General features: G+C 40.1%; 14 protein-coding genes and 1 pseudogene across 84 annotated transcripts; 7 read left to right on the top strand and 8 right to left on the bottom strand.

Annotated features, from left to right (window-relative positions):
- Positions 1-5,621: 5,621 nt before the first annotated feature.
- Positions 5,622-42,436, top strand: DUSP29 (dual specificity phosphatase 29). The gene is made up of 4 exons (XM_022591045.3): positions 5,622-7,566; positions 18,694-18,927; positions 32,954-33,174; positions 42,207-42,436. The coding sequence occupies exons 1-4, from the start codon at positions 7,403-7,405 to the stop codon at positions 42,434-42,436; spliced, it is 849 nt and encodes a 282-aa protein (XP_022446753.2). The 5' UTR covers positions 5,622-7,402.
- Positions 42,437-43,426: 990 nt separating this feature from the next.
- On the bottom strand, positions 43,427-228,952 carry KAT6B (lysine acetyltransferase 6B). 5 transcript variants are annotated; one of them, XM_089897236.1, is made up of 18 exons: positions 227,766-228,126; positions 217,600-217,669; positions 213,075-213,953; positions 113,205-113,313; positions 103,648-103,763; positions 103,339-103,420; positions 100,765-100,897; positions 97,549-97,931; positions 95,887-96,008; positions 94,223-94,338; positions 91,986-92,127; positions 88,385-88,546; positions 85,197-85,290; positions 58,344-58,575; positions 57,866-58,025; positions 56,941-57,270; positions 54,384-54,675; positions 43,427-51,712 (listed from the first exon to the last, which is right to left on the bottom strand). In XM_089897236.1, exons 3-18 carry the CDS (start codon positions 213,693-213,695, stop codon positions 49,188-49,190), a joined length of 5,619 nt encoding a protein of 1,872 aa, XP_089753362.1. In that variant the 5' UTR covers positions 213,696-213,953; positions 217,600-217,669; positions 227,766-228,126; the 3' UTR covers positions 43,427-49,187. The 5 variants fall into 5 exon arrangements, with proteins under 5 accessions (XP_089753362.1, XP_089753363.1, XP_089753361.1 ...); XM_089897237.1 differs by having other exon boundaries at positions 97,876-97,931; positions 227,766-228,125; XM_089897235.1 differs by lacking the exon at positions 227,766-228,126 and adding an exon at positions 228,873-228,952 and having other exon boundaries at positions 43,428-51,712; positions 97,000-97,931.
- Positions 228,953-284,720: 55,768 nt separating this feature from the next.
- ADK (adenosine kinase) lies at positions 284,721-776,566 on the bottom strand. 9 transcript variants are annotated; one of them, XM_089897734.1, is made up of 14 exons: positions 775,764-776,441; positions 771,738-771,818; positions 739,551-739,832; positions 737,120-739,153; positions 735,046-735,120; positions 708,682-708,735; positions 593,862-593,940; positions 517,045-517,217; positions 513,889-513,997; positions 431,511-431,681; positions 373,671-373,706; positions 364,048-364,162; positions 316,571-316,657; positions 284,721-286,156 (listed from the first exon to the last, which is right to left on the bottom strand). In XM_089897734.1, exons 5-14 carry the CDS (start codon positions 735,099-735,101, stop codon positions 286,032-286,034), a joined length of 1,005 nt encoding a protein of 334 aa, XP_089753860.1. In that variant the 5' UTR covers positions 735,102-735,120; positions 737,120-739,153; positions 739,551-739,832; positions 771,738-771,818; positions 775,764-776,441; the 3' UTR covers positions 284,721-286,031. The 9 variants fall into 9 exon arrangements, with proteins under 9 accessions (XP_089753860.1, XP_089753859.1, XP_022446651.1 ...); XM_089897733.1 differs by lacking the exons at positions 771,738-771,818; positions 775,764-776,441 and adding an exon at positions 750,259-750,620; XM_022590943.3 differs by lacking the exons at positions 737,120-739,153; positions 739,551-739,832.
- Positions 577,532-579,036, top strand: LOC111183539 (proteolipid protein 2 pseudogene; annotated as a pseudogene).
- Positions 776,225-815,144, top strand: AP3M1 (adaptor related protein complex 3 subunit mu 1). Of its 2 annotated transcripts, XM_022590938.2 has the most exons (10): positions 776,225-776,331; positions 776,790-776,929; positions 786,736-787,011; positions 787,712-787,883; positions 791,672-791,809; positions 793,850-793,935; positions 794,778-794,911; positions 795,780-795,987; positions 797,455-797,599; positions 798,071-815,144. In XM_022590938.2, the coding sequence occupies exons 3-10, from the start codon at positions 786,739-786,741 to the stop codon at positions 798,169-798,171; spliced, it is 1,257 nt and encodes a 418-aa protein (XP_022446646.1). In that variant the 5' UTR covers positions 776,225-776,331; positions 776,790-776,929; positions 786,736-786,738; the 3' UTR covers positions 798,172-815,144. The 2 variants fall into 2 exon arrangements, with proteins under 2 accessions (XP_022446646.1, XP_089753857.1); XM_089897731.1 differs by lacking the exons at positions 776,225-776,331; positions 776,790-776,929 and adding an exon at positions 777,226-777,403.
- On the bottom strand, positions 801,429-899,984 carry VCL (vinculin). Of its 10 annotated transcripts, none has more exons than XM_089897722.1 (22): positions 899,693-899,983; positions 867,198-867,268; positions 866,753-866,965; positions 846,968-847,118; positions 846,679-846,787; positions 843,685-843,807; positions 842,112-842,272; positions 834,317-834,407; positions 833,187-833,334; positions 829,779-829,932; positions 828,537-828,712; positions 826,176-826,366; positions 824,750-824,949; positions 822,748-822,876; positions 818,886-819,035; positions 816,812-816,920; positions 815,381-815,683; positions 813,648-813,772; positions 812,123-812,308; positions 806,259-806,462; positions 805,777-805,881; positions 801,429-803,522 (listed from the first exon to the last, which is right to left on the bottom strand). In XM_089897722.1, the coding sequence occupies exons 1-22, from the start codon at positions 899,858-899,860 to the stop codon at positions 803,376-803,378; spliced, it is 3,414 nt and encodes a 1,137-aa protein (XP_089753848.1). In that variant the 5' UTR covers positions 899,861-899,983; the 3' UTR covers positions 801,429-803,375. The 10 variants fall into 10 exon arrangements, with proteins under 10 accessions (XP_089753848.1, XP_022446645.1, XP_089753851.1 ...); XM_022590937.2 differs by lacking the exon at positions 866,753-866,965 and adding an exon at positions 808,479-808,682; XM_089897725.1 differs by lacking the exon at positions 899,693-899,983 and adding an exon at positions 879,193-885,592.
- A 40,950-nt stretch (positions 899,985-940,934) lies between these two features.
- PLAU (plasminogen activator, urokinase) lies at positions 940,935-976,917 on the bottom strand. Of its 12 annotated transcripts, none has more exons than XR_016388072.1 (13): positions 976,667-976,912; positions 976,247-976,334; positions 975,741-975,774; positions 975,490-975,597; positions 974,996-975,170; positions 974,716-974,807; positions 974,300-974,513; positions 973,934-974,082; positions 973,161-973,301; positions 972,674-972,822; positions 962,271-962,375; positions 955,538-957,819; positions 940,935-946,318 (listed from the first exon to the last, which is right to left on the bottom strand). XR_016388072.1 is itself a non-coding variant. In XM_089897716.1 (12 exons), the coding sequence occupies exons 2-12, from the start codon at positions 976,301-976,303 to the stop codon at positions 957,571-957,573; spliced, it is 1,473 nt and encodes a 490-aa protein (XP_089753842.1). In that variant the 5' UTR covers positions 976,304-976,334; positions 976,673-976,917; the 3' UTR covers positions 946,321-957,570. The 12 variants fall into 12 exon arrangements, 8 of the variants coding, with proteins under 8 accessions (XP_089753842.1, XP_089753841.1, XP_089753843.1 ...); XR_016388073.1 differs by lacking the exon at positions 940,935-946,318 and having other exon boundaries at positions 946,321-956,379; positions 957,067-957,819; XM_089897716.1 differs by lacking the exon at positions 940,935-946,318 and having other exon boundaries at positions 946,321-957,819; positions 976,673-976,917.
- A 28,841-nt stretch (positions 976,918-1,005,758) lies between these two features.
- On the top strand, positions 1,005,759-1,059,963 carry CAMK2G (calcium/calmodulin dependent protein kinase II gamma). Of its 20 annotated transcripts, XM_089897714.1 has the most exons (22): positions 1,005,761-1,005,929; positions 1,007,288-1,007,382; positions 1,018,442-1,018,501; positions 1,025,776-1,025,830; positions 1,026,702-1,026,767; positions 1,028,988-1,029,060; positions 1,029,206-1,029,308; positions 1,029,737-1,029,820; positions 1,030,256-1,030,350; positions 1,030,928-1,031,050; positions 1,034,638-1,034,721; positions 1,034,944-1,034,986; positions 1,039,505-1,039,548; positions 1,046,777-1,046,809; positions 1,048,951-1,049,013; positions 1,050,181-1,050,225; positions 1,051,699-1,051,747; positions 1,052,977-1,053,090; positions 1,055,076-1,055,151; positions 1,055,520-1,055,614; positions 1,057,092-1,057,336; positions 1,057,957-1,059,963. In XM_089897714.1, the coding sequence occupies exons 1-21, from the start codon at positions 1,005,865-1,005,867 to the stop codon at positions 1,057,322-1,057,324; spliced, it is 1,698 nt and encodes a 565-aa protein (XP_089753840.1). In that variant the 5' UTR covers positions 1,005,761-1,005,864; the 3' UTR covers positions 1,057,325-1,057,336; positions 1,057,957-1,059,963. The 20 variants fall into 20 exon arrangements, with proteins under 20 accessions (XP_089753828.1, XP_089753827.1, XP_089753830.1 ...); XM_089897707.1 differs by lacking the exon at positions 1,046,777-1,046,809 and having other exon boundaries at positions 1,048,945-1,048,971; XM_022590907.2 differs by lacking the exon at positions 1,046,777-1,046,809 and having other exon boundaries at positions 1,048,945-1,049,013.
- A 340-nt stretch (positions 1,059,964-1,060,303) lies between these two features.
- On the top strand, positions 1,060,304-1,068,684 carry NDST2 (N-deacetylase and N-sulfotransferase 2). Its single transcript, XM_089897700.1, has 14 exons — positions 1,060,304-1,062,839; positions 1,062,923-1,064,268; positions 1,064,461-1,064,548; positions 1,064,867-1,065,021; positions 1,065,207-1,065,392; positions 1,065,654-1,065,782; positions 1,065,914-1,066,096; positions 1,066,183-1,066,279; positions 1,066,646-1,066,769; positions 1,066,897-1,067,071; positions 1,067,270-1,067,440; positions 1,067,546-1,067,655; positions 1,067,853-1,067,955; positions 1,068,050-1,068,684. Exons 2-14 carry the CDS (start codon positions 1,063,264-1,063,266, stop codon positions 1,068,173-1,068,175), a joined length of 2,652 nt encoding a protein of 883 aa, XP_089753826.1. The 5' UTR covers positions 1,060,304-1,062,839; positions 1,062,923-1,063,263; the 3' UTR covers positions 1,068,176-1,068,684.
- Positions 1,068,685-1,068,802: 118 nt separating this feature from the next.
- ZSWIM8 (zinc finger SWIM-type containing 8) lies at positions 1,068,803-1,083,082 on the bottom strand. Of its 12 annotated transcripts, none has more exons than XM_089897685.1 (26): positions 1,082,423-1,083,079; positions 1,080,156-1,080,309; positions 1,079,815-1,079,909; positions 1,079,394-1,079,641; positions 1,079,186-1,079,293; positions 1,078,992-1,079,073; positions 1,078,751-1,078,871; positions 1,078,150-1,078,351; positions 1,077,826-1,078,001; positions 1,076,458-1,077,451; positions 1,075,571-1,075,702; positions 1,075,259-1,075,438; positions 1,074,973-1,075,156; positions 1,074,662-1,074,760; positions 1,073,941-1,074,065; positions 1,073,252-1,073,492; positions 1,072,995-1,073,153; positions 1,072,660-1,072,888; positions 1,072,193-1,072,482; positions 1,071,815-1,072,038; positions 1,070,816-1,071,307; positions 1,070,389-1,070,572; positions 1,070,109-1,070,285; positions 1,069,829-1,069,948; positions 1,069,397-1,069,507; positions 1,068,803-1,069,268 (listed from the first exon to the last, which is right to left on the bottom strand). In XM_089897685.1, the coding sequence occupies exons 1-26, from the start codon at positions 1,082,628-1,082,630 to the stop codon at positions 1,068,820-1,068,822; spliced, it is 5,784 nt and encodes a 1,927-aa protein (XP_089753811.1). In that variant the 5' UTR covers positions 1,082,631-1,083,079; the 3' UTR covers positions 1,068,803-1,068,819. The 12 variants fall into 12 exon arrangements, with proteins under 12 accessions (XP_089753811.1, XP_089753812.1, XP_089753813.1 ...); XM_089897686.1 differs by having other exon boundaries at positions 1,070,413-1,070,572; positions 1,082,423-1,083,078; XM_089897687.1 differs by having other exon boundaries at positions 1,079,469-1,079,641; positions 1,082,423-1,083,078.
- A 415-nt stretch (positions 1,083,083-1,083,497) lies between these two features.
- Positions 1,083,498-1,086,057, bottom strand: CHCHD1 (coiled-coil-helix-coiled-coil-helix domain containing 1). Of its 2 annotated transcripts, none has more exons than XM_089897721.1 (3): positions 1,085,899-1,086,057; positions 1,085,655-1,085,773; positions 1,083,498-1,084,245 (listed from the first exon to the last, which is right to left on the bottom strand). In XM_089897721.1, the coding sequence occupies exons 1-3, from the start codon at positions 1,086,020-1,086,022 to the stop codon at positions 1,084,201-1,084,203; spliced, it is 288 nt and encodes a 95-aa protein (XP_089753847.1). In that variant the 5' UTR covers positions 1,086,023-1,086,057; the 3' UTR covers positions 1,083,498-1,084,200. The 2 variants fall into 2 exon arrangements, with proteins under 2 accessions (XP_089753847.1, XP_022446630.1); XM_022590922.2 differs by lacking the exon at positions 1,083,498-1,084,245 and adding an exon at positions 1,084,766-1,085,064 and having other exon boundaries at positions 1,085,899-1,086,052.
- Positions 1,086,058-1,087,317: 1,260 nt separating this feature from the next.
- On the bottom strand, positions 1,087,318-1,095,025 carry POFUT4 (protein O-fucosyltransferase 4). The gene is made up of 3 exons (XM_022590895.3): positions 1,094,277-1,095,025; positions 1,093,264-1,093,889; positions 1,087,318-1,091,847 (listed from the first exon to the last, which is right to left on the bottom strand). Exons 1-3 carry the CDS (start codon positions 1,094,982-1,094,984, stop codon positions 1,091,700-1,091,702), a joined length of 1,482 nt encoding a protein of 493 aa, XP_022446603.2. The 5' UTR covers positions 1,094,985-1,095,025; the 3' UTR covers positions 1,087,318-1,091,699.
- Positions 1,095,026-1,095,187: 162 nt separating this feature from the next.
- On the bottom strand, positions 1,095,188-1,120,564 carry SEC24C (SEC24 homolog C, COPII component). Of its 5 annotated transcripts, XM_089897696.1 has the most exons (24): positions 1,120,460-1,120,551; positions 1,120,019-1,120,269; positions 1,118,507-1,118,706; positions 1,115,688-1,115,823; positions 1,106,908-1,107,083; positions 1,106,324-1,106,698; positions 1,105,876-1,106,012; positions 1,102,899-1,103,010; positions 1,102,542-1,102,669; positions 1,101,221-1,101,359; positions 1,100,900-1,101,015; positions 1,100,597-1,100,721; positions 1,100,244-1,100,435; positions 1,099,945-1,100,038; positions 1,099,613-1,099,729; positions 1,099,089-1,099,259; positions 1,098,495-1,098,591; positions 1,098,260-1,098,405; positions 1,097,898-1,098,036; positions 1,097,627-1,097,745; positions 1,097,350-1,097,529; positions 1,096,897-1,097,088; positions 1,096,572-1,096,661; positions 1,095,188-1,096,427 (listed from the first exon to the last, which is right to left on the bottom strand). In XM_089897696.1, exons 3-24 carry the CDS (start codon positions 1,118,676-1,118,678, stop codon positions 1,096,287-1,096,289), a joined length of 3,294 nt encoding a protein of 1,097 aa, XP_089753822.1. In that variant the 5' UTR covers positions 1,118,679-1,118,706; positions 1,120,019-1,120,269; positions 1,120,460-1,120,551; the 3' UTR covers positions 1,095,188-1,096,286. The 5 variants fall into 5 exon arrangements, with proteins under 5 accessions (XP_089753822.1, XP_030615091.1, XP_089753824.1 ...); XM_030759231.2 differs by lacking the exon at positions 1,120,019-1,120,269 and having other exon boundaries at positions 1,120,460-1,120,564; XM_089897698.1 differs by lacking the exon at positions 1,120,019-1,120,269 and having other exon boundaries at positions 1,096,975-1,097,088; positions 1,120,460-1,120,564.
- Positions 1,119,839-1,132,552, top strand: SYNPO2L (synaptopodin 2 like). Its single transcript, XM_022590894.3, has 4 exons — positions 1,119,839-1,124,499; positions 1,125,743-1,125,894; positions 1,126,326-1,126,840; positions 1,130,317-1,132,552. Exons 1-4 carry the CDS (start codon positions 1,124,395-1,124,397, stop codon positions 1,132,479-1,132,481), a joined length of 2,937 nt encoding a protein of 978 aa, XP_022446602.2. The 5' UTR covers positions 1,119,839-1,124,394; the 3' UTR covers positions 1,132,482-1,132,552.
- Positions 1,131,771-1,143,779, top strand: MYOZ1 (myozenin 1). Of its 3 annotated transcripts, none has more exons than XM_022590893.3 (6): positions 1,131,771-1,131,859; positions 1,137,521-1,137,611; positions 1,138,538-1,138,716; positions 1,140,690-1,140,936; positions 1,141,316-1,141,481; positions 1,142,539-1,143,779. In XM_022590893.3, exons 2-6 carry the CDS (start codon positions 1,137,539-1,137,541, stop codon positions 1,142,768-1,142,770), a joined length of 897 nt encoding a protein of 298 aa, XP_022446601.1. In that variant the 5' UTR covers positions 1,131,771-1,131,859; positions 1,137,521-1,137,538; the 3' UTR covers positions 1,142,771-1,143,779. The 3 variants fall into 3 exon arrangements, with proteins under 3 accessions (XP_022446601.1, XP_022446600.1, XP_089753846.1); XM_022590892.3 differs by lacking the exon at positions 1,131,771-1,131,859 and adding an exon at positions 1,136,250-1,136,351; XM_089897720.1 differs by lacking the exon at positions 1,131,771-1,131,859 and having other exon boundaries at positions 1,138,295-1,138,716.
- The last annotated feature ends 9,064 nt before the right edge of the window (positions 1,143,780-1,152,843 follow it).

Below are 1,152,843 nucleotides of genomic sequence, written 5' to 3'. Positions count from 1 at the left end.
AAGGGTTCACTGCACACAATGTGTCAAAGTCAACCCCTTCCTAAAATTGAGCTCAGTCCAGCCCATATATATATATGTGTGTGTATATATATTTCTATGTATATGGGTGTATGTATACATATGGGTATGTGTATATATATTTGTATATATGTGGGTGTGTGTATATACATGGGTGTGTGGGGTGTGTGTATGGGTGTATGTATATATGCGTGTGAGTATATATGTGTATATGTGTGTGTTTTTCCCCATCCCAGACGATGCCCCCAGATCTAACTAGAATTGGCTCAAGGTACCTGTCATGACTAAACTATCATGGGTTGGCTAATGCCAATGATTGAACTAAAAATGTCCATGACAGTTTGTCGAGTGCCTACTGGGTTCATGGATGACCAGCACACTACCACGGGATACTCCCATCAAGCCTTCTTCCCACTTTGCCAAAGTTAGCCTTCTGAGACTTTTTTTTTTTTTTTTTGCGGTTTGCGGGCCTCTCACTGCTGTGGCCTCTCCCGTTGCAGAGCACAGGCTCCGGAAGTATAGCCTCAGCGGCCATGGCTCACGGGCCCAGCCGCTCCGCGGCATGTGGGATCTTCCCGGACCGGGGCATGAACCCGCATCCCCTGCATCGGCAGGCGGACTCTCAACCACTGCGCCACCAGGGAAGCCCCTTCTCAGACATTTTTGAGTTTCCGGGCTCTTCTGGGCAACCCTGGCCCCTTATGCACCCCCAACACAGTCCTTGCTCACTGAGCTGCCGGTGGGTGCTTAGAGGTCTGTTTCCCCACTGCACGGTGAGTTCACCCAAGGCAGGCCCTGACTTCCTGCCTCCGGTACCACCACCTGCTTCTACAACAGGGCCTGGACACAGAGTAGGGCATCACTTCAATAAACATCTGCTGAAACCACGGGGATTTCAGCTCCTAACCTAACGGTTTATTAATTTAATCCTCTTTAGGGATTTCTTAATCCGTCCAATGGGAGATAAAACAATTAACCAGAGTTGAGGGAGAATGAGAAGAACATCCATGCTTCTTCCAAGCCTAGAGCTTCACGTGCATTATATTATTTAATCTGCATGGTAACCCCATAGGTAGATCCTGTTATTAGTCCCAATGTACAGGCTCAGGGAAGTTAAGGGACTTGTACCAGCCCAGAGCTAAGTGGGAGGGGCAGGATTTGAACCCAAGTCTTGATGTTTTGAAAGCACATGCCCGTCCCTCCCCTGCTCTCCTGCCTCCCACACACAAATAATCACACTGTCAAGCCTCATCAATGTCACTTTGATGCACTAACAGGCCGTGAAAAGGAAACAGCCATCTATCTGTAAAATAAATAAGTCCTGGCGTGCAGAGAGAGGTGCTAATAGAGATGCAATTTACCCATTTGCTGAGATCACTGACAGACTTGAGCAGGGCTCAAACGGCAATCTCCTGGGAAAGGGGGGAGTTTGGGAGGACCACGACGCACAGCCCATGCCCTGGGTCCTAAGGGCTCCAGAGCCCTCCAGCAGGAGGTTGGCAGGAGGCACTCCAGTGTTTTGACAGCCAGGGAGATAAACAGAGGTACTGATTTCAGAGAAACATCCTCGGCCCTAGGCTTTCTTTCCAAACATGAAGTCCTGACATCGCTAGGCCATCAAAGTCAAGAGTGACAGCTCCACAACAGACGTGTCCCTGCCGGCTGCCAGCAAACTCCCTGGAGAGCCACCGAAACCTCCAAGGCACCCACACGGTGGGCTTCAGGAACGGGGGACAACCCAGGCTGGAAGGAGGTAGGTCAGGTCTGGGCAAGAGGACAAACAGAACCCCATCCTGACACCCATTAGCACAATGACTCGCCTCACTCTCAGCGATCTAGACCTTGGCTGTCCAGTAGGGGGAGCCCCCAGCCCCGTGGGGCTGTTGAGCACTTCAGGTGTGGCCGGTCCGAGGTGAGATGTGCTTTAAGTGTAGGACACTCGGATTTCACATGGAAAAAAGAACATCAAATATCTCAATAATTTTCATATTGAGTATTGAGTACATGTTGCCATGATAATATTTGGGGCATAGTTAAATAAAATATATTATTAACATTAATTTCACCTGGGGGACTTCCCTGGTGGTCCAGTGGTTATGCGCTTCCACTGCAGGGAAAGGGGTTCAATCCCTGGTTGGGGAACTAAGATCCCACATGCAGTGAGGCACGGTCAAAAATAAATAAATAAATAGATAGATAGATAAATAAAATCCTGCCTGGAAAATTAATTTCACCTGTTTTTCACTATGTGGCTACTAGAAAATTGTAAATTGCATACATGGCTTGCATTAGCTATTGGACAGTGCTGATCTGAAGGATCAAAAATTAAATGTAATTGAGGTCTTTCCTGGTGGCACAGTAGTTAAGAATCCGGCTGCCAATGCAGGAGACACAGGTTCGATCCCTGGTCCAGGAAGATCCCACATGCCGTGAAGCAACTAAGCCCGAGCACCACAACTACTGAGCGTGCACTCTAGAGCCCATGAGCCACAACTACTGAGCCCACGTGCCTAGATCCCGTGCTCCGCAACAAGAGAAGCCACCTCAATGAGAAGCCCATGCACTGCAACAAAGAGTAGCCCCTGCTCTCTGCAACTAAGGAAAGCCCGCACGCAGCAACGAAGACCCAATGCAGCCAAAAATAAAATTTAAAAATGTAATTGAATTCAAAGTGAACAAAGGTAAATTTTTTATCAAAATGCAAGTTAAATGAAAACAATAAAACATGAAAAACATTTCCATGTACATTTTCAAGAGTTCTTTTTCTAAAATATTCAAAGTTTCTATTAAAAGTAAAAAGGAATATGTAATTATTGAATATCAAAGTTTTAAATCAAAATGATCTAAGTAAGCCTCAAAATCTTAACTCACGTCTTTGAAACCTTTGTTTCATCTTATAAACGACTGTTACAAAAATAAAATGATTGACAATTCTAGTAGTCAATGTAAAGAACTGGCATTTTGCTTCACATTTATTACATCTAGACCTACAAATATATGCTTTAGAGAAGCCTATGAATTGTTTAATGCATCAAAATATCCCTCAGCTGTTGTGTGACTGTTGTGAATACCACAATAACGCCAGGTCACCTTCAGAGCCCTGGAGCAGAACACAGACTCACAGTGGATGCTTGGCGCTACCAGGTTCGGCCGGATAAGCTGTCTGTTCTATCGGCCATGGGCTTCCACAGCTCCAATCCTCCCTGGACCCCAGATTAGCAGCAACACAACCCACTGACCTTCACCTTCAAGGAATTCAGACCGGTCACCTTTTGTTTTGAGGACACAGAGTAAGGGAAGGGGAAACACACTCTCTGCGGCCTACGTGGTGTTCGTCACAAAAGTGGACAGAGTTACAGGTCACTCTTTGCCTGTGCTGAAAGCCAAATCCCAGGTGCATGAGGCACCCATATCCTTTTTATTTTTAAGTTTAACCCAGCAAAGTTCACTCTTCTTAGTTTTACTGACACATGCGTATAGTTGTGTGACCACCGCTATGACCAAGATACAGAATATTCCCCACCCCCAAAACATCTTACCCGCGTTTGGTAATGCTGGGTTCTCGTTTGGTTTTAGCTATTCTAATGAGTGCTTAGCAGCATCTCAATATGTGTGTGTGTGTGTGTGTGAGAGAGAGAGACAGACAGACAGATGCATGGACCTCTAAAAAACAAGCTCAAGGCAGGGGCTGCTGCTTCCAGGGTCTGTGGATGACATTGTCTAAGGGAGTCAAAAAATCCCCCTCTTGGATTGATGACGGTAACTTTTCTAGGAAAATGCCATGGTGGGCTTTTTGATGAGAAAGGGAGGCCCCTAGCTTAGCCTGCTTGGGAGGTTGAGACTAAAGGAGCTGACCTGTTCGGCATAGTCATCAGAGAGGAGGAATCTGGAGCCTTTTGAAGGAGCTCTAGAGAAGAGGGGAAGAGGCCCAGAATGGAGGAAAAGGAAAGCTGCGACGATTGTATACACAGAGGGGAGCCTCGTGAACATGGCAGGTACAGGGACCGTCGTCTCTAGAGGGAGAAATCCCCTGGGGAGGGGGCCCAGACAACAATTTTCTAAGAATAAGGAGCTCAGACATTGAATTTGGAGTTGTCTCCTGTTCTGTGCTGTGGTCCCCTCTGCCGCATACATAGGCGCTGGGTGGGTGGTGCTTTGGAGGAAGAACAGAAGAGGGTGGTGTCGCACTTGGGGTGAGGTTGAAGGAGGGCGAGGCTGGCGGGTGCCAGTGGGGTGGAGAGGCAAGAAGGCTACAGGGAAACTGACTCAGGAGAAATGAGAGCCATCCTACCTGTACTTCTCCCAGAGGAAAGCAGTCCTTCAAGATGCTGTGGAGGGTTCTGGGTGGCCTGCGGAACATGGGCCTCAGTCTGTTTGCTTTTCCTCTTAATATGAAAGAAGAAGGACACTTCTTGGAGGGCAGAGGACTTATAGCCATCAGACTACACACACCTGCAGCCGAGGGGGGAGAGCACCGTCGCCCCTGGGCTCTAGCTAGATTCAGCCTCCACATAAAGTCAGGTGTCCAGAGCGCACTAGAAGCCTCTGGAATTTTTCAACCCAGAAAAGTCATGTATTATTAAATCCCACGTATTCGTTTCCTGCTGCAGCTGTAACAAACCACCTCAAACTTTGTGGCTGAAAGCAGCACTTATCTTCTTACAGTTATGTAGGTCAGAAGCCTGACGTGGGTCTCACTGGGCTAAATCAAGGCGTTGGCAGGACTGTAGTCCTTCTGCAGGTTCTGGGGGAGAATCCGTTTCCTTGCCTTTTCCAGCTTCTAGAGGCTGTTCTTTGGCTTAGGGCCCCTTCCTCCATCTTCAAAGCCGGCAACAGGGAGTTCAGTCCTTCTCATGTGGCATCACTCCACCCTCTCCTTCGGTCTCTCTTTCAGAGCCTTTCTAATTGCATCGGGTGCACCTGGGTGGTCCAGGCTACTCTCCCTATTTTAAGGTCAGATGATTAGCAATCTTAATTCCACCTGCAACCTTCATTCCCCTTTGCCTTGTAACATAACCTATTCACAGGTCCCAGGCATTAGGATGTGGACAGCTTTGGGGGTGGGATGGGGGTGGGTGTATTCTGCCTATCACACCTTGCCACTGGGCCTAAGTGGGATTCTGATCCAGAGAAGCTGGAACAAAGAGCAATGTCTACCTACACGTGAAAATGGAGAAAGTAGAGGGAGATTCTGGGGGAAGGGCGTTTGCTAATGAAAATCACATGGGTCAGAGAAGGCGGTGGTGTCGGGGAGAAACCTGTGTCAAATGTTGCCGTATGTAAGTTCCTTAGAAGCTACCATGAAAATAACAGCTGTTCCTACAGATCACAGTTTATCTGCGCTAGGGCAGCTGTTGCACAGAATCCTGGTAGACTATACCTGGAGTCCTGAACAGTTGGAGACATCTCTGAGTCCAGTTGATGGTTACCTGGCTTGCTCCATCCTTGCATAATGGTGTGTTTGCTGCGTCCACACAAGGCAGCTCTTGGGGTATCTACCCACGGCCTGAGCTCTGCCCTGAGAGCTGCGCAGAGAAGGCTGTTGTTTCTCACAGGTCAGCCCTTCAGCTGCTAGAAGACGGACCAGGTGTCTGTTGCTGCTAGCACCACTCTTTTCTAAAACCCTCTTCCCAGGGCTTCCTATAGTTCCTCATAATTAATGATGTTTCCACCCTTCCCCACCCTGGTCACTCTCTTTTGGTTATCCTTTAATGTGTGAAGGATTGGGGGCATGCGGGGTATGGGGAGAGGGTCACCAGTCTTCTGGTCACAGCATTTAGGGGCTACTCTAATGGAGGTGATAATCCAGCAACCCACCTCATTCGTTTCTTGGCTTTATTTACTTGGCCACTCTTCTAGACAGTGTGAAATATTATCCCCCTCTCTTATAGGTTATCTATCAACCTATCTATCTATCTGTCTATCTCAGATGTCTTTAGATATTTGATTTTTTGCCTCCTCTCAACTTATATCTTCAGCAGCTCCTCTTGCCTCCTTAGCCCTTACCTTGGGCTGGGGTTGGGGCTAGGGCTGGGACCGGGCCCCCAGGCTCCCAGCTAGATGGAAATCTTTCTTCTGTCTTTGTCAGATCCAGCATCTCTGGCTCCTCTAGTTCTTGGGGTAATTGCAGAAGGGCCTTTGACCCTGTTGCTCTCACTCCAGCGCTTGACAGCAAGGACATGTGGACCCTGACATTTTGACCTCCTTGTACACTTAGATCCTGAGAACTCTGCCTTGTGAATATTCTCTGCACCAAGAAATCAATAGAAGCAGAGTCTTTTCAGAAGTTTCGCAATGAAAAATACCAGAAGAAATAATCACCCTAAATAAAACTGCCAGTAGCTAAACATGCAACTTGTGAGGAACATCTTTGGTTTGCTGAATACAAAGTTGCAGAGGCCAATATAATGACCCCAACATAAAAAGACCCTATTAAGCGAAGGATGTGGAGAGACTGGGGACCCCCTTCCCACTCCCCCTAATCCTTCACACACTGAAGGATGTCCAAAGAGGGTGAAAGGATGGGGAAGGATGGAAAACCACATCATTCATTAACAGGAGCTATAGGAAGCGCTGGAAAGATTTTACTAGAAAAATAGAGGAGCCGGGACAGGACTACCCCCCTTCAGCCCTAAAAAGGAGGACCACAGTGGTGGGGGTGGGGGTGGGGATCCTGGAGCAAAGAAGGCTGGAGCCAAAGAGGCAGGAGGTTGAGAGAAGGAACCGCCAAGAAGAGAGACCCGGGAATGACTGTTGAATTGGGAGTATTTTTGGCACCCTAATACCATCCAGCATTTTTAAAATGTTTAGCATGTGCCAGGCATTGTGCTAAGTACTTTCCAAACTTTATCTCATTTAACCCTCATAACAACATAAGAAGGCAACATTATGATTATTTTCCCCACTGAAGTCCAGACAGATTGGACACTTGCTGGAGGTCCCACAGTAAGTGACACAATGCAAATGAACCCAAGCTTCCAGAGTTTCTCTGGAAGGCGGAGGTGTTTCACTGATCGCCCTGCATGATGTGGCATTCATTCCAACCACTCTCCAGAGACGGCTCCACAAACTCCCAGAAAAGACTGGAGTGGAGAGTTCTCCAGACTGGGTGCCCCCCGACCCTCCCACAGGCTCTGTGCCAGTGGGCAAACCTCCCCCGTTCCAGCTGTTCCAGGACAGAGTCCTGGGCAGGGCTGAGCAGCCACCTGGCCTCGTCCATCCCAAGAAAACAAAGCTGGGAAATTCCCCCTGCCTGTCCCCGCCCTGGTGCCTGCATGTATGTCCTGCCTCTGTAGCCGGGCCAGGGACAAGCGTGCGGGCTCCAGGTACAGAACTCCCGAAGTCAAGGGTTTCAGGTCACACTGGCAAATCATTTTGCGAGCAGATGCCACGGGTCTCTTCTCGGACTGGGCAGCACACAAGGTCAGCGTCAGCAGATCTGACCCTAAAAATAGGCTCTTGGATGCCAGTCGGGGTGGCTGGGTGTGCTGCTGCCACACGCCCCACGGACCAGCACCTACTGACCTGGCCAGGACCTGGTGCGCAAAGGTAAGCCCCTTTGGTGGGAGGCTGGCACCTCTTGGGTCCAATCACATGTTCTTTGGGGGCCTGGGTGTGGGCATTAGAAGACCCCTTTCCACCCTGTTTCCGGAGCGGCAGAGAACAAATGACATCTTTTCCGTTTGACAGGCTTCTTCTTGCCCCGTCTTTCCCTAGAGACTCCAAGAAATTTTCTCCACTTCCCTTCCTCTAAATCTAGGCTTCCAGTTCAATGACCATTTCTAAAGGATAATAGGGCAGGTTAAAGCTCATCGGGCCCTTCTGAGGCCCTGGATGCATTGTATCGCATATCATATTCCAGCAAGGTTCTCCATTTATCCATTTAGCCAGTAGAGGGGAAAAAAATCTCAGCGGGAGGTGGGGGCGGAATGGAGACCCCCGTAGTGACTCACATCAAGCGTAGGGCAGCACAAATTACAACTAAGTACTCCAAACCCCGGGGGTGAGAACTCTTCCTGTGTCCTGGGTAACGCTGAGCATCCTTTGGACAGAGTGACTATTTTTGAAGCTTTTCCCAGTGCTGGTGGGAGGATGGGGTTGGGGATGACTGCTCTGGTAGAGACGGGGAGACTGGGTCACTGAGGGACTTGGCCTCTGGACCAAGACAGCAGCGCGTGTAAGCAGGATGGTGGGAAGATGTCTTGTGTCTCAGACCAGGGCTCTCCCATTAGATCCTGGGCCCTTGTCCTGAGGCCCCAGTGGCCCCTCACGGGCCTGGAACCCAAGGAGTGGGGGGCTCTGACTGTTCAGAAAAGCTGAAAACATTCCAAAGGGAAAAACTGCTGAGTAAGATGGGAGAGGGCATGGGGTGTATGTGGGGCGGGGTCTCCTCGCTTCCGATCCCAGCATCTGAGGGGCTCTGGTACTCGGTGTTTGTTCTGTTGCCCTTCCTTGTTCTCTTCATGGCACAAGCAGATTGTTCCCACCAAATGACATTTGCAAACAACACCTGAAGGGCTTCTGACTGAGTCCCGTACAAGGGAAGAGCCTTGGGTATTGTGGGGGGGGGGGCAGTGGGACGTCGGAGAGGGTCTGAGGAGTGACGGGGAGGTCAGAGGCTCTTCAGGGGCAAAAGCAGATCTGGGCTGAGGGTGAGGGGGGGACATTGGTCCTCTACCATCTGATAAGCTGAAGCCCTCACGGGGGACTTTTCGGTCCTGGGGTGGCACTGGGTTGGAGGGGACTGAGTCCTGACGGAGGGTGGAGTTCCTGTGGCTGTTGACAAACTTGAGGGGTACAAGGACCAGAGAGGGGCCCTGAGGCCGGGGGCTTGGCTGTTAGTGTTCCCTGCAACCCTGGTGACGCCCAGCTGGGTCCACTTGAGGAGGGGGCAGCCTGACCTCCACGGAGCCAGGGTTGGCCTTCCCCCGACGCCGTGCAACCCCGTGAATCGTTAAGGGGCCCTGGCTGACCGTGTGCCAGGCACGGTTCCGAGAGCTTCCCTTCTGAGTAGCAGCTCACGTACTTACTCCTCAGAACTGCGGCAGCCCTGGGCAGGGTGTACCTTGTCGACGTCGCTTCAGATGAGGAAACTGAGACACAAGGCCGTGGAGTGCTTTGCCCGACATCACACAGCCCAGACCACAGTGAGGCCAGTGCACCTCAGGGCCTGACGGCAGAGCCACTGAGCTTGGGTGTCCCTCCCGTGGGGTGAGCTGGGGGCGGGGGCACGCCTCTCTCTCTCTCTCTCTCCGCTTCCGCCCGCTGCCTGAACTCCCACCTGGGCCTGGGGGCGGCCTCTCCAGGTCCCGGTGCCGGGGAAGCCGGGCTGGGGCCGCGCGGGGGGTAGCTGCGTTAGTCCTCTTCAGCCTGACTCCAGGGCACGCACGTGGTGCTTGACTTTTCACTTCAGGTGAGCCTTGATGGTTCTGGACCTACCACTTGCGCAGTAAACAGGGGATCAAGTCTCATCACGGCCTGGCATGGCCACCAGGTATCAACAGGCTGGAGAGAGACCTTACTCCCCCTCCCAAAAGCCTTGCCTGTACTTCACCCATGAGCAAAGGAGCCCCATCACTCAGAGGAGGATGCTCAGACTCATTAGCGCCCTGACCCATTTGCCACAAGTACAAAAACCCTTGGTCCCTGCCAAACTGCTTTACCCCGCTCCCTTACTCTCCCTTAGCTAAGTGCTAAGCTCAGCACTTAGCTCCCAACACAGCTGGGAATTCCCCACCCGCCCCCGCTGCTCCTGTCCCCCTACATGACACGCTCTCCGAGTCCACGTCCATGTGTTAAGGACTCATGTTATCTCCTTTAACCAACAAGCAGGGAGGCGCCGATGTTATCCCCATTCCGCAGATGAGGAAGCTGAAGCCTGGGTACGTGAGCCCCCAAGGCCGGTGAGGGCTCTTCCACAACTTCCCACTGCTCTGGGGTTCACATGGGGAGGGAGGTCTAGGCCCAGGCCCGCCCTCAGGAACGTATACCTTGTGACTAAGATACAGTGAACTATCTAGTGGCCTGGGTGGGGATGCTTGGCTGCCTGGGTTGAGGCCCAGTCATACCACTTACTGGCTTGGTATCATGTGACTAAACTCTCTGACCCTCATTTTTCTCATCTGTAAAGTGGGGGCAGCTATTCCCTATCGAGGAGGTTTTGAGAGTAGATAACCACCAGGCACATGTTAAGAGTCACCGAGTATATTGGTCACTTCGCTGGGTCCTGCCAGGGCCTGGGTTTCTCAGTGAGCTTTTGTGGCATCTTTAAGAGGTGGGAGCATGGCCTACAGCCTTCCCAAGGTCCAGAGCCTGCCCCGTGCAGCACTGAGACACTGGCCTAGTGAGTAACAGTGGTGGGGACAGGAAGTGAGAGGTGGTGAGACCATGGTGAGGGCTGCACTCTGCCAGTCTACCCCCCCATCTTTCTCCCACACAAGGAAGCCTAATGTTCTGAGGTGACACAGAGTGGGCAGTGATTCTCAAAAGAGCGGGGCTAAAAGGCCATCTGTTCCTGAATTCATGAGCTGTGTAATTGCCTGCAGTGTTTCCACCACAGCTGGCCTGGTCAGACATCATGGCCTCTTGTCTCCTGACCCAGAGCTTCCTCAGCCCCACTGGGCCGACCACAGAGATCAAGTCCATCCCGGCCGGCTGCCTTGTCTAAGAAGGAAGCCACATGTGAGCATTCAGCTTCCTCACAGTTTCCAGGAGGCCCAACTCTGCCAGACTGAGATTGGAAAAATCAATTAGGAGTTCATAAATTACCACCCCGGAGCATTTTGAAACCATCTGAAGAGTTAATCAAACAAGTTAATGACATCAACACCATCTTAGAAGAAATATTAAATTACCTCTTTAAATGAAGTCATTTCTGTTTTTTAAATAAAAGGATTTTCTATTAATTCACATAATTGCCTCCTATTAACATACTTGCCAGAATCCAAAAGAAAAAAGTATCTGTTAAACTTGGATTGTGTCTGATACATTAGGAATTAAATTATAGCAACAAAAAATTCCTAGGGTTTTTACGGCCAGGTTTTAATTTTTTAAAAATCCCACAACTTTTATTTCCTAGTTGGGATCGTTTTTGTAGATTTAAGATGAGTAAGGACAAGCATGACTTGCAGTAAATTAAAAATATGCATATGTATATATGTATACTGCTGCCAAATTCTGCCCCTCCACGTACCCTGGCAGTAGGTATTACTCTCCTAATAGAGTAATTTTCCCAACCACAGTAACATTTGTACCCTCCCTCTTCTTTCAAGGCACATTCCAAACCCAACTTGGGTGGTGTCATGGAAAAAATGTGGTATGCATGCAACACACACTAACTTTCCCCCATGAGCCCAACGCATCAAGGAACGTAAATATGTGATATCCACAGATACAGAATACCTTCAAAGGAAGAGGACACATTTTTAAAAGATTAGATTATAACTGCTCTACTAGACCAAAAACTTAAAGAAGGCAGAGACCTCTCTGGCCCAGCCCATCCCTGGTGTTGAACAGAGGGATGGGAAGGCATGCGGGGGCGGGCAGGGCCAGGCCGAACATCTGAGGTGAAGTAAAAAACAACAAGGGAATTTCCTGGGTCCAGCGGTTAGGACTCTGCGCTTTCACTGTGGACAACTCGGGTTCAATCCCTGGTTGGGGAACTAAGATCCCACAGGCTGCACACGTGGCACGGTCAAACAAACAAACAAACAAACAAAACAAGGCCACTTCCCATGCCCACTCATGACCCACCAGAGCACCCCTGATGCTGGCTGACTTAGCCTAAACCAAGACCAGGGTCAGGCAAGTCAAAGAGCCCCAAGGGATGGGGAGGGATGCTGCCCTCTTCATCTGAGGTCTGCCTCCAGTCAAAGGGGAAAGAATCTTCTTTCAGAGGTAGATTTACCCCAAAGCTTCAGAACCCCTTGCACCAGCCTCTTCTAAGGCCCTGCACCTATTTGTTTTTCTTTTTCTTAAAGAAATGGTATAAATTTCAGGAGCCATAAAACTTGACTCCCTTCTGGTTTCCTGGGAAGCATTGAGGGATTAGAATGACTTTGTGACAAGACCTAGGCCTGGTTCTGCCACCAGAGGGCTCAAGGAGGACACAGGCCTGCCTTTGGGGAGCTCACACTGACTGGGAGGGCACTCAGTGTCACATGTGATGTAAAGAACACCTGGTTAGGCCTTGTCCTGAAGGCCACCTTCCTGTGCCTCAGCCCGTAGGTTTAGGGTGGGCATCTACTACATCCAGAACGGTTCTCAAATACAACTTTCACAGGCTTTTTTTCCCCCCTCCATATACTCAGGTAATACATGTTCAGCACAGAGATTTATAGAAAAGATGGTTCCTTAAAAAAAAAAGAATCGCATATAATTTCATCATTCTAAAATAAACATAGAGCCAGTGTTAATATTTTGGTGACATGTATTTTTGTATAAGAACGGAATCAGACTGTCCACGCTGCTGCATAAACTTCTGGTCTCTTCTCTCTACCAGCACAAGCCTCTTCCCCTTTGATTTCTCAAACCCACCACGAACACAGCTGTCTGTCCTAACAAGTTCACTGAAGGTTTGGGGTGACAAAGAGAGGGCTGACACTGCCGGGGGCACCGCAAAGTTAGGCATTAGGGTCACTTTTCTCAGGAGTCCCGTGGCTGTGTGCCCTGGACGCTTCTCACCTGGCTGTCTCTGGTCCCAAGCCCTCCCTTCGCCACTCCGCAGCAGGGTCCCTCACACCCCTTCTAGGGATGTTCTAGAGGCTTGGAACGCCCCTTGGTTTCTTGCACAGAACAATTTAGCTCTCTTTGTTCACTCCATCACTTTCTGAATCACGCTTTAGGACTTACCTTTTCCCCAAGAAAAGGATCCTTAAATTGTGTTTTTTTGTTAAGCAGGAGGCCTGTTCTGTGGCTCACACTCCTGGGCATGGCTACCCGGCCAGTCTCTGCAGGCTCAAGGGGTCCACTTAGGGGTTTAAGTTTCCCACTCAAATGAATGATGCATCTCTCCACTGGGCTTCTCCCATCTTCCACCTTAGAAAGCAAAAGAATTCAGGTTGGGTTTTTGTTTGTTTGTTTTTAAAATCGCCTTTACCCCTCTTGTTACAGCTCCATTTTATTAAAGAAGAAAGCGAAGCTCAGGGAGGATAAGACGTGTAGATCTGAGTCCTCAGTGATTGCTGGGGCTCTGAGAGCAGAGAAGAGCCACAAGCCAGTGAATGTGGGGAGAGCGGGACAGAGAGGTAGAGGAGCCCCAGGAAAGAGCCAGGTCCTGGGAACACGAAAGATGGAGTGAGAAGTCACAAGCAGCTTCCAGCCCAGACTGTTCTATTTGGCCAGCATAGTTAAAAAAATATAGACATGGTTATTTATTATAAAATAGGATTATTTATTAAAAGAATCCCAAAACAGAAGACAGGAAAAAAAATCTCCCTGAGTCCTGCCACTGCCCACAGTATTGATATTTTGCTGGGTTTTTTTTTTTTTTCCTAGTTAAAAACAAGAACAAAAATATACAAGTTAGTTTTTTTCTTAATTGAAGTATAGTTGATTTAGAATGTTGTGTTAGTTTCAGGGGTACACCACAGTGATTCAGTTATATACAAGAATATATATATATATATTTTTTTCTTTTTCAGATTCTCTTCCCTTATAGATTATTACAAAATATTGACTACAGTTCCCTGTGCTATACAGTAGGTCCTTGTTGGTTATCTATTTTATATATAGTAGTGTGTATGTGTTAATCCTAAATTCTATAAGGGTTTTTTTTTATATATAAAGTCAAATCATGGTGTCAAAACTATATTTTTGAATTCAGATTAAAGCCTTTCCTCACTGGGCAAGGGAAACATTTAACCAAACACGAGCTGTACCATTTAAAAGTCTGAAATGGAGTCAGGATAGGGATTCCTATTTTGATTATTCCTGGATATAGCTCCTCAAAGGCAAGGGCACTGTTTCACAGAGGAAAATGGCACTCCAGATCTTATGGGTCAAGTAACACTTGGCCCTGCATTCTCTGTTATCACAGTGTCTTTAAATGCTTTAAAATTAGCAGTATCTTAGTTTGGGTTTCCTCAAAGGTGGATGCTGAGACCAGAGTTTGGGAACAAATTGTTTGTGAGGTGTTCCAGGAAGCAGGTAACTCCATGACCAGCACAAAGACCAGAAAACAGCCTCAATCAGGGAAATACAGGCGCTTGTGTGAGGAAGCCTTTTGTGTAAGGGAGCTGTCCACTTATACCGCAGTGATCTCAGCTGAGGCATGTGACAGGACAAGGATAGCCTCTGTTACAGCTGCCTACTGACTTAAAATTTTAAAATCAGCAGATTTCCCACAAAACTCTGGCTTTCTGACTTTTCATAAAACCATCCGACCATCTGGGCTTGCATTCCCACATGGAATGGCAAGCTGCCACCCCCTTCAGTGGGGGCATTTGCTCTCTACTCTGCCACAGTCCCCACCACTCCCTGATGCCTCCTACCTGAGGCCAATAGTTAGGTTCTTGCTTGTTTGTTTTATTCTTTAACACCCAATGCACTTAACTCCTCTATGTTACCTGCCTGGCCCGTCCAGGAAGGAGCCTGAGTCTGCTATCCTTTGAGGAAGAGGCAGGCTGCTGCTGCACATATAGGCCATATAGCCTTCAAGTTGGCATTTGGTTTCCTGGGACCAAACCTTTAAATATGAAGCTGTAACAGGAACCTGGAGGCCTCTCTTGACAACCTGCCCAGCTCTCATTATGACATTTAGCCTGTGATTGATATTGTATGTGTCATCAAGACCTTGGCAGTTAATCTCTAGGTCGAATCTATGGAAACCAAACAGAACAGATTTGTCTTCCCCTTCCATTTTGGCTGTGATCTGGGAAACAGACACTCCCGGCCCTTCTGAGATTCAAAGATCTGGGAGCCATGCAGAGAGGGATGCACACAAGCCGCCTTCAGGATTTGGAAAGATTACAGGTCTGTGGTTTCTGGACGGCTCTGTGCTTTGTTCTCGTACCCCATCCAATCTGCATGCTGGAGGATAATAGATCCCAGAGCTCCCTCTGCGTGCCAAGCCGCTCTGGGTAGACCACACCACTTCCTCTTCTGTCTGGAAATCCAGCCGAGGCTTTCAGCACGGAGATGGGGATGGGGATGGGGATGGCTCCTTCCACAGTATAATGAAGGAGGGCCAGCCTCCGCAAGGGTGAGGTCAGCTTCAGTAATACAAGGAGGCGGGCAGAAGGTTCAGCATGCAGTTACTCCAGTGTCTCCCTAAAATCCCTTCTTCTGAAGCCTCCTTTGGTGGCAGGCAGGGTTCAAAATGGCCCAAACCTCCAAATTTAGGTAAATGGTGCCTAGCTTTGACTCCCTTGGAAACAAGAAGAGCTGGTGCCATAGACGGGCAGAACTCCAGACTTCTCAAAGTCAAGGCGCCTCAGGCCTGCAGCGGGGAGGGCATGGCCACTCTCAGGAGACTGAGGTGTCTGGACTGGCTCTGCTGCAGAAGTTTCAGGCCATCCCTTAAAATAACACCTCCTTCGGTGACTGGAAATGCCAGCCGCCAGGTCCCAGAGTGAAGTTCGGGTCTGAGCAAGTCCCTGCTGCAGGGGGCTGTCCATCCTGTACTCTGTTCCTCGCTCACCTTCCCCCGCCTCCAAATTAGCCCAAGACTCCGTCCTGCCTCATCAACTCCAACTGAGCCCCTAGCACAGGCCCCCCCAGTCTTACCCGTTCACCCCGAGTCACTCCTTCCGTTCATTCACTAGGCCATCCCCTCATTCACCTTCTGAGCACCTCTTATGTGTCAGACACCGAGGCTGAAAACAACATGAAAGAGCATCTTCAAGGAGCCTTGGAATAAGGCTGTCCAGCCCTTCCCTCGTCCCAGTCCCACACCCTTACTCTGGGCTAAATACCTGGGTCTGCACGTCAATGAGAAGATGGAAAGCATATTGAGCACCCTTCCTACCCTTCTCTTGGCTCAACAGCTCCTTGACTCTTTTTCTTTTTTTTTGGCTGCATTGGGTCTTAGTTGTGGCACGCAGGATCTTCATTGAGGTATGCGGGCTCTCGGTTAAGGCGCGTGGGCTTCTCTGTAGGTGTGGCTCGCAGGCTCCAGGGCACGTGGGCTCTGTAGTTTGCGGCACGCGGGCTCTCTAGTTGAGGTGCACGAGCTCGGTAGTCATGGCGTGCGGGCTTAGTTGCCCCGCGGGATGTGGGATCTTAGTTCCCCGATCAGGGATCGAACCCGTGTCCCCCGCATTGAAAGGCAGATTCTTTACCACTGGACCACCAGGGTTATCCCAGCTCCTTGACTCTTGAACCACATTCTTGGGCAATTATTATCAAACTTTAGTGAGCAACAGACTCACTTGGGAGCTTGTTAAAATACAGACTCCTAGGCCCCACTCTGGCCTAGGGCGCAACCCCAGGAATCTGTATTTTTAGCAAGTGCCAGATGATTCTGTGGGAGGTGGTCTTTAGATCATGCTTTGGCAGACTCCAAAGAAGGGTGGCCTCTGTAGCCCATGGCCCCCCCACACCTCAACTCAGGATTCTGCAGCAGAAAGTCACAGATCCAGGCTTCCCCCCAAACACTGCTAGCCAGTGATCCTTTAATTCACCTACTGTGAACTTGGGAGAATCAAATTTCCCAGAGCGGTGGTTTCAGCATTTTCCTGTTCTTTTTTAGAAAATGTAATGGACAATTTCAAACACAAAGAGGAACAGTATGACCTTGCAGCCATCATCTTTGGCAAATCCTGCCTCATCACACCTCCACCTATACCCCTCTCTCCGACACAATATATTATTGTATTTTCCAATAGTATTATTTTTGAAGCAAATCCCAGACATTATATCATTTCACCTGTGAACATTTTACTACGTATTTCCAAAAGATAAGGCCCTGAGGTATAATTTAACTGTCTTCTGAATCTCCTGCAAATTGGTTGCTAGATCTAGACTCTGAGGACTCTGTTCAAAGATCCAGGTCTTCCTTTGGCGAGGCTCCTTTCGTGGTAGTGGTGGTGTGTTCCTCCATCAGAAGGCCTGTAACGTCTGACGTCTCTTATGCTGCCAGCAGTCAGTGCTCAGTGCCTACATCCATTAGCTCATCGGGTGTTGTAAAATGGTGCTTCCTTCCTTCTTTACTGAAGTTCTTCTATAAAAGAAAATTTCCCTCATCTACCCAGTAGTACATTTGCATCCAAAAGGAATGACAAATGCTAGATTCCTTCATTTCACTGGCCTGTCTTCATAATGAGCTGACTCTCTAGCATCTTCCAAAAGTGAATAATTGTTTTCAGTATCATTATGATTTAAATGTTTGATGTGTTTCTACTAACTGCAGTTATTTTTATTATTCATGCTCAAATTGTCCCATTTTTGATAAGTGGGAGCCTCTTCAAGATGTGTTCTGGGTCTTCGATAGGATCCTAATGGTCTTTGAAGCTACTGGGGCTTTTTTACATTCTTCAAGTCCCTGGCCTGCCCCTCCCCACCCTGCATCCTCCACCCCAACCCCTACCCTCTGGGCAATTTTTTTTTTTTTCTCAGAAGACTCAGACCATGTGTTATAAGCATCGTCAATTTACAGTTTTCCTCATCTTCAAAATGGAGATAATCATGGTGCCTGTTTCTTAGGGTCGTTAAGAAGATTAAATGAGTTAATAATTGCAAAGCACTTGGAACAGTGCCTAGCACACAGTAAGTGCTACATAAGTATTTGTTACATAAATGAGTAACGTTCCCTCCCCATCACTCACCTGCACTCACGTTTCTCAGTCACTCCACCCTTTCCCCCTTCCCTCCAGTCTCCCAGCAGGGCGAGTATAACCTCCCTTCCCAGGCTGCCTGAGTGTATCGGTCACTCAGCTCACGGAACACATGGTGCCCAGTTCCTCAATGAATTCACTTCTTTGGGGACAATGGAAACTCTTCACCCATATTCCACCTGCAGAGCCTGACAAGCTCTGCAAATACACGTTCCAATCTGCAGACACAGCTTTCTAGCTTGGAACGTCTCTTCCAAACCCCTGGTAAGCTAGCACAACTGCCAGCCTCCTAGTGTGAGAGCAGCCAGCGTTGACTTCCACTTCCTAACAAGTTGACAAACCCTCACGCAGCCAAGTTTCCTTCCACCCCAAGACTTCCGAAGCCCCGGAATGTGTGTGGCTGCCCAGACCACACAGGCTCTGGATTTCCAGGTGTGCCCTTTCCACTGGATGACAGCTCTCTGCAGACGCTGAATACCACAGGCCTGGAATGGCAGGGACCTCCTGGGCCTTCTTATTCAGGTTCTAAATGGCCTGAGCCAGCAGACTCCGGTCACATAAAGGAAAGAACAGGCACCAAAAAGGGGGGTAAATCTAAAAGAAAGGTGGCAGAGGACAGGCAGCCTACAGGGATTTCTTAGACCTGAAGCCTGTTTGTGTCTGCAGCAAATGCCCACGTCAGAGGGTGCCCAGCATGCTTGCTTTGCAGGAGACTGGAATCTTGGGGAAGTGTTGTTTAACTGCTATCATGGCCTTCCCTATTGACCTCTGTGGCCTGGGAAGAGGAAGCAGGAGCATAACAGGCTGGGGAAATGCCAGCTTATATACCCTCCTCTTTTTTTGTAAAGCCCATTCCCTACCTCTGTCCCTGCTAAACGCAATCCTGACCCTCTTTCATGACCAGCTGCAGAAAGGAAAGAAAATCCCCTGGCTCCAAAATGACATCCAGAGAACCGAAGACAAGCCTCAAGAATGCTTACCCGTCTGCCAAGAAGCTGCTGCCGAAGGTGGAGGAGGAGGGGGAGGCTGAGGATTACTGTACCCCTGGAGCCTTTGAGCTGGAGCGTCTCTTCTGGAAGGGCAGTCCCCAGTACACGCATGTCAACGAGGTCTGGCCCAAGCTCTACATCGGCGATGAGTAAGTGACGAGGCCCAGCCTCACCTTTGGTAGCCAGCCCTCCCCAGGGCACAGCCCTCGCCACCTTCCTGCCATGAGCTCTTGCTTTTTAGGTTGGTTCTGAGAGAACTCTATTAGCTAGGGCTGGGTTTATCTTCCTATCACAGAAAACTCAGAAAAGGGGCTTGGGCTTCCCTGGTGGCGCAGTGGTTGAGAGTCCGCCTGCCGATGCAGGGGACGCGGGTTCGTGCCCCGGTCCGGGAAGATCCCACATGCCGCGGAGAGGCTGGGCCCGTGGGCCATGGCCGCTGAGCCTGCGCGTCTGGAGCCTGTGCTCCGCAACGGGAGAGGCCACAGCGGTGAGAGGCCAGCGTACCGCCAAAAAAAAAGAAAAGGGGCTTAAGCAAGATAGAGATTGGTTTCTCTCTCACATAAAAGAAGTGCAGAGGAAGGCGAGCTGGGGCTGGCATAGTGACTCCAGGGTCACCAGGGGCTCAGGCTCCCAGGCTCGGGCTCCACCATCCCCAGGGTGTGGTTTCTTCCTTCACGGTTGCCTCAAGATCTGACACTGCTAGCAGGGAACCTGCCATCAACTGCAGGATCCAGACCACTGGAAGGCTGAAGGCAAGGAAGAGGAAAAGGACATCTTCCCGAAGGGAAGTCCCACCCAAGACTTCCCCTGCCCTTAGCTGCAAGGGAAGCTGGGAAATGTAGTCTTTTATTTTAGATGGGGATAAGACCAGCAAGAATAAAGTCAGTTCTCAGGTGGGTGGCATAAAAGCACATCACCATATGTGTCAGGAAGCACGGTAGACCTAGCAAAGTTGAGGTCACTGTCCCCTCTAGATTTTTATAGTCACCATTCCCCACTCTTCAAACAATTAGGAAGTGCCTACTGTAAATAATAATAATAATTGTACTTATTCTTTATTGAATACTATGTGCCAGGCACTGTGCTAAGCATCTTGCATGCATGACCTCACTTTATTTTCACTACAGCCCAATGAGAGGTCATCTAATTACTCCCATTTTAAAGACAAGGAAACTGAGGCACAGAGCAGTTAAGTAACTGGCCCAAGGTCCACAGCTCAGTAAATGGCTGAGAGCTGGGATTCAAATGCCGTTTGGTCTAACCCAGAAGCTTTCATCCTGACCAGCACTCCTGCTCCTCCCGCCATCCCCCAAGATTCCAGCTCATGGCTCATCTCTCTGAGATGGTGCAGGACCACTGCATCTGTGATTTTTAATAAACACCTTGCTGCTTAAAAACCTAGAGATAACTGTCTAGTCATGGGAAATCAGGGGCAGAAGCCCTTTTCTTTTTTTTTTCTTAATATTTTTAAATGGAAAAAGTTACAAAAATTATATGCCCTTTTACACTAAATTAAACTAAATAGAGGGTTATAAAAAACTGCATAATCTCCCTTTGTCCTCTCTTAACTCTGCCCTGAGTAACCAGCATTAAGCTCACTTTATGTATGTTATTGCAAACATAAGGAAATATATGCATACATTTAAAGGATTTTTTTTTTTGTGTGTGTGGTACGCAGGCCTCTCACTGTTGTGGCCTCTCCCGTTGCGGAGCACAGGCTCCGGACGCGCAGGCTCAGCGGCCATGGCTCACGGGCCCAGCCGCTCCGCGGCATGTGGGATCTTCCCGGACCGGGGCACGAACCCGTGTCCCCTGCATCGGCAGGTGGACTCTCAACCACTGCGCCACCAGGGAAGCCCAGGATTTTTATTTCTTTTAAATAATTTTTAGCAGAAAAAAGGAATTATACTCTTCTGTACTTTCAATATTCCTTAGTATAGCTGTACCATAATTTATCCAATCATTTCTCAGTTATGAACATTGGGAAATGTGGGTTCCCCTAAATAGGGACTCTATTGTTTACTTTTTAAAAAACAATAGCTTTATTGAGATATAACTTGCATTCCATAAAATTCACCCTTTTAGAGTGTACAATTCAGTGGTTTTATTATATTTACAGAGCTGTACAACCACCAGCTAATTTCAAAGCATTTCCATCACCTCAGAAGGAAACCCTGAACCCATTAAGTAATCACTCTCAATTCCCCATATTCCCCCAGCCTTAGGCAGCCAACAATCTGCTGTTTCTATGTATTTACCTATCCTGGACATTTCATATAAATGGAATAATAATAAATGGCCAATTGTGACTGGCTTCTTACACTTAGCATACTGTTTTCAAGGTTCATCCAAGCTGTAGTGTGTATCAGTGTTTTATTCTTCTTTATTGCCAAATAATCTCTGTACTATTTTTGCAACTTTTCTGTAAGTCTAAAATTAGTTCAAAATAAAAAAGGCATGCATACACTTTGACCTCAAATATCGCTTTCAGAAATGTGACTTACAGAAATAAGAGTACCAATACACAAGGAAATATGTACAATGTTTATCATTGTTTGAAGTAGCAAAAAAGGGGGGGAAATCTGAATCTCTTATCTTTTAATAATAAAATATTACATAAACGTAGTAACTATATTGTTTTCCTATTTTAAAAGTAATGTAAACTCATTATATAAATATAGACCTCTTAGCTTCCCTATTTGTAACAGGTTAACAAGAGAACCTTCCTCATAGGATTGTATGGATTGAGATAATATATGTCAAATATTAGTGCAGTGCCTAGTACAGAGTAAGCACTGAAAAAGTTTAGCTATAATAATAAAATAGTGATTAATGTAAGGAAGAAAACTTTTAAATATCTCAAAACAATCACCCAAGTCCACCACGCCAAGCCATGCCTACTAAGACTGCAGTACATTTCCTCCTACACTTTCTACATGATACATTTGGTTTTAAATTCTTTTTATATAGTTGTGACAATATTGATTATTCATTTTATCTTGTCTCTTTTCCACATAGCGTCATTCATAAACTTTTCTCTTATTATATACTTCTCATATATTTCATTATAATATAATAGTAACTATAATTATATATGTATTATATCAGATGGATAGAAGATCATTTATTTAACCACTTTCCCTACTATTGGACATATCGGTCACTTTCACGTTCTCACTTTTATAAATAATGCTGCAGTGGACATCTTTATTCATAAACTTATTTTTAATATTTAGGATTATTTCCTGAGATCTGACCCCACAAATGGTATAAATAGGGGAAGGAGGATTAAGATTTAAAGATTTACACTGTCTCTGTGTCTTTCTCTGTGCTGTTCCCTTTGCCTAAAATGCCCTTCCCTTCACCTCATCTCCGTGTCCAGATTCTATGCATTCTTCAAAGTCCACTCAAGTCACTTCTGCCATGAAGTTAGCTTTCCCAATCCCCATGGTGAGAAGTAAGTTTTTTCTCTCTGTATATTACATACTAGATTTACCTTCCCTACAGGTTATAATAGTAACAATAGCCAAATTATATTGGATTCTTACCATGTGCCGTGCCCTGTGCTAGGCATCATTGAAACCCCCTAACAACTCTATGAAGGAGGTACCATTATCTCTCCCATTTAAAAAATGAGCAAACTGGGACTTCCCTGGTGGCGCAGTGGTTACGAATTTGCCTGCCAATGCAGGGGACACAGGTTTGTGCCCTGGCCCGGGAAGATCCCATATGCTGCGGAGCAGCTAAGCCCCTGCGCCACAACTGCTGAGCAACCCCCGCTCGCCATAACTAGAGAAAGCCCGCACACAGCAACGAAGACCCAGTGCAGCCAAAAATAAATAAATAAAAATAAATTTATAAAAAATGAGCAAACCAAGGCTCATGGAGTTCATCCATTTAGTCAGTCAGTATTTACTGGGCACCTTGCTAGGAGCTTTGGGGGATACAAAGAGGAAACTGAGGTTCAGAGAAATTAAGTGACCAGCCCAAGGGTACACCACCAGGCAGTGGCAGTATATATTCTCAAACCAGGATCAAGAAAATGTGGTCAGTCAGATAAAGAAGCTGTTTTCCAGTTGAGGAGAAGAGATGTGTAGACATGTAACAGGGAATAGAAAGAGAAATAGGTAGTGGGTTGGAAGGAGCATGGGGTTGAGTCTTGGCTCTGCCATTTACCAGTGTGTGATTTTGGACAAGTTATTTTACCTCTCTTCCTCTTCTATGGCAACAGTAACAAGGCTTATCTCACAGGTGAAGATTAAATGAATTAAAACAAGTGAAGTGCTAGAGTAGTAGCTGCCACATAGTAAATGCTCAGTAAGTGCTTGGTATTATGGATCTGAGAAAGCATCATAGGAGTGGTGAGTTCTAAGCTTGGCTTTGGAAGATGGATAGGATTTCAACAGAATTCTAGGCAGAGGGAACAGGGTGAGAAAAGGCATGGAGGTGCGAACAAACAGGGTGATTCATCTGGAACATTGGGGATGAATGCAGTAGAGAATGTGCTTCCAGAGGGTCTGAGATTAAGCCAAGTTTTACTACTGTGTGATCAGCTTAGACTTAGCTGTGCTGTGATGACAGGTATCCCCAACATCTTGTTGGCCTACCAGAACAGTGGTTTACTTCTCCCTCATGTGACATGTCCATGGTCTCTCCACTCGACTCCAGGACTCAGGACTCAGCCCCTCTCTGGGATATTGTCAGGCTCCCGGCAGAGGGAAAAGAGAGACATGGCAAACCACAGACTGACTTGGAAGTGACACAAGACACTGATGCCCACATTTCACTGGCCAAAGCAAGTCCATGCCAAAGCCTCATGACAATGGGGCAGGAAAGTGTAACACACCCCTCCGGATGGGCAGCAAACATTCCAAAGGGTAACAAGGTACCACAACCACAGTCGTCTCCAGGTGCAGAGGCTTTGGGTAGGTCCTTTCACCTTTCTGGGCCTCAAAAGATGGTTACTGAGAGGATTCAAAGAAATATTGGAATGTGAAAGCATTTTGTAAATTATGAAGTAACAGACAAATGCAAATGTTGTTATTATTGCTACTTAGTGAGAAAGAAACCTGGGAAGGTAGGTCAGGGCCAAGGGACTTTATTCAGGAAGCCACTGAGTGTCTGAGCAGGATACAAATGGCCTAGTGTAATAGAGTGACAGACAATAGGGTTTGACGCAATAAGATATGCTTACTTCCTTGACATCTGACCATAAGTTTGCTTCCTTCAAGCAAGGGAATGTCACTGCCCTTTTGATTCAATCCAGCTCTGCCTAATTGAGCCCCCAAACAAACACACATGCACAGTCTAGGCAGGCTCCACAGTCAGTGTGTGTGACCTGCATGCACAGCCCAGGAGAGGACCAAGGTCAGCACCCACCTGACCTTGTCCCCATCTCTGCTCAGGGTCCCTCCTTGACACCCACTTAACAAGGTTAATGAGACTCACAGATGCTTACTGAGAAAGAAGTTAATTCCACCGTCAACGCAACCACACCAAGGTTACAGCCTGGCTGAAAGCAGGCACAGATGCCCGTGTCTCTCCGTCTCTTTGTAAGTATTGGCCAGAGCAGTGAAATGCTCATAGCTGGCTCCTCATGCACGAAGCCTCAGTTTTAATTTGATATTTGCATTTAGGTTGAGTGTTTCCATTCCCTAAAAGCGCCTAAGATCCTTAAAAGCCAAGGATCTGAAAGTTAAGGTGGTTAGGATCCAGGAGTGAGAATGGGTGTCCTGAGGCAGCTAGAGCCACCGGCTGCTCCTGAGGTCTAGACCAACGATGCCTGGGACCTGCTGGGCACCAGACTGACCCCCAAGAAGCAGCTCATTCTTTCCCCACTCCTCTCCCTCAAGCACAGAATGGCTGGGCATCTGCTCTGGAGCCACAACGTCTGGGTCAAATTACTGGTTCCCATGTGGCCTTGGGCAAGTCACTCAAGCTTTCGGAGCTTCAATTTCTTCACCTAGAAGATGTGGATTCAATGGGTTAATACATCTGATTCTCAGCACAGTTCCTGGCACACCCACTGTGTGTGAACTATTAGAAATCAGGCAGCTTCTGGAAATCCAATTCACAGTGTGAGACGGAGGTAGAGAACAGTCACTACACTTTGCCACTCAGCGTCCCTCTGCTAAGGGCAGCCTTGGGACAGAAAACACCCCTGGTCAAATTTCTCCCAGGAGATGCTATCATGAACCCAAGTCCTGGATGGAAGGAAGGAAGTCCCTCTTAATGGGCCTTCTCCAGCCTACTCCCTCCATGGATGCTGTCCTGGCCTTCCAGGGACCCGGGTGGCCTAAGGCCTGAGGGGGCAGTCACATCAAAGCCTTACACGCCTGTGGGTTTCAGAACGTCTAAAGCATTTTCTCAATCTCAGCTTATTCCAAGGGGATCACCAAATGGGATGCCTGGTGACTCCAAGTGTCTGTTGCTTACCAGCCTGAGGAGAGCAGAGATGTCCCCCCCATCCTCCCACCCACTCCACCATCACCACAGCCTGGCGAGAAGAGGCCACCGACAGAGGGATGTGGCTGGTGTGAAATGTGCTGGGTCAGCGGCGGGGGTCAGTGCAGTCCAGGCAGCTACCTTTTGGTGGCCTCGTGGGGAAGTCTTCCTCGCTCAAGGGCTCAAAGCACAGCCACCCTCTCCCACCCATTTCCTACAACTTGGTAGGGGGTCTGAATCTGCAAGTGGGAACCTTGGGGACAGTGTGGAGTAGAGCGAAAGCCCTCCAGCAGGATTCGGGGCAGAGAGTTCAAGCCTCCAGTGTGGGTGGCCATTCCGTGTGGCCTTTGGCAAAACATCTTATTGTTCTGGGACTCAGTTTCTTTATTTGTAAAATAAAGGGATGATTTCTAACGTCCCTTCCAGCTCTAAAGTAAAATTCTTTAAGAAATGTCTTATTAAATAAATTAGGCTTTATTAGGCTCAAGCATGTCCTTGTTTTACTACTTTTAAGTCATACAAATTAGATTCAAATTAGGTTAACCAAGGGTTGCCCTCCAGAGAGCCAGGGACCGGCATTGATGATGAGATAAGAATAATTCATCGCCTCTTATCAATCAGCAGTCCCTAAATGGGTGCTTCAGAAGCGCTTGAGGATGCTTGAAAGCACTAAATTTCTGTAATTTAAATATTCTCACTTTAATCTCATTCATATCTTCCATTTTCTGAGCAAATTCTTTTTTCTTTCTGTCTTGCTTCTCCCCAGTAGTCAGCAGGAGGGGAAATATCCTGGCTACCATCAAAGAGATTGTAAAGTCCCAGGCAGGACAGGCTCCCCATAGTAAGGCTTGGTTGCAACAGGATAATTGAGAAATCTCTCTTCCCTCTCACGATAGAGGCAGCCCTATAAGCCAACACCAAGGCTCTGCGAAGCTGCTCTGCCTCTGCCTGAATGGTGGGAGCCCTATTTTTATTATAGCTACAGTCGCCTCCAAGGTCTGGCTTTTGGGGTCATCGACAGCCAGCAGCCCCTCCCTATAAAGCCTGACTCTTCAAATGCCTGGGCCAGCTCCACTCAGCCTGAGCTCACTTGCCAGGGGCCTCTCCAGCTCACCCTTTCTGCTTTTCTGCTCCCAACCAGACCGACAGCCTCTGAAGCCAGTGGCAGCTCTGGGGCTGGCCTGTAGTCGAAGAGGCTGGAGAGTGAGATGAAGGCAAATCAATGGCTGAGACGGTCCTCAGCTCAAGACAGGACCTCTCACTGGTGCACCTGGACAGCTGCAATCTCTCCCCCCAAAAAAGAAAGAACTAATTCAGCCTTGAGGCACCAAGTAGAGCTAAAACTTGACCTGCTTGTCCAGGGTGGGCAGCAAAAACACAGCCAAGGTTGACAATTTAACATGCTGAATGTCACCTGAAAGAACTAGAAAACCTGGACTCTGAGCCTCCAGGTACCGAAGGCGACTAAGGTACAACTGGGCACCAGTCGTGGGCAAGGTGCCCAGGGTGAGACGCGGTGGTGGCCCTGGCCTGGCTGGGCCTTCTCATGCTGGGTGACAGCTTTTCACCCAGCGATGTCAACCATTTCCTTTCATGCTTAGCCAAATGCCTAGTCTAGTGATTAATACAACACCATTTCTTGAAACCAGGCTTCCCATGCATTGTCTTTCCCCTCTTAGCCTCCATCCTTGGAGGTCTAGAGTCTAGGGGGGTGGGGAAGATGATGGAGAGATTTCTAAGGAGTTAAAAACACCGAGACCACCTTATGTCTTTGCAACAGTCTCTCCTGAGAACTAAGGATAGAACATCAATAAAAATCATGGTATATATTTACCCACTAAGTGAATATATGTTATGTTCATTACTGAAAATTTACAAAGCACAGACAAAAAGAATATTAAAATTCCCTATAATTCTGTTACCCAGAGATAATCACTGATAACATTTTGTCGTGCATCTTCCTATTGTTTGCCCCCCACCCTGGAATTTATCTTTTAACCTTTTAAAGAAACTTGAATATTGCATCACTCAACTTTACAAGAATCTTGTAAGGAAAGTACTGCCAATGTAATTGGTTCTATTTAACAAATAAAGAAAACTGAGGGTCCCAGAGGGTCATTGTTTTGATTCATGCAGCAGTTTAAGCTTACAAACTACACCTGTGAGTCCTGTGTTTTCTGCAGAGCCTCACAGCCAAACAGCTTCATTATCAGCAAGTAACAAGAACACGCAAAAAACCAGACAGCTAGTGAATTTTGCCTTCATATCAGGTGAATTGAGGGAGATCAAAAGCTAGAAATGTGCCTGCTGTTTTAAAATTCACTTGCAAGGAGTAGGTGTGGTCAAGACTCCAGAGAAGGAGAAGGTCACCATCAGGGTCATGCCCACGAACTGATGTGCCACCACAAGTGTCACACGCATCAGAATAAATAAGGTGCCAGATTACAGGATGTGGGCCATGGGCGAACAGGAGTCCATGATTAGGTGCAGGAACTCAGTGGGTCCTCACAGACGTGAGGGTACGGAGAACTGCCCAAGCTTTAGTGGACTTTCGTCAATGCCCAGTGCAGAATCCTGGCAACACGGAAACGGCTGGTTCCCCACTGCAAGACAGCTGGTGGATGGCTTGTACAGATGCGTACTTGCATGTCCCTCCTCCTCTCTGTGACAGCACACATCTGTGGGAAATAGACTTCCGGGCAGGGGCTGAGGTATGTAGGCTAGGAATCAGGAGGGCCCCCAAGAGGTCCGAAAAAGTGGAATGCCAAGAGCTCTGCCCAGGGAGACTACTCTTACTTGCCACTCCTCAACGCTGGTTAAAGCAAGTTTCCTGGAGGAACTCTGAGGGGCTGAAAGGAGGCTGGTCCGGGCCAGAGAAGGAGGAAGGGAGGGAAGGTCTCTGAGGAAGAAAGTCCCTTTCTTGGCCCTCCAACCCAGATTCAGAATCCAGAGCGATGCCAGAGGTTCACAGGCAGGAAGAAGAGCTAAAGAGATCTGGGTCAGAAACAGGGATGTGACAACGTTCTGCAAAAGTAAAACTGTACAGGTCCAACAAATGTGGGAGAAAATGTTCAGCCTCATTGCTAAAATTAATGAAAATGAGACATTTTTTTGGTCTATGAAATTAGAAATGAACAAAAATCGGAATGTTAATTTGAGCAAACTTTCTGGAAGACAATTTAGTAACGAGTATCAACTGTGTTTAAAATGCTCATATCTGTTGACCCAGCAATTCCACTTCAAAAAAATCTCTCCTAAGGACACAGAGATGTGCCCAAAGAAACACAGCAAGTTGTTTGTTTACAGTGTTTCTTATTGTAACACCCATCACTCTGTCTCCAGGAGAGAGACAGACGAGAGAGAGAGAACACAAATGTCCAAAGCTAGGGGCTTCGTGAGGTAAAACTGAGATTTACCTATGGAATGGAATAGTATGCAGCTATTGAAGGCTGTATGTTGACCTAACAAGATGTTTACAGGGATTTCCCTGGTTGCGCAGTGGTTAAGAATCCACCTGCCAATGCAGGGGTCATGCGTTCGAGCCCTGGTCCGGGAAGATCTCACATACTGTGGAGCAACTAAGCCTGTGCGCCACAGCTACTGAGCCTGAGCTCTAGAGCCCGTGAGCCACAACTACTGAGCTTGTGTGCCACAACTACTGAAGCCCGTGCGCCTAGAGCCCGTGCTCTGCAACAAAAGAAGTCTCTGCTCGCCGCAACTAGAGAAAGCCTGCGTGCAGCAACGAAGACCCAACGCAGCCAAAAATAAATAAATAAAATAAACTTTAAAAAATGCTTCCAAAAAAAAAGTTTACAATATATCACCATGCAAAGTTTTGGAAACTGTATATATAGTATTGTATATAGTATTGTAACCCCCACCCCAACCTCTATATAAAATCTATTCATGGAAAAACAACTGGAAGATCTTTTTTTTTTAACATCTTTATTGGAGTATAATTGCTTTACAATGGTGTGTTAGTTTCTGCTTACAACTGGAAGATCTTATATCAAAAGGCAAATAGTCTTTATCTCTAGGGAGTAGAAATACAGGTGTTTTGTGTGTGTGGGGGAGGGAATATGTTTTCCACATTCTGCATAGAACATGTGTTACTTTTGTAATTAAATGACATATTTTAATTCTTTAATATCTTTATTGGAGTGTAATTGCTTTACATTGTTGTGTTAGTTTCTGCTGTATCACAAAGTGAATCAGCTATATGTATACTTATATCCCCATATCCCCTCCCTCTTGCATCTCCCTCCCACCCTCCCTATCCCACCCCTCTAGGTGGTCACAAAGCACCGATCTGATCTCCCTGTGCTATGAGGCTGCTTCCCACTAGCTAACTATTTTACATTTGGTAGTGTATATATGTCCATGGCACTCTCACATCGTCCCAGCTTACCCTCTCCCGCCCCCGTGTCCTCAATAGATTACTTACGCCTAAGGTTTTTCTTAAACAACCAGAAACTGCTGTTTAGGCTCCTGAATCACCTAAATCCTAGAAGTAATTTCTTAACCCTGTTTTTCTTCTGAGCTTTTCTCCTTCAGCAGAGGCACATTTCTTAGTCTTTCCCACATATCTGAGCAGGTGGCCCTGAAAGTTAAGAAAATTAAACAACGCAGCACCAGGCAGCACCCTCCGACCCTACCCCACTCCCAGTGATAGATGAGCTAGGTGTCTGGGCCAACTGGGGATCTGCCTTCAAAACAGCCACTGTCTACTGAGAGTCACTCTGTGTATTTGCAAATCCCCATCCTGCCGTGGATACCACCCAGAGTCCTCAACTGGACTCTAAGTAAGCCAAGCTGGGGGAAATCTCGCGAGGGGTGTGTGAGGATACCACCTCCCCTTCCGGGCCCAGGTAGCCACAGAGCCCGAAAACCTGCAGTGGGCTTCAGGATACCCACCAGGTCTAATCCTCCACATGAGCCCCTTTCTCTCCCTCAGACACAGTCAAAACCAGCTCGGGTGGGGCGGCGCGGTGAATGTAGAGGTGTCATGCAAGAGTCTTGTTGCATATCTACCCTGATCTTTGACCCCCAAAGCAGCAAAGTGCAAACTGTTACTGCCAGTTGATTATGTTGAAACCCAGCTTCAGAACCCAGAGAGACCAGTCTTTATGGTGGGTAGGAACTTCCTGTCAAGGACAGTTAATTTTAATTTTTCCACTGAGCTCAACCTCAAAGTAAGGTTGATTGCTACTCAGCAAGATGGACTGCATTAGTGGAGGCTTTAATTGAGCGCAGATCTATGTCCCCAAAGCATAATGTTTGTTGTATACATACTTTGGGATGAGGAGAAAAATGAAAAACAGACCTTTCTGAGGAAAAATTGAAAGCAGAATGGGTTTCGTAGTCAGGATGGCAGCCCTAAAAGCCAGCTGCGGGGCTTGGTGGAACTCCCCATCTCCCCACGCCTCAGTTCCCATGGGCTGTTTGCACATGTTTCTAAAAGCTCAAGGCCTGTGTTCAGGTCTCCCTCTTCCAAACACTGGACTCCACTGTGGTTCCTCTCATGACCAATAAAAAGCCCCAGGAAAGCAGCGATACACAAGGGGCCCTTGGCCGAGGGACCATGGCTTGTGTTTCTACTGCATGGAGCCTCACCGCTCAGGGTGTTGATCCACGTTGGCATCCAATATGCTCACTTCTGTCCACGTCCTTTTACCAGTGGCCTTGAGATGAGTCCTCAGCTGGAGCGCATTGCCACTTTTAGCCTCCTACTGTTACAGTTCCAGACCCTTGTCACCTCTTTCCTGAGCTATAGAACTGGGCTTTGTGCTGTTGAGGGAGACGTCATCTCGAAGCTCAGATGGGATCACCCTCCTCAAACACCATCAAAAGCTCTCCTTGACGCCCAAATGCAGATCCTGACATCCAAGCACTCCACGGTCAAATCCCACACTCCCTCTCCAGACCTTTCTCATCTCTCCTCTCATATGCTAGGCTCTGGCCAAACCAGTCCCCTCCTCTCTGCCCCCATTCCCAATCCATCAGCAAGTCTGCTGTGACTTACTCCAGCCACCTTCCTCTCTTGGCTGTATTACCGCGACAGCCTCCAACAGAGCTCCTGCTTCTATTTTATGTTCCTCTCCAACCCATCTCCATGCATCAGCCAGACTGATCTTTAAAAAAGTAAACAATGCTCAGCCCTTCCTTAAACTCCTCTGTGGCATATGGCATACCACATTACTTAGAGTAAAATCCAAACTCTTCCCTATGGTCTACAGGGCCCACCGTGAACCAGCCCCCCTTTTCAGCTTCCCCTTGTACCACTACCACCCTTGCCATTACAGCCACACTAGTCTCCCTTCTGTTCTTAGCATCTGCTGTTGCCTCTGCCTGGGGGAAACACTTTCCCTCCAAATCTTCCCCTGCCTAGGCACTTATCACCCCTCAGTCTTAGCTTAAATGCCACCTCCCCGCAGGGGCCTTCCCTGACTACCTTACCAAAAACAGGACCACGGTCACTCTACACAGCTCTTACTGCTATCTGAAATTATTTATCCACTTATTTGCTTTCCCCATCAGAATCTAAGCTTCCCAAGGGACCTTGACTAACCTGCTTATTGCTGCATCATCAGTACCCAGGACAGTGCTCGGCACACAATAGATTCTAAATCATTAAATTGGGGATAAATGATTGGTTACAGGAAATAATAAACATTTCCTGGAAGCCCTTCATTATCTCCAGCCTCCATCCCTTAGGTTGTGCTATTTCTTTAGCTTGGGCATGCCCTTGCCTCCCCCTTCCCCTCCATCACCAAGTGTTGACACTTGTAGTAAGGCAGGCTCAAAGCCCTCTCTCCAATAAAGTATCCCCTGGCCCTTCTAGGCCGAAATAACTCCTGCTTCCTTTGCCCCATGTTCCAAAGCCACCTACTTTAACATGACTTTTACTCTTTGTTCCTGGAAATTCTTGGCTTCCAGAACTTCCTAAAATCAATTCCAGTAACAGACTGCTCAAACAGCTCTCCTCCTCAGAACAGTGCTTTGCCCAAGTAGACAATGATTCACTTATCAAAGCAAAGGTTTTGCACTGTGTTCACCAATCTCTTGAACATCAAGATTAAGAATTTTGCCAGATCCCAATCAAACCGTCACACTGAATGACCCATCTTATTTTTTTTTTCAAGTTTTTGTTTTTTTGGGGGGAGGGCACAACACACTGGCTTGTGGGATCTTAGTTCCTCTGCACAGGGATCGAACCCGTGCCCCCTGCAGTGGAAGGGTGGAGTCCTAACTACTGGACCGTCAGGGAATTCCCTGAATGACCCATCTAAAACCATTCATTCGAGCCCCAACCTCCAAACACTGTAAACATCCAGAGGGTTCAGAGGAGGGGCTGGCTTTAAAGGGTCTCCCCGAGGCTCTATGAAGGTGCCCCTCTCCCTTACATTCAGCTTTGCCTAATGAACAGGTTATTCTGATGGCCTTAGAGGGGATCTGGCAGCTGACAGTCCACTCCCGCGGACCACTGGAGTCTCCAGCACCAAGCTCTTCTGTATTTGGTGAAGGAAAGAATGAATGGACAAAAGAATAGGGCACAGTGGCCAAGGGGTCAGTAAGAGCAGGACCTGGAGTAGGGAAGTCCTTCATTTCAACGACTAGGCCTTAATTTGGAAGCCGGAATCGAGAGCGGAAACCCATGGGCTGCACCAGACTTTCCCCCAGATCCAGGCCAAGGCTTCGCGCAGCCGACCAGCCTCTTTCCCTCGCACCCAGGGCGACGGCGCTGGACCGCTACAGACTGCAGAAGGCAGGCTTCACGCACGTGCTGAACGCGGCCCACGGCCGCTGGAACGTAGACACCGGACCCGACTACTACCGCGACATGGCCATCGAGTACCACGGCGTCGAGGCCGATGACCTGCCCACCTTCGACCTCAGCGTCTTCTTCTACCCAGCGGCCGCTTTCATTGATGCTGCGCTCCGCTACGATCACAGTAAGAGACCGTCGGCCTGCGCACGGCCCCGCCCCCAGCCCTTGGTCACCTCAAGGCCCCGCCCCAGCCCGAGGCCCCACCCCCAGCCTGAGGCCCCGCCCCTCAGCCTGGTGGGAAGAGGCATCTGCACACTTTAAGTAAGCTCCCCTTGCAAATCCCGCCCTGCCAGGGTTGCTGGAAATGTCTGCTCCCCCGGAGGCTGTGAGCACCACTGAGCTTGCTGCTGCTGGGGTCTGGCCCTTGGTTGCCGCTATGGGAAATCAGAATCAGGAGGGCTCAGAGGAGAGGCCTTTGGCCTGAATCTGTCTTCCCTGAGGCACAGCAGACATCTTTTGAACGCCAGGGGTGGTTGGGAGCCCTCAACGGTGGGATGCTGCCAAGGTGCTAATTGTGCCTGGGTCCAGACCAGACTAATAGCCAAGGGCCTTGATGCTCGAAAACCCTCAGGGAGCTGACTTGAGTGGGAATCTAGGGGAGACTTCAGATTCTCCTGCCAGCCAACCAAATTCATACCTGCCTCCCTCATCCTCCCACCCCAGTCATATTCAGTCTAGTGAACCCTCCTGTAGAAAGCTGACAACCTATTCTTTCTAAGTGGCAAACTATATTTGAGAATCTGAGTTTTACACTCATGATGTCCAAGTTTCCCAAAGTTAATTAACCGTCTTTTAAATCACAGTACTAGTCCTCGTAGCCAAAATGCAGTTTTAGCGGCCCTAATCCAGGTAAAGTCTACAAGGCTACTCTGGAGAGAAGGGCATAGTGTAGGTATGCATCTGGCTGAGCCAATATGCCATGATTACTGCAGGATGTATCTCGGTGACATTCCACAGAGGCCAGAGGGACTTCAACTCCCTGATCTGTGCTCTGACTTCAGCCCCACGTGTCACACCCTTTTATGGGGCCATCACATAATTCAGGGTATACAGTTACTAAAGGCCTTTCTTACCACAAGTGGTTGGGATTACAAGACTCAGTGACTGACCAACGGGCCTGTTTCAGGAACTGCAACCTGCAGCTGGGCCTAGGCCACGTCTGCTGGACAGTCCCAGAGTTTGTCTTTATTTTGGCTCAGAAGGCTATGACAGAGGGAAGGAAAAAAAAAAAACCCACAGAGCTGAAGTTCTTGTCTTAGGGGATACCTCATTTCAAAGTCATCCTTTTTATGAGTCTATTTATGGACCATCTTTTGAGTTAGGCACATTCTGGGTTTCCAAGCAGGATCAAAAAAGCAACTGGACTCTGACTCATCACCATAAGGTGAAATTCGCCTCACAGTATTTGAAGTTAACTGAAAACATATTTGACATGAAAAAACAAAAAGCTACCACCACACGATCCTTCCGATTCTGTTTAATGTGCTCAACTTGCCGTTACTATATCTTCAACCATCCCCTCAATGCAAGGGGCCTGGAAGGCTTTGGAGAAGACAAGGCTGCATTCAAATTCACACTGCACAAAAATGTGATTTCTAAGCCTTGCTTTCTCCATCCGGTGATGAAAATATTTACCTTGAAAGGTTATAATGAGGATCAGCAGTAACCCACAAAAAGCACTTAGCCTAGAACCTGGTGCACAGCAGGCTGTCAGATGTGTTTGATAAAGAGAGGTCTCGCACCACGAAGCACACAACCACACCAGCACGTGCACATCATCATCATAAAGTTTCCAACCCCCAGAGGGGGTAAAAAAAAAAATGAAAAAAAGACATTCCAACTTTGAACTACAGTGGTATGATACACGCATAGGACAGCCTGCCGGGGTCCTGGCATGCCATTTTAGAGTCTGCCCCCACTGCCGGATTAGGAAAGAATGGGCTTTGGGGTCTTATGTTTAGGCCTGGACAGATCTCAGAGCATCGATGTGGAGATGTCAGGCTGGTGTGGATCGCGACGGGTAGACCGGGTGGTTGCAAGCACCTAGCCGAGAAACAGTCAAGAGGGAAAAGCATATCCACAGGTCAGAGGACATGCAGGGAGTGTGGGCCTCGCCCAGCTGGCTAGGGAGGGAAGCAGGACAGGACCCTGTTGCCAGTGGGAGGCCAGACTCCCTTCTCTGTGCCCTTTGTATTTGCATATCTAAAGAATTCCTCAAGCTGAGGGCTCAAACCCCAACCCTTCGGGACCAGGCAGAGGCCATAAATGGATGACGCTGGCTGCGTGTGGCCGCGGAGTGAGGGGAGAGGGTGATTGTGGCTGAGCTGAGAGCCCCATATCCCCTCCAAAGTGGACAGCTGCTACTCAGTCCCAACCAATGATTGTCTTGTGAGAATCAGTGCCAATGTGGTAGATCTGACTTTTCAGGAAAAGTCTCCAATCTGGATTTTAACGTAAAATTGCTCAAATTTTAAGTGTTGGCAACAAATTGAAAATCTCTTAAAATGCGGCACAGCCCAGACAAAAGAAACCCAGTGGCCATCAGTTTGTAACCTGTGCCCTGAGTAGTCAGAGTAACAAAATAAAAAACTCGTCAGCATTGTCAGAGACTCCATACGTGGAGATGGCGTGTGCTCAGCATGTATGGCACAGGCAGTAGGCAGCCTGGACGGGTCTAGTCACTCCCTGGAAAACCACGGGACACTCCTGTAGCATTTTAGGAGCCAGACGCACTCGTATATTCCTTATTATACTCTTGATGTAAGAGGTGTTGATGGACAGTCTGGCCAAAAGGCAAAGGCATGTCCTTTTCCTCGCTCTGTCTTTCCTGTTCTTCCTTGGCTAGCTTCAGCTTAGTGTATAGCGTTTCCCACCACGGCTCCTCACAGCCAGTCTCGTTCCCTCTTTTTGAAAAGCATCCCTTGTGGTGCTGCAGAGCTGTACCTGTGGTCTGTAATCTGCCACATGGGGTCCACCCCTGTGTCTGCCCTACCCTGATCTGACCCTTCCGAAAGAACTCACCAGGCAACCTCAGACACTCTTGAGAAATCTTAGAGATAATCTAGTCCAGTGTTCTGCCCTGAGAGCTGGGGAAACAGAGACCCAGAGAAGCCAGCTGATGTGCTGAGGGTCACAGAGTTAATCAGGGGCCAACGGGCATCGCTTCTGTCACTCAGGCCTCACGGAAGAGTCCTTTGTCCTTATTTTGAGCATCTGGTGACTTTGCTGTATAAGAGGTCACCCAATATCATGGAAGGTGAGACATTCCAGCTGGTTATAGGATCTAAAACAACTGAACTTGTCCTTCTTCATCAGAAAAAGAAGTACGGACAACATACTGCCTCGGGAGCCCCATTTGGACTGCCTTCACTGCTCCTGGCACAGCATCCTCAGAGCTGAGTTACTGTGGTTTTAATTTAATGAAATCTTCTAAGAAATCCCAGGGCGGATACCATGCGGCTCTAAAGATCAGATTTTAGTATCACCACTCTCCTTTTATTCTTTCTTTTACTTGAACAAACAGTCCACAGGCTGCTTTGGAAGCCATGTTACAATCTATTATGGATACGGTAGGTTTGAAGAAATAAATGAAGTCTGTGTTTGAGCAAGAGGCTGTTTCTCTGGCGCTTCTGAGCTTTAATCAGACCAGATTTTCAGGGTATTTTAAGGGTATCCTGACCCACTGCAGCACATACAAGCCTGCCCCCTGGCAGTTCTAAAACATGCCATGCATCCTTTTTCTGAGGACTTCCATGTGTGCAGAACTATTTTGCGAGAAGTAGGAACTCTGCTTTTGCAGGTTCCAAGGTAGTGAGTGGGAGACAAAGGGCATCCCACACAAACCAAGGAAGTCAGGGGGGTGGTTGGTGATAACAGGCTTAGCCTATACGTCTGATTTGAGTGACAGAGACCCACCTTCTGGTTGCCAGTGAAAACGTGCCATTAGGTAAACAGCAGAGGTTCTGAATTTGGCTTTTCTTCATAAGATTGCGGGAATTCACCTTTTGGTGAAGGCCAAAGGAGAAATATTTAATTGAAACCATCATTTTTCAAACATAAATTGTGGCCTATCAGTGGGTTATAAAATCAATTTCGTGGCTTTGACTAGGATTTCTTTAAAAAAAAATTGAAAAGATTAGGAAAGAATAGAAGACATCAGCGTACACTGCATGTAAAAAAAGCACAAATTGTTTGTGAAAGTCTTGTCTGATACACACGTACCTGTGAAGCCCCCTTAATATCTAAGTCCTCTGGCTTCAGTGGCCTGGGCTTGAATCATAGTCCTGCCACTTCCCAGCTGTGTGACTCAGACACATTGCTTCTCTGCACTTTAGCTACCTCCTCGATAAAACAGGGATACTAATTTCATCTACCTCATCAGGTTGTTCTGAGGACTGACTACAATGAACATATAAAGTGCTTGGAAGATATGGGGTAGGCTGAACCCATGTACTTGTTAGCTGTGAATTTTATGATTTGCGGGGGGCGGGAGGCGGTTGTCACACAAAAAAGTGTGAAAGCCACTGACCTAGAAAATGCCAAGCCTGACAATGCTCCCTTCGGCTTCCTCTGGTATGGACCATGCTGTGAACAGGCTGAATGCAGCCTTCCTTGCATGTCTCCTGAACTCTCCTGAGAGCAGTTTCTCACCATCCAACGCTGGGCCCCAAAGGGTGGTGCTTAGCAGAGCCACAGAGCAAAGAGGGAACAGTGCCCTGAGAGTCTGGGGACGGGTCCTCTACCCTAGGAGGCCCACCAAGCTCACACGGCTGACGGCATTAGTGCCGCTGTCGTGAAAGCAAAGTTCAGCCGGGAGGCCCTTCTGCTGGAGCGGAGGACCCCCATCCCCTTCCCCCTCTCTCTCCCCTCCCCCCCTCCCGCTTAACAGACTTCAGGCTCCCTAAAGACTTAATGAACTACAGCTTTCGTCTGTTTCAAGTCTTTAGTCATGACAGAAAGAATTACCCTTTTTGCCAGGGGAGGAAGAAACGCTTTAGTTATCAGCAGAGCTGGCAAGGGGCCAGGCAGCCTCTGGAACAGTCTGTGGGGATTAGAATGCCAGAGGTAGACGTTCCAGTCCAGGAGGACAGTCATGTCCATGAGCTGGGCCAGCCGCCTCCAAACCCCACCCAGCACTGAAGAAGCCGCCCTGCTTCTCGCCCTCTGGCCTTTCTGGCCCAGGTGCACGGGGGGCGGGGGGGGGGTGGGGGAAGGCGGCCACACTCTTGCAGCTCAGCGATGGGGACTGGAGGCCTGCATGGTTAGCCTGTGGAGATTCGTGGAAACGAATCGTGATAAAATTAAGTTCTTTATGGGCGCCTTCTGTGTCAGCACTGTGTGTGTGGAAAGGCCACCAGCAGGGTCCTTACCATAGGGCAGGGTGTGCAGGCCTCTCCAGCTGGGGTGAGTGGGGAAAGAGAATCCTGGTGCCTGGTATTGGGCCCACTTGCACGGCTCATGGTGCCACGGTTGCTGACCATCACTGCTGTCCTGGGCTTGGTCCCATGAGGCAAGTGGGGAGTGGAGGTGAGAGGGACACGGGGAGCCACGTCCAATCAGAAGTGTTCTTTGCCAAGCTCTTCTCATCTCCTGCTGGCGCTCCATAAACCCAGTGATGTCTGTGAGTGTCTCCTTGGTCATCCTTCCAGGCCTCAGGCATAAGAATCAGGAACAGGGACAGCACTGGGGTCACACAGCTCAAGGTGCCCCAGCCAGCTTGACCCCAGCAAAGGGATCCCAGAACCACAGGAGAGGGCCGCCACTGGGATGGCAGTGGTGGCAGTGCTGGGGACAGCCAGAGACGCTAGTCTCATTACTTTTTCTGTCCCCAGAGCACAGCAGCAAGTAGCCACCACACAGTAGGGTCTCAATAACAAGTTGCTTTGAACTATTTTTAGAGATGGTACCATCATTCTGGGTGACCTCTAGCAGTCATTTCGCCTCGACTCTTTCCCCATCTGTAAAGCAGGGATGAGGATGATGAAATCTTGATGGTTGTATTAAGGATGAAATGAGATAAAACATGTTGAGGTGCTTTGTGAGCTCGAGGGCCACCAAATGGAGGCCTGAAGGATGGAAAGCTGCTTCTCATGGTGATTTCTCATTCGGCCCAGATGTTGCCATGATAGTGGTAGATTTCTCATTCGGCCCAGCTGTTGCCATGATAGTGGCGGAAGGGAGCTTTTTTCTTGTGGAGGGCTTTCTCTAGTTGTGTAGTCGTGGCGAGCGGGAGCTACTCTTCATTGTGGTGCATGGGCTTCTCACTGTGATGGCTTCTCTTGTTGCGGAGCGCGGGCTCTAGGCGCATGGGCTTCAGTAGTTGTGGCTCACGGGCTCTAAAGCATGGGCTCAGTAGTTGTGGTGCACCGGCTTAGTTGCCCTGTGGTATGTGGGATCTTCCCAGACCAGGGCTCGAACCCATGTCTCCTGCATTGGCAGGGGGATTCTTAACCACCGGACCACCAGGGAAGTCTGGTGTGGAGATGCTTCTAGATCTTCCAGTTCTCAAACTTTATGGTCTCAGATCCCTTTCACACTCCTAAAAATTATTGAAGGCCTCAAAGAGCATTTATGTAGGGTAGATCTATCAATATCTACTCTATTAGAAATAAGAACTGAAAATTGTAAAAATATTTATTTAAAACTAATAAAGTGAACCCACTGCATATTAACATATTTTTATGAAAAAAATTATATTTTCCAAAATAAAGTAGGGAGAAGCATGGCATTATTTTACATTTTTGCAAATCTCTTTGATGTTAGGCTTATGAGAATCCAGGTGGGTTTTTATATCTGCTTCTGCATTCAGTCTGTCGTGATACGGTGTTTTGGTGGAAGTATATGGAGAAAATCCAGCCTTACTCAGATATATAGCTGGAGAAGGAAGGGATATGTTAACAGCCTTTTCAGAAAACTGTGGATATTCCTCTTTGATACTACACCAAAACTTGACAAGTGATAGCGTCTTAAAGGTGAGTTGTGATGTGGAATCTGAAACCATATCTATAAACTTCGTACTCTGTTACATGAAAATCCATTGGTCTCTCTTGCATTTTGAATGGATTTTCTACCCACACATGACTTTGTAATATCTCACATTGGTTATGTGGAAAATCTTGTTCACTAAGTTATGCAGATCTTCCAAATGTTGACACTTTCACTGTACATTGTCAGAAGACACATTTGTTAATATGACTGCCGATCCTAACAGAAAAATCTTAAGAGTATTGTGAAACTGTCAATCTCACAGTAGATACAAGTTTTCCAAAATTCTAATTTTTGCTTGAAAGCTTGCATTTTATCACTGGCAATGGATACTCTCAATTGTTTTCTTTGATGTGACAGGCTCACTTTGTTCACCTTCGAGAAAAAGTCTGCCAAATACCCAAGTTTGAATTACCATGGTTTTTCTGTCATTTACTCTTTTAAGTAAAAACGGTGTTTCATGAAACAGTGGCTAATTCATCTTGCAACTCAATCTCCCATAAGCTTTTCCTTGAGATAACAATCGTACTTCGGTATGCAGCCAGAGTGCTTTATGTACACGTCCCATTTCATCACACAGAATATTAAGAAGTGTAATCAAGGGCTGAAATTCGATAAAATTAATTTTTACTGCTTCATCAAAGATATTCTTAAGGGAAATTGGCTTGTTTTTTCCCCAAGAGTGCTTGGTGGTGAATGCAATGATTACTACTACAGTTCAGTGTCCCTGCCATAATTCACGCTAAGGCACCAGCAGTTCTTCCCACCACTGCCTTTGTACCATCAGTGCAAATGTCAAAACAGTGAAAGAGACAAGCACCGCCGCAGTACTATTTTGAAAATAATGTTAACTCCACAGATCTCCTCAGAGTACCTTGGGAACCCCCAGGGTCTTGGCGCTTAGAGAACCGCTGATCTAGATGACAATTTGGTCACCTAAGCTGTAAGAATATTCATCCCCTGGTTATACCACATGACACAATAAAACTATTTTAATTTTTAAAAAATCTGACCGTGTGATTTTTACTGAATTGGCTTTGCTCACAGCTGATCTGAGGTTGCTGCCCCTTTTGACAGTTGAGGCGCCACAGGCTGAGTGGCTTACCCCACACCCAGGTGGTTAGTAGCAGAACCGATCTCGAACCCAGGACTGCAAGAGAGAAGGCCAGGGCTCTGCAGGCTCCTGAGGCCACGTGAATGCTCACAGACTCCACGGCAAGCAGACTGCACCCTCTGTCTCGGCCCCTCAAAGGGCTCTTTGGGACTGTGGGTGCTCTCTCCTTATCCGAGGTCAAATGCAGCAGCACTGCAAATGGTGCAGAAAGCCTGCATTCCTCCACAATCCACCTGCAGCCGTGGACGGGATGGAATGCATCCCGTTCAAAGTGGATTATAGTTCATCCATACAGAGGAACTCTGTGCAGCCACAAGAAAAAATAACAAAGAGAGAACTCTTTAGAGACTGATATACAAAGGTCTCCAAGATACACTGTTAAATGGAAGAAGCAAGGTATAGAAAAGTTTGTAAAGCTTGCTACCTTTTGGGCAAGAAAATAAGAGAAAAAATATGTTTTTGCTATGTATATGCACAGATAATTCTCCGGAAGAAGAAAGTGGTAATACTTGTTGCTTTGGGGAACTGAGGAGGTGGGTGCGAGGGAGGCTTTTCAATGCCATCATTTTATACCTTTTGAAATCCGAACCCTAGTGGCTGCCCTATTCAAAATAAGTAAGCATTAAGTAAATAAATAATATGAATATATTATAAATATAAATAAATGAAAAGTGAGCGTTAAAAAAACTCATAAGGCTCTCCCTTGGAGGTGCTTTGGCAGGTATGAAGCATCAGTTTCAATCCCACCTCCTCCTCACCGAGGCAACAATAATAACATCTGTGACTTATTGAACCTTTAATATGCACCAAGCAGTGTACCAAGTTGCTTTGCACCAATTGTCTTCACACCGACCCTAATGAAGAGGATACTGACAGTATCCCTATTGTACAAATGGGGAAGCTGGGGCTCCCAGCCACTCAGTAACCTGCCCAGGGTCCTACAATAGTGGGAGAGTCAGGATCTGAGCTGGCTCTGCGTGAGCCTCACACCTATGCCCCACCCTCCAGGCCACCCTGCCCCTACAACGCGGGTGTTTCTTCTCCCCACTCCACTGCAGATAAGATCCTGGTTCACTGCGCCATGGGCCGCAGCCGGTCGGCGACTCTCGTCCTGGCCTACCTGATGATCCACAGGAACATGACCCTGGTGGACGCCATCCAACAAGTGGCCAAGAACCGCTGTGTCCTACCCAACCGGGGCTTTCTGAAGCAGCTCCGGGAACTGGACAAGCAACTGGTGCAGCAGAGGCGACAGGCCCGGCGCGGCGCGGACGGTGCGGAGCTGTAAGGCCCCCTCACGGGGTGAGCAGGATACTCGGGAATGAAGGGGCAAGGTTGAAAATAGCTCTGGCCTGTGACTTCCTTTGTCACAGAGAAGGGACGTGAAACCAAAGCTTGACTCCTTCCAAAGAATCTTAAACTTCCCAGGGGCCGGTGAACAGAGGGGGTAATTCATAGCGGCCTCCGGTAGGAGGCCAGCACTTGGCTTCACAGCAAAATGGGGCAGACGGGCTTCCCAGCGGAACTGGCTACAAGTGAGCACGCATGCGCCGTTTTTCTGTTTTTTTTTTTGTTGTTGTTGGTAAGACGAATGCGGAAAAGGATTTAAAGATGCGTATACATTGTGCTGTGATTAAATATTTGGCTTTGTCTGAAAGTCACATTCTTTAAAAAATAATTTAAAAATATAACTATTTTCTAACCACAGAAAAGTGCCTGCGAGAGCTGTTACAGGAGAGTTTGCACCGCTTGTTAGTCAGTCGGCTGTCTGGGGTGGGGGGTGGGCATGGGGAGGACGCGCGTTTCCTTACCGGCGGCTCCTGCACCTTCCTTTCGATGGAATCCCCAGGCTCAGGTCACCATCCATAGATGCTGCTCTGTGGAAGAGGCAGAGAGCAATTCATCTGGTAGGGGTAGGGAGTGGCGGTCCCCTGCATAGAGGCCGCCCGCTTTGGGCTCCCCTACCTTCCTCAGGGAGCCAGGGCTGTTCAGAATCTTAGCCAGAGGCGCCACTACCCAGAAAAATTCAACAAATTCTGGTAAATTTGAACAAGAGTTTGACTTTATAATTTTGGAAGGAGACACTCTTTGGGGGACCGGAACTTGGGGAAGCTTATTTTGCTTTGATTCTAGTCAAAGCAACATGAGCTTGTTTTCAGTCCCCGAAGAAAGTATTTGCAAATGTGTTTGCCCTGGAATGAGAGAACCAGGCAGCCGGGTGAGCTCAGGTGTGGAGATGCCCCCGCCCCTGAGAGCTAAGCCAGTCACCATGATGGCGTGATTCTCATTCTTGAGGAGAAAACAGCAGCAGGCACCAAGCGGGGAGAGATGGCTTCTAGAACCAGGAGCTAGAAACCAGACAGAACCCAGAGAGAGATGCTTATGGAGATGCCAGCAGTCCAGGACCAGAAATCAAAACTGCCTGATAAAGGCCTACGGGGAAAACAGGAAAAGGGACCCACTAGGGGCTCAGCAGCTTTGTAAAGCCACCCGAGGGTCACCCTGTAACCTTAGGGCGGCTGCCCTGCTTTTGTGCCAGAGAGGAGGACCTGTGGCCTGGGCCCCTGTGGCTGGTAGGGCTTCCTGGGATTGCCTAGTATCTGCTCTGGGATGGTCACCTTGGCCCATAATGGGTCCTCATAATGACTCAGATTTGGGTGTAAGGGGAGCCATATACACAGGCTTTTGGGAAAGAGATGTAGACCAAAAGGGATTCTAGTGGTCCCTACCTAGACCTTCCCATCATAGGATCCCAATAGCCCCCTCTAAACTCAGTTATCTCCTAGGTCTGATCTATTACTTATCCAGAAAGAAAGATTTCCATTTTAATAAAATGTTAACTTTTATCCATCATAATGAAGTATTTACATTTAAATGAATCCGTATGTGGGAAGGACAGGTCCAGTGCTGGTGTTCCTGGAGTGCTCTTTCGGTGTTCTCTCTCCAACCTTCCCACACGTTCCCACCTCTTTGTGGGGCTGTAAGTCCTGCTGAGGAAAGCAGAAGTTGGAGGTCTGGTCTCTTTAAGATGGGAGCCAGGGGTAGGGGAAAGGAGGAACAGAAGTTTTTTTTTTCTTTAATAAATGTATTTATTTTTGGCTGCATTGGGTCTTCGTTGCTGCACGTGGGCTTTCTCTAGTTGCGGCGAGTGGGGGCTACTCTTCGTTGCGGCGCACGGCCTTCTCATTTCAGTGGCTTCTCTTGTTGCGGAGCACAGGCTCTAGATGCACGGGCTTCAGTAGTTGTGGCTTGCGGGCTCTAGAGCGTAGGCTCAGTAGTTGTGGTGCACGGGCTTAGTTGCTCCGCGGCATGTGGGATCTTCCCGGACCAGGGCTCGAACCCGTCAGGGAGATTCTTAACCACTGAACCACCAGGGAAATCCAAGGAACAGTTTTTGCAAAAGAATTTAAATTCTTCGGAAATAAAATATTCATTTGGTCAACAAGTATTTGAGAACCTACCACATGCTAAAATTTGGGTTAGGAGGCCAATGCAAAAATGTATGCTGTGATGAAGTGGAATGAAAAGTGGAATGAGGGAAGCAGGTACGGAGGTGGAGAAGCATGGGGATGGGATGGGGAAAAACCCACTTTAGATGAGGTGGTTGAAGAAGACCTGAGCAGATGGGATGAGTGAGACTTGAAGGAGAGCACCTGCCAAATGGGGAGGGAACATTCTAGGCTGAGGAACAGCACAGGTGAAGTGGCACCAAAGTGGCAAAGAGATGTGTTTCTAACCCGAGGTGGTGTGTTTCTAACCTGAGGTGGTGTGTTTCAGGAGCTGCCCATCCGTGAAGCTGGAGCTTGTGGGTGAGAGGGCAGGTGGACGCAGAAGGGTAGAGAGATTGGACTTTATTCCAAGTGCAAATAAGAACCACCGATGAATTTTAAGCAGCAGAATGGTCTGATCTATGTTTTAAGAAGATCACTCTGGAAAGAAAAAAATATCACCCTGACTGAAGTAGAGAGAATGGACTGCAGGGAGGAGGCAACCAGTAAGGAGGTTGTGGAACTGTTGACAGGAAGGAGGAAGATGGTCTGGACTAAGCTAGTGCCAGGGGACTAGTATTCAAGATTATTTTGGAATTATCTTGGGGAATACACAGAACCTGCTGGGAGGGGCGAGAGAATTAGAAGATAGTGATTCGGTTTATTGGTGGTGCCTTAATACTGAGATGGGGTTGACAGGGCCAGAAATGGGGGTAGGGGGTTGGACATCACCAGTTATATCATGTCTAAGGCATACAAAAGGTGTCCCATGTCATTTCACCTTGAATCTAGAGAGAGCTCAAAGGAAGGTCCACTACTAGAGACATAATACTGGGCATTATCTGCATAGAGGTGGTGTTGGAAGTCATTGTACTGGGTGAGATAATGAGAGAAGACAGAGAGGGAGCCCCAGGCCTGAGTGTTTGTTTGTTGGGAGGCAGATCCAGGAAAGAAGATGGAGGAGGGGGAAGGAAGACCAGGAGTGTGGGTACCGAGAAATTGAAGGTCCTGCTTCAGAATATAACAGTGCTTGTACTATAAACCAGTACTGCTTGCAACAAAGTAACCTATATATGTAGAGCACCTAACAGTTTTAAAAGCATCATGTATTTGTTACCTACGCCTTTAAATCAGAGATTTGACAGGTTAGGGCTTTTTCCCAGAGTGAAGTGTTCTAGGACAAAGGGCTGCGATTTGGGGAGAACCCAGTTTGTTTCTGCTCACAGATTTCAGCTGAGTGTGTTTGGGCAATTAGGTTAGCTTGTTTGAGCCTCAATCCCCTCATGTGTAAATTGGAGAAACTGCCCCATTTCCTACATAGGGTGGATGTTTGTGAGTCATTGTTTCTGTGATACTATTTGTGAGCCATTGTTTCTAAAACATGATGTTGGCGAGGAAAGCCGATGCCTTCACACCTGGGTAGGTACCACTTGTGCTGGTAAAAAATAAAGGCTGCAACTGACAACCACTTGTTAAGCCTCCTATAAATGAAAGAACACATTACTGGGTTTACAAGATGTGGCCTGCTGATGAATCTCACCTAATGGTGACTCTGTTTCAGTCCTGATGAATCCAAGCTCCTGTTCTCCCAGATCGTTGGTGTCACATTTAAGGCCAAGCTGATTTCTCTAAGTGAGAGTAAGGAAGTGCAGAGCAGCGGGCAGGGTGATCTGAGGCCACCTCAGATCAGCAGTTTCCCTCCTACACCAAGCCTTTACCTTCTGTCAATGAACGTTAGGACTTTGGGCCAGCAGAGGGGCTCCCCTTTCTGGCTATGCCGCAATCCCTAGGGAGCCTGTGAAACACAAGGAGTCCCCAGTACTGTTCTTAAACTATGGTGCGGCAGGTCTGGGACAGTGACTGGGACTTGTCCTCAAGTTCCCGGGAGGACTATGAGGCAGGCAGAGTGGGGGGAGCCCAGATGCCACACAGACCACAAGCGTGTGGTTACAAGCCATTGCAACACATGGAACAGAGGACCATCTCAGTTCCCAAAGAACCTTACTTAACCGAAGAGGAGACCAAACATGAGAAGGTTTCAAGGTGGGCCCTGTGGGAGGTTCTGCCTGGTTTCTCTTCAGCTGGTTACCAGGTTCACCCCCGCCCCGCCCCCACCCCCACGTCCAGGCTGGGGCAGCCTCTTGCCTGAGGTGTGGATCCACTGGGCTGCTAAGATCCTCAGCAGCTCCCACACAGACGCCAGCAGTTGATTCCAACAGGCAGCACACCATCGCTTCCTGCTCTGGAGGGGGATGAGAGGTTTCCTTTCCTACCAGCAAAGCACCTTAAAGCTTCTCTTCTCCTCGTGGTGATGACAGCCCTTGCAGACGTGTCTTCTTGGAAGCTCTCCTCAGCCACTACAGATATTCCCCCCACTGGCTATGCAGTTGTGGGGAGAAGGGACCAAAAGATAAAATCTTGACACTAAGCCCAGACTGCTTCGTAACTGTGAGAAAAGATAATAAGGGTGAGTGCAGAAGGCAAAACCCTGCCGGGCATCCTCCCTCCATTGGGACCTATGATTCGGGGCTGTATGTACTGTCCTCCTTTCCACATGGGTGCCAAGTCAAGCATTCATTTCAAGGCCTGTCACTTGAATAAGCAAATGTTTTAACAGTCAGACAGAACTTTCTCTGAATGCCGTTAAGATAACGTTTGTGAACAATAACTTTTTTTTTTTTGAATCTAAACTTTAGATTCTAAAAAATAACAACCAATCACTCATTCACAACAGAGCAAAACTTTCACGCCTTTTTCAAGAAAATGATTTTTCAAACATACAAGTCCAAATTGGGTGTTTTTTGTATTAATCTTTAAAAAAATGAAGTTTGCTACCACTGGACTGGGCCCTGAGGGGAGTTTATACAGACTGTATAAATGAGGCAGCTGGGTATTTGGGCAGGATCCCTTTGCAAATGAAGATCAAAGTCAAAAAGAAAAAAACAAATTCACTTTATTTTAAAGACAATGATTGGCATACAGAAGGTATGCACTAGCATAAAATAAACTTTCATGAAAAGCATTAAAATCCATTATAAATTAATTTATTAAATAGGTATTTGGTATATGTGATGGTTTTATTAGATATTACTCTTATTTATTGCCAACCCCCTCCCACAAAGTCAAAACAAATCAGAAAACCTCTTAACTCTGATTTACACTAAATAATTTATTTTCCCAAAATGTGTATGTGTTCTGAGATGTGACACATGATACAGTTCAATTGGTCATTATCTATCAATCATAATATGACAGGACACAAGAGGCTAAAAATGGCTCATCATAATTTATTTTATGTTAAAATGTACAGCTTTTTTTGTTTTTTTTTGTTTTTTTTTTTTCTTGAAGTGACTGACTAAAAAGAGAACAGATAAATACAAGAGTGTCGCTGGCTCCTATTTTATACAAGGATTACGCCTCTCCTGCTTGGCCCTTACAGTCACCCTGTACAGGTACAAAGGCTACAAAAAAGGAAGCAATATAAACAGACACAAATAACTTTTTTGCTTTTTTACATGCGATTTGTAAGCTTAGTTTGAGCTATTCACAAGCTACTTCTCTATTTTTCCTTAAAAAATAACTCCAATATTTTATAAAGATAGAAAAATCTACAGATGGAATGAAAATGTAAAGTTAGAGGCATTTCCATAAAATAGCAACTTTACACCAAATTCACTATTTTTTTTTAAATCCTGCCAAGTATTTGGACATATATGAAATGTTTCAAAACCTGACAGATAAACACTGAGATATGCTTCATTCAATAAACAGAAGTCTGCATTTATAAAACAGAAAGCTGCCTTTTTTTCCCCAAAGAAATCTGTCACCAAAATGGAAAAGGGTCTCAACTTTACACCAAACATTTAGCAATAAAACCCTTTTGACTAACCAAATGGGAATAGCTTTTATAGCTCTTTACAGTTTTATAATTAACAAAAATATAGTTTTTTTTTAAACCCTCAAATTAGGGCACCCTAATCAAGGCAAAAAACTTAAGAAATGGCTTACCGTTAGCACAACACTTGTACAGTACTACAAAATGCACTGTCACTAACAAAGACATTAGCGGCATGCTGAAGTGTCACCTCAAACAAAATATACAATAACTGAAATGCTAAAGGCATTTACATGGAGTAGACGGGGAAGAAAAAAAAACTCTAGGTTCAGTATTAAAACAGATAATTGGGGGTGGGCTGGGGCATGGGGCTTGATATCCACATTGTTTAATGGAAGCAGGCACAGCAAGTGGCTGCCTCCAAACTGTAGTCCAAAGAGAGGCCTTCCTTTGCAGAGAATTTCATATAAAAGGAACAGAAACAAAGGTACCAAAAAAGAAAAAGGAAAAAAAAAAAAAGGAAAAAGAAGAAAGAAAAACAACTTGTATAAGGCTTTCTGCTGCATACAGCTTTTTTTTTTTTTTTTAAATAAATGGTGCCAACAAATGTTTTTGCATTCACACCAATTGCTGGTTTTGAAATCGTACTCTTCGAAGGTATTTGTGCAGATCAATCCGAGAGTGATGCCCAGGGGTTTTGTGACTGCCCATTTTGCCTACCTTCTCATGTAGGACCCATTGAGAGACTGTTTGGACATGCCCGGGTTCATGTAGCCGTGATGCCCGGGGGCCGTGTACATCATGTTACTGTGGGGTGGGGTCTGCATTGGCTGCTGGGCATATGGCTGGGTTCCCATCATGCCCATCTGCATCTGCATAGGGTATTGGGGCGTCTGATTCATGTAGCCATGATTGCTGTGGTAGCCACTGTTCATCATCGGCTGGGACATGCTGTACCCATTCATGGCGTTGAGAGTGTTCATGTTCATGTTCACAGAGTTGACATTGTAGGCTGGGGATGGCATCAAGTTCACACTCATGTTCATGCCTCTTTGCATCGTTAAAGTCCGAGCCGGACCCTGCATGGCTACAGTCTGGGAGCGCCCATAGATTTGCGACTGATGGGTGGCAGCGGCTGGTGACAGAGATGCCGATTTGGTTCTCATGGAGACGTGGCCCTTGCTGGCAATCTGGGTTTGCAGTCTTTGGCTGTGGGAGATGCCAATGTTTGATGCAGCCATGTTCCGTTGCAAAAGAGGCGGTGGCAGATTCATCGGAGGAGGAGTCAGGTTGGGGGGTGGGGTCATGGTAGCTTGTGCTTGGGGTCCCCCAGGGACGGAGTGTGGAGACTGAGAAAGCTGAACAAGCCCTGTGTTGCTTAATGGTGTGGACAAAGAGGCACTGTTTGCATAGGAAGTTACAGCAGCGGAATGGCTGTAAGGCAATGAATGATCAATAAGTGTATTAGTTAACTGCTGTAGTTTGGCAAGGCTGAAGGTGGCTGACGGCTGTGGGTAATGCCCAGCCCCAAAATCACTCTGACCCATTCGTTCATATAAGCCAAGGTTGGTATTGCCGGTCTCGGGGATCTCAGCCAGCTGCATGGGCGGCGTGAAGTTAGCAGCCATGCTACACTGAGCCAGCTGCTGGCTGCTGCTCGGGGGCCTCTCCACCACGCAGCCTTGAGGAGACTTGACACTGCAGGTCGGGGGAGAGCTGATGCTGGTCTGCTGCAGCATGCTGCAGCTCCCACTGATGTTGGACATCTGCTGGGTGACAGCACAGCTGCTCTGTGTCAGATTGCTGGAGGTGAGGTTGCTATAGGAGCAGCTGTTCTGTGAAGAGCCGTTTCCACAGATGCTGCCACCCATAGTAGAATCATAGCTGCTTGGGTTCTCGTAGTTCTCAGTTGTACTCTCGATACTGCCCAGGTCACTAAATCCGCTGTCTACGACTTGCTGTGAGTGATCTGAAACGGATGGGACATCCATCATTGGACTGGTTTCCATGTTCTGCAAAGATGGCACTGAGATGGCATTTTGATCTGGGCTGATTTGGGCATAGCTGTTTTCCAGGGCAGGGACACTTGGGCTGTTGACAGAACGTACTGACTGGCTGGGGTGGGAATGGACGGATGAAACTGGGCTGCTGTGGTCTGACTGTTGGCAGTCGTCTAGACTGGCGGCGATCTGTGGACTTTGGTCTGCGTGAGTGTAGTTCTGTAGGCTTCTACAGGCCTCTTGAGTCTCGGCACAATCCTGAAAGGTATCGTCCTGTTCACTGTTCTCCTGGGTCAAGGACTGAACCGCTTGGACGGTCTCAGAGTCGATTTCCAAGGTTGCTGTGTTTCCCTCTTTGAACTCAGAATCTACTTCTTCACTGTTCTTTTGGTCCTGCTCCTGTGCCTGTTCTCCTGCGGGTTCCTCATCAGATTCAGGGGCGGTTTCAGTGGCTCCAGCAAGCTCCTTAGGTTCACTGTTACACGAAGCGGTAAGGTCAACGCCGCAGTCCATTAGGACTTCTGCGTTTGAATGACTAGGCTGCACACTAAGGTCTAAAAAAGCCTCCTGGGTTTCCAGCACTTCTTTGAAGGCTTCTCTTGGGCGTTCTTCCTTCTCCGATTCGGCAGACTCCATGTGACTGTCATCTTCATCGTCTGCATCATGCCCCTCATTGTGAGATGGCTCTTCATCCTCTTCCTCCTCCTCTTCATGATCATCCAAACGCACGGGGTCTTCTTTGTCCGTGCAGACTTCTGGCTCCTCTTTGTCCTGGCTTTGGGCACCACAGGGGTCTTTTTCTACATTTCCTTCTTCTTCCTCCTCCTCCTCCTCCTCCTCCTCTTCCTCGTCCTCCTCGGGTTTGATTAGATCATCTTCAGGTTTTTCACCTGGCGATTTATTTGGACTTACAGGTGCACACGTTTCCTCCCTTCTGTTTTCGTCCCCAGGTAGCAGGGGTTCCACAGCTTCCTTGACCTCCTCCTCAGTCCTGGTGGGAGCGGGGCTGGTTTTGTCTGCTGGAGTCTCCTTCTGTTCTTCCACTATTACCTGGTCATCGGGCTCCATGGGTGTTTCTGGTGGGGTGTACAAGTTCAGTTTAAATCCAGTCTTCCTCTCTTTGTTTGGTCTCCACTTAGATAGACCACGCTTTGTGCCTTTTGGCCATTGTTTGCACTTTAGAGGTTCAGGATTGTCTCTACTGGCTTCTTTCAAGTTATTTGCATCATCATCCATATTGTCTTAGTGAGGAGACAGAGAGAAAGAGAGAGGAAGCAAAATAAAATCTTAGAAAGCATCACCATGAACAACTTGAATTTATTCTTCTAAACAATTTAGCACATACTGCTTTCAATTTAGCATTTTAAGAGTTGATGCTAACGACACAGTCAAACCTAATACAGAATAATATTGTGGTATAAACGGAGTAAATAACCTAGGCCTGGAAAACAATATATGGTGCACACACCACACACCTCCACACACAACCCACTCTTAACAGAAAGCTGTGGTTTTTATAGGAAGCACATGGATACAGGCCACTATAATAAACGTATTTGAGTTTGACAAACAAGACATTGTCTGATACAAAAGTCTGGAATTCCACAATGTAAAGAGAATCAATTTGAATATTTGCAAATTAGGAAATGCACGGGAAAGGGTTAAAGTTAGCTCATATCCCAATCACCACTGTACTGGAGAAATGAATAGGACTAACTTGCATATTTATCCTGAGAAAGTGAACTTCAGCTTGTGGACATTTACTGGATTGAAATGATCTCAGATGACATTATTTACTTTGATGTGAATGTTCTCTCTGGCATAAAAATAAACTATGTACCTCTGAACCAAATGAATAAATAGCTAAATAACCAGAACATAAATACATCTGTAATCTACTCCAGGATCATCATTTCTGGATGACACAAACTATAATGTATTTACCATGAAATTATTGAACATTTAAAATACAGGTATTCTTTTTATCACTAATTCTATCCACATTGCATTTGGGATCAATGTGCAAATGTATGGTATGGTTTGAATATTAAATAAGAAGCAAACCATAACTGTCAAGTTCATTTTAGCTCAGCTAATCTTATTTTTACTGTACCTATATGCATATATGAATATAAATAAATATGTATATTTATATATTATAAATATATTTATATAAATATAAGCAAGCAAACAAGTAAATATATGAATAAATACAAACATAAAACACCCAGGTCTTAAGATATTTATGAAATTAAAGATTATACTAATCTCCTAGAGGGGTCAATTTAAAGGAAAAGCTTCACAAAGAGAAATAGCCTTATTAGAAACACTATTTTGGAGACCAAAAACAAGATCTAATAATCAGTGTGGAACAGAGATCCCTTTTGCCAGATTGGATATCTAATCCTATCAGTGCAGAACAGGGTAAGCTCTTAGCTCATTTATGTAATAAAAGGATTACACGTAAACTTACCTGAATGTATTACATTCAAATTGGTTAGCTGAAAAGATACGGTGCTGTAGACTGATTCCTTCCGAAGTGCAAAGTACAATCTCCAGTTAATAGACATCTCACTAAGTTCATATGTCTATACGTATGGACAGGCAACAGGCATGCCAATGACCTTGGATTCCACATTCTTATTCCACGTGCTACTAGACCTATCAGCATTTGTAGGAAACCCCTCTAAGTCAGAAGATGAGCTTTCCAATAATTATTTTTTAAGAAAGAAGATCTTGAAAGGAATCAGGTATAATATGGCAACTTGGAATTTTTAAAGGCAAGTGGCACAAAGTGGAGCATGAAGGCAGTGATGATTCATGTACAGGCTCCCGAGAGGACAGCTAAGAAGTGCAAATAAGGCTCAAATTCCAGACCAAAAAATGACCTCTTTCTGCAGTTGTTTCGTATGTTTATTTGTTTAAGGAAACTAACAAACAAGGCTTGGTTCCTCTATACCCAGGGTGAAATGTCACTGCCTCAGCGAAGTATGTATGTGGCAATAGTATTCTTGTTAATTAAGAAAGTCAAGGAGCTGCTTGCTCATGTTCTTAAAACTGTGGCTTTTCAAAGGCAAGAGTGATAACCTGTGGTTTCCAGGGAAATGAGATGGCCTGTTCTCTAGACTGAAATAAAGTAAGGTTTTGAATAGGGTCATTTCCATTGTAGAGTACAGACTGTCCCACAAATCCTCACGATTCAGCTGGGAGCTCAAGTTCCCAGCCTGACAGGCAAGGGATGGTTTCTTTTAAATAGGGCATCAAACAGGAGTCAATGGTGTTTAATAATTTTTTTAGAAGATGGGGTGGGGTGTCCCTGCCAATAGCAACTGTGAAACAGTAATTTGAAAGGAAGGATAATCTCCTGATTTCCACATTATCCTATATTATCAAAGCTAATAGTGATGGTGTGGGTAGGTTTTAGATGATTCTTGATAAGAACATATCCAAAGACACCACTGATTATAGGACACATCATCAATTTACTAATATTTGTTTTTCAGGAAGAAAGAAACTACTGCATTCAATGCTCACATCAATAATAATATATACCCTGATTTCAGAAATGTTAAATGTGAAAAAAAGTACATATTAGAATCAAGGAAGTGCAATGTGTTTCTTATTGACAGACTTCAAAATTTTGGAGGATAAGCCAATTTCTGGAAAGTAAGATGAGCCCACCTAGAGGGATGTTCTGGCCTATGTTAAACTTCTAAAGTTGTTGAACATAAAAATCCAATTCCAGGAAGAAGGGATAGAACCTTTTATGAATGAGAAAGGACAGATGAGCACTTATTTCTGGTGGGTTGGTACAGCCTCAGAAATGCCTTTGGGTAGAATTCAGGTGCCTGCTTTATGGCAATAATAGACAGATATTCACAAGGGTAAGGTTTTTATAATTCCTCCACTTACTTCTACAAGGGTCAGCATTCTTAAAGCAATGATTGTCTTTTCCTTCCTCTTCCTCTATCTGTCTTTTCTTCCCAGGCTGATGTTGGAATGCTTTTCTCAGCACTGGCTTCCCGCCATCCTCCTCTACTTCAATCTCACAGGTAGGCTCCAGCTGTGGCATTGGCCTCTCTTCGTCTGAGTTGTCAAAGGGCTCGTTCAGTACTTCTGTCGTCTCTGAAATGGTCTCAGTTGTTACACTGCTGTTGATCCTTCTGCGTTTACGACCCCTTTTCTTCTTTAGCACAAAAGGCCTCTGAAATTAATGCCAAGCATAATACATCAGAGCTCATGAGAAATTACAGTGTTGAGTCGATACGCAGCAAACATGTACTGAACGCGTGTCTGAGACTCCTACACACAAAAACTTCTGTAATGTCTTTGTACTTAACCTTCCATTTGATGTTTAACATCCCTCTCGGGCTCCTACTACGGAGGCGAGTGCTTTCCAAATAAAACAGTTGTTTACTCAAGCAGATGCTTTGAGAGGGAACATCCTAGCAGCTGAACTGTAGATTTTAAAAGCTAAGGTTTGCTTTTCTAGCATATATTTTCCAGTAGTACCTGCAGGCTTCAAAATCCTGTATACCATAGTGATTAAGTCATCATAGACACCAGTGTTTCTATAAATGTTTCAACAATCAACTAGCCACTGGGTCACTCATTTTAATACTTGATAACTGTTCAAGGAGCAACTACTCTGTGCAAAGCGCTGTAAGATATATGATGGTGTACAAGACTAGCCTACCTGTTCCCCATTTCATAGGACGGCAGGAATGATGCAAAAGAAGAAAGGGTACTTGAAGAAAGAATTAGTCTGTTCACAATGTTAGAGTCATATATTGGTGGCTGCAGGGATATCACTGATAATTTTACTTTTTTTCTTTTTTTGGCCGTTCCGCGAGGCTTGTGGGATCTTAGCCCTGGCAGTGGAAGCGTGCAGTCCTAACCACTGGACCGCCAGGGAATTCCCCAAAATATTTCAACATAGATGGCATCTAAAGAAAATCTAAAGACATGTGGAAAGTGTCTTATTTACATAAGATATATATATTTTTTCTAATTGTACTACGGGTTGGCACAAATGACTCTCCATAATTGCGAATATAAAATGTTTTTTTGTTTCCAAGCAAAAAGTACTCAATGATACAAAATTCAAATATAAGAAGAACAGGCAGATTTGCTGCTAAGATGTAATCTGTCAATAATGGGTCTGAAAAATTATTGGAAATACATTGCAAAGAAGGGTTCAATATGCTTGGTTAAACTCAAACTCAAAGTAAACTGTATCCAAGAATTATTGTGTCTCACATTTTTAACTGCCTGAATGTTCACTGAAGTGCACATATAAATCCTGACAGTCACATTCTGTAATTTAACACTTATAATTATTAATCCCCCCAGTTGCCCTGCTCTCTCCCTAATCCATTAGAATTTTCCCAAACGTAAGTATAGCCAATATACAGGACTGGTTTTCTTTAGGTTGAGTCCATTTATATGACAGTAGGCATTTATCATGCCTTGGATAATTCTGGTTTTTGATGTTTTTAAAACAAATTTCTTTTGTTGTATACATAATGCATGAATACATTTTCCTTGTAAGAAATCAAAATATTATTCATAAGCCTAAAGCCCACTCTATGGGATGCTCTTTTCTAGCACCTCCCCACAGCTGCCCTTCCACTAGAAGACTGCCAGGCTTAGATGAAGGCACGCCAAGCTGGGAGTCAGAACAGCAGGTTCTTTGACAGACACCACGTAGGGTAGCCTTGGGGCACAGCCTTAACTTGCGCTGTCACTATTAGTCTTGGCTATCCTGCAGTGTCTGGTCCCTCTCTATGTCACAGACAGATACTAAAGACAAAGATATCAGCTCTGGGTTGAGCAGTTACCTAAAGACAAAATCAATTTTTTACTTTCTGCACAGGATATGTGTATCTAGAGAAACCACCAGGCTACTAAGATATGAGACATTTCAGTAATGTGTACTTGCATAAATGCAAAATAGCATTAAACTGAAGAGCTTAAAATACCTTCTAACAATTCTATGCCAAGAACAAGAAATAGCATCAGGAGTGCTGGGCTTGGAGTCTGAGCACTCATCTGGTTCTGCCTCCATCTCTAAAGAGTTGTGTGACCTTGGACAAGTCTCCTATCCTCTCTCGGCCTTACTGTTTTCATCAAAGTTCACTGAAGGGTGGTTTAAGTGCTCCCCTGGGCCCTTTTCTGTTCACATAGCCTGATTTACTCCAGTCCTATGAACCAGCAGGTGGCAGTAACTACCAGACTAGCAAGCCTGCCTGTCCCTGGTTTCCTGTCACAGCACTAACAAACCACAAAGAATAAACACAATGATAACTGTAAGATAAACAATGACGATACATGATCAGTGGGACTGGATACAAATAAACTACGTCTAAAGAATGGAGAGTGAAACAAATACTAATAGATAGAATGTTTGCAATGACAAATAAGATGTGACTGAAACTGACTCAGACGGAAAATCTAAACAGACACATACCTTTCTCTTTATGGCAACTGACTGTGGTTTAGTCAACCTTGGAGGAGAGCTTTGAATATTTTCTTCTTCTTCCTCCTCTTCCTCCTCCTCTTCCTCTTCCTCTTCCTCCTCCTCCTCCTCCTCTTCCTCTTCCTCTTCCTCTTCACTGCTCTCTTTAGACAGCTCCATTAGCTGCCCTCGCTCCCCTGCCACCGGCCGGCTCTCCGGGGAATGCAAATATTTGTTTTTCGATTGTACTTTTGCAGGTGATTGCCTACTGTTAGCTCTAGATGACAGGATTTCTTGCTCCTCCTTTTCCCAGCAGCTAGCTTGTTCCATTAGCCGCTCAGCCTAAGGGGGGAGGGTAAAAATAGCGGGCCAGTGAGAGGGCAGTTACAGAGCCAGAGCCTCTAAGGATCAAAGGCAAAGGATCTCTAAGTCGTTTCTGATCAGGATAGTCAGCCAGCCAAGCAGCATTCCAGCTGCATCATCTCAGAACTCTTTTGCATCAGTTAGGATAACAAATCAAAGAAGATTGAGTTTCATGGGATATTTAGCAGTATTAATGATGCAGCGAATTGGTTTGAGTCCTTTATCACTACATTACATGCTCACTGGCATGGAGCACTTTAAGCAAGTTCATAAACACAAAGAATCGATTGACATTGCAGCCTTGGAGCTCAGCACCAAATTTGATCTGATTACATGCTGTCAGTAGTGAAAAATGCTGCTTTGTGATCAATGATGAATGTTTCATTTTTCATACTCAATTCAATAAAATTATCATGTCTTACCATGCAACCTCAGTTAGGATAAATTAGCGCCCTATCATTTCACGAGCTCTCTCTAGATAACCAAGCTTCTGACAATGATGTTAATGACTTTCTGAGCTTCAGGACGCTACAAGATTGAAGTTACACAGCTTAGGCTGATGAAGCCGAATTACCTCTTTTTCAGCTTCTCGTTCTTCTTCAGAAACTGCAGCATTAGAAATTAAAATTGGGGTCCACCTCAGACTCTCTGGATCAAGCTCATTAGTCCGGGAACAGGTTTTCAACTTTTCCATGTGGCCCAATATCAACTTTTCCCGTCTAATGATGACAAACCTGTAATGTGAGGAGGCAGAACAAAGTGCAATCAAAAGCTGAAATTTCATTTCACCTTCACATACTGATGTATGCCAGCACTAATATTATCTGGGTTAGGAAAAGCCAGAAAGCTCAGCAATGAAAGGGTACAGCAAACTGAAAATCTGGGCAGCAAAAAAGTGTCATTTCCTGTTTTCTTTTTAGGAGAAAGGTTTTGATAATACCGTTGGGGAACCTCTTATCTTTAACTGGAATGAATCCACCTCACTTTAGGGACCCTTTCTGATGTAAGATGCTTAAGAGGCAGCCGGCTCGCCCCAGGGCACCAGTACTCACCTGCCGTCCCTCTTGTCAATCATGTGGAGGTGCTGCAGAGTGGTGGCGATGTCATGTGGGCACATGCCCGTAGCTCTGCTGATGGCCTTGATGCTGATGTGCCGCTCATGGTGGTGGTAGAGATATTCTAAGATGACACTCTTCCAGTAGGCCAGGTAGGAGAGACGGCCCAGATCAGAGAGTGGCTTTTCAGGAGATCCTGCTTGGCCTTCTCTTCTAGAAAGCAAATAGCCTAGGGCAGAAAAAGCAAAAGCGGACCTCACTGTGGTGTTTTCAGACATTGGAACAGGGGCCACTTGAAATAATATAAGTAGCAACAAGGTTAAAACATCACATCAGAGAAGTGCATTAATTTTATGTATAGTCTCTTCCCAGCTACAGTGATTTGATCTCCACGAAGTTTATGCTCCTGAATCTTTTATAGCAGCCCTGTAAGTCAACTCACGCACGTAGCTGGTGGCAGCATTCGACATACACTGTGGCATATTTAACGAAGCTAAGGTTGAACACATTACTTCTGATAAGTTTCAACGTCCAAGTTCCCCAGCTTTAGATCCTTTCAAAAACTAAATGTCAGGCACTCACTCAGAAATCCTGTCGAGGGACCACCCCAAACATTAATGGGCGAGTTGTTTTCCACAGGAAGGACCGAATGACCCTTTGACAGCTGGGTCTTAATAAAAGAGAAGGGCCTCTGTTGACTGAGATCCTATATTGCTTGTTACATTTAACTAGCGGCTGATCTGAAGCTTTGTTTTAGGACTAATAAAAGAATGTCTTTTAAGTCAACTGCTGCAACTCATATCAGCTCCACTAGCTCTATTTTCACCTCTTTCATGGAAATTAATTTATAATCCAACCGTCGCTCCTACAAATTAAAGCAAAACAACCTCCTTAAGACACACTGTTTCATGTGAACTGAGGAAAGCCCTGAGCACGGTATGCTTCTGAACGCGCACTTGACAGCATTGCTGTGAAGGTTCCTTGGCAAAGGAACTTTAAAATGAGAAAAACTGTAAACCCACTTGAAGGTAATGAATGAAAGCTGGCGGCTGTCTCGGTAATTAAGAGCCACTTATGGAGTAGAGAAGAAATGTTATAAACTAATGATGTCTACCTTGCTCTAATTATCTATTTCAACAGCCTCACCTTCATGAACTTCCTAAATTTAAACAAACATCAACCACATACAGTAGGTGGCAGCAATTACAAAATCATGCTGCTCTGTAAACCACCCAAATCTTCAGCATTTTTCTTCTTTATCTACATTTTCAAAATGGCCGCATTTTCAAGGATTTTCTCGATTTTGGATTTTTTGTTAGAAGAAATCAATGCCTCTGATGCATTTTCCTGCCTCAGAATCACTGTAAATGCAAAAATATAGAACAAGAAATTCACTCTGACCCTGGAGCGGTATAACCACAACATTCTGCATTTTGATGGTTTTAATCTGAACACTATTATAAAGGATAGGCATATATTTAACTTTAGGTTTTGTTGAAGTCTTTTTGACTTGTCTCTTTAACTCATTTTTAAGTGCAAAGTATTTGATTGAATGCAAACAAGCACCGCAAAATTTGACAGTCACACCACTGTGGACACGTCATTCGGCTACACACCAAGGCTTTCAAGAGCAGTATGTCAGGAATGCTAACGCTGACGGCCACCGTGCAGAATCCAGCCCAGATCGTGCCCTGTCAATGTGAAGAAAAGCTCTCTGTCACCAGAGTACAAAGTGTGCCCAAACTTCAGAACACAGATAATTGGCACATCTGTCACCTGCCCCCTAAGTGCCTGGTACATGCTGAGAAATTTACTCCGTCGGCTGGAGGTCCCAGCTCTGTACTTCTGGGGCAGTGGGTGGGGGGGGGAGGGGAGGGAAAGAGAGCCACAGTATCGTGGATGTGGGACTATCGACTTTTGTCCAAGAGACCCCGCCATTAAAAGTCTCCTGCAGTGACTGTGAAATTCCCTAGCCCCTCGTTGGTTCTTATCTGAACCCCACAGTTGGGGACAGAAAGCACCCCCTGCCACCACCCCAGCCCAGCAGAAAAAATCTCTGTACAACCAAAGTGGTCAGAAGGTAGTATGTGCCCTCCCTACCTTATGTCCCCACTGTGATGAGCAACCTTACGCAGGAAGCACATGTATTTCTTTGTTCTGTCTTCTCTTCCCACAATCCCTACACTGGGCTAAGAGAAAGCAGCCAGAATCCCTCCAAAAGCTTTACACAGTGCAAGCTTTTACACCCTGAGGTAATAGCATATACCTTCTCAGGGCCTGAGACCAGATGGGTTAGCCCCTGGAACTCTCAGGCAACCTGGAGTCTGTGGAGAGAGAGCATCTAGGCATGGACCTTTCAGCACCTGCTGCTCCCACTGTGTTAAGTGGCTGTCTCCTGGAACACTCCCTCGGACACAGTCTGCGGTCTGTGACTGAGCCCCACCGAGCCCACCGGACATTGACAGCAAACACGTCTGTACTGTGCTAGCGAAGGCTGCAAAGGCTACCAACACCTGCCAGGAAGTGATACTTTCCTGGATGCGGGAGAGAAAAAACTGCAAACCCAAACTCCAGCCAGAAAACATCAAGCAGGTTTTCAGGGATGATGGGCACCAACATTACAGACCCCACAACACCACTGTCCGAAGGCATCATTGCACTGCCTGCAGTTAGTTTTCCCTTCTCCTCTCGGACTCACAAGCCCCTCAAGGAGCTTACACCAGTGGAAGGAACTTACACTTATGCTAAGAGCCATTTGTAAGCCCACGAAGTCTCCTCCTGAAGGAGAAATTTTTGGTTTAAATGGAATCCATTTCAACAACCAAAATGACCAAGGACAAATTTCTGGTTCCCTACGAATTAACTGAAATCACTGGTAATATGTTAAAATATGTACAGTAGCTTAGCAGGAAAAGTTGTGCCATGTCTCCTCTACGCCATTTGTGCACAAGGTTGATGTAATACATGATTTAAAGTTTACCTGCAGCAGGCACTTGTCCTCAAAAAAGCTGTAGCTGGTGGCACTTCATGACTTGACCTCCATAACATGGAATGTTTTAAATAATGAATTTCTTGCCATCTTTTGTTTCCTTCTACTTTTTCCAGGCTCCTTAAATCATCATTACTATAGAGCCCACTGACATAATAATTTTTGGTAAGAACATTTACTTATTGAGTGATTATAGAGATGTGGTGCTTTAAGTTACAGCTCTTAAATTTAACTTACCAAAAAGATTCCAAATAATTGATCTAAGATGCAGGGAAATAAAAAGCACTTATCTTGGAAGCCGGTGTATTATCCTGAAGCATCTGAAACAAGTACAATACACCCCTGGTGAATAGATTCCCGTGGTGCTCTAACACTTTTCCTTAACTCAGGATACTTTCAATCAGAAAACCTGAACTACCCCTGGGGAAACCTGGCTGTTCAGACTGGAAACAGTGATGTTTGGAGGACAAATCCCAGTAGCTGCAGTATAATTAATCGCTGGTGAAATTATTCCCTTTAAATTGTCTGTGAGCCAGAGGTGCTGGTGAACAGCACTTACTCTGTGATCGGGAGACTTGCAGTTGAAAGCTGACTGGCCCGTATAAACCTCATCCACACATCAACTATCTTGATAACTATCTCGAGGAAACTAGCTGCTGCTTTTGCTTCACTGGAACTACTTACCCGAAGGAAAGTGAGGTCTGAGTTTCAGTGTATGGACCACACACTATATTCAAAAGATTATCAAGGTATTTGCTTACAGAGAAAGTAAGAACAAGGTGATGTCTGCAAAAAAGTAAACGTTTCTAGGCTGTATTGCATGGGACCCAAATTTAACCTCACCTCTGTTAAGTCTGACCTACTTGTAGTAAGATAATCAGTCCTCATGTTAACTACCTCTGATCTCTAATGTTTGAAATAGTTAACTCTCTCCTAGGGGTTGGAAAAAAAGTGATAGAGAGTTGCCTTCCTGTAGTCAGATCCATTAGGATAAGGAAGGAACTATCTGGACAAGGTCACAATTTGTTTTCGCAGCCTAAATTCCCAAATTAGCTGAACTCCCAGCATATTAAATGCGAGGTTAATCCTTGCTTAATATGAAACATTCCTTCCTTTTAAACAAGTAATATTTAAAGAATATTAGACTAGACCAGAGTGGAATAATGTTCTTCAGCAAGGGGGTAGGCACAGGTAAGGATTTCCCTCCCAAAGGCAGCCACCCTCACCCCTGCACACCTTTCTCTTCTACCACCTGGAGCCAAACCATATGAACAAAAGGGCAGACTTTGGCAAGGTACTCCCAAATCCCATCTCTCTGGGTTATATGGGTTTGGAGTAACCAGCTGCTTCTAGGGAAAGGTAATCTTCAAGGATTATACACTTTTCATCGGACACCTGTCTAGTTCAGCAAACCCCGCTGCAGGGTTCTTATCAGTAGTCAGCACTGGGTTTACAAGCCTGGGAACTAACAGCAGGCCAGGGATTTACGGCCGCTTTCGATCAGAGGAAATCCAATGGCTCTAACCATGTATCTCATGACTGGGGACAGAAATTCACTGGTCCACGCTCATCTGTTACTGGTTTCTGGGGTTAAGCAGCTCTGTGACCAAGTGGACAAATGGCATGTTATCAGTTTAAAAAGTGGAGATAAATGAATTTCACAGGCTATTTATGTCTCCTCACTGAAATTTTGTGGTGATTTTGCAATTAGTAAAGAAGGAAGCTGAACCTTAGCCTTCCTACTGCCTGTTGCAGAGCACAGGCTACGGACACGCAAGCTCAGCGGCCATGGCTCACGGGCCCAGCCGCTCCGCGTTATGTGGGATCTTCCCAGACCGGGGCATGAACCCCCATCCCCTGCATCGGCAGGCGGACTCTCAACCACTGCGCCACCAGGGAAGCCCCTTTCCTACTGTTTTAAGAGACTAGGGGTATTCTAAATGATCTGGGACCTGCCTGAGTTCTTACTGCTTTCCATTTATTAAAAGATACAGATGTGTCCCCAGTAAAATTGGAAAATTTGAAATTTTGAGATATTTTGTATTTTAAAAGTTTGGTTTTGAAAATGTGGAAGTTTAAGACATCGCTCCCATAATTATATGGGCTTGATATAATTATGTAACAACTTGAATAAACATTGCTTGACTTCTCAGTCTACTGTCTACAGACCAGTGGTTTTCAGAGCATGGTACCAGACCAACAGTATCAGCATCACCTGGGAACTTGCTAGAACTGCAAATTCTCAGGCCTATGAATCAGAACTTTTGGGGGCAGAACCCAGTGCCTGGCCTTTAACAAGTCCTCCAGGTGATTCTGATGCACACAAGTTTGAGGACCATAAACTCTGCTGTGGGGCTGCTGACTTTGATGGGGATGTGAAAACCGTCTTGTGCAGTAGGAGAGCCAATGAAGAGACAGTGGGACTGAAGAATCTCAGGTGAGGAGACCTCACCCAGATCCTTGGTGGTAGAGCATTGGGGGCAGGAATCTCCAAAGCCCCACCATACTGAAATTCAGCCAGGGTCACTGAGTCGCAGAATGCCTTTGTCCATAGCTTCTATGCCTATGCTTCTCCACCTTCACTATGCAAACAATCACCTCTTGTTACAACTGGTTTCTGATTTAGTAGGTGTGCGGTGGGGCCCGAGATTCTGCATTTCTAACAAGCTCCTATACCATGAACCACACTTGAAGAGCAAGGGTTTATACATTAAATCAGTGATTCTCAAACTTTTGGGTCTCAGGATCTCTTTACATTAAAAACAAGTTGTTTAAGAGCTTCTGTTTATAAGGGCTATAGGTATTAATTTTAGAGAGAAATGTGACAAATATTTACTCATTCATACAAAAAAAACCCCCCATAAACCCATTATGTGTTAACATGATTTTCTAAAATACAAAACAAAACAAAACAAAAAGTGAGAAGAGTGGCACTGTTTTACATTTTTGCAAAACTCTCACACAACTGGCTTAAGAGAAAACAGCTAGATTCTCATATCTGTTTTGGTATTCAATCTGTTGTGATATCACAGGTCATGAAATTCTTGACAACTCCACTGAACGCTCGCGGGAGAATGAGAGTGAAAAGGACAAATAGTATCTTACTATTACTTTGAAAATAGTTATCTTGCATATTCCCTGAAGGGGCCTTAGGGATTCCCCAGGGGTCCCTAGACCATCTGCATTAAATAAAAGGTGATAAGAATTTTTAAAAGATGGGCAACAAGGCCACAAGTATTTTAAAACAATATGGCACTTACTGAATACAGTATAACAGATCATAAGAGGCTTTACAGGTTGGTTAAGGGCAAGGGTTCTAGAGCTAGACTGCCTGCAATGTAAGCCAGGGTCTGCATGTACCAGCTATGTGGCTTCGGGCAAGTTATTTAATCTCTTGTAGGGATCCTTCATCCATACAATGTGGAGAGTAATCATACTGATCACTTAGGGTTGTCATAATAATTAAATGAATTAATACAAAGCATGTAGAACAGTGCTTGGCATATTACAGAAACCTTGTGTTAGCTATTATTATTATTCAACATATTGAATGAATAAAATCTCAAGGTGATCATTTGGTGACTAGATATCCTTACTGTAGAGGAAATAAAATTTGGACAGAAGGAGACAGACTGCTTGCTGTATGGAGTCAGACTGAGGAGAGCTACTTTTCCTTTTTCCTACTTTTGCCTGAGACGCCTGAAAACCATTCCACCCACTCTACTGCCTCAGACAGTTCTCCTCCCACCCCCGCCCCAATCTAACCACCCAAATATAAATCTAATTAAAGGAAGAAGCTATGAAAAAGCAAACAAACAAACAAACATATTCTGCCTCGAGGAACGATCTTAAGAAACTGTCAGCTGAAAGCTCCCAGCAAGCACAGTTCTGTGCTCCCTAAATTCCCTTTGGCCCTGAAGTCCTTAACTTCCAAGGACTACCCTCAGGAAACAGCAAGGCTATCAAACCACAATAACAATGATGGCTGGAGGGCTTCAGCAGAACCCAGGGACGGTCCCAGGACAGATGAAACAAAGACCCAAATGTTCTAGAAGACCCAAGTGTGTCCCTGGGAAAATGGCCTGAGCCAGTGAAACCCAGAGAATGGAAACAGCCAGTCTTTGGAGAAGGAGGGCTGGCTGCCCTGGGTCACATGCCACCCTGTTTCTCTAAGCCCCCCTTTATTTTGTTTTTATTTTTACTTTTTTTAACATCTTTATTGGAGTATAACTGCTTTACAATGGTGTGTTAGTTTCTGCTGTATCACAAAGTGAATCAGCTACACATATACATATATCCCCATATCCCCTCCCTCTTGCGTCTCCCTCCCACCCTCCTTATCCCACCCCTCTAGGTGGTCACAAAGCACTGAGCTGACCTCCCTGTGCTATGTGGCTGCTTCCCACTAGCTATCTATTTTACATTTGGTAGTGTATATATGTCCATGCCACTCTCTCACTTCGTCCCAGCTTACCCTTCCCCCTCCCCGTGTCCTCAAGTCCATTCCCTATGTCTGCATCTTTATTCCTGTCCTGTCCCTAGGTTCTTCAGAACCATTTTTTTTTTTTTTAGATTCCATATATATGTGTTAGCATACGGTATTTGTTTTTCTCTTTCTGACTTACTTCACTCTGTGTGACAGACTCCAGGTCCACCCACCTCACTACAAATAACTCAATTTTGTTTCTTTTTATGTTATCCGCCCTTTAAAATCTCCCTTCTCAAAGATCCCACCAGCTCCTCCACAGACTGCTCTGGTGCTGGGCTCTCCCTCAGTCACGCAGCGGGACCACTGGTCTTTCTTACTGCACACCCCCGCCTCTCTCCCAAGTCTAGTGGAAGAGGAATGAGGGGAAGCTGTATGATTGGGGCATGATGTCCCTGCTGCGCTGTGTGTGCGTGCGCACGTGCATGCAAGCCTACAAGACCATGCTGGAATTTACCAGATGAGTTCCATGATTCTGTGACCAGGCATGGCCTCTCTTGAAGGGGGTGGTCATTTTGCGTGTCAGTCACTCAGGGAAAAGGTAGGTATTTATATGAACTCACGAAAACAAACTCATAAGCAGGGCACCAGGAGGCAGGAAAGGGGACTCTCCTCCCTCTGTGGTGCCCTTGTGTTGAGGAGGGTGAACATCTGTGAATGAGTTCCTAAGTTGGGGGTGACCAGGGCTAGAGACAGACCCCTGTGAGACAGCCACAGGCCAAAGATGAGTTAATGGTGTTTTATAACCAATAATCTAATTGAGTGAGACTGCATCCCTTTATTTCTCCTTTTTCTATCTTCTGGTCTAGCCCCAATGGTTCTCAACCCTGGCTGCACACCAGAATCACTCAGGGGCTTTAAAAAACTACAGATGTCCGTATCCCACCCAGTCTCAACTCTTGCCTCTCAAGCCACTCTGGTCTCAGATGTATTAGGGGGTATATTAAGCAAAGGGTCTTGGGGACTATACCTTGGCCAGAATATTAAGTTGGGGTGCAACACCAATCCCACTTCTCCATTTCTGTCTCCCCAAATGGCTGTGGTTGTAGCAAGCAGAAGGTGAATCTTGGGCGAAACAGAGACCTCTATGAGCTGAGGCCAGGGAGGAGAGGGTCCCTTGGCTCTGTGATAGACTTCACAGAAGCTTCACTTATTTAAACATCTAACTGAGAAACATTTGTTTATGTATGACATGTCCCACACCAGCAAGGTCCTGGTCTGGTGTCTTAGAACAATATAATTTTTCTTTCTAAGAAGATGATCATGTATGAAGTAGATTCAGTCTCTCAATTTTCTTGTTAGGAAAACAAGGCACCTCTGACAAGGATAAAATGATGAGGGAATGAGAGATGTTATACTTTGTCAGTATCACTTATTCCCAAACTAAAATCATTTGGGGAAGGCAAGAATTTTAAAAAGTATCTTTCCTTAAATATATTTGGGAAGTAACCAGATTCTTCATGAGGCCCTTGCCTATTGCAAATTAAGTAAAGCTCTGACTCATCACTCAGAGGCACCTCTGGTTAGGTAACAGCAATACAGTACGGGTACCATGACCTCTGAAGTGACAGAAATTAGAAAGACATGTCAGAAGAATGCCCTCCTCTTTGACCTTTTGTAGGTTTCCACAGTTCAAACCACTTTTAAATTCTGGAAAGTTTTGGGAAAAACAAATTTACCCCCCCAAATTTTTTTACGATATACCCCCCAAACTTTTTTACGATGAAGTAATTTGGCATTTAAAAATTATGTCCTTTCTTGTAAATAGGCAAAGGTCCACTTTGGAGATTCAATCTGAAAAACGATTTCAGAAACTAATTTCTTCCAAGTTGAAACCTGGAAAAAATTTTCATATTTAAGTTACAAAATCCTGGTAACAAGAATTTATCTTTGAACAGTTACAACATTTTAAATACCGCATTAAACCCACACACGCTTCAAATAAAGCATCTCCTCTGAGCAAGTAACTGTATGTACTCATAATACTTCACCTGTGAGACCATTCTCCTGTAAAACATTACAACTGAACTCTCCTTTAAGTAAAGTACTAAAACCAAAAACTGGAGTTTCTTTTGACCACTGAGGTTCTGTGGTTCTGGGAGGGGTAGCTGAGATAGTTCACTGTCTGGTCTAATCCTCCTGGCCGACTGAGGAGGAGCATTTAAACCAACGTGGACACTGGCCACTGATTTCAGACCAAGTTTGGAGATAAGACAGAAGAGCAACTTGCCTTTCCATTTGCTCTCCCACAACTCCCCTAAAATACTGTGTGTGTGTGTGTGTGTGTGTGTGTGTGTGTATTTACCTGCTAATCCTGGGTGATAAGCTTTCACACAGCAAACACAAGAATACAGCAAGACTGAAGAAAGAAAAAAGTGGGAAGAGAAATCTCTCCAAAATTTTTCTTTGCTTTCAAAGTACATTTCAAAAGGGATTTGTCAGTCTTTGAGACAACTTTCTAAAGTCAAAGCACGGCCTATCCCTCAATCTGACTGATCAACTAATGATGAAAATGTAAGGCAGAGAGACTATCTCTAGTTGTCTTCAGGTCATCTAGACAAACAGTCCTATTCTGCTGGTCTACAGAAGTCGAAAACTTCTCTTTTCATTTATTTTTTATTTATCTCCTATAAGCTTTCAAACAGGATTCGAGGTAAAAAGCCTCTGGCAATAAATTGGTATCCCCACAGGGTTACCGATGAGCCCATTCTGACAGATGCGCAGGCTTCGGAGGGTGGGGTAGGGAGCTGGGCTGGGGTGAGGTATTCAGTCAAGTGACTGGCTGGTTTGCCAGTGGACTTGGTATCATGTAGGTATCTAGCCGTTAATCCTATAGGGATATTAAAGTCCAAACTGGCTACAGTCAGATGTTAGCTGTTGGAAAAACAAAAACCTATGCAATATCATCACTAGCAGTATGAAAAGACATCAGTTTTTACCCCTTCAGTTAGTGGGTGATACCTTTCTCAAAGTCCACTGTTTAGATTGGCTCCCAATTCTAGCAGTACTTAGAGCTGAGACTTCAGTAACAATATATTAATATTACCCCCCATAAGCCTTTATACTCTGCGGTCACTGTTAATCAAAGAATGTCCATCCAACTTTCCAAGCGTTGGGATGGTTTAGCAGTGCGTTTAGCAGCTGAGCGCCCACTACGTTCTAGGCACTTTTCTAGTTAAGTTGTAGACAGACACTCCATTTTCCAAATTTAATAAGCAAAAAAGCCCTGGGAGTTTAATTTGTTAACCAGTAGGCAACTGTTGAACACAAGAACCACAAACTACGTAAATAACAGGAACTCAAATAGACATGTTAACAGCTAACGTTCATTTTTAAGAATCAATTCAATATGCTACATGTAAGCAATCAATTACACTGCAATCATCATTTACAAATCAAACTATGATGCGGATACTCATGGGGGTATATACAACTAGGTGGAAGTATGTGATTAAGGACAAACAGATTGAAACTGTGAATTATATAACTGTCTCTTGTAATTACCCTGCTTGAGAACCAAAAGAAACTTCCTGTATAATTTTGCAGGAGAATGTGGATCGAGATATAGAATTGCTTTTTATTTGGTTTTAACCCTTCAACAGTTATTTAATTATGTGTGATGAGGTCAAAGAAAGTTTATGCTTAATTTATGAAAAGTTGGCAGGGAGGTATTTCAAAGTGATCCTCTGAAAAGCCCCAGATTATTCACGAAAACTGAGGATTTCTCTTCCTTTTCAAGAAAGATTTATCTAAATTATTTGGTAAAATAAACAACATTTAAAACAAATTCACAGGCATCATTCATTTTATTTCCTCTCTAAAAACATTCTTTATGGTCTGCAAGCTTTTAACTGGATGTAACTGAAAGCTGCAGGGGTAGAAGGCTGTCAGAGCCCTCAGACGCGTCTTCTTCTTTGGTAGGAAAAAAACTCTCATTAGCTTCCTTAAGTCCTGGGGAAAAGCTCCAACACTGGGCAAACCATAGGGCAGGACTTCTAATCTATGAACAGAGAATCATCTGCTTCTTAAGAAGGAGGAAGCCTGTTTGTGCAATAAATGATCAGCAGAACCTTGTTTCAGCATATTTTAAGACACTCTAGCCTTTTTCTTTCCCTTTCTTAAAATCTAAGTTTTTAACATCTTTTCTCTTCTGTAAGTGCTGTTTCTAGTGCCTAAAAATCTTCCCCAAATATTAGAACTGCTGAACACCTAGCATTCTAGGTGGAAGGAAGGGCAATTTCCTACACTTACAATGTCTTCCAGTATTGCTTTCCCTCATTTTGGATTAAAAAAAAAAAAAAAAAGGAAGGAAGGAAAGGTGGAAGGTAGGAGATGGAGGGAAGGAGGAAAAGAGGGAGGGAGGGAGGGAGGAAAGAGAAAAGTCCCAATGCTGCAGTGTCTCTGTATCTCTTTGGCCTTTCTGTTCCATATTTTCTCCTCAGTCCACCCCACTTCTGCACAACTATTCCTTGCCCAAATCCTCTATTTTATCACCTGTATTAACACACAGCCCTTCATTTATGTTTCTCTAGGTTTAAGAGTGGAAGTGTAATTTACAGGTATGCTATTTTTCTAAAGGACTTGACTCAACACGTGAGAGGATATGATTCTAGTAAATTTCAGTACCTTTCCTTCACATAAAAATGATTCTGCAAAGTCTGACATAAAGGTGATACCAATACACCAAATACCCTCGTACTCATGTTTCGATCTCAAAGCAGAAAAGGTGAAAAACTACATCTTTTAAAAACATCACTAATATAATGCCACCAATAAATAAAAAAAAGTTTTCCAGTTCTAAGAGTTACAAAAATCTAAGCCCTAAAACACACCACAGGGCACAACCTCCTATTTTAAGACCACCACTTTCTTTAAAAAACAAACAACAAAAGCAAAAATAAAACACAGATACAAAAAACTACATTAAACAAATATACACAGCTTAATGGATTATTATAAGACAACCACCCTTATAACCATACTCAGGATCAAGAAATAGAAGTTTGCCAGCTATCCCCAGAAACCTCCCACCTGTCCCATCCCGTTCACCCCTCCTTTTTCCCTCATAAGTAACCACAATCATGACTAATAGTAATCCCTCGTGTTTCTTTATACTTTTATCACCAAAATGTCCCCAGGCACTACAGTATAATCTTGTCCATTAAAAAAAAAAAGAATAAGGAATGTCTTTTAAGTCTCTTTTAATCTATGAGTTCCCCCCTCCACTCCCTTGTTTTCCTTATAATTTATCTGCTGATGAACAGGGGCCATTTAACTAGTTTCCTAAATCTGGGATTTTCCTGATTGCATACATCCAATGCAGTTCAATTTGTTCCTTTTTCCTCTGTTTTCCTGCAAAATGGCAGCTGGATCCAGAGGCTTGATCAGACTTGAGTTCGATTCACTGGCAAAACTACAGATGATGGTATGTTCCTTGATCACGAAGCATATAAATTCTGTCCCCCTTTTTGCAATGTTTGCTGCTGCTCTTGTTCAATGTCTAGATCCATTAATTCACTGGCCAAACTGCAATATGTGATGTTTTAATTCTATCATTTCATTTCATTTATTAGCTGGAATACGTTTATAAAAAGATGCTTGCCTTCATTTACTATTTGGTTACCTAGTGGTATAGTTCATATAGGAAAGGCAGGTTAAATGCTTTATTTACCAGTTTGCAAGATAAGATACTAGTTCCCATCATCCTCTTTTGTTTTAAAATGTCATCATGAATGTGTGAGGTTATACATTTGATGAGTTTCAATTAGTTGCAATTGTTACATTTATTATTATATTTAATGTCTAGTGGGAGCCTCCTCAAGTTGAATCCTGAGTCATTTTGACAAGACCCTAATATAATTTTTGCCTCCTTGCTGTCTAGTATGAAACAAAGGAAAACTCCTTTTACAGAAAGAATTCTCTACATCATTTTATTATTTATTTATTTATTGGCTGCGTTGGGTCTTCGTTGCAGCGCGCGGGCTTCTCAACGCAGTGGCTTCTCATGTTGTGGAGCATGGGCTCCAGTAGTTGTGGCTCACGGGCTCTACAGTGCAGGCTCAGTAGTTGTGGCGCACGGGCTTGGTTGCTCCGTGGCATGTGTGATCTTTCCAGACAAGGGCTCGTGCCCCCTGCACTGGCAGGCGGATTATTAAACATTGCGCCACCAGGGAAGTCCCTCTACTTCATTTTAAATAATGGTTCAATTTGGCTCCCGAAAAGGACATATGCAAACATATTGGATATAGTGAGGTCTACTTATATTACATTTTCCTCAAGATTTCAGCAACACTTCTTTCAATACCTTCTGCTGTATTTTTTTCAATGTGGATAAATGCATAACTGAATTACTTTTAATCCACCCAACTGTTTTTAAGCAGTTTATAAACATTAATTTAAAACAATTTTGTTGAAAAAAGGAGCTCCTCCATGATGTTAATTCAAAGCAGGACTCAACATGAATAAGTATAAAACAAGGTTTTTATATTGGCAAACATGAAAATGTAGCACTAATATTAGAGCAGAAACACATTAAACACAAATCTATGGGGGAGAAAAAAAATCAGATTTCTTTCTTTCTTTTTTTTTTTTGGCTGCACCGCACATCTTGCAGGGTCTTAGTTCTCCAACCAGGGGTCGAACCAGGGCCCCCAGCACTGGAATAGCAGAGGGCTAACTCCTGGACCGCTAGGGAATTCCCCAGATTTCTAACTAGTATTTTCCTAACAGAATTCTAAACAAATGCAAGAAAATTGCTTTACCCAAAACAAATTGATATTAAAAAATTACTACCTTACAACCAGCTGAAATTATAAATATATTATTTAGAAATACCCTCATGAGAGGATGTTATCAAACTATTATCTTAGAAAATTCTACTTCAAACATACTACTACAAGCTGGAAAATATGTTTATGGGGAATATAGTTCCCTTGAAACCAAAACTAGGTATAGCACTAAGTTCTACCAATCAGAACAAAATCTTTCTTGCTCTTGGTTTAATAATGGAAAAATGCTTCCCTTGCATGTATCTTAACTGGGAAAATGGAAACGAGAGTTGGAAGCATTTCCTCCTCTGCACTGATGGAGCCCCCCACACATGGCATACATGGCGGGGTGAATCCTCGGTGTGTCTATCCACTTCCCTGTGGGCAAGAACTGGAGCATTTATCCTAATGGTCCCATCACCAAGGCCAACTCTGGCAGAGCATGTTGACTGACGGAAAGGACGAAGGGATCAATGAGTGGAAAATAAACAAAGACAGAGAGGAGATCTGAGATCGAGCACCAATTCTGTCATAAGCTGGCTGGGTGAATCTGGCAGGTGTTGTCAGTGACACAAAGAAGAGGATGAAGAGGACTGACTACATTTGGGGATTCATTTATTCACTCACTCCCTCAACAAACCTTTTGTGGGCTGGCCTCCTACGTGCGTGGCATTGTGCTTGTGGTTTGGAGTTTGGCAGTGAACACGTCCTAGCCCCCGTGATGGTGTTGCCAGGGTTCCCTTTACTCCTTTTTTTTGGCCTCGCTGCACGGCTTGTGGGATCTTAGTTCCTCAACCAGCGATTGAACCCGGGCCCTTGGCAGTGAGAGCATGGAGTCCTAACCACTGGACCGCCAGGGTATTCCCAGGGTTCCCTTTACTCTTGAAGGCTAGGTTTCCTCATACTAGTTATTGGAGTGGAATTTGCCCAGTAGTGGGTTTCAAAACGACTTGCTGAAAATGCCAGTCAATGTTAGAAATCTAAACAGACAAAAGATTTGTTAAAAAAAAAACCAAAACAAAACACCTGCATGCCAAAACTTGAAAAATTCTCAGCTCTGTAGGCAAAATGGTAGCTGCAGACCGTATGTTTCATATTTACAATGTTTTCATTGAAGCAATGAATACAAACTATTCTATAAGAGCTATTTATTTGCTCTTATTTATGACAAGCTTAGTTTAAAAAAAGATACATAAATAAATTGTTAGCTGCACTGCCTCATGCAACTCATTTCAATATATTCAGTAAAAGTCACCCTCTGAATAAATCACCGAGAGCTCAATTTTCAACCTTGATGTTATCTTTAGCATATTAAAATATAGTGCACTTCAGCCCAATGTAATAAAGCAGTCATGACAAAGGCTTCTAGTGCAACATATTATAATGAGAAAATAAGGAAAAACAGCCATTTTCCTTATTATATTATAAACTAGGAGCCTATTAAAATATATGTCATCATTATACGTGATTACACAGGTCAAAACATGTCTTCTAAAACCCAGCAGAAGTCTGAGGATACAGCTGCTGGTTCTATCCTCCAACAAGTGTCATGGTGGAGGCGGGGAAGCAGTTATTTTCTCAGAAAAGGCCATAAAGGACTCGAGCACCATTTCAAAAGCATAACTTATTATTCTTTAATGGTTGCCTTGCCTGTGCTCACCCGGGGAGGACAGCTGCTGGGAAAGCTCTGCAGAGAGAAGCCTTCTTGACAGTTTCCAAGGACTAAAGTTGGAATTCTTCTTCCAAAATAAACGCATGAAGAAACGAATTATCTGATAGAAGTAAGGAAAAGATAAGTGTCTCTTCGACCAACTGTGTGTAAATGTGAATTCTGTCACAGCTCTCATTTCTCTGCCCAAGGTTTATAGTAACTTAACGACAGCCTCCTTTCTGATGCAACTTATATGATCCTAAGATAGAGGCTGCCCTTGAACAAAAATACCAGACCTCAAAAGAAGGCAGGGCGTACCTGACATCATTTGGAAGTAAGCAAACCAAATTAATTTGGTTTGATTAATTATGTTCTAATAATATAAAATTCTTCTTCCTAAGAATCATGTGTGTGAAGAGAAAGTACATTAAGAAAGCTCTTCCAGAGGTAATTCATTTAACATTTATTCAATATATAATATTCAATATATAATAAGGACCTACTCAGTGCCAGGCTCTTCCAGGAGGTGAGATTACAGCTGAGAACAAAGACTCTACCTCCATCATGGGTAATAAACCATGAATATATAAGACATATGCAACTTTCTAAATGATTTTGCACTCACTCAGCCTAGAACATGTTTTTTATGGTCAATGCCATTGAAAAAAGAGAAAATTATTAAATAAAAATTGTATAAGTAGGTAAATACCACATGTCAAATGTACAGCTCTTTCATTCAGTTTGCTTAACTCCTCACAGGGGGTCAGAGTGTTTCAGTCATAGATCATGTACCTAAGACACACTGTCATGGTCTCTCAGAACACATCTTTGATGCTTGGCTTATGGGGCTCACAAATGGGGGAAAGTGAAATATTTACCCTGCAGCCTACCCAACAGAGAGTCGATGCCCCTAGGGAGTGCTGCATGACTTCTACCCCACCAGGGAGAAGACAGAATTCATACGCCTGCCAGGGTAAAAGGATAAGTCTGCTCAGGGTGAGGTGACTGGCACCAGAGCTATGAAGTTTAGCACCATCTCTGGCTACCTGGACTGGTTCCTGGTTCACTTGTTGGAAAGTGTAGCCCTAAGTCAACGACAATGGTGCAGAGATGCCCAGAGACCCTCGCTAGAGCATCGGGTGTCTCACCAGGGCCTGTCAGGCTAGGACCCAGTTCCTCTGGGCTCGCCCTGATGTACTCAACTTGCCCTCCGAGAGAAGCTAGTGACTCCTGTCCAGTCTTGGTTCTTTAGAATTTACGGTAAAATGTGGTACACTGGAACCCAACCAACCAAATTTCTAAATTAAAACTCCTATTTACTGGGCTTCCCTGGTGGCGCAGTGGTTCAGAGTCTGCCTGCCGATGCAGGGGACACGGGTGCGTGCCCCGGTCCGGGAAGATCCCACATGCCGCAGAGCGGCTAGACCCGTAAGCCATGGCCGCTGAGCCTGCGCGTCCGGAGCCTGTGCTCCGCAACGGGAGAGGCCACAACAGTGAGAGGCCCGCGTACCGCAAAAAAACAAACAAACAAACAAAAAACAAACCCTCCTACTTTCTATAGGAGATAGGCCAGTCAGGATCAAAAACTCGTTCCAAAAAAGCAATTTTCAGGTAGGATAAAATTACTCTAAATCTTTGCTTAATAGTATTCTTAAATTTTATTTAAATTGTGTTTTGAAAAAAAAGTTTGTAAGTGGTAGCTCTTTTAAAGTAATCTACTGAAGGCTGTTAAAACCGGAAGTTGCTAGCTGATAACCTGAGATACTGTGAAATGTATTCCTCTATTTAGATATATAATATAACATTTAAGCTAGTAGCTAGCATCTAAGATACAGGGGAAGAAGTTTCTCTTTGAGAGAGTTAATATGATTAGCCTCTCAACATCACACCCTTCTAGGCAGAGATGCAGGATGTGCCTTTCTAATTCTGCTTGATGGACCAAGAAGGGCAGAGAAGTAGGGAGAGCAGGAAAGCAGAGAGAAGATGCTTTCTCATCTAAGTGGTGCTTCCTCAAGAAACCAACCAAGGGTTATAAGGAGGCTAAAGGAAAGACAAGCTTAGGTCTGGACTCTCTGAAGTACCTAACGAAGAGATCTCTGTCATTAGAACCAGACCAGCGAAAGAATGACGGCGTGGAAAATTAACCCATTAATTGTCAGTGAGAGTGAAACTAGATATTAAATTGTACCCAGAAGCATCCTTCCATAAAAGTTTATTGTATTTCTTATTTTCCTTAAGTCCAGGTGTGTGTGTGCACACACACCATTCTTAAGAAATCGGAACAAGTACAAGGACACTGCTAACCACACTGCGGCGTGACCAAGTTCGTAACTTGTAGGCACAAAACTGGGTCATCTGCAGCCATCTTCTAGCAGCATGCACTAATGACAGACTCAGTTTGTAAACAGTATACATTCCCCATGAAAGCCAAAGTGAAACCTCTCAACATATAAGATCATAGAAAAGAACAGCAAAGGGGATTTCCTGAAATGAGTGCCTAACTCATTCCACCACTCCTAACTCCTCTAGAGTGAGTTCTGTGCCATTAAGTACAACCCTGACACATCGTACAGTATTTTAATATTGAATAAAGAAAGCCAAGAACTGAAGCTGCTTACAAACTTTTATGATTAGCCTACAAATAGACAGTCGTTTTTAAAATGACTGAAGGTAGAGGTAACTGACAATTTATGTAATTGACAAACTTGTCATCTGTATACCAGTCTCAAGAAAACTACAGATTTATGTTTGTAGACTCTTGGACCCAACTGTCATCTACCCTTTATAGCTCCCCTAAGAGAAAGTCAAGTCTGAAACAAAGAAGAAAAAGTTAATACAAGATTTAGAATTCTTATAATTCAAGTTAGTATGTTTGATTATTTTAAATTAGCAAAGAGTACTGAATTTCATCAAATGCCTTTTCTCAGTTTGTACTAAACAACCCATCTGGTTATCACTTTTTGTTTTCTCTTTGATTTTATCCATCAGTGCTCCCCTCTCCTCTTTCCGCCAATGCTCCAGTCTCTCTAGCTTAAAAACAAAAACAACCTACAGCCCTTGACAGTCGAGCTTTTTGAATCTACTTCTTTAAATTCCACTTATACACAGTCCTCCAAAGTATACTTTTTACACCTTATCTTAACCTTCTTCTCTGGGGCACTGAACAGTGGCTGGGGAGTGACCTTAGACAAGTTTCTTAGTGTCTCTGTGACCTGCAAAGAGATATGATAACAGTAACCAACCTCCTAGGGTCTTTGCAAGGTTTAAGCGAGTTAATGTGTGTGATTTGGGTGACAGTGCCTGACACATAGTAAGTGCTCTAGAAATGTCAGCTATGATTATAAGTACCATTGTTGTTGAAATACTGACCTCTTTTGGCTTCCCTGACACCATTTTTTCTCTTGATCCTCTTCCTACTTCTGGACGCTTTACAATTTTCTTGATGACTTCATCCTCTATTAGCCCCCGGAATGTTGGAACTCCAAGAACGCCATCCTCAGCCCTGTTTCCCTACACTCTCCCTGGGTTGTCCTCATTCACACCTATGGTTTCAACCACTATGGCATGCCCACGATTCCCTGTAGGCTCCCCCTACTGCATACCCTTACTGAACTCTGAACTCCATGGGAAGCTGCACATGGATGCCTAAAATCACAGCAAAGGCAACGTGGCCAAAGCTGCACTCACTACCTTTCCAAGCTCAGTTCATTCACTTATTCAAATAGTATTTACTGAGCACCACTAGGTGCCTGGCAGAGTTCTACCTGCTGCAGAGCGAACAGGAAAACACCTGCCTCATTTCCACACATCCTCATTGCCACTGCCCTACATCAGGCCTTCCCTGACTCTTGCTTCTTAATTTGCTTTTTAGTTACAACAAAAGGTATAAGGAAATTAAAATTGCCTGTAATTCTAATTCTAGAGTTAATATGGAAGTGTATTTCCTTTCTTTCTGTCCATATACTATTTACATAATCGAGAACATATTATATATACAATTTTGAAAGCCACTTATTTATCATAAGTATTTTCTTATTTTATTAAAAATTCTTCAAAACATAATTCTCAATGGCTAATAATATTCCATTATATGAATGTACCGTTCTCAGGGGAATGGTTCTCTCTTACCTTTGAATACTGAAGTTATTCTGTTTTTGTTTTTGTTTTTTTTTCTATTGTCAGTAGTTTCCTCACCCATACAATGAGGTTAAAATAAAAGCACACATCTCAACAGCTGATGTGAGGACAGAATGAGTCAGGACTCCTAGGACAGTGACTGGCACATATTAGACACTCAGTAAATGTCAGCAATGTTGCTGCCCCCAATGATTTTCCTTTTCTGCACATTCTGTGCTCATGTCCTCTGCTCATTTTTCCATTAGGGTTTATGTTTCAACACTATCAAACCTTTACTTTTATATTCATTTAAATACTATAGATATCAAAACTTTGCCTGGTATATTTGTTGTAAACATCTTTCCCATTATGTTTACTTTTAAATATTAATACTTTTTCCTCCACAGAAGTTTTACACTTTTATACAGTGAAGTTTATGTATTTTTTGTGTGACTTCTTTCATTCTTTTAATGCTTAGGATGTCCTTGACCATCTAAAGATTAGATAAATAATTAGATATCCTTTCTTCTACATTTTTCTTTTTTAAAAAATTATTTATTTGGTTAGTTAGTTTTAAAATTTTTTGGCTGTGAGGCATGTGGGATCACAGTTCCCCGACCAGGGATCGAACCTGCACCTCCTGCATTGGAAGCGCAGAGTCTTAACTGCTGGACCGCCAGGGAAGTCCCCTCTTCTTCTTTTTTAATGTCTTTATTTTTTATTTTTGTTAATCCCTAAGTCTTTAATCTACTTGGAGTTTCTTTTGTTGTTATCCAAACATCTAACATGTTTCCTTACATGGCCACGCTTTTGAATATGCTGTTTCCCTCAGCCTGGAATGTTTTCACTTTAACTTCTCATGCCATGAGCTCTCAATATCTACTGTAGAAATACACTGCCCAGCAATTGATGGCTTGTCACACCCGGCAAGAGCTATGTCTTCTTCATGTTTGTTGCTGGTATATAGCAGAGTGTAGACTAAGGTGCCCCAATCAACAAATGTTAAATGAGAAGGTAAGAAATGAATCTTCTCATCCTTCTCCATTATCCAGTTTAGAATCTGATAAATGCATTTACACAAACACACAAGTGCGTGCTGATGCCAGCCTCTTTCACCATGACCTGGCACAATGTCCTGCAACCTACTGCTGAATCAGCTGCTTTCCCTGGGTCTCTCCCAGGTCAGTCAAGGAGCATGGATTTTGTATCCTGCTCCCCAGGCAGGGTTTGGGCTCTGCAGGCTTGAGTAAAAGCTTGTTATCTGCTGGGCAATGGCCCAGCCAAGCAGAGTCCTAAAAAACTGAAAGTATATATAACAGACTCTCACCGCTCTGTAAGAATGTATCAGTCAAAATCTGCCCAAGCTACTTACTACAGCACTTTTAAAATTGTGACATGTTGGAAACAACCTATATGTCTATACCTAGGAGACTAGGGGAATACAGTACATACGTCCACACACTGGAGAACTATGCAGCTGTAGAAGAAAATAAGAAGATCTCTATGAAGTGGCATGGAGTGATTTCCAGGATATATTCTTAAGCGGAAAAAAGCAAAACATAAAAGACCGTCTATAGTATGCTACCTTTTGTGTAAGAAAGGAGGAGAAATTAGAAGACACACATCTATTTTCTCATTTGTACCAAAAGAAACACAGGAAGGATAAACTAGATACTAATAAGATTGGCGACCTGCAGGAAAGAGTCAGGAATGGGACTGGGGGAGGGAGGGGAGGAGGGGAATGGCACTTGTCTGAGTATACCTTCTAATATAGTTTCAACTTTGAAAATCATGTTAATGTTTTATAGTCTTAAAAAAAAAAAAACAAGGATAGAGAAAAACTAAAGTGGATAACAAACAGAAACAAATAAGCCTAACTGTATTTGAAATGAATAATATAACCTCCCTGAAGGGGGAAAAATTAAAAAGAACTAACCTCACTAACATTTGGAAACAGTACTTTAACTAAAAGTACACTCAGGGTAAAGTCAAAAAGCGCTACATACAAAAACTGACCTCTGGTTAGGAGGTTTGTTTTACACAGTGGTATGAGCTAGCAATTCTAAAACTACTTAATGTGTATTCTAGGACTGAGCCCATAAATAAATATATTGTGGGTAATGGAAGTCAGGTTTCTCACTATCGGAGAAGAGAGTTACAAATGCAGAAATATGGAAGGATAGACTAAAACCTTGCAGTGGTGTTGATCTGGAATGCTAAGGAAGTGGCTGAAGGATCAGACATGTCAGAAGGACACAGGAGCCAGCTTGAAGCAGTTCCCACTGAATAAATCTGGGGCAATGTAACATCAAAATACACAATGGCAGCAACAGGTTATAATCCAAAGAATACAATAAAAATCCATGAGTAGTCCATAATTATATAAATTAAAGACTAATGAAATAAATGAAGTAATTATTTAACTAAAAAATTAATAAAGGAAGCTCTTCCCTACAGCAAATGTCAACAAATAAGTAGAATATACAATGGGATTTAAAAAATCACCATTTGGCAGTTACCAAAGTAATAACTATTTTAGCTAAGAATCATAAATAAATGCTAAAAGTAGTAGGTAAAAACTGGATGAGAAACAGGATATTTACACAATCCCGAAGTATCTTCTTACCAGATATTTACTGATTACAAAGGGAAAAATGTTATTTTACAATGAAGAAACCTGAAAGGCACCACCTCAAGCCAGTGATGGGACAAATAAATGATCATGTAATCCTGATAAGAGGCACTGAAGAGGACCCAGCAGCACTTCTGTGGTATTCCTGCCAAAAAAATCGAGAACTTGAATATGACCATGAGAAAACATCAGACAAGCCCAAACTGAGGGACACTGTACAAAATAAATGGCCTGTACACTTCAAAAATGTCAAGGTAACAACAAAACAAAACAAAAAAAATGACTAAGGTATTATTCCAGATTACTCAAGAGACATAACTCAACATGAGATCTTGGACTGGGGAAAAAACATTTCCCCCCCCGGAAAAGGGCATTAGTTGAAAACTGGCAAAATTTGAACAAGGTAGAGAGATTAGATAATAGTGCTGAATTAACATTAACTTCTTGGTTTTGATAATTTGTGGTTACATGTGAAAGCATCTTTGTTTTTAGAGCAACACTCTGAAATAGTAAGGGTAAAGGTGCTACAGGTCTGCAATTTACTCTCAAATGATTCCGAAAAAGAAATACATCTCAATATGATAGAGGGGGATGGGGAGGGAGTGGGAGGGAAATAAAAGCAAAAAGCAGATGTGATTAAATGTCAATATCTGGGGAACTGAGGTAGAGAGTCATATGGGAATTCTTGGTGCCATTTTTATAACTTTTCTCTAAGTCTGAAATTATTTCAAAATTAAAGGAAAAATAGTAAGCTGGATAAGGCATTGCTGGGCAGCTCTGGCAGCAGGGGCAGGGCATGGCCTGGCAGGGAACACGCGGCTGTCCCAGGATCCAGCAACACCCTGGGAGGAAAAGCAGCTACTTGCCTTGTCCTGGGCGGCTGGGAAGCAGGAATCACAAAAGTTTCGTGGAGCGGGGGCTTCTCTGAAGTTTTGACATGCCTGGTGGGGATGGAGAATGGTGTGTGTGTGTGTGTGTGTGTGTGTGTGTGTGTGTTTTTAGAAAGAGACGGGGAGGACTTTAAAATTTTCTGACTGAGGGAGAGAGGGAATCTCAGAAACCAGGAGAGAAAAGGAGATGGAGTATCAGCTTCAACCCATGACAAGTCACTCCTTCCTCTAGCCACTTAAGTTTTGGGCAGAGTTACAAAACCCCTGAGTTGGTTTATGAGCAGATTGGGAGTTGGTGCCCTTTAGTCACTCCGGCAAAGCTCTGCAGATGACCTCCTGGGAAGCCCTGCTCAGACACATCCCAGACAAGCTGTCCTAGGAAGTCACAGACAACAACATTATTCCAAGGACAGCATTTGGTCCTGGGATGACCATTCCACCTCTTGACTGTCCTGGAGAGCAGTGTTCAAAGCTTTGGATTCACAGTTCTTTATATACACACAACACATCATTTTTCGCTCATGTCTGTGATCCAGTGGGCCAATGGGCAGCTGGGCAGAGAACAGCTTTCCTTCTGTCGGTATCTTGTTTTGGCTTCCTGAACCAGCAGTACTTATAGACAAAATAAAGATTTCCTGCCTTACAACTTTCTTTGAATTACTGAAAATACCTCCCCGACCAAAAGACCCTCAGGCTCATGTACAAACAGAAATAAAATAAATCTAACGGTTAAAAGGTTCCTTTAAAAAACAGAGCAGATTTTAGAAAACCTGTAACCCCAGTTATCTGTTTTTCCCTGAGTTCTGAAATGTAAGGTTGACAAGGATTATGCGAGGTCATGGGGTTTATCTCCTACTTCTGCAAAAGACTGGATCTAATCATCATAGAAAGATATTTATCTACTATTATTTTAAGTAACTCCAAAGAAGGAGATGCTATCAATTTTTTCAGCAGCCTACTCTATCTTCTTTAAAACCTGTGTAGCCAAGGAATTATTTTTTCGCTTTAAATTGAATTTCTGTTGGGTTTACACCAGTCCCCATTTTCTCTGAGTGCTATAAAATTCTTCCCCTGGTCTTCTCTTCTCTGAAGAAATAGCACCAATTCCCTTTCAACTTCATTCAAATCATTCATCATATTCCTTAACCCTCTCCAGTGCAGGATGATACCAAGGGTATATGAAAGAGAAAATCTAAAATGACACCTGTAGCACTGCATTGCCTGGATGCACCCTAATGGATGGCATTTATCATGATGGCTCTGAGCCATCCAGATAGGTTCCACTGTGTTCTCTAGTTCATGTTTTAAAAAAACAGAGTAGACTCTAATACAGTTTTCATTTGAAGGGAATGTCTTTGTTCCTGGGTTGTTATTTTATGCATTAAGGCCTCAGTACCAGATCACACTGTACAAGTCAGACGCTACTGTATTTAGAGGCTTGCATTTTTACCTGGTAAGTACCAGTCCCTTTTAAATTTTAGGTGGAAAATTATCGTGGGCAGTGACCATATCACTTAGGAGATTCAATACAACTTAACAAAAATGCATCTAATGCAGATTATTGAGTGCACTGTCCACCTGAATACAAAAAAGGTATCCAAGGAGTTGACAGTAAGTTGGAAGTATGACACTTAGATCAAATAATTACCACAAAAGAATGAATTGAGTCTAAGTGCTATACTGCAGAGATACGGAGCAAAGAAGAGAATGGGATGAAACTCCAGGAGGTGGGATCAAAAAGAAGAGGCTCCTGAGCTAGCTCTTTAACAATGGGTAGGATTTTGAACAGACAGAGGCTGGAGAAGGAAGAAGTGGTCATTTCAGGAAGGGGCTGCACAAAGAATGGAAGTATGGGAAACTGCTCAGAATATTTGAGCAAATGGAGATTAATATATGAAATAATACATGAAAAAGCCTAAAACATAGGCTGGAACTAGCTGTTGGAAGATCTTGAATATTGAGCTAAGAAGTTTGCCTTACTCTGTAAGCATGCAGATACTATCCAAAGTTTAAGGCTCGAATGGCTGCTATGCATACCAGAAATTATAGTATTTAGGAACAACTTGTGAACAGTGGCCCCAAAAATCTCCAAAACAACACAATTGGATTTGCCCTTAGAACTCATTACAACTAGGACTGTAAAGTAAAAATGGTAAACTTCTGGTAAGATGGCCCTCCATGGGATGACTAGATCAAGAAAGAAGAGTAAGACTAGGGTAACGAATTAAATAACTAGAAATGCCATCTGAAAATGTAAAAATAATCAATAAAGATACTTCAAAAAAGAATATCCTTCAATGTCAATAAATTATACAAATCCGTCCAAAGCTGCTATATGGTTATATTTTACACCCAAACTTTAACATTTCAACATCTAATAATATAGATTTAGACTCAACATGTTACTTCATGGTTTTCCTTGAGGACATTGACATTTTGCTTTTGCATCTGATGTACCTTATGAAGGTTACATCATCTGCTATATTTTCCTTCTTTCAGTTCAAAATCTGGTAATGAAGAAGCACACAGTTCTTAGCAACAGATTTTTACAAGTGATTATTATCACGGGATACCCTGCCTTCGTGTTATCTGGATACTTTGAATCCATTCTCGAAATGCAGCCTTAATACTACATTAATACATCCAGTATAATATAAACAGGGAGAAAAAACTACCAATTTTTAAAAAACAGTATCCTATGCGTACTTTAAAATAGTATTCCGATTTTCACTGAGGAGACTCAGAAGATACAAATGTGTATAAAAAAATATTTCTTGGGCAACCTCTAGATACGAACACTGTAATAATTTCTGTAATAGAAAAGGGAAATTAACAAAACAAGATGTTTATTTCTACCAGACAGCCAAGAAGGATAGGCTACCTAAAGAATTGTTTTTCTGAAGATAAAGATCCCTTTCCTGCTCTGTACTGCACAAGATTATAGGCAAAATTTTAGAAAGCTGAAAATCCTTTTAAATAACAATTCCTTTGGCTTTAATCACAAATAATTGCCTCTTTTGGTGCTAATGAGCATGAGCCCCACAGAATGGAATGTAATTCTGCCGGTTCATTCAGGGTAATGGCTTTGTGAGCTGGTGACACTGCCGAGAGATCGAGTCTCAATTTCCTAGAGTACAATAGTGAGCAGCAGTACATTTTTCACTTGAGGAAGATTTTCTAACCTATGTAAATATAAGTAGTAAACCCGTTATCTATTGATAAAAACAACAAAGTAGGTTAAATAAAGTTTTATGTGCTACTCTCCTTTAACAGCCATCAGCTCCCTGGATCATGAAAGTAAATAAAGTACTTCACTTACTGAAATCAATGAGAAACCGTCCAAATCCTTGCCTCTGGTGCTGGGGCATAATCATTATGCAGGAGACGTTATACTTCTGCTGGCAAAGCTTTTCCTGAGGGAAGGAGAGACAGATCAAGTATGTCAGAGCACTGCTGAAGTGGGCAATTCCCTGCACCTGCCATCATCCTTGTAACACGGTCCACTAAGGTGAGCCAATGTGTTAGGTCAGGATCAAGCAGAATAATCCTACCGTCCTAATCAATCAAACTATCAGCTAACAACAAACTACCCACTCCAGGCATGCCTCTCAATTACATTCTATTCTTGAATGTCAGTACCATGAAATACGAATAAAGAATCCAAGGAAATGTGAGTCAAATGAAACAGAACACAGACAGTATGGAAGAAATGTCTTCCGTGCTCAAACAACCTGGGAGATGGGGATTAAAAAAAAAAAAACATCCAGAGAGTCACCCAGCGGGGTCAGTTAGGAATATTTTGCAAAAGGCCCCAGTGAAACTAAAATACTGTATGTGTGGGTAGACTTACACAAATACATTTCTCCTATGAGTAAATAAAGTAAAAAGCTGGAGAAATAATTAATCTGCATTTCAAAGTAGGACAACAAGACAAAAATGACAACAGCAACAAGAAATCCCCAAGCCTCCAAACCAAAGTGGAGGCCAAAATATTACCAACAGTCTGAAACCAGGAGGAAGACTGGAAAGAATATGGTGGGAAATGGTTCTTATAGTTCAGGAAAAATTTGCAATTTTCATGGGATATGGCATCAGAGCAGCAATATTTTCTTCAGGGTACATAGAAGCCGCCAAAACCTACATAGGGGAGATCTGGAAAAGGCTTTTGAGGTTGTGAATGCTCTGGCCAAATATAAACCACAAATTAGATTGACCACAAATGGTACTAACCACACCAAAGAATTACTTAGGAACACCCAGATCTTTAATGAACCTATTTGAAAGATCACAGGAAATGGTTGTAGAAAAAAACCCTACAGGGCAGAATTAAAGATTCCTTTGTGAAAAAGATGTGCTCCTGACTTTTGCACATTTGTAGCTGTCTGTGGAGTCTCCAAGAAATGAGGAGAAAGAAATGATGTGTGTCAATTTTCCTAAGAAACTGGATTGTCCATCACTGGCTGTGCACATCTGCGGCAAAGATTCAAATAGTTAGTCTACTTTGCAAAGTCAGACAAATGGGTCACAAATCTAAAAAGAGATGTACTCTGGGTTTAAGGATTCATCCTTGATGCCGGTCTTTTCTTTGTCCCAAACTATTCTTACCTGTATACGATTTTTGGAAATCCCACCCAAGAGTTGTCCTTCCCCCACCCCAGCCCCTGCCCCCTGCCCTTTAACACATTACTACAGCTAAACTCTAATCTATGGATAAAATAACTCCTCCTCCTTTCCTTCCTGTTTTGAGTCATCTATTATGTGCTTGGAAAGTCACATGCATGTAATGGTTTACACTGAACTTTTCTAGGTCATCTTGGCCATTCTCTGGCTATAACATCTAGAATTTGGTTTAAGTATAACCCCAAAGGGCCATAGTCCTTCACACTCCAATTGACATGTTAGAATATGGTTTAATTTGAGTCTACTCTTTTAACATGGCTGTTTTTTTAGATTATTTTTTGTTTTACTGCACTGCCAAAGAATATAATAGTATTCTGGGTATAGTAAGAAATGATAGTAGTTGCTGCCATACTATAAAAGAAACTGTGACAAAATGTAAAAACTTTAGCTTGTTCTAAGTAAAATGTTGGGCTCCCTGGGAGGAAGAGAGGCAGATTTGAACCCCAAGAGTTACCAAGAACTGAGACCCAGAGGCCAACTTGAGACAAGGCAGGACAAGGGCAGCAGGCACCGCTGAGCATCTGTTTTTAAACTCAGATACATTTAAAGAAACACCATTTTTGCACAGGAAGGACAGTTATAACCACTATTCTTTTCAACTCTTTGGAGAAAAAGATGTTTACACATCTATACAGAACGTAAAATGTTTAATAAGTTATATAGATTTCCTAGTTATTGTTTCACCTTGTGTTAATTCTCTATCACCTTTCGAATCCATACCTATAAAGTTAACTTTCTTCTTTTTCGTTTTAGAGCTTTACCAAATATGTGGATTAAGACGTTGAGGCTGTTTTCCACGAGTGCTGTCACTTATTCCTATTTTTGTTTATGGTCTCTGGATTGATTCTTAAATTTAGAAAAACTTCCGTATGCAAAGGGCCTTCATATATATTCTACCTTTTGATCTTCCATGAAAATGACACTTGCATTAGGCATTCCATTTACATTATGCAACAGTAGAGTCAGTGAAATTCACTTATCACCTAACATGCACACACACATCATAAAAAAAATAAGATACAGGGTTTGGATCATTTTACCTTCTGCCTGGAAGTCTTATAATTACCATCCTGGCATATTAAACTATTTCCTAAGTACCTAAGAAAAGTTAAGGTCATTACTGGTAAATATCTCCAAACTCAGATTTCCTTTATTACATATGAGTTATTGTTTCTCAGAAGCCTTTGAACAGAAGAATGTGAGAGAATTGCTCTGAACCAGTGAAAAAGACAAACTACATCCACTCACTATGTCAAGGGCTCCCCTATGTTAACAGCTGGAGATAACTTAGGCTTTCTAAAGGTGGGGCTGCTTTAGATCTTAAAACAATAGCACAGAGAATAAGAGACAAAAGAGTAAAACCAGCCATTATATTAGCTTAACTGTCCAAATGCCAATGTTCTAACTCACTGAGATACTGATGATCACAGAGGAAATGCAATGAGGAGAAATGAGAATTATCTTTTAAATGCTACGTTACATTGAAAGCTTCATGTTGACACCACTTAGGGGGAAAAGGGAAATAAGCTTAACATTTAGAAGATGAAAGATGCTAGGTGGTCTGCAAGGCAGCAATTATAACGTTATGTGAATGCTGACAGTCGAAACAGCAAACAGTGCTGAGGTCCTTTACACACTTCCTAGGCACGCCGCTTATTGTTTTTTGTTGTTGTTGTTTTTAATGAGCTCTGAATAAGAATCTGAGCTTTTCAGAAACATGTGTCACTTATTCAAATTAGAGTCATAAAAAAGCCCTGTTTGAAGAATTGGGCTCTACCAAAAACATTTTGAAAAAGAAAATGAAGGTCATACTGGCTCTTGTTTTACCTTAGAGAAGTATCCAACCAGATGACAGCCCTTTTCATCATTTTTTGTAAGGACATAAAAAAGGAATGGCTCGACATCATAATACAACGTTTTGTGGTCCAGGAAGAGCTTGGCTAACAAGCAAAGGTTTTGGCAATAAATTTTGCTCATATTCCCATCAACCTAGCAAAGAGAAACAGACAACATTATTTAACATAAAAATACCACTCAAAATAAAATTGTTTCTTTTATACGGTATTTTGGAAAGTATATAATTTTATTTCCAAATCCCAAACTGAGCGATTAAAACACTCCATTAACCAAGTATAAAGTTTACCAGAAAATAGCTGTCATTTGGCAAATCAGAATTCCACCTTTTCTCTTAAATTGGGGTACATTTTAGGTAGCTTAAATTTCTCTTTACACTACCTGAAGAAAGGCCACACTGCTAACAAAGAAGTAATTTTTATTTGCAATTTATTATGAGCAAAAAATGATTAGGCAGGTCCTCTCTGTTTGAACCAAGTAAATTGGAATTAAAGAAATGTAAAACGATCAAAATACTGCTCGAGGAAGTTAAACTTTATGTTGCTTTCAAAAGGGCTTCACATAAAAATAAAATAAATAAACTCTATTATCCTGATTCCTTAGAAGTGTGGATTAACAAAAGAGGCTTCCATTTTGGTTTTATTCCAAGCATCATTTTAAATATAATTGGAAAAGATAAAATTTCTGTGTTGGGAATACAGAGAAAGTGAGATGAATTTCAACCTACAATAAGTACCATGATTACAGTCTACTTCTCTTCAAAATAAAAGAATCAAGCTGTGATACTGACGGTTAGAGACAGAAGGCTAGGCACAAATGTCAATTTCTTTGATCAAATGTAGTTACTTGTTGAAAACAGAAAGCACAGCAGATTCCAAAATTTCCCTAGCACTTTTCTTAGGGGAAATGGATGTTGGCTAACCAGAGCTCTTTAACAATGAACTTGACCGTTCTCAAGTCTCCTGTGGACCATACAGGTTCTCATACTGCAAATTATTTTTAGACTTCGTATAACTATTTCCCTTGGATGAGACCTAGGTCCCACACATGGCAACATAATCAAATATGGGCAAGGGGCACAGAGGATACAATTCTCTCTTTAATTAAAGGAAGTTTTTATGTATTTGGGAGGATGGTCCTTTTGGAAATGGTAGCATATTACAAAAAGACAGAGATAGATGTATGTATCCCTGAACCAGAAAAACAGAGAGATGACAATGCTGAAGCAAAATTCTTGTCAGTTGTGAAAGGTCTAAAATGGCATGCTTTCAAGAGGGATAAATAAAAGATAGGAAAGTAGTAATCTGTGATTATTATTCATTTATTTTATAAGTTACTTAGGACACTGCTAAGAGAAAATTTCCTACATGCTGTACTCTTAGTATTAACTCAGATTCTAGAATAGGGACCTTGGCACTTATCCAATCCAACTCCTTCAATAATTTTTATGCATAAATTTTACAGATCTGCTTCTGATTTTTCCCCTTTCATCTCTGCATGGTCCCCAAACCCCTACCCTGAAATAGACCATTCTTATCAGGCTAACAAGACTGAGTCTCTCTTACCCCTGAGAAGACTCTCTCTGGATTTATGAGAGTTTCACCCCCTCAGGCAGAGTTATACTCATTTATTTAACAATTACTTAAAGCCAACAATGTGTTTCACCCTTTGAGAAACAATGAGACAATGATTTTCATTTTCTTTTGGTTAGAAGAAAGCTTCCAAGGCATTAAGAAAGGTGCCAAAAGTTAAGTGGAACTTGTGACATTCATTAATTAAGGTTCAACTGAGAGCAGCTCTGTTGTCTAAACCTGTTGGGGCTGGCCAAGTAGCATCCCAATACTAACAACAGATGACAGCGACTTGCATTCGGCTTTCTCGTTAGCCCAGTGGCCCTCACTGGGGGTGACTTTTGTCCCCCAAGGGACATTGGCTATATCTGGAGATGTTTTTCGTTGTTCTGACTGGAGGAGGTGCGGTGCTACTGGCATCTAGTGGGCAGAGGCCAGGGATGCTGCTAAACGTCCCACAATGCACGGGATGCCCCCTACACCAAAGAATCATCCAGCCTGAAATGTGAACAGTCCCCTGGTTGAGAAACCCTGTGCCTCCTGTTTAGTAAAAACGAACATATTACCAAATCTTCCTAGCAACAATACCCTTCTTCCTTCAAGCTTGCCGAAAGAGCCTGATATAACCAGGAAGAGGAGCTTTAAAAAATCATAAGATGGGCTTTCCTGGTGGCGCAGTGGTTGAGAGTCCACCTGCCGATGCAGGGGACACGGGTTCGTGCCCCGGTCCGGGAAGATCCCACATACCGCGGAGCGGTTGGGCCCATGAGCCATGGCCGCTAAGCCTGCGCGTCCAGAGCCTGTGCTCCACAACAGGAGAGGCCACAACAGTGAGAGGCCCACGTACCGCAAAAAAAAAAAAAAAAAAAAAAAATCATAAGATACAGTTGGAGTTACATGCGTTCTCTGATGAGTCTTGGGAAAAAAGTAATGGGCCCAAGACTGTCTGAGAGAGGAAGCCTGGTCCATGAGAGAAACCTATGTATGACCCTCCCCTACGTTAAATTTAATGCAAGACATTACAGACAAGAATTAAAGAGAAATGTGGGGCAGAATAATAAATTTCCAATCTGAACAACTCAGAAAAAGAGAATCCTAAAGTAAAATTGTATTTCAGAGAAAGAAGATATCATATCTGCTGTGCAAGGAAGGCTTGCTCTGAGCATCCAGGAATAAAAGCAATGTACCAAGATGGGTAACAGAGAAGAAAATAAGTCAGGGCAATGGAAGTGCTCAACCAGAGTGAGAGAATTAAGAAGGCCTGTGACTAGGCAATAACAGGAAAAAAGGCATGGCCTCCTCAAGGTACAACTGACTCAGCTAAGCTGGATCCCTGAAACTGACAATAGAACATGATGAAACAATGAAATGATATAGCAGCAAAGACCTTCTGCTACTAAATCATTTCTGAAAACACAAAATGTCTTCAAGAACACACAATGACAGACACATGGCCACAAGGGGTTCGTGTGAAGAGCAGAGCTCTCCAGGGGTGGCCATCTACCCAGATGGGGGTCGGGGGAGTCCCAACATCTGCTGGGGTCTCACCAAAAGGATTATCTACCCTGCCAAGAAATGGATGGAAACACAGGTGGTTGTGTATTGAGGAGATATGTACAGCTGCTCAATTCCCTGGAAGAGTGAGCACCTGCCAGACATTGGCTGGAGCTGCTGAACAAAGCTAATTTCTCCTGCCAAAGAAAGTAGAATTTACGAAGAGCTGAGGAGACCATAAATTCACTGGCGAATATATCTGGTGCAGACAGGGATTTGGGAGAAGACAAAAAAGTTAATGTGATGGAGTAGGAATTCATCATCAATCTCAACGGTTGCTTAATATGGTTAGAAAAACATTCCAAAACATGGAGATATTTGAAAAAGCAGTCTGAATTTCAGTGCCAAAACTGAATATACTTTGTACCTTCTACGAACAAATCAGTACATAGTCAACAATTAGAAACACTAGGTTTCAAATGCTGAGTTTTTTATTTATACATGCTTACCTCAAATACTGAAAGGTCTTTCCTTCGGTAAATTTCATTTGCTGGAGGATGAAACCATCCACATTTCCTTGAGTGTCTTAACAAAATATTTTTACTTTTCATATATTTAAGACAGAATTCACACAGGTAAAGCTTTGGTAATCTGTTGAAATTTTAAAATCAAAGAATATAATCAGATTGACTATACTCCTGGGGGAAAATATTAAATATTGTTCTATTTTCTCTAAGCCATAAAAAGGCTGTATAATAGTATTTGAAAGAAGTAGTTTCAACAAAAGAAAAAGGAAAAAGAAAGCCAGTAGTAGAGTGTACAAAACTCATAGTATTTTTCAATCTAATAATATTTGCTGCCTTTACTTTGTGAACAAATAATTTGTTTCCTTAGAAATGTCCTATAGAAAGAAAGGTTTTCGGACTTGGAACTATGACTCTAAAAACAATGGCGTCCGGTCATCCATGCATATTTTTTAAATTTCAGACTTAATGTCATAATTTCAACAGTGCGTGTAATCAGTGGTGTAACTATAACAATCTTTTACTCAGAGAGAAGTGAATTCATTATTTTTAAAATGATCTGTGTACTTATAAGGCAGAGAAGTCCCAGAATTTAGTTGTTTCCATTTCTTACGGATGAGGTAACTTTAAAGTTATCATCAGTTGTACATGGTCTAAAGGAGTAAATATAGTCAAGTCAAAAGACCTTATTTGTTCCTACCAATTCCACCGACTCTTTGAATAACATTAGACAAACAGCTTTCTCTCCTCTGCTGGCTTTTTCTCCACCTTAAAAATTATACCATTTTTTACTTGTGCCCTATCATGCTTGAGTGGATATTGCTAATATTTACAAGAGAATGTTTAAAAGCACTTTCAACGTCTTTGGGGTATAAAAATGGGGAGAAGTGTTTTGGGAAGAATTAGATACAGACTCATCACAGTAATTTCAAATCTTGGATTCATATGCAAAATTATTCAAAGCTCTTAGAACACATGATTTACAATTACCCATACAAGTAAAAGCTCATATGTGTTTTTCAAAAGTTTTTAAGGAACATACAGCTAAGTGATATGAGCTGGGAAGAGAAACCAAGACTCCTGACTCTTAGTTTGTCACTTAACTTCTAGAACACCCTCCCCGTTTTCTCTGATGATTGGGCAGACACCCAAGAGAAAGAGAAAAGGACGATATCTATTCTAGAAGAAAAGCAAATTTGTGATTACCAGAAGCTTTGCAGGCTAAAATATTTGAGAAGATACTAATAAACTGTGCCCTGACATACCTGAAGGAAGAAATCTGTTCACAAGATACCCATTTTTAGATAAATTAGTTCAAGACAATTTCACAGCTAATCTTAGTTCAAGACAAAAGAAAATTCTAGTACCATTATTTTCTCTTCAGTTTTAACAAGTTAGTCACAAATGGCTCTAAAAGTCAAGATTTGGGGAAGGGTCTCTTAAGGCTACCCACGCCCACCTACTTTCTCCCATTTTTCCTTCTTTTGCTATAATTTCTCTAAAAAAACTTGACAATAAAATGCCAGAAATCAGAGATAAAAGTAACAGGCCTAATTAGGAAAACGAAAAAGGCAACTGAGAAGAAACCACCAAATGTTTTACAACGGCTAATTTTTTTTCTTGATTTGGTTTCTTACACAAACAATACTTCCCCAATTAACCAGAGAGAAAAAAACGATCTAAAAGTTAAAAGGCAAAATTTACAACACCTGTGTAACTAAGGCGTATAAGGCATTTACATACAACAGTGAATACTATAAGAAGGTACTGGCAAAAGTAATAGTTTTGCAAGCACTTAGACTTGACTATCAGGACAGCCCTGGTGGCACATTGGTTAAGAATCCGCCTGCCAACGCAGGGGACGTGGGTTCGATCCCTGGTCCGGGAAGATCCCACATGCCTCAGGGTGACTAAGCCCGAGAGCCACAACTACTGAGCCTATGTGCCGCAACTACTGAAGTCCACGCGCCTAGAGGCCGTGCTCCGCAACAAGAGAAACCACCGCAATGAGGAGCCCGTGTACCACAACAAAAAGTAGCCCCCCACTTGCTGCCACTACATAAAGCCCACACGCAGAAACAAAGAACCACTGCGGCCGAAAGAAAAAAAAGAATTGACTATTAAAATTTATGTCCTAAAAATCACCTAATTCCAGCTTTAGAATGTTCCTTCCTCCCATATGAGACATTAAGGTTGTATACCTGCCTGGCTTATTCCATTACCTTGCATATTCCTGTGGGTAAGGCGAGGAGTACCAGGTTTGGATTTCATATTTCCCAAATTCTATTACAGAAGGGTACCGGCCACAGTCTTCTACTCCACTTTCACACTCTATTTTCTGTCAGACAGAAAGAAAACAAAATATGAGGATTTCTTCACTTACATTTTGGTTCTTTCACCAGTGGATATGAAAATCTATCAAGACCAGAATCGTAATTGTGAATTTTCATGTTGTTGAAAAAAAACATTATAGGCCCTTGTGAAATAATAATCAACTTTGTATAAGATTCATATATAAATACCCTAAGAAACAGTATTACCAAGATAGGAAATGAATACCTGTTAATACATACAAATGTCTATTGAACTAAATTTAATGATCTGCTACAATGTATTAAAACTGAGGAAATTATAAGATGATGTGGCTGTTACACACTGTCACACTGTTACAGTCCCCTGTTCCTCCACCAAGTAATATTTAACCGGACTGTAGATAAATAATCAATTGCGAAGTTTGCAGTTTGATTCCCATCTCCTTTTACTCCGATGCAGGAGGTTAAGAACTCTGCTGGCCTGATTCACTGTGGCATTCCCTGGGTCTAGCCCAGTGCCTGACACAGACAAGAAATGTTCTTGAATGAAAACGCCAGTGTTGCCAGTTTGGAAAGAAAGGGCCTTGGATTTAGCAGTAACTTTCAGGTAATTGCCTGCTGTTCATCACGTCTATATACGAACGCCAGATACGGTCCCCCCAAATGGTCATATTTAAGGACTTCAAATCTCAGTGATGGCAGGGCGGGGTGGGGGGGATTTAACATTTTATCTTAGCCAAAGGAAACACTACAAAGAATGCAGAATGAGGAATGGAAATATCCAAGGGCCCCACAAGTAGAAATAAGCACAAGTATTTAGCCCAAGTGGCTGCTACAAAAAATAAAGCTTAAGAGCCTATAGATAGCCCCTACTCCCCCAAAAAGGAAGTGAGGTGGGGGTGGGAATCTATCCATGAATATGGTGCCCTGGAAACAGAATGTGGTCTACTGACAGAAGAATTCACAATCCATAATAAATTTGTCTTTCAGAAGTCCAACAGCCTTTCCTTTCAATGTTTTGCTGACAATAAGCTATGTAGAGTTAACATGTTAAGGGGAATCATTTAAAGAAATTACTGGACGATGAAAATAAAAGTGATTACAACTGATCATGCAACACAATATTGCCTTGGCCAATGCCCAACAGTTAAAATCAGGAGACATTTTTCATATGGCTGGCCACCTGTGCTGGAAGAAAACATCGGTCAATTTAAAAGTGATGTTCTTCTTTTTGTGAATGATTTAAAAGGACTATTTTCTTAATTTGACCAAAAATAATCAGAAATCTATTCCTTCACCCCTAGAAGCATTTTTCAAAATCTGCCTCAATAACTGCTACTCTGGCCTATTCTGTGAGACCAGCTGAGCCATTACCAACTTTTAAGAGTGGAGGCAACACTATATAAAGTGATTACTTTCGAATGTAGAGTCAACAAAAATGATGGTAACAGTTAAAGAACCACAAAAGATTTTGAGGGGGATTCTTTATAAAATCAAGGCAGTTAATTTCATAGTACTCATATATAAAGGTCACGTATTATCCTCATTACTAGAATGCAGTATCCTGGCCTTACCTCCCAAGACAGTTCCTGGGCCTGCTTAAAAACATCCAAATCCTCTTCAGTAACGGTATCCTTGTTTCCAATCACATTTATATCTGTACTTTCTTGTTTGATGCTTATTTTGATTTCTGTATCTGTCATTTAAAACCAGCAGAAAGTGTATTCACTGACTTGCATCATGAATAACCACCATATAATTACCAAAATGGCACCAAATTACCAAAGTGGGCAAATATGGATTTTTTTTAAGCTTTATTAGCTTTTACATCTAAGCACTGCTCACAGATCCAGCAGTACCTTTTCCCTGCTGTACCCAAATTGTTATTTGAATCATCGCTGTTGTCATCTTTTTATAGCTTCAACAAATAAATGACGGAAAGAGCGAGCAATACAAAGCAAAATCATAGTTTTCAACCAAGATTAGAAGGCATATCAATGTCTAGGTATAGAATTCCCATGATGACGTTTGAGATTATAAAATCTACCACTTTGTCCAAATGACACATTTTTGGCTTTTGTTTCATAAAGGGTAGCAAATGTAACGGGCCAATTTGTTAAATGAATTCATGAAATCAGTTTTCTCCCTGAGGTGAGTACACACACAGACACACTCACATCCAAAAGCACACTTCACAGAGTCACAGATCAGGCTTTGTTGAGAAGGAAGCAGGATGAACTTTGTCATGAGAAAGCAATGGACAGAGGGAGACGAGGAGCTGATATCCCCGCTGCCGGAAGCACGGACAGCACATGGCCACGCAGTGCTGTGGCTGAAGAGGTAGCACGGGGAGGAACATGGCAGAGGCGTTAACAGTGGCTACTCATGCGGGACTACAAAGCCATAAGCAATGCTACGGACGCATCTGGGGGGGTCCTAGTGTCACTACAAATGGAAATAAGTCATAAAAAGTGGGAGAGTATTAGTTGGAAAAACAACATTTTGGAAGTTTAGTCAGCATTAGAAAAAGGTCAAAGTTTCACTGCTTCTGTATGAAAGTGAAGTGAGAACAAGAGAAATAGCTAAGACCTATGTGACAAATAGGAATTGACTGATTCTTTTTTTGGGGGGGTTGGGGAGAAAGGGACGGGACGCAGGTTTGGTTGGAGCTTTGACCTTTTGCTTACCATCATCCTGATCAGGTTTAATCCTTCCGTCTGTCAAGCTCCCCTTCCCTGGTGAGGGGGTCCCCATCTGAGGGGTCACTTTATATTTTAACCTGCCTAGCATCCTGTGCTTTTTAAGGAAAGTTGTTCGCTTGAAGTGAGCAATTGCTTTAAAAATACGTCCTCTAGCCATCCCCCAGCTAGAGGAGGAGGGGTGAGAAATAAATCTACTTCTAATATCTCTTTTTCCAAAGAAATGGGCTTTTGATTTTGCCGTGGAAGGGAATTCGATTTTACGACGCATACGTTTAGGTGGTGCATAACTTGGGTGTCCCTTTTGGCGAGACTGTCCCTGAGTGGTATAGATATGAGAGAGCCCATCAAAGAGTGCCTTCAGCTGGCTGTTATTAGTGAGACTGCTAAAGGAGGGCACACTGGACTGGCTGGAAGAACTCTGGGGAGAGGTAGAAGAAACAGAAGTGCTGGACTTTTGTGAACTGGGGCTCTGACCAGAGATGGGGGTTGCGGGTGGGAGTGAAGAAGGTGGAGGTTTTAGCTTTTGTGTGGTACCTGGAGCCAACACATGAGAAGTGCATGACTGTTTCTGAGAGACCTTTTTCCTTGGACGATAGTGCTTTGAAAAGTCTATTATTTCACCTCGTGATCTGCGACCATCAGGTGATGGTGTAAAAAACTTAGTAAGGCCATCAATGAGCCCTTTGGTTTTCTTGTTAACTTTAAGTGTAGAGGCAGAAATGTAGGTGGAGGTGGTGGTGATTTTGGTGGTGGCACCAGGCCGAGTGGGGTCTGTAACAGCCAATCTGCTGCTTGAGTCCTTCCCAGATGCAGCATGACCAGATGAAGGTGTGGTACAGACTTTAGTCTTTTGACCCCTACCAGGTGACCCCCTTCCTGTGAATGCATTCATGGATCCTTCATCACTGGTTACAGACCTAGGCAAAAATTTAGAGAATAGTATCAGCATTTAATAATAGAATTATAAAGGTATCTAACACAAGTTTATAGCAACTAGATGCATTCAATGTGCTTAAACTTAAGAAACTGAATTGCAACCCTAAGCGCTGCTTGTGTGTGTGTGCCTCCACCTAGGTGTTTCTCTGTTGAAACAGGTTGTAGCCCCTACACTGGCATGTCATGACTCTCCCAGGGCCCATCCAAGAGGTACTGAAAGAATCATGTGGAACCAAGGGTAATATGGATAAGAAAATTTTTGAAGAGACTAAAAGCTCACCCAGTGCTTTTAAATAAAAATGTGACCCCTTGTGTCGTCACAAGTAATTATGATTTCCTGAAATGTCTTTTTTAAAGTATTAAAGGAAATAAGTCATAAGTATTATCTAGAAGCAAAAGAAGAAGCTTATCTAATCTCTAGTTAGAAGTAATTTTAACTCAAATGGAAAATTTATATAAATAGAATTTGGTTACATCTATAAATTAGTACATCTTTTTTTTTTTTTAAAGAAAACATTAAAAGATTTCCACTTAGCACTTTATGCTTAGGATGATAAGATAACCAATAATACTCTCTAAGTAGAGGAGACAATTAATTACAGCATAAAATACTGCTGAAAAAAGGACAACAATAGCAAAAAACTGAAGAAATGATTAAAGAAAAGCTACAGCGGGTCAGACATGACATGGAAAGTCTGGTGAAGAAGCAGCACATTTACCATAGTCATTATCAGACACTTGGCATCAGAATCTGTATACACTGGTTCTGACTGCTGTTTCAGTTCATTTGATGCTGGTTCTGCCCATACAGCTGTGTGGTCAATGGAGACCGGAGGTCACTCCCCTAGCACAGCTGCTTACAGGAATGGCAGCTGCCTGCCCTCACCTCAGGCTAGGGCTTGGAAAGCTACCCATTTTGCAGCAGAATTTTATTCAACAGAAACATTTGCATGTGAATTATGGCAGTGCTGGGGCCCAAGAATGGAGCTTAAAAATTATCAACTGAGCTGAAGGCTAGTAATGATGAAATGGAAGCCTGAAAATGATATGATCTTGAATTATAAAAATATCTTAAATAATTACAAATAGAAGAGCATAGCTTAGTGGTCATCCTATACACAGAGATTTAATGAATAATTCTGGCAGTCAGCTAAAGGGGAGGCTGGCGCAGATCAACAGAGTGAGCTACTAGGCTCATCCAAAGCAGCTCAACCGCCAGGAGCTTCACCCAGTGCCACCGAGTCAGCCAAATCAGGTTAGAGCTAGAGATCTCTAGTGTCACAGTGAGAGTTACCAATAAACTACTCAACCAGGCTAAAATGTTTCACATCAGAATGCTACATTTGGACTGTATCTGGAATCAATTGCCCAGAAAGGATAATACGCTTATAAAGCATGTAAAAAGGAAAACTCCCTAGACTGTCTTAAAAATTCCTAGGCTCAAAGGACAATTTTGGACAAACAAAAAGTTAGGATTGGTGCCAGATGCAATTTTCAGCTGTGTCCTTTGTTTAGAAAGTTATATCCTAATTTGGTTTTCTTAATTGGGCCCTGAGGATACAGTCCCATTTCGGGAAAAATGCTTACACTGGACGAATGCAAAAACATATAATTTCTACTTCAAGAGATGCTAATATGAAAGATTTTATTCATCAATAGGTTTCATGTTCGCCTCTAGAAATTAACACAAATTCCATATTAAGATGTCCACCAGTTAGAAGGTTTTCATAACGTTTCATAGAACACTTTAGAAAGGAGCATGCATTTTTCTATTTCTCCTTTGGGAGATAAAGGTGCGGGAGAATACTGTTTTTCTGAGAGCAGGTAATAAAGTGAATTGCTTCAGATAAAATTAGGGGGGGAAGAGTAAGCAAGTGAATTAGACACCTGGTGTTTCTTCACTGTGTGTGCAGAGCTGTATTCATTTCTACATCACAGTGACCCTTTCACTAAGCCTAAAGAGAAGGGCAACGGTCTTATTGATAGAGCTGCTTCAGATATGCAAGTCTACTGATTTCATTTCTAAACATCTTACCTAATGCTGATAGTCAGTCAGTTCTATACTCTATATAGGTTAAAAAAAAAATACATCCATTTCTCCTCTTATCTTTTCTCTACTTCTCCAAGTAACTCCTGCTAAATGTTCTACTTGGCTTTAAAGGCATCTATGTGGCAACAGGCTAGAGGAAATGGGGCTATCATAGTAGAACTGCAGGCTACTGCAAATATATTATTTTGTCTGTATGTTTGCACACATGTGCACATACCAAATGGTCTTGTCTAACTCTCTGGAGGCAAATTAGGACAGTAATTTGCAGGTTTCTTAGAAGCTCCTATTTCAGAAAAGGGATCTTAAAAAGTTGTAATACTAAATTAGCCCAGAAAAGAGAAGTATTTTTCTAAAACGTTATCTGGGGTAACAAAAGAGAGTCACTAGAGATGTGAACAAATCCCTCTCTTGTTTTAAAAACCCCCAGAAAAAATATTCATATAAGTAAGCTCTTCTAATGTTCAGCCAATAATAAAGTAGACAGAATAACTGTTTCCAATTCTTACATTCTGCTTCTATCCTGCTGCTTGAAAAATGTCACTTAGCATCACAGATACTGCCAACAGAAGACCCCGAAATGCCAACTGTAATTTAAAATGTTATTTTCAAAAAAATTTCCACAGCTTATGCAAAAGGAGAAATAGTCCTCATCCCTTGAGTTTGTAAAAATGATACTAAAAAGATAATGGAATCTAAGGGGGTTACAGTCAACTATATCTTAAAGCACAACATTAAAGATTTCTTTTGATAAGATCTCAACCTACAACAATCGTTGCTTTAATTTATTTTTCGGTCGTCCAATGGGTTTTGCATATCGTCGTTTTATTTGTGCAGCTTTCTCATGAAGTAGTTTTCTTCCCTTTTTCTTTGGTCTGCAGACTTGGCAAATCCACATCCCTGAATTAATATATATATGAGAAAAATATTTTAATGTTTGATTTTAGGAGAGAGATTAAATATAAACTGCAGCTGTAATAAGCTGCCCAAGGATGCCTGTATGCAGAAATTGACCCTAAAAGATGGATCACTCCCTTCTGTCATTCTCCTCAGGAAGTTGTCATTAAAAGTCAATTTCCCCAGGGTCAAGGTGCTGAGAGCAGAGGGCTGGACCCATCTCAGAACTCTTCCAATAAGGCTTTTCCCAACATGTCACCAAGCTTCCCTAGACCATGTAAACACACATGAAAACCCAATCTTGTCATATTATATATCTTTTGATTGGAGGGAGACATTTTCAAGTCAATTTTTTTTTTAAATTTCCGGGGAAAAAGTATTTGTTTTGTCTCTCTTTGAAAATTTCCTAACTAAATTATAAGATATAGTTTTTAAAATTAAAACTTAAAATGTTTAAGTACTATGGAGCTACAATAATTAAAACTATGCACCTGGCATATGGAAGCAGGTCAATGGATAAGAACTGAAAGGCCAGAACAACTGAAAAGTTTAGCATATCATGAAGGCTGTATTTCAAATCAGTGGGGAAAGGATGAAACGATTCAGTAAAGGGTGATAGAACATACAGCTGTCTATCTGGAAGGAAAATAATTATTTCCTATCTTTTATAAACACAAATTCTAGGCAGATGAATATTATATGGCAAAATTAAATGTTACAAGCACCAGGAAAACTATGTGGATATTAATATAATCTAAGCATGACTGACATGTAAGACTGAAGCCATAAAGAAAGAGATTCATGGATTTGACTACATAAAAATATAAAGAGCTTCTGCAAATCAGGACGAAAAAAGTGAAAACCCCAATGAAAAATGATTAATGAATAAAAACAGGTACTTTACAAGATGATATACAAACAGCCAATAATCAAACACAAAAAAAGTTCAATTTCATTATTTAAAGAAAAAAATCATCAGACATCTTTTTTCTGTTACCTAATTGGTAAAAATTTTAAATAATAACACTGTATTACATTGAATCTAAGATACCACTGACTATAAGATGCATCTGATTTCAAAGATGTTAAAATGTTTTTTTAAAAAGTGTGTCGTAGATTCAACGAAATATAGTAATAGTGAGTGCTGGTCATTTATACAGGGAAACAGGTATTCTCATACACTGGTGGTTGGTCTGAAAACTGATACAACCTTTCATGTACACAGTCTTTGATCCAGCAATTCCTCCCGGAGGAATTTATCTTAAGGCAATAATTGTGGATGGAAAAAATTGGAAACATTTGTAATATCCACAATAGGGGATTGGTTAAATAAGTTATTCTTTTCTTTACATGGGGTTGCAAAATCAATTATGTTCAGGAACCACCCAGGTATAATATATGCGACTGAAGCAAGCTGGAATGTAAGGCAACAGGTTGCAGTGAGACTGAGGCAGAATGGGGCACTGACAATTCAAATGCAAAATTTAAAAAATATTGCACCAGCTCTTCTGTAACGCAGTTAAGAGAAGTCTTTAAAAAATATATAGAGAGATACAGATAGATAGATGATAGATAGACAGCCAACAAAACATTTCTGTGGCCCACGGTCACCAGGTTTGTAACCCCTGCTCTATGTACTATGGAGTTCTACACACTTATTAAAAAGTATTTTTAGAACATTTAATGATGTGGGAATGTGAGAAGCTATTGTTAAGAGGGAAAAACCATAAACATGTACAGACTGTTCCATTTCTTTTTAAAGGGGTGGGTGGGGGCAGGGAAGGAATTTCTAACTGATTGTTCTTATTCCTTTTTGTCAATCTATATTTTCTACATCTTTCACAATGAAAATGTATAAATTTTGTAATAAGAATGCAAAGTTATTTTTAATGTTTAATATATTATCATATGAGAAAAAGAAGGCTGAGCTTGGCTGACTACCTGATAAACAGAAAAGAAAATCCATATTCTATATGGATATATCCATGTAAGATACTTCAGATCCTCATGTTCAAAATTATCAACTAATGGCCAAGAAAATGGTGATGGCTCCTATCATAGGACTTTTCTGGAGTCATCATTATCACCATCATTGAAAATAGGTAATTTCTTACCTCTGAACACTGTACTGAATAACATGGAGAGTACTCTAAACTTTTGACCTACCTAAGCTAAACTTATTCTAATAGGGGAGTGGTTTCAGGAGAGGAATGGTCTTTTTAGTCCTGTGGATGAATTAGAGTATTTATCATATACATTACCCCCAAACTCAATGCTTTTACACTTCTCTGCTCACAACCTGTACCAAACCCACAAGTATAGAGAAGGTAGGAGGGATGAAAAAAATGCTTAAGGAACCTGTATACTTCTGAGCTGTCAGACATTAGGACAAGGCTAATGTGTACATAATAAAACACATTTTTAAATATGGTTTAAAAGTTCACCTTTTGGCATTCTGGAAAGTGGGGGATCACAGCACTCCATATGGAATCCTCTATCGCAGGAGTCACAGAAAAGCATATTATCCTGCAATATAAAATATTAGAGACTAACTGAGACTGAAATCAACTGTAAAAGGCCACAAATTCTTATGTTATCCAATTAACAAAAACAAAATATAAGGAAGGAGCACCACGATCCCTGTTGAAATGTATTTAAACATTTAAAAATAGCAACAATCTATAAAAATGAAAAACCTTAACACTGAAAACTAACAATTTACCTGGAGACAGACTACTGAGAGCCATACTTACTGCATTTTTGCCTTGGATTCTACATGCACTGCATGTCTTGCATTCGATGCACTGCCACCTTAAGGCCTTTACGTTTGTTGTTAATTCAGGACAAAATTTCAGACAGGATGGGTGTCCTATAAGAATAAAAAGCAAATTGCTTTATGGGACTGGTGCCTTCAATTTTTTAAACTCCCGTTCCCTAATATTTAATAGATGGTGATGATGCCAGCCAAAGAACCTTAGGAACTTGAAAGTACAAACAGATCAAAGAGGGAATTCCCTGGCAGTCTAATGGTTAGAACTCCGAGCTTCCATTGCAGGGGGCATGGGTTCGATCCCTGGTTGGGGAACTAAGATCCCCCGCAAGCTGCATAGTGAGGCCAGAAAACAAACAAAAAAACATATCAAAAAAATATATATGTATCAAAGAATCCAAATTACACTTTCCTTTCTGTCTCCCCCGCCCCACCCCCATATGTGAAAGAGTGACTGTACAAATGTTTTCCCTAAGAGAAATTTGGAAAATTTACGCCAATTCTAATCACAAGTCTTGGAGAACTTGAAGATAACGTATGCTCAAGATCATGTTCTCATGCCTGTGCCTTCTGTTAAATCTCTTGACCTCGCCCTCTTCATCGATCACCATCTACTCCGAAGTTTTCTGGCTTGCCAGCCTGCGAGGAGAGTGCCGAAGTTCAAACAATTCCTGCTCTGAGTATAATGAAATCTTAAAACAACAGTTAACTAACTAAAAATCTGCGGCTGCTTAACATAATACAACAAACAAATGGAAAAAAGAAAAAAAAATCCAATAGCATACAAAGAATGTCCCATTGCTGGGATACACAAAGAAGAAACTATTGCCATCTTGCCCCTGGGACGCTGAACTTAAAATCTGTAAGTAGGAGTAGAAACAGTGAATTTGGAAGTTGCAAGATCCAGGCTAAATGGAATATGCCAAGAAACATACCCTTAGCAAGCGTTCCCCCATTTTTCTGAGTGTTCAGCTTTTCTGCACTGTTTTGGACACACTTTTCATCTAGCAGCTCTCACCTCACAGAGGAAAACTGGAGACCCTGAGGGGCAACGCCATTCAAGGAAGCCGGCCAGGCTACGCTGAATAATAGATTGCTCCAAAACGTTTCGGGAGTGTGAGCCTAGACTCTTTGGAAGGCAGTTCAGTTTAAAATTTGATGGTCTTTTATCACATAAACCCAAGATCTCCAAATTTGATTTTACTTTTCTAAATCTGGTCTTAAAACAGTAAGAACGTTAGTAAATCCCATGTGAAAGAACTTATTACCAAGCTGCAAAAGAAACCTGAGGGGTAATAAAAAAAAAAAAAAAAAGCAGATCCTGAAATTTCAAAACTGTTTTATAATTTCCTGACTTTGGCAGGCTCATTGTTTAAATATGTAGTTTGGCTTGCTGCCAAAAAGGTCCTCCTCCCTAAAGCTTAACAGGTGCTTCATGAAATTCCACCCACCAGGAGACTTGGCTTTTTGAAGTAAAAACATTCAAAATCAATCATCAATACTGTTAATAAAAGCACACTATTCCTGAGTTTAAAAAAAAAATCTAAACATCTGTATTTAAGATGTTGAGCAAATAAAATGTTGTCATAGGATTATGACCTCAGGCAGGAGAGACACCCAGGCAGATGCATTTAACCTATGACACTATTCTTTTACAAGGGCTTCTCTCATTCAAATGAATGTGGGGGGGAAGAGTTTAAATATATAAAAATGGTTATCAATCACCTCTGTCTGCTCAGGAACAGCAAAGACAGCTTGCTTTTCGACTTTAAGAAGTACACTCTGAAGGGGGAGGGGAAGTTCTACTTTGATCAGGTTTTTCCCCCCCCTTAGGTAGTAAGGGGGGTAAAAACTCAAGTTTTAAAGAACAGCAATTTAAATTCCACCCTTAAAATGGGTCCCATCAGCTTAAAAGTATACCATTTACTTCTCTTTTTTTCTCCCTTTTTATTACTTCCTGTAAGTCATACATCACTAGCACATATGACCTCAATTTCATGCACTAAATTTTTCTCTACATCAAAATCTGCTTTTGTACTTTATAGCTCAATATCCAGCAACTAAGGTAATTCACATCATATTATATAGCTTAGTATTTATTCTCGCAGATATCTTATGAAAAATACTTTTTAATAATTAATTGTACATTTTGAAAGTTAATGGATTTCAGCCACTTTTAATCAAGAGCAAGGAATATGTTTCCTCTTATTGCTTTCTCTCAAAGTAATATTATATCTCAACTACTACCACTTAAGCTACCCTATCAAACTCTAAAATCTTCAGCCTATCTTTTCTTTAGGCAGCAATCGTACCTTTATTTAGCTCAAGAGAATTGGCCATAGATCCCTTCCAGCTCTAAATTTCTATGATTCTGTAAAGGATGCTGAGAGATGAAGAAACATTTCCTCTTTACTTTCTCACGGCCAACTTTAAAATAACACAAAAGACTGTAACTGAATCTTGACATACTACTACACAATCTATAATAATTAGATAAAGGACAACAATACTATTGATAATGCAAGTCCTTACCTCCCATTTAGCCATTCCATAAATTCAACAGTTCCCCCTAAAATTTGGGTTCTCTCTGATGACACAATTCAGGGCGGTTTACCCTTCTGGAGTTTGTTTTATTTTTGTGGTTTGCAATTTATCTGATTTGAGAACATAATATATATATTCATTCACTCATTCATTCCTATTACCAGCACATACTAAGCACTGGTAGCTTATAACAGTTTTATCTAGCAAAACCAGAGGAGTATTGTTTAAAATTAAACAAGTACCAGTGAGACCACAAACCAGTAGACATGATTTTTGGAGTAAGTACTATGGGAGAAAAAAAAACATGGGCTCTGTAGTAGACAGAATAATGCCCCCCGAAGATATCTATACTGTAATCCCTATAACTTGCCATTATAGTACCTGACATGGCAAAAGGGGCTTTGCAGACGTGACTAAGGGTACAGGCCTTGAGATGGGGAGACTATCCTGAATTATCTGGGTAGGCCCAATCTAATCAAGAGTACTTAAAAGCAGAGAATCTTCCAGCTGGGTTAGTAAGATGAGATGAAATGAGGAGGAGGAGAGGTTCAAAATAGCAGAAGGACTCCACCCAGTGTGGGGGAAGCCACACACAAGCCAAGGAATATGGGTGTCCATTAGAAGCAAGGAATGCCGTTCACCTGACAGCAAGAAAATGGGGATCTCGGTCCTGCATACGCAAGGAACTGAATTCTGTCAACAATTTTGTGGCAACGTGTTACAGCAGCAACGGAAAACTATGAAAGATTCAAGATACTCGGTCCCTCGGATTGGCTATCTGACCAACCATCTGTCCATCTGAGACACAGTGAGGAAAAAGACAGACATTTCAGATCACACAGTCCACCAGGAAAGACAACCATTAGACAAGAATTAGGATGGGGTGGCTTGGAGATATGGGTAAATCTAGCAGGAGGTTAGAGGCAGGCCTTCCTAAAGAAGAGACCCAAAGGATGAGTGGGAACAGATGGGACCAGAGGGGGGAGCAGGGTGGGAGAAGACGGCGTGTGCAGAGGGAGAGGAGAACATGGTGACATTCAAGAAGAGGAAAGAGGTTTGCTATAACTAGTGTGAAGGGGATGGTGATGTGCAAAGGGGTCAACAGGAGCCCAATCCAGAAGTGTTTTGGGCTTGGATTTTTCCTAAGGTTAACTGGTGGACACTAAAAAATTCTGTAATTAGATTTACAATTTTAAAAAGTAACTTAGGCTTAAGTATGGAAAATGGATAAGGGGAAAGAGGGTAAATATTAAAGTTAGGTTATTACAATAGCAGCTCTGAGCAGGTCTGGTGCGGGTTATGGATATACTGAGGATGTAGGATACATATTAGGACGTAAAACCAATGCATTTTTGGTGATTTCTTGCTATGAGAGAATAGGACAGAGGAGGGCTTGTAGAACTGAATGAGTAGCTGGTGGGATGTCATTTGCTGAAATGGGAAATCCCTGAGGAGAAGCAGGATGTTGTCTGTTTGCTAAGATTTCTGTCGTTTTTATTGTGGTGGGTGTTTTCCTGGGGGGAAGGAGCAGTGTAAGGTCCATCAGCTGCTTTGGATATTATCTCTGAGGAGCCTGCGGGGTGTCAAGTGGAGAAGTTCTGGAGGCATTTATATCTAACGATCTGGAACTCAAGAGAAGCTATGAAGCACAGTGAGGAAACACAGGGCCAAGGACAGAATCCTGAAGAAACTATGAGGGGATGAAGAGAGGCCAAGGAGCTCACAAAAGATCTGAAAGAAGTGGTAGAGAGAAAACACAGAGAATATGAAATCACGGAAGCCAAAGGATGAGAACATTTCAAGGAAAAATATTCTCAACAAGTCAAGTATGGCTGAGAGGAATATTTGGTGTGGACTGAAAGATGTCCATTAGATTGTGACCAAAACTTAGAAGGCACCTTTAGATTTTGCTACATGGAGGTCACTGTTAATCATACCAGCATAAGTTTAGTGAAGTAACAGGATGGAACAAGGCTTCTGCTTCCTGTTACTCTGCTTGGATGGTCAATCCAGCTTTGGGCTTGTGGAGAGTGGGGCTCACCAACCCTTCCTCCTCCATCCCTGTCTATTCCTCTTTGGAGTCCATCTTGAGGTTTCTTTCTAGTCAAGGGTCTCCTTCCAAACCTAATTATTTCTGTATCTACTCAGTCTGAAACTGCATGACTAACCAACAAATCCCTGGGGCATTTTCTCACAGTAACCTTAAGAAACTAGTGATTTAAAAAATAAACACACACACACACACACACACACACTATACACACACCGGTATACCCGTATATTACACCACCAACAAGCTCACTCTGGGAACAGAAGGCAGGCAAGTTTTGTTTAGGGTTAACATACAAATAAAGACGAGCCCAGGAGAGACTTCAGGTCTCCTGAGGGTGGGCTGACATTGGACCCTGTGGCTCTGGCTCCCTTTACTGTACAAAGGTGATATTCCATCTCTCCCAGCTGCATCACAGCAGCCTTGCTGTCTCCAGTGTCAATGAGCTTCCACTTAGAATGATGCTATAATTTTGAACTGTGCACTTATCTTAGATTTGCTAATTTGAAAACACACATGCACACAACTAATCTGTAAGTAAGATTTAACCACCCAGCAATCTGAGCAGCAGACACAAAATTTCATTTGGTATAATATCTAATACTTATGTGAAACTAATTAAAGATAATTTGGTCTTAATGAGGCAAAGAGAATATAACAGTGTTAATTTCAAAGTAGGCTGATCCATGAAAGTCAAGTAAAATCACTTCCTAGTCCCAACATTTCCACAGACCTGAAGACTACGTAATGAGTCCCACATTCATTTTAGTGCTTCGAATAATCTTTCATCTTTGGGTAATGTTTTATAGTTACTGATAATCTTCACAGCATTATCTCACTGGATCCTCACAACAGCCCTGTGGGATGTGGGGTGCAGACGTCACCCTCTGAATTTAACAGATGTCTAAAGCTACAGTTCCATAGCCAGCAAGCAAAGAGGACTGGAACACCACATTTGGGTCTCCTTGTACTATGTACCTCACTTCACATTTTTACTACCTGCAAACTTGAATTATTTTTTTCAAAAGAACTTCCAGCAGGAAAAACATAGTTAAAGAATATACTGCCCATTTGCAGCACTGAGCCATCTTTAAAAACACAGAAATTTCTAATTGGCTTTACTTTATGATGTAAGCAGAAGGAAACACTTATTACTCAGGTCTATGAAATCTAAGCAGAGTCTAAATGTGATATCATACAAATGGTACTTCAGATAGAGGTGACTAAAAACCTACAGGAACATATGGGAAACACATTTAAGAGTGATTCTCCTTATGGGCTGCCATCTATATTTCCTTTTCTGGGTTTTATACTGCTATGGGTATTTTTTTCACAGAAACATCTTACATTAGGGATTCCTTTGATCATTACAAACAGTCTCAATGCAATCCCAGAACCAGTGGACTCTCTTGAGTGTGAGACAGTGGCCACTTCCATGAGGCCAACCAGGGCTACCAGCCACTCTGTAATTCCCACTTCCGAAACTGAACTGGACCATGACAATGGGGATCTCACCATTACTGGAGGACACCATTGAGCCAGCGGTGTCCAGCCTATTTTATTCTTTTTCCCTTATAATCACCAACATGTCACAACAGAGCATTATAACTACAAAATCCCTCCAAGCTCTCCAAGAAGAACCATATTTTATTTTGATCCTTCTATTTCAAGACTAGCAAATTACAAAGTCCACTCATCTACCAGATGAAGTAAATGTCTACAGTGCATCTCCCTGAGTTTGGAAAAAAAATTTTTTGGGGGGGAGAGACTAAACTAGCTAAATCCAGACTGGCACAGTACACTCAAGGGAAGATGAAGTGAACCTTAACACTAGAGCCAGATCACACTGTGGAGTCCAGAGAAGTACTCCGAGCCGTCCTCTACCCTAAACAAAGGGACATGATGACCCCAGGGCTTGAATTTCTGCCATGACCCATATCTCAACTCCAAAGTCTCTAGCTCATTCTACCTGAAGGGAGGAGGCTCACAAAATGACTCTGGATAGAAGCCTTCTAGATAGCATCCGAAATCCATTCTTCTCCATTTGTTAACACATTCTTGGCCGGAGACATATCACGGCCACAGGCGTTAGTTTCTGCAAAAATCCCCCAGTCAATAATGTGTTAAAAGAGAAAATAAGAGATCATTTTTGCAAAGAGAAAACATAACACTACACCTATACACCCTGGAAAAGTAAGAAACTTCAGGGGGAAAAATATTTCAGTGACCTCCAAGTATAAAGGAAATCAAACCTCTCCTTTGGCAGGTCTTCCATCTGGGAAAGACGAAGGGAGATTGATTACATCAGAAAATCTAAGATCTACCTGTTTAGAATTACAAGCCTTTATACCCTGTGAAAGAGGCCTTGAAGTTATGATCTAGGAGATAATGATCTCTTATCAACTCAAGTAAGTGTATCACCAGAGGTAAGGAAATATATGAAGGGAACTTTTCTTTCCAGATTTAAGTATGTCTTTAATCTGTCTAGGTGCCCAGACAAATAGATACTCAAGAAATGAAACAGTTAAGGGTGTTTTTAAAGTACCACCTTAAAAATCACAAAGGGTAAACCCTAGACAAGAGAACACCACTAAATTTATCAGGCAGTTACACAAAACAATAATTCATTCAGAATGAGCCTCGTGGGAAAACCCAAAAGATAACTACAGAGTCAGAACTGATGAGTGAGGCACTACCTCGCCAGGATAAAACAAGGAGATTGCAGGAGTGAAATTTATTAACCTGAACATACAGATAATGTTTCCATGCCCTTTTGTCACTAGCTATGATACCATGGGCAGGTGAAAGAGTTTTAATGAATCTGTAAAGCCCATCAAAAAGACTGTCAGAAAGCATTTCTCAAGCAGAGTTTATGTCTAATTTCCAAGGCTCTCTCCTCTTAGTCAGGTTCTGAGAGCTGCAGAACCACTCAGGGCCTATCAAGTTAAACCTTCACAGGAGGAGGAAGAATCATCACACAACAGTACCATTCGTCAGTGTGAAACATTTCCTCTATCCAACCAACAAACAGCTGTCATAAATGATAAGATTTTAAATTACTTGCAGCAATCAAGAAAAATATCAAACATGCCAAACAACAACAAAAATCCCACAACTGCTGACATTTATAACACACTTACCAGAGTTGTTGTAGACCTTATGTTAGGCTATTTACTTGTGTTCTCTCCTTTAACTTCCATACAACCCAAGAGGTAGGTGCCACCATTATCTCTAGTTTTCTAATGAGGAAACTGAGGCTCAGAATGGTTAAGTAACTCATTCAAGGTAGAGGAGCTGTGGCTGCCTTTCTACTTTGCTCTTAACCACTATACTAAACTGACTTCCTAAATGAGAGTATGCTATTGTGTTCTGCAGATTTGTTGATGTTTTTAAAGAATTAACTGTAACCAGAGAAATACTTGGTAATTAATTTTAAAATAACATTTTGGGGAGAAAAGTTTCAGTAGGCTGCGAGAAGAAAATTTAAAGATTAACACAGAGATTAATTTTTAAAAACCCAGTAACTGCTACTCACTCTGTTGAGAGAGATACGTATGGAGATACACACACACACACACACACACACACACACGTGTATGTGTGTGTGTGTGTATACATACATATAACCATATATATCTCACCTGGGCAACTTATCACCTGCTTAACAGGAAGGAAGATTGGCTGGTAAGGCAAATTCTTTTAGTGTAAGCACAATTTGAGTTTTTTGGGGATTTTTGCGGTACGCGGGCCTCTCACTGCTGTGGCCTCTCCTGCTGCGGAGCACAGGCTCCCGACGTGCAGGCCCAGCGGCCATGGCTCACGGGCCCAGCCGCTCCGCGGCACATGGGATCTACCCAGACCGGGGCACGAACCCGCGTCCCCTGCATCGGCAGGCGGACTCCCAATCACTGCGCCACCAGGGAAGCCCAATTTGAGTTTTAATTTCCATTATAAAAATGGAGGTGCGGTCTTAAAATCCTATGCTGAGAAAAAGAGGTGACAGCAACCTTGAAAGCTCTTTGGGTATTGCAATTTGCCAACGGCCCAGTGTCCCTACCCAGCAATTCCTTGACTGCAACATCACCTTCTGCATAGACCACCCTTTTCCTTTCTTATCCTGGGCAATATAAATTTCTTTCATGCCTGATGACTTCTTGATTCTATCAATGTGGTTTCCAGAATACTGCCCATCCCTTTCCAGCTGTCACACAGAGCTGGGCTGTAATATTATATTTCACCAGTAGGTGTCAGGACCTGAAACACTATGTATTCCAACTGAAACGTCTTAAATTGAGACTTCAGGTTATAGAAAACTAGTGATTCTAGGTGCATTCAGCATGAAAGTTTAGAATTCTCTACCTTGAATTTACCTGCAATGTAGAATAGTCCAAGTTGAATTATTAATGCTGGTATGAAATCAAAGCTTAATTTAAAAGATGAATATATGGGCCTCCCTCGTGGCACAGTGGTTAAGAATCCGCCTGCCAATGCAAGGGATATGGGTTCAAGCCCTGGTCCGGGAAGATCCCACATGCTGCGGAGCAACTAAGCCTGTGAGCCACGACTACTGAGCCTGCACTCTAGAGCCCTCAAGCCACAACTACTGAGCCCGTGTGCTCAGAGCCCATGCTCCACAAGAGAAGCCACTGCAATGAGAAGCCCGCGTACCACAAAAAAACTAGAGAAAGACCCAACGCAGCCAGAAATAAATAAATAAATAAAATTTTTAAAGCTTTTTAAAAAAATTTTATTTATTTTATGACATATGGTTTATGTCAGTGTTAATATACTCACACTTCCCCCCCACCTGCATTTACTTTTTAAATTTAAAGCTTACTCTATTATCAAATATTGCTTTAAATAACAAACTTTTTTTCGATAGAGAGAAATCGCATGTAGCTATAACGGGGAGTCATTGTACATACATACACAAAATACCAACTTACCACTACTGCCACAATCTGCACAGGAGAGGAGTTCTTCTGGTTTCTTTTCACGATTAGATTCTTTTGTCCCCAGACAGAAGCTGCATATTGGAATGGGATCGGCACGGGGCTATGAAAAAAATTAAAATGAAAAAACACTGTTAGTTTTCCATTTCAAAATTTAAAACAAAACATTAAAATCAAAAGCTTCTTACATATTTCTTTACCAAAGAAAAACTGCTGAAATAAGGTATTCATATCAACATTTTCTGCTAATAAAAAACCCCTCAAATTATTTGACACTAAAGTATTGCCAGAATAATGCATTTATGTGTAATGTATAAGACTCAGAAGTAATTTTCATTAAGCCAATGAAATCTAAAACCTTTATATATTACACTACCTTCCTGAAATGAACATTAAGAATTCATTTGAAGTCTCAGTTGTTCCCGTAATCTATATGCCTACTATAAATTGATTCACCTATTCAGTATTACAGTCTATGAGTATCTTCTAGTCAGACCAGATTGTTTAATTAAACTTTATCAAATGTTTTAGTACAGGTTACTATTATGCATCAATTAAATATTTGACATAAAATACTGGTATGTTAAAAGGTGACATAGTAACAGCATTAGAACTAAGCGAGAACTTTAAAATTCTATGGGATCACTTGAGATGATCAAAAGACCATTAACAAGGCCTTTCTGGCACCAAGGTCTTCAAAAGTAAACCACACCATGCCACACAAAGGAGACAAACTCTCAATCTCTGACATTCCCACTTTCAATAAAAGAAAGAACAAAACATTTGTCTAACCCCCAGCACCCCTTTAACTCTCACTACGGAAACTGCTTCTAACAATGTATAAATCTGCATACATTTTAGTGCCTCCATTGTTATTTATGAGTACCAGCAACACTAGTATTCCCATCCAAATGAAGAGTTGACTGTGTCTACAGATCTGGTCACATTATTTTGAACAGCCAAACTGTATGAAAACTAAAATTTTATTTCATATTCCAAGCTTCACACATGTTGTCTGCTAGCCATCTGAATGTAACTATAATGTATTTATATTTGAATCTCATGAATCAAAAATTTAGGGCAAGAAAGCTTAGTATAATCACAAATTTTTTTTAATGTAAATTAAAAACAAGATTTTGCTAGGCCTAACTTTCTAAATATACATCAGCGTAAAATAAACCTCATTTGTTCAGCCACTCTGTTCCAAACGCCTGATACATTGCCTGATGCACAGCAGGCACTCAAAATGTATTTGCTAACTATATAAAAATATATTTGAATATAAATGAAAGAAACATATGCTAGTTTAAAAACACTTATCTCTAAAATAATATTTCAAATAGTAATAATGATTCCAACAAACGTTCAGTGTGACATGTCATCAAAAACCAGAATTCACCTTATGACCAAGCATTTGCAAAATTGTTCGTTATGACTGTTAATTTCATCTTACAATATAAGTGTTCATTATCTTGCCCTATTTTTCGGCTTAATTTGTTCTTTTAATATGTACAGGTTTCACTTTCTCAGGTAACTATGCAAATGCGTTTTTGTAGCCCCAGTTAAAAAGCAGAGTATAAAACACTGTATTAGAAAAACCAAAAAAGACAAGCTACAACAAACTGGTCACTGACTCCTACCACCATTTTTTAAAGGCCAGATAATCAGCACTGCATAATTATGGATCCATAGTTATTACTCACAACTGCTCAACTGCAGCACCTTGGGAACACTTCTGTTCCTTTAAATAGCAATTAAAAGAACAATCTGGTTTTCAAGTGACAACATTCCCCTGATAGATTCTAGCTAAAACCCAGTCCTTATACTAATGGGATTCCTGTTTTCATTTGATATAACAATGCTCAAGCCATTGCTGCCATCCTTGCACTGATAAATAATTTACAAAATGTCACATATCATTCAAGCAATGAAACAAATCCAAATCTGCAATCCCATTTTTCTTTCCCAGATGAATTTTTAGCTGTAAGAAAGACACGGCCATCAGCCAGCATTCATGCTCATTTTTCGTTTTTAACTAAAGGTAACACAAAGGACAAAGGTTGCTAGTAGTTCATGGCCAGAAAGACCGATGTCCCACACTCTGCTCAATAATAGAAAGCATAGATGATATCACTTCACGCCACACGCAAGCAAGCCCCACCATGCTGATGTATGCTCACAACCATTTATTTTAGGGATAACTGTCTCACAATACTCTATAAAACCACTACATTATACAGAAATGTCTGCCCTGCTGAATTATTGATAATTCAGAGCACTTTTTGCTAACCTCAGTATAGCCGAGTCTAATTAACTTTAAAAAGCTGTCACTTGTATGAAATGAAACTTTTACAGTAAGGCACGTAAATGGGTCACAGAATTATTATGATTCACTATTCTCGATCAGACTACACATAAACTGTTTCAAAAAAATAATCCCTGGTAATAGATTAAAATGGATTGCAGTCAGAAAGAGGTCTGAATCACTGGCAACTCAATTCTATATAAATCCACTACTGACAAATCATATTAAAGAGGTCTGAAAATGGAACCAAACATCTCCCAGTTCTGAATTCCTTTCTTTGAAATTTCACACCACCACCTAACCTGTTGATCACATTTTCTTATCAACATGCCTGAATATTTCAGTCTGATCTTGAGAACGAACACTCACGGACAGGTTTAAACTCTGCAAACTGCTCGGGAAGCATTTCTTCCTCACCTCCCATGTGATGGTCCTGGGGCTGCTGCTAGGCTAGAGGCCACTCATACACTAGCTCATTTAATCATCTTAACAATCCTGCCAGGGATGTATATTATTATGCCCATTATAGGAAAGAAATTGAGGCTCCGAGAAGTGAGGTAACTTTTCTAAAGTTGCAGAGGTTCAAGTGTGGAGCTGGGATTCAAACGCAAGTGTGTCTTTGGTAAAGCCCATTTCTCACCTCTACTACCTCCCCTCCTTATCCCTCAAGAAAAACCAATGTTTAAAAATTATTTTCCATCAGCAGTAATAACTCTAATGTGCTCATAATCTCTGCCATCCAATTTCTCCCATGACCAATGGCATACGTTATGTAAACTATTAAAAAAGCAACCTTTAATATGCTATAGATTATTTATTGATTACAATGGGGAAATGGTAACTTTACAATGGAAAAGTCTGGTAGACAACCCCTTAACTGAGCAATCGAACCTATCAGCCATTATGGGACAAACTGACATGAGATGCCTCCCAAGCGTGGCGCTGAAGGACTCAGCACTGCCTATGCAGTGTTCTTACTGGAAACATTTAGCCTCAATCTAATCATAAGGAGACAATCAGGCAAATCCAAATTTAGGGACATGCTGGCCTGGACTCTTCAAAAAATGTTGATGCCATGTAAGACCCAAAAAAGAGCAGAACCAATTTAGGCGATTAAAGTGGTGGGAAAACTAAATACAATTTGCAATCTTTGCTTGGATTTCGAATTTTTAAAAAATAACTCACGGCTGTAAAGAACACTATTTGGATAATTAGGGTAACATGCACTAAATAGCAGACAACACATAAACTAGACTGTGATTACATAAGAATTGTCTTAGGAGTTATGTGCTGAAATATTTTGGAGTAAAGTGTCATGATGTCTATAACTTGAGCACAAATGATGCAGGGGGAAAAACCTATGTGTATTACTAGTGTATGTGTGTGCAGAGAGGAAGAGAGAAAGCAAATGTGGCAAATGTTAACGGCTGATGAATCTATATAAAGGTACTTGGATGTTCATGACATTATTCGTTCAATTGTCTAATTATTTGTTTCAATGTTTACAAGTTTCCAAGCAAAAAGCTGGGGGCACTTTCAAAAAAAAGATACAGAATGAGTTATTATATAGTTGGATTACAACATTTCTAAAGTAAAGTATCTCAATCCAATTACTGCTTCACAGGAAATACAGAGGACAGAGGAACATGTCAATCTACACAGCAGAGGGATGCAAGTACCAAAACTCTTGAAGACAAATGGCCCAGTTTCTTCAACAAGTAAATTAAAAGGGTGAAAGAATGAGTGAGGGAGACAGAAACAGATACGGAAGAAGAACCAATAGATTAAGAGATTTAAAAGGCTTATCAGCCAATTACAACGTATAGTCCTTATCTTGATTATGATTCGAATAAACTGTAAAACAAAACAAAATGACCTACTGAAGCAACTTGGAGCTGGTTGGCTGGGAAGAGACTGTTGGGAGGGGACAAGCAGGGTGTCTTCATCCAGGGGTAGGGGTTAGATTTGTTCTCCATGCCTCCATGCCCCAATGAGTCATCTTAGACTCCAACTTTCCAACAGAGCTGTCCAGCAACGAAATGAATTTTTTTCTTGCTTCTTTATTTTACTTTTTACACTGTGGTAAAATGTGTGTGTGTACGTGTGTGTGTGTGTATGTATGTGTATGTATGTATGTGTGTGTGTGTATATATATATATATATATATATATCATAAAATTCACCATGTTAATCATTTTTAAGTACACAGTTCAGTGGCGTTAAGTATGTTCACAATGTTGTACAACCACCCAAACTGATACTCTGTCCCCATTAAATACTAACTTCCCATTCCCCCAAGCCCCAGGCAACCGCCCTTCTGCTTTCTGCTCCATGAGTTTGAGTAATCTAGGTACCTCATATAAGTGAACTCACACAGTCTTTGTAATCAGAAGCCATGGAGATACTGCATGGACCCTATCAGGATGGCGAGGATGCCACGGTGGACCAAGGAGCCTCCCGCGAGTTGGGATCTGGGACCTTTTCAAAGGTCCTTTCCAGATCAAATAGTTTAATGGTTCCATGGCTGGATAATTTCTAAGGCCCTTCCCAACTCAGCTCTAATTTTTCATTGCTTCTATTATACTTTTTTTTAAAAGAGATTTTAAAAGTCTTCAGGACGCTTGATATCAAAATAAGACAGCCTTTTCTGAGGAAACATTCTTAAATCCAAGACAACACATCTTTGATAAGTTTTATATTTGCATACGGTTACTTTTATTTCTACCCTGAAGGAAAAAAACATGCTTGTTAGTCTTGTTAGTCTGAGAAACTGGAAAAAAAAGGAACGGAGGGAGGGAGGGAGGGAGGAAGGGAGGAAGTTCATGCACAGATCAGAGCCATGGGCATCCAGGCTCACATCCTCTTCCTGACAAAGACACCAAAAGGGGTTTTGCCTCCACGGTCTCCACTCACAATGATCAGAGACACAGCCCTCTCTTTCCATAATCCCTTAAGGATTCTTCTCCTGGAGTCATCTACAAAATTTCCTGAATCTACTTATAAAACATACCATTTTAGTAATTCCAAGTGTTGGAAACAATTCAGCATTTTTCATTCATATATTCACACTTGTATCATGGAAAGACCTGAATTTAAATTCTGTTCTCTGAGCCTTGGGTTCCCTCTTTTGTGAAAGGGCACAATAGCGTCCACCTTGTCTTGCTCCAGGGTTGCTAAAGTTCCCATGTGAGTGAGTGTGTGAAGCACTTTGTAAACTATAAGGTTCTATTCAAACATTGTTAACAATTATTGCAAAATTCACTCTGGCTATAAAAACAAACAGGGCAAACAAACAACTTCAAGTCCTTAATAAACATCAGTGCAAATAATTTGTTCTGGAGTTTAGAATTACTCTATAAAAGATGGATGTTGTGAGCCCCCATGAAAAGTATTCATCTTAGAGGATTTTTTTGTTTTTTGTTTTTAATGAATTAATCAGGGAGTACAGGAACAGCGTAGAAAATGCTCAACTGAGAGTCAAGAGGCCTGTAACTAATTTAATAAAAGGAAAGCTTCAAAGGAAAAGAAAAGAAAAAGATGTCAAAGGAAGAAAAGCACAAACAAATATAAAATCTTAAACTAATAATACCACAAAAGCAAACAAAGATGAATATAAATCCTGTACACCCCAGTATCAAACAGTTCATCTTTGGAGAACGTTCTCTACACTTTAGCTCAGACAACTCAATTCAATAACTCCACAACAAGCTGTATGGAAGGGCTGTTTTAAGACTCTGCTGTATTTATCTCTTTAATTTATACCCTCTTATCGTTTCACACTGAAATTTGAAGTCGAGGTACTACTTTCCTTTACCAAAATGCTTTTCTCAAGTGTCTCACTTGTGCCGAACACAAACCCTGTGAAATAGGATTGGTGGCTCTTTCTGTCTCCGTGTCACAGGTAAGTTAAATGCCTCCCTACGGTCACAAAGCTATTAAGACAGAGGGAGCCCAGCCTGCTGACTCTAAGCTCTGAGCTGTTTCGCTTCCCATGGCTGCTCCCTCATTTCCTTTGGAGCTGGATTCACATTATCACCTATCAGAAAGGCTATCCCTGACCACTCTCTCTAAAACTGCACTCCACCAGCACCTCTGGATCCTCCATGCCTTGCTTTATTTTTCTGCATAGCACTCATCACTATCTGACATATGATGTATCATTCATCTATTTTGTTTCACTTACTAAACATTAAGAGAGCAGAGATTAGTTGTTGTAGCTCCAGTCTCAAAGTACATTCATGGAATAAATGAATGAACAAATGAACAGACTGCTTTCAGGTTTGGAACTGGCTCCTCCGGTTCAACAGGTCCCAAAATACTGACTACTGTTCTTTATTTTAATGTATATTTTTAATGACTACAATATGAAGCAACCATGGCAAGGTGGGTCCCATCACTGTCTAATCTGAATGCTTTTTTCCTACTCTGACCATTTATAATGAATGGCACTTATGTTTGGACATAATTGTACTTCCATGGGTCTAATCTGACAAGATAGAGCCAAAATTTTAAAATCAGCTGGGAGGAAAATTGCCTCACCACTCCCACAAGTATTAACTATTGGGGCTCACTCACTAATAGCCACTATAGGTTGTATGCAAGATAGCTTTGGGGCCACGCCCAGCTGCCAGTACCTAACTGTGACCACCGCCCCCTTTAACTCTCAAGAAATAACACAATAAAAATTTAAAAAAAGAAATCAAAAAAGATGAATACACTGCAGTGAGAGTAACAAAATTATAAAAAAGCATCTATCTGTTCAATCTATTTAACAAATATTTTATAAACTTTGGTGTTTTATTATTGGTAATGAATTATTTTCCAGACTGTACAACAGATAGCACTGGGACAACAGAGGTTGAAACTGTTCATGTTGTTTTAGGTAACATACTTTTTTTTTTTTTTAGCCACCTCAGCACTATACTTGACATTTATCTAATAAAGAGCTAGACTTCATTTCTTGCCACTTAACCCACTTATTCAACTGATATATGTCTGAACAGATGAAGCCCACTCCTAATTAGGATATGGATCATGCACACTCAGGATTTTCCTTTACAGCAATCTGCTTAAGCTGTGGTCTTGGGAAATATACTAACTCTAAAAGTAGAGTATATTCCTGTGATAATCTAAACCATTTTGTATTTTAAGAGCATTATCTTGTCCCCGTCAGCATGTGCTGTAACAGTGGTTAGTGCAGTCATCCCTCTGCAAGGTTTGGTGAGCAGCACGCCCTCACAGCAGTCCCGGGGCTACTTCAGATCCTTCAGGCACAACAGAACTCTGTTCACAGCATGTCCACTGCCATTTTCTCTACACTCATGTACCCTTTTGCTTTATTCTAAGGCAATTCTTGCACTTCTGTCATGAATCTTGACCTGAATAGATGCCTAAATAATTTCTTCTGGAAGATAATTGGAGATATACTTATTACAAGACTTTTCATAGGCAACAATTTTACCATAATTTTCCTCTGGCCATATAGGTTTTATTGTATCACCTCCCCTGCTCATTATACTTCTCTGTGGGTGATTGGTTCTGTGAGGGGGCACTATGTCATCCCCACTGGCTCTAAATTGAGTTTCTGTTATTACTCAGGGCAAAAGGATTTATTATTGTTAATGTATGGAGATCTTGAATGTGACTGCTGTATTTTACCTCCTTGTCACAGTCAAGGGAGTTTTCTGTATTTTAAGAGTGATAACGAGTAAATTAAATCTAATAAAAATATTTAAAAGCATCCCTACACATATCCATAAATACATCACTTCTTTTTTCATTTAAGGAATCACTTAGAAACAAAACCAATATCAATGACCACATATGGATAAATTCCCACAATCAAAGGCTGATTCAGAAGTATAAAATTATAAAAAGCTTAGCCACAGAGGAATAAGAAGAGGAGAGAAGGGAAGACTTTCTAAGAACATCAGTCACAATAGTTATCAAATGTGTGGAGCTAACTGAAATGCTCACACTGTATCCTGTTGTCTAGAACTTGTTCTAATTAGGCAGGTGTGCCATTTATAAGAGTGCTGATTAAGGAAAGGGATTCTATTGGAAGGAAACAAATCTAATCCTGCACACTGCATTTAACAATAGCATCTCATTTGTTCTTTTTTTTGGGGGGGGTGGTAAATAAATGAGGCCTACAAGTTGGTGGGAGGGGGGAGAAGGTAGGACAATGAAACAACTGCCTTCCCCAGGGTCTTTAATTTCTTATCTGGGCAGAGGCTTGGCTTTGAAGATTTCGTCTGAAAGTCTCTCCTACACCCCTACCATTAGAAACTGCAGGTATTGCATTTATCTTCTTAAGGGGGATCAAAGTCTGATTCAACACCGCTGGAAATTCAACACATGGTTATAGGAAGTCAGCTTAGGATTTACAAACTATTCTCTTCAGCAAGTATGTAATAATATTAGCAATATAATAGAAACCCTACCCTAGATTTTGAAAAATGGAATTTTAAAATCAATTCATATTCAAGTATCACAAATCTTTAATAGTTTCTTTTTTTTTTTAATTTTTTTTGCGGTACGCGGGCCTCTCACTATTGTGGCCTCTCCCATTGTGGAGCACAGGCTCCGGACGCGCAGGCTCAGCGGCTCACGGGCCCAGCCGCTCCGCGGCATGTGGGATCTTCCCAGAGCAGGGCACGAACCCATGTCCCCTGCAACGGCAGGCGGACTCTCAACCACTGCGCCACCAGGGAAGCCCTAGACTTCTTTTTTAAGAGCAATTTTAAGTTCACAGGAAAACTGAGAGGAAGGTACAGAAATTTCCCACATGCCCCCCGCCCCCACAGGTGCACAGCCTCCCTCATTAACAACATTCCCCCACCAGACTCATACATTTGTTACAACTGATGACCCTACACTGACACATCATTATCACCCAAAGTCCACCCAAAGATTACATTAGGGTTCCCTCTTTGTGTTGTACATTCTATGGGTTTGGACAAATTTATGATGACATGTATCTACCACTGTAGTATCATACAGAGTATTTTACTGCCCCCCAAAATCCTTGCGCTCTGCCTATTCGTCTCTCCCTCCCTCCTCTAATCCCTGTTAACCGCTAATCTTTTTTTACTGTATCCATAGTTTTGCTCTTTCCAGAGTGTCATATATTAGTTGGAATCATACAGCGGCTTGCTCAGTTGCCCAAAGGCATCCGTTTTAATCTAGATGGTGCCTACATACAACTCCACCTAGGTATGATGTGAACATAAACATTCTCATTACCAGTTCAACCAAGAGAAACCTGAATTAACTGCTCAGAGACACAGGCAACTGAATTGATTGTAATTAGATACAAACAGGGAAGTAGAATGAAAAGATGAGGCATAGGTAGATGGATATTAACAAGCTAGAAAAGTCACATGGTAGTCACTTCCTCAATAAGATTACCATCACCACCACCATTCCCTCCAACAATGTCCTGTCTTCACAGAGATTTACATGGCAGTTGAGATGCTAGGCACTATTCAACAAGTTACTAATATTTACTCAGCACCCAAGTATGCCAATAGAATACAACTGGTACTCCAAGCGCTTGTCCTCACAGAACCAATAAAAGTAGTGTGATTCCATTATCACACTTAATTTGCGATTGCCCGGTGGGCACATTAAACCCACTGGTGGGTAGAATTTCCATGCCCCTGGCTTTTCTGCTTTTGTTTTCTTCACTTTCAGAGTACCTTTGACCCTTTCAATTACAGTAGTCCTAAGAAGTAGGAAAGGAGGATGGTAATTACTACCTGAATGTCAAGAGCTCTGACCTTGTTTTTTGGACTCTGCCCTAAACCTCTTTGTGGTGGAGATTCTAGATCCACTAATACTTTAGGCCAGGCACCAACCCAGCACTTACAGGTATATTATCAGTGAAAGTCTGCTCTCTGGTCCTTTAGCATCACTGCAGGCTATGTATGGAGGGCACAAAACATAAACCCCTCCCCTGTCAATGCAAACTACAGCAAGGCCAGGAAGAGAAACACCAGAGTGACAGGCTTTACCCCAGGGCAAGGATTTTTAAGCTCGATTCCCTAGAACTTCAAGAGTCTACAGAAACCTACTAAAGGGTATACAGTAGGTTGAAGAAAGCTCTTTATTTTTGTGAAATCAAATTTTTTTTGCATATTTTAAGTCAAAGCTTAGTACACTATGAGCTCTTTGAAGGAGATCCTTGTTTGCTTTATCTTAACAAGAACTATACACACTGTAGCTATTTGACAAATATTTGTTGAATATATAAATGTAACATTATTTCTCATACATGGTTCTTTCTCATCATTTTCTAAATTACATTCTTATTTTAGTATATAAATGGTAAATAAAGAAATAATAATAAAACAGCACATTATATGAGGAAAAATAAACACTTTAAATGTTTGTCCATTTAGAACCTTCATATCACATTCACCCACTTACATTTTTTAAACTGTAAGATACACATAACATAAAATGTACCATTTTAACTGTTTTTAAATGTATGGTTCAATGTAAAGTATATTCGCAACATTGTACAACTAAGTTTAGATATATTTTTATATACAATGATACAGTTCAGAGAGTTCTGAAAACACCCCCTCACTCATGTAACCCATATTGCTATCAAGATATAGAGCACTCCATAACCCCAGAAAGTTCTCTCCTGTTCCTTCCCAGTCAACACCTTCCCACTCTCCTTCCCAAGCAACCACTATTCTTTTTTTTTTTTTGCGGTACGCGGGCCTCTCACTGTTTTGGCCTCTCCCGTCGCGGAGCACAGGCTCCAGACGCGCAGGCTCAGCGGCCATGGCTCATGGGCCTAGCCGCTCCGCGGCATGTGGGATCCTCCCGGACCAGGGCACGAACCCGTGTTCCCTGCATTGGCAGGCAGATTCTTAACCACTGCGCAACCAGGGAAGCCCCCTCAACCACTATCCTTGATTTCTACCTCCACAGTTTGGATTGGCCTGTTCTAAAACTTCATATGAATGGAAGCAGACACTGAGTTCTTTTGTGTAGGGTTTCTTTTACTCACCGTATTACCATATTCATTCATACTGTCGCATATATCAGCAATTCATTTCTTTTTATTACTGAGTAGTATTTCATTGTAAAGTATACAAAAATTTATTTATTTTCTCTATAGTTGATCAACATTTAAGTCTTCTTCAGTTTAGAGCTAAAATGAATAAAACTGTTCTGAACATTCTTGTTTAAGTATTTTTGTGGATAGGTGTTTTCATCTCTTTTGAGTAAATACCTAGGAGTGGAAATGCAGGGTCATAAGGTAGGTAGATGGTTAATTTTATTATTAGAAACCTCTAGTTTGAATAATTAGGAAAAATGCTAATTAGCAATACCAGGAAGTAAGCAGGGGATACTACTACAAATCTTGAAGACATTAAAATGATGGGAAATATTATGAACAGCTTTATGCCAATAAATTAGACAACTTAGTAAAATGGACTTCGCTGATAGACTAAACCAACAAAACTAACACCAGAAGAAATAGAAAATGTGAATAACTTTAAATCCATTAAAGAAAATGATTCATAACTTAAAACCTCCACACAACAAACCCCAGCTTTGCTGGTGAATTCTTTCAAAGATTAAGAAGACTATGATACCAATTTTTTTTTTCGATACCAATCTTAAATGATCAACTTCAAAAAACAAAGGAAGAAATATTTCTCTGCTCATTTTATGAGGCCAGCATAATTCTGATATCAAAATCGGATAAAAGCATTACAAAAAAAGTAAGTTAAAAGAACAACCAATACCCCACATGAATATAAACCCTCATTTGTTTTTCTTCTTCTTAAATATTACTTAAAAAAAAAAACTTTACTGAGGTGCAATTTACAATAATAATATGTACCCTTTTAAAGTTTGGACAAATATACATATCCGCATAATTATCACAACAATTAAGAAACAGAACCCTCAAAATTTTCCCTCAAGCCCTTTTGCAGTTCCATTTCCTTTGCAGACCGGGCAACTATTGATCGGCTTTCTATCATTACAGATTATTTTGCCTGCTCTAGAATTTCACATATGAAATCACACAGTTGTACTCTTTTGTGACTTCCTTATGCTTAGCCTGTTTGTGAGATTCATCCATGGTGTTGCATGTATGAACAGTTTATTCTTTTTTTTTTTCGGTACGCGGGCCTCTCACCGCTGCGGCCTCCCCCGTCGCGGAGCACAGGCTCCGGACGCGCAGGATCAGCGGCCATGGCCCACGGGCCCAGCCGCTCCGCGGCATGCGGGATCCTCCCGGTCCGGGGCACGAACCCACGTCCCCTGCATCGGCAGGTGGACTCCCAACCACTGTGCCACGAGGGAAGCCCAGTTTACTCTTTTTAATGCTACATAGTATCTCATTATATCAATATACCTAAATTCATTTATCCATGCACCTGCTGATGGACATCTGTGCTATTTACAGTTTTCAGCTGTATGAATAAAGCTAATACGAATATTTGTGTTAAAGTCTTTTTGTATACATGTTTTCATTTCTCTTTGGTAAATACCTAGGAGTGGAATTGCTGGGTCATATGTTAAGTATATGTTTAACTTTATAAGAAACTGTCAGAGTGGGACTTCCCTGGTGGCACAATGGTTAAGAATTCGCCTGCCATTGCAGGGGACACAGATTTGATCCCTGGTCTGGGAGGATCCCACGAGCCGCAGAGCAACTAAGCCCGCATGCCACAACTGCTGAGCCTGCGCTCTAGAGCTCAGGAGCCACAACTGCTGAGCCTGTGTGCCACAACTACTGAAGCCCACACGCCTAGAGCCAGTGCTCCACAACAGGAGAGGCCACCGTAATGAGACGCACGTGCACCGCAACGAAGACCCAATGCAGCCAAACATAAATTTAAAAAAAATAAATTCATTAAAAAGAAAAAGAAACTGTCAGAGTGGTTTCTAAAGTGATTATACCATTTAACACTCCTGGTTGCACTTGGTTTTGCCAGTCTTTTTAATTTTAACCATTCTAGAAAGTGTGTAGGAGTATCTCATATATCCTTGATGGCTAGTGATGTTGCCTGTTTTCATGTGCTCAGTGGCCATTCATATATCTTCTTTTGTACGGTTTCTGTTAGACTCTTCTGCCTGTCATCATGGTCTAATGCAATACATTGCCAAACCCTCTGAAAAACCTTTGGCCCCAGCTATTGAAAATGCTACCAGCAGGCAGTTTTCAGTTGTCACTCCCTTCAGGGATTGCTTCAGTTGTAGAGTCATGTCACCCAAGGACATGCCCCTTCCAGCAGTGGCCCACATACAAGTGGTAGAGGTCCTCATCTCTGAGTGATACAGAAATATAAAGGCTTGGTCATCTTGGCCCAACTCTTGTACCAACTCTGTCCCAACTCCGAAGGACCAATCTAGCTCTAGAGCTACATATAAAGTCAGCCAAGGCTGTTATTGAGCTGCATCACTGCTCAACCCCTTCCTCTGCCCAATAATGCTTCATTGCCATTCCTTCCACAAGAGTTGATACTACTAAGGGCTTCCCTTAGTAAATACTCCACCATAAAACTTTATCTCAGTGCCTGCTTCCTAATGAACACAAACTATAACACCTATTTTTAAAATTAGGTTGCTTGTCTTACTGAGTTGCAAGACCTTCATATATATATATATATGTTCTAGCTACAAGTCCTTTGTATACATATATACATAACATATAAAATATATGTACTGTGGGACATCTCTGGTGGCCCAGTGGTTGAGAATCCGCCTGCCAATGCAGGGGACACGGGTTCGATCTCTGGTCTGGGAAGATCCCACATGCCGCAGAGCAACTAAGCCGGTGTGCCGCAACTACTGAGCCTGTGCTCTAGAGCCCGCGAGCCACAACTACTGAGCCCGCGTGCCACAACTACTGAAGCCCGCGCGCCTAGAGCCCATGCTCCACAATGAGAGAAGCCACCGCAGTGAGAAGCCTACACCACAAAGAAGAGTAGCCCCCGTTAGCTGCAACTAGAGGAAGCCCGTGTGCAGCAACAAAGACCCAACACAGCCAAAAATAAATAAATGTATTAAATATATATATATATGTACTGTGAATATTTTCTCATTCTGTGGCTTGTCTCTTCATTTTCCTAATAATTTCTTTTGAGAAACACCAGTTTTTAATTTTTATGAGGTCCCATTTACTTATTTTTCTACTTTTTATGTCCAATCTAAGAAATCTTTGTGTATTCCAAAGTTGCAAAGGCTTTATCCTATATTTTCTTTTAGTTTCCGGGTTTTAGTTTATAAATTAAGTTCATGATGCATTTTTAGTTAATTTTTATGTACGGAATGAGGTAAGGGTCAAGATTCACTTTTTTTCCATATGCATATCCAGTTATTCCAGGACAATTAGCTGAGATTTTCTTCTTCCCATTGAATTAGTCCTTCAACTTTGGTCTTCCTTCTCAAAATTTGTTTTAGCTATTCTAGATCCTTTGTATTACCATATCAATTTTTTAATCAGTTTGTCGATTTCTAGAACAAAGCCTGCTGGGATCTTTATTGTGACTGTATTGACTGTATAGATCAGTTTGGGGAGTGTTGACTTGGTAACATTATTGAGTCTTCCAACCCATGAAATGTACATTTCTCCATGTACTTAGGTCTTCTTTACTTTCTTTCAGTAACAGTTATAGTTTTCAGGGTACATATTTTGCTAAATTCATCCCTATATATTTCATACTGTTTGATGCTATTGTAAATGGTATTCAATTTCTGAATGTTCGCTGCTACTATAGAAAATACAATTGTGTTACCTCCTTCTTTCTGAAAGAATTTATCTAACAGTTGTATTTGTTAAATGTTTGAGACTTCACCATTAAAGTTGTGTGTTGTCCGAGCCTAGAATTTTCTTTGTACCACAGTTTTAAATTTTGAACTCAATTTCTTCAGTAGATATAGAGCTATTCAGAATTTCTATTTTGAATGTATGTGTCAGCTGTGGTGATCTGGGCATTCAAGGAATTTTCCCATTTCATCTAAACTGCCCAATTTATTGGCATAAAATTGCCCATAATATTCCCTTATTATTCTTTTTATGTCTTCAGTGATATCCTCGCTCCCATGCCTATCACTGGTAATTTGTGTTTTCCCTTTATTTTTTCATTGGCCTACCTAGAGATTTCTGAATTTTATTGATGTTTTCAAAGAATCAGCTTTTGATTTCCCCTATTTACTTTCGATGTTCTTTATATGAGGAAAAATGTTGATTCTTATGCGGAAACCTGATTTGTTATTATCACTATCATTATCATTTTTATTCTAATACAACAGCTAGAGCCATGTGGTTATTCAAAATGCCATTCCCTTTTCTTTGGCTGTAGAGCAGAGGGTCCACGCATTCTACTCTGGTGCATCAACTCCTGGGAGGCTGGAGCAGGGAGGAGGTAACAGCTGGTGCCTTAGTGGAAGAGGAACCCTACCGAGAACTGCTCTCTAGACAGTGGTTCTTAAACAGGTATGAACATTAGGATGTACACGCCTAAGCAACATGCATGGATTTTGATTAAATAGGTCTGCAGCTGACTTAGGCATCTTGATTTTTTAAAAAGCTTCGAGGAGATTCTGGTGGTACCCCAGGTTGAGAATCACAGCTCTGAATGATTAGGACATCAGGCAGTTTATGCTCAGAAGAGTCTGAGAAGCACAAGAGTAAATACAGAGCTGAGAGGCTACTGAGAATTTGTTGCCTACTCCTAAAAACTGTGGGTCTGAGGGCCCCAGAGACATAGTAAGTTTATGTCACATGAACATGCTTTAAAGGTAGGGGGAAATATACACATGCATCTAAAACATGGCTTAAATTTCTTCAATACGAGGGCAATTTTGTTGATTTTTAAAGTTACGTGTGTGTGTGTGTGTGTTTTAATTCAAATAGCACAAAGATATACAGAATGGGAAATAGGTTTCCCTCCTATAGTTAATCCCTGGACACGCAAATTCCCTTTCAAAAGGTTCACTGAGACACTTCCATCTCAAAAAAAATTAAAAGTTGAGGTGTACTAAACCAGTTTTATTCTAATAGATATTGAGGTTAATACCATTCTTTTGCTTCTACGGAAATGTACACATGTGCATTTGCATGTGCAAATACACCTGCAAAATAAATGCCTAGCTGTGAGACTGCTGGGTCACAGAACATAGGAATTTTTAACTGCATGAGGTTGTGTCACTCTATACTCCTAACATGTTTTATCAAATTTTTTCCTTGCCAATTTAACAGTTGAAAACCATACCATATTTTAACTTAAATTTGTTTTTCAAATTAACTTTTAAAAACTGGATTCAAAGGTCATATTTTAAGTAAAAAAACTAGTAATTTTCTTTATCCCCTAGTATGTGATAATACAAATAAAGCTGTGCCTCCACAACCATCCATAGTTCAAGGTTAATCAAAGACCAGTGTTCTTATACATCCTCACAACCTCTTCATTGGAGTAAACAAACCAAACAAAGTGGAAGCACTAGCCAAGGGACAGTGAGGAAAGTAAATGAAACTCTACTCTCCTATCCACTGATCTTTTAGGATCAGCACATTAAGAACATCATCTTCGCATCAAAAAGCTAAATGAAGCATGATTATAAGAGGACTGCACTATGTACGTGTGTGTTTAAGAAAATAAGGGGTGCATACTAATTTTTGAGACCGAGTTAAAAGGAAACTTTGCAAGGTAAGTTTGACAGATCACTGGAACTTACAGAGCCACAGAAATTTGCTAGCAGCCCATAAAATTTCAGTACTTCTTTCCACAGTCCGTGTTACAACAAAGAACAATCTGAAATCAGTGAGCACAGACCCACCTATAGAATTACAGTAACAGTACTGTCAGGCATGGTTTTTCTTCCTCCCTCCTTCCTTTTATCTTCCCTTCTTTCTAATTAACTACCTGTCTGTTTTGAGGGCCTGGCTCACTCACGTGATACTGCTTGGTGGTCCACTGCTGGTAGTCATCTCTAAGTTATTCAGATGATTTTGAGTATAGGGGAGGGGCCAGGAAATGACAGAGATAAATACTTCTCAGACTTTAATATACAAACAAAACACCTGGAGATCTTGTTAAAATGCAGGTTCTGGTTCAGTAATGCTGGAATGGGGCCAGAGATTCTGCATTTCTAAGGAGCTCCCCCATGATACTAATGCTGATCTGTGGTCCACACCTTTGAGCAATAAGAATATAGATACTTTAAAAAAGTAACCCCCAGGGCTTCCCTGGTGGCGCAGTGGTTGAGAGTCCGCCTGCCGATGCAGGGTACGCGGGTTCGTGCCCCGGTCCGGGAAGATCCCACATGCCGCGGAGCGGCTGGGCCCGTGAGCCATGGCCGCTGAGCCTGCGCGTCCGGAGCCTGTGCTCCGCAGCGGGAGAGGCCACAACAGTGAGAGGCCCGCGTACCGCAAAAAAAAAAAAAAAAAATTAACCCCCAAATTACTCATATTCAACTCTGGGATGTGTTTTACCATTTCAATATAAGGATTCACTAAAGAGCAGAACCCTGGAGTTAATGCCCTGCCGGAGGAACTATTTTATTAGTCACAGTAATGCAGTAGTTGGTGTGGTAGCAGTTGTAGTAGCAGCAGCAGCAGGAGTAACAGTAATTAGCAGCAGCAAATATTTGAAAAGCACTAAGAACAGATATTCAGGTTAGCACTTAATCAATCATTAAAATGCCAGAAGGTAGGTACTATTATCTCCACACTACACATGAGAAAACAGAAGTTAACTTTCCCCAAACAGTTAGGCTCCAGGACCACTGCAGTACCTCTCTGGTTATCAAGTTCACGATCACTGTGTTGTTAGTAATGAATGTCATCATTTCTCAAGTTGACACGTGGGAAGGGGCAATTGTTTAAAGGCCTTATTTTCTAGCTCCTGTAAAGTCCAGCTTGGATAAATAAATAGATCATTGTAACTGATCAGTCTGGGTCAAGGTCAGGAAGAATTTAAACCTATTATTTGACACTACAGACAATCTACTTTGGATAATCAAGAGTAGCTGTGAGTTCAGAGGCCCCAGAGATGATAATGTTGTTGTTTTAAATCTTCTGGCTTTATTTGTTAACTAAGGTGTGACAGAGTGGAATGGCTTGCTTTAGAAGTTATCCAAAGACTAACACTGGTTACAATATGAATTCCAGCATATTTGGCTTCGAAGCTACATTTTACGCTTCCTAAAAAGAGATCAAGCTAAATATACAGTTCTCAGTCAAAAAGCCCTGTAGAGTAACCTGATCTGAGCAGGGGCACTTTAACTCACTGCCAAATAGAAAAGCATGATCGCCTTATTCCACACACACAAATACCATTCTAGGAGAGGCCAATTAATCATGAATATAACTTTTCAGACATTACATAATTTCACATAGACTTGCTTCTAATGCCTGCCAAGGAAAACAGCAATTTGTATCACCAGGAATAAATCTACATTTGAAAAGAAACGAAAGTTACAAATATGAAACAGTGTAACTCTGGTCACCTCTTTCATGCCACCCTTCCTCATAAGTTCTCTAATTATTTTATTTTATAAAACTGGCATTAATAAAACAACCAAAAATGATGTAAGCTGTAAAATTACATAAATAAATGAAAATAGGGAAATCCAAGTAATTTTTATATCTACAAGAGTAGCAACCTCTAAGATATGATAAATAGCAATGCACACACACACACACACACACACACACACACATATATATAAAATAAAGTCATATGCACACTGCATACTTCTGAGTCCTTCAATATTACACAAAAACACTGGTATATTAAATCATTTATTATAATTTTAAGAGATTCAATTTTCATATCTAAAATTATTTCTGTTTTCTACATAAATGTTTCACTGATATAACCCTGGTAAATCAGGAATAAGTGATTAATTTGAAAGCAATCCAATGATATCTACAGTCAACATTTTCAAATATAAATAATGAACATAAGCCTGGCAAGTATTTTATTTAGAAAATATACCCATCAGCCCAGGATTACCTTCAGTACGTTTATAAAATTCCTTAACAGAATATTTATAAGCAACAAAACTAGGAAAACAAAAGCAATTAATTATCCTCTTATTAAATAATGGCTGTACTGAAGAACATCAGACTTTAAAGGGGGATGCATAAACTCATAACAGACTTATCTGAATAGTTCCCTTCTACAGTCATTTTTAAAAAGAATGCTCTCCTTCACACTATCTTTTTTTAAAAAATTAATTTCTCCTTCATTTACTTAAGGTTGGGTGGACTAGCTCCTGCTTTTGAAACTTCCCTAAGGAAAACCTGACACCCTAATCATGGTCACTCAAAAGCAAGCCAAGTACCCATACATGCATCTGAGGCTCTGGTGCTTTTAAACAAAGACCAAACCACTAATGCCAGACCTTTAGTAGATGTGCAGAAACAAATGGTACAGTGTACTTCCCCACCTCTGTTGAAACCCTTGCCTAGCCAGCCAAGATTTTGTTCTTTATGTGTTTTTCATTTAAAAATAAGTATTTTGCACTTTCTAAAAAAGAAATGATATTCTGAATGTTTCCCCAAAACTATGTAACTACGTATGTGAATGTAGATGTGTGCGCACATATGTATACATGTATGTACATGTGTGTGTATGTGTATATGTGTGTAGATATAGATATGGGCATATTAAATAGGGGTGTGTTCTTCATTCTCTCCCCCAGTTAAAAATAATAATAATAACAGCTAATATTTATTGCATGTGACCATGTGCCAGATACTGTATGAGGTGCTTAAATTATTTCAACAATCTCAGCGAGGTGTTCTTATTGTTCCAGTCTTATTAAGGAGGAAACTGCGGCACAGAAAGGTTAAATAATGGGCCCAAAGGAGCACAGCTGCCACTGGCAGAGATCAGATTCCAAGTCAGGCAGCTGACCTCAGAACCTGCTTTCTTCACCCCTGTGTAAGCCTCTAAATTAGGAACAGTAACCAGAGCAGGAATGGGATACACACATAAGTCAAGGGCAAGGGTCATTTTGGAATTAGGAAGCAGAGGTGAGTTTATAACGGGTGTAGATATTAGAGGAAGAAGCCACAGGAGGTTTTTTATTGTCAGAGTGGATGAAGAGGAGACCATCAGCAATTCTCTACTTAATTCAAAATGACTTTTACAGAAGATTGGCTTTCAGGAGTTATTTAGAACAGAAGAAAAAAGCACAGTTTGTTGAGAAGAGAATCTAAGAAAATGACAGTGCTTGGGAGACAGCTCAGAAGACTAATGTAATGAGTTCACAAGGAAGGTGCTACCTAGAGGAACGGAGCCGAATGGAGAGAGAGAAGGCTGGGACCTGAGCAGCAGATGAGGGAAATGAGATAAACCAGAGCCTGCTGGAGGCTGGCTTTGATGCATGGGGCGAACAGCCAGAGGAGATGCAAAAGGAAATGAGAAGCCCCTGTAAAGATTTAAGGAAGGGGTTGGCATGGTCAGGAAGTCCACCTGGCAGGAGGTAACAGCCCATTCTAGGAACTTGGAAGAGGAGGCAAGGAGAGGAGAATGACAGGCCTAGAAGCTACTGAGTTCAGTGGATTTCATGATGATTTCATAAAGATGTGCTATTCTGGACAAGTCTGTATGTTGAGGAAGAAAAGTCAGCCAGAAATTGCTCTAAATTTAATAAAGTCTTCAGAAAAAGTTGCCAAGGCAGAAAACTTCCTAGTGACTCTGCCAATACAGCTAATTGCTTAGCAATTACTGGCCATGAGCATCACGGAAATTGTTGACATTTTTAAACCCTTACACTGTGAGGACCTATGTCTCAAAGCCCTTGAAATTTTTATCAGTATTTGGGTGTGCTCTGAGCCAAGTTCTCTACCCATGTCACCAGAAAAAAAGATGATAATTTTCCAGAGAAAACTGTTATGTTGTCTCCTCCATTGGGCCAGAGTCATCCTCAGCTAAGATGTACATGTGAATAATTTATATTCACCTGGAATGGTTAACATACGAGCATGCTGTTCCAAAGGTACAGTTGGTTTTCTTAACAGTCCAGATCACAGAAATTCCTCATGGTCCTTCTCATTTAGTTAAAGGGATAAAATACAAATATTTATGGGAGAAAAACAACTTTTGTAGCTTATTGATTTAGCTTTAGGAGTATTTCACAACTGAGTCCTTTTTAACAACATACAACCAGGGACATAGGTCTAATCAATACTGAACATCTACCCTGCAGTTGGGGCTTATGAATTAATCAGCATCTACTCTAACTCAAACCATCAGACAAAAATCAACAGTGACCTACATTTTTTTGAACACTGTAGAACCACCTAAACAATGTTATCATTTACAATAATGACAACAATCTTGAACCCTGACCACAAACACCAAAACTAGTGACTCTGCTCATGAGTTATTTATTTCTAGGTTATCTCTTTTTCCAGGGGACTAACAGCAGGAATTCAGGTTGTCACATGCAACACTTCCTGTATACATTAGCCGCATCATGTTAACACTACTAACCAAAAGCTGGGAAAGAGCACCTGATGACCCCAAGGCCACACAGCAAAATTAGGCAGTATGGGGAATCTGGCTCTCTCCACTCAATTCAATGGTCTATTGTTAGGCCAAGTAACCTGTTTCCCGATTAGCATACGAAACAATAGAGGATAAAATAGTGTGTAAGCAGAAAGTCTTTCCTGGTGAGCTGCAAATTATCTAAAGAAGGTTTTATTTCTAATTACGGTCATATAATTACAGACACTTTAAGGAGAAGAGCCTGTTTGTTCTGCCTGGTGTGAGCAACTCACTGATTTAGGCTCTCTTGAAGCCAGCAGCCAAGTGGCAGTGGCACAGACCCAGGAGTTCCTGGAGGAGAACAGATGGACAGCTATCCTAAAACAAAAGAGCTCCCCAATGTCGCCCAGCAATAAGATGTGAGAGCTTGATAACTCTACCATCCCCATTCAGGTGTTACATGTATAAAATGAAAGAGTTCACCGTTAAGTAGATATTTTTCTCATTGGGTAGCAGAGAGTACCATGCTTGGTCTCCCATTCTCTCATTTTCTAACAAGGCCTTCCCAAGGCTTCCTACTTAGCATAAATTGGCTTCACCTAAGGATTAGTTCTTATTTTTCCAATTGGTTTTTTGAAGAAAATATTCATATTTCATCAAATTTTCAGAACTTCTTATAGAAAGTTTCTGAAAGGCTGGTGACACACACTGTAGCAAAGGAATTGAGGGCCTAGAATCTGGAATCAGATTCTCTGGGTTTGAGTTCCAGCTCTACCACTTTCTAGTTGTGTGACCATAGCCAAGTATTTGACTCCTCGCTTAGTTTCTACATCTGTAAAATGGGAATAACAATAGTTGTGTGACTTATATGAGATCATATATATAAAGTGCTATGTGCTACAGCATGTGGGAACTGCTCAGAAGACGTTAGCATCTGTGAGTTATCACTGTATTTGATGTAGACATTTTGGCCAATCAACATTTTTTTCAGTACCTGCTACTTACTTCAACTGTGCAAGAGCACAGACTCTATCCACTGTGCCACAGAAGATTCAAAGAATGAGAACTTACGACCCATGCCTTTGCAGAGTTTACAAATCGCAGGTGGAAAAAGCATACATATACAATTCAAGAACATATTTCAGACAACACAATCCCACAGACACATGGCTTTCTTGCTTTCTTCAATAATATATTCTGTGGAAAGTTGGCAAGTCACATTCTAAAAGGCCAGTTCCTCTACCTCCTTTAAAAGAAAGGTACGGTGAACACTTGAAAATTAAACATCTCAAAAACTGTCACAGGTCAATTATAACTCAATAAAACTGGGGGTGGGGTGCAGGGAAAGAACTGTCCTATTTTCTTTTATAGGTTCATATGGCTAAAGAAATATTTGAGCACTTACTATACATAAAGGACACTATATTTAATACTAAAATTCAACTGTTTGAAGTTTTATTTCATTAAAGCTATACAGATAGTACATAAATTATCAACAGAAGTATAAAAGTTGGGTAGAGTCAATCCATAGGGCTTCTATAAGGGGGTGAATTTTGATGCAAAATTTCAAATGGAGGATGGGAGGGATTTCAGGTAGAAACAAACAGCAGGGGCTAAGGGCAGCAGACTTGGGGGGAAAGGGGAGAGGTGGCAGCTATAATGATGAAAATACATAGACTTGAGCAAGGATTCATGTGGGGACAGGGTAAAAAGGAGGTCCTTTAGATGGAGAGCCAAGTTAGCAAGAGCCTCAAATTTAAAAAAAAAAAAAAAAAAGAAAGAAAGCTCTCCTCACTGACCACCATGTCACAGCTTCACCAGCCCAGAGCTCTTGATTTCCCCACAAAATGCTCAACACTGGTGGCTAATAAGCTATTGTCTAGGACTCCCCTGCACTTCTGCTTCCACCTGTTGAGTTCTGTGCTTAATTGTGTTTGTTTTCAAATCTGTTTATGTCAGTTATGCCTGTTACTATAATTAAGTACCTTAATTAAACACTGTTATCCAACACCCAATAAACTATGTGTACAGAGAGAGTTGTAGTCTCTATGGACACTTTGTTGAATGTTTTTGGACAGATCTGACTAACAGTGAAAAATATTATTACAAGACTTGGAGGAAGTTACAACTAGAAGAATTGCTTCACAAGTGCATCTAAGGAAACTGAGATTGAAAGTTGTAGAGGAAAAAGATGGGAAACTCCAACCTATGCTCAAAGAAAAGGCTGGGGCCTCCACCAAACAACTGGCAAATATATACACATGATACATATTTTATAAGATAAAATATTAATAAAATGTTGCCATATATATATATATACAGATATAATTTTTTATTCCCTACTTTTAACCAGCTTTTTGGGTTAACCAACCAATTCTTAATCACATCAAATACAAAAGCTTCTACTATAATGAAATCAAGTGGACTGCACAGTCAAACTTGAAAGAAAACTATCAAAAAACTGCACCTGCAAATAGGTGGGGGAAGTCCTATTCAAATACATAAATTTTTATATCTATACTCACTATATCTCGTTTCAGCTATGTGAGTCAAAAGAACACTTAAATGAAATACAAACTTTGTCAAATATTTTTCCCACAAAACTCCAATCTGAATACTGAATTTAAATAGATATTTGCATTTGTAGACCCAAACTTAATACATTGTTATTTTATCTAATGCACAATAAATACTTTATTTCTAATACAAAAGAAGTCAAAATGGATATTAAGTATTTTGAAGTACCTTAAAATGATCAAGCAACGATAAATAAAAGCAAGGATAATCAGTCTCTGAAAAGCAATCATTTTTCAAACAGTATAATTTGCTCTTGACTGAGTTTAAGACCTAAATAATATTACTATAAAGAATGATAGATACCTCCTACCTGTGCTCACTTTTTTCTTGAGTGGGTTAAAATACAGGTAAGAACCAACCTAGGATTATTAAAAAGAATTATTTTATTTACTGTGAATTATTTTGAATACACACTTACTGCTTATATATCTGAAACTAGCAGCCCAGTATGAACCATGTATATTTTCCTATTAATTACCCAGAGCAGGTTATTCATCAAGCAATTAATTGCAAACAATTTGCCCAACTGATGGCTCCTTGTTTTTAGTTTGTTTTTTTTTTTTGACATCACCATTTCACAGATTAGACTATAAAACCACTAAATAGGGATTGTGTCTTGGACTATGTTCTGTACATGATGAATACACTGGTGGCGCTCAGTCAATGTATGACTAATGATAACACTGTCATTCGTTTATTTTTCAAATACTTTATGTTCACTGAAAAATATTTATCACAGGATTTCACTGTATGCAAGAGCATCTGTAACACAGGGTAGAAACGGAATGTTTTCAAAACAGAGAGCCTGGAAACATTAGCCAGAACTCAGGCGGCCAGTATTTTGGGATTTTTTGGCAGGCACATGAAATAGATCAGACATCCTGGTTGAAAACTAAATCTCCCAACAGTAAACAGAAGAAACCAATTTCATTCAAGATAAATGACTTTTCTTCAAATTCCATGAAGAGGGAAGAATCTCTGTTTTGCAGAGATAGGCATAAAATCGTGAAAGATGTATCCAGATATATGAGATGAGGCCCAAACCACCACCAGCACCTCGTACTATGTAGTGTTTCCCATTACAGAGCCTCACAAGATTTGCGAATTTTTTTCTAATTAATTATAAATCACTAAACAAATCCTGACAATAGTGAGAATGCAGCTTGGACAGAAACAGTCTGAACATTTCTAACTCAAGTTCTACCACACAAAAAAAGAGAAATATATTCAGCAAGGGAAAACAAAGGTTCTTGGCTAAAAGCTCAACTCACCATCTTGTACTTATCAAAGTCATCTTAAGAGGCATTATTCTAGGGTTATACTCTGCTGTTGTTTAAAAATGAAAAAATGTACATGCACTGGTCCAAGGTCAGTGCTCAAAAAATACTTGTTGACTTGATGTCTTAATTTTTCAAGAAAAGGACTCTGAAAATTTCAACAACTATGTATAAAAACTAAAGATTTTTTTCTTCAAAAAGGTAAGTTCATATGTCAAATGACCTAAAAACTGTAAGGTACCAAATAAAACCCAGGCTCTCTGTCAGTGATTAAATCAGTGATTCAAGATGTTCTTCTTGACAGGAGAATAGAAAATATTACTAATATTTATTTCTTCTGTAGTAGTGGATTTTACTAAATAATATCTATTTTTTATCTCTCTTCCTGCACACATGGCACTTAAAGCTGAAATCAATCATATACTATTACACTTGATTACTACTCAAAATATCAAGTATTCTGTTTCACATGCATAATCTTATCCATTTAATCATACCACTAGTTTCTGAGAGAGGGTCTTATACTTTCTATATCCTTTTCGGGGCCTAATGCCCCATTAGGATATAAGAGTTTTTAAAAATTACTTATCAAGCAAGTGATAATCTAACCACGGCATGAGAAGCAAACTCTTGCATCTGGCATAAACAATGGATACTTGATTTATTCAAGTATCCTGGTTCATAAAGTGGGATTAACAATTTCACAAATTTTGAGCAGAGTAAAAAATCTGGTATTACAGTCAAACAAAATACAATTACTTTTCCTTGAGTTTTGCATTGTACACTCTTGCATTATTACCCTTGACGAAATAAGAGGACTGCCAGCTAAAAGAAATGTACAAATAATAAATGCCAGGTAGACCATTTGTTTCTCCTAAGAGCATTCTTTGTTGAGTTCAGATGCCTGACTCATGACGCGGGTTAGCTTACGTAAGCCTGTGGAGTCCTCTGAGTTAAGGGTGGCTCAGAGGGTCTCTCGACCTCCCAGCATTAGAAAGCAGTACGTGACCACTGGTCTGCATACTTCCCAGGCTGGAGAGCACACGGTCCAAGGGCAAAGATCACTGTGGAAGCCACCCAATAGCCCCCCAGCAGCACTGCAGTGGTGCTGGATGCCTATAAACAGCAGAGGACACTAACAAAGGCGGCTGTGTGGGAAAAACAACATCCACTCCAAGCAAGCATGAGAAAGACACGTGAGGAAGGGCAAGGAGCTGGGGAGATGGGCTACTGAGAGAACCCAGAGATCCCTGAGGCTTCCCCCTCCTCCCAACCCCATCAGTGAATAATCCAGCCTATCATTACTTGCTGACATTCTGAATCAGAAAGGATTTTAAATTATCTGTTTCTTAAAAAGGAGATTTTCAATTTCCCCAACAAGTCTGTCAGAGCCCCCATCCCCCCAAAAAAGGTTTCTTACAGCAGGCTGTAGTCAGCCAAGGAGGGGTGCCTCCTGCTGAGCCGCTGGCTCCCCACTTCAGATTTTCTGAATCATTCAGGCTCTCCTGGAGGTTTCTTTATACCCACAGAAACAGTGAGGTCTCACTCCACGGGGAACTGCTCTAGGCAGCCCCTTGCCAGTCGACAAATATGACTCCTAATTCATTAGCAGCCTGTACTATTGGAGCGAGGGGTTGAAGTGATATTACAGAAGCTTGAAAGGGGCCTTGTCAAGCACCTCTACTGGGCCAACACACTAATTGGTAGAGAATAGTTTATTATATTAACATCTAGGTCAAACCTAGAATGCTGGCGTCTTCAGAAGATTTTGTAATTACATTTCTGGAATGTGTATTGTAAGGAAAAACAGCAGTGTAGTAATAATTAATGTTGATTATGATGATTCCACCGCCTTACATTTATTGAACATGCTTAACTCTTACTTCATTACTACATTTAATCCTCACAACCCTGTGTGAGAAGGGCAAGAATAAATACCCCAAAATGAAGGATTAGGACACACAGCTGACCAGGCTAGAGGTCACTCCTTCCTGAGAGCCAAAACAAGAGGTCTCTGGTGTGCACTGAGGAAAGTATGGAAACAGAGTCATTCCTTAAACAAACCTCTGTCTGACGCCTCCATGGGAAATGATGGACCAAACTCTAGAATTTCAGATACAATATAACATAGTCCTTGTTCTAAGGGAGTTGTGAGATGACACGGAAGGAACAAGGTGGCATTTAGGCTGGGTCTGGAAGGGTGAGTGGGTGTTGCTAGTGAAGAAGACTAGAATATGTATGTGAACACGTTCAGAGGCGTGGACCCAAGAAAGAACTTGGGTCAGGTTATCTTAAAAAATAAATAGAATAAAATAAATAAGTAGTTTACATATTCTCTTATAGGCAGTATACATACAATGGTGTTCCCCCCAACAATGGTGTATATTAATATGTATACACAGCATACATATTAGGTACCGAGTTACACATTCACTGTGCCCCACACCTATCACCACTGTAACTGCCCAGGTTTACTGCCCCCCCTGCCCTCCACCCCACCATGGGCTGTGAGCTCCACGCGGCACAGACTGTGTCTGTTTTGCTTACTACTGTGCCTCCAGCACACACGCCATGTCCATGTCCGGCACATGAGGAGCACTCAGTACACTCTTCCAATGAACGAATGAATGAATGTATAGCAGGCACTATGTTATAAAAGAATTCCCACAGAATAGAGTGACACCTAAAAATTAATAATACTAGGTAATGAGTGTTATAAAAGTTATTGTTAAAGAGCTTTGAAAACACAAAGGAGCAAATAAACTAGTTCAGATATCCTCCTACACCATCACCCTGTATAGACAGTTTCCACCCTTAATAATTTGCTTTTATAACAAATACTCGTCCAACAGAAACTATGTTATTCTGTGAAGGAAATTTAAGCAGTAAAAGTGACTCAACTTCCAGGTATAAGTTTCACAGAATGCTTTATTCTCTGCCAACCACTGTGATTATCAGTGCCTTTGTGAGGATTATGAAAAAGAAATGTTACTATATAGAAACACTGGAACAAGACTAACCTCTAGACCTACTCAGGAAATCCTCTTCATTGAAAATTTTCAGTGGGGGAAAGGGGGTGGTTTAGGGGGAGAGGAAGTATAGAATGATTATCCCACCATATTAGACCTTTAGCTTTCAGATGTTAAAACACACTTTATGCCCCAAAGGCTCAATTAAAACAAAGTTGGAAAAAAAATTCAATAGAGCAAACTGACATATTTCATCACAGAGCAGCGAGAAGTGTTTCACTGGCCTATGGAGAGATCGAAGAGTGGTTCTCTTGGCTGGAAGGCACTACATCCAATGCTGTTTTTTGGCGAAAGGAGACATGTCCAAACATCATAGAAGAGAGCATAGAATAGACTTTCTAATTTTAAAAAGGCAATTTCATGGTTAAGAAGGATGTTTTGATGGTAATCAATACCTTTTCATTTTTAAAACCTGACCATGCGAACATCCAACTAAGATAGTTATTTCCAAGGATGTCTCTTCCTTTCAAAGTTAAAACTCTTCATATTTACTTGGCTTGGACCATGTTTTTTAGTCATTCCCATTCTTTGAATCTTTGCCTAATACAAGCTTTCATTTGGATACACCACTCCCTTTGATGTTTCTAAGAATGTCTTGCTATTAACCTCTAACCCAATTAGTCACCAAATTGGCAGAATACATTGCTATTTGGAAGCCAACAGCTTATGAAGGACGTTTTTAAAAATCTGCAAAATGAGCTATATTATGACTACTTTATTTATAGTTTTTAAAAAGTATTCCAGGAAATCTACAGTAACAAATTCGGAATAAAGGCAAGTACAGGTCCTTTGTGTGCAACGGGGTAGGCAGTTGTGGCTATTGTAAACAAAAATAAGTTAAAAACTTAAATGTACAGTCCACCTTCTCCTTTTGCCATTTCCCCCCTTTCCTCTCCTCTGTTCATCTCAGTAAAGGAAAACTTCATCCTTCTAGTTACTCAGGCCAATAACCTTGAAGCCTCCTCTTTTTCTAACACTGTACGTCGAAGCCTATCTACACATTCTGTTGGCTCTACTTCAAAATATATCCAGAATCTGTTCACGTATCACCACTCTCCACCATCACTCTAGCCTAAGCCATTACCTCCTGCTTGATTTACAGCCCTACCCTCCTAGCTGGCCTCCTTGGTGCCACCCTACAGATTCTTCTCAACACAGCAGCCAGAACATCTGGTTAAAACTAAGTCAGTCAGATCATGGCCCTCATGGCTCAAAACCTTGCAATGCCTCCCTATCTTAGTCCCAGAAAAGCCAGAGGCCTTACACTGGTTCCCAAAGCCTGGCATAAGCTGGGACCTTTCTTCCCCTCTGTGCTCATCTCTTACTACTCTCCTCCTCCATTCCAGCCACACTGGCCTCCCTTCTGTTTCTCAGACAGTTCACAACACACTCTCATCATGGGAGTCTTTGCACCTGCTATTCCCTTTGTCTAGAACACTCCTTCCCCATGCACGGCATGCTCCCTCCTGCACTTCCTTCAGAATCAAATATCACTTTCTCAGGGAGGCCTTTCCCTAATCAAACTAATTAAAATAGCAATCCTGCCTCCCCAATCCTGTCACTAACTCTGCTTTATTTATCTCCATAGTACTCATCACCAGGTGACATGCTATATATCTACTTGTTTATTATCTGTCTCTTCCCATTAGAATGTAAATGAATTTCATGAGGGCAGAGAAATGCCTGTTTTGTTCCTTGTGTATCCCCAATGACTACAACAGAGCCTGACATACAGCAGGTGCTCAGGAAATACCGGTTGATTTAATGAGTAAATAAATGAGTAAATGCCAGACTTTTCCTTCTCCTTCCACTCCTTCTCCATACTACTTCCAGTAATAGAATTATTTGCCCATGATTTGTCAATAAAATTGTCTTGAGTTCATTTCTCAAAGATCTGTTTTAAATATAACTCTCATTATCCTACCTGAGGGTACACCTAATAAATAACCAGGAAATTAAGAAACCAACTTATTCACCTTCTAGCTAAACATTAGGGACTTGAATCTTTCCAATAACCTCTGCCTGATTCTGAGGGCCTGCAGTTTCTTCTGTGGCAGTGTACAATCCAGACAGTGTTTTCCAACCCTCAGTCACTCCCAGACCATCCTCAGCAATTTTGCTTCATCTACACATCACCAGTGCTATTATCTTCTTAACAATGTTTTAAACGTGGCTCACTTTTGCTCTTTTTAAAAAAATGTACGTAGGGCTTCTCTGGTGGCGCAGTGGTTAAGAATCTGCCTGTCAATGCAGGGGACACGGGTTCAAGCCCTGGTCCAGGAAGATCCCACATGCCACGGAGCAACTAAGCCCGTGTGCCACAACTACTGAGCCTGCGCTCTAGAGCCCGTGATCCACAACAAGAAAAGCCACCACAATGAGAAGCCCGCACACTGCAACGAAGAGTAGCCCCCGCTCGCTGCAACTAGAGCATGCGCGGGTGCTGCAACGAAGACCCAACGCAGCCAAAAATAAATAAATAAAAATAAATACATTGTAAAAATGTATGTAAGAAGAAACTCATCTTAAGCAGTAATATCTATGAAGTGATAGGTCTGAAGAAGCTTTTGCCTCCCTAAAACATAAAAATAAAAGTATGACCACAGGAATGAAGTGTTTGTCTATGGTCCACCACCAGTGTACAATACCATACTCCAGCATTCACTGATATAAGCCAAAAAGTTTATCTTGAGGCCTGCAATACCTTTAGGAAGTAACACACACACACACACACACACACACACTCCCCTTTGCTTTACACCATGTAAGTTAAGAATTCAAGTCCCAAAAGAATCAGATCTATATACTCCAAACATATCATGAAGAAATGTCTAAATTCCTAGTCAGATTAATTCAGACCATCAAAGCTAAGCTCCTACAGGGAATATCTGTTCAATTACTCACTGGGTCCTTTTGCAAGGTATTATCTGCTAAAATGCTCTAGTAAAGAGTAAACTTGTATGCTTTTCTAGATAAGTTCTTTTTTTGAGCATCTACCTATCTATCTGTCTGTCTATCTTCTTTCCTTCTTCCCTCCTTTCTCTTCCTTCCTTGCTTTCTTCTAGGAGGGGGTCAGTTGGGGTAAAAAGACCTGGGAGACATTTCCTAAACTTGATGATTTCTTCCTAATAGCAATTTTACAGTTTATTTCTAGTGCTTTATCAAATTTGACTTCTAAAGATTACTTTTCTATTTTAGAGATTGATATTAAGAAATCTCTTGATTGAGAATAATGATCTTTTACAAACTAAAAGGCCATTCTTATATTCAAACATGTTTTAAAATGTGAGCAGTATTCTAAACTTGCTTCAGACAGCCCATACAATCACAAGAGTTATTTTAAGAAAAAGACTCAGATGGACACATCCACGGAAGCTAATACTAATGTGCTGTTCTTCCAACGAAAAGGTTACTGACCTATCAGTAGGAGTTGTCTTTTCTGGCAGAGATGATAGATTTGCCTTGTCTTATCTACACCCCCTGCTCTGTCCCCATAATGAGCCATGGCATACATGTGCAAGACAGCTGGCAAAGGGGGAGTCAGAGTCTGTGGCCATGGGCCAGAGCAAAGATTACCAACCCACTCAGAGCCCGGACCTATGACCCATGTCTCATTAGCACCTTGCTCCAAGCAACTGAGCTGCCACAAAAATCAACAGTGGCTTAAGCCATTTTGTTTACAAATGAAACAAATCAGGTCAGTCTGACAACCAATAGTTCAAGCAGCCACTAGAGAACTGCCAAAAATACAGAAGAACCAGTGGTGAGGGGGAATTATAAGGGTCTTGCTGTCTTGCTTTGCCCTCCACCCACCAAAGTCAGGACGAATTTGGAAGGGAAGTGAGAATATAATAGGCAAGTCCGTTTGTAATATACCAGGTATTCAGTGCATGTTAACAGAAGATAATAAAAGAAGAAAAGCATATCTACAACTTCCTAGGTGACATCCTTCTTACTCAGTAGTTAGAATATACTTGAAACATGCACAAAAAAGAGCAAGAGACAGTTGTACTTGAGAACTGCAAGCTTAAAAAAATCTACAGTCAAAAAATACTTGGATTACAGTAATCAATTTACATTAGGAAACCATTTGATCTTAAGGCAAAATGAAAGAAACAAAAATAAATCCACAGCAAATCAAGTTCAAGAGAAATCATTACATAAATTTTTTTTTTTTTTAACAGTACGCGGGCCTCTCCCTGTTGTGGCCTCTCCTGTTGTGGAGCACAGGCTTCGGACGCACAGGCTCAGCAGCCATGGCCCACGGGCCCAGCCGCTCCACAGCATGTGGAATCTTCCCGGACCGGGGCACGAACCCGTGTCCCCTGCATCGGCAGGCGGACTCTCAACCACTGTGCCACCAGGGAAGCCCTAAACCTAACTTTTATATGCACTAGGAAACCAAAAAATTTGTGACTTGTTTTATTTCAATATTCACTTTATTGCGGTGTTATGGAACTAAACCTACAATATCTCTGAGGTCTGCCTGTATTGAAAATACAGGCAAACATTAAAAAAGAATTACATTTACTATATTCAAAGAGATAAAAACCAAGTTTAAAGATTTGGCAGGGAACTGTCAACTATAAAATGTGACAAACTTGAAAAATAACTAAATAAAAATTCTATAACTGAAATTAGGAATTCAATAAATGAATTTAATAGCTTATTAGATACGGTTGAAGAATGACCTAGTAAACTGCAATTGAGAAGAAATCCTGAGTATGGCTCAGAGAAAAAGTTGAAAAATACAGAAGAGAAGGTAAGAGGCACAGGGTATACAGTGAGAAATTGTAACATATCTTTTAATAGAAACCCAAAAAGAGAAAAGAAAGAGGATGAAGCAGGAACAGTATATAAAGAAATAATGGCTTAGGATTTTTCTAAACTAATGAAAGATACCAATCTTCAGATCCCTAGCAGAATACATAAAAAGATATTCATATCTAGACACAACATAGTAAAACTTCAAAGATAAAAACCAAAGAAAAGAGTTTAAAAATCAACAAGAGAAAAGGCATTTGCCTTAGTTTGACAAATGAAGTCATAAGACAATGGAATATGTGCAATGTGTTCAAAGAAAATAACCATCCAGAATTCCATACCTAGCAAAAATAATCTTCAAGAATGAATGTAAGATAAAGATAAAATTATTTGTACCATCAAACTTATACTCAATAAAACTCTTTTTCTTCTTTAAGACCCAGTCATATATTTATTCATTTTTTTTTATCCCGTGTATTACATAAGGTAGGCAGGAAACAAATGCTTGACAAACTGCCCTGCCATGTTAACTCAAATATATTACAACAAGAACCACTAGAATGTACTGGAACAAGAATAGGAATTTTTCTGTTTTCTTTGCTGCTATATCCCTCACTTAAAAAAGTGTATGCCATATAATAGGTGCTCAAAGATATTATAAAATATATTCATATTATTAACAGAATTTTTAAAAGATTTTAGGTTCTACTACAAGAGCTGAACATAATTATTTGTTCCCTTTGTTTGTCCAGACAATAAAATCTCTATGTTATACATTCTAAAATTAGAAACACTAATTACAAATTAAATGCCCATAAGTACGGTTAAGTTGAAATTTTTTTAAAAAGTCAAAACTTACCTCATAAGTATGAGAATATATCTACATTATTAAAAAGCAGTGAAAAAAGGTGGTTCCTAACTGTGTTACTAGTTTCATCTTTCACTATGGTCTCCACATACCCTATGCTCCATTTCTATTAAGTGATGTGCCAGTCTACACAGTCACCAGTCTGTCTGTCATGCATTCATGCCAAATACTGTTGTCTCTGTTCACAATGTCTTCTTCCATGCCAGTTCTCCAAGAAGAAAAGTTCTCTCATTTTTTAAGACCCAGATCAAATGTCCTTTCTTCTGAAAAGGCCACCTCAACACTATCACCCCATGAGTTAGTATTAACTCTCTCCTCTTATTCAGATAGTACAAAGGCCTTTTATAGAAGGTACTACATTGTGTTCATCATTTGTATATAGTGTCTACCTCATGAGACCTAGAAGGTAAGGGCCATGCCTTTTCCATTCTTTTACCTCCCTACTGCCAAGCACCAATCTTAGTGTTTAAGACATAGTGAGTATCCAAAACTGTTTGCTAAGGTGATGAAAGAAAGAATGAGGAAGTGTAACAACCTGGAGGAGACAAAGAAGAAACAACTAAAGGCAATGTGGGATCCCAGATTGGATCCTGAGACAAAAAAAATACAGTAGGTGAAAAACTGGTGAAACTCAAATAAGGACTGTAGTTTAGTTTAATAGTACTGTACCAATAAATTTCTGGTTTTGATAATCATACTACAGCTATGTAAGTGGTTAACATTAGGGGATGCTGGGTAAAGGGTATATACAAACTCTACTATTTTTGTAACTTTTCTGTATTATTTTCAAAATAATTTCTTTAAAGTGCTTGCTGGATTGAGTTGTTTTATCAAATTGTAGAAACATCACAAAGAAATGTTCAGTTTTATACAAAGTGTTCAGATATACAAAGTAAATAAATAATGGGATACGTCAAAGGAACCATTACCAGATCTACACTATCTGAATTTTTACCAAGAATGAATTCATATACACATGTATCAAGTATAATTAAAAAACAAAGCCAAGCAAATAAAGTATATGAAGACTACAAAGCAAATTTAATATAACTGCAAATATGTCTATGGCCAGCACAGTCAATAAAGATACAGGACTCTGAGCCACTTTTATAAGCATTCCCTGGATAACGTGGAACTTGGTGATATACAGAAGAATATGGAAATCAAAATACATGAAATCCAGTACTACTGTGCAGATATTTCATTCTGACTCATCACTGCACATGAAACCAAGCTCTATATAAAAGCACTGTGCCATGCTAGAGAATACAATAGAAAACTATGTCCCTGATAAAACTGTTGAGATTGTAAAAATACAAATGTGAGAAGGTCAGTTTAACTTAGAGAAAAGTGAGAATTATCAATGAAAGCACCAAATCAACAAAACATTTAGAACTATAGATATAAGGGAAAATGCAAACGGATCTACAAGACACATTACCATTAACGCATTATGATATCTCACAGGGCCACTACAATGGCAACACCAGTATAAAAAATATATACATTTTACATATCAACAAGCAATGTAAGTGAATTTTAAATCACCTTTGGAATACCGATAACAGTGGCAATGGGCAGCAATATTGGAGTGTGGTGTTATTTGAATTGATCTGCCAGCACATGTAACCTTTAAATTATTTCAATTTAAGACAAAGGTAACTAGATAATTCTTTATCTGAAAGACTGGTGACAAGAAAGGAAACAGTCTTTCATTCTACAGATATTCACTGCAATTTAGTATGTGCCAGGCATTGTGGTAGTACTGGGGACACAGAAAGATACAGTTCCTGCCTTATTGGGGTTTATAATGAGACAGCACTAATAAATGTGATGATGTTACATGACAGGGAAACAGGAGGCAATGGAAGCTCAGAGCCTGGTCAGGGAAGGAGCCTCCCAGATTCCAGTTACATTGACCCTGAGGTCTAAAGGATGAGTGAGAGTTGGCTAGACAAAGGGAGTGAAGGCGGGAAGTGGGGTTCTTGGCAGGTAAGGCACCTTACATGAAGGAAGATCTGGAAGCACATGGAGCATGGCAGATCAAGGAAGTGAGGAGAATTCAGAATGCCAGAATGTACAGTGGGATGCAGGAGTATATGCATTTATCAGCCCACAGCATGATTTTCAAAAACACAGAGAGACTTATAAGGATGTTTTTCTTAAGCTACATATAGTAATGGTTTATCATTATGATTATCACTACTTTTGCCAAAGTAAGAACAGGTTTTAATGAAAAGCTGTATTTCAAAGATGTTTTCTTTGCTTTTAAGGAAACTGCATAAACTAGACTTTGAAAATAAAGTAGAATATGTCAACAGGGGGAAAAAGATCAATTTGCACTAAGGGTACACTGGAATCATAACCTAACTATCCAGGCCTTTTAAATTGTTGAATTCAAAAAAAGATGGCTCATTATTAAAGAAATTCCTAATTTCTTCAGCCAGCTACTTTGAAAAAGTTACCAACTCTGGCTGAAGTCCCTTACTCATAAGATCCTAAAATTTTCCAGAAGAAATAAATTGCTTTAACCTTGGCAGTAAATAATAATTAAATGTGATAAATACTGAATTAACCAAATCCAAATTAGTTCTACGCATCTAATATCAAGAAAATTATGTTGAAAGCTACCCACATAACAATTCTTCAATTTAAAAGGAATTCATTTAAATAATAAACCTGATTGAATTTTATTTCTCATTTCTTGTGAGTTCAGCATCTGCTCTCTGTCACAGGTCTTTTAATTTCTGGGTTAACTAATTATATGTTGAGAAAGCACAGTGATGCACTGTATGAAGAAAATGCTACAGACTTGCTAAATAAATAACACGTAAAGTTCATGCTGGTCTTGAGGACAGGTCTACTGTACTGGCCTAAGAGAACTGGGTAGCAGGAGACTCAGGCACTGGGCGCAGCTCTCTGGCAGGAAAGGCCTGGGTCCGATCTCCGCAGGTCAGCTTGCTTCCTGTCTCTGAATGTATTGATAGATCTGTTAGCGGGACTGGGGCATACAAGTTTTCTTCCACCTTTGTGCACTCTCTGAAAGGGGCAAATTTCTAAAATACAAGTTGTTGCTTGACTAACATCAGGTAATGTGCTTCTGTAGCAAGACCAAAGTCTATTTCAATCCTTGTGAATTCTACAAGCATTTAACATTACGTGAATATTTTGAAATCTATTTCGAAGTTTATGTGGTGGGTGCTTGACTTCAGATTTCCCTAACAAAAGTTATCTGCAGAGTTCCCACTGAATAGCTTGTGACACCAAACTTCTCCTTCCAACCACCTGCCTACCCCCTTCCCTCTCTTTACACCCTCAAATGCAAGTAACACTTCACATGACACTTATCTCCGGGATTATCATATAACTACCATTTATGGTTAGATCCATTTTTTTGGCACTTGACTGAACAACCCAATCAACAGCAACAAGGACACTCTGCTGTCAAAAACAGACGCTGCTCCAGCTGCTGGCTCCCCTGGGGCCGATGCTGGGGCACCATGTTGGAGAGTCCTGCCAGGCTGGCCCCTTGTGCCATGATCACTCTGCTCCATCACACACACACAGACATAGACATCAGGTAGAGCACTAACTCACATGGGTCATTAATGAACTTGACTGTAATTAGGCAACGCTACAGGCCAATATATGATAGCCTCCTTTGTAATTCCGAAAGCCTAAAAATTAGACATGGCTGCCCATACTATAAACTGCATTCATATCTGTTATAACTGACAAAAAGAGGGAGAAATAAGAGAAAGCAAATGCTCAGATAATAAATAACCTTTCTACAATATAGGCAGAGAGCTAAATACAAGATACATGGCTGAGCTGCATTAACATACTCACAATATAGGAAATGATATACCTGAATGACTATTTAATAGAAAACCTACTGAAAGTTAGGGTTCCTCCTCCAACCCTATCCTCTTCAACCTTTATCTATCACACATATATATGCGAAGTTGAGTAACACGTCCAAACAACCTAGAAATTAGGATATTTGAATGCTGAACTTAATAGCTACTGAAGACACGATTAGAAGGAAACCAGTTTAGAAATCCTTTGTAATATAAAAGGGAATATAATTTTACAAAATAGAATCTGCTTTTAAAAAAGTAATCATGGGATTTTCCTGGTGGCGCAGTGGTTAAGAATCCGCCTGCCAATGCAGGGGACATAGCTTCAAGCCCTGGTCCGGGAAGATCCCACATGTTGCGGAGCAACTAAGCCCATGAGCCACAACTACTGAGCCCACATGCCACAACTACTGAAACCCACGCGCCTAGATCCCGTTCTCCGCAACTAGAGAAGCCACTGCAATGAAAAGCCCACGCACTGCAACGAAGAGTAGTCCCTGATCACCACAACCAGAGAAAGCCCGCATGCAGCAACGAAGACCAATGCAGCCAAAATAAATAAATAAATTTTATTAAAAATTTAAAAAAGTAATCACAAACACTTACTGTTTTTTCCCCAGATTACGGACATACATATTCTAGAAAATGTATCAAAATATTTTTAAAGGAAAGATAATTTGAAATGGATGTAAGAATCTCAAATACTACAAAATAATAATTTAAAAATCATGATGAGAAGAAAGACAGGGAATTCATCAAGGGAAAATGACATGGTTCTATAAAAATGGCATGGAACAGCAGGTGGACTATGTTCTAAAGTAAGTGAAGACAGTTAAAAATTATGCTCAATCAACTTAAAAAAATATGTTCACACATGCATACAAGTCTCACACACATATATGCTGTCATTTAACAGCATGAATCCCAGAGGAATGCAAACATTGTTTATCAAATATCTTCACACATATCATACTCCGCTAGGCTACCCACAGTAAAGAAAAATAAAGTTGTTTTGAAGGTTTTAGAGGAAAGATACTTTACATAATAAAGTACCAATCTCAAAATATATTTTAAAAACATATTCTTTCAGGAATGAAGAAAAATACCCAAGATCCTCTAACAAGAATCAAAGGAAAGGATCTTGAAAATGGCAAAGGGTAGGCTAGACAAGACAAACAGCTCAAGCCCAAGATCAGGGAAGAAATGGTAACAGAGGACCTAGCTTCTGTATGTATGTGTATTTACTCCCTGCATTCATCCATAAAAGATGAGTGTTGATATCTGTTTTATACAAGTTCAAGTTTCCAGGTCTCAGCAAACTTCCTCTTAAACCCAAGAGGACTTACCAGGGAGGTAGCAGACCTGCAGTCAATTAAGTTCTTAAAGTCAGGGAGAGTGGCTGAGATGCCAGAAGTCTGAATACGAGCAAATGCCAACAACAACAAAGTTAAGGACGAAAATTCAGAAAATAACAGGCAAGAAAATAATGCACTCACCCTCAGCAAAAAACTTTAGAAAAAATTAAACAGATTATTTCTGAGTACCCAGAAGTAAAGTATCAATATCTTTAGATGCCAGGATGGAGTTACTTAGGCACTAAACCTCAAAAACTAAGCTCATTTCTCCTCTTAATAAGGCAGGTGACAAATTATTTTCATGCTATAATTATGGAGAAGAGAGAAAAATAAGTGTAAGGCAGTTAGGTGAATTCACTAATTGACTTAAAGACTAAAATATAAATAACCAAAGTAGACTGATTAGTAAAGCAGCGACAATGGGAGGGAGGTCTCCCTTTGCCCTATCCTACTCAATACATACATAACCTCAATAAAGCAGGAGTAAAACAGTGAGAATGTTAGGAAAGATGAGATAGCTGAATGCAAAAGCATAATAACCTCCTCCCTCAAAGTAGTTTGGGATGTAAGTGCTTTGGGGTGGGGCTTGGAAGCTGGGCCCTCTGCTCATCCTGTAAGGACTACAACTGCTCCACGAAATTTCCTTTGAAATAAGAACAGGTAAAGAACACTAAGCACACATGAAATATGAACAAAAAACGTAAGAAATTTAAGCCTGCTGTAGAACTCAAGCTGGTCCAAACTTAAGTCAGAAAGTACCTTTGGCCATAGAACCCCCTCCTCATCAGAAGGGCAGTATCCATGCAGAACCCTGAGAGCTAAGGGGAAGGTGCGCACAGCCACGAGGAGGAGGACATGAGCCGGGAGCTTTTTTTTTGCTGTACACGGGGCTCTCACTGTTGTGGCCTCTCCCACTGCGGAGCACAGGCTCCGGACACACAGGACCAGCGGTCATGGCTCACGGGCCCAGCCGCTCCGCGGCATGTGGGATCCTCCCGGACCGGGGCACGAACCTGCGTCCCCTGCATCGGCAGGCAGACTCTCAACCACTGCGCCACCAGGGAAGCCCAGAGCCGGGAGCTTTTGCACAAAGCGGGTGGGATTACCCAGAAGGATGTGGGAGTCCAGTTTTGGCATAATGCTAACCCAAATCTGAGCAGTTCCACCTGGTATCTAGCCAATAAAGAGCTAGACAGGGAACAATTCTCCTGCGCAATCAAGAGGATAAACTCTAAAACTGATTTTAGGGAACAGGCCTGGCCTCGTTTACGTATTAATAAGGCCAAGATGACGACCTTTACTATTACTTTTCAGATGTCTCATGTCCCCACTACTGACTCCCTCCGCCAACCTTTTCATATATATATTGTGGATATTGTGATTAAGAAACCTTGGTTCAGAGTGCAAAAAGGAGAGAAGTTGGGGAAGAATTTGCAGTTGTTCTGGGGAAGAGGAGCCCAGGCAGAATCTGAGCTGCCGAGGGTCAAGAGCCTGTGGTCTCCCAGAGTAAGGATAAACATAAATAATAAAAATATATAAAAGGAAAAAAAGAACTATGAACTTATAATTTAAGTGACAGGAGGTTATTTAAACTAGAAGAATATATAAACTGAAAAAAACCCCAGAGAATCAGGAGGAATATATTGGATTGACCCACGTAAAACTGCCATTTTCAAAGATCCAAAAAAGTCCAGTATCAGCAATTTTATAAAGTTCAAATGAATAACTACACAGTGCTTTGCACTGAAAAATTCAGTGTAACTACACTGGAGAGCACCAGAATGAAGAGAAGTTTCAGACTCAGTGTGAAGGATGCACCTCTGACAAACAGCAAATGGAGTATGCAAAGAAACAGAACAGGGTAACCCCCTCTCAAGAGATTTCTGTATTGGGTGGTCTCTAAAGTCCCTTCTGAATATTCTGAAAGTTCTTGCCCACTTAGTCAAAGCAATTTCTGGTGGGTTTAAGACAGGTGGATTTGAAAGGAATGTACCCTGAAAAAAGAGAATGGGACGAGAGAAATTCAGGAAGGCAAGAAAATGACCACTTCCACCACATTCAGCCCACTCTCTGCAGAACCGAGTGATCATCCTGCCTTGATCACAGTGAAATCTCAACCAACATCTTGCAGGCAGGGGAAAGAAATGAGCCCTATAAACAAGTGCTTGCTATAAATTTAAAGGAAGGATTTAGCACCAGTAAAATGCAGAACAGGGTCTGGAAGGTAAGGCTTCACCGAGCTAAAGGGACTTAAACTGCAGAACTGTGCCTTAGGTAGTAGTTAGGGACACAGAATGGAGAGCATTCCAGGGGCTGAAGCCCAAGAAGCAGCCCAGCAGAGCCAGAGACAATGAATTTGAACAGTCTGGGGTAATGAGTCAGAACAAGTGGGTTGAGGCCAAGACTAGGGACAAGGACCATCTTGATTGCCAAGCTCAGGTTGACACCGTAAGTTTGTTCACTATAGTCTTTTAAGTATAGTTTATAGACAAAATGGAAGACTGAAATAATAAGTGAAGGGATAGTTCATGTCTTCATGCACATGCTTGAAGTATCACCATGTTTAGGACCCAGACAAAGAAAAAAGCAAAAACATGTTTTGATTAATCAGTTGCTGCTTCATTTTTCTTTCAGGTCAGATTTTGCTACATTTTACTCTTAATGGTTTACAAGCCATATTAAAAATGTCTTGTTGTTTTTATTACACCAATTTTTCTACACACTTCTACCACAAATGTTATTAGCCCATGTTTACCTTGCATTTCCCCTCTAATGAAAACACCCACCTCAGCTCAAATGTGAGAAAAGCAGTAACAGCAAACATTTTTGGGGCGTTTACCGGCAAGGCAGTGGCATTTCAAGGAGCTGAATGGAAGGAGTGGTCCACGTGGGGTACAGGCAACAGGGGGTACACCTTGTCTGTAGAGAATTTAAAATCAGTAATAAACTGACTACAGTCAGTCTGCTGCTTATTATCACTTTGCATAGGCAATTCTAAACAATTCTGACTCTTCCCTGCTGGGGCTGATGCCTCCCATCTCAGCCATCTCTCCTTGGTCTACCATCAGTACTAGTGCTCGGCATCATATGAAGTGTTTTACACGAACTCTCCTTTAACCCTCATTTTACAGACGGGAAAGAGGCTCGGGAGACTGAGGTAAATGGGAGAATGAGGATTTACCCCAGGCAGCCTGATTACCAGGGCTGCATGTTTAACCTACAAGCTACTACCACTCAGGGAAAATGAGCAAAAGACAGGAGAAACCCCCAGTTTCTCCAGCATTCATTTTAATGAACAATGACATCTATGTTTAGGTACTGTCAAAACTGCCATAATAGAATTTTTTTTCTTAATTGCTTTAATTTTAGACTGTGCCTTTTACTGGAAGTCATCACATTGAGAGAATGTAGAACGCAAATAAGCAAGAAACAATGTACTTGCATTTCTTCAATGGTTAATAATTTAACTATGTAAACAACTCATTTCCTCTCCTAAGTTTCTCCATCTATTAAGTAGAATGTTAAGTTACAGTCTTCAAAAGTTCAATGAGGGCAGAATTTCTCTAATAATATAAAATCTTTAGACCATAAAACTACAAAGAGGGACTTCCCTGGTGGCGCAGTGGTTAAGAATCCACCTGCCAATGCAGGCAGGGGACACGGGTTCGAGCCCTGGTCCAGGAAGATCCCACATGCCGCAGAGCAGCTAAGCCCGTGCGCCACAACTACTGAGCCTGCGAGCCACAACTACTGAAGCCTGCACACCCTAGAGCCCGCGTGCCACAACTACTGAGCCCACGTGCTGCAACTACTGAAGCCCATGTGCCTAGAGACTGTACTCTGCAACAAGAGAAGCCACTGCAATGAGAAGCCTGCACACCGCAAAGAGTGGCCCCTGCTCACTGCAACTAGAGAAAACCCCACGCGCAGCAACAAAGACCCAACACAGCCCCAAAACAAAACAAAACAAACAAAAACTACCAAGAGAGGTCACTGTTGTCAGGACCTTGGAAATTACAGTGGAGACATCTTCCCTCATGCCATCCCCCAAATACTGAAAGGGAAAAGATAAGAGAAATAAAATTGCCTTCACAAATTTAAACTTAAAAATCAATACATACTGAATATGAATAGAACCATGTAGTAGCTTTAGAGATGCAAAAACAGCTTCCAAGCCCAGACTTCCAAACACTGGATGTATTAACACAACTAAAGAAGAAAGTGACAGACAGCAGGTAGTCAGCAATGTATGCAGAGACTAAGGCAGTGGTAGGCAGAATTCTAGGATGGCTTCCTAATGTATACATCCTCTATAATTCCCTTCCCTTGAGTGTGGGCAGGACCATGAATATTACGGGTTTCACCCTCTATAATTAGGTTAAGTTATATGAGCAAGGTAAGGAAATTTTGCAGATGTAATTAAGGCCCCAAATCCATTGGTTCTCAAGTCCATCAAGACGGAGACCATCTAGGGTGAAACTGATAATCAGATGGAGGCTTTTCAAAGGATCAGAGATTGTAAGTCTGTAAAAGATTCTCAAAGTGACCTTGAAGAAGCAAAAAACTATGTTGTGGAGAAGGACATGTGGCAGGGCAGCCTCTAGGAGCAAAGGGCTTCAGTCCTACAACCACAAGGACCTGAACTCTGCCCACAGCCACTGAGCTTGGATGAGGAGCCCAACTTTCAGAAAAGATCACAGCCCCAGCCACCATCATTCACACCAAACTGCACAGCTTTTTTTTTTTTTTTTTTTTTTGGTACGCGGGCCTCTCACTGTTGTGGCCTCTCCCGTCGCGGAGCACAGGCTCCAGACGCGCAGGCCCAGCGGCCATAGCTTATGGGCCCAGCCACTCCGCGGTATGTGGGATCTTCCCAGACCGGGGCACGAACCTGTGTCCCCTGCATCGGCAGGCGGACTCTCAACCACTGCGCCACCAGCGAAGCCCCTGCACAGCTTTTAATACAAGTTTCACAGCCTGAGTATTCCTACACATGTCATGTAGTACATATGAAGACCTTTAAAATATTACCAATATGATTCTGAATTGGGGGGGCTGTTTAATGTGTATTCACTTTTTAATGTGTATTCACTTTTTAATGTGTATTCAGTTTTTAATGTGTAAACAAGAAAAAATATGAGAGGAAATATACCAAAGTGGTTATTAGCTATTTGAATAGTGGGAATCACAAGAGATTTTAACTGCATTTGTATTAATTTTTAATTTTTCTCATTTTTTTCCCAATAAGCATGTAACAGCACTTTCATAACCAGAAAAATATATATATGTATATTTATATGTGCATTTATATTGGGCAAGTCTTGGTATTTGGTCCAAACAAACTTTCTTTCAAGCCAAAACCGATCCTGTGGATACGCCTTGCTCTAGAAAACACAGTAGCTTTGACAGAGCACCCGACTATCTGGAATCTGAATAAGGAAACAAACTTGTTAACAGCAGGAACCAGAGCTGAAAGGATACAAGAGAGCTGAAACTAACAGGGGCCACAACAAATCTGTGGCGTGAGAGAAGAGAAATGCTGAGTAAACAAGAAGCTATGGGGTGGAAGAAAAGATGGAAAGAGGGTGAGGAAACCAGCAGGTGAGAGTGGAGAGCAGAGCCCATGACATGCAGAGGAAGGCAACAACACAGAGACCAGAGAGGACTAAAGGAGAATGAATGGGTGGGCAGACAGACAGGAAGATGGAAGAATGGACAAACAGATGGACAGAGAGCCATAGCTAGCATCTGCTTCTCCTAGGGCTCCTTTGATTTCTGAGAATTTTCCAGCCCCCTTGGCTGGAATCTTTTGTTTGTTTTTTTGATGTGGACCAATTTTAAAGTCTTTATTGAATTTGTTTAAATACTGCTTCTGTTTTATTTTTCATTTTTTGGCTGTGAGGCATGTGGGATCTTAGCTCCCCAACCAGGGATTGAACCTGCACCCCCTGCATTGGAAGGCAAAGTCTTAGCCACTGGACCACCAGGAAAGTCCCTGGAATCTTTTTTTTTTTTTAACATCTTTATTGGGAGTATAATTGCGTTACATTGTCATGTTACCTGGAATCATTTTTAATAAATGATTTTTCATTCCTTTCAACCAAAATGAGCCCAACTAAAATTACATTAAAAACATTACTTCCGTAAGGCTAAAAATTAAAACAAAAGACCAGTTCCTAAAGGTCTTTTATTTATTTTTTGCGGTACACGGGCCTCTCACTGTCGTGGCCTCTCCCGTTGCAGAGCACAGGCTCCGGAAGCGCAGGCTCAGCGGCCATGGCTCACGGGCACAGCCGCTCCGCGGCATGTGGGATCTTCCCGGACAGGGGCACGAACCCGTGTCCCCTGCATCGGCAGGCGGACTCTCAACCACTGCGCCACCAGGGAAGCCCTCTTAAAGGGTCTTTTAAAAGACAATTTCTTAATTTAGACTTTTCGCTTCTTCAAATCTAGCTCCTCCCCAAAGCTAGTGAGAACGTGGGAATCTCTGGCGCTCCTCATCCACAGCACTCACAAACACAATAATCCCAGCCAGAAAAGGATTTGCCTATTAGCCACGCTATCTCCACCAAGACAGCAGCCTTATTAAATTACAACCGTTTGAACAAGGTCAAGCACTCAGAGTTTAATTCAAAGTGTTTCCAGGTATAATGCTGTCAGGTCAACTTAAACAAGCCAACAGAGGCTTGGAGCCTGATTAAATATTAAAACAGAATCTTTCACATCTGTTTTTACCCAAGGATGAAATTACTGTACATCACTTCCACCAGCTCATTAATACACTACACACACACCTTGCCTCAAAGGTTACAGGAATATCAATGCTTCAGAGGCCTGCAGTGAAACCTGCCCACACAGCCAGAAGTGAGGTCACCACATACTTCACAGGACGTCAATATTTCTTTATAAAATGTGAGAGATAATCAGTTAGACATAGACACATTTTAAATTAAAGGATGAAAATCTCCATGAAGTTAAGCCAGTTGCTTTTGATCTGAACCTTTTAATCATTCATTCAGTTGGCTTTGATAGGTAACTTGACGGCACACGTTGAGCAAAAATTTTGATTCAACAGTAATTATTTTATAAAATGGAGGGCTGTCACATCCAAATAGATGGCCATGATGATTACATTTTTTAACTTACAAAAGCACAAATATAAAAGATACATATAAATATTTCAAAGCACAAACACTTGGGACACTAAGAATATATACTTTCATGGTGTATTAAGTAGAAGAGTAGTTGAAGATCTGCTACTTTAAAAACTATAATAGGGCTTCCCTGGTGGCGCAGTGGTTGAGAGTCCGCCTGCCGATGCAGGGGACACGGGTTCGTGCCCTGGTCCGGGAAGATCCCAAATGCCGCGGAGCGGCTGGGCCCGTGAGCCATGGCTGCTGAGCCTGCGCGTCCAGAGCCTGTGCTCCGCAATGGGAGAGGCAACAACAGCGAGAGGCCCGCGTTCCACAAAAAAAAAAAAAACAAAACTATGATGACAGGGAATGTCACCTGGACCAACTGTCTAGAATTACTCAGAGTATTCCCCTGTGTTCAACACCCCCATACCTGAACCCACTGAAAATTTAAAATCTGTTTTGCAGTCCTATGTCGTAGACTATGATAGCTATTATTTGTGCTGCTGTGCACATTTCCCACTCTCTCCTCTTCCTCTGGTACATCACTCTTTCTCCTGGGGAACCCATTTCCACTTCTGGTCCTGGAGAACTGTCAATCATAGTGTCCTCACCCCTACTCACATGGATGGGGACATCCTCCAAACCACGGTCCCCCGGCCTCCAGTGACAGTAGCTAGTCTAAGGGGCGGGCACATGCTTCAGGAAGGCTGTTTCTATATATGTGCTGGGAGAGAAAAGTCTTTGGGGGCTGGAACTGCTCACCTGGCAAGATGTATGAGTGGCCATTTTCCCAACTCCAAGGAGAGAGCCTATAGGCACAGCAAGCCCATATACAGAGGCAGCAGAGCTCGAGATGCAGAGAAACAGCCCTGAACACATTCTCTGAGCAACAGAAGCCAATTGAGCCTAATCCATCTCCACTTTCTGTTTTGAACATTAGATGTCTCCAGACAATATTAACGTTAGTTAATGCCAGATTTATCTGTGTTTAGATATTAGCAGTAAGATAATAGAAGAAAGCTATTCTGACCAAGACGCAGCTAAACTCACACTTCCTCTAGGAAATCCTACTGATCTTTTTCTTTTCTGAAGTTCTACAGAACTTCACCTTCTACAACATTACCTACAGATGTTTATCTTGCACTGTTTTCTTACTGTTTCATCTGTGTAATTAATTTAACGTTTTAAATCTCGTTGCTATATATTAAAAAGAATATAAAGGCTGCTTAAATCTAAGATATTTTAAATTTGACTAGGATAAGGATGATAAATTCTAGCTATGTGATACACATCTGGCCAAAAATAACGACGCTGGTATTGATGTGTGACTTGTGGAGTCTGTTTCGTTACAACATTGCCATACCTCATATATTCAGGTTTGTTTTCAACAAAAGAGATGATCACTCATTTTCTCAAGAGTGGAGGTCAACTTCACACCCAAAGAACAGTGGTGACAGTGCAGAGACCCCAAGCGATAAAACGTTTTCAATCCAACTTACACGCTTCAGGTGAAGATTTATTCAAGAACTACCCGTTGGATTATGGAGTTTTTAAAAATCCATTTAGAATGGTGATATATTATCTAACCTTTCATAGAAATAGTGGTTGCTTCCATAAATATATGAAAAACATTTCCTTTCTTTGGACTAACTGACTATAAATAAAAGAATGATTTGGGAGATGAAAAATCAAAGATTCATTTTTTTCCCCCAAAGATATAATCACTGGAAAATGAAAGTGACTATCAGCAGAGAACTGCTTTATGCTTCTTTCTTCTGCCACTGCACAGTATTAAATAGCACGTCAGTGGGGAAAATGGGGAAACCATGGGACGTGGACCAGGAGACCCAAGCTGGAGTTCTTGCTCTGTCACCGACTGCCATGAAAAAGATAAGACATACAAAACTTCTCTTGAACCTGTTTTCTTAGTTGTTCAAGGACAGTAATGCCTGCCTTACCCACCGTCTAAGTGGGCAGTAAAGACCCAAAGAGATGAAGTTTAAAAAATAAATAAAATAGCATCACCTGAAAGCAATTCACAAATATAAGTTGCTGTCTAGAGAAAATAAATTAGTTCATATCATGTGCTATGTGCAAACATGATCTTAATCCTCTTCCAATTTATAAATGAGAAAATAAAGCTTTGTCAGAGGTTAAACCTAACTTGAGCTAAGTCACACAGCAGGTACAAGAAGCAGGTCAGACAACAGCCCCCATTCTTCCTGTCACAACCCTGCCTCCAGTGACTTCAGAACAAGGAGGCTACATACCTTGACTCAAGAGGATCCAAATTCTAGGTGGCTTCACCTAGTTTACAAATGCATTTCATGTGTGTTGAGAGGATGAACGTTCTATAAGAAGCACTTTGCTGTTGTTCTTTTTTACTAAACAAACATACAGTTTATTATTAACAAAGAAAAGGACCGGCAAATACACATAAGGACCTACTGTGTTTAGTTGAACAAACTAATTTAAAAGTGTCTGTTTGTCTTCTGTGCTTGGTATGGTTAAAATTCTAATTTAATATGGCAAAAATATCTGCAACTGAATTACAGTTAATTTCCTATGGAGTTTTCAAGTTCTAAGAAACATAATAACTCCCAAATTTTCAATTTGCAAAGTCTAAAAAGCAACATAAATCCTTGCTTATAGGTTCACAGTGTTCATTTACCGAATGTAAACCATGAAGAATACATTTAAATTTTTAATAGAATGTATTTTTTATAGAAAAGCTGAAATTTCTTGACTAGTAATTTAAATCATGATGAAAGCTAAAATCATTTAAAAATCAAGGCCATTTGGATGAAGTTCACTGCTAAGACACAAAACAGATGCTGGTCTCATCTCTTATGTTCTATAGGATGCAAGCAGCACGCCTTGTGAGAAGGTAACAGAAAAAAGAAAGTCTCCGGCTAGTGGTGAATTACTGGATTTTCACTGCCCACAGGCTTAATGGAAGTCAAAGGAACTGACCAGCCTATTGGGACAGAAGATAAGAGGTCTGCCTGTGGGATACCACAGTGGGGAGGGGAGCTGCAGTACCACGGCCACTGGACTTGGGCCACCACTCTAGGTGCACTGCTCTCAGTGCTGTCAGGTGGGGGTGAGGAGCGGGGGGGGCCCGCGGATGGGCTCACCAGGTGAGCGCTGGAGCAAGTGCCTGTGCCTGCGCTTGTTTCAAGGGTGGGGAAGGATGCAGTGAAACCAGAAGGTTAGGCTGCAGGATTATAATAAAAACACTTGAAGACTTACGAAACAAGGCTTTTTGAAATCCTAAACCATTAAATTTAAACACCAGTCGTTAATAAACCATAAAGTAATTTGTTTAAGAGAAAATAGAATTTTAATACGGCACAATCTTACATCAAACTCACACTGGAACAATATAATTGAGCAGAGTAAACCACACTAAATGTAAAATCAATAAATTCTTTTTTGATTGTTGAACCCTCCCCCCAGTCATCGCCACCACCAAAGAAAAGACTATAAGGAATCTAACAGAAGGAAATTAATCATCATAATACTTTGGGTTCAATACTGATCTACAGTGCAATAATTTGGGCATTAGTTCAGTTTATTTGAAATAAGATTTAAAGCAGCACATTTAAAAGAAACAGAATTCATTAAGCAACCTCTCAAAAGAATCATTTCCTCTAATTATTGCTTTTACAACAGAAGACAAAAGCAACCCAATGTAAGTTCATAAAATCCACAATTAGCTGCCAAACTCTTACCAGATAAAATTAGAAGAGACAGGATATTTCAGACATATAACTGGCAAAAAGTTCTGTTACTTCTAGAAAGGCATTTTCTGTTTCTTTCTATCCATAACCATTTAAAAAAGACAAACACTTTGGGCCAGATATTGTGGCCGGTCCACAGGAATGAAGGACTAAAAAGACAAGACAAAGCTGGGTGCGCTAAAAGTTTACAGTGCTGGGTTGCGGGGGGCGGGTAATAAAAATCCTCACAATATCTGCAGACAAATGTTCGAATGTAAGAAGCTATGGAAGAAGGAGGGTGCTGATTGACTGGTTGAGTCTTAAAGGAGCATGAGCCTGAAAAGGTAAAACAAGAAGGAAAGTAAGGCTCTCCATATTCCATAGACAAGAAACTACAGTGTGTGAAAGGGTACAGACAAAAGGATGAAACCGAATATTTTTAGGGAATCTTTAGACAGAGGAGGAGCGGGAAAGAATAAGGAGGAATGATGATGGAGTGCACAAAGCTGGAATGGTTGATGGGAACCAGATTATGCAAGAGCATTTTAGGCAAATGATGGAATTAATTCAAGCTTCATGCCCTAATTCAATAGGGCCTACTGGGAAAATGTTGAAGATCTGATCAAAATGTCATATTATTTCCTAAACTTTTCAGTATTTCAAAATACTTAAATCATTATAATTAGTGTTTTAACTGCAAAAAAATATATGATTAAAGGACAGAGTGAAAAGGCAACCTATGGAATGGGAGAAAATATTTTCAAATCATATATCTGATAAGAGGTTAACATCCAGAATATATAAAGAACTGCTACACTCAACCACCAAAAATGAATAATCTGATTAAAAAATGGGCAAAAGACTTGAACAGACATTTCTTCAAAGAAGATATACAAATGGCCAACAAGCATATGAAAAGATACTTGGGCTTCCCTGGTGGGCCAGTGGTTAAGGATCCCTCCTGTCAATGCAGGGGACACGGGTTCGAGCCCTGGTCTGGGAAGATCCCACATGCCATGGAGCAACTAAGCCCGTGAGCCACAACTACCGAGCCCACATGCCACAGCTACAGAAGCCCTAGCACCTAGAGCTCGTGCTCTGCAACAGGAGAAGCCCCTGCTCGCTGCAACTAGAAGAAAGCCCATGCACAGCAACCAAGACCCAATGTAGCCAAAAATGAATAAATAAAATAAAAAAATTAAAAAAAAAAGATACTCAACATCACTAATCATAAGAGAAATCCAAATCAAAACCACAATGGGGGGTTTCCCTGGTGGCGCAGTGGTTGAGAATCTGCCTGTTAATGCAGGGGACACAGGTTCGAGCCCTGGTCTGGGAGGATCCCACATGCCCCGGAACAACTAGGCCCGTGAGCCACAACTACTGAGCCTGCGCGTCTGGAACCTGTGCTCCGCAGCAAGAGAGGGCACGATAGTGAGAGGCCTGCACACTGCGATGAAGAGTGAGAAAGCCCTCGCACAGAAACGAAGACTCATCACAGCAAAAATAAATTAATTAATTAATAAACTCCTACCCCCAACATCTTAAAAAAAAAAACCACAATGGGGAATCACCTCATATCCATCAAGATGGCCACTATCAAAACAACAGAAAATAACAAGTGTTGGTGAAGATGTGGAGAAATTGGAACCCTAGTGCACTGTTGGTAGGAATGTAACGCAGCCACTATGGAAAATAGTATAAAGGTTCCTCAAAAAATTAAAAATAGAACTACCATATGATCTAGCAATCCCACTTCTGGGAACATATTCAAAAGAATTGAAAACAGGATCTCAAAGAGATACTTGCACATCCATGTTCACTGCAGCATTATTCACAATAGGTAAGAGGTGGAAGCAAGTGACCATCAATGGATGAATGAGTCAACAAAAGGTGGTATATACATAAAATGGAATATTATTGCCTTAAAAAAAGGAAGGAAATCTTGTCATATGCTACAATACAGATGAACCTTGAGGATATTATGCTAAGTGAAAAAAGCCAGTCACAAAAAGACAAATATTGCATGATACCACTTATATGAGGTATCTAAAATAAGCAGACTCTTAGAAGTAGAAAGCACAACGGTGGTTGCCATTGGTTTGGGGGGGGGGGGAACGGGCAGAGGAATAGTGTTTAATGGGTACAGATCTGCAGTTTTACAAGATGAAGTTCTAGAGATCTGTTACATGACAATGCACATAGTTAACACTACTGAACTATGCACTTTAAAAATATACTGTACTATGTACTTGACACTTTAAAAATGGTTGAGATGGTAAATTTTATTATGTTTTTCACCACACTTTAAATAAGGGGTTCCAAATGCCAATATAGGGACATGACTTGTACTAGCTATAAAATTAGTTAGCAAGTTTACAATGTTCAGCTTATAGTAAATTTCAACTTTCTCAGATGACAAAGTAATTGCTGGCAAGTTGTACACCTGAAATCTTCAGGGTACAAAATAAGTGAAACTGCACTTAATTGTAAAACCCAGCTCTAATCTGCTGGTGCTGAGAATGTTGACTGTGCCATCATGGAAGGCTTTTTCCAAGTTCAGTAACAGAACTACTGATTTGTAGTTAGAGTTTAAAAAAGAAATTATCTTAAATAAATAAAGGCAAACTTTCAGGTATTAAAAAGTCCAATCTAATCTAAATCAAAACTAATTTCATCCAATGTGAAGCTTTTCCCCTAAGACCAACAGTGAGGAAAGTGTGGGGTGCCAGAGAGTGAAAAGAGGCAAATGTCAGAAAAAGGAAACGGAAATGTCCACCCATTTGTCTGTGGTCCTCCGGCCTGTAAAACATCTGCCAATTCCAAGAGTCCAAATGCCAGATCTCTCTGGTGAGACCCCGTCTCTGGAAACTCCATGTTGCCTGATGCAGGACAGGGGGGGGCCTTTGGCTCGTCTCTCACAGCCTCCGCTCAGCCCCTGCCCCTGTGGTTCACCCACAGCCTCTTTCCCCTGGGGTCTCACACCCAGCGACAGGCTGCACCTGCAGGTAAGGTCTTTCAAGGTGACTCAGTGGCTGCCTCCAGGCAGACCTCCTGGCCAGCAGGAAGTGTCAGGTGTTTGCTGCCCCCTCTCTACACACTGCTCCCCCCACTCCCCACCCCGGGTAGCCCCAGCCACACAGCTGCTTCCAGGTGAGAGGAAGACACCAGGCTCTGTTCACAGACACCTCCAAACTTCAGGAGAGACATGCCACACTCCCTCAGTAACTCTTCCTCAGGATTCCATCCTAATCCCATAGCAGCACCTGGCTGGTGACTGCAGTTCAATAAAATGTCCATCTCCTTTTGCAATCAACCCCGACCTTTCCTTTTTCTCTTGGGGCCTCTCTCAAATGAGTGGGAGAAGGACAGAGAGGAAGAAACCTTCACTTCCCTTGGGAAGAGCAGTCTCTCCTACTAGGAGTTCCTTGCATGAAATCCATTTCTAGTCTTCCTGACACAGGCTGGGTTATAGGGTGGAGGGTATAATAGTCGCTAGACCCATTTAGCCACCTCTTGACAAGCCCCACAATGGATGCTTCTAGAATCCCTTGAGACTATGTGGGTACTTACTGCCTACTGGTTACAGCTTTGGGACCTTGGCCAGAATTTTAGGCAACGGAAAACTCACATTTAACATGCTATCATATATATTTGTATAGTAATAGGACAGAAAAATGAGACGGACTATATCAAATTGAGGTTCCCTGTTATCAGGTGTCTATGGTACCTCCATGAAGTGGACAATCCCTCTAAGGACAGTGTGAAATTCAACTCTATTAAGTATTCAAATAACTGCACAAATAAGCACTGTTGCACAGAAAAAGCAGTCAACCCTGATGAACCCAAGCTGCTAGCTGGCAGACAGTGTTACCACGCAATAGCTTGAACTGTCTGTCACCAATGCTCAGGGTTCTGATTATGTGCACAAAAGCTGGTTAGAGGTATCAGTGCGAAATGTACAAAAGTAAAGGCCTTTCCCTGGATAGTCCTTGTCAGTGCGAAATGTACAAAAGTAAGGCCTTTCCCTGGATAGTCCTTGTCACACACATGAGTGTATTAACACTCATGTGTGTGACAAGGACTATCCAGGGAAGAAGAATCCTGGCAATTTTAGTAACTCTACTGCCACGACTAACTGTCCCTGCATTTTATACCATTCTCTCCAGATTCAAACTCCAGGGTGAAAGCAGTCAGCAGGCTGAGCCTAAGTAGTGAGCCCACCCCTGTAACTCCCAGGAAGTAAGGCTAGGAAATTTGACCTGCGCCAACTTCCGCAGCAGAAGGTCCACTCTACCATGGACCACCAGAGGGCAACCCATAGCGGATGCCAAATGTCTGTTATAGATGCTCCTATCTTCTTCCTTAAAGAACTCATAACTCAAAACAACCCTGGCAATGATAAACAATGTTATTTCTGCCAGTCTACATTACATGGTAATAGCATTCTGACTAAAAAAATAATTTATAAAAGCGTATCACTACTACAGTCTGCCATCATCAGTCAGAGTCAACAAAAAATGAAAGCTCCCAGAAAGGCTAAAATCATTAATGTAACGCTGATGACAAAGATGCCAGAAGATTATTTAATTTTTTATGTCAGATCATGTTAATTGTCATGTTTAAATTTGTAAATTGCTGCTTGTTAAACTATCCATTTACTAAAATAATAAACAATCCATGTTGTGACATATTAGTGAAATTATTATTTTTAAAAGCATCACAGACACAGATTAATAACCATTTCAGTGCAACCCCTTGTACCATTTAGGGGAAAAGAAGACCTGTTAAGTTATACTGTGGCAGAAAAAGCAAGAATTGCTATCACATTTCCCTATCCCAAACTAACCCTCCACATTTCAGATTCCTAAGGTCAGTTCAGCTCAGCAAGGCACCTGGGGAGCCAAAACCAGAATCCAGAAAGTTGACTGGAGGCTTCCTGCCAAAGACAGCCATCGAAGCAGCAGCTCCAGCTAACATAGAGGGTGAGCTGGCAACAGAAGGGTGGCCAGGTTTAAAAGAAAGCCTGTAAGGAACTGCCAGGACCAGAGAAGCTGTTCCAAATCATACCACAGGCAAAGGTAACGAGGATCACAGCTTTCTCTAAACAATGCTCGCCCATTTTCATCTGCCACTAATCTTACTCAGTAAATCTTTCATGTTCAATTTCACCTCTTCATACAGGGCTCACTTCCTCACTTTCATTGAATGGAGATAAAAACTAGGGTCTCCTATGATCTCCTGTGAGAGGAAAGTGGTTATTTGCAAATGCTGGCTGGCAGAGAGTAAAAACAAAGTTTGTAGAACAAATGTAATTTTGAAATTCCATCATTTGATTGAAAACAAAAACAACCCTGTGCTCTATATACTTTTAACACAAGATTTGAACATATATCAAAAAACTCTCAGAAAAATCTAAAGTGACCACATTTTAAAAAAATCAAACCAATGATGGTACAAAAATACTTGATAACCAAAAGATTCAATATAAAACGTGTGCCTACTGAATCAAGGTCAAACTCCTAAACCGGCATCCTCAGCTCTTCATGGCCTGGCTGTAACCTACCTTTTAAAATCTTGGACTTTCCTGGTGGTGCAGTGGTTAAGAATCTGCCTGCCAAACAAATCAGGAGACACGGGTTCGAGCCCTGGTCCAGGAAGACCCCACATGCCGCGGAGCAACTAAGCCTGTGTGCCACAACTACTGAAGCCCGTGAGCCTACAGCCCGTGCTCTACAAGAGAAGCCACCGCAATGAGAAGCCCGCACATCGCAACGAAGAGCAGCCCCGCTCGATGCAATTAGAGAAAGCCTGTGCTCAGCAACGAAGACCCAACGCAGCCAAAAATAAATTTAAAATAAAATAAAATAAAATCTTACTTCCTACTGCTTCCCTTTTATAGACCTTTTCCATCTACCTGTTTATATGCCTGTACCAAGAAACTGTACTGCTCACACTTCCTCATATTCTCCTTTGTGCCCCTGTTCACAGTGATGAGCCCTCCTTCCCTTCCTCCCACATCCTTCCTTAAAAAGCAACAGGTTCAAATTCTACTCTTCCTCCAATGACTACCTCAAATGACATCTTGGCCAAGAAGTCTTCCTGGGTTTCCCAGAGAGTGCTCTCTTCTTCCTCTGGCTCCCAAAGCCCTGGTTGACCTCTTACAATAAGCTACACTCTGTACTTTTTTAGTAGTCATCTCTGTTTATAGTGTTTGTACTAAACTCTTCGTGTTTATCTTAAAAACGCAGCTCTTGCTTTACGGAGAGGCACCCACACTCTGCTCTGTGTACAAAGGTTCCTTGCTCAGGCCTCCAGAACAGAGCAGACCCTACCTCCAACCTATGGCTCCTGCCTGCCTTTTTACGCCCCTCAGATTTAAAAGTCCACTTAACTCCTTTGGCCCTTCACCACTAGGGCTTAGTTCTCCACCCAGACAATGTACTTTCCTTTCAACAGCATTGAGTAACACTCTGTGGTCTGACCTATTTTCTGCCTCACCATACAATTACCTTATCCAAACAGCGGATGGGACATCACCGACCAGGCTTGTCCCAGGGAACCCCCAGTTGGTAGATGAGTAACTCTACAGTAATTACCCCTAGCTAACCTGGCACCACCTTGCAGACTGACACCTTCAGCCTTTTCACACTGACAGTGAAGGTTATGATGGACCAACTGGCCCTGGGCTCAAGAATCCTGCTCCCTGCTTTTCTTGGACCTCATACTCAATTCTCTCCCACTGAACCTTCACAACTACTTAACTTCTTAATGGAGCTGAACAATCTCTCAGCCACGCAAGCCTTAAAGTCTCAGATGAAGCTGAGTATCAAGCAAAACGTAGAGACAGAAAAGTGACTCAAATGACACAGATAACCAGTCAGCTCTATCTATCTCCTCTGATATATATATATATATATATATATAATTTTTCATTAAACAGTAAGTGAATACATTTTCACTGTGAAAAAAATTCAAATGATACAGATGAAGTCTCTACTGACACCACCTCAATCCCATCCCATTGCTTCCTTACAGTCACTGATCAATGCATTTACCTACCATCTTCCCTTAAGTCTAAGATCTTATCACATAGGATTTACATTATGCTTCACCAAAAAAAAAAGCTTAACTATTAAACTATGCCACCAATTGTTAGATACACTGATTTCAGAAATGTTAAAATGTGAAAAACACATTTCAAAATACACTTAGAACCAAAATGAATTTATTTTATATATAGATTTCATATGCATAATACATAAAGAATGCATGAAATGCAATACATATAGAAATATATCTAGTTCCGAGGGGTTTTTTTACATAAATGTGATAATTTTGTAATTTATTTTTCTCACTAAGAATGTATCTGGGAGAGTTTCCCATACCAGTTGCATATAAATCTACCACACTCTTTTTAGGTGTGGCATAATATTCTATATGCTGGCTGTACCACTGTGCATTTAGTTATTCCAATATTTCACCAGTGCTAACCATGATAGAATAAGGGTGTGCCCATGTATATTGTGCTAGACACAAAATTACTCAACCAAAGGTATGTAACTTTATTTTCATGGATACTGTCAAACTGCTTTCCAAAAAGGTCTGAACAATTTATATACTCATTATATATAAAGTATACCCATTTTTATCTCACTGTTGCCAAAAGAGAATATTATTAATCTTTTTAACTTCTGTTAACCTAACAGGAAAAAATCGTATCTGATTGTTTCACAGAATTTATAAAATAAATAAATATAAATATATCCTCTATATTTATCCTTTGTCTATTACACATGGTCTATTTTCTCCTAGTCGCCTATTTGTCTTTTAATTATACTTGTGATTTTGTCTTTGGTGATACAGAGATTTCAAATCTTTGGAAAGTCAAATTTGCTCATCATTTCCCATCTGTACCTGAGATTACTTACATGTAGGTAATATTTTCTTCTAAGAGGAAACTCACTCTTTGCAATTCCACTGGGTTCTGGCCTGGCAGTGCTTAGAGGGAGATGGGATACACTCCCACAACACAAACGCTAGAAAATTTCCACAGCTATCCTAAGCCCACCTCTGAAAGGGGCAGGTGCCAGTCAGTGCTCTGCCAGCCTGTGGGCACAGGAAGGACTAACCAGTTCTCTTCCTTAATGTCTGAGGCAGAAGCCTAACCCATTCCAGGCTATGTGTGCCAGCCTGGTCAGCCTGACATCATGGCCCGAGGCCAGAGACCAAGGACCAGACACACAAGAGAGGTGAGCATCCCACCCTCCATGGCTGAGTTCCCAAACCACGAGTGTCTGGACACCTTGTGTGAAGGTTGCCAACCCACCTCCCCACACACTACCACCACCACCTCAGCCTCAGATGTAACAGACCGTAACAGGGATGTGGCACTACATCCCTGGCCTGGCAAAAACAAACCCACAGTGACAGTGTGTACCCACAGTGGGTAACTCTGGTGACTGGATCCTGACAGGCCCAGCTGCCAAGACACAGCCCATGTGACACGGTCTCCTTCCCCAGGGGAAATGGCTGGCTCTTCTCCCTCCACATCTGCACCATGAGATCAGATCATTAACTCTAGCTCCCCACTGTTTATGCGGCCTCCCTCTCTCCGTCTTTAACCTACTGCTTCCCGCCTGCCTGAGCTTCATTCACCCTTCAGGCCCTCATGACCCACCCAACTGCCACAAAGAGGGCTCAGGACAGTTATGTTCCGAGTTCCCTGCTTCCAAGCAGTGCCTAGTGAGTTCTGGTTAGTGGCTTGGTGGCAAGATGTGGGGCTGTAGATGGGTCACAGATTCGTGGGGACACACCCCGCTCTGCTCTAAATTCATGATTTATTTAGCTAAAATCACAGAACTTAATGGGCAAGTGAGATGGCTGCACAGAATAGGAGCAGATGCAGCCTGTTTTCCTGTGGCTTTTTCTTTGCCCCTAGGTTTCCAACTAACAGTACAGCCAACTGAACTCAGGTGGGATCTTGCCAGTTTGGAGAAAAAAAAGCTGAATTCTTGCTGCAGCTTTTTAAAAATCTGGCTTACCTAACACTTGCTATACTTTTGTTTAAGGGAATATTTATATATATTAGATAATCCTGGTCGTTGAGCCAAACTCAGCATTATCGAGAATTCCTCCTCACTTAGGTGCGGGTGGGGGGGGTCCTGTCCAGTATCTCTGCCTCCAGCTTTCCAGAGTCTTGGGAAGGTCCATCTCCCAGAAGTGGTGAAGACCTAAGGGGCCTGCACAGACACATCTGGAACTCATCAGAGCTTCTCACAGTATACACCTGGAGAAATCCCAATCCCACCTCAACCCTCTCTCATCCCAAATTAATCTTCCACGTCGGGATCCTAATGTTCCCAGATGTAAACGGTTCCTCCTTGTGCTGTTATAGCCTCAGCCATGCTGCAAAGAACTAAAGCCAAATCCTGACTTTAACAGCCTGATGATGATACCCTACTTGGCATTCTGTGCTCTAGAAGAGACCCCCTTGGACAGGGCTGACCCTTTGGCCTATCAAAGCCTCCCAAGTAAGACTCAAATAGAAAGCTCTGTGAGGGGACCACTTAAGTTCCACTCACTCAGGCCTCCACATTTAGAGCAGTTCTTTACACACAGGAAATATTTTCTAAATATTTGTTCAATTAATTATATTGGAATTTTTTGGGAATGATTTGCTTTCTCAGAGAAGTTCATTTCTAATACCTTTAAGTCTGATAAACGTACATCTTTGTTGAAGAAGTCTTTCCCTATGGCTAACAGCAACACTATTCACCATCAACTTCAAATTTAACCAGCCTCAAATATAACCAGCTTCAACTTCCCAACCCAAAACAAGAAACCTTGACAGCTCAGGATGTCATTACACTAAATGGTGATTTTCTACATGATCTAAATCTCTGTTGTCTAATATGGTAACCACTAACCACATGTGGCTATTTAATTTTAAAGAAAACTTAAAATTTAACTCTTTGGTCTTGCTAGCCACATTTAAGTACCCAACAGCCACATGTGGTTACCACATTGGACAGTGTAGATATAGAACATTTCCATCATTCTTTTAGTCAGCACCACACTAGATGCAATATAAATCTTGAAAATCCGAAGAATTCTTAGCTTGCAGCCATTAAGTATCAGATCATCAAAGTGCCATAATTAAATTAAAAAATACCACCACTCCTTTAATTAAAGCAACAGAAGGAAACACTCTCACTGATGAGTAGAGCTTTTATAATAATAGATTTGTCTCATCACAATGAATAATTTAAACACAGCATAATTCTCATCTTTCTCTGGTTGCCAAAGTTAATATGCTAGGCAGAGGGCAATGCATACTTGAAGTTACAGGAATCCTCTCACTGGACAGATAAAATTTCTAGTTAATGGTCATTTAGGGAACTAATTTTTACATAACCCTTAATATCCTAGGCTGAGTAGAGTGTGCAAACATCTAGAAATTTTTTCAACCCAGGGATTCCAACACGTATGCATACAAAACCAAAATATCAAAGTCCTCTAAGAGCTCAGAATTTGAAGCTAGAAGAAAGGTTGCCAGGAATATGTTAAGTACGTAAATTAAAACAAAGAAAGCCTCTACTACATGGGTCATCCCCCCACCACCTCCCCACTAAATGCCAACGTTCCTTAACAAATAAAATACCCACATAGGGAGTTAGAGAAAAGTGATCTTCTGTGTCTTCTGTAGACTTCTAGGAACATTAAGACTTCAAGGTAAAAGGCCCAGGCATCAAAGTTACATCACTTTGACAGAAAAGTTTTCCCCCACAGTGAATCAATAAGAGGGATAGTAAGTGCACAATGGAAAAAAAAAAAAAAAAATCAAAACCAAGGTGGATAATGATGGACAAAACAGGAGGCCTGAAGGTAAAAGACAAGATTCTTAACAACTTATCCAGAAGAGTCAAGGTATAAAACAGTATGTTAGAGTCTGAATTTTACACATTTTCAGTATGTATTTGTGACACTCTCACTAGGCTGTCCACCACCCAGTCTAAGAAACTGAGCTTTACTTACCACCCAAGGTCATTTACCACTTCTTACTAAGATGTACTCTACCTTAAGGACCACTCAAACAACTCGACTCTTTTCAGGTCAGTTTTCTGCCGGATCCTAAGGCCAGTGATTTCCTACGAACAGAAGGTCAAAGGAAGTATATCCCTAAAATACTGCCAGAAGGGCAGCTGGAGATCTCACAGGCAGCCAACAATTGGGAGCTTTAACTTTCATCTCCCTTTTCCTGTCACAGCATGTCATAGTCCTAAAACAGTGATCATCCTTTTATACCTGACTCCTTTGTCCTTAAAGAGCTATTTATCATCATGAAATAAAACTGTATTTTCTCCTTTGGGAATATACATGTTCTTCGACAAGACAGGAAATCCTTAGACCATGATGGGTAGAACCATACTGGGCTCACAATACTGACCCTGACTTCACTGGAAAATTTTAAGAGGTTAAAATTTCATCCAGGTAAGAGAGAAACAGATGAGAAACAATGTTCTCTCCCATTTTACACATCCATTATTTCAATTCCATTGCCAAATGTTTGGAACCTTTTTATAAACTCTCAGAAACTCAAGCAAAAACACTGCATGAGTCACTCTCTCAAAAGTGTATAAATGAGGAATACGTTACCATATGCACACTATCATTCACTGAATTTTTTAGTAGCTGTTTTTAATAAAGAAAATACATATGATATCAAAAGTACATTATAAGCATGTTACAGATTCTGGTACAGATTTCTTAAAATTTAGAAAAAAGTAGGTGGACCAAAAAAAGCATTAACATATCAACCTTCAGAAAAGAGGTTTAAAAGGTTTAAAACATTAAAAAACAAAATGTTTTAACCTCGATTTATCAGATTTACTAAAAAATTTCTTTACTGGCACATTAGGGAAGAAATTAACTTTTTAAACAAAGACAATTTTTAAAACTAAGCAATCTTACAAAATGTTTATCTAACAGAATCCCGGCATGCTGGCTATAGCATCTTTATTGACATACCTAAAGAACCACAAATTACTATGAAATCAGTCTGGAAACATGTGGCCCATGGAAAAAAAGTCTTTAACAAAGAAAGGTTTCTCTCTAAATTACATTAGTATTCACAGAGCGGGACAGCTTGTTATAGATGCACGGCATTAGCCTCACGTTCAGTAATACCTTTACTAATAAGAGAATATGTCTGAATATCACACTTCTTTTTTAAAAAACTTAATTATCAGAGGCTAGAATTGAGAGGCCCAGGGATGAGTTCCAGGCTATCAGATAAGAGGATGGCTGCAGAATGAAATTATCATTAAATATTAACTAAAAGTTAAACATGTAAGAAAATATAAAATATGAATCAGACAGTTTGAGGATGAGGTTAAGTAAACGAGGCGGTCAGCCAGATTACTTTAACCAGCAAGAGGAGAAATAAGAGGAATCTATGTTTGAACAGGGAAGGGAGGACGGTAGAGGAAATCTTGAAGATGGGGCAGAGCTCCAGGCTCTAAGTGAGGTGAAGAGGAGGACTCCAGCAGCCCCAGCAGACACATCCAATCCGGGTCTCAGCACAGATAAAGGAGTAGGGAAGGAAGAGAAGGTCTTTCCAATCCTACTCTCTCACCCCATGTCACCCACCAAGGGTCTATCTACATTAAGACTACTTTCAAGGTCAACCTCAGCAGGAAGCCTGGGTGACAGGAGGACCTCTGGTGTCTAAAACTCCACCCCCACCCATGTGCTAGCTATAGCTGGCACATGCCTGCAACATAGGGTTTAACATGTAAATTATGCCTGAGATAACATACAATTGTTTTCAGTATCATCAGTCAATCAAGCAAAGGTATCAATAAATGATATCAGATTCTGGTGTTTTGACAGAAGGAAAGAAGACAGAGAACAGGTCTGGGGTGTCTGAAGGTGGCCAGAAGGCACAGGTGGGAAGCATAGGGCAATGGAAATGCCAGAACTGAGTGATGTGCAGCTATGGGCCAGCACCTCACTTTATACAGATTATCTCAGAAAAGCCTCACAATAACCCTATGGCTGAAGTGGAGTGAATCAATGAGGGTAATTCTGATGTAAATCTACCCCCAAATCTTGGAAAACTAATGCTGTCCAGTGAGAATCAAACTATAAGCTATACAAGAGTATCCTTAAAGAATCAGAGTAAGAGCTGCCTGAAGACCCAGCAATTCTACTTCTAGGTATATTCTGGGAGAATGTAGGTATATTTCAAGAGATTTGAAAACGTGTGTCCACCCAAAAACTTGTACACAAATGTTCAAAGCATTATTATTCAAAAGAGCCACAAAGTAGAAACAACCTAAATGTCTACCGACTTATAAATGGATAAACAAATGGTATATCCATACAATGGAATGTTATTCAGCGTTTAAAAGGAATGAACTACTGCTACATGCTAACTTGAATGAACTTGAAAACATTATGCTAAGTGAAAGAAGCCAGACACAAAGAGGCCACATACTGTATGACTGCATTTAAATGCAATGTCCAGAAGAGGCGAATCCCATAGCGCCAGAACATAGACTAGTGGTTGCCAGAGGCTGAGGGAAGCAGGGAATGGACAGTGACTGTGAGTGAGTACAGAGTTTCATTTTGGGGGAATGAAAATGTTCTGGAATTAGGTAGTGGTGAAGGTTGCATGACTTTGTGAATATACTAATAAAACCAATGAACTTGCACACTTTAAGGTGAATTTTAGGATATATGAATTATACCTCAACTTTTGAAAAAAGATTTGCCTGAAGACAATAACATATCCAAAGACTGTCCATCAGAAGGGGAGACTTGTCAGCAACAGAAGCTCGGAAAGGGGGAAGAAACAAAAATGGCAGAGTCCAGAGGAGCTTCACCAGCAGAGAGACAAGGAACCCTGAGCTTGGTCCCATTGGAAAGGCTGTTCTGAGCAGCATTGGCGCTACAGAATTCTCCCCAGTATAAGCAGAGTCCCCTAGGGTTGAGTAACATTGCAGCCCTAAGACCCTTTGTCCAAACCTCACATGCACTAAACAGCTTCTGCTTCCAGTATACTCCACGGATCCAATATCACTTATTTCTCATTGTAAATTAGTAAATTATCATTTAATAGTTTAATAATTGTTTTATATAATTTATAATTAAATAACCATTTGATATTTTTAAATTATTATTAAAATTAAATTATTAAGCTGCCTTTCAATCTTTGTAAGCCCAGGCAAGGCGGTTTCATCCTCAAGAGATAACTTACTTCCACATTTTTAGACCAAAGAGAATATGGTAAGACTAGGGTGACAACCACCCTGGCTTTCCTAGGACTGTCCAGGCTATAGTCCTGAAAGCCCTGCATTCCAAATTTCTCAGTCCCAGGCAAAAAAGGACAGTTGATCACCCTACATAAGACCCTGAAGTTTGTATCTACACCAAAATAATGTTGCCCTAATGAGGGCAGATACTGTGTAGATTGACTGATGCAAACTCATTCTCACCATCTTTTCCTTTGCCTTCTAACCAAAGAGGCTAGAAAGCTAAGTTCTTGATCTCCCAGAGTACCTGCAGCTAGTGACAGCCATGTGACTCAGCTCAAGGCAATGAAATATAAGCAGAGGACCCTGGTGGAGGACAGGGTGCCTCATTTCCTGAACAGAAAGGAAAAGCCTCACCAGGAGAAAGCTTTTGCTGCTACCTCTGGCCCTTTCCCTCTTTTCCTGGCTGGAACAAAGCAGTGATGTCTAGACATGAAGAAGCTGTGTTGTGAGAATGAGAAGAGCGTCAGGAAGGCCTCAATGCTTAGGATGGTGAAGCAGAAAGATGCAAAGACCCTGAGTCCTGGCGGCATCATAGCACCATGGCAGCCTTGGAGCGCCCACCCCTGGCTGCTGCAAGAGACAAAGAACCCCTGCCTGTTCAACCTCCACTGAAGGTCTCTACTATCCATTATCTACTACCCCTCACTTGAACTATTTGTGGAACTTCTTAAGAAAGAGCCAGCAGGCCACTCCAGGCTTAAAGTAAGTCATTAGAAACAATTTTTAAAAGTGAATTGTTCTCATTTTTTATACCAGATATGTATATTTTATTTTTTAAAAAAAGCTCAGGGACTGAATTAGGCTTGGATCAGACCTGGGATGGGTGTGTTTGCTGGGTATACAACTAGGTAAATGTTTTAAAGCTGAAAGGTTAATAGTTTGTTTTGTGGTCAGGAAATAGGTGTGAATGTCAAGTCTACAACATCAAAATGGCCTCTTCAAAGGGTCATGTAGCTTTCTTGGAAATATTCCGTTTTGAATCAATAAATGCTTTTTCTTTTAAAGCTTCAACAGATACTAATCTTTCCACTTCACGGATAAGAAGACTAAGGCTCAGAGATTAAGTGAAAGGCCCGAAGTCACTCAGTTAGAAGGCAGAGGAGCCAGGATTGAGACCTAGCACCAGCCCAAAGACTCTCTGCCTCTGCCCCAGGGATGTAAGGGATGGACTGGGTGCTTTGAAAAATGCACCAGTCTGTTGAAATGAAGGAGAAGACAAGATGAGGCTCCACACAGTGGCACATATAACTTCATCACAATTTCTTTTTAAAAAAAAAAAAAAAGGTTTAAACAAGTTTGATTTCATTATAAAGAGGCTTTACCCTTAAAATTTTATATATATATATATATATGTATGTATGTATATATTAGATAATAAGTTATCTTGTGGATAAAATAGTCTGTTGAGATATTTACTAATACAATTATTACTTGCCAAGAAGAAAACGAAAAGTAAAATTGCTCAAAATACTCAATAAAATGAAGACCAGGCCCCCTTCCTGGTCTAATCCTTGAATGTTGGTATTCCCAGAAACCTGTCCTCTCCTCAGCAACCATCATCCCCCAGACTCCTCTCCCTCATCCCACACAACAGACTAGAAATGTCCTGACACTTTGGTGTGTCCTCTCCACCCACGGATACTGCTCCACACCCAAGACCTCGCTTCTCCTTTACCTCAATTACACATCACTCCCTGCCTCCAATCTCTCTGCCCCACAGTCGCGTCTCACGCTTCCACCTGTTATGTATCTAAAATATAAATCTTTCCTCCTCTGCTTAAAAGCCTACTGACAGAATAAAGTCCAAATTTCTTCACTGGACACAGCTCTACCATCTTCGCGGCCTCATCTTCCCTCACACTTCCCCTACTCTGAGCCATACACTCTGTTCGGCCATCTGCTTCTTATCCGTTGCCCAAACATGCATTCTGGATCACACCTCCGGGATCACACTCTGGGCTCGCTATTCCCTCTGCCTAGAATGCCATCCCCACTTTTGGGCTGTCGGGTGCACTCTGACACTAAATCTCAACCTAAAAGTTCCTCCCTCTGCAAAGCCTTCCCCAGCAAAACAAATTTCTCCTTCTTTGTGCTCTCAGGGTAACTTATTCATGCCAAGCCCAGTTACTTAGCACACAGCATTAGCATTAGTTGTATGGTTAGTTACTGATGCACCCCACTAGACTCTCCTTGGTTGACCACTACATACTATACCCATAATAGGTACTCAGCAAATGAATGGATATAACATATTTGATGGGTCATTGACTGAAAGAGTGAACCTCATTTAACCTTGAGCTTCTTAAGGGAAAGAGTGCTGTCTTAATCATTTCCGTTTCCCTAACACTGGCAAATCTCAGATGCCCAATAAATGTTTGCTAAACTCAACATCATCACAGCTCCTTACAAAAATATCTCCATTGAGTTGTGATTTAATGCCATCCCTTTCTGTGAACTGAGAAATGTCTACTCGGACAGAGGTCTGGTGTCATTCAGGGAAGCTTCATGTCAGTACATGTATTTTTGATTTGTTTTAACTTTTTCTTTTTGTACAACCAACATGCATTAGTTTTACAATCAGGTATTTCCCTTTGTGGGGAGAGGAGATAAAAGAGTGGGAAGAAAGACTGTCAATGTTATTACTCATTGTTGATTATAAAGGATTAGAATCCAAAACAAATTACCCTTAAATTCAGAAAAAGCTGGAAAAACATTCTCTCTCCTCAAACTTCTATGCTTCCATATCAGACAATGAGAATGTTATAAACCACATCTCTCTTTCCCCTTAGTTTTTGGAATGTTTAGAACTAAATTATTCATTCTAGACATAGCGTTTATCTAGTCTTTCATCTTAATTATTTTTGATGCTTTGGAAAAAAGATTAGTATATTAAATATATTTTAATCACCTAAGTCACCTAAAATCATTCTTGGATCCAAGCATGGTATAACCACCATGTATATAGGTGAAATTAGGCAAAGTCACCTTCTGCCTCATCAAAACCGTAGTAAAACCTTGGAAAAAGATATATATGTCTCAAATCTTGGCAAAAGCACCCCCCCTTTTCTAAATTATTTCAATGCATTTTAATGAGCTTCTTCATTTCAACTGGGATCTTTAAACCACCACATATTTAAGCATCATTAAAAATCTTCTTCTGGGGGCTTCCCTGGTGGCGCAGTGGTTGAGAGTCCACCTGCTGATGCGGAGGACACGGGTTCGTGCCCCGGTCTGGTAAGATCCCACATGCCGCAGAGAGGCTAGGCCTGTGAGCCATGGCCGCTGAGCCTGCGCGTCCAGAGCCGGCGCTCCGCAACGGGAGAGGCCACAGCAGTGAGAGGCCCGTGTACCACAAAAAAAAAAAAAAAAAAAAAAATCTTCTTCTGTAAAGCATTAGACTGCCCACACTGACACAACACCTTAACACTACATTATTCTGCTCCCAGAAACCCTTGTGGTTGGCTTAATTTTGCCTTGGAATAAAAGACCTACTTAAATTGAGAAATAATTCTGTACAAAAATTACCAAAGCAATAACTCCTCAAAATAAAATTTTGCCTTAGTACTTGGAGATGCCTAAGAAATAGTACCACGAAAAGCACACACACACATAAAAGCAAAGATTAGTTTTTAATAAAACAAATCTTTGCATGAAAAAAAATGATGTCAGTCACAAAGAAAGAACACTTCTATGTACCTTCCACATTCCATACATAACACAGCAGACATGCTCCTGAGAAGTTGAAGCCTAATTTTCTACTGCCATAGTGAAAAAACAAGAGATACACTTCCATTTTCAGAGCTCTTCAAATGGTGGGCAAAGCTGACGTGAAGTTGCAACTGTAAATATTTGTTCCCTTCTTGGTTTAAAATTTTCATGATCATAAAATCCTGTATATAGAACCCCTAATTAAAAAGGAATCTATTTGCCTTATAGGATGCTTGAATTTGTACGTGTGAGATGAATAAAATGGTGCATACTAGAAAGCGGCAGGAAGTAGAATTTTGAATTTTATTGGTTTAACAAGTTCCTCCTGAGATTTCATTTGTCAAATCTAAGAAAGTCCTTCAGATGATAATTTGTGTGACAATGTAGCAGTACAGTAAAAATTAATATCTCCCCTTGACCTTGAAAGTATGGAAAGATGATGATGTGTGATGAACAAACAACAAATTAAATGTCTGAGAAAAAGGAAGACAATTTTCCATTACTTTGATTTTAGAGTCACTTGACATCACCATTTACTGGTAATCCACTAACAGGGTCCCCTCATTGTTCAAGACTGCTTTAATATGCTACTCAGAGAACCAGCTAAACAAAACTGATTATCACACAGCATACACAGATGAACAGTCACTATTGCTACTATTTACCTCTATACTAATCTGGAATATAGACCTTAAGCCTGAATTGATTTCTTATAATAAGCACCACTGCAACAAGCACCTAAGAGTTACTGAGTTCTTATTATGTTCCAGGGATTGTTTGAAGCACTCTGTATTAACTAATTTAATTTACCGAACAGCTCTGTGAAATGAGTACCATTCTCCCCAATCTATCAAATAAAAAATTTAAAAGCACATATATCTCACACAGAGAAGGAAATTCACTTACTGCTAATAGGTCCAGAGCTCAAAAATGGGGAATCAACACTACATAAATCGATATTGGGCCCTCCCTTCCCTCTCCACAAAACTTCTCTAGGCACCCACCTAACTTTCCTCCTTCTTTCCCTTAATGGCGCCGAGGCTCTGGCCCCAGGGCCTCTGCTCTTCTGATCCACACTCCCAGCCCACTCTCCCCCAACCCCCCCCCATTCAACCCTCCACCCCAGGAAGCTCATCCAGTCTCAGTCCTTTAAATACCAGCTATATACTGATGGCTCTCAAATTCTCCAGTTCAGACTCTTACCTAAGACTTTGATCATCCAACTGACCACCCTGGGTCTCCACTTGTATGTCCAATAGGCCTCTGAAACTCATGCACAAAACTACTGATTTCTTTTTCTCTACAATCACATTTCTACATCAGCCTCCAGCCTTCCCTGCCAGTAAATGGCTCCATCATCCACCTAGATTTATCCCTGCATCCCTTCCCTCTACATTCTACATCCAATCCATTATTTGGTCCTGTTAGCTTTTTTTGTTTTTTAATTTTATTGAAGTATAGTTGATTTACAATGTTGTGTTAATTTTTGCTGTACACAAAGTGATTCAGTTATATATATACTTTTTCATATTCTTTTCCATTATGGTTTATCACATGATATTGCATATAGTTCCCTGTGCTATATAGTGGGTAGGTCTTGTTAGCTTCATCTCCAAAAAAATGTCCTAAATCTCACCTCCTCTCCTTCCACTCTCCCTGGATTCCCTCACCACAGTTCTGTCCCTCCAACTCAGGGCTTTTGCCTGGGCTGCTGCTTCTGCTTGGGACACTCTTCCCTGAAGCAAAGCTGCACCTTCAGTTTCACTCGGGTCTGAACTCAAATGTCACCTTCTCAGAGAGGCCTTCCCAGATCAGTTCTTCTAAATCTTTAGAGCACCTATCACTCCAAAACCTGAAGGAATCTTAAGGTTTCACTTGGTAACATGTTGAAAGGTAAGTTCCTTGAGGGTCAGGTCTGTTCTGCTCACTGCTGTTGCCTAAAACAGTGCCTGGCACACAGCAGGCACTCAGTATTTATTGACTGCAAGACTGGAAGGAGAGGATGACTATGAAGTCAACTGAGAAAACACTGACTTACAGCCCACTGATCATCAAGGAAATAAACAACACAGGACAGCCAACAGTAGCCACCCAAGTGAGTTTATCTTTTGCTCTCTTATTCTCATGGGGATTGCAAGACCTGTTTACAATAATCCTGTGCATGGCTTTCCAACTTTCAATGGTAATTCAAAGTAAATAACACATTTTATCTCGTGACCTAGAATATACCTATGTGCATATTTAACTAAGACAGAAGCTTCATGAAACATTACTTATCCTTTCCAAGTGGGACATGCTGTAATGTTTCTTTTCTCTTCTTTTTTAATGCTGCTAGCAGCTACTACATTGATTTCCCAACCAACTAATGGAACAGAATTCGGTATCAACTACTACATTGATTTCCCAAACAACTAATGGGGCAGAATTCAGTTTGAAGAACACTAAACTCATGCCTATTATTTTGGTCTTCTGGGTAAAGAGAGTAAGATCTCTGCCTATACCTGACAACTTCAAATGAGTCACTTCACATCCCTGAGCCTCACCTCACCCGTGGGGTGTGTTAAATCGCTGTGTCAACTATTCATAGAGTGGCTGCCTTGAGTAGAACGGACTGGGGGTGAGAGCACCTTGGGAAGGAGAAGATTCTTTTGGAATTCAGTCTGTAACCATAAGGGGGCAATATCTACCTCCTGCTCTTCCCCCCGGCCACCACATCCACTCCATCAGCCAGTTCCATTAGTTCTACCTCCAAAACACATTTCAGATCTGTCCTCTTCTCTCCATTCCCACTGTCACACCCCAGACCATGCCTCCATTACCCCAACAGCCTCCTCCCAGGCCTGCCTACCCCTCCTCTGGCCCCCTGTAATTCCTCCCACACACAGCAGCCTCCGAGACCTTTAAAGTTTTATTTTTGGAAAAAAAACTCAAACCTACAGAAAAGTAGCAAGAATATTACAATAAACACCCATACGCCCTCAGACAATTTGCCGTCTAATATTTTTTTTCTGAACCATTTGAGAATAAGCTGCAAAGATCACAACTCTTCCCCCCTCTTAAGAACAAGGACATTCTTTTCATCACCACAAGGCGTTATCAAATTCAGGAAATTTAACATTGATACAATACTATTATCTAATAGGCAGGCCATATTCAAATTCTGCCATTTATCCCAACACTGTCCTTTAGAGTAACATCCAGGGTCACACATCTCATTTAGTTGTCCTGTCTCTTGGTGATTTTAAAAACACAAACCAGATCCTGTTGTTCCCCAACTTTAAACTCTCTGCTGCTCTGGTTCTCTCTGCTACAGCTACAGGAGCTGCCTTTTTCTTCCTCAAACACAAGGGAGGACCCTTCCCTCCCTGAGCCCCTCAGCTCTTTCCACAGCTGACCCTTCCTCATCTTTTCATCCCTCCTCAGGGACTTTCCAGAGCACAATGTCTACAGGCACATCCTTGGCTTTTCTCTCTCTCACTTCACTCTTGATTTCCTTCCTGTCACTTAACACAGCCTGTAATTACCTTGCTGTTTTTTGGGGGGGCTGCGTTGGGTCTTGGTTGCTGCATGCGGGCTTTCTCTAGGTGCAGTGAGCGGGGGCTACTCTTCATTGTGGTGCGCGGGCTTCTCACTGCAGTGGCTTCTCTTGTTGTGGAACACGGGCTCTAGGCGCGCGGGCTTCAGTAGCTGTGGTGCATGGACTCAGTAGTTGTGGCTCACGGGCTCTAGAGTGCAGGCTCAGTAGGTTTGGTGCACAGGCTTAGTTGCTCCGTGGCATGTGGGATCTTCCCAGACTAGGGCTCGAACCCGTGTCCCCAGCATTGACAGGCAGATTCTTAACCACTGCACCACCAGGGAAGTCCCTACCTTGTTGGTTTATTTGCTTATCCTTACTTCTCCCACTAGAATATAAATTCCATGAAAGGAGGGGTGTCTCTGAGAACAGTGGTTGGCTCAGAGTAGACAATAAATTTTTTGAGTGAATAAATGAAAGAATAAATAAACTGCTTTAAAAAAAAAAGTGGGGGGTTTCCCTGGCAGTCCAGTGGTTAGGGCTCCGCGCTTCCAATGCAGGGGCCATGTGTTCAACCCCTGGTCGGGGAACAAGGATCCCACGTGCAGTGCAGTGCAGCCAAAAAATGAAACATTAAAAAAAATTTTTTTAACATAATAATAAAATTTTTTTTAAGTGGCCTTGTCAAGACTTTGCTGTGTAAGGCTGCACACTGAAAGTGAGATCCCTTCTCTTCCAAGGGACAACACAGCATGTGGGCACAGCCAGGGTGCTGTCAACGTGAACGCTCATCCTCAGGTAAGCACTGTAAAGGTTACCAAGACCAAAGACGACAAGAGGGTTTAGCAGGCCAGAACGAGGTAGTTTCAAGTGCTAGAAAGACTCACGTCCTCAGCTTGAAAGAGGAAGCCCACAGCGTTCTAGAGAAAGGACTGGCTCTGAAGTCAGAAGACAGGGTTGGCCGCCCATCTGTGTGGCCCTAACTCTCTCTGGGCCTCAATTTCCTCGTACGTCTAGTAATGGATAGTCACTAAAGTTAAGAATAATGCTTAACTTAGTCCATCTGAGAGGAGTGGATGCCGCAAGAAAGATACTGGGTGGCAGGTCCTTTAAAACTACAAAGAAAACAGCCTCCTGAATAGAGGTGAGGAGGCAGTGAATTGTGGCACACAGCTGAGCAACAGTAAATGATCACTTCCTAACAACAGCCTAAGTGAGATGCCCGGCTTCATGTCTGGCACAGACCAGGCTCTCAACAGTTCCTGTCTCACTCTTGTTCAGCCCTATTTGGACCCAGAGCAGAGAGCAGCTCAAAATATGCGAGTAGATGCCAACAGAAAGCAGAGACAAAAGCTGCCTCTGGGCACAGGGGCTCCCATCCTAGAAGCGGTGGGAGCAGAGGCTGCACGACCACTTGGGAGGATTCTGCGGAAGCAATTCAAGCACAGGCTCAGCTCCACAACTCACAAGGTCTCTTTCAACCTTGAGACTCTATGATTTCTTAATTGAATTAAGTATGTCCCTGTGGTAGGCAGCATGGAGGATATCAATTTAAGCTCTAGTCTCAATCTCCAAGGAACTGACAGCCAGCCTAGAATGTCAGGGCCCACAGAACTGAAGAGTTACAGATAGTGCCAAGAAGCAAGACGGACAATAAAGATCACGGTGCTACAGCGGCTCAGAGGAGGCCAGGAGACTGTCCAAGAAGAGGTGAAAGGCCTGCTACGATGCAAAGGCCTGTATCTAACATAAGGCTATTTGAGGAGTGTATCCTCTGCTAATGAACATTAGTGGTAGTTTTCTTCTTGTGCTGCTGGCTCTGGCCTCGGCTTGACACACGTGGCCGTATATTGACATGTCCAGGACAGGAGGCATGTCTAATTGTTGGTTTAACATCCAGCACAGGTTCCAGAGCATGTGGTTATTTGGCAAACAGTCTGCTATGTGGAGTGAGATGGCATGGGATGGTGGGAAGGAGAGAGGGAGGACTGAAGAATCCTCTACGGGAGCTGGAGGGGCGGGGCGAGCCTGCAGGAGAAGCAACAGGGCTCCGGCAGCAGAGCGTGCCCAGAGCACAGCCCGCAGAACCAAAGAGGGCGGTGGCTGGGACACGGACTCCAGTTTCCACTTGTTCTCCGAAGACTCAAAGGGCAATCTTCTACCCTAAATTCAAAACTTGTTTTTAAAATGTCAGAGATTGAAAACGAACTCTGTTTTTATTTGACTCTTTTGACTTTTTTCCAGGTGCAGATGTCTACAGATGACCTTGTCAAGATTTTTATATCACCAGGCTGTTGACTTGCTTACAGATCTTAAGTACCTAATTTATTTTTGACCTTCCTAATCATCACTATAGATCTCACAGGGTTATGTATAACACACAGCGTCTCTTATTTATTTTATTGAAGTACAGTTGATTTATGATGTGTTAATTTCTACTGTATAGCAAAGTGATTTAGTTATACATATTCTTTTTCATTATGGTTTATCACGGGATACTGAATATAGTTCCCTGTGCTGTACAGTATCAAAGTCTCTTCTTTTAACCAAATTCTAGCCTCAGACATTGATAGATCATGTCTTTTGTAATATAAACACCTGTACTGTTTAATTTGTTTCATTAGCTCACAAAAGTGTTTCACAGAAGAGAAATGGCAATTAAAATCATCTCTTTCAATAGACAATGTATGTTTAAAGAAGGAAAGTGAAAATGAAAAGATCAAATGGATCTATTTGAAATTAGCCGATATGTGATTGTGAGATTCACACTGGTCATCAATAAATAAAGAGATTCTTGTTGCCTCTCATCCTAGATCAAGATATGGAGTAGCCCAAGTGAGAAGCTACTCAACTCTAAAATGCAAACCACAGGCTGCAATTCCAATAATCTGTCCTTAGGACTTTCGATTTAGTTCTCATTTCTTAAATCTCTGTATATTACCTCAGACACAGGATCAGAAAACATATGACACATGTCTCCTGATCATCCTAAACACACTCTCCCAAAACCCTCCAAGTGTGGTCAAAATCTGTCCAGCTGTTTCTGGACAGATTGTATGTTTCTGCAATATAGTAACAGACAAATGGAAACTTAACTTTAGCTAAAAAATAACATAATTCCTTGCACTCACTCAACAGAGGTGATCAAAGAGACCAGGCCTCATCTTTATGGAGCTCTTCAATGAAGAGGGGACAAATGAAGTTAAATAATAACCTGACAAATAAATATATAATTATAAACTGTAATAAGTGCTAATAAGAGAAAGCATAGGGTACTTTGTTGGAATTACTAAAGGGACTTCATTTGGACTGGGAGGTTCAAAGAGATTAGGAAAAGACTTTAAAGAATGACATTTACAATCAAAAATATTTATGAATTAATAGTATGTTTTTTAAAAAGCAGAATATATAGCTGTGGATATGCTTTGATTATAGTTATATAAAAGGACATGCACAGAGACTAATCTGGAAGAGAAAATACAAAACAAAATGGTTGTGTTAGGGTGGCAAGGTTATGGACAAGGTTCACACTTCAAAATTTTTCTTTAATGTTGTTATATTATTTTTACAATAATTAAGACAAGCATAGGCATAGAATCTGAAGGCTTAAAGGAGAACTTTTTGTTTACTCTTAAGCTTGATGGAAAATCTGTGGCTTAGATCTTCATTAAAATAGCAGCACGGAAGAACAGAGCAGGAGCCTTGCAGGCTGAGAGCTCTGTACTGCAGTATGGCCCACACACTAATGAGCTGTGTGGCACTGGACGAGTTACTTACCCTCCCTGGGAGACTGTCTTATCATCTTTGAGAGGGAGCTAATGAGATCCACCTCATAAAGCTGTTGACAGGATAAAATGAAAGAGCATATGTAAAGAAGCAAGCCCAAAGCCCAGCACAGAACATGTGCTTAATAAATGTTGATAGACATTATGATCATTACTAGCATATAAATCCAAATGAAAAAGTGGGCTTTGAATCAAAAGTCTCCCAGGCCCAACAGATGACCAAACTAGAGAAATCAGATGGCTCTTCATCAATCACTGTTAAATGACTTCTCTTTGATAATAAGGAAATCAAACCGGTGGCCACAGTCATTTTTTCTGAGACCCCCTACACTGTACTCTGAGTGAAGCCAAAAAGATGAGTCCAAGAAAAGTTTTCCTAAAGGAGAAATGAGCCACACAATTTTGGCAATTTACTAAAAACAATTTAGAACCCCTTTATTAAAAATGAAGCCTCCTGAAACAGTTTCCAGAAACTGAGATAGAATCCATATAAAAACACGGCAGATTCAAAACAAAATAGCCCTACAAAAATTATACAGCTGGAATTTGCTAAGAGATGATATCGCAAAGGCATGCTTTTAGTTTCCAGGATATCTGTGAAAATAAACTAAAAAGACAACAACTCCATTAGTCTATCATGCCTCTTCAAACACAGACTCTGCCATAAAACTAGTATGCTTCTAACATCAAATATTATGATAGTATATTTTCTTCAACTTAGAACATTAGGTTAAAAAATGCATTCATCCAAACACTCAATAAACCACTGCTTTAAATCATTTAGTTAATTGAACAAGAAGTAAAAAAGTTCTTGTTCATTTGCTTCCGACAGAACAGAAACCAGTATCAAAGGAGGAAGAAGGCTTTCACTCTTGCTTTGTTGAATACCTGGATTAGACTGACCACCCTTTAAGATAGTCTTTGTGTGCTTCCAAACCCAAACCAAGCCACACAGAGCAGCTGCTCATTGACCAACTGGTCTGCAGAATTCAATGAATGACAAAAGGTTACCTTAATTCAATAAGATAATCGGCACACATTTACCCCCACCCAGAGCCTAACCATCTGCAAAGCGGCAGAGCCAAATGCCTGTAAAACAACTGGCAGTGTGCAGACACTTTCTCGTGTCCCTCACATCTATGACGTTTCTCTCATAGCAACAGCTACAAAGAAGCTGAACTTTCAGAAAAATTTCAAGATACCATGATCCAACAACTTGTTGGTAAGTTATTTTGAGTGCCACTGAGATTTCCAGGCCAGATGGGTAATATGTTTTATTCAACTGAGTCTTGTACTGGGATAACATAATGTGAGACAGACACGATCTGGATCCTTTCATTGTTCAAGACGCAAAGCGACCTACTGGCTTCCAAATAACAGCAGGAACAATGTAGCATGGAAGAAAAGAAAGAGAGAAAGAAAAACAAAACAAAACAAAAAACCAGCGAAACCCCAACTACAAGAGCAACTTCAGAGCAAGAAACTAGTAATGACTTAGACTGCAAAATTTGACATCTGCCTTAGGCCAGGATGTCATTCAGCTAAACAAGCATCTGTAGCAATCAAAACTACCAAATAATGATGATGATGATAATTCAACACAGAAGGTTTAAAGACAAAGATATAATGGGCACTATAAACAATTCGGTATACAAGTTTATTTTCTTTCTGACACACCAACTAAAATCAACGGATGTAGTATTTCCCAAAGTGTGGGATTCAAGATGCTTTCAGGTGAGATGCAAGATAATTTGAAGTGATCTAAATCACACGGAGTGAGAAAGCTGTTGTTCCCTTTTCAATTTTCTCTCATACCTCCTCATTAAGGAGAAAGTCTCAGTTGGTGCTAATATGCCTTTAACGCCTCTCTAATGTTTGCTAATCTTCCTTTCAGAGACCAAGGACTGAGCTGAGAGCCTCGGCACATAACAGTATCCAAACACATTTTTTTTTTTTTTTTTTTTTTTGCGGTACGCGGGCCTCTCACTGTTGTGGCCCCAGGCTCCAGACGCGCAGGCTCAGCGGCCATGGCTCACGGGCCGCTCTGCGGAATGTGGGATCTTCCCGGACCAGGGCACGAACCCGTGTCCCCTGCATCGGCAGGTGGACTCTCAACCACTGCGCCACCAGGGAACCCCCACATTTTAATTTTAAAAATTTTAATAATAATTTTACAACTATATACCTTCTGTTTATGAAGAGGAATACATATTTTCCACTTATGGTAATGATAAAGTTTCCTTTTCCAGTAGATTTATCAAATTAAAGAAAGTGAGGCAATTTAATTTTTTTTTTTAATTTTTATTTATTTATTTATTTATTTATTTATGGCTGTGTTGGGTCTTCATTGCCACATGTGGGCTCTCTCTAGTTGCGGTGAGCAGGCTTCTCATTGTGGTGGCTTCTCTTGTTGTGGAGCACAGGCTCTAGGTGCGTGGGCTTCAGTAGTTGTGGCACGCAGGCTCAGTAGGTGTGGTGTGTGGGCTCTAGTGCACAGGCTCAGTAGTTGTGGTGCAAGGGCTTAGTTGTTCCATGGCATGTGGGATCTTCCTGAACCAGGGCTCGAACCCGTGTCCCCTGCACTGGCAGGCGGATTGTTAACCACTGCACCACCAGCAATTTAATTTTTAATGAGCATTCTGATTATATTTATTTTTCCAAATTTACATTTTTTAAAAATTTCAAGCCTACAGAAAAGTTTAAGAGGTATGATGAATGTTTGTATGCCCTTCACCTAGACTCACCAGTTGTTAAGATTTTTGCCTCACAGCTCTATCTACACCTGTATCTATCTGAACTCACACATATATATTTATACACACATACTTTTGTTATGGTTGTTGATGAACCACTTGAAAGTAAGCTGCACCAGCATGACACTTCACCACAAAATAGTTCAGAAGGCATTTCCTAACTCATAAGGAGATCTTAGGTGACCAAAATGCCATTATCACATAAAGAACATTAACATTAATGGCTTAATTTGCCCTAAGATCTGCTCCAAATTCAAATGTACCTAATTATCCCCCAGTTCTAGTACAGAATTTATGCATGGCACTTGGTTGTTATGCCTCTTTAGTGGAGCAATATGAAAGAAAATATTAAGAACATAACTAATAAACAGTATATGAAAGTGGCAAAAACTGTGATGAAGGCACACGTGGATCCAAAAAACACTGAACTAACCAAAAACTTGAGAGAAGTAGGGGAGAAGTAATCTAAATAATTAATAAAGAAAAAGTTAACCTCTGCTATTAAACTAAACTTACATTTATAGCACACAAAGCTATAAGGAAAATATTTAAGACCTTCTCTTTTTTGATTAGGCCTTGAAAGAGGACAGAGTAAGTCAAAAGATCACTGTCAGAACATAGAGGTATATGCCAAAACGTGCTTCATTAAAAATTCCAAAGCTAGGGGCTTCCCCGGTGGCGCAGTGGTTGAGAGTCCGCCTGCCGATGCAGGGGACACGGGTTCGTGCCCCGGTCCAGGAAGATCCCACATGCCGCGGAGCGGCTGGTCCCGTGAGCCATGGCCGCTGAGCCTGCGCGTCTGGAGCCTGTGCTCCGCAACGGGAGAGGCCACAACAGTGAGAGGCCCGCGTACCACAAAAAAAAAAAAATTCCAAGGCTAAAAATAAAATAAAATAATTAATCTTCAAAAATTTTCCAGAGCTGATACATGTTCAAAATAACTAGCTCATCTCTTTTATTGAATAGGCACAGTGTCAGGTGCTCAAATGCATTATCTCATTAAATCCTAATTGACACACCTATGAAAAATATTTTATTATTCCTATTTTACAGATGAGATGACTGAGACTCAGGGAGTTTGTACGGGGCTTGTTTTCTTTCTATTATTAGAACTTTTTCAAGAATACATGCTAATACATTTTTTATATATTCAAAAACAGGGCTTCCCTGGTGGCGCACTGGTTGAGAGTCAGCCTGCCGATGCAGGGGACACGGGTTCGTGCCGCGGTCCGGGAAGATCCCACATGTCGCAGAGCAGCTGGGCCCGTGAGCCATGGCCGCTGAGCCTGCGCGTCCAGAGCCTGTGCTCTGCAACAGGAGAGGCCACAACAGTGAGAGGCCCGCATACCGCAAAAAAAAAAAACATGTTTTTTCAAAAGAACAAAAATTACCAAAAGTATGAATTTATTTTTTGTTAAAATATGTATACAAATGTATGTATGATATTTATGTACAAGTGCTTTAAAAGGGCTTGGAAGAATACACACAAATCCACTAGCTGTGGTTGTCTTTCGAAAGCTATTTTAGGGGAAGATCATGAAGGGCCAATGAGGAACAACTTTTACTTTTAACTTTATACATTTAAATTTTTGACATTAGGTATATATTACTTTTATAACTTCTTAAAAGTCAAAAAATGCAAATTTAAAATGCCCATATTCTTTCAATCATACTACACTGTCACCAGTATGTTTCAAGTACTCTCATCCATTAGACATATTTGGTTTCAATTTAATGATAAAAATATTTAGTTTAAATTGTTTTAGTAAAAAATTATCATATTATAGGGCTTCCCTGGTGGCACAGTGGTTGAGAGTCCGCCTGCCGATGCAGGGGACACGGGTTCGTGCCCCGGTCCGGGAAGATCCCACATGTCGCGGAGAGGCTAGGCCCGTGAGCCATGGCCGCTGAGCCTGCGCGTCCAGAGCCTGTGCTCCACAACGGGAGAGGCCACAACAGGGAGAGGCTCACGTACCGCAAAAAAAAAAAAATTATTATATTATAGTTTGCTACAACAAAGATTTGGATATATCATGCATTACAGTTTATCATACCATAGCTTTTAAAACCAACCATTGTGTTGTTATCTCTCTTCCTCCTTCCCCTCTCCCTCAGGTGCACTCGTGCACACTCTCTTTCTCCTGCTCTCTCTCTCTCACCTACACACACAAACACACACACACACACAATCTATCCCCCTAATATGAGCATAACAAAAGGATGGGCAACAGAAAATAAGCTTACTAATAAGAACAATTCTTTACTGGATAGACATGTTTCTAAAATGTTGTGGGTGAATTTATTAAGACTGAAAATTTTAAATATGCCAGGAAAATGTACTATTCAAAGGAATGTCACTTATTAAACAAATAATACACCATGAACACCTGGGATTCATACTCAGAAAGCAAGGATGGTTAAATATTAGGAAATCAGTTATGATAATTAATCATATTAAAGATCAAAGGGAAAAAATCATTATCTCCATAAATGCTGAAAAAACATTTAATAAAATTAAAAATCTATACCTGATGAAATTTCTTTAACAACATGACAAATTCATAAGCCAGCAACATGTTTAATTGGGAGATACTGAAGTATTCCCCCAAAACATATCCACTATCACCAGTACTGGTTAACGTCATTAAGGAAGTACTAGAGCCAATAAAAAGAGACAATAGAAAAACTTAAGATATGTAATAAGATATGCCAATAAAGAGACAATAGAAAAATTTAAGATATGTAAATTAGAAAAGAGGAAATACAATTAAAATTATTATTTGCCAACACAGCATTGCTTGCCTGAAAAACCCAAGATAATAAGCTAAAAATTATTATGAATAAGAAAGAACTCAGTAAGGTGGCTAGGTACAAAACTAATATATAAAAATCAATAACTATCCTGTATTTTGAAAAGAACCAATTAGAAAGTGTAACAGAAGATTCCATTTACAAAGCAGCCCAAAAAGATCATATTGAGGAATTAATTTAACAGAAAGTTAAAATCCTTCAGTATATGCTACTCTATACTCTATACTCATACTCTATATTCTACACACTTACATTCACATACAAAAGACTTTAAATGGATGATAATGGTCATATTACAAAAATATTTATAAACAAAATGATGTATGTCTGGGATTTGCTTCAAAATAATTCAGTAGTGGCAGGGGGTGGGACAATGTGTAGGGATATAAATAAACAGGAGTGGTCATGAGGCAATTATTGTCATAGCTGGTAATGAGTGAGCATTGTTTTTGATTTTTCATATGCTTAAAATTTTACACAATAAAAAATTTTAACTAATAGAGTAATAGAAAATGGAAGGATTAAAAAAATGGAAAGATACACCTGTTCTTTGGTATGACTCAATATTAGAAGGCCCTAAAAACTCTAATAAAATTACAACAAGATCTTTTGAATAAACAGCTGATTCTAAAGTCTGTATGGGAAAACAAGCAAGCACAATTAGCCATGAAGAGTCTGAAAAGGAATATAATGGAGCATTAGCCTACCAAGAAAAAGAGAGAAAGAAAGAAAAAAAGAGAAAGAGAGGGAGAATAACAAGTGATGATGAGAATGTGGAGAAACTGGAACCCTCATACACTGCTGGTAGGAATGTAAAATGGTGCAGCCACTGGTGAAAGCAACTAGGGAGTTCCTCAAAAAATTAAACATAGAATTATCTATGACCCAACAATTCCACTCCTAGGTATATACCCAAAAGAACTGAAAACACAGATACAAACAAATACTTTTACACAAGTGTTCATGGCAGCATTGTCTATGCTGTATACAAGAGATACACTTCAGATTCAAAGACATAAACTAGTTGAAAATAAAAGAATGGAAAAGATACACCGTGCAAATAATAACCAAAGAAGGGTGAAGTGGCTATATTACTATCAGAAAAAAGATTTTAACATAAAAATTGTTACTGAAAGAAAAAAAGGACATTGTATAATGACGAAAAGGTCAATGTATCAAGAAAACATAGCAATCATAAATACATATACACCTAACAACAGAGCCTCAAAAGACATTAAGAAAAAGTGACAATAATGAAAGAAGCAGACAATTCAACAATAACAGTTGAAGTCCTCAATATTACACTTTTAATAATAGAATAACCAAGCAGAAGATGAGCAAGGAAAGAGAAGTATTGAACAGCACTACAAACCCAACTAGACCTAACAGACATATACAGATGTCTTCACCCAACAGTAGCAGAATACACATTCTTCTCAATTGCACTCAGAACATTTTTCAGGACAGACCATATATTAAGGCATAAAGCAAGCCTCAATAAATATAAAAGGACTGAAATCATATAAACTGCATTCTCTGACCACAATGGAATGAAATTAGAAATCAATAACACAGGTAGATTTAGGAAATTCACAGCCCAGTATAAACCTTTGGGCAATACTGAATGACAGTGAGATAGCTGGAAAGATCAGATCTTAGGGTAGGGAACAGAGTCTGTGGGCAACAGCTCAAGGCATGTCCAACAGGAAACCCACTCACTTCCAACTGTGTCAGGTTTAATACAGCAAGGATCTCTGACAAATGCACTTTTAGGTCATTAAAACCAATAGCTGGACCTCCCTGAAGCCACAGTGGTTAAGAATCTGCCTGCCAATTCAGGGGACACAGGTTCGATCCCTGGTCCAGGAAGATCCCACATGTCACGGAGCAACTAAGCCTGTGGGCTGCAACTGCTGAGCCTATGTTCTAGAGCCCACGAGCCACAACTACTGAAGCCCCCGCACCCTACAGCCTGCGTGTCACAACTACTGAAGCCCACATGCTCTAGGGCCCGCGTGCCGCAACTACTGAGCCCGCGTGCAGCAAATACTGAAGCCGGCACACCTAGAGCCCGTGCTCTGCAACAAAGAGAAGCCACTGCAATGAGAAGCCCGTGCACCACAATGAAGAGTAGCCCCTGCTTGCTGCAACTAGAGAAAACCCGTGTGCAACAATGAAGACCCAACACGGCCAAAAAAGAAAAAACAACACCAACAGCTAATCAGCTAAAATAAACCCTTCCCTGAACCCTCAGTTTCACAAAATGGTCATAAGGAATTAGTGAAACACAGGCTGACATAATTATGGCTAGCTAAGACTCTCTAGAGATCCACAGAATTTAGGGATCAAATGATTTCAAGTGACATGTATTCCAGAAATCTTTGAAAATGCGAATACTGTACCATGAGGCCACTGCCTTTTGCCTCCTCCCTCCTCCCCTACATTCCAAAGCAAAACTGGAGACAGCTCCACAGGCTAAATGAGGTTAAGTGAAATAAAAGTTGCAAAGTTAATTTAATTAAAATTTTCAAAGGTAAAAGCAAAGCTGAGCATTAAGAGAGATCTAGCTTTCTGATAAAGTTATGTGATTTTTTTTTTAAGGCATCATAAATTAGTGGGGAAAGTAAGAATTTTATTATATGATCCTGGAACAATCAGTCAGCTATTAAAAACACAACAAGAGGTTCTTACACCATTAACCAAAATTAAAACTGCAGACGACTTTAAGGATCTAAGTATCACACCACTAAAGACAAACAAAAAATTAGAAGGAAATATCAGTAAATGCTCCTCTGAGCTCAGGATGGTAGGATGGAGAAGAATTTTCTTAAAAAAAAAAAACAAGAAAAAAAATCACAAAAATTGATAACAGTATACTTCATGGCACAACTAAGTAATATTTGCATACTGGTAAAAATATAAACACTGAATACAAATACTTAAACAAAAATGAAGACTTAATTACATTGAGATGAGAAGGGCAATGGGAAAGGGAAGGGTATATGTGTATAAGAGACCTTTATCCTTATTTTCCCTGGCAAGAAGTCAATAGAAAAATGTCTAAAATTGAAATTCAAGAAATAGCATTATAAGAATGCTGTTTAAAAACACAGAACTCTAACTTCCAGAAGAAATGACTAAATATGGTTGAAGGGTTGAAGATGGTTGCCTCCGGGGCATAGGAATGAAGGATGGGGAACTAACTGCAACACTACAGCTATTGAGCAATGACCATTAAACAAAAAACAAGTCATTTGTAATCAAAGAAATACAAAGCAAAGTAAAAGGGAGCCACTCTTCCCTCTACCACATTACCAAGATAAAAAGTACAGGTGAGGAAGCAAGTAGATGCCCAAGGCCTCTCATACGCTGCCCAAGAGTATAAACTGGTACTACCTTTTGGAACACTTTTTACAATACATTCCGAAAGTCTTAGAAAAAGAATTCATGTTTATGTCCCAGTGTACCTCCTCTAATAATCTATCTTATAAGAAACAATTACCCACTTATACACAAAAATTTTTAGTAGCAGCAATATCCGTAATAACAAAAAAGTCAGGAACACCCTAAATGTTGAGCAACAAAGACATGAGAAATACTACCAGCCATTTAAAATCATACTTCAAGGGACTTCCCTGGTGGCGCAGTGGTTAAGAATCCACCTGCCAATGCAGGGGACACAGGTTCAAGCCCTGGTCTGGGAAGATCCCACATGCCATGGAGCAACTAAGCCTCTGCCCCACAACTACTGAGCCTGTGCTCTAGAGTCCATGAGCCACAACTACTGAGCCTGCGCTCTAGAGCCTGTGAGCCACAACCACTGAGCCCGCATGCCACAACTACTGAAGCCCGCACACCTAGAGCCCGTGCTCCGCAACAAGAGAAGCCACCTCAATGAGAAGCCCGCGTACCGCAACGAAGAGTAGCCCCTGCTCGCCGCAACTAGAGAAAGCCCGCGCACAGCAATGAAGACCCAATGCAGCCAAAAATAAAAAATAAAGTAAAATAAAAGCACACGTCAAAGAATCAATAAGAATACGGGAAAAGGTTTACAACATGGTTTTTTTGTTGTTGCTGTTGTTGCTGTTGTTGTTTTTTGCGGTACGCAGGCCTCTCACTGTTGTGGCCTCTCCCGTTGCGGAGCACAGGCTCCGGACGCGCAGGCTCAGCAGCCATGGCTCACGGGCCCAGCCGCTCTGCAACACGTGGGAATTTCCCGGACCGGGGCACGAACCCGTGTCCCCTGCATCGGCAGGCTGACTCTCAACCACTGCGCCACCAGGGAAGCCCTACAACATGTTTTAAATGTAGAAAGCAAGATACAAAATTATATAGCTAACATCTTTTTATTTAAATAGAACAAATGTACATGTAGGAGAAAAAAAGACTGGAAGAAAATACAAACTTTTAACAGTAGTTATCTTTAGAGTGAAATCTGCAGTCATAGTATATCACCTCTGAACTTTTCTGTATCCTTCGAAGTCTGTACAATAAGCAGGTGTTACTCTGAAAACATACTCTTTTCCTCATTATTTAAATAACAAGAAGTGGGGGAAAACAACAAAGGAACATTAGTTTTAGCCATTAGTGGCCTATGTGACTAGAGCCAGTCTCCAATAGGAGAGGCAGCCTTCAGCAGAAGGGGACAAGGGTATCCATTTGCACTTCTCCTTCAAGTGCAGGAAGGCCAGGGAGGAAGTGCCGGGGCAACTACCCCTCCCACAGCGCTGGACTCTGCTCAGCTGTCCTTTCTAGCCCGGCCCAGGAAAGGCTTGCTGCCTCGCTATCTCAAGGCCCCATGGCTCTAGCCAACTACCCCTATGCAGTCTGTGCTTTTATTATATCCATTTGTCAGCTGAGGAAACCAAGACAAAGACCTTACTTGCCCAGCGGAAAAGTCAGGATTTGAACCTAAGCATTCTGCCCCCCAGCGCCTCTTCCTCCTAAGACTCCTTTGAAATGACCTCTAAGGTCTCTTTTAGCAACAACAAGGGCCCTGTCCAGTTAACGTATCTAGACTGTTTCCTCAACCACAAAAGTCCCTGTTTGCTGCACACTGGCATCTCCCAGAGATATGAAAAAGTTCTAATGCCTGCCTCCCACCCCGACATTCTGTATTAACAGGCGTCGTATGGTCTGGGCATCAGAATTTTTAAAAGCTCTTCAGATGATTCAAATGTGCAGCAAAGTCTGGGAACCACTGGCCTAAGTCAAATGACCTGCTGAAGGAGGGGAGAGGGGAGAGCCTCCAGAAAAATACTCATAAATATATAAGCCCAACATTCTGTATACAATTTCAGGGTTTACAACCACTGAAAGGAGTCCTTGGATGTCAGCTTAAAACCCTTGAACTTGGTGACCCTGAAGATCACCTGCCCCTCTAAAATGTTATCCTACAGTTGAAGAATTATGATACAACAGTTTTACTACATTAATTCATAATAGAGACAAGAAATGAATGTGATGATTTTTGGTTTTCTGTTCTGAAGCACAAACCCTAAGTCAATTAGTCAATGGTTTCCTTTGGGATGAGTATTTGGGAGAAAAGAGGAAAGGAATTAGCAGTATAAGCTGACATCAGCACTATCACATCAGCACTGTGTTTAACCAAATGTAAAGATTTCTAGATAAGTGGATGGCTACTGTGAGGAGTGAGGAGAAAGGGAGAGGAGAGGGTCCATTATCAAATCATCTTGGGAAACTGTGGGCTAAGCAAGCTAAATTCCAGAACTTCTCAGGGACATTAGAACTCAGAACGTTATTAGCATCCTTAACATCTTGAAGAGTACCATTTCCTTCTACCTCAGAGGTTGTTTGGGAAAAGCCACCTTAAATAAGGTCATACCATAAATTTTAAGTCTTTTCAGCGACTCCTATTACAAACACTAAAAAGGCACTTAGAGGTCCAGCATTATAAGAACCTAATGTGTAACTATTTTCAACACCTTTTCTTTAAAAGAAGTTTTTCTTCATGAGGGAAAATATGAGGTAGTGTAGCATAATGGTTAAGCATACAGACTATGGAGCCAAGACGCCTGGGCCTGAATCCTGGCTCCACTCCCCATACAACAGCCATGTGACTTTGGGCAAGTCCTCCAACCTCATGTACCTCAGTCCCCTCCCGTGTAAGAACGAAAAGAAGTACTACCTCACAGGCAAGTTGCTATACTTAAAGCACTTTAAGTAGTGTCTGACTCACAGTAGGCAATATATAAAATGTTGGCTGTTGTTACTCATTCCTAAAGAAAATAAATTTTCAGTCACTGTGAAAATGAATGTCTTGGCATGTTTCAACTGGTAATTCTAACTACAATTTAAATATGGCTTGGGCTTCCCTGGTGGCGCAGTGGTTGAGAGTCCGCCTGCCGATGCAGGGGACTGTGCACCAGGCTGAAACACCAGCTCTGACACTTCCTGTGTACTCTTGGGCAAGGTACCATCTCTGGCCTGTCGCTTCATCTGTAAAGTTCCATCAGTAACAGTACTTATCTCTCAGGGTTCATGTAAAATTATTTTGTATATGTTAAATACTTAGAACTTTACCTGGTACATAGTAAGCATTAAGTATTTAATACTAATATCTTCTTGCATATTTTCTGTATAGCCTTCAAATCTAATATGAACTGTTTATTATGCATACTTTACAAGGTATAAGTTTTTAACCATGTTCTTCTGCTCTTGTGTCTCACAGACAGAATTGAGAACTGAAATAGTCACAGACACAAATCGCACATTTCAGGAAAGTCAAGGCACTTACTGCAAGATACCTGGTGATGTTTATTTCATTTTGCTCTGAAATTTTTAGAAACTGGAAAAATACATATAATTTGCCCCTGATCAAAACTGCCTGTAGGCTTTTGTTCCTACCCTAGCAAGATTTATTGCTAACCAATATACTATGTTAAATTGAAATCAAGATATTACACAATTTTCCAATGCAGAGATGATTTTATATAAGTTGGTATAAATGCTTTGTGAGGATGTAGTTGTTGGCATCTTATTATATTTCAGTAGCTGGTGGAAAAGTGAGATAAGTTGGAAGGGAGGTTTATAGTGTCAGAGCTCATCAGATGAGAAGATCATCTTTTTTTATCAGCTCTAGAAAGCACATTTACAGGCTGATAACTGAACAGTTATTCTTTACCAACTGGAACAGTCAGTATTACCAAGGTATTCCAACTAACTGCAGCTACTGCAGAAAATTCTACTAAAACACTGTGGAGTGAAAGGAAATGAAGAATTGTTAAGGTTAACTGCCTTTGTGAATTTTGATGATTTTTTTTTCTAAGTTTTTACCAAGAACTAAAAGAATATAATATACATCCAACTGCATGATATTTTTCTTTTTTTCCCAACTTTATTGAAGTATAACTGACATATAACATTGTGACAATGATATTATTCTTTTTTAAATAAGTCACTTTCTTTTTCGGCCTGTTCAGAGTTCTCTGAGGATTCAAATTTAAATAACAGACACAAAGTTCTTCAGATGTTACTTAGTCTTCAAAACGTCATCAAAGAGCCTCTCTTATTAAGTTGTTTTACATATCTTCATGCACTCTGTGGGCATTTAAATGAGAGATCCTTGTCTACAACTTTAAATGTACTTGTTAGAAAACGTTTTGGATATCCAAACTCCTATTGTCAAAAACTCTCAAGCTATTACTGCCAAATCCATTCTTCAGTTCTTTGACTCCAGAGTAAAGAAACACTAAGTGGAAATGGGAGGCAGCCCCTGTTTCTGCCCTCGTGGAAATGATTCAGGATGTACCACCAGACCTAGAACTCAGGCTGCCTGACTTCCAGCCTTCAGCTAGCATTATTCCCATAAATTGTGATTCATTCCTTTCCAAGCAGACTTAGACCATGTGATTACACTATAGCTCCAAAACCTTCAAAGATTTGCAACCTCTAGTGCAAAAACTGATTTAGGTGAGGATACTGAAACCACTGTGTGGCAGGCAGAATAATGCCACCCCCCACACCCAAATATCCACTCCCTAATGCCAAGAACCTGTCCACCTGTCACCTTACATGGCAAAATGACCTTTATAGCTGTGATTAAGTTAAAGACTTAGAGATGGGGAGATTATCCTGGATTATGTAAGTGGCCCCAATCTAACCACACGAATCCTTGAAAAGCTGCCCAGGTGGTTGGTCACAGAAAGAAGTAACTATGATAAAATGGTCAGAGATGGGATGTGCTGGCTTTGAAGGCAGAGGGAGGGGGCCATGAGCCAAGAAATGCAGACAGGCTGTAGAAGCTGCAAAAGGTGAAGAAACAGATTCTCCCCTAGAGCCTCCAGAAAGGAGCACAGTCCTACTGACACCTTGATATCAACCCTATGAGACCATGTTGGGCTTCCAACCTACAGAACTGGAAGACAATAAATCTGCGGTGTTTTAAGCCACTAAGTTTGTGGTAATTTCTCACAGCAAGTAATAGAAAACTAATATACAAAGGGTGAAAGGTTATTCACACGGTCTCAAAGTATCACTGTACAAATTACTTATTCACTGCAAAATGAAAAAGGTGCCTTTATAAAGAGAGATCTGGCAGACACCACCTTAACCAACTAATCAAATAAGCACTGCCAGTAACAAGACAACCTGAAAGGATGTGACAAAAAAGGAAATACACAACATGACCCATGCAGTATTCTCGCCGAAAATATTTACTCTGAACCTAATCATGAGGACCTAATCAGACAAACACTAATCGTGGGACATCCTACAAAACAACTGTCTTAGACTCTTCAAAACTGTCACTGACAGAAGAAGTAAAAAAAGAGTAAAAACGGTTCCCTATTAAAGGAGACATGACAACTAAATGTGATGCAAGATTCTTAACTGGATCCTAGCTGAAAAACAAAAGTTATAAACGACATTTTGGGTCCATCTGAAGAAATACGGACTATCTATTAGATATAACACTCTTGTTTCACTGTTGAATTTCTTACATGAGATAAAAGTATTGTGGTTATACAGGAGAATGTTCCTTGACATATAATTATTATAATTTAATATCATAATGTTTGCTATCATTTTCAAACAGTTCAGCCAAAAAGTGTGAATATGTGTATGTATGTGTATATACACACACACAAACACACACACATGGGAGAGAAAGAACAAATGTGGAAAAATGTTAAAAATCAGTGAATCTAGTGAAAGAAATATAGCACTTATTGCACTACTCTTTCAACTTTTCTGCAGTATTGCAATTTCATAAATACAAAGTTAAGGGGGAATCGTCTTCCTGGCTCCCACCACTGCCTGCTTTTCCCAGTCTCCTCACGTCCTGCCAGTACTGTAGCTGGAACAGCTTATATTCTTCAAACTGCCCACACTCTTCCACTAGCAGATTCTGTGTTCTGCTGCTTCACTCACATCTCAAGGCTCAACAGCTGCAGTTGGGTTTCGATATAAGGTAGAAGCTTGTACCTGATATTAAAATACCAGTTTGGGAAACTAGTTGATCAAATATCAAACAAGAGTCATCATTTCATGTCCTTAATACTAGATTTTAGTTTGAGCACTCTTTGCTGCTCTTATTATTGTTTCTCTTACGCCATATAATCTTTACTCTCTGTTTTCTTGAACTTCATCATCGCATTTATGATCTGAGACGGTCACAAGCATGGCAGTCAACCATGGACAAAAATCAAAACTGGTGGCATCAGAAACTACTACAGACACATTCAAGCGTGGCCTCTGGCTCCCAGCCCACACCACTGTGAGTATCACAGGCAGCTCAGACCAAGGCTCACCTCCTTCCTGTAGGCCTCATTGCTCTCCATATGGCAGCTTCCCAACATCAAAGAAGATGGAAGAAATTATCTAAATTTACCAGGCTAGTCCCATTCCCTCCCTTGAACTGTGGAAGAGTCACTGATATCTCAATTACCTATTCTGCAATACCTTTTTCTGCATGCTGAGATTTTGGAATGCTAAAAAAAAAAAGGGGTGGGGTGGGGTGGTACTGGACTAACAGATGGAGGATTAGGAACAAAAGACCTCCCTGACAGGAGAAACAAGAGCTAAAACGTTTGTATACCTACTATAATAGCACAGAGGAACAAAAATTGAACTTGTAAATAAAATTAAGTTGCTCTTCTGAAATGCCTGTCTAGCTACAGACAGGAAAAGGCCCAGCATGGTTTCTATGTATGCTTATGCTGTTTCTAATAGAAAGGATACAATCAAGCCAAAACAAACATCTGTTAACCAGTTAAGTTTGTTAATGAAACAAAATTGCAGCTGGTTTTATCAAAGATCAAAAGTGAAGCAAATTAGAGAAAGGATGTATGAACAAAGCTGGTTTCTAAAAAATAATGGCTAAAGAATTCTAAGCCCACTTGTCAAATTAACACAAATCCTTCCTGGATTTTGCTTAGACCACTGATTAGTATTTATTTTGTATCTTTGAAGAAACCAGCCTCACAGTTTAAATCTAATATCATTTACTGTAGAACTCTGCCTATATAGTTCACTTTGCAGTGCTTTCAATGTATTACATTTCACAAAACAAAGCAAAAAAAAAAAAGTTACACTCTACCATTAATATTCTGCTAATTAAAAGGTTCGCTTATAAAAGGAAGAACAACAGTATACAGTTTGCAACTCCCAGAGACTTCTCTGGGAAAGCAGTCCAGTCCTAAGCATAAGCATGATAACAGTGATTGGCATTTCACAATGAGCCCTGCCAGGCCTCCTTCTCTTACTTCTATAAACTCCCCATCACCACCTGAAGACAATGAGATAAGAGCACCCACACACAAACAAAACACACTTTCCTCATGGCGCTGCTAAATGAAAATGTCACAAATTACATGGCTGACTCATTTGCAAACTTTAATTTAGTGAGCTAATTTATGTTTATGTACTCAGAAACATTAATAGACTGGAGAGATCAAAGTACCTGAGAAGATGCAGATTCACATGTGAAATGCTGGTTTAACTGGAGAAGAACAGTTCAATCAAATCTACTGTAGTTTAATGTATAGGCCAAGAAAATTAAGTTTATAAACAAAACAAAAAGTCATGAATTTTCCAATCAAAATTTGCTATTGCAGTGATAAAACAATCACATTTTCTCGTGTATTCTTTTTACATTACAAAGATAAAATATATAAAAAGAATATAGACCTTCGTTCTGAGAAACATTATAAAAATCTTCGCCATCCAAGATATGGTCAGAATAAATCAGCAAACAACACTTAACTGTTAAATAACTTCAAAGCTACAAAATATAGATTTTTCTTAGCACTCAAAGTATAACAAATACAGCTGTTATAATCCAAATAGGTATAGGGAACACAACAGTAAATTCCTGAAAGCTGCTGAAAATATCCAAAATTAGTCAAGAAATTACACCCTTAGCATCCTTAATGCTTGGAAGAAAATACCATTAGGAAATCAAAAACTAGACTGCTCTATATATCATTCACGTCAAGGTCAGGAAAAGGCAGCTATAATGTCAAACATATCTAAGATCCAAAGAGTTAAAAAGAATACTTAACACTCATTTTAAGAGTCCAAAATCCTCTGACATAATGTTTCTATTTTTCCTGAAACCTATTTCATTAGAAGTCTAGACAAGTCCCATCTCGATAAAAGCTCAAAAGTAGAACATGCTGTCACTCCTGAGTGCGAGAGAAAGACGCATCCTTCCCTTGACCCGACTAACTAGTCTTAGACAATCTGAGGGCTCTCTCAACAACACCCCAGCAACTGGTACTATCTGCTCACAAAAGCAGTCCTAGTGCTATTTTGAAGAACTTCTGAAGCTTACCCATAGGAACAACATAACACAATCCTTTTCCTTCCCTGACCCTGGAACAGCACTATGGATTCACCTAGTCATTCACATTATATAATAGGTTTCTGTCTGACTTCAGTCATTCTAAAACCTACTTTCATTCATACTGATCCCAAAATTCAGGTTACAGAATATGGAAGAGTGTATTCTGCCATATTTAGGCCTTTATCCAACTTTCAGTTGAATGCACACAACTAAGCACTCTTTGAGAAATGTGACATCTGCAATACAAAGGACACCAAATCAAAGGAGAACTGAGAAGGACAACAGAGAGGAGGTCATTTGGACTCTATAATTAGCAGATAAAAAATACACACATTTCTGTCAAAAAGATCCAGAGTTGTCTGAAACCATGAACAGTTCTCCTAGGGCTGAGAAACTTCTGGAAGCCTGCCACATCATAGAACAATATGGACTAGGGAATGGTCCTTCACAAAGTACGGGAGATTGGAAAAGTTCCAGAGGGGGATGAGGAGGGTCTCTCTAGGGCAGGGAGAAAACTGAAGAAAAGAAAATCTAAAAATAAAGTTCTTTTTTAAAAAAATTTATCTACTTTTTATTTTATTTATTTTTGGCTGTGTTGGGTCTTTGTTGCTGCATGTGGGCTTTTCTAGTTGTGGTGAGCAGGGGCTACTCTTCCTTGTGGTACGCAGGCTTCTCATTGCGGTGGCTTCTCTCATGGTGGAGCATGGGCTCTAGATGCGCAGCCTTCGGTAGTTGTGGCTTGTGGGCTCTAGAGCACAGGCTCAGTAGTTGTGGCACAGGGGCTTGGTTGCTCCGCGGCATGTGGGATTTCCCGGACCAGGGCTTGAACCCATGTCCCCTGCATTGGCAGGTGGATTCTTAACCACTACGCCACCAGGGAAGTCCGTAAAAATGAAGTTCTTTAAATTACACCATTTACACAACACGAGAAACTGATGTAGGATGTACATTAATCTTCTATTTATGGAAATATTTCATACTAATTACCCCACCAAAAACCCTAATAAAATATCTCCCTAAAAGGAGGTGGGGGACAAATAGAATAAACAACTGAACAGGCCAAGACCATGAAAAGTGATTTTTAATATAGTTCTGTCTCTCAGCCCCATTTCTGATCATCTGTGCTCCTTCTGAAACTCATTTTTATTTTTTTCTTATTGACAGTATCATTGTGGTAATTACGTTAGAAGGTTTTTCATAAGATTGTAATACAGTTATTTCATTTCTTCAAGAAAAAAACATCAAAAGCCCTACCTGGTATTAGAAGTGTCTCTCTTTCCAACTATAGCTGCCTAGAATGAGTTCCCATACTATGCACTGCACTAGAAACATACCAAGATTTGACACTTAATAAATTTTAGGAAGATATTCCCAATAAAGTGAAATGCCAAGGAATGTTTAAAATTGAACCAAACTGATTTTATAAAAATGCTAAAGCCCTGGGGCTTCCCTGGTGGCGCATTGGTTGAGAGTCCGCCTGCCGATGCAGGGGACGCGGGTTCGTGCCCCGGTCCGGGAAGATCCCACATGACGCGGAGCGGCTGGGCTCGTGAGCCATGGCCGCTGAACCTGCGCGTCCGGAGCCTGTGCTCCGCAACGGGAGAGGCCACAACAGTGAGAGGCCCGCGTACCAAAAAAAAAAAAAAAAAAAAAAAAAAAAAAAATGCTAAAGCCCAAATGTTCAAATGGAATCTTAATGCTACAAAATGTATAGTAATAACTGAAGTCTGTCTTAGAATATCTGACTTTCCAAAGTCCTCATAATCTGACCTAATTGAGCTTTACCATTTTTAATGAGAAACACTAATACTATCCTTTAGGAGTTCCCTCACCAAGTCAAAGATAAAGTTTTATCTTCAGTGGTTTAATTCATTTCCATATCACCTCAGCAAAGAGAGCTTTCTTAAATAAATACAAAGAAGTTACGCTAAGGAGCCAGTATGGTAATATCCAGTTTGAATTCTAGACTATCAGAAGATGTGCAATTACATTTCAAAAAGGAAGGAGCTCTTCTATTTTAACTTGCATTGTATTCCTCCTAGCAGTCATGCATAGGAATGATGATGATGTTACATTTAATTACACACAGATTTACTATTTTCCCTACTGCTTTCCCATACTGCTAATATTATAAATAGTGCCTGCTTTAAAAACTGTACTAAGTTCATTGCAACTACCAAATTTAAAATGCCAGATATCTATTTGTTGGGGGACAACTGCTTCTAAGCATTTGAGGACCTGGAAGAGATACTTTCACTGTTAATGAAAAGCCACCCCTGTTGACCAAGTATACAGCCCCACTGGTAAAGAGGTCTGGAGTCAGACTGTTTCATTAGAATCTTGGCTTCACCACGCACCAGCTCTGAAAGTGACCTTGGACAAACTGCTTAGGCTTTGAGCCTCAGTTTTTCATCTATAAAATAAGGATAATAATCTATGGCCCTCACAGTTATTGTGATAAGGAGACAGTAAATGTAAGGCACCTGGAATAGTGCCAGCATTTTAACACTTAAGAAATGTTATTATTTTTACCATTTTTATTTTCTTTTTTACAATTAAACTGTTCAACAAAGGTAACCAGAATAACAGCTTCTTGAAAGCCATTAGTTGGCTAATTGTGATTGAATGACTTCATCTCTGTACAGTGGCCATTTATACCATAAATGTCCTCCCACAATGTGAATTTTACAGACCTCTAGCACATCAAGAACAATGATAATCTGCCTTTCAAAGATACGAGAACAAGTCCTATATACATGAAGCTATAGTACAACTAATCGACATATAGATCCAAGTTCAACAGCTGAAGCAAGAATAATCAAAAGCCAACAACCAGCATACATATATGGTTTTAGTATAAGAAACTCAAAATATTTTCTACAGTACAAAAATGTTCACATTGGTCTTTGACACTTTAGATTCCTTTGAAAATCTGATAAAAACTATAGACCCTGAACAAAGGAAAACGTGTGGATACAAACGACTGTTCTATTTCAGGGGATTTGTTAGCCCACCTACCCCAAACTCATTCATGGACCCAGGTTAAGAATTTCTATTACATTGACCTAGAAAGTTTACAGGGTATTAAACTATTTATCCCTTGTAATCTCAAAGGGCAATATATTCTGATGTACTTTTTATTACATTTTTCAAGGGAAAAGGCTATTGTAATATACAATAGAAACAGTACAATACATTCTGGCCAAATCGGCAATCTGATTTTCATTTATGTTTATTTGTCCTTTTTTAAAAATTAGATTATGATTACTCAACACAACTAATCCCCAAATTTCATCAAATAAAAATTCTAGGACATATTTTCTCAGCTTTCCTTGTTATATGATGATGCTAACTGGACAATTTAAAGATCAGCATCATAAAAAGAGCAGGAACAACTGCATGATAAGCAATAAATCACTCTGTTCTCAATTCTAGACACTTTCAGACATGAGTCTTCCTTCAGACTAAAAATACTTCTGTATAGATGCTGTATGAAAAAAATATAAGGATGTCAAGAAATGATGGGCAAGGTTAAAGAGAAGGATAGGAAAGGGACTGTGGAAAATCTGTAGTGATTCCTCTATCACAAGTTGATACTCCCCTGGACCACAAAATTATTAAAACATGCTATTAAATTGCCTAAAGCTGCCTGAATTAGTCCATGCACCTGATAATTATAAAAGCTTAATATACCTTAGAGTAATTTATATATATTTAAAACAGATATCCAAAGCCATCAAGAAATGGCTCTATATTCCCTTAAGGAATTTCCTCATGGCATAAGCTTTTATAAAAATATTTAGGGCTTCCCTGGTGGCGCAGTGGTTAAGAATCCACCTGCCAATGCAGGGGACACGGGTTCAAGCCCTGGTCCGGGAAGATCCCACATGCCGCGGAGCAACTAAGCCCGTGCGCCACAACTACTGAAGCCCACATGCCTGGAGCCCACGCTCCAACACAAGAGAATCCACCGCAAGGAGGAGCCTGCGCACTGCAACGAAGGGTAGCCCCCACTCGCCACAACTAGAGAAAGCCCGTGCGCAGCAACAAAGACCTAACGCAGCCAAAAATAAACAAATAAACTTAAAAATATATAATGAGGGACTTCCTTGGTGGCACAGTGGTTAAGGATCCACGTGCCAATGCAGGGGACATGGGTTCGAGCCCTAGTCCGGGAAGATCTCACATGCCGCGGAACAACTAAGCCCGTGCACCACAACTACTGAGTCTGTGCACTAGAGCCTGCGAGCCACAGCTACTGAGCCCACGAGCCGCAACTACGGAAGCCCGCGTGCCTAGAGCCCATGCTCTGCAACAAGAGAAGCCACTGCAATGAGAAGCCTGCGCACCGCAAAGAGCAGCCCCTGCTTGCTGCAACTAGAGAAAGCCCACGTGCAGAAAGACCCAATGCAGCCAAAAGTAAATAAATAAACAAAACATACATATAAAACAAAAATAAACAAATGGGACCTAATGAAACTTAAAAGCTTTTGCACAGCAAAGGAAACCATAAACAAGATGAAAAGACAACCCTCAGAATGGGAGAAAATATTTGCTAACGAAGCAACTGACAAAGGATTAATCTCCAAAATATACAAGCAGCTCATGCAGCTCAATATCAAAAAACAAACAACCCAATCCAAAAATGTGCAGAAGACCTAAATAGACATTTCTCCAAAGATATACAGATTGCCAACAAACACACAAAAGTATGCTCAACATCACTAATCATTAGAGAAATGCAAATCAAAACTACAATGAGTTATCAACTCACACCGGTCACAATGGCCATCATCAAAAAATCTACAAACAATAAATGCTGGAGAGGGTGTGGAGAAAAGGGAACCCTCTTACACTGTTGGTGGGAATGTAAATTGATACAGCCACTATGGAGAACAGTATGGAGGTTCCTTAAAAAACTAAAAATAGAACTACCATATGACCGAGTACTGAACTACCAATCCCATTACTGGGTATATACCCTGAGAAAACCATAATTCAAAAAGAGCCATGGACCACAATGTTCATTACAGTTCTATTTACAATAGCCAGGACATGGAAGCAACCTAAGTGTCCACTGACAGGTGAATGGATAAAGAAGATGTGGCACATATAATGGAATATTACTCAGCCATAAAGAGAAACGAAATTGAATTTTTTGTAGTGAGGTGGATGGACCTAGAGTCTGTCATACAGAGTGAAGTAAGTCAGAAAGAGAAAAACAAATACTGTATGCTAACACATATATATGGAATGTAAAAAAAAAAAAAGGTTCTGAAGAACCTAGGGGCGGGACAAGAATAAAGACGTAGACGTAGAGAATGGACTTGAGGACATGGCGGGGGAAGGGTAAGCTGGGATGAAGAGAGAGAGTGGCATGGACATATATACACTACCAAATGTAAAATCGACAGCTAGTGGGAAGCAGCCACATAGCACAGGGAGATCAGCTTGATGCTTTGTGACAACCTAGAGGGGTGGGATAGGGAGGGTGGGAGGGAGATGCAAGAGGGAGGAGATATGGGGATATACGTATATGTATAGCTGATTCACCTTGTTATAAAGCAGAAACTAACACACCATTGTAAAGCAATTATACTCCAATAAAGATGTTAAAAAAATACATTTAAAAAAAAAGAAAAAGAAAGAAATTCTAGGGTTTCGATTGGTCTGTGGAAAGGCAAATCACCTGGTCCCACCCAGTTTGTAGAACTGGGCCTCTATCAGCTTAAGGCAAGAAGGGAAGCAGGGTCTATCTTATGCGCAATAGTATCCGAAGAGGAAAAACAAGTCACCAGGAGCACAGCTTTTCCTAACACTGTTTCCATCACTTCTGAAAATGCAGTTAGCACATACAACCATCACCCTTTCTATCAACAATGGCTAATGGCTTACAAGATGTAAAGTTAACTGCTATCAATGCATCCACTCACCCAAAGGACAGACAACAAGCCCCCAAACTGGAGGGCCGAAACCTTTATAAACAATTTGCTACTGCTCTGTTTTGGTTTTAGTTTGGGCAGTAATTTCAATAGCTTTGAAATAAAACAAAGGAAAATCCTACTTAACCAAAGACTTTAAATTGTAGCAGTAACTTAAGGAGAAATCTGCCATATACGTATAACTATTATGGAAATGACAGAAGGCCCAGAGAAACCAAAGATTATAAGATACAGTATGAGACAAAATAAACATTCACTCTCACCTGCTGAGAAGTGAACAATAACAAATGACTTTAAATTGAAACAGGCAGGATTTAGGTCACATATTAAAACAGTTCCAGTAATGCACAGACTATCAGTATTAAAATAATTAGTCTATAGATTCTTCTTCTCTGAAATAACAATAAAGGGAAAAATATATCAATTATACCTCACAAAGCTAAAAAAATAAACAAATAATACTTTTAAAAGAGAAAAACATATAATGGCCTTTCTTGGATTTTTGAAATATATATGATCCTGCCTTGAGGAAGGAAGATTAAAGTTATCTATCCTGGTCCCTTCAAGCACCCACGGATTAGCAATTATAGTTTAAAAAACAAACCACATAATCATCACATTGAATTCTTAGTCAACCAGCGAGGAAGCCCTTAATACGTTGTAAAACAATAGAGAACAATTTATACTGTAAAACAATATATACCTCTTAAAATATATAAGCCTGCTCTGAGGCAAAACATTTTATTTTATCACACTTAACTCAGAACTTATGTCTGTATAAAACTTAACTGAAACTCTACAAGTCAAATGGGCAATATTTACAGTGTATTGACATTCTCTCTGCACTTACCTGGTCTTTCTCATGGGGTAGAAGGCTGACAGGTGGGAGCGACGATGGGAAAGCACTGGGGTATTTCGGAGCCCCTTTGCCATCTAAGCCTCCATAGTTGACCCTGTATTGCGGTCCGTCTTTCAGTAGCCTCCCATTGTTCACCGCACGTTTGGCCCCCAGTCGCAGCCGCTGCTGAAAGGCTGGGTTGGTGGTGGTGCTCGTGAGATCACTTTGACTTCTGAGGTACTTCTCTATGTTCTTCAGGGAGGAGCCATTGGGCTCCTCAAGTCCTTCAATTGCTCTCCTCAGAAGTTTATTCCAATCCACATTGCGGAGATCATTACATGATCCTCTAGACCCCTTGGCTGACTTAGGAAAAGTGCCTGGTTTAGCTGATGAAAAGCGCCCAGGGTTGTCTGGGTCCTTATAGGAGGCAAGGCCTTTGTTGGTGACTTTGAGAACTGAGCCATCCTGAACACTGAGTTCCAGCTGTTCAGAGACTGTCTTCTTATCCAACCCATGGGAAGTGCTGACTGCATGGCAGATTCTCTCTTCGGAGGGCCTTTGCTTTTGCTTTTTTATTTTCTGTATAGCTTCAAGAATCCACTCTGTATAAAGTGGGTTTGCAAGTTTTACCATGGTTGACAAATGACTTCTTCAGTACAAAAGTTACCCATAGAGGTTCTCCTTGTATTTAACAGAACTTGCACATTTGAAAGTCATTTACAATTCAACAAACGGCCAGAGTATTACAGACCATATTAAGCAACATCTTACAAACATCCATCCTTTAGAGATTAAAAAGAGGACAAACAGGCAATGTTGATAGTTGTCTTATTTGACCAACAGGAAAAACTGCATTCGGGTGAAGAACATCTTTAAACAGGAAATCAAGACCTTAAAGGATTAAAAAGGGGGGAAAGGCTCTTAATAATGAAACTTCTAAAAATAAATTAAAAGACTCTTTAGTATTACCTTTTCAGATGCAAAATGACCACAGAAGTAATGACAGGCAGGTATTATGTAACAAAGCCAGAGGGACTATATTTGTCAACCAGAAACTGGGTCACAGCCTGAGAAGGAATTTCTTTTAGGATTTTACACGTTATTTATATGAGTTATTCATGGGGCATTTAAGAGACCACATCTAAGCTATATATTTAATGGATAACCTTTATTGAAATTAATAAAATTACATGACAGTGGTTCAAGATATATGTCTACTATAAACATAAAATCAACATCAAAGAATAAGTCTATGATGCAAAAAATTTGATGGAAGTATATTAAACTTACTTCAAAAAATCTGAAACTTAAAAAAAAAGGCGGAGAGATTTTGTAGTGTTTTGTTTTTATATTGATTCTATGCCTTTTGTATTAAATTATTTCTAAATATTTTAGACTTTTGTCACTATTGTAAGTGGAATATGCTACTAATATCCATTTCGTTCTGGTTATTGTTAACATAGAAAAGCTATTTCTTTAATGTCTGATTTGTATTTAGCCATCTTACCAAAATAGCTCATTAATTCTAGTAATTGTTTTTCTATACTTTCTTGGTTTTTCTAAGTATACAATTATATTGTTACTTCTCTTCCAATAATTATATTGATTGCTTTATGTTGTTGACTTCCTCCCCTTGCTAAACCTCAAAAAAATGTCAACTATAATAGTAATTGTAGGCATTTCTGTCTTGTTCCTAAACTTAATGTAAAAAATGTAGAGTCACTATTTAGAATGATGTTTTTTCTTGTCTTACTGATCAGTACATTCAGCACACTGTTGAAGTGCAGTAGTGGTCATGATTATTTTCATCCTTTACTGATTTTAAAGGAAATAGTGCTAACATTTCACCACTTAAAATGATGCTTGCTGAAAATTTTTGACGGATACTTTTGACCAAATTAAAGAAATTAATAAATTCATTTAATCATTTAAAAAAAAAAAGAGGGAATTCCCTGGCAGTCCAATGGTTAGAACTCCGCACTTCCACTGCATGGGGCAGGGTTGGGTTTGATCCCTAACCCTGGTTGGGGAACTAAGATGCTGCAAGATGCGCGGTGCAGCCGGGAAAAAAAAAAAAAAAAAAAAAAAAGCAATGATCCTGATTCTTCTATTTCCCAAGTCTCACAAGTAAGAAAATTTCCCATTGAGCCATTTCTACAGAATCATGTTTTCCCATCCCTTTGAAGAGGGTTGGTGACATTCTCTAACCCACAGGTTGGAAAACTGAAACTAATGTAGTAACATAACCGGTCACCTTTTGAACAATGGAAAACTCTAGGTGTCTTACTACCCAGTTAGCTCATGAAACTGCTCAATTCGAGCAAGGTGTGTACAAATCTGATACCAGGTAGGGAGTGATACTGCTCTCTGAGAACCTCCTGGTGTACACAAAAATCCCCTAGGTCTCCAATCTGGTATTGAGTACACCTGCCAAGAGCACCAGGCCAAAGCATCCTGGCCTGGGAGTTGGGTCATATCTGGGCTCTAACCTTGCTCTTCACAGATAATGTCCACATCTTAACTCTTTTTTATAGTTTAAAGTTTACAGGGTGTGCTTGCGTATAACTTGTCATGTAATCTGCAGGATGACTCAATGGGTAAACTGAGGCTCAGGGGAAGGTGGAACTCACTCAGGATAACAGTCAGTAGTAGACTCAAGGCTCAAATGCCATTATTCTAAAGTCTAAGTCAGCGCTATCTTCACCTGAGCCATGACTGCCTGCTCTAGCTAGTTCCGCCTCTGCAATTAGACTAATAGTATGCATGCCAGTCCTACCAATGTCTAACGGAGAAACTCTGGGAAAATGACTTAACATTTCCATCACTTTACCTGTAGGGAAATAACAGTATATCCCTCCCAGGATTGTTGAGAGAATTAAGTGAACATAGTATCTAATATTCAGTATATAGTAGCTATCATCACTTCCATCCAATACAATGTCTACACACTCTGAAAAATGTCTCATAAAATATAAAATTAAAGTTATCTCTGGTTGTTTACTTACATTTAATGTACCTCAAAGGGGAAAATAATGTCTTTCCTCAAAACTTTAGCCAGATACGCTGAAGAATTTAACATTTGCTCTCAAAGATTCTGTTGCTGAAAACAATTAGGCCATTGAACTATACTAGTTCAGTCAGCTTGAAAGAGGCAATTTAAAAAGGATTGTCCTTTTCGCAATCAGTAAGCTGTAGGTTCACTCAATTTTTCTCCCCTCAGATTTAGAAACTTGGGGCTAAAGGGCCCTTTGAGGTTATCCAGTCCAACCTCTAGTTAAACAGTAAAAGATCCCTTTTTCAATATCCCCAACAGATAGGCCATAAAGTCTCAAAATACTTCCAGTGACTAGGAATTTGTCACTTCTTAAGACAGCTCATGCCACTGTTGGACAGCTCTAACTGTAATATATTTCTTGCTCACAGGAGCCAAAATCTGCCTTCCCATTAACTTCTACCCACTAGTCCTAGTTCCCCTGGAACAATCTCAAGAAATTCTTTAATTATGAGGAGCCTTCATATACTTGAAAACAAGTATCTTTTGAAAACTGCTACAATCAAACCCCATTCTACCTCCAGCCCCACCTTGGACCACTCATATCCCAGTTCCTTAACATGTCCACATTATCACAGGTTTCCAAGCACCTCCTCCTCTTGGTCACTCATTAGTTTGGCTAATGCCCATCTTAAAATCTGGCATTCCAGGCATTATCCAATTATAAATGCAACCCAAGGTAACATGAACTTCCTTACCAGGCCTGCCATACAACTGGCTCATGCCAAGCAGGCAGTCCAACTAAAAATCCCAGATATTCTTTCAAAAATTCTGTCAAGCCGAGTCTTTTCATTCTCTTCCTTATGCAAATTTAAATGCTGGGATTTTAAAATTTTATCACAGTTCAAGTACATCTTGTTGGTTTGAGTCTGTCTTCCAACTTGTTAAAAATTGTTTTGAATCTTGATTCTGTCATCTATGTCATCTGCAAATCTAATAAGCACTCCCCTTTGTGTCATTATATAAATTACTGACTGTTACACTTGGAACAGGTGTATTTAGGAATGAAATCATTGGCTTTCATAGTGCAACCACTTTCAGGATAGAACACAGGAATCACTCTGCTTTAGTAAGTTTAAAACAGGAAGCTGATCTTTCCAAGGTAAAATGGTTTGGGGCAAAATTTCATTAGAAGACATTTCACCATGTCCAAATAATTATTTCATCTTTCATCATTTATTCAGGATGAATCAACTAATTTAATTTGATTGCACAAAATACAACTGCAGGAAGCAGGAAAAGAGGTCACAGAAAAGTATCCAATATTGCAAAGTTGCTTTCAGGCATTTTGGTTACACAAGCAAACGAACATACATTAAAACAAAACACATTTCATAACTAATAAACACTTAAAATATACCTTCATGACAAGCTATTACAACAATCTTAACCACAATCAAAAGAATTGTTCATCTCCATTACCAACACATTTCAACAAGACTGACATTTTATATCTTAAAAATATAATAAAACAAGGGAAAATACCAGAATTGGAACTCCAAGTGTTTTAACAGTCCATGACAAAAAAGAAGATTGTCCAGATCTTCAGGCAAATCTGCCAAAAGAAAAAAATGTAAATGTTAATTTGGGCATAAGGACATCCCTAAAATTCAGCAACCATCTATGGATCTCCACAACTATTCAATCCAAACAGCTGCAGTGAATTTACTGGTATACTATGTTTGGTGGTATGTTAGCTCTTTCATACCACTAAAGGGTATTTAAGAACATGGAATTCAGGACAGGACATGAAGCCCCACAGCGAGTGCCTAAAGAAGTAAACTTTCACTCTTCTTTAAGGCCAGACCTGTTCTCCAAATTTTAAAAAATCAGGTTTGTGATGGAGTCTAAAAAAGAATTCCATCATTTAAAAAATAAAAATAAAAAATCCCACTATTACTCAAATAGCCAGGCAGGTATAACATTTTGTCTGGAGGAAAAAAAAAGTCGAACATTGTTTAAAGATCAATATTAACTTTCCCAGGCAACATTCACTATTTGTCCCAAAGGTCACCTGGCATCTAGGTACTGATTGAACTATCAAGATATGGCCAATAACTGCACCTAAGAGAAGGATGCACCATTTTCCACAATAGTAAGTACGTGCTTGTACAGGTCACATTTCAGGGCAGTAGTGATCATTTTTACTTCAAAGGCAAAAAATAAATGTAAAACAACACTGTGAATAGCTGCAGTTTGATAGTGTACAAAACAACCAAGCAAACTTGGATCCCCTTTCTCCCTTCCCGCAGCCACAGACACACACCCCACTCCTCAATTTAATATCAAAATTAGCTCTCATCTGACACCAACCAACAGAGTTAACTAGGCAGAAACAGATGTAACTCAGCAGCTCTTTGCTACAAGCCGAATCAGTGTTAAAAACATACACACACACAGAGCTAGGAGAGGAACAAAATCAGAAGTCTCTTATCTGCAGCCAATTCTCAACTAAACACATGTATATTATCCACTTTGTATATTATCCACTGCAAATTTTTTCATCTTAGGCTGGTTTGTTTCTAACATCCCACTGGCCCCACTGTAAATTGGTATATGCTAAGAGAATAGATTGAAAACCAATTTAATTTTAGTCTAAGCAGTATCTAACTAGAAAGACAAATCTAAGGAAAAATATGCATAATTCATTCAAAAGGCAAATAGAAATGTTTCTTCCTCTGATTCATAATTATCCATACCACTTCTCTTTTCCAGAGCCCTAGGATTTGTTTCATACGTAGACAGCATATTCTATTACAAGTACAACCCTAAAAACCATTATTCTCTTTTCATTTTTTTCTATAAAAACTTGAAAGTTGGACTAAAAGCCTATCAAAATGAGAATAAGTCATTCCAAATTAATTCTGGGGACTCATGCTACATCAAAATTAAATTATTCTATTTTCTAAGGTTTTGAATCATTTTATTTTTAACTACAAAATAACATCAGTAAATTATATGGTTGTATCCTACAGTCTTATAGTAAAACACTATTTACATCACTCATTACACACTATTCTAAACAGATCTAGAGAAATGCTTAGTCCAACACTGAGCTTTTGGCTTCATTAGTATTATATAAATATCAACACTATTCATAAATACACATGTCAGCAATAAGAAGAGTCAAAATACCCTGGATCATAAATAATATGTGAAGCCTCCTCTAAGCTTTTGCTAATGTGTGTTGTTTCAAAATCAATGTCATAACACTCAAGTCATGAGATTGTGGATGAGCCAAAAACAGTGGTAGAAAAAAATAAAGATTAATAGTAGAGTTTACTCTTTTGTCATCCTGAGTTTCGCTTGCTAACAGTTATTTTTAGCTCTCTCACTTTTATAGTCTCCTGGATTTTTTCATAGCCTGCTATGTAATTGAGTGAGGATCCACAAATCTTAACAATATCTTCTGAAACAGAACATACACTGCTTAAGGGAAGGGACCTTAACTTTGCTTCTGTAACCACCCAACACAGAGCATTAGCACAGCTGCTCCAAACAGCATCCTCGGTGAACAAATATCTGCTGTCTGACAACAATCAGATACATCCATACGGTGATACTGGCTAACTTTCAAGTCCTGGATGCATCTATTTCCCTTAAAATTAATGCTCAAGGCCCAAAACATGTGAATTGGGAGGTGAGGTTATAAATACTAATCAAAGAACAACCAACAAATATTTAGTGAGATGTTGTTCTGTGAGTACAGCCCTATGGTAGATGCTGTGGGTATAAGAAGCGATTAAGCACCATTTGGTGGTTCCTCAAAAAGTTAAACATAAAATTACCGTATGACCCCACAATTCCACTTCTAGGTATACACTCCCAAAGAACTGAAAACAGGTACTCAAATAAGTACACGTACACTCATGTTCATGACAGCACAATTCACGATAGCCAAAAAGTGGAAAAAGGCCAATGTCCATAAACAGATGAATGGACGAAGAAAATGTGATATATCCATACATTGGAATATTATTCAGTGATAATAAGAAATGAAGCAGTGATACATGCTACAACATGGATGAACCTCAAAAATACGTTGTGAAAGAAGCCAGACACAAAAGGTTACGTATCATAATAATCCCATTTATAGGAAACATCCAGAACAGATAAAGCTATAAACAGAAGATAGATTGGTGGGGCCTAGGCAGGGATGGGGGAAGTGGTTAGGAAAAAACTGCTTAATGGGTAAGGGATTTTATTTTGGAATGATGACAATGTTTGGAAACTACACAGAGGTGGTGGTCACACAACACTGTGAATATACTAAATGTCACTGAATTGTTCACTTTAAAATGGTTAGTTTGGGGCTTCCCTGGTGGCGCAGTGGTTAAGAATCTGCCTGCCAATGCAGGGGACACAGGTTCAAGCCCTGGTCCGGGAAGATCCCACATGCCACGGAGCAACTAAGCCTGTGCGCCACAACTACTGAGCCTGCAAGCCACAACTACTGAGCCCATGCACCACAACTACTGAAGCCTGCACACCTAGAGACCGAGCTCCGCAACAAGAGAAGCCACCATAATGAGAAGCCCGCGCAGAGCAACGAAGAGTAGCCCCCTCTTGCTGCAAGTAGAGAAAGCCCACGTGCAGCAACGAAGACACAATGCAGCCAAAAATAAATAAATTTATAAAAATAAATAATAAATAAAATAAAATGGTTAGTTCTATGTTATGTGAATTTCACCCCAAATTATTTTTTTAAAAAAGAAATAAAGCACTAAACTATAATAATAGCAACCATTGTCCAACACCTACTGTAGACCAGGCACTTTACATAGATTATCAGTAAACCTTAAAATAACCCTGTAAGGTAGCATTGTTGCCCGCATTTTGCAAAAGAAAAACTGATTCCTGAAGGTCAAGACCTCAGACCACTAAGTCATGAAAGATTTTAATTCAGATGCTAAAACCTAAACACTTTCCTGTCTCTCCATTGGTTTTCAAACTAGGCTCCTTGGATCTCTTGTGAGAAAGTGCCTTGGGTATGGGCACCACCTGCAGGTGCCCTTGTGGGTTAAACACTAGGGCCACCATAATCCTTTGCAACAAACAAAGATCTCTACCTTCACTATTCTATGTATAATGGGCTTCTCCATAAGATTCACTTAAAAGAAAGGGTTCCGCTGAATACAGAATGAAAAATGTCTGAAAACAACCGTGACTATTCCTTGTTGAGTGTGGATGGGTAGAACATCCCTTGGACGGAGAGGACTTAAACCGACCTTGAAAGACAAGGCAGAACTTGGACAATTGCCTGGCCTCTCCACCCCAATTCAAATCCTTTGTGGCCCAGTGCAAACAGACACCTTCTCAGAAGCCCTACATCACTTTGTCTAACAGGAAGCTTTTAGCTTTCTTATTATTTGGCATTCATTTTCCACTTTGTATTTTGCTTACTCATACACGAACCTCATCTCCCCTACTAGACTGTACAATTCTTTTGTGTGTGTGTGTGTTTTTTTGTTTTTTTTTAAAGAAATGGCTTTTATTTATTTATTTTTGGCTGTGTTGGGTCCCTGTTTCCGCCCCAGGGCTTTCTCTAGCTGTGGCGAGCGGGGGCCACCCTTCATCGCGGTGCACGGGCCTCTCACTATCGCGGCCTCTCTTGTTGCGGAGCACAGGCTCCAGACGTGCAGGCTCAGTAGTTGTGGCTCACAGGCTCAGCTGCTCCACGGCATGTGGGATCCTCCCAGACCAGAGCTCGAACCCGTGTCCCCTGCATTGGCAGGCAGACTCTCAAACACTGCGCCACCAGGGAAGCCCTAGACTGTACAATTCTTAAGATGAGGACTCATGTTTGATTCATCTTGGCGTGCCCCAAGACTTCCCAGGACCACAACTTAACATAAGAGGGGCTCAATGCCTATTTGTTAAATGAATGCATCAGTAAATGAATGAAGGGAATCTAGGAGAAGGCACAGAGCTAAGAATGAGCTGTCAGACTCAAGGGATACCTAATCCATGTGCATGCCTGGAGTGGGGATGTGTTGAAGAGGAATAAGAAATAAAGCTGGCTGTGACAAAAGCCAGGCTGAGGCGTGTGAACATGACAGATGAAGTAACAGAAAGCCACTGTAGGAGTAGTGACACAATAAGGTATAGTGGAGTGCAAGCACACACACACATGCATGCACACACAAATCTGTTGAACGTTTGAATAATTCTGGCAATGGTAATCATCCAGTATAGGCTGGAGGGAAGTATGACTGAAGGAACAAACAAAAGCAACCAGTATTTCCTCTCTCCACATATCAATCGTGTTCAACTTATATTTATGAGCCTAACTCAGCAGCAAGCCCAGAGTAGGCACTCCATAAATGTTAGCTGAATTGAATATTTAATTCCCCATCTTTTTATAATAATACTAAGTTCTTTCTCACTACTCATTAACATAGAGAGTTTTCAATTCATAAGCTAATAATGTTTTCCAAGGATTTCTAAGAGGCTAAATCACCATGAAAATTATCATTTCAACTAATACATATTAGATTAATTGGAAGTTTAATTTTTCATGTCATGCGCTCCTAGTTGACAATATCCTTGTTATGTCATTAAACTATAATTGTGTAAATCTGCTTCAACAAACAATAACTGAACCATCAATAAACTATTATGGCTTCCATAATCCCTAGCAAAGATTAATTTCAATATCATCATCATAAATTAGTAGAGACATGTCCCAAATCTCCTGGTGAAGCCCATGAATTACGTTTGCATAGTCATCCCTGCATTTAAGTGCTCAACAGTTTCAGTCTCTAAACTTTAATCACACTGTTAGGAACCTCACAGGAAATTTGATCCCTTGTAAAACAGAGGATTTTAGAGACAAGATGAAAAGTCATGTGAAGTCATCAGGCCTTTGGAGCCAGGGTACACTGATTAGTAATGATGATATTATAACTAAGCACTTTCACTTAAGAAATAATCAACTAAATTTAGAGTATCTTTTTTGGCATTTAAAAATTGCTATTCAATCCTAGTTTTCTTCCAAATCTCAGATGAGCTTTAGCTGGGTTTTAATGACAAAGACTGAGAATGACATATTAAGAAAAAAATCTGACATCTGAATTTTTTAAAGATTATTTTGAAAATACACATCATTTCAGAATTCTGCATTAACTTTATCACAGATGTCTTCAAACAGGATATCCAGTGAAGCCTTAAAACACATTAGGGTTGCCCTCTGAGAATCTCAAGAAAATTACAGATCTATTTTTTAAAAGGAACACATGTACATACAGACATTTGCATACAATTTCAAGGGCTTACAGAACCTCTACTGCCCATCCAAGGACGTCTTAAGGTCCACGCACTACTCTACCTATTTTAACATACACAGAGAGGTCAACAGTTTTATCCGGTTTCACAATAATTATCTCTATGAGTGCTTAAAGTAGCACATATTACATTAAAAGAAAGTTATTCTCATCGGTTTTGGATCTTATCAAACAGGCTTGTGTTAACAAGGTGATGTGCTATGATGGGATGGATCTAGAGAGTTCAGGAATCAAGTCCCCACCTTGTCAGCTACCTAAACTGTGGGATATTGGACATGTTACTGAATCAATCTAAGTCTGTTTTCCCGCTTGTAAAAATGAGAAAAATGTACAGTTTTGCAGAACTGTAAAGAGGAATAATTGAGATAACAAATATGAAAGAACCAAGGATGGTGGCAGACACATAGCAGGAACACAATAAAATGCTAGCTCATAAAAGGAAAAAGGGCAATACAGTCAGCTGGAGACCTGTAAAATCTAACCTGGCTGAACTTCCGTTTATATGACCATTTTCTCCTATGAGACAGGGAAAGTCAGCACCTGGCTCTTAGTTATAGTTGCAGACAAGTAAAAATTCAAGACAGAGAACAGAAGAAAGTGAAGAAAAGCAAAAACAGATTTGTAATGGCAAGAATGGGGTCAAAAGAGTGTATCTGACTCATAATCATACATCTTTTAAGGTCAGTAAAGCTTTTAGAATACTGATAGGAGAATATCTACTTAACCTGAGGGTAGGAAAAGAGTCTTAAAACAAGACACAAAAAACACTAACCAGGGCTTCCCTGAGTGGCGCAGTGGTTGAGAGTCCGCCTCCCGATGCAGGGGACACGGGTTCGTGCCCCGGTCCGGGAAGATCCCACATGCCGCGGAGCGGCTGGGCCCGTGAGCCATGGCCGCTGAGCCTGCGCGTCCGGAGCCTGTGCTCCTAAGCGGGAGAGGCCACAACAGTGAGAGGCCCGCGTACCGCAAAAAAAAAAAAAAGACACCATAAAGAGAGTGAAAAGGCAAGCCAGAGAATGGAGGAAGGCATTTGCAACACACACACAGGACAAAGAATTTGTATCCAGAGTAAATAAAGAACTTCTAAATAGCAATGAAAGACACAAGGACCAATTTACAAAAAGGCGGGTGGGGGTGAGGGCCGACTTAAACAGGAACTTTACAAAGGAGGAAATCCAGGTAGCCGATAAATATATGAAAAGCTATTCAACCTCCTTACTAATCAAGTAAATGCAAAGTTTACTAGATTGCCTAAATTGAAAAAACTAAGTTGAGAAGGATGAGAAGCCAGGGATCGCATATATATATATATATATATATATATATATATATGCACACACACACATATATATATATATGAGATAATATACTGGAGGGAGTATAACGTGGTACGACACTTTGGAAAACAGTCTGACTGGTACCTAGTAAAGTTGAAGACAAGCATAGCCCGTGACTAGGGCAACCATACAGCTCATCATCCAAATCCAGACACTGCTGAGAATTAACGGTGCTATACTACTAATTACACCGGGACAACAGGCATAAACCAGTATAAACAGTCACGCTGCCTGTGAACCAACAGTTCTATTCCTAGGTGTACACCTCAGAGAGACTGTGCACGTGCACACCAGATGATGGATACGGGAACACTCACAGCAGCTTAGTTCACAATTTCCCAACACTAGAAACAACTCAAATATCCAGCAAGAGTGGAATGGATGATACAAAAATTGTGGAAGATTGTGGGAGTCCTAAAAAAAGGTGCTTAAAGGTGCTTTGTAAATGCAAATTAAAGCATTACAGGGAAGAAATATCCCTTCCTCACACTTCTCCCATCCACTAGTCATTTACTGTTCTATAAGCAAAGATGGATCACTACAGCTCACACATCCCTGCTTTCATAAAACAATTCCTTTTCTCTCGCTTGATAAAACTACAGGCATCCGTATACACGGTATGCACGAAAACTGAAACTATTGTGTCGAGAACTATCTAAGAGAGTGAAAAGCACCTGTGAGGAACCCTGGCATTTAGTAAAGCCATATCGGTTGGCTAAGTCTTTTAACTGGTATTCGAAAGTCCATAAAAGTTTCAGAAGTACATTAACATTATTTATGGAACTTTCTCAACTACCTTCCAATACTCACCCTATTTTACCTTTCATTCCTGTTATGCCTTACATCTGACAAGCAGTGCAGAGACAAACATTTGGTGTAACGGCAATGACATAACATCCACTCTACTCAGAGGCCTGGGTTTGGCTGGTAGGCAAAATTTCAACGGACCGTGTCATTACCACCAGCCAGTCATTCCCCTAAGTTCCTCCTTTAATGTTAAAACCTTCCTCTGCCTCTATCTTTTCTTCTGCTTTTCTTCTTTAATCATCGCTTCACCTTCTCAACCTTCAACCCTAAGTATAAGTTCTCAGGTAAGAATCTTAACCTTTACTGAAACATGCATTATGCTTTCCTTCTTAAAAACATGAAAAAAAAAACCTGCCCCAATTCATTTTGATACATGTGTGAAGAATTTATGAATAAAAAAAAAATGGAGGGCTTCCCTGGTGGCACAGTGGTTAAGAATCCGCCTGCCAATGCAGGGGACACGGGTTCAAGCCCTGGTCCAGGAAGATCCCACATGCCGCGGAGCACCTAAGCCCGTGCGCCACAACTACTGAGCCTGCGCTCCAGGACCTTGAGCCACAACTAATGAGCCTGCGTGCCACAACTACTGAAGCCCGCGCGCCTAGAGCCCATGCTCCACAACAAGAGAAGTCACCATGATGAGAAGCCCGCGCACCACAACAAAGAGCAGCCCCCGCTCCAAGCAACTAAAGAAAGATGGCGTGCAGCAACGAATACCCGATGCAGCCAAAAATAAATACATACATAAATAAATTGATATAAAATAAAAAAGAATGGAGTGTTTTACTTCAGGTCTATCCCAGAAAATCTAGGGTACACAGACAGGAAGAATGTACTTTACTCATAGTCATACAAAACAAACAAGCCAACAAACACATACCTTTTTTGGAGTACCACATAACTATCCCAACATTCCCATTATCTACTCCCACCTCCTGTCCCTATATGGAAGAGTCTTCATATACTCTTTCTCTTTACCTTGAACTTCTGGGCACCTCCACCCCCAACTTGTTTCATTGGTTCTCTTTCCCTATTTTCCACGTTTGTAATCTAACCCCTCCTCTGCCTTTGCCCCTTGTCTCACACCACTCCTTGCACTCACCTCAGACCAAAGTACTTACAAATTCAAAACTACACAATGCCCTTTCCCGAGGTAGTACAGAGGGAGCCTCCTTCTGAGACAGACACCCTGTTCCCCCTTTCCTGACCCCAGCTCAAGTTACACCCAAGAAATCCAGCCTATCAAACAACCCTATATCCCAAACTAACATCTTTCTCTGCTGCCCCATCCTCACTCTGGGTGCAGTCTAAATCACATTCACCCAGCCCCACCCATCTTTCTTCACACCTGTCACCCTTTCCAATCCCCTGACCCCATGAGATTTTCTGCTAGATATATTTTGCGTATATCTAAGTTCTAAGTAGCCTCACTTCACATTTAAGTCTGCTGTGCTGTCTTACCTTTCAGAGACTCCCAAGAATATCCGTCCCATCCCTCCATGTTTTTTTTTTAATGCTTCCTATTCCCCAAAGCTAGCAAGCCTTCCTATTCCAACATAACAATTCACCCACATACCTCCTTCCCACCACAGTAACTGTACGTGTTTCTCAGTTTCCCCAATACTTCCTCCAATCCAATATCTACTTTGCATCGCTTTCTCAACACTACTCCACATCTACCACACCCAAATCCATTCTTACTCTGCCCCCAGATAACTGTAATCTCACCCTTCTGCACCATTTCACCTGCCCCTCGGTCCCCCTTCCACATCTCCGATTTTGCACTCTTCCCACTCTCCCCTCTGCACCTGCCTGCACACCTCCACTTTCCCCTCCCACCCACCCCCTCACTGGGCGTGTACTTCCCAGACACTCACTGGCCCCCCACCGTTCCTACTGGATCTCTCCCACTCAGAAAACCCCTCCAAACCCCCGCCTTCCGACCACCCGAGCCCCGCCCCCACCCCATATCGCCCCGCCTCCTCCATCCTCGAGCCCCGCCCCTTGCCCTGGAGGCCTCGATGAGGGGCGTGGCCTGTCCCTCCTCCCCTTTCCCCCGCCCCCTACCGTCACTCTCAGGGGCAGCCTGACCCCGAGCGGCCCCGTGGTGACCCTCGCGCAGAGGCCTGTGGGAGGGGCGTCACAAGCCCCCGATATCCCCCCCCGCCCGCTCCCCTCCCGCCCAGTCTCCTCCCCCTGGGAACGCGCGGGGTGGGTGACAGACCTGGCCGCGCGCCACCGTCACCGCACCTGCTGGGGGCGCTGCCGCTGCCTGAGAAAGAAGCCGCGGCTGCCGCCTGGAGGAGGTGCCGTCGCCTCCGCCACCGCTGCCGCCGCCGCCAGGGGTAGGAGCTAAGCCGCCGCCATTTTGTGTCCCCCTGTTGTTGTCGTTGACATGAATCCGACATGACACTGATTACAGCCCAATGGAGTCTCATTAAACCCGAGCTGCGGCCCCGCCCCGGCGCTGCCCCATTGGGCTAGACCGCAGACACTTAGGGCCACCCGTTGGCCTAAGGGTCTGTCCGTCACCCACACAGTAACCACTCTGCAGCCCATTGGGGTAGGATCCTGCCGGTCATCTCGCCTCCGCATAGCCACACCCCTCGACCCATCCTACCCCCCCTCCGGTACCACCCCGGGGGAGGGTCCACTGCTAGTACCAATCAACAGACCTCTGGGCCCGCCTCTTCTGGGCACCTATTGGTCCAGCCCTTTTTCTCTCTCCCAGACACCGCGCCACCTCTACTTCCACCTACCCGCCCCTTCTACCTCTAGAAATGGATTGGGTCTACTCGCAGGAGAGGCGCTTGGCCTTATTGGCTGCAGACGACGCCAATCAGACGGCCTATTCCCTCTCCCCTCCCCCACAACCCCAAAGCCCCTAGCCCGCAGCTAAAGTTTGTGTGAGAGCTGATCGCTGGCGGCGGCCGCAGGATTTAGGGGTGGGCGCGGGCGGGCGCGCGCGGGCGGGCACGCGAAGTTAAAATTCGAGGTTCTCAGTCGCCAGCTCCTGCGGTGGAGCGCGCGGACGGGCGCGCCTCCTGGAGCGTTCCATCCCGCCCCCTCCTCCACCCTCTCCCGTCCCGTCCCGGGCGACTACTCGCCCGCCCCCTGGCTCGCATCCTTACCCCCCACGCACCCCTATCCTGCAAGCCTCAGGCCGGGTGCGGGCAGTACGATGTAGCTGCACCCTCCTCGCCATCCCATGCCGAGGGGGAGCAAGCCTTTACCCGCCGGGCGTGCACCCCCCCCGGCTGCACACTCGCCAGTGTCTGCAAGCACGTGCACCGTTCGCCGCTGCCTCCAGCCACCCCGGTCCCCGGCTAACCTCGCCTGCAGCCCGGCCAATCGCTTGCTGCCCTTTGTTGCTGCAGCCCGGGTCTCCCCGCTGCCTTCCTCAGCCTCCGCCTCGTCCTTTGCCAGCCGCCCGGGTCCGCAGCGCCGCGCTCCCCCCGCCCGGGACCCACCGCCGCCGCCTCCTTCTCCTCCTCCGCCTCCTCCTCCTCGGCTCCGGGCTGCAGCGCACAGAGCCCGAGGCAGCGCCGCCCAGCCCCGCTCCCCCCGCGCCGCCAGCTAGCCCGCCCGGCCCGGCCGGGGGCGCAGCCTGGACCCCGCCCGCCCCAGTCCCCGCCCCGGGGGTACCTGCCTCCGCCCTGGGGGGCTCCGCTTGCCGCCCTCGGGGGAGGGCGGGGATGCCGGTGTCCGCGGGAGGATGGGGACGCCTGGGCCGTTTGGGGCGGGGAGTGTGCCCGCCAGGGCTGGGACTAGGAGGTGCGGTCCTCGCCAACGCGCCCCCCCTCCCGCCGCTGTGGGCCCCAAACTTCGTCCTCCGCCCGGGCCTTGTACCCTCGGGCAATCGCGGCAGTTTGGGGGTGGGGGATGCCTCAGGAGCTGTGTCTACCCTGATCAGGAGGAAGAGGGAGTAGTGACATTCAGCGACTGCGGACAGGGCACGGCGGCGGCATCCTTGGGTGGGAGTGGGGATGTCACACGCGGGCTAGAGGGGGAAGCTGCCCCTCAAGATGCCCTCTCCCGGCCTGCGAGGAGCTGGAGAGCTCTAAGCTGCGTTCTCAGTGCTTTCTTGGGCGGTGTAGCCGGATGGCAGAGGGGCTGGGGGGCGGGGGGAGACGGCTGGGGGGCCCTTCCCCCTCTCCTCTAGCCAGCGCTCGAAGGAAGGCTGATGGCGAAGTTCGGTTTTCCAGGCTTCCCCTGGGCCCCCCGAGTTCCTGAGGCCCACAAGAGGGAGGCTGGGGACTCCTCTGGCCGCCCAGGCGAGGCCACTCTGACGCTGCCCACATGCCTCCCATCGCCCTCCAGACTGTGAAGAGAGAGTCCCTCGTTCTTCCCGGAGATGGGTGGGATGCTGGCAGGGGAAACCTCTGAAAACAGAAAAAGTAGGCTCGAGAAATGGCTCCTACAGAGTTTGAGTACGAAGTTTCCCTTCCGAGGCGCCATTTCTTGGTGAGGGGGAGGAGAACTATGGCTTTGTAAAAGAACCAAGTTTCAAGCATGGTGGCCTAGGTGGAAAACCACCTGTTGACTGAAGTCTGTCCCAGGGCTATCTTGGGCCCTGGCAGGGTGACACATGGTCCCAGGGAGAGGAGTCCCCTGGTTGACTCTAGCATCCTCATGGCACTGACACTGCAACAGCAGCATCTTCAACTTCCCATTAGAAACCACTGTACACACTAGGTAGGTACTTTGTTAGAGCAACTTATCTCAAACAAAACAAGCAGCACAGCCCAGTCATCAAATGCAGAGCTCAGCACACACTTCACTTTTTAAAGATGGTCTGCTTCTCTGGAGTGTGAGCTGCCCCTACTGATATGCTTCCTGGCAGCAAGGTGAGAAAGGAGCTAAGACAAAGGGCACAGAGTTGCATGAAAGGATAGAAAAAGAGAGAGGGGGAGCAGAAGAGTTGTAATACTACACTCAAAACTGTCACTGGTTCCATTATAAATCCCTTTTATAGGTGTTTTATTACTTGGTTGTTAGTTTTTAAAACACAAACCTCTTTAGATTAAATCTTGGCATTCACGGGCTCAGCTCAGGGAAACAAAACACAGGGAAAGCTCCACCATCCGCCATTGGCTTGGCTACTTTTGAGTTACATTACTGATAAAACAAACAAGCAGCAGGTTGGGTTTCCTCGGAGTCTCTACCTCTTTTATTTAGTATCTTCAGTAGCTGACTCAAGGTGAATTTTTACAAGCCATTAGTTTATAATTCAGTCTAGTTCATTTAGGTATTTCAAAGAGAAGGACATTTATAAGGTGTGCTTTTTTTTTTATAATGCAGGTGCTGGGATTTTTATTCCCCAAGAAATTACTAAGTAAACTTGAGAATCCTGGCACACACTTCAGCCTTTATGTTCTATCTTTTTTCCTATGGTCTGCCCAGATGCACTTTATTTTGTAACTTAGATTTGAGTCTCCCAGCCTGCATTTTATCTCAAGCAATAAAAATAAACCATGTCTTAATTAAAAACAAGTTTCAAAACCCCAAATCTGTACACTCAGAGTATGCTAAAGAAGCAACCAAAGACAATAAAACCCATAAGTCCACATTTAAGATGTCTTCAGCCAATGAATTGTGGAAGATTTATGAGCATCTAACACTTGTTATCACTAATGAGTTAGCCACATGGATTTCCAGTGCATCAAGACCTGAACAGATACCTTAGATAGAAATGGGTCTTATTTGTCTAAACTTGTGCTACTGTAATCCCAGGAGCTGGCAAACACAGAAGAGGGAAGTATCTTTATACAACATCTTGATGTGTCTTTTGAGGTTCTTTTCTTAACAAACATAGTTCTTTAATGGGCATGGCAAGGAAAGGTACTGTGTTGCTTTCCCAATGATACTTCCCTCCAAGGTTACTTGTCCTTTGAGAAATCCTGGCTCTTCAGATAAGTGGGACTGGAAAGGATAACAGAGACACAGCTGGAGATTCTTAATGCTTCCTCCGAAACCTCTCTCTTTATCTGTGGTATCTCAAATCCTTGGCTGAGCTAAACAGCTCAATTAAGAAGTTAACCTAGAAATAACTTGAATTGAAAACCAAGCATAGTGCAAAATTTAAAAGCTGACTGTACTGAAGGATTGCGAATCCAGGCCCCATCTGACCAGTCCTCCTCCCTCCCCCAAAATAGTTGCCAATGGGCACCACAGACCAGAACTGCTCAGTGTGGTCCACAGATCAGTGGCATCAAAATAATCTGGGAATGAGTGCTTAAAACACAGGTTCCTTGGCCTAACCCCAGATTCTGATTCAGTAGGTCTATAGTGAGGCTCCCAAATCTACATTTTTAGCCCATGACTTGGCTTGAAGCTTATGACCATAACCACTGGCTTAGGCTGAATCCCCTTCTTTCCCAATTGCAAAGGAATGTTTCTTTTGTGAGCTTCTTAGCCAGAAGGTTATAGTCCTTAGTACTGAGATGATTCCATGGTCTGACCTATTTGTCCCTGAGTCCTGAGGAAGGATAAAAAAGAATGCAGAGTAGCTTCAGGAGCTGAAGGGAACATGGAGGGTTTGATCTTTTGGGTTTGCTTACCTGCTCTGAAGCAAGTCAGACAAATACTCTGATAAGAGGGATCACATCCATAGACTCACTAACAAGTCCTTCTGAAAGAAATTGGGTAAGGGAGGCAGCAAGCAGGGACCCTGAACTGATTTGTCCAGGCCACAGCCCATGATGAATTCTATTCACATTCAATTAGTCACTTAAAAACCATTGGTCTATACTGTCCTTCCACCTGCCACACGACTGGAAACTGTATCCTAACAAGGTCACAGTGCGGTTTTGTCAGTCAAGGGCAAAGGGGGTGGGGGATGATCAGTCAAACCATTTCTTTTAAGTAAGCTAGCAAATCCAAGTTATAGATGTGTATGAGAAGCCTGCATTGTTTTAAATAGCAGTATTTTGCACTCTTACCCCATTTGTTCCAGCTTAAAAAACCTTTAGTGTCTTTTAAATGCATTCTGAACCAAGTCTACACTCCTCAGTCTACCTCTAAGGCTATGCACATCTGCACCCAACCATTATCTCATCTCCGGCTTCTCCCAGCCCCACACACTCCTCCAGGCCCAGCACACGCTGTTCCCTCTGCTGTCCTGCCCGCCCTCTTTAGCTTATCTGACGAAGACCTTGGGAAAAGATTCCTCCAAATCCCTGCTTGGCTGCAGGCTCTTCTGTTAAGTTTCCCTGGTCTTTGCAGGTAGCCCACAGGACTTGAAGCAAAACTTTACTCCAGCTCTGGCACTTGTTAAGTGCTCTGTTATTATTTGTTGAATTACGGAATAAAAGAAAGCACTTATTACACTCTGTTGTCACATTTTGCCAGTCTGTTTTCCTAATGAGCTTTTTTCTACTGCTTAGCCCGGTTTGTTTATCTGTACAACTGCCCTAGAGCCTGACACATAGAAGCTACTTAATAAACACCATCCACACCTGTGGTTCCCCATCCCTGGCTGCACATTAGAATCACCTGAGGAACTTTTGTTTGTTTTTGGCTGTACGCGGGCTTCTTACTGTTGTGGCCTCTCCCGTTGTGGAGCACAGGCTCCGGACGCGCAAGCTCAGCGGCCATGGCTCACGGGCCCAGCCGCTCCGCGGCATGTGGGATCTTCCCAGACCGGGGCACGAACCCGTGTCCCCTGCATCGGCAGGCGGACTCTCAACCACTGCGCCACCAGGGCAGCCCTGAGGAACTTTTGAATCTGCCTAGCACCAAGTCCCACCTCAGGACACTTAAGAATATTTGGGGGTGGGGCCTGATTATCAGTATTCTTCTTTAAGCATTTTGTGCAATCACAGTACAGAACCACTGGTTTATATTTACCAGGAGGATGCCTCAGCATCAAGTGAGAAATTCTGAAGACGACAGGAGGGTGGTAAAAGATCATAAACTTAGCTAAATGTTGCTGAGAGGACAGAGTTCTCAGGGATGTTTTTGATATTGTTTTGAGACTTAAGGGAGTCTTAATAAAGACGCGGTTTTTAGCACTAGGGTATACCAAAGAAAAATTGAACTACCCCAATATTTAATTTAATGATTCCCAGTCCTTTGGATTTTGAAATTGGGGAAAATGACAAAGTTGCCAACTTTTAATTTTGATAATAAGGACATCTTTTATTTTATTTATTTATTTTTTAAGGACATCTTTTAAAAGAACTAATTGCCATCCACTGTCTGCATCATTCCGTAAAGAACTCTCTGAATAAGGGATAGTCCCGCCCATGAAATGAAAGTGACTAACTCTACATCAACGTGTACATTTTCTCTCTTCCTCTTTTTTTTTTTTTCCATTTCAAGGCAGAGAGTGAAACTTTACCTCTGAGTCTGGCTACCCGACCAGAATGCATTTAGGAATCACTGGACTATTTTACACTTTTCCAGGGGTAAGAAGTATATAGATCATGTTCAATCTAATCATTAACAATTTTCTCCAATATGCCCAACTCAGTGTGCTCAACTAATTGAAGATGGTTTTCTCTTATTCTATCTTTAATACAGAAAGAAAATATATAGCTCAGAAGGGCAGTGGCAAAGGAGTATGGAAGAGAGCACCAAAATAAAAGTAGGTACCAGATTTTTATCCATCTCTGCCACCAACTAATATGTGTCCTTGGACAAATCACAGAGTGGCAATGTCTTAAAAGTCAGGTTTTCAATGAGACAGTAAGCCCCGTATGGACAGTTTTGTCCTCAGAGCCTAGTACAACGCCTGGTACATAGCAGATGCTCAATAAATATTTGTTAATGAATAGATTAAATCAAGAGAGTTATTTTACATCATCTCTAAAGTCTTGGCCAGGCCCCAAATCCTACAACATATCTAAACAGTAAATTACAAATCTCTGCTCTCAGTAATTTATTATTGGCTTACCCTGTGATTCCCAAAAGGTCATCATTCTTGTATGTAAAGTGTCTAAAGAATTGATGAAAGAGTGAAACTGCTGAATACCTTTCTTTATTTCCTACCGCATTTTAAAATTATAACATTTTTATACATATTTGTCATAGAAAGTGTGGATAATAAAGAAAAAGAGGGGGACTTCCCTGGTGGTCCAGTGGCAAAAAATCTGCCTTACAATGCAGGCGAGGAGGGTTCGATCCCTGGTCAAGGAACTAAGATCCCACTATGCCGCAGGGCAACTAAGCCCGTGGGCCACAACTAGCACACCTCAGCTAGAGCTCGCGTGCCGCAAACTACAAAGCCCATACATCCTGGAGCTTGCACTCCACAACTAGAGAGAAACCCACACACCACAAGGAATGAGCCCGCATGCTGCAACTAAGACCCGACACAGCCAAAAATAAATAAAATAAATAATAAATAAATCTTTAAAATAAAAAAAGAAAAAGGGGGGGAAAGGGGGAGAATTAGTTGTAGGTCCTTACACTGAAATATAATATGTTGGTGTGTATTCTAATTTTTTACCTCAGTCAATATTTCTGTTGTGACTGAAGTTTGCGGTAAAATTTTCAGCTAGGGAAACTGAAGTAGTAAAAGTAACTTACTAGGACTTACTAGGATATGGAGACTTCTCAGACAGGTTGCATGTATGATAATCATTCCATGTCTGGAAATACTCCAATTTTTTAACAGAACTGCAGACAGAGGGCCTGAATTACCCTTTTCATCTATAAGGTCCTCAATTCAGTCCACATCCAATCATTCAAGTTAGCAAGTTAAAAACATCCCAAAGACGGCCAAGAGGATCAGCCTGGTGAGCCATTTAACCAGCTCCATATCTTTCCCGGTATTAGTAACAAGACTGCTTGTGGGAGACCATGGTTGAGCTTGATCATAACAACCTTGGCCAGAAACTCCTTCAGAGTTGGGATTGGGTTTATCTTTATATTCCCCAAATTGCATTGCACATGGTATTAATAAATGATGTTGATGGAACTTCCCTGGTGGTCCAGTGGGTAAGACTCTGCGCTCCCAATGCAGGCAGCCCGGGTTTGATCCCTGGTCGGGAAACTAGATCCCACATGCATGCCGCAACTAAGAGTTTGCATGCCACAACTAAGAAGCCCACATGCCACAACTAAAAAAAAAAAATGATGTTGAGTAAAAAGGTTAAGGATCTGTTATCTGCTTATCTAAAACCTCTTATAAAATTCATAAATTAGACTGTAAACCTCATAAGTTTAAATATTTCTTGTATAGTGTGATATACATCATAGGCATTCATTAAATATATGATGGTTGGATGAATACATTCCCTAACCACTGTAAAATTGTACTTCCTGTTACCTAATCTAAAACCACTTTTTCTAAGCTATGTATGTTTGTTGGGGAGTGTCTTTAAACATTTAATGTTTCAGCATTTGATCAGTGGGTGTGTTTTATTTATTATATACTACATTTATTATATTTTACATTCGGTTTTTCTCTGCTATGTATGTGTGTGTGTGTGTATATATACACACACACACACACACATATATATATATATATATATATATATATATATATACAGAGAGAGAGAGAGAGAGAGAGAGATACTTGAAACCACTCTCTCTACTCCCACAACTGTTTTAGCTACCCACTTCTGGAGTTTGTGACCTATTATTCTGCTCTATGTGGCTCACTTCAGTGGCTGATGTGACTTGGCATATCTACTGGTTGGGACTGATATCTTCCATTTTCTTTCCATTGCAATGCCACACATCGAATGATAACCTTTAGTAAATAGTCTATAATGGCTCCTGTTTTGTTTCCTGAATCATAACTGATGACCTAAAACAACAACTCCAAGTTCAATTTATTTGTAGTTTGTAGTATCTCAACCTATGGCAGAGAGATTAGTGTTCACCAAGTATTCCCTATCCTCCCCTATATTTCATAGCCTTCTTTTCAGTTAGGTTAGATCATGTGGCTAGTTTCAGCCAATGGACTATTAGCAGAAGTGGTATGTACTACTTCTGGGTCAAGGAAGTTAAGAACCAGGGTGGTCGTTCTCCATTCTCTCTTTCTCTGCTGAAGCATCTCAGAAGCCATGTGTTTACAGATGAGAAGCTATTGTACAATTCGGCAGAGCCATTATCAGCCTGGACCCCTGAGTGAATGAATGGAGCAGATTCCCCCAATCCCACAATTGGTTTGAATGTGTAACAGGAGAAATAAATTTTGTTGTGTTAAGCAGAAGAGATGTGTGTTGAAGTTTGTCTACTACAGCAGGTAGTAGAGTTGGAGAACCTAAATTAATATATTCCCTAAATGCAGTACTTTACAAATACCTTTTTAAAATCTCAGTAACTGTGTCCTTGAGGTAAAAGCACTTCCCTCCTAATTATCCTTTTCTCCAAGCACCCCAGCTGACTGCCCATGGTATATCAGATATATCACATTATGTTGGACTTCCCCCAGAATGCTTTAGTAAAACTGTTGGTGAGATGAAGAGAATTAAAAAGTGCATCAGTTTCTTCATTAAATAAAAGCTGTGGGGCTTCCCTGGTGGCGCAGTGGTTGAGAGTCCGCCTGCCGATGCAGGGGACACGGGTTCGTGCCCCGGTCCGGGAAGATCCCACATGCCGCAGAGCGGCTGAGCCTGTGAGCCACGGCCGCTGAGCCTGCGCGTCTGGAACCTGTGCTCCGCAACGGGAGAGGCCACAACAGTGAGACACCCGCGTACTGCAAAAAAAAAAAAAAAAAAAACCAAAAAAGCTGTGAAAGCCTGGGGCAGTAGTGTCAATCTCAGGCTAGAATCTACTGTGTTTCTGAACACAGTAGAAGTAAGTTGGAATCACCTTAGTGATTAGCTTTGTTGGCTTCCAAATAATTAACTTTGTCACCACTGTAAGTTGAGTTTGTTGAAACTCAAAAATGGAAAAATGGCTGCTTCTTAAGGGAAAGAAATTCTGCCCCAGTCCATTCAGTGCCCTTTTTGCAGCTTCTCGGCCTACTCTTGGAGCTCTAAGAAATGACAGACGACCTAGGAGCTGATTTGCAGGGTGGCTAGGAGAAGTGCATTTTGTTCCTGTCAATTAAAGGAGTAGGGGACTCAATCGTTGGGCATGGTGTTGTGTAATTCTGTGGCTCTACTCAAAACCTCTTAGGATAAACAGTGGGGGAATAAGGGATGTTGAAGTGGACTGCGGGAGCATGTTGGCTGAGCATGGCTTTTGAGTGCTTGGCCTAACAATATTATTAATAATAGCTACCACTTATGGAGTACTTACAGGGCTAAGTGATTTCCCTGAATTGGCTCATTTGACCCTCACAAAAATCCTTTTTAAATACTGCTATTATCCCCCATTTTACAGACAAGGAAACTGTGGCCCTGAGGTATTGAGTGGTTGGCAGGAGGTCAGAATTCCCTTTCCGTGCCTGTCAGTGAGGTCTGAACTCAAAGCCCAGGGCTACAGCCACTGCCCCATGAGGGTGGTCCCGCGGGGCTGTTCAAGAGTCCAGGCAGGCACTGAGCAACCTGCCCTCCTCACACTGCCCACATGGCGCCCTCCCGCAAACCAGAAGCTACACTGCGGCACCCATGACCTCACCCAGGCACCGACGCCGGAGGCTCTTGGCCAGAGAGGAGGCTGGCTCCACCAAGGAAGGGAAGGCACGAAGGCAGGAGGCCCGGAAGGCAAAGCGGCCTCTGAGGCAGAAGCAGAGTCCTGGCACTCGACGGAACGGAGAAAGAGAAGGTGCTGCTGGCGGTGACAAAGAAGAACCGCCCAGGCCAGGCCTCAGGGAGGCCAGAGGCCCGACCACTTGCAGGCCGTGAGGACTCCGGAACAACCACTTTTCGGCGTGCCAAAGCCTCTCATTTAATTCCGACAAGAGTTTTTTTAGAGAGAGGAGGAAGGAGCGACGCCGCGAGCGAGGACACGAAGCTTCCGCAGACGGGTGCTGGGGCAGAGGCTCCTGGGCGCAAAGTCGCGCCCGCCGCGGCCTCACCTGCCAGCCACCGGGCGATGTTCTGTGCCTTTGTCATTCAGCATCCCACAGTGCCAGCTAAGTCACTCACATGTCACCGGCAGGCCCAGAGCCGCAGGACTCAAAATAACTCCGGTGAGACCTCCCGGAGGCGGAAGGCCCCTTCTCGGCGCGAAGGAGCATCAGGGGCATCTCTGCAAGTTGCTAAATTAGCCCGGCTGCTGTTCCGTTTTTAATTTTTTGTGTGAATTCAAGACTAGGCCGCGGATGTCTTGGCAGCGTGTGAATGAGTCCCTTTCTGAAAGAATTCACCCTGCTGAAGGGCCGCTGTCAGGCGCACCAAACTTGCAGCGAGCAGCAGGCGCTGATAGGAGCCCTCCCTGTGCCCGGTGCCTCGGCCTCCCTTCCCCGCCGGGCTGCCTCGGGGAGCCCCACGCCCTGCGCCACCACCTCCCCGGGAAGGGCCAGCCCGGCAGGACCTGGGCCTGGCGTGGCCTCTGTGCCTCCGCCATCGGGGAGCCCGCGCCCAGCATTTTTCCTCCCGGCTGGACATGACCCCAGTGGCCTGCACAGAAGGAAGAAGGGAAATCAGGCAGAAGGTTCTGGAAACTGGCAGGTTCCCACCTGGAAGAGCTCTGCTCTGTGCTGAAAATGTGCCTGCCTCTGGGGGTGCCAGCCAGAGCGTCATCACCAGCCTGACATCAGCCATCATGCAGAAGGAAAGGTCCATTTCAGTGAGGATGACCCCAGACATTTATTGCTCTAGCAGAAAGCAATAAATACGTAGCTGGGACATTGTAGTGTGGGTTTTGTTTAAGCATCACATCCAACTCCTTGCTGCCACCTTTCTCAATCTGAATGTGCCCGATTTCTCCCACGGAGGTCCCATAAACCTCCTGGATTTGGACCTCCCGTGTAAAGCCAAGGACACAGGAGCTGGAACAACCCATCACCTTGCCTCGGCTGCCGCTTTTGCCCACATGAGCCAGCGTTTTGACTGAGACTAGATAAGAATTGACATGATACATTTTAAATAATACATAGTCCAACATGAACAGTTAAAAAAAAGAGGAAAAGTACAAATAGCTAATAAACCTATGAAAAATGTTCAGATCTACTAGTTATTGAAGACATGTGAGGGGCTTCCCTGAGTGGCTCAGTGGTTAAGAATCCGCCTGCCAATGCAGGGGACACGGGTTTGATCCCTGGTCCGGGAAGATCCCATATGCCGCGGAGCAGCTGAGCCCGTGCACCACAACTACTGAAGCCCGTGCGCCTAGAGCCTGTGCTCCGCAACAAGAGAAGCCACCGCAATGAGAAGCCCGCGCACTGCAATGAAGAGTAGCCCCCGCTCTCCACAACTAGAGAAAGCCCGCCCACAGCAACAAAGACCCAATGCAGCCAAAAATAAACAAATAAATAAATAAATTTATATATTAAAAAAAAAGACGTGTGAGACCCTATTTTTTTTCCCTTCTGAATTAGCAAAATGAAAATATGGAATCCCCCCACATTGGCCTGGGTGTGGCAAGCTTAGCACTCTCTCTGGGACCGTAAACTGAGGTGAAGTTTCTGGAAAGTAATTTGACAACATTTATCAAGAGCCTTAAAAATGCTCCACGCAGTTGAGCAGACTCTAAAGCAGGGGCGTGGGAGTCAAGCAGATGTGAGTCCTGATCCTCACCATTCCAGTTGTGTACCCCAGCACAAGTCACTTGGCCTCCTTTAAGCCCCTTTCCTCAAGGATGAGAAAAATGGGATGCTTCTCCCTACCTCACAGGGCTGTTGTGAGGATGAAAGGAAAAAATACAGGCTGCTTAACAAACAGGGATGGTAGCTGTAGTGGTTGTTATCATAAATTCTCTTTGAGGCAGTAATCTGGACTGTCCTAAAGAAATAATCTGAAATGTAGGCAAAGATTCATGTACAAAAGATGTCCATCCAGCATTACCTATAATCATAAAAACATGGAGACACCGCACCCAGCATTAGGGGAAAAGTTAAGAAAGTTATGGTACAGCCACGTGGTTTTAGGTATAAACTCGATTGATAGTATAACAGGCAAGAGCCAAATCGGATTACATGTTGGACCTGTTTCTTTTACTTTAACCTTTGCTTTCAGCTGCTTTTGTTCACTAAAAGGATACTGTCTATACATAATGGCCTGCCTTGGGGAACCCTGCCCCTCTGCCTGAATGTTAAACCAAAGTGCCTTTGTTCAGGGAAATATCCGGACCCTGTTCCACCTGTGGATGGCTACAGAAAGAAGAAATTAACACATTCCCTCCCCAAGGCTGCCCATTCCAGGTGATATTTGCAAAACTTATGACCTTTTAACTTTACTTCCTCATCTCCTCCCTTTCTCTGTGCTATGAAAGAAACTGGCATCCAAACCCCAATAAGATGGTTTTTCAGAGACACTAGTCTGCCATCTTCTCGGTCTGCCGGCTTTCCAAATAAAGTCGTATTCCTTGCCTCCACACCTCGTCTCCAATTTATTGGCCTGTCGTGAGGTGAGCAGAGTGAGCTTGGACTTGGTAACAATAGCATATGATAATGCACGGTTCTGTACCTTGCTTTTTTCACTTAACAGTGTAACATTTCACAAGATACACGTGTCTGCAAGATAAGTGCCTAACATTGGAATTGTTGGGTCAAAGATGTGCATTTAAAAATTTGCAGCTATGGCCAACTTGCCCCACAGAGGTTGTTCCAGTGCACACTCTGACAGAAATATCAGAGGGCCTGTTTCTGCAGCTCTCCACAACAGCATTATCAACCTTTGTTTTTGGCCAAGGTGAAAGTGGTATCCTGTAGAAATTTCAATTTGCATTTCTCTTATTATGAGTGAGGTTGAACACCTTTTCATATGTTTAACAGCCATTTGTGTTTCCTTTTCATTGAATTGTCTGCTTTGGCCTCAGTTTCTATTGAGTAATAGGTCTTTTTTTTTTTTCCATTCATTTAGCTCTTCAGTTGACACATATGCAAATCCTTTTCCTTTAGTTTATCACTTATCTTTTAATTTTTTTGTGGCTTTTGCCATTCAGCTTTAAAATAAAAAAACATATTGTCAAGGCTCTAGGTAATTGCTCTTTCTCTGCTATGACACAGTGTATTGTCCTAACACATTGACGCTTCTCCCTCTTTCTGAGCTCCTTAAGGGCAGGGACCCTGACCGCTTGAACCTCTGGCAAGCACCCAAAAGATACCTGGTTAGCGACTGTAGTTCCACTTAGTGAGTGAGTGCCAAGAACCCATGCCTCCTAGGTAAATCTGCATAGTACACAAGGGAAAAATATTCTGCTGACCTCTCAGATTCTTCCATGAAACAGTCATGGTCAACTTGTAATGAAAACGTAGTGAATTTTCAAGACATCCCAGCCTCAGAGGAGTAGCCTCAACGTCCAAGGTCACACTGAGAGTTGACAAGTCCACCCACAGCCTCCCACCTGGCCCAGTCCCACCCAGTCTAGCCCCAAGCAGGACAGACTCTCCCAGCCCGCGGGGGACTCACTGTGCTCTGGCTCCCTGCTGAGCGAGCTGGTGGGTAAATCTCCATCCGCAGGGCCTGGGGCAGCTTCAGAAGACCCACAACTTATCTTCTCAGGGACCTACAAGGAAAAGTAAAGTTCCTTTCCACCAGAAAAGAACAGGGTGGCCCAGATTGTGTTATGCAAATGATTAACTCCAATCTATGGAAACTTCAGAGCATTCCTGGCCTCACCGGGAAGGATCAAGAAAATTCAAGTTAAAAAAAAAGGAAAAGGAAGAGAGTACAGACAACTTTCAGCCTTTGGCAGAGGTGGGCCAGGTTAGGAATTGCTGCCAGGGTCTCACATACTGCTTGCTGTTCAGGGGCAAAATTGGGCAGAGGTACAAAGATAAACCTTGTCCCCAAAGCTGATTTCATTTTGGAGCTCAGCCATTGGTATCGTTTCTTTTCTAACAGCTGCACTCCATGAACAAGGGACATCAGAGGGCTGTGTTAGGGCATCCAATTCTGCTTTACTCGAATGGTTAGCCCCCTCTTCCCAGAAAGCATGATGGACCCAGTTAAACAATAACCCTCCCATACCAGAGACATCTTCAGAGATGTCTCTCTAAAGACAGAGAAATTTCTTTATATTTTTACATATCTTAAAGGCTTTTTTATTTTTATTTATTGTTTTGGCCGCTCTGCGTGGCTTGCAGAATCTTAATCCCTGGAGCCCTAACCACTGGACGGCCAGGCAATTCCCAAGGCTTTTTTATTTTTCACTTCTTATTTTGAAAAAAAGTCAAATTTACAGAAAAGTTGCAAAAACAATTCCGTGAACTCCCAACGCTCCTCATCTATTTTCACCAGTTGTTCTTATTATTGCTACATTTGCTTTATCACTATGTATACAATATATACTATTATTATCTTTCTAATGAACTATTTGAGAGCAAATTGTAGACTTTTACCCCTAAATATTTTCATCTTTGCTGCTAACAGTAAAGACATCCTTTTAAATAATCACAGTACAGTTATTAAATTCAGAAAATTTAACATTGTTAAATTACTGTTATCTAATCTGGAGTTCATATTCAAATTTCACTAATTGCCCCAATAAAGCCCTCAATAGCTCTTTCTTTCCCAGACAAGGATCCATTCTTGGTTGCATTTAGTTGTTTTGTCTTCTTAATTTCTTTTAATCTGGAAGAGTCCCTCAACCTAGTCTTTTTTTTTTTTACTGTAAACTATTATTCTTTTTATTTTTATTTATGTATTTATTTATTTTTAACATCTTTAATCAACCTAGTCTTTATGATCTTGATGTTTTCAAAGATTACCGGCCGGTTGTTTTGTAGAATTTCCTTCAGTTTGGGTTTGTCTGATGTTTCTCTAAGATTAGATTCAGGTTATACATTTTTGATAAAAATATTTTTAATTGCTCATGATTCTTGTACATTACAACCAAGTTATCAGATGAGTTGCATTTTGAAACAAGTTTTTTTTCATTATAGTTCGTATTCACTTGCAGCTGACTGTCTAAAACATTATTTTCTGTATTTTTGCATTATCTCCTTTTGGTAATCTTTAAACATGGTAAAAAAATTTTTTTTTTTTTTTTGCATTTAGTGTTTATCCCTTTGAACACAGATCAGGGAGTCTCTCTTGCTGACTCATTCTCTTTTCGTCAGTTCTATTTTTTTTTTTTTTTTCGTCAGTTCTATTTTTTGTATCTGTTTATAATATTGGATATTGACAGTTTATTTTGAAATAGAAGTTGTTCCAAATCTCTCTTATTCTCCTTTGTATCTCTGGATCTAGCAACAATACCTGGTACCACTCAGGAAACCTCCGGGAAACGTCGGTTGACAAAGTGAATGAATTTAGTGGTTACACACTGAATTTTCTGAATTCAGGTCCTATGCAAAAAATAGTTTTGGTTGCTATTAATTATTTTACACATTGAGAAATACAGAAATTCAGGTATTACAGTTTTACAAAAGTGTCTTCTACTAATGATTTAAGTGTCTCAATCTTAAGATGAGCCCAAAGTCCACCATCTCTGGCTGAAACCCTGCTTGAGCCCTGGTGCATTTGAAGGGGGAAGGCTGAGGGGAAGGGGTTGGTGGTCTGAAGTCAGGCTTTTCTGGAGAAAGTCTCCTCCCAGAAATAAAGGCAGAGGCAGGCTGTGGGCTTTCAGGCTCTACTCAAGGACACCAAGTCTGAATGCAGAGAACTGGACCTAGTCACTCTTTGGTTCGAACCTTCTAACTTGTAGTATGGTCCAGCTATATCAACCTGAAGCTCAACACACCTGCCATCTAGAACCTGCCCACCTCTCCAGGCTCAGGCTCTCTCTCCCCCTTTTTCCTCTGCCAGTAACGCGCCTTCTCCATCCACCCCTTCCCAGGATTTTTTTTTTTTTGCAGTACGCGGGCCTCTCACTGTTGTGGCCTCTCCCGCTGAGGAGCACAGGCTCCGGACGTGCAGGCCCAGCGGCCACAGCTCACGGGCCCAGCCGCTCCACGGCATGTGGGATCCTCCCGGACCGGGGCACGAACCCACGTCCCCCACATCGGCAGGCGGACTCTCAACCACTGCGCCACCAGGGAAGCCCCCCCTCCCAGGAATTTTGATACTTGGTTAATAGAAGGAAAGAGGCTTAAACTCAGAATTTTAAAAATTTAAATCATAATGAAATTGTTTAAATTTATTAGCTTGGCAAAGATGAGAAAGATTAATTATATGCAAGAATATGGCAAAATAAGTACTGTTATACACTTTTCATACATTTTACAGCATCTGTTTAAATTTAAGATGCCTTCATCTGAGGACCAAGCAGTTCCACTTCTGGGACTCTTTCCTATAGAAATACTTACACAAGTGCAGAAACATGTAAAAGCATGTTCACTGTAACCTTTTTGTAACGACGAAAAGATGGAAACTGCTCTCTCAACTGTCCATCTATAGGGGCTGGTTAAATACTGGGTTGGCCAAAAATTTCATTTGGGTTTTTCCCTAAGATGTTACAGAAATAAACTTTTTTGGCCAACCTGATAGAATATGGCACAGCATATAGTATAATACAATCTGGCTGTTAAAAAGAACAAGGTGGATCTGATCTCGGGTGGCCTCAGCCTGCAGCAGCTTGAAGCAGCGTTTCAGTTCCCGGCCAGTGATAGAGGTCGGGTCGCAGTGGTGAGAGCACCAAATCCTAGCCACTAGACCAGTGGTCAGTGGCAAGGCCCTGGCCCTATGGCTTTGCTGAAAAAGAATTCCCACAGTAGTGAGACAAGTAAAGTATTTATTAAGGGAAAAAAAGAGTACAGTACGTGTGGATAGACACACGGGCGGGCTCAGAGAGACAGTGTCGCCCCCTAGTGGCAGTCTGAATCACTTTTATGGGGCATTTCTTCTGGGTTTCCTTTGGTCAGTCATTTTGATTTGCCTGGTTCAAAGTCGGTATTTGGTATAACTCAGGATTTTCCCGTGTGTGCGCGTGCATCTCTTAGCCAAGATGGATTCTACCGAAGAGGCCTATGGGTAAGTGAGCATTAGCTGGAATCCCTTCCCTTTTGACCTCCAAGGAGCCTTTCTGCACATGTGTAGTCGGAGAGGTCTTCCGACTTTGAGAATGAGGAATATGTGGTCTCTTATCTTCTATCTGGGCAGGGCCCAGCCGCCTCTCTTAATTGTCCTGTTATTCCAGTCTTGGAGTATCGGTCCACAAGGAACGAACTCAAACCATTTGTCCTGGGGGCCCATCATCTGTCTCCTGCCTCAGATCTACATGATCTAATATGGAACCTGTCCAAGATATATTGTTAAAATGGAAAAACAATCTGCACCAGATTAAATATGGTTATTAATATTGTGAAAAATATTAACTAGTTTATATGTTAATATATTCACAGCAAAAAAAAATCTGAAAAACACCTACACTAAACTATGAACAATGATTATTATCTGAGGAATGTGGGATTATGGGAGGCTTTCACATTCTTTGTTCTGTACATTTGTGATGTTTGACATTTTTATAAGAAATATTATTTGAAAATCAGGGAAGAAAACAAAGAATTAAAAAGCCCATGAATCAAAAAAATGGTAGTGTCTGGGGTCAGGGAGTCGTTGGGGTACAGATGCAGCAAGACTGACCATATGTTGACAAACGCTAAAGCTACGGGATGGGTCTACAGGGGTTCCTTTGTACTCTCTACTTTTGCATATGTTAGAATATTCCATAATAAAAAGTAAAAGAAAAAAAAACACCCCAAATCCTAGGATAGGTAGGGTAAGAGGAAGCACCACCTGCTTGTCAGTTGGGAAAGGATGGAGTTCCATGGAGTCCTCTAAATATCTAAATTTAGATTTTAGTAGGTAGAGAATGAGGCTCATTATTGATTTTGTTAAAGTATGAAAACTGATTTTAGAAAGATTACTTTGTATAATTTGGGTTGGAGGAGAGAAGGATTAGAGGTGAGGAGACAGACTAGAAACCACTTTGCTACAGGCAGTAGCAGTAAGGTAGAAAGGAAGGATCAGTTGGAGGTGCGATGGAGGCCTCACGGAAAAGTCATGGTGACTGTTGAGGAGTGGGGAAGTGAGAGAGGAGTCCCAGGTAACATCTCAGTCCCTCTTGAGAGCCCCTGGGAGGCTGGTGGGGCCAACAGACACAGACAGAGATCAGTTTCCTGAGCACCAGCTTCTATCTGCTTCCCAGTCAGGGAAACCTCCCAACCTCAGCAAGGGCCTTTTAGCCGGCTCTTCCCTGGCTCAAGTGTGGCTGGAATAACTGGCCTTGAACTTGACTCCACTTTTTCCTCTCCATTCCTCCCAACAGTACTTTCCATATCTTGTAGGGTTCCCTAATGGGCTACAGGAGTTAGCAGGAGGATTTGTTTTCTAATGTTCGTTTATTCATCCGATATCTTTAAGTAGTTACAACAAGCCCAGGCGCTGTTTGAGTACACACGATAATGAATAGAATGGACAAGGCATTGGTCTCCTGGTGCCTACGGTCCATTCTTCCACCATCACATAAGTAGTTTATTTTCTCTTTTAAAATTTTATTATTATTATTATTATTATTGTGGTAAAATACATATAACAAAATTTACCACCCTAACCACTTTTGAGTGTACTGTTCTGTGGCATTAATTACATTCATATCTTGCAAGATTGAAACTCTATACCTATTAAATAATACCTTCCTATTTCACCCTGCCCCCCAGGTCCCAGCAACCACCATTCTATTTTCCATCTTGATAAATTTGATTATGAAGGTACCTCATATAAGTGGAATTATACAGTATTTGTCTTTTAAAAATTTTTTAATTTAATTTTTTATTGAAGTATAGTTGATTTACAATGTTGTATTTGTCTTTTTGTGTCTGGTTTACTTCACTTAGCATACTGTCCTCAAGGTTCATCCATCTTGTAGCATGTGTCAGAACTTCCCTCCTTTTAAAGGATGAATTAACATTCCATTGTAGGGATATATTATATTTTCTTGAGTTGCTTCTATTTTTTGGCTATAGTGATAATGCTGCTATGAATATGGATATACAACTATTTCTTTAAGTCCCCAGAAGTGGAATTGCTGGATCAAATGGTAATTCTATTTTTTAATTTTTTGAGGAACTGCCATACTGTTTTCCATAGCGACTACACCATTCTCACCAACAGTGCACCACAAGGGTTCCAATTTCTCCACATTCTCACCAATGCTTCTCATGTTGTTTGCAATTTATTTGTTAGTTTTTACAGTAGCCACCTCAATTGTTATGATGTGGTAGGATGGGTTTTAAAATATAAGAATTTTTGGGACTTCCCTGGTGGTGCAATGGTTAAGAATCCACCTGCCAATGCAGGGGACGCAGGTTTGAGCCCTGGTCCAGGAAGATCCCACATGCTGTGGAGCAACTAAGCCCGTGGGCCACAACTACCGAGCCTGTGCTCTAGAGCCCGCAAGCCACAACTACTGAGCCCATGCACCGCAACTTCTGAAGCCTGCATGCCTAGAGCCCATGCTCCACAACAAGAGAAGCCACCTCAATGAGAAGCCCATGCACCGCAACAAAGAACAGCCCCCACTTGACACAACTAGAGAAAACCTGTGCACAGCAACAAAGACTCAATGCAGCCAAAAATAAATAAAATATAAAAAATTTTTACAACTAATATTGTTGAAGAATATGATTTTCAATTCAAAAGGTTATTTTCCTCTCGTATTAAGCCCCTCAATCAGAGACAGAAAGCTTTGAGAAGGCTGTAGCACCTTCTTTCCAGGTGTCTCATTCCACTATTCTGAAAGCAACACATGTGGAGGGTTTAATTCACTCCGTATAGGGCTGTCCTTTAGCTTAGTTTCCCCATTTAGACAATGGGAATAATAATAGTATCTACCTCATGGGGTTATTATGAAGATGCAATGAGTTACTTAACATAAAGCACTTAGAACAGGGCCTTACATATTGTAAGCTCTGTACAAACACCTATTAAATAAAATAATAAAAATAGTTGTCCAGTTTTGTGGCTTCTTTGGAGGTGCTGACAAAATGTAAGAATTGTCTATTACACTGGAAAGAAACATGAACTGATCAAACTTTACTGAAAGCCTGTATGTCCAGGATTGTTCTAGGCACTGGGAGGGGAAATAGGAGATGCCCCAGGACTGCCCAGGATCTGTGGCTACCTAGTGAGAAGAGCTTCTGAACTTCAAGTTTCAGCTTCTCCAGAATTAAAAACACAACTGCTCAGTTTGCCTACCACATTCTGGGCACTGTCCTGGGCATTTTATATGCCATTTCTAATTTTTCCAACAGCCCCGTAAAGTAGGGATTATTAATACCAGTTTACAGATGATGAAATTAAGGCTCTGAGGGGTTAAGTGACTTGCCCAAGATGGGGAGCATGGGCAGAGATGAGTCTAGGAGGGAGGCAGAGCCAGCTCACCCCAGAACTTGAGACCTTCAGGGCTAATGAACATCCATCATTTACTGAGCCCTGCCACATGCCAGGCCCGGGCCAAGTCTTCATACATTGAACTCACCATTCACGGAAGAATTCTTCCAGGAAGGGACTTTTGCAAAGAGGAACCGGAGGCAGAGTGAGGCTAAGCCGTCAGCTAGCAAAAAGTGGGTTCATTTCAAAGTCTCCAGACACCTGGAAGGGTGGCTAAGCACTACCGAGGAGTTTAAAAGGATTCTGCATCAAAATCACCTGAATTGCATATCAAAAATTCAGATTCCTGGGCCCCATCCCAGGCTTATTAAATAAAAATCTGCCTAGGATTTGGAAGTTTCAGTAAAGCTTTCCCTGCAGCCTGGAAATAAGGAGAATACAACTGCCCACAGAGAGTTAAACCATGAAATCAGCATTAAAGAATCCAGGCAAGATATGCAAAGTCACCTCTAAAGGGACAGATCAGTCTTCCCCTTCCCTCTTAACACTAACCAGATTGATTGTATTAACAAATATAAAGGAATAATGAATAGGAGAAAATGTTATGACCTTGGCATAGAGAAACACTTCTTATACAAGACACAAAAATCTCAAGCCTTAAAAGAAAAGGATTCAAATATTCAACCGTATAAAAATTAAAAACTTCTGTACAACAAAAGATGTCATAAAAAAAAAAAGTAAAGACAAACCAGAGAAGGGGAGAATATATTTGCATTACATATAATCAACAACAGATTGTGTATAATCAACAAAAGATTAGTATCTAGAATATATTAAAAAACTTTAAAAAATCAATTTAAAAAGAGGGAGAAATACTTCTGTAGAATAGTGATCAAAGGACATGAACAGGCAATTAGAAGAAAAGCCTAAACCACAAATAAACATGTGAAAAGGTGTTCAACTATCAGGGATGGGGAAATGCAAATTAAAACCACAAAGAGATATTTCAAGAGCTGGCTAGGCTGTGCAGCAACTGAAACCTCTATATACACTGGTGCCAGTGTAAAATGGGACATGCTCTTTTCAGAGCAATCTGGCAATAGCTCATAATATTTAAGGAGCAAATACCCCACAATCTAGTAATTTCCCTCCTAGAAAAATTCTCCCACATGTGCTCTAAGGTACAAATTTTGAAATGTCTACTGTGACATTTTGTATAATAAAAAAGGAGGCAATTTAAATGTTCAATGTTAACCTAAAACAAGAAAATAGCCAGTTATTTTTTTTTACCAGCAAAATGGGTTTATTCAGGAGCAGCAAAGAATTGCAGTTCAGAACCTGCAACTACGGGGAACCACATGCAAGTCCAATAAAGCAAAGGAAAGGAAACTCTTTTATAGAGGAGAAAGAGAAGTTGGGAGGGGCTGGTAAAAACAAAACGTTTACTGGAGGAAACAAGAAGTTTGAGGTAGAGTGGCTTTTCATTGGCTGAGTTGTGACAGTCTCTCATTGGCTGAGTTGTTGCCAGGCAAGAAGAAAATCTTTCTTCATCATGCCAGCAGTAGTAGAGTAGTGTCACTTCCTCCTGGAGATGAACGGTCCATCTCTTCCTGTTGGGATGTGTGTTGACTTGAGTGGTACATGTGTGAGAGCTCCCCTTCCTGACCTCCCAACTGGATAAGTACCCAGGTGGTTAATATGGTAAGCCTATTTTTTTACGTTTTAAGGAAACTCCATACTGTTTTCTATAGTGGCTGCACCAATTTACATTCCCACCAATAGTGCACAAGAGTTCCCTTTTCTCCACATCCTTGCCAACACATCTTTTTTTCTTGTCTTTTTGGCAATAGCCATTCTAACAGGTATGAGATGATATCTCATTGGGTTTTGATTTGCATTTTCCTGATGATTAGGGATGTTGAACATATTTTCCTATTGGCCATCTCTATGTCTTCTTTGGAAAAATGTCTCTTCAGATCCTCTTCCCATTTAAAAAATTAGATTGTTTGTTTTTTTGCTATTGAGTTGTATGAGTTCTTCATATATTTTGGATATTAACCCCTTATCAGATATATGATTTGCAAATATTTTCCTCCATTTAGTAGGTTGCCTTTTCATTTCACTGGTGGTTTCCTTTGCTGTTCAGAAGCTTTTTATTTTGATGTGGTCTCACTTGTTGATTTTTTTTTTTCACTTGTTGATTTTTGCTTTTGTTGCTTTTGCTTTTAGTGTCAAGTCCAAAAAAAAAAAAAAATCAGCACCAAGACAATGTCAAGGAGCTTATTGCCTGTTTTCTTCTAGTAGTTTTATGGTTTCTGGTCTTATATTCAAACCTTTAATACATTTTGAGATAATTCTTGTGCATGGTGTAAGATAGTGGTTTGGTTTCATTCTTTTCATGTGGCTATCTGGTTTTCATTTCTTGAAAGAGACTGTCCTTTCCCCATTGTATATTCTTGGCTCCTTTCTTGTAAATTAATTGACCATAATATGTATGTGCTTATTTCTGGGCTATTATGTTACATTGATCTATGTGGGTTTTATTTACATGCCAATACCACACTGTTTTGTTTGCTATAGCTTTGAACATGGTTTGAAATCAGGGAGTGTGATACCTCCAGCTTTGTTCTTCTTTCTCAAGGTTGTTCTGGCTTTTTGGGGTCTTATGTGGTTCCATACAAATTTTAGAATTGTTTGTGCTGGCTCTGTGAAAAATGCCATTGGAATTTTGATATGGATTGTATTGAATCTGTAGATTGCTTTGGTAGTACAGATAATTTAACAATACTAATTGGGCTTCCCTGGTGGTGCAGAGGTTAAGAATCTGCCTGCCAATGCAGGGGACATGGGTTCAAGCCCTGGTCCAGGAAGATCCCACATGCTGCAGAACAACTAAGCCTGTGTGCCACAACTACTGAAGCCCATGCACCTAGAGCCCATGTTCTGCAACAAGAGAAGCCACCGCAATGAGAAGCCTGTGCACAGCAACAAAGAGTAGCCCCTGCTCACTGAAACTAGAGAAAGCTCGCACACAGCAACAAAGACCCAACATAGCCAAAGATAAGTAAAATAAAATAAATAAATAAACTAATTGTTTCAGCCCATGACTATGGAATGTATTTTCCATTTATTTGTGTCTTCTTCAATTTCTTTCATCAATGTCTTATAGTTTATAGCTTACAGGTCTTTCATCTCCTTATATTTTTTCCTAGGTATTTTATTCTTTTTGATGCAATTGTAAATGGGATTGCTTTCTTAATTTCTCTTTCTGATTGCTCATTATTAGTGAACAGAAACGCAACAGATTTCTGTAGTTTTTATTTTGTAATTTTTGGTCTTACCATGTGGCTTGCAGGATATTAGTTCCCTGACCAGGCATCGAACCCGGCACCCCAGCAGTGGATGTGTGGAGTCCTAACCACTGGACTGCCAGGGAATTCCCCTTTTTTTGCCACACCTTGCGCCATGTGGGATGGGATCTTAGTTCCCCGACCAGGGATTGAACCTGTGCCCCCTGCAATGGAAGCACAGAGTCTTAACCACTGGACCACTAGGGAAGCACCCCCTCCCTTTAAATTTTAATAAATAAATATATAGATTTTGATCCTCTTAATTATTGTTGAATTTGGCTTGCTGATACTTTGCTGAGAATTTTTCCATCTATATTCATAAGAGATGTTGGCCTGTAATCTTCCTTTCTTGTAACTTTGGTTTTGGTATTTTTCTCATTTCTTAAGGTAAAAGGTTAGGTTATTAATTTGAGATCTTTCTTCTTTTTAATATAGTACTTAAGGCCATACACTTCCTCCTAAGCACTGTTTTAGTTGCATTCCATAAGTTTTGGTATGTTGGGTTTTCATTTTATTCATCTCAAAGTACTTTGTAATTTCCCCTGTGACTTTTTTGACCCACTGGTTGTTTAAGAGTGTATTGTATGTTTTCCACACATTTGTGAATTTCCTAAATTTCCTTCTGTTATAGATTTGTACTTACATTTCATTGTGATTAGAGGCATATTTGTATGATTTCAATCCTTTTAAATTTATTGAAAAAAAATTTTATGGCCTAACGTATGATCTAATACTGGAAAATATTCCATGTGCACTTGAGAAGAAAGTGTATTCTGCTATTGTTAGCGTATTTTATAGATATCTGTAAGTTGATTTATAGTGTTGTTCAATTCTTCTTTTTCCTTGTTGGTTTTCTACCTAGTTATTCTTTCCATTATTGAAAATATGATATTAAAGCCTTCAAGTATTATGATTGAGTTGTCTATTTCTCCTTTCAGTTATGACTATTTTTGCTTCATGAATTTTGGGGCTCTGATTATATATATATATATATAAAGTAAACCTATGTTTATAATTATTATGTCTTCTTTATATATTGGTCATGTTATACTTATATCATCTCCTTCTTTGTCTTTAGTAACAATTTTTAGTATAAAGTCCACTTTGTCTTACATTTATATGGACATTTCAGCTCTCTTTTGCTTACTCTTTTCATGGTATGTCTTTTTCCATCTCTTTCTTTCAACCTATCTGTGTCTTTGAATCTAAAATGTACCTGTGGTAGACAGTATATAGTTGTTGTTTGATCCTTTCTGAAAATCTTGGCCTAGTCCATCTATATTGAATTACTGATAAGGTAAGATTTATACCTGTCATTTTGCTATTTGTTGGCTATATGTCTTTTTTTTTTGCCTTGTGCCTACAGGTACATTATAACATTTTTTTAAATTTTTGTATTTTATTTATATTTTTATACAACAGGTTCTTATTAGTCATCAATTTTATACACCTCAGTGTATACACGTCAATCCCAATTGCCCAATTCATAACACCCCCCCCTACCCCACCACCACTTTCCTCCCTTGGTGTCCATACATTTGTTCTCTACATCTGTGTCTCAATTTCTGCCCTGCAAACAAGTTCATCTGTACCATTTTTCTAGGTTTCACATATATGCGTTAATATATATTTGTTTTTCTCTTTCTGACTTACTTCACTCTGTGTGACAGTCTCTAGATCCATCCACGTCTCTACAAATGACCCAATTTCGTTCCTTTTTATGACTGAGTAATATTCCATTGTATATATGTACCACATCTTTATCCATTCATCTGTCGATGGGCATTTAGGTTGCTTCCATGACCTGGCTATTGTAAATAGTACTGCAATGAACATTGGGGTGCATGTGTCTTTTTGAATTATGGTTTTGTCTAGGTATATGTCTGGTAGTGTGATTGCTGGATCATATGGTAATTTAATTTTAGATGTTTTTTTTTTTTTGCGGTACGCGGGCCTCTCACTGTTGTGGCCTCTCCCATTGCGGAGCACAGGCTCCGGATGCGCAGGCTCAGTGGCCATGGATCATGGGCCCAGCTGCTCCGCGGCATGTGGGATCTTCCCAGACCGGGGCATGAACCTGTGTCCCCTGCATCAGCAGGTGGACTCCCAACCACTGCGCCACCAGGGAAGCCCTATTTTTAGTTTTTTAAGGAACCTCCACACTGTTCTCCATAGCGGCTGTGTCAATTTACATTCCCACCAACAGTGCAACAGGGTTCCCTTTTCTCCACACCCTCTCCAGCATTTGTTGTTTGTAGATTTTCTGATGACACCCATTCTAACTTGTGTGAGGTGGTACCTCATTGTAGTTTTGATTTGCATTTCTCTAATAATTAGTGATGTTGAGCAGCTTTTCATGTGCTTCTTGGCTATCTGTATGTCTTCTTTGGAGAAATGTCTATTTAGATCTTTGGCCCATTTTTGGATTGGGTTGTTTGTTTTTTTAATATTGAGCTGCATGAGCTGTTTATATATTTTGGAGATTAATCCTTTGTCCATTGATTTGTTTGCAAATATTTTCTCCCACTCTGAGAGTTGTCTTTTTGTCTTGTTTATGGTTTCCTTTGCTATGCAAAAGCTTTGAAGTTTCATTAGGTCTCGTTTGTTTATTTTTGTTTTTATTTCCATTAATCTAGGAGGTGGGTCAAAAAAGATCTTGCTGTGATTTATGTCAAAGAGTGTTCTTCCTATGTTTTCCTCTAAGAGTTTTATAGTGTCTGGTCTTACATTTAGGTCTCTAATCCATTTTGAGTTTATTTTTGTGTATGACGTTAGGGAGTGTTCTAATTTCATTCTTTTATATGTACCTGTCCAGATTTCCCAGCACCACTTATTGAAGAGACTCTCTTTTCTCCATTGTATGTCCTTGCCTCCTTTGCCACAGATTAGTTGACCATAGGTGCGTGGGTTTATCTTTGGGCTTTCTATCTTGTTCCATTGATCTATTTCTGTGTTTGTGCCAGTACCATATTGTTTTGATTACTGTAGCTTTGAAATATAGTCTGATGTCAGGGACTTTGATTCCTCCAGATCCTTTTCTTTCCCGCAAGACTGCTTTGGCTATTTGGGGTCTTTTGTGTCTCCATACAAATTTTAAGACTTTTTGTTCTAGTTCTGTAAAAAATGCCTTTGGTGATTTGAAAGTGATTGCATTGAATCTGTAGATTGCTTTGGGTAGTGTAGTCATTTTCACAATGTTGATTCTTCCAATCCAAGAACATGGTATATCTCTCCATCTGTTGGTATCATCTTTAATTTCTTTCATCAGTGTCTTATAGTTTTCTGCATACAGGTCCTTGGTCTCCCTAGGTAAGTTTATTCCTAGGTATTTTATTCTTTTTGTTCCAATGGTATGGGGATGTTTACTTAATTTTTCCTTCAGATTTTTGATCATTAGTGTATAGGAACGCAAGAGATTTCTGTGAAAAAAAAAAAAAGAGAGAGATTTCTGTGCATAAATTTTGTATCCTGCAACTTTACCAAATTCATTGATTAGCTCTAGTAGTTTTCCGGTGGTATCTTTAGGATTCTCTATGTATAGTATCATGTCATCTGAAAACAGTGACAGTTTTACTTCTTCTTTTCCAATTTGTATTCCGTTTATTTCTTTTTCTTCTCTGACTGCTGCAGCTAAAACATCCAAAACTATGTTGAATAACAGTGGCAAGAGTGGACATCCTTGTCTTGTTCCTGATCCTAGAGGAAATGTTTTCAGTTTTTCACCATTGAGAATGATGTTTGCTGTGGGTTTCTCGTATATGGCCTTTATTATGTTGAGGTAGGTTCCCTCTATCCCCATTTTCTGGAGAGTCTTTATCATAAATGGGTGTTGAATTTTGTCAAAAGGTTTTTCTGCATCTATTGAGATGATCATATGGTTTTTATTCTTCAATTTGTTAATGTGGTGTATCACATTGATTGATTTGCATATATTGAAGAATCCTTGCATCCCTGGGATAAATCCCACTTAATCATGGTGTATGATCCTTTCAGTGTATTGTTGGATTCTGTTTGCTAGTATTTTGTTGAGGATTTTTGCATCTATATTCATCAGTGATATTGGTCTGTAATTTTCTTTTTTTGTAGTATCTTTGTCTGGTTTTGGTATCAGGGTGATGGTGGCCTCATAGAATGAGTTTGGGAGTGTTTCTTCCTCTGCAATTTTTTGGAAGAGTTTGAGAAGGATGGATGTTAGCTCTTCTCTAAATGTTTCATAGAATTCACCTGTGAAGCCATCTGGTCCTGGACTTTTGTTTGTTGGAAGATTTTTAATCACAGTTTCAATTTCATTACTTGTGATCGGTCTGTTCATATTTTCTGTTTCTTCCTGGTTCAGTCTTGGAAGGTTATACCTCTCTAAGAATTTGTCCATTTCTTCCAGCTTGTCCATTTTATTGGCATAGAGTTGCTTGTAGTAGTCTCTTAGGATGCTTTGCATTTCTGCCAAGTCTGTTGTAACTTTTCCTTTTTCATTTCTAATTTTATTGATTTGAGTCCTCTCCCTCTTTTTCTTGATGAGTCTGGCTAATGGTTTATCAATTTTTTTAATCTTCTCAAAGAACCAACTTTTAGTTTTATTGATCTTTGCTATTGTTTTCTTTGTTTCTATTTCATTTATTTCTGCTCTGATCTTTATGATTTCTTTCCTTCTGCTAACTTTGGGTTTTGTTTGTTCTTCTTTCTCTAGTTCCTTTAGGTGTAGGTTAGATTGTTTGAGATTTTTCTTGTTTCTTGAGGTAGGTTTGTATAGCTATAAACTTCCCTCTTAGAACTGCTTTTGCTGCATCCCATAGGTTTTGGATCGTCGTGTTTTCATTGTCATTTGTCTCTAGGTATTTTTTGATTTCCTCTTTGATTTCTTCAGTGATCTCTTGGTTATTTAGTAACGTATTGTTTAGCCTCCACGTGTTTATGTTTTTCACGTTTTTCTCCCAGTAATTCATTTCTAATCTCATAGCTCTGTGGTCAGAAAAGATGCTTGGTATGATTTCAATATTCTTTAATTTACTGAGGCTTGATTTGTGACCCAAGATGTGATCTCTCCTGGAGAATTTTCTGTATGCACTTGAAAAGAAAGTGTAATCTGCTGTTTTTGGATGGAATGTCCTATAAATATCAATTAAATCTATCTGGTCTATTGTGTCATTTAAAGCTTCTGTTTCCTTATTTATTTTCATGTCGGTTGATCTGTCCATTGGTGTAAGTGAGGTGTTAAAGTCTCCCACTCTTATTGTGTTACTGTTGATTTCCTCTTTTATAGCTGTTAGCAGTTGCCTTATGTATTGAGGTGCTCCTATGTTGGGTGCATATATATTTATAATTGTTATATCTTCTTCTTGGATTGATCCCTTGATCATTATGTAGTGTCCTTCCTTGTCTCTTGTAACATTCTTTATTTTAAAGTCTATTTTATCTGATATGAGTATTGCTACTCCAACTTTCTTTTGATTTCCATTTGCATGGAATATCTTTTTCCATCCCCTCTCTTTCAGTCTGTATGTGTCCCTAGGTCTGAAGTGGGTCTCTTGTAAACAGCATATATATGGGTCTTATTTTTGTATCCATTCAGCAAGCCTGTGTCTTTTGGTTGGAGCTTTTAATCCATTCACGTTTAAGGTAATTATCGATATGTATGGTCCTATGACCATTTTCTTAATTGTTTTCAGTTTGTTTTTGTAGGTCCTTTTCTTCTCTTGTGTTTCCCACTTAGAGAAGTTCCTTTAGCATTTGTTGTAGAGCGGGTTTGGTGGTGCCGAATTCTCTTACCTTTTGCTTATCTGTAAAGTTTTTGATTTCTCTATCAAATCTGAATGAGATCCTTGCTGGGTAGAGTAATCTTGGTTGTAGGTTATTCCCTTTCATCACTTTAAATATATCATGCCACTCCCTTCTGGCTTGTGGAGTTTCTGCTGAGGAATCAGCTGTTAACCTTATGGGAGTTCCCTTGTATGTTACTTGTTGTTTTTCCCTTGCTGGTTTCAATAATTTTTCTTTGTCTTTAATTTTTGCCAATTTGATTACTATGTGTCTCAGCGTGTTTCTCCTTGGGTTTATCCTGTATGGGACTCGCTACGCTTCCTGGACTTGGGTGGCTATTTCCTTCCCATGTTAGGGAAGTTTTCAACTATAATCTCTTCAAATATTTTCTCTGGTCCTTTCTCTCTCTCTTCTCCTTCTGGGACGCCTATAATGCGAATGTTGTTATGTTTAATGTTGTCCCAGACGTCTCTTAGGCTGTCTTCATTTCTTTTCATTCTTTTTTCTTTATTCTGTTCCACAGCAGTGAATTACACCATTCTGTCTTCCAGGTCACTTATCCGTTCTTCTGCCTCTGTTATTCTGCTATTGATTCCTTCTAGTGTAGTTTTCATTTCAGTTATTGTATTGTTCATCTCTGTTTGTTTGTTCTTTAATTCTTCTAGGTCTTTGTTAAACATTTCTTGCATCTTCTCTATCTTTGCCTCCATTCTTTTTCCAAGGTCCTGGATCATCTTCACTATCATTATTCTGAATTCTTTTTCTGGAAGGTTGCCTACCTCCATTTCTTTTAGTTGTTTTTCTGGGGTTTTATCTTGTTCCTTCATCTGGTACATAGCCCTCTGCCTTTTCATCTTGTCTATCTTTCTGTGAATGTGGTTTTTGTTCCACAGGCTGCAGGATTTTAGTTCTTCTTGCTTCTGCTGTCTGCCCTCTGGTGGATGAGGCTATCTAAGAGGCTTGAGCAAGTTTACTGATGGGAGGGACTGGTGGTGGGTAGAGCTGGCTGTTGCTCTGGTGGGCAGAGCTCAGTAAAACTTTAATCCACTTGTCTGCTGATGGGTGGGGCTGGGTTCCCTCCCTGTTGGTTGTTTGGCCTGAGGTGATCTAACACTGGAGCCTACCTGGACTCTTTGGTGGAGCTAATGGTGGACTCTGGGAGGGCTCATGCCAAGGAGTACTTCCCAGAATTTCTGCTGCCAGTTTCCTTGTCCTCATGGTGAGACACAGCCACCCCACACCTCTGCAGGAGACCCTCCAACACTAGCAGTAGGTCTGGTTCAGTCTCCTATGGGGTTACTGCTCCTTCCCCTGGGTCCCGATGCACACACTTCTTTGTGTGTGCCCTCCAAGAGTGGAGTCTCTGTTTTCCCCAGTCCTGTCAAAGTCCTGCAGTGAAATCCCAGTAGCCTTCAAAGTCTGATTCTCTAGGAATCACTCCTCCTGTTGCTGGACCCCCAGGTTGGGAAGCCTGACATGGGGCTCAGAACCTTCACTCCAGGGTGGACTTCTGTGGTATAAGTGTTCTCCAGTTTGTGAGTCACCCACCCAGCAGTTATGGGATTTGATTTTATTGTGATTGCACCCCTCCTACCATCTCATTGTGGCTTCTCCTTTTTCTTTGTATGTGGGGTATCTTTTCTGGTGAATTCCAGTGTCTTCCTGTCGATGACTGTTCAGCAGTTAGTTGTGATTCCGGTGCTCTCACAAGAGGGAGATAGAGCACATCCTACTCTGCCATCTTCTCTATTTGATGATACTTTAAAAAAAATTTTTATTTTATTTATATTTTTATACAGCAGGTTCTTATTAGTTATCCATTTTATACATATTAGTGTATATATGTCAATCCCAATCTCGTTCTTATTAGTTATCCATTTTATACATATTAGTGTATATATGTCAATCCCAATCTCCCAATTCAAAACACCACCGACCCCCCTGCCACTTCCCCCCCTTGGTGTCCATACGTTTGTTCTCTACATCTGTGTCTCAATTTCTGCCCTGCAAACCAGTTCATCTGTACCATTTTTCTAGGTTCCTCATACATGCATTAATATACATTTGTTTTTCTCTTTCTGACTTACTTCACTCTGTGTGACAGTCTCTAGATCCATCCACGTCTCTACAAATGACCCAATTTCGTTCCTTTTTATGGCTGAGTAATATTCCATTTTATATATGTACCGCTTCTTCTTTATCCATTCATCTGTCAGTGGGCATTTAGGTTGCTTCCATGACCTGGCTATTGTAAATAGTGCTGCAATGAACATTGAGGTGCATGTGTCTTTTTGAATTATGGTTTTCTCTGGGTATATGCCCAGTAGTGGGATTGCTGGGTCATATGGTAATTCTATTTCTAGTTTTTTAAGGAACCTCCATACTGTTCTCCATAGTGGCTGTATCAATTTACATTCCCACCAACAGTGCAAAAGGGTTCTCTTTTCTCCACACCCTCTCCAGCATTTGTTGTTTGTAGGTTTTCTGATGATGCCCATTCTAACTGGTGTGAGGTAATACCTCATTGTAGTTTTGATTTGCATTTCTCTAATAATTAGTGATGTTGAGCAGCTTTTCATGTGCTTCTTAGCCATCTGTAGGTCTTCTTCAGAGAAATGTCTATTGAGGTCTTCTGCCCATTTTTGGATTGGGTTGCTTTTTTAATATTGAGCTGCATGAGCTATTTATATATTGTGGAGATTAATCCTTTGTCCGTTGATGCATTTGCAAATATTTTCTCCCATTCTGAGGGTTGTCTTTTCATCTTGTTTGTAGTTTCCTTTGCTTTGCAAAAGCTTTTGAGTTTCATTACGTCCCATTTGTTTATTTTTGTTTTTATTTCCATTACTCTAGGAGGTGGATCAAAAAAGATCTTGCTGTGATTTATGTCAAAGAATGTTCTTCCTATGTTTTCCTCTAAGAGTTTTATAGTGTCCGGTCTTACATTTAGGTCTCTAATTGTGGATATAAATCTTTACATGTGTCACTTGATCTTTTCTTCAGAAGAAAATTCTAGATACCATATTTCCAGGTCATGTTTTTAAGGTTTTTATCTGCCTCTGCAGTATATGAAGTCCTTGCTTCCCAGTAGTTATACTATAATTATTTAAATCATTGCCAAAATGGGATGAAAAAAAAGATAACTTATGTTGATCTGCATTTCCATGTTAGTTAGTGAGGGAAACTTTCTTCTTTTCATTTGTATTCTACTTTTGTGAATTGCCTTTTGTTCATTTTTTTCTACTGGGATATATGTCTTTTTCCTTCTGCTTTGCAAGAGTGTTTTTAAAAGTTAAGGATATTACGCATTTGTCTACATGTCATACTGCCAACATTTTTTTTTAACCCAATGGTTTGTTTGTATTTATTTATTACAAATTTAATTATTTATTTTTGGCTGCATTGAGTCTTCGTTGCTGCATGCGGGCTTTCTCTAGTTGTGGCAAGTGGGGGCTACTCTTCGTTGCGGTGCACAGGCTTCTCATTGCGGTGGCTTCTCTTGTTGCAGAGCATGGGCTCTGGGCGTGTGGGCTTCAGTAGTTTTGGCACGTGGGCTCAGTAGTTGTGGCTCATGGGCTCTACAGCGCCCACTCAGTAGTTGTGGCGCACAGGCTTAGGTGCTCCGAGGCATGTGGGATCTTCCTAGACCAGGGATCGAACCTGGGTCCCCTGCATTGGCAGGCAGATTCTTAACCACTGTGCCACCAGGGAAGCCCTCTTCTCTTGTTTCCTTTTTCTTTTCTTTTTTGTGGTAAGAACACTTAAGATCTACCCTCTTAGCAATTTCAAGTATAAAATACAGTATTGTTAACTACAGTCACATTGCTTTACCTGTATTTATCTTCTTTTATGTACCTTGGTAAAATCTACCTCTTTCTTTCAGGTAGATCTTCACACATTTTAAGTTTATTTATTTATTTTATTATTATTATTTTTTAAGTTATAATTTTCTTTGGCTGCATTGGGTCTTCGTTGCTGCATGTGGGCTTTCTCTAGTTGCAGCGAGCGGGGGCTACTCTTCACTGCAGTACGTGGGCTTCTCATTGTGGTGGCTTCTCTTGCTGCGGTGCACGGGCTCTAGGCATGCGGGCTTCAGTAGTTGTGGCATGCGGGCTCAGTAGTTGCAGCTCGCGGGCTCTAGAGCGCAGGCTCAGTAGTTGTGGCGCACGGGCTAAGTTACTCCGCAGCATGAGGGAACTTCCCAGACCAGGGCTCAAACCTGTGTCTCCTGCATTGGCTGGCGGATTCTTAACCACTGTGCCACCAGGGAAGCCCTAAGTTTATTTATTTATTTTTTCTAAGTTTATTTTTAAACTTTACGTTAAGTACTCATTTTTGGTGATATATATACACGTACATACATATATACACACAAATATATATACACACATATATACAGGCATACCTTGGAGATACTGTACATTTAGTTCCAGACCACTGCAATAAAGTCACAATAAAGTGACTCACACGAACTATTTTGTTTTTTCCAGTGCATATAAAAGTTATGTTTACATCATACTATAGTCTATTAAGTGTACAATAGCATCATATATAAAAAATGTACATACCTTAATTAAAAACCTTATTGTTAAAAAATGCTAAATCATCTGATCCTTGATCATCTGATCCTTTTTGCTGGTGGAGGGCCTTGCCTTGATGCTGATGGCTGCTGATTAATGAGGGTGGTGGTTGCTCAAGGTTGGGGTGACTGTGGCAATTTCTTAAAATAAGACAGAAATGAAGTCTGCCACATCAATGGACTCTTCCTTTCATGAATAATTTTTCTATAGCATGTGATGCTGTTTGATAGCATTTTACCCACAGCAGAATTTCTTTCAAAATTGGAGTCAATCCTCTCAAACCCTGCTGCTGCTTTATCAAATAAGTTTATGTAATATTCTAAATCCTTTATTGTCACTTCAAGTTTTATCCATTAAAGTTTTATCATGAGGTTGCAGCCATTCAGTCACATCTTTAGGCTCTACTTCTAATTCTAGTTCTCTTACTATTTCCATCTGCAGTTACTTCCTTTACTGAAGTCTTGAACCCTTCAAAGTCATCCATAAGGGTTGGAACCAACTTCTTTGAAACTCCTGTTAATGCTAATATTTTGACCTCTTCGCATGAACCATGAATGTTCTTAATGGCATCTGAAATGGTGAATCCTTTTCAGAAGGTTTTCAATTGAATTTGCCCAGATCCATCAGAGGAATCACAATCTACGGCACCTATAGCCTTACAAAATGTATTTCTTAAATAATAAGACTTGAAAGTCAAAATTACCCCGTGATCCAAGGACTGCAAAATGGATGTTGTGTTAGCAGTCATGAAAACAACACTAATCTCTTTGTACATCTCCATTAGAGCTCTTGGGTGACCAGGTGCATTGTCAGTGAGCAGCAATACTTTGAAAGGAATCTTCTTTTTCTGAGAAGTAGGTCTCAACAGTGGACTTAAAATATTCAGTAAACCATGTTGTATACAGATGTGCTGTCATCCAGGCTTTGTTTTCCACTTACAGAGCACAGGCAGAGTAGACTTAGCATCATTCCTCAAGGGCCCTAGGATTTTCAGAATGGTAAATGAGAATTGGCTTCAACTTAAAGACACCAGCTGCATTAGCTCGTAACAAGACAGTCAGCCTGTCCTTTGAAGTTTGAAGCCAAGCATTGCCTTCTCCTCTCTAGCTATGAAAGTCCTAGATGGCATTTTCTTCCAATAGAAGGCTGTTTCACCTACATTGAAAATCTGGTGTAGCCACCTTCATGAATTATCTTAGTTATATCTTCTGGCTAACTTGCTGCAGCTTCTACATCAGCACTTGCTGCTTCACCTTGCACTTTTATGTGATGGAGACAGCTTCTTTCCTCAAACCTCATGAACCAACCTCTCCTAACTTCAAACTTCTCTTCTGCAGCTTCTTCATCTCTCTCAGCCTCCAGAGAATTGAAGAGAGTTAGAGTCTCACTCTGGATTGGGCTTTGACTTAAGAGAATGTTGTGGCTGGTTTGATCTTCTATGCAGACCACTAAAACGTTCTCCATATCAGCAATAGGCTGTTTTTCTTTCTTATCATTTGTGTGTTTTCTGGAGTAGCACTTTTAATTTCCTTCAAGAACTTTTCCTCTGCATTTACAACTTGGCTGTTTGGCTCAAGAGGGCTAGCTTTCAGCCTGTCTCAGCTTTCGACATGCCTTCCTCACTAAGCTTAATCATTTCTACCTTTGATTTAAAGTGAGAGGCATATGACTCTTCCCTTCGCTTGAACAGTTAAGAGGCCATTGTAGAGTTAGTACTGGCCTAATTTCAATACTGTTGTGTCTCAGGGAATAGGGAGGCCCAAGGAGAGGGAGAGAGATGGGGGAACAGCCAATTGGTGGAGCAGTCAGAACACACACAACATTTATTAATGAAGTTCAGCATCGTACATGGGTGTGGTTTGTAGCACCCCCAAACAATTACAATAGTAATATTAAAGATCACTGATAACAGATCACCATAACAAACTTAATAATAATGAAAAATTTTGAGATATTGCAAGAATCACCAAAACGTGGCACAGAGACACAAAGTGAGCAAATGCTGTTAGAAAAATGGCGTCGACAGACTTGCTCGACACAGGGTTGCCATAAATTTTCAATTTGTAAAAAAAATACCATATCTGCAAAGCACAATAAATCAAAGTGCAATAAAACAAGGCATACTTGTATACATTTTTATGTACTTATATAAAATTGCTGCAATTGTTACTTTAATGGGAGCTTCTTTTCACTTTATTTTCCAATGGATTATTGACAATGAATATTCATTTAGTCATTCAGCAAATACTTATTGTCCACTGTGTGCCAGGCACTGCGCTAAACAGCAGGACTATGCTAGTACAAAATAGACATCATCTGTGTATAATATTTATAAATTGTGAAGTTTTGATTACCCTTGCATTTCTGGGCCAAGCCCTGCTTGGTAATGGAATGTTATTATTTTAATATATTGTACTAATGGATTAGATTTGATAGTATTCCACTTTGGATGTATGTTTATAAATTCCATATAAGTTGCTTAAGTGAGACTAGTCTGATTTGGATTGCATGTATGTGTGCATGTGTGTATGTTAGCTTCAAAATAAACTGAAAACCTTGCCACTATTTCTATAGTTTATATCACTGGAATTAAGTGTTTCATTCTTATTCCTTGACAATCACATTAAATCATAAAGTTCAAACTAGAAGACTAAAACTGAGAAAAGGCCCTAGGTTTCTTGAATCTCACACCTTTGAAAGAATTTATGGAATTGGGACAGAATAGAGATTTGAAAACAATAAGCCAGATGACAAGAAATGTGTTTCTTCATGCAGTGGAGCAACTAAGTCCGTGTGCCACAGCTACTGAGCCTGTGCTCTAGAGCCCGCGAGCCACAACTACTGAAGCCCATGCACCTAGAGGCTGTGCTCCACAACAAGAGAAGCCACCGCAGTGAGAAGCCCGCGCACCACAACAAAGAGTAGCCTCCGCTCGCCGCAACTAGAGAAAGCCTGCACGCAGCAACAAAGACCCAACACAGCCAAAAAAGAATAAATAAATAAAATAAATTTAAAAAAAGAAAAAGAAAAGAAAAGAACTCATTAAAAGAAAAGTACTATAGGAAAAAAAAAAATGTGTTTCTTGTTTTGGTCCTGTCCCCTCATGGGAGAACAGTGGCCTTGTATGTTCGCTTCCTGAAAGGACTGGCTTTTTTTCCAGGGAGGACGCCAAGTATGTCCTCATCTTAGAGCTGTTCATACTCTCGGCCAGTACAAGACTGGACTAATGCTTTGGGGCAGGTGTGACCGACTGGCTTTGTATGAGTTAAGTAGAAAACTCCAGTAATGACAAGCTGGGGGCAAAAAGCAGTAGTACCATTGTTGTTACTTTCTCAAAGAATCCCCCAACATCAGATATAAATAAGGGTCCCACTTCTTGTCTTCATTCTATGAGTCCTTCTGAATTTGTACAATGGTAGCTAAATCTATCAGGCCAGTTCCATGCCTGCTGCAGAGTTCAATATCACAGCCAACCCGTGAGCCCCAAACCCTGGTTCTGTGATACAACATAATCCTTCTCATAATGTTTTTATTTATATCCCTGAATGTGTCTTCCAATTTTTAAGTTTAAGCACCTTCCCCCTTACCTTCCCTAAGAACTTTTTAAGCACATGGGGCTCCTAAACCCCTTTCCGACAGCTCTTGTATTAGTTTTCTATTGCTGTGTAACAAATTGCCAAAAACGTAAAACAACACCCATTTATTATCTCACTGTTCTGTAGTCAGAAGTCTGGTGGGGGGACTTCCTTGGCGGCACAGTGGTTAAGAATCCACCTGCCAATGCAGGGGACATGGGTTCGAGCCCTGGACTGGGAAGATCCCACATGCCGTGGAGCAAATAAGCCCGTGTGCCACAACTACTGAGCCTGCGCTCTAGAGCCCGTGAGCCACAACTACTGGGCCCGTGTGCCACAACTACTGAAGCCTGCACGCCTAGAGCCTGTGCTCTGCAACAAGAGAAGCCACCGCAATGAGAAGCCCATGCACTGCAACGAAGAGTAGGCCCCGCTTGCTGCAACTAGAGAAAGCCTGCGTGCAGCAACTAAGACCCAATGCAGCCAAAAATAAACAAACAAACAAACAAACAAATAAATAAATAAATAGGGCTTCCCTGGTGGCGCAGTGGTTGAGAGTCCGCCTGCCCATGCAGGGGACACGGGTTCGCGCCCCGGTCCGGGAAGATCCCACATGCCGCGAAGCGGCTGGGCCCGTGAGTCATGGCCGCTGAGCCTGTGCGTCTGGAGCTTGTGCTCCGCAACGGGAGAGGCCACGACAGTGAGAGGCCCACGTACCGGAAAAAAATAAAAATAAAAATAAATAAATTTATTAAAATAAATATAAATAAATAAATAAATTTATTTTAAAAAAGTGTCTGGTGGGCTTGGCAAGGTACTCACCTTCAGATCTCAAAATGTCAAAATCAAGATGTGAGCAGGGCTTTATTCCTTTCTGGAGACTCTGGGAAAGAATCCACTTATACCTTCACCTTTGTTGTTAGTGAAATACAGTTCCTTGTGGTTGTATGGCTGAGGGCTAGTTTCCTGTCTGGCTGTCAGCCTGGAGCCCCTCTCAGCTCCTTAAATTTTCCTTGTCACATTGCTTCTACATCTTCAAAGCCAGCAATGATGCACTGAGTCCTCATGCTTCGAGTCTGTCTCACTTCTCTTTCTGCCTCAGCTCTCCTGCCTCCTACTGGAGAAAGTTCTCTGTTTGTAAAGACTCATGTGATTAGACTGGGCTCACCAGATCAAATAGAATAATCTCTATTTTAAAGTTTGCAACCTTAATTACATCTGCAATGTCCCTTTTGACATGTTACATAATATGTTCATAGGTTTTAGGAATTAGGGCTTAGACATCTTTGTGTGTGGGACCATTATGTTTATCAAAGCTTTCATCTCTATTTTCTATATGGGATATTTTAGAATCATCATTTCCTTTGAAGAAGAAGTGGAAGACAGTTCCACCCCTTTGGAAAAAATAAACTACCAGCCACCATCATGCCCAAAACTCACAAAGACATCATGCTTTTAGCTTATGACCTATAAAGTTGTTTGATTCTGGCATCAAACTTAGTAAAATTCGTTTGGTGGATTGAAGATTTGATATAGCCAAATACTGACACACCATTAGGTGGCACTTGATTAGAAAACTTGCTTCTGTCTGAGTTTTTCCAAGGTAGCAATCTGCAAGATGGAAAGGAAACTCTGATGTAGATGCGGGGCGGGGGGGGGGGGGGGAGCGGGTAGAGTTGGGGATAGCATCCTTAGCGATTACAGAAAAATCCTTAAAAACTATCCAAAACTTGAATGTAATTTGTATATTCAAGCCGATTTTAGACAATTTAATTATTGCTTAGCAAATGTAAATGGAGTATTTAAAATCTTTTACACATGATAGTTTTAAAAAATCCTGGGGTCAAAAAATTACCTCTAATATATTTTTATTGCCTGCAGCATTTGTCCTATGTTAACAATGAGCAAATATTTGTAGAACACTTAACATATGCAGGGAAGGCGCATAATGAGCACCACTATGTCCTCCTATTTACCTTTGGCCCATATTTTGCACCAAGCTGTGTTTCTCTGAAACAGCACTGTCCAACAGAAATAGAATGCCAGCCATATATGTAATTTTTCACAGTTTTTTTGAGATATAATTTACATACCATAAAGTTCACATGTTAAAGCATATGATTCAATGTTTTTTAGTATATTTATAGAGCTGTGCAATCATGTAATCTAATTTTAGAAGTTTTCATCATCCCCAACAGAAAACTTGTACCCATAAGCAGTCACTTCCCATTCTCCCCTACACTTAGGCCTAGTCCACCGCTCATCTACTTTCAATCTCTATAGAATTTCCTATTCTGGACTTTCTGTATCAATGGGGTCATATAATATGTGGTGTTCTGTGGTGGCTCTTTCACTTAGCATAAATATTTTGAGGTTCATTCATGTCGTAGCATCTATCAGTACTTGATTCCTTTTTATGGCCGAATAATATTCCATTGTATAGATATAGCATATTTGTTTATCCATTGATCAGTTGATGGACATCTGAGTTGCTTCTGATTTTTGGCTATTTTGAATAATGCTGCTCTGGAGCATTCTTTGTGTGGAACGTGTTTTTATTTCTTTTGGACAGTTATGTAGAAGTGAAATTGCTGGGTTAGACGATAACTTCACGTTTAGCTTTTTTTTTTTTTGCGGTACGCGGGCCTCTCACTGTTGTGGCCTCTCCTGTTACAGAGCACAGGCTCCAGACGCACAGACTCAGCGGCCACGGCTCACGGGCCCAGCCGCTCTGCGGCATGTGGGATCTTCCCGGACTGGGGCACGAACCCATGTCCCCTGCATCGGCAGGCGGACTCTCAACCACTCCGCCACCAGGGAAGCTCTAAGGAAGTAACTTTCTAGTTTAGGGCTATTACAAATAAAGCTGCTACGAACATTCACGTACAAGTCTTTATATGGACACACTCTTGCATTTTGGCAGGGTAAATATCTGAATGGAGAGTCTGGATTATGTGGTAGGTATATATCCTACATTTTACGAAACTTCTAAACTCCTTTCCAAAGTGGTTGCACCATTTTTTTTTTTTTGCAGTACACGGGCCTCTCACCGCTGCGGCCTCTCCCGTTGCGGAGCACAGGCTCCGGACGCGCAGGCTCAGCGGCCATGGCTCACGGGCCTAGCTGCTCCAGGGCATGTAGGATCTTCCTGGACCGGGGCACGAACCCGTGTCCCCCGCATTGGCAGGCGGACTCTCAACCACAGCGCCACCAGGGAAGCCCTGGTTGCACCATTTTATATTCCAACCAGCTGTGTATGAGAGTCCCAGTTCCTCCACATCTTCACGTATACTTGATATGGTCAGTTTTAAAAATTCTATTGATTCTAGGGGCTTCCCTGGTGGCGCAGTGGTTGAGAATCCGCCTGCCAATGCAGGGAACATGGGTCCGAGTCCTGGTCCGGGAAGATCCCACATGCCACAGAGCAACTAAGCCCATGCGCCACAACTACTGAGCTTGTGCTCTAGAGGCCGTGAACCACAACTACTCAGCCCGTGTGCCACAGCTACTGAAGTCTGTGCGTCTAGGGCCTGTGGTCTGCAACAAGAGAAGGCACCACAATGAGAAGCCTGTGCACCGCAACAAAGAGTAGCTCCCGCTTGCGGCAACTAGAGAAAGCCTGCGTGCAGCAACGAAGACCCAACACAGCCAAAAATAAATAAATTAAAAAAAAAATTCTATTGATTCTAATAGGTGTGAAGAGGTATCTATTTCTGATTTTAATTTGCATTCTCTTAATTACCAGTGATGCTGAGCATCTTTTCATGTGCTTATTTGATGAAGTGCGTGTTCAGATATTTCTCTGTTTATAAAAATGGCTTTTTTATTGAGCATAACAAAGAGCTTGTTATATATTCTTGATGCAAGTCCTTTATCAGATATGTGTTTTGCAAATATATTTTTCCATTCTGGGTCTTATCTTTTCATTCTCTTAACAGTGTCCTTTGAAGAGCAGACCTTTTTAATTTTTTTTTTTTTTAATATTTTGGCTGTGCAGCTTGTGGGATTTCAGTTCTCCGACCAGGGATCGTATCCGGGCCATGGCAGTGACAGCACCAAATCTTAACCACTAGGCCACCAGGGAACTCCCAGAACTTTTAATTTTGATAAAGTCCAAATTATTGATTTTCCTTTGGGGGATTATGCTTATGGTGTCGTACCTAAATTTTTTTTCTTTGTATAATTGACCACAACGATTTTCTACTGTTTCTTTTGTATAAGTTTCATAGTTTTAGGCTTTATATATAGGTAAATGGCAAATTTTGAGATAATTTTTGTGTATGAGATATGTAAGATATAGATTGTGAGATATGGATTGAAGGTTTTTTAATTTTTCTTTTTTGGTTTGTTTGTTTGGTTTTTTGGCATAGGACTATCTATGGTGCTACTTTTTCCAGCCCCATTTGTTGAAATAACCTATTCTTTCTCCACCATATTGCTTTTGGACTTTTAACAAAAGTCTGTTGCCATAGAAATAAAATTTCAGAAATAAACATGTACAATTATCATCATTTGTTTTTTGACAAGGGTTACAAGATAATTTACTATTTGTTGAGAGAATAATCTTCTCAACAAATAGTGCTGCAACAACTGGATATTCATATATAAAGAATGAAGCTGAAGCCCCTACCTCACACCATACACAGAAATTAGCTCAAAATAACTCATAGACCTAAATGTAAGAGCTAAAACTATAAAAAGCTTATAAGAAAATGAAAAGTAAATATTTGTGACCTTGGGTTAGGCAATAATTTCTTAGGTATGACACCAAAAGCACAAGTGACAAAAGAAAAAAATAGATAAATTGGGCTACATCAAAATTAGAATCTTCTGGGAATTCCCTGGCAGTCCAGTGGTTAGGACTCCAAGTTTCCACTGCAGAGGCCACGGGGTTTGACCCCTGGTTGGGGAACTAAGATCTGGCAAGCCATGCAACTTGGCCCCCCAAAAAATCAAAATTAGAATCTTCTGTGCTACAAATAATGCCAACAAGAAAGTGAAAAGACAATCTACAGAATGGAAGAAAAAATGTGCAGATCATATTTCTGAAAAGGAATTCCACCTATAATATATAAAAAAAATTTACAACTTAATAACAAGACATAAGCCAATTAAAAAATGGGCTAAAGGGCTTTCCTGGTAGCATAGTGGTTAAGAATCTGCCTGCCAATGCAGGGGACATGGGTTTGAGCCCTAGTCTGGGAAGATCCTACGTGCTGCAGAGCAATTAAGCCCGTGCGCCACAACTACTGAGCCTGTGCTCTAGACCCCATGAGCCACAACTACTGAAGCCCGCATGCCACAACTGCTGAAGCCCATGAGCCTAGAGCCCGTGCTCTGCAACGACAAGCCACCACAATGAGAAGCCTGCACACCACAACAACGAATAGCCCCTGCTTGCTCCAACTAGATAAAACCCCTACTCAGAAACGAAGACCCAATGCACACATAAATAAATAAATTAATTTAAAAAAATGAGCTAATGATTTGAAAATATATTCATCTAAAGAAGATTTATAAATGGTTGATAACACATGAAAAGATGCTCAACATCATTAATCATTAGGGAAATGTAAATCAAAACCACAATGAGATACCACTTCACACCTACTAGGATGGCTATAATAATAAAAACAAAACTGAAAAACAACAATAACAGAAAATTTAAAATGTTGATGAGAATGTGGAGAGATTGGAAATCTTGCACATTGCTGCTGGGAATGTAAAATAGCTAAGCCACTGTGGAAAACAGTTTGGAGGTTTCTCAAAAAATTAAAAATACAATTGCCAGATGATCCTGTAATTCTACTCCTAGGTATGTATCCAAAGCAATTGAAAACAGGAACTCAAACACATTCTTATATGATAATAATTACTGTAGCATTATTCACAATATCCAAAAGGTAGAAAGAATTCAAGTGTTCATCAAGAGGTGAATGGGTAAACAAGAGGTGGTATAGACATATAGTGGAAGAGTATTTAGCCATAAAAAGGAATGACAGCTAATGCGTGCCATACCATGGATAAATTTTGAAAACATTATGCTAAGTGAAATAAACCAGAGATAAAAAGGCAAAAAATGTATGATTTCACTTGTATAAAATATCTAAAATGGGCAAATTAGTTGCAAGAGAAAGTATATTAGAGGTTGCCAGGGGCTGGGAGCAAGGGGAATGGGATTTTATTGCCTAATGGGTACAGTTTCTGACTGGGGTCATGGAAAAGTTTTGGAAATAGATAGTGGTAATGGTTGCAAAACACTGTGAATGTAATTAATGCCACTAAATTGTATACTTAAAATGGCATATTTTATGTTATATATATTTTACCACAATTAAAAAAAAAGATATACCACTTCACTTTTATTACAATGGATATAATAAAGACAAGCAATAACAAGCGTTGGCAGGATGTGGAGAAACTGGAACCTTAATATAACGCTGGTGGGAATGTAAAATTTTGTGGCTGTTTTGGGAAACAGTTTTGCAGGTCCTTTAAAAAGTGAAATATGTTCAATAATTACACCCCCTACATATATATCCAAGAGAAATGAAAACATATGTACACAAAAATTTGTACACAAATGTCCATGGCAGCACTATTCATAGTAGCCAAAAAGTAGGAACAACCCGGTGTCCATCAACTGATGAATGAATAAAGAAAATGTGATATATCCTTATGATACAATATTATTCAGCAATCATAAAGAATGGAGTACTGATGCATGGTATAATATAGATGGACCTTGAAAAAATTATGCAAAGTGAAAGAAGACAGCCACAGAAGATAAAATATTATATGATTCTGTTTATGCCAAATGTCCAGAATAAGCAAACCTGGAGAGACGAAAGTAGATTAGTGGTTGCTTAGGGTTAAGGGGAAGGTAGCAGGGGAAATGGGGAGTGATTGCTAATAAGTAGAGGGTTTCTTTTTCAGTGGACAAAAATGTTCCATAGATGGGAATTCCCTGGTGGTCCAATGGTTAGGACTCTGCACTTCCACTGCAGGGGGCACGGGTTCAGTCCCTGGTCAGGGAACTAAGATCCTGCATGCTGCGCTGTGTGGCCAAAACAAAACAAAACAAAAACCAAAAAAAATTTCCATAGATAGTGGGGATCACTGCATAACCCTGTGAACTTACTAAAAAACAATGAACTGTATATTTTAAATGGGTGAAGAGTATGGCTTGTAAATTATATTTATAAAGCTGTTAAAGAATCACTGGTTGGTCCGTATCCATATGGTTCTATTTCTGGACTCTGCTCCATTTATCTGTCAATCTTTATGCCAATGCCACCCTGTCTTGATTACTGTGGCTTTAGAATACATCTTCAATCAGGTAAAGTAAACCCTCTGACTTTGCTCTTCTTTTTCAAAGTTGTTTTGCCTATTCTAAGTCCTGTGTATTTCCATACAAATTTTAGAATCAGCTTGTCAGTTTGCATAAAAAAGAGTACTGGATTTTTTATTGTGATTGAATAGCTTCTATAGATCAACTTGGGGACAACTGATATCTTAACAGTGTTTTCTTCAACCCATGAAGGTCTATCATTTATTTTTATTTAGGTCTTCTTTAATTTCTCTCAGCAGTGTTTTCTAGTTTCCAGTGTAAAGGACTTTCACATATTTTGTCAGATTTATCCCCAAGTATTTCACATATTTTATGTTTTAGTAAGTGACATTTTATTAATTTTAAATTCTCATTTTCACTGTTAGAATACAGAAATGCAATTTTTTTTTTAGAAATGCAATTTTTATATATTAATCTTGTATCCTTCAACTTCGCTAAACCCACTTATTAGTTTCAGTTGCTTTTTTTCTAATTCCATTGGATTTCTACATAGGCAATTGTATTGTCTGCAAATAGAAGTTTTACTTCTCCAACCTGGCTGCTTTCTTTCTTTTTTTCTTGCCTGACAGCAGTGGCCAGTACCTCTAATATAATGTTGAACAGAAATGGGGAGAGCATATATCCTTATCTTGTTCCTGATCTTAGGGGGAAACTATTCAGTTTTTCACCATTAAATGTGACGCTAACTTAGGGTTTCTGTAGATTCTCTTTTTCATGTTGAGGAAGTTCCTTTCTATTCCAAGTCTAATGAGAAGTCTGTTTGTTTGTTTTTAAATTTATTTCATTTATTTATTTTTGGCTGCGTTGGGTCTTCATTGCTGTGCGCGGGCTTTCTCTGGTTGCAGCGAGTGGGGGCTACCCTTTGTTGCGGTACGTGGGCTTCTCATTGCGGTGGTTTCTCTTGTTGCGAAGTATGGGCTGCAGGCACGTGGGATTCAGTAGTTGTGGCATACAGGCTCAGTAGTTGTGGCTCACGGGCTCTAGAGCACAGGCTCAGTAGTTGTGGCACACGGGCTTTGCTGCTCCGCGGCATGTGGGATCTTCCTGGACCAGGGCACGTGTTCCCTGCATTGGCACGTGGATTCTTAACCACTGTACCACCAGGGAAGTCCCCCAAGCTGCTTCAAGCTTTTTTTTTTTTTTTTTTTTTTTTTCAAGCTTTTGATTACTGTCCAGAGTTCTGAAAAAGTTGATTCTGACAGTTTTTGCCAGTTTTTAGGTGCACTTTTAGCGCAGAAGAATTTAGGTGTTCCTTACTCTGTTATTTTCACTGATGTCTCTCCTCTAAGTTCTTAAAATCTGGTTTGCTTGTAACCCTACTCTTCCAATCAGTAGTCACATAATGCTAGTAGCTACCATGTTGGACAGTGCAGGTGTATAAGAAAATTTCTAAGCAGAGTTATTTAAAGGAATATAAATGAAAAATGAGGTTTTGGGGACTTCCCTGGTGGTCCAGTGGGTAAGACTCCATGCTCCCAAATTAGGGGCCCGGGTTTGATCCCTGGTCGGGGAACTAGATCCCACATGCATGCCGCAACTAAAAGAATTCACATGTAGCAACTAAAAGTCCGCATGCCACAACTAAAAAGATCACACATGCCGCAACAAAGATCCCATGTGCCACAAGTAAGTCCCAGTGCAGCCAAAATAAATAAATTAATTTAAAAAATATTTTTTAATGAAAGAAAAATGAGGTCTTTAATTGCTTTCTTATACCTTGCCACGAAATGATTTTCGTGGCAAGGTGAGGACACTATGAACCATAGATTGCAAATAATAATAGCTACCACTTCTTAAGCACTTTACTTAATGCCAGATAACATTTTAAGACTTACATGTATTAACACTTTTATTCTTTATAACAACCTAATGGAATAGGTATTATTGTACTTTAACAACACAGAAAGCAAAACATCAAGAAGTTAAGCAACTTACCCAGTCTCACAGCTAAAAAATGGTAGACCCAGGATTCAAACCTTCAAAGTCTGTTTTAAAGCTCATGCTGTTAACCACCACTCCATGCTACTTAGTAGACCTTAAAGGAGGAATTCAGAGAAAAATTATTTTGGCCAAGGGAGGACAGGGTGGGGAGGAAACAGTACTATACAGAATATTAAAAAAAAAAAAAGTCTAAAATACATTTACAAGAAAACAAACTCACATTTGTATTGAGGGCTATATACCTGCACCTAGCACTTTACTTGATACTTAGTAAGCAGTCAGTGAATATTTGTTGAATAAATAACTACTGCATATTTATACATTGTGCTAGGTCTTTACAAATGTCTCACTCCAAGTCATTTTAAAGAAGAGACACTGAAGCTCAGAGTGGTGGAATCATTTTCCCCCTCACTTGCTAGGCAGTGCAGGGATTAGACTAGAACTCAGTCCTCAAATTCCAGGTCTCCTACCCTTTACCTTTTTCTGAGTTCAAAAAGGATCAAAGTTACAAAGGATAAAAACTTACACCAGATTACACGATCACGTTTCATTTATGTGCATGTAGATTATGTGACTGGGGAGGGGGAGAGAAGACGGTCCAACTGTGGCAACCTGGGTACTCTTTTCTCTTGCTTGCTTAGGGGACAGACTTCTAAGAATGGAGCTACATAGAAAGGCAGGAAGAGTTCCAGTATGGAGAATGTGAGCAGAAGTATAACCACATAGTAACAATTATAGTTGTTCTAGCAGCTAAAATCCTTGGTGACCCTGCCATCTCTAAGTAACTCACTGAGGAGATCTGGAGAAGTGAGAAAAGCCTTCCCTGAGCAAACATTTATTGAGCATGTACTATGTGGCAGTGGATAGTCCTGCTTTAGAAGAAGACATAGATACCAATAAAAATTATGATACATTATGATTGTATAAACTACAATAAAAATATGCAATGTACTTTGAGAGAAAAAAGGATGGAGCAGCAACTAATTGCCTGAGAGGTTTAGAGAAAACTTTTTAAAGGATTTGACTTTTGAACTGGATCTTTAAACTCGAGTAGTTACAGTATGAAAAGAGGAATCCAGATGGAGGCATGAGTGTAGTTATAAGGTACGTTTGGGCTGGAGTGAAGGGTTATGAAGAGGGATGGCAGTAGGAAGGCTGTAACAGTGGTTAAGGGGTGGATGGTCAAGGAATTTAAACAGGCCAGGGAATATGACTGTGTGTCTTCTTTAGCAAGGCATGCCCCATGGTGAGGGAGGATGACTAATGAAGGGGAAGAACTAGAGTTGGGCAAATTAGTTAGACATGATAAAGGTCTAAATTACACCTGAGAGAATGAGGAGGTGAGGAAGAGATTTAGGAGAGGAAGAACTGACAGAACTTGGTGATCAATTAGATAAATGGGTGAGGAAGGGAAAAGTCGGGAAGAATTACTTCTATTAATGAAGATAGAACAAGTAGGAAGAATAGACGGCTGGGGAGTTCAAGAGAAGTTGAGTTCTGTTTTGATAGTCAACTTGTCTGCAGAATATCCCAAGGGGTTGACCCGTAGGTTTTGAGCCTAAAGCTTGAGAGGAGATCAGGGTTAGAAACAGAGATTTGGGAGTAATTAGATGATAGGTGAATTTGTGGCAGTCAAATTGGACACCTAGGAGGAGCTGATAGAGTGACAAAAAGCTTGTGGGGGTGGAGGCTCCTTGACACTGAAGAAAAGGACAGAGGTGTTCCTAAAGCAGACTAAAAAGAGGCTGTAAAAGAGGCAATATAATGAGGAAAAGCTGGTTTTGTGAAAGTCAAGGGAATAAGAGGTCTCAAGAGAGTGTGGTTCTCCAAGTCAGATGCTGAGAGAAGATGAGATAGGATAAGGATTAAAAACTGGCCATTAGATTTGACAATTAGGAATTTTCTGATGATCAGGAGAAGGGATGCTTCAGAGAAGGCAGAAGCAGTTTGCAGTGGGTTTAGGAGTCTGGATGGGAAGAGGTCTGGTTGGTGTTTGCAGAGGTGAATATTCCAATTGCCAGGTGGGTTAGGGGATGAGGAGAGGGTGTTCCATACTCAGAAGAGGAGATTGGAGGTTGTGGTAGCCCCAAGAAACCCTGCAGCAGCCCAGGACTGGCTAATTTTGTCATGGAATTCATGCAAAAATTACTTTGAAGTAAATTTATATGTGGTTTTGTATCATGTGGTCTTTTATCTTCTTCATGAGATGCTGCCATCAATCAAATTGAAAAGGTTTTCAATAGCCAAGACATGGAAACAATCCAAGTGCCCCATCTGTGTATTCCATACACAATGGAATATTATTCGGCCATAAAAAGAATGAAATATTGCCATTTGTAGCAACATGGATGAACCTAGACAATATTATACTTAGTGAAATAAATGAAACAAAGATGAATACTATGTGATATCACTTATATGTGGGATCTAAAAAATAATACAAATGAAATCTATATACAAAACAGAAACAGACTCACAGATACAAAGCAAATTTATGGTTATCTAAGGGGAAATGTAGGGGAGGGAATATTAGGAATATGGGATTAACAGATACAAACTACGTAAAATAGATAAGCAACAAAAATTTACTGTATAGCACTGGGAATTATATTCGATATCTTGTAATAACCTAAAAAGGAAGATAATCTAAAAAAATAAAACTGACTCATTTTGCTGTACACCTGAAACTAATACAATATTGTAAATCAGCTATACTTCAGTTTAAAAAATTTATTAGGTTTTCCTACTTAGGTACTTTATATTCTTCGAACATTAGGACAGATTTCAACCATACAGAAATATTGAAAATTATACAACAAACATCCAACTATTTACTACCTATATTACTACATATATTTACTACCTAGATTCTACAATTAACATTTTGTTGTATTTGCCTTATCACTTATCTACCCATCTTACCATCCCTCTTTCCATTTATCTTATTATTTGATGCACTTCATTGCAAGTTAAAGACATCAATACACTTCATAATCTATCAATACGCGTATCATTAACTAGACTTCAACATTAGTTTGTGTGTGTGTGAGATTTAAAAATCATGCAACTTAAGTGGGACATTCTCTGAGTTTTGGCAAATGCATATACCTGTGTAACCCCTATGATGACATCACCATTAGCTTAGAAAGTCCTCTCATTTCCCTTCGCAGTCAGTTTCCCTTCCCTCCTCTCCCACAAAGCAGCACTTGTTCTGGTCTTTCTCACTGTAGGTTGGTTTTACCTGTTCTAGAACTTCACATACAGGGAATCTTACAGTATGCACTCTTTCGTATTTGGCTTCTTTCACCCAGTTAAAGTGTTTTTGAGATTGATTCATGTTGTATTAGCAGTAATTTCCTTCTCTTGCTATTATTCCATCGTTTGAATATACCACGCTTTATATCTTTTCTCCTGCTGTTGGACAACTACCCAGTTTCCAGCTTTTGGCAAGAATGAATAAAAAGACTATAAATATTCGAATTCAAGTCTTTATGTGGACATATGCTTTCACTTCTCTTGCATAAATACCAGGAGTGGAATGGCTGGAGTCAAAGAATAGGTGTGTTTAACTTTATAAGAAACTTCCATGCCTTTTCCCAAAGTGGTTGTTCCATTTTACACTCCAACTGGCAATGCTGCTTCACATCCTCTCCAACATTTGGTGTTGTCACTTAAATTTTAGTCATTCTAATGCAGTATCTCACTGAGGTTTTAATGTTCATTTCTCTCATGACTAATGATGTTGAATACTTTATCATGTGCTTATTGGCTATTCATATATTTTGTCTTTTCATTACTGAATTAGAGTTTTTTTTGTTTTTGTTTGTTTTTTTTGCGGTACACGGGCCTCTCACTGCTCTGGCCTCTCCCGTCGCGGAGCACAGGCTCTGGACGCGCAGGCTCAGCGACCATGGCTCACGGCCCCAGCCGCTCTGCGGCATGTGGGACCTTCCCGGACCGGAGCACGAACCCGTGTCCCCTGCATCGGCAGGCGGACTCTCAACCACGGCGCCACCAGGGAAGCCCTGAATCAGAGTTTTTAATATATTCTGGATATAAGTTCTTTTTTAGACATTATATGTGTTGCAACTATTTTATCCTGGCCTGTGGCTTGTTTATTCATATTCTTAATGGTGTCTTCTTTTAAAAAAATTTTAATCAATTAATTTAAACATCTTTACTGGAGTATAATTGCTTTACAATGTTGTGTTAGTTTCTGCTGTATAACAAAGTGAATCAGCTGTATGTATACATATATCCCCACATCCCCTCCCTCTTGCGTCTCCCTCCCACCCTCCCTCTTAATGCTGTCTTCATGAACAAATAGTTAAAATTTTTTTGGAATTCGATTTATCAATATCTTTTCTTTCGTGGTTAGCGCTTTCAAAGTCCTCTCTAAGAAACTTCTGCCTGTCCCCAAGATGTTAAAATAGTCTCCTGTTTTCTTCTAGGAGCGTAATCATTTTCGCTTTTAGGTTATGGCCGTGATCCATCTTTATTTTTTATGTATGGTATAAGGTAATGGGCCAAAGGTTCATAAAGATATCAAGTTGTACATGAATGGACCTAGAGATGTCATACTGAGTGAAGTCAAACAGAGAAAGACAAATATCATGATATCGTGTATATGTGGAATCTAAGAAAAAGGGTACAAATGAACTTATCTACAAAACAGAAATAGAGTTACAGATGTAGAAAACGAATTTATGGTTTCTAGGGGGTAAAGGGGTAGGGATAAAATGGGATATTGGGATTGACATATAAACATTACTATATATAAAACAGATAACTAATAAGGACCTATTGTATAACACAGGGAACTCTACTCAATACTCTATAATGGCCTATATGGGAAAAGAATCTAAAAAAGAGTGGATGTACGTATGTGTATAACTGATTCACTTTGCTGTACACCTGAAACTAACATAACATTGTAAATCAACTATACTCCAATAAAAAGTAAAAATAAAATCAAGTTGTAATAGCATTGTCTACTGAAAAGATTTTCCTTTTCCCATTGGGTTGCTTTGGTGTTTTTGTAAAATATCAAACTACTTCACATTTAAATTTATTGTACTATTTAGAAAATGTTTTAACTCTCATATTCTCTTAACACTGTCTCACTGGGGGTGGATATATTTTCCTCATTTTGAGTTGAGAAAACCAAGGCTCAGGGCAGTTCAAGAACTTGACCAAGGGGACACAAAGTGAAGGACGTGCACATAGAACTATTACTGAATCATAAATTGTTTACATTTTAAACCTACTTTATCCAGTGGAAATATTATTAAATGGACACTTTTTCTGAAGGTAATGGAGTAACAGAAATAAGTGCATGTTTTTATATTTCAGCACTGGTGGTATTATCAGACTGCAAGCCAAACATATACTTTCTCTGTAGGCTTGTGTATGTCTAAGACAATCTATATTATGCATCTCTTTCTGAAAGGGTAAAGAATTACAATACTTGCTTTGCAAAATGGGTAAGAAAAATAGTTTTTAGCCAAGGTTGCTTGTCTTAAATAAGTTTAAGACAAAGAATGTATTTCTCTCACCCTGATCTAAAAAGAAAGTTACTCTTCTCTGATTCGAGGAAATAAAGCAGTACATAAAGGTACATATCATGTAGATATAAACACTAGAAAGAAACTCAATAGCCACTCTTGCTCTTTTTTCTTTCTCTCCTACTCTGCTATACTAATACTTGGGCATCCAGCCTGTCTCCAAATGTTTGGTACCACCTTCTTTTCCACCTCATGGAAGCAGTTTTCAAGCAAAATTGATCACTCGCTGAGACTAGGCCAACCTCAATGTTCTAACTCTCCAGACCACCTAGGCTCACCCTTGAAGTATAAGTCTCCTGTGCCCACCTGATTTACCCAACTGTAACACACAAATGAACGGCCTCAGTCTTTGTGGCTCACTCCTCTGGTAAGAACCCTCTTTTCCCACATTCAGAGAGGCAGCCTTGTTAAAACCACTAGTACATATTTCAGGGATGTCACAACCAAAGCATCTACATTTTGTGAATTACATAGAATAAGAGGGTTACACAACTATCTGAAGGGAACCTGAGGCCAGAATCCATGTCTTTTTTTTTAAAATATAAATTTATTTATTTATTTTTGGCTGCATTGCATTGGGTCTTCTTTGCTGTGCGTGGGCTTTCTCTAACTGTGGTGAGCGGGGGCTACTCTTCGTTGTGGTGTGCGGGCTCCTCATTGCAGTGGCTTCTCTTGTTGAGGAACACGGGCTGTAGGCGCACAGGCTTCAGTAGCTGTGGCTTGCGGGATCTAGAGTGCAGACTCAGTACTTGTGGCACACGGGCTTAGTTGCTCCACGGCATGTGGGATCTTCCCGGACCAGGGCTCAAACCTATGTCCCCTGCATTGTCAGGCAGATTCTTAACCACTGCACCACCAGGGAAGCCCAGAATCCATGTCTTCTTGACAACTTCATTATTCTTCCCCCACCCTATATGTCTTCCCTCAACTATCTGTTAAACCAGGATGAGATAAAGTGGAACTAGGTTAACTACTCTTCATTCCAAGATGGAAAAACTTAGGTCAGAGAGGAGATTGCCTAACAACCAATTAAAGGCAGTTTTCCTCAGACCCAGTCAGCTAGGCTAGCCGTTATTTTCCCTTTGTCCTTTACCAAAACAGAGAACTAAAAAAGTATGCCATAAACCCAAGAACAAAATACACAACCTAATGACTTTTTTTAACACAAGAAAAGTTATGTGGGACTTCCCTGGTGGTGCAGTGGTTAAGAATCTGCCTGCCAATGCAGGGGACACGCGTTTGAGCACTGGTCTGGGAAGATCCCACATGCCGCGGAGCAACTAAGCCCGTGCGCCACAACTACTAAGCCTGCGTTCTAGAGCCTGCGAGCCACACCTACTGAGCCTGTGTGCCACAACTACTGAAGCCCGCACGCCTAGAACCCGTGCTCTGCAACAAGAAAAGCCACTGCAATGAAGAAGCCCGCGCACCACAAAGAAGAGTAGACCCCGCTCGCCGCAACCAGAGAAAGCCTGCGCAAAGCAACGAAGACCCAACACAGCCAAAAAAAAAAAAAAAAAAGTTACATGATCTGTGTTCATGTTAATTACTACCAGTAGGCATACTTTAGAACCTGCTATAAATAGCGACTGTCATAAAAGTTTAGCTGGTGAGTGGCACTTGATCAATAGCCTTGGGGTAAGGGATTTTCTTATCAAAAAAAGAATAAGAAAGGTTTATTAGTGTCTCACCTATTGATCTAAGAGAAAGATATTCTACAGTAGTTTTAATATGATACTCTAGCACTTAAACTAATTGTCCTTGAGAGTCAAAGTTGGAGGACTCAGACTTCCTGATTTCAAAACTCAAAGCTCCAGTAATCAAGACAGTCTGGATTGGCATAAGGATAACATACAGACATACAGACCAATGGAACAGAGTCCAGAAATAAAACCTTATATTTATGGTCAATTAATTTTTGACAAGGGTGCCAAGACAATTCACTAGTGGATAAAAGTCTTTTTAATAAGGTACAGGGAGGACTTCCCTGGTGGTCCAGTGGTTAAGACTGAGCTTCCACTGCAGGGGGCACGGGTTCGATCCCCGGTCAGGGAACTAAGATCCCACATGCCGCAAGGGGTGGCCAAAAAAAGTAAATTAAAAAAAAGAAAAAAAAAAGGTACAGGGACAACTGGATAGCCACAAGTAAAATAATTTAGACCTCCCAACTCAAATATATGCGAAAATAAACTCAAAATGGATCAAAGAGTTAAATGTAGGAGCAAAATCCATAAAACTCTTAAAAGAGAATATAGATGTAATTCTTCATGACCTTGGATTAGGCAATGGCTTCTTAGATATGAAGCCGAAAGCACAATTGACCAAAAAGAAAAAAAAGAAAAGAAAAAAGATAAACTGGATTTCATACAAATTAAAAACATCTGGGGAATTCCCTGAAGGTCTAATTGTTAGGAATCCAAGCTTTCACTGCCCAGGATGCGGGTTCCATTCCTGGTTGGGGAACTAAGATCCCACAAGTTGTGCAGCATGGCCAAAACAAAAACAAACAAACAAAAATATCTGTGCTTCAAAGGATACCTGCAAGAAAGTGGAAACACAACCCACAGAATGGAAGAAAATATACCCAGAATATATAAAGAATGCTTACAACTCAACAACAAAAGGACAAACCACTCAATTAAAAAATGGGCAAGCAATCTGTATAGACATGTCTCCAAAGAAAAAAATACAAATGGTCAATAAACATAATATCATTAGTAAACAGGAAAATGCAAATTAAAACCACAATGAGTGGCTTCCCTGGTGGCGCAGTGGTTAAGAATCCGCCTGCCAATGCAGGGGACACGGGTTTGAGCCCTGGTCTGGGAAGATCCCACATGCGGCAGAGCAACTAAGCCCATGCGCCACAACTACTGAGCCTGCGCTCTAGAGCCTACGAGCCACAACTACTGAAACCGGCGCACCTAGAGCCCGTGCTCTGCAACGGGAGAAGCCACTGCAATGAGAAGCCTGCGCACCTCAATGAAGAGTGACCCCCGCTCGCCGCAACTAGAGAAAGCCTGTGCACAACAACGAAGACCCAACGCAGCCAAAAATAAATAAATAAAATAAATATATTTAAAACCACAATGAGATAGAACTTCATACCCTCCAAGATGGCTATAATCAAACAGAGAGTAGCAAATGTTGGCAAGGGTGTGAAAAAATTGAAACCCTCAAACCATGTTAGTGAGAAGGCAAGATGATGCAGTCCCTTTGGAAAAAAGTTTGGCAGTTTCTCAAAAAGTTAAGCGTACGGTTACCATGTGATCCAGCAATTCTACTCCTATGTATATACCTAAAAGAACTGAAAACATACATCCACATCAAAAACCTGTATGTGATTGTTAATAGAAGCATGACTCATAACAGCCCAAAAATGTTAACGACTGAAATGTACATCATGAATGGATAAACAAAATACGGTATATCTAAAGAAATATTATTTGACAATAAAAAGAGTACTGAAAATGTCCTAGGGTGGGCAAACTTTGAAAACATGCTAAGTGAAAGAAGCAAGACACAAAAGAACACATGACTCCATTTTTATGAATATCAAGAATAGGCAAATCTATAGAGTCAGAAAATAGATTAGTGGTTACCAGAGAATGGGGAGTGAATTGGGTTTCCTTTTGGGGTGATGCAAGTGTTCTTGATTTAGATATTGGTGACAGCTGCACAGCTTTGTGAATATACTAAAGCCCACTGAATTGTATACTTTAAAATGAAAAATTTTATGGTATATGAATTATATCTCAACAATGATAAAGATAAACAAGCACAGGAGACCTAAAAGTTTACTTAAACACAAACAAAACAAAAACCTGAATGCTTTGAATTCAGTTTTATAACTATGATCTTTTTTTTCAACAATAATCATAATGATTACAACAGTAGGTACTTATTAGACTTGTAACAAGCAGTTTATACTTAGTATTCTCTCTCAAATTATCTCAATGACCTTGTACAGGGGTTATGATCCCATTTTATAGAAAGGAAGTTGAAGTTCAAAGAGGCTGAGTAATTTGCCCAAGGTCATATCAAGGTAATTAAGTCTGACTCCAGAGGTTCTTTTGTTTTAGAGATTTTTTTTTTTTTGGCCGCATTGCACAGCATGTAGGATCTTAGTTCCCCGACCAGGGATTGAACCCGTGCCCCCTGCAGTGGAAGCACGGAGTTCTAACCACTGGACTGCCAGGGAATTTCCTGGAGGTTCTATTACACCATTTTGTCTTCCTTAAAACAGTGGCTTACTGGTCTCTAATACTAAGTTATTTTTCAATGTGTTATGTTGTTCTTTCTGTCTCCATCAACAAAACAGATATTATTTCAGGACCCAGGATTAAACAATGATCTTTCTTCCTTAGTTTGCAGAGCACAGGGCAAAGACAGAAAAAAAGTCCCATATGACAAGTTTTTATTTGTATCAAATTACAGAGTACCATAAGTAAATATAAGATTATGACTTGAATATTGTAATATAGCTTATAATTTGGCAAATTATTTAATTATCCAAAGTTTATTACATGTTTGAGTACACACTGAAGAAATTACTTGGCATAACTTGGCATGATAAATATTTCTGTACCTTATTTAACCATTTACCATGTATATATGTGGTACATATATGAACATATGTGTGTATATATATTTGTACACACACTTCTGAATTAAATATACTTGTATAAAAGCTAAAGATTTATATACTGATATTATCTTTAATTCCTTTAAAAAATCTATCATATTAAATTGCGTCTGCATTCAAAGCAGAAATGTAAAAAAATGATCACTTTACTAAGTACACATGAATTTACAAAGTAATAAAAATGAAACAAAATTTCTATTGAAATGTTATATTCCTGTTTAATTGACATTTAAGTGGCACTATCAAACTATGGAAATAAACCTCCGATTTTAGGTTGCTGAGAGAATAAAGATTCTAGTGTGTACTACTGTACCCTCTAAATTAAGATGAACATTATTATAGTAGGAAAGGTAGCATTTAATTTTCTTCTTTATTAATATGGGAATTCTCAGGAAGCCATCAGGGCAGTGTCTGTACTCCTGGGCTGCGGTTTCCTGCTTTTTCATCAGTGGAAGTCTGGCTTCTCAGGAAAGGTGCAGCCAGTCCGCCTAATTATGACACTTGCTGCATAGTGGCCAGCACGGATGCATTCAGTCAGGGGCTTGTCAGAGACCAGCTGAGACAGAAAACCTGGAACACAGACAAAAGGGAAATACATGAGTATTGTGTAACAGCATCAGAAATGTCATATGGGTCAGAACGAAAAACGGTCTACATACCTATGCCTTTTTTCAGTCTTGATAGTGAAGTGTCAAACCTCTAGGGTTAGAGAGTTCTTTCCTAATATTTCTTTTAAAGAGCTCTTTTAAAGAGCTCAAGTCGGGATGTGACAACTCACCACCAAGTCAACCTAGTCTTTCTAAGCCTAAACTATCATGCTTTCCTTGATAAGGAGACTTTAACTCTGAGATTAAAAGGTTATAAGTAAGAAATACTGGTCAAGTAATATTATATTGGGTCTTTACAGCTGATAAATTATTAGTTATGCCTCTGCCTATCTCTCTGGATTCCTTCTGTATTGATGTTATACCTAGAAAATTGCTATTTGGAAAAAATATCTGGATATCTCTCAAAGAACAAATTTGAGAGTTGAAAAGTTATGAATGACCTTATACCTCTTTCACTCCCAGAAGTAACAGCGAAATAATTTCTATAGTCAAGCACCATGGACGGGCTTGACATTAAAATAAATATGGTAAGGTAGGAAACAGGCCTTCTGCTTCTGACCAACATGAAATAAAAGGAACCAGATTTACCCTTTTTCCTGAAACAACTTTTTAATTTATTTATTGTTTTGCAGTACGCGGGTCTCTCACTGTTGTGGCCTCTCCCGTTGCGGAGCACAGGCTCCGGACGCACAGGCTCAGCAGCCATGGCTCACGGGCCCAGCCGCTGCGCGGCATGTGGGATCTTCCCAGACCGGGGCACGAACCCGTGTCCCCTGCATTGGCAGGCAGACTCTCAACCACTGCGCCACCAGGGAAGCCCAGAAACAACTTTAAAATAAAAACAAAGCACATGCAACAAAGTTTTTCAAATATTGTACATCAGCCACAAAAGATCCATGAAAGAAGGGAAACAAATGGGGTAAACTGCAAAAGTTACCGGGCCACAACACATGGAAGGACAGCCTAGGCAGAGCCTGACAGTTTCACTGACTTGAGAAGATGGATTTGGGAGTCAAAGTAGGATAAAATTAAACATCTACACAGACTGATCAGGAAAAAAAGAGGGGAGCTATAAATTGCCAATATTGGTAATAAGAGATATGACATCACTATAGCATCTACACACGCTAAAAGGATAATAAGGAAACATTAACAACTTTATGCCAATAGATCTGACCAGTTAAATTGGACAAACTTCTGGAGAGACACAAACTATCAAAGCTCACTCAGGAAGAAATAGATAACCTGAAGAGCCTTCTATATATTAAATATTTGATTTTATAATTAAAAAGCACATTAAAAGCACATAAATAAAGAAAATTCCAGGTTCAGATGGTGTCACTGGTTGAGTTCTACCAAATATTTAAGGAAGAAAAATAATGTCAATGCTATACAAACTATTCAGAAAACTGAAAAGGAGAGAATACTTCACAACTCATTATTTGAGGCCAGCATTACTGATACCAAAATCAGAAAAGATGCAAATATTTTACAAATCCAATCCAGTAGTATATTTTTAAAAAGATAATAAATCATAATCAGCCAGCATTTATCCCAGAAATACAAGGTTGATTTAACATTCAAAAACCAATCAATGTAATCTACCACACTAACTAAGAAAACCATAAGATCATCTTCACAGATGCCGAAAAAGCATCTGACAAAATCCAAGATCAGTTTCTAAAAAAAAACTTTCAGCAAACTAGGAATAGAAGGGAACTTCCTCAACCTCATAAAGGGCACTTGTGAAAAACTTGCATTTAATATCATTCTTAATGGTGGATGATGGAATGTTTTTCCCTTAGAATTGAGAACAAGGAAAGAAAGTTTGTTCTTAAACATTGTACTGGAGACCCTAGCCAGTGCAATATGGCAAACAGAAGAAAGAAGAAAAAGCATCAAGACTGAAAATGAAGTAAAACTGTCTTCATTTGCAGATGGCATGACTGTCTATGTCTACGGTTCTCAACAATGGCAAATGTTCTCTGGGGGGCAAAACTGCCAATGTCTGGAGACGTTCTTGGTTGTCAAACCTGCAGCAGAGGGTGCTACTGGCAACTAGCGGGTAGAGCCCAGGGATGCTGTTAAATATCCTATGATGTCAATAATGCCGAGACTGAGAAATCCTGGTCTATGTAGAAAATCCTATGGAATCTAGAAAAAAGTTACTAGAACTACTAAGTGAGTTTAGTAAAACTGCAGGATACAAAATCACTATGCAAAAATCAATTGGATTTCTGTACTAGTAATGTGTATATATAGCAATTGTATATGCCAGCAAAATTGATATTAAAATACTATTCACCATGCCATCAAATATGTGAAATACCTAGGGCTAAATATGACAAAAGCTGTGTAAGACATTTATTTACACTGTAAATGACAAAACAGTGCTAAGAAAACAAAACAACAATGCTGAGAGAAATTTTAAAAAGCTAAGTAAATGAATAGATATAAAGTGTGCAGAGATCAGAAGATTCAATATTGTTACCAGCTCTACTGATTCAATGTAATATCAACCAAAATTCTAGCAGACTTTTCTAACAGAAACTGACAAGCTGATTCTACAATTTATGTGGAAATGCAAAGAACTTAGACTAATCAAAACACAACTTTGAAAAGAAGACTACTTGATTAAAAAACTTATTACAGAACTACAATAATTGAGACATTATGGCATAAAGATAAGACAAATCAATGCAACTGAATAGACGGTCCAGAAATAAACCTACTTCTATATGGACAATTGATTTTTACAAAGGTATTAAGTAATTCAATGAAGAAAGGGTAATCTTTTAAACAAATGTTCTTAGAAGAGCTGGATGGCCATATGTGGAAAAAAAACAAAAACAAAAGCCCCCACTTCTACTCTTCCTCACATCAACCACAAAAATTAACTTGAAATGAAACATAGGTCTAAATGTAAGAGCTAAAACCATAAAACTCTGAGAAGAAAACTTAGGAGGAAATCTTAGTGATTTTGGACTTGCCAAAGATCTCTTAAGACATAAAAAGTATAAACTTTTCTTTTTTTTTTTGCGGTACGTGGGCCTCTCACTGTTGTGGCCTCTCCCGTTGCGGAGCACAGGCTCCAGACGCGCAGGCTCAGCAGCCATGGCTCCGGGGCCCAGCCGCTCCTCGGCATGTGGGATCTTCCCAGACCGGGGCACGAACCCATGCCCCGGTAGGCGGACTCTCAACCACTGCACCACCAGGGAAGCCCAAAAGTATAAACTTTTATGAGAGAAAAAATAATTTTGACTTTGCCAAATTAAACACTTTTATACTTCAATAACAAGAAACAACCCAATAAAAAATGGGCAACAGTGTTGAACAAACACTTTAGCAAAGATAAACAGATATCAAATAAGCACATGAAAAGATGTTCAACATCATTATTCATTAGAGAAATGCAAATTAAAGCCACCATTAGATACCACTGCCCACCCGCCAGAATGGCTAAAATTAAAAAGACTGACAAACCAAGTGTCGACAAGGGTACAGATCGACTGAAACTCTCATATACTGATTGTGAGACTATAAAATGATAAACCCCCCTTTGAAAACCATTTATCTGCATCTTAAAAAGTTAAACATACACCTACTATATGACTCAGTTTTTCTATTTCTAGGTATTTAACCCAAGGTAAAGGAAAGCATTTTTCCACACCACGATTTGTAAATGAATGTTCAGAGCATCTTTACTTGGAATAGCCCGAAACTGGAAAACAATCCAAGTAGCATGGAAGCAGTAGATATGTCCATGGTGATGGTTTCATAGGTGTATACATCATTCAACATTTGTAAAACTGTAACTTTAAACATGTGCAGTTTACTGTATGTCAATTATACTGCAATAAAACTATATAAAAAATTGTCGTAGTTATAAATAAGATAGTCAAGAACAGAAGAATCTGGGGCTACTTCCCTCTTAGGAAAACCCGAGCTGCTGTAGCAGTACTCAAATACTCAGAAGAACAGATGATAATGAGAAACTGCTCTGTAGCCAGACTTTTAGGCCCTCCCATAGCCCCTGGGCAGCTGGGGGGTGAAGGTTAATTTAAAAGCTGTGGTGTAGTGACCTGTAGAGAGCATTATAAGAGATTTATGTTCTTTCTCTTCTACCATTCTGACCACACAGGCTTATCCCTGTCAGATTTGGGGAATGCTCTGTATCCAATAAAATAAATAAGTACGCCCAACCAAAGAATAATTAATTTGGTTAATGGAGTGATGTATTTTGAAGACGTTTGCTTAGAAAGTGAAATCACTCTCTCAAGAGGTTTAGTAAGAGTATTTTATCAATGGGTTTTCAGGTAACAGTCAAAGGTCGATATTAACTTTCAGCCAAACTGTGAGACTAAACTGCTCAGCCCACACAGTGAATGGAACAGATGACAAATTTAGTCAGATCAGCTTACAATGGAAACACGTCTATCAGAAGACTTACAAGGAACATCTGTTTTCCTCATTCCTCCTGGTATGTTTGAGAGAAAAGAAAGCTTATGTTTATGAAATATTTTTGTGAAGCCTAAATACCAGCATCCTCTTTCTAAGAGAAGAGCAAGCTGATGATTGAAGTCCCCTGAAGAGACATTTTCTTTCACAAGTGGAAAACCTGGATGCAGAAAAAAGCTAAGACCTTTGCCCCAGGTGAATATCAGTTCTTTAATAATCTATTTTAGAAAACGAACTGAGATGAACTACAGATGTTATACAATCAATTTTAAGTGGAACCTTCATAAAGTAGCTGGTGTGAATCTTCAAAAGTTGTATAAAATAGTTTAAATAAAGAGAGCTTATATTAAAGCTCCCTTATATTATATTATATTAAAGAATCATAGGAAATCCTTTTATAATAGGAATTAAACATTCCCAAGATACATTTTTTATTGTGTAAAATATACATAACCTAAAAATTACCATTTTGACCATTTTTAAGCGTACAATTCATGGCATTAAGTACATTTAGCAATGTTGTGTAACCATCACCTCTATCGATTTCCAGAACTTTTTCATCACTCCAACAGAAACTATACTCATTAAACTCTCCATTACCCCTACTCCTGGCCTCTGGTAACTGCTATTCTTCCTGTTTCTATGAATTTGCCTACTCCGGGTACTTCACGTGAGTAGGATCATGCAATATGTGGCCTTTTGTGTCTGGCTTATTTCACTTAGCATAATGTTTTGCAATATAATTTTTTAAGTTTAGATTTTAATTATTAGCTGGCCTAAAATGTACTTTTAAAAAACTGTATTTGGAAATAATTTCAAATTCAGAGAAAACTTGCAGGAATAAAAACAATGCAAATAGTACCCACATATCCTTTACCCGGATGCACTTATTGTCAACATTTTGTTCCTTCTGTGCACATGCTCTCTTTTTGTACAATTTTCCCCCTAACTATTTGAGAGGAAGTTGCATCTGTCATCTCCCTTTACCTTTAAATATATCTATGTGTCTTCCCTGAGAATAAGGCTATTCTCTTACATAACCATAGTCACCAACTTCAGTAACACTGTTAGAATACTGTTATCTAATCGACTGTCCGTATTCCAGTTTTGTCAATGACCCAATAATGTCCTTTATAGCATTTTTCTTCCTTCTAGGATAGAATTTAGTCTAGGATTTGTCATATTTTTAGTCTCCTTTATCTTGAACATTTCCTCAGTCTTTCTTTGACTTTTGTGAGAAGGACATTTTCAAAGAATACAGTCTTCCGCTACTCTGTATTTAATAGAGTGATTCTCATTTTGGTTTGTTTGGTATTTCCTCATGATTAATTCAGACTATGCGTTCCTGGCCAGAATACTAGAAAAATTATGTTATTCTTCTCAGGGTATCCACACATTAAAGAGCATATTATGTCTGGCTGCTGTTCATTGGTGACAATTTTGATCACCTGATCAAGGTGTTGTCCTATTTCCCTTGCATCTAACAGGGAGCCTGTTGGTAGACAGTTTAATACCGTGCAAATATGCTACTCCCCATCAAGAATCCCAATCCCTTCTCCCAGATTTAGTATTCACTCACGATTATTAACTGAAGCAACTTAAACTGTGATGATTTTCTAACTCCAGCACTCCTTTCACATTTACCAGTCAGCTTCTGGCATTTTACTATATGCAAGAGCTTACCTTTTCTCCCATTTATTATTTTTAATCTATTTATTTATCAATAAGGAGCACAGACTTTTTTGTTTGTTTTTGTTTTTGCGGTACGTGGGCCTCTTACTGTTGTGGCCTCTCCCGTTGCAGAGCACAGGCTCCGGACGCACAGGCTCAGTGGCCATAGCTCATGGGTCCAGCCGCTCCGCGGCATGTGGGATCCTCCTGGATCAGGGCACGAACCCGCGTCCCCCGCATCGGCAGGCAGAGTCTCAACCACTGCGCCACCAGGGAAGCCCAGACTTTTGTCTTTTAATCAATCGTTTATAATTCATTACAGCCTTTAATTTGGTGCTCAAAATGTCCCACTTTTTGCCAGTAGGAGCACCTTCAAGCTGGCTCAGGTGTCCTTGGACCTGCCCTCACACTATTTTTGAGCACTTCCTTACTTTCTGGCATTATGTTCAGGGCTCTTAAACCCACCCTATCCCAGCCCTGGAATCAGCCATTTTTCCAAGGATACCTATTTCCTATTAGGGTGGAATAGTATTAGAGATCAAAGTGTGGGTGGTAAGTGCATTCTTTGCTTTTGGACTCTGTCAGTGAATTGAGCTAGGAAGTATGCATGTACACACATGCACAGATATACATACTTACACACATAAATGTGTACATATGTATATACATATATACACAGAACTATTTTAGAAATTGAGTTGACACCAATATTTCCAATTCCAGTCCATCCCCACAGAGTTCTTTCTTACCTTCCCCCCTTCCATTATCATGATTTTGTACTTTCTTCTATAGTGAAAACCCTAGCTCCCAACAATATCAACACATTTATTTATTGGCTCAGTTTTTTTTTTTTTTAGTTTTTTTTAAAATTGGCGTATAAGTTGATCCACAATTGGCTCAGTTTTGAAATATCTCTTAAAACAGCTTCAAAATTGCTTCCCCACTTATTCTACGAAAACCCAAATCTACTAAAAAGAGTCTGGAATTGGTTTGCTGTTCTCCAATGTACTCAAATACTGTGTTCAGATTGCTCTTTAGATTGGTTCTCTTTTTTACTCCACTTTAGAATGGTCCACTTAAGACTGAAAAAAATGTTGGGCAGTTTGCTTTCAGTTTCCTTTCCCCACTTTCATCCTTGTTAATTTAATGTGTCTTTAAAAATATGTAGAATATTAACATGTTTCCAAGTAAAAACTCTAAAAAAGGTATACTCAGAGAAGTGTCACTTCCTTTTACACTGTGCCCCTCTGTGCCCGTCCCCAATGCATGTACCCAATTTCACTGTTTTCTGGTTTGTCTTCCAGTGTTTATTTTTGTAAAGGTAAGCAGATATATGTGCATTTTCTAATTTCCTCTTCTTTCTTACACAAAAGGAGGGTAGCATAGAATACATGCCCTTTTGTACTTTGCTTTTTTCACTTAAAACACCACCTGGAAATCACTGCATATTTATACATAGAGATTCTCCTCATTCTTTTTTACAGCTGCATAGCACCATATTGTATGGATATACCATAGTTTATTCACTCCATCTCCTATGTGTGAATGTTCACATAGTTTCTAATGCTTTGAAATTATAAATAATTCTGTAATGAATAACATTTTGCATACATATTTTTGTGTTGTTGGGTGTGTGTGCGTTATCTTTGGGATAAATTTCTACAAGTAGAATTTTCTGGGTTGAAGGGTAAATATATAAGCAGTTTTGTTAGATATTTCCAAATTCCCCCTCCTTGGGGTTGAACAGTTTTGCATTTCCACTAGTCATGTTTGAGGGTGTCTGCCTCCCCACAGCCTCAATAAGAGAGTATACTGCCAACCTTCTGAATTTTTGCCAATCTGATGGGTTAGAAACAATATCTCGATGTAACTTTAATTTGCATTTTTCTTACTATGGGTGAGGTTGAACATCTTTTTATATGTGTAAAGAACAAATCTCTTTCTGTGAGTTGTTTATTCTGATCTTTTGCTTATTTTTCTATAGAATTTTTGGTCTCCTCTGCCCCCCCCACCAATTTTTAAAAGTTCTCTGCATTTTTAGAATATTATTCCAATAAAGTATTTTTTAGGTAGGAAAAATACAAATAATGACAATATGCTATTAATATATACCAATTCTGTGCCAGTAAGTAAACAAAGTGCTTATTCATATTTCATTCACTGAATGTGGTGAATTATAAAAAGTGTGGTTGGCAGACACTATAGCAGATAAATATGGCTTGCAGATAAATTTAAAAAAGAATTTTGCACTCTTTTACAGAAGATTTTGGGCCTAACAAGAAGTCAAGAAGTAAAATCTTAAATAACTGACTCGGCATGTGTACTCAATATGAAAAAGTACCTTAGAAGCTCTTTTTTAGGGGCCATTAGCTTACGGTCCTTGTCAGTACATCATGTTGAAAATGAAGGGTAAGGCTCTGCATATATGCCTTTCAGCACAGCCATGAGAAGAGGAACAGGAGGCATAACACTGGAGAACAAGAAATATCAGTAGTTTTCCAAATCAAGAACTCATATACTGAGGCGATTGTTGTTACCTTTTTACTTTGGTTCATTCTCTCTGTGACCTCTAACTCCCCTCTGATCCTTCTACAGATAGGCTTATCCCAGGGCTTCTCAGACTTTCCCCAAATTTAGGCCAAGTCACAGACCTTAGGTCTCCAACTGTTGAGGCACAGGGTAGGTGAAGGCTTCAATGACATTGAATTTGGTTCCTAGGGCTAGTATCAGCTGGCTCTGAATCCTAGAACAATCACAGACCCAGAGCTCTCAGAATAAACCTCTGTCCATTAACAACTGGTACAGCTTATTACCTTCTGGTAAATTTCATTTGGAATTTTCTTTTACTGATGTTAAAGAGAGTGATCCGCACATATGGTCACCTTATCTTTGATAAAGGAGGCAAGAACATACAATGGAGAAAAGACAGCCTCTTCAATAAGTGGTGCTGGGAAAACTGGACAGCTACAGGTAAAAGAATGAAATTAGAACACTCCCTAACACCATACACAAAAATAAACTCAAAATGGATTAAAGACCTAAATGTAAGGCCAGGCACTATAAAACTCTTAGAGGAAAACATAGGCAGAACACTCTATGACATAAATCACAGCAAGATCCTTTTTGACCCACCTCCTAGAGAAATGGAAATAAAAACAAAAATAAACAAATGGGACCTAATGAAACTTAAAAGCCTTTGCACAGCAAAGGAAACCATAAACAAGATGAAAAGACAACTCTCAGAATGGGAGAAAATATTTGCTAACGAAGCAACTGACAAAGAATTAATCTCCAAAATATACAAGCAGCTCATGCAGCTCAGTATCAAAAAAACATACAACCCAATCCGAAAATGGGCAGAAGACCTAAATAGACATTTCTCCAAAGAAGATATACAGGTTGCCAACAAACACATGAAAGGATGCTCAACATCACTAATCATTAGAGAAATGCAAATCCAAACTACAGTGAGGTATCACCTCACACCAGTCACAATGGCCATCATCAAAAAATCTACAAACAATAAATGCTGGAGAGGGTGTGGAGAAAAGGGAACCTTCTTGCACTGTTGGTGGGAATGTAAACTGATACAGCCACTATGGAGAACAGTATGGAGGTTCCTCAAAGAACTAAATATAGAACTACCATATGGCCCAGCAATCCTACTACTAGGCATATGCCCTGAGAAAACCATAATTCAAGAAGAGTCATGTACCACAATGTTCACTGCAGCTCTATTTACAATAGCCAGGACATCTCAGTGGCCATCGACAGATGAATGGATAAAGAAGATGTGGCACATATATACAATGGAATATTACTCAGCCAGAAAAAGAAATTAAATTGAGTTATTTGTAGCGAGGTGGATGGACCTAGAGTCTGTCATACAGAGTGAAGTAAGTCAGAAAGAGAAAAACAAATACTGTATGCTAACATATATATATATGGAATTTACAAAAAAAAAAATTGGTTCTGAAGAACCTAAGGGCAGGACAGGAATAAAGATGCCGATGTAGAGAATGGACTTGAGGACACGGGGAGGGGGAAGGGTAAGCTGGGATGAAATGAGAGAGTAGCACTGACATACATACACTACCAAATGTAAAATAGACAGCTAGTGGGAAGCAGCTGCATCCCACAGGGAGATCAGCTTGGTGCTTTGTGACCACCTAGAGGGGTGGGAGAGGGATGGGGGGAGGGAGGGGATATGGGGATATATGTGTACATACAGCTGATTCACTTTGTTATATAGCAGAAACTAACACAACATTGTAAAGCAATTATACTCCAATAAAGATGTTAAAAAAATAATAAAGACAGTGATCAATTTTAGTATAACTGAATCCAGTGTTGGAGACGAGGCCTGAGACATAATTTAAACTGTGCTGAGGTGCTAAGCTAGTTTTTTCCTCAAAGCACATAGAGGTGGGATGGCTGGTGCGGGCAAAAGGCAATGTGATTTCCTAACTTCCATGTTGCTTCTGTAGAAAAGATATAACATTTAGAATTTTCTTAGTGTCATTTACAGAGAACTGAGAAATATCATCAGTAGGTATGAAAGCCTTAATGAAGACATTTAAGAGCTAGGGATATTTTAAAAGGAAATGAACAAAGTCTACAGATCATTTTTTTCTTTTCCATATAGTTCCTCCACTAATAGTTTTCATGGTGGCTGGAACTAAAAACCCAGTAGACTCCATTACTGTTCATTCAACATTCACAGTAAAAAGGATGAGTTAGCTTTTCTGATTATCATCAAATATGGTTACACAGTTTATGTTTTAAAAAACTCCAACAATTTGAAGAGAGGACTAGTTAAATCCAGGCAATGGAATAACAGAAAACAGTTAACTAGATAGAATGAGTTAGATCTTCATGTGCTGCTAAGAAACAACCTCCAAGATATGAGTAAATGAAAAATCAAGAGGTTGAACAGTAAGCCCAGTATACTTTGATTCGATGAAAACTGGGATATGTATTCCTATACAAACTTGCACAGCACAGGATATTTCTGGGTGGATTCAACAGAAACTAGCAACCAAAGCTACCTCATGGAGGGAAATTAGTGGACTGGGGTAGGAGCAATGTTTACTTTTCATTATATATAAATACACTACTTCTATGATATATATATGTATCTACTTTTTGTGCTGTTGTATTTTCTACTGCTTACAGGTGTTATTTCTGCAATAAAAAGTAGATTAGAAACATTTTCCCATACCTTTAAATATTCTTAGAGACCATGCATTTTAAATGTGGATGTAGCATAATTTACTTAATCCTATTTTTGGGTCTATTTTTTCCAATTTTGTTTTCTACCATAATTAACAGTGTAGTGAATATTTTTATAACATTTTAATAACATTTATCATTGTGCACATTTAAAAATTTTAATTTCCTTAGGATAAATTTCTTTAAGGGTAATTAATTTTAAGGCTTTATATCCACATTGCCAAACTCCTTGTCAAAATAATCTTATTAATGTATATACCCAACAGCAGTCTTGCTATAAAAAAATTTTGTTTGATAATTTGAAAAGTGAAAGGCAGAATCTTGTTTTAACTTACAGTTACTTGTATATTAGGGAGGTTGAAAACTTTTTTTGTTTGTATGCCTACTGACCATTTGCATTTCTTGTTTTTATGAACTGTCTGATGACAGCTTTTACATATTTTCCTATTGGGGTATTTCTCTTCTTTTACTGATTTATAAGAGATATTCTCCCAGTTTGTCTACTACATACGTTGTGAATACTTCCCGTCATTTGCCTTTTATTTCTATTGTTACATCAATATATTTATCTTTTCTTTAATATTTTTTCCACTGAATTTAGGCTGAGAAAGGTCTTCCATACCATGAGGTCAAATAAATATTACCTTATATTTTCTTTTAGTTCACTTATGCTCATTTAACTTTTTTACACCATCTAGATATTGAGTATGATATTTGGGATGTGATCAACCTCCATTTTTCCCAAAGAGTTATATTTTTGTTCCACTACCATATCTTAAGCAATCCGTCCTGTTCCTATCATTTTTAAACATTTTATTTTGAAATAATTTTAGATTTAAAAAAGAGTTGCGAAGATAGTACAGAGTACTCCTGTACTCATCCTGACTTTATTAAATTCTTACATGTGTTTTCTTCCATTTTTGCTCTTTGGTCAAATCGTTGCAATGCATTTTAGAAACATGTTTATTAAAAACAGTAAAAAAGCAAAATTCTTATGTGTCTGAAAAATTATCATTTCCAGATTTCAGAGATGATTTTTATTTTCTGTTTATTTCCTAAATATTCTATAATAAGCAATATTACTTTTATAATCAGAAAAAAAGCCAATAAACATTATTTTAAAGAATAACATGAAGACATTTAGCTATTCAGATAAAAGGTTAAGAACAACGCATTCAAGAATTTCAGCTAAGTGATATTTTATTCTGACAGTTTTCCACTCATGCTTTTAGAGTTTATTAATAATTGTAGCCACTTGGGAACAGAGCTTTCTGCAAAGTAAATCAGTATAAGCATCAGTGTTAAGTACAATGAAATTGGTCACTCTTAGAAAGATTCCTCAAAACTAAAGATCTTCACTACTTTCTGTACTCTTAGGCTTAGGGAAACACAGGCAGTGTTAGAGGAGGCACCTTAGAGAGTTTTTGAGGGAACCTTACCACAATCTTTCTTCCCCACATGAAGTCTTTATCTTTAGAAGGCACATGCCAAATAAATCAGTCTGCATCATTTGAAATGGAAATTCAAGGACCAATGTTTCCTTAGCAGAGATTCTGGGAGAATTCCTCACAGAATTAAGCAGAAAGGATCACTGTACTTGGACAGCGTGGTCATTATGTGATATCAATAAAACAAGCTTTTTGGTAAAAATAGTGAGGTCACTGGCCATAGGACACTGGCCTTAGCATCTCAGAACACTGTAACTGATGAAGCTGGGACACAAAAGGCACACACACAAACTGAAGATATTGGTAAAATGAGGTGGGTGGAAGAAAGGTTTTTCCATTTTGGCCTTTTTTGTTTTTTAAATTAATAGACTATTTTTCGGAGAAGTTTTAGGTTTACAGAAAATTTTAACAGAAAGTACAGGGTTCCTGTATACCCTCTCATCTTCCCATCCCTCAGTTTCCCCTATCATCAACATCTTGCATTTGTTTGGTATCTTGCTACAATTAATGAGCCAATAATGATTCATGAAAGTCCATGGTTTATGTTAGGGTTCACTCGGTGTCATTCATTCTATTTGATTTGAAACTGTATAATGATTTGCTATGCACCATTACAATACCACACATAATAGCTTTACTGTTCAAAAAACTCCTGTACTCTACCTATTCATCCCTCTCACTCCCCGCTCAGCCCTTGACAATCACTCATATTTTTACTGTCTTCATAGTTTTGCCTTTTCAGAATGTCATATAGTTGGATTTGTACAATTTGTAGCCCTTTCAAATTGGATTCTTTCATTTAGCATGCTGTTTGAGTTTCCTCTGTGTCTTTTCATGGCTTGATAGCTCGTTGCTTCTTATGACTGAATAATATTGTATGGATATACCACAGTTTGTTTATCCAGTCACCTATTGAAGGATATCCTGGCTGCTTCTAAGTTTTGTCAATTAAGAAAAGAGTGCTATAAACATTTGTGTGCAGGTTTTTATGTGGACATAAGTCTTCAACTCATTTGGGCAACCAAGGAGCATGACTGCTGGATCATATGGTAAGACTGTGTTTTGTAAGAAACTGTTGAACTGTTTTCCAAAGTGGCTGTACCACTTTGCATTCCTATCAGCAATGAATGAAGAGTTCCTGGAGTTGCACATGTTCACCCTATAGGCCACACATACGAACTCAAGATGCTGCTTAAACGATATGGGTGAAAGAATGTTTTTTCCATTAAAAAAACAATTCTTTCTGTAAAAATTTTAATTTTTAAATTTCTATTTTTTAACATCTTTATTGGAGTATAATTGCTTTACAATGGTGTGTTAGTTTCTGCTTTATAACAAAGTGAATCAGTTATACATATACATATATCCCCATATCTCCTCCCTCTTGCATCTCCCTCCCACTCTCCCTATCCCACCCCTTTAGGTGGTCACAAAGCACCAAACTGATCTCCCTGTGCTATACAGCTGCTTCCCACTAGCTATCTATTTTACATTTGGTAGTGTATATATATCAATGGACTCTCTCACTTCGTCCCAGCTTACCCTTCCCCCTCCCTGTGTCCTAAAGTCCATTCTCTACATCTGCGTCTTTATTCCTGTCCTGCCCCTAGGTTCATCATAACCATTTAAAAAAAATTTTAGATTCCATATATACGTATTAGCATACGGTATTTGTTTTTCTGACTTACTTCACTCTGTATGACAGACTCTAGGTCCATCCATCTCACTACAAATGACTCAGTTTCATTTCTTTTTATGGCTGAGTAATATTCCATTGTATATATGTGCCACATCTTCTTTATCCATTCATCTGTCGATGGCCACTTAGGTTGCTTCCATGTCCTGGCTATTGTAAACAGAGCTGCAATGAACATTGTGGTACATGACTCTTTTTGAATTATGGTTTTCTCAGGGTATATGCCCAGTAGTGGGATTGCTGGCTCGTATGGTAGTTCTGTTTTTAGTTTTTTAAGGAACCTCCATACTGTTCTCCATAGTGGCTGTATCAATTTACATTCCCACCAACAGTGCAAGAGGGTTCCCTTTTCTCCACACCCTCTCCAGCATTTATTGTTTGTAGATTTTTTGATGATGGCCATTGTGACTGGTGTGAGGTGATACCTCACTGTAGTTTGGATTTGCATTTCTCTAATGATTAGTGATGTTGAGCATCCTTTCATGTGTTTGTTGGCAACCTGTATATCTTCTTTGGAGAAATGTCTATTTAGGTCTTCTGCCCATTTTCGGATTGGGTTGTATGTTTTTTTGATACTGAGCTGCATGAGCTGCTTGTATATTTTGGAGATTAATTCTTTGTCAGTTGCTTCGTTAGCAAATATTTTCTCCCATTCTGAGAGTTGTCTTTTCATCTTGTTTATGGTTTCCTTTGCTGTGCAAAAGCTTTTAAGTTTCATTAGGTCCCATTTGTTTATTTTTGTTTTTATTTCCATTTCTCTAGGAAGTGGGTCAAAAAGGATCTTGCTGTGATTTATGTCATAGAGTGTTCTGCCTATGTTTTCCTCTAAGAGTTTTATAGTGTCTGGCCTTACATTTAGGTCTTTAATCCATTTTGAGTTTATTTTTGTGTATGATGTTAGAGAGTGTTCTAATTTCATTCTTTTACCTGTAGCTGTCCAGTTTTCCCAGCACCACTTATTGAAGAGGCTTTCTTTTCTCCACTGTATATTCTTGCCTCCTTTATCAAAGATAAGGTGACCATATGTGCATGGGTTTATCTCTAGGCTTTCTATCCTGTTCCACTGATCTATATTTGTGTTAAAAAAAATTCCTAATACTTAAAAATAAAAACCGCTCAAAACATAAAAGTATACGCCTTATATCCCATACTCACTTACCTATTTCATTGCTTGGTGAACCTACTATATTTTATGTTTGTTGTCTTCAGAAAGCTACACGATTCACTTCAGACACTTTTGGTAATCTTCACGGTTTTGGTTCAGATCCTTGAGGACTGGGTCAATGATCTAATGAACCATTTGCATTCCAGATTGCTATAATACTATGCTTTCCCTACTGTCTTCATCCCTCACCCCATCCCAACTTATTCATTTAATTTATCAATGTTCTTTATACAAGAGTAATATCGAACTACACACTGTACAGTAGTGACAAGTTAATTACATAGTTATTAAGAGATAATGTGGGAGTAGTAACATAAGTTATCATGTAATTACCTTTGTTCTCAGAGGCATTACCATGTAATTAAAGCAAACCTGATATAATATTTTACAGCAACTAAGAGTGCTGAATTCTATAATCTCCCTGTCCTTTTCCCTGTAAAAAATTTGCTGTCATTTCTGGATCAATTTGATTTTTCAGTTCTTTGTTCATTCTCCATCTTTCTTAGATATCTACACTTTAGTGATGATTTTATGGGCTCTCTTAGACTGGTCTGCTATACCTTCTAAACCAATGGTTACCAGACATATGCTGCCACACGGCACATGAGACAGTAAATTTAAAGGCGGTACTTTTTTTTTTTTTTAAAGGAATTTTGCCTTTATTTGTTTGTTTGTTTATGGCTGTGTTGGCTCTTCGTTTCTGGCGAGGGCTTTCTCTAGTTGCGGCAAGTGGGGGCCACTCCTCATCGTGGTGCGCAGGCCTCTCACTATCACGGCCTCTCTTGTTGCAGAGCACAGGCTCCAGACGCGCAGGCTCAGTAATTGTGGCTCACGGGGCTGTTGTGGTGCGCGGGCTTCTCATCGTGGTGACTTCTCTTGTTGTGGAGCACAGGCTCTAGGTGCGCAGGCTTCAGTAGTTGTGGCACGCAGGCTCATTAGTTGTGGCTCAAGGTCCTGGAGCGCAGGCTCAGTAGTTGTAGCGCACGGGCTTAGGTGCTCCGCGGCATGTGGGATCTTCCCAGACCAAGCCTCGAACCCATGTCCCCTGCATTGGCAGGCAGATTCTCGACCACTGCGCCACCAGGGAAGCCCTGTACGTTTTTTTTAAAGCCTGTATTTTTATTATTATTACCTGTGCCTACTTTAAGAGACAGAATAAGATATAAATTAAAATGCTGACTAATCTGAATCCTCAATTTACTAGACTTATGCCACTACCACTCTGACACTTGTATACATATACAAACTTGTATAAGAAGCAAATGAAAATAAAGTAAAAACCTAGAACGCTATCAAAAGTATTTTGATTTATTCAATCAACCAACATTTATTAAATGCCTACCATCACTAGGTACTGTGCTAGGCACCAAAGGATTCAAAGATGGATAAAACATAGTGTTAATCCTTGAGGATTTTATAGTTTTAGGAGAAAAAGCCACATAAATACTTTAAAAATAATCCTGGCAGAAGTGTGGAGCATGAATTTACTAGGAAAGAGACTGGTGGCAGAGAGATCACGTAGGAGTCTACTGGAATATTCTAGGAGCATTTCTCAAAGTGTGGTCCCTGCACTAGCAGCTTTAGTGTGACCTAAGCCCCACCCTAGACCTATCGAATCAGAAACTCTGAGGATAGGACCCAGCAATTTATCTTTTAACAGGTCCTCTAGGTGATTCTGATGCATGCTCAAGTTTGAGAACCATTGTTCTAGAGTGACAGATAATAAGGATAGGATGGGGAATAAATAGTGATTTGATGTGGGTGCTGATGAAATTTAAAAAATTAAAAACAATTCTGTGGCTTAAAGCTTAGGAAACTATGTGGAAAATGAAACATCGAGTATGTTCCAGGCTCAGTTCATGTCAAGTGCTCTTCACCAGAGTCTCACTGCTTTTCCTGTGAAGGAGCTACATTTTACCCCACTCCCAGTAAGAAACAGCAGTAAAGATCCTAGGTAGGACATGACAAGGGTGCTGTTATTTGAGGCACTGGACATTCCACTGGGCAAATCGAATCTAGAGATCTACTGGATAACTTCAACACGTTCTATGAAATCTTGCCAGGAGCCTCTGACTGTATGGTATTGTCTATTAACAGCAGGAACTGATGTTCAGGATTATGATCTTGAGAATCAGTTTTCATATTCATACTACAGGTATTAAGGGAAATAGATATTAAATGCTGCTTGCTTCCTTTCCTAACACGTGTTCTCGCCACATCTACCTCCATGTTAAATAACAGTAAAGAAAAGGTAGCTGTGATCAGTCTGTCACTGGATTATTCACATATACATTCTAGCATAGTTCAATGTTAAGTCAAGGTAACCTGATACGAAAGTATGGCCTAACCTGCTACTTCCTGACTCACTCCCTTTCTGACAAAATCCCTCAATAACCAAGTTCTTAGATATACTGACTAGAATGGTTTCTATCTGATGGTAGGAGGTAAGTTTGTCTGTAGCTATGCATGTGGTTAATTGACTTATTCATTCATACAACAAAAATTTACTATCTACTCTATGCCAGGCACTGTGGTGGGTCCTAAGGATACACTGGTGAATAAGACACATAGTGCCCCTGCTCTCTTGAAGCTTATATTTTAATGGGGGAGATTTTTAAAGAAGTAATAACTTAGTAATTAAGATAATAAAAAAGTAAATAAGATAATTCCAGAGAATGTTAAGTCCTATTAAGGAAAATGACTGTGTGTAGCAGTACAGAATAGTGAAGGGACCCATGTTAGATAGGATGGTTAGAGAACACTTCTAAGTTGAGACTGAGGATGGGAAAGACATAGCCATGTAGAGCAGGGAGGAGCATATTAGGCAAAGGGAACTCCACGTGCAAAGTGTCTAAGGCCTTAAAGAAGACCAGCACAGCCACTGCACGCAAGCAAAGGTGTAAGTGGCATGAAATACAGATTCAGAGATAGCAGATCGTATAGATCCTTTTAGGCCACTATAGGAGTTTAGACTTTTAGTCTAAGTGCAACTAGAAGCCACTGAAGGGTTGTAAGCCGGGGAGTGAAATAATTTGCTTTCTCCTTAAAGTGAGTACTTTGGCTACTCTGTAGGAAAATGGAATAGAATGCCAAAAAAGCTCAGTTAGGAAGCTGCTGTAGTAAGTAAAAAACAGCCCTGAGTTAAAGTGGCAGAAAAGAAAAAGCAGAAAAATGGATGGATTTGAGATAAGATATGAGATATATCCTTAAAATTGAGTCAAAAGAACTCACTGAAGGTTTGGACAGAAGGAAAGGAAGGTATTAAGAATGATTCCTAGGTTTCCAGCTTAAGATATAAGCTGTTTGATGTTCCCTGTATTGTGTGATAGATGGATCATGCTGTAGGGAACATTTTCAGAACTCTTAAGTATGAGAAAAAGGGCAGAGACAAAGGATGCAAACATACATGTGTACAGAGCCCACCCATCCATTACCCTTTTAAGAAAAACTGCCTCACCTCCAGCAGTTGAGGGGGTCAGCTGATGTATTTGGAGCATGTAAATCAACGCTTACTGCTAACTGGACCAAGGCCAGGGCATCTGACCCCAGATGTTCTTCCAGTATCCTATTTATGAATGGCACAAAAAGTGAATTGAGCTAAGCTACTGTTCTCTTTCAGGAGCCAGAATGGAAAGCAAAGAAGGACCAGAAAGACCAGGAAGGAAGAAGCAGACATGCAACGCAGCTGAGTGACATTAATGTGTAAGCAATGGAGTGAAGATCCATGAATATCTGCTGTTGAGGTCTCTGGAACTCATGGAATCTAGAATCATCATCTGGCTCCACTCTCAGTAAAAACTTGTCCAGTTTTGGTTCTTGCTTGAGATTCCTTTTATGACAGGTAACACATATGAACCCTTACTATGTGTCAGGTACTGTTCCTTTATAAACATTATTTCATTCAGCTTTTACTGTAACCCAAATGAGACAGGTATTTTATCCTCATTTTTACAGATGAGAAAACTGAGGCTCAGAGATGTCAAATAACTTGTCCATAGTCACACAATGCCAGAACAAGGACTCAAATCCATGTCTTTTGACCCACTGTCTTAACCACTGTGTTATAATGTCTCCCTTAATGCTTATGTGCTTCCTTAAAAAAAATTCCTTATTCTGAGCCAGGTGAAATGGGTTTCTGTTCCTTTGACCAAAGGAATCAGATGAAATAGTGCCTTAAAGCCAAAGTATGGCTGCCCTACTAGATCCTGCACCCCTGCCCTTGCTTCCATGACAATGAGCTCCCTCACATAGTCATTCTTAAGAAAACTGAAGAGAACAAAATAAAGTACTGTATTGTGGGGATTTTGAAATGCACATATATAAAACAGAATGATACATTATAATCATAAATCTATATCGTTTCTTTTTCCTCTGTCTTTGAATACTTCAATATAGAATAGAGATCGAAATACACTGTGAAAAACCAATTTCTTCCTCTACCTTCTGAAAAATTAAAAGAAGGAGCTCTGGTTGTGTCCACTTAGGTAACAAAATTTTACAACCTGCTACTCCAAGGCTTAAAGGCTTAACTCAGGGTAGAATTTGGCTTATAGCTATATAGCATTTCAAAGGCAAAGAAAACTCCCCATCACTTTTCACTGTTCTTTCTGACAGTCTGTTACTCCTACGCTTTTGAATTGTTCATCCCTCAGACATCATCATTTTTATGAGTTATTTAGGCAAGCTGGGGCAGTAGTGCAAGGAAGCATGAGTTTACTGTAAGGCACTGAATAAATGATTGTAGATATGGGAAGAAAACTAATTTTAAATATAACGGTAAAAGTTATTTTTATTAAATTTTCAGTTTTGTGTTCATCATCCTAGGTGACGTATTTCAACTGTGGTGTTTTTCTAGTCATTTGCAAGACAGCAGGTAGAGTGTTTATATGAATACCTTTCATCAAATTTAATACCTAATACAGTTTCTCTAGAAGGTAAGCAACTTCTCAATCTGACCTGTGTCTTTTCCACAGTTGTGCAATCAACTTTTACCTTTAAGATGATGACTAACTTACAGCGGGCTAGAATATTTTAGATTCTTCTTTAATGAAGGAAGGTATTAAGAAAACAGGGGTGGCATTGACAGTTTTATGTGTCTAGGTCATTTAGGTTAAACATTTAAACCTAAATGTTTAATAAAGATGCTAACTGGGTATTTTTTCCTTTATAGAATGTGTTTTAAATATTTTATAATTGCTTTATCACTTCCTTAAAATTGAGTTTTCAGAAAAACCGTGTACTTCTGCTGATATGAGTATAGATCACTGTCTCTTTACATTGTGTTCTAGTGTTAGCCTAATTACTAGAATGAGAAAAAGTCTGAAAAACCTTTAGCCATTAAATTCATATATTTAACAAGTTACAACCTTGAAATCTTGCTCTACCTGAAAGTGCCATTAAAAGTGCTTGACCATTATTACTAGAGGAAATTTTTAATAAAAGCTAATTAAGCTATGAAACTCCCAAATGGTTAACTGATTTTAGGGGCTAAATTTCTGGTACTTCTAATTATCCTCTGATGGCTTTACTTAGTGTTTCACAACCATGACAGACGACAATGAAAAACCGCAGTGAAATTCATCCACCCTGACACTGTGCTAAGCACCAGCTTCTCCCTCTCCAAGTAAAATCAATACTCTGTTTGAGTAAACACGTTTACAGCTTTATTAGGATGTCTTGCTTGTTCTGTAACAGCTACTTGAAGCTGTGGTAACAAATCGACTCAACTCAGTTAAACCTAGAGAGCTGGGTAAGAGGCCCATCGATAAGGCTGTTATAAAAATAAACTGCAGGAGATCAGAAAGCTGGAGCAAACAGTCTGGTAAATGTCAATATTTTCCCTTACAGAGGATGACAAAAACAGTGAGATTATGTGGAAAGTCTTTTTTTCCCCCTTAAAAATGTCTCTTGTTTCAACTGGATAAAGCATTTCTACTTTTTGTGTACAGCTCTTCTGAATGAAATTTTTGCTTCTTAATGCCCATGTGCATCTGGAACAGGAAGCTGATGTAAATACTTGGTATTTCTCCTACCATTTCAGATTCTTTATTTTCCTTTATATAGAGAGGCTTATTTTGGTCTTCACTGACTTTATAAAATGACCTTATTCAAGTTATCTGGAATACCCTTGGTGGCTTAGTCTTACCTTCTTTTTATTAATGAAACAAAATTTCTGTCATCCACATTTGGGAGGTCATTTCAACACAGTGTTCACTCTTGCTATAATACTGGTGAGACCTGATGTTGTACCTTCCAAATTAGGCCTTCCAAATTAATGCATTTAACAAGAGCAAACAGTGTTAGTAGCTATAGTCAGGCTACTTAACCTCCTGACGAGCGGTAGTACATAAAAATGTCTGCTACCTATTAGGAGCAAGCCTCCACAGTGGCTACAGCTCTACCAAACAAGAACTCACATACCCTCTTTTAGATGTTTACAGGTTGCTCAAAGAACTAACATATGGCAGGAAATTCCCACTTCAGTTTGGCTGGCTTAGGCTACCCAGATGTGACAAAGTAATGGTTTCCCCCTGCTGAAAAAGGCTCAGATGTAAACCTTTTATCCTTTCATTTTTTATGTAGTTTAGTTAGTAAAATTTTATTTTGTTTTGACTTCATATTGACTACCAACTAGTCATGAACTTAAGTAACAACTTGTGACTCATATGTTAGAAAACACAGATTTTTCTGGAAAAAGGAAATCAACAAACATTAAATTTTGAAATAACTTAAAAAGCTACTGTGCCCATCAGGGTAAGGTCTGACCTAGCAGGTATTTGCATAATGAAAACCAAAGCCTAAGTGGTGTCAGATGGTGTAGTGACTGACATGCACAGGAAGTCAATTCAGAGCAAAGGTTCCTTCACGACAGCTAAGCACAATACATCCTCCCACACAAAGTGAGCAACTGAGCAGTATGGTATAATATATAGGCAGTGGTCAGTGCTATAACAATGAGGATAACTTATCTGCTCTTTCTGGTGTATGAAAATGGAAACTTGTCAAATTGTATTAACGTGGTGTGGGATATTGCATTTGAATTGAAAAAAAAAAATCCCAAACCAAAACACCTTTCTGTGCCCCTAATTCAGGAAAGAAGCTCCTGAAGAGTACTAAGCAGTATGTTTTACTTGTATGGATAAGGTGCCCTTGCACCCCAACCCCTTTCAAGATACTGCTTTAAAGATCATTCCTAGGGGCTTCCCTGGTGGCGCAGTGGTTGAGAGTCCGCCTGCCGATGCAGGGGACACGGGTTCGTGCCCCAGTCCGGGAGGATCCCACATGCCGCAGAGCGGCTGGGCCCGTGAGCCATGGCCGCTGAGCCTGCGCGTCCGGAGCCTGTGCTCCGCAACGGGAAAGGCCACAACAGTGAGAGGCCCGTGTACCGCAGGAAAAGAAAAAAAAAAAGATTATTCCTCCTTATGGAACAAAAATGTTAGAATCTGAATTTTAAACCTAATGTGTGATCTCTTGATGTGGTTCCCAAAATAAAAGTTTAGCATATGCTTCTGTTTATTGTTAAAGTTAAACATCTTGGATACCCACATACCAAAAAAACTACATCAAAGGCTTCTATCCATTTGGGGTATCAACTCTTGACCTATGTATTTCCAAAAGGCCTATATAACAGACTACTTAACTGACAATTTTCATTTGGGTTATGAACACATGTAATCACTGGATCATGAATTAATGAGCCAGGAGATCTGGCTTCTAGTATTGCATGTTTACAATTAACTCCCTTTCCTCATCCATCAAATGGGGGCTTTTTAATAGACCATCTTAGGTTTTCATACCTAACATCAATTCATTCAAGAGAGCTGCTTTTTATGAGCAACCAGATAAAATGTGGATAGGGTCAAATGGGGATTTGTTTAATCTCATTTCATTCTGATTCAGATAAAACCTCATTTGAACATAGTTTCACTATTGAAAGTTTGAAAACCTGAAAACCAGAAACGTGATTTAAAAAAATACTCCCTTTCAGCATTAACATTTTAAGCAATATAATTAAAAACAAAAAGACTTACCAGGACAAAGTCATAGCTTCTAGAGTGTTAGAATAAGGAGATGACAGTAAGCTTATTTATGCCCTAATTCATAAGCAAGATAACTAATTTTGTTACTATTTAACTCAATTCAAAAACCTGTATTTGATCAACTGACAATTTCTCACAGCAGGGTGGTTCTAAAATTCAAAGAGCACTTGATGACAGAAACTGGTTTTAATTTTCCGTTTATTTCATGGGATAGAAATAAAACATACATATCTTAATTTTATAAAATGTCAATGTAAACTGGATAATTAAATGAAAAATAAATTAAGATCTTGTGTTCATACCCCAGGTTTGGGAACTCATATCTGAAGTGAGAATAGCTGTAAATTTAGTAATTGCATTGATAATTTTTGTTTGTTTTATTCAGACCCCTGTTTATAGTAAATAGCCATATAACATCAGAGGTTACACTTCATACAAATTTTCATGCAGTCTGGGAAGTTGTTTGTAATAACTTATGCACCATTGGTTAAGACTTCTGCTAGGTCACAAGGTTGGCCAGGCTAGGCATCAGTACTACCCACATGTGATTTCATTTATTTTGATTATATTAATTACAAAACCAATAAAGGCACATTGTAACAAATTCAAACATCTATGAGACAAGATTTTAAATTGAATACACTCAGCTTTACGAAACCTTACTATATTGCTCCTACCTTTTTTTCATTTTGCTACTGACTGATGAAATCTCTGCTAAGTCATAGATTGGCCCCAGTCTACAGACTAGTGTTTAGAAAAAGCACTTAGGCTATTTTTCCTCACTTGGAGGGGAAGACAAGAGGATAGTAATGGAATGGAGTATAACAAAATGATCAGAGGTAAGAACTTGGGGGTCAAACTTTGAGTTTGAATCCTGGTTTTCACTGTGACCTTGGGCAAATTACTTACTCTCTTGAACCTCTGAGACCAGAGGAACTGTCCAGTTGAGCCTAGGCCCAGCTGCCAATTCACAGATTTGTGGAGTTAAATAAATGGTTGTTGTTGTAGGTCACTAAGTTTTGAGGGTGGTATGTTATGCAGCAAAACCTAACTGATACAGATTGGATGAATCTGACAGATAAGGTAGGTAAAATTGACCAAATCCATGTAAGAGCAGCTTGGACTGCTATTGGATTCAAGTGAGTTCCATTTGACTCACAAATATCATAGGCCAGGAAACTGATATACATATATTTTGTCATATCACAGTTCTAACAAAATTCACTTCAGATATTTTGCTTGTGACATTTCTTCTGGCCCTCTGCTGCTAAATGAAATCTTATAAATACCAACATTGTTTTCTTAGAATAAGCATTTCTTAATAATCATCAAATATAGGAGATGTAAGGTTCATATTTAAGTTTCAGGGTCTGATAGCCTCCATGGCTCAGACTGTCTCTGGATTCTCCAAATCTCCAGAAGACAAAGTCCTTTGAATTCCATGATCTACTTACAATTGCTTCTAGATGGAGGCCATCCAGGATACAAGATCTTTGAGGGAACATTACTATTTGGGAAAAATTCCAGACTTTATCCTAAAATCATCCTGTATCCCGTGTTAATGCAAGTTATTTCTCATTTCTGTCATGGCTCGAGGATCATCTTTACCTCTTTAGACCCACAAAGGCTTAAATAATCTTAGGCAAGACTCCTGAAATTTGGTCCTGGTCCAACGTCAACTTATCAAAATCTCTGGATGTGAAACATCAGAGTAGCGTGTCATGAAGCATCCTAAGACTGTGCAAGGTGTGAATCTCTCTTCCCTTTCCCCCTGTGTGAACTTGAGCTGCTGTCTGTGGTGTATTTCAAATTCTTAATGACCAAGTCAATCCCATACCTCATTTGATGGTTTTAAGGGAAACTGCTTAAGAAATCAAACACCAAAGATGTCCTGCTAGAGGTAAAAGATAGGGAAAGGGATCGTTGTTGCTGTGGGATGGGGTAGGAGTGTGCAGCAATCATCTTGGTTACCATCCACAAGTAAATCTTCTGCATACAGTGGGTCATATGAAGGTTTCGTTTTTGGGTGAAGAAGTGTGAGAAATGATATATTCAACACTCACCAAGTTATTTTCTAGTCCTCTGAGTTGACAGCAAAGGCAGGGGGTGGTGCAGAAAAAAAAATCAGAATTCTACACCACTTCTCTGTACAGCACAATGAAGCAGCAGTTAAGAAGAACGGGAGAGTAAGTTACAAATGTTTGGGAATAAAAAGCAAGGTGAGAATAGAAAATGTAAACATAACTTAGAGATTCCCTATGGTTCTCTGAAGTATAGACAGGTGCTACTTGAAAAGGAAGTAATATCCTTGCTCTGGTAACTTAAATCTTTTTTTTTAAACAAAAAGTCTTTTCTGAACATGAATTAGAAAGTGAAATTAATGCTCCTTTTTATTAGATGGGAAATAGGATAAGTATTTATACTGTGATTGCTAAGTGGCTTTAAAAGTCATTTTCATATTGTAGGTAATATCGTTTAGGATAATACATTTTCCCTGATAAAGCTGTCATGAGAAATTTGAAAATAGAAGTATTAAAGGCAGCACAGTTACTTTACTATCATTCAAATAAACTATTCTAAGCTATATATGGCTCTTAACATTTAATGAAGCTTTTTTAAACCTAAGAATGTTGGTCCTTGGGTAAGGTCTCTAGACTTTTTTCTGAGAGTTAGATGTACGTGCCTGGGTATAATCTGTCAAAGGTGCACTCACTTTTAGTCTAAAGATGATTTGTAGGTCTAGTTCATATTCCTATAGCTGCCATAAAACATACAACTAAATCATATTAGATTAACACAGGCTGGTATTGACAGCCCACTGGGAACATATTGATTAGGTCCCCTTTCATGTTATTTGTTATGATTTTTCTTCTCAGTTTCATTTACTGGGAAGACACAGGGGAAGAGATTTCACAGGGAACAATGACAGTGCCTGTCACAAAATGTTCTCAATGTTTCCATTTGTTACTATGGCAGTGACAAAGAGGGTTCCAAATGAAAAGGCAGACCTGCTGTGACAAAGCACAGCAGGACAACAGGAAGAAATTTTCAACTGACCTGGGAAATTAGGAAATCATACTTAGAGATTATAGAATTGTCTCCATTTCCAAGGGTACAATCGTGGCGCTTTGGCTTTTGAGGGAGAATGTGAAAAGGGTAGTTCCATCAGGGCTGGCTAGTGACAAGTAAAGGGCAGACATTAGAAAGTGTTTAAGGTCTCCAAATAGAACAAGGAGGTATGCTTGTGGAGGCTAGAGGGATTTGTCACTGTTACCAAACTCTCGAGACGGAACTATGAATTTAATTTATGTTCCTTTGGGGTACTCATTTTAAAATTATACATGAAAATCTATGATGTAGTCATGTATCTCTTATGTGGCTAATGAGAACGCATGGCACTCTGGTATTGGGATATGTAATATCAGCACACGGTAGGTGAAGTCATGGTTTATCTAAGAACTTGAAATTGGGACTGGAATATAGTTATGCAAAGTCACAAAAGAAAGAAGTGCTTGTAAGCCAGCAAAACTTGAAAGTAATAGGAGGAATATATTAACCATCTAAAGATAAAATGTGTCAATCAGAAAGGAGACACGTTAATCAGGCAATCAAGCAAAGAAAAAGAAACTACATAGTAAATGCAAAAGTTGCCATCATTGCCTCTCCATTCATGATCAAGGTAGAGGAGTATACTTCAAAAGATAGAGTATTTCCAATCCTACTAGAAAGCCTTCCCCTGGTGTAGAGATGGGAGTAGGGGATTTTAGCCAATGGATTTTTGAGTATTTCCAACTAACCAGAACATCTCTATTGTAAGATGGATGTATCAGCCTGGTGCTATTAAACAGTTGATTCATATAACTCCCTGTATTCGGATTCCATGCTGACCAAGCGAGTTTATGATCTGGCTTTCTGTATCTCTGTAGTGCAATCAATTCTACTGCTTAGCAGAAAGCTCCTGGTTCAAACTCACCTGGGATTAAGTCCTTCGATTCTCTTCCCTTTCACTTTCTTTTCTGCAACAATCTTACCCCAGAGTCCTAAGAATCCTATTGTGTAACAAAACCTCCTGTTCAATAAATGAAGTCATCTATTCAGTCAATAGGAACATTCTCTCTGGCAAAACCAGCTTTTGTTAGAAAGGCGGGTCTGTGGTTCTGAGTCCTAATGATGAGATTTCCCTAAAAGTTTAGAGAAGCAGTACAGTTCAGACTGCCTGGGTCTGAATCCTGGCTCTGCTACTTTCTAGCTACGAGAATTTGGGAAAGTTATCTAACCCCTCTGTGTCTCAGTTTTCTCATCAGTAAAATGGGGTTAAAAATAACCTACTTCAAGGAGCTTTTATGAACATTAAACGAGTTAATATACGTAAAGTGTCTAAGATATCAGTTGGCTAGTAGGTGCTGCATAAATGTTATCTATGCTATTACTATATAGCTTGATGTACATAGACAGAATGTGCTGAACACGCCAGCATAAGTATTCCTTGTTAAAATGACATTAGAGTATTCATCTCATTGCATGACTCAGTCTTTCAGGATCTGAATATCCTGGGAACCAATGAGAGTAGGGTTAAAATGAGAAAAATGGCTACTTAATTGAGGTTTTACCAGTAAAGTTCTGCCTAGTTTCAGCTTGACTTCCACTTTCTCTATACTGATTTCAACAGTGCGTAGTGAAATCCAGGGTATGATGAAAGTGAATAAAGTGAGGAGGCTGCCAACATATTACAAAAGGGGTTGGCAAACCATAGCCTGAGAGCCAAATCCAGCCCATGCTCTGTTTTTGTACAGCTGGAGAGCGAAGAAAGGTTTTTACATTTTTAGAGTACTGCAAAAAACCAAAGACAAAACAAAAAGCAAGCAAGAAAACAAGAAGAATATGCAGTATACGGCTTGCAAAGCCTAACGTATTCACTGTCTGGCCCTTTAGGAAAAAAGGTTCGCAAATCACTGTTCCACACTCTTTCCTTTTTACTTACCTCACTGTACCCCAAGAATAAGTATATAAATGAGTCTGGGTAACCAGAGTGAGATAAGAAAGAGGCCGAAAATCCTGTAACAAAGAGCCCAAGGGCTTTGATGATATAGTTCATTTATCACTCTAACTGTAATACAAATGGCTAGCTCGCTGTTCCTATTTTAGTATCCTAAGAATGACTTCCCTCTTCCTCAAAAAGTCTATATATTCCTACCTCGTAGTGGAAGCATTATAGGTAGTTAGGGGTCTATAAAGGAATCTGTTGTTGCAAGGCCAGGAAGCCCCAGGCCTCAGGCCCAGGAGTAGTGCCTAATTAGGTCACCATCGTATCTATGACAGCCTCAGGATGTACCCAACTAAATAGCAAAGAAAGAGAATACTTACTGTTTTAAGTACTTTAAAGTGCTTAAATAACACACACACAAGTTATAAATTTAAAAGTTTCTGTACTAGATTCCTAGTTTAACCAATTTCTAAACAGGAAATCAATAGTGTCTCCTTAATGTATTACAGAATTTGGCCCAATTCTGGATAAGGTATTTTTAGGCTACATGGGTTTACAGCTCTGAAGCGGTATGGAATAGGAAAAACAGCTGCAAAATAATCAGTGATGAAGCCTTTCAGAGCAAAGGAATAAAAGATACGTGCGTGACAGTAAAGTAGAACATTATTTGTTGTATGTACTCTTTCCAAAAAAAGATGGCATGGGGCATGCTACCAGTCTAATGGTAAACAGCTCATTTAAGACTAGGCATGAAAAGTTTCAAAGAAGGAAACATGAAAAATTTATGCTAGTGAACATTAAAAGAATATAAATATTTTAAGTAACATTAAGTTCAAACCATTATACAATCTTAAATAAGTTTCCCATAATTCAACTTATCTTCCAAGGAAAGGAAGACAAGGGTCAGCTCCATTCGCCTTTTTTTCCTTGTCTCGCTTGATGTTATGAGAAATAAAGGTCAGGAGGGACTCTTCTGGGCTATCACTCAGGAGTCTAAAGCTTTCTAGAGATCTTAACCTAGCTTAACTACACTTGGCTAGAAGGAGTTCAGACATATGAAAAGAACTTTTGAATCCGATTTTAGATCAATCTAAGTTATCAAGCCAAAACTCTTCCAATTGTCTTGATCTTATTTTTGACTACTCACTCCAAGAATGATTTAGTTTTTATAAACTGTGCCAGTTCTTATTGAACCTTAATGAGACAAAAATTTAACCCTTCCTGGTACAATAAACATCCAACTATTGTGTTAGAAACAGATGTTTTAACTAAAGGATATAATCCAAAGACATCATCCTTAGCTATTAGCGTACTATTAATATTCACAATGTGTTTTAAAGAACAACAATTTGTTAACATTTAAGCCTGAAGGGCTATGAATATACTATGTACTGTCTTGATGCAGCTTGTTTATGCAATATTCTGACAGACACAATTAATCTTGTGAAAATGACTGGGATATAGCGTAACAGTAAATTATCTTTAAGCCCAAAATACATATTTTCCTGTAGTAATATACCCTCATAACACAATGATAGTAGCATATGGAAAAAACATCAGGAATTAATTATTTAAAAGCAGAAATTAAAAGTTACTATATTCATAAATCTTGGCTATGTGGCAGAGACAGGGTTAAAGGAAATGTTTAACTTGTAAGTAAGTATGAAATAAATGAGTCCGTACCTCCAACAAATGCATCTCCAGCTCCATTGGTATCAACAATTTCTTTCTGGTCTTGATCCAAGACAGCAAAAGCGGTGACTTCACTTTCTGCAATTAGAGCCAAAGAAAGGCAGACTGACTTCTCTTTGTAAACACTCAATATACAAACTCACCCAGGAAAGCTTGAAGCTCCTACATCAGCCAGAGAGAGAGACAGAACATGAAGCCCATATTCTGTACATGAGCACTTGGGAACCAAGGTGAAAAGCCATCTGTAAGCAATGCTTTTTGGTATTTTCAGCATACAGATGTTGTATGTGTTTTGTTAAGAGTTACACTTAGGTAGTTCACATTTTTGAGGAACAACTGTAAATGGTAGCAGTACATTTTTGGACAGTAAAAATACTTGAACAGAAACTATGAGCTAAAGGAAGTATTAAGTACTAGATCATGGATCTCTAATAAAGCATCAAGACTGGCTACATTCCTGGCAATGAAATCTTGGATATAGTTAAAGAGCTGTAAATTTAAAAAATACAAATAATGAGTCTTGAGTATTTCTCTATAGAAAATCACAATGGCACAATAAAAATATAACTACTATTCTGAATAATACTTGATGCCAATGTCAAGGATTACTGATATTAGTTGGCTTATTACGGATAACTTAATCTGGTTACTTTTTACAACGGAGTCACTATTTCCTCCAAACTATCAGTCAAATAACAAAAGGGAAAGCTACCACTGAATGCATGGGCAGAACAAAATGGACAGTGCAATGAGCTCTTCTCTTACAGCAGTCTGGACTTGGTTCTTGGTTCTTTTGACTACAGAGTAACCTAATACACTACTTTAAACTTGGCACATGACAGTGGAATGGCATTACAGTAGTCTCCGTTATCCAGTTTTGCTTTTTGCGGTTTCAGTTACCCGCGGTCAGCTAAAGTCTGAAAATATTATGTGGAAAATTCCAGAAATAAACAATTCATAAGTTTTAAGTTCCACACCATTCTGAATACCGTCCCAATCCATCCTGCCCTGGATATGAATCATCCCTACGTATGCCGCCTGTAAGTCACTCAAGTAGCCGCCTCGGTTATCAGATTGACTGTCACTGTACTGCAGTGCTTGTGTTCAAGTAACCTTTATTTTACTTACTAATGGTCCCAAAGCACAAGAGTAGTGATGCTGGAGATTTGGATATGCCAAAGAGAGGCCATAAAGTGCTTCCTTTAAGTGAAAAGGTGAAAGTTCCTGACTTAATGAGGAAAGAAAAAAATATTATATGTTGAGGTTGCTAAGACAGATCTACAGTAAAAACGAAGCTTCTATCTGTGAAATTGTGAAGAAGGAAAAAGAAATTTGTGTTAGATTTGATGTCGCACCTTCAACAGCAAAAGTTATGGCCAGAGTATGTGACAAGTGCTTAACTAAGATGGAAAAGGCATTAAGTTTTGGGGTGGAGGACATGAACAGAAGATTTATTCCTATTGACGGCAACGTGCTGCGCCAGAAAACACTGAGCCTATAGGAACACTTCAGCCAGGGATCCCCTGAAACAAGTGACAGCCAAGCCATTTACTGCAAGTAAAGGATGGTTACAGATTCAGTAAAAGATCTGGACTGAAAAATATAAAAATTATTGGAGAGGCTGTGTCTGCTGATGAAGAAGCTACTGCCACATTTCCGGCAGTGCTGAAGGAGTTGATTAAGGAGATAGCATACCATCCAAAGCAAGTCTTCAGTGGTGATGAAACTGGGCTCTTCTGGAAGAAGATGTCCAATAGAAGCTACATTCATAAAAGTGCAAAGGAGGCACCAGGGCATAAAACATGGAAGGACAGATGAACGTTGGTACTATGTGGCAACACTGCAGGGCATATGATAAAGCCAGGTGTAGTGTGCGTAGTGTTCAGGGTGAAGAACCCATGTGCTCTCAAAAACAAAACCAAAAATTATCAGAAAGCATGGGTGACAGTTATCTCATTAATGGGATGCTTCCACCAATGCTTCATCCCAGAAGTGAAAAAATATTTGGAAGAAGAAAGGGTGGAATTTGAAGTCCTATTAGTAACAGATAACGTACCTGGTCATCCTGAATTGTTACAAACGTGAAAATGTTGAGGTTGGAATTTTATCTCCAAATACAACTTCACTGCTTCACCCCTTTTACAAGGGCATCATTCAGTTTGTCCAGGTCACATACACCCACCCTGTATTTGATCATATTTGATCAGCAATTGATGCAGACTCTAATCTGGACACAATGCAGTGCTAGAAATCATTCATTATTACTGACACAATAACATTCATCAAAGCTGCAGTGGATGAATTAAAACCAGAAATTGTAAAGGCCTGCAGTCATGAATGATTTTAAAGGCTTCCTGGGGATCAGTGGAGAAGTTAGGAAAATCATTCACACAGTAAGAAGGATTTGCCAACATGCTTGATGAAGAAGCAGAACACATCAAAGACCATGGAGAAATGTTAACAAATGAGAAAGTGGAAGAACTTGTTGAGTCATTTACAGAGGAAGAGAAAGATGATGAAGAAGAAAGTGGAGCAGAACCAGCAACTCGGACATTACCAAAATTTGCTGAAGTGTTTCAAATTGCACAGACTTTAAAGGACAAAATTAGGGAATAAGATCCTTGGATGGAATGCAGCATTAAAGTCACCCTTATAATCACTGAAGGATTCAACCTCTGTAGCAAAACACTGATGAGTTAAAAAGAGACAACTTCCAATTACAATGTTCTTCCAAAAGGTTTCATTGAAACAAATAAACAAACACAAACAAAAACCCTTCAGCTATTGAGGATGCCCAACCATAGACATCATCATGGCTTGATGATTCTCCTTCTGACGTTATCATCAGAAGGTCAATGTTAGCCTAATGATACATCACAATATCTGTGTCATTCACCTCACCTCATTTCATCACGCAGGCATTGTATCATATCCTATCATCATCATAAGGGTGAGTACAGTACAATAAGATAATCTGAGAGAGAGAGACCACATTCACAAATTTTTTTTTTTTTTTTTGGCCATGCCGCGTGGTATGTGGGTTCTTATTTCCCCAACCAGGGATGGAAACCTGGTCTCCTGCGGTGAAAGCGTGGAGTGCTAACCACTGGACCGCCAGGCAATTCCCATCACATAATTTTTATTACAGTATATTATTGTAATTGTTATATTTTATTATTATTCATTGTTGTTAATCTCTTACTATGCCTAATTTATAAATTAAACTTTATCATAGGTTTGTATGTACAGAAGAAAAACAACATAGTATATATAGGGTCTGGTACTATCCACAGTGTCAGGAACCCAATGGGGGCTTTGGAACATATCCCCTGCAGGTAAGGGAGACTACTGTATCTGTGATGAAATTTGGCCTAGAGGACATTTGTAAAAGACTGAATAGTGCTTTTCATTGGTGTCTGGAACTTCTGAAACTACAAATTTGCATCCTTTATGGGGACAAATGTGGCCAAAGCGCTATAAACTTCAATCTCATCTAAGATCAAGAAGGAGAGAAAAGGAAATCTTGGAAATTTTAAGGTCTTAATAAAGAACCTAAGACTCTCAAAAAGCATGTTCTGTTTGCCTTTTGCTACCTGCTACTAATGGATACTTTCAACAAGAGATAAACAAAGTGATGATAATGAAAAAAAGATCCTCCTGGAAAGATTGATATTCAAGAAGAGGACTCATTCACTTAGTGATGTCTTTTGACTGTAGATGCTAAGAAGATTCCATATTAGAAGTACCTGTTTAAACTCTTTAAGTACTACCTTTCCACACTTTGTAACACCAGACCTACATGAAGTTAACAAGATTTTGATTAATTGGAAGTTAAGGCATAAACATCCAGGATTAAATTTTCTAGGGAGTATGCAGTACAGACTGCTACGCAGGCCAAAAAAAAAAAAAAAAAGATATAAGCAGACTTTATTAGAAATAATTAGGAAAGGAAAGGGCTACAGTCTGGTTTAGGGAAAGGTCTGTACCATAAATATTTATAAAGAAATCTGATTTTATTACTTCCAAGTACAAGTCATACTATAAAGGGAATTAACAACTATAAACTAAGAACAAACAGGCATTAAACAAGTAAAATGAGCTAAGTTAATGACACCATTACCATTTATAATAAGGTTATATTATGTAATAATATAACACATCTATAAAACATTTTAGGTAATATAAGAATTAATTCCTGGATTACAGATTAAAATAATCACATATAAATGATAAGTAAGTTGCAATTAGATATAATTCCTTGAGTTCTTTGTTTAAAAAAGTTATTGACTTTTGATTGGATAAATCTTTATTTATGAATAAAACCTAATTCACAATGGAAGAGTTTATCTGAATTTTGTTCTTAAGAATCATGACTTTTTGTTTAAATTAGCAAAAATTCTAAATGAATGCAGCTTTACTACACTTTCTTCTGGATATATGTGTAGATCCTTGAAATCCTTTACCCTTAGGTGTCATATGAAGTTCAATTTCCTGAAACATAAAGTAGAAATATTTTCCACTTTTTGTACTTATTAATTCAAATAAGTATATAAGAATATTAAGAATGTAAAAAGAGCTGTCATAAATTGGTACACAGTCCAGGCTCTATTATCTTCTGCATCTAGAGAGCTATATTATGAGAACTCCTTTCAAAATAATAACGCTGAAAATTTGCAAGATCTTGAATGGTGTTCCAAATCATTGAAAAGGGATTAAACAACATTCAATAATATTCAAGTTCACTTATATTTTTGGTACATTCTTATTTTGAAATACAATGATCTAAGCTGGTTTACAGAGTTATTAAAAAAATTCCCACAGGGGCTTCCCTGGTGGCGCAGCGGTTGAGAGTCCGCCTGCCGATGCAGGGGACACGGGTTCGTGCCCCGGTCCGGGAAGATCCCACATGCTGTGGAGCGGCTGGGCCCGTGAGCCATGGCCGCTGAGCCTGCGCGTCCAGAGCCTGTGCTCCGCAACGGGAGAGGCCACAACAGTGAGAGGCCCACGTGCCGCAAAAAAAAAAAAAAAAAAAAAAAAAACCTCCCACAAACTAAGTAAATGGTATTCACCAGCATGACCCATTCCATAGCCTTCTAGTCAATTTATTGTATGAACATACAAAGTACCTAACTAAATCTTAAGACACACTTATAGGCATGGGCATTATTCAGCCAATGAGGCCCAAGACACTCACATCACTGTTACTGGGATCTTGTTTTCTTAGGTGTGAAATAGGACTGGAGTAGCTGTGGGAACAAGTAGCAAAAATAGCTTTTTGCCTTAGTTATAGAAAAATGACACTTAGTTCTGATCAAGTACTTCTACTCAAGAGCTTAAGATAAGTAAGTGCCATTGTCTCTTCCCAAATTCTTTATAAAGTGAGAAGGAAAAGGATTGGGAATAATTATTATTCCTATTTTCCAGACTTCTACAACAGCACAAAATCATGAGCTTCCCCAAGCAGACAGGAAACAAACACTAACAATTCAGCTGATAACAGATTTGCTTAGTGTCATTTATTGGATAAGACCCTCATGGCATCTTCACTCAGAACAATGAAATTTAATGTACTTAAAGTACAAAATAATAAAAATCAAACAGTCTCTGGACAGTTTATACAAACAGGTAATTCACTCTTCACTCTACTGTGACATAAGCCTTACTACCCAGTCTATTAAGAGGCCAGTCTGGCTAGAATCAACTATAATGTTAAGTCGTTTATAGTAGAGATGGTTAGTTCATACAAATGCCACAATATCTAACTGAAAAATAATAATAAAAAATCCACTCATTCAATGCCAAACAATTAGACTAAATGTTCCGGTAGCTTTACTGCTACCAAATTAACTATATATTTTAGTACTGTATACACATACAGAGTCAAGATAATTAATATCCTTAGGAAATTCTGTTCAAGGTATATTAAAGTGCCATGTGTTGTCACTGTCTTACTGATGTCACCTCTAAATTGTAGTGAAGATATAACTGAAGAAGATACAAAGCAGGGTGAGAAGCAGATAGCTAAGTGTTTTTCAGCCTCAAGGTAGACTGTAGTCACCACCTCTACCACGGCCTCTGATGAGCATTACCAGCCATGGAAAAAAACAGAAAACTGACGGCAAAAACTTCACCAGAAAGTGACAAGTAGGACTGTTTAAAAACCAGGACTCCTGGGCTTCCCTGGTGGCGCAGTGGTTGAGAGTCCGCCTGCCGATGCAGGGGACACGGGTTCGTGCCCCGGTCCGGGAAGATTCCACATGCCGCGGAGCGGCTGGGCCCATGAGCCATAGTCGCTGAGCCTGCACGTCCAGAGCCTGTGCTCCGCAATGGGAGAGGCCACAACAGTGAGAAGTCCGCGTATCGCAAAAAAAAACCCCCAGAACTCCTAAGGTTCTGAAAAGTGGCTCCTGCACCTTGGTTTCTTATAATGAGGTATTTCCAGGGTATTAATGTTTTTGTTTGCTTGTTTTTTTTTTTTTTAATTTATTTATTTTTGGCTGCGTTGGGTCTTTGTTGCTGTGCGTGGGCTTTCTCTAGTTGTGGCGAGCGGGGGCTACTCTTCGTTGCGGTGCACAAGCTTCTCATTGAAGTGGCTTCTCTTGTTGCAGAGCACGGGGTCCACGTGCGCGGGCTCAGGAGTTGTGGCTCGCAGGCTCTAGAGCGCAGGCTCAGTAGCTGTGGTGCATGGGCTTAGTTGCTCCGCAGCATGAGGGATCTTCCTGGAACAGGGCTTGAACCCGTATCCCCCACATTGGCAGGCGGATTCTTAACCACTGAGCTACCAGGGAAGCCCTGCTTGTTTTTTATTAACCTTTTTTTGGGGGGATAATTTTAAACAAGCAGAAAAGTTTAAAGAAAAATACAGAGAATTCCCATATAACGTTTATCCAGATTTACCAGTTTTTCATTTTGCCATAATTTATCAGTCCTCCTGTATATACATACATATTTATTCTTTCAAGCCATTTGAGCTTAAGTTGCATATATCATGTCCTTTACTCCTTAATAATTTATTTAATTTGGTGTATTTCCTAAGAACAAACATATTCGTTTAGGTAACCATCGTATAGTTGACAAATTTAAAAACTTAATATTGTTATTTCATCTAATCTATACTCCATATTCCAATTTTGTTAATTGTCCTAATGTCTTTTATAGCAATTTTTTTCATCCAGTACAGGATGCAGTCCAGAACCACATACTGCTTTTAGTTGTGCTTGTTTTTTTAAAAAAATTAACCTTTTAACTTTTACTATAGGTAATGCATAACTACAGTCCCCAAATATAAATATGTGGAAATATATGGTACAACCACCCTTCTCCTCTTATCTCTCCCATTCATTCAGTTTCTAGCCCCACTATTTTTCAATCTGGTTATTACTGCTATTGCTTCCCTGTATATCCTTTCACAATTTCTCTATGCACATATAAGCAAAACATTCTTATTTTTCTCCTTTTTATTTTAAACAACAAAAAAAGTATCATACTATATGCATGCTGTTCTGGACCATGTTTTTTCATTTGGAGATCTTTTTATATTGGTAAACAGAGAATGTCATTGTTTTTCATGACTGTGTAATAGTCCACTGTATGGATATACTATAATTTACTTAAGTAGTCCTTTACTGATGAACTTTTAGGTTGTTTTCAATCTTCTGTTATCACAAACAATGTTTCAAAGCACTAATGCTTTTATTTTAAGTAGACTCTAAATTTAATTATTTTACTTAATAGCCAAGTTAAGAATATCATTCCTACTTTATAATGGGAACTGACACAAGGAAATTAAGTTGTTATGCAAACAGCATGAAATATGCCTGTGTCACAGAATAGGGAAAAAAAAGAGAATCCAGGAAATGCTTTTTCTCTTCATTGGATACACATATCAGGATATGAGCAAAGGCACCCTGCTCAGACTGCCCTAATAAACAGGATAATGAAACAGATGACAAATTCTGCTAATAATAGAGATTTATAGAACAATCCTAATTAACAAGGACTTTTGGGGGAAATGAAGAGCTCTGGGTTAATTTAATTTTCTGGTTAACTAAAGAAAAAGCAGAAAGTCTTTTTAGTTGGAAATCTTTCTAAATGTACTAATATAATAACATACCATGACATCCTTGCTTTAATTAGTTTATTGAACTCAATGAAAATTTTCTTTGATAATAGAGAATCCTACAGCACATGTTAATGTCATTATTCTGAACATCAGTTCTTATTGTAGTTCCAAAAGTATAAGTGCTTTCATGAAAGGCAGAATAAATGGAATGATGGCAAGTAAACCGGATTAGGACTCAAAAGACCCACGGTTTGAGTCTGGTTTTTGTTCAGCTACTTTATTCAACAAATACTTATTAAGAGCTTATCATGTGTCAGGACCTCTGTCAGGGAAGGAGAATACAGATGTGAATAGGAAAAACAAAAACCCTGCTCTCACAGGATCTACATTCTAGTGAGGATAGATAATATATAACTAGCACAAAAATGAAGAAGATAATTTGAGATAACAATAAATGCCATGAAGGAAATAAAACAGATGATAAAGTATTACTGGGGAGGAGGGTTAATTTAGATGGGTGTCACTTCTTCACTGAGGAGGTGATGTTTGAATTGAAACTTCAATAGCAAGAAGGAGCCAGCCATGTGAAGATCCAGGAGTGGAATATTCAAGTGCAGAGGACCTGGGCTAGCAACAAGCTTTGTGAGCTAGGCCTGTTCAAGGTTAAGAAGGCCACTGTAACTAGAGTACAGTGAGTATGTGGAGATCAAATTTGTGTGTGTGTGGGGGGTGGGGTGTCGGGGGGAAGAGCTGGTAGAATTTCATTCTATTTAATAAAAAGGGAAACCACTGGAAGGTTTTAAAGAGAGGAGTGACACGATCCCATTTTCAAAAGAGATTGTTCGGGCTTCCCTGGTGGCGCAGTGGTTGAGAGTCCGCCTGCCGATGCAGGGGACACGGGTTCGTGCCCCAGTCCGGGAAGATCCCACATGCTGCGGAGCGGCTGGGTCCGTGAGCCATGGCTGCTGAGCCTGCGCGTCCAGAGCCTGTGCTCCGCAACGGGAGAGGCCACAACAGTGAGAGGCCCGCGTACTGAAAAAAAAAAAAAAAAAAAAAAAAGAGATTGTTCTGGCAGCCTTATAGAGAATGGACTGAATGGTGGGAGTTGGGAACGGAGTCTAAGATGCTACTTACCAAGAGACGTTGTGCAAGTCACAGTGTAACTTAAGCTCTGTTTTGCTGCTCAGAAAATGATGGTAATTCTTGCTTTAGCTATTTTCAGTGACTATTATATGGATTAAGCATAAATATTAATAAAAGCACCCTGTCAAATATAAAGCCCTATACAATTCTATAAGGTGTTTTTAGGAGCTTATTATCTTTTTTAAAATTTAATTTAATTTAATTTATTTTATTTTTGGCTGCACTGGGTCTTTGCTGCTGCACGCAGGCTTTCTCTAGTTGCGGTGAGCGGGGGCTACTCTTTGTTGCGGGTGCGGGCTTCTCATTGTGATGGCTTCTCTTGTTGCAGAGTACAGGCTCTATGCGTGCGGGCTTCAGTAGTTGCAGCACACGGGCTCAGCAGTTGTGGCTCGCGGGCTCTAGAGTGCAGGCTTAGTAGTTGTTGCACACAGGCTTAGTTGCTCCGTGTTATGTGGGATCTTCCCGGACCAGGGCTCAAACCTGTGTCCCCTGCACTGGCAGGCGGATTCTTAACCACTGCGCCACCAGGGAAGCCCAGGAGCTTATTATCTTCAATCAGGCAATAAGTACTTGTTGAACACTCACTATGAGCTCTTAATTTTCTGCTAGATCCTTTGGAAGCAGATAAAGGAGAATTATTAAGACATGGTCTGTCTTCTCAAGGAACTTAAGAATCTAGTTGGAAAGAGAAATCTAGCATATGTGGAAGAATTTGTGAAATATTAACAATGTAATATTTATAGCTGCAACAGGAGCTCAAAGGAGGAAAGGAACAATGTGAGTTTAATTAACTGGTGATGGTTTCATGGAGAAGATTGAACTTAAAGCTGGGTTTTGATGTGGATAGTGAAAAGGAGAGGAAAAGAAAGATATATATCCCAGGAGGCATAGAGAAAGAAGGATGTTTAAATGTCAGGTAAGGCCAGAAATAACGCAAGATGGGTGGGGTCCAGCCATCTCTAGGGAGGCCTTGAAAGCCCGACAAATGTTTGGACTTGATACATGAGGCAAATGGGATGCAAATGCAGTTTCTGAGCAAAAAGCGATATTCAAATACTTACTATGAGCCAGGTACTGCACCAAGTGCTCTATATACTTTATCTCATGTATTCTCACTGCAATCACATGAGTTAGGTGTTATTGACCTGATTTTATAAATGAAGACATTGAAGCTCACGGAGGCTGTCAACTACCCAGGGTCCCAAAGCAAAATAGGACTTTGGGACAAAAAGAATGACAGAGAAGTAAAATATAATTCCAAAGCTGCCATTTGAGCAATGCTGCCACCATTTTTTCCAGAAAAAAGGTGATAATGGAAAAAAAACAGGTTTTGATTGAACAGTATGTAACAGTTTACTGACATTTAAATTCCCCTTTTAAGCCCTGTACTGATAACTAAATTTGACTAAATTAAGTAAATTAATACTCCATAAAGAACAGAGGCAGTATAACATTGTGATTAAGAATATGAACAAGGCTCTTGGGTTCATATTCCCAATTACTAGTAAATTCCGATTTACTAGCTCATAACCAAGTTAAACTCTCTATGCCTCAATTTGTCATGTGTAAGATGGGGGCAAAAATTGTAATTATCTCATAGAGTTTTTGCAAACATTAAGTCAGTTAATACATGTAAAGCACTTAGGACAAAGGTTGGCACGTAGTAAGCATTTAATAAATAAATGGACAAGAATATTATTAATCTTAAAATAAGACTTCTGGGTATAGGCGACCAGGTCTTACTTAAAACTGCTCCTTCTGAAGGCATGTTTTTTTTTTAAATAAAATTATTTATTTATTTATTTTTGGTTGCGTTGGGTCTTTGTTGCTGTGCGTGGGCTTTCTCTAGCTGTGGTGAGCAGGGGCTACTCTTTGTTGCAGTGTATGGGCTTCTCATTGTGGTGGCTTCTCTTGTTGTGGAGCATAGGCTCTAGGTGCGCGGGCTTCGGTATTTGTGGCCATGCAGGCTCAGTAGTTGTGGCTCGCAGGCTCTAGAGCACAGGCTCAGTAGTTGTGGCACACGGGCTTAGGTGCTCCGCAGCATGTGGGATCTTCCTGGACCGGGGCTCGAACCCATGTATCCCGCATTGGCTGGCGGATTCTTAACCACTATGCCACCAGGGAAGCCCATTTTTTAAAAAGTTAATTAATTTTATTTATTTATTTTTGGCTACGTTGAGTCTTCATTGTTGCGTGCGGGCTTTCTCTAGTTGCGGCAAGGGGGAGCTACTCGTTGCGGTACGCGGGCTTCTAATTGAGGTGGCTTCTCTTGTGGAGCACAGGCTCTAGGTGCGCAAGCTTCAGTAGTTGCAGCATGCGGGCTCAGTAGTTGTGGCTTGCAGGCTCTAGAGCGCAGGCTCAGTAGTTGTGGCACACGGGCTTAGTTACTCCACGGCAAAGCAGGATCTTCCTGCACCAGGGCTCGAACCCGTGTCCCCTGAACTGGCAGGCAGATTCTTATCCACTGCGCCGCCAGGGAAGTCCCAACAGTAAAGATTTTAAAAATGGATATGCATGTACAAAGCTGTTCTCTATTATTAAAGATTAAGCTATTGATGCCACTACTTCTAATCATGGGCTCTCTATCGGTAAGATTTCTGTTTGAATTGTTGATGGTGACAATGGCAAATGTTATTTAGTTTACAAATGAAAAGCTGCATCAGATATGAGAGGACCAATGGCTCCTGTTTTCTCATTATGGATTAGAAGTCTTAGAGCAAGAAAGCATTGCTGAAATATCACTGGTGTTTAGTGCAATCTGGTTTGCAGGGATGATAATGCCTCAAGGTAATGTCATAGGTATATGAGGAAAGAAAAAAATTTTTAAACAGTCTATGCTATACAATAAGATTAAAGTTCCCCAAAGTATGGAGTCATTTCAGGGGGACCCCTGACAAACACTGATAAAAGTTATGAGTACTATTTATTGTCTAGTAAACTAAACTGGATTAACAGATCAGTTGACTACTTGGAGTACAGTGATAAACACTAGTAAACAACCATTTTATCCAATTTAAACAGGACGTTTTTCTTTACTGAGTCATTTGCCAATCTCCCTTGCACTTAAAAGTAGATTAAAAGGTGTAAATGTATGGTTAATTACCTGTTTAAAAAAACCTCTCAATTACTATATATATATATATATATATATATTTTTTTTTTTTTTGCGGTACGTGGGCCCCTCACTGTTGTGGCCTCTCGCGTTGCGGAGCACAGGCTCCAGACGCACAGGCTCAGTGGCCATGGCTCACGGGCCCAGCCGCTCCGCGGCATGTGGGATCTTCCCGGATCGGGGCACGAACCTGTGTCCCCTGCATCGGCAGGCGGATTCTCAACCACTGCGCCACCAGGGAAGCCCCATCAACTACAATATTTTACATTGCTTTTAAAGCTTGGTTGTACTCCTCACTGTTCTTTATGAACAGAATTTGCAGCATCAGATTTTTGAAAAGTTGCAGGAATAGTTTAAGGATCACACTCATACCCATCAGTAGATTAAGAAGAATGGCAAAACCCTATTAAAAAGTGATGAAGATCCTGTTTCCAAATGGGCTGGTGTTTGTCATCCAATACTGTGCCAATTACTGTTAATTCCTCTCAGAACTGGTCCTACTAATAATCCCTATTTGGTGCTTCCATTCCCCTCTCCAAAGTATCATTCTAAATGTCTACTACTCTTCTGAATCCACCAAATTACTGTTACCATGAGGGGATAGAGCAGAAGCCATTAGGTGTCAAATCTTTATACTTTACTAGTTATGTTGAACTAGCAAATAGTTCTTCAAATGATATAAAAATCAGTATCTTTGTTTCTGAGACTGGAAGAAGATGAGAGATAATTCAATTTAAGAACACCACAGGGCTTCCCTGGTGGCGCAGTGGTTGAGAGTCCGCCTGCCGATGCAGGGGACACGGGTTTGTGCCCTGGTCCAGGAGAATCCCACGTGCCGCGGAGCGGCTGGCCCGTGAGCCATGGCCGCTGACCCTGTGCGTCCGGAGCAATTGGAGAGGCCACAACAATGAGAGGCCCGTGTACCGCAAAAAAAAAAGAACACCACATTGTACAGCTTCAGAGGATACTATTTATACTCTAGTCCATGTAAATGGTACCTGCTAGACTTGGCCTGTTCATAGTCCACAATACTATTTATACTTCCTCAGATGACCCAGAGACAAGATACAAACTGGTCAGGCATAGATGTCAGTGCAGCAAGGCTGGTGTCATTAATTGTATAGCGTGTGAACTCCTGACATTGGTTACATCTGGAGAGAAGAAACTTGGGCCTTGCTATTAAAAAAAAAAATCTGTTTTAATGTACTGACAAATTGCACTCGTACCCCCAAAGAAATAAAAGAAGCAACGACGGCCTCACAGGCCAGATATCAATTTGCTCATCTATTTTAATATCTTATTTTAGATCATGTAAGTAAATGTTCTATGTGAACAACATAAGCGTCAGCAATTACCTTCTATTTTACTATAGTGGCTGCTGATAAGGAAAGGGAAAAACCCTCACGTTCTGGTTAGCACATTCTGAAAGCTTAGAATTTGAGTGTCTGTGGGTAAGGTTCACAATTTCAGATAGTAATGGCAATACCCTAAATACTTTAAGAGTGAAGGGAACATATACTGGATCATACAGGTGCCTTCTACTCCTTACATTCAGGTACCTTGGTTTTAAAGGTTGGAGATAGAAACATCTTTTACACCTTTAGGGAAAGTCATGGGCACAAGCTTTCACATTCTTTACAGCATAAATGCAGCTAGGAAATAACATTTTATCTAGCATATTCCAAGACTAGGAAGTCACTGGAGACATCATATAAAGCTTCTTTCTTGATTATATGTTTACACATTTAGCGAGAAGAAATGGAGATAATTATTGAAACCTAGCAGAAAGCCCATTATATTAGGTGTGCAGTAAATACTTGGTGATTGACAGTGGAATTTAAAAGACTTCTAAGCTAGCAAACAGGTATATTTTCTGACAAACTAATTTTTATATACTATTTTAACAAAACAGAGAAAACTTCTGTATTCCTCAAATATATTCTTAGTGGGTACCACAGGGATTACAATTAACATTTTCAATATATAACAATCTAATTTGAATTGAAACCAAATTGGCTTCAACAACATACAAAACCTCTGCTTCTATATTGCTCCTTTCCTCCTTTATGTTGTTATAAATTATATCTTTATGCAGGTATGTCCATTAACATATATTTACAATTATTGTTTAATGTATTTGTCTTTTAAATCATCTATGAAATAAAAGAGGAGTTAGAAATAAAAAATACAAGAACACTGGCTATTACATTTACCTATGTAGTTACCTTTACTGGCATTATTTCTTTATATGGCTTTGAGTTACTGTCCAGCATCCTTTTCAGCCTGAAGGATTTCTTATAGGGCAGGTCTACCAGTAATGAACTCCTTTAGCTTTTGCTGAATGGGAAATGTCTTAATTTCTCCCTCATTTCTGATGAACTGATTTATCAGACATAAAACTTCTTTATATTCAAGCCGTTTTTTCAGATGGTGAATTACAAATCAAATTACCAAAAAAGCTAACTCACCAAGTAGATTCTCCACGATTCACCATGCATTTTAATTTACTGAAGGTCCAAGAAGATAAAATTGTAGTGTGGGTGGGCAAAGATCAATGTTGAGCTCAAGCTAGGAAAGCTTTTCAGAAACTGGTTGCTGATTGTACTTTGATAATTAAATATACAAACCTATGATCCTTTTAGGCTCACCTAATTAGTATCAAATGAGTTTACTTAATTATAGTTGTAAATTAAATGCATAGGGTTTGCCTCATCTCAAATAATTACATGTGCATTGTAATGTGAATTATGGAACATTAATTCGCAGTTTATCGATTACTCCCTAAACAGAGACTGGGACTCATTAGGACAAAGTTATTATCACAGCAGTTTTGATAAACAGCTCCTAGAAAAGGCTCCTGAATAATGTTTGCCTATAAGTTCTTTAAAGGAAAGGTGTGCATGTGTCAGAATTGGTACTGCCCATTTATGCAAAGCCCCAGCCTAGAAAAATGTTTTTCCTGAGGTATTTAAGTGAGAGGCACATATATATATATATATGCATGTACGTATGTATGTATACAAAATATCCACTCTTATTCTGCAGAGCTAGAACTTTTTCAAGTTTACAGTAGAGGCTATAATTACTTTTTAAAAAGTCTTTAGGCATAATGTTAAGTAATTACAGGTCAAACAATTACCTCCAACAAACCAGTTCTTGGTATCCCTCAGATGGAGGCAATGATAAATCAACTATCATGTTAAGAAAGCTTCTGCTATGTTCACTACACTCAGAACCAGCAAAAAAGGGGACAGAAACACTGTATCTTCCTCTAATCTGTGGATACCTTACTACAGTAGATTTTTTTTCTTCCTTATGTGATCTTAAAAAAAAAAATCTGAGAAGGGAAGAAAAATTTGCTGCTAGAAAATGAATGGAGAATTATTAAAGGTATAAATACAGACTAATCAGGGGGAGAAAATATTCTAAATATTGAAATGTTTCAAACACAATTTCATGAACAAGCCTCAGGTTTTCCTTAAATACAAAATAAACTTAAGTAAAAATATGAGATTTTCATGTTTAAAAGACACAAACTTTTCAGACCAGCCCCTTGCCTCATCTACTTTAAATGCATCCCTTACTTTTTACATTTTCCTACTCCTGTTTTACTATGAGACAACTCCCAATGACCACACCAATAACTGTTACTGAACTTACATTATTTCCTCTCATTTTTCTTGGCTATTTTGCACTGCGTGTCAAAAGAAACTCTGCTTCCACAGAGCCTGAAGAACGCACTTGGCCGCTTGCTGCAAACACTAACATTTTGCTGGTTAGGAGTAGTGATGTTATCTGGCATCAAAGAGCAATAAAGGCAAAGACTGAACAGATACGTCAAGCTTTCCTCTGCATTTACAATTTCTAACTTTGGCCACCATAGTTTTTTTTCAGTATATTTGTCGTTTTCTGCCATTTTCTCCCTTTAAGCATAGAAACTGAGGGGAAGACCCCAGCATAACAATTCTGTTTTAATTCAGCCCAATTTTGGCCTAAAGCAAACATCTAATTACTCGTGATTAATTCTAAAGCACATAACCTACTTTCATGTTCAATGGATCTATGTTTGAATCTAACTAGTGGCTTCCCCTCATTTTTCACTGCCTTTCAGTCTTTTCTCTGTGTTAACTTAATCCCCAAAGTGACTGAGGAATTATAAACTGCCATTCTCTTACTGCACAAAATATCTGCATTATGCAACTCACATTTCAAAGGACTTATATTATTAGTCTTGAATCGTGTGTTCAAATTCAGATTAAATTCAGACCTCTCTGTAATAAATGACAAGATGCATGAGGGTTGCCTATGTAATCTAGGCAACCATAATTATACAATTATTGATGAAGTTCCTGTTGATAAACAATGCAAACATTAGGAAATACTATTTTGCAATTAAATGGTGAAGAAAGCTGTTTATTGCCTTCCATTCTATCCTCTGTTAATAAGATTGAAGTTGCAGATGTTCTTATATGCTGCATTGATGTTAAATGGTGCATGATGCTCTAGGTGGTTCCCATAACCTTGCTTTGTCTACTATGAACTGACTCAATTGATATGATAATAGAGAAAAGAGCTGGGCTGAACTGGCACCATTTGCATAGCCTTGAAATTTGTGATTATTGGACAGCCAACTGCTCCTAAAAGTTCTTGTTCAGTTGTCACTGACAACAATGCGTCAGACAAATAATATTTTGAAATTAACCACTCAGGTGGGGGCATCAGTGATTGAAGCTTTTATCCCATCAAACAAGGTACTCATCAATGCATTTCTAAAGCTAACAAAAGGGAATTTCATGATTTTATTTGGGATCAATTACTATTAGACTTAGTACAAAGAGAGCAGACATCATTCAGGGGGTCACAAAACAGTGGTAGCACTTAACAGCTTTTTGACACAGGAATTATATTTCATAAAACCTGTATTTTCATCTCACTGTTAAATAAATATTACATTTTAGAATAAGGAATAATAAAATCTTTAATGTTGCTCAATATTGTACTTTGCTCATTAAAAAAATTATATGAGATCCCATACAAATATAGTAGGAATTGCTCTGATGCATGAAAATAAAAGAACATGCTAAAGAACCTCAAACAATGAAGAAAATCCCAATACATTCCAAAAACATTTTGAACAGTAATAGGAGAACAACTAGAAAAACACCATAACTGTAAGGGAGAACTGAGAATCTCTGAATTTAGAATTTATGAGCATATATGATGAATGAAAAAATAAGAGATAGTAAATGTATCTTTGGTGGGTGGACAATGAAACAATTAGAAGAGAGAAGAAGTGCAAATAAATGGGAAGAATGTAATTTAAGGTTTTTAAAAAAATGTTAAAATAAAAATCTTAGAAAAACTAGTATAAAAAATTTAGTGCTAATGAAGGTGTAATACAAAACAGAAAACAACTGGGCTGCGAGTAATACCTAGAGGTCAATATTAAAGATTTAACTCCCCAAAGAGCAAATTCCTTTATCACTAGTGGGATAAGAGATGGGATAAAGGAATTTAGAGAAACACCAGATGAAAGAAACTGTGCATGCACGGAATTAATGTTTTAAAGAAGGGCAATTTGAGTGATTTTTAAAACAAACCCAATTCTTTACCTTAATTCAAGGTTTAAGCAATAGTTTGTTTTGACTTTTTTGTTTTTAGTGGTTTAAATCCTAAATTATAATGAGACCATTAGTTTTATTTCAAGAAGACTAGAATATAAACCTGTGAAGTAAAATGGGGACGCAGGTACACTGTATTCACTGCTCCTCTTTACTGGGCTCATTCCCTCGGGAGAACTATATTCTGTTAATAAGGACTGTACTTCCTACCTGATTATTATCAGGTTTGGCCACATGACTTGCTTCAGCTAATGATATGTGAGAGGAAGTGATACAAGAGATATAAGAACTACTGTGTAGTTCTTTCATTAAGTCTTTACCCCTCGAATACAACTAGCACGCTCCTGATTAGGGCTGCCCTTCAGTGTTGGTCCTAGAAAGAAGAAAACATGGAGCAGGGCCTCACGTACAGTGAAGAAAAAGAATGCAAGAGAAAAAAATATCTGTTACTGAATGTCATTAAGACTTTGAGGATTATTTGTTAGGCTGCTGCCTTAGCCTAACCTGGGTAATAAACCCAGGTAATATAGAAAAAGGGTAGCACTGCAATCATTAATCTTAACAAAATTCAAAATTATGAGATGAAAGCTATCGAATAACTGCTTATTTAAATTTGATAATACCTCCAGTTTGTCTGAACCGAAATGCAGTATCAGACCAAACATTCAATATGCGCTCTTAAAGAGCTCCTGGATGAATGTGGTACAGATGGTAAAATGTGTCTATGAGGATGCCCTTTCAGGGTTATGCCTGCTCCCTAACAGCTTCCTAAGCAACCCAGAAAGATAGAGAAATAGTAATATGAATTTAAGTAGGTTCTAGGGGCTTTGATAACAGTAGTCTAAGTAATTCGTACCAACCATCTCATCAAGAACAATTAGAACGTCTAGACAAAATGTATCTTTAAAAAATGTGCTTGGGCTTCCCTGGTGGCACAGTGGTTGAGAGTCCGCCTGCCGATGCAGGGGACACGGGTTCGTGCCCTGGTCCGGGAAGATCCCACATGCCGCGGAGTGGCTGGGCCCGTGAGCCATGGCCGCTGAGCCTGCGCGTCCGGAGCCTGTGCTCCGCAACGGGAGAGGCCACAACAGTGAGAGGCCTGCGTACCGCAAAAAAAAAACCAAAAACCAAAACAAAACAAAAAATGTGCTTGAAGGTAGTGATGGCCTAACAAAAGAATGAAGAATTACCAGGGTAGGACATAAGGGATGAGAGAGACCAGGGAGGTGAGTCTGATGTTTGATATTGCTGGGAGGACAAAATTTGGAATCTAGAGCCTGTCAAGAGAGATGGCTCTGGTAAAACCTCTTCATCTTAAGTTTTGAACCCAAAGGATGGCAGCTAGGCTTAAGGATATACAGGGGGTAGATAAGCCTAGGCAATGAACTGTGGCTTAGCTTCCAATCATTCTAAGTTCCTGAACTTAGATCAAGATGATTCTAGTATGCTGGTGTTCCTGTGCCTGCCAAAAGAAAACATGAATCATCCTATGCCTCAAATTATTCCTACAAAGAATCTTCCAAATACAATGTCTCACACACAATAAAAAATAGTAATATATGGAGGCAAGCAAGAAATTAAAACCAGCAGAAATCATACAACAGAAAGTACCCCGAAGTGGTTCCAAATATTGAACTTATCAAACAGCAACTCTGAAATAACTATACTTACTGATCATGAGTTAAAAACTGAGCTGAGAATTTTAGTAGAGGACTATAAACTATAAAAAATAGAAACTGAAATCAAGAATTTGATAAGTTTAAATGGAAACTGAAAATAAGAATTCAATGAATATGTTTAATAGAGAATTAGATGCAGCTTAGAAAAGAATTAGTGAACTGGAAGATAGGTCAGAAGAAAGCATCCAGAAAGAGACATGGTGAAGATGGATAAGAAGGATTCTACATAGTTTCTGAAAGTGAAATTAGGACCAATGAAGAGAAGTTATAAGAAGGTAAATATCTGTTCAACAGAAGGAAAAACTTTCTAACAATTTGGGGTTTATAAAACCAAAATGAATAATCTGCTAGGCAGTGAATGTTTTAGAGAGGATTCTTGAATTGAGTTGGGAATGAGATAAGATGATCCTTATGCCCTTTTTAAGACATTAGGATTTTATAAGAATTCAGAGAGCTAACGGGGAGAAAATTTAAACTGAACTGTCTCATGAGAAAAAGTCTGGAAAAGTATAGTATAATCCTATATATGTAAAATTATATACTGTGGGCATGCAAGCACTCAGTAGAAAGATGTCTGGAAGGATAAGCACTAAATTGTTAACATCTGTTCTCTGAATGGGGGAATTTCAGTGGATATTTTACGTATGGGAATATGCTGAGGGTGTTATCAGTAACCATGAGATGAGAGCACTGCAACTAAGGGTATTACATTAGGGTAGGAGTTCTCACACTTTTTGGTTCTAAGACCCTGAAATACTTTTAAAGATTCAGGACCCCAAATTGCCTTTCTTTATGTGAGTTATATTTATATTTACTGTATTAGAAATTTAAAAAGAGAACTGAAAAATATTTACTAATAGACCTATTACATTTTAACATATTTTTATAAAAAAATAATATATTCAAAACAAAAATATTATTGAAAAAAGTGGCATTTGCATTTCTGCTAATCTCGTTAATGTCTGGTTTAATAAAAGACAGCAGGATTTTCATATCTGCTTTAGTAATCAATCTGTTGCTATGTTACATATTATGCATGCTCTGGAAAACTTCACTGAAATTGAGTCATAAAGGCAAACAATGTCTTAGTATTATTGTGAAATAGTTTTGATTTCATGGAAGAGACGCTTTGGAGAATCTTGGAGACCTCCAATTGGTCCACACTTTGAAAACTGCTGCATTAAAGTAGGGGCTATAGTTGTCCCCACGCTGAGATGGTAGAACTGCTCACTCTGGACAAGCTGTAACTGAAAGAATATGTCAGTTCTGCTCTGTTTAGTGGGATAGGCCAGTAAGGAGTTAATGCTCTAAAGCATAGAAAGTAAAAGATCCCAAAAAGTGCTTAGATGAAAGCAAGCTGGCTAACAAGAATGTTTTAGACTTCCCTAGGCAGGTAAAGTGTCACTGTGCTGATTCCTTTATGTAATAATAGGCCTGAATTAATTAACCCCAACTACGATTGCTTTGTTGTTACAGCAAACAAAGTAAAGTTTGCTATAAATGTTCTAGACAAAGGACACTGGATGAGGCCTGAAGTGGGAGAACTAACAAAGGTCTCCAAAGTGATGACAGTCTGATCTCCATATCAGAATCCTGGTAACTTAAGACCAAGACATAAGCCCAACCCAAGACAGATGGAGACCTGAAGCCTGCCTAGCATGGCAGTTGCCCTTTTCTGGAAACACACACACACACACGGTCTGAAGCCCACACTACCATGAAAGGCATGATTTAGCCTATTTTATAAGAAACAAAATTAACAGGCCATTGAACTTCTCTCCTACTAGGCTCACAGTTTTGGAGACTTGAAAGAATCTAGTCACAAGTGTTGCAGACACCATTTCTTCCTTAATTGGGAATGACAGGATTCCTCTATTGCAGAGAATTTACTATAATAGTTTGGTGACAGGGTATTTTTATCCTTCTCTCCATGCTGCTAAACCCTGACTTTGAAATATCAGTTTATTTTATTTAATTAATGTATTTTTTGGCAACACTGTGAGGCTTACAGGATCTCAGTTCCCAACCAGGGATTGAACCCAGGCCACTACAGTGAAAGCCCGGAATCCTAACCACTAGGCCACCAGGGAATTCCCTGAAATATCATTTTATGTTTGACTAACCTTTAAAAGTAAAAAGTCTGAGAGAATGGTCCCTCTGAAATAAGATTTATATCATATCCCCCTAAGAATTCTTCTAATACCTCCATTACATTAATATCTAGACCAGAGGTTGTCCAACTATGTATGGCTTATGGGCCAAATCTAGCTAGCTGCCTATTTTTGTAAATAAAGTTTTACTGGAACACAGCCAGACCTATTTGGTTACGTATTCTTACATATGGCTGCTTTCATACTAGAGGCAGAGCTGAACAGCTACGACTGAGATCGTATGTCCTGCAAAGCTGAAAATATTTACTATTTGGCCCTTTGCAGAAAGATTGCTGACTCCGGATCTAGACACATAGACCTTTAGAACGCTCTGGACATAAAGACCATTAGAACTGAAAGATACAGTAGAGATTTTCTAGTCAGCCCTTTCATTTTATAGTTGAATAAAATGAAGCCCAGGGTATCAAAAAAGCAGTACACTGAGCACACAGAAGACAGGTGGAAGTTTCCTAGTACATGGGATTCCCTCTTTGCTATTTTCTAGCCTACTCGTTCAACACTAGGAATGCTCTGCCTAAATCAAGAGTCCTGCCGAGTCTCTTAAAAGCCACATATGGTCTTGGCACAGAAATTGTTTTCTTAACACCTGGGTAACCAGGCTGTGTAGGTCCCAGGAGTACAGCAGTGCCCTTAGCATCAGCTCTAGCCAACCCCTGAGGAGTTAGATCTGAGAGAGAGCCACTTTCAAGGCCCTGCCTCATTAGTCCCTGCTGCCACCAATCTAACTCAGAGAAAATTGATCCTTCCCCCATGCCTGCTGCACCAAGGCCAGTCTTGGGGAAAGAGGTTTTGTTCATAGAGGATTTGTTAATTAAGTCATTACTGTACTAATGAAACCCCAGAGCTTCAGCCACTAGTAGTCTATATTACTTTAGTGTAGCTAAATTTGTACACTTAATTAAAAGGCGTGTGTTCTTTTAAAAACAACTGATAATTTAAAAAATATATAAAATAAGATATGGAAAACACACAGTATTTATCATCTTACCCCCCACCATAATCACTCTTGCTGTTTTGATTGTAGTGGCAGGCAAATTTATATTCCGATTTTTGCATACTATAGGAAAGTCCTCAAATTTTAACTAATAAAGTTTCACAAAATGAACGAACGCTTTGCATTGGTTCATTTTTTATCTAACACAATACATAAGGATAATCTCAAATTGCTGCATTATTTTTAATGGTAGTATCCAGTAAATAACGTACTTTATCTGTTCCATCAAGGTTTCTTTTAATTTCTACTATGATACATAAAAACAACATAAATATCTTCACATATAGATGCTCCTATTTTGATTATTTAAATTCCAAGAACTGAAATTACTGTATTAAAGGATATGAATACGTTCACCTGTTTATGCTTTAGCAATATTATAAAGGCATCTGACTGAACACACTCCAAGCATCAAATAGCAATTCTTTTAAAAGATCCTCTTATATCACATATCCTAATTCGATCTTTTATCCAAGTCCTTATGTCTTCTAGCAAATCTGTGTTCTACCTATAGAATTAACCTTTAAAAATTAGAGTTCACATTGGTCTCAACCACAGCCAGGATGACACTGTCAGAAAGCCATTAATAGTCTGATTTTTTTTTAAAGCTCATTATTAAAAGTGTACAAAGGTAAAGAAAAGTATTACTAAAAATATTTATTATGATCTGGAGCACCTGAGACATTGATCTTTCTGCATCTCTCACAAGGAAAAAATACTCAAACTAAGGTGGTACTGATGTATTGTAAAATCTGCTTAAAAGCTAATTTAACATCTTTAACATTCAATCCACAGTCACCAATTCTCAAAGAAAAAAAAAATCATCCAGAATCAGCACAGACTGACAAATACACATACACAAATCTATATAAGTGTATTACTCTTAAGACTCTGGTTAAAAATCACTACACTCAATTCATTATAACTCAGGTAACCTAGATTTGTTCAAATTGTGTATATACATTTAAAAATGGCTAGATCTTTTTTATATGAATAATGGTGCAGGACCCAAAATATTTTATCTGACTGTTCTAAGATTAAATTTATTTCTTTTAATAACAGCTATACTGAGGCATGATTTGAGACAGGCTGGGACTTGAGTCCTGGGACCCTTTACTGGAGTGTGTGTACCTGGACAAATATCTCCCAGAGCAAAAGAATACAAAGAAACTATAAGGGACTAAAAATAACTGCACAAATGTGCAGTTGGGGCAAATTATGAACAAGATACAAAAAGGCAAAGCCCCAACTGCTACTTCTGAGGTGCCAGAGAAAAAGCAGCATACTGTACATGATCCCTGCACACAGCATCACCAAGGGGGTAGGCAGACCACCTAAGCCACCCCTCAGGCCCCACCCACCAACCTGCCCCCACTCTCACTCCATTTAAGGGACCAACTCACCCCCACATAGGGGAGTGAGCAAGGCAACTTGTTTTCATTCCCTTGTGCTGCAGTATGACTACCAATAGAGCCTTGCCTAAATTTCTCGTCTGGCCTCTTATCAATTTCTATTGATTAAAAAGTCCAAGACTTAGGTAGGTAACAGACTGACACACAACAAACTGCACATACTTAAAGTGTGTAACTTAAGTTTGTAGGATGTATACACCCATGGAGCCATCACCACAGTCAAGATAATGAACATATCCATTACTTCCAAAAATTCCCTTGTGTTTTTCTTAGTAAGCTCCTACCTTTTCCTGTCCCCTAGTTCTCAGACAACCACTCATATGGATCTATAGTGTCAAAGTTTGATTTAGTTTTCTAATCAATTACTTTGTAATAATTCAGGTAATAATGCCTGTAGTCAGTGGGTTGTGTCTCAAAAAATGGATATGTAATTTGAACAACAGAGGTTACTTCTAGGAAAATTTCTGAGCTACAGATTCATTGGACCAACAGCAGCTTCAATCATCAGCTAAGTGCCAGTCTTCTGTGGAGACTGCCAACCTTGTCATACATTAACACATAATTATACATCTAGCATTAGCTGATAATCGGTGGTTCTTGAAACAACAGTATTTTAAAACAAATGAAAGAGGAATTAATTTGATAATTTAAAACCAAACCTCTGGAACATTCCTAACAGTTCTGTTTCTTATTCAGTTAACCTATTTCTTTTCTTCTGAGTTAAGAAAAATTCAGGTGAATTTTCTTTTATTTTACAGATTGTAATTTTGAAGAAAACTGTGCCAATGGTTAAGAATCAATTCTAGGTTGTTGATTGGCTTTAATAACCTATGATGAGCATACGATATTAAGAACTTCACTGATGAAACACATTTAGTGTTCAAACATACATTAAAAAATACCCTCTGGGTATTCCAGGGTCCACTCAGATAAAAAATATCTATAGATTATATAATTCTTAACACTGAGTTCCCATTTATTTGTATTATCAATACCATTTTTCTAGTCACTTACATTCAAAACATTAGGGTAATTTTTGTTTACTTATGTTGTCACTAATTTCTATTAGACCTTCTTTCATGACACCTTTTGCCTTTAGCGATGTGATCCTTCTTTATCTTTCTAGCTTCTTGTACCTATGCTTAGCTTCCATACACAGACATACTGAACCATGTCCTCAATGCCATGATGCTCTACTCTTCTTTGCCTGGCAAACTTCAAATACTCATCTAACGTTTAATCTTACATAAAGCACTTCTTAGACTCTTCCATACAATTAGTTGCTCCCTCTTCTTGGGTCCTTAACACCTTATACACTCATCTACTTAAAAAAAAAATATTTATTTATTTGGCTATGCCGGGTCTTAGGTACAGTACTCGGGATCTTCGTTGCTATGTGCAGGATCTTTGTTGCGGCATGTGGGATCTTTAGTTGTGGCATGCAAACTCTTAGTTGTGGCATGTGGGGTCTAGTTCCCTGACCAGGGATTGAACCCAGGCCCCCTGCATTGGGAACATGGAGTCGTAGCCACCGGACCAACAGAGAAGTCCCAACATTCATCCATTAAAACTCTTATTACAACAAACTGTGATTAGTTCTCTACACCTGTATTTCATATATTGTGAGTTCCTTATCCAGTGCCTGGAACACAGTAGGTTCTCAATCCCTGTATATGGAACAAATAAATTCTATTACTTTCTTTCCGATTAACTTTCCATCATTCTAGTTCAAATTCTTACTGGTGCACCTCTTAATTGCTGCTCCCAAATAAGTCTGCATGATTATAACCTCTCCCTCTTCCAGTTGATTTTATACACTAGCATGAAATTATATCTACTAAACTACTGTTCTGATCACATTATTCCTCTGCTCAAAACCCTTTAATAGCTTCTCACATCCTTTCTATTCAGACCCATTCAAATCTAACTAACATAAACTTAAGGTTTTTTTCTTTATCATCTATTAATTTTCCTTACAAAAACTTTACACTAGTCAGATAAAAAGTACTTGTATTCTCTGGAATATTCTGTAGTCTCTATTTTTGCTACATTATTCTTTAACATTATTTCTCTACTGTTTGCACCCCATTTGAAAGTAAACTTTTTACTGAGGTATAACACATACATAAAAAGGGTTTGAACTGTAAGCCTGACCCTGGACATACTGATTCTAAGACTAAATGAAAAGAGAGAGAGGGTTCTAGTTATCCCTAATGAATCCAGCCTGCAGCCAACACGCTAGCTGAATGCAGTCATTCAAGTGACTACTGTCACGACCAGTAGAAGAACTGCCCACTTGAGCATAACCTTGATGGCAGAATCATGAGAAAATAAAACTGCTTTTCTTTCAAGCTACTAATTTGTGGGGTGGCATGTTATGTGGAAACATTCCCTTCCTGCAATTAATAATTCCCTCTTAAGGTAACCTGACTTCTATCTTCTTCTTCTATATATGGATTCACATAGTATGTAGTCTTTTGTTTACATAAAAATGACTTTATTCCACCTTCATCCTTGAAGAAAAATTCTGGGTTGGCAGGTTTTTTTGAGCTCTTGAAAAATGTTCCACTCTCTTTTGACCTTCAGTGCTTTTGATGAGAAATCTTCAGTTAGTTATTCACATAATGTCTCCCTTGTATGTAATGTGCTATTTTGCTCTGGCAGCTTTTAATATCTTCTCTTTACCTTTTGTTTTCAGTAGTTTGATTATAATATGTTTAGCTGTGGTTTTCTTTGTATTTATTCTGTTCGTGGTACACATTGAGCTTCCCAAATCCATAATTTCATGTCTTTGATCAGAATTAGGAAACTTTCCACCGTTATTTCATCAAATATTTCTCCTGCCCCATTCTCTCTCACCCTTCCTTCTGGGACTCCAATTACACATACATTAGGCCCTCTGATATTGTCCCACAGGTTACAGAAGCTCTATTCATTCTGTTTCAATCTTTTTTCTCTCTGTTCCCCAGACTTGATAATTTCTATAGATCTAGATTGAAGGTTGCTAGCTCTTTTATCATCTCTAAACTGCTCAAAGAGCAGCTAGTGAATTTTTAATTTCAGAAGTTGTATTTTCAGTTCTAGAATTTCTATTTTTTTAAGTTTCTACATCTCTGCAGATTTTCGAATTGTTCATTCATATAAGCATATTTTACTTTACATCTTGGAGTACACAGTTAAAACATTTCCTTTAAATCTCTTGTCTGGGGGCTTCCCTGATGGCACAGTGGTTAAGAATCCACCTGCTAATGCGGGGGACATGGGTTTGAGCCCTGGTCCAGGAAGATCCCACATGCCACCAAGCAACTAAGCCCATGCGTCACAACTACTGAGCCTGCACTCTAGAGCCTGTGAGCCACAACTACTGAGCCCACACGCCACAACTACTGAAGCCCACATGCCTAGAGCCCGTGCTCTGCAACAAGAGAAGCCACTGCAATGACAGAAGCCAGCGCACCACAGCGAAGAGTAGCCACCACTAGCCAAAACTAGAGAAGGCCCGTGTGCAGCATTGAAGACCCAACATAGCCAAAATAAATAAAGAAAAAACAAAAAAAACTCTTGTCTGCTAATTCTATTGATATATCAGGGTCATTTCAGAGCTGGTCTCCACTGATTGCTTTGTTCTTCATATGCATGATTCTTTTTTTTTTTTGGCCATACCATGCGGCATGCAGGATCTTAGTTCCCCGACCAGGGATTGAACCTGTGTCTCCTACAATGGAAGCGCAGAGCCTTAACCACTGGACCACCAGGGAAGTCCCAGTATGCATGTTTCTTTTTAAATCTTGTAATTTTAGATTATATCCTGAATATTGTGAACGAGATGTTGTGGAACAGTGGTTGGCAACCTACAACCAGAGGGCCAGTCATTTGCTTTTGTAAATAAAGTTTTAGTGGAATGCAGCTATGTCCATTTGTTTATGTATTGGCTATGGATGGTTTTGCATTACAATGGCATAGGTGAGTAGTTGCAACTGAGACCACAAGGCATGCAATTCTAAAATATTTACTCTTGCACCCTTTAGAAAAAAGTTGGCTGACCTCTGTTGTAGAGACTAGTCAATTGTGTACCTGTGAAGAGAATTAATTTTTTAAAAAGTAGGCAGTTAAACTTGGCTAGACTCAAATTCTGAACTCCTGGCCCCAGCAATAGACAACAACAGAAATCGTCATTCAGTTCTTTTAGCCTTAGCTGGGCTGCTAGAAAACTACTTTGTATATGTGTAATTCAGGGATCATACAGAGATTTGGGCAGGGTCTTTATGCAGTTTCAGGCTCATTTTCTATGGTTCACTCCTTTCAGGAATTTCTTTGCTCACTTTCTACCTGATGTGGTCACCCCAAACTCTTTCTCTGCTCTTAAAGTCTATAAGACTACATGTCTTCCCTTTCAGTTTCTGCCTGATTTTCATTGTTTTCTAGTATCTCCCAGTATTTGCTTTTCTAATATTTTGCCCAGAGTTATAATTGCTACCTGAGAAAGGACTGGTTTGATAGGAGCTATTCCTACTCTGTCTAAGATGGAAGTCAGTATCCACTGTTTTGGGTCTGACTATAATGAGTAAGACCTCTGTAAAGTAATATGGAGCAACTTCCAGGTTATATTACTCAGTGAAAAAAGCAAAGTGCAAAGGAGTATTAATAGTGTGCCACCTTTCAAATAAAAAGAAGGGGAAAAAAGAAAACACTGATGTATCTGTTCCTTTGGGCATAAAGAAACATAAGAATGAAATGTCCATCAACTGGTGAATGGATAAATAAAATGTGGTAAATTCATATACAAGTGGGTTGAATAGTGTCCCCCCAAAATTCACATTCACCTGGAACCTCAGACTGTAACCTTATCTGGAAATAAGGTCTTTGCAGATATAATTAATTAAAATGAGGTCATACTAGATTAGAGTAGGTCCAAAATGCAATAACTGATGTCCTTATAATAAGAGGTGAGGACATAGATAGATACAAGAAGTCCATGTGAAGACAGAGGCAGAGACTGGAGTGACTCAGCTACAAGCCAAGAAATGTTAGCAATGCCGAGGATTGATTGCCAGGAGCCACCTGAAGCTAGGAAGAGGCAAGAAAGGATTTTTCCCTACAGTCTTAAGTGGGAACATGGTCCCGCTAATATCTTTATTGCTCTATATGCTGATATATGGAGACTGCTATGCTTCAGAACTGTGAGAGAATAAATTTCTGTTGTTTTAAGTCATCCAGTTTGTGGTAATTTGTTATGGCAGCCCTAGAAAACTAATATGCCATAGCAATAAAAAAGAATGAAGTACTGACAGATGCTATAACATGGATGAACCTTGAAAATATTATACTAAATGAAAGAGGACCGATACAAAAGAGAGCATATTGTGTGAAAATATTATATATTGAAAACATAAATTTATTTAAAAATTTATGGAAAAATATACACGAATATATTGTGTATATCTTTCTATGTTAATAAAAACACTTTTATGACTAAGTCAATTTCTGCCATATGGATAAATTAATAAATTCAAAATTCAAAAAACAAAAGGCATATATAGAGAGGTTAGTAGTTACCTAGGGCTGGGAGAGGTTGGAGGAACTGAGGTAAAACGGTATCTTTTGGGGTGATTAAAACGTTCTAAAATTGATTGTAGTGATGCTTGCACAACTCTGTAAATATACCCTCAAAACTGAATTACACCTTTTAAATGAGTAAACTGTATGTTATATGAATTCTATCTCAATAAAGCTGTTAGAAAAAAAAAGATGAAATACAGGAAGAATAAGTCAGAAACTAGTGAGTTCGGTTGCCTACAAGAGATGGGTGGAAAAAGTATGAAAGAGAGGGAAAATGTGAATGCAAAAGAAGGAATGAGTGGAGAGTGACACTTCACTGAATATGTACGTAGTCATGGTAACTTTTCATATACCAGAAAAATGTTAACATTAACCAGGATGTGGGGGGAACTGTGGTGTTGGATTGGAGTAGGCAGGCAACATCAGTATGAACTCATATTTTACAAATCCATACACACAGATATAGAAATAGATATAGATAGATGTGTTTATACATTCATATATTTCCTAATCTCACCCACAGAAGTCTATAAATAAAGACAATCCAGTAGAAATGAGAATGGCCAGTGCCAATAAAAGGATCCAAGGCTTTTTAGAGAAATGGCTGATTCCATGGGTAGGGCAGGGTAAGTACAAGATGATCTTGGAACATATTGTGTCAGAACATAAGGAAATAAAGACGATAGGAGCATGTCAAAAGGGCACAAGAGTCAACCTGAAGGTACTTCCAATGGCCAAATCTAGGACTATCCGAGCAACAAATAATGACAGTAATGAATGTGCATCCATAGAATAAAATAAATCTCTGTAAGTCCATGCTGATATAAATAAGTAAATGAATCAACAAATAAATGGGGAGAAGAGTATGCTCTTTTTGATGACAGAATTCCAATTAATAAAGCATGAGGAATAATAAAAACAGAAAATCATTATCTGGCTGACACCACAGTAATAATTATTATTGATCAATCAATGGATGTTAAAATTTGAAGGCAAAAGTATAATGGGGGGGGAAAAAGATGAAAGACACAATATCAAAGTGTCTCCCCACAAAATATTTTCTTCATTAAGAAGGGAAAAACACTAATTTATAATGGAGAAACGTGAGAGGTACCACCTTAACCAAGTGATCAAAGTTAATGTCACCACCAAAGAGGCAAATTGATATTGTATGCCTCATGATATGATGCACTGAGAAGAGCAAGATATTATTTGTGAGGTATTCTTGCCTAAAAAGGCATAACCTGAATTTTATGTTGAGGAAACATTAGTCAAACCCAAATTGAGAGACATTCTACAAAATAACTGGGCAGTACTTTTTTAAGAGTGTCAAAGTTACGAAAGACAAAGAAAAAAACTGAAAAACTATGCCAAACTGTAAGAGAATAAGAGGAATTGACTAATGACTAATGCAATGTGGCATCCTGGATTGTATCTTAGGCCAGAAAAAAGAACATCAGTAATCATTGGCAACATATAAATAAGGCCTGTAGCTTTATTAATAGTATATTAATATTAATTTCCTGGTTTTGATAATTGTACTTTGATTATATAAAATGTTAATGTTTAGGAAAGCTGGGTGAAGGATATATGGAAAATCTCTACTATTTTTACAACTTTGCTGCTGCAAAATGAGAAGTTAAAAAAAATAAAAAAATTAAGACCCATGCTGTTACAAACATCCTTGTGTGTAAATCTCTGTTGTATATGCTAAATTATTCCATAGACTTAATTCCTGTAAGTAAAGTTACTGAGTCAAAGTTATGCATTTTTTTAAGGTCTGTGATATGTATTTTCAAGCTGTCTTCCAGGAAAGCTGTACAAGATTTCTCCCACCAGCAGTGGGTCACAATTATTTTTCAAATTTCTAAGATGTACCAGATGATCTCTAAGATCATTTCTAGTTCTTATTTGCATCAAAATCTTACTGATATTCCACAAACTAGTTTACATGTCCCTTTTAGAATATATCATTTCCCTGATCACTAGTGTAAAGTGAATTCATGCTTGCATTATTTCTACAGCACATTTTTGGATAAAATTCACATAGTTTTTTCTTATTCTGTTTTCTAGTGTATATCTCACCTGCCTTACTTAAGTACAAGCTCTGAAGTGAGGGCCATACACCTTTGTTTCCAATATTACCCCAGCACAGTAGGTTACACATAGCAGTCTTCAATTTAGCATTGTAGTAGTTAAAACAAGTTGCAACTTGCTTTCTGCCATGACACGTTCTGATACCTTATCTGTTGACATTTTAAGTCCTGATTTCACTTGCATGAGCTCCTTCTTCATTTTGCCCTGCTTTTATCTTTCCTAGTTCTTTATAGTTCAGGCTGCACTTGCAGAGTTGGGCACCAACTCTAAGCTAATCCTAATAAGGGCAGGATACTTACCAAGAGTAGGGCATGGAATAACTTTAGACATTCAGATGTAAGCTGTGGTGGCCCAACTGTGACCACAAAGCTTTGTTCTATCTTAATAAGTTGTCTTCTGTACCAGTCAATCTTGGGAACTGGACTGAGCTTCAGTCTAGATTCCCTATCCTTAGCCCTGAGTATTATCTTTCCTAACAGTTTAGTCTCCATCTTCTAAAACTAGACTCCTTTCACTCCAAGGTGTTTGCTAGGCATTTTAGTGCTTGCCGGCTCCTGGCAACCTTTCTTTTTATAAGACCAATACAGCTCCTTTTATATAAAAATAGACTTTTCTGAATGACACTGATTTCCTCCTGAGAAAGAGCTTTTTCCATTTTCCTACTACCACGGCTAGCTCACATAATGTCTTGGTGTGTTTATACCAGAATTCCTCAGGTTGTTGTACCCCTGTGGAGACTGTACTTAAACTGACTTGACACCAGATTTGTTACCAACCCCTGTAACCAGGACATCCTATCTCAACATCTGCCTCATCTGGGTTAAGTTTTTTTTTTTTTTTTTTGCGGTACGCGGGCCTCTCACTGTTGTGGCCTCTCCTGTTGCGGAGCACAGTCTCCGGACGCGCAGGCTCAGCGGCCATGGCTCACGGGCCCAGCCGCTCCGCATGTGGGATCTTCCCGGACCGGGGCACGAACCCGCGTCCCCTGCATCGGCAGGCGGACTCTCAACCACTGCGCCACCAGGGAAGCCCACATTATACATCTTATAAATGTAGACTCTTTAGTGATGACATAGTCCTACAGCTCTACATTTTAGGTGACTCTACCATTCAGTTCTTAAAACCCTTAAACCAGGAATATCTTCTGGAAATGGAGACATTTCTCAAATGCTAGCTGCTGCTTCCATGTGGGTTTAAAAATGGGATGAATATATTTTATCTTATTTTAAACACTATTTTGAACTTCTGTACCCAACTTCCAATAATTATCAGAATTTCCATAATTTTATTAACAGCTACAGTATCTCCTAATTTAGTATCAACTGCAAATTTTATTAATGGGTTACTTAAATTTTCCCCTTAATTTAAGGGAAAAAAATGCTTAATAAAAACCAGGCCAGCAGCAATTTTATTTGAAAGCACTTTAGTATAAACTTTCTCCATGACTGAATTCATTAGCCTTTTGCATTAGTCTCTGTTTATCATCTTTAAACCAAACCAATCTTCATTAATTTTCTAAGGCGTTTTCCCTAGTGCTTTCACCACAGTTTATATATAGATCCTTTTCTCTACAATTTTTCTAACCCTATCAAATTTGTCTCACTCTAACCTCATGGGATTGTTCATCACTAATACGTTTTAGAGGGATTATTGCAGCTTTTATTCTTTGGCATTTAATAAAAAAAAAAAACTTCATCTTTATTTGTTGATCCCTCTGAAAAAGAGCTTTATAAACAAGTGTAAGTATAGTTCCTTTCTTTTATTGACCACAAAATGTTTCTCAACCCAAATGATCTCTTCCTTCTCAGTATGTACTTGAAGCACTTTACTGTGCAGCACAGCATTCAAAGGCCTATTACAACTTACCATTTCATGCTCACCCACACCCCTCTCCCCTGTATGTGACTTTCTTTGTGATACATCATATCCTTTCAGGCTTCTTTGCCTTTCGATCTTATTATTCCGTTAACTTACATTCTTTTGTAATCTCAACTTGCCAAAATTGTAAGTATTCTTCAAAGCCTAATTCAAACTTCACTTCCTTTGTGAAACTTTCCCGAACTTCTTCTTCCTTCTGTTATCCTATATAAATTAGTTCATAAAAATTGTATACCACTTCCCATACTGTATTAGTGGGGTTATGTCTCTCCTAGATTTTAAGAAAAGGAGTTTTTGTCTTACATAACTACAATTTTCGACATATAGAAGGCACTCAATAAAACCACACTGACTTGAATTCATTTGCACTGTTACTTTATGTTTTATTTATCGGTGTCTTGCTTCTCCAACTTGTCCTGCCTGCACTTACAGATTCGCAGGCTTAAGTTCTATATTATCTGGCATATTCTTAGCACATGATCAAAAATCTGTGAGTTGGAAGAAATGTTAGAAATTAACACAGTTCAAAATGTCAACCAATGCAATAATTCATTTTACTAAATACCTTTGTTTAAATATCTATAATGACTCCCATGACCACACAGACTGGTTTGCCCAGGATAGTCCTATTAAAATTAATATCACCCTCTTTCACTTCCAAAAGTATCTACGTTTTGATGACAAGCTGTATGGTTACCATAATAATGAAAAACTGCCTATCTCCTCACAAGTACTGGACAGCTGAACAGCCCTAATTATTGTACTTTTTGAATTCTGAACCATGTGAATGTATTGCTTATTCAAAAAACATTTTTAAAAATTTCCCCTTTGTTATAGGTGAGTATGGGTGGAATTCTAGGACAAAAGGAAATCATTAAGAGTATAGGCTAAATTTATTACGATGAGTAAATTAAATAGACGGCTAAGTGTGAAATAATTAATTTGACAAAAAAACTAGGCCATTTTCTTGAGACTTGATTGTTTATTGAGCCAGAAAAGCTCTAGACATAAGAACTTAAAATAGTTTAGTAGAAGCAGAGAAAATCTAAATAAACGTTACGGACCAAGATTAAACAAAGGGGGAAGTCCTCAGGAATGCTGGCTTCTACAGGGCTACTTTAAAAATGAATAAATCAAAAATGATTTGAGCTTCTAAAGAAGTTTAATTGGGATAAACTGTCTTTATCCTAATAAAAGGAATAAGGCAATATTTAAGTCTTCATTTAAGTAGCTTTTCATATTCAATGTGCAAACAATTTATTCCTTTTAACTTATCTGCTACACCTCCAAAGGTTTTTATCTGAGCCAAAAACTTGCATGCAGTGATTCAGCCAAAATAAAATTTTGCCACCAAGTTGTAATGCTCTGAAAAATGAATTTTGGTGTCTAACTGAATTTCAGAAAAATCACTCACTGGATACAAACGATAATTCTTCTGAAAAATATTTGGTAATATACCTTAGATAAATATCCATTTGTATATTTTTAAGAGCTTTCAATTATAGAAATTGATTATATGGAGTTTTAAAACATGATGGATACATTCTCTAAGAACCATTTAAGCTAATGTCTGTCTATCTATCTAACTATAAATGTGTAGGTAAACACAGCTATCATCTAGATACCCATTCACATATACAAAATGAATTTATGATATGTATACCCACCTCTTCATCATAATGTTTTCCAGCTCTTAAGAGATTCTACTTAAAGAGAAGTCTTAGAATTGGAGATTATTTGGAAGAAGTTCTAAAAACACAGTTAACCAAGTATGGACTAGATCATACATGGATGCTTTCTTCGATCAAGGGGCCCCTGGAGGTATTCCTACAAGAAGATTTATCCTACTAAAGTCTATTGGTATTGATCTTATGGTTAAATGTGTAATGGGGAAGTAGACAGTGATCCTTTAAATATACATTCTGAGGTACACTGTAAGCCAGGGGTTTTCCAATCTTGATGCTATTTGTATTTTGGGTCAGATGATTCTTTGTTGTGAGTGACTGTCCTGTGCATTACAGGATGTGTAGTGTCATCTCTGGCCTCTATCCATTAGATGCTAGTGGAATTCCCCCACCCTCCACCACCTATCCCATTGTGACAACCAAAAGTGAGGAGAAAAACTGTTCCTAGTTGAGAACCACTGCTGTAAACAAATGAGGCAGCATGGTATAGAACAGATTAGACTAGACTGAGATTCAAGAGGCTGGGTTCTAATCCAGCTGTTTTTGTCTCTACCTAATCTGGCAGTTCTCAAAGTGAATTATGGAAGGTAGTATTGCTAAATCAGCTAACAACCTTATATAACAAATAGCTAAGCCCACTTAACTTTCCAGGACCATATATTTTTCTATTTTATAATAAAAAATATTGACTAAGGACTTTAATTTAGGCTCTAATGCTACTGCTTGTAATAAACCAACTCCTACACCATAAACAGCTAGAAAAGTTGCAAAAATTAAAAAAAAAAATTTAAAACAATAAATGAAGCCAAGACTTGATGGGACAAGATCTCTGAGAAAAGAGAACCTTAAAGACCTAGGCTAACGTGCTAAAAGTTGACCTGCAAATTCTTGGTGCTGGGTGAGAGGTTGAGAATCTAGGCAATTGGCTCTTGCTAAGAGGCAGCAAAGCCAACAGAGCTTTTGGCAGTCTCCAGGGCTGGTGAGACAAAAACTGGAGTTTCAGGCTGCCAAGGCAATCAGAATTGAAGTGGCGTGATCCTGAAGGGGAACACAGTGGAGTAAGCCTTATTCTCAGGGGTTTTCTCCTTTGAGGTGTTTGCCAAATTTGTAAGGCAGCAGGACAAAAGGCCAAGATACTAAGCAGAAGACCTCTAAAAGGCAGAGTAATTTTTTGGCAGTTATATGGTACAAAGAAAACCTACCAATGAGTAGGGACCCTAGTAAATACGCCAGGATTTCAGGTGAGATTTCAGGAGAGAGACAACATTTCAGGAGTGGGAAAAAAAATACAGAAGTAGATCGAATCTTATAAAACCTGCAACAAAACCTTGAGCTAGTTAAATTTTTGATCTAGCTTTACTCTAGCTGCTTTCTACAGGAATACAGTATCACCAACAGAAATGCTATAATTTATTAGGAACAAAAGAAACAGACCAACAGATGACTGAGACATTATAGTTTCTGGACATGCAATTTACTATTACAGTGATTAATATGTTTGAAAAATTAATGAGAAGGTAGAGGATTACACTATAAAACTGGGATCAATAAAAAAGAATCAAATAATTTAGAAAAAGAAGAATGTGATTACTGAAATAAGGAACTCAACAGATGGGACAAAGCAAAAAAGAGAGGATTAGTGAACTAAATGCTAGGTCACCGCAAAACACACAAGCTGAAGCTAAAAAAATACAAAAAATAATACAAAAAATACAAAAAAAAAACACAAAAAAGGCATAAAAGATATATGGGACACAATAAAAAAGGCCTAAGATATGTGTAATTGGTCTCCAGTTGGAAAATCAGGGATGCAGTATCTAAAGAGATAATTACTGAGAATTTTCCAAAACTGTTAAGAGTCATCAACCATAGATTCAAGGAACACTAAAACCCCCAGCAGGATAAATACAAGGAACACCAAAACCAAATACAAGGGCTTCCCTGGTGGCACAGTGGTTGAGAGTTCGCCTGCCAATGCAGGGGACACGGGTTCGTGCCCTGGTCCAGGAAGATCCCACATACCGCGGAGCAGCTGGGCCCGTGAGCCATGGCCGCTGAGCCTGCGCGTCCGGAGCCTGTGCTCCGCAACGGGAGAGGCCACAACAGTGAGAGGCCCTCGTACCGCAAAAAAAAAAAAAAACAAAAAAAAAAAACCAAATACAAAGTTAAAGTCAAAGAGAAATTCCAAAAAGCAGTCAGAGAAAATGGAAATATTATATAAACCTCTTATTCAAAGAATAAGACCAAAATATTATAAAGATGTCAATTCTCTCCAATTGAAATGCAGATTCAATATAATCTCAATAAAAATTCTATTAAGGATTTGGAAAAAAAACAAACAAACTCTGGGGGCGGTGGCAACAAGTTGATTCTGGAATTTACCTAGAAATGCAAAGGGCCAAGAAGAACCAGGACAATCCTGAAGAACAAAATTAGAAAGCTCACATTACCAGATAAAAAGGCTGATTATAAACAGAAACTGACAGTGTTAACTGGTACAAGAATAAAGAGAACAATGGGATAAAGTCTCGAAAAAGGGACACAGATATAAGGTCACTTGAAATGTGACAAAGGTACCAATTCAGTGCAGTTAGGAAAAGGATGTTCCTTTTAATAAATGATGCTGGGTCAACTGGTTACTCATATGCACAAAATAAATGAATCATGCCCTCTAGCCCACACCGTATATAAAAACTGATTCTAATTCTAGATGGACTGTGGATCTAGATAAAAAAATAAATAAATAAAAATTATAGAAAAAGAGAGTAGGAAAATATCTTCATGAGCTTGGCATATGCAAAGATTTTCTTCAAAGAACATGAAAAGTTATTACCCACAGGAGAAAACATTATAAATTGGACTATATTAAAATTAAAGGCTTTTGTAACAAGACTTGCATGCTGACTGTAAGAAGAATTATAATCAATAAGACAATCTAATAAGAGCAAAAGACTTCAGGGCTTCCCTGGTGGCACAGTGGTTAAGAATCCACCTGCCAGTGCAGGGGACATGGGTTTGAGCCCTGGTCTGGGAAGATTCCACATGCTGTGGAGCAACTAAGCCCCTGCGCCACAACTACCAAGCCTGCGCCCTAGAGCCCGCGAGCCACAACTACTGAGACCGTGTGCCACAACTATTGAAGCCCATGCACCTAAAGACCGTGCTCGGCAACAACAGAAGCCATTGCAATGAGAAGTCCGCATACGGCAGCGAAGAGTAGCCCTGGCTCACTGCAACTAGAGAAAGCCCACGTGCAGCAATGAAGACCCAACGCAGCAAAAAAAAAAAAAAGACTTCAACAAAAGAAGATATACAGATGTCAAGAAGCAGGTGAAAAGGTGTCCCACCTCATTACAATAGGAAAATTCCAGTTAAAAGCACAATGAGATACTAGTACATACTCACCAGAATGACAAAACTAAAAAGGTGGATAGCAGCAAACGCTGGTGAAGTTGTGGGGGGAAAATGCCATTCTATATGCTACTGGTGGGAGTATAAACTGGTATCATCACTTTGGAAAACTGGAACTGAAAAACGGAACCCTTCTGAATTATAACTATGGTGGTGGTTACATAAACGTATGCATTTTCAAAACACAGATAACTTGACACCATAAAGAGTGAATTTTAATTATTAAAAAACCCAACACAGATATGAAAGGAAACCAAAATGGAATACAAACTCTAACAAATGAATATAACTGCATTACAAATAAATAATGTAACCACAATGAAGTGGATAGAATAAAAGAACTAACAAAGTTACTTTTGGATAACAGTATTTTGACTAGATACTGTAGGGCGAAAGACAAAAAGGACTATAATCTAACACTGTACATTAAGGAAATATGTTTCATACAAGGGTATGGGTAAGCAATTCAAAACTACTTTAAGACAGAACAAATAGTAAATGTATCTTACATAATGAAAACCAGAACTTCAATGTCAGAGGAAGTTATAAATAAGGAAAGGGAGAAGGCTAGAATGAAATCTCTTGTTGGACTGGAATCAAAGGTATCAGTTTGAACTCATGGAATTTAAATATATAAATGGACAGATAGATATAGGAATAAATATATATAGGTATAGATTCATGAGTTGTTATACATACATATATTGCCAATCTATTTGTAAGAGGGCCTAGAAGAAATGATTCTCAAGTAGCAATGAACATATCTAGCACCCAGATCTGGGTTTCTAAATACCATTTGCTAATAAAAGGAACCGGGGTTATTTGAAGAAGTAGTCAATTCTTGGACCAAGGTAGGTAAATACAAGAGCCTAGAGCATCTTATGTTGTCAAAAGTAAGGTACTGCTTAAAAAATTATGGGGACAGATCAAGATAAAAAGGTCTATACACTGGGTGATTCTATTTTAAAAAGAAGCATAACAAATTGTTAGCAGCAGAAGCCAAAATAATAAGTACATTTGGTGGGGGTAATGATTAGGAGGGGAGCACAAGAGGTGGCTTCTAAAGTGCTAGAAGTGTTCTATTACTTGATCTGGTGGTAGCTGGCACAGGTGTGTTGACATAGTGAAAATTTGTACCAATTTTGTATCCATACTATATTTCAAAATAAACCATACAAAATGTTCTATATTTTGATTATGGTGGTTACACGTTATTTGGTAAAATATATCTGCATTTTACTATATGTAATCTATACCTCAATAAACCTGAATAAGGGTCCTTCCAAAAATAAATGCTATAATAAGGCTAACATTTGCCTAGTGTAGGCTGTCTCCCATTTTGCTTTCTAGCTTTGATAGAAAGGTGGGAGTTGAAAGAAGTCTCATTTCTTGACAGGCATGAGATCACTAAACCACACATACCATGCCCCAAAGATATTACTCTGTCAGGAATGTGACAGTTCCACATATGTCATTCTAAATTATGTTCGACCTCTTGGCTAATTAAAGGACTTTGTCTTTTATGGTTACAAAAATCTAAAAATGGAACATGAGTTAATAACTTACTTGTTTATATTCATAGTTAAGAAATATTGATATATATTCTGTAAAACCTCATCTGGTAAGAACTTTTTTCTATGAATGCCATACATAGACACTCTGAAAGAATGCTACTTAATTTGTTCCATCCACGCCATTACCAACCTATGCCAACAAGAACATGATTTAAAATTGGTTTGGCTGCAGTAGAGATAACATTTTCAAAGTGATTTATAATAATATTTTGTAGCAGTAGGAGTTGTGATGATGTGCTGACATTATTCTTCCAGCTGCTGAGATTGTTTTCCTTCAGAGTTTGCATTTTCTTTTGCACACCTTCTGTGCCTTATGCCTACCAGAATTGCAAATCACACTGATCTTTTCTTAGAGAGTAATGGACAGCACTGAGTGTTTTCAAAGAACATGACAATTTAACTAGCAAATGGGGTGACAAGTTTAAGGACTCAAGAACATGAAGGCAAGAAACTTCAATAACCCTATTTACCCATAATGAAATGACAAAGGACACTACAATGTGACTATCTCAAATTACAAGCATGCCAGGGGCAGGAGACAATTTAAAGTAGTATGTAGGGCTTCCCTGGTGGTGCAGTGGTTAAGAATCCGCCTGCCAATGCAGGGGACATGGGTTCAAGCCTTGGTCTGGGAAGATCCCACATGCCGCGGAGCATCTAAGTCCGTGTGCCACAACTACTGAGCCTGCGCTCTAGAGCCCCCGAGCCACAACTACTGAGCTTGCATGCCACAACTACTGAAGCCCGTGCGCCTAGAGCCCGTGCTCTGCAACAAGAGAAACCACTGCAATGAGAAGCCCCTGCACTGCAACGAAGAGTAGCCCCCGCTCACCACAACTAGAGAAAGCCGGCGTGCAGCAACAAAGACCCAATGCAGTCAAAAATAAATAAATAAAATTAAAAAAAAAAAAAAAGTAGTATGTAGATTGCTTGTTATTGTGGATGGGTCCTCGTTACTTTGTGATTTATTGAGAAAGAGAAGCATTCAACAAGGCCTGACTTATTGAAGTACTAGATGCTTAGCTGCTAAAAGGTTTTGTTTCCATTATCCCATAGGATCATAGAACTTGCAGCAACATTATTAAATCATCTAATCCAATGGTTCTCAACCTGAGAGATGGGGAGGATAGACAGCATTGCTATATCACCTCAGGGAGCTTTTTCAACAAATACACAATCCTACACTCCCCTTCCCTCAGACTCTATCACCCCCATTCTTAGACATCTTCTTGAGGATGTATATTCTAACTCCTCACAGGGATGTATCAGGTTGAGGGGAAGGTGTTTTTATGAAGGAAGGGCTCTATTTACCAAAAGCCCATTAGGTGATTCTAATATAACAGCACCAGTCTTCCAGGTGAAAACCTCTGACCTAGTCTGTTTTTCCTGTCTGAGCAAAATTACAATTCAAACAGCCCAGAAAGCACTCTGAAAGTATTCAGAAAAGTCTACAGTTTATTCTTCAGTGGACCTATTTTATTGTCTCGTAACAGCCACTGTGTAAAATGCATTATTTTCAATTTAGAACAAAAGTCCTATTGCTTCCTCCAATTTTTAGTGATAAATTTAGTACAGAAACTTGGAGAAATTTAAACTTCCTATAAGGACATATATATATATATATGTATATATATTTACACATGTGTATGTACAAAATCTGTATTTTTTTCACTACAGTCCTTATCATAGTAAGATGTTAATATATGAAGACCTTATTAGCAGCTGCTTTCCAGTAGGTAATCTGTAGTATTAGTTTTTCTAAAGTTTATAGACACAGAAACGATTTCCCTAACCTGACTCCCATTCCTCTAACAGGCTAGTCAACATTAAAAGGATCAAAATGGATAGAATCATCTTTTCCTTCCTGCCCTTCATCCCTAGTCTCTTACTCATTACTTTCCAGTCCCCCTCAGGTCCCCTCACCCCGCCAAAAGCTCGGAACTCAATTATCCTGTAAGCAAGGAACCAGTGATGTGACAAAACCTCTGGGCTGGTATGTGACAAAACCTCTGGGCTGCAAGGATAGAGGATGGATACCCAAATGAAATAGAGGTGACCAAAAAAATAGGGTAAGTGGAAAAGGCTTTAGATTCACAAGCAATTCATAGGAGAGAAATTCAAAGAATTACATTTATAAAATAAGAGAAAGTAGTTTACAGACTCTGTATCTCAAAAGGAGAAAGGTCTCTAGAATTAAATACCAAGGAAACTAATTTTGTTACATTATCGCTAAATGTCACAAACTTAGCAGTGATCATTTAAAAGTACTCTACAGAGTGAGGTTTAAGGAACTAAAACACTAATTCCTAATTAGTGTTTTAATAAGTGTGCTAGCACTACCTTGTGCCGTTCTGGAATGTCACTTACGGTAAATTAAGGGACACATTCCTTCCCCATCTTCCATTAGTATTTTATGCTAGGAGGTGGGAAAAAGCTGATCCATATTCAAGAGGAAAGGAGGAAAAACAATAACAAATTGGCATCTCTTCTGTGAATTGCCCCACAGGCCAAGCATTTTTATGTTCTTAATCATTATTAAATGACTTAACATGACACCCAGAGCCTGGCGAATGATTGCATCCTGACATGAGAACGAATTACAAATGAAATGGAAGATCAAGCTGTATTAGAGGATTGCCTCTGGGAAATGAAAATCTTTAATTCTCTTTTATTATTGACATTTATTTGGCTGCCATGAATAACAACATAGCAAAGAGATTCAGCTATGCTTGTGCATTGAATAGCTTATTCCAGGGCTCAAAACTGCATTAACATTTATCATGTTTGCTTTTGTAGCTGACACCGCTGAACAGATTCTCTATCCATCTTGTATTTATCATGCATTGCAGATATAGTGCATCCTCTAATTTAAGTTCATTTTCATATAGTAGGAACAGCAAAGATTAGCCAGCGTCTTTCCGCAAATAAATTCCTGCTGGTAAGCATCCCTAAGAATGGTTTAATAGATTTAATAAAGAACAAAATGAGTTGACAAGGAAATTCAGTCACAGAAAGGGGAAGCTAATTTTGAAGGTTTCAATTTTGGGAAAATTGTGCAAATTCACAATGAGGAAGACACTTGTACAATATGTAGATCTGGAATATATAAAGCCTTAAAATAAATGTCTCCATAAAGAGCAACAAATTGCATTTTATGAATCTGAAAGCACTATAACAGTTCCTATAAGAAATCTGCATGTTTTTCACTTTTCCAAACAGTGTTTATTGCTAAGACAGGAACAGGCCACATACTATAGGAAGACAGCAATCCAGATAGTAATCATCAATGAAGGGATATCTTTTCATGACTTATTTCTTTTCTTTCTTGTACAAATTAACAACAACATGGCTTTTCCTGTCACAATTAAAGATTATATGCTACCTGGTGCCTTTGCTCACATGATCCTCTTTGACTGGACTGCCCTCCTTTTTTTTTTTTTTGCGGTACGCGGGCCTCTCACTGTTGTGGCCTCTCCCGATGCGGAGCACAGGCTCCGGACGCGCAGGCTCAGCGGCCATGGCTCACGGGCTCAGCCGCTCCGCAGCATGTGGGATCTTCCCAGACCGGGGCACGAACCCACGTCCCCCGCATCGGCAGGCAGACTCCCAACCACTGCGCCACCAGGGAAGCCCTGCCCTCTTTTCTTTAAATCCTTCCTAAAATTCAAGGCGTAGCAAGGATATCAATGTGTCTTGGGAAAAACCACTTAATATCTCTGAATTTTGTCTGAAAAATTACTTTTTACATTTCTTTCTGTTTTATATACTTTTAATTTTGGAGAATTTTAAACATATATAGAAGTGCAAGTAATAGCATAATGACCATCCCCCCATATATCCATCACATGGCTTCCACAATTATTTACTCATGACAAATCTCATTTCATCTATAACCCCACTTCACTATTTACCACTCACTGAATTATTTTGAAACATTTTTTAAAGTAAATTTCTCAATCTTGCTTTTGACAATTCTAAAATAAGAAAGTGGAAATAAATTAACTGTAGGGTTCCTTCTCCCCACAATTTGACAATAATTTCTTTTTTCACCCATTTCAGGCTTATATATTTAATTCAATAAAAAATTTACTCCATATTCACTATAACTTCTTTCTTCAAGCTTTACTGATCTCCTTCTTTGAGTCAATACAACCCATATACTCTGTACCAATAATTAAGAAATATAATTATACTTTGTCGTATTCATACTTCAATGTGTACCAATTTTATGTTCCAGTTAGATATTTAAGTCTATCTTAAATTTCAGTGTTCAGCAGAGTACTGAACAAACATAAAGGTAATAACTGCTACTGTTTATAATAATTATAAATTAACTGGTTTTAATCCTAAGGGTTCAGAGAGTATTTAAAGTTCTGTATTTTGGCTTTAATAGTAGGCAGCATCATATTGACAATATTACTCATTTTAATCAATAAATGTTTGTTTACTAGATGAAATTCCTATTCTATTTATTATTAAAATTTTATATATATATATATATTTATTTATTTTGGCTGCACTGGGTCTTAGTTGAGGCACATGGGATCTTTACTGCAGCATGCAGGATCTTTTTTTTTTTTTTAGTTGCGGCATGTGAACTCTTAGTTGCGGCATGCATGCAGGATATAGTTCCCCGAACAGGGATCGAACCTGGGCCCCCTGCATTGGGAACACTGAGTCTTACCCACTGGACCGCCAGGGAAGTTCCCTCTATTCTATTTATGTGAGAGCTATAAAATAGATGGCCGAGTAAAAACAAAAGTGAGGTTTTGTTCTTGAAGTTTAAAACTAAGTAAGTAACTTTTTTTTTTTGGCGGTACGCAGGCCTCTCACAGTTGTGGCCTCTCCCGTTGCGGAGCACAGGGTCCGGACACGCAGGCTCAGCAGCCATGGCTCACGGGCCCAGCCGCTCCGCGGCATGTGGGATCTTCCCGGACCGGGGCACGAACCTGTGTCCCCTGCATCGGCAGGCGGACTCTCAATCACTGAGCCACCAGGGAAGCTCTAAGGAAATAACTTATTTCTGAATTCTATTTGCTCATAATCAGATAAATTTATTTTATTCAAGCACAGGTATTTGGTAAGTAAAATGTCTTTTTTTTCTCAAGAAAGACATTTTTAGACTGACAATATCTCCAAAATATCAAAGTAAATAAACTAAATCAATGTGGATTTACTCAACTGAATTTTAATAAATTAAGTTCTTGAAAATGAAATCTTTTCTACTGAGAGAAGATAGGTGTATTTATTAAACAAAAATAAAAGGTATATTTTCACAGAAATATAACAAACAGTCCTAAAATTTGTGGGGAACCACAAAATACCCCGAATAGCCAAAGCAATCTTGAGAAACAGAACAAGGCTGGAGGCATCACACTTCCTGATTTCAGACGATATTACAAAGATAGAGTAGTCAAAACAGAATAGTACTGCAGCATAAAAACAAACACATACATCAATGGAACAAAACAGAGAGCCCAGAAATAAACCCACACACGTATGGTCAATTAATTTATGACAAAAGAGCCAGGAGTATACAATGGGGAAAGGACAGTCTCTTCAATAGATGGCGTTGGAAAAACCAGACAGCCATATGCAAAAGAATGAAACTGAACCACTATCTTACAACATACATAAGTATCACCTCAAAATGGATGAAAGACTTGAAGGTAAGACTTGAAACCAAAAAACTCTTAGAAGGAAACAAAGGGGATGTCCTTGACATTGATCAACAATGATTTTTTTGGATTGCACACCAAAAGCAAAGGCCAAAAAAGCAATAATAAACAAATGGGAGTTCAAACTAAAAAACTTCTGTACAGCAAAGGAAACCATCAATAAAATGAAAAGGCAACCTATGGAATGGGAGAAAATATTTCCAAGTCATGTACCTGATAAGGGGTAAACATCCAAAATATATAAAGAACTCATACAACTCAATAGCAAAAAACCAAATAATCCAGTTAAAAAATGGGTAGAGGGGCTTCCCTGGTGGCGCAGTGGTTGAGAGTCCACCTGCCAACGCAGGGGACACGGGTTCGTGCCCCGGTCCGGGAAGATCCCACATGCTGCGGAGCGGCTGGGCCCGTGAGCCATGGCCACTGAGCCTGCGCATCCGGAGCCTGTGCTCCGCAACGGGAGAAGCCACAACAGTGAGAGGGAGGCCTGCGTACAGCAAAAAAAAAAGGGTAGAGGATCTGAATAGACATTTTTTCAAAAGAGGACAACAGATGGCCAACAGGTACATGAAAAGGTGTTGACCATAACTAATCATCAGGAAAATACAAATCAAAACCACACTGAGGTATCACCTCATACCTGTTAGAATGGCTGTCATCATAAAGACAGGAAATAAATGTTGGCAAGGACACGGAGAAAAGGGTACCCTTGTGCACTGTTGGTGGGAATGTAAATTGATGGAGCTGCTATGAAAAACAGTATGGAGGCTCCTCAAAATATTATAAGTAGAACTACCATATGATACAGCAATTCTACTTCTGAGCAATTAGCCAAAGGAAACAAAAACACTAACCCAAAGAGATATCTGCACCCCTATGTTCGTTGCAGTATTATTTACAATAGCCAAGACATGGAAACAAACTAAGTGTCCACTGAGAGACACTCAGGATGGACAGACTTCAGAATGCATAAAGAAAATGTGGTACACACACACACACACACACACACACACAAACACACACGCTGAAATGTTATTCAGCCATAAAAAAGGAAATGCTGCCATTTGAAACAATATGGATGAACATTCAGGGCACTATGCTAAGCAAAATAAGTCAGACATGGAAAGACAAATACTGTATGATACCTCTTACATGAAGAATTTAAAAAACCCCAACAAAACCCAAAGTCATAGATACAGAGAACAGACTGGTGGATGCCAGAGGTGGGAATGGGGGTGGAGGTGAGATGGGGTAAAAGACATGAAGGTGGTAAAAAAAAAAAAAAAAAAAAAGTACATTGCTTTGAATAAATTAAAATAGAAAAAATATAGAATTTTGTTAGAATGATTAATCCCCATAATACTGGGTTTCTCCCACAGTTTCCACATGTACCTGTAGCCAGTATGGTGTCATCTCTCCCTTGGGTGAAAATCACGATTCGCTGCCTCTCTGAGTTCACCTTTGGAAGAGCCTGTGTCTTTTTGGCTATTTCTTTAATGTCTTCAGTCTATTAATAGAAAGGAGGAAAAAAATTCTCATAACCAATACAATAAACTAAAATTTTATTAGTAGATTAAGGATTTATCTTCTCGTGTTCAAAGTAAGAGAGACCTGAAGATGTATTAAGAGTTATTATTTAAAAATTTTAACCACATACAGAAGTAAATAGAATAACAATCTTCAAGGAACCCACCATCAAGATGCAACAATTTTAAATTTATGATGACACTTATTTCATCTATATACCTTTATCCACCTGCCTTTCATATTATTCTGAAGCAAATCTCAGATACTAGTGTCACGTGTAAATGCTTTAGTATGTATTTCTGAAAGGTAATGACTCAAACATAACCATATAACTATTATCATATTTTTAAAAATTAACATTTCTTTGATATCAACAAAAACACAGTTTTCAAATTTCCAATTAACGAGAGATTGTAAAAAGAGTAATATTAAATTATTTTAGAGGTTTACAGAGCATAATTATGCTGATTCTGGAAATAATGGTTACTATAATGCCAAATTTTTCAAAGAACTAAAATAAGAGAAAGAACTACTTTATTTATTTATTTTTTTTCGGTACGCGGGCCTCTCACTGTTGTGGCCTCTCCTGTTGCGGAGCACAGGCTCCGGACGTGCAGGCTCAGCGGCCATGGCTCACGGGCCTAGCCTCTTCGCGGCATGTGGGATCTTCCCAGACCGGGTCACGAACCCGTGTCCCCTGCATCGGCAGGCGGACTCTCAAGCACTGCGCCACCAGGGAAGCCCAAGAACTACTTTTTTTAAAGATAAAGTTTTAAAAATTACAAATTAATTCTAGAAACCCTCATGTTATTTTGCATATCACATAGGCTGCGAAGTTTTACATCATAAATGTCTGTCTTGAAATCTAACTCTTGAGCTATGGGTGAGATATTCAGAATCAATGTTTTCAACAATTTTAGATAACTTAAAAACCCATGTCTGAATTCAGTGGGCCTGTAAAATTGCCCATGGTTTGCAGTTTGTTGGTAGTTTACTCTATCACTGTGTAAAGTTTCAAACAGTTATGGAGAGGGAAACACATACCAGTGGGGAAATATATCTAAGAAAATAATTTAATTAGGATACAGGACAGAAGAATTTAGGTAAGTAAGGCAGACAAGTCACACTGGTTACAGACAACATCAGAAACCATGATTTTTTTAAAGTATGATGGTCATCAGTGAAATATTTGTATGCTGTTTATTCACAAAATACTTAAGAAATTTTGGATGATATATGAACCTAAGCTTCTCCTATACCTAACATCATGATTCCAGAGGACTGTTGTTTCTGAAAAGAATAGCCACTTGTGATTGGATAATGCTGCTGACCTTTCAAACAGGCTGACTATTCCACTTCTGGTTGCTTATTTTAGAAGAGAGCTAAGCCTGAACTCTGATAACATGAGAAGAAATTCCCTCAGTTTGAGGGGAAAGACTATTAGAAATGACTGACAACAGTTGAAAAGACCCCACAAAATGCATGTTTTTTTTCTGTTTGTTTGTTTGTTTTTTAAATTTTTACTGGAGTATAGTTGATTTACAATGTTGTGTTAGTTTCAGGTGTACAGCAAAGTCAATCAGTTATATATACATACATATATCTTTTAAAAATTCTTTTCCCATATAGGTCATTACAGAGTATTGAGTTGAGTTCCCTGTGCTATACAATGGGTCCTTATTATTAGTTATTGCCAATGTCTTATGATAATAATGTCTTCACTCTCTCAAATAAATGTATACTCTAAAAAATTACATATATTTTCTCAGTCTCCTTATCAAACACATATTTTACTGCTGTAGGATTTTTGCTTATGATTGGGTACAGTTCATCTTGAGTAAAGGTAAGAAGCAAACGCCAGAAAGATTCACTTTACCATCTTGGGGGCGGAATCTTATGCATGTACTGGATATTTTTTAAGTAGAGGTCCTTCTTTAAGGTGGTATAAGGAATAAATTAAGAGTGAGATTCGGTTGTCTTATACCAACGCTGTGAGAAGATGTATTTTTTGTGGTAGTTTTGGTATCCTAATCAAAGAGATTTTTTTTATGTCAGATTAAATCTTATAAAAATGGCAATTCAAGATGGAAACAAACTTTTCAAATACAAAAGATAAATCTTTACAGAAAGGTTAAGCTATATTTTCTATTGATATTTGCATCGATATCCACTGTTCGTACAAAACCCCTTTGTCCCTCTTGGATCACTGTCAGTGTGCACCAAATCTAAATTTCTCACTATGCTTTGAGGAGTCATTGCTTTGCCCTCAACAGCTGATTCTCATCTCGTATAAAAACTTTTCTTAAAATCTCAATTTTGTCTTCCTAACAATATATATATTTCGAGTTCGGTAGCCTCTCCTCCCCTATCCCCTGGTAGATTCTTCTCCCATATACCTGGGTTAACATATCTTAACAGAATGATGAAATTACAAGGGAGTATGACACAGCTGGATTTACTATTTGTGTGACCTCAAGGAGGTAAATATACCTCTCAGGCAGGTAAATAAACCTCCCTACAAAACTAAGACAATAATATTTGTGTTAAACGATGTTGGGAGTGAAGTATGCTAAAATCAGTGGGCAAAAGTCTGAAGAGAATCAGGATATTTGCATAGGCTCATAGTATCTCCCCCTAAGATACTTATTCATTACAAAAGGGAAAACAGAAATGTTACAGTGGAGAAAGTTGACAGACATCCCTTCACCCCAGTGATCAAATTTAGCGATGCTAAAATTAGTGGGTAAAATAGGATATTTGCACAGTCTCAAAATATTGCCCCCAAGATATTTATTCACTACAGTGGGAAAACAGTAACTTCACAGACGTTAAGTACCACCTTAACCCAGTGATCAAAGTTAACTTGGCCAACAGTAAGACACTGGGCTACCATTTACATCCCTGACGTGATGCACTGAGAAGGGTGATCTCTGTGGTATTTCTGCCCAAAATGCATGACCTCAATTTAATTATGAGAGAACATCAGACAAACCTAAATTGAGGGACATTCTACAAAATGACTGACAGGTACTCTTCAAAAGTATCAAATTCATAAACAAGGAACAAGTGACAAACTGTCTGATAGGAAGAGACTAAGACGATATGACAAATAAATGCAACCTGTAACCCTGGATTAGATCGTGGAACAGAAAAAGGAAATTAGAGGAAAAACTGGTAAAATCAGAATAAATTCTGTAGTTCAGTTACTGACCCTGTACAAATGCTAATTTCCTGACTTTGATTATTACATTCTGGTTATGTAAGATGTTAACATTAGGGGAAGCTGAGTGAAGGTATCTGGAAATTCTCTGTACTATTTTCGCAAACGTTCTAAATCTAAAATTGTTTCAAAATAAAAATGTTTTTTTGTGAGGATGAAAGAAGATAAGGTAAGTGAAAGAGCTTAATGCAATATTTAGCATATGCCAAGTACTTCATAAATATTAATTTATTTCCTCTATTTACCGTCATTTTAATACTTTCCAAAATTGTCAAATCCTAAGTTGCCTCAAAATCTCTAGAAAGGGCCTCAAGAGTTTTGAGTATTGAGAATTCAATTATGGTATCTAATAAGGGAGGACAAAGAGAAAAAAGGAAGGAGAAGTAGAAGAAAGCTCATACAATTTAGCTATGAGCCATGTATAAATAGCTATGAGCACTCTGAAGTACTCATTAAATCTTAACCACTCTAGGCAGTAGGTATTATTACTATATCCCTATTTCATAGATGTAGAAACCAAGAGCCGTGTATGTAGCTCTAAAGTACTCATTGAATATTAACCACTCTAGGCAATAGGCACTATTACTATATCCCCATTTTATAGATGAGGAAACTGAGTCACAGAGAGGTTAAGTAACTTCCTAAAGTCATAAGCATACTAAGAGGTGGAGTCAGGACTAGCACCCACAAAGTCTAACTCCAGGGATTATACTCTTCCATGTTATCCACAGATTATACTGCTTCTATGAATTCTGGCAATGTGCCTTCTGTTGTTGTAACCAAAAAACTAGAGCATGTTTATCCTAAATCATTTTATGCCACATTCGTAAGTCATTGCTGATCCTGCATTTAAATATGATATATATATATATATTTTTTTTTTTTTTGTGGTACGCGGGCCTCTCACTTTGGATATTTTTTATTAATTATTCTGGCTTGTATTTTACCGTAGTGAATTTCACCTTCTGAATTTCCAGATATTTCTCATTTTCCAAGGTCACTGGGAATCTAATTTCTTCCTCCAGTATGTTAGAATGTGAGAACGAAAGAAGCGTAGTTTATATAGTAAAGAGTACCAGACTCTGAGAGCTGAGCTCTGATTCTGGCTCTATTGTCTGTTAGCTACATGACCTTGAACAAGTCATGCAGCTTATTTTTTCTGTTCAACTGATCTGGCAATACATGCCCTACCTACCTGAGCCACCAGGTTTGTATGAATATTAAATATATCGATGATATGTTAGAAAAGGTTTTATAAACTGTGAATCATTTCATAAATGTTCAATTATGCTTTTATTGTCACTGGTGATCACACACCTTAAATTTAGCACTGTTTTCCAAATTAAAAAATATATTCTCGGGACTTCCCTGGTGGCGCAGTGGTTAAGAATCCGCCTGCCAATGCAGGGGACACGGGTTCGAGCCCTGGTCTAGGAAGATCCCACTTGTCGCGGAGCTACTAAGCCCATGCGCCACAACTACTGAGCCTGCGCTCTAGAGCCCACGAGCCACAACTACTGAAGCCCTCGCGCCTAGAGCCCATGCTCCGCAACAAGAGAAGCCACTGCAATGAGAAGCCCACACACCACAACGAAGAGTAGCCCCTGCTTGCTGCAACTAGACAAAGCCTGTGCGCAGCAACAAAGACCCAACACAAGCAAAACTAAAAAAAAAAAAAAAAAAAAACCAAAACAGAATATATTCTCTTCATTCCATTTTTAACAAGTTGATGATACAAATATTAAACAATACTGTCACAATCTACCTACTCTTATAGAATACCAATTGTGGTGTCTGCATACATTGCCTCACTTAACCACAGTGTATTCTGCTTTGTTCCCGAAATAGGAACTCCTATAATAATTACGGGGTTCATATGATGTGTCAGCCTCCATCCTGTCTCATACTACCTCCTCCTCAATCACTCCGTTCCAGTCACACTGGCCTCCTGTCAGTTCCTGGAGTACACAGTACATTATGCTCTTTTGTGTCTGTGGGCCTATGTACTCTTGTTCCCTCTGTTTGAAATTTGTTTCCCTATTGTTTGTTTGTTTTGCTTTTTTCTGTCATAGCTAGATATTTGTATTTTTCAAGTTTTCAAAGTGTTAGGCAGAAAGTCAGTGCTCAGCAAATATTTGTTGAATGAGTAAGTGATTAAATGAAGAGAATTTGAAGACTATCGTATCTCTTTCTGTTAATCTAGTGTTTTAAAACTGTTGTCATTTGGGACTCAGTCACCTAAGGAAGCAGCATTGTACTCTCTTAGCCAGCATGACCTGACTTAGTGTCTTATTTCCAGAAACTCTTGGTGATCATTCACTGCATTCTTTGTATTTGTAAGGAACACAGGAACCTTAGAAAAATCTTGGAGAATTCTTTGGGAATCAATACCTCCTGAAACTCTCTGGACTTGCTATCCAGTGCTGATCAGTGGAACTTTCTGTGATGATGTATATGTTTATATCTGCTCTGTCCAATATGGTAGTTCCTATCTACATATGCATGCACTTCCAATGTGCCAAGAGACTGAGGAACTGAATTTTAAATTTTATTTAATTTTAATTTAAATAGCCACACGTGGCTAGTAGATGCGTATTGGATAGCACAATTCAATACTTCCCTCTCTCAGTGGTATAAGATGATAGAGTTGTCATTGCTCAGAGAAAGACTACAAGCCTGGAAACCTCTGGGTAGAGTCATGGGCTGTAGGGAAAGTAGGAAAATGTTAAAAGATTGCTTTATTTCCTCTATGGTTAGAAGTATTGTATTTTAGAGATCTAAAATAAGAAAATTAAAATTTGTTGCCTGGAGTAAAACTGAATAACTGATCCAATAGAAAAGGTATAAGTTATCTTCATCATTTGGCATATACTCTATTTCACTGAGAATGAAAATATAAAAAATATTTTTTATTTAGGTTTTGGAGGTATGCCCTTCACTTTAATTTAAATCAATTTTCAATACTGCTTTAAAAAGGTTTCATAATGAAACATGTTACTAAGTACCTTATTTTTATTTAGGTTCTAAAAATACAAACCTTTAATCAGTTCAAGATAAGGTTGATTTAAAAACACTGTAGTCTGAACCGATTTTCCAAAATACCAAAAGGCCTCACGAAACTTTTTACCCAAAGAATTGTCATTTTAAATTCTTAGCAGGTCTGTCATTTAAAACAGGGCACTATGCAATTTTCCATCAACCTATATATAAAAATCCTCTCTCTTCTGCTTTGTGCTCTGCCCAGCTCCAGTTTTTATCTCATTCTCCAGTGCCCTCCTAAGCTGCCTCTTCTTACTGAAAATTGCCCAATTCGTTTTAAAGGTTTTTTTTTTTTTTTTTTTTTTTTTGCGTTACGCAGGCCTCTCACTGTTGTGGCCTCTTCTGTTGCGGAGCACAGGCTCCGGACGCGCAGGCTCAGCGGCCATGGTTCACGGGCCTAGTCGCTCCGCGGCATGTGGGATCTTCCCGGACCGGGGCACGAACCGGTGTCCCCTGAATCGGCAGGCGGACTCTCAACCACTGTGCCACCAGGGAAGTCCAAGATTTTTTTCTTAAATAAAGATTATCTAAAATTTGCAGAGAAGCTAATCAGAATATCATAAACAATGCTGCTGAAGATATTTCCTGATGAATAAACACTGGCTATTTTTAGAGGCATTTAGATTGGTCTCTTAGCAGACAGAACACTAGTGGCAACACTCAGTGGCTTTGGGAACTGATTGGGATTTATAACAGAAAATGAGGGTAGGACAGTGGATTTGTGGGAAGAAAAAAATGCCCACCTTTCCTTTCTTTTTTAATTTTTTCATTTCTCTCCTCTCATTCATGCCCCAAATTAAGAGGTAAAATTAAAGTTGGGAGGAATAAGACAGATTTTGTCTAGTTTGTCACACTACACTTGAGAGCACTGACACATTTCCATAGACATTAAACTGTTAAGTGATTTATTCTTGTTTGAGTCTTTAAAAATACCAAGTTTCAAACCTATGCTTTTATATTCCTATCTAATGGATTTAGGAAACTTTCATGACATTTTAAAATCATTCAGTTTCTCTAGATAGCATGCCATACATGGATTATATTTTATTAACAATATTTACTTCAGGGTATTCTACTCATGGCTCTTACAGATTCTGCGATGCATATGATATTTTAGGGAACCCATGAAGGGACACGTCAAGACACTGTGTGCTTTAACCAATCTAACACATCATTGTCAAATCACCAACTGAGTCATCTTGCTATGTCAGGAGGTAATAAGGTATCCTACTATAAGCATCATCACTTTGTTTATATGCTGTAATCATTTATGGCAGACTTATGGTAAAAAGAAACAACTCTAGAATCAATGAGTAAGAACTAACGGAAAGGTTAATATGGTGCTGGTTAGTAGAAAATAGAAAAAGTAGTTTGTTGCTAAGACTGTATTTAAACCAGGCATATACATAGCACATAGCTCAAGAGGGCAATAAAACTATGAATTAGTAAGGTTTAATAAACTATTAAAAACTATTATCAAGGTACTACTGAATCATGATCATTTGTTATACATCATGTTATATTTCTAAACATCTACAAAACTGCTTATTTTCTAGAACCAAAATACATTTTTAAATGTTAGCACAGAAAATAGGACACAAATTTATACTCAGCAGCCTTTTATCTTTGGAGAATTTTGATGTAACAACAGAGAGTATTAATTGTTAATACTGAAATTTCACATCAGTGAAACTTTAAAACATGGCTGAAAACATTTACGTATAGTTTCATGATCAAAACATTTGACTTTTAAATTGAATATTCCCTTCGTTACACTTAGCCCTGTATATCAATTGCCAGTTTGGGAAATGACAAAGTGAAACTTAAATTAGATAAAAATTACTTGGAAATCTTTATTCCTTCTTCTTCATGTGACTCAACCCCATATTCATGAGAATATGTTAAAACAAAAAAAGCAAACTCCCAAGAAACTATCAAAGTTGCCATTAATTGAGCATTATGAGGCAGAGTTTCATACCCTGATACAGTTTTTTTCATAAGATCTTGAGAGTAGAATACTTATACCACATGCTCACTATCTTCCTCCAAGAAAAGGAAGCCCTATGCCTGGTTGTCAAGTCCTATGACATGGATAACATACACATGTATCACTTTGTTGCTTGATAATGAATCTGTCTTTCGTACATTTAAATAACATTTCCATCACAATTTCATACAACACCTTTCTCTAAAGAGTTCAAAGTGAGCTCACTAATATATCCAGTCAATGCTCACAGCTTCTGTAGATGGTAGACAATACTGAGTATGCAAATAAGGAGAGAGTTTCTGTATGTTCCAGCTCTAGTCAGATTAAATGTTAAAAAATTACTACCATGAAACATTCCAAGTTGCTGTATAGAACACAGTATTCTATGTAATTCTAGCTAAATAAATATGATAGTCATAAAACTCACCAACTCAGTGAATTCTCTATCAATTAACCTGCGCTGAGATTAGTCAGTATTTCCTAATGATGGACTGGAAGGTAGATATTATGTAGGTAAAAACATAGTCTTGTCTATTATCTTAATTTTGCCAACAACAACCACATGGAGTTTGGAATCTTGACAAAATAATATTTCTATTTCTATGAGGAAAACAGAATCAATTATCTGGAAAGTAAAGCAAGTATCAATATTTTGTTTCAGAAAATGTATATGTTTTATGCTATCAAAAAAGAAGAGAGAAGAAAAAAAAGAGATTCAGACAGGAAGTTTATATGAACAGTATTTAAATTAATCAGTTCCTAACAACTGTTAGGTACAACTTTTGGAAATTAATTTACATAATGATAATCTACATGTGGTAGGGTTGAAATTATTTAAATGACATTATATTTCACTATTTAGTCTTGCTCCACCACTGCTTTAGCAGTGAATCCTTATGAAATGTAATGCAGCTAATGAGGTAGCTTTTTAACTGAACAAACTGACAGGCCCCATATCTGCAGAGGCAGCTTGAAACCGTGCCCAACCTCTTGGCTTCCCAAGAGGCTTTTCAAAATTCAATAAATAACATCTGTAGGCGATGTTGGGTGCAGACCTAGCAGAGTGCGTCATAACACTGTGCTGGCAGAACAAAGAAACCATGACGACTGCCAAGTTTCCATGGCAACTGCTGCGAGGCTCTGAGAGTATAATAGCACATCAATCACTGTCCAAAAGAACTTCATTATCAGCTAGAAGAAACCTTTAGGATCTGTTTAGTGTACAATTGTGGGTTAACTCACCTCAAAGCCTTGCTCTCTAGCAAAAGTGGCAGCTTCCTGAAATAAAAAAAAAGGAACAGTTAATTATAAAGTGCTAGGTAATGAAGAAATAATCCATTTTGAAACTCATTCAGTCTTCTTTTTACACAATTATCTCAATATATCCACATAGTTCAATTTTTATTCTTACACCAAAAAAAAAAAAGAGTTCTTTTTACCTTGGCATAAAAAAAAAGGCAGCATAATGTCAACACACTTCAGAAGTTGAAATAAGATATAGTACATGTTTTTACTGTAGCTGTCACTGTGAGTTCAGGTGTTTTGACCCCAGCAAAGAAAATCATTTGAAACCTAAGGAAGATGCTGATGGTTATGTTTTTAATTAAAACAATACCTTACAGAAAAACGTAGAGAAAATACCTGTAGAGAAAAACGTCTGCTAAAAAATGTACAGATTCAGAAAACCCACCACTTTGTAATCCCTGATGAAATTTATTCAGGCAAGGATCATCAATGGATATTAAATTCATTAGGTGAAAGGATGACGGGGAACTGGGTATTTCATGGAATCAAAGTATCAAAGATCACATGCTGGTCATGGGGAGCAAAGTATAACTTTATAATACAAGGATCAAGCTGTCATCACTTTAACCCAGTGATCGATCCTATCACTTATCATTAATAATGGGATCACCAAAAACACTGTGTCTTCTGTAATGATGCAGTATAAGGTACACAGCATCAGCTATAAAGTTTTTAACATGAATTAATAAAAATTTTATTTAATAACTTGCAGTCTACAGGAAATATAGAGAATAGGAGAACAAGTTAAATGATACACTGAGAAAGCAAATGAGCAAATCCATAATGCAGGACATTATACAGGACAAGTAGCTTGGTTTCTTCAATAAGTCAATGTTATGATAAAGTGGGCAGGGGAAAAATGACCAGGAACAATATACAGATTTTAATTGTAAACTGTTTTGAAGAAACCAGCTATAAAATACATTTTGGGACAAGTGGAGAAATTTGATTATGAAATGGGAATTAGATAATATTAAGAATTATCGATTTCATAAGGAAAATGTTCTAGATTTTTAGAGGTGCATTCTGAAGTATTCTGGGATAAAATGGCATGATATATGTAATTTATTTTAGAAAACTTAAAAAAAATAAAGTGAAGCAAAAATGGTAAAATGTTAATGACTGAATCTAGATGTATTCAGTATTACTATTTTTTTGGCCTGTTTGAAAATTTTTGTAATAAAAAGTCCCCACCCCCCCCATTTCTCTTTGATAGAAGATGACAGGGTAACAGAAGTTGAACATCATTTAAAAAATACAGTTAAAAATTTTAAAACAATATTTTTCTGGATATTAAATATATCTTAAGGGCACAATCTGATGAACCTTACTATATACTCTAATGCCCTTATAATAGGTTATCAAATGACAAAAAACACATCTGTGTAACCAAATCCTTTCCCTTTCTTCACTCTGCTTTGCATATATATTTTCATTTAGTACTGATACAGAAAATGGAGGCAATATTACTTTTCCATTCCACTTCCCCCTTGAAAATGGAAAAAAAAAAAAACTGCAGACAACTGTCAAGAGCCTCTACATCTTAACTTACATTCCTCCAAAATTATCTTTGCCAAGAGATATTAATAGAAGGATGGGATGTGAGCCTGAGTAGTGAGCAGATCCAACTAAAACGACTGCTGCACCAAGCCATGTAAGGCAGAAACTACAGTTAATGTCTCCAGCACAAATCTGGGTACTATCTACATGTTAAGGAAAACACAGGGAAGAAAAGTATGTATGCACTTATGGTCCAATATACTAATAGCATATAAATTTAAAGAACCACTTTGAGGGTTTGAAAAGGTCGAAATAGACGATTACAGCTGAACACTGAAGTTAATAGAAAGTGATAAGCTGAAAGTACAACTCCTTAGGCTGTTGACTACAGAAGCATAAAGCTCATAGAGCTTAACCTTACTTGATATAGATTTAAAAAAAATGGAATTATGATCTTCACAATTGTTGCAAGCAAGGTTAGCCTCTCTGACAATTTACTTACACTAGAATCTTGTATACCAGACAGTCAATAATATTTGCTAGCCTGGATGTCAAGGAAAAGGATAAAGTTCAAAAGATATCAACGTAGAACTTTTCCAAGCTGTCCAACTCAAGAACTAACCAAGCTAATTCTTATATGGAAAAGACAACTAAGAAGCCCTGCAAGAACTACTTATTTACATGGAACTTTATCAGAGGCACAAAAGAAACCTAGAGGACTATAAGACAAAGTTAATATGAAGAATCTGTATGACTGAAGTTGCACTAAGACGTAAAAACTTAAAATTCAAATACAGTAGTTAAGTTGCCTTTTTAATGTCCAGTTCTGCTCCCACAAACGTAAGAAGCTATCGACTGTGATCTGTTATGGTATAGTAGAACTAATTGCAAGAAGGCACATTTATAAATGTCAGATCATTATTCTTTAAGGAAACTGGGCCCTAGGACACTTCCACATCTGTAAACTATTCCAAGCACCAACATATTTCTGACTGAGGAAGGACATGCTGAAGAAAAGTCAACTCAATTTTCTATCTTAGCGCCCCCTCACACAGGTTTGCAGAGCTGTGCCCTGTCACTGAAAAGCTAAGCACTTGTTCTATGGCTTAAAAAGATCTTATCTCCTGACTTCCTCCCACCTTCTTTTGATCTTGGGCTGGTGCCCCCAGTCACTCCATTAGAGAAGGCAGCTGGCTCACATCACGGCAGACTTTCCCACAGCTAACCTCTGATCTGAAGGTGTTTGTAGATACAATGATAGAACAACATTTATTTTTCCCTCTCAGCAAAACAAATAAAACAACACAGGGGAACAGTTTGACCCAGTAAGAATTTTAAGCAGAATTTTCGTCTTCAGATTCACTGCATGGAGGGACAGAAGGAAAAGGCATTAGGTCAGAAATCAGGGAAGAAAAAAGGGGCATAAATGGTGGGCAGAATAGTAAGACAGGCTCCAAATATCAAGGGTAATTCCAAGTGAACTGATCACACTAAATTGAAAAGGACTTTTTAGCGTGCCTTTGCAGTAAAAGTGAGAAAAGAAAACAAGCAACTCTCCATCTGTGCTGCCCCAGGGCGCCACGTACTGAGTTTCACAAATCTAATGAAGCAGTCAAGTTAAAATCCAACCAACAGAGTGAATGTGACATGTGGAGAACAGCTAGGGTTAGAATAGAGAAGCAGAGCGGTTCCTAATGCAGGTGATTATCCATGTGATAATCATTATATTTACAGGCTTTCTATTTTAGATCTGACATCAAAAATCACAAAGGAGGAGGGATTAAAGAAATAAACAACCGACACAGAGGCTTTCCTGCTCCCCTGAGAGTGCAGCACTTTCATTCATGCATGACAAGCAACAAAAGCAAAAGGCCAGGAAAGAGTATTTCTGAGAAGGCTGGATTTCACATTAACACTTCTTTCCATTTTGATAACTTTCACTATTATTCAGTTTCTCATACAGGTCACATTTTCAAAATCAGTTCCCATTGTTGTCTATGCTATAGTACAGTATCATTTTTGGTTTACAATGAATGATACTCACATAATATGTCTTTTACAACAACAAAGCCATTTTTTCCTTCCTGGAATTGAGTGTTGTGAATAAAATGACATATAATTAAAGTCTTAGACTGTCATCTACATCACGCTATTTAGGATTTGCATTAGGCTTGCTGCTTCACCAACCAGGCTAAAAGGATGAAACAACAACCAAGTATGGTTTTTTGAGTAGAGGTTTAAAAAAAAGCTGAAATTCGCGGTTAATGAAAACTATGGAATACTTACATTACGAGCTATTTAAAGGGATTAGCAAACCACTACCAAAAAGCACAATCCTCAGATTATACAGGAAAGGAAGGAAAAACTCAAGTGTGTGTCTGTGTGTATGAAAGACAACAATTTCCTTTATATTCAATTGAGAAGAAAACTGTTTTCTCTGCATTTTGTCTGATAATACCCTGATTTTATAGAGAATTATCTAATCACAAACTAAAACCATAACTAGTCCATATTGTTATTCTAATTCCAATTATTTGTTACTAGTTATATAGGAATACAAATGATTTCTGTGTATTGGCCTTATATCCTGACACTTTGCCAAATTTGCTTATTAGCTGTAGGAACTATTCTTTTGCTCCTGTAAAGAAAGATGTTCCTACTAACCATACTACAAAGTTATTTTAAGAATTTAGCAAATGCCTTAAAAAAATTACCTCTCTTTTCTCCAGGGTGATCTGAAGGGTATAAATACTAACTACCACCACTACCATAGCTCATAACCCTTGCTCTCCCACTTCCTGCTCTACACTTCAAGGCACTGAACCCAGTTAGAGCTATTATCTGCTTGCTTATGTTACCACTCTACTTTCTGATAGTGGACATGAGGGGTCTTGGGTATAGGCTGAAACTTCATGGACTGAAGCAAAAAAGGGAGAAGACCCAACTTAGGACCAAAGAAAGGTAACCTGTGACTATCCACCGAAAGCAGCCCATCCATTCAAAACAAACTATTCTGTTACCCCAATGCAAACAGGAAGCAGAAAGTTCACTGGAGTTCCCATGGTCTTCACTCAAGTCATAGGAGTCCAGGGCTTTAGGAGAAGCCAAGGGAGAACCGAGCCACCAAAACAGTTCTGCTGTTTTGCTTGTTCATCTCTCCATCCAAATAGGATCTACCCTGCAAGGATAGTTTTAGGCTAACAGATACTATTATGCTAGAGGTATATCAGTGCTACAGCTGTTGCAGACCTTACAATGGTATTAGACTTTGACATGATAATATTTGAAACAATATTGTAAATCCTAATGGTGTGGTGTACATGAGAGTCTAAGATGGAATGTTATCTATGTCTGCCTTTCTCTGTATAAATCTATGTATAAAAATCTCTCTATATAAATAAAATTCTTAAATTTGTATATACATTTAGATATATAATGCTTTTTTCGAAGGGCTTTAAATCCAAGATAGTACTGGTCAGGAGGCAGTTACAGCCAAATGGAAAGAGTACAGGGCTTAGAATCAGAAGACCTACACTAAGGTTGCTGTTTTACAGCTCATTTGATATGTAATCTTGAGCAAGTCGCTCAGTATATCAGTTTATATCAACACAACTGAGGTCAACAAAACCTACTGGATTGTTGCTAGGAATAAATAAAATATTTAATGTGAACTGTAAAATCATTTCGCCTGTTGAATTCAAGATCTTGGTAAGATCTTAGGATAATTTAAACAAATGAATTTCAGAGCATCCAGAGTACATTCAATGATTTGTCCTATCTGTGGATCATATGTGTAGTAGAGAAGCCTCTGAATTGGTTGCCTACTACATTGATCCCTAACTGGTGATGTTCAAATTCTTGTAAAATTCCCTCCCCTTTGAATGCGGGCTGGATCTAGTGACTTGCTTCTAACAAATATCTGACAAAAGTGATGGGATGTCTTGTTTGTCCATCCTCTTGCTCACACACTCTCACTCAGCTCTTGCTCTAGGGGAAATAACCTGCCATGTTGTGAGGACCCCTATGGAGCGGCCCATGACTAACAACCAGAGAGGATCTAGGGCTTGCTAATAGCCATGTGAGTGAGCTTGGTAGTAAATACTCCCCAAGCAGAGATATGACTACAGCCCTGGCTGACATCCTGATTACAGCCTTGTAAGAGAATCTGATTCAGAGGCACCAAACTAAGCTGTGCCTGGATTCCCTATCCACATTTTAGACATGAGGAACCTAAGCCTTAGAGAGGTTAACTAACATGGCCCAATTCAGATATTTTCTCATTCAGATTATGCTAATCCTTAAAAAAAGGTCACAAAAATCAAATCAAACAAGCGTGGCTAACAAATCAATCGTAGGTGAGCAAATTATGGAAAGATAATTTAGATACATACTATCTAAATGGTTTTGTATACCTGGTTATTTTTTCCTACAATATATTATAAAGGCTTATGTTGCTTGAGCCTCTAAATATTTCTTCATGCTATCCTTCAGACTATGAATTACTTTTTCTTTATGCTATCTAAAAAATCATTTATATATTTGCTCATGAAACTGCATTAATGTTATACTACTTTTAATATTAAACTATTTCTGAAGAGGAAAAGTTTTAATTTGAAAATAAAGTAAACAAAGCCTAGAGAAAATTGTTAAAGAAAATATAAATCTGGGAAACCCCTTTTAAAATGTTTCATTTACGAAAATATCTGCACTGGTTTTTCCAAACAATATAACATACAACTTTTGGGAGATTTTCAACCTGTACTCTGACATTTATTACCATATGCTTCCTGTCTGCAGAATGCTGAACAGAAATATTATTTAACATTTACTGAGTGCCAAAAACTCTGTGGGGCAATGTATAAACTATAAAGACACGCATGGCCCCTATCCATTAGGTTTATAATAAAAATCAGATAAACAGTGCATAAATTATACTTTCATAAACATGACTGAAAAAAAATTACTCAAATTACAAGCCAAAAAAAATTAGGTTTAGTTTAGAACATACTTAACCCTTTCACAAAATGATTTGATAGTTGTGTCTATTCTACTAAGGAAAGTTGTTAATTCCCACTGTTAAGCATATTTAATGGTGGTAACTAAAGGAAAACAAGTTTAGGAAAAGTGCTTCATCAAAATTTGACTGACTAGCTATTTGGGCTAACTTATAGAGTAATCCAAGTTTTTCAGTTGCTGAAGAAAGAAAAAACAGATGCTAGCATAAGAAAATCATCAGGGTAGCAGGCCTCTTATTGGGTATTTTATTTCCATTTTTAATGAGATAACATGTGCTTGGCATAATGAAGGCACTCAACAAATGTCAATTATTTTCCATATTTCATTTGATCCTCATGAAAATCCCGTAAAATAGGTATTCTTCTCCTTTCACAGATGAAAATCTGAAGGTTCAGAGACATTAAAATATGTCCAAGACCAAAAAACAAGTAATCGTAATAGCTGGCATTTGGATCTGAGGCTTTCCAAATGGTTTGTGCTGGTCTGCTACTGATGAACTCTTTTACCTGTTTTATGTCTGAAAAAGTCTTTATCTCGTTTTCATTTCTGAAAGATATTTTTACTGGGTATAGAATTCTAGGTTGACAATTTTTTTGTCTCAGTGTGCTAAGGTCCAGCTTGTTTTAGATGCATTCTTATCTTTGTTTCCCTGTACAGAATATGTCTTAAAAAAAAACCAACCTGTCTGCTTTAAGATTTTTTTTAATCACTGATTTTATGCAATTTGATTATGATGTTCCTTGGTGTAGTTTTTTCCTTGTTTCTTTTGCAGTTTGTTGAGTTTCTTGGATTTGTGGGTTTATAGTTTTCTTCAAATTTGGAACATTTTCACTCTTTATTACTTCAAATATTGTTCTGTTTCTCCTCTCCAGGACTCCAAGTATGTATGTTAGGTCACTTGAAGTTGGCCAACCCCTGTATTATGCTATTAGTAGAATATTTATAAGTTTTAAAACAGACATTTTTCTTCTTTACTGAATTACCAGTGAGGAACTGAAGGCCCTATGGAGAGCAGGCTACACAGCTTGTTAGCCTTAAGTAAAATGTATATCTTTAGACAGGTCTTGTTTCCTTCATTCACTGGCCAAAAAAACCCCTAAAACCTAAATCACTCATATTAATAAAAAGACAGTAAAAGACAAGATAAATAACCAATTCTTACAAGTTTAGACACATGTTTACATGCGGCAATGAGAAAGGTATTACTGATCAGTGCTAAACATTAGACCAAAAACAGAAAGGAAGACCTCATGATGGGGAGAAACTGGCATTCTTACTAAGTGTCTTTTTAATAATTCTTCTCCCTCAAATGTGCACCCGTGTCTTTTGCATTTTCCATATTCCATGCACGAAGCTTCCTAAAGTGTCAAGGTGTAATAATCACTGCCAAATCAATCCGAACTTCTGTGGCCACTCTGATGACGCTAACGGCAGAACCTGTCATAAAAGCTCCTCTACTCTTTGAGTCTCTTGGTCTTTTGAGGGAGAAGACGAAATAAAATTGGAAATCACAGTAACATTCACAACCAAAAATATTACTGAATTAAATTAAGAAAGAAACTTATAGGACTACACTGTGACTTATTAGCATAACAAAATATAGTAAAAAACAGAGAAGCATCTAGTTTCCTACCTCTAGTGGGGAAGGGGGGCTGGGGGCAGGAAAGGCAGTTCCTCTTCCTCCTCAGGTCAGAATTTTTAACCTATGGATATGTACATAACACATTCCATACAAGTATCACCAATAACCAGTATTATTTTCTTCCTTCTTACTAGGTGACTCACAATAATTATGCGCAGAGTGTATTGTAATACTTATGTCTTAGAAACAAGTCCAACACAGACAAACTTAGAATTTTCACAATGGTCAGTAGGAAGTAACAAAGATGGCCATGGCAGTAACAATGAATACAGGTCTCTCAAGGAAAGGAAAAAAAACAAAACCTACACAAAAATGAAACTACAAAGAAGTCAAAGGAAAAAAAATCTAATGTGCATGAAAAACAAATCAGCCAAATGTCAGGCTACTAAAAAAATAATCACAGAAAGATGATAGAAAACACCCAACAGAGCATGTAGCAGGCCCTCCATAAAGGATTAATTGAAGGCATAATTCACCAATCCTTCCTCTATGATAAATAGGTTTAAAAAGATATTTTTGAAATGCTAGTACTGCATTTGATTATGAAGTGGGAGCCAATCATTAGTCTACAAACTAGACTCAAGAAATGTCTATCTTTCTACCTCACAAACATTATTTGTTTTCTTTTTCTTCTTTTGGTCACATCACACAGCTTGCAGGATTAGTTCCCTGACCAGGGATCAAACCCAGGCCCCTTGTAGTGGAAGCACAGAGTCCTAACAACTGAACCGCCAGGGAATACCCGCCCCCCCGCTTTGTTCCTCACAAACCTTTTGTCAGAATCTGAGATAACACATTTTCTAATCCTAGTGCTTCCCTGTGTGTTTTGCTGTCTCTGTAACAAAGTATGAGTTTTCATTACATATTAACAAAATGCTGGGAAATGAAGGTAATTCAGCACAGAGGTAGTAATGAAGTGCTGACATTTTTTTTTTAATTTTTAAATTCAATTTTATTTACTTTTTTATACAGCAGGTTATTAGTTATCCATTTTATACATATTAGTGTATATATATCAATCCCAATCTCCCAATTCATCAGCCTCCCACGCCATCATTTCTCCCCTTGGTGTCCATACATTTGTTTTCTACATCTGTTTCTCTATTTCTGCCCTGCAAACTGGTTCATCTGTACCATTTTTCTGGGTTCCACATATGTGCGTTAATATAGGATATTTGTTTTTCTCTTTCTGACTTACTTCACTCTGTATGACAGTCTGTAGATCCATCCACGTCTCTACAAATGATCCAAATTCGTTCCTTTTTATGGCTGAGTAATATTCCATTGTACATATGTACCCCATCTTCTTTATCCATTTGTCTGTCGATGGGCATTTAGGTTGCTTCCATGACCTGGCTATTGTAAATAGTCCTGCCATGAACAATGGGGTGCATGTGTCTTTCTGAATTATGGTTTTCTCTGGGTATATGCCCAGTGGGGGATTGCTGGGTCATATGGTAATTCTAGTTTTAGTTTTTTAAGGAACCACCATGCTGTTTTCCATAGTGGCTGCATCAATTTACATTCCCACCAACAGTTCAAGAGTGTTCTTCTTTCTCCACACCCTCTCCAGCATTTGTTGTTTGTAGATTTTCTGATGATGCCCATTCTTACTGGTGTGAGGTGATACCTCATTGTAGTTTTGATTTGCATTTCTCTAATAATTAGTGATGTTGAGCAGCTTTTCATGTGCTTCCTGGCCATCTGTATGTCTTCCTAGGAGAAAAGTCTATTTAGGTCTTCTGCCCATTTTTGGATTGGGTTGTTGTTGCTTTTTTTTTCCAGTAGGCAGGCCTATCACTGTTGTGGACTCCTGTTGCGGAGCACAGGCTCCAGACGCGCAGGCTCAGCGGCCATGGCTCACGGGCCCAGCTGCTCCGCGGCATGTGGGATCTTCCCAGACCGGGGCACAAACCCGCATCCCCTGCATCGGCAGGCGGACTCTCAACCATTGCGCCACCAGCGAAGCCCTTGTGTTCCTTTTATTTCTTTTTCTTCTCTGATTGCCATGGCTAGGACTTCCAAAACTATGTTGAATAACAGTGGCAAGAGTGGACATCCTTGTCTTGTTCCTGATCTTAGAGGAAATGCCTTCAGTTTTTCACCATTGAGAATGATGTTTACTGTGGGTTTGTTGTATATGGCCTTTATTATGTTGAGGTAGGTTCCCTCTATGCCCACTTTCTGGAGAGTTTTTATCATAAATGGGTGTTGAATTCTGTCAAAAGCTTTTTCTGCATCTATTGAGATGATCATATGGTTTTTCTTCTTTAATTTGTTAATATGGTGTATCACATTGATTGATTTGTGTATATTGAAGAATCTTTGCATCCGTGGGATGAATTCCACTTGATCATGGTGTATGATCCTTTTAATGTGCTGTTGGATTCTGTTTGCTAGTATTTTGTTGAGGATTTTTGCATCTATATTCATCAGCGATATTGGTCTGTAATTTCCTTTTTTTGTAGTATCTTTTTTAGTCTGGTTTTGGTATCAGGGTGATGGTGGCCTCACAGAATGAGTTTGGGAGTGTTCCTTCCTCTGCAATTTTTTGGAAGAGTTTGAGAAGGATGGGTGTTAGCTCCTCTCTAAATGTTTCATAGAATTCACCTGTGAAGCCATCTGGTCCTGGACTTTTGCTTGTTGGAAGATTTTTAATCACAGTTTCAATTTCATTACTTGTGATTGGTCTCTTCATATTTTCTATTTCTTTCTGGTTCAATCTTGGAAGGTTATACCTTTCTAAGAATTTGTCCATTTCTTCCAGGTTGTCCATTTCATTGGCATAGAGTTGCTTGTAGTAGTCTCTTAGGATACTTTGTATTTCTGCGGTGTCTGTTGTAACTTCTCCTTTTTCATTTCTAATTTTATTGATTTGAGTCCTCTCCCTCTTTTTCTTGATGAGTCTGCCTAATGGTTTATCAATTTTTTTTTATCTTCTCAAAGAACAAGCTTTTAGTTTTATTGATCTTTGCTATTGTTTTCTTTGTTTCTATTTCATTTAATTCTGCTCTGATCTTTATGATTACTTTCCTTCTACTAACTTTGGGTTTCATTTGTTTTTCTTTCTCTAGTTCCTTTAGGTGTAAGTTTAGATTATTTATTTGAGATTTTTCTTGTTTCTTGAGGTAGGCTTGTATTGCTATAAACTTCCCTCTTAGAACTGCTTTTGTTGCATCCCGTAGGTTTTGGATTGTGTTTTTGTTGTCATTTGTCTCTAGGTATTTTTTGATTTCCTCTTTGATTTCTTCAGTGATCTGTTGGTTATTTAGTAACATATTGTTTAGCCTCCATGTGGTTGTGTTTTTTTACATTTTTTCCCCTGTAACTGATTTCTAATCTCATAGCATTGTGGTCAGATAAGATGCTTGATATGATTTCAATATTCTTAAATTTACTGAGGCTTGATTTGTGACCCAAGATGTGATCTATCCTGGAGAATGTTCCATGTGCAGTTGAGAAGAAAGTGTAATTCTGCTGTTTTTGGATGGAACGTCCTATAAATATCAATTAAATCTATCTGGCCTATTGTGTCATGTAAAGTTTGTATTTCCTTATTAATTTTCTGTTTGGATGATCTGTCCATTTGTGTAAGTGAGGTGTTTAAGTCCCCCACTATCACTGTGTTACTGTCGATTTCCTCTTTTATAGCTGTTAGCAGTTGCCTTATGTTTGAGGTACTCCTATGTTGGGTGCATATATATTTATAATTGTTGTATTTTCTTCTTGGATTGATCCCTTGATCATTATGTAATGTCCTTCCTTGTCTCTTGTAACATTCTTTATTTTAAAGTCTATTTTATCTGATATGAGTATTGCTACACCAGCTTTCTTTAGAGTAATCTTGGTTGTAGGTTCTTCCCTTTCATCACTTTAAATATATCATGCCACTCCCTTCTGGCTTGTAGAGTTTCTGTTGAGAAATCAGCTGTTAACCTTATGGGAGTTCCCTTGTATGTTATTTGTCGTTTTTCCCTTATTGCTTTCAATAATTTTTCTTTGTCTTTACTTTTTGTCAATTTGATTACTATGTGTCTCGGTGTGTTTCTCCTTGGGTTTATCCTGCCTGGGACTCTCTGCACTTCCTGGACTTGGGTGGCTATTTCCTTTCCCATGTTAGGGAAGTTTTTGACTATAATCTCTTCAAATATTTTCTTGGGTCCTTTCTCTCTCTCTTCTGCTTCTCGGACTCCTATCATGCGAATGTTGTTGCGTTTAATGTTGTCCCAGAGGTCTCTTAGGTTGTCTTCATTTCTTTTTATTCTTTTTTATTTATTTTGTTCTGCAGCAGTGAATTCCACCATTCTGTCTTGCAGGTCACTTATTCGTTCTTCTGCCTCAGTTATTCTGCTATTGATTCCTTCTAGTGTATTTTTCCTTTCAGTTATTGTATTGTTCATCTCTGTTAGTTCTTTTATTCTTCTAGGTGTTTGTTCTCTAATTCTTCTAGGTCTTTGTTAAACATTTCTTGCATCTTCTCAATCTCTGCCTCCATTCTTTTTCTGAGGTCCTGGATCATCTTCACTATCGTTATTCTGAATTCTTTTTCTGGAAGGTTTCCTATCTCCACTTCATTTAGCTGTTTTCCTCGGGTTTTATCTTGTTCCTTCGTCTGGTACATAGATGTACCTCTGCCTTTTCACCTTGTCTGTCTTTCTGTGAATGTGGTTTTTGTTCCACAGGCTGCAGGATTGTAGTTCTTCTTGCTTTTGCTGTCTGCTCTCTGGTCAGTGCCGGCATTTTTATTGTACTGCACATTATAAAGTGATTGGGCTAACAGATGGGATTTTGTTAAAAGCAATTTTGACTTATTGCACATAGTATTACAAACTGGCTTCTACCTATATCCATTTTAGAAACTTTTCCCATTGGTCACCAATCTTGGCCTTTCTTTTTGACTTTTTCAAATAGGACTTGATGACTTTTCTAGAGGGATGAAGGGTGTCTCCATAGTGTAAAATTTAGGAATAATTATTTTAAGAAATAAAATAAAATAAAATAAAATACTCGTTTCCTTCTATCCCTTCAGAGGTGTAATTTCAATCTCTCTCTAAATTTCTCTGCATCACAAATTACTGTTCATTTCCTGAGTAAATATTTTCCCTCCTTCAGGTCTTTGGTCAGTTTCCCCCACTTACTCCTGCACATTTAAGCCCTTTTGTTTGGATTTTTCCAATTCCACTGGATAATTTAATAGGTGATAAAATGAGACTTTTTTTGATGCTTTAGGGTTTGAATTTTGCCATCCTCTCCTAGAAACACTCCTCCCTACTTTTCTGTTGCATATCATCTTTCCCTTTCTCTCTCACCTTTCTGTTGCTTATCTTCTTTCTCATTCATTACCTGCCCTATATAGTCTTATCTAGAAATTCAGCTATCAACTTTTCAATCTTTTCTCTCTTTATAGTTTTATGGGGTAATTTCCTTTATTCCTTTCGTTTGGTATCATTCTCAGATATCCTGCCTCACTTCCAGAGTCGCTTTGCACTTGACAGCTTCCAAATTCTGCCAAGTATATTTTACAAGCACAAGGCCTATAATATCTAGTCTTGTTTCCATTCTTACTGACAGAATACTAGGTCAGGCCTGTACTACCTCTTGCCTAGATTATTGCTATAGTGTTTTAATCAGTCTCTAGTACCAATCACACTCAGTTTGAATGTATCCTTACATTCCAACCATTATATCCACCTTCCTAAATATCAACTCTGATTAGCCTTTGTTCAAAAAGCTACCTACTACTTCCTGAGAAAAGTCCCAATTCCATAGCCTGACTTTCAAAGGTCCTCCATAAAGTGCCCCTACTTTTCATTTCTAGCCTGATCTTTTACTATTCCCTTGTACATGTACCAGATGTCACTCAAACTAGAATACTTGCTATTCTCTGAACATGCCCCAGGCTTTTTTGCCTTCATGCTACCTTGCACATGTAGGCACTAAATGAATTAGAATACCCTTCAACCACCCTTGTCAAAATACTACCAGTCGCTCCAGGGTTAGTTCAGCCATCTTCTGCTTAATGGAAGCCTTCTTAAATTGTTCATGGTCTCTCCTTTCCCACCTCCAGAAGTGGCTTTCTGCATTGCAGAAGAGTTTTGCTCAATTTGTAAAGGCTTTTTTTTTTTTTTTTTTTTTTTGCGGTACACGGGCCACTCACTGTTGTGACCTCTCCCATTGCGGAGCACAGGCTCCGGACGCGCAGGCTCAGCGGCCATGGCTCACGGGCCCAGCCACTCCACGGCATGTGGGATCTTCCCGGACCGTGGCACAAACCCGCGTCCCCTGCATTGGCAGGTGGACTCTCAACCACTGCGCCACCAGGGAAGCCCTGTAAAGGCTTCTTTTATGGCAGTTAGGTACAGACTGGAAACATAGTTATTTGTAGAGACAGCTTATCTCTCCTACTAGATTATAAACTCTTAGTGAAGAAACTCTTTTATACTTTGTATCCTCAAAACATCTAACATATTGCTCTGCCCAGAACAGATAATAAATCCTTGTTGATTTACCAAATGATAAGGACAAAGCACTCACCTACATTAAGCAAAGAAGAAATAACTCTGCATTAGATCAGCAATGACTTGATTTGTTGTGCTTCATACTCTTATTTTAGGGATCTCAGTGCTCTGTATATTCTTCTATTACCTTATTTCTTCCACTGCATTATAATTTACTTACGTGGTCTATTTTCTCCCCTAGCTTATAAGTTTCATAAGAACTAAGTTTTATATCATATCTTAGAATTGTGCCTGACACATAGTATGAATTAAATACACGAGCGCTGAAATGAGTTATACTGATTTAAAAGAATCTTATTTTAAAAGGTAAAAGATTTTTCTACTCATGTGTATTGAGCTTTTCTAGAACAGGATCTAAGATTTGGCTAAAAACTTAGTAAATTGCTAGCCTCATGTGTTTCGTGAGAGTATTCACGCAATACGTATATCGTGCCATTTCTGCAGTTCTCCTGTTTTGGGAAGTTACCATAAAGGATTTTGGCATTTGTCTCTTTTCCAAGGATCACACAAATAATCAGGGAAATAGTTTTTCCTGGAAGAATAACTGACTCTGAAATATTAAACTATATTTTCAAAGATATATACATTCTAGACATCACTGGCAGATACTGGATATTAAAGGGTATAATATAGCTCAACAAAGATAAGCACCAATATTTATGATAGAAGTAGCAAGAATTGCGAAAAATCAACAAAAATAACTAAACAAAACCCACAAAACAACCCCCTACATACGGATTAAATAATGGGTAAATAGCAAGTCTCAACTCAGTTTGAGGACTTCGTAAGTTATCAACTAAACAATTTTATGACAAGCTACTATTTTATTTTGCTGACACACATGGTAATTAGAAAATTTATAGCATGTGGGATAGAAACACAGGTCAAATTAGCTTATAAACAGCAACAATCCATTACAGTACATTTCAAAACTTTAAAATGACACTTTTTTTTTCTTTAGCAAATAAATGCTAATACCTCCATTGTAATATATGTCATTTTTTCACTGCCAGTGCACATATCCTTATAGAAACCACTCCATACATGTGTAGCTCAAGACCCAATGCTAAATTTTCTTGTTTCAAAAGAAGAGATTATATAAATTGATCTTATGTGTTAAGTGTTTGAAGGACAAGATCTGAGTCAGATAGCAAATCCCTTGGAAACAAAGCTGGAGCAATGGTAACAATCATAAAAACCTTGTTGTGAAAGGAATGATCTAAGTTACACCTCTCATTAACATGCACTACACCTCACAAACAAGGAAAGTCAATTCTTCATTAGCCAGAGTAGATTAGAGATGGTTCAGACACAACAGGGGCCTGCCTGAGACGTGCTCACCAACCCAGCAGAGTCTGGTAATTAGGCAGTATTGGATTAGCAGTAGCAGGGATGAAGGCAAGGAGCCTGGATTTAGGAGTGTGTTGCTTTATCTCCCACTTCCACTTCAAACAGAATAATTCACTGTATCACTACCATGGTTAACCTTCACCTGGACAACCAACACTTAACAATGGTTTTGTTATTATAGAGATTTTCAGTTATCAATAACTTCTCTTCCTGCTCTGCTACCTTTACATTATCCTCTGCTATTTAATAGGTGATGGCAATCTATTTCTCTTTTTTTGAAAGGATGGCAAGGGAAGTCAAGAGTCACAAAAAAGCAAAACTACATTCTTGAGAAAGAAACTACATAAACTGCACATATGAAAAAATACTAACATACTCAAGTTCTATTTAAGGTTTTTCAGGAGCATCCTAAATAACTCAGTGTATTATCGGACACAGCATCTGAGAACATAGTTGCCACAGAACATGAAATAATTTTCTGTGTAACTGTGTAAGAAAAATAAGCCCTCAACATATCCAATGTATATGTTTTGCTTTGTCCCCAAAGCAAAACATATACATTGGATATTCTATAGATATTGCCTAAAATGTGAAATCTGGTAACTGTAATAGGTTCAGAACAGGCATTTCATAATTGATGAATATCTCCAGCCTCAATGTAACCACCATGATAATGTTAGTCAGATACTATTGAGTGCTGGATAGGCATGGGAGTTGTTGGACTTCTCTTGGTTGTAATGACCTGGATAGATTTTTGATTGTCTGTTGTAGGAATAAAGGGAGGCAGTAGCAATAACCATTGTCCAACTGCTTCAAGAATTTTAGCAACCAATGAACATATTAGATAACATTTATTTCCATAGTTACATGGCACTGTGCTAGACTCATCTGATTAATCAAAAATAAGGAAAGAAGAATTAAGATGAAAGCAAAAATTAAAGTCAGAGTGCAGTATGCTGTAATGGAAGTTAAAAGGAAAGAAAACAAAAGAAAAGGCATTATGGCGGAAACAGAATTTGATATAAGTCTATCAATAAAAGGATAGGTAAAATTTTAGGTGAAGGTGTATATAGGGAAGGACAGGGAGGTATGGAAAATGAGAGGTGTGTCCTGAGACTAGCGAGCGGTCCAATAAGGGATGAATAGAGGACAGGAAAACACTAAGATTTTAAAGATAGATTTACTCTGTAATGAGTTCGGAGACTGGATTTAATTCATTTAACTATGTGATAGGTAGACGGAGAAGGTGAGAGATATTAAGGTTTCTGAGAGGGTAGGTACCCTTATTAGGACTACATTTCAGAAAGATTAATTTATCTAGCAGCAATATACAGACTGCATGTAAAGGGGAAGACAAGTGAAGATTTTTAGATGGCAGATCAGAAAACAGGTGATAAATACAAAATATTTTAACTCAAAGAGCAAAGTACAGAAATGACAAGTTATAAGATAAACACAATATAATGAATTTCAGGCAAACAATCTTTTCTAGGCTTTCCTTTCATGCTCCATAAAATAAAATCAAAGAATCCTGCACTTAAAATGAAGAAACTTGGATTCTAGTTCTTACTTTGCCTCTTACTTTACCTCTAGTGTGACTCTGGGCAAGACATAAACTCTCTTTCTCAGGTTCCTCATCTTGCAAATGAGAGGCTTATAACACTTTCTAAAGTCCTTCTAAGTCTAAAATTCAGTGACCATAAAAATGAGTTTTTGGAAGGTCTCTAACAACCACAGGGAGGGTTCCTTAAGCAAGAAGTCCAGAGGCTCTATTAAGAAATGACTGGCCTAAATCAGTGAGATTTAAATATCTGTCATTTACTGCTCATACCTTTTTGTAAAAGGTAAAGTAACTTTTCAGAAGACAGTAAAGGATTCATTCCTTCTTGCTAAAAGCCCAAATTCAAGAAACCTTTTGCGTTATTCATGTATACTTAAAACAAACCCTTGCCAAGAAAAACAAACTGCAAAACATGGAGGTTGGAAAATGTGAATCACCACTGATATTAAAACCAACATTTGATAATTATGTTGCAATTTCAAACTACTGCTGAATCCCATTAGGTTTAAACATAAATTCAATAAGAATTTATGATTTTATAAATGGCATTTAAATGTATTCAGAAGTAGAAACAAGAACCATCTGACAGAGAAGTGATTGTGGTTAAAACGAAAAGAAGGAGAAAATAAAGACATAAGGAGGCCAGAAGGTGAAAGAGAGGAAGGATATAGAAATAGGCTGAAAGTGAATGCAGTACAGTAATGATTCTGAGGCAAATTTATCTTCTGTACTATGCATTTTCATACTTGATAGGATTCTGAATTAATACTACAATAAAAGATGAGGCACCTGTCATTTAAGAAGCAGAAATTATTACAGCAGAACTTTATGCCAAGTTCTTCTTCCACATTTTTAGAAATATGGAAATATGTACCACATGAGTGAAAAATATCAATTTGGCCTTTATTCCACATCCAATTTGGACTTTATTTAACTGTTTTCTAAAATTTTTATTCTATCTTATTTTTAATCGTATTAATTTATCTGAAAAATAGAATTGCAAGTGGCGTCTTATTACGCTGTTCCCCTTCCTAAGAGTTATGCTTTATTGTTGATATGACCACTTGTTTAAAAATCGTATCATAAGAAGTATCATAATCTTGAATTGTTAAAATCTTTAACTGTCTCATTCAGTTAGTTGAGATAACTCAACAAGCCCATATGAAGGATCCAGTAATGTTCCTGGAGCACTACAGTACTGGAGCTAGGCTGAATTCTAAGACCCATGATTTGACCTTCCAGGCTCTAACTCCCCATTTTTGAACCTGTTTACTTTCACCTGACCTTTTAAAACCATATTTTAAATAATTTAGGGCCTCACAAGGACCTTTTCTGTCCATGCTATTCATACTCAGCAATTTTCTAAGGGCCCTTAGGCACAAAATAGGGAAGAAAGAGAGTAAAAAAGTCAACCTTGAAGGGTCAACAGAAAATATTCAACACAGAAAATTAGATCTAAGCTATTGAAGTCACCAGCCTTAGCTAAAACTTTCAAGCCGTGGAAGGAGCAGAGCCACTGAACTTTAAGGGCTAAGGGTTGGGGATCTAGAACAAAACAAACACACACACAAAAGCCTACTTCTAATACAAAATAATGTACATATAACCAAGTACATGATAGTATAATATATAAAAGTTGAGAAATAATATACCAAAATGGTGAGAAAATTCAAAGAGCTATAAAAAAATGGAACAAGGTTAGTCAGGAAAGGTTTGTTAGAGAAAAAGGATTTCTGTGTTGGACCTTGAAAGAGCATCCTGAGAAGAAAAACAAAGCAAAAGCATAAAAGTATAAAGTATTACAGAATTCTAAGAGAATCACAGGACTGGGGCACATGGGCCATCAAAGAGAATAGATGAAACACCATTAGTTTTCCTGGGCTTGAGAAGGTTTTCAGGTTTTGAAAATTAAAGGTAAAATGTAATATAGTGTTTTCTTTTTTCAAGTGGCTTTCCTCCAAATCTTGATCGGCTTGTTTAATTTCAATAGCCTTTTCTGGGAGATTTCTGAGATTCTGGCTTTTGACTCTAAGCAAAGAACTGTTAGAAGCCAAAGATGTAGAAACAGAGAGATGCTTGGGGAAGTTGATAAGTGAAATGGGTGGTTTTTCTAGAAGTAATTGTTAGGAAATTATTATACAACAGTATCCACTAAAGTAGTAGCTTTCAAGTTTTCTTGACAGCAACCACAGTAAAATACTCACTTTACTTTGCTTTTTTTTTTATTTACATCTTTATTGGAGTATAATTTCTTTACAATGGTGTGTTAGTTTCTGCTTTATAACAAAGTGAATCAGCTACACATATACATATGTTCCCATATCTCTTCCCTCTTCAGTCTCCCTCCCTCCCACCCTCCCTATCCCACCCCTCTAGGTGGTCACAAAGCACCGAGCTGATCTCCCTGTGCTATGCGGCTGCTTCCCACTAGCTAGCTATTTTACGTTTGTTAGTGTATATATGTCCATGCCACTCTCTCACTTTGTCACAGCTTACCCTTCCCCCTCCCCATATCCTCAAGTAGGTCTGCGTCTTTATTCCCATCTTACCCTGAGGTTCTTCATGACATTTCTTTGCAACATGCCATACACAGACATATGTATACATGCATTTATATAAATGTACATTCTTATACCTTTTATACTTATTTCATTCAGAATTGCTAATTTTGTCCCCTGAAGTGAAACTAAGAATATCATTTACAAAGTAACATGGCCCTTTGGAACTCAGACTTAAGAAAGTTTCTTGAGGGCATTAAAAAAAAAAAAGTTATTTATTTGGCTGCTCCGAGCCTTAGTTGAGGCACACGGGATCTTCGTTGCCCCGTGTGGGATCTTTTAGTTGCAGCATGTGGGATCTAGTTTCCTGACCAGGAATTGAACCTGGGCCCCCTGCACTGGGAGCTTGGAGTCTTAGCCACTGGACCACCAGGGAAGTCCCCTTTGAGGGCATTTTATACAGTGAGTAGTATATAGTAAGTGCTCAATATATTAATCCATCCTTTCACTTACCAAGCACTCACTATGTACCAGGAACTATTAAGGAACTAGTAATATAGAAGAGACTATTAAGGGGGACCTAACTGAGATTTGGTGGTGTGGATGAGGAAGGAATCTCTAAAGAGAATGATATTTAAGTTGACACCTAAAGAATGAATAATAGTTAGCTAGGTGAATAATACTAAATAACGGGGTAAAAATAGGTGAAGACAGAGGTAAGAGCATGTGCAAAGAGACTGCGAGGAGAAAGAGAGTTCAATGGTTTTTAAACTGGAAATGGGCCAGCACGGCAGGAGATCAGTTTTTGGAGAGATGGTATTATGAATTCTGAATTTTCTTCGATGTGAAAAAACAGAATAAAGCCAATGCCCACGACACAACATAACCAAACAAAGAAAAAATCCAGAAACCAAATTTAATTCTGCCCTTGACCTGGTTTGTAAGGACAGTTTTAAAGTTATAGAGCATAAAATATAATGCAAGTGTACTTGACACAAAGAATGCTGATTTAATTTCTTGCCAAAGCAGGCATTTATTGAAAGCACATGTACCACACTAAAAAGGATCCTAAAATTTTATGTGCCACATTTGATAAGAGATCTAATTTATATTCTGGCATTTAGCTAGAAGCCTGGATTAGTGATGCAGCAACATAACAAGGACTTCAATTTTACAGTTATGTTATATGCACTTGGTCACTGGCAATTCCAACTAGTTCAAACCGATGCACTGATTTCAAAACAAAGGTTATGGGTCAGGAACAAGGAGACTAAGGCTATGAAAACGAAACAAACTGCTAATCAGTGAAAGTGTATTTATACGCATTCCAATATACTCTAGTCCTTGAATCATCCCGAAAACAGAACGCTTCATTCTTTTTCTACCTGCTCCAATTACCCTAGTTCTTTGTCAAGTACCCTACAGACATATACTTTAAAAAAATAGGTCTATATTCCTTTAAAAATGCCATTTGGACTTATTTATTCAAAAAGCATTTATTAAGCATCTACTATGCATCAGCCAGTGGGCCATTAAAAACAAACAAACAAAAAGACTCCCCCATGAATCATGTCCTTGTATTTCCCCAGTACTGATACTTTCCATAATTAATGCTGATGTTTCCCTGTCTCACTTTCCTACTAGACTGTCAATCCTGCTCACCATTGTATCAAGAGAAGTGTTAGGCACACAGCAGACATTTAAATCTTCTTTGAATTAATAAATGGTTTTTACAGACCTTTAGTGGTGAGGTTATGGAAATGCTCAAGAACATCAAATATAAACAATTAAGCACAAAAAAACTCACAACCAAATTTCAGTTAAACTAAGCTATAGACCATAATATCAAAGGGTAAATTCTAGGGTTCCTTTATAAAAAATTACAAGGTAAAGGTAGGAGGCAAGGCAATGGAGAAACAGTAAAACTATGTCACTAATCCTTTTGAGATCTCTTAGAACATGTTTTTAATCCTCCAAAGAGGACAAAATTCATTCTCATAAAAGCCACCTCTACAAAGTTCGTTAAATATCCAGATTTTCAGTTGTGCACCCTAAGAAGCATATTTCTACATACGAGGATCTCTCATACATAGTAACATTACAAAGTGGCAATTAGTTTAATTGAACTAAAAATGGAGTACTTTCAGTGTTCTACCTATATTCTTAGATAAACCTTGCAGAGCTTTAGGTGAAAGACTGACTCAACTAAAATATTATATCCCTAAATGAGATATTTCAAGTATTAAAAAAAAAAAATTCACAGCCTTTCTAGGCTTTAGATTTTACACCTGCAAAATGAAGGGATAGATTCAGATAGCCTCTTGAGGAAACCCTTCTATTTTATGACCAGCAACAAAGCTTATTTTCTGAGTGTGAGTGGCGCTACTGTAAATGATTATTAGGGTTACCAGTTGCAGGGAAACTATTTTTGTGAATTACAGTTGAGATAAGAATTATTGTTTAAATTATGTCTAAATGATTAAGATGGCTTTTTTTTGACATATCAGCTTGGTTAGGCTGAGCTATCTTCCCCAGGTATTCAACCAAGTCCTATTCTAGCTTCTGCTGGGATGGAATTCTGCAGATGAAATCAGAGTCCGTAATCAGTTGACTTTAAGTTAATCAAAGGGAGATTATCCCAGGTGGGCCTGACTTAATTAGGTGACCCCTATAAAAGAGAGCCTACGCCTTCCCTGAGCTGAGACTCTATCACACATATACCCATAGGTATTTTTTTTTCTTATATACCATTTATTTTCTTTTTTACTTTTTTGGCTATATTGGGTCTTCGCTGTGGCACGCAGGCTTCTCTCTAGTTGCAGCACGTGGGCTTCTCTCTAGTTGTGGCGTGCAGGTTTTTTCTCTCTCTAGTTGTGGCACGCAGACTCCAGGAAGCATGGGCTTTGTAGTTTGTGGCACATGGGCTCTCTTGTTGAGGCACGCAGGCTTAGCTGCCCCGAGGCATGTGGGATCTTAGTTCCCTGACCAGGGATCGAACCTGAGTCCCCTGCATTGGAAGGTGGGTTCTTTACCACTGGACCACCAGGGAAGCCCCTACCCACAGGGCTTCAACCTGCTCCTGATCTTCCCTTCCTGAATGGATTTTGAACTCAGCCGGCCTCCAGAACTGTATAAGCCAATTCCTTGTAACAAGTCCCTATATCTGCATCTGTATGGTTCTACTGTTTCTGCTCCTTTGCTTCAACTCTGACTCATATAATGACATCATATAGTGATGCTATATAAGCTATAAACAGTGAACACCTTAAAATATTTTAACTGTTCCCATCAATTTCAATAAAATGTGTGGATATGACGAGTAGACACATGTACATTGGGCAGATGAAGTGTATATTCAGATGAAACTTTGAGGTGTGTAAAGGTTACCTTTCCCCAGATTCATACTGTTCATCCTCTCCCCTTACCTCAGACTTCTAGTATTCTCATTGTCTCTCTTCTTCCCTATCCAAAACTGAGATGAGGAAAGGATGTTAAAGTTATTCACGCTGTAGTATTAATATTTGACTATACTTAGTATGCTAAAATTTCCCAAGGTACTTTAATAAAAGTGAAAGCCTGAACACAAAGGAGTAACTGGCAAATGGTGAAATAAGCAAGAAAATAAGTATATTCTGGCATACGTAAATTCACAAACGCTTAAATGACCACTTATTCTGCCTACCTGTAAACTGGCTACTTTCAGTTTTTTTTAAAAATGATTTATTCACTTTACATTCTAGAAATGATTGCAGCCAAAGCTTCCACACCGGTAACATTTCCTTAGCACGTAATACTGCTACAGAAGAAACTGATACTTTTTTTTTTTCTGTTTTATTTTGGTTTTGGGGGGAGTCTTCGTATATTATTGGGCAATTATCATTTATTTTATTACTTAACTTTTGATGTACTTATGTCATGTATTCCAAACTAGATCATGAGCTCTTTGAAGAGAGACTTACAACTCACACCTTAAAAAACAAAAAAAACAACTCACCAGTGCTTTTTCTTGTAAGAACCTAGCAATAAAACAGGCACTCAGTGTTTATTAATTTGATAATTTGCAGAATAGTGTGTAAAATGAGGATAACTGCAGTATGGCTTTTATCTAAAGGAATTTTTTTCTGTTCTGTGTGAAATGCCAGTAGTCATGCCTTTCATAATAACACCATTAACTTGGAAAGATGTCCATATATTAGCCACAAAACTAATAGTAAATATAAAGACACCGAAGAGACTAAATTAACTAAATTTCAGAAAAGGACAGATCGTTTGTTAGATGTAGCTTTTTACTTTGGCTTTACATGTTACATGTTACCTTTACTTTATGACAATATTCAGAAGTAATTGTTAATAATTCTAGAGAATTTGGTCATGTTACAAGTTACTTCGCTTTACAGCAATATTCAGAAGCAGCTGCTAGCCATTCCAGAGAATTTGGCCTATTGCTAGGCTAAAACATCATTGTTGCAAATATGATTATACTCCTAGACTGTACATGCAGTACTGACCTATCATCTCCAGACACTTGGTATACTATAGGACTCAAATGATTAGATTCTGTAAATAAGTGAATAAAATGAGTACCTTAGACCCAGATGAAACATACAATTTGGTATTAATAAAGGTCAGAAGCTACAAAGGACAACACTAACAAATGTGACTACAAATAAATGAAAAACTTCCACATACAAAAAGCACCAAAAATAAAGTCAAAAGACAAACTGCAAGAAATACTTATAAATCACCTGGGATTTACTTCCCTTATAAACAAAGGGGGGGAACGGGGAGAAAAAAGTTAGTAGTAAAAAAAATGAACCATCCAAAAGCAAGATGAGCAAAGAATTTGGGAGATAACAGATGAAAATACAAATGGCTTGTCAACTTATGAACTTCAACAATAACTTTAGAAATGCAAATTAAAACAATGAGATGTCACTTTAAATTGATCATTTTGGCAAACTTTAAAACCACACTTAAATTGTGAATACGAATTGGCAGAAACACTCAGGAGTGCAACTGGAAAAATTTATCAAAACTTAAAATATTTATTTCCTCAGAATTGGCAGCTCTACTTCTAGAGATTTATGCTATAGAAAAATTTACACTAAAGTACATAGACATATATATTCACTATAGCGCTATTTATAATAACAAAAAACAGAAGACACCCCAACAGCCTACAAGAGGAGAACAAACTATGGTATATTCATACAATAATATAACTATTATAAAAAGTAAGGAAGATAAGTCTGTACTAACAAGAAAAGAGGCCTATGTATTTTGTTAGGTAAAAAGCTTCAAAGCAGAATTATAGTACAATCTCATTAAAGTGAATACCTTTATGACAAAAAATAATCTGGAAGGGCATACACAAAACTAGTAACAGAGATTATCTTACTATGAGATGTGGTAGGATTATGAAAGAGTTTCCTTTATCTGGTTTTGTGAAGGCCAAATTTTTAACAATGACCACGAAAAAAGAAATAAAGTTCAAGTACAATATAACAATGACATCTTCAGTCATTTGTTCTATACTATTTGGATACAGAAGTATCTGAGACTATACAATTTATGTAATACTAAGTTACATGGTTTTTAAATTACAAAGGGGATGAAAGGGCAAACACAAATATTATACACTCAACATATATCCCATCAGTAATAGCCAGTCAAATATATGCCTATTTAGCTTCTTAAATTTACTTATTTGTTTGAAGACCTACAATTCACCTCTCACAAACTTCAGTCCAGAGTATAAGGTAAAATATGAGGAAAATAAAGCACCAGATTCCTCTACTATCTATGGTATAGTTGTTTCTAGTAGTTTCAATAAAAAACATTTAAAAATTTTAATTCATAGCTCCAGTGACAATAGGTGTAACTGTAGCTGGCAGCTCAAGTAGAAATTTATTTTTATTTTATACATGTTAGAAATAGTTACAGAGTAGCACCATTCTCTAATCTATCACAGTTCTTGGACTGTTTCAAACAGATATCTGATAAGATCCACAGTAACAGGGGTGTGCTTGTATTTTATTTCTGAGGTCTGACACCCTACTACCTACTCTAAAGAATGCAAGAGGCAGAAGTGAGGACCTGACAGCACCAATCACAGAAATCTGAAGTCCTTTTTTTTTTACAGATACACTGCTGTGTAACCTACGCTTAAATCTTACAGAGCAATAGTGGTCCTAAAAGGGAACTAACAGCATGCCTCCAGCTGTGCCTGGCATCCTCTTCTTCTCAAATTCTAAAACAGACTCCTATATTTTTTTTAACTTGATACATAAAAGAAGGCAGTAGGAGAAAAGCTAAGATTGGATAAGGACTGGTCAATAAGACTAAGAAAATGTTTCCGTGAATGCTACATATGCCCCTCCTGCCAAATCTCCTGAGTGGTAGGGATATTCCAACAGAAGATATTTGGTTGAATACACAATAGCAGAGTCCCCGCTGGTCAAAGCTAGTGAAGCTGTTCTTTTAGCTCAGTGGCAAAGAATACACACTATATAATACAAGAGAGGTTGGAGACTTGAAATATACTCCTGCCAATTGCTTTTTACTTTGAAAGCTTTCTAAATCAATGATAAGCTATCTGCACTGAGAAGGGCATGGAATATCCTCAAGTTGTATATGCAGTCCTTATGTAGAAAATAAGCATGGCTCATATGGCATATTGCTGTTCTCTATTTTAGAACTAGCACAGGAACCATGTGATGTGTTCATTGCTATGGTAACTACATTTCAGTAGTGAACAGGAGAGCAAACGGGCATGTAAAACGTGTATAAGTTGTCAATATATAAGTAATTGCTGGCCTGGAGCTGCAGTAACTTAAATTTCCTTGTTGCATGACTTATTAGAATAAAATTCTACACCTTCTTTTCAAAAAATGAGGTTTAATAAGCCTTCACTCCCTATAATGTCTCCTCCATTCAAGAAAACAAATGAATAGTGTCTTTCATCACAGGGTTTTAGTTGCTTCCTAAAGAACTACTACTACTACTACTACTACTACTACTGCTACTATTATTATTACTATTGATCTAGGCTTCTAAAAAAGTATGTGCAATGTCCCATGTGATTTAAGGATGAATGAAGTCTCAGGCTTGGTCAATAGGAAAAATGCTCTGCTTATCTTCTCTAGGGGTCTGAGTCTACTGTTTGGACCAACTAAGTCAGATTTTTAGGTTGATTATAGCGGGAGAAATCTCTGATTTGGCACCAGTGTTATTTCAATCTTCTAAGTGCTTTCTTGCCAAAGCAACCTAGAAACAAGATCCTCCTAAGACTTTGATTACTTTTAGAACAGTCTCTGATTGTCCTGTATTTTAATATGCTTATAATATTCTATATTTAATTTTAAACTTTCTGTATAATACCGCTTAGGAGTATAAATCTTAACAAGTTTCTCTGCCAATTCTCTCTCCCACCTCACCCCTCCCTCCCTCTCTTTCAATCCATTATTCTGACTTATGAGACAGCTAAAGGGATCTCACATAATGACTTAAATTATGTTTTTATATAATAAACATTTTGGGGTTCTTTTATAAAGAACCATATTCTGTGGGAAATAAAACGCTACTAAATACAACAAATACTAATATCAAGATGGACTACTGAAAAAAACCATCAGAATTATGTTTATTATTCATAGTAAATAACAATGTTATAAGCTTTACCATATCCTATATTGAAAAACTTGCTATTAACTTTGACCTGGAGGTTGTTATTTTTTTAAATTGTAATAAACTTTCTAACCTAGAAAATACAGTATCATTTTATTAGAACTCGGAGGAAACATACAGGTTAAATAAAGCAGGTTATATTTATAATCAATATACTTTATACATACAACTATCATATAGAAAGAAAAACTTGTGTACAAAAGAGTAATCCATACTTTGTGCTGTTTGAGCAATAGGAATATTTTCTTCAAGCTCATTGGTTCAGTGGCACCATATGGAACATGTTGATCTTCAGATACCAAAAAATGTCTCCAAGATACACTTCATTCTAGTGTGTTAAAACTTTCTACCCTGCAGCTGTCAGTATAACTATATAATTCATATCCTACTATGAAAATGCAAATCATATAGCTTACTATACTTGTAGAAATAAAAGGGACTTCTAATGGTATCTATATTTCCAAGTCATAATGTTAGAAGTGTTCCATACATGTGAAGTCACTCATGATTTTGCTGATTTAACTACTGCTACAGGTGTAGTCAAACGATGAGAAAGAGGGCAAAGGAAAAAGGACCAAACTTTTCTTCAACAATATCATATAGCAACATAAATTAATAAACTTCAGCTACATACAGCAACATGGATGAATCTTAGAACCCTATTATTGAATGAAAAGAGCAAAACTCAGGACACTACATTCCATATTATACCATTTCTATAAAGCTAAAAGAGAAGCAAAACAATATACTGTATAAAGATATATATACATATGTATACATACACACATATATTTCAGAAAATAAAAATGTAGAAGTCAAAATAGGCATTAGCTTTGCAGGGGATTGGAAAGAGTTTTACATGAATCAAATGAGGAGAGAGGCAGACGCATCTGCTTTGTAACATATATGTTCTGAACGTTCTTTGATACATATTAACAATTTCATAATAAGAGAAAAGAGAAAAAGGACAAGATAACAGAAAAAGAGTACACAGATGTATAATTACCCTTTCTTGGGCACAACATCACAGTTCACATTTTACCACAAGAAAGCATAAGAGAACAGAGTACAAGAGGCTACCACAGGAAATCACCTTGTTTTACTAAATATAAGAGCATATACAATAAGGCAAAAAACTCACCCTTCTTCATAGAGGATCTTTATTCCATTTGTTTAGATAATCTTTTTATAATCTGTCATATATAAGCGTATGTAAAATAGCATTAAATAAAACTGTTTCCTTTTTTAGAAACAGGATTTATTTTTCTTGTAAAAACTGATGAGATTTATTATGAGAGATGCTTGGTTGGCTTGCAATTGGCTGCTATTTATATAGCATTTTGTATTTTCTTATAATTGAGGTACACTTTGCAAACAACAGGATGCACAGGTCTCAAATGTTCACTCAAAACAAGGTGTGGAACATTTCCATAATCCCAGAAAGGTCTCTATTGCCCTTTACCAGTCAATTTCTATGCCTGCTTAACAACATAGATAGCTTTTGCCTATTTGAACGGATTAATACAGAACACAAATATTATTTTGTGTCTGACTTCTTTGAGATTTATCCCCGTGGTTGCGGGTAACAGTAGTTGATTTCTTTTTATTGTCTAGTAATGTATTATTGTATGAGTATACCACAACTTCTTGAAAAATTATCCTTTTGATAGACACCTGTTTCCTGCTATGAATGTGCACAAGTATTTTTGTGGACATATATTTTTGCTCTTCTTAGATAAATGACTTTCTGGGTAATAGGGTAGATGCGTGGGCTTCCCTGGTGGCGCAGTGGTTGAGAATCTGCCTGCCAACGCAGGGGACACGGGTTCGAGCCCTGGTCTGGGAAGATCCCACATGCCGCGGAGCAACTAGGCCCGTGTGCCACAACTACTGAGCCTGCGCGTCTGGAGCCTGTGCTCCACAACAAGAGAGGCCGTGATACTGAGAGGCCTGCGCACCACGGCCACAACTAGAGAAAGCCCTCGCACAGAAACGAAGACCCAACACAGCCAAAAATAAATAAATAAAATACTGAATACATAACTACTTAAATAGGGTAGATACGTGATTAAGCTTACATATACTTTTAAAAAACCTTATCAAATAGTTTTCTAAATTTGTGGTCCTACCAGAAAAGAATGGGAGCTCCAGTTGTTCCATATCCTTTCCAACACTTGGTAGTTCTTTTAATTTTAACCACTAAAGTTGGTGGGGGATGTTATCTCATTGTGTTGATTTATATTTCCCTAATGATGTATGACACTAAGCCCCTTTTCATGTGCTTATTGGCCATTATATTATTTCTCTTTGTGACGTGTCCAAGTCTTTTGCCCACTTTTTGTTGTTGTGCTGTTTGTTTAATTTGTAGTATATATCTTTATATATACTATATACAAATCTTTGTCAGATACATGAATTGTAAATGTTTTCACCTAACTTGCTGTTGGCCTACTCATTATATTAATGGTGTCCTTAAAAAAAAAAAAAGTAGTTTTACTAGGGTATAAATTTACATACTATAAAAGACATGTTTTCAGTGCACAATTCAATGATTTTTTGTTTGTTTTTAAAAATTAATTAATTAGGGCTTCCCTGGTGGCACAGTGGTTAAGAATCCACCTGCCAAAGCAGGGGACATGGGTTCGAGCCCTGGTCCGGGAAGATCCCACATGCCGCGGAGCAACTATGCCCGCACCCCACAACTATTGAGCCTGCGCTCTAGAGCCCGGGGGCCACAGCTACTGAGCCTGCGTGCCGCAACTATTGAACCCCGAGCATCTAGAGCCCGTGCTCTGCAATGAGAGAAGCCACCACAATGAGAAGCCCATGCACCACAACAAAGAGTAGCCCCCGCTCGCCCCAACTAGAGAAAGCCCGCATGCAGCAACGAAGACCCAACGCAGCCAAAAATAAAAAATAAAAAAAATTATTTTAAAAAAATTAATTAATTAATTAAACTTTTGGCTGTGTTGGGTCTTCTTTGCTTCGTGCAGGCTTTCTCTAGTTGTGGAGAGCGAGGGCTATTCTTTGTTGCAGTGCGCAGGCTTCTCATTGCGGTGGCTTCTCTTGCGGCAGAGCATTGGCTCTAGGCACATGGGCTTCAGTAACTGTGGCACGCAGGTTCAGTAGCTGTGGCTTGTGGGCTCTAGAGCACAGGCTCAGTAGTTGTGGCGCACAGGCTTAGCTGCTCCACGGTTTGTGGGATCTCCCTGGACCAGGGATTGAACCCATGTCCCCTGGACTGGAAGGTGGATTCTTAACCACTGCACCACCAGGGAAGTCCCTCAATTCAATGATTTTTGCAAACATCACCACAATCCAGTTTTAGAACATTTCCATCAGCCCAAAAAGATATCTCCATGCCTGTTAACAGTCAATCTCTTTCTACTCCCAGTCTACTATTTGAACTGCTTTAGACATGAAAGGCATTTTGAATTAATGAGCCATTTAAAAAATGTAAGGTAATAATGTGAAGTAAAAATAAGAAGTACAAAATGTTTTAAAATATCAAATAATAGCTGATAGCAGTGGCTTATGAAAACAAATTTTTATTAGGTTTATCTAACATTACCACCTAACTAAATCCTTTCTATCAATGTAAAAAATTAGTGGAAAGGGCTAAGTTATCTCACTATTTAATGAGGATAAATGTGGCATATTTCATAGTTGGCTGGGAATTAAAAAGAGTTGGGGAAAGAAAACCCAAGTTTTCTAACCATTAAAAGGACCCTAAAAGATGTATATAACATATGCCTGAATTTATAAGCCTAAGGTATGTATATTTACCAAGTAAAAGGCATAAAATCAAAACAAATAAGGATTCAAAATGTTTTCTGGCTTTAGTTAAATGTAGGATTCTCTACGTTTCATATTTCTTATATCGGGAAAAAAATCATGCATGACCATATTTCCTTTCACTACTCTTCCCCACTGAACTTCTCACGATTCTTAAGTCCACTTTGTATTTTACCTTTTCACTTTCATAATGATGTCTTTTGATGAAAAGAATTCCTTAATTTTAATGATTCTAATTTATTTTTCTTTATTGTTAGCATTTTGTGTCCTTCATAAGACATTTTTACCTTTTACATTCAAGACCATGATGATATTTTCCTGAGTTCTTCCGGAAGCTTTATTGTTTTACATTTTATATTTATGTACAATCCATATAGAACCGATTTTTGGTGTAAGGTAGGGATCAAAGTTAATTTTGTTCCACATGAACATTCAAGTGACCCCCAGCACCATCCTTTGCTCTCTATTCCCCAGGGGCACCTCTGTTTTAAATTAGGGGACGGTACATGTGTGGGTCTATTTCTATCCTTTATCTATTAGCTTATCCTTAAGTCAATCCCACACTGTCTTAATTACTCTTGTTATATAGGATTGTCTTAATATAAAAAAAATTTACCTAAAATCACTACGTGTGTAACAGGAACTAACATAGTCTTGTAGGTCTATTATACTTCAAAAACAAACATACAGACAAACTCATAGAAAAAGAGACCAGATTTACATTTACAGAGGCAGGGGGTGGGGTGGGTGGGGAGAGAGGGGGAATTGGATGAAGGAAGTCAAAACTTACTATAAAGTTCCAGTTATAAGATAAATAAGTACTAGGGATGTAATAATAAATATGAATACAACATGATAAATATAATGAATACTGCTGTATGTCATACACAAAAGTTGTTAAGAGAGTAATTCCTGGGCTTCCCTGGTGGCGCAGTGGTTGAGAGTCCACCTGCCGATGCAAGGGACGCAGGTTCGTGCCCCGGTCCGGGAGGGTCCCACATGCCGCAGAGCGGCTGGGTCTGTGGGCCATGGCCGCTGAGCCTGCGCTCCGCAATGGGAGAGGCCACAATGGTGAGAGGCCCGCGTATGGCAAAAAAAAAAAAAAGAGAGTAATTCCTAAGAGTTCTCATCGTAAAAGTTTTTTTCTATTTTTTTTAAATTGGAGTATAAATGCTTTACAATGTTGTGTTAGTTTCTGCTGTACAGTGAAGTGAATCAGCTATATGTATACCTATATCCCTTCCCTCTTGGACCTCCGTCTCAATCCCCCCATCCCAACTATCTAGGTCGTCACAGAGCACCGAGCTGAGCTTCCTGTGCTTATACCGTGTTCCCGCTAGCTATCTATTTTATGCATGGTAGTGTTAATATGACAATCCTAATCTCCCAGTTTGTGACAGATATTCACTAAACTTATTGTGATAATCATTTCATGATGTATATAAGTCAAATCATCATGCTGTACACCTTAAACTTACATAATGCTGTATGTCAATTGTATCTCAGTAAACTAAGAAAAAATGTTTACTTAATAAGTAATGCAATTATATTTGAATATAGCACATTATAAACTAAGGTTCAAATGAATATTAATAAAAAGCTGCAAATTAATTAAAAAGACTAAGATTGTTATTAGTGTTTTCCAAATCAACCCACATTTACTCTATTCCTATTCCAATCTATTAAACACAATGTAGCCATATCAAAGCACAGATCTAATAATGTTACCACCACTGCCTAAAAACCTCTAATATCTTCCTATTGTTGCAAGGGGGACAAAATCTGGGGAAGGAGCAATTATGAGTCTTTTGAAATAATCCAGGAAGTGATAATACCATCTTGAACTAGGAGGAAGATAGTAGACGTGGTATGAAGTAGTCAGATTTTCAATATATATTGAAGGTAGATTCAAAAGCAACTATTTTGATTAATGTGACAATGGTTATCAAAGCTCCTCTGACTGCAAATCCCTGGATAGATGCTCTGACCTAAAATTGCCACTCAAGGTCTACAAACTAACAATGACAACTAGACATCATAACCTTCTTCAAGATGTTCAAAGAATCCAGAAATAGTCTAAATCCTAATGTACACGGCATATCTACAGCTATCAGAAGCTCCATTATAACTTCAATGAATCAACATATAAATAATTTATACCTATTGATATTGTACACATGAAACTATATGGGATAAAAGTAAATCTAAATACTTTTTTGCCTATCCTAATCTCTCCTTTCTCAAAGAATATTCAATCTACTATGTAAAGGAAATCACCCACATAAAAAGATAAAAAAACAAGTGTGACAGACCAAAGAGAATTCTATAAACTCGGGGAAAATTAATGAATGAAGGAAAACTTCATAGAAGAAATTGTATGTATCCCTCAAGACATAACATAACTCCATGTTGAACCTGGTCAGGTTTTTAAGACTACATCCTTATTTTATATAATTTCAGAACAAAGTACCTTCCCCTCATAATATTTGTGTTGATACTTATAAATTAAGAAGTACCTTAATTAAATGTCTGTCACTCCCATTTGACTGTAAAATCCATAAGGGTAGGGACCATATCTGTTATTATTCACCTAAGTATCCCTAATGTGAATGAGACACAAAGTTTTTATCCTTATGGAGCATACTCCATTCTTACATTCACTGGCTTTCTGAAGCCATTCCTTTTGTGTAAAACATCTTCTTTACTCCCTTCCATCACCTCTACCATGAAGGTTTCCTGAACACTCTATCTTCTGGTATGGCTGCCAGATAAAATACTAGATGCCCCGTTAAACGTGAATTTCATATATGCAATTAATAATGTTTTAGTGCAATTATGCCTCAAATATTGTGAATCCCATCTGAAATTCAAATTTAAATGGAAATCCTGTATTTCTCTATGCTGAATCTGGCAACCTCATTATCTGGTATTTTTCCCTCTTTCCAAATTTCCATTTTAATTATATTCAGAATCATAGAGATTAACATTAAATTGTTGTTCTTCTGTAGGATTTTTGTTTTGTTGCTCCATGTTGTAAGCACTTAACAAATACTTGATAGATGAATTCAGAAATCAAAATTACACTGAATATTTATTTACAAAGATGTTCTTCCGAACTGTATTTGAATACTGAAAAAATCAGAAACATTAAAAACGTTCAACAATACAAGACTAATAAAAATAAATGATATTATACAGCAACTCCAAATGATACTTGAAGGAACAATTAATGACGTTGGAAAATGACGAAAATATAATGCTAAGTAGAAAAGGAGAAATAAAATTATAATAATGGAAATAATTTCAATTTGTTAAAACTTGGCATATATCAAAAGTTGGCTATATTCTTTGAAAATGCCAATGTCATGACAGAGAAAGACCAAGGAACTGTTCCAGGCTAAAGGAAACCAAAGAGATATGACAAATAAAGGTCATATCTTTTTGGTTTCCTTCATTGGATCTTGAAGTAGAAAAACAAAATTACTAGAAAGGACATTCCTGGAAGACAAGAAAAATGTGAATATATGCTGTGTATCATATGCAGAAAGAGAGAATGCTTAAAGCATATGGTAGAAATTAATTTGTACTCTTCTTACAACTCTTCTCTAATTTGAAAATCATTTCAAAATAAAAAGTTTAAATATATGTATGGAAAAAAAACACTGAAAGGAAACACAAAAATGTTTTAGAATAATTAATGCTGGATGATATAATGAATATTGATTTTAATTTTTTTCTTTGCATGTTTCTATATTTTTCATTCTCTAAAATGAGCATGTATTATTATTATAGTTGGAAAATTGTTAAAAATCACTTAAAGGTACTTTGATGAAATATATAATTTTGACTTGTGAATTTGTCATATTTATAAATTTCCAGAATAAAAATTTATTATTAACATTACATTAAAGATCATTATAAAATAAATTAGAAGACTGAATACATCCTCAATTACTGTCTTAAGAATGAGGGGGTCCCAAAAGGTATCAAATCATCTGGAAGTTTGTCCATCTTCTTTTCCACTTCAATTTCTACTCTTCTCTCTACTATCCAGGATGTTCTCTTTTCTCACAACACAGGTAATTTTTAAAGGCTCTACCTTGAAATTGATCTAGGCATGAGCAATCTTTCTAGAAACATTCCCTGCACTCATGTTACCTACTATACAAAGAGATAAAGGGAATCTGATAACTAAATCAGTGACATCTTGGAGTGTTTTTCTGATTGCTTAGAATAAAAGAAAAAGAAACAAAATCCAGAACTCAGTATAAATCTGAGAGTAGCTAGACAAATAGAGATAAAAATATTTCTAGAAAAAGCCTAACTCTTCCCATGCTTTTGCCACACAGTAATTAATGCATTAAAATCACAATTTAAGGGCTTCCCTGGTGGCGCAGTGGCTGAGAGTCTGCCTGCCCATGCAGGGAACACGGGTTTGTGCCCCGGTCCGGGAAGATCCCACATGCCGCGGAGCGGCTGGGCCCGTGAGCCATGGCCGCTGAGCCCGCGCGTCCGGAGCCTGTGCTCTGCAACGGGAGAGGCCACAACAGTGAGAGGCCCGCGTACAGCAAAAAACAACAACAACAACATCACAATTTAAAAGACCCCTCCTAAATCTTCCCCTTTCCTAAATATTCCACTTCTTCCATTTGTTATTTGAAACACAGTACCAAGTACCATTCAGTTGTGACAACACTGCTTGGTAGGTTTGTATCTTTTCACCCATTTTGTAGCTGATCTAAACATCCTGAGCAACAAACAAAAGTTCTACTAATTCATTTTGTGGTATTCCTTGTGGTGCATTTTGGGGTTCAGCATATCAACAAATGTAAACTCTCAGTTTAGCATAACAAATATGAAATCTGATTATGAAGGAGTAAACTGAATTTGCCTCCTAACCAGAATTTCCCTCCTGGAAGAGGCAAAAACTGAAGAGGTCATTTTTATTTTATTTTATTTTATTTTATTTATTTATTTATAGCAGTCATGCTGCTTTATTTTTATTTCCTTTTTTTTTTATACAGCAGGTTCTTATTAGTCATCCATTTTATACACATCAGTATACACATGTCAATCACAATCTCCCAATTCATCCCCCCACCCCCATCTGCTGCCGCTTTGTCCCGTTGGTGTCCATACGTTTGTTCTCTACATCAGTGTCTCAATTCCTGCCCTGCAAACTGGTTCATCTGTACCATTTTTCTAGGTTCCACATATATGCATTAATATACGATATTTGTTTTTCTCTTTCTGACTTACTTCACTCTGTATCTAGATTTTGTCCCTTTTTATGGCTGAGTAATATTCCATTGTATATATGTACCACGTCTTCTTTATCCATTTGTCTGTCGATGGGCATTTAGATTGCTTCCATGACCTGGCTTTGTAAACAGTGCTGCCATAAACATTGGGGTGCATGTGTCTTTTTGAATTATGGTTTTCTCTGGGTATATGTCCAGTAGTGGGATTGCTGGGTCATATGGTGATTCTATTTTTAGTTTTTTTTTGCAGTATGCGGGCCTCTCACTGTTGTGGCCCCTCCCGTTGCAGAGCACAGGCTCCGGACATGCAGGCTCAGCAGCCATGGCTCATGGGCCTAGCCGCTCCGCAGCATGTGGGATCTTCCCAGACCAGGGCACGAAACCTGTGTCCCCTGCATCGGCAGGTGGACTCTCAACCACTGTGCCACGAGGGAAGCCCTATTTTTAGTTTTTTAAGGAACCTCCACACTGTTCTCCATAGTGGCTGTATCAATTTACATTCCCACCAACAGTGCAAGAGGGTTCCCTTTTCAATACCCTCTCCAGAATTTCTTGTTGGCAGATTTTCTGATGATGCCCATTCTAAGTGGTGTCAGGTGATACCTCATTGTAGTTTTGATTTGCATTTCTCTAATAATTAGTGATGTTGAGCAGCTTTTCATGTGCTTCTCGGCCATCTGTATGTCCTCTTCAGAGAAATGTCTATTTAGGTCTTCTGCCCATTTTTGGATTGGGTTATTTGTGTTTTTAATATTGAGCTGCATGAGCTGTTTATATATTTTGGAGATTAATCCTTTGTCCGTTGATTTATTTGCAAATATTTTCTCCCATTCTGAAGGTTGTCTTTTCGTCTTGTTTATGGTTTCCTTCGCTGTGCAAAAGCTTTGAAGTTTCATTAGGTCCCATTTGTTTATTTTTGTTTTTATTTCCATTACTCTAGGAGGTGGATCAAAAAAGATCTTACTGTGATTTATGTCAAAGAGTGTTCTTCCGATGTTTTCCTCTAAATAGTGTCCCGTCTTACATTTAGGTCTCTAATCCATTTTGAGTTTATTTTTGTGTGTGGTGTTAGGGAGTGTTCTAATTTCATTGTTTTATATGTAGCTGTCCAGTTTTCCCAGCACCAGTTATTGAAGAGACTGTCTTTTCTCCATTGTATATCCTTGCCTCATTTGTCATAGATTAGTTGACCATAGGGGCGTGGGTTTATCACCAGGCTTTCTATCTTGTTCCATTGATCTATATTTCTGTTTCTGTGCCAGTACCATATTGTCTTGATTACTGTAGTAATCAGGTATAGTCTGAAGTCAGGGAGTCTGATTCCTCCAGCTCTGTATTTTTCCCTCAAGACCACTTTGGCTATTCAGGGTCTTTTGTGTCTCCATACAAATTTTAAGACTTTTTGTTCTAGTTCTGTAAAACATGCCTTTGGAAATTTGATAGGGATTGTGTTGAATCTGTAGATTGCTTTGGGTAGTATAGTCATTTTCACAATATTGATTCTTCCAATCCAAGAACATGGTATATCTCTCCATCTGTCGATATCATCTTTAATTTCTTTCATCAGTGTCTTATAGTTTTCTGAATAAAGATCTTTGATCTCAAAAGGTAGGTTTATTCCTAAGCATTTTATTCTTTTTGTTGCAATGGAAAATGGGAGTGTTTCCTTAATTTCTCTTTCAGACTTTTCATCATTAGTGTATAGGAATGCAAGAGATTTCTGTGCATTAATTTTGTATCCTGCAACTTTACCAAATTCATTAGCTCTAGTAGTTTTCTGGTGGCATCTTTAGGATTCTCTATGTATAGTATCATGTCATCTGAAAACAGTGAAAATTTTACTTCTTTTCCAATTTGTATTCCTTTTATTTCTTTTTCTCCTCTGATTGACGTGGATAGGACTTCCAAAGCTATGTTGAATAATAGTGATGAGAGTGGGCATCCTTGTGTTGTTCCTGACCTTAGAGGAAATGCTTTCAGTTTTTCACCATTGAGAATGTTTGCTGTGGATTTGTCGTATATGGCCTTTGTTATGTTGAGGTAGGTTCCCTCTATGCCCACTTTCTGGAGAGTTTTTATCATAAATGGGTGTTGAATTTTGTCAAAAGCTTTTTCTGCATCTATTGAGATGATCATATTGTTTTTCTCCTTTAATTTGTTAATATAGTGTATCACATTGATAGATTTGCATATACTGAAGAATCCTTGCATCCCTGGGATAAATCCTGTTTGATCATGGTGCATGATCCTTTCAGTGTGTTGTTGGATTCTGTTTGCTAGTATTTTGTTGAGGATTTTTGCATCTATATTCATCAGTGATATTGGTCTGTAATTTTCTTTTTTTGTAGTATCTTTGTCTGGTTTTAGTATCAGGGTGATGGTGGCCTCATAGAATGAGTTTGGGAGTGTTCCTTCCTCTGCAATTTTTTGGAAGAGTTTGAGAAGGATGGGTGTTAGCTCTTCTCTAAATGTTTCATAGAATTCACCTGTGAAGCCATCTGGTCCTGGACTTTTGTTTGTTGGAAGATTTTTAATCACAGTTTCAATTTCATTACTTGTGATTGGTCTCTTCATATTTTCTGTTTCTTTCTGGTTCAGTCTTGGAAGGTTATACCTTTCTAAGAATTTGTCCATTTCTTCCAGCTTGTCCAGTTTATTGGCATAGAGTTGCCTGTAGTAGTCTCTTAAGATGCTTTGTATCTCTGTGGTGTCAGTTGTAACTTCCTTTTCATTTCTAATTTTATTGATTTGAGTCCTCTCCCTCTTTTTCTTGATGAGTCTGGTTAATGGTTTATGAAATTTGTTTAACTTCTCAAAGAAGCAGCTTTTAGTTTTATTGATCTTTGCTATTGTTTTCTTTGTTTCTATTTCATTTATTTCTGCTCTGATCTTTATGATTTCTCTCCTGCTAACTTTGGGTTTTGTTTGTTCTTCTTTCTCTAGTTTCTTTAGGTGTAAGGTTAGATTGTTTATTTAAGATTTTTCTTGTTTCTTGAGGTAGGCTTGTATAGCTATAAACTTCCCTCTTAGAACTGCTTTTGCTGCATCCCATAGGTTTTGGATCGTCATGTTTTCATTGTCATTTTCTCTAGGTATTTTTTGATTTCCTCTTTGATTTCTTCAGTGATCTCTTGGTTATTTAGTAACGTATTTTTTAGCCTCCATGTGGTTGTGCTTTTTACTTTTTTTCCCCTTGTAACTGATTTCTAATCTCATAGCATTGTGGTCAGAAAAGTTGGTTGATATGATTCAATTTTCTTCAATTTACTGAGGCTTGATTTGTGACCCAAGATGTGATCTCTCCTGGAGAATGTTCCGTGTGCACTTGAGAAGAAAGTGTAATCTGTTGTTTTTGGATGGAATGTCCTATAAATATCTATTAAATCTATCTGGTCTACTGTGTCATTTAAAGCTTTTGTTTCCTTAGTAATTTTCTGTTTGGATGGTCTGTCCATTGGTTTAAGTGGGGTGTTAAAGTCCCCCACTACTATCGTGTTACTGTTAATTTCCTCTTTTATAGCTGTTAGCAGTTGCCTTATGTTTGAGGTGCTCCTATGTTGGGTGCATATATATTTATAATTGTTATATTTTCTTCTTGGATTGATCCCTTGATCATTATGTAATGTCCTTCTTTGTCTCTTGTAACATTATTTTAAAGTCTATTTTATCTGATATGAGTATTGCTACTCCAGCTTCTTTTGATTTCCGTTTGCATGGAATATCTTTTTCTATCCCCTCACTTTCAGTCTGTATGTGTCCCTAGGTCTGAAGTGGGTCTCTTGTAGACAGCATATATATGGGTCTTGTTTTTGTATCCATTCAGCGAGCCTGTGTCTTTTGGCTGGAGCATTTAATCCATTCACGTTTAAGGTAATTATTGATATGTATGTTCCTATGACCATTTTCTTAATTGTTTTGGGTTTGGTTTTGTAGGTCCTTTTCTTCTCTTGTGTTTCCCACTTAGAGAAGTTCCTTTAGCATTTGTTGTAGAGCTGGTTTGGTGGTGCTGAATTCTCTTAGCTTTTGCTTGTCTGTAAAGCTTTTGATTTCTCCATCAAATCTGAATGAGATCCTTGCTGGGTAGAGTAATCTTGGTTTTAGGTTCCACTCTTTCATCACTTTAAATATGTCATGCCACTCCCTTCTGGCTTGTAGAGTTTCTGTTGAGAAATCAGCTGTTAACCTATGGGAGTTCCCTCGTATGTTATTTGCCATTTTTTTCATTGCTGCTTTCAATAATTCTTCTTTGTCTTTACTTTTTGTCAATTTGATTATTATCTGTGTCAGCATGTTTCTCCTTGGGTTTATCCTGCCCGGGGCTCTCTGCACTTCCTGGACTTGGGTGGCGATTTCCTTTCCCATGTTAGGGAAGTTTTCGACTATAATCTCTTCAAATATTTTCTCACGTCCTTTCTCTCTCTCTTCTTCTCAGACCACTATAATGTGAATGTTGTTGCATTTAATGTTGTCCCAGAGGTCTCTTAGGCTGTCTTCATTTCTTTTCACTCTTTTTTCTTTATTCTGTTCTGCAGCAGTGAATTCCACCATTCTGTCTTCCAGGTCACTTATCCGTTCTTCTGCCTCAGTTATTCTGCTACTGATTTCCTCTAGTGTAGTTTTCATTTCAGCTATTGTATTGTTCATCTGTTTGTTGTTCTTTAATTCTTCTAGATCTTTGTTAAACATTTCTTGCATCTTCTCGATCTTTGCTTCTATTCTTTTTCTGAGGTCCTGGATTCATGTTCACTATCATTATTCTGAATTCTTTTTTGGAAGGTTGCCTATCTCCACTTCATTTAGCTGTTTTTCTCAGATTTTATCTTGTTCCTTCATCTGGTACATAGCCCTCTGCCTTTTCATCTTGTCTATCATTCTGTGAATGTGGTTTTTGTTCCACAGGCTGCAGGATTGTAGTTCATCTTGCTTCTGCTTGAAGAGGTCATTTTTAAATTAATACCATGCTGAGAGAAAAACGTGTGTTTCCCCATGTTGTAAAAAATTAATTTTGTACAAACTATGAACCCTAGTTGGCTTGATGGTGTAATAAAAGAACTCTATTTGTGAAATTAAGAATTCTAACTTAATATGAATAATTAGTAGTAACATGAATAAATTAGTACTAATATCCACTCTATTAACTAATATTTCCATGCTTAATATTTAGTTTTATTCAGGTCAGTTACTAAAAACACACATAACCTCTCAAAATGTATTATTCATTATATAATGTTCAAAAGGAATAGTAATTTAACATTATAACAATAGTCATGGGGACAGCATACCTATTTGGCTTAAAAATATCTAACATCAATCCTATGAGCATTCATATTTTAGAAAGAACATTAGCACACCCTTCCTCGGAAAAGGAATTGAAAATAGGAGGAACCAATCATCTCTTGACTATAGGAAAAGATGATAGGTTTAAATCTTCTGTTTTCTAGATAGCAAAATGTGAAAAGAGGGAGCTGAAGTTTCAGTTCCCTAGTCTCCCTTCTCTACAGTATGGATTGAGACCAGAGAGTAAGAGGGCTGGCAAAATACTTTTGGTGGAAACCAGGGTCCCCTGGGCTTGTGAAATTAGTACAGGGTTACCACAAAATTGAGGCTCTTAAAACGATTCACATGAACTGGGACCTCTAAGCCAGACCTGAACTCCATACGTGAAAACACATTGCAGATTCTTATTTTGAAAAAAGTTGAGAGGAAAAAGATGGTGATAAGTTAGTGACTGTGTAACAGCAGTGTTAACATTCTAAAAAGATTTTAGAATACAGATATAGAACACAGTGCCTGATATAGAATATGCTCTCAATAAATCGTGGTCAAACTGAAGGATAATATTATATTATCTAAAAATATTTTAAATGTGTTACATACAGTCTAAAATAGTTACAAAGTTTAGTTTGGTGGATTCAGATTTAAGATCAAATTTTAAATCCTAAATCTTTCTAAGATCAAAAGTGGTAATTAAGCAGGACAATCATATTTAAAAAGACAACTATTCTCTGTAATTTGCAAAGGTTCAATCTCCCAGCAAAGGAAAAAACTCATTCATTCATTTATTGAATGTTTAATAAATACATATTATTTGTTAGGCAGTAGGACTATAATACTGAATGGAAGTCTGCTGTGAGGGAACACATTAGTGTAAGAGAAAATACATTAACAAGTAATTACTAAACAATGTAAGTATTAAGAAAAAAGTCTTATAATTACAAAATATCAAAAAATCAAATTTAAAAAATGACTAAGTGAATGAGGGGGGGAAGGGGAGGAGAAGGAGAGGAGGTGAGGGAAGCAATATATGAACTGAGATATAATGGATAAGTAGAAGATAGCCAGACAGAGTTGGAGAGGGGTAAGGATAAAGACAGAAGGATTAGAATATGAAAAGACATGAAGGCAAAAATAAATATGGTACATTCTGGAAAACATGAGTAGTTAGGTAGTGCAGGAGAAAGAGGGATTTGTAGGAGAAATAATAGGATAAAAATACACTGGATAAAAATATAGGATCAGGGGCTTCCCTGGTGGCGCAGTGGTTGAGAGTCCGCCTGCCAATGCAGGGGACACGGGTTCGTGCCCCGGTGTGGGAGGATCCCACATGCCACGGAGCGGCTGGGCCCGTGAGCCATGGCTGCTGAGCCTGCGCATCCGTAGCCTGTGCTCCGCAACGGGAGAGGCCACAACAGTGAGAGGCCCGTGTACCGCAAAAAAAAAAAAAATATATATATATATATATGATCAGAAAATAAAACTATTTGATGAGGATTCATTCATATTCATTGAATGATTTTAGACAAACAAGCAAAAATGAGATGGAAGTCTTTACAGTCTATACCTTAAAAAATGATACTTTTTAAATTTTTTAGATTATTTTTCCTGTGCTAAAATGAATTGGCTAATAGGTGCTGAATCATGTTATAGTCTTAATTCAGTTTAATTCTTGCAGCAATCAAGTTTTTGAAATAAGGCTAGAATTTGACACTTCTAATGAATTCTATTTGTTGGCAGTGCCTTAAGAATAGTTAATATCCAAACATTAAAATAACCCCATTAGAAAAAAATTCACATATACTGCTGTTGGGAATGAAAACATTCACATATACTGCTGCTGTATCTTTCCTGGAGAGGAATTTGGCAGTATCTTACAAAACTACACATGCACTTATTCTGTGACCCAACAATCCCACCTCTAGGAAGTTACTCTGAAGAAATACCTCTAACAACATAAAAACATGCATGCACAAGGTTATTTATTGAAAGATTGTTTTTAACTGCAAAATACTGTGAATAACCTACATGTCCATAACAAGAGGGTGATTGAATAAACTATGGTACATTCACATAGTTGGGTAAATACAGCTATGAAAAAGATGAGAAAGATCTCTATGAGCTTTTATGGAATGAGTTCTAAGATATATTTAAGCAAAACAAACAAACAAACATTTCTAAGATATATTTAAGCAAAACAAACAAAAAACCCAAAAAACAAAAAGTAAGTGCAAAGAGAACCTACAGTGTGCTATATTTCATGTAACAAAGAAGGAGATATGAAAAAATATACATTCTGCTGGTAATCTGTGCTAAGAGAAATATAGGAATGTGAGTCAGATTATCTACAGGGTAGGTGGGAAGAAACAAAGGAAGAAAGAAGCAGAGAGAGAAGAGGTCCTGGGACACTTCTGAGGAAATTTTTTTGTATAGTTCTTATGTTTAGAACCATGTAAATGTGTCATATGCTTAAAAAAAAACTGTACACAAATACTGAATTCTAGTTCATAAATATGTTTTTCTCAGCAAGTATTAGTTATCTATTATTGCATGACAAATTACTCCAAAACTTAGTGAGTTAAAACAACAAACATTTATTATCTCATAGTTTCTAGAGATCAGGAATCTAGGCATGGTTTTCCTAGGTGCCTGTTAATCAAGGTCTTTCACAAGGCTGCTAACAAAGTACAGGCCAGGGCTGCAGTCATCCTATGTTTGATTAAGGGAACATTTTCTTCCAAGTTCATTTATGCTCATTCATGTAACTCTCAGGTCCTCATTGGCTACTGATTTGGGGACGTCAGTTCTTGACATATGAGTCTCTCTTTTGGGTAACTCAAAGCACGGCAGCTTGCTTTCCCAAGAGTGAAGGCTCCAGGGACTTCCCCGGCGGTCCAGTGATTAAGACTTCACCTTCCAATGCAAGGGGTGTGGGTTTGATCCCTGGTCAGGGAGCTAAGATCCCACATGCCTCGGGGCCAAAAAACCAAAACATAAAACAGAAGCAACACTGTAACAAATTCAATAAAGACTTTAAAAATGGTCCACCATCAAAAAATCTTAAAAAAAAAAAAAGAATGGGGGCTTCAAGAGAAAGTGAGCAAGAGAGGGAAAATGAGACAGAAGTCATAGAACTTTTGTAATCTAGTTTTGGAAATGACATGTCATCACTTTTGCCATATTCTATTTGCTATAAGTTACTAGCTCCAGCCCCACAGTCAAAAAGAGAACACTACATGAGGTCATAAATACCAGTAGAAAGGGATCAAAGGGGAATATTTTATAGGATGTCTATCATAGTCCGTCTTCTAGCCCCTAATTCATGTCCCTCCTGCATACAAAATACACTCAACTTTCTCCTAAGGGTGTTTTTGCAATTCTGAAACTATAGGTATTTTAGATTTGGGCAAATGAGTCATTAAATTGCAGATAATGAAAGCCAGGTCTTACTGCCAAGGAAAGGAAATATGAATAAGGAAAGAAGAAAGTTTAGATTTAACCTTGTGATGCTAGATTGCAATCTGAGTTTTCCTTTCAGCCTCATGACTTTTAATACAAATATAGCTAGTTAGGTAGGTAGGTAGGTAGGTAGGTAGACAGACAAATATAAAAGTGTGCATGTTTGTGTGTGTGTATATATATATACACACACACACACATATATTTCTTAGGTCTGTTTGCTGAGAGGGCCCAGAAGATACCCAGTAGCACTGAGCACACCTAGTTCCCAGCTCTTGGTTTCTAAGTGCAATTTCTAATAAACCAGTCTTCAAGGAAACAGAACTCTATGAAGAAACAGATGATTCCAGGGCTGAGACAGGCAAAAATACAATATGAACTTGGAACAACTTGTGGTGCCAGAAAGTAAAGAAGTGCTAAAAAATTAATCAGGGCGTATTAAAAGAACAGAGGAGCCAAGATGAGGGAGCTCCTAATGGCCAAAACTGAGATAAATGGAGAAACAAGTAATGATTTTAAAAGGATTATAGCCCATAGAATAAATATCCATGAAGTATACTGATATAAACAAATACATTAATAAGTGGACAGGGAGCATTTCTTCCTTACACAGAATTCCAATTAATAAATGTAAGAGGGACTTGCCTGGTGGTCTGGTGGTTAAGAATCCATCTTGCAATGCAGGGGACGCCAGTTCGATCCCTGGTTGGGGAACTAAGATCCCACGTGCTGTGGGGCAACTAAGCCCACACACCACAACTACTGAGCCCAGCACCACAACTAGAGAGCCCACGTGCTGCAACTACAAAGCCCACACACTCTGGAGCCCAAGCACCACAACTAGAGAGAAGTCTGTGCACTGCAACAAAGAGGCCGTGTGCCACAACTAAGACGCAATGCAGCCAAAAAATAAGAAAATAATAATAAAAAATAAATATTTTTTAAAATGTAGAAGAAATGATGGGAATAGAAAAATCATCATTTGGTAAACACGCAGTAAGTGCTGGAGGCAAGAATTATCAATGAAGGCTAAAAGTAGTGGGTGAAAGTACATTGAAAACACAAAATATGTACATAATCTCTTGTAAATATTTCCCAAGATAATTATTAATTAAATTAAAAGGGAAAAATGGTAACTTTAAAGTGCGTACACTGGATCAACATCTTCTTAACCAAGTGATCAATGTCAATATCATCAGTAATGAGACAAGCTGATATCTTGATATAATGTATGAAAAAAGACAACAGCATTTTGAGGTATTCTTGTCAAAAAGAATTATGAAAACATATCAGTTAATCCTACATCGAAGGACCTTCCGTACAATACAAAATAACTGGCCTGTACTTTTCAAAAGTGTAATAGTCATAAAAGACAAAGAAATACTAAGAAATTGCTCCAGATTAAAGAAAATAAGGAAACATGGTAAGTAAATGATAACTGAGACCCTGGATTGGATCTGGATCAGAAAAAGGAGGTTAGGAGCATTCCAAATGTGGACATTTACATAACTATTTTAGAATCATCTAAGCTAGGAAATTACTGTTGATAAAATACTATTAACTAATCTGTAAAACCTATTTAAAATTTGCCAATTATCCTCCTAATGTCAAAGAAGAAAGGCACAGAAAAATCAAGCTGAGTCAAAAAACGGATTTTCTAAATATAGTCCTGGTATCCTTCTTCTGTCATATAAATTTAGTTTGTATTTACAAGCATAAATCAATTTCATTATAATTTTAGTAATAAGAAAATTTAAAAATTCATTAAATAGGAAGTTTAAATATTAACTCATTACCTTTATATCATGGCATGCTAGACAAATAATACTAAAATAGTCACAAATTTATAGTACAGTATCTAAAACATTCAAATAAAAAAAGTAATTGAAATACTGAATAACACAGAAAGACATCTGCATAAAATATGATTATCTCCATAGCAATTCAAACCATTTCAAATTACAGGGTTTTTTTTTTTTTTTTAAACCAATGATGAGTTTGGGAATGATTTGAAAACCTTTCATCTTTAGAGGCAATGTAGCTTGGTAAGGGGAGGAAGATGAAGGGAGTAAGAAAGGAAGGGTATGTTGGTGGGGACTGAGAGAAAGGAAAGAGAAAAGGAGAGAGTTAAGTAGAAAGGAAGGAAGAGACACACAAAGCTTATAGTTAAATAGTCTTTGGCTCTTTCCAAATCCTTCTCACAGCACATCTTTACAACATGCCACTGACATTAGAAGACTCCCTTGTGCTACAGTGAATCTCATTTTTTTTTTTTTTCCAGGTGAGTAAAATATATCAGAAAGACCCAAAGGAGAAAGTTGAATCCAGGAGATAAGCAGCAATCTTACAATGCCACAGCCCTATCTTAATTGAAATTTCATTATCCTTAGCAGAAAATACATCAGAATTTTATATGAGCACCATAAGTTTTAATTTTTTTGAAGGGGTTACGTATCTTCTCTGAAACATCATTTCCTACTTTCCTGGACTGATCTTACAACAACCTTAGATTTTTATCTGTAACATAGGCTCCTCTCACTTTGTTTGCTTATAGTAAAGAGAGAGGAATGGAAAGATCTGTAAGAAGAGTCTCAGGAAGGTGACTTCCATCTTTCCTTGGAAGAAACTAGGCACTTTTGTATAATTACAAGGGTAGAATTACCATTTTAGGTACAGCCCTATTCCCCACATTCATGTTGGAAACACCTTGATATGAGGAAAGAAAAGACCATCTCTTCTACTGTCAGAATATGGATCTGGTGACAGCCTGCCTCTCTGAAAATGTTTGGAAATCATGTACCCTAAGGAATTAGATTTAGCAAAAAGATGTAACAATTCAAAAAGGAATTCCCTGAGGATAAAATGTACAGACTTGAGAGAGAAAGGAAGTTTTTCCCATAATTAAAAATAATACCTTTATAAAGAACAGTAAGTCTCCTAACTAAAGAGAGACTATCTGAATGAAGATGTATGCATTCATAGCACTTATTATATTTGGTGCACATAATTTAAAGATTTACACAGATTTTCATAGTGAAACAGCAAATTACATCTTTGTATAGACACTGACAGACTATTTCAGATAAGACAGAGTTTACCAAAGGTTATTTACAATTAAAGCACTATTGCTGTTTTCCAATTATTAATTTTTGTTATTTTAAAAAGAATCAATGGCTATTAGAAAGATTAAGGATTTAAGAGTGTAAACAATAAATATCAATAAATGTCCCCCTCCTCTCCCAGCAAACTATATAAAAGAAGAAAAAGTTAACCTAATCCATCTGCTTTAGTAAAAAGATGATCAGGGTTTACTTATAAGGAGACACAGCCATTACTCAGGTTTAGAAAACATGGATTCAAGTAATTAAAGCCAATTATACGTTTCTTTCAGAATGTCCCGATGCATCATGTAGCTTTCCTGTTTTTGGCTATACATCACTATACCAATATGATTTAAGAGCTACTTAGCCACAACAGAAACAACAACAAAATTGCAGAATTTTGTATATTGCTTTGTAATTCATTCATTGATAAGGTAGATATTTTTTTAAAAAGTTAAATCATCGCTTAGGAAAGAGACAGTAATTTCAATTTTCCTAGTCTGCACTAGAGGTTTTTAACATACTGAATCCTCTGTAGGATCAATAGGTTTAAAATGGATTTCCCTGCAAGAAAATGTACAATGTGGGAATAATGCCAGCAGAAGGAGGGATGAAACAGATTATAAACAGAAATCATCTGTGAGATTCAAACACTAGGTCTATGTGGGAGAGTTTTATCTAAAATGTAGCATTCTTAATATGTATGAATTAAATAAACCGAATTCTTCTGCCCAATTTTCAAGCTGTATTTTACTGTTTAAACTTTATCTTAAAAGCGCATTGTACTGGTAATGTGACGTTTCACTGTGGAATTAAGTGGTAACTCTTGACAAAGCAGTTATTATCATGAGATAATTGACCTTGTTTGAGAGTTAAGTATCCTGAAGCAAAGTTGAGTGTACTTAATCCTGGCAGGTTAATTATCTAGCCATTATGGAGCCTTGAAAAGTATTACTCTTAAGAACCATTTGCAAGATGACACTATTCAAAAAAAGTTCTTAATAAAAATGAAAACCAAGAAAAATCAAGTTCTTTAGTCATGTACTGCTAGATTATGACTATAAAGCAGACTGCATTAGCAGGCATCAATGAATATAATTACCTGCATGTAGAATGTCCTTTTTTAAGCTGAGTCTAGGTAACAAATAGTTGTCTAGGTAACAAATGGTTGTCGCAGAAGGGAAATGCTTTAAACTTTGAAGATGTCAGAAAGAAATTAAAAATACAATGTAACATTTAAATAATTTATATATTATGGTAGTTTCAAAACTACCTTAACAAGGACAACCAATAAATTCAGATGTGTAGTTTAAAATTATAAAATGCAATTTAACAGGTTACCAAGAATTTTTCATTGAGCCAACATGAAAATTTATCACTATGCGTTTCTGAATCTCAGTTAAAAGCAAGTCACACAAATCAAAATCAGAATGAGATGCTATATTACACCCCTTAGGATGGTTATTGCCAAAAAAATGGAAAATAGCAAGTGTTAGCAAGGATGTAGAGAAATAGGAACCCTTGTGCATTGCTGGTGGGAATTGTAAAATGGTGCAGCTGCTGTGGAAAACAATTTGGTGGTTCCTCAAAAAGTTAAAAAGAGGATTATTACCATATGATCCAGCAATTCCACTTCTACATACCCAAAAAACCTGAAAGCAGGGACTTGAACAGATACTTGTATACCAGCAGCAGCAGCATTATTAACAAAAGTCAAAGGTAAAAACAAACTGAATATCCATCAATGGATGAATGGATATACAAAGGGGAAACTCCGATACATGCTACAACATGGATGAACCTTGAAAACATTATCTTCAGTGAAATAAGCCAGACAAACAACTACTGTGTGATGCTACTTTTTGAGGTACCTAGAATAGGCAAATTCATAGAGAAAGCCAGTAAAATAGTGGTTATCAGGCACTGGGGGGAAAGGGAAATTAGCAGTTATTGTTGAATGGGTACAAAGCTACTGTTCTGGAAAGATAAAAAAGTTCTGTGAATAGACAGTGGTGATGGTTGCACAACACTGTCAGCGTACTTAAAGCCGATGAATTATACACTCAAAAATAGTAAATTTTGTTATATATTTTTTACTGTGATGAAAGAAAAAAGTAAATTACATCAGTTAATAATTTATACTTTGTTTTTATCATATTAATGGAGTATCGGTATTCCTGTGAATACTTCTACTTTGTTTCAGAATGAGCTCAACCAAATATTTTCAGATATTCCTTAGAGAAGAATACCCTTTTCCCTGGGCAAATCAAACAGAGAAAAGAAACAGTAGGGGTGAAAGAAGAGGAAAAAAAAGTCTAGCTTGTAAGGCATTACAGTTGAGCCTGTTAACAATGAAAAGAATAACTATCGGGCTTCCCTGGTCGCGCAGTGGTTGAGAATCTGCCTGCTAATGCAGGGAACACGGGTTTGAGCCCTGGTCTGGGAAGATCCCACATGCCGCGGAGCGACTAGGCCCGTGAGCCACAACTACTGAGCCTGCGCGTCTGGAGCTTGTGCCCCGCAACAAGAGAGGCCGCGATAGTGAGAGGCCCGCGCACCGTGATGAAGAGTGGCCCCCACTTGCCACAACCAGAGAAAGCCCTCGCACTGAAGCGAAGACCCAACACAGCAAAAATAAATTACTCCTACCCCCAACACCTAAAAAAAAAAAAGAGCTGGATATTAAAAAAAAAAAGAATATCTAAAATTAATGTTTGGGATTATATTATTCTAGATTTCAGAACAAGGACTTGCTGATTTATAGTAAAATTGGTCAGTGTTAGTGACTATTAGAACATCTGAGAAAAATGAATCCACAATTTTTGTAAAAAACATTTTTAGGCTCTAACAAAAAATTTAAAAGATCTTCTCGTATTTCTACACAAATCCTTCAGGAAATGGAAGGAACAGTAGTTAGCTAATAAATCAGCAAATTGATTAAATTTTAAAAATTTAGTTTAAAAAGTCTATAAACATTTTATTAATATATAATGATATATCATTTGCTAATATTTAAAGTAGGGTCAAGACTTTTAATGTGTGTATGCTGACTGATATTCTAGAGCCTTTCTTATAGAATCAGATCCATAATTCATGGTTTATGGATTTCACTTTTAGTTTCTTTAAAGGAGAGTCAAAACTTGAAGACTTGTATGGAGTACTCCTGAGTGCAGCTACTTATAGTTTCTTCTTCCTTTAATCTTTAAAACTTTTCATGCCCACACCTAATTCAAGAACAACTTTTTAAAGCAATTTGTCTTTACTGAGTTTTGTACCCAAACTTAATTCATTAAACTAATTCTCACTCTATTTGCACTCATTCTATTTTATCAGATTATATAATCATTAAAAGCAAATTTGTAGGAAGAGAAGTTGGTCTATCAGAGAACAGCCTAATAGCGTAATAGTTTTTCCTTATTCACTTGGCACTACTTATTATGTTTTATCAAGGGAATGGAGAGTACATGTTATTCAAGCAAGTTAGTTAAGTGAAACTTAAGAGAGGAATAATATCAATACTGCTAAGAACACCTTCAACACTACCTAACAAAAACTCAGCACAGTTGACCTTTGAACAACACCAGTTTGAACTGCACGTGTCCACTTATATGCAGATTTTTTTCAACAGTAAATACTACAGAACTACAGGATCTGCCGTTGGTTGGAACCTCAGGTGCAGTGGAACCATGAGTACAGGGAGCCGACTATAAATTATATGCAGAATTTTTATCGCCTTTAGAGGTGGCAACCCAACCCCCTGTGGTTTTCACAGGTCAGCAGTACTTTCTATGGACCACCAGGGAAGTCCCTCATGTCTTCATTTAACATTGGTTCTTTAGAGCTTTTTATATGAACAACTCTAATTTTCCCCATTTTTAAACTTATGTAAATGGAATCACACAGTACGTATTCTTTCAAAAAAGCTTTATATGGTATAATTCACATATAATGATCTGCACAAATTAAAGTATCTAATTAGATAAGTTTTGACACATGCATAAAGTCCTGAAACTACAGCCACAATCAAGATAAGGAGCACATTCATTACGTCCAAAAGTTTTGTTATGTCCATTTGTGATCACTGCCTCACAGCACAACTCCTTCCCAGGCAACCATGAATCTGCTTTCTGTCACTACAGTTTGAATTCTCTAGAATTTAATTTAAATGGAGTTACACAGAATGTACTTTTTGTCTGGCAGCTCATCTTTCACTCAGTATAAATCTTCTGACATTCATCCATGTTGGTGCATGTATAAATACTTCATTTCTTTTATGGACTAGTATTCTAGCATATAGATATACCACAGTTTGCTTATCCCGTCACCAGTTGGTGGACACTGAGTTGCTTCTAGACTTTGGATATTACAAATAAGAGTTCCTACAAGTATTTGTGTATGTGTTTATATGTACACATACTTTCATTTCTCTTGCGGGGGGACAACTAGGTCATATGGTGGGTTATATATAACTTTGTAAGAAACTGGAAAACTATTTTTCAAAGTAGTTGTACCATTTTGCATTCTCACCAGCAGTGTATGACAGTTCTAGCAGCTCGTGCAAATATCTCGTATGGTCATACTTTTTAATGTTGGACACCTAAATAGTTGTTGCATGTTGTATGGGCTGAAGTTTTGCTTTTTTGGATATGGATATTCAATTGCTATAGCATAATTTGTTAAAAAGACTATTATTTACAGAATTGCTACTGAAATTTTTTTAAAGAATCAACAGTTGGTCTATTTCTGTACTATCTCCTCTGTTCCATGGATCTATTTGCCTATCTTTAGGGCACTGCCACACTGTATTGACTACTGTAGCTTTATAAGTCCTGACACCATGTAGTGTAGGTCCTCTGATTTTTTTTTTCAAAGTTGGTTTGACTATTTTAGTCCAGTGTTCTTCCATATTAATTTTAGAATATGCTTGTTGACTTCTAGAAAATGAACAAACAAAAAACCTGTTGGAATTTTAAATTAAATTATGTTGAATCCAAAGACCAATTTGAGACCTGACATCTTCACAATAGAGTTAAAATCCATGCACATGCCCTCTCTCTCCATTTACTTAGTTCTTTAATTATTCTCAACAATGTTTTACAGTGTTCAGTATACAGGTTTTGTATATCTTTTATTAGATTTATCCCAAAGTATGTTATATCTTTTCATAGTAATGGAAATAGTAATTTTAAATTTCAATTTCTGCGTGTTTGCTGCTACTATATAGAAATGCAACTGGTTTTTGTGTGTTTATCTTGTATCCCACAACTTTGCTAAACTCATTTTTATTTGTAATAGCTCTTTGTAGATTTCAAAAGATTTTTCTACAAAGATGATCATGGTGTTTAGTAACAGAGACAGTTTTTCTTCTTCCTTTCTAATCTCGATGATTTTCATAGCTTATTAGCACTGACTAGAACCTCCAGTACAATGCTGAATAGAAGTGGAAAGAGTGAACATCCTTGCTTTGTCCCTGATCTTAGAGGAAAGTATTCAGTTTTTAATCATTAAGTATGATATCAGCTGTACATTTTTTGTGGATGTCCTGTATTGGGTTGAAGAAGTTCCATTCTATTCTTAGTACTCCGAGGGCTTTTTATCAGGAATGGATGTTGGATTCTGACATAGGTTTTTTTCTGTGTCTATTAAGATGGTGATATTTTTTATTTTTACAAAGGTGAATTATATTGATTGGTAAACCAACCCTACAGTCCTGGTCATGATGAATTATCCTATTACTGGATTGAATTTGCTAAAATCACGGGGGGAAAATGTCAAAATCCAACATCCATTCCAGATAAAAAGCCCTCAGATTACTAAGAAAAGAAGGGAATTCCTTTAATCCAATACAAGGCACTGTATGCATATTGGGATAATATTGTTAGGAGGGACAAAAGGAGCCTCACTCTAGACTAATTCTGCCCCAGTGGTGCTCTAAGTACTCTGAAGCTCATGAATTATGAGGTTCTCTACTCTAGCTAGTAGAATAAGAATGGTTACAGGCTCTCTGTGCACTCTGAAGATTATTTGCTAGTATCTTCTCAGGTGGTTCTTTTCCCAGCCTTCATTAGTTTCCTCACAGCTGATCAGTACTCAGCTGAAAGACTTGGGTGGGACTCTGCAAATCTCCTGTGTTCTCTCTCTATGCAGCTCTTTCCTTTTGGGTACTATGAATTGCAAACTCCAGCTGGCTAGCTGTTAGATTTCCTGAACTTCCAGCTCCATCTCTTCAATTCAAAGAGACTGCCAAGCTCTACGTGGGTTCTCCTCTGTGCAATGGCCTAGAAATTCTCTTCAAGTGGTAAGTTGGGTTAATCATAGGGCTCATCTCATTTATTTCTTGTCTTACAAGGATCACTGTCCTTCATTATCTGTGAAGAGATAGCCTTGGTGGACAAGTTCTTCTTCTTTTTTTAAAATATACTTTCTGAGGTTATCAGAAAAGCTTTAAAACATCATTAGTAGTACACAATCCTATGAAAAGGAAAGTGGCACTAGGCAGAAAATAAGAGTCAAGTGTGTTTGGTTTTAGCTAAGTGCTGACATTTTGAGAATTTATATTAAGCACAGTAGATTTGTTTTTTTCTTTTTTTTTTTTTGTTTTTTTCTTTTGAGGGAGAAAGAGGGGGAGAAGGACAAAGCAATCCTGTATGTATTCCCTGGGAAATATATTTCACACTTCATTGCAATTTAGAAATGAAATGTCCCTTGTTTTCCTAGAGAACCGAAGATAGTTTATTATTACTTGAGTATTCAAGGAGAACAATGAAATATGAGATTAAAGAGATAAAGCTCATAATAACATATTTGCTTTTTTATAATCAAATATGGTATCATTTTATTTATCCTCATTAAATTTCATCACTTAATTGGTATTTCCAAACTATTAAAATTGTTTAAAGTCTCATTTTGACATTCAATTTACTTGGTATCTATTAATGTGTTGCATTATTTACATTCTGTGCGTTTGCCTTATCTACAAATACAGCTTTATCTGAATCACTGATAGTTTACTTGAGCAAACACTGAAGCATATCACTAGAAATCTATTAATTTATCGGAGGACTTTTTGAGACTGGTTCAGTAAACTATCAAATATATCTAATTGCCCTGTATCCAATATTTATTATTCTATAATCCATATTATGACAAATCATCTCAAATATACTATACATCTACTGTTTATTGGTCTGCCATAATAGGTACTACATATCTGTTGAATTCATATGACTAGCAATCATACAAAAAAAGTAAAAAGTTATCCTGACATGACTTGTAACCAGGTAGTAGCTTGTAATTTTACTACTTCCTCTTCTAGGTAGGGAAAAATAATTTCTTTAATAATCTATACAGTACTAAGTTCTAGTCAAACTTTACCAATTTGTAGAATCAATCAATTTTTTAAATTGTGGTAAAATATACATAAAGTAAAATTTTACCACTTTAACAATTTTAAGTGTTAAATTCACTGACATTAAATATATTCACAATGTTGTGCAATCATCACCACTATCCATTTCCAGAACTTTTTTTCATCCCAAATAGAAGCTTTGTACTCATTAAATAACTCCCAACTCCCCTTTTCCCCCAGTGCCTAGTAACCACTATTCTGCTGTCCTTCTTTATGAGTTTTTCTATTCCAGATACTTCATTTCAGAGGAATCCTTACAGGAAAACCCAATAGGTGTCTGCTTGTATCTGCCTTATTTCACTTAACATAATGTTTTCAAGATTCATTCATATTGTACCATGTAACAGAATTCATTCCTTTTAAAGGCTGAATAATATTCCATTGTATGTATATACCAGATTTTATTTATCTATTCATCTGTTGAAGAACATTTGGTTTGTTTCCAACTTGTGGCTATTGTGAATAATGCTGCTAAACATTGGTGTAAAAGCATTTGAATCCCTGCTTTGAAGGTTTTTTGGTTATACCTAGAAGTGGAATTGCTGGATCATATGGTAATAATTCTCTTTTTAACTTTATGAACAACCACCAAATTGTTTTCCACAGCAGCTGCACCATTTTACATTCCCAGCAGCTATGCACAAGAGTTCCCATTTCTCCACATCCTTTCCAGTACTTGTTATTTATCATTTTTTAATTTTGAAAACAGCCATCCTACAGGGTGTCAAGTAATATCTTACTTTGGTTTCATAAGCATTTCTCTAATGATTACTGATGGTGAGCATCTTTTCACATGCTTATTGGCCCTTTGTATTGATATATCTTCTTTGAAGAAATATTTATTTAAGTTCTTTGACCATTTTTAGATTAGGTTGTTTTCTTCTTGTTGAGATGTATTTGAGTTGTTAAGATATATATTCTGGATACTAATCCCTGAACTGATATATTATTTGCAAATATTTTCTACCATCCATGGGTTGTCTTTTCACTTTCCTGATAGTGTCCTTTGATGCACAAAAGTTTTTAATTTTGATGAAGTCCAATTACTTTTTCTGTTGACTGTACTTTTGGAGTTTTTTTAAACAATGAAGACCATTTTGATATCATCAGCATTTTCTGCAAACCTAATTATTCTTGGGCCTCTATTCTTTTCTATTCTTCAATGTCTCTGCCAAACTTTTAGCATTGTTCCCTGGTTCTATAAATGCTTTCCATCTTTTTTACATATGTTTTACAAATGTGAGCTCTTATTAAAGAGTTTTCTGTGTGCTCTCCAATGCTTTTTATTTTTGTTAAGGCTCCTCCTCATTTTCTTTTTAATTAAGGTTATTTGAGGTTGATGTTAAGGGCTAAGGATGAGGGCAAGGGTTGACTGATAAATGTGATGAAAATGTTTTTTATCCTGCTTGTGGTCACAGTCATATGACAGGTATGCATTTGCAAAAGCTCACAGAAATGTATAAGAAGAGTGAATTTTACTACATGTAAATTATAAACCTGAATAACCTAATCCTTTAAAAGATTAATTTTTTACTGTGTAAGAAATTAGTATATTCTGAAGGAAATACTAAAAATACTGAGTTAGAGTGGTCCAAACTGAGGCAGTTTTACTTAATTCTCAAGTACACAGTTTTTATTTATATATTTCTAAACATATACACAAAGAGAAACCAAAACAACCAGGTACTTCAAAAAAAAAATTACTCACCGTCTCATTTCCAAAGAGTATGTCAACATAAGGCATAACTTTCATCAATGATTCCTTGTAGAACTGACTAATAAATGGTGCAGACAGATTCAAAGTGAAAATTCTGTTGTTTTCAGAAGCATGGTGAGCCACTTTTAAAACTGACTCTGGGGAAACTGTGAGAAAAAAACCCTGGATAAAGAAAAAAAGGAAGGGAAATTAGAAATGCTATCTCCACAGAGTCACTCTCAGTGAGAATAAAAGAAACCTATACAAAATACAAAAGCCTATATAATGTAAACCTTAAAAATACAATTATAAAATGCAAGGCAGAAAAAATAATTTGATTAGGAGAAAAGTTTATCACATGAGTACTATATGCTTGATATATGCCATTACATTAGAGAATAAGACATTATTTATTTCATATTAGATTTGTATATTCAATACTGAAAGAATTCTAGGAATCTACATAAGAAAAAATATTTGAAAGGTCTCATTCAGGACAATAATTACTTTTAAATCAGACAAATAGTAATGAAGGCAGATTAGATCCTTACAGCTTCTTACAAACAGTTTGGATTCTTATTGTCAGGAAAGCTATATTTAAAAATACTATTTATCTTAAACATTAGTAAGTCTTTTAAAATATATATTTACGCTTTCTAGATGCAAGAAAGTATAAGCAAAGACATGGATGCTTATATGGAAATCTGGTTTGGATGATGTGCAAGGAAATGAAGGAGTACACAAAGCGCAAAAGAAGATAAAAGTTTGAAAGCCCAGCTTAGTTAAGAACACGAAGGGCCTTGAGTGGCAGTTCAGGAGTCTATTAGGTGGAGTGGGGATGAAGGGTAATGAAGTTTTCCTTGAAAGAAGGGAATAACAAGCTTAATAGGAGAATTCAAGGGAAGGTTACTCTGGACAGCAACAGTCAATAAAAGCCTGCTTTTGGCTTTGTAAAAGGAAATCATACTGGGAGTATTACATACTGGACTTAGCAATTGTTTAAGATGTGGGAGACAAAGAAAAAAGAGTCAAAAGATTACTAAGGTTTAAAATCTGGTTCTACTATTAATAGAAATAGAAAAATCCAGGAATTCCCTGGTGGTCCAGTGGTTAGGACTCTGCGCTTCCAATGCAGGGGGCACAGGTTTGATCCCTGGTCCGGGAACTAAGATGCCACATGCTGCGTGGCACGGCCAAAAAACAAAAAAACAAAGAAAAAAAAATAGAAAAATACAGAACAAGATCTGGCTTAGACGTCAAAGAGAGTGTTTAGTTGTGGTCATACTACATTTGAGGTGTTAAGGGACTTCCAAATATATCAGAAAGCTGGACTCAGGAGAAAGGCCATGGAAGAAGGTGATGGTAAAAGAGGAGTTGTAATTACCAAGAAAGAAAAGGTAGAAAAAGAAGAGGGCAAAGGACAGAATAGAGGAGAACCAAAATCAGGGGACAGAGGAAAGGAAAAAAGTAGAGTACAAGAGGAAGGCACACAAGAAGAACAGAAGCCATGACAGAGAAACCCAACAAGGGAAACTTTAAGAAGATACTTAAAGGCACCGAAGCTATCAATGGGTAGACAGGAAAGGACTGAGCCAAAATCACAGGATTTGATGGTTAGGAGAAAGTACTTAAGGTATGAAGGTAAAAACAGACAGTTGTTTAAAAAGGAATGGTGAGAAAGTAAGGGTAAAGATAAATTATTTGGGGAGTTTTATCAGTGAATAATAATAGAATCATCTAAAATTCACTGAGCAATTCTTACAATCCAGGCACTATACTAAAAGCTCAATGTATATCAACTTAGTTATCATTTTTTCCTTACATAAACCTATGAGGTGGATACTGTTATTATTCTCTTTTTATGAATAAAGAAGGCAAGATAGGAAAGTTAAGAAAGGTTTCCCAGATCCTACAGCTTATGTGTGATGGAGTTTGAATTCAAGTGACTCCAGAGATAATTACCCTAGTTTTAGTAGATAACAGAGAAGAAAAGAGCAAAAAGATAATTTTAGTGGCAGAAGGGGAGTAGGAGAGTTGTTTTTAAGAACAGGGAAAGTTTAAGCATTTCTGCTCTTCAATGAAGGATCTACTGGAGAAACAGAAGAATGAAAAAGCAAGAGAGGGAGGGTAATTAGAGCAAGGAACCAGAGGAAGTAGGGAAATGGGAACGAGAAAAGGAGAAGAGCTACCTTATGTTAGAAATAACCATCAAAGTGTAAAGGAAACTTCTTTTAAAAGTTACAAAAGAGCTATTGAAATATTCCCTTATAGCTGAGGGACTAACCACTTCTATCTTGCAAACTCAAAGAGTTTAAAGAGAAACAAGATTTTTTTTCTATTATTTTCAAACTTCAAAATGAATATTAAAAGAACACTAAAAAATTAATTTTCTGTCAGGAGTCATGTGTACTGGGATCCACCTTTGAAGGGTTTCTTGCGCTTACAAATTCTGAAATATTAAGAGAATTTTATACTATAATTGTCTCTTACTAAAGTACTGCTAATGAAATTCTAATAAAAACGTTTTCCTATCACAGTAACATAAAATTTTCTCATCATTTAAAAATTCTAAGCCATTAATTCTTTACCAATATTCAACTGTTCTAAAAGGAAACAAGTCTTAGTCTTAGGTAACATCATTTAATGTTTTCATCTTACTTTTTAAACCAAATACCATGTCACTTGCAAACTATGAGCATCCAAGCTGCTCTGCTATTTATGTCACTTGGAGAATTAAAATGAACAGTTTCTATAGCATCTTGTCTCCATAGTAATATGTATGTACTTGCTTTTTAGTCTTTCATTTAATGAGGAGAGTTTAAAGCTCCCCCCTCCCCCTGTTTCTCCCCAAACTGTTTCAGCATGAAATAAAAACCTCCCAGAGCTAGCATTCTGCCAGCTGTGGATTAACCACAGACAGCCATAGAATGGTTTACATAAATAGTAACCTGGTCAAATAATTAGGCTTCTCACCAACTTCAGACTGAAAATTTGATCTGTGCTAAAATACATCTGATTGTAATTTAAGGTACAGAACAGTATGCCCCAGAGTCTAAATCTGGCCTCATTCCAAATGTGTATGTTGTATGTGTGTTTTACTTTAAAATGCAACACAAAAGAATTGTGATGTGGACAGTAGAACTTCCATTTTCTTAATTTTACAAAGAATACACAAAAAACCATCAGCTTTTAACTGAGGCAAATTCACAATTTAAATTAATTCCATTTTTGAATGGTTTCTTGTTTTTCTTTAAGTAAATATTTAATATTTAAACAATTTAGGATTTGTGCTTAAGAGTGCACAGACTTAAAATCGATGCCAACCATAATTTTTCTTTCTCGATTTATATCCTTTGCTAGGCCACATGTTCCAGACCATCATATCACCAAAACAAAACTGTTACAAAAATTTTTTTTTCAAGTAACAGGTTTGTAATAAAAACAGGCCAATAATTTATAGAGCTGTACTTTAGAAAAATACTCTATATAATCAACAAAAATCTTGAAATTTTCAAAATAGGGATTTCAGTAGATACAAGAGTTAGCGCTGCTACTCTTTGGCCCTAGGACCAACGAAAAGCAAAGTAGATTCTAACACTTAGAGATTGGATAATATTAATCAGAATTGAGGGTGAAGTGAGACAATTTTATCCATTAAAATGGAAACTGAAACAGAAAAAAAAGGCAGGAATAGGAGGAAAGGGGAAAGACCAAGACAGAGCCAAAGAACCATTTTTATCAGAGCCAGACTTAAAGCTTGGAAATCTCAAGTACGTACATTTCTCATTCAGCCACGCTGAGGATTTCTCAGGGTAGTTTAAACATGGGGGAATGTAAGTAATTGAAATATTTAAAATACTAAAAGAAAAGACAAGAAACTGTTCATTTCAAATCACATCAAAAACAAAATACCAAAAAAACCCAAAATAACAAAATACCCAGGAATAAACTTAACCAAGGAGGTAAAAGACCTACACTCTGAAAACTATAAAACACTGATGAAGGAAACTGAATATAATACAAAAAAAAAGGAAAGATAGTCTGTGCTCATGGATTAGAATAATTAAAATCGTCAAAATGTCCATACTACCCAAAGCAATCTATAGATTCATTGCAATCTCTGTCAAACAACCCGCAAGGCATTTTCCACAGAACTAGAACAAATAATCCTAAAATTTATATGGAACTACAAAAGACCCTAAATTGCCAAAGCAATCTTGAGAAAGAAGAAGAGAGCAGGAGGAATCATGAGCCCTGTCTTCAGACTATACTACAAAGCTACAGTCATCAAAACAGTATGGTACCGGCACAGAAACAGACACATAGATCAATGGAACAGAATACAGGGCCCAGAAAGAAACCCATGCACTTATGGTTAATTAACCTATGACAAAGGAGGCAAGAGTATACAGTGGAGAAAAGACAGTCTCTTCAATGAGTGGTGCTGGGAAAACTGGAGAGCTACATGTAAAAGAATGAAATTAGAACATACTCTAACACTGTATACAAAAATAAACTCAAAATAGATTAACTTAAATGTAAGACTGGATACCAAAAAACTACTAGAGAAAAACAAAGGCAGAATACTCTTTGACATAAATCACTGCAATATTTTTTGGATTTGTCTCCTAAAGCAAAGGAAATAAAAGCAGAAGTAAACAAATGGGAATTAACTAAACTTAAAAGCTTTAATACAGCAAAGGAAACCATTGACAAAACGGAAAGACAACCTACTGAATGGAAAAAGTTTGCAAATGATATTACTGATACGGCATTAATATCCAAAATGTTATATAAAGACCTCATACAGCTCAATATCAAAAAAATAAGCAATCCGATTTAAAAAATGGGCAGAAGATGTGAATAGACATTTTTCTAAAGAAGATATGCAGATCTACAGGCACGTGAAAAGATGCTCAATACTGCAAATTATTAGAGAAATGCAAATCAAAACCACAATGAGATATCACCTCACATCTGTCAATATGGCTATCATCAAAAAGTCTACAAAGAACAAATATTGGCAACGATGTGGAGGGAAGGAAGACTTGTATACTGTTGGTGGGAATGTAAATTAGTACAGCCACTATGGAAAACAGTATGGAGGTTTCTCAAAAAACTAAAAATACAATTACCATATGATCCTGCAATTCCAGAGCTGGATATATATCTGAAGAAAACAAAAACACTAATTCGAAAAGATAAATGCACCCCAATGTCCACAGCAGCATTATTTACAATAGCTAAGATATGAAAGCAACCTAAGTGTCCATCAACTGATGAATGGATAAAGATTACTCAGCCATAAAAAGGGATGAAATTCTGCCATTTGCAACAATGTGGACAGACCAAGTGAGAATTATACTTAGTGAAGTAAGTCAGACAGAGAAAGACAAATATTCTATGTTATCACTTATATGTGGAATCTAAAAAATAAAACGAATGTAATAACAAAACAGAAACAGACATGCAGATATCAAAACACAACAGTGATTACTGGTGGGGAAATGGAAGGGGGGAGGGTCAAGACAGGGATATGGGATTAAGAGATACAATCTACTATGTATAAAATATATAGAGGGCTTCCCTGGTGGTGCAGTGGTTGAGAGTCCGCCTGTCGATGCAGGGGAAACGGGTTCGTGCCCCTGTCCGGGAAGATCCCACATACCGCGGAGCAGCTGGGCCAGTGAGCCATGGCCGCTGAGCCTGCGCATCCAGAGCCTGTGCTCCGCAACGGAAGAGGCCACAACAGTGAGAGGCCCGCATACCGCCAAAAAAACAAATACAAAAACAAAAAACAAACATCAGTAATTTACTGGGCTTCCCTGGTGGCGCAGTGGTTGAGAGTCTGCCTGCCGATGCAGGGGACACGGGTTCGTGCCCCAGTCTGGGAAGATCCCACATGCCGCGGAGCGGCTGGGCCCGTGAGCCATGGCCGCTGAGCCTGCGCGTCCAGAGCCTGTGCTCCGCAACGGGAAAGGCCACAGCAGTGAGAGGTCAGCCTACCGTAAAAAAAAAAAAAAAAAATATATATATATATATATGTATATATGTATATAGGCAAGTACATATTTTACATCACAGGGAAATACTGCCATTGTTTTGTAATAACTTTAAACGAAGCATAATCTATTAAAATATATAATCACTATGTTGTACACCTGAAACTAATGTAATATTGTAAATCAACTATACTTCAATTAAAAAAAATACATAAAATATAAAAAAAAGAAACGTGGTAGTAACTTGATTATGAAGAAAAGTTGGTGAAATTAATACATTAATACCGCTGATGGGAGTGAAACTGACACTTGTTCCAGAAAATAAGTTGAAAATACACACGAGGAGCTATAAACAAATTCATATTCTTTGACCCAATAATTCTACTACTTAGAGTCTACTTTAAGGAAATAATCCAAAATATGGAAAATATTCATTTAGGAATATATCAGTATACTATTTATCTGACTGAAAACCTGGGAACAATATATTCAATAATAGAGGAATAAATAGTCAAGTAAGAACTGGCATATATACCCGTTCTAAACCTGGCTACTGATCATTTATTTTTTTAAAAAATATTTATTATTTATAAAATCTTTATTTATAGCTCTGCATTTATTGGGTGTTTCCTTATGCCAGGCGCTGTGGTAAACACTTTACAGCCTATCTTTCCTTTCACGTATCTATGGTCTTTAAGAGGTGGGAGCTCTTGTTTCTTTTTTTTTGTCTGCGCCACGTGGCATGTGGGATCTTAGTTTCCCAACCAGGGATTAAACCCACACCCCCTGCATTGGAAGTGCAGAGTCTTCACCACTGGACCGCCAGGGAAGTCCCTGGCTATTGATCATTTAAAATGTGGCTAGTGCAACTGAAGACCTGAATTTCAAATTTTATTTAATTGTAATTTAAATGTAAAAAGCCACATGTAGCCAATGAGCGCATGGAATGTGGTTAGTGTGACTGTGGAACTGAATTTTAATTTAATTTAATTGAAAAAAATCAAAATGGAAGGAATGTAAAATATTTTTCTGCTAAACACAATTTTATTGTTTTGGTAGGCTACATTTCATTTTGACTGTTGACAATTTAGTGACTGAGCTGTGTTATAAATGTAAAACAGACACCAATTTCAAAGACAGTATAAAAAAAGAATGTTAAAATATAATTAATTTTATATGATTACATGTTGAAATGAGAATTATTTTAGATATCTGAAGTTAAATAAAATATATTGTTAACATTAACTTTAGCTGTTTCTTTTTACTTTTTTAATGTTGCTACTAGAAAATTTAAAATTGTTTATGTGGCTTGTTTTATATTTCCATTGGATAGTGCTATTCTAGAGAATACTTTGAAGATAATAAAAGTGATGATTATGAAAATAAGTGGCAAAGTGGAAAATGTTTATAATACACAAATGTTAAATGAAACGTAAGATATACAAGTAGTATGTACAAAATATGGTTATAAACTATATTAATAGGAAAAGAAAACTGGAAGAGAATATACCAAAAGCAAAAATGCTTAAATTTCAGTAGAAAAATTATGGATAATTTTAATATTTTTATTTTTCAAATTTCAGTGAAGTGGTTTGATTACTCTCTGATAAAAATTATTTAAAAGATAAAAATATTTTGTTCACTTGAATTAAATCTTTGTTCAAAGAAAAGATGTTTATAAATAGTGAGAAGTTTAGTTCAAAAAACAAGAGTAAGAACAGATCAAGAGCTGGGAGTAAGTCTATTATTTCTTCAAGTAGATAGATGGCTTAAAAAGGAACAAACTAAATATGAAGTGACTTTAGTAAATATAAACCACTATTCATAGAAGCAAAAGAGAAAATAAATAAGAATGTATAGTAACAGAAAAATATTTGGACAACTAGAGAACCCCACTAAACCTCGACTATAACTGATGAGAGATGGCTGAGAGTACCAGATGGTGTATCTCAAGATGTACCACAGTTGTCTATTCTAAAGAACATAATTAGTATGTTTTCCATGCCATAGTAATACTAGTCAAGACAATGGGTTGAGAGAAAGAATAAATTAGAAGCCCAAAGTAACAAATACAAAAACCATATAGCAAGTTTTCTTCCCTTTAATGAGTCGTACATGTTTTGCAAATCTCTCATAGAGTATAAAATCTATTTCCTTGTAGGAGTGTGAGGATCAAATACGATTTTTTTTTTTTTTTGGCTGCGTTGGGTCTTTGTTGCCGTGCGTGGGCTTTCTCTACTTGCGGTGAGCACGGGCTACTCTTTGTTGAGGTTTGTGGGCTTCTCATTGTGGTGGCTTCTCTTGTTGCAGACACGGGCTCTAGGCATGCGGGCTTCAGCAGTTGTGGCTCACGGGCTCTAGAGCGCAGGCTCAGCAGTTGTGGCACATGGGCTTAACTGCTCCATGGCATGCAGGATCTTCCCAGACCAGGGCTTGAACCTGTGTCTCCTGCACTGGCAGGCGATTCTTAACCACTGTGCCACCAGGGAAGCCCCAAATGTAAATTATTATAAAACATACTTCCTATTTGCTTGTAAGGAAAATGACTTTGACAGACATTAAGATAATGTATAAATTGTTTACTATTACCATGTTATGATATGCACTACTTCATAGTAATGACAGCAAAAGAATCACTACAAGAAGAAAGCCAGAACAAATATACTAGTGATGCCGTAATGCTTATGTTACCACTGACTGAATATAATGCATCAGTGGAAGAGGATAATTCACCTAGATCTTCCTGCCTGTGTGGCTCGTTTTGGAAGCATCAATGAAATCACCTATTCCACATATATTTTAATCTTTTTCAGGATTAAAAAACCTGCAATCTTACCTATACCATGAACATAGATGTCAGCTTTTCTTCCATCCGAAATAAACACCTCAAAAAGCATGTAATAGGAGGCAGCAAGACATAGTAGAAAGAAGATGGGTTTTAGGGGGACATACACGAGGATATTTATCACAGCTTTGCTGAAAAGGGAGTGTGAGGCATTCTGGGAGTCTATTTCTAGGGGAAAAGATACAGAAAATGTGGTGAATGCACACTATTATATAAAGATTTAAAGTAATATATTAGAAACATATACATCATATTGTATATAGTTCATCCTTTTATGTGTTCTGTATAATGTACACACATGTGCGCATACCTAAAACATCATGATACACTTTTCAAGGATGCAGGACACATATCGAACACATTGGAGTACCCATGGTGGGGAGGAGAATAGGATTAGGGATCAGGAATGATAGGAAAAACTAAAATAATAAGAGAGGAGCCATACCTAAGCCATATAATAATAATCCGTCAGGATCTGAGATGGATTCACTCAATTCTCAGCACCACAGAGTTTAAACAAACTAGTATACTTATTTTTAACAGTTTTGCCAGTCTTGGTACTTATTAGATACATGACTTGTGCTATGTAACTTCCCTACGTCTCATTGTTCTCATCTAAAAAATGGGAATAGTAATGGCTATTAAGGTTGGTGTGAAAATTAAATGAATGCTTAATACAATGCCTGGTATGTAGCATGCACTCCATACATATTAACACTGTATTAACATTATTTCTGTAGTAATATCAAAAGCATTAGAACGTTTTGTTTTTCCATTAATGTTGAGTTCTATGTTATAGCTCTTAGTTCTAATGCTTATCAAAATTATGTTTAACTTGAATATAGAGCTTGGTATTTCCTTTGAAATACAAATACATAAAACAAGATCCATCATTCCCTTTCCAAAAGCTCTCCCTGCCTCCTCTCTCTCCTTGATTTAATCATCCTATATCCTGCTGACAGATTAATCACCCTAATCACTCTTATTTTACTAGTAAATTAAATCCAAATGCCTCACACCCCAGCATTCAAAGCTCTCCACAATAGTACTCCAATGTACAGAGCACACCAGCTGTAACCTCTATTACTCTACAATGTATGTCCTTGCTTCAGTCATACAGAATGATTTGCTTCCCCCCAAATATATCTTCTGAGTCTTTATGTTAGTTAGTTTCTTCTATCTGAAATATCCACTACCTCCACCTGTTGGAATTTCACCCCTCCATCAAGGTCCACTTAAAATCGAACTTTCATCCCACAAAGTCTTACTGCATTCCCACTAACACATGTATTCGTTCTTCTTTGAACTTCCGTAATATGTATTATGAAATAAATAACCATGAGTATTTATTTTATTAATATAAGCATCTTGCATTTGTCTTACCTCCCAAACTTCACTGTAACCTTAAGGGCAAGAGTAGTTTTTATTTTTATGTTTGCTACAGCACAAAGAACAGTGTACAGTGTACAGATAATTTTAAAATATCTGATTAAATTCTTACTGAGATTCTACATAAATTCCCAAGTAACTGAAATGCTATTTTGTTTTTGTTATTTTTCTTTTCTTTTTAAATTTTTATTGGAGTATAGTTGATTTACAGTGTTTTGTTAGTTTCAGGTGTACAGTAAAGTGAATCAGTTATACATGTATATATATCCACTTTAGATTCTTTTCCCATATAGGTCATTACAGAGTATTGAGTAGAGTTCCCTGTGCTATACAGTAGGTCCTTATTAGTTATCTATCTTATATATAGTAGTGTGTATATGTCAATCCCAATCTCTCAATTTATCCCTCCCCCCTTCCCCCCCAGTAACCCCATGTTTGTTTTCTACATCTGTGACTCCATGAAATGCTATTTTGGGGAAAAAAAAAAGGACTGCTGCATTTTCACATGTTAAAGGAAGAGTATATTTATTTTAGAGTTGGACAACTCTCTAGCTCAAAGAATCAACTTTCTCAGTTCACAGCACCCTTAGTGAATAAGTAACTTTTACATGGTGCCCTAAGAAATACCTAACAGTTCTATTTTTTGTAACAGTCAGGTCTGAGCAACTTAGTAAGTACTGATAATCTTAACAACTTAATACCTGGTTTGAAAAAATAATGTATATAAACTGAAAAAAAATTTTTTTTACTTCATTCAAAAACCACAACACTTACTAATGGGATACGGTGCTGATGATGGGCACTGCACAACTCTTCAAGCCTTGGATTCTAACTGAATAGTGCAGCCCTCATTTCCTGTTCTGCACTGATTTTCAGGATTTTTTTTTTTAATCACAGCAACCATTCCCAAAGATAGGACATCATCCCAAAGGAATGCATCACAATCTGATATTGAAGATATGCATTACCCTGATATATAAAATACCCTATGGAACTCTTTTGAGTTTGTTGCAGGACCGTAGGGTGTCTCAGTGTACAGTCTGGGAACTGTGGCTCTAGTTGAAGAAAATACCGTGATAAGCATTTTTATTTGAGAGAGCTAAAGCCCTTCTTGGGCATGATTCATAGTATTTAGAAAATGTCAGTAATTGACTCTGCATGAGACAACATAAGTAAATCGGAGTATAAGGGTGGCACTCTGGAGAGCAGAGGTAAGAGGATTTTATGAAGAGATGGACCCCAATTAGATGATAGCAATGGGTACCCTGAAGGTAAAATATGGCCAATGAAAAACTGCCTTTGGCTGGGATGCCCTAACAACTTTGGTAATGCTGATACCTAGTAAACAATTTTAATTTGTTTCTTATCCTATATAATGTTATAATCTTTCTCCATTAACTTAAACCTTCCATAAAAATTAGTTCTTCACTTCCCAAACAAATATGTACAATTTTCTGTTCTGCTCAATGAAGTCTGAATCTAAGAATTATTAACTCTTTGTCCCCAAATCAAATGTCCTATCAATTACATCTTTAGAAATTCTTACAACTATACTCTTTCCCATTAATATGTATACAACATTAGTATTAATCTTCCATTAATACAACCCTCATTTGCCTTGTAAACATTACTGCAAGAGTTTCCTGCTTTGGCAAAGTTCCTTTGCTGAAAAACCTTAAATGGCTCATTTCCTAAACAATACAGCTCAAATTTCTGACATGGCATCAAAAACCCTGTAATTATGACAGTAATCTATCTTGTCTACATTTTCTCTGATGATCCACCTTCAAGAAACTTTTACACTGACCACACAGAGCTTCTAGCTACCTTAAGCACAAATTCTATATTTCCCTATATCCTCTGCTTTGCTGGCAATATTTATTCACTCTGTAGAATCTGTTCTTCACCTTCCACTTGGACAACAAAAGCAAAGATTGCCAAATGTTTTCTGTTAAAGGCCCAATAGTAGGTATTTTAGATTTGTAGGTCATATGATCTCTACTGCAACCACCCAACTCTGCTGTTTTAGTACTAAAGTGGGTATATACAATACATAAAAGCATGAGCATGACTGTGTTCCAATAAAACTTTATTCACAAGAACAGACAGTGAGCCAAATCTGGCCCAGGTGACATATTCTGCTGACCCATGAACTGAAGGAAAAGAAGGAAATACATACTACCAAGTAAAAATACCGCTCAGATAAAAGGAATATTGAAGAGAAAAATTAATAGGAAATCCAATATAGTATGATAATGACAGTTAGCTTCTTCAAAAGAATAAAGGGCATGAAGAAATTGAATGTCAAAGTGGGCTTAGAGAGGAGAAAACAATATACAGTTGATCCTTGAGCAACAAGAGTTTTAACAGCACAGATCAACTTATACGTGGATTTTTTCCCAATAAATACATGTGAAAGTACTGCATGATCCCCAGTTGGTTGAATCCATGGATACATATGCATGCATGTGGAGGGTCAACCGTAAAGTGATATGCAGGGTATATTTTTTAATTTTTATTGGAGTATAGTCGATTATATGCAGGTTTTTGACTACATGGGTTGGCACCACTAAACTCCTACATTGCTCAAGGGTAAACTGTAATTATATTTCCTGATGTCCTCCCCTGAAATGAGAACACAGACTATTTTGAGGCTAGCACTAAATCAACACAAGTTACTTACACTTGAGTAGAAGACTCAATCTCCAAGGGATACAAGTTATCTTGTTTTCGTAGTTGCTGCTCTCTATCTCCACCCCTCAACCCCACTCAATGCTTCTCCCTAGGTGCCTCTGAAGATAACTGTTGAAAACAGACCCTCTATCTGCCATAAGCTAGGCAGAAACACTTATATAATTTTTATACCCTAAGCGTTCTTCTCTGTTGGAGAAACAAAAATTCTCAAGTGGTAGAAAGCTAACCAATTGTTTGAAGGCTTTTTTTTTTTTTTTTGTGGCCACCCCACGTGGCATGTGACATCTTACTTCCCTGACCAGGGCTTGAACCCACAACCCCTGCATTGGAAACACTGAGTCTTAACCACTGGACGACCAGGGAAGTCCCTTTGAAGACTTTTTTGAACTTTCAGAAATGAATCATAATCATGGTAGAACCAAAGGGTTCACAAACCAGACAACTGTGGACTAGAATTAAAATATATGCCTTTTTTGATGTATTGCAGAGAATCCTCTTTTAACTCAAGCTCTGGCCTGCTTTTTGGCAAATTACTGAAACAAACACATGCTGTTCCTGCATTTTTAATAAGTGGCACAAATGAAGCTATGTTTCTTTGTTGTTTTTTTTATGTATAAGTGACAACTGGAGTAGTATTTCCCCTAAAATATCTAAAATAGTAGCAGATAATAGAGCTGCATGTCATAGCTTAAAAAAAAAGTGACTGGACTAGAAATTCAAGATTTCAAATGCTGGTCTAGGTTTTGGACAAGCTACCTTGAAATACTTGAGTGATATATTTAATCTTGATGAACTTCAGTTTCTTCATGACAGGAGAATGGGTGGATCATCTTGAGAAGCCCCTCCATCTCAAAAATTCTGGAATTCAGTTAGGTTTTAAGTTAACTGATTTTTTTCCCAATTGAGATGAAATTTACATAAAACAAAACTAATCATTTTAAGGTGAACAATTTCATGTGGTCATATTCATAATGTTGTACAACCATCACCTCTATCTAGTTCAAAAGCATTTTCATCACCCCCCAAAAAGAAACCCCATAGCTATTAAGTTACTCCACATTGTCCCTAGCTCCTGGCAGCTACCAATCTGTTTTCTGTTTCTGTGGATTTACCCATTCTGGATATTTCAAATAAATGGAATCATACATTATGTGATCTTTTATGCCTGGCTTCTTTCACTTAGCATAACATTTCTGAAGTTCATTCATATTGTAGTACATAGTAGATTTATTCCTTTTTATGGTCGAATAATATTGCATTGCACGGATATACCACAGTGTGTTTATCTATCTGGCTATGGACATCTTTTTTTGTTTCCATATCTGATTTTTTTCCTGTGAATTAAAGTTAATACAATTGTACATTCATGCTGTGGTGGTAACAACTTCCACATTATTTGTTTGACTGCTTTTCTCAGTTGACTCTTTCATAATACAAACACAAAGGCACAATCCAAAGGACACTTACCTTTATAATAGCTTTAAACAAATGTGAAGAACAAATTTTAAGTATTAAACAAGATATTTGAATATGGAACAACTTGAATATATTTTCATTAAAGAAAATATTTCTACTTTTCAACACTGTCTCATTTTGATGATTTTTAAAATAATTTTGGAAGCAATAAATAACATAAAAAACATGTACATATTGAAGTTGTACTTTAAAAAAGATCTGGGGGCTTCCCTGGTGGCGCAGTGGTTGAGAGCCCACCTGCCGATGCAGGGGACACGGGTTCCTGCCCCGGTCCGGGAAGATCCCACATGCTGCAGAGCGGCTGGGCCTGTGAGCCATGGCCGCTGAGCCTGCGCGTCTGGAGCCTGTGCTCTGCAGTGGGAGAGGCCACAACAGTGAAAGGCCCGCGTACCGCAAAAAAAAAAAAAAACACAAAACAAAACTGAAGGGATATTCTGAGGGAGGGTGTCCCTTTTATCCAGAAATTGACAACTCTTAGTGAGCCACAAATGCAACTTATAACTTGTGATTCATGTAACAAATTAACTGAGGATTTACTGAAAAATTAAAAAATATAAAATTCTATCTAAGATAGAAAAGTTTATGAAATACACAAACCAGGCTCTGAAAGAGAAGGAATAGAGAACACAAGTGATCTGTAAGAAACTACAGTGAGATGGTTGTTCTTTTGGGTCATATTTTATCTTGAAGTGATCTTTTAGTTGTTACTTAATGTAATGCAAAGTAGTGATTTCTCTCCCTTACTACTGGACACAGTCGTTTTAAATCTGAGCTCAAAAATGGAGAAAATGCAACTATGCAAAAATAAACAATTGCCTGTTTATTTCTATAAAAGTATTACTTTATAAATGGAAAATGACTAAGCTGAAAGCTATTGCTTTATCATTCTGAGTGGTCAGTGTTTCTGTTTTTGATAAAAGCCAAATTTCAAACCATTTTCTGTGACATAGAAAAGAGCTAAACTGTCAGTAAATGCACTTATATTGACTCTGACATTTTCTTCTTAGGTGCTTCCAGCATGTCGAAAGGAGAGGATTGCTTTTAGACTTGAATAATTTCTTTATTGCTGAAGCCAACCCTGATTGCTGCCAGATTAGTATCTATCCACTCATAACAGTAGCACAAGAAGTCAAAAAGGTATAGATAGCCCTTACTGCTAGATATGAAAGCTTCAGGACATTAGAAGCTTTGGATGTTAATTATCTTATTTTACAGATATCATATATCACTTATACATTACTTGTCTTCTGGCTGTTATTGTTACATGATTTGATATAATTTTTAAAATAAGAAAACTGACTAAAATGCATATTTAACACTGATATAGGACAGCAGTTCTCAAAGTGTAATTCTCAAATCAGCAGCTTCAGTTATTACCTGGAACTTCCTAAAAATGCAAATTCTTGGTCCTCCCCCAGACCTACTGAAAGAGAAAGCGTGGGAGGGACACAGCAAACTGTTTTCACAAGCCCTCTAGGTGATTTTGATGCATGCTGAAGTATGAAAACCACTGAATTAGAATAATGAAATGCCTACTCATTACCCTTAAGACTTTTATTCCATCACAGAGCAACTCAAAATCTTTATGAAAATGGCAAAAAAGGGGGGCCGCCACAAAATATAAAACTTGGCTGTAGTGGAGGAAAAAGGGTTCTGTTTCTTTGTTCCAAGAGGTAGCGCTGATATTATCTAGATTAAAAAAAAATCAGAATTAGTTTCCCTACAGCTATGGCATTGGCCTGAACACATCCTGCTATTCTGATTTATATATTGGGCATCTCAGTATGAAAACAGGGTTCTGCAGTTAAAAATATTTGATCTATAAACCCATTCTGCAGATATGGAAATTAGAGCCCAGAGAGGTTGCTCTATTTGCCGAAGGTCATACAACTAATGATGTGAGGAGGTAGCTGCACTCCAGTCTACTGACTTGTATGTCTGCTTACTTGTTTATACACTACACAATTCATGTTCCACAATTAATGAGGCAACTTTGAAAAAAAAGGATGAGGGAAAATATAACTCAGAACAGGTTAAGACTGGGTGGGAATGGACCTAGAGACCGTCATACAGAGTGAAGTAAGTCAGAAAGAGAAAAACAAATACCATATGCTAACACATATATATGGAATCTAAAAAAAAAAAAAACAGTTCTGAAGAACCTAGGGGCAGGACAGGAATAAAGATGCAGACGTAGAGAACGGACTTGAAGACATGGGGAGGGGGAAGGGTAAGTTGGGACGAAGTGAGAGAGTGGCATGGACATATATACACTACCAAATTTAGAATCGATAGCTAGTGGGAAGCAGCCACACAGCAAAGGGAGATCAGCTCGGTGCTTAGTCTTTCATTGAAGAATGCACTGATAAATAGACTGAACTTGCTACTGAGGAGTTGCTGAGGACAGCATAGTCTCCTGTATTAATCCGTGTTCAATGTTAAACACCACATGAGAATATTTTAGAAAGTGGCTATTAAAAAGAATGCTTAAACTATAAAATAACTACAAGTAAAAGGAGAAAAATCACCAAATTCCACTGCAAGATTTTCTTATATTCATGCCCCACCACCATTCCACCATGAGGCCTTGTGGAGAGCAAAGGTAGTCTGAGAGAAAATGTTGGGTAAGGAGAAGAAAGCTGGTAACTGGTCCTCAGGTCAATCTAAAACCACTGTCAGAAAGATGATGTCCACCCTAAATATGAAAATATTTAATAGGTATCCAGGCAGATCAGAAGAGGAATTTAAAAGCACAAAAATTTGAAAGGGCACTCTATGAAATGCATACTTTCTAAGGGAGAAAATAGGCAAAAAAGAAGCCCCTTTGGCAATTGAGTCATGAAGAGAATAAGAATCAAAAGGGGCAAAATTTAGGGTTTTGAAAGAGAGCACAAAGCAGGAGAACTCACAATCCCTAATCCCTTCACAAAACAAACCCACTGAAAACAACTCCTGCCCCCCAACCCCCAAACAAATCCACTAATAAATCTGCACTTTGATATACTGATGGAAGAGGACACTATTATACCAGGAGTTATTTAAAGCACCATAATAACACACACACTCTCTCTCTCTGAATAAGAGACAGAGTAACAGATAGCTAGCAAACATCAGAAGTGAAAATCAACACACTTCAACTAAGGAAAATTCCACAAAGGAAAACCAACCATGAAACAAAAGAAAATAACAATTTAGTACCACAAATGGAATTAAGTATACTCAAGCAAGCATCTAAAGATATGAAAACTTACCATAAATCTGAAATTCAAACACTTAAGAACAGAAATAAACAAAAAAAGACTGAATTGAACTCAAGAATGAAAGAGGAAGACAAAGGTTTCTCAAGAAGAATAAATTCAAATGAAAATGTAATAACGGACACCAAAAAACAAAAAAAAACAAAAAAAAACAGGAAAGTAAAAGAGAATGAAAATGAAATAATAAGGAAGTAAAAAGAGACAGAGGAAAATAATGGAAAAGGAAGACAGAAAAAGGAAGAATAACATTCATATTGTGTGAGTCCCTAAAAAAATAATACAAGTGGACAGAATTAATATTTAAACTATAGTTCCAGAAAACTTTTGAAAAATAAGAAAGGACCTGATTCTAGACATTTAAAGAGCCCATTGGAAACCTGGGAAAATTAATAACCAACAATGAGCAACCTAGAGATATATCAGAGTAAAACCATTAGATTTCAAGAATAAAGACAAAATCTTCCAAACATCCAGTCAAATAACTTAAAGGCAAGATAATTAGAGTGGTATGAGACTTTTCAAAACTAACATGTAAAGCAAGGCAACACTAAAACAGCAAATTTTTAAAATCTCAATGAAATAAAGAGTCAATCAAGGATTTTTATATCCAGCTAAGCTGTCCCTTAAATATATTAAGACTACAGAAACACTGTTTCAACACACAGAATTCAGGGAATTCTGTACCCACGAGTCTTTCTGAAAAATTGTTTAGAGGAAGAGTTTTAAAATGGGGGTGAACATTAAAAATATATACATGTACATCTATAACTAAAACAAAAACAGGAATAAATATAAAAGACTAAAGTACACATTTTATATGTTGGGAGAAAGTAGAAATAATGTAACTAACAAACGGAAGAAAAGAGAGAGAAGGAAACAGAATAAACTCAACACAGGTGATAGATGAGAGTTACAGGATACCAATAAAACCAGATAAACCAGACAGTAACAGGTTAAATAAGAGGACTTGGAAAAGAACATTAGAAAATGTGTAAGTATAACAGTAACCACTAAAACCAAAATATAAATAAACTCAATAAATACACACAAAACATTTAATTTTTAATTTACAAACAAAGTTTTGTTTTTTTTCATAGGCAAACTTAATAAGTGAACTGAGTAATAACATTCAAAAAAGTCATTTCTTCTCTCTAGGCAGGACTACACACACTCAATGGGCAACAAACACCACTGTTTCTGGCAAATAGTAGGTGATTCATAAATGTATATGGAAATGAGATAGATCATTGTTTTTGGCAAATGTTAACAGTATGTTAATATTTTATTTTATTAAACTGTTTTTAAAATTTATTTTATTTATTTTTATTTTTGGCTGTGTTGGGTCTTTGTTTCTGCGTGAGGGCTTTCTCTAGTTGTGGTGAGCGGGGGCCACTCCTCATTGAGGTGCGCGGGCCACTCACTGTCGTGGCCTCTCCTGTTGCAGAGCACAGGCTCCAGACACGCATGCTCAGTAGTTATGGCTCACGGGCCCAGTTGCTCCACGGCATGTGGGATCTTCCCGGACCAGGGCACGAACCCGTGTCCCCTGCATCGGCAGGCGGACTCTCAACCACTGCGCCACCAGGGAAGCCCATGGAGTTGGTTTTAAGACAGCATTTCTGATGCCAGAGTATAGACATTTCCTACAGTCTCTTGTCAAAAATTACCTCAAGGGGCTTTCCCGATTTCCTCCATTATCTCTGAAGGACAATGGAGAGAAGGTACGCTAGGAAAGAACTGGAAAGGCTTCAAGTTCAGGAACTCCAAGCATAAAGGAAGATAGGATTCAGGATGAAGTGCTATGCTGAAATCAGGCCAAGGTGAAGGTGGTTATGTGAAAATCTATATACTAAATTGTCAGCCCTTCAGACACTTTTCCTGGCTAGCATTCAGGCTCAAGTTCACCCAAACAGAAAACTGGAGGATCCAATCTACACTGGAGAAACTAAATAGCCCTGGAAAGACACAAATTACCTCTCCCATGAAAAAGCTGTCTTTTATTCCAATACTCTAAGAAGGTCAAAACGTCCCATCTTGTGCAAAGTCTAATGAGTTATTTAATGCATCACTACTAAATGTAAATGGACAACCAAGATTATCAGATACTTGAGAAGAGTCTCCAACAAAAAGTGAAGATATAAAAAGGGGATCCCAATGAACAGAAAAAATGGGGGAAAAAAATCAAGAGAAAAAGAATGAGAACAGTAAAGGGTCATTCCAGGAAGTCGAATTTCTATCACAAATTGCAAAAAGAAAGAATAGAAAAATTGTAGGAAGGAAATTTTAAAAGAAATTACATTTTAAAATTCACCAGAAAAAAAAAATTCACCAGAACTTTCTTATTGTCTAGATTTATAGGAACCAGTAAGTTAACACAATGAATTAAAAGAGACCTATGCCATTACTACTTATCAGGAAATCTTAGAAAACCAGAGATAAAGATAGATTATAAATGCTTTTAGAGAAAAATCAGATCACAAACAATAGCTTAGGAAACAAATGAACTGAGACTTCTCAAAAACAACATTTGAGGTTAGAATACAATACAGCAATTATTTCAACATTCAAAATGAAATATTCTTTCTAGAATTCCATATGCAGCCAAACTATTAATCTAGAGTGACAGTAAATGGTAGAGATTGAAATATTAGGTCTCCAACTATTTATCTCCCTTGTATTTTTCTCAGAAAGTTAACAGAGAATGTGTGCCTTTCAAATAAGAATTTAACTAGGGAAGAACTCACGGGATTCTAGAAACTAAGGATTCAACACAGATCAGAGATGAAAGGAATTTCAGCATGATAGTGAAGGAAAAGTAAAAGCTTGAAGCAGAGAAATGAAGGGCCTCAGAAGCAAGGTCTTCAGGAAAAAAAGAAAAAAAAGTAAAAAATTACTACTACCTTCTTTAAAATATGAAGTATATAGTGTAAAAAGGAAAGAGGTCAAGTATTTTAAAGCCAATCTTTGAATGTAAAAATGTTTATAAAGGCAAGATGGCAAAATCTTAGTAATTGTTGAACCTTAGTAATGGGTAGATGTGGATTCATTATAGAACTTTTGCAATTTTGTGTGTATCTTTGAAAACTTTTGTAATAAAATGAAAATTTAAGGAAATGGAATGCACCAAATGAAATGACATTTTATTTACTTAACAAACACTCATCGAGTATCTTCTGTCTACCAGGCACTGTGAAAAAACGCACTGTATGATCTTTATCTCAGATTAGAACTATCAAGACTTTTATAAATAGCTTAAGTAGTAAAGAAATGTTTTTTCCTTATGCTCATTTTAAGCTGACACAGTGATATTTAACTGATAAAAGCTTACTATTAGAATCCTATGGGGTCATTATTTTGGTGACTCAATGTGTCATATTTTTGAAATAAAAGAAGACATTACATTCCATAGAAGTATACAATTCCTGTAAGTAACAAGTAAAAATTAAAATAGCCACAGATCTACGGGTGCAAATCTGATTGAATATCTGATATCTCAGTGTGTACAATACTACTTCTATCCTAGGAAGCTATCTGTGAGTTAACAGAAAAAAATCAACAGAATTCTCAAGCTAGGGGAAGCTTTGAGGATCATCTTGTTCAACCCTACCAGCAGAAAACTAAGACAAAGATGAACTGAGTGACATGCCCAAGGATAAAACAAAAACAAAAAACTTTGCTATTAGGCAGAGATGAATGGTATTGAAATCTTTGGACTTCTGGATCATTTCAATTAGGAGATCTAGGCTGAGACACTAGATCAAAGATGTTTTTCCTCTTATTTACTGACACTATGAAAATAATTTTAACTATTAGGCTCTGAAGCTTTGTTCTAATTTTGGCAATGTATTCTGGAGATCACATACTGCATAGGGATATAATATCTCTGGTACCATCTAGATATAAAGAGAGAATGTAAAAAGACAAAAAGACTGCATTTTCAACTGCAATTTTCTTCTATATAATTTGTGGCTTTGGTAAATCTCTGACAATATTTTGTGGGTTAACATAGTTCTATACTATCATTAATTATATAACATATACCATATGTTGAACTTATTCAAAGTTACTATGTAAGTATCTTTTCAGAAACACATTGATAAAATCAGTATTGCAATGCATGCATAAAGATTTTATTTTGTCAACCATTTTTATCTAATTTGGAAAATCTTTTCTAATACATTAAAAATGCTTATTTTCTTCCTTATTGAAATATTTTCCAAATATAGATGCTATGAATTTGAAAAGAAGGAATAAAGGGAAGGAATTCTTAAGTATAGAGATTATGATTGGAAAAATGATTCATTTTCAGAATAATTGGTTAAATGCTCTAACATGTTCAAAAATATGGGCTAAAATATTATAATAATAAGATAACATTAATGTGGGCCATTTGTGATCCAAGAAACTTATAAAAACTCAAATCATTTTATATGATTTTTAAACAATCTCTTAGAAGAGCATTTCAAACCCCAGTATATTATTCCTATTTACACAAGACTTTTTCCTTCCTGAACTTTGGTGGTCTCAGTAAGTTATATATATAAGGTGTGTGTTAGGTCTAAAAAAGTAGAATCTGTGAATTCCATTTTGACAAGAGTAAAATGGAAATAGGTTTAATTCTGTGAGTCAGCATTTAGTAGTTATGCACAGAACTTAGGTTGAGCCATCATACTGTGATCCAATTGGAGAACAATCAGAAAAGTATCTATCCTGTTCTGATTCTGGCACAATAATAGCAGCATTTTCAGGACTAGACGTATCCCTGTTTCAAAGTATGACTTAGGAAACAGAATGCTATCAAAAATGGGATGCTTACAGAAAATGAAGTCTTAAAATCAGAATTTAATTCAAATCTAAACATTCTGAAGATTTTCATACACATTTACACACACACACACACACACACACACACACACACACACACACTCTAATCCACTGGATGTACTACATGTATCTGCACCCTTCCCCAACTCATTATCCCAGCTGGCAATGTCTCCTTTCAGCATTTCTCTAATCTTTATCCAAAATTCATGAACTTCCTTTACTGATGCTAATTCATTGAATTTTTCTGAGTAGTATTCTTTTGACACTTACAAACTCTCTGCTAAGTATATCCCTACCTGTTTCTTCAGCTGAAAGCTACGTTTTATATTGTAGAACTCAGTATCTGATTGAAAACATGACTAAGCATATGAGCAGTGTTCTCTATGAACTTTCTATATGAACTTCTAATATAAAACGTATGATTACCTTGTTTTTGAGTCAAACTACTACACTGTGAACTCCTCAGTGGCAGTCCAGTCTTATAGTCTTACCCTTTCTTAGCAAAGATCCAGGTTATAACAACAGCAGCAGCAGCAGCAACTCTACTTTTTAAAACACTTATAAGTGCTTCAAATATATTAACTCATTTAATCATTACTAAAACTCTAGGAGATAGGTACTATACTTACCCTATTTGATATTTGAGGAGACTAAGGCACAGATGCCACTCACATCAGAAGACTCCCCTGTGCTACAGTGAATCAGGGTATAAACCTGGACAGTTATAGAGATTAGCCACTTTACCACAGCACCTAAATGTTCAATAGTATCTGCTGAACAAAGCTAAACACTGAATCCCAGTTAGATAAATTAAATGCCTTTAATGTTTTAAAAGGCCAGTTTTCATTAGCATTTAGATGTGAAATGAAAAACATTTTTTGGATTCCTCTATTTCCAGTATCGGAAGTTTGGAAAATTATTTTTAAAAAGTTACCAAGAGGGAAAAATCTTTGCCACATAAACATGATTTCTAAAAATATAACTCATAAATGTTACAAAAGTATATTTAGTGTATTAATTTATTATTATTATTGCTACCATAGTTGAAAATGTATTTTTTACCTTGTAGGTTATTCCTCAACTTTCGGTTTTGAAAAATTAACAAACTTACAGAAAAAGTTGAGAGAACAGTGCAATGAACACTCTTAGAGCATCTGTATTTACCAACTGCAACATGTTTGACACACGGCTTCTTTTTCATTCTTGAACTGCTGGCAAATAAGTTCCAAACATCATGACCCTTAAGTCCTTTAGTATTTACCTCCTTAAAGACCAAAGACATTTTCCTATATAAACACAAAATATAACAGTGACACAGTAATATTATCTAACATGCAGTCCGTAGCTAACATTTTTCAACCATCTCAAAAATGTTCTTTGCAGCAAGTTCCTTTCTTCCACTGAAAAATTTTTGATGCAGGTTCAATCAAGAATCAACTATTACATTTGCTTGTCAAGTCTCTGCAGTGTCCCTTATTCTGAAAGACTCCTTCTACCCTCTCCCCTGTGTCTTTCACGAGAGTGGCATGTTTGAGATTCTAGGCCATTGTCTTATGGAATGTTCCAGTCAAAACTGGTCTGATACTTCAGTGTTTTAGGCGATGTACAAGGTGATGTTTTGTACTTCTCACTGCATGCCTTGGGAAACACATTAAGTTATTATTAAAGATGTTATACTGAATCACGTGGTTAGGATAACTCCCTAATCTTTATATAAGGTTCCCTTTCTAACTGATTATATTTAATGACTAAAACTCCTGGTTGGTTAAAAATATATGATTTTTAGATAAGCCAAAAAATATGTTGACTGTGAAAGACAATTTTCTGTTAGAGCTTCAATATACTCTTTCAACTGTTCTACTATTTCTTGCAATTTTCTCTTCGGAACTTCCCTTACTTTCATTATTTCAAAAATATGTAAGAGTTATTAATCCTAATTTTGACAACATTTAGAAATTTAAAAATCTTTTCCTTTATGTTTTTTTGTATCTTCCTCAAGAAGTCATTCCTCTATAAAACTCTAAGAGGAAAACATAGGCAGAACACTATGACATAAATCACAGCAAGATCCTTTTTGACCCACCTCCTAGAGAAATTGAAATAAAAATAAACAAATGGGACCTAATGAAACTTCAAAGCTTTTGCACAGCAAAGGAAACCATAAACAAGACGAAAAGACAACCCTCAGAATGGGAGAAAATATTTGCAAATGAAGCAACTGACAAAGAATTAATCTCCAAAATTTACAAGCAGCTCATGCAGCTCAATATCAAAAAAACGAACCACCCAATCCAAAAATGGGCAGAAGACCTAAATAGACATTTCTCCAAAGAAGATATACAGATTGCCAACAAACACATGAAAGGATGCTCAACATCACTAATCATTAGAGAAATGCAAATCAAAACTACAATGAGGTGTCACCTCACACCGGTCACAATGGCCATCATCAAAAAATCTACAAACAATCAATGCTGGAGAGGGTGTGGAGAAAAGGGAACCCTCCTGCACTGTTGGTGGGAATGTAAACTGATACAGCCACTATGGAGAACAGTATGGGGGTTCCTTAAAAAACTACAAATAGAACTACCATACGACCCAGCAATCCCACTACTGGGCATATGCCCTGAGAAAACCATAATTCAAGAAGAGTCATGTACCACAATGTTCACTGCAGCTCTATTTACAATAGCCAGGACATGGAAGCAACCTAAGTGTCCATCAGCAGATGAATGGATAAAGATATGGCACATATATACAATGGAATATTACACAGCCATAAAAAGAAATGAAATTGGGTTACTTGTAGTGAGGTGGATGGACCTAGAGTCTGTCATACAGAGTGAAGTAAGTCAGAAAGAGAAAAACAAATACAGTATGCTAACACATAAATATGGAATCTTTAAAACAACAACAACAAAAAAAACTGGTTCTGAAGAACCCAGGGGCAGCACAGGAATAAAGACACAGATGTAGAGAGGGGCTTGAGAACACAGGGAGGGGGAAGTGTAAGTTGGGATGAAGTGAGAGACTGACATGGACATATATACACAACCAAATGCAAAATAGATAGCTAGTGGGAAGCAGCAGCATAGCACAAGGAGATCAGCTCCGTGCTTTGTGACCACCTAGAGGGGTGGGAGGGAGATGGGGGACGGGAGCAAGAGGGAGGAGATATGGGGATATATGTATATGTATAGCTGATTCACTTTGTTATAAAGCAGAAACTAACACACCATTGTAAAGCAGTTATACTCCATAAAGATGTTAAATAAAAAAAAGTCATTCTTTATCCACAAAGTCATAAAGATAGTCTTCAATGTTACCTTCTAGAAGCTCTGCTGTTTTAACTTAAATATTTAGATCGACAATCCACTTGAAGTTGTCTTCTGTGTTTGTTGTAGAAACGGGAATTCAGTTTCGTTTTTTATGAAAAAATAATTATCCCAGCAACAGTTATTGAATATCAACCATTTCCTCACCAAGCTGCAATGCCAGCTCTTTCATAAATCGAGTTACTATGTATGAGGGGGTCTATCTCTGTCCTCTCTATCCTATTCCAATGTTCTGCCTCTGTGCCAATACCCAATAGTTTGGGTATATGGTAGGCTATGTCACACCGCCCCTCACTGTCTTTCTTCAGGAGTATCTTTATTTTTTTGGCTTTTGCTATTCCATAAAACTTACGGTAAAGTTCCCCAAAACATTTTAATTTTGATGGTAATGGCATTGACTCTATGGCTCACTGTAGGAAGAACTGACCTTTTTAATGACATTAAAATTTTCAGTTTATGAATGGTATAAGACTGAGGTATTTGATATTAGACTTAAAATTTTAATGGCCAAAAGTAAGAGTACTTCCATAATAGCTGAAAGTGATTAAAAAACTATGGCAAATTTTCCCTAGATATTATCAAAGCTTAACAGAAAAGAAATCTAACATAAAGTGCTTGAGGAGAGTGGTAAGAATGCAAGTTAGAAACATAAAACAGTGGAACAGAAAAATAGTTAAAAATGTATTTCGAGGGCTTCCCTGGTGGCACAGTGGCTGGGAGTCCGCCTGCCGATGCAGGGGACGCAGGTTCGTGCCCTGGTCCGGGAGGATTCCACGTGCCGCGGAGCAGCTAGGCCCGTGGGCCATGGCCGCTGGGCCTGCGCGTCCGGAGCCTGTGCTCCGCAGCAGGAGGGGCCACGGCAGTGAGAGGTCCACGTACCGCAAAAAAAAAAAAAAAAAAAAAAAAAAAAGGATTTCGAGATAACAGCATTCCCCTTACACTAAACTTCTATTCATATTCTCTCAATAGGCCACAGTAACAACAAGCAATGCAAATAAAATACATGACCATGTCTTCAGTATTACCAGGACACAGAATAAACAGTAATAGAACTTAACTTTACTGGTGTACCTGTAAAGTAGTTGAAAAATTGCTAAATTGTACCTTTGATAAACAAATTAATCAATGAAAGTACAGTGTATATATGCACAGTTCTTTATGTCTTTAGCCTTATAGTATCTAAAAAAAGTACTGTTTGCCACCTTATTTAAGTTAGCTCCTTTCTTCCCTAGTAAAGGTACAGTAACTTAAAAAAAAAATCCTTTGGTGAACCAGCAAAAACATCAAGCTACCTAGAGAACTGGAATATGGGACAGAATCCGTTTGATCTCATTAATTCAACAAATGTTTATTAGATAGAAACTAAGTAGTGAACACTAACAGAGGTTCTTGGAATTCAGCAGTGAACAAATCATACCAAATCCCTTTATTATTGATGTTTTCATTCTATTGGATGGAGACAGACAACAAATAAACCAAGAAATACATAACACCAGACAGTAGAAAAATGAAACTGGGTAAAGGCAAAGAGTTATCCATGAAGAGAGAAGAAATATATGTGAGTGTGCAGACTCTTCAAAGCATCATCTAAAGCTGCAAGATAATGAAGCAATGACCATTCCCTCCTCAAGGAAAGAAACTCCTTAGTTAAAGAATTTTATTTCTGATTAAATTACCAGGTAAGTATAAATGAAATGACAAAATTTTTGAACATAAAAGAACTAGGGGAATATAGTGTCTAGTGACTTTCTGAAGAAATCACTGAGAATAAACTTGAGCAAACTAGAGATGACCTGACTACTATTATGAAAAGCCTGGCAATGAATGTTGATTCTTTTTAACTGTTAAGAATAAGACCAAAAATTTTGGGTGGATGAGTGGTTATGGTTATAGATCAGAATGCAAATGTTATAAAACCTGCTGCATGCATGCTCTATCTTCCTCTCAGTAATTGAGAGAACGGTGAGAAACAATGATATTAGCTAAGATTTCCTCTTCTTTCAAAGTCAGGGGTCAAGGAGATTGGGAACAGCTGATAAACCATGTAATTGTAGTCTAACTAAAAAATACAAAGGAGAAAGAAAAAAAACACTGTGTAAGAAAAGAGAATGTGGAATTTCTAAGAAACAACAGTTAACATACAAAAAAAATACTTAATTATTTTATATGAAGTTACAGATCACAAGGGAATCATTAGAATAAAAATACAAGCCTTAAAAATTTATGGAAAACACACACAAACAAACCAAACCAGGGTGGAAATACTGGGGTTAGGGAGAAGGAAAAGAGACCATATGAAAGGTAAAAACAAAAAAAACCTCATAAACAGAAAGCATAATATAAAATTACAGAATTCATCCCCAAAATATCTGCTTTAACTATATATTTTACATAATAAACATGACTGATTCACACAACAAGAGTGAATCTTAAATGCATTTTGCTAAGTGAAGAAGCCAAATCCAACACGCTATATATTTTATGATTCCATTTAAGTGACATTCTAGAAAATACCAAACTATAGAGAAAGAAAAACAGATTAATGCTTTCCAGGAGTTGAATGGGGGAAGGGATTATTTATAAAGGAGCCATACTTTAAAATTTTTAGGGTGATAGATTTGTTCTGTCTCTATTCTGAACAGAATAGAGAACCCACAAACAAACTCATGTATATGGTCAAATGATTTTTGACAAAGGTGCCAAGTCTACACAACAGGGAAAGGATGGTCTCTTCAATAAATGGCAATGGAAAAACTGGATAGACACATGCAAAAGAACAAAGTTGGACTTTTACCTTAAACCGTACATAAAGTAACTCAAAATGGACTGAAGACCTAAATATAAGACGTGAAAGTACAAAACTATTATGGGAAAACGTGGGGGAAAGCTTCATGACATTGAATTTGGTAATGATTTCTTGCATATGACACAAAAAGCACAGACAACAAAAGCAAAAATAGACAAATGGGACTACATCAAACTTCAAATCTTATATCTAATAAGGGATTATTATCCAGAATATATAATGAACTCCTAAAACTCAACAAAAAACAATCCAATTGTAAAATGAGCAAAAGACGTGAATAGACATTTCTCCAAAGAAGATATTCAAGTGGCCAATAAGCACCTGAAAAGATGCTCAACATTGCTAATCATCAGGAAAATGCAAGTCAAAATCATAATGAAGTATCACCTCACATCTGTTAGAATAACTACTATGAAAAAAGAAATAACAAGTGTCAATGAGGATTTGGAGAAATTGGAACACTTGTATGCTGTTGGTGGGAATGTGAAATGGTAGCCACTATGAAAATACAGTATGAAGGCTACTCAAAGGAATAAAAATAGAATTACCAAATGATCCATCAATCCCATTTCTGATTATAAATCCAAAAGAACTAAAAGCAAGATCTTGAAGATATATTTGCACACCAGTGTCAATGAAGCATTATTCACAATAGCCAAGAGGTGGAACCAATCTAAATGTCCATCAAGAGATAAATGGATAAAATGTGGTATAAAAACGTGATATATATGTACAGTGGAATATTATTCAGCCTTAAAAACGAATGAAGTCTTGTCATATGCTACAGCATGGGGAAACCTTGAGGACATTATGCTAAGTGAAATAAGCCAGTGACAAAAAAAAAAAAAATACAGATGATTCCACTCATACCAGGTATCTGAAACAGTCAAACTCTTAGAAACAGAAAGTAGAATGGTAGTTGCCAGGGGCTGGGGGAAGAACACAAGTTGTTGTTTAATGGATATAGAGTTTTAGTCTTGAAAGATGAAAAAGTTCTAGAGATCTGTTTCACAACAATGTGCTTGCAGTTAACACTATAGCACTGTACATGAAAAAATGGATAGGAAGATAAATTTTATGTTAGGTGTTTTTGAATACACACACACACAAAACAAAAAACTAGATGATAAATACACACACCTTATTTGGATTATGATTTGAACAAAACAATTGTAGAATGAAAATTATTTTTACTGAGATGATATGAAAATTTTAATATGGGCCAGATATTTGAATACACTAGGGGTTACTGTTCATGTTGATAACATATGAATGTGGGTAATGGGAATATAGGAGTTCATTACGCTATTTTATTTTTGTGTATGATTTCAATTTTTCCATAATAAAATGTTCAAATAATTATAGATTTCTAGAGCTGAAAGAAACTTTAAAGATAGCCTTATTCACCTTTCAATTTTATGAGAAATGTAGGCCTAGAAAGTTTATTAAACTTGCACATAATATAGTGACAAAACTATGATTAATACTTAAATACTACTTAATACTACAATACTTAAAATTGTTCCATTAACAATTATCACTAAAAACTGAAATGACAGTATGTCATACTTTTTGAAAGGATCCCTAAACATGACTTGTGAAAGTTTGGAGAACATAAGTTTATTAAAACTGTAAAAGTAAAGGACCTTTGGTTCATTTTTCTTTGAGTTCCTCACCTCAATAACAGTCCAAAGACGTCCCTAGTGGGTGGCTTCATAAATAAGAATGGCAATAAGTCAGTTAAGGCACAGCCTTTGTCTTGAGAACGTGAGAGGAGGCTCTTCTTTTAAGAGGCATAAGTGTACATATACCTGCTTTCCTGAGGACCTTTTATCCCACTAGCTACAACATCACCCTTCCCCCTCTCCCCAATCAGAATCACTGACCACTTGGGACCCCTGAATAGAAACAGTACTGAAGGGAAAAGGGAACTTGAGAAGAGAAGCATAGTTCTGCTTTAACAGCGTAATAAAATACAAAAAGTTAAGAGGAGGAAATTGCCTGTACAGTGCAGTGAGAACTAATGAGGAAATGTGGTATAAAGGAAAAAAGATAGGGTACCTGGGTTTAAGAACCAGCTGTCAGTGTCATGAGATGTGACCTCTATCTAGCTGCAAAAAGAAGATACCTTATTTAATAGAAATCATTTGAGACTGAAAACTCAACCATCACACAAAAATAACTTTTTATATAAATTGTGATTCCAGGGTACTATAAGATCAGCTGATGTTTAAAAAAAATGAATAATGAAAATTAATACTGTCCTTAAAAAGGTGTTTACCATGAAAACTGCAAATAGAGAAAAACATAAAATAGAAAGTGAAAAGCTGTCCATAATCCCATTTCCTAGAGACAAAAATGAATAGTTTTACTAGTAATTCTCAACTACACAAAACCCTCTAAAGACTTTTTATTTCACTGAGAATAAAAAGAATAATTTTTTACTGTAATGTAGCACTGAATGTAATGTGTCAAAAAATTTTATTTTATTCCTTTGGAGTCTAGGGTATCAATGACTGGCAATCTGGACTGTGGAATCAAAGACACAAGGAAAGCCCTGGAGATACAAATAATCCATAATTTTAGGTTAATATTTGTTGTGGCTTTGTGTACTATCAATTCAAGATAGAGGCGTCCAGACTGGCAGTTCAATGTTTTTCACTGTACCAAGTCTAAAGTACGCTAGTAACTCACATTTTCTTTCATACAGACTTACAACAATGTTATAGTGATAGAAGGTTATTCAAAAGGTAAAGGGACCAGTAAAAACATCTATGAATTTTATTTTAATGCTAAAAGATGCCACTGTCCTTTCTTTGAGGTCATTTACCTTCACTGAAATAGTATAATAGATAAAATAATTCTTTTAAAAGGAGGATGGTAATTCTATTGCTGGATCAATAACCTATACTAACAAAAGGGAAAACCTTCACTTCTATCTTTTCCTTCTACATTTACCAAAAATATCTAAAATCATTCATTTAAAAAATATACAAACACATTAACACAATCATATATATTCACTTATCGTCTTACTCCTCTTGGGATTTTAAACAACTAGTTTCTGTATCTACATTTGTTAAACTGGACTAAGGATTTTATTTACTGCATGTAAATACTACTAAATCACCAAATGTCTCATGTAACAGATATTAAATGAAGACATGACATTTCAGCTAATGAAGCAAAGCCATTTACCTTGAAATTTTCTTGCTACAGAAAGAGGAACCTTTAAACATGGCCTTAAGTTTGCAAAAATCAGCAACTTTAATCTATCCACTTTCTTTTGACCTTTACACTCAACCTCAGAAAAATGTTCAGCAACATAAATTCGATCTCTAAAGGCTGCTGCAGATCTCATTTTCTGCTGTTTTTCCATTAGGTATTTATGGGACTTGCTAGTGTTACAAGGGACTAGTAAAACGCCAAAGTAATCCTGCAGTTCCTGTGTATGAATTCAGCTTTTCCCTTAGAGATGATAACTTTTTTTCCCCTTGCCCAGGCCTTTTCAGAATCAAATATAAAACTAAGACTATAGGTGTAATGTGCTTTTTTAAGAGGTAGGATGGGTGAGTTAGGACAGGGCAGGGGGAAAGAACATTAACCAGGTTTAGCAGTTCAACTATTGAAACAAAATTTTTTAAGCCACCAAGGTAACTTGTTACACATTTGTACTAATTGAAATCACAGCATGATTACACAAGATAGAAAATGAATCCAACGAATTCTGAAGTTTGAAGACCTCAGCTGTGTGCATGCCTTCTCTTAACTGCACAGGAAACCAGCTGCTTCCATTTATGAACTGTATTGAACAAATGTGCTCCAGTATACCCATGACATAATGTGTAACACTATACTTTCAAACAAGTTTGCCAAGAAGGGGGAGGGTGTACAAATATGTTAGTAAGACAAAAGACATTATATATACTTGTTCTTTTTTTTAATGTTAGTAAGGAAAGAAAAGAACTTCAAGCTGTGTTTCTACTAATGTGCCTCAAATTCCATTACAAAATAGAATCAGTGAACTTAAATAGACCAGTTTCCTCATCATAAACAGAAGTTTATCAAAGTCTAAGTCTAAACCAAGTCTGAGACAAAAAGAAATATTAAATGACTTATCACTCATTCACTCTGGACAAGGGACTGTATCAGCCATAGGACACTGGGCTATGAGACTAAAACTTTCCATAGTTTATATAAAACTGGACCAAATTTTCCCCATTTCCCCCATCTCAGTTAATGGATGTTCCAACTTTTACTTCTTTCTTTCTCTTATACCTTACTTCCAATCCAACAGCAAATTCTATTACGTCTACCTGCAAACTATATTCAGAACCGGATCACTTCTCACCACTTCCACTGCCAATATCCAAGTTCAAGCCACCATATCTCTTCCCTGCATTACTGCAATGCCCTTCAAATTTATCTCCTGTCTTCTATCTTTGCCCCATTCAGTTTCTTGTCCATAGAGCAGCCAGAATATCCTGACTTATATTTTAGTGTAGGGTTATGTTGTTCCTCCACACAAAACCCTCTAAAGACTTTTTATTTCACTGAGAATAAAAAAAAAATAAAGTTTTTACTATGGTGTGTAAAGTCATATTCAATATGTCTCTCAACTCTTTCCCTCTATAACTACATCTCCTACTACTTTGCCCATTTCTTACTCCACTCCAGCCAGATTTGCCTCCTTGTTGTTCCTGAAATATGCTATGCTCCCCCCCCGCACACTTTTTAAAAAATAAATTTATTTATTTAATTTATTTATTTTTGGCTGCGCTGGGTCTTCGTTGCTGTGCGTGGGCTTTCTCTAGTTGTGGTGAGCGGGGGCTACTCTTCGTTGCGGTACGCAGGCTTCTCATTGCGGTGGCTTCTGTTGATGTGGAGCACGGGCTCTAGGAGCGCGGGCTTCAGTAGTTGTGGCTCGCCAGCTCTAGAGCGCAGGCTCAGTAGTTGTGGCGCATAGGCTTAGTTGCTCCGCAGCATGTGGGATCTTCCCAGACCAGGGCTCTAACCCGTGTCTCCTGCATTGGCAGGTCGATTCTTAACCACTGTGCCACCAGGGAAGGCCCAAAGAGTCTTTATACTTGCTATCTATTCCCTGCGTCTTGATTGTTTTTCTCCCTAAGATGTGCATGACTGGCTCATTTAACTTATTCAATTTTTATTTAAATGTTACCCTCTTGAATGAGACTTTCTCTAATGGGGCTATTTGAAAGTACAATCCCTCTCTCCAGACCCCAGGACCCCTTTGCACTCCTTTTCCATTTTATTTTCCTCCATAGTTCTTATTATCATCTAATACATTATATATTTTGGTTGAAGTCTTTATACACTACAACATAAGCTCCTTGGGGGCAGTGATTTTTATTGGTTTTGGTCACTACTATATTTTTAGCACCTATAAAAATGCCAGGTACATAGTAAGCCTGTAATAGGAATGAATTAAACATATAAAACAATGTTTAAATTTAAGTACATTTCTAAAGGTAAGGTATCTTTTGAACTTATTTCATGTACCTCCTGAATAAAAATGATTAAAAGTTCATGAAATATTCTTTCAAAGAATGATGGAAACAAATATAAAGTAAAACTCTAAAATAATATCATTCCATGAATTGTTTTTGTTTGTTTACAGGTTCTTATTTACATAGAGTTAAGAAAACACTTAAATACTATTCTTAAAAAGATGAAAATTTCTAGAAACTAGAATACAAAGGACACAGGAAAAGGTGTCACATATAAAATATATCCTAGGTATATTCCTGAAAATTTTCTTACTGGTCACTGTTAGCACAAATGCCTTATATGTATAACTTTGGAAGCACACAAGGAACACACGTATGCAGGAATCTTTGGGTGTCTATAAGAATATACCGATTCAGAGTAATCATAAAAGTAATAGCACTTTCTAACTCAGTAAACACCGCTTTAATAAGTTTTGCTTATGATTTTTCTCTTATATTTAGAATCTTATATGTTGGCAATTAACAATCTAAAAACATTTCCTTGAGTTTTATAAGTATTTTCTTTACACTTTGCCTAATTCCTTGAGGATTAAGGTGTTTGAGAAGAATGTAAAAAAGATAAGATCGGGGCTTCCCTGGTGGCGCAGTGGTTGAGAGTCCGCCTGCCTATGCAGGGGACACGGGTTCGTGCCCCGGTCCGGGAGGATCCCACATGCCGCGGAGTGGCTGGGCCCATGAGCCATGGCCACTGAGCCTGCGCGTCCAGAGCCTATGCTCCGCAACGGGAGAGGCCACAACAGTGAGAGGCCCGCATACCGCAAAAAAAAAAAGATAAGATCATGACTAAAGGTTAGTGGTAAAGAAGAAAACAGAATAAACCTTTAATGTCATAAGCTGCACAAGAGAGATTTGCTTTTAGTTTTCTAATAATCATGGGAAAAAGGAAAAATACATTGAAACAATCGAAAATGTACAAAGACCGGCAAACTGTAAACAGTATAGAGGTTCTCTGTTTTAAAAATGAGAAGATAAAATAATCACATTAGGTAGAAATTCCTCAAGAATTTCTCAGAAACATGTAGTTTTCCATGTTTATTGATGAAATCTGAGAAATTGCCTTCTTGGAATTCCAGAAGACAGTTTGAAGCCATCACAAATCCTTAAATCTATGAATTATGCAGAAGTTAATTAAAAATTCTGTTTTTATCCTAAATTTTGTATGAGAGTCATCCTTCTTTAATGTGCATCTCTAAACTTAAAGCTAATCAGTTTTTAACCCTACCATAATCTACTCTTCTCATTGAAAGGTAATTTTTCAGAAAGAATCCAAATTCTCATCATTTCAGAAGGGCAACGGCTATTTGATAAGCCGTAGGGAACAACAAAATATGTCACACTGGATGCTAGATAGTTGACTAGACTCATTCACCACCTAAAATCATGGCAAAGGTGAGCCAAACTGTGAAAGCTAAATTTGTGAATGGCAAGAACTATCTTGTTCTTTCATTTTGAAGTGGATGACCCACTCAACCATGACTAAACTGTAAGATTTCTACCTGATAGCCAAAACAAAAATTACTTGGATTTTTGAAATTAGATATGAAACACACATTATTTAATAAGTTACTTTCTGAAACTTCAGTAGTTAATTTTAGGAGAAAATGCAGTCTCTCCATATTTTTAAAAAACTTTTTTCCTATGCTTTTTTCTCTGTAGATTGACTTACAGAATTTTAGAAAAGTTTTTCAAATGTACTCTTAAAGAGGTTTTATTTCTCCTGGGAGTGCCATGATAAGACTGTTTTCTTACTATGCTGTATAACTTCTCATTTTTCCAAACTGTTAAAATTTTAGTCATGTTTCCTATAATACATCAATAATGTAGATAGACTTTATCTAATTTAAAAAATATATTAATAATACCATATTATACAAAGCAATGTCCTAAATTTGCTGGTGCTCAGGACTTGGAGTTCTGGTATAATGACAAAACAAACAAACAAAAAAGACATACAGCAAAGAGATTAGATTCTTCTCAAACCCTGTAAAGCATTTGTATAAGATTTAAAACAGATATATACTCTTAAAGTCAAGAACTTTCAAATGCAACAGTTAATCCACATAATAATTCAACAACCAAGATAGGTTCAAAGTTCTAACAGATACCATATGCAACCTGTAGTAAAGCCCGAGTTAAGATATTTTCAAGCAACAGGATAATTTCATTTTCCATTTTAAGTACTCATTTATTTTTAGTTAACAGGCTATGATATAGAACAAGAAAATGCTGTAATTATTGTACAATAAAACTCTAGTACAGATAAGATATTTTACTATTAGTCAGGAAGCTAAGATTTGGGGAACAATATTGCAAAAATATTTTTTACGTTTACTACAGAAGATAATGCATAATGAATTTACCATTAATTGTAAAAACTCATGAAGTCTAGTAACTGTTAAAATAAATCTAGCTAAGAAAGTAGATGAAACAGCAGGTTATATTTAGCCTAGAAAATGTATGAGTTCCAAATCACCTTCCATTATGTTGAATACTGCTATATGTAAAGCTCCATGTCATTCATAAAGGGGATATACGTTTGCAAGATGTTATGCTACTGCAACAGGAATTACCAAAAGAATTAATACTCAGATAGGGACGGATCAGAGATGTATCTAAAATTGTTCATATTTTAAATTGGAAGGAAACAATTAAATGAAGTGCAAATAGTACTGTCAGGATACTTTTCCTTTCCAAAATAAAGAATGAAAGTCTTTGTTCTGACAATCGTTAACAACAGAGGGCTAATAAGCCATTCAGACTAGGAAGGTGAGAAAAGTTTTAAAATGGAATCAATGTACAGATAAAATCAGATGTTAGCTGAGTAAAACAAGAAGTATATTTATTGTTTTTTGCTAGCAGTTTTTGAGACAAAGAAACAAGTGTCTGGCAGCTGAACCAAGAGAAGTTGGGAACTTAAATGGCATTATTAAAAGGAAGTATCATTTTCTATTTCTGGTTTCTCAAGTTTAGAGTTGGTTTACTCTAAGGACTTATTCTAAGTATTCCTTACCTTAATCACAGAAGATGTTCTGTAAGTTTAAAGACATAAAACTGGCAACCCCCATCAGCAGTTTTTCAATATTACAGTAGCGTCTTTTATTAGAATCTCAGTACTCCTAATTCATTCATCTGCTTGACAGAACTTCCTGGCTAACAGTCCACTGTGATGACATAATTTCTGACAAAGGTATTCTCAATAAAATGAAGACCACCAGGACTAATCATTACAGTTTTACTTAAAATATTTTCTTAAGCTATTTGTAATTCATGGAATAAAAGGAACATTTCAAGCATCGACATACATACACTACTGAATGTAAAATAGTTGGCTGGTGGGAAGCAGCAGCATAGCACAGGGAGATGAGCTCGGTGCTTTGCAATGACCTAGAGGGATGGGATAGGGAGGATAGGAGGGAGGCTCAAGAGGGAAGGGATATGGGGATATATGTATGCATATGGCTGATTCGCTTTGTTGTGCAGGAGAAACTAACACAGTATTGTGAAGCAATTATACTCCAATAAAGATTTAAAAAAACAAGACAAAACAAAAGGAACACTTCACTAGAACATCCACATCATATCATGTTACCCTGGAGGGACAACTTGACAGAGGAAAGCGAACAAACAAAAACTTTGCAGATTTCATGTTTGCTAGGGACAATTTTGCTTATACTACAGTTGTTTGCACAGTGTCTAAATTGTACATGTCTATTTGATAAGGCAAATAGGATAATCTGGCACTGAGATGGAACCAATTACACTGAATATAAAATCATAACTGAAGTTTTAGGAAAAACTAAGCATCCTTGAATAGAAATCTCTTCATTATTTGAATTATACAAAAAAACTAATGGGGTTAATGAACATCTAAAAAACTACAACTTTTTACATCCATGCAACTTTATTGTAAAAAAAAAAGCAACAATACTACACATGTGTGTGAGGTAAGAAATAAAAATCAAACCAACAGGACTTCCTAGGTGGCGCAGTGGTTAAAAATCTGCCTGCCAATGCAGGGGACATGGGTTCGAGCCCTGGTCCGGGAGGATCCCACATGCCGCGGAGCAACTAAGCCTGTGTGCCACAGCTACTGAACCTGCGAGCCACAACTACTGAGCCCATGTGCTACAACTACTGAGCCCATGTGCTACAACTACTGAGCCCACACGCCACAACTACTGAAGCCCGTGTGCCTAGAGTCTGTGCTCTGCAACAAGAGAAGCTGCCGCAATGAGAAGCCCGTGCACAGCAATGAAGACTCAATGCAGCCATAAATAAATAAATAAATAAATATCAAACCAACAAATTAGATATACTAATAACTGAGATTTCACAACTGCAGAATAACAGACTCATAAGCACAACAAATGAAATAAGCTCCCCACCCATAAAACCAAAATGAGTTTGTGTGTGTGTGTGTGTGTGTTATGTTAGTATCACACAGCTTATGTCAAAAGGGCCTTTTGGTACACAGGTATCACAAGGCTTTTTTTGTTTGTTTGTTTGTTTTCCATTAAAAAAATCCCTGCTTTATCTTTGTTAAGCGTGGGAGAATAATGTTCAAAGAGCACTCAATAGCAGGTGTTCTTTCACAGTATTTTCCCCTTGGGGTAGACGAACAGTTAGGTAGCCAGAGAAACAGCTTCCAAATCCAAATCTCCTTCTAATTTAAAATTTCAAAATAAAACAGGCTGTCTTCCATTTCTTAAAGTGAGAGCAATTAATGGGAGAAATAGTCTTAGAGGGAAGCTAAAAAACAAGAAGTGATCATGAGGTTGGGGATGGGGTGGGAACATATTTAGGTATTTTTTCTTTATTAAATCATTGTAAGAGAAGAAAGAACCAATAAAGGTTGGTATGGCAATTAAGCAAGGAGAAAAAAAAATCTGCCTTATTTTAGCAGTGAAAATGTTTGACTCTTGACTATGGAGAGCTTATTTTTTTTGTACTAGTATTTTCCAAATAGTGTCCTGCTGAACTCTAGTGTCCCTTGATATGTAAAAAGATGTTCTGTGAAAAAAGGGTTTTGTTCCACAGTAAAGAAATCTGTTCAATTTTTGCCTATCCTTAAATTTTTCCAGCTATTTGGAAATGAAACTGTTTTCTCATGGAATATAATTTAGGAAAAACTGCTTTTCATCGTATGTTAAGGTAGGGTATATACATGTATGTTAAAAAAAATCTTTTAATCAAGTTTTGTTTTATCATTTCTTGATCCTTCTTATGTTAAATATTAACTAATCTAAAGAATTCTGTGGTTAGGGAAGAACCACCAGGTGGTCTGTGCGCTGGTCCCAAAGGTAGGGTAGATGAATATTTCAGAAAGCAGTATGAAAAAGAAGTTGTTTGTTTTGGGAGCTGAGACAAGTGGGAGCTAGTAGTACAGGTGTGGTAAATGGAACAGCCTACACCAATCTGGATCTACAGGACCTTACTAGAAAGTATGGCACAAAAAATTTCCAAAGTCATACCTTCAGAATACATCAGAGATATCTGTGATCAGTCTGATTTTGTGATGCTAGTTACAAAACTAAGCTTAAATAAATGGATTTTGTAATCTAAAAATAAAATAAAATAAAAAGCTTTGAGAAAAGACTAAAAAAAAAAACATTTCTAAAGCCAAGCTGAATGATGATATACAGCTTTCCTCTGGAATAGGTCTCAGAGTACTCACTCCTGAATGACAGAAAACAGTAGAAACTTCAAACTGGGATGTGGTGGGAACATGAGGAATCTGAGGGATATATCATAAGTTAAAAATTCTTGGTCATCATTTTAAAAAATCATGAGAATTCTGCATTAAAATGTTTTCATACAACATTTAAGAAATCATTTACTCCCAATTTTACATCCAAGAAGATGTGATAAATTCCTGATATTTTTCAAGCCAGTTTGAAAGGCAGGGGCTTAAGTTGATCAAGAGAATAGTTATTAAATAAACAATCTGTTTGTTTTGCTAGGAAAATAATGATCTGGGCCAGTGTTTCAAATATCAGTCTATCATTCAACAAATATTTACTGATTATGTGCTAACCACTATTTTAAGGGCCACAAAATATTGCCGCCCTTCTCATCACAAAGGTTTCTTGTTCCTCAAAAACATCAAGCATGCTGTATTCTCTGTTCTATCTGCCTGGAACATACAGATACATACATGATTTTCTCCTCAAAAAATTTTTGTCTCTGCCAAAAATCCTTTCCTTAAAGAGATCTTCTAAGAATACCATGTTTAAAAGAGAACATTCATAATCCTGCCTGTCAAATGCTAATCAATTTCCCTGATTTATTCTTTTATAAAGTACTTATTGCCACATGACTTCCATAAAGTACTACTACCACGTGAATATATATACTATATAATTGTTGTGCCCTACCCCCTTCCCCTGCCTCTCTAGAATGAAATATTCCTGGGAGCAAAAATTTCTGTTCCTGAAGTATATACATGGTACCTAGCATACAGTATGGACTCATTTAATATCTGTTGTTGAAAGCGTGAATGTTGTTGACAGGATAACAAGAGTATGTTAAATGAAACTGACCAAGTCAGGAAGTGATGACTGAGACGAAATCTGATAGAACTGTAGAGTTAACTTTAGGTAATGGAAGGTGAGAATATAAGAGAGTTGTTTCAGCAGAGAGGAATAAAACCTGAAAGAAGTCCAGTGTGGCTGGAGCTCAGAGAACACTGTCTGAAGACAGGCAGAAATCAGTCAAGGAAAGGTCTTGCTTGGAAGTCAAAAAGATTTTTAAATTATATTCTCCCTTGAAGATTTGCTTAGAGGAAGAGGCAGATGGTAGTTTTATGCATCTTAAAGGCAGGCCATTGCAATGCAAGATAATAACAATCACTTCAGAAATATTCATTTAATTTAGATGAAGCAATATTTTTGAAAAAGAAAGTTAAATATTTCCTATGCTACATGAATGAAATTCACTTATGAATCATGAAATCAAACCTGAAGCTTCTGATCATATTGTTCAAATTAACAAATCACTTTACTTTTTGTATAAAAAAGATGTCAACTCTCTGAGGTGCTCCTGATCAGCCAAGGAATAGACAGATGCTATTTACTCACTATAACTCAACCATAAGTCCAAGAGTTAACTATATTTTCTAAATTGTGAGCTTCCTTTGTACACAGTTTGACTTCAGTGAAGTATAATGAACTCTTTTTATTATACCAAATAAGCTACTTGTCAAATTTTTTTTTTTTTTATGTATAGATTTTCTTTCTATTGGGATTCAACTTATCTCTTTTGGTATACCCTTAATTTTGGAATAAACATGCATAAAATTTTTTTAAAGACGTTTTATTTATTCATTTAATTATTTTGGCCATGCTGCGTGGCATTCAGGGATCTTAGTTCCCTGACCAGGGACTGAACCCTGTGCCCCCTGCATTGGAAGCTCGGAGTCCTTACCACTGGACCATCCGGAAATTCCCCTAAAGCTGTATAAAATTTAACATAGAGTCTGGCAAATAATAAAAATATCTTCAGAGCAAACATTTGCTGAGTATTTCTTGTGGGCCACACCATGTTTTAACAACCTACATATATTATCTCAATTTATCTGTATAAGATACGTATTATTTTGGAGACGAAGAACATGAGGTTCAGAAGTTAATTTGCCCAAGCTCACACAGCTAGTTAAGTAGTGATACTTGGATTTATATCCTGATAGCTTAACTCCAAGGCATACCTTCTCAACCAATACAATGCATTCTTGCTTTAATATAGCAGGAAGTTCCTATTAAGTATTTGCTATTATTTTTATACATATTTTCAAATAAAAAGTGTAAAACACCAAGAATATTTCTATAAATTAAAACTTTTCCAAGTTACCTCAGATGCACTCTAGTTTTGGTTTCTTTACGATAATGAAGTATACTAATGAAACAAACTGAGTCAAGTACTGTAAATTTACAAACACCAAGAAAACAAATCTTAATAAACAATTTTTTTAATGGGAAAAGAATAGAGAAATGGTAGCGATGATTCCCAATATGTACAAATGAAGCCAAAAGATTTTAATTTAATCAATGCTATAGCATTCCTAAAGACTTAGGTGGTCTTCAACATTTCTTACTTCTGATGTGGTAAAGAAAGGTCCATTCACTGCAAAAGTTAAGGAACCAAAAATATGGACATCTGCTAGCTATAAGAAAATGTTAAGGTATTAATATAGCTCTAATTTAGAAAGCATACTGCCTCAAAAGCTTGAAATATATATATACACATGTGCTTTTTTAAAAGCACTTACTAAATAATTTTTAGATCCAATTCCTGTTATTGTTCTCCAGATTAATTATGGCTTCTATTATGAACATCCATAAGCTTAAAATAAACAAGTCTTATAAAACAAAACAAAAAATTTCATTAGTCCTTTAAAAACTATGTTAATTAAAATATTAAATTACTGAATTACAAGTTTGTAAGTTGTTACTTTTTATGAAATCAATCAATGAAAGGGTTGTTTCAAACCTTTTTTCTAGAGTTTTATAGGTTGGAAAAGGGAGAGAAATAAGAAGGAAAGGAAATAATCATAAAATGATGAAGTAATTTTTAAAAGCAAAATCACTGAAAGGCCACTAATAACTTCAAGTGAAATGCCATATAAAAGCTTTTAATTGCCTTAAATTTGTGAAAAACTACCCAGGAGATCAACAAATTCACATCAATGAACTGCATTATACTAATAAGAGACCCCTGGCCTCTAGCCAGAGAGAACAAACAAAATGAACCATTCTCACATGGCTGCAAATTATCCAAAAGGAAGAGAAAGAGACAAAGTAACATGTTTGCATGGTGGGAAAAAGATCAAATATTGATCAGTCCAAGCTGAGGTAATTAGAACCATAGTCAAGGAGATGGGGTGCAGGTTCTTAGTCCTACAGAAATGCATCTTAAATGTTGAATGAATTAAGCTATTCACTAGTTGGACTTATGCTAAAAAGAATTTCAATGAAACATCTGGATGGTACCAGGTGTTTATGCTTTAAAAGTTTAATAACTTCTTGAACCTGTAAGAAATCATCTCGTTTGTATGATTTTCAGAAAGATTTATAAAATTTGCTTGATTTTTAGTTAAACATATCTCTGTTACCATGAAACTAATCACTTGTCCATATGATAAACCATGGTTTGCACAAAAGTAAAATAATTGCAAAATGAGGACAATTTAAAAATTAGTATATCTGATTAAGTATTTATATACATCTATAAAGTATAAAGCTTATATAAGTTTTTCTAAATTTTATTATAGTAAAATCTAGATACTTATCACTCTCATTGCTGTAAACTTTAGAGGTTATAGTAATCTAAAAAAAAATTGGGAAAAATTCTTAAGTCTGCAGCAAGAAGCAAACCAAATTTGTCCATTACTTGTTCAAAATGAATTTTTTCATTTAAGAGCTATTCTAATTATAACCACTAAGTGTATGTGGTAGTTAAAATTAAATGTCTATATTAAAAACTTGTGGCCAGTCATAAGATAAACTAGAATTAACATGAAAATGTTCAACCAGAATCAACTGGCCATGAAAGAGTGCTGTTGAAAACAACTGAAAAGAATTCTTATTATTACTGTTCTACAGCAAAATGAAGCTCTCATTTGTAAATTTCCTGAAATATATCCAAAGGATTTTATTTCTATAACTATAAATTCATGGTTTTATAGTGTTGAAATAAAAATAAAGGTTACATGCCTAACCTCATTTCTTCCTACCACATTCAAGTGTGTTGATCAATTAATTACAGACTGACTTCAAAAATTGTTTAAGAAACAGCAAATCATTAACAGCTAAAAAGAAAGCAGCACCACAAAGCTTTATACCATAAATTCAGTACTTTAAAAGCTGTCAGTAAGTAGAATGAATGCTGGGACTTCCCTGGTGGCACGGTGGTTAAGAATCCGCCTGCTAATGCAGGGGACACAGGTTCGAGCCCTGGTCTGGGAAGATCCCACATGCCGCGGAGCACCTAAGCCCGTGCACCACAACTACTGAGCCTGTGTTCTCGAGCCCGGGAGCCACAACTACTGAGGCCCCATGCCACAACTAGTGAAGCCCACGTGCGCCACAAGTACTGAAACCCACACGCCTAGAGCCTGTGCTCCGCAACGAGACGCCACCACAATGAGAAGCCTGCTCACTGCAACGAAGAGTAGCCCCCGCTCGCTGCAACTAGAGAAAGTCTGCATGCAGCAACCAAGACCCAATGCAGCCAAAAATAAATAAATAAAATAAATAAATTTAAGAAAAAAGTAGAATGAATGCCTAGCTCCACATTTTAGCTAATGACATAATCCAAATGCAGATAAAATTATAGCTTAATCTGAAAATTTTAAATTCATTTATCTGAAATATTATCTTTCATATTTTCTTGTCAACCAAATCTATTTTCTTAGTTGCAAATTTACTAAAATAACTATTATTTGTTCAAGGTAAGGTGTATCTTTCTTTTAATTATGCATGATTATACATAGCTTAATTTTTGTGCAACACATCATGTCTGTACTCTGAATAATTAATTATAGCTGGTCCACCACTAACAAGCCAAACAGTCAAATGAGATGTTTAATCAATGGTTCCGATTAAGTACTTTCAAGTTCCTTTCCCCAAAATACCAAATACAGAAAAAAGCAAATAATCACTAAAATAATCACTATTTTTATATTAAGAGTTATTCTTTTAAAGAATACCATGTTTAGTTTTCTTTTTACTTTCACTCTTTCTGGCATTTTACTCCTTCATTTTAGGGTAGTTCTGTCCCATCATTTACTTCTTTGTAAAAAGCAAATGAATTATATCCATTTCTGTCAAATTCTTGATACCAGTGAAGCTCTGACAGATGGAATGAAATACTCAGTCACTTTAGTAGCTTTGCTATATATTAGCCCTCCCACTCTCACCTTTTTTTCTGAATTGCTGAAAAAAGTGGATCAGGTCATCTGTTGAAAATGAACTGCAAATCTAGATGTCGCCTCAGAAAAACAGGTTTCATTTCTAAATTTTTAGTCATATTTCAAGGAATAGAAATCATAGTCATCTTTCATCATTAGCATTTTTCACTGTATCTATAATCATGTGATAAAAGCTACCAGTACTTGCCAAGAAAGCCCAGTTAGCGAATTGTTCCACGGGAACACTGCTTTTACTGTCTCTCTGGGGAAAGGTGGAAAAGTAAATACACTGCCTTGCATTTTGTTACCTAGTTTGCAGACAACTTTACTGGCTAAAATAAACAATAAAGCAATGTCTCTCTTTCTAGTAATAAAATCACTAAACAGCCATCAGAGTAAGATATCCTTTGCTCCCCACAAGGAAATCTCTATAATATCCAATTGATTAGATATTATAAAATCAGGAAATTGAAAAAAATCATTAAATAAATGGAACCAATATTTTATTTTCACAAGATCCCAGGAAAAAATTAATTTAACTACAAAAATATAAGCAGTAGAGCCATAATTCTTAAAAATTTTTAAAGCACAAAAAAGGAAAAAAACATCCAGTTGTTTTTCCTTCGATATTTTTGACACTTAGAAGTGGGAACACAGTGGGAAATAAGACAATTTCTGTGTATTAACAGACGACTGACCTACAAATGAAATAGGAAGGTAAAAAGATAATTAATCTTTAAACCATTTAGGGGAGTTTCCTGGTTGCCTATTGGTTAGGATTCTGGGCTTTCACTGCCGTGGCCTGGGTCAGGGAACTGAGGTCCGGCAAGCCACACTGTGTGGCCAAAAAACAAAAACAAAACAAAACAAAAAAAACCCCTTTAAACCATTTATCTAATAAACCTTTAATCCAAACAAATATTTATACTCAGTAGGAGAAAACTACAGCACCTTTTGGGACTCCCCTGGTGGTCCAGTGGTTAAGACTCCGCCCTCCCAAAGCAGGGGCCCCGTGTTAAATCCCTGGTCAGGGAATTAGATCAGCAAGTCAGCAACTAAGAGCCCGCATGCGGCAACTAAAGAAACCCACATGCTGCAACTAAGACTCAGTGCAGCCAAATAAATGAATAAATATATAGTATAACTACTAAGTTAACAGTCATCACAAACATAATAAGAGATGTTTGATAGAAATTATTACTGGAAGGGTAGAAGATGTGAAATGCTTTCAGTAAAGCAATAAAAAAGACAAAAACAAGAACCCAAAGCTTCCTCGATGAAAATCAATTGAGGAACATGAGGTGCTTTGAGACTAACCATACATACTTTTGGCTTATAAAATCAATGTAAAAGTTTGCTTAAAATCATTGTAATCTTTAAAATAGAGAAAATATAGTTGATGAAACAGGAATAGTTGAAGACCTTTCTTCATTTCATTCACTGTACATATTTGGGAACCACTAGCATTAAGGGTTAAATACAAGTGTACAATTATCTAACCTCTCACTAGTACTCTTCCAGATTACATTCTTACACCACATTCCTTCTTCAAAAGATGTTATGGTTCCCAAATGCTCATACTATAGAGTTTATATTTTCAACCATGGGATATAAGGTCCTCCCAACTTTTGTATTTCCTACTGTCATCTACTTTTCTACCACCACCTCCTACCATTCTTCACCATGCAACCTATCTTAGTATTTCACAGTCTGTTCCACAGAAGAGGTTAATAAGCTGTCTTTGAAAAAAGGCTTGAGTGGCAAATAGATTTTAAGAGCTGCATATCATAGCTCCCTCTTGCAAATTCAAAATGAACATTAGCATATTAAGGGGAGGGGGAAGGTTGGAAGGATTTCTGAGAAAGTAACTTACACAATGGTCACACAATTAGTGGCAGACCACCCTCCCCACCCCAATTTCAAGTAATTAGAATGAGTAAGGAGAAAAATTTATATTATCAGTATAAAAGAAAAGTTAAAGCCCTTTAAATACCTACCATCCATTTTATCGTTCACCTGGCAGAACCTATTCCAAAATTACTGGGTTTTGGCTAACCTACTATTTACATGTAATAAAAAACATATTTATGCTGTATGCTTCAATTAATTCAAAATCACTATTGAGATAACAAATCAAAACACCATATATATTCATTTATGTATTTATATTTAAACAGCTCTTTTTTTTAAAAAGGTAGAAGTTTTAAAAATGATAGTTCAATGAGTGAACTGTAATTCCTTCAAGAGAGGAGAGCAGTTATAACTCTTTCATTTATCCTTGACATTTTCCATTACCCTTTCTTAGAATTCTCAGTAAACAATTACTTGCACTCACTCTATGATTTAGGTAAAGCTCAACAGCCACTTCCTCTAAATAAGGAAACCAAGGTTAAGAGAGGTTAAATGCCTCAGAGCAGATCAGTGGTAAGACTAGCTATATAACTGTGGGGTTCTCAGGAAATAATTTACTTTCCTTCAAGCAGGTGTAAACATATGAGGGGCATGTGATATTACAGACATTCCAAGTAGCTTCTTTTACATTTCAACCACTTTCATTCACTCAAAGGCACTTAAAAATATGGCATAATAGTGGAGAAATACATAAAAGAATGAATACAGAAAGCATGTTATAAACAAATACAGGAATTATTATTAATACTATCAGCAGCACTTTATTCTTTATTAAATTAAAGAAATATAATTACCACTTAGTTACAAACTGGAAAATTCTTCATTCTGAGGAATGAATAATAAGAAACATGAGGTGTTAGTAATGAAATTAAATGTAGATACATTAATGATATTCACACTTGTTATTAACATGTTAATCACTAAGTACTCAAGATTTGTCAAGGGGCAGCTGATTTTAACAGAAGGTCTTTTCAACAGAGGCTGTGCATTACATCTGCAATTTTCATGTCAGAATAGGGAGAGAAAAAACTTTTTTGGAAAAACTTCTGGGCAAGTGTGTAAAAACTAAATGTGCATGCAAAGAACTAATTCTTTAGAAAAAATACCGAACAATCTATTTACACCCATTGTTTACATTTGTTTTTCTAAGTTAGTGATTATGACTTTAAAAAAATTAATTCTATCAGGATATTTATTCTCAATGTCTTATTACTTCTTTTCTAACCCATATTTTTAATCTTCTGTATGTGCCACTATAATCAGATGTTATGAAAATTATTATACTGTCATAGGAAATGGATTTTGTGATTTCTGGTGGGAAATAAAGCAGTCAGACAAATGAACCATTACCAGAAAAAAATGTATTTTTTTTGAAAAGTAATGGATCAAGATATTAATGACCACCACCCCTGAACTCACTGCTGGATGCTGAAGAAAAAGGATCAAACCCCCTTAACTCTGAATTTAAAAAGGAATAGCTTCTTTTAAAGACCAAATCATCTTTTTACCACATGATAAATTGTTGATACTACTATAGTCATAGAAGAGATGTTGCCAGAGGGAGAAGCTGCCTTAGAGTACATTCCTACCATCCCTTGCTACTTTTCCATGTCTACTCATTTCACTTCAAAAGACTCCAGAAAGAAAGAAGCCTTTCATTTTAACAGGCAAGGCTAGAGAACAAATTAGAGATATTTACTCTATAGAGGTTCATATCAGTTATATGACTGGGATCAAACAGAAGACCAGTGAGTCTATTTAACTCCGAAATATGTGTTCCTCACAAAACAAATATTTCCCATTAAAAGTGCAAAACCTTGGGGCCAGGATTTATCCTCAGGAGAGACTTTTCTTCCTCCTCTTTCACTGCCTCCTACCTAATTAATGCTTTAATTTAGCTGTATTAAGCATTAAGCATTTATGAAAGTGTGGGGAACTAACCAGCATCTGCACAGGGGGATAATTTCTGTGGGGAAATGCATTTTAAGCTCCAAACAACTAAACTACAAATAAACTTTGGGCATGTTGCTCATGTGTTCACAGTGGATCATCTGGCAAATGACTGATGAAGTGCCAAAGAGATCATCATATTAATAGGTAGGTCAGCTAAATATACCTGAGATGGAGAGGCAAGTGACAGATGATCTATAAAATTCTGATATCAATTCTTCCTCACTGGATCACCGACATTTGAGTTTCATTCTAAATACTATCATGTATTTAACCAATAGGGACTACAGTGGAATGAGTAAATTACCACCACCACGGTTTTGATGAAAATAGTAAATAAAACAACAGTAATACTTTTACATTATACATTTCTCCAAGGTGTCCCTCACTAACTCTATGCCTTTAATACTACAAATAAATATACTTCTAAGTACTAATCGCTTAGATGCTTTGTTCTTAGGTGTGCCAAGTGGTCTAAGTAGTCTAAACATTCTGCAACATTATGTTTATTATTATTTTTAATCCCAGCTTTATTGAGCTCTACTTCACACACCATACAATGCACACACTTAAAGTACACAATTCAGTGGTTTCAGTATATTCACAGAGATGTGCAATCATCACCATGATCAATTTTAGAACGCTTCCATAACCCCAAAAAGAAAGTCTGCACCCATTAGTAGTCACTCCCCATCCCCCCCACCCCACCAGGCAACTTCCAACCTAACTTCTGTCTCCACCAATTAACTATTCTGGAATTTTCACATAAGTGGGATTATGCATTTGTGGCACTTTGTAAATGGCTTCTTTCACTGAGCATATTTTCAAAGTTTATTCATGTCGTAGCATGTGTCAGTACTTGATCCTCTTTATTGCTGAATAATATTCCAGTGTATAAATCCATAGATTATAATACATTTTATGTATTCATTCTTCAGTTGATGGACCTTTGAGTTGTTTCTAATTTTGGCTATTATGAATAATGCTATTATGAACATTTGTGTACAAATTTTTATGTAGACAAAAGCTTTCATTTCTTTTGGGTATATAGCCAGAGTGGAATTGCTGGGTCATATGGTAACACTACGTTTAGCCTCTTGAGGAACTGGCACATTCCCACCAGCAGTTCATGAGTTCCACTTTCTCCACATCCTTGTCAACACTTGTTATTATCTTTTTGTTTTTGTTTTTTTGGCCATGCCATGCAGCTTGTGGGACCTTAGTTTCCTGACAAGGGATCGAACCTGGGCCCTTGGAAATGAAAGCGTGGAGCCCTAACCACTGAAATTCCAGGGAATTCCCCTATTTGTCTTCTTATTTATTTATTTTGGCCACACCGTTCTGCATGTGCGATCTTAGTTCCCCGCCAGGGATCGAACCCGCACCCCCTGCAGTGGAAGCATGAAGTCTTAAACACTGGACCATCAGGTAAGTCCCATCTGTCTTTTTGATTACAGCAATCTTAGTGAGTGTGAAATTGAATCTCATTGTGGTTTTGGTTTACATTTCTCTGATGCCTAATGATGTTGAACATTTTTTCATGTGTTTATTAAAACCTCTACTTTGGGTATATGTGTATGTACGTGTTTTCAGAAAGTGGATGTAAGGTCTTGAGTTTGTAGAGCTATAGATTAGTACAAAGGTGATAGGATTACAGTTAACTTGTTACTTTTGACAGCTTAGCTGAGGAAACCCTCACATATGCTAAGTAAGCACTCATCACTCTAATTTATACTGCAATAGATCTTATCCTTCCTAGAAGATGGGTAGTTTAATAAAGACAGCACCCATGTTTTCTACTCCTTTGTACCTGTCCCATTACTTAATAGAATACACACAGTAGGCAGACTCAATGAATGATGTTTAAATTAATAAATTCAACATGTGTTCTCATATTAACTTCACAAATACCTCTAACATATAATGGACTGATAGTATTCAAATTCCATGTGAAAAATGATGATCACAGACAATTATGCTTTGAATTACTGAGACCAAAACAAAACTCCAAATTTCCTAATCCCAAGTTTACTGCTCAGTATGTCTTTGATTAGGCCAGAGATTTTTCTGGTTCAGATGATCTAGGTTTTAAAATATTCATTTCAGTAACAAAGCAATGTTTTTATTTTGGTTTATGAGATGAATAGGTAGTTCACTTATTTTAAACAAAATGAACATAAAACTAGGTACCATCTCATTAGGATATGGTAAAGCTTAATTAATTTTCTCATTAACTGTGAAATAAGTGATGAGTAGAATCTTTGTTCCTAACAAGTATAAGAGGCAGAATTGTGGAATGACTGTTTACTTCCATGAACGTATAATGAGGGCCTGAGTTCCAATCCCAAATCTACCACTTACTAGTTGGTTGGCCTTGAGCAAACTATTTAACCTCTCATAACTTCAGTTTCTGTATTTTTCAAATAGATAAAAGAAGTTAACTCAGAGGGCTATCAAGGGGAATAAGTATGTAATGCACTGGGGTGTAGTAGGATATGTTGAAGTAAGCTATTATCATTCAAGGAAACGTTGTATGTCCAATATGGAATCAATTTTGAAACAAAAAAATTCTTTAACCTATACCAAGCTACTAGGATTAATCCAAATGTCTTAGCTTGGTGGGGAACTAGGTGACAGAGATGGGAAAAAGATGAACTTGTACTCTTTTTTTTTTGGCAGTACGCGGGCCTCTCACTGTTGTGGCCTCTCCCGTTGCAGAGCACAGGCTCCAGACGCGCAGGCTCAGCGGCCATGGCTCACGGGCCAAGCTGCTCCGCGGCATGTGGGATCTTCCCAGAACGGGGCACGAACCCGTGTCCCCTGCATCGGCAGGCGGACTCTCAACCACTGCGCCACCAGGGAAGCCCACTTGTACTTTTTGAATTACGTACTATTTGCATGTTTTATATACTCAAAGTAAGTCAATAAAAACATAAACAACTTTAATTACTTGACTATTAAATGGGATATACTGTTATGAGAAAAATACTTATAAATTGACAGAAGAGTTTATAGGACCTAATAACATGAGCTACTAATATCAAACATAAATGCTTAGAAGAAATTATGCATGTCAATATGTCATGCATATGGATTTGTAAGAAAAAGTTGTGAATATTTCAAATCGGGACATTAATTTGAACACTAAGTAACAAAAAATGTTTTAGCAGGTTTAACATTTAATTTTATGTGATACCCTTAATAGGTTTGCTTGATTTATTATATATTATATACTTTATAAACATGAGAACCATATTTGCTGAATTAAGTAAACATTTTCAATATGAAGGAGAACTTTCTTTTGGAAGCCAAGACAGATTATAATCCATTAATATATCTTTCAACAAAAAGGATGAAATCTTCCACTGGTTAGGCTGATAAACTCTTTCGTGTCAAAACTAAGCCCCTTTATCATGATAACCCAGAATAATGGTCGGCTGCTCTAGGCACTTTATCTACTTTACAGATGAAAAATCAGCTCTACTTTCATGGAATTAGATTAATGCCATAACAGGAAATACTTCTGGGCCTGAACTTGCTTCATGCCTTCAAAACTGCCTGTAAATTTAAAGTACTTCCTGAACTCAAAAGATAAGACAGGGGAAAGAAAAAGAAAAACAGTACAGTGACCCTTTTACTGAAGGAAAATATTGCTTCCTGAAAAAGCTGTTGAAAGCTACTTGCTAAGGGCATTATGCTCTAGAAAGCCTAGGGCAAGTCTGTTTTAGTTGAACATGGGGATTCTGGTCATATATCAGACAGTTGCTATAAATCTGTTCTTTCTATAATCCTTTTTGATAAACTTTCTTTAAGTCATCTTGGTGAAAGCTAAAGTAATAACTTTCTCAGTTTTTAGTAAATTCAAAATTACTCACTACTTTACATATAACATTTTATAAATGATTACAGTTTAACACATTTGGAAACATGCTGACCCCAAGCTCTAGAATTAAATTTTGGTTCAGAACATGTACCAAAGGCAGCAAATCCATCTGACATCGAATTGGGCCATCTAACCTAACAACAAGAACAAAAAATAGGAGGCATTCTGTAGAACACATAAAAGAATTCTTTAAAAGGTGATCATGATAGAAAGACAAGAGTTTTTATTCAGAAGACATATACTTAGGGAGAAAAGAATACTGGTCATAGGTATGCATTTGAATAGGCCCACATGAAACTGAAGACAAATCAATAATACAAATGATTACATGATCTAAAAAAGAAGGGAGAAAGGAGGGAATGGACCCACTATAAAACAACAAAGAAAATCAAGAGAAATACAATCTCTCTCTCTCTCTCTCAATACCTGGCTGCCAACAATGTGGTTAGCACTGTGCAGTATATAAAAAGAAAAATAAGATTCTACAAATGCATACTGAACATTCATTAAATACTAAGCACTATGCTAGTTGCTAGAGGTAGTGTGGTTAAGACAGGCAAGACTTTCTTTACCTTCTCATCTAGTTAGCATCTTAGGAGGAATCAAGACAAGATAATTACCAATTGAGATAACTCAATAAAGGTAACAAACATGATTATAGGGAGGTGGGGAGTATGTTGGAGATGTATAATAACAGGAGCAAGAAAAAGCAGGAGAGGCAATTTTAGACAGGTGAATTCTAGGAAGAAGGAATAAGAGTGAAGAACTTTAAGAGGAAAAGAGCTTGGATATTTAAGAAACAGTCAGTGAGGGAGGAATGGAATAAAACAGTATGACTGGTAAGAGAAAGCCATAAGACATGTAGGGTCTTATATATCATTGTATGAAGTTTGGACGTGATTCTATAAGCAACTGGCAGCCATGTAAGGAATTTAAATACCAAAGTGTCTTATGCTGATTTGCATTTTTAAAAGATCATTCCTATTATTCTGTGGAGAATGGTTTGGAAAGAGTTAACAGGAAAAAGTAAGGAGACAAGTTATTGCAGTAGGCCTAGAGTAAAATACTGATGTCTTATAACAGAAAGGTAATTGCAGATAAAATAAAAATAGCCAGGGCTTCCCTGGTGGCGCAGTGGTTGAGAGTTCGCCTGCCGATGCAGGGGACACGGGTTCGTGCCCCGGTCCGGGAAGATCCCACATGCCGCGAAGCGGCTGGGCCTGTGAGCCATGGCCGCTGAGCCTGCACGTCCGGAGCCTGTGCGCCGCAACGGGAGAGGACACAGCAGTGAGAGGCCCGCGTATCGCAAAATAAATAAATAAAAATAGCTGGATTCCAGATAAACTTTAAAGATAGATACTTCCTGAAGGAAAGGGAATAATCAAGGATGACTCTTAGGGTTTGGCCAGAGAGCCTTGAGCAAAACCCTACAGTGATACCATGTACAGAGATGTATTATCAATAGATGCGAGGGAGAAACAAGAACAGTATACTTCAAGACTTCTGTTTGCATATAATCAAGTAACCAGTGGGAGATTAGAAAAGAGATATGCACTAAAAAATACATTTGGAAATCATCACTCTACGAATGGTATTTATAGCCATGAGTATGGCTAAGATTAAGTGAAGATAATATATGAATAAATGAGAAAATTTCAGAATGTGTCAAACTTTTAAATATATTGGCCCAATTTTTTTCTTCTTTTTACTGATTAAACATCACTTTCATTTCTAACATTGCTAATGTGCTTTCTTTTTTTCACTTGATTAATATTATCAGATAATTAATATTATCTATTTTGATTACTTTTTATAAAAGCCAGGTTTTAGATTTATCTAATTTTCTATTTCATTACTTTCTGTACTTATGTTTATCACATCCCTTCCCTCATTTTTTTCTTTTCTTTAATGGATGTTTTAAGATCGTCTATATGCAAAATCATATTATCTGCGAGTATAATGTCTTAGTCCATTCAGACTGCTATAACAAAAATACCATAGACTGAGTGGCTTGTAAAAAACAGAAATTTATTTCTCATATTTCTGGAGTCTGGGAAGACCAATATCAAGTGTTTGGTGAGGGCCTGTTTCCTGTTTCATAGATGGCCATCTTTTTGTTGTGTCCTTACATGGCAGAAGGGGCAAGGGATCCCTCTGGGGCCTCTTTTTTAAGTGCACTAGTAACACTCATGAGGGTTCTGTCCTCAAGACCCAATCACCTCTCAAAAACCATACCTCCAAATACTATACCATTGGGGGTTATATTATTAACATTCAACACATGAATTTTGAAGGGACACAAATAACCTATAGCAGATAGCTTTACTTTCTGTTCTAGATGTCCTTTATTTTTCCTCCTTAATTGCTTTGACTAGAACTTCTAGTACAATGTAGAACAGAAATTTGCTTAGCCCTAGATCAAGAAGATTGTCAACCACTTGTTTTCTAAAAGTTTTATAGTTTACATTTTATATTTAAGTCTGTGACCCCTTTTTTTTTTTGCGGTACGCGGGCCTCTCCCATTGCGGAGCACAGGCTCCGGATGCGCAGGCTCAGCGGCCATGGCTCACGGGCCCAGCCACTCCGCAGCATGTGGGATCTCCCCGGACCGGGGCACGAACCCGTGTCCCCTGCATCGGCAGGCGGACTCTCAACCACTGCGCCACCAGGGAAGCCCTGTGACCCATTTTGATTTGATTTTTGTATAAGGTATGAGGATTTCTGTATAAGGCTCATTGTTTGGCCTATGAATGTCCTATTCCTTACGCAATGTTTTGAAAAGACTCTCCTTCCTCCATTGAATTGATTTTGTACTTTTGTCAAAAATCAGTTGAACATATTTATATGGGTCTTTTAATGATTTTTAACTATAATTTTTGTGATTTTCTCATTGGTTGTCCCAAGGCTTACAATATACATCTTAACTACATCTACATCAGATTCATATTAACTTAATTCTAGTAAGATATAGAAACTTTATTTCTATATAGCTCTATTCCCTCCTCCCTCTTGTGTTATTATTATTACATATTAAGCCTATATGTATGTGACAAACCCAGCAATACATTTTTATATGTATTACTTTATATAATTTTATGTCTCTTAGAGAAGAAAGGAGAGCAAGTATGTATTTATGGCATTTGTTATATTAACCTTCTTATTTACCATTTTGGTTTTCTTCATTTCTTCCTGGGGATTTAGGTTACCATCTGGTATCATTTTCTTACTTCAATACTGCTTTGTTGCCACTCGCCCCCTCTGTGCTGTTATCATCATATATATTACATTCTGATATGTTATAGGGCTAACAATACATTACATACATATTGTATGCATTTGCTTTTAAATGAGTTAAGAGAAAAAAAGAAGTATGCAATTACATTGTCTTTTATAATAATTACTTACATAATACCTTTATTGGTGCTCTTTGTTCTAGTGTGTATAAATTTGAATTACTGTCTGTTGTCACTTTCACCTTGAAGAACTTTCTTTAGTATTTCTTGTGAGGCAGATAGAGCTGCTAGTAACAAATGCTCCTGGATTTGCTTATCTAGGGAAGTCTTTATTTTGCCTTTATTTCTGAGGTATTTCTGCTGGACAGAAGATTATTTATTGATAATTTTTTTCTTTCAGCACTTTAAATATGTCATCTCGCTGCATTCTGGTCTCCATTGACTCTGATGAACAGCCAGCTTAAAATCTTATTGATGCTCCCTTTTATGTGATGTTTTTTTTTTCCTTGCTGCTTTCACAATTTCCTTTTTGTGATTGTTTTTCAACATTTTGACTATTGTGTGTCTTTACATTTATCTACTCTTTGCATTTATCCTACTTGGCATTCAGTGAGGCTCTAAGACGTGTTGATTAATGGTTTTCAATAAATTTAAGAAGTTTTCAGCCATTATTTCTTCAAATATTTTTTTTGTTCTTACTTTCAGACATGATAGTAGTTATTAGTATAGAAGTAGGCATCAAAATATTTCCATTCTTTAACCATGTGATCATGGATAAGGCACTTAAATTTTTTTTTCCTCAATTTCCTTCCATGAAAAAGGGAATGAATTATACCAATTATACTCCACCTAACTCACTGGATTCCTGTAAGGACCAAAATAAACATCTAATAAAAACAACACACAAAATATTAAGTGTAACTTTTCCCCCAACAATAAAGTCTTCATCTATACGCCTTTCATCTCATTCCATTTATTAGTTATCACTCTTCCACACTGCATCATCAGACTTCTATCATATCTTCTTCAGGCAATATACAAACTCAGATCTCTTATGTCTTTAAACAAACCTTTCTTCTCATCCAACACCCTTTAACTCTATGGAATCTGCCCACTATCACCATCTCTTTGGTGTAGTACGTCTCAAAGCCTCTGTGGTGAAAGACAAGTTGGGTTTTTTAACCCACTGCAGCATGAACCCATATATAGCACTACTGTACGTGACTCGTTTAGAGACTGTACTACAGGAAACTCACCACAATGTTTCCCAACATTTGAAGTTGTCCATTCCCTATTCAATGAGGAATTGAACTGACATTTAGCAACATAAACTCGCTAAAAAGTTTCTAAATAATTACTCTTGATTTCTGTATTTAATTCACTGCAGACTGGGATCAAATGTTTCCCAAACTACACTCTGCTCTAGTGATTTTGTTATTTTAAACTGTCACCAGTGGTATAATCAAAGTCTGTAAGTTGGTTTACTCAGTGATGAACTCTTATCTTTCAGAACCATTTTTCTCTGCCTTCTTAGTTTTAATTTCTTCATTCACCAATTAGGAAGCACTTTTCAAAGTACTGCTTTTGGTATTCTTCTTCTATATTCCTTCTCTTGATAATCTCAATACTCTAGAAGCTTTACCAAATCCATCATTATGGCTGACTCCCATAGCTGCACCTTTAGCTCCAACTCACTTCTCAAGAACTAGAGTTGCATTTAGATTACTTATGGGTATCTCATTGGTATTTCTAATTCAACATGTCCTAAATCAAACTTACTGTGTATCTAGAAAATCATTTCTCCCTCTGGATTTACTAATGGAGCCACGATTCTCTCAAGTCATTCAAGAGGGTAATCTCTCACTTGTTTTAGTCTACCACACACATTCTTTTCCAAAGGCTTTTATATTATCTCCTGCTTTCTTACTGGTATCTTATTTAAGGTTCTTATACTCTCTTGACCTGACCTCCACTAAAGTAACACTTTGCTAATTAACGTCCTTGTAACCAATGTCTCTCACTCCAGGTCAGGTTAATGTAGCCAGCAAAGTTTTGATCCAAATACTTCCCTATCTACTCAAAAACTTTCAATACTATTTCACTGGTTTAGCATACTGTGATATAGCACCAATTTCAAATTTTACCACTAACTTATACAAATCATTCTGACAAGTCAACAATTCCCTTAACATACGTAGCAAGTGTAAACATCAGTAAATAGTTAATGAATGAATAACTAACTTAAATGACTAAAATATCTGGATTCAAAATAACTTTGAAAATTAAAAAATCACTCTCTATACTGTTTATGATTATATGCTTTTATATTACTATTCTTCTTTTACTAAAACCACTCCATAACCAACGCTATTTTCCCATGTCTAGTAACACTGCTGCTGGTTTTACTCTTGGATGAACCACATTCTACCCTCCTGCTGTTACTGAGAGATGCATTAAAGCAGGTCACGTGGTTTTTTCCTCATGTCAACAAATGATGGCTCAATTAGGCAGATAAGTATCTACAGCCCTCAGCAGAATCTTCAGTCCATTCTCAGCAGTTTAGAAAAGCACTCTGGTTAGCATTAGAGCTAAGGAAAGGAACACTTGTAATTCTTTAAGCATTCAATTAAATTTTTAAATTCAAGCCTGGCTATTGAATGTTTCCAAACACAAACAGGGTGCAAGTAGACTTTCATCATGAATGAGTACTCTAAAATCTGTGTGTATGTAAATTTCTTAATGAAATGAGATGACATTTCCGATACACTGTTGGCAGTATAAACAATTATGGATGATACAATTTGCTAATTTTCTCATCAAAAGAATAATTCTTTGTCGGGTTGCTTATAATGGGCAGTATTTGCTTCCACTGAACCAAAGGACTTCCAACTAAATGATACATGGAGCTATTGCTGAGTTACCTTGTAAAGCCTTACACTTAATGAAAGGAAACCTCAGAAATGCAGAGTACAAAAGAGAATCAGGAAGCAGAAAAGTTCCCAGAGTATTTAAATACTTAAATATTTAGTACTGGATTTATTTACTCTTCTCTAAAAATGCCACCTACCTAATTAGATTTTTTACACCCTAAAAAATTATAAATACTAAAAGGAGTTTGGTTAAGGATGATACATTACCAGCTCCAGAAGTGGTAGAATTATTGCAAAGTATCTATATATACTCAAAATACACAGCAGTTTGGAGCCACTTAAAAGCAAATAAATGTACCATAGAACAGATCAATATAATAACAGATATCGTATATCACAATCTTGAGACATGGAGAAAAACAATTATATTCATAGAATTGATAAATAAAACCATGAATTTATATAGCTACATCTTTATCTGAAAGAAAAAATCTAGAGAAGGTCTCACTCAATATTTCGTTTGTTTGTTAAGATTCACTGCTGTCCTTGACAATTCTGGATAAATGATATATCACTAAACAAAGTTTCAATAATACTAATTGCAATACTAAATTTATCCAAATGAAAAAAAAGTCTAGTCATTTTATCACTGTTGCTAGTACAACGATGCAGTGTGAGACATCCCTCAATAACATGCAAATAAGAAATATTCATACTGCCTTTTAGTCAACCATAAAACAACAAAGTAGGATGAGACAGGCAATATGGCCTATCTAAATATATGAACAGATCTAGAGAAAGACTATGTTGAAGTTAGGAGTTATGTTAGTGTTGATAGGTTATGAAAGAAAGGTAAAGGCAAATGTTAATACTACCTATTAAGAGCTCAGGAACTGAGGTCAATGAACTTTAATTTTTTAGGTCACTATTGATGAGATAAATGTGTCACATTCATGTGCTACTGAAGATGAATTTATTGCAGTCTCCTTCGTCTGACTCTACGTCATCAGAGACAAAATATTAACTTCCAGTGCAAACTTATCCATGGTTAGAGAATGTGCTGATTAAGCAAACACAAATATCTGGGCAATGTGATAATTATGTTTCCTATTGTAAACGAATAAGGTGTTCTATTGGTTTTCACATATCACTTTGAACTTGGTAAACTGAATCATCCCTGTCACCTCTCTTTCTCTTATCCAACAATCAGCCTACCAAAAATATATCCAGGGCTTCCCTGGTGGCACAGTGGTTGGGAGTCCGCCTGCCGATGCAGGGGACGTGGGTTCGTGCCCCGGTCTGGGAGGGTCCCATGTGCCGCGGAGCGGCTGGGCCCGTAAGCCATGGCCTCTGAGCCTGCATGTCTGGAGCCTGTGCTCCGCAACGGGAGAGGCCACAGCAGTGAGAGGCCCGCGTATCACACACACACACACAAATATATGTGTGTGTGTGTGTGTGTGTATATATATACACACACACACACACATATATATATATCCAGGACTTCCCTGGTGGTGCAGCAGTTAAGAATCCGCCTGCTAATAATGCATGGGACACAGGTTCGAGCCCTGGTCTGGGAAGATCCCACATGCCGTGGAGCAACTAAGCCCATGTGCCACAACTACTGAGCCTGCGCTCTAGAGCCTGCAAGCCACAACTACTGAGCCCACGTGCCACAACTACTGAAGCCTGCGTGCCGAGAGCCCGTGATCCGCAACAAGAGAAGCCACCGCAATGAGAAACCCGAGCACCGCAAAGAAGAGTAGCCCCCTCCTGCCACAACTAGAGAAAGCCCGCGCGCAGCAACGAAGACCCAAAGCAGCCAAAAATATATATATATATATACATATAAATTTATATAAAATATATATATATATCCCGAATCTGACCCATCTTAAACATCTCCACCACTAGTGTAAGCCACCATCATGTATTTGCAAGTACTATTGTAACAGCCTCCTAATTGTTCTCCCTGGCATAAGTACCATCTATTTTCTTTCAAGGAGCTACAGTGATTTAAAAATGTAATACAGAATATGCCACTCCTTTACTCAAACTCTTCAATAGTTGCCTGTCTCACTTTGGAAAAATTTTAAACCTTATGTATCTTAGAGACCTAACTCACAGCTGCCTTTCAGAGCTCATCTCCTTCCATTCTCCTTGCAGTGTGTCTCACTGTCCTCCTTTGCTGTGTTGCAAATACTAAAGGCATATTCCCACGTCAAGGCCTCTGCACTGCTTCCGCCAGCTTGAAATGTGCTTTCCTCAGAGAGCTACATGGCATTTTCCCTTAATTCCTCAGGCTTCTTTTCAATGTCACCTTACCAGCAAGTCATTCTCTATTCAATTTATTGAGAGATGGTAAAATGGGATGGATATAGCTTAAAAGCAGCTCAGAAAAATAAAAACAAATATAAACTAATGTTTAAAACAACTTGTTTGTAATAGTCCCAAACTAGAAACAACCTACAGGTCCTTCAATGAGTGAACAAATTGTGGCACTTCCATACCATGGAATACTATTTATTAATAGAGAATGAACTACTGATACATGCAAGAATCTGGATGATTCTCCACAGGATTATGCTGAGTGAAAAAAGCCAATCTCAAAAGTGAAATACTGTATGATTCCATTTATACATTCTTGAAATGACAGAATTATAGAGAAAAGACTAATGGTTGCCAGGGTTAAGGGGTGGGGCAGAAGGTAAGCGGGTGTAGCTATAAAGGGGCAACGTAAGTGGTAGGTACTGAATGTCTGTGTCCCCCCCAAATTCGTATGTTGAAGCCCTAATTCCCAGTGTGATGTTTTTGAGGTGAGGCCTTTCAAGGTTATTAGATCATGAGGGTGGAAGCCTCATGAATAGGATTAGTGCCTTTATAAGAATAGACAAGAGAGACAATCCTTTCTCTCCACCATGTAACGCTACAGCAAGAAGGTGGCCATCTGCAAGTCAGGAAAAAGGTCTTCATCAGAACTCAACCATGCTATGCTGTCACCCTGATCCTGGACTTCCCAGCCTCCAGAATTGTGAGAAATAAATTCCTATTGTTTAAGCCACTCAGTCTGTGGCATTTTAATATAGTAGCCTGAACTAAGACAATGAGAGATTCTTTTTTTTAATTGCATTATTATTTTTAACATCTTTATTGGAGTATAATTGCTTTACAATGGTTAGTTTCTGCTTTATAACAAAGTGAATCAGTTATACATACACATATGTTCCCATATCTCTTCCCTCTTCCATCTCCCTCCCTCCCACCCTCCCTATCCCACCCCTCTAGATGGTCACAAAGCACCAAGCTGATCTCCCTGTGCTATGCAGCTGCTTCCCACTAGCTAGCTATTTTACGTTTGGTAGTGAATATATGTCCATGCCACTCTCTCACTTTGTCACAGCTTACCTTTCCCCCTCCCCATATCCTCAAGTCCATTCTCTAGTAGGTCTGTGTCTTTATACCCGTCTTGCCCCTAGGTTCCTCATGACCATTTTTTTTTAAGATTCTATATATATGTGTTAGCATACGGTATTTGTTTTTCTCTTTCTCACTTACTTCACTCTGTATAACAGACTCTAGGTCCATCCACCTCACTACAAATAACTCAATTTTGTTTCTTTTTATGGCTGAGTAATATTCCATTGTATATATGTGCCACATCTTCTTTATCCATTCATCTGCTGATGGACACTTAGGTTGTTTCCATGTCCTGGCTATTGTAAATAGAGCTGCAAGAACATTTTGGTACATGACTCTTTTTGAATTATGGTTTTCTCAGGGTATATGCCTAGTAGTGGGATCGCTGGGTCGTATGGTAGTTCTACTTTTAGTTTTTTAAGGAACCTCCATACTGTTCTCCATAGTGGCTGTATCAATTTACATTCCCACCAACAGTGCAGGATGGTTCCCTTTTCTCCACAGCCTCTCCAGCATTTATTGTTTCTAGAATTTTTGATGATGGCCATTCTGACCGGTGTGATATGATATCTCATTGTAGTTTTTTTTTTTTGCGGTACGCGGGCCTCTCACTGTTGTGGCCTCTCCCGTTGCGGAGCACAGACGCACAGGCTCAGCAGCCATGGTTCACAGGCCCAGCTACTCTGCAGTATGTGGGATCTTCCCGGACCGGGGCACGAACCCGTGTCCCCTGCATCGGCAGGCAGACTCTCAACCACTGCGCCACCAGGGAAGCCCCTCATTGTAGTTTTGATTTGCATTTCTCTAATGATTAATGATGTTGAGCATTCTTAATGAGAGATTCTTGTGATGGATGTGTTTAGTATCTGAATTATATCACTGTTATTACGATGGTTGTGAAATTGTATTATAGTTTTATAAGAGATTAACTTTGGCAAACTGTGTAAAGGGTATATGAGATCTCTCTGTATTACTTCTTACGATGACGTGAATCTTCAGTGATTTCAAAATAAAAGTTTTATTTAAAAAAAGGGCTTGGACACAGGAGCCTACACGATGTGTTCAAATCCTGGGTTAGCCACTTACTAGCTGTGAGACCTGGAGCAAGTTAATTAACATCTCCATGCTTCTGTTTCTTCAACTATTAAATGGAGGAGATAACAGTATCTATACTCATAAGGTTATCTGAGGTAAATTAATATATGTAAAGATCTTAGAACGGTATGTGGCACAGAGTAAGTACTACACAAATATCTATTATTAACAACTCTTCAGAGAATATTGTCTGTTATATTGTCTATTATAAATACAATCCTTATTCTCAACTATGTTCTAAATGCCTAAAACACTGTCTAGCACATGATAAGCACTTGAACTAATGAATGCTCCTGAGAAATGTATTTGCTTCTAGTGCACTGATAAATTCACTCTTCCGAATCTCCAAGTTTGAGAATATCACCTGTCAAATTTTGTTTTTATATTTGTATAACTGATTATGGATGACCACAAAACTTTTCCTCTGTATCAGAGAGTTTCTCCTTCTTCCCTTCTCATGAAAACTTTCTTGGCTTAAAATCCATTCATATTATATCCAACTTGATTGAAAGAGCTGATGGGTATATTTTTAATCTCTTTCTTCTCTGTATCTACTACAGATATGAATTGTGGTTAATAAGGCCACTTGTCTTAAGAATTTGCAGGTTTCTTCAAATAATTCTAACAATCTCTTTTATGCATATAAAAATTGATCAGAATTAATGGAAAGAATTGAGATATTTTGTTTCAAGTTACAGTACAAGCATATATTAACTATATAGCCAGTCTTCTGTATCTGTGGAAGCAGAAACACCTTGATATGGAGGGCTGATTGTACCACACCATTTTATATGAGATTTTAGCATCCAAGGATTTTGGTATCCTTGGTGGGGGGACATGGCTCCTGAACCGATTCCCCACAGATACTGGGAGACGACTGTGTAATTATATGTTAACTCTAAACTATATATATAATATATATTAACTATACATATAACCACATATTAAACTGCTATCATGTTAAATCTCAAGGTGATTCTAGGTAACATAATTTAAGGCTGTAAGAAGCACAAAGTCAGTGTAATAAGACATTTCACAATTACACCAAAATCAGTTTCCTAATTGAATAGTTTGAATAATATTCACTTAGAAGGTTGGCTAAGTGTCATTTGGGACTCTCCACTATCTGAGTCCACTTTAAAATGTTTTTCTCCTCAATTTCTCCTCTTTTACTAAAGAATAATTTATCTAAATTTTTGATTGGAAATAATTTCAAATGCAAAAAAGTTCCAAAAATAAAAATTGTACAGGAACACCCATATACATGTGCCTTTTACCCAGATTCCCGTTAACATTTTTACCTCATTTGCCTTATTTATTTGCACTTGCTATTATTCCTTCTCGATTTGAGTGTATTTTTCTAACATGTCCTTGTGATTAAATTGAGATTATGCATTCTAAGCCAGAATGTTGCATAGGTGATGTTGTGTCCTCCTCAGAGAACCTCATCCGTAGGCACACAATGGCCATCCGACCCTCACTAGTGATCATAATTTTGATCACTAGGGCTTCACATATCCAATGCATTACTGCTATTTCTTTTTGCCCCTACAACTAATAAACATTCTTTGGGGGGCCACTTTAAGACCATGAAAACATCCTGCTCCTCATCAACCCGTCCTCTTAGATGTTGTATCTACTGATGATTTTTGCCTGATCTAATCTTTACCCAAAAATAATATCAGGTTTGTTTTCATTTTTTTCTCCAACTCCACCACACCTTTCACATTTGCCATTCAACTTTCAGCATTCTACTGTTGGCAAGATGCCTTCCTTTTCCTTATTTCCTTCCTTTTTCTTCCTCCATGCCACCTATGATTGGCATAATCTCATAAAACTTTTTTTCCCAGTGGTTTATAATTCATTACTGTATTTAATTATATTGATGCTCAAACTGTCCCAGATTTCGCCAATGGGATACCTTCAAGCTATCTCCTATATAATTAAGATAAACCCTCCATCATTGTTTTGAGCACTTCCTTTGTGACATTACAAAATGTTCACCTTGTATGTACTTGGCCCTAGACCTGGAACCTGCCATTTCAACATGGAGTCCTGGTTCCTTTTAGTGGTGCTGTGGGTTGAATTGTGTCCCACAAAAAAGATATGTTTAAGGCCTAACTGCTGGTATTACTTGTGATTGCAGGCTTACTTGGAAATAGAGTTTTTGCAGACATACCAAGATGAGATCACACTGTGTGGGCCCTAATCCAATGACTGATGTCCTTATTAGAAGAGGGAAATCTGGACATGGACACATGTAAAATGCATGTGACAATGGAGGCAGAGACTAGAGTTATGTTGCCACAGGCCAAGGAACTTCAAGAATTGCAGGCAACCACTAGAAGTTAGGAGAGAGGCATGGGACAGATTCCCTCTTTGTCTCTCCAAGATCAAGAATTAACCAACCCTGTCAACACCTTGATTTCGAATGTCTGGACTCCTGAATTATGAGAGAATAAATTTCTGTTGTTTTAAGTTTCTAATAATTTGTTACAGCAGCCTTAGGAAACTAATAGAGTGGGAAATAGTGCTGGCTGTGTCATTACTACTTGAGCGACTTTGCTCTTTTGCCCATTTGGCAAGAGAGCTAGGAAATAAACGCATATATATTCACATAAAAACACACACATATACAAGTACACACACACATAAATCACTTATACACAGGAATGTATATATTTACACAGATACCTCTAATCCAATCCATTCTCACAGCATTCTTTTCTGTCTTCTCTCATTCTGTATTTGTGTGTCCATTTTTCCACAGTGATAACGCAGGATCCAAACAATATTAAGTCAATTACTCATTTGCTCAAAATAGTTTCAGCATTAGTTTGCCCATACCACCAAAATAAACAAACCTTAATAAAAAAAGTTCAGGATTTGTATGCAATACTTTTCTCCTCTCCCACTCTGCCCCAAATTGAGGGCATGTAATCCAATATTGTGCTCATAAATTACTTGGCTGAGTCCTCCCTTCTTTCTTCTTTATCCTTCGGTATACAGTATTCATTTGACTTTTGATAAACAATTAAGTTCATCTGTTTTAGTATGCTTACAATTTTACATCCCCTATCCTACCGATGTCATTCGTTTTCCTTTAACCTTTGAATAGGCAGGGTATTAACATGCTATCAAAATTTGAAACTATACCAAAAAAATAAACTCCAGGAAGTGTCATGCTCACCCACATCTCTTCCATCACTCTTTCTGCCACATATAGGTTACTGATTTTATTGTTTTCTACTTTACCCTTCCCTGCATATATGCATGTTTTATTTTCCCTTTTTCTTACACAAAAGCTAACACTATATATGTTCTTTTGTGCTTTCTTTTTGTGTCATATTTCCTGGAAATCAATCCACATCTGCTTATTAAAAAGCTGCATAGTACTCTATAGTGTTTATGTACCATAGTTTACTCAACAAATCTCCTATGATTGGTCATTTACATAGATTCTAATATTTTTAAATTATAAATGCTGCAATAAATAACCTTAGCAAATTATTTTAATATGCCATAAGGATTGGATTCCTGGATTAAACTAATTCCTATCTGTGCAGATGTTTTTCTTTACTCTCATGTGTAATGGGGTGTGGGGGTCTTGTGGACGAATATTTAATGACGAGCAAACATTCATTAAATATTAAGAAACAAAAATCATATTATGAAACAGTAGATACAGTATGATGTAAATTATATAAAAACTCAAAGGGACAAATGTATGCACAAAAAATAAATGTGTGATGGGATTATGGGGGATTTTAATATTCCTCTCTATACTTTTTACATGTCTGAAGTTTAATGTAATCATGTATTATGTTTATAATAGAAAAATAAAAAATAAATTATATTGTTAGAAGGAGAAGTTCTATTTTTGGTAGTCAAGCCGACTCAGTTACCATAACATAGCCCTTTTGCTGAAAACAACAACAAATGATGAGTTAACAAAAAAAAGAATCTTTTTTTGTTTTGAAATGCATTGCTAGGTTAACACAGAATACTCAGAAAGCTAAAACAAAGTAAAAATGGAAATGCAGGGAGATAAGCAAATACTCAAATGTCTTTCATTCTGGGGACATGCCAAATCCCGTGAACTGAGCTTTAGGTTTCACAGCCATGTACAGAGCTGCCAGTTAGTGTGCTGAAAACGGCTTGTGAAAGCAAACTATACATATCTCTTCCAAATTCATGTTCAATGACTTCACACTGGTAGCTTGAAATCAGCCGTAATATAAAATTAGAAAATATTAAATATCAGGACTTTTTTTTTCCTCTAGAGAGCAAGTTTCAAAGTATTTACCAGCACACTACTAAGCCCAAGGTTTAGGAGAGAAATCCTAGGTATATCAAAGATAGGGAGTCTATAGAGATCTCCACATAAAGCTGGAACTCTGAAGAGCTGCACACTTAGTGTAAGAGTGAAACAGAAGTATGCCTTTCCTAAGGAAAGAATCACAAGGAAATTCCCCTGTTTCAAACTTGATGCTAGGTGGAGGTAAAAATATCTTCCCTGAAAATTTAACCACAAGCCCACCCTCATGAAAGTTTATGGGTCTACAACTCATGTTACCTATGCAGCCCACAAAACTTTAAGCCTAAAATTTATTTGAATGCGTTCCCAGGCCACCAGTATCCCCAGGCTTTTGGCAGATTCCCATGCAAACCGTCTCTCAGGAAACTTATCTTCATCTCAGCCTCAAAATTACTACAAATAATGAATATCAGCTCACAAACAAAATGTAAGGGAGCCTGAATAAGAGCCAGCAGAACCAATAGACAACAAAATCAGAACTGCAAAAGTTTTAACTATTAGGCTAGGCACAAAATAGAAAATAAGATTAATGTATGTGAAGAAATGAAAGGATTAGAAACAGAAGAAAGGAGTCAGAGTTTATCAAAATGATGAAACAAGAAGCACATTTGAAAGAAATGAAAGTGAAAAATAAAGTAATGGATATTAAAACTCAATGGACAGGCATAAAAGAATATTAGACACTACTGAAAACACAATTAGAAACATCAGAATATAAATCTGAAGAAATTATCCAGAAAGTAGCAAAGAAGACAAATTATGTTAAAAGGTTAAGGGATGTGATAGAATGATTAGGGATACATATGTGGTTAATATATAAAGAAAAACATGGGAATAATATTCATAAAATTCAAGATAATGGTTACATTGAGGGTGGAAAGAGACATGGAATCATAAGGATCACATAGAGATTCAAAGATACTGGTAGGGCTTCCCTGGTGGCGCAGTGGTTGAGAGTCCGCCTGCCGAGGCAGGGGACACGGGTTCGTGCCCCGGTCTGGGAGGATCCCACATGCCGCGGAGCGGCTGGGCCCGTAAGCCATGGCCGCTGAGCCTGTGCTCCGCAACGGGAGAGGCCACAGCAGTGAGAGGCCCGCGTACCACAAAAAAAAAAAAAAAAAAGATACTGGTAATGTTCTGTTTCCTAAGACGGGTGGTGGGTACACAGGTTTTTTAATTAATTATTTATTTTTGGCTGCATTGGGTCTTAGTTGCTGCCCACAGGCTTTCTCTAGCTGTGGAGAGCGGGGGCTACTCTTTGTTGCCGTGTGCGGGCTTCTCACTGCGGTGGCCTCTCTTGTTGCTGAGCCCAGGCTCTAGGCGCGCAGGCTTTAGTAGTTGTGGCACACGGGCTCAGTAGTTGTGGCTCGTGGGCTCTAGAGCACAGGCTCAGTAGTTGTGGCGCACGGCCTTAGTTGCTCCGCAGCATGTGGGATCTTCCCAGACCAGGGCTCGAACCTGTGTCCCCTGCATTGGCAGGTGGATTCTAAACCACCGCGCCAACAGGGAAGTCCCCAGATTTTAAATTTTTAAATGAAGTTTTATTTGGGAATAATTTTATATTTATAGAAAAACTCCAAACATAATAAAGAGAGTTTGCATATGCCCTTCATTCAGTTTGCCCTAATGTTAACATCTTCCATTACCATGGCACATTTGTCCAAACTAAGTAATCAACTTTGGTGTATTACTATTAACTAAAGTCCAGATCTAATTCATATTTCACCAGTTTTTACACTAATGTCCTTTTTTGTTCTGGTTCCAATCCAGGAAACCACTTTGTACTTAGTTGTCATATCTGTTTAGTCTCCTCTTATCAGTGACAAATTCTTAGTCTTTCCTTATTTTTTATAACCTTTAGAGTTCTGAGGAGTAGTGTTTGGTATTTTGTAGAATTTCCATCAGTTTGGATTTGTCTGATGCTCTCATGATTAGATCAGGGTTATGGGTTTCATGGAAGAATACAAGATACTACAAGTTCATTTTCCCTGTCCTAGGATCAGCCATTTCTCCAAGGAACCCTGGATCCTTTTAGTGGAGAATAGTATTTTCAAACCCAGATCTGGGTGCTGGGTGTGTCTGTTGCTATTGAGGTATCACTGCTTCTAAGCCTTCTCAGTTGACAGAGCTAGGAAATATATGTATGTACACTAGCCCATGTGTACACATGTACCTGTAATTATTTCTCCATCTACCCATTTATACATATTAAGCTGAACATAAATTCATACTATTATCTCCAACTCTAACTCAGTACCACAGGGTTTATTTTAGCCTTCCCCCCTGGCTTATCTTGTTTATCTGCAACATCCCTCTCTGACAGTGAGAAACCTGAATCCCACCATCCATCATTTATTTAGATATTTATCCAACTCCAGTATATATGCAACGTGGGCTCAGAATTATTAAAACTCATACTCCTATAAGAAACAAATCTGCCCAGTAGAATACAGTGTTTCTATAGTGTTCCTCTGTATTTAACTTAACATTTTCCAGTCAAGACACCATCTTCCAGTTACTTAGGTCAGCTCCTTTTTTCTACACCCCTTCAGTGAGGTGATGTCATATATTTGTAACACAGGTTGATTCATTTGTCAAAGTCTGCACTAATCCTAGGATTCCCAACATTAAAAGCATTTGCAAGTTAACTCCTTGTGATGTACAGTTCTATGGGCTTTAACAAATGCACAGAATCACGTACCTACCACTATAGTACCATACAAGAACAGTTCTATCACCCAAAAAATTAACCTGTGTCTTCTTTGTAGTTAATGATTTTCTTTCCCCATCACTTGTAATTTTAACATCTCAATGATTAAAAATCAGAGTATAAAAATTAAAAGTCATGATTCTTCACAAAATAAAACCTAAAACTGTGAGGAGAGTCAATGCTTACAAGTTATGGTTGAGTGCTTATAATCTATCACTTCAGAGTTCTAGCCTGGAGAAAAGACATGTGAGAGTATGAGATCAACTTTGACATTGTTCATGGTTGGGAGTTGGGTTCTAGTCCCAAGCACCTATTTTATATATTTAGAAAATATTCTCCAAGGAAGGACCCTGTAAGCTTTGCTCACACAAATGTTTAGGATTGAATTGTAAATGGTTTACTAGAAACATTTTAAAAAACAAAAACAAACCCACAACTACAGTGTAGGGACAACAAACTAGAAAATTATCTTACAGACTACTCAATTTGGTATAACAATTATGTGACTATTTAATCTTAGTAGATACACTGACAGCTACCCAATATCAATAGATCTGAAGAATTCAATTTCACAAGGATAGCTCAAGTAGATTGACAGTTAAAAAAATATAATAAAAATCTTCAGCTTGCTTATTTGCACCCTCTCTTAAAAGAAAAAAAAAATGAGGTTTGGAAGTTTCCATTTTACTTACATTTAAGTAGTCTGTTAAATCAGTACAGATTTCACATACAATTTGAGAATCATGTCCCCAAAGGCAGTATCATCTGGAGATATGGTTAACTATATGGGTCTAAGCAGCACAATCCACTTACTGGCAGTATTATCATCAGTTAAAGACTTTAAGTTTAGCTTTCTCCCCCTGGTGGTAGTATCTGTGTTAACGTTTTAAATAATATTTGGCCTCTTCTAAAGGAAGCACTTGTCTCCTATAGTTCCTCTTTTTTTTTTTTTTCCCCCAAAATGCAATTACAACCATTATACCATTGTAAATTACATGCTGGGGTTATCTCAGTAGGTATCTGTCAAATGTAAAACTTACAGAAGGTTTTCAATGTAATAACGATGTTTTATCATTTTAATTACAAACTCTTTAAAAAACTTCCTAAAGTGTACCAATTGGGGTGGTCTAAATTAACAGTATCTTAGCAGCCCAAGGGTAGTAAAAATAGATTGAACTACCAAATTTCATCATACTTATAGCAGCTGTCTTCCTGCCTCTAGGAAGCTAAGTATTTAACAAAGCAGACAGCTTGGCATTGGCATCTGATTAGCGCTGTGTGTATTGTCAGATAGAATGTGCTTGGCTCTTTTGTTCCAGGGTTTGATTAAAAATCTGGAGAGCAGTGGCATCATGTAACTTTATTCTTAAGGCTTCTGAAAGGTAAATAAACTGTGATGCTTCATCTGGTATTGTACATGAAAGACTGATCAATGATTTTCTGGTAATATATTTTATCAAACCATAGAAAATTTAAATAAAGGAATTCTTTTCTTTTCGATACATACACCAAAGATTTATTGAAGCAGGCAGATCTTAAAATCTTTTTAATTAAGTATTTTATATATTAAAAACAGTTTCACAATAGGTTGCTTTGAAGCATATTGAGTCCTATAATTAAAATACTGTTGGTGGGGAGGAAGAATGGTCATTTTAGAGCACATAAGTACAAGATTCTATTCCTAAAATTATCAACAGTATAGATGAAGATTCACAAAAAATTTTCAAATGCATATGAACATCTTATTGAAAAATAACACTTTCTTGTAAGAATAATACTGTTTTGATGCAGATGCCCAAACATTAAACTATAAAAGGGTGACTCTCATTACCTCCTCCCCACAAATTTCTTCGAAAATTAATTACAAATGATTGTGCTTACTGGCAGAGTTCAAAATCAGTAGAGTCCATGCAAACAGTCTACTTCAATGAGAAGTACATTCTTTTACTCTATCAAATCCATCGGAGGTAATCAGACTAGATGTTTTATTCAACAGGGCTGAAGAAAATTGTTCTACAATAGGTTAATTCAAAATGGCAGCATAGAAAATGCATCTGTCAGTGGGGATCAAATTACAGGGCAAGCTCCTCTCAATGCTTAGAAAAACAAGTCTGCAGTTCTACAGATTATGTGCCTGTGTGTGTTTAAAGGGGTGGGAAAGGAGCTAAATATCTGAGCTAACCTCCAATTAAAGTCAATCATAAAAACAGCCAATTTAATGAGTGCGGATTTCTTTGGGTAATTATAACACCAACCACTTTTTTCTCTTTTAAATCTGTAATTCTGCCTTCTTGTTATTGCTTGCTTTGTCATTAATCGCCTCAGGACCTTGATTTCCTAGCAACAGACTGCCACCAAACATTTGGCTCCTGTTCAACATTTCCTTTGTGAAAAATGGCACTGCTGTTGCCGCCTGGGCTGCTGCAGCTAGACTGGCTGTGTAAGTGCTCTAATAATGTATTCTACTGAAAAAAAAAAAAATCACATGATATGGGGTGCGATGACTGCGCTCAGTTAATTACTGAGCTGGGAAGTTTATCTACAATCTAAAAGCTGTTGAGGAGTAGGGGGATATAAGGATTAAAAAGGTGCTCCTTCCATTATCAATAATTTGCAGGTGAGAATTTACAAAGAAATATTTTATTCTTGAGTTGACAGGTTTCTGTTTAAGTTTATTTAGGAAAGGGTACAAAAGGCCAATGTCCCTCAAATGTTGCTTGACAAATTCTTTCTCCACAAAATAGCCCCAGACACACAAAAGAATCACAGAACAGTTTGCTGCAATTTTAAAAAGGAAATTAACCTAGGTATCTGTCAGCTGTTTCTTTTCTACTTAAGGCAAAAATCATGTGTATATGTAAATATACTATGAGATGACAGAATGAGGTTTTCATTCACAATATGAACACTAGACACAATGAAAATAGATTAAGTTATTGTGTTTTGATATATTGTACACCTAAATAACTATTTTATAACTCAAGACAAGAGAAAAAAGATGCTTATCATTATTTCTGAAATGATTCAATTGGGATTGAAAGAAACCAAACCTCATAATTGGAAACCCAGTGATAAGGTAGATATTTTGTCATATTTTTTTACTTGGTAGATTTATCAAGATTCTCCATGCCTTAGAAATATTACCACTTCCAGTAATGATAGTTACGGAAATTAACATGGCATGTCAGAGATGGTTCGCTGAAAGCTTGCTTTAGTTCTCAGAAATATGGCTTTGTAAGATTGGCATGTTTCAGGATTGCTGTCAGGATATGATAATTTAACATACCCAAGGGTACACTAAGTATTATGGAAGCATCTGTGAAACTAATAAGTCAGTGGACATTCCGATTCTTACCAATGTCTACATACTATATTAAAAAAACTTTCCACAAAGTATAGTCCCAATTTGGCTCATCTGAGGAAGTAAAAATGCTACAGTCTACCTGAAAACATCACAATGACCACCTTGACAGACTGAAATAAAAATGACTTTAGGGAATATTTACAAAGAAGTACTAGCATTATTAGGTCTTTGGTTATATTCAGGTAATGAAAACATACAGATATTTTTAAAAGAGAGCAAATGATTCAAAGATGCTTGAATAATTTTATAGAATTCTGCTCTTCTATCATTGGCACTAAATACATCATTTCACCACTAAGTCTGATTCTCCACTTTAACATATTTTTACAAAAAACAATTCTTGAATGATATAAGGAAACAAGTATAGAGTCACAACTAGAAAAGTTTTAGAAATCCAGAATGGACATTTTCTAATATGGAACTATAACTGGATTATGTATCATTTAATTCACTATTTACTATAACAGAGGTTCTTGAACTGGGCTCCATTAATTAGCAGAAAGGCTTTTTGAATCTATGCACTACCAAAAATTATATAAAAATTTTATAAGTAAATAAATTTTTCTGGAATGGTTCAAAACTCAGAAAAGATTAAAATCTACTACACTAAGCACATCAATCTACCTCAGAAACGCTAGTCAACATTCTTAAGCAAAATAATATTTTTAAGATTCAATTTAGTTTATTAGAGCTGTCAAATGTTAACCTTAAAGGAGCTACATATCTGTAAAAATAATTATTTTTGTAGGATGAGTAACAGAATATATGGTGCTCTTTTATTTTGTATATGTGCATCTTTCTGAAAAGACTGAACCAAAATATTTTTGGTGGGTTACTATACATTTTATATTTTATTTGATTGTGACAGTTTATGTCATGTCCCTTAAACTTAACAACAATAGTAAAGTTGGTCTTAAATTGTTTATAGAAGAAAGAAATAATACTTTGAAAAATGAATACACAAAATGACTAGTCAGGACAGCAGAGTTAAACAGGGGTGGGAGGTTACACAAAATTTATGTTTGGGCTAAGGGTATTATAGGGAAAGATGGGAGAGAGTTACAGGGAAAAGCGTTCAAGGGTTTATCAAAATTTAAAGAAAAACTTGTGTCAGCAATCTGTATAGAGTACAAGAGGAATGCAATTTGGAAAAGCAGCAATCTATCTTTCAGAATATCTTCAACTATTTAGGATTTGCTAATGTTTCTACTTGTATCAGGACAATGTCAGTGAAAAAGTTAACATGAATATGTCCAAGTGGTAGAGAGAAAACACATGACAGACACAAGAGGTTAGAGTCAAATGAGCCCTGTTATATAGCTGAGAAACCTGTATTGGTCTGAAGCTGGATAACAGCAAATATGGATTTAATATGCCTAAGTACTGGAAAGGAAGAAAACTGTTTTCTCATTTTTCATCCCGCTTTACCAAATATAATTTTAAAATCTTCATCTACAACATGTCATTCAGCCAAATCAGAAAAAAAAAAATTAAGTGACATTTTAAAGAACTGACCCCAAAACATGGTAACACTGTATCTAGAACAAATAAATGAGAACAAAAGCTCAGAAGACACTCTTTAGAGTACCTGCAAAAGAGAAAGAGGTAATAGGAAGAAAACCAAAAAGACTTATTATGACTTCCACTACATATGTCAAAGAACAAAGACATAAATTCATTATTTGTCTAATTAGGAACAATTATATAATTTATAGCCATAATACCTGAATATCACTGAAACCATTATGAGATGTGGATACAAGACTGAATGCAGGGACCATGGAGAATAACTGCTAATTGGTACAAAGTTTCTTTTTGTGGTGATGTTAAAGTTCTAAAATTATATTACAGTGATGGTTGCAGAACTCCATGAATATACTAACGATCATTGAATTGTATACTTTAAACCAGTGAACTTTACAGTATATAAATATCTCAATAAAGCTGCTATAAAGAGATTAAATCCAATTTATCTAGAAGAATAGAGACAACAGAACATATGGGTTAAATCATATTAAGCTATAAAGATTGTATAACAGTAAAATATGTTAGAAAACAGATATACTTCTACAGATACTAGACTATGTCCAATTTATATACAATTTCAAAGATGTGACAACTAGCACATAAAAATGTATACTGTCATCACAATGTCTATAAATTTTCCCTCTCAAAGATGTTTATTAAAGAGATTTAGTAAACATTTTCTCAAGCAATTGCTGAGTGGTCTGAAATATATAAATAAAGCAAACTGAAGTGTAAATATTTCAGTAGATGGTTTGTTAATTCATTTGAGGCTCTATATAAGAACCTACTGCCTTAATAACTAATTGCTATACATACGTTTATTTTCTTACCTTCTAAGGCAATTAGCACGTAGTGTGGTTTCCAACCTCACATAAAATTCCAAGACTTCATTATAATGCCACAAATCCAAAACACAAAAACTTCCAATCTTTATCTTTAGAGCCCAAAACTTCTTTAATCAACACTATCTTACTTTTCTACTATAAGTAAACAGATTATCTGTTTAGCTGAAAATAACCTTACTTTAATATTTCAGATTCCCTCCTCCTAGTAGAGTTTTATTTTTGACAACTGCTAAAAGTAAGACTTAAGAAAAATTATAGGAATATAGGAGCAAACTGCTCTACTTGGGGAAAATATTTATCTATAAAAATTCAAAGTATTAGTCTAAAAAATGATACTGTTAGAGTTTAACTTGCCAGAAAAAAATTCTAGACAAACTGAAAATAAGTACAAATAGAATTTCTAAAAATCACATTCTTGTTTGAAAAATTTTCTAGTATGAATCAAAGATTGTCTCTAATAAGGAAGAAGAACAGTAATCATTTGTGTAACTCACTGGACATCAATAACATAAGGAAAAATTTTTTTAAGTTAAAAATTAAACTCTAATACTAATGCTTAAGAAGCAATACAACTAACAGTCTTTTTCTTTCTCTCTATATTATATCCAAGCTAAAGATAGACATTTTTACCACATAGTTTTGGGCTTTACTTGAAGGGGTATCAAATTGGTACATAAAACTCTAAATTCCTGCAAGACAAAGATTCATATATATACAACCCCCCCCTTATCTGTGGGGAATACGTTCCAAGAACGCCAGTGTACACCTGCAACTGCCAACAGTACTGAACCCTTTATATACTACGTTTTCTTCATCAGCACTATTCTTGCACTTTGCGGCCATTATGAAGTAAGATAAGGGTTGTTTGAACACAAGCACTGTGATACTGCAACAACTGATCTGATAACTGAGACAGCTACTAAGTGACTAAAGGGTAGGTAGTGTACAGTGTGGGTACGCTGGACAAAGGACAGAGCACGATGGCACAAGATTTCATCAGCCTACTCAGAATGGTGCACAATTTAAACTTATAAAATGTTTATTGCTGGAATTTTCCATTTACTATTTTCAGGTTGAAGTTGATCATGGGTAACTGAAAGCACAAAAAGTAGAACGGCAGATAAGTGTTGGAAGGAGGGGCGGGGGTTGGGTGTACTACTATACTAAATGTCAGGAATTATATACAAACATGTAATGCTCCAGATAGAAGGGAAAAAAAACACATTTTTCTTATTTTATTTTTTGAATTTATAAATGTAATAGTTAATGTCACCTATAAGGATATTTTTAAAAATTTTTAAAAAGGCTTAAAAATTCACAATTATTCCCTAATGAAGTCAGTGAAGCAATCCAGAATAGTATAGTCAAAAACCTGAAGTAAAAAAATGCAGAAATAAAGCCAAATGATGATCTCTGATTTGACCAATACAATGGGAGTTCCAATACATAAGCGTTCAAAAACTGCATTTAGAACACTGATAAAATGAAAAGTCAGAGGTAGTTCAACCATCCAACTCCTTAACTAATAATCTCAGAAGACTATTATGAAGATTAATAAATTCCAAAAATGCCTTAAATTCATTCATAGCTAAATGCTTTATAAAGAACTGTGACCTATGAAGTCATTATCATTCACAATTAAATAGCTTAAACTTAAAAAAAATCCATTTGTTTACTTATTTTGCCAAAGTACATTCATTATAATAGTACAGCGTTCACAAGATGATATTACAAAGGCTTTTTCTATGGTGTAATAAGGTTTTATGGCAACGAGTTTAAGTAACTGTCCATAAGTGAGCAAAACTTTTCTATTTTCACCTATCCAGATTTTTTTTGGGGGGGGAGTAGTACAAATCTCATACATATATATTAAATTAATAGGTATCTTTCATTTCCTTGTACATTACTCTAGTTTCTATTAGGTCACCATTACGAGACAAATTCATTCCCTTTCATTAGAACCTTTCTCAAATTTTTTCATGACAACGTTAGAATACTAGATGATACAATTTTGAACATAATCAAATGTCTTTTAAAATTCCTAATCATGTTATACTGTAGAATATTTTTTAGTAAATGCTATCGAAAGAAAACCAAATCCTAAAAAAACAGCAATTATATTATTTCATTATACATTCATTCTAATTTGTTATTCAACGTTCACTGAAAAACTTCTAATATGTAAAATTCCAAATGATCTCATAGACTAGATTTCTTACAATTTATCACCTCATTTAAATGAATTTAGTTATTGCTTTCACATTACTGACAAAGATATTTAATTGTGAGTCTAAGTAACAGTTCTACTAAGATAAATTATTACTCATGTAGTCATTAAGAATTTTAGTAGAAAACCCAACCAGGACAAACAAAGTGAGAGATGTAAGACCTAAATAGTTGTTATTGATTACTGCTTGTCCTTTACATGCAAAAACTCCTATTTCTTACCAAATATGGGAACTCTATTCCTTTCCTCCAAGGTTGTACACTTCTCCAAACCATGTTTCCTCCAATTATCCATGATCATACCTCCCGTTATTCCAGAAGCAACTATTAGTAACATTTAAAACTTTACCCTCACAAAAACTGTATTAACCAAAATGGTAAGACTGTAGACTGAAAAGAGATAAAAGCAGTCAGATGGAGTTATAAATTAAAGACAGACACGGTAAAAGAAGATCTGTAATAAGCCACTGGAACTGGAAGAATCACAGAAAGAAGGAAATATGCATAGGAGTCAAAGGAAAATTCAAACTACTGGTCCCATATTCTCAAACAATTATTGACAAACTATGATTCACTATTCTTCCATTATAGTGCTTAATTTTGAATTAGTAAAAAAGAACACACATTGGGTGACAGTTTATGCAAAGTAAGTCACATGGCACTGGAAGCTTTTGTTAACCTATTTCTTAAATACCTGTTTGATCTCTAAAGTTAAAATTTCTCCCTATATAAGCCCAAACTTGCAAGCTGATTAGTGTTTTACCATGTATTTAAAACTTGGAACCTTTTTCTCATTAAAAACTCTTTAGAAATAATGCATAAATTTCTGTGCAAAATCCCACTGTACTCACAATGTAGTCCAAAACACTATTAAGGACTAACTGATAATATTAGAAAAATTACTATACATGGATGAAAAGTTATCTACTAGCTAAGAGCTTTTAAATTTATTTTTAAATGATAAAGTGACAGCTAGATAATTTTATAGAATCTAGAACAGTAATTTAGGGAGTTTCTTAGGTTGAATCAACCTTAAGACTGTTCAAATTCAAAGAAAAAGTCAGGCAATCTGGCAGAAATAGTCATCTAAAAAAAAAGGAAAAACAAAACCGAACAGGAAATTTCTAATTCCAACCAAGATGAAAAGAATGAGGAATGGATTTAAACAACTTACACAACTATAAAATTGGACAAAATATAGGAAATATCAATTTTGAGAAATTGGACAGTAATCAAATAAGGGACAAGATAAGGTGATCCCTACAATTATTCAAACTTAATTCCTAGAGAGAATTTCCAGATTGCAGTCATCAGGGCAGAGAGAACCTAAACAGAGTCCAGTAGTCTCCATTCAGGAAAGCCAAGGTAGCTAGCACGTGCAAGGGCAGCATACTGGAAAGGAGAGAGCCATTTGAAGAAAGAGGTACAAAATGAGAACTCAGGATCCGCAGGGCTTTTCCAAGTCTTTAGCATATGTGCATGAGGAAACAACCCAATGTCATGGCAAGAACCAGAAAAAAAAACATATGATAGAATTTGCAGACAAGGGCATTGAAACAGGTGTTACAACTATATCCCATAACTTTAGAAATGGCAGACAGCAACACAAGTATGTAGAGCAGACAGAGCAGGAGTAAAAAAAAAGGCCCAAATGTTTAAACACTGAAAATATAAAAATAAAATAACTACAAATATCAAGAGGCAGGATGAAATTAGAGTGCTAATTTTCTCACTTTTCACAGCACATTAATATTGCTTAAAAAAGAAAATATATGGTCTAGAAATTTAATGGCTCCAATTTCCTCATCTTTTTCATAAACCTTTCCTAAATATCATAGTCCTAGAGGGCTAGTGTAAGAAATATTTCATATAAGAGAATAAACAGACATATGCCAATCTGATTATAAAGGTAAAAAGCAACTAAGATTTCAGTTTTCAACATGTAATTAGCTACTGGCATAACCAGTAATCCCTAAAAACCTACTAACAAAGAATTCAGTTTAAACATGGAAAAACTGAGTTTATATGCTGTAAGTGGGACACCTGCTATGAAGGTAAAAAAGATGTCAACACTTCATTTAAACCGAAAGAGAATACTGGTATAGGCATATTCCATTTCGACTTTTTATTAGGAAAGATTTTGCTGTGAATTGCAGATTCAATGCATTATGTGACAGAGAAAATGAGGAAGGTTTTGAATTTTCTTAACGCTTGTGACCATTATTAATTCATGGAACAGTGAGAAGAAGAGTTGAGTATGTAGATCTAGTTTATTTTATGTAATGCAGATAGACATCTTACTTATGGAAATGTGTTAGATATATTGAGCTGCTTCTTCAGATCAAGAACCTTTTGTATAAAGAGCTCCCACAATTTCAAGTTGTTGAACCTCTGAAGTTTATGATGATGATGTAAGACGAGTGCTGACACTACAGAACCTGAAAGTGTAGAGAAGCCAACCTGATTTCTTGAAATAAGTAAAGACATACATATCTACTCTATCTAAATTTGCAGTTTTCTTATTAAGACTAGACTGCATGCTCTGAGCTGAAAGGGAATTAAAGATTTAAAAGAAATGCTGAAAGTCTGTGGAAATAATTTTAATTTCAGAAGAAATTTCACAGATTTTGATGAATAAGAAGTATGTTCTTAGTTGTTAGCAGAATAAATATTTGTTGAATGTTCACCAAGAATATACAGCATCTACAGCATCCCAGGTATCCAATATGAGTCCACTATTTTCAGAACTATTTAAAAATAGCCAAACTCTGAACAAACTATAGATTTACCTGGCAATGTGAAAGAGCATTCTTTTATGAAACAGCTGAAACAGAAACTAAGAGCTAACAGCTACAATCAGATATATCAACTGGAATACACTTTGATACTTGTTTCTGGCTGAATATACAAGTCTCAAAAGTGGTTCAATTTTATTAATTTGAACAAAACTGATCACTCTACACTTTATACAAAACTGTACTTGAATAGTTGGTAACATGACTTTCCTCTATATAATCCTCTCAATGTAAGCATTTACTTGACAGTTATAAAGGGGTAGGATTTGCTATACAGAGGAATCAATAACCTTGTAAAGCCTACAGCAGTGCACGTAAACATGCTGTAGGAGACATTAACAATAGACTGAAAGAAATAATTATATTTTCAATAAACATGTTCCTACTGGATAATCAATTTTTTATGCATCTTACCAGCTGTTTCACAGCTCAGGTAGCAAATGGCAGCAGCTGTTATATCAAAACCATATATGCAAATGAAGTACTTTTAATTTTTCATAGGTATCTACTTAGTATTTGTGATGAGCCACATTTAACTCATATTAAATAAAAACAAGGTATTCATAGGGTGATTAATTCAGGAGAATTTTTAGTACAGTCTTATTTTAGAAATGAATTCTTAACCAATTATTTTTTATGCCAGAAGGCTTAATAATTCAAATTACATGCTGCCCATATTCTGATATTTAAAAGATTTGTCATGATCAATGTTTCTAAAATATTAACTTAAAAGATGTCATGGTAATTACTATGGAATAAATAGTAATTAAGTTTTTTCATCAAATAAGCTCAAACTGTTTGCAGTGAATATTTATATTGCTAATAATATTTCCACACACAATGCATGCATCATTCACAACAAGTAGCCTAAAAATACAAAATATAAATTTCCAGAATTACTTCAAAGACCTTAAGATTTAATACAGAATTTGATACTTGGTTTAAAAACATCTATGTATAATGTATCTAAAAAGAGGTATATCTGAAGATAAATAATACAAATCACGCTACCACAGAAAGATCATATTTCTGTTCTGTATTTGTAATAGTGAACCTAGCATATGCTTTGAGATGGGTAAACAATTTACAGGATAATCAGAGACAATTATTTTTAAATGTACCTCAGCTAACAACTATAATTTATAGTGTAAATATGTACCAGAAATTTGAATTAGGCAAATACTTACTGCTATATAATAAACTCTTGCTTTGTCTACCAATATCCAGTTTTTCTCCATATCAAGATGTTTTTCCTTTTTATAACAATTGGCAGCAGCAAGATTAGCTACAAGGGATCTAAAACAACAATAACAAAAAGTAAGTAAGTTTTACATATAGTCAAACTTGTCATATAACTATACAGTTAACTAAAAACATTTTTGTAAAATTTGTTTTAATTTTATTCTTAATTCTTCAAACTGCCGTATACTGATTTTAATAAATGTAAATAAAGTTACTTTTTTTTTTTTTTTTTTTTTTTTTGCGGTACGCGGGCCTCTCCTGTTGCGGAGCACAGGCTCCGGACGCGCAGGCTGAGCAGCCATGGCTCACGGGCCCAGCCGCTCCGCGGCACGAACCCGTGTCCCCTGACTTGGCAGGTGGACTCTCAACCACTGCGCCACCAGGGAAGCCCATAAAGTTACTTTTGTCCTGAAAACTTTTCAAGATTTCTCTGTTGCCTTTGAGATAAACAAGGACATTAATTCTTGCTCTAAATATCATCTGTTATTTTGAGAAACTGGCATTTAAGCTTCCTTTTGATACTAAAATAATAAAATTATCTACTTTCTACATTTTTAATAGTTCAAAATGCACTTAAGAAATAGCTACTATGTAGTTACCCACAAAAATATATATATGCAACTAAAAACTTCAGTTTTCAAATATCAACATACTATCCACTGATATTTAATCTAATGCTGTAAAAGCGAGGTGTGGGATTAATTTTACAAAACACATATAAATGTAGACCATATTTACTATGAGGGATTAATTTTATTAATACATTACATTTTACATTACATTACATAAAACCATTACATTTTATGGGCTAGAATAAATTAATATTAGTTTTCATAGTTGAAAACTGCCTGCACTGTTCCAGTTTTGTAGCTGAAAATCTAAGCAGAATACTACATTTAAAATCTTGTTCCAAGTGCCACACAGAGCTTTTTATTATTGTCCAACAATTAAACTTAATACAATAATTATTTATGTTACAAAGAAATAAAAAACACTTTTCCCCCTCCTTCTGACCCACAAATTAAAAAAAAAAAACTTGCCAATTTTTCAAATTTTTTTTAGTTAACAGTTGTGGTTAAAAACATCCCACAAATACATCATCTCATCACTTAAGATTTTGGTAATATGGTTAGATTCTCTTTTGAAAAAAATAAATCAATTCTCTTCCAAAACATATTTGTACTCACTCATATGCCATCAGACTAACTGAAGGATACATTCTGTTTATGCTTAACTAAATTAATGAAAATAAGAGTGATATTCATCAATACATGTATATGCAAAATAACTATATTACAAATTTAAGGATAATTAATTTATAAAAAATATTTTAGTAATCATGACTCTTGCAAAATGTTGACCAAAAAATGGTTACTAAATAAAAGCAAATACTTCTGGTATGAGCTACTAAACTCTATTTTGATAAAAAAAATACTACTCTCTTGATAGGAAACTAAATAGTTCCTCCAAAAGAAAATACAGGTATTCTTACTATCCAAGTGTATCTATCTGGTTCAGAGTTTGTGGAGAATAAGAACCTGCATTAAGAAGAATATTCCCTTAACCTGAGTTTGGGACACTGGAAGTTAGAGTTCCTAGCTCTATTTAAAACAATCTATCCAAATCTATTAGGTTCCACAATTTGCATAATGAATTAGACAGCGAGGGTTTCCCTCAGTTTCTGACTTCCAATAGCACCTAATTAATACTGATCACCATAACCATTATATGAGTACATAAATTAAGCTGTTGATGGAAGACCTAATATTATCATACCTGTTCTTTAAAATAACAACTTAACATACAAAAACAATTTTGCAATTTTAACATAGCCGGAGTGGTATCAGAGGCAAAAGTTGACACATTTCTCACTAATGCGAAAACTCTGCACCTGCCTATTAAAGTTGGTTTTTAGAAAAACTGAAAAGGGGAAAGGTCTAAATAAGTATATCTCAATGTTCGAACCGACGGTTTAATTTATTAAAACCTTAAAATCATAAATTTCTCCTACACCCAAAAAATAAAGTTACAGGAAAGTTTAAAAATGGCTTGTACTGGTACCCTAATTGTTTTTGAAAGTTATATTTTAGTTATTTAATGACTACTGCCCAGAATAGTGTCAGGTCTTTAACATACATTTGAGAGGTCAAAGAGTGAGCAAAAACATATGAGGTAAAAAGGAGGAATGGAGCAAGGGGAGGAGAGATAAGGGAGGAAATAAGGAAAGACAAAGAGGCAAATAAGAAAGAAGGGGAAGAAAGGGAGATAGGAAATGGAGGACAGACAATATTTTTAGCTATAAGGGATGTAAAGTATCTAGTGAGTCACCATTTTAAAAGAGACCATCTTTGGTGATTCTAACAATATAATAACTAGGAAAACTATTTTTTTTCCTTTCCAAAGGAGAAAAAAGCCCATGCTGATAAGCAGTATGCTAATAATGATGTTAGCAAAGCATGAATGTACTGAACATATACCTCCACGTAGCTGCAAAAGGCACCAAAAAAAGCAATGCATGGAAGGTTCTGAGAGACAGAGTTCAAGTTCACACAAAGAAAAACTTTCTGATAAGCGAAGTTGTATAGAAATCTAATAGATTGTTTTTTGAGTGGTGCATTACCCATGACGGAAGTTGTTTAGTATGGGCAGATGACTTTGCCAGAAATGCTTTAGATGACCTAATTTATATGAGGCTGGATATAATGTAATATTTTATATATTTAAAATATATATATGTATTTTAATATTCCAATCTCAGGATATGTTGAAAAGAACATTCTTCCTAATGCCAGTTCGGCAAGAACCTAGCTACAAAACACTGAATAAAATGCGCTCCTTTTCTGACCCTAATTATAAAAAGTAGAGGCTGGACTAGATAATCTCAAAATTTTCATTTCATTCCGCTTCATGAAGATAACAACAGGTTCAAGAAAGGTAAAAAAAAACTTTTTAAGGAAAAGTGATACTAGGAAGAAGAGTTTATTAAACATTAAAATAAATTACAAACATGAGGTCTAAATTCCAAACTCAAATTTGAATTCAGATTTTACCAGTGGTTAAACAGTCAATTAGTACAGTGCTTCCCTTGAAATAACACTGACCTGTTGCCACCAGTGATGCACGCAGCACAAGTTCCTGTTGGCTGCTCATTCTGTTCATAGTAATGAGCATCCACATGGGCTTCGGCAGCTTTTTTCTTCAGGATCTCCCCAAATTTATCTATCCCGATGCATCCAAAGAATGTTGCTGCTTTGTGTGGCTGCTGAATCATCCACTGAAAAAGAGAAACATAAATAATTTTAATGGGTCAGAAAAATGGTACACATAGTTGAGTATTCTGCCAAGGATGGTGGCATAAAAGGGTTGCTTTGTTAGCAGCTGTGGCTGTTAGGAATGGAATTTCAATCCTGTATCACCACTTATGATAACAAATTTGATATAACAACCACATAAAATCTTATTATACTTCCTTCAGGGAAAGAAAGAGAACACAGTGGTTAAGAACTCAAAGTCATACAGACCTTAGGTCAATACTGGCTTGATACAGAAAAATAATACTGAGTCCAACAGAAGTAGTGAAGCATTGTCATTAAAAGCCCAGAATCTATATTGAATACTGTGTGGGTTCAAATCTTGCCTCTGCCACTAATTAGCTGCGTAAGTAAGACCATGTCACTTAACATTTCTAGGCCTCATTGTCCTCATATGTAAATGAGGAAAAAAATTATAAATACACCTTATAAAGCTGCTGGGGATTAAATTAAGTAATTTAAGTTAATGTATATGCATTATGGTACCAGGCACAAAGTAGATGATATATATTAGCTGTGGTTGTCATTAATATTGTACTTCATATATATATGTGTGTGTGTGTATATATACACATATATATATGCTAAACTTACGTTCATGTCTAATAAGTTGTTTTAAAAACAAGTTATTGGACTTCTCCAGTGGCTCAGTGATTAAGAATCCACCTGCCAATACAGGGGACACGGGTTCAAGCCCTGGTCTGGGAAGATCCCACATGCTGTGGAGCAACAAAGCCCAAGCGCCACAACTACTAAACCTGTGTTCTACAGCACGCGAGCCACAACTACTAAGCCCGCGCTCTACAACTACTGAAGCCTGCGAGCCTTCAGCCCATGCTCCACAACAAGAGAAGCCACCGCAATGAGAAGTCCACGCACTGCAACGAAGAGTAGCCCTCACTCGCTGAAACTAGAGAAAGCCCTTGCACAGCAATGAAGACCCAACGCAGCCAAAACTAACTAAACAAACAACTTATTCAGAAATAAACAGTATTAAAAATTCTAATTCATTAGTCTCATAAAACTTTAATTTCTTTGCTATAAATTAATCACAGTGTATTTATTTTAAAATGCATACTTTTCATTGATATGTTATCTTTTATAATTAGGCTCAAATTCCTGAGGTTTCTAATACTTGTATTAGTTATTGTAAACAGCATCTATTTTTTTCTAAGACTTTTTAGCAAAATACTCAATATGCAAAGTCAAAAGATACCAAAATCTTACATTACTTCCAAATATCTGGAGTATAAAAGAAATGCATGTATGTTTAGTGCTAAAGGGATGAGGAAGTAAAAAAAGGTAACAAAGAGAAATCTGTAAGATAAAGATACAGTAACTGATGATCTAGTAGTCCAATTCTACTTCTAGGGATTTATTCTGAAGATACATGTCCACAAATATAAAACAACATATACAGAAGTATTCTTTGAGACATTATTTGTAATGGCAAAATGTTGGAAACAAAATGTCCATGCATAGAAGACTGGTTGAATAAAATATGATAAATCCATTCAATGGACTACAACACAATTTAAAAAAGAACAAGAAAAGCCATTTGAAATACAACAAATAAATGCAACATGTAATCATTATAGATGCTGGACTGAGAATAAAATCAAACAGCTATAAAAGACTATTAGAATAATCACCGAGATTGGAATATCTATAATATATCGGAAAACAGGATTGTATAAATTCTAAATTTCTCAAATAGAGGATAAATACTTCAAAATCGTTCAGGGGAAAAATATACATATTTATTTACATAAAGAAAGAGAAAGCTAATGTCGAAATGCTAAAAACTGGTAGATCCAATGGCATTTTTCACAGAACTAGAACATAAAATTTCACAATTTGTACGGAAACACAAAAGACCCCGAACAGCCAAAGCAATCTTGAGAAAGAAAAACGGAACTGGAGGAATCAAGCTCCCTGACTTCAGACTATACTACAAAGATACAGTAATCAAGACAATATGGTACTGGCACAAAAAGAGCAATATAGATCAATGGAACAGGATAGAAGGCCCAGATATAAACCCATGCACATATGGTCACCTTATCCTTGATAAAGGAGGCAAGAGTATACAATGGAGAAAAGACAGCCTCTTCAAAGTGGTGCTGGGAAAACGGGACAGCTATATGTAAAAGAATGAAATTAGAACACTCCCTAACACCATACACAAAAATAAACTCAAAATGGATTAAAGACCTGAATGTAAGGCCAGACACTGTAAAACTCTTAGAGAAAACATAGGCAGAACACTCTATGACATAAATCACAGCAAGATCCTTTTTGACCCACCTCCTAGAGAAATGGAAATAAAAACAAAAATAAACAAACGGGACCTAATGAAACTTAAAAGCTTTTGCACAGCAAAGGAAACCATAAACAAGATGAAAAGACAACCCTCGGAATGGGAGAAAACATTTGCAAATGAAGCAACTGACAAAGGATTAATCTCCAAAATATACAAGCAGCTCATGTAGCTCAATATCAAAAAAACAAACCACCCAATCCATAAACAGGCAGAAGACCTAAATAGACATTTCTCCAAAGAAGATATACAGATTGCCAACAAACACATGAAAGGATGCTCAATATCACTAACCATCAGAGAAATGCAAATTAAAACTACAATGAGGTATCACCTCACACCAGTCAGAATGCCATCATCAAAAAATCTACAAACAATAAATGCTGGAGAGGGTGTGGAGAAAAGGGAACCCCCCTGCACTGTTGGTGGGGATGTAAATTGATTCAGCCACTATGGAGAACAGTATGGAAGTTCCTTAAAAAAATAAAAGTAGAACTACCATACGACCCAGCAAGCCCACTACTGGGCATATACCATGAGAAAATCATAATTCAAAGAGTCATGTACCACTATGTCCACTGCAGCTCTATTTACAATAGCCAGGACATGGAAGCAACCTAAGTGTCCAACGACAGATGAATGGATAAAGATGTGGCACATATATACAATGGAATATTACTCAGCCATAAAAAGAAACGAAATTGAGTTATTTGTAGTGAGGTGGATGGACCTAGAGTCTGTCATACAGAGTGAAGTCAGAAAGAGAAAAACAAATACCGTATGCTAACACATATATGTGGAATCTTTAAACAACAACAACAACAAAAAATGGTTCTGAAGAACCCAGGGGCAGGACAGGAATAAAAACGCAGACGTAGAGAACAGACTTGAGGACACGGGGAGAGGGAAGGGTAAGCTGGGATGAAGTGACAATGGCATGGACATATGTATACTACCAAATGTAAAATAGATAGCTAGTGGGAAGCAGCTGCATAGCACCGGGAGATCAGCTCGGTGCTTTGTGACCACCTAGAGGGGTGGGATAGGGAGGATGGGAGGGAGACGCAAGAGGGAGGAGATATGGGGATATATGATATATATAGCTGATTCACTTTGTTATAAAGCAGAAACTAACACACTATTGTAAAGCAATTATACTACAATAAAGATGTTAAAAAATAAAAAAAAAACAAAAAATAAAATGAAAATTGGTACATCTATGACAGGTATACAGAAGTTCCTTTTACTATTTTTTATACTTCTATGTAAGTTAGAAAATTTTCAAAATTAAAAGATGGGTTAAAGATATTGTAACAAAATCAAACATTCCATTTAAAAATAACAATAATTTAAAATTAGCTTATTCAGTCTTTAATATTATCAATCATTTTTTTAAAATAAGTCCATCACATGAAGCAGTTAATATCTTAAAATGCATCAATATCCATACCTAATAGATTTTAAATCCTTTAAACCATGCTTAGGTAAATAATACATTTAACAGCAGAAAATACCTGTATGTTGTTCTATAATTTACTTTTATTCATGTAGAAGCATGGTTAAATTATGAACCATGTCTGCTTTAGGTAGTAAAAAAGGCAAAGTCAACAGCAAATTTTACTATGATTTTTTAAATAACTTAAAATGCCATCAAAATAAAAGGAAACATCAGTGAAAGTGAAGTTATTATAATGTAACTCAGCCTAACTATTACCAAAGTTCACATGTTCAAACTAGTGTGAAAAAAAGGGCTATATCAACTCACTATCGGGCTTAAATATGACTTCCAACCCTTCCATAAGCAGGATTTAAATGAATTGAAATGTTTCCTTTACAAATCACTACTACTTGAACCTGCAAGACAAAAAAATGGACAAATAATAGAACTATTCAGCAGGTTGTTATAATTCCACTACTGAGTATTTCATCACAGGAAACTGGCTAACATTCTGGAAATATCTGATTATCAGCATACTAACAAAATATGAGACCTTTATTCTTGATCAGTGATTTCCACTCAAAAGTTAGTCAATCTAAAATGAAAGTTTAGTAAGCCAAAGCAGACACACAAAAGAAACAGAAGCAATGTTCACTGTTCAAAGTACTCAGTAATCTAGCTGAATAAATCAAGATGTTATAATCAAGAAAGTTGAAAAAGATTAAAAATACAAATTTTTAAAAAGTTTATAAATAATTTGTTTTTTAATTTTTTAAAATTTTATTTTATTATTTTTTTATACAGCAGACTCTTATTAGTTATCTATTTTATACATATTAGTGTATATATATATCAATCCAATCACCGAATTCATCCCCCCCCCCCACTTTCCCCTCTTGGGGTCCATACCTTTGTTCTCTACATCTGTGTCAGTATTTCTACCCTGCAAACCAGCTCATCTGTACCATTTTTCTAGGTTCCACATATATGCGTTAATAGACGATATTTGTTTTTCTCTTTCTGACTTACTTCACCCTGTGTTACAGTCTAGAGATCCATCCACGTCTCTACAAATGACCCAATTTCATTCCTTTTTAGGGCTGAGTAATATGCCATTGCATATACATACCACATCTTCTTTATCCATTTGTCTGTTGATGGGCATTTAGGTTGCTTCCGTGACTTGGCTATTGTAAAGAGTGCTACCATGAACACTGGGGAGCATGTCTTTTTGAATTATGGTTTTCTCTGGGTATATGCCCACTTGAATTACCATATGCCCATAGTAGGGTCATATGGTAATTCTGTTTTTAGTTTTTTAAGAAACCTCCATACTGTCCTCCATAGTGGCTGTATCAACTCATATTCCCACCAATAGTGCAAGAGGGTTCCCTTTTTTTTTAACATCTTTATTGGAGTATAATTGCTTTACAATGTGGTGTTAGTTTCTGCTTTTTCACAAAGTGAATCAGCTATACATATACATATATCCCCATATCTTCTCCCTCTTGCATCTCCCTCACACCCTCCCTATCCCACCCCTCTAGGTGGTCACAAAGCACTGAGCTGATCTCCCTGTGCTATGTGGCTGCTTCCCACTAGCTAGCTATTTTACATTTGGTAGGGTATATATGTCCATGCCACTCTCTCACTTCGTAACAGGGTTCCCTTTTCTCCATACCCTCTCCAGCATTTGTTGTTTGTAGATTTTCTGATGATGCCCATTCTGATCAGTGTGAGGTGATACCGCATGTAGTTTTTTTGTTTGTTTGTTTGTTTGTTTTACGGTACGCGGGCCTCTCACTGTTGTGAACTCTCCCGTTGCGGAGTAGAGGCTCCGGAAGAGCAGGCTCAGCGGCCATGGCTCACAGGCCCAGCTGCTCCGCGGCATGTGGGATCTTCCCGGACCGGTGCACGAACCCGTGTCCCCTGCATTGGCAGGCGGACTCTCAAGCAGTGCGCCACCAGGGAAGCCCCCTCATGTAGTTTTGATTTGCATTTCTCTAAGTTAGTGATGTTGAGCAGCTTTTCATGTGCCTCTTGCCCATCTGTATGTCTTCTTTGGAGAAATGTCTATTTAGGTCTTTTGCCCATTTTTGGATTGGGTTGTCTGTTTTTTTTAATACTGAGCTGCATGAGCTGTTTATGTATTTTGGATATTAAACCTTTGTCCATTGACTCATTTGCAAATATTTTCTCCCATTCTGAGGGTTGTCTTTTTGTCTTGTTTATAGTTTCCTTTGCTGCGCAAAAGCTTTTAAGTTTCATTAGGTCCCATTTGTTTATTTTTTTTTCCATTTCTCTAGGAGGTGCGTCAAAAAGGATCTTGCTGTGATTTATGTCAAAGAGTGGTCTTCCTATGTTTTCCTTGAAGAGTTTTATAGTGTCTAGTCTTACATTTAGGTCTTTAATCCATTTTGAGTTTATTTTTGTGTATGGTGTTAGGGAGTGTTCTAATTTCATTCTTTTACATGTAGCTGTCCAGTTTTCCCAGCACCACTTACTGAAGAGACTGGCTTTTCTCCATTGTATATCCTTGCCTCCTCTGTTATAGATTAGTTGATCATAGGTACGTGGGTTTATCTCTGGGCTTTCTATCCTGTTCCAGTGAACTATACTTCTGTTTTTGTGCCAGTACCATACTGTCTTGTTTACTGTAACTTTGTAGTACAGTCTGAAGTCAGGGAGTCTGATTCCTACAGCTCCATTTTTTTCCCTCAAGATTGCTTTGGCTACTCGGGGTCTTTTGTGTCTCTATACAAATTTTAAGGTTTATTGTTCTAGTTCTGTAAAAAATGTCATTGGTTAATTTGATAGGGATTGTGTTGAATCTGTAGATTGCTTTGGGTAGTATAGTCACTGTCACAATATTGATCTTTCCAATCCAAGAACATGGTGTATCTCCCCATCTGTTTGTGTTAACTTTGATTTCTTTCATCAGTGTCTTACAGCTTTCGGAGTATACGCAATCAGAGAAGAAAAAGAAATAGAGGAATACAAATTGGAAAAGAAGAAGTAAAACTGTCACTGTTTGCAGATGACATGATACTATACAGAGATATTCCTAAAGATGCCACCAGAAAACTACTAGAGCTAATCAATGAACTTGGTAAAGTTGCAGGATACAAAATTAATGCACAGAAATCTCTTGCGTTCCTATACACTAACAAGGAAAGATCAGAAAGAGAAATTAAGGAAACAATTCCATTCACCACTGCAACAAAAAGAATAAAGTACCTAGGAATAAACCTACCTAAGGAGGTATAACTAATTTAAATTCTGTTAAAACTTTAGTACACCACTAACTTTGTCTCAAACACAATGTGACCAACACCTGACCAATCTGTTTCCTACCCTTCTGACACGCAATCAGTAAACATTTAATACATGTATACTAAAGAATAAAATGATGAAAATGACCATGTCCCTAATATGAAATCAAAATCATTACATTGTCAGATTCTCTAGAAAAGAGATTTAACTTTGTTCATAACCTGAATATGCTGCCTTTTTTTGGGTAAAACAAACTGCCCAACTTTTCTTTGTTTATATAAGGACAGAACATCCTTAAACACCTATCTTTAAGTTCCAGTCTAGCCCTGAGGGAGTAGCAGGGTCCAGAACTACCCCTGTGTTCTGAATAATTAAAAAGAAAAGCAAAAGGGAACAACTACAGAATTTTCAGACATTGACCAACAGGCAGAACTGGACTGTAATCTCTGATAGAGAAGACAGAAGGTGAGCCCTGACATCATGCAGACTCTCTGCCAGGAGGCCATTTCCAGACTGTGGTGCAGGAAGGAAGAAGCCAAACAGAGCCTGGCATTCTCACTGAATTAAGCAGACAGAGATAAGTGTTCAAGGAGTCAGGAAACTTGAAATGGCAAAAAAGAGTTTCAGAGAGGAAAGAGCTGAAATCCATATAGAGTAACTCTTAAGACTTTGGCTGGGGACCGATCTGTGCATGCTTAAGGAATATAAGATATCACAAAGGAGCTTATATAAATGCTCCAGGATTAAAAAGTCAGTTTATCAAGGTCTCAGGATTCAAAAAAAAAATCTAATGTGATTCTGTATACTACCAAGGAACAGTTGAAAATTAAAATTAAGAAAACAGTGTCATCTACAATAACATTAAAAAATAAAACACATTGGGAAAAATTTAAGAAAACACGTGCAAGACCTATGCACAGAACACTATATATGTTTGCTGCGGGGGAAAAAAACCCCCACCTATATAAATGGAGAGCCTATGTCCACGAATTGGAAAACTCAACACTCTTTTTTTTTGGTTTTTTCTGGGGGGCCGTCCTACGCGGTTTGCAAGATCTCAGTTCCCCAACCAGAGACTGAACCTGGGCCCTCAGCAGTGAAAGCGCAGAGTCCTAACCACTGGACTGCCAGGGAATTCCCAAAAACTTAATATTCTTAAAACAGCAATTCTCCCCTAACAGATTCATAGAGTCATTGCAAACCCCAGTCAAAATCTCAATAGGATTTTTGAGGATATCAAAAAGCTGATTCTATCAACAGTAAAAGGAGAAGTAACTAGCATAGCCAAAGGTTAAGAGGTATGACAGGTGTGACAGAAACCAACATTGCTAAATTCCAATTTCTTCAAATATAAAATGTGTATAATATAACCTGTGATCTTGTAAGGATGGTTAAGAATTAGAAACAGACTTATCAAGACGTGCACTCTAGTTCAGTAAATGATACCTAATAATATAGTTGTTTCACTTTTACACAGAGGATGAGAGGGCTCTCATTATACTGTAAGTAACTACACCTAACTAGAGAACCAGAAAGCCATTACTGTTAACTTTAAATAAATAAATGAATTAGTTGAATTCAATTTTAACAGCAATAGTAAAGCTACAATGTTATCAGAAAACACCCAGGAGGGAGATTAATTGCAGCTGGGGGGATCAGAAAAGGCTTCCAGAGATGGGTGACATTATCGAGTAGTCTTTGAATGATAGGTGTAATTTTTAAAAATGGCTATGAACTGGAAAGAAAGTAGAAGCATAGAGCACATGCCTCCTTTGCTGTGTTAGGAATTTTATCATGGTGTCCCTAAGGGAAAAGGAATTCTATTTATTAAGTAGTTAGTTCTAAACAACTTAAGTATTTATTTCCTAACAATTTAGTACTTGTCTAGCACTGCAAAATTCTCAAACCTTGGAATCAGGCTGGTCACCACCACCCTCATTTCCTGTCTCACATTAATTTCTGAGCAGCTTATTTTTTTTTTAGTCACAGAAACCCAGTTTTACAAAGTATATGATACCACCAAAAGGAATGTAGCAACCTAATTTTAAAATGAAAATATCCGAAGTTAGTGGTTTGTGCTGTACCTGATAGATGTCACTGTTTCCCTAGAAAATTTAAAATATCCTGAGGAACCAAAGTGGGTCTGCAGTGAAGAGGCCTTAGCACACAGTTTGAGAAATAAAAGAAGTATAGAGTTAAAAAAAATAATAAGAGAAATAAAGGAAAATAAATATTTGTCAGTTAGGAGTATGACAGAGCACTATGTGTGAGGGAAGAGAATAATGGAGAAAAGATCTATGCCAGATCATTAAATGCCACTTAAAGAAGTTTAGGTGGCATTCTGTAGATAGAAGGGTGCACAGCAGGGTTTTTGAGCAAAGAAGTTAGGTGGTAAGAGATGATACCTCATTAAGGTAAGAAACCAGGAGGAGAAAATTTACAACTGAATTTAAACAGGGGCTGAAAAAATGGGCTTCACATTTTGAGCTTCACATCAAGAGTCTTTAACAACATATGGAAAGATTTCTATTAATATTAACTTCACCTTCCAGATGAATTTCCACTTTGTCACCTAAATGCAATATTTAGGACAATATAAATGACAATGATGCTCAAGAACCAGCCACTTCTAAAATAATGCTATGTACTTTAATTCAATCCATAACAGAATAATAAATAATGACACCTAGTTACTAAAATAATTGCAAGATAAGCCTAAGAAATTTTATACAAGAAAACCCAATGAGGCATTTCAAGAAAACTGTAAAGCACAACTAAAAGAAATTAAATGTCAAAACTGGGAAATAACAGGAACAAGCAGGCTGCAAAGGGTGATGAGGAAATCAAAACTGAAGTAGTTGGTTAGGACAATAGCATATATCACAAAGCTTAAAGGACTGATTCTCTCAGATGACAGCTAAGCTTTGGTACCAAGTGAGTCAGGGTGAAACAGAAAATTTTCATAAATATTATTAAGAATCCATTCTCCCTCGGTAACTAGTAACGTTAGCCTCCTTTCCTGCCAAAACTGCTCCATTTTCACCTGCTGGCATGCATCCTATTAGTAAAATTGATTCCCAATAATTCTACTATTATCCCAGCAATAGTTTTTTTAGTTATTTTTGTTGTTAAATACCTGTTAACATCTATTGCTCAGAAGAGATTTTGGGAAACTTTGGCCTACTAGAAAAAAAAAAACTTTAGACTCAGATATATGTAAGTTCATCTAGTCATGGGATGATAAATTATATATTCTAAGAGAAATTATATTTCTTGCAGAATTATTGTGAGACTTGAATAAGATAATGCAAGCAAAGTGCCTAAAGTAGCGCCTATTAAAGAGTGCTGCTGCTGCTGCTAATAACAGGGCACTGAGATATGATAAAAATAAATTTTAGTGTAACGTTATTTAACTCATTCCATAAATATTTTTTGATCACTTACCATGTGTTGGACATTACTGTAGTAAATAATAGATAAAGAAACATTTCTCTATCTCTTTTGTAGGCTTGTTTTCTTCTCCCCATTCTTGAGTGTTCCCCAGCCTGGATTCTCTTCACACCCTATCTATTTAGATAGATAGATAGGTAACAAGAGCGAGAGAGACAGAGAGAGAGAGAATGAGAATGTTATTGCAGCACATGGGAGTAGCAAGTACATTAGACTTTGGAGAGTGACCAAAGAAGATCTCCTAAGGGAAATATGAGAACCTGTCTCCAAACTGAAATTTGTAGGACTTAAGGGACATGGTGGGTGTTGGGTGGGATAGTGAATTTTCCGTGGAAGAAGAATGACAAAGAGGCTCAGAAGCAAAAAAGAGAGTACTGGAATTAAAGAACTAAAAATAAATTCAGTATTCCAAAAAGGATTTTCATACCTTATAAATGCAATGAGTGAACATAAATAAGGTGTTAGAATCAAAGTGCTTATAATCTCTTCTTTCAATTTGTATTCTAAAGACATGATATTTTCTAAAGCACATGATAAATGCAAACTGGATACAGTCCACATGGAGATATCATTAATAATATAACCATTAGTCCAGGTTAAAGGTTCAGCAGAAGACCTGGCATAAGGTTGGCACAGAATAAATTTTAACTATTCTTATAATTACTACTATTGTAATTATTATATGAGTAGCAATAACACTATTATTTCTAAGACAAATTGTTAAATATTTAGAATACTAGGAAGGAGTTTGAATTTTATTTTCTAAGGAGATTTGTAGCCTGTACGAGGTCTGTGGGCCCCAATCAGGGCAAGGTGTATGTGAGAGGAAGCAGGGAATCCATTAACCCCCTGAAATGTAAGGAAATTTTTATGTATTTTTCAGAGAAGAGGATTCACGAATTTGATCAGATTCCTAAAAGGAATTAGGCCACTCACACCAGAGAGGAAGGAGGGGGGAGGAGGAATGGTATAGGAAGAATACAGCTATAGCTAGGGTGGACGCCTTTTTCTTTCTAATAGGACTGCACCAAATTAACCAAGAAAACCATTGATCCAAAGCTATTTATCTAAATTAGAAAATACTGTATGTTATGTTTTTTAAACAACTTATATTATCTTAAATTGTTACTCAATTTCTTTGGCTATCAAAAATAAGTAGCCTAGGGCTTCCCTGGTGGTGCAGTGGTTGAGAGTCCGCCTGCCGATGCAGGGGACATGGGTTCGTGCCCCGGTCCGGGAGGATCCCACATGCCGCGGAGCGGCTGGGCCCGTGAGCCATGGCCGCTAAGCCTGCGTGTCCGGAGCCTGTGCTCCGCAACGGGAGAGGCCACAGCAGTGACAGGCCTGCGTACCGCAAAAAAAAAATAAAAAAATAAAACTAAAAAATAAGTAGCCTAGACTTATTTCCGAAAGTATACAAAATTAGGTGATAAAAAATAACACAACACCTGAATATGGTGCCATAACAGGCTTCAGATTTTTATTCAATCTGCCTTTCAACAGAAGCCTTTAAGCAACAAGATTTCTACCCAATAGATAATATATATTCTATTTCTAATTCTCCCAAGATTTTAAAAATCATGCCTATCTTTCAAGTTTCTTGCTATGCACAATGAAGTCTCTCCTTTAGGTTGGAATAAAGATATCTCATAAGGAGAAATGAGATCTGTAGTTAAAAAAAAAAAAAAACCCGCCAGAAAGTGTCTGCAGAAACAGAATTTAATATAGCATTTCCAAGACATTAATTGAAATTGTTAAATTCCCTTACATAGTGAAATGATGTTGTAAATATATATGGCAAAACGCTGAGGGGGTGTAGGACACACTACTCCAAATTATGGCATACTGGCTAAAGGAATCTGAGAAAATGGTATAAGTAGAAAGGTCTCTCTGACCATCGCTCTCCTTCTCTCCTGATATAGGTCATAAAACCCTCACATGAGAGGTGCCTTCACAGTATCTGCAGGAAAAGAGCACATTTATCTCCAAAGACAAAGGGATGCACAGAAGAATCCTAACAAAAAGACCTTGCTAAGTTTTCCCCAGTTAACACTTGCTTCATACTCTCTGACCTATGTCATATTTCTGTAAGATTTCCCTTTCCTCATCAAACCTAGCTACTCAGGTCAAACTGTTTCTTTGGGTCTTCATTTCCTTATGAAGGCTCCCATGTCACATAAAACTTATACTAAATAAATTTGTATTTTTTATCAGTTTAATTTTCAGACCCAGCCAGGACCCTAAAGAGGGTCAAGGAAAATGTTTCCTTCCCTACAATCCTCAAGAAACTTCAAAGTAAAGGAGATGGTAGCAACGGCTGCTCTAGTTTAAAGGACATTTTATTTACCTGTATAACTACCATAATTCTAAAATAATTTCTAAAATAATTTTCATTTTCCCCATATAGTCTAAATACTTCCTTCCCCCTGACAACTTAAGAAAAACTGCATTAAAAACCAAATATAAGGGGCTTCCCTGGTGGTGCAGTGGTTAAGAATCCTCCTGCCAATGCAGAGGACACGGGTTCAAGCCCTGGTCTGGGAAGATCCCACATGCCGCAGAGGAACTAAGCCCCTGCGCCACAGCTACTGAGCCTGCGCTCTAGGGCCCGCGAGCCACAACTACTGAAGCCCGTGAACCTAGAGCCCGTGCTCCACAACTAGAGAAGTCACCGCAATGAGAAGCCCGCGCACAACTAAGAGTAGCCCCCGCTAGCCACAACTAGAGAAAGCCCGCGCGCAGCAACGAAGACCCAACGCAGACAAAAATAAACAAATTTATAAAACAAATATAAACCAAAAGTTCAGCTAAAAAACACTATAATTAACCAAAGATGAGTTAGAAACAAAAACATAATTAAGAGCTAAATTAGTGAGTACTTACTTTGAGTACTTCAATTTGCTTATTCTTCACCTACTATCTTATCTCAGCTAATCTGAACCACCAAACACAATGCAGATACTTACTATTCCAATTTCACAGATGAGGAAAGTATGTCAGTGGCATGCTCAAGTCTGTATGATTTTAGAAGGTATACTCTCAATCACTAGTCTAGATATAGGCAAGAAAGGGAAGTAAAGAAAATCTTACTGGAAAGAGTGTCATCAGTTCTCAGAAATACAGCTGGCCTCGAAAAGAGTAACCAACCATGTGACCTTGATAAGTAGCTTAATCTCTCTAGCTATCATTGTTCTCAAGTGTAAAAGTCAGGAAATTACGGTGATTTTCTAAGAGATCCATCATTTCAAGCTACGAAAAAAACAGAAGAATATACGGTATATGAAATAAGAAAAAAAAATCACCACAGAAGCTTACTGGGGCCAATTAAAACTGGGACAGAGAGCTGAGCAGAGTAAGAAACCTTTACAGAAAAACCCACAGTGGGTCTTTAGAGGTAAAAATGTCACTCAGATGCATTTGCCCAGAAACTCTACAAAATCCAGAGAAAAACATGCCAACTAATAACCAAAGAGCAAGAGAAGAATTGAGAAAAATCCTTCTCCTTTACTATTTCTAGCATACACCTTATAAAAAGAAAAATCCCTCAAGGCAGTAAACATCTGTCCATCAACACTTATCAGAAGCAACATCAAAAGCATAAGGCAAAGGTCAAGTCAAAGTTTATTGACAATGATGAACTATGACAGCTTCTATTAAATTACCTCTTCCTTCAAGGTGTATGTGATCAAAGCAGCAAAGATATTTTCACTCAGTCACATAACAAGCTATTTGTTGAGATTGAAACATCTGGTCAATACCTCCTAACACTGCAATTTCATGCACAGTTAGCATCAGGGCACATTTCTTCTCCTCTTCTTACAGGGTCCATAAGGGTGGCACATATGGCTGATCATTTCATTCAAAAAGGATTCAATTCAAGGCATTACACACAATCGTCTGCGTTTTATGGTGTTTTAAGTCTACCTTCCATCGTTTTCCATCATCACTGCTCACTGCTGTTCTCTTCAACTATAAAAGCCTGCAAATATGACAGAGCACTTAAAGCTTAACAGCTTTCCTCCACTGGAGTTAGATAGCATTTAAGGCAAAGGAATCTATAAAGTGGCAGGTCATTTTCTATTGTCAAAAACTCCCAATACAGTAAACTATTTACCATTTAAGCAAAGATCTAGTACAGATTAGAAAAGTAATTTTTAATGTCAAATCAAATGCTTAACTTTCTGCATGACAGATCTATGAAAGTATATTCTTTTGGTATAATTTTAAGTCATAATAAATGACTTTAAAACAATATTATAGGAACATTTAAAAATTAATTTTAATAGGGGATTTCAGATTTTTTTTTTAACTTGACAAAGAGCAATTCTATACTAAGAGAACAGGGATGCTATAATTTTATCAGTCCCCTATGCTGAAAATTTTCCACTTGAAACACATGCATTTGTTGTCATGGTAACAGGGGCCTTTCTTAAACACATACGGTAGTAAACCTGAACTCACACCATAGATTTCTTTTTTTTCCCTTCCTTCCTTTAGGATAATAGCTTCAACGGAAAAAAGGGGTGGGGGTAGGGGACATCTTTAAAGCTGCTACTTCACATTTCCTTTGACACATCTCCGTGACAGGTAGTATAACTATATGACTATAGTTATCTTCTGAAATATGAGGATTTGCCTACATGTTAATAACTAAATGAAATTCAAGGAAGAAATTTTCTTCTAGTGATAAAGAATCATGTATGACCATCTTACGATGGCTGATTAAGGAAGGAGTATCAAAATAACAAGACTGAATTAAAATCTAAGTTAGGTGTAATGTCCAGGGCTGCTACTCTGGCATATAAAGTAAACATTTTGTTTATTCATTTGTTCATTAATATAGTCAGTCAATCCAATCTAAAGCTATTTATTGAATAAGTCTATGAGCCAGACACCTGGCTAGCACTGAAACACAAAGTTGAACAAGTTAGACATGGTCTCTCTGCTTCACAGAGATCCCAAACAAACAAACAAATGCAAAGCAAACAAAACAAAAACATTAAACAGAGAAACAAAATAATTGCAAGAAATGCCATGAAGGAAAGAAAACAAATGGCTGAAAAGGACAATGGGGTGGAAGACAGATGCAAGGAAATAATCTACTTTAAATACGTCTAAGAAACTAAGTTGAGACATAAAATAAGCAAATAAGCTGAACAGGCAAAAAATAAGCTTGGAGGTTGGGGATCCTTCCAAACAGAAAGAGAAGCAAGTGCAAAACTTCTAAGGCACAGAAGAGGTTGGCATATATTCAAAAAACTGAAGAAAAAAAATTTTTTTTTATAGTAGCTAAGTTTTGACAAATACATAGGCTCCAGATCATGTACACCTTACTGACTATGGTAAGGAGAATAAATTTTATACAGGGTGCGACAGAATGCCACTGAAGGGTTTTAAATAACAAAGCCAAATTATCAAATTTAAATGAGGATCAATTCTGCTATTGTAATATAAAAGGATTTTTATACTGTACATAAACAGAGGCAACAAAGAGATCAGTTAGGAGGGTGTTTCTCACATCCCACATCCAGTCCTTTGGGAAAGTTTATTGGCTCTATCCTCATAATATTTCCAGATTTTAACTACTTTTTTTTCCAAACACTTTTTGTTAATTCCTCTGCTACCACCCATCCAAGTTACCATAATCTCTTGCCTGGATTATTGCAATAGCTTCCTGATCTCCTTGCCTCCTTTCTTGACATTTTCCTTTTAAAACGTAAATCAGCAGATGTCATTCATTTGCTCAAAACCCTGCAATGCTCTCCAGATCACTCACTGAGAAGCAAAACTCCTTGCACTAGTCTGTGAGGCCCTACAGGTTCAAGCCACTCTTCTTTACCTCCTGCTGCCTCTCTAACCTCATCTTCTGCTACTCTTCATATCCTGCTCCAACCACAATGAACTCCATGCAGGATTTTGAAACATGCCAAGCATGTTCTCCCTTAGCAACTACTGACATCTCTACTAGACTGGACTTCCCCAGTAAGCCAGAAAGCTATTGCCTCATCTCGAAAGTCTTTACTCAAATCGCAACAAAACTGTTCCACGCACTCTATTTAATATTGTAAAATGCTCTTTTTGTTCCAACATTCCCAATACCATACTCTTCTACTTTTTATTATTTTCCTTATGTAAAATTTAATAAACAGAAACCTCAATTACTTTACTTTGACCTCTCAGTTCCTTCAATGGACTCTTCCTTTACTATAGTCCCCCCAACTTCTTTTTCACCTCTTTTAAGAGTCCTTCCCTCCTTCATGTGCAGAGACTTGCACAAGGCTTGTCATGGTTGCAGATGCCCAATTGCAATTCTTTGTTGATCCTGAATAAACCCATTTTTGCAAAAGAAATATTTTTTAGGTCAACACTTACATATGACATTATTTGTATTTCTCCCTCCCACTAAAATATGAGCTACATGAAGGTAGGAATTTTTGTTTTCTCATCAATGTATCCCCAGCAAGTGACACACAGTAGATACCCAACAGGTATTTGATTAATAGTATCTTATTAGCGGATCAGTAGATACCAAAAATTTTATTTTGATGATATCACTGCATATTCCTAAAATAACATTTATTTATTATACAACAAGAATAAAAGTAAAACAAGAATAAGATAATACTTCAATAAATATTAGCTATTAATATTATTGGAGGTTGCATAATAATAGCAGGTTAACACTGCTATTATTTAACACTGTCATGGCCAGTATAATTATATCGTAAAATTAAGTAAAGCACTAAAAAGGTTGAAAGGTGAAAATATAATGTCACAATCTGAAAAAGAAAAGGACATTAAACACACACACACACACACACACACACACACACACACTCAGGGAATTCCCTGGTGGTCCCGTGGTTAGGACTGCACTTTAACTGCCGAGGGCCCTGTTCAATCCTTGGTCGGGGAGCTGAGATCCCGCAAGCCACACAGTGTGGTCAAAAACAAAAAAACCCATAAACAAATAAACACAATTTATTTTCTGCATATTATGGGAAATAACTCACTAATCTCCCTTTTACAGATGAAGACACTGAGTCAAATAAGCTCCCTAGGACTTAAATCTCAACACTGTACCAACAAGACCCACGTCTTAACCACTTTTCTGTAATGGTCACCGAAGAAGATCCACAAAAAATTATTAGAAATAGTAAAGAAAGTTTGGTAATATGTTCAGTTACTGAAACATGTGCTTTAAAAACTTCCTCAAATACTAATAGTAACTTATTAGGAAAAAAATAAAGAAATGTAATGTACAACATGATGACTGTAGTTATGATTGCTATATGATATAAATGAAAGTTGCTAAGAGAGTAGCTTCTAAGAGTTCTTATCACAGGAGAATTTTTTGTTTTTCCCATTTCTTTTTACTGCGCTTATCTGACATGGTGGATGTTAATGAAGCTCACTGCAGTAATCATTTCACAAAATACGTAAGTCAAACTTTTATGCTGTACACCTGAAACTCAAACAGTGTTGTATGTCAATTATATCCAATAAAACTGGAAAAAGTGTTAAAACAAACAAATCAAAAAAAGTACAAATGCTACATATAATGGCAGCAAGAAGAAACCAAAGTTGAACCCACTGCTTAATCTTAGATTGCTAAAAGTGGAAAACCAGACATGATGGATTCCAAAGGAGATATAGTAAAATGATAGAATAGCACTTTTAAAAGATTCTTGCCTAAAGAAACAAATCTGTATCTAACTAAATCTCTAGCACTAACTACAAGCAAACATTAAATATGAAGCAAGAGACCAAATCCAGAAAGTGAGACAGTCTACAGTACAAATAACCCATTTGCTCTTAAAGAAAAAATAAAAAAGTCACTGACTCTTTAACAAGAAGAAAGCAAGATAACAGCTAACTAGATATAAGGTATAAACGCACTGTTTGAATTCTTGTTTAGATTCTGATTCAAATAAAACTATCACATGGATTTTTAACAATTATGAAAATTTGAATTCTGAATTGGGTATTAAATAACATTAAGAAATTAACATTTTAAGGTAATAGTATGGTGTTATTGGGTTTTTTAAAGTGTCATTCTTGGAAAGACAAACTGAAGGATTTATAGATAAATGACAAGATACCTAGAATTTGCTTCATAGGAGAAATATAAAACAAGTTTGGCAAAATATTGATAATTATTGAAGCTAGATAATGGGTACATGGAGGTCATTATACTATTCTCTATCCTTCTATGTAGGTCTGAAATTTCCTATAATAAAATGCTAAAAATATAAATATATATACAAAATGGGAAATTAAAATGAAAATATTAATGTAAGACAAAAAGACATTTACCCTAAAAAATTTATTATAAAAATGTTATTTCACCCCAATGAACCCTATAAACAATAATGTGATATTCTGAAAATATTAATATGGTCCTTAAATTCACCTGAGCGGATAATAGGAAAGTACATAATGATGGGGGGAGGGGAGGCTTTACTACCAGGTATTAAAATGTATGATTTGGCAACTGTAATTGAAACTATTTGGTACTGACATCAAAAGAAATCAATGGAAAAAGAAAAAAAGAGTTCAAACACAGATTCATGTACTGATGGCAACACAGTATAGGATACAGATGACATTTTGCTAAGTTGGGGAAAAAGGGAGTTATTCAATACAGTGAGCCAGGTTAACTACACAGCCTTTGGTGTGTGGCAGGGGGAAGAGGTACGATTCTTTCCGCTAATAATTTTATTTTACTTTTTTTTTTTGGCCCTGCTGCGCAGCCTGCTAATTCTCAGTTCCCCGACTAGGTAAACTCTGGCCTCCAGCAGTCGAAGAGTGGAGTCCTAACCACTGGACCGCCAGGGAATTCCCTCTCCTCATATTTTAGCCAAAAAATGTAAAAAAGAAAACCAGAAAGGTAGAAAATTCAGCTACTTCAAAAATAACTTTAGACAGAGAAAGATTTCCTTAACCATGGCATGAACGCCAAATACTATAAAGAAAAATACTGATAGCTGTGACTAGATTTAAACTTAAGATCATTACACAGGAGAAGTGAAGGGTAAGGGGTGGGGAGAGGTCAGTATTCTTAAGGTACAAAGCACTCTCAAAAATCAGTAAGAAAAAAATGTGCAAGGTTGTCACAAGGATGGTGGTCCTTGACAGAGTGATGCCCATATACCTAGGCAATAATACATATATTCCTTTAATGTAAGTAAAGAATACAAGCATTTTAAATACCAAGAGGCTGTACACAGTAAGAATCAGCAACATTGTAAAAACAAGAAAACTTCACTGGCTTTCAAATCTGCATTAAGGACACCACTGCTGATGCTACTTCCTTCAGAGGGAGGATGCCATACGGCTTTCAAGAAGCTACCCTTGCCATCCTCGTCATACTGCTGAAGTGCTTATGCAATTCTGGCCCCTCCTGATTGACTCTAATAAGAGATTTTAGCTTTCAGCCTGTCTATCCACCGAGTGTAAATAAGTGGTAACGACTGTATCATAGTCCCAAGTGCAGATCTGTGAGGCCACGTGAATCAAAGGATAATCTCTCAGGCATATCCATATCTCTGACAAGCCTACGCTTTAGCCCACCTGTATCTACCCTTACAATGAAATATTCAATATCAATCAACAATAAATATGTGTATTTTTTGCACAGTAACATCAGATAACTACACAGTAGCATCAAATAATTAAAATGTATAGTGTTTTTTAGGGAAAAGATTTACATTCAGAGATTGCAAGGAGAATCTTATTAGCAGCTCAGTTATACCATCAACAAAATAAAAATGTTACTGGGCACCCACCATGGAATTATACACTTATTAATCCAATAAACTTCTATCAAGCCCTTATTATATCTAAAGTACTCGGTGAAGAAATCTCAATCTCAAATTAAGACCTTGAAGAGTTAACATTCTAGTGGAGGAAGCAGCATGGAAACAAAATACAATGAGCAAGAGATTTCCCTGTTGGTGCAGCAGTTAAGAACCTGCCTGCCAATGCAGGGGACATGGGTTTGATCCCGGGTCCGGGAAGCCGCGGAGCAACTAAGCCTGTGCGCCACAAATACTGAGCCTGCGTTCTAGAGCTCTCGAGCCACAACTACTGAGCCCACGTGCCACAACTACTGAAGCCCGCACGCCTAGAGCCCGTGCTCCGCAACAAGAGAAGCCAACGCAATGAGAAGCCCGCGCACCGCAATGAAGAGTAACCTCCGCTCGCCACAACTAGAGAAAGCCTGCGCACAGCAACAAAGACCCAACACAGCCAAAAAATAAATTAATTAATTAAAATAAATAATGATACCAATTTATGAAACATACAGCATGGGGAATATATTCAATAATGATATAATATCTCTGTATGGTGACAGATGGTAACTAGACTTATCATGGTGATCATTTTGTAATGTATAGAATCATTATATTGAGCACCATGAACTAACATAGTATTGCAGTTCAATTATACTTCAAACTCACAGAAAAAGATATCAGAATTGTGATTACTAGAGGCAGGAGGTAAGGGGGGGGAGGAATTGGATGAAGGCAGTCAAAGGTACAAACTTGCAGTTATAAGATAAGTACTAGGGATGTAATGTACAACATGATTAGTATAATTAACACTGCTGTATGTTATATATAGAAGTTAAGAAAATAAATCCTAAGAGTTCACATCACAAGGAAACAATCTTTTTCTTTTTGTATCTGTATGAGATGATTGATGTTCACTAAAAATACTGTAGTAATCATTTCATGATGTATGTAAGTCTAAATACTATGCTGTACACCTTAAACTTGCACAGTGCTGTATGTCAATTACATCTCAATAAAACTGTAAGGAAAAAATATTTTTTTAAAGATACTAATTTAAGAATTTTTTGAAGCAGCAAAAATCATTGATTTTTATTAAACAGTGAGCTTTAAATACACATCTTTTTAATAATCTGTGTAACAAATTGGAAAGTATGAATGAAGTAAAATGGTTTCCTGAGGAAAAACACTTATGCTGTTGAGTTTCTATTGTACATGAACCAACTGCTTTCTTTATGGAAAACTATTTTTGTTTGAAATAATGATTGACAGACAAATGATAGTTATTCAGACTTGAGTATTTGGCAGATATTTTCTTAAAAACGAAAAAAAGTTAAGCCTGTCATTTAAAAAATAACTGTCAGGATTTATTGCTAATAATAAAATTTGAGCTTTCAACTGATAATTATAATTGTGTAAATCACATATTCACCACTGTGAAATTCCCAATACATAAAAGACTCTTTTCTTGAAATTGGTAGTGATATCGACAAATGAGACATTTTACATTTGGAAGATCTGCATAATTTAATGAACAAAAACTTTGCAAACGACCAATGCACCATAGTAAAAGTCATATGTGGGCAGAATTTCTATCCAAAGAGTTAAAGAGACGGATATATATTTTTTAACATGACAGCTTTGTTGAGATAAAGTCCACATACATACAATTCATACTTAAAGTAAACAATTCAATAGCATTTAGTATATTCACAGAGTTGTGCAAAGATCACATCAATTTTAGAACATTTCAATACCCCAAAAAGAATCCCTCATCACTTAGCCATCATACCCCCAAACCCCCATTCCCACAAACCCCAGGAAACAACTACTGTATTTTCTGTCACCATAAATATGCATACTGAGGACATTTCACAGAAATAGAATCATAAAATATGTGGACTTTTGTGAGTGGTTTTTTTCACTTACCACAATGTTGTCAAGATTCATCCAAATTGTGGCATGAATCAGTATTTCATTCCTACTTATTGCCAATATTCTGTGGTATAGATACTTCACATCTTGTTTATTCATTCCTCAGTTGATGGACACTTGTTTTTTTTCCACTTTGCTATTATGAATAATACTGTTATGAATACTCATGTACAACTTTTAATGTAAAGATATGTTTTCATCTCTCTTGGGTATATACCTAGAATTGTTGAGTCATATGGTAACTCTATCTTTAGTCTTTTGAGGAATTGCCAGACTATATACCAAAGCAGCTGCACTATTTTATAATCACACCAGCTCAGTTTCTCAACATCCTCACCAAAATTTTTGTATATGGTGTGAGGTAGAGGTACAACTTCATTCTACTGTATGTAGACATCTAGTTTTCACAGCATCATTTGTTAAAAAGGCCATTCTTTCTCTACTGGATTGTCTTGATATTCTTGTCAGAAATCAATTAACCATAAATGGATGAATTTATTTCTGTACCCTCAAATCTATGACAACTAAATCTGACAAAAGTACAAAAGTAATTCACTGGAGAAAAAACAGCTTTTTCAACAAATGGTGCTAGATTTATTGGATAGTCATATACAAAAATTTCCATTCGTTCCTCATACCATAAACAAAAATACTTCTGAATGGATCACAGATCTAAATGCAAAACCTAAAACCATAAAACTTCCAGAAGAAAATGGGAGAAAATCTCTGTGAGCTTAAAGTTCACTTTTGTCTTACCAATAGATTTTTAAATATACAGATTTAATATAAAATTGGCATTCAATAAGTGCTAGTGGCATTATAATTTTTTTATCATTAGAAAATTAGCATTCCATATACAAATATATCATGACTGTAATTTTCCCCTATTGCTAAATGTTTAGACTGTCTTCAGTTTACTTTATTATAAACACTGTCTAAATATATTTACATATTACTTATGCACATATCTAACTATTACTATAGGATACCTAAACTAGGAATTACTGAGTCAAAGATTATGTACATATAAAATTTGTAATAATACTGCTAAACTGCTCTACAATAAGGTGTACCTTGTTTTCATGCCCATACAGAAGGGTATAAAAGTGTCCTTTGCTGTTATTTATTTATTTTTGGTTATTATTTTTGGTTGTGTTGGGTCTTCGTTGCTGCATGCGGGCTTCCTCTAGCTGTGGAAAGCGGGGGCACTCTTCATTGTGGTGCAAGGGCTTCTCATTGCGGTGGCTTCTCTTGCTGCGGAGCACTGGCTCTAGGCTTTTGGCCTTCAGTAGTTGTGGCACTTGGGCTCAGCAGCTATGGCTCGCAGGCTCTAGAGTGCAGGCTCAATAGTTGTGGCGCACGGGCTTTGTTGCTCCACGGCATGTAGGTTCTTCCTGGACCAGGGCTCAAACCAGTGTCCCCTGCATTGGCAGGCAGTTTCTTAACCGCTGTGCCGCCAGAGAAGTCCCCTGTCCTTTGATTTTATCTCTCTCTACACTGAATTCTAATCAGTTTATTTTCAACAAAGTAATATGCAAATATGGTGACTTTTAACTTGCATTTTTTATTGTTAGTTAGGTTGAGGAGCTTTTCATTTACTTACTAGCAATTCATATTTTTTCTTATATGAACTGAATTACTCATCATATCCTTTGTTTACTTTTTCTTTTTAAAGATAGAGTTTATTTATTTATTTATGGCTGCATAGGGTCTTCGTTGCTGCACGCGGGCTTTCTCTAGTTGCAGTGAGCGGGGGGGGGCTACTCTTCGTTGCGGTGCGTGGCCTTCTCATTGCAGTGGCTTCTCTTGCTGCAGAGCACGGGCTCTAGGCGTGTGGGCTTCAGTGGTTGTGGCACGTGGGCTAAGCAGTTGTCGCTCGCGGGCTTAGTTGCTCCGCAGCATGTGGGATCTTCCTGGACCAGGGCTCGAAAGCATGTCCCCTACATTGGCAGGAAGATTCTTAGCCACTGCATCACCAGGGAAGCCCCTGTTTACTTTTTCAGTTGGGTTTTTCTTTTCTTAATGCTACCAAGATCCCAAGAATCAGTTCACATGTTAGGGACATTAACTCTTTACCTGATACATCTTACAAATATTTTCTTTCATTTCACCTTTATGATTTTTTTCACCTACTATTGTTTTTGTATTTTTATGTACTTCAATCTTTATGACTTATAGATTAGAAACAACAGTAAGAAACTGACAAAGGAAGATAAGCCAGTAAAGGTAAAGAGACAGGATAACTGAAAGAGTTAGTAAGAACAAAGAAAGACTGTTATCTGTCCTGAAAGCTAAGGGAAGAAAGAAAGTTTTAAAACTGAGGAAGTAATCACCAAATGAAATAACCTCAAGTGGGTCAATTAGGATTCAGATTTTTAAATGGTCTTTGGGTTTGGCAATTATACTATTAGTGACTTTTGCCAAAAAAAAAAAAATGTTTCCAAAGAGAGATAAGGTTGAGATCCCACACTGCAGTCAGTGAATAAAGAATGAGTGGGAAGTAAAGCAGTAGTGAAAATGAATGTAAACTACTCTGTCTAGACATCTGGCAATGAAGGGAAGGGGGAAAGGAAAACAATTTGCAGTTCTAGAGAATGAGAAAGAAAATCGAATAGAATTTAAAAAACAAAATTATATAAACAAGTTTGAAGGCAATGGGGAGAGAAGGTGAAGAAGTTGAAACCTGATGATTTCTGTTATATTTATAGAGTAGGATGAAGTAGCTTGCTGAGTGTAGGGTAATATGGTACAGGACACTGAGAAAGATTTGAACAAACAGAAAGGAAATGAGAGTTGGAGTAGAAACTGAAATTATTGTAGATGCAGACATGTGTGAGTCCCTTACAATGCCTAGAAAATGCTTACATATAGAGAGACTCAATGAATGAGTATAAAATATGACCAAATTTTGGATAACCAAAAAATATACATGCTTCAGGAAACTTAGTTTTTATATTAGTTTTTAATATATAAGTTTTATGTAAAGCAATATACTAATCTGATGATTACATGGTGACATGATTTCCCAAGAAGAACATATAATTCTACTTTGTTTAATTTCTATAGAATCAGATAAAAACTTTCAGATAAGGGCTTGGCAAGTTGCTGAGCAGCAGCTATTAAAATTTGTAAATGTCATTAAAAATGGAATCTTTAACTTCTCAAGGCATTTAATAATATTTTAATACATATATAACCCTAGAAATAATAACTTAAAATATTTTATTGTATAAGAAAAAAATTTAAATTAGTCAAGTTACTATCTAAACTATATTACCAGGAATAATTGTCAATAAATCATTTCCAACCCCAATAAAGATGTTTAAAAAAAATTAAATCATTTCCATAATAGAAGCAAAAGTAAAAAGTATTAAAATTGCTAATTAATGGTAAAGCTTATATCTAAATAGAGTCAGAATAAAGACTTTACTAAATGTATTCAGCTACTAAATGTACACTGAAAATGATATTTTTATTTAATAAGCTAACACTGAGAAGAAATTAGGTGAGGATTACATAGGAACTCTGTACTATTTCAAAATTTTTCTGTAAATCTAAAATTATTCCAAATAAGAAGTCTACCCTCCTACACTGTTGGTGGGAATGTAAACTGGTATAGCCACTATGGAGAATAGTATGGAGGTTCCCTAAAAAACTAAAAACAGAGCTACCATGTGATCCAGCAATCCTACTCCTGGGCATATATCTGAAGAAAACCATGGTTCAAAAGGATTCGTGCACCCCAATGTTCATTGCAGTGCTGTTCACAATAGCCAAGACATGGAAGCAACATAAATGTCCATCAACAGACAAATGGATAAAGAAGATGTGGTACACATATACAATGGAATATTACTCAGCCATTAAAAAGAATGAAATAATGCCATCTGCAGCAACATGGATGGACCTGGAGATTATCGTACGAATTGAAGTAAGTCAGACATAGAAAGACAGATATCATTGGTATCACTTATATGTGGAATCTAAAAAAAAAATGATATAAACGAACTTATTTACAAAACAAACAGACTCACAGACTTAGAAAACAAACTATGGTTACCAGGGGAATGAGTCAGGGGGAGGAATAGATTGGGAGTCTGGGAGTGACATGTACACACTGTCTATATTTAAAATAGATAACTAACAAGGACCTACTGTATAGCACAGGGAACTCTGCTCCATATTCTGTAATAACCTAAATGAGAAAACAATTTGAAAAAGAAAAGATATATGTATATATATAACTGAATCACTTTTCAGTATACCTGAAACTAACACTGTAAATCAACTATAGTTCAATATAAAACAAAATTTTAATAAGTTTATTTTAAAAAACTAAAAATGAAGTAATAGTTTTTTTTTAACATTTTACTTTGAAATATTTTATACTTATAGAAAAGTTGCAGAAATAATACAGAGAATTCTCATATACCTTTCACATGTTATATTAACATGTTTATAATAAAATTAACACATTATATGACAATAATAAAATTATCAAAATCATGAAATTGCTTTCATGTTTTGAAGTGTTTGTTCTTCATATCATAAAAATCTTCTCTGTGTCATGAAATAACATTTTTTTTGCAAAATTTCTTTGACATGGTTTGTTGATATTCAACTCAAGTGATAAATAAAAGGATACATTTCCATTTGCAAGCACAGTAAAAAAAGAGTAGTGTTTTCACATATCAATTGCAGTGGACCCTTGAACAACACGGGTTTGAACTGCACAGGTCCACTTATACACAGATTTTTTCCCGTAATAAATACTACAGTACTATACAATCCATGGTTGGTGCACATTGGGGATACGGAGGGTAGACTATAAGGTTATAGGTGGAGAGTTGGCACCCCTAACACCTGCAATGTTCAAGGGTCAACTGTATATTCTTCAACTGTCTAGAATATATTCCTATTTTGGAAGTCAGTGTCCTCCAAGTGGATAGATAACAAAGTATTTACTTAAATTATATAAGACTTTAATATTAATCTTCAAAATAATTATTAGAAAGAAAAGCTACCCTTTCAAAAAATGTTACAGGAAGAACTAAGTGCGCGTCTGGAGGCCAGGAATTTGAAATAGGACCCACCCATAAAACAGTACTATCATTTTCATCTAATAATCTCAATACCCAAGGAGTAAGAGTGGTAGATAAGTTAGACTGACCTAGAATTGCTGGCTAGGCATTGTGAAATGAAAGCACACAAAAATTGAGAGAATTTGTTTACATAAGTTTGAGAGAATATTAAGTGCACTCAAATGCACTAAGTGCAGTGAAATGGCAGATTTGGTGGCAGTGACACTTAGAGGTGCAAGGGTTAGGAGAATTCTATGTCATCACAGAATATGAGATTTTTAGATTTCATGCATAGAACTGTAAGGGATGACAGTGTACAGCATGTAGACATGATAGAGAATGATTTAAAAAGAACCATGTTCAACAAACTCTGAAAATGGATGATGGCTGGGTTCATAACAGTTAAATTATCCCTTACCTTCTTGTTGGGAAATTCTAGATAGATACCTTTACAAGCCACAATAAAATTCCCTTAAAGATCTTTAGACTTCAAAAATATAAAAAGAAATAATTAAAATGTGCATTTTCCCTGCTTCTGTTGGACCAATAATATACAATTTTTAAAAAATGACTGCCAAAAGAGGGAAATGTTAAATTGTCTTGAAAAGGGATATTAGATCAAGATCACCATTTCACAACATTATATTCTTTGTTTTTCAAATAATGTCTAGTATTATTAACTTGAACTGAAAGTATTTATTCATAAAAAAGTTCCGTTTCTTCAAAAAAGTAAGATAAGTGATTTGAAAGTTCAAGAAACATATTCTAAACCAATGCTATAAAGAAATACTAAGCATTCAATAAATGCATACTGACTCAGAATAGAAGAATCTGAAACATATGTACAAAATAATGCTGGGATTGAATATCGTCATTGTTCTGAGCAGAGCAAGAAAAAACAATAACTGACAGTATAAGTGACGTGAAAATATGAATGGAATTTTTACTAAAATAAAAAATACTGATTATCATAAATGTCCCATTTATTAGATAAGTTAAGGATTTAAATAAGAGTAACAAATGATCATAGGGGCACTCAATAATTAAAAATAGAGTATAAAACAGACAACTATTACTTCAAGGATTATAACTCTTCATTTAGTTAACTTTTAACAACTACAAACACTTTCCCAGGAGTCAACTGATATCAAAAGTTACCAATTAACAGACACCAAAAAGCCTATTATTCAGAGAAACTGCTACTTGGAAAAGTAGACAAAAAATAGAATGTTTCTGTTCCCGAATAATTCATTGCCCATTTCTCAGAAATAACTGGTACATGGTGAAAATTCCCTGATAGCTAAGACATATACCTTATTAAAAGATGTAATTTTTAAAAGCCACAAACAAAAAGAAGGATGTAATTAGTCTCCAGAAATTACGTGCAATGACAGAGAGCAGGCATTCAAATTAAGTTTGTAAAGTAAACCCTTTAGATAAAGCAGAAAAATGTTACATTTACAAACTTTTCATTTGGAAAGTTGTAGATGTCAGATTTATTACATCTTTGAAAAATTTGGAGGTAACATAAAAGATATCAAGGGATATAAGAATTCTCTCTTGCAAAACCTAATCTCTTTCATGCATTTATGCATTTCATGCATTTATCGTTCTGGCTAAGCCTTTCAGTTTTTCCTGAACATAAGTCAAAATAAATATATGACCTTTCAAAATCTGTATGTTAGAAATCTAATCTAAAACACTTCAGCCCAAACCAACAGTTTAACACATCTCCATGATAACAAATTGCAATTTATTATTTTCAAATTACCTCAAAATTACTCTATACAATCTTCAAAAATATTAATCAAAGATTCTTAATAATAAATAATTCTTAAATATCCTCTACACTAAACACACATATCTCAAACTCACCTCTAACCCTAATCTGTTAAACCAACTGTATACCAGAAGAAACTGGAAAACAGTCAAAAAGGTTCAAAAGATGTTGCTCACTCAAATTTTGAAACGCTGACCCAAAACATTATGGTTAACAAGAAAACAAATTGGTCAAGGCTACGAATACTCAAGCTGGTTGTGCTTTGCAAAGAAATAATGTTGACTGGTATCCAACACTCTATACTACACTCATAACTTTTGTTCAGTGATGTTTAGTCATTTTTTAGAGATCTTGTGATTAAAAATTGAGTTGACTTTAGTCAACTCACTTAGTGTTATGTTGACACAAATTCCTTTACTTTTTTGCATTGTTTGTTGATTAAGTCGTTTCACAGAGGTTTAAATGATACAAATTTATTTATATGAATATTAGGTATAAAATTGTATAGATTCTGACCTATGTATATATACAGGTCTTGTACATCTTTTGAAAGATTTGTCCCCAAGTATTTTATATTATGGACATTATGGTAAACATTGCTTTTATTAAATTTCAAATTTGTTGTTGCTAATAGAGAAAAATACACCTGATTTTAAAATGTTGATCTTGAATCCTGTAAGTGTGCTAAACCTCAATTATCAGTTGTAGTATCTTTTTGTAGTTTCTATAGGATAATGAACAGAAATGATCGTATCACTGACAAACGATGAAAGATTTACTTCAGCTTTTCTAATCTAGATGCTTTTCTTTTTATTGACTAATGGCTCTAGCTAGAACCTGCAGTACAGTTTTGAACAGAAGTGGTGAAGGCGGACATCTTAGCCTTCTTCCTAATCTTAACAGGGAAGCATTTAGTCTTTCAACAGTAAGTACAGTGTTACCATTGGTTCTTCATGGATTTTAAGAGAAATGGATGTTGGATTTTGTCAACTATTTTTTCTGCATCTATAAGACATGATCATATGGTTTTCCCATGATCATTATTTCAGGTGAGAGGTTAAATCCAGTACTTGTTACTCCATCTTGTTAGAAAGAGGGAGCCCCAAATTCCTTTAGCTGTGAATAATGAAAAAGATAAGTGCATTCACTGAATCAAAGTAAGTATGCAAATATACAGCTAATATTTGCTAAAGACCCACTTATAACTCTTTAACTGTTAATGAATTAACAGGTCCTTAGATAAAATGGCTAATGTCAGTAGGAACAGTTACCAATATCCCATAGCAAAATATGGTACATGTATTATATTCCAACATACTGTATGATGAGTGGTAATAACATTTCAAATAGAAATTTGAAGTAGACCAGTGAATTCTGGTAGAGGTAGAAAGTGTAAATATGAAGCCCACTTATGTCAAAAGCATTTATCATGATTATGACAGAAGCATTTGATGTGTGATATTAAGAGATGAATGATACATAGCCTCATTTATATAAATATTCACAGAAAAATAAAGAAATATTAAGTTAAAAAAAAGACTTCAAAAGGTCAACTAGATAAGCCTCACTGGCTCTAACCAATTACAGTTAATTCTTGTTATTTAAGGTACTTATGTTGTACAAAGTTATTATGAACACTGGATTCATGAATACTGAACCACTGTTCCAACCAATATCAATACATAACTTTGTTTTACGTGTGTTTCGGTTTAGACATATATTTATACTTATATAAATATATCTATATATAATCATAACTGCATGTAAAATATTTATATGTATATATGCACAAATTTATATTTGGCTCATTAACACTGATTTCGTGGTCAACAGCACTATAACTCATGTCTGAAAAAAGTGTACCTAACAGTATTTTCTCTATAAGGCACATCACAGCCTTCTAGATACTAGAAACAATATAGAGCATTCCAGCACTATGACTGGGGCTGATATTAAGCAACAAAATCATCAAAAAAAGAAATGCAGGGCTTCCCTGGTGGCACAATGGTTGAGAGTCCGCCTGCCGATGCAGGGGACACGGGTTCGTGCCCCGGTCCGGGAGGGTCCCACATGCCGCAGAGCGGCTGGGCCCGTGAGCCATGGCCGCTAAGCCTGCGCGTCTGGAGCCTGTGCTCCGCAACGGAAAAGGCCACAACAGTGAGGGGCCCGCGTACCGGGAAAAAAAAAAAAAAAAAAAAAAAAGCACTAAACACACCTCGAAGAAGATACTGAAACAAAAAGGCAAAGTGTCACCTTGTTTGACTTCACACAGTATTGTGCACATCAGTGACTACAGATGTGCCCCTTGTACTAATTTTGCATCTACAAATAAATTTTTACTGCATAGGTGAAGCCACAAAAACGGAATCTACAAATAATGAGGATCAATTGTATATATAGTGGGCCTTCACCAACATTTTAAATCAGCGGTTTGTAACCAATTATAAAATCTTGGATTCATTTGAGAATATGATACAAGTATTGTATTTTCCTTTTAAAAATCACATTAAAAATTATAATTTCAGTGGATTTATGGACTTCCTATAGGTCCATAAACACACCTCCACTACAACTGACAATCCATAAACCATAGTTTCTAAAATGCCAGCTTTAGAGGCTCTAGGAAAAGAATTTTTAAAGCACCCCTTGATAACCATTTTAGATTACAACTACTACTTAACTCTTCATATTCACAAAACACTCACTGCTGTCCCTACCATCAGCTTACATTTTCTGAATGAAAGTGCAATAGTGGGGTTTACCAATTAGATAAAATACATAGTATCATAGAGATTTAAACAAATTTCTGGCTTTCATGCTTTCCAGAACATATTTTTCTTGCAGAATTATTATTTTTAAAAAATCTACAGAACATAAGTAGAAAAACAGTACAGATATTAATTTAGAGAGATCTTCTTGCTATTAAAATGCTCTAATTCTGGTTATATGGACACATAAACTATGAGGTTTCACAGCACATTAATATTAACATCAGCTTTATAATTTATTTGGTTCTTGCCATATGAAATATCTAAAATTGTTGATTGTAATCCATTATCCCTTTAGCGCCCCCCCCCAAAAGTATGACTGCCCAAAACACCTTTATATCTGATTTACAACTGACACATTAATCTGGTAAACGTTTCTGAAGTACTAACAAGAAAGCAAGTAATATTTTTTAAAAAGAGGAAAACGTGAACAATAGAGAAATATCACCAATTACTTGAGCATTAACCAATGACTGCTAGTTAATCGACAAGGGAAATTACACTAACTGTTCATTAGGGTATGAAGAACTGCTAAGTGGAAATGTTCTATATTAAAACTATCAAAAGGTACTGGAGGGCTTCCCTGGTGGCACAGTGGTTGAGAGTCCGCCTGCCGATGCAGGGGACATGGGTTTGTGCCCCAGTCTGGGAAGATCCCACATGCCGCGGAGCGGCTGAGCCCGTAAGCCATGGCTGCTGAGCCTGCGCGTCCGGAGCCTGTGCTCCACAACGGGAGAGGCCACAACAGTGAGAGGCCCGCGTACCGCAAAAAAAAAAAAAAAAAAAGGTACTGGATATTTTAGTACTAAGATTAAAAAATAATTTGCTGCATTTTAAGTACAGAGAGTCCAGACACGCTGATAATGTTCAAATAGTTATTAAAAATGAGACTGTAATAATAAAGAAGGTCAAAGATCAAAATGTAACTCTTCTTTGATAATCATTAAGTCTAGAAATATGTTGGATCTGATCATTTAAAAGGTATTTCTGAGTTAAAAACAAAACACAAACAAATCTAATAAAAAATGGTTAAATAAGTTGAATACATATTACCCCAAAGAAAATATACAAATGGCCAACAAGTGCATAAAAAGATGTTCAATATGATTAGTCATTAAGGGAAATAAAAACATGATGATGAGATACCACTTCATAACCATAAGGTTGTTCATAATTAAAAAAAAAGAAAAAAGAAATGGTGGGGGGGATAGTGTTGGCAAGGATGTGTACAAATTGGAACGCTCATACATTGCTGGTGAAAACGTATATTACGGCTGCCACTGTGGAAACAGTTTGGTGGTTCCTTGAAAAGTTAAATGCAAATTTACCATATGATCCAGCATTTACATTCCTAGGTATATAATCATACGAATCAAAAAGCGGCATTTAAACGATCTAAACAACCCAAATGTCCATCGACTAATAGGTAACAGAATATATCCATACGATGGAGAATTATTCAGCTACAGAAAGGAATGAAGTGCTAATACATAGGACAACCTCGATGAACCTCAAAAATAGTATAAGTCAAAGAGGCCAAATAGAAAAGGTCATATAAAGCAATGATTGCATTTACGTGAAACACTCAGAATTGGTAAATGCATAGTGAAAGATAACCTACCAGTGGCTGTCAGGGGCTGGCAGGAGGGGAGAAAGGGGAATGACTGCTTTCATTCTGGGGTTTCCATTTAGAGAGATAAAAACACATCTTGGAACTAGATGTGGGTATGATTGTACAACACTGTGAATGCAGTAAATTCTACTAAATTGCACTTTAAGTGATTTGTTTTATGTTATATGAATTTTTACCTCAGTAAAAAAAAAGAACATAAAAAAGACAGATAAGACTCTTTATCCTAACTATTAATGTTACCCACTGAAGCATTCTGAAGGAGTAAGATGACAAAATTTGTCTTTTAGTAGGGTTTTCAGCAGCTCCATTAGAAAACAAATTGGTGGAGAGCCACATTGGCTGAAAACAGAGGAAAATCATTCTATAACCTGGAAGAGAAGAGAACAAACTAGGGTAAGGGAGGAAGGAGTGTCAGAGAAAGAAAGTGGGGAACAGTGATACCTGGGGAGAGACTTTTTAAGACTGCCAGGCAGATAAAGGAGAGGAAATCACAAAGAGGGCCTGTGACACTCCAGCTTAGTGACAGAATATATCAGAAAAAGAGTTGGAATTCATTTGCTAAGAGGCTATGAGACACCTTCAAGATGGCGGAGGAGTAAGACGTGGAGATCACCTTCCTCCCCACAAATACCTCAGAAATACATCTACATGTGGAACAGCTCCTACAGAACACCTACTGAATGCTGGCAGAAGACCTCAGACTTCCCAAAAGACATATATATTTTTTTCCTTTTTCTCTTTTTGTGAGTGTGTATGTGTATGCTTCTTTGTGTGATTTTGTCTGTATAGCTTTGCTTTTACCATTTGTCCCAGGGTTCTGTCTGTCCATTTTTTTTCTTTTATTACTTTTTAACTTTTTTATTTTTAATAACTTTTTATTTTAATAACTTTATTTTCTTTTTTTCTTTTTTCTCACTTTTCTTCTGACCCGTGTGGCTGACAGACTCTTGGTGTTCCGGCCAGGTGTCAGGCCTGTGCCTCTAAAGGGGGGACAGCCGAGTTCAGGACATTGGTCCACCAGAGACCTCCCGGCTCCATATAATATCAAACGGCCAAAGCTCTCCCAGAGATCTCCATCTCAACGCTCAGATCCACCTCCACTCAATTACCAGCAAGCTACAGTGCTGGACACCCTATGCCAAACAACTAGTAAGTCTGGACCACAACCCCACCCATTAGCAGAGAGGCTGCCTAAAATCATAATAAGGTCACATACACCCCAAAACACACCACAGGATGCAGTCCTGCCCACCAGAAAGACAAGCTCCAGCCTCATCCACCAGAACACAGGCACCAGTCCCCTCCACACGGAAGACTACACAACCCACTGAACCAACCTTAGCCACTGGAGGCAGATACCAAAAACAATGGGAACTACAAACCTGCAGTCGGCAAAAAGGACACCCCAAACACGGTAGGTTAAGCAAACTGAGAAGACAGAGAAACACACAGCAGATGAAGGAGCAAAGTAAAAACCCACCAGACCAAACAAATGAAGAGGAAATAGGCAGTCTACCTGAAAAAGAATTCAGAGTAATGATAGTAAAGATGATCCAAAATCTTGGAAATAGAATGGAGAAAATACAAGAAACGTTTAAACAAGAAGATTGGACCTAGAAGAACTAAAGAGCAAACAAACAATGATGAACAACACAATAAATGAAATAAAAAATTCTCTAGAAGGGATCAATAGCACAATAACTAAGGCATAAGAACAGATAAGTGACCTAGAAGATAAAAATAGTGGAAATAACTACTGCAGAGCAGAATAAAGAAAAAAGAATGAAAAGAATTGAGGACAATCTCAGAGACTTCTGGGACAACATTAAACGCACCAACATTCGAATTATAGGGGTCCCAGAAGAAGAAGAGAAAAAGAAAGGGACTGAGAAAATATTTGAAGAGATTGTAGTTGAAAACTTCCCTAATATGGGAAAGGAAATAGTCAATCAAATCCAGGAAGCACAGCGAGTCCCATACAGGATAAATCCAAGGAGAAACATGCCAAGACACATATTAATCAAACTACCAAAAATTAAATACAAAGAAAAAATATTAAAAGCAGCAAGGAAAAACAACAAATAACATACAAGGGAATCCCCATAAGATGAAGAGCGGATCTTTCAGCAGAAACTCTGCAAGCCAGAAGGGAGTGGTAGGACATATTTAAAGTGATGAAAGGGAAAAACCTACAACCAAGATTACTCTACCCAGCAAGGATATCATTCAGATTAGATAGAGAAATTAAAGCCCTTACAGACAAGCAAAAGCTAAGAGAATTCAGCAACACCAAACCAGCTTTACAACAAATGCTAAAGGAACTTCTCTAGGCAGGAAACACAGAGAAGGAAAAGACCTACAATAACAAACCCAAAACAATTAAGAAAATGGTAATAGGAACATATCAATAACTGCCTTAGATGTAAATGGATTAAATGCTCCAACCAAAAGACACAGACTGACTGAATGGATACAAAAACAAGACCCATATATATGCTGTCTAGAAGAGACCCAACTTCAGACCTAGGGACACATACAGACTGAAAATGAGGGGAGGGAAGTAACAACTGACACTGCAGAAATACAAAGGATCATGAGAGATTAGTACAAGCAACTATATGCCTACAAAATGGACAACCTGGAAGAAATGGACAAATTCTTAGAAAAGCACAACTTTCTGAGACTGAACCAGGGAGAAATAGAAAATATAAACAGACCAATGACAAGCACTGAAATTGAGACTGTGATTAAAAATCTTCCAACAAAAAAAAAAAAAATCTTCCAACAAACAGAAGCCCAGGACCAGATGGCTTCACAGGTGAATTCTATCAAACATCTAGAGAAGAGCTAACACCTATCCTTCTCAAACTCTTCCAAAATATAGCAGAGGAAAGAACACTCCCAAACTCATTCTACGAGGCCACCATCACCCTGATACCAAAACCAGACAAACATGTCACAAAGAAAGAAAACTACAGGCCAATATCACTGATGAACACAGATGCAAAAATCCTCAACAAAATACGAGCAAACAGAATCCAACAAAACATTAGAAGGATCATACACCATGATCAAGTGCGGTTTATCCCAGGAATGCAAGGGTTCTTCAATATATGCAAATCAATCAATGTGATAAACCATATTAAAAAATTGAAGGAGAAAAATCATATGATTAGCACAGTGGATGCAGAAAAAGCTTTCAACAAAATTCAACACCCATTTTTGATAAAAACCCTCCAGAAAGTAGGCACAGAGGGAACTTACCTCAACATAATAAAGGCCATATATGATAAACCCCCAGCCAAGATCGTTCTCAGTGGTGAAAAACTGAAACCATTTCCTCTAAGATCAGGAACAAGAAAAGGTTGTCCACTCTCACTATTATTATTCAACATAGTTTTGGAAGTCTTAGCCACAGCAATCAGAGAAGAAAAAGAAATAAAAGGAATCCAAATCAGAAAGGAAGAAGTAAAGCTGTCACTGTTTGCAGATGACATGATACTATACATAGAGAATACTAAAGATGCTACGAGAAAACTACTAGAGCTAATCAATGCATTTGGTAAAGTAGCAGGATACAAAATTAATGTACAGAAATGTCTTGCATTCCTATGCACTAATGATGAAAAATCTGAAAGAGAAATTAAAGAAACACTCCCATTTGCCACTTCAACAAAAAGAATACCTAGAATAAACCTACCTAAGGAGACAAAAGACCTGTATGCAGAAAAGTATAAGACACTGAAGAAAGAAATAAAAGATGATACAAACAGATGGAGAGATATACCATGTTCTTGGACTGGAAGAATAAACACTGTGAAAATGACTATACTACCCAAAGCAATCTACAGATTCAATGGAATCCCTATCAAACTACCAATGGCATTTTTCATAGAACTAGAACAAAAAAATTCACAATTTGTATGGAAACACAAAAGAGCCCGAATAGCCAAAGCAATCTTGCGAAAGAAAAACAGGGCAGGAGGAATCAGGCTTCTGGACTTCAGACTATACTACAAAGCTACAGTAATCAAGACAGTACAGTACCCCACAAAAAGAGAAATATAGATCAATGGAACAGGATAGAAAGCCCAGAGATACACTCACACACATATGGTCACCTTATTTTTGATAAAGGAGGCAAGAACATACAATGGAGAAAAGACAGCCTCTTCAATAAGTGGTGCTGGGAAAACTGGACAGCTACAGGTAAAAGAATGAAATTAGAACACTCCCTAACACCATACACAAAAATAAACTTAAAATGGATTAAAGACCTAAATGTAAGGCCAGACACTATAAAACTCTTAGAGGAAAACATAGGCAGAACACTCCATGACATAAATCTCATCAAGATCCTTTTTGAACCACCTCCTAGAGAAATGGAAATAAAACCAAAAATAAACAAATGGGACCTAATGAAACTTAAAAGTTTTTGCACAGCAAAGGTAAACATAAACAAGATGAAAAGACAACCCTCAGAATGGGAGAAAATATTTGCAAATGAAGCAACTGACAAAGGAATAATCTCCAAAATTTACAAGCAGCTCATGTAGCTGAATATCAAAAAAACAAACAACCCAATTAAAAATAGGCAGAAGACCTAAATAGACATTTCTCCAAAGAAGATATACAGAATGCCAACAAACACATGAAAGGATGCTCAACATCACTAATCATTAGAGAAATGGAAATCAAAACTACAATGAGGTATCACCTCACACCGGTCACAATGGCCATCATCAAAAAATCTACAAACAATAAATGCTGGAGAGGGTGTGGAGAAAAGGGAACCCCCCTGCACTGTTGGTGGGAATGTAAATTGATACAGTCACTATGGAGAACAGTATGGAGGTTCCTTAAAAAACTAAAAACAGAACTACCATACGACCCAGCAATCCCACTACTGGGCATATACCCTGAGAAAACCATAATTCAAAAAGAGTCATGTACCAAAATGTTCACTGCAGCTCTATTTACAATAGCCAGGACATGGAAGCAACCTAAGTGTCCACTGACAGATGAATAGATAAAGATGTGGCACATATATACAATGGAATATTAGTCAGCCATAAAAAGAAACGAAATTGAGTTATTTGTAGTGAGGTGGATGGACCTAGAGTCTGTCATACAGAGTGAAGTCAGAAAGAGAAAAACAAATACCGTATGCTAACACATATATATGGAATCTAAAAAAAGGTTCTGAAGAAGCTAGGGGCAGGACAGGAATAAAGACGCAGATGTAGAGAAGGGACTTGAGGACACAGGGAGTGGGAAGGGTAAGCTGGGGTGAAGTGAGAGAGTGGCATGGACATATATACACTACCAAATGTAAAATAGGTAACTAGTGGGAAGCAGCCACATAGCACAGGGAGATCAGCTCAGTGCTTTGTGACCACCTAGAGGGGTGGGAAAGGAAGGGGGGAGGGAGACACAAGAGGGCGGGGATATGGCTATATATGTATATGTATAGCTGATTCACTTTGTTATACAACAGAAACTAACACAACATTGTAAAGCAATTATACTCCAGTAAAGATGTTAAAAAAAAAAAGAGAGAGAGGCTATGAGAACCCAAGAGAAAATGTGGAGTAAAGATTCAAAGGAGACGGAAACACTGTAGGAGCTAAAACAATAGGAAGTTCCAGTTATGGAAACGATTGAGGAATCAGAAAAGGAAGAAAGTCTGAAGAAGAGGTATCTCAGAAGCTAAGCCAGAGGGGACAAAAGTTTCAAACTGGTGGTAGGGTCAACAGTGATAAATGCCATAGATGAGTCACATGAGATGAGAACTAAATAGTGTTCAGTGGATTTGACAACGTGGCTCCTACTACCTACGTTTCAGAGCAGTGGTAAGAGCAATTAAGAGATACAGAAGTGTAGACTACATTTTCAAGAAATTCAACTGAAAAGGAAAGAGGACACATAAGGCAGATGTTGGAGAGAGATTTTCTTATTTTATACTGGGATAGGAGAGAATTAAAGCACATTTTCAACAAAGCTGTGAAGGTCAAGGAGGGTGTAAGATTTGAAGGTAGACTCAAAAATGAGAAGAAAAGCACAAATAAGGGATGTCAGAAATAAAATGAAAGAAGGGGAATAACTAATTCTCACATATTAGGTAGAAACAATAAAGTAAAGGTATGGATGTAATTAAGTGTGACTGCACAAGACTGAAAACTCTTCTTGAAGCCAAAATGGTTGCTTGGTTGAGAAGTTGGGAAGTTGTCTCCTGATAGAGGGATAGGAGACTGGGTAGATGTGGGGACAGGAATAGTTATTAACATAAATTCTAGAGAAAATAAGACAGAAAGCTAACTAAAAGCAAAATAAAAAATTGAAAAGAAGGTTCACGTCCTACACTGCTTGTGGGAATGTAAATTGGTTCGGCCACTATGGAGAACATTATGGAGTTTCCTTAAAAAACTAAAAACAGAGTTACCATATGATCATACAATCCCACTCCTGGGCATATACCCGCAGAAAACTCTAATTTGAATACCCCAATGTTCATAGCAGCACTGTTTACAATAGCCAAGATATGAAAGCAACCTAAATGTCCATCAACAGATGAATGGATGTGGTATATGTATACAACAGGATATTACTCAGACATAAAAAAGAATGAAATAATGCCATTTGCAGCAATATGGATGAACCTAGAGATTATCATATTAAGTGAAGTAAGTCAGACAAAGACAAATATCATATGGTATTACTTATTTGTGGAATTTTAAAAAACGATAAAAATGAACTTATTTACAAAACAGAAACAGACTCACAAACATAGAAAATAAGCTTATGGTTACCAAAGGGGATAAATTAGGAGCTTGGGATTAACATATATACGCTACTATATAGAAAACAGGTAAACAACAAGGATCTACTGTATAGCACAGAGTACTATACTCAGTATCTTGTAATAACCTATAATGGAAAAGAAGCTAAAAAAGAATGAATATATAGAGTATCCATATATATAATACATATATACATAAATTGAATCACTTTGCTGTACGCTTGAAACTAACACAACACTGTAAATTAATGATACCTCCATTAAAGAAAGAAAGAAAGAGAAAAGAAAAAAGAGAATAGAAAAGAAAAGAAAAGAAAAGCAGGCCCAACTTAGTCTGGAAAACTGAGTTACTTTGCGTATGTACAAACAGCATGGTTTTATGCAAGTCTCTACCTGTCACTTATTCTGCTATCACCCTGATTTCTCTGGCAAGATATGCTATTTCAAATAACTATGATTCAGAATACCACAGATAACTAGACAATATTTACAAATTACATTTGTTGCTTAAATTTTTTTTCATAATTAACCACATTAGACAGTTCCTCCTGTACTTCAGAAAATGTGGCTATATTGAACGGATCTGTACAGATAGATAAAAGTATTTGTTGATGAGAGCTTAGTTAAAACAAAAACACCTTTGCCCTCCCCCTGCAGCTAAACATAGGATAAAGAATTCCTCACTCTGAGGAAGCAAGCATTAGTCTCTTTGTTATCTCCTACTATGAACTATATATAATGTGAAATTTATATTCTACATTATACATTGTGAAAGGGTTTTTAATATAAAACCATATTCATATAGAAGTAATCCGTATGCTTTTGTGTAAACTATTTTCTAGATTCTCAAAATAGAATGAGCTATATTCTTCTGGCCACAAACTTAATCTCGATATAGATATAGATATAGATATCCTACAATGAAATTTGAAATAAATGGCCCATAGGTTTGTATTATACCCAGATAATGTTAAATTAACTATTTTAACACATCACGCTTCGTTTGAGAAGCCTATGCTAATACTAAATTAAAGGCTTTCTCTTAAATGTTCTATAAGGATAACATATTACAAATTACTCCTCAAAACACAGGATTAATACCTAGAATATCACATAGGAGGGTCACTTAAAATTAATTATTTGTGGATATTACCTCATGGTACTTCCATAACAAGTATAAAGATATATTCTAATTTTTTTTTTTTGGCTTCACGGCATGCAGGATCTTAGTCTCCGACCAGGGACTGAATCCGTGCCACATGCAGTGGAGGCACAGAATCCTAACCACTGACCTCCAGGGAATTCCTTAAAGATTTTACATCTGTCACAATCATGACAAAATTTTAGTTTTAAAACTTTTATCATAAATAAGTGGTGAATTAAGTCCAGTTTTTTACTTTGCATTACAATCTTAGCTACTGAAAAAAATATTAAATTAAAAAACTCTAGAAGTACTTTTATTCTGTGGGGATTAGATTCTTTTAACAAACTATTTTTATTCAAGGTCATTACACTTTTATTTTTCAATATGTTCTGAAATGTATGTACATATATAGGAAACTTTATTCTTATAAAAATAATTTCACCCCTATATTACAGGCTCAGCCTATCACTTTTTTAGTTTAACATATGGGGATGAGGAGAAAAACATTCACACTGCTCATGAGTCATAGATCAAAAATATGCAAATGTGATATAAAATATTTATTTTGTCTGCTTACACCAAACTCTAGTCATTAGCACCATATTTTCTAGTTATATTATCCACGTACGTAAGGTATAGGTTCAAATTGCAGTTCTGCTACTTACTAAGCATGAGGCCCTGCACTTCTTCTATAAACAAGTGTTAATTCAAAAACCATCAAGGGTCTGCTATTTAACTGTACTTACATTCTAACAAAGTAGTCAGCCAGTGTTTGCCTATCTGTCTCTTTCTCCCCTTTTGTATATCCAGGAACATGCGCGTGCATGCACGCGTGCACACACACACGAACATGCACACACACACAAACAAACAGAAAGACGTGAGACCTCTGGATCAGAGACAAAGACAATTTATTACTCATGGCAAAAACAGCAGCAAGAGCAATATCTTAGTGCTGCTTCCCTGAGCACCAATCCTCATAGGGCAATGCAGTGAGGGCTGGATGTTACTAGTGCCAGCAAAGAGCATCTCAGGAGAGTAATCCCAAAATTTAGAAACTGATTTTCACAGGGTTTCTGCTCCAGAAAGAAAGATTATTCATTTCTCTAGACAGTCCCTGACTTATGATGGTTCGACTTATGATTTTTTGACTTTATGATGGTGTGAAAGCTATACACATTCATTAGCAACTGTATTTTGTATTTTGAATTTGATTTTTCCCAGGCTAGCTATATGGTGTATGATACTCTCTCCTGATACTGGGCAACTGCAGCTCCCAATCAGGCACCCAGTCACAAGGGTAAACAACAGATACACTTACAACCATTCTGAACCCATACAAACACTGTTTTTCACTTTTAGTACACTATTCAATAATTTACATGAGGCATTCAACACTTTATTATAAAATAGGCTTTGCGTTACATAATTGTGCATAACTGCAGGCTGATGTTTTAGGTAGACTAGGTTAAGCTATAATGTTCAGTGGGTTAGGTGTATTAAATGTATTTTCAACTTACTATGGGTTTACTGGGATGTAACCCCATTGTAAGTCGAGGAAGATTTGTTTACACAAAGCTCCTATGTAGATGGAAAGCTGAGGTCTTTTATATTTAATTCCTTGGGATGTCTCCAAGGAGGGACATGGTACTAGTTTTACTATCCAGGAATTTATACTTATACAAACATGGGAACTGTAAATGCCTTTGCTTAGAAGACACAGAATGTGCAGGAATATGAGAAATCCATGAATTAACTCCCAACATTCAGCCATCTGTAAATGGGAGTAATAGATATAGTAAAGTTACACTGAAGTATTAAAAGGTTTAGAAGTAAGGTGCCTAATAGTGTCTAGCATATGGAATAATTAACTATTTGAGACAGGAGGAGTTGCACTAGGCTTGCTAGAGATGCACAGAACAAGAGTGCTCTTGATTCACTTGGTACAAAAGGAAAAAATGGAAAAAAACCCACAATGTATAACAAGATACAAACCATCCTATGAAGTATCCCATGAAATAACCTAAGAACTTCTATACAAACAAGATGAGAAAGATTCCTCCATTTATATTAACCTCTTTTATAGTAACTTTCAAGCTATAGTCTGTGATGTGCTAGTGGATGTTAACTGTAATTTTTCACAACCATCATTTTTACATGTAACAGAATACAATAAAAAAATCAAAATGTACTGCAAGGTACCAAAGGTAAGAACTATTCAGTCATATATACACACATAGGCATCCTTGGAAGTAATGTAAACTGCATTTCTTAGTGCGGATTGACAAACGTATGCATTTAGTAATATCATAAGATTAATAAGTAGCACTATACCCAAGAATTGGGAATTTATAAATAGTACCTAATGTTTACCAACAAATACATGCTTAAGAAAATAAAACTGAGGAAATCTATTTTAAATATAATGAAAATTAGAAAAGATATGGATTAACTGTCCAAATTTCAACTGAAGATAAAAACAACTAAATTATAAAAGAAAAAAATGAGACAGTGCTGAGTTAGAAGGGCTAAATATCTTAATGAAAAAGTTGGGCAATGCTAAAAATCCTTCTAAGGACAATATACCCTTTTTGTTCCACTTCTGAAAATTCTATGTAGCAAAAATGAATCTGGCACATATGAAAAGAATTACATAACACCATCACGTGAGATTTAATCCCAGGAATGCAAGGTTGGCTTAACATCCCAAAATCAATTAATATAATAATCATATCAATAGCACAGAAAACAAAACTCACATGATTATGACAACAGATGCAGAAAAAGCATCTGGCAAAATCGAACACTGTTTCAGGTTAAACAGACTCAGCAAACTAGTAACAGAAGGGAACTTCCTGCATATAATAAAGGGCATTTAAGAAAAACCCACAGTGGGCTTCCCTGGTGGCGCAGTGGTAGAGAGTCCGCCTGCCGATGCAGGGGACACAGGTTCGTGCCCCAGTCCGGGAAGATCCCACATGCAGCGGAGCGGCTGGGCCCATGAACCATGGCCGCTGATCCTGCGCGTCTGGAGCCTGTGCTCCGCAGCGGGCAGGCCGCAACAGTGAGAAGTCCGCGTACGGCAAAAAAAAAAAAAAAAAAAAAAAGAAAAGAAAAACCCACAGTAAACAACATAGTGAATGACAGAATACCTCTGCCCTCACACGAGGAACAACACAAGGATGTCTACTCTCACCACTTCTCTTCAACATTATACTAGAGGCCTAGAGGTGTTAGTCAAAGCAATTAAGCAAAATAAATAACTAAGTAAATAAATAAATAAATGTCTTCCAAATCGGAAAGGAAGAAGTAAAACTCTATTTGTAGATGACATATTTAGTACATAGAAAATTCTTGAGAATTCGCTGAAAAATATTAGAACTGATAAATGAGCTCAGAAAGGTACAGGAAACAAGATCAATATTTAAGTAATGAATTGTGTCTCTATACACTTGCAATGAACAGTCCAAAAATGAAATTAAGAAAACAATTCAACTTACAATAACATCAAAAAGAAAAAATATTTGGAAATACCAAATATTTCCTTTAACGTGCAAAACTTATACTCTGAAAATTCAAAACACTGTTGAAAGAATTTAAAGATCTAAATAAATGGAAACACACCCCATGTTATGAATCAGAAGACTTCACACTGTTAATATGGTCACTAATACCTATATTGATCCTAATTAGAGTCCAAGCTGTATTTTTTGTAGAAATGAACAAGCTGATTCCAAAATTCATGTGGAATAGGGATGGGGGAGGACCAGGGAGTGATAACTAAAGAGTATGGGGTTTCTTTTTGAGGTGATGAAAATGTACTAAAATTGACACTGGTGGTAGCTACACATACATATGAATATACTAAAAACAATGGAATTGTACCCATTAAATGATGAAATGTATGGTATGTGGATTATATTGCAACAAAACTATTTTTTAAAGTAGAATGAGAACAAAGGTTTAAAAAGTTAAAGGACAGTTTAAAGGTACCAAGCAGCAGTAACATTTATGCTAAGTACATGTTTTACTGTTAAGTCTTCAAAAATTTGAAAATACACATATAGCAACAATTAAGCATAAACCTGAGCACACTGGTCTTGCACTGCATATTTCTGTACTAAGGACGTTCATAAATAAACAACTGTCAAACAATTTTAAATAAAATGACAGCCAAATAAATATACAAAACTCCAAGAATAGTTACTTGTATTATGTAAGCAACTGCATGACATGGGGAACTATTAGGAGAGCTAACACATGGTGGATTTTGCAATAAGTAAGTCCAAACACATATAAAACTCTGAAAAGGGCATAAATAGACAGCAAAACAAATGAACAAACAAACAAAACCAGAGACAGCAAGAAGCAAAAGTAATAATTTCAAAAATTATTTCAATGTGTAAAATACACTATGGCAAGTACAAGAAATTTTGGCAAAAGCATAGTAAAAATTAAAATTTAAATGATTTTTGACATTACTTTGAAAAGAAAGTAAGACAGACATTATTACTTTGAATATACTTGTGTTAGTATACTACCAAAGAGAAGGGAAAAAACTGTAAGTAGAAAACTGTAACTTTGGATGTCACAAAGGCTATAGCACAAGAAAATGAGGACAAATGTTCATCAATCAAGTCGTCATAAAATTTCTCTCATTCTAAATTTCTGACATAAAGGATAATGGTAAATGTCTAATGAATAGAGTTAATTACTAAGAAATATTTTTTATGGAAGAAGGTTGACAATTTTTTTAAAAAGTATTTGAAAGACAGCGTCCAATATTCTACAGATCATAGTAATCCTGGTATAATTATATTTTGCAAATGGACAATTAAATATTGATTAAATAAACTGCTCCTATAAAAATTTGCCAGTCATTTTAATTTTTCAAAATTATGTACTTATTTAAAATTGGTAATACACGGCATATTATAAAAATGATTAAAACAGTAAGAAAGCACATTGAGTGGAAAAAAATTCTCCCACAAATAGCAATTCCTTAGTTTTCCTCCACTGGTTGCCAGTTTTATATATATTCTTCCTGAATTTCCATTTCTATTTGAGTTTATTTCTTGACTCTGTTTTGATTCCCCGATGTTAATCCATGTACCTAGATTATATATATACATTGAAACTATATATCCTAGATTTTCCAGAACAGTCCATATTTCTATTCACTTTATCAAAGCAAATGGGACATATGCCCTCATTTTCATAAAAGATCTATTTGCTTACAGTTTTGAATAGTAACTTTCAGAGTTCCCAAACTAGGAACCAGAATACATCTTCTGAAACCTGGTTTAAAAAATATTTTAAGGGCCTTCCCTGGTGGTCCAGTGGCTAAGACTCCGTGCTCCCAATGCAGGGGGCCTGCATTAGATCCCTGATCAGGGAACTATATTCCACATGCCTCAACTAAAGATTCCGCATGCCACAACGAAGATTCCATGTCCCACAACTAAGACCTGGTGCAGCTAGCTATACATATATATATATATATATAAAATATTTATTTAAATATTTAAACAAATATTTAAATGAATAAATATTTTAAAAAATGTATTTTAAGAATGAAAAGTTACTAGGTGAAGAAATGAAAACTGTCATACTTCTCAAACTGTCAAAAAAATATATGGGAATATAGGGAAACAACCAAGTTTTTCTCATATAATACAAACAATGCAAAATTCAGATACATAATGAAACATTGAAAACATTTCCTTAGATTATTAACCAGTATTTTATACCGTTTCTTTCCCTCATACCAAAAAAAAACTACTTTTTCTGGTCAATAGATCTGAATCCTAAAATTACACTTAATAAATATAAATTTATATATATATATATATATTTTTTAACAAACCAAAGACAATTTATAGTAATAGAATGTTAATATCAGCTCTAATAGTTTAAATTCCCTCATATGTAGGTGAAAAACGGCTCTTCAAAATGGAAGGGAATTTCACCAACTGGTTTAAAAATAGCAGTGAGATAAAGAGCAGAAGAGACAAGACTACTTACTGTTGACCTCTGGGCTTCCTTCAATATAAAAGTATTATAAAGCAAAGAGTAAGTGATATAATAAAGGAACCTCCACTTTAATAAATCATTTTTTTAGGAAAAGGAAGTCTGCAAAATCTGAGAAAGCAATTTATCTTCAGGTGAATAAGACAAACAGCAATTGATCTTGTACCCTGGGAGTGATTCTTCTTCTACCAGTTACAAATACATCTCTGTTAAGCATCACTAGAATAGGTTGGCTGGTCTCCTGTTTTAAATAATTGATTCACACATTTAAGATTTAGGGTGTATTCTGATATTTTATGCCAAATGCCACTGTCTCAGTAGGCTGATTAACTTGTCCATTATCTGGTCACTTTGTACATCTGTAAAATGAATCCAACTTGGTATAGGAGCATACGTGAGTAGCACCAAAGACAGATTTTGGGGGAAAGAGGAGTGTCAGAAGTAAGACCTCCACAAGAAAGTCACATTTAAGCTGAGACATATGAAATGGGCACAAACTGGTCAAATGAAGGAAAAGAATGTTACAGGAAGAGAAAATTACATGTTTATATCAATGAGATGTGTCACCACCAAAAGTTTCGATTTATAGCCTAGAATTCTGAAGACATCATGAGTGTCGTGTAATATAGTCTATAAAGGAGTTCATTTAAAAAATAAAACTATTCTAATTATATTTGCAAGTTTGAAATTCTGTGAAAAGGTTAAAAATTAACACCCAAGGGACAAATAGTTTACAAAATTAATTTTCATACAATTAGTCTCATAGTCTTTTAAGCCCTAACTTAAAAAAAAATTTTAAGTACATATCATGAGATTATTCTGTCATGAAGAAATAATCAGCTTAAATATAAGAGGAAAAGAGTGTCAATAAATAGAACATACTGAATGGCCAAATACTAATTTTAGATTCACAAGAAGTTGCAAAAATAATATAGAAGGCTCCCACATTACCTTCTCCCAGCTTCCCCTAAAGATAACGCATTACATAACCATAGTCCATTTTCAAATCCAAGAACTTGACACTGGTACAATACTAAACTGAAGACCCCATTCAGATTTCACTAGTTTTTACATGCACTCTCATTTCTGTATGTGTACAGTTTATGAGATCTTATACGCTGTATGCGTTTGTGCAACCACTACCACAATTAAGATATAGAACTCTTCCATCACCACCAAGAAAGTCCCTTGCGCAACTCCTTTACATTCACACTACCTTTCACCTTCATCCTTAACCTCTGACAACCACTGTAATGTTTTCTAAGACTGTAATTTTTTTTTAATTTCAAGAACATTATACAATTGGAATCATACAGAATGTAAATATGTGCGATTGGCTTTTTTCACTCAGTGTAACCCCCTTGAAATCCATGCAAGTCGTCTGTAGCAATATTTTATTCCTTTTTAAAGCTGAGTAGTACTCCATTGTACAGATGTATCACAGTTTGTTTATCCATTCACTTGTTGAAGGTTATTCGTATTGTTTCCAGTTTGGGGCAATAACAAATAAAGTGCTATGACTATATGTGTAGCAAGTTTTTGCGTGAACGTAAGTTTTCATTTCTCTATGACAAATGGTCAGGAATCTGACTGATGAGTCATGAAAATGTATGTTCAATTTTATAAGAAATGTCAAGCTGTTTCTAGAGTGGCTGTGCCATTTTACATTCCCACTAGCAATGTATGAGAGATCCAGTCATTCTGCATTCTCATCAGCACTTGTCACTGTTATCATTTAAAAATTTTAGCTAATTATCACATTTTCTAAATTTGCATTCTTCTGATGGCTAAAGATATTGAAAATGTTTTATATGCTTATTTACCATCTTATGTGTCCTCTTTTATCATTTAACATTTTAACATTACCTGAAAAGGGAATATACAATATTTCCAAGTGTGTAGTTAATTAGCTCTTTTACATAGTATGACAAGGATAAATATACAAAAAGTTAATGAAGCTTTATGAATAAAAAGTGGAGACAGACACATAAGTACAGAAAATATAATCTAATTTATTTAGAAAATATCATTATAGGGATCATTTGATTAAAGCTATTTATTATGATAACCCAGAAAAGGGACTTAAAAGTCATAGGGCACGCATCAGATGCTGTCAGTGCCCCTCTCATATCCTTTGGACCTAACAATTTCCCCTGGCTCCAGGCTTCCAAAAGCTAGGAGCTTCCTCTCTGTGCCAGGGGGATTTTCTTCTGAACTGGTGAAAGCTGCTATGCCCACCTGGGCACTAGGCAGGTGCACAGCCTTCCAAATTGCACTCCACAGCCAATAACAAGAAATATACTTGCATCTCCAGTGAGTTAATTCTGAAATCGATTTCAACACTGATTTTTCTCAAAATCTCCCCACAGGATAAAGCCCCAGTAACTTATTGTGGTAGTTCGATTAATGACTTTTTATTAGCTGCTTTGTGTTCCCTGAATCACCTCCTGCCACCCTTGCCAAAGTTACCTACATCTTCCAAATTGGCTATTTGTTTTAAAATCCTTGTTCTAGGTTCTCCTGCTGGGAAAACCTATAAAAATTAAACCACCCACAAAAACAAAGTAAGTCTCATTAAAAATAAAAACATTTAAAAAAAGTAGTGACAAAAAAGCAGTGACAATAAGACATATAAATTTTCCTTTATCTATTTAATTTTTCTACTTATTACTATTAAATAAAGTCACTATTACAAAACTCTTCAACTGTAAGTTAACAGCACTTTGCATATTGAAACAATTTCTAATATGTACATTAAATCAAAATTCAATAGTGAAAATTTATAGATGCTTATGACTACAAATGTAAGAAATTTTCAACCTGTGAAATGTAATAATTTCAACTTCTAGATGCAATGTAACATGATTATAGAGACCACAGAAAACAAACATATCAAGGGTTATTAGAAAGCTGCAGTAATCAGGGCAGCATATTGGAGACAGGAGAGACATATAGATCAATGGAACAGAACACACAGTACAGAAAAACAACCATATAATTGATTTTTGAAAAAGGTACAAAGGCAATTAAAGTGATTTAAAAAGACTTCAGGAAAGGGTACTGGCTGGAACAAGTGGATACCCATATGCCAAAGTGGGGATTAAAAAAAGAACACTTCCATCTCATCCTACAAACACAAAAATTAACTCAAAATGGAACACAGACCTAAATGTAAAAACTAAAACTATAAAATTTCTAGAAGAAAATATAGAAGAATATCTTTCTGACCCTCAATTAGGCAAAGAGTATCACATAAAAGCATTATCTGTAAAAAACAGACTGATACATTCGTAAAAACTTCTGCTCATTGAAAGATACTGTTAAGAAAATTAACAGACAAGAATATAATGGGAGAAAATACTTGCAAATCATATATCTGACAAGAGACATATTCAGAAAATATAAACAAATCTCAAAACTCAATAACAAAATGAACACGATTTTTAAAAAAGATCTGACCGCTGCTCTGAAGAAGATACACAGATAGTAAAAAAAACATAAAAATATATTCAACATCATTAGGAAGTGTAAATTAAAACAATGAGATACTACTTTACCCCTGTTACAGCGAATAAATAACAAAAGCTAACAATACCAAGTGCTGGCAAAAATGTGAAGCCAATAAAACTGTTCATACACTGCTGGTGGGAATGTAAAATGATACAGCCACTTAGGCAGTTCCTTATGAAGCATGTGATCCAGCAATCTTACTTCTAGTGGAATGAAAATGTATGTCTGTATAAAGAAACTTACACAGAAATGTTTATAGCAGAGTTATTAGTAATCACCAAAACTGGAAACAATCTAAATATTCCTCCATTGGGGATGGATATACAAGTTGCAGTACATCAACATGACGGAACACTACTCAGCCATAAAAGAAACAAATTACAGATACTCAACAAAAGGGATGACAATCTCTGATGCACTTATGCCAACTAAACGAAACAAGATTCAAAAGCTATGCACTATATGATTCTATTTATGTGTGTCAGGAACTCAAGTGAGTTGGAGAGAGGCGAGCTGCCAGGTTTCAGAGTAGTCGATTAAGACAATAAGCTAGGGAATTCCCTGGTGGTCCAGTTGTGCTTTCACTGTGCTTTCACTGCTCAGGGTGAGGTTCAATCCCTGGTCGGGGAACTAAGATCCCACAAGCCTCGTGACAAAACAAACAAATGAAAAAGACAAGCCAAAGTGAAAGTAATAATTAAGTCTTTCATCACTTACTGTGATACTATAAGAAAGACGGTAAATCGGAGAAAGTGTCAGCTCCCCACTGCTCCACTTTCCCCGGAGGGCCAGTACACTGGTCAAGGATCAGGTGAATCTGCACAGCTGCGGGAGTTGTTTCACTGCCAAGGGAGCCCCCCAAAAAGGGTTCTGAAGTTTTAAGACCCTGGGTCTGGGGTAAGATGGAAGGGGGAGAGCTAGGTGTAGAATAGTATTGAGTTCTAAGTCACACTACAGAAAGGTGTCTCCAAAGTTCTTTGTCACTTCCCTAATAAAAAAGTCTTGACAGAAGCATCTAAGCCAGGCCTCAACAAAAGCCCCAGATAAAGGGACCTCCAAATTAAGGTGCTTGGGCTAGGAATACTGACATGTGTAAGAGCATAGCTGGCCAGGTGGGATGAGTCCTTGACTGCAACTTCCTTCAGAGACAGCAATTCATTGGCTTTACACCAAGTCTGGTGTGGGGAAGGCAGCTTTCCCACATAAACCCCACCAAGTAAAACCTTTGTAGATCCCTATGATTGGCCTGAAAAATCACACACAGGTTTTTGGCCAGGAGCTAGATTCATCAATATGAAACACTGGAAAAGGCAAAACTGTAGAAACAGGAAACTATGATTTGGAATTTGATTCTACCTTGTTTTAAAAGCTAACAACAACAAAAAGGTCTGATGCTGATTCACAGACAAGGGCAGAAGACACGAGACCCCTGGATGAAAGGCAAAAGATTATATTTTACTCAAGTCAAGGCACATGAACATGGGCATATTTGCACCAGTTGCCCTTGCCCCAAGTCCTATGCAGGTAACAGGATGGTTCAGATAGATGCTATGCATGCACTTACTGGGTTTGCACTGGCAGGTGAGGAACATAAAGCTTGAGGAATCTACCAATTTTATAGCAAACAGTAACTAAGTCTGCTCTTTGTCTGGGGAGAGACAGTTACCTCATGTTTTAAGTCCACCAGCTATATAAATAATACTGAGAAATGTCCTAGGAAAGAGAGCAGTCAGAGTCTTACAGTCTTGGCACACCAAGCAAGGAGGTCTGTCTCTGCCAACAAAAACAGAGCAGTGATCACTAGGAGCTGCGGTGGGGGAAAGGCTGACTACAAAAGAGCACAGGGGAAGTTTTAGGGTGCTGGAACTAAAACATATCTTGCTCCTGGTAGCGGCTACATGACTGTGGGCTTACGTCAGAACTTATACAACTGTACATTAAAAAGGTCAATTTTATTTTATGTACGTTACACCTAAAAATTTTTTTATGCAAAACAATACTGGGGGAAAAAACGTAAATCTTTTAAAAAAGAAAAGGAAACGATACCTAGGACTTTGTGGAAACATCCCCAGTGGCCTTTTCTCCATATGTCTTCTTTCGACTGCCAACTACTTAACAATGTTTCCAGCTTTCATTTAAAGTTAATAAAGTAAACACTTTTAGATATATTTAAATCACCTATTCAGATTTATTAAATCAGAACTCACAGTTTCTAAATTTCTTGGTTTTTACAACAATTTCTGAGAAAGAAAATAGCTTAAATTTGTAAAATAAATTAAAAATATAGTTCACTGTTGCCTTTCAGCTTTCTAAATTAAGATATCCAAAATACAATAACATTTAGCAAGCTTCCCTTCACCCTCCCTACCACCAATATTAACTGACAAACAATAAATTTTCAAAATCATTAAATTACCATTGTTCATGTTTCTCCTATTGACCAGTGATCTAAACATTCATTCTAGTTAAGAAGGTTTTTAATAGAATGTAACATCTGTTTTATGTTACATGGGAGACAGCAAAATTCTTCCTCTCTGACTGGATTATTAATGGTCGTGCCTTCTACGGAGTTATTCTCTTCATCCGCATCCCCATACTAGCTCTCTAAAGTGCAACATAGCCCCTGATGTAATACATTTTCCTGCTAACTGTACAATACTGTAGACACCATAACTTTAATGTGACATGCTGGTATTTCTTTTTTAAACCACAAATGCATTTCTTATTCTTGATCACAAATTTAAATTTCCTGTATATTCCCAGCCCACCAGGCATTTTTTGTTTAAAACTGCTGAATAAAAATAGATGAATTCAACTTTTTGACTTGTCGTCTCATTTTTTTTATAGACCTCTCTCCAACTCTTAGAATGGAAAAGTGAAAAGATATTTCTTTTTATCCTTTTACTATTAAATCAACTTAAGCTTAAAACACTGCAAACTACTTCTACTCCTTAAGAGTGATATAAGTCTAGGACACACATAAAATTATTTAAAATAATATGTTTGCATTAAATTCAAGACAAATACCTTTAATAAAGGCATTCTTCAAGTGTTCATCTCTATAATTATTTTAACATGAATATCTTTCTGTTTTTATTTTTAAAAAGTCCTCAAATTTGACATATATTCCTCATTTTATTTCTGAGGTTTACATCAAGATTTGAGACCATCTTAACATTTCACTGATTAAAACGAAAATAAAAGAATATGCCAAATGGAGTTATTGTTGTATTTCCACTACCTTCAGTTTTTCTTGTACAATATTTTGTCCTTTATGAATGAATTCTGACAAAATTGAGATAAACCACATAACTACTAATGATTCTCAATTAGTTCTTCAGTTCATTTCCCTTGCCTAATTCTAAGAAAACTACATATGGTTTAAACCACTGGTATTTTTTGCTTTCTGCCAATACACAAACCATCCTTTTTTTGTGTTGAAAACACTCCCATGAATAGTTATAATATTCTCCAAAGAGACCAGATGGTAATAAACACTAGAGCAGATTTGGAAGCTAACCATAAATTTACCTTTTCATAGTCTCACCATCATAATATAGCTCTTTGTGCTTATACCATTAAAAAAAAATGGTGATAGAAACAATATGAGTATACTTTGCACTTAAATAAAAAGATACACAGTAATGTTAAGGTCTTTCATAACTACATATACCTCCCTCATTTCATATTGTTATCATCAACAATTTTTTAAGAGAGCATCAGCTTGATAAAGCATGACATTACTAATGACATTATATAGTAACTTTTTACATTAGCAAAATTACTATTAAAGTAAAACTCAAAAAATATGATCCAGCTAAAGGCAACAAACGATTTCAAAGTTAAATAGAAATATAGGCTAATGTTACATAGAATTACCACTGATTTCTATTTTGTTATTCTTCTGGGATATTAAATTATTCTGGCTTTCCTACTTGAATTGAAGTAGAATGACTTAAATAATCATTTATCAATATATTTATTTTAGAGTATCATATTTCTGAGAAATAAAAATAAAGAATGGTTTTCAAAACTAGAAGCATGATACGAAACTTTCAAAACACATTGTGGTGTATAAGATTGAAATTCAGGCATTTCCCTGCATCTGTAAAAAACAAAAATTAGCCCAAGAATTAGCTTATTTTTGTACTTTTTGATGTAAGCTACAATAGTAAATTATATTAACTATATTTTCTGTATGCATTGTAATATAGCTATCTGTAATGTTTCTGGTATTAAATTATTCTTACAGCTCAAAGCAATGAATATATAAAGTCACATGGCAATGGAAGGATAGAGACAGAAAACAAATAGAAATAAAAATAAGAGAAAAGAAAAAGTACACTTAAAAAAAACAGGAAATATGAAAGGGGGGTGGTGGGGGAGAGATTGCAGAAAACCAGAATAAAAACAATGCCTGTCCAAAAGGTATTTACCTTTTTGTTTGCTACTGTAAATGAGGTTTATAGTTGTTTATCCCATCTATGAATTTAAGCACCTAAATTTTAAATCCACCTAATTTATTAATTCTTTGTTTACAACAGTATTCACTTCATTCTATTGGGGTTTTCCACAACAGACTCAACAAAGGTAGTGTTAATTTTATTTCCCTATTTTATCTATAAAATATGATACTGGCATTGGAGTTGAGAGAGACAGATTCTATTAAGAAAACATATATCTATTTTCTTTAATGGAAGTTGTTTTAGCATCTCCATAGAAGATCCTATTTCTCTTTTGTTTTATTGCTATGAGAACAAATTACAGATTTTGTAACACTGAACCATCCTTGCATTCCCAGAATTAACTTTTCAACTTGGTCACTGACAATTATTAATGTGGTACTAAATTTATTTCCAAATATTGTATTTAGGCTTTTTTTCACAACAGTCAAAAACAGTATTAATCTATACTTTTAGTTTTATGCTTGCTTATTTTTCTTTCTGCTATCCTTGTTGGGTTATAGTATCAATGGGAGACCAGCTTGAAAGAAAAGAATCTAGAAGGGTTTTTTTTCTCCTATGCTGCTCAATGGTTTAATTATCTTAGAATAATCTGATGTTCACAAGTCTGGTATATTTGCCAAGTGAAGTCACCTAGGATTTTTACTCTTGTGGAGAGGAGGCTCTTTGATAATCTGCTCTATTTCTTATATGAGCATTACACCACACAGATTCTTCTCTTTTTAGAATGAATTTTGGTAATTTATTTCTCTCAGAAAATAGTTCACTCCATCCAAGTAATTCATGTCATCCAGAGAAATGTAAATGTAAACTTTCAATGAGATCTTACTTTTTACACAGCATATTGATAAAGAAGACCCTGATTATATTCTGAATTGGTAAGGATGTATTAAAACAAATATATGCATTCAGTTCTGATAGAAATAAAAATTGGTAAAATGTTTATGTGGACAAATTTGACAATTTGTACAAAAATCTACCATGCTTATGCTCTTTCAGCCAGCAATTCTTATTTCTAGGACTAAATTATAAACATACACAGATGGAAGGGACTTCCCTGGTGGTCCAGTGGCTAAGACTCCATGCTCCTAATGCAGGGGGCCCAGGTTCAATCCCTCGTCAGGGAACTAGATCCCACATGCTGCAACTAACAGTTTGCATGCTGCAACTAAAGATCCTGCATGCCACAACTAAGACCTGGAGCAGCCAAATAAATAAATATTAAAAAAAAACAAAAAAAAAACCTATTCAGATGTAACTTTCTATGTGACTCCCACATAGGAAAAAAAAAAGATATACAGATGGAAAATAACATGCATATTAAGGTACTCCTAAAGTATCTTTGTAAGCCATCTAAATGTTAAACAGTAAGAGATTCATTAAACGAATTATAATACTGGGACTTCCCTGGTGGTGCAGTGGTTAAGAATCCGCCTGCCAATGCAGGCGGCATGGATTCAAGCTCTGGTCCGGGAAAATCCCACATGCCGTGGAGCAACTAAGCCCGTGTGCCACAACTACTGAGCCTGCGCTCTAGAGCCTGTGAGCCACAACTACTGAGCCCGCATGCCACAACTACTGAAGCCCACGCACCTAGAGCCCATGCTCCACAACAAGAGAAGCCACCACAATGTGAAGCCTGCGCACCGCAAAAAAGGGTAGCCCTTGCTCACCACAACTAGAGAAAACCCGCGCACAGCAACGAAGACCCAATGCAGCCAAAAATAAATAAATAAATTTATTTATTAAAAAAAATTATAATACTATCATAGAATGGACCATTATAGCCATTAAAAAGAATCAGCCATATCTATTTCACACTGGTATGGAACAATCTCCAAAATATACTATTAAGAAAAAAAAATGAAAATACAAAACTGTGTATACAGTATAACATATGCAGAAAATACACATTAATAGATACGCACATAGCTGTAAAGAAATAAAATATTTCTGGAAGAACACAAGAAACCTGTTACAGGAATCACATCTAACTATGTGAACTGGGTGAGCAGAGTATGGGCACAGGAGGAAAATCTACTTTTCCCTACATACTCTTGACCTTTTAAAATTTTGGACTTTGTGCCTCTTAGTTATTTGTTGCTGCCAAACACAGTGAGTTAAAATAAGAAACATAACATTATATAGCTTTTTTTATGGGTCAGGAATTTGGGAGTGTTTTAGCAAAGGAGTTGTGTCTCAGGGTATCTCATTAGGTTATGGTGACTGGGGCTGGCTCCTGCACATGGCTAGCATGTTGGTGCTCGTTGGTGGTAAAAAACTTTAGTTCTTTGTCATGAGGGCCTCTCCGTAGGATGACTGAGTGTCCTCATGACACAGCAGTTGACTTTCTTATTATGGGCATCCAAAAGAAAACAATGTGGAAGCAACAATACCTAGCCTCAGAAACAGCCCATCATCAATGCCACACATCAATGCACATCATCAATGCCACACACAACTCTAACACATTCTATTTGTTAGAAGCAAGTTACTAAGTCTGGGCATATTCAACAACAGGGAAATTAGGCTCTACCTTTTAAATGAAAGAATGTCAAAGAACTTGAGAGAGATACTTTAAAAACCAAAACATGCATATTGCATTTTGGTAAATACAAATAGAGTAACATTAGAAAATTAAATTAAAAGATGCATTTAATTCTGTGGAAGACAAACTTTTTTTTTTTTGGCTGCATCACACGGCTTTGTGGGATCTTAGTTCCCCAACCAGGCATTGAACCCAGGACCTCAGCAGTGAAAGCACGGAGTCCTAATGACTGGACCACCAGGGAATTCCCAACAAACTTTTATCATTAACCAAAAGGATGACAGAGAGTACTGGGAGATTTAACTTTTATGAAATGACAACACTTACTTCAATCCCTACATTTCTATGTAACATCCCACCCATAACACTATACTTCTGAGAAGTCACAGTAGGCAGAGCAGCAATTTAATAAATGTATAACTAAAGGACTATTTTGAAAATGGCTCTCAACAGTGCAATATATCAATGTGTACCACCTATTCATATAAATATGTTGTGAAAACACTGAGAAATTAAATCACATAATCTTTAATGATGATGATGATACTGAAGTTTAATAACATCTGTGATAACGAGTTCATGTGCCAGCACCTTACCTAGTAGTACATACGCTTCCATTTTTTATTTTACATTTCACCCTCACAATCCCAAGTGTACAGTGTGCATTTTACAGTGTACAAATGAGCAAACGGAGGCACAGGAAGCTATAGGAAAACTTGCCCAACGTCATCTACAACGAGAAGTTTGTCATGTATTCTAAATATATGGTTCCCAGAACTAAGCACCACATTCAAGAAATATACTGTTCTTTGCCCATTTTCCTTCATTTGGAACAATCTTTTTACATTATTTTCCCTAAGATTGTGGTTTGGTGGCTCTGTACAACTACATGACACAAACTGAATTTACTTAAAAAAAACAAAGGAAACTGTTTTCTCCCTCAAGTTCTCTAATTGTAGAACTATGTAAACACACACTGACTCACATACAACTGGAAAATAAAAAAGAGGTTACTGTCATTTTTTCTTTCTTTACATTTCAATTTTCTAAAATGTGTTCTAAGTTTAACAATTAAAACCATTTAAAAAATGTTAAGAAACCCTACAAATAAGGGGGTATGAGGGGGAAGTATCAACCTGCCACAACTTCCTACATGAAAGGTTTGATTACACATAGAAGAGCCCAAAGGCTGAGCCTGCTACTTCCACCTACTATACAGTCACTCCAAAAGTACAAGCCCTATCAAGTCAGCTTTGTACATGTCCCCAGCAATGTACATTACTTGTAGTCACTGCTGCTATAAAATTAACCTTCATTCCACAGGGGCCTAAAGGAGATGGTTAAGAATTGATAGTCCCTGCTTTAAAAAAAATGCAACACTGACTACGTTATTACTGACTACAATCTTTCCCATTTAGTATAATTTTCCTCAGGGTAGGATTAAATCTATAAGTTTGGGGAAGGGAAAATGACCTACTCTAAATAATTTAAAGTACTGCTCTATATACTTAGACTTTCACTATTTCAGACAAATGACACATTTATATGAATGCTTCACAGAGGTATTACTTTTTAGTTCCCCAGTATTTTTAGATAAATCACATGGTTCAAATATTACTTTCCTATGTGAGTTGTATTAGTCTACCTGATGAACATTTCATTCAATTTTTAATACAAGAGAAGGTGACGGGAATTCCCTGGTGGCGCAGTGGTTAAGCATCCGCCTGCTAATGCAGAGGACACAGGTTCGAGCCCTGATCAGGGAAGATCCCACATGCTGTGGAGCAACTAAGCCCGTGCGCCACAACTACTGAGGCTGCGCTCTAGAACCCCCAAGCCACAAGTACTCAGCCCATGTGCCACAACTACTGAAGCCCGTGCGCCTAGAGCCCATGCTCCGCAACGAAAAGCCACCGCAATGAGAAACCTGCGCGCCACAACTAGAGAAAGCCTGTGCAAAGCAACAAAGACCCAACGCAGCCAAAAATAAATTTATTTTAAAAAAAAGAGAGAGAGAAGGTGACAACTGTTACATAAAGCACAAATCCCTAGTGGTCCATAAATATGAATAATTACTATTCTGAACATAACTGAAAGTAATCTGATCTATCTAATGAAACATATTTTTTAATTATTATATTTGCATAAATTGTATGCTATCTTCATAAAGGACTATAACTGGTATTGCTTTCATAAAATCAAACCTCTCCCTTCGCCCAAGGGCCCCCTTCCCGGTCAGACAGCGGGCAAGATGTCTGGGTGTGCACCGTCCTCAAACGCACAAGCGAGCAGATCCTCCGTGCCTCTCAGGACTCCGGTCCACGCCATGGTGGATTCCGAGCGCCTCTCGGCCCCGGCTGCTGGGCCGCCTGCTCCAACTTCTCACGCCCCCGACAGGGAATTCTCCTGTTTGCTGAAATTATATTGTGCCTGGTGATTCTGATCTGCTTCGGTGCCTCGACATCAGGATACTCCTCCTTGTCGGTGACAGAGATGATCTTTGCTGCTCTCTTTGTCATCTACATGTGTGACCTGCACACCAAGATACAGATCATCAACTGGCCTTGGAGTGATTTCTTCCGAACCCTCGTAGCGGTCATCCTCTACCTGATCACCTCCATTGTTGTGCTTGGTGAGAGAGGAAACCACTCCAAAATCGTTGCAGGGGTACTGGGCCTAATCCCTACATTACTCTTTGGCTATGATGCCTACATTACCTTCCCCTTGCGGCAGCAAAGACATACAGCAGCCCCTACTGACCCTGCAGATGGCCCAATGTAGGTGAACTCCCTTCATTTCTCTCAGCAACCTGCAAATAACACCGCCATCGAAATAATTCCTCCCAGCCCACAACTGAGGTAAAAGTGCCTTTATCGAGAAAATTTGTCTTCCAGCCTGCCAATCAACTCCTCTGGGTATGGCCACCTTTATGGGTGTGCCTAGGTTCCCCTTCCTTCTGCAGTATCCAAACGGAGACACCAGTTCTGCCTGGACAATACCCCCACCTAAGCCACAGAATGACGGAAGAGGGTGCCTCAGATTTCAAGACTCCAGGCCCCAGGTTGTAACCCATTCCAAACAACCTCAGTGTCCGTGTGTGTGGGGGTGGGGGAGTGGGGGTGGGGGAAGGGGGCTCTGTGGAGGAATAAATAAATAATAAGCAGATTATTAGGGGGAAAAAAATCAAACCTCTCTAAGTTTCTTATTCTGCCAGATCTCAAATTTTTAAATCCTCAAAATTTTCAGTTTTCTGTTACATGTTGTTAAATCACTTCTAAATACACAAACAGTAAACAGCAAAGTTCTTCAATTTAACTAGACACCACATGCAATCAACCTGCTACGCCTACCAAGAACAGAGCTTCTCAATGGTCAGCTAACTTCCACCCATCCATCCAATCTTCTTCTCCCTTATTTGAAAAGCTCACTGCATAGCCGTTAATTTCCACGTAGAGACTTTTTGAAAGAAGGAAATTATAGCTGTCATGATGGGATGGACCACAATTACTACCAAGTAAGGTCTATGAAAATGAGGCCAAGCATTGTATCACTGCATACTGGATTCTAAACGCTTTACATGGGACGGATCCAGGTAGGACAGTAGAATGAGATAAGGTTCCTTAGGTCAATTCTTCATTTTACCTCACAAACTCTGTGTATACATGCATACATATATATCTTTAGGGCCAAACATACACATAGTTTAATTTCAAAAAGAGAAAATATACCTCATCCTATTTACCTTGCACTTATTTCAAATTTCATTGACAGAAGATCAGGCCTTTCATTTCCTAATAATAAAAATATTAAACAGGTGTATATTTAAATAACTTTATAAATCAATGTGAATACATGCTCCTGAAAATGCCAAAGGTGGAATAAGAATATTGACTGGTACAGAAATAAACTTAGAAAATAGGAAGTTACTGGCTCTTAATGGATGGCAACAATGCCTCTGAGGGGGAAAACAAAAGACAAGAAGTGGGGAATGGGGGTTCTCAGTATTTGGTCACCTATAAGCAGCAATGTACAGGATAGAGTAACAGGATAGTACCTAGGAAGCCAGCTTTTGGCTCACTTTCTTACAGTTAAAGATGACTAGCAGGCAAATTAGTAGACCCTGGAAAGTAATATCACAGATTCTCAACTTGACAATTCATTATTATAGATTGCAGAAGTTGATAGTGAACTACAATATGCAGACTATATCTATGAATAATGAAGAGCAATTTCATAAGATTTAAGACAGATGCCTGATTCATTTACAAATTCAAAATTTTTATCAATAAGCTGCTATATTCAAGAGCCTATTCATAAAGTACTGCTACAATAAAAACTGTCTGAAACATTTTCTTTTACATAATTTGAATTTCTTCCAGTGGAATCAAGAACATTTTGCAATAATACTCAACTTAAAATTTAAAAAAAAACATGATTTTCCTATATGCTTTGTCTTGGATATTATTGACTAAATTCAGGGCTTAATGGGAACCTTAAATGATTATCAAATGCTTTAAAATTCCTTATTTATATAGCTCAAAATGTATTGTTAAGCAAAATTCAAACCTCTGATTTAAGCTTCAGAAGTTAGCTAAATTGTTCATTGTTCCAAGTAACAATCACAATGTTATTTTATTCAGTATGGTGAATATCTTATGAGAGCATGTATTAAAAAGAATGTAAACATCTTGAATACCAACTTATAAAAGGGTATTCATTAGGGTCCCACATTTTACTTTATCATATCTATTATTTATGTGACAAATCACCATTGTATTACATTACACGTGTGAGTCCTTCAAATCAGAGATAGTTATATAACTAACTGTATATGTAAGCACAGATTTTTAGGACACTATTGAAATGACTGCTTTTACAGAATAAATATAAACTTTTACAACTCCATGAAATAACACACCAAAAATCAAACCCAACTAAAATAATAGTTTAACAGCACAGCTAAGCTTTTCTGATCATTTACTATGTGCCATGAACCTTCCTAGGTAATTTATGTGTATTATCACGTTTAATTCTCTTAATAAACTACAAGGTTATAGTGTTTTATCATCTCATTTTACTTGTGAAGAAACTACTGCTCAAAGAGTTGACGGCCACTCAGAGAAGAACCAGGTCTAGAATCCAGATCTTTGCCTCCAATGGTAATACTCTTCATTATAAACTTTGTTTATATCGCTGTCAAAATATACCAACGCATGACATTAAAAGAAAAAATTCAATAATTAGATTAAAATAAATACCTATGCTTGTACAGAAATTATGCTTTTGCCCTGTCAAAAAACTAAATAAAATTAATACAAACCAGAGAATCGAGCAGTAAAGAAAAATACAACTTTCTCATATAGGGTTGTATCTATTAATCACTTCAATCACTCAAAATATGTTCACTGAAAGTCTTCCAAGTCACAGAGATTACTGGAGATGTTGAGGACACACAGCAGGGAACAAAACAAAGTGCCTGCCCTCATGATGCTTATATTTTAATGAATACAAAACTAATAAAAGGAAAAATATTAAAATAATAAATTATAGCAATAGGCTAAAAAGGGAAAACAATTGTTACCAACTCAACAACTATTCTTAATAAAACCTGTGAAAATACAAGGATTAGAATTATTCTTCCCTATCATGAAGTATATACCTTTGAGCTATTTCATGAGTTTGTAAATTGTGTATTACTTATAGCAATAATTATTGCCTATAAAAAAGATCAGAAAATAAAATCTGCCCTGTAGAGACACAAATGAAATCCACCACCCCACCAAAGTCAGTTTTGTAATATTTGTAGATTGATTTCATGGACCACACATACCTCCAGTCTTTGAATTCCCCTTTAAATAAATTGCAACATCTTACCTGTACACTAATTAGAGTTAAATAAAATTGTTGACGTGTTCATTGCATATCTGAGAGTCCCATTTTCCCTTTTAAGAATGTTAGCCTATAAAAGTACTATCATTATTCCCATTTTACAGAAGAGGAAACTGAAACTTGAAAAGGTTAGGTGATTTGGGACTTCCCTGGTTGTGCAGTGGTTAAGAATCCGCCTGCCAATTCAGGGGACAGGGGTTTGACCCCTGGTCCAGGAAGATCCCACATGTCGCAGAGCAACTAACCCGTGCGCCACAACTACTGAGGCTGTGTGCCACAACTACTGAGCACATGCACCACAACTACCGAAGCCCGCACGCTCTAGGGCCCACGTGCCGCAACTACTGAGCCCACATGCCGCAACTACTGAGCCCACATGCTGCAACTACTGAAGCCTGTGTGCCTAGAGCCTGTGCTCTGCAACAGGAGAAGCCACTGCAATGAGAAGCACACCACAACGAAGAGTAGCCCTGGCTCGTCGCAACTAGAGAAAGCCTGAGCTTAGCAACGTAGACCCAACGTAGCCAAAAATAAATTTTAAAAAACAAATAAATAAATAAAATATAAATAATAAATAAAACATATTATATTTTAAAAAAAGGTTAGGTGACTTGCCCAAGTTTGTACTTGCCCAGCTTTGCTTATTGCACAGCACATTCCCTAAGCCACTACGCTGTGCTAAGCTAAAATTTAGACTATTTTGTTTTTTATTTTCTCTCAAGTATCTTGTTGCCAAAAGTACCAAAGAAAACAGAAATACTCTAGAAAAGCTTGTCTTTAAAAACATGGCAGTTGACAGTACCACTATTTAAATGGCAAACACCATATTCATTGCCCAACCAACCAAACAAATGAGACATTTTTCTCTCCCAGAAAAGATCTGACTTTATTTTTCAGTTCAAATAAATATATTAATTAACAAGACATTTATTTTTAAAAGTTCCTGAAACCTAATTACAAAATAGAATGAAAAGGAATGGAATCAAGGCAAGAATTTTATCCCCTGAATGAAAGAAGATCCTGCAACTTGTGGTTTTCCTTACTGAAGCACTTGTTGCTTTGCTCTTAGGCAGGAGAGACACAATCTCAAACTATACCCATGTTTAATGTCATACTGCAAGACAATGTACCCCATTAAGGTTCATAAGTGTAAAAGGTATGCTTTCTTTCATAAAGTGGATAGTTTATGATGTGTAGGTGTCGATTTATACTAAACAACCTCAGAGCACACCTTAACTACTGAGACAAAACTAAAAGCATGTTTTACTAACAGTGGCAAAAGAATCCCTTAACACAAGGCATAAAATAAGGCTTAAAGGACAAAAAGCAGAAAGAAAAGACGACGGAAAGAGAAAAGAGGAGGGGGAGATAGAAAGGAAGAGAGAAAATATAGGTTTTGCTTTACATTAAAGAATCTGATTTAACATAGAAGGATGTCACAAACACATTAAAAATATCCTTCAGGAAAACAAAACACTACTTTCTTCACCTTAGTTTAGCTACTAAAATCTCTCAGTCTTATTCAACAAAGAAAAAGATTACCAAAGAAGGGAGGTGTTAATTCATACTTAAATTTTTCAATTGCAAGGAGAAATTCACAATTTTAATAGTCAATTTTACTTTGTAAGACCTAAGTTACTTAAAATTATTCATTAATCTTAAAATTGGCACTAAAAGGAACCTCCTTTTTAGTGACATAAAGGTTTGACAAGACTCTGTGTTGTATCACCCACCGTCTGCCACATCCTGCTCTGATATTTATAAATGTAGTTGTGCTATTGACAGTTCTGCAACTGCTCCAGGTGTAAGGCATTAGAAGGGAGAATTCTCTTTGATCACTCCAATGTCGTTTCTTCTCTTTAGATCTAAGCAGTCTGCACTGTTCCCAGATTCCAAGATATATCTACTAAAATGCCTTTTAATCTCTATATAGTTTTTTCAGGTGAAATAGGTCATAAAAAGAGATAATCAGAATAATATTTATTCATACAGGAAAGCCACATAGATTAACTGTTTTATTTTAAAAAAAAGGTCTACAAAAGAAAACATGAGGCTCTCAATTTTAATTTCTAAATACTATGACTTAATTGGAAATGCTACATGGTTCTTAAAATATCAACTTTACAATTCTGCGTTGAACATGTTTCTATTCATTCAAACATAATTGTATAAACTTTATAAAAAATGTTTTTAGGTATTCAATATACAATGAGTTTGGGAAAACTTTAAAACACAATTCTGAAAACTGGTTCATTACATGATGCTTGTAGGAAAAAAACAATTAAAGCACCTCTCCCCCCTCCACACACCCCAGCAGCTATCCTGTATAAAACATAAAAATACTGGCACAAGACAGTTTTCTCAAAATTCCATTAAAAACAAAACAAAAGCTTGCTTAAAATTTCACTAGAAGTTAAACAAAGAGGCTTATCTAACTGTGAGAGAGGTGACAAAAAGAAAGATTGAAAAGTCAATAATGAGAGAACCAGTGAGGAATTAGAAGTAAGGATATAAGAATTCAAGCGACCAAGAGAAACGTTTAATACTTATGTGAAGAAAACAATCAAATCTATTACTGATGGATTTATATAAATGATTAAGGAAGAAAATTTGTAATTAGGAACATATTTTACTTCCTGAAGAAAAATGGAGGAGAGAGGGCTATTTGGCAAGGAACATATACACATTTAGTAGTTTTTAATAAATGATTTCAATTATAGCAAAGAATGAATACTATTTTATCCCTAAGATCTTTGCTTTAAATGAGAAAAATATACTTTATTTAGGAAAAAATGGCAGTTATTAAAGTAATAAGAAAATGATTACTTTTTATTATTGAATAGCAAATCATAAAAATCCATATAGCCTCAACACTTTGGGGGATGAGAGGAAGAAGAAATAATTGATTCCAACGACGATCTACTTATACTTCAGGTAACAAAGACTGAGAAGGCACTTAAAATATTTGATTAGCTGCCCAGAACATATGCAAAAATGACTAATTTTTAACAGGTATAGAACATTACAAAGATCAGTAAATCAATTTGCAGGAAACTTAATAGTGAACTTATATAACTTAAAACAATATAGGAATACCACAGGTAGCAGGTCATGAGGCTTCTGAAAAATACGAGTCAGAAAAAAGCATATACTGCAATGGAGCAAAAAGATATCCAAACACCAAAAAAACTGCTGTCCCTCAGAAGCATGAAGGAAAGAGTTGGTTTAATTTGAACTGTATTAAAAATGATGGCTACTTGATTCTCTCTGACAACCTCCAATTCTTCCCAAATTGAAGCAGACTGTAAAAAGTGGAGAGAGTATGTGAAACGCTACTCAAATCTAACATATATGGACAAGTCAAAACTGAAGTCCACTAAGGAAGAGAGAGAAATCTCCAGTAAGGAGAGCAATCAGAAGTTTCTAGTTAGAAGACCTGGGTTCTAATTCTGATCTGCTTAGTTACCAACCATGGCATTTTTATCTATCTTATTTAACCAGAATCCTTTTCATTAAAATGAGATCACATCTTTTTTCCTATCTCACAGGCTGTTATGAGGCTCTAAAGGTTGAGAGTGTATACAACAGTATAAAATAAAGATTGCAAAGAGCTAATACAAATAAGTTAAGTAGGTAAGGTTTATGAAAACCAATAGCCCAGCATAAGAATAGAAAACAATAGGTCACTGGCCTTAAAACAGAGTGACCAACTTTTTAGAATCCCAACACAGGAACAAATATAACAGACCAAAAAATACATAAATAATGATAATTATGGAGCAACTTGATGGGGTATGCAGCTCCAAACTCTTTCCAAAGAAGCATTAAAACAAAAATAAACAAACAAAACCCGATCAAGTACACCAACATATGTACTGGAGGAATTGCAGAAGAGAGAAAGGAGCAGAAAAAAATATTTGAAGACATATGGCCAAAAAATTCCCAAATAGATGAAATATATGAACCTATACATCCAAGAAGCTCAATGAACTCCAAGGAGAATAAACCCAAAGAGATTCACACCAAGACTTGACTAAATTATCAAAAGAAAGAGAAAGAATCTTAAAAGCTGAGAGAAGCAATTTGTCAAGAGTAAGGGGTATTCGATAATATTAATAATATTTCTCGGGCTTCCCTGGTGGTGCAGTGGTTAAGAATTCGCCAGCCAATGCAGGGGACATGGGTTCGAGCCCTGGTCCAGGAAGATCCCACGTGCCACGGAGCAACTAAGCCTGTGCGCCACAACTACTGAAGCCCATGTGCCACAATTACTGAAGCCCATGTGCCTAGAGCCCGTGCTCCGCAATGAGAAGCCACCGCAGTGAGAAGCCCCCGCTTGCTGCAACTAGAGAAAGCCCGTGTGCAGCAACAAAGACCCAATGCAGCCATAAACAAACAAACAAACAAACAAATAAATGAATAAATAAGCAAGCTGATTTCTCATCAGAAACCATGGAAGCCAGAAGGCAATGCTATGACATATTTCAAGTAATAAAAGAACCATCAACCAAGAATTCTACATCTGGCAAAACTATCCTTTAAGAGTAAAGGATAAGGAGTTCCCTGGTGGCCTAGTGGTTAGCATTCCAGGCTTTCACTGCTGTGGCCCAGGTTCAATCCCTGGTTGGGGGCCTGAGATCCCACAAGCTGCGCAGCACAGCCAATACATAAATAAATAAGAATAAAGGAAAAATTAAGACATTCCCAGATAAACACAAAAGCTTAAGGAAGTTGTTAATAGCAGACCTGCCCTACAAGGAATGCTAAAAGGAATCCTACAGACTGAAATGAAAGGACACTAGACAGTAACCTAAAAACATAACAAAAAATAAAGAACAGTGATGAAGGTAACTACATAGGAAAATATAAAAGCCAGTATTGTATATATATGCCACATCTTCTTTACCCATTCATCTGTTGATGGACACTTAGGTTGCTTCCATGTCCTGGCTATTGTAAACAGAGCTGCAATGAACATTTTGGTACATGACTCTTTTCGAATTATGGTTTTCTCAGGGTATATGCCCAGTAGTGGGATTGCTGGGTCGTATGGTAGTTCTATTTTTAGTTTTTTAAGGAACCTCCACACTGTTCTCCATAGTGGCTGAACAGAGTGAAGTAAGTCAGAAAGAGAAAAACAAATACTGTATGCTAACACATATATATGGAATCTAAAAATAAAAAAGGTCATGAAGAACCTAGGGGCAAAACGGGAATAAAGACACAGACCTACTGGAGAATGGACTTGAGGATATGGGGAGGGGGAAGGGTAAGCTGTGACAAAGTGAGAGAGTGGCATGGACATATATACACTACCAAACGTAAAATAGCTAGCTAGTGGGAAGCAGCTGCATGGCACAGGGAGATCAGCTCGGTGCTTTGTGACCACCTAGAGGGGTGGGATAGGGAGGGTGGGAGGGAGGGAGACACAAGAGGGAAGAGATATGGGGACATATGTGTATGTATAACTGATTCACTTTGTTATAAAGCAGAAACTAACACACCATTGTAAAGCAATTATACTCCAATAAAGACGTTAAAAAGAAACTTGATGTGCCTTTAAAATGGCCAAGTAGTGCCTGAAGAAGAAAATTAATGAAGAATTCTAAGGCAAAAAAAAAAAAGCCAGTATTACCACACTTTTGGTCTGCAACTCCTCTTTTATTCCTAGAGGATTTAAAAGGTAAAATGAACTATACAATAATTATAAATCTGTGTTAATGAGCACACAATGTATAAAGATATAATCAGGAACAACAACAATATAAAGGGGGAGGATGGAGATATAAAGGGGCACAGTGTTTATGCCACTGAAACTCAGTTGGTACTATTCAAACTAGGTTGTTATAAGTTTAGAATGTTAATTGTAATCCCCAAATTAACCAAGAAAATAACTAAAACACATACAAAAAAGTAAATAAGATGGGAATCAAAATGGTATACTATCAAAAATTAAAAAATATAAACAAATGAGTACTTGTCATGGACTAACTGTGTCCTCCCAAAACTCATATGTTGAAGCCCTAACCTCCAAGATTTCAGAATGCAACTATATTTGGAGATTGGGGCTTTAAAGGAGTCATTAAGTAAAAATGAGGCATTTACGTTAGGCCCTAATCCAATCTAACTGGTGTCTTTATAAGAATTAATAGGAACATACACAGAGACACGAAGTGTATGCACAAAAGAACAAATATTTGAAGAAGCAGCAAGAGAAGAAAGGACCCTGAAGAAACCATAGTAGCCAACACCTTGATCTTAGACTTCTAAGCTTCCTTGATCTGTGAGAAAATTAATTTCTCTTGTTTAAGCCACCCAGTCCATGGTTATTATTTCAGTACTTAACTGAAATTACATACTATTCTGTATTATTTCCTTTTCTGTTACATAAGTGCTATTATTTAAATGAAACAATATGAATAATTAACAAGTGGCAATTAGTAATAATTAAAAGAAGGACTAACTAAACAGTATATGTAAGGGAAAACTTATCATTTCTTTTGTTTAAATAAATATAGCAACTTATTTTAACTTTTTAAAACTCTTTTTACGTATTTCAATTTCTATAGGCCATATTGTATGTTCTTAATGTACATAAATATAAGATTTTTAAAAAGAAGAGTAAGTACAGTTGGATTAAACAGATGTTACCAAAATTTAGAAAAAAATAACAATGACGTGTTCCTTTTTGTCCCATGAAATAAAAGAATATTTTAACTCTGTGTGTTTCCTTTCCAATAATACTTCTTTGAACTGATTAAAACCATAGGATACCTTCTTTAATGTGTGGTAAAACTGAATATAGTTAAAAGTAAATTTCACTTTGACTTATGGCTCTGCTGTTATCTCCACATTCTTGGTGTCAGTCCAACATGATGACATCAAGCTAAACATTCTTTCAACAAAAGTATTTGAGCATGGAATACTTAGGATTTTATTTACTAGCAATAGCAGGCATTTAGATATACAAGAATTAGTTTCTAGCTCTACAAAATATTCATCTACCTTGAATCTATCTAAATTCTTGTTTTGGTATTCCAACTGCTTATTCAATCATGTCCTTTGCATTTACAGATTCATTACATATACTATCCATGCCTAAAATGAACATTATTTCAAAATACTCCAAACCACAATGGTGACTGCGATTTCTGTTATCAAAGTTGGAGTCCAAGTAACTTACAGTTTTAGTAAAGACATTGAGAAAGCCCTATTTAAGTTGGCTGCCCTTCTATAGTAAACTTTTCCCCCTCTTGAGATATAAAGCAGTCATATTACACAAAAATGAATCATTTGTTTGTTGTATGAGTTTTTCCTAGCCTCCTTATGGCCTCTTCAAATATCATCAAACACTTTTGGAGAAATGGCATATAAATTTTTGTTTTACTGTAATCTTTCTCTGCATTCTCATCTTCAATGTATTGCCACATTAGATAAGGACATTCTTCTTGTCTCACATTCTAAAAATATTATACTGCAGGACATATTTTCTAGGTCCAGCAACAATTATAGCCATCTTTTAGGCACATGTCCACGGAGGCTATCTCCTTCCATTTTTTTTAAGTCGAAAATCACATTAAGTGCATCTGTACATTTTTAAAAAACTGAAAAGTGACCAAAAATGTTCACTATGAAAGCATCAATATCATAGGTAAGCAAATCACATCCCTTTTTTTTTTTAGCAGTGTTGTATACAAGGTGTGCAGGATATTTAGAAGATAAAATATTTTCATTAATAAGTTTACACTGAACAGAATTTGTCAAAATTTAAATTTGTACTGTCTGTCAAATATGTAGATGAGAAAAGTCTAGAAATTATATTTGGAAATGATATCAACAATACTGCTTTATGTTGCCTGTGGTTTCATTAAAATCTTCAAAAACATGTTTTAACAAATTAAATTATCTAAGAGCTAATGGGAACATTTTCTTGTTGACATGATTTGTCACATCACTTGATATATCAAAGTATGGATTGTTGGTAAGATCTGACAGAATGAGCTCTACACTGTCAATGTTAACCTTTACCCTTCCTATGGCTTCCAGTTCTTCTTTCATAGAGGTGATGATTTTTGCCAAGTAACATTCTCTTTCAATGTTTCAGCATATTTTTCCATAGCTACCATGAGAGTTATTGTTGTTAAACTACCGAACAAGGAAAAATCGATCTAAACCTGGTGTGATGTGGGGAAATTATCTTAAAGCCCTGGTAGACTCCAAGTATCAATACATACATAAGCAAACTATCCCAGAGGACACAGAACAGAAAGGGCCTACCAACCAAATTAAGATGCTTAACACAGATGTATCCATTTAAAACACACAAGAAGCAAGGGAGAGAGCTGAAGTAAGTTAACACACAGGGTGCAAACAAGTATAAGGACCACACTGCCTGAATGTTCAAACATCTGCTTTTCACCTCATCTGCCTTCCCTGATGATGATGGTATCATTATGAGAACAGGGCCACAGTTTGAGCAAGGGGGCCTACAGGCAGGAGTCCCTCGGAGATATTAAAAATCAGGAACACTTTGGAAAAGAGCCTGAACAGCCATGGCTGTATTTGCCTTTCCTGGGTTATATGCATGTGGGGGTTAGAATGAGAAGATAGTAAGTTTCACTAATGAGTGATCTTTGGAGAAGTGAGCCTAGTGGTATATGATCATAATATGGTCTTTCCATCTCTTTCTATGTATCAGTAATACTCTTGTTTGTTACAACACAGGTTTTCTTTATTCTGTCTTTAGCAGTCTTACAGGTTACAAACTTACTTGCTATTTATATTTAACAAATTGTATCAACTTTGCCTGTTTCCCAAGCTACTTGTTTATTTACTATCTATACTTAAAATATCCTATGAGTTTTGCCTCAGTCTTAAAACCTACCAGGTTACTATCTATGAATTTCATCTACCTTGTTATTATTCTTGTCTTTACAGAAGAACTGAACTATTTTTCAAAATACCTGTAACAAAAAACACGTATTACAGGTGGCATATGCTATCGAAAAACATATAGAATTAAATGGTTTATGGGGACTTCCCTGGCGGTCCAACAGTTAAGAGTTTGCCTTCCAATGCAGGGGGGTGCAGGTTTAATCCCTGGTCTGGGAGCTAGGATCCCACATGCCTTGCACCCAATAAACCAAAACATAAAACAGAAGCAATATTGTAACAAATTCAGTAACAACTTTAAAAATGGTCCACATCAAAAAATTTTAAAAATCGTAAAAAAAAATGGTTTATGAATACTTTGATGATGACTGAATTCTTACTCTTATTCTTGGCCCTAATTTTAGATCTCAGTTCACAGCACCTAGCATACATTCAGTTAGTGTAGCTACACTGAACTGGTATTTGTTGTGCAGTATTTGCTTCTTCGGTAACCTAGAGTGATAGAGAAAATGGAAGACTGTAATCCAGTTGTTCTCAGAGGTGAAGGAGAACATAAATGAATAAGAAAAGAAGACAAAACCCCAAAATCAACCAATCAAGTGCATAACAGAAAACAAAAACCAGAACCTTCCCGGATGGGCTGTCCCTGGATAGACTTCTTAAACAGCGTAAAGCTCAACCTCATTCATTCACCACAATAGATTCAAGCAAGATTATATCAAGATTGTTCACTCTAAGGCTCTAAATATTTTATCACATTTTACTTAAAATTTAGATGACATAGCTTATATTACCAGCTACTACCTAGCACAATGACTAGCACATAGCAGATGCCCAACAAATATCTGCTTTATGTACAAAGGAATCAGTTCTTCCTATTAATGACTGCCAAGGAAAATCTGAAGAATTCTCCTTCTAAAGAAAAGTACTTCTAAAGGAATGTTTTTCAAAACTCTGTGGTTACCCGAGTCATAAATTATAACTGGGCAATTATGTAGCTGAATCATCAATCAGATGTAAAAGAAAAGCCCTCTCAAAATAGTAGGGGAACTAAAAACCTAAACAAGATGTTCAACTGAAGACTAGATTGAAATAAGTATTTTTATGTGAATGAGAGCCAAAAAACTGGTTGTTCTGTCCATGAATGGGTAAATTTACATTCTGTTAAGATGAAGAAAATTCAGAAAAATGGGGGGGGAAAAAAGCCCTTTCCAAACTTTCCAAACTTTCTTTTGGAAAGTAGGATAGGGACTTCCCTGGTGGTGCAGTGGTTAAGAGTTTGCCTGCCAATGCAGGGGACACGAGTTCGAGCCCTGGTCGGGGAAGATCCCATATGCCACGGAGCAACTAAGCCTGTGCGCCACAACTGCTGAGCCGGCACTCTAGAGCCCGCAAGCCACAACTGCTGAGCCCACGTGCCACAACTACAGAAGCCTGTATGCCTAGAGCCCGTGCTCTGCAACAAGAGAAGCCACTGCAATGAGAAGTCTGTGCACTGCAATGAAGAGTAGCCCCCGCTCACCGCAACTAGAGAAAGCCCGTGCACTGCCACTGGAGAAAGCCTGTGCGCAGCAACAGAGACCAACACCGCCAAAAAAAATTAATAAATAAATAAATTAATTAAAACAAAAAGAAGCATAATTTTTTAAAACATTCATTATCTCATAAATCCTTACAACTTCCACCTGCAATAAGCATTAACCTCCATTTACAGGTGAAAGGCCCATAAAAGTTGCTCATGCTTTCATAGCCAATAAAGTGACAAAGCTTGAACTCAAACCCAGTTCTAATGGACTCCCATGGCCCCAAGAGCAAGCCCATGCTTTTGACTTATTATGTCGCCTCAATGATTATTGAATAAACAAATGAAATCCGTAACTTGAATCAAGTTGATATCACTCCCTTTTGAAGCATTCCTAGAATCTATTTTCGATTTATTTTTTAAATGTAGTAAAACAGATATATACAAAATTTACCTTTTTAATCATTTTAAAGCATACAGTACATTTGCATTGTTGTACAACGATCACCACTATTTATCTCTACAACTCTTTTCATCTTGTAAAACTGAAACGCTATGCCCATTAAGCAATAACTCTTCATTTCCCCCTCCCACAACTCCTGGCAACCACCATTCTACTTCCCATCTCTATGAATTTGACTAACCTAGGTACCTCATATAACTGGAATCATCATCATTAGTCCTTCTGTGACTGGGTTATTTCACTTAGTATATATGCTCAAGATTCACCCATATTGTAGTATGTGGTAGAATTTCCTTATTTTTTAAGGTTGAAAAATATACCATTGTGTGCATATATCACATTTTGTTTATCCATTCATTCACTGAAGGACATTTGGGTTGCTTCCACATTTTAGCTATTGTGAATATAATGCTGCTATGAACATGGGTTTACATGTATGTCTTCCACACCCTGCTTTCAATTGTTTTGGGTATATAACTTGTCTTAGTCTGCCCAGGCTGCCATAACAAAATATTATAGACTGCATGGCTTGAACAACAAAAAAAATTTTTTTGGAGGCTGGAAAATCCAAGACTAAGATATAGTTGACTTGGTTCCTGGAGAACCGAACGCTCCCCCTACTATCCCACCTCCACATGAAGACACAGTGAGAAGGCAGCCATCTACAAGCCAGGAAGGAGGCCTCACAAGAAACCAAACCTGACAGCACCTTCATCTTAGATGGCATCAGCCTCCAAAACTGTAATAAAATAAATTTATGTTGTTGAAGCTAACCAGTCAGTGGTATTTTGTTACGGCAGCCTGAGAAAACTAATACAGAAGTAAACTGTCTTTTTTCCATTAACCTGAGCTCACAAAGTGACCAGCGGAATGTTAAACAAACAAACAAACAAAATCAGCTGACAAATACAAAGACCTCATCTCCTCAGGCCACTACACATAATATTTTACAACCTACAATATTTTAATACTATGATTAAATTTGAGCTTTGGAAGTATGCAGGATAATTATACAGTGTAAGTCTAAATCTAATAAAAGTTAGTTTAAAAAACCAGAAATTGTTCAACCTTTGTTTGTCAATTTTCCACTTCTCTGGCCCATAATTACAATTCAAAGGGAAAGCATTAATCAATAAAAAAATCAAAATGACCTGAGTCCATCAGAGTTGACCTTTGACTGCAGTTAGTGGGATTTTGAGCTAGTTTACAAATCGTAGAGGCAAGAACCAGAAGTTTGTAAAGCTTTTTCATGTCCTTCATAATTGGAACTTTAAACAGAACACTAACGCTCCCACTTAAAATTAGGTCACCCTGGTAACTTGTAGAGTATACGTCAAAATGAGTTTATCCAATTACCCTCTGGAAGACGTATATAGATATAGACACAGATACATAAATTTACACATACATACATACAACTATGTAGATATATAGGTATATATGTATTTATATATACAACAAGAAAACTTATAGTATCTTGTTGTAAGAATTCCATTCTAAGTATTATATGAAATGCAGAAGCCATAAAGTTTAACTATATTAAAAAAAACTAAGAACTTTGGAAAAGTAAAAGACATGATAAGCAGAGTTAAAGTACAAATGACAAATAAGGAATACTTCGAATTTATAGAATAAAAAAGAATACTATCTATAAAATATGCAGAATTTCTACAAATCAATAACATGAAATATAAAATAATAATCAAAGGATTCCACAGGAAATTAAGAAGAAATGTAAATGAATAATAAACATTCAAAACCAACAGAAATATTCTATAGCAACAAAATATAGATTGGAATTATTATGCACAATGACCAAAAGTCTAGAATCATTCTGAATCCATTTCTTTATCACCTTTAAAATAATTAACCAACCTGGGCCACTTTAATTGAATTCTGGGTAGAGCCACCAGCATGATATTCAACTTTGAATTTTTTTACAAGTTCATCAAACCTAAAAGGAAATCACAGTAGAAAAAAGTAAGTTAGCATTTGTCAGTTGTCACAATGCAAATTTTTCTGATTAGAAGTTCGTTAAATCACATTTAGTGAAACTTTTTGAACTACATAATTATGTTGAATAAATGAATTAAAATGTTGTATAAAAAACAACTTTGCTAAATTTCCATACTTAAGAAATTTTTTCCACAAGTGTACAACTATAAGAATTTAAAATATATAGGCTGACCATAATTAGCCATTAAACTAAACAGAAGGTAAAAATAACTTCATAAATTATTATTTATAAGCAATGCATATCTTCCTATATTAAGTACTGAACTCTAAAATCCTTACAAATGTATATTCTAGTAAGTTCTAAAAGTTTTAGATATCATAAAGGCTATTACTTTATAACGTAAAGAATTGGGAAATTACATTGGGTTGTATGATTCTAGGAAAGTTGCTTAGTGACACAATTTCTGTATCTGCCAAATATAGGGACAGAGAGAGATGAACTAAACCTTTGATACTTCATTACTTTGGCATCTGATAAAAGCTAGAGAACTTCTCTTCAGGAAAATACATATACTAACTATACATAAAACTTTTCATACAAGATGATCCATATAAACCCCTAGAATTACACATACCCAGACAACGGGCTATGGATACTGATTCTAATAAGTCTCAAACTACATAGCATTTTAATAATCCAGATCATAAGTCAATTTTCCCTACTACATGTCTCTAACATGTTAGATGCTGTCGGAGATAACCAAAGGGCATACGTATACACTTTAATTTCAAAGGATTTACGACCTTGGAGGGACAAAAGGATGAATACACATGAAAAAGAAAAATTTAAAATACCAAGTTATCAGCCAACAAAATGTATGCAACGTAGACAGCAAGTGCTACAGAAGATCAGTCAAAGAAGAGAGAGATTGGGATGTGAATAGAGTATTCAAAAAAGATGCCAGTCTTGGAAAGTATTTTCAAAACTTTAAATTTTTAAGTATGGAAGTAGATCTTTTTACTCAAATTAAACATTTCACAGAACTTCAAAATATAAAAAGAGATAAATACAGAAATGGTTACATTAGGAGTAGGAAAAACACAGTTATTATACCCACTTCCATACTTCCAATTGCCTTCAGATCCCATCTATAAAACCCTGAGATGCCAATAAACACAATTAGCAAACCTGCCAAAATGTTAACAGCAGTATTTGTATACCACTAATAATATTCACCTAATACTAACAGGAGAGAAAACAAAGTACACAGTCCCAGATGCAGATAGGTGGCTAGTTGCGGTAGTTTAGGAAATGTTCTCTTCTAATTACTTTCTGAACTATGTAACAACTAAGAGTGATATGAGAGATTGGAGGAGAGAGGAAGAATGAATAGACAAAGTAAACATACAGTGATCAACTGCCATGTTCGTTTGAGGCTATTCCACTTTCAAAAGCCAATTTCTCCAAAAGGTATGTCCCCCCAGAACCTGTGAATGTAATCTTAATTGAAAAAAGGGTCTTTGCAGACATAATTAAGTTCAGGATCTTCAGGTAAGATCCTCCCTCCTGAATTACCCAGGTGAACCCTAAATCCAATGCCAGGTCTTCTTACAACGGACAAAAGAGAAGACAGAGAGGAGAAGACCAGCTGAAGATGGAGACAGAGATTGGAGTGATATGGCCATATGCCAAGGAAGCCAAGGAATGCCAACACCCACCAAAAGCTGGAAGAGGCAAGGAAGGATTCTCCCCTAGGCTGGTCACAAGGAGTGCAACCATGCTATCACCTTGATTTCAGACTTCTGCCTCCCAAGAATACTGAGAGAATAAATTTCTGATGTAGGCCACCCAGTTTGTTGTTGCTACAGCAACACCATCCTTTCTCACTTTCTCAAGAACTTTCCTTAAGTTATAGTCTTCTGCGTTCCATCATCATTAATTTCTTCCAGTGACTAAGAATCAAATAACTATAATATTTCGGGAAGAACTAGATGGGCCTAAATTTATTATACCTACTAAAATTACAGTAAACCAACTATATACTCTTGTTTACTTAGTTTTTGTTATCAAATTCTACCAGCACCATCCAACAGAACTTTCTGACTCCAGTGGGAATGTTCTGTATCTGTGCGTCCAGTTTGACAGCCACTAGCCACACGTGGCCATTGAATGCTTGAAAGGTGGCTAGTGTGACTGATGAGTTTTATTTTAAATAAAATTTTAAATTTTATTTAACTTTATTAACTTAAATTTGAGTATCTATAACCTCAAGGCTAGCCGCTACCTTACTGGACCAATATGGTTCTAGACTATTACGGTTTAAAAAGAACACTAGCGGGCTTCCCTGGCAGCACAGTGGTTGAGAGTCTGCCTGCCGATGCAGGGGACGCAGGTTCGTGCCCAGGTCCGGGAAGATCCCACATGCCACGGAGTGGCTGGGCCCGTGAGCCACGGCTGCTGAGCCTGCGTGTCCAGAGCCTGTGCTCCGCAGCGGGAGAGGCCACAACAGTGAGAGGCCCGCGTACCACAAAAAATAAAAAATAAATAAAAAGAACACTAGCTTTGCAAGACGGTCTAGAGAAAAAGGATTATGTGACCAAATAAGCGTAGGAAATGTGTGTACTCTATTTCCATCTTGAATTTTCATAGTGCATATCAGCATATTAAAGGCACTGAGATATCTGAAACAAAGAAACCTGTTTGACTATTATTCAGTTTTTCTAAGACTTACAGGATTTCAGAACCCTCTGATGTTTTAGGGTGAGGTTCCACAGCTCACATTTACATAATATTTATTATGTGTGCCAAAAGTTATTGTTTTAAACATTTTATCCAAATCATCATTTTTTTAAATGCTCACAACTTTATGAGGTGGGTACTATTAGCTCCTATATTTTTCAATTTTTTTTTCAATAAATACCTGCATACTTCAGTACAACACAATCCACAGTTAGTTGAATCCATGGATGTAAAACCACGGACACTGAAGGCAGACTGTAAAAGTTATGCGAAGGTCTTCCACTGCGAGTTGTTCAGGCAGGATAGAAAGGGAAGAAGGGTGTCAACACACCAATCCCCCACCCCTCTGTGGAAAAACCCGGGGACAGTTATCTCTGCCTCAAAAATAAAGGAATTGATAAATGACTCACCCAAGGGCAGAATGCTAAAGCAGTTTGGATAAAGTCAGGACTCAAACCCTAGTTCTTTTGATTCCACATACTGTGATCTCTAACCAAACACAAACTTTTCCCCACACTTAAAGACCCGTAAACTATATTTATTGAAAAAAAAATCCACTTATTAAGTGGATCCAACACAGTTCAACCTGTGTTGTTCAAGGGTCAACTGTAAACATGATCAATTTTAAAACTAAAAGGGATAAACAGAATGCCTTTATTTAACAAACAAGGAAAGTGAGGCATAAAGTATTTGAGCAGACTGTCCAACAAAGGTCACATACAACTCACTGGTTAGTCAAATTCAGAACTGCAGTCTCAGAATTACTTGTTAATTACAAACACATAGAAATCAGTGTATTTCTCCTCATTCCAGTCAACTAAGAGTTTTCTACAGAAACCAAAATTTTGCTTATTAATATTATCTCTAAAATTCGTTCAAGGGGTATAAAAATTATAGAACCTCACATTTCAAGATGGAAGAGGAAGCATATGCTTGCTTCCCCTTCCAAATCTGACTGAATGTCAAAAAGTATGTTTTTTATATATGAAAATGAACAAAAGTATAACAGCACCACAAATCAAGGAAAGATGCCACGCACAGACAACGAATTTGAGAAATAACAAATTCTAATTTAACAGAAAGCTAATGTAACAGAATTGACAAAGCCGTGACAGGAGACATAACAGCAAGAGCAATTTCTTTAAATACTATATTTGGTACACGAGGGTAGCTGCCCAACCACTCCTACCTTACCCACAAGAGTCAGATCTGTTTAAATGCTCTAATCTGTCATGAAAAAGTCCTCTTTTATCTAGCAACTGTGTGGATTCCTCGCCTGCCTTTTTCTTTTTTTTTTGATAACAGCTTTATTGAGATATAATTCACATATCATACAATTCAACCATATGAAGTCTACAATCTGATCATTTAAAATATATTTACACTTCTGTAACCATCATCACTATCAATTTTAGAATATTTTCATTAACTCAAAAAGAAATTCCATACCCTTTAGCTATCAAAACCCAATCTTACATCATCTTCCCCCGACCTAAACAAACACTAATTTACTTTCTATCTTCTGTATTTCTACTTATTCTGGACATTTTACATAAATGGAATAATACATATGTGTATGGCATTGTTGACTGGATTCTTTCACTTAGCATAATGTTATCATGATTCATATATGCTACAGCATATATAAGTACTTTATTCCTCTTTATTGTTGAATAACATTCCATTATAGATATACCATATTTTGTTTATCCCTTCATCCAACAATGGACACTTGGGTTGCTTTCATCTTTTGGCTATTGGGAATAATGCTGCTATGAACATTCATGCACAAGGTTTTGTGTAGATATAACATTTTCATTTCTGTTGGGTATATACGTAGGAGTAGAACTACTGGGTCAAATGGTAACCCTAAGTCTAACTTTTTGAGGAACTCTCACACTGTTTTTCACTTTCTGCCTAGTTTTTTCTCAGAGACAATTCGGGGAAACCTACCTGCCTAGTTATATGACAAAAGAACAATTAGAGAATAAGAGAGCTGCTATAAATTAACTTTACCACCATTGAATTTTTTAAATTAATAGTTGAATCAATGACCTAAGCAATTAAAATGGACACAGATTTTAAAAAGATTAAGAGAACGAAACTGAAATTAAGAAAAATACCCAGAAATTGGATCAAAAATGTAAGAGATGAAAAGTATGAAAGAAAACTTAAAAGGAACAGAGAATGAATTAGATGGTCCAAGGTCCATTTAACATGAATGACAGAAAAGGAGAACAGAGATAATAAAAGGTAAGAAAGAAACACTAGGAAAAAAAGAAGTCGTCAAAAGAGAAAAAATATATATATATATAATATTCAAATATCTCTAAACACCAAGCAATTACACTCGGAAGTAGGGACTGGAATCCACACTTGGACATACCTTGTTAAATTTCAGAACTCTCATATTAAGAGAAAACCTTAAAAGCTTCTGGGGTGAAAAATAACACACTACATAAAAAGGAATAAGAATCAGAATAACATCAGACTTAATACAGGAAGCTAAAAGACAAAGAACTGCTATATTCTATGCTGGTGTATAAATCAGAAAGAAACATAAGGGGGAATTCCCTGATGGTCCAAGGGTTATGACTTGGTGCTTTCACTGCTGAGGGCCCGGGTTCAATCTCTGGTCGGGGAACTAAGAAACTAAGATCCCACAAGCCCTGCAGCGCGGCCAAGAAAGAAAGAAAGAAAGGAAAGGAGAAAGGGAGGAAGAAAAAAAATTGCATGGGGTTTGAAAAAAACGGAAAAAGTGGCAACTGTGTATGACTTTGGAAAAGTGTAAGTATTTTGAAAGAAATTTAAATGAGGGTCTATTATATTTTTTTCATGTAAAATTCTCCCCTACATAGTCCAAATTTTAATAACAAAGGATTGTATTTTCTCTTCTAAGAGTTGATTCAATCTCTTCTAAGAGTTGATTCAATCACACTACTTTGTTCTACAGAGAAAAATATCTACCTAGTTATTCAGTAATGATGTTTTGTTTGGTTTTCAACTTTTGGATCTATGCAGAGATAAAATATGTAACATTTAATTATACTTATAAAACAGAATGTAAAAACATCATCTATAACACTGACATTTTGAAGATGGAAGAACGGAGAGATGAAAAGTTTTCTTATTCTCATTCCTTCATTTGAAAAGAGTCCACAAGTATCTCGTGTTAATGACCAACTTTTTAAAAAGAGGCTTTAAGTAAACTGTTTAAAGTCATAAAGTCACGGGACTCCCCTGGTGGCGCAGTGGTTAAGAATCCGCCTGCCAATGCAGGGGACATGGGTTCGATCCCTGGTCTGGGAAGAGCCCACATGCTGCAGAGCAAGTAAGCCCATGCGCCACAACTACTGAGCCCGTGTGCCACAACTACTGAAGCCCGTGCACATAGAGCCTGTGCTCTGCAACAAGAGAAACCAGCGCAATGAGAAGCCTGCACACCACAAGGAAGAGTAGCCCCCACTTGACACAACTAGAGAAAGCCCGTGTGCAATGAAGACCCAACGGAACCAAAAATTATTTATTTATTTATTTTAAATAAATAAATAAAATAAAATTTCCATCCTGTTGCAAAGAAGTCTCTTGACTTTCCCTAAGCTTTAAAATAAATAAGTAAATAAATAAGTCAGTAGAAAAATTAAAATGTCTAAAATAACATAAGTAAGACAATGAGGCAGAAAAAGGGGAAATAACAGTATACGTGCACTATATTCTTCAGCTTTCAAATGAGTCAATAGATAAGTAACTGTTAATTCAAAAAATGGGGCATAACTACATTATTTATATTTATAACAGTAAACTATTAAAAACAAACTGTTGGACTTCCCTGGTGGCACAGTGGTTAAGAATCCGCCTGCCAATTCAGGGGACACTGGTTTGAACCCTGCTCCGGGAAGATCCCACATGCCGCGAAGCAACTAAGCCCGCGAGCCACAACTACTGAGCCCCCGCGCCTAGAGCCCGTGTTCTGCAACAAGAGAAGCCACTGCAGTGAGAAGCCTGCACACTCCAATGAAGAGTAGCCCCTGCTCGCTGCAACTAGAGAAAGCCCACACGCAGCAATGAAGACCCAAACACAGCCAAAAATAAATTAATTGATTTTTTTTAATTAAAAAAAAAAAACCTGTTAGTGTTTGCCCCTGTATGGAGTGGAGAAGAAGGGAAGGTTTTTTAAAATTGTTTCTTCATTTTTAGTTCAGTTTTAATTTTTATAAATTTCTTAAAGGTACCTGAAATATACAATTTTAAAATAGTATTTTGAAATTCAGCGCTTGTGTAACTACCATGACCATCACCACTACCAAAAACTGACAAATAGACAACTATATGTGTGTGTGTGTGTGTGTGTGTGTGTGTATAGAGAGAGAGAGAGAGAAGGGGGGGCTCTTTATTCTGACTCATTGATCTATATGCCTACCCCTGCAAAAATTCCATTTCTGTTTAGATATTATTGTTTTATCAGTCTTAATGGAAGGACAAGTGCTCTCTTCATGTTCTTCATGAGCGCTCTGACTATTCTTGGCCCTCTTGGACCTCCACATAAATGCACAACTAGATGTCCATTTCCAAAAAATAACTTGTCAGAATTTTGACCAGGATTGCAATTATACACACACACACACACACACACACACACACAAGGAAAAGTGATATATTTCCAATATTAAATTGTCCACTTGTAGCCGACATGGTGCACAACTAAGATCCATGAAGCAAGCCCCCGCCCCGAACAACTGTCCAATCCATGATTACGGTATATACCACAGTATAGTTATTTAGGTCTTTAACACCTATTAGTTTCATAATTCGTGCCATAAATCCTGCTCATCTCTTATAGTCACGACTTCATACTTCCTACATTTTAACAGTACTGTAAATGATATTTGTTTAAACCTAATTTTTATTTGTTGCTGGTACTTAGAAATATAGTCTTTACATCAATTTTTTTTATCCAATCAAGTTGCCAACATCTCTAATTAATAGCAATGATTCTTCTGTTTTTGCCATACATATATAGTCATAATTTGTGAATAAGGAAAAAAATGTTTTCTCCTCTTTTCCTGCCTTAGTGCAGACACTAGAACCTCCAGCATAATATGCACAGAGAATAAATAGCAGTGAGAATCAATGGGCAAATTAGTCTTATTCCAAATTTTGGCCTAATAAATCCTGATGAATTCTGATGAATGATAGGGTAAGTCCATTTCAGAAAACTGGAAGTCTTAGAGAAAAATGCTTAATTTTTCACTTTGATTTATTTTTACTGTGTGTATGCATTGCTTCTACTAAAGAGTTAAATATTTTTAAATGTTGTAGACTTATACTACTGATAGATATTCATATACTTCAATTTAGAAATATTAAGTAACCAAAACATATGCACAATATAATCCAAGGAAAGTGCAATATATATATGTATACTGCAAACAAAATTATCCAATATACATGTGTAGTAAAAAGGACCTGGAAGACTACAACCAAGGTGTTAACAGTGGTTCACTCCAAAGTACAAGCAATTATGGATCTTATATACATTTGTTTTGATTGTGTAATAAGCATATAAATTGTTTTCTAATAAAAACATTTTAAAATCTACTTCATCTTATAATGGAAGAAAAGAGCAACTTTCCATACAATTATATAAATAGAACTATATACAGAACAAAACACAGAGCAGAGAAGTAAGTGTTTCTGAATGAAAGAGGCAGGGAAAGTTTAACATTTGAACAATAATTTGACAAATAAGGGAGAAAAAATATTCAACGGTAGGGGTAAAACGAAAACATATTCAGAAAATAAGTTACAGGTAATGTAGGTAAAATAGTAAAAACTGACAAAACTCTGTGCCAGGCTAATCAATTTAGACATTCTTCAGTAGGCAACTAGGAATTTTTAACATCTGTTTACTAATAGTGTGAAAGGCAGATTTTTTTTTTTTTAAATGATGATAGCACTCTTCTGAGGACAGGGTAGAATAAAAAGAGGCAGATCGCCAACCTTTGGAAAAGTTCATACCTAAGATCAGATGCTAAGTTAAGGGGCTACCTGGAAGTGATCAAGCTAAGGAATCATTTCTGAAGTTTAAGACATCAGATGTGATAAATAACTGGAGGTGAAAGATGTGGCAGAGGGAAAACAATTCTGAGGCTTCTACTTCGGATTATCAGTTCGATGGTGTTAGGAAATACAGGAGAGAAGAAAAATCATATAAAAAAGAAAAGGAACTCCTAAGTAGTTGATTATCAAACCCAGAAAATTTTCTGTTAACAGAACTAACTGCATTGAGGAAAAATTTATTTTCTTTAATCTCTTGCATGGATTTGGCACATTTCCTCTACACACTTTTCTAGTTGATACAAAATCTCTGGTTTGTGTATGAATGGTCCACATTATCTGTGTCAAAACCATCAGTGTACACAGTGGAAAATGCTAGGAAAAGATGAAGGACTGTGTATACTTAATGAAAGAACAAAAAAGTTCAGGCTAAAACATTAATAAGCCTCAAAACCATGATTACAGCTTTGCAGGGATATAATCAATTATATAAAAACCTTATTTTCTAAGTTGTTTAGTGATGACAGAGTTTGTGATATCTTTACAATTTGCAGGGAACTTCTATATATTTCCAGTACGTGATTTTTTCTATAGGGAGAGATGTGTGGCAATTTTAGTACTTTATAGATACATTCTTACTTTCTCCATTTGGTTGAGCTTCTCTGTCGGAATGGAGTTGGCATATCAAACACCTCAATCAAAAAACACAACTGGGACTTCCTTGTTGGCACAGTGGTTAAGAATCCACCTGCCAATGCACGGGACACAGGTTTGTTCCCTGGTCCGGGAAAATCCCACATGCCGTGGAGCAACTAAGCCCATGCGCCACAACTAATGAGCCTGCACTCTAGAGCCCACGTGCTGCAACTACTTAAGCCCGTGTGCCTAGAGCCTGTGCTCTGCAACAAGAGAAGCCATCACAAGGAGTAGCCCATGCACCGCAACGAAGAAGAGCTCCCGCACCGCAACGAAGAAGAGGCCCCGCTCGCCGCAACTAGAGAAAACCCGAGTTCAGAAATTAAGACCCAATGCAGCCAAAAACAAACAAACAAAAACACAATTGAAAGAACAGTAGCTGATACATTTTCCTACCAGCAATCTGGTAGGATTTATGAAGCTCAAATTCATAAAGTATGCAGCTTTTATGATGCTAAAAAATTCCAGAGCAACGTTACTTAAATAAAATGCTAGAGAAAACTGGATTCAGTGCTTATCAAACTTCTGCATGAGAGTTTGCAGTTGACAGAAGCAAAGAATAGGAACAACAAATTTGATAACAAAAATATTTAAAGCATTTCTAAATAAAAGCAAAATCAAACAAATTAAAAACTAGAAATATAAAGGATAAAACCTGTTTAACAAATATGAAAAATGGCTATCTTTACCCAAAAGATTTTTTTAATATTTTAATTATCATTTTATATATTTTAACATTTACTTTTAATGAATTTATTGATTCAATATTTTTAAAATACTATTTTAATATTCTCATATGAGAAAAAGAAACTATTATGGCTCATATAAATGGAAAAATGAACAATAAATAAAAATGATAAATGTTGAAAAAGAATCAGCTTTGTTCACTAGTAATCAAAAACATGTAAACAGATTTCTGCACATTAAATTGGTTGAGTATAAACTATTAATACTCAGCATTACTACAGATGTGAAAAAGCTGATATAACCATACAGTGTTAGTGACAGAACTCTTTTGGAAGGTAATTTAGCAATACACATCAAGAATCACAAAAATTTTTATATACTATTATCATAAAAATCCATTTCTAGGACTCTACCCTAAGGAAGTAATCCAAATCATAAATAATGCTATATGTAAGAGCTGAACATATTACCATAAGATATAATAAAGTTTAAAACAAAATATTCAAAAATAGTGGAATGATTAAATTATAATGATTATCATTGGACAAAATATAATATAGTTCATATTATAATTGTTTATATGCTGTACTATTCTAGGAAGGAATTCTGGCAGCTTATGATGATACAATTAAAATAGAGTGAATGAATAAACAAATGTATGAAAATGACATTTGAAAATATAGGTAGCAAATTAAGATAAAGTCGAAAGAACACAAAATGTAAGAAATGAACATTTGTAGTTTATTAAAACCAAAATATAATAAGGGATGTTCTTATATTTACTGTTCAAAGAGATTATCAGAACATAAAAAGGTATTCAACATGTTCAGTATTTTTCGTTAGAATTTAACAAAAATGAACAGAAGAAGCGTATTAACAGCCCATCAGCATTTTAGACATAAGCCTTTTCCTTTTCGATATTTTCTACAATTTGATCATGTATTTATATTCATTTTAAAATGGAAGTAATTTTATTAAAGAAAACTTTTAAATAAAGATGAATGTCACTGGAATGTAGTTCAGAATTTCTTGGAAGACTAACCTTATGGAAAAAGCAGAAAGCAATATACCATATACTTGTAAAGAATTTTTAATACTTGTGCTGATAGTATATAAGAGAATTTAAATTCTAAGTAATTCTTTCCACTCTCATATCACATATTATTAAATACTTTATAAACAATTGATAATTCTTGACAATAATATGAAAGCTATCTATATATCTGTTTTGTTTCTGAGAAGAAAAGTAAAATACAAGAGAGTGGAGAAGATTTCAAACACTAATGTGGTAGGGAAAGCAATGACTAAATACTAGTCTTTTAATCCTAGTTTAGTATTAGACCATACCTCAGAATGGTAGTATGCACAGAAAAGGTATCATATGAAAATGATCGAACATGAAAATTTAAAGTCTATTAAAAGATAGCACACAATATCAAAAAAACAACCCAATCAAAAAATGGGTGGAAGACCTAAATAGACATTTCTCCAAAGAAGACATACAGATGGCCAACAAACACATGAAAAGATGCTCATCATATTAGAGAAATGCAAATCAAAACAGTGAGGTATCACCTCACACCAGTCAGCATGGCCATCATCAAAAAATCTACAACAATAAATGCTGGAGAGAGGGTGGAGAAAAGGGAACCCTTTTGCACTGTTGGTGGAAATGTAAATTGATACAGCCACTATGGAGAACAGTATGGAGGGTCCTTAAAAAACTAAAAATAGAACTACCATATGACCCAACAATCCCACTCCCAGGCATATACTCGAGAAAACCACAATTCAAAAAGACACATGCACCCCAATATTCATTGCAGCACTATTTACAATAGCCAGGACATGGAAACAACCTAAATATCCATCAACAGAGGAATGGATAAAGAAGATGTGGTACATATACACAATAGAATATTACTCAGCCATTAAAAGGAATGAAATTGGGTCATTTGCAGAGATGTGGATGGACCTAGAGACTGTCATACAGAGTAAAATAAGTCAGAAAGAAAAAAACAAATATCATATGTTAACACATATATGTGGAATCTAGAAAAATGGTATAGATGATCTTATTTGCAAAGCAGAAATAAAGACATAGAAAACAAACGTATGGATACCAAGCGGGGGTGGGGTGAGATGAAATGGGATATTAGGATTGACATATATACACTATTGATACTATGTATAATAAAGAGATAACTAATGAGAACATAACTGTATAGCACAGGGAACTCTACTCAATGCTCTGTAGTGACCTAAACGCGAAGGAAAACCAGAAAAAGAGGGTATATATGTATATGTATAGCTGATTCAAGTTGCTGTGCAGAAGAAACTAATAGGACATTGTTAAGCAGCTAAGCTCCAAAACAAAATTTTTTAAAAGAATGTGTGTGTATATATATATATATATATGTATAACCGAGTCACTTTGCTATACAGTAGAAATTAACACAACATTGTAAATCAACTATACTTCAATAAAATAAATTGTAAAAAAAGATAGCACAGACTTCTGATAAAAATAATAATAATACTGATGATCATAAGCATGCTACTCGCAGCAGCAAGAGCTTCTAATTGTGGAACAGCTGGGCAGTGACTAAATGACCAAAGTAAACATAGGCAAGCTAATATAATCCATCCTTAGCTAACATAATCCATCCTTTAGCATAAAAGCCATTTTGGCATTTAAGTCAAGCCACAAGTATTAATGGAAATAAATGCAGGACAGTATATACTACAAAGAGATTCACCTTTTCAAAAACAATAATTTTTTTATACTAATTTTTTTTATACTACAAAGATGCAGGATAGTATATACTACAAAGAGATTCACCTTTTCAAAAACAGTAATTATTATACTAACTACAACATGGTCAGGTAGGTTATGGGAAAGTCAATAACTGAAAAATTTAATGGAAGAGAATTATGATGCTATACTGAAGACAGCATCTACATTTTGCTGCTTGCTAACATAGTGTACTGTTCGTTTCATAAAATTTCCAACTAGTTTCTACTTTACAAAGTTTGAGTGAGGAACAAACAGTGAATGATTTTTCAATGAGTTGTAAGAAGTAAACACAAGCAAAGTCTAACATAATATATCCAATGGGATATATTATGTTCTGCTCAGAAAATTTAGCACTCAAGAATAAAGAATACCCGCCACACACAAGTAAAGAAAATCAGGAGTGTGAAGAGTAAGGAGAACAGTACTTGTTGGAAGATGATACTATAACAATGCATATTCACTATACCTTAGAAAAACAATCACAGTACTCTTAATTCCATTGACTGTGACCCACACATAAGGATATGAATGAAAAACTAAGTCTTATTCCTGTAATCTGGGAATCAAACATCATCTAGTTCAATTTGTAAGATCTAAAGAAAGTTTTAGAAAGTAGGGCATTTTTAATTCGTATCATTGCTCGGTTTTTAGGTTAAGAAATTTCTTCCAAATATACCTCTTTTTTAACTCTAAATAAATTACCCAATCAATGATGTAAACTGGTATGACAAATGGCAAAGATATAAATGTGAGAATTTTAAAAGAAAACTTTAGAAATATAAACTTTTTATTCTCTAACATTCCTAAAAAAAGTGACTTACCAAGCAATGATATTTTTCATATTACATAATATTAATTCCTGACAAGTCTGACAACCTATGCTCAGTCTGAATATGTCATAGTGAACCTAGCAACTAAGGGTGCTAAAGCAGCGTTCATAATTCATAATGACTTAAACAGTACTGACCTACCATTTCAAAAATATACTTACTGTTATAAAAATACTTTTCAACATTTATTATAAATATTAACTTTGAGAAGTATATACTATCCAGAATACATAAAGAACTCTCAAAATTCAATAATGAGAAAACAATCCAATAAAAAATTGGGCAAAAGATTAATAGAAACATTTCCAAAGAAAGGATACAGACAGCAAATAAGCATAGATTCTAACATCACAGTCATTAGGGAAATCCAAATTAAAACCATAAGGAGACACAGCTATTAGAATGGCTTTAATAAAAATAACAATACTAAGTGCTGACAAGGGTGCAGCATAACTGAAACTCACACATTGCTGACAGAAATGAAAAATGGCTACAGTCTCTTCAGAAAACAATTCGGCAATTTCTAAAAAAAGTTAAACATATACTTACCAGCTGACTCAAGTACGTGACTGTTTATAACAGTCCTATTTATAATCATCAAACTCTTAAAATAACCCAAACGTCCATCAGTTAGTGAATGGATAAACTAATTGTGGTACGTCCACACATTCAAGAACATGGGTGGATCTCAAAAGTATCATGCCATGTGAAAGAAGCCAGACATAAAAGGGCTACAAACAATATGATCCTATCTATTTGACATTCTGGATAAGGCAAGGCTATAGGGACAGAAATCAGAGTAGTGATTGTCAGGAACTGAAATCAGAGAGGAGAAATTGACTACAAAGAAGTATGAGTTTGGAGGACAACAGAAATGTCCTAATTTGGTGATAGTTACACAACGGTATACATTTGTTAAAACTCATAGAATATTACATATACAACCAGTGAGTTTTACTCTATGTCAAGTATATCTCAATATACCTCAATAAACCTGACTTATTTAAAAAAAAAAAAAAATTTCCCTGGTGGCGCACTGGTTAAGAATCCGCCTGCCGGGCTTCCCTGGTGGTGCAGTGGTTGAGAGTCCGCCTGCCGATGCAGGGGACACAGGTTCGTGCCCCGGTCCAGGAAGATCCCACATGCCACGGAGTGGCTAGGCCCGTGAGCCATGGCCGCTGAGCCTGCGTGTCCAGAGCCTGTGCTCCGCAACGGGAGAGGCCACAACAGTGAGAGGCCCGCGTACCGCAAAAAAAAAAAAAAAAGAATCCGCCTACCAATGCAGGGAACCCAGGTTCAAGCCCTGCTCCAGGAAGATCCCACATGCCGTGGAGCAACTAAGCCTGTGCACCACAACGACTGAGCCTGCGCTCTAGAGCCCACGGGCTACAACTACTGAGCCCACGTGCTGCAACTACTGAAATCTGCATGCCTAGAGCAAGTGCTCCGCAACAAGAGAAGCCACTGCAATGAGAAGCCCACGCACCGCAACAAAGAGTAGCCCCCGCTCGCCACAACTAGAGAAAGCCCACTCACAGCAACAAAGACCCAACGCAGCCATAAATAAACAAACAAATAAATAAATAAATTTTAAAACTACATAATAATTTAAAAAAGAACATACCATCTAGGGGGGCACCAAAGGAAACTGCCCAAAACTCTCTCTCTTCAACAATGAGATCCCTTGCTCTAAGGATCAGGACAGGGTTCAGTGGCTTTCCCAGGCAAGCCACTTGAAGGGCAAAAAGAGAAATCTAACTGGAATGGATTGGGGATAGCGCGCTGACTGATGAGAGGGCCTGTCTGATCCTACTCCATGTTTAAAACACAGGTCTGGAACATGTGTTGGACTTTTTCTTTTCAGGAATGATTGGGTCTGTTCTTGAACTACATTCTCCACATCTCTCCCTTCTTTTTCATAGGCTCTTAAGGCCCTCCACCCTCCACCCCTGCTCTCCAGAGGTAAAGATGTACAGGAGTAAGTAAGAGCTTGCTCTATCGCAACATGATGTTTCTTCCAATACTTATAAGAAATCTGAGTTCTTAGTATGATCCGTCTCCTAGCAATTCTGAAGTGCAGGTTACGTGTGATTCTATTTGTGTACCTTGTTTTAAGAAGAATGAGTAAATTCACCTTCCTTATCCTCTAAGCCCAGTTAAATGATTTTTGATGAATTTCTCACAATTAGTAAGTGGCAGACTCAGGACTAGGAGATCCATCCAAAAATTAAGAAAAAATTAAAATCATGTAAAATAAAAATAAGAGTGTTTAGAATAAAACACCTTGTGGCCCAAAACTAAATGAACTACTTTTTAATAAAAAGGCAGCTGGGGGCTTTAAGATGCATCCAGAAAATCATTCTAAAAAGCCAGAAAAATAAAAGGAAGAATGATAAGGAAAAAAATAATGGGAGAGAAGAAATTAAAGAAAAGAAATAGCTCCTTAAATTTTAATGTGTAATTTTTCTAGTTAACTGATATTAAACAAATGAGAAAGATTTCATGATTCTACCCTAATGTAGGACCAATCATCCTTAAGCAAAAGAAAAATAAAAGTTCTTAGAAGTAAAATATAAGAAAGAATATCAATAGGAAAGTGTCCATAAAACCATCATTTATAGCTTCTAGTTCTATCTTAGGGTAATTGCTTCCCACTTTCACAGTAACTACAGCCTCTTTTACCCCAGTCTTGGAGGGAAAAAAGAGAGAGAGAGCTCATCGTACATCATAAGATAAAGGAGATCTCACATTGTGCTAACAGCATGGCACAGAAACCAAACATCAACGATTCTGAAAACTTCATAAAGAAGACATATTAGGGATAAGACACAAGTAAAATCTTTAGAGTAAAACTCAAAAAATTTAACTTCCTTAAGAAAGCATTCATAACTGCCAAGTAGGGTTTCTGATGAAGTTCTTTCCTAAACTTCTCATCTAAACAAATAATAAATGAAAAAACATCAGTAATTCTAAACAGGTTATACTTATTAAGACCAAATGTTAATAGAATAACACAGGGGGAAAAAATCCATAGGCAAATAGAAAGATTCAAAGCTTTGAAATCTTTTACCACAAATGTTTAGTGAGGTTCAAAAAAATTCACTTAAATGTCAGTTTGATAAAAGCCAAAAGAACATTTCCCACATGTGTTTATATTTAAGCATATTTTTAAAAGATGGAAAAAGTAACAGTCATTCAAAACCAGGGTTAAGCTATTAGTTCATAAGGATTGTAATTTAAAGGTATTTCTCCAACCTCTAATTTTATTTTCTTTGATAAGAAAGCAGTTTTAAGCATGTATTGCTTAGATAAGTCCTTATTCAATTCTAAAATGTTTTAGTTTTTAATTATTCCCATTTATAACTCTGAAGATGAAGATTTTTGCACATGAAATAATAAAATATACTGTTGAAAAGTACTTTGTACATAAGTATAGATGATTAAGATAAAATGAATTATTCCTAAATTCAGATGTACAGCATATGTATTAAGTTTCTACTCATTATAAAAACACACAAAATTTCACTAAACCAAAGTATAATTTTCATTAAACAGTAAAACTGTTTGATATTTACTATTAAACTATACAAGAAATAGCCACATATAAGGAAAAGAGAAATACTGTAAGACAGTGTTTCTCAAAATGAGACGAATAGTCTCTTGATAAATGTAGAATGTCATCCATATGTCCACAGGAAGTTCCAAAACACAAATTATACTTTTTCTCTCCTTTACTGCTTTGGTTTTGGCTGTTATTTCTATCACAGAATACATGGTTTGTAATGGGCCTTAGTTACTCTGATTGAAAAATTCTATAAACATATGTAACAGATACGGATAGTATTCAAGCAATAATTAATCATTTTTCTCTACACAACTATAAAAAATATCACTCATGGGCTTCCCTGGTGGCGTGGTGGTTGAGAGTCCGCCTGCCGATGCAGGGGACGCGGGTTCGTGCCCCGGTCCGGGAAGATCCCACATGCCGCGGAGAGGCTGAGCCCGTGAGCCATGGCCACTGGGCCTGCGCATCCAGAGCCTGTGCTCCGTAACGGGAGAGGCCACAACAGTGAGAGGCCCGCGTACCACAGAAAAAAAAAAAAAAAAAAAAAAAAAATATATATATATATATATATATATATCACTCATCAGAAACACTCAAACATTTAAATCTTTTATCCAAACATAACATATAGAACTTTTGATTCTGAGTACCATATAGTGGGTCATAAGCAGCACTCCTACTGACAACAACTAGAAAAGTCATGCAAATTATAAATCATTAAAGGTAGAAAAGATCTATGGAAGCAACGAGCACCAAATGAATAAATTTCCAGGGAGGTTAGAACTGTTCAAAGGGTAGGCCAGCACTGGTAGCTGTCTGCCTGACCTGTCCAAATTTGTACTCAGCAGCATGAGGCTAGAAAGACTAAATTTGACATTTCAGGGACCTCAAACACACAGCTGGTTTGTCCCATAACACATCTGCTGAATTCTGAAAATCAAATGTAAGCTAAGAGGGTTAACCCAAATCACCTAAAAACCAGAAAGTTTGCCCAGTTTGGCAGTGCTTACAAAACAAAGGCCAAGAGCAAAGGAACTAAAAACATGATAGGCAAGAAATGAAATCCCTAGGAAGAGTGGAGAATAAAAACTAAGACACTCTTCTGCTGGGGACTGGGAGAGGACATGAATCTATCCTGGTTATATCTAGAAGCTTAAAATTCAGACTTTGGGTTTAGCAGAACAATGGTATGGAGGTGGAGGGCAAGGGGGTTAAAAAAAAAAGTTGGAATTTTAGTTATTACATAGTACCAAAGTGATAAAATTGGAAACTGAGTGTCTAAAACAAAATGTCATATGGTTACCAAAAGGGAAAGGGGGTGGAGGGATAAATTAGGAGGTTGGGATTATTATATACACACTATTATTAATAAAATAGATAACTAACAAAGATATACTGTATAGCACAGGGAACTATACTCAATATTTTTTAATAACCTATGAGGGAAAAGAACCTGGAAAAGAATATATGTATTAGTGAATCACTGTCCTGTACTGGTGAAACTAACCCGACATTGTAAATCAACTACACTTCAGTTTTTAAAAAACAAATTTTATAATGTCAGTCTCCCACTTGAGCTATTTGCCAAATTTTGAAGGTGTGCTGGACAGAAGGATGAGGAATTAAGCTAGAAACCTCTGAAGGCAGCTCTGGTGGACTGTTTCACACAGCTGATGCGACAAAGACCCCAGTGGTCTAAACTAAGAGTCCTAGAGAGTCAAGCTCTAGAAACAGAGGCAAACAGTGTAGACTGAATCTATCAAAACCAAAAATCAACTTTGACCTAGCTTTAATCCTTAACTTTATTAAGGTGATCAGCTCTCCTGTCACTCCACATCAGCCTTGTATACAAAAGGGTGAACACTCTGGTAGAATATACAATCTGAAGGATCAACAGTTCTTATATAAAGTGTCTGGCAAACAATAACAACTGATAGTTATGGAAAGAGGCAAAATAATTTGATTAAAAATAAAACAAAACTAGAAAACGTTTTCAAAATGATTTAGATACTGGAAGTAAAGAAAAGAATGCATAAACTAGATGAAAAAATGGAGAATTTCAACAGAGGATTAAAATTATAAAAAAGAGTAAACATCTAGAACTGAAAAATTTGATATATGAGTTTAAGAATTTATTAAGTTTAAACCTAGAATATTCTCTCTATATCTTCCTATTACTTAGCCCCAGACAAGTCTCAGTCATGGAAGTTTGTGGCAGAACTGGGAAAATAAAGCCCCGGCTCTCTGGCTAGAGGACCAAAGAGGAGAACTCCAAGGAACCAAAACTACTAAAACTCTTGAAATATCTGGAAAAAAAGAAAGACTCAGCAAAGAAATACAAGATGTAAAGAAGACCAAATAAAAATTAAATAAGTGAAAATTTAAAACTCACTAGATGGACTCAAAAGCAAAATGGAGAAGACAGAATTAAAACTCAGTATACCTGAAGACAGATCAATAAAAATGTTACAGTCTGAACAACAGAGAGAAAAATGATTTTTTTTAACATGAACAAATACTCAGATACCTATGAAATAATACTAAAAGATCTAACATTTATGTTACCAGAGAGTGTCAGGAGAAGAGAAAAAATGCAGCGCAGAAAAAAGTTTTGAAGAAATAACATCTTATTATTAAAACTTCCCAAATTTGATTAAAGACACACTCTTACAGGCTTAAGAAGCTCAAAAAACCCAAATATTATAAAGGCAAAGAAATCCATGCCCAGACAAATGAGAAGAACCCAGAGCGTGGAACTAGGTGGAATATCAGTATTTAAGAGGAAAAGGAGGAAGGAAGGAAGGAAGGAAAGGAGGGAGGGGAGGGGAGGGGAGGAACGAAGGAAGGTCCATCCAGCATAGTCAAATTCCTTACTAAGGACATATAAGACAAATTTGATACCAATATGGTCAAAATATGATTTTACACTGCAAGGCATCAGGACAGGCAGTGTTCCTCAAACAAAGGCTCTGGTATAGACAGACCTTGCTTTAACTTCATGTTCATCTAGTAGTCTGACATGGGGCAAGTAATTTATTTTTTAAGACTAGGTTTCCTCATTCATAAAACATGGTATTAAAGACCCTATCTGTTTTTGCATTCCACAATATTTAAGCATAGTGCCTGACATGCCACATACACACCAAAAAAATAGTTTGATAAATAAATGGATGGATGAACTCTGGAAGGATTAAATGAGAGTCTTCTTGCTACTGCTGCTGGTGGTGTTGGATTTTTAAGGTACAGATTACCAACCTGTACACATTTTAAGGAAATTAAGTTTTTCTTGAATATTTTTTAAAAGAACCCAATATTGACATTGATTGTGACTTTGCCTATGTCCCAGATACCTACTAGACACGAGGTGGGTTATGAAGGCAAAAGAACTCAAAAAAAAAAAAAAAAAAGAATGTAGAACATTGTTATTAGAGAGAAATTTAACTATAAGACATAAATCTTAGGTTAACACTTAGATATGATGTTACCTGGTGAGAAAAAAATCAGCTTATTTCTAAACAACTGAGATCAGATAAGATGCTCCTACTTGCTTCCTTTACAACAGGCTCAAGAAGAGAAAAGCCCCTGTGTTTGTAGTGCAGTATTTCACTCTTTCATTTATTAACTCTTTATTATCTTTCTTTCAATTAGTATGAATCATTATCACTCTGTTGTGAGTATTATGCCAGTGCCTTGAACATATAAGCACTCAATAAATGTTACCAACTATTTTTATAATTATGGAGGAATAATTTAGTTGCTGATTTTTCAAAGAATTTGCAATTTGGCTGCCCTCTAAAAAAAGAACTAAATGACTGACATCTTTAAAAGTTTAAATTTAAACCTCCCAACATTTCGGAAAAACACTTGAAGCAAAACATCCTCAATCTCTACTAAGTAATGAAGAATAAAATCTATTGCATGACCCGTTAAACAACTGACCAAATGTCACAGCTATAAAAAACCAAAAACGAATCACATAACAAAGTTGATTCAAAAGCACATGCAACACACAATATTATTTTTTACATTATTGTTAATGCAATTCTCATTTTGATATTACATTTTAAAAGAAAGATTCTGAAAATTTATCAGTATAGAAGTTTTATTTTATGCATGTCTTTGCAGCAAAAGACACTAAAATCAGTATGAAAAGTGTTTAGAGACTGAGGAGATGTTTTCTTTCATCTTCTGAATACTACCAACAGAGATCCCAATAAAGAAAACCACAAGTTTGCTGGAGTTTAAAACATCTGGGGAATAGCTTAAGATATTCATTCTTAAGAGTTCCATGTTAAAGAACAGCCTGAAGCGTAGATGATAAATCTGCTCTAAAAGTGGAAGTGTGTTTTTAATCCCATTGAATATAAACAGACTTCAAAAAAGAAAAAAGGAACTATAATTCAGAAGTAAAGTACCAAAAGACAAAAATGCTCCATAAAAGAAAACTTGAAAAACAAACACTAGGGCTCAATATATAGGACTTAATTACAAAATAATCATGAGAATATAATGATTTTAAAAGGATCAGCAACCAGAAGGTAACTGTCAATAATCCTTTGTAATTGCTAACTGAACAATATTGGGTGATGACTTCAAATTACAAATATTCTTGTCAAAGATGTAAACTCTCAAGAGATAGCAATAAGCTCTCAGAAAGCTACTGTAAGGAAAAAATGGATTAATTTATATTAAAAATCTGAAAATGTATTGTTCTTTTGAATCAAGATATGAATGTAAATGTTTGTTTCATAAAAGATTATTTACCAATATATATATTATAGAATGTATCAAGGCATGTTATATGAGATCCTAAAACTCTTATTTCTCACAGAATTTAAAATAAAACTGCCCATGAAGCTTAGTAATTTGCAGGAGGTATTCATACTCTTTTTTTTTACTTAATTAATCTATTTTTGGCTGCATCTGGGTCTTCTTTGCTGCGTGCGGGCTTTCTCTAATTGTGGCGAGTGGGGGCTACTCTTCATTGCAGTGCACAGGCTTCTAACTGCGGTGGCTTCTCTTGTTGCAGAGCATGGGCTCTAGGCATGTGGGCTTCAGCAGTTTGGTTCACAGGTTCTAGAGCACAGGCTCAGCAGTTGTGGCACACGGGCTTGGTTGCTCTGTGGCATGTGGGATCTTCCCGGACCAGGGCTCAAACCCATGTCCCCTGCATTGGCAGACAGATTCTTAACCACTGCCCCACCAGGGAAGTCCCCATACTGTTTTTTAAAACAACCGCCAGCATTAGACTCAGCATAATGTGGAATAAAAATCCTTTTCAGTATATACTGGATTTCAGAAGTAAAAAACTTTGAACAACGGTCATCAGTCAATTTGGAAGCAAAAGCAAACAAAAAAAGGTAAAGAAGGCAAAGCTGTGAATTCCAAAGTTAGACAGCTACTACAGAAGAGTGTTTGTTGCAAGAAACCCTACAGGATATACTCTACTGACATATTAACAAGTGAATCTTGTTTCCAACACTTCAGAGATTTAAATTACATTACATAGACAACAAACTTCTCCAAATTTGAACATTTTTAGTATTTTCTAAATGCAAGAACTCTAAAATGAGAATAAAAGACAATCAATTCAATGCATAACTGGTTTCTAATTAGACATACTATTATTCCTTCAGGGGGAGAGTGGGTTCAGAAAAGTTTCTCTGTAAAAAGTCAGGTAATAAATATTTTGGGCTTTGTGGATAAAGAGAAAAACAAATGATAACAGTATTATTTAGGTATTTATAAAATAAAAGAATTTCCAAAAAATTTTTGGTAATTCAGGTCTACTATTAGTAGCAGAACTAATTCTTTTGTGGGGAATAACATTTCATTTAATGGGTGTTCAAAGTTACTGCTCGATATCCTCAAAAATGACTGTAAATGTTCACCTACTAACACTGATCTATAATGAGATTTTACATATTTCAACTTTGAACATGTCTTTTCACACAGATATACTGCCAAATACTGATATCAATCCACAAGCACATGATTTTAATTGAGTATATTCATCACTTAGAAGGCATTCACAGAATTCTATTACAGAGGTCTGTTGATATTTGCCTTTTAGCATGTCACCACATTTTAGATCAATCACTTCTAACTCAAGGTTAGGTAGAGGCTCCTCAACTGCATGGTTGGAAGATTCCGAAATAAGGAAGTTTCTTTGCACTTCCATCAAGGTCTGAAAAATACTGTTGAAACTGTAGTTTCAGCCTGGAAAAGATATCTGCTACAAATGTGTGTGTGAATGGAGATATCACTCTTTGCTTTGGCTTCTGACAGAATGTGACGTATACAGATTGATACTACTTGTAATTCAAACTACCTCAGTCGCTGTCAAATGACTACCATGGTGTAAGTTTCACACATAAGAGCTGGTTTGCCTCATAATTAAGAAACACTATCAATTATATCGGTAAGAAACAATATAAAGACTGAAGCAAAAGGTAATGTTCAAGCCATTCAGTGTTCCGTAAGAGTAGTAAAACGAGCGTGTTCATGTCTAGAAAAATTTGAATCTTGACTGTGAGGTCAAAAAATTGTAATTATCAAACTTACGGGGATAGGCCATGTGAAATAGCTCAAATTTCTGACAAAAACTGGAACTCTCTCTTCATGAAATCAAATGAAGTTCACTATTTATATTACTGGTTCAATAATAAATGACAGACACAAATGTTTTCCACAATTTTGTAATCATAATAATACAATGAATAAGCACAGGCTTTAAAAACTTTACATTTTCACAAACTTTGTAAATTTGTCCAAATAACTTTTTCTCTGTTCCACAATTATTTTTACCGCCATCACTTGTAACACATCTTAATATTCTACTTCAGACTATACTGAAATAATGTTGCCAACTTCTTTGAAAATAATCTTGCTTGCAGTTGTTCTACAAACACTTATCATGGAGGCTAATTAATTCTTCAGTCATTTGAAACTTAGCATTACCTCTTTGAATACACAACTGAACACTCTCAGTAAACATCTATTGACTCATCAAGAGTCAGGAAAACCAGTCAAAATCATTATCCTATTCTTTAATTGACTACTGATGTTGCTACCAATGTCCTAGATCCTTAAAGCAATTATTGTCGCCAAAAGGCTAATAGTCTTCAACAAATTTATTTTTTCTGAACACATTTCTTTGGCTACTACAAAAAAACACAGTTTAATTAGCTCACCATTGGTAAGTGGTTCTCTTTGCTTGGCTAACAAATGAGCCATTCCTCAACTTACTTTGACTGCCAACTCATTTTCACCATTTTTGTACTTGTGGAAAAAATCTGCTATGATGAAACATTTTAAATTTTCTAACTTTTATGAGAGTTGCTTTCCTGTGTTTGGAATGTAAGTACTTAGCCTGGTAATGGCAATGTATATTATATTCTTTAAATAGAGCATAATAAACACAATGTTTTACCATCTAGTTTAATAAAATAATCCACAGTCCATGCTCCCTTAAAGCCATAAGATTCAAAGCCCCCTTTTCTCTCCTTTTCTTGTTTTGACGTAATGGGATATGCAACAGTAATGAAAAGTAAAGTGTATGGCACAGCAATATGCGTGACACCTGAAACACTACTGAATCACAACTGCATCACTGAGATGTGCAGTGTGTCAGGCAGCAGTGTGAATGAAGCAATCAATGAGAATACCACGTCAAATCTCTACTGCAACTACTCAACTCAGCCACAGTGGTGGGAAAGCAGCCACAGACAATACATAAATGAATGTTTATGATATCTTTTAATAAACTTTAATTATGGACACTGAAATTTGTACTTCATATAACTTTCATGTCATAAAATATTATTCTTTTTCCCCCCAGTCATTAAAAAATATAAAAACCATTCTTAGCTTATAGACCATACAAAAACAGGTGATGGCACAGATTTGTCCCACAGGCTTTACCAATCCCTGCTTTAGAGAAATCACTTAATCACTTGGGCTCAGTTCACTCTTCTGAAACATGAAAATAAAATAATGACTGTTGTATCTATCTACCACAGGGGGCTAAATATGTGACCAGGTTCTGAAACTATAAAATAAATGAATGTCTGAGTGTCAACTAATTCTATTTTGCATTCACAAAATATTGGCTGTACAGCATTCAATGTATTATGTCAGGCAGTGCAGAGCACATAATGAGCATATAACATGGTCCATATCTTCTATTTTCATTGAGTTTATAAGTGAGAAAATACAACATAACTAAAAGAAATGCTGAATAGCCTGTATGAAATACAAGATGAAGTCAATTCAATTCCATAAACATAAAACAAACACTTAGCCTTTACCTTGCACTGACACTAACTGGCACTTCAGAAATTCACTATGCACACATGAAACACAGACACTTCACCCATAAACTCTTTGAACAAGATAACATTTTTCAGCAACCAATCTTTCCTAGAGCTTGTTCCATAACAACCAGCACCTACAGTCTACCTCTTTTCAGTGGTTTCACAGCTTTCCACTGCATAGCTACATAAACATATAGGTGTTTTCTAAGCTTTTTTTTTTTTCTTTTACAGTTAATAAGGGAACCAACATCCTTATGCATACATAAAATTCACAGATCAAAGGGCTTTTAAAATTTTGATAAATATAAACTGTGCCTTCAAAGAGGTTGTGGCAGTTTATATCCCCACCATATCATGCAAGTGCCTATTCTCTATATCCTTGCCAATATATTATATAAGAATTATCAGAATATGTTTATTTTGAATTCCTCTTATGAGAGAGGATGAACATCCTTTCATATGCTTAAGTGCCATTAATATTAACTTTCCTATCCATCATCTATCTGTTCATAGACATTGCTCATTTTTAATATGTAACTGTTGCTCTTTTCATATTGACTTCTAGAAGCTCTTTACATATTAAAGAAGTAGGACCTGGACTCTGATTTAATTGGCAACTATTTTAATCAGTTTGTAAATTGTCTTCTGACTTCATGCAAACTTTTTGCCATGTATAAAAAAAATGTGTTTTTTTATGGTCAAGTGTCTGTTCCAGAAGGTAAAAAAAAAGAACTGCAAACTAAACCTAAAGGAAGTAGAAAAAGAAAATAACAAAGAGCTGAATAAGTAGAAACAGAAAACAAGCATGCTCTGTAGGGGAACAACAAAGCCAAAGTTGGTTTTTGAAAAGGTTTATAAAATTGATAAACCCTTAGGAGTAACAAATAACCAGTAGCAGAAATGCAAAAGGGTATATCTTCATAGATTATATACAAATTAAGAGAATCACAGGAAGATATGATGAACAAGGGTATGCCAACACATTTTAATATTTAGACAAAATGTACTAATACTTATAAATACAAATCTTACCAAAAGTGGTATAAGAATAAATAGAAAAATATAAAAAGTCCTTTACTTATTTTTTTTTTTTTTTAAAGAAGATGTTGGGGGTAGGAGTTTATTAATTAACTTATTTTTTTTTGGCTGTGTTGGGTCTTCGTTTCTGTGTGAGGGCTTTCTCTAGTTGTGGCAAGCGAGGGCCACTCTTCATCGCGGTGCGCGGGCCTCTCACTATCGCGGCCTCTCTTGTTGCGGAGCACAGGCTTCAGACGCGCAGGCTCAGTAGTTGTGGCTCACGGGCATAGCTGCTCCGTGGCATGTGGGATCCTCCCAGACCAGGGCTTGAACCCGTGTCCCCTGCATTAGCAGGCAGATTCTCAACCACTGCACCACCAGGGAAGCCCCGTTTACCTATTTTTAATGGAATATTCCCACAAAGAAAACTCCAGGTCGAGATAGCATTATCACTAAATTCTACACAACATTTTAGAATGAAGTAACACCAACGAGAGTCAAAATCATAGAGTAAAAACAGAGAAGAACACCAAAAGGAGTATACAGATTAAAATGAAGAATATTTACAAAAAGATACCTTTAAAAGAGTGAAAAGGCAAGTCTCAAAGTCACAGAAGGCATCTGCCAACCAAAAGGGGCCATAACCTGAATATATAGAAATTTCCAATGAATCAATCAAATATTATTAAACACCCAAGGGAAAACTGGAGGAAAGAACTTAAACATGCAATGCACAGACAAGTATATACAAACAGTAAATAAACAAAAAAGAAAATGCTTAACTTCAACAGTGATCATGGTCAAGGAAATACAATTAAACAGTAATGAGACATCACAACCCACCCAACAGTATGGCTAAAACAAAAGTTTAAAGACTGAAAACACCAGTGGGAAAACTAGAATTCTCAGTCCTGATGATGGGAATACAAAACTCTGGAAATCTTTTTGATGATATCTAGTAAAATTTAAGACAAGCATACTCAGTGACCCAGTATTTCCAATGCTACATATAATTCCAATAGAAATGTGTGCACATGAACACCGAAAGATACATACAATAATGTTCATCACTAGCATTATTTCAAATAGAGCCATACTAGAAACAACCCAAACATCCAACAACAGTAGAATACAAAAGTAAACTAAGATGGATTTTTACAGTGGAATAGGACATAGAAAAGACAGTGAATAAAGCACTACTACCAAAAATGATGTGGATAAATCACACAAAGATGAGCCAGAGAAGCAAGAGACAAAAAATACATACTATATGATTCCATTTATTTAAAGTTCAAAAACAGCAAAACTACTCTCTGGTGTTTAAGTCAGGATAGTGGATACTTTTGGGGAAGAAAGAGGGGGACCAGGGGTGCTTCTGGGCTGCTGGCCAAGTTCTATTTCTAGAACTGGATGGCAGTTAAACAGTATGTTTACTCTGCGGTAATTCTTTCAGGTGTACACTTATGATTTGTACCCTTTTCTATGTGTGTTATACTTCAATTCATAAAAAGTTAATAAAAGAATGAATCTTGAGTTTTGAAAATGTACTTTTAGCATCTATGAAAATAATCATATAAAATGTCTCCAAAAACATACTAATATAGTGCATTAGTTTGATTCAATAAAAAGATTACAACCACAGTAAATTAAATGGGGGAATTTTAACACAAAGGATTAACTATGATAAAAGAGTAACTATAAGATACAAGAAAGCTCTATATGGTACTGTAGGGCTGACTGAAAAATGCCTAAGGAAGGAAAAACGTGTAAAGGATAACACACTTCACTTCAGAAGATGTAGTTCAGCCACCAGATAGCAGGGTTCATTGGTTTAGCTGGTCTGGAGTTGATGAGTGAACGATAGTAACCTCTGGGAAGCAGCTGGGGACAGCATGGTGAATGATATTCATAGATTCACTAATTCTGAATGATCATTTCATTTTAGAATAAACCCCACTGGTACTACTCTCTTGGTATTTAATTGTACTCTGTTTATGTTGCTGTTAATTTATCATTTATGGTTCTTTATATATAGAAAAGTATAAAAAATACTTTTTATGTATCAATTCTACAATCCTCCACCAAGTAAATGTTGTTTCTAATTATTTGTCAGTTACTTTTTTTGAGTTTTACAAAAACACAGTCATTTCACCTGCAAATAATATTTCCTTTCTTTACCATTTCTATACCTTATTTTTATCAGACCATCATGATCTAACTTTTGTTTTTCAAAACAACACATCTGCTGTGCCAAGAACATAATGAAGGTGGGAAGGATGGAAAAAGAGAGACTAACAGAGACTACTATAACAACCTAAGCAAAGAATGATGGTGGCACAAAGCAAGGGACAGATGCCTGTAGTGGTGTTGATGGTTAAGAAGTGACTACAGACCAGAGAGCAGACAGCGGAAACAAGAAGAACTACAATTCTGCAGCCTGTGGAAGGAAAACCACATTCACAGAAAGGTAGAAAAAATGAAAAGGCAGAGAAACAACTAAATGGAGTGGAGATAGGCAATCTTCCAGAAAAAGAATTGAGAATACCGATAGTGAAGATGAATTAAGACCTCGGAAAAACAATGGAGCCAAAGATCGAGAAAATGCAAGACATGTTTAACAAAGACGTAGAAGAATGAAAGAACACACACCTAGAAGAATTAAAGAACAAACAAACAGATGAACAATACAATAACTGAAATGAAAAATACACTAGAAGGAATCAATAACAGAATAACTGAGGCAGAAAAACGGATGAGTGACCGGGAAGACAGAATGGTGGAATTCACCGCCATGGAACAGAATAAAGAAAAAAGAATGAAAAGAAATGAAGACAGCCTAAGAGACCTCTGGAACAACATTAAACGCAACAACATTCGCATTATAGGGGTACCAAAAGGAGAAGAGAGACAGAAAGGACCAGAGAAAATATGTGAAGAGATTGTAGTAGAAAACTTCCCTAACATGGGAAAGGAAATAGCCACCCAAGGCCAGGAAGCACAGAGAGTTCCAGGCAGGAAAAATCCAAAAAGAAACACGCCAAGACACACAGTAATCAAACTGACGAAAAGTAAAGACAAAGAGAAATTACTGAAAGCAACAAGTGAAAAAAGACAAATAACATACAAAGGAACTCCCATAAGGTTAATAGCTGATTTCTCAGCAGAAACTCTACAAGCCAGAAAGGAGTGGCATGATACATTTAAAGTGATGAAAGGGAAGAACCTACAACGAAGATTACTCTACCCAGCAAGAATCTCATTCAGATTTGACAGAGAACTCAAAAGCTTTACAGACAAGCAAAAGCTAAGAGAACTCAGCACCACCAAATCAGCGCTAAAACAAATGCTAAAGGAACTTCTCTAAGTGGGAAACACAAGAGAAGAAAAGGACCTCCAAAAACAACCCATAACAATTAGGAAAATAGTAAAAGGAACATACATATCCATAATTACCTTAAACGTGAACGGATTAAATCCTCCAACCAAAAGACACAGGCTCACTGAATGGATACAGAAACAAGACCCATATATATTCTGTCTACAAGAGACCCACTTCAGACCTAGGGACACATACAGACTGAAAGTCAGAAGATGGAAAAAGATATTCCATGCAAATGGAAATCAAAAGAAAGCTGGACTAGCAATACTCATATCTGATAAAATAGACTTTAAATTAAAAAATGTTACAAAAGGCAAGGAACAACACTACATAATGATCAAGAAGACATAATAGTTATGTCTTCAAGAAGATATAACAATTATAAATATATATGCTCCCAACATAGAAGTACATCAATACATAAGGAAACTGCTAACAGCTATAAAAGAGGAAATCGACAGTAACACAATAAGAGTGGGGGAATTTAACACCTCACTTACACCAATGGACAGATCATCCAGACAGAAAATTAATAAGGAAACACAAGCTTTAAATGACACAATAGACCAGATAGATTTAATTGATATTTATAGGACATTCCATGCAAAAACAGATTACACTTTCTTCTCAAGTGCACATGGAACAGTCTCCAAGATAGATCACATCTTGAGTCACAAACCAAGCCTTGCTAAATTTAAGAAAACTGATATCATATCAAGCATCTTTTCCGATAACGACACTATAAGATTAGAAATCAATAACAGGAGAAAAAACACAACCACATGGAGGCTAAACAATATGTTACAAAATAACCAAGACATCGCTGAAGAAATCAAAGAGGAAATCAGAAAATACCAAGAGACAAATTACAACAAAAACACGACGATCCAAAACCTATGGGATGCAGCAAAAGCAGTTCTAAGAGGAAAGTTCATAGCAATACAATCCTATCTCAAGAAACAACAAACATATCAAATAAACAATCTAAACTTACACCTAAAGGAACTAGAGAAAGAAGAACAAACAAAACTCAAAGTCAGTAGAAGAAAAGAAATCATAAAGATCAGAGCAGAAATAAATGAAATAGAAATGAAGAAAATAACAGCAAATATCAAGAAAACTAAAAGCTGGTTCTTTGAGAAGATAAAATTGATAACTCATCAAGAAAAAGAGGGAGAGAACTCGTATCAATAAAATTAGAAATGAAAAAGGAGAAGTTACCAAGGACACCACAGAAACACAAAGCATCCTACGAGACTACTACAAGCAACTCTATGCCAATAAAATGGACAACCACGAAGAAATGGACAAACTCTTAGAAAGATATAACCTTCCAAGACTGAACCAGGAAGAAATAGAAAATATGAACAGAACAATCACAAGTAATAAAATTGAAACTGTGATTAAAAATCTTCCAGCAAACAGAAGGCCAGGACCAGATGGCTTCACAGGTGAATTCTATGAAACATTTAGAGAAGAGCTAACACCCATCCTTCTCAAACTCTTCCAAGAAATTGCAGAGGAGGGAACACTCCCAAACTCATTCTATGAGGCCACCATCACCCTGATACCAAAACCAGACAAAGATACTACAAAAAAAAAGAAAATTACAGACCAATATCACTGATGAATATAGATGCAAAAATCCTCAACAAAATACTAGCAAACAGAATAAAACAACACATTAAAAGGATCATACACCATGATCAAGTGGGATTTATCCCAGGGATGCAAGGATTCTTCAATATATGCAAATCAATCAATGTGATACACCATATTAATAGACTGAAGAAGAAAAACCATATGATCATCTCAATAGATGCAGAAAAAGCTTCTGACAAAATTCAACAGCCATTTATGATATAAACTCTCCAGAAAGTGGGCATAGAGGGAACCTACCTCAACATAATAAAGGCCATATATGAGAAACCCACAGCAAACATCATTCTCAATGGTGAAAAACTGAAAGCATTTTCTCTAAGAGCAGGAACAAGACAAGAATGTCCACTCTAGCCACTATCAATTCAACATAGCTTTGGAAGTCCTAGCCATGGCAATCAGAGAAGAAAAAGAAATAAAAGGAATACAATTTGGAAAAGAAGAAGTAAAACTGTCACTGTTTGCAGATGACATGACACTATACATAGAGAATCCTAAAGATGCCAACAGAAAACTACTAGAGCTAATCAATGAATTTGGTAAAGTTGCAGGATACAAAATTAATGCACAGAAATCTCTTGCATTCCTATACACTAACAAGGAAGACCAGAAAGAGAAATCAAGGCAACCATCCCATTCACCAATGCAACAAAAAGAATAAAATACCTAGGAATAAACCTACCTAAGGAGGTAGAAGAACTGTACACAGAAAAGTATAAGACACTGAAGAAAGAAAACAAGGATGACACCAACCGATTGAGAGATATACCACATTCTTGGATTGGAAGAATCAAGATTGTGAAAATGACTATACTACCCAAAGCAGTCTACAGATCCAATGCAATCCTTAACCAATTACCAGTGGCATTTTTTACAGAACGGGAACAGAAAAATCTTAAAATTTGTAAGGAGACAGAAAAGACCCCAAACAGCCAAAGCAGTCTTGAGGGAAACAAACGGAGCTGGAGGAATCAGACTCGCTGACTTCAGACTATACTACAAAGCTACAGTAATCAAGACAATATGGTACTGGCACAAAAACAGAAATATACATCAGTGGAACAGGATAGAAAGTGCAGAGATAAACCCACACACCTGTGGTCAACTAATCTATGACAAAGGAGACAAGGATATACAAAGGAGAAAAGCCAGTCTCTTTAGTAAGTGGTGCTGGGAAAACTGGACAGCTACATGTAAAAGAATGAAATTAGATCACTCCCTAACACCATACCCAAAAATAAACTCAATATGGATTAGAGATGTAAATGTAAGACCGGACACCATAAAACCCCTAGAGGAAAACACAGGAAGAACACTCTTTGACCTAAATCACAGCAAGATCTTTTATGATCCACCTCCTAGAGTAATAGAAATAAAAACAAACATAAACAAATGGGACCTAATGAAATTTAAAACCTTTTGCAAAGCAAAGGAAACTACAAACAAGATGAAAAGACAACCCTCAGAATGGGAGAAAATATTTGCAAACAAATCAACAGACAGAGGATTAATCTCCAAAATATATAAACAGCTCATGCAGCTCAATATTGAAAAAAAAAAAACAACCCAATCAAAAAATGGGCAGAAGACCTAAATAGACATTTCTCCAAAGAAGACATACAGATAGTCAAGAAGCACATGAAAAGCTGGTGAACATCACTAATTATTAGAGAAATGGGAATCAAAACTACAATGAAGTATCACCTCACGCCAGTTAGAATGGGCATCATAAAACAATCTACAAACAACAAATGCTGGAGAGGGTGTGGCCAAAAGGGAACCCTCTTGCACTGTTGGTGGGAATGTAAATTGATACAGCCATTATGGAGAACAGTGTGGAGGTTCCTTAAAAAACTAAAAACAGAACTACCATATGACCCAGCAATCCCACTACCGGGCATATACCCAGAGAAAACCATAATTCAAAAAGACACAAACACCCCAATGTTCACTGCAGCACTATTTACAATAGCCAGGCTATGGAAGCAGCCTAAATGCCCATCAACAGACAAATGGATAAAGAAGATGTGGTACATATGTACAACGAATTATTACTCAGCCATAAAAAGGAATGAAATTGGGTCATTTCTAGAGACATGGATGGATGTAGATAGAGACTGTCATACAGAACGCACATATATGGAACCTGGAAAAATGGTACAGATGAACCAGTTTGCAGGGCAGAAATACAGAAACAGATATAGAGAACAAACATATGGACACCAACGGGGGAAAGCGGCAGGGGGATGGTGGTGGTGGTGGGATGAATTGGGAGATTGGGAATGACATATATACACTAATATGTATAAAATAGATAACTAATAAGAATGTGCTGTATAAAAAAAATAAATAAAATTAAATTTAAATAAAAAAACAACTGACTAGACTCAGGATATATTTTAAAGTCGTCCAGCAGCATTTGTGAAGGATTGTATATGCACTATCAGAGAAAGAGAAGAATCGAGAATAACGCTAAGGTTTTTTAGCCTGAACAACTTGAAGGATAAAGTTGTTACGAAGTGAAAAAAAGAAGGCTGCAGGTGGAACAGATTTTGGCGAAAGATTAGGAGTTCAGTTTGGGATATGTTGAGTTTAGGATATCAAAAATACAAGCACGTTCATTAAATAAATGCTGAAAGAACAAACCAATTAGAAAATCTCTCAAACATGACTGATTCTCAAATACTCCAAAACTGCTATGCTTAAGGACAGAATTATGTCATAGGACACTCTACTTCACTGCAAAGAAATGATCCATGAGATCCACCAAAAAGGATAGAGTTGTCACAGCAGGTGCCATCTTTCTATGGCAGAAACCGTCCTATATCTGGACTGCCATGTGCAGGGTGAACCAAAATGCAGGCTTTACTACAGCAGAACCAAAAGACCCAAATTCCCCTCCAGTATATTCCATATGATCTTTGTAAATGAAAAGAATGAGTAAAGGACCGGTATCCTTGGTATAGCAGACAACACTAGGCTCACAACAGTCATAGATAGATAGATAGATAGATAGACAGACAGATAGATGGATGGATGGATGCGTGTTAAATAGATACATTTGAGAAACAGGGAAAAAACCTCACAGTTCATGGTGCTAGTGATGTAGTCATTCTGTGCCCAAGGGAAGACCTGGAAAGTTTACTTCAAAAAGACATCTTGTATTAAAAATTTGAACTCTGGGCTTCCCTGGTGGCGCAGTGGTTGAGAGTCCACCTGCCGATGCAGGGGACACGGGTTCGTGCCCCGGTCCGGGAAGATCCCACATGCTGCGGAGCGGCTGGGCCCGTGAGCCATGGCCGCTGAGCCTGTGCGTCCGGAGCCTGTGCTCCACAACGGGAGAGGCCACAACAGTGAGAAGCTCGCGTATCACAAAATAAAAAAAAAGAAGAAATAATAAGACCATGAGTGGATCATATAATGATATATGGAATTTTTCATCCAACAATTAGAGAATGTATATCCTTATCAAGTATACATAAAACATTACAAAAGTAATTGTATACTGGGACATAAGACAAATTACAAAAATTTCTAAGAGCAAATATCCCATGTAACTTGTTCTGTAACTACAATTTGGAATTAAATTAAAAAACAAATAGATAACTTCCTTAAAGCCCATTTTTCAAAATTTAAAAGATTCCCAATTAAAGAGTCAAAAAGAAATTGTTAAGGGAAATTTAAAATACTTAGAAATGAATGATAATTACAACACTATCTCTCAAAATGTAGATGACACCACACTAAAGGTGTACTGAGAAAAACATATAGCCTGAATTGCAAATCTTAGAAAAGGAAAAAAAAATAAATCTGTAAATGTATAAACCAAGTGTTCGCTGATATTAGAAAAAGAACAACAGATAAGCCAAAGAAAGTAAAAAGAAGGAAATAAAGAGCACAAATCAAGGAAACAGAAAGCAAAGGTACAACAGAGATCAACTTAGAAAACACACACATGTATAACTACAGAAACAACAGAGATTCAACAGATACAAGTTTGTGGTCAACAGCAAGCAAGCAAATGGGACCTCAGTCCTACAACTCCAAGTAACTGAACTCAGCAAACAACTTGAATGAGCGTGGAAGCATTCACCCCTAGAGACCCCAGAAAGGAATGTTGTCCTGCCAACATTTTGATTTCAGTCTGATGAAACCTGAAGCAGAGAACCAGTTCAGTGAGATACACTGCACCTACTTCTGACTTACAGAGCTATGAAATAATAAATGGGTGTTGTTTTAAGCTGCTAAATTAGTGGCAATTTGTATGGCAGCAACAGAAAACTAATATACCATCCTTGCTTGACAGTTAATTGCTGCTCCCTAGGGTTTACTATTCTGGGATCCCATCTTCTCCCTTGCTACTAAAGAGTCCAGTTTTGTAAAGGCATCTTCTACCATCAGCCTCCATCTACAGTAAACAGACACTTGAGGCTTCTCTATGATGCTGGTGCCCCCTCATTATTGCATTTCCTTGTGCATTATTGATAAACAGAGTGTTTTTCCAGTCTCATAAAGTAGGTCCATTCTAGCATGCTCACTTCTCTGAGCCTGTTGATCCCTTGCCCCACTGTCTGCCATGCAGCTCTCACACATCTACTTCAATTAACATGGGCCATCACTTTTCCCAAGCTTCCAAGAGCCACTACAGCAGCATATTAGAACCAGCTAAAATGGCTTTTGCCAGGGTGCTTATATTGCTACATCATTGGAGAATGCTCCCTTCTTAACAGAGCTCTGGCTTACATGTTAACCAAAATCAGAGGTTCACAATATTTAGTTTGACACTGAATCCAAAAAAATCAAAAGCCTTTCCTCCTTAATTCCTTGATAAAAAAGACCTGTAGTTTTCAATCTAGCTTTAAGAATAGCATGAAAGCTGTAGACCCTCTCAGAATGATACACACACACACATACAAATTTGCATAAATTTTATTAAAGATTCAAGGACAACATGATGCCCATACATCTCCCTGTTGCAACCAAGATTCTCTAAAATCAGACACTGAAAATAGTTTGGAGTAAAAGATGTTTACTAGGGATCATTCCTGTGAAAGGAAGGGGGTGGGAGGGAGGGGGAGAAGCAGGATTGCAGAGAGATAGAGAAGTCAAATTACAATAGAGACCTCACAAAGCCTCAGGAAACCTGACAGGGATCTCTGGAGGTAATTATTTGTCAGAGTTGTCTCAGGTATGAACAAAAGGGTTGGGCCTTTATACCTCTGCCTTGCTCAGCTGCATGATGAGAGGTGCCCTGGGAAAGGCAGGACCTTAGGCAAGGAGGCTGTCTCTACCAGAAGCTAACCTTGAAGGAGCTGACAGCTGAAGCCTTTCTGATTACCTTCTTCTGAACATCTGGGCTGTAATTCTTCCTTGAAGAAGGATCTGGGCTGCATAGCTCCATGTCCACCATGCTTCCACTTTGGAACCCATTTTATCCATTCTGAATGCAACAGAATGCAGTTGGACTACCTAACACTACATATAAAATTAACTCATAATGTATCAAAGACCTAAGTTTAAGATCTAAAACTACGAACTCTTAGAAGAAAACACAAGCAAAGGATTCATGACTTTGGATTTGGCAATGACTTCTTGGGTATGACACCAAAAGAGCAGGCAACAACAACAAAAAATAGACAAATTAGACTTCATGAAAAGTAAAACCTTTTGTACATCAAAAAATAATATCAACGGAGTGGGACTTCCCTGGTGGCACAGTGGTTGAGAATCCACCTGCCAATGCAGGGGACACAGGTTCGATCCCTGGTCAGGGAAGATTCCACATGCTGGGGAGCAACTAAGCCCATGCGACACAACTACTGAGCCTTTGCTCTAGAGCCCACGTGCCACAACTACTGAAGCCCACACGTCCTAGAGCTCACGAACCACAACTACTGAGCCCACGTGCCACAAATAATGAAGCCTGCGCGCCTAGCCCCCGTGCTCCACAACAAGAGAAGCCACCGCAATGTGAAGCCCGCGCATTGCAACAGAGAGTAGCTCCCGCTCCCCACAACTAGAGAAAGCTCACGTGTAGCAACAAAGACCCAACACAGCCAAAAGTTAAATTAAATTAAAAAACAAAAAAAGATAATATCCACAGAGTAAAAAAGAAAACCCACAGAATGGGAGAAAATATTTATAAGTCATATATTTGATAAAGGATTTTGATTCAGAATTTATGGAGAACTCCTAAAATGCAACAAGAAACAACCAAACAGCCTGATTCAAAACAGGCAAAGGACCTGAATAAAACATTTTTCAAAAAACATATTACAGAAATGGCCAATAAGCACAGGAAAAGATGTTCAACATCACTAATCATTAGATAAGTGCAAATCGAAATTATAATGATACTACCTCACACCTATTAGGATGGCTACTATCAAAAAATCAGAAAACAGTAAGTGTTCCACAAGAACAGGGAGAATTTGGAGCACTTGTACACTATTGGTGGGAATGTAAAATGGTATAGCCACTGTGGAAAACAGTATAATGATTCCACAAAAAATTCAAAGTACAATTACAATATGATTCAGCAATTTCACTTCTGGGTATATACCCAAAACAACTGATATCAAAGAGATACTTGGACATCCATATTTATAGCAGCATTATTTACTGAATAGCTAAAACATGGAAACAACTTAAATGTCCATCAAAAGATGAATGGATAAGCAAAATGTGGTATATAAAGAAAATGGAATATTATTCAGGCTTAAAAAGGAAGGAAGTTCTGACACATAATACAGCATGGATGAATTTCAAGAATATTATGCTGAGTGAAATAAGACGGTCAGAAAAAGACATACACTGTATAATTCCATTTCTATGAGGTACTTAGAGTAATCAAAACCATAGAGACAGAAAGCAGAACGGTGGTTGCCAGGGGCTGGGGAAAGGGAAAAAGAGGAGTTATTTAATGGGCATAGAGATTCAGTTTTACAAGATGAAAAGAGTTATGAGGTGGATGGTGGTGATGACTGCACAACATTATGACTGTATTCAATGCCACTGTACACTTAAAAATGGTTAACATGGCAAATTTTATATGTATTTTACCACAATTTTTTTAAATGGGGAAAAATTTGGCAGATATAATATAAAAATATTTTTTAAACATTCAGTACTTCTATCATCACAATACTTTCCCCAATTACTGAAAATTATTCAGATTTGACCACTGCAGTATATCCTGTGTATCAAAGAAGTTCATAGACCTAAGCTGGCTTCCCACTTGTCTGTAACTGATAACAATCCAGAAGGTGCTTTGGTTAAAAAAAAAAAAAAAAAAAAAAAGCTTTCTCTTTGTTATATGTGACAAAAAGGATTATATCGGGATTATGTTTTGTTTGTTTTTATCAGCTGAAGAAAATAATGAGCAAAATGTTTCTATATCCTTTAGCTTGTATCTTACATATGGGCATTAAAATGTATTACAAAAGTTTCCATTTTAAGTTTGTTATTTGGTAGAATATCTCCCACAGCGTTTAACTTATTATTATTTGCTACAGACTCTTCCTAAGAAGCAAGAGGTCACCCATTTTCTCCAGATGACTCATTAACTAAAGGCAAAGTAGAATAAAGTGTTCCAACTTGAAATACCAACAACTAAATATAATCTCTTCTACAACATTAGAAAATTCAGCACCTCTCCTTAGTCTATAAGAGCAATCTTAAAGGGTCACCTTAGCAAAACACATTTAGCACATTAGTTGATCAGCAAGAAGAAAAACCTGGAACAATGCAAAGCTTTTTTTTTTTAAAGCATTCAGCAAAAAATGGAAAAACACTGCAAATTACAAAAAAAAATGAATCTTTTTCCTCATTCTTTAAGTAAAACACTTACCTCTTTCATAAAAGCATTTTAACACCTCAGAATATGAATACTGGTGTCACAAATACTAAAATTTATCAGCTGGTCCCTAGTGTAAATTGAAAGGCTTTTTCAGCCATTAAACAAATGAGACTCCAGTCATGGTTATTTCACTTGAAATTACTCTTCTGAGGAAGAATAATGAAATACACCATAAATCTTACAAAAATATTAAACCAAATTATTTTTTCTGGGTATTTACCTTGCATATAAAATAAAAATGTAAGGACTTCCCTGGTGGCGCAGTGGTTAAGAATCGGCCTGACAGTGCAGGGGACACGGGTTCAAGCCCTGGTCCGGGAAGATCCCACATGCCGAGGAGCAACAAAGCCCGTGCACCACAACTACTGAGCCTGCACTCTAGAGCCCGCGAGCCACACCTACTGAAGCCCGCACGCCTAGAGCCTGTGCTCCACAACAGGAGAAGCCGCCACAGTGAGAAGCCCGTACACTGCAATGAAGAGTAGCCCCCACTCACCACAGCTAAAGAAAGCCCGCACGTAGCAATGAAGACCCAACGCAGCCATACATACATACATACATAAATTTTAAAAGTAAAATAAAATAAAAATGTAGGGACTTTCCTGGTGGTCCAGTGGGTAAGACTCCGCGCTCCCAATGCAGGGGGCCCGGGTTCGATCCCTGGTTAGGGAACTAGATTCCACGCGCATGCCACAACTAAGACTCTGCATGCCGCAACCAAGAAGTCTAAATGCCACAACTAAAATATCCTGCATGTCGCAAATAAAGATCCCACATGCCGCAATGTAGATCCCACGTGCTGCAACTAAGATCCGGTGCAGCCAAAACACCTAACTAAATAATAAGTAAATATATACTTTTTAATTTTAAAAAAGTAAAATAAAATAAAAATGTGAAAAATAGTATCTGAAATTACTAATCAACAGTACTGACAGCTTTTCAAATAAGCAAGAAGGAAAGCCAACAGAAGACCATAACACACACACACAGTAAGTCAAAGTAAAAACACAGAAGTCTGACAAACTGAACATAACTCTCAGAGACAAAGGAAAGAACTAAGGCCCTACCTGTACACATACTTTTTGTCTGTATGCAGTTTTAGTGACTAGTTGCTAAGTTCCTTTTTTAGACTAAGCTAGTGCTAGTTAAGTTTACTGTCACATGTACCAAAAATCTTAATAGAATGTAAAAATACTATTTTAAGAAAGAGTAAACTACCAATTGTCCATATATTTATAGAAATGTATCAATTTTCAGGTATATGATGACATACATACTTTCCATCTTCTCTCTTTTTTCCACAAAGGAGAACTTTCCTTTATTTTAGGGGAAGGGGTCAGTTTTTTTTTTTAAGCATCAAAATAAGATTCACTACAGGAGACAACTTCAGAGCCAAATTTTGAAAAGCGCCAATGTAAGAAAGTAAATTGACATTAACTTTGCTGAAGTACTCATCTTTCAAAACTGTAGTCCCACTTTTTTTCTTCCAGTTTTACTGAGATATAATTGACAAACAGCACTGTATAAGTTTAAGGTGTACAGCGTAACAATTTGACTTACATACATCATGAAATGATTATCACAGTAAGTTAGTGACTGTCCATCATCTCATATAGATACCAAATAAAAAGAAAAAATATATTTTTTCCATGTGATGAAAACTCTTAGGATTTACTCTCTTAACAACTTTTTGGGTAGTAACATATGCAAAATTAATGTATTAATTATATTAATCATGTTATACATTACATCCCTAGTACTTATCTTTTTTTTCTCTCTCTCTTTTTTTTTTTTTTTGCAGTATGCGGGCCTCTCACTGTTGTGGCCTCTCCCGTTGCGGAGCACAGGCTCCGGACGCGCAGGCTCAGCGGCCATGGCTCACGGGCCCAGCGGCTCCACGGCATGTGGGATCTTCCCGGACCGGGGCACGGACCCATGTCCCCTGCATCGGCAGGCGGACTCCCAACCACTGCGCCACCAGGGAAGCCTCAGTACTTACTTATCTTATAACTGGAAGTTTATACTTTTTGACTACCTTCATCCAATTCCCCCTCCCTAACACCCTCCTCCCACCTCCACCTCCGGTAATAACAAATCTGATCTCTTTTTCTATAACTTCGTTCATTTGTTTTTACAGTACAATTGACCTACAACATTATGTTAGTTCCTGATACACAACATAGTGATTCAACAGTTCTATACACTACAAAATGATCACCACAGTCTAGTTACCATCTTACACAATACAAAGATATTATATTATTATTGGCTACATTCCCCACACTCTACATTTCATCCCCATGACTCATTTATTTTGTAACTGCAAGTTTGTAGTACCATTTTTAAAAGAAAAATTAGTTGGAAGAGAATACAAAATGGTAACAGAAGTACTTTATTCATGGTGGAATTACTATGATCTTTATATTTTTTGTTGTATTTTAATGTATTTTCCAAATTCTCAACAATCAGAAAGAAACATTACTTTTTAATTAAGAGTATATTTTACATAATTTTAACCTTCATCGTGGTTCAACAGACACCCTTACTTAGGCTTAATCTTCACATAACTCTGAGAAGTGTTTATTTAGTTCAATTCAACAAATGCTTATCAAACACTGACTATGTGTAAAGCAGAGTGTCATAAAAAAAAAGTGATATGCTATCAATTTACTTTCTTACATTGGCGCTTTTCAAAAAACTTGGCTCTGAAGTTGTCTCTTGCAGCGATAGTTCATGGAAGAAGCCATAGACCTCAGTGAATATATATGTATTTAGAGTGTGTGTGCGTGTGTGTGTGTGTATATGTATGTATGTGTGAGGCACGTTTGAGTTGCAATAAAGTTTAATCCAGGGCTTCCTTGGTGGCGCAGTGGTTGAGAGTCCGCCTGCCGATGCAGGGGACACGGGTTCATGCCCTGGTCCGTGAAGATCCCACATGCCGTGGAGCGGCTAGGCCCGTGAGCCATGGCCGCTGAGCCTGCACGTCCGGAGCCTGTGCTCCGCAACGAGAGAGGCCACAACAGTGAGAGGCCCGTGTACCGCAAAAAAAAAAAAGTTTAATCCAGGCATTATGCCACAACCTTATGGCTCAATTCAACAATGACGTGTAAACTGCTTCATTCTGATATTTTCATTTCCTACCTATTGACATAATTTTCAAAGTACTCACCGTCCCCCAGTCTGAATGTTATGCTTGGAGATCCTAGTCTCTGCACTAAGGTAAAAAAGAGAGGAGAAAATTTTCTCCTCTTCTCCTGCCTTAGTCAGTTGCAATAGAGGCTTATAAAACATTACTTGTTTTTCATATAAATAATCTCTCAAATAATTTAAGGCCAACTAATTTCCATGGATATTAAAAGAAAAGTGAAGTAACCCTGTTACCCATTTTAGATCATATTTTCTACTATATTATTTACAAAGGTTCCACTCCAGAGGTATCTAAAGAGATAACTTTAATGCAGCTCATCTTCACTGTAATATTTTAATAGTATAGAAATTCTGGCAAAAAACAATGAGACTTTCAGGTAAATCCCTTTATAGTGAAGTTTTAAAAGTTTCCTTCTACATATTATGGTCACTTTTTTTCTTTTTCTTTTTTAAACCACAATAGTGACTTACATGACCTCCAGTATGTTAGTTTTCAGTACTGGAGAAAATGAAAACTGGAAGTTCCTAAGCTGCTTAAACTCAAGAATTTCAATTAGATGGGCAAGCCCTAGAACTTCTATTGTGCCCCACACACACCCCTACCCCACCCAGGAACCTCAGTATAACTGGGCCCTAGGTATTTTATTTAGTTAAGGCTTGATAAATGAAAAGGTCTTAATGGCCACAGCTGTCCAGATGTTTAAGAACACACTCCAATAAAAATTGACAGACAATTTAGGAAGCAGCTTCCACAAATATTTATTCAGAGCCTATTAATGCCATCTACATTATGTACTATATAATATTAATATGTTTTACCTCAGATTGACACAACCACTCTCCCACACTGAATATAACCTGAGAAATCATTCCTCTCACTCACTTTTTTTTTTTTTTTTTGCAGTACACGGGCCTCTCACTGTTGTGGCCTCTCCCGTTGCGGAGCACAGGCTCTGGACTCTGGACGCACAGGCTCAGCAGCCATGGCTCACAGGCCTAGCCGCTCCGCGGCATGTGGGATCTTCCCAGACCAGGGCACAAACCCGTGTCCCCTGCATCGGCAGGCAGACTCTCAACCACTGCGCCACGAGGGAAGCCCTCACTCACTTTTTATACCAAGTCTTTTGATTTCAGCTCCCAAATGGCCTTTAAATTCCACCTCTTTCCACTTCAACCTCACTGCCACATTTCAGGGCCTCCATATTTCTTATTTGGGGTATTCCAACAGTCTAAGATGTCTTCATGATTGCAGAAAGGCCTTCATCTAATCCATTCTCCACACTGTTTAATCAATTAACTCTCCTATTTAAAATCATTCCCATCACTTACTAAAAACAAATCTAAATGTTTTAGCAGGATTCACACTCACACACACACACACACACACACAACAGGCTGCATTTTAATATATATATAAAATGCAGCCTGGTTTAACATCTTTTATCTACTAAAGTCATTCTTGGTTCCCCAACTCATGCACTATGCTTCAGTCATACTGAGGTGTTCCCATAAAATGCTTTCTCAAGTCTCTGCATGTCTTTTGCAAAGGCTGTTCACAGTATAACCATGCTACACACATACCTTCTTACCTATCACTTTCTTTGTCTAACTTCATACTTGTCTTTAAAGACTCAGCTTAAGACACCATCTTCTCTGTGAAGCCAACCTTAACTGTTAATCTTCTAATCCTAGACTAGATATCCCTCCTTGATGCTCTTACAGGTACCTTTTCAAGTATTTATCATAACATTAATCACTTGTTTATTACTTAGAATTCACTGAGACTCAGTTTGCTCATCTGTAGAGCAACTAACAGTATCTACACTGAAGGACTATTACAAAGACAAGTTCAGGAAGTACCTGTTAAAGTTCCACTAAATGACAGATGTACTGTGACATTAATTTTTTTTTTAAAGACAAATGCCTTAGCATTCATCTTCCTTACTCCAGCAGCTAATCCAGTATATGGCAAAAAATAAGTGGCTGTACATTTGTAAAATGAATTAAATCCATGTTTCAGTGAATTCCCTGACAGTCCAGTGGTTAGGACTTGTCACTTTCACTGCCAGAGCCCGGGGTCAATCCCCGGTCCCCACCCCCAAAAAAATCCATGTTTCAGAAAGACAACTTCTGTAGCACTACAGATGATGCAATTAAGGAAGTCCTGCAACAGACATTTCAGAAAGAAGAGAATCACTCTTATGATGTTTTCAAAACCAAATACATACCCCACAGAGACCTAGAGGATTTGGCACCTCAATTGAGAATTACTACTGAAGGGAGACTCTCTTAATTTAGGGGGGGAAGGGTTAGATAGAGATCTAATCCCTTATGTATTGTTGGGAGAGAGAAAGTGGAAAGAGAGAACCACTGGAGAAATAAAACCAGAGAGGAGAGGGCTACGGTACTTAATCCAAGAGATAATATGGGCAGTAAACATGAAAGTTGCAAACAGAGGTGAGATTTGAGATCCATTTCAGATGGTAATAACAGATGGTGAATAACCTACTTATGAAGGCTTAAGGAGAAGGATCAAAGATGGCTGAAAATGTCTACTATGACAAAATAAGTTAATTGTGATAAGTCAAAAAGTAAGGCACACAAATTGACCCAGGTTTAGAAATTGGCTTGGTCAAAGGGGAGAGAGAATTGAAGATAATGGTAAGATGTAGTTGAAATAACTAACCATGCCACTCAGGCTAGATAAAGAGAAAAAGGTGAAAATAGTCAGGAACTAATAAGGAAAATATAGAATCTTTTTTGTTAAAGCAGTTCTGGGCAGGGAGTAAGTTCAGAATGTGAAAAGAGGGTTGCTCAAGTGGAATGAACAAAATGGTAATCATAATAGAGGAGTTTAAGGAAGTGTGATGACTGGGACTGGAAATGTCATCCACATGGGAACTAAGAAGACAGCAGAAAAGAGAATATTTGTAAAACAGGTACCAAAGTTTTCAAAGAATGAAGGAGCCTAAAGGGGTGACACATATCAGAACCCCAAAAGCTTCCCAACCACCTCTCCTAGTAAGATCTAGCGTTTGCCTTATTCGCTCAAAGAAGTTAACTAAAGCTTCTTTCTGCTTCCTCTAACCTATCATCGCCTTCCAGAAGTCCCTGTTTTTTGATATTTTTTTCAATAAATACATGACAGTCTGTCATAACCAGAAGAGCACATTCCACATCGAGTGACTTTCACATATTGTAAAACAAAAATTACAGCAAAAAAAAAAAAAATCTGATTTTACACTGAACAATGCTCATTTAATAATCTTATACTAGAAGGTATCAATGAACAATTATTCATTCTACAGGTTTTATTAACAGAATGACTTAAATGAAAACAAGAAAAAACTTCACGTGTGTATTTGATACAACTGTGAACACTTCTGTAAAAATACATGTTCTCTAAGTGTTCTCTAAGAAACTTCAGCTATTCTTATTACCACCATACTATATCAATGGTTATTCTTACTACTATGTACAGCTTTAAAAGCAACAAAACAATTTCTTATTAAGGTGGTTAAATCCAACAAAGGAATAGAACTAAACCTTACAACCCTTAAAAGCTTAAGGGAGTTACTACGATTTATGGCTGTTCATAATATTTTAGTACATTTTAAATGATCCAACTACAGTGTCTTTTCATAAGTACACTGGTATCACCATGCAATTCTAATCCATATGCTTAAACCTCTTTCACAGTTTACAGGAAGAAAGGAGTTTTGATTCACAAACAATGCCCTGTAGTCAAATACACTCATGAGGTATTAATTTACAACTTCATCTGTGATCAGTTAAACTGCATGTGAAATCTTAAACATCCTTAAAAAGCTCACCACAAATAGTTCAATAAGAGATTTTTTGGTAACATTACTATAACAAAAAACATGTAAGATTAAATTCTATTGTAAAATAAAACCAAATGACACTTGCTTTTAAGGATAAGTCACTAACAAGACAATCTTTTAAACAGTCACCTTTTGCATTTAAATATTAATTAAAAATGTAACATCAGGGACTTCCCTGGTGGCGCAGTGGTTAAGAATCCGCCTGCCAATGCAGGGGACACGGGTTCGATCCGTAGTCCGGGAAGGTCCCACATGTCGCGGAGCAACTAAGCCCGTGCACCACAACTACTGAGCCTGCGCTCTAGAGTCCATGTGCCACAACTACTGAAGCCCGCAGGCTTAGAGCCTGTGCTCCGCAACAAGAGAAGCCTGCTGCAATGAGAAGCCCACGCACTGCAATGAAGAGTAGCCCCCACTCGCCACAACTAGAGAAAGCCTGTGCGCAGCAATGAAGACCCAATGTAGCCAAAATTAATTAATTAAAGTTTTTTTTTAAAGAAAAAATGTAACGTCAGTATGAAAAACGTATGATCCCAAAGCTCTGGCAAGGCAAGTCACCAAAAAAAAGAGCAACCAATTTCATGTAGAAAATGTACATATTTCAAGAAATAAGATGTTTCTTTAATCAGTCCTAGGAGTCAGATTTATTAAAACGTCAGGTCAACCTGAGTCACACCACAACAAAAGAATAAAATTACCAGTTTTACCAAACAACTAAAATGTCAAAGCCATACAAGTTATGGGCAAAGACAATACGAATGAAAGAATACAATATAAATTCCCAATTCTCAATTCAGCTTATTTGGCTGTGGGGGTGGGGGGGTGCGCCACGAACCTCTCAGAAACCTGCAGGGTTTTGTTTTGTTTTGTTTTGCAGTACGCGGGCCTCTCACTGTTGTGGCCTCTCCCGTTGCGGAGCACAGGCTCCGGACACACAGGCTCAGGGGCCATGGCTCACGGGCCCAGCCGCTCCACAGCATGTGGGATCCTCCCGGACCGGGGCACGAACCCGCGTCCCATGCATCGGCAGGCGGACTCTCAACCACTGCGCCACTAGGGAAGCCCAGCCTGCAGTTTTAAGCTTTAACATTTATGTAATTTGAAGTTTAGAATGTTTATTTACTAAGGATTCTTTTTTTTAACTAGCTACAAGTAATGGTTATTCTGATTATTTTTTTAAGACAATTAGAGGAGTTATCATCTCACATAAAAAGCACCAGAACTAGAGCAGCTCCAGGATTAGTTAATTTATGACTCAACATCATCATCATTGATCTTGGTTGTTTCTATGTGTTCTCTGTGCCATCCTTAATGTGATGACTTTTGTCCTTTAATGGCCCAAGATAGCGGCAATAGTTACAGTTATCACTTTACCTAATATCCAAAGATCAGGAGAGAGACGGTCCCTTCCTTATGCATTACATTAAAAAAAAGAAAAAAAAAAAGTGAAGAAAAACTTTCCCAATAAATTTCTTCAAGTGTCATTGGCCACTTGTTACTAAGTCAATCAAAAGGAATGAAATAACAATGATTAGCTTATGGGACTTCCCTGGAGGCGCAGTGGTTAAGAATCCGCATTCCAATGCAGGGAACACGGGTTGATCCCTGGTCAGGGAACAGATCCCACATGCATTCCGCAACTAAGAGTTTGCATGCCACAACTAAGGGGCCCTCCTGCTGCAACTAACACCAGGCACAAAGAAAATAAATAATAAAATTTTAAAAATAAAAACAATGATTGGCTTAGACTAATTCAGATTCAGCCCCTGAAGGTAAAGAAAAACCTAGCTTCCCATAAAGCACATGGGCATCTGATAAGTGATAAAAACTAAGTATCAAAGCAACTGTATAAAAAGTAAAGCATCAAATTAACACTATTTTCATACACTGCATATAATATACAAGAATCATTATTTCCTTTACATACTTCAAATGAACATTATATATAATATGGAAAACCCTCTTTGTAACTCTTAAAAATCTCAATTCTGATTAATTGAATAACTCACTAGAAAGCTATAATGAAAAAAAAAAAAAAAAAGGTTCTGAAGCACCTAGGGGCAGGACAGGTATAAAGATGCAGATGTAGAGAATGGACTTGAGGACACCAGGAGGGGGAAGGGTAAGCTGGGACGAAGTGAGAGAGTGGCATGGACATACATACACTACCAAATGTAAAACAGATAGCTAGTGGGAAGCAGCTGCATAATACAGGGAGATCAGCTCGGTGCTTTGTGACCACCTAGAGGGGTTGGATAGGGAGGATGGGAGGGAGATGCAAGAGGGAGGAGATATGGGGATATCTGTCTATGTATAGCTGATTCACTTTGTTATAAAGCAGAAAGTAACACACCATTGTAAAGCAATTATACTCCAATAAAGATGTTAAAAAAACAAACTATAATGCAATAATTTTCCATCTAAATTAAAAGAGACAAAATAAGATAAAAGCAATAATGTGTCATACTTTCAGGAAATAAAAAAGGAATTGAATACTTGCATAAACTTCTGATTCCTCCTGAACCCCACTAAAACTATTCTCAAGGACAAAAATTACAGAAAAGGAAACAATGGTGACAAAAATTTGGACACTAGAGAACAGAGTGGGGGGGTAGTGATTCACTTAACAGACCCAAGGAAGTTAAATCAAACAACAGTGGAAAAAGGCAGAAGGAAACTGTGAGTAATCAAATTTACACTGCCATACTCCCTAAGGCACCACACTAGGTGGCACTGGGAATTTCTAGGAATGGGAGTGAAGGTAGGGCATAAAGGTTTGCTTAAGATCCCTCGCTGCACTCTGCACATCAGGGAACATGCCCTCTTTCTCAGCCATGCAGAAGACTAGAGGCCTATTTTCTAAAACAGACAGGTGGGTGCTAGAAACATACTGAAAACACAAGGATTAACCAAAAGTTGATATACTAAACTTTCAGACCTCCAATTTTCTTCTTCTTGGCTCCAGAAGGCAGGAAGTTGGAAAAGGAACCTTCCTATAATCAACCTAGTCTAAGAAATGGTCTAATGACATCAACATGGAATTCTGCTACAAAACAGCACAGCAGGTCATTTAACAGTGACCAACTCCGACCCATGCACAGTTATTGTCTTTCAATTTCCCACTCTTAAAAATAAAGAGGTGAATATTGCGAGACATCTGAAACTCTCCACTGTGAAAGACAAAAGCCAAAACAAACAAAAAATTTAAGTAACTTGGAGGAAAGGGAGACCTACATTAGAAAAAAACCTTGATAAGTAACCTATCTTATCATTAAAATCCTCAGAGAGAAGATATTGCATCTATGAGACAAGAACAGATGCTACTAAAAGAAAAGTATCAGAATAAATAAGAACACTTTGAAATCAAACATATGACAGTAAAAATCAAAATTTCTCAAAAAGTAAACAAAATCAGAAGAGAAAATTTAGAGGACCAATCCAAGATGTCCAATATCCAAATAACTGGAGTCCCCAACCAAAAAGAGAACAGAGAAAATAGGAATAAATCATATAAATGATTCAAGAACATTTCTCGGAACTCCAGGACATGATCCACATCAAAAGAATCCACCACCAATGTGTCCAGCAAAATGGATGAAAAGAGACTCATACAAAGACATTATCAGGACAAAGAGCTTAAAGGCTTTCTGCAGAAAAAAAAAAAACAAGTGTGTTGAACAAAGGATAAAGAATCGGAATGGCATCGGATTTCACCACAGCAACACTGAAAACTAGAAGATAATAGAGCATTGCCTTGAAAACACAAAGGCAATTTTGGCAAAATATACACTTACTGAGATTTAGAATAGCTTTGCACCAAAAATGCTCGCTTCGAGTAAGCTGGTTTTACAATAGCCAGTACTCCAAGAAAGCAGTAAGAGCACTCAAATCTTGGCAACTCTAAATATTTCAATTCCATGCAGAGAACAAGAAAAGTGGAGCTGTGGTTTAATGTAGGATGCTCCCAAGTCTATTAGAAACTTCTGACTAGAACTTCTAATGTTCATGGAACACTCTGTTCCTCCTACTGGAAATCATGCAACATTAAGGATAATGAAAACAGCACCTTATTTTCAGTAAAAGTAGGAGACAAATACTACTGCAAATTAATAAGAAAAAGATGGAGTAATCAATGATGGTATGGAACAACCAGAAGTACACACTGTAAGCTGTCAAAAGCAACTGCCATGCAGTAGGAAGGAAAGCACAAAGTGTGGCAAGGCAGTTCACTGGTGGAAATTCCCTGAAACGAGTTTGTGAAAATATACTTTTTGAAGGTGGGAGGGGTACCATGAAATGCATAACATACCATTAATTTACTAAGTTAGAAATAAAACAATAAAGTCTATTATCACCATTTACCATCATACTAGAATACTAGCCAACACCGTTAAACAAAATGAAGGAAATTGGAGGTATAAATATTGGGATATGTTGGAATATGTTGTTGCATAGTTTAAAATAATTGCATAGCTAAAAAAATTCAAAAAGAACTAACAGAAAACTTACAAACAATAAGAGAATGTAGTGGGACTTCCCTGGTGGTCCAGTGGTAAAGAATCCACCTTCCAGTGCAGGGGACACGGGTTTGATCCCTGGTCGGGGAGCTAGGATCCCACATTCCGCAGGGCAACTAAGCCCACGCACCACAGCTACTGAGCCTGTGCTCTACAGCCCACGAGCCACAACTATTGAAGGCCTTGCACCACAACTACTGAAGCCCGTGCGCCTACAGCCCATGCTCTGCGACAAGAGAAGCCACCACAATGAGAAGCCTGCACACCGCAACGAAGAGTAGTCCCCGCTTGCCGCCAACTAAAAGGAAAGGTCACGAAGACCCAATGCAGCCAAAAATAAAGAAAGAAATTTATTTAAAAAAAGCATAAGGACATCTAACTTTCTAATGTAAAAAGAGGAAAAGGATATACTGGTCAAATGTTAATGAAGAGAAATAAGTTTAACTGTAAATATTATCAGATAAACTTTACAATGAAGATATCAATTAGGATAGAAAGGGTCACTACATAATGATTTTTCAAAAGCTCAGTTTACAAGGAAGAACAGTAATTCTAAAAGTATATGGCACCTAATAAAATGGTCAACTATATTAAACAAAAATAAAAGAATCTGAAAAAGAAATTTGCAAATCTAGCATCACAGTAGATTTCTACACACGTCTTTCCATTATTGATCAGTCAAGCATATAAACAAGTACACACACACACACACACACATATGCGAGAAATAATAAGACCACGGGCTTCCCTGGTGGCGCAGTGGTTGAGAGTCCGCCTGCCGATGCAGGGGACACGGGTTCGTGCCCCGGTCCGGGAGGATCCCACACGCCGCGGAGCAGCTGGGCCCGTGAGCCATGGCCGCTGAGCCTGTGCGTCCGGAGCCTGTGCTCCACAACGGGAGAGGCCACAACAGTGAGAGGCTCGCGTATCACAAAAAAAAAAAAAAAAGAAATAATAAGACCATGAGTGGATCATATAATGATATATGGAATTTTTCATCCAACAATTAGAGAATGTATATCCTTATCAAGTATACATAAAACATTACAAAAGTAATTGTACACTGGGACATAAGACAAATTACAAAAATTTCTAAGAGCAAATATCCCATGTAACTTGTTCTGTAACTACAATTTGGAATTAAATTAAAAAACAAATAGATAACTTCCTTAAAGCCCATTTTTCAAAATTTAAAAGATTCCCAATTAAAGAGTCAAAAAGAAATTGTTAAGGGAAATTTAAAATACTTAGAAATGAATGATAATTACAACACTATCTCTCAAAATGTAGATGACACCACACTAAAGGTGTACTGAGAAAAACATATAGCCTGAATTGCAAATCTTAGAAAAGGAAAAAAAAATAAATCTGTAAATGTATAAACCAAGTGTTCGCTGATATTAGAAAAAGAACAACAGATAAGCCAAAGAAAGTAAAAAGAAGGAAATAAAGAGCACAAATCAAGGAAACAGAAAGCAAAGGTACAACAGAGATCAACTTAGAAAACACACACATGTATAACTACAGAAACAACAGAGATTCAACAGATACAAGTTTGTGGTCAACAGCAAGCAAGCAAATGGGACCTCAGTCCTACAACTCCAAGTAACTGAACTCAGCAAACAACTTGAATGAGCGTGGAAGCATTCACCCCTAGAGACCCCAGAAAGGAATGTTGTCCTGCCAACATTTTGATTTCAGTCTGATGAAACCTGAAGCAGAGAACCAGTTCAGTGAGATACACTGCACCTACTTCTGACTTACAGAGCTATGAAATAATAAATGGGTGTTGTTTTAAGCTGCTAAATTAGTGGCAATTTGTATGGCAGCAACAGAAAACTAATATACCATCCTTGCTTGACAGTTAATTGCTGCTCCCTAGGGTTTACTATTCTGGGATCCCATCTTCTCCCTTGCTACTAAAGAGTCCAGTTTTGTAAAGGCATCTTCTACCATCAGCCTCCATCTACAGTAAACAGACACTTGAGGCTTCTCTATGATGCTGGTGCCCCCTCATTATTGCATTTCCTTGTGCATTATTGATAAACAGAGTGTTTTTCCAGTCTCATAAAGTAGGTCCATTCTAGCATGCTCACTTCTCTGAGCCTGTTGATCCCTTGCCCCACTGTCTGCCATGCAGCTCTCACACATCTACTTCAATTAACATGGGCCATCACTTTTCCCAAGCTTCCAAGAGCCACTACAGCAGCATATTAGAACCAGCTAAAATGGCTTTTGCCAGGGTGCTTATATTGCTACATCATTGGAGAATGCTCCCTTCTTAACAGAGCTCTGGCTTACATGTTAACCAAAATCAGAGGTTCACAATATTTAGTTTGACACTGAATCCAAAAAAATCAAAAGCCTTTCCTCCTTAATTCCTTGATAAAAAAGACCTGTAGTTTTCAATCTAGCTTTAAGAATAGCATGAAAGCTGTAGACCCTCTCAGAATGATACACACACACACATACAAATTTGCATAAATTTTATTAAAGATTCAAGGACAACATGATGCCCATACATCTCCCTGTTGCAACCAAGATTCTCTAAAATCAGACACTGAAAATAGTTTGGAGTAAAAGATGTTTACTAGGGATCATTCCTGTGAAAGGAAGGGGGTGGGGGGGAGGGGGAGAAGCAGGATTGCAGAGAGATAGAGAAGTCAAATTACAATAGAGACCTCACAAAGCCTCAGGAAACCTGACAGGGATCTCTGGAGGTAATTATTTGTCAGAGTTGTCTCAGGTATGAACAAAAGGGTTGGGCCTTTATACCTCTGCCTTGCTCAGCTGCATGATGAGAGGTGCCCTGGGAAAGGCAGGACCTTAGGCAAGGAGGCTGTCTCTACCAGAAGCTAACCTTGAAGGAGCTGACAGCTGAAGCCTTTCTGATTACCTTCTTCTGAACATCTGGGCTGTAATTCTTCCTTGAAGAAGGATCTGGGCTGCATAGCTCCATGTCCACCATGCTTCCACTTAGGAACCCATTTCATCCATTCTGAAAATCCTCTCCTTCTTCCACTTTACTCCCTTCTCCTCTTTTCTACTTCTAATTATACTCCTGTGCTTGCTTAAGGCAAAAGCCCAAGCAGAGAAGCTCTGAACTGTAAAGACCTCACAAGAGGTACACCACAGACTGTGGGCAAACTGAAGTTGCATATGGGTAGAAGGAGCAACAGGAGGCCCTACTGACCTAAGTTTATTTGTAAATTGTTAGCTAAGCCTGTAAATGAAATAAGTAATTACATAAGAATAGTTGACAAAATGATCTAACAGCAAACTTCTGAAAGCAGAAAACTTTTCCACTAAACCCAACTAGAATTAAACACAGGATGGCTTATAATTTATCCATCACAACAAGGAACAGTAAAATATCACTATTTGGAGGCTATAAAAATGAGAATTAGAAATTAAGGCATTTTTAAATGATTTCATCTTATAACACTTAAATATAACCTTCTTTCTTACAACAATATTTAAGGTCCTACTGTGTGCCAGCCACTCCTAGAAGCAGAATATATATAGAAGTTAATTGGCAGAGCTCCTACCTTCAAGGAGCTTATACTCAAGACACATAATAAACAAGGAAACAAAGTCACTTCAGATATCCGTAAGTGCTATGAGAAGTGTCATTTAAACTGAGAACTGAAGGAAGCCCAAAAATACCAAAAGGAAGAGTATTCCAGAAAAAGGAAACATATGCAAAGGTCCCAATGTAGGAATCAGCAGCTGTTCAAGAAACAAAACAAAGATCAGCATCATTGAAGCATTGTGAGCAAGAGTGCTCTTAAGTGAGGTAAGAGTTATACTCAAAGTGTCTGTCAGGATCAACCATTCTTCCTCCTACTTAATCTGTTGTTTATTGTTAAACAATTATGTAAATACTTGAGACTGAAAGCTGATAAGCCAGCACTTTCAGATCTTGCCAGATCTCACATCTCTTGCAAGAAAAATTAATTTTACATGTAACATTAAGTAATGCAAACTATATTAGCGACACTTCCCTTTTATGCAAATATCTATATGTATTTTGACTGAGTTAAAGACAGTAAACAAATCACCTACTCTTCATAAGTATATTCTGCATAATTAAGGTTTCCCTACATGTTAAATCTCCGCAAATAATTTAGTATCAATGGATTTACAGTATAGTTGAGTTCTACTCAGGAAAAGCAAGTATTTATTTGCTGGACATAACAAAGGGAAGTTTAAGCTAATATGACAGTGCCAAGTAGCTTTGTCATACCAAATAATTAGTTTTGATAAACACTATTAAGAAAGAAAAACAAACGATATACTTAAAAGAAGATTGCCTTAAAACATACCTGATAAAAGTGTAAAACAGAAATACTTTTAATCTCTAAGCATGAAAACATAAATATTAAATTGTTTAACAAGTAGTGTTAAGAGCTAAAATTTCCAACATTAGAAATGACAATTACTGCAAGATATTAACCAAGGTCTGTTTTGTCTCCATGCCTCAGCTGAACAACTGCCAGTTTGGAGGTATTAAAATCCCCCACAACTTGATATTGGGGTGAATCTATGTTATACTAAGAAAAGATCTCAATACAGAAGCCCGTATATGTTAAGTAGGTTAAATCCCATTTGTTTCTTAATCAAACATGTCCAGCTCCTATATAGAGCCCTGTCAAACAGAAGAATACATTGTTATCCTCTATTCCTAACTTGCTGGTACATGTACTCTAATTTGGTCTCTTTCTCCAAAATATTCCAGTTTTGTTCACAGTAAAAATTGGTCATGACATAATTTCTCTCTTCTTGATGATTTCTGCACAAGTGTCATATGAAACTTTTTAGCAGCTATAGTATCCACAATTACTGCCTCGCCACTTACTTGGGTATCACATAAATTTAAAGGACCTTAACCCTAAAGGACTATCCCTGGCTGTGACAAATCTGATTAGCAGCACTCACAAACTGTGTTGGACTTCAAATTCTCTCTTAGTCTTTTAACATAAAATCAATAGACATCTAATATTAACTCCCAAACTTTACTGTAAACTAAAAAGAATTTCTACCAATGCCTCATAGTGATTATTTTAAATTGTGTAGGCTAGCAGATCTCACAAGTGTGGTCCATGGACCACAGGAGTCCCTACAATTCTTTCAGAGAATCCACAGGTTAAGATTATTTTCCTTTTATAACTTATTCTTGCATGATTATATAGCAAAGTTTTGCAGAGGCTACATAAGTGATGACATCACTCGGGTGGCTAATGGAATGAATGATTATGTATTTGTGTTCCATTTTGTTTCGAGAAGATTTTAACGTAATACAGCTAGGATGTTAATACGTGCATTTTCAAAGATTAACTAATAAATTTGTTCTTGCTACTTCTATAAGGTGCTCTTACTAGCTATACCTGCTATAATCTCGGTGTGAGGCCATTATTTCATCCATATACTTCAATCAAAACAATATATTGAAAGAGACTGAATGTAGAAGATGAAAATCCACCTGCTTCTATTATGACATATTATTATGTCAGACATTACAAAGATTAGCAAAAATGTAAAACAAAAAAAAGTAAAACAATACCAATCTGTTTATACTATTTTCTGTTTGGAAAATATAATCATTTTTCACAAAAATATGTCACTTATGTTAACGTATAATGGGTTTATTACAGCTATCTTTAAATGTATTAATAAGTAATTTAAATGTCTTCATGTTAGTTTCTGATATGGTAAATATCAAGAGATACAACCAAGAAGCAAGAGCTCTCTGGGGCACAGGCACACTACTTTTCACATATTTAATCACTGGCTTTGTCTTCAAAATAATTCCTGTTGTTGCACAAACTAATTTTTCACCTTCCTTTTTTTTTAAAATCTATTTATTTTATTTATTTATTTTTGCCTGCATTGGGTCTTCGTTGCTGTGCACGGGCTTCCTCCAGTTGCGGACAGCGGGGGCTACTCTTAGTTGCAGACTGAGGGCTTCTCATTGTGGTGGCTTCTCTTGTTGCAGAGCACGGGCTCTAAGCGTGCAGGATTCAGTAGTTGTGGCATGTGGGCTCAGTAGTTGTGGCTCACGGACTCTAGAGCGCAGGCTCAGTGGTTGTGGCACACGGGCTCAGTAGTTGTGGTACACAGGCTTAGTTGCTCTGCAGCATGTGGGATCTTCCCAGACCAGGGCTCAAACCCGTGTCCCCTGCATTGGCAGGCGGATTCTTAACCACTGCGCCACCAGGGAAGCCCTCACCATTTTCAATTAAAAAAATTTTCTCTACTTATAATTACCATCAGATTGATACCTCTCTCCTTATTAGCACTTCATATTTTTACTGCTTTTATAAATACTTAGTACAGTGTTTTAAAAAATAAACTGCAATTAAGACACAAACAAATAATAAACACAATAACCAACAATAAAATGATGGGCCACATCAGTTTACAACATCCTTTGATCTGATGTGGCTTTATTTTTCGTTGCAAAATTTTATATACTGAAATATTTATATACTTGACATTGATATTTGTCACTTCTGAATAAAAGATTTCAGTATAACACAGTTTATTGCTAACCACATTTACCACTATGTTATACTATAAAGAAAATAATTAGTTCTATGCCATCACTATCAAGAGTTTTATGTGTATTGCTAGTTATTAGAAATGTAGGTTACCAAATATCTAATGTTCAAATACTTCAAAAACCATTAGAGGTTCTTTTCTTGAGACTACACACCAGTTAACCTAAATGGATTATAAAAGCCATACAGTTGGTGAAAAAATATTATGATAAATATAAGCAATATTTTCTAATAAAGATTAATGGTAGTTGAAAATTAGTGTTACGTTTAAAATACATTTCTGAATACTGCACACAGCAATGAGGCACCTTAATTAAAAAGACAAGTTTAAACCATAATCATTCATCTTTCTCTCTTGCTGCCAACTTCCTTCTATTCTTCAAACACATGAAACGGTTTATGTTATTTCCCCAAACAATGAAAACATTTATCATAATTTCACTATATTTATTGCTGTCTTTAAAGATAATTAATATTTCCCAACATAGATTAATCACAAAAATCTTCATGAGCTAAATCTGCACATTCAATACAAATATAAAAATACAGGTAAGTAGGGGCTTCCCTGGTGGCGCAGTGGTTAAGAATCCGCCTGCCAACGCAGGGGACATGGGTTCGAGACCCGGTCCAGGAAGATCCCACATGCCACAGAGCAACTAGGCCCGTGTGCCACACGCGCCACAACTACTGAGCCTGCACTCTACAGCCCGTGAGCCACAACTACTGAGCCCACGTGTGACAACTACTGAAGCCTGCACGCCTAGAGCCCATCTCTGCAACGAAAGGAGCCATCAAAACGAGAAGCCTGCACACCGCCACGAAGAGTAGCCCCCGCTCACTAGAGAAAGCCTGCACGCAGCAACAAAGAACCAACGCAGCCAAAAATAAATAAATAAATTTATACATATAAAAAAAATACAGGTAAGTCATGAACAGGATGGCATCTATCAACTATCATTTTAATCACTGAAAGTGGTAATCAATAAATTACATTAAGAATTCAGAAATTTATCATTAAAAGTTACTACACTTATAATATTTACTGATTATAGACTAATATGAGATACACGTTAAGTGTTGATTAAACCTAAAAGTGTCTGGCTAATAGCCATGCTTAGAGGTAAACAAACATTTCTGGAATATCTAATATATTCCAGGCACTCGGCTAGGTATGAGGAAATGAGGAAATGGATTCTGAGAAGTTGCACAACTAATAAATAGCAGAAATGGGATTAAAGTAAAAACAAACTCTAGCAAAATAAAATCAAAGGAATGAAAACAGTTTTAAAGACAACCTTCTTAATGAAATGACTGTCATTTTACAACCATTCTTTATTCCCATAACAAGGTTCAAATTTGCTTTTGAGAAACCATCCCTCCAACACTCTTAATTCCTAAATTTCCAAGAGTGCTAATTCTATCTCCAATCACAGGAGCAGATATGTAGCCCAAGCCAAGCCAAACAGACTTAACATGATCTAAAGCTACAACTTTTCTTGGAGCCATTAGATGCAAAAACATGAGAAGGATATAAACCTATAGCTGCTGAGAGCTACCCTACCTCCAGGAGATGAGAGCCTATTCGCAAAAGGAGCCAATACCAAGAGAAACACAGCTAACAGTTGAAGAGGGTCCAAAAATGTTATTTAAACCACTGGGTCAAGCTTCACCTGAAATCAGCAAAGCCATATGATCTTTTAAATTACATGACCCAATAAATTTCCATTTGCTTAAGCCAGTCTGAATTGGGGGTTTCTGTCACTTGTTCAATGCATGTTTCAATAAAAACTTAGTGGTGTAAATCACCAACAGAAATCAAATAATGCATTTAATTATTCTCAATCTGGAATCTTAAAAGAAATTAACAGGAATCAACAAACTATTTTCAGTATTTCAAAAAGTTTAATGGAGTTGTACACCAATCCGAGATAAGGTCACTAAACCTTATTAAAACACCACATTCCTTCTGACTTTATCATCTCAATATGAAAACCTGTTGTTTTACCATGAATTCTAAATAGAAGTATATTTTTATATATAATCTTTAATTTAAAATTAGAAACAAATGATTGTCCACGAAATAAACTATTTAAAAAGTAACAAACTGCTTTAAAACAAAATTTTTCAAAATGATCACTGGAGGAGAAAATATCAAGAACTATCATATTACTTTGAAATATACTCAATAAAACAATTCACACTTTAATATACAAGCAATTCCTGACTAACCTTTTAATTTGTGACTGCCTTTCTATCTTTCTACCCTGAGGCTATTCAGCCTCCAGAGAGATCAAATAAGCAGTTTAGACTAATGGCACCACCTAGTGTCCTGCACTGGTCACCATCTGAGACTCACTGTCTTCTACTTCCCTTTGCACCTAAAGCAAAGGCTAGTCTCCTATTGTTGTTCTGTATTTAATAACTATTCCAAAGTCCATTGCTTTATTATTCATATGTACATACATGTTATTCTAAGCCTCCCCTCATCCTTCTCTCAATAATTGTCCAGTTACTTTAGGAACAACTGTTTAGAATGCCCATTACCTTTGCCAGGCACTTGGTGTTTAATGTAGGTCATCATCACAAGTACTCTGTAAAGTCACTACTCTGAGTATCCCATTCACATGCCCAAGATCACAAATCACTGGACAGACAGTAAGACTCCAAAACCCATTTGCTTAATTACTACTCCTAAGACCCATGTTGCTTTTTGTTAATTCTCCTTTTCATACTATGACCAAACCACAAACTCCATTTATAAAACTGGTAACAAGTGATTGATCTGTGTGTCAGAAGAAAACAAAAGGCACTAAAAGTGAAAATTAGATTTTAAAAAATTTAATCTACCACTTTAAAGTCTAGAAGTTCTGACTTTCAAAATGTTATCCTTTTTTTCCCCAATCCTCAAAAATTAAGCCAAGCTTTCCTCAAATACCATCACAAGTTTTCGTTCACTTCTGTTGGTTATACTAATATCATTTTCCAATATTTTGTATTATGAATTATAATCCTCCATCTTAACATCAGTTAAATCAACTCTGGGATCTGGAGGACTTAGACTTAACCACTATTGTTCTTTTAAAAAAATTAAAATGAATATTGGTATAGGGATAAGTGGACAAATGAAACAGATTAAAACCCAGAAACAGACTCACACATATTTATAAACTCAATATATGACAGTGGGCTGTTCAAAAAATTATGCCAGAATAAATGGTTATACATATACAAAGAAATTCAGTCTCAAACTCTACCTTACACCATACACGAAAATTATATTCAAATGGATGAAAGATCAAACTCTGTAGAGCATATATCGGAAATTCTTTGACCTGGAGGTAGGAAAGAATTTCTTAAACAAAGCATAAGAACATAAAGCATAAAAGAAAAAGACTGGTAAATTTAGTTACATCAAATTATAAAACTTACATGAAACAAAAGATACCACAAAGACAAGTCACACACAGGGCACAGATAGATATATGTAACAAATACAATCAAAGAATGAGCATCCATAAAATACAAAAATATAAAAATTAGTAATTTTAAATATTACAGCAGAAAAAAGAAAGTAAGCAAAGGACACTAAGAGGCAATCACAAAACAGGAATCTTTAGGCAAATATACATGTAGGAAAATATGCTCAACCTCACCAGACATTTTTAAAGTGCATGTGAAAACCACAACGAGACACATTTCACACCTATCAAAATACAAATAAATTAAAATTTCTATTGAGAGCAATTCTTCGCACGACAGTTGAGAAAGGGAATGCTCAGATGCTGCTGGCAAGAACAATTCAGCATTATGTAGTAAAGTGCAAGATGTGCAAAACCAACAATTTTACACACAGGTATAAATCTGTGGCAGCACTGTCCTACAGAGCTTTCTGGAAAAACGGAAATATTCTGTATCTACAATACCCAGTACATTAGCTGCTAGCTACATATGGCTTCTGAGCACTTGAAATGTGTCTAGTGCAGCTGAGGAACTTAATTTTATTAAATTTTAATTAATTTAAATTTAAATACCCACATGTGACTAGTAGCTACTGTAGTGGACAGTACAGTCCTAGAGAATCATTCACATACGCATACATAATATAAGAACCTTAAATGCAGCGAAGTTTCTAAAACTGAAAAACTTTTAAAGTCCTCAACCAGAGTATAAATTGTGACACATTCATACAGTACTATATAGAAAATAAATATTTTATAACATATATATTCATAAAATATACTATACAACATACAAATAATATTTTAACATATATAAATCTCAAAATATAATACTGCACAAAAAAAACCCATGAAGGACAGACACAGTAAAATAGTATTTACATAATGTTTTAGAACCTTCAGATCAACCCGATATTGTTTATGAATACATATATATTCACTTTAAGCATTAAGAAATGTATTACAACAAAAAACATGTAAAACAGCTAAAAATACCAGTGACCTGGGATAAGAGGGAGAAAGGGATTGCAGACTGGTATATACAAAGTCCTAACTGTATCTGTATCTGTTTTGTTCCCCCTCGCTGCCACACGGAAAACCGTCAACAAACATAGCACAGTGTTATGATATTGGGTACATGGGTGCATGTTTCAGTATTGTTAAATTCTTCTATACACTAAAAATATTTCATAAGGAAAATCTAAAAGCAAGAGAATCCATGCTACCAACTGTAGAACACAACCACATGACAGTCTGAGAGTTCCTGTTTTCTTCCCATCTCATTCAGCTTACTAACATTCATCACTAAACACAATGAAATCAAATTTCTGAAGGCCTAAAACACCCAACTGTATTTTCATGATGAAGCGTAGCCTGTTACTAAAAATGTTCTCTATGTCCTAGCTAAAGCACTAAAAAGGCAAGGTTTCTGTTTTTCTTATGACTTTTTGACTTCTTATTCAATTCCCTGTGTAGTATTTGCAGAAATCAAGTATTTCAGCATGAAAACAAAACAAAACAAAAAACTTTGTTACATAAGAATTACCCTTGGAATAATTCATAGATTCATAAACCAGGTCATTTAGCCATTAGGTCAACTATAAGCTATGTTTTGAATAACACTTAATCTACTTTGTTGAATGCCTTATTAAATGTTTTATGTTTTGCAACAATTGAGAAACTCATAAGGATCACATATTAGGTCTTTTTACCAAGACACTCTGCTGTCTCCTAGCTTTAAAAATCAAAACCTAAGAAATGTATTTATGAAAATACAAACAAGCAAATATGACATTCCACTTTAAAGCAAGTCTGTGTCCGATTCAAGTTTTCCTGAATTATTCAATCCTTCTATTGTCAAGAAGCACAAACTACATGTTTTATCAATTAGACTCCTACCAATCCCTAGGACTGTATGTTCCATGAGATCAAGTGTAGTGTTACTGTAAGTGACTGAATGAATAAATGAATAATCAATGAATGAAATTATCTATGATCAGTATCAAATGTGTTCCATGTTGGTTTGTTATGCTTCATGACTTGGTAGGACAAAATAATATGAAAAACTGAAAATAAACATGTTTGAAAAAGTAATTCTACGTGTTGGAGCTTCACACCAGAATATGAGTAGAATCTCAAAACTTCTCCTTCTCACTGTCTTCTGCCCCCCACCCCTCCACCTTTCAGAGGAAGCACTGATAAACAGGGTGAAAGCACAATCCCGATTTTAAGGTTAAAATCTCGTGTTTTACAGCCAGGTCTTCTGTCAGTGCTCCATTTTGCTGGTACATTTAAACTTGGGAACAATCCCTCTGTCTGAAAAATGACAAAGCCAGGAGAAAGGCTTGGAATGGATGGTTTACGTCAGCAACTCTCACCCTAAAGGAAAAGAGATCTTTTCCTTGCCCCATTAACACTTAAATAGATTCTCTCATGATGTTTCCCCCTATTAGAATGCTAATACCAATAACAGGTTATAAATATAGAAGAAAATGGCCCAAAAGGTCTGCCTGCAGACTTACAATTGGCAAAATATATAATTATAAATGGCCAATAAAACAAAAATGTTCTCAACCTCAGCAACAATCAGGGGAAAGAAAGCTTATTAGAACTGATAAATGTCATATTTTCACCTGTCACATTGGCAGCATGTGTAAATAAACACCATTATACTCTATCATAAGTGATACGACTTTTATGAAAGACAATCTGGCATCTCTCAAGAGTTAGAACGTGTATCCTTTTAAGTTATATCTTATTTAAAAACTGACACAATTGTGTAAAAATACATGCAAGAAGATAATAAATGTACTTTTGGTAATGAAAAACTAAAAAAAACCAGTGTTCAGTAATAGAAAACTGGTTAATAAAGATAATTTACAGTTCTACAGAGAAAGAACAGAGAAAATGGTAGAGAGGAAATTACCAAAAATGTTTAACAAAAATGGCAGGAAGGAGACCTCCCTGGTGGTCCAGTGGTTAACAATCTGCCTTTCAATACAGGGGGCGTGGGTTCAATCCCTGGGTGGGTAACTAAAATCCCACATGCTGTGCAGCACAGCCAAAAAAAAAAAAAAAGGCAGGAAGGACATTAAAGTTTTTGGATAGTAAGGGCCTATCAAATGCTCCTAAGAAAAATCACATAAAGATATTTCAGAATACCAGAGGGAAAGAAAAGATTCTATCAAAATGTTTCCTAAGAGAAAAAGCAGGTCATGTATAGAAGCTCACAGGCAACACTAGCTACTAATGAAGCAAGGCCTTCAAATTTCTGAGGAAAAATTGCTTTCAACCTACAATTCCATACCTAGTTGAAATACCAATCTAATGTGGAGAAAGAATGAAGACATTTAAGACTTCCAAGTCCTCAAAAAAATTTTTCTCACACATTCTTTCTTTAGGAATCTTCAAAAGATATGCTTCAGTAAAATGAGAGAATAAACTAATAAGAGAGGAAACAACCAAAAAAGCAAATTATCCAACAAAAGAAAGTCAGAGGATCAGGATCAGGGCTGTGGAAATTGGGAAAAAAAGATTGAAGCAAAACATCAGGTTGAGGGAGAGAAAGCTCTAGGGGGAAAAAAACCCTGAGCTTTTAGAACTACACTTAAACACAAAAAATTGAGCAGTGCCTAAGAGATCTGTTGAAACAGAGGGAAAAACTAGCAAATTAGTCCATAGGAAACTAAGCAAATGAATAAGCAAGGCAATAAACCATACAGGAGGTGGAAAGGACACAAACATTTGCTTAAGTTAATGGATGTAATAGTGCATTAGTTATTCAATGCTTACAAGGTCATTATAATGTAAATATTAACTACAGATTATTCACAGATTTAACCAAAATTATTTTTTTTTTCTTTTTTTTTTTCTTTTTTTTGCGGTACGCGGGCCTCTCGTTGTGGCCTCTCCCGTCGCGGAGCACAGGCTCCGGACGCACAGGCTCAGCGGCCATGCCTCACAGGCCCAGCCACTCCGCGGCATGTGGGATCTTCCTGGACCAGGGCATGAACCCCTGTCCCCTGCATCAGCAGGCGGACTCTCATCCACTGCGCCACCAGGGAAGCCCTATATATATTTTTTAAACTGGAGGAGTAGGTGCATAATATGATCCAAATCACAAACTGCCATAAAAAGTTCAATAGATTACATCTAAAATTGGTTAATCAAGAAAAGCAGAATAACCATATTATTTAGAAATAAAGTGGTATAATAAGAAAGAAATTAATAGCATTAAAAGCGGTCGCTTGTAGAAAACTGAGGGGAAGGTAGGAAACTGCTATATTTTATTGTAAACCTTTTGGCACTAATCAGTTTTTTACCTATACGCAAGAATTATTTTTTTTTAAGGGTATCCAGTTTTCTTTCTTTGTTTAAAAAAATTAATTAATTTTATTTATTTATTTTTTGGCTGCATTGGGTCTTCGTTGCTGTGAGCAGGCTTTCTCTAGTTGTGGCGAGCAGGGGCTACTCTTTGTTGCTGTGCCCAGGCTTCTCATTGTGGTGGCTTCTCTTGTTGCGGAGCACGGGGTCTAGGCACACGGGCTTCAGTAGTTGTGGCACACGGGCTCAGTAGTTGTGGCTCAACGGGCTCTAGAGTTCAGGCTCAGTAGTTGTGGCGCACAGACTTAGTTGCTCCGTGGCATGTGGGATCTTCCCAGACCAGGGTTCGAACCCATGTTCCCTGCATTGGCAGGAGGATTCTTAACCACTGTGCCACCAGGGAAGGCCAAGAATTATTTTAATACAAAAACATTCTTAATATTGATATTATCAACTTTGATAATGTTAAAATTAAAAGAAGCTGAGAGAAAGAAAGCAGGGAACAGCTAATAAAACATGAAATGTAACATTCCTATTATTATTTCAAATACAAAGTAAACAATTTAAGAACTGAAACTGATCAAAACTAGGAAAGGCAGAGATTGTATGAGACAAAGATTCATCTAATCACAGAAGAACATAGAAGAGCAGAAATATCAAGAAATAATATACAGTCTCTAATATAGGTAGAGATAACCACAACAAACACTCAAAACAGACTGAGCTAAAAGTAGCTGCCTTTGGGGGAGTGAGAAGAGGAAATGTGGGGTAGGATTTCTCTTGTTTTTCATTATAAGACCATCTGTTCTATCTGAGTTCTAACCATGTGCATATATTAACTTGGAGTTTTTTTTTAAAGTGGCCCTGAGATATAATAGATCAAAGGCCCATGGGGTTCCCTTAAACTTGTTACCAAAAATAACTTTTTCAAAAGAGTGGAATGCATTTAACACAGTCTTCACAAACTAGAAAACCCCCATCTATAATATTCTTACAAAGAATTTATTGGGAAGAAAGCTGGGCAGGGCAAAGAGTATTCCTAATAATATGAACATGCAGAGAATAAATGAGTAATGAAATTTAATCTTAATCATTTAATTCAATGAGCAGTTAATTGAGAAAAGTTATTACACTGAGTTCATAACTCATTCCTAAGACTTCTGAGGCACACTTAAGTCACCACCTCAATAAGAATAAAACCATAACAAAAGATCACTTTGCTAAAGACTTAAGTTAGTTATATTTAATCACCTTATTTCTTTAACATAATTCTGGAAAAAATACACTTTAGCACATGCTTACATGTTCAAAACCAACTACTAATAAATATTCTGTGTGGGCCATGACAAGGAGGTTGAAAAGCAATGAATTAAGGTATACTCATATATTATTTATATATATAATATACATATAAGATACAGAGATAAAACCATGCTATAGAAATTAAGTTGGTAACAAAAGTTTTAAGGGTAGAATACAAAACTACTATATTAATATCTAAAGATATTATATAATCACTCTCGCAGCCCACAGCACTCAACAATGAACATAAATCGCAGCTGCATGCTTTCATTTTTAAAGTGATGAACCTCTTAGTTTAGCAGAATCGATATGTGAATTACTTGACATTATGATCCTTCACTTTCTCCCAGCTAAAAATACTTCACAAATTTTGATTACTTCGGGCTTCCCTGGTGGTGCAGTAGTTAAGAATCTGCCTCCCAATGCAGGGGACACAGGTTCCAGCCCTGGTCCGGGAAGATCCCACATGCTGCAGAGCAACTAAGCCCGCGAGCCACAACTACTGAGCCCGTGTGCCACAACTACTGAAGCCCATGTGCCTAGAGCCCATGCTCCGCAACAAGATAAGCCACTGCAATGAGAAGCCCGTGCACCACAACGAAGAGTAGCCCCTGCGTGCAGCAACGAAGAGCCAACACAGCCAATAAATAAACTTAAAAAAAAAATTTTTTTTTTACTTCTAAATCTGTTGTATTAAGTCTGAAACCGATTAATGATGTGCCGTACCCTGCTAAGTAGAATTAAATTAGTGTATAATTGATTAGTGTATAATTGAAGCAGTTGTAGATTTACCAACTTTAATTAAAATGGCTTATTACAGATAATTTACACTATAATATAAGAAAATAAAATCAAGAAGTTCATCAAAACCTTAAATTAAGATCGGAGATACAATATCATAGATTTGAAAGGGCTATATGCTAATACCAAGTACTTTGAAAGTAAAGCATTTTACCCCAAGTTCTATAAAAGGAAAAAATTGATTATTAACCTTTTAGCCTAGATTTTTCAAGTAATTACACTATTTATGGTAATCTACTATAATAGGTGATGGTAACCTATGTGGGTTAATGAAAGCAAACCAATAATATTTTGTCTACCTACTACCTTAAATTACACTAAAAAAACCCCATATTAAACTATTTAAGTATTTCTCGTAACTCCTTTAAAAGGTATTCAAACAGAAAAATCTCATCTTAACCCAAAAATAAACGAAAACTAATTTACCAACAAAGAAGCAAGTAAGGAGAAAGAGTATCTCAGCAACAAAACACAAAAGTAGTAGTTCTCTCAATACCCTTGTGGGTGACTACAGCCCAGAAAGTTCCACACATAAACTGCTAACTCCTCTGAGTTTAAAGCCATGGTAATTAGATTCATTATCTTACATGCTAATGACATAGAGATAATAAGTTTGCAGTGAATAATTCATATACTACCAGCTCTCACTGTGATGCTCATTACCAGTATTTTATTTACAGTACAAGTTACACTGCATTTTTTTTCTATAGTTTAAATGTATTGCCTAGATAGGCAGAAATCATTTAGTGTGGAAATCTAATTTACTATCAGTAAATGGTAACAATCCTAAGCATATATTGGTTTGTACATTTTGTAGTAAAATTGTTACTCATTATTTATTATTAGGATCATAACCAAAATATCACAAAAGTATCTTATATAAAGATTAAGTTACCTATATCTATATAGATGATTAAACTAATGATACTGGATAATGATGATTATCCAAAATGATTACATGATGTCAATGAAGTGTAAACTGCTTTAGTAACTCTTATGTTTTCAAATAAATATTAATACCACCACACTCCTTATTTTAAAATGCACCTATAGATTACTTTGGAACTCTGAATATCAAAGTACATACGAACCCCTTAAGTTCCTGATTACGTAAATACTTACTGGAAAATAATTATCGAGTGTAAAAATTAATTCAGTGACTTATAAAATTGCAGTTGTCTCCAATTTTTACCTAGTTTTGTAATGGATTTATATCACATTTACTGTATTTATCTTAAAAATTAAAGATAAGGTCATTTTAATCTCTTTCAAAATGACTTTTCTTATAGATACTTGCAATAACTCATAGTCTACATATATTATGAAAACTTTTACATTACAACATACATGAATTATTGTGGTTTAAATATCTCTAAATCAGATAGGAAAATTTTCTCTACATATTTTTATATTATAATGATTCCTTCTAAAATATTTTTATTTATAAGCTAAGACTTTTAATATACAGGTTGCATCAATGAAGAGAGGTCAGGCTAGGTTCAGGTAACATTTATCAGGTAAAAACTGCAAAATCTCAGTGGCTTAAGATGATAAGGTCCTTTTCTCACTTACACTAGACGGTCATGGGTCTTCCTAAAGGCTCCACTCCATGTCTTTTCATCTCACTACCCAAGATGATGCAGCAATCACCATCTCAAACTCTGCCAGTCATCAGGATAGATGGAAAGAGAGCTCTGGACAGAACTGCACTGGTAATTAAATGCTCCAGCCCAGAAAAACACATTTCTGCTCGTAACTCATTAGTCCAATTATCTGAGAAAGATAAACCTTGAAAAGGTTTAAATCTTTAAAGTTTCAGAAAGAAATTTTTTTTTCTTAAAGACATCTAACTCACTAAGTAGTTTATAAAGTTAGGTTAGATAATGTTCATGGTGTCTGAAGACAAAGAGAATTCCAAATTCCTTTTTGTATTAATTTACTATCAAATCGTAAAAATCAGTTCCTGCCCAAACTGCCAAAAGTATAACCAGGATAATATCAAGCACCCTTTCAAAGCTGCAAATTTGAATACATCAGGCTTCCCTGGTGGCGCAGCGATTAAGACCCTGCCTGCCAATGCAGGGGACACGGGTTTGAGCCCTGGTCCGGGAAGATCCCACATGCTGCGGAGCAACTAAGCCCATGTGCCACAACTACTGAGCCTGCGCTCTAGAGCCCACAAGTCACAACTACTGAGCCCGTGTGCCACAACTACCGAAGCCCACACACCTAGAGCCCGTGCTCCACAAAAAGAGAAGCCACCGCAATGAGAAGCCCGCTCACTGCAACTAAAGAAAGCCCACGCGCAGGAACGAAGACCCAACACAGCCAAAAATAAATAAATTATTTTTTGAAAAATTTGAACACATCACCTGCTTACAATACTCTAATTTTCTTAGCATCACCCTCTATGAACTGAACCCTGCCCACTTTTCTGTCATCTCAGAATATTCAATACAAGTTACAAAATGCTCCAGGGAGACACAACTAATAAAAAGGCTGCATTCAGGCTTCCCTGCCTTTTCACATGCTGTCTATGTCAGAAGGCTATCTCTTCCACCTCCACTTGATGAAAAATCTTACTCTTCTTTCAACTAAGCCTAAGTCCTTCTCCACTGTGAAGCTTTGCCTATCTGATAACAACACCCACAGAGTTTTGTACTCCCTTAAACACTAATTCCACATCTGCACTGTGACTGTTCATTGGCTACCCACTAGACTAGGAGCTCCTCAAAAAGGAGACACTGCCTTATTTACCTCTGAATCCCTTGCACTTGATATTAGGTGACTAATAAAACAAATAAATGTCTAGAAAAATAACTAACATTCTATAGTGCCAAATGAATGGTCTTAAAGATGTTTTGTTTTGATAAATGAAGAATAACTGTCCTGACAGTTCATGGAGATATAACTGCAAAAGTTAAGTTTGCTCAATTAGTTCCTTTTAGTACCAAATGCTAGTCAGTTTGTTAGTGGCAATTCTGATAAAAATTAACTTAAAGTTATGTGACATTCAGTTCATTTTCCTTCATTTATTCCCCACTTTTATTTGTTCAACTAAGATCTATTAAATGCCAAGAGAGAGCTGTAAGAGGGTCTAGGGATGGCATTAATATAGTGAAAATGTTGTAATCAATATACATACCAGACGAAAATAGGTTGTTCAATATTTTGCTCACTGATGTCTCATGTAATTTTTTGATAGTTCATTTTTATCATCACTATAATGAGGGTTAATATCGTACAGTGTAATTTAATATTAACAAAATTCACTATAGCTATGAAAAAGTTGGGAACAATTATTATCCATCAGCCACAAAAGTATCAACCATGTTTTGCTTAAAAATCTTTTTTGAAGTATATTCTATAATAACTTTTTTCAAGTTCACAACAATTTTAACATTAAACATCTTAAACAAAAATACACTGACCCTGGGACTTCCTTGGTGGCTCAGTGGTTAAGAAACCACCTGCCAATGCAGGGGACACGGGTTTGAGGCCAGGTCCAGGAAGATCCCACATGCCGCGGAGTAACTAAGCCCGTGAGCCACAACTACTGAGCCCATGCGCCACAACTACTGCAGCCCATGCACCTAGAGCTCATGCTCCGCAGTAAGAGAAGCCACCGCGATGCACTGCAACGAAGAGTGGCCCACGCTTGCCGCAACTAGAGAAAGTCCGCACTCAGCAACAAAGACCCAACGCAGCCAAAACAATTAATTAATAAAAAAGTACACTGACATTAAAATAGATTGTTTTATTTTTAGAAGAAAAAATGAAGTAGAAAATAAAGAGGCATATTCAAATTCAGTTGCTGAACCCAGAAGGGTAAATACTGAAAGTACTGTACAAAAAAATCAATAAATTAAAAAAAATGGTAAACCCAAGAGTATAATGATATTTTATAAACAAAAGATTAAACTCTTTAAAAGTAAAGATACTTGGAAAAATAGCATGCTCTACATTCCTGAAATAGTTTCAGAGAAAGAAAAAAGACAGTTAAGACCAATTCTTAGTCATTCTTATTATCATCATTTAGTTGCCTAACTTACGGCAAAAGAAAATGACTCATACAGCCGCTGAACATTTTTTTACTTTTAGCATTGTACAGGCAAAAAATGTATTTTTTTGAAAGAGCTGATAAATTAATAGCTATATCTTTTCGTGATGATATACTACTAAACTACATAAAATCTGTACTACTGCAAAATATCAAGAAACAGTGTTTACTTCTCAGTTTTAGTATGGCATAAATTTCATGACCCAACTTGATAAGAATTCCTTCAATATATCTCAGATACATGTGGGAAGATCATTTAATGTAAGATTTTGTACTGTAGATATTTTAACCTCTCATACAACTGGCTTAAATATATTTATTGCATTATAAAGTGCAGTGTTAACAAGAGACAGGAGGCTCTTGAAAGAGAAGAGGCTGGAGTGGTGCAGGTGGAGATACAAAGAGGTATGTGAACCTGGGCGTTTTGAAAGAAGAACAAATATACAAAACATGCTGTTGGACTGCAGGTGGGGAATGAGAGAGAGGGTGGTGCCATGGATAGCTTCCAGTTTTCTGCTGTGGAATTATCTATTAAAGTGAGGCAGACGGTGGGAGGAACAGGTTTGGACATGTTAACTTTCAGATGACTGGGTTTATTAAAAAGGTAGCATTCAGAGGTGGCTCAGCCCTCTGATGTGATAAAGTCCAAAGCAAACAAGAGAACAATTCATCCAATTGCTTTGGCAACACTTAACAGCTTTGTTAACGGTTAGTTCCTTATTTATAGAACGGAACCTAAAAGAGTCACGTATACGTTTTTTCAATTGTACTTGGTTTCATTTTATGGGTGATAATATACGCTAGAGAAGCATTTGGTAGTCTGGGGTTTCATAAAGATAACGGGTATAACCCTCATGAATATCAAAGGTCTACTATAGATATACTAAACAATATATTTAGGACAAATTACTAGAATAATTTCCAATAAAACTTTACGGAAAATGTAAAAAAAAATTTTAAATAAAGTGCACTGCTGATCAATTAAACTAAAAATAATTTACAGGAATTATAAGTGATGGAGCAGCAAATCTGTCTGGAAAAGAGCAGAGTTATTCTTAAAAATTACGAGGCTACTAAAACAAAGAGTTGGTTGGAATCACAGTTTTATGTAGTAGTAAAGCTTTAGCACAGAAATTCCACCAAATCTCATGGGTAAAATGTAATAAAAGCTGTTAATGTAATGAAAGGAGGCAAACTGAATAGCTAACTTTTTAAAATATTTTGTTCAGAGATTGGAACTAACCGTACCCACTTAGAATTACATTTGAAGTGCATTTATTGGTTGTTGAGAAAGAAAATACTAAGCAGAGGGGATGGTATGAAATGCAGGAATAAGATACCTTTTTTTTTTTATTCAAGTGAAAAAAAATCTTTTCTGGCAAATATTACTGAAAACCTGGGGGACAAAATAGGCATATTTGATTATTTTCAACACTCTTAAAGAAATAAATGTCCAACTGTAGGGAACAAGTAATGATATATTTTAATAAAACAGACATAGCCAAAGACACCAAAAGACAGTGTTGCCTAGCTTACTGAAGAGAACATTAATGAAGACAGCTTTGAACTAAATAGTTGTATTGTAAATTCTTACTTCTCTGTGTAAAACATTTCATGATTAATTTCTGAATGAGAAATTTGAAACTTTAAAGAAAAACATTTGGATAATAGATCCAAATGGATCTATTTGGATCTATTAAAAACATTTGGATAATAAACCTTGAATCACTCATTACATTAAATTTGATACCCGAACAGAATGAATTATTTTAGATTAGGACCAAAAAGAAATTTCTAAGTAGAAAGAGCATATTACCACTGACAACAACCTACTAGAATGAATAAGGATTTCAAACTAGTAGTGTACCAACTAAACATACTACACTGTTTTTCTATGCAGTGAATTGAAATGAATTTATGAATAGGCAAGAATATCGATAATAAAAATTTCCAAAATTGTATAAATATTTCCAAAACAAAATATTTCTAAACATTCATTTCTTTATTGCTCGTTCTGGAGATTTTTAAATCGTATTTGTCATTCATTTTTTTTTTTTTTTTTTTTTTTGCGGTACGCAGGCCTCTCACTGTTGTGGCCTCTCCCATTGCGGAGCACAGGCTCCAGACGCGCAGGCTCAGTGGCCATGGTTCACGGGCCCAGCCGCTCCGCAGTATGTGGGATCTTCCCGGACCGGGGCACGAACCCGTGTCCCCTGCATCGGCAGGTGGACTCTCAACCACTGCGCCACCAGGGAAGCCCCTGTCATTAACTTTTTATATTTTTATTTTATTATATTTATTAACAGTAAGCAGTAAGTTAGTTCCAATTGTAGGGGTGTGTGTGTGCATGCATGCACTGAAATGTAAAATGTGTTTCTTGCTCCAAGTTGCAGTTCACAGTATTTTGATAAGCACTACCCTAAGTAAAACTCTTGCATATGTACAACAGGAGTTACATATAAGAATGTTCACAGAATTACTTTTCATAATCACACAACTGGAAATGACATAAATGTCCATCAACCAGTGAATAGAAAAATAAAGTGATATATGTTCATGCAATGGAATACGAGTTACTCAACAATGAAAATCAATGAACTTCAGCTATATGTACTAACAACGATAAATCAGAGAAACACAAAAATGTATTAATTTTACAGTTTCAAAACAAGCAAAACTAAAGAACATATTGCTTAGGAATATACATTGATAATAAAACTACACAGAAAGGGAACTGTAAAAACAAACCCCGCCCTCAAAAAAAACCCTATATTCTGGAGAATGGTTACCTCTGTGGGGGATTTGAGAGAGTATGACCCACAGGGAGCACACAGGGAGTCTCAAAGCTATTAAAAACATTTTACTTCTTAAACTGGGTGATGGGTCCATGACAGTTTCATTAGTATGCTTCACAACATTATAAATATTCTTTTTGTGTGAGTGCTTTGTTATTTTTACAGTCATGCACCATACAATGTTATTACAATATTATTGACTATATTCCCTCTGCTGTACATTACATCCCTGTAACTCACTTACTTTATAACTGGTAGTATGTACCTCTTGATCCTCTTCAGCTATTTCACTCAACCCCTCACCCCCCTCCACTTCTGGCAACCACTAATTTATTCTCTGTATCTGTGAGCCTGTTTCTGTTTTGTTATATTTATTCATTTGTTTTGTGTTTTAGATCCCACATATAAGTGAAAGCACACAGTATTTGTCTTTCTCTGCCTGACTTACACCTATTATTTTGTTTATATCAAATACTTTTAAGGAAGATGTTCGAAAAATATATACCAAGTTATTGGCATTGGTTGTCTCATGGATAAGGAATTGTGGGGAACTTCTTCTTTCTATATATTTATGAATCATCTTGATCTTTCACAAGGAACATGCAATATGCTTGTATCTGTAACCAAAGAAAAATGAATTTTTCTAATTTTTCAACTGTAATTTAAAATAATTAAAAAATAAGAAATAGAATGAGAGTTTACTACATTCACACTCTCCAGAGAAAGCTGTTAATAGTTTGGTTATACTAGTATTTTTCAAATGTACAACAAAATTTTTATGTACATGTTCAGTACAAATGCATTTAAATAGATTTTATAAAATTATATAACTTACGTGGTACAAAAGTGACCAAAAGGCCCATATATTTTAAGAAAATTATACTTTAAGATATTTAAAATTATAGTAGTTCTTTATATATTTAGACATACAGAGACAGTGAGAAAGCATGTACAGGTGAGTACACCATATTAAAAAAATTTTTTTCGTGTAAATGTTTTACTATTTCCAGTAGAGATGAAATAATTCAAACACAGTTTCTATGTTCAAATAATAAACAATTTTTAGGAAGCGACAAACTGAAAACAGCTTAAATATAATGCAAAAAAGCAATAACATGCTATGGGAATGCAGGAGAGGTTAGCACGATGGAGGGAGGAAGACAGGGGAAAGGCTTTCAGGTAACCTTTTTAGGAATTCTGAATTTTCAAGAATAAACAGAAATTAGCCTTGTGGGGAGAACTTCCAGGCAGAGAATTATATATAAGCAGTGAAGTCAGGGCACAATCAAGAAACTGCAAATAGGGACTTCCCTGGTGGGGCAGAGGTTAAGAATCCACCTGCCAATGCAGGGGGCACGGGTTTGAGCCCTGGTCCGGGAAGATCCCACATGTCGCGGAGCAACTAAGCCCATGCACTACAATTACTGAGCCTGTGCTCTACAGCAAGCGAGCCACAACTACTGAGTCCGCATGCCACAACTACTGAAGCCCGCGTGCCTAGAGCCTGTGCTCCACAACAAGAGAAGCCACCTCAATGAGAAGCCTGCACACCGCAACAAAGAGTAGCCCCCGCTCGCCGCAACTAGAGAAAGCCCGCTTGCAGCAACAAAGACTCCACGCAGCCAAAAAAATAAATAAATCTATTAAAAAATTATTAAAAAAATAAAAAGAAACTGCAAATAGTGTACCTGAGGCTAACCAGAAAATGAAAGCCTGAATAAATAAGAGGCTAAGGAAGAAACTAGATAGAGGTTTTCAAGTCATTTGAAAGACTGTCCTGTTCATCTTGAATGACTGATCCTACCCCAACAAAGTTAATCATTCCTTCCTCAAAGCTGGCTTGGTATCATATACAAACTCCTTTATTATTTCCTTTAGCATACTATATGATTATCTTACTGTTGTTTGTTTAAATTAAATTCACTCACAGTTCTCTGATTATATTATCATAATTATCGCTACTTTTGCTCCTAATCTATTCAGAAATCACCTTCTCCTTAGCTGCCTTCCCCAAGAGAAGCCACTATTTGATGCCTACTACTACTACATCTTCAATTTTACAAGCTGCTTCTTCACTCATTATAAACTCCAGGAGGTCAGGGACTGGGTCTTTTTACAGACTACTCTAACAGGACCAGGCACAAGACTTAACATCTCTTGAAGTAACAGTCACCATTAAGTGAACCTGAAAATGGAAGCCAGCACAGAGAAAATGGAGCTTGGGCTCCTGATAACTGTACAGCTATTACCAACCTGGACTAGCTAACCTCTAGATATCTTTTACATGAAAGAAAAATGAAGTTCTATCTTGTTTATGTCACTGTGATTTTGGACTTCCGAGTATATGCAAACTCAACCCTAACTGACATAACACGTTGTTAACACAATTTTGTGTGCCTGACGCACAGTGAGGCCAAAAAGACTGAAACGTCAGAGTTTGGGGCAGACAAAGGTTTATTGCAAGGCCATGCAAGGAGACGAGGTGGCTCACGCCCTGAAAAGCCTCGAGCTCCCCAAAGGGTTTCGGCAAAGCATTTTTAAAGGCCAGGAGAGGGGGTGTCGCAGGGTAAGTGATCAGTTGTGCATAATTCTCTGACTGGCTGATGGCGAGGCAGCAGGGTGGTGTCGCAGGGGTTAACATTATCAATCCTTAGGCTCCAGGAGGCGTGGGGCTATGTGCTCATGATCATCAAGTAGTTCTTCCTTTTTTTTTTTTTTTTCGGGGGTGGGGTGTCGGTTCACATCTGCAAAACAGCTCAGGAAATTTGCATCAAATATTATTATCTAGGTACTTTAGAGAGGAGCTAAAGCAGAGGATTTGGGGGAAGGCCTGTCCTGGGAAGGCCCCATAGTGTCCTGCTCTGTTACAGTGTGAACTGGTGATTAACATTCTCCTGAAAATGAAACACATAATAGAACAAACAATAACAAGTTCCATCTCTTATGAATGAGGTTGAACATCTTCTCATATGTGAGTTGTCTGTTCAGGTTTTTTGTTTTGGTGCTGCAAACCACCAAGTCCTAAATTGTGTTCAGTATTTCGGCACAGAATTTTAGAATCTGTCTTTCTGGAGGTATTCTCCTCCAATTTCAACTAGGTACTGCAATTCAATTCTGACACCAACCACCCAGAGTTAGTGCAGACCCCACAAGTTAAAGGACACTGTTCACAGCAGGATTTCCTCTCATAAGATGCCACGCACACTCCTGACTGACAGCCTACAAATTTAGGGGTTTCTGTTACCCTCTCAGGTTGAATAATTCACAAAAAGACTCACACAACTCAGGAAAGCACCATACTTAGTTTTCCTAAATGAAGAGACATATAAGATAAGGTCTGGAAGGTTCCCAAACAGGGAGCTTCCATGCCCTCTCCCCCAGTGGAATCAGGGCTGGACACATTCCTGGCACCTACTTTGTTTACTAACAAGGAAATCCCACTGAGCTTCAATGCCCAGAGTTGGGATTTCATGTACAGTGAATGATTAAATCACTGGCCACATGACTGAACACAATCTACAAGCCCCCTTCCCAGAGGTGGGGTGGTTCAAAGTCCCAACCCTGGAATCACATGGCCTGGTCTTCCCGGGGGACCAGCTACCCCCACCTGAAGCTATCTAGGGGCCCACCCTGCATCACCTCATTAGCATGACAGTGATAGTACAGTGATCCAGGCAGCTCATGAATAACAAAGACACTTCCATCACTTGGGAAATTCCAAGGGTTTTAGTTGCTCAGTACCAGGAACCCAGGACCCAGCAACTAAAAACCAAACAAATTCTTTATTATACAAGAAAGAGTGATGCTGTCTGTTCTTCATTAGCTGGCACAAAATAGAGGCCTTCTTTCCGCTCATCAAATCTCTCCCATTCCAATTCCTGAAGAATATTAGTGAAGAAAGTATCTCCTTAAACTATTCCTTTTTACATCTTAGTCAAGGGCATAGTTTAGTGGTTGAGATAAAGTCTAAGATGGCTAAAACAATCTGTCACTTTAAAGCAGCTACAAATGACTGCTTTTTTCTTTAAAATAAGTAAAACAATGGAGACTGTCATTCATTTAAGCAAATATTTATTATATTTTTACCATGAACAAGATAATATGCTGTGTATTTTGGGATAACAATAAAGAATCAGACTCTAGCTTTATACTTGAAAACATAAGACATGATCAAAATAAGATAATTACGTCATAAGATCAAAAAAAAAAAAAAAGAAAATATCAAGGCTGCCACAGCCATGTACCGGAAATAATCTGACAAAATGTTAAGGGAAACTATTATCATTCAAACCCACCATAGCTATTAAAACCCCCCAATTCTCTGTGTTCATTTCAAACTTTTTACCTCTATCTTATTCTGCCGTAATAATGAAACATGGGACTCGCTTAACTGTCATTTGACTTGGCTATTTCAACACTTCTACGAAAAGAAATCTTAGCTTTTGTTTCCTATGAGGAATAGATCCAGGTTTTGTGGGCCAGAATCTTTTACAACTTGGGGAATTCTCTTTAAGGAAAAGAATACAAAATTTGGTATGAAGTAAACATTTAATTAGAATGTGAAAATAAATTACAACAAATTACAAACTTTAAAAAGCTCGCAGAGGCCACAAACATCATAAATTTCAGAAAGAATGGCATATTCTTATCAACTACCTGACAAACCTCTCTAATGACCATATTTCCTACATTTCTGGTTGCATATTCTATTGCCTCTTCATATAACATCTATTGCCTCTTCATAAAACAATTTTGTAATATCAAGAGAATAGAAAGAGAATTCTTTCTGCTAGCGTATTTGATCAATGATTACAATGAATAATTTAGGAAAGCTTACATCAGTTTTACAACTTACTACAGATAAGGTCATGTGCATTGTTAGAAATGTTGTTGGATTTAGGAAAACCCCTATCAAAGTTTCTTTCATATATTTCAATCTTTCAGATTTGGAAATTTTTTCCAGACTAGCTTCTGACTCCATATACTTAAATCATGTTTCCCTTCCTTAGCCTAGATACTTCTGGTACCAGACACAAAGAACATACTCATTGCTCTAAGACCCTTGGCCCTGCATCTATGTATCCGTGGAAAATAAGAATATTCCTATAAGTCATACCTATGCCACAACGGCTAGTAATAACTATACACAGAAAAAACAGCAAACCACATACTCCATATAAATATGTCCGCTACTAAACTTCCCCTTAACTAGACCCCAAAAGTGCCTCTGGCCACTCTAATGCCATTCCAATGAGGGTACTAGATAGAGGGAAAGTCAAAGTGAAAAGAGACAACAGTTTTAACTGGTTAAAATATCTAACACTTGCAAATTCTACCAAAAAAAAGAACAAAAACCAAACAAACAAAAACTATGCAAACACATTGCTTGGGATCCTCTCAGGGCCTTGGAAAGGCCTGTGTAAGTGAGAAACCCTGGAACTTAAGCTAACTGACTACAAAGTAAATCCAACTCTATTCCCTACGCTAATTTGAAGACCTATTTTCTATTCCTTTTAACTACAGAAACTGTCAAGAAAAGCAGCCTTATTTCCTCAATGACACTTTCCTACTTTAACCTATAATATCTATTTTCTAGAACATAATCATCTCTAGGTTCTACCCCATTTAAATTAGGCACACTGACACTAAAAACTATTATTCCTGTTTTAATTGTACCTTAATAGTAATGCAAGCCTTATAATGTTTTCTATTGTACTTCAGATCAAGGGTAAATAGTTTAGACTCCAATTGGGTTTCCTTCAGTGGTACTTACAAAAAAAAAAGAAAAATCCAATTCAAAATGGCCTAGTAAATTTCCTTATTTATTTCACATAGCATAAGAAATTTCCTCGAATTTCACGTAAGACTTAGTAGTCCTGAGGCAGAGTAGCTTTAAGGTTGGGTAACCTAGCAGCTCAACAAAATCATTAAGGATCCAGGTTCTCTCCAACTTTTCACTCTGCCATACAGTGGGGTTTTTTTGCTTTTGTTTTTGTTTTGCGGTACGCAGGCCTCTCACTGTTGTGGCCTCTCCCGTTGCGGAGCACAGGCTCCGGACACGCAGGCTCAGCGGCCATGGCTCACGGGCCAAGCCGCTCCGCGGCATGTGGGACCTTCCCGGACCAGGGCACGAACCCGTGTCCCCTGCATTGGCAGGCGGACTCTCAACCACTGCGCCACCAGGGAAGCCCCTGTTTTTGTTTTTTTTATGCGCAACTAGCCCTCAAATGGTTACAAAATAACCCCCACTATTCCAAGTACCCACAGAGATGGATAACATCCAGAAATATGTGGGGGAAAAAACTTTCCCAGAAGCCCCTCATCAAACCTCCCCTCCCTCATTTCTCACTGGCCAGATATGAGTCACATGCCCACATCTTAACTAATTACTAGCGCAAAAAAATGGGACAACCATGACTGGCCTAGACTGATAAGGATTTTACTCAAGTCACACAGTAGAGGGGTAAACACACACACACACACACACACACACACACACACACACACGAAAGATCTGCCTCAAGGACAACAGCAGTAATGAATGGCTGCTGGGTAAGCTTTTTATTAAGTAAATTGGAGAGCTAATCTTGACATTAGTTACAGATTTTAGCTATGACATATACTGGATTATAGGGCATGGCTAGATAATGTCTTTAGATCTATTACAGCTCTCATGTTCTAAAAGACAGGCAATTAGCATACTGGTTAAGAGCCTGGATTTTAAAGTTAGACTAACCTGGGTTTGAATACCCATCTTGCCACTTATTTCCTGTTCTCTCTTCTGAAAATTCAGAGAGTTGTAATATTTAATTAATCAGGATTATGAACATAAAATGCTTAGTATTTCAGCTAAGCTTCATAGGAAGCACTCAATTTTAACTCACTCCATAAATTTTAACTAATATTATTAGTCTATAACATAATTATTGTGATTTCTGCACCACTAATTTAGAACTTGTGATAACTAAAACATTGCTTATTTCCAAACCATAAAGATTACTGATCCCACCTCCCATAGTTTATAAATAACAACCGAGAATTGCTCAACTGAGAATTTAAGAGATTCAATGACATACCTAACAGCTAGCTATCTCTCTCCTACCTAATTCTTCTCCTTTCTCTATAATAGGCATTTCATCCACTTAACAACTTAAATACCTTACAGCATTCCTTTTAGGTTCACTCCTCCAAACTCAACATTACAAAACCCAAGTTATTACTTCCCCCAAATCAAATTGCTTTTACTCTCAAATTTAATAGGATCATCATTTATCTATACAGATGCCAAAGACAAAAATTCAAAACCTTCCTGGATGTCCTTTCTCCTCATCAGTCACTAAATCCTGTCGATTGTATTTCAAATTCATTCCCTATGTTCTGAAGTCATTACTACTACCCTGCAAGAGATCCTCAGTATCTCATTCATATCTATTACGAAGAGTTTTTAAACTAGTACACCCGCCTCCAGCCTCAACTTCTCTCCACTTCATCCTGTATTCTATCAATTATCTTTGTAAAATGCAGACTAAGCAGGTTTTCCTGCTTTAAAGCCTTCACAGGTCCCACATACCTCTCAACTTTACCCAAAAACTTAGCCTAGTATATAAGACCTCTCTCATAATTTGGCTCCAACCTTCATGTGTAGCTAGCTTCTTCTCTTACCTCTCCTTCCATAGCATACCTAGTGTTAAAACCAAACTAAACAATACCTCATCATTCTCTACATACACGTCACTCATTCATGCTTCTGTGTGTTCATGTAGATCCCTCTATCTGGGGCATAGGGGTGCAAACTAAAGAATGTCACTTGCCATCCGGTTCTAAAGAATGAAGCCACAGGAGTTCCCTGGTGGCACAGTGGCTAAGAATCAGCCTGCCAGGCCTGTCTCCCCACAACTAGGGCACCTGCCAGACGCTGGTGGGGGACCTCGACACCCAAGGAGACAAGAGGAACGCCCAAGCGACTGGGGAGGATGTGGGAGGAGTGAGGAGGGAGAAGTGGTGGAGGACAGATAGGACTGGCACCACTGAGGGGTGGCTGAGAAGGGGGAGGGGTTCCTACACCTGGAGGAACCCTGAGGGCTCAGAGGATGGGGGGGGGGAGCATGCCTAGCACTTCCCCTGCCCAATCGGGCCCGGGAAGCCTGCGGGACTCCCAGCTCTGTCCTCCGAGGCCCCCTCTGGGCCATGTTGGTTGTAGGGGCACAGGAGGGAGGCAGAGGGTAGTGGGGGGAGAAGAGGAGAGGCGGACGGAGGGGGGCGCTCCAGGATCGGAGGATCAGGGGAGGCACAGAGGGTGTCTGGGAAACCTCCTGGGCTCCCGGGCCTAGTCCTCTGTTCTCCGGGGCCCCCTCCAGACTCGTGGGTCCTAGGGGCATGGGAGGGAGGGAGGAGGGGGAAGAAGAGGAGAGGCGGATGGTGGGGGAGGGACCCTCCAGGACCGGAGTATCAGGGGAGATGCTGTGGGTGTTTCCCCCGCCCACTCGGGCCCCAGGAAGCCTGCTGGGCTTCCAGGACTGGTGCCCTGCCTTCTGGGGCCCCCCTCTGGCCACATGGGTCCTAGGGGCATGGGTTGGGGGAGGGGCCCTATGGGACTGGAGGATGTGGGAACGCACCTAGTGTTTACCCCACCCACTTGGGCCCATTGAGCCTGCTGGGGTCCTGGACCTGGTCCCCAGCCCTCCAGGCCACAGGCACACCTGGGCCCCTATGGCTTCCTAAGCCCTACCTCCCACCTCCCACCCCCACCCCCAGGGCCTTTTCCAGCCCTGTGGGTCCTAAGCATAGGCCCCACCCAACACCTAAATCCCACCCCTACCTACACCCCACCCCCTACAGACAAGGCCTTTTCTGGCTTCTATTTTTTCCCCCCTCCTCTTTTTTTACTATTGTGGTTGTTTTACCTTCTAGTTGTTGTTTCATCTATATTTTAATTTTTTTATTCTTTTTAAGATATCAGTTTTCTAATCTTATTTTATTTTTTACTCTATGTTGTTGTTCTGCTCTGTTTTTTCTTTTTTTGCTGCCCCACGTGGCTTGCAGGATCTTGCTTCACCAGCCGGGGGGTCAGGCCAGAGCTCCTGCGGTGAGAGCTCCGAGTCTGAACCACCAGACTAACAGAGAACCTCAGACACCAGGGAATATTCACCGGAGTGAGGTCTCCTGGAGGTCCTCATCTCAGCACCAAGACCCAGCTCTACCCAACAACCTACAAACTCCAGTGCTGGAAGTCTCAGGCCAAACAACCAGTAACACAGGAACACAATCCCACCCATCAAAAAACAAAAAATGAGATGACAAAAAAATATGTCACAGACGAAGGAGCAAGGTAAAAAGCTACAAGACCACATAAACGAAGAGGAAATAGGCAACTCACCTGAAAAAGAATTCAGAGTAACGACAGTAAAGATGATCCAGATTCTCAGAATGGCGGAACAGATTGAGAAAATACAAGAAATGTTTAACAAAGATCTAGAAGAACTAAAGAAGAGAGATGAACAACACAAGATTGAAATGAAAACTACACTAGAAGGAACCAATAACAGAATAGCTGAGGCAGAAGAACGAATAAGTGGCTGCAAGACAGAATGATGGAAATAACTGCCAAGGAGGAAAATAAAGGTCAAAAGAGTGAAAGGAATTGAAGACAATCTCAGAGACCTCTGGGACAACACTAAAGGCACCACATTCGAATTACAGGGGTTACAGAGAAGAAGAGAAAAAGAAAGGGTCTGAGAAAATATCTGAAGAGATTATAGTGGAAAACTTCCCTAACACAGGAAAGGAAATAGTCACCCAAGTCCAGGAAGCACAGAGTCCCATACAGTATAAACCCTAGGAGAAACACACCAAGACACATATTAATCAAACTAACAAAAATTAAATTCAAAGAAAAAATATTAAAATCAGCAAGGGAAAAGCAAAACATAACATACAAAGGGATCCCCATAAGGTTATCAGCTGATTTTTCATCAGAAACTCTGCAGGCCAGAAGGGAGTGGCAAGATATACTTAAAGTGATGAAAGAGAAAAACCTACAACCAAGATTACTCTACCCAGCAAGGATCTCATTCAGATTCTACAACGAAATCAAAAGCTTTACAGACGAGCAAAACCTAAGAGAATTCAGCACCACCAAACCAGCTTTAAAACAAATGCTAAGGGAACATCTCTAGGCAGAAAACAAGAGAAGAAAACGACCCACAAGAACAAACCCAAAACAATTAAGAAAATGGTAAAAGGAACATACATATCAATAATAACCTTCAATGTAAATGGATTAAATGCTCCAACCAAAAGACACAGACTGGCTGAATGGATATAAAAACAAGACCCATATATATGCTGTCTAAAAGAGACCCACTTCAGACCTAGGGACACCTACAGACTGAAAGTGAAGGGATGGAAAAAGATATTCCATGCAAATGGAAATCAAAAGAAAGCTGGAGTAGCAATACTCGTATCAGATAAAATAGACTTTAAAATAAAAACTCTTAAAAGAGATAAGGAAGGACACTACATAATGATCGAGGGATCAATCCAAGAAGAAGACACAACAACTATAAATATTTATGCACCCAACATAGGAGCACCTGAATACAAAAGGCAAATGCTAAAAACCAAAAAAGGGGAAACTGACATTAACACAATAACAGTAGGGGACTTTAACTGCACTTACACCAATGGAGAGATCATCCAAAAAGAAAATAAGGTAACACAAGCTTTAAATGACACAATAGACCAGACAGATTTAACAGGAGAAACATTTATAGGACATTCCACCCTAAAGTGGCAGAACACACTTTCTTCTGAAGTGCACAGGGAACATTCTCCAGGATAGATCACATCTTGGGTCACAAATCAAGCCTCGAAAAATTTAATAAAACTAAGATCGTATCAAGCATCTTTTCGGACCACAACAATATGAGATTGGAAATCAATTACAGGAAAAAACCTGTAGAAAACACAAATCCATAGAGGCTAAACAGTGCACTACTAAATAACCAAGAGATCACTGAAGAAATCAAAGAAATTTAAAAAATACATAGAAACAAATGACAACGAAAACACAACAACCCAAAACCTATGGGACGCAGCAAAAGCAGTTCTAAGAGGGAAGTTTATAGCAATTCAATCTCACCTCAAGAAACAAGAAAAATCTCAAATAAACAAGCTAACCTTACACCTAAAGCAACTAGAGAAAGAAGAACAAAGAAAACACAAAGTCAGTAGAAGGAAAGAAATCATAAAGATCAGAGCAGAAATAAATGAAATAGAGATGAAGAAAACAGAAAAGATCAATAAAACTAAAAGTTAGTTCATTGAAATGACAAACAAAATTGATAAACCTTTAGCCAGACTCATCAAGAAAAAAAGGGAGAGGACACAAATCAATAAAATTAGAAATGAAAAAGGAGAAATCACAACAGACACCACAGAAATACAAAAGATTATAAGAGACTACTACAACCAACTATATGCCAATAAAATGGACAACCACGAAGAAATGGACAAATTCTTGGAAAGGTACAACTTTCCAAGATTGAACCAGGAAGAATTAGAAAATATAAACAGAACTATCACAAGTAATGAAATTGAAACCGTAATTAAAAATCTTCCAACAAACAAAAGTCCAGGACCAGATGGCTTCACAGGCGAATTCTATCAAACATTTAGAGAAGAGCTAACATGGATCCTTCTCAAACTCTTCCAAAAAATTGCAGAGGGAGGAACACTCCCAAATTCGTTCTACAAAGCCACCATCACTTTGATACCAAAACCAAAGATATCACAAAAAAAGAAAATTACAGACCACTATCACTTATGAATATAGATGCAAAAATCCTCAACAAAATACTAGCAAACAGAATCCAACAACACATTAAAAGGATCATACACCATGATCAAGTGGGATTTATCCCAGAATGCAAGGATTCCTCAATATACACAATCAATGTGATACACCAAATTAACAAATTAAGGAATAAAAACCATACGATCATCTCAATAGATGCAGAAAAAGCTTCTGACAAAATTCAACACCCATTTATGATAAAAACTCTCTAGAAAGTGGGCATAGAGGGAACCTACCTCAACATAATAAAGGCCATATATGACAAACGCACAGCAAACATCATTCTCAATGGTGAAAAAGTGAAAGCATTTCCTCTAAGAGCAGGAACAAGACAAGGATGTCCACTCTAGCCACTATCAATCCTTTGGAAGTCCCAGCCATGGCAATCAGAGAAAAAAAAGAAAAGGAATACAAATTGGAAAAGAAGAAGTAAAACTGTCGCTGTTTGCAGACACATGATACTATATGTAGAAAATCCTAAAGATGCCACCAGAAAACTACTAGAACTAACCAATTTATTTCTTAAGGTTGCAGGAAACAAAATTAATGCACAGAAATCTCTGGTATTCCTATACACTAACAACAGAAGACCAGAAAGAGAAATTAAGGAAACAATCCCATTTACCATAGCAACGAAAAGAATAAAATACCTAGGAATAAACCTACCTAAGGAGGCAAAAGACTTGTACTCAGAAAACTATAAAACACTGATGAAATAAATCAAAGATGACATAAACAGATGAAGAAATACACCATGCTCCTGGATTAGAAGAATCAATATTGTGAAAATGACTATACTACCCAAAGCAATCTATGGATTCAATGCAATCCCTATCAAACTACCAATGGCATTCTTCACAGAATTAGAACAAAAAAATTTACAATTTGTATGGAAACACAAGAGACTTATTTGGTGGCATAGTGGTTAAGAATCCGCCTGCCAATGCAGAGGACACAGGCTGAATCCCTGGTCCGGGAACATCCCACATGCCGGGGAGCAACTAAGCCCATGCGCCACAACTACTGAGCCTGCATGCCACAACTACTGAAGCCTGCGCACCTAGAGCCCGTGATCCGCAACAAGAGAAGCCACTGCAATGAGAAGCCCACACACCGCAATGAAGAGTACGTAGCCCCTGTTAGCTGCAAGTACAGAAAGCCCATGTGCAGCAATGAAGACTCAACACAGCCAAAAATAAATAAATAAAATAAATATGTATGGCAACACAAAAGACCCTGAATAGCCAAAGCAATCTTGAGAAAGAAAAATGGAGCTGGAGGAATTAGGCTCCCTGACTTCACACTATACTACAAAGCTACAGTAATCAAGACGGTATGGTACTGGCACAAAACCAGAAATATAGATCAATGGTACAGGATAGAAAGCCCAGAGATAAACCCATGCCCATACTGTCACCTAATTTATGACAAAGGAAGCAAGAACATACAATGGAGAAAAGACAGCCTCTTCAATAAGTGGTGTTGGGAAAACTGGACAGCTACATGTAAAAGAAATTAGAACACAACCTAACACAATACACAAAAATTAACTCCAAATGGATTAAAGACCTAAATATACGACCGGACACTACAAAACTCTTAGAGGAAAACATAGGAAAAACACGCTTTGACATAAACCACAGCAAGATCTTTTCTGACCCACCTCCTAGAGTAATGAAAATAAAAACAAAAATAAACAAATGGGACCTAATTAAACTTAAAAGCTTTTGCACAGCAAAGGAAACCATAAACAAGATGAAAAGACAACCCTCTGAATGGGAGAAAATATTTTCAAATGAAGCAACAGACGAAGGATTAATCTCCAAAATATACAAACAGCTCATGGAGCTCAATATCAAAAAAAAAAAAAAACAACCAAATAAATGTGGGCAGAAGACCTAAATACATATTTCACCGAAGAAGATCTACAGATGGCCAAGAGGCACATGAAAAGATGCTCAACATCACTATTAGAGAAATGCAAATCAAAACTACAACATGGGGTTTCCCTGGTGGCGCAGTGGTTGAGAGTCCGCCTGCCGATGCAAGGGACACAGGTTCGTGCCCTGGTCCGGGAAGATCCCACATGCCGCGGAGCGGCTGGGCTCGTGAGCCATGGCCGCTGAGTCTGTGCATCCGGAGCCTGTGCTCCGCAATGGGAGAGGCCACAACAGTGAGAGGCCCACATATTGCAAAAAAAAAAAAAAAAAAAAAAAACAAACTACAACATGGTATCACCTCATATCAGTCAGAATGGTCATCATCAAAAAATCTACAGGGCTTCCCTGGTGGTGCAGCTGTTGAGAGTCCGCCTGCCAATGCAGGGGACATGGGTTCGTGCCCCGGTCCGGGAAGATCCCACATGCCGCGAAGTGGCTAGGCCCGTGAGCCATGGCCGCTGAGCCTGTGCATCCAGAGCCTGTGCTCCACGACGGGAGAGGCCACAACAGTGAGAGGCCCGCGTACCGCAAAAAAAAAAAAAAAAACATGCTGGAGAGGGCATGGAGAAAAGGGAACCTTGCTTCTGCACTGTTGGTGGGAATGTACATTGATACAGCTACTATGGAGAACAGTACGAAGGTTCCTTAAAAAACTAAAAATAGAACTACCATATGATCCAGCAATCCCACTACTGGGCATATACCCTGAGAAAACCATAATTCAAAAGGACATGTGTACCTCAATGTTCATTGCACCACTATTTACAATAGCCAGGACATGGAAACAACCTAAATGTCCAACAACAGATGAATGGATAAAGAAGATGTGATACATATATACAATGGAATATTACTCATCCATGAAAAGGAACGAAATTGGGTCATTTGCAGAGGTGTGCAGGGACCTAGAGTCAGTCTCTCATACAGAGTGAAGTAAGCCAGAAAGAGAAAAACAAATTATCATATATTAACACATATACGTGGAATCTAGAAAAATGGTACAGATGAACCTAAACAGGGCAGGAATAGAGACGCAGATGTAGAGAACGGACATGTGGACACAGGGGAAGGAGAGGGTGGGACGAATTGGGAGATTCGGTTTGACATAAATACACTACCATGTGTAAAATACACAGCTAGTGGGTACCTGCTGTATAGCACAGGAAGCTCAGCTCAGTGCTCTGTGACGACCTAGATGGGTGGGAGGGAGGTCCAAAAGGGAGAGGATATAGGTATACATATAGCTGATTCACTTCATTGTACAGCAGAAACTAACACAACATTGTAAAGCAATTTTACTCCAATTAAAAGAAAAAAATAAAAAGAATACACCTGCCAGTGCAGGGGAGATGGGTTCAATCCCTGGTCTGGGAAGACCCCACATGCCACGAAGCAACTAAGCCTGTGTGCCAACTACTGAGCCTGTAGCCTCTAGAGCCCATGTGCCACAACTACTGAATCCTGTGTGCCCTAGAGCCTGCACACCACAACTACTGAGCCCACGTGCCACAACTACTGAAGCCCGCACGCTCTAGAGTCCACATGCCGCAACTACTGAGCATGTGTGCTGCAACTACTGAAGCCCACGTGCCTAGAGCCCGTGCTCTGCAATGAGAAGCCACCACAATGAGAAGCCCGCGCACTACAACGAAGAGTAGCCCCCACTCGCCGCAACTAGAGAAAGCCTGCACATAGCAACGAAGACCCAACGCAGCCAAAAATAAAATATAATTTAAAGAAAAAAAGAGGGAGAGAATGAAGTCACTAGCCACTGAAGTCCCAGAACTTTAACACACCATGAAAGGATTTCATGGTGGAGATCAGGAATGAGGTACTCTGTGTGCTGAGAAAAACTGGCAGAACAGACCTTCAGTTGGTTAGATATTTTCAGTAGAAAATTTTATGAATCCAATTTCTTGCATATTCTCATACCTAGAAAAGCACTTAAATCATTAATGAAGACATCTGCTCCTTGTGACTAGAAGCAACCTTCTTGTGACCAGCAGCAACCTTCTGCTTAGACGTGTGCTTGGTTGCACATACCCCCTTGACCAAATCACATATATAATGACCTCCCCCACTACCTCTTCGAAGCAGCTCCTCAGAGCTGAGAGGCTGTCTCCCGTGCTATACTCCTCAGTAAGTCCCAAATAAAACTGAACTCATTGCCCTCACATTGTGGGATTTTTTTGTTATTGTTGTTCAGTCGACAAGGGTAACTCCTCCTTTGTTCACACAGATTCCTCTGTTCCCAAATAATTTCTACTCATCCTTCAAGGCCTAGCTCAAATATCAGCTTTTTGAGATAGGTTCCTGTGTCCCTCATAGCTAGAGGAATGTACTACTCTTGTAGGATTTTATACATAATTCAATCACAGAAGTTATCACTAGCTATTGCCTGTCTATAATCTTGGAGACACCGAACTTGTTCAGGGCAGAATTATATCTTACTAATTTTCACATTTCGGGTATATATAATAAACACTTAATAAAAAGCATTAACTGGATGAAGAGGTAAATAGTAGCTGAATAAGAACTCAAATCAGGGACTTCCCCGGTGGCACAGTGGTTAAGAATCTGCCTGCCAATGCAGGGGACACGGATTTGAGCCCTGTTCCAGGAAGATCCCACATTCCGTGGAGCAACTAAGCCTGTGCGCCACAACTACTGAGCCTGCACTCTAGAGCCCACGAGCCACAACTGCTGAAGCCAGCGCGCCTAGAGCCTGTAGAAGCCACCACAATGAGAAGCCCGCATGCCACAACTAGAGAAAGCTTGCACGCAGCAATGAAGACCTAACGCAGCCAAAAATAAATAAATAAAATCATAAAAAAGAAAAAGAAAAAAAGAAAGAACTCAAATCATTAGACTCCAAGTTCTCTGCTTTTGTACTTTATGTTTTACTAGAAATATTTATTGAATAAGAAATTTAATGCTCAAATATGTCTTCCCCATTAGACTATAAACACTATGAGTGAAGGAAAATTACTGTCTGATACTGTATCCAATGTCTAAAGTAGGCTTCACACATTGTAGGAGATTAATAAATGTTAATGAAATGAATAAATACATGAATTAATAAATTTTTTAAAACCTCAACATACTTGAAGAATGGGTATATTACTTAACTTGTCTAATGACAAGTTGACCAAGAAGTCCTTTCATTAAGTTCTGGTAGAATTTCTTAACTATTTAAATATCACATACAACAATGTTATTTACATTGTATAACAGAGGGCAAGATTCCACAGTGCGACAAATCTTATTTTGAAGAGGCTGTAATCTACCTATCAATCAAAATCTATTGCTCCAACTTGGCTCATTTCCCCCATTCATTTCCTACCTGAACCCTGTAATAATTTAATTTAACTCCTATGCCAGGCCTTCAATAAAAGTCTGATGAAAAATGAATCACGCTGTGTGTGTGTGTGTTTATGTGTACAATAAGACATTATAAGACCTCAAATTATTTTTGGAAGTATTAAGAATATACATGATATACAGAGAAAGATACATGCATAGACACAAAAACACAGACACCCACTCACAAATGAAAATAAAGCCAAATATTTTGCTATAATCCATTTACTTCTAGGAATAGTATGAACATGTCTTTTCATCTAGTATGCCAAGAAAAAAACAGCTAAAAATATTAGTCTAGATCCTCCCCAGACCCATACTCTGTTAAATTAAGAATGTTTTAATGCAGTCATCATTTGATTATATTATAAAGGAGCCTATAACTCGTAAAACCAGCAACAACTGAAAGAATTTCACAAAAATATTAGTTACAGAATAGTTTACTTTGTTGGAATACTTGGAAAAGAACCAGACAGGAAAAGAGTAGTAACAAAAGGCAGAAAATATTTGTGATCAATGAGCAAATACTAAAATAAATCTCAAAATATCATCAATTCAATGTACATGTTCAAAATGGCTTTCATCTTCCTTTCTAATGTTTATCATTCCTTTCACTTCTAAATTTCTGCTACCAATCCATCATCTCTTCAAATGGCTTGCAATAAAAGGAACAAAGAAAACACACACTCCTTCTAGGAGAATCGATTATACTGCTCATGCCAAGACCACAGATCCATAAAGTTTATTGACTAGTTAATATAAAAGTAGAATATATCTGCTAAACCAATTACCTTTTTAAAAGAAACTCATCATTAAAACAAGTTATTTTCAACAAGTATACCAAAACAGATAATAGAAAGAATCTTATGAAAGGTCATCTAACCCAATTAACCAGAACTCCTTTATTCATTTGCCAACATTCCTACCAGGGAATCTGGTCTGCAATTTAACACCTCCTGACACAGGGAAATTATTACCAATACAAGTTGATTCTATTTTTGTATTTCTTTACTTCTAGAGACTTTCCCTTTATCGAGCTAAAATGATTCAGTCTGTGTCACCCACCCATTGGTTCTTCTATCCTTGAGGTTTCACATGTAAATCAATAAATCTAATCTTATTTCTGCATAAAGAAAGTCCTTCAAATGAAGATGGCTAATATATGGATCTCCTGATTCTCTCTCTTCAAGCTCAAACTATCCAGGTTTTCAATCTATCTTCATGATGTGGTTTTAAATTCCTTCATCAATTTCAAAAAATGGAGAATGTTTTAGAATTCAATCCTCCAAGCATGAAATTCAACATGAGAAATAATGCATATCCACCAGAATAGCAATGTAGAATTATTATACTATTAATTTTTGAAACCTAAGAATAGGACACTTCATTCTTCTATGAGTGGACTGCCATAAATGTCAAGGGAAGCCTGTAACCAATGTTTTATTGTGGATGAATGGGAAGAAAACAAGTAAAGAGTAGTAAAAGAGTCTCTAAAACACAAGAGGCTACCTCTTTGCCCTCAACTTTATTTTTTTTTGACACTAAGGCTACACTTTTTCATCTATCAATTCACTTTCCTTGCTAGGAAGTTCATACTTTATAGCAAGGTTATACTAGAAATTTTATGTGTTTAAAAACTTTTTTATTGTAGCTGAAAAATCAGGTCAATATTCCCAATTTATTCATATACTTAATAAAGTCAATTAAAATATCAAACTAAAAAACAGTTTAAGGAACTCAGAATTGGTATTAGGTTGGAAAATACCTAAATATCAAAACAGCTAATAAAATAAATCAAAGCAGTCAGAAGTCAGTGATACAAGTATGAGCTAAGCCAAAAACTGGCTGAGTATACTTGATTAAACCACTTCACCTCTCTGGGCCACTGAGGACCCTCATCTGTGAAATGAAGATAAAGAATTAGGATCAGAAGTTCTTATATGCTTTGATCTCAGGACCTCTTTATACTTTTAAAAAAAGTATTGAATACTTCAAAGAGCTTTTATATCTATCCCTGGTTACCATATTAGAAATTAAAACATATTTTAAAATGTTTACTAATTTATTATTTTTAATAACAGAAGCATTAAATGTCAAACAAGTAACATTTTATGGAAAAAGAAAAAAAAAATTTCCAAACTAAAAAATTTAGTGCCAAGGGTTACATTGTTTTATAATTTTTGCAACTCTCTTTAATGTCTGGCTTAATAGAAGACAGCTACATTCTCATATGCTTACGCATCCAATCAATATCGCATGTCATGTAACCTCTGGAAAACTACTTACATTCATGATAGAGTATGAAAAAGCAAACAATGTCTTACTATCATTTTGAAAATAGCTCTGCCCTCGTGGACCCCCTTGAAAAGGTCTTAGGAACCCCCCCAAGAGGCCCTGAACCAACTACTGGACAAGACCATCTCTAATTCGCAAGATCCACATGAAACTAGACTGATGACAAGATTTTTTATTTTTAAGAAAACTGAAAATACACTTATCTTCACCAGGATAGAATGCATCACTAGTACGATTTTAAGAGATTTCAGTGAGATGGTCCTTTTAAACCAACTATAAAAAGTCATATAAGAAAAGATGTTTAAGATTAAAAATAATAGAACATAGTATATTCTGTTACTATGGAAATTAGTACAAGGAGGAAAATCTATCTAAATAACTTCCTTTGTATTATAATACTACTACTAATAGTAGGCATGAAAAAATTAACTCTTTCTTGTAATAAATATACACAGATCATCTACCATATATAAAGCACTGTGCTAAGCGGAGTGAGGGAAATAAAGCAGGAAGAACTTTATACTCTTGCAAGAGAGATCTGAGGTATACTCAAAAACTATAACCCAAAGATTTTTAAAATGCTATAAAACAAGTTAAGATAAAGCAATATGGTGGTTCACAATCTTCAGGTTGTTATGAGAATGTCAACAATGTTAATATAGTTATGATTAAACTATTCATTCACAAAGTCTAGAAATACAAGAAAATCTACTATCTGTATTTCCTAGCCTATAGAGGTTCCATTCACTGAATCCAAAGTTGAAGGGGTTCAAAAGAAGCCTGCCCAAAATGTGACACTTTGGCATTTGGATTACTTTGAACTGAAGACAACCAAGGCCCAAAAGACTCAGGAAGACCTTTTTACCTCTCCCTTAAGTACCTAAAAAATTTTGCATAAGGGGCCTGGCTCAGAGAGAGAGCTACCAGAGATTAACAGTTTATCTGAAAGACCTATCCCTATGGCATCTAATTACCAAACATCTGCTCTTCTTATTGTTCTGTGAATTACCCTCCTCCCCTTTAAAGCCCCAGTCCCCTATCCCATTCCTTAGCTCAGGAAGGCCTCAACTGCCAGACTTGCCCTTGGGTTTCATATTTTTATGGGGCTCCCATACCTACGTAATTAAATTTGTTTTTCTCCTGTTAATCTGTCTTTCGTCAACTGAATTAGCAGACCAGCCAAAATAACCAAGAAGAGTAGAGGAAAAAATCTTCCTCCCCTACAAAGTAACACACATACCTTTCCAGGGGAAAAATTCAAATGTAAGATATAAAAGCAAGTTTAATCTCTAATTTCACACATGCAAATAAAATCATTGTTGCTATTATCAGCAATGACTTTGGCAAATACTTATAACAGCACCTACACACCTTTATGCTTCAGTCTCATGGCCAGATGCAAATACAGAGTGATAATAAGACCAGAAAAAGTATATTAAAATCCTAGAAACACTGGCTGAATCTTTCATACATCACTGAAAAGTATATTAGCTAGCCAATTAAACTATAATGGATAGTCAATCATTCAATTGCAGCATCTAAATGACTAGTGTGCCGCGTGGTTGCCTTCTTCCTAATATACAAATTAATTTAGAAGAGTTATTTTTTCCTTTGTAAAAATAATGAATTCAAGCCTAATCTTCTCTCCTTGATCTTGGAAATATTCAAGAACATAAAAAATAATCAAAATGTTTTCTTATTTGTAAATAACTATGTAACTCCGCTGGACAGTAATACTGTTTACTTCAAAATAAAAAGAAAACTGAAATATAAATTTTGGTAATACCTCCTTTTAGAAATAATTACATTTTTTATGATTATGGAATTATGACAGTTGATAGCATTTGCATTATGTAAACCTTAAGAAGAGTATCTACTTAATATTTTACACGAAATAAAAAGTTCTCAGCCATGTTAATTCTAGCAATGGTCTCTACCTTTATTAAGATAAACATATTAGTATAACATATATGTAAATTTATTCTATATTCTGTAAGTTTATAATACTTGAATGCTTCTCTCCATTGAACTCCTCTATCCCCAAAATACTATGTCCCCCAAAATATTAGGAGATATTCCATACACTTTTTAAAAGTTCTATATTCATCTTTTTTTTTTTTTTCACAGACAAAACAGGCGAAATAGCACCATCTGGTGGGTATCACCTTAGTTTTAAAATAAATTTCTGTATTTACATTATTAATACTATTTTGGAAAACCTGCACAACAATAGGGACTCATTTTAAAGTGCTACAAATGAATAATAAAAAATGGCTTGACTAGCAAGCAAAAGTATACTTGAAAACTGAATCAAGGTTGCAGCATTATTTTGTTTTTTAATTACTAAGAAGTTAACCATTATTCTAAGGTCATTTGGGATAAAATCTCCTCAGAACCTTGTGGTCTTAGTTTAAAAAAAAAGAAAAGAAATGTCAATTTTTAATACAAAAAATAATTTTTATTTTTGAAATAATACATCTACACTACTCAATGAAGAGGATGAAATGTGAACATAATCTTCAGGAAAGACAGTGTTCTCTGTTGTTTGTGTTTATATCAGGGTTGATTTTTAAAAAAAAATAGGTGTGTCCAAATCAACTGAAATTAGTTAAGGCTGATCTCAAGGTTGATTAACAATAAAATCTTTCTGAATACTAACTGTGCTGGATAATGGTGAAAACATAAATTAGGTCATAATTTTGTGAGCTAACAGTAACAACTATGAAAAGGAATATAAACAAACTAAAGGCAAAAATCAGGACACTAATTACAGGCTTTTAAAGGTGAAATGGAGAATGAGAGCATGATCAAAATACTAAAAAGTCCAAAAGAGGGTAGCATATTTCTTGATGTACTTTCTATCTATAATGATTTTTTAAATTACATATTATATTTTTTCAGTAACTATTGGTGAACCACACACTACATTACACAAAGTTAGGCACTATGTATACAATGGAAAGGAAAGACAAATACACAAAGATGTAAACCCATTCTCTCCTGGAGCTTACAATGTAGCTATCTTTCTCTCCACTTCCTGAGCACCTTGCAGATGGAGCAATTCATCTCCCTTTTAATTGTGCTGCTGTTTCCTAATGTAAAGGAATTGAATATTTCAATTTATACAGCTTTCATATTAAAAATACACTGACCATTATTTTACTTCAACACAAAAGACTTAAAGCAAAGCTCATCTCTGCTCCTTGCACTAAAATGACAAGAAGCTTACAAAAACAACATTTTTGGTGAAAAATGTCCATAAGATGATGAAGTCTTTAGAGTAACAAATATTGATGGCTGAACCAGCACACCAGACAAAATCTAAAACCAAAGACTGAGGAGGAAGAAGGGAAAGAAGAAATAAGAAGCAAGTCAATTTATTTGCAGAATCACCAAATGACTCAATTTCTGGAGAAAGGGATATGCATTCATATTAAAAAGGAAACAGATTAAATAAAAGTCTGCACATTGAATGGCAAAATAAACTTCTCTCTCTCTGTCTCTCTCTCTCACACACACACACACACACGCACACACACACACCTCCACACACCCATCCCTCCTCCTCTCTTCCTTTCCCTTTCCCTATCTCTTCCTTTCCACCTTCCCCCTTCCCCACTTTCTTTCTCATCCTTATTTGACAACAAATAAGGTGGAATGATGAAGTCAGCATGGGAATAAAATTATGCTCTAGAAATGTTCTGATAATTACCTCTATTTTTAAAAGGATTAAATTATGGACCAATTTTTTTTTATATTTTCCTAGAACATTCAATACAAAGAAATCAGAATCATTTTATGTTGTCTAAAAATCCTTCTATAAATAAAAATTAAAAGTACCATCATTTTGGACATCATGCTTTAAAAACTAACACCATTTTTCTAAAATTCCTAAAGCATCATTTTCTTAAACTTTAACTTCCGGGACTTCCTTGGCGGTCCAGGGGTTAAGACTCTGAGCTCCCACTGCAGGGGGCATGGGTTCCATCCTTAGTCAGGGAACTCAGATCTCACAGGCTGTACACCATGCAGCCAAAAAAAAAAAAAAAAAAATTAACTTCCAATTCAACTAATACTTATTCCTTAACCCACAGGCATTTAATATGATTCTACAGCATTTAATAAGCAGACCTATGTATGACACACAAGCAGAACTGGATATGAAATAGTCACAGGTCTCAAATTCAGTCTAATATGGACAACAGACAAGTTTTAGTACAATAACAAAAGCAAATTTATTAGGGGTGAAGAGGGAGCTTTTTGGCAGAAGCAGTTGAATTTTGAAGTTATCAGGCAGATAAGATTGGGAAAGGGTAGAAAAGTACATTCAAAGACCCAGATACAAAAACAAGCAATCAGATCTTAAGGGAGCTTAAGGAAGAAGAAAGCTGTTGGCTGGGGATAGCGATAAAGGGGGAAAGCCAGTTTCAGATCATCAACTGCTTCCAAGTCATGCATAATAACTTGAAATTCATCCAGTAGGCAATGGAGAACTATTAATGTGTTTTAACAACATGGTCAAGTGATGGGACAAACTAGTGTCTTAGAAAGGTGGACAATCAATAGGACAGAAACAAAAGTGCAACCATGTGAAGTAAAGAATGTGAATGTGAAGTAAAGAGAAGGGGTGAGAATAGAGGCAGGGTGGTTATATAAGGTGCTACTGTAACATTCTGGGCAAGAATTATGAAAAGGAGAATACATAGAGTTGGAGGCTTTTTTTTTAATATTTATTTATTTGTTTATTTTATTTATTTTTGGCTGTGTCAGGTCTTAGTTGCAGCATGCGGGATCTTTGTTGATGCACGCGGGATCTTTCATTGCAGCACGTGGACTTCTCTCTAGTTGTAGCTTGTGGGTTTTCTCTTCTCTAGGTGTGGCGGGCAGGCTCCAGGGCACGTGGGCTCTGTAGTTGTAGTGTGTGGGTTCCAGAGCGCATGGGCTCTGCAGTTTGCAGCACGTGGGCTCTCTAGCTGAGGTGCAGGAGCTCCATCGTTGTGGGGCGCGGGCTGAGTTGCCCCGCGGCATGTGGGATCCTAGCTCCCTGACCAGGGATCAAACCCGTGTCCCCCACACTGCAAGGCAGACCCTTCACCACTGAACCACCAGGGAAGTCCGAGTTGGAGACATTTAAAGCATGTTATTTATTCATTAAAAATGTATTGAGGGACGGAGAAATTCCCTGGTGGCACAGTGGTTAAGAATCCGTCTGCCAATGCAGGGAACACAGGTTTGATCCCTGGTCCAGGAAGATCCCACATGCCACAGAGCAACTAAGCCCGTGCGCCACAACTACTGAGCCCACACGCCACAACTACTGAAGCCCGCGTGCCCTAGGGCCCACGCACCGCAACTACTGAGCCCACGTACTGCAACTACTGAAACCCACGTGCCTAGAGTCCATGCTCTGCAACAAGAGAAGCCACCACGGTGAGAAGCCCATGCGCCACAAGGAAGAGTAGCCCCAGCTCGCCACAACTAGAGAAAGCCTGAACACAGCAACAAAGACCCAACACAGCCAAAAATAAATTTAAAATAAATAAATAGGGCTTCCCTGGTGGCGCAGTGGTTGAGAGTCCGCCTGCCGATGCAGGGGACACGGGTTCATGCCCGGGTCTGGGAGGATCCCACATGTTGCGGAGCGGCTGGGCCCGTGAGCCATGGCCCCTGAACCTGTGCGTCCGGAGCCTGTGCTCCGCAACGAGAGAGGCCACAACGGTGAGAGGCCTGCGTACCGCAAAAAAAAAAGAATGAGATCACTAGGCAATTTAAACTAACTCCTGACTTATGCTCTCCTGAATGCACACCATGCCTTGCCTAACCTGTTGATTCTTTTCCAAGATTAAAAGAAGTAAGAATGAAGTATTTAGTAGTTAAAGAATGACTAGCTCTCTACCTCCAACAGACCCCATTAGCAATCCTGCAGGCAGATCACTCGGGTAAGATAACATCTGAAGAGTCAGCCAGCCTGCCCACAATGGAGAATGATGCAGAACCCAACCTCCTGCCTTGATGATTCAGAGATTCTTCCCCCACTTTTCCCCTTAAAAACTGTCATGGCTGAGCAGAATCTTTGGAGTTGGTCTCAGGACACGAGTCCACTTTCTCCTCTGATTAAAGCAATTTCCCTTTCTACTGACACCTGCCTCTCGAATTATTGGCTTTTGAGTGGCAAGCAGCTGAACCTGAGTTCAGTAACAAAAATATTCAGGCATAAATTAAGCATTAAGTAATACCCTATGAATACTTTGTATATGGGAAATGGATTCACTTTAAGCTGATAAAACACAATTTTTACCACCAAAAATTCTGCACGTAAAATGGCCATAAGCAGAGGATCTTAGAACCGTAACAACCTAAGGCCAAAAAAAAAAAAAGAAGGTTTTAAATAAGATTTCTACAGTTTATACTAAAGAGTATGCTAAGTCATTCCTAGAATCCTTCTGTTGACTGGAAAAAAAAACACACAACCTAAAAGTTGAGAATTATGTTTTATTCGGGGATATTACTGAGGACTACAGCTTGAGAGACAGTCTCTCAGATAGCTCTGAGGAACTGTTCCAAAGAGGTAAAGGAGGAGAACTGTTCCAAAGAGGTAAAGGAGGAGCCTGGATATATAGGAGTTTTGGCTAGGGGGACAAAAGTAAGTAGTCAAACATCAAAAGATTACTGCTAATCACAAAATACAGACCTTCAAATTAATGATTTTACTGCTTTTCTAGGCATGGAAAGATGCAAGAGTCTGGGCTCATTGAAATTAGTTCTGTGACATGCATCTTAACAATTTAGGGCCACTATCCTGTTTTTCTCCATCCTGAATTCCCATCAGGGCACACCATCAGGGGCAGCTGCGGTGACTGATGGCTTGTTTACCAGAATGGCAGGCAACATTTTTTATCCACCATTCCAACCTGTACAATGGCTTTATTTACTCTGCCTTACAAGTGTAAATGTTTAAAGGATAAGGATTAATAACAGTGATAATTCTGTCAACAATACCAGGTACAAAGTCAATGAGATGATCCCCAGAATCCTACAGTCTTACTGAAAAATTTTATTTTAAATTATCAATAAATCATCCCAGACAGAACAGAGAAGATAGTTAACAGACCTATACTTTCACATAGAGGTTTCCCAGATAGTGAAACCTGAAATTAGCAATAAAAAGAAGTGCTTCATATCATACAGTATTCATTTTTCCAAATAACTAACAATGGATTTACAAGGTTAGATTATTACAGTTTTTAAAATAAGCACTTGTTTTATGCAGGTCCAGATAAAACTATTATGAAATACATAAATAATTTTATAATATACTTTACAGATCACAAATCTAAGATAAGAACAACAGAAAATTCCCTCAATTATACAAACCAATGGAAGACTATGAAATATTATTACACATTATCAATCAAGTCAATCAATAATCATAAATGCCTACTAAGGCCTATGGATACAAATGACAGTTTCTACTCCTAAAAAATGTGTAATCATTTTCAAATATCTGAATAGGTATCCTATAGAAAACATAATAAATTTATACTATGCTAAGTCCTGAGGGCATAATTAGAACCAACAAAGGAAACAAATAAGAAAGATGCAGAAAGTAAGAATAACAACTAAAAATAATCAAAGTCTTGAAGAGAGGCTGAAAATTATTCACTTTTGGTAAACACTGTAAAATTAGATACTACTATAATCTTTAAGGAATTGCAGCATTATTACTATTATTTTCCAAGTCTAATATATTAACAAACAAATTTTGTAGAGAAATGGAAAGCATCAATATATAGAAACATTATGAAAATTAAGGGAGGACTTTATATTTTAAAAGTTCTTCATATTTAAAGCAAATTGAATTTTTGTGGTTTGGTTATTACAAACTGATTCAAAGGTACCCTAAATTAGAAAACTTTAATTATAAAATCACCTACTAATATTAAACATTCTTAATATAGTAAGTGCTAGAATATGACAGTCCATCTTCCTTTTTCCACAGATTATTCAATTCTACTTTTATTCTTTCCTCAAGGTAGACTGAAGCCAGAGTCACTGCTTTCATCCATTGCAAATCTATACCTCTTTGCAACAGGAGATAATATTCTTCATTTTATGGAAAACATATAATCCTACCTTTGTCAGGTGACTCAGTAAAATAATTCTGAAATAAGATATTGAATAATAACTTATAATAGTCTGGAATTCCCCAAACTACTAAAACTTTGAAAAAAACACACAAAAAAACATATTATAATGATGTTTTCAGGAAGCAGTAGAAATATTCCCCATTATGATCCTCTAAAAATACACATCTCAATATAAATATATAACAAATATAGAGCATATCAAATATAGAACACTAACCAAAGCAGCAGTTTACACTGTATACCATTCTTCTGAATGTATTTTTCTACCTCCCCTGGTTTAGAGAACAGTAAATAATTTTGTTTCTTTACTTTTAAAGGTGTCCTTCTGGATTGCTGAGGATGAAATCAAAGAAAAGGCTGAAAACTATGTCAGACAAAAGGGAGCAATAGTTCCCATGAGGTCACATAATTGTGCACATCCCCTTTCAAGTCTGAGTATAACAAAAATGTCCCATGCTTTAAAAAATATTCACTCAAATTTCATACACTTTTATATCTTTGCTACTATCAGGGAATGGGTTTAAATTTTCAATTCTTAAAAATTTTAATTTTCTTCAATGTGCACAGTAACAAGGAATAAAGACTGCAGCAGAAAACAGTTTTACGAAATCTCTCACTGCAGCATTTCGTAAGTTTGACCCTGGTTGCTGTGTACCCAGGGAAATGTGACATAGCCATTTTATTTAAACATTGTAAGCAATGCATTGTTAATTCTCAAACCAACAGCTATTTCCCTTTTCCAGAAGAACCCCAAATTTTGTTCAGTTATTAGGGAGTCTGTGATTTGACCCATGGAGTGACTCTTGATTAGAATCATGGTAATTCTATCTTCTTTGCCAGTCAGAGGTTTACGAAGGAATATACAATGCAATGGAAGTCAATGATAAATTAAGGAGAAGTCTGCTGGGGTAATTCTGGGAAAGCTCTTCTTGCACTTAAAAAAGAACAAGATTTTCCTGAGAGTCTAGATATCGTCAACTACATCCGACCTCTGGAACTGCAAATAGCCATTTGTAAACATGAGGAGTAAACAGCCTAAAAGAACATTGAGGATGGTGAGCAGAAAAACAAAAAGGCCCAGGGCTCCCTGATTATGTTCCTGAAGCACCGAATTAACCAAGTCTTACCTCCATATAAGGGTTGGTTAAATAATAAAATAATAAAATTGGGTTAAATAATAAAATGTTCTATATATAAAGTCATTTTGTTTTGAGTGTCCATTACTCACTACCAAAGGCATCATAATCTGCAACTGTATGTGGTGATAACTAGAGTATTGTGGTGATCATTTTACAATATACACATGTTATCTTCAATATCCTACAATAAACCATAAAGCAAAAGAATATTAAAAAAAATGTATATATATGTATAACTGAATCACTTTACTGTACAGAAGAAATTAACATTGTAAATCAATAATTAATATGCAAGAGGGAGGGGATAAAGGGATATATGTATACGTATAGCTGATTCACTTTCTTATATAGCAGAAACACACCACTGTAAAGCAATTATACTCCAATAAAGATGTTAAAAAAAAATACTTAATAAAAAAACAGGGCTTCCCTGGTGGCGCAGTGGTTGAGAGTCCGCCTGCCGATGCAGGGGACACGGGTTCGTGCCCCGGTCCGGGAAGATCCCACATGCCGCGGAGCGGCTGGGCCCGTGAGCCATGGCCGGTGAGCCTGCGCTCCGCAACGGGAGAGGCCACAACAGTGAGAGGCCTGCTTACCGCAAAAAAAAAAACAAAAAAACAAAACACAATATATACATATATCAAATCATTATGTTGTATATCTGAAACTAATACAACATTACATGTCAGTTATATCTCAATGTTTTTATAGATAATGAAGGATATTGTTATATTAATAAAATAGCTCAATTCTATTCTTTCAAACAATTCTGTTACCAAATTCCATCAAGCTAAACAAGTATAAAAAAATATAAGAATCATCCTTGATGTTATTTGTGCCACCATAATGCACGCCTGTGTTTGTGTAAACTATATTATACTTTAAAAGAATAAATATGTTTAGAATTAACAAAAGGTTCAAAGGTAATTATATTACAAAATTGTTTAAAAGCCAATTCATGCATCATCCTAATAATGTCCCTCAATCCTATTTAGAAGAGAGTATATTTTTTTTAATTGAAAGAGCACATTTATTTTAGTTCTTTCCTATCTTCATATTATGTTTTAGTCCCTAGCTTTAAAGTTGACATCAGTTCGCCCATTTTTCCAAATTCCATCTTGGAAGCTAGTCACATTCCCTCTGCCTTCATTCTAGTGGGGAAAACATCTTTGAAGACATAATTATACAATTTTAATATTTTAAATAGAAAATAATTTGGAAGAGAAAGGAGAAAAAGTAGTGGTGAAAGAAGTATGCACACTCACACAGAGGAGAACTGGTGGTAGGATTTGATAATAAAGGATTTTCCTACAAGAACACAAGTTTATGGAAACTGTGTATGTGAAGCATATTTTCTGCATTTCTTTGATTTTCTTTGTTGAGTTCAATTTGAAAATAAATGAATCTTTCTAGCACGCAGAAATTTTGTTTGTCTCCTTTCTGCAAGACCCTCTCCCCCCAAAAAATTCCCTTAATGACCATTTTCTCATCCAATTTAACAGTGAAAAAACTCTTTAAAAAAGATCATTTCAAATATGATATATGGAAACCAGTTACACTTCCAAAAAAGTTTTTTTTCAAATCTTCCATTGGTTTTTTTCTACCTCCTCTGGTCTTACCCAACACAGACCCTAAAGACGTAGAAATCACAAGTGTCTCTGGCCTTCACAAACAAAAAAACATTAAAGTAATAGGAATATTTGGGGAAGATGGTTTCCCTTTGTATATGCTACTAAAATTTAGTATATATAAAGTAAGACATTTTTATAAAGGTAACATCTTCACAAGAAAAAACACTTGGAAGTGATAAGAATATAAAGTAAAATTTTATAAGAAAAATTTTAAATCTATTCTAGATAATGCTTCAATCACTTTGCAAAATGACTGAAAAAGCCAAGTTGCAATCTTAATGAAGTTCTACAGAGGGAGCTAGCATCACAAGGAATAAATTTATAATACACAGAACTTCAAGAAGAAGACCTATTTGGTTGGAAATACTGGATTTCTAGTCATCAACTTAAGCTCATATTATCCTCTAAGGTTTTACACCTTAGCCATCAGCCAACCCCAAAAAACCACAGTATTACCTACAAACTATGGTATTTTTCTAGTAAATCATATTAAAACTAATGAAATATAACATCCACCATAAATAGTTTGTGAAGTAAATGTGTTTTAAATAATATCATTCTTCTAAAGAATTTTTTAGAATATTCTTTTTCCTAAGTCACTGAACTTAAGCAAAGTAAAAAGCAATAAAAAAGATCCGAAATCAAATTGGAACCTACCTTTCCTACTATAAGAAAAGTAATAGAGTCTCTCCAAGCCTTAGTTTCCTGTAAAATGGGAATGATTATAATACCTACCTCATAGGGTTGCTGTGAGGATTAAATTAGAGCATAAAAGTAATTAAAGAAATGTCCTCTTTCCTTGCTCTTAAGTGTTATTCAATTTTTCAATACTTTCCAAAAAGAAAACATTATAGTTAGTAGAGAAAATACTAATTATATATAGTCAGTAGTTTTCAAGAACTAGATTAGCTGCTAACAGATACTAAAGTTCCCCAAAACTCCTAAGTTCATATCATTCCCAAATAGTCTGACTCAATCCTTAAGGGAATATAGACCATGTTGGCATAACCCTTACATTGTTTTTCAGGTAGATATCTGTCATAGCTGCACTCTCAAAATATTCTTGTCTGTTGTAACCAAGAAGAAAAAAGAATTCAACACAGCAATTTCTACTCTGTTCAACCCATGTTGACCCGAATAAATTCACCCTATTGATACCACATAGTAAAATACTGTCAAGTAAATTATTTGTAGCAAAAGATCAATGAACTACACTTGGACTGAAAAGGTCTGGATAAAGTTTCAGGAACCACCTTACCCTTCCCCACTAAAAAAATCAAAGAGGTAGAAAGCAAAAAAGACCACTACCATTTTTTTCTGAACAATTTTATGCCTGAAACTCAAAAACTATATTCAGAGGGATTACGGAATAGACTAAAAGAGAAGTAGCTAATTAAAGAAACTATTTGCTTAATGGGTAATAATGAAAGAGCAAAGCACTAATCTAAACTCACAGTGATATGCAACAGACAGCTAAGCTTCTCTAAGAGCCGAAGCCAGTTAAACAATGTTTTTATAAACATCATCATACTCAAAACAACCTATATCACAACTAACCTTTATGATTCCTTGTAGATCAAAACTTTCTCACATATATAATTTCATCTAATCCTCATTAAACCTAACAAGGTAAAATGAAATTATCACTGTTTTGCAAATGACGATGTTATATTCAAGAGATTAAGTGATTAACCCAAGTATGGTAGTTTTATACTGTGTCAACTAAAAACTACAATCCCCAGAATTTCCTTCCCTATGTGGTTTTAGGTTGGGATTAGCCACAAGAGAAATTTGTGTACAATTTGGGAGGTACAAGTGAAGCAGCGGCCGTTTCACACCAAGGGTAGTTACTGGCTAGAGGTAGTGAAGACAGAAAGGTATGGGAGGAATTCCAATTTATCCTTATGTATCCCCACTCCACCTCCAGCTCACCTTTCCAAACAGGCCTAAGCCCATCACCAAATGCTCCACTGAAAACTCACAGAAGTGGTAGCTTCAAAGAGCCAACAATCCACCAACTCTCCTCACAGTTTACTCCAGCAGCTATACATGCCTAGCTGCTTCTTGAAAGCTCCAATTCATTAATCCACACACCAGGACTAGTTAGTGACTTTTCTCTAATCCTTTCTGGACCTCTACTTCCCTAGTTTTTCTTGCAATAAGTAAGGTTTAATCCCTATAATAGGTTTCTTATTTCTCATTCCTCATAGCAGAATTGAATCTTACCTGATATACCAAGGATACAATCTGTGGCAAAGCATACATAAACTCAGTTTCTTCTAGTGCTGAATCCAGAGCACCATACATTTCTTCAAAAACAGAAGGTGGCAATTTAGGATTAATCCTTTGAGGCTTTTAAGGTTTTACCCCATATAACATACATTTTTCATTCATCTATCATATATGCATGAATATATGACAAAGTTTAATACTAAAATTATTTCTTGTAATGAGTTCTTCTTTATGTCAGAGTTAATAATTTTCTTTTAAACAATATTTAAGCAAATCTTCGAAAGTTTCATAATCCAGTTATAACAACAGATAACAAGAAACTATGAAATCCTAGAATTCTAAAGTGAGAGCACAGTCAAAAGTTCACCAAAGGGGTGAACTCTGCTCACAGATTAGTTTAGAACCATTAGTAGTTGCCTGGAATGAATTCAATCAATGCTAGTTTGGGATTCTTACAGAAGTCACCTGATGATATTAGTATAAAAAAACAAAGAGCAAAGAATTTGAACACACATTTAGTACTTATTCCTGGAGGCACAGCTTCATAAGCACAAATGGTGAATGTTATTGTAGAGCTTTTTAAAGATCAATTTAAAAAGCAATATAGTAAACAGCTACCGTACAAAGATCATGACTATATATTAAAAACTCAATTACAAAAATATTTCACAAACAACAAGAACAAAAATGTTTCCCATGTAAGAGGCATCTGTAGCTTAGGATAAAATGTCCAATGAAAGGATCATACGTGGAATCAAACAACTTCGATCAAAGAAGATTGCTGTGTTCTAGAGAAAAGGATTCTTCTACAGGTAACAAAGATTATGAAAATTCTGAATGTTCAAACAAATGAGAAGTAAAAAAGAAAAAAGAATTTTAAAATTATTTCACATAATATGTGGTTGTGAAACTTCTCTAAAAGCTTTTAGAGTCAACTTGGCCAAAAAGCTTTGTATTATACCATCTCCTTGGAAGAATGAGAAGTGCCCTGCATTTGGAATTCAGGTATACATAGTATACCTGACTCTCCTCAACTCACTGAATGAGTCTGAGGTGGTTTCTAAACCATAATATAATACTGTAAAATTAATCAGCCATTGAGAGCCTTGATATAGCCATTGGGTTCATTATAATCAGTTAGTACTGGGACTTGCACTGAATATCGATCCTTTTTACTTAAAAAAATTATTGTATTTTTAGGGAGCTGCTTGGTGTGATACAAAAAGCATTTAAATGGGCATCACAAGACTTGAATTCTGGTCCAGCGCTGTCATTAAAGAGCAGTGTAACCTATAGCAAGTCACTTTATCATGTGGATCTCACCCATTCATCATAAAATATGAATAATTAGTTCTAGAGTTCATTTCTAGAATCTTAAATTCTATAATTTAAAATATGTAAAAGAAAGTGGGCCCTGAGAAAGGGATCATAAAAATGTTCATGGTATTTAAAATACTGCAGCTTTTATGAATATTGAAATCATATTAACCACTTAACCTTGTTGCTGGTCCTAGATGTTCTTTATTTCAATTTTGACTTTTCACTTCCCAGGCGTTTTTTTTCTCTTTGGCATTTGCCATGAATAAAATCTATTAGCTTTATAGGCAATCAGTTCTAACACTACTCTTACAAGACAATCTTGATATTTTCAAAGAATTACTAAGCCACACCATCAATAATAATGAATTTAAGAGCATATCAGATGTTACTGATTGTCTCTAAGGGCTCTGAACATGTTCTGAAACATGCCACTTAAATACTTAAAAATCTCCCATGCTGGTTTAGAAATTGGCATTGTTCTCTAAGAAATTATAATATTTTTACACTGAACCAAAGATTAAGGTCTAAGAGTGTCCTTTCCAATACTCCTGCTTCATACCTCTTACATAATTCATTTATTTTCTTCCCTTTCATCATAATCCTAAACCAATAAAAACTTAAATATACTTATTCCAAGATAAAACTTTTAAATTCAAGGGGTAATTCTAACAAAATAATTCAATTTTGACGTAAAAAAATAGTCAATAAGGAGAATTCATTCAGTAACAAAAGGGAAAATATACTTCATATCTAGAACAGCATAGGGCTTCCCTGGTGGCGCAGTAGTTAAGAATCCGCCTGCCAATGCAGGGGACACGGGTTCGAGCCCTGGTCGGGGAAGACCCCACATGCCGCCGAGCAACTAAACCCATGTGCCACAACTACTGAGCCCGCATGCCACAACTACTGAAGCCCGTGCACCTAGAGCCCATGCTCCACAACAAGAGAAGCCACCGCAGTGAGGAGCCCACACACCACAACGAAGAGTAGCCCCCACTTGCCACAACTAGAAAAAAGCCCATGTGCAGTAATGAAGACCCAACGCAGCCATAAATAAATAAATAAATAAATAAATAAATAAATAAATAAATAAATAAAATAAAACACACATAAAAGTACAAAGAAAAAAATTAAAATTCACCCATTATCAATCACCCACAGATCTACTATTCTACTACAATTCTCTTTTATGATATCTACAAGCAATCTTTTTCACCTACTTAAATCATCACGATATTAAATATTTTCCTAAAAACATTTTAATAACTGCATAGAAAGAGAAAAACAAATACCGTATGCTAACACATATATATGGAATCTAAAAAAGAAAGGTTATGAAGAATCTAGGGGCACTACGGGAATAAAGACGCAGACCTACTAGAGAATGGACTTGAGGACATGGGGAGGGGGAAGGGTAAGCTGGGACACAGTGAGAGAGTAGCATGGACATATATACATTACCAAATGTAAAATCGATAGCTAGTGGGAAGCAGCCGCATAGCACAGGGAGATCAGCTCGGTGCTTTGTGACCACCTAGAAAGGTGGGATAGGGAGGGTAGGAGGGAGGGAGATGCAAGAGGGAAGAGATATGGGGATATATGTATATGTATAGCTGTTTCACTTTGTTATAAAGCAGAAACTAACACACCATTGTAAAGCAAATACACTCCAATAAAGATGTTAAATAAAATAAAATAAAATAAATAACTGCATAATATTCCACAGAGTTAATTTAGTTAATTGCACTAGAAAAAGAGAATAGCTCATTTAAGATTAATCCAATAGTGTGGCACTTGCTTTTTAAGAGAATTGAAAATTTTGTGTTTTCTATAAAATGTGTATATATTAAGTATGCACACAGGTCATTTGGCTCCTAATAAGATTTAGACTCCTTTCCAACATCTTTTTTTAATTGAAATAAAGTAAGTAAAGCAAAGAGTAACCTAGAAAAGATGTGATTTTTTAGTGCTAAATAGTGACAAAAGGTCTAACCTGAAAATCTGCTTCAATCAATAAAATGTATTTTTCCTGTCATAACGCCATACAATTTTTTTCCAGAGCACTTCCATTAGATTAAAAATTTGAGCTATTAATCTATCATCACACTACACACCTTGAAGAGTTTCTCTAAGAATTATGACAGATTTGAGCTAAATACCTATCTCTCTTTTCCAGTCTGTGGTATGGCCTAATGATATTCATTTTAACCATAGCTGGCAAAGATTAGGGACATCACTAATTTTCCTACACAGCTAAATATGTAGTTATGGTAGAAAAATAATAACTCCAATATACTTTTAGTGATAAATGCTAACTTATAAAATAATTACTATGTAATATATTCAAAGAGGAATAAAAATCTGCAAGGACACTGACAAGAAAAAGTATATAACAATCAAATCCAGAAGATATTCCAAGTGGCTTAACATAAAAGGAAGAAAATTCTGGAAAAGTACATATTATTTACACTCAGCTAGTATGTTTTATACCTGATACTGTTAACGAGACAGGACTGCCCTACCAAAGGTCTGCTATGGAATATCCAGAAGACATATCAGGCACTGTGAGAAAAAAAAAATCATCTATCCAAATTTAACACATTCTAGGTGAAAATATAATTTGAAACCCTCAATCTTTTGTTTCGAAATTCATAGTCATAAAGCAAGGCTTGTATTAAAATTCATTTGGCCTAAAGACAAGCAAAACTTCTTCACTGAGAACTACAAAGCACTGCTGAGAGAAATTAAAAGACAGACTAAATACTGTTAAGATGTCAATTCTCTCTCATATAGATTCAACATCCCCATGATAATCCCAAAAGGTTTTTCTGAGGAAACTGATATACTGATTCTAAAATATATGGCAATGTAAAGTATCTAGTACATCCAAAGCAATCTTGTAAATGAAGAACAAAGTGGGAGGACTTACAGCACCTATACTGTGTGACTAGCATAAAGAGTGACAAGTAAATCAACAGAACAGGATAAACCCATATTTCTACAGTTATTTTATTTTCAACAAAGGCAACAAAACAATTCAGTGGACAAATAAAGTCTATTCAGCAAATAGTGCTGAAATAACTAGATATCCATATAGATAAAGGAGAATGAACATTGGAATCTACCTCACATCATATACAAATATTAATGCATAATAGATCATAGACCTAAACAAAACAGCTCAAATCATACAGTTTTTAAAGAAAAATATAAATAAGAGTATCTTCATAAGTTGAGGGCAAAGGTTTTTTAGATGAACAAAGTAATAATCATAAAGGTAAAAAGTGATAAATTAGACTATAAAAATTTTAAACTTGCTTATCAAAAGGCACTATTAAGAAAAAATGGTAAGCCTGGGATTGGAGGAAAAAAATTGTAAAACATACATCTGACATTGACTGGTATCCAGAATATATAAAGAATTCCAACAAGTCATCAATAAAAGGAGAAAACAATCTAATTTTTTTCATCAGCAAAAGATGTGAACAGACTCTTCACCAAAGAAAATATACATGGCCAATAAGCTAATGAAAAAGTACTCAATATCATTAGTCATCATGGAAATGCAAATTAAACCACTCTGAGATACCACTACATATCCACCAGAATAGCTAAAATTAGCAAGACCAACAAATACCAAATGTTGATGAGGATGTAGAGCAACTAGAACTCTCATATGTTGCTGGTAGGAATGTAAAACGGTACCACTTTAAAAGAAAATCTAGTAGTTCCCTATAGAACCAAATATACTATTACCCTAGTGACTCAGCAGCAAATCTATTCCTGAGTAATTATCCATGAGAAATAAAAACATGTTCACAAAGACTTATACAAAAATATTAACAGCAACTTTATTCACAGTATCCAAATGAAAGAAAACAGCCTAGACGTCCACCAATAAGAAAACAGATAAATCATGGAATGTTAATCAGCAATAAAAAAAATTAACTAATACATGAAAGAATCTAAAAAATATTATACTGAGTGAAAGAAGTATTATATAAAACATAACGTACATATGATTCCATTAATAAGAAATTCCAGAACAGGAAAAACTTAATCTATAGTAGAAAAAAAATCATAATAAGGGTTACCTCTCGGAGGGTAGGAGCAGAGAGTGACTACAAAGAGGCATAAGGGAATTTCTTGATAGAGAACTGGGTTACGAACATTTATGCACTTTTCAAAACTCAGCAAATGTACACTTAAGATTTGTGCATTTCACTGTATGAAAATATTTACAGGTAAAGGCAAAAAATTCTAAACTATTGAATTCTAGGTGATGGTATGCATGTTGAAATATTTATGGGGAAACATATTGATGTCTGCAATTTACTTTTGAAATGCATTCAAAAAGCAGATGAAGCAATGGATAGACAAAAGAATGGATAAGGTGAAAAAGAGAGTAAAATGTTAATGATAAAATCTAGGTGGCGAGTATATGGGTAATTATATACTATACATTTAAAATTTTTCATAATAAAATTTAAGAAAAAAAATCAGTCTATCCATGGGGGTGAACTATATCACAGACAGCTAAAGAAACTGTAAATGAATTAACACATTCATATGGGTTACATATTAAATAATATGAAAATATTCACAGTATTGCAGTTTTCTGGTATTTTTAATATTGGTCATGGTCTCTGAGGGCCAAAGGAACCTCTAGGTTGACTACCTAATTCCCAAAACAAAAAAGTTCTGTTACCAAACCTATAAGTAAGCAACCAACCAATGGTACAGTTACAATCACCTACCCTCATTGACTAGGCAGTAAAGAAAGAAATTATATAAAATTCCTTAACAATAAATTTGAGAACCCACGATGGAGATTATAATCAAATGAAGACATAACAAATATAAAAATACTGATGAAAGGCTAGCATAACAATGGGATATATCAACTCTAAGAACTCTTAAATCCTTTTCTTACACATTGAGCCTACCATTTTATAATTAACACTTACTATAATCTCTTCTATAAGACAGAAAAAAGAAAATAATTTGGAAAAGTTTCAGGACAATGTTTGTAAATAGAACCTTAGAAAGTACTCAGAAAAATCATTACTTAACCTTGAGAAGAAAATAATAGTCCTGAAGCACTCAATCTACAGAAAAAGTTATTCTCCATAACTTGAGTACAAATGAAGATTACATTTAAACTAAACCACGAGGGACTTGAGTTAGATATTAAAATATCTTTAACATAAGAGAGTGTCAAACATTAAGGAAACTCCCAAGGAAGTTTGTAAAATTCACCCATGTATTTATAAAAAGGATAGATAGAACGTTGACTATCATCAATAATAAGCGCAGTCCGTACAACACTGTAAATCAACTATACTTCAATTAAAAAATAATAATAATAATAAGTGAGGTCCAACCTGTAGACGTAGTTAGCCTCAAATCCCTCAAACTTAATTCTACATTATTATTTGACATTAGGTGTTTCAATAATAATTACAATTATCAGAACTTTCTTACTGCACAATGGAGAAAAAAAAAGTAGCCTACTAGAAAACAGAAGCATATACTTTATTTTAGCTTCCCTCTTTGGACAAACCTATGATATTGAAAAGAGATGAAATTTTTTTTTTAAGATTTTTTTTTTGACGTGGACCATTTTTTTTAAGTCCTTAATGAATTTGTTACAATACTGCTTTTGTTTTTTATGTTTTTATTTTTTAGCCCTGAGGCATGTGGGATCTTAGCTCCCTGACCAAGGATCGAACCCACACCCCCTGCGTTGGAAGGCGAAGTCTTAACCAATGGACCGCCAGGGAAGTCCCTGAGATGAATTTTTTAAACTCCCAAGTCTGTAATTTTTAACTAAAAACCTCACAGTCCCTGTGAGGTAGTAATCTTTTTAGATACTACCACAGGGCAGAAAAATAGCAACAGAGATATCCCAGAATCATGTATACAGCTAACCTACCTGAAAGATAGGATCCTACATTAAAATTTTTTAAAGGAACAAAATTTTATTTATATTTAAAGTGTTTTACCTTGTGCTAAACAGAGTTAGGCATTTACTTTTTCATAAGACAACGAACAAAATTATATTTCTCCACCTTAAGCAAAGGGTGGAAGTCAACTGAGCAAGAGCCAAAATTAACAATGACAATTTAACATTTTATCTGGGAAAAGAAGATGAAACGACCTATTTCCGAATATGCCCTTAGTCTAGAGGATGGGATACAATACTCCATATTCTAATGTGTGCATAGGAACAATTATTTCCTGTGTTAACCTTATGTAGTATAAATTATCCTAATCCTACTAGGATTAAAGTCATAATATTGATTACATCTTTATATTTTATACCCCATAGAGTTTTAAAAATCAGATTGTTTACATGTATCTACTCCATAGACAGAGTAAATTATGTACAGCCTAGGGTTTAATGCACTTACAGTTCCTTGTGTTTCTCTTCAGCCAAGATTTGGTCATTCAGTTTAAGAGAATACCTGTTAACACAGAAACAAAAATATACTGGTCATATAAACATACGTTTGCCTTATGGACATCTGACTGTGATATCAACATACAGCCAGTTGACCCCTATCAAATAAACACTACTACACTGTTAACAGGTTTCTATCTTAATTGATAAAACATTTAAAACTGCTTAAGTTCTTTTTTTTTAGTATTTATTTATTTATTTAGGATGCACCAGGTCTTAGTTGAGGCACGTGGGACCTTCATTGCAGCATGCAGTATCTTTTAGTTGCAGCATGCAGACTTCTTAGTTGCGGCATGCATGCGGGATCTAGTTCCCTGACTAAGGATCGAACCCAGGCCCCCTGCATTGGGAGCACGGATACCCAATGGACCACCAGGGAAGTCCCCCAAAGTGCCTAAGTTCTTTGATGGTCTATTAGTCACTTCCACAGACACCACCTCAAGAACTAAAGGGAGATGAACTTGATCATGCTTTAAAAATATGAGTTATCTTCAATATTCTTCTGTAGTGAATCATCTGTTACTTTCATGCAGCAGTTCAAAATTCAAGAGACTACTAAAATGTTAAGTATTTAATAGTTCACAAAACAATATGAAGTTATTCTTTTATTAAATACATAGCAAACATCTATGTGTACCAGACTATGTACTAGGTAGTGAGACATATGAGGAAAAGTAAGTTTTGGAGTTCTTGACTAAACCATTTACTAGCTTAATGACCACAGCCAATTCTTTCACCTCTTTAAGTCTAAGTTTCCCTGGCTATAAAATAGAGGCTACCATAAATATTAGAACAGGGATCTTCCAATATCATATATTTATACTATTGAAGGTAAACAGACTCTCTGAGGAGTACACTGAAATAGATAAACAACAATGGACAGGTCTTCAATTTCCACTTGTATTCATTCCTTTCCTAAAACTAATCTGCCTGACAATGGATCAGAGGTCTAAACGGAGAGGTCATCCAAATTCTCCTTACTTGACTCCCCTTCCACAAGTCTTTACTCACTTTATAAAAAGAATGGCATACCTCTCGTCCATCCTGAATGAAACCGTACTGCATTGCCTAGATATAAAAATCTCTGAAGTATTAAACAAGGAATGATTCATAATATTTTGTCTGCAAAGCCTTCTTTACTTAAAGTACTACAAACTGACTATAGGGCTTCCTGTTCTATAATTACTGTAAAGAATGAAGATAAAAATTAAAAATGAGTAATTGTGATAGGATGTTCTATTTTCAGATATATTATAGAATGGGGCAGAAGTTGGTTACAATTTTCATTTAAAAAGTTCATCATTTCTAGCCCATGTTCATCATCAAAGATTACATTACTTTTCAGGGAGAGTTCTGTGAAGCAAAGCTCAGAGAGTTTCTAAAAAGGACAAGAAAGACAGTTCTTCCAAGCAACACACTTTTTTTTTTTTTTTGCGGTACTTGAGCCTCTCACTGTTGTGGCTTCTCCCGTTGCGGAGCACAGGCTCCGGACGCGCAGGCTCAGCGGTCATGGCTCACGGGCCCAGCTGCTCTGAAGCATGTGGGATCTTCCCGGGCCGGGGCACGAACCTGCGTCCCCTGCATCGGCAGGGGGACTCTCAACCACTGCACCACCAGGGAAGCCCCAAGCAACACACTTTTAAAACAAGTCTCCTTGCCTTCCATTTATCTACCAAGGATTAAATATCAAACATGGCTGTCACAGGAACACAAATCAAATCATTTATTTGAACTGAAAAATAAAGTCAGACTTCTTAGATCATGAAAGTCAATCTGATTGTTTTGACAATGAAAGAACAGTTTTGCCAGCAAGGTTCCAAGGCAGACAATGGCTTTAACCTGAATAAATGGCTTTGGTTAAAACATGTTTAAGGCAAAAAAAAAAAAAAAAAAAAAAAAAACATGTTTAAGGCATCTGATAAAAACATCTTATCAAAAAAATATCCTTTTGACATAGGTATACTGAAGTTAACAATATTTAGCTTTTCTCAATAGCTCCTGAACAATGCCTATAAGTAAAACACTAATAGATATAATTACTACCTAATATAATTATATTAATAAGACTTAATAAAGCCTTTTTTGGTATACATCCCAGAACTGCATGTCTCTAATGACTCTAATGACCCTGGCAAGTCAGGTGGTTTCTAGTCTTTGCTTTCAACGAAACTGAAGAAGGACTTAATCAAATTACCAGCTGACAGATAAATAAAAATAATTTTGATGATAAATCATCTGATGACAGAAGAGTTCAAATAACTGAGTGACAACTACTGAAACAAAACTGTGCATTACCATTCAATTAATTATGTAAACAAATTGCTCAGAATTTACACCTCTTAAAGAAAAAAGGGGGAAATAAAATTGATGCTGACCATTGTCTTATTGCAGCATTGAGTATTATTTATCTACAAAAGGTTGAATTAATTGAAAAACATTGAAGATCAGCTTCACCCATCTCATGCTTCACCCAAACATGCATTTCCAAAATAACTTATTTTCTTGTTTAATAATGATTTAACATTTTAATACGTTTATGTTGTTTTACTAACTATATGCTAATTACAATTTAAAATCTAGGAAATTTTTTTTAAACTTGACTTCACATATATATATGTTGCAGAGACATACAATAGGTGATCAATATGCACGAAAGGCTTTCATGCATAAAAATATATTGCCTTCATAATGTATGCATAGTATATTACATGCAAAACATAATCCATGCATAAAAATACACCACATAAGGATAAAATCTGGTGGGGAAAAGTGTAATAGAGATACGAATTTAAACAGAGAAAGGAATATAAATTTTTTAAATGTTTAAAAAGAGCCTGTTTGTGTCTTTTTATAAATGAATCATGGTAGATATCAAACCACAATGGTATTTAGTATGCACTAAGAGTGATTTATCAGTTTTATTTAACATTACAATATAAAAATCATAAATATTAATTTAATGAGTGAGGAAGTACTTGTTCATCGAAACATTCTTATGGGGCTTCCCTGGTGGCGCAGTGGTTGAGAGTCCGCCTGCCGATGCAGGGGACACGGGTTCGTGCCCCAGTCTGGGAAGATCCCACATGCCGCGGAGCGGCTGGGCCCGTGAGCCATGGCCGCTGAGCCTGTGCGTCTGGGGCCTGTGCTCCGCAACAGGAGAGGCCACAACAGTGAGAGGCCCGCGTACCGCAAAAAAAAAAAAAAAAATTTTTATGGAAGCTAAAAAGTTTCAACCAGTGGATTTGATGATATCTATGTCTTAGCAAAGTGCTTGGTACATATAAAATAGGACCTCAATGTTACTTTCCTTCTTTCTCTAGCTGGTTAGTAAAAGAGAAAGAACAAACATTTCTTGCCCTTAAGGACCTCACAATTCAGTAGACAAATCAGAATAAAAGTAACTGCTCATAGTGTGATAAGTATTACAATAAAGTTAAGTATAATGTATAATGTTTATTATAATAAAGAAAAGAGGGAGTAATAAGTCCCCTTCATAAGAGAGTCAAAAAACGGACAGCTTTTATCTGTTGCCCAACTTTCTCTTCCTCTCCTATTTCATCTCTTCTTTGCTCCTTCCCCATGAACAACCTTCCCTTTTAAAGTCTGAGGACAAGAATTTGAAGGGAATAGTGAAGGTGGCCCGTAAAAAAGATCCATAGTATAGGCAAGAAGCAGACTAGGATAGCCTAATTGTGATCAAATCACCCAAAGGGAAATTCTACTCGCCAGATTCACAGAGTACATCTTCAGGTCCTCAACAATAAATTTGCAAGATCCATTTTGCACTATCCTCCAGGCAAATTAGTTCTCTAACCCCAAACTTCAAAATGTTCAGTCTTCCCATAGTATTTCTGTCTCTGATCTGATTTTCCCCTGCCCCAAACCAGGGAATTTTCCATCAGATCTCAATAACCTTTACATTTCTTCATCTTTGCTGCTTTTTAACAATTTTATCTTGCTTATCTCTTCCTTGACTCTTGCACCCTTCTTCTTAAGAACCTGACCTATACATATACTACCCAGAATCAGTCAGACTGCTAGGTTTGAGGACACAGTTATATACTAAAAGGACTGCCTCAAATTTATTTCGGAAGTAGGCAAGATATAAATTAGAATTATAAATGTAAAAGTAAATACACCATCAGGTCCATAATTCTTACTAATGAAATGGAGCTATTTCTCACTGAAACATTTAATGTTAATGTTTGTTAAATGTTTGTTTAAATGTGGGGCTATAATTATATGTAGTTCTTATTTTCATTTAATGTATGCTGTTCTGCCAACCTAACTGCTGTTGGCAGAAAAAAAAGATACACAGCCTTTTGAATCTATTACATTTAACTTATTCTCTGAGTATTCAGTTTTAAATTAATAAACGTCAAAAGGAAAATTCAACTTAGTAGGAAGTAGAAAGTAGAGCGCTATATTTCAACTTTCTACTACGTCTTTTCCAGAATAATACAAAGCACAGACTATTTTTTAGTTGGGTTTTGTTTCCTAAAAATATGATTAAACAGATGTTCTACTTTTATATCCATTTCTTGATTCAAACATGAACATAGTCCCTAAAAAAGCCAGAGACAGCAAAATGGTATAGTGGTAGTTCTCAACCTTTTTTCTACCTGAATTTACCAGAAGGAAAAGAAATACACACCAATCAGCAGAAAATGAGGAAGCAGGAGAGAGCACAGGGAAGGGTCCTCTTTACCCTGCCTCTAGTCTCCACAAAGAGAGCCTCTGAGTCAATGAAACTACATTAGATTGAAAGTCAAAGACCTGTGTCATTGTCCTGATTCTGCCATTAAGTAGACAAGCCATTTAATTTCTCTAAAGAGGATAAAACTACCTATGTGACAGGGTTGCTATGTGGATCAAAAAAGATAATACTTCAGGGGGCTTCCCTGGTGGCGGTGCAGTGGTTAAGAATCTGCCTGCCAATGCAGGGGACACAGGTTCGATCCCTGGTCTGGGAAGATCCCACATGCCATGGAGCAACTAAGCCCATGTGCCACAACTAATGAGCCCGTGTGCCACAACTACTGAAGCCTGCGCCCCTAGAGCCTTTGCTCCGCAACAAGAGAAGCCACTCCAATGAGAAGCCCACACACCGCAACGAAGAGTAGCCCCCACTCGCCACAACTAGAGAAAGTCCCCGGGCAACAACAAGACCCAACACAGCCAAAGATAAATAAAATAAACAAATTTTTAAAAAACAAAAAAAATATAATACTTGAAAAGGGCCCAGCACATTATTTAACAGATATAAAGGCTCACCCCTCCCCACTTTCTTGGAATGCCTCCACTTCTACCAAATGAATAATTAAATTAGCTCAAAAGTAGATTGGTGGGGGGGGGGTTGTTAAAGTATTTCACTTGTTTTGAAACAACTGCACAACTACAAATTTCCATTAAGGAAACATCAGACAGTTGTATACAAGGATGTCAACTAGAGCATAATTTATGGAAAAGTAAAACTGTAAACTATTACACCATCCAAAACGTATCCAACTGCATCAGTAAATTACAGTTCAACCATGGGGAAATGGTTCAATATTGTTTTTTTTATAAAAAAGGAGAGGGACTTCCCTAGTGGTCCAGTGGGTAAGACTCCGTGCTCCCAGGGCAGGGGGCCCAGGTTTGATCCCTGGTCAGGAAACTAGATCCTGCACACATGCTGCAACTAAGAGTTTGCATGCCGCAAGTAAGAAGTCCGCATGCCACAAATGAAAAAAAAAAAATCCTGGAACTTGCCTGGTGGCACAGTGGTGAAGAATCCACCTGCCAATGCAGGGGACACGGGCTCAATCCCTGGTCCGGGAAGATCCCACATGCCACAGAGCAACTAAGCCTGTGCGTCACAACTACTGAGCCTGCGTGCCACAGCTACTGAAGCCCTCAGCCTAGAGCCCGTGCTCCGCAGCAAGAGAAGCCACTGCAACGAGAAGCCCGCGCACCGATGAAGAGTAGCCTCCACTCACTGAAACTAGAGAAAGCCCATGGGCAGCAACAAAGACCCAACGCAGCCAAAAATAAATAAATAAAATAAACAAATTTACAAAAAAAAAATCCCGCATGCCACAACTAAGACCCAGCGCGGCCAGAATGAATGAATAAATGAATGAATGAATAATTTTTTTTTAAAAAAAGAAAAAGCTTGCAATATACTCCCAGAAAGAATTGGAAACATATATATCAAAATATTATATATCATTGCATATGATTTTTATTTTTTCTTTGTGTTTTTAAAATGTACATAATAAGGATATTATTTTGAAATTAGAACAACTATATTAAAAACAATTACATACAACACTTTAGAATGTGGTTATGATACTCATCCGGATACAGTTTCCACTTAAACTTTTCAACCAATGAACTTGTAAGCCTCCAAAGATTACATGAAAACTTTTCTTGTACAAAAAAATTTAAATAAACTTAATTTAAATACTTTATTATATAAATATTGACAGCAACAGGTGACAAGTAAGTAGGAAGAAGGGAAGTGGGAAGGGAGGGAGAAGGAGGGGTAGAGGGGACACAGGAGGAGGGGAGAGGAGAAGGAGGAGAAATACTTCCCTCAATCCTGTCTGAGCTATTTAAGGAAGACACTCTTGAAGCAAAGAAAGAATAAAATCCAATAATGGCATTCCTACCATGGGCAATGGGAAAATGGTATTATTATTTAGGTTTATAATTAAGTATCAGAACACATAAATAAAATGTATTAATACATTATAGATAACTATTGAGATACACTAGAACAACAGTAGTGTACAAGTAACAGTAATAAAACAAAGTTTGGGCCTTTTGTAAGAAACTGAAACAGACACTATTTATTCAGATGTGTTCTTTCCCTGAAGATTAGCATAACTTAGAATTTCAGGCTCAGAAAGGTGCTTGAAGAGACTGTGAAGTCCAGAACAGCCCAGTCATAAATGAAATGCCCTACCAATGTCACAGATAGTTAATGTCAAGCTAAGACTTGCTATATAGCAGGATGATAACAAAATATTCCATAAATACTTGCAACTAAGATTGCCCTGTGAGAATTAAATGAGTAAAATTCTAGAAATCTACAAATATTACCATATAAACCAAAGAACCCTAATGGTTCCTGTTAAGTTTTATGAAGTTGATAGAATCAATCATACAGATAATGTGGATATAGTGAGATTTTAAACAACATAACATGTTTAAATGGCTCTTGCAATTGTAAAATAAAAGTTTATTCAAACATATTAGAGGGACTTCCCTGGTGGTCCAGTGGGTAAGACTCCACACTCCCAATGCAGGGGTCCCGGTCTGATTCCTGATCGGGGAACTAGATCCTGCGTGCATGCTACAACTAAGAGGTTGCATGGTGCAACTAAGAAGTTCACATGCCACAACTAAAGATCCCACGTGCCGCAACGAAGATCCCGCATGGTGCAACTAAGACCCAGTGCAGCCAAAATAAATAAATATTTTTTTATAAAAACATATTAGAGGTAATTCCCTGGCAGTCCAGTGGTTAGGACTCTGTGCTTTCACTGCCCAGGGGCCAGGTTCAATCCGTGGTCAGGGAACTAAGATCCCGCAAGATGCGCAGTGCAGTCAAAAAAAAAAACAAATTAAAAAAAAAAAAAAAAACCATATTAGAAAGCACAGAGAACTATATTCAATATCTTGCGATAAACCATAATGGAAAAGAATATTAAAAAAGGAAGGTATATGTATGTATAACTGAATCACTTTACTGTACAACAGTAATTAACACAACATTGTAAATCAACTATACTTCAATTTAAAAAAATACAAAAAAAACAGAAAGGAAGAAAAAGGAGATCAAAAGTATTAATCCACTAATCTTTCAGCTTTCACTAAAGCTGAAATTTAAGAGGCTTATAAAGAAACAGATTAAGAGTAAACCATGGGGGATGGCACACTGGTTAAGAATCCGCCTGCCAATGCAGGGGACGTGGGTTCGAGCCCTGGTCCGGGAAGATCCCACATGCTGTGGAGCAACTAGGCCGGTGTGCCACAACTACTGAGCCTGTGCTCTAGAGCCTGCGAGCCACAATTACTGAAGCCTGTGCACCTAGAGCCCATGCTCCGCGACAAGAGAAGCCACCGCAATGAGAAGCCCGCGCACCGCAATGAAGAGTAGCCCCCGCTCACCGCAACTAAAGAACGCCCTCGGGCAGCAACAAAGACCCAAGGCAGCCAAAAATTAATTAACTAATTAATTAATTTTTTAAAAGAATAAACCATGGGGTTTGAATGCAAATAACAGCAATAAGTTACAAGGTTTATGAAAATAATATTTTAAATTCTCATTAAAAAACTAGATGGGGGGGGGCTTCCCTGGTGGTGCAGTGGTTGAGAGTCCGCCTGCCGATGCGGGGGACACGGGTTCGTGCCCCAGTCCGGGAAGATCCCACATGCCGCGGAGTGGCTAGGCCCGTGAGCCATGGCCGCTGAGCCTGCGTGTCTGGAGCCTGTGCTCCGCAATGGGAGAGACCACAACAGTGAGAGGACCGCGTACCGCAAAAAAAAAAAAAACAACTAGATGAGGATTAAAACTCAATTAGAGAAAGCTGGAGGAAATAATAATTAAGCTAGATTTAAACCTAAGCACATAGAACTATACTCTTTGTATTTTAAAAAAATCATTGATAATTATTCATAACAACCAGCCACATATTTTCATTAAAGGAAATTTTTTAAATTTGGTACTTGTAAGATGTCACCACTTGGCTCTTGGGCCACATGAACAAAACTAGCCCACGTTGTATCACACTTCCTATATATTTCTAAGTACATTTTAGTCTGGATTCTGTCCCTACATGTCACTCCACTGTGATTTACTTAGTTGAGGTCATCACTGACATCCTATTGTCAAGTCCAGTGGACTCCTGTAGGCTTTATGTTACCAATCTGTTACATCTGATATTATTAACCACTCTGTCATACAAAGTCACTATTCTTTGTGAGACCTTATCTTAGTTCTCCTGCTACAAGTTCACCATTTCTTCTCCATCTCCTACCATACTTCTTCATCTACCCATCCAGTAAATGTTCTATCTTCCACCCCACTTCTCCTTTTACTTTATGCCCTTCCTCTAGAAAGGCTTATCTATTGGTTGCTTTAAACACTACCTATATAATAATGGTGGCAGCAGTGGTGGTGATAATGATGATGATGATAATGGTAAAAATAGCTAACATTTATTGAATGGCATTATGTCAAATTACAATTAAATATAATGTTTATTACACGTCTCTCCCACGATGAATCCTCTACCCACCAGAAACATAAATCAAACTCTCTCCTAAATATGCCCACCTAGATATCACACATTCATCTCATGCATGAACAAAACAACTCAATCTTTCCATCCCCTCTAACATGTCCTCCCCCTCCCATACTCCCTAACTCAGTTATAAATAACATCTAGTCATTTACCAAAACTAAACATTGGAATGTCATCCCTGACTCCTTTGCCCTTTTCATTAAATCAATCATCAAGTCTTACCTTTATAACACTGAAGTATTATTGAACTTTCTCCCGACCATTCTCTCCTAACTGTAATGATTAGGTCACCATCTCTCAACACGTCTATCACTACAGCCTCCTCTAATTTATCTCCTCAAATTCTCTGACATACTGCAGACACAGTGATTTACAGAATTCCAAACGTGAATCTGACCATGTCATCCGCCTGCTCATTAACCCCCCTCAAGTTGTCTCCACTGTCTGTAACAGAGATGTGAGACATTCCAAGCTCTCTAGTAGCCAATAATATTAGCTACACATGGCAAATACATAAATTATCTCATTCAATCCTCACATTATAATACTCCTATTTTAATATTCCTACTATAATATTCCTATTTTATTCACAAGGAAACTGAGCTTCCACAAATTAAGAAATATAACCAAAGTCACACAACTACAAGTCACTCCAGAGCACAATCTTAACCTGTATTCTATAATGCCACAGCATATGAATCAATTTCTTTCTACATTTGTCTCCTCAATTACACTACTAGCTGCTTAAAGGCAAGAAACATATTTAACACTGTAGTCCCAGTATTTGGCAAAATGCTGACCACAAAGCAGGTGCTCCAAAAAATGTATACTGAGCTCAAATGAACTGTTAAAAATGAATCCATGCTTAGGTAAGCCTTAAGAATACCATTTTCCTCAATATTTCCTCAAAAGTCAGGTCTGGAGGTACTTCCCTGGTGGTCCAGTGGCCAAGACTCTGCACTCCCAATGCAGAGGGCCTGCGTTCGACCCCCGGTTTGGGAACTAGATCCCACATGTCTCAACTAAAGATTCCATATGCCACAACTAATGACCCAGTGCAGCCAAATAAATAAATAAATATGAAAAAAGAAAAAAGACAGACAGACCAAGGTTGTTTAAAAAAAAAAAATCAGGTCTGAAAATCAGAGAAGCCACGAGGAATACCATCTTATAATATCTGGGGCAAAACGAAATCTTCATAAATGAGTCTATGTTCATTTAGCGTCCATAATTTAGGTCTTATTTGAAGAAGTTCCAGAACAACTCAAAACCAATTACTTAATATGAAATAATATAAAGATTCAGAGTTTATTTCAAATGCAAATTTCAATACCAGTTTATTTCAAATTCTAAGAATCTAGAATTCATTAAAAAAAAAATCAAAATAGCCGAAGATCATCTTTCTTTTAATGAAGGGCAAAGGTAACTAAGCTAAAGGAAATATTCAAAATTCAGTAGCCTTTCCAAATACCACGAATAATCTAAAAAAGTTATTGAAAAAAAATTCTACTCACAATAGCAACAACTATATTTTAAAAATACCTAGAATAAACCTAACAAAAATGTACACTTATGAAGAAAACTAAATTTTGCAATAAGACCTAAGCTACAGTGTCTAATACTATAACCACTAATCACATTACTATTTGAATTTAAATTAATTAAAATAAAATAAAAATTTTAAATTCAATACATCAGTGGTCAGACTTCCCTGGCGGTCCAGAGGTTAAGACTCTGTGCTTCCACTGCAGGGGGCACGGGTTTGATCCCTGGTCGGGGAACTAAGATCCCACAGGCCTTGCGGCACAGCCCAAAAAAAAAAAACACATCAGTTGCACTAACCACACTTCAAACATTCAAAGCTAAATGTGACTACTGGTTACCATATTGGAAAACACAGATATACAACATTTCCAGCATTGCAGAAAGTACTAGTGGACCGCTGCTGCAGAGACAGTAAGTTACCCCAGATTTCATTTTTACTTTTAATCGCTTCTACGTGGTTTGAATTTTTTCCAAGAATCATTTATTTTTATAATTTTTGAAGCTAACAAATTTAGCAATGACCACTCCATAAGATGTGTAAGTCTAAAAAATCAAAACTATTCATTTTGCAACCCTGTATCTAATGTACTTAGAGCCTATGTGTTATTGAAATACATAAAAGAATACATAAACTAAATGGAGAAATACATGTATAGATAGAAAAACTCATATGTTAAAGATCTCATTTTTCCCAAATTCATCTATAAAGGTAATGTAATTCCAAACAAAATCCCAGAAACAATTTTTGTAGAACCTGACAAGCTTATTCTAAAATCTGTGGACAAAAGAAAAGAGCCAAGAACAACTAAGAAAATTCCTGAATAAAAACAAAGTGTAGGGACTTGCCCTATCAGACATCAAGACTTAGTGTAAAGCTTTAGTAACAAAATAAAAATAGGGCTATATTAGTTCAAGGACAGACAAACAGACTAGAAGGGGAAAAAAAAAAAGTTAAGAAGCCAGAGACCAGACTATAGATAAATAAAAATTGTCATTGCAGATCAGTGGGTAGAAGTTGGCCTATTCACAATATAGTAATATAATAGCTGATTCCCTAAAAGGAAAATCTTTTTAAAAACTAGATCCCTACCTCACATCATATACAAAAATCAATTCAGGATCAATTAAGGATCTAAATACACAAAGCATAATGTTATAACTTGTAGGAGAAAATACTGCAAAATAGCTATACAGAGACTTAACTACAAAAGTGTCAGAGCACCTCACAATTAGTTTTAAACAAAACAATGATAGCTTTTAACTGTATATAAGGAGTCTCACTTGACACTCCAAATATTGTTTCACCTTCGAACCTAATATACATCATTTATCAAAGTAATTCATTTTAACTTATACAAATAATTCACCTGTAAATTTCTGGCATTGAATAATCAGCACTGAAATTTATGACCAACTTTACTTTGAGTATTTTTGGAGTAAACATTAAGTAATATCTTTCATGTATGCTTACATTAATCAAGATGCTTACATTAATCAAGATTTACCTAAGGTTCATATCATTATATTATTAAGGATTTATGTCTGTGAGAGAAACACATTTCCTGAACTACTCTAGCTTCCCTTCTTAAAACTGAGTATTTTTATTTCTAATGATGACTTTTATTTCCCAATTACCATTTCATTAATTCTCTCATTCCTCTTACTTCTGTGGTATTTATATGGTGTCAGGAAAAATTAAGGCAAATCTGTCTTACATATTTGTTTTCCATCCCTATTAATACATTCCTTTCCTTTATTCCCCATAATTACACCAATACTCATCTGGAAGTATTTATATGTTCCATATTTCCTCCTCCCCTCATACCCACTGTGTCTCTTCAATATGCTGGAAAAGATTATTCTCAATAGCCTACTTCCTACCACAAGTGTCCTACTTATTTTCAGTTGTAATATTTTGGCAAATTGGATACACCAAAACTAACTTAATTCTGCTTTTCTCAGATCCTAATTTTTTCTTATTCAAGGGAAAAACCAGCTTTACAATCTTCAAATAAAGACTAGGATACTCTAGAAGAAATTTAATTTTTGAATATCAAATAATTATCTAGTTGATATTTCTGAATCATGGCAATGCTTGCTCTATTCTGGAAACAGGTCAATTGTAGACAACATACCATCCTCCCAACATAAGAAGTGCACTGTTTTGAAAGTTCAGTCAAAAAGAGAATTGTTGGGTCTTTCAATCTCTCACCAAGAAATTATTAATCTACTCTGATGCAATAATTAAATGTTAACAATTTTTGGAGCAAACTACACACACTTTTCTCATCTACACTATATACTAAAAGGAAAATAGAATTTCATTGTTTATGAGCCTTTATGTATCTACTTAATTTACACTCAAAAAATCTGGATATATAATTGAGTTTTTCACTTTCGAATTAATACTTCCATAGTAAGATAGTAGAAAATAAAGAATACAGGTTTTACAATTAAAACAAGCATGTATTTCAAATTACTGCACAATGACTGATACATTTTTTGGTCATGAACAAATGACTTAAGCTCTGTTATTCTTTACGAGGATAACTACCTCATAAAGTTATCATGAGGACTAAACTAACACCATATAAAAACGTACCTAATACATGTTGAATAATGCTTTATTGTCAGACAATAATTGTTAAAAATTATTATACTCTTGTTTTTCCTCCTTACTCTTGAAAGTTTTTCAGATGGATTCTCCATGGCCCTTCTTTAGATTCAACCCTTTGTTGTATACCAGTCCAGTGTGCAAAGACCATTAGAATATGACGGTTCTTGTTCTTTAAAAAACTGCTCTGAAAAGCTTGACAAACATAGCATGTGAAAAATATATCTTCACAAAAATGTATGTGAAGAAAATATCAATTCTCTCATTAACTTTTTTTTTTTTTTTTGCGGTACTTGGGCCTCTCACTGTTGTGGCCTCTCCCGTTACGGAGCACAGGCTCCGGACGCCCAGGCTCAGCAGCCATGGCTCACTTCCCAGACCAGGACACGAACCCGTGTCCCCTGCATCGGCAGGCAGACTCTCAACCACTGCGCCACCAGGGAAGCCCTCTCATTAACTTTTAACATTGAACACTTAAAACTCCACTTTAAAAAAAGCCTTTCATAAAAAAATGTTTTTCAGCCAAACGCTATTCACCAAGTGCCTAACATGTATCCAGCACCATGCCAAGGGTCATGTAAGAAAAAAGCATAGTGCAGTTCCTTTGCACCAAGAGCTTACTGTATATAGAAAAGATTTAGTAAGATACTTTCCTTAATTGCCTCTCTCCCCAGCAATGTTTATAAACACTGCATGCAAGGCTTATACTATGGATATTTAATTGTAAACCTAGTACAAAAAAATATATGTATTGAGCTTCCTCTCAAGTAAGAAATTAGAAAGCAGAAGAGAGTAACGAGAGCCAAGAAAGTCAAAGGAAATTGTAAATTAAAGGGAAAAAAACCCTCTCTTTTATTCAAAACACTGCTTGTTTGGCAAATCATAAGTTAAGATCATCACATAAATACACAAACTGTTAAACAGTTAAAACAAAAGATGAAGCCAGTAATCAACAAAAGATATGAACTAAAGGAAAGTAAGAAAATCATTTTTATTTATCCAGAGACTGCTCTGACATAGAAACCAGGCTTACCCATTTTGAATCCCCAAAATCTGGCATGTAGTTATTAATTCTTAGTTTGTACAATAGGTTCAAACTGTTAATAATTTAATCATCTGTTTAAAAAATAAAGGTAATTAGTGTGGCATGGTAGAAAAAGAAACAAATAGGGTCAGGAGATACAGATTCCATCTCAGGCTTGCAATGCTAACTGTAATCAAGGGCAAAACATCTAACTTTGCTGAGCCTGTTCCGCTGTTGTAAAATGAATAAAGAAGACTAAATTATCTCCAAATTCCAATTTGTCTCAAAAATCCTATGAGTCCATGGTTATACATTTCCTGCTATAGTACATATACTAATAGTGAAATACACACACTCACACCCCTTGGACTTCCACTTATGTATGGCAGAAAGATTATCTACTCTTCCTTCCAAGACTGTTAAAATGATAATAAAGGCACAAAAAAAGGCAAACACCTACAGGAGCAAAAAGAATACTAATGTAATTAAGCATTAATGGTCAAAAGGTTTCCACAAATTTTCAGAAAAAGGAAAGCAGATGAGGAACTCAGCAGCGCTAAAGAAACTAAAATCTCATTTGCAACTGAAAGAGACTACTTATGATAAGCAAGCTTAGTCCACGTGCAGAAACCCTAAATCTCAGAGGATACAGATAAAGCCTGGAGCTACAAGTAAGGGAATGGACTACCATCTCACCATCACAACTTACAATTCCTAAAATAAATTAGAGATAAATTAGAGGTTTATTCCCTCAAGAAACCAAAGAGAAGTATCTCAGAACTAAGGAACAACAGGCAAACCAGGGGGAATAGGGAGAGACAGGTGAAACTGCCTACTTAATTATGGTACCTCTAGCCCCCTTTCCCCGGCCAACTCAGAATAAAGCAGCCAAGCTTAAACCTTCAGAAAGGAAAATGGAAGACTTTTCTGTAAAGAAACTGAACAGACTCTTTAGACTTTCAGATACTAACATTAAGGGTCACACCCCAGCCCCCCAAAATAGGTTTTTAGCATAACCAAGCCACAATAAAGTCCCATCAGTCAACAAGCCCAACCTGATAGGGACAGAGTAAAGGGACGAAGTAGGTAATTAAATAGTTAATCCTACCAGAGGATTTTAAGTAAAGAAAAAAGTATGGGACACCCCTATAAGTTACTGATCACTCAAGAAAGCAGGTTTGCTTAACCACAAAACCAAGCTGGCTTGCTTAGCAACAAAACCATGCAACAGAAGTATGAGACATGCCCCCAAACAATAAAACAATGGTAGCATGAGACCCACATCCTGCCCAGTGAGCTCAGTAAGTTAATGACCCCTTGGACATGCTCTCTGTACACATAAAAAACAATAATTTATAGAAAGGTGACATTTCAAAGTGAAAGACCCTCATTGTACTGAGACATGGAATAATTTTTCCATAGTGCCATGACAGTCCCAGTTTGACCACATAGGGACAAGAAAACTCCCCCGCCCGACACAGAGGAGGAACTGATGATGGAAGTGTGATGTCTACTCAAGAATGAGGAAGAAGGTGGTCTTCTCCCCCTCCCACTTTTCCTTTGATTATAAAACTGTAGCCCACTAAGTTCTTGGGGCACAGCACCTTCTCATCTGCCCACTTGTAAGCCTCACAAGCGCCCTACTCTAATAACTCACTTCTTATCTATCACTTTGCCTCTCACTGAATTCCTTCTGCGCTGAGACATAAGGAACCAGAGCTCCTCAGAGCCCCCTGAAACGCCACCTAGCGGTTTCAAACCCACATATACCAACCTGCCAATGAGGTTTTGAATGTGGGGTATGGGTGTGTGTGTGTGTTTGAAAAAAAATTTTTTTGGCTTTATTTATTAGTGTTCTTTGGCTATGTAACAAATTCACCCAAAACTTGGAAGGTTAAAACAACAGTCTTTATCCCATACAGTTTCTGAGGGTCAGGAATCCAGGAGTAGCTTAGCTGAGTTTTTCTGGCTCAAGGTCTCTCACGTGGTTGTAGTCAAGCTGTCAGCCAGAGCTGCAATCATCTCACGGCTCAACAGAGAATGGAGAATCCACTTCTCAGCTCACTTACATGGTTGTTGGCAAGTCTCAGTTCCTCAACAGCTATAGGCCTCAGGCCTCTACCTCCAGTCATGTGAGCCTCTCACAAGGTGTCTGAATGTCCGAGAGAGAGAAAGAAGAGAGCAGCCACAATGGAAGACACAGTCTTTTACAACATAATCTCTGAAGTAGGATACCATCACTTCTGCCCTATGCCACTGGTTACACAGATCAGCCACAGTGCAATGTGGGAGGGAACTACTCACGAGAATGCCAGGAAGAGGGGATCATCAGGAGCCATCTTGGAGGCTGACGATCACAGCCTGCCTTCTGGCCCCCAAGGATCCCTGCCTCCTGTTTTTCAAATCGATGTGTAGTGCCCTCCCACATTATACCAGGTTTAGTTTGTATGACCAATAACAAGCATATGGCAAAAATGATGACATGTTACTTCCAAGAATAGGTTATAAAAAAGACTGCAGGGCTTCCCTGGTGGCGCATTGGTTGAGAGCCCGCCTGCCGATGCAGGGGACACGGGTTCGTGCCCCAGTCCGGGAGGATCCCACATGCCGCGGAGCGGCTGGGCCCGTGAGCCACGGCCGCTGAGCCTGCGCGTCCGGAGCCTGTGCTCCACAACGGGAGAGGCCACAACAGTGAGAGGCCCGCGTACCGCAAAAAAAAAAAAAAAAAAGACTGCAGCTTCCATCTAGGGAAAATTACACTATTACTCTCTCTCAAGTCACTCGCAATAGGGCAAACAGCTGCCATGTTTTTAGGACACTCTGAGATTTATGAAGTGAGGGACTGAGGCCCTCACTCCAACAGCACTTCAGAAACTGAGGCCAGCCAACAGTATCAACGAGCTTGGAAGCCACAGTTGAGCCTTGAAATGATTGCCACCCTGGCCAACAGACTGACTACAACTTCATCAGAGACCCTAAGCCAGAGCCACCCAGCGATGCCACACTCTCAAATTCTTGACCCTCAGAAACTGTGAAAGACTAAATGTTTGTTACCAAGTTCTGTGGTTATGTATTACATAGCAATAGATAACTATTATTACATAGCAACAGATAACTTCATTAAAGCTTTAAGAAAAAAAAAACTCATAAAAGCAATTAAGGATTGTTACAAAAATATGAAATTGTATAGAATTTTGAAATAAAAGTACCCACCTTAGCCAACCCACCCTCCCATGACCGCTGGAGTTTAGAACATATTCTTCCAGACTTTTTCTTATTCCTTTGCAAATAAACAGAATAAGTTTTAATGTCTTACGCTTAAATAAGAACAGACAGCCAAAGATCACCTAATATTGGAGGAAAGGCTCCACCATGAAGGAGAAAGGCCACAATAAACAACCAGAAAAGAACAATCCACAGGGAACAAAGATAAAGCAGGAAAGAAAAGACATTCAAAAACCAACTCTAATACACTTAGACACACAGGGAAAAATGCATCCATAACACAAGAACAAAATGTTACATAATGATAATTTACTAATACCAAGGTCAAAAAAAAAATTCTAAAAGCTTCCATAGAGAAAAAACTGGTAATATAAAGAGTTCTATTAGATGCTGCAAGACAATGGCACATGCCTTCAAAATTCTCAAAGAAAACTCTATACTAACCAATCAATAAGACGTGAGGGGAAAAAAATTTTAAAGATCATCAGACATATACAAAGATTCAAAAAATTACCTTACATATGCTTATGCACTCTTTCTCTGATGGATATGCTATACACACACACACACAGAAAACCAATAAAGAAGATATGAGATAAAGGAAGACTGCTGTTTAAAAGGAAAAGAAAAGAAAAAAAAAGACAAGTCTAGCAACACAACCAGTTCAGTTTGGAGCACAAAGATGGAGAACTGAAGAACAGAGGTCACCAGAGGAAAAGAGGTTGATAGACTTACTGATTTTGAGGAGAACGGGTAGAGGGGAGAATGCTTATTAGGCACATTACAGACTTAATAGAGTGGCTATTGAAAATTTGAATAAGTGTATAGAAAATAGTGCAAATGAACACAAGATACACTGAAAGAAAAAAAGTTTTATAAGTAATCAAAGACTACAATTCTGTTCACAATGATTACTGATCTGGTTTTTAAAATTTTATTTATTTTATTAATTATTTTTTTATTGGTGTAGAGTTGATTTACAATGTTGTGTCATTTTCCGCTGTACAGCAAAGTGAGTCAGTTATACATATATATATATATATATATATACACACTCTTTTTCAGATTCTATTACAATATAGGTCATTACAGAGTACTGAGTAGAGTTCCCTGTGCTATACAGTAGGTTCTTACTAGTTATCTATTTTATATATAGTAGTGTATATATGTCAATCCCAATCTCCCAATTTAACCCTCCCTCCATCCCTTTCCCCCTTGGTAACCGTAGTTTGCTTTCTACATCTGTGACTCAATTTCTGTTTTGTAAATAGGTTCATTTGTACCATTTTTTATATTTGTTTTAATGTAATATAACAAAATGGGGAAGATGAAGAAGAGGAAATGGTGTGAGTGAAAGAGAGCTAAATCCTTAGGTATCATAACAGAGGCTATATATAATATCGAAATAGCTAGAGAGATAGACCTCAGAAAGCCCTAAGCTTAGGACGGCCAGGTGGATGGGTATTTATGAGACATTAACCGCCAATTCACCTATTCTCCCAGTAAGCATTCAGGAATGCAGAGGCTTTCTGACAAGTAACTAGAACCTGGTTAGCAAGGACAAAAGTAATCAGAGACCCTCCAACAATTAAAAAAAAAAAAAAATCAAGCGAGTGTATAAATCCTGTTGAGAATTGCAAAAGCAAAGTTCTCAGAAGGTCAGAGGGAATCCTCTCCACCATCACCCAGTAACAAGATTTGGTCATCTATTCTCCCAGTGACTTGAAGACCAAGTGTGCCCCTCCACACAGTGCTATTGTATCCTCTATTCTGGAATCCTTCCTAATGGAATCATGTTCTTGTATCCTTTCCTAACATTAAAGGAACTTTTGTCCTTTGCCTCTCCAATCAATCACCCTTATGAAAAATCACACAAATACTAGCATATTATTTAGAAATAGGCAGATACCAGGAAAAAACAGCTAATAGAATTTAAAATCTTCTGGAAAAACAGCACTTATGCAGAATGGGGTAAAAGCAAGGGGAAAGATGGAAGATGCAGCAAAGAACTGATTTTTTCCTTAAAAACCTTCAGTACTAGCTTACTTTTTAACTAGTACTAGTTTTACAATAATTGTTTTTTTAACTGAAAAGGCCAAGTACTTTTTTTAAAAAAATCAGAATCACAAAAACAAATACTTTGTAAGAATTCTAACAGTTAATTCATTTTTATAGTGTAAGATACTAATAAGTATATATTTAATTCATTTGTTATAGTACCTAGCAAATTATTCCTGGATAATTTATTTTTACACCGTGCAAATATAAAACACTCATCTAAACATGGTCTAAAACATAAGTTAAACACAGTCTGTTGAAATGATAAGGAACACTTTCAAGTGTATTTTGGAAGAAATGGTCAGGAATATAAGAAAGAGAATGCTCTACTTTTTATGATTAGAGTTCAAAAACGTGCCTTTTATCTCCAAGTACTGATTTCAAAAGTCAGTTTTACTGATTAAAACCCTCCTAAAATAAAAAAAATAAGACTTCAGCTGGCCATTTGGGATCAGCTGCTAGTGAAACAAAGAAGCTATTTGAGTTCCCAATAGTGTCAGCACACAGCTGCCACATCATAATCACTCTGATCATATTTGCATGAACCTTTAAAAACATAGTGTACAGTGAAAAAAAAAGCTAATTTCCTAAGACTACACAGAGTATTATCCCATAAACACAAACATATACAATATCTCTCTGGGTTATACATAGATGTCTGGGGCATGTTCATCAAAACAGTTTAACACTGGTTACACGTCATAAAATTTGAGATTTTTTACTTCCTCTTTGTACTTTTATATGCTATTAGAATATTTTTAAAACAGTGACAATCAATTAGTTGATTTCCTGGGCAAAACATCTCACACTAAGCAAACAAAGCAGTTCTAACTTTAAACGCATAAATTCATGTCAATTGATTCTATTTTGTTCTATTTATAAAGTTTTCCTGACATGTAACTGACATACATCTTAAATATTTATACAATTTGATAAGTTTTGATACATGTATATGCTCATGAAATCATTATACAATCAAGGTAATGAACACACTCCTAAAAGCTCGGTCCTGTCTCTCTGTAATCTCTCCTTCCTGCCTTGTAATCTCTCCTTCCTGCCCTCCACCACACCCTGGCACATGCACAGGAAACCAATGATCTGCTTTCTGTCACTATAAATTGAATTCCCTATAATCTCAATATAAATGGAATGATACAGTATGTATTCTTTTTTGTCAGGCTTCTTTCAATGAACACAATTATTCTGAGTTTCATCCAAACAATACTCTATTCCTTTTTTATTTCTGACTAGAATTCTAATGTATGGGTAAACAATCTGTTTAATGATTCACCTGTTGATAGACATTTAGATAACTTTCAGGTTCTAGCTATTAAAAACAAAAATCACCATAACATTAGTGAACACATCTTTGTATGGACACATGTTTTCACTTCTCTTGGGTAAATACCTAAGAATGAAATGGTTGGATCAAATAGATGTGTGTTTAACTTTTTAAACTGAAATTCAGTGCAGCATTTTAACTCTCCATGAGAAGAAAGCTGTAGTTCCTCCATTATCTAGCCAACATTTGGTATGCTTTGTTTTAAAATTTTAGCCATTCTAACAAATGTGTGGTAGTACTTCACTGTATCTTTAATTTACATTTCCCTAATAATGAAAGAGACTGAGTACCTTTCCATGTGGTTATTTGCCATCCATATATCTTTGGTGAATGTTCAAATCCCTTGCCCATTTTTTTATTGGGTTGTTTCTTTTCTGATTGAGTTTTGAGAGCTTATTATGTATTCTGACTGGTAGTCCTTTATCAGACATACGCTTTGCAAAGATTTTCTCCAAACCTGTGGTTTGTCCTTTAATTCTTATAACAGTGTCTTTCCAATAGTAAAAATTTTCATTTTGAAAAGGTCCAGCTTATCAATTTTTCTTTTATAGAACATACTTTTGGTGTTCTACATTTAAGAAATTCTGGTTTAAACCACAGCCACAAAGATTTTCTCCTATATTATCATCCAGAAGTGTTATACTTTTAGGCTTGACATTTAGTTCTATCAGTTAATTTTGTATATGGTACAAAATACAGATCGAAATTCATTTTTATGCATGTTGATAACCAATTGTTCAAGCACTATTTGTTGAAAAGACAATCCTTTCTCCACTGAACTGCCTTGCACCTTTGTCAAAAATCAGTCGTCCAGGGACTTGTCTAGTGGCACAGTGGTTAAGAATCCGCCTGCCAAAGCGGGACACAGGTTCGAGCCCTGGTCCAGGAAGATCCCACATGCCACTGAGCAACTAAGCCCTTGCGCCACAACTAATGAGCCTGCGCTCTAGAGCCTGCAAGCCACAACTACTGAGCCCGCATGCCACAACTACTGAAGCCCGTGATCCGCAACAAGAAGCCACGGCAATAAGAAGCCCATGCACCGCAACGAAGAGTAGCCCCCGTTCACTGTGACTAGAGAAAGCCCGTGTGCAGCAACGAAGACACAACCTAGCCAAAAATTAATTAATTACAAAAAAAAAATCAGTCGTCCATTTCTGCGTGGGTCTATTTCTGGACTTTCTATTCTATGCCATCAAACTTTACACTGATATCACTGTTTTGATTACTGTAGCTTTATAATAATTCTAGAAATCAGGTAGTAGCTTTTTTTGTAGATTCCATCAGTTATTCTACATAAATGATCATGCCTTTTGGAAATAAAAACAGTTTATTCCTTCCTTTGCAACCTGGATGTCTTTTACTTCTTGCCTGATTGTCCTGAACAGAATCTTCAGGACCACTGCATACATTTTGAAGTGGTGAGAGTGGACATCCTTGAATTGTTTCTGATCTTAGGGGAAAGCATGCAGACTTTCACCATTAGGAATTATGTTATTAGTAGGCTTTTCCCTAACCCAAATTTTATGAGGTTAAAGGAGTTCCCTTCTATTCTAAGAATGCTATAAGAAACTTTATCAGGAATAGATAGTAGTTTTGGCAAATGGTTTTTCTATCTATTGAGATGACAATGTGATTTTTCTTTCTTTAGTTTGTTAATAGAGTTAAGTGCTCTTATTACATTCCAAACGTTACACCTACTCTACATTCTTAGTGTACTATTTAATTCTGAAAAAAGGGATAAATACAGTGATAGTAGTATTAAGTATGTTTAAGTGATTTTCAATCTTCACTACCACTTTGTATTCAAAGTTGGTAAGACAATTATAGATAGCTAACAGAATGAAAACATATCAATCTTTATTAAAATAAAAAATATAGTTAAACAGAAGTTAGAAAGTAGAAAGTTAAAAGTTAGCGTAGAAGTTAGAGTCAGGAGTTAAAGTAGAAGGTTAACAGAACTTAAAAGGAGCGAAGTAGCAGACGGAAGAACAGAGGCACTTCTAATTCTATATAATGAGAAGTCTAAGGATTCTATTGAAAGTTGATACAAGAAAATATTTTAATGTGTGTATATCATTTAAAAGTACAAGGCAATCAGAAGTAAAACCATTAACATAATTGTATGCAGGAGTGTTTCTGATTAGCAAAGTATATTTTAAAAATTTGTATCTGAATTTCTTAGGATAAGACATTCTCCAGTTTGTCCTTGGCGCCTCAACCTATTTCCTATTATATTACAATAGGGCAAATTTACACATTTATAAATTCTTGCCTGATCCTTTGACACTCGAATTTATACAGATGAAGAGTTATAAAGATAATCTCCAAGACATTAAAAAACAGAATTTGTTAAAAATGGTTATCCCCCAAAATCAGTTGTATTTCTATGTATTAGCAATGAACAATCCAAAAATGTAATTAAGAAAACAATTCCATTTACAGTAGCATCAAAAATAATGAAATACTTAGGATTAAGTTTAACCAATGAAATGCGAGACTTCTAAACTTAAAACTACTAAACACTGTTGAAACAACTTAAAGAAAGACATCTCCTGTTCATGAATCGGAAGACTTAATATTGTTAAAATGGCAATGCTTCTAAAACTGATCTACAGATTCAGTGCAATCCCATTCCAAATTCCAACTGCCTTTTTTACAGTAATGGACAAGTTGATCCTAAAAGTAACATGGAATTGCAAGGGACTCTGAATAGCCAAAACAACCTTGAAAGACAACAACAAAGTTGGAGGGCTCACACTTCCTGACTTCAAAACTTACTACAAACCTACAGTAATCAAATCAGTGTGGTACTGGAATAAGGACAAGCATACAGACTTATGGAATAGAACCGAGAAGCCAGAAATTAACCCAAACACCTATGGTCAACGGATTTTTAAGAGGGCCAAGACCACTCAATGGGGAAAAGAAAACTCTCTTCAACAAATGGTGCAGGGACAACTAGATTTCCACATGCAAAAAAATGAAGTGAACCCTTACCACACATCTGACACAAAAATTAAAATGGATCAAAGCTCTAAATTTAAGAGCTAAAACTCCTAGAAGAAAACATAGGCATAAATCATTGTGACCTTAGATTTAGCAACAGATTTTCAGATATGACAGCAAAAGCACAGCAACAAAAGAAAAAATAAACTGGACTTCATCAAAATTTAAAACTTACACATTAAAGGATACTCTCAAGAAAGTCAAAATAACCCACAGAATAGGAGAAAATGTTTGCAAATCATAAACCTATTAAGGGTCTAGTATTAAGAATATATAGGGCTTCCCTGGTGGCGCAGTGGTTGAGAATCTGCCTGCCGATGCAGGGGACATGGGTTCATGCCCCGGTCCGGGAAGATCCCACATGCCGTGGAGCGGCTGGGCCCATGAGCCATGGCCGCTAAGCCTGTGCGTCCGGAGCCTGTGCTCTGCAGCAGGAGAGGCCACACCAGTGAGAGGCCCGCGTACCGCAAAAAAAAAAAAAAAGAATATATAAAGAATTCTTACAACCACAACAAAAAACAAATTAAAAAATGTGTGAAGAACTTCAATACACATTTTTCCAAAGATATACAAATGGCCAATAAGCACATGAAAAGATGCTCAGCATCATTAGTAATTAGAAAAATGTAAATCAAAACCACAATATTACTTTACACCCACTAGGATGGCTATAATTTTATTTTTTCTCCTTTTTTTTTTTCTGGCCATGCCACGCAGCATGTGGGATCTTAGTTCCCCAACCAGGGATCGAACCCATGACCCCAGCAATGAAAGCACAGAGTCTTAACCACTGGACCACCAGGGAAGTCCCAGGATGGCTATAATTTTAAAAAGGGAAAAGACCATGTTTTGGCAAGGATATGCTTCTTTAAAAAGCTAAACACAGAATTACCATCTGACTTAGCAGTTCCACTCCAATATATATACCCAAAAGAAATGAAAATATATACCCATGCAAAAACTTGTACATGAACGTTCACAGCAGCTTTCTTCATAATAGCTAAAAACCGAAACAATCCAAGTGCCCATCAACCAATGGCTCCACCAACTGAGGAATGCATAAACGAACTGTGGTATATACAAACAATGGAGTATTATTCTGCCTTAAAAGGAATGAAGCACTGATACATGCTACAACATGGATTAGAGAGGGCAGGAAGAATATGTAGGACACCATGTATCCATTCAAACATCCATCCACCATTCAAACACCATGTATCTCCACTATTTCCCCCTAATAATATGTTTTGATGACACATGGAAGAGCACTGAAAAACATCATGTTAAGTAAAATAAGCCAGACACAAAAGGCCACATATTGTATGTCTCCACTTATATGAAATAAAATATCCAGAACAGGCAAATCCATGGAGACAGAAAACAGACTGGTAGCTCCCAGGAGATTGGGGAGAGGTGGGGAGGGCAGGTGGGAATACTGAAATGACCACTTAATGGCCATGTGTTTCTTTTCGGGGTGATGAAATGTCGTGGAGTTAGATAGTGGTGACGGTTGTACAACACTGCAAATGTCCTAGCAGTCACTGAATCATACACTCTAAAATAGTTAAAATTATGATTTAATTTTAAGTAAATTTTACCTCAATAATATTTTTTTTAAAATGGTTGCCCCTGGGCATAGAACTTGGGGTGTTCAAGGGGAAGGGGATCTTAATTTCTCATTATTAAATATTTTTTAGTACTTTTTTTTCCTTGCACCAAATCATCACAGACAGATAAATAAAATGATTTCTCAGCTAAATTAACAACATCAAAAGCTATTATTGGGGGAAATAGTGGAGATTCACGGTGTTTGAATTAAGTCCTACATATTCTTCTTGCCCTCTCTAATCCTATTCCTTCTCCCATATGTTATGGCACCACTATAGATTTAGTTCACTGACAGTAATTTTAAAATGTGGAAATTAAATCATTAGGTTATTCACATACTTCTTCCTTGCAAAGAATAAAAAAATAAATTTCAAGTGAAAGTAGCAACAGGAATGAACAAATGTACCTAAGTTTTCCCAGGGAAAACTGCGGTCAATTACTCAATAAATAATAATGGTGCACTTGCTATTATCAGATTTAAATTTCCTGAATTTTCCTCCAATTGAAGATGTTAAACAGTAAATTCAATTCTAAAATTTTCAGTTTTTCTTTAGCTGTAAGTTTCACATAGTACATATGAAGAGCTTAATACTTACTTATCAAGGAAATCCTTATCCACCACAGCAGTGATGTCAAGAAGAGGATTTCCCATTCCAAAGAGAATATTTTCACTAAAAAAAACACAAAATACAGTACAAGTTAGAAATACTTCTGAAAGTAAGGTGATGTGTAAAATGCACAAATATAAAAATAAATATCTTCACTTTACCTTGGAAATAAACTTAACATACTAGTTTATTAAACCTCTGATTTGCCTATTACATGTAGGACAACATTTTAGAGGAAGCACAAAGCCATTTAGAAAAGAGAATGACTTTTAAATTGGATGAAATAAAACATAACAAAAGAAGAAACCAGATCATGTGATTTTTTTCCACAATATTTAACAGCTAATGACTAAAGCTAATTAAATTCAATTTTTTTAAGGTCTATCACAATAAAGTTTTATACTCAACAAACATGATAGATATTTAATTCTCTCTAGATAGTAAAATACTGAACTAATCAAAGTTTATTAGGGAGCATACAGCAAGTCCTGGAGGAATCCAGGCAACAGCCTTACCCTTCAAAAACTGAATGACTGGGGCGGGACCTTCACAATGGGTATCATAGATAGTGTAATTTTCAATTACATTTAACAGACTTTGAGGGAGTCTGTTTTCCATAACTGATTACAATACGGCTCAAAACTGAGGGAAAGATAGAACTCCACCACAACTGATACCAACTGACAGCAAGAAATGGACCAGAGGCCATAGCTGGGTCAGCCTCAATGAGGGCCATTCTTCTAGTTTATGCAATAAAATTTGCCTCTGTGCAATTTCCCATTGGTATCTAGTTTGCTCAAGCTATCCTCCAGTTGCCTCCATACCAGTTACCCTCCTCACCATTTGGAGATTATCAGTAATATCAATAGGACTGATACCCAAAAGTTTCTTTAGGAGAACAAGGTATAGCCTACAATTATAGTGTAAAATGATTTAGAAGATTGAATTACAGTCTCTTATTAAAATCACAGATTGGGCAACTATGGCTGAATATGCAATTAGGAGAAATTTGTCCCTTTGTCTATTTAAAGAAAAATGATGGGGGAGGGATAAAAGACAAAGCATTTATTTATTCACACGGGCATTTGTAATCAAAATAAAAGTCTAATATAAAAAGAAAATAAGTGCTTAGAAAATGAAGGATCAACAGGCAGATACAGTAAAACGTGACCATCATTTCATTAGGGACTTCTCTGCCTGATTTGTGTATTATTAGTCAAACAATAAAAACTCTTAGAACTTGTTTATTTTTCTTTAAAAAAGCACAGGGGAGCTGCTTGGTTGTTTCTTTTTATTCACACTTTTTAAGTGTTCAGTTCAATATATACAGTAATGTAACCACCACCAAAATCAAAATATGAAACATTTCCATCATCACAAAAAAATATCCTCCTGTCCCCGTGTCAGTCTCTCCACCCCCAACTGGTCCCCTCTAGGTTTTTGGGGTTTTTTTGCGGTACGCGGGCCTCTCACTGTTGTGGCCTCTCCCGTTGCAGAGCACAGGCTCCGGACGTGCAGGCCCAGCAGCCATGGCTCACGGGCCTAGCCGCTCCACGGCATGTGGGATCCTCCCAGACCAGGGCACGAACCCGTGTCCCCTGCATCGGCAGGCGGACTCTCAACGACTGCGCCACCAGGGACGCCCCCCTCTTGGTTTTAAGGAATGTAACTGTGATACTTCTTTTTAAGAAGTCAGTCCTTTGCACATCTCCTGCATTCTCAAAATAGTTCATAACACTCTATTTGAAAATTTATTAAAAATAATATTACCAAATTAATTCAACCTCTCTGGGCCTATGGTTTCTACAAAGAATTATGGGGGAAAATGAGCACTGAATCACAATAACCTATGGTTTCTACAAAGAATTATGGGGGAAAATGAGCACTGAATCACAATAACCATGTTTAAACTCATTCCTAAACTTATTTGTCCAACAAAACCTTTGCTTATGGACAAGAATATGTAAAATGTGATTCAGAGCTCCGTGTGTAAAGGACAAAAGAGGAAGAACTTATACACTGACTACTGTTCCTCACTGCAAGAAGTACACAGCATGTGTACCTGATGAGAGATGCTGTCAAGTTGGAATTGTCCGGAGCCTGTGTGGAACCTGTTGCAGCCAACAGTGGCTAAGGTAAGAGGTGGGGACAATAAAATTTAAAACAGCAGATAAAAGGTGTCTTCAAACAGTAAGTTAAGTAAAAACTATACAATTATTTCCAAAAGCAAATAGTTTAAACTACTCACGTCGTTTTCCTCTCCATCACTGTACGTAAATGAGAAACTATTATATGATTTCATTCTAATATGACAAATTAACTTTGTTAAAAACACTAATTCTTCAAAATGGCTAGTTTCCTAAATACAAACTAGGGTCCACGCCAGTAAATACTGTATCACCCTTCTTAAACAATGAAGATACTATTTAAGTAAGCATTTACTTTGAACTTGTCCTATTAGATGTGAACAAGATGGGGGCTGGTCTATGGCCAAAAACTATGACTAACCCATACTAGGATTATTATTTTGTTCCAAATGTTAGCAATGTCTTTTTCCTGGAATGGATGCTAGGATGAAAGAATCTGAATGACTTTTTCTTTCTTTCTTTTTGGTCAGTAATTTTGAAGTGTCTCATAATTCAGGCTCCATCCAACATAAACCTATACTATAATTATTATTTTGTTAGACAACCCACAAATACTATACACTGACATAGATATTACGTAAAAGATCCTGAGAAAACTTTGTCTTGTTTATTGATATATTGATATTGATTAGCCCTCTGGTCAGCAAAAATATTTAGTTACATCTGGTGCCAGAATAAACACTATTGATGAGTGTCCTTAACTGTTACAGCAATCATCCCCTTTTTAAATTCAGAAAACTCAACTTTATATGTGATTCCTCTCTCTCCATCAATAAGCACCATTCTTAGTAGTAACTGCATCTTCCTGGTTTGTTCCAACAGTTCATCTACCAGGAACCCCACAACACCCGACTGGCGCTGCCTTTAACTAGGTCCTCTACAGACCTTGCCTAAATTCCTACACTGCTGCTATTTTTTTAGCCACAATAAATTCTGTACAATATCACCGAATTATATTATTTAAACAAATAATGATATTTTTCCACTTAAAAGTTATTCCCCTTACAACTATGTAGAGGATAAAATACAAAAGCCTTTTTAAACATAAAGGACATTGAGTCTAGCTGGAACCTACAATATTTCATCAAATCTGAGATGCCATGAATCATAAGATTCCAACTTCCCATGGAGATTGCAAGGCATAAATGCATCTGAGAGATGTTAAAATGTGAAGAAATGTGCATATTACAATCACTGAAATACAGTGCCTCTCTAACTTTATCTCTCACCATTCTAACACATACAATCCATTTTCTAATCATAATACCTCACTGTGCCCTGAAAAAGACTGACTGTAAGGTCCTTCCCCTATACTTCTGTGCCTAACAAACGCCCATTCACCTTTTTAAAATTTCTCGTATGCCAGCTCTCTTAGAAAATCTTTTCTGCCCAACTCGTACCTAAGGATTCCCATGTAAAAGTGTACAGGCTGTCCCCTGGACAACTCCAAAGGGTGCAGTTCACAATGTGAATGATAGCTCCTGTAAACTAAGGCACTGCTGCCCACCTCTTAGTTTTACTCATTCCTCCTCCCTAGGTTCTGTTAAGTTCCTTGATGAACTTTTAATCAATTTTAAGGGTTGCTTTGTACTTTATCTCAATCAATTTATCTCAACATAAAAGGTAAAGTTGTTTTTTTTTTTTAACCTTAATTACATTTGTATTCTCAATGGCTGGCATACGATAATCACAAGGGCCTTGAGGTATTTTTCTATTCCAGGTTCTAACTTCTATCAACAGGCTGCTGCTTATCTCAGGCTCCTATAGATCAGGACTGGGTCTAGAGTAAGGTTAAATTTTAAAGGTACTTACGTCAAAGGTCAAATAATAGAGCACTAATTCAAAATAGGTTGTAATAGAGTTCCCTGATGGCCTAGTGGCGAGGATTCCAGGCCTTCACTGCCGTGGCCCGGGTTCAATCCCTGGTCAGGGAACTGAGATCCCACAAGCTGCACAGCATGGCCAAAAAGAAAGCAACAACAACAACAAAATAGGTTGTGGTAAGTTAAAAATGAATATTGCACTTCCTAAAGCAATCACCAAATGACAACACAACAAGGTATAGCTAAAAAACCCAATAGACAACATAAAATGAAAAATTAAAATATAGTCAATTTAGAAAAAAAAAGCAGGAAAGACATAATAACACATAGGATAAATGGAAAACAAAAGATGGTATACTTAAACCCAACCATATTAGTAGTCACACTAAACGTAAATGGATAAACACTGCAATTGAAAAATAAAGACTGTCACACTGGATTAAAAAAAATACCATTTACTAGAGATACACTTTAAATATAAAGACAGAGTTTAAAAACAAAAAGCTTGGATAAAAAGACATACCATGCAAATATTAATCATAAAAAGCCTACAGTGGCTATATCAATATCAAACAAGGCAGACATCACCAGATATAAAATGATTTCATAAAAATAAGCAGGTCAGGGCTTCCCTCGTAGCGCAGTGGTTGAGAGTCCGCCTGCCGATGCTGGGGACGCGGGTTCGTGCCCCGGTCTGGGAAGATCCCACATGCCGCGGAGCGGCTGGGCCCGTGAGCCATGGCCGCTGAGCCTGCGCATCCGGAGCCTGTGCTCCACAGCGGGAGAGGCCACAACGGTGAGAGGCCTGCGTACCGCAAAAAAAAAAAAAGCAGGTCAATTCACCAAGAAACAAAATAAATGCCTTCAAAATACTTAAAAAAAAAAAAAAACCTGAGAGAAACACAAGAAATAGACAAATTCACAGTCTTAGTTAATTGTAACACCCCTCTTTTAGTAGTAAAACAGACAACACAAAAATAAGTTAGGGAATCACACTACTGGATATTTATCCTAGAGAAATGAAAACTTAAGTTTACACAGAAATGTGTACACAAATGTTCATAACAGCTTTACTGGTAATAGTAAACAATTGGAAACAACCCAAATGTCCTTCAATAGGTAACTAGGTAAAGAAACTGTGGTACACCCATACAATGGACTAATATTCAGCATTAAAAAGGAATGAACTATGATACAACTTGGATGGATCTCAAAGGCACTGTAGTGAGTAAAAATAAAAGCCTTATCTATGTGTTACCTACTGTAAAATTCTATTTATATACCACTCTCAAAATGACAAAATTACATTGACTGAGAACGGATCAAGAGTTGCCAACTGTTAAGGCTGGGGGGGAGGGTGTGACCATATAGGGATAACACAAAGGGGTTTCTTTGTGGTGACAGAACAGTTTAATACCCTAATTGTGTTAATCTGGAATCTGGACATGATAAAATTTCGAGGAACTACACACCACCACCATGTCAATAAAAGACAGTGTATGCAAAGACTGGTGATATTCTAATAACATCTATAGTCAACTTAATAGTACTATACCAACATCAATTTCCTGGTTTTGCTAAGATACTGTGGTTTTATAAGATTTATCATTGGGGGAAGTTGGGTGAACAGTGCATAGGAACTCTGTACTCTTTTTGCAACTTCTTGCGAGTCTTTCAAAATCAAAAAAAAAACAAAAAACTTGTAAAGTATTTTAAAAGAAAGAAAAAGTAAGAATATTTTTAAATGTTTAAGAAACAATTAGGGTGATAACATCAGGAATGGCAGAATAAAGGCCTCCAAAAATCCTCTCTTCCATAAAAGCAACAAGAACACTAGCAAAAAAAGTCAAAATCAACACTTTCAGAACTCCACATATTAACCAAAGGCTTGCAACACCTGAGGAGCATTTATTCAAGGGGAAAAAAAAGGCTGAATCTCAGTAAAAACAGCAAGCTTTGTGGCATTTTAACTTGCCCCATTCCCATCCCCCCTAACCAGCTCCAAGGCAGCCTTAAAAGCAACAGCCCCAAAACACAGTGGAAACCAGGGGCCTACCAGCCACTGGATGAGCTGGAACAGAACTGGAGCTCTTTCAAAGCCCCATTTTCAGAAAAGTGCTATTATTTGAGCTTACTGGCAGTTACCCGAAAAACTCCTACTCCAAGATTTCTCATTATTTGACCTGACTCAGAGTTTCCCCAGTACTAACAGCCTTTTCCCCCCGGGGGCATTTGTCAAAAACAATCGGCTGCAATTGTTTAACACCCCAGCCATCTGAAGCAGTTGAGACAAACAAGCAGCTAACCAAAAAATCTTAAAAGGAAAAGTGGGGCATGAGATATCCATAAGGGGTTTTGAAAAGTTCTGAATATTCCTGAGAATCTAGGAGACCATGTATTATACATGTGCCCTGGCCTGTGGGCATGCTCAAGAAAGACCTGAAAAGGTACTAAGCAATCATCTCTGAGCATGAGGCTCTGCACAAGCAGGAAATAGAGGCTATGGCAGCATTGTAAGCCTGGCTGGGCACTGAAGGTATGCCTCATCAAGCACATACAGCCTCTCGGCAGATACTGCTAGACAAAAACAAGTATTGGCAAGAACGCAGAAAAATTGGAATCCACATTGCTGGTGGAGACATAAAATGATGCTGCCGGCTTGACAAAAAAGTTTGGCAATTCTTCAAAAAAATAAACATAAAGTTACCATATGACCCAGCAATTCCACTCCTAAGTATATACTCAGGAGAAATTAAAACATGTGACAGGGCTTCCCTGGTGGCGCAGTGGTTGAGAGTCCGCCTGCCAATGCAGAGTACACGGATTCGTGCCCCGGTCTGGGAAGATGCCGCGGAGCAGCTGGGCCCGTGAGCCATGGCCGCTGAGCCTGCGCGTCCAGAGCCTGTGCTCCGCAACGGGAGAGGCCCCAACAGTGAGAGGCCCGCGTATCGCAAAAAAAAACACAAAACATGTGACATCACAAAAACTTGGACATGAATGTTTATAGCAGCATTATTCATAACAGCCAAAAAGTGGAAATAAAAATATCCATCAACTGATGGATAAACAAAATGTGGTCTATACATACAATGGAATATTATTCAGCCATAACAAGGAATGAAATACTGATACATGTAACAACATAGATGAACTTTGAAAACATTGTACTCAGTGAAGGAAGCCAGGCACAAAAGCCCAAATATATGATTCCACTTATGAAATGTCCAGAATATGGCAAATTCAAAGAGACAATGTAGATTAGTGGTTACCAGGGGATGGGCAGGGGAAATGGAGAGTAACCACTAACAGGTATGAGGCTTCATTTGGGGATGATGGAAAAGTTCTGAAATTAGATAGTAGTGATAGAGGCAAAACCCTGTGAATATCCTAAAAACCACTGAGCTGTACAGTTTTAAATGGTACATTTTATGGCATGTGAATTATATCACAATTTAATAATTAATAATAATTAGTTAATAATTAAGTAAATAAAACAATTAAACTAATTGGTATTTATAGAACAATACACCCAACAACTGCAATATTCATTTACTGAATAAACGATGTGTAAAACAACTACACTGAAAGCCTCAAAATATTGCTGAGTGAAATTAAAGACTTTAAAAACACATGTAGGGCTTCCCTGGTGGCGCAGTGGTTAAGAATCCACCTGCCAACACAGGGGGCACAGGTTCAAACCCTGGTCCAGGAAGTTCCCACATGCTGCAAAGCAGCTAAGCCCGTGCACCACAACTACTTAGTTAAAAAAGTACTGAGAGGGGAACATTTTATATATGAAATGCACGTTAGAAAACAACAAAGGTTTAAAATCAATGGTCTAAACTTCTAACTCAAAACAAAATGGAAAAAGAGTAAATTAAATCCCAAAGAGCAGAAGCAAGAAAATAAAAATATGACAGCAAAAATAAACCAAATAGATTAAATAAATGAATGAATGAATGAAGCAGAAAACTATTACCAAAATAGAAGTTCAACAAAACCCAAATCTGGGCTTTTGAAAAGATTAATACATTTGATAAACCCCTAACAAGACTGATCCCAAAAAGTTAAAAAAAAAAAAAAAAGGCATGGGAGGAGTACTAATACCAGGAATGAAAAAGGGGACATAAAACAGTTCCTACAGGCAGTAATAGTATACTATGAACATCTTTTTAACAATCCAACAATTCTGAAAAAATTTCTTTAAAAATGCAGCTTAGCAAAACTGACACAGGAAAAAATGTTAAATCTGAATACTCATTTATCATTTCTTTAATAAGAAACTGAAATTTGTAATTTAAAACCTTTCACCCCTTCATCCAAAAAATATTCCAGGCCCAGTTGGCTTCACTGCTAAATTCTATCAAAAATTTAAAGAAACAGCACCAAGCTTACAAAGCTACAATAATTAAGAAAGTGTGGTATTGGTGTAACAATATACAAATAGGTCAACAGATGAGAGCAGTGAGTCCAGGAAAAGTCCTACATCTATCTAATCTATTGACTGAAAATCCTTTTGAGGAAACCCTTACACCATAGCAAAAAATCAGCTTAAGATGGATCTTAGACCTAAATGTGAAGGTTGAAACTACAAGGCTTCCAGAAGAAAACATAAGGAAGAAGGAAAGATTTCTAAGAACCCAAAAGGTAATAAACAAAATCAATCAATGAATTCAATTTCAAATTTTAAAACTTCTCCTCCCAAAAGACACACGAAAATGAAAAGACATGTCTCAGGGAGAAAATATTTGCTACATAGGAAGGTATGTATGTTTGTTTGTAATATCTAACAAATAACTTATATCTGAAGTATCAAAAGAATTACAAATCAGCAACAAAAAGACAACTTATATTTACAAATACCATATTTACAAATATGGGTAAGACCTGAACTGGCAGTTCTAAAGAAAAGATAAGCAAATGGTCTGTAATCAGTTAGCAATCAATGAACTAAAACTGCAATGAAATGTAACTACACGTCCATCAGAATGGTTAAAATCAAAAATGCCAAACACTGTCAAGAAAGTGGAGTAACTGGAACTCTTATAACACTGAATGTTTAAAGTATTTTGTTTTCTATTTTAGAAAACAGTTTGGTGGTTTCTGAAGTTAAACAGACATCTACCCTAGAACACAGCAATTCCACACCTGGGCATTTACCCACGTTCACACGAATGTTCATGGCAGCTTCATTTACAATAATCAAACCCTGAAAACAAGCCAAAGTCCATCAACAGAACTGTTGCTATATCCATATAATGGAATCTTACTCAGCAGTGAAAAGGAGCAAACTATTAACACACACATCAAAATGGATGAACATCAAAATTGTTACTGAACGACAGTAATCAGATAAAAGTAATCAGACACAAATAGTACTTACTGTATGATTCCATTTATGTGAAGTTATAGAATATACAAAACTAATCTCTACTAATAGAAGCCAGAAAATGATTGCCTGGATGGTGCAGGGAATGAGACTGATTGAAAAGAGGCAGAAGGGACTTCCCTGGTGGTCCAATGGGTAAGACTCCGGGTTCCCAATGCAGGGGGCCCGGGTTCAACCCCTGGTCACGGAACTAGATCCCACATGCATGCCGGCAACTAAGAGATCGCATGTAGCAACTAAGAAGTCAGCATGTAGCAACTAAGAAGTCGGCATGCTGCAACTAAGAAGCCCACATTCAGCAACTAAGACCGGGTGCAGCCAAAATAAATAAATACATACATAAATAAATAAATATTTTTTAAAAAAGAAAAGAGACAGGAAAGAACTTTCTAGGAGATGAACATGTCTTGTAAGTTGTTCTGGGTGGTGTTTTACACAAATACTTTTTTCTTCCCCAAAATACAGTGAACTTAGGATCTGTGATTTTACTATATATGAATTATACTGTTGGTATTTTTTTTTAAAGTAAACAAACTAGGAAAATATTTGTGTCCCTTAGGCTATATAAGGCCAGTCCTTCCATTTAAGCCTGTGCATACTGGCATGCCTTCTTGCAAACTCAAGGAAATAATCTCTTCCCTCTGTCCAGCATCATCTGTTTTTTCACTTTCTACTGGATCATTCTTTTCAGCATACAAATATGCTGAAACTCCTGCCCCTCCTTCCCAGAAAACCTCAAAGACACATATATCTCCAACTATTATTTCCCTGCTCCCCATTACAGTAAGAACACTTCTAAAAGATTGTGCTATTAAATAGCAAGGTTCCCTAAACAAGATAAAATCATTAATTTAAAATTCAACTTTCAGGAGCACATGTGAGACACACTAATGACTAACACTTACATAGCAATTTGCAGCTTATAAAGCATTTTTATGTATGTTATTGCCTTTAAATCATCACAATAACTCTGTAGTATAGGTATTGCTATTATCTGTTTAAGAGAAACAAAAGGTTCAGCAAAGTTCTATAACCTGCCAAAGGTCAGACAACAAATAAATGATACTTAACTTCAAATCATGTGCTTTCTTGTTCAATATACTACTCTGAGACAGTAAGAACTCTCAACACAATAAAAATGTCCGACCAATGAAAAATATCCAAATCTAGCCAAAATAAGCTAATATTCCATCATCTTATGGTCGTATTTCAAGTAACATTTCAACAACCAAAATCTACTACAATAAAATTATTATAGTGTGTAAGTAGGTGACTAGATAATTTATTATCCAAATGGGATACTTTTGAGAATAAAGGAAGAGCTATTAATAATTATGCCAGGATAAAAGGCATGATCCAGGACTGTCTTGGACAAACTGGGACATATGGTCATCCTATTTATAAGCCAGCTATGCTATGTGAAAATAAGAATTCAGACTTACATTTTATTACAGTATTTTTTTAAATAACGTTTTAAAACCGAGTAGGTACGAAGAGGTAAATAGGCGTGATTGTTAACCAATGTTACAGGAAAGGGTTAACATTTAAACAGTCTAGACATTTTGGTTCCATTTCATCTTTGACAGTTCTGCTTAATATAGCAATACTGTGGCTGGAAAGATTTGGAATTAGAAAACCTTGTATGCTTTTTCAAACAAAGATGACCTATTTATAAATAAGTATTAACAGCTGACATTGCAGTTCTCCAAAGGAAGGGTTCCTGCTTTAGTTCTTCAAAATATTTCATAAACGAAACAATTTCATTTTATTTTAAAAATTCATTAGCCTCACTAAGAAGTCTCATGCCATAAAAAAGTTTGTACAGTAATATGAAATTTAAAATTCTTAAGACACAAGTCCTGAAAATGAGTTTGAAAATTCTGTTTAAAGGCTCTAAAGAAACCAAATCAACAAAACAAGGCAGTTTCAGTCTTAGCCAGAATTTAGTCTCGATATGAATGTTCTCCATCTGAGTGGCTTGGCAGATCCTACTGGATGTACCTCAAAGTCTTGAGTGTTAGGAGAAAAATACCCTAGGACCCCACCCACAGCCCACATAAATTTCCCAATGTAGACTTAACCCACAGAAGTGGTTACAGAATTATCATGTAGGGCAGTCATGTCAAGTCCCAGAATAGTCTTAAACCAAACCTGACCTGTCTGGGAAAGCCAAAGAATTGGGTTCCTCAGCTCTACAGCGAACGCTCTCCCTGTCTCCCTACCTCATTTTCCCAGTCTTCCCTGGCACAAACTCAAGCTGTAAGCAATGCCCAAAACCAGATGAGACATTCATGTCAGGAAGGCAATATTCATAGGAGTATTTTGAAATACTGTTGGCCCAGTGAAAAGTGCATAATGTAGGAGGTTAGGAGACCTAAATTCTCTCTTAAGCTCTATCATTGCCAAACTAGGATATATCACTTCACTTTGGGCCTCAAGGTCCAGTATAGAGAAAGAAAAAGAGTAAAATGGTGACTTCCCTGGTGGTGCAGCGGTTAAGAATCCACCTGCCAATGCAAGGGACAAGGGTTCGATCCCTGGGCGGGGAAGATCCCACACGCCACCGAGCAACTAAGCCCGTGCGCCACAACTACTGAGCCTGTGCTCTAGAGCCCGCGAGCCACAACTACTGAGCCCGCGTGCCCCAACTACTGAAGCCCACGTACCTAGAGCCCGTGTTCTGCAACAAGAGAAGCCACTGCACCACAACAAAGAATAGCCCCCACTCGCCACAACTAGAGAAAAGCCCACGCACAGCAACTAAGAGCCAATGCAGCGAAAAATAAATAAAATTTAAAAAAAAAATTAAGAGAAAAAAAGAAGAGTAAAATGCTCTCTAAGATTCTCTTCTAGTCCTGACATTCTACATTTTCCTGTGTCTCCTGAATTTTAACTCAAGGGTCAACTTTCCTGTTGGGGCAATTAAAAATGTTTTATCATTTCTCACATGAAGACAAGCTGGAATCTGATATACATAATCTGATAATCGGTTTTACAGGCTGTAAACTCTTCATTAGTAATGGTGTAGTAGAGTAGAATACAAATAATAGTAAAAGTCAAAGAGACAGTCAAATTCTCCAGCCAAACTTATTCAAAGATTTAAAATTTTTTTTTAATTCTTTTGATTTAAATCATATTTAGGAATTCCTAATAGCTGAATGCTACACTGGAAAGGGCACTGAGCTAGGTATCTAGAGAGCTGGGTTCTAGTTCAAGATATGCAACTACTTGTGTGAACCTTAACAAATCATAGTATCTCTTGGCTTCAGCTTCTTCAACTGTAAAATGAGGGAATTAGGTCAGTTCACTTCCTGTTTAAAATATCTAAGATTTAAACATTTATTTTCAGACGACACCATTCTCTAAGGGGACCAAATTGTTTTCAACAAGAAGAGAATACTCCATTTATAAAACATCTTAAAATATAAGAACACTTTCATATCTAACCAGCAACGCTGAGGAATACATATTTGTATCACCATCACTGAGTATTTCATTAAACAAATGTCCAGAGGAGGAAAAAAGAGAAAAAGAAGATCAGTAACTCAGAAAAATACCCTCAATTAGAACCTAGGTGTGTTGACCACTGGCCCTCACCGGTTTCCAATCCTATTGATGTATTCTGTGGTAGTCATTGCGAGGAGTCACATATTACTATATTTAGCAGCAATTATTTTAAGTGTGATATAAAAAACAACAATGGACACGAAGTCAGATTTTGATAGCTTGGTGACCTTGATCATTCTCCTCACTAGTATTAAAAGCAAGTAAGCAGTACCCATCCTTTCGGCTACCGTTAAACTGGGTACAAAATGGGTATACGCCTAACATCATAAACGTGAAAACTAAAGGTATGACAAAACTGCATTAAATGCAGTCCTCACTGGGAACCAGCTGGTATCTGTAGGATTACCAAACCATTTTAAAACTGTCACCACATATATAGAGTTGCTTCAACTTCAGTAGTCTCCCTGCCTACTCCTAAACCTAAGTTATTAAGTTCCTTGGAGGACTACAGGAAAGCAAGAGAGTTACTACAGTTGTCTCTCAGAATACTCTAAAATTTTTGTTCACAGAAGCAGCTTTTTCAGGAAATTTAAGTAGTATGTTGTTTTTATAAAGGTATCATGCAGAGCACTGTATAATGGATATCTGGATTCAGTTCCTAACTCTGCCACTAACTGATTTTGCACAAGGCACTCAAGTCTTCTTGGTCTCCGTTTCCTCAGGTATAAATGTGGTAGCTGGGTTTAGATAATATCTAAAAATCTTTTTTTGAGTCATGTCACTATAGTTGAAGTCTATGTAAAATGTAGACTAACATCTGAAGAAACAAGGATAAATGTAACTATTAGTAGTTATCTATCCTTCCACAAGTCTAATAAGGCTGGTATTAACCTTTGAATTTTAATACAACCACCATTCAACCCCTACCTTAAAAAATACATCCTACTGTCACTGGCCGAGCGGCAGAAGCTTTATATTTGGGTTTTTCTCCACTGAAGAGTAGCCAGGAATATGATGATGGATTAATATCGAGTCCACATAAGAAGTGTCCCTTAACATAGACAGTATTTGACCCACACTCCTAATTAGTAGCCGGCTACAATGATGGGAGTTGGGAGTGGGGAGAGGGAGCACTGACTAGGTTTAACAGCATAATCCTAATTCATCGTAAAATACTGTTAGCATTAAAAGCTAGACTTATATGTCCCAATACAATTTATTGTGAAATCTTTCCATGTTGATCTCCACATTTCAGTACCCCAATTCCTCCTTCTGCATAATGAGGTAAATACTCTTTGTGTTTACAGAACTACGCAACTTAAGAGAAACTGCATCCCAGTTCAGCACAGTTACGTCTTACTTTAACTTCCCTGAGAGTCAGGTTCTCAAGTCATTTCTTAAACACTGTGTAGTCAAATTCACCACTGAGAAACCATTAAATCACCACGACTTAGGCTGCTGGAAGCTCACAAACCAAAATTTAATTTTATTCTCTTCACATTTGTGCTGGGGCCTCCCTTTCTCTGGGACAATGAAGGCCAAGGTCTACTTTAAAAGAGGCAGTTCAGAACACTGAGTAAATAAGGCAATTTACCTCTTTTTATAGTTTCATCAGCATAAGGTAAACATTCAGTCAGTGCTACCCGCAGACATTGGACAGGGCCATTATCCTGTCGCCATTACCAAAAAAGAACCTTCCAAACTCTGGAAGAGCAATTGAAGGAAGGCTCTCTTTTATTGCTCTCATTGTATACCTACCACCTCATGAAACCCACATTGCGTGTGACTCTCAGATAAAAGTAGGTAAACAGATGGTACCTGGGGAACCAGAGTACTAATTCCAGTCATAAGCAAACATTTTTGGGACACACAATTTCACAACCTGGGGGCAATCTACCTGCATCAAAGGGCCAACTTTGCAGGTCTGCACTGGGCCACCAACGAAGTTGTCAGAGGGCATGACACGCGGACATGGACACGCCCTGTGCACGTCACACTTCCCCAAGCCTCGGGCTATCCCGGGGGAGGGAAAATAGCTACATTTTCACGAGAAACCCACTACGCTCACCTGCAAGCTTCAAACCCTGTAATCTGGGTAAGGGTCACCTCAGCGGTGCGGCTGCTCGCAGGGCTCCGCCATGTGCCTCAGCCCCCAAAACTTCTGAGGAAGGCAGAAATGACCATATGAAAAGTGCAGAGAGAGCCTCCAACATGAGAGGGACCGGTGGCATTGGGAGGCTCCACAACACCCAAGAGAAGGGGCGACAGTTCTCCGGCAGCCAGGAGGCTAATGCCCAGCAAGCGCGCAGTTTTGGCTGCCGCTCTGTCTCATTACCTGATGGCCGTCATGGCTTCACCTTCTTGCCCCACGCAACAGCGTTCGCGTCCGATGCTCTGCGTCCGCACGGGCGGCAGCAGCAGGTACCACAGCCACTGCTCCTGGGCTCAGGCACTCAGCGACGGGGAGCGCGTCCTCACATACCCGGCGCGCGGGCGGCCCCCGCTGAGCCGGCCGCACGCGCTGATTGGCCGAGCCCGGAAGGGGCGGGCGCTCCGCCACGGGCCCGCGGCCCGAGACTAGCCCAGGCCGCCTCGGGCAACTGCAAGCCGCCCGCGCGTCTCGTGCCGGCGCGCGGGCTAGCGGCCTGGCTAGCGGGCGCGGTGGCCATCTTGAGTCCTGGTAACGGAGTTCCCCCACACACACTCCTGGCTTACGGGGCACGAGGATGGGTGCCCGCCTCAAAAATGGCCGCTCCGAAAGGCAACCGGCTTATCAGTCACATGGCCCTGTCTACCTCGGCCAGCCCAGGTCGCCTTAACAGGACTTGGGACAGGGACGGAGTCTGGGCAGTCTTCGGGGATGGGGTTTAACAGCCTGAAAACCCATCTGCAGAAAAGCAGCAGCCGCCTGGGAAAACTCAGCCCGGGTAGAATCGATCGCGTGGCAACAGCAGCACATGTCTTAATTCGAACTCGCAGCCTTTAAGAGTCAAATGCTGAGTCTTGTGGTCCCCAAACGTTTTTGAACTTCAGAAACACTTAAAACAAGTTATTTAATACAGAAGTGTCCACGGTCTCACTATAAACCTGTGAATCAGAACCTAGAAAGGTGAGGCCCATACATTGGTATTTTTAGCAAGTTCCCGGGTGATCCAGGTACACGTGTAAAGTTTTAAAACCTCTGGGCCAAACTAGCCCACTCAGACTATCCTGCTTGACACACTAATTGTCAGACTTCCTCACTTTTCTGAAAAGTACGAAGCGCTCGGAAGTAAGCATCTAATGCCATAGGGAAAAAATTGGAAGAACCCTAACTCTTGGAGCTACCCTTACAATTTAGTGGGGGTTAAAGGATTTAAGAAACTGATTCTGAACTACTAATAAAAGGTAAAAGGCTTTCCTTGTGCAGCGGTTAAGAATCCGCCTGCCAATGCAGGGGACACGGTTCGATGTGTCAAGACCCAACACAGCCAAACATAAATAAATAAATAAAAACACAGGTAAATCAATTCCAACTGCAGGAAGGGTAGAATGGAGGATAATCAGTAAACGCTTTATGACCTAAATAGCTGTTTTTATTCCCTCTTTATTCTCTGTGCAAATATTTATATAAACAGACCACAACCTCCAGTGGCATTCATTTACTAACCATCTGGATGGTGACCAAGTCCATAAGTGTGAAATCACTTACGTTAGAAACACAATCCAAGGCTTCCCTGGTGGCCCAGTGGTTAAGAATTCACCTGCCACTGCAGGACACATGGGTTCAAGCCCCCATGGGGGAAGATCTAACATGCTGCAGAGCAGCTAAACCCGTGAGCCACAACTACTGGGCCTGTGTTCTAGAGCCCGCGAGCCGCAACTACTGGGCCTACGTGCCACAACTACTGAAGCCCGCGCACCTAGAGCCACGCTCTGCAACAAAAGAAGCTACCACAATGAGAAGCCCCGTGCACCACAACAAAGAGTAGCCCCGCTCGCGGCAACTAGAGAAAGCCCGCACAGCAACGAAGACCCAACGAGCCAAAAATAAATAAATAATAAAGTAAATAAATTAAAAAAAAAAAACACGATCCAACATGTGATACTGAATTCTGCATACTGTGACTGAAGGAACTGAATTTTTATTTAATTTTAATTAGCTTAAATTTTAAAACCAAAAGGTAAAATATTTTTCCATTAAACACAATTTTGTTTTCATTGCACTACATTTCACCTTTTAACTGCGAAAAATTTAGCATCCAAACTGAGACACTGTAAATATAAAATGCATACTGAATTTTTCAAGACTTAGTACAAAAAAAATACAGAATATCTCAGTAATAAATTTTGTATTGATTACATGTTGAAATAATACTTAGCTACACCGGGTTAAATAAAATATATTAAGATTAATTTAAACTGTTTCTTTTTACTTTTTTAATGTGGCTACTAGAAATTTTTTAATTTTATGTCTTGCATTATATTTCTACCTGACAGTGCTGTTCTACTAAGTTAGCCTTGCTTTTTTCTTACCTATCATTGCCCCATGACAGAATAATTATGCTCACTAAATGAAATTAGTAAAGACCAATTTATACAAATCCCTCATTCCTTACTAAGCATCTGAAACATCAAGGATTTCAAGTTTCCTTTGAAAATGCTTTTTGTTTTTTTTAGCATTTTTCTCTTTAGTTTGGAAAATCCTATCTAGAATGAAGCCATGTACTATAAATTTGATGCGTTCAGTCCATGAGTAAAGGCTATTAAAAACAGAGCTATACTTGGCTGATTGGGACTTTGACCAAATGTCCACAAGCAGAAGTAGTCAATTGTTCCTCTGGATTAAACAAGATCTGAATCAAAGCAGCAGCAGAATAGCAATTTGAAGCAGGGGAGACACTGACTAATTCAACAGTTTGCCTCCTCCTCTCATGGAAAATGTTAATAGATAACCCACATGAACTAAAGTAACACCAGGAATAATCCTTAGAACAAATTTCAAAACCTCCATGTAACTTTTAATATGGGATGGAGTATGGTGCTTTTCAAACTTTAATATACATACACATCGCTTGAGTGATCTTGTTAAAATAAAGGTTTGATTCAGCAAGTCTTTATGGTCAAGATTTTGCATTCCTTTATGTTCCCAGATTTTGCCAATTGCTTCTGGTCCGTGGGCCATGCTAAGTAGCAAGGTTGTAAAGGGAAGTAGCAAGATTGTAAAGGTAGCAAGACAGAAGTGACTTGGAACCCCTGCTTGACTTCCTGCATGACCTTGGTCTGGTTCTTAACCTATGTATCCCTCGGTTTACACATTACATGCTTTTCAGGGCAATGGGAAGATTAAAACTTAATTCTAGTAAAGTCTAATAGAGTCCTCAGCACATGACATGATTATCACTTCGTTGTTACCACATTTCTTAAAATTACATCTCTGGGAAGCATGATATGAAAGCTAACATGCACTCGGCCTTGTGAAAAATAAATGAACTTTCACACATGCCTAACATACTTTGTTGACTCCTATTTTTGAATTTTAACAAAAAACTAATCGTGGTACCAAAACAGCTAGATTTAAAACTTTGCTTTTTAACAGATACAGTATATTCTATGTCATTAAGGGACGATAAAAGCCTGCAATACTCAAATATTCAATCAAACTAAAGCCATATCACTTTCAAAGATTTTTAAAAAGCTACTTATTTTTGAGAAGTGACACTTTGCATCTAACAATCAAAACTTTAGTTTTTTTACTCATAATCAGTCAACACAACTTTCAAAAAGTGTATTACTTAAAATGTACTTAGGTAACAGTTCATTTCAGCAGGTACAGATACAAAAATGCTATTTCAGTAAACAGGGCTCATGTGTGATTGTTCTTTCAGAGTCAATCAGGTAGAGATAAAAGACATGTTTTTCCAAATAAAGGCAGCAGCTTTTTTAATTCACAGCACGTTCCTTTCCTCAGCCTTTCATGCTTTTTTTTCTCCTCCACCCAATTTTTCTCAAACACACACACACACACACACACACACACAAAGTTAGCTACCGAGTAACCACTAAAAGACTCTTTCAATCAATTTTTTAAGCAATTTATTTCAATCCTATTCTTCACTTTAGGGAAAAGCAGTCAATTTGAATTATTAACCTTCATTAACTTTCTTCTAATTCAAATAGTTGAATCAAGATCAGTGGGTCAGAATAGTTTGCTCTTGGAAAGATAGATAAGTAAATATTCTATCTACTTTATCTAATCATGTGGTTAGTCTGCCACTAAAAGCACCTAGATAGCTAACGCCAAATAGTTAAATAAATATGTTTACGGATAGCACAACAAACATGTAGACTAACCTTTTCAACAAATGCTTCCAAACCCAAAATAATAGCAAAGTTCTCTTCAAACACAACCAGTTTGTTAAGCGTGCAATAAAACAAGTATTTTCATATATTAGTACATTTCTAGAAAGCTTTGTGGCAATGTGTCACCAATTCCACTTTATAGGCAACTATAATAGATAAAATAGAACATGAACAAAGATGTGTATACCTAGTTATTCCTTTCACATTAATAGCAAAAATGTATTATATCCCTAAATAAGGAAAAATAGAATAATGGTTAAATAAATTACAGAAGAATGTTATGAAGCTACTATAAAATGTTTTCATAGACTTTTTAAGGACAGAGGAAAATATTCATGATATAATCTTAAGTGAAAAAAGCAAAACAATCCAACAAAAAGAATGTAGAGTATAATCTTGACTATGTTAAAAAATATATATATGCCGTATATACACAGAAAAAAGACTGGAAAGAAACATACCAAAATGTTATTACTGGATTCTCTGGAAAGTAGAATTATGTGTCATTTTGACTTTATATTGATCTGCTTTATAAATTTTCTACTACATGTTGGTTTTATTAGCATAAAATTTTTGTATTATTAAATTTTAATGGTCTTTCTGAAATGATTTTAAAATATAAAACTTATTCCTGCTTTTTTAAAACCTGTGTCTTTTTAGATCACAACCATCAAAACTACCCTTATTTTTAGAGGAATTAGGCTTACTTTACAAATGTCTCATCTTTTCATGTGTAAAGATTCTTTAATACAGGAATAACAAAAATAAAATGTCTATGATTTTCTTGTTTAATTTTAAATCTTAACTTGACAAAAATTAAAAGCATAAGTACCACTTTTAGAGCTTTGCACAGCCTTTAAGAAGCCAGCTGTCACAAAATTGAATGTGGAATATCTTCCCTGAATGTTACTTAAAAATACATCTCCTCATTTCATATGAATGAAAATACTGGGACTTTCCTGGTGGCACAGTGGTTAAGACTCCCAATGCAGGGGGCCAGGGTTCAAGCCCTGGTCAGGGAATTAGATGTCACATGCATGCCACAGCTAAGAGTTCACATGCTGCAACTGGGGAGTCCACCTGCCACAACTAAGATCCGGTGCAACGAAATAAATAAATATTTAAAAAAAGAAAAGAAAATACTGATAAAATAAGATTTTAAAGCAATCTATACCGTACTCCAAAAAGAGAAATTTCTTAAGACTTGTCTCCCTAAAATAATTAGTGCCACAGAGTAAAGTTCAGGAGCCGGAGAATAAAGAGATGGGAATTCTAATCCTAGGCCTACCAAAAAATGTATGTCCTTTGACCATCAGTTTCCTTATCTGAAACGCCAGGTAGTTTGTTACAGGTGACATCTCAGGTCCATTTCAGTTCTTAATGGACAGTGGAAGAAAAAAACTGTCCACTTGTGACAATACAAATTGGGTTGCTTTTTTAAGAGTTGATCAGTTTTAATGAAAATAAAACACTCGCAATTTTACTTAGTTTTCATTATGGACAAAGTTATTCAAAGAAACATTGCTAAATGTATTACCCAAAAAATATTAATAGAGGTTCACTATTTTTATTTCCTTTTAATTATTATCGATAGATTCTTATGTCACATTTCACTTTAACGTGACATATTCAAACAATATAATCTTTAAATGGAACCTGACAATTTATTTCCCAGGAGAATTTGAAGAATATAATAACATTTGATTGACTGAACTTTACTTACTAAGAATTCTTAGCAAAACTCCCTCCCAAGAACACCTACACAGTGCTTCTATATTTTCAGTGAACCACAAATCTTTAAAAGTCAAAGAAAATTTCCAATCTAAAAGTATAGGACAGGGACTTCCCTGGTGGTGCAGTGGTTAAGAATCCACCTGCCAATGCAGGGGAAATGGGTTCGAGCCCTGGTCGGGGAAGATCCCACATGCTGCGGAGCAACTAAGCCTATGTGCCACAACTACTGAGCCTGTGCTCTATAGCCCGCGAGCCACAACTACTGAGCCCGCGTGCCACAACTACTGAAGCCCGCGTGCCTAGAGCCCGTGTTCCGCAACAAGAGAAGCCACTGCAGTGAGAAGCCCATGCACCGCAACGAAGAATAGCCCCCACTCGCGGCAACTAGAGGAAGCTGGCATGCAGCAACGAAGACCCAACGCAACCAAAAAAATAAATAATTGATTCTTTAAAAAATAAAATAAAAAAATAGAAGTATGGGACAACAGTGCTTCCCAATTATTTATGCTGCCAAGAATATATTTTGAAACTATATAATTGAATATATCACTATCATTTCACAAAAGGGCATTTTAACATAAAAATGTAAAAAGGACATCACAGAATAAACAGCGCTACCCGAAGTACTGCTGGTAACCTTATGAAATATATTTTCTATATAAAAGATTTTTCTTTTTATTTTACCATAAATCCGGTACTTCACAAACAAGCTTTTAGGAATCAATCACTTGGGAATTCCCTAGCAGTCCAGTGGTTAGGACTCCACGCTTTGCTGAGGGCACGGATTCAGTCCCTGGTCGGGGAACTAAGATCCCAGAAGCCGCCGTGCAGCCAAAAGAAAAAAAAAAAGGAATCAATCACTCATTAACTCAACAAATATTTATTGAGATCTTCTCTACTACTCAATACACTGGAGATTCAGCAATGACCAAGAACATGTACTGCCCTTATAGAACTGATATTCTAGTGAGGAGATATAGATAAATAATCAAATAAACAAGAACATTAAATGATCATTAAGTGCTATGCAGAGAATTAAGCCCAGCGGATAACACAGAGAAAGGCTCCTTTAGAGTGGGTAGTCAGGGAAGATCTCCAGTAGAAAACTGAATGACAAGGAAGAGCAAGGTGGGGGAAGGGTTTCCAGACAGACAGACAGCACTAAAATAACTGGAAGCCCAGTGTGAAAAAAAGGGGAGGGACAAAAGGTTGTGGTTAGAGAAAGAAGCAGAACATCTTAGCTTTGATGAGCCTAAGAAGTTTAGACTTTGTTATAAGCAAGACAGGAAGCCACTGTAATTAAGTTTTAAACAGAGGAATGACGTGATCTGATTTTGTTTTAAAAGATCAACCTGGTTATAGTGTAGAGAATGGATCAAAGGAGCATGAAAGCAGAAAGACTAAATTAAAAGCCTATTACAGTAATAAAGATGACAAATAATTGTGGTTTGAACAATGAAGATAGTGGTGGACATAGAAAGAAGTAAATGGACATTTTGGAGGTATTGGTTTGGCCAAAAGGTTCTTTTGGTTTTTTCCATAAGATGGCTCTAGTAGCCCTTAGTTGTCTTTAACTTCATTCGAAACAATTTTGTTAGATTGTATTGTGACAGCTGTCATATCAGAGTGCATTTAAAAAAAAAAACTTATCAAAATTGGTGAATTTTTGTGTAGCCATTTTAATATTGAAGTTGGAAGAAAGAAAGCAACATTTTCAGCATATTATGCTTTATTATTTCAAGAAAGGTAAAAACGCAACTGAAGGATTTGTGCAGTGTATGGAGAAGGTACTGTGACTGATCGAATGTGTCAAAAGTGGTTTGCGAAGTTTCGTGCTGGAGATTTCTCGTGGACGATGCTCCACGGTTGGGTAGACCAGTTTAAGTTGACAGCGATCAAATCAAGACGTTAATTGAGAACCATCGACATTATACCACACAGGAGATAGCTGACATACTCAAAATATCCAAATCAAGTGTTGAAAATCATTTGCACCAGCTTGGTTGTTAATCGCTTTGATGTTTGGGTTCTACATAAGTTAAGCAAAAAAAACCTTCTTGACCGTATTTCCACATGCGATTCTCTACCTAAACATAACAAAAACATTCCGTTTTTAAAACAAATTGGGACAGGTGATGAAAAGTGGATACTGTACAATAATGTGGAATGGAAGAGATCACGGGGCAAGCGAAATGAAGCACCACCAACCACACCAAAGGCCGGTCTTCATCAAAAGAAGGCGATGTGTATATGGTGGGATTGGAAGGGAGTCCTCTATTATATTCTCCTTCTGAAAAACCAAGCGATTAATTTCAACAAGTACCACCCACGATTAGACCAACTGAAAGCAGCACTCAACGAAAAGGGTCTGGAATTAGTCAACAGAAAACACATAATCTTCCATCAGGATAACACAAGACCACATGTTTCTTTGATGACCAGGCAAAAACCGTAACAGCTTGGCTGGGAAGTTCTGATTCATCTGCCATATTCACCAGACATTGCACCTTCAGATTTCCATCTATTTCGGTCTTCACAAAATGCTTAATGGAAAAAATTTCAATTCCCTGGAAGACTGTAAAAGGTACCTGGAATGGTTTTTTGCTCAAAAAGATAAAAAGTTTTGGGAAGATGGCATTATGAAGTTGCATGAAATATGGCAGAAGGTAGTGGAACAAAATGGGGAATACATTGTTCAATAAAGTTCTTGGTGAAAATGGAAAGTGTGTCTTTTTTTACTTAAAAACCGAAGGAACTTTTTGGCCAACCCAATAGAATGACAGGAATATGGGGGACTAAGGAAAATAAAGGAGTCAAGAGTAACTCCTAGATTTTAGACTAAATTGGGTAAATTTGGACTAAATTGAGTAAATGGCCCTGCTGTTACTGAGATAAAAGGGAAAGACAAGAAAGAAGTTCAAAGGACAAGTTCCAGGGGAGGTTGGGGATACAGATAAAGACTTGGGAAACAGATTTTTCTTTCTAGTCTTCCTTACTCTGTAGTGCCTACTGTTTTCTATTAATAGACTAAAAATAGTTGTCCAGAATTGTATATGCAGTTTCATTTGAACAACACCCTAAGAGGGCAACCATTCTACCTTAGCAGTCACCTGCCAGCAGCCACTAAATATGTATATAATGAGTGTTTAATATGTGCCAGACACCATGCTATATATGTTTCAAGTACTACCTTATTTGAATTTACAAAAACCTTATCAGAAGATTTTTTATTATCACCATTTTACATTTGAAGAAATTGAAGCTCAAAGAGGTTAAATAATTTGCTGAAAGTCACACGTTACAGAACAGAAATCCAAACTCTGGTAGCCTGACTCCAGAACTGGGGCTAATTACCATTGTACAGTGTTACCAAAGTAAACCCAAGACAGATTGACATAAGTCTGAGACTTTTATAAACACCCAAATTTCAGAACACCACACTATGACTTCAACCCATAAGATGTAGTAGTCTGGTAACAGCTTTCTTACTAGCCGGAGCATCATATGAAATACTTTCAGAAATTGCTTCCTTTATTTCCATATGTGTTTATTCACAGATTAAATCTGAGCAGCCAATGAATCTGCCATTTTTGTCTTTAATTTAGCCAAGACTCCTAATTGCCACCAAGAATCATTTCTTAGACCTCTTCATTTTTAAAAATTTCAACCACAATTTCATTTCTGTGAAAATCACAAGACTGATTGTTGACAAAGAAAAACATCTTTTTTACTCTGCAAGAATGTAGGGGCACACAATTAATAGCAAGTGGTTAAATTTACCATAAAAGTAAGTAAATCTCCCACCCCAGCCATTCACTTTGTGCAAATCAAATTTAGGCTTTAGTAAAATTACAAATTATTTCTTATCAAGATCTTTCAAGACTCATAAATTGAAACCACAAATGTCCACAAAAGTTTCCACTGTAAAAAAAAAAAAATTTTTTTTAACTTATATTAGTCCTTGGGTATACCCTCTAACCCCTAGTGCCTATCATGTTCTACTATATGAGTAAAAATAAATGTGGTCTCAAATTAAACATGCAGTTTTATCCAAAAAGAGTCCTAAGAAATAGAAATTTCTAATGGGTTGCTTTAGAAATGATGGAACTGGTTTATAAAGTTTTCTTTTATTCAATGTTTTTTTTGGGGTTTTTTCTCTCTAACAGAGTATCCTAATAATAGGAACCAGCAATTTCATAGTCTCCACTGATGAGGACTGACCTAGATTTGAAGGCCCTATCTTCCACCCTACTACATGGGCAGAGGGCCACCTTCTCTCACAGTCTGTGGGACAGGACACAGACTGGCACTGGCTCTCATCTGCCTAAAGACTGACCTGAAATTGGATTTCAGGGTGCAGAGAGAAATAGTGAAATATTTAGAGTGAAACCCCTCCTTGTGGAAATAGGGTAGACTGCTTTTCTGCAATAACTAGATATTTAAAATTGAAAGACTTGGAAGTTTATACAGTGGTGATGGTGGTGGAGGTGGTAGTGATAGTAGTCTCAGTGTTACTGGGAGACCTGGGATGGAGAGAAGTGCAAAGAGCCCACCAAAACTGTTGTATTGGGAAAAATGTAATCTTTGAAGTGTCTTTCCTTATGCAGCACAACAGTCAAGTAGAATTAAAATTATAGATATAAATATAGTTTATATACCATAGCACTCCTTGGAGTGCTTTCAATGGAGATTACTTGACCCAGTGGTTACTTAATGTGATCATGTAATCTCAAGTTAAAGGGGAAGGATCATTAGCTTTTGGGGTGGGTCATCGTGCAGATTTCCTAATGATTCATTACATATATGAGAGAATCAGGTACAGGAAACGTTAAGAACAATTTTTTTTTATTGTCTCAATAGTTATATAAGTTCACCAAGAAATGCAATGTGGGGCTCCCCTGGTGGCGCAGTGGTTGAGAGTCCGCCTGCCAATGCAGGCGACACAGGTTCGTGCCCCGGTCCGAGAAGATCCCACATGCAGCGGAGCGGCTAGGCCCGTGAGCCATGGCCGCTGAGCCTGCGCGTCCGGAGCCTGTGCTCCGCAACGGGGAGAAGCCACAACAGTGAGAGGCCGTACCACAAAAAAAAAAAAAAAAAGAAAGAAATGCAATGCGATGGGACTACCAATATCAGGGTTTGATATATGTTCACATACACAAAGTATGTACATAGGTATGTATGTATATATAATATTATTCCAAAAATTGATATTTTGGTGTAACTAAGCATCTATAACTTATAAACCATTTATCCTCATATGCCTGTTTATAAGTTTAAAATACACATAAGTTCTCCCATTCCCATTTCATTTGGGGGTGGGTCTAAATAGTTATTTTTAAATACTGGCATCTAAACCCACAGAATTTCATTCTAAAGCTCTTATCATTTTTCACATTCTCCTCCTTAATTGCTTTGAAGGAAATCTTGACCACCATCATGTCTTCCTCGGTGGGAAAAAAATAGCCTGCGGTGGAGGAGCATTTAAGATGAATGTGGTTTATCTGAAAAACAGGACATTTGTCTGCAGACAGAGGCAAAGAAAAATGACTCTGCAGTATAACTGGTCAAACAACCAGCCCAACCCATTCCCCAAAAGCCAGGGGTTACACCCAAACACTGCTTCAACATCTGGGATTCTAAATAGCCAAGGGTATGAGAAGATAAATCCTTCTGCTTATATCTTAAGAAAGTGCTATTAATATTCCAAATATGGGCAGATATTCTGACAGGGACATTTCCACAAATCCCTACAGCTCTGTCACAGGGAATAGTCCTCTTCTGGAAACCACTCTGTCACCTAAAGATACAGTACACCACAAAACCTGCATTTTACAAGAATTAATGCTTTCTTTTGAGGTATGATTGACATGTAACATTATATTAGCTTCAGATGTAAGACGTAATGATTCAGTATTTGTATATATTGCAAAATGATCATCACAGTAAGTCTAGTTAACATCCATAACCATAAATAGTTACAAAGATTTTTCCTTGTGATAACAACTTGTAGGTTTTTAACAAAAACGTTTAATGGTTTTGTTTTCTTTACTGAGGGGTGGAATGGGGGTTGGTGGGAGCAGATTTCTCACTTTTTCAGATTTCAACAAAAACTTAACAGCTTCAGGCTTCCCTGGTGGCGCAGTGGTTAAGAATCCGCCTGCCAATGCAGGGGACACGGGTTCGAGCCCTGGTCTGGGAAGATCCCACATGCTGCGGAGCAACTAAGCCCGTGCGCCACAACTACTGAAGCCCACGCGCCGTGCTCCGCAATAAGAGAAGCCACTGCAATGAGAAGCCCGCGCACCGCAACGAGGGCCCAACGCAGCCAAAATAAATAAATAAATAACAGCTTCAGACTGCCTGTATGTGAAGGGAAGAAGTAATTAAATCCAAATGTAATCTTCAGGCATTGTAAGAAGGCAATTCTTACTCAATGTCAAATAGAGTTTTTAGGTAGTGTTAGGTAGCAAACTTATCTTAAGACTCCACAAAAATTTTTAGACATTAAATTATTTCTACAAAACCTAAAACTCACAGTTCCATGGAAAAATACTACACATATTTAAATTAAACTCTGCACTTTGAAATCAAAAATTGACACATTTTCCAATGTTAGGGGTACCTGTGGCGGGGTGCAGGAGAGTAGACTATTGAAATTAATCATCTTTCAAAGGGCAATAACAGAATTAAAAGGTTGGATAAATTCAGTCACAGTTTTCAAAATTATTTTACAATAATTGTGGCAGATTAAAAGTGGCCACAGTTTCTTGGAGACAAGAGTCTATGTCCCCTCCCCTTAAATCTGGGATAAACTATGACTCCTTTGACCAGATTCCAGGCTAGCCTTAAAGGACTGCCAGCTCCTGCCTTGGTCTCTTGGAGCTCTGAGCTGCCATCTAAGAGGTCCAACTACCAGGTTGAGGAAACCACATGGAGAGGCCCCCAAGCCACACAGAGAAAGAGAGGAACCCAGCTAAGCCAAGATTGCCAGCCACCACTACCAAAGCACCAGGCAAATGAGTAAAGACAACTTGTACCCTCCACACCAGACCTGTTATCAGCTAAATACCTCCAAGTGATCCTAGTCAATAGCACATGGAGCAAAAGAATCAACCAGCTACTCCCGACCCACAAAACCATGAACTCTACTAAAATGGCTGTTCTTTTAAGCCACTAAATTTTAGGACAGAAAACCAAACTCATTGTGAAAAATATATTTTGCATTGCAACTAATACTCCATAAATATACATAATGGAAACGTTTCACAAAGCAATACTTACCCTTACCATATTCAATGCATTGACCTTTCCTATTTTCCTTTTATAAAATACCACTTTTTCTATACCCAAATTGATCCATGATCTAGTTTGAAAAGCATTTTAATCTGTATGACTCACTTCACAGGTGCATACACAAATCTAGACAGAAACCTTAATAGGACCCAGGTGTTCTGATTCCTAATACAAAGTTCTTTTTCCTTGCCCCACACTAACAGCCCACAGGTTCATAAGAAGCTTCTCACTAACTCACATACACACCTCAGAGCTGAGTGAAAAGTTGAAAAGCAGAGATGTCTGATGTTGGAAGTTATGTAGAAATCAGAAATAGCTAAGAGGAATGAGCCTTTTCCTTTTTTATCACTTCCCTTTACTTCCCCCCTTCTTTTCACAGATCTGTATTTTCCTACCCCTACTTCCTTTTTCCTCTGGTTATCAAGCGTTATAAAACTGAGGTTTTTAAATATTAGTTGAACTTAATGAAATGTTATAGTCATATTCTTAAAAGTAGGCTAACTGAACATTTTATCATTTCTTTAAAACTGTTGCTTTTTTTTTTTGGTATGAGGTCCAAGACTAATTGTGGCTGTAGGTCATTTTTTAATGAAACAGAATTCTCATCACTGCCATCTCAGATCTGGTAGAACATTTTCATAACATTTGAATTAATAATATTAAAAGATTAACAGCTTTTTAGCACATTACTAGTAATTGTTTCGTATATAACACAGGAGTATTTTTTGAAGCAAAGGGCTTGCTTTTTTTTTTGATCACACAAATCACTGTTGATTCCTGTTCTATTGTTTATACAATACCTGAATATTTGAGCTAATCACTAAAAATAAATCAGATTCAGGTTTGAATCCTATCTCTGCCACTTATTGTATAATCTTGAACATATTAAACTCTGTGAACAGTAATGGTTATCCCATATAATTATAATAATTAATAATGCTAAGTCATAAGATTCAAATTATCAATAGCAGGGAAAATTGCAAAATCTCTAAAGTAAATAAAAACTTACCAGAAATTGTTCTTTTAACTGGAACATTTTAACTCTTAAACATAAGCAAAGTTGGTTTGCCCACGGCTTTTAACGGAAAACACAACCTGCTCAAAACTGAAGCTCAATGAGTTAACTCATTACAAAGCATACAATTAAGTATATTCCACGAGGGAATATTTATTCTTGGTGGTGGTGGGGGAGGGCGTACCTACATGTGTGAATAAGAGAACTTGAAAGACAAAAATCTAAACAAGGTTACTAAACACTAAACACATCACCACAGAATTTCTTTAAATAGTGTGCTTATCTAGCACATACAGAATTCACTTTGACACGTTCTCAATTTGTGTCTTCATAGTGTAATACAAACAGCAAGAAACGTGAATCAGATGTCCTGAGTGTAGAGTGAGAGCTTAGTACTTAGGGATGCTTAACTTTTCTGGGTCTATTTCCTCAGATGAAGGCAGTGACCTGGTGGCCTTGTGAGGACCTGTAAGAAAAGGTAAAAGTGCTTGACATATTCTTTAATATGTTGTTTGTTTGTTTTTAACGTTTATTTATTTATTTGGCTGTGCCAGGTCTTAGTTGTAGCATGTGGGATCTAGTTCCCTGACCAAGGATCAAACCCGGGCCCCCTGCATTCGGAGCATGGAGTCCTAACCACTGGACCACCAGGGAAGTCCTAAATATGTTATTTTTATCTTTAAAAAAAAAAATTAAACTTCATTTCTTGTTCTAGAAAGTAAGACAATGACAAGTTATGACTTCGGATCAAATTTCACCTCAGATACTTACTAGCCCTTACCTGACTGACATTTAACCTCATTGGGCTTCAATTCTCTCAACACAACCATGTAAATATCAGACTTTGATTTTAAGTACCTCCTCAGGCACCAACAATCTCGAGTCTAAAACATGTTCAAAGAGTTTTCAAAAATCGCATGAAATTGTAAATTACCATTTCAAAGCCACATCTGGCTAATACTGAGATTTGCTGTTGTTTTCACATTGGAAACTTCAGCTACAGAAGATCCTACGCTACCTCAGGATTTGCACACCTAGCCATCTCCTCCCATTCCTGCTCCCACCAGCATTCCGAAGCAGTCTTTGGAAATACCAAAGTAGCTTCTAAAAGCGAAAGGCTAGGAAAGCCTGCTTTAACCTGTTTTATGAGTATAAAGAAGAAATACCTTGACCAACAAGAAATCATTTACATTTAAAGAGCTCTGAATCTGACTTGATAGCTACAGGATACTAACAAGTTTTCTAAGGAATGTGGTTTATTCAAGCTTCACATAGAAGTGAGATCGAAGGTCTCGTGTGTGCGTGTGTGTGTGCGTGTGTGTGTGTGTTTTCCATTAGTGAAAAAATGTACTCCTTTCCCTTATTTGTGCTGAATCTAGGGGAGGAATGCTACACAAATAGGGGAAGAGGGGTACTAACAAAGGGATTCCTGTCTAATGCAGGAGGCTGGGCAAAGATAACTTAACATTTTGCTCCCATTTCTAAGGATTTGTGAGTGTAAGTCTAGAAATTTATATATTTCTCTACAGAGCATCTTTACAATATTCAAACTGAGGGATGAATATACCCAAAGAAGTCAAACCTACCATGTAGAGAAGAAGCTAACTCCCACACCTTCAAAAAAAAAAAAAACAAAAAACTTTTCAAGCTATTTTTTACTAAAATACTACTTTTTAATACTAAACATTTAGTACTACTTAATTTAATAATATAACTATGTTTTATTATAATATTTCAAATCTAAACAATCCAGCTCTGTACATTTGGATAAGCAAGTGCTATGTAAAACAAACAAGACAAAGTAGAATTGTCAGTATACTTGAATGTGATCAACATGCTATCCCATGCTAAAATGTAATATAATCAGTTCATCTTGAGTATGTGAGAACAGAGACATAACCAAGGGTGTAAATCTGCATCACTTCTACAGCTTAACAGCTCTAATCTTCACCAAAACTAAGAACTAAAAATGATAGCTAAGGTCTCAGCTCTGCATAGGAAAAACAATTTCTAAAAAACTCTATTTTAGGAGGAACCCAAGACTTCCTCAGTCATGCCTATAAAACAAGAAAATGTTCAAATCTCTAATGTGGTTAACTTCAAAGACAACACATTTGAACTGTTTTTTTTTTTTAAAGATAATTTTCAATTTGTTTACTCAAAAACTTAACATGGCTTTCCAGACTTCAGCTCAAGGGCTCAAAGAGTAAAACTATTTTGCTACAACAAGCTTAAAGGAATTTGAGAACCCAAAGACATCTGAATTTGATTCTTTTGCTATATTTTGTTTTCCAGTGACCCCTCCTGGATGAGTCAACAGACAAATTTCTTAAAAAGACCATTTTGCAGTATTACCTATTGGTTACATAGTACACTGTTACACAGTATGCTATGAAATTAAGAACAATGTTGCTAACCTTCAGTGCTTTTGGAGTTCTAATTAAAATGTAAATAAGCTCACTAATTAAGGACCTGCTAACCCATAGGGAAAAGACTGATCATTCTGATAAGTCACTGCATTCTTCTTTGCAAATTCATTTTCAGAAAATTTACTTCTCCACCAAATAAGCAATTCTACTACATTTTTTTAAAGAAAGAAAACACTGACCACATGGCCTTAATAAAATGTTACTATTTATATAGGAGTAATATATTTATTCTGAGGGAATTTTCCCCATGGACAAATGCACGAAATGATTATTATAGTCAAGGCTCACTATAGTCACCAGAAAGAACAGAAATGTAATCTAGGAGTGCATCTCTTGGCCTCTGTCCTCTAGTATTGGATTTATTTCACACACAAGCTCACTCCATGTAACAATAAAAAAGAAAGGTCCAAGAACCATGAAACGTTTTCAGGTAAGAGATCTATCAACTCTTATGAATAGATAAGAATTTACAGCCAATACATGAATCCATTTTGTGCCACTGAGTACTACAAACATAACCTTAAAACATCTTTAAAGAGTTTAAGAATTAATTCACTGAATAAAAATTTAGAGCCTATGTTGCAATGAAGTAATTAGTTATAAGGCATTAAGAATGATTCGACTAGTTTCCCTACTTCAAGTAGCACTAGACGAGATAAAACATGCATACACTGTGCACTGCAATAATGCAAAGTATAAAGTACAACCAACCAGTGAAGGAGCTGTTTCCAGGCTCAGTGATTAGGAAAGTTTTATAGGGAAGATAAACTTTGGCTGGACCTTGAGGAATGAGGTTTTCATAAATATATTCTATATATGCTATAATGAACTTTTCTCTTGCTGAGAGAATGATACCACCTCACCTCCTACACCCTACAAGGTGCTGGTGGAGCTGTTGATTAGAGCGTCCTCCTCAACATCCATGCACTCCCCCACATATATAAACACCATTGGTGTGCACGCAAGCACACACACTTGCACACAGGAAAATGGCTGAGAGTATATCCAAGGCTGGCCAAAATCCCCACCTCTGATACACTAATTGATTCAATGGTGGGTATGTAACCCAGGCAGGACTAATCAGAGTATTCTCAAAACTGATACATAGATGTGGAAAGTCTCTGCCTTTGGGCTCATGAGATTTTTGGCTTAGGGATGAAAAATGCCATCTTTCTTGTTACATTAAGATGGGCTGTGTGAGAAATGAATTCAATACCAGACGACAATAGAGGCAAGAGATGCACTCCTAGAAAGTCATATCTGGCTAGACTTCCTGCTCTTTTAGTCAACTGAGTCTCTTAGAAAATTAATGGTTCTACTAGGCATACACCAAAGTCCAGCCTTAGCCTCTAGAAGGCAAAAAGCCAAGTAACCACTTCAATATCATTTCTGATAACCCCTAATTTTGTGAGTGATCAGTAATCACATAAGCTACCTTCATACCTATAATCCTGTATTTGCAGCTAACATAGCAAAATAGCGGGGCTTATTAGTAACTAAATGTGATTTGCTGACAAAATTGTGAGATCCTGTTAATACAGTAACCAAACTGTGTCTCGAGAAAGTAAGAGTTTCTTACATAATTGCTGTACATATTTTCTTATTCTATTCTACAGAAGATGCTGAAATCAGCATGTATGCAATGAAAGCCAAAATGCAAATGGAAACTCAGATGTTCTTATGTTGAAAGCGAATTATTGTTTCCTAGATGAATACATTTTAAAATAAATCATATGAGGGCACAAGTACAAACAAAAACATAAGAAATAAAACATGTAAGTGAGGGCAACAACTTTAAATCTGCTTTGGAAAATATTCAAAAAGTATCGTCTTCAAGCAGTATGTGAAATTTCAGTTCATGAGACCACTTCAGTGAAATGAGCCTTCCAAATCTTGAAGTCCAAAAATTGAAGAGAAGTCTTTACCTTAGTCAGTTACTATGTGAAAGAAAGAAAAGCCTAATAACTCAGTTACATAACCAGCACCAGTATTATGGTAGAACTAGCCAAACAAGACCTTTGAAATAAGCATCTATTTAGTATCATCAACATGTAGAATGGGGACTGCAGGAAAATTTTAGCAAGTGATTCTGATGAGAAATTGTTGTTCCTGCACAATAGCAAGCTTTTAAAAACTGAATATTTAAATTTTTAGAAAGGCCCTCAATCCTATTATTGAATCCTTGGGGCAAGATATGTTCTGAGGCCAGAATTTTATGGGATTTAGAAATTTGTCAATTTTAGGAAGGTAATGCACTGTATGTGCTATATATTTTATAAACTGCCCAGGAAGGTTTCACTCAGCATGCCATTAACAAACACATATTTCTACAGCAAAACATACACATTTGTATCAAACAAATAAATACTACAGGGAGCCTCAAACCCGTTCAAGTTCTGCTGCCAAATTAATTCATCTCAAACTTCTTTTTAATTTCCAGTTTTCAGAGCTTTTGGGATTTCAGAAATACAGATGAAAAGATTACAACCTATAATAAAATCATAATACTTGTTTTACAAAGTTTCAGATTTACTTAGTATCCCAGAGGTCCATTCTGTAATGATATTTAGACACTTGGCCAAAATATGTATTTAATGCACATCAAGTTCCTCCAGCTTCAAATCAAGGGTCCTAATATATATGTTCAATGTAGAAAAGTTGGAAAATACAAAAAAAAAAAAAAAAAAGAATAAAGAAAATAACCCACAATCCGAATGTAAATTGGTGCAGCCACTATGGAGAACAGTATGGAGGTTCCTCCAAAAACTAAAAATAGAGTTACCATATGATCCAGCAATTCCACTCCTGGGCATATACCCAGAGAAAACTATAATTTGAAAAGATACATGCACACCCATGATCACAGCAGCACCATTTACAACAGCCAAGCCATGGAAACAACCTAAATGTTCGTTGAGAGATGAACAGATAAAGATGTGAGATACACACACACACACACACACACACACACACAAAATGGATTACTCAGCCATAAAAAAAGAATGAAATAATGCCATTTTCAGGTACATGGATGGACCCAGAGATTATCATACTAAGTGAAGTAAGTCAGAAAGAGAAAGACAAATACTGTGTGATATCACTTACATGCACCTGGAATATCCTCTCAACCTGAGGACTTTGATCTTTCTTAAATTCTGGAAAATTCTCAGCCATCATCTCTTCTAACAAGGCCTCTCCACCATTCACACTCTTTCCTCTTTTTGGAACTCCCAGTTAGATGTTAGTTGGTGCCTCTCAATATATGTATGTGTTTATATATATATATAATATTCTCTTGAGTTTTCTTGATTTCTCTGTGCTACATCCGGGTGAATTACTCAGTACTATCTTGCAACTCACTAATTTTTGCTTTAAATACGTTTGGACCAGAGTTTAACCAACTTTTTAAAAATTTAATTTTTCACCATTTTTTCTTTTATATAGCCATTTACTTCACATTTACCTACTGTTTATTTATAACATGCTTTTTTTTATAACTATTACTTCTTTTATCTTTTTAAACATATTTAAAATACTTAAAAGTCATTTTGAAATTGCTCTATTAGATTTTAAGTGAGTTTATCTCCTAGTGGTTTTGTTATTTTCTAAGTAATAGTCTTCCTCATCTGTGTGCAGGCTCAGACTTTCCCTTCCTTTTTCCAATGGTTTTGAGGTAAGCCACCCCTCTTCCAGAGCCCATGACCTACAAGCTCGGTGCTCTTGTACCAGGTAATAGTGGAGAAATTACAGTTCCCAACTCTGAGCCATGTGGCAGCTCAGCCACTTCTGTGTCACCACTTCAGAGCCACAGCTTTTTAAAGCAACAGCCAGGAGCAGAGGCTTTCAGCCTTCTTTTCATCCAGCCCCAGCCCAGCTCCAAGTTTCATCCAGGGTACCTGACTCCAGTTCCCCTGCACAAAGTTATTTCCACTTGCTCCTGAACCCAGGGTCTAAATGCATGTTTGCTTTCCATTTCAGTCCCTGGAGATGGTTATCTTGTTCTTCGAGTACACCTATATCTTTTCTTTTTCTTTTTAAATTTGTAATTGCAGTGTTTGGAGCAGGGTAGGGAGCTAAAAGCAGGATAAAGAGTACCGTAATAACAACAGCTAACTTTTACTGAAGACATACTATATGCCAATTTTATATTTACTTTTTCATGAAATCCTCTCAACAATCTTTTGAGGTAGGTATTTTTATTATACCCATTTCAAAGATGAGAAAACAGAGGCATGGGGCCAGTAAACAATCTTTCCAAGATTACCAGCTAATAAGGACCAAGAGTCAACCAAAGGTCTTAACCACTGCTCTATTGGCTTCCATCCTGACCAGAACACTCTTCAGAATTTTGATTCTCTTATTTTTTTTCCCACTTAACTCTGATCATTTTGCATACAGGCAGGATTTTAATCGATGGAAGGGAAGTAGAGCCATATTCCTGGTGGAAAGTAGCATATTGGCTTAATGTTTATTTAGTGTTATTCAGTCTAGGCCTATACCTAAAATCAGAAACATAGTTTCAATGCCTGTCTTTTTACCAAAAGCCCTTCTCACTTTCCCTGGCCTCCAGGCATTTCATGTTTACCTCTAGATACCCAGGACAATCCATGCAGGCTTTCCTCTGACTCTGCCTTTTCACCACCCTCTCTCTGCCCTAGTATATAATGTCTAGGAAAGGACCTTATTAAGGGATTCATACAAAGCACCTCAGGAGACTTCTGTTTTTCATTTTCCTTCATAACCAAAGTTTTAATCTTAAAGGATTAAATTTATAAATATAAGTGAACAACATGCAATATCACCCGAAAAGAGCCAAACTCAATTTTAGGCTTCATTGTTAAAAACATAAGGTCTAGAAAAGTAAAGATTATCAGTCCCACTCTATGCTGCGCTGATAATTTATCCAACAAACACTAACTGAATAGTTCCTAAGGACCAGGCACTGAGCAATACACTATGGACGCACAATTGATCATCCTTTCTCTTTTCTAGTATGCATACATTTTTCTCATTTAATCCTCACAACAGGCCACTCCAGGAACAGTACGCTCAGTTTATAAAAATCATCTTCTGGAGGATTTCCTGAAATAGAAAAAAAAAAAAGGTGTTTTAAAGAGATTAGACGTTGAGAACGGACTGGAGGACACAGGGAAAGGGGAGGCTGGGACGTACAGAGTAGCACTGACATATATACACTACCAAATGTAAAATGGATGGCTGGTGGGAAGCTGCTGCATAGCACAGGGAGATCAGCTAGGTGCTCTGTGACCACCTAGAGGGGTGGGATAGGGAGGGTGGGAGGGAGGCTCAAGAGGGAGGGGATATGGGGATATGTGTGTACATATAGCTGGTTCACTTTGTTGTATGGCAGAAACTAACACAACAATTTTACTCCAATAAATATGTATTTTTTAAAAAAATAAATAAAGACCAAAAAAAAAAAAACGAAGAGGTTACTAAAACTGTTGCTTGGTCATCTAAAATATTTACAGACTTTTATTCCTAGGTTTAATACACAATTTTAAAACACAGGGTCCTAGTGAGAGGTAAAAGACAGAAGGAAAGACTAAAAGGAGTCCATGGAAGTGAAATGGTTAAGAAGCAATAATTTGAGAAAAGCTCAACATTTGCTGATTGGAGAAGTGCAGTTTGTTTCCTTTTTAATAGAGATTAAAATTATATATAATTTATATATATATAAATTATATAAAATTAGAAGTCATGATCCAGAACAATGTGTAATTGCTAAAACATCAGAGAGAGTTACAATGTGGGCTCTTCAGATTCAACCCTTCCTAACATCGACTTCAGAGCTTATGAATATTTGCTATGATGAATAAGTAGAGCTACTCCTGAAGAAGATTAGGCAGAACTTGAACCTGTAGGTGGAGAGACTGGTTAAGAAGCCAACACCAAGTCTAAGCAAAATAAAGTCTCAACTTGAGTTGTGGCAGCAGGGATGGAAAACAAAAGGAATTTATCAGACATAACTGAAGCAGAAAAGACCAACTTTGATAACCATACACAGAGGGAAAATGAATCAAGTATCTAGGTTCCAAACTTTGGAGTAAGAGTAGTGGTGCCGTTAACAGATGTAGGGACCATGGAAGAAGGTGCAGATTTAGGACAGCAGATGGATTTAGTTCGATATATATGACTTTGAAGTGTCAGCAAGACACTCAGAAGGAGATATTCAGCAGACAGTTAAAATTAGGGTCTGAGAGCTGAAGGTAGAAGTAGAAAGATGACACAAGTGAAAGTGTTCAGTACAAAGCCTGGACCCTCCTACACCTTCTGCTTCAGTCAGACCAAACAAATGTACAGGTAGAAAGATCAGACAAGAGGTAGAAAGATGACACAAGTGAAAGTGTTCAGTACAAAGCCTGGACCCTCCTACACCTTCTGCTTCAGTCAGACCAAACAAATGTAGTTCCCCAACAGAGGCAGCTCTCTGCCATTTCTACCTCCAAACAAACTTTTCTATAAGCCAGACACCCTACTTCACATCTGGTTAGCATCATCTTTCAGTATGTCATCTTTCGGTATGCTCAGTTATCATTTTCCCAAACCCTACTCATTTTCCACCAAGAGGATGGTACCTGGGTCTTAGCTCTCTCGCTCCATGTACCTAATTTTTAGCACCATGCCTAAAATAGCAGGCATTTGAAAGACTGACTAAAAGAATAGGCTTGGCATGTGCTCAACAAGCCTTGGAAGGAACTCTATCCTCTTAGAGGTGACCGCTGAAGAAATTAACTTGGATGATATTTCCAAAGGAGAGAAAAGAAAGTTAAGTGGTCCTAAATACACGTAATCATCATGGAACATTTTCATCTAGGGAGCAGTTCCCAAAAATGCTTCTTGACTTCTTTCAGGCCTAAATACATCATCTGTAACACAAGGATCATTATTCCTACTTCACATGTTGATGGGAAGATTAAATGAGATAGCATAAATAAAGCACCTAGTATAATCTATGGCACTCAATTAATGTTCCTCAACCCAATGTGAAAATATGACAGAGCTAGCGTATTTCTTTGCAACTTCAGTAACTGCTATACCCTAAAAAGCCTAGAAAAATAATGGATATTTGAGAAAGGGAAGCTAGACTTGTCAGATGCTCTCTATGAAGCAGTTTTTTCCAGCCTCACACTATTGTCACTTTTGTGTGGATAATTCTTTGGTTTAGGGGGATTCCTGTGCATTGTAGGATGTTTACCAGCATCCTTGAATTCCACCCACTTGGTGCCATTAGCCCTCCCCACCAAATATGTCTCCAGACATTGCCAAATGTCCCTTGGGGGGCAATACTTCCCCTGCTTGAGAACTACTACCCTAAAACTAACTGAAATTCTCACAAAGCCCTAAATCCTTTTCTTGACATCTACAAATATATATCATAAATTTATTTGTTCCCTAGGAACTGATTCTACACATTAAATCATGCTTAGACTTTATAAGCTGTTCTCTTAAAAGTTAACCAAAACTGTTAGCTAGCCCCTTAACTGTCAAGCAAGTCATCACAGATAATGCATGCAGTCTAACCACTCAGTGTATTACCACACTGAGACCCTTAAAGCCAAACTAATATAATGAACGTAGGGATAGCCAATCCCAAAAGGTCTTCACACAAAATGAAGAGATTTATCCCAGTACTCAGGTGTCTAATCCTGACTTCATGTCTACAGGTGGTACTAACTACATATTTTATAAAATGAGTTTTAGTTGCCTAAGGACTTTTACAAGTTTTACGTAGACACTAATAAAATGTAAAATAACATTACACCTGTTTAAGAATTATTATGTATCATATACCCATATATTACAACAACATAAAAAGTTATGTACACTAACCACAAAACAAAACAAAAAACAGACAGGAAAGTAGAGAAACAAAAGCTGAGTGAACAGTTCACTAGGGCTTTTGGACAAACTGTGTGAGGTTAATAAAGTTGACCTTGATCAAGTTACTTAACCTCTCTATACCTGTTTCCTCCTTGCTAAAATGTATATAATTATAGTGTCTACCTTGTAGGGTTGTTGTGGGATTGAATGAGTTAAAAAAGGTAAAATGCTGAAACAATACACATTAAACATTATTATTTATCGTTATTTTTAAGGCTGCATAGGCGAAGAGAAGCGTATCTTGGGTGGTTGTATAAAAGTAGGCACAGTAAAGTCAAACAACAATGAACATGCACCCAGATGCTCTATGTTCAAACTTCAGTTCCTTAACTAATTGTTTCATTTGGGCTTCCATTTTCTCATCTGTAAAATCGGAAAGCACTTTGAAAACAGATTACCATATGACAAAATCTAAGGGTTGTATGTTTAGTAGGATAGCAGGGGAAAGTTGCAGCTGTCTTCCAATTTGGTAGAGGAAACTTTGTGAAGAAGGTACTTTTTAAGGAAATACTCTAATAATGGGCCAACCAGGGAAAGCACATGCCTTGAACCCAGGTAGGTCTGATTCAAAAGCCTTTGCTTTAGTCTACAGTTTGAAAGCTTAAAACGAAAAAGGAACATCCTGAGTCGTTTAAAAAAAAAGTTTATTTTCTTCATATAAGGTAGGCACACTAACCCTTTGACCCTTTCAAAGTAATAGGAATACATTAAAGGCACTGGCAGGGATTTGGTCACCATCCATTCAAAACAGCGTTAACACACCACCAAACCACTAAGTGATCTTTTCTTTTCAATTATGAAAGATTCGTTCTTTCAGAGGTAAGGGTAATGCTAGAAAAAATGAGATTTGCCTTGTATGATCAGGAGTGTCCCAACAGTTTTAAATCAGTTTGATGTCTATTTTTAGATACAAAAATCTTTGCCTTCCAAGGAACATTTCAAAATCATCAAGGAATACGCATACTGCACCTTATACTTATTAGGAAGTAATATTTTAACCAATAACTTTTTGTAAGTAAAAGTTGCAACATCAAATCATATGTGAAACAAAAGTTAGGTGCAGAACTATCTCCACTGCTGCCAAAAGTGCAAAGAAAAAAAGAAAAATCAAGCTTTCCTAACCGTTCAGGCAAATGCCACCTCCGCAAAGCCTCGGAGGGCGAGTCTTGGTCCCCGGTAGAGGGTCTCCAAAGATAACACCATTCGGTTCGATGTACGTACGAAAAGGAAGGTCAAGGCGCCCTTCCGCGACCTTTACGAAAACTCCCAAGAATTCTGTCTTTGCCCCAGGGTAGAGCTGTCGCTGGGCATTCTCCTCGACATCCCGCCGGGAAGAGGAGGTCGCCGCAAGTGACTCGGATCAGGTCGGGTCCGGTCCTCACTGGTCGCACCAGCTCAGCTCGGGCGGGCTCCCACGTGGCGGCCGCAGCCTGCCCAAAGACGGCTCTGCACCCCCGGCCGGCGTTCTGATTGGCCAAGGGCGGCGGAGCGTCTCCGGAGCCGGCGGTGACTCGGCCAAACTGGGCGGGCGCCGGGCAAAGGGTCGCAGCCAGGAGGACAGCTACCCGAGCAACCGGTCCCGTGTGTTGGCCCCATGCCTGCGGTGCGGATACCACCCGGCGCCTCGGTCGCGCAACCCCATGTGGTCCCGGGTTAGCAGCAGGCACAGTCACCCTCTACCCTGTGTCAGGTAGCGCTCACCTCAACGCTCGGGGCGCCTCCACCTTCAGCTTTTTGGGCTTCGGCTCCTCCTCAGCCGCTGCCATTTTCGCGCTCCCACCTCACTTAAGCTCCAGAGCTCGCCCCACCCCTTCGGCTCTCGAAGGCCTCGCCCCCTCTCGCATCACCTCCTCCTTATCTCGAAACCCCGCCCCTCTCGGCTCCTCTCAGTTCGTGCCTCTCCCAGGCACAGCTATTTGGCTCTACCTCTCGGCCTCACCCATTGGCTAGTTCACAGCTCCTCCTAACCCCGCCCTCCCGATTGTAGGGGCACCCTGACTGGTTTAGGCTGCGGATGAGCGCCTAAGTCCAGAAGATGTGAAAGCTCCCATTTCTCTAGACTCTGGATGATCTAGTAGATTATATCCTAAAATTCAAAAGACGTCTTTCTCCTCATTCAACGTCTTCTCACTCATTTACTCTTTCCAGTACTGTTGGTTACTTTGAAGCTGTTAGTCAGGCAATCTATCCGGCATCCCAACTCCGGGGTCCTCACGATCTTCTCAGCTGCCTCGGCCTCCGTCAGGAGAGGACCCCGCGTCGAATCACTGACTGGCCCAGGAGTCGGGGTGAGTGTGAGGAGCTGGGGGTCTGCGGACAGGGTGGCATCACGAAAAGTGGGACGTAGGCTGAATAGCTCGGGCTCCCGACTGCAGTCTGGGGTGCGGGAGCGTCTCTGGTGCTGTGGACCGGGGCCGCGCCTCCCTCCCGGCCTTCCGGTCTTTCTTGCCAGCTGGGCCGGAAGGGAAAGGTGCACCTGCAGCCCAGTGTTCTCAGGCCCTCAGGCTCAAGAGGTTCAGGCTCATTGGGGTCCCTCACCGTGCTCTGACGCGGGAAAAGGTCTTGTCACCCACGGAGAGCTGAAGTACCGACGACTTGGACCTCAGCCCCAGGCTTCTGCTGTGGAGGACAAAATCCTTAAGTGTCCTGAGCGGACGTCTTGTTAGAGGGTGGCGCCTGGATGAGCCTGGGGTAATGCAGTGAGGACAGTGTTGCAGTTCTTCAGAAACGAGTTGATAGGACTGTAAACTGAGGAGGTGACAGTGAGTATGGAAAAGTGATAAACGATGTGCTTGGTTGGATTTGGTGGATTTGGATTGAACCCGAAGCTGAAGCTTGATTAAGAACTTGATACTTCTATAAAACTAGGAGTCCTCATATGAGATGGAGGAATTTTGTGGAGCTTGGAATATATCGAGTTTGAAACAGTAGTTTAGGTGGAGATGAAAGAAAAGTTTATTTAAAAAAAAAAAGCCTGATAAGTAAGCCAGAAAGAAACTTTCCAGGAGAGAACCAAGACAGGTGAAGTTCCGTATAATTTGGTAAGAAGTATTTGTTTTGTTTTGAGGAAACTTATCAGTGACATGAAATGCTGCAGGGATCAAAGGAGGAAGTAGAAGTCTGAGAATAGGTTGTTGGATTTGATGATTAGGAAGTCATTGGATCATTTGAGAGAACTGCTTTAATAGAGTCCGTTATTGAGAGGAGAGACTGCAAGTGTAGACTAATGCTTCTTCGTTTGGAGCATGAAGTGAAAGATGGTTGGCAAGGTCCATAAAAGGTTTGGGGTTTGTTTGTTTTGTGTGGGAGCAGAAAGCAAGTAACTAATGTATAAGATTAAACATTCAAGAAACAGGAGATAAGACCTGGGAAGAGAGGAAAGGGGATGGGATCAAAATTACAAGTGGAAAAATTAGTGTTAGAAAGAACGGAGGACACTTTCATTTGAGATCATAGGAAAAGTGGAGGATTGAAATGAATGAAAAATTACCTGAATCTTAACATACCTTTAGTAAGAATGCTCTCTTGGCAATAAGATTAGCTTTTCTTACTGAATCTTAGGATTTTACAATGTTTTTAAACAGTCAACGTAATAGACTGTTGGAGTTCCCTGCAGACTAGATATTTTTAAGTAGCTCAGTAATATTTCAATTCATACATAATGAGTGACATTTGTAGAGAAGAGGAATTCACTCTCTCTCAACAAATGACCTTCTCTCCTATTACGCAGAGAAAATAGAAGCCATCATCTTCTTGCAACCAAATGTACAAATCTGCTTCCCTTCTGTTTAAAGAGGAAAAAGTGTTCCTTCTCCTTGGGAAGGCAAATCCTTTCACCTAGTTTCCCAGTGCCATCCTCTCCTGCCTTCTCAGGGTCTTTTTTTTTTGGCTAAATTATTTCCTCTCTCCAATTCATCAGCCTTTCCCCTTCTACTCACATTTTTCCTTCAGCATTTAAAAATATTCTTCCTTAACTTTATGAACTAATCCCATTTATTTTCTTGTCTTTTCTCTCCTTCATAGCTATAGTTCTTGAATGTATCATTTACTCTCATCTCTGTTTTTCCAACTTCTTGCTATTTATTTCTCAGCACACTGCAGTACATTTTGTTTCCACCATTCCACTGAGCTACCACTGAAACTGCCCTTACTAAGATCACCAAATGGGGCTTCCCTGGTGGCGAAGTGGTTGAGAGTCCGCCTGCCAATGCAGGGGACACGGGTTCGTGCCCCGGTCTGGGAAGATCCCACATGCCGCAGAGCGGCTGGGCCCATGAACCATGGCCGCTGGGCCTGCGCATCCGGAGCCTGTGCTCTGCAACAGGAGAGGCCACAACAATGACAGGCCTGCATACCGCAAAAAAAAAAAAAAAAAAAAAAATCACCAAATGGCCTCTATGTGTTAAATTGTACGTTCTCATCAGGCTGAAAATTTGCTTCCTTTGAGGCAAAAAAAAAAAAAATCATACTTTTATGTATAAAGCACAGGTATTTATGGTACATAAAGAGGTGTACAGAAATATTCCATGGTATTAAAATTTTATGGAAGAGGGGTGTGAGTGAAGGGGAATCTGAAAAGGCACCTTAGGATGCAATAATGAAAGTTGAGAAACACTGTAAAATAGATATTTTCAGTTTTCCTTGTAGCTTGACCTCTTAGTGCCATTTAAAATGTTTACCACTCCTTTTTTCTGGAAACACAGTAATATACTCTGGTTACTAAACTCTCCCCCCCCCCCCCGCTTTTTTTTCTTATCTCTCTTCGGCCACATCTTCTCAGCCTTTTTTCAGGTCCACTTTCTTGACCCACATGCTACTCAGATTTTGAAGTTCCTTCCATAGGTTCTTTTCTACTATACACATTCTCTCTTTGTAGTTTTAGTCTCCTTATAGTTATATTTTGCATTAATAAAAAATCATGGAGCTTCCCTGGTAGTGCAGTGGTTGAGAGTCCGCCTGCCGATGCAGGGGACACGGGTTCGTGCCCCGGTCCGGGAAGATCCCACATGCCGCGGAGCGACTGGGCCCGTGAGCCATGGCCGCTGAGCCTGCGCGTCCGGAGCCTGTGCTCCGCAACGGGAGCGGCCACAACAGTGAGAGGCCCGCGTAGCGCAAAAAAAAAAATCATGATTACAGTACTCACAAATCTATCTCCAGTTTGACTTCTCTCTGAAGCACCAGACCTATATATACAATGGTCTTTTGAATATATCCATTGGGGCCAAATATATCCAGAATTGGGTCAGATTGTATAGGACCAGGGCTGAATCCCTTGTTTTCCCTCTCGTCTCCACTGCCTGTTCCCTACCCCCCAAACTTTTCTCAACCCTAAATGTTTCTCTTTTCATTTTACTCCATCCCTATTATCAGCACTCTAGTCTAGACCACACATAACTCATCTCTCAACTAGTGTCACAATATTCAGTTGCCCAATTATCCAGTTTCCACAGTGCAGTCTTAAAACTGTAAATTGGGTTGCATGAATCCCCTGCATAAAACCATAAAAAATGATTTTACATTGCACTGAGAATAAAGTGAACCAATCTCTGCTTATCTTCTCCATTCTCATCTCATCACTTCCATCCTCCTTCTGAAGTTGCTAAATTTGTACTGCATTTCTTTGTCTTATGTTCTTTCTCACCTTGAAGCCTTGTGGATTTTTATAGCGTACTGTATTTCCCCTATCATCTTACTGTATTAAATTGTTTGCCTTCTTTGCCGAACTCTAAATGCTGTGAGTTCAGGGACTCTTATTCTGTTCACCTTGTATCCCCATTGCTTAATATATAAAACATTCAAAACTGTTGAATGAACAGGATCAAGACATTTGTTAAAAATCAGAATAGCTAGATTATTTTCTGGTTTCATTCTCTCGCCTTAGATACAGGCCCTTCTATACCTCCATTCTGTTATATATAGAAGGAATACATTTTCTTTTTTAGACACTCTCTTCCAAGGATATTTTGACTATTGTAATTGCACTGCTTGTGAATCATCAGGGTGAGTGTGTTCAACATTCAGTAAAGAGGGTTTATGAAGTATTTAAGCTGCAGTCAAAGCTCTGATGGAACTGCCTCTGAACACAGTTTCTTAAGTGGCTTTAAAATAAGCTTGGAGAATTCTGTTTTCTGACTCAGAAGTCACTAGGAACAAAAAGATAGTTGTGGTGGTAACTTTCCCAGAAAGTTTATTAAAATAATGAAATAAATAACTGCAGCTACTCAAAGGATAAGTAGCTAAAGAAACAAGTAAATTTACACTGCTGCATGTGGTATTTGTTTTTTGCATTAGGTCCTTGGTCTTAATATGGATAGAAGAAATAAGCTTTTTTTTCCTATAATAGAAGGTTAAGATGGGTTTTGAAGATAAGCACTGTTGAAAGCTACAAGTGCTGTGCTTTCCTCTCAGCACTGAGGACAACAGCGATAAATCCAGATGGCAGTTTAACTTACTCTATTCTTCTGAGACCTGAACTACTGCCAATGAAAATAACTTTGGTGGAAACTTTTCCTGGAAAGAATTTTTCACCAGCTTAAGAGGATGAGTAGGAATCTGGCTGCTCAAGTAAAGAAACTACAAAGTCACTTGCTTCAAGAATAAGCAGCTTTTTTAGGGTATATTGTGGCAATGGAGTACCACAGATCCATGTGAACTACATTTTCTTTAGGATGAATAGTTTAAGAAGATAACCTATGTCAGCTCTCTTAAATATAATTTCTGGTCTAAATAATTTATTAGAATACATTTTGGCTTCTAACTAAACAAGAGGCATATCCTTCAACTCTTCCTCTTAAATTATAAGCTCAAACAGCACATTTGCTGCCCAGTCCAATATGGTAACAGCTAGCTCCATGTAGTTATTTAAATTTAAATTAATTAAAATTAAAACTTCAGTACCTCAGTTGCATTAGCCATATTTCAAGTGCTCACATGTGACTGGTGGCTGCTGTATCGGACAGCACAGATAGAGGACATGTCCATTATTGCAGTAAATTGTACTGACACTGATGCAATAGAGTGTGTTCCTGATAATTAGTTTCTAAGAGGCAGGTAAGAACAGGAGCTCAAGATTCAACTGGATCTGGGTTTGAATCCTAGCTCTGATACTTATTGTATCATCTTAGATAATTGACTTATCATTTCCAAGACTTTATTGTCTTATCTGTAAAATGGGGATAAAAACAGTATTTATAGCATTGAGTTGTGAGGATTAAATAAGATAATATAAGAAAAGTGTCTAGGATAGTGTCTGGCCCACAGTAAGTACTCAATTTTAGATATTATTAATTCATTTATCTTTAATGAATAAAATACTTTGAATGAAGCTGAAAATTAATTATTGTGAAGGATGCCATATTCCTTAGGGGGCTCACCTGAAGTGCTCAAATCTGGGTCTCATTGAGTTGATTCCAATGTTCCACTTTAAATCGTACTTTATATTTCAGATGAAAATTTTATTCCACAAAAGGCATCACAATGCAAATTTAGTTGCAGATCTTATTGCTGGGTACTCCTGTTCTGTTTTTTTAAAGTGTATCAGAGAACAGAGGTTAAAAGTCAGTAGGTTCTCTATATTCCAGTGGCACTATTTTAACACTCAAATAGAAACTGACACAAAGCAAACCTCTTAAACAAAGCATCTGACTAGATAAAGTGGAAAGATTTAGGAGGTTCCAGATATTAATCCGGAAAAATTTAGTAGGTCCAAAGCCTGAGGTATCAGCGTTTATTGCTGCCAACTCAGGTTGATAACTTGGCTAAATAGAGATGCCTTTGAACAAAGAAACATTTTCTTTTTCTACTAAACTGGAACCCTAAACTATCAATATTAACAGCATCCATACTTTATTAATACAATAATTGCTAAAGCACATCTCAGTAGTTAGTATTATTTACTTAATAACTATTGAACATTCACCAAATGGGAAGAGGAAATCATCACCAAATAGTCTTTAAATGTCAACTGCTTTCATTAAGTAAATGACCTCCTATAAAAAGAACTGGTCAGGTTGATGTCATTGTTTTCTGTGTCAATAGAATTGAATGAATTCATTCTGGAAACTCTTCCTTTCCTCTTTGGAATTTATCTTCATGCATAGAAATTATTATATTCATAGATTTTATATTCTTTCTCCTTAGGCTACATTTATCATTCACTACTGTAATTTTGAATGAATGGACCACTAAACACCTGATACTGATGTTATCTATATAAAAGAAAGGAGCAAGTTAAGGTAGATATTTGTCCACTGTCTCCCATATTACAAGGACAATAAACTTTTTATTTGAAGCATAACTAACACTCAGAAAAGTATACAAGCCATAACATAAAGCCCAATGAATTATCACAAAATGAACACAACTTGTAACCATCATCTAGATCAAGAAATAAAACATTACCGGCACCTTAGGAGACCAACCCTGTTCCTGTCTCAGTCATCACCCCCACTCTCCTTCCCAAAAGAAACCATTTGATTTCTCAAACTATAGATTAGCCTTGTCTGTTCTAGAACTTCACATAAATAGAATCATACTGTATGTATCCTTTTGTGCCTGGCTTTGTTTGTTCAGTATTGTGTTTGTAAGATTCGTCCATATTTGTTTCATGTAGCAATAGTTTATTCATTTTCATTGCTGTGTATTTCCCTTTAATAATACACTAGTTTATTTTCCCATTGTACTATTAATAAATAATAATAGTTTTCACTATTACAGTATATTTTTATACATGTTTTTTGTGCATATTTGTACGCATTTCTGTTAATCCATCTGGGAGTGGATTTGTGTGTTACAAAGTATTAAAGAATACTTTTTATTAATTGAAAAAATAATTATATTAAAACTAAGCATTTTTTAGACTGAAAACTACTAAACTGCAGTTTTCTAAAAATGTGAAGTTTAGTAGTTTTCAGTATATTCACAAATCTCTAATTCCAGAAGATTATTTTTATATAAATTTATTTATTTTATTTATTTATTTTTGGCTGCGTTGGGTCTTTGTTGCTGCATGTGGGCTTCCTCTAGTTGCAGCAAGCGGGGGCTACTTTTCGTTGCAGTGCACGGGCTTCTCATTGCAGTGGCTTCTTGTTGCGGAACGCGGGCTCTAGGCACGTGGGCTTCAGTAGTTGTGGCTCGTGGGCCCTAGATCACAGGCTCAGGAGTTGTGGCTCACGGGCTTAGCTGCACCACAGCATGTGGGATCCTCCCAGAACAGGGCTCGAACCCATGTCCCCTGCATTGGCAGGCAGATTCTTAACCACTGCACCACCAGGGAAGTCCCTCTAATTCCAGAAGATTTTTATCACCTCAAAAAGAAATACAAAAACCAGTAACTCCCCATTCTTCCCCCTCTACCCAGGCCCTGGCAACCACTAATCTACTTTCTGTCTCTGTGCATTTGCCTGAATTCTAGACATTTCATACAAATGGAATCATACAATATGTGATCTTTTGTATCTGGTTTCTTTCACTTAGCATAATGTTTTAAAGGTTCATCCTGTTGTAGCATGTACTGGTACTTCATTTCTTTTTATGGCTGAATAACATTTCATTTTGGATATCTGTTATTTATCCATTCATTGGTTGATGAATCCATTCATCAGTTGATAGACATTTGGATTGTTTTCACTTTTTGACTATTATAAATAATGTTGCTAAGAACATTCGTGTACAAGTTTTTGTATGGACATATGTTTCCAGTTCTCTTGGGTGTATACCTAGGAGTAGAATTGTTGGGTCATTTGGTAACTCAGTCTTTAACTTTTTGAAGAGCTCAAAACTGTTTTCCGCACAGCTGCACTGTTTTACATTCCTACCAGCAATGTATGAGGGTTCTAGTTTCTCCACAAACTTGTCTACCCTTGTTATTGTCTGCCTTTTGATTTGATTATATCTAGCCTAGAGAATATGAAATGTTATCTCATTGTGATTTTAGTTCATATTTTGAAAAGATAGTGAGCTCTAGTGCTTATCAGCCATTTGTATGTATATCTTCTTTGGAGAAATGTCTTTTAAAATTCTTTGCACATTTTTTATTGGGTTATTTGTCTTTTATTATTGAGTTGTAAGAGTTCTTTATATATTCTGGATATTAGTCCCTTGTAAGATGTATGGTTTGCAGTTATTTTCTCATTCTGAAGGTTGTCTTTTTACTTTCTTGATAATGCCTTTTGAAGCACAGAAGTTTTCATGCTGATGTAAGTCTGGGTTATCTGTTTTTTTCCTTTGTTCCTTGTGCTTTTGATGTCATATCTTAAAAACGTTGTCTAATCCAGGGTCATGAAGATTTATGCATATATTTTTTCGAAGAGTTTTATTGTTTTAGCTCTCATATTTAGGTCTTTGATACATTTTGTATTAATTTTTGTATATGGTGTGAGATAGCAGTCCAACTTCTTTATTATGCATGTGGAAATCCAGTTGTCCCAGCACCATTTGTTGAAAAGACTATCCTCTCCCCTACTGAATGGTCTTAGCACTCCTGTCAAAAATCAGTTGACCGTATACGTAAGGGTTAACTTAAGAACCTTCAATTCTATTCCATTGATCTCTATGATTCTCTTTGTGCCAGCACCTCACTGTACCTTACATCAAGTTCTGAAATCAGGAAGTGTGAGTCCTCCAAATTTGTTCTTCTTTTTCAAGATTGTTTTGGCTATTCTTGGTCTCTTTCATTTCCATATGAATTTCAGGATCAGCCTCTCAGTTTCCATTAAAAAAAAGGCAGCTGGTATACTAATAGGGATTGCATTGAATCTGTAGATCAATTTGGGGAGTCATGTCATCTTAACAGTATTAAGTTTTCCAATCCGTAAGCATGAAAGGTCTTCCCATTTTTTTAGGTCTTTTAAATTTCTTTCAGTGATGTTCTATAATATTCAATGTACAGGTCTTACACTTCTTTTGTTAAATTTAATCCTAAATGTTTTGATCTGTTTGATGCTTTTGAATTGCTTTCTCAATTTCATTTTCAGATTATTCATTGCTAATGTATAGAAATACAGTTGATATTTTATATTAATTTTATATTCTGCAACCTTGCTTAACTCATTTATTACTCTAGTAATTAGTGTGTGCGTGTGTATGTGTAATCCTTAGAATTTTCTACATACAAGATAATATCATCTGGAAATTGAGATCGTTTTGCTTCTTCCTTTCCAATGTGGAAGCCTTCTGTTTCATTTTCTTGCTTAATTGCCCTGGCTGGAACCTCCAGTACCATGTTGAATAGAAGTGGTGAAAATGGACATCATTGTTTGTTCGTTTTGTTAAGTGGAAAGCTTTTGGTCTTTAAGTATTAAATGTTAACTATGGGATTTTCTTTTTTTTTTTTTAATTAATTAATTTATTTATTTTTGGCTGCGTTGGGTCTTCATTGCTGTGCGCGGGCTTTCTCTAGTTGCGGAGAGCGGGGGCTATTCTTCGTTGCGGAGCACGGGCTTCTCATTGTGGTGACTTCTCTTGTTGCGGAGCATAGGTTCTAGAGCGCAGGCTCAGTAGTTGTGGCGCACGGGCTCAGTAGTTTTGGCGCATGGGCTCTAGAGTGCAGGCTCAGTAGTTGTGGCACAAGGCTTAGTTGCTCCGCAGCATGTGGCATCTTCCCGGACCATGGCTCGAACACATGTCCCCTGCATTAGCAGGAGGATTCTTAACCACTGCGCCACCAGGGAAGTCCCTAGCTATGGGATTTTCATAGATGCTCTTTATCAGGTTGAGGAAGTTTCTTTCAATTCCTAGTTTAAATATTTTTAATTACAAAAGGTTGTTGGATTTTGTCAAATTATTTTTCTGCGCCTTTTGAAATGATTATATTTTTTGTCTTTTATTTTATGAATATTGTATATTGTGTTGATTGATTTTCATATGTTGAACCAACCTTGCATTCTTGAATAAATCCCACTTGGTCAGGGTTATAATCTTTTTTATATGTTGCTGGATTCAGTTTGCTAGTATTTTGTTGAGGATTTTTATACCTATAGTCTTAACTGATATTGGTCTGTAGTTTCTTGTATTGCCTTTATCTGGTTTTGGTGTCCAGATAATACAAGGATACTTTTTTGATATATACTAAATTTAAATGTTTTTCCTCCCCCAGAAAATGATCCACAGTCTATTTCTCATAAACTGTTCCGGTGACATATTTCTAGAGAAGCACTGGAAGAGTGTTGTGAGCCAGTCTGTCTGTGATTATTTCTTTGAAGCTCAAGAGAAAGCAGCTGATGTTGAAAATGTACCACCTGTTATTTCAACACCTCACCACTACCTCATCAGTATCTATCGGGATAAGCTCTTCTTTGTCTCTGTCATACAGACTGAAGTGCCACCTCTCTTTGTAATTGAGTTCCTACATCGAGTTGCTGATACTTTTCAGGTTGGTTATTCATCAGATACTTTGAATTTGAATTATCCAAGTTATATTATGATTATGTCCTTTAAATACCCAGTTTTTGATGTGTAGTCTGTCTCTCTGTCTCTCTCTCCCTCTTCTTTTCAACTAAGCATAAGTTCATAAACATAAACCTTTTTTTTAGTAGGGCATACAGTAGTACACATGGTGCTCCAGTTACTGTTTTAGAAGAACAAAACAATCTCATGGTAATGGAAGCTGTATTTTTTTTTATGTATTATAAATTATGTCATCAGGAAATAATAGTGCCCTCCACATACAGTTCTCTGAATAGTACCACAATTTTGACTGGTTATGAAATCTTCCAATACTTACACTTTATTTTTTTCTTGTCTTGCTGAATATACCAATAATTTTAAACTGATCTTTGTTTTTTGGAGTACCTAATCAAGGCAAATGAAGTTTATAGTTCACATTCTGTTTTAACATTTCAGTGTACTTTCTGGCATAATATGTAATAGGAATTGAATTCAATTTAAAAATATTAAGGAAATATTGAGAAATAGTATATAGAACTATGGAGGGTTTTTTCCCTCTGTTTTACATATTTTCAACATCTTAAACAATGAATTATGCTACTGTAAGCTTACCCTTTAGAACAAAAAGTATTTAGCAAGCCTGTCTTCATGTCTTCCATTGTGTAATGTTATGTACATTTTGTTAGGACTACTTTGGTGAGTGTTCGGAGGCTGCAATTAAGGATAACGTGGTAATAGTATATGAGCTCTTGGAAGAAATGTTAGACAATGGATTTCCACTGGCTACTGAATCTAACATTTTGAAAGAATTGATTAAACCACCAACAATTCTGCGTTCTGTCGTCAACTCTATTACAGGTAAGATGAAACACACTCTGTTAGGAACTGAGCCATTAAAACTTCGTAAACAATTCATTTTTGCTTATGATCTGGCAGATTATTAAGGTAGTCCATTTTGGCCAGAATTATAGTTAGTGATAATGTTAAAATGGATATATATTTCTTTTCATGAAAAGAGACTATATCTTAAATGATACAGAACTTTTGGTTATTACTCTTCTGTTATTTTGCTACAAGACTACAAAAATATTATTACTATTGTTTAACAGTAACTAGTAAGACTGAATAAATTATCCCAGTTAATCATAAAGAAGCCAATGTAGTGACAGCTGTTAACTATTGTGGTAATCATTTTGTAATATATACATAAATCATTATGTTGTGTACCTTAAACTAATACAATGTTATATGTCAATTATATCTCAGTAAAGCTGGAAAAAAATAAAATTAAAATATAGCATTATAAATCTGGCATTATGCTGCATACCCCACAATTACTAGAGTATAGAAAATTTAAGACTGCACCACAGAGTACATGCCATCTCCTCCAAGTCTTTATTTTGTACATATAGAAGATATATTAAAAAGAGAAAATTAGTCTATTTGTGAGATTTCGTGCATTGTGGGCCTTGTATTTGTGTTACAAACTTCTAATTTTGGTTTAATTCTTGAGTATACCTAGAAATTAGGTACATCCAGAGGACGATATACTTTTGAAAGCATCAAAGTCTTCTAGAGAAAGATTTCTGTGAAATGTTATATGCCACTTCAGCTATACTGTCCACCATTGCAAACCCCTTTCCAAGTGCACTGACCTAAAAAATGGGGTAAGAGAGGCCTATAAGAAAGTGATCATTCCTTTATTCATCCTCTGGGCAAGACTGAGTGTCAGGAGAAATTTAAGGAAAGATAGGGAAGGGTAAGCTGTGACAAAGCGAGAGAGAGACATGGACATATATACACTACCAAATGTAAGGTAGATAGCTAGTGGGAAGCAGCTGCATAGCACAGGGAGATCAGCTCGGTGCTTTATGAGCACCTGGAGGGGTGGGATAGGGAGGGGGAGGGAGGGAGACGCAAGAGGGAAGAGATATGGGAACATACGTATATGTATAACTGATTCACTTTGTTATAAAGCAGAAACTAACACACCATTGTAAAGCAATTATACTCCAATAAAGATGTAAAAAAAAAATAATAAATAAATAAATTTAAAAAAGACATCAACTAACCGCCAAAAAAAAAAAAAAAAAGATGGGGTGTCTTTGCTCCTAAAACGTAAACTCTGGATGAGAAACTGAAAAAAAAAATTAAAACACATAAATAACAGTATAAGATTTTGAAAAGCAATTCCATACTTTATAGATGGTGTAGTGACACTGGAGGGTACACATGGTGTAATATTAAATGGAAAAAAAAAACAAAACAGGGAGTTCCCTGGCAGTCCAGTGGTTAGGACTTCTTGCTTTCACTGCTGGAGCCCAGGTTCAGTCCCTGGTCGGGGAACTAAGATTGCACAAGCTGTGCAGCGTGGCCAAAAAAGAAAAAAAAAAAAGCACACAACCATAAAAAGTTACTCTTAATTATACATAAATATTCCCACAAAAAATGTTCTAAAGTTTATAATACCATCTCCAGCTAAGGAACTACATATTATCTTTATTTTTGCATTATACTTTCTGATTTCCAAAATGAACATGTATTTTATAGTCAGAAAAAAATTAGTGAAATATAAAATTTTTTAAATTTGATATTTTTTAAAATATTTGTTTATTTTATTTTTATTTATTTAGCTGCTCCGGATCTTAGTTGCAGCACACGGGATCTTTAGTTGCGGCATGCGGACTCTTAGTTGCAGCATGCATGCAGGATCTAGTTCCCTGACCAGGGATCAAGCTCGGGCCCCCTGAACTGGGAGCGCTGAGTCTTAACCACTGGACCACCAGGGAAGTCCCATAACATGGATTGTTAAGGCAATACATTATAAAGATCAAGAGAGTGGGTCAGTGGATAAAGTAATCTCTCCTGAACTGTAGTGGGTGGCCCTAGGACAGGGTCCTGGAGAATCAATAGAATTTAGGAAGAGAGGGAGGAATAAGAACATTCTTCATAGATGGAACTGTATGAGAAAAAACACACAGTGAAAAATCTTGAATTGTATTAACCTGTTTAACAGAAGTAGAGCTGTTTTTCAGTTGAGTAGTGAGATAAAATTAAAAAGTTAAGTTGAGGAAGTCCTGGAATGGTAGTCTAAATATTTAGCTTTAATCATAAAGCCAGTGGGGAAACATTTAAAGTTTTTGAACAGAAAGATTAAAGCAGTGTTTTTAGAAAATTCTGGAAGGCAACAGGATTGGAGACAGGAACACCAACCATAATTACACTACAAAGTTGTATGTGTACTTTGACTGCAACTACAATCGAACACGGGTTTGAACTGCCCAAGTCCACTTAAAGTCAGATATTTTTCAGTAAATACATATTATAGTACTACACAAGCCGCAGTTGGTTGAATCTGTTGATGCAGAACCATGTGTACAGAACACCAACTGTAAAATTATACATGGATTTTCAACTGCACAGGGATCAGGACCCCTAAACCCTGCATTGTTCAAGGGTGAAGTATGTATTTATTATTTTTAATAAATTTTTATTTATTTTATTTATTTAGGCTGCATTGGGTCTTCGTTGCGCATGGGCTTTCTGTAGTTGCGGCGAGCAGGCTCTCATTACGGTGGCTTCTCTTGTTGCGGAGCACGGGCTCTAGGCACACAGGCTTCGTGAATTGTGGCATGCGGGCTTCAGTAGTTGTGGTGCACGGGCTTAGTTGCTCCGAGGCATGTGGGATCTTCCCAGACCAGGGATCGAACCCGCGTCCGCTGCATTGGCAGGCGGATTCTTAACTACTGCGCCACCAGGGAAGTCCCAAGGGCCAATTGTATATTTTAAAGTGAAATCTGAAAAAAGCAAAATTATCAAAATAGAAAAAAATAATAAATGCAACCTGTTTTGAGGGAAATGTTTAAAGAAATATACCAAAATGTTAATGGTAGTTGTATTTTGGTGATAGGAAGATAGATTTTTTTTAGCTACTTTTCTGAACTTTTCACATGTTGTTGTTATTGTTAAGCATGTACTACTTTTGAGTTGGAAAAGTAAATTAACCAGAATGTTAAATATGTCACAGCTCAAGGGTATATGTTTTGGACAACCAGACTTATTTTCAGACATATGTCAGTTTACCAGGAAATTAGCCAGATTTTGAACATTAGCCATATTGCATGTGGGTGTGCCATATGGGTGTGCTGACCTTAAAATGGGAAACGGCCAGAGTATGTTCTTCAGCCAGTTAACTCTGCTTGGCGGCATCTCATGTATAATTTAAGCTGAATACCAAATGGCCTACTTATCACTCTGTATTCTCGGTGCAGACATTTTATCAGCAGAGGGTTTTGAAACAACCAGCCTCTTTTTTCATCAGTGGTAGCAGGATGAGATTCTGTTGTTTAGCCACTGGAATTAGGTTAGGTTACTGTTAACACACAGGAAGCAAAAGATAAGTAAATGAATTTAACCTGGTTTGGCAGATAGACACAGGACCACATGGCCTATTTCTGTCTTCTAGAAATTTGATCACATTGGTATGGATATGTCTCTGACAGTTCTGTAAACCATCCACAACTTCAGTGGAGAAATACCCAAACACTAAAGAAGCAGCTAAAGTACTTGAGTTTTTTTTTCTGTTAAGAGCTTTTCTGATGAGCATCTTATGTGTTAGCTTTGCTTTCTGTTTTTCCGGTTTCTAGGCAGTAGTAATGTTGGGGACACACTCCCCACTGGGCAGCTGTCCAACATCCCATGGCGCCGAGCAGGGGTAAAGTACACAAACAATGAAGCCTATTTTGATGTCGTTGAAGAAATAGATGCAATTATAGATAAATCAGGTAATTGTGTGCATATTATCTTATCAGGGAAAAAACAGTTCAGCTGACATAAGCTGAATAGAAAACCGAAATCCCTTGGCAGTATGCATTTCAGTGGAAAAGCATTCATTTTCAAATCTGTTTATTTTGTCCAGAGGTTTCATATTATTTTCATAACCTCTAGTTGAGAAATGCCAAACCTTTGTAAATCAGATCTAATGCCACCTTACTTTAAGCCAGTTATTACCCTATATTCATTTCCATCTTGCCATTTATTCAGTTTAATATTTGTTGTATATCTACTATGCACCATACTTTTTGCTACCACTTTATCTGCAGTCCTTCTAGTAAAGACCCCAGACTAAAGAACAGTACTGTATTAGAATCATAACGTTTTATTAAAAACATCTAGTCCAACCCTCACATTTTATACAAGGGGAAACTGAGGCTTAGAAGAGTTAAGTAATCTGTTCAAGGTCACACAGCTAGTTGGTGTGTGAATATGAGTTACTGTGAATTATAGACACTATCTCTACAGTGAGTGCCCTTTTTATTATAAAATTCCATTGTATGGAATAATAGCTGTACTATTAAAGAATAATGGCTCTTATTTCTTAAAAGTTAACAGCTAGCTTAGTCCATTTCATTAGAAGCTTGGCTAATTTTATTTTAAATATTTTAACTTTGATTTATTGTTAAAGTATTTTAAATAAAATTAGCCAAGTTTTAATGAAATGGACTAAGCTAGCTGTTAACTTTTAAGAAATAGGAGCCATTACAAACAATAAATGCTGGAGAGGGTGTGGAGAAAAGGGAACCCTCATACACTGTTGGTGGGAATGTAAATTGATACAGCCACTATGGAGAACAGTATGGAGGTTCCTTAAAAAACTAAAACTAGAACTACCATACGACCCAGCAATCCCACTACTGGGCATATACCCTGAGAAAACCATAATTCAGAAAGAGTCATGTACCACAATGTTCATTGCAGCACTATTTACAATAGCCAGGACATGGAAGCAACCTAAGTGTCCATCGACAGATGAATGGATAAAGAAGATGTGGTACATATATACAATGGAATATTACTCAGCCATAAAAAGGAACGAAATTGAACTATTTGTAGTGAGGTGGATGGACCTAGAGTCTGTCATACAGAGTGAAGTAAGTCAGAAAGAGAAAAACAAATACCATATGCTAACACATATATATAGAATCTAAAAAAAAAAAAAGGTCATTAAAATATTTGAATTTTGAAAACAAAAACACTAATTTGAAAAGATACATGCACCCCAGTGTTCATAGCATTATTTACAATTGCCAAGATATGGAAGCAACCTAAGTGTTCATCAACAGATGAATGGATAAAGAAGATATATACACAGTGGAATACTACTCAGCCATAAAAAAGAAAGAAATTTTGCTATTTGCAGCAATACGAATGGACTTGGAGGTCATTATGCTAAGTGAAATAAGCCAGATAAAGAAAAATACTGTATGATATCACTTATTTGTGGAATCTAAAAAAATACAACAAACTATTGAATTTAACAAAAAAGAAGACTCACAGATATAGAGAACAAATTAGTGGTTACCATTGTGGGGTGGGGTGGGAGAATGGGAGATACAAACTGTTGGGTGTAAGAGAAGCTCAAGAATGTATTGTACAATGCAGGGAATATAGCTAATGTTTTATAATAACTGTAAATGAAAAGTAACCTTTAAAAATTGAATAAATTTTTTTTTAATTTTAAAAATCACTGGGAAAAAATATTTTAACTTCATATCCAGCAGTCTTACAAAGTAGATGCTATAAAGATAGGGACAGGTTTGATTTTCCTTAAAATTATCATATTCTAACCAGAGATAGGTATAGGCCATGGCGCTCAGTAAAGAAGCTATCTGAACTAGTGTAATGGGTCCTCTGACCTTTTAATAGATGTGCAAAGCTTCAGTATGTCTGACACCCAGGAGATATGTCCATTACTTCAGATACAGTGATAGCTCTAGTAAAGATGCAGATTCCAGTGATGTTATCACCTTTTTTTCTTTCTTTAGGATCTACAGTCTTTGCAGAAATTCAGGGGGTAATTGATGCTTGCATTAAGCTATCTGGAATGCCTGACCTTTCCCTTTCTTTCATGGTAAGTTTTCTCCTGTTTTGTAGCTCCTTGCAAGCCTAATACATGTGAAGTACTAAATGAAATGATAAATACTGAGACATGTTTGTTTTAGATTGCAAAGGATTATCTAAGAAATATTCCTAACACAGCTTCCAAAGACAGTAGCTTACATGATGAGCATTGCCTTTATGGAAAGGCTGAGGAGGGGTCTTTGCCTCTGAGTATGCTAGAAGTAGCTTAAATGGCTGGCTGGCATCTGCAAATGTGCAGTGCTGCTTTTCCTGAATTATTACATGCTTTGTTGATATGAAAGGATATTGATCTTTTGCATCATTTTAGATACAGCATCATTTTAGATACAGATACTACTAAGAACCATAAAGAGAACTGAGCTCTGATGCTATCTCTGCCTCTAACTTGTCCTGACCCTGAGCTCTTTGAACCTCAGTTTTTTCATCTATGAAATGGAAATGATACCACTCACATTTTCTACCTCATAGTTATTGAAATTCAAATAAATAAAATAATGTATATAAGATATTTATATAAAATATTCAAATATTTTATATTCGAATATCAAATATTCAATTATTAATTGAATATTTAATTAATTCAATAATTAATTGAATTCAGTTCAGTTCAATTTGAATATATCAAATATTCAAATAAATAAAATAATGTATATAAAATATTTGCAGACTTTAAAGCATTGTGAAACTGTAAAGTTGTGTTGATGTGATCATAACAAACTCTTACATGACTGCTATATCTTGATGAAGCATATAATTTCTCATAGTATCTGAATTAGAGTTACAATATTCATTATACTTTATAAATATGGTTGTCTTCTGTTTCCCTGGCAGAACCCGAGGCTTCTAGATGATGTCAGCTTCCACCCCTGCATCCGGTTCAAGCGTTGGGAATCTGAAAGAGTTTTGTCATTTATTCCTCCAGATGGAAACTTCCGACTCATATCATATCGTGTCAGCTCACAAAAGTATGTTGATGCATCAATCAGAATCTCCTGTCAAATATCAGTGTACTGCATAGAACTCACTTTTCCCTGTTTCATTCTGACAAGTTGGGTACTTGAATTCATCATTGCTCCCTTTAGCCACTGCTCACCAGGAGACCCAGGAAGAACTGGTGAAAATGTGTGTCTAACATAATCAGTATACTTTGAATCTTAAGAGTACAGAGTAGTAGTAAATTAGACTGTAGTAAAAATATATACCTGAGAGCAAGCATTTTGGACCATGCATAACCTGGGCAAAACCGTAAACCCATACCATAATTTTACTGTGGTCTGTGGACATCATGGCTGATAGAAGGAGACAGACTTACCTGTAGCTCTCCAGGACGTTCTTCAACTAACTGGCTTGAAGTTACTCTTCTCTGCACTGAAGTTTAAATGAATGATTTAGCATCGTGAGTTGTAGCTGGTTTGTCCCTTGAAAATATCAGAAAGTATTTTGGGTAACATCATAACAGGACTTAAAAGCAGAGGAATTGTTTCTTGGCCCTTACCACATAAAAACTGATTTATTTAGTTTGTATAATTTTAAATTATCTTTCTATGGGATCTTATTTCATTTCTTTAAACTAGGGCTATTTGCCCCAATTGCTTATACTATAATTAAGCTTCAGATTTCTATCTTGATTTGTATACTTACTGCTCAGAAATTGTATAATTCCTAGCAGAGTGGTTCCAGAACACTGTGCTATACTCAACCTGCCCTGGTACACATACTCAATCTGCAGTTCTGGGGGTATAGGATACTCTGGACTGAGGTTTTCAGGCCACCTCTGGAACTCACACTATTAATTGTATGTTTTTGTGGTTGTGTCTTTCTTTCTCTTTTTAGTCTAGTGGCAATACCAGTGTATGTGAAACATAGCATCAGTTTTAAGGAGAACAGTTCTTGTGGTAGATTTGATATTACAATTGGACCAAAGCAAAATATGGGGAAAACTATTGAAGGAATCACAGTGACAGTTCATATGCCAAAGGTTGTGTTGAATATGAACCTGACACCAACACAAGGCAGCTATACTTTTGATCCAGTTACCAAGGTACAGCCACCTAAAATCAAGAGTGAGCAAGTGTTTCTGCAATCTTTGTTTTGTGCTTTGGGGATGTGGGGGGACAGAGGAAAGGGTCTCATGTCTTGGTTAAAATTAAAGTTCCTAACAAAACCTGGAATGCATACTGTGCTGTGCTTCTGCCACTGCCTGAAGAGGGAATCCTGCATCTGCTGCTGAGTCGACAAACAGAAGTGAGACTCATTCTTTCTTCCTTCAGAGTCTGCCTTTACTTATCCATTGATAATCCAAAGATTCACTCACTCTTCAATGAGGAAGATGTCTCATAGAAGCCTGTGATATAAATTTTGTCTTCCTTTAACAAACAAGAAAACTAAAGCTCTGAGGTCAAGTGACTTGCTCAAGGTCACACAGCTAGTTAGAGGCAAGGTTGGGATTCGAACCTAAGGCTATCTGGTAAACTTTTTAAAAGGAGAAAAGCATTATGTGGATATAATGATCTATTAATTGTTAATAGATATTATAATCTATTAATTGCTAAATTTTCTGTAGAAATTAAGACCTTTCTCTTCCTTTCTAATTTAAAAGCATTGTTTCATACTCTTCCACAGAGGATGTTGGCTAGGAAAGCTGCCTTCTCACCCTACATATATTTGCCTCTAGCAGAAGGATTTCAGAGAAATTGTAAAAGATGATTTTTCTCTCTGCTTCCTGCTTGGGTAAAAAATGACTCTTTTCTTCAGTAGAGTCATTGAGCTACCTGGTAAATGCAAAGGGTTTTCTTTTTTTTTTTTTAGTAAAATCATTGAATGTTAAAGATCATCTAATCCAACCCTGAGGATTTGAAGAATCTCCCCAGAGACCACACAAGGATGAGAAGTGAAGGGGGAGCTCCAGATCCCTGGCCCTTCACCCCAGCTTCAAACATAATAGCTTCAATTTCTCATCTGTTACTGAGCTTCCTCACTAAAGATTTCATTTGAACAAAGGGTTCCATCACTAAAAGTTTAAAAACACCAATTTAGGCCCATCTTCTTATTTTACGGAGAAATCAACTTAGGCCCAGAGATAAACAGTAAAGGTGGTATAGTGGAAAGAACATTTGATACCAGAGAGCTATAGGTTCAAATCCCAGCCTTGCCTCTAACTAGCCATGTGACCTTGAGCAAGTCATTTGACCTCAGAGCTTTAGTTTCCTCATTTGTTAAAAGAAGACAAAATTTACATTACAGGTGTCTGTGAGACAGCATATGAAAAGTGCTAAGCACAGTGCTAAATCCAAAAGCGGATGCTTAACAAACATTGATTCTCTACCCTCACTCTCCATCCAGAGTCACAGAACTAATTAGTGATAAAACTCAGTGGAAATCCCAGGTCTGTTTCCAAGATACTGTGCTTTATTTTGTACAGAAGTTTATGGTGTCTTTGCACCTTGTCTTTGAACACATGTCTTTAATAAATAGTTCAGAATGTTTTTGTTTTTTATGTCTTTTTAAGGTACTAACGTGGGATGTGGGAAAAATCACTCCACAAAAGCTCCCCAGTCTTAAAGGACTGGTAAATTTACAATCTGGAGCACCCAAGCCAGAAGAGAATCCAAGCCTCAACATACAGTTCAAGATCCAGCAGCTTGCCATTTCAGGTAAGGAGAAATTTGACTTGTGTTTAAGGGTAATTGAGTTTTGCTGAGGTCAGCTACTAGGATCTTAGAAGGGTAACTGACATTCTGTCTCTACAAAGAGCAACAGCTCCAGTATGCCTTTCACTCTGTGCTATGGGTACAGTGATTTTGGAGAGCACCTTATTTCACACAGCTTCCCTTCACCCCTACCCTCATTCAAGCACAAAGAAAGGAGTCATTCATACTCACAGAAAGTAGAATTATCCTTAAAAGACACTGCTTGTCCACATGGGAATCTGAACTAAAACCATATTTCCATAGTGCTATAATCTGTGAATGGTAGAAGGAACATTGCTTCCAAATGGTGACAAGCACACTGGTTAATGTCAGATTTACTGTGTAGTAAACTCTATTTGCTAAGCAAATATTGTATTGGTTGGTGTGACCAGGATAGTAATTTATTCCTTTCCTTACCTATTCTTTTTGACACAGGCTTAAAAGTAAACCGCTTGGACATGTATGGGGAGAAATATAAGCCATTTAAAGGAGTCAAATATGTCACGAAAGCTGGAAAGTTCCAAGTGAGGACATGAGAAGAGGCCAGAATTCCTCAAGATATGTTTGTTTTCCAAGTGTCATTACAGTTTATTACCATTAGGTACCAATTGGATGGGAATACATATTCTAGTTAAAGCATTTGTGTCGAGCCACACACCGCTAACAGAGTTGCTTAGTAATCAATGTAGGGTTCTTAAGTAGCTTTAAGCTAAGGAAACTTCTGAATGACTTAGCTTATTTGTATCTTGTCACCTAGGATGATTTTAGAGGTGATTTCCTCCATAGGGAGACACCAGCTGGAGGCTGCATATTTTAACAGTCAAGGCAAAAGTCTACAGTGATAACCTCTCTCCTAAAACAAGTGAGCTGGTCTCAGCAGGAGCTATCTTAGTCTGTAATGTCATGTATCAAGTGCAGCCAAATGTCACACTTGATCTTAGCCATCCCAAATCTTCTGTCCCAACAGAGGAAAAATTCCTCCCACCCCAAGAAGTTTACAGAAAACTGCCTCTTCAAGTGTTTGCCTTATTCAGCTTTTCACTTATGCCATTAAGCAAGCACTGTAGCAAAAGCCACTCCACATGGCCCTGGCAGGGAGCACTGCTGCTCCATGCTCCATTCTCACTGTACTTGGTATTGTATTTTTTATAAATAAGATTTTTATGTAAAGCTCAGATTTTGATTTATAGGGACCTTGCTGCAGTAAGTACCATCTCAGTTTTGTGCCACTTGGTTCAGCTGTTAGCACAATAAAAATGATTTGTATCAAAGGGGTGAATGCTTTAAGGTAATAAAAGGGAACACTACTTCTGCTTTTAGGAAGTTATTGCAAGCACAAGCATTTGAGATTTTAAGCAAATTAATGTAGTAAAAGAGAAACTTAAGTGAACCTTTGCCATCTTCATGTTTTATAAAGCTTATCCAACACCACTTAAAACCAGTTAGCCTAAAGGCCTCATGCCCTAGTTCAGCTAAAGGAAGAAAATGTGCCTGCCTCACTGTTGTCAATCTTTTTTTTTTTTTTCTTAAATCTTTTATCTCTGTTGTTGTTCTTAAGGGTTTCAACTTGTCTACACTCCTTGTCTTCAGGGGAACTCCCTTTTCATATTGTGTGCTTCCCAAGGCTATAGTCAATAGATTACTTCCTGAAACTATTGTTGTAACTGTCACTTGAGTACTTAAATGTCTCTACTGTACTGACAAAGTACATTATAATGAGGCAGAAACAAAATCCTCAGTAACATTGATAAACCTGTATTGATCTTCACGGTTGGCAAGTCAGTCCACAGTTGTTATCATTTAACTTGATTGACTTAGAAGTCCTTGCCCAGTTATTTTGCTTCATTAGACATGAAGAATGGAGAAAGTTAAGGTGTAAGTGCTTGCTCTTGCTATTAGTTTTCTTTGTGACTCCATTCTTTTCATTGTCAACTTACCCCTTACCCTTATCATGCTAATCATAGCCCTTACACTCATCCCATTCTGCTGTCAGGGCTAGTGGTTGGTGCTGGTACAGGGAGCCCACTGTACAGCAGCATTCTTACCTTTGCCTGCCTAGGGCACCCAGCCTGCCTTTCATCTAACAGGAAAGGTTACTTTTTGCAACTTAGTAATTTCTAGGGTAACCAATATCAGCTTGGCAGCTAAAATTAAGATGTTGCCAAATATTTATTCCCTTTGCCTAAGATTGGTTACCCAGTTCAATTGCTTTTCATTTTAATGTCTTCCTCTTCAAAGTTCATACCTCAAAAGAGCAATCAATACATTTGCTTTTCTTTCTGCAGAATCCCTAATCTCAATCATCCATATATGGACTAATTTTCTTTCTGTGCTATCTTCTCATATACAAGCAGATTGTATTCCAAGAGTCCCTTCTTCTAGCAATTTCTGCTACAACTTCCAAGTAGACTGTTTCCTTTTACAATTAAATTATTGTATTTATTAATTTGATTGAATCCAGTAAGTCCTTTCTCTAGCTCTGGCTACACTGTCAATAAAAAGATGAAAGCAACAAGTTGATTTTTTAGCTTGACTGTTAATTGAGCATTCTCAGCTGGGCATGCCACAGTGTTAGGGCAGGCTGAACACGGTCACATTTTACTCTGCCTCATCACACAAGGTGTGAGGGTTGCTGCAGAGCACTTCCAAGTGCTCCTCTCTTGACCTCAGCCTTATATATTTTCTCTAACCATCACCCTTTTAGCCACAGACTGAATAATAAGTGATCAAAGCTACTCTCCATACCACCACCTACTAATAACAAAGATCCATGAATTCTTAGTAGTTTTGAAATATTTTTCAAGCATAGAATTCCAGATAATTCCAGGATAGCCTCATTTTCTAAATTCTTAAAGGAGTATAACCCAAAAGCTCATTTTCTGCATAAAGGAGTCACCATCATTTTATTCAAAGGGAGTTCATGTGATGGGTTCATTCCTTAAGTGCTGCTATAGAAGAACCTTGGAAAATACTGGTCCTGGTGTCCTTAGAGTCATCTGACTTGAGAAAAACTATAATGCAGCAGGAAGGCAGCACCAGTGAGCATATGGTAAATAGAAAAAATGAGACCACGAATACTGTTTTCAGATATTGCTGAGCTAATTCAGTACCTCTAGACAGTTCCCTTTAACTCAGACAGCTGGAATCTGCCTCCCTAGTCAGCAACTTTTCTATGTTAAAGCAGTGATAAATGTAGTCAGCAGTACTATCCCCCTTTAGTGATATTTACCACTTTCAGATCTAGAAAATAAGGCAAAAATACTGATGTCCCAGCTCTACTTCAAGAACCTGTTCCTCCTCTTAGAGCTTCCTCAAGCAAGAAGAGGAATATGTGCCTGAAAGCTAGCTCTGCCTCATAACTGTGGTGGATCCCTGACAACCCTGTTGTTCTGTATTGGGCTTTAGAATATTAAATATCGACCTGCAATATTCCTGCACATGTAATAGCTTTAGCTTAGGGGATAGTGATGGCCTCCACATACAGCCAGAATCTTCTAAGGTGGACTGCTTCAACCAGGGGATGATCTATATCATCTGGCTGCTTTCCTCTGTTAACCTTTTGTCACTTCTGCTCCTTCTAGTTTATAATCCCCAATCTTGTCCTTTATTACAAAGATCTTGTTAAGTAAATATATTACCACTGGTTTCTTCTTCTTCCAGTACAATATTTGGATTAAATAAAAACCTTTAGTTTCCACATTTTGAGGATTAGCTTCACTGGCTATTCTTCAAAACAAAGGAGAAACCTGATCTAAAAGCTCATGCTGAAATAACATACCCATCATTTAAAGCATTATTTATATAAATGTACTTTATTGTTTTAAACAGAAGAGGCAGAAAATATTTGCATATAACAAATCCTAGCTTATAAATGTAATTTTTTAGTGATGTCTAATCAGCATTCAGGGATTTTTTTTTTTTTTAATTTGCTTCACTGTGTCTTGAGCACTGATATTAGAGAAAAGCACATTGGCATAAAGTGTAAACCAGTGTCTCAAAACACTGGAAGAACTTGGAGAGCAAACATGATTTTTCTTACTTCCTCTAAGTAGTCTTTAGTAAAACAAAAGGTGATCTTTGGCATAGATTCATGCTTTAAAGGCATTAATATTGCATTTATATCAGGTAAGCAACTATACAAGGATGCTGAGGGCCTTGAAAATAATCATCAGTTAAAAGAAAACAGAGGAAGCCTGAGTGTACAGTACCAACTTAAGACAAGTTTTACACATTCGATGTTAGGGTCTAACACACACTGGAGGTGGGGAGGACATTCAGGCAAGGGTTCTTACTCCTTTACTCATCCAGTTCTGGCTTTCGGAAGAAATATAGTTTCATGTGCTGGGGATTGCTTAGACAGCAGTGGTAAGTACAAGAAAGGAAAAATTGCCTTCTCTCACTTTGCTAATAGGAAACTTACTATGGTGATAATTAAATATACCCATTACTTTTTTGAACAACTGTACTTAGGGAGGGAGGGTAGGATGCAAGGGGCTTGGCTGTTGTTGGCTGAGGGAGGTAGGAATCACTGAGGACTGTTTCCCATCGATTCATCCCCAGCAGTGCCAGAATTCCAGTCTGCAAGTACCACCTCCCCTAGGTAGGCAGTGTCCTTCAGACAGGACTGCCTTTCCATTAGACACTCCTGGGGACAAGCACCAATTCTTAGGACTGAATTTCAAAAGGATAAAAACGATCTTTCAAAATTATAGAACAAACATATATCTTTAAAACCTTGTTTAGGAAGGGTGTGGGAAGAATACAAAAGCCAGGACAGGAGACACGATTTGGTTAAAAATTAAATGCAGCATTTCAGCTCAGAAAGAACAATAAGAGCTAAGAATGAATGATAAGGCCTCAGCATAGATCTCTGCAGGCAGTGACAAAGCGTGGAGTGCCTGGGAGTGGCCCTGCTGGGAGGATGGGCAGGGCCACGCCCCGGCCACTCTGCCTCTCCAGTGGCAGAGAGCACCAGGACACACAGTGTGTTCTTGGGATGGCTACTTTGGCAGGCCGAGGAAGGATATGGGACGGAAGGTTTCCCTAGCACAGACATTGCTCTGGAAAGAGGTAAAGACAGAATCACATGATTTGGTGATTTCCTCCTGACAAAGTGAAATTTGGTTTTGTACTGTGGGAAGCTAGAAGGATTAAATTGGGGAAGGGCAGGAAGTGAATCCAGGCCCCACATGCTGGGGCTCCCCAGAGGCCACCTTCCCCTGCAACAGCGAAGGTCACTCCTGAAAAGAACCAAGGTAGCACAGGCAGGGTCAGCAGCAACATGGAAAGCCCAAAAAATTCTGGAGGCACAGTGATTTCCTTAACTGACTTTCCTGGGCCCTGGGTCTTGGGAGCCTGGCGGAAAGAATGGGGAGACGGGGGCAGAAAGGGAACTGTCCTTTAGGGAACAAGCGCAGAACAGGATGTCTGGCTAGTGTTCACTCTTGGATTCTGAGTTTATGTGAAGTCCATGGGCTAGAAACCCCATCTGCCTATTGGGACAGAGTGTGCACAAGTAAAGCCGTGGTCGAGAATACAGGCTTTATAAGGAGACACATTTCAAAGTGTCCATGACAAGAGTATAAATGTTTTCTAATGTGAAGAGGCCCCATTCCTTTCTGTTATGTCAGGCCAAGATGTGGCTTTCAACCCCCCAGTAATCTTGGGTGGCTCCTGGGACTCCGATCATTTTCATTCTGTTCAGCAGGGGCTTCTGTGTTAGCCAGGTTCAACCAGGTGTCTACTGGTACCAGGGAGTCTTTCTAACCCAGCGCAGTGTAAATCCAGCATCTGTTCGAATTTTGATTGAAGCTGCTTCTGCTTCTCGAACAGTCTCCTTCACAGACTGCATGAGGTTCTGGGCATTGTGAACCAGCATCTCTGTGGCCTGTAAGGAAAGAGGAGCTCTCCATTACTCACAGTCGCTGATGGAGCCCTGCCTCTGAAACAGGCTTAAGCCAGGAATGCAATGCAGTTTATCCTACCTGTACCTGGCATCCCTTGTATTTGTCACATCACTGGTGGTTTATAGCTGGATCACCAAAAAGAACCCAAAACTGGACCATCACTGATTTTATACTGTACCCTTAGGTGGCTTCTAGTGTATACTCCTTTCCTGGTGTTCAAACAAGCCCCTACCTCGGGCTCCTGCAGTCCCCTCTACCTAGAATGCTCTTCCCCCAGGTATCCCATGGCTCACCTCTCACCTCCTTCAGATCCTTGCCCAGTTGTCACCTTGCTGAGGCTTTTCCTGCTCACCTTATTTTAAATCACAAACCACCTTCCCAACTCCCAGCATGCCTCATCCTCCAATTCTTTCTTCACTTTTCTCTACAGAACTTACCATCACTAATTGATGTACTGTGTGTTTTACCTAGGTTGTTTATCTGATGTTTTATCTAAAATTTAAGTTCCATGAGGGCAGCAATTTTGGTCAATTTTGTTCTCTGCTGTACCCTAGTGTTACGTCAGTGCCTGTCACGAGGCATTTCATAAACATTTAATTAACACATGAAAAACTAACCAAGTAAACCAACCACCTTATAAATCCATGAAAATCTAAATAAGTAAATCTTGTAAACATACAAAATACAGGACTGAGATCACACTAGTAACTAACTTATCAATCCATTAACTCAGTAATTTTTTTTTTTAATTCTTAAATATTTTTGAGCTACAGACCCTTTGAGGGTTTAATGAAGGCTGTGGATTCTCCCCAGAAAAAATTGCTCACGTGCACAAAATTTGTACATGCAATTTCAGAGGGTTCATGGGCTCTGAGAGGCATAACTATGGACTAGAATTCCGAATCAGTTAATCTTTTCGCTTGGTCAACAAAGAGGCTGAGGCCCAGCGTGATTCGGAGACTTGCCAGCCCAACTCACACAACAGTCAGGATGAGCCTCAAAACTTCTGACTTGCAGTCCTGTGTTTCTTCCATTCTACCACACTGTTTCTTTCTTTTTTTTTAACTGGAATATTTAATGGAACATAGTAGATACTCCCAAGATACATTTTTGTTGGCTAATTGATTAAATGATAAGGTCGGAAACTCTGAGTCTTACCCTTTCTTCCCTGTTTTTTCTATTTCCTTTTCTTGGGGCAGGAGAGATCACATGACAGGAAATAGCCTAGTGCCCAAACCCTACCTAGAACACATGGAAGTTAAAGGTTAAAATCCAGTTCCCATGGTTTGGGAGAAGAGAGGGTTATGGTGAGGGCTGTTGAATTAAACCATGGTAGTTAAGGTAGCACTACTGACACCAAGAGAAGTAGCCTCCCTGTTCCTCTAAAGTGCTCCTAACCTCTATCTCCTGGCCCGGACAAGGAGAGGGATTGTGTGTATTTTGTTAACTCCCCTACATAGTATGTAATACAGTGCCACATACATATCCCATTGCATGATGAGCCTTGTCTGAGCAGTTCAACAAAAGATGTGCTACCTTCCATAAGAAGAAATTGTTAAGTCTGGCTCATAGCAGAGCCTACTAGAGAGGAAATGAGAGGAAGAGGTGCTCAAATGAGGGCTTTCTGAGAAGACCTGAGCCACGTTCCCAGGAGGCAGGGAGAGAAAAAACTGTGACTGCCAAGATACATACAAGAAACACTTAAGCAAACACTCCCACCATCTTTATTTCATTCTCTGTCAAAGAAACCAAAAGAGAAGCACCTCGTTTGAGATGTCATTTCAGCCTCAGCACAGGCCTAACCACCTCATGCCCCTGAAAAGCCTACACTATTCATCCTCCCTGAGGTACTTATCACCTAGAGAACAAGGAAGCAGAAATTCTCCAGCCAGAAGGATAGAGTGAGCAGGACTGAACAGGCATTGGAGGCCTCGAGAGAGCCAAACCTATTCCAGGGAGGAAAAGAACCGAATAGAGAGTCCTAACTGCTGCTGATTCACTTAACCTCCCAAGGCCTCAATTTCTCAGCTGTAAAATGACAAGAGTTGCACAAGAGCTTTTTACTTCCCTTTCCAAATTTCTGATGATCTCTCCAACATAGATGTCCTTCTGAGAGAACTGAAGACTCCATCCTACATACTGAATACCCATTTCACAGTTAAAATTTCCTCAAGGCTGAACTGAATTGCTATCAAGTGGAATAGAAGCTGCTGGCGAGAAATCAGAAGCACATACCTGCTCAGACTCCTCGTCGCTTATGTTGGTCCGGCCCAGCATGGTGGCCTTCACTGTGGACAGGATTTTGAGCTGGGTGCTTATGGTTGGGATTCGCTCGCATACCTAAAAAGAAAATTTAATTTAGTATGTTTCTTTGTTTTTCTTATCCACAAGCTCCCTGAGGACGAGACTTAATTCACCTCTGTATTCTCAGTGGCTGGCATGCAGAAAGCATTCAGTAAATCAGCAGCAGGATTCCAATTGTTTTCCCCCTAGGATCAGTATAGTCCTTCTGTCCAGACATGGAAGCATTAAAATTCTTTCATTTGATTCAGAAATAAACTTGCCTGTATCTGTCTTTCTGAAATACACATGTGTATTTCCCCTTTCTGCTATTTCTTCCCATTCTAAAGTACCTCCTCCTTGCTCACCCAGTTTTCTCTCTCCTGCTTTTCACCCTACCCCCTGCCCCCCCCCACACACACACTTTTCCTGAGTACCTGTAAGAGGTTGGTTCTAATCCGCTTATCTGTGCACTGCTTGGCAACCTCCTTGGCCAACCGAGTCACCTCATCTGAGGCCTTGGCTATGTCCTTGGCACACTGAATCAGTGCCCGCTTGGTACCGCTGCCCCCTCTGACCAGCCGAGACATCTCAGCCATCAGCAGAGCCATGCGCTTGGCTGCTGCAATGATGTCATTGCCCTAGAGAGAAGCAAGATACAGTGTGAGCTCAGCCCATACTCTGGCCAAGTTAGGGAAGGAAGTAGAAGCACAGAGAAGAGAGGAGGGAGCCTGCTGCTCTAGCAGCCCTCTGGAGGGGTGAGAAGAAGATATACAGACTATTCTTGAGTGATACAGATACAGCACAGGAGAAATAAACAGAAGAGTGAGCCAGGGTACTCACCCCAGCACTCAGTGAGAGACAGAGAGAGAGAGAGAGAGAGAGATCACCGGACCAAAAAAGGAAGACTTGGATATTAATCTGAAAGGGCAACATGTGAGCCCCAGGCATAGCACTAAACAAGCATTTCAGCATTTCCAGGTTAATCATGTCAATAAATTGGGGATGGGCCCAAGAAGTTGGTTAAACAGGCATTTTTCTTTCTGTGGGGGAAAAGCAGTACAGCTGGCCTGAAGGGAAAAATACAGATGAGCCTTTCCAGATGCTGAAATCATCCTCTTTATCCTTACCCTTGTTACAAACAGCAGCCAATGACTGTCGCTGCTGAACTAGAATTTAAACCAAGTAACTATTAGCCTTGGTGAAAAAAAATTTTTTCTGACCTAAGTCTGCTCCTGCCCTCCCTCTACTGCCTCTTGTTTGTACTCTCAGCCTAAAGGAACATATTATTTTAATTTTTCACATTTAAAAAGGCCAAGAATCAATTCTTCAGTCCTCTCAGCTAAGTGGCTTCAATTAAAGAAACCTTCACAGTTAAGAGGATGCCGGGGGAGGCGTTGGGAAAATAAAAATCGTGAGTCAAGCCGTAAATGCAACCCTCACTCCAACTAACAGCAGTTTATCTTACACTGGGCATTTTGGTTCATTAAAACCCTCATGGGTCATAATAAGGAAATGTACAAGTAATTTACTTTATGCCTTCAAAAGGCTGATATTTTGGCTGATAACAACCAAAAATAACAAATGCAATGTTCAAAACTACCTAAAAGGCCAGGCTCTACGCATTTTTCCCCTCATGCTTTACAATTTCTAGGCAATGCAGTGAGACATACACAAACCATGCCACTGCAGGGTGCTCTGTGAGAAACCTCCACAGGCACCGTGACGTGGCTGATCTTTTACGCTGGAGGGTGTATAACATCTTGGGCAGCAGTTGAGGCCAGAGAGAACACAGGCATGGGAAGAACTCATGAGAATAGGGGTATGTTAGACAAGGCTGGCTGGGCCCACCCCTTCCAGTGCAGACCTGGGATCATTCCAGGATTTCATGACCTTGGTTAGAGGACAGTGTAGTGCCAGGGTTAGTTATTTATTACCCATCGCTCTTCAAACCCTTTCTTCTTGCAACATGCCACCTTCAAAGGGAAAAAAGTGATTGCCCCCATCCCCCAATCCCTAAGGCCAAAGCTCCGTTGGTTCCTGTCCTGCAGACTTGAGCGCTATCTGTTCCCCACTCACACCCCCTCTCCCACTGAAACCCCTGAACAAGCCAGTCAGTGAAGCCCCCTTCCCCATGGGCTCCCATGAAGGGAGCATCTGCCCCACAGCCAAGTGCAGGACAGCAAGCAGCCCTCCCCAGAAACACTCCTCACGCTGATCAACTCTGCCTGAGCCAACAGTGAGAGGTCAGTGGGGAGGGGGCATAGGTGGGGGACAGGCAAAGTCCAGTGATCAGGCCAGATGACCTCTTAATGGTCTACAATGATTCCTGACCTGAACGTCACTGAGAGGCATCCATGGCTTCCCAAGGGGTTTAAGGTTCCAATATGGGCCACAAGGTCAGTAAGAAAAGGAATCCTTTCAAAAAGTGACCCCATCTCTCTCTAACTCCCAAACATAAATGCAATCCAGTTAATCTGGCATTAGCAGACCTATCAAACTTGTGAAGCCAGTCCTGACAACAAGGTGCAGACAGACAGATGCCCGCCCGGCTCAGACTCACAGGACCCGCACAGATCATGAGTGATGCAATGTGTCAAGGCTGCACATGGCCAGATGCATATGGAGCAGCCCCAGCTGGGGGCGCTAATCAGTACCTTACTAGACCACTTGGTAGCTTCCCGATGCAATGACTGAGCCGCTGCCAGAATGGGCTGGTTGACCGGCTGACTGGATGGCATTAACAGCAGCTCAGGTTCGTAATCGTCTTCCATGTCAGGGGGGACAGGGGACCCAACAGCGTCAGCCGCATCTGCCTCAGCTACAGCACTTACACCCACCTTAGCGGCTGGGTTACCCGGCTTTGTCGATGGCAGGAAGGGTGAGAAACAGGGACAGTGTTAGTAAGAGCAGTAGGGCTTGGGCAACTGAGCTTCAGCCGGTTTAGTAACCAAAGTTTGCCTAGGATGGGAAAGAAAATGGATACTCTCCAGGAGTCAGATGAACCAAGCTCCACAGAAGGGGGAATTCTCAGCCTCCGGCACCGGCCTGTTCACAGTAAAGGAAAGACGCTTACGCCAGTAGCAAACGGTTTCCAGAGAACTATTTATACAAAGAAAGAAAGTGGCATTCCTTTTGTATACACTTACTACCAAAGAGTAATTCTCAGGTCAGAACATTTTTGAGAAGCCAAATGACCAAACAATAGTAACTTATTAACTTTAAAAGGAATCCAGAGGGAAAAAGTAAATGGAACCACACAAGTTGCTTTGAACAGAACAATGTGAACAACTGCTGGCTCATATGAACACTGTTCTACAGCTTCCAGGAAACAGAAAGTGTCTTGGGTCAGCTCCGCAGCTGCCAGACACAGATTATTTCCTTCAGGGGTTAAAACTTCCAGAATTGAAAATGATAAATTTGAGGCAACAGATATCAAACCAGGAAAGAGGCAAGAAAAACACAATGGTGAGTGAAGAGGACTTATCAAATACCCCACAATCACCCAGCTAGAAGGAGCCTCAAGAAGACATCTCATCCAGCAACCACCTTAGGGAAAACCCACACTTCAGAGCAGCTCTCCCTAAGGTCTACAGAGACAACACTTCACAATTTCACATTGCATCCATAGCTAGCCGACTAAGAAAGCTGTTCTTCGGGTACACCCTGAATCTCTCCAGTTGCACTTACCCCAAACTCAATTTATTGATATTTCACAGATAAGATAACACATGGACTTGTCAACTGACCAAAGCAGAGTTCAGAGGAGCTCAAAACTGGTGCCCATGAGAAAACAGGACCCGTGATGGGGGAGAGAATTAATTTAATACCAGGGATGGGCATTCTGAAAGGCCAGGAAGGAAGCAAGAGAGATCAGATGCTGAAAATAGGCTAAGGGGGAAAGAGAATGAAAGGAATTGCCCCAATGAAGCCGAACCACTTATATAAAGAATGGCAAACACAGGTTCTTTATATCAAACATCTCTAACCAAGAGGAAGTAAGTTTGTGTGGAATTTTATTTGAGGTTGCTACAACTCCTGAAAGTCTTAATCCGCACAGGAAGCCTACCTCCAAACGCTATTAAGTTGGAGGATTCAGGGCCAACAAGGGGTTTGGGTACCTTCTAAATTCTTTCACCTAAACTGTCTCAACCAGGACTCAACTCACCCCCATTCCTTAGAGGAGAGGCCAGCCCACTTCTGCTGGGGTTCAGAGTCCCAAAGTACAAAGCAGACCGACAGATACACAAACACATACCACCATCCGTCCTCCCTAAACACACATCGTTCAAATAGCTCCTGACTTCACACAGCTCAAAGTCAGCAATCCCCAGATGCTCCAAACCTCCAGAGACAGTCAGACCTACGGATTTTTGGCAACAAATGGCAGAGTGGGATAAACATGTAGGCCAATGCTGTCTGCCCCTTAAGTTTTATGTTTGTCTTTAAATTCATGTATATTTTGTGTTCCACTGCACAATGTATCTGTGTTTTTTTTTTTAAGTTCAAAAGTACATTTATTTAAAATGTGGGCAAGATATCAATATAAAAGAAAAGAGTGTAAGAAATAAAGATTTGAAATGTTTTGTACTTTTATTTTTAACATCCATAACTTAGAGTGTATCTGGGTTTATAAAGAAATTTAAATTTTCCTTAGGGAATTCCCTGGCGGTCCAGTGGTTAGGACTCGGCACTTTCAATGCCGGGTGCCCAGGTGCAATCCCTGGTCAGGGAACTAAAATCCCACAAGCTGCGTGGCACAGCCAAACAAACAAACAAATAAATATGTTCTTTAAAATCTTTGAGTAGGGCTTCCCTGGTGGCACAGTGGTTGAGAGTCTGCCTGCCGATGCAGGGGACGCGGGTTCGTGCCCCGGTCTGGGAGGGTCCCACATGCCGCGGAGCGGCTGGGCCTGTGAGCTATGGCCGCTAAGCCTGCGCGTCCGGAGCCTGTGCTCCGCAGCGGGAGAAGCCACAGCAGTGAGAGACCCGCGTACCGCAAAAAAAAAAAAATCTTTGCGTAAAACCAACCTTCACTATCACCCCCACCCCACTCCCCATGTGCACTGGGACTCTGCTAATGGTCCCAGGGGTGTGCATGCCCCAGCTAGAGAGATATGATTATAAGTGATTCCACGGGTCAGGTCCAACACCAGCAAGGTCACCATTCCTTCTTGGAACGTGGGCTCACAGCTAACAGTGCAGAAAAATACAGAGTTAAAAAACCAAGGTAGGGCTTCCCTGGTGGCGCAGTGGTTGAGAGTCTGCCTGCCGATGCAGGGGACACGGGTTCATGCCCTGGTCCGGGAAGATCCCACATGCCGCGGAGCGGCTGGGCCTGTGAGCCATGGCCTGTGAGCCATGGCCGCTGAGCCTGCGCGTCCGGAGCCTGTGCTCCGCAATGGGAGAGGCCACAGCAGTGAGAGGCCTGCGTACCGGAAACAAACAAACAAACAAACAAACCAAGGTCAAATTCCCAGCCTGAAAAAACCCGATCAGCTGCATGTGCAGGAGGTCCCTGGGGAACTACATTCAATACAAGAGCTTGAGGTGGCTGAAGGTGTGAAATGAACAAAGTCCAATAGATGTTGGGAATAAAGATGTAGGTTCATGGTAGAAACAGTTTAGAACTGACTTAGAACCACCTTCCACTGCAGGGTTAACAGTAATATTTAGCTCTTGTCTAGAAAAGCTACCACTCACTTTTCATCATTCATGAGGCATGACTGCTGCAGCATCCAAATTTTCACCAACCATGTTAATATTTACACTTCCAGATTGTTTAGTAAGAGTTAGCCTGGAGCTGTCTTGAGTTGAGGGGTAAGATGATTCTGAGAAAGGGAAAAAGCACATGGCTTCTAAGACACCAATCTACCTGCTTCTATGAGAAAAGAGAAGGAAAATGCAAATATTTCATGTAGCTATAGCAGAGCCTACAGAAGACTGTGCCATGTTTGCAGTGTGGATAATTAGCATGAGAGCATCTAAAAACATTCAGTGACCCCAAGAAAGAAGAGCAATTTCTAAGAGACCAAATGTCCAGCATCAGGGCAGCTGACACTCTAGAGGACAGAAGGAAAAGAACTTTCATCTCTAACTAAGGTATCCTAGCTCTCACTTTAGCTGCTAGGAGAAACCATCAAGTACCAGAAACATCTCACTAAACCACAAGAAAGAATAGGATTGTGCTATTGGCAATAACAGGAACCAAAGCAGAGAGAGGGTGATTTTCCAAATAGACTTCCTGGGCTGTGTACATGGCTCTTCATCCTTTCTCAACAAGAAGAGCTTCATTACTTACCTTGCTGGACCATTTGCGAGCTTCATCATGGAGCTGTCTGGCAGCCATCATCATTGGCTGGTTAATCACCTCCCCAGCTTTCTGCTCAGGGAACTCTTCATCCTTCTCCTCTGGTGGTGGGGGCCTGGGAGGAGGGACCTCACCCTCAGGCAGAGGTGGTTTGGGAGGAGCAAGCTCATCTGTCAGCTAAGAAAGAATTACCAGGTTGTAAGTAAAGCTCTAGGAACTACTCCCCACCAGAATTCTTTCCTTTCCTTTAAAAAGCATCCCCAAGAAAGCCACCCACATTCACTCCATTTAAGACCATCCACACTGATCATAAGGACCACCTGTTTCAATCTCAACAGAAGCATATTTTCTTCCTTTTTTCTCCACAAAAAGTTAGCACCTACTGTTTTGGACATATCCCAGGGAGGCACGCACAGCCCTACTGGGCCAAGGATCCTCAAAGGAGATCTAAGTTCTGGTCCTGACTCTGTTGACGGGCAGCTGCATAAGCAACAACTTCTCCCCTGGGCCTTGGGTTTCTCAAAGGGTTTATCAATGAGGAATATCTAGACCAAATGACCTCTAAGTTCTTGATTCCAAATGTCAGGACTCTATTGATCACATAAGAATCCATGCCCCAAAATAGCCCTCCCTAGCCACCCACCAACAGCCCAGCTGAAAAGAATCAAGTCAAATCAAAAAAGAAGCGTTGAAGGCTAGGGAAGCACTGTTCATTAGCTATGGGCACAGTGACCCAATTTTGTCCTCAACAAACTTAGAAACTTAAATATAGAAAAGTAAATTTGGGATATTAAATATGGGAAAGTATATCAGGGACAGTAAATCAAATTATTGCCTTGATAAGCTATTCCCAAGGACAAGCTATTTCCAATACTGTCAGAGAAAATGTCTAAAAATAATGACTATTTCTGATTCTAGGATTTGTATCTGCAAGCTATTGCTCAGCTTTCCTCCCCCTAAACCATTTACCTATGGAAGAAAAAATTCATGGTACTTTGTGGGGCATCAAAAGATTTAAAATTATAGTTAGGGAAAAATTAACTTTTTTTTAAAAAAAAGAATTTTAGTAATTTTGCTACTAAAAAAAGTCAAATGAAGGAAAGAAGAATGTACACAAGAGTCTAACCACCTCAGTTTTGTCATCATCAACTGGGAACACATAAATTCTCACCACAAACTGTGCAGATTATTTTCCCACTCCTCACTAACTTGCCCCACTAACTCATCACTCATCACATCCACACTTACCACAGCCAGCTCCTCTGCTCCAGTCACTTCCCATCAGAGCAGGCCAACACCAAAGACCCCCACTTACCCAGCACACGCCATGCATAAGCACTCGGTTAATACCCCGCCAGATTCAAGAATGAAAGTCGAGTTGTGCCTCTGACTGAGCTTCAAGTAAAAGTTAAACAAAGCTACCTAGTGACCGAGGCTCCAGAACAGCCTACCTCTCTCTTGCTACAGTCCCGACACCCTGCTGCTCAATTCTCCCAAACTCTCTGAATTTACTTACTCGGAGCTGTTCAAGGTCTGGCGGAGGAGGCGGGAAGTCAGGCTCCTGAGGTTGGAAGGCTTCTCTGACCTTGGCCACTGCTCCCAGGATCCGGTATCCCGAGTCCAGGAAGCTCTTTTGCAGGCCTAAACACAGACGCCCTCACTTTCAGTTGGGTAGGTCAGTGCCCTGGAGCACTGTCTGTCCAGCAGAAGAACTGGTTTCCAGTAACAAAAGCTGGATATGAAGCTGCCAGTAAGCAGCACAGGCAGTGACTGAAGGGGAAGGGAGGTAAGAGCCAGGCAGATGCCCTGAGGCCTGCAAAGAGTCAAAAGTGGCACAAACCAGCTGATCCCTGTAGTGCTCAGGGTGCCTTCTTGCCTGTACAGCTAACAAGTACCCAGCACATTGCCAGGCCATGAACACTTTGGGCTCAGGTGGTGCTCATCACCTCTCATGATAAAGCAGTTGAGAGATAAGCCTGCCCCACTCAGAACAGGGGAGATGTCAAGTTTCAGATGGGGCACACATTCCCTGGAGTACTTCTCACCTTTCTCCCTACTCCTTTGCTCCACTTGGCATTCAGCATATTAACCCCTACATTGAGCTGCTGCTACTGTGTCCAGTCACCCAGGATTAAAGGAACCTACTCAAACTATTAGAAACTCCAATTAGGAAACTGAGCACATCTTCAGTGATGGTGGGTTGAGAAAACCAGAAAGATTTTACCTGGGCTAGGGACGAACAGGGCAGCCCCTCCTTCCCACTCTCTCACACTGAGTGGATTCTACTCATAGAAGAGGCTAGAAACACTAGAGGCTCACAGGAGGAAGGAATTCAGATGTTTCCAACCAAAAAGGAGTGGTTACATCTTTAGCAGTAATGAAAATATGATCAAAATTCAGCTAAAGAAAACACAAATTCTTTGGTGTAGGATCAAGATCAAGACCTAGGAGACCCACGGGTTAACTTAGGCTTTCCAGATTTGACAGAAATAAAGAATGTTGTCCAGAGAAAAAGCATTTTAAGAAAAGCAGAAGGTATGCCAGTTACATAAGCTAAATGGTTGATAAATTGGTTATTATGCATCTTTTGAGAAATTTCCAAAATAATGACTAAACAGGACCAGGAGTTATTTAATCAGACATTAAGAAAGCACAGAGGGACTTCCCTGGTGGTGCAGTGGTTAAGAATCCGCCTGCCAATGCAGGGGACACAGGTTCAATCCCTGGTCCGGGAAGATCCCACATGTCACGGAGCAACTAAGCCCGTGCGCCACGACTACTGAGCCTGCGCTCTAGAGCCCACAAGCCACAACTACTGAGCCCGCGAGCCACAACTAGTGAAGCCCGCGTGCCTAGAGCCCATACTCCACAACAACAGAAGCCACAGCAATGTGAAGCCCACATACCGCGATGAAGAGTAGCCCCCGGTCGCCGCAACTAGAGAAAGCCCACGCACAGCAACGAAGACCCAATGCAGCCAGAAACAAATAAAAAATAAATTTAAAAAAAAAAAGCACAAGGAAGTTGGTCCAGAGAAACTAACTTACAATAACCCTGCCAATATTGCAGAAAATATTCTGTCCAACATATTTTGAACAGAAAAAGCTTAATATAGTATCCTCAAACTAAGTATCTGTAGTTTTTGCTCCCAGGTTGTGTCATGGTTGTGGGGTGCATCTTCTCTCCCCACCCTGTCAGCTTCCTGAATTAACCTCTCAGCTGAGGTGAACCACACCATGCATTGCTTACCAGGGTCAGAAATGTTTCCTGCCACAGCCTTTGCATCCACCACCATTGGGGAGATGGTTTTGCTCAATTCGTCAGAGGCGGCTTTCACGGCCTCTCGGAACTTGGGATCCTCAGAGTTCTCCACCTCCCTCTTAGCAACCAGCAGGATCCGGTTGGCCCGACGAGCAATGCTGGTTGCCCCAGCGACCAGCATCTGAGGCTGAATATTGGCCATGGCGACTTTACACTTGTCCAGGTCTTTTTTAATTGCTTCTTCGGAAGCATCCAACAGAGATTTGGTGTCAATGGCTTCGTCCACCAGCCCTGTCCGGAGAACAGAAATGGAATTTAGTTTCTGTTTTAGAAGAACAGAGACTCCAAAACCCTGTTGTCCACTCAAATTTCTCATGTGAAAGTACAACACCCATAATTCTCACCTTCAGCTCAAAACCCTTCTTACACAATCAAAAGCTTCCAGGTGATCACCATTGTAAAAAAAAAAAAAAAAAGTGAGAATGTAGCCCAGGAGGCCATACAGACTCACAGCATTTATACCAACCGTGGTCACCAGCCTTCTTGTATCTACCACAGACAACCAGAAACGCTTTGACATCAGGAGGAAACAAGGATTGCGTCTGAAACCTTCACCGCATCAGCACCACATTATCTGTTAACAGTATTTTCTCCCTTCCCGTCTCACTCCCCAGCCATCTGTTGCTTATTGGCAGCTTGTAGTGCCCAAGATGAGCCACGCAGAGGATTCCAATAACCCTAACAGCCTGTTTCTTGTTTCTGTTACCTCTCTTCAGACACCTCAGGAGCTCCACTTTCATCTCTGGCTGCTATGGACCCCTGTCCCAGCAGGTTCTGCAGGGAAGCCGAAGAGCCTACATTCCTCATCTCTTCCTCTCCCATCCCTCCCTCCAAAGAGAATGAAGAAGATTCAGAGGTGCCACCTCTATCGCACAGACACAGGTTTGTCAGTTGTTGGTTTCTCCTTTTTTTAAAAAAAAACTACGTAGTTGATAAGTTGGAGGAAACTCTGAGACAAGTTGTATTAAATGGTAGCTATTGTGGTTCCTTGAAATGTGAACCTGCTGAAAATGACAGGGACACTTACTGTATCCACAAACACCGCCTCTCAGCCTCTGAAACCAAACTCTGGCTCAGACAGAGAAAAGACACTATTCAGAGAAGATAGGAGCTGTAACAATAAACATCACACCGGGAGGGCCACATTAAAATCAAAGAGACTCAAAGAGTCTCTCTTCGGACAAAGTTGCAAGGCTTGAATGAGAAGCCGCTGCTGCTCAGCGGCCTTAATCAGGGCCAAGTACACTGTCGAGCACATGATGGTCCCTTTATCCAATTACAGCTGAGTAACATAACTGGTCCTGTTTGAGTTTCTCAGTCTCATGGATCAGACAGGAAGAATTTTGCACACAACTCTACCTGTCATTTTTTCAACATTATCGATCCACTGGTTCTTCATGGTCTCAAAATGTTCATAAGCAGCTTGATTTCCGGGATTCCTAAGTAAGATGCGAGCCGCTGAGACGACCTGGCAATGACAAAACAACCTTTAAACACCACTCAAATATAAACCTTCAGCAAAGCTTCCCCCTCTTTACCTACAGGTGGCACTATAAGGCCAAAAATCAGCGAGTCTCTTTTCAGACCAAGCACTTTAGTTTTGGTCTCATAAACAGCTCCCCAGAATGGGCCCTCACAAAAGATTTTACAGTTACAGCCTGATTTTAAGAAGGTAATAAAGTGACAAAGTAAACGGGTGTTTGCTTGATACTTCTGAACATATACAAAACGGACAGATACTTAAGCCTCATCTTAAAAAGCACCATTAAGAATGATACTAAAGATTACTTAAAACAGATTTATAAATATTTATTAAAAATAACTGTCCGACTTTCCTGGTGGCGCAGTGGTTAAGAATCCATCTGCCAATGCAGGGGACACGGGTTTGATCTCAGGTCTGGGAAGATCCCACATGCCGCAGGGCAACTAAGCCCATGTGCCACAACTACAGAGCCTGCACTCTAGAGCCCGCGAGCCACAACTACTGAGCCCACGTGCCACAACTACTGAAACCCGCACACCTAGAGCCCGTGCTCCGCAACAAGAGAAGCCACCGCAACGAGAAGCCCACGCACCGCAACGAAGAGTAGCCCCCACTCACCACAACTAGAGAAAGCCCGCGCGCAGCAACGAAGACCCAATGCAGCCAATAAATAAATAAATAAATAAATGTTCCTTTAAATAATAATAACTGTCTACAGTTAACAAAGTGCTTTCACATCCACTGTCTTACTAAAGCCTCACAACAAGCCTGTGAGAGAGAAAGGACAGTAATTTCTCCACTTCACAGCTGCAAAAACCAAGACGCAGAAAATTTAAGTGACTTGCTCAAGAGCTCCCAGCTAGTCAGTTGCAGCACTTGGGGAAGGAACTAACATTTACTGAGTATTTGATAAGTTATAGGCTGCACAAGCATCTTCTTAATCCTCAGAACAATCCACTAGGAAGGAATTATCTCCATTTTACACAAGGAAACTCAAAGTGACAGAGGATTCGAATCCAGATCTGTCTCCAAAGTCCTTGCTCTTTCCATAGTTAGTGTCTTAAGCCTAGTGCTCTGTTTCTGTTTTTTCAGAAATCTCAGTTTTATAGAGAAATCCTATGTTTTATGTTCTATGTTTTATGGAAATTTTTAAGGAAAGTTAGACATGTTCATATTTTATGGACATTTTTTTTAAAAAGCTAGACAAGTATGATTTTTCAAGAGAATCTAACTTGTTAACATGCCACATTGGCAAAAGTTGAACAATTAAGAGACAAGCTTATTTCCCCTGTCTCTGCCTACAAGCTCCCCACCAAATCTAGTATCATAGATTTCTAAAGCCCAGACAGTTCCTAATGTACCACAGGCACTCAAGAAATATCTGCTGAATAAATGAATGAAAAGATAATGAATTTTCTGTAATTTTATTGGAAGAAAAAAATGCACAAACATCACACTAAACGATGTTGAAGAGATCTTTTAAGAACATCTATCATGTACTGGAACTTTAATTCCTGTCCAAGTTGTTTTCTTTTGTTCCCACTCTTCCAATATTCTGTTTACAGTACATTAGCTACATCTTGGTTATATAATTAAATAAAAAAGAAGAATTATGGCCACATCTAAAATTTTTAAAATACCATCAAAGAGATGTGGGGAAAGGCATAAGCTCTAAAATCAAAATAAACTAACCTCCCAAGATTATTGAATTTTTCCCTAATTATGCGTGGGAGGGGGGTGCTTTACTAGTTTTTTCTACTTTCAAAACTAATCATGATCACTGTAAAAACTTCAAACAATATAAAAATGATTTAGACATTAAGGGTATATGTGGATTCTTTCATGATATTTTATAGTAAGTGTTCAAAAATGTATAGAAACTGTTCTGTAATTAACCTTCTTTACTCAATATGGTGTGTACTGACATGATGAAAGGGGAGTGAAACCCACCTGGGGTGTGAGTTCTCGGGCTGTCTTCACTGAGGCCTGAATGCCTTCCACCGCTGATTTATTAGCAGTTCCAACAGCAGCCGCCTTCTCTGCCGTGGCCCCAAGCCTTCCTGAATGGTTTTCAAAGTTAGCTGCCCTCTCATCAAATACCTTGAGGAACAAAGACATTAAGAAAATTTATTGCAATAAAATGGTCAGGCAGCCTAAGAAAAAGTCTCTCTTTAAGCAGAGGCAGCAACTGCTTCAGCAAAGACTTTACAAGTTAATAAGACAACAGTCACATCGAGTCTTGGCCTTGCCGTATCTCCTCAGAGGTTTGGCCATAAGCATCACATGCATCCAGGCAAGCGCACACACACCGTTGAATTTCAGTGCAGTCAATGCTTACCAGGTGCAAACAGGACGTACAGTGCTGTGCAGTCTGCAATAAGGAGTTCACAGAATCCAAAGACTTAAATAACCCCTGTTCACAAAAGGCTCATCCCCTAGTTTGAAGAGTATAGAAAAACCTACTCCAGGTTCCAGTGCAGGTGGCTGGATGCATTAAAGGCCAAGAATATCCAGAGTCCTAACCAGAGCTCCAGCCTCCTCAGGGCAGCTTCCCTCACATATCCCATTACCATTAATGTTGTAAAAGCTCTGCCCCTGACCTCCATGGGAAAAATGATAGCTGGTGCTCACACCCACGCCTGACACAAGGGTAAGGATGGCTGGCTTCCATCACCCCAAATGCAAAACCATCTACTGAATTGTTCATTCAGTTCACATATTGTTAAAAAGTTAACTTCTTCTTCAACATGGATATTATGCAAGGTCACATACCACGAAAGGGACAATTTAACTTAGACGACAAAAGTTCTTCTGTCATTTGTTTGGATCACATTATTAGAATTGATGCTTGAGGCAAGGTATATCCAACAGCCCTGGGTGAGCTTTATATTATACACAGAGCACATTGGGAACTGCCTGGCAGAATCTACCCTCTTCTTTGCCTCCTCCTGGAGGTCTACCTGCCCATACTTGGAGACAAGTTCTGGCTCCCAGCGGACAATCTCTGAAGGTCTCCTGGTCCAACAGCAGGCTCCAGTCTCATTGCCAGGGTTCTATGTTTATGCACGCAAGTCTCTTCCCCATTCTGACCTCTTGTTTGGATTCAGCCAGCTGGGTTCTTGCCATTTAATGCTCAGGATCTCTTCCTAAATCTCTAGCCCCCTGGTCCTCTTCTCCTGGCCTCAGTCCTTGTTTCTTTCCTTGGCTGGTCTCCCACTCTGAATCTATAAGGCTTTGCCAACTTTGGTTCACCATTTCAACCCCAGTCTATGTCTGCTGCTCCCTCTGATTTACCCAACTGCTTAGCTTGCTTTTCTTGTCGCTCAACCAAACTGTACTGAGCACCTACTATGTGCCAGGCCCTGGAACAGGTGCTGAAGATACAAAGATGAATAAGACATAATTTCTGCATCTCAAGGATCTCACATCCTAGCAGGGTTAAAAAGGCCCATAAACAGATACCTACAATAGTTGTGTGCTATGTGCAATAATAAAACTAAGCATTGATACTTGGGAGGAAAAATTAAGGCACTTAGACTATCCAGGAAGTAAAGGATACTAGAATAAAGGATAAACAGAAATTAGCCAAAAGAGATAAGGGGACAATAATTAGGTAGAGAGACAGAAAGAACAAAGACATGGAGAAAAGAAAGGACAGAGTATGCAGGAAACTATAAGCAATGAGGTATTGCTGGGGCATGAACTGAGAGGCGGGGTTTGTGGGAAACAGGGGTAGAGGGAGTATTAGAAGCCAGATCACAGAGCTCTGGCTTTCTCCTATGTGAAAAGGAAGGGCCACTGAAAGGTTTAAGCAGGAAAATATCAGGGTCAGATCTGTATTTTTATTTTATTCGTGCCCTAGTGATGGATTCAAAGACCAGTCTCAGCTGTGTAGTTATAAAGGCAGCAGGGAACAAGGATCAGAACTAGAGCCATGGCAACATGAATAGAAATTAGAGAGAATTCAAGACGTTATTTGTGAGATCAAATTAGCTTGTCTTACTTTATAGATGTGGGAAGATGAAGGGAAGAGTCAGTGGCGACTCACAAATTTCCAGCTGGAAGAAAACAGGAGGACAACATATGCTGAGGTACCCATGCAGCATCTAGGTAGAGATTACCAGCAGACAGTTTTGTCTGCTCATCAGACACTCAGATGTATGGAATGAAAACACAGCACATCACCCCAGCCTAAAGGGACCATGAGCTGAACTGCCCAGTAACCTAGGCTAGAGAAAGAAAATGGGGGTCATTAGCAAATAAGAATAACATAAACATCTGCTCACCAGTTCTACATTGTCTTGGGTGCCTGACCCAACCCTTTCTCCTTCACTACCAATACTATAGAGGATGGAAAACCAAATACTTGCTTTCCTAGATTCCTTTGCAGTGAGGTAGCCATGTGACAGCATTCTAGCCAATGAGACATACACAAAAGTCTCCTGGAGGATTTCTGGGTGAGCGTTTACTTTCATTTATTCAGCACCAAGGATGTGTCAGACATTGTTCTAAGAAATGGGAATAAAGTAATGACAAAACAAAATCCCTGCCCACGTGGAGCTTTCATGCTAACGTGAGGAAAACGAGGTAAATATGTAAGTGTTGATAAACACGAAGGAGAAATGTAGGATATGGAGATTAGGGAATTTCTTGGGATGGGCTTGGGGTGGGGTTGCGATCTTAGGTGGTGACCCCAAAGTGACATTTCAGTAGACAGCTGAGGAAAGTGAGCGAACAATACCTGCAGTTATCTGTGGGAGGACCAGAGAGAACAACAGCAAGGGCCCCAAGGTTAGAACATACAAACATAAACAAGGAATACTGGGAATACAACGCAAGAAGATCAATGCAGAGACAGGAGCATGAGGGGGAAGAGAGGCACCACACAAGGTCAGACAAGTAGATGGCGGACCAGATGCAGTGGTGTGACGAAGCTGCTGGTACCAACTCACACAAGCTCATAAGAGCCAAATGTGCCCATCTCTTCCCAACTCTGCTTACAGTGACTTCACATTGAAACAGCCATCATGGGAATATTTACATCATGGAAATTAACAAACATTACAAATCAGGGCCTTTTTGTTTTTGTTTTTGTTTTGTTTTGTTTTTTTCCTGTGTCTACCAGCACATCACTGGCCTTACTGTTCATTGTAAGGACTCTGGCTTCACTCTGGGACAGGGAGGAGTAATCTAAAGGGTTTGAGTAAAAGAATGACATCAAATGATTTAAAAGAATTGCCCTGACTTCTGTCTGGAGAATAAAGTGTCCTAAGGGGACACTAAAGGGAAGGTTATAACTAGAGGGACAGTTATTCTAGCTGTGACTGGAATGCCCCCACTGCTCATTTCTTACTGCCTTGAACATAATGCCTAGGGCTGCATCAGCATCTCACATCACGAGGAAAAGATCAAGAAAATCAGAGAGATGCCAGCTTTCATGGAATCAAGCTGCTGAACCAATGCCAAGGCTACCTAGCTCCATGTTTCTTGTTATATGATGAAAATAAAGCCCATTTGTTTTCATCTCTGATAGTCAGGTCTTCTACTGCTTGCAAGTGAAGACATGTCCTAAAGACATTCCTAAGCGACACACTTGGTGACTGAAAGAAGAAGTGGCAAGGCCTTTCTTCCCTCTTCTACCTTTCCACCCTTCATCCACAATTTCCCAACCACTCCTGACATACACTGCAGTCACATTTTACCTTTACACACACACATACACATACATATACATATACATATACACATACACATACATATACATATACATATGGCTGGCCAACAGAAGAAATGGAAGACCTCAGATACCCACCTCTTCCCTATTGGGTGCATCAGGAGGGGCAGTGGCTGCCACTGCCAACAGCTTGATGGGAGTTGTAGTATCACTGAAAACATCTGACACCTCCTGAGTCATGGCCTCCTGCATCCGGGCTTTCAGATCCTTAAAAACATTGTTTAAAAATGAAAATTTCCAGAAATATCCAAAAAGCACATCTGCCATTGTCCTTCCTTCACTGACACATTCATTCATTCGGTGTTTCATTCAACTTTATCAGCTATGAGTATCAACTGTGTACAAAGCACTGAGCTAGCATGAAACAGGTGTAAGAAGTGAATCCTGCCCACATGACCCACATTTCCCTAGACTGTTCCACCCAAACAAGAAATCTTACTTCCTTTCTTGATGGCCCCTAAGAATAATACTAAGAATCATGGGGTTGAGCCCAAAGAAGACCATGAGATGAGACAGAGTTCCTCAACAATCCCAGTGCTGGAGGGGCCTGACATAATTACAGTAACTGTAAGGACTGTTTGGTGGATGCAGTGCCAAATTTCTAAGCAACTTCTTATATTTAGATGAAAGAAATCAATAATGGAATTTTTCTGGATAGTTCAAATAAGTTTCTAGAAAAATTTGATAACCAGTATATGAATCCATTTTTTATTTTAACATGGGTCAAAAGCAGAAGATTCTCAGAAGTCATGAAAAAACTCCTTTTCATAATTATCACACTTCGTCCAATCTAAGTTTTATTCTAGATTAATACTCAAAGAAGGATCAATCACCCCCACTGTTTCTCAAGGTGGGTAGCATGCACTGGCTGGTGGTATCTGAAATGAATATAGGTGTTACACAGACAAATGTTTTTATTTTAATAATTGTGTGTTTCTTTTATAGAATATTAGAAAAAATATAACTAACTCAAACTCCTGATTTCAGGATTTTTATAAACTTTTCTTTTAAATAAAGTTTAAAAAAGGAGTCCATTTTAAGAAAAATACTGACTAAATAAAAAAGTATAGGTGATACATAGTAGAGCAAATATGAAAGAGCCCTTGATTGAGTGAAGCTTGAGAAACACAATTTTAATTTCTATCACACAGTAGTAAGCTTTTCCTTAATAAGCTCTGGATTTCCTTATATTCTTTTTTTTAAAAATTTATTTATTTATTTAATTTTTGGCTGCATTGGGTCTTCATTGCTGTGCACAGGCTTTCTCTAGTCGTGGCGAGCAGGGGCTACTCTTCGTTGCGGTGTGCAGGCTTCTCGTTGCAGTGGCTTCTTTTCTTGCGGAGCTTGGGCTCTAGGCATGTGGGCTTCAGCAGTGGCACGCAGGCTCAGTAGTTGCGGCTCACAGGCTCTAGAGCACAGGGTCAGTAGTTGTGGCACGCGGGCTTAGTTGCTCTGCAGCATGTGGGATCTTCCTGGACCAGGGCTCAAACCCGTGTCCCCTGCATTGGCAGGCGGATTCTTAACCACTGCGCCACCAGGAAAGCCCCTCCTTATATTCTTGATCACACCTTTTTCACTTTCCATAGACTCAAGAAATTATATTTTTTTAAAACTCTCCCTCCTAGTTTTTGAATAATAGTAAGCATAAGAAATGTAATGAGGGACTTCCCTGGTGGCGCAGTGGTTAAGAATCCGCCTGCCAATGCAGGGGACACGGGTTTGAGCCCTGGTCCAGGAAGATCCCACATGCTGCAGAGCAACTAAGCCCATGCACCACAACTACTGAGCCTGAGCTCTAGAGCCCGCGAGCCACAACTACTGAGCTCGCGTGCCACAACTACTGAAGCCTGTGCACCACAACTACTGAAGCCCGTGCACCTAGAGCCCAAGCTCCGCAACAAGAGAAGCTACCGCGATGAGAAGCCCGCACACTGCAATGAAGAGCAGCCCCCGCTCGCCACAACTCGAGAAAGCCCGCACACAACAACAAAGACCCAACGCAGCCAAAAATTAAATAAATAAATTTATTTCTAAAAAAAAGAAAGAAAGAAATGTAATGATATGTGCTCCCAAGTTCTACCTTTAAAGAGTCTTGGAGCTGAGATGCAAGGGCTCTCGCCTGAGGACTCTCCCCTTCCCCTCTGGCAGCCAGGTCAGCCAGCTGGGCCGTCAGCTGGTCCACTCGGTCACACTTTGCAAGAAGATCTTGGCGATAAGGCCCCATCATGACATTTGCCAGACGATGACCTTCGGCCACAAGCCCTCGGATGGCAGCCTGACCTGCACCAAGAGGAAAACACTGAAACTCACATAGCCCAGGAGAAGCCAACCACTGTGCCATTCTGGTAAGGATTTCTTTTCTTAATAATACATTTAGTGGGGTTAGTGGGGTTTTTTCCCCTATCAAGACAAAAAACTGGGGAAATATAAAAAAACGTAAAAAAATATAAACCACCCATAATCCCATCACTTGGAGACTGATATATTTGACCATTTCCTTCCAGTCTTTTTGAATGCATTGCATGCTCCTATACATACATACATTTCTCTTTTACAAAACCGGGATCATACTATACATTAACTTTTACTCCTTGCTTCTTTTTATTTAATGTGAGCATTTTTCTACATCATTAAATATTATTCAAAAATCATGATCTAAACTCTATGCAACATTTTATCATATGAACCATAATTGTTAATATTATTAAATATTTACACTGTTTACATATTCTCATATGTAACTCCTTAGAAACATCTCTAATTATTTTTAGAATAAATTCCTGTAAGTCAAATTGCTGAGTCAATGGGTATGAACTTTTTTAAAGCTCTTGACATATAATTCCAAATTGCCACTCAGAAAATTTGTACCAATTTATTCCTCCACCAGTAAATTATATGTCTGCCTGATTCCCCCACACTGGGAATCACCAATTAAAAATTTTATCTTTCTCCAATGAATACAGCAAATGAAATAAATAGATCTTTCAGCTTCAACAGGCTTGCTATCATAATACGACCTAAATTCTTATAGATCCATTCCTAAAATCTCTCAAAAATCAAAATTTTAGGTTAGCAATTCTACAGGTGATTGTGTGATACAGGAGCCCTCACAACTGAAAACAACCTTGGTAGTTAAGTGTCTTTTACTTATTTTCAAAAATTATATTTAACTGTGAACTTAACTAAGGACTGTAATAACAGAAATACAACAGAATGAAAGTATACATAGACTGGAAATAATTAGCTCAAAGTTTCAGCTGCAAACTGAGGAATTTTCTATTTGCCTGCAGCAAAATCATTAATTTATTAATACTTCTTGATTAAATCACAGGAAATTTATTGGCTACATGTGGAGATGGAGTCACACTGTGGAATGACTTACTCACCAGTGGCTAAAGAACCCCTTCTGTACCTAATTACAGATGATACAGGATCTCTATCAACAACTTGCTTATCTTCACTGTAATAAGTTTAATGAGGATTAATAAGTGCAGTGATGATCTTACCAACTCCCCGGTCATCCACTGTGGGATTATCAATCCACCGCTGTGCCTGCTCAATCTTGCCCTCAAGGTGGACAGCTGCTTTGGCAGGTCTGCTGTTGGCCACAGCCTTGTTGGTTTTGGTCTGCAAGTTCTGTAGCGCCGTGGCCACCTGTTTGGCCAATGCTCGGGCCTCTGGGGAATCTCCTTTTCCCCTGCAGAGAAAAAAATAGCCATCCTGTCACACAAAGACACTCTTTACATTGAGATGAGTTAATTGCTAATACAAATGCTAATGAGATGACAAACTGCTAATGATTATTATTAACTTGGTTTGAAAGGAGAGGGATTTATCTATTTGACCCTTAAATAAGAAATTAATAATATAAATTCTGATTGTTTTGCCTCGTTAAGACAGTTAAATATGTTGTAGTTAAATATGAGTTTGGTCAGTCTGGCTCAACCAAGCTCAACCATTTGGTAAGCTGAGCTCGATCAGTCATCACTAGGTTAGGTGACCCCTGAGCCTGCCATCTCAAATCTGACTCATTGTATATCTCAAGTCCACTAGGTCATAGAAAAGTAAACTTCAGGATAATCACATCTGGCTCACTGATAAAAAAGCAAATATTAGTCTACCTGACAGAATGACTAATTTAGATACTATCTTAAAAGTTCCTTTATGATTCTAAACTTTCATACTTTCTCCATTATAAAGCTGGACAAAGAAGGTAATTACTATGGTTCTGATCATAGCTACTCCTGCTGCCAGGAAGTTTTAGATAGACAAATAGATAGATGGATAGATAGATAGATAGACAGATTGATTGATAGATAGATAATAGGAATAAGTAATGATGGCATGTGACCAAACTTGGTCTGCTGTTATCACTATTATCATTAATTCTCTCTTCATCATTAAGAAACATTAATGAGTGCCTGCTATGTATATGGACCTGTGTTAGGATCCTGAGAACATAGTTTCCTCCTCTGAGTATTTTTAAATCTAGTAAAAATGTGAAGACTATATTAATTAGCTAATATTAATGAACAGAGACCAAAATTTGTAGACATATATTACTTTACAATTGTCCAATTATACATTTTCCCACCTATATAATTTTATATTTGGGGTATAAAATAGTGACCCCCCCAAATGATTGAGCTTGATATAGAATCAAACTTGAGCTATTACTTAAGCTGCTCTCTATCACCACAACCTCCTGCCTAAAGTATGCCCACCCTGCTCCCACTCATTCCTATTTCAAGGTCTGAGGCAGAAGTTTGCTTTCTTAGCTAACGTTGGTCTCTTACCCAATATAAGATTTGAAAGGACTCTAAAGTACCTCTGTGGAAAAAGGTTAGGCACTCTCCTGTGGAAGAATAGGGAGTGAAATACACAAGTTAAATGAAAAGTCGAATCTCACAAGATACTTGACTATGGTTATTCCTGGAGAAGTGACTGGAGGACTGAGGTGGGAGAGAAGCAACTCTTACTTTTGCCGTTGTACACTTTTTTAATGTTCTTTTAGCATATGATGCAGTTGTTTTTTTTTTTAAGACAGAAAAATATCTTTCAAAAGGAGAAAGTGAAAAAAAAAAAAAAAAAAAAAGGAGAAAGTGACACTTCTTTTCTATACAATCAAAGTAGATGCTATGAAAGCCTTATCTGTGTCACCGATTTAAAAAAAAAAAAATCCCCTTACGAGAAGAACCTGCAGTGAGGATGTTATATTTAAGGATCTTTTATAACTGCTACATAAGAAGTAACACTGCTGGTCAAGGAAGAAACTACCTTCTTATGCCTCCCCATCCCACCCCAACACACACACACACACACACACACACACACACACACACAAAGCTTTTCATAGCTAGCCACAAAAGTTATTTTCCTCATATGCCTGGGAAACAGACAAGTCACAAACATGGTGTAGTAGTACGTCCTAGCTTAGAAATTTTAAAAAATGGACTTCAGGGATTTCCCTGGTGGTCCAGTGGCTGAGACTCTGTGCTCCCAATGCAGGGGGTCTGGGTTCAATCCCTGGTCAAGGAACTAGATCCTTCATGCCGCAACTAAGAGTTCACATGCTGCAGCTAAAGATCCCACATGCCGCAACGAAGACCCGGCACAGCCAAATAAATAAATAAATTAATTAATTAATTTAAAAAATAGATCTCTTAAAAATATTTGTTTAAAAAATAGTTCTTAGTATCCTAAAATTATTAATTTAAAAATATCTGCCCTCACCACGTCACAAAGAATCAATAAGAAGACAATGGAAGAGTATCATATGTGCATTTAACCTATAAATTTCAACTATATATGTGCTTAGGGGGAAAAAGAGAGAGATTAAAGGACAATTTAATTGATTAAATACATACTGTCTTCGTAGATCTGCTAGTTTAGAAGTCAGAGCAGATATTTCTCCAAGAGAACGTAGAATGTCATCTCTCTCTTTATGATCATCACACAATTCTGCTATTTTCCGAGCTTCAGCCAAAGCCCCTCGAATCTGTTCTTCTCCTTCTGGTCCACCATTTGGATCTGCAAGCCAATTCTACACACACAGAAATAGAAAAGAAGCACACTGTGATCTACTCATGAACCAATTTTACTAAACTTAACAAGGCCATCAGAAATATTTCAAAAGTAATCATAAGGGCTTCCCTGGTGGCGCAGTGGTTGAGAGTCCGCCTGCTGATGCAGGGGACACGGGTTCGTGCCCCGGTCTGGGAGGATCCCACATGCCGCAGAGCGGCTAGGCCCGTGAGCCATGGCCGCTGAGCCTGCACATCCGGAGCCTGTGCTCCGCAACGGGAGAGGCCACAACAGTGAGAGGCCCGCGTACCACACACACACAAAAAAAAAGTAATCATAAGGCATACCAGCAATTGTTTTTATAATGCTGATCCTTATTATTTTATTTTACATCAGTTCTTACTCAGGCAAAACCAAATCAATCCTTCAGCTATTTATTTATAGAGATATTAATATTTGCACGTGCGGCATGCAGGATCCTAGTTCCCAGACCAGGGATCGAATCCACGCCCCCTGCAGTGGGAGCTCGGAGTCTTAACCACTGGACCTCCAGGGAAGTCCCCCTTCATCTTTTTAAAAATGATTTTTTTCTTTCTCATTAGGATAAAATATCTTCATGAGCTTTAGCTTTGAATTAATCACACCTTATTAATTCTTCAGTTTCTTAAACATTTATGTTTCTTCATGAAATGCTTGAAAATCATTTTACAGTACAGTAATATCAGAAAGCTTTAACCCTTTTACATTGCTATGACCAAACACAGTTGTGAATTCTGAGATGAAGAACAGGTTTAACATACTGTAATCTCCATCAGGAGCTAGGAGAATGGTACTCAGAATGCTTACTTTTAACTAACTGAAGTATTCAAAATTAAGATCTCTATTTCAAAATATAGATAAACATTAGCCTTAAGCCTGTGGTGGTAGGGGACGTGTTAACATTGGCAACTAGTGTGTATCAATCATCACTTAGAAACACCCATTATCCACCCATAGAAAGTTAGTGGGAGAGGGATACAGGATATTTACGGAACATTTCTCTTTCTCCTTTATTTCCCACCCTTGCTAAAAATCATCATCACTACCTGAGCAGCATCAATCTTCTTCGCAATGCTCTGCTTTGAGTTGGTCATGGCTTCCAGCTTGCGGGCTGCATTTTCCACTTTTGCTGTGAGCACATCCAGACCCTGAGACACCTGCTGGGCTTTCTGCATGGCCACCGGTGAGGCTCCTTGTCCTCTGCTCAAACAGATAGATGCTGCTGTTGTACTCTCTCAAATTCTTAATGGCAAAATATTACTAAAAGCACAGTATATGTTCTTTTACTAACATGTTTGTCCTTTTCCTTTTCTACTAAATCTGCGATAACACAAGGAAACACAGAGAGAGACAAAGCAAAACACCCAAACCATCTAATTTCTCCTTTGCTCTTAAAAATAATACACAGTAGCTTCAAGGAACTGCATAACCACTTTAAAGACCAGACTTGCACATTTTGATAATGATTTTCCTCTTGGTGGTGATTACATAATCAAACCTAATCTTCAGGGGGGAAATGTGCTTGTGATCTTATTGCTATGGAAGGTTTTGTTACCATAGTACATATGCTTTAGAAATAAACAGCCCATTAGATTATCTTATTTATGGGCAAGTATACATTGAAAATGTTTCAAGAGGCAGCACACATAGTGCTACTGAAAGCACACCACACTGGGACCAAGTAGATGTCTGTTCAAATCCTGGCTCCTGCTACCTGAGGAACCTTGGGTACAATGTTTAACTTCCTTGGGCTTCAGTTTTCTAACTTAGAAAATGAGGGGTGGGTAGGTAATAATACTGGCCCTGCTTATCAAACAGAGTGGCATCAAGCAAAAAGAAATACTTGAAAATACTTTGGCAATAAAGCAATACACATATGTGACTATTGTTATTACAGAGTTGTCATTATCATAACCTAATGGTAATCTTAAATATCTACTTTCCACTCCTATGCAACCTATAAGTATCAAAACCAGATAGTACTGAGGGAAAAGGGCACACAGGGACAAGAAACCATTATTTCTCATCATGTTCCTAAAGAACTAATTTCACTATTTTCCTCTCTCAGAAGTGGTATGCTACTACTACAAAAAAATGATGTGAGTTAGTAGAAATTTATTTTCCCTTTGTTAGAGACTTCCCAGGTCATAGCAAAGCAAGATTTGCCATCTTTTTATACTCATATTTTTGAATCCACCCAGCCTGGTAAACTCAATGATAGGGGTGGCAACTTTATCATTTGGTTGAATGGAATGGCTGATCATCATAACCTGAGTTTCTGATTTTAGGACAGACTACAAAACATCTTTGCTTCCCTTAATAACAGTATGGGTGTGTCATTCATCTACCTATCCTCTTTTTAAATTTATATGTTTTTCATGTATACCAATATTTGAGGTAGTGAACTCAATAATATTTACTGCCAGGTATATATATATATCTTTTACTTGTACTTGACACCTCCCTTTTACATGGCAGAGGAGTCTAAGACTTTTGGAAATATACTTTTTATGTTTTAATTTGCTTTTTTCCTTCAAATCTAGTAATTCATTATGAGGAACGTTGTTTGTATAACAGTCCAACTGTGAAAAAGTAAAAATATTTACGGGTTGCATAATTTTTCATTCAAAATAAAAAGTTTGAGTACCATAGAGGGGAAAATATATACTTACAACCCTAGAAACTCTAGGTGACTGAATAGAAGAATACCAAAGAGGAAATTGTTACTGAGTGTCAGCCACTAAGCTGTTAGAAAGCTAGGCATATTTAAGAAAGGATAACAAGGAGACAGCTTTGTAATCTTTCATTGTGAAAGGCTATCGCAGACTCCAGTGTGAAGCAGGCCCACTGAGGCTCCTCACTGTTCCAACCTTTTCTCTTTACTGATTTATGGTCGGTCCTGTACAGCAACTACCTCGTTCTCTTGCTCAGATTCATCTTTCTCTAAATACATACAACTGTGTATTTGAGAATTCCAACTGAAAACTGTCTACCACACTGTGAAAAGGCTGCAGACAAAAGAGCCAGCAGTGAGAAATTAGAAGAGCCAAGAATCTTGTCAAACTGCATTGGCATTTCTCCAAATGGGAACAGAACTTCTTTTTCGTCCTTTCTGTAAAGTTCTTGGCATGCTCATGGCAGAGGAGACTGCTTCACAGCAAGAGAAAAGGCCCACTGCACTCAATGAGATCACATTTATTTATGCTGTTCCTTCTTCCCTTTAAGGTAAAGGCTCTTAACCTGAAGCCCGTGGAGCTTCCAGGGCTACAGTGAATCCATGAACCTCTGGAAATTACATATAATATTGTATGGGCATGTTTATATGTATCTTTTTAGGTAGAGATTAATGGCTTTCATCAAATTATAAAAATGACCTTGGTCCAAGAAAGGTCAGGAACCACTCCTTTAAGAACTATATTCTTGGGCTTCCCTGGTGGCGCAGTGGTTGGGAGTCCGCCTGCCGATGCAGGGGACACGGGTTCGTGCCCCGGTCCGGGAGGATCCCACATGCTGCGGAGCGGCTGGGCCCGTGAGCCATGGCCGCTGGGCCTGCGCGTCGGGAGCCTGTGCTCCGCAGCGGGAGAGGCCACAACAGTGAGAGGCCCGCATACCGCAAAAAAAAAACTATATTCTTAAGTCCATTATGTTAATACATTTGAGGCTAGGTGTAATGGTGTGCAACACGTCAAGGCGTGTTCCTGAAGCCTTAGTTTGTAGGGAGACCTTATACTGTATTCGAATTATCTGAAGACGTTTCATGACAATCTTGAAGCAAAATTAAATTTCATTTATACTAGTGTGTCATCATACCTCAATTTTTCACAATGTCCGTACTATAAAATTCCATAAAGATGAGAATCTTTTAGAACTTCATTAACTATATGTATGAGTTCCAAACAAACCTATATTATAATGAGTTTTCTTAATAGCAAACTATACATATTTAATTTGGGGAATGGGGGTGGATCCTAAAAGCCAAGACTTGAGGTGGGTAAGAGATAGGTAAAAGAATTATAAAACCAAATGAATAATGATGAAATAGAAACTCAAAAGAGCCTAGAAATGACCAACGTAGAGGATAATCTATTTAACTGATTTTTAAAATGACATGTGAAATAATTCCAACGTTTTCACTCTTTATGTTTTTTTTCTATCCAGCCTTCATAAAAGATATCTATGCACCTTATTTTTCATAAGCCTATGGCTAGAAACTAAAAAAACAGATTTCTATTTCAATTTCAACTTTACGATAAGGCATCTACATATTTTAAAAGTTCAACAAAAGGAAAATTCACTCCAATCTCAAAAGAATTAGTAGACTATAATATCTACGTTATCTATTAGCCAAAGAGAACTCAGTAAAATTCACAGAAACTTGCTTTCTGAATCACTCCGTCAGGAGCGAGATCCCAACTGTTACCACTACTGCTCTGGTGAGAGCAGAGGAACTTTACCTGGCTCGGAGGTCAGCCACTTGATCAGTCATCTGCCCTAGCATTTTGCAGGTTCCCAGGATCTCCCTGCGTTCTTTGCCTGCACAGAGTTCACCAACTTTTCCAGCTTCATCTAAGATCTGCCTGATGGCCTGTTCACCAGCATCACCTAAAACAAAGAGATTTTCAAGGGAGTTCCCTGGTGGTCTAGTGGTTAGGATTCCAGGCTTTCACTACCATGGCCTGGGTTCGATCCCTGGTCGGGGAACTGAGATTCCTCAAGCCAGGTGGCGCAGCCAAAAAAAAAAGAGAGAGAGAGCGAGCGAGCTGTTCAATATCTACATTGTTGATCCATTAATTATTTAGAAAGGTTGCTTTACAAGTCATTTCATTCAAGAAGGAATGGATGATTTTAAATGACAAGTGAATAGAAGGCAATACATCTGATAGCTAACAGCCAAGCACTGCCCTTACAACCATAGGGTGAGGTTTTAACCACAGAGACTGCTCAAAAAGATCCTTGGAACCATACCCATCTGGAGATAATAAGCAGTTTGTGGTAAGCATGTGAATGATGAAAGTAGGCTCTAACAATTCAATAGTACTCAATGCCTCTAAACTCCATTAGGCTTTTCACATTCATTCAAATATTAATCTAAAACTGAATAAATATTAGATTAGAAAATCCATAATGCCTAGCTCAATAACCTATTTGGGTCTTATCTTTATACAAGTCAACTTTGCTTCCCAATTCTTGTTAGCATCATCATTTCATCTGCTTAATTAAGTACACTGTTGACGTAAATGGAAATCTGCCCAACGGGAACTAGAAAAGAAGAGCTTTCATTCAAAATAATTACCTTTCTGATTCAGGGAAGGGGTGAACCAATAATTTGGCAAAGAAAGCCCAGTTCACTTTGCTTTATTCCTCCGTGATGAGAGGTAGTCTATGCCCTTCATCCTTTTAAGGACCAGTAATACTTCAATTAGTCAAAACTATCAGAGAATGGAGTATGCCCCTAAATGTTGCAGTAGTTATCTCAGGATTATGAGATTACGAAATGATTTTTCTTTTTTTTTCTTTTTCTTTTGTTTGCCTGGTTTTTAGCTTTTTGCTGTTATCTATCAGAAAAGTAGAACCAGAGGGTTACCTGGGGAGGCACTGGGGTCACGGAGCCAACCTTTAGCCTGGTTCAGTTTGGAATCTATGGAGGCCAACGCTCTCTTCATGGCTTCAGTGTCCTTTTGAAGAAAAATACCACAAGTATTTTCTTTGCAAAAACTAAGATACCATGATACAAAGTAAGACAGAGAAGTTACACCATTAACATACAATAGCTACGGTAGTCCTACAACAGCCTTAAAAATATTCTCATCACACCATAACGCTTATTTCTGTCAAAATGCAGCATCTTGCATGCAAATCTTCAGTTAATTCTGTTTCCTAGTCTCCCTATTGCTAAACTGTGAAAACTGGTAAAACTGCTCAAGCCAAAAGATGTTCAATGTCTTCAGCTGGAAAAAGCCCTCTTGTCACATGCCTCATTATCAGCCTTTCCACTAGTCAACAATCATCTACTGCAGCCCTGCCAAAGCTCTCCCCGCTTCAGGGAAGCCTCATTAGCATGTGGCACCACAATCCACAGTTCTTCTACATCTTGTTTTGAAATATACACACACTGCTTGATGTTTCACTATGTTTAATCTGAAAAACCTGGAATTACTGGCTGGAAGAAAGCTGAAAATTTTAATCTAGCAATTCAGTTTTAATTCCACAAGTAAACCACCAAATGTAATACAAGAAAGAAGTGTCTTTCGGGCCTTCCCTGCCACTCCTCATCCTTAGTTCCCTTACCGTCCCTAATCTGGAAGAAGAGGCAGGATAAAATAAGTGGGTCTCAATTTATTGTTTAAAATCAGGATTCATAATGACTTGCATAAAACTAGCATAAAATCTCCCAGGATATAGCATGAGAAGTCCAAACAACAGACTAATCACTTTTAAAATATACATATATTTTAATAAAGTTTTTTAAGTAAATAGATATACAGAAAACAATATAACAAATATGCACGTACCCATCCTCACAACTGACAGACTGGCCATCTCTTAAGTCTATTTAACACCTTAAAAGACAGCCTCTCTCCCTTTTGCTTAGGGAACTGGATCTTACAGAGCCCATCCATCAAAGCACAGAGTTAACCTCTGAAACTCTAGGCAACGCCTTAAATCCCTACCTTTTTTCAATTTCCAGTCCTGCAAACCGGGGTTCTTCAAGGTGTGGTGCCACCAGTTTTCCACATGGGGGCACTAGGAGCATCCCCACTTCCAATTCAAACAAAACCCAGCAGCAGCACCAATAAGCATTGGGAGCACTGATAATTAGGCTTAAGGTCAGCAGCCTGACACCAGCTTTTCCAAAGTACCTATTCAAATTACAGGACTCTCAGCTTTGGACTCCCTCTTTCCCCATCTAAACAGATACAGATTTGGCTATCTAAGGCTCTAAATAACAAATTCTCAGCCATGGCAACTGAAAAGAAGTGAACTAAATTACTGAAAAAATGGAAATAAAATATTTTTATTATCAAGTTATATGAAATTATGATAGCTATCTATCAGTAAAAGGCAGTCATAAGAGGATCTATTTCAAAATCCATCTGTCATTAGTACTGTAAGTAGACAAGTGGCATTTTTTAAGTGCTTTGATTCTCAAATGGTTTAAATATTTGCTCTTCCTTCATCTAGTTCAAATTAATCTGTACAGCAAACCTTGTCTTCAAAAGTCAACTTTAGCTTAATTCCAAATTAGCAAGGCCCAAATCAATATCTTTTTAAAGAGAGTCGCAGGCAACACCCAACCTCAGAGAGTCGGGTAGCCTTTAAGGTCTAATACCAGTTATAGGACTTTGTCTAGACACAGATTTAAAAAAGAATTCATGATCTCTCACCTAGGAAGTATTGTGCACATTCTGAAGAAGAGGAATTATAGCCATGGAAAAATACTTAATTTAAAATCTATTAATAACCATTTCTCTAATACACTTATATTTTCAGTGAAAAAAAAACAATAGATACTTATAACATTTCAAAAATCTCAATTCAAGGGGAAACAAAGATCAGAAATTTTTCAGTGTCTATTCTAGCATTAAAGGCTACCAGTTAGGAAACTAATCTTAATTGAGCACTTCCTACATGTTAGGTTCTATTTTAGGCATTTTTTTCCCTCATTGCTTCATTGAACTTCAATTTTTAACGTAATTTAATTTTATAAATTAAGGGGCTCAGTCATAGAAACACAGTTTGATCTCAAACCTCATTATTTTCTATTAGATGAAATTCAAGAATTTTTTTCTTTTACCAAAGAGAGTTGCCAAAGATTCCACTAACCTTTTACAGTAGTCAGCAAATCTTTTGCCTTGCCAATTCTGGCTTGGTTAATACTGCCCAGAAAATTAGCTCTATAAATCAAATTCATAATCCTCACTAACCTAAATAACTGTTTTTATTCTCCACTGCCCCAAAATGATTTGAAACACAATAGAAAAACTAGTTTTGCTCTATTCAGTATCCTCAAAAGTCACTGCTTTTTTCTCCCTAATAAAGCGTGGTCACCATGCTTCAAGGAAAGAATCTGATTCTCAGGATGTGACTAATTTAGTCCTGAGTATGAGATGTGAGAATATCAAGAATTTAACATTAAGAGATGCTCATTTTCTCCTAAAAATAATCAATGGCAAATTTGCAATGAAGCTGCATTTTTACACTGGGAATTTCAATTAGTTACCAAAGTTTTTAAGAGCATAAACTTTAGACAATTTTGGAGATTTAAAACAGTCACTGAGAGGGCCACCTTAAATTCTTTCTGGAATAGAGCAAATTGTAAAGAATCATTTAAACACAATACATTTTAATGTCATATCTATTAAAAGCAAAAATGTCTGTGGGAACAAATATTTTGGTCTCTTAAGAATCTCTTAAGAATTTCTTTTGAAGGGCAGTGTTTGTTATGGAATTGACAGAATTCTGACATAAGCAACAAAAGAAGTATACTAACACTGGCTATAATATAAACAAATTCAATGAACAACTAGGACTAAGAAGCCATTTTGAGATATATTTATAAAGGGTAAAAATAATCATAACTCTGGGGTCAACTACACTATGTACCATAAAGCTTTTTGTTAAACCTTGTTATGTAGGTCTAAGTACTCAGAATACACTCTGGGTATGAAATAGAAGAGAAAAAACTGTACCCTCAATAAGTACTGTTCTCTGTAAAATCTCAAATTTGGGAACAAGAAAAGTCTCCACCAATCTCTTCTCTGTTTTTGTTGTTGTTGTTGTTCTTTTTTTTAAAGAGTGAATATAAAAAAGACCAGATCTAGTCATGTAGCTTTGGGGACAGCTGTCAGGGATCTGATACCCTCCTGCTCTGGTCCGTTTTACTGTAAAACTCTGATGAGTTCAGGTTTTAAACGAGAAAAACCATAGTGCCTTGGCACTCTGCCACATATACCAGAAGTCAGAAGGACAACCTAAAAGACTCCTTTTTACATGCTTTTCCAGGACGTGAAACACTTCTGAAATTTAATATAAAGTTAGACCTAAAGAACACTGAATAATACCAAGAACCACTGAGTTCCTCCCACAGACGATCAAGAGGAACTGTGGTAGGGAAAGTGAGCTTCTCCGTTCCCAGGCTCTTGAAAATTTTTAATTTGGGACTAAGGACTCCCTCTCATTCACTGCCCAAGCTACTCTCCCTTTTCCACTAACACCTCCCACCCCCACCCTTCCCACTCCAGCCCATTCCTGACCACATTTCTACCCTCAAGTCCGTGTTTTAAACAAAGATGTTTTTGGAGAGATAAATTGGGCCGTAGAACAAAATCTTATAAACTACATTTAACCTTGGAGAGAAAGTCATCTAGCCCTGAGCCTTCAGGCAAGCTACCCTCCCAGGCATCAGTTCCTCATCTCCAAGAATACCTTCTCAGTGCTTCTGTGCCACCTATGCACACACAATCAGTTATACCAACTAAAAGATCACTTGGATCAGAAGGGAAATGTCAATTCCTGTAACATGTTGGGCTTTTCTCCTTTGGCTGGGGGGGAGGATGAAATATTATATATACCTAAATTAACTATTTATCTCAAACTCCAAAAGATAAATCCTTTGTTGTATTAGCTGCATACTAGAATACTAAAACTAATACTGCATAATAGAATACTAAAAGACTCATAAAAAGCTCATATATAACCTTATTTTTTTCAAAACTGAAATAAAAATCAACCCTTAAATCCTCAATGGTCTGCAGTAAGGGCAAGTTATTATAGGATTGCATGTTCTAACCAGTATTTCCTTCTTTGGCAGACTAGAGTAATCTGTGCAAGACATCTGAGTCACTCACTACATTTACCCACCACCAACCTAGGCCCACCGTCGGAGAAGACACACCACAGGGACGAATTCTGAATAATAGTATCTAATGACTCAAGTTGCAGTTACAGGAACACCTACATAGGGTTCAAAAATTCTTAGCAATGAAATGCTTTTTAAATTTTTTTCACTTCCTCTTTATTCTCAGCACGCGTCAAGATACAAGTAATATAAATACCAAAAAAAAAGAGATTAAATATAGATTGCTAAATTTACAAAGGGTAAAATTAGAACTGTGTTTAAACCCCAAATTCTTTTGTCTCATAATGTATTCCCAGGAAAAATGCTAAAATAGTTTTTAATAATCATTATGATTGTTGATTTAGGAGGGGAAATTTTTTATTTTCAAAATAAAGTGAAGTGTTTAAAGTCAAAGTACTTATAAATTTGTAAATCTGCCATTTGAATGTAGGTATAAAACGTAAAATAATCAGCTATTGCATTGCCTCTTTAAAATCTTAACTTATTCGGCAAGACGTACTTTTACCAAGAATTTTTTCCACTTACTTTCTTCCCCCACTTTTCTAGAGGAACCATCACTTTCCAGGAGAAAACTGCACCAGTGGGGAAGCATGAAACAAGTATGGTAAGACAAAGTTAATTCTTTATTGGTAGGGGTGAGAGGAGGTAAAAGATATCGTATGTATTAAACAGAATGGGAACCCAGGGGTCACAGACAGACACAAGGTCTGATTAATTCACTGCTTACAGTTGAGCAATGAAAGATGCATAATGCTACTAAACTGAAAAATAACCAAACCCTAGTTACCAATTTCCATTTTCAGGGTAAAATTTTTTCTAAATATTCTTGCAATTAATAAAAACAATTACTCTTAGGGGGTAAGGGAGGTAGAGTGGATAGGGGATGAGAGTGAGCTGTGTCACACATATCCTTTTATAGCATTTTTTCAATATTTATTTATTTATTTGTTTGTTTATTTATTTATTTGGTTGTGCCAGGTCTTAGTTGTGGCTCGCCGGCTCCTTAGTTGTGGCATGTGAACTCTTAGTTGCAGCATGCATATGGGATCTAGTTCCCTGACCAGGGATTGAACCAGGGCCTCCTGCATTGGGAGCACAGAGTCTTAACCACTGCGCCACCAGCAAAGTCCCTTTATAGCATTTTGATATTTGAATCAGGTAAATGTAAAACAAAAGCAAAATGAAGTTAAAAAATAAACATTTCTTGCTCATTCTGATGTCATTATGTACTTAAGCTTCTTTTAGCTGAACTAATTTTATTTATTTCCTTTCATTCTCATAGTTTTACAGCATCCTAACAGTCTGGTTCCTTCCAGATCAGCATAAAACTGAGAGAGCTATTAGACTGTACACAGTGGGGACCAGGTTTATATTTCCCTTGTATATGCCCCCAAATGCCTAATCTTCCTCCTGAAAAACTCAACTGACCACGGTTTTGGTTTTGGTTTTTAAAGAAGCAGCTCTCGGCACTTGCACAAAATAAAGCTCAGTCACACTTAGTTACTAATTGATGGATGACTTTCCCCCTCCAAAAATAGAGAAACATTAAGGTTGCAAGGCCTGCTTTTCTTTTTTACTATTTCTCATCTGCTAGAAGCAAAGGGAAGAGAATAAGGAAAGAGATTAGATTAGAGGAACATGAGATCATGGACAACAACGGCTGATTCACAGCTTAGATAGCAGAACATGCAGTGAGCCAGGTACTGAAGTTAGGAAAAACTTTAGGTACGCCTGACTTTTTTCCTTTTGATTTTTAATGCTAGGATTATTGTGAAGGACAGGTGCCCCATCTAGACTCTCTAGCCTACCCATTTTCATTATGGCTTAAAACCTCAATGATGCATCTCCAAAAGTCAAATTCCAGAGCCTGCAAAGGAAACTGGTAGGAGAGGCAAATACAGAGATAGCAACAGCTGGAAGTTTCCTTTCCTAAGAGCAAGGTCCACTGGTAACTTAGGGGTCACCCAGCTACCTGGGGAAATCTGCCCCTCAAGTGAAGTCAGTGGGAACGACCAGACCAAAACAGTTCCCAGGAGACTGCTCAAAGAGAGGAAAGCACCCACCAAATATAGAAAGCCTGACATCCCATAGTAACGTCTTTCCTTTTGCTTCCCCCAAAGAAACAGCTCCACATGAGCCAAACAGTCTGCCCAGCACAGCCCCAGAGTCCCGTATTAAGTCAAATTCTGACGCATATTCAAGCACAGTGTTACACACCGGCACGCGGAATGAGGCACGGCACACAGCACAAGAAAACCTCACAGACATGCTTTTTCTCTTTTTAAGCAAAAAAGAAACTAGAGGGCAAGAGAAAGCTTACCTTCTAAACGTGAGAAAAAGAATAAAACAAACAAGAGAACAAAAAAAAGATGCATAAAGAAGTCATAACAGGGAAGTGAAAGTTATCAAATATGCAAAAGCAAAATTAAGTAAAATATCAAAGACGTTACATGATTTTACAATATGGATTTTAAATACAGTCTTAGAACTTGTTCAAGAACTTCATGCCTCTGAAAACAAATCCATAGTTAAGATAATCTGACTAATTTCTCCTCCACTCTTAGTTTAACTTTCTGGTCAACAAAGAGAGACTGTTGATTTTAGCCCCAGCTTCGACCTTACCTTATAGGTGTCCTGGAGGACAAACAGAGCCCTACTGGGCACCCAGTGGAAATCATACTACAATATCCCCTCTGTAGTCTGCCACCAGCCTGCTGGGTGGCCCTGGAGATAGCATTTGAGTCCACACGGTGGGGGAAGCTGGATCCTGGAGACAATGTGTTCCCCCCACTGCCTGCATCTTGGGCTCCTACAAGGGAAGTGTAAACCCAAGTGTCTCTGTTCCCAATCACTAGACAAGAAGCAGACCAGAGCAGCAGCACCTCAAACCACCACTGCTGGGCTCTAGGCGGAATCCACCAACCCTTCTGGAATTCAAGAGGAAATTCTAGACCAAGGGTAAAGGGCCCCCTCAAACTAACTGACAAAAACGTGAAAACTAATATTTCAGTTAAGCTCTCTTTAGGGAAAACAGAATGATGAAGGGGCACACCTAGAAATGTCAAGAGTTTCCTTTGTAGATTTCTCTGGGTCAAAAATTGGTTATGAAAAGTCTTCCATAAAATTCAGGCATAGGCATATTCTGTATCTTACTTAGTCACCTAGCAACAACCACCCACATGAAAGGCAGGGCTCCCACCCAGGGGAGTATACACCACACCAGAATTCCTCCACCAGCCCAATCCATGAGACTCCAGCTTGAAGGAAAAGCTACATCCTAGCTTTCAACCAACATTCACCCTGCATACCTATTTGTTTGTTCTACCTCAGAGCAAAGGAAAAGTGCAAAAGCAGGAAGTAACCCATAACCCTTTATTTTACAAAAGTAAAGAAGAAAATACTTTCATAATATCTAAGTAGTCTTATGCTACACACAATTACAAGAAAAAATGTGAGACAATCACATCCCCAGGAAGGGAAAATTGGGGATTTTGCTTATTTCTCCCCCAATAACACTTACCTTGCTGGCCCAGGCATCTTCGTCCCAAGAAGTGAGTTGTAATACACGAATGATCTCATTAATTTCAGCGCTCATCTTTTCTACAGTAAAATTACGATTTTTCAAAGCTTCTTCAATTCCTTGGTTTTTTGAGTTTTTAGTTGTTACAAAAATCTTCATAGCTGTAAAAATAAACAAAAGATCAGAAACTAAGCCTGGAATTTAATCTTGCTGTATTACAATATTCACACAAGATGTTCCACACTGTGAACAAGTTTTGGGCTTCTAAGGTCTTAAAAAAGAATATGAAAACAAACACTGCAAGTCTGCCATTAAAGTTCCAGTATCAGCAACCTTTACTGTTAAGAAAGCTCAAGGTACAAAACTTCACCACATCATGATCAGAAAACTAATTTAACATGCATATACTGAAGATCCACAGTCACAAAATATCCACTATCCTTCTAAATCAATTATCATCCCAGCCCTAACACTGGCCCCATCAAACACAAACCTAATGTGACGAGATAAAAACAGTCAGTAAAACTGTAACCAAAGAACGCCACTTGACCCAATCCTAGTGGAAGATCCCAAAGTGTTGAGTTTATCTTCCATGATTTATCTTAACATATAGCAGGGACTATCTAATCCCTAAAAGTGAAGAAGAAAATAATAAGGAAACACTAGAGAAGAGAATATCTTCTTATAAACTAACTAAAATTATAAAAACAAAGATTAATCAATGCTTTATTGAGTTACCCAGATTAGAAAGAAAGATTCTTCCCAACAACCTTTCTGCCATATGGAACAGTTGGTCTCAAAAACATATTTTTGAGAAGATTATAAGGCGCTATTTACAAATTTTTGTTTTCTAGTTCATGTAAGGGCTTTCTGAACTCTTACACTCACATCCCCTATTTTAGCTACTACTTGAAATTACAAAGCAGGAAGGCAGTAGCTGGCGATTACAGTGACATGCCTTATAAAATTCTGAAAATAAAGCTGCCCTCTGAGACTTAAACAAACTAAACCACAACTTGACAAGGATAATTTACATAAACCATGAGATGTCTGGTACATACTAGACACTCAATAAGTGCAACTCCCTTTTGCTAGTTGAGAGAGCAGCCACCATGTTTGCATTTCTGGGCTCTGCCCAATGGGAACGTGGTCCTAGTTGGTGTACACCACCTGCTCTTCAACGTAGAGAAGAGTTAAATATCTTCTAGGAAAGGGCTGTGGGTTCACTTCCTTACTATACAGTGCTCTATAATATCCATTCCAGCTCCTAATTGTTTTTTCTGAGTACAAATAAAGGTGTCAAAATCCATACATCCAAAACTAGAGTTTCTAGAGGAGAAAAGGGCCTGTTAGAACTTCAAGAGAACAGTATGAGGCAACAGGAGAGCAATTTCAAACAAAGAGCAAGAGAAGGAGAACATTAGAGAAGATAAATGCTGGTTCTTAGCTAATCAGCTGCCTTTTTACTCAGGCTGAAAGACATGCAACTCAACAGCAAAAGAAAATAAACACCAGAGTTTAGAACATGTTAACATGTTCTTCTTCTGTAAGATAAAGTACAGACAGAAAATACCTGAAATGAGAACTGGCAGCAACTCTTTCACGGTGTTCATTGAGTTCACCAACATCACTCGGTGCTCCTGGTGAGTCAGTTCCTGCTGCCTCTCATCAATCATCTTGGCCATCTTAGTCATTCCTGGGGCACAGGGAATAAATTGTGCAGAGTGAGCCATGAAACAATCCAGAGTCTGGCTTTCTGAGCCTAAATCCATTATGAATTACTGTGAAAGTCCAAACTGACTGTCCACTTATTTAAACAACAGATACTATCACTGAACTCTAGCATTTATGACATAGAATTTTTCAGGACAGTTCTAAATTAATGCAACTTTATTCTTCTCATTAAAAGCAATTTATTAAATATAAATCCTAAATGTGACATAATTTTCACACATTTGACATAAATACATTCACAAATATTTTTTAAATGTTGCAATTAGTAAATATACATTGGAAAAAAAATTCACAAGTGGGGGGAAAAATACTTTGCCTGGCTACCATACCAGCTTTCATGCCATGTACCTGGCCACTGAACCTATGTGTATAAGAATCTCATGTGAGCCTAGTACAGGCACACCTCAAAGATACTGCGGATTCAGTTCCAGACCACTGCAATAAAGTGAATATCATAATAAAACGAGTCACAGGCATGTTCTGGTTTCCCAGTGCATATAAAAGTTATGTCTACACTATACTGTAGTCTATTAAGTATGCAATAGCACTATGTCTAAAAAAACAATGTACATACCTTAATTTAAAAATACTTTATGCTAAAAAATGCCAACTATCATCTAAGCCTTCAATGAATCATAATCTTTTCAGTAGTAACATCAAAGATCAGTGATCACAGATCACCATAACAATATAATAATGAAAAAAATTTGAAATATTGTGAGAATTACCAAAATGTGGCACAGAGACATGAAGTGAGCAAATGCTATTGGAAAAATGGCACCAATAAACTTGCTTGAGACAGGGTTGTCACAAACCTTCAATTTGTAAGAACGCAGTTATGTGTGAAGCACAAGAAAGTGAAGCAAGGTGTGCCTGGGCTAAGAAATTAGCGGCTGAAAAAAATCTTAAGAATTACAATAATGTGTTTTGTTTTCATCTTTAAATTTTTCTGTACTTTCCAACTTATCCAAAATAAGGATGTATCACTTTTATAATTAGAAACAAATAAAAATAATTATGGGGGCTTCCCTGGTGGCACAGTGGTTAAGAATCGGCCTGCCAATGCAGAGGACACGGGCTCGATCCCTGGTCTGGGAAGATCCCACATGCCACGAGCAACAAAGCCCGTGTGCCACAACTACTGAGACTGCGCTCTGGAGCTCGTGTGCCACAACTACTGAAGCCCACGCGCCTAGAGCCCGTGCTCCGCAACAAGAGAAACCACTGCAGTGAGAAGCCTGCCCACCGCAACGAAGAGTAGCCCCGCTCGCCGCAACTAAGAGCTCACGCACAGCAATGCAGCCAAAAATAAATAAATACAATAAATTTTAAAAATAATAATAATAATAATAATTATGGTGATGACAGCATTTGAAAGCATCTGGTGTTTTGGAGTTAGCATGCTAGCACTTTTTGCTACTTCGGTTATTATTCAAGGGTACTATGTGATTCTCTAACACTTTGGTTTTCCAACTGCTCTTAGAACTTCTTAAGCAGGTTCACAGATTGTCAAGGGGCACCCAAAGGGAGATGGAAAGGGTGGGGCTGCCTCTGCTTCATCCAGAGTAGCTCCATTTCTGTCTTTTATATCTTGGGATTCTGCAAAGATTTATTTTTTCATTATTTCATTAGATTTTTTTATTGAAGTATAGCTCATTTACAATATTAGTTTCAGGTATACAGCCTAGTGATTCAGTATTTTACAGATTATACTCCATTAAAAGTTATTACAAGGTAATGGCTGTAATTCCCTGCTATACAATATATCCTTGTTGCTTATCTATTTTATTTTTTAATTTGAGTATAGTTGCTTTACACTGCTGTGTCAGTTTCTGCATATATCCCCTCTTTTTTGGATTTTCTTCCCATTTAGGTCACCAGAGAGCACCGAGTTCCCTGTGCCATACAGTAGGTTCTCACTAGTTATCTACTTTATACATAGTAGTATATATATGTCAATCCCAATCTCCCAATTCATCTGCATAAGATTTCATTTGAAGAAATAAAATTTCTTCACGGTGCTAGGAGAAAGTTTAAAGGGTACTGCTCTAAAGCCATTTCCCAGCGATTTTCGATGACAGCTCAGAGAAATTCTAAGCTGCCTTAAGTTTACAGGATGACTGCACTGAAACCTCAAGGAAATACATTTTATGTAAGACAAAAGAATTTTATAAGATAATATGTGATTCTTAATACTAACAAATTAAACATCTGATATGTCTTGTCATTGGTCTAATTCATACTTTAAGGAGCCTCAAGTTCATGTTATATGTCTATAACACCAAAAGCTGGTATCTGTTCATGTATTTTGAATACTGAATTCTCAGATGACTACACAATCAGAGATTTAGCCACAGAAGTTCTTCTCTCCTTCTAGGTCTGATTATATTATGCAGCCTTGGGCAACGGCATGAATCCATAATAGTAGGCAGGCTAATTAGCAAGCTAAGAGGTCACAGAGAGCTACAGGCCATCTGGCAGACAGTGAAGGAATGCTGTATAATGTGGAATGAAGAGGTCAGGATTCAGGGTGGCCTTGAGCACTGCAGTAATAGGAAATTATTTCCTACATTCTCCAGCAACATTTGCAATGTCTAGTTTAGTTCATTAGACAGGGCCAGGATCTGTAGAAAGCAGATTCAGCTTTCAGAGACAATGATATCTCTTCAGTAGAAGCACAGAGTCAGCTCCATCAACAGAGTAGAGACAACTAAAAGTTCAATGCATCATTACCTATCTTCCACAAAAAAAGTAGGGAGGAGTACCCCTTTCCTCTTGATCAAACATGGACAATCCATAAAAAATTCTGTTATAAAAGTAGGATATGACTAACCTGGTCCAAGATTCTTTGTGTAAGTGACCAAATCTTCCATAGTTTCCACCACCTCTGCCACTGTAAGATATTCCAAAATTCCTTTGCAAACTCTAATAATTTTACGAACCTGAAAATATATTTCATAGTATTCAGTCAATTGAGTAAACGATAAGTAAAAAACACAGTCATTCAGATGTGTAGCTAGTCAACATTCTGTCATCCTAAACAATCCTCAGTCCTCCATTATTATCTTTTAAGGCTGGGCTTTTTGTCTGGAAGACGTCTGCATGGGCCTCAGGTTATCTACCTCAGCCTCGTCGAAGGTGAGGAGCAGGTCTGATGTGCCGGAGAGGATGCCCCTTGATCCATCAATTAGATAATCTCGAGCAGGCACTGAGTAAGGGTCTGACTGAAGCATATGGGCTGCCTGGACAAGCTTGGTGCAAGCATTCTCCACCCTGTGGGGAGGAACATGGAGTTAACTCACTGGCAGAACCAAGCAGAAGAATATCACATGCAAATGCAAAGAATGTAAATGGACATAAATTCACATTTTTTTCCTATATGGAAAATAGCCAAGACCATTATAATAGAACCTAAGTTTCCAGCTTTTAAAATTTACATTAAGGGCAGCACATTCTTTCATTCACTGCACTAAGCCCTTGTTCTTCATTATTTCCTGGCAACAAAAAATAATGAGAAAAAGTTTTGGACCTTTTACTTTAGGTTGCTATATTTCTGTAACTCCTTCGTTTCCTTCCTATTCACCCTACATACACTGCCATTAAAAGACACTTACACAAAGAACTGATATCCCTGACAACAGTTTGAGATTCAACATCGGAAATAAAATACCAAAGCACTGTGTTAAGCGAAATTTAATAATCAGACAAACCAAAGAAACAGGAGGAAACACAAAGCAAAAGTATGAGGTAATGCATAAATTTTTCTTTCATCTAGCCAAATGGATTTGTTTGACAAACTGGACAGTTTGAAAACAACCCTATAAAACTATGCTGTTAATTAAAATGTCACTGGCATTAATAACTGAATCAGTTAGTAATAGTTTAATATAATATAGTTTAATAACACAGATGACCCGATCAGCCAAAGGTGTCTTTTTTTCGGGGGGGGGGGGCGGGGGGCGGGTCATTTAAAAAAGGAACCCGAAATGCATAAAGCAAGTATTCTCCTTGACCCTCTTGTACTACTAAAAGGTATTCATTCATTCAACTATTCTTCTGTACAGAGTTGAAAAGGACCTAACAGATCATTTCCTCACATTCAGTAAATCCATTATGTTATCACTGAGTAACTTACATGCAACAAATTACTTTAAGTTAAAATATTTAGCCAAAATTACACATTCTTATTTGGAAATACAGAAAATGTCCCATGCAAATAAAAGCCCACATCACAGAGAGTTATATCAAATGAAATAATATAAAAACTCAACAAGTATAACAGTCTTGTTAAAAAATAGAATTAAACCAACATATTAATTTCAACTACATAAAAAGCATTGGGCTATGGACACTATAGGTATGTATATAAAGATGCAAAAAACACTATTCTAACTCTCAAGAAGCATACTTTGGTAATTCACAAACTTCAGAGCCATAAGGCAGCACATAATAAACATCAGCAAAGAGCAAGACCTCACTGGTGTGGCTTTTGATCAGTCTTAGATGACTGGTTATTTTCTGTTCCTTTTAAATTTTTAAATTAAAATTAAATTTGAAATTACATAACATATATATATATATATATATACCCATACATATGACAAAATCATATACACATATATAAAACCCTGAGGCATACAGTGAAAATTTTTCTTCCCTCCACTATCTCCTAGGCATTCAAATTCCATCTACTTGCAGCCAATGTTATGTGTTTCCTCTGTATTCTTCAAAATAAAGACACTTTATGCACAAAGAAACAAAAACATAGGCTTCCACCATTTTTACACGAATAGGATCATACTATGCATACTCTCTGCATTCTGATTTTTTCACTTAATTTAACTTGGTGATGTTCTAGTAGAAGTACCCAAAGAGCCTCCTCATTGTTTTATACAGCTACATAACTAGTCCCTAATTTATTAGCATGCTGCAATGAATCACCTTGAATAAACATTTTTTTTTTTTGGCCGTGCTGCATAGTTTGTGGGACCTTAGTTTCCCGACCAGGGATTGAACCCGGGCCCCGGCAGTGAAAGCCCCAAGTCCTAACCACTGGACCACCAGGGAATTCCCAATAAATATCTTTTTTTTTTTTTGGTACGCGGGCCTCTCACTGTTGTGGCCTCTCCCGTTGCGGAGCACAGGCTCCGGACACAGGCTCAGCGGCCACGGCTCACGGGCCCAGCCGCTCCGTGGCATGTGGGATCTTCCTGGACCGGGGCACGAACCCGTGTCCCCTGCATCGGCAGGCAGACTCCCAACCACAGAGCCACCAGGGAAGCCCAATAAATATCATTTTTAAATGTGTATAGCTGTAGGATACTATCTAGAAATGGAACTGCTGAGTCATAGGTATGGACATTAATAATTTTGACAAACGTTGCCATATTGCCATCCACAGAAGTTATCAATTTACACTCCCACCACAGTGGATGACACAGTGGATCTGTTTCCTCACAGATTCAACAACTCAATGTATAATCAGACTTATGTATCTTTACCAATATGATAGACCAAAATTGATTTCGATATAGTTTGAGGTGAAAGTTATATAATATACAATTAGTAATTTTAAAGGGTATAATTTTCTGTGTGCTTGAAAAGAATGAGTTTGCTCTAATTTATAGGTGAAATATTTCACATATTCCATCAGCTCAAGCTTGTTAATTGTGCTATTCAAATCTTCCATATCCTTGCTGATTCTTTTGGTCTGTTTTATCTATCAATTACTGAGTGATAAAATCTTGCACCATAACAACAGATTTGTCCATATCCCCTTGCAGCTGTTTTTGTTTTTTATATATTGAGGCTAACTTATTAGGTACATATAAATTTACAATTATTATATCCTTCTTGTAATCTGAACCTATTTATCATTATGTGATACCTCTTTATATCTCCAATAATGTTTGTTGCTGATATTAATATTGTAAACCAGCTTTCTTTGACTATTTTATTTGACTGGTATATAACTTTCTAACTCTCAGTATCCTTATATTTTAGATGTGTCTTTATAACTACATATATACATATAAGTACACAGTTTTAATCCAGGTTAGCAACTTTTAACTTAATAACTTAGCTCATTTAAATTTATTATTATTGATATATTGGGGGGGCGGATTGAGAGTCTTTTTCTATATTTTTCTTATTCACTTTACTATTTTATAGGTCATATACTTTATGTTTTATTACTTTTGTGGTTCATTAAATAGTTTAGCATGCATACTTGGCATGGTAACAATCTAAAATGAGTCAATAAGGACTTCGCTGGTGGCACAGTGGTGAAGACCCTGCCTGCCAATGCAGGGCACACGGGTTTGAGCCCTGGTCCGGGAAGATTCCACATGCCATGGAGCAACTAAGCCCATGCACCATGACTACTGAGCCTACGCTCTAGAGTTCGCGTGCCACAACTACTGAATCCCACACACCTAGAGCCTGTGCTCCACAACAAGAGAAGCCACCACAATGAGAAGCCCACACGCCGCAACTAGAGAAAGCCCATGCACAGCAACAAAGACCCAACACAGCCAAAAATAAATTAACTTTAAAAATAAATAAATAAAACGAGTTAATAATTGTACTTCCTCCCCAAACAACAGAATGATCTTAACATACTTAATTCCCAATCACCCCTTTCCTGACCTTTATGCTATTGTTTTCAAGTTTTGTTTCATGTTTATGTTATTGTTTTCAGGTACAAAATGCTGTATCTTTTTTTTTTTTTTTGCGGTACGCGGGCCTCTCACTGTTGTGGCCTCTCCCGTTGCGGAGCACAGGCTCCAGACGCGCAGGCTCAGTGGCCATGGCTCACGGGCCCAGCCGCTCCGCGGCATGTGGGATCTTCCCGGACCGGGGCACGAGCCCGCGTCCCTTGCATCGGCAGGCGGACTCCCAACCACTGCGCCACCAGGGAAGCCCTGTATCTTTTACCTTCAACTTTTAAATCTTGTTAGGCATTACATTATTGTATAAGTCAAAGTTTGTTTATATTTACCAACAAACTGTCCAATATGTTGGCTAATCATTCCCTCTTGTATCTCAGGCATTATACCTGGAATCATCTGACTATTGTCTGAAGGACATTCTTTAGCATTTCCTCTAGTAAGAGTCTGCTGGTGACAAAATGTCTCCATTTTGCTTTGTTTGAAAATGCCTACTTTGTCCTCATCCTTCAAAGATTACTTCAGTAGTACAGAATTCTGGTTGACAATTATTTTATCAGCACGTTGAAGGTATTACCTCACTATAATTTCACAACAGAACCAGAAAGACATGTAACAGAAGCAGAGGTTGGAGTGATGCGGGCTATAAGCCAAGGAATTCAGACAGCTTCTAGTGGCTAGAAAAGGCAAAGAAATGGATCCATTCCTAGAATCTCCAGAAGGAACACAACTCTGCTAACTCATTCTGGGCTTCAGACCTCCAGAATTGTAAGATAAAACATTTATATTGTGTTTGTTACAAGAGTAATATGACACTGGCATCCAAATGAAATTTACCAGGCATACAAAAAGGCATGAAAATACCACCCATAACAAAGAGGAAAAAACAATCATTCAAAACCAACCCAGAAATGACACAGAGGACAGAATTAGTAGACAAGAACATTAAAATAGTTCCTATAACTGTATTCTATGTGTTCAAAAGCTAAAGGAAAGACTGAGTAGATAAATGAAAGATATAAAAAATACGGAAATAGAACAACTAGAGATACAAAAATACACTGGATAGATTACTAACAGATAAGATATTGCATGAAGAAGATTATTGAAACTGAAGTGCTAGCAATGAAAATTACCTAAAATGGGAGAAAACAAAACTTAAAAGAAAATGAACAGAGCATCAGTGAGCTGTGGCACAGCTCCAAGCAGCCTAATATGTGTGCAATTGAAGTCCCCAAAGGACAGAAAAGGGGACAGAAAAAAATATTTGAAGAAATAATGGCCACAATTTTTATAAACTTAATTTAAACTTAATTAAAGCCCCAAGTCCAAAAAGCTCAATAAAACCCAAGCACAAAAAATATCAAGGGAATTACAACAAGGTACATCATAATGAAGGTACTTAAAACCAATAATGAAGAGAAAATATTAAAAGCAGCCAGAGAAAAATGAGACACTTTATATTACAGAGGAACAAAGATAAGAGTAACAACAGACTTCTCACTGGAAACAATGCAACCCAGAGAATAGTAGAGCAAGTACTGAAGAACTTTGAGTAGACCCAAAGAAAATATTTCAAAAATTAGGGCAAAATAAAGACTTTTTCAGCTATGTAAGGGTTAAAAGAATTCATCACCCAGCAGATCTGAGCGATAAGAAAGTTTAAATGAAGTCCTTCAGGAAGAAAGAAAATTATACCAGATAGAAGTTTGGATTTACAGAAACAAATGAAGAGCACAAAATGGTAAATATGTGCATCAATATATAAACACATTTTTTTCTTATTGTTTAAATCTTTAAAAGATAACTGACTGACTAAAAGCAAGAACTTTTTTAAAACACAAAGTTAATAAAAAGTAAATCTGATTCTGCTGACTAGTTAGACAATGAGAACTGGTTTTGCGAAGGACTGTGGCAGATGTTTTCCACAAATTAAATGAGCTAAATTTACAGAGAAACATATTTAAGATGTGTATATAACACACAACAGGGCAGAAAACACATGCTTTGCAACTAAACTTATGATTTAAAAATATTTAAATGAAAACTTTAAAATATCCAAGGTATTCAAAAATATTCAAGTGTTTCGAAAGTCTTTTAGGGATGTCAGCCACTTATTGAAGACCACTAGTTGAAGAGCACTGGCCTCATGCTTCAAGGTATTTTTTTACAGCCATTCCCTCTAGCTGAAACCTCTCTCTCTCTCTCTCTCTCTCTCTCTCCCCCCTCTTTTGCTTGACTAACCCCTACTCATTCTTTTAGGTACCATTTTTAAATGACTGTTCCTTCATGAAACCATCCTATAAGTACCTTTCTTATGTGCTCCCATGAGACATAAACCCTCCCAGTTTTGTTTTTGCTATCTCCCACAAGAGTGTAAGTTCAGCAAGGTCAAGGACCCTGTATATCCTATATTCACAGAGTAGAATCCCTGACACATAATAAATGCTCAATAAACATTTATTGAATGAATGAATGGATTTTCACCAAGTACAGGAGATCATGAAACCATCTGGCCATAGAAATCATTAACTTTAAAAGGTCACAAACTTAATTTTATTTCCAGGTAACATGAACCTTGATGAAATTATAGCAAACAAACATAAGCACCACAGAATGCAACTATCACACTACACCTATTTGAAAGGATACAGTTACTGCACAAGTGTTTCAAATTTGGAAAAAGCAAAAAATAAATGAAAGGAATAACCACCATGGAGAAAGGAAAGAAGAAAAAAAAAAGATGAAATGGAAAAGCTTTACAGGAATCAATTTGATTCTCCACTAATGGTTCCCTTGTGTGGTAAAATGATAGGGCCAAAACAGACACTACACCCTTTCCTTTTACCTACAATGAGACATCTGATCTGTACATTAAAATTTAATGGCATTCATAAAGCCAAACAAATCCCACCATGACTAACCAGTAGGCAGAAACAGGAAAGAGTCTGTCTTGTCTGTGGAAAATGAGATTTTATTTAAACATTCAAGCTGCCTGACTTCTTAAAGTGATCTTCTACTTTTTAATACAAATCTGAATTTTTAAAAAGCATTTTAGAGGATGACAGTAGGGATAAGGTCCATTTCCTAAATAATTATAAATCTTGACTATATACTAATAATATTGATTTAGCTACTTTAAATCAATCAACTAGCACATTTTAAGGCTTCTCTCTGCCTCTGAGTCTTCAACCTAAATTAATAGGAAGCTCTTATGCTTTAGATCAATGGACCAATGACAGCCTCACAGGACCCACTCATAACCCTCTAATCCATTCTTCACAGAATTACTACATGATATAAACCCACACAATTTAAGAGATGGAAAGGTTCCAAACTACTCAGTTCCATGTGATTTCAATTATCACTAATCAAGACGCTTTAACTTATGCTGAATTTTTTATTTAAGAAAAATAAAAGGAAAACAGATCTAGAGATTATAAAGATTCACTGCCACAAGACATTTTTAAAGGTTCTTCTAGACTGCATCCAGAAGTGAGAATCTTAAATTCCTTTAGTTTAATTTTTTCATAAATTTGTTCATTTAACATACTGAAGACCTACTACATGCTACACAAGTCCTAGAACTAGATTTGCGGGGTGTGGGGGTGGGCATACTGTGCGGCTTGCGGGATCTCTTAGTTCCCCGACCAGGGATTGAACCCAGGCCCACAGCAGTGAAAGTGCCGAGTCCTAACCACGGGACCACCAGGGAACTCCCTAGACTTTTTTTAAGTCCCTACTTTTAAGGGGTTACCACCTTGGTAGGACAAGACATACATATAAACAAATACAAATTAGTATTTAAAAGTATGCCCAGCACATGCTGAGGGGACACAAAAGTGGAAGTAGTCATTTTTACCTAACAGATTAGGACAGTTGTGATAGAGAAGGTGAAGACAACACTGCTTCTGCCCTCAGAAGTTCAGTACTACTTATAATGATGATTCTCCTCACAGCATCTCTGAGTTGTTTTTCCAATGAAATAACATTCTCTCCGCTCCCCCCACCTCTCTCCTCTCTCTCTCTCCCTCTCTCTCTCTCTCTCTCTCACACACACACACACACACACACACACACACGAACACACGCATGCACACACACAGTCAAGAGTCCTTTCTGTGAACAATAACATGTATTTGCAATAGACCTGGTTTGACTAGGGAGGGCAGTTCACTATCACAAAGGACAGGTAACTTCCTCACCCTGAAGCCAAACAATCTCAATCGGCTTCTGTCAAAATCAGTTATCATGGGCTTCCCTAGTGGCGCAGCGGTTGAGAGTCCGCCTGCCGATGCAGGGGACACGGGTTCGTGCCCTGGTCCGGGAGGATCCCACATGCCATGGAGCGGCTGGGCCCGTGAGCCATGGCCGCTGGGCCTGCGCGTCCGGAGCCTGTGCTCCGCAACGGGAGAGGCCACAACAGTGAGAGGCCCGCATACCACAAAAAAAAAAAATCAGTTATCATATCCCAGCTCACTGATTTAGATGAGGAAGGGAGAGAGACAGCTTTGGACAAAATAATACAGGCAGACCTTGGAGATACTGAGGGTTTGGTTCCAGCCCACAGAAATAAAGCAAATATCACAATAAAGTGAGACACACAAATGTTTTGTGTGCATATAAACACATATAAAAGTTATGTCTACACTCCACTGTAGTCTATAAATGTTATGCATATAAAAGTTATGTTTACACTCTACTGTAAATATATAAAAGTTATGTTTACACTCCACTGTAGTCTATTAAGCATGCAATAGCATTATGCCTAAGAAAAACAATGTATATACCTTAATTTTAAAATACTTTATTGCTAAAAAATGCTAACCCTCATCTGACAGTGTAGGGTTCCTACAAACCTTCAATTTGTGAAAAATGCAGTACCTGCAAAGCACAATACAGTTAAGTGCAATGAAACAAGGTATGCCTCCTTAAAGGAGAGAGTCTGATGGGCCTATTTAGACATATACTGCTGTATAACTTTAAATCAAAAAGCTCTCTAAAACATTCAACAAGTTAAACTTTCACCCCACCCCCAAAAAACATGTTGGGGGGTGGGGTGGAAACTACCCCATACCAAATTCACTGTTTTAATAAAACCTGACCTTAGACAGTATAGCCATTTAGATTATAAACACTATCACAAAAAATGCATTCTGCTTACTAAAGACTGCAGTGCTATGGAGCAGAACACCTGAAAATCTGACATCATGGAAGTCAGATTACCCTGGAGCACATCCAAGGAAGCAGGTGTTTACATCTTGGGACCTGTCCTTTCAAGAGAAAGAGCTGGTCAGACCACAAGCATATCCAATCACAAAAAGCACAGACAACACTTGGTAGATAGGAAGGAAACAGGTGGGAGGAAGAAAGAACACAGTCAGCTGGTGGGTGAGGCTTTCCACCACTGTGGCCATGGCACCCAGCATGTCCATTTCCAACCAGGCTGGCCCTGGCATAATTATCTGGCAGGCAAAATCGACTGGCCGGGCTATTCCTGCTGTCTTCTTAACCCATGTTGAGACTCTCCTTCCCTTCCTAACTGGGCAGGGTCTCTGAGAGATCAAGAAAGGCCCAGATTACTTCCAAGTTTGAGAAGCCCATCATATTTAAAAATGAAGAAATGCCAAAACAGGGTCATAAACATGGTGGTATATTTAAGTCGTTACACTGAATAATTTTAATTGCACGATAAACATCTTCTTTTAAGAATCCCTCTCTTCCTCTATGACTACACATATACCATTTGAAGAAAATACTGAAGTCCAGGCCCTTCATAAATATAAGGCCTGGGTGAGAGGCCAGGGGTTGGGGGTAAGGGGCAGGCCCTCAAACACTCTGCTTTCCCACATTTAGAACCTAACTGCAGATCAGTAAAAATAACTGCTGATGACTCAAAGATTCTCCCTTCGCTATGTATTCAAGCATTTAAACTGTTAACCTGAAGAATGAGCTCTAATGAAATTCCAGGTATTAGCAAGTGATAATGCAGTCTTTCTAGTATCCCTCAAATAGGAAATATGGCCTCTAGTTGTATACCTCTATACAACTCATTCCATCCTCGTATCTTTTTGTGCATATACATATGATTTTAAAACTGATAATAACATATGTAAAGATTTCAAAAGATTCAGGGAGATGTGTGAAAATAAAGTATTCTTTTATATACTAGCCATTTGGCACTAATCTTACTTTAAAATAGCAAAAAGCAGAGTCATTCCGTGGCTTCCCAGTACCAGCCAATACGCTTTGCTCCTGGCACTGCCATTTTGAGAAAGGTCAAAGAGTCTTGGCCATTAGTCATTCAGAAACCTGAGTGAAGGCTACAAGCAGTTAGTTTTTAGGAGGAAGTTAGGAACACTGAGTACAATGACAAACTTTAATCTAGTTCAAGTAGCAAGTGCCCAGCACCAACTCACCCCTGTGTATACTGTGTGGTAACACTATAACATCCTGTTCCAACCCTGTGCTCCTAGATTTAAAGATCCTACAGGCCTCATCCACAAATTATTCCTTTCCCTGACCTAACTCAGTGACAGTACCAGACACTGCATGTGTACACCCAAAACTAAAATTAAAAACCACAATGAGTCATACTGAAAACATTCAAAACCCTTTAACTGCAACACCACACTTTTTGCTAGAACATGTACATTGAGATAACAAAGCTAAAACACACATAAACATCAAAGGCTCACTAAATTCTTTTATTTCAGATGAGATTAGGAGGGTATGTAGCCAGTTTCAACTTCCCTTCAAACAAAACAGGATTCTGCCAGAGCCCAGAGATAACTGAAAGGGAAGCAGCATGTCGGGGATGGGAAGGTTCGAAGTGTCACTGCTGCCCAAGCTACATCCTCCTCAAGTCTTGCTGGCAGCTTATGAGTCACAACCTTTGAATCCTTTAAAGCCTGAATGACTAGTCCTAGTCTTTCTCCCCACCTTCTTTCACCCCTTGTTCAAATCTAGCATCTGTGAAGGGAGAAAAGATTCTGATCCTGCAAGGTTCAATCAAGAACTCTGCTACCTACAGGTCTATCAGCTCCTCTGGTCCTTCCTCCAACTCATGCTGTGGTTACAGCAGAAACATAAACATATAAGCAAGTGCGTCTTACAGATACTAGTAGTTTTCAAATGTATGTTGATGCTGTCGTGATGAATAAAATAAAAATCTATTTTAAAACATTACAAATTCATTGTGACTTTTATTCTTATACATTCTTAATCAACTAATAATAAAGAGTCTCACCATTATTATTTGAAGTTCCTTATGCTGAAAAAAGTTGATAATCACTGTTCTACAGCAGAATGTAATGAATGAGCTAGAGGTGTAAATACCTAAACACAAAGTGAAGTGGAATAGACACACAATGAGAGAATATTTTTACTTATGAGGAAAACTGACAAAAACTAGGATGTGGTTTAAAAAAAAAAAAGAACAAAATCTGGAGATAAAAGTCAACAGTAGGCTAAACAGCAGTCAACAATCATCCTAAAAAAAGATAATAAAAAAATAATTAACAGAATTTAGGATCCAAGAGAATCATAAGCTTGTAACCACTTATAATATTGCTTTGAAATATATAAAGTTAAAACTGACAATTATGAGGAAAACTGACAAATCTACAATTATTATAGATTTCAACAGACCTCAATCATAAACAGTTTATTATTTATAGCAAGACTATAAAAGTCTGATCAATAATACTTATATGTTGACCTAATTGATAAAAAGAGAACCCTATACCCAAGCAGAAGAGAATACACTTTCTTTTTAAGCACACACAGTGGTACACTTACCAACACTGACCACTTATTATGTCACAGAATAATTTCGAAGAATTGATCACATACCAACCAAGACTTCTAGGCACAAAGCAATTAAATTAGAAATATAACAATTAAAAGATATAAGCATACCTCATTTTATTGCACTTCACTTCACTGCACTTAGCAGATACTGTGTTTTTTACAAATTAGAAGGTTTGTGGTCCCTGTGTTGAGCAAGACTACAGGCATCGTTTTCCCAACATCATTTGCTCACTTCATGTCTCTGTGTCACATTTTGGTAATTCTCACAATATTTCAAAATATTTCATTGTTATGATATTTGTCGTGGTGATCTGTGATGTTATTACTGTGATTGTTTTGGCATTTTTTAGCAATAAAATATTTTTAAATTAAGGTATGTACATTGTTTTTTTAGACACATGCTATTGCACACTTAACAGACTACAGTGTAGTATAAAAAACTTTTATATGCACTGGGAAACCAAAAAATTCATGTGACTTGTTTTATTGCGAATATTATGGTAATCTGGAACTGAACACACAACATCTCTGAAATATGCCTGTAGTAAAAAGAATCTTTAAATGTACTACTAAATAATGTACATGGGTAAGAGGAATTCACACCAAAATTACAAAATATTTAGGGCTGAACAACTATTAAAGTACCTACACAGCTGTTTCTAAACTTGTAATCAGAGTAAAATTGAGAGTCCAAAATATTATATTTATTTAAAAACAAGAAATACTAAAAGATAGAAATATTGAAAATAAGATATTCAAATAATAAACTTAACAAAATAAATAATGAGCCTAAGAACAGAATTTAATGAAATAGATCTTCGGGGAAAAAACTAATGAAACATAAATCTCCCATAAGAGTGATAAGAAAAAAAAAAGGCAGAAATAGATAATACTGAACAAAAAAGGTTAGAGGAAATGCATAATTTCTTAGAAAAGTATCAGATTATCAAAGTTGACTCAAAATGAATTTAAAACCTGAATTAGATAATAAAAGGAATCTGAAAGAGTAATCAACTTTCTTCCTCTAAAGGACACCAGACCCAAGAAAGTTTTAGATGCAAGTTTTGCCCAACTTTCAAGGACAGACAATCCTTTTCTTATATAAAATGTTTTAAAGACTAGAAATCTTATTTTATGAAACTAAAATAACCTTGATAACAGAATAAGAAACAAAATAAGAAAATTATAGATCAAGACCCCTCATGAACAAAGAAGCAAAATCTTTTTAAAATATTAAAGTTGAATTTAGCATTGTATTTTCTTTTCTAAATCACTACTACATAGGGTTTATCTTAGAAATGCATAGATGGGGGAACTCGACGCTTTGACTGCCGGGGCCCGGGGTTCGATCCCTGGTCGGGGAACTAAGATCCTGCAAGCTGTGTAATGTGGCTGAAAAAAAAAAAAAAGAAAGAAAGAAATGCATAGACGGTTCACCATCAGAAAAGTTGATACTTATGGAGTAGACCAGAGACCATCTTATAGACTAGGAAAGGATAAAAACTGCATGATTATCTCAACAGATACAGAAAAAGTATTAAATGAAAACAAGCAATCAGATTTTTTTTAACAAGGTCTTACTACAGGAGACAATAAATGAGAGGAAATTTTTCTATGAAAAAGCTTAAAAAGTAACTGAGTTTATTTTGAGAAAATGACTGAGAAAAAAAGATTGAGAAGCTCAAGAAGAAAGCTAATTTTCACCAAATATCTTTTTTTTTCAGGTACTTTCACATACATTATCTCACTCATTTAAGCCTCACAATAACTATTACATTATGAGAAGAGATTCTTACAAAGAAGGGTGAGAAAGAGTCTTAGCATACTGGATTGAGTACAAGCCTGGTGTCAGATAGTTTAGGGTTTGACTCTTACCTCTGCCATTTATGTACTAGGTAACTTTCAACAAGTTACTGTGAGCTTCTCTGACTCTCAGCTTCCTCATCTGCAAGACGAGGTGCATTAAAAAACACAGTATAGGGCTTCCCTGGTGGCGCAGTGGTTGAGAGTCCGCCTGCCGATGCAGGGGACACGGGTTCGTGCCCGGGTCTGGGAAGATCCCACATGCCGCGGAGCGGCTGGGCCTGTGAGCCATGGCCGCTGAGCCTGTGCTCCGCAACGGGAGAGGCCACAACAGTGAAAGACCCGTGTACCGCAAAAAAAAAAAAAAAAAAAAGATATTCTGGCCACTTTCACCAAAAAGCGTGTTTGAAAATTCAAATTTCATCACAAATTATTCTGATTGTTCAAGATCAAAAGCAAAGAAAAAAGCTAAATATGAGGGCTTATGATCTAAAAAATGACACTACTACTTTAAGTCAAAAGAAATCTATATTAAGTGTAAGCATGTTTAAATCCTTTTCAAATTTCTTCTTTGTACATGAATATCAGTCAAGGTAAAATTGTACAAATACAGACCATAATTGTGCTTAACTAATAAAGTTTAAGGGTTAAAACATGGCAATTTCCTAGGAAATATGATTAATGGCAATCATGTAGATTGCCACTACATACACCCTTTCACAAAGTATTTTAGGAACATTCTTTTATTTGATAGGCTTAGACATTACAATATGTTTCAAAAATAGTCCAAACTGGTGAATCAATCCAAGCTTTGATGATTTCAAGCAGACTGTTCAGAGCAGCACTGAGACAGAGTGGCAACACTTCACAGTTCTAAAATGAAACTATTTGCCTGCCAACAGACAAAGCGCTTTATGCCCTTTTTAAGGAGTTCATACGACGAGACCACCTCACAAGTGACACCTTTTGATACATTCAGATACTAAACACCCCTGGATATGGGCCAAGAACTGCCTTCCTTATCCATTTCTGCTCCACTGCAGAAATAAGAATGAAATTCCACCATATACTGCAATAGCAGTTTTTCCGAGGCTAAGAAAATAGTTTGCCACAAACATTTTTTACCTATTAAGAAATCAACTTGAAGCAAATCCCTGCTGACAGGAAATGAATCTGGTCAGTTTGACACACAGCTTACTCTCCTTCACTAGCACCTATTACTCATCCTGTATTGGCTATGACTCTTCCTGAAAAACCACCTTCATCTTGTCATTTGAGTTACTGCTCAAGAAGCGCAAAGCTTCCCTACCACCCAATTCCAAATTCCTCTGCCTGGCTTTCAAGGGCTTCATCATCTGACCCAACTACCTAAGCTTAGTTCCTACCACCCCCACCATGACTGTTCCTCTCCTCAAAGCCCCCATGACTGACTCATGCTGCTCATTCCACCTGGAGTATTTTCCTTTCTTCCCATACCTGTCCCCACTTCCAGTACTTTCCTTTTTCCCTACATCTGTCCTCCCAAGTCCAACATCCTAAATGAGCCTCTTTCTACTATTCCTACCTACAATGACAGCACTCCTTCTCTCCTATTATAAAGTCAGTCTGTTTTACAGCTCTTCAATTTGAAATTTCTTAAAGCACTTTCTTAAAAATCTCTCTGTAGCAGCAGTTCACCTTAGTGCCTCCATGATACACAGAAGAATAAAACTCTCAATATATGACCTACTCCTTTGGGTGTACCTGTGATTATGCACAATTTCCAGCCGCAACAGCGATATTTCCACTAATTTCTCCTGCACTAAAGAAAGCGTAATAAAAAGCCAGTGAATATATTATATTTCAATAAAAGTTAAAAGGAAAAAAACAAAACCTAGTGAGTGGGAATGAGAGGAATGTTATTATATATGTGATTTTGAATATGCTCAATTTACTTTTTTTAAATAAAGCATTTGCAAACTTTGGCACTTTATTACTATTAATAAATAACTTGTAATACATCTTACAAGTGATCATTCATAATAAGGACGATTAAAAACTGCTATTCTATGTAGCACATGCTAGACACAAAGAAAGCAATCAATAAATATTCTATTAACCAATTAGTGTGTCTAGCCCATTAATAAATCGCACATAACTATTACAGCTGCTGCAGCTGCCTGATGATAATGATTGATGACAATGATGCAAAGTATAAACACAAAGAACAGTAGCTGAATCTCCTGCTGACAGTCTCTAAAGGAACAAATGGCTTCTTATAGGGTGAGTCTAACCACTATTTTAACAGTACAGCATGACCGTGGCACTCCTGAAGTCTATAAAGATCACAGCAGTTTCTGTGGCAATCATCACGCAACCCTACACCTCTTGTGCAACACTGTGGCTATTAATGCAATCTGGTAAAATTAGTAAATTGTGAACTCTATTTGCCAGTGCAATCAGGGATCAGATAACTTTTGCTCCACCCAAGAGAAAGCCTTCCTGTGACAATGCAAATCTTGTTCTATATTAAAATGGCCCTCACTTTTACAGTAAGGAATTGCCCAAGCATTGGAGTCCCTCATCAACAGTTACAACCCAAATGTATGATCTTTAACTGATATTAAACCATTCTCCAACATTCCAACATGCCCTTAATTGCCAGTCACACAAATAGACTATGATTTGATTTTGAGAGCCCCCCAAATCCTGAAAATATCAAAAATTCTGAAAATGACATATCCTTCCCTGAAAAATCTCTAAATCTACATCAGATTGCTTATGTATAAATCCATCTAGAGATCAACAGTCTTCTGTTTTCTCTAGCCCTGACATTCTAACATTCTAGGAGTAGAGATTGATCCAAGAATAAATTTTTAGACTTATTTTTTAGCGTTGTCAAAGCAGACACTATTTAGAAGTCCTTGTCAAAGTAGAGACAGCAGAAGCATCAGTCTGTCATGCCCTGGAAACTTCCAAACATCAACCAAACAGCCCAAAAGAATGTACTACTCAACAGTTCCAAGGATGTCATTAATTGCTTCCATCTGTTTCCCTCTCTGTCCCTTCCCCATCCTAGTAAAGTTATTTTTTGCTTCATTTTGCATTCTAAAGAAAAGCATAAAGAGCCCTCATGTTTTAAACTGCAGAATACTTATTCATCCCCCAAATTTGTTTGATAATAACAGCCATATTGTTTTTGTACTCCAGGCTATTTTCAGGTAACATTTCAGAGTGTGGCATATTAAGTCGTGTACTTTTTAAACACTGCTCAGTAAATATTTCAGTTAGTCATAACACAATGTTTTTCCCTGACTCCTCAAGGTGACCAGGGTTCTCCCTGAATGGCATGATAAAGGTTAAAACCTCTGAATGGTTTCATATCCATTAATGATCCTTACCTAAATCAGTGGTTTCATTAAACATTGCATAATCATGACTTTCTAATTCTGTCATTTATTCCACTTTTATTGGTTAGAATTTCCCCCATCAACTAGAGCTATTAGGTTACTGTGAAATAAAGTATGCCCAAGAGAGAAAGGATAGTTACAATTTTTTTTTTCTTGTGATGAGAACTTTTAAGATCTACTCTTAGCAGGGCTTCCCTGGTGGCACAGTGGTTGAGAGTCCGCCTGCCAATGCAGGGGACACAGGTTCGTGCCCCGGTCCGGGAAGATCCCACATGCCTCGGAGCGGCTAGGCCCGTGAGCCATGGCCGCTGACCCTGCGCGTCCGGAGGCTGTGCTCCGCAACGGGAGAGGCCACAGCAGTGAGAGGCCCGCGTACTGCAAAAAAGATCTACTCTCAGCAACTTTCAAATATATAATACAGTATTATTAACTATATTCACCATGCTGTACATTATATCTTCATGACTTATTTATAACTGCAAGTTTGTACTTTTTGACTCCCTTCCCCATCTTGCACACCCCCCCCCACCTCCCCACCTCTGGCAACCACCCACCTGTTCTCTGTTCCTATGAATTCATTTTTTTAAATATTCTACATATAAATCATATAGTATTTATCTTTCTCTGACTTATTTCACTTAGCATAATGCCCTCAGGGAACATCCATGTTGTTACAAACAGCAGGATTTCCTTCTTCTCTATGGCTGAATAATATATTATATATATATATCACACCTTTACCAATTCACCCATTGATGGACACTTAGGTTGTTTCATATCTTGACTATTGTAAATAATGCTGCAATCAACATGGGGTGCAGATATTTATTTCAAGATAAGTGATTTTATTTCCTTAAGATAAATACCCAGGGATTTCCCTCATGGTGCAGTGGTTAAGAATCCACCTGCCAATGCAGGGGACACAGGTTTGAGCCCTGGTTCAGGAGGATCCCACACGCCACGGAGCAACTAAGCCTGTGCGCCACAACCACTGAGCCTGCACTCTACAGCCCGCAAGCCACAACTATGGAGCCCAAGGGCCACAAATACTGAAGCCCCCGCACCTAGAGCCCATGCTCCGCAACAAGAGAAGCCACTGCAATAAGCCCACGCACCGCAACAAAGAGTAGCCCCCGCTTGCTACACCTAGAGAAAACCCACGCACAGCAACAAAGACCCAACACAGCCAAAAATAAAAATAAATAAAATTTTAAAATTAAAATAAATAAATACCCAGAAGTGGAACTGCTGGATCATGTGATATATCTATTTTTAATTTTTTGAGGAACCTCTGGAAAGATAGGACAAATGCCTCTTTTAAATTTCCCATTACCAGAGTAAGGGGCTGGTGTCCTAGTTACCACCAAGGGTGATCAATGAGGTTTTGTTTTGTTTTAAAGTTACCCACTTTTCTGAAAATATCATCACAACTAGGGTACTCCTTAATTTTTCTAAGTCCCCAAGGAAGCCTGTGAGAGAGCACATAGCATATTTCAAAGGTATATTTCTGGGAATAAGCAGAAATGAGTTTCCTGAAGAAATTCATTTAACAGTCAAATGATATTCATAGGCTTGAATGTGAAGGGTTAAAAGGAACTTTTTATAGGGTCATCAAGTCCAACTTCCCCGATATTTTTTTTTTAACATCTTTATTGGAGTATAATTGCTTTACAATGGTGTGTTAGTTTCTGCTTTATACCAAAGTGAATTAACTATACATATACATACTTCCCTGATATTGAATCTCCCTATACACTATCTCCCCATGCTCTGTACCTTCCAGGGGGTGAGGGGCAAACGGGTACAAGCTAGAGCTGTGTTTTTAATGTACAGTAAATGCAAGTTTAATTACACTATGTTTAACTGACAGCATAGGACCCTTAATATTACCATGCTGATGAAATGGCACATAAATAAAGTAGGCTCATACTGGTTAGAGCTGGAAGAAACCCAGGATGCCACCAAGTCCAAAGAGGGCAAGTTTAAAAAGAGACTCCCACAAAACAGACTCTGCAAAAAACAGATGCTTCTGGTACCTTACTTCCTGACACATGAACATTTTGCAGAATTAACAGAAACAGTTCTGTAGAAGCACCCACTAAAGTAAGTTAGAAATAAGAAGATACCAATATGGGTGAAATTCTCATCTGTTCAATGAAAATAATAGACCATAAGGAGGATAAAAATAAAGGAACACTTTTTGCTTTATTTTAAATTGTGATATATAACATACATACAGAAAATTGCACAAAACATATATATAATATAATGAGTGATTATAAAACAACCACTCATGTAACTGAACAGTTAAATCAAGAAATAGAACATTATTACCACTTTAGAAGCCCCTGCATGCCTCTCCCTGAGTACAGCCCTCTTCCTTCCTCCCGGAGTACCACTATGCAGACTTCTGTGTTCATTATTTCCTTATTCGTCTTTATCTTTTTACCTTATAAATAGGCATCCCTAAACAACAGTTTATTTGTTTTTGAACTTTAAATAAATGGAACCTACCTATATATCTATATCTCTATCATTCACTTCCCTTAATTATTTTTCAGATTCATTCATTCTTTTTTTAATTCATAAAATTAACCATTTTAAAATGAAATATTCTCATTCCTTTTTATTACTGATTAATATTCCAATTGATTGACTATACCATGATCATTTTTATCCATTCTACTGTAGATAGACCAGTGGTATCATCATGAACAATGTTGATATCAGTATTTTTGTATATGGATCCTAGTGTACACGGGCATAAGTTTCTTTAGGGAACATACTGGGAGGCAGAGAAATTGCCTATTTTCCACTTTACTGTTTCCCAACGTGGCTGCACCAATTTACATTCCCAGCAGCAGTGTCCCAATTGCTCCACATCCACACCAACAACTGATATTATCAGACTTCTTAATTTAGGAGCTTATAATAGAACAATTTGCAGTTCTCTGATGACTACTGAGATAGAGCACCTTCTCACAGGTTTGCTGGCCATTTGGATTTCCTCTCTTTTGAAGTGCCTATTCAAATTCTTTGCCCTTGTTTTTTAAAACTGAATAGACTTATCTCTTTCTTATTGATTTGTAGAGGTTTTACTTTTTTTTGTCTTATGCATCAGGCTTTACTTTTAATTAGGACGTGACTGCCATAAAAAACAAAGTCATTAATCAAAGACAACATAATCAAGAACCTGAGAAGCTTTAACTAATCAAAAGTTAGTATCTCTGCTTACTTTACATAGGATAGGCCAAAATGTCCAGCAATTATTTGTAGGAGTATTAAGTGTATGTAAATATAACTTAAATTTAAAACGCTACTGAAATATGTGACAAAACACATTTTTTTTTTTAAGTTTGTATCCACTGTTATCTCCAAGCAAAGGTATTTAGTACACAATCCAGACTCATGCATGCTAAGGTCAGAATGTTTCTGAATCCTTTCCATTCTGAAAAACAAAATTCAGAAGTCATAGTTTGATTAAAAATTATGTCAAAAATGCCTAACACCAATGAATAAAATCAACAGTAGGAAATTTGACTGCTGAAAAATTAAAATTTCAACTGTAAACAGAGCTTTATATTTAAAAAAAAATAAAATTGCTCCTACAGTCAGTATTTTTCCTTTCCTAACAAGAGGATTATTCTGCTTAGCAATAGAAGAATGTTTTAATTACTTACTTAATGAATGCTGGTGGCATATCTCTCTTCAAAATCTGATCCTCAGTGGTTTGAACAGTCTCTTTTCCAACCTACAGGGAAAAACGATTCACAATTCAAATTTAAATTCTCAGACTTTTAAAACTATTATTTAAACATATTTGAAACACATACATTACACATTATCATTGAAAATGATAGATTTGAAGAAAATTTCTGGATTTTTTGAAATTATCAAGATTGCTCCCACATATGCTTCCATAATACACTTGGATAACAATATAGAGTGCAAACATAATGTATTAACCCTGTTCCAGAGTAATTAATTTGAAGGCATCATTGAGCACAGTGAGAAAAAAAAAATTCATCATTGAGAATATATATGTTTGTGTGTATTTATGTTTAATGACAAACTGCTACATCTCTGAAAGAGTACATGAAGTACATGAATCCAGTTAGGTAAGCTAAAATGTCTATTCAGAAAAAAATTGACGTTACTGGAACTGGAAAAATATGTGAAACAATAACTCTGAAACTAGAAACCAAACATATGAAAGTACACAACTTAACTAGTAATCCACATGATGTTTTCCCTAATCATAGAGCACCTTAAAAAGAAATAATATATAATGCTAAGTGTTGCAATGGAATAGTTTTACACCCTGCTGGTAGCAATGTAAACTGGTATATTCTCTTTGGAAAATCATTTGCTAGTATGTGTTAACAGACAAAAACATCCTATCTAGGAATTCCACTTATGAGAATACACCCTATAAGCAATAATACCAAGTGTGGTAATCACAATATTTACAAAAATATTCACTATCATGTTAGTTAAAAAAGCAAAAACATTTTCAAAATAACTTACCAACAATGAGGAACAGTTAAGTAAATTAAGATATATCTTTAGACTTAGTACTACAGGGCCATTAAAACAATGGTTATAAAGACTCAGCACTATGGGAAAATGTTTATGACATTATACTTCATTTAAAAGGAGGAATAAAAAATAATAAATACACTATGATTACAACAAACCCAAAACTCATTATGTACAAGGCAAAATACTGAAAGAATATAAAACAAAATGTATTTATTAATGCTTGCAAAATTTTGAGTTAATTTGTATCTGTATTTCCTGTTTTCTAATTTTCTGAAATGTGTATATATAATTTTTGTAATTTAAAATGTAACATTAAAATGTTACTCTTGGTTACTTAAGTGTAATTATTTCCTACCTAAAAATTTTATTAATTATCTATCATTTTATATAAATCTTCCCCAAAAGTAACGGCAAAAAATTTTAAAAACATATCAAAATACTGCCACACTAACTGGATTGTGTGCATGTGCACATGTATTTATTATACCACAAATGGTATACATACTCACTTTCTTTAAAATCATTCCTATGTAGGGCTTGGATGTCAATTTTTCTTTAACTATATCGTGTATTACAAAGCACTCTAAAAGAAGCAAACCTTAATATAAGGAATAGTGAAATTCACCCTTTTATCAATATAAAGCTATTTAGGAATATTAAATCATAAATATAAACCACATTTTAATGCAGAAATCTGTGAAATTTTTAAAACCCAGAATGGAAAGTATCACAATCCTATTATTTAACCGTTGAACTTTTATTGAGTTTAAAGAAGAAAAACGAGTTTAAAAAATTCCTAAATGCACGGTAAAGCAGCTAAAGCAAATAACACAATAAACTATTCTCAGGGAATACCAGTCAGGCATGAGTTAATAAATACAAGTTTTTTCTCTAAAGTTAATAGCTCAGAAAAAAGCAAGACACATATACCACTGTGTAATAGCCAGTGCTTTTGTAGACAATGGACTGTCTGTATCATAATAAAACCCTTTCAAATCAGCAGCTGGTTCTCTAGAGTTTCTCAGATCAAAACATGACAGAATATTTCCAGATGTATTGTTCACCATAGTTTCTAACAAAAATCAGCCATTCAAAAAGCTGTGGGCCATGACTTCATGAAGGAAAAGATGAAGTGCAGCAACAGTCACTCGTTCATACTAAGCATAAAGGGTCTACAAGGATATTCACACTTAGAGCAACGGCAATTCCTTTTATTTTACACACCACATGTACATATATAGAGAGAGCCAAAGAGAGACAGGGGTAGAGAGAAAGAGAGAGAGAGTGTGCAAGCCAGGCGAGTGGGGAAGAGTTCCCCTTATATCTCCTTTAAAAGTATTCAGTTATTCAGTGTTATTAAACATTTATTGAATGCAACTACATGTGCCAGTCACTGTTCCAGGTACTTTAGACAGAACGGGCGTAAAAATAAGTTTCCTTCCCTCATGGAAGTTATATTCCAGTGGGAGTAGACAGAGAGAGAGCACACAAGTAAATAAATAAATAAATAAACAAAATCATTCCAGGTAATAGTAAAGATGATGCTATAGAGTATGGGGTAGGAGTAGAGGGGGCCTACTTTAAAAAGCGTGGACAGGGCTTCCCTAGTGGCGCAATGGTTAAGAATCCACTTGTCAGTGCAGGGGACACGGGTTTGAGCCCTGGTCCGGGAAGATCCCACATGCCGTGGAGCAACTAAGCCCGTGAGCCACAACTACTGAGCCTGCGCTCTAGAGCCCATGAGCCACAACTACTGAGCCCATGTGCCACAACTACTGAAGCCCGTACGCCTAGAGCCCATGCTCCGCAACAAGAGAAGCCACCCAATGAGAAGCCCACCCACTGCAACAAAGAGTAGCCCCCGCTCACCACAACTAGAAAAAGCCTGTTGCACAGCAACGAAGACGCGATGTAGCCAAAGATAAAAATAAATTAAATAATTTTTTTAAAAACTCAATAGTGATAAAACAAACAATCCAATTAAAAAAAAAAAAACAGTGGACAAAGAAGTAACATTGGAGCTGAGATTCTGAAGCTGAAAAGGAACTACTCATGCAAGAGCTGGGAAAGAACAATCAAGAGGGAGAAGCAAGAAAAAGGCCCAAGGGCAGGAAAGTTTGGGTGTACTAAAAGAGCCTTAAGGAGGCCAGAGTGGCTGAAGCTCAGTGAGGGGGGTAGGTGTGGTGATGAGGTTGGGTAAGAAGGCAATGGTCATATCACAAAAGAGCCTTTTAGGCCAAGTTAAGGTGTTTGGAATCTTTCCTAAGTACAACAGGAAGCAGGAGTGCTAAACAAGAGACTGACATGAATTTTTTTTTAAAAGGTCATTTTGCCTGTTATAAGGAGAAGTGATCTTAGCAAGCAAGGAGAAGCAGAGTGACCAGTTAGGAAGCTACTGTAGTTGTCCAGGGGAATGATGGTAGTGACTTAAAATAAGACGCAAAAGTGGACATGGAGAATTAGTTCTTTTGGAGGAAGAGCTAATGGGACTTGCTCTTGAAATGGGTGAAGTAGGGGTTGGGGGGTGGACTGACAGAAAGAAAAATTTAAAATAACACGTAGGTCAATTAAGTAAAATGTCTTCAAAAGCAGCAATGCTAAAAGGCTGATGTACAGCAAAGATTTAACATGAAAGGATAAAACAATCATGAGTAAACCAGGCAAAACCACTGAAACAGTTTTTCAATAGCAACTATTCTGACCCCAGTAGAGGTAATTACTAAAGAATGAATTCTATTTAACTATTTTAGGTCTCTTTTGTAAAGGTAGGGGGTTGGTGAGGAAACAGAAATAGAAAATAAAAACATACTCAAGGGCTACTTTTTTTTTTTTTTTTTTTTTTTGCGGTACGCGGGCCTCTCACTGTTGTGGCCTCTCCCGTCGCAGAGCACAGGCTCCAGATGCGCAGGCTCAGCGGCCATGGCTCACGGGCCCAGCCGCTCCGCGGCATGTGGGATCTTCCCGGACCGGGGCACGAACCCGTGTCCCCTGCATCGGCAGGCGGACTCTCAACCACTGCGCCACCAGGGAAGCCCAAGGGCTACTTATTTTAAAACTATTTTTAAGTATTTAAGTGATGTGAACTAAATCTGATTTATTATTCTAAGCTGCATTCATAACTGCAGCGATAGTATCCACAGTCACTTTGATCTTCAATACACTCAGCCTATAATTAGGTTACACACAATGAATGGTCCTGTTTTTAAGGCATAACACATAAAACGTGACTATGTAGAATGAATGCCATTTTTACCTGGAGAATTGATTTTTGGCAATGCTGTCCAACAGAACTTTCTGTTATGATGGAAATGTTCTATTTAATTTGTGCTATCCAATACAGTAGCCATTAGCCACTTGTGGCTACTAAGCACTTGAAATATGGCTAGTGCAACTGAAGAACTGAATTATTACTTTTATGTAATTTTAATTAATTTTAATCTTTTTTATTAACACTATTTTTTAAACAGCCATTTTAGGTTTACAGCAAAATTGAGAAGATACAGAGATTTCCCATATACTCCCTGACCCCATACCAATAGCCTCCCCCATTATCAATGCCCCCCACCAGAGTGGTACATTTGTTACAACTGATGAACCTACCATTGACACATCATAATCACTCCCAAATTCATAGTTTACATTACATTCCACTCTTGGTGTTGCACATTCTATGGGTTTGGACACATGTATAATGACAGGTATCCATGATCATGGTATGACACAGGGTTTTGCCCTAAAAATCCTGTGCTCTGCCTATTCATCCCTCCACCCCAAACCTCTGAAAACCACTGATCTTTTTACTGTCTCCATAGTTTTACCTTTTCCTGAACGTCATATAGTTAGAATCATACAATATATAGCCTTTTCAGGTTGTCTTCTTTCATTTAATTTGAATTTAAATTCCACACGTGCTACACTACTGGACAGCTCAGGTCTATGGGACTTGCACTGTCTCCTAAAACTGGTCTTCCTGCCTCCAAACTTCCTTCTTCTAATTCACTCTTCACATGGCTGCTAGATTAACCTTGATTTTTACCTTTGCTATGTGGTGTCTTCAGAGAAGAAGGGAGCTGGGCCTAGAGAGACAGCAGTTGCCACATGGAGGAGAGAGGGATCAGACAGCCCAAGCAAAAAGAAGAGCACAGTCCAAGCCTCAAATGTGTTTGAGCACACGGTTGACTAGACAAGAAAAACAGGCTGGTGTGCCTTCAGCAAAGGAAATGAGGCTAGAAAGGAAAGCTGGAGTCAGCCTGGGAAGGGCTTTGTGTGCCAAGGGAAGGCAGAGAGGATTATGTAACTTAACCTGCCCATTTATTCAAAGGCTGTCATCCTTTGTTCTAGATCTAGATCTTTTCAATTCAGTGTTCTATCGCTGTATCAAGTATCAAGTCAAGAACTTCCAAAGAAGCCAGTTTCTAAGGATATGCAGGACCAGAAAGGCATCTTCTAGCTGGCAAAACCTATTGAGGAGAGCTGGACCAGGAGATGACAGGAAATGCGCTTTCCTTAGCTCTCCCCACACTATCAAAACAAAAAGTTTCCACAGCAGCCATCTTTTCCAAATAAAAAGAGTAGAGCAATTCAGAAAGGGATTCACAAAATGCTCTTTGTTAACTAGCAGGAATCTTCACGGCTTGTGGAAAAACATTATTCCTGGAGGTCAACCTTAGTATGGGGAAGCATATGATTTCCTAGTACAGGCCACAACTTTGCAAACAAGCGGGAAGTGATCAACTTGACAAATGCTTCTCGAACCTGTGCAGCACCAGGTCATCAAAATTCTTGGCTAGTTAAGCCAAATGTTTTTGCTACATACATGTTAAGAGCACATGTATGGGAATTTGGTGACTTGATTTCTAGTTCCAGCTTAGCTAATAAACAGCTATGTAACCTCAAATAAATCATTTGATTACTCATTTATTTCTTCTATACTACATGATCTCATTGCAGGTCTTCTTACTCGTCTACTGTGTGTTGGCCAAACTCCCTTTTAGCTCTCTGATGAAGAAAACTTACTTTTAAATTTATATTTTCTACCTTAAGTCCTCATTTTCTACCTCAAATTCTTTTGAAGAACAAGGTATAAAACGATTAATAAATACAAAATTTAAAAGCTCTCACTTCCTACACATTTTATCTGTATGTTTTATGAGTATGAGATTAAACTAAAGTTGATGCCTGATTTTTTTAACCTTAAAATAAGTCTTATTCCCTCTGAAAAAAAGACCTATATGTTAAAGGGCTTAAAAAAAAAAAAAAACGCAGAGAAAAGAATGACAAATAGGTCTTAGTTATAGTCTTAAGTTCTCAGCAGCTTTTCCAGTCCAGCATTTAACAACAACCCTTTCAAAGTAATCTAACTTTACAGTAAATACATTTTATTGCTTCCAAACTTTATTCCATTGCTGAAACTCAGATTTGTTGGTTCTATTCACTGCTAAAATTATATCTTCTATTTTCTTCTTCAGAGAATTGCATCTAACTCCTGAGGCCCAATTCCATTCAATTCAATAAACAGGCAGTAAGTGCCAACTATGTGTCCGCTAGGTGGTGGGAAGAGAATGAGATAAGAAATAAAGCATCCTTAGACATACAACTGAAATAATGGTAGTGAATGAGTAAAAGGCCTGGGGGCATTTTTAGGGGGCTTTGCAGGAAGATGTTTCTTTTGAAGAGCTCTTACTTTGTTCTGTAGTTAATTTAAATATCTTTTGTTCACTACATGACTTTAGTTCAAAATTCTATGTGAGAGGCCTTTTGTCTTCTGCTGTTGTTATTACTCCTTTTATCACAATCTACTCGATTTGGTTCAGTAGTTCAGTAGAGACTTGGTTTCTTTCCAGCAAAAAAAAAAAAAAGCTTGGCTGGTTCAAGTCACTACCCAGACTAAAAAATATGTTAATGTAGGTGTCTCCCTTAGCTAGACCACGTATAAGAAAACAGGAAGACAAAACACAGCAGGGAGGACTTGTGTTAGCGATTTGTAGAGTATAAGTGGTAACTATAGAACATTATGTTAAAAAGGTGGCAGGGAGATGGTAATCAACAGAAGTTGCTAATGTATTTAGACAAGAAGATACAAATGATGAAAATGTAAGCCTAACTTAAAATTACAGTAGGCCAAGCCAAGCTATGAGATCAACTGACCGACCAACTGATTATGACCAGACAAGGGAGTGTGCATCCATCTGCCTATTAGTTTGGCTCAAATCAGTGTTTCTTATGGCATAAGTATCAATCTATTATACTGAACAGCCATTCTGATAGACAGCTGTGTCCAGTACCACATGTGGGTCATACAAGGAAAATAATAATGTATGTGACCCAACATCAGCAACACTTTTGGTTGTTTTCCTGCAGTGCTTGGTGATGGACTTGTGATCTATCCACCCCCTCACTGGTACCTTTTGTATCATTCACAGAGGACACACCAGAGCCAAGTGTTTAAAAAAGCCATATATACCAGAAAAACCAGGACTCTCTAAGCTATTCTGATTTCCAACTCACTCATTCATTTAATCAAACACTTATTGAGAACTTCCCATGTGGCAGGCACTATGTACAAAACTGTGTGTGATGGGAATACAAAAAATAAGTGAGACTCAGGCCTCGCCCGTCACAGACAGGACAAATGCTTAAATAAATCATTGTAACACAGGGTAATGCTCTAACAAGAGTTATATCCAAGTTTCACAGGGGAAAAGAAACTCTAGGAAGGCTGATAAGAGTTCTCCAGGAATAATGGGACTTGGGGAAAAAACGAGAGGTTTCCAATAGTGGAGAAGCATATGTGAAAGTATGGCCAGTTCAGGGAACACAAACCCACCTGGCTGGAACACAGGGTATTGGGTGGAGAAGAGGTATAGAGAATAGGAAGTTGAAGAAGCAGAAAGATGCCACATCAGGGAGGGCCCTGTGTGCAGCGTGCTTAGACTTTACTCTCTAAGCAGTGGGAAATTATTTCATGGTTCTAAGCAAAAGACATTCTTAGGTTTACATTTCAACAAGATAAACTCAGCAGCAAGAATGAAACAGAGGGAAGAAAACTAGGAATACAAGTTCACTTGTTAGTTCATTTATTCAATCAAATATTTATATAACACACCAGTGCTAAGTATTAAGACAGTGATGAAAAAAATACACATGGCCCCTGACTTCATGGAGCTTAGAGTCTTAGTGAAAGATGAACTAAAGCAGCAGCAGTATGGATGGATATGAGGGTAGATGTAAGAAATCCATTTACATGACACTCAGTCCACATAGAGGGTAATGGAGACACCCAGACTCCTGACGCAAGTGACTTGGTAATACATGCAATGGAGGAAGAAAGCCAGCTCTGAGAAAGAAACTAATCAGAAGGTATGGGATGTTCAGATGGAGATAAGGAAATGTTAGAGGAGGAATCATAGAGACGGTTCCTCCGTTTACTTGCCTGGGCTGAAGAATAGATTGCGGCTGGTGGAAGAACCAGCGGATGAAAAGAGCCGAGAAGGGAATGTCTGAGCGGGGCAGGGGGAATGGTAGAACTGTGTGTCATGAAAGCCAAAGGAATAGAGTTTCAAGAAAGTGAAAAACAGTGTCAACTGCTAGAGAGGTTTCTAGTACATTCACAGAGTTATACAACCATCACCACAATCAATTTTTGAACTCTTTCATCACCCCAAAAAGAAACTCATTAGCAGCCACCCCCTTCATTTATCCCCAGCCTTTCCCCACCTCCATCCAGCCTTAGGCAACCACTAATCTACTTTATCTCTATAGATTTGTCTATTCTAGATATTTGATGTAAATGAAATCATACAATATGTGGTCTTTAATGGTTTCTTTCATGTTGTAGCATGCATCAGTACTTCATTGCCTTTTACTGCCAAATAATATGCCATTGTATGGTTATGCTACATTTTGTTTATCATTCATCAGCTGATGGACATCTGGATTATTTCCACTTTTTAGCTATTTTGAATAATGCTACTATGAACATAAGTGTAAATGTTTTTGTGTAGACATATGTTTTCATTTCTCTTGAGCATATACCTAGATGTAGAATTGCTAGATCATATGGTAACTCTATGTTTAACCACTTGACAAATAGCTAGACTGTTTTCCAAAGAGGCTGTACCATTTAACATTCCCACAGGCAATGTACGAGGGTTCAAATTTCTCCACATCCTTGGCAATACTTGTTATTATCTGCCTTTCTTATTACTATAACGATTCTAGTGCAGTGGTGTCTCACTGTGGTTTTGATTTGCATGTTCCTAATGGCTAATCATGTTGAATATCTTTATATGCGCTTATTGACTATATGTATATCTTCTTTGGAAAAATGTCTATTTAAACCCTTAACTCAGGGGAATTCCCTGGAGGTCCAGTGGTCAGGACTCTGCGCTTTCACTGCCAAGGGAGGGGAACTAAGATCCCACAAGCCAAGCAGTGCAGCCAATAAATAAATAAACCATTTACTCATATTTTAATTAAGTGATGTGTCTTTTGCAAATACTTTCTCCCAGTCTGTGAGTTGTCTTTTTGTTTTCTTGATAGTGCCTTTTGCAACACAAAAGTTTTTAATTTTGATGAAGTTCAATTTATCTATTTTTTTCTTTTGTTGCTTGTGCTTTTGATACAATATCTTAGGTTTTGCCTAACCAAGGTCACGAAGATTTATTCCTTTGTTTTTTAAAAATTCTATAATTTTAGCTCTTACATTTAGGTCCATGATCTATTTGGTGTTAATTTTTGTGTATGGTGTAAGGAAAGGGCTATTATTTTGTTTAAATAGGAGAAAATTAAGCATGTTGATAGGGTGAAAGAAGGGAGGCAGGAAACAAGACCCTGATTATGAAGCAAGGTCTCTGAAGAGGCAGGGATAGAATGTGAAGAGTAGGTAGAGATCAGCCTTTACCAGAAAGAAAGCCACCTCTTCCTCAAGAGGCAAAGGGGGTAGTGGGAGAAATAAGTGGAGATACGGAGATAACTGTAACTGTAGAGTCTATGGGCTATATGCTCTTCTTAGGAATTTACAAGGCATATTAGTATATTTAAGGATCTAAGATAACCTTCAGACAAGAAATCAGTTTAATTTTGTTTAATCCATTATTTTCCAAATTCATTTGACCAAGAATTCTTTTCTAACAACTACTAACCTATGGCGGAATTAGAATTTGTAGGATATACTTAGGGAAATGGTGATCTAGGCCAGGAAAGCCACTCTTAGAAAATCCTTATCCAGCTCCTCTCTAAATATTTTCTAAAAGTACTCCTCTTGTGAGAACTATGAGAAAGACTGAGAAGTATTTATGTCAGGAATGACAAAATGAGAGTGTATGGGTCAAGTGCAACCCACAGACCTATTTTGTTTGACCTGCTCAGTGTTCTTTTTAAATGGGAAATTTCACATTGAAAGAAATAGAGATTTCCAGATTTTATTGACTATCAGGAAGATCTGGTAACACTAGGCCCTGTTTCCATATGGCAACAATAAGATGAAGATAGCAGTTTTCTTCAATCAGGGCCTGCATTTTTCAATTTACCACAGTCCCTACCACTCCCTGGTGCCCTATAACCCACCTGATTCACTCATTACCTATTTGACCCTGCAGGTATTTGAGTTTGTGCCACCTGATTTAGCAAAAAGATTCCGTTCTTAATTAGCACAGTACAGGAGGCAAGCTCTGCAATATCATGAGTGTCATGTAAAATTTTACTTATGCCTCAGCTATTTCACTAATAATGAAACATCCCACTCTCTCCCCAATATATAGCCACATCAAAAAAAAAAAAAGACTGGAAGGAATTACAACATGGAGAGTAGACCTTCAGATGATTTTTTATTTCCTTCTTAATCCTTCTCCAACTTTCCAGATTTTTTAAAAACTGAGTATGCAATGCCTTCATAATCAGAAAAATATATGCTAAATTTCTAAAATGTACTAACAATATTCTTGGTACGCAACAATCTATAAAGTGAGACACCACCAGTGCCTAAAAGCTTCAAATTTTGACCAACTGCCAAAAACTTAAATGTGCATCAATAAGAACACAATTAAATGGGTTAAAGAGCAGGTGAACTACATGGGTGGCAAGTTCTAATGTCAAGCAAGCTCATTTGATGCAACATACTTTCCTTACAACTAGTGTTAAGCTGCCTTGGCAGCAGCTGCTTTTTCTAACACAACAGGAGATTGAGTGTATCAATTAAGGCTAGATTAATGTTAGCAGAGAAGCCCTGCTCACCAGATCCCTATTTATGAAGATACTGTGGGCAGGCTTCCAATTTGCAAATACTTTATTCTCTCTCTCAACTCAGGATTCTTCTGTAGACACAACCACAAACACCTGTGCTCTGGGTGGCCACCAATTTAACAAGCAAGCAAATCATCAGCACAGGAAACTTCTCCCCATCACCCACTTTCTCCCACAATCAACTCAGAAAGATCTTCCATTCTTTTCATTATTTCTTCAGCATACCTATAAACTAATCCTCTATGGCTCTATTAAGGTGACTAGCTGGGCTCCCAAAGGCCATTAAACAAAAATCATGGATTAAAAACTTAAAAAAAAAAAAAGAAAGCTAAATATTGCTAAGAGAAATTAGGTCAACTCTACCATCTGTCCTGTCTCATACATGATTATAAGGAAACAATGCATACGAATGTGTTTGTACACTATTAAGGTGTTATCAAATGCAGGATGTCTCTGTGCTATATAAATGTTTAGTCCCTTAAGTATCCCAGAGGCCCCATCAGCATCAAAACAGTCTGTTATCTTCCTCACTGCCCTCTAACCAAATCTGCTTTTCTCAAACATTCCACAGAACTTAAAATACACTATTTTTCTTGTTTTTCTACTTTAATAGCTAGACGCACTTTCTTTTAGCAAATGCATTTTTTTCTTAACAGATTTAGTTCACAAATGTGAAGGATTTCAATTACATTGCAGCTTTTGCAGATAAGCCTGGGTATATAACATATCGTTTGTAACACTGTCCCTATGGAAAAATAACTCCAAACTAATTTGTCAATGAATTTTGAAACATCGCCCATTTTTATGTCTGGAAAACTGAGACGGAGGGCCCATCCTGGAAGGTAACATAGAGTGGTGGGAAAAGAACTGGGGCTTTCGAATGAATCTTACCTTGCTCTGTTATTACTAGTTCTGTGTCCTGGGGCAAGCAACAATCTCTTTAAGCTTCAGTCTCCTTATCAGTAAAATGGAAAAAGTAAAATGTCTCTCATGGCTAAGGGATATAGTAATACACATGTAAATCACCTAATACATACGCATCTTCCAGGGCCTGAAAGATAACAGTGCTAAATAAACATTAGTCGTGTTTTCTTTCCCTCGGCCATTGCGGTACTCATTTGTGACTTCCATTTTATCCTTTAAAAGAAAAAAAAATTTTTTTAATTGGGCACATGCTATAAGTCAGGAGCCCCCTTATTACCTCATTAAATCCTTTTAACAACTCTATGAGGGAGGTACCACTACTATCTCATTTTACAGATGAAGAACAGAGGCACAGAGAGGTTAATTGATTTGCCTAAAATCACTCAGATAGTGGTGTTGACTTCAGCATACCCATGCTCTAATCCTAAGCCATTACACTGTTTTTCAAAAATGAGGAAAACAAATTTAATGATGGCTAAAGTTTTCTGCTGTAATACTGCATGATTTTACAATTCTTTGGAACTTTCAGATGGCAGGAAGGATAAGAAAACTTCAAGCTCACAACCAGGCAAATATAAAAACTTCAAGCTCACAATGGGCAAATATAAACCATCAAGATGCAGTTTAAACTACTGATGTCCAATTGTTTGATTTTCCTTCCCAGAAGCTGGAAGGTTTCCACAACAACATGGGTCAGGCTCACTAGGGGTTCAGCTGCTTAAGCTCCTTAACTGTTATTTGCTTAGAGATGATCAACTTAGTCAACCTGGCTGCAATTAGCTTTCAAAATTGAACCAGGACTAACAATGCAAGCTTTTTTTTTTTAATAGGTGTGGTCAAAACTTGAAATAGTAACCCAATGGCAAAAGTAAGTATTGTTACTACTGTTGGGAACCATCCTGCTTGTTAATTGGAGATTATTCAGAGTCACTTTTGCAGTATAGTAATTGAATTTGGCTCTAGGCTATAATAGACACTCTGACCCATTAAATTAGGGCCATAAGTAAAATTACTCCATTTCTTAGCCCAAGCTACAAACACACTTCTTACAAGCAGCCAGAACTGGAAATTCAATATTTTGTAATATCAATGTGTCAAATGGTTAAGGCTGCCAATTATAATGCTCATAGGAAAAACTCCTGTTTTACGGTACCTAGAAAATACCCAAAGTTTTACCTTTAGGCTTTTCTTCTTAATGTTTTTACTTTTTCTTCTCAACAACTACAAATATAATTTAGTGTGACTACATATGCGCTGAACACAGACTTAATTCTAAACATGCTTAAAAGTGAAATAAGAGAACAGCTACAGCACATCCAGACCAAACTGGCTAAGATGTACAGACAGAAAAAAGCTATCAACCATCCCCAGCAATACTAGTCATGTTTGTGCCTTTTGCAGATTGCATTTCATCACCATTCTTCTATAACATTAACAAATTAGACATACCCTCTGTCTAACCAACAGAAAGACTTTTACAGGAATATTAAAAGTTGATTTCCTTTTGTTTCACTTGCTTCCTAATACAAACTATCAATGATGCAGCCTAGATGTTCAACAGTTGCCACAGACAACTAAACCTTTAGTAAGTTCTGGCTCTACCATCTTAGATAACTTACTCCCAGTTGGGCAAAAGGAAGAAACAGAATTAGAACTGAGAGAATTACAGCATAATAAGAGTCCATTCATCATTTTTTTATTTGGGGGGGTGGCTTTGTTTTGTTGTTGTTATTGTTTTAAGGAAAGTAAAGACAATGGTGGCAATGCACCTAAACACTAAATTACATTCCTTTTATCTTCAGTTCTTACTAAATATCAAGTTCACTCCTAATGGTTCATCACAGAACAATACAAGTATATATTTAGTTCATAGATGGAAAGCATCCCAAACTGAGAGTTTATATGGAAGGTATAACAGCAGAGAATCCCTGGAGATTGACAGAGAATGTGGAAGGATTTCATTGTTGAATTTGTGTGAATTCCTACCTTAGCAGGTAGTTTCTATAAGCCTAGCAATCAACAAATATACTAAAGGCTTAAATAATCATCACAAAATTAGGTAATCCTCCTTAGGACAAATCCAAGTTCTCTCTCCAGGGTGTATATACTTCATCAATTGCTAGGTGGACATGGTGTAAGTAAACTCCCTACGAATTCTTCTATACAGCTGATCCCATCAAAAAATATTACTCAGTGGTGTTATAGTCTTTCTCTTTCTTTTTTAATAGAAGAGAAGTAAACCAGAGATCTTGAAGGTGTCTCTGGTATCCTTACATTTTTAGATTGGTTCATTCTTTAAATTATGTCCTAAGAATTCTGTGTGTAAGGCAATGTGCAGGTGATACTTCCTCAGGTGACATAAAGATGCACAGTTGGGAAGTTTATGGCCTGGAATAGCATCAGAACTACATAAATGACTCTGGTGAGTGCTAACGGGGAGATAGAACTTAGCACTACGGGGGGGCATGTGGACAGAGAGCTCAACCAGTTGCTGAGATAAGGGCAGTTTTCAGTATTTGAGCTGAGCCTTAAGGCATAGATAAAATTTCTGGAGGGAAGAAGGCATCTTAGATGGAAGGAAATGCAACATGTACATAGAGGCAGAGATGAGACAACCTGGAGTTTGTTCATGAAAGAGCCAGCAGTCCTACTGGGCTAGTACAGGCTTCATGGGAAGGGCAATATGGTGGAGTAGGACCAGCAATGAATTCTGATTTTGGCTTTTCCACTGCCAAAGGTACCTGCCTTAGACATACTGTTGATTACATCTGAGAATACATTTTCTCATTTTTAAAACGAGAGACTTGGATCAGAAGATCTCTGAGATCTTATTTCCAACTTTATAACTCTATGACTCTAGGTTGAGGGTTGGCAATTTTTTCCATAAAGGGCCAGAGAGTAAATATTTTAGGCTTTGTGGGTCATATGGTCTCTGCCACAACTTCTCAACACTACTGTAGTGTGAAAGTCACAGAAAATATGTAAATGAATGGGCATGGCTGTGTTCCAATACAACTTTATTTATGGATATTAAAAATTTAATTTTATATAATTTCATGTGCAGCAAAACATTATTCTTCTCTTGACTTTTTTCAAATACTTGAAAATGTAAACACTATTCTTAGCTCCTGGGCAGTACAAAATTTGGCCCACAGGCTATAGGCTGGTTTCTCCACTCCACAGAGAAATAAGAACAGAAAGGGCTAGCGTGTGATAGCCCTCAAGAGCTAGAATAAGATAGACAATATTGTACTATAATTATACAATGTGATAAATATCACAACAGCAATCATATTGCAATACATAAATGTATCAAAGAAATATTGTATACCTTAAATTTTAACAATATTATAGCAAGATTCAATTTTTAAAAAGAGCTAGAAAAAGGAATTTAATTTAGAAAACAATGGGAGGAGGTGCCAATTTCTGGGAAGAAAATGTTGAGATCAGAGTTGTATTAGAAGCTTTATGTGGCAATAATGGATGGGAATGAGAGATTAGTAGATAACTATCAAGAACTGAAAATATTAAAGCCTAATCTAGGCTGGTAGCTTTGAGAAAGGAGAAAAAAAAAGATATGGAAGAATCAACAAAATACTACTTGAAAAAAAGATGAGGAAAAAGTTTATTTCACGAACGTAATAAAAGAGGTCAATTTCCAGACAAGAAGGGGGGAAAATATGATTTTTTTTTTTTTGCAGTACGCGGGCCTTTCACTGTTGTGGCCTCTCCCGTTGCGGAGCACAGGCTCCGGACGCGCAGGCTCAGCGGCCATGGCCCACGGGCCCAGCCGCTCCGCGGCATGTGGGATCTTCCCGGACCGGGGCACGAACCCGTGTCCCCTGCATCGGCAGGCGGACTCTCAACCACTGCGCCACCAGGGAAGCCCGAAAAGATGATTTTTGCACTGCCATTCCTCAGCCTTCAGTAGAGTATATGACTGCAGCAGACTGAGGAATTTGCCTTTTTGTGGAAGCTTTCAAACAAACAGCCTACGTTGGAATTTCCAGTTCCAAGATAAGAGTTCTTGGGTATATATCAGGTAAAATGTAGCCTTCATGTTTTGGTTTTAGAGATGCAATAGAGATGGCAGTTTTAGAGATGATGTTTATTTATTTATGGCTCCTTTCACTCCAGAGAATTTTCAGCAGCCTTCACAAATTAGGAAAGAGTATTCATCCAGTGTACCTAGATATATCATTGCCTTGAGAATTTTAAAATCACCCTGCTGACTGTGACTCAGAATTTATATCTATCTTTCCTTGTTCTGACAGAGGAAAAAATTGCACTGCTGCAAATACAACCAATTCAACATTCAAGTATCTATCAAGTGTGAGTAATCCAACTCGATGGAAGCACTACATGCTTTCTAGAACTCACATTTGGAAGCTGAGTGGGGCTGGAGGAAGAAGGGGTGCAAACAGACATGAACATAGTAGCTCTAACTCATGGTAGAGTTTGATAGGAAACATAGTCAAGCCTCATGGAAACACAGCAAAAGGAGACATTAATTTCAACTAAGCAGCCTGGACAGAGCTTCATAGAGAAAGTGACATCAACACTAGGCCCATTTTAACATGAGAGGAAGAATAATTCCAGGCAGTGAGAATAGTGCAAATAATAACAATAAAAAGACGTGGGAAAACACTGGACTTATTTTTTTACCTCAAAAGTGGTACATGTTTATTGTTAGGAGACAAACATGAATTATGGTAAGAAAAACAAAAAATTTTAACCTGAAACCCCACCACTCAATCCCACCACATTTTAGTATATGCTCTTTCACATATAAAATAATACAAAATGGGATCATTCTAAACATATCCGCCTCCTGTTTTTTGCATAACATCTTAGCATGGATATCTTTCCATGCCAGCTCAGAATATACATTGGAACGATTAAAAACCACTGGCATACCTGAGTTCAAGGGTAAGTATAGCCTTCCCTTACAGACCTTCCTTTGAGCTCCCAATTTCAATTTGATCTTTTCTTTGTCTTTTTCCAAGATTTTTCTTGCGTCCACATGAGAACAAAAAGGTATGGGTATAACTTGTGTCAATAAAATCGTTGTTGACTTCTTTTAAATTTGATAAGGACTCTAGGTTTTCTGTCCTGCATTTCAAAGTGATCTCATTTGTATAATTAAAATACTTAAGCTCTGGTCCTGCCACTTACTAGCTCAAGGCTCTATGAGCCTTAGTTACCCCACCTGTAAAATGGGAGTAATAACCACATAGTATAAATAAAATAATTGAGGATAAATAAAATAATTTGTTTTACTGATGTATTTTTGACATTGAGAATACTATGACTCCAAATGTAAATTAAGTAATAAAGAGGCTGTCTCTAGAATTTGGCCCCTCTTTATCTGCCTTCTTCCCACTGCTTGAGGCAACCTTTACCATCTTAGATGGATGGTTCTCCAGCTCCTGTGTCTCACTTGCCAATCTATCTCCTGGCCACTACCAGGGATATCTTACCAAAACCCAAAGCTATCCACGTTATACCTCAGCTTAAAATCCCTCCATTGCCTGACATCCAGTGCTTAGAATGTTCCCCTTCTAGAAATTATCTTATAAATGTACTTGCACATGCATAAAATGACATATCTATGTCATTCATTGCCACACTGTCTGAATTAATAAAATATCATAAGTAACGTAAGGTCCTTCCACAAGGGTCTAGTTAAATAAATTGTTACAACCACCAATGGATTATATTATGTAACTATCAAAAGAAGAGAAAGCTTGTATATAATAAGCTACAAGGATATATTGTAATACAGCACAGGGAATATAGCCAATATTTTATAATAACTATAAATGGACTCTAACCTTTAAAAATTGTGAATCACTCTATTGTACACCTATAACATAATATTGTATGTCAACTATACTTCAATTTTTAATAAAAGAAGATGGGACTTCCCTGGTGGTCCAGTGGTTAGAACTCTGCACTTCCACTGCAGGGGACTCAGGTTTGATCCCTGGTCAGGGAACTAAGATCCCACATGCCATGCAGCACAGCCAAAAATTAAAAATAAATAAATATAAAATAAAATAAAAAAGAAGAGAAAGCTCTATACAAACTGATAAGAAATGTTCTCCCAAATATGTTAAGGGAAAAAAAATCAAGGAACACGACAGTATAACAGGTCATCTTTTGTATAAAAGAGGAATAGGGTTTCCCTGGTGGCGCAGTGGTTGACAGTCCGCCTGCTGATGCAAGGGACGCGGGTTCGTGCCCCGGTCCGGGAGGATCCCACATGCCGCGGAGCGGCTGGGCCCGTGAGCCACGGCCGCTGAGCCTGCGCATCCGGAGCCTGTGCTCCGCAACGGGAGAGGCCACAACAGTGAGAGGCCTGCGTACCGCAAAAAAAAAAAAAAAAAAAAAAAAAGAGGAATATATATTGCCTAAATATGCATAACTATCTCTAGAAACACACCCAAGACATTTGGTTTCCTTTGTCCATTAGTTTCCTATGAGGAGGGAAAACAGGTGGCTGGAGTTCAAGGGTGGGAGGGAGACTATTCACTATATACCTTGCTGTACCTTTTAAATTTTGAACCAGATAAATTTTTCACTATTCAAAAACTGAAGGTTTTGTTTGTTTGTTTAGTGATTAATATGGCATGTAAGTCCCTTTACAAACTAGCACAATCTACCTTAATAGTGTCATCACTAAAGCTTCCCCACTCCCTACTGTACATTCACACCCTTCTATCATTTCATTCTCTCTGCTCAGAAGGCTTTCCAGTTTTTCTCTGGCTGGCAAACTCCCTCATACTTCAAACACTGCCTCTCTAAGACAGAATGAACTCCCCCTCCTATCTTCCCAACTTATTCTTCAAAAGGGCCTTTGGACTTTGATTACACATTTGCTCCCTGGCATTAGAAGCTGGGTTCACAGTCCTCCATGAGTCCATCAGAAGCTTATATCCCTTCAGGGACAGAGTCCAGACCTCAGGAGGCATTAAAAGTATGATGAAATGGCAGCATTACTCACCTTAGCCAAAAGCTGGGAGCAACCCAAGTGTCTATCAACAGATGAATGGATAAGCAAAATGTGATATACACATACAATGGAATATTATTCAGCCTTAAAAAGGAAGGAAATTCTCACACATGCTACAACATGGATGAAATCTGAAGACATTATGCTAAGTGAAACATGCCACTCACAAAAGAACAATACTGTATGATTCTACTTATATAAGGTACCTAGAGAAGTCAAATTAATAGGGATGGAGAATGGAATAGCAGTTGCCAAGGACCCAAACGAGGGAGAAATAGGGAGTTAGGGTTTAATGCGTACAGAGTTTCAAATGGAGAAAATACAAGGTTCTTGAGATGGTGGTGATGGCTATACAAAAACGTGAATATACTTAATGCCACAGAACTGTATACTTAAAAAAAGTTAATACAGTAAATTTTATGTTACATATATTTTACTGCAATAAAAAACTTTAAAAAATGAAAGAATCAGCAACTTCTACAATCTCAAGACAGTAATGTTATCCTGGCATTTCATCAGATTTTAAAAGTGCCTTTCTAGGGACTTCCCTGGTGGTGCAGTGGTTAAGAATCCGCCTGCCAATGCAGGGAACACAGGTTCGAGCCCTGGTCCAGGAAGATCCCACATGCCGCAGAGCAGCTAAGCCTGTGCACCACAACTACTGAGCCTGCGCTCTAGAACCTGCGAGCCACAACTATTGAGCCCGCGTGCCACAACTACTGAAGCCTGTGCGCCTAGAGCCTGTGCTCTGCAACAAGAGAAGCCACCGAATGAGAAGCCCACACACCGCAACGAAGAGTAGCCCCCGCTTGCCGCAACTAGAGAAAGCCCATGCGCGGCAATGAAGACCCAATGCAGCCAAAAATAAATAAATAAGTTTACTAAAAAAAAAAAAGTGCCTTTCTACTTTCATCCTAGTATTAAGCTCTTGTAGTTCCTTACACTCCAAGATGTTTTTCATTAAATAAGAAAAAAAAAGAGAGAATAAAAAGCAATCTTTTTTTTAAAAGAATGATAAAAGAGCAAGAGACTACACTACTGACAAGATTTTGAAAAAGATACGATTCTAGAAGTAAAAAATACTGCCATTTAAATTAAAAACTCAGTGTCTGAATTAAATGGCATATTAGACCCAGGTGCATGAGAATTAGCAAATTGGAAGACCTGAAAAAATAACCATATGGAAAATATAAACTGTTCAGAGATACAGAGGATAGAGAAAGTCCAATATTTTTCTAATTACACTTCCAAAGGGTGAGAATAAAATGAAGGAAGAGGCGAAAATTCCAAGAGATAATGGCTAAGAATTTTCTACGACTGATAAAAGAAATCTGCCCTCAAAATCAGGGAGCCCAAAAAATCCCAAGAAAGATAAGATCTTAAAAGCCCCAGTGAGAAAAAAATCATTATTTAGAGGAAAATAACAATTAGACTGATGGCAGATTTGAATGCAGAAGACACTGGAATAATATTTTCAAAATGCTGGGAAAAAATTACTATTAGCCCAGTTTTGTATATCCAATGAAATTATCTTTCAGAAAAGATGGCAAAATAAAAGATATTTTCAGACAAATGAAACTTAGAGTGTGTACTGCCCAAAGACCCACCTAAAGATATTAGTGTAGGACAGACTTCAGGAAGAAGGGAGGTCTGTTCATCGTTTCTCTTATATCTCAAAAGAAGTGGTAAACATATAGGTAAATGGGGAAAAAAGCAACTGTATAATCCAATAGTGTCTAATTTGTGGGGCGAAAAAAAATCAAGAGAGAAACAAAATCTCAGACAACTATATATAAGGGGACAGTGGAATTACAAGTATTTTACCATTTTATTCAAGTAGAAAGTAAAGATGCCAATTAATTTAAGAATTTGAAGTTAAATATGCATGTTAAAAATTTTCCAGAAAACCACTGAAAGACTAGAAATAACAGGTATACCTTCCAAATTAGTAGTTAAGGTCCCCTGACCTTTACATTCAACTCTATTACTCCTATATCAATAGGACATCTGAAAGAGATTCTATCCTTCCTTTCAGGCTAGAGATACTAACCTCTTCCAGTATCCAGCATATTATGTAGTCATTAAATATTTGTTAAATTAATTTGGCTGTTCCAGAACAAGATGAATTCTATTTCACAAATGCATTGTACTTTTTAACTCTACCTGGAAGGGCCAATTCCATTTACTTTAGTGACTACCCCTTCAGTTTTTTTTTTTAGAAAATAGGACAATGAATGTTTGGGATAAATCCCAAATCCTAAGTCCCAATTTTTGCTTCTAAACTGGGGTGGAAGAGGGGAGAGATACAATTTTACTCTCACTATTGCTCCAAACAAAGGAGATATCAATCATAAACTCAGATGTCTGAATTTTTCATGGGAAACTGGCAATCAAAGGCTTAGGCACCTAAACTGTGAATATTTTCCCCACAGTTGATAAAACTGTATATTCACAACATATGGAATTCTACTGAAAGCTTTCACTGGCACTTTGCCTTGTTGAGTAAAAGTTAGAAGTTATACTTAGACATTAAAAAAAAAAAAATCAACACTGCTTTTTCATTAGACTAACATTTAAAATATGACTTAAAAATCATGGAAAAATATATAAATATATCTAACACTCACTGAAATCTTTAACTATGTGTCAGGCATAGTTCTAAACATTTTTACAAACTCATTTATCTTCACAATAATACACTCCAAGTCAGATACTATGATTAGCTTTGTTTTACAGATGAGGACTATGAGAACCAGAAATTAAATACTTTCTTCAATGTTACATACTTTGCAGGTGTCAGTCAGTGGTAGGATTTAAACCTCAGCAGTTCAGCTCTAGAGCCTTTACACTTAACCATTACACTATAGGTGATTTATCTTATATCTATATCTAAAGTCTGACTTTGGTATTTGCTGACTCATACCAGATGCACTTTGCCAAAGTTGGCTATTCTGTTCATTTGCAAAGCATCAAAACTAATAGAGAATCCCAAACCCATGTTCTGTATTTCTTTAAACTTACATATCCTGCATAATCCTATGTTGGGCAGGATTATCCCCATCTGCACTCCAGGACTCTATCCCTGGAATTTATTCATTCAGGAAACATGAATTGGATGATCCTACTGCATGCAATACCCTGTGTTAAGCAATGATTTACTGCTGCTTTCCAATCGCAGTTAAATTTCATCAAGATTCACCCACAGCATGATATACATTTTTCCAAAGAAGCATAAAACATTTTGGGGTACGGAAGCAGCAAACGGTCTTCCCACTTGTTTGTTCAACAATTATTCCTCAAGACTCTATTATGTGCCAAGCACTTTGATGGGTGCTGAAAATCAGGGGCAAACACGGCAGAGCCAATATTTGCCCCTGGGGCTCTAGTGGGGGAAAGATGTTCAAGAAGTGATAATCACACAAATAATTACTTACAACTGTGAAAAGCACAGTAAGGAAAAAAATAATCAAGAAGAGGGCAGCTGAAGCCGATGCTCAGCGGTCTTTTCCTAACTAGGGGGCCCACCACCTGCTTATTCTGCTGCTGGCCCATTCACATTTTCTCCATGGCTCCAAGGAATCAAAACTGTAGTTACAGTACTAGCGTACAACTCTTTAAAGTAAATAATTTAAATTCTGCAACATTTCATGGATGGAGAAGATGCAGATAAGCTAAATCTTTTATAAGATCATAAATTTCATCTGTATTTTAACAACCTGAGGCCACAGACCATGTCTTATATACCCTACTATTATTCAGAACACCAGACAATGTGCACAGCTAGAGTCATAACTAATTTTGGTGGTTTGGGGGGAAAAGCCACAGAATAAGAAATTTAAGTGTTACTAGAGATTTACTAGCACATTTATATATCCTTATCTACTTTAATTAAATGAATAAAAACATGTTGTCCACCTTACAGATAAAAGATGAGCCAGTTCTCCAGGGATGGGGTGGGGACAGAGAGAAGGCTGGAAATATAGAGAAGCTAGATAAGTTGAAAGTTGGTCCCTCAACTTTCAACTCTAAGAACAAATATACCATTTTTCTTTCTTCACAGAAAGCCTACTTGTGGGAATAAGTTAAGCTTATTTCAAAAAGAAGGAATGACTTTGGCTTGGATTGTGGCCAACTGCAATGAAATTCAGCCACTTTCCCCTTAAAATTCATCCAACTGGAAATCTTATCAGTGGGAAATTCTCTAAGGGCCAAAGACTCTATTTTCTGCAACTTAACGATATTTGTAAAACATTTTTAGTTCTAAGGTTCACTACCTCTCATCCTCTATACATACACACATCGCACACTCATACCCATCCAATGAGCTGCCTTCTCATAGAAGTGACGGAATTTTTTGGAATCTAAAGTTCCAATATGTAACCAACACAATATAATATTTATGAACCTTTGTTTCTTTTTGTGATTATGCAGGCATCTGCATATAGCAACATTTGAGTGCAGAAGAAGAGTCACCAAGCCATCCAATGGAGGCAAGAGATAGTGAGCTATCTTCATCATGAATGAGCCTAGAATGACCAGCAGGTATAGAGAGTATCAAGGCACAACACACTTATCAAAGGAATACCATGAGCAAGAGACTGGGATAAGCACGGCACCAGGAATATCAAGAAGAATATAACCCAGTCCTTGTCCTCCAGAAACCAACAGTCTTAAAGGGAGACACCCTAGGGGAGTAAGGAAGGAGGGGAGAAAAAAAACAAACCCACAATCAACTCAATCATCCAAAGACTGATGACCCAGCATACAAGGACACAAGACCTACAAAGCCTTACCAAGGGACTGGAAGGAAGGCGAGGAATCCCCAACTGCCTATGTCTAATTATACAAGTCCCCTTTTATCCATTACTCTATCATACTCTATCCCTTTGTCTGCACATAATACACATACTTAAATAGATTTAATCAATGTAAAGACCCCATATCTTTAATAAGGATGTTGAGATTAGAAGTTCTTTCAAGATCTAGCCCATTATTTTGAACTTATTTCATTCCACACTTACTGAAAGAGCAGTTAGCTAAGTACAGCATGGCTCCCTAAACAGCACATGACAGAGAAAGTCATGGGTTGTTGTAACTGACTGGGTTTCCTCATTTTTCTTTGCAAATTCTTGAGCAGGAAAGTGAATTAAATGGTTTGCAGGGGGGAAGGGCGTTAATGGTGAAAAGGGATAAGAGCTGGTGCATCTATATATAGTTAAGTTTGTATTTATATCTAGGGAAACAAATTGGTTTGGAGTAGAGAGAAAAGACAAAAAGACAAATCAAGTTCAAACAGACTGTAAAAGGCTGAGAAACACTGGAGACGACTGTGACTAAAGATAGATATTTTAAAATTTCAACGATAAAAATGTAATACTTTTGTAACAAGAGAAATTTTGTTCTTTCTGAAAGACTATACGAAGCTCAGCATGACAAAAATGATTATTAATAGTATACATATTTTTAGTGTTAAATTAAAGATAAAACGTTAATGATGATAAAAATACAAATGAACAAAAATCCCCTACTTATATATTTATTTCAGCTTCCTTCCCTAACAAACCTTTTTGCAGATTGTTAAGAAGAAACAGGTAAGATAGCGTTCCTCTCATAATCATTCCCAATGGAAACTGAACAAATACGAAAATGACAGAAAAAAACAGAGAAGCAGGAGCCTAGATAACTCAAAACTTACGTTATCCAAACTAAACTGTCTACGTGGCCCAATATACCCAAATGCATACTGTTAAGAATTCTACAGGTCCAATGTACAAGGAACAGAACGACCGATGAAAGCCTGCAATGGGAGGTCCTTCCTCCCATATACCAACTTTTGTCTCTGGGTGTTTCAGAGTCTTATTACAGATTTGAACTTTACTCCTTAAATTTCACTCTGAAGTATTTATACTACATAGCACTGAAGGCTGTTGGAGCTTAAAAAAGCCAAGGCTGAAATTTGTTTTCTTCTTTTAGTCCTGTCTATATGGGAAGGTTTAAGAGCAGACTGGCCTGAAAGCAACATAAACTAATAGAATGGCCCTTTTTCAGCAACAGTCCAGAGCACAGAGCATTATGCTAGAGAGAAACCTTGCTGGGATACCAGCTAATCTCTGATGTTCGCCCTTTAAGGACTGCTACTTCTTTTGATACTGCTCTAAAGCTGGTTTATTATGTAAAAAGTATACCCCAGTGTCATGACCATGACATAAGGTTCAATGAAAAGGTTGGGCCTGGATCAGCCAAAAAACAAAAAAGCAGCAGATCAACTTTCTGATATCTTTTGTCTCCTGCCATATGGTTCAAGGAAATAAAGATCTCTCTTAATGAGGAATTCATGACTCAGTATGATACTACACTGTAACCAGCGGAGTTCCAAATAATATATCAACACCTGGTCTAAATTGTTATGTTTTAAAAAGACAAAAAGAATGCAAAATCCCAATGCTACTTTCAGATAGGAGGCAACATATTCTCACATTATGAATTTAGTAAGTGGCCTGCATAGTTGAAATGACTCTGAAACAGAGAACCACAACTCAAAATAGCCTGAACACTTTTGTTATCTCAAACGATGGGCAGTTAGCCATTCATTCCTCCCTCCTAGTATATATTCTACTTGTTTCAGACAAGGCCCATTATAAATTCAAAGAGACTGTTCAAATTCAGCTATACCGGATGTCTGAAAGCTGGGGATGGAAAATTGTCACTGCACAAAAATTCCTATTACAATATTTTGTGCACAAAAAAATGAATGATGGGCTTCCCTGGTGGTGCAGTGGTTAAGAATCCACCTGCCAATGCAGGGGACACGGGGTTTGAGCCCTGGTCTGGGAAGATCCCACATACTGTGGAGCAACTAAGCCCGTGCGCCACAATTACTGAGCCTGCGAGCCACAACTACTGAGCTCACATGCCACAACTACTGAAGCCCGTGCACCTAGAGCCCGTGCTCTGCAACAACACAAGCCACCGCAGTGAGAAGCCTGCGCACCTCAATGAAGAGTAGCCCCTGCTCACGCAACTAGAGAAAGCCCGCCCACAGCAACGAAGACCCGATGCAGCCAAAAATAAATAAATTTATTTTTTAAAAAATGAATGCCATATATATATATATACACACACACATATATATAGTTAGTTCATTTTTTAAAAAAAAAGTTATATTGCACACCTATGACCAGCCTGACACTGAAAGGAGCAAACACAACAGACATGGCCTCTGCCACTGAGAAACGTACAACCCAATGAAGACAAACACTGACCAAGTATGATGACTGTCACAAGAGAAAAAAATACATGCTATGATGGACTTTAGACTGTGGATAATTAAGATATTCCCATCCTACCCTCTTTCTAGGTGTGCCAGTAAAAGACCAGGAAGTTGTCAGAAAGCTTTTAAAATAATGACCCTCTCAATTGTGATACATACAAAACGTAAGTATTTTATATATACATATACACATACACACACATATATATAAGTGACCGGTAATTAACTATATAAAATAACCAGACTCCTTTTTTAACCAATATACCAGAAATATTAAAATCCAAATAAGTCCCATCTCCATAAAAACAGTTGCCTTAATGCTACCCTTACTCCGGACTATAGCAGAAGGAGTCAACTTATGATACTGTGGTTGATACCACAAAACTTTTACTCTAACTTTTATTTTGTCCATAAAATATAAAATAACTTTTATTTTGTCCATTGTTATACCAGTGCTATTTACAAAACAGCTTTAGAAAAGCCCAACTTCCCACTGTGTCAATATATATAAACAAATATTTAAATTGGGGCTCCATTAAAATTATAAACATAGTTGTAGAAACATACAATCTCCAAAACTCTTCCATTCTCTCGATCATGAGTAAATGCTAAGTCCTATTTGTATATCTCTTTTGATCTAGAGACAAAGTGTTTCAAATGAAACTTCACGATTCCCCAAAGAATCCACAAACCTACTATAAATACTATTTAAATACAGAAATCCTAGAAACCTACTTTAAATACTATTTAGTTCTCATAGACTTCAAGCTAAGCAGCCATAAATACTAGAAAAGCCTTTACGTGTTTGGCAGACATACTTGTGTTATCTGTATCTATTCTTTTTTTTTTAACGCTGCAAAATTGAATGTCACTGTGAAACAGAACACTACCTTCACATCATTTTTTTAATATAGGCCCTTCACACAGGCCATGCCAAAACCAGCCTTTATACAGATAATCTTGCCAAGCCCAGGACAAATGGAAACTCTTTGACTAACAACATTCTCATTGCTTCTGATTCAAGCTAGAAAACTTCCAGTGATATTTAACAACTTTGTTCTAAGTGGACACAGAATGGTGGAGTGAAAAGAGCAGAGTGTCCAGAGTAAGTGAAACAGAGCTCAAGTCCAAGCTCCCCCACTAATTAGCTGTGCCACTGTGGGCAGGTTACTTAACTTCCCTGATCTACAGTATCTTCATCTGTAAAATTCAGACCATAGCAATACCTACCTTAAAGAACAGCTATGAGATTACACATATGAAAGCATTTTATAAACAATAAAGAATTATACATTCTTATTATTTACCGTATTAACTTTTTCCTTAATATAGGAATTTATATGTTCATTTTAAAAATTGGAAAATACAGAATATGAAGAAGAAGAAAATCACCCACAGGCCTGTCACCCAAACACTGTTATTTATTTTAACTGAAATAAGTCCAACATCAACCAAAAGAAATTAAAGTAGGAATAATTTCAGATGTTAATATAGATAATTTATAAATGACAAAATTGATTTCTTTTTAAGAGCAGAACAGTCTTTCCCATCTATCAGTTTAAAGACAATGCTGCTATTTGTCCCAGAGCTGGTCCCAACAGGGTATGATATGTGGGTGAGGCTCATAAAAGTAAAGGCCAGAAAAACGTCCGAAATAAATATTTCATGAGTCCCAGGAGTAGTTACAACACATGCCCTCAGATGCTGCAATGGAGAAAGCAAAGTGTATGAACCCCCATTAATAAAACTGGCACGACTATATGGTCACAAAGACTGTCAGATTTCTATGGGCCACTTCAATGGGAAAAAAGAAAAATTTATATACCATGCTACAAGACAGTCTAAGACTTCTGAATTTTTCACACTGCTGACTGAATCCCATCCTTGGAACCTGTACCTCTCCTCTATTTTTCCCTTCCCATCCATCTTTCTCCTAGGCCCCCTCCTTGTTTTGTTACTGCATTAGAATCATTCCCTGTGTTTAAAATGGCCTTATTTTATACAATGGAATATTATTCAGCAACAAAAAGGAATGAATTTCTGACACATACTACACCACAGATGAACCTTGAAAACATTATGCTAAGTGAAAAGTCCTACACAAAAGGCCACATTATTTTCTGATTCCATTTATATGAAATGTCCAGAAAGGGCAAATCCACAAAGACAGAAAGCAGAATGGTGGTTGCCTAGGGCTGGGGTGCTGGGGGATGGGAGAGAATCAGTGACTGTAATGGGTATGAAGTTTCTTTTTCTGGGAACAAAACTGTCCTAAAATTAGACTGTAGTGATGTTGTGCAATTCTGTAAATATACTAAAAAAAAAAAAAAAAAACACTGAGTTGAGTGTTTAAATGAGCGAATTGTATGGTATGTGAATTATATATCAACAAAGCTGTTTTTAAAAAAATGGCCTTGGGCTTCCCTGGTGGCACAGTGGTTGAGAGTCCGCCTGCAGATGCAGGGGACATGGGTTCGTGCCCTAGTCCGGGAAGATCCCACATGCCGCGGAGCGGCTGGGCCCGTGAGCCACGGCCGCTGAGCCTGCGCGTTGCTCTGCAACGGGAGAGGCCACAGCAGTGAGAGGCCCACATACCGCAAAAAAATTAAAATAAATAAAAATTTAAAAATGGTCTTATTCAGTTGAAAAAAGGTCATGTAAATAATCCCATCCTACCCTCTCCCTAAGGGTGGAGTAAAAGTGATGACTCAATTGTGATGATATATATATAAAGTGACCAGGCTACTTTTGTTTAACAAATACACATGAAAAATTACAAATCTAAATGAGTCTTGCTTAATGATTTCCTAAGTCAAAACTTGGTCCTCAGATTCTCAATAATTCTATGCCTTTGTTTAGGTATTCTTTCCACTTGTAATGCCTTTCTTACCATGTCTTTAAAAGTTCCAATCCCACCTTCTTTAAGGCCAACTCAGAGGTTATCTCCTCCATGAAGCCTTCCCCATGCTCTCAAGAAGAGTACCTTCCTCTGAACTTCCATGATACTTCACTTCCTCCGGGCCACTTAGGACCTTCAATCCAGTATTATACTTATTCCGCCCAATATCATACTTATCATACTTATTTGATGTTAGAAGGGATGTGTCTCAATAAATACCTACCTCATAAGTGGATGACTACAGCTTAACAATTGAGAATTTCATCATCACCTGGTAAATTTTAATTTTGGAAATATCCAAAAGTCACTTTAGACTCAAGAATGGTATATAAAGTAGTAGGGTTAAAAAATGCCCACTTCAGACAAAATTTTCTTGACCAAAATAAAACAAACTAATTTGACATATGTATGTAAATAATCTGTAAGAAATTCCCAAAGAGAAGCACTGGAATAAGGATATAGCCTCCCAAGGTAACTGAAAGAAACCTGAATTGTATAAATTCCAGAATATTTGTTCAAAAATCAGATTCGTTAATTTATAGTAGCACCGTGTGTTTTTTTCCTGAGAGTTCTATTATCAAGCTCTACTAATTCTTCTTCTACTGTATTTCTAATATGGTTCTAATTCCTGCTCCATTTTCCCTGCCACACCCAAAGTCCAGGCCCTCATTCTCCTCATGACCAACCAATTTTAAAAGTCTCCTAATTTATCTTCCTTCCCATAGTTCCTTCTTTCCTTCAACAATATCAAGCCATCCCATGGGCCAATGTTGAGGGTAGGAACTGAGAAGCACATACGAGGCCTGTTCTCCAGACACAATCTAGTTGGGAACTTGATACATGTACACGATTCATGACAATATTCAGCAGCATATACACAGGGCCACAACTGACACCCAGGATTCCAAGCAATGGGTAGGTCCTCGGGCCTCCCCAGAACACAATCTATACAGTCTGCCTCACACACTGTCCTCATCCTATCCCTTCCATTCTCTTTGTTCGTCTTATTGGACTTCTGTTAAAGTGCCCATATGGCATGCACCAATTTCATCTCCAGTTTCTCTCCAACTTGCCTCCTGAGCTAAGCAAGACAATCTACTTGCTGTAATCTGGAAGTCACTTATTCACAAGTACCTTTGTTCATGATTAACTACTTATCAACACAACCCTCCCCACTTTCTCTCTGCTAACTCCTATGTACCACCAATCTCAAGTCCCTTCTTTTGTAATGTATTGGGAAGTTTGTAATTACATGTAATTTTGTTTTCAGCTTATCAATGGCCTCATTTTTTTGGTATTTGTGTCATAGTATCTATTAGTGTTTCCTAACTAAGGGACTATATCAAAGTCACCTATGGAGCTTCTCAAAAACACAAAGGCCTTGACCTGACCCCCTAAAGAGCTCCTCAGTAAGTCTGGGGTGGGAGCTGGACATCTTTATTTCTAAAAAGCCCCACTGGTGATTCTGATACACATCTCAACCTAAGAACCACTGATTTATTAAAATGCTCCCTATATAGCAGACATTCAGTTCTTATTAATTCATGCATTGAAGCTCATAAATAACTTTTTTCTAAATAGCCTAACCAGATATCAGCCCCTAGACTATACACTAGCTCTGCTCCAAGTGCAACATGTGGTTTTAAGATTTCATTTCCTGAAGTACTCCTTGGAGGGACACTATTACCTTGTCTCTTTACATTGTTTCCTATTTGTTGAGAAATGGAGGCCTGGAATGCAGCCATGTTAGACAACACTACATAAGAATGTACTCCGGAGTCTTAGATTAAAATTAGTTATAAAAAGAACAAGAACAGTGTAGAAGTAGACATTTTGAATGAATTCAGTATACTTCCTGAATACAGTCTAACTAAATCTACACAGAAGGCAGATGGGGAATTTGGTCAGTAGCATTCTCCTAGTACCAGTCTCCTGAACTGTCTCCTGAACTGGGCCCCTGAAGACTGAGGAAGACTTTGAGCAGCTGAAGTGTGCTAAAGTGCTCTGAACAGATACGGAACCCAAGCCCCACCCAGACCCACAGTTGCCTACCAGCCTCCTAACTACCCTGGCACACACTAGTTACACAGCTCAGTGGGGAAGCCGTATAAAATTTTTCCAAATTTGTTCCCCACAGGCAGCAGCAGTCTGAGTCACCCACCCAGGGTGGGAAAGAAAAGTGTGATATTAGCCAGCAGAGTGTTAGGAGACTGGTCACAGCACCTCTTTTCTCCTTTCAGAAGTGGACTCCGCCTCCTCCAGGAATCACCTCAGTTATTAGTCACAGCTGTGGGCTACAGGGGTCTGCAGAGCCACTTCGCCATCTAGGAAAGTTGTGGCTCGGGGAGGAGACGACCCGTTCTTTTCTCCGGCAGGGGCCGCAGATCCCAGATTCCACAGGCCTCTCCATCTTGCTTCCTGCCAGGAGGAGGGGCCGATGAAGAGGGCCCCCGAGTCTGGAAAGGCCCCAGTGGGAGGAAGCCGTTTGACAGCAGGTAAAGCCAGGTGGAAATCTCCACGCGAGTTGGAGGGGGAGGAGGGGGATGAAAGGCAACAGGGTTAAGCGAAAGGGGAAAAGGGATTCGTAGTCATGAATTACTGCATAAAGATATCACCCGGTGTTTTTGAGTGCCAGAGGTGTGAGCAGAGGTAGAATGCCCAGGAAAGGAGGAGACAGGGACGAGTGGCCACTAAAACAAGTGGACAGAAGGGCCGGACGCGGGGAGCTCTGGGGAGGGCTCAGAGGTGGGTGAGGCGGGTTTCAAGGTAAGGGGCAGAAGTATTAGAAAGGAGAACGTGACTCAAATAAGAATCCCTGGAAGGCAAGTCAGGGAATCATCAGAGGAGCCCGCCAGCCCAGAGGCCAGGCTGAGGAGGCCTAAAAAGGAGCTGAAAGCAAGGCTGTCAACGGGAGGGGCGACAGCCTGCTGAGGGAAAGGGGCTATCAGACATCCTAACGCCTGTCATTTATTGAGGGCTTACTATGGGTCATAAGCTGCGCTAGCCACTTTATAAATACCACCTCGCTGAATCTTCACAACAAACCCGCAAGGCAGGCATTATTATGATTGCCCCCATTTTATAGGTGAGGAAACTGAAACCCAGAGAGGCTCGGGGGCTTGCTCAAGGTCACAACGCGGGGGCGTCAGGATTCAAACCCGAGGCGGTCTGGCTCCCCAGCCCACCGGCAAAGCCACAGGCAGCGCAGGGGAGCCGCAAGGCAAGCCGGAACCCCAGGGACGTCTCCCGCCCCCGTTCCCCATCCCAGGCCCAGCGCGCTCACCCGAACGAGGTTACTGACGGCCGCCTGCACGGCGGCCACAGGCGCGGTGAGGTCAGGGATGGCTTTGCCGTCCACCTCGCCTTCCTCGTGCATGATCACCAGGTGCGAGATCTGCTGCGCCACCGGCTCCAGAATGCTCTCAATCGTGCGCGTATGAAACACCGGCATCGCGGCGGCGAGCGGGGCGGCGAACCGCGGGCTACAGAGATCTGAGAACGGCGGCGCCGGGAATCCGCGGAGAGACGGACTCTGAGCAGCGACTACGGAGTCCGGGCTTCCCTCGGCGTAACCAGTCTCGCGAGCGCCCCGCCCCCTCTCGTCGCTGCGCCCAATGGCAACGCCGCTCAGACCCGGGCCTCCACTCCTATTGGTCCGTCTTTGAGATGCTCCGCCCACGCAACCGCGCCGCCAGGGCCCAGCCCCGCCCCCATTCCCAAGGGAGGGGCCTGGGATTGGGGCTGAGCCGCGGGGTTTGCGACCGGATTCCCGAGCCCTAACGCCGGGCGCTCCTTATAAGGGCATGGTGGGAGCGGAGCGTGCGGCTGGAGTCGGGGCCCCGCCCCCCGGGGCCGCCTCCAGTGTTGGCTCTGCAGAGCTCCGCCCCTCTGCAGAATCACCTCAGCGGGGTGGGGTCTCCTCACCTCAGACGGCGCTAGAGTCTGAAGAAACCAGGGGGCTGTAAGTCTTCACCCTGCTCCCCAACTTTTCCCTTCACACGACGCCCTCAAAATATACTTTCCATTTCCTCTCAGTAATACATTCAAACACAGAAGTGCACAGAGAAAGCATAAGCGTCCCATTCATTCACACACACGCTCCACCCACTCCCAAGCTCAGAGATACTCACAGTTTAAAGTTTGGTGTTCAGGCTTCTAGACCTTTATCTACTCATTATCTTGTACATATATATTTTCTAAGTAAATGGGATTAAGCATTTTCCTGGAACTTGATATTTTTTCCCCTTAATTAAAATCCCCTGGTTGTCTCACTCCTGGTAAATATAGGTCCAGGTCTACCTCATTCTTTTTAATGGCTGCATGGTACGCCATTGCCTGAAATCGAACAGTTTCCTAGTTATGGACATTTAGGTTGGTTTCTGATTTTTGCTTTTTTTTTTTTTTTTTTTTGCGGTACGCGGGCCTCTCACTGTTGTGGCCTCTCCCGTTGCGGAGCAGAGGCTCCGGACGCACAGGCTCAGCGGCCATGGCTCACGGGCCCAGCCGCTCCGCGGCATGTGGGATCTTCCCAGGCCGGGGCACGAACCCGTGTCCCCTGCATCGGCAGGCGGGCTCTCAACCACTGCGCCACCAGGGAAGCCCCTATTCAACAACTCTGCATGAACATCATTGTACTTGCTTCTGTATTGTACACATGTGTATTTATCGAGGACCTAGAAATGAAGTGAAAATGCAAAACTATGTACATTTTACATTTTGATAGATTAGACCAAATTGCCTATTCCTCTCACAGCATGCTTTGTAGATGACATCTTCTAAATGTCTTCCTCACCTCAAAATCTCTTTTGCCTAAGCTTCCCCATTCCAAGAGGAAACAGTTTCGCTGATACCTCCAAGCTGAAGATGCTCAAGTCAAATGCAAATATTTCTCAAGCACCCATGTTTTGCAAGAGACTAAACTAGTGTGTGTTGCCCTGTGCAATTCTTGAAATTATTTTTGCCTAGTGGTATATATCCCCTGTTTCTACTGTGTGTGTTACCAAGTCCTGTACTTTTCCTTCTCATAAATACCTCCACTTTTTTGTTACTGCTTTCATGTCCTTAGAGGCAATGGATTTCTTTCTCTGTTTTAAGCTAACGTTTATTTGGTACTTTCTAAATTCTAAGAAACTTTAAATTTGGTACTTTGTAATTTCTAAGATCACACATAGGACGAGCTACTCAATTTGTGGGACCCAGTGCAAAATAAAAATGTGGATCAAAAAGCAGAAAAAAAGTGCTGTTAAAGATACTAAAATGTAAAGCTTACTCCTTTTTTGGGTTCTCTCTCTCAACCTGTCAGAGTATTTTTTATTTGCTATCTAATGTCACACTCCTGGGCAGGGAGATACCTTTGGGATAAATACAGATCCCCCCATAGGAAATTGGGGGCCCATGCAACCCACTGGCTGCCTGAAGCCCCCTCCTGCTAGCCGCTGGACTGGCATACTATTCCCAGCAAGGGACAGGAGGCCAAACCAGACATCTCTCCTTACCACAGGCCTGCCTCCCCAACCCACAGCAAATGGGTGACCTCCAAAGGTATTACAACCTCCACACTGAGACTCTCTCAATAACTGGACAAAGGAAGGCAAGAGACTCACCTCCACCAAGTCAAGCGCAAAAAAATGCAGTGGTATTGATACCTTGGGTTGAGAATGACCACCTCCTTGCCTAACCCCTAGATACTATCGGTGGCACACACAGAGCCCTGCCCAAGGTACAGTAGAGGGTAAAAGTGGTCACTGGACAAGGGCAGGGGAGGCTAGGTGAGGTCAGGGGGCCAGAGGTTGGGAGAGCAAGCAAGCTGAATACCCATCCAAGAGAGGTGGTAGAAGGGAGGACCATGTAGAAGCTGAGGTTCCAAGCCCCCAGTGCCTGTTCCAATTGTCCCATTGGACTTCTCTTCTAAAATACAAATTCAAAGATAAAATTATTAAGAATACAGACAATGATTGCAGAGCATTTGACCCCAAATATGAAGTTCTGAGTGCAGGGCCCTGTGTAACTACATTGATTGTACACCCATGAACCTGACCCTAGTTACATAGCTGGTAACATAGGTCTGACCATGACTGCCTTAATTACTAAACAACTCCCTAGGAACTTCCATTCCTTATGGAGTTTCTTATCAAATCTATTAAAATTTTTCTCTAGTCCTACCATAGCTACCAAAGCTTTTTTCTCTGTTCACTATTTCACATTAGTAATAATAATATTGGGGTGATGGAACTGTATACGATTTGTTTTCTATAATCCTCACGCTGCCTCCACTTTGCTGATTGTATACTTATGTGCAATTTAACACGTTCTTCTGTCCTGTGAATTTCCTGCAAGTTGGCAGCGAGATTCAGAGGCTGGATCATGTAGTTGTCAATTGTAACATATCATCGCTGCCTACAATCTTGTAATCCAGGCTCCTCCTGACTGGCCATGTTAACCTCCCTAAAATACCATATTGCATATCCAGTCCATGTGTTCCCCTCCGTACATATCCATATCCACTTCTGTCCCCTTCCTCCCCCACAATTCACATGCACCCTCTAAAATCTTCCACGGCACCTGTTAACACATTTTAATACATTTTAACGTCAATACCTCCACAGACTGGGCTCAGACCAACATTACTGCCTTCTGCTTTCCCATCCAGACCCACAGTCAGGTGGGTTACACAATGCAAAGAGCACAAACTCGGCAGTCATCCAGAGCTCAAGCCATAATCCCAGCTTCACAACTTGATTGGGATAGAACTCTGGTGAGTGGCTTTTCTTCTCTCTGCCTGAATTTCTTTCTTTGTAAAAGTGAAATGATAACACCCTCATAGAGCTGATATATGGATTGGTGAATGAATTTGTGTAAACACCAAGGAGACCTCAGTAAAAGGAAGCTATTATTATTATTGGAGCAGTCACAAACAGACATATTCTAATATCCAAAAATCTGTGGTGGAGTTTCACTTTTGAGTTTTGCCTGCATTTCTTTCCCACCTAGAAAGTTCTCTCTATTTGTCTATGTCTTATCTACTCTGGTAGGTAAAATTCTAAGATGTCCCCCTAGATTTACGGCCCCTGGTATAATCCCCAGGACTACGACTATAATAGATTTTACTCCCATGATTAGATGACGTTATATAGTACAGTTGAATTTAAGATAGGGAGGTTATCAAGGCAGGCCTCGCCTAATCGCATTAGCCCCCTTAAAGCAGAGAATTTTCTCCAGCTGGTCACAGAAGAGGAAATTAAAAATTAGAAGCACAAGAAGGATTTGACAAGCTATTGCTGGATTAAAGATGCAAGAGGCCACATATCAAGGAATGCAGGCAGCTTCTAGGAGCTAAGCCTAGCCCTGGCTGACAGACAGCAGGAAAACATGGACCTCATTCCCACAGCCGCAAGGAACTGAATTCTGCCAACAAGAAGAATGATCTTGGTAACAGATTTGCCCCAAAGCTTCCAGATGAGAACTCAGTCCAGTTGGCACCTTGATTACAGCCTTGTGATACTGAGCAGAGAATCCAGCCACACCACACAAGACTTTGGACGTATACAATTTTGAGATAATAAATGGGAGTTGTGGGCTTCCCTGGTGGCACAGTGGTTAAGAATCCGCCTGCCAATTCAGGGGACGTGGGTTCGAGCCCTGGTCCGGGAAGATCCCACATGCCACGGAGCAACTAAGCCCGTGTGCCACAACTACTGAGTCTGCGCTCTAGAGCCCGCAAGCCACAACTACTGAAGCCTGCGCGACTAGAGCCCGTGCTCTGCAACAAGAGAAGCCACCGCAATGAGAAGCCTGAGCACCACGACAAAGAGTAGCCCCCACTAACCACAGCTAGAGAAAGCCTGCGCGCAGCAACGAAGACCCAACGCAGCCAAAAATAAATAAATAAATTGATATAAAAAATAAAAACATAAATGGGCGTTGTGAGGTAATTTGTTACATAGCAATAGAATAACTAATGCACCTATCTTCAAAGCCCACTTCTAGTTCTTTCTCTATGACTTCCCACTGCAAAGCCCTGGCATGAGCTCTTTCTACAATCCTTTCTGCTTCGTAGCACTTATCACAGTTTGCCGTTTATTAGATGACCATTTTATATTTCTCTCACATCTCTCTATGACAGAGACTGCTAGATGTGCCCAATACCTGTTCTGCTCTTCCTCTATAATAACAGAACCCCAGATTTATAGCTGGGCACTTAGCCACACGGTTTCAAATTGATACTTGGCAAGTTACAAAGCTTCTGTTTTCTCATCTCTAAAATGGGGATAATAATGTTTTCAATCTTATTGAATACAAAGGATTAGCACATAATAAGCACTCAAAAAATGTTACCAGAGAGAGAGAGGTCAATTCATAACCTGCACTAGACTAAGAACCATCACGAAAGTAAGTCAAAAATAATGTGGTGAAGATCATGTGATCAAGTTCCAAGCGAGAGGAGCTCACCATGGGCCTGAGGGTAAGAAAGAATTTATGGGATGGTGGAATTAAATCTGGCCTCAAAGGAAGAATAATGTTTGGTTAGGCACGCAAGACGGCTGGCCGACATTCCAGAATGAGCAAGACCTGGAGGGAAGCATGTTCTGGAGAGTGATTAAATTAGTCAGACGGAAGTGAATGTTCATACAACTCAAAGATGAAGATGAGGAAAAAAAAAAAAAAAAAGATGAAGATGAGGGCTTCCCTGGTGGTGCAGTGGTTGAGAGTCTGCCTGCAGATGCAGGGGACATGGGTTCGTGCCCCGGTCTGGGAAGATCCCACATGCCGCGGAGCGGCTGGGCCCGTGAGCCACGGCCGCTGAGCCTGCGCATCCAGAGCCTGTGCTCCGCAACGGGAGAGGCCACAGCGGTGAGAGGCCCGCGTACCACAAAAAAAAAAAAAAAAAAAAGATGAAAAGGTAAATTTCCACAAGATTATAACCTACAGAGGTTAGGGACTGTGTGACATTTGCTCGTGGTCGTGGCTAGCTCAACATTACTTTTTGCCGTGTTAATTAGTCTGAAGGCCACTAATGATAGGGAACATTGTAAGATATGTAAAAATTTAGCATTTTCCAATTAGAGGAAACTGGGGAAGAGTTTTTGATGCTGGCAGTTATTTTACACAGTGCCAATGACATGAGAAACTTTAGATTCTTTTAAGTCCATAGCAATTCTCTGAGGTAGGTAGAAAACAAGAAGTACAGTTCTCTTTTATTACACAGCCTGGGAAATTGAGACATAGTAGCAACTGTCAGTGTGAGTACAATTTGTGGAAATTTTAGTCAAGGATAGAGATTCTTCTATATTTAGTTGGGATGCTCAGTTTCGCTCCGTGTTTGTGTTCTCCTCCTGGTGAGGTTTTGGACTGCTGTATGTCGGTCATGTGTCTAAGGATTTACTTACACCTACTCAGTACACTCCAGTGCACTTTATGCCCACGTGGGTCAATCTACAACTTATACACATACACACTGCATCCCCCTATCTCACCACAGATGTACCTTCTCTCTCTAGAACACGTCACCAGCCCTTTCCCCACACTGTCCCCACATAAGAACCACACAGTGGCTCAATCAGTAGTTCTTCCTTTCCTTCCCCAAATGCTGCATGCACACCCCACCCCACCCTCCACCCCCACCCAAAACCACAACCACTTCCGCCATCATTTTGAAAACAATGTGGTTCTTTTTCTTTTTTTTACCCCTAGCTTTAATAAGGTATAATTTGCAAATAAAGACTATTTATTTATTTATATAAAATATATGGTATCATATATGTATATATACATTTATAGTGTACAATGTGGTGTTTTGATATACAGACACATTGTGAAATGATCACTATAATCAAGCTAATTAACACATCCATCATCGCGTATAGTTACCATTTTTCATGTATGTTGAAAATACTTAAGATCTACTCAGAAAATTTCATGTATACAATACATTAACAATACATTAACAGTATACAGTATTATTAACTATAGTCACCAGGCTGTATATTAGGTCTCCAAAACTTACTCATCTTATAACTGAAAGTTTGTACACTTTGATCAGCATCTCCCCATTTCTCCCACTCCGTCCACCCCATCCCATAGTAACCACCCTTCTACTCTTTGTTTCTACGAGTTTGACTTTTTTAGATATTACATGTAAGTGAGAGCATGCAGTATTTATCTTTCCGTGTCTGGCTTATTTCACTTAGCATACTGTCTTCCAGTTTCATCCATGTTGTTGCAAATGGCAGAATTTCCTTCTTTTTTAATGCTGAATAATGTTCCACTGTATACATATACCACATTTTCTTTATCATTGCGTGGACACATAGGTTCTTTCCATGTCTCGGCTATTGTGAATAATGCTGCAATGAACATGGGAGTGCAGATATCTTTTCAAGAGTTTGATTTTGTTTCCTTTAGATATATACCCAGAAGTAGAATTGCATTTTCTAAAGAAGACATCCAAAAAGGTGCTCAGTATCAATAATCAACAGGGAACTGCAAATCAAAACCACACAGATATCACCTATCACCTCATATCTGTTAGAATGGCTCCTATCAAAAAGTCAGAAAATAACAAGTGTTGGTGAGGATGTGGAGAAAAGTGAATCCTTATACACTTTGGGGAATGTAACTTAGTACAGCCATTATTGAAATCAGTATGGAGCATCCTCAAAAATTAAAAATAGAACTACCATATGATCCTGCTCTTTCTTGACCAAGCTTTTAAAAATGCAATGTGAATTTAAATCATTTTCAACTTTACACCTTTTTCCAGTTTTCTCACTTTTTTATTGCACTTCAACCTTATTCATTGTGTGAGAAAGCTACAAATAATGGTATTAAATATTATGGAGAATTTCAGCTTCCAAAGATAACTACTAATAACATTTTAATATATTCCCTTTTAGCCTTTTTTTCTGTTCATATATATTTTTATGTGTATGTTCAATTTTTTCTCATACAATTTTTTTCTGAGATAATTTACATACTATAAAATTCACCCTTTTAAAATATAGTGTTCAATTTTTATTCCTACTATTTTCACCTTAACATTATTATATCAAGAACATATGCCCATGACATTGAATATTCTTCAAACCTTGATTTTTATAGTCAGTTTATAGACATATTACATTTAAAGTGTGCAAGAACCATAATTTATTTAAACAACTTTCTAGTTTTGGACATTTAGGTTGTCTCCAAGTTTTTATTATTGTAAATAGTGCTTTGAAAAATAGCCTTGAGTTTTTATTTTTATATGCATTGAATTGTTGCTTTAACACCTTTACTACTTATTAGTCGAACAAACACCATTGGTTACCTACTCAGTAGGCATTCTCTCCTTCATCATTAGCTTGTAGAATCTAATACTTTGGAGAAGTATAGTAGTTATCTATTGCTGCATGTAAATTACTCCAAAACAATAATCTTTTATTCTCTCATGTTTTCTGTGGTTCAGGAATTTGGAAGTAACCTGGCTGGGAAGTTCTAGCTCAGAGTCTCTCATGAGGCTGCAGTGAGATAGTAGCTACAGCTGGGGTCATCTGAAAAGCTTCTTCAATCATATGTCTGGTACCTGGACTAGGAAGACTCGAAGATCATGGGGGCTTAAGTGATGGAGCCCTTCAAGTATCTCTTTCTATTTCTATGTGGTCCCTCCCATGGGCTCTCAAGCATGATGACTTCAGCAGACTTCTTTACAGGACTCAGAATTCCAAAGGCACATCTCGCAAGAGATCAAGAGCTATGCAGAAGCTGTATTGCCTTTTCTAACCTAGCCTTGAAAGTCACAAATATCACTTCTCACCTGAATCATACATGAGTCCTCCCAGATTCCAGGAAGGGAACACAGACCCACTTCTTGATGGAGAAGTATCAATTCACATTTAAGGAGAACATTTGAAAAGTGTTATCTGTCAAAGGAGGCAAATATGCTGAGAGAAGGTGGGCGCCTCCCCAAACCTAAGGGATGAACGATGCTTTCTCTGAACCAAGTATGATAATCCCATTCTTTGTTGTTGGTATAAAAGATACCACTAGTTGTCCACCCAAAATGTATTTCCCCTTCCTCCTATCAGAACTCAGCTAACTATACTAAATTACCCAGGCTTTCTTGCAGCTAGAATAGCCAAGGGATCAATTCTTCCCAATGAAACCAAACTCAGAGATCTAAAAAACCTTTTGCTTTTCTGAGATAGATACTTGCCCCTTTCTGATGCACAAGAGCACAGCTCCAGGGGTAGTCCTTGTTGGACATGAGTCAATCAATACAGTCTCTCCACTTGCTCATAGTGATTGGTTCAAAAGTAAGCAGTTGACAAAAAGAATAAAATACCTAGGAATAAACCTACCTAAGGAGACAAAAGACCTGTATGCAGAAAACTATAAGACACTGAGGAAAGAAAGACAATACAAACAGATGGAAAGGTATACCATATTCTTGGATTGGAAGAATCAACATTGTGAAAATGACTGTACTACCCAAAGCAATCTACAGATTCAATGCAATCCCTATCAAAATACCAATGGCATTTTTCACAGAACTAGAACAAGAAATTTTACAGTTTGTATGGAAACACAAAAGACCCCGAATAGCAAAAGCAATCCTGAGAAAGAAAAACAGAGCTGGAGGAATCAGGCTACATGACTTCAAACTATACTATAAAGATACAGTAATCAAGACAGTATGGTACTGGCACAAAAAGAGAAATATAGATCAATGGAACAGGATACAAAGCCCAGAGGTAAACCCACGCACATATGGTCAACTTATCTTTGACAAAGGAGCCAAGAATATACAATGGAGAAAAGACAGCTTCTTCAATAAGTGGTGCTGGGAAAACTGTACAGCTACATATAAAAGAATGAAATTAGAACACTTCCTAACACCATACACAAAAATAAACTCAAAATGGATTAAATAGCTAAATGTAAGGCCAGACACTATAAAATTCTTAGAGGAAAACATAGGCAGAACACTCTATGACATAAGTCACAGCAAGATCCTTTTTGACTCACCTCCTAGAGAAATGGAAATGAAAACAAAAATAAACAAATGGAACCTAATGTAACTTAAAAGCTTTTGCACAGCAAAGGAAACCATAAACGAGATGAAAAGACAACACTCAGAATGGGAGAAAATATTTGCAAATGAAGCAACAGACAAAGGATTAATCTCCAAAATATACAAGCAGCCCATGCAGCTCAATATCAAAAAATCAAACAACCCAATCCAAAAATGGGCCCAAAACCTAAACAGACATTTCTCCAAAGAAGACATACAGATTGCTAACAAACGCATGAACCGATGCTCAACATCACTAATCATTAGAGAAATGCAAATCAAAACCACAATGAGGTATCACTTCACTGGTCAGAATGGCCATCATCAAAAAATCTACAAACAATAAATGCTGGAGAGGCTGTGGAGAAAAGGGAACCATCCTGCACTGTTGGTGGGAATGTAAATTGATACAGCCACTATGGAGAACAGTATGGAGGTTCCTTAAAAAACTACAAATAGAACTACCACATGACCCAGCAATCCCACTACTGGGCAAATACCCTGAGAAAACCATAATTCAAAAAGAGTCATGGACCAAAATGTTCATTGCAGCTCTATTTACAATAGCCAGGAGATGGAAGCAACCTAGGTGTCCATCATCGGATGAATGGATAAAGAAGATGTGGCACATATATACAATGGAATATTACTCAGCCATAAAAAGAAACGAAATTGAGTTATTTGTAGTGAGGTGGATGGACCTAGAGTCTGTCATACAGAGTGAAGTCAGTCAGAAAGAGAAAAACAAATACTATATGCTAACGCATATGTATAGAATCCAGAAAAACGGTACTGATGAACCTAGTGTCAAGGCAGGAATAAAAACGCAGGTGTAGAGAACAGACTTGAGGACACAGTGGGGGAAGGGTAAGCTGGGACGAAGTGAGAGAGTGGCATGGACATATATATATTACCAAATGTAAAATGGATGGCTAGTGGGAAGCTGATGCATAGCACAGGGAGATCAGCTTGATGCTTTGTGACGACCTAGAGGGGTCGGATAGGGAGGGTTGGAGGGAGGCTCAAGAGGGAGAGGATATGGGGATATATATATACTTATAGCTAATTCACTTTGTTGTATAGCAGAAACTAACACACCATTTTAAAACAATTATACTCCAATAAAGACGTTAAAAAAAAAAAGTAAGCAATTAATCCAATTTGTTCCAATATGAGAAAGAGTGACTCCCAAGTATAGGAGCTACAAGAGACATGCTTTCTTTTCCCTCAAGGTATGGTGTAAAAATGGAAGCATATGCAGCCATTTCACTTCCATGATGGGACAGTCTGGAGCTCTGAGGAACACCATAAAGAGCTTGAATATGAAGGCAACACTGTGGAGAGAGAAAGAGAGAAATATGTCCTCAGTGAAATTTTTATTTTGGACTCAATTCTCACCTGATGCCAGTCTAACCTGAGGATTTTTCAGTTACTGAGTATATTGATCAAGGTTCTCCTGAGAAACAAAACCAATAGGAACCAAAGAGATTTATTGTAAGGAATTGGCTCATTATGGAGGAGGACAAGTCCCATGATCTGCAGGGTGAACTGGCAATCTGGAGACCCAGGAGAGTGATTTAGTTCTAGTCCAAGTCTGAAGGCCTGAGAACGAGGCGAGCCAGTGGTATAATTCCTGTCAAGGGCTGGCTGGCTCAAGACCCAGGAAAAGCTCATGTTACAGTTCTAGTCCAAAGGCAGGGAAAAAGGCCTTGTCCCAGTTGGAAGGCGGGCAGGAAAGAATTCTCTGTTCCCTGGGCGGTGTTCACCCTTTTTGTTCTATCCAGGCCTTCAATTGATTGGATGAGACCCACTCACATTAGGGAAGGCAATCTGCTTGACTCAGTCTACCAGTTTAAATGTTAATCTCATCCAAAAACACCCTCACAGAAACACCTAGGAAAATGACCAAATATCTGGGCACCTCATGGCCCAGTCTAGATGGCACAAAATTAACCAGCACACTGAGCAAATTAATCTTGTTGTTTAAGTCAGTTTGATTTGGGTTTTTTTTTTTTTTGGCCACACCACATGAAATGCAGAATCTTAGTTCCCCCACCAGGGATCAAACCTGCACACCCTGCAGTGGAAGCTCAGAGTCTTAACCACTGGACCACCAGGGAACTTCCTGATTTGATTTTCTTTCACTTGCAACCAAAAGAGGCTAACTTGATACAGGGCACCTATTGTGTGCTAGACTGTGCCAGGTGCACAAAAGTGGTGACGAAGACAGAGCTTACAGTCTAGCAGCGTGTGTAGGAAGGTCATTGCTTTAAAAAAAAAATGTTATTAAAGCATAATACATTCAGGTAACTGCAGCCTGGTTGACATCTTGACTACAATCTCATGAGAGACCCCGAATCAGAACCACCCAGATAAGCTGTTCCCAAATCCCTGACCCAGAGAAATTTATGTGAGATAATAAATGGTTTTTTTTGTTTTATGCCATTAAGATTTTGGGTAATTTGATACACAGGAATAGATATCTAATACACCCTTCCCCCAGAAGTATTCACTAATCTGATTTCTATCATCATCGTAGATTAGTGTTGCCTGTTCTTGATATTTATACAAGTGGAATCACACAGTATGTACTCTTTTGTGCCTGGCTTCTTCCACTCATTATTATAGCTGTGAGGTTCATCCAGATGCTTACATCCTGCAGTATTCTGTTCTTTGTTGTTGCATGGTATTTCGTTTCATGAATATACCAAAATTTAGCCTTTCTGCTATTGGTGGACATTTGATTTTTCTCCCAAATTTTGGCTATATATGAATAAAACTTCTATGAACACTCATATATGTCTTTTTTTTTTTTTATTTTGCTGTATGCGGGCCTCTCACTGTCGTGGCCTCTCCCGTTCCGGAGCACAGACTCCAGACCCGCAGGCTCAGCGGCCATGGCTCACGGGCCCAGCCGCTCCACGGCATGTAGGATCTTCCCAGACTGGGGTACAAACCCGTGTCCCCTGCATTGGCAGGCGGACGGACTCTCAACCACTGCGCCACCAGGGAAGCCCCATATATGTCTTTTGGTTGGAGAGATACACTCATTTTTCTTAGAAGGCATTTTTTTTAAAAAGTAAACTCCCTTATTATTTTTTTAATAAATTTTATTCATTTTATTTTATTTTTTGGCTGCATTGGGTCTTCATTGCTGCACCCGGGCTTCCTCTAGTTGCAGCCAAGAGGGGCTACTCTTCGTTGCGGTGTGCGGGCTTCTCATTTTGGTGGCTTCTCTTGTTACAGAGCACGGGCTTTAGGCACACAGGCTTCAGTAGTTGTAGCACATGGGCTCAGTAGTTATGGCTTTTGGGCTCTAGAGCGCAGGCTCAGTAGTCGTAGCGCATGGGCTTAGTTGCTCCGCGGCATGCGGGATCTTCCCAGACCATGGCTCGAACCCGTCTCCCCTGCATTGGCAAGTGGATTCTTAACCACTGCACCACCAGGGAAGTCCAGAAGCTCAGTAGGTCTGTAATGGGGCCAACATATCTGTATTGTTAATAAGATCCCTTGGTGATCCCGACACAATCAGTCCCAGCTCTGGCATTTGGTAAACACTAACCTAAGAAGCTACCCGCTCCATCTCTAAGAACAGTACTTGCTACAGCATGGATTTCTATAAAGAAAACTTTCTTGGCTGGTACAGGAATGCTATGATTTTCAGAAACTCACTTAAGAGAAAGCCTGAAATCTATAAATTTGGTAAAATGTTCACACATTTTACGTACTTCCTGTCATTGCCTCCATGTACTTCCGGTCATTGCCTTTGTTCTTGCATCTTTTCTAAGTAGCCTTTGGTCAAAGCAGAAGGAAAGTTGAAGAAACTTGATTAGGGCTTTAAAATTTTAAACCAGGGACTTTCCTGGTGGCACAGTGTTTAAGAATCTGCCTGCCAATGCAGGGGACATGGGTTCGAGCCCTGGTCCGGGAAGATCCCACATGCCATGGAGCAACTAAGCCCATGCACCACAACTGCTGAGCCCATGTGCTACAACTACTGAAGCCCTCATGCCTAAAGCCCACGCTGCACAACAAGAGAAGCCACCATAAGGAGAAGCCTGCACACCGCAACGAAGGTAGCCCCCACTCTCCACAACTAGAGAAAGTCCACGTGCAGCAACAAAGACCCAACGCAGCCAAAAATAAATATAAATAAATAAATACAAAAAATAAAATTAAAACCCAATTCATTTCTCACAGACTTTGCATCTTAACTTTAGATGCCACTGTCTCTTCAAGTCCAAAGGTAACTTAACAATTTGTATGGATATTGCTGAGCAGAGGAATCTGGAAAGAGCAGTAAGTTCAAAAGCTATAGGAAGAAAAAACAAAAAAGTATTTTATCATGTGGTTTGGAACTAAAGAAAAGAATCTCATCAGCTTAAGCAAATTATAGTTATTAGCCCAAGAAACTGAGACATAGAGAGACCAAAGGTAGAAAAATCTAGATTGGATTCTACCTCTTACCCTCTGGGAGCTATAACATTTAACACTCAGTATGTTTCTTCTATCCTTCTCCTAATGTACATACCCTTTTGCTTTGGAGAATTCCTCTCCTACTTCATATGACCTGGTGGGGCTCTTAATTACAGTTTTCCCTTTTCTCTAACCTTTTCCCCTCACGATTACCAAAGTAGAGTGACTATACCCAAGACTGGCCAATCATAATATCCCACCTCTTTGGTAATAGTCAACCATTCAAGAAAGGACACACAACCCTAGGAGAGCCAATCTAAACCCTTCCCTGAAATTGACTTATGGATATTGTGAGAGACAGAGAGAAATTCTCTATTGGACATACTAAACTTGAAAGATGTGAAACTGGAGTTGTTGAAGACAATTTCCCCAGAGTCCTAGCTAGAGTAGAAAAAAATGAGGCCAAACCACAGAGAGAAGCAAGGCACAAAGACAGGGAAAGAAGAAAACCTTGTCCCATTGTTTGAGTCCCTGAATCCAGTTATGCTTAAAGCCAGAGCCTGCCCTGAACCACTCGAATGTAAGAACCAATAAATGTCCTTTGGCTTTAGCTAAGGTAAGTTAGGATTATCTCATCAGCAGTCAGAAGAGCCCTGGTTAACACACATTGCTATTCCGCAGTCTTGTCTGTGTCCCTAGCCTGAGAAAAGGGAAGAAACTGTATATACTAAATGGTTTGCACCAGCTTGAGAAGATAAAGGTATTCAAATCACCCAAACAGGAGAGGTATTTCTTCACTTTTCCTATCACCCCCAATACGCACCCTACAGCATCAGGCACACATTTAATATTTTTGAGGACTCATTTTGAGAACGGCACAGGATTATACTTTGGAGTATTGTGAATACTTACTATCTTTTCTAAGAGAACTCTTGTTTTCTTTCCAATATGTGACCTATACAAGCCTTGCTTTTTATAAAGAGGTTTTATTTTTATTTTGAAACATTTTCTAAGAATACTTATAATCAGCATGTTTTAGAGCCCCCTGACTTAGTAATTTTTTTTTTTTTTTTTTTTTTTGGGTACGCGGGCCTCTCACTGTTGTGGCCCCTCCCGTTACGGAGCACAGGCTCCAGACGTGCAGGCTCAGCGGCCATGGCTCACAGGCCCAGCTGCTCCGCGGCATGTGGGATCTTCCCAGACCGGGGTACAAACCCGTGTCCCCTGCATCGGCAGGCGGACTCTCAACCACTGCGCCACCAGGGAAGCCCTGATTTGGTAATTTTTTAATGGAAGTCAATGAGAGAATGTAAGCCACTTAGCAAAATTCCTAAAATGCAATTCATTCTCCTAAGCAAGGGAGACTTGCATTACTCTTTATGTACTCAGAAGTGATTTCTCCAGAAATCAGAGTGGATTCGTAGATAATTGACCCTGGAGCATGGCATTTTATAGAATGACAGAGAATCTTGGAAAGGAGGTGGAAAATAACTAGCATTAATTATAGGCCTGTTGTGAAGCGCTCGTTTTACCTAGGTAGTCCAAATGCTTGGGTTTCATCAGCCTAAGGTTACAAATTTCAGCCATGTGTCCATTAATACTAAAACAAATACTTAATACTCATTCCTCCGAATACCAAAAAGTCACCTTTTCAATATGACCTGGTGAGAAGGGCTATCTCTTGAGGGGTCAGGAATAGATCTGTAGGATTCTGCTGCTTTGGCCTCCTCACCTTGTGGTCTCTCTCAGGGACCTTGATGAGACCATCAAGGCAGGGGACACCTCTGCCCCAGTTCTCCCCACGGGTATCCATGGTCTGGCATCAGGAAAGGGGTGTTGCTCTGCTCTTAGCTACCTCTCCCACACGTGGCAGTTCTTAGGAGTCAAATGCACTTAAACGAACAAACCCAAAAAAGACATGTGTTGCATAGATAGAAGAATATCTCACAGAATCAAAGTTAGGAGGTGCAGCCTAGCCTCATCAGTGACAGAACAAAAGGGATTATGGAGTGGTCGAGTACAATGGCAGATATCTATCTATATCTGTATCTTCTCAGGGCTCCTGCTTCATTCTCCTCCCTCTGTACTGACTCTCTTTCCTTTTTCATCCACAGTATGAAAATGACTGCCCCAGCTCTCTTGGTTCCCTCCCCATTTTCTCTCACAGACATTTTCATTAGTGCATTTCTTACACATTTAATACCATCTTGATTCTGCTTCTCAGAGGACCTGGACTAACACATCCAGCATCAGTACATTCTGGATTATTGTGTCTTAAAAACTACTGTGTGACATGGAGAAGACAGCCATCTCAAGCCAAGGACAAGCCTCGGGAGAAAGCAAGACTGCCAACAACTTGATCTTGGACTCATGGCCTCCAGAACCAGGAGAAAATAAATTTCTGTTGTTTGAGCCACTCAAAAAAAACAAAAAAAGTACTGTGTGAAGGTCAGCAATTGCCAACAGCTGTCACTGTGTACAGTTTCTCCTCCGACATGAGATGAAGTTCATGCCTGCAGTCCCTCCTACAGTTCTCAGGGTTCCCTCATAAAAAACAACTGGAAAAAATTACACTATTCTCCAAGAGTGAGCAATAATTTATAGGCAAAGGACAGCCTAAATTCATGGAGAAAAAGAGAGGTTCCCCTTCAAGGTAGCTAAAAGATACACTCAATTTACATTATCAAACACATAATTTCTTTATGGAAAACCACTATATTTGAGTTCTGTCACTGTATTCAATTTTTCTCCAAAGAACAATTGGTGGATACTTTGTGTACATTTGCATAATTTAAAAACAAAGTGGCAACTCTTCCAGAAAAGAAGGCAGTGGATTCTCAATGTGTATCCAAATCTTCACTTCTTATCAGGAAGGAACTGCTTGTAAATCTTAAGTTACTGTTTTTATTCTACTTTACAAATTTCAAAATCCAGTCTCTATCAAGATAATCACTGCACATATATGGTCTCATTTAATCCTAAAAATAATTATGTCTTTCATTCATCTCCATTTTAGAGAAGAGGAAACTACATTTCAGAGAAATTAGGAAATTTACCTAAGATTGCTCCACTAAGTCTTAGAGAAAGAAATTAAACCCAGCTTCTTCTAGCTCACAATCTCATGTCTTTCCACTACTTTCAGAGATGCTATTAAAAATCTTATTTGGATTCACAGAAAGATAGACAAGATGAAAAGGCAGAGGGCTATGTACCAGATGAAGGAACAAGATAAAACCCCAGAAAAACAACGAAATGAAGTGGAAGTAGGCAACCTTCCAGAAAAAGTATTTAGAATAATGATAGTGAAGATGATCCAGGACCTTGGGAAAAGAACGGAGGCAAAGATCGAGAAGATGCAAGAAATGTTTAACAAAGACCTACAAGAATTAAAGAAAAAACAAACAGAGATGAAAAATACAATAACTGAAATGAAAACTACACTAGAAGGAATCAATAGCAGAATAACTGAGGCAGAAGAACAGATAAGTGACCTGGAAGACAGAATGGTGTAATTCACTGCTGTGGAACAGAATAAAGAAAAAAGAATGAAAAGAAATGAAGACAACCTAAGAGACCTCTGGGACAACATTAAATGCAACAGCATTCACATTATAGGGGTCCCAGAAGGAGAAAAGAGAGAGGAAGGACCAGAGAAAATATTTCAAGAGATTATAGTCGAAAACTTCCCTAACATGGGAAAGGAAATAGCCACCCAAGTCCAAGAAGTGCAGAGAGTCCCATACAGGATAAACCCAAGGAGAAACACACCGAGACACACAGTAAACAAATTGGCAAAAATTAAAGACAAAGAAAAATTATTAATAGCAGCAAGGGAAAAACGACAATATACAAGGGAACTCCCATAAGGTTAACAGGTGATCTCTCGGCAGAAACTCTACAAACCAGAAGGGAGTGGTGTCATATATGTAAAATGATGAAAGGGAAGAACCTACAACCAAGATTACTCTACCCGGCAAGGATCTCATTCAGATTTGATGGAGAAATCAAAAGCTTTACAGACAAGCAAAAGCTAAGAGAATTCAGCACCACCAAAACAGCTGTACAAAAAATGCTAAAGGAACTTCTCTAAGTGGGAAACACAAGAGAAGAAAAGGACCTACAAAAACAAACCCAAAACAATTAAGAAAATAGTAATAGGGACATATATATTGATAATTACCCTAAACGTGAATGGATTAAATGCTCCAACCAAAAGACACAGACTTGCTGAATGGATACAAAAACAAGACCCATATATATGCTGTCTACAAGAGACCCACTTCAGACCTAGGGACACATACAAACTGAAAGTGAGGGGATGGAAAAAGATATTCCATGCAAATGGAAATCAAAAGAAAGCTGGAGCAGCAATACTCATATCAGATAAAATAGACTTTAAGGGCTTCCCTGGTGGCACAGTGGTTGAGAGTCCACCTGCTGATGCAGGGGACACAGGTTCGTGCCCCGGTCCGGGAAGATCCCACATGCCACGGACTGGCTAGGCCCGTGAGCCATGGCCGCTGAGCCTGCGCGTGCATCTGGAGCCTGTGCTCCGCAACGGGAAAGGCCACAACAGTGAGAGGCCCGCGTACCACAAAAAAAATATATATATATAGACTTTAAAATAAAGAATGTTACAAGAGACAACGAAGGACACTACATAATGATCAGAGGATCAATCCAAGAAGAAGACATAACAATTATAAATATATATGCACCCAACATAAGAGCACCTCAATACATAAGGCAACTGCTAACAGCTATAAAAGAGGAAATCTACAGTAACACAGTAAGAGTGGGGGACTTTAACACCTCATTTACACCAATGGACAGATCATCCAAAATGAAAATAAATAAGGAAACACAAGCTTTAAATGACACAATAGTCCAGATAGATTTAATTGATATTTATAGGACATTCCATCCAAAAAACAGCAGATTACACTTTCTTCTCAAGTGCACACGGAACATTCTCCAGGAGAGATCACATCTTGGGTCACAAATCAAGCCTCAGTAAATTTAAGAAAATTGAAATCATATCAAGCATCTTTTCTGACCACAACACTACGAGATTAGAAATCAATTACAGGGAAAAAAACATAAAAAACACAAACACATGGAGGCTAAACAGTACATTACTAAATAACCAAGAGATCACTCAAGAAATCAAAGAGGAAATAAAAATTTACCTAGAGACAAATGACAATGAAAACACGACAATCCAAAACCTATGGGATGCAGCAAAAGCAGTTCTAAGAGGGAAGTTTATAGCTATACAAGCCTACCTCAAGAAACAAAAATCTCAAATAAACAATTTAACCTTATACCTAAAGGAACTAGAGAAAGAAGAACGAACAAAGCCCAAAGTTAGCAGAAGGAAAGAAATCATAAAGATCACAGCAGAAATAAATGAAATAGAAACTAAGAGAACAATAACAAAGATCAATAAAACTAAAAGCTGGTTCTTTGAGAAGGTAAACAAAATTGATAAACCATTAGCCAGACTCATCAAAAAAAGAGGGAAAGGACTCAAATCAATAAAGTTAGGAATGAAAAAGGAGAAGACACCTCAGAAATACAAAGCATCCTAAGAGATTACTACAAGCAACTGTATGCCAATAAAATGGACAACCTGGAAGAAATGGACAAATTCTTACAAAGGTGTAACCTTCCAAGACTGAACCAGGAAGAAATAGAAAATATGAGCAGACCAATCACAAGCAACGAAATTGAAACTGTGATTAAAAATCTTCCAACAAACAAAAGTCCAGGACCAGATGGCTTCACAGGTGAATTCTATCAAACATTTAGAGAAGAGCTAACACCCATCCTTCTCAAACTCTTCCAAGAAATTACAGAGGAAGGAACACTCCCAAACTCATTCTATGAGGCCATCATCACCCTGATACCAAAACCAAAGATACTACAAAAAAAGAAAATTACAGACCAATATCACTGATGAATATAGATGCAAAAATCCTCAACAAAATACTAGCAAACAGAATCCAACAACACATTAAAAGGATCATACACCATGACCAAGTGGGATTTATCCCAGGGATGCAAGGATTCTTCAATATACGGAAATCAATCAATGTGATACACCATATTAACAAATTGAAGAATAAAAACCATATGATCTTCTCAATAAATGCAGAAAAACTTTTGACAAAATTCAACACCCATTTATGATAAAAACTCTCCAGAAAGTAGGCATTGAGGCATACCTCAACATAATAAAGGCCATATATGACAAACCCACAGCAAACATCATTCTCAATGGTGAAAAACTGAAAGCATTTCGGTTTCAGTTAAGATCAGGAACAAGACAAGGATGTCCACTCTTGCCACTGTTCAGTTAAGATCAGGAACAAAACAAGGATGTCCACTCTTGCCACTATTATTCAACATAGTTTCGGAAGTCCTAGCCACAGCAATCATAGAAGAAAAAGAAATAAAAGGAATACAAATTGGAAAAGAAGAAGTAAAACTGTCACTCTTTACAGATGACATGACACTATACATAGAGAATCCTAAAGATTCCACCAGAAAACTACTAGAGTTAATCAATGAATTTGGTAAAGTAGCAGGATACAAAATTAATGCACAGAAATCTCTTGCATTCCTATACACTAATGACGAAAAATCTGAAGGAGAAATTAAGGAAACACTCCCATTTACCACTGCAACAAAAAGAATAAAATACCTAGGAATAAACCTACCTAGCGAGACAAAAGACCTGTTTGCAGAAAACTATGAGACACTGATGAAAGAAATTAAAGGTGATACAAACAGATGGAGAGATATACCATGTTCTTGGATTGGAAGAATCAACATTGTGAAAATGACTATACTACCCAAAGCAATCTACAGATTCAGTGCAATCTCTATCAAATTACCAATGGCCTTTTTTACAGAACTAGAACAAAAAATCTTAAAATTTGTATGGAGACACAAAAGACCCCGAATAGCCAAAGGAGTCTTGAGAGAAAAAAACGGAGCTGGAGGAATCAGACTCCCTGACTTCAGACTATACTATAAAGCTACAGTAATCAAGACAATATGGTACTGGCACAAAAACAGAAACATAGATCAATGGAACAAGACAGAAAGCCCAGAGATAAATCCACGCACCTATGGTCAACTAATCTATGACAAAGGAGGCAAGGGTATACAATGGAGAAAAGACAGTCTCTTCAATAAGTGGTGCTGGGAAAACTGGACAGAGAATGAAAGAATGAAATTAGAACATTCCCTAACACCATACATAAAAATAAACTCAAAATGGATTAGAGACCTAAATGTAAGACCGGACACTATAAAACTCTTAGAGGAAAACATAGGAAGAACACTCTTTGACATAAATCACGGCAAGATCTTTTTTGATCTACCTCCTAGAGTAATGGAAATAAAAACAAAAATAAACAAATGGGACCTAATGAAACTTCAAAGCCTTTGCACAGCAAAGGAAACCATAACAAGACAAAAAGACAACCCTCAAAATGGGAGAAAATATTTGCAAACGCATCAACCGACAGAGGATTAATCTCCAAAATATATAAACAGCTCATGCAGCTCAATATTAAAAAAACAGACAACCCAGTCCAAAAATGGGCAGAAGACCTAAATAGACATTTCTCCAAAGAAGACATACAGATGGCCAAGAAGCACATGAAAAGCTGCTCAACATCGCTAATTATTAGAGAAATGCAAATCAAAACTACAATGAGGTATCACCTCACACCAGTTAGAATGGGCATCATCAGAAAATCTAGAAACAATAAATGCTGGAGAGGGTGTGGAGAAAAGGGAACCCTCTTGCACTGTTGGTGGGAATGTAAATTGATACAGTCACTATGGAGAACAGTATGGAGGCTCCTTAAAAAACTAAAAATAGAATTACCATATGATCCAGCAATCCCACTACTGGGCATATACCCGGAGAAAAGCATAATTCAAAAAGACACATGCACCCCAATGTTCATTGTAGCACTATTTACAATAGCCAGGTCATGGAAGCAACCTAAATGCCCATCGACAGATGAATGGATAAAGAAGATGTGGTACATATATACAATGGAATATTACTCAGCCATAAAAAGGAATGAAATTGGGTCATTTGTAGAGACGTGGATGGATCTAGAGACTGTCATACAGAGTGAAGTAAGTCAGAAAGAGAAGAACAAATATCATATATTAACACACATACGTAGAACCTAGAAAAATGGTACAGATAAACTGGTTTGCAGGGCAGAAATTGAGACACAGATATAGAAAACAAATGTATGGACACCAAGGGGGGAAAGCAGCAGGGGGCGTGGGGTGTGTGTGATGAATTGGGCTATTGGGATTGACATGTATATACTGATATGTATAAAATGGATGACTAGTAAGAACCCGCTGTATAAAAAAAAAAAAAGAAAGGCATGGGCTTTCCTGGTGGCACAGTGGTTAAGAATCTGCCTGCCAATGCAGGGGACACAGGTTCAAGCCCTGCTCAGGGAAGATCCCACATGCCGCAGAGCAACTAAGCCCATGCACCACAACTACTGAGCCTGCGCTCTAGAGCCCACGAGCCACAACTACTGAGCCCACTCGCCACATCTACTGAAGCCCGAGCGCTCTAGAGCCTGTGCTCTGCAGCAAGAGAAGCCTGTGCACCGCAATGAAGAGTAGCCCCGCTCACTGCAACTAGAGAAAGCCTGCACGCAGCAACGAAGACCCAACACAGCCAAAAATAATAAATAAATAAAAATAAATAAAATTTTTTTAAAAAGGAAAAAAAATCTTGTTTGGGGAATTCCGTGTCAGTCCAGTGGTTAGGACTCCACCCTCTCACTGCCGAGGGCCGGGGTTCCATCCCTCGCCGGGGAACTAAATCCCACAAGCCGCACGGTGCAGCCAAAAAAAAGAAGAAAACAGAAACAAAGAAAACAAAATCTTGTTTGCTAAAATCTTTCTTAATGATAATATATGGAGATTTAAGCAAACTTAATTGTCCTTTTTGTTATTTAAGAAAATGAATGGTCTCTGAACTGCATGGTCAAAATAGTTGAATATATATAAATGTTTGCTATATATTGCTTAAGTTTCTGACACATTGAGGAAAAAAAGGCTTTTTTCTTCCCCTTCCCCTTCATTGTGGCCAACATTTCCACTGGTACCCAGTAAGGAGGTTGGCATGTCTGGGGTTAAGCAAATAAATGAATACAGATTTCTCACTGTGAAAAGAATTACAACTATGGAAACTGAGAAGTGTAGAATATACCTTGGAGTGTTGCATAGGAATTGGAGATGCCAGTATCGTGGTCTGATTAGACAGGCAGACAAATATAGTTGTGTGTGTGTGTGTGTGTGTGTTTTGTTTGTTTACTGAGAGGGTCTAGAAGCAATGGCATTCCAATAACAATGAGCATATTTAGATCTTGGTTTCTAGATACCATTATCCACTAAAAAGAACCAGGACTCTTAATTAAATGGCTGACTCCAGGACTGGAGCAGGGAAAGCACAAGGTGTGTTAGTAACATTTTATGACACCGGAAAGTAAAGAAGTGCTTGAAGAATGATGGGGACATGTTTATAAGTAACCAGCTTGAAGGGGCTCTCACTGGCCAAGTCTGGGACAATTTAAGTATCAAAAAAAAAAAAAAGATAACAGATTGTAGCCCTGTGAGTAAAAGAGAAATCATGAGTCCCTATGTAATTAAGTAATTAATCATGATATTAATTAATTACTTAATTAGGGAGAAAGGAAAACCCTATCCTATCTAATAAATCTAGAAGGAATGATAGGATTAGAAAATCCCCATTTGGTGATCATCTGAGTAATAATTTATTCAGGTTAGAATCATTAATGGATGCTAAAACTGGGGAAATTTTGATGAGAAACAAGATAGTCACATGATCTCAAAGATTTTTGCCACAAAATAATTATTCATTACTTTATAGTGGAAAACCTGGCAGATACCATCTTAACTAAGTGATGACAGTTAACATGCCCAATAATGGAACAATGACATCATGTGCCTCCTCAAACGATGCCCAGAGACTAGCACAGCCTCACTTTTGTGACATTCCTGCCAAAAAAAATAAATTATAAACATCAGGCAAACCCCCATAATTGAGGAACATTCTCAAAACAATTAGCTTGGGTTCTTCAAAGCTATTAAGATCATGAAAGATAACTGAGAAGCTATTCCAGATTGAAGAAGACTAAAGAAACATGACAACTAAAGGCAACATGAGACCCTAGATTGGATCCTGGACCTGTAAGGGACACTGTTGAGACATTAGGTGATATTTAAATTGGGTCTGTAGATTAGATGATATTATTGGATTGATGTTAATTTCCTGATTTTGATTGTTGTACTGTATCCTTACACTCAAGGTACACAAATTGAGATGTTAAAGGGTAATGGCACATCGTGTCTACAACTTATTCCCAAATTATTCAGAAATAATAAGTAGGGAATCAGGGTGAATATTTGGAAGATCTGTGTACTATTGTGGAACTTTTTTTGTTGTTTTGGTAAATTTGAAATTATTTCCAAATAAAAAGTTTTTAAAATGAAAAACTATGGCAGCTTATTCCCCAAATAGCTCTAAGAACAGCAAAGCCCACAAACACCTGTGGAGGTTTAGGGAAAGCAAAACAAAAATTTTCACTTCAGTTATTTATGGCTGCATAATAAACCACTCCAAAATTCAGTGGCTTCAGTATATTAACCTGTCATGATTCTGTGGATTGATTGGCCTCAGCTGGGCAGTTCTGCTCCATGAGATGTCAGATGGGGCTGCAGTTATTTGGGGGATGCATGAGGCTGGAACATCCAAGACAGCACATTCACATGTCTGGAGCCTTGGTGAGGACGGTTGGAAGGCTGGACTCAGATGGGCTGCTAAGATGGTTGGGCCTCTTTCTCCGTTCAGTCTCAGGGTCTCTCCCTTTATACATGGCCTTTCTAAGTCACTTCTCCACATGATCTCTCCAGAGGGTAGCCAGACTTCTTACATGGCATTTCAAGACTCTTTTCAAAAGTGCAAAAGCAGAAATTGCCACGTATTCTTAAGGCTTAGGTCTAGAACCAGTCATCACTTTAACTGTGCTCTATTGGTTAAAACAAAACAAAAAAATTGGGGAAATATTCAAACATATTAAAAGTACATGTGCTTTCATGTACCCATCACCTAGCTTTAAATTTTTGTATGACATTTTAAATCAAATTTAAATTTTTAGTAGTTAAAAAAAAATGAGTCACAGGGTCAATCCAGATTCTATGTGGGAGGGGACTACACAAAAGCATGAATAGCAGGAGGTGTATCAGGGGCCATCTTTGGGGCTTAGCTACCACAGCATCACAGCTAATTTACCAGTCTCCTTGCCAAAAATGTGTTATATTTCAAAATCATGTTAAATAAGTATGTAGTCTTTTAAAAGCCAAATGTGAACTAAAGCAATATAAAGCTGAGACATGCTCTAGATTTTTGTACAAGCTACCTCTTTTTCCTTCTATGTGACTAGTATGTAAGTTGTGGTTGTTTCTTGTGGTTTTTAAAATTTTGCTTTGTCTTCTCATTATAACCTTGTCATATCTGAACAGCAAGCTACCTTGATTTATGACAGTATTCGTTTTTTTTTTAAGATTTTTTTGATGTGGACCATTTTTAAAGTCTTTATTAAATTTGTTACAGTACTGCTTCTGTTTTATGTTTTGGTTTTTTGGCCCCAAGGCATGTGGGATCTTAGTGCCCTGACCGGGGATCAAACCCGCACCCCCCACATTGGAAGGTGATGTCTTAACCACTGGACCACCAGGGAAGTCCTTATGAAGTTATTCTTTTTTTTTTTTTTTTTCTTTTGCGGTACTCAGGGCTCTCACCGTTGTGGCCTCTCCCGCTGTGGAGTACAGGCTCAGGACGCGCAGGCTCAGCGGCCATGGCTCACGGGCCCAGCCGCTCCGCGGCATGTGGGATCTTCCCAGACCGGGGCACGAACCCGCGTTCCCTGCATCGGCAGGCGGACTCTCAACCACTGCGCCACCAGGGAAACCCCAATGAAGGTATTCTTGATTATATTTTTATTTATTCTTTAGGTTTCAAGGACAGGTTGAAGTAACCAAATGGATTTTGATTATTACATTCACTATCATGAATGAAGTTTTAGCAGCTTTATCGAAATATAATTTAAATGCTATAAAATTCATACATTTAAAATATACAGTTCAGTGGTTTTTAGTATGTTTACAGAGTTATGTAACCATCACCACAAGCAGTTTTAGAATATTTTCATCACCCCCAAAAGAAACCTGCTACCTGTTTTTAGTAACTCCCCATTTACCCACTCCCAGGTTAGTAGGTACCACTAATCTACTTTCTGTCTCTATTGATTTACCCGTTCTGGACAATTTATATAAATGGAATCATACAATATGTGGTCCTTTATGACTCGTTTCTTTCAATTAGCATAATGTTTTCAAGTTTTATCCCTGTTGTAGCATGTATCAGTACTTCATTCCTTTTTATTGCTGAATAATATTCCACTATGTGGGTGCACCACATTTTGTATATCAACCAGCAGTTCATGGGCATTTGAATTGTTTCCACTTTGGGGCTATTATGAATAATGCCACTATGAACATTTATGTACACATTTTTGTGTGAATGTGGGTTTTCATTTTGGGGTGTTGGTATCTGGGCCTATGAATTTATTTTAAAATAAATGTATTTATTTATTTTTGGCTGCATTGGGTCTTCGTTGCTGGGCGCCGGTTTTCTCTAGTTGCCACAAGCAGCAGCTACTCTTCATTGTAGTGAGTGGGCTTCTCATTGCGGTGGCTACTCTTGTTGCAGAGCATGGGCTCTAGGTGCGCGGGCTTCAGTAGTTGTGGCACATGGGCTTTGTTGCTCCACAGCATGTGGGATCTTCCCGGACCAGGGCTCGAACCCGTGTCCCCTGCATTGGCAGGTGGATTCTTAACCACTGCGGCACCAGGGAAGTCCTGGGCCTGTGAATATTTTGATGTATTTTATAATACATTATTTTTATATATTTAATTAATTTTATACGATTAATTATATATAATTAATTGTATTTAATTACATTTATATGTTTAATTCGTTTTATATATTGTATAATATGCCTGGATCCATTGATTTTTTTATGAGAAAGCTAATGGTTATTTTCCAGTTATTAAACTTCATCTTTCTAATATACAGTGAACTGCAAATAATAATTTGGGGGAAGAGGATTGGAGAAGTTGATAAGAACTTCACTCAAAGTATAAAGGAACTTAACTTAGCTATTGAAGTATAATTGCCTGGTTTAAAATCCTGATTCTACCACTTTCAAGATGTGTGACCTTAGGCAAGTTACTTAACCTCTCTGAGCTTCAGTTTCTTTGTCGCAAAATGGAGGAAAATATAATAATAATAACTACCTCATAAGAGAACTGTGAGGATTAAAGTAGGTACCTCTAAACCTAGTGCTGGGCACAATGTAAATATATATTCATTGTTAGTAATTTTTATTAATTACTTATATACTGCCGCAATTTTACATTTTTATTATGACCATGCATTGCATTTGAAATTTTAAAAGCAATTTTAAAATGTGTGAAGTCAACCTTAATATTGCTTGTTTACTAATTTAAATGCACTCATATTACCAAATCATGTTCCAAGCTGGAAAATAGAGATTTGATCCAGCTTCCTTTGTGTCTGCATTTTAGATTCACTAAGGAAATGGAGACTAATGGCTTAAGGTCTGAACTGTGCTTTAGTTATTCTTTTCCATTTTACAAATCAAAGAGGGAGAATTTCCTGGGCAAAATAATAAAAATTCATGGAGCTGTGGTGCCATTTTTACCAAAACTGATCCTGAAACAAATACTAATAATATTAAATTTCCTAGTCTACAAAGAATTGCCTTTATTATTCCATCAATCACTTGGATCTTTGAAGCAAAGCAGTTCTAACTACTCTTTCTGACTCCTAAGGCTTTTTCGTTTTAGTGCAAAAGAACTCTGTTAATAATCTAGCATCTTGCCAAAGATCCTGTCTCAACTCCCTATAGCTGATTTTAGCATCCCATTTTAATTCATTGCCTGTGGAGCTAGTAATCATATGATTTCTCTAGTGACTCCAATCTTAAATAATAATATCCATCTAATAAGGCTTGTTCCATTTATAGGGCTTAAAGAGAAATTAGATTTTTAAGAAAAAACAGCAGCAATACTAGAAATAACTATTAAAATGTATTCTAGAAGCCATTTTCTGGCCTATTTTCTACTGTTTTATTCATGTTTCTGGTCAGAAGAACAGGAGTACAGAATGAAGAGCTTATGAGGTCCTCACCCTGGTTCCTCCCACCACTCATGCTTGGACTCATAAGTTACCACTCACTAGGATCTCCAAACAAGACACCAGGACCATTTTCAAGACCTTAGGAGACCTGTAGCCTTTTAACCAACAACCTGTAAGTACCTACAAGATAACAAGTACTGTTCTCAAGGCTATCTTTATGTGTGTGTGTATAACAGCTTTACTGAGATATAGTTTATATACTATGCAATTCACCCACTTAAAGTGTACAAGTCAGTGGTTTTTACTATATTCACAGAGTTGTACAGCCATCACCACAATCAATTTTAGAACATTTTCATCACCCCAAGTAGAAACCCCATACCAATTAACAATACTCCCCTTTTCGTCCCAGCTCTAGGCAACTGCTAATCTATTTTCTGTCTCTATGAACTTACCTATTCTGTAAATTTAATATAAATGGCATCATATAATATGTGGCCTTTTGCGTCAGACTTCTTCCACTTAGCATAATGCTTTAGAGGCCCATCCATTATGTTGTACCATATATCAGTACTTCATTTCCTTTTAAGGCTGAATAATATTCCATTGTATAGGTATACCACATTTTGTTTATCCATTCATCAGTTGATGGACATTTGGGTTGTTTCTACTTAGCTACTGTGAATAATGCTGCTGTGAACATTCATGTGAAAGTTTTTGTGTGAACATGTTTTCTTTTTTTATTTCTAAGATTTTTTTTTGATGTGGACCATTTTTTTCTTAACATCTTTATTGGAGTATAATTGCTTTACAATGGTGTGTTAGTTTCTGCTTTATAACATAGTGAATCAGCTATACATTTACATATATCCCCATATCTCCTCCCGCTTGCGTCTTCCTCCCACCCTCCCTATCCCACCCCTCTAGGGGGTCACAAAGCACTGAGTTGATCTCCCTGTGCTATGCAACGGCTTCCCACTAGCTATCTATTTTACATTTGGTAGTATATATAAGTCCATGCCACTCTTTTACTACGTCCCAGCTTATCCTTCCCCCTCCCTATGTCCTCAAGTCCATTCTCTATGTCTGCGTCTTTATTCCTGTCCTGCCCCTAAGTTCTTCATAATCTTTTTTTTTTTTTTAGGTTCCGTATATATGTGTTAGCATACGGTATTTGTTTTTCTCTTTCTGACTTCGCTCTGTATGACAGACTCTTGGTCCATCCACCTCACTACAAATAACTCAATTTTGTTTCTTTTTATAGCTGAGTAATATTCCATTGTATATATGTGCCATATCTTCTTTATCCATTCATCTGTCGATGGACACTTAGGTTGCTTCCATCTCCTGGCTCTTAAAAATAGAGCTGCAATGAACATTTTGGTACATGACTCTTTTTGAATTATGGTTTTCTCAGGGTATATGCCCAGTAGTGGGATTGCTGGGTCATATGGTAGTTCTATTTGTAGTTTTTTAAGGAACCTCCATACTGTTCTCCATAGTGGCTGTATCAATTTACATTCCCACCAACAGTGCAGGATGGTTCCCTTTTCTCCACAGCCTCTCCAGCATTTATTGTTTGTAGATTTTTTGATGATGGCCATTGTGACCGGTGTGAGGTGATACCTCATTGTAGTTTTGATTTGCATTTCTCTAATGATTAGTGATGTTGAGCATCCTTTCATGTGTTTGTTGGCAATCTGTATATCTTCTTTGGAGAAATGTCTATTTAAGTCTTCTGCCCATTTATGGATTGGGTGGTTTGTTTTTTTGATATTGAGCTGCATGAGCTGCTTGTAAATTTTGGAGATTAATCCTTTGTCTGTTGCTTCATTTACAAATATTTTCTCCCATTCTGAGTGTTGTCTTTTCGTCTCTTTTATGGTTTTCTTTGCTGTGCAAAAGGTTTTAAGTTTCATTAGGTCCCATTTGTTTATTTTTGTTTTCATTTCTCCATTTCTTTAATATTTCTCTAGGAGGTGGGTCAAAAAGGATCTTGCTGTGATTTATGTCATAGAGTTTTCTGCCTATGTTTTCCTCTAAGAGTTTTATAGTGTCTGCCCTTACATTTAGGTATTTAATCCATTTTGACTTTATTTTTGTGTATGGTGTTAGGAAGTGTTCTAATTTCATTCTTTTACATGTAGCTGTCCAGTTTTCCCAGCACCACTTATTGAAGAGGCTGTCTTTTCTCCATTGAATGTTTTTGCCTCCTTTGTCATAAATTAGGTGACCATATGTGCGTGGGATTATCTCTGGGCTTTCTATCCTGAACCACTGATCTATATTTCTGTGTTTGTGCCAGTACCATACTGTCTTGGTTACTGTAGCTTTGTAGTATAGTCTGAAGTCTGGGGACCTGATTCCTCCAGCTCTGTTTTCTTTCTCAAGATTGCTTTTGCTATTCGGGGTCTTTTGTGTTTCCATACAAATGATGTGGGCCATTTTTTAAAGTCTTTTTATTGAACTCATTACAATAGTGTTTCTGTTTTCTGTTTTGTGTTTTTGTGGCCCTGAGGCATGTGGGATCTCAGCTCCCTGACCAGGGATCGAACCCGCACCCCCTGCATTGGAATGCAAAGTCTTAACCACTGGACCACCAGGGAAGTCCCAAACATATGTTTTCATTTCTCTTGGGTATATACCTAGTAGTGGAATTACTGGGTCATATGGTAACTCTATGTATAACCTTTTGAGAAACTGTTTTCCAAAGTGGCTGTACCATTTTACATCAAGGCTATCTTAAGGTCTACTTGGTCTGGGGTTAATTGTTCCATTTGGGTATGGACTTGGAAACAGGCCTTTGCTGTTCAGGTAAGAAACTTCTGTCAAAGATTTTCACCTTTTTTAAAGTTAAAAAAATAAAATGATTAGCATTCCTCTGTTTAGAAAGAAAAAGAATGAATCTATTTATCAAGTTTCCAGAATACTATAGCCTTTTATGGAGCACTTGCTTCTTCTCACCCTAAGAAGCTGAGTAGGCTTTAAGGGCAGGTGGACAAGGCATCGTGGTATAAATTAAGGGGCATTGCAAAATAAAATGTCCCCAGTATCGCAAGGAAATTCTTCGTCTCATTTACAATATAACAACATTCCTGGTTACAGAAGTCAGAAGTTCATATGGGCTAATAAATTTTTTTCATTTAGTTTTTTTAATATATGGTTTTAGTGAAATTCAGTATTTACATACATTCTTTTTTTTTGGCCGCTCACGTGACAAGTGGGATCTTAGTTCCCTGACCAGGGATCAAACCCGTGCCCCTTGCAGTGGAAGCACAGAGCCCTGACCACTGGACCGCCAGGGAAGTCCCATGGGCTAATAAATTTTTATTGTAGTCACTCACACCTTAGCACAAATTACTTTAATAATCACATTTTCCTCCTAACCCCTGGTTAAATACAGTTGACTCAAACTAAGGTGTTCTGATAGTAGAGGAGGCACTAAAGAAAGGAAGGAAAAGGACAGTTGATTCTTGAACAACAAGGTTTGAACTTCACGGGTGCACTTATCCACAAGTATTTTTTCAGTGGTAAAAACTGCAGTACTATAACATCCGTGATTTGTTGAATACATGAATGGGAAAGTGTGGATACGAACCACATATACAGAGGGCTGACTATACCCAGATTTTTTTTTTTTTTTTTGCGGTACGTGGGCCTCTCACTGTTGTGGCCTCTCCCGTTGCGGAGCACAGGCTCCGGATGTGCAGGCTCAGCGGCCATGGCTCACGGGCCCAGCCGCTCCGCGGCATGTGGGATCTTCCCGGACCGGGGCACGAACCCGTGTCCCCTGCATCGGCAGGTGGAGTCTCAACCACTGCGCCACCAGGGAAGCCCCTATACCCAGATCTTTTACTGTGCTGAGGGTCAATGCCCCTAACCTCTGAGTTGTTGAAGGGTCAACTGTAATTTTAGAACCTAAAAAGGGGAATTTAGAACGTGCTATACACATTACATTTATTAGATTACTCCCCATAACAACTCCATAAGATAAGCACTATTATTTTTAGTTTAAAAGAAAGGAAAAAGTTTCAAAAAGTTAAGTAATTTACTGAAGGTCACAATGGTTCTATGTAAGGAGGTAGGATTTTAATTCGAATCTATTTGATTCCAAAGAATCAGAGATCCTCTTTCTGTTCTGAATAGAGAGCAGATACTAGTGGGACTCTGGGGCTGGGAAGGAGGGAGTGGGGAGAGCAGGGCTGTGCTGTGCAAAACCAAACTTTGCCTTCTCTACAAACTTTTCTCATGCCCCTGGTTACCACAACCACTTGCTGGCAGCACCCCCGACCCCCAATGGTTCTGCTGTGCAGTAGTGCTAATGAGTCCCTAAATGCTTCCCGCTTAGTGGAGCTACTGTATATGACTAAGTTAAGACTCCAGCAACTGCTGCTGCCTGGGCCACACACACTCCAGCAAAACTTCCTTATTTGGAAAAGTCTTTTCCATCCTCTTTGGGCAGAAAGAATACAATCTCACATTTAAGAAAAACAAAATGCTTTGACCTGAATCAGAAGGGGCACTCGAAACACTAAAACACAGAGATATGCCAAAAAGATCAAGTATATTTCTGAATGCTTTCTCAGGTGGAAGGTGGGGGGCGGGGAATGAGATTGCTTCACCAGAGAGTAAAAGAACATTCACACATCCCTTTTTCTTTAACTCCAGATGCTTTTCTAGTTAGCAATAAGCTTTAAATCTCAGTTATATGAAATTGAGCACACTTTTTACTGGAGTTAAGAAAAAATACCTTTTGAAATTGTTGATTTATGCCGGCAGAAGACTATACCTTTTCGGATATGGTTTAGCATTGCTTCTCACACCCTGAATAGAGGTTATATTTGAAAAGGCAGGGTATATATATGCAGATATGGGCCAGTGAGGTCAGCCTGAGTGTTGGCTCCTGTCATCCCTAGAAACTGCCCGGGAGCGGTTTGGTAGAAAAATGAAAAGAGGAGACTTAAGTCTCAACTCTGCCACTAACTTGCTGGGTGAACTTGGGCAACTTAATTAACTTCTCTGAGTAGATCTCAGTTTGCTCTTTTCTGAAGAGGGGTTGGACTAAATGACTTCCAACAGCCTTTCCAGAATTGACTTTCTATTTATGGTTTCCATGATTGAGGAAAGGGCTTGTCTAGGCTAAAATATGCTATAAAAACCATGGGTTTCTGATGTTCTCTAGACCCACCCCTCGTTTCCTAACTTCCCTCTTGGTACCCCTACCCTCTCAGCCCTTCTGGAGTTCAGGGCCTTAGTGCTGCTTTCTGGCTTCCTGGAGGAACCTCCTAAAGGGCCCATTGGTAAACAAAGCATAATAAACTGGATATTATCCCCAGTGCTTATCAAGTCTTATCTGTCCCATGTTCCATTCCGCCAGAGTCTGCTTTCAACCACCTGGCCCTTGGTGATGATGCATCAAATCAGATGAAATAACCTCCCTTGATATTTACTGACATGTAGCCCCACTCACAAAAATACCTTTAAAATAATCAGAATATACACCTCAGAGGTCCTATTATCTGCATTATTTATTTATGTGGAAGGAGAGTGTTGATGTGGGGTCGTCCTGTGCCCCTCAAATTACATGAAGGTTGGATTGCTTTCTCTGATCAGTGACACTTGGGGAAGTTGTCTTATCTTGGCAAGAATATTGTAAACTCAAGCTGGAGATTTTGTTTTTCTGTGCATTAATCTGCAACTAATGCCAGCGAACATTATCCTTGTTTAATTACATTCAGTAACCAACTGACACAACTTCCCCTGGGAAGAAGCTTATCCAACTCTGACTCATGCTTTACAGCATGTTGGATTTGAGGAAATGGATAATATACGCCCCGCTGGCTTTGGAATTTTAAACAGAAACCCACATGCCGCCAAGTCTCCGGCTTACTCCCAAATATGGGAGAATGTGTGCCCCAGCCACAGTTGCAAGAGGCATGCTCAGTGTGACAAAAGGCAAACCCACGGTGTGTGCTGAGCTCCAGGCCAGACGTGGAAGGCCAGAGCCAGCATCCACTTAACAGAAACAGAAAACCTTAGGAAAGGGGAGAGAGGCTGCCACCCCTAAGGAATGTCCCTTGTATAGAGTTATCTTGATGATGTCATGGCAGTGAATTTCTTATTAAAATTAAAATGAATCCTGAGCTTCAGGAACAAACGAGGAGCATCTTCAAGAGGCTAACCTTTTAGGGCAGTGCTTACAGACACAGCCTGTCAGAACAGGAGATGAAATCATACCAGCCTTGTGCTGAGCTGGCCAGGTCACCCTGGACCCAGATCATGATAAGAAACCCTCTGGTGGCCGGTGTGCCCCAGGATTCTCTGAGAATCAGAGGTGTTGCCAGGGTAGAATTAATTGGGGCAATTGCTCTTATGTCTGAGCTGAGAGTGCAGGGGGCAGTATCCCAGAGCGGGAAGAGATGGCTCCTCAGCTGGAAGCCAGAAAAAAGAGGCTCACAGTCCCCTTCAACCACGCCCCCATCTCCATGTCTGAGCCTGCCCTCCGTCTGCCCAGACACCACTAAGTCTCCACGTGCCCTCTTACAATCTTACAAACTCTCTTCCCCTAACAGCTATCCTTATTCTTCTTTTCTTTAAAAACAAAAACAAAAAACAAAAAAAAACTTTACTGTTTTTATTTTAAAAATATGTGTTTGTTGAAAAAAAATCGAACAGTATAGAAATATAACAATAACAGTTCCCATTTATGGAGTATTTTCTCTGCATAAGACACAGTATTAAAGCACTTAATGTGCATCATTTCATTCACACTTCATAATATCCCTATGAAGCAGGTTTATTTTCATTCCCTTTTACAGATAAGAAGATTAAAGTTCATACAGGTGAAGTAAATTGCCCAAAGTCACGCAGCTAGTACACAGCAAGGCTGAGATTTGAACACAAGTGTTTGCTCTCTGAAGGCCGTGTGCTTAAGTATTACATACGCTACCTTAAAAAGTACAAAGAAGAGAGAGATATCAACTCCACACCAGGACTCAAAGGTAACCTCTGCTATTGTCCTTCCAGACTTCTCTTTACATACATGTGTGTGGTGTTCATTTTAACCTGATTTTAGTAGAATAAAGTCTGGGGTTGGTTAGGCTTCTAGGAAGAGGGATAATGAGTGACCCACTGTAATTGATCCAGATTTCTCTTCCCCTTAAAAAGCTCTAGGTCAGGGAACGTTGGCTGAGTCCCAGGCCCTCTGCTGGTGTCCAAGAGGCTCAGATGTCTTCCTGGGAGTGTCATGCCAAGCACACAGTAAGCACTCAATTAATTCTCTCCAGTGGTACTGTAAGGGACAGATTCTTCTGGGATCCTTGGCCTCTGCTCCAGTGTAGGTATTTAGGAGCTGTGAGTGCCTTCCCTCTCCAAATGGTGCTGGTGCCGGTGTTGGAGCCAAATAAAAAACCAGCTGCCCCAGTGAGCCTAGAAGTGCAGACATGTCATCACTCTGGACAGCAAAATGAATGCTACCACTGCTGTCCTGGGACTGCCATTTAAAGCCCTTGCTGAACTTGTAATCCCGATCTTTCTCATGACTGCTTAATGAAGGAAGCTTTGGGGACAGAGGTAGTCACAGCTGAGGCTGAATGTGTGTTGTGGGACTAGAGGGAGCAGAGTGGGACCTGGATTCAGTAGCATTTCTAGAACTTACAGTCACTCCTGTCATCTGGTCCAGCCTGGCTTCAGGGGGTTGGAGAGTCACCCCTAGCCAACAAAAGGACTGACTTCAGGGGGCAGTGACATTTCCCTGTTTGGTCACAAGACCTTAGCTTAGCAAGCAGAGCAAATGCTTGTCACAATAAGAACTCAGGAAACCTATCTTTCCTTCCCACCTCCCGCTAACCAGTACCTCCCCTGCTACACACACAACCACACACATTCCCTTTAAAAAATTATAAAGTGGTGAATTTTATGTTGCAGAAATTTTACCACAATTTTTTTAAAGGTACCAACCCAAATTAAATATTCTATTTTCTCTCCTTATTCCTGTGCCTGCATATTCGTCAGGTTCTTTTTTTCCCCAAGCAGTGTAATATACATTGTGGAATTTGATCCTCTCAACTTGTGATATAATAAGAGTAGTTATCCTTAGTTCCCTAAACCAGGGATTACTAATTTTTTAAACTTTTTGTGGAAGTAAAACATATATACAGAAATGTGCACACATCATAAATATACAGCTCTATAAATTTTCAAAAGGCAAACATTGCTATGTATCCAAAACCTAAATGAAGAAACAGAACATCACTAGCACCTCAGAAGCCCTCTTTTGACCCCATTGTAGCTACTAATCACTGAAAGGAAATCCCTATTCATAGATTAAAGGCATAGATTAATTTTTCCTGTTTTTGAACTTGACATAAATGGAATTATAACTATGTATTCTTTTGTGTTTGATTTCTTCCACCTAATGTTATATTTGTGATATTCACCCTTATTGTTATATGTAGTTATCTCATTGTTGGATAGTGGATTATGTGAATTCACCGTGGATTATTTATCTATTCTATTGTTGGTGGACATTTGAATTGCTCCTCATTTTTAGTTATTACAAATAGTGCCGCTGTGAATATTCTTATACGTGTCTTTTGTTGAACATATGTATTTCTAGAAATGTAATTGCTAATCATAGGGTACACATATGTTCAACTACAGCAGATATTGCCAAGCAGTTTTCCAAAGTAGTTGTACCAATTTACACTCCCATGAGCAATGAATGAGAGTTCCAGTTGCTCATATTCTCACTAACACTTAGTGTTGTCTGTCTTTTTCATTTTGGCCATTTTGGTGGGTGTGTAGGGATATCCTATCGTGCTTTTCATTTGCATTTTCCTGCTTGTTAGTGAATTGAGTACCTTTTCATATATTTATTAGACATTTGAATATTTTAGGGACTCTTTAAAGTTTTATTTCTTGGTTATTAAAGTAATACATGCTAATTGAAGAAGGTTTGGTAAATATAGAAAGGAATCATGGTAGATTTGTACTATGTCAACTTAGCTAAATGTTCGAACTATGTTTTTCAGAATTGCTTTCCTTGTCTGGTTCTGGGCTAGGGTTGCCCACAAGAACATTTGCACAATGTCTGAAGAGAAGAAGCAAAACACCCATGTTTATGCTCAGGTGTAGAATCAGGCACTGTTGTAACTCACACACATTGTCTCAGTTCTGCTGGCTCACCTTGTTGGCCCTGGGATTAGCAGTTAGGCCCACAACTCCTTTGGTTCCCACCAAATCTCATCCTTCAGGCTTTTCAACTCCTGGGCCAAATGTATGTTTAGCTCCATGACAAAGGACCCAGTAAGAGACTAACACAGCTTCCAATTCACCCTGTGGGCACCACATTTTTTTTTGCAAGTTCCAGTTTGACTTTGTTCTCCCATACTTCATGTCTAGCTACTCTTCCTGACCACCTGCCCCCCTGACTTCAGGCCCAGCACCAGAAGCATACACAACAGTCACATACAAGCTGTTTAACGAGCTCCCACAATTGCAAAATGTCAAATCTTTATAATAAACTTCTTTTTTTAATAAATTTATTTTATTTATTGATTGATTTATCTTTTTTGGCTGTGTTGGGTCTTTGTTGCCGCATGCAGGCTTTCTCTAGTTGCAGTGAGTGGGGGCTACTCTTCGTTACGGTGCATGGGCTCCTCATTGCGGTGGCTTCTCTTGTTGCGGAGCACGGGCTCTAGGCGTGCAGGCTTCAATAGATGTGGCACATGGGCTCAGTAGTTGTGGCTCACGGACTCTAGAGTGCAGGCTCAGTAGTTGTGGCGCACGGGCTTAGTTGCTCCGCGGCATGTGAGATCTTCCCAGACCAGGGCTCGAACCCATGTCCCCTGCATTGACAGATGGATTCTTAACAACTGCACCGCCAGGGAAGTCTCTGGTTTTCTTCTTAATGCCTGTATCAGTCAGTGTTTTATCAGAGAAGCAGAACTACTAGGAATGGTGCAAAAGGCCTAAAGGCCTTCCCCTCCCCACCAAACACAGCTCCCCAGATGTCAGAGATGTAGTCCTTTGATTTAAGCATTACTATCTCAAGGTGTCTTTTAAAATATAAACACTCCTGAGAGAGGTAACACCTGAAATCCTTAACTCTTCAGAATGAATGATCCCTCAGATGCAGTGATAAGTGAGTTGGTATCATAAAAGCTTTGGTTGAGAACAGGCTGGTCAGGGGGAAGCCAGGGGGATGAGAAGCCAAAGACAAACTTTGCCTCATTTGCAATTTGTCCCAGAGCCTCCTGGGCTCTGAGTTTTACAAGGACAAGATTCAACAGGGCTTTCCTGCTCAAGTCTGAAGCTTGGCATTGGCTCTGCTCCTCACTGGAGGGCGGACTCACCAGGAGGACAGATTTACTTCCCTGAGAAGAACAGAACCAGAGAGAAGCAACTGGAGATGGAGAGCATTTCAGAAACTAGTGGTGATGAGAAGAAACTGGTGACACCCTCCCTCCCAGCCAGTTCTGCCTGGCTGGTTTCTTAAAGAGGAACAAAAAGGGGATATTGTGGTAAATCTTTCTTGTTTTGTTTTATTTTTCTCTTCCAACGGCTAGAGATACTGTTGGCCTCTTTCCCCTTTTGCTCCTGTCAGCACCCTCCCAAGCAAAGGGGACAGTTACCTCACAGGTTGGCTACTGAGCTGGGACCTCCAGGCTGGCAGGGAGGCCACAGCCCAAAGCATAGGAGTGCCCAGGGGTAACATTATCCTGCCAGAGCTAAACAAGGAACCAAGTGTTTAGAATAACTTCAAGAAAGTCGTAGGCGTTTCCTCTGTCAGGGAAACAAGAAACCACAGTGAGATAGTGGATAGCTATATTCAGGTCACAGATTATCAGCTGCCACTGCTGCTTCCTGTTCAGAACTCAATGAAACTTCTTTCTAGTCACTGGAGCTTCATGGATAATGCAAGCGTGACAACATTTAGTGCTGTGCGGCTTGGGAGCACTGCCTGGGGATCTGACACAACCCAGTGATGAATTATTTTTGGTGGGGGTGAGGCTTCAGGGACCTGTTCCTGGTGGGGTAAGTGGTGGATGAGAAGCAACAGTGAGAATAACTTTTGCCAAACTCAGTTTTTTTTTTCAGGCTCTTGGACTAAGAGAGTTTTGTGCATTATCTCATTCGACTCTTAAAATTACCTGAGGCAAAAAAGTGTTGGCAAGGATGTAAAATTAGACCCCTTGTACATTGTTGGTGGGAATGCAAAATGGTGCAGCCACTATGGAAAGCAGTGTGGAGGTTCCTCAAAAATTAAAAATAGAACTGCCATATGATCTAGCAATCCCACTCCTGGGTATCTATCCAAAAGAATTGAAATCAGACTCTCAAAGAGATATTAGCACTGCCATGTTCACTGCAGCACTGTTCACAATAGTCAAGATGTGGAAACAATCTAAATGTCCATTAAAGGATGAATGGATAAAGAATATGTGGTACATATATACAATGGAATATTATTCAGCCTTAAAAAAGAAGGAAATCCTGGGTTTCCCTGGTGGTGCAGTGGCTAGGCCCGTGAGCCATGGCCGCTGAGCCTGCGTGTCTGGAGCCTGTGCTCCACAACGGGAGAGGCCACACAGTGAGAGGCCCGCGTACAGCAAAAAAAAAAAAGGGAAAAAAAAAAAAGAAGGAAATCCCAAAAACATTTGACAACATGGTGGAGCCTTGAGGACATTATACTAAGTGAAATAAGTCAGTTACAGAAGGACAAATACTCTATGATTCTACTTATATAAGGAATTTAAATAGTGAAACTCATAGAAGCAGAAAGCAGAACAGTGCTTGCCAGAGGCAGGCTGTAGGGGAAAATGAAGAGCTGCTAATCAATAGGTTTAAGGCTTCAGTAATGCAAAATGAATAAGTTCTAGATCTGCTGTATAGCATCATGACTATAATTAACAATATTATACTACACACTTAAAAATCTCTGAAGAGAGTAGATCTCATGTTAAGTGTTCTTACCACAATAAAATAAAAATAAAAATTTAATTTAAGAACTACCCTGTGAGAGGGATACTGTTATCCCCATTTTATGGATGAGACAAGGGGATCATAAATGTTAAGTAACTTGCCCAGAATCAAGACTTACTTCTCGGGGCTTCCCTGGTGGTGCAGTGGTTGAGAATCTTCCTGCTAATGCAGGGGACATGGGTTCGAGCCCTGGTCTGGGAAGATCCCACATGCCACGGAGCAACTGAACCCGTGAGCCACAACTACTGAGCCTGCGCGTCTGGAGCCTGTGCTCCGCGAAAAGAGAGGCCGCGATAGTGAGAGGCCTGCGCATCACAATGAAGAGTGGCCCACGCTTGCCACAATTAGAGAAAGCCCTCCCACAGAAATGAAGACCCAGCACAGCAAAAATTAATTAATTAATTATTTTAAAAGTCTCCATTCTTTATTAAAAAAAAAAAGTCTGACTTCTCTGCCTCTCCCTCTCTCTCTGCCTCTCCCTCTCTCTGTCTCTCTCTCTCTCACAGTACTGTATTGCACTGTCCCTTACATATACTTAATATACATATACCCATGTGGCCACCACCCAGATCAAAATCAGAGCACTTCCATTCCTTTATGCCCCTTTCCAGCAAATAACCACTCCCTCTAACTTCCAACGTAACCAATATTCTGACTTCTATCCTCATAGATTTGATTAGAACTTCAAAATCAAATTCTTGATTCCTATTCTTGAACTTCATATGAATGGAATCATACTCTTGTTTCTGGCTTCTTTTGCTCAATACAGTACGTCTAAGATTTATCCACATTGTTGTATGTATCAGGAGTTTGTTCCTTTTTATTGCTGAATAGTATATGATTTTATGAATATACCACCTAATTTATTTATCCATTCTCCTGTTGATAAATATTTAGGTTGTTTCCAGTATTAGGTCATTTTGAATAATACTATCATGAACATTTTTCTTAAGTAGGAATATATTTAACATTATTAAATGCTGCCAAATCATTTAGTTTCTCCATGTCCTTGTCAACACATGGAATTGTCAGTCTTTTCATTTTAGCCATTAGAGTGAGTGTGAGAAATACCTCTTTCTGATTTCAGAGACTGTGCAGCATCATCAAGCTCTGGATCTGAGCAACTGCTACATCCATGGGTCTCTGGCTTGGGTGGGAACAAGTGGCCTAAGTACCACTTACATGCTGGCAGCAAGAATGGAACGTGGCTCCCCAGGACAGCTGGTTTCCAGGAAGCTGCCTCCTCCATCATTTCTGAGGGGTATCCACCAACTTCAAGATTGAGTGTGCATATGTCATTTTCTAGGAAAAGCTCTCTTAGAGAAAGCTCTCCTGTGGCTTCTGGTACAAGGGCGTGCCAAGTGTGCGGCCAGTGTGGTCAGAGCCTACTGTGACGTTGGCCTGTTCTTCTTTGCTAACAACTTGGAGTGGTTCAAGCCAGAACATCAGAACGCTCTCAAGGATAGGGCCTGGCCCAGGAAGCACTGTAGCCTGAAGCATAAAAACCCTAGAACTATGTTGCAGCTTGGCCTCCTCCTGTAATGTGGACTTGCGCAAGTCATTTAGCCTTTCTGTGACTCAGTTTATTCAATTATTAAATGGGCAGCTATATAGCTGCTCTATAGCTCACACAAGGTTCTTCAGAGGCTTCTTACTCTTCCTAGGGTGTCTTTCTCCAGCCCATCTTCTCCCCACGTCCCCTGTGTCTCCACCACACTGACCAATTTAATGTTCATGAGCAGGATAGCCTCTTTCCCTCCTCTAGATTTTTTTTTTTAATTAATTAATTTATTTATTTTTGGCTGTGTTGGGTCTTCGTTTCTGTGCGAGGGCTTTCTCTAGTTGTGGCAAGCAGGGGCCACTCTTCATCGCGGTGCGCGGGCCTCTCACTACCGTGGCCTCTCCTGTTGCTGAGCACAGGCTCCAGATGCGCAGGCTCAGTTGTGGCTCACGGGCCCAGTTGCTCCGCGACATGTGGGATCTTCCCAGACCAGGGCTCGAACCTGTGTCCCCTGCATTAGCAGGCAGATTCTCAACAACTGCGCCACCAGGGAAGCCTACTCCTCTAGATTTTTATAAAAGGTGTTTTCATACAAGGTATTCTCTTCCTGTGGAATACCCTTCCTCACCTTGTCCAAATGGCAACCACCTCCTCATTCTTTAAGACTCAGCATAAGCACCATTTCCTCTGCGAAACGCTCCCTGGTCATTCTTTGACTCTCCTGGCAGATGGAGACCCCCATAACACTTAGTGTTATACATCCTCTCACATCGCACTGTTTTCTTGTGAGTCTTCTCCACTAGACCATGAGCTACTTAAGAAGAAAATCCTCTGGGGAATTCCCAGGAGGTCCAGTGGGTTGGGACTCGGCGCTCTCACTGTGGAGGGCCCAGGTTTGATCCCTGGTCAGGGAACTAAAATCCCACAAATCATGCAGTGTGGCCAAAAAAAAAAATAATAATAAGGCAAAGGATTTGAATAGACATTTCTCTAAAGGAGTCATACAAATGGTCAATAAGCACATGAAAAGATGATCAGCCTCATTAGTTATTAGGGAAGTGCAAATCAAAACTAAAAAAGTTAGGTACCACTTACTAGAATGGCTAAATTAAAAAAAATTTTTTTTTACTTTAAAAAATGAAGAAAAACTTCTAGCACTGTGTCAGGCTGATAGCGGTTGCTCAGTAAATATTTACTGGATGAATGAATAAATCTTGAATGAAAAGGAAGTATGGAAATAGTAAAAGAAAAAAAGGAAATTAACCCTTTATTATTATTATTATTATATATAAAAGAAATATATACATATTGCAAAATATTCAAGCAATAGAAATAAAGGTTTCCCTTAATCCACCCCATACTCAGGGATAGCTCTATAAGCAGTTTGCTCTGAGACCTTTTTCTATACATATACAAATTTTTTCTCAGGTTTTCTGAGCCTGTTTTTTACTTATTATATTACAAACACCTGTTAGTAATCTAAAAATTTTTTTCATTTATTTTATTTATTTATTTTTGCCTGCGTTGGGTCTTCATTGCTTCGCGTGGGCTTTCTCCAGTTGTGGCGAGCGGCGGCTACTCTTTTTGGCTGTGCGTGGGCTTGTCATTGCAGTGGCTTCTCTTGTTGCAGAGCATGGGCTCTAGGCATGCGAGCTTCAGTAGTTGTAGCACGCGGGCTCAATAGTTGTGACTCACAGGCTCTAGAACACAGGCTCCGTAGTTGTGGCACACAGGCTTAGTTGCTCCGCAGCATGTGGGATCTTCCCAGACCAGGGCTTGAACCCATGTCCCCTGCATTGGCAGGCGGATTCTTAACCACTGTGCCACCAGAGAAGTCCCTTTTAGTAATTTTTTAAAAAAATACTATTCAAACAGAAGTTGAAAGAACAAGTCTCAGACTTGGTAAATAGGTCAGGGAGAGGAACCTAAAGAGTGAGTTTTCTTTTCCGTTCACCCCTCTGAAAATCCTAAAAAGTCCCTTGTTCATCCATTCCCTTATTCATTTTAATTACAAAACTCACATCTGTGCACTGTAACAAATTCAGACAATACAGAAATGTGTAAATAAAAACATAAACGTCTTCCGTATATGTAGGTATATATGTGTGTGTACAATTTTTAAAAAGAAAAAGAAGGCTGTACTATTTGTGTTCTGTAACTTGCTTTTTTCACCTAGTAGCTCATGGACATCTTTCTACATCAGTAAATATATATCTACCCCATCCTTTTTGATGCTTGCATAGTATTCCATTAAATGATATACCATGATTTAGATGTTTTCTACCTTTGGCTAATGCAATATATCTGTTCCATAAACACTTACTGAGCACCAATAGGAAAGATTAAATAACAGTGTGGACCTTGCAATGACAGGTTTATCCCAGGATGCTGTGGGAGCCCAGAGGGGACACACAGACTGGGAGGCCTGTATTTGATAGCAGCACCTGCAGTAACAAGAGTGGAACTTGAAAGCGTGACTCGAAAAGGCCAGCTGCCCAGCACTTTTCCTCCCACACAGGTCTTGCATTTCGTTGGCTGGAACAAGGCAGGATCCAGGACCCCCAGAGAGAGCTTCTGGAACGTGAGCTGAATGGAATAAGTACCATTTGCTTTAGATGAACAGATTGGTTTTACAGAAACAGGAAATTTCTCTCATACTTTAAGTCCTAAAATAGAATAAATATGCTGGGATGCACAGGGATTTGGGGAATTTGGTTAACTTTGTGAAGTACATTTGATGCGTATTTTGAATCTGGCAATCTCAACGTGAGCTGTTACACACTCCTCAAAAAGACTCGTATTGAAAATCAAGGCATGGCCACAATCAAGGAATGTTCACACAGTAATAGAGTGGAGGGAAGAAAACACCTCTAAGCATTGCTGGTCTCAAAGGTACAGGAAATGGAACCCTTCCTGCTCTGTTAGGGAGACTGTAAATCAGGCAGCCTAGAGGACCAAGCAAGGCCTGGCGCAGCCTTCCTCCTTAGCCTCGCTTCTAGATTATTTCCCTGACACTGGCCCTCATGTTCCTCCAACTCAGCACACTGTCCACCTCAGGGCCTCCAAACAGGCCTTCCCTTTGTCTGGAAGGCCCCTTCTCTCCCAGTTATCTCCCGGACCCCCACTCTTCCTAGTCTATTCTCATTCATCCTTGAATTCTCAGCCTGATGGAGGCTGTCTCTGAACCCCCAGTATAAATTAGGTTCCTCTGTCTACATTCTCCAACAAACTTTTCTTTTCTTTCAGAGAAGTTACAATTGCAATAATATTGGTTTGTGTGATTATTTGTTTAGTGATAACGTCCTCTACTAGGAACTCTGTCTGTTTTATTCATAGCTGAATTCCTAGGGTCTCATAAATGTCTGATGCAAAATAGTACCCAATAAATATTTTTTGAATGAACGAATGCCTTTAGAGGGCGATTTCTTTCAAAATTGTAAACGTGTGACTCAATAGTCCCACGGAAAGACTCTCTCCCACAGAAATAGCATGACTGTCCAAGATACAGGTGCAAGTATGTGCTTAGATGCATTTGTATTAGCAGAGGCTTAGAAAATGCTTACATTATGGTACATCATTCAATGGAATACTATGTAACCATTCAAAGGAATGACAAATATATACATTTACTGATATGAAAAATGTCAAGGGAGAAATGAATCGGTGGAGCACAGAGGATATTTAGGGCAGTGAAATTACACTGTATGATATGAAAATGGTGGACATATGTCACTATACATTTGTCAAAACCCATAGAATGTACAACACCAAGAGTGAACCCTAATGTCAACTGTGGACTTTGGGTGATTGTGATGTGTCAGCACAGGTTCATCAATTGTAACAAATATACCGCTCTGGTGGGGGATGTTGATACTGGAGTAGGGAGTATATGGGAAATCTCTGTACCTTCCACCCAATTTTGTCGTAAATTTAAAACTTTTCTTTAAAAAAGTCTATTTTTGAAAACGTGCTTGAGCCATATATGGGGGATTTCTACTTTTTTATTTACACATTCATGTTTTCTAAATTTGTTAGAGGGCACATCTATTAATTACTTTTGTAATTAAGAAATACTAAAGATCAAAAGAGAAAGGAAGATAAAAACCTTCCACAAGGTAGGCATAGAGGGAACTTACCTCAACATAATAAAGGCCATATATGACAAACCCACAGCCAACATCGTTCTCAGTGGTGAAAAACTGAAAGCATTTCCACTAAGATCAGGAAGAAGACAAGGTTGCCCACTATTACCACTATTTTTCAACACAGTTTTGGAAGTTTTAGCCACAGCAATCAGAGAAGAAAAAAAAATAAAAGGAATCCAAATCAGAAAAGATGAAGTAAAACTGTCACTGTTTGCAGATGACATGATACTATACATAGAGAATCCTAAAGATGGTACCAGAAAACTACTTGAGCTAATCAATGAATTTGGTAAAGTAGCAGGATACAAAATTAATGCACAGGGACTTCCCTGGTGGCGCAGTGGTTGAGAATCCGCCTGCCGATGCAGGGGACACAGGTTCGTGCCCCGTTCCGGGAAGATCCCACATGCCGCGGAGCGGCTGGGCCCCTGAGCCATGGCCACTGAGCCTGCGCGTCCGGAGCCTGTGCTCCGCAATGGGAGAGGCCACAACAGTGAGAGGCCTGCGTACTGCTAAAAAAAAAAAAAAAAAATTAATGCACAGAAATCTCTTGCATTCCTATACACTAACAACGAAACATCTGAAAGAGAAATTAAGGAAACAATCCCATTTACCACTGCAACTAAAAGAATAAAATACCTAGGAATAAACCTACATAAGGACACAAAATACCTGTATGCAGAAAACTATAAGACACTGAGGAAAGAAAATAAAGATGATACAAACAGATGGAGAGATATACCATGTTCTTGGATTGGAAGAATCAACACTGTGAAAATGACTATACTACCCAAAGCAATCTACAGATTCAATGCAATCCCTATCAAATTACCAATGGCATTTTTCACAGAACTAAAACAAAAAATTTCACAATTTGTATGGAAATACAGAAGACCCCGAATAGCCAAAGCAATCCTGAGAAAGAAAGACAGAGCTGGAGGAATCAGGCTACATGACTTCAGACTATACTATAAAGATACAGTAATCAAGACAGTATGGTACTGGCACAAAAAGAGAAATATAGATCAATGGAACAGGATACAAAGCCCAGAGGTAAACCCATACACATATGGTCAACTTATCTTTGACAAAGGAGACAAGAATATACAATGGAGAAAAGACAGCTTCTTCAATAAGTGGTGCTGGGAAAACTGGACAGCTACATGTAAAAGAATGAAATTAGAACACTTCCTAACACCATACACAAAAATAAACTCAAAATGGATTAAAGACCTAAATGTAAGGCCAGACATTATAAAACTCTTAGAGAAAAACATAGGCAGAACACTCTATGACATAAATCACAGCAAGATCCTTTTTGACCCACCTCCTAGAGAAATGGAAATAAAACCAAAAATAAACAAATGGGACCTAATGTAACTTAAAAGCTTTTGCACAGCAAAGGAAACCATAAACAAGATGAAAAGACGACCCTCAGAATGGCAGGAAATATTTGCAAACGAATCAATGGACAAAGGATTAATCTCCAAAATATACACGCAGCTCATGCAGCTCAATATCAAAAAAACAAACAACCCACTCCAAAAATGGGCAGAAGACCTAAATAGACATTTCTCCAAATAAGATATACAGATTGGCAACAAACACATGAAAGGATGCTCAACACCACTAATCATTAGAGAAATGCAACTCAAAACTACAATGAGGTATCACCTCACAATGGCCATCATCAAAAAATCTAGAAACAATAAATTCTGGAGAGGGTGTGGAGAAATGGGAACCCTCTTGCACTGTTGGTGGGAATGTAAATCGATACAGCCACTATGGAGAACAGTATGGAGGTTCCTCAAAAAACTAAAAATAGAACTACCATATGACCCAGCAATCCCGCTACTGGGCATATACCCTGAGAAAACCATAATTCAAAAAGAGTCATGGGGCTTCCCTGGTGGCACAGTGGTTGAGTCCACCTGCCGATGCAGGGGACACGGGTTTGTGCCCCGGTCCGGGAAGATCCCACATGCCGCGGAGCAGCTGGGCCTGTGAGCCATGGCCGCTGAGTCTGCGCGTCCGGAGCCTGTGCTCCGCAACGGGAGAGGCCACAACAGTGAGAGGCCCGCATACCACAAAGAAAAAAGAAAAAAAAAAAGGAGTCATGTACCACAATGTCCATTGCAGCTCTATTTACAAGAGCCAGGACATGGAAGTAACCTAAGTGTCCATCGACAGATGAATGGATAAAGAAGATGTGGCACATATATACAATGGAATATTACTCAGCCATAAAAAGAAACGAAATTGAGTTATTTGTAGCAAGGTGGATGGACCTAGAGACTGTCAAACAGAGTGAAGTAAGTCAGAAAGAGAAAAACAAATACCGTATGCTAACACATGATATGGAATCATAAAAAAAAAAAAAAGAAAGGTTCTGAATAATGTAGGGGCAGGACAGGAATAAAGACGCAGACATAGAAAATGGACTTGAGGGCATGGGGAGGGGGAAGGGTAAGCTGGGACGAAGTAAGAGAGTGGCATGGATATATATATATATATATATATATATATATATATATATATACACTACCAAATGTAAAATAGATAGCTAGTGGGAAGCAGCCACATAGCACAAGGAGATCAGCTCTGTGCTTTGTGTCCACCTGGAGGGGTGGGATAGGGAGGGTGGGAGGAAGACGCAAGAGGGAGGAGATATGGGGATGTATGTATATGTATAGCTGATTAACTTTGTTATACAGCAGAAACTAACACACCATTGCAAAGCAATTATATTCCAATAAAGATGTTAAAAAAAAAGAGAGAGAGAGAAAGGAGGAATAAACACTATCAGTCTGTACATACAGTCCACACTCTGCATCCCACACACTCCCAGTAACAGGCAGAATGTGAACATGCTCATAGCTCTCTGACCACCAATAAGAGTATCAGTGCTTCTCCCTGAACACCCACAGGACCACGCATTTTCACCGATGACCTTGCAGAGGGAGAGGAAGGCTGCTCATCTGCAGGAGATTTGCTCAAACCTGGTCCTGGGAGAAATGGAGCCTGGGACCCAGTGGGGGTTGGAATCTGTGCAAGACATCCAGGGAAGTTTCTGTGCCTGGCACCCTGTTCTTTCAGGCAGACCCAGATGAGGTATTTTTCTCATAATTATAACATTTACACATTTTTATTTTAAAATATTCAGACAATACAAAAAACTATAAAGAAAAGAATCAATAACCTATAGCATCCACATCCTAGTTATAATATGACCTAGAGTTAATAACATATTGGTGTAAATTCTCCCGAACTTTAAAATTCACACCTTTATAAACACATATATATGCACATATATATGTGCATATAAACACATATGTATGCATACATCTTAGATATAATATATACCTGATTGATATATTTACTTATTTCCATTTCATTTTAAATGCCTTTGGACTGGAGCTTTTACCTTTAAAAAATTTTTATTTTGAAATAATTTTAGATTTACAGAAAATTTGCAGAGAGTGTTCCTGTCTGAACTTCACTCACCTTGCCCTAATATTAACACCTTACGTACACCTAAGAATGATCCACTTGTCAAAACTAAGAAATTAACATTAGTACTGTACTATAAACGTAAATTCAGACATTGTTCAGATTTTTGTGTACTTATGTCCTTTTTCTGGTCCAGGTTACCACATTGCATTGGGACAAATAAGTTTTTACATATTTCACCTGCTTCTTAAATTGCTCCCTTTCTTTCCCCATATGTAGCACTAACCTGGGGTCAGAGTGCCTTCCTTCATTTTTCTATCACCTTGCTTTCAGGCCAATCATTTGCTTTCCTTATGTGCTTCTCCAAAGACTGCCTTTAAGGACCCCATAGATATGAGGTCTCCATGAAGATTCCTTTAGTCAAACAAATCCTGCTCACTGCCCCCTCTCTGCATAGACTGATTCCAGGAGCCAGAGGTTTGCCCATCAGGAGACATCTCACCCAGGACAGGACTGGATCCACTGTGTTCTGGCTTCCCTCAGCGTGCATCTTCCCTATACTTTCCACTGTAATTTCACTCCATGACTTCCCTGGGCATGTCACCTGGGGGTCTAACACTTTACCTGCTTTCTCATTCATACAATCCCTGCGTCACCTTAAAATGCCTCCAAGATGCCTGAAGCATTTTGTGATGATCTTCGTGGTCCTTCCTTTGAAATGTCTATCCAAACTTTATATAGCCACCAACTCTTCAAATCATTAGGGGAAGTTCCAGATGCCCTTATTTTTTATTTTTATTTTTTGCGGTACGTGGGCCTCTCACTGTTGTGGCCTCTCCCGTTGCGGAGCACAGGCTCTGGACGCGCAGGCTCAGCGGCCATGGCTTACAGGCCCAGCCGCTCCACGGCATGTGGGATCTTCCCGGACCGGGGCACGAACCCGTGTCCCCTGCATCGGCAGGCGGACTCTCGACCACTGCACCACCAGGGAAGCCCAAGATGCCCTTATTTTTGACCATCTGTATGAAAAAAAAATTTTTTAATAAATTTTTTTTTTTTTTTTTTTTGGCTGCGTTGGGTCTTCGTTGCTGTGCATGGGCTTTCTCTAGTTGTAGTGAGCGGGGACTACTCTTCGCTGTGGTGCGCGGACTTCTCATTGCAGTGGCTTCTCTTGTTGTGGAGCACCAGCTCTAGGCATGCAGGTTTCAGTAGTTGTGGCATGCAGACTCAGTAGTTGTGGTGCACAGGCTTAGTTGCTCCTCAGCATGTGGGATCTTCCCAGGCCAGTGATCGAACCTGTGTCCCCTGCATTGGCAGGCGGATTCTTAACCAGTGCCCCACCAGGGAAATGCCTGTATGAAGATTTTTGACAGCAATTTATTTTATGTCTCTGGCACAGAGAGTTGGACAAATCTCTTCAGTTGATGGTACATCATTTCGTCATTAGTAGATAGGTGCCCTCTTTTATTTTTTTCCCATTCATTCCCCTAACCGTTTATTTTTCTCCCCACCCTATAAAGGGCACTCACTATAATATGTGTAATGTATGTCCACAGGTATATTGGTATTCCTAAAAGATACATAGTGCTCTTTTATGGATAGATGTGACTTCAGTCTACGTAAATGTTATTGTACCATAGATCTTATTGTATTTCTTCTTTACATGACACATGTTTTTAAGATTGATGTGTGGCTTTAAGTACCTCTGGTTCATTGTGTCTGGTGGCTACACAGTACTTCCAAGCATGCATCCACACATTTCACTGCTCCATTTCTCCAGGGATGACACCCAGGTTTGCCTCCACACACAATCTGCTGACAAATATACTTGTTTATGTTCCATTATAGGCCTGTTTGAGAGTTTTGGGCGAGCAATATACCCAAGAGTGGGATCATTGGCTCTTTGGGTATAACATATTTAAATTCATGAAATAGAGTCAGATGGCTTCTAGAATAGTTCTACAAGTTTATACTCCCACCAGCAATGGTTCCGTTTTCCCCACATCCTTGCCAACACTTGGTAAGTGATATATGACTTGTCTAACTTTTGCCAATCTAATGATGCAAAGTGATATCATGTTTTAATTTGCATCACTCAGAATGCTTCTAAGGTTAAGCATATCTTTACAAACTTGCCAGCTCTTCTGATTTCCCTTCTATGATTTCCTAATTTATCCATTGCTCACTTTTCCATTGGATTTCTGGTCTTTTTTCTTGTTGATCTTTGGGAGTTTCCTGTACATTGCAGGTAGTAATCCTGAGTCTGAGCAAATCTGATTCCTAGATACAGACTGCTCCAGAAATAGGTTTTTTCAATTACTATAAATATGGTTTTCCTCTTTACTATCCATTGATAAAGCCAACCACCGTTTTGTGGTTGAGCCACCATCTCTGTTCTGTGAAATCCGCAACTGTGACAAGGCCCTGTACCATCAAGCAGCCCGGGCTGACCCGGGCCTATGAGTAGAGGAACGGCATGATTTCAGAAACCCTGGGTAATATACAAAGCAAGAGAAACAGGCAGAACTGGGAGAGGCTGCTACCACTAGTGACTTAAGACCCAAAGTTCACACATAAGTGTTCTTAGTCCATATGAAACTCAGCTGCTTTTCCTACAGTTTAAAGTTTCCATCTGCAATGTTGAATGAGAAACAGAGTGAAGCGGGAAAGCAAGCTGTTGGGGTATAAACTGCTTTACTCATGATGATGACAACCTCTGTCTGTTTGAAGTGAGCCTTTGCCAGACCTAAAAGGCTCTATTTTCTCAATAACCTGATACCAGCTTCTGTCACTAGCCACGGCAGCTGCACTAAGCTGTGAGCTCCCGTGTGTTATTTTTATCCCCAATACTCACTGGGACCCACTTGGTCACCATTATGTTCAAAGAAGGGTTTGGGGGCCTGAACGCTACCATCTACCTCACAGGGATAAATGTCACATGCACAAGAAGAAGGATTTTCATTAACTGGCTGGGTAAGGCTCCCACTTGTCCTCAGAACAAGGTCTCTTAGTAAAAGCTGGGTCACAGAACTCAGTTGTGGCCAGGAGGCCTCAGCAAGTCTTCCTGGTCTCTCTCTCTGAATCGGAGGGGTCATGACCAGCTGTATGGAGGAGGATGGTTGCCCTTCTCAGAGAGGCCAGGCCCTTTGGTGGTCACTATATTGAGAAATGAGTCAGAAGAGAAGAAATTGAGTCATGAATCCCCACCCAGCAATAGAATATTTCTCTTCCTGGGTGCAGCCATCTTGCCTTCGGATCTGGACTGGCCTCCCATCCTCAGCACCACTATCAGAAGTTTGTTAAACCGGAGCATGGCATAAACAGCCTTGAGGTCGTCAGATCTTATCTTCTTTGAGTCCCTTCTGATACCAAGGCCCTCACACTGCCCATTAGGCAATTCCACCCAGCTTCCCAGCCAGAGTTCTGAGCGCCACCTGATCCTTGGTCGCCTTTCACCCCTAACCCAGCAGAGGCCGCTAGAGTGATGCAGATGAAGCCAGAGTTGGCCAGAGCAGTGAAAGGAGGTCCCAGAGGCTGGCAGAATACCCTGTCCTCTACAAGCTCTGAGTCCAACCACCCAGCTGGGACAAGCACTCTGAGCCTCCTGCTTGGAGTTCCCTTTATCCTTCTCAGATGTGAAGATAGGGCCAGACTATTTCCATTTTATTATTTTTTAAAATATGTTTACTACCATATTTTTTGGCTCCTGATGTTTTTTAATTGCCAAAAAATAGTTACTAAATTGTGGTCTATTTCAAATATTTATACTTAGTAAATTAAAGCTTGTGACCCCCCCCATACACACATACATACACACATGTAATGCAGCATAATGGTGCAATTCACAAGCCATATGAAAATAATAATAGTTTACAGCACACTACAGCTGGTGATCTGGTAATGGGACAAGTTTGGGATGCATGTTTTCTGCTAATCCCAGTGAGTGAGGCTGAGTGTAGCTCTTTGATGGATATAAAACCCTACACATTTAAGGTCTGTATTTGAGGCCCTTCATAAACGTGAGGCCCTAGCTAAATGGCCACTGGTCCACTGTCCCCTCTCCACCCTCACTATCCATGGACCAGGCTACAGTGAAATATGACACTAAGTGCAGAGTGGATAAGAGGAAGGTGGAGAAGGTTCAAGAGTTACTGGCCCCCCTCTTCCAGCTCCCAACCTGTCACCCTCAGTGGAGAAATGCTCTCCGCTGGCCGGAGAAACATAGCTGGATGGCGAGGGGAAAGCTTCTCTGTACCTGGCTGTTCTCTGTACAAGCCTCCATTCCAAAGTCTCCACTCTGGTTCATTATTCCCTCCCCTTAGGCCCCAGACCCTTTTCCTGTGTTTGTGTTGTTTTTGTCAAAGCAGGAAGTCTTCCTGGAAATATTCCAGAAATCCAGCATCCTCCTCCTCACCCAGGGGACACTGGCCTCATGTGCTCCCCACAACCACACCTCAACTCTGGGCTAGAACAATGATGCCAGAACAACAAGAAGCCATCTTCCCAGGGACCCAGCATCTTGCCCTCAGGGTGAACATCAGCACTGGGCCTGCCTCTCTCCCTCAGCAACACTCAGAGCAACTCCTTACAGTAGAAAACAATAATCAGGGAGGGAAAAGTGTGAAGTTTTTTAAAGCAATTTGAAAAATGTGGAAGAGTGCTAGGAGGAAAACACTAGCCCATGTTTCCACAGTGCTGCTCTTCCTCACGCCCCTTTTTTCCACCCAGGACCTGAAGGCTGAGCACCATGACTACCCAACCAGATCTGCTGTGTCTGGTGGGTGCTCAGTCTTTCAACCTCCACCTCCTTGTTCAGCTATCAGAATCCACATCTCATCTAGTTGTCACCAGAGATGATGAGGCTAATGTGAGTGCCTGGCGAGGCCACAGTGTGTTCCCTCCCGTGGGAAAGTTGTTTTGCAGACCAGTAGCTCAGGTGTCAAGAGTCTGGGGATGCTATTCCTACTGGATGCTCCTGGAAAAGGGGGGTTCTGTGGCCAAAATATATTTGGTGGGGCTTCATACACAGGTTCACAATCCTTTATCCACAATGTTGAAGTCCAAAAAGTCCTGAAAACCAAAAGTTTTTTCATAACTCAGGGACAGAACCTGACCTAAATCGATCTGTAAGTTTTCAGATTCTTTATTTAACTTACTTAGTGTGACTATCCAGAAGTTTTTCTGCAGAAATATGTGATTACAGGGCCTGTCCCACTCTGCTGGGGATGCTATGGGATAAATAGCATATTCATCACATTACCTTATTGAAATCTGAAAAATTCTGAATTCCAAATACATCTCATCCCAAGGGTTTGGGGTAATGGATTGTGAACTGTATAAATGCCCTTATTGGACCTTTATTCTGAACATAGTATTTCAAGGGCTCTGAGAAGCCTTGTTGTAGACAAGAAACTAAGTCCACAGAGCATTCCCCAAACTTATTTGGCTACAAAAATCTTTGTTCCACTTAGTATCTACCTCCCGGAATTTCCATGTGGACACTTTGGGAAACACAGGATGTTTAGAAGAATTTAACTGTCTAAGAATGGACTCTCAGATGTAGGAAAAGGTGGATCTTCCTGAGCACTCTTAGATCCTAGGCCTTAGGGACAACTTTTCCTCACTCTCAGGGCTAAGACAGTGGGCAAGATGAAAAGCTATAATAGGGAAGACAGAGGCAAGACTTTGATGACTCATGTAGGCCTGGAACAGGGACAAGGTCTGCTGGAAAGCCCAATTAGGACAGACACATCTGTTGAGAGTCAAACTGCAGAGCCAGACAAGAACCAGGAGGGAAACAGTTAAGAGTTCAGGTAAAGATTGGAAACCGAGAGATAAGCAGGATCTAAAGCAGGGGTCCCCAACCACCTGTCCTTGGCCTGTTAGGAACCAAACCGGGCCGCACAGCAGGAGGTGAGGGGAGGGAGAACGAGCCAGCGAAGTTCATCTGCCGCTCCCCATCACTCTCCATCGCTAGCATTACCGCCTGAACCGTCGCTTGCATTACTGCCAGAACTATACCCCTACCCCTGGTCCGTGGAAAAATTTTCTTCCATGAAACAGGCCCCTGGTGCCAAAAAGGCTGGGGACCGCTGATCTAAAGCACTCAGGAGTACAAGTACCCAACATGAAACATCCTCGAAACTAAAGCAGTGTTTTGCCTCATCCTCTGAGTTTTTACATGCTTCCTATAAAGACCCACTTTATAGGAGTCTGGAGTTTACAGGTAGAAAGACAAGGGAGGGCTCTGTGTTAAATCAGTGAATAGGCAGGTAACCCACCTAATATCTTCTCTTGACCCAGGTGGAAGGGATACTTGTGAGAATAGCATATTCAGGCAATAAGGTTTGCAATATTCTTCTTGTGTCTCTGGTCTCTTGGCTGCTGCTTGTTATCATTTGTTGAAATTATGCATTGACCAAAAATGTTGGGCTCCAGTACCATGTGTCAGCAGCATCAGAGCTGGGAGTCCTGGCCTATCGGAATAGGGTTCTATTCTGATCTATTCAGAATAGGTGAGGAGGCAGTCATCTTGGCTAGTATCCCTTAACAGTCCTGGGTCTATCAGGTGGCAGGAAACTCTTCAGAGTTAGCTCTGGGTAACTCTAGGATAATTCACCATTGGTTTTCTCTAAACTCTTTTTTTGTTGTTGTTGTCTTTTAAGCAGAGGTCTTCTTAGAAGCCCAAATGATTTAAATTTATTTATTTATTTATTATTTATGGCTGTGTTGGGTCTTCGTTTCTGTGCGAGGGCCTTCACCAGTTGTGGCAAGCGGGGGCCACTCTTCATCGCGGTGCACGGGGCCTCTCACTATCGCGGCCTCTCTCGTTACGGAGCACAGGCTCCAGACTCTCACGCTCAGTAATTGTGGCTCCCAGACTCTCAGGCTCAGTAATTGTGGCTCACGGGCCCAGTTGCTCCTCAGCAAGTGGGATCTTCCCAGACCAGGGCTTGAACCCGTGTCCCCTGCATTGGCAGGCGGATTCTCAACCACTGCGCCACCAGGGAAGCCTCTCTCTGAACTCTTAAAACTGGTGCTTGGGAGCGGCAGGAGCATACTGGGAAAAGGATGTGTCCGGTCCATCCAGGACTTTGTTGCCACTGACCCCTGTCTCTTGCTGCTGTAAATACAGTATACACAAGTCCTTAAAAAAAATAGTTTTTTCTAAAACTCTCATGCTCACCCTCTGGCTACCTCCCTATGTCTGCCCCTTACAATTCATTCTCTGTCTCAGGATTTCTCAACCTTGGCACTATTGACATTTGGGACCAGATAATTCTTTGCTGTGTGTGACTGTCTTTTGTAGGATGTTAGTTACCCACTAGATGCCAGTAGCATCCCCCTAGCTGTAACAGCCAAAAATGTTTCCAGACACTGCCAGATGTCTTCTGAGGGGCAAAATCACTCCCTGTTGAGAACCACTGCTCTACCTGAATGAGGAAGTAGCACTGCAGACTGAGTGAGTGCCTCTGAGAGACCCCAGCTTTGCCCTGGGCTAGCTGTGTGTTGAGACATCTATAGTATTTCCTGTGTGACCCTGTAATGTTTCCCACTGAATTTAACCTCTCTAAGCCTCAGTTTCCTCACTCATAAAATAGAAAAAAAATAATAGTAAATATCTCAGGCTTTCTGGGAGGATTAAATGAAGAAACTTACGTAAAAAGATTATAGTGCTTGGCATAAAAGAGCATTCCAATACCTGTGGGTTATTATTAACCCCTGTCCCTAGGTGCTCCACACCTGCCTTCAAAGTGACCACTAACTTATCTTAAGCTTGTTTATAAAACACTTCGTAATCTGACCTTACCTCTTTAACTTCATTTCTCCAACACTTCCTCCAAACTCAACACTCCAGAGCTATCAAGTGCTTGCATTTCCAGGGAAGCAACCAAGATTTTTTTATGGCCCTTGCACTCTTTGTACTTGTTGTAATGTTCCATATGCCTGGTTCTCTCTTCTCCCCTGGCTAACTCCTATGTACCCTTTGAGTCTCAGCATGGACAGCACCAGGTCCAGGAAGGCTTCCTCTCCCCGAGTCTGGCCAGAGGAGCCTTCTTTGCACCTTCCCCATCATCATGCTTCTGACATTGCGTGGTCCTGGTTCTCTGTCTCAGTCACTCTCCCGACGGGGATCTCTGTGAAGCAAGGGATGCTGCATTGCTCTCTGCAGAGTCTCCAGTACCTAGTACAGTGCCTGATGTCCAACAGGATGCCATAGTGCTTGTCCAGTCAATGACTAACACTGTGAATTACTTTAGCACTAATATGGAAAAGGATTCTCTTTTTCTCTTCTTTCTTGGGTAACGATGTATTATTCTTTCTGTTTGAATAGGGAGTACTTGCAAATGGAACAAAATTTAAAAGTTATCAGGGGGCTTCCCTGGTGGCGCAGTGGTTGAGAGTCCGCCTGCCGATGCAGGGGACACGGGTTCGTGCCCCGGTCCGGGAAGATCCCACATACCGCGGAGCGGCTGGGCCCGTGAGCCATGGCCGCTGGGCCTGCGCGTCCGGAGCCTGTGCTCCGCAACAGGAGAGGCCACAACAGTGAGAGGCCTGTGTACTGCAAAAAAAAAAAAAAAGTTATCAAAGAAGAGTAAGAGAGAAAAGTAAGGCTCCCTTTCCTGTCCTCCAACCACCCACTTTCCCTTCCTAGAGACAACTACAGTACCATGCAACCTTCCAGAGATGTCCAACTATGCATTTTAAACAGAGTCTTTGTAATTTAACACTGTCAGGACTCCAGCCTGGGCAATAGGCAAGAGTCCTCCTGATTCCCCAAATCCCACTTTCCATACTCAAGAAAATTGTCTCATTGGGTGCAGGAAACACACTTCAGACTCTCCTCAAAGGCAGCAAGGTAGAAGTTGGGAAAATCTGGTAGATCCCAGCATGCCCACCACCCTCAAATCTCCTAAACTGTACAAACACACACACACACACACACACACACAAACACACATACACACAGTAAAAGCAGAAGTGTGGGGATGCTCTAGGGGACCTTCCCTGGTGCGGTCACCTGCAAAGCCCCACCCTCTCCCTTACTATCTTGAGAAATCTGAGTGAGGGGGAGGGCCAGGCCCAGCTTCAGGCTTCCTCCTCTCTCCCCAATAAGAGGAAGCGAAGTTCAATGCTTAGTCACTTCCCATTGGGTTGGGCTTTACCTGGGGGTCTGAGTCACACACAGGTGCCAGGGAGGGAAAGGTGCTGCCCAACATGACACAACTGCCTGCCCAGGAAGGAGATTAGCCGTTGGGGGTTGCAGGGACCACTACAAGTCTGATTGTGGATGCTAAGAACCCCTGCTCTTTGAGGGACTTTGGAGTCCCAGGCCAGGGGCAAGGCCTTAGGATAGAGAATCAAGAATCTGTGGCTTCTTTGCCTGTCTATGTTCCAGGCACTTGGTGGGCCCTCAGTAAATGTTATTTCCCTCCTCCTCTCTCTGAGTAGAGGAGAAAGTCCAGGTCCTGAGGAACACCAATAAACATGTGACTGACCAAACATCTCAGCCACACCAGGGGCTTCCTGGAGCCAGCCAGACATGACCAACCCAACCCTGGGAGAAGCTGGACTGCAGACTGGGGACCTTCACCTCTGCTTGACTTTCACTGTTCCTGAAGCAACTGTTTCCACTCCCATTAAGCTGTGCTAACTATAGTAGGCAAATAGTGGCCTCCCAAAGATGTCAACATCCTAATCCCTGGGACTTATGAATATGTTACCTTATATGGCAAAGGAGACTTTGCAGATATGATTAAGTTAAGGATCTTGAGATGGGGAGATTGTCCTGAATTATCCAGGTGGACCCAATATAATCACAAGGGTCCTTTAGAGGGAAACAGAAGGACCAGAGTGAGAGGAAGGGAGGTAATGAAGGAAGCAGAGGTCAGAGTGCTATGGGACCATGAGCCAAGGAATGTGGGCAGCCTTTAGAAGGTGGAAAAGGCAAGGAAAGAGATTCCACCTAGACCCTCCAGCCCTGCTGATTCATTTTGGACTTTTGACCTCTAGAACTGTAAGATAATACATTTGTATTATTCTAAGCTACTATATTTGTGGTCCTTTGTTATAGCAGAAATTGGAAACTAATGTAGATTTTGGTACCAAGAGTAGGGCACTGATGTAACAAATACCCCAGAAACTAAGTGGCTTTGGAATTGGGCAGTAGGCAGTGAATGGAAGAATTTTTAGAAGCATGATAGAAAAAGCCTAGGTTGTCTTGAACAGCCTGTTAGTAGAACTATGGATGTAAAAAACTCTACTGGTGAGGGATAAGAAGAAAGTGAAGAGCACAGTAGAGAAAACATATTGTTTTAGATAATATCTAAATCATAAACAGAATATTTGTAAAAATATGGACATTGAAGGTACAGCTGGTGAAGGCCTGGAAGTGAGGAATATTTTATTGGAAACTGAAGAGGGGGGTGTCTTTGTTATATAGTGGCAGAAACTTAGCTGAATTGTATCCTATAGTTTTATGGAAAGCAGAACTTGTGAGGAATGAACTTGGGTATTTAGCTTAGGAGATTTCCAAGCAAAGTGTTGAAGGTGAAATCTGATTTATGTTTGATCTTTATAGTAAAATGTGAGAGGAAAGAAGTAAACTGAGGGAAGAACTCTGAATAAAAAGGAACCAGGACTTAGTGGTCTGGGAAATTCTCACCCTATCCAGATTGGAAAAGACGTTATAATTAGCAGATTCACTCTCAGGAAACAATACTCTAGAGAGGAAGTCAAAGTTGTGGCTGGACGACCTTCTGCTAATACAAAAAGTCAGAGCATTTATTACTACAAAATGCTCTTACAATGGATTGGGCATGTTACTCATGGATCCCCACAACCATCTCAGCAGAATCCAGAGATAGAGATGGGATCATCCAAGAAAAATTTGTGGAGAAGACTTTTATCTAATGGAGTGAATGCCTATGACATATGTGAGAGACCCACAAGGTTCGTAAGAATTTTATATCAGTAGAAACACTTTGGACTGAAAGTGACAGAGAAAACAAAATGAAAGAAGATTATCAGACTCTCAACATTCCACAGGCAGGAAACAGGGTGATAAAAGTTCTTGCTGCAAACATAAGTTACCCTTCAGGTAAAAGGAAAAATGACTCTGAGAGAGGAGAGGCAACCCCAGAGGACAGAGCCTTGAGCCACAGAGGATTATTCTCAGTCCTTGAAACCTAAAGGAGTTTGCCCAGCAGTATTTTGACATTTCTTGGGACCAGTGACTTCTTTTTTCCTTCCATTTTCTCCCTTTTTGAATTAGAATGTCTATAACTATTATCCTATGCCTATTCCTAGAAGCAGATAACTTGTTTCTTGAGTTTCACAGGTTCACAGATGGAGAGAACATGGGTCTTAGGATGGATTATATCCAGTGCCTCACTCATACCTTATTTAAGAATATTTAGATGATGAAAGTTGGGGCTTTTGAGGTGATGAGATTTTAGGCTTTGAGTTCATGCTCTAATGGGTCGAGATTTGGGAGGATGTTGGAATGGGGGTGAGTGTATTTTGTATATGTGATGATTGTGAATCTTTGGGGGCCAGAGAGCGGACTGTTGTGGGCCAAATAATGACCCTCAAGAATATCCACATCCTAATCCCTGGAATCTATGACTATGTTAGTTTACATGAAAAAAGGGACTTTGCAGATGTGATTAAGTTATGATCTTGAGATGGGGAGATTATTCTAGATTATCTGGGTAGGACCGACATAATCACAATGTATAAGGGGATCTTTATAAGAGGGAAACAGGAGAGTTAGAGTGAGAGAGGGAGATGTGATGTCAGAAGCAAAGGTCAGAGTGATGTGGAGTCATGAGCTAAGGAATGTGGGTAGCCTCTAGAAGCTAGAAAAGGCAAGGAACTGGATTCTGCTCCCCTAGAATCTCCAGAAGGAATTCAGCCCTGCTGACCCATTTTGGATTTCTGACCTCCAGAATTGTAAAATAATGCCTTTATGTTATTTTAAGTCACTAAATTTGTGGTAATGTGTTACAGCAGCAGTAGAAAACGAATACACTAACCCTTTTCCTACACCAAGCTCCACACCACTCAAGCCAACCTACTCCCCCTCCCACCTGAGGCCCTTCCCACCGTTCTATCTCCTCCCTATTTCCAACTCGACATTTCTAACCTCCCCCACAGGATTCCAATTGTTTCTTTGGCACTCCTTCGCTTTCTCTTATTTCCTGATTCTTCCCAGATCTGCATCATCCTTTAACCTGATGGTTCTTAACCCTAACGATACATTAAAATCACTTGGGTGGGGGTGGGAGGGACGACTTGTATAAAATATTGAAGCCCCAACCCAGACCAATTAAATCAGACTCTCTGGAGGTGGGGTTCAGATATCAGGTCACTGTTAAAGCTCCCCAGGTGACTCTAACATGCATCCATCATTGAGAATGCCTGCTGACCTGTTGCTCCGGGGTTATCAAACTTTCACATGCATAAGAATCACCTGGAGAACTCTGAATGTGGCTGCCAGGTCCTCAGGTCCAGAGATTTGGGGTCAATACATCTGATACTCAGATCCTGCTTTTCTAACAAGCTCCCCAGAAGTGCAGATGCAGGTGGCATTTGTAACTTTGAGAGACATTTCCACAGCCTTCTGTCTGCTCCCTCCCCAGGAGACTCAGCTAACTGATAACATGAATTCCTTAGATCAGTGATTCTCAATCTTTGATGAATACCAGAATCACCTAGGGAGCTTGCTAAAAATACAGTTGCCCAGATACCAATCCAGTTTTGTTTAACCACGTTATGGTTAACAATCTCCCCAGGTGGTTCGTGTGCATACTGAAGTCTGAGAATCAATGCATTTGATGGGTGGTTCTCAAACTTGAGTATGTAAAAGAATCACCTGGAGGTCTTGTTAAAACACAGATTGCTGGGCCCCACCTCTAGAGTTGCTGATTCAGTAGGTTTGAGTGGGACCTGATAATTTTGCACTTCTAACATGTGCTAGGTGATCTGAAGTTGCTGATTTAAGGACCATACCTGGAGAGCCACTGCTTTAGATGGATGTTCTAAGCAAAGTGTTTCTCCCACCCCGTGCCTCTGTCCATCCTTCCTCCTCATTCTCTCAGCCATGAAGTAGTCCAGCTAAGGAGAGAGAAAGGGCCGAGGTAAGTGCCTGAGGGAGTCTTGATGTGATGGGGCTACAAGAAGGGGCTGTCAGAGCAGGACTTCTGGTAAGCTAACCATTGGGGCATCTGGCAGAAGTCTAATAGCCAGGGATGGTGGCCAAATTCCAGTGGAGAATAAAAGTGATCTGATCGATAGCTGTTAACTCCATATATATATATATATATATATATATATATATATATATATATATATATCCAGCTCCCCTGGGGCTCAAAAGCTTAGAGTTCCCTAGGCAGAGCCTCTCAGCCTGTGATGGAAAGAGGTATACAGGTGTAGTGAGCAGTAAGAGAAAATCTGAGGTAGGGGCTGACCCATGTCACCAGGCTAATCAGAGGGAAAGCCCAACTGGAGCTAGAGTCCTGTTCACCCATGGCACTGATGTCAGCTCTGGAAAGAGAGAGCTAAAGAGACTGCAGAGGGAGGATGAGAAGAGCCAGGTGAGAAAGGAAAGTCATTCCCTTTCCTTTATATTCAGAGGGAGTGAGAAAGTAAAGGCAATTGGCAGACCACAGAAAAGGGGGATGGAGGGATTGGGTTGAAAACACTAACAGCTAGAGTTCTTACAAAATCGACTTCACCTTCACACCCTGCATGCAGAACTTGGTTATGTGCCAAGTGTGTATGATCTTCCCGAACACCAGAAGTCATGTCTCAGTTCTAGGAAGCCATAAGGCAAACAGCTAGATACAGCGTCTGCTAATCCCCTTATACATACCACAGACCCATCTACCAGTTCACTGACAGTGCATCAGTGTGCTGACAGTGCACTGGGAGGTTTTGGAGAAATTCCTTAAGTCAGAACCATAGTCACAGGGCTGAACAGACCTGGGATGTTTAGGAAACAAGCGTCAACCCCCATAGGTTTGGATGACATCACCACTTGGTGATTATGGTGATGAGGATTTTTCCAATTGAGTGGACAGAGTCACATAGGCCATCAGCAGGTCTAGCTTGCCCTGTAGATACTGATCCTCAAAATTGCACCAGTAGTAACTCTAGTTCGGTCAACTACCTACTAGATATGGCTTTAGGGAAATCACTTACAGTGAAACCTCAGTTTCTCACCTGTAAAATTATGCAGTATCTTACTTATCCAAAGACAGGAGGCTAAACCAAATGATACGTCGTCCTTCTCCTCCTTTCACCCCATCCAGGCTCCAAGTCTATCCTATCCCGCCCAAATCTCCCATATCTGTACCCTCCCCTCCCACATCACTGCCACTGCCCTGGTTCAGACACTCTTCAGCTCCTACCTGGCTAATTGTACTAGTCTCTGAGCTGGTTTTCCCTGCCCATAGTCTCATCTAGGCCAAAGGATCTTCTTTTACTCAAATCTTTCACACTGCTGTCACATGCTCCAAACTTTCTAATGACTCCCCATAACAATAAAATGCAAAGTCCTTCATGTGGCAGGCAGGGTCCTCTAGGCCCTCAGGTTTCAGCTCTCGGCAATTCCTCCAGCCAAATTGCCTCTCTAACATTGGCCCTGTATAGCCCATCCACTTGAACTACATGCAGTTCCTTGAGGGCTCCATGCATTCTCCTTCCTCTTTACCTTTGCACATACTGTTTCCTGTACTCAGATTGTCATTTGTCCCTTCCATATTTGCCCTTTGAGACTCCACTGTTAGCCCACCATGCCTATCTCACACATCTTCCTCATAGCTATGCTCTCACTGTAGTCTGCTCACTTGCTTGTCTGTCCCTCACTTTACCTTTACCCCATTGAAGCTGAGACTGGGGCTTTCATCTCTACACCCAGTACACAGCACAGTGCCAGGCTCATGACCAACTCTCGATAAATGTTTGTTAAATGAATGAGTGAAATGAGTGAAGAATAAACCAATGAATCAGTGAATATCTTGAGTCCTCTCTCAGCCCCCAAACCTCACCAAACTGGCTGTAATGCCCTTCTTTTAGAAGTCCTTTTAGAAAATGTAAACTCTTTGGGCTGGTAGCATATTAAAGTTAATGAGTTATTTTAGACCTTAACTAGGTGGTCAGGCAGAACAAGGGCACCAAAAAAAAAAAAAAAAAAGCCTGAGGAAAAGAGGTATAAGGGCAATGGTGGGGAGGGCACCAGAGAGAAATTTCACCCCCATTTCCTTTTAAATGCAAATAATACTGTCTCATATGTACATATAGATTACAAGTAACTTTCACATACTTTATGATGCCTCAATCCAGAAAGGTAGGTTGGATGGGTGTTATTAACTACATTGTAAATAATCTCTCTCTTGGAGAGATTTGCAATACCACAGGAAATGGCTATGACAAAATATGACAAAAGCAAAGGACAAGATACAAAATTATGTATGGAGTGTGAACACAACTATGTAAAAAAGAAGCAGAGAAAAAATGGAAACATCAGAATGCATTCATTCAGTAAACATTTATTAAATATCTGCCATATTCTAGACATCATGCTTGATGCTGGGGATTTAGTGGTGATCAAAACACACTGTCAGGACTTCCCTGGTGGCGCAGTGGTTAAGAATCTCCCTGCCAATGCATGGGACACAGGTTCGATCCCTGGTCCAGGAAGATCCCATATGCTGCAGAGCAACTAAGCCCGTGCACCACAAACTACTGAGCCTGCGCTCTAGGGCCCGCAAGCCACAACTACTGAAGCCAGCGCACCTAGAGCCCACGCTCTGCAGCAAGAGAAGCCAAAGAGAAGCCACCGCAAGCCTGTGCACCACAATGAAAAGTAGCCCCCACTCGCCACAGCTAGAGAAAGCTGGAGCGCAGCAACAAAGACCCAATGCAGCCAAAAATAAGTAACTAATTTAAAAAACCAAAAAAACCCACACACTGTCCCTCATGGAAGTTACATTTTGGTGGGGAAAAGCAAACGTTAATCAAATAGTGATGCAGCAGAAGTAAAATTGCAATAGTGACAAGTGCATCAGAGAGGTGATACATAGTATAATGAGACTGTAGACAAAATAGTGAGACCTTCTATAGATAGAGGCAACCCAGGAAAGACTTCCTTGGCAAAGAGATCTCTGAAGCATGAGGAAGAACTTAAACAGTCAAAGAAAGTCCCACGCAGAAGGAACATGACTAACAAGGGCCCTGTGGTGAGAGAGGAACTGATGAGTAAGAGAATGGCTGAATAGGGCAAGCCTGGGAGAGGCTGGTGCCAGGTGGAGCTAAAGAGCAGGTAGGAGCTGGACCCTGCCCAAGCTAGCCAGCCAGGAGCAGTGGGAGTTATTAAGAGAGGTAGTCAATGGGGGAGGCCAGTTGGGAAGCTATTGTGGTGGTCTAGGCAAGAGTTGATGGTGGGATGGGCTCAGCTAATGGTGGTGGTGAAAACGGAGAGACATGGATGACCTCAAGAACTCTTAAACAGGGCTTCCCTGGTGGCGCAGTGGTTAAGAATCCTCCTGCCAATGCAGGGGACACGGGTTCGAGCCCTAGTCCGGGAAGGTCCCACCTGCCGCGGAGCAACTAGGCCCGTGAGCCACAACTGCTGAAGCCCATGCACCTGGAGCCCATGCTCCACAACAGAAGAGGCCACCACGATGAGAGGCTGCACACCGCTGCCAGGAATGGCCCCCGCTTGCCGCAACTAGAGAAAAGCCCACGCGCAGCAGCGAAGACCCAATGGGGCCAAAAATAAATAAATAAATAAAATAAATTTAAAGAACTCTTAGGCAAATTGCCAGGATTTGGAGATGGATGGGATGGTAGGGGGTGTGTGGTGAAAGGAGAGAAGCATCTGGATGACTTTTAGGTTTCTGGATGTGAATGGAAGTGGTGCCGTCACCCAAGACAGAGTGTAATGGACGAAGCCCATCGGGTTGGGACCTGAAGACAGGGCTGGTTCGGGGCAGGTTGAGTTTGAAGTGCCCTATATGTGAAAACCAAAAGAGGACGTCAAGTGGACAATGGAAAGTAAGGGTTTGGATCTCAGAGGAGAGGTCTGACTGGAGATAATCATTGTAAATCAACTGTTGATTGATGGTCATTTAAGCCTGGGTGTGAATAAGACTGTGTGGGAGAGAGTTTAGGGTGGGAAGAGGAGCTGGTCTAGGGTCTGGTCTTGGGGAACCCAATATTCAGGGCCAAGTAGAGAAGGTTGAGGTGGCAAAGGAGACCCAAGAAGCTAGAGATGTTAACAATGGCTGGGTGGGTGGAGGGGGGGTGAATTGGCAGATTGGGCTTGACATATATACACTACTACGTATAAAATAGGTAACAAATGAGAGCCTACTGTATAGTACAGGGAACTCTACTCAGTACTGTGTGGTGAACTAAATGGGAAGGACATCTAAAAAAGAGTGGATATATGTATACATATAACTGATTCACTTTGCTGCACAGCAGAAACTAACACAACCTTGTAAAGCAACTATACTCCAATAAAAATTAATTTTAAAAAATGGCAGTAGAATGCTATGGAAGCATTTTACTTTTATAGTTACTTTTACAACTGGGTGGAAATTTTTAGTTCAGAGAAAAAAAAACTTTTTATGCCTCTGTGACCTTAATTAACCTTCTAGATTTACTGCCTGAGGGCAAGAAGTGATATTCAAAATATTTAACTAGCAGGACTTCAGAGTACCAACACGTGGAAGGCAGCTGGAGGAGGGAAGGAATCTCAGAGGCCCCTCCTAGGGGCCCTCTGCCAGGCATTAACCCTGTGGTTGCTGGATTATGAAGAACTGGAAAGAGGCTGGGTGGCAGGGGACCATGTCAGGGGTGGGGTGTGTGTGGATCTTGGGACATCAGTGTTTTAGAGACTGAGAAGTACTGGCACCTGCTACTAAGTATCAGCCCTGCCTAAGGGTCCTCACCTGCTGGATCCCAGCAGCTCCTTACTCCCACCCCTACTCCATGCTTGCTCACTGCCCCTCCAACTCTTTTCTCTACCACAGCAGTTTATTCATCACTTCTTGAGAACACCTTGCTTTTCTTTTTATGCCTTCATTATCTTCCCTATCCCTGGAATGCCTTTCTCCTCCTTGTTTGGCAAATTTCTTTGCATCTTTGCAGGCCCAGGTAAAATATCACCTCCTCTGGGAAGTCTCCCTTGATTTGCCAAGGTAGAATTACTTACTTCCTCATCATTGTTCCACACATTTATACATACTTTTATTATAGCAAAAATATTACAATTTTTATCACATTAAATTGTGGTCATCGTTCTGTCTCCTTTGCAAAGTTGTGAGCTCCTTGAGGACTAGCACTATGTCCTATTCATTCCTGTATCCCCAGCATCTAAAACAGTGCCTGGTGTCAAGGTCCTTAAAAAAAAATTTCTTTTAAGGTTGTTGAATGACTCCCAATGGGACTGCAAGGTCGGAAGGGGGCCTAGACTATCTTTTCTCCCAATTTGCTACTTAAAACTCAGCATTAGTACTAATACATGCTGCAACATGGATGAAACTGGAAAACATGGTAGGGAGAGAAGTCAGTCACAAAAGACTAGGTGTTATATGATTCTATTTATATGAAATGTCCAGAACAGGCAAACTCATAGAGACAGAAAGTAGATTAGAGACTGAGGGGGTTGGGGAGAAAATCGGAGTGATTACTAATAGGTATGGGGTTTCTTTTTTTAAAATTTTATTGGATTATAGTTGATTTACAATGTTGTGTTAGTTTCAGGTGTACAGCAAAGTGATTCAATTATACATATACATATATTCATCCTTTTTCCAATTATTTTCTCATATAGGTTATCACAGAATATTGTGTAGAGTTCCCTGTGCTATACAGTAGGTCCTTGTTGTTTATCTATCTTATATATAGTAGTGTGTGTATGTTAATCCCAAGCTCCTGATTTATCCCTCTTCCCCGGTATGGGGTTTATTTTTGAGGTGGTGAAAATGTTCTAGAATTGATTGTGGTGATAGTTGCACAACTCTGTGAATATACTAAAAAATCATTGAGTTGCACACTTTAAACGGGTGAATTGTGTGGTATGTGATTTAGTATACCTCAGTAGTACTGTTATTTAAAGAACACCTCAGCAAACTCCTCTCACTGAGATTCAAAGGGCGGGCTCAAATGTCAGCAACTGGGGAGGAAGGTGGACAAACAGGGATGAGGGTGGAGGGGTGTATTCAGGGGTGTTGTTGTTGTGCAGGGTTGGCTTGGGAAAGGCAGAGCATGAGTGGAAATCAAGTTGAGTCCTGATAATAGAATGAGCCACAGACTATTTCAGAAGGAGGGGTTCTGGTGAAAACAAAAACCACTTCAATGAAATCAGGTTTCAACCAAAAAGGCTGAGGTTTGCTTGAGAAGGGTAAAGTTTTACTTTGAAACTGGTGGCTGAGTGTGATTTGCTTACTTGGCCTGGGAATCTTTTAAGAGGAAAGAATTATAATCTAGGCCAGGGTTGAAATTCGCATACACTTAGCCTCCCTGCACCCAGCATCCCTGAAGTAGGGAGCTTGAAAAGAGGGCTGCTAACCTTCCCTCAGGTTGGGCCCTGCTGAGAGTGCTGGGCCTGTGCACTCTGGAGCCAGCACTCTGCTACTTACCAGCCACATTGCCTTGGGCAAGTCACCTAATCTCTCTGTATCTCCATTTTCTCTGCTGTTAAATGGGGCTAAGGATGGCACCTTCCCCATAGGATTGTTATAAGGATTAAACCAGATAATAGGTGAAGAACTTAGTACAATGTCCAGCACTTAGGGAGCACTAGAAAAAGGCAGTCTCTAAAGTGAGTGACAGGGTTGTATCTGGAGCCTTGAAACTGGTTGCTGGAGAAGTGGCTGATTCCTGCTACCCCAGAGTGAGGTCTGTGACTGGGAAGAGGTAGCAGCTGGCTGGGGTCGGTCAGGTGGCTGGGAAATGGTCTGAAGATTGTTAGCAGTGCATTGCTCAACCCACCAGTAGGGCTCATACTTCCTGTTTTCAGTGTCTGTGAGCCCTGATGCTGGCGCTGTTCATGTTGGAACAAGATCTTTCTTGGCCCCTGCGGGGTATGCAGAGGCTGAGCAGCAACTCAGCCTGGGCTGGGCTCCTTAGCTTCACATCTTTGCCTTTTCTCTCCTAGCAGGTTTCATCTTCCACAAAATACACCTATGCAATCCTGGGGTAAAGAGGGGAAGGGGTTCCCATTCAATTCTACGAGAATTTACAGAGTTTTGTAATAGTAGCCACTGTTTTTGTGCCTTTACTAGGTGCCAGGATTATGGCTAAGAGATTTATGAACGCATGAATCGTTATAACAATCCTGGGAGGTAGATATCTCTTTTATACAGATGAGGAAACTGAGACACAAAAGGTTAAGAGTTTTTCCCAAGTCATACAGCTAGTATTTTAGAGCCAGGAATCTAGTCCAGGCCACCTGACTCCAAAATCCATGCTCCGAACATCATACTGAATGAAACATGCTAGATTATGGGGATTAAAAGCTGAATACTCTGGGTCCTTGCCCTCCAGGGGTCCATTGTCTAGGGATCCTCTGAACAGGAAGCCCAGGAGACCTTGTGCCCCCAAACCCCATTCAGAAATCTAACTGTTCATGCAGAGAACATATGCTGACCACGTCTTGAATTTTTGGGCCCTTCACATAATCTGGCCAATTGTCACCAATGTATCTCAATCAGGGCTGCATATCAGAAACACCTAGGGAATTTTTCTAAAATCACGAGCCCTGGCACCAGCCCTGACCTGAATCACAATCTCTGTGGGTAGAGCATAAACTATATATATATATATATATATATATATATATATATATATATATATATATATATTTTTTTTTTTAAGTTCACAGGTGACTTGGTTAAGAAACATGGCCAGAACTCACTAGCATAGCTTGGAAATTCCAAAATTTTGGCATCCAACTGTAACTCCTGAACTGCCTTCTACATCCAGTTCTTAAGAAGCTGATGTTTGGTTCAAAATATATGTACATGCCCATTAGGATATCACCCAGCTTTAGATTCTGAGCTCCCTGATATGAGGGATAGCAAAGGCTGGTCATGAGCTTCATTAACACACACTGAGGAAACTCAGCACCAGCCCCATGCACAAATGATGGGAAATTATGTCTTCTGTTTCCTGAATGCCACAGACTCAAGCTGGGCTGGGTTTGGGATCAGCAATTTTCACTCATGCACATGTCCCCCTTGGTTGAAGTCAGCCCAATGATTGTTGGGGTCAGAGTGAAGAGTATATGGTAGGATCACCGTGTAAAGTTGTACAAGATGTGCACTGCACAGAGGCATGAGGCTGAGGAGGGAACTAGGAGTTGACAAAGACTGCACACCATTTACCAAGCTGTGGACTTCTGGCTTGGGGCACATTTTTGTACCTTATGTGCTATGGAGGGTCTGTTCCACAAGTCTCCTAGCCTCTCCTCCCAAAGCCCCATTAAGTCCAGATATAGCCCCACAGGAAACTCTGGGGTGCATTCCACCATTGTCATTTTCTACTTTTTATCATCCCAACTCCCTCCCATACAAGCATGAGGGAAGAGCCAACATTTTCAGAAAAATCACATTTGATCAACCATACTTATTCAAAATTACAAAAATAGATATAAATAAAAATACCAGAATATAATTATTAAATATTCAGTGTACAGGAATGGTCCTCACCTCACTCAGTGAGGATTGGATGAACTCGGCGGGAAGGTCAGAAGGGATAACTGGCCAAGAATGGACATCTATGTGAAAGTGAGACTGGAAATTTAGTGCTGGTCACAGTGTGTGCCCCAGAATGGTACATTTATATGTATTATCACCTGGGAGACCCAAGAGGCCCCACAACCTCTCCAAACAGACCATTCTGTGTGATGTCACAGTCCATACAATTTGGGGAAGTATCTAGACTTGCAGTCAGACACAGAACACCAGCTCTTACACTGACACAGCCTGTGCAAAAGTGTGCCAACATACACACACGTATATAACATTTCCTGATACATTCATGGAATGTCAGAGCCCTTCCCTCAAGTCATTTAGTGTCCCTACTCTCCAAACCACTGTTCCTGCATTGGCCAAGCTCTCTCAAGAGACCTCAGTTCTGTTACACTTCCTAATTGGGAAATTATTCATTTCCCAACAGTGGGCCTCATGAATGGCCCACTGCCAGGGAGCTGGCTCTCCTTCCACCTATGCACAGGAGATACCATTTTTAACTCCAGGAAGCTTTAGTCCAGAAAACGACAATACCATTCTGGCTCAGGACCACCCTTCCATCCTGGCCAGGGGAGATCTGGGCGTCCAGCACCCAGACGTGTATCTGAGGGTGAAGCTACTGTCACTCACCCTGATGGGCAGCACAAGCAAAACCACCTCTGCAGAGCTCATCTTCCTCAGTCTCTTCGTTATATATAGCTGTGCAGATGGCCCTACTGCAAAAATGACGGTCACTGTGGGAGTGGGTGGTACCTGTCTGTTCCCTTGGTTCTCTGGGGGCCCTCAGAGGGCTAGGCCATTCTCCCCCCCAATGTGAGTGTGGATCCAGGGCAGGAAGCTTGAGACCCTTGTGTAGACGCCTGGCTTTTCCTTCATGGCACATTCACGGCCCCAGCTCACAATCCCAGTCAGAGTCATGAGGCCTTGGGTGAAGCAGACCAGCGGCCCCCCTGAGTCTCCCTGTTAAGCCAAGGAAACAAAAGGTGAGCCCTGGGAGAAGTGAGAAGGGGGCCATCTGATCCTACCACCCAATCATGCCCGAGAGAGAAGGGAGAGTTTCCTAGAGTCGAAGTCCTTGGTGACTCCCCATTTCCTACCACATCAAGTTTAAAAATCCCCTGCTTGGCTTTCGAAGTCCTGTTATCTACAGTTCCACCTACATTTTCAGACCCTACTTCTCCTTCCCATCCCAAAATATGCCGTGCTCATTCTCATTTTTGTATCTTGCAACTGAAATGCTCTCTTTTATTTCCTCTGCCTCCTCAAATTCCTATTGAGTCACATTCTCTCTGAAGTGCCCCCCTCAGTGACCATCTAGCTGGTTCTCACCTCCCTCTCCTAAACAGCTGATCATTTATAATTCACACCACACTCTGAGCACTGAATTGTGTTATTTTCTGTTGTTTTCTCTTTCTTAGGGTCTTAGTCCCTCTCCCTCCCTGAGTCTGAAGTGCCTACCATAGAGCCAGGCTCTTGACAAATGTTTGGTAAATACATAAGGACTGGTTTAAACCTTCTAAGACCTGAACCCCTGGTCCTGGCTTCTTGGGATTTTGACTGGAGAGAGGCTCCCCAAAGCTGGTAGGGACAGGCCCAGGAGCCCAGGGAGATCTAGGGGTGATGGAGAAAGATGCTTGGAACTCTCACCTGGCAGGAATCTGTTTCCCACTGTGGGTCAGCCGCACACAGCATTTTGCTGGTGACTTCAGTGCCATAGTAGTGGGGCTGCTGACACTCCTCGTGGGAAACCAGCTTCACAGCAGTCATTTTCAGCTGCTCTGGATAGATATAGTCAGCTAGATGGAGGAAACAGTGGGGAATGTACATTAAAATGTGTCTGTTGGGACTCTCTGCCAGGGAGGGGACCAAAAAGTGTCCCTACCAGGGAAAGCCCTTATTTTTTTCCACCCACATCTAAGTCTTTACCCCTCCTATAGTCCCTCATCCCTCACCCATTTAACTTTATGGCTCATCATTCCCTAAACAATGCTCCCCACTCCATCCCTGGACCCATCTGCTGCCTCCACAGTGCTCCCATCTCTACATCCACAGTCCTCTCTTGATCAAGCTGAGCTCACTTCCAGGTTGCAACACTCCCTCAGGACCCTCTCAGCCAAACCCAAATGTCACTTACAGGGATTCTCTTTTCCAAAGCCAGTAACCTCACAGCTTGTACCAAAACGGGCATCCCCATTCGCTGGGGGCAGGCAGATGACCTGTATGGACCGGGATGGCTGTGCACATTGGCCTGTGCTGGAACGGATCTTCAGCAAGGCTGGGGGAGCATGAAGGGGTCAGAGGGGAAAGATCACCACCTAGTCAGGTGGTCACTATCTCTCCCCTCCAAACCCTGAGGGAATGGCTGTCTATCCCTATGTCAGAGTCAGAGGTCATCCTGGGAGGTCTGCTGGTAGCTTGTCACCTGAAACAAGTCTCCCCTGTCCCATGCTTCAAGGGCTTTGTTCCAGCTGCTGACAAAGCCTTGGACAGCCAGGGCAACTGCATACAGCTGTATGAGTTTTTTTCCTGCAAAAAACAGCTCATAAAGCCCTGGCTGAGGTAGCTGGGCTGAAATCCCGCCCAATAATCTCTCCAAGTTCTATATCCTGGGACAGACAGAGGCTCCATCCAACAATGGAAGGAGCATCCCAGCCCAAGCTATATGCCCTATATGCCATCAGGGCCATTGCCACCCAGAAGAGGATACCTGTTTGGAAATTCAGGGACTCTACAGAGGAGCACCAGGCCCCTCATGTTTTCCACTCTGAACCCTTCCCCACCACTCCCTTGTTGTGTAAAGCAGGGTCTTCAAGTTCCCCTACAGCCCCAACTTCACACTTGGGTCTCTTCTCAGACCCCCATTCCCACAGCTATCATCATCACGGCAGATGAGGGTTTTCCACTCACCAATATCATTGTGGTGAGCAAGGGTGTCAGCACTGTAGTCCTCATGTAAGATGAGCTTTTGCACCTCAAACTGCATCTCGCCAGGCGTGATGGAGTTAAGCTTTGACCGACCCAGGTAGACAATGTAGTCCTCCTTCTTTTGGTATTCACTGTGGGAGGGGAGATCAGTCTGTCTGATCTTGTGAGATCCTGTCACTTCCCCCTCCCCACCACAGCGACCTCAGAGCATCACTTGTCCCCAAGGCCATGGGCCATATAGAGAGAGGCCAAGGGGGTAGAAATAAGGGGAATGTTTTGCTGGGAAGGAGGAAGGGATTTGTTTGGGGTAGGGCAGGAGGGTCAGGGAGAAGAGACAGAGGGACATACATGAAGCAGTGTGTGGCACTGACCACCCAGCAGGGACTGATGAGGCTGCCACCGCACACGTAGGTGACAGAGCCTGCACGGTGCCTCCTATAGATGGCTGCAAACCAAGGCTGGTTCTCGATGGTGGTGAATTCTCCCCCAACAATCTTAAAGCGGGGCCTCAGAGCCTTCTGGCCGCACTGTAACTTTTCTGGAGGAGAGAGGGCACTTTTTCCTGGAGGAGAAAGAAAGTGATATCTTGGGGAGGGAGGAAGGATAAAGTGTCCTTCTCCTGGTCCTCTGACCTCCCAGTTTTTCAGGGCCAGGTAGGCCTCCCTCCTGCAGGCCTCCCTCCTCATCCCTCCTGTGATGGAATAAGGGAAGAAATGAGTTTGTCCCCTTCCACCCACCATCATAAACAGGACAGTGACACTCACCAGAAGAGCAGCTGTGCACCATGCACTCCTGGACAATCTGCATTAGGCCAACGTGCACATAGCACCAGGGTCTCCTCTGATTGTCTGGGTTCCTGGCAACACAGAGGGGAGAAGGGTGCCATTCCAACCCAGAATGCCTTTTCTGTGTCCTCCCCTCCAGGGAAGACTCAACCAGAGGCCTTGATTTTCTCATGCTATGGCCAGCACTTGGCAAGCAGAAAAGATGGTAACGAGGGTTTCTGTGAGGCCATGAGGAGGGTCCTTGCTGCCCCCACCTCACCTGCAGTAATTGTGTTTCCCCAGTCCCAGCTGAAGGGCATCAGGTCTGTGGGCATGGTACGTTTTCAGAAGGATGGTGGGAGAGTTCCAGGCCAGGCAGGGCCGGCCACTGGTGTCAGTGTTGGCCTTCCCTCGGTAAGAGTGACCATTCCCCTGATAGCAGGTTTTCGATGTATCTATGGGAGGACGTGAGGATGAGAATATTAGAAAGAGAAGGAAGTTCAGACAGGCATTTTAGAGATCCTGTCAGGCCTCACATGATTTCAGTGAGGCAGAAGATACTAGAAAGGGTCTCCTTCCATCCCCACCTCACATTTGTGCAGCCTCAGCTTCATGAGATAGTGTGTGTTCATGTTTGACTGTGAATCACATGAGGATAAAGATGCCCCCCACTCTACCTCCTAAATCCTGCCTGCTCTTGCATCCCACCCATGTCTCCCTGCCCCCAAGTCTCTGGTGCCCCCTCCTCCCCAGTTGGAGTCAGGATCCCCATACCTATCTCACAGTGTTCCCCTTGGAATTTCTTTGGGCAGTTGCATCGTTGAATGTTGGAGAAGTACTTGTAGGACACACATTTCCCTCCATTCAGACAGCCACACTTCGCTGGAGAGCACAAAGATTGGGGGGTAAGCAAGGAGCATAGGCGGAGGCAAAGGGGGAGCCAGCAGGGACAGGGAGGGGCTGCCTCCTGAGGCTTTTCCAAGATATCTGTGCAACCAGATATTGTGCAAGGGGTGGATACTCACATGCACCAGACACTTGATGAAGTTCGTGGCTGCCCTGGAAGAGATGCAGGCGGGGGGAGAGATTGAAAGGAAAAGTTCACCAAAGGACCCATGTTCCTGGGACCCCAGGGTGAGGATAAACTGGCCCCAATCCCCAAACTCAGCCTTCCCTCCAGCTCCCTCTCTCCTTACCCTGTTCATGTCTAACTATCCCTCAAATGGAAGATCATCAGCTTCTAGCAGGGAGGAATGAATTGACTCAAGCAAGCTTCACAAATCAGATACCAGCAGGTTGGGGCAGTCCCTGTGGCTTCTTCCTCCGTTGGCGGAAAGTGCAAGCTCCCTTGGTTCTCAAGGCCCCAATGCCACACCTGTCCTATTTCCCGGGGAGGGTTTGGCCCTGCTGTTGATGGAATTCGGAGGACTCCAGCTTCCTATGCAGCCCCTTCCTTCCCCAGCGCTTTTCAGGGGTCTTGCAAGCCCTCTCCTCCCGCCGCCAAGAGTCAAAAGCAGGGAAGCCAACTCACCTCGGAGTCTCTCACGACCAGGGCGCAGAGGAGCAGGCATGCCAGCAGGAGTCTCATGGTGGTGAGGCTGGGGCTCTAGACAGCGGCTCTACAAGGGAAGGAGAAGTCAGGGGAAGAAGCGGAGGAGCGCACGAAGGCGGACCGGGTGGGTTACTGCAGTTCAGGGCTGGAGCCCCTAAGTCCTCTGCGGGAAGAGCCCGCGGTGACCAGGCTCCCCAGGCCCGGCCGTCTATCCTCTCTGGAGGCTCAGAGGTCGTGGCTCAGCCTGCACTGGTCCCCGCAGGGGAACACATGGGCACGGAGCGCGGTGACTCAGCGTGCAGCCGCAGCCGAGCCGGGGCAGCGAGTAAGGAGAAGTAAAGCCGGCAAGAGCTGGGTCGCCCGCATCCACCCTGCGCTCTTAGGGAGGTCCACACTTACCCGCACCTATGGCCGGAGGGGCGCAGGGCCGGAATAGCGGGGACTAGTGGACACTCTGATGCTCGGGCGGGCTCTAGGGCTCCAGTCTCCGCGCTGTGCTGCTAGCGGGCAGTGCTGGCTCTATATTAAGACTCGCCCTAGCCCTGGCCCCGCCCCAGCCCGGTATCGCCCCGTCCACTCCCTTCTCTCCCCTTCCCTGAGGACCCGCCGCGACTTGGACCCCGCAGGCTTCCACAACCTAAACTGTGAGAGGCAGCGCGGTCCCCACTGGAGGGGACGAACCAGGTCTGAACTGAGGTATGGAGAGACATCTAAATTCTCCGCCCCCTCCTCCCATTCACCTGGCCTGGGCCCCGCCCCCGTGCAGCACCCCCCCCATCCCCCCGATTTGCCAAAAAGAAAGGCGCTAGGGAGACACTCGCCTCCAGCTCTGATGCCTCTTCCCAGATCCCCTAAAGCTCTTCTCCACCCTCGGCCCCCAACTGCCTAGGACACTGATTCGGACCCTTGGGCTTAGAGGCATAGTCTGCTGGTTGTACAGCTGTGAAGTCTCTTTCTCAATGTGAAAATACACGTCGCTGAAACACACAAAAAAACGTGTTCACAGGGACTGCCTCCAAGTAGTATGCCAGCTCCCTGAAAATCAACACAACCAGTGGATAAGACAAAGCTTAGTTTATTGCTTACTGCGGTAAGGTAGTTTGGTAGTGGCAGGGGAGGGGGTCCGATTTTATTGAGAATTTGCAGTTTGGTATGCCAGCCTCTGCCTGGGAAAGTACAAGTTAACCATCCAGCTTAGGAGGCAGGTGACCCATCATCCTCCGGGGAGAGAGTTTTTCTGTGCCCAGCTCTGAGCTGCCAAGCCTCCCAGGGGATGGACTGAGGCTACTTCCTATAGAAGACTGTGATATGTTTTGTTTGGAGTTAGAACACATTATAGAACACATTAATTGTAAATAAACATGATCAAAATGTAAACAGAGTTGCAACCTGAGGACTTACCCAGAAACTCTTAGGTTAGTTATCAGGAAATTCCCAGCTGACTTGTGATTCACTGAGCTTCCCCGGCAGCTCTCATGACTCCATATTACTTGGCTGGAGGCTGTCATGCTGATTCTGAGAGCAGGATGACCTCATTTCCTCCCGGACAAAGAGACTTGGAGACCGTTATGCAGCATGACACCCCTCTTCCCCCTCCTTCCTCTTGTGGGTTCTTCACCTGGTTGAACAATCCTAGAGCCTCTGTGAAGACAGAATATCCTTTCCACTCTGTGATCTTTGGCGCTCTCTGAAATCTGTGTCCGTCTTTTGGTGCACAGTCTGTGCTATCTTTCAATTCTTTTAGGGCAGAGACTACATCTTAAATATCTTTCTCCCCCTCAGCACCTGGTGCATGCCATGTTCACCTAGGTGCTTTATTATGAATGAATCTGTGAACAAGTGAGAAGAGAGCACTTTGGGGCTCCCTGGAAGTTTCCCTTCTCCTTGTCTTTTTTTTTTTTTTCCCTTGCCATAAAAAAATAGTACTGACATCATCTCTGTCTTTTGCTAAAAAGCACTTTGATACAAACCATTCCTCTTTAAACTCACAACCGCCTTACGTAGCTGGGAATAGTTATTTCCATTTCACAGATGAGGAAAATGAGGTGGAGAGAAGATACATAGTTGATGAGTGGCAAAGCCAGCGCTAGAACCCAGGTTTTCTGATCCTTGTTCCTGTGCTCTATACCTCACTGCCTCCAAAGAGAGGGATTCAGAACAGAAGGCTGTGAAGAGAAGGGCCAGATGCTGTAAGATGTTCCAGCTCAGGGGAGCCTTCTTGCTGGCTTTGGAGACCTCCTTCCAGGAACATGCCTAAGACTGTGGGCTCTGAGCTCCTGGGAGACCCTGGCTATAATATGAGTTAGTTGCTTGCCTAAGTTCCAGAAACTAACTTGGTGGTCTAGTCTACCTGAAGTTTCTGTCAAATGTGGGAGAATAAGGAACTGAATACATGTGGTTTCATTCTGTTCCTGAGTGTCAGAGTAAAACCACCAGCCTCCTGCCTCCACATCTCAGTGGTCCAGATCTCCCATATTAGATGTGGCAACAGAGACTAATGCAGAGGCCCCATTTCCTGGAGCGGCTCATAAAAAAGCAGGCAGATGCCAGGTGTGCCAGGAGGACCAGGATGTCAAACTTGGCCCTGAGACTGTGTCCAGGAAACAGGACCACTGAAGGGCTATTTTCTGACTAGCAGGACCCAAAGGGAAGTTCATGTCGAGTCACAGGATGTTTTCCTGGGTTGCTATACCAAGAATGTTCAGTTTGGTACTGTGTAGAGAGTACAGTGTCTAGCCACAGGTCAGCCACATCCAAGTCTAATGACCTCAGGCAAGATGCTTAATTCTCTTGGTCTCGGTTCCCCAACTACAAAAAGAGGCAATGCCTGCCCTGCCCCTGCCTCACTTTGCAGATTGAATGAGATCATATTTGTGTGTGAAATCATTCATTCATCCCTTTATTTACTCACCAAGGATTTATCATGGGCCTAACATGTGTCAGGCACAGTTCTAGATGCTAGAGACACACGGATGAACTTTGCAAACTGTAATTCCTACCTTGAGTGCCTGCCTTGCCTTCCTGTCTATGACTGTCCTGGCCCAGAAGTCCAGGCCATTCCTGGGAGTCCATCCCAGGATTCCAGTCAAGTGGGGATGCTGTGTCCTTAACCAACAGTTCCCAGCAACTGACCAGCTGTGTGCACTGCTCACCCCCACATCCCTGACTCCCACTCTCTCCTCCTCTCCAGTTGTTCGTGGCCTGAAGCTCTTCTTTCTCACCTACTCATGGGGGCCACAGACTTCTCTGCAGTCCTGGGAAGGAGACGGTGAATGCTGGTAATGTAGTTTCCTTGGGTCTGAGGACTCCTTCTCTCTGCATGTTTAATGCTGAGGGAAAGGATACTGTCTCACAGCAGGCACTGCAAGCCACATTTGGGGCCTGTAACATGATAGGGGAGGTGTTGGAGCTGCTAGGCCCCCAGCGGCCTTTGGCAAGAGTAGGGCGGGGGAAGCCACATAATTGCTTCCTTACTCATGGAAAGCAAAGAGTACAGGGGCTGCACCCTGAGGTTATACTCTTTCGTCAGTGAACAGAGGGGCCAAGTTGGACCCTCCAGCTTCAGCCTATGACCCCTACCCTTTCTCATCGTTTCCGCCTCATCATCTCTGGCCCAGTTCCTAGCCCCACCCAAGCCAGTGAGCTCAGACCTCTGCATGAGTAGAGCCTTGGCCAGATTTTCCTTTGTCCCTAATCTAAACCTGGTTACTCCCTAAATCAGGAACTTACTACCTCAAAGAATGTTGGTCATGGCTTTCCAGACATTCTGGATTCTGAGGCCCCCACCAGAACCAAAGCTAGGCCCTGGTCCTAGAACTTCTGCTTAGAGCCCAGGCTACCATGCTGGATGGCAATGGCTGCTTAACCAGAAGCTAAAGGGGATACCCAGGAAAAAAGGGCTGGAATGGGAAACCAGAAACTGGTGGTTTTGCTAAAAACTGCCAAAAAGTCAATGATATTAAAGGAGATATGTTCAGCCAGGAGCTCGTATACTCAAAAATATTGTTCAGAAGAAAACCAACATAACATCCACAGCCCGCATGATGTATAATTTCATGGGCTCATGACTCTCCCAAGCTGGATTCTATATGCTTCTCTGCCTTTAACACAAGTGCAAACACTTCCCTTTCCATTACACAGAAAGGAAAATAGAGGGCTGATGAAGGGAAGTGAATCATCTGCGTTCATTCACTGAAAATGATGAGATTGAGAATTCACTGATTTTGAGGAACCTGGTGACACATTTCCCCCCTCCCCCTCCTATTCTGAATCCTCTCTCCTCCCATCCTGACCACCCTCAATTCCCAGCCTCAGTCTCTTTGTCTTCCTACCCACCTGCAGAAGGTGCTTCTTTTCTCCAAGCAGTGATTGATAACAGTGTGATGAGGCAGCCAAGTCCTGGGGAGAGGTCAGTCTCCTTTTAGAAGGTACTAGAGGATGAAATGTATGGAAGTCTATGAGAAGAGGGAGCAGGGGCATGGCAGGGAGCCCCTTATATAGGTGTGTATGCAGAGTGAAGAGAAGGAATAGTATGTGGATAATCTAACCAGGAGGCTCCTGTTTACTCTGAGAGCAGAGGTGGGGGGGAATATGACAGAAACTAAAGAAGAAGTCTCTTCTCTCTAAGGGAATATTATAATCTATCCCTTGTTGAAGATAGATTATCATAGCCAACTTTTATTTGCCTACATTCATTTTATTTTTCAATCTTAACAACAACATTTAAGGAAGGTACTATTAATATCACCATTTTATGGATGAGAAAACTAAGGGTCCCAGAATTTAAGCAGTTTATCCAAGGTCATGCTGTAGGTATATGGTAGGGTTGGGACTCACACGTAGAGTTGGTTGATTCCAGGGGTTGGAGAACTACCTCTGAGGCAATATCACATTCAGTCAGGAAGGTAGGGGTGCCGGTCCTTATACCTAATAGGGAATCTCCCTATTCTAACCCATGGTGCTATCCCAGAGTGTCCCCAGCTGTCCAAGTCATGTCTGGGTTGATTCCTGTCTATTCGCAGCTCAAGCCAGACTTTGATTAAAATGTTCCTCCTTTTGCTTAGTAAAGCCAGCCACAGTTGTATCTGGGGGGTCTTGTCAGAGAAGTGATCACTGTGTTTTCTGCCTGTGCTTATATGTCTGTGTAGATCTCTGGAAACATCAATTGTAAGTTTTCCCTTTTTCAAAGCTGTTATTCAGCCATATTTATATGACGGGGATACCTAGGGGTTTTCTGTGGGGAAATAACAATAGCATCTCTATATTGAACATGCATTTTATTTAGCAGGCATTTGGTAACCATTCTGTGTGCATTCTCTCATTTAATCCTCAGTGAGGGAGATGTAATATCAACCCCACTTAATGGATAAGGAACTGAAGCCCTCAGAGGTTAAGGATACACAGCCAAGCCAATATCAATGGTGTTGTCCCTTTACCCTTTCCTGAGGAAAAAAAAAAGTTACCCTGTTATGTAGGTGCCCGGGAATCTGTAATAATATTCACTAATGTTATGTTTTCCAACCTTTTCTGATGATAAGAATCACCTGGCTTAAAGGTTTAAAGAATACAGAATCTCACGTTACTTCCTTCTCTGATTCATTAAGTCTGGGAGGGGGCCCAGGAATCTGATTCTTAATATACGTCCCATAGGATTCTTACCACCAAACAAGTTTGGAGAAAATGTCAGCCAATGCATACCTAGGGAGCATTAGTTTATTTTTTCACCTAGGAATGCCCAACTAAATCACGAATTTTCTATTGACTAGAGTTTCTACTTTAACCCCATCCTTTGAGGTGGGGGCCAGAGGAGAACGCAGAGGTGGGAAAGGTTCATGGCAGGAAGGCTGACTTTTTGGCAGAGTTTCGCAGAGATGAATCAAGGAGGGGATGTACACCTGAGAGCCTTGTGCCAACCCAGCCACCCTGAGGTGATTTTTCTAAAGAATCTGTTCTCAGAAAGTTAATTTCTTCAGCACCTCTGTACTTGTTCTTTTTTCAGATACTAATGATAGTTTCATTTAAAAAATGCCAAATGGATGGCTAATGGAGGGACTTTTCCATGTAGAAGCTGAAAGAACGTGGGGAATTAGAGTAACCCTCAAAGTCATGGCAGTGGATAAGAAATTGACTCCCCAAGACTTTAGGAAAATTGGGAGAAACTGAGTAAAAATGAGAACAAAGCAGAACTGAGAATACTTGTACTTACTGGTATTTTTCTGTCTGTGATATTTCCTCACATTTCCTGTGCTGGCCCAACTTCTGAGCTCTCAGGGTCAGTTTGTTTGTTTTCCCCTAGGCTCTTCTGGTTCCACCTGAATAGAACTGGGATTCCAGAGCATTGTCCCTTTGCAGGAGTGTGGGAACTATGCCCATCACCAGTGGACCCAGCAGCTGTGGGATGACCACAGCGTTTGCATTTGTAGTCAGGAAGGAAGTAACAGTGTCATTCTCCCTATGCAGACCCTCTGCTCCATTGCATAGTGTCCTAAAGACTTATTCAGTCTGTATCGTGGCAGTCAGCCTATTCTATTTGTAAAGAAAATTCGACCCCAAGTTCTAAAAATAAAAGAACTGAGCTCAACTCAGACTGTTCATTTCATTAAATGAACTAAAAATTACTTTCAAATACCTAAGGTGTGCCAAGGACTATGCTAGTCTCTGAGGGCACACAGAACAGACATGATCCCCACCCTGAAGAAGTTTAAAATCTTGTAAAGAAGAAAAAATGAATACACATGAAATGATTAAAAAGCCACTAGGTAAGATGGCTACTATAAAAAAAAAAAGCCAGAAAATAACAAGTGTTGGCAAAGGATATAGAGAAATTAAAACTCTTGTGCACTGCTGGTGGGATTGTAAGATGTTGTAAACCACAATGAAAAATGGTGTGGCAGTTCCTCAAAAAATCAAATCTAGGACTATCAAATAGCCCCTCAATCCCTTGAGAATCCCTTCTGGGTATATATTGAAAAGAACTTAACCAGAGTCTCGAAGAAATATTTGTACACTCATGTCATAGCAGCACTACTCACAATAGCCAAGAAATGGAAGCAGCCCAAGTGTCCACTGACAGATGAAGAGATAAGCAAATGTGGTGTATACATTCAATGGAGTATTATTCAGTCTTCATTTTTTTAAAGCATCTCCTTATTTCTTTTTTTTTCTTTTTTTTTAAATAAATTTATTTATTTTTGGCTGCATTGGGTCTTGGTTGCTGCGTGCAGGCTTTTTCTAGTTGCGGCAAGCGGGGGCTACTCTTCGTTTCAGTGCGCGGGCTTCTCATTGCAGTGGCTTCTCTTATCCCGGAGCACGGGCTCTAGGCACGCAGGCTTCAGTAGTTGTGGCGCACAGGTTTGGTTGCTCCGCAGCACATGGGATCTTCCCAGACCAGCAGGCGGATTCTTAACCACTGCGCCACCAGGGAAGCCCTATTCAGTCTTTAAAAGGAAGGAAATCTTGTCACTTGTTGTATAACATCAATGAACCTTGAGGACATTATGCTAATTGAAATAAGCCAGTCACAAAAATCATATATGGATATATATGATTCCACACATATCTATAGATACAGAGGTATCCAAAGTAGTCAAATTTGAAGAGATAAAGAATGGTGGTTACCAGGGGCTGGTGAGAGGGAGAATTGGGGAGCTGTTGTTTAATAGCTATAAAGCTTCAGTATTTTGTTTGTTTTGGTTTGGTTTTTTTTAGATTTAATTTTATTTATGTTTGGCTGTGTTGGTTCTTCATTGCTGCGTGTGGGCTTTCTCTAGTTGTGGCGAGCAGGGGCTACTCTTCGTTGCAATGCACGGGCTTCTCATTGCAGTGGCTTCGCTTGTTGCGGAGCATGGGCTCTAGGGGCACAGGCTTCAGTAATTGTGGCACGCAGGCTCTAGAGCTCAGGCTCAGTAGTTGTGGCGCACAGGCTTAGTTGCTTCTCAGCATGTGGGGCCCTCCCAGACCAGGGATCGAACCCGTGTCCCCTGCATTGGAAAGTAGATTCTTATCCACTGCACCACCAGGGAAGTTCTGTTTGTTTTTAATTGAAATATAGTGATGTACAATGTTATGTTAGTTTCAGGTATACCACATAGTGATCTAACATTTAAATATACTATGAAATGATCACCATAATAATCTAGTAACCATCTGTCCACATACAAAGTTATTACAATATTATTGACCATACTCCTTATTCTGTATATTTCAATTCTGTGACTTATTTATTTTATAACAGGAAATTCGAACACCTTAATTCTCTTCACCTATTTCGCTCAACCCCCCCACACCCTTTTCCCCTCTGGCAGCCACCCATTTGTTCTCTGTATCTGTGAGTCTGTTTTCATTTTGTTTTACTTATTTGTTTTGTTTTTTAGATTCCACATATAAGTTAAATAATTTGGTGTTTGTCTTTCTCTGACTTATTTCACTTAGCATGATACCCTCTAGATCCACCCATGTTATTGCAAATGGCAAGATTTTTTGACTGAGTAATATTTCATTGTATAAGTACACCACATCTTCTTTATCCATTGATGGACAATTGATGGACAATTAGGTTGCTTCCATATCTTGGCTATTGCAAATAATGCTGCAATGAACATAAGGGTGCAAATATCTTTTTGAATTAGTGTTTTTGTTTTCTTCAGGTAAATATCCAGAAGTAAAATTCCTGGATTATATAGTAGTTCCAATTTTTATTTATTTATTTTTAAAATTTATATAATTTATTTATTTTTGGCTGCATTGGGTCTTCATTGCTGCGTGCGGGCTTTCTCTAGTTGCAGCGAGTGGGGGCTACTCTTCTTTCTGGTGCGTGGGCTTCTCGTTGCAGTGGCTTCTCCTGCTGTGGAGCATGGGCTCTAGAGTACACACTCAGTAGTTGTGGCGCATGGGCTTAGTTGCTCCGCGGCATGTGGGATCTTCCCGGACCAGGGCTCGAACCCGTGTCCCCGGCACTGGCAGGAGGATTCTTAACCACTGCGCCACCAGGAAAGCCCAATTGTTATTTTTTTGAGGAACATCATACTCTTTTCCATAATGGCTAACCAGTTTACAGTCCTACAAACAATGCATGAGGGTTCCCTTTTTTCCACATCCTCACCAACACCTGTTATTTGTTGTCTTCTTGTTAATAGTCATTCTGATGGGTATCAGATGGCATCTCATTGTGGTTTTGATTTTTAGTGATGATTGATGATCACTAAGCATCACTTGATGATTAGTGATGTCCATCTTTTCATGTGTCTGTTGACCACCTGCCTGTCGTCTTTGAAAAAATGTCTATTTAGGTCCTTTGCCCATTTTTTAATCAAACTTTTTTTTAAATACTGAGTTGTATGAGTTCTTTATATATCTTGGATATTAACTCTTTATCAAATATATCATTTGAAGATATCTCCTCCCATTCAGTAGGCTGATTTTTCATTTTTTTGGATGGTTTCCTTCACTGTACAAAGCTTTTTAGTTTGACGTACTCCCATTTGTTATTTTTGCTTTTGTCTTTCTTGTCTGAGGAGACAGATCCAAAAAACTATTGCTAAGACGGATGTTGAAGAGTGTACTGCCTAGGACTTCCCTGGTGGCAGAGTGGTTAAGAATCTGCCTGCCAATGCAGGGGGCACGGGTTCGAGCCCTAGTCTGGGAAGATCCCACATGCCACAGAGCAACTAAGCCTGTGCACCACAATGACTGAGCCTGAGCTGTACAGCCTGCGAGCCACAACTACTGAGGCCACACCCCACAACTATTGAAGCCCACGTGCCTAGAGCCCGTGCTCCACAACAAGAGAAGCCACTGCAATGAGAAACCCACGCACCATAACGAAAAGTAGCCCCCACTCGCCGCAACTAGAGAAAGCCCGCACGCAGCAATGAAGACCCAATGCAGCCAAACATAAATAAATAAATTTATTTTTTAAAAAAGTGTACTGCCTATGTTTTCCTCTAGAAGTTTTATAGTTTCAAGTCTTGCATTTAAATCTTTAATCCATTTTGAGTATATTTTTGTATATGGTTTTAGAAAATGGTCCAGTTTCATTCTTTTGCACGTAGCTGTCCAATTTTCCCAGCACCATTTATTGAAGTGGCTGTATATTCTTGCCCCCTTTGTTGTAGATTAATTGGCCATATAAGAATAAGTTTATTTCTGGGCTGTCTATTCCATTGATCTATGTGTCTGTTTTTGTGCCAGTGTCATACTATTTGTTTGTTTGTTTGTTTGTTTTGTGGTACGCCAGCCTCTCACTGTTGTGGCCTCTCCCATTGTGGAGCACAGGCTCCAGACGCGCAGGCTCAACAGCCATGGCTCACGGGTCTAGGCACTCCACAGCATGTGGGATCTTCCCGGACTGGGGCACGAACCCGTGTCCCCTGCATCAGTAAGCAGACTCTCAACCACTGTGCCACCAGGGAAGCCCTATACTGTTTTGATTACTGTAGCTTTGTAGTGTAGTTTGAAATCAGGGACTGTGATATCACCAGCTTTGTTCTTCTTTCTTAAGATTGCCTTGGCCAATTGGGGTCTTTGGTGTTTCCATACAAATTTTAGGATTGATTGTTCTAGTTTGGTGAAAAATGTTTTTGGTATTTTGGTAAGGATTGCATTGAATCTGTAGATTGCCTTGGGTAGTATGGACATTTTAACAGTATTAATTCTTCCAGTCAGTGAGCATGGTATATCATTCCATTTGTTTGTGTCATCTTCAATTTCTTTCATCCATGTCTCATGGTTTTCAGAGTACAGGTCTTTCACCTCTTGGTTAGATTTGTTCCTACGTATTTTATTCTTTTTGATGCAATTGTAAATGGCATTGTTTTCTTAATTTATCTTTCTAATAGTTTGTTATTAGTGTCTAGAAGTGCAACAGGTTTCTGTATATTAATTTTGTATCCTGCAACTTTACTAAATTCATTTTTTAGTTCTAATAGCTTTTTGGTGGAGTCTTTAGGGTTTTCTATAAATCGCATCATGTCATCTGCAAATAGTGACAGTTTTACTTCTTCATTTCCAATTTGGATGCCTTTTATTTCTTTTTCTTGTCTGACTGCTGTGGCTAGGACTTACAATACTATGTTGACTAAAAGTGATGAGAATAAGCGTTCTTGTCTTATTCCTTATCTTAGAGGAAATGATTTCAGCATTTTACCATTGAGTGTGATGTTGGCTGTGGTTCTGTCATATATGGCCTTTATTATGTTGAGGTATATTCCCTCTATACTAACTTTTTTGAGAGTTTTTATCATGAATGGATGTTGAATTTTGTCAAAAGCTTTTTCTGTATCTACTGAGATGTTTATATGATTTTGATTCTTCATTTTGTTAATATGGTGTATCACATTGTTTGATTTATGGATATTGAACCATACTTACACACCTGGCATAAATCCCAAATGATCATGGGGTATGATCCTTTTAATGTATTGTTGAATTCAGTTTGTTAATATTTTGTTAAGAATTTTTGCATATGTGTTAGTTAGTGATATTGACCTGCAATTTTTTGTGTGGTGTCTTTGCCTGGTTTTGGTATCAGGATGATGCTGGTCTCATAGAATGAGTTTAGAACCATGCTTTTCCTTTCAATTTTTTGGAATAGTTTGAGAAAGATGGGTGTTAACTGTTCTGTAAATGTTTGGTGGAATTCACCTGAGAAGCTCTCTGGTCCTGGACTTTTATTTGTTAGGAGTTTTTTGATTACTGATTCAATATTATTACTGGTAATCAGTCTGCTCATATTTTCTATTTCTTCCTGATTCAGTCTTGGGAGATTGTATGTTTCTAGGAATTTATCCATTTCTTCTAGGTTGTCCAATTTTTTGGCATATAATTGTTCATAGTAATCTCTTATGATCCTTTGTATTTCTGGGTGTCAATTGTAACTTCTCCTCTTTCATTTCTGATTTTATTTATTTGGGCCCTCTCTGTCTTAGAGCTTTAGTTTTGCAAGATGAAGAGGTTCTGGAGATCTGTTGCACAACAAAGTGAATATACTTAACACTACTGAACTGTACACTTAAAAAGAATTAAGACGGTAAACTCTAGGTTATGTGTTTTTTTTTACCACAATTAAAAAAAAAACTGTTAACATTAAACATTCTGAACACTGACCATAAATGCAGTAAAAACTTAGAGAACAGAGGCACTGAAATTAGAGATTTCCTGGACCTGAACAAATCTTAAAAGATGGGTCAGGGCTTCCCTGGAGGCGCAGTGGTTGGGGATCCACCTGCCAATGCAGGGGGCACGGGTTCGAGCCCTTGTCTGGGAGGATCCCACATGCCGTGGAGCAACTAAGCCCATGTGCCACAACTACTGAGCCCACGTGCCACAACTGCTGAGCCCACGCGCCTAGAGCCCGTGCTCCACAACAAGAGAAGCCACCGCAATGAGAAGCCCACGCACCTCAAGGAAGAGTAGCCCCCACTCACTGCAACAAGAGAAAAGCCCACACGCAGCAACGAAGACCCAACGCAACCAAAAAAATAAATAAAATTAAATTTTTTAAAAAAAGATGGGTCATATTAGGATTGGTAGAGAGCAGGAAAAAAGAAGTTCTAAGCAAGAGTCATGGAAAAAGACAGGAGCTTGAATAAACATGGTACATATTGTGGCGAGTAAACTGTATGTGTTTAACTGTGTGTGTGTGTATACGCACGTGTACATAAGCTGTGAGAAATCTTGCCCAGTTAAGGAGAGTTTACATTGAAGAGTAGTGAGAACCAAGTACAGATAGGCAGGGTAAAGTCAGATTATAAAAGGTCTTAAAAGCCAGATAGAAGTCTATACTTGATACCACAGACTCTAGAAAGGCACTGTAAGTTCTTAACAAGGATGTATATAAGATTTTTAGTAAAGCTGAAAATTCCCACCAGTCTCAATCAAGATAAATGAAGCAAAGAGATTAACTTGGATTTTGTCTGGGCTTGGGCTGGAAGGAATGGGGAAATGATAAACCCGCAGGGCTGGGTGAAGAGTGGGAGTGAGAACTGAAATAAGAGGATACCAGAGGGGAAGTGAGACTACAAGTAAGAAACTTGGACTTGGACTCATACAGCTGTCTTTGTTCCTATTGGTTAGGAGCTTCTGTTTTTCCAAACTTGTAGAGTCATATGTCTTGCTTTAGAAAGAGCTTTAGAAAGTTCCTTTAAAGGGCTGTACCACGAAATCCATATTTGAAGGCCAAAACAATAGTTTCATGGATTGGAGTGAGAAGACTGAAGGCAGAGAGTCCCACTTTCCAATCCCAGAGGCACCTGCCAAGTACAAAGGCCATATCCCCAAGCATGAGCTGAGAGCTTCCTCCTGAGGAAGGGGGTGACTGCCCATGGAGGGCTGTGGTTTCAGAGTCGGAGAATGGAGCTCCATTCCCAGCTTAGTCGCTGACTCCACCTTTGCACCCTCTGTAGGCCTATGTTTTCTCTTTTGTGGAATGCAGAAGGATGTTCTTTCCACCTGCTTTCATGGAAGAAAGAAGCAGCTGAAAGAAAAAGAATTTATATCAGGCAGCTTTAAGCAAAGGGGTGAGGCCTGGGCTGACGCAAAGCTCAGGACGTATGAGGACACAGGGGCCAGGTTTGACACACCATGCCCTTGACATCAGAAGTCTATGGAGAGGATGTTAGTATTGAACAATATAAACAAATGTTGCCCCAGAGAGTCTGGGTTCTGGGAATATGAACAGGGAATCATGACCAAAATTCCAGGTCTCCAAGTTCCCCTCAAGGAGTCATGAGGCTCATGAGGAGGTGAATCACCACACCCAGAATTTGTCTTGAAGACCTAAACCACCAAATATGAGCCTCAGCAAAGGAAGGGGCTCAGGGAAGTTTTGATTCAGATAGCTTGGGGGCGGGGGAGATATAAGCTGTTCCCTTAGGTCCTGGTAAGACCAAGAAATAGTTTTGCTCAAGGCGCTGGATGTTTTTGTAGTTCTTGAGGTCAGTGGCAGGTCAAAGTCATAAAGTTGGTCCCACGGAGCCAGCACAGTTGTCTCTCGTCTGGAAGACCACATGGAAAAAAGAGCTCAGATGATTGTGGGACCTAAAGAAATTGAAATTGTATTCTTCCTGAAGTCTGTGTTACTTCTCAGTCCAACTCTCCATGAGCAAAAGGCAGAGAGATGGGCAGCAGCTTGTCAGAACCTGGAAGAGAGGTCAAAGGGCACAGGGACAAAGAAGTGTGTTGGCTGGAAATACCAATTCTCAGAGCCAGGCAGGTTCATGGGGTCCCCAGGGAGCAGAATAGAACTTGGGAATCTGGAACACTTGGACCTGTGGAGTGCTATGTTCAAAAGGGATCTCACATACCACTTCACATCCATTAGGATGGCTTTTATCAAAAAAGTGGAAAACGACACGTGTTGGTGAGGATGAGGAGAAATTAGAACCCTTGCGCATTGCTGGTAGGAATGTAAAATGGTGCAGCCACTGTGGAAAACCGTTTGGCAGGTCCTCAAAAAGTTAAACATAGAACTACCATATGATCGAGCAATTCTACTCCTAGTTATATACCCCAAAAAATTGAAAGCAGGGACTGAAACAAATACTTGTACATCCGTGTTCGTAGTGGCATTATTCACTGTAGCCAAAAGGTGAAGCAACACAGCTGTCCATTGACAGATGAAGGAATGAACCAAATGTAGCATAGACATACAATGGAATATTTTTCAACCTTAAAAATGAATGAAATTCTGGCACATGCTACAGTATGGATGAACCTTGACAACACTGTTTAGTGAAATAAGCCAGACACAAAAGGCTACATATTGTATGACTCTACTTATATGAGGTACCTAGAATAGGCAAATTCATACAGATAGAAAGTAGAGTAGAGGTTACCAGGGGTTATGGGGAATTATTGTTTAATGGATACAGAGTTTCTGTTCGGAATGATGAAAAAGTTCTGGAAATGAACAGTGGTGATGGTTGCACGAAAAAGTGAATGTACTTAATGCCACTGAACTGTACACTTAAAAACGGTTAACACGTCCGTTCTCTACATGTGTCTCTATATAGCTGATTCACTTCATTGTACAACAGAAACTAACACAACATTGTAAAGCAGTTATACTTCAATTTTAAAAATGGTTAAAATGGTAAATTTTATATTATAATATGTGTATTTTACAAAAATATGATTGCAAAAAAGGGGAGCCCCATGACATAGGGATTGACAAGGCACTGAGAATAAGACTCAGAGAAACAGGACATGAAAAGGTGGCAGCACAGATATTCAGAGTCTTGAGCTGAGATGGGGATAGGGACTGGGACAGAGACAAAGAAACCTGTCCATGAAGGAAATGGGTAAAGTGTGGGAGTCCGAGATGAAAGACAGAGAAGTTGACCAGAATGGAGCCCTGTTAGGAGGTAGAGCTGAGTATGGAGAAAGAAATGGGGATTGGTAGGTCTGGTTTTTTTTCCTTTTTTTTTCAATTTTCATTTTTTAATTTATTTTAGCATCTTTATTGAAGTATAATTGCTTTACAACGGTGTGTTAGTTTCTGCTGTATAACAAAGTGAATCTGATTTTTAAAATGAGTCTTAAGTCTGGGTCTTTCTTTGGCAGGCATGTGGGTTTCCATATTTAACCCCCACAGAGCTTGCGGTGGTTGCTCGTGGGACCTTCATCCACTCTGCAGGGGTCAGCTGGCAGTTGCCCTCTGAGGCTTCCTGTCTCCTTATAGAGGTGACAGACACCACAGTGAGTCAGTCCTACCAAGGCTTGACTCATTTTTGACCCAGTTTTGGTGATCAAACACAATACTCTGGAATTTGACACTACAGCTCAAAAGGTATGGTGGGAACATGGTTGCAGGACCCAGGCTCCTAGCTGCTCCCTGCTGCCATCCCATTTCTTGGTAAAAGTTGAAGTGAACTGCATTTTTAAAAAAATATTTGTTTATTTATTTATTTGGCTGTGCCGAGTGTTAGTTGTGGCACACGGGATCTTCACTGCCGAGTAAGGGATATTCCTTGCAGCATGGGGGCTCTTTTTAGTTGCAGCATGTGGGCTCTTAGTTGCAGCATGTGGGATCTAGTTCCCTGACCAGGGATTGAACCTGGGTCCCCTGCAAAGGGAGCATAGAGTCTTACCCACTGGACCACCAGGGAAGCCCCTGAACTGCATTTAAGGTCACAAAGACTTGGATTCAAATTCTGTCTTGCCTCTTACCAGCTGTGTGGCCTTGAGCAAGTTACTTAACCTCCAGAAGCCATGGTTTCCTCACTTGTAAAATGGGGCTACAGAGCTCCATAGCCTTGTGGTGGGTACTGAGTAAGATAATATATGAAGAGCTTTTTAGCACTTTGCTTATCACAGAGAAATTGTCCAGTAAGTTAATGTAATTATAATTATCAGCACTACTATTAAAACCCTGAGGTCTTTGATTATCTAGGATCAATTTGCCACAAAGGCAATGGAGACCTGTATGTGGAGCTTCAGTAACCCAGACACCTGAAGCCCTAGATTTAGAGCAGGAAGACCTGAATTTCATCTGGGTTCCCTGATTTACTAGCTGTGTGACCTTGGGCATTTTTCAGAGCCTCAGTTTTCTCATTTGTAAAATAGGGATGATTACATAGAGTTGTCAATATAAAATTAAATAATATGTGTAAAAGCTCTAGGTAAAAACCAAAAGAGCACAGATGTATAATATTATAATAAACTCAGGATCAGAAGCAAGGATGTGTCTGGGCCAAGGTTAGGGTCAAGATGGGAATCAAGGTCAAGACTGGCACCAGGGATGTAAAAACAACTGTGATCAAGATCACTGTTGGAACTGGGTCAAAGCAAAGTTTTGGGCTAGGGTAGGGAAGGAGTCATGAGCAGGGTCACAGTAGGGGGTTAGGTGGAATTTTTGATTTGGGTTAGGAATCCATGTCGGATGGTGTGCATAGTCTGAGCCCTAAGGGCTATAGCAGTGCTGTGCAGTGACTCAGAGGTGGCTGCACTGTCTGGGGATAAGGCTCTAATCCAGAGATCTTGGTTTGGGGGAAAATAGAATGTGAGATTTACTGTAGAAGTGTAGGCCTTTAGGGAGACAGTTCAATTGAAGTAGTTCAGGCACCTCATTACCTTCGTCATTCTCCTCCCGAGCTGGCAGGTAGCTACATCACATTAAGTATCAGCCTATCTCCAGGTGCATCTTGCACAGCACTGGTCCTCACAGTTCTGATCATCTCTCCTCCATCATCCATCCACCTATCACCCATCATCCATCATCCATCCATCAGGGAAGCCCGAGAGGTTTTTAAGAAAGAGTTGGGGTACTTCCCTGTTGGCACAGTGGATAAGAATCCACCTGCCAATGCAGGGGACACAGGTTTGAGCCCTGGTTCGGGAAGGTCCCACATGCCAAGGAGCAACTAAGCCCGTGTGCTACAACTACTGAAGCCCACGCGCCTAGAGCCCGTGCTCTGCAACAAGAGAAGCCACCGCAATGAGAAGCCCGCTCACCCCAACGTAGAGTAGCCCCCGCTCACCACAGCTAGAGAAAGCCCGTGCACAGCAACGAAGACCCAACGCAGCCAAAAAAAAAAAAAAAGAAAGAAAGAAATGGATGAGAAAGTTCTAAGGGTGGAAACCCATGCCGGGTGGCAGTGACTGCTTAAAATACAGGGAATTAGAGAAGGGCTCAGCAATGCTGCGGTTGCTGGAATGGCAGCTCCTACCCACGGCTCCCTGCTGCATGCTTCCTTGTTTAAATGAGCCGTGGCAGCCACCACTCCCACCAGGGTAAATCACAGGGAGGCCCCATGGGAAGTTTCAGAGCTGAGGCAGACCCAGCAGTCGCCTACACCAAACTGGTTCTGCAGCAAGAGTGACAAGCCAGAACCTGCTAGCTGAAGGGTCCTCAGAATCAGACTCTCCTCGTTCCCAGTAAGCAACCCTCCCCAGAGCCATGAGACAGCTGCTGTTCTGCATGATCTTAGCCCAGCTAACCTGGCCTCTTGGTGCAAGGAGAGGTCCCAAGAGTGTGGGTGTGAGGAGCTGGTGGGGGAAGCCGAGAGCCCCCTCCCTTGGCACCTCTAGTCAAGCCAGCTTTCTGGGTAGTCATCCAATTCAGGCACCCAAAGTGCTGACTGGAGGCACTGTCATCCTGGTGCTGCATAGAGGAAGACAAGCCAGACCCTGGAGGGTAGAGGGCTGCACCTGGCTGAGATGCCCAGACAGGCCCATGGGTGACAGGCAGCATATTATGCCCAAGCCATCTTCAGCAGTGTTTGCAGAGCCTGTGCTATTTTAAGTTCCTTTGTCATCACTGCAAGCAAACTGGACAGAGGGAGTCTGATTAGAAGGGAAAGAACCGGTTTAACAGAGCTGGGGGTGCGGGGGCTGCTTCCCTAAGTTGGCATCACAGCCCCAGGCATAAGAGCTCCATGCTTCTGAGGCCCAGGACTGGGTTAGGATTCAGCACTGGCCTCAGAGTAACTTGTCTGACAAAAGAGGCAAAGAGGAAGACTCTGAGGTTCAGGGGTCAGTGTCTATAATTCCCATCATAGGAATAAACATGACAATAAAAATACCTTATTATATAAGTGCTTCATAGTATATGTTACCTTCATAGACATGATCTCATTTGACCCTTACTGCAGTCCTATGAGGCAGGCAGGTATGATTTGTCCCACCTTAAATATAAGGAATCTAAGATTTACCAAAGCAAGTGACTTGCCCAAGGTCATAGTCTCAGGAAAGTGACAATGGCAGGGCCTGAATCAGTTGCAGAAGGGGATTTGGGAACCTAGACCGGCACATCTAGAGGTCTTCGTAGGAAGAGGGGAGTTCAGAGAGAGAAGGGGAGGCTTGGCCTTCTGTTGGTGGCCCCAGGAAATGTGGGCCTTAGTGGACCAGTGGCTGAGGAATAGGCCCACCCCAGACTCTGTGGATGGTCTGGCACTACAGGGTGGTCACAACAGGCATCAGGGCAGCTTTGTCTTTTCTCTTAGCTGGTGGGTGTAAAGGGTTTTTCTCTTCCCCTTATGCCGCCCCCTGAATAAGCTGTCTGGCATCGCCCTGGCATGTCTTGGGCCCCACGCCCAGGCTGTGAGGAGGCACTGGCAGATTGCTCGGGGAATGCTGCTGTCTTAACTCAAGCCGATTCCCAGTTAAGACCCCCTTTCCAGATGGCAGCCCAATAATGGCCACATAGGGAGCTGCAACTTGTAGTCATAGGGTGAGTCTCCCTCACCCCTTGGACTTCCTGGCACAGGTGGCATTGGGAACATGCCTTTAGCTGTGGGCTGCAGCCCAGGATGGGATGCAGGGACCAAATACATTTTATAGACTGGCTGCGCCAGGCTCCTAACCAGATCCCAGCTTGGGTTTCTGGTCACATCCAAATAGCTAGGGAGGGTGTTGCTTTTGGACAGAAAAGGGGAAAAGAGAGCCAAGACTCCAGCCTGAAGCTGCCTCAGCTGTTTCTGGGGCTCTGACTCAGAAGCTGCTTCTCAGGAATGTTGAGCACATGGGCCTCTGAGCCCTTGTTCAGGCACAGTGGAATGAACAGCTGGGGTGTGGGGGGGTGTTTCACCCTTCTCCCTCTTCTCTGAGGATGCCTTGTCCAGAGAAACCCCCCATGGGCCAGAGGGCTCAGCCTAGAAGGCCCTGGTCACTTCGTCCAGGAAGGAAACCTCCCCCGACCAGCTCAGCCCCCAGGGATCGACCAATGACTGTCTGCAGCTACCAATTTGCATTTATCAAAATGCTGCATTGCGTGGGTGTCTACCTCTACCCCTCTCTCTAGTTATCTCCTCAGCTCTGTTGTAACTTCCTTAAACTCATGCTTCTGGGTAAAATAATGTGCTCTGAATATACTACTCATCTGATAAATATACTGATTGACTGATAACCTGAGGACAAGGAAGAAAGAAAAGAAAGAAGTAAAGAGAAAGCAGTGAGAAAGCCAGCAGTCTGGGTCGTATCCCAAAATATGGGGAATCTACTTCCCTTCCCAAGCAAAGCTCTCCTTGGAGAAAGGAAAGCAGAAAAGCTGTAGTGAGGTGGCCTGGCACTTCCTTGCCCCCAGACACCCTCAGATCTGCCAGGAGCCACTTGGAATCCTTCCACCTTGAGAGAGGAGGGCGCCCTGCAGTGATTCTCCAAATGTGGGCAAAGGTTGTTTCTCTGCTTCTTGCCTTTATTTAATTTCTTTAGAGCAAGAGATACCACATGGGATGATCCACAGTGAAATGAGACCCAAAGAAAACTAATCCTGGAACAGAAATCATGTCAGCAGCTTATTTTAGGTTTTAGGTTTAATTGTCTGCATACCTCCTTAGATCATAAGAGCTGGGAGGGCAGGAACAGAGTCCATCTTGTTCAGCGAGCTAGTCCCAGAGTCTGGCACACTACATGGTACACAGCAGGCTCCACGGTAATCAATAGGGTGCTCCATACACAGTCCTTGATTTGGCTAATTCAGGGGCATCTGGAAATTACTGGTACTCTTCTTCTATCTAGCTGCCATCAGCAACTTCTGTTCTGGAGCTAACTCATTCCAAGTGTGGGAATCTGATGATCTATTGGAAGAAAGTGAAGCCAGGGTCACTGATAGGACATCTCTAGTGGCCTGGGTTTTAGGACAGACTTGGTGTTGGAAATGACTCCTGGGGTGGGGTCGGCTGAGTAATCCACAGCCTTGTTGGCTCTCTAAAAGTGGGCCTACTGCGGCCTCTAGTGGACAAGCAAAATCACTGCCCTTTCTGGGTGGAGGTCCAGCTTCCCCACCTCTTTGCCCCCAGGATCACCAGGTTCTCCATCCTTGGACCCAGGGTCAAGAGCATACAAGATGGCACCACTAGCAAATTAATGGACCATATCAGAACCATAGACCAGCCATGCAACAGACCAATTCATTAAAAAACACCCATTATGTACAGTACAGAGCACCCTGATAAAAGCATGAGGAGAGAGGAGAGGGAGATAAAAGAAAAAGACAAGGGTTCTGCCTTTAAGAAACCTATGATCTAACTACGAAGGCAAAACTAAAATTTTTTAAAAGCAAACATAGAGCCTGTCATCAGGTGCCAAACATTTCAAGAGCTGAGTGCAGAGGATCAGTGCAAACTCTCTTGCCTAACTTTTCTCATCTGTAAAATGGGGATAATAAAATTCACCTTGCAGGGTTATATGAAGATTAAAATAAGGTGATGGGGAAGAGAAAATATGACACTATTGTTGTTGTTATTCAAGTAAGTTCATCATAAAAAATTTAGAAAGCACATTTAAGGAAAAATGTTCACAGTAATACCACTATCAGAGATAAGTACTATTAATCTAATGATGTGCATTCTTAAGCACGTTGAGCATGTCTGCAGAAGCAGGGGCATTCTGGGAGCGGTACGAAATCACAAGATAACATAGAATTACAGAGGGTCTAGAAAGTTATACATTAGCATTCATACTTAATTCTTTTTTTTTAATATTTGTGGCTTTTTTTTTTGGCTGCCTTCGGTCTTCGTTTCTGTGCACGGGCTTTCTCTAGTAGCAGCGAGCAGGGGCTACTCTTCATTGCAGAGCGCGGGCTTCTCATTGTGGCAGCTTCTCTTGTTGCGGAGCACAGGCTCTAGGCGCCCAGGCTTCAGTACTTGCAGCACGCGGGCTCAGTAGTTGCGGCACGCGGGCCCTAGAGCACATGGGCTTCAGTAGTTGCAGCACACAGGCTCAGTAGTTGTGGCTTGTGGGCTCTAGAGTGCGGGCTCAGTAGTTGTGGCACACGGGCTTAGTTGCTCTGAGACATGTAGGATCTTCCCAGACCAGAGATCAAACCCGTGTCCCCTGCATTGGCAGACAGATTCTTAACCACTGCACCACCAGGGAAGTCCCATACTTAATTCTGAAGGAAACAAGAACATTTCAGCAAAGATGTGACCTACTTAAAATGATATTATTTCCTGCAGATCTCTGCATATATGTTGGGCTTAGCAGAGGGACCTTCCCTGACCACCCTGCATTAAATAGCACCTCCAACCCCTTTCCCTGCTTTAACTTTCCTCATAGCACTTAGCACTCACTGATGTATTAAATATTTATTTGTTTATAGTGTGTCCCTTTCACTAGAAGTAGGCTTCCTGAGGGCAGGGACAGCATGTATTTCATCTACTGCTCCACCCCCAGCACTGAGACAGTGCCCTAAAAAGAGTAGGTGTTTAATATTTCATGAAAGGAAGGAAGGAAGGGAGAGAGGGAGGGAGGGAGGAAAGGGGAAAGAAAGAAAAAAAGAAAGAAGAAAGAAAGGAAGAGAAATATAAAATGTAGCTGGTAAAGTTAGGTCGGCTACTGCAGTAACTCTGGAGGGTGAGGTAGACCTAGTTTAGGATGGTGGGAGGGAAATGGAAAAGAAGAAATGGATACAAAGCTATTTAAAGTGGAAAATTTACTGGTGTCAGTTCCTGATGATACACAGGATGATAATAATAAAAACTACCATTTATATAGCATCAGACATTGAGCCATTCACCAACATGTATTCTTATTAAATTATTATAACAACCCTACAGCAAAGTTATGACATCTTTATTTTCCTGATGAGGAACACAGAGCTCAGAGAGTTTAAGTAACTTGCCCAATGTCACGTAACTAGTAAGTGGCAGAATTCAAACTCAGCTCTGCCCCCTAAGCCAGGTGAGGGATGAGTCAAAGTTGACTCCAAGATTCTGAACGTAGGTCATTAGCAAGATAGTCAAATCACTGTAGAGCTGAAAAAAACTGAAGAAACCTGGTCAAGCGTAGCAATGGAATAATTATTATCATTAATATTGGGTTGGCCAAAAAGTTTGTTTGGGCTTTCTCTAGTTGCGATGAGCGGAGGCTACTCTTTGTTGTGGTGCACGGGCTTCACATTGTGAAGGCTTCTCTTTGTTTTGGAGCATGGGCTCTAGGCGTGCGGACTTCAGTAGTTGTGACTCGCGGGCTCAGTAGTTGTGGCTCGCGGGCTCTAGAGTACAGGCTCAGTAGTTGTGGCACATAGGCTTAGTTGCTCTGCGGCATGAGGGATCTTCCCGGACCAGGGCTCAAACCTGTGTCCCCTGCATTGACGGGCAGATTCTTAACCACTGTGCCACCAGGGAAGCTCTCCCCACCCCGCATTTCTTGTTACAGAAAACGTTTTAGTCTCCTAGGCCTTCCCCAAGTTCCAAAAAGCAGATTCAAGTAATTAATGATTAGAATAATCACAGGACTCCTGGTTCCTCCTAAAGGGATATAGATAACAATCTGATGCATATCTTTGAGTTGTTCTGCAGAAACTAAGATGGTCCCACCCCGACCCAGGTAGAGGATGGTGACTATATTCTGACCACAAGCACTAGAACCCAGACTGGTTGGAACCAGAAGGTTGATGATTGAGATTCCCAAAACATCATCACCTACCAATTAGAAGAAAGTCCTTGAGCTGATCATGCACCCTGCAACCCTCACCCCTAATGTTGCATTTAAAAACCCTTCCCTGAAAGCCATAGAGGAGTTCAAGTCTTTTGAGCACAAGTTGTCTGATCTCCTTGCTTGGCACCCTGAAATAAATGCTGTACTATCCTTCACCACAACTCAGTGTCAGTAAATTGGCTTTGTAACAAGCAGAGCAACAAACAACATTGGCTATTTCTGCAAGAACCCCTCTGCACACCACCCCCAGAGCCCCTAGAGTGCTGAGAGTTCATCCTGTGCCCATCTCCAGCACCCTTCTTTATGGTATCCAAGGAAGAGCATCATTTCTGGCTTCAGGCCCAGATTTATGTCTGCCCTTGATCAAGGTATCTTCTCACATTGAGCTGGGGTTTCCAGTCTTGTGCCTCTGTGAGGACAGAGGCAGCCTGCCCTTGTGGTTATACCAGGACAATGGGGTTTATTAGGGCTCTAGGTCCTATCCTCCTCCTGCTTCCCCACTTGCCCACTCTGCTCCCACCACATCAGCATTCTTTCCACCCCTCAGATATTTTTATCTCAGGTCGTTGCTGCTCTTCCTTCTCTGAGGAATGCTCTTGTCCCAGATCTTCAAATGACCACCTCTTTACCATCATTTAGGTCTCCCTTAAAAGTCACTTTGTGAGGGCAGCCAGGTCTGAGAACTTCAGCTAAAGTGGTTCTCTATTCCCTCCCCATTCCTTACTCTCTGCCTCATTGCTTATTTTATTTTCTCTGTAGAACTTACTCCAGTCTAAAATGACCTATTTCTAGTTTCATCACCTGCCTACAAGAATGTAAGTTTCCCAAGGGCAGGAATTTTGTCACATTGTTGTCTTCTATTTCCCAAGTGACTGAAACAGAGGAGGTGCTTAATAAAATGAAGAAATGAATGAATGGATGAGTGTCCCCTCTGAGCTAGTCCCTGGATTCAGGACTAGGGCACTGGGATAAATGTGAGTTGGGTTTAAGATTCCAATCTAGATCCTATTGGTGGTATGAGCACAACCAAATTGAACCCCCATGTCATTTACTCCCCCACATCTCTGTCTATTCATTTCCCTTCAATCACATTATCCCAGCTCTACCACAGAGTAGCTATTTGCCCTTAGACAAGCTGCTTTACCTTTCTAAACTTAGTTTCCTCTTCCGTAAGATGGGGCTGATGATTCCTACACACACAGGGTGGTGATGAGAGTTAAATGAAATTGCTTATGTTGAGTGCTTAGTGCCCGCACCCTGCGTGTAGCAAGCTCTCCCTAAATGTTAGCTACAATTGTGATTTTTATTATCTTCTCTGCCTTTCCTGTCTCTCCCTCTAAGCACCCTGTGCACCTCAGGTCTGCCCACCAGGGGGCCCCACATGCTGCTGTTCATGCCCAGGCCATGCCCACTGGTGCAGGACATGCACCTCACCTCAGCTCCTCCCTTTTACCTCTGATGACAGCTCTGTCACCTCTCCACCAGTGCTCCCTCTTCATCCCAAATAACTCAACCCCTTGCCCCAATACTTCATGCATTCCACAAATACCTACTGAGCACCTACTATATGTCAGGCTTTGTGTTAGGTGTTGAGGATACAAGAAAGAAAGATCTGGTACCCTCTGTCTTCAAGGGGCACACAGTCTATAGGGGAATGGTGGAGGGGCCGAGAGGCCGAGGGAGCCCTGACCTGGATTTTCAGGGTCAGAAGGCAGGAATCAGTCTGCCCTTCAGAACCAGCCCTCTAGCTGCAAAATGGAAGGGAGTTTCTCCCTTCCAGCCCCTCGGCCCCTCACTCCAATCATTTTGGCTTCTCACAACTCACCTGAAACTCATTCCTACAACACACCTGAAATTCTGAGCTCAGCTCATTCCCTGCATCTCAGACCCTATTACAAACACCTCGTTTCCTCACACCAAATGCTTTAGTTCTCACTCCAAATATTCTCAGCCTGTCACCCCAAAATCTCATCCCCTATGCCCAGTAGGAGTTGAGCCCCTCACTTAAAATACCTCAGCTTCTCTCTTTTTTTTTTTTTTTTTTTTGCGGTACGTGGGCCTCTCACCGTTGTGGCCTCTCCCGTTGCGGAGCACAGGCTCCGGACGTGCAGGCTCAGCGGCCATGGCTCACGGGCCTAGCTGCTCCGCGGCATGTGGGATCTTCCTGGACCGGGGCACGAACCCGCGTCCCCTGCATCGGCAGGCGGACTCTCAACCACTGCACCACCAGGGAAGCCCTCAGCTTCTCTTTTAAGAAATACCGCAGTCATTGATTTAATTCGTGGTTCTTAACCCTTTTTTCAAGCTCTTAGACACAGGAGGGATGGGAAAACCCTCCCACCAAAGACAATGGCTTGGTTGGGAGTAGTTCTCTTTGGGGATGGGGCATATCAGCTTTTCTGTACGTGGTTGTGATTTGAAGCGTCATCCAGGGGAGAGAGGGGCATCCCTTAACCCCTCCTAGTTTGGGGATTGCTTATTTAAATGTTTTCATTTGTCTTTCTCATTGTTTCTTTTCCCCATTATCGTATCTTCTCACTAGTTTCAAATGCCTCACAACAAAAACTTTTCTCAGAGTCCTTGGAGAAAAGCCATTGACCTCATCACCCCTAATTCTCCAAAACTAGTCATAGAATCCTAGAGTTGGAGGGGACCTCAGAAGCCACTTATCCAGTGGGTTTCAAACTTCTTTCAGGGACTTTTTTAGCCAGGGACTCTTTTTTTTCAACAAAATCTTATGTGGAACCCCAATATATTAAGCAGTTGCTGGGGCTTGACCATGTAACCCATAGGGTTCTGTGGATTTAAAGTATGGATTTAAAAACCCCTTGCAGTACAAGACTGAATTCTTTTCAAATTTATTTTACAACATCCCATAACAAGCAGGTACTTATTCTTTGTTTCCAAGAGTGTCATCCCTCTTGCATTTAAATACCTCACTTTTATGCCCATCAACAAAGGGTTGGTTTAAGAACATGTGAGATATATATATATGTAATGCAATATTATTCAGTCTTAAAAAAGAATGAAATATTGCCATTTGCAGAAACATGGATGGACCTAGAGATTATCATACTAAGTGAAGCAAGTCAGACAAAGACAAATATCATATGATATCATTTATATGGGGAATCTAAAAAATAATACAAATGAATTTATTGACAAAACAGAAACAGACTCACAGACATAGAAAACAAACTTATGGTTACCAAAGGGGAAAAGGAGGGGGGAAGGGGTAAATTAGGAGTATGGGATTAACAGATACAAACTATGATACATAAAATAGATAAGCAACAAGGATTTACTGCATAGCACAGGGAACTATATTCAATATCTTGTAATAACCTATAATGGAAAATAACCTGAAAATATATACAAATATATAACTGAATCACTTTACTGTACACCTGAAACTAACATAATATTGTGTCAACTATACTTCAATAAAAAGAAAGCCTCACTTTCAAATGCCCCATTTTCCTCAACTCTGAAGAGTAAGTAACTTTATACTCTAAAATTGCATTCCAAAATTAGGGAGGGAAGCTTCTCTCATTCAAGGAGAAGTCCCATGGTGTAATTTTCAGAGACTCCAAAGAGAAAGATCAGCAGAATGAAAGAGGGTCCGCCTAGTGGGGCTCCTCTGGTGATTATCAGGAAATCCATTTCCTGTGTAAATCCCTGTTCCCCGCTCTGTGGGCATGGCCTGAGTACTGGTGCTTACCAGGGGACCGGCTGCAATGGAACATAGCCGCTCTTGGACCCCATGAGGTTGCCATAGACACTGATGCGCAGGGAGCTGGCAAACTCGTTATTATTTATATGTATCTTCTCTCTAATTGCCATGGGGTAGCTGGAGCTTGTATGGGTGCTACAGCAATGGGGATCAAGGAGTGTGTGTGCCAGGGTGTGTTTGTGTGTGCACACAAAGGTGTCTGTAGGCTCCAATGGCCACTGCGGCCACGTCAGAGAGGCTGTTGAGGGTAGTGAGGGAGGGAGGGAGAAATGAGGTAGTAGAACCCTCACCCTCTGCCGGGAACAGGTCAGGTTTGTCGTCCTGTTTTTCTGTTTTCCCTTGGGATACCCTAGGGGCCTCCGTGGCAGCCCTGGTCTGTGCTTGTTCTGACGTCTCTCCATCTTCTCACTCCACCTTACATTAATGAATATAAAGTTTCAGCATCTGGAGTTCGGGAACCAAGTTGCCTTGAGGGCTCAGGAATGGCACACTGATGATTAATATGCAAGCCTTGTTACTAGAGTGCAGGCTAGCCATCACTTCTGCCTTTAAGGTGGATGATTTACTGTCATCCACGTGTATACAATCTCATTGCCCTGCCCCACACTGGGACTTGGAACCAGGCTCTTACCCCGGTGCTTCGAGATAGGAAGTGGCCTTACTCCCCAGCGCCTTACTTCCTGTTGCCCTGAGGAGGGGTGGGGCATGATATTCTGTCACCTCAACCCTTTCCTTCTGCCTGCTGCCCTCCTTCCAGGCAATCTATTAATGCTTTTCCTCTCCTATTCCCTTAATCACCCCCACTGGGCAGCCTGGTTCTCAAACCAGCTCCAAGGGCTGTTGGCTAAGGAAAGGAGAGGAGCCCTCCCTGGGAGCTTTGCTCCACCCACCCCCTCAGGGAGGTGGTCTGGGAGGCTGGGACGCCTCTCAGCCTCTCAGCTGCCTTCTCCGGGCGAGCCAGCCTGCTGACAATGGAGGCCCAACTCCCAGTGGGCGTCCTGCTGTAATCAAGACTGAGCTGCAGCAGTTGGCTGAGCTCCGCCCTGCCCAGTGGGGGCTGGCCTCTGACTTGGGGTACAGCTGCCCGGGCAGGTCAGGAACCTGCCCGGCCTGTTTCTTCTCTGCCGAGACAGTTGTGTGCCTCCGTCCTACCATCGTCTGACATTGGCGACAGGAGCCAGGGCCCCAAGGAGTCCCTTCATTCCACAAATATTTAGTAAGTGTCTGGGGCTGAGTAAAGAGTGGTGAACAAAACAGGCAGAAGCCCTTGCCCTCTTACAATTTAGTGGGAAGGCAAATATTAAACAGATAGCTAACACTCTTCTACTTAGGTACCAGGTACTGTTCCAAGTACTTTACGTGACTTAGTCCATTTAATACTCAAAACTCTGTGAGGTAGTCAGTTACTATTACTCTTCCCAGTTTTCAGATAAGGTAACTGAAGCACAGACAAACTAAGTGACTTGCCGGATGCCACACAGCTGGTCAGTGAGTTGCCCAGAAATCCAAGTCAGGCAGTCTGACCCCGAACTCACTCTTAAGACAGCCATGCTCTTGCTCTACTGCCTCTCATACCAGTAAACATATCATTACACAATGTGATGAGTGCCATAAAATAAAATAAAGGCTGCCTGCAAGAAAATGGGGCTATTTTTTTCTTCCTTCCACTTGCTCTTCTAGCCCACACCGCACAAAGCCTTTTCTAAATGGTTCCCATTTCATCCCTTTCTTAGCTGGCCAGAGAGAGAACATTCTCTCATCTCTAAGGTTGGAGTGCAGGAAGGCAGAGTTCCACCTGCATCCTTCGCCCTGGCCTGGTCTCCCTGAACAAACCGTGCCTGAAGGGTTTTATCTAATAATGGCCCTGATGCTTACACAAGTCTAGACTGTCAGCTTCCCGAGGGAAGGCTGCTGAGAGCTGGCTCTGCACAGACTGTGGGCGTCTCCCGAGTGTGCAGTGTGACACGGGCTTTTTGACCTTGGCCCTCTCTCCACATCGTGTGCGCCGGACTCGAGTGTGGAGCTTCACCAGAAAACTCGGTGGTCCAGACCCCTACACACTCCCAACACACACACACACTCGCACGCACGTTCTGAGCACTTGTAGGATCCGCCCTGAGACAAGCCCACAGGTCGCGAACCTTTCAGCTCCCTCCGGGCGGCCCAGGGCTGAGACCACCCCCCACCTCCCCTTCGCTCCCCCGCGCGCTCGACCCAGCCCAGGCGGCTCCCTTGGGCGGGGCGGGGCCGGCGGCGGGAGGCCCCTCCCCGGGGGCGGGCCGGGGGCCGGGCGGGGTGGGGGCTGGCGGGGCTGGGGGCGGGGCGGGCGGGCGGCGCGGGGGTGTCCCTCCCTCCCTCGCTCTCCCCGGTAAAGTCTCGCGGTGCTGCCGGGCTCAGCCCCGTCTCCTCCTCTTGCTCCCTCGGCCGGTCGGCGGTGACTGTGCACCGACGTCGGCGCGGGCTGCACCGCGGCGTCCGCCCGCCCGCCAGCATGGCCACCACCGCCACCTGCACCCGCTTCACCGACGACTACCAGCTCTTCGAGGAGCTCGGCAAGTACGGCTCGCCCGCCGCCCGCCGGGGCCCCCCCACCCTGCCCCAGCCGCCCGGGCGCTATGCGGCTCCTCGCCCCGCCCCCCGGCCCTGCACCAGCCGCTGCAGCGCCCCCTCGGCCCGCCCCACCCCCAGCCTTTCCCGCCAGCCGCCTCCGGGGGCCCCGTCGCCCCCAGCTCCCTGCCCCGCAGCGCCCTCCGAGCCCTGCAGCAGCTGCCCGGGCTGCTGCACCCCGCGCTGCCGCCGGGACTGCAGCCCCTGGAGCGCTCCTGGGCGCCCCCAGCCCCGCCCCTCCTGCAGCCTTCAGGCGCCCCCCATCCCGACCCCACCTGCTCGCTGCCCCCTTCCCACTCAGTTCAGGAGCTCATTCAGCATCCCGTCCTATGTCCCACGCGCCTGGCACTCAGGACCCTCCCCGGCCCTGCACCTCCAACCCCGCTGCGGTGCCCGGGTGTGGGGGGATGTTTGGTACCCGGCCCCGCCCCCGGCTAGTGCAGCTTCCAGGAACCCAGCCCCACTGCTGGGCAGTGCTGCAGCACCCCCGTCCCCTCCCCCCATCCCTGCAGCGGTCCCGGGAGCCGCGCGCCGCAGCCGCAGCATCCCCCTCCCCTCCGCACTGAGCAGGCCGCTGCAGCAGCCCCAGCCCCCCCACCCCCACCCGCGGCGGCGAGCCCGGCCACTGCAGCCCCCGCCCTGCCCGCCCCCCTAGATGTTTCGAGAGCTGGAGTGTGGAAGCTCCCGTGGGGGACTGGGCGGGTGGGGGGGGGGCGCGGACGTAGAGGGAAATATCATGGGGAAGGGGAGCTGTTGATGTCTGAGACCCACAACTGGATCCTCTCTTTCCCTGCTGTCAGTTGAGCCAGGATGCAGTGGGATGAAGCCGGGTGAGGGGGATTTGAGCCTCAGTTTCCCCACCTTCCCCCATGGTTGAGGGAGATTTCTCTCTCAGGGGATTATACCCTCTTTCTAATCCCTCCTCCTACCCCCAACTATTCCTGCTGAGAAGAGGGCAGGGTCTCTTGCCTTCTCCGGGTCCTCTAGGCCGGGACTGCAGGGCTGTCTGTGAGATGCAGCAGGTGTGTGTTTTAAGCATCTGCCACCAGCTTGACGCACAGCCTGAGGTTAGGGCTGTTGCTTTGCCCAGAACTAGATGTGGGTGTGGGAGTAGGGTGGTCCTCCACCCACATCTGTTGAGTGTCCTGCAGAGGCCACATCCTTCTGCTCCATGTTGGATGGTGATGGGTACTATGATGGTGTGTGTGTGTGATTTTGACTAAAGGTCTAGTGCTGGGAGCATCACTGTCCTCAGACCTGAAGTGTGTTTGCTCCGTTTCCCAGTTCTTTCCCCCTTCTCCCTCCAGGGGTGCTTTCTCTGTGGTCCGCAGGTGTGTGAAGAAAACCTCCACGCAGGAGTATGCAGCAAAAATCATCAATACCAAGAAATTATCTGCCCGGGGTGAGTATTCCCCATCTTGGTCTCTCCCAAGGGTGCCTCCAAGGGCTATGGATTCTTCTGAAGATGCTCCAGGAGTTGGGGATTGTGCGTTTTAGCACTTGGAGAAGCGTTGGAATTTCAGGGTGGGTGGACTTTGAAACCAGGCAAGGAATTGTATGGGGAACATGTAGAAAAGAATGAAGATGTAAGAGTTGTAGGTTGCTGCTGGGAGGAGTAGTCTGTGAAGGCTCAAAGGAGTTTGGTTTTTATGGAGGTGGAGGATATGGGGAGTGGTGGGTGGCTAGCTCTTCATTTGGGTCATTTGGAGTCTGTGTTTGGGGCAGTGGTAACCACTCCAGGGCTGTCCGAATCCCTGTGCCCCAGTGGGGACTTAAGATGAAAATGCAGTAAGTGAACAGCTCTGACAAATCCAGCCTCCCCCTGCCCAGCAGGCGGCAGAACAGACTCCCAAGGGAAGGGAATCTGTAAACATCAGGGGAGGCTGCTACTGTCGAGGGCTTCTCAGGAACAAATCCTGCCAGATGAACTTGATTGCTTTTTTGATCAAATTACAAAGTTGGTGGTGCAGCAACAGCAGATGCAGTCTGTCCTGGGTGGAGGCTGATGCCTCATGGTCTGGAAATCTCAATGGCCTGGTTGGAGTGGAAGCAGCTTGGCCTCGGGATCTGAGAATTGTGAAGGCCCAGGCCTGAGGGCCTAACTTGTGAGATCCTTCCAAGTACCTGAGGCCAGGAGGGTCAGGCCCTGTCTCTCACACCTTGAACCTACACTCCCTGCACCTTGTATTGGGTGCTTGCCAAACTCACCTCATCTGATAGGTATAGACCCAACAATGTGTGAAGTGCTCTGTGAACAGGTGTGGTGACTATGGAGGTATGTGGATGGGTCAGGTCATCGAGAGCTGCAGGGTGTAGCACCAAGACAAAGGTTATGAGACTCATAGAAAGGAATTAAGACTAGGCAATAGGATGCGATAAATATATTAGGAGCCAGGACAGATGCCCTGGAGAAGATGTGGGCCATGGCCAGTAATGACCTGGGCGTCTCTGGGGTAAGAGATGTAATAGATGTCCCTAAGCATTGGAGAAGCTATAAAATGACAGTGGGCTTCTATCATGTCAATTATTCTGGGACCTGTTTAGCAGGGCTGTGTCTGCCTCCTGGCTGGGAGGGCCTCTCTCCATCCTCACAAGCAGGGATTGTCTTGCTGTCTCCCTCCCAGCCCCTGTCTCTTGCTTTTCCTCTACATTGGCTAGTAAGTTGACTTATTTGTTTGTTTTCTTTCTCTCTGGGTACCTTGAGTCGGAGGCGATGGTTGCCATAGAGATATGTGGGCAGTCAGATGCCCTCCTTCCATGGGGAGGCGGGACAGTGTGGTGGGCTGGACTCTTTGGCAGACATCCTCTGGCCAAGGATGCAGGGCGCAGGCAGGGATGACGGTTTGAGAATGGATACCTCCCCGTGCCCACACAGCATAGCCCTGGTGCATCAGAAATGGGGCTGGTGTCTGGTGTCTCCAGTTAATGATGCAGTGCTTTGCTTTCCTCATCGCACCACTGTCCTCTGACCCAGGGATGAGGGAGAGAGAGAGAGAGAGACAGCTGGGAGCTGAACTCTGGGATGAGGATAGCTGGTGTGGTGACTTTGTGGAGCTGCCTGCCTTGGGCCATCATTTTCTACTCCTTCCCTACCCACCTGAACTTCCCTAACTGATGTGATCATGTCCCTTTCCAGTCCTCACCTTTTTTCAACCGTGTCCCATCTTTCCCAGCTGATATCTTTCTTTCCCTGCCCAAATGGGATGAGGTTTCATTTCTCTTTGATTTTTTTTCTCCCCAAGAGGATTCTTGTGTAAGATCATATGCTTTAGGCAGCAACTCCCCCTCTCTCGAGATGGTTATGCCAAAACTGGGGCTCTGCTGCGTGGCCTGTGTGCCAGGTTAACTCTGGGACAGAGGTCTGGTCCTGGTTGATAGGCACAGATGCCAACAAGAGAGTTCAGGAATATGTAAGTGCCCGTACTGTTTGGCGGTTGAAGAGTGGGAGGGTGTTGTCTTGGAGATAGAGGGAGCCATCCAGGGGCTGTGCTGTAGGTGTGGACGTGGGGGGTGTGAGCTCCTGGGGAGGGTTGGGCCAGTGCCCACTAGGCTGGTGCCCATGGGGTTAGGGAGTGAAGGCCGTGGCTTCCCTGAAGCCTCTCAGTTTACGCTGTATATTTTATAAAGGTGCAGCGGCTGGGGCTGGGTTTCACTCGTCGCTGTCTGTCTGTCTGGGGCTCCACAGGTGTTGGATTTCTGTGTCTGGGAATGTGGTGGGCCCACCAGGGTCATCCATGAGGGTCTGAAGGAGCTTGCTGTGTTTGCTGAGTCTCTCTGCCTGTTATCTTTCTTGTTTGTGATCCTCTGTGCTGCCGAGTGAAAAAGAGCGTATCGGGCTGGTTCTCCTTGGCATCCATGGTAAGGTGGCCCAGGAGGCATGGGGAGAGATCACCTGGTCTTCTGGGGGGTCAGCTCTGGATGGGAATCCTTCTTTTGCTCTGTTGTTTCTTGTCATGGTGGCCTCGGGGGCCCACGGTGGTGGCTGTGCGACAAGACCAGGGATCCCATGGGCATGAGTTCACGTGGCTGAGCCTTGAGCGCTGTTGTTGTCTGCGGGCCTGTCTACGTAGAGTCACTTGAAGTCAAATAACGTCACTCCATTTGCTTTGGAACAGCAGTAGGTGTAGAGTTGGGGCTCTTAAGGGAGCCGGTGGTTCCAAGCTTAGCTCTCAGCTAGGCTGCAGGAGGCATTTAAAATAGGCTTGGATGCAGAGCTAGTGGGCCAGGTGATGGCAATGATAAGTCGTTATTTTAAGATTTAAGAGCACCCCCTCCCCCAGAAGCCTGAGCCCTTATGTCTTTTTTTATTTTTAAATCTTCATATTCTCTTCTTATCTTTATTCATATGCATATAGATTTTCACCTCATGGAGCATAACATTTTATATCCCACTCTCTTGCTTATATCCAAAGCATTTCCCATATTGCTACAGTTGAAGGGCAAATGGTCCTTTCTTTTCTCTACATAGTTCAGGATTTATCTTTGGAGCAGTTCACGTCATAAGAAACTTCTCTATTTGGACCATTTATCTGAATTCCAGTTGCTTTCACTATGATGGGATACCAAGCCTTACTAAGAGGTGCTATTGGTAACAATATTATGAAATCTGTTACAGCACTTGCTTTGCTTATTTATTTATTTAATCTGTATACCCCATGTGAAGAAATTTCTGTTGAAGCTAAATGCAAGCAAAAGCTTTCCCCTTCCCCAGGACCTGGGAGGGTAACGGTAGGAACCATATCTGTTTCTTTCACTTTGGTGTGGGCGGGGCCGGATACATATTGATACAGCAAAGTGCCTGATACATATTGAGCCTCCTATACTTGTTGAGTGAATGGACTGTGTAACCAGCCTGGTTGCCTTTTGGCTTTGGCGCTCAGGAAACTCATAGCCAAGTTGCTGGATCCCTTGTACCCTGGTGCTGGCTTGGGTTCCCCCTTTCTCATCCATGGAGCCAGGCTGTAGGCCTGACACAGCTGTAGGGGAGGACAGATGAGGTTAAAGACCTGTGCTTGGAGAATAAAGCAGGTGGGAGATATAGGAAGACAGTGCAGCTTATCATCTTCCTTCCGTGTCATAAACAGCCATATAGGGCAATGCTGGGACTTCCTCTAAGCAGCAATTTTCAATTTTAGTGTTCAAGAAGATCACCTTGAAGACTGGTTAAAAATGCACATTCCTGGGCTCTATCCACAGAGATTCTGCTTCAGGAGGTCTAGGGTGTAGCCTCAGAATCTACATTTTTAACAAGTGCCTTAGTGAATTTCATGCAGGTAGACCCTGAGCCACACTTTTAAGAAATGCTGTCTAAAATCAGCGACAGCTGTGACAGTTGCTGTTGCCATGATCTCTGAGATTTACCAGACACACCTTAGCCCAGCCTTCTCCAGGTGGTGTCTTGGCCGGTATGTGGCCATCTGTGTACATGGGCTGTTCTGTGATTAGAGGCCTGCTTCTGAGCCCCCAGTTTGGGGTGTCAGTTCGTGTCCAAGGCTGTGGCAAGCTGAGTGGCTGGAGTTGTCGCATGTTGGCCACCAGAAGGGCAAAGACTGTCCCTTTCTGGGTCCAGCTGGCCCTGAGGAGTGAAATAGGATCCCCCTGGGTGGTGCCAGCTAAAAGTCTCCACCCCCTTAGTGTTGGCCTGAGTAGCCCCCATGACATTTGTGTCCCCTGTGGTATCTCCAAGTGAGACTTTCCTGTTAAGGATGAAGAGAGAGGAGGGTGATACAGCAATGAGGGAGGGGCAGAAGAAAGAGAAATCTATGCAGCATGGGAACGCTGGGACTCTGGGACTTTAGGAAGCATTTAAGAAGATTAGACATTAGATCCAAAACCGTGCTTTCCTCCTGAGGATAAAACAGACCAATTTCTGTTGACAGAGAAATGGGCAACTTGTGTATAAGTGAAGGAGCTCCTCTGACCCTTCTCCCTGGGTAGATGAGGAAGCAGCCTGGAGGCCCCTTCTTTGTGCTGAGAGCCAGTTTCATCACACAGTCATGCTTTGAGCTGTGTGACTTAGCTCGCACAACACTGGCCTGCCTCCCTGCCCTCCCACCCCTTCCCAGAGTGACTTGGGGTGCTGGCATCATAGGGTGGAGATGGAGGTTGGAAGTTGGCCCCATCCAAGGTGGCAGTAGGGGAAGCCCTGCTGCTTGCTTCTTCCTGCTGCTTGCTCTGGTCCCTTGTAGGAGCTGTGCTCCAAGCTTTGAGGCTGTGCTGAAACCCTAGAGGTGAGTGGCTGACCCCATTCTCTGCTGAGGCTGGAGACAGGGAAGGGGAGGAGTGGGTGTGACAGGCTTCTGCCCCATCTCTGTGCTTGCTGCTCTCTGGACAGCCTTGGCGGGCTGACATGGGCCTGATCCCATGGGTGCCAAAAGGGTGGTGACGGGAAGAAATGGGCACTTTGCACCTTCTGAGTGCCTCTCGGCAGAGGCCCTTTGTCTTCTGCCCCTGGCCAGCCAGATCTGTCCCACAGCCAGTGGGGAAACCAAGACACAAAAGATTGGTTTGCTTTGAGATGTAGGCATGCCAGTGATTTTGCCAGTGCTCAGATCCCAGCATCCTTAAGCAGTATGGACTTCACTTACCCTTTGACTCTTCCCTTTAAAACACATATTCTGGATATTTAGCTCCTGTGATAAATCCTGATATATCACCCCCATACCTCTCCATCTAGGCCCAGAGCTCTAAGCCCAGTGGAGCAAATCCCTCCTTTCAGCTGGCTAGGTCTTGCTGTCATCTGTAACCACCTCTGTGGGTAGAGACCGCTCTATGATGGGGATATTTCCAGCCACTTCCCCCCAACACCACCTATACTTCCTGGGCTCTATCAGCAGCAGCAGCTTCCCATCTGCTCCCCTCTTTTCTCCTCCCTCTCTTTCCCCTCCCCCTGCTTGCTGCTGCCCTGGGAGGAGCTATTTTTAGGGGCTGCTTCCTGGGATGTTTTACTTGGGGCTGGTTACCATGAAGGAAATGTCACCAAAACAGTGGGCAAAGGCTGCAGGCACCCAGAGCCCTGCCAGGGGCATGGAGAACTCGGCAGCTGACCCTGTTCTGGCCCTTGAGAGTGTCCAGAGGCAGAGCTTTGCCTTCTTGGGGCTTGCTAGTGACCCCATGGGGATTTTCCCTGTCCAAGCTGGTTTGGGAGACTTTCACTATGGGGCACTTCTTGGTGCCTCCCTCCTTTTCCTCCTTAGTTAAAGCTTCTCTTGTCTTAAGATTCAGAGACCAAAGTAGGGCTCAGGTCTTTGTGTCACCCAGTTAAAACTGCTCGAGTTAGGACTGAAGAGAAGAGGGGGACACCAGGTTAAAGGACAGAGCCCCGGGGGTTCACGTGGGCACATTTCAGGCTCCGTCTCACTGTATTCACAGCCCTCAGCTAGTTCCCGGGTGTATGGGTGTGAAGGAATTAGAAGCTGTGGCCCCTGCTCTTACATGATACACGGACTTTGCTCTTAACTGGGGACTTTGCACCTTAAGAGTGAGATTCACAGAGGAAGGGATGTGGCATCACAATGTCAGGGTAAGGTCAGTGAGACTGTGGCTTGGGATTCCCACCAGTCAGTGCACAAGGCCAGGGGCTGTTTATAAGCAGCTGGGGAACGTGGATTATGACACCAAATCCCTATGCTGCCCTTGTTTATACTCCTCGGAGTGATATCTACGGGGGGCCTGGAGGGGGGCACTTGGAAGAGCAACAAGAGGAGAGACCCACATCGAGCATCTGAACTCGATAGGCTCTGGGAAGCTTTTCCTAACCCATGTTGGGGCCACAGGCACAGACCTTTGAAATACCCTTTGAAAAGTCAAGGGTGTCATTGAGGTTGGAACTTGGGGAGAGTCCCCATAGCCAGAGCAGGGCTCTGTGTCCTTTCCCACTTACAGTGGGTTGTATGTTTAGGTGGCCGTAGGATCTTAGTTGAAGCTGGTGCTGGTATTCATGGTTTTAGAGAAATGTCACTAAATCAGCCAGCATGTCTCTGCAGGGCTGTGGAGAATCTGGACGACCCTCCCTGGGCCCCGATCCTGTTGGGGAAGGAAAGTGAATTTGGAGTGGGCGTCACCCCTGGGGTCCTAAGGGAGAGGTGTTTCTAGGGCTCTGCCCCCCCTCTGCCACGCACCGTCTCCTCACTGTCTGCTTCCTCTTTTCTGCATCCGGTCACTCCCTGCTGCCCTTCTTGTCAAGGGTACTCGGCCTTTGTGGTGCCCTGAACCAAGTCTTGAAGTGCTTGGGCAGAAAGCGGGAGACATGAGGCCTCCAGGGATCCTTGTGTCCCAGGGCCTGGGTCTGCCCTGGGTGGGCTGTTAGGAAAGCCTGAAGCGGGATCTTGATAACGGCCGCTTCTGCTTTCTGCGCCTGTTGCCACCTCTGCTCTTGAGGGGAAATCCTTGCAGAGGGCTATGGTTGGAGCTGGGCTGAAGGCCGGCAGGGGTGGGTCTCTCCATGGCAGTAGCTCACAGGCAGGCAGGAAGTGGCCCTGTGCAAAAGCGGGAAGTGGCCGTTGTCAAACAGGAAGGGGGGGCTGGGCCGTGTGAGGGGGTGGGGATGAGCCCAGTTGAAAGGTGGGTGGGAAGAGGGTCAGCCTTGGAAGGTCTGGGCTGTTCCCTAGGAACGGCAAACTCAGTGGTCACTGGAAGGAGGGGGCGTCTCAAGGGAGAAGGCTGCCTTTGTGACAAGAGCACCGGCTGATGTTTAATCACCTTGGGATGCCAAGCCAGGACTGGACCTACCACTGTGGACCAGGCCAGTTCAGTGGCCTTACCCCTTTTGGGGCTGGGGATGCGAGTTTACAGGACAGACCTTGCATCTGGAAAAGATGCTCTGCAAACCTTACTTGTTCCTCAAACACCACTGCTGCTGGGGTGGAGCCCTTTGCTTTTTCCCAGACATGGAGCAGCCCTGGAGGGGACAACAGGACCGGAAGTGAGGGGGGAAAGGGACAAGAGACAACAGCTGGAGAGGTGGGGTGCTGGCTGGCTGTGCGAGGAGTAAGGAGTCAGGGAGAGCGTGGTAAGCAGAAACCACACGGCTCATTGAGCAGAGCTTCGGGATGGCAGGGCGCCACAGCCAGCAAGGCTGAGGCCGAGGAAGACCAGGGATCCCATGGGCAGCAGCGTTTCCTGGGCTGTCCTCTGTCTGATGAGCCCCTGTTGTTAACCTTCCCCTGTAGGCTCTAGACACAGGTGGGCCACCCCCAAACAGGAGGCTGTGATGGAGCCAGGTCGGAGGGCTCAGTTGCTGTGCTGTGGACCCCATGACTGCCCAGGCTGAGGGAGAGTGGGACTGACTCTCGTGTCTCTGGTGATGGCCATGGGCACAAGCCCAGCCTGGGAGGTCTCGTCTGTCTTATCACTGGGCCCTTGGAAAGGAGGCTCTCCCTGTGTGCCAGGCACTGTGCTGAGCGTTTACCCAAATACATCATTTAATCCATGAATATCGCTGCCTCCATTTTAGAAGTGAGGAAACTTTTTCCCAAGCTGTGTGCCTGGCTCACTCTCTCACCTCACCTCCTTCGGGTTCTAATCAAACGTCACCTCCTTGCTGAGGTGTTCCCTGACCACCTATTTTACGTGTCCACTCTCCCGCTTCCCTGCTTTATTTTTCTCCATCGCACTTACCACGACATCTAACATACCATCCAGTTGTTACTGTCTGTCCCTCCCCCTCAGCTCCTCTAGGATATCAGCTCGATGAGGGTGGGGATTGTTATCTCTTTTGTTCACTGCCATATCCCCAGCATCTGGAGCAGTGCCTGTCACATAGTAGGCCTCAGTAAATATTTTCTGAGTGAATGAATGAGGCTCAGATGGGTTTAATAACTCACCCAACATGGCGGCCCTGAGACTCAGTCTGGGGCTCTCTGACTCCAAAGCTGATGTGTTAATGGCCAGACTCCATGACTAAGGATCAGAGCAAGGACCCGAGGTTCAGAGGAGACACAGGCCTTGGGCAGAACATGGGGCTCAGCTCCTTGGAGTTAGGGTCGAACTAAGTGACTATCTAGGACCCTCTGGACCCTGGGCAGCTCCTTCAAGGAGCTGGAAGTGTGACTCTGTGTCTCTTCTCTTCTTACTCTGAGTCACTGATAATATGGGTGCCAGAGCACCCGTATTTTTAGTGCTGTTGCTGTTGTGGAACTGTAACTATTAGCCAGTAAGAGTCTTAAGGGAGGAGATAAACATTAATCTTCTGGGCCTTCTCCTCAGCTGCCACCTCCGCATCGCAAGATACTGTTCTCCCGCACTTGCCCGGGCAGCCAAGCCCGAGAGTTGTGGGTTGGAGGGTGTGAGGTGAGTGGTCAGAGAGAGGGCTGGTAGGTCTTCAGCTTTAGGGTGACTAGCTTGGTACTGCCATCCCACGTCCAGGAATGGGAAGGAAGGTGGGGTTGCCCTGACATCCTCTGGCCAGATCTGGAAGATCTGGAAGAAGCAAGGCCCCCTGCAGGGGGGGCAGGGGGACTAGGCAGGGCTAGTGTTGCTTCCTCAACTGCCTACCTTCTGAAGGTCCCTGGCCCTGAGGGATCCCAGGCAATGTGGGGTTACCTGGAGTTCTCCTGGCTGCATCCTGGTCAGTGGTCATACTGAACTCGAGGATGGGAAGGAAGGCCTGACCCAGATCTTTGGACAGCTGGGATGGATTAGCTGGGCAGCAGGAACTAATCTCTGCCTGTCCCCACGTCCTTCTTCCACAAAGCAGAGCTGTCCCTAGAGGGAAAGTTTAGGACAAAGCTGAGGGTGGTTGGTGAAACGGTAAATATGAATTCCTTCTCATCTATAATCCGTACATTATCTCAGGCAGGCCTGGGCTTCAAATCACAGTTCTATCCCTTTCCTGCTGTAGGATCTCAGGCAAGTTATTTAACTTCTCTGGGCCTGTTTTATCATCTGTGAAATGGGATAATCAATGCACCTGCCTGGTAAGATGGTTGTGAGGGTCATGGGAGGCTTTACAGAGGCTCTTTGCTATTTAGGTAGAGGTGGATGGGCAGAAGCCCCTACCAAGGGAGGTGGGAATTGCTTGGCAGCTATGGATGGGAAGGTACCTGCCTGGACCTGGGGAAGTTGAGGTGAACTGGACTATGCCCCCCAAAGCCTGGAGTCTTTACTTAATACTCTCACTTTTCTTTATCTTGTCATCACATCATAGCAATGAGAAGGAGGGCTCTAGGCTCGGACCACCTGTATCCACTGCCTGTCTGTGGGACCTTGGCCAGGTTACTTGAACCTTTTAAGCCTCAGTTTCCTCCTTTACAATGTAGTGGAACTAATCAGATCCTCCACTTCACGGGGTTTCTGTGAGGATGAAATAAGATAATCCGTGCCTCTGCCTGGCATATAGTAAATGCTTCGTAAATAATAGTTTTTACTACTACTGTCAATGTTATTGACAAACCGTTATTAAGCCTCTGATATGGAAGGAACTCTAGGAAGCATCACGCAGAGAGGTCCCACCCTTTGAAAAGCTTGTGACCGAAAGATTTAATGTGTGATTTAATGTGTGATGTGAGAATTATAAGAGGTGCTGTGGGAGATGGGGGTGGGTCATGGGGAGAGAAGTCACAGACTACCATGAGGAACAGGGAAGACTCTGTGAAGCAGGTGACTTTGGCAGGATTCCAGCAAGTAGAGATGGGGGGTAGGGTGGACAGGGCTTCTAGGCCACCTTGCTTTGAGTAGTAGCAGCCTCTCTTTCTACTTCCTGGAGCTCTGCCTTCCTGGGGAAGGAACTGACCAAACACAGCTTGCTTAGATTTGTGGGCTCTTGGATTCTGGTCATTTCACCAAAGCAGAGTAACCCCAGAGCCTGAGTGCCAAGAGGTCAGAGCTCCCAGCAGTGGACAGCCAAGAGGATCCTGGGGAGAAGCAGGATTTCTGCAAAACAGGCATCATAATACTACCAACCTCATAGCATTGTTATGAGACTAAATTAAAATATGTATCTGCCTGGTGTAGAAGTAAGCTCTCAATAAATGTTAGCTAGTATTATTATTATTTTCAAATCATCACCATCTTCATTGTCAGCATCATTATGTTTCAGGGTTGCCATGAAGACTGTATTAGAGAATATATGCAGCACTCCGAGCACAATATCTGGTCTTGTAGTAGGTGTTCAATAAAATTTAGCCATTATTATTAGTATTTCCAACAAGGAAGAGATTCTGGACACACTGGCCCAGTGAAATCCCTGCTGTGGTGGAAAGAGCACTACAGTTTTAGTTAAAGACCTGGCTTCATATCCTGGCTCTGCCACTCACTAACTTGGGAAGCTTTCCTAAGGCACTTCATCAGGAAAAGATTGTCATTAATATCTGTCTCCAGAATTGCCGTGACCTGATGTATTAATTCAGCAAATTGTAAAAAGGGCATAGTTGGTGCCTAAGAATTGAAAGCATATGAATAGCCAGGTGGCCACAAATAGAATGGGTGTTTGATGGCTTTTGTTTTCTCTCTTCTGCTCTTAGATCACCAGAAACTAGAACGTGAGGCCCGGATATGCCGACTTTTGAAGCATCCAAACATTGGTAAGTGCCCTTATATAGAGCATTTCTTGGGCATTTTGTGGAAGTTGGAGAGAACAGAAATCCACTGTTTTTGTGTAGGGAACCACTTCTGTCCCTGGGCCTTTGCCTGATGTCTTTTTTTGCCCAAGCAGGATAGCAGCCATGTATTGCTCAGAATTCTGGGGTGTTCTAGTTCAGAGACCTGAGTGTCTCCATCCCTGTGGTGCCATCTCAGGGCTGGGAGTGAGGTATCAGAATATGTTTCAGACTCGCTTTCTTCCCCTCTCCTTCCGTCTTTGGGCTGAGGTCCAGGTCCTCGGCGTGTGAGGCTCTGGGCTAGTAGCCTGCCAGCATCCCTCACCAGGGACCTTCCATGGCCGTCATAAAAGGGTCCGGATTTTGTTTCTGGACTTGAAAAAGTTTTGTTCCTGCTGCGGTGTCATGCACACTCTGGGGGTTTCCATGGTGCTCCCGTTTGTATTCCCCGGAGCCGGGAAAGCAAGCTGCCCACCCGCCTGGCTTCTCTGGAGATGGGATGGCAGGAGCCACTTGGATGGTGAAGGAGAAAAATAAGAGGATTTCTCCCTGCTCCCACCCTGACATGGGGGAGAGGAGCACATTGTTGGTTGTTGTAAAGCCGAGGAGGTTTGCCTGCCACAACCCACTCCGGCTCCGTTTTACATTGTTCAGCTGAAGTAGTCTTTGCCAAAAACGCTGGCCCCAATTCGGTGCTTCTTGCAGAGGGAACAGAAACTGGGCTGGCTGCAGTGTCTGAGCAGAAGCCCTGAGCTTGACTTGAGGCAGAGCAGGGAGCATCTCCTAGGTTTTCCCTGAAAGCTGTGATCATCACAAAGGACAACACGTTTTCCGCGCTCCTCAGGCATGGCCTCAATATCGGGGCTCCCACAGTGCCCTGGAGGCCTCCCACTCCACTGGGTTGGCAGCTGGGGCTGTAAGGCGACTTGCCGAAGCTCGATGCTTCCTCCAGAGCTACTCAGCCTCCGGCTTCCCAGATCTCGGGCTGGAATGCTCACCGGGAGCGCTTAACGTAGGAGAGTGAGGTCGTACTCCAGCCCAAGGGGAGAGGAGCTGTGAGGTAACCAGAACTGCAACCATGCAGGGCTTTATAGATGGCAATCAGCAGCTTGGATTACACCCGAAGCAGATTGGCATAGCTGGTGCTCAGCTCTGCCTGGTGCAGTCTTCCAAGGAGCCAGCACTTCTCAGCCCACAAGTCCTGGGTTTGGAACTACCGGAGCTCTCTGAAGTTAGACTCTCACCTGCAAACAGGATGGTGGGGACCAAAGTGTTGCCTTAGGTAGAAGAGAAATGATGAGAGGAGCAGCTAAAACAGCAGGCACAAACTCAGGCGTGTTTTGTTTGGCCGGCTCAGTGGTTTAAAAATATTTTTATTGTTTGCCAGTATTTTAAAACGAGATTTCACACTTTGAAAAAAATTCTATTTCCCAATCTTTCAAATCAGAAGGTTTGGCTCTGCTGAGCCCACATCCATTATGTGGCCAGAATCAGCTGGGGCTGGGCAGTGGCTGCCCCTTCAGCCCGCTGGCCACTGTTTTTGCTGTTATCTCACATTTGTACTGCCTACCTGGTCCCTCTAGGCTTTGTGAGCTTGTGACCTCTGACCTAGCAGTTCCAGAGTAGGAGGAAAAAAGAACGTGGGTGACTGAAGCCATCCATGAGCACAGAAGCATTTTGGTGTTCCAGTCCCGGGTCTCAGGGTCTGCGGACGGCAACTTCCTTTCCTTATGTTCCAGGTGACCAACTCGTACAGCAATGATGAATTGTCCTCCTGGAGGGAGGAGAACAAGGGGTGGGGTAGATGATGCAGGAGGCAGAACCATGTCTGCGTTACCTGCGACACGGGCATGGTTGACCACAGCAGGGTTAGGGTAGGATGAAGACAGTCGAGAATCAACCGGCAAGTACAAAACTGGGATTCTAGCTGAATAATGCCCGAGCCTTCTTTTTATGTTTTCTTTTAAATTAGATATATACTTTTTGACCTTTTAGACTTTACTTGGTTTGGTAGCCCCCCCCCGCTTTTTTTTCTTTTTAACCACCTGCCCCCAGCTCAGAATTAAGGCAGATGGAGTGACCATGTACCCCAGCCATCTGCTCTGTTCGGGAGGGAGCAGGACCCAGGGAAGGCCAGGCAAGGCACACTCCCTTTGTCAGCGTCTGATCTCCTAGAACTGTGCTTCCGTTTCACGACTGCTCCCAGATCCTGGGCGTGTTGGTCTGAGGCCCTATTTTGGGGTCAAGAGCAGGGGGAGGGAAGGGTGAGTCAGGACCGTGTCCTGGCAGAGCGGGCTAGCCAGGCTATCTGGCGTCCAGTGGGAACCAGGACTCCTGGAGATGTGGGGGAGCTGCAGGTCCAGGAGGCGGAGTTGCCATGGAGCCTGACCTGGCTTGTGGCAGAAGAGGAGGCAGTTTGGTCCCCTTAATTCAGTATTCATCTCCTCTCTCCGCTGCTCCATCCTTCAGAGCTGTGGCCCTTTTGGCTCTAGCCTCTAACTCCGTCCCTCAGGGATACAAGTGGACCAGCCCAAGAGTGGTGCAGAACTGAGGAAGCTGAGAGCAGAGAGCATATGGTCCACCTCTGGTTATTGTCAGACCCTTAGGCACTTGAATTCAGAAGGGTATTTGGTACAAGGAGCCAGGCACCCCCAGTTTTTTTCCCTGATAGATATTCTGCCCCAGGAGTTGAAAGCCTGTTGGAAGAGTGAACCCTAATGTAAACCATGGACTCTGGGCGATAATGATGTGTCAGTGTAGGCTTATCAGCTGTAGCAAATGCACTGCTCCGGTGGGGATGTTGATGTTGGGGGACACTGTGCGTGTGTGGGGACAGGGGGTAGGTGGGAGCTCTCTGTACTTTACTCTCAGTTTTGCTATGAACCCAAAATCGCTCTAAAAGGTAAAGTCTATTTTTTTTTTGAAGCCTGTTGGTTCTCAGGCATCCTGCAGGACCTGAAACAGCCCTGGGAGAGTGGCCGGAGGCGTGGAGTTGAGAGGAGGAAACGGCAGTAGTGCTAATCATCTAAAGTCTGAGTGAAGTGTCTTCTACCTGTGCTCTGCTTGCTCTCTGCTCTAAATTCCTCTAATGAATAGACTCTGTCTTCCTTCGTGCTGAGCTGCCCCAGCAGTTTCATCACAGTCTAGCATTGTGGTTTAGAGCAGCACTTCTCAAACTTTCATGTGCTCGTGAATCACTTAGGGATTGTGTTAAAATTCAGATTCTGATTCAGTAGGTCTGGGGTGGACCTGAGCTTCCTTACATCTCCTGCTGATGCTCACGCTGCTGATCCATGGACTGCACGTGGAGAAGCAAAGGTCTGTGGCTTTAGAGTCAAGTCCTCTAGGTTTGAATCTGGGATTTGCTGGTTAGCTGTGACCTCGGCACATGGTTTCACCCACCTGTGCCTCTGTTTTGTCACCTGTGCCTCTACGTGGAGTTGTTTTGAAAAGGTTCAGCAAGCAAAGGAGGCCTAGGAAATAAATGGAAATGATGAAAATGGAGATTCCAGCTCCCAGAAGTGACCCCTCCTAGACTCCCAGACCCAAATCAGTTCGCAAGTTATTCAAGCCTGGCTGCGTTTTACCTTGGGCCCAGGGTCCATACAGCTAATAGTAAGTGTAGCAAAAGCGGTTGTAAAGAAAGAGAAGGAAACATTGGATCATAACTGAGCAGCTCCCAAATCCCTGCCCACCCACTTCTGGAGGACAGCGTTCATCCCTCACCAGCCCATGGGATGACAGGACCTCCTTCCTACTGTGTTATTTCCATGGACATGAACAGTGATACTTTGTCAGTGCTTTTTTGACCAAAGTTTGTTAGTTAAAATGTGGCATACTGTTGGTGGCTTTTAAAGAATTGGAAACAGCCACAAAATTTGGGTTGTGGCTTTGTCAGTACTTGAAGGTATGAGACATCGAGGGTTTTTTTTGGCCTGTTCTTCCTTCCACAGTTTGTAAAGAACAATAATTAGGTTTATCACTGTAATGCAGTAACTGCTTCATACTCCTTTTCCAGATCTTCCTGTCTAGAGTTGGCCTGGTCCTCCTTGGCCTTCGTACCCTCTCATGACTGTGGAATGGCCTGGGTGTTGGATTGTTTTTTTCCCCATGCATCCATAGCATCCTTTACTTCTCCCTGACAGCCCTCAGCACAGTACCACTTGGTTATGCATTTGTGTAAGTGCTTCTTTAAAGCCCGTCTTCCCCGATCCCCCAGAGGCTGCGCAGTGGCAGAGCTGGGTTTCCCTTGTTCACAGCTGTGTCCGTGGCATGTACAGTCACGCCTGCTTCAGGGAGGTGCTGAATGGACACTGCTGAGTGAATCAGAATGGCCAGGGCTAGTGGGGACAGGTTGGAGCTCCTTTGCCTAAGAGGATGGAGAAAGTGACTCCCTGACAGGCAGTTCCACAAAATCAGGGATCTTGCTGTCAGTTTGCTTTGTCCTCAAGTCTCAGCTCTGCCTCTCAGTATAACTTTGGGTGAGTTTCTTTTGGAGCCACCGTTTCCTGTCCTGTTAGATGGAGGTGATAGAAGTACCTACCCGACAGAGCTAACGCAAGGGTTCAGTCAAATAACATGTGTAAAAGCACTTGGCACAATGCCGAGCACATTGAAACAGCTCAACTAAGAGTTAGGTATTGTAATTTGGATCATTAATATCAAGAATCTGCTAGGTTGGCAGTTAGAGTGGTGCATTCAAGTTTCTTGTCTTGTTCTCAGTCCTGTGTTAATTTTCTCTACAAATGGAAACAAAAAGATAGCAGTCTTGCTCAGCGATGGAGCCTTCCACACCTGTCCCTCCTCGTCTTGGTGGTTGCCATGCTCTGAGACAGACATCAAAGCCATTCTCTGGGTTGGGTGGCCTGGGAGGATTAGTCTTCCTTTGCTGCTCTGCTCTTCTGATTCCCCTCCCAGCTTCCTCCCACCTGGGCTCCGTGTGTGGCCTTTCTGGAGAAGGGCAAGTTCCAGTGACTCCCTGTCTGGGCAGAGGCATGGGTGCCTGCCCTTTTTGCCCTGTTCTCAGCCCTGCTGTGCTGGGTTGGGGGGGTGGGTCTGGGGGCAGGGATCCTGAGGAGGCAGGGCCAGGCGGCAGGACTCCCCTGGGAGTGGCTGTTAGCATTGTACCTGCTGCCCTGTTAGTGCATCATCCTGCTGCTGTTGGTCACCTCCCTAATGAAGCTGGTCTTTAGCTTCTGGGACAGCTGATTTCCAGGGGATTATTTGTATTACACACTTTAATGCTTTTTAGTAGCAAATTTTTAATTAAATGGAAAGTCCTCTTGGAAGCAAGGGAGTAGCAGCTGCAGCAGGACTCAGCATGAGACACCAACTCCCGCCAGAGACCCACAAGTGAGAAGGGAGGGTGGCAGGGCTTTGGGGGAGCTCGCTTGAGCGTGCCTGGCTCAGTTAGGGTGGAAGGGAGGCAGGGTTTGGCTATGGCTCCTTCCTTATGTCCCCCACAGGCCTAGAGAAGTATGAGCTTATGTGCCCGAGTATAGGAGAGAATCATTTGAGGAGGAGGGGTTTTAGAAGTACCACCTGCCTTTGATCCCATTGGTAAATTGCAGAAATACTGAGTTCTGGGGGAATTTTGGGGTGAGTAACCAGATCAGATCTAGTAAGGTTGGCAATATGAAGTATAAACAATTGTCAGGCCCTGGTTCTAGCCCTGGCAGGCCCGAGTCCTCATTTATCAAGTGAGGAAAACCACAGGGCTCTAGTGATGGCTGAGTGCCTATATTTTACCTTCGGCTGATCTTGCTTTGGTGGGAAGGGTATGTAGGAAAGTGCCTCAGCCCTGATGAAACGCTCTCACACTGGAAACGGTAGTTGTCATTTGAGCTGGTTGGGGTCGGACATGGAAGAGACACTGTGATTTCTTTGTATCCAAGAACTTCACTGGTTGGTTTGGTGTCAGGCCATTCTTGAAGTGTTCTGCAAGGTGCTCCTGGAACTGCTGAGGGATGGAGTGAAGGTCAAACAGAAGAAGCCCTTTGGAACATAGGCTCCCCATCAAGAGAGTGCAGGTGAGGGAAGGGACAGGAGCAGCTAGGATGGTTGGCCAAAACAAAGTTGTGTTTGCATTAGAATGATGCTCAGGGGTTGGCATTTAACCCCGAGGTGGCTTTGTGGGCACAGGCTTGAAGAGGAGACTTCAGAAGACATTAGGTTGAGCTTTTGCCCACGAGCTCTGGAGGTGGGGAGTGGGAAGGGATTCTGCTCGTCAGCCTTTTCTTGCAGCCTTCACTGCAGCTACATGCAGTAGCCTCTCGGAGCCGTCTTTGATGCTGTTGTAGGCACATTCGTGAGTGGTTTCTCTCCGGGCTGCATTGCTTTGTTGCCGGGGTGTGTGGGCTACTCCACATTTCTTATAGGAAACAGTGATATGGACCAGTCTTTGGAGTCAGAAAGAGCTGGGTTCACATTTGGACCCACTACATCTTTGGCCTTTGGCAAGATACTGTATGTCCCTGAGCGTCCAGTGTCCTCATCTGTGGAATGGGAGTAATACTTATCTCGGGGTGGTCATCAGGTATAATAAACTCCTTGAAGGCCAGTACTGTGTCCTTCCTAAATCCCGCCATCTACCACAGGGTCCAACACCCAGTAGTCACTCAGTAAATGCTTGTAGCATAAGTAATGTACGCAAAGAGCCTAATACAAGGCCTGGCACGTAGTGAGCACTTAATAAATGGTTATTGTTGTCGTCGCCTGAATCTGTGTGTTGCCTCCCGTGCTCACCATCCGTCATCCTCCCTCCACGCGCCTCCCTGCTGGGCTCTGCCTTTCCCACTTCTTCCCCTCTAATTCTTCTGTTCCCATCTACTCCAGGCTCTCAGGCTCTCCCGTCTTGTCATTCTCTGTCCCCCTGCAGTCTGTGTCTCTCGGTGCTGCTCGCTTTGCGTTGCACCCTCACGTGTCATATCCCAGGACTACCTTCTCTGGGACCAGCCCCCTCTGGGAAGAAGGTTCTTGCTTTTCTCCGTCCTATCTTACTTCTTAGCCACAAAGCTTCTGTCTCTTGCCTACATTGTAGGCAGTCTGAGGTGGCAACCAGAGCGCTGGACCTGGGGTCTGGTCGTCTCTGCTTTGTGGCCATGTTGCCTTGGACCGGGGCTGCTGGGCGTCTGCCCATTCTCAGGAGAGAGCCTGTGGGGCTGACAGGACGGGGCAGGGCTGGGGTGGCCAAGGAGAAGAGGAGTAGGATTTCCAGGTTTTCTCTCTGTTAATCTCTGTCCCCATCTCCTCTCTTGCAGTACGCCTCCATGACAGTATTTCTGAAGAAGGGTTTCACTACCTCGTGTTTGACCTGTAAGTGCCGCTTTCTGAGGGTGTGGGGGCCTTTCCCTCCAGCCGGCTCAAGAGGAAGGCTTGGAAAAAAGGCCTAAACTGGGTCTTCAGCCTCTGCCGAGGGTCCCCCTCCTTTGCCCATGGAGAGTAGTTTGATTTTGAACTTCCTCTGGTAATGGGCAGGTTGCCGAGGGTCTCCTTGCTCACTCAGTATCTCCCCCGGGCTCTGAACCCCGGGATGGCGTTGCTCTTGCATTTCTGTTCAGCAGCACACCTTGTGCAGATGCTTTTTTCTTGTTTCTTGGTGTGTTGTCCTTAGTGGAGAAATAGAACATAGGTCTTTGCATGACCTTAAAAATTCTGGGAAATTGAAGGTACCTTTTATTAGTCATAAACTAGGCTCCCATTGGTCTCTCCTCCACTTTGGTTACGGTTTAATTTCTTAAAAGTGGCTCTTCACCTCGTAGAAATGCCTCTTTGGTATTTTCCGGGTTGGGTCTCTGTGTCCTTGGTCTCATTATTCTTCAACTTCAGTGGTAGGTCTGTCATTCTTGGGCAGCTTTATCTTCGTATTCAGATTGGTCTCAAATAAAGCTATGACTGTTTGAGTAGGTTGATTATTTTCTCTTAGATGCCTGTATATTCATCTTTACCAGAGTATTAGCTAATCTATAGGTTACAGAAACAGAAATGTGCAGGGGGAAGGGAGGGCCCATGTTGTCCCAAGGAGAAGCTCCATGTCATTGAAGGACTGGCGTGCTCTGGGCTGTCAGACAAAATGCATGTAGAGCTGACACTTCTCTAAAGCTGTTGTACAGTGTGACCTGTTACCTGTTGGATGCTGGGGTTGGACACCTGACCTGCCTCCTCTGACACTCTTTGTTGGTTGCAGTGTTACCGGTGGGGAGCTGTTTGAAGACATTGTGGCCAGAGAATACTACAGTGAAGCTGATGCCAGGTGAGATGAGGGCCCTGGGGGCCAGGCGTCCTGCCTATTTGAATCGTCTTTGGGGGAGATCAGAAGAGCTCTTATCTGGACAAGGATTCTGTAGAGCTGGACTCAGGCTACATTCCGTGGGTATTGTTAGGAGTTAATAATTCAGCACTCCCAGATCAGTTTTTTGCAAAGCTCTTACATATCTCCTTTACGCCGTCACACCAGAAATACCTTTTCTTTGCACCACCGCCTACTCACAAGGGCCCAAGGACCCTCCCTATCCCTGCTTCTTTCTTTTGACAAATCCTACTGCATAATGAGGCATCCTGGGGATGATCCAGAGATGGAGGAAACATGGTTTGTGTCCCAAAGGAGTGTAAATGTCTGGGTTAATAATCCAACCGGGGAACCTTCCTGGGAGATTTCAGCCTGAATCACCTTGTGTCTTGACCACCATCACCAGCCCCCATGTGGGGCTCCACAGGCTAGAGGACCATTCCTCGGCCATACCCTTCAGCCCCCAGCCCTCCAGGAAGCCCTGGCAGCTCCTCCGTGTGACACAGCAGAATTCCTCCCACACCGCAGCTCTGGGGCGCTTGTTTGGCCTGCCTTTCCTTCCTCGGCTCCTCCCCCGCCCTGAGTTTTCTCTCGGGTGATGTCCTTACAACCTGATTTTGATCATCCTGCCTGCAGCTTCTCAGGCATATGTGGCAGCTCTGGCTGCCTCTGGAGGGTGGGGGAGCACAGCTTCCTCACAGGTTTCTCAACCCTGAGAGGCCATTGTTTGCTGATCAACCTCAGATGCTTCAGCCTCAGGAAAAATTCTCAAGTGGGAGATGAATTCCAGTGCCAGCAGGGGAGGACCAGGCTCTGGGCGGGAGGAGGCAGTGATAGCTCAGGGAGCCTGGCGGGGAGGAGGGGGGGTCAGGGCGGGTGACTGTACCAGTGGGCTTGGCCTGGCTCTGCTGGGACAGTTCGCACTTTTGCCATTTTTGGCCAGAAGGCTCTCCCTGCTAGCTTGCCTCTGTTCTAATTATATATTTCTGTGGAGACTCGCCTCTTCAGCTCAGTCTTAAAGTCTGTTTGGCCTACTCTTGGGCTGTGTCCTATAGGGAGGCCTGAGCCTCAGCCTCCAGGAGCCCAGCAAGACCCTTCGGCTCTTGTGGAAGCCCCAGCATCAGCTTTTAAAGGAAGGAAAAATAAGTCCAGGTCACCAGCTCAGCAGACACTTGGTAGTACCTGCTCCATTCTCTAGGCCAGGGTTCCTCAGCCTCAGCGCTGCTGACATTTGGGCCAGATAATTTTTTGTCGTTAGGGCCCCTCCTGTGCATTGTAGGTTTAGAACCATCTACCTGCTAGATGCCAGTAGCACTGTCCCTCTCAGTTGTGACAACCAGCAATGTCTCCAGGCATTGCCAGATGTCCTCTGGGGGCCATAATCATCCCCCAGTTTTCACCAGTGCTCTAGACTGCCAGTACACCCCACCAGGAGTTTGACTGCAAGTGTGGCAGGATGGTTTGGAAGGTGGGTTCACGAATCAGCAGCTGAATGTGACTCTAGTTTGTCTTTTTCTATGAAAAATCATGATCAGAAATGCTCCTCAGGTGCCTGTTTGGAACCCTCTTTAGTACCTTGTTTCTTGATGGTGCCTGTGTACTTGTTTTATCTCCCCTACTAGATGGTAAACTTCAGGGCAGGCACTGGGTCATCTTTACAGCTGATGTGGTACCAAGCACAGTGCCTGTAGGTGCTCGATAAACATTTAAATGAAAGAATGAGTGTACCCACCCCCGAAACGACTTAAGCTAATAAGTTGGACTATCCTTCCTGAGTTGCTACCACAAGCCTCTTCTCCAAGAACAGAGTTACCATAGCAGGGAAGAGAAACAAGGAAGGAGTTGGATGGTCTCTCTTTCTCAGGAGTCTGAGATGTCCCCCAGTTTCTTGGAAACCAATTGAATATGTTGGGCCTTTACAGTCTAAGGAGGCATGGTGGACCCTGTTCTAGTCTGCCCTCTGCCATTATCTAGCAGGAGAGCCTGGAAAAACCAGTTAATCTGCTTGGGCCTCAGTTTCCTCTTCTATAAAGTAGGTTGAACAGATGATGTCCACAGTCCAAGGTTCTAGCTCCTCGTTGAGTGATTCTCTGTGAATCCCTGACCCAGAGATAAGTGCTTTTGTCCACAGCGTGTGGTCATGGATGGTTTAACCCTGAACTGACCTTTCTTCTGCTTTTGCAGCCACTGTATACATCAGATTCTGGAGAGTGTTAACCATATCCACCAGCATGACATTGTCCACCGGGACCTGAAGGTACTACCCAGGTTCCCCCTTTGCCTCTTGCTTGTGAAGCATTGGCGCCACCTGGTGCCAGATGGTAGTACTGCGAGGCCCAAACTAGGCTCCCTCTGGGCTGCGGGGTGGGTGCCTCACGAGGTTCTCTGTCTTCCTTATACAGCCTGAGAACCTCCTGCTGGCGAGTAAATGCAAGGGTGCCGCAGTCAAGCTGGCTGATTTTGGCCTAGCCATCGAAGTACAGGGAGAGCAACAGGCTTGGTTTGGTAAGAGTGACCCTGTCTTCCTGGAATGCAGCCCCCGCCCTTCCTCCTCTTCCTGATCTGCCTTCCTCTTTCATAACTAGAAACCAGACCCTTAATGGCCCTGGGCTCCTCAGGGACTGGAGGAGGGGAGGGTGCAGAACTCCCCCTGGCCCTCCATGACTCAGTACAGTGAGACTTGCTGCTGTTAGCACTGTGTTCTTGCTGCCTCTGGGGAGGATGGGAATTCCTGGTAGACACATGGACTTACCCTCTGATATAGATTCCGGGCACTACAAGAAGCCCAGCCCGTCATCTCTTGCTGCCCGTGTGCTGAGAGCTTATGTAGCAAAAGCAACAGGAGTAAGAAGGGACTTGGGGGAAATTGCTAATGTGGGTTTAATGAAAGAGAAAGTGGGTTCAGTGTGCCTCCGCTGTCTCTTCCGCTACAGGTTTTGCTGGCACCCCAGGTTACTTGTCCCCTGAGGTCTTGAGGAAAGATCCCTATGGAAAACCTGTGGATATCTGGGCCTGCGGTAAGCCCATTCCACACACTCAGCTTTTTGGTGTTAAGGGCCCTCGACTTCCAGCGATGGCAAGAAAGAGGCATTGCTCTTCCTTGTGGGTCCCACAGGCGTCTGGTATATGTGAGCTCACGGTGTTTGCTCAAGTGTCCCCGGGATGGCTGTTTCCATCACACCCTTCTCCCCAAGTATTTCCTAGATGACGTTGCATCCTTCTTGAAGAGGGATTTGCCCATGCCTTAGCAGGTGGGTTGTGCCTAAAGAAATCCCGGACGCGGCTTGGTGACGTGGGGAGTGAAGCATAGTGGCACAGCATTATTGGCTGCCATTCACTTCTCCTTCTGGTATGGCCTTGACTTTCTGGGTGGCTCTGAGCCCTGTGTGGCTTTTCTTGGTTCCTCAGCAAAGCAGGTGACTGACCCCAGTGACCTGTGTCCTGTCTTGTAGGGGTCATCCTGTATATCCTCCTGGTGGGCTACCCTCCCTTCTGGGATGAGGATCAGCACAAGCTGTACCAGCAGATCAAGGCTGGAGCCTATGATGTAAGGACCTGTTTGTTCCTGCCCCTCAGGCTCTGACCAGGGGAAGGGGCATGTTGAGTGTGTCACAGGGTACAGGGAGTGTCAGGGACTTCGAAGACCCAGGGATGCGCATGGCATATAGGCCTCAGTTCTTGACACCACCTGTCCCAGGGAGCAGCTTTTTTGCACAGCCATTTTTGGTAGCTGTAAAGTCACGGAGTCCACTGAAGCCCTTTGGTCTGTTATTTGCAAAGAATGGTGTGGCTGTGTGGTGTGCTGCATGACACAGGGATGAGAAGTCTGGTGGCTCTCCCACTGCAGTGGGGCCTTCGGCACAGCGCTGAACACCTGATTCCTCCTAGTAGAGAGATGGAGTTGAACCAGAAGATGTCAGAGTCTCCCGGTCTGATATTCTGGCATTCTAACCATGATTGTTCTGTTTTCCTTTCCCGGTCTTTAAGTTGACCCTGATCCTGGGATACCCCAGGGCTTTCCCACACCCTGCTGGGCAGCTTTAGGTAACACAGAGTACCCCAATTATAGGGGGTATGAGGCTCACAAATTTCATATTCCTCCTTCTCTTGTTCCCGCTCCTTAGTTCCCATCACCAGAGTGGGACACGGTGACTCCTGAAGCCAAGAACTTGATCAACCAGATGCTGACCATAAACCCTGCAAAGCGTATCACAGCTGACCAGGCTCTCAAGCATCCATGGGTCTGTGTAAGTGTCTTCCACCGAGATCAAGGAGATCAGGGATGTCAGCTTTCAATGTGCCCATAGCACTGTCTTTACCCTCCTTCTTATGAATAGAGAATAATCATTTTGGGCCCTGAGCTAAGACCCAGCAGAGGGGAGGGGGCACTGGATGGGGCCCAGGGGCAGCAAGTGTCATCAGGAGGAGTTGGGGAGGCGATTGGGACTAACTGGCCTCTGTCTCTCCCCCACTCACTTGTCAGGTGTGGTTTAGCTTTGATCTTGAATGAGGGCTTAGGTTGACCCTCGCAGACTCTAGTTGATGAGAGAAAGCAGCTGGCAGAACTCAAAGTGAATTGCCATGCCTAGAGTGCCTATTCGGATCTCAGCTCTTAGACGACTCTAATGGAAATGTGACCAAGACCCAGCAAATAAACAGAAGGGGCCTCTGAGCAATGAAAAAGAGCCTCCTGAAGTTCAGTCATAAATCTCGCCCTAGGAGAAGCCCCCGGGGCTATCATTGTGGGTCAGCATATTCTGTTTTCATGTACAATTCTATCAGGCTGAAATATCTTTTGTCAAACAAGAGGGTCTGCCTCTTGTTAGGCCTCCTGACAGCTACGATGCATTTATGTATTTGTTCTTTCCCGTGTTTACTGAATGCCTCTTTGATGCTGGTCCCTGTGTGGGTGCTGTAGATACAGAGATGAATAAGGCATGGTGCCTTCCCTCACACATCTCAAAGATTATCTGGGGAGACAGGCACTCAAGCAGGCAACCACTCTGCAATGTGACAAGTACGTAAAAGAAGCTAATGAGTATGTAGGAGCTCCTGCCGTCTCTGGTGGGCAGTGGGATTGCTAAAGGCATGGAGGATGTGGGCTCTGTCCTGGTTCTTGGCAGATGACTGGGAGTTCCCCAGGATGATAACCTGCAGGCAGAGGTTAGCAAGGGCCAAGGTGAGAGGACATGGGGAAATTGTGGCGAGTTTAAGGAATATTAAGTCGTTTGGTTGTAGATGAACGTAGGACTACAGGAATACAAGAGACTGAAGCCAAAAAGATTCCAGGACATACAGGTTTCTGCCTAAGGAGTTTGGATTTTACTCTGAAAGCACAGGGAACCATTTAAGGGTTTTAAAGAGGGAATGAAGTATGCAGTTAATTAAGAAAGATCAGTTTGGAAGCTGTGTAGAAAATGGAATTGAAGAGGAAAGAGGCAGGGGCAGAGAGCTCAGGAAGCTGTCGTGACTGTCTAAGCAAGTCCAGATGAGGTCTCGGCTAAGGGTAATAATAGGAGAGTGGGCGGTATGGCAAGGAGTGGACACATCTGAGAGATGTTTGGGACATAGAATGAAAAGGATTTAGTGACCAGCTGGATTTGGGAAGTGAAGGAGAGAGTGGGATCTATGAGGACTGCCAGGTTTTGAATTGGTAACTGAGTGGAGGGTTGTACCATTCACTGACCCAGAGGAAACTCAGAGGAGGAACCTGTTTGTGAGAAAAGATGATGATTTTAGTTTCCTACATGTTAAGTGTGGTGTTTGAGGACCTCTGGCTGGAGATATCCAGTGGGTAGTTAGAAATATGGAAAAGAAGTTAAAAATTGGAAATATAGGTTGTAGTCATTTGGGTGGTGTTGGGGCTATAGAAATAGATGGGATTGTTTCTATGCTGATTGAATTCCTTTTTTTCTTTTTTGGGGGGTTTTTTTTTTTGGCTGTGTTGGGTCTTCATTGCTTCGCACGGGCTTTCTCTAGTTGCGGCGAACGGGGGCTATTCTTTGTTGCGGTGCGCGGGCTTCTCATTGCAGTGGCCTCTCTTGTGGAGCATGGGCTCTAGGCGCGCAGGCTCAGTAGTTGCAGCACGCGGGCTCTAGAGCGCAGGCTCAGTAGTTGTGGCGCACGGGCTTAGTTGCTCAGCGGCATGTGGGATCTTCCCGGACCAGGGCTTGAACCAGTATCCCCTGCATTGGCAGGTGGATTCTTTACCACTGCGCCACCAGGGAAGCCCCTGATTGAATTCTTACTGTGGGCTGTTGTAAAAGAGATGGCCACCAGCATTTAGCACCAGGGAAAGTTGGAGGAGCCGGCAAAGGAGACTGAGAATGAGAATTTCCATGGGAGAAGGAGGATCAGGAGATCCTAAGAAACAGGAGGTCTCAGGAAGGGAGGTTCTGTAATCAGATGTTTCAGAGAGTCCATGATAAAGACAGAAGAGAGCCTGTTGGCTCCGACCAATTAGAAGCATTGTTTCATTATTTCACTGATAGAGGCAGTGGAGGGAGAGAGACTGAAGCCTGTTTACAGTGAGGTGAGGAGGGAATGAGGGTGAAGAGAGAAAGACATGGTACTAGTTAGAGAAGATGGATGAGTCAGGGGAGTTTTTAAAATCTTGCGCTTGACTGTATTATGTAGACTACAGAGAAGAATATAATCCAGAATATAAGGGGTTAAAAATATTGGCTAATTGAGGAACCAGTGTTTGGATAGCACAATGAGAGAGGGACTCCTGAGCCCAGGTCAAGGGGTCAGCACATGAGGGATGATGCTTCTGAGACCTGGGCTTAGGTTGCAGGGGTGTGAAAATCAGCTTGTGGTTAGAAGGCTGAAGTTGAAGTTCTTGCTTGATGATCTCTCATTTCACTTTGGAGGAGGAGGTGAAATATGAGATCTGGGGAAGGTAGATAAGGTTGGGAGAGTTGCTTCGGGAACTAGGAAAGGGAGCGGCCAGAGGGGAAGGAAGGCAGGGTGGCCCTGTGGGGGTGTGGGCACCAGGCTGCATGTTGTAGGATTTATTTTTTTAGCAGGCTGGCCAAGGTAACAACAGCAGAGTGAGGGGATGAGCCACTTAAAATGGGTACTCAGGAACTGCGGAAACATTATGTTCTGGGGTCGTGTTTGTGGACCCCACCCTCCATCCTCCTATATATCTCAGCAGACCCTGAGAACATCTCTGTATTAGGATATGTAATCATTGACGCTTGTATTGCTGACCCTGTGTCATCAGGGAAATGTAAATCATGTTCAGGGGACTCTGTTTAAGGAGGAAGTTAGCAGTAATACATTGAAGAAAAATTCCCATCCAAAACGGTGAAAAGAATTAAAGCTTCAAGGTAAAGATCCTTAGCTTCTCAGGTCACAGCTTCATTTAAGACCTTGTTGGCGAGTGGGATGGTTGTTGAGAGGGACTCTTAGAAGGAATGAATGTTCTCTCTGGAGAGCAGGAACCTTTCTGTTCTCTCACTGCCCAGAATCTGGAGCGCAGTAGGTGCTCACTAAATAGTTGCTGAAGGAATAACTGCATGAGGATCACAACACACAAAATACTCTCCCGTTCCATAGCCTCCGTCTCCCAAGGAAGATTAGAATGCTCTCTTGGGCACCATCATCCAGCATCAATTACCGGTGGTGTTTTCATGTCCAGATTATTGTCCTTACATAACCTTGATTTTTGGGTAGTGCTTTTATTGTAAAAGCATTTTCACATCTGTGACCTCATCTTATCTTCAGAGCAACTCTGGGGCGGCTGAGCACATGGCCACCGGTGCTGGGACTATGGTGAGGGGCCTAGGATCCGGTGGGGGGCTCACAGGCCTGTCTATTTGGCTTCCAGCAACGGTCCACAGTGGCATCTATGATGCATCGTCAAGAGACCGTGGAGTGCCTACGCAAGTTCAATGCCCGGAGAAAACTGAAGGTGAGTCTAGCTTTCCGGGCCGGGCTGCCAGCATCCTGAAATCATACCTTTCAGCAGTGCACCCCCTGCCCCATCACAGAAAGAAGCTCCCCTCCTGGCTGGAGCTGAGCTATGAAGGTTGTACTCATTGGGAGCCCCTAGCCAGCAGGTGCCATCTGCCTGAGAACAGACTGTGCTTTTCTAGAGCCTGATGGAATTCACAGGACCCTCTTCTTTCCCCAGGGTGCCATCCTCACGACCATGCTTGTCTCCAGGAACTTTTCAGGTATGTTTTCAGCTGTGCACTTTAACTCTACGAGGTGAGTGGGTCAGAATGGGCTGTTGCCATATATCATGCCATCCTGACACTGGGTGTCTCAGGCAACACCTTGACCAAGATGATGAGGATCCTGTTTGGAGGGGCTGCTGCAGCTGAGTTTTGTAACCTGAAATTCTGGGGGGCTTTACTTGACTTCAGGTTTATGAACTGTATTCCCTAGAACCTCCCAAGGAGTAGTCTGCCCAGTCTTCCATTTACCTTGTCCCTGGGTATTCTTAATTCTCTGAAGACTCTCAGCACTTTAAGATTTTAGCCAGTCTCAAGGGCATTGGAGGATGTGCTGGGAAAAAGAGGGAGATGAGATGTAGTGAATCTTCCCAGACACCACCATTAATTGGCTGACTGGGACGATCACTACATCGTTGTGTCCAAGTGGAGATGACTGATAGAAATTATTCCAGATGTTTAAACCTTTTACAGGGACTGTGCTTAAAATATTCTCTTTTGTACCAACTGTAAAAGTGAAGAAATAGAGACCAGCAGGATGGAGGGAAAGGAATTTGCTTAATGTTGCGTGAGGAATTGGGAGAGTTGGGACCAGTTATTTGTAAATCACACTTGACATTTCTTTTTAAGATGCAAGACATTCCACCTTCCCCCTCCCCCCACCCTCATCATTGTTTGCCCTCACTTGGGAAGCACAGTGGCTTTTCTGTGAGGAAAAGATTAATGACGGGACTTAAGACAGAAAGGTTTCTTCCCAGTTTGCCTTTTCCCCTGATCTTCCCTCCCCCTAACCCCCAGCCCCACTGTTTTGGTTCAAGACCCCCTTCTCATTCTCATAACCAGACTCCCTCCCTTGCTTTCCTTCTACACAGCCATGGGGGTGGGGGGGTTGTGTGTGTGGGAGGCTCAGGTGGGCAGCTACCTGGGCAGAGATTGCTCCCTTGAGCTTGAGTCCACGGGCTTGGCTGTACTGGTTCCCGGTAACCTCCAGCCCTGGCTCTGGGGCTTCATGAGCTCTAGCCCAAGTGAGAGCCACAGGGCCCTGGAGGGTCAGGACTGGAGAGTAAGCTGGGAGAGTGTCCCCCTCAGGCCCATCCCCTGTGACCCTAGTTGGGGCTTGATCTTGTGTTCTGGATTCACCTCACAAATGGGGACAGGAGGGCACAGTGGGCCACCTCCTGCAGAGGTGGAGCTGTTGTCCCACATCAGGCCTCTGGTCCTCAATTACTTGCACCTTCTACTTTCTGGGTTTAAGAAAGCCTTTCTAGAGGACGCTCAAGGGCAGATATGTGCCGACCCTAGAATGAGGTGATCTCTTCTCTCTCTGAGTGGAAGAGATGTGAAACAGGCTGCTAGGAAATCAATAGCATGTGCCCCATCCCGTGGCCTCCGGCCTCTGCATCAGCCTCTCCCCGTCCATTTCATGAAATTGGTGTCCTGGTTTCAGGAACTCAGTCTCTCTGTTACAACACAGCACCTTCACTGATCCCTAAAGAGCCTCCTGTCCTTGCTGCCCAGACTTTGTCTGGCCGTGGCACTCACTTTGCCCTGGCGCAGGAGGCAAAAAAACAAACAAACAAAAAGGAATGCTGCAAACATTCCAGGATGACCTCTTCTGCCCTGACTCTGGGACAGGTGAAGACAGAGCCAGTCTCCAGAAGCTTCTGTAGGAAGAGGTGTCTAGAAGTATAATCAAGGAAGGGCACTTGTGTGCTTCTTTAGGAACAAGTGAGGCTGTTTTCTGAGTTGATCCCAAATAGAAGGTTCAGCTTATCCCTGGATTCTAGCAGGTTGGCTTGTGGTGCAATCAGGGCTTCTAGAATGTATTGCTTAAGCGGCCTTTGTTTACTTTCTGGGCGCTCATTTTTGGGGCACCTACACCTTTGGAACTCTGAAATGCAGCCTCTCCTGGCCACCTGTCTTGAAGAGGGAAAGTGACGGGTGTCTCTGAGGATTTGGGGGCCGTGGAACATCAGTGAACTGGCTGCACAAGGGCCACGGACCCTCCCTGGGCCCCGAGTGCCAGTCTCTCTACTGTTTGGAATGCGGCCGGAGGAAAGGGCTGCCCTCTGAAAATGTCCTCCTTTAGGTTCCCTGGGGAGGAAGGTTCGCAGATGAGGCTCAGTTTCCTGACAGCCTTAAGCTAGGGCTGGGCTGCCTCGGAAGGGACACCGCCCCTTGCCAAGTCAGGGTTTGACCTGCAGACCCTCACCCGAGGTGGTCGTGGGACAGGTGGAGCTGCGGGATCCCCCACGCCCTGTCCGAGCCCGGCTCTCTCAGGTTCCCAGACTGCTGCAGGGCTGGCTGCACCTGCTCACCAGCCTGCCCCCGGCACCTCTGCTCCCCCAGCTCGGCCGGCTTGGCCACGCCGCCCGGACCCTGCCGTGCACAGCGGCAGCGGGTTCCTGTGCCTCGCGCTGGGGCATGCTCGCTGCTGACTGGCCCCCGTGGCTTTGCGGCAGCTCTGTGCACTCAGAGACTGTATCCCCTCAGTTGGCAGGCAGAGCTCCGCCCCCGCCTCGCCTGCCGCGAGCGCCGCCGGCCTGGCCGGGCAAGGTACGTGGCATGAGTCCTCCCCGACCGCCTGCCTCGGCTCCCTGCCACCCCACCAGGAGGGCCAGCATGCCAGGCCCGCTCACCAGGGAGGCGAGTCCCATGCTTGCGGGCTGAGATGGGCATGCCGGACGGACCACCTAACTTGGCATCTGCGAGCGCATCGGTGTTACGGAGCCCCCTAACCAGCCGTGCATGCTGGGCGCTTGCCAACTCTCAGGAGGCAATAGCCTGGGACGTGGAGCTGGGCAGCAGGAGGCTTTCCTCCCGACGCCACCCTCCCAAGAGCCTGGCCTGCCTGTGAGGGCTGCGGCCAAGGTGGCCCGAGACAGCCCTGGCGTGGCCCGGAGCTGAGCTGCCCACAGCGGAAGACTAGGCTTCAGCGGCACAGGTGGGCGGCCCCAAAGGGGAAGCCACGCCCTTCACAATTGTGAAGTCTGGCCCTTGCCGGCCCCGGGTCTGAAATGCGGTAGAGTACAGAAGCTGTGCAGATAGTCGCTCCTGAGTCTGGATCCTAGCCCTGCCACACCCTGAGCAAGTCACGTCAGCCCTCCCAACCTGAGTTCCCTCATCTCTCCAGTGGGGCTAAGAAATAACATGGTGACGATTAGGATCATGTATGTCTAAGGCCCTCAACCCTGCCTGTATGAGAAAACTTGTTAAGAAAGAAATCCTGATGCTGAGACCCCACCCCAGACAAATAAAATCAGAATCTCTAGGGCATGGGATAGGCATAAGCATTTTTCCATAATTCCCAAGTGATTCTAATGGGCTGTCAGAGTAGAGAAGTTTGACGTATGTAAATCACTTAACACCGTCGGTGGTCAGGCATAGTAGTAAACACATTTTTAAAATGTTTCAAATCACCCCAGCATAAACTGGAGATAGGACCAAAGGCCATTTTTGGAGGTCAGAATTCTTGTGATGCAAGGACCCTTATTCTCACTGGAGACCCAGCTTGGGTAGGAAAGGCTACCTGGAGGGAAGAATGGCAGCAATAGTGACAGTAGTTAACACCTGCTGAGTTCTTGCTATGTGCCAGGCACTCTGCTTAGTGCTTTTCATGCCATTATCCCATTTTATAGATAAAGAAACTGAGGTTCAGAGAGGTTAAGTAACTCACACAGCTAGCAAGCAGTAGAACCAAGATGCAAACCCATCGAAGTCTAGGTGGATCAGACAGTTGGACTGATTCAATCTCCCTGGAATCTCCCATCCACTGTCTGCTACTTTCCTGTGACCTTTGTGGTGAACAGGCATCACCAGCCTTCCTATGTGGAGCTCATCAGCCTTGAGCATCACCCTGTGCCTGGCTAGAATCTGTTTAATACCTCATTATTCTACCCAGTCTTTTCTGCTCAGTGGGTCCAGAGAGTAGACTGAGGAAAGGGTGGCAGTGAGGACATGCCCAGTCAAGGCTTCAACACCCTGGCAAAACCTTCCTGTAGGTGGTCCTAGTCTCTGTGTCTGTGTCTGTCTGTCCTCACGTCTGGTCTCCTTCATGAACTGTGACACTCTTGTTTCTTGAGAACACTCGGGAGATGTCTTGCATCCTTGCAGCTTGGCTGTCCTGAGAATCTCCATGGCATCTAGGGACGGAGCCCTCACCTTTCACCCTGGCACTCTGCTTCCAGGCCTAGGTGGAAGCTGTTGAAGGCAGAGTTCCCAATGGCCCAGGCAGCCCCAGTACTGAATGTGGTTTCTCCTCCTGAATGTGGAGTGTCCCTGTTTCTGCTGAGCCCTCTTCCATGGCAGAGGGGATCCTGGGGTGCCACCCTGAGGGTCTGACGCTGCTTGAGATGCCCTTCTTGCTTTGGGGCATCAGGAAGGGCCTCTTCTAGGGGGTTCAGGAGACTCCTGGCCCCCTTGTCAAACACATCAGTCTCTTGCGGATCCAGCTGCCAGACTTCAGGATGGGAAGAGGGTACAATACAGGAGACTTGATTTTTCTCTTTGTTTTCACAGCTGCCAAAAGCCTATTGAACAAGAAGTCGGACGGCGGTGTCAAGGTAGGTGTCTCCACTCCTCCTGCCCAAGGTCTGGCCTTTCTCTTCCAACAGTCACTCCCAAGGGACTCCTTGGCACTTTGTTCCCCCTTTCCCCAAGAACCTTTCTATCCTTGCTTTTCTGCTTTAAACCAGAAACCTCTGTGCTCAGAACAGCAGGTTCCACTGGCCTGAGAGGGCAGAGGGATACGTGCTTCACCTGACCCTAGCTTGATTGCAAAGACCCAGGGGAGGTGATGCAAACTATAGTTTACTAGAGCTGAATCCTGAACGTGACTTCCAGACACAGGTTTCATCTCCAGGGCTTGACTCTGGGTTTTTTAGGTCACTGGTTAATCTTTTTTTCTTTTTAAAGCACAAACCGATTTAATCAAATGAAAGCAAAGTTTGCCTGGTTGACTCAGGGTACAGGACTTGGCACCTGAAGCCACTATCCTTTTGTTCTTTTTTCTTATCTCCAAAGCACTTCCAGAACCCAGCTCAGATACCATTGAGTGAAAGCGTCAAACTTTCTCGAGGCATAGGCGCCTCAGACACAGGCCAGGGACATGGTACCTCACAGCTCGTTTTCATTTGGTGAGGGAACTTTTCCTGGGGGATGAGGGCAAGACAGGGGCCCATAGGGACCAACAAGAAGCCTTAGTGGGGGGTGCTGCTTGGCCAAGGTAGAGGGGTCCTTACACAGCCAAGCTGTTCTTAGAGGCTTTGGGGGCAGAAAGGGCCCTGGGGCTGGGGCATTGGATAGGAGTTCATGCTATCTTGAAGCCTGCCAATTTACACCACGGAGAATTTCAAACCATTATTAAGCAAACCTTTAAGTTCCAACAAAAGTTTAAATTAGACCTTTCCCCAGGATCTTATGTCCCCAGCTGAGATATACCTGTGTGCCCCTTTCCCTTCCCCAATCCCTTCCTCTTTCTCTCATTGTCTGCATGCCTGCTTCCATGTACTTCTGCCCTAAGGAGGGGAGCTTGGGCTCCACGCACACTTGCTGACATGGAGCTGGGGTTGACTGGCAGCCCCTCAGTTACAGGGGTGTGAGCTCGATGGTGGAACCAGGTTAGGAAAAGGTGGCTAGTTAGAGAGAGATTTTGCATATATTTTTCTGGAGGAGAAGCTAGAGTCAATCTTTGCAAAGTATTTATTAAGTACCTGTCAGAGGCTCAGTGCTACATTCAGTTCTAAAGGCGCACAAGAGGTATAAGAGGAGATGCAGGTTTCATCCAGCCTCAAGAATTGCAGGGTCAATTAAAAAGGAAAGTGAACACATCTGGGATCAGCTAAGCCCTGAATGGTATATGGTACTGGACCCTACATGGGATGGTTCAGTCCAAGAAGCTTCTGGGGAAGAGACTTATTGGAGAAAGCTAATAGGTAGGAAGATTGGAAGCAAGTCAGTGATTGCCTCTAGAGAATGGGATTGGAGGTGAAGGCAGGGTGGGCAGACACACATTTTGTTTTTTTACTTTGTACACATGTGTTTTCTTTAAGATGAGAATGTATTTTCTGTAACTTAAAAACAACAAAAAATATTTTTATGGGTTCTATTATACATATTGATGTTCTCTGCCCAACTGGAACATGGGGTGTTTGGTAGAGGGATATAAAAAATACAGCTGGATTGGTCTGGTTGAGCAGAGGAATTGGAGGTTTGTGTGTTAGACCACAGAAAACACCATAGACCACTGAGCAGGGAAGGTTAAGAGTGATGTTTTCGAAAGACTTGGCTAAGTGTGTAAGGGTGAATAGAAGAGGGTAGGAACAGCTGAAAGGCTGCAGGGAGCGCATATTCTTTCTCATGGGACACAGGACACCCAGGTATCAACTAGGATTTATTATAGTCTGGGTGTAGGGTGAAGAAAAGATGATGAGAAATAGAAAGGGTTAATATTCAAAATGACCACCAGAGGAGCACAGACCAACCACTTGGAATAGGTGCTGCCTGTAGGTCATTGGTCCAGCTCTACCCATGGGTGCTGGGCTCTGATTAGACATTAGCTCTGATGAGAGGTGTGGCAAAGGAAGTTCCCATTAGATACGGGAGATTTAAAAAGGGTCCATCAAAGGTAATGGCAAAGTGTCTTGAATATTGAAAGAAATGGTGGTATCTTTGCTAGAAATGTGAGTAGTCGTGAAGGAATGTTTTGGTGAGAAGAGAAGTTTTGTTTTGACCACACTGAGACCGAGAGACATGTGAATATCTGGGCAGAGAGGTCTTCAAAGGTGCTGGGAGATACCTGGTGTAGCCCAGGGAGGTGTGCAGAGGGACACTCACGTGAGTGAGTCTCGTGTCCACTGAGCGAGGTACGTGCCAGGCAGGCGCTGGAGGAGCAGAGGGACGAGCACCTGAGCCAGAACAGCAAATTTTCTCAAAGGAGATGGCTGAGGAACTGAGTTTGAAGGACTAGTTGGATTTTGCCAAGTTAAGGAGGGGAGCAGAGAGGAGGGGACATTCCAGGCAAAGGGAATACACAAGTTTGAAACAGCACGATGACTCTGGGAACTCCATTAGCTTTTGTATGACGGAAGGAGAGTGATTGCAACAAAACAGGACCTGAAATGAAGCAGTGACAGCTGAGATGGTGAGAGGATGGGTTAAAGGTGTCATTAAGGAGTAGGTTTCTGGCAGAACTTTGTAGATACTGGCCTCAGGCACAGCCACGTAAGACTTGCCTAAGGACCTAGTTAAAATACACAGATTCCAGGGTCCAGCCTGGAATTCAGATTCAGGAAGCCTTGGGCGGGAGGCAGAATCTGAATTTTAATAACACTCCCATTCCTCCATATGAATCCAAAGCACACAAATGTTGAAGAGTCCAGGAAAGGCAGAATTTCAGGGTTATCTGTTACTAAGGAGCTTGAAGAAGAGGAATTAGCAAAGGAAATGGAGAAAGAGGTGGAGGAAGAACAGAGGTGTGCAACAATGCCAGCCCTTACAGGAATGCTGAGAAGGATACAGGCTAGGCAACCAGAATCGGTAGTTAAATTGCTTTAAATGAGAACGTATGCGGGGAACCTAGCCCAGGTTCTGACCCTGATTAGGTACTCCATAAATGAGTTTTATGCTTGAGAAAAGACTTTGAATATAGAGGTGGGAACAGAAGCTAAGATGCAAGAGTTTAAGAAGGGCATGACCAACCAAAATTCAAAGGCCAACAAGAGACAGGTTGGAGAAAATATTCATAGCAGGTGTGATGGGATGAGTTAATATTTTTATACAAAAGAGCTGTCTCTAATAAATAAGAATACCCCCTAAAAGCCAGCAGATAAATGGTCAAAGAAGATGAACTGACAATCTGAAAAGAGGAAGTAGAATGAGTTAACAAATGTGGATGTTTAGCCTCACTGGTATCAGAGAAATGCAGGTTGAAACGAGGCGCCATTTTTTGACTCTTAAGTTTGTGACGGTGGTGTAAGTCGGAATGACCCCTCCTAAAGCAGCCTGTGTGTCAAAATACACAAAAATCTTCCTGTTTTACCTTTTAGTTCTACTTCTGGGAATTTGTCCTAAAGGAATCACTCAAAATATGGAAAAACTGAAAGCAGAAAGATGTTCAACATGACATTACTTATAACCATGAGAAGATGGGAAACATCAAAAGCCCAAAGGATAATGACTAAATAATTATGGGAAATCTAATCGACCATTACAAAGTTATTAATTTTTATGACTATGTAATGACAGAAATGTTTCATGTGGAAAAAGTGGGATGTAAAGCAGTACATACAGTACTGTCTAAATTTTGTTTAAAAAAAAGTACTGGGCTTCCCTGGTGGCACAGTGGTTGAGAGTCTGCCTGCCTATGCAGGGGACGCGGGTTCATGCCGCTGTCCGGGAAGATCCCACATGCCACGGAGCAGCTGGGCCCATGAGCCATGGCCACTGAGCCTGCGCGTCCAGAGCCTGTGCTCAGCAACGGGAGAAGCCATAACAGGGAGAGGCCCACGTACCGCAAAAAAAAAAAAAGTACTTCTAGATTATATTCAGTGTATGATATGTGAATAGAAAAAGAACTGGGAGAAAACCCACTGAAGTGTTAATAGTAACTTCACTGGGTGATGGGAATTTGGGAAACTTTTATTTCATACATTTTTCTGTATTTTCTACATTTTTCACCTAGACCGTGTATTACTTTGATAATCAGAATAAAAATTAAGATACTATTTATTTTTTAAGTAAGACATTAAAAGAAAGTAAGGCATAAACTTGTATAGAGCTTACAATGATATGTTTAAATTGCATACACAAAAGATTGGTAACAGTGATAGGATTATGGGTGTTTTTTTCCCCTCTTTTCCAAATTGCTTGTAATGTGGCTGCAGTCCTTTTATAATCAGGAACAAGTATATAATAATGAACAGCGTGGTTGGATGAAAGTACTGCAAAAGGGAAAGGAAAAGACAAGGCAAGGTATGCGGGGTTTTGCTTTTCTGGGCCTTTTTGAAAGTCAAGGTGATAACCTGTGTTATGAGGGAGGCCTGTGAAGCCGCTCAGAAGATCCTGATCTGTCACATCCTGGATCTTTCTTTTAGACCCCATCCTCCTTTCCCAGCCCACCACACACACACACACACCCACCCAGTTTCTTCTGCTTAAAGTCCATAGGGAGATTTCTTTCTTGCTGTTCAGAAGCTTTCACAGATGCTCGGGTATTAGCATTGGTTTGAGCAGTGAGTCTACCTTGTGCAGTTGAATTTGGGGACTTCAGGTTCTGGTTAGGTTTCTTTGAAGGTAGATGCCAGTGACCCAGGGTCTATGGAGGAGTGAGAGCCACTTAAGAGGACAAGACTTGAGGGGCCCCTAATTGAGGACAACTTGTGCATTCCACTAGTCCCAGGCCAGAATGACCATCCAATCTTAAAAGAAAGAGCGAGGAAGCAAAGAAGAGAGAGAAATAAGGAAAAGAAGGAAGGGAGGGAGGGAGGGAGGAAGGGAGGAAAAAGAAAAGGAAGAGAGAGATGCTATTTTTTTCCTTAAGTACCGTTTGAATATTTGTTTAAGTGTGGAAAGGAGGCTTGAACCTTTTTCTGGTTTAAAATTTTTAATATTTAATTTTTAAACATAAGTGAAGTATGGTTGTTTAAAATGATCTGGTAATTAAACAGTGCTGCAGGCTGCCAGAGGAGGAGGCCAGCTATGCATGGCTGAGGGCAAAACCCTAAAGGGATGGAGAAAGAAATTGAAAGAAGCCTGCTCACCTGGTAGAAACTAACCCATGAGTAGAAAGGATTATCTCAAGTTTTCATGCAGGACAGTTTAAGTAAGAGAGGCAGCTGGGAGCAAGTTGGGAACTTACTCCCCATTAGTTGAAGCTGACAGCAGAAAGTACCCTGCCTAAGGCAAGGTCTGGGTGAAAGCAACCTGCATGGCCTTTTGACTCCAAGACTGGCCCTGGTCTGTGCCCCTGCAGTTTTCAGTGCTGTAATTCCAGGCAAGTTAGAAGCCTGTACTCTGCTTCAGCCTGGGAAAAAACTAGAGTCAACAAACCCAGTTGAACTTGGCAAACATTTGTTAATCGTATGCTGACTTTTAGACATTTTGCTAGGAACCATGGAGATTACCAAGACAAATAAGATAGGACCTTCCTTCAAAGTGTTACCACTCTGGTTGGATAAAGGGAGAAGTATATATATGAATGTAAAGCAACTCCCTTTTTTTGGATAATTTGGAAGTAAAATCTCATATGTGGGTATATATGAAAGGCTAGGACTTCCCTGGTGGCACAGTGGTTAAGAATCCGCCTGCCAATGCAGGGGACACGGGTTCAAGCCCTGGTCCAGGAAGATCCCACATGCCGCGGAGCAACTAAGCCCATGCGCCACAACTACTGAGCCTGCGCTCTAGAGCCCGTGAGCCACAACTACTGAGCCCGCGTGCCACAACTACTGAAGTCTGCACGCCTAGAGCCTGTGCTCCTCAGCAACAGAAGCCACCACAATGAGAAGCCCGCGCAGCGCAACAAAAAGCAGCCCCCGCTCGACGCACCTAGAGAAAGCCCGTGCATAGCAACAAAGGCCCAACACAGCCAAAAATAAATAAATTTATTTTTTTTAAAAATGGCTAAAGCAAGAGGCCTTATTATATTTAGGCTTTCTTTTTCTTTAGACCTATTTCTAAATTGTGGACCATTCTTTTAAATACTTGTAGTCCCCTTCTTTTGAATAGAATACATTCTCAAAAATGTCTTCTCAAGTAGAGTGTCAGCTTCTTGAGGGCAGGAACATTTATCTGTGTTTAGTATGCCTAGAATAGCCCTCAGTAAGCATTTGTTGGCTATCGTTAGATGAATATGCGAGTAAACGACACACAGACATGTTCCTAGGGGACTTCTGTCTCTCAGCGAGCTAATGATAAAATCCTCAATTATCTTTCACCTTTTAGACACAGTCTTCCAAGATATATTTTTAGTGTTCCGTGTGGTCTTTATTTTTCTGCTCTTGTTTCATGTCTGAACATAAAGTGTTTGAGCTTCTAATTGAGACTAAGGCATCCCTGCTTTCAGCATTCCCTGTGGTTTACATCTTTGTGTCCATAAGATCACTGCACTTTTAATCACCAGCACACCTGCTTTTCCATTGCCCCCTAATTACAAAATGCAATAAAACATTGAAATCTTATAAATGAGCATGACCATACCAACAAAGAAATGAGTGCCAAAATTTAATATTTGTCAGATGATTTTCAAAAGCTCAACATCTTTCTCTGAAAAGGAGTTTTAGGAGTCCAGTGAAAAAAAGTCTAGGTTCAGAAGTCAAATATTTTAAAGCTCAGGATGACCTAGAGTAGCTTTTGCTCTTTGCCTGATAGCTGCTCACTCGAATTTCAGGCAGACCTAGTAATGAGAGAAAAATAAATGATCCTGTAGGTGAGCTAGATAAGCCCAAACCTATAAATTTGCAGCAAAATGTTACTTACTCTCATAGACTTGTGATTTAATCTCCTTTTAAGAGGTTTCTCTGAGCAAATCTGAGACACCTCAGAATATCCTCAATCTGTGTTTGTGAACCTGACAGCAGAGGAGTTCTTCCTCTCCCAGGGTCTGGAGGGGGGCGTGTGCCTGTCTGTCTAGATGCTGTTTTAACCCTTCTGGTGCTGGACTCCAGGTCTCCTCCTTCTGCTCTTTTCTCCTGAGGCAGAGCCCATGCTGGTGCACTAACCTGCAGCGTCTCTGTGCTTCTCTTCTTACCTCCTCTTTCCCCTTCTCTTTCCCTTTTGCTGTGGTGTGTCCAGAAAAGGAAGTCGAGTTCCAGCGTGCACCTAATGGTGAGCCTTGCCTGCCCACCCATCCGCCCGCTCCATGCTGCCTGCGCCCGCCTGCCAGCCACGCAAACCCATTCTGCCATGTGCGTGTGCTTCACTCATCCTCACTGCATGTCTGTGCTGTGCGGGCAGGTGTGGCCTGTCCTGCCAGGCGGGAGCCATTGCCCAAGGTGGCCCAGCGGCCTAAGAAACGGGCACTGGAATGTGTGGTATGGCATTCCCTGCTGCAGCACTTGGACTGCCCCCAGCAGCCCAGGGCAGGATGTGAAGCTGGTAGGGATTCGGGGCCAGGTGGCAAGCACAGGGGGAGACCCTCACTCACGGTCGCTCAGGAGGAGAGGCCCTGCTCACCGGGCACAAGCAGCCGTTTCCTACAGACTGGCAGCCAGCGGACCTCTGTGTGGTGTGCGGAGGAGCCGGTTGTAGGCTCTCGGCTCTGAGCCTCACTCTCCTGGCCTTTTCCCCTGTGCAAGTGCCCATTAGCACACTGTGTCCGGTGTTTCGTCCTTCCCACCCTGCCCGCAGGAGCAACGGCTGAAAGGCTGCAGAGAGCGCATATTCTTTCTCATGGGACACAGGACACCCAGGGGGACACAGCAGCCTGAATCCTTATGAAACCATCTATTAAAGCCAGAGGTGGGGCCACCTGGGTGACATCCCAGCCCTCTGCAAATATGGCAGTTTTTACGGACACCCTGCAGTCCTTGCCCCCTGCCAGGGTCTTTGTCTCAGCTGGGCTTTGCAAATAGAATAGCTTTGTCCAATCAGCCCCAAACAGGTCCATATCAGCAGCTGAGCTAGGAGGGGTCTGCTCTTTTCTGGGGGGGATATGGAAGAGAGCAGAGTTCATGTGAAATTAGATCCACATCCTTTCTACTCCTGGGGCCCCCCTTCTCCAGCCTGCAGAGTTCAGCGGAGTCTGATAGCACTTAGGTACCTGGCTTGAGGTTCCATGCCTAGCCCTGGGTTTGGGGACATCTCAACCATTGATAGCAAGTTACGGCTTCAGGTCTGGTCCAAGGGGCCATAAAAGAGGCCTCCAGGCAAGAAGAAGTAGGACAGTCTGGATGGCTTTCTGTATGTGTTCTAGGAGAGAAGAAGCACATCCTAGCTGCCAGTGTGCCCTCATTTGCGCCCTGCACAGAGATGGTAGCTGTACATTTGTCTCTCTGCTTGTTGAAGAATTTGCAGGCGTCAGGCTGCTCATCAGTGGCCACCGACTCCACAGGCACTCCCAGTGAGACTGAGTGTGTTGGTTAGGGGATTGTAAGAGGCAGAGAGCATCAATAGGACTCCCTGCCCTGGAGATCGGCCTCCTTCCTTCCTCGTTATCCTCCCCCCACCCTCCCTTGCTGTGCCACTCAGTGTAATATTTTGAAAGGCAAGGAGATATCCCAGTGGTCTGCTGTTGGGAATGTTGGCATGCTGGGCAACCTACTCTTACCTGGGGACTGGGTTCTGGATTCACCTGCTACTCCTTGGAGCTCTGCCCTCATTCCCAGCTGACCAGGTCGAAGATTGATCAGGCAGAAAGGCCAACAGCACAGCCCTGTCTCTACTCCCTAGGGTCAGTGGATGCATTTTGTATCCAAATTCCGCCCCTTTCCTCTCTGGACACCATCTCCTAGGCCAGGTTTTCTTCCTCTCCTTGTTCCTCTTCTTTTCAGATCAGGCTTCAGTCTGGTGTTGTAAGGGGAAGGAAATGCAGGTGGCAGGTTGGAAGGGCAGCAGGGGACTGCCCACAGTTAGGGGACCCAGAGTTTCTGAATTTTGCTCTGCTTTCTTATAAACCACACTCCTTTCCCCCTATAAAGTGAGAAGATCCTGAATTTCTTTGGGTGTGAAGTATAATTGTGCAGTGACATGGCACCTGGCATCAGCAAAGATTTCTGGAGAGATGCTTTAAAACAAGTCTTCGGGCTCATCCCACCTTGAGGATGCCTCCTGGGCTAGGTCTCTGGGTCCCTCCAAATAATCTCCTCTGATCATCTCTCCAACCGTTGCTCCCATCCCATAGTGTTATGGAGGCCACCTCAGGCCTAGCTCCTCCGGGCCAGGCCGGCGGTGCAAGGGAGGTCTGGGAGTCAGGCGGCTTTGGTGACTCTAGAGGAACTAAACCATCTGTTTTCTTGTCTCAGCCACAGAGCAACAACAAAAACAGTCTCGTAAGCCCAGCCCAAGAGCCCGCGCCCTTGCAGACGGCCATGGTACCTCCTGACTACCGCTTCTCCGCCCCTGCCCCTGGCTGCCTCCGCTCCTTCCCGCTTCCTCCCAGGCCTCCTTGGCCCTTTTCCTTTCTCATCCCTGTAGAGCAGGCTGCTTTGCGCACTGCCCCATAGGCCCCTTCCCCCTCACTGTCGTGCTTGGCCGTGCTCCTTCCTGCATGGCAGAACTGCTGCTCCTGCTTCTTTGCTCTTGGCGGGGGAGAGTGATCAGGGCTCTCAGCTAAGCCTCCCAGCCCCAGGCTGGGCCCTCAGTGGGTCTGCTGCAGGGGCCGGGAAGGTGAGTTGCTTATTAAAGGAGAGGGTAGGAGCTTTCTTGGGATCTGTACATCAGTTCTCGGAGGCCTCCTTGTAAAATCTGCCTCAGCCTCTCCTTTGCAAAGCAATGAATAGGAAGGGGGGCTGGGGTCCCCCACCTCTGGATGGTGCTGAGGTGTCTGGGTTCCTGGAGAGCCCCCATGCTGTCCGAGTTCTGTCTGGGCTCAGCCAGGGGCACTGTGTGCTCTCAGAGCTCCCTCTGCTGGTGACTAACTAGAGTTAGCAGGGGGTGTCTGGGAGAGAGGGAGGGGGAATTGTGCTGCCCCTCCTCCTACTTCCTGTGGCCTCTGGAGCTGCCTGCTGTGGGGCTGTAGGGACTGGAACGCTGGGAGAGGCAGAGGGTGGGTGAAGCAGGCGGCTCTCTGGGCTCAGCTTGCTGAGGGCCATCCTGGGTCTTTCTGGGAGACCTTAGTCCACTCTCCCAGCATCCCTGCCTCCTGCACTCCCCTTGATGAACACTGTTGTCAGGGCCCAGCCTGTGCCCTCAAGCCTACAGCTCCTCCAGTGTACTTGTCCCGTGGGAGAAAGGACACTCAGATTCAGCAGGGTTCGGGAGCAGGGGCCCTTGTCCTCGGCTTCCCCGGTACCTGCTTCCATTAAGTGCCAGGCCTCTCCTCCTTACCAGCCAGTGCTGTCCCCTAAATCTGGGGCTTCCAGCTGCCTGGGACCCAGTTGAGTCAGGATATTTTGTCTTGTGAGCATGGCTGGCGAGTAGACCTCAGTGGTCATCATAGGGTCAATGTACGAGGGTGCTGGGGTAGGGGTGGGGTCCCTTAGGGAAGAGCTGTAGGTCTGTCCCCAGGTCAGGAGGGTAATTTTCATCTTCCCTCACAGGAGCCACAAACCACTGTGGTCCACAACGCTACAGATGGGATCAAGGTAAGTGGCTCCTGAACCAGTCTCCTGCTTTCCAGGTCAGCAGGAAACAGGTGGGCTGGGTCACAGGGTTTAAGCGTCCTGCAGATGGCAGCCTACAGGCTGCACCTCAAGGCCAAGGTATTTGCAGAGTCTAGGCTGGGGGTAGCACATGCCTGTTTATCACTCTGTTGCCAGGGAGGGCATCATACCTTAGTGATGCTGAGCTCAGGCTCTAGAGCCAGACAGGCCTGAGTTTGCATCCTGGCCCTGGACGCCTGGACCAGTCACTCTCCCAGGCTGCACCTCAGTTTCCTTATCTGTAAAATGGGGATAATAAAAGTAGAATCTTCTTCCATGTGAAGTTTAAATGAGAGTAAACATTAGCTAGAAAAACAGAGGCAGTCAGACCCTAGAGCAGTCATTCCCCATTGCCTCACTCCTTTATGCCCTCAATAACCTTGTCTCCGTATTTTCACTACCATTAGTAAATACTTATTGAGCCCAAAACCATCCACGGCTCTGGTTTACAGAGGTGACGAGACGAAATCCCTCTCCACAGGTGTAGGGAAGGCAGATAATTAACCAAAAACCAAATAAATAAGATAAAATCCAGTAGTGATAAGTGCTATGAAGAAATGATGCAAAGTAAATAGATAATGAACAGGGCCTTTAATTAAGTGGTCGGGGAAGGGCCTCCCTCAGGAGGTGATATTTGAGCTAAAAACTAAAAGACTGGAAGGAGACAACCAGGCAGACTCTGAGGCAGAGTGCCCTGGACAGAGGGAATGCAAGGGCAGGGGCTTGGCACATATACGGGACAGAAGAAATCAGAGCTAAGGGTGTGGTGAGCAAGGGGGAGAGTAGCAGGAGGATGGTGAAGCTGGAGGAGCATACAGGACCTGCTCTGTAGGACTTGATAGGAGTTTGCATTTTTTTTCCAGCAGCAATAAGAAGCTGTTGGAGGCTCTTAGCAGGGGAGTAATGGCATCTGACTTACACTCTGGCTGTGTTATGGGCCAAGAACTTTAGGGAGGAAGCAAGTGTGGAAGCAGGGAGACCAGGCAGCTATTGTGTAGTTCAGGTGCCAGATGTTGGCATCTTGGGCTGAGGTTGTAGCTGTGCATTTGAGGAGAAGAGGTAAGACACGTAATTTATTTTGGAGGTAGAACTGACAGATTTGGTTTTAGATTAGATAATTGAGATACGAGGGAAAGAGAGAAAGAAAAGAATCAGCATAAAAATCAAACCTAGAAGATGACTCTAGGTTTTAGCCTGAACAACTGGATAAGTGGTACATTTACTGACTTGGGGAAGACTCAGGATGGTGTTTGGGAATCCAGAGTTTCATAGGAGTCAGATGGCAAGGGTGGAAATAGAACCTTCTGATTCCTCCTTGCAGCTCCCGTAGGAGCACATGCTCTTGCTTTTGTTCTGCTTGGCTCCTCTGGTTTCCAAGGGCCTCATTTATAGGAACTTGTTCTTTTTGGCCTGCAGGGCTCCACAGAGAGCTGCAACACCACCACAGAAGATGAGGACCTCAAAGGTAGGTGCTAGCCCTTGGTGGGGAAGGGGCCCCGGCAGTGTCCCAGATACCTAGGCTCCAGTGGGGCACCTGCCTTGTCTGCCCCCAGAACTGAGATTGGTGGCTCCTTATACGCCAGGAGAAAGTTTGGCATAAAAGCTACTTTCCATGGGCCAAGATATGAGGCCCTGTCTCTTGTTGCTGGGCTGGGCAAGTGGCTTCTCTTCTTTGACCCCAAGTCTGGGATAGCTAAACGAGGGCTGTTCCTGAGGCCCAGGGCTCAGAGAACTGTTCCTGTTGCTGCTGCAATGTGATATCCCGGAACAGGGACATCTTGAGTTCCTGCAGAAGCAGCCTATAGATGTCATGAGCCATTAGTAGGGTGACCAGTCATCCCAATTTCCCCAGGACTGAAGTGATTTCCAGGATGTGGAACTTTTGGTTTTAAAACTAGGACAGTCCTGGACACGTCGGGGTGGGTTGGTCACTCTTATCACAAAGCTTTGGTATGAGTGACGGAGTCAGAACCACATTTGGCCCTGTCCCAGTGGTCCTGTGCAGACCACCAGCTTAAGTTTGGGCCTGGCCAGAGTGCCAGGGGGTGTGGGAAGGCATGGCAGGCCAGGCTGCTGGGAATCTCTGTCCTGCTCTTTGGTTTGGCCTCCTGGAATTGCTCCCTTTGCCTTCAGTAAGTGACCTTAGGCCAGGTCCTCAGAAAAGTTGGAGGAACGTTACAGGACAGAGCTGAGAGAGCATGCCCAGCGGCGATAAGGGAGCAACAAATCTCTGGTAATACCAAAAAAAAAAAGGAAAAGGAAAAGAAAAAAGAAAGCATAAACGTATAAGGCAGTAAAGAACAGTGCTTCCAGGGCTGCTGGGATTGAGGTCAGATCAGTTCACTTCTGGCGATGCTGGCAGGGTAAGTGCCTCCTTCACTGCTGGGCTCTTGACCTTGTAGCCTTGCCCCCTAGAACATCTTCCCCAGGACTTGTACAGGCTGTTCGCAGGCTCCCCTGGAAGCCACAAACCCAGGTCTGTGCCCCTTCCTGGGGCTCTCAGCTGGGAGGCCTCTGTGGCAGAGGCGGCGGCGTGGGATGTGGTCCAGCGTCCACAGCAGCCCGAGGCGTCGCCTTGCCCCGGCTCTCAGTGCCACGGGCTCGGGTCCTGTCCGGCTTGCTCGCTCACCTGCCTTGTTCTGTTTGTTTTGGCTGCTCTGCCTTGCCCTGCCCTGCCCTGCCCTGGCTGGCTAGCTGCCCCGCTCCGCACTGGGAATGGCAGCTCGGTGCCTGAAGGACGGAGCTCCCGGGACAGAACAGCCCCCTCTGCAGGCATGCAGCCCCAGCCTTCTCTCTGCTCCTCAGCCAGTAAGTGTGAGGGAGGCACATTCTGGCTTCCGTCTCCCTGGCTTGTCCTGAAGCCCCTCGGGGATTCCCCCCCAGCCCCTCCCCAGAGCTGTCAGCCCAGCCCAGCTGTCCGTTTGGTCAGCCTCAGGAGCTCAGCCTCTGCTGGGTGTGGGAGCTGATTGGAGGTGCTGTTAAGACCAGGCAGGGGCCCTGAGACCGGGGCCCAAAGACATGAAGAGCGGGTGGAAGATCGTTGCAGGAGGGAAGGAGTAGAAAGCCACTGGGATGTGCAGTGGGCCTTGCCTCGGCACCGAGCGGGAAGAAAGGTGGAGTCAGAAGTCAGGTCCAGGGTAGTGGGCATGGGGTGGGGGGGTGAAATTTGCCATAGTCAAGAAACCATGTCGGGATGTGGTGCTTCTTGAGGCTAAGCGTAATATCATATTAAGAGCTTGGGGTGAGACAGGCCTGAGTTTAAATCCAGCTACACTACCTTCAAAGATGTGTGAAGTAACTTAACCTCCCAGAGCTACAGTTTACTTATCTGTAAAGTGGGGATAAAATGGCACCTACCTCATAGCATTATGAAAAATAAATGGGATAGTAGAATGTCTGGGTATGATGCTTTGCTGGGTTAATGGTAGCTTGTATTTATATTTTTAGTTGTGTTTTTGTAGAGGATGCCTTTGTCTGCTTCTTTCCCTCCTACCGTCTGTCCTTTCAGTTTCTAAACACGATCCTCTTCACCCATAGGGTCCCAGTCAGGTCTTGCAGATGGGTGTGGTGGGGTTGTAGAGAGAGAGAGAGAGAGAGCCTACCTGCTTGCCTTTAGAAAGTGGATAGAGCTCTGTGGTTCCCCTCACCTCCTGTTTATTCACCTAGAGCTGCCCCCATGGTGGTGCTGGTAGCTGTAGAGCCCCCCTCCTGGCTGTACCATTGGCTGCTCTGCCTTCTCCCAGTGGTGCCCCTTAGCTGTGCTGTCCTAATGCTCACATTTGTCTTGCAGCCTCTCGCTCCTGTGAGGAAAGGCTTGTGGCCTGGGCCAGCCTGGGGCTCCAGTCAGGGTTAGCCCGAGCTCAGTACGAGGCCTCCCTTACCCTGGCGGTACCCTCTGCTAATAGTGGCGCTCCCTGTAAGTGAGCTGCCTAGGAGAGCAGGATGTTACCAGCAGTCCCTTGGCTTGGGATTGGGGTTGGGGGCGCTCTGAGGGCACCAACTCTGCCTGCCTGTCAGTCTGAAGCTTGTCTTGGTTTTCCTGAGGGACACGTCCTGGCTTGAGAGCTGGTATGAGATTTAGAGCCTTTCCAAGGCTTGTCCAGGGTAAACGGAACTGTCTCACTGGTGAGAGGCTCCATTTAAAAAAGAGTGTTTGTAGTTCCAAGATCCTTTATCCCAGAAAAGCCCTGTGGAGGAGATGAGCAGGGTGAAGAGAATTAAGCATCCATCCCAGGGCTCTGTTCATCCTTTGGAGACCTCATCCCTGGCTAGATTCTGCTCTCAGGCTGGCTGTCGCCCAGGGCTAAGTTCTGGACCACTAAGTGAGGGCTGGGGGTGGGGAGGTGGTAACTGAGACCTGACTGAGCCCCTTCAGGTGAGAGAAGCAAGTGGGTGGTGGAAACAGCCCTATCGGGAGATGGTTCTTTGAGAGGCTAAACCTGCTAGGGATCAGATACACAGACTGAGGGCAGAATATTCACAATGTGTCAGGCTCCTCAGCTGTTAAAGACAAGAGTGTTTTCTGCATCCTGGTTGTTGATGGAGAGGGAGGCAAAGGCCAGAGGATCATAAGGCGGGCTTTGGGGGGGGGTCGTTAGCTCTATGGACAACAGAGGGGGAATGGAGAGAAAGGTGGGCTCATCTTCCTGCAAAGGGCCTTAAAGACAGAGAAGACAGGGATGTCTTTGTCAGAGAGATCACAGGGGATTCTCTGAAGGATTGGGGAGGGCTTTCCGTCACTTGGGAGATTCCCAGTCTCACACGGGTAAATTGCTATATTTTTCCCCCCACAGTGCGAAAACAGGAGATCATTAAGATCACAGAACAACTAATTGAGGCCATCAACAATGGGGACTTTGAGGCCTACACGTGAGTAGAGACTTATTTCCTTGAGACCCAAGTCATCTCTCGAGGCCTTCCCTCCTCCCAAAAAGCAGCTGGGACCAGGGGTAAAGAGAAGGCTGGGCCTTGCACACAGTGTCTGAGTTAAACACCAGGCCCCTAGCCTGGGAGCCCTTCCAGGTAAACATCAGTGATTGAGCCCGCCTGTGGTGTCTGGGCCGTGGGCTGAAAGGGCAGAGCTAAGTGGCTTGGCAGGCAGGGCTCTAAGATCTCAGCCGTCTTGTCAGGCCCAGCCCACAGATAACTTGCTGTGGGACAGACACCACTGATGGGGAAGAGAGACGAGTAATTCTCATACAAGACTGATGGGCTGCTTTTTTTTTCCCCCCCTGCAGGAAGATTTGTGATCCAGGCCTCACTTCCTTTGAGCCTGAGGCCCTCGGTAACCTCGTGGAAGGGATGGATTTCCATAAGTTTTACTTTGAGAATCGTGAGTGGGTTCGTGCTGCTGAGATACTCCTGCCTGCCCCTCACCCCCTTGCCTCTGTCCCCACTCACCTTGTCCTCTTCCCAGTTGCCCGCTTTTCCCTTACTGGACCTGCCTGCCGCACCCTGGTCTATGTGCTTGCCCCCTTGGGCCCTGAGGATGGTCTTCAACTGGCACCTTCAAAGGGCCATCTCCACAGCCCCGCCTGCCCCTCCATTCTGCAGCTGCCTCGTGGCAGTGCCAATGCCAGTTGCCATAATCAAGGCCACTGTATTTCTTTAAGCCTTGCCTTGTTCCAAGACGATTGGAAACCATGCGAGGTTAGGTTGAAATGATCTCAGCTCTGTGTCTGCAGGTTTCAGAATAGAGGAAATTAAAACCAGGATAAGAATGTGCAAGCAAGTAACAGGGCGCTGTTGGTGATTGTGAGATCGGAAGTTGTGGCTAGGGTCCTCCTAGCCGCGAGGGAGACAGGAGTCCTGGCTGGGAGCCAGGGGGGCAGGGTATATGCTCTGGACAGTTCCTGGAAGTCCCAGAGGATAAGAAGCTGATTCATCTCCTCCTCCCATCTTTCTTTCCACTAAGACCGTCCCCCTTCTTATTTTTTTCTCATCTTTCCCACTTTATCCTGGGAAAGGATCCTGCCCTGGATTTTATTTTCTCACTATTTTCTCTACTAACTGCCATCCTCTCCATGTCTTAGCTGCAGTTATAAACCCTAGGTTATCTAGGTAATTCTGTCAGCCAGAAGCAATTCCAGAATTTATAGAAGCTCTCCAAAAGGTCTCATGTAGCCCCTAATATTTGAATTGAAGTAAAATATGAATCTCAATAAAAGCAACACAATCCATAGTGTTTGCTGATAATGGCAACCCATCTTCTTTTGGTTTTCCCCCAGAGGACCTGAGAACCCTGGGAATATCCTGAGCTTGGTGCTTTGGTGACTTTTTTTTTTTTTTTTAACTTTGGATCTTTTTAAAATCAGAAATCAATTTTGAATATTTTAAGTTCTTGATTTTGCTCTATAGCCCTAATTAGGGACAAGCCAACCCTTATGAAATCTAAACCCACCTATTAGGGTAGAAAGATCATCATAGGCTTTTGTTAAGATAGTCCTGAGTTCAAATGTTGTGTGATTTGGACAAATTACTTAACCTCCTTGAGCCTATTTCCTTCTCTTATAAAGAAGAAAATAATATTGACCAAGGAATATGACTCATGCGTGTAAAACCCCCCAGCACAATGTCTGATTTAAACAGTAGCTGCTATTATCATTGTTCCACACCTTTCTCTTCCTTTTGAATAATCAAGACTAATCTGATGGGGTTTCCCAGCCTCTGGAAGGTGTATGGGGACTTGGAGACTCACAGAATGGTTACTGGAGCGAGGGTGAGACTTGGGAAGTGCAGGCTGGGAGGAAAATGCCAGTCCCCAGGCCTGACACCCTCCTACCTACCCCACCCTTCCCTGCCCCCTACAGTCCTGTCCAAGAACAGCAAGCCCATCCACACCACCATCCTGAACCCGCACGTCCACGTGATTGGAGAGGACGCGGCTTGCATCGCCTACATCCGCCTTACCCAGTACATCGATGGGCAGGGCCGGCCTCGCACCAGCCAGTCAGAGGAGACCCGGGTCTGGCACCGCCGGGATGGCAAGTGGCTCAATGTCCACTATCACTGTTCAGGGGCCCCTGCCGCACCGCTGCAGTGAGCTCAGCCACAGGTGCACCTGGTGGGGGGTTGGGGAGCGGCTGGGACAAGTGGGGTCAGAGGAGGAAGAAGAGGTTGAGAGGTGGCATTGGGGGAGGATACATGGGCCATCCCAGAAGAGTAGTGAAGGCTGGACAGTGTGGTGGTTGTAATAAGTCATGCTCTGAAGTCAGACAGACTTGGGTCTGGCTCCTTGACTCCAAATTGGGTGACCTTGGACAGGTTACTTCCCCTCCCTAAGCCTTATTTTCCTCAGCTGTCAATAAGGAAGAAGGAGGGACTTCCCTGGCGGTCCAGTGGTTAAGACTCTGCCCTTCCACTGCAGAGGGCTCGAGTTTGATCCCTGGTTAGGGAACTAAGATTCCACATGGCTGCAGTGCAGCCCAAAAAAAAAAAAAAAAAAAAAGAAGCGGTGCCTACCTCCTTTGTTGTGGTGAGGATTAAATAATATACTTGTAAGTAAAGCACTTAGTAAGCAAATGTGAGGCAGTGTTATGTTTAAATACTAGCTTCTCCCCCATCCTCCACCCTCTCAGGCAGACTTGACCACGTATGTAGTGTGTTTAAGTCTCTGGAACTCCTCTGTGTGGATATTGTCCTCTGTTCTGTTACCATGTCTGTTCTGTTTGACAGGGGCATAAGGAGATCCCAGCCGGAGGTCAAACCTTCGCAGCCAGTGGCTCTGGAGGGCCTGAGTGACAGCGGCAGTCCTGTTCGTTTGAGGTTTAAAACAATTAAATTACAAAGCGGCAGCAGCCAATGCACGCCCCTGCATGCAGCCCTCCCGCCCGCCCTTCGTGTCTGTCTCTGCTGTACCGAGGTGTTTTTTACATTTAAGAAAAGAAGATCGTTTAAAAAAAAATGGGATCCATACCGTGATGCGTTTCAAAACCACCAATAGCCCTTGGGCTAGCAAGAAAGCAGGAGTTTGTGTGATGCCCATCCTGGCACAAGCAATGGGCTCACCTACCAGCCCTGAAGAGGTGAGCTTAGCCTCTGGCCTCCATGGACTCAGGGGACCAGGCAAGAACTCTGACAGAACTTTGGGGGCTGTGATGTGATTACAGCCCCTGAGGTGGCCTACCTGCCCCAGGTCTAGGAATGGACGTCTTCAGAATTTGTATACACGCCTAGAATGAGGCTGATGAAGAACATCATGGCCAACAGACCTACTTGGGAGAGAACGCGGAGCTCCCAGCCTGCCGTGGAGGCAGCTGAGAAACAGTGGGCTCAGGACTGAGAAGCAGGGCCCGGACATTGCTGTACTGTACCATTTAGTATAGACGGGAAGAGAATTGGTGCTGCAGAAGTGTGTCCGCTACAAAGCTGATGAGAAACCTCGTGTTAGTCTGACATGCACTCACTGACTCATCCATTTCTATAGGATGCACAATGCACGTGGGCCTTGCTATTGAGGCCCAATCCTTGCAGCTGGGAAGTGGGAGGGGTTGCCGCTTTGCTTCGTGTTTGTTTTCTTATAACTTAGCAAGGAGAGAGCCGGGCCTTGGTCTTGGCTCCCCCTGCTGCCTTTGGCAGTTCTGTTTCCGTGCTGATTTGGATCATCTTTGTCTTGCCTTTTCATGCTGGTGGTTCCTGTGCTGACCCTCATCTGGACCTGGGCCCTCTGCCAAGTGCCCCTGTGGGATGGGAAGAGTGAGGCAGTGGGATTGAGTGATGGTTGTTTCTATGCATTCAGGCTGCCCTCGGGGCTGCCTCCCTTACTCTTCCCTTGCTGCACGCCCATCTCTTTTCCTGTCTTTGAGATTGACCTGACTACTCGGGCAAGAAGAGGTATCCTCTACAAAGAGACCTCTTTACTGACCAACTGAAGTATAGACTTAACTGCTGGACAATCTGCATGGGCATCACCCTGTCTCTCACCTGCATGTACCCAAAAGAGATGTCCAGAGCCAAGGCTCCTACATTCATTGTCCCTCTCTGTGCTCAAGGAGTTCCATTCCAGGAGGGAAAAATTTATACTCTAAGCAGATAGCAGAGAAGATAATGGAGGAGCAATTGGTCATGGCCTTGGTTTCCCCCAAAACAACTGTGCAGACCTGTCTGCAGAAATGTCTGCACTACTGGGGGATAGATGGGTAGGCCCCAGCTCCCTGGACTGCCTTAAGGAGTCACAGGACCTGGGAGAAGAGGCAAAGCTACAGGTTTACCTTGGAGCCAGGTGAGAAGAGAGCAGACTCACAGGTGCTGGTGCTTGGATTTAGCCAGGCTCCTCTGAGCACCTCCTGCATGCCCCAGCCCCTGGGCCCTAACCCTTTCCTGCCCTGCAGCCTGCAGTACCAGCACGCAGACACCTTCACCACAGGGTTTGGTTTTGCTGGCTTGAAGACAAATGGTCTTAGAGTTCATTAAGACCCATAGCTTCATATGGCTGCTCCAGCCCCACTTCTTAGCATTCTTAATCCTCTTCTGGGGCTAATGTCAGCATCTATAGACAATAGACTATTAAAAAAAAAAAATCACCTTTTAAACAGGAAATGAGAAGGCATTTGATGCAGAATTTTTGCATGATGACATAGAAATAATTTAAAAATAGTGTTTGTTCTGAATGTTGGTAGACCCTTCATAGCTTTGTTACAATGAAACCTTGAAGATATTTAATAAAATAACCTTTAAACACTCCATTGTGTTACTGCTGTTGGAGGCTTGTGGCCGGAGGCTTAGATTTAACAGCCTGGGTTTCAAGGCTTCAGGTGGAGAGATGTACCTTCTCCCACCCCTTTTGGGCTCATTTTAGAATAAGACTTCCTCATAAACTGATCAGCCTCCAATTAGTCCCCCGGTCTGCTGAGGCGAGTTTGGAGCAGGGGGAAGAACTCGGGCCCTTAGCGGGTGAGCTCTGAGTCTCGCCCCGCCCCCGGGCCCCGCCCGCGTCCAGGACAGCTCTCCCGCCCCTCAGTGGGCCGGTCCGGCTCCCCCTCCGCCGGGCCGAGTGGAAGAGCCCACACCCTCGGCCCGCCCCGGCTCCGGGACCCTCGGCGCCGACGCTAGCCGGACCGTGCCACTGCGCGGGAAGGAGGGGGGCGCCTCTGCCGGGGCGCTCGGAGCCCGCCGTCTATGAGGCTGCGGCTCGGCCGAGAGCTGCGGAACACCGTTCGGCGGCCCGGCACCTCGGCAGCGCGGCGGCCCGGCCCGGAGGCGGGGGGGACCCGAAGTGGGGCCGCGAGTGGCTGCGCGCCGCCTCCCCCCGCTGGGAGCGGTGGTTGGGCCCGGCTGCGGCAGAGCGTTCGCTCGGAGATGGCGGAGCCGCCGCGACGCAGCCCGAGGCCCCGAGAGCAGGGAAGCCGGGCATCCCCGGGACGTGGCGGAGCCCGGGGACAGCGGGGACGCCGCCCAGTCCGCCGGGTGAGCCGCCCTCGAGGAGACCCCCCTCTCAGAGTGTGGCCCCCAGCCACGGTCCCCGCAGTTCTCCCCTCACAGACTTCCCTCAGTGTGGCCACGGAAACCTCCCGCAGGGGCGCCCCGGCCGCCCCTCGGGGCGGCCTGCGCTCCCCTCCCCCGTCCCTTCCGCAGGCCGCCCTGGCAGTGGCCTCATTCCCCTCGGCTCGTCCCCTCCGCACGGGGCTCCTCCTCCCCTCGGGGCTCCCCCCAGCCCGACGCCCGCCCCGATGTCCCCGCAGATTCCTCCACGCGCCCCTTGCCCCATCCCCTTTAATGCTCCACGCCCGACTCTCTCCATACCCACCTGTAAGCCCATGTTCCCACCAGCAGGGCCCTCCATCCGCGACCCCCGTGTGCCAGCCCCCCACGCCCGTGTCGCTGCTCTGTCCCCCTCCTCCCGCGGCATCTGCAGTGCTGGTCTCCCAGCGCGGGGCCCACACCCCCGCCTTCCCCAGCACCCCCCTCTGTTGCTCTCCTCCTGCTGCGCCCGCACCTTTAGCCCCCTCCCCGCCGCGGTCCCGCTTCAGCATTTATCATCCCACCCCAGTACTCCCTCATCACCCCTTTCCTGAATATTGCTGCTGCTTCTAGGTTCGAAGCTAAAATGCAGTGGTTAAGACCAGGGCTGGAGCCTGACAGGCCTGACGTTGAATCCCATTTCCTCCACTGACTGAGCTGTGTGATCCTGGGCAAGTTGCTAAGTTCTCTGGACCTCAAATTAGTCATATGTAAAATGGGAATATTAGTTACCTCTTAGGGCCGGTGTGAGCATTAGATATATGGAAAGTTCTTAGAAGAATGTCTGGCAAAGTGTAAGCCCTCAGTAAATGTTAACTTATTCTTAACCTCGTGGGTGATACACCTCCAGTATCTGCTTCCCCACAGTGACTTCTCACTACTGTGTTTGCCCCAAAAAGTTTCCTCTGATTCTTAGGATTCGTCCCTTCCCATCACCATTTTGATCCTTTCCCAGCTCTCTTTTCACGCCGATTAGTTTTACCCAGGCCAAAGCAGAACTGTTCTTAAGTTGTCTCTCTCAGTTCTGAAGGACCCCATCTCTGCTTAATCACCCGGAGATGTGTATGTGTGTGTGTGGGACGTGTGGTAGAGAGAGATCTCCAGCCACTGGCCTTACTTCGAGTGACTAAGGTGGGGAGAGTGACGGTAAAGCTTCTAGAAGTAGTCTATCTACTTAAGGAAAAAAGTCTCCGGAATTAGGTCTCCTTAAAACTATTTTCTGATCCGACTGTTCTTACTCCTTCTCTATAATTGATTGTATACTACTTAAGCTCCTGTTGCTCTCTGTCATGCAGCCCCATTCAGTTCGCTCTGTTTTTGTAACAGGACTCAATCCCTCATGTCTCTCCAGGCTAGCTCAGGACCCTTCTGAGCTGTTCAGGGGTGAGGGTGTAGTACCACCTAGGCTAAGTTAGGAAAGAGAACTGGAGTGGATAGGGAGACAAACTCTGGACTCAGCTCTCTAGCTTTTCTTAGGTGCCAGTGATGTGGCCTGCTCTGGGGCTACATTGTTATCACCCCTCTTGACACTGGCACAAGTGAAATAAAGGGGAGGGATGGGTAATTTTTCACAAGCAATGGAAAAGAGAATCCCCAGGTTCTGGATTTGGAAGGTAATAAAATGATTAGCTAGCACCATTTCTCTTCCCTCTTGAATTTCCCCACCTGACTGCAAGTTCGTTAGTGCCGTTAGCCTGTGGTGTTGGGTTTGATAGATGAGGAACATTAACAGACACATGAGTTTCCTCTTATCTGATATTTTGTTGGAGCACGGGACTTCTGGGGCTTTCCGTCCCTTCTTCACAGGATGAACAGAGCTCCTGCTGGCTGACCAACTGCTCTGTCACGGGTTGGGAACTCCTTTCAGAGCAGGTTCATTTTCAGCCTCCTGGGCTGTTTGGCCTCATGTCGATGGGAAATTTGTTCTCTTCCAGACCTTGGATATACTGCTTCAATTCTGAGCTTAGCTCAGGGGGGAGAATTTAGACCGTATTCTAAGAAAGGGAACAGGCTGTGAAGCTAAAGTATGAGACTCAGATTATGTTGTTCTTCTACAGGAGCTTTTTTTTTTGGAGAACAAACCATCCTGTGAGCAGGAGGTAAGAGAAATGGAGTGAAGAGGGGAATGGATTAATGACACAGTTTCAAGGAGAGAAGTAACCCATTGATTTCTGTCTTACAGATAGTGAGGGCAGAGATTGTGAACTTTGCTGACCTCTGATGTGAGGAGCTCAGCCGGGACCAAAGGTGGAGCCTGGCTAGATTTGCATCCTGAAGCCATGGGCCAGTGGGCCATGGTGACCTGAGACCAATGGACTCTGTCCAGTTGCCCCCTGTTGCCCCTTCTACCTCCCCTATCCTATACTAAGGGGACTTGTTTCCACCTTTTCAGGGAACTGACCCTGCAGGAATCCCTTTCCCCTCTTTTCATATCCTTCTACCCTCCCAAGAGAGCCTCAGCCTATAGAACTCCTACCTCCCATCCCCTAAGGTGGTCCCCATCCCTGCCTCACCTCCCCCGCCATGCTCAAGCTGTGGAAGGTGGTACGCCCAGCTCGGCAGCTGGAACTGCACCGCCTCATACTGCTGCTGATCGCTTTCAGTCTGGGCTCCATGGGCTTCTTGGCTTACTACGTATCCACCAGCCCCAAGGCCAAGGAACCATTGCCCCTGCCCTTGGGAGACTGCAGTAGTGGTGGGGCAGCTGGTCCTGGCCCTGTACGGCCGCCAGTCCCACCCCGGCCCCCCAGGCCGCCAGAGACAGCACGAACTGAACCCGTGGTCCTTGTGTTTGTGGAGAGCGCATACTCACAGCTGGGGCAGGAGATTGTGGCCATCTTGGAGTCTAGCCGTTTTCGTTATAGCACTGAGCTGGCACCTGGCCGAGGGGACATGCCCACACTGACTGATCATACCCGTGGCCGGTATGTCTTGGTCATCTATGAGAACCTGCTCAAGTATGTCAACCTGGATGCCTGGAGTCGGGAACTGCTAGACCGGTACTGTGTGGAGTATGGTGTGGGCATCATTGGCTTTTTCCGAGCCCATGAGCATAGCTTACTGAGTGCCCAGCTCAAGGGCTTTCCCCTTTTTCTACATTCAAACTTGGGGCTCCAGGACTACCAAGTGAATCCTTCTGCCCCACTACTGCATCTCACACGCCCCAGCCGCCTGGAGCCGGGTCCACTGCCCGGTGATGACTGGACCATCTTCCAATCCAATCATAGCACATATGAACCAGTGCTTCTTGCCAGCCTTCGACCAGCTGAGCCCCCGGTGCCAGGACCCTTGCCTCGCCGGGCCCGGCTTCCCACTGTGGTACAGGACTTGGGGCTTCACGATGGCATCCAGCGGGTGCTCTTTGGCCATGGCCTCTCCTTCTGGCTTCACAAACTCGTTTTTGTCGATGCTGTTGCGTACCTCACTGGCAAGCGCCTCTGCTTGGACCTTGACCGTTACATCTTGGTAGACATCGATGACATCTTTGTGGGCAAGGAAGGAACCCGCATGAAGGTGGCTGATGTTGAGGTCAGTCTTTCTTTTTCCTGACTCATTTCTTTCCTTAGAAGCTGTTTCAAGCTCTGTCCTATCAGACTCCCTTCCTTGATTCTGAGCTTGTCATAGGTACGCTCCCTACCCTTTCTAGGCAAGAAGAATGCTACTTCTCATTTTTCTCCTTCTTAGTCTCCTGATTTCTCATGTCCCTGCTACTCTTCCCAGGCTCTGTTGACCACCCAGAACAAACTCAGGACCTTAGTCCCCAACTTCACCTTCAACTTGGGCTTCTCGGGCAAGTTCTATCATACTGGTGAGCTTATTCCCCTGCTCCTTCAGTGTATCAGTCTTAGTTTGATCTGTCTCTTCACTGTCCATCCTCCTGGGCAGACAGGTTGGAGAAAAGGGGCAAGGTTTGGGGTCAGAATGCTATGAGGAGCTAGCAGTGGGTATGAATTTAGGTTAGCATGGGCGGCTGGAGGGCAGGTTGGCAATCGGGAAAATAGACAGTCTTAGGTGGGCAGAGGTCAGCAATGTTGTCCCAAGGATGGAAAGTGGTCAGTGTTGTTACAGAACAAAGGAGGGCACAGGGGCTGACCAGCTGTGGTCAGTGGTCAGTGTGTGGTCATAGGGACAGAGGAGGAGGATGCAGGGGACGACATGCTGCTGAAGCACCGTCAAGAGTTCTGGTGGTTCCCCCACATGTGGAGCCACATGCAGCCACACCTGTTCCACAATCGCTCCGTGCTGGCTGACCAGATGAGGCTCAACAAACAGTTTGCTCTGGTGAGACCCTTGGATCTCTTCCCCATACTTTCTCCCAAAGATGATGCTTCCTTCTCAACCTTACCCTAATGGGGTACCCTTTCCCCACCCTTTCCCTTTTACTTTCTGTGGAGGCATCCCCACCCTCTTTACCCTCTACTCCCCAAACCTCACCAGGTCCTGGTGAGAGTCTCTGCCATTCCCAGGAGCATGGGATTCCCACGGATCTGGGGTACGCTGTGGCCCCCCACCACTCCGGCGTGTATCCCATCCACACACAGCTCTATGAGGCCTGGAAATCCGTGTGGGGCATCCAGGTGACCAGCACTGAGGAGTATCCCCATCTCCGCCCTGCCCGCTACCGCCGTGGCTTCATTCACAATGGCATTATGGTGAGGGACTCCCAATACGGACTTGAATCAAACTCCCACATTTGGACAGCCTCCAACCTGCATTGTCCAAGTTCATCCATATAATAAGGGGTAGAGAGATGAAAAGTCATAATGCACATAGTAAGAGCTTTGTTGCTGTAACTTCAGACTGAGTCCTCTACAAACCCAGGGAATCCTAATGCCTCAGGTCTTTTGTCCTTAATCTACTTCTCATTCTACCTTTCAAATCTCATCTGTCCCTGTTTGTTCTTTTCCCTTCAGGTGCTGCCACGGCAGACGTGTGGACTCTTCACTCACACGATCTTCTATAATGAGTATCCCGGAGGCTCTCGCGAACTAGACCGGAGCATCCGAGGTGGAGAACTCTTCCTGACAGTGCTGCTTAATCCGGTAAGGTGCCGAGAGGAAGGGCTAGAAGATTGGACAGCCAAAGTGTTTGCATACTGAGACTTTTGCTCACCAAGCCCACTTCTGAAGTGGGGTAGGCTCTCCAAATCTGACATGCAGGCACCCCCTTTCAGATCAGCATCTTTATGACTCATCTGTCTAATTATGGAAATGATCGGCTGGGCCTGTACACCTTTGAGAGCCTGGTGCGCTTTCTCCAGTGCTGGACACGGCTGCGCCTACAGACCCTTCCTCCTGTCCCTCTCGCACGGAAGTACTTTGACCTCTTCCCTCAAGAGCGAAGCCCCCTTTGGCAGGTATAGGTGGAGCTCAGGCTGACCTAGAGATGTGATGGGGGTGGCCGTTGAGGAAAAGATTATCTGATTCTTGGCCTCACCTTCAGAATCCCTGTGATGACAAGAGGCACAAAGATATCTGGTCCAAGGAGAAAACCTGTGATCGGCTCCCCAAGTTCCTCATTGTGGGACCCCAGAAGACAGGTGAATCATCCTTAGGCAACTTCTGTTGCCTTGCCTTAAACCCAAAGAATTCTTTGGCCAAGGAACTCCCTTCTCATACCCACCCCTCATTAATCCAGTCCCTTGAGTGATTCTTAACCTGGTTATACATCAGAATCATCTGTTGAGTTTTTTTTGAAAGACCCACAAGTGATTCTGATGCACAATCAAGGCTGAGAACTACCATTTTAACCCTTCCCTGGGCCTCTCTCAGGCTTTCCTTTTCTCGCTCTAGTTTGGCCAAATGGTATTTTACCACCCAGAGTGATTATTTTCTCACCTCTTTCAAGCTGATGTTGTTGAGGTGGATTCTCTCCCACAATGGCCTGGACTTTCTCTCTCATTTAGGGACCACAGCTATTCACTTCTTCCTGAGCCTGCACCCAGCTGTGACTAGCAGTTTCCCGAGCCCCAGCACCTTTGAGGAGATTCAGTTTTTCAGCGGCCCTAATTACCACAAGGGCATTGACTGGTGAGACCTGGAATGCTTCTCAGGACACTCCCTTCCGCTAAAATACCCCATTCCAGCTTCTCCCAGCACAGATGTCCGGCCCCTTCACTCTGCAAATTCTCTGCCTCTCCTCTCTACTACTTCCTAGGTACATGGATTTCTTCCCTGTCCCTTCTAATGCCAGCACTGATTTCCTGTTTGAAAAAAGTGCCACCTACTTTGACTCAGAGGTTGTACCACGTCGGGGGGCTGCCCTCCTGCCGCGAGCCAAGATCATCACTGTGCTCACCAACCCTGCTGACAGGGCCTACTCCTGGTACCAGGTGAGCCTGAAGCTAGGCACACATCAGAACTTAAGAGAGGTGGTGACTGCTAGAGAGACAGAAAGGAATGAGGGTAGGGAAACTAAGCTAGTGCCTTGGGGAGGGGTGCCTATGCTGTCTGTTCACTAGACTAAGAGGAAGGGCAGAACAATGCTGTCAAATCACCAATTCCTTGCCTTCCTGTTCCTTGTCCTTCAGCATCAGCGAGCACATGGAGACCCAGTTGCTCTGAACTATACCTTCTACCAGGTGATTTCAGCCTCCTCCCATGCCCCTCTGGCACTTCGCTCCCTACAGGACCGTTGTCTTGTCCCTGGCTACTATTCCACCCATCTGCAACGCTGGCTGACATATTACCCCTCTGGACAGGTACAGTTCCCCAGTAGCCCACATGGGGGTCCCCTTCCCCTCCTTTTCCCTTCAGCCCAGAGGCTTCTAAGGAATACAGAGGGAACCACATCCCTGTCCCTTTAGTTGCTGATTGTGGATGGGCAAGAACTGCGTACCAACCCAGCTGCCTCAATGGAGAGCATCCAGAAGTTCCTGGGTATCACACCCTTTCTGAACTACACACGGACCCTCAGGTGGGAGAGCATGACCCAGGGGAGGATGACTCTGGGGGAAATGGGGAAGCAGGTTGACCGTGTCTGATTGGAAGAGACATGGATTTACCCTGTCTTGCAAGGAGAGACATGTGTCCCTCTGGGCTGGGAGAGGTAGTGTACATTTATGAGGCTTGGATTTCTTTTCTGTCACCTAATGGCCTCTTCTTGTTGAGCAGGTTTGATGAAGATAAGGGATTCTGGTGCCAGGGACTTGAAGGTGGCAAGACTCGTTGTCTAGGCAAGAGCAAAGGCCGGAAGTACCCAGATATGGACACTGAGGTAAGCAAAGCCAGGGACAGGGTATCCCTTTCCACCTGTAAGATCTGATTTTGTCCACTCCTTACCATTTCTGACTTCATTTTTCTCCTGTTAGTCCCGCCTTTTCCTTATGGATTTTTTCCGGAACCATAATTTGGAGCTGTCGAAGCTGCTGAGCCGGCTTGGACAGCCAGTGCCCTCGTGGCTTCGGGAAGAACTGCAGCATTCCAGTCCGGGCTGATGTATCAGCCTCCCGTACCAGCAAAAGCCCCCTTCTTCCCTAAGGGGCAAGCCCAGAGCAGGGCCCACAAGGGGGATTAGAGTGGCCTGGCCCCTCCCCCTTCTACCTCAGTGGCCTCGAGGCCTGGGATGGCTAAGAAGCGAAGGGCATCCCTTTCCCATAGCTCTGGGGTCTAATAAAGGGGCTTCCCTTGATACCCCACAAGATGGTACTAGGCACCTTTGGCCCATGGTCTTGGAAGGTGGGGGGGAAATGAGAGGGTCCAGGCAGGGTGTAGAGGAACGTATTAATCCAGTGCTTTCCCTCTTTATCCCCAGCAGTGTATCTATCTATAGTGGCCGTGGGAGGGACCCCTTACTGTGGGATCAATGGGATCTACCTGTGGCCCGGCCTCTCTAATGTCATTCACATTGAATGGGGATGAGGTCAGACGGTGGCTCATAGAGCTGAATATGAGCCCTAGCTGTGGGCTAGAAATGAGTTTAATAAACATCCTTATTTTTGTGTTTTGTCTGCCTCACTGGAGTGGGAGAAACCTAGAATAAAAGCAAGTATCAAGATTTTCCTCTGCCCCAGTTCAAGGTTCATCCACACATGGAGGGAAAGAAGGGAAAGGCCCAGGCAGACGAGAGTAAAAAAGAAGTTTATATATTTATAAATGCCAAATAAATACCAGAGGCCACCCAACGCCCCCTCCCAGACAGGGCTGTCTCCCCCAACCCTAGGCTTCTAGGGTCTGAGACATCTTGGCCCCAAGAACAGCTGCCAGTCTGGGCTACCAGGGAACTGAGTGGGGATGATCTGTCCAGCCAAGATTCATTCCCCCTTTGTGAGGGGTCCCCATAGCCACAGGCTTGTGTCCCTGTATAGGGCCCTAGGGGGGCCAGACTCAGGGGGAGAAGGTGGTCATCTCGAGTGAGACCCGCTGCCACAGCTCCTTGGTCTGTTTGCTGCGCTTGAGATTCTGCAGGATGTCGTTGAACTGCATCATGCCCATGGGTGTCAGGCAGAAGGCGCTGCGAGCACTGCGGATCGCGTTCACAAAGTCGTCGTAGTCGGCAGGGGTCAGGTGAATCAAGCGGTGGTGGATGTACTGGAAGACGTGGGGAGGATAAGCCACTAAGCACAGAACCAGGCCCCTCCGCCCTGGCGTGCTGGGTGATCTGTTCCCTGCCTGCCCAGGAGGTGTTCCACCCTGCTCCATACTTCCTGGGTTATCACCTGCATGTATGCCTGCTGGCAGCGCTGCACCAGTTGGTGGAAGGCCGGGGCACGCAGGTGGTTGTGGGCATGAGCGGGGCTCAGCCGCTGCAGCGTCTCCATGACGATCTCCTGCAGCACAAACGGGCTCAGCACCCCCTTGGCTGCCCCCACACAGAACTGGTGCACGTAGTTCACTCCTGGGGGGCAGGGGGAGGGGCATGAGACGGGGGTGGCCACCTCTGCCCTAGGGACCCAACTTTAATCTCAGCTCTGGCCTGGCAGAGAGCCTCCCTCCACCCCAGGAGCTGAGGTAGCCCCCCGCCCCTCGCGCACGCACACATACCCGACCAAGGCCTCAACTCTGAGCAAGAGCTAGGAAGGAGGTCTGGGATGGGAAGGTGGGGGGAGCAGGTGAGGGCGGACAATGGTCCTGGGGAGGGGAGGTGTTACCCAGCTTTGCTGCCAGCCCCAGCAACCATTTGACATCATCAGTGTAGGGGGGGGAGCGGGAGAAGTTGTTGGGGTGATCATTGTGTGCCCGGCGACCCAGCATCTCCAGTGCCAGCATCCCTGGGAGAAAAGGGTGGGCACGTGGTGAGGGTGCGTCCTCCACCCTCTACCTCAGCCTCGTACCTGACCCCACAGTAAACCAATTAAGAGGTATGGTGGGGAGGGGTCACGGAAGAGCCTCTGGCTGCAGGTGGGGGCACAGGAAGGGCCCTCCTCTCACCGACACGGTAGGCGGCGTGCAGGTGGTGTAGGCTGTGCGGGTTGACAGGCTGACTGTGAGTCTCCTCCTCGGGTGGTGGAAAACCCCCGCTCACCAGAGGGCTGGGCTGTGTGGGCAGGGCAGGCAGTGAGGCACCCTGGATGGCCGGAAACGTGGAAGCTGGATGGACACTGCTCACTGAGGGTGGGATGAAAGCCACATGAGGAACTCAGAGCCCAGAGAGGGACAGAGAGGATTCCCTCCCCCCGTCCCCTGCCCGGTGTGCCTCCCCTCCATTCACCTGTTCCCTGTCCCCACAACTCACAGGCCACACTGGTGGGCAGTGGGAGCCCTGGCTCTGTGTGGTAGGGATGTACTGTGATGGGTGCCATGGAAGGGACGGGGAAAGACACAGCAGTGGCGGCAAGTGAGGGGGGAGTCACCGAGTAAGGGTACTGAGCCCCCAGGAATGCAGGATGCACACCCTCGAGGCGGGAAGAAAAAAAGGGAGATTCCAAATTATATTAGGATGTAGCTCTTCCCCGTTCATCCCACAGCTGGGTATCCTGCATTTCTTATCTTAGTTGGGCTGGGTCCCCCGACTCCCGCCACCTCACCAGGACTCTTGGACAGCGCTGTTATCCTCCCGGAGTACCCCACTCCAACCCCCCGTGAACTCCCAATGTGCTCCCACATGCCCAATCTCCAGTAGAACATTGCATACTCACCTGTGGGTATGCAGAGCTGGGCACAGGGAAGACGGCAGGCCGGGGCATATGAGGCATGGGGTGGGCGGGGTGAGCTGGGTGGGTGAGGTATTGAGGGCTGCAGGGCAGGTGGGGCTGTAGAGCAGTGTAGGGGTGCAGGCCAGGGGAATGACCATGCCCCAGTCCTGGACCCGGATATAAACTGGACCCCACCGAGATGACTGGCACCACTGTGGCCGCTGTCACTGCTGCTGCCGCCGCCGCCACTGTAACCGGCTCAGTCCCTGGGACCCCCCTGCCCTCAGGCAGCCCCCGCCCAGCCTCCCCAGCTGCCCTGATCCCACTGGCACTACAGCTTGTAGCCCCTTCACGGGCTGTGGATGAGCCACCTGCTGTTTGCTCATATAGCCAGAACCACTGGTGAGCAACCTCAAACAACACTTCGGGGTATACGCCCCCACCCTTAGCCGCCTCTTCCACTGCCATGCAGGCCTTCTCCAACATCAGGTTATCCTGGAAGGGAGGGGCACAGAGGGTTAAGGGGGAAGGGCTTTACTCAGGGACAGTTCTAGATGACATTCCAATGTCTCCCTCAGAGTTGGCTGGTTCCTGGGGAGGCATCTAAGGTCAGGGCCAGTGCCCAGAGTCAGTGTCAGAGCAGTGAATGCTTCACACAATGAACAAACACTTGTTGACCAGTCCCAGTTCCAAACTAATTTAGCTACTCCCAGCCAAGTCCCATCATCTCCCTGAGGCTTCCCCTAAGGACTCCACCCTGGTGATCATCTTGGTCCCTAGACTATAGGCCACATTTCCTTACCTATGAAATACGAATAATCCTGTTCTCAGAGTTGTAAGGTAAAGGATGTAACAGATGTGAAAGCACATTACTATGTCAAGTGTCACCATGAGAGGACCAACTGGATAGTTTGTGAACTCCAGGATATGGGAATCAGGAGCTGGACCCAACCTCCCTGCCCAGATGCCCCAAAGCAGGTCCGCAATTGCCTGTAAAAATACCTGCTCCTTGCACTGCACCAGGGCCCGCTGGATCTCATTGGGGTTCAACGCATGGGCATGAGGCAGGCAGCTTAGGGCTAGTTCCGCCGCTGCCCTCACCATATTGGAGTCTCGTGCCCGTGATGCCCTGTCTGCCAGGGATGCAACCTCAGGGGGTGTCAGGTGCCCATCCCAGCATTCTACCAGTATAGTCAGGGCTGCGCTGCCAATCTCCATTGCCTGGCCTTCAGAAAAAGGAGAGAAAAGCAGAGTGGGGTTAGCACGGGCAATGGGAATGGGAATGGCATCTCTCCTATCAGGTCAGTAACTCCACAAGGATATGACTTATCATCATCGATTAATCCCCTTCCCATACCCAAATCAAGATGCTGGATTTACCTGTAATCCAGGAAACGTGGGAAGAGTAAGTACGTGAGAGCCAGTTGGGAGAAACAAAGTTGTGCAGGCCAAGGGCATAAAGCCCAATCTCGAAGGCGCAAAGGTGCAGGTTACGGTGAGGACCCTGGTGGCCCCCTGAGGAAGATGGATGTGTGAAAATGGAAGTGCTGCTGTTGCCCCCTGCCTTGATCAGCACCGTCTTCGCCAGCTCGAAGTAGAAGTGTGCAGCTGCCTCTGACGGCTGATTGGGTACATGGGGGGCATGACTCTCAGGACGGCGGCCCTTGTACCTGAAGGGGCAATGGGGTAGGGACAGGGATTGGGGTTTCTCTGAGGTGGGTGTCCAGGTAGGTTGGAAAAGACCAGGGTAAGTGAGGATGCTGACGGAGACAACAGTTGGATTACACTAGGGATGTGGCTCTCGGGGTGGGCCAGGTCAGAAGACAAGGATGTTTTTTCCCACTGACCTGCCAACTTCAACTGTCTTCGCCCGGGCCCCTCCACTGGCACTGGCCCGGCGACTTCCACTGGAGGACGAGGAGCCAAGGGAGTCTGAGGACGAGCTGCTAATGCTGTCACTGTCCTGTCCTCGGCCCCAGGAGGTAGGGGCCCAGCCCCCTCGAAGTGGCCTCCGGCTTAAGGTTGGGGAGCTATCCGACGTTGTTTCAGGGGCACTGCTGTCAATGCTGGCCATGCCTAACCCCCCCCCAAGACAAGACAGTCTCAGAAGTCAGAAGCTCCAGAATTCAGACTCCAACCTTCAGGAATATCCTTCCCTCCATGTCATCCCATGGGTTGTTACCTGTGTGCTTCTTCTTAGGCCGCCCTGGTGAGCCCCAGCCCCGTCCATTGTAGCCTCCACGGCTGCCAAGAGCCAAGCGGCTGGGGACCTTTCCCTCTGGTCTTGGGGTCAAAGCTGCCTCAGATGGGAGACCCTCACAGGGGGAATGTGGGGAACTCTCTGCGTAGGGAAGACAGGACATTGGGATGAGCCTGGGAAAGGGGGGCCCAACACAGCTCCATACCACACATCCCCCCTGCCCAGTGCCCCCACCTCACCAGGCACATTCTTCTCTGTGAAGCCCTCAGTGGGGCCTGGCCCAGCCCCTGCCACACTCCCTGGCTGAGCAGGCCCTGCAGAGCCTGAGGTCAGAGGTTGCAGGGCCCCTGGAGCAGATGGGCCCCCATGCTTTGAAGGAGACCTCTGGCTGGCTGTGGCCGGGCGGCTAGATGAGTAGAACGAACTCAGTGTCTGTGGTTTATGCGTCTGGCTCTCTCGATCCAAGAGTTTGTCTAAGATCTGAAAGACAGAGAAGCGGTGACTGGATGCCCTTTATCTCCTGACTTCTATTACTTTTCTTTCTCCTTGAAACAGCTTAATACTTCCTCCTCAGGAAGACTTTCCCAGTTCTAACCACAGGAGAACCTGCTGGAAGACAGGGGCTGGCTTACATATCTTGGTATCCCCTATAACATTTACCACAGGACTAAGTATATTGATATTCAATATATATTGAAATAAATGAATGAATGAACGACTTTATGCCCCCTGTTTCTCTTCTTCCACCCCAAGCCCAAGCATTCCTATAAGAACCATTGGTCTCTCATGTTCTTTACGAGGTGTTCCCAAGATTCCCCCGGTATCTCCTGTAGGTAGAATAGCCCTTCCATTATACTAGAAACCCCTGAGAAAGGTGATAAAATTTGCTCTCTCTGCCTGTCGAAATCCCAGTACCTCAATCCCTTACCTTTTTGAGTTTGGCCTGGTCGTCTTTGTAAGTGATCATTAGTGCCAGGGCCAGGTCACCCTTCTCCCGACGTGTGCCTTCACATAGCAGGGGATGCTCCGCCTCACTCACTGTTGTCTTCATGCCTGTGAGAAAGAGGCGCTCATGGGGTTTGTGAGTAGCCATAACTTGCAAGACAGCCAAGGGTAAACAGGCCAGGGCTCCCCAGCCACTAGCATGTGAAGTAAGGAGTTCTCCTGGTCCAACCCACCTTCCCTATGGAAGATGCCCACTGCCTAATACATCTGGCCTAAGCTCTGGTCTGCTTTTTAAGACCTTCATAATTTGGCCTTCTCTATCACCCCAACATATCCATCACTTCAGGGAAGTTGGGCTCCCCACTCTCATGAAGACTTGATTGCCCCTGTGTCTTTATTCACAGTGTTTTGTCCCCCTACCTAGAACTTAACTGATCTTTTAACCCATATTCCATACTCTATCCCCTTCCTAAGGCCTTTCCCTAGTGTCCTGTTTTGCTGTCCTTATAACACCGAACATTCATAGCCCACGTTTCTGCCCTCAATTCTTCAGTCTCGTAGGCACTATGTGTTATGGCACATACATGTCATGCTGGCTTTCCCCTTACCATAGAGCCCCTTCAGAAGAGGGCTCATGTCTCATGCACTTCAAGGCCTGGGCCAGGCTTAGCTCACACACGTGCTCAAGACACTGACAGACTCACCCAAGGCAGCAACTGCTGCTTCAAATCCCAGCTCCTCATCCCCAGGCATCTCGTTGTTCCAGTTGCGACTTGGGGGCCGGGAACCCGTGGGAGAAACCACTGGATAAAATTTGGGGTAAGTTAAGAAGACAGAAGTAGCATGGGACAGAATGAAAAGGGAAGAAACCCAAGACACTCATCATTCCAGATCCTTCCATGAAGCTGCCCGATGCTTCTTACAGGCGATTCAGAGCCTTGGGGCTCTTGGTTTCTCTTTAGAGAAAGCTACCCCTGCCCCAGTTCCCCACTTTCTGTAGTGTCAGGCATCATACCTGGAGTACAGAGAACATCAAAGATGAAACTGGCCAACATGAGAGGCAAAACAGGCCGATAATCACAGAGTGTCCCCTCCCGAAGCTCCTCTGCCCGGCAGCGCACAGTACTCATCTCACTCGGACCCAGAGGAATCTTCTTGAGCAGGGTGGCCACCTCAGACTCCTGATATGCCAGCTTCACCTGAGGGCATAGGGAGGAACTAAGACCTCAATCACCCCAATGGAGATCAAGGTGTGAGTCTCTGAGGAGATGGCAGTGCAAGATTCAGATAGAACTTCTGACCTCCAAGGCCTTGGTGGAAGCTGGGGGCCGCTGTAGCTCCAAGGCAAACATGCCCACTCGGAAGGCCAGGTTGTGGTGCTCTGGGCGCTCACTTAGCACTGTTAACAGGAAGGCCGCCTTGGTCAGGGTGTTGGTAGCCACCCAGGTCTGACGGCTTGTAGAAACCTTGTTCTTCTTGCCCTAAAGAGGGAAGCACAAGGAGGCAGGCAGATGAGTCTGACTCGCCTTGGTGGAGGGAGGAGACTCTAGCCTGGGGTGGGGCGTGGGAGAGGGTTATGGGTAACTGGGGAGGGAGGGGGGATTCTCTCTCACCTTGGCAGGGGGCGGCTCTACCTTGAGGTCAGGTGGGTTGGCTAGCAAGTCCTGGGCAAGCTCCACGGTGAGGCGGGAGGCCTCACTGCTATAGCCGTGAGCATGCAAGGCCTCAGCACAGGCAAATAATATCTGGAAAGAGGACATGGGCACCAAACATGTTGCAGGACACCATACTCACTCATGCAGCAAATATCCCATGAGCACTTGCTATACACTGGGCCCTATGCTAGTCCTGGGTATACCAGAGACTCACAGCACATTAGAGAAACAGACACATAAACACACAAACAGGTGTGAAGCTGGCTACTACTGGGAAAGGTCCAGAGGGGAGCAGATGGGCAGGATACCTCAATGGGACTTGGGGCAGAGGGGCAGTCTCAGGGAAGACCTCCTAGAGGACGTGATCTCTAAGATCTCTGAGGCCTGAAGAAGAAACAGGGGCTAACCAGGTGAGATGAGGTAAGAATATTCCAGACAGAAAGGCCAATCCGTACAAAACTATGGATGTAAGAGAGAGCATGGCAAGCTACGGGGACGGCTCAACTGAGTGTAGTATAACTGACATAGTAGCTAGATGAGGCTGGAGAAGCAGGCAAAATTCAGAACAAGTGAAGCCTCATAGGTCATGCCAAGGACCTTCATCTTCACCCTAAGGGTAATGGGAAACCACTGAAGAGTTTTAAGCAGCAGTGACAAAATTATACATTCCAGGAAGATCAACATGGAGAGAAGAGAATGGACTGCAGGCAGCGAGGCCAGTTAGGAGCCTGCTGCAGGATTCTAACAGTCACACAACAGTCCTGTCACTCGCAACCAGAGGCAGGTGGTCCCTCTCCCAGCTATGGCTAAGAGGCACCCTCAGAGTCCCCTCCAAGCCCCCTCACCTCCATGCGGCTCTCCTGTTCCAGTGGCTTCAGTCCGGCAAACAGGTCGTGTTCCTCCCCAGCCCCGCCCTCAGCCTTCTCTTCCTCGCCCCCAGCGCCATCCTGGGCATTCAGATAATACGCCTGGTAGTCATCCTCCTCCTCTCCAACCGCAGGGGCTGCCTCTTTGGTTTTAGGGAGCCCATTGCCACTCTCATCTGTGGAAGCGAGGTCGTCCCGGGTACAAAGCTCCCTGGGCAGTAGGCCAGGGGGGCCAGCGGAGGCTGTGGAAGGCTCAGGCCCTTCTGAGAAGTACACGCCACCATCTTCTTCATAAGTATCTGGAGGTTCAGGAAGGAAGGTAGAAGGGCCTCGGGAGCCACCAGGGTGAGGGCAGGGTGGTGGGCTCTCTGGGAATCCACCAAAGGTGCTGGCCTCTGCACCCAGGGCCAGGCTGCTATCATCCAGGCTCATCTCAGCCAGATCCGGCTCCAGGGAGCTGTCTTCACTGCTCAGCCGTCGCTTGCTCCCGCTGCCTGCTGAGCCCTTGCCCCCACTGCCAGCCCCCCCCAATGCTTTGGCTTTGCCCCCACCTGGACCCATCTTATGCAGAGCCTTATCTCCCCCCTCGGCCGAGAGGCGGCGGGGACCCCGCTGCGATGCGAGGACCCCCTCACCCAATCCCTTGCGCTTGGCCCCAGGCTCCTTGGGCCGCACAGCTGGCTCGGCAGGAAGAGGGCGGGGCCGCTCTCGGGATTCTTCCAGGCCCCCGGATCGGGAGGCACCTGGTCGAGGGGGCAGGGCTCGGGCCCAGCACAGGGCCAGCTTCCTGTCAGTGGCACTGTAGGTGACACCGGGAAGGGGGTAGGCCTCTTCCCAGTTGAAGTAGCAGGCCTCCACCGCCGGCCGGAAGCCAGGGAAGAGCCGCTCCAGGGTCTTCTTGTGCTGTCCCCGCTTCACGTTCTCAATCACCTTCAGCTGCCACTGGCGCAGCTGCACACACAGCTCCCGGCGCCTGTGGGAACAAAGCGGGGGCCAGGAGGGCTTGTGGGGCCTACACTGCGCCGAGCAGGGACGGGAGGAAACGGGGAGATGGTATTCCCCGGAAGCGGGGCACAGGGAAGGACCCCAGGAAGCGCTTCTTGAGCCAGCCCCATAGACATCACTCGAATACTCAGGGATTTGGGAAAGTGGGTTATTTAGAGGAGGGATGGAAGAAAGCCTCTCAGGAAAAGAACTCATAAATCACTGGAAACCCTAATGCTCAGCACCTCCCATTTCCCTAGGACTAGAAAAATGGTACGTGTGTCTATGTACAGGAGATGAGGGCTCGATCTGTCCAGGGCTGGCCCCATCTCCCGGAGGTGGTGAGCCTTGGGGGAGACTCACCGCTGGGGGCTGAGCGCAGGGTCCAGCACAGCCAGCCTCCACAGTGTGACCATCTCGTCACACATGCTGGCGCATGCGTGGGCAGCCACCTCTGACTGCCCGTTGCTGCGGCCTGTGTGCCCACTGGCGCTGCTGTGTGAGGCTGAGGTGCGCACGCTGTACCACCAGCCTGTTATCTGGAAACAAAGAGGACTCTGAGATGAGCCTAACAACTTAGAGGAAGACAGAGGAGCCCCACGCAGTGTCCCTGTCAGCAACAGGGGAGTGCGGTTAACGGCGGGTGAGGATGAGCCAGCACGGGCCTCCCCAGCTCTGCGGGATTACCTGTTCGTAGGTGAGGCACTGGTCGGTGAGGATTTCCAACAAGGGGGCAGCATTGCTGTCCCTCCGCTTGAACATCTCCCGCACGATGCTAAGCAAGTTCCAGACTCCCTCTGGCTCGCGGCCCCTCAGTGGGCGCAGCAGACATGCCCATTCAGCAGCAGCTGGAGGCTCCGTGGAAGACAGATACATGGAGTTCACATCACTGTGAAAGTCGCAGAGTGGAAAATGATGACCCTAAGATGGGGCTGAATAAAGCAGGTGAAAGAGCAACAGGACTTTGACACAAAAGGGGTCAAAATACAGAGTACAGGGGAAAAAGTATGACCCAGACAAAAATTCTTAATCGCCCTCTGCCTCAGTTTCCCAATCGCTGAAAGGAAGCAAAATAACTCCTGCTCTACCTAAGGACAGACCACTCTGTGACTACATAAAATTATCATCACCCACTGATTTCACTAGTAACATGTCGTATGCGCCAGGCAGTGTACGAGTGGGGGGGGGGAGTGGGAGAGGTATGCATTACTAAAACAAAGAAACTGGCCATGGCCCGAGGGATGCGCCCCTCCCACCACAGACACAGGCATGAAGAGATCCTGTTTACCTGAACACCACAGGGGAGGGGCCACAGAACTTGTGCAGTGTCTTCTTGATGTTGTCAGTGAGTGTTGATTCATCCAAATACCAAGTACTCTGATCAGAGGCAGACGGCCCTGCTGTGGGGTCTGGGGGTGACAGGCAGTCCGTCACCTAGAGGTAGGAGCCTGGATTCGCCTTTAGTAAGTGGCGCTCTGCACCCCCAAGCTTGCTTTCTTCCTGCTGCCCTTCTTTCTCACCACACTCACCCGGGGCTCCACATACTGTATTGATGGCTGTTGACTGGGAGGAGAGGAGTTCATCCAGGAGACGCTGGGCTGTGGGCAGGATCTGAGGGGGAAAGGGACACAAAGGCAGAAGTGACCCAAGGAGGCCTGGGCCTAACAGGAAGGCTGATATGCAGCCCTGCACTAGTCAGAGAGGGTGTGTCAACCTCCCTCACCTGCTGAGGGAGCTCACTGATGAGGTACTGAGCAAACTTCTGCAGCTGGTCCCTCTGCAGTCGAGACAGGGACTCTGACACTGGGGCCCGCAGGCAGACTGCAGAAGCCTGAAGGGAACACCAAGAGAAATTAAACAATCTGGGAAAAGGCTTGCTGACATCGGAGCTGGGGACAGGGAGGCAGAGTAGGAGAGGAGAGGGGGCTCACATTGTGGCCAGGCATGCAGCAGAGAAGGGGGGATGGAGCGGAGAATAGGGCCAGGATAAATTGGGAGGGCCTCACGTTGTGGATGCGGAAGAGACAGAGTGCCACGACGTGGGTGCACCATTTGGCCCCAGCCCCACAGGTGCAGCTGCAGGAAGTGACCCGGCAGCGGTCAAACATCACAGCCACGTTGTAGGCCCCTTTGGGGGGGACCATCTGAGGTGGCACCACTGTAGCACTCAGGTGGAACCCTGGGGAGAAACATAGGTATGGTCAGGGAGAGCCACCAAGACACAGGTCTCTGCCCTTGACCCTGGCCCTGCAGTTCTTCAGACAACCCGCTCCAGCTTCTTGCAGTAGTTCCTTAATTCTTAACACAGGGGGTGGAAGGAGCAGGAAGTACCAATTGGTGAGGGGCGCTTACCAATCTGCAGGGGGTCCTTCACAGCCCTCATGCGGAATAGCTGATCCCCTCGCTGGAACTCATCTGCACTGCCGTTGGCCAGGCAGGAATACAGTCTGGGAGTGAAGAAGAAGACATGGCCACAATGCAGCAAATACCGTTCCACAGACCCTGTCAGAGACCACCACGCCCTGGGCACTCTCCCCAGTGTCACATTGTGCTGGGGAAAATCCCAGGTACTCCCTGCCCCGGCTGCCTCCTTACCGCAGCCCCAAGTACGGTGCCCTTTGTTCCATAGGAAGCCCAGCGCACGGTGTGGAACATCAGGACCCCACTCCCCACCGTCAGTCCTTTAGCCTCACCGAATATCCTCTTCATTCTCAGGGAAGCTCCAAAAAGCAATTCGGAGTTGGAGCTGCTCAGGCACCGGGGGGTAAACTTTCTCCACCACTTCAAATGGGATATGAAACGCCACCTGTTTTGCTGACAGCTCCACCAGCGGGATCACCAGTCCATCTTTGGAAACAAAGGTTGAGGTAAGGGGAAAGAGGAGGGGAAACAAAAAGGGCCATGATTACTTGGCACCGATGCCAATGCCACATCTTGATGCGCCCTCCCCCCTCCCCGCCTTCACTATGAAGGAAAGAGGACATCTGGATGAAAAACCAACGGACCCTCCTGTGAGGATACACTAACCCTTAAGACTCCATCTGGGGAAGGAGAGCTAAACAATCCCCAGCCTACAGCCTGCTAGAAGATACCAGGGATATCCCAGAAACTCCTAGCCAAACAGGTGTGTCCCAGGATCCTAGCAAGTAATGAGTCTCACCTGGCTTGGCATCTAATTTCCCATATACCTAGCACTTGAGATTCATATTACATTGTGTATATATCTCCTCTGGCATTCGCTTCTCTAAGTGCTTTTTTTTTTACTGTCCCTTTCTTTTTTACTATCCCTTTTTTTTTTTTTTTACTATCCCTCTAAATGACTCCATGCCTCCATCTAAGGAGGGAAGATAGGCCAGAGCCCAGAAGAGTTGAGAGGGACCTCCAGAAGCAAGAGAGAGTCTGCACTTTCTTTGGCACACCTGAGCCCTGGCTTCCCACAGTGGATGCCCTGGGGTGTGGTTTGGGGGTGGAGAGGTTACCCCGAGGGAACCTGGCTGCCACTCCTGGACTCACCTGGAGTAAGATGGAGCTACCATTCAAAGTTTCCCACACTGTTTTAATCAAAAAGCAGTGAAACGCAACAGACTGCATATCTCACCAAATTGCTAGTCAGATTAAAAGACATATAGAAAATAATGGTGCTGAAAGGAACCTTTCTAAAAAAAAAGTCTTCTTATTTTATAAATGAGCAACTGAAAAAGGGTAGGGTTGGCAGGGGAGGGGGGGAATGCCATGCTTTCCTAGATTTTAACCTGTTCATAAAGATACCAATATGCTGAAAATCTTCACTACCATCTTCAGTTACTTCCCTCAAAGTGAGGGAGCTCTAAGCCTACCCACACATGCAAATATGAAAGAAGCAAAGAGCCCATAGAAGACCCATAGCGAAACTACCTATGATGTGTGTGTGTGTACAGGGCATATGCTATCTCTCCAAATGAAGGTAAATATTACCACTCCTAAACAGTGACACATGTAAATTTCCCTCTGTCCCTAAGGGGTGCTGGAAATCTCTCCGGGGCCTTTTGGAAAACAGGACCTTAGAATGTCCAGAGTAGAATCACAAATTAAACCCCTCAACTGGTGAAAAAAGTCCACTTCCAATGAAGCTCAAATTGTGCCTTGAGGAAGGCAAGAATGTGGTGAGTCCTGAGTCTGCGGGGCTTCTGTTATCACTCTCTTCTCCATCTTCTTTAACAAAAGCAAAATTCTTCACAGCACTCATCAGAAAGACCCAAGGATGAAAGAAACTCAAGTGAAAAGCAAGAAGAGTGTTTCACGAGACTCAAGAGTCAAGTACGCACACTCTTCCCCAGGCCCCAGATGAAGGAAATCTAAGGCTTTAGTACAGTGGTCCCAGGCTTGGCTTCTGACAGATGTTCAATATGGCCAGGAACCAAGTCTCTGATCTAAACCTATGTGACACCCCTCTCGTAGGCCAGTTCACCTCCACTTTGCTCTGGGTGGAATCCCTTCTTGGTGCATCGGGGATCAGAGATCATCACCTTGAATCAAGAAGCTCCCAATACACTTTGCAATGGGGTGACACACCTCAAGTGGTCACTTCTTCACAATCCACCCCCTACCCACATTCTTTTCTATTTTCTGGCCTGCCTCAGGCTGAACTCGGTAAGTACTCCCAAGTCAAAGAGGGAATTCTTCTCCTTTACCCCATCTCTTACGGCAAATGAACCACAGAAGATCTACTTTCTGTCTTTAATCCTATCCTATCCAACCCAGAATTTCCCAGCCATCACTCCAACACACACACACACACACACACACACACACACACACACACACAGGCAGGTGTGGAGAAGGCAGCCCCAGGAAGACCGGAAAAGCGAGTCCTGAACAGCTCCCGAGCAGGGACAGCTTGGGACAGCTCCCGAGCAGGGACAGCTCTCAAGCAAGGCCGGAGCAGGGCCTGCCCGCTCCCCTCCTTCCAGCTCACCCTCACCTCGCATTCTGGTACCGCCACTGCCACCTCCGCCACCGCCGCCAGTGGGGGAATTGGGCCCCGCTGACTGTTTGCGCCATCCCCGCCAGTTCTGGCAGAGGCTCTCGGCCTCGGAGATGAAAGAACAGAGCGAATCCTCCTCAAAGCGGTCCGAATCCTCGAAAGAGAAGCGCTCTCCGTCCTCCCACTCCGCGAACATCAGCTCCATGGGGCCCGCACCCCCCGGGGCCGGGTCCCCCCCCGCGGATCCGGGGCCTGGGCCGCCGGCCGGGGGCTGTGGGGAGGCCCGGGGCCTGAGGGGCGAGCCGGGGCTGGGGGTGGCCGGGGCGCTCAGGGCGGCCGTGCCGGGCGAGGATCTCAGGCCTGGGAGAGACACGGGACGGGGCCTTGCCCAACTGCGAGGTGTGAACGGGGATCGTGGCCAGTCTCCGAGATTCAAGGCCCGGACGAAGCGCTCGGAAGCCGGGGCCTCTTGGCGGCTGCGGCGCCGCCTCCCCCATCAGCTGATCTGAACTTCCGGCCGCGCCGGCCACCACCACTTCCGCCCTCGCGCGCCCAGGAACCCGAGCCGGTACGCGCGGGTATAAGGAACCTGTTTAATTGCTACATTTCCTGCTTTTTTTTCTCGAGCCCACCCCCAGATACCGTAAGAGGAAGCCAACCCCCAAAAATATACGAAACGACTACAGATCCCAGCAATAACCCGGCGTCCATAATGTCCCGAAGAAATAAGCAGCCGCCACGCATGTCGGGAGTTGTAGGCTGTCAAGAGACAAACACAGAAACCATTGGGTGGAGTTATTGTCCTAACTCCGGATAGGTCCCGGGGGCCGCATCACCTTCTGGGAATTGTAGTTCAGAAGCCTGCATTCCAGAAGACTTTTTAATGGGGTTTAATTGGCGAAGCAACAGGAAAAGAAGGCGTTTGATTTCAGGAGATGGTTGCACTGTTTGTCAGTGGGGCCTTTGAGTCCAGGGGTTCCTAGCCTTTTTCTGTGCCATGGGCCGTTTAACAGCCTGGTGAAGCCCCGAGACCCCCTTCTCAGATTGTTTATAAGTAAACAAAATAAAAGAATTACAAAGGAAACCTTTTATGTTGAAATACAATTATCAAAATATTAATAAAACAAATTTGTAACATAGTATTTATTTATACATTAAATAAGATCCAGCAGCAAGTGTAATAACTACCATAATATTGAAGTGATGAATTTAAATATTGAGATACTGTGATTTCACATAGGTATTGCTAGTAATACTGTGGTTTGTTTCCCACCGCCCTAATTGAAATGCTCAATCTAAGTTGTGGTTAAAGATAAAATTTTTTTCTCATCCATATTCACAGACCTCTTACTGGGAGTCTATTGACTGTAGGTTAAGAACTTCCAAACCTAGTCCAAAATGCCTAAGCACTGAGCTTCTTCCTAACAGCTTGCAGAACTAGGCAACTGCCCAGTGCTCCACCAATGGGGTATGTGGACTATAGAAAGAGGTAACTGTGGGGGGGTCAAGGAGGCACGGCCCCTTCTTTATCTTAATAATTATCCCACTGGAGCTTTAAAACCCCCAATGATCCCTTTGTACATTTAAAGGGATGTATGTGCTGTAAAGTATATAGAAAAGGTTAACTCAGTTATGCCTGGAAGGGCAGAGTATACATAAAATGCTATACAACTGTTCTAATATCAGGAGGTCACAAAAGTAAATGCCTTCAGCAGCTAGGCAGATAACTTAATGAGAGAAGTGAACAGGTGATACACAAAGAAGATAATTGCCAATTAAGTCTCAGTCTCATCATTTGGGAGAGTCCTGTGGCCAGATCCCTGGAGAATGGAGACAAACGACAATCAGCTCTACTTGATTAATCTTTATTTCCATGTGGGAATAAGAAACTACGGTTGCCAGATCTTTTGATTTTTTTAAGAAAAGCTAAAAGGTGGGCTTTTTATGACATTTTTCCTATTTTTGAATGTGGTCAGCTAATTTAAAAACAAAATTTTAACTGTGTGGACCAAATAAAATTCATCTGCAGTAACTTTGGGTCATCAGTTTGTGAACTTCTGATTATTCCCACAGCACCCTGCAGGGGTTATGCACAAAATAGGTAGTCGCTAAATACTTACAGATGATGGCAAAAAACTCTGCATATAGACAGACTCCAACATCCTTAATGCATCCAAAGGCAAGGGCATTTAATGGTATACAGGACTTCAAATGCAGGACAAGACAAAGGTTTTTGTCCTGCACCTGGTGCAAATTAGGGAGCAAAGACCTTCCAGAGTGTAGGGGAGGACACAAGGTTCAACTATGGTGGGAGTACCTAATCCACAACAAAAGGCCAAGTTCTCTTCAGAGGATTTTATTTCAGCATAAAGCATAATTTCCACCCACATAATGATTCCAAAGGGTAAAAGAAAGTGTTTTGCCTCCTACTCTTCAAAGACAGCATGGCAGTGCAAACATCTCTAAAATGCCTCTGCATAGTTCTCAGAAGCTATAGTCCAGTCATTGAAAATGCTTCTCCATTTTCAGCTGACATGAGGTTTGTTAGGAAACCTATGTAACAACTTATTCAATTTCTTGGGGGGTAAACTCCCCAACTCTCCCAGGTCCTCCTGGATTGATCTCACTTTTCGGGCTGCCTGAAAGAACAAAAATTAAAATGATAGCTCCAAAGTTGGCCCTGACCTAAGCTAATAGTTCTCACAACACCCCAAATCACACTAAGGTATTAACCAGCCTGGAGATCTGTGTCATCTTCCCAGTCCCCTTTCATCAAAAGGGCTTGGGATCCAAGAATGACTGTATGGTCTGAAGCTACCATGCCAGCTGGCAATTAAGTCTAGGCTGGAAACCAAACAACCTGTCCTTTACTATCTTTAGTTCTACTTCAGACAATAATGTCTATTTGAACAGCAATTTAAACTTTACAAAGTGGTTTTCCCATTCATCTCTTCACTTGACACTCACAAAATTCTGTAAGGTGGATACTAATATTAACCTCATTTTGCACCAAGTAAAGCTAAAACCAGTGAAACAAATCGCTCAAGATCACAATGCCTTCAAAACGGTAACCTTTCCTACTTTGGCGTGACTCGGGTAGCTTCCAAAAACTTCCTCGCCCTTTTAGAATGAGAGGGACTTTCTTATCTCCTAGCAAGAGACAGTAAGAACCATTACTGTATGCCCCCCATTTTCCTCCCAAAAGGGCACCCCAGGAGTCTCCTGTCACCTCAGCCCTCGAAGCACAATCGAAGAAGTCCTGGATCTCTTTTTTGCACGCTTCGTCGCGGAATTCATTCTGCTTCCAGCAAGCCATCATTACTGACATCTCCGTGATACAAGTCGCCTCTGGAAGAGCAGAACGCGGGGACCCTCAGTCACAAGGAGACCCTTACCCTCCGGCCCTCCCACCCAGCAGCCCTCTGCACTCCTCCGACTTCCGCTCTGGGGCCTCCACGGCTCCGACTGCTCACCGCCCTTCTCCCGGCGCCGTTCCCCGACACGGTTAGCTAGGATGAGGGGCTTGTTGGGCTTCAGTATGGGCTTCCGCGGGTTTCCAAACCTTGCTAACCGACCCCGGAGGCTGGGCGTCGCCATTGCTCACCGAGCTCCCGGCAGGCTCTGCGGCGCCGTGCGTGACCCTGCGTGACCCCTACGAGCTCGACGAGACTCGGCGACAACCTCTCCCACCCCCCACCCCCCGCTCCCGCCCCAGCATGCACCTTTTTCTTTTTTTGGCGGGGTCGCCTTGATGCCGGGTTCGGATCCCGCCTGGTGCAGACCCTTGTGCAGGTTAGGAGGGGAGTCTTTGGGACTCTTTTGTGAATCTACGCTCTTGTAGGCTCCGGGCTCTGAAGTCTTGGGGCAGTACTGGGCCGGGAACACCCAGGAAAGAGGCCTGATAAATGGACTCTAGTTTCTGGTGGTAAAGTCTGGATTAGAGGGTGATTGACACAGGCAAGGGCAGAGAGAATAGGAGCGAACCAAAATATGAGAGTTTAAGATGCTACGTTGGGAATGATTTTATTTTAATAAACCTTTAAGAACTTGGTTTTGATTACCTTTAGAGCCACTCTGAAGCCGCGAAGAAAAATAGGCTCATTTACTCTAACAGCTGCTGCTGCTTAGATATCGTTTGTTCATTTGTAGTGATCTCACCGGATTGGGTGAGGTTTAAGCACTTTCTCGCATTCATCGTTTTAGTTAATCCTCTCGCCAATCCTCTGAAGGTACTTAGCAGTGCCATTCCTATTTATACACTTGGCCCTTCAATTATGATGCCTGGCTTTAATCAGACTTGGTTCTAAGTTACTTTTTTCCCCCCGCCCCCTCCTCCCCACCAAGTGACTTTTAGCTGTTTACAAAACTCAACCCAAAGATGAACCACTCATTCTCAAGGCATTTACACATGAGCTCCAAGAAGTGTCTCTGGTAATGGAAGCATAACTTGGACAAGCTTGTAGTTCATAAGATGACTACTATGGAGAAGCAATATTTAGTGTGTGCTAATCACTTATCACAGATGTTTGGAATCTTCCCATTTATCTCTGCATGACTGGTTCTTTTTCTTCTACTGAGTCCCAGTTCATGTCAGAGAGGACTTCCCTGACTTCCATCCAAACCACCACCAACCTGTTTTATTTTCTTCAGAGTACCTATCATAGTCTGGATTATCTTGTTCATTTATTGTTTGTTTACAGCCTTACCCCCCAACACCCATTTAAAATGTAAGCATCATGAGAGAAGGGACCTTGTCTATCTTGTTCAGTGCTGTATCCCCAAGGCCTAGAGTAGTGCCAATAAGTACTTGTTAAATGAACAAATGTTTGAAATATTTTTGCAAGTCTCCAGCTTTACCATCTTCAACCCAGAAATAAAACCAAGCAGAAGACAATGTTTAAAAAGAAGCCATTTATTATACAAAATTAAACCTGTGATAATCGAAGAAGCAACTCAGGAATAATAAAGGCATCAGCCCCATGCTCCACCCCCACTGCAGCAACACAAATAAAGCTAATTCCTATCAGAACTTCTACCACCAATAACCCCAAGTCTGCTACTGTATACAGAGCAGGCTGGGCCCCAATCCAGAGAAAATTCACATTGCTTGCTTTCTCCACAGAGAAAGTGAAGCCTTTAGTTAGATAGCCATGTGGCTATTCCTGGTTCTGCTTTCCCTTGTAGAAATGTAGCACCTGGTTTTGAATACTTTTATGGTAAGAGGAATAAAGGAGAAAGTCTGGGAAGCACTGACCACAAAGCAGGCATGAGTCTCCAGCCACAATCATTCATAAAAAACTGGCCTACTTTGTACATAAAAGTGCTAAGGTAATGCCAGTGTGAACTGTTGTAATTAGACAGGAGAGGTAGGGATGATTCTACACCTTGCATAACCATCACCTACCCTTTTCATTGCACATAATGAAATTTGAGTCCTAACCTTATTTTGCACTTGGGTAATAATGTATTTTGCACTATATAAACTAGCATCTGCATTTAAATAGATTGCAAGTTTAGAAATCAGAGTCCTGAATTTGGCTTCTTTTGTGAGAGTCCTTAGTATATCAAATTTTAACATAATTATTTTCGAAGGTCTGTCTTTCTCTCTTATTCTTTTCTGCAAAAGTCCAAACAGAAAACTTTCCATGCTGTTATGAAGGGCATTGTTTATTAAATAAAATGAAAAAAGGGGAGTTCCCCAGTGGTTGGGCCTCTGTGCTTTCACTGCCGAGGGCCCGGGTTCAGTCCCCGGTCCGGGAACTGAGGTCCCACAAGCCATGCAGCACAGCCAAAAAAAAAAAAAAAAAAGGAAAAGAAAAAAGAACCACCCTGGCAGTGAAACCCAGCCTAAATTATAGCTTTGCTTGGCCACATCTTTAGGACCCTAGTTGTTGAAGCATCTCATATATAAACAATATATGAGCACCCCATATATATAAATGTTTATTGCGAGGTCTGTTGCAGAATTTCCATTTTGCAGTATATTATATAGTTTCACGTCAACCAAAAATGGTAAATTCTCTGTAAATCTTCACCCCATTCCAAGCAGGTGCCATTATTTTTTTAAATAAATACTTGATGTTAGCTTTGATCTAGCTCTAAAGAGCTAGATTTCCTAAATTTAAAAACAAGCTGGTGGGCTTCTCTGGTGGCACAGTGGTTAAGAATCTGCCTGCCAATGCAGGGCACACGGGTTCAATCCCTGGCCCCGGGAAGATCCCACATGCCGTGGAGCAGCTAAGCCCGTGCGCCACAACTACTGAGCCTGCGCTCTAGAGCCCCTGTGCCACAACTACAGCTACTGAAGCCGAGCCCATGCTCTGCAACAAGAGAAGCCACCGCAATAAGAAGCCACCACAATGAGAAGCCCGCTCATCACAACAAAGAGTAGCCTCCGCTCGCTGCAACTGGAGAAAGCCTGCACACAGCAACGAAGAAACAACACAGCCAAAAATAAAAACAAATATGGGCTTCCCTGGTGGCGCAGTGGTTGAGAGTCCACCTGCCAATGCAGGCGACAGGGGTTCGTGCCCCGGTCTGGTAAGATCCCACATGCCACGGAGCAGCTGAGCCCATGAGCCATGGCCGCTGAGCCTGCGCATCTGCAGCCTGTGCTCCGCAAAGGGAGAGGCCACAACAGTGAGAGGTCCGCGTACCGCAAAAAAAATAAAATAAAAAAATTAATTTTAAAAAAAACTGGTATATCACACACAGAACAGCTTAGCAGTCTGCTCAAAATATTAAAAACGCTCAACATCATTAATCATTAGAGAAATGCAAATAAAACTACAATGAGATATCATCTCGCACCAGTCAGGATGGCCATCATCAAAAAATCTAGAAACAATAAATGCTGGAGAGGGTGTGGAGAAAAGGGAACACTCTTGCACTGCTGGTGGGAATGTGAATTGGTACAGCCACTATGGAGAACAGTATGGAGGTTCCTTAAAAAACTACAAATAGAACTACCATATGACCCAGCAATCTCACTACTGGGCATATACCCTGAGAAAACCATAATTCAAAAAGAGCCATGTACCAAAATGTTCATTGCAGCTCTATTTACAATAGCCCGGAGATGGAAACAACCTAAGTGTCCATCATTGGATGGATGGATAAAGAAGATGTGGCACATATATACAACGTTATATTACTCAGCCATAAAAAGAAACGAAATTGAGCTATTTGTAATGAGGTGGATAGACCTAGAGTCTGTCATACAGAGTGAAGTAAGTCAGAAAGAGAAAGACAAATACCGTATGCTAACACATATATATGGAATTTAAGAAAAAAAAAATGTCATGAAGAACCTAGGGATAAGACAGGAATAAAGACACAGACCTACTAGAGAATGGACTTGAGGATATGGGGAGGGGGAAGGGTAAGCTGTGACAAAGGGAGAGAGAGGCATGGACATATATACACTACCAAGCGTAACGTAGATAGCTAGTGGGAAGCAGCCACATAGCACAGGGAGATCAGCTCGGTGCTTTGTGAGCGCCTGGAGGGGTGGGATAGGGAGGGTGGGAGGGAGGGAGACGCAAGAGGGAAGAGATATGGGAACGCGTATATGTATGGCTGATTCACTTTGTTATGGAGCAGAAACCAACACACCATTGTAAAGTAATTATACTCCAATAAAGATGTAAAAAAAAATTAAAACCCAACAAAACCTTATAGAAGGACAAGATTCTATTATACATAGTCTGTACTGAAGTCATAAGCATCATCTTCCTCTTCAGTCTTTACAACTATATATATATATGTTTGTAAATTAATGTGTGTATATATACATACATACACACACACTAATTTAAACCAGACATATTGATAAGCTATGGAACTTCTCTAGTGATAACTCATTAATACAACATTACAACCAGGGTAGTTCTAAGATCCAAGGTATTCTTTCTTGTTCCACTGCCCCAGAAAAAGCAAATGGTCTCCCTGTCCATTAAGCTGTATGTTTAAACCACAGCAATAGAAGGGTCTTACCTCCCTAAATCTGACTAACAACTTTTTATTTAGCCAGCCACTTGTGATGGCTTAAATGTCTTGCTTCGCTTCTCATGCCCTTGAGCTTAGGTGGGTGGGCTCCATCAAAATGTAGTCTCAGTAAGTACTATAAAGTTGTGCGTTGTAACAGTAATAGAGTGAATGAAGTTGGAATATTTATCCCACTTAAAGTGAAAAGTGCCACAGAATATGAAAGAATTACTAGAGCTGTATTGCTGGGCTGTTTTTTTCTGCCATAATTTTCATGAGTTTTGGGGGGAAATGGACTTTTGTAGCATATAAAAATAATAGAAGAGTTCATTAGGCAGACAGAAGAGATCAAGGGCTTATAAAAATCTGCACTTAGATTCACATTGGCCTATTTCAACATTTCAAAATCATTATAGCTTTTTCTGCTGTCATTTCCAGCCTGAAACTCCATCTCTAATCTAAAATAGAGCAGGACAATTCATTAAATTGGCATGACATTTATTAGCCACTGAATCTTTCTACTCATGAGTGGAGAAGGAATTTCAGATATGCCCTAGATAAGAAGCAAACCAGCAGTAAGAAAAGCTGTCAAATCTACAGGCAGTTTAATGCTGGGGAAAATGAATGTGGGAATGGTGGCAAGGCTACTCCGTCTCCATCAGAAATTGTGGAAAACCAGGAAAGAAAAAGCCATTCAAAATGAAAAGGTTGACATGAAAAGCAAAGTAAATGATATAAAAAATACAACTCCAGAGAGCCAGAATACAACCCCCCAGGAGTTTTGCTTCACCACCAACATAACAGTTTATAAAGCAAGAGATGAGGAAAAGAGATTGGGAAAGGTACTGAATAATGAATGGTTTGAGGAATAGCACAGTAGTTTTCTAAAGATGCTAAACCTGGCCCATCTTACCTCATTCACAGCCAAGTACTAACATGTTGTCCCAATCACGACTGAGAGGATGATACGGCTAGAGAAATAAGCAGTTCTTTAAAATTTTTGTTGATCAGCACCTTTAATCAAATGGGTGTTTCAGGCTTCTGGTTCCCACTAAACCAAGAACTGGATGCCTCCATCTCTCCATGAGGAGAGGCCCTATTACCATAGGCTGAGACCCTGGCTACACATCTTTAGGATAAAATATCAGTAGATATAACTTATTCTTTGAACTCATGGTAAGACAGTGCTCATTAAGAACTTGCGTAGCAGATACCCTTCATGTCCCACGCTAGAATAAGGACTTCCATCTCCTTAGCTCTATCAAGTTAAGGACTCTTGCAAGAGTAATTAGAGGTTTTGGTTCCTTTTCATGAAGATCTCAGTTAGGTAATCCCAAAATTTCCTCTGCAGTGTTTCATTGTTGTGGATCATGGCAGTGAGAGCTTCCCCCTGGTCCAGGCCTTGCCAGTAATCTTGCAGCCACATCTCCTTCCAGCTGAAACATCAAAATGGGAGTTGGATTACGGAACCTCAGCACAGCTATGAGTCCTACCTTTCTCTGAATGGCCAAAGAAATCTTAAGCAGATACAGTGGTTTATGGCTAGGACGAGGGATCCGCTTTGAGGGAAGGAAATGTGAAGTAAACCCAGTATTAGTCCAAGTGACAGGCAGTAAGCCACAAACACAAATTTATCACACAACACCACCCCCTCCCCCAATGAGTTAAATTTCCTGACTTGCCTGCTCTTGGTCCCTAAATGTGGAGGGAATTAAGAGGCAGGCAGGACAGGGGCCAAACTATGGACACAGTAATCTCCCTAAGAAAAGCAAGGGGGCATATTTAGATGGTTACCTTTCATGTTACACCTATTTCAATAATCAAAATGAAAGTGCAATAGTATCCAGTGTCTTGATGAGACAGAACCTGAATGTTTCTCTTTTTTTAATGTGTTACACTTTTCCTCTGACAAATCATAATATTATGTTCAGCACAAACTAGATACAAATTACTTGATGTAAATTACTGGATACAAATTACCTCCACTCCCAGGACCAAACTGTGCCAGCCCTCTGCTGCCATCCACTGTCCAAGGTGATCTCTGCAGGACATTCTAGCAGCCTCTCTTTCTCACGGCTAATAATCTTTTATCACCCCTCCCCCCAACAGGTGTGGTTTGCTGCAAGTGGCTTCAACATTTCCCCACCCCACCTCCCATGCTGACCTTGTTTCCCAATGTCACCACCTTCTGCCACCTACTGCAGTAGCCCCCTCACTTCCCTTCCAATCCACACTGCCCACCATTGTTAATCATCCTTTGAAAGCATCCCTTCTACTCTGTCTAGGACAAACATATAATTTATCATCCAAATCAGGGTAATTTTAAGAGTGAAAGGAGGTGCTGTTAATAGTTACACCAGGTTAACAGGTATAAACCCTGATTGTTGCAGACAAACCTCCCTCAGAATACTCTCTTCTGTATCTCTCATCCCCAGCCCCACCATGCTGAAGGTGCTCCATAAATAGCTGAGTTGATTTTCAGGACAGTCCAGCTCCAGAGCCTAGTATTCAGAATATGTACAACCTGGCCCAGCTTTGTCTCTCCCCCATTGCTTCCCTGAACGGGCCCTCTGCTCTAGTTGAAGCTTTTTTTGAACTACTGCAAACATTGTTTACAAAAGCTGATTTTTGTATGTTGTTGCCCTGAATGATATCTCACATCTTTTACTGAGCTTTCGCAGTTTGTCTTATCCCCACAACTAGACTCTTGATACCTTAAAGGCAGAGTGATCCCATGTCATAATTTCCTTATACAACATCCCCTCAGCACCTAGTGCTAATTTATTGCCTGCAGGAAGCAAGTCAGTAAATCATTTGATTTGACAGCCACAGGAGACCCCAGCTACCCTTACCTGTCATTCTCAGGAATCTCTTCCACACTGCCAAAGCCAGGTGTGGGCACTGGGCAGTCCATGTGTGAGGGCTGGGCAATATGAGGCTCAGGGACAGGGATGTCCCCAGGAGAGGCTGCATGGGCCTTCTCGGCATCCAGCCGAGCCAGTTCGTGGTCACAGACGAAACACTCGAAGCCGTTAAGGTAGTTAGGCAGTAAAGGATCATTCACTCCCCACTCCCGCTGCTTCAGACTATCCAGAAGGAACTGGTTGGTGATGCCCCCAGGTTGCTTGTATGCCAGGTATTTCATATATTCCTCATCATTTTTGTCCAGAAAGTCAATAAACTCTGCCAGCTTCTGCGGCGACTCAAAGTCGTCAATGAGGATGATGGAGTGATTGTTGGGCACCCAGTCCCTCACAGAGGGAGAGCCGCGGTACACAGGCACAGCACCGAGGTGCATGGGGCGCCACAGTTTTTCCGTCATGTAGTCGTCACAGATGGCATTTTCGAGGGCCAAATGAAACTTATAGCGGGACAAGAAGGCCAAGAGTTCTGGATCCTCAGTGGTGGCTGTGGCTGTGTCCTGTAGCCGCGGCGTGGGCAGCTCCCGATTCTTCAGGCATTTCCCATATGAGTCCACCTGAGTGGGGTACAGCACGCCGTCAAGAGGGTATGGGTAGCGTATATATGGACATATATACACTACCAAAGGTAAAACAGATAGCTAGTGGGAAGCAGTCGCATAGCACAGGGAGATCAGCTCGGTGCTTTGTGACCAGCTAGAGGGGTGGGATAGGGAGGGTGGGAGGGAGGGAGACGCAAGAGATATACGGGGATATATGTATATGTATAACTGATTCACTTTGTTATAAAGCAGAAACTAACACACCATTGTAAAGCAACTATACTCCAGTAAAAATGTTAAAAAAAAAAAAAAAAAGAAGATATGTCACGTCGGCCTGGACACCAGGGGTCGCGGCCTCAGCCCGGCGCGCCACCCTCCCCTTCCCGCCCCGCCCTCACCCACCGGGATGTAGCGCATGAGCTCGCGCACGTAGCGGTCCCGGTCCGCAGGCACGTCGCAGTGGGACTGCAGGTAGAGCAGCGGCGCGTAGCCCCGGCGGCGCCAGTCCGTGCGTTCCGGGAGCGGAGGCGCCGCGCGGCGCAGATAGGCGGTCCCGGGCAGCCACTGCAGCGGCAGCGGGTAGTCCGAGTGACGGCTGAAGGTGGCGGTAAGATTGAAGAGGCGGATGCCCGGACTGTGGCTCAGCAAGAAGTTGTTGAGGGGCGACTCCTCGTGCAGGAGCGCCCAGCTCTGGTGCGCCAAGCGCGGCAGCGGCGCTTCGGACGCGCGGAAGTCAGTGCCGTAGAAGAGCAGTGCGCGCGTCCGCGAGTCTCCCCGCACCCGTCGGTCCCGGGACGCCACGCACGCGCCGCGCGCGCACTCGATGCGCTCCGAGTCGCCCGGGAAGTGAGGGAACAGCCCTGGGCTCCACCATAGCAGCACTGGCAGGTCCACCGCCTCCCCCCTCCCCGGCCGCGGGGTCCCTGGACCGCGCGCCACCCCCACTGCGCCCAGCGCGGAGGGAGGCCGGAAAACTGCGCCGTCCCACGGCTCCGCCCACTCCACCTCCCCGCTGGTCTCCCCCTCCGCCACGGGCCTTGAGCCGCTGGCCGCACAGACACTAAGCACTCCCAGGGCGGCAAACACAGCCCCCGTGCGGCCGGCCCCCATGTCTACTCTGACAGCCGAAGCCCCTCAGCAACAGGCCCCGCCTCGCGGTGAGTCGCGACGCGACGAGGTCCTACGCCACAGGGGCACATGGCGCATGTGCAGCTCAGTGGCCACCTCAGCCGGCCACTTCGCGGGAGCCGCTAATCCTGGCAGGAAGTACTGCAAGGAAAGTGATACGTCGCAGATAAAACGGAGGCTGCTGGTTACATCTTAATTTATTTTATTTCTTTACAAATTAAAGATGCATTGAAAAATAAACCAACGAAGAGAAATGAGAGGTCCAGAGCAGGGGCGTCCCGGGCTGGGGGCAGGCAAGCCTGGCCACCATCAAGCCTAGCCCTTGTCCTGCCCCAGCTAGGTGGGGTTGGAAGATAACTGTCAGCCACTCTGTCAGTACGAAAGCCTGAGTGGTGTCCTAGCAGGAAAGACTAGCCACCTCTGCCTCTCTCTCCAACAACCTCCAGCTTGGAGAGCAGTGCTTCCAGCGGGAGCTCAGAGTGGGATACGGGCTGGCTCTGTGAGGTATTGCAAGTCGATGGCCAGGCTCCCTACAGAACCATCCAGTGTTGGGGCCTCTCCAGCTGGAAAGGAGACTGATACCGCTACCAGGTCTTAATATAATTTGCAACTCTGTTCCCAGGCTCGTTCATTTCTGATTACGTGCCTCTATTCACCAAGTGATCACCAATCATTTCAGGAGAGAGAAAGATCAGTGGAAGAGAGCAAGAAAGCTAATCAACCACCCTCAGTCACTCTGAGTTGGCTGTTGACTTCCAGGCCCAAGAAGACTGACCACTTTTCTCTCTACCATCTATGGTCTATACCCCAGCTCTTGTGCACCTGTAAGTATGTTTATCCCTAATATAGGAAGTTGTTGATGACAATGAGCTGACTTCGCAGCCCCTCCCCCTGTAATACCCTGGGATCCTCACTCCTTCCTGTCTGCCCTTCTCTTCTTGGAGGCTGGTCCAAAGGGACACATAATATTATCAGGGTCTGGGTGGCTCCAAATCCCCCAACACCAAATCATATACAGTGAACTGAGAAACTACATTCATTACGACAGGATTAGCAGGAAAATGGTAAAGTGAGGGGACAGGGGCACCTTCCAACAGCAGGACATGACAGAGTGGTAGGATACTTGAGCCCAGAAAGAAGGTGTCTCCTTATACCTCCCCCTCCCCCCAAAGAGACTGAGGTCAGCTTATATGACTTATAATATATGGAACTGTCCCAATTTCTCTGCTGTCCTGGGGTACTTTCTGGAAGCTGGCCTGGACCCTATGCTGTTTACCACATGCTCTAGCTCAGTAGCTGCCGAATCTCCTTGTGCATATGACAGAGAAAGTCCACATAGGATGCTCCGCCGCTCAGGCTCTTGTCTTCCACCAGGAAGTGTTTGAACAGTGTCTCCAGCTTGTCCTCTTGTTTCACCACAATAAGCTACGGCCAGAACACAGGGTCATGAGGCAGGGCTAAAGGGAATTAAACATGCCCTAAAATCCCATTATCTAGTCACTTACTCCCCATCCCCCTTCCCAGTGAGGACTTGACAAGGTAAGAAATCCAGGTTCGGATCAGTGTTACCTTCATGTACCGCGATCTCTGTGCCCTCAAACTGTCAATGAGGCCTTGCACCTTCTTGGACAGTAGATTATCCAGAACTGGCAGAACACTCTGGAACACAAAATTCATTTATCCTTATGGTAAGGTATGCTGAATCCAGAAGTGAAGATGGGACAGCACAGATTTATGCATTATCTGAAATATGGAAGCCTGTGAAGAATGACAGCACCCTCCCTCTCTAAGTGTACCCTGCTATTTAAGGGAATGAGCACACTTTTCTTGGCTCCTAACTCATATCACAGAGTCTACTTCCACACCCACATTCTCCTTGACTCCCTGCCCTCACCAAGCCACTGGTGATCTGACTGAAGGAGGAGACACCGAAGAGGCTCTGGACAACACCCTGTTGGACACTTGCTCCCACCCAGAGGAAGAGGTTGAGCCCATTCTCCAGCAAATATATATCCCCGTTGCTTAGACGCTCTTCAGATGCTCGAACTGCTGGTGGTTCAGTGGTATTCTCAATGGGAGACTTTGTCTAGACAAAAGGAAGGGGGCAAACGGTTACCAAGGACCATAAGACTCGTTTGCCCACCCACACCCCCATCCTTCATCCCCATACACAAGAAATTTCAGAAAGCTAAGCACCTGAGTAACTCTCAGTATGAAATTATTACATCAGATAAGATAGGTAAAATATTCATGAGTGTCAGACACAGATAATATTAATCCTTCCCTTCCTCCTCCTATGATGTCCCTTTCTCACTACAATGTCTCACACTCCAGCACTCAGTCGCACCAACGGTAGGAGCCGAGGATAGAAGAAGACATTGGTCTCAGCCACATCCATGGAGGTAACCAGCTGTCGGACGTAGGCCCGGTCATCAGTAGTGACTTCAGCTCCAGGCTGCAGGACATCACTCTTCAATACACAGTTCAGGTAAACTGGGAGTAGCTTCATGCACTCAGGAAGGATCAACTAAGGGGGTTATCAAAACAAAGTCAATAATCATGAGAAATCCCTCCCAATGCAAAAATGTATCCCAACAACTCCTCCACCAATATGCTTTCCCTACCTGTCCTGCAGAGGAGGGGCTGGCACAGTTCTTTCTGTAACAGGCCAAGATCTGGGCACACTGAGTGATAAGAGTGTCACGAACAGTCTTCACAGGGCTGCTCAGGACCCCCCGGTATGCTGGATGGGAAAGGGAGACAGCACAGTCACTGGTCAGCCACTCCATCACATGTGCCTTCCCACCATCACACCCACTCAGGAATGCTGAATTGTTGACCATCCTGGACCTTTCTCTTAGCCCCAATCCCACCCAGCCCTGCCTCTGCCCTCACCAAACTTGGCCATGTAGTTGATGAGCGTGTCAGTCTCACAGTTTCGATACAGATCAGCCAGCTGAGTGCAGCAGTTGAGGGCCAGGTTGTGGATGCGGAGCCGTCGCTGCCCTGCACAGCTGGTGTAGAGCAGGGCACACTAGGGGAAGCGAGAAAGGGGGAATTCACACCCCTCCCTCAGCATAGCCCTTCGAAAACTGCCTCTGCTATATTATTAAACTAGAAGACAGACAGGAGCCATCCCTTCTCCAGTCTCTTCTAGTCTTCTCTACCCATCCCTCACCCGCTTCCCTACAGCCTATTTATATCCAGTGAAATGACCGCGGACACTTCTTCCCCAACCCCTGCCTCCTGTCCCCTACCTGCAGGAGGGCTCCATTCTCTTCATTGAGCCGATCGTCATGCTTGAACTCCACAGTCACCGTCTTGTCCCCATCCAGCCCAGCCAGCTCCACATCTGTTGTGTTGTTCATGTAGAAAGCCCCAAAGAAATCTACAGCACGGATACCTGAGGCCACATGGACAGCGCTAAAGGTATGACAGGTGCCTCCCTCCAGACTGAGCCCCCCCACCTGCTCTTCTCCAACTAGGACTGACCAGTGCTTGTCCGGACCCGCATCACAGCATCAAAGCCAACGACCTTCTGTACATCCCGACGCAGGTCACTCAGGAACCGTTCCTGGTCATTTTCCACCTGCATCCCCCCAGGCTCAGAGTCACATCACTGACTACATATAAACAATCTCCCTGCACCCCCTCCACTCTACAAGCCTGCAGAATCATAACGACAGTAACAGTGAAGATAATGATGTTGATGATAGCTTTTAAGCACTTATTACATATTACATGCCAGGTATCCCATTAAGTGCCTTACATATAATTACTTAATCCTGATGACAGATCCTAATTAATAACTATAAAAATCCCATTTTGTAGATGAAGAAACAAAGGAGAGAATAATTAAGTAATTTATCCTAGGTCACACAGCTGGTAAATAGTAGGGCCAGAATATCAACCCGGGACTGATTCCAAGCCCCGTGCTCCTGACTGCCACACTCTCTTCTGTACACTGTGCAGTCTTCTCCTCCAACGCTATTCCTATTAATGAGTCAGCAGCTAAGGGGCCACTCCACATGCAGGCAGGCATTCCCAGTCCTGCTTCCACCTGCCACCCAGAGTCCCATGCCGTACCTGAAAGCAAGCGTATTTATAGACAGAGCCACCAGTGAGCTGGGGTACAACAGAGAGCGTGGCCACATCCACATACTGGTTAGGGAAGAGGAAGAGGTCTACGCAGCAGCCTTGGGCCACACACTCTTTGGCCAGGGTCTGATAGGCACCTGTCTGAGGCTGGAACAGAGTCTGGGGAAGAACAGAAAAAAATGTTCAAAGATCCCAGTTCCACCCTGCTTGAGAACTGTATATGCTGTATATGTAATGTGGGATATTCAAGGACATGTAAGACTTCAGATCTACCTCTCAGTTTGCAATAGTAACAGAACAGTCTCTTAAAAAAAAAAAAAGTCTACCAAGGGCTTTGGGATGGGGTAGAGGTGTGGGAGCAGTGGAGAAGGTTGGCAGTCACGGATGTGACATGTGAAAGGGCAGAGGATCCAGTCCCAGTTCCCCTCAAGAAAGTTAAGAGTACTGCATTGTGAATAGACAGCATGTTCCTCTGTAATAGAAAGTCCTCCCCGCACCTCCCAGTCCCATACCTTCTCCTTGTCTGTGTTGATCAACTTCCTGTCGTCTCTGTTCTTCAGTTTCCCTGGGGCCTCTGCAATGGGCAGGGAGGTGTGGAACAGAAAGAGCTTCCCTGCACACTCAGCAGCCTAGAAAAGAAGAGAGATCTACTTGTCCATTCTTTCCTTTATTCATCCATTATTCATTCATCCCTTCCCTCGTCATTTACTCAGTGCCAACTATGTCAGACAAGCTGACTCACTACACAGCCATCAATCACTGAAGATACAGAGGTTGTATCCTAGGGGGTAAAATGGTCAGAAGACAGTGTTGCAGAGGTGGCTGCCAGGGACTCGAGCCTTACCTTCAGAGCCTCCATCCCAGCCTGGATAACTGGGGCAAATACTGTCTCTGTCTCCCTTGTGTCTGCAAACATTTCTGGAATCTGATCCAATAAGCTGAAGAGATAGGTGATAGGAGGCAATCAAAATTGCTATCCAAATTTCAAATCCCTCAATTCCCTGAAGAGTCATCTGGCCCCCAGACTCTGAGAACTCCTGAGGCACAGCCTCTGTCCATCTGCTGAACCCTCTGCTCAACTCTCTGGCTTTCTGTGGTTGTATCCACCCCACCCCTGCTTTACCCCCACAGTCTAACTCCTACCTGGTGATGACTGCTTGAGACTCATTGATATTGACCAGGAAGCCATCCAGCAGTGGCACAAACATGTCACCCACATCAGATACAACCATCATTTGTGGCTGGGCCAATGAGCTCTTCACATTGTAGAAGTGGAGCACCTTATTATAGGTGACAAAGCCAACGCGGATTGCTGACTCTTCTGCCCCGCCCTCCCTGTAGAAGGTGACATTGTTACCCACGGTTGCCACCTTCTCCACCACCCAACTTCATGACATCAGGATCCATGATGTGCTGAGTTAACCCAGCCACCCACCCCTAAGCCCCCTCCCCAGGCATCATTATCCAAAGGAAGCACCTTGGCTCCTAACTCTCACCTAGGCAGGAAGTCTAACAATGACTTGAGCTCCTCACAGAGGAGCCTAACAAGACCACTCCTGATGGCATTGTAGGAGACGTCAATCATGAAGATGAAGGCAGGAGGGCTGGGGAACTTATTGTTCTGCAAAGGAAGGAAATGTTGGCGGCAGGGGTGGGAGAGGGGTATTAGTAAGCAGGTCAGTTGACTAGAGAGAAGTCAACACCAAAGGGGACAATGACGGGGTGAGGGAAATGACCACAGCAAGTCTTAGCTGTCTCATTGTCCACCCACTGCTGCTCCCCACGCTACCTTCCCTCACCTTGCAGTAATCTACAGTGGCCAAGAATTCATAAGAACCCAGGGACAGCTCAGGACGGTCATAAGCATCCACACGTTTGCCGGTATGATCCAGATGTTGAAAATACTGGGGGGGAACTGTGGGGAGTAGGGCAGAGTGTTACTCAAAGGTCCACGCTCAATCTTAGTTGGGTCCTGGCTGAGCTCACTCTATTGCCCCACATCCCCACAGGCGCCTTATTTCCCCAACTCCTGAACCAACGGACCCTCATCTATCTAACTAGAAAGAGAACAATGAAGATGCAATCCAGATCCCCCCCAACCCCAGCCTCTGTGAACATACCATCGTTGATACAGCTGCAAAAGCAGCACTGGAAGCGCCTCCCTCCCTCAACGAACTGCATGAAAGGGCACATGTATGCTTTGCAGCGATTGCAGCGCAAAGGGCCAGATTCCCCGTGGTCGACAACATACGGTGAAGCCTAAAGAGCAAAGAGGAGGGGCTCAGACATAGAGGGAAGCTACAGCAGGGAGCTATATGTGGCAACAGATGAGGAGGAACAACCTGGAGGAAGAAGGGCATGGCTCAGATACTCTGCCTGGGGAGGGAGCAGAGAGAAGGGGAACGAGGACAAATGTCAAATGTCTCTAAGGAATGTCCCTAAGAGTCTAAATTCTATAGTCCCCTCTCCTTACTCCTCATCTCTAGAATTTCACTTCTTCTGGAAAGAGAAGAGCAACTGTGGAACTGGCCCAAACAAGCCAGGGGCTGACATGGATGTATGAGGAGAAAACCAGAGATTACCCAGGATTCTCATTTCTGGCCCAATCTTCAATCCCCTTCACTCCTGCTCTAGGATCTTGACTCCTACCTCCTTTCCCAACAGAGTATCTATGACATTTGTCCTCTCCAATCCCTGGATTTCTGTGAGCCTACTGATGCCCAGGCAGATGTCACCCTACAGATAAGAGACCAGCAGCCAAGTGTCCAACCATCCCCACTGAGACCCAGGAAAAAAGAAAGAGAAAAACACAGAACAAGACAGAGAAGCAGGATGTAAAGTGAGCCGTGAGTATCCAGTTATAGAGAAATCCACCCCAAGTTCATTAAGCTAGGCATGAATATGAGGGTATCCTACCAAGGCCTGACAGAGCAGCTGCCAAGCTCTCTCTCTTTCAATGCTGATTCCAGGTATTGGGGTGACAGATCATGGCCCAAACCAGGTAAGAGAAGGACTACTGGATCCTAATCTACCTTTTTCCTTAATATGCTGTCCTAACATCTCGACTTACCTGGGATGACAGGACAGCATACAAGAAAAAACAGAATGATGTGCTTCTAATCATCTGGAGATGACCATGCTATGAGAGGTTCCTGCAACCAGCTGTCTTCTCCCCTACAAGTTGGCCTTGACTCTTTCCATAATGTGTTTCCCCTGTGGACTCTGCTCCCATCCAGCAATTTCTTGGGCTTTTACTCTCATCCCTACCACCCCTTCAGGCATGGGCCCTGTGATAGAAAGCTATTGAAGATATTCGCCCCTCCTGCCCAACCAAGACTTCTTCCATTGTGACTGCCAGAATCACATCTAGGAAGAAGTCTCACTCCCCAATCCGTCTCCCTTCCTCCCTTTCATTATACTCTAGTCCCTTCCCTGACTCACCTCTTCTGGGGGCAGCCTTGCCAGCGGCTTGATGACAGCTGCTAGGGGCACCTGAGCCTGCTTAGCCATGTCAGATGTGCAAGGGATATTATAGGATGTGCATCGGATGTATCGGGGACTTGCATTCCCTGAAGAGGAGGTAGAAAAGCTGAGTCAGATCACAGAATCACTCCAGACACTGGCTCTCCATTGCCAATCCACCCCATCATCCCAACAAATGCTAGAGCTGATGGTGGCTTTTTCCCCCTAGAGACCAATGAGGGATTGGTCTCTGATTAAAGACTGACAAAGCCCCATCCATAAGCTGATAATGCTGGAGAAAAAGTCCCCGCAGGGAGTAATTAATGCCCTTCTCACCTTGGTCTTTCACGAGGAAGTTGGTGGTGACTAAGGGTGGCACCTGGCCCCGCACTCCAGTAACAAATGGCTCTGAACCCCGGTTGTTCCTGTCATCCTCAATAACCTGAATCTGTAGGGAAGAGGTGAAATGAATGAAGTGACAGATGAAAAGGGAGTAGCAGGTTGCAGAGAGCCAGGAGAAAGAAACACTGGAGCTGCAGCACAGAAACTAATAATTTGCCAAGGAACACGCCTCATGCACCAGGCCTGCTCTCCTTTAGGAGATCATATAAAATGCTGTAATACCAATCTTCCACTCCACAGTCAGCAGCAACATGCTGGACAGGCAACATTGAGAAAGGGCTTCTTTATGAATCGCCCTGATCCCAATAAATGGTGATCACCCTGTTATAATACCTACTCCAGGAAAGCTCCAGCTCTTATCACAAGCCTGCAAACATGATCAGATTCCACTTCCCTCCCCCATCAAGCCTCTGCCTCCCCTTCTCTTCCCAAGACACATTCTGAATCAGAGCAGGGGAACAGACAACGGTAACCATGTAAAAATGAAATCTACCTGGAATGACTCTACACTCAATGAAAGTAGAAGGGACAGGGTGAGGAGAGGATTACACAGCAGGAAATGATCAGGTAAGGTGAGGAAGCAGATGCTGCCTTATTTTCAGGTAAGCATCAGTGTGTAAATATGGGAGAAGAGGATATTATAGCCCAATCCTCAGTCCCCCACATTTTGACAGACCCAGCAAAGGAAAAAAAAAGATTTTGCAAAGCTGGTGATCAGACCTTCATGCAGGCTGATAACCTTTGGTCAGTTACTTCAAGATGGGTTTGGTAAAACCAGAAAAAGTAAAGGGAGAATAAGACTCTGTATCCCATAGCAGAAAGAGTTGAAGCTTAGAAATATATCAGAGTCAAACAGACTCTCTAGATGAGAAAGTGGCCCACACTTTCCCAAACCAGCTGACCCCTCCCCGTAAGAAATGAGTTTCCCAAATTTGTACATTAGTAGCCACCTACCCACATGTTTCTCTACAACAAGCAGTAGACAAATCAAACCCAAAAGGGAAAGATCTACTGTTCAGTTTTTGTTTTTTTGTTTTTTTTTTTGCGGTACGCGGGCCTCTCACTGTTGTGGCCTCTCCCGTTGCGGAGCACAGGCTCCGGACACGCAGGCTCAGCAGCCATGGCTCACGGGCCCAGCCGCTCCGTGGCACGTGGGATCTTCCCGGACCGGGGCACGAACCCGTGTCCCCTGCATTGAGCAGGCGGACTCTCAACCACTGCGCCACCAGGGAAGCCCCTACTGTTCAGTTTTGTCCTGTTCCATCCTATATCACATGCAGGCTCCTGGAGGAGCCAGCAGGACTAAAACCAAAGCTTAATATGCCATCTGACCCCACCCTTCGATCCTGACCTTCTACCATCCCATACTTAAAGGCACTGCTAACAGCTTGCTACTTCTTCATTATATGGTGACTCGAGGCATGCACATCCTTCTAGCTTGTAAAAGCAAGGGTCTAGAAGGACTAAGGGAAGAGGATGCGGAGGGATGGACATGGTGGATGAGGTGAAGATGAGGTCACAGGCATGCATGGGTGACATTAACACAGGGATGACACACACACACACACACCCTGCACTTACTGGACTAGGAATGGCATCAGGGTCTATTCTGTGTCTGGTTTTCTGCTGAGGAGGCAGCTCATTGAGTTGCTTTTAGTGTTTTAATAATAAAGGCAGCAGGGGAATACAGGGAGGGAGACAAAAGAACAAGAAGCAGATGTTACTTCTCTCAGCCCTGATGAGTTAGACATGAACAGCTAACTCATGGAGTTAGCTCATACTAACTCCATGGAGCCCAGCTCATACTGCTGAAATCAGGCCCCCCCTAGATCAGAAATTCCAAATGTTTCTGGGCCAAAAAAGAGCCTTTAATGGCTCAGGCTATGATGTAGAAAGATAAGGAAGGGGGCAAATAGGAGGCAAGAGGGGTTATACGGAGGGGCTGAATGGGAGAAATTTTAAGAAGGAAGAAGAGGGATGTTCCTTCCAAAAGGCCAAGCCTCCCATGTAAGAACTATTCTTATGCTGAAAGAAGCCTCACATCCAACCAGACTCTCCTTCTTACTAAAGGAGGGAGAAGGAAAGAGGGACTGCTTAATCCTGTAGAGTCCCCCTTTGCCAACTGGGTCCCTCACCATGATAGTTCCCCAAAGGAAGAGGGAAGAGAACAGAATGGAATATGACAATGGCTAAGCATGGTGAGGTAATTGACATAGCAAATGTTGCAGACAGAACTATAAAGTGGCCTCCACTTGGGAATACAGTACCAGCCTCTATTCTGTGTATGATGAGGAAGGCCTGAGTATTCTGATGGCTCTAAGGGTGAGATTCACCCTCTTCCTGGGAGAAGCAACTTCCCCACATCACCCTTGAAATTGTAGATCACTATTCCCCATCCACACAGCAGCAGGCTAACAAACAAAAGTATTGGAGGCTTCCTCCTAAAACACTGTCCAAATAAGGGCAGAGAGAATCCAGAGAGGCTTTCCTTTTCTTACCACCTAACACCAGAGAATTTCCACCAGCTCTACCCGTTAAGAAGACTGCTATCCTACTAGATCTAAGAGGACAAGACGTGGACCCACCCACTACTCCACAGAAGAGCAGAGGTTACCGTGCTCTGTCCAGCAGTGGCAGAATGCAGCACTCAACCCAGAGCTCTACTGATACTGCTGATCACTCCTGGTTTCCCTTCCTTTCCTGCCCAGCTATGAAGTAAAAGTGCCCCCAAAAGACTTCTGGGACTTCAAGTTCTAGTTAAAGAGTCAAAAATTACATCTAGGTTCTACACCTACAAGATGATGAACGAAAAGGAAAATCAGAAAAGGCTAGGCAAACATCTCTTCTAGGTTGACTCACTTATCTGGCAGCCACAAGCACCTTCCCCAGGACCACATAAGTATCTACTTACAGGGCTCGGGATGGCATCAGGGTCCAGGCGCTTAGCAGGCAATGGTTGAGGAGGCCCAGGCTGACTTCCAAAAGCGGCTGCTCCTGGGTAGGGACTTCCATAATTGGACTGAGGGCCCCGGGTTGGTCCAAAGGAACCTAAGAGACAAGGACACAAGGTTGATGAACAAATTATTCCTTCTTTATCTCTTCTTAAGGCCTCACGGAAATTACTAGACTCCTATAAATGTAGGATTGAGAGGTACAGTAATGACCATTCAGAGAAAGCCCACACTATCTGAACTAAGAGAAAAAAAAAATCTTACAAACCCCAGATCCTAGTAATAATACCCTGAAGCTGTCTATCTAGTTCACCACTTAGCAAGCAATACTAAAAGCAAATAAAAACAACAAAAACACGTGAACTGCTAAAGCCTTTGGCTCCTAGGTAGACCTTGGGAAAAACTCACCATTTTGTTGCAGCTGATAGCCTGGCTGCTGGGAGGAGTGCATAGGTGGTAGTGGTGGTCCTGGGGGCCCAGTCATTTGGGTGCCAGGGGGCAGAGCTTGAGGAGCAGGTGAGGACACGTGGTTAGGCTGGCTCACTGGGGGCCCCCCAAAACTCTGTCCAGGCAAGAGAGGACCAGTCATCGAAGGCATCCGAGGACCCCCTGAAGCTGGGGGTGTGAAGCTGGAGGCCTGTAGTGGGACAGGTCGCTGGGGAGGCTGGGTCCCAGGATGACCCTGGGCCTGGCCAAGGGGAGGAGCTTGGCCCTGAGGATAGGAGCCATACAGACCAGAGTTAGGGAAACTTCCTGAGGCTGAGGCCAGCGATGTTGGTGGGCCTGAGAAGTAGAAGAAGTAGAGTCAGAACCCCAGTCATTCTGCCTCCTTGTTCAGTAAATCACTTTCCTTTCCACATGAGGGGCAGGAATGACTTCTCCCATCTGCTGGGACTCAGAAGCACAAGAAATAAAAGGGATTCAGGTATAGCCCCAGAGTCTGATGCTTCTAAAAAGAAGGGGACAGTATTCCTGTGGTCACAGCTACTCACCATAGCCTAGCCCTGAAGGTGGAGAGGCTGGGGCCACAGTACCACTGATCTGCATTCCGGCCAGCTGAGCCGTCACCTGTGCACTTGTTGGGGGAGGGCCATAGGGCTGAAGCACAGCTGGCTGGCTGACCACAGGGGCCAATATGGCTGACCCAAATGGCTGATACCCAGGGAGCCTGCGAAGAGAAGGAAGGCAGAGGTTTCTAGTGGGCTGAGATACCCTTCAAAGTTGGCAGGAGCTCCACATCATATAGGAAACTATATTGTTTTACAGCATCTTACTCTCATCTGGGCTCTTATATGGCTTCACATTTTTATATATTTGTGAATAAATTACATTCCTCATGATCTACACTGTGATTATTCATGGCAAACCTTGTTTTCCATTAGGTTCACTCCAAAAACATGTGTTGAACACCCTCAGATCAGAGTATTATTTACTCTGCTAGTTAGATTATCACCTTCTCTGCCTTAATCCTTTGTTGACAAACCACCTCAGTTCTGTAATCTGAAGCACTGAAGGAGTCGAAGGGAAGGTGCACAGAAGCATTAACACAACAGGAGCTTAATAATGTGGGCTCAAACAAATGCAGTTTGATTGTTTAACTTTTAAACCAAAGTATCACTTAATCCTGGGAAAGATGTTAGAAATATCCTTAAGATTAGAAGAGCAGGTCAGCTAAGTCTGGCATTCTATGCTAAGCAGAAAGATGATGCTAACTCTACCAGAGTTAAGGACTAGACAAACAGGACATAAACTAGGTAGCCTTCTAGCTGGGTCTATCTAGCAAAGCCTCGTTACTTGGATAACTGTCTTGGATACTCCCATGGTATCAGATGGCATATTAAAATATAAATTCAAAATCATTCCAATATCATTGTATACCAACTAGCAATTGCAACAGTGTTTTACAGTAATGTTACTGCAGAAATCTATAACATAGATTATTATACATAACAAGCTCTTTCTGGGATTTCAAGAATGAATCAAATTCTTCACAACGGTAGCCTGTTAAACTGAAATTCTGATTTATCCTTCCTGCTTATTTTGTCTCTACTAAATAACTAGAACTTTATTATGTTTGGTCAGCTTCTACTAGTTCTGCAGTTTCACACTTTTCATTTGTTCATTTAACTAGTATTTTCTGGGCAATATGCTAGTGAAACTTACCTCCCTAAGCTCTTTGTTGGGCTTTGCATTTTTTGTCTTCCATAGCAACAAACATACTGTTAGCCCCATGGCAGATGCTCATAAATCCTTGTCAAAATAATTATATTCCATGGTACTACTCTATTAACATGGATAATACTCTCCACTACCCAGTGGTATTCTATCACATACCATAGTAACAATAAACCAACACCTTATCTGTACATAGCTTTATAATTTACAAAGCATCTCTAAGTGCTTTATTTAATTCTCACAGCAAATTAATGAGGGAAACAGAGCAGATAGAAAACTAAGACACTAAGGGTATAAGTAGCAGACTATTCTAGAACTAGAACCCAGACACAATTCTTAGTCCAATGTATCAATACTTTACTTTTTAATTGTGAAATATAACATAAATAGAAAAAAATACATAAAACATATACGTACTGCTGAATAATACAAAAACCCATGTAACCAAAAAGCAATTCAAAAAATAGAATACACCAAAGGCCCAGTGTGCCTCTCCTCCATCACAGCCCTCTCCTTTCTCCCAAAGATAACTACTTTCCCAACTTCTTGATAATTGTTCCCTTATCTTTAAAACAATATAATTCAGCTATGTCAGGTTTTTAAACTTTTGTAAACAGAATCACATCGTACATACTCTGAGTTTGCTTCTTTTGTTCAACCATGTTTATGAATTCATCTATGCTGTTGCATTTAGCATTCTCTTTCATCACTAAATATTATTCCACTAAATAAATATGCCATGATTTACTTAAGCATTTTACTACAGATGGATATTGGGGGTTTTCCAATTTTTGGATATTATCAATAATGTTGCTATATTCAATCATATATTCAACTTGTTTATACACACATGAGTTTTTTCTAAGGCATATAGCTATGAGTGAAATTACTGGTTTATATGATATGCATATCTTTAATTTTAACAGATAATTCCAAGTTATTTTCCCATAGTAGTTGTACTAATTTGCATCTGACCACCAGTGGATGAGAGTTCCTGATACTCCATATGCTCAGCAATAATTAGTACTGTCAGACTTTTTAATTTTGCCAATCTGATGGATACACAGGAGTATCTTGTTGTGTGTTTTTTAAAATAAATTGATTAATTAATTTATTTATTCATTTTTGGCTGTGTTGGGTCTTCGTTGCTGCGTGCGGGCTTTCTCTAGTTGCAGCAAGCGGGGACTACTTTTCGTTGCGGTGCATGGGCTTCCCATTGCGGTGGCTTCTCTTGTTGCAGAGCACGGGCTCTAGGCGCAGGCTTCAGTAGTTGTGGCTTGTGGGCTCTAGAGCGCAGGCTCAGTAGTTGTGGCGCACGGGCTTAGTTGCTCTGCCCTTAAACTTAAGCCCGCAGGTTCTCAAGATAATAATTTCTACCCTCTCCACTGGTAGCCACAGTGTCAACTTACCACTCTGATTTTCAGTTCCCACTTTGTCTCTGGCACTTGAGGATTTCACTTTCTTTCTTTTAAGCTTGATTATGTATTTGAAAAAAAAAATTGTTTCTATTTCCTCTCCCCTTTCTAGATGTTTGTGGCAGAAGGGTTTTAGGTTACATTAACCTACTTACCAGCTGAAATTCTTTCACCTGCCTTCATGTCTCCACTGAAACTACATCTGTCAATAATGTCGCACCTTGCCAAACCCAACAGTCAATTCTTCGTCTACATCTCACCCTTCAGCAGCAAATGACACAGCTGATTATTCTCTTGACTTCCTAAAATACTTTCTTCACCTAGTTTCAGGATGCTACTCTGTCATGGCTAATCTCCTACCTCACTACTGCTCTTTCTCAGTGTGTTTGTTTGTTTGTTTGTTTTATTTGGCTGTGCCAGGTCTTCAGTTGTGGCATATGGGATCTTTAGCTGCAGCATGAGGGCTCTTAGTTCCCTGACCAGGGATCGAACCCAGGCTCCTGCATTGGGAGCATGGAGTCTTAACCGCTGGACCACCAGGGAAGTCCCTCATTGTGTTTTTGTTTGCTTGTTTGTTTGTTTGTTTGTTTTGCGGTACGCGGGCCTCTCACTGTTGTGGCCTCTCCCGCTGCGGAGCACAGGCTCCGGACGCATAGGCTCAGTGGCCATGGCTCACGGGCCCAGCTGCTCCGTGGCATGTGGGATCCTCCCGGACGGGGGCACAAACCCACGTCCCCTGCATCGGCAGGCGGACTCTCAACCACTGCGCCACCAGGGAAGCCCCTTCATTGTGTTTTGATAGCTCCTCCTCTGACTGCCTTTTTTTTTTTTAAATAAATTTATTTATTCATTTATTTCTTTTTGGCTGCGTTGGGTCTTCGTTGCTGTACGTGGGCGAGCAGGGGCTACTCTTCGTGGCAGGCTTCTCATTGTAGTGGCTTCTCTTTGTTGCGGAGCACGGACTCTAGGAGCACGTGCTTCAGTAGTTGCAGCACCTGGGCTCAGTAGTTGTGGCTTGGAGGTTCTAGAGCGCAGGCTCAGTAGTTGTGGCACACGGGCTTAGATGCTCTGCAGCATGTGGGATCTTCCGGGACCAGGGCTCGAACCTGTGTCCCCTGCATTGGCAGGCAGATTCTTAACCACTGCACCACCAGGGAAGTCCCTCTGACTGCCTTTTACATGTTGGTAAGCTCCAAGGTTCAGTCCTCACCTCTACTATTTACTCTCAATGCTCACTTTCTAAGTGATTTCATTTAGTCCCATGGCTTTAAATAATGTCTCTATACTGAAGACTCCCCAGTTTGTATCTCCAGTCCTGACATTATTCCTTAGCTGCAGATCCATATACAACTGCCTATTCAGCATCTCTACTTGGTAGCTGGTAGCTTTCTTAAACCTATAATGTACAAAATAAAACCCTTCATTTCACCCCCCAAATCTGCTCCTTCTCAAATATTCTTCATCCCAGTAAATAGCACTATTTACCAAATTGTTTAAGTCAACAGGTTAAAAGACATCCAGAATTCCTCTTTCTCTCTTAACTCACATCTAATCCTACCGACTCTACCTTCAAAATATATCCCAAATCTGACTGCTTCTTACCACCTCTACCACTACCATCCTAAACCAAGCCAAGATCATCCCTTACCTGAACTACCGGCAATAACCTCCTCATAGGATTCCCTACTTCTACTCTTGAATTCGGCAAAGTGACCTCTTTTTTATTTTATTTATTTATTTATTTTTGCGGTACGCGGGCCTCCCACTGTTGTGGCCTCTCCCGTTGCGGAGCACAGGCTCCGGACGCGCAGGCTCAGCGGCCATGGCTCACGGGCCCAGCCGCTCCGCGGCACGTGGGATCCTCCCAGACCAGGGCACAAACCCGTGTCCCCTGCATCAGCAGGCAGACTCTCAACCACTTGCGCCACCAGGGAAGCCCGTGACCTCTTTTTTAAAATAAATATATTTGTTTTAATTATTAGAGAATGAGGAGAGCACAAGCAAAATTTTAAAAAAGTAATGTTTTTACTAATCACATTTGTGATAGTATTAGTATTGTTATACTGAGATTGTTGTGTATAATAAGGGATAAAATAAATGAGAAATTGTAGGATATTCCAATATTCAAATTCCATCATCCCCACCTGGTATGGAAGAAAAGAGATACAGATATAATGAAGAGGTTAAGTAAAGGTTCTGTAGTCTTGAATTTGAACTGAAAGTACATATTTAAACTAATGAGGTATTGTAACTTTAATATATGTAGGTATGTATTTCTTAGCTATGTCCACTGAAGAGGCCTAGGAAGTGACCAATCAGGCAACAATGAACATTCCTAGTGCCCAGGTTATAGTCACAAAATAACATTTCTCACCAAAAAAATAAAGGACTTCTTGGAAAAATGGGTAATTCCTAGTCTAGAATATAAATGTACAAGGTAAGCCTGAAACATCTCATTAGACCTAAAGATTACTAGGGTCATGTCAAAAGGACTCAGGAATCAACTTGAAGAGGCGCGCATTGGTCAAAGACAGGACACTTTATACTCCAACAATGATGATAGTTGCAGTGATTTGAAACCCATCAAATATGTTTAAAACTATAATTCATAATGATATTAAAAATAAGAGTTGGTCACCTTGTACATAACAGAGAACCAACTCATTTCCCTATAAACTAGGAAATAAAGGTAAAGAATCAAGCATTTATTCTACATGAATTGCACAACCTGTAACCAAATAACAGATGACAAGAACTGTCTAAAATGGTATTCAAACAAATAAATGAGGAAAACAAAAGAATTAGAGTATCACCATTTTGTAAACCCAGTGAATTAACATATATATGCATAAACAACTAGTAACATCATAAAAAGAAAGATATCAAGATACTATGTGTGGGGCTTCCCTGGTGGCGCAGTGGTTCAGAGTCCGCCTGCCAATGCAGGGGACGTTGGTTCATGCCCCGGTCCAGGAAGATCCCACATGCCGCGGAGCGGCTGGGCCTGTGAGCCATGGCCGCTGAGCCTGTGCATCCGGAGCCTATGCTCCGCAACGGTGCACAGGCTTCCCTGGTGGCACAGTGGTTAAGAATCCGCCTGCCAATGCAGGGGACATGGGTTCGAGCCCTGGTCCGGGAAGATCCCACATGCCGCAGAGCAACTAAGCCTGTGCGCCAAAACTACTGAGCTTGCGCTCTAGAGCCCGTGAGCTACAACTACTGAAGCCCACGCACCTTGAGCCCGTGCTCCACAATAAGAGAAGCCACCGCAATGAGAAGCCCGCGCACTGCAACAAAGAGCAGCCCCCTCTCGCCGCAACTAGAGAAGGCCCGTGTGCAGCAATGAAGACCCAATGCAGCTAAAAATAAATAAATAAATTTATATTTAAAAAAAAGATATTATGTGCCTTCAAAGTCTTGCTCCATCCTATCCACAGGGATCAAATCTGGATCCAGTCTTTGGATTCAGCTGCCAATTTGCAGGAAATACAAAGGAAAAAGGAAAATACTGAACTGCAACATGAATATACAACCCAGATAATCCAGGCTGTGGGAAACTCTTCAGGTCAATTAGCTTGGAGTCCTCAACAGATAAACAGTAAGAAAAAGAAAGAGATAAAAAGGGAACCTATGGACTTAAAAGACACATCAAGTTGTTTTTTCTTAATAGGTAAAACTAAACTGTGGTGTCTAGGGATGTACCTTTGGATGTAAACTATTTTAAAAAAACACAAGAAAGTCGCTACTATAAAAGTTAGGATAGGGCTTCCTTGGTGGCACAGTGGTTGAGAGTCCGCCTGCCAATGCAGGGGACACGGGTTCGTGCCCCAGTCCGGGAAGATCCCACATGCCGCGGAGCAGCTAGGCCCGTGAGCCATGGCTGCTGAGCCTGCGTGTCCGGAGCCTGTGCTCCGCAACGGGAGAGGCCACAACAGTGAGAGGCCTGCATACTGCAAAAAAAAAAAAAAAAAAAAAAAAAAAAGTTAGGATAGGGAAGGGAATTCCCTGGTGGTCCAGTAGTTAGGGCTCCACACTTCCACTGCAGGGGGCATGCGTTCGAATCCTGGCTGGGGAACCAGGATCCCGTGTGGCCAAAAAAAAAAAAAGTTAGGATAATGGTTACCTATAGGGGGAGGGAGAGAGCGATGATTGAACTGGAACACATGGAAGGGGTTTTAGGGGTGTGTGGCAGAGTTCTATTTCTTGATCTGGGTTGTAATCACTTTATGAAAATTTACCAAGCCATACCTTTGTTTTGTATGGTTTTTGTGTATGTGTTTTACATTACAATGAAAAGATCCATCACATAAGTGAACAAACAAATAAATGGGGAACATGTTACTCTCCAGCTTAAAACTCTCCAATGGCTTCCCACTGCAACTAAAATCAAATTAAACTTCTAACTACGGCTTAGAAAGCATTACATGATATGGTTCCTGCCTATGTACCTACTTTATCTCCTCCGCTCTCCTCTAGACACACTGGCATTCTTGCTCTTCTTCACATCAACCAAATTAATTTCTCTACCAGGGCCTTTGCACCATTGTTCCGTCTATCTAAGACACTCATCCCCCAGATCTCTGGGTACCTCCCTTCATCATTTCACTGTGGTTTCAAACATCACTTCAGAGAGGCTTTCCTTGGCCAATGTATTTAAAACAGCTTCCTACCTCCTCACTACTCATTCTCAATATACTTATTCTGTTTTATTTCTTTTTTTTTTTTTTTTTTGCGGTACGTGGGCCTCTCACTGTTGTAGCCTCTCCCGTTGCGGAACACAGTCTCCAGACGCGCAGGCTCAGTGGCCATGGCTCACAGGCCCAGCCGCTCCGCGGCATGTGGGATCTTCCCGGATCGGGGCACGAATCCGTGTCCCCTGCATCGGCAGGCGGACTATCAACCACTGCACCACCAGGGAATCCCTGTTTTATTTCTTATTTACATTTGACTACTTGTTATCTTCTGTGTACTCCATGAGACTATAAGCTCACGAGGGCAGAGACTTGATCTGTTTGATAATGCTTTATCTCCAACCTCTAGAACAACGTCTGACACATAGTAGTACAAAATAAATATTTTTAAGTGGATGAATGAACTAATGAATTCCCTATACTGCTTCTCAGAGTTTTCCAACACAGAGGGTTAGGGAGAGTTTCCTAGGCTCTTTCTCTGGGCTTACATTCAATGTTAAAAATGTATATTCTGGACACCTAATAAAAATGTCACTAAGTGACTCTTCCACTACCACATACCCTATGCGTAGTTATACTTTATTCTTTGTTTACCAAAAAACAAACAGCATTCCAACAGAGATGACTGCCCTCCTTTAATGGACTTCCATGCAAAGACAAGGGTTTACTGAGTCAAGCACCACCAAAGTTTTCATCATTTATGTAGTTTTCCTTTGAGTATCTTTCCTTTCATAACTGGTCACACCCAAACTTAACCAATAAGTCCTACTAAGTGCCTGATCTAAAGGAAAAGGAAAAGAGAAGTCAGAAGAGACATAAATAATCCTGAGGTTCTTTTCTCCTGTTTTTCCCGTAGGGTAAGCTCAGAAGGACCATAACAATGATTATAGATATGTCTAGTCAAGGAAAAAACCCAAGTTCACAAAAATAGAAAGAATATGAAAAAAACCCAGGTACTTAGATGGGTCAATAATCCATAGGGTGGACATTAGCAGCACCTGTAACCTGCAAAAATGAGAACAAAATACAAAAAGATGAAGGGAAGAGGAAAAGGGATGTAAGAGAAAAGCAAAGAAAAAAAAAAAGAAAAGAAAAGTAAACAGGCCCTCACACATTCCTAATTCTTCCAGTCTCATCAGACCAATTTTAGGTTGAGCCAAATACGTACCTCTGAATGGACTTGAGGACACGGCGAGGAGGAAGGGTAAGCTGGGACGAAGTGAGAGAGTGGCATGGACATATATACACTACCAAATGTAAAATAGATAGCTAGTGGGAAGCAGCCGCATAGCACAGGGAGATCAGCTCGGTGCTTTGTGACCACCTAGAGGGATGGGATAGGGAAGGTGGGAGGGAGAGGCAAGAGGGAGGAGATAATGGGGATATATGTATATGTATAGCTGATTCACTTTGTTGTACAGCAGAAACTAACACACCACTGTAAAGCAATTATACTCCAACAAAGATGTTTAAAAAAAAACAAATACGTACCTCTGCATCTGAACAGTGGAGCTTGGCCCATTCTGTACATCTCCTTGTCCAAACTGGCCATATGCAGTCTGGCCACAAGGGCCCTGTGCTGTCGAGGCTGGAGGTGCCCCTGAAGAAGGTGGGGCTCTTGAAACACCTGAGGGTAAAGAAGAGAAACTAAGCAATTGGGAAATAACTTTCTCCTCCACCCTGAGCAAGGAATGCAAAGCAAGAATCAATAAGCTCAGACCAATAAGCTCAGACCTTTACTGCAATATCACAAGCATAATACCATAGCTTGGTAATGAAAAGGACACCATCAACATGCAACTCCAGCTACAGGAGATTCTGAACATGGATGCCCAGCCAGAGAGCCTCTACTCTCCTAGACAGGTATACTACAGGTGAAGCTGTAGCCAGAGCCACAAAAATGTAGGGCCTTCCTATGATCACCATACACTCTCACTCAATCCAGGACAGTCTAACGTTCTTACCCTAGACAAAACGTCAACTCTTTTAAGGAAAAGATCTGGGGCTTCCCTGGTGGCACAGTGGTTAAGAATCCGCCTGCCAATGCAGGGGACACAGGTTCGAGCCCTGATCCAGGATGATCCCACATGCCGTGGAGCAACTAAGCCCGTGAGCCACAACTACTGAGCCTGAGCTCTAGAGCCCTCAAGCCACAACTACTGAAGCCCATGCGCCTAGAGCCCGTGCTCTGCAACAAAAGAAGCCACCGCAATGAGAAGCCCGCGCACTGCAATGAAGAGTAGCCCCCGCTCACCGCAACTAGAGAAAGCCCGAGCGCAGCAACAAAGACCCAACACAGCAAAAAATAAATAAATAAATAAAATTTTTTTTAAAAAAGGAAAGGATCCCACTCCAGAACTCAGAAACTTAGAGCATACTTGAGAAAGGTGGCACAGAAGGTGACCAAGTAACATTCTAAACTAGGTTGTAAAGAAAGGCACCTCTTAGAAAGACTATTCGGGACATCCCTGGTGGTCCAGTGGGTAAGACTCTGTGCTCCCAATGCAGGGGGCCTGGGTTTGATCCCTATTCGGGGAACTAGATCCCACATGCATGCCGCAACTAAGAGTCCGCATGCCACAACTAAACATGCCACAATGAAGATCCTGCATGCCGCAACTAAGACACGGCGCAGCCAAAATAAATAAATAAATATTAGGAAGACTGTTCTGCCAACCTCTTCTTCATATATTCTACTCATCCTACGCATCTTCTTTTCAGTCATTTCTAAGTGTTGGCACTCCCAATAGCACATGGCTCAGGAAAGTATTCCCACGGGTTGGAGAATTTGTTCCTGCCCAACTGTTCAGTCAGGACAGGTCACCTGCCCTCCAATTACTGCTGTCACTATGTCGTCACAAAAGCTGTACTCCATCCTTTCTGCTCATCAGAGCTGCCATCAAAGCTACTTCTACTCCCCCCAAGCATCCTTCCCACATGAGATGCAGGAAGAAAGCAATTAGTTACTTGGCATATCACTTTGGAAATATTGCTGATCCCTGTTCAAACTATTGTTTTTTTGTTTTTCTTTTGCTCTGCCCCCAGTAGAGATTAGACACTATAGAACCTGCCTACAGGAATATGATTAATCTGAACCTGCTCACTAGCCATCAAAGAACCAGATATGTTTTCCTCTCAATAACAGAGCTTCCTCTTGGGGCAATGCCAAACTCCATCTTGATAAGCCAGGACTTGATAGATCAGAGGTGGACTCTGTCCGGCCAAAGTCCCAACCCAGAGTAAGGCTCTCCAAAGCCCTGAGACCTAATCTCACCACTTCGCAATTTTTTTTTCCAAAGTCATAATTAAAATGGTCATAACTTCAATCATTTCCCAAATCTTACCTATGCCTCCTTGGTGCCTTCTTTTTCCCATATCCCTTTATGGAATTTACTGTTTTAAAAAGCATAAAGCATTTGGTATACCTAAGTCCTTAGCTAGCCTAACCAAAGATCAAATGTCAACCATTTTCTAAAAAACTCCTACGAATAATATAATCTGTAGATTACCAGCTGCTCTTCATGAAAAAGTAACGTAAAAGCCAAACACTGATCCTAAGGCAGCACCAGATTGGTTTCCTCTTATTTCCCTGATATTAGACAACATCTAAGAAGCCAAAGAAACTCAAACAAAGGAAAAGGAATGATATCAGCAGAAAGATATGAGAGGCACCAAAAATCAGGCACACAAACATCACACTTTTCATCCATGAACTAGTTCCCCAAGTCCCAGAGTCATTTATAGATAGAACTATGAGTCCGATGAGAGGCCTTATCAATATACATGAGAAACAAGTGATTTCAGAGAGACTTTAGGTCAATAGAAATAATTAATCCTAGTCACAGGCTCTGGACGAGCTGCGACCACAACCCTTCCATCCAGCTGTGAACAATGCAGCCAGGTGAGGCTGCACAGGGTGACACTCACAGGAGGTGAACTGCCATTGAACCTGGAAGATGTGCTCCCACTAGATGTCCTAAGGCAGAGACACAGTCACCTTATAAAAAAACAGGGAAAGGTGGGAATTCCCTGGCAGTCCAGTGGTTAGGACTCGGCACTTTCACTGCTGTGGCCTGGTTTCGATCCCTGGTCAGGGAGTTAAGATCCTGCAAGCTGCGTGATGCGGCCAAAAGGGAAAAAAAAAACAGGGAAGGGCAGACTGCCCACAGGACTCTCAGTGACCAAGAGCCAGATTCATGTTCCTCAATCCCAGTCACCACAACCTTTTAGGCAGCTTAGGTAGGGCAATACAACCCAACCTGAAGACTACTAATTCCCCTCGTCAGCTCAAAGGAAGCTTGGAAACATACCTGGGGGAGGGGTTTGCTGATAGCCTGGTACTGGGCCATTGTAGGCTCCATAGGAAGTGGGGGCGGTTGTGGACCCTGGTTGCCCACCATAGCTGGATTGATGATGCCCTAGGTAGACAGGCTGGGGCTGCCCAAACGGCGGCACAGGTGGAGCTGACTGGTTAACGTTCATTATGAGAGCATCCCCGACTTGGTTTCACCTATTAGATGAGAGAGAAGAGAGAAATTAGTCAAAATCAGTTTTCTAAAGAGAGAGCACTATTCACAGTAGGAAGTAGAAATAGAAAAGGACTGACCTTATCAGGCAGTGATCAGCCTAATCATTCTCACACTACTACAGGATCTTTGTAATTTTCTTCCCCAGACAGCAGACAGACTGCCTCCTCAAAGTAAGGATTTTGTTACTCTGAACCCTATGCTTTGTCACTGCCAAGAGGGTATAAATTTCAACCTCAGATAGGCCCATTGGAATGGAGCAGCAGCCTCCATTCCCCAGTGGTATGATTTCTAGTGTCTAGTCATACAAGAAGTCCTGCCACTGATAAACTATTGTGATATTACAGGTAAATGAAACAATGCTCCCACTTTCCATTCATTCACTCTAGCATCCATTCATTCCACAAAATTGAATACCCTCTAGTGTGCTAGTCATTTTTAATCACCCAGACTACATGTCTAAAACAGATTGGCTAAATTCCCTCCCCCTCAAAAGACAAATTTTAGAGTAACCGGTTAGAAAAATGACATTCTTTGGCTAAACTGCAGTAAATCAAGTGCTACACCATCCCCAGTCTTCCCACCAAAAAAGTGTATGGACCTTAGAACTGAAGTATTAAAATCACTAAATGTAAAGGACAGCTCAAAACTCTAGCAAGGTATCAGATTAAAACTGAGTGCAGGCCTGGCAAAAAAATTCTTACAATAACCTAGGGAAACAGTTCAAAGATCAGTGGCAAAGTTAGATTTCATGGAAAAAGATCATTCACCTTATCCTTCTAGCAGAGGGGACTATAAGTATTCCAAATCCCAATGCACTTCTCCAACTCTCCTGTTTCTGCTCTTATATGCTTGTAATGAATCTAGGCCACCACCAAAATTATTACAATCTTGCCCAGCAGCAAAGGAATAAATTGGAGAGCCTTTCCAAGGTCCTTCCAAGAACAGGACTATCTGATCACATCTACTCTTCATAGCCTGATCATTCCAACTATCCTATAGACAGAAGGGACCCAGGAAGCATAAGAGCTCACAGCTACTGCAATGGAACAATGGGCCTCTCCCCTTTGCTAGGTAGGGCCATCTTGACTACAGAAAAGCTGAGCTGCTCTTGGACTAAAACTCTTTAAATTCAAAGCCATCTCAGGAGCTGTTCTTCCAAATCCTAAACCTCACACAGGTCACTACATTAAGCTTGACAGATGTCCTCCTCCTCTTATTTTCCTAAAGTCAGTGTGGGGGTGGGGATGGTAGGAAAGGAGCGTCTTCTCGAGGAAATAATCCCCTCAAACACACCCAAGAGTTTGGAGTCAGGCTCAAGTTTCAACTCCACTCTGGGTGGACAGTCGAGGGTGACAACCCAGGAGGCGGGGCAAGCTTCCTAGAACTCTGAAAGTAGTCGAGCTGTGGAGGCTGGGAGCGCCGGGGATCAAGACCGAGAAGCCAAGCCAGCTTCTCGGGCCGCGATGAGAGAGACTTCCACTAAGTAGGAGATCGAGCGTCTTGCGCCCTTCAACAGGCTCAGGGAAGGAAGCGGGAGCCGGAATCTGGGCCGGGAGAAGAGAAGGGAGGGTCTAGGACTGATTCTGGATTGTGGATGCATGAGGTGAGGGTCTCTCCCCGGGCCCCGCCCCCGGGCCCCTCCCTTCCTTCTCAGACAGGACCCCGATCTGGCCAGTGATACCCCGGCCTGTCCTCTGCTTTCCTACCCACCAACCTCCCGAAGCCACTCCTCACCCGGCTCCAGATCCAGGTTCGACTTCGTTCCTAACGTCAAGGCTCCCAGGCTCCACTTCCGGTTCCGAGGGGGCCGGCGCGTCGCCCCCGGAAGTTCCACCCCCACGCTCCAAGGCCACTCCTTCTGCCACGTCGGCAGTAAGCACGCGCCGAGGAACCCGGATGCCGCACATGCGCTACTTTCCCCTCTCGTCATGGCCGCCCCCTAGGGGCTCCGCAGTTTTTTATGCATTTCCGTTTTTGTTTTTGTTTTTGTTTTGCCCAGATGTCCTGGTAACCTTATGGTCCCACCAGCTGAGATGTGATTGAACTATGTTTAGTAACTCTCCTTCCTATGACATATTAGAAACCTCTGATTTAGAGTCCTGCAGCGATTTCCTGCTGATCCCTGGCCCCATTGATTTCCGTCTTGGAGGTTCTCACCCATGACCTTTGCCGGTCTTGAGATTTGCGGAGCGGAACGTACAATTTTTTTAAAATATAATTATTCTGATGTAATATATCTTTTTAAAATTTATTTATTTTGGCTGACCCATGGGGCTTGCAGGATCTTAGTTCCCTGACCAGGGATCCAACCCATGCACCGGGCAGTGAAAGTGCAGAGCCCTAACCATTGGACCACCAGGGAATTCCCTTAGAACCCTGTAACGTTGAAGGGCACTAATTCTGCTTTCTGGGGTCATGTGTTCAAGTTCTGGCTCTACAGTTCCCTAGCTAGGGCAACTTAATCTCGGCCTCAGTTTCTTTCATTTGTAAAATGAAGAGAATATGAATGCCCTTCTAAAAACTTGTTGAGAGTATGGGATTAGGCCACAAAGATTGCCTGGCACCGTAGTAAGTGCTCAGTAAAGGTCACTCGTTATTAGTTAACCGTTTTTATAGAGCGCCTTGGTTTAGGTGCAGAGCACTGCCACAGCCTGATAATCTCTACTCTTAGAATGCCCCCAGCCTTTTGGAAGAGCTACAGTTCCTGGAGTAATTATTATTACGCCATTTAATAATAACAATATTGTAGCTAATATTTGTAGGAGTTTTTAAAATATACATAACCTCATTTAATCCTTTCAATAATCCTTTCATTTAATAATTATTTTTTAAGCATTGTTGTGTTCCAAGCCATGTTCTTGGGTCCAGGAATACAGTAGTGAACAAACAAAAGTTCTTCATCAATTTAAATAAGGTTTTGTAATTACATACACGTGTGATAAAGCTATAAAGAAAAACAAAGTGGGAAGTCCCAGGCAGTCTAGTGGTTAGGACTCCACGCTTTCACTGCTGGAGGGCTTGGTTTCTGTCCCTGTCAACTAAGATCCTGCAAGCAGCCTGGCCTGGGGCCAAAAAAACAAGAAACAAACAAAAAAGCCCCAAAGTAACAAAATTCAGGCTGTTGGTTACCTCTGGGGAGGGAAAGAGAAAAGTATAATTGGGAGGAACATAATGGAGCATCAATAATATTAATAGTGTTCTATTTCTTAATATTCACATGGATATTTACATTATTGTTATTTTCAAATAGTTCATATGTATTATGTACAATTCATTTCAAAATAAAAGTTTTTTTTTAATAAGGAAGAAAAGAAATGGGGAAAAAGCACTGGTGTAAAGGAAGCATTTAAAGGGAAAAAAACATTAAATGAAGAATTTTATGACAAATGCGGGGAAAAGTTCTTGCTCTCATATTGTGCACAGTAAATTTTAGTTATTCTGAGGCACAAAGTGGTTCATTCATTGAAAAACTTGCACTTCTAGTCGTTGCTGGAATCTGTTATTAGGCATTGAGCATGTTTTAGTGAACAGGCAGATTTTTCCTGTCCTCAGGAGTTTATAGTGGAGGTCAGTGTTTCTCAAACTGTGATCCTGGGATCAACAGTATCAGTTTCACCTGCGAAACCTGTTACAAATTGCAGACCCACCCTAGGCATATTGAATCAGAAATTCTGCAGGTGGGGCCCAGCAAGCTATGGCCCTCTAGACAATTCCATTGCACACTGAAGATTGAGACCCACTAGATTAGTAATTTGCGAAATTCAGCTAACATTTGTTGAGCAATTGCCATAAACTGGGGTCTCTGCAAAGTATTTTCGCATAATTTATCCCATTTAACATGTCAGCATAGGAAAGTAGGTATCCTCTGTCTTGCTTAATGTTGCACTCCTAGTAAGTAGTAGAGTTTAAATTCATAGTTTCTTGAGAATAGAGGCTGATATGTTGCATTTTATTGGTTTCTGTATCCCCACCCTGGTTCTCAATCTTGGCTGCGCATTAGAATCACCTGCAGTGCTTTTTAAACTGGCCATACCAAAATAAATAAATAAATAAATAAAAATAAAATGGCCATACCAGCTATTAGGCCAATAAAATTAGAATCCCTAAGGCTGAGGGGCCTGAGAGAGAGAGAGAGAGAGAGTGTGTGTGTGTATAAAGTATTTGTATAATGTATAATATTTGTATAATATATAAATTCATGTAATATGTAAAATGTCATTACACATCATCTAATCATATACACAGTCCTATTTTAGGGAGCCAGTAGCTTTAAAAGTTTTCCAGGTGATTCCAACATGCACTTAATTGATTCCAATATGCAGGGTTAATTGAAAGCCACTGGTATAGCACAATGGCTTACATGTAGCCAGCACTCAATAAATGTTTGAATAGTGAATGAATGGATATTTAGATACTCTTTTCACTGATGAGGTCAAGTAACTGCCCAAGGTCATACAGCTAATAAATGATAGAACAAGAATCCAAGTCCAGTTCTGACTCTAAATTCTAAGTGCTTTCTATGACTACATCAAACACCAAGGCAAACAGCATTTAGCATGCTATCAGAGCAGCTATTCCAGGGACCTCTGTAGCCTTCAATAATTACAGCACCATAATATTATGTTTTTTAAAAGAAAGAGATCTCTTAACATAGGGCATATTCATGTAATGGAAACCTAAAAATAACTAAATATTTTATTATTAACATGGGTTGGCATGTTTATGCACACCTATCTCTACCCACCTTTCCATGACCAACTATGTGTTGTAAGAGGTAATTTATTTCACCAAACATTGAGCACCTGTTACATCAGTCATTGCTCTGTGGGCTGTTGATTGGCTTTTACACACAGTCCTTGCCTTCAAGTTTCTCACAATCTAGGAGGGAGACAGGCATATAAACAAACCGTAATATTGGCTGAAAACTACAATAATAGAAATACGAACAAGATACATATTTTGCCCAGAGGAAGGAAGGATTAATTCTATAGGTAGGGAGTGAGGAGATGGGCAGGAGAAGCTTTATGGAACAGGCAACACTTCAGCTGGAGCAGACTGAACAGAGTTCCTCTACATTGCACCCAGCACTGCAGTGGGATATGGATCTCCACTTTGATTAATAGGTTAATTCATACAGCAAAGGGGTACTTTTTTCTGGGGATCTTGCAATCTTGTGGGACAAACCCAGCCATTCCTTGCTCAGGAATTGAAGCCCCTGCTGCTGCCACTTTGGAATAAGCTTCGGAGGAGAGCAGTTGGGATTAGTCCATGACCCTATCAGGGAAGGCACAGTCCCTGAAAGGATGTACATTAGTTATAGAGCCCACAGAGCTAGTACTCTGAGTCCTGAGTAAAAAGCTCATGCAGGAGAATGGGAGACAGGGGAGGGCAGAAGTTTTCACTATAATTAGCTCTGGGAGTAATACAGCTTGGGGAGGGAGGGGAGTACAGCCGGTAACTATTTTGAGCACAGCTTCGATTGACAGGACATGTGTGCTGGACTGTACTGATCTCAGGGCCAAGTTGCCTGCCTGTGGTGTGTGGTGTGGGGTGGAAGGCCTAGGGCAGCAGAAGCAGGACAGCCAGACAGGCCGGACGGGGTACCAGCACCTCGACTTCTCTCCCTGGGACACTGTCCAAACTCCGAAGGCCATAGGCCAAGCTGAGAGATGGGTGCTGAGGAGGAGGTGCTGGTCACACTGTCTGGGGGAGCCCCCTGGGGCTTCCGACTTCAGGGGGGGGCCGAGCAGAGGAAACCTTTACAGGTATCCAAGGTAAGGGAGCCTATATTGAGGTTTCAGGGAAAGGGGAACCCAAGGGAACTTGGGAAGAGTCATGTGGTGGCCTGTGGGGGGAGAAGTGGGAGGCTGTGAAGAAGTGGAGTGGGGGTGGGTGGATGGTCGAGGAAGCATGCTCAGATCTGACAGGGGGAGCAGTGTCTGAGCACAGCCTTCTTGTGGGGGGCTATTAGAAAAGGGAATTCCTGGTTTCTGGGAGCAGAGAAAAAGGAAGACTGTGCCTCAATTTCATAGAAGCAGAGGTCCAGGGCTGGCAACATAGGAACAGAGGCTCAGGGCTGGCCATCCAGTCTTTGCTCTCCTGGGTCTGTGCCTCTACTCCAAACTCCAGGAATGTAGGGAAGGTTGTCATTTCTCTCTAACTAAATTGGTATGTGATGATCTGAGGTTCTCACGCAGCCCAGCCCAGCCCAGCCCTGCCCTGCCCCTGCCCCAGCCTTTAGTCCTCCTCTTTCGCTACGCCAGATCCCTTCTCTCACTAGGCAAGACTTTTTTTAAGGCTAGGAGGGTTATGGCAAGATATGACCTGTCAGATGAAGTTGTTACCATTTTGGTTTCATAGCACAGGTTTAATTTTCTCAACTATAAAATGTAGGTAATGATAGTACCTACTCCATGGGTGCTAACTTCTAAGGATTAAATTCAATAAAACACGTAGAGTGCTTGGCACTGTGCCTAACATTTAGTAAGCACTAAATGTATCGCCACTATTACTATTATTACTTTAACATATGTACATGTGTGTGCACACCCGGCACACATATACATACACAATCGCAATCCCTCAGAATCTGCCGGACTCCCTCCAATCTGGAGTACTGTTCTAAAATCTTGACTGTGTAGATAATGGTGCCTAGGACTCCAAGGACTAGAAGAGAACTGTTGGCTAGTATAGATATTTCCTTTGGAGGAAAATCTTGAGGGGATAACCACCGTTTCTACAATAGTACGTCCCATCCCCCCTTGCAGTTTTCCCCGTCTTTTTCATTCAGTGATTACCCTACCTCCCTTCAAAGGATGTGTTATTCTCTCAAATCTGTACCTTCTTCCCTCTAGATTGACCCCCCTTAACTGTCACCCCTTGTCCCTCCCCATCCTTTCTTACCCTGTAAAGTAAAATTCCATCCACACACTGGTCCCTCCTGTCCTAACTCCTTTCATTCTATTCCCCCCTTGGAGCCCTCCCTCACCTACAGTCTCTCCTCCAACACCTTCTCAGATCCGAAGACGGAGCCAGGCTGGCAGAGCAGGACTCCGGGAAAGGGATCAGCTTTTGGCCGTCAATGGGGTTTCCTGCACCAGCCTCTCTCATGCCAGAGCAATGAGCCTCATCGATGACTCAGGGAATCAGCTTGTCCTCACCATCAGGCGGTATGGACCCCTCCCACCCCAGCCTACACCCATCCCCCTAGTCCAGGGCTTCCATTGCCTGTCTCAGCTCTATGTCTCACTGGCCTGACTTCAGCTACTGACAACTACCCATTTCTGCTTGTGTATCTGTGCTGGAGTATAGATGTTTGTGTATGCCTCCCAAAGCACTTGAATGTGGGTGCGTGGGCCTATTTAGGCCCTTTGCCTGTCTATTTATCGTCACATCTCTCTTTAAACCCACTTCCAGTCAAAGCCTGCCAAGCAGATTTGCCTACCAGTTCATTTTCAGATCTCCACTCTTCCCAGCCCATCCATTTCACCTACATGCCAGTCCCCTCTCTCTCCTTACATCCTTCTCCCATCTCCTCCAGATCTCTCTAGCTCTCAGTCATCCAGCTCATTTCTCAAGTTCTGTCATCTTTTCCATCCAGGGTAGAGGACGAGGGGCCTGTGCGATCTCCATCCCCTGGTGAGCTTCAGGCACTGTCACCCTTGTCTCCGCTGAGTCCTGAGCCCCCTGGTGCTCCAGTTCCCCAGCCTCTCCAGCCTGGGAGCCTCCTCTCTCCCCCTGACAGTGAGGCTTACTATGGAGAGACAGACAGTGATGCTGATGGCCCAGCCACCCAGGAAAAGCCCCGCCGACCCCGCCGCCGAGGCCCAACAAGGCCCACCCCTCCAGGAGCCCCACCTGACGAGGTCTACCTGTCTGACAGCCCCGCAGAGCCAGCACCTGGTGTCCTTGGCCCTCCCAGCCAGGATGACAGCCGCGTGAGCTCCCCATCTTGGGAGGACGGGACAACCCTTCAGCCACCCCCGGCTGAGGCCCTGCTGTTGCCCCATGGCCCCCTCCGGCCTGGCCCTCATCTCATCCCTATGGTGGGGCCTGTTCCCCACCCAGTGGCAGAAGATCTGACTACCACCTATACTCAGAAGGCCAAACAAGCCAGTGAGTGCCTGAACTCCTTTTCCTTAGTCAGGATCCTTCAATCTGAGCCCTAAATCTAACACTCCATAACCATACATTCCACCTACCTTATGCTTCCCTTGGATACAGTCTTGGAGACAGGTGGAGAAGAGTAATGGATAGGAGGGGAAAATAATTATTCTCACGATCCCCATTAGTTTTGCTGTTTGAACTAGCGTGACAAAAAAGTACAGGGGGCTCAACCCAACCCAGGAACAGGATAAGTAGGAAAGTTGGAAAGGGACATGAATTGATGAAGGGTTTGCTTGTCGTTGCTATGATTTTGCTAGGTGTCAGACGGGGTGAGGGCAGAGTGCAGACATGGGTCAGGGGAGTATTTGGAAGCAGGACAGGGATACAGGGACTCTTCAGTGTTAATTGCAGGCATAGCATCAGAGCTACCTTTGACATTGCTAGTTCCATTAGGGTTCCTGGGGACTGGGAGGCTATGGAATAGTCATGAGATCTCTAGGAAGTGGTGGTGGGAGGGATCTTTGGCTTCTTATCTTAGGCGAGAATTTAGGCCCCGGCAGAAAAAGCCAGTTCCACTTATCTCAGGCTCTTTACTTCCCCCCCTCCCCCCCTCCCTGGTACGCGGGCCTCTCACTGTTGTGGCCTCTCTCGTTGTGGAGCACAGGCTCCAGACGCGCAGGCTCAGCGGCCATGGCTCACGGGCCCAGCCGCTCCGCGGCATGTGGGATCTTCCTAGACCGGGGCATGAACCCCTGTCCCCTGCATCACCACTGCACCACCAGGGAAGCCCTCTTTACTATTTTTGATGTGAGCTACAGAACAAAGTCTAAGAGTGAACTTTCTCCCTGTCCTATCCCTCCCATACCCCTCCTCTAGAGACCTTTCTTGTCACCTTGGAAATCTCAGGGTTACCCCTCTAGTTCTCATCTCTCGTTCCTCCCCTCCACTATTCTGATTCCTGATCCATAGAATTTTGTGCCTCTAAGTCTGGAATAGAGGCTAAGGCCGTGACAGTTTACCATCAGACATCCCTGAGAGTGTCCCATGTCCCACAAAGAAATTCCAGATGCACACCCACAATCTCATGCTTATCCCCAATTCTCATTTTAGCACCCTCTCCCTTCCCCATCATGCTGGGTGAGACTGTAGTTAGTGAGTGGCTCAGGGATATTTTTAGCCAAGCAGACCTCATTGTCCAGTGTGGTGGGATTGGGGGAAGGGTAGGCAGGTGCCCATGTCCATCATACCAGGGCTTGTGGGGCAGCCCAGAGAAGGGAGGGAGCCAGGCTCCAAAAATAGCACAGTGAGCTCATTCAGCTACCAGCTCTGGGGATAAGACAAAGGGGCTTTAAAAGGCGTGGGGGGTGCCTCAAACTGGTTCTGCTCCAGCCAACACTGCCTTTCTCGGCATGGAGACTTTTGAGCCCATCAGCCAAGAGCCTCTCAGCCAAGCCAGTTGCGACAAAGCCCCAAGCCCAGTTCCTGAGCTCCAGGACCCGTTCTATGCAGGTACTACCCTCCCACAGCCAAGAGAGTTCTGGAATCTAGAATGGAGGGGACTACGTCAACAGTTTGGGAAGGGAGGTCTTTGGGAAAGGTCTTACTCCCTTACCCCCTCCTCCTTTTTTCCTTCCTCTTCCTTCTTTTCTTAAGAGTTTCACTGCCCTTTTCTCAGAATGGGCTGATGCTATGGTAACATGTCAAAGGGGTTTGTGACCACATGAGCTATGGAAAACTCATGGAGAGAGGGTGTATGTGTGAGAGAGAAGTGTGAGTAATCTATGAATACATGAAAGCATGTATGTGGGAGTCCGTGGGAGAAGATATGAGTGAACAAGAAAGTGTCTGGATACATGTGCAGCTAGTGTCAAGAAAGCTTTGATAGTAATAATTACTCACAGTGGGGCTTAGGTTAAATGCTAAATTTACCTACATTATCTCACTTAAACCTCATAGCAACCCTATGAGGTAGACGTTATGTTATCATCCTTCTTTACAGATGAGGAAACTGAACTTCAGTGAGATGAAGTAACTCTCCCAAGAACCAAAAATCTGAACTAAACTATGACTCCAGTGCCTATCTCTAGTCCACAGTACTATTGTGTGCTATGAACGTTGGAACGGGTGGAATGAGAGCCCTAATCAGAAGGGAGCTTTGATATCTTGAGTGGAAAGTAGATGGAATTTCAAGAATTTTTCAGGAGGGACTGGGGATCATGGATCGGAGAGTATCTGTGTCCGAGTCAGGGTCCTAGCAGCAGGGCAGCGTTCCCATTTCCTGGCTCCACCTCCCAGGCCCCACGTGGCACGGGAAACCCTGTCCTGGCTCCCCTTAGCACACAGTGCTTGCGTGCCTGCCTGGTAGTGTCTACCTGAGCTCTCTACCCAGAAGGCTTGGAAAATAGGGGGCAGCTCTGTCAAAGAAGCCCACCCCACTCCCACCCTCAGCTTGGGGGAAAGGAGACTGTATCAACTGGTGACTTTGAGATATCCTAAAGATCTGGAAGCTTTCCTTGGAGAGCAGCACTCTGGCTTTTCCTGCATCTCAGATCTGAAGCCATCCCTGCCTGTGAGTAGCAGGGGTTTGAGGCACAGAGGAGCACCTTGGATTTAGAAGGCACTTAAATTTTGTCCCAACTGTTAGTGACAGTGTCTCTGCTAGGGGAATTCTGGGAAGAAGGGCCACCTTGAGTACGCATGTATGTTTTTGTGTGGACACGTGTATTTATACATGTGTATATGAACTAGGATGTATATAAGCTAGAGTATATGGGGATGTGAGAGAAAAGTACAGATGAGAAAATATGCCCATAGCCACCTCTCCCTAGAGCCATATTCTTGTTGAAGTGATGTGTGGTGGGAGTTACTTCTATGAATGTATATGACGTGGATCACATGATGATAGTGGAATTAAGAATGAAGATCCTCATTGCTAAGGATCCTTTGTGTCCTTATTATAGGGTAAGGGGTAGGAAGAGGGGATAAGTCCCAAACTTTCTGAGAAGTCCCCTAACAGGGTCTCTTTGGTGGGAGAAAAGTGCCCCTTCTTATTTTTTCTTACGGTGGGACCTGCTTCATGTCCTTGCCTGCCATGGGAAGTAAACCCCCTTCTACCCCAGCCTCACATTGCCAGCCAGGAGTGGAGGGAAGCAGGGGAGGCACGCGTGTGGTGTGGGTAAGAGCAATCTCCTGAAATATAGGAGGGAAGAGAGGATAGGAGGAGAGCTGTGGTCAGAGTGGTGTCAGGGCAGCCAACTACCCTCTGCCTTCCCTTCAACTGTCCTTGGTTTCACCTTTCACCTCCACTCTGGCCCCAAGTTAGAGGACTTTGCCAAAGGCAGGAGAGACCTTGTGGGTCAGGCCAGTGAGAAGACCAGAGGTGGGAGGCCTGAGGGAGCTGGCTGGTGGGGGGGTGGGGTGGGGGGCGGGTGAAAGCCTTGGGGAACAGAAGATGCTCACTGACCATTCCCTCCTCCTCTCCCCAGAACTGCAAAGGGCAGAGAGCCTCCAAGAGAGAAGTGTGAAGGAGGCCAAGACCAAATGCCGGACGATTGCATCCCTGCTAACCGCAGCCCCCAACCCCCACTCGAAGGGGGTATTGATGTTTAAGAAACGTCGGCAGAGAGCCAAGAAGTACACCCTAGTGAGCTTTGGGGCTGCCGCGGGGACAGGCGCTGGGGAGGAGGACGGCGTCCCTCCAACTAGTGAGTCTGAGCTGGACGAAGAGGCCTTCTCCGACGCCCGCAGCCTCACCAACCAGTCCGACTGGGACAGCCCCTACCTGGACATGGAGCTGGCCAGGCCGAGCTCAGGCGCAGCAGAGGGCCAGGGCCCGGGGCTGGGAGGGCAGCTGAGTGAGGCCTCTGGGCGAGGGGCCCAACTCTTTGAACAGCAGCGCCAGCGCGCAGACTCCAGCACTCAGGAGCCGGCCGGGGATGGTCCAGCCGCCACGCTCAACGGGCAGGGCCTGCAGTCACCACCTCGGGCACAAAGCGCTCCGCCAGAGGCGGCTGTGCTCCCATCCAGCCCTTCGCCGGCCCCTGCAGCCAGCCCCAGACCTTTCCTCCCTAGCAGTGGAGCCTCTACCCCAGCTCCAAGCATCTTTAACCGGTCAGCCAGGCCGTTTACTCCGGGCTTACAAGGGCAGCGGCCAGGTACCACCTCGGTTATTTTCCGGCCCCTGGCTCCCAAGAGGGCAAATGAGAGCCTGGGAGGCCTCAGCGCCGTCCCACCGCCTTTCCTGTCCTCTCCGCAGGGGACCACTCCTCTGCCCAGCTTCTCTTCAGGGGTTCCCAGCCACGTGTCAACCCCCGGTTCCGCCAGCACCCCACGCTCCTCCGGCCCCGTGACGGCCACCAGCTCCCTATACATCCCAGCCCCCAATCGTCCTGTTACGCCAGGCGGAGCCCCAGAGCCCCCCGCCCCCGCTAGCGGAGCTGCCATGACCTCCACCGCTTCTATCTTCCTATCGGCGCCTCTGCGACCTGCTGCACGCCCAGAGGCCCCCGCCCCTGGCCCCGCAGCCCCTGAGCCCTCCAGCGCTCGGGAGAAGCGCATCTCCGTGCCAGCTGCTCGCACCGGCATCCTCCAGGAGGCCCGGCGTCGGGGGACCCGAAAGCAGATGTTCCGGCCGGGAAATGAGGAGACGAAGAACTCGCCCAACCCGGAGCTGCTATCGTTGGTGCAGAACCTGGATGAAAAACCCCGGGCTGGGGGTGCGGAATCTTGTCCAGAGGAGGATGCCCTGAGCCTCGGGGCTGAAGCCTGCAACTTCATGCAGCCACCGGGGGGCAGGAGTTACAAGACTTTGCCTCACGTGACAGCTAAAACCCCGCCTCCAATGGCTCCCAAGACCCCACCCCCTACGACTCCTAAGACTCCACCCCCAGTGGCTCCCAAGCCCCCTTCTCGAGGGGTCCTCGATGGGTTAGTGAATGGGGCGGCCCCTTCAGCTGGAATCCCTGAACCACCAAGGCTTCAAGGCAGGGGTGGGGAGCTGTTTGCCAAGCGTCAGAGCCGAGCGGACAGGTATGTGGTGGAAGCACCTGGTCCTGGCCTTGGCCCTCGGCCCAGAAGCCCTTCTCCTACCCCCTCCCTGCCCCCTTCCTGGAAATATTCACCCAATATCCGTGCCCCACCTCCAATTGCTTACAACCCACTGCTCTCACCCTTTTTCCCCCAAGCTGCCCGAACTCTCCCTAGTAAGATCCAATCCCAAGGGCCTCGGGCAGCCCCCAAGCAGGGCATTAAGGCTTTGGATTTCATGCGGCACCAGCCCTACCAACTTAAAAGTGCCATGTTCTGTTTTGATGAGGTTCCCCCGACTCCTGGACCCACCTCCTCAGTGCCTCCCAAAACTGCCCGAGTCCAGGAGATCCGCCGATTTTCGACTCCAGCGCCCCAGCCCACTGCAGAGCCCCTGGCACCCACTGTGCTTGCCCCCCGAGCAGCCACTACATTGGATGAGCCCATCTGGAGGGCAGAACTGGCTTCAGCCCCTGTCCTTAGCCCAGCCCCTCCTCCAGAGTCTCCCAGGGGTCTTGGGACCTCCCCCAGCTCCTGTGGCTTCCAGGTAGCCAGGCCCCGGTTCTCAGCTACTAGAACAGGATTGCAGGCTCATGTGTGGAGGCCTGGGGCGGGCCACCACTGAACAGGGCACAGCTCCCAGGACCAAGGGGAGGTGGAACAGCTAGTTCCTAAAGTTGCTTCTACCCAACCCGCCCGCCCCCGCCCCCGCCATCCCTCCTTTGCAGGCTAAATTCCCTCCTGCCAGAGAAAGTTTTGGAGTTGGTGTCCCATCTCCCAGCTTCCTCCTGACTCCTAACCTCCCTGCTGCTTTCCAACCTATAATACTATCTTTGCTTTGGTGTCTGTGCTTCTCTTTGTAGCTCCTTGCCTGGATCTGTGTCTTTAACTCTGTCTCTTCACCTACACTCCTCCACTAGTCTCCATTTCTCTACATTTGTGCTTTTTTCTGTGGGCTTTGTTTTAACAGTCAATGAGAAAGACAGAGAAGTTACCACTGAGACCTCAGGCAAGAAGCTCACCACCAGACAGGCAGCAAAGGGACTGAACTGACCCCTATTTGCACGAAATCATTTGCTGCTCCTCACTCTTCTTTCCCAAGCTTGTCTGGCATTTTCCTAGGTGTGTGTGTGCAAGTGTGTGCGTGCACACAGACGTGCTCTTCTGTCTGAGGCAAGAGTAAGAGGAGCCGTCTAAATAAAGACCCAGTTTGGGTCTTACCCTTGCACTAATGAAAGAAGAGTCAGTTATCCTCACATAGAATGTCTGGTGGGGAGAAAGAGACTCATTAGAGTTAAAGATCATCGTCTGTAGCAGGTGTAGAGCATCTGGTGAAATTCATAGAGTATGAGGAGACTCGAAGGACCAGGGCAGTTTGCATGAGTTGAGTTATACCAGCTAGACCAGGAGTAGAACTAAGAACTCTGTTCCTTGGGATTTCAGAAAGTTAGCAACTGGAGAGGCCCATGCTGAGCAACAAAGCATCCAAGAAGTGAAAAGAAAGAAAGAAAATGTCCTCTGAGAATGAACAAATCATTGGCTTCATTGTCTCATGAACTTAAGACAGAAAGGAGAAAAGAACCATGATGTGGAAAGTGAGGTAGAAACCAGGAGCAGAACAGAAATGAATGAAATTGATCGAGCCTCAGAGAGAAGCATGGTGAGGGAGACTACAGTGTTGGTAGAGAGTAAAATTGGATAATAAGAAACCAATCATGTACACAAAAGGGGAACTGGGGAGAAATTTGAGGGAGAAGAATGTATTTGTTAGAGTGAAGGGGGATGATGGTGGAGGGATGTGAGAGCGAGTGTGTGCTGAGTGTTGAAAGACAGGTATCTGTGCTACCTCCTTTGAATCTGTCCCTCTGTCTTCTGCAGCTTGTCATAACTACCTGAGAAAGGGCAGGGAAACACCCAGAGCCAAAACCTCTTTTTAGTTCTACCCCATCCCTCAAACCCTAGTTCTTATTTCTTTCCAGCTTAGGTCCTGATCTCTGATCCTAGAGGGATATGGGCTCCCCTCTCACCATGACCACCACCAGTCACGCTTGCTGCTTGATCTGGAAATTGATAATTTCCTTTGCATATTGAGTGTGAGTCACAGTACTTTGGTTTGTGCACAAGAATAAACTTATGCCCCATATCTTCTGTTGTTGTCATCTCTTCTAGTTTTATACCTAAATCCTGGTCTCCCCTTCATCTTCTCTAATTCATTCCCCTGATCTTCTGATTCCTGATCTCTTTCTCAGTTCCTACCCTCCTATTTTTTACTGTTTTGCCCTTCACCCCCTGGTCTTTTGCTCTTCTCTACCAATTCTGTCCTAATCCAGTGTAGCCACCTCCATCACTCCCCCAGTTCTCTCTCTCCAGATTCTCCCCTTCTCCATCCCCTCTTCCATACTTCTCAGATGAGGCCTCAGCTTACAGAACCTAGACAATTTGGAAAGGCCCTGCTTTCCCAACACCCTGGAGGAAATGAAGGGAAAGCAATGGCTGAAGTTGAAGGTGGGGTGAGAGAGGGAAGAAGGTGAGAGAGGGTGGATCAGCGTGGATTGAGACTAATAAAAAAGAGAAGGCACTGAAAGGCGGCTAGAATTAGACTTCTGAGAAGAGGAAGTTCTGTTGCCCCAGTTTTACCAGCAGGGGGCAGATTTGTGCCAATAACCAGGCCCATGACCCTGATTCTCCCAAATATGCAGCCTCTCAGAATTTCAAAGGAAGGGCTCAGAGAGCCTAGGCTAAATATTCTGTCTTCATTCACTAGGTAGTTTTAGGTACTCAATCATAAGAGACAAAAATTTTGGTTGGTTTTTGAGGGGAGGATGGTAATGATGACGAAATCACCTTTTGCTATTTATGTTTTTTCATCTAATTGCTTCTTTGGGTTAGGAGAGAATGGAGAAAAAGGACAAAAGATGAGGAATCTGGAGGCTAAACTGGTCTGGGCAGAGGCCAAGTAGAGGGGAGCAGGGCGAACTTTCAGCCCCTAACCTGAACCTATGAAGTTCAGGATGGGAAAAGGACATGGTCAGGAAGAGTGGGTAGCTCACAGAGGGACAGAAAGGTATTCTGGGGACTACAAAAGCACACTTCCTAAGGCAGCCATAACAGGGTGGTGGATACAGCAGAGGTACAGCAGCTGGTTACAAAACCTGAGCAGAAGATGGAGAAGGATCCAGGATGTTCACGCAGCTACCGAGGAAGGTGCCGGGCAAATGACAGGTTTCCCTGGAGGGGCTCTCAAGCTTGTGCCCTTTCCCAGAGGCTTCTCTAGACCAGTGTGAATGGGACAGTCCAGATCCTATGGAGTGTGTGCTCCCTTTGAAGAAAATCCCAAGTAGGAGCCTCAGAGAGTAAAGCCCTGGCAGGTCAGAAGCCTACGTGTACCCCTTCAGGTAGAAGTGACATCTGGGACTTCCCTGGTGGCGGCCTCAGTGGTTAAGAATCTGCCTGTCAATGCAGGGGACACGGGTTCGATCCCTGGTCCGGGAAGATCCCACACACCACGGAGCAGCTAAGCCCGTGCACCACAACTACTGAGCCTGTGCTCTAGAGCCCGCGAGCCATAACCACTGAAGCCTGCGTACCTAGAGCCTGTGCTCCGCAGCAAGAGAAGCCACCGCAATGAGAAGCCCGCGCACCACAACAAAAAGTAGCCCCCACTCGCCGCAACTAAAGCCCGCGTGCAGCAACGAAGACCCGATGCAGCCAAAAATAAATTAATTAATTAATAAATTTTTTTAAAAAAGTGACATCTATCTAGCAGAGCAGGCTAAACTGAGCACCCGAACAGCAAATGGGGATGAAAAGGCAGAAACTGGTCAAGTCTTCCCCCACATCATCCCTGATAGCCTAACTACTGGATTTGGTTAATTTGGTCCCTTATCCTGCCAAAATCTGGCCCTCCCAAAGGAAAGACCAGCCTATCCAGGAACTTTCAAAGGGCAGTTCCATTGTGAACAGAAATTCCCTTCCCGAAACATAGCATCTTAAACCCTCCCACCCCCAAAATGCACCCACATGTCCCTCCAGCTCCAGCCTGGATTGTCTCTGAATGGCTCTCCAGACACATTCTCCTGGTTCTCACTTTCCCACTCCGAATTCTTATTCACCACTTGCTGCCTGCTTCCTCTCTCCCTCTCAGTTTTCACTTTCTCCCTGAGTGCTTCTTTGGATCTCAGCCTCGAGGTGCCAAAGAAGAGGAGTCTCTGGGCAGACTGATCCTTGGCTCAGACAGCTTAGTGAGAGAATTCCAAAGGACTTTCCTCCCCTTCCTGAGCCTCTGGGCAAGGAGGATGGGATCTTGGTTCCAGGGTCTCAGTACCCCTGTGCCATTTGAGCTGCTTGCGCTCATCGTCTCTATTAATAACCACCCTCCCTCCCCCACTGCCAGTGCTGCCCCCACGCCTGCCCAGCTCGGGTTCTCTAGTCACAGCAGCACAGTCCTCCAAAGCTGCTGGACCCCAGGGAGAGCTGACCACCTCTTGAGCAGCCGGTAAGTCTCCAGCTTTGTAGTCAGAGGGGCTGGAGCCCACTCTGCTGACTGCTGTGTCTGTGTCTGTAATAGTGACCCTTGATCCTGGGGGCAGCTGCCTCCCTCCTCCATCTGTACTCAGTTCCCAGTTGTCCAGTTCAAGGGAGCCACAGAGAGTTGGAAGGAGAAGGGCCCAAGAGGGTGGGGGGATTGGAGATGTTGGGGGAGGCACTGGAGGAATGAGAAGGGGGTCTGAGGCTGGATGGAAAACAAGAACCTAATTGGGGCTGAGAGAGGTATGGGGAGAATCTATTTAGCAGTTCCTGGACTCTGGCCTCAGCAGACCCCACTAAGCTAGTAGAATCGCAGATGTGCTGTGAGACAGGACTCAGCAGAAGACATTTCGCTGAGTGCCAACTTCTGTTAAGGAGGGGCTGGAATCTGTATCTTTTCCCAGCTTGTCCCCCTCCACTGCCAGATCCTATGATTATGTTCCTGTCCTCCCTGAATTCCCCACTGCTATGATATTGCTGAATTGACATGCATCAAGATTGACCTCCCTCTCCACTCCAGGTCTGGGGGGTGGGGAGTGACTGAAACGGAGTGGGAGCACTGCTGTCACCTCCCAGGCCATGATCCAGCTGGCCCGGTGGAGGGGCAATAACCTCTCCATCCTATGGAGAATGTTTCTGGCTGGATCTCCTCAACCCTGGCAGAACATTTTTTCTGCTCCACCCCCACCCCCCACCCCACTCTGGGGCTTGGGGAAGACTGAGAGGCCAGAGTTTGCAATGATAATCCCAGTCTGGGAGCCCTGTACAAATAAAAGCTTCAAGCCATGCCAAACCAATGAAACCTGGGTGCATTACCTGACCTGTAAGTAATGTGTTTGTTTTACCCCCAGGCCCTCCTAACACATATTGTGTTCCTAAACCCTGCACCAGCTCTATGTAAAACAGCTGAAAAGAGGTTGGTAGAAGGTAGGGGCAAGGGGTGCATCTATACTTTCTGCCCTGCTTCCCGAGAAGAGAAGCCCTAAAGCAATGGTTTTTCACCTTTTAGAGAAATATGTACTTCTTTTAAAAAATCTAATGAAATTTTGCTCCCTGAAGTCCTTAAGCAGTGCCTTACTGTAGACACTCACCGCAGTCCCTGTCCATCCTTCACCTCCTCCTTCCCACCCTATCCAGGCTCCATCCACCTCCACAATGCCACTCTCAGGGACCCCCGCCCCCAACAAGAAGCGGAAATCCAGCAAGCTGATCATGGAACTCACTGGAGGTATGGCATGTTTGCACCTACCTAGTGTGGGACTTCTTATTGAGAGTATCTCTGGCCCATGAGCCCCAGAAGTATCATAAGGTTATATGTGTCTTAAGGCGAAGAGATAAGGAGAGACGAGAGGAATTTGGGGTGGGGGTGAGGTTTGCAGGGGTGGGGGGAAGGGGGGAAAGGAAGAAAGAATTCAACACTGACTACTCACCCTTCCACCCTTTTCACCTTGTAATCTGAGACAATAACACCCATGCCATGTTACCCAGCACAGGTCCAAGACAACAGGACCCACAGGTCAGTGAGGTATGTTTGAGAAGAAAATATGTATGATGGAGACTGGCACAGAGTAAGGTCTCAATAAATGGTTAATTTCCTTACTTCTTTCCCCAGAGCTAAGGAGCCTCGTATAGGCACTTAAAATGGAAAATTGCTCAGGCATTTTTCCTGGGGGTGGTAGGAGTACAGCATGTGAAGAGCTCTCCCAATCAATACCTAGAAGCCGTTTGCAGCCAGTTTACTGAGGGGAAGAGAAGGCAAAGGAGTTAAGATAGGAGTATATATTTAGAGGTGGCTTTGGGCTTTCCCCCGTGCTACAGTTTCCCCAATGACCTCCATCTATGATGTTTCTTTACTCTTTTGCCCTGTACCCCATACCTTTTACCCCATTCACCGTCTTCACCCCATTCTAGTATCCCCACTGTCTCACTCTGCACCCCATTTCCCATGCATTCTCTCCAACTCCAAACCCAGGAAATCAAAATCCCTCATAAACTAGACAGAATTTGATCAGACATCACAGACAGCGTCTGCTTCCCTCAGTGATCTCTGCTGGGACACACACACTTAATTAGTTGTGGATGGCGGCTTCATTTGGAGCTAGAAAACCCTACTTTCCTCTTTCCCTTGCCTCTGCCTCCCCACCTCCCTGAAAGGTGGACAGGAGAGCTCGGGCCTGAACCTGGGCAAGAAGATCAGCGTCCCAAGGGATGTGATGTTGGAGGAGCTCTCGCTACTCACTAACCGGGGCTCCAAGATGTTCAAACTGCGGCAGATGCGGGTGGAGAAATTTATCTATGAAAACCACCCTGATGTCTTCTCTGACAGCTCAATGGTGAGTTCAGAACTTTACTACTCTCAAAGCCTCGTGCCTCTTTTGACAGCTTCTTGGTAGGCCCAGCCCGAGTCTCTAAAGTATGACCAACCTCCCCTCCCAGCTAATTTATAAGCTCATTAACCCCCCAGATACAGCGAGCCCCCAATAGCTCCAGGGTGAATTACAGCCCACCTCTGAAACTAAATCTGTATCTTAGAGCTGGTGAGGCAGGGTAGGGAGTTCACACCTTCAAGGAGAAAACTCCTTCCCAGTATGGTTAAGTATTAAAGATAGGATTACCAGATAAAGCACAGGATGCCCAGTCCTATATTTTAAAGTTGAGATACACACTAAATAAGCTACTGAGGATATATTGTAGGCACAGTAAATAAAGCCCATATTTCATAATACCTTTAAATGGAGTATGGTCTATAAGAATATTGCATCACTATGTTGTATACCTGAAACTAATATAATATTGTAAAGCAATGCTACTTCAATTAAAAAAATAAAGTTGAGATATACACAGATAATTTTTTAGTAAAGTATGTCCCATGCAATATTTGGGACATAAGTTTTTTTTTTTTAATTGAAGACACTTAGGGAATTCCCTGGTGGTCCAGTGGTCCGGTGCTCTCACTGCCAGGGGCCTGGGTTCAATCCCTGGTTGGGGAACTAAGATCCTGCAAGCCACACAGCATGGCAAAAAAAAAAACAAAAAAAAAAATTGAAGACACTTAGTTAAATTTGAATTTCAGATACACAATAATTTTTTAATATAAGTATGTCCCATGAAATATTTGGGACATGAAAATTAAATTAAAAAATACAGGACACCGAGTTAAATTTGAATTTCAGGTACATGACGAATACTCTCATATCTAAATATGTCCCATGCAATACTTAGGCATATTTATACTAAAAAAGTATTATTGTGTATCTGAAATTCAAATTTAACTGGTGTCCTGTGATTTTTTCTTTTTGCAAAATCTGGCAACCGTAGAAAGAGGTAAGTGAATTTTTATAACCATCTCTTCTTGAGCCATTCTTTTATCTAAAGGGTCAGTATAAGGACCACAGATGTGGGGACCGAAACCATGCTTTAAGGTCCTACGTCTCCTAGTCAGGATCATTCTCCGAAGAGAAGAAGAGATTGGAGAGGGACCAGGCACAAGATATTTCAGCTGAGAAGGAGGGGATCGTTTCCATTTCCTTTCTTCCCCCTCCACCTTTCCTGGGCAGCCAGGGGAGAGTGAAAATAGATGCCTACATGGGGCCAGGGGCAGGAGTGTCTGCCATTTGCCCGTATGTAGGAGCAGAATAAAAATGCTGAGCCGGTCATATCTAACTTTAGGAGGCCAAAAGCCCTCCCCCCTGCCTGTGTCTGGTTACACTGGGTGGAGCATGGGGGTGTGTTCGGTGGGTGGCCAGGAGAGCCTCCTGAAGGAGTTGGCAGGGTTATTTTTAGGCTTTGGGGATGGATCCAGTGTTGCCCTTTGGGCTTCCCTTCCCCCTACCCACTACAGTTTCACTGTCAGGAAGTCCTGGTCCAACAGGCACCAAGAGGAGAAAGGGAGAGGAAGAGGAAGAGAGAGAAGAGACTTTTATCTGTTAGACAAGATGCAGGGGAGGAGCAGAGATCTCTCTAGTTCTTTAACTTAAGGCTGGGTTCTCCATGCCAGCCCCAATCTCTCAAACCTAAGTTGAGCAGAACTCTTGGTCCTCTTTGCCTTGGTAAGGAGGGAAAGGGGATTTTGGAGAATGAGTTGCCCCCATCCTAGATGTAATTCGAACTGAGCCATAGGGGTTGTATCCCTTAAGAAGAGTTTAATTTCTCTCAGTCAGGCTATCTGCTAACCATCTATTGGAGAGGGGAGTCTCAGATGATTCAGTGTCTTCTGGTTGTCCATTGTCTCTGATCACCTCCTACTTGCTATGGTATTCCCCATACCCATTGCTAACCTTCCCCTTACTTTGTCCTTTCTTTTCAGGATCACTTCCAGAAGTTCCTTCCCACCGTTGGGGGACAGCTGGGTACAGCTGGCCAGGGATTCTCCTACAGCAAGGGCAGCGGTGGAGGCCAGGCAGGAGGAAGTGGCTCTGCCGGACAGTATGGCTCTGACGAGCATCACCATCATCAGGGCCCTGGGTCTGGATATCGGGGTACAGATGGTCCTGGGGGCCAGACTGGCCAAGGAGGAGCTGCTGGCACTGCAGGGGTTGGCGAGACAGGACTAGGCAAGTATCCTCACCCAAGAATAATGTGTCTGGTCTCTAAAGCAGAGAAATACCCAGGAATGAGGCCTAGACTGGGTGTAGGAAGCAGGAGAGGCCTGTTGAGATAGCCTGATGGACTTTCTGTGTCCATAAGGATACAGAGATGTGTCTATTCCACCCAGAAGCCTTGTCTCTCAGTCACCTTTCTAGCCTTTCAGTTTGTATCACAAATCCGACTCCAGGCTGTCATTATTTCACAAACCTTATACAATCACCAAGATGTTTTACCTTTGGTCCCTGGCCCCAGCAACTTCTCTAGTGCAGGGCTCTGAGACTAACTTCCATTGGCTACTAACTGCTATTATTTGACTTATTATTATTTCTCTCCCATGGCTGCCAGACGACCAGGCAGGTGGAGAAGGAAAACATATCACTGTGTTCAAGACCTATATTTCCCCATGGGAGAGAGCCATGGGGGTTGACTCCCAGCAAAAAGTGGAACTTGGCATCAACCTGCTGGCCCACGGGGCCAAAGCTGATCTCCCTCAGTATAAGTCCTTCAACAGGTAAGGAGGATGCGGAAGGAACCTGATGCATTCCAGTGTATGGCAACATGCCCTTAGTTGGAATGGAGACTGGTTCAAATGTTTCAAGGGGATGAGGAGGCATGGGAGGAATTTGGGGGCCGCAATTGAAGGCTTTTGGTCTTCTCACTCTAGCTCAGAGAAACAGCATGGTATGATGAAGGAAAAATTTGCTAGGAGGCAGGATCTGAATTTTAGTTCATAGTTATGTTCATAGCTGTTCATAGCTGTGTGGGAAAGTCACCCTACTTCTGAGGCTTGGTTGCCTTGACTGTGAAATGGGAATAATATATTATACATTTAAAGGCTTCTTGAGGCTCCCTTCATTCAAGGTTACAATTCCATTACTGTCCTTATAGTATAATTCTATTTTTCTTTTCTTTTCTTTTTTTAATTGAAGTATAGTTGACTTACAACATTATATTAGTTTCAGGTGTACAACATAGTGATTCAGAATTTTTATAGGTTATGCACCACAGCAAGTTATTATACTATTGAAGATTCTATTTCTTTATACCCTACTTTAGTAAGGTTCAAGTATCTATCCTTTTGGAACTGGGCTTCTCTAGACTGTGTGAAAACAGGACAGGGAAGCCCTAGAGAAGTGCTTTTGCATTTGGTCCTAAGGTGCCTGGATTTTCCAGGAAATGTTAATTCCTCTCATCCAGGGCACGCACTATCCACTGAAGGTGGGGTAGGGGTTTTGAGGGGGGTCATTATAATTTAAGGTGACCTCAGACCCTTGAGTCTATAGTGTTTGGGGTAAATTTCTCTGAAAATGTGACTGGTTTGGCTTACAACTATCCATGAGACTCTCTATCTAGTACACACTAGACTACTTTTCTCATTTTTAGCTTTGGGGAAACAAGCAAACCAGAAGGGGGAATGGAGTACTTAGGGAGAAGAAGAATAAGGAGTGCAGAAGCAATCTGCAACTAGAATTCACAGACTTCCCTATCCTCAAAACAGTGTAACATCTCACTGACAAAACTCTTTCTTTTGTTCTGGTTTTTAATTAAATAATGTGTCCCCTTTTCAGGACAGCAATGCCTTATGGTGGATATGAGAAGGCCTCCAAACGCATGACCTTCCAGATGCCCAAGTTTGACCTGGGGCCCTTGCTGAGTGAACCCCTAGTCCTCTACAACCAGAACCTCTCCAACAGGCCTTCTTTCAATCGAACCCCTATTCCCTGGCTGAGCTCCGGGGAGCCTGTAGACTACAACGTGGATATTGGCATCCCCTTGGATGGAGAAACAGAGGAGCTGTGAGGTGTTTCTACCTCTACTTTGTATCAAGTTTCCCCTCTCTGGTTCCATTTTGGAGAGGGAATGCTGAGCAAGATACCCCCACTGAAAATCCAGTATCCTTGTGGGAATGGAGGGAAAAAGAAAGGAGAGATCTGCCCTTCCATCCTTCACTCCAAGTCCCCACTCCAAGCATCTTTTCTTACCAACTCAGAGCTCCCCTTCCACTTGCTCTGTATGGAACCTTCTCTTATGGAATTTTCTCTGCCTTCGGTAACAGTTAATAAACTTCAAGGAAATGAACTCATTCTTCCTCTGATATTTGAGGGCAGACGAAAACTGAGGCTAACAATGCACACAGACTAATTAAAGTAAAATACCATACATCCATTATTCAGACTTCAAGACTGACCTGATTACTTACACACCCACACCCACATCCGCACCTGCCAAAGCACATTCATAGGTGTATACAAAGACATACTTATTGAATAGTACATAAGACAAATAATCATGGACAAACACATGTGCTGGCCCATATGTGGGCAACGCTAAGCAGCAATTGTGTGCTGTGTTTAGGAAATAGGCGTTGGTGACCCTGGCGTTAGCTCTCTTTAAGAAGCTGATTAGAAACTGGGATAATCAGGATTACCCAATTTTTACAGAATGAGAGCATGCCATAAAGTTTCCAGATGACACGAGAGTGAGCTTAGGAATATATGTCAAAGGTTACAGGTTCCCAAAAGGATGAAGTAGAATAGGGAGCCATGTTGGAATCCAGAAGGAAGTGGGAGAAACCATCTGCAGTTATAGTATGCCTGGCTCATCTGTGAACACATGAAGAAAAGATCTAAGGGTCATAGGGGCACTGCAGTTGTGTCCAGAAAGCACTATGATTGGGAAGAAACCATGAGAATCCAATAGGAATGAGTAACAATACTCTTTTTATTAACTTCAAGCATGGGGTTTCTTTAGAGTCCCAGACTTACTCTTATGTCCCACAAAGTCAGAGTTTGATGCAGATCTGGAAAAATAACTTCTGAGGAGAGCTGGCTGAATTCAGCTAACTCCATGAGCCATTAATGATTATATTAGGTTCCTAGACTGCCTGGACTGATTCAATTTTCATGGAACTTGGGTCATATGACATTTACCCTGGTCACCTTCCTTTATGACATAAATAAATTTCAGGGAATTCATACTTCCTCTAAACTAGTACACAAAACTCTATTTCTATGTGCATTTTTCTAAGAAGAGTTGTCATAGTTTGGCTTCCCCCCCAAACAGACCCTGAAACAAAGATTTGGATGCAAGTAGTAAATTTGGGAGGTGGTCCCAGAATCCAAGCAGTGTAAGGGAATGAGAAGGAGGCCAAAAAGGTGCTTCCAGCAACTGGGGCCGAATCTCACTAGAGACTCTCTGAGAAAAATGTTATTCAAAGTGTGGTCCATGCACTGGCAGCAACATTTTCTCCTGGGAGCTTGGTTAAAAGTGCAAATTCAAGGGAATTCCCTGCCAGTCCAGTGGTTAGGACTTGGCACCCTCACTGTCAGGGACCCGGTTTGATCCCTGGTCGGGGGAACTAAGATCCTGCAAACAGCGCAGCAAGGCCAAAAAAATTTTTGCAAATTCAAGAATTTGTGTCTTATTCATCTTTCCAGGTGATTCTTAAGTGTTAGTAAAGTTTGAGAAACACTATAGTAAAACATACTTCAGAATTGCCTCACTGAGGCAATTCTACTACTATTCCAGGAGTAACTGGAATATTTAGCTACCAAATCCCATCTCTCATTGGTTACGGATTGCCAAGGGGAATGTTAACTCTGCTGGCACTTCCAGGCAAGGAGATAACTCAGGTGTTTAAGGTAGGAAGCTATGGCTTGTACAGGATTTGTCTACCAAAGCTGTAGTGAACTCTAGGATAGGCTGAGGGAATATGGGCAGGGCACAGACAGGATGTGGATAAGATTTCATAGCTTTTATGAGATTCTCATGTTTAAAAGTCTGTGAGCCCGGGCTTCCCCGGTGGCACGGTGGTTAAGACTCCACCTGCCAATGCAGGGGACACGGGTTCGAGCCCTGGTCCAGGAAGGTCCCACATGCAGCAGAGCAACTAAGCCTGTGCGCTACAACTACTGAGCCCACGCGCCACAACCACTGAAGCCCAAGCACCTAGAACCCGTGCTCCACAAGAGAAACCACCATAATGAGAAGCCCACCGACCGCAACGGAGCGTAGACCCCGCTCGCTACAACTAGAGAAAGCCCACGTGCAGCAATGAAAACCCAACACAACCAAAAATAAATAAATAAAAATTGAAATAAAATAAGTCTGTGAGCCCTCCCCAAAAGTTAAGGACTATATTCCTTCAACAAATGTTTATTGAGTGCCTACTATATACTAGGTACTATATATCAGGCATCAGATGTACAAAAGCAAATAACAACATTCATGTGACAAAGAGATTTCCCAGCTATAAAATAATTATTAAATGCCTACCCTTAAAGTTGGGGTAAGAAAAAGTTCAGGGTCTAATAGTCAACAGCTCTGAAAACCTAGCAACTTAATTTTTCCAACCTCAGAATATCTGAAATCTTGTAAATATATACCCATCATTCATCTACTGATGGGCACTTTGGTTGCTTCTACATCTTGGCTACTGTAAATAATGCTGTAAGGAACACAGTGGTGCATATCATATATCTTTTCTAGTTAACATTTTTTTTTTCTTCAGATACTCAGGATTGGAATTGCTAGATCATACGTAAATTCTATTTTTAATTTTTTGAGGAATCTCCATACTGTTTTCCATAATGGCTGCAGGAAAACTCTTTTTAGATAGAAGCTTGTGAAACCATGCACTTCAGATTGGGACTTGAACACGCGTGCCAGAACCCTACCAAAGCCCACAGTCTTCCAAATGAGATCACACACCTGGTTTCAGGACTTAATGAAGCTCAGGTTCTTGATGTCTCATCGCAGAAAGAATTCAGTGAGAGACAAAGTGATAGGTAAGAAGTGGATTTATTTAGAGAGAAACACTCTGCAGACAGAGTGTGGGCCATCTCAGAAGGTAAGAAAGGCCGCCAGGGTATGGGGTTGTTAGTTTTTACAGGGGTGGGTAATTTCATAGGCTAATGAGTGGGAGAAGTATTCCAGCTATTTCGGGAAGGGGTGGGGATTTCCAGGAATTGGGCCACCGCCCACTTTTTGACAGTGGGCACCTCCACTGTCATGGTGCCTTTGGGTGTGTCATTTAACTTGCTGATGTGTTACAGTGAACGTATACTGAGGCTCAAGGTCTAGTGGAAGTTGACTTCTCCGCCATCTTGGACCCATTTGGTTCTAATCAGTTTATGTCCCGTCCTTAGGCTGTGTCATTCTTTCAAAGGTTGTGCCCTGTCCCCTTTCCTCCTGTTTCACTTGCACTCTTCAGTGGGCACAAGTCCCCACTACCACCTATTGTTTTACATCAGATCTCTTTTACTGTTACCCACCTAGACTCTGCAGCCGTTTGAGTTGGCAACTTCAAGGTTTTCTTTTACATAAACCACCTGCCCATAATACTATGCCCCTAAAGTCATCCAGATAATGCATTCCCTGGTATAGGGTCTAGAGCTTTGCTGTCTAATGCTGCAGTCACTAGCCACATGTGGCTGTTAAGCTCTTAAAATTTGCCTAGGCTAAATTAAGATGCTCTGTAAAAATAAACAATGGATTTTGAAGACTCAGTATGAAAAAAAGAATGTAAAATATCTCATTAATAATTTCAAAATATTAAAAAAATTGCTGTACACTAGAAACTAACACATTGTAAATCAACTATACCCCCAATAAAAATTTTTAAAAATTTCAAAATATTGATTATGTTGAAATATTTTGAATACGTTGGGTTAAGTGAATAACTAAATTTCATTTTTCTTACTTTTTAAAAAAATGTGGCTTCTACAAATTTTAAATTGCATGATGTGCCTCACAGTATGTTTCTACCGGACAGCACTGGTCTAGACTATGAGAGGTATTCAGGGGATTGGAGAGAAGAAACTGAATTCTCCATTTATTATTTTTATTCCCTTATTTGTTCTCCTGTTTTACTCTCACTGAACAACGTTCTTTATATAGCTGTTGCAGTAAGGGGGACCCCTTCCAGGGCCTGAGGGTGGGCTGCTAACACTCAGAAATGAATTGTCCGAGGAGACACACGTGCTGACAAAGCAAGAGACTATTGGGAAGAGGTGCCCAGGCAGATAGCAGCAGGGTAAGGGAACCCAGGAGAACTGCTCTGCCACGTGGCTTGCAGTCTTGAGTTTTATGGGAATGGGGTTACTTTCCGGGTTGTCTCTGGCCAATCATTCTGACTCAGGGTCCTTCCTGGTGGTGCGCGTACTGCTCAGACAAAACAGATTCCAGTGAGGATTCTGGGATGTTGGTAGGACATATGGACTGGTGTCTCCTCTCTCATTTTGACCTTTCCTGAATTCTACCGGTTGGTGGTAGCTTGTTAGTTCCTCGTTCCTTACCAGGACCTCCTGTTGTAAGATGACTCATGCAAGTGGCTACTATCTTGCCTGGCCAGGGTGGGCAGCTTCAGTCAGTGTTTCCCCTAACATGTCTGTCGTCTGTTCCAGATCCTACTCTGAGGGCAGAGAGAAAGCCCTTACAACTAAGTGTTGAGAGAGTCACCAAGTAAGGATGTGCCCACAGGGTGGCAAGCAACAACTGCAAAGTTCAAATCACAAACCAATGCGGCCCCCTTCCACATTCAAGGCCAAAATCTGTAATAATGTTAGACTAAAAACAACAACAACAAAACACTTTGATTTCCTAGTTTCGTTGGGCAAATTGATGGGGGCGGGGCACCAGTGTATAAACATAAATATTTCTGTTAAGTCAAATACCATTCACAAACCAAAGTAGGGGAAGAACGAATCAAAGTTTCCTGAAGGAAGGTTAAGGAGGAGATGGAAAGGTCAATTTCTGGCTTGCTCCCTCCATCTCTACTTTGCATGCATAAGGAAAATGCCAGGAAGACTGAATTTCAGCCAAGGCGACACTGCTTTAAGTTTGAGGCACTGGGAAAAGACAGCCCCATACCTCAAGTTATTCCAGTGTAGGGTTCGTCATACTAACTTCCCCCATCCCAGACCGTCCTGCGTCCTGCCTACAATACTTATCCGACTCTCCTACCAGTTCCATATCCTTCTCCGCCCTCGCCCACCTCCAGACCTTTCCAGGCCACCCCTTAAGCGCCTTGCGGCCGCCATTTTACACAATACTATCGCGAGATATACTTAGCCGTCTCGACCCTGACTCATTTACTTTCTTGCGAGAGACTCTTCCCGGCCGTTCTCGCCGTAGCTGAGGAAAGTGTCGCGAGAGCTGGTTGCCTTGGCTCCCTGTAGCTATAGCAGCCGCGGCGGTTAATGATGCGGCGGCAGAAGCGGTGAGTGCGACACTCAGGGGGGCGGGGCCGGAGGTAACAGGGTGCTGGGGGGTGTGTGTGGTAGCGCTTGGGGAGGGGGGTGGGGAAGGTCGGGTCGCGGGAGAAATGGGCTCGAGTGTGACGTGTGGGGTAGGACCCGGGTCCAGTAGCTATAGGGACAGGGCGCGTGTCTGCACTAGGGCACGCTGAGAGGGTTGAAGCTGGTGGGAGGTCCAGGGGGAGGGACCGGGGTGTAGAAGGGTTCAAGGGGCAGGGCCCGGACTGTAAAAAGGGTGTTCGTGTTGGGAGCAAGATGGTTATGGGGACTCAGAATTGGGTAAAGTAAGTGGGAAGAAATGGGGTACAGCGAGGAGGAGGGTACGTTGAATGGGAGCCTAGAGGTTGGGCCCGGTTTGCTTTGCCCTGGCGGAGATGGGGGGTGCGGTGTCAGACCTTCGCAGTTTCCTGGGGTCCGCCTGAGGCTGGTCGGGGACTGCGCGCTAGGACCTGGGTCCTATAGGACATGGCGGGAATGGTGGCGTCCCGGAACTTCACCGCCCACCCCCCTTCCAAAGAAATCCCCCACGGACTCTGAGATGTGAAAGGAGGGTCCTGGTGAAATAGTATTAGTTGGAAAGGTTCTTTCGGTAGTGGTGAGTGGGATAATGAATGATGCTGCTCTGAAATAAAGTGTGGGGTGGGGGCGGGAGAGAGAAATTCTTGAGAAAAAAAAAACTAAGATGTGCGTATCGAGTTGGAAGAAGGGGGTGTGTGCTAAGTTCACGTTTCTTTCCAGTTTCATTCAAGTGTAGAATTCCTTTACGGTGTACTTACGAAATTATATATGCGGTGTAAAATCAGTTTAGATCATACAGTGAAAGAATGTACAGTACGACATTTAAATCCTCCACGAATGTAATTTAAAAACTAAGAAAAGTGTTTCTACTGCAGCAGCACAAGGCTGAACACTAGGGATAGTTTTAGTTACTTGAATATAAAAACCTAGTGTTCCGAAAGTGTGGCTTTTCAGGTTGTTTGCCTTTTAAGAAATGGATGCAGTTTTATTTTTAGGAGGCAGAAAGAGTTTTGAATATCCGTCAATCTGGAAATAAAAGGAGTCTTCCGGGAGTTAAAAATCACTGAGAGGCAAAACATTTACTCTCTGAGTCTCAAGGACTGTTTTCTATAGACAGGTTTGGATCACTATGCTGTTAACTCTTATTTCTAGTGAAAACAGTGGCATCAATTCAGGCATAAAAAATAATTTGTTCATTTCAATATACAGATACAAGCTTTCTGATAATTATTTCTCACTATCTTTTGTAGGTATAAATTTGCAAAGGCATAATCTCTCTTTTTATTTATTTATTTTTTTTGAGAATTAACGTTTTATTTGATGGACTTGCTGAGGACTTAAGCCTGGAAGACATCCTCTCAGATGATTCTGAGGGACTGCTCTGAAGATGTAAGGGAGGAGCCAGGATATATAGGAGTTTTTGCAAGAAACCAGGTAGTAGGAACATCAAAAGATCATTGTTAATTAAAGAAAAACAGGGGCTTTCCTGGTGGTCCAGTGGTTAAGACTCCAGGCTTCCATTGCAGGAGGTGTGGGTTCCATCCTTGATAACCTCTCTTTTGATTATGTAACTGGCTTTCTCCATGTTGAGGTTCACAGATTCATTAATTAGAATAGTGGATTTTAATCCTTCTAGAGCTAGCCTTGATGTGGTTAGTTATTGAACCTATTTATTTGATATATGTTAGACTAAAACTTTTAATTTGTAATGTTAGTAGCTAACCTTTAAAGTCAAAATGCTTTTCTGAGGCAAGATAAAGCTTTATGTGGTTGAGTCCAGAAGATTTCTCCATGAATCCATTAAGGAGCTTTACTGAGTTCCTATTATGTGTAGAGTACTGTGTAAGGCATTGCAGGGGGGAAAAAAGATTAATTCATTCATTTATCCCTTCAACAAACGTTTATTGAGACCTATTTTGTGTCTGATTACTAAGTCTCCAGGATACAAATATAAGTAAGCCTTGCTTTTTGCCTTGGAATTGCTCAGAGCCTAGGAAGGGAGAGAAATAGAGTAACAAATCATTACATTGTAGTAAACACAATATATATGTGAACACAGGCTTATGAAACAAGGTTCTGGCCCTGAGGAGTTTACATAATAGTTGACAAGATTAAAATGGAAGAAATTATTTAAAAAATTACAAAATATTAAGCAAATTCTAAACTATGCTGCATCAATAAAACACGTTACGTTTTTCAGAAGAGATAAAATTAGAATGGAAGCTTGAGGAGAAAATTCACAGATCAGTTCATAATTTAATAGTTTTTGAAGTACTCTTAAATATCACTGAACATTCTTTTTTTTTAAAATTTATTTTTGGCTGCGTTGGGTCTTCGTTGCTGCGCGCGGGCTTTCTCTAGTTGCAGTGAGCGGGGGGGGGGGGCTTCTCATTGCGGTGGCTTCTCTTGTTGCGGAGCATGGGCTCTAGGCGCATGGGCTTCAGTAGTTGTGGCTCGCGGGCTCTAGAGCGCAGGCTCAGTAGTTTTGGCGCATGGGATTAGTTGCTCCGCGGCATGTGGGATCTTCCTGGACCAGGGCTCGAACCCGTGTCCCCTGCATTGGCAGGCGGATTCTTAACCACTGCGCCACCAGGGAAGCCCCTGAACATTCTTAAGTCAATAATAATGATAATAATAAGCATAAATACTAACATTCATTGATTGATTATTAATGTCCTAGGCACATTATTTCATTTTATTTATTTATCCCCCCACACCCCCAATTATCTCATTTTATCTTCACAGCACTCTGCTAGTCAGCTGGTACTAATACTTCAATTTTAAACATAAGAAAACTGAAGCTTAAAAAATTAAGGAAGTTGCAGAAGATCTTAGAGCTAGTAAATGGCAGATTAGGGACTGGAGTTGGAAATATATGTGACTGGTAATCTAAGCAAGATTCCTTTCTTTTGCAGTAAGGGGGCCTTGGAATGGGGGTAGGGGGCCAGTCATTGAACGTGGAATTGGTCAGAAGATCAGAATTCAATCTCTGTGGCTCTTTATTCATAGAGTTTTCTCCCTCAAATATTGACACTACATATGAGGAACTAATTTGAATATTAGCATGATGCTGAATATGAGGTTTGTATTGTACAGAGAATTGAGTACATTACCATATTCATGTTGTATATGATTGTATTGGGAGCTATGCTTGGGAAAATAGTTATAATAAGCAATTGTTAACATCTGTAAGCTTCCAGAAAGTGATCATTTTAACAGTGGAAATGGTTATCTATATTCATATACAGGGTAAATGTTATTACAGCAGACTAAGGGATTTAGGTAAAAATTTTTGTATACTGCATTTTTAAAAATTTTTATTTTTTTGTATATTTACTTTCAGGTTTTTAAAACTGTATATTCCAAAGTCCAAAATCTGATTTTCTGGTTGAAATTCAAATTTTATATCTTCCTTTTATATTGAGGAAACTGAGAACTTTTAAATGACTTGCTCAAAGTCATTTAATGCAGTGTCCCAGGTATTCTTAAGAATTACATGCAGATTTGACAGTGAGTCAGTGATTTTTTTTCATTGAGTTGACTTTCTGCATCAGTCCCTCGTCAGTATAGATTTTAGCTGGAATAGCACGGGGGTGTGAATGAGATTCCAATGTTTTCTAACATCTTTTAACTAAGTGGGCTGTGTGCCCATATTTTAATGTGAGTTATTTTTGAGGCATTGAGACATTTTTCCAAGAAAGGTTTAGAGCAAGAGAGTGAGATGATAGGAAGAGCCTTCAGCGGTGAGAACGGGAACTTCTCCAGAAGGGTTGAAAACTGAAAGCAGTTGATGATGTGTAAAGAGAATAATGGTCTAAAAGCTTTCTGTAACTCCACCCACCACAGGAGAGCCTGGAGACTTTTTCTTCTACTTTAATACACACAGCCTCTGGAAAGATTCCGTCCACTGGGAGAAAGTATTACTTTCTCAGCATTTATATTAGCAATAGTACATAGACATTGAACAAACCAAAAACAATTTACATGGTAGCTGAAAAGTGATATCTCATTTTGGATTTCCATCTCTTTGGTTACCTGTGAAGTTGAACATTTTCCCGTATTTATTATTTTTTATTAGGCAAAGAATAGAATAAGCAGTTTCACAGAGAGAAATATAAACAGCCAATAAAGAAATAAAAAACAGACTGACAGGCATAGAAAACAAACTTATGGTTACCAAAAGGGGAGGGAGGGGAAGTTTGGGATTAACAGATACACAGTACTATATATAAAATATTATTATTATTATTATTTTGGCTGCGTTGGGTCTTCATTGCTGTGTGCGGGCTTTCTCTAGTTGCGGTGAGTGGGGGCTACTCTTTGTTGCAGTGTGCAGGCTTCTCATTGCGGTGGCTTCTCTTTGTTATGGAGCACGGGCTCTAGGCGCATGGGCTTCAGTAGTTGTGTCATGTGGGCTCAGTAGTTGTGGCTCATGGGCTGTAGAGCGCAGGCTCAGTAGTTGTGGCACACGGGCTTAGTTGTTCCTTGGCATGTGGGATCTTCCCAGACCAGGGATCAAACCCGTGTCGCCTGCATTGGCAGGTGGATTTTTTTTTAATACTTTTTTTTCTTTTTCATTTATTTTATTTATTTATTTTT

The sequence above is a fragment of the Delphinapterus leucas genome, chromosome 16 (assembly GCF_059928025.1).
Source record: "Delphinapterus leucas isolate spDelLeu-1000000601 "Yukka" chromosome 16, BTC_Dleu_Yukka2, whole genome shotgun sequence".
In the NCBI taxonomy this organism is placed as follows: Eukaryota; Metazoa; Chordata; class Mammalia; order Artiodactyla; family Monodontidae; genus Delphinapterus; species Delphinapterus leucas.
This window is presented reverse-complemented; position numbering and strand designations above follow the sequence as displayed.

Bases quoted from the DNA above. Each gene is read 5' to 3' on its own strand.
- CAMK2G (XM_089897701.1), top strand. From the start codon at position 1,005,865: ATGGCCACCACCGCCACCTGCACCCGCTTCACCGACGACTACCAGCTC. The intron at 1,049,014-1,050,180 runs GTACCTCCTGAC...CTTCCCTCACAG, and splicing joins CGCCCTTGCAGACGGCCATG to GAGCCACAAACCACTGTGGT. The intron at 1,053,091-1,055,075 runs GTAAGTGTGAGG...TTCCCCCCACAG, and splicing joins TTCTCTCTGCTCCTCAGCCA to TGCGAAAACAGGAGATCATT.
- SEC24C (XM_030759231.2), bottom strand. From the start codon at position 1,118,678: ATGAACGTTAACCAGTCAGCTCCACCTGTGCCGCCGTTTGGGCAGCCC. The intron at 1,101,360-1,102,541 runs GTGAGTCAGGGA...TTTGCTCTTTAG, and splicing joins CAAGGCTGCCCCCAGAAGAG to GCTTCACCGTATGTTGTCGA. The intron at 1,098,406-1,098,494 runs GTCAGTCCTAGT...ATGTGGCCTCAG, and splicing joins GCGGGTCCGGACAAGCACTG to GTATCCGTGCTGTAGATTTC.
- SYNPO2L (XM_022590894.3), top strand. From the start codon at position 1,124,395: ATGGGTGCTGAGGAGGAGGTGCTGGTCACACTGTCTGGGGGAGCCCCC. The intron at 1,125,895-1,126,325 runs GTATGGACCCCT...TTTTCCATCCAG, and splicing joins CTTGTCCTCACCATCAGGCG to GGTAGAGGACGAGGGGCCTG. The intron at 1,126,841-1,130,316 runs GTGAGTGCCTGA...TCCTCTCCCCAG, and splicing joins TCAGAAGGCCAAACAAGCCA to AACTGCAAAGGGCAGAGAGC.
- CHCHD1 (XM_022590922.2), bottom strand. From the start codon at position 1,086,022: ATGGCGACGCCCAGCCTCCGGGGTCGGTTAGCAAGGTTTGGAAACCCG. The intron at 1,085,774-1,085,898 runs GTGAGCAGTCGG...CTGCTCTTCCAG, and splicing joins ACGGCGCCGGGAGAAGGGCG to AGGCGACTTGTATCACGGAG. The intron at 1,085,065-1,085,654 runs GTGACAGGAGAC...TTGTTCTTTCAG, and splicing joins ATTGTGCTTCGAGGGCTGAG to GCAGCCCGAAAAGTGAGATC.
- KAT6B (XM_089897235.1), bottom strand. From the start codon at position 213,695: ATGGTAAAACTTGCAAACCCACTTTATACAGAGTGGATTCTTGAAGCT. The intron at 92,128-94,222 runs GTAATGGAATAA...AAATTTCAACAG, and splicing joins TACCCACAGGAATATGCAAG to ATTACCAAAGCTTTACCTGT. The intron at 54,676-56,940 runs GTATGTGTCTGT...CATTAATTTCAG, and splicing joins CAGTTGCCATAAAGAGAAAG to AGGCCTTTTGTGCTAAAGAA.
- DUSP29 (XM_022591045.3), top strand. From the start codon at position 7,403: ATGCCACGGGTCTCTTCTCGGACTGGGCAGCACACAAGGTCAGCGTCA. The intron at 18,928-32,953 runs GTAAGTGACGAG...CCTCGCACCCAG, and splicing joins AAGCTCTACATCGGCGATGA to GGCGACGGCGCTGGACCGCT. The intron at 33,175-42,206 runs GTAAGAGACCGT...ACTCCACTGCAG, and splicing joins TGCGCTCCGCTACGATCACA to ATAAGATCCTGGTTCACTGC.
- NDST2 (XM_089897700.1), top strand. From the start codon at position 1,063,264: ATGCTCAAGCTGTGGAAGGTGGTACGCCCAGCTCGGCAGCTGGAACTG. The intron at 1,064,549-1,064,866 runs GTGAGCTTATTC...GTGTGGTCATAG, and splicing joins GGGCAAGTTCTATCATACTG to GGACAGAGGAGGAGGATGCA. The intron at 1,067,656-1,067,852 runs GTGGGAGAGCAT...CTTGTTGAGCAG, and splicing joins AACTACACACGGACCCTCAG to GTTTGATGAAGATAAGGGAT.
- ZSWIM8 (XM_089897685.1), bottom strand. From the start codon at position 1,082,630: ATGGAGCTGATGTTCGCGGAGTGGGAGGACGGAGAGCGCTTCTCTTTC. The intron at 1,078,002-1,078,149 runs GTAATCCCGCAG...CTTTGTTTCCAG, and splicing joins AGTGCCTCACCTACGAACAG to ATAACAGGCTGGTGGTACAG. The intron at 1,075,439-1,075,570 runs GTGAGAGAGAAT...TTCCCTCTTTAG, and splicing joins TAGAGCCGCCCCCTGCCAAG to GGCAAGAAGAACAAGGTTTC.
- VCL (XM_089897722.1), bottom strand. From the start codon at position 899,860: ATGCCGGTGTTTCATACGCGCACGATTGAGAGCATTCTGGAGCCGGTG. The intron at 843,808-846,678 runs GTTAGTCATATC...CCTGTGCCCCAG, and splicing joins CACAAAGAATCTTGGACCAG to GAATGACTAAGATGGCCAAG. The intron at 805,882-806,258 runs GTACTCAGGAAA...TTTTCTTTTTAG, and splicing joins TTAGAACCAACCTCTTACAG to GTATGCGAGCGAATCCCAAC.
- POFUT4 (XM_022590895.3), bottom strand. From the start codon at position 1,094,984: ATGGGGGCCGGCCGCACGGGGGCTGTGTTTGCCGCCCTGGGAGTGCTT. The intron at 1,093,890-1,094,276 runs GTGGGTGAGGGC...TACCCCACTCAG, and splicing joins AGCTCATGCGCTACATCCCG to GTGGACTCATATGGGAAATG. The intron at 1,091,848-1,093,263 runs GTAAGGGTAGCT...TTGATGTTTCAG, and splicing joins GAGATTCCTGAGAATGACAG to CTGGAAGGAGATGTGGCTGC.
- MYOZ1 (XM_022590893.3), top strand. From the start codon at position 1,137,539: ATGCCACTCTCAGGGACCCCCGCCCCCAACAAGAAGCGGAAATCCAGC. The intron at 1,138,717-1,140,689 runs GTGAGTTCAGAA...CTTTCTTTTCAG, and splicing joins TCTTCTCTGACAGCTCAATG to GATCACTTCCAGAAGTTCCT. The intron at 1,141,482-1,142,538 runs GTAAGGAGGATG...TCCCCTTTTCAG, and splicing joins CAGTATAAGTCCTTCAACAG to GACAGCAATGCCTTATGGTG.
- PLAU (XM_089897716.1), bottom strand. From the start codon at position 976,303: ATGAGACTCCTGCTGGCATGCCTGCTCCTCTGCGCCCTGGTCGTGAGA. The intron at 974,514-974,715 runs GTGAGTGTCACT...TTTCTCCTCCAG, and splicing joins GGTGCACAGCTGCTCTTCTG to GAAAAAGTGCCCTCTCTCCT. The intron at 974,083-974,299 runs GTATGTCCCTCT...CCCCTCCCACAG, and splicing joins AGTGCCACACACTGCTTCAT to TGAATACCAAAAGAAGGAGG.
- ADK (XM_022590941.3), bottom strand. From the start codon at position 776,407: ATGGCAGCGGCTGAGGAGGAGCCGAAGCCCAAAAAGCTGAAGGTGGAG. The intron at 735,121-776,342 runs GTGAGCGCTACC...TGTTTTTTTTAG, and splicing joins GAGGCGCCCCGAGCGTTGAG to TGAAAATATTCTCTTTGGAA. The intron at 593,941-708,681 runs GTAAGTGCATTA...ATTTCCTTTTAG, and splicing joins GAAGAGAAACACAAGGAACT to GTTTGATGAACTTGTAAAAA.
- AP3M1 (XM_022590938.2), top strand. From the start codon at position 786,739: ATGATCCACAGTCTATTTCTCATAAACTGTTCCGGTGACATATTTCTA. The intron at 787,884-791,671 runs GTAAGATGAAAC...TCCGGTTTCTAG, and splicing joins TGTCGTCAACTCTATTACAG to GCAGTAGTAATGTTGGGGAC. The intron at 795,988-797,454 runs GTACAGCCACCT...TGTCTTTTTAAG, and splicing joins CTTTTGATCCAGTTACCAAG to GTACTAACGTGGGATGTGGG.